General features: G+C 42.9%; 5 protein-coding genes, 2 non-coding genes and 1 pseudogene across 11 annotated transcripts; 5 read left to right on the forward strand and 3 right to left on the reverse strand.

The window, feature by feature from the left end:
- Positions 1-143,920: 143,920 nt before the first annotated feature.
- Positions 143,921-655,773, forward strand: LOC126088613 (uncharacterized). 5 transcript variants are annotated; one of them, XM_049906839.1, is made up of 22 exons: positions 143,921-144,082; positions 378,207-378,369; positions 517,239-517,309; positions 540,200-540,297; positions 546,096-546,229; positions 561,475-561,696; positions 574,429-574,671; positions 581,256-581,761; positions 587,193-587,310; positions 587,409-587,450; positions 588,238-588,666; positions 594,153-594,288; positions 596,208-596,317; positions 596,823-597,026; positions 597,110-597,327; positions 616,375-616,566; positions 617,883-618,030; positions 618,117-618,330; positions 623,108-623,289; positions 629,704-629,876; positions 650,918-651,415; positions 654,448-655,773. In XM_049906839.1, exons 2-22 carry the CDS (start codon positions 378,213-378,215, stop codon positions 654,451-654,453), a joined length of 4,101 nt encoding a protein of 1,366 aa, XP_049762796.1. In that variant the 5' UTR covers positions 143,921-144,082; positions 378,207-378,212; the 3' UTR covers positions 654,454-655,773. The 5 variants fall into 5 exon arrangements, with proteins under 5 accessions (XP_049762796.1, XP_049762797.1, XP_049762794.1 ...); XM_049906840.1 differs by having other exon boundaries at positions 629,707-629,876; XM_049906837.1 differs by having other exon boundaries at positions 650,918-655,773.
- Trnas-cga (transfer RNA serine (anticodon CGA)) lies at positions 200,419-200,493 on the forward strand. Its single transcript has one exon. It is a non-coding gene; the product is annotated as a tRNA-Ser (tRNA).
- A 30,313-nt stretch (positions 655,774-686,086) lies between the features above and the next one.
- Positions 686,087-743,485, reverse strand: LOC126088403 (uncharacterized). Its single transcript, XM_049906543.1, has 5 exons — positions 743,362-743,485; positions 706,944-707,117; positions 699,638-699,730; positions 695,886-696,117; positions 686,087-686,566 (listed from the first exon to the last, which is right to left on the reverse strand). The coding sequence occupies exons 1-5, from the start codon at positions 743,483-743,485 to the stop codon at positions 686,326-686,328; spliced, it is 864 nt and encodes a 287-aa protein (XP_049762500.1). The 3' UTR covers positions 686,087-686,325.
- Positions 743,486-882,991: 139,506 nt separating this feature from the next.
- On the forward strand, positions 882,992-956,602 carry LOC126191133 (nucleolar protein dao-5). The gene is made up of 5 exons (XM_049931883.1): positions 882,992-883,104; positions 927,909-928,052; positions 931,416-931,521; positions 942,055-942,144; positions 954,081-956,602. The coding sequence occupies exons 2-5, from the start codon at positions 927,963-927,965 to the stop codon at positions 955,898-955,900; spliced, it is 2,106 nt and encodes a 701-aa protein (XP_049787840.1). The 5' UTR covers positions 882,992-883,104; positions 927,909-927,962; the 3' UTR covers positions 955,901-956,602.
- Positions 917,786-917,860, reverse strand: Trnat-ugu (transfer RNA threonine (anticodon UGU)). Its single transcript has one exon. It is a non-coding gene; the product is annotated as a tRNA-Thr (tRNA).
- A 67,164-nt stretch (positions 956,603-1,023,766) lies between the features above and the next one.
- On the forward strand, positions 1,023,767-1,050,226 carry LOC126088404 (uncharacterized; the record flags this gene model as incomplete). The annotated part of the gene is made up of 4 exons (XM_049906544.1): positions 1,023,767-1,023,905; positions 1,028,377-1,028,469; positions 1,036,168-1,036,466; positions 1,050,194-1,050,226. Coding segments are annotated over 4 exons (564 nt in total), but the record flags the coding sequence as incomplete, so codon positions are not given.
- Positions 1,050,227-1,084,529: 34,303 nt separating this feature from the next.
- Positions 1,084,530-1,084,647, reverse strand: LOC126089516 (5S ribosomal RNA; annotated as a pseudogene).
- Positions 1,084,648-1,110,193: 25,546 nt separating this feature from the next.
- Positions 1,110,194-1,141,535, forward strand: LOC126088405 (uncharacterized). The gene is made up of 5 exons (XM_049906545.1): positions 1,110,194-1,110,317; positions 1,114,635-1,114,852; positions 1,124,109-1,124,277; positions 1,133,103-1,133,195; positions 1,139,682-1,141,535. Exons 1-5 carry the CDS (start codon positions 1,110,194-1,110,196, stop codon positions 1,140,011-1,140,013), a joined length of 936 nt encoding a protein of 311 aa, XP_049762502.1. The 3' UTR covers positions 1,140,014-1,141,535.
- The last annotated feature ends 11,898 nt before the right edge of the window (positions 1,141,536-1,153,433 follow it).

Below are 1,153,433 nucleotides of genomic sequence, written 5' to 3' on the forward strand. Positions count from 1 at the left end.
TAATTGAGTTCTGTAACAAGTTTCAGCTAGTAATAGCGAATACCCTGTTCAAGAATCACAAGAGGAGGAGATATACTTGGAAAAGGCCGGGAGATACGGGAAGATTTCAATTAGATTACATCATGGTCAGACAGAGATTCCGAAATCAGATACTGGATTGTAAGGCGTACCCAGGAGCAGATATAGACTCAGATCACAATATAGTAGTGATGAAGAGTAGGCTGAAGTTCAAGACATTAGTCAGGAAGAATCAATACGCAAAGAAGTGGGATACGGAAGTACTAAGGAATGACGAGATACGTTTGAAGTTCTCTAACGCTATAGATACAGCAATAAGGAATAGCGCAGTAGGCAGTACAGATGAAGAGGAATGGACATCTCTAAAAAGGGCCATCACGGAAGTTGGGAAGGAAAACATAGGTACAAAGAAGGTAGCTGCGAAGAAAGAAACCACGGGTAATAGAAGAAATACTTCAGTTGATTGATGAAAGGAGGAAGTACAAACATGTTCCGGGAAAATCAGGAATACAGAAATACAAGTCGCTGAGGAATGAAATAAATAGGAAGTGCAGGGAAGCTAAGACGAAATGGCTGCAGGAAAAATGTGAAGACATCGAAAAAGATATGATTGTCGGAAGGACAGACTCAGCATACAGGAAAGTCAAAACAACCTTTGGTGACATTAAAAGCAACGGTGGTAACATTAAGAGTGCAACGGGAATTCCACTGTTAAATGCAGAGGAGAGAGCAGATAGGTGGAAAGAATACGTTGAAAGTCTCTATGAGGGTGAAGATTTGTCTCATGTGATGGAAGAAGAAACAGGAGTCGATTTAGAAAAGATAGGAGATCCAGTATTAGAATCGGAATTTAAAAGAGCTTTGGAGGACTTACGGTCAAATAAGGCAGAAGGGATAGATAACATTCCATCAGAATTTCTAAAATCATTGGGGGAAGTGGCAACAAAACGACTATTCACGTTGGTGTGTAGAAGATATGAGACTGGCGATATACCATCTGACTTTCGGAAAAGCATCATCCACACGATTCCGAAGACGGCAAGAGCTGACAAGTGCGAGAATTATCACACGATCAGCTTAACAGCTCATGCATCGAAGCTGCTTACAAGAATAATATACAGAAGACTGGAAAAGAAAATTGAGAATGCGCTAGGTGACGATCAGTTTGGCTTTAGGAAAAGTAAAGGGACGAGAGAGGCAATTCTGACGTTACGGCTAATAATGGAAACAAGGCTAAAGAAAAATCAAGACACTTTCACTTTCATAGGATTTGTCGACCTGGAAAAAGCGTTCGACAATATAAAATGGTGCAAGCTGTTCGAGATTCTGAAAAAAGTAGGGGTAAGCTATAGGGAGAGACGGGCCATATACAATATGTACAACAACCAAGAGGGAATAATAAGAGTGGACGATCAAGAACGAAGTGCTCGTATTAAGAAGGGTGTAAGACAAGGCTGTAGGCTTTCGCCCCTACTCTTCAATCTGTACATCGAGGAAGCAATGATGGAAATAAAAGAAAGGTTCAGGAGTGGAATTAAAATACAAGGTGAAAGGATATCAATGATACGATTCGCTGATGACATTGCTATCCTGAGTGAAAGTGAAGAAGAATTAAATGATCTGCTGAACGTAATGAACAGTCTAATGAGTACGCAGTATGGTTTGAGAGTAAATCGGAGAAAGACGAAGGTAATGAGAAGTAGTAGAAATGAGAACAGCGAGAAACTTAACATCAGGATTGATGGTCACGAAGTCAATGAAGTTAAGGAATTCTGCTACCTAGGCAGTAAAATAACCAATGACGGACGGAGCAAGGAGGACACCAAAAGCAGACTCGCTATGGCAAAACAGGCATTTCTGGCCAAGAGAAGTCTACTAATATCAAATACCGGCCTTAATTTGAGGAAGTAATTTCTGAGGATGTACGTCTGGAGTACAGCATTGTATGGTAGTGAAACATGGACTGTGGGAAAACCGGAACAGAAGAGAATCGAAGCATTTGGGATGTGGTGCTATAGACGAATGTTGAAAATTAGGTGGACTGATAAGGTAAGGAATGAGGAGGTTCTACGCAGAATCGGAGAGGAAAGGAATATGTGGAAAACACTGATAGGGAGAAGGGACAGGATGATAGGACATCTGCTAAGACATGAGGGAATGACTTCCATGGTACTAGAGGGAGCTGTAGAGGGCAAAAACTGTAGAGGAAGACAGATATTGGAATACGTCAAGCAAATAATTGAGGACGTAGGTTGCAAGTACTACTCTGCGATGAAGAGGTTAGCACAGGAAAGGAATTCGTGGCGGGCCGCATCAAATCAGTCAGTAGACTGATGACAAAAAAAATCTTCCGTTCCTCGAGATAGATGGGGCAGACCCGGCTCTAGACAGGGTGACTCCCAGAGCAATTCACGCACTTCACAGGCGATGAACAATCGGCTCCTTCATGGGCAGGCTGACCACATTTACCGCAAGTGGCTATCCCGTTGCACCCCAACGTAGTATGCCCAAAGCGCTGACATTTAAAACAGGGCATTGGGTTGGGGAAATATGGCCGTACTGGAAAACGTAAGAAACCCGCTTTAACATTTGCTGGGAGTTTCGGGCAATTTAACATGAGAATAAACGAGTCGGATTTGACTAGGTCCCCATCGACTCGTTTCATAATATGCTGCACGTCGACAATACCTTCGTCAGCCCACTCTCATTTCAACTCGTCCTTGGGGATATCCACCAAGTCCCTACATATCACAACACCCTTACTATAGTTCACAGTGGAGTGGAGCTCTGTCTCGATAGCGTACTCTCCGAGACAGGTTGCTTTCCGAAGAGAAGTGACTTGACGGGAACTAGACGTTTCAACTAACAAGAGTCCCATTGCGCAGTCGCTTCACAGATTTCAGTGTTCCTGCAATTCCCTCGAGACCCTTGTGGATGTAAAAGGGAGAAACCCTCTCAAAGCTGTCCGCCGCTCGTGGTCTCGCGGTAGCGTTCTCGCTTCCCGAGCACGGGGTCCCGGGTTCGATTCCCGGCGGGGTCGGGGATTTTCCCTGCCTCGAGATGACTGGGTGTTTGTGTTGTCCTCATCATTTCATCATCATCCAGGAAAGTGGCGAAATTGGACTGAGCAAAGATTGGGTAATTGTACGGGCGCTGATAACCACGCAGTTGAGCGCCCCACAAACCAAACATCATCCAAGCTACCCTCCTTCCGTTTGACAATCAAAAACACATTCTGGTTATCAGCATGTGCTCTGTTACGACAGTCTGATAAATCTCTAGTAACACCAGGCGCTGGAGGACTCGCAGCACGAAGTCGCTTTTTCGATGGGGTGTGGTTTCCTACCAGTGGCCCATCCAATCCACTGGTAGGGGGAAATGTAGAGGTCGAAGGGTCCATTGCGGTCCCACGAGCAGCTAGGGAACTAAAGGTCCGCTCAGACAGAGCCCCGCGTGCCTGAGTAAGCCTTATACAACTGGGGTGCGGCAGGTGCCCCAGAGGTTGCCCGCTTGCGACTGTTCCACCCCAACAGCCATGCATCTTATAGGCGCGCAGCACACCGTAAGATTGAGGGGTTTTTATAGAGGTTTACCTTCCTCGCAATCCAGGCGGTCAAGCCAAGATTACCATTCCCCGCAGCACACAACATTCCACCGCCGCGCCATACGGTGGTCGCTGAAGCATGCCCGGGGGTTACGGTGACAGGAGACTGGCGGCGCTGACCAGTCCCCAGCTCAGGACCCCGGGGTCGCCAAGCCCGTACTCAGCAAATGAATGCTGAGCCCCTGGGGGACCTACCTTTGAAGTGCTCTCAAGTTTTCATGGAGGCCGCCACGCTGTGTATTGTCGCTTTGACGGTGGCGGCCGGCGTTTCCCGCGCTATGATGCCGCTGTTGACCATAATCCGTTCATCATAAGAATAAACCTGATGTAAACGAACACAAACGCGATGATTGGTCAGAAGCCGTAGCACACGTACGCCGGTGTTGTTACGCTCTTGGAAGTAGGCCGTACTTATGTACTTTTTATTACTACGTTACGCTATATGGAACTTTAAGATAATCAAATGTGTTAACAGCCATCAATCACGCTATAGCTACGTAGTTTTTATTTCAAAAATCGTGTACAGTGAAAGCCTCGGCAGCGTTGTGCTCTAATTGTAGCGCTATTAATGCGCAGAATAAAAATGGCAGAGTGTTTTCTGTTCCGTAGTGAAACGCACGCGTGGTACACGGTTAAAATGTGCCAAGTAATAGGCTATTCTTAACGTTTTTCTTAAATTTACGGAGATAATCGGCTGTGAAGTTTTCCTATATAAACTGCAGTTGATAAAAAAAATCCTTGTTGAATGTGTAGCGCTTTCGGTAGCAATTTTGACATAGACCCCGCACACAGCGGGAAAAGACGACTCCCGGAAAGTGAAAACGCAGACGCAACAGGATGGCGAAACTAAACAGTTCCCAATCAAGGAAACCAAGAACAGGACTCCATCTCAACGTGGGCCAGAGATAGAGTTGTGTCAACGCAGTGATACGGGAAACAGGTCAGTTGACATTGAAGATTACCCGCAGACGAGGAAATGAAGGAAGTGTCACACCTACCAGGAGGAAAGATTCCAGTGCAGAAAGATAAGGAAATGAGGGACGAGATGCCGTCTCGTCTACATGGAAAACCTTAGGCTTCATCGACAGTGGGCCATAACGACTTGTATACTTAATCACGACTTCATTACAAGCTTATAGAACCGGGACGTCGAATCTAAACAAGATCCGTAGCGAATTAAACCTTAAGAACTTGCAAGATATGCTCTACGCCGCCGATACTAATATGTTACAAGAAGTAACATATTAGACTGGATGCCATCACAGGTCATAATGCAGTCGTAAGTCCAGGGAACGAGCGTGTCCTCGGAACGGCGATACTCACCGAAGACGGAATCATCATCCAAGATGTCGAGAAAATGGCAAGCACCAGGGGTGTACCGGCTTCCATTCACATACGCGTTTTATAAATATCTATGCACCATCTGGCACCGGGAACAGGATGCGAAGAGGAGAATTTTATAAGTATGTTAAAGTTCCCCCTTTTGGCTGCCGCTACGAGCATATGATTTTTGGAGGTGACTATAATTGTGTGCTGTCTACCAGATATCCGACGCCGCATTTTATTAACTGTGTAGAACTCAGAGCCGTAATTACAGAACTCTGCTTGTCTGACACCTGGGAGGTCAAGAACGGTGCATTGCCGGTTTTCACTCGTATTACGAATCATTCCGCTAGTCGCATCGTCAGGATCGATGTTAACAGTCGACCTGAAAACGCATGTCCTCCAAACGGAGTTATGGCCCACTATCCTTTCTGATCACGCTGTGTACGTATGTACCATGAACTTAAAACGGCAAGAAACGTACAGGAGACTAGGCTTGTGGAAGTTTAACGAGGAAAACCTAAAAGACCCTGAATACCATGAAATATTCAATAACGTATGGAACGCGTGCGAGAACAAATTCACTTCATACACCTCGGCAGTGACATGGTTGATGAAATGTGTGAAACCCGCGATTAGAAAATCTCTCATGAATTACTCCCACGAGAAAAACGTTGGCAAAAACGGACAGTAGAATATTACTTCCAAGTCCTTCGTGACCTGTTCCAATCTGCTGTGTCAGTAATTGCCAACTACGTGGAAATAAAACTAATTCAGGCTAAACTTCTCGGATTGAAATGGAAACAGCTGGAAGGTCATCACATAAGAGCAAGACTTCACGATGCCGTACAAGAAGAAGAAAAATCTAAATATCATGTGATGAGAGGAAGGGGCAACGTCGGAAAATAATATCCGAACTAACATATTCTGGCGGCAGATTACTGACGCAGCAAAGTGACATCAAGAACTAAATTCACAAATACTTCACTAAGTTATTAGGCAATACGACAACGGATATCCCGGCGGAAAATGAGTTCATGACGGGATTGACACGCAGGCTTGACCCGGCAGAAGCAAGCAACCTGTTAAATCAAATTACAGAAGAAGTCGCAGACACTGTAACACGAAGCCCGAAAAACAAGTCTCCTGGGACTGACGGCATTCCGGCGGAGTTTTATCAAATGTTCAGAAGCCAATTGATACCCTAACTATCGTGTATCTGTAACGAACTAATGAATACCGCCAATGGCGTCCCACACGACTTCCTAGAAGGAACCATAGCTCTAATCCCGAAACATCCTGCGGGAAACTCGCAAGTAATTTCCGGCCTATCCCTCTCCTACACTCTGACTATAAATATTTGCCCTCATCATAAATGAAAGATTAACATCAGTACTGAAACCATGTCATTGGGTCATATCAATCGAGCGTAGGAAAAGACAGGTCGCTCTACCACACACTCCGCGACTACAGAGATGCTATTTCTATAGCTACAGCCTGTAAAATAAAGTGTGCCATCGTATCATTGGACTTCGAGAAAGCGTTCGATAGAGTCGATCTTGCTAATTTTTTTCAGACCATGCGTGCCATGAAGTTTCCGCAATGTTTTATCGACATTATTAGAAATCTTCTGCACAAGGCAACATCGACAATTATGGTAAACGGTCAATCCAGTAGGCCCATTGCAATGAAAAGTTCGGTGCGACAAGCGTGCCCGATGTCTGTCACTCTTTGCAATAGCAATCGAACCATTACTTTTTCGCCCGAGCCACAACCTCCAATGACTCACTATACGCGGCCGTATGATTGTCTGCAGGGCATATGCCGATGACGTTGCATTTATTGTCAAAGACTACGACGAGGTAGAGAAAGCACTCGACATAATAAATATGAACTAGTATCTGGTGCGAAACTGAATAGAAATAAGTCTGGCGTAATGAATATTGGAACTGTACTATGAGTTCCCCTTCATGGACCAATAAAGGGAACTGTCACCATGACATGTCTTGGAGTGGAATATACTAGGAATATCCGGCAAACCATCACAGTTAATTACAAATGAATCATCACCACCATCCGTGCCTGTATGCGTCAGCACAATCTCCGTACTCTTGATGAGATACAAAGAGTGGTTCTCGTGAAAATCTATTTATCCTCTAAAATAAATTACGTGGCGCGAGCCCTGCCAATGCCGAGGGAAGTGGCGAACAGAATTCTGACTACTTTTGGCCACTTCGTCAGCCGCGGCCACATCGTCAAAGTCAAATACCGAACGTTGACTCTCCCGACTGGCAACGGTGGATTGAATCTTAACAAACGTGTACAATAAAGTACAAGCATTGTTTGAGTGTAAAACATACAAACTGTGGAAGCTGTCAACGGTGTTACCGCATTTCTGTTAAATGAAATAGCGCCGGCCAGCCTGGACGCCCGAATTGACGTTCACCACATCTCAAATGAACTTTACAACTTAATATGTTTCTTTGTGGAATATAGCTACGTTAGACTGGGGACACCCGAGAAAGATGTCATCAAAGTCAAGAAAATCTACCAAAACTTAACGAATTTTCAGACCAAGAACATCATTGAACAAAAATACGTCGGTCACTCTTGACATGATACCTGGAGGAACATACACAACCCGCATTTACCAACGAAAGTGCAATCACTGTTGTATTATTTTGTGAATAGGATATTTCCATCGAATTCCAGACTGCATTCCATTCATCTGGCGCATTCCCCTTTATGTACCACTTGCAACCTGATTGACACAGATGAACAATTTGTCTGTGAAACTGCAAATAACATATGGTTGTCAATCATAAAAACAGCAACTATGCAGAGAAAACCGCCTTATTTGATAACGCTGACGTGCCTTTTATACCCGGAAGAAGAAGTATATCCCGGCAAGAAGAACAATACCGTCAATTGGTTGAAGGGACACGCTGTATTTTACCTACTGTCTAGTAAAGAAAGGAGAGGAGATTTTTGGGCGTACATCTCCGACCAACACCACAAGCTACTACGCATCAACAATTACTATGATACATACGCCAATTTCCTCAGAAGAACCGTCATGCGAACTCCGATTTTCGACGATGCGATTCAGAACATGGTAAAACGAGAGAAAATCTGATCTATGAAATACACGTACTACCAAATGGCGGACATCAATTTCAAGAAATTGTTTTGTTCTCGTAAAGGCTTCCAGTAATGTAGGTGGTGATCTTTAGGCCTATGTCACTATAATAAGCAATTTCATTAAGTTGTAACCATTTCTGAATAAAAGTTGCGTAACGCTATATGAACGAATTGCGGTTATTCGTGCGTTGGTTCAACTCCCCCCATTACTTTTTCTCGTTCAATTTGAAACACCTACATCTCGTTATTATAAAACGAATTTTTTATGAAAAATACACATGTTTCTAATTACATACTGGACGCGAAATTCCTGTTCCCATTTCAGGTGCAAATTCTTAATTATCGATATTTTATGAAAGACTTCATAAAAGTTGCTTAAATTAAGAAAATTTAATTTTTTAAGGGAAAAATGAAAAACCAAATCCTCTTTATTTGGACTATGCCCATCGTTTTGTATCAGAGGCAGATAAGTATCGTAGAAACATGAAAAATCATTTTCTTAATATCGAACCAAATGCTGCATTTTTACGTTTGCTACTGTACCATTACAATATGAACCCGACAAAACAGATACGGAGCCAAGCGGTGGGACTTGGCCCGAGAAGCAACAAGACTGTTACGCTGCCAGACTTACTGGAATTAAACGCACGCAGCTTTTTCAACACGTCACTGCCGAACGCTGAAGGGATATAGAAGGGCTCGTCCTAAATGAAGAAGAGAAAATGCTGCGCCTGGTTGGCTTCGTGGATTCTGTTGTTCATAGGGTCTTTGTGAACGTAGCACGTGACACTTCCAGGATTCGGATAAGGAAGGAGCTAAGAGATTACCGGGCGACTGACTGTAAAAAAATACCTTCAGTGGCTTCAGTATTTAAGCACACGGTGAAATCCTTCAATACTCTCTTACGTCAAACACAGCTCAAGCGGAAAAATTACCTTGTTGTTAAGTCAGGAATTTTTAGTCTTGTTTTTAATTACAATAGTAAGTTAGCTAAAAACGATAACGTGTTGCAGTTTTCGTTTAGTTGTCTAAGGAGCGTATTGTGGGAGATTTGCAGTGTATTATTTCATTCTGCTTAAAAACTAATCACATTCTAAGCTGTATTGCTCCTTTGCTCGTCTCTTTACGTGTGAACTGCAGCTGGCCACGTCACTGCAGGCTAGCTGTACCAGCTGACCGGCCAGTACTGTCCAAGTTAAATGCGCCGGTAAAGCTGTTGTCACGCATGATCGCTCAGTCTGTGGGCACATAATACAGCATATTACGCATCCTTATGATCGTACTTTATGTACTCTTTACAGCTTGGCTGCAGTCCCACGTGGAACTGAAATCTAATGAAGTTCGAGCAAACGCGGAAGAATATATAGTGCGATGTTTACATCGTGTTTATTATGATGAATGATTATAGCTGCTAGGATTTCTACGCAGTATCGTTCGTTACCCCTTTTCTGCGAGCTTCAGGTGTTGGCATCTGTAATATTCACATGATGCGCTGTTTAGTTGCAAGGATTAAAAGAAGCCGAAAAATGGGTTGTGACCTAACACACGAGACCACAGCTTTCTGTGTCCGAAAGCGGTAACAGTCTGGGAAACGTGCCAGGTAATGGTGGCATTAATGAACCGGACTTCACCTGCTTTCGTGGACGTCTGTTGCATCCTGGAACCTGATTTTAAACCGTTCCCGAGGCCTACACATCACGATGGTGTGGCTTTTGGGCCATACGGCCTTTGGCTTAATAGGCCAAAAAAAATCTGCGATGCTGTCTCATACCTCTTATTTATGGATACACCATAAAATAAGAGCAGTATCAGCAATAGACATTATTCTAAAACTGTCTGGCGGCGGCACTAGGCCACGGATATAGTGCGATACTTCTGAATTTACGTAAAACTCCACCTATTGTGTAAAAGATCTCTGAACCCTTGCGTCTAATTTACTCACATCAGACGACTGATTTCCAAACTGTTGGCTGCTCGTAGTATATACATACCTAACCTTCCAGGTGAACACTTCACCATCAGCTTTGTCTTAACAACGAGAATACAATAAGACGGAAGAAAAAGAACGAAAAATGATATGAAGGCATTAGACACAAGATGAAAATCGCGATAAGGGTACCCACTGTCAACGATTCTTCTGCACATACTCTCATCTGGGCGAAATTACTTCTACATAACTTCCTTTGTTATCCATGCATTTACTTTCTTGTAATTTTGTTGCACACTTGAGTTAACATGGGAGACTGTCTTGCAAATTGTGTGTCACTTCTCTCACTATTTAAGTCTTACACCTTTAGAACCTTAGTTTGCCTAATGCAGCGAAATTTAATTATTTAAAAAAATTAAAAAGTAAATATTAAAAAACAGCGGGAACTGGTTTATTTTAAAATTATATAACCGGAAAAAATGGTTGAATGGAGAGGCTGACTGTTTACGGACGTAAAGGACTAGCGTTCGAATCAGACTGGAGTCAGCTGTCTTTTATTTAGACATGTGCAGGTAATATTTTAAACCTTAATTCGCCACAAATTGTGGAGTTGTAGGCATTCCTAAGCTCAACATTCTTTCAAAAGATTCCATTTTATAACAGTCCATCTTTGAAAAGACAAATGGTCATTGTAAACATATTGAAAATGGATGTATTTATCTGTAATTACTCCGACCGCCACCTGGTGTGTGTGTGTGTGTGTGTGTGTGTGTGGGGGGGGGGGGGGGTTTCAGCTATGAGAAACTTATCAGCTGATTGGCACAGGTCACAGGTCTGCTTCAAAATGGTTGATGTGAATGTTCGCGAGCGAATAATTGCTCTCATTGAAATGGTGTCAGTGCACCTGAGGCAGGACGTCGTTATGGTGTTGATGCTTCCACAGCAATGAAATTGATTAGACGATTTCGAGATAATGGTGACGTCCAATGCCTGGAAGATCACCAGTCTGCAAGGAGACAAGATGATCAATTGGTCAGGGCGGTCCAGAATGCTTCTTTGTCACTCATCCGGGAATTGAGGAGAGCTTCACATGCTCCGGGCTCAACGAGAACTGCTCTCAGAAGATTAAAGAGCTATGGAATAGGTCCCGTCTTACATTTATCAAAGAACCGTTGTCTGACGAACAAGCCGTCGATAGACTAGCAATTGTGAGTTCCTTCAAGTATGTTGATTGGATGAAAATCATTTTTTGCGACGTGCTCGCAATCGAGACGAGAAGCAGAAGTCCTGCTCTTGTTTACCGCATAGATGGGCAGCGATGTAACGCGTGCTTCGTGGCCACACGTGGTAGAAGCGGACGCTTAAGTGTGAAATATTGAGGCTTGATGTCTTACATGGGTGCAGTAACTTTAGAACGTATACAAGGCAAGTTCAATTCAGAATGCTATGAACATTTTCTTGAAAATGGAACACCCCTGGAGCTCGACTTTGCTACCCCGAAGGACGTTTTACCAGCATGATAATCATCCATTACTCACATGTATTGGGATTAACGCCTAGTTTCCAAGGAGGGATAATGTTATTCTGTGCCTTCCGTGGCCTCCAATGTCATCTGATCAATCCCATAGCGCACATATGGGCCCAACTTAATAAGACTACGGGCCAATTGGCCAGACCCCCCTCCGCAAACTGTGAATGGCTTTTGGGATTTGGTTCATTCTTCAGCGGATTGGATGAGGACTTTTTCCATAGACTTTTCAATTTCTATGCCTAGAAGGATCCAAGCTGCTGTTGATGCCAACTGCATGTGGAATAACTACTGAAGCTGTATGTAGCCCACTATTTTATTTCATTGTTCTTTGAAATGCCTACATAGTTATTAGGCCAACAATATTAATTTCCAAATACAAATCTACTTGCAACTATGTTAAGTGCTCAGATGAAATCATCCTCCAAGGATAATTATTTTTGCTACGGGATGTCATATATATTTGCTTCCAAGGAAGATTATTTGACATCAAATTCGCAACCCATAATTAGAGTAATCATGAGAATATTTAAAAATAAAAAGGATAATGTAATTTAACAAAAAGTAAACAAAGCACGAAATATTTGCGACGCAATAAAAAAGGTTGCGGTGAAATTCGATCGGACACATACAGCTACCAATACAGTGAGCTGACAAGCAACCAAGGGGGCTGTTGATCTCTCCTTTTTGCGTAGCGGTCGAAAAGGCGTACCGTAGTTGAACGAATATTAAACTGGAAATAACAGATACTGAAAGCCATATCCACACGAAGTAATTACAGATAACTACATCCATTTTCAGTATTTGTGCTGTGACTGTTACAGATTAGATTATAAAATGGAATCTTTTGGAAGAACGTAGAACCCAGAAACTCTTACAACTGCACAATTTATAGCGAATTAAGATTCAAAATATCACCTGCACAGATCTAAATAAAGAAATGACAGTGGACTCCAGTTAGATTCGAGCGCTCGTCAGCTCAGTCAGCCTATCCAACTGCTGACACAGATGTAAAACGCTCCTCATTTTAGTAATTCTACCGACGTGGAGTTACTGTATCGAAACCGTTTCTAATAATGATTTTCAAAAGAAATGGTACGACGAGTTAAATTGTAATGAATCTCGGCATACACTGTATTCTAACTATTACATACATTGCTTCTATTTGACGATGCAGACACCAAGCTGAGGCGCCACAGACCGATAAGAGTCCTGAACACTGGCACTTCTGAACTTAGGCATGTGCAACGATCTGTTCTTCGACTCTTTAAATTATTCTAGCCGGACAAACTTTTGCCTATTATTCAACAATTTTAGAACGCTATATAAGAGATAAGATCGTAGAACATAGTAAGCAGAATAGAACAGCAATTTAACCTCACGAAACTTGCGCTCTAAACAGTTGTTTCTTTATCTGATAAGAGAATAACGAAAAAACTAATATCCTTATATATCTGGAAACATTTCTTCTACAGTCCAATGAGAATGATTATCATCATTAACAAAATTCTTAGTTTTAATAACAATGATAATTCTGCAGCTTCATAAATAATGAGATATTCTTGCTCTTTAAATTTTAGCTGCCAAAGAAGATATTCTCTTAATTTTTTGCGGCCATGATGATTAGTGACTTTCGTCCGAGTCAGAATTCTTACGTGTCAGTTATGTCAATGACTAGAGCTACCACAGTTTTAAGGAAGTATGAAACTAAGCGAGAGGATGTAGTTAAAACGATTCTTGAAAGTTGCGACTCTTGTGGAAGTGGGTGCACGACAACCAATACGGTTAAACTCGAAGTTACAAGCTTGAATATCACAGAGGTTTACTAAGTTTTATTGTACTCAATGTGGTTATCTCATGCCGTCCTCTGAGTTATGAAGGAAACCTGCAGTTTCAGGTGGAAACTGAAGTTATTTTTTCACAACCAGGCATTGCCGGCTGTGCAAATCACGTAAAGTCTCAAATTACGAATCTAATCATAGTCATTTTGTTCGTAGTCTGACAGTCCCTGTGTCAGCAATACATTACTCATGCATCATTTCGTGAGTAATTTGTTACTATTAGTGATCTACACATGCTAAAGTTTGACGAATATTCCCCACTCTCTGAACAGAGACAAATGATCAGCGTCCAGTTGTACGCATACCTACAGATATTGAACGTGATCAAAACTTATGTCCTGCGCAGAGATGCAGTGTTAATTTGGGCCTGGAATCCTCTTTTTTGCAGGCCAAAAGCGTTTCATTCTTTCTCTGGCCGCCTGGTTTTTCTCCTCTATCCAGACGCTGTTTTTGTTCTTTTCCTTTTCCAAGCTTTTAACAGTTGTTTATTAGTGATCTGTACTTTGAACATTGAGATTTTTCTTCCCGCTTCTTCCTCCGCCTTTGAACTGTTTATCAGATACTTTAGGTCTTGTCAGTACATCAAAAATCCTCTTCGTTTGTCGTGTTGCATCCATCCTGAACAGATGACCATAGAACTTTCTTACTGACTCCATCAGACGTAAGTTATCCTGGTAACTCTTCTCTTCCTCGCAGACTAACGTCTATCAGCTGCCGCAGGACTCATTTTCCAAAATATCTTACACTCAGAACTTCTGAGCTCCTCAGTCCAGCCTTTCCTGCAATTCTGAGACTTTCAGTTGCCTACAGACATTAGATTTCTATCTTTGTTTTAACGTAATTTTGATTGAGATTGCCTTTGTGTTGTATTTAACTTTTGTCCTACGAAGAGCACCGGCCACCATCTTTCTCCTGCCGTCGTCGGTTACTTTTCCACAAGTTTTCATCTGCAGTATTTCACAAAGGTATCAAAACTCCGAAAGGCGTCTCTAGCTAGGCTGTCTCCTCATTTTTAATTCATTTTTTCATGTTGATACTGGATAGCACTTGTGTTAAACTGATTCGCGAGGAACAATGGGTGGTTGAGTTATCCATTCGCAGTTTCACTTCATTTCACATTTATTATTTCTTTTAGACTCAAGTGATGACAGTGCATGTGTTTGGTTAAGCCAATTGCATGCTACTTTCGTGGTTCTGTGTGGATTTTGGAAACAAGTGCAACGGGGAAGTTGGATGAGGTTTACTTGGCGGCCGTCCCGAACGGCAGATCCCTATACTTTTCGTCATCAGAATAAACCTGATGTAAACAAACACAGACTCGATGATTGGTCAGACGCCGTAGGACACGTACACTGGTGTTACGCTCTTTTAAGTAGGTCCTACTTATGATCGCATTCTTATTACTAAGTCATGTTAAATGAAACTAAGATATTCTGATGTTTTAACAGCGATTAACTTTTTTCTTAATCACGCTTTCGACATATAGTTTTTACTTCAGAATCTTGTCAAGAGTCTCTGTACTTTTGTGTTCTGATTGTCGCTCTGTTAATACGGAGTATGAAACTGACAGCTTCCTGCTCCTTAGTGAAACACGAGTGCGGAACAGGGTTAAAAAGCGTCGATAAATTGGTTGTTCTTAATGTTTTTCGCAAATTTACAGAAAAAATAGGCTTTGAGTTTTCTGAGGGACTGTATTTTGATAATTAACTCCACATTGGATGTATAGCGGGCGTGTATCACTGGTTTAAGTCTTTTTATCGTGTAATTTGAGATACCTACATCTTTTAACTGTAAAATTCATCATTTTTATGAATAATGCACGTCTTGTTTCTAAATACATACTGCACGTGAAATGTTGTGAACTACCCTTCCCTCTTTGCTCCGTTTCTTTCGCTGATCATTCCTCCTCTTTCCTTCGTACCGCGGCTATATCTCTCAGGGTTTTCAATGCAGAAATCTAATGAGACGGGTGCACGTGTGTGTGGTGGTTCACGATATCTTAGTGCAGTGAGGGAGCGTCACTCGTTTTAGAAGACTGATGACTGAAGTACGAACATTTCTCGGTAGTTCCCAAGAATGATTGCCTATCGACGTTGGAGGGCTACAAACGATACATATCGAAATGCGATAGTAAATCGATTATGGAAGTCTCGTGGTGCGTGTTATGATAAATTATTTGTGACCGTCATTTTTATCAGTTTTGCGTTGTTTCTTTATTTCACGTAATATTCCCGCCGTATTTTTTTGTGATTCCACTGGGAAATCGACACGGTTTCTCTTGATAGCGAGTGTAATGTGTGCTGCTTCTCAAGTTTCTTCTGCGGATTGCCTCACATGGAAAACTAATCCCATGTATTTCCAGCATAGACAAATGTTTGATTTTTTTCCGGAAATATGGACTTCTGCCGGGCGAGGAATGGAGGGTGTTGACTGTGGTGCTGCGATGTCTGTGAAACTCCGTAAGAGAAGAGTGGACACAGATTCCGTTTCAATTTCATTGCGGACTTTGCGGAAAGAGAACCAGCATCACGAAAAATTCGCGGTTTGAGTCCTCCAAATTATCGATTCAACGAGCGTAATTCTTGTGTTGTGCTGGATTCGAGATTACACGCTGCAGGCCACAGCATCATATACTGATTGGTTGGTTGGTTTGGGGGATGAAAGGGACCAGACTGGTACGGTCATCGGTCCCTTTTTCCAAATACAAAGAACACCCACAGAGAATAAAAACGAGGAACAGAATAGATCACAGACGATACAGAACAAGAGAAACGGAGACAAGGACAAGACAAAACGAACTAAAACCACACAGAGTGTGACAGTGGTTGGCCGACCATAGAAATAAAAAAGGAAAAGCCAACCACTTAGAAACACATTAAAAGATCAGTTTAAAATCATAGGTCAAAGGCTAGAATCAACACAAAAAATAAAATAAGACAGAAACACTCAGATGAAAGAATAAAAACTCCCTGCCCTAATAAAACGTAAAACTAAGGCAGCCATAACAGGGTCGTCAGATAAAACGGCAGGGAGCGTATCAGGCAGCGCAAATGTCTGCCTGACCACAGCTAAAAGGGGGCAGGCCAACAGAATGTGGGCCACCGTCAAAGCCGCCCCGCAGCGACATACAGAAGGGTCCTCCCGGCGCAGTAAATAACTGTGTGTTAGCCGGGAGTGGCCAATGCGGAGCCGACAATGGATGACTGAGTCCCTGCGGTTGGCTCGCATGGAGGACCGCCACACAGTCGTCGTCTCATCATAAACTGAGTTATCGCCAAATACCGTGTGTGACTATTTCAGGTTTTGCCGAGAAGTGTGTTACGTGATAGTTACAAATGAAAGTGTGCCAATTGGTAGACCGAATAAAAAATAGTAGAAGTAGATGAATCTCATATTGCTAGACGAAAGAATCAGAGGGGACGACCTTCAAAAAGTGAAGTATATCATGTTTGGGTTTTTGGTGGGATAAAAAGGGAGTCATGCAAGTGTTTCGTTGAGAGGGTATTGTCCTGAGACAAGGTGGGTCTCATAAAACATTTCATACTACCTGGAACAAAAGTCACCACAGACGGGTTTCAGTCGTACCAGGCTCTCAAAGCTGAAGGGTTCGAGGACGAATTCGTGAACCACTCTGTGGAGTTTGTCTCTTCAGATGACACCAGTGTCCATACCCAGAATACAGAACGGCTGTGGAAGTCTGTCAAGTCTACCATAAAGAGAGAAGGGCGTCAATGATAGAGGGACGAACTGTATTTGTTCCAGTACCTATACTTTCACAATTTGCGTTTGCAGGGGAAAGTCGACGCATGCTACACACTGCCGATATTCCTGCATGATAGTGACAGAGTTTACCCTTGGTACGGGCAAAAAAAAGGAATTGCCCCTGAAGCTTATACATCACGTGGACTGTCACAAGACGATAACGCTAACGACGAGTAAGGTAAGTCGTCTCCTTTGAATTTACAAGTGCTTCTCTAACGCTTTTCTTCTGTCGTTTCTGTAGTGACAACTTGAAACACGCTCGGAACGCGCGCCACGATGTAACATCCACGTGATAAATTTTTGGCTACAGTGCGACGAAAGGAAATTATGCCTCCAACAGTTATAAACATTATCTATTCGACGTATGAGAAAACAGTGAAAACTTATAAATATTAATTATTTATATAATATTCTACGATGTAATTGGACATATCGATGTGTATCATACAAACACAATGATAATTGTAATTTCCTTTTATGATCTGCGTTGGTCTTCCTTTGTTTTTACCTTTTATTGGTTGGCTTTTGCAAGTTGCGGACGCATATCAAACTGAGGTCTGTTAAGAAATTTTAATTATTTGTTAATTATTACTTGAAAATAGAGTTTATTATTATTATAAATATGAGTGAATAATTATTTGTAACTTTAATTCCTCTCTCAGTAAGCATTATCTGTGTTAATTATTTCTTTCCGCTGCAAGGAGCGCAGCCATTGATGATAGCGATTTGTATCGCGTTTTTGTCTGTGTTTTCCTTAGAAACAAATCAAATGTTTGCTTGGTGAGGTCTAAATAGTGTACAATATGAAAGTATAGTTTATAGAATTTAACAATCATTTCAAATACTTACTTATTTGGTCTAACAATAGAAAGTCTCTATCAATTGTCTGGCGCCATCTTAACAATTATCACAGCGGCAAATTCAAATTACGCAACTCTGCAGACATAAATGCTGAACGTAATACAAATGCGTAAAAATAAATGTGCACCGGTGGTCCCGAACTCATTTTAATGAAAATAATTCGAATCAGATTGGTTCTTTAAAAACAGTGCTCATAGCACGATCCTTATAAGAAACTTTTCTAGCTGATGTATGGAGCCGAAATTAATTACGCACGAGTTGCGAAGAATATTGTTTCAGGTAACATACGTCAGTGTTGTGCGTGGCTGATATTCGGTGGTTTTAATGATCATTTTGCTGAAGATAACTGCTTCCATCTTAATCCATAGTTGTATTGAATCTGTTGTATGAAATGTGATTTAGTGACACTTACACAACTTACAGACAACACTTTAACACGACGTTAACTTGGAGCTCTTTAGCAACTTTATGAAATCTTTAGCCGGGAGAAAAATTATTTAGTAATTACTCAATGTAATAAAATAAGATTATCATTTTCATTTACAAATTAGTTAAATACCAAACCACTGAGTAACACAGCGAACGCCACAACGAGATTTCCATAACCTAATTACTATCGCACGTTCGATATGTATCGTTTGGAGCCCTCCAACTTCGATAGGCAATCATTCTTGGAAATTACCCATTTCTCAAAGGAAAAACAGGTATGTGCTCTCTTTTCTTTTAAAACTACAGGGCTATTACAAATGATTGAAGAGATTTCATAAATTCACTGTAGCTCCATTCATTGACATATGGTCACGACACATTACAGATACGTAGAAAAATTCATAAAGTTTTGTTCGGCTGAAGCCGCATTTCAGATTTCTGCCGCCAGAGCACTCGAGAGCGCAGTGAGACAAAATGGCGACAGGAGCCGAGAAAGCGTATGTCGTGCTTGAAATGCACTCACATCAGTCAGTCATAACAGTGCAACGACACTTCAGGACAAAGTTCAACAAAGATCCACCAACTGCTAACTCCATTCGGCGATGGTATGCGCAGTTTAAAGCTTCTGGATGCCTCTGTAAGGGGAAATCAACGGGTCGGCCTGCAGTGAGCGAAGAAACGGTAAAACGCGTGCGGCCAAGTTTCATGCGTAGCCCGCAGAAGTCGACGAATAAAGCAAGCAGGGAGCTAAACGTACCACAGGATGGTGCTCCACCGCACTTCCATCATGATGTTCGGCATTTCTTAAACAGGAGATTGGAAAACAGATGGATCGGTCGTGGTGGAGATCATGATCAGCAATTCATGTCATGGCCTCCACGCTCTCCCGACTTAACCCCATGCGATTTCTTTCTGTGGGGTTATGTGAAAGAGTCAGTGTTTAAACCTCCACTACCAAGAAACGTGCCAGGACTGCGAGCTCGCATCAACGATGCTTTCGAACTCATTGATGGGGGACATGCTGCGCCGAGTGTGGGAGGAACTTTATTATCGGCTTGATATCTGCCGAATCACTAAGGGGCACATATCGAACATTTGTGAATGGCTAAAAAAACAGTTTTTGTATGTATGTGCAAAGCATTGTGAAAATATCTCAAATAATAAAGTTATTGCAGAGCTGTGAAATCGCTTCAATCATTTGTAATAACCCTGTATAAATAGTAGCGCAGCTAGTACCATCTAACTGAATCAGCGCGACACCACTGATTAAGTTTCAACCTACCTCGAAAGAGGTTTATTAATACCAATTAGCTGAAATAAAAAATTTATCCAAACCAGAAGTCACTCACAGATTAAGTAGTTTCTGATGTGTGTGTAGTGGTCATTGATACTTAAAAGATCGTTTCAGTAATTATATCACTATCCGTTTATCAGTTGCTAAGCAACGTATCAACAAATTGACTATGCAGTGATTAATATTTGTCTTATACCGACAGTAAAACGCTTCTCGCTTGCTTTAAGCAGCAAAATGATTACTATGCCGCTCATATAAGTCTTTGATGGTTATTATCAAGCTAACGTCCGTAAATTACGGTTAATGTTGCTGAATCACACACTCCACGATAACGCCCGACATCCAGCCGCGTATCTTAAAACTACGTGCAGATATTTGAGAATTCGCACGTGATTTGTTTGCACCGAAGTCCCTAGAGTAATTTTTAAATCAAATGCAGGTTGTAAATTAACAATTCTATGCACATTCATGAAATTTACTGCACATCCGCACTCTACGACTACTTGATCGCGCACTCGAGCAACACGGAAGTTTTTTTTCTTACAAAGAGAAAACATATCATGCATAATACAACAAGATTATTTGCTATGTCAAAACATTTATATATATATCTCATTAAAACTCATTACCTATTAAATGTCGTACATAATTAAATTCTTTTCTCTGTAAATAATAAAATTTAGAAATGATTCCATGTATAAAAAATCTCAAGTTGATATAATGTCCTGGACATACTCACGCAATGCTACAATGTATTTTCATTTCAAATATAAATTCTTCATTATAGATATTTTAGAAAGGATTGTTAATAAAGGTTGTTTCAATTAAGAAAATTTAATTTTAAGACCAACAATGAAAAACCAGATACTCTTTATTTGGACCATGTCCAATGTTTCATACCACAGGTGTAGTCTCACACGAATCTGAGTGTTAAGTTTCGTAGAAACATGAGAACAATCATTTTCACAGTATCGACCACACCATGCAAATGTGGAATTTTCAAATTTCCCACGCAGCGATTAAAATATGAACCCAAGAGAACTGATCTGGAGCCACGTTAAGGGACTCGTCGCGAGAAATAACGAGACAGTTACGCTGACAGACGTACTAGAACTAAGGCACGCAGCTTTTTCACACGTCACTGACGAACGCTAGCGGAGGAGAGAGTACGGCGCCTGTGTGGCTTCAGGGATTCTGTTGTTGATCGACTCATTATGGTAGCAAGCAGATGACAGTTCCAGAACTGAAACGTATTTCTCAGATTCGGATGTGGAAGGAGCTAACACATTACCAGACGACTGACTGCAATTAGTACCTTCTCAGGCATCAATATTCAACAATGCGGTGAAGTCCCTACACTATGCTTTTGCATCACTAACATGGAATTTTCATCACTCTTGTCTGTAATTAGGATACTATGTTAGGTGACAACGAGTGCATTTTATGCTTTCCGTCTCGTTACCTAAGAAGCGTGCGATAGTGCTTGAGTTTTGCCGAACAGTATTTCATTATCTCTAAAAATGAAACAACATTAGAAGCTATATTGTTTCTCAGCTCGTCTCTTTTTATCTGAACTGCAACTGCCTACATCACTGCAGTTTCGTTGGACCAGCTGCCTGGCCAGTGCTGTCCAATTTAAATGCTTCGGTAAAGCTGCTGCCGTGCATCACGGCTCAGCTTATGTGCGTGTCCTGTACTCGACTGTAGTGGACACCTTTGCTTCCTCTCCACGTGTGAAAATCCAATGAGATTCAAGCAAACGCGTAAGAATACATGTTTTAACGTTTATATGAGGTTTTTGCGAACACAGTACAGTGCAGCAGGTGTTCGTAGACATTGGAGAAACAGACCGGTTGTAATGCGATTGAAACTACTTTGTAACTGACAGTTAACTGAGCGGCCGTGCAATGTTGCCATCTGCTGCTGTGCGCAGGCTTCTGCTGGCGCGATGCTGTTTAAGTGCTGATGTGACTTACATGGGGGGGACGGGGGTAAGCAGTACATATACCAACGCTTGGAGAAGGTCACTGTTACCTTTTCGTATTGTCCCATGAATTTCGCACCAAATCGTAAAACTCAAAACACCAAGACAACGAAACCACCACCACCACCAAAAGGTACAATTCTTTTTTGTAACTTACCACCAGTCGACGTGTTCCTTGGAAAATGCCGCTTATATCGGTGTCGCGAACTTTCAGTTGACTTCTCGACGGCAATAATTAGTTCGTAAATACTGTTTTCCAATACACATCCGTTTTCTCATGCTTCCTGCATAGCACCTTTTGTGTGTGCTACAACATTGCTGAAGTTTTCCACAGTTACTTTAGAAACAGCTTCATGTAAAAGTCTTTCCTCTACTAAAAGCATTAATTTCTTCTTTTGATGTGCTATCTACCCCTTAACATGGGCCCATATAAGCGCTACAGCATTGAAGTGGCAATGATGGAGCGGTAATTTAATTATAGAATGTCCATGCTTGTTAGCAACTTCGTCTACAATGTATGTCGCGTGTCGTGGCTTACGTTGTGTCAGGTTCTAGTCGTTCCACTTTATTCCGGCATCGAAGTTTATATTATTTTGTCGTAACCACTGTGCGATTTCTTCTTTTCTAGAAGATGTCGTTGGGGCTGTGTACTTTACAACAGTATGGTACGGCGCATTGTCAATAACAATGTACGAAGATTTCTCCAAATTAGTAACAGCGAATATTCAATCCATCGTAAAGAGGTGGGGGGTACTTCTTTTCCCCATGAAAATCCAACGTTTTCTTTGACCTAAAAATGTGTAGACAGTCTGAAACAAAGTCACGGGCTGTATCTGCAAAAATAATAATTCTGCTTCCTTTGCCAACAGGTACTGCCATTCCTTCTTTTGATCCGTCAGACCAACCTGTGTCCAGCGTATGAACAGAAATCACCCATGCTTCTCGAACCACACTAGATCATCGAAAGCAATGTCCCTTACCTGCCGCAATAATCGGCATCGGCATGCAGCAGTATCTTGTTCCAAGAGTAGCTTACGGCCAGATGCTAACAAAAAGACCAGCTTCTTTAAGCGTTAGAAGCAGTTTTCGTAACGTTGGATGCCCTCTAGGGTGATTTTATGCATAAAAATGTCTGCGAATTGCATCCTGTTCGACAGAATTAAGATTTGTCACACGTTTCTCGGCGCATTTTTTTTCCCTCCCCCCCCCCCCTCTCTCTCTCTCTCTCTCTCTCTCTCTCTCTCTCTCTCTCTCTCTCTCTCTCCCCCCCCCCCCCCCGGAGTTCCCAGACTTCGCGGTTCTCAATCAAGAATGGATGGTCCGGAATGAGCTCAGTTTTTCAATCTTTTCCTTGCCTATATTTATAACAGTTATTCAGTTTTCTCTTAATCTGTGGTCCTCTCTACTGCCTTATTAATGGAAATAAAGAGGCTCTCCTTTGTCCTTTTTCATCTCAAACTATTGTCTTACGATGCATACATATTCACGGTATTGTCCTCGCATAATATTTCCTGTCCGACTTTCTTCAAAGATGGTTTCAGACTGTGGATTCTAGGACGGCCCCGCCTTTTATTTTCCGACATTTTGTACAGACAACCCAAAGCCACTGCAGTAATTTGTCACACACACGCAATAGAAACAGACGAAAAAACAGACACTAAGCCAACGCAATTTACACGACACGGCGCGCACAAGACCAGGTGTTAGCCACTGGGCGCTAACGAGTTAGTGGTGGCAACTATCAGGGTTGCCAACCACAGAACTTTTTTCCTCGTACATAAACAATTAAAAATATCGTACTTCGGCTTTCAACCCTGTTACATTTATCAAGTATTTAAAATTTTATAAAATAAAAAATATGGCAGGCATTTGTTAATTTAAAAATTTTGAATTAAACAAGTAAAATGTTACAGTGGCCATAATTTTTAACCCAAATTCTGTACACAATCGTCTCTGCTGTTTGCGCCAGGGGGGTTGGGTAGGGGCGGAGAGATGAGTGTACTGGAATACGTGAATGCTTAATATCGATTAACAACTGTTACAATTTTTTTTTCACTCTCGGAAATAACAACGATTCGCATTATACATTGAGGCTACTTGAGAATGCGCACTAATAATTTCACCACGAGATATAACCATTATGTTATTATCAGTTCATAAAATTACACAGGTACACGACATTATTTAGACGATCTTTAAGGCACTTTAGTTAACTGTGTTGTTAGCTGACTGGAATATATTCCCCTCTCATTGGCGGGAGAAAACTCTTTGTTGCTTTGACAAATGTTTGGCGTCGTTGAAGAGTTTTTCGTTCCTGGTCTGCCATTAGAGGTGCGACGAGGCGACGACACCGCCACAGACCACTCAATTGTCGCGCCATTGAACTTACGTTTCCATTAACTATGAAATTTTTTGTGGTATTTTCAAGTCTTAGCTTATGTCTCCAAATAAAACATCAGGCACATCCTCAGCCTCACTGACATCGTTCTTATTTATGCTGCCGTATAATTTTTCCCTAGTCAAACGGCTATACATGTCTCTTGTTGGTTCAAAATTGACGCAATTTCCAGTACGTGTTGGTCCTTTTGCGCTCTCTGCTGTAAGAAGTGCGTTCACACTTTCCACAATTAGCCGGTTTCTTATGTCTGTTTTTATCAAATTAACCTTTGAAAATCCGCTCGCATTCAGCATTTGTATGAGGTAGGGACGGTGCAGTTTGAGCAAAAAGCGTCAGCTCAGAAAAATCTTCAGTTTTCAGTAAAAGATCACAAAACTTATCTGGCTCACTAATTTCATTCAACCCTTCAGGTTACCGAGCTTGTGGGTTTGGCAGCTGTCTCCATTGATCGTCTATTATTTGCTTTTTTTTGCTTGATCATCTGGTGTAATTACAAGCTGAACCACTTCAGTAAGAGGCATTAGGGTTGGGAAACGGCTCCTGAAATTATGTGAGAGCGCTGATTCTGGTTTGAGAACTTAACTTTGACAAGACAGGGTCCTCCACGTTGTATCGTTTTCTTATTCCTGTGGCAGCAACTCTGTAAAAATCTTTGCAACATGAGACGGTATTCAGGTAACTGCTGGTACGCAAATGGGCTGAATGACAAACATTTCACTATTGTGATTTCTTTAAAAATTACGTTGTAATCCAGTTTTCACGGAGTCGTTTTCACCCATCATGAGGTTACACCCATCTGAGCCAAAGCCTATAACATTTTTCAGTGTGTCATTACTACTGGTGAATGAATCGGTAAGAGATCTGCGTAAAATCTCGGCTCTGGCTGTGCGAATGTCATCAGCATCAGTTCTTTCCTTAAAAACTTTGTAAAACTCCCAAAATGTGCTACATATTTTTTGAGCTTCTGGATCAAAATAGCGTACCATAACGCAAGCAGCTTTTGCCGTTGAAATGTCGGTTGTCTCGTCCGTCATGACTTTTTTTAGTTTTGGGGCTAATTCTGCTTCATGACCACCTCCATTTCTCGTTGACACTGCTGTTGCTATAGTTAGTTTGCGCTCTATTTCCTTAATTTAGAGTAAGTCAACATCATTTAATAAAGGTATCAAATGGTCAGCAACCGAAAAGGCAATGTTATGCTCTGAAAGAAAAAGCGTAAGTTTAATTTCTGTACGTGCTTTTTCTTTATTTTGAGCAGTTACACTTTTTTGGAATCCAAGCAATTTTAATGTTTGCATTTTTACACTGGAATCAGATTTTTTTTTTTTTTTTGTAGTGACGTGAGTTTTCATATTAGATATTTCAGCTACCATCGATGTTCCCAGGCCAAATGCACCCTTAGCTTTGGTTGAATCATTGGTGTCTGGCAAAAGCCAGCCCTTAAAAGCCGGATCCTTTAACCACTGATGTCTAAAATTTTGTGATGGATGCTGCGATGACGTGTTACCTTTTTTCTTGTCCAGCCGCCTTTTCTGGGTAGTTGCTTGGTGGAATAAAAGTACACGAACGGTCACTTTCTTCGTCACAATGACTCAATTGTAGCACAAACAACTACACAGGAGACAAAATACTACACGTATGGAACAGAGAAAAGCAGATACTACATACGGAGAGTTAAGCTATTGTCAGTGCCGCGACACACCTGTGTTGAACTATTGATACACTGAACTCACGGCGCCGTACCGATCACCTGATTTCGTTAAAGAGCGTTGCATATGTGTTCATTTTCAACTGTGTGGCCACTTCATTATGAAATACTTACTGAAATAATACCGCAACCCGCATTATTAGATTGCATATGTTGGCAGCGCTGCGATTTAAGTTCGGTATTTGTCGGGAGGCGCCGGAGGAAGGAGCCATCTATTCTTGGCTGAGTAGTACTTTCGGTTTTGTGATAGATACGACAAATAACGAAGAATGGGATCTGTTCCTCGCGGATTACCGGCTAACTAACCATAGAGTAGACTGTTTTAGTAGACTTTCAGTACACGATATGAGTTATGTCAATGTTTGTGTGACGGAAGGCAACTGAAACCAAAATTAATGTCAATGAGAAAAAAAAAATCCTTTTGACTTTTCGTGATCATTGTCACATACTCTAGTGTGCAAAATTCGAAACTTAGTTAAAATTAATTCCAGAGATAGGCTTTATCAACTAATTATTTTTTATGAATTCCAAATGATTGATGTCATTATTACAATAAAACATTTACTTTCTTTAGTAATAGGAAAGTCACAGGCCTGTGGCGTTTATGTCAAAATTTTAGAAATTTAAATTGTAACTAAAAGTTACAAAAAATCTACCAACAAAAGCGCTAATTTTAAAAAAAACATTGCGCCATATTTAGGAAATGAACGAGTCTGATGTTTTACCATGGAGAATAAATCTATTCTTGCATATTACATTTAATAATTTTTGAATTTCTGAGTAACAATCTGTTGCGCACGTGCCATTTCAGTGCAGATTAGAAGTATAACTTCTAATACGTATGGGCATGGGCCACTATTCCTTGTAAAGTTTTTACAGTTTCCCGGGATGAGGGGGAAGCGCGACAAGGAGGAACTAAAGCAAAAGCCAACGCGTAACAGCGGAATGGCTTCTTCGCAGTATTGCCAACGGGCACGCAGTCCTCCCTAATTATGGTGTTAACAGCGCGAAAGTAAACATTTGCTGAAAGCGTATTTCTGCAAATTTATATGATGTCATGACATTTTTTTGTATCAATGAATACGAAATATTGAAAAAGTAAATCATGATGTGACACAGTTATTCAATGAGCGACACACCAATTACAATGAAAACCACGTAAAAATTTAATACTCAGAACGGATTTACGAGGTAAGTCTACAAAGTAAGTTCCCTTAGTAAATGTAGTATCAACGAAGTACCGTGCTCCATTTGCTTTAAAATTTAAAAACGGGAGAAGCCACAAACTTGGATGTAATCTAAGGAGGAAACTTAGCACCTTTCGTAGTTTACAATAAAAATAGACAGCAATTAGTCCACTGCCTATGTCTACATAATATGTATCTGTATAATCTGCATCTGCTTATATTTCCCCTGAAAACGGGCAAATTAACACTAAAAATAGAGTTTTTCAACCAGTTATTGTCCTTTAGCACTCATTATTCGCAACCTCGGAATAGTGGTATAATCTCGAGTCCAACACGACTTTTGAGTGGGGTTCCGAAAAATGAGAATCATTAGAGGAACACTGGTGACTTTTTGTAATACTCACCCATTTACAACTTCAAGGAAAGCGCGAAACAGTAGACGTACTAAGTTTTCTTTTATTTGCCTATTTAATGTTTTGAGTCTATGTATCTTGCAACTGCGGGAGTCAAAATGTTTCAATTCTATTTCTACGTTAATTACAAAAAGTAATAGGAATAAACTGAATATTCTATTTCAGAAGCCTGTTATTTTGAGCCGGTCCGGTTAAACTGGCACTGAAAAAACCACCATCCCCAAGGGTTCGCTGGCGTCAATAAACGTAAAGGGGGGCAATTGCTTCCGTTTTGGCCAGGCCACAATGTTTTTCAGACGATGACCTCCAAAGCTGACTGTTTCCACCGAGATAGAATCTTTCTGTGTTGTGCGAGAATCAATCGCCATTTTGGGATATGCTCGTTTTCTGGCACCGAGCCTGGAAAGAGATTTGAGCGCTCGTTTCTCTGTACGCAGGAACGCTGCACATTGGTTCATTCAGAAAATTTCCGTGGGTAGGAAATGTAATTTTGTTATTAAATTTACCAGTGGATAGAACGTTTGATGATAGTCCTCCGACTGACGGAAGAAGGTGCACCCAAGTGCAACACCGAACTGTGGAGCTGAGAAACGGACGAGTCTCAAAGCGATCGCCGTAGTCAATACTCTGAGTGAAGTTGAGTGAAGTTGTTTCGGATGTTTCATTTCGTTTAGCACTTTCCGCTCTCACCTCGGACAGGTTAGCTTACGCCTGTATTACGGCGTTTAGTGTCAATTTTCTTGCGTTTTCAAGTCTGCGATGGCGGCGTATAATTTCTGGTTAAACAGCATGCATGCCATGTGAAGTTGTTACAGCAGATATTTTTCTACTGTGAAGATGGTTCTTGAAGGAAACCATAATTGAATAAAAGTATAAGTCACAACTTAGGACTGAAATAAGTATGACATGCAGTGAAGCTTAGATGAAATGTCTGCATGAAAAATGTGAAGAAATCGAAAAGGAAATGCTTGTCGGAAGGACTCAATCAGCATGCAGAAAAGTCAAAGCAATCTTCGTTGACATAAGCATGGGGAGTCGATGTAGAAAAGGTAGGGGATCCAGTATTAGAATCAGAATTTAGAAGATCTTTGGAAGACTTAATACCGCGTAAGGCAGAAGGGATAGATAACATGCCACCAGAAGATCTAAAATCATTGGGGGAAGGAGGCAACGAAACAACGAATCACGTTGGTGTGTAGAATGTTTGAGTTTGACGAGATACCAGCTGATTTTCGTCCACACAATTCCGAAGATTGCAAGAACCAAGTGCGAGAATTATCGCAATATCTGCTTAAATGCTCATGCATCCAAATTTCTCACGAGTATGAAATACAGAAGAATAGAAAACTATGTGTCAGACGACCACTTTGCTTTTCGGAAAGCTAAAAGGCACCAGAGAAGCTATTCTGACTTTCCGGTTGACAATGGAAGCACGAATAAGGAAAAACCAGACACGGGTCTAAGGATTTGTCGGCTCTGAACAAGCGTTCAACGACGTCCAATTGTGCAACATGTTCGAAATCCTGAGAAACAGTTTTAAGCTATATGGAAAGACAGGTAATATACAGTATGTACTACAGCCGACAGGGAACTGTGTGAATAGAAGTGATTGGTTTTAAAACGGTGTAGGCACAGGAACGTTGTTTTTCCCCCTAATTTTCCATCCATGCATCGAAGAAGTAACGATGGAAATCAAAGAAAGGTGGAAGACTGGAATTAAACTTCAATGTGAAAGGACATCCACGATAAGATTAGCTGACGACATTGCTAGCTCAGTGGAAGTTACGAACAATCACAGGATCTGGTGGATGGGACGAACAGTCTACTGAGGACAGAACACAAAGTAAATCGAAGAAGACTTAAGTGATGAAGTAGCAGAAATGACAACAGCATGAAACCAGGATTGCCACAAGAACTCCCAAGTGATATTCCCCTTCTTTCCAGACAAGTTTTAGCATTTTTCCTTGACAAATTTTGAGATCAAGCGTAAGTACAGAGGCAAGTTGACAGTCTGTCTTTACAGCTACGCTACAAGAAACAAGTGCCAAACGAGATTACCTAAATGAAACTTGCAAACAGACTGTTTGCAAATATGAGCAATGCCGTTAGCAGTAGCATCAACACCTTTCGTAATGAACTGTTTTTAGATGGAGAAAGCAAGCCAAATGATATGTGCGTTTCATTATGTTCATCGATGTTATTTTTCGATAAAACGAAATACATTTGGTGGCAAAAATATACATTTTCCTGGAGTAGCAAGACAGATTTAAAAGACCTTCACTGATTCCACAAATAACCTCAGAAAAAATAGGCCTATTGAAAGTTTATGATGTGTGTAGTGGTCATTGATACTTAAAAGATCGTTTCAGTAATTCTATCATTGACCGTTTATGACTTGCTAAGCAACGTATCAACAAATTGACTATGCAATGATTAATATTTGTCTTATCCCGACAGTAAAACGCTTCTCGCTTGCTTTAAGCATGAAGACGATTACTATGCCGCTCATATAAGTCTTTGGTGGTTATTATCAAGCTAATGTCCGTAGATTACGGTTAATGTTACTGAATCACACACGCGAAGATAACGCCCGATATCCAGCCGCGTATCTTAAAACTCCGCGCCGATATTTGAGAATTCGTGCGATTTGTTTGCACCGAAGTCCCTAGAGTAATTTTTAAATCAAATGCAGGTTGTAAATTAACAATTCTATGCACATTCATGAAAGTTACTGCACATCCGCACTCTACGACTACTTGATCGCGCACTCGAGCAACACGGAAGTTTCTTTTCTTACAAAGAGAAAACGTATCATGCATAATACAACATGGTTATTTGCTATGTCAAAACATTTATATCTATCTCATTAAAACTCATTACCTATTAAATGTTGTACATAATTAAATTCTTTTCTCTGTAAATAATAAAAATTTAGAAATGAATTCCATGTATAAAGAATCTCAAGTTGACATGACGTCCTGGACATACTCATGTAATACTACAATGTATTTTCATTTCAAATATAAATTCTCCATTATCGATATTTTATGAAGGATTGTTAATAAAGGTTGCTTCAATTAAGAAAATTTAATTTTTAGCCCAACAATGAAAAACCAGATACTCTTTATTTGGACCATGTCCAATGTTTCATACCACAGGTGTAGTCTCACACGAATCTGAGTGTTAAGTTTCGTAGAAACATGAGAATCATTTTCACAGTATCGAAGAGTGTAAGGCGGGGAAGAGTTGTGTAAACCAACAAAATAGGTGACCGCGAATAGAATGTAGGTCACATTAAATCAGACCGATGACAAGAAAGGAAGCACAGTGTGTACCACGCATTTCCCCAAGTATTACTTTATCAATGCGCTCGGACAGAAATAACGGCAAGAACGACGGACGAAATTTACAAAGTAGACACTGCAGATGGGGAAATTTAACTCTATCTTAGATACATTCGTACAGCCTTTAGAGTCTTCTTGAAAACCTTGTAACAGGGCAAGCGCAGCTGTGACAAATTATCTTGGAAGTTAAGGCGCCGCTTTAGCTGTACACAGCTGAACCTGTTTCTTAATCCTGAAGGCCTTTGAACGTTGCTTCCCCTAAAACAAATACAGGTAAAAATCAAGCATCAGCATGCATAACGGAATTACCTTGTACTGGGAAGAGATTTCTTCCTAATTTGGAGGACAAGCTATAGTCAGGATTTTAAACTATTACCACCAGTATTTTAAAATGTTCGTGTCATTTAATACGAAAATCATTTAATGTTCTCGTAAAACGCGATACTCCAAGAATACGGTAAAAGAGCTGAAAAATTATCAGACTTCGAAAATAGTGACCATAATAAAACTGAGCCCACTGAAAATAACTGTGGCAGAAATGATGACACTTTCAAATCATACGATGACGTAAGTGATTACTTCACAACGGCACAAAAGTTGCACCCAAAAATGAACAACAAACTGCAAATCTATCAAATTTCCTTGTACAGACACTGCTTAAACACCAGCAGACGGTTCCTGAAAAACAGACTAAAGAGATTACGTAATTCATCAGGTCGCTTGAAAGTAATTCCGCTGCCTATGGTGATGTTTCTATCACATTACTGTAACGTTGTGCTGAACATAGTGCTACATTTAAGCTGTCTTTCTAAACAATGACACGACACACAACATGTTTCCTGCTGGCTCACCCATTCACGAAACTGGAAATAAACATCACCTCTAACTCCAGTCCTACATCACTCCGATATTTTCAAACTTTTTGGAAAAGTTATCTAGAACAATAGTAATGATATTTTTTTGTGAGGAGCTCAACTGCGCGGTTACCAGCGCCCGTACAAATTCCCAGTCTTGACAATCGAATCAAGTCACCTTCGCGAATGATGGAATGATAAGGACAACATGAACACCCAGTCCCCGGGCAGAGAAAATCCCCAACCTGGTCGGGAGATGAACCCGTGATCTAGAGGTTGCAACGCTAGCCACTACACCACTAGTTGCGGACGTCATATACTAAACTATCGTCCTGTCTCACTGACGTCCGTCTAATGTAAAATGCTGTAGCATATCCTGGGCTTAAACAAATGATAAATCTAACAGTTTGAACACTCTGAAAATCAGCATGCATTTTGAAAATAATCATGCGAAACTCAACTTTGGCTTTTTTCGCATGACATCTTTAAAGTCATGGGTACAGAAAACCAAACAGATGCAGTAATTAGTGCCTTCTGGAAAACCCTAGATCCCGTACCACAAACAATGATTCCATGCAGGACGCAAAATATCTTGGATAGTCGTTGATGGATGTGTACCACTTAATACATTACCTATGAAAAGACTCTTGCTTTTCATGTTCTCACTGACATGACAGACAATAATAGCAACCTCAGACTTAACAGATGGTGCTGTTATCTATAATGAGGTACTGTCTGAAAGAAGCTGCAGCAATATTCAATCAGATTCTGATAAGTTTTCAGAGAGGAAGCTGAAACTTGACAACTTCTTTTAAACGTACAGAGCTATTCACAAGACGATAAAATGTATGCTACGACTACAATATCAATTACTAACAATTAGAATACACCCTTACCCGGATGTAACAATTTGCGTGGTTGTGAAATGGAATGATCACACAATCTCATCGGAGGTAAGACATAGTAGACTTAGCTTCATTGACAATACTGGGAAACGCTGTTAGTTTACAAAAGAGACATTAAAAATCACTTCTGTGCCCCGTGTTCGAATATTGCTGAAGTATATGGGACCCATATCAAAACAAGGGATACTGAACGTATACAAATAAGTACATCACAAATGGTGACAAGTTTGATACAGAAACGAAAAATCTGCAACGCAAATTCCTGAAGACAGTCTGCGTTTATCTCATGACAGCGTACTTAAATTTCACAAACCATTATTGGCTCTGAGCACTATGTGACTTAACTTCTGAGGTCATCAGTCGCCTAGAACTTAGAAATAATTAAACCTAACTAACCTAAGGACATCACACACATCCATGCCCGAGGCAGGATTCGAACCTGCGACCGTAGCGGTCGCTCGGCTCCAGACTGTAGCGCCTAGAACCGCACGGCCACTCCGGCCGGCACAAACCATTATTAACTGAAGAACCTACATACATATTCGGCTCCCTGTAGTGAAAGTGAAGTTAAAATTATAAAATTGTACTAATTACAACACGCAGGAGTATTTTAGCGGTCACTCTCCTAACATACAATACATGATTGGAGCGAGAAGAAACCCCGACATATGGTACCGAGCTAAGAACCCTGTGCCATGCACTTCAAAGTCGTTTCCAGAGTAGCTTATACACGTTGCTGTTGATAACGGGGAAACATATAGCGTCCCCTAAGGATCGGTACTGGACCAACTCTTGTTCTACGTCAACATAAATGAAACTCCAGTAACATCAAATATCCATTCAATAACTGGAATACTGGTTACTGATGAGGGTCCAGCCTCGATCTGAACAGACACAGCTCAGATGATGGTTGAACAAATCTATAAGAGCTAACAGTTCAACTTTCAATCTCGCAGACAACCACGTTAAGCAATTTCTAACAAGCAAAACTCACCTGCTAGCACCAGAACACACTAAACACCAAATGTAAAATTCCTTGGGGCCCTGTTAGGTAAGTTAAAATGGAGCCAACACACAACTAATCAACTGCTCAGATCATGTTTTGCCCTTACAATCAACTCATTGTGCTGACCTGAAGATAAAAATGTTACCCTATTCTTTTTCAGAATTATGAATTTATCTTCTGAATACAGTATTTAGTCAGTATTTAGGCAACGGGAGCGAGCAGTAAGAGCATTGTCTAGTGTGGATAACCGCACAGTTCGTAGCTGTTTTAATGGATCCTCAATGGATCTGATGCTGACAAATTACATCCAGGTGATCTTTAATGTGCACAGTCTCACTATAAAAGAAGAAAACTGTCAAGTGGATTTTGCTGCTTTGTAAAATGCTCAGAGCAATGCACTGTGGCTTAACGATATCCAACAAGACCCCACCTAACGAAGTACGAAACTGGTTCAAATGTGTGAATTACCAAGGGCCCAAACTGCTGAAGTCGTCGGTCCCTAGACTTAACTACTTTAACTTACGCTAAGAACACACACCCATGCCCGAGGGAGGACTCAAACCTCCGACGGGAGGCGCCGCGCAATCCGTGACATGGCGCCTCAAACCACACAGTACACTATATTGGTGATCCCAACTAACTCAAAAGACAAATTTTTACACAATTACCGTGTGTTTTTCCTACACTATTTTAAATGTGTATATTGGACCTAAAGTGTTAGCTACAAGGGTTTATAGTGTGTGTTGTAAAGCTGCCAGCAAACATGACTCAGTTTTTACAGACAGTAACTATAGTCTTTGAAAATACATGCACTCAAGTAGAAGATAATAAGAAGTTCAGGAAGCAGCAAACATTTTATTTTATTCTTCAAATTAGTAGCAGTTTCTTGTTTACAAGACAGCAAAATGTTGCTAACAGCAGCAGCCGGAAAGTAGCTGCAAACAATGCTTGGCACTTATGCAGTTTAGCAGGTACGGAAAAAATTTTTCATTTTTTTTCAAAATTTGATCGATTATAGTCAAATTTGATACGCTGATTACGAATACGATATTTATTTTCGCCCCAGTCAATTATTTACATCAAAAAAATTGTTTTAAATTTTTTTAAAATTTTTTTATTTTTTTTATTTTTCAATATTTTGTCGATATAGTGAATTCTGATGCGCTGATTTCGAATATAACATCCATTTTCATTTTCCCTTGACCGTCGGCGATATCTTCTGCCCGATAAGCGCGGCGCTGCCGATGACGCAACATTGCGTAATACACTAACTAATCAGTATTTTCAAATCATAGGCGGCCGCTGCCGCGGCCGCATTCCAAAAAAAAAAAAAAACTCCCAACCTAACCTCAAGTGGGCTACGCTACAGATCACTTTATTTATGAAAATACAAAGTACAATCACCAACAAACTTTATATATTCACCCACAAAGCTCTCCAAGCCAGATACATTTGGAATGAAAAATTTTTTTCCGTACCTGCTAAACTGCATAAATTGATCTGTAGCGTAGCCCACTTGAGGTTAGGTTGGGAGTTTTTTTTTTTTTTTGGAATGCGGCCGCGGCAGCGGCCGCCTATGATTTGAAAATACTGATTAGTTAGTGTATTACGCAATGTTGCGTCATCGGCAGCGCCGCGCTTATCGGGCAGAAGATATAGCCGGCGGTCAAGGGAAAATGAAAATGGATGTTATATTCGAAATCAGCGCATCAGAATTCACTATATCGACAAAATATTGAAAAATAAAAAAAATTTAAAAAAATTTAAAACAATTTTTTTGATGTAAATAATTGACTGGGGCGAAAATAAATATCGTATTCGTAGTCAGCGTATCAAATTTGACTATAATCGATCAAATTTTGGAAAAAAATGAAATTTTTTTTCCGTACCTGCTAAACTGCGTAAGTGCCCAATGCTTAACACTATTGACAGTTTCATTAGTGATTTTAAAAAATCCCTGAACTACCACGCAGTTTTCACTAGTGCAACGTACTAATTTCGATACTTCCCATGTTATTTTCACTTTTCTTCTTCCTTTAGATTACGTAATAAAAAAGCTATAATTACTTTCAGAGAAAACGAAATGAGGTAACTAGGGTGATGCTACTTACAGTGCAACATATATCGTTTGTTTAAAAAGATTTGCAATTTAACTCGGATCCGACGCATATGCTTCTTGTGAAACCTATCTTACATAAAACGTAGGTATTGTTGCAAAGAACTAAATGTGGGTATTTTCATCTGTCGTTATAGCTGAAGGAAGAAATCGGACAATCAACCGAGGCCCAACGTCTCTGATACTTTCCAAAGTAAAAAATTATAAGTTTCTTTTCAAGATGACAAGCGACGCGCATAACCTCTACTCCCACCCTGTACATTTAATGACAGTCTTTGCAGACTAAAGACAACATGCAGCAATACAACATACAAAGCACAAGTAAAGGGACAGTTGACAAATAAGGCAACATGTTCTACTTCAATGTATTACGCTTTACTCTCCACCGACAACAATCACCACGAAAACTATCGCATCTCATAGCATTACTGAACAAAAGTACGCCTCCATAATTACAACGCTGCATTTTTTTAAGGAAAAAACGTACACCTATGTTTTTGAGAAAAGCCAACCACCTTTTAACACCACATAACCACAGTCATACCAGCAGTACAAATCGTCGAAAGGCTGGTGGAATGCATTTTCTGTAACTGTAACAACATATTACAACCAGATTTCTTTGGATTCTTAACCAAAACTTAATTTACCTCAAAACGTTTTACATTTTTTAAATCTATCTTCAGTAAGCCAAGAGATTATCATCATTTAAATGCGGAATTCATTTTTTTAATTTTTTGCACATTCGACAACCCTCACGTAAAATTAATTTAAAAAAATAGCTGTAGACTAAAACAAAGAAAACATACAACATAAAACTTAAACAGCACTTTTGCAAGGCCTGAATTGTTCGTCCCTAAGTTCTAAAAAATTTGGATACTGTTACTTTAACTGTGCCTTTCATCAGCTTTCTCTTTAAAGCATAGTTAGTTCTTTCCATTTCACGGAGTTCGCTCAACAGCTACGAGACGTACTTACTTTCTGGCGTCTCTCATTCTTCGTTCCACTGGCTGACAGACGCATCCATTCGAAATCTAAAGTTTGTACAGAAATTGCTTCCATCGTTTTCTCGTACCCCTCAAAAGCACGCTCTGCTCAACCACCCGGCCATGGTTGTTTACATAAATTCCCGGAAGTAATGGGCCACTGCGGATCGACCGTGCCGTACAACTATCGATTTTAACGCCGCCGTGCTCTGCCGACAATTCACAGCGCTTTGAGTAACCGAAACAATGCACAGCTGTTGCCCGGTACTGCCAACATTCCAACTTGAGTATGTTACACTCATGGACTGTACTAACAGCTCCCCACACGAGCGACGGATCGCAGCGACCCGTCACATGGGCATGTGACTATTTCATACATCGCTCGTATATGGGCAGTTGGTAGCGATCGGTCGTTGATCGCGTGGAAATCCCAGGCCATCTGATGAATCGCATGCGTTCTGCTAGTCGTTTGTGTAGGTATTGAATGTGGTTGCGTAGTTTTGTTTCGCTTTGCCCAAGTATAGTAAGAACTTTGCTTTAGAATATCTAGTTATTCAGGAAGCACGAACCACTCTTTGAAGTATAGCTGAGGCCGGTGTTGCTATTTAAGAAGTAACAGAAAACACACCCTCCGATTAGCAGTGATCAGTATTTTGTAGCTTGCGCTTTCGGAAGTAGATTTGATGGGAAGTTCATAGCAGACCAGTAAAAATTCGCTCTTTTTCCGTTTGGCTTCTGTATAATACAGCCGACGTATGCTAAGTTTAAGCGATTTAGACTTTGAAATTAACAAAGAAATGATGCCTTAATTTATTTAGTGTTGCATAAACAGTCAATGCCTAAGTGAGTAATCAGCAAATGTATTTTTGACAAAATCTAAAAAATACTTCCTAATAGTATTTATTTGTAAGTTTCATACACTCGAATGACGTGGCTGTGGCCAAAAATCGCAACTTAATTTTAATTTCTTGGTGACTGTGTCAATCTCATTGCTGTATTTTGTTTTTCTATTCTTTCTCGTATTAAAATTAATAATTCTTGTCCGTTGTGGACGTAATAGAACATTGCTGCTGTTGACACAGAAAGTATTTTATAATAAATTATCTGCAACCAGTTGCTTTTATAGGCGTTTATGTTTCCATTGTGACATTTCAAGATGGCTGACATTCCAGCTTCAGATTTTTGCGTTTATGTGTGTTTATGAACATTGTTTCTTTACTAATGGTTTTGCAGAATTTTGTAACTGAAGTTTTTAAGGCTGGTATTACAAAATACCATACGTATAGAAATAGTCTTCACGCAACGTAAATAAATGTACATAATTTGTAGGCGTGGCATGTCGGGAAAGGGGTGCCATTCATTTAGGTGCTTTACCCCCTAAGCACAACGTCCGGACGCTATAGTTTTGTCTTTGTGCTCGGAGCGCTGCTGCCACGTCACGTCACGTGACGTAACGAGAAAGCCGGCGAGCTTAAGTAGGTGTATGAATCAGGCCCACGAATCATCGAAGACTGCCAATTATAAAGTAATCTAAAGTTCCCAAGAAAAAGAACTCAAAAACAAGTTTAATAAATTACAATTACCGTTTTCTTTCAAAATTTATTTGCAATTATTCGTGGGGACTGATTAACATAATAAACAGTTCAGGTTCCATACCAGACCTTTTCTACATGGTGGTGTGCTGTAACTGATCTATGTGGATTTTTAAATGTTTTAGAATCTGAAGTGAAATGGTGACGAAACAAGGTCGCATCACATTGATGACAGCAAGAGAATAATAAAATCTTGAAAACGTAGGCTTTAGAATAAATAAATAGAATTGTCCTGCTTCGTCGGCTCATTTGAATTAGTGACATACATTTTATTTTACCTTCGTGAAACTGGATTACAGACAGGCACAGACGCCGTTGTTGGAGAGTGGAAAAGCTGGGTGACAGAAAACCGTGTTTTATGTTAGGTTTCAATGCAAGGCCTGCTAATGGTAATAATAATCTGACTTCGTCATCACTATAAACTGCAGGCTCGCACGATGTACGTCGTAACTTGGAAACGATGGCGAGAGATCGTCGCGTCACCAAACAGACCACTTCCAACCAATTTAACAGGCTGCCAAATACTTAAAAGATCGCATCGTTTAGAGAATCGTAAGGTTTTGTATATAGTACATTCAAATGAAACATAATTATGATAATTTTTTATTATTTGCAAACCATTCTCAAGACTACTCTAATTACGTGATTTGACTGTCCAGTGGCTCGTGGTTGAAAAGTAAAGACGACGAAAACTCGTTGCTCACATATTTAAAAACAAAGTAAAATCAAAATTTAAAAAATATTATTTCGGTACATACACGTAAACTCTGTATTACGCAAAAAAGTTCATCCCTGACCTTAGCGAATTCTAGCTGTTCGTCATAGTTGAAATTACATGGTTGAAATTACATAGCTAATCGCTCGTATAGGTTGCGGTTGAGCAAAGCGACCGATTGCAGCGATATCGCTGCGACGGATCACTGCGATATATCACTCGTGTGTCGATACTTCAGAGAAGTGACCAGCATTGTTGTTTAACTTTCATACATCACGCGACCTTTCATGAACAAAATACAAGCCACATTAATATTTTGGTACTACGTTGAGCTGCCCTTCGCCATGAACTACCTCCCTGGGAGTTTTGGCTTTCACAGTAGCTTTATTGTTTCGTTTCTGTGAACTATAAATCACTATAAATAATATTCCCAAAGAACACAATATATTTAAATCAGAATATCTGATCTGGCACCTCTCGCGCTGAATTATAGAACAGCATAACGTAATTTTACTTTGAACTTGTGTTGTTAGACAAACCACCAATCATTTTTCTTAGTATTAATTAATTATTTTCCCCTGGCAATACTACGAACAAACCCGCCAGTGTAATACGTCAAGTATCTGGGAATGGAAATTTTGTGACTCGAGCACAAGAAGCAGCTATGCACACGCATAGAAAAGCAGACACTACATAAGATAAGGGGAGGCAAATAAATCTAAAGCGATGCGATACAGAGGTTGTCCTGTTTTACTGAACCGATGGTGTATTCAGCGTCAAGAAGTTCCGCCTAACTTATGGTAATCAGTTACTCTATCTTGTAAAAGAATTTTGATACAGCTAATTTTTTCGAAATAAAGTGGCGAAAAAGTGGTCAACCGCCGTTCTAAATATTCCGGAAGTTCAAAATTCGGCTCCTTCTTGGTCCGTTAATACTTCCTGCAATTGAAACGATTTTCTCTTGAGCAAATGTTTTGTTTATATTGACTGCTTCGTACTTCCACGTTAAGTTGCAAGTCTCCCAACGGCTGCCACGGCAAAGTGGTTCATGATTTTGCGCACCAACCGGGTTCCGAATCGAAAATTCCCGATTAAACATTGTTTTCACATTGTTTGTATAAAGTGCTGTTGAAACCGAATTACAACAGAGGAGACAATGGTAGGTATGTCTGTTAATGACAAAATCATTGAACGAGTCCGCAGTGTTTAGTAAATACAAAAGCCGCAAGATGGCGACGATACCAAAATCTACACATCTTTTTATGTTAATATTTTAATGTCCTTGCTATGCATTTTAATGAAAAATCATTATGTTTTATGTACTCAGGTCACAAAAAGAAAAACAGGTTGCAATTCATCCTTAAATTCCTAACAGTAGATGTAAAGTTACGTTGAGCTCTGCCGTGTATAATTTTAAAGCTGTAGTTAAATTGTTTTTATCAACAGGATTGCCCATATCATTATTTATATAGAATACTTTTCACGAAATAACTATATGCGTTTTGTAGACGTTAGTTTGAATTTTTAACATGACGAGATCAGTTCATTATTTTTATAGGCTGTTTTTCATTAAATAACTGTATGCCCATCTTGCAGACGTTAATTTGAATTTTAGCTTGACATTTCCAGTTTATTATTTTATAGATTTTTTTTTCAAAATGACTGTGGGCTCAGGTTGTAGACGTTAGTCTGAATTCCATCTGCATTAACTCCCCATAATGGCCATAGACTGTTACTTAAGGTAGACTGCCTCACAGGTACAAGAGTACACGTGACCTGACAAGATACAGTTGATATTTAAATGCGGTATGCCGTAATTTTGTTCTATAACTGTGCTACAGTAAATTTTTACACTTTGTACTTCTCATTTTTTCTGTTTCTCTTGCAGGTTCCACATCTACATACAGACTGCGCAAGCCACCTCACGGTGTGAGGCGGAGGGTACTTTGTACCACTACTGATCATTTCCTTCCTTCTTCCACTCGCAAATATTTGCCTCCGTATGAGCCCTACTTTCTCGTTTCTTATCTTCGTGGTCCTTACGCGCAATGTATGTTGGTGGCAGTAGAATCGTTTGGCAGTCAGCTTCAAATGCCGGTTCTGTAAATTTTGTCACTAGTGTTTCTTGAAGAGAACGTCGCCTTCCCTCCAGGGATTCCCATTTGATTTCGCGAAACACCTCCGTAACGCTTACACGTTGTTCGAAACTACCGGTAATAAATGTAGCAGCCCGCCTCTGAACTGCTTCGATGTCTTCCTTCAGTCCGACCTGGTACGGATCCCAAGCACTCGAGCAGTACTCAAGAATAGGTCGCACCAGCGTCCTATATGCAGTTTCCTTAACAGGTGAACCACTCTTTCCTAAAATTCTCCCAATAAACCGAATTCGCCTTCCCTATCTCAATTCTCATACATATCGCTTTGCAAAGTTACGCCCAGATATCTAAACGGCTTGACTGTGTCAAGCAGGACACTTGTAAAACTGTATCTGAACATTACCTACACATCCGCATTAACTTACATTTTTCTGCATTTAGAGCTAGCTACCATTCAACACACCAACTAGAAATTTTGTCTAAGGCGTCTTGTATCTTCCTGCAGCCTGTCAGCTTCGACACCTCACCGTACACCACAGCTTCGTCAGCAGACAACCACAGATTGTTGCCCACTCTGCTTGCCAAATCATTTTTGCATACAGAGAACAACAGCGGTCCTAGCACACTTCTCTGGGGCACTTCTGACGATATCCTTGTCTCTGATGAACACTCGCCGTCGAGGACAACATACTGAGTTCTATCACTTACGAAGTCTTCGAGCCACTCACATATCTGTGAACGTATTCCATATGCTCGTACCTTCATTAACAGCATGCAATAGGACACCGTGTCAAATGCTTTCCGGGAATCTAGAAATATGGAATCTGCCTGTTGCCCTACATCCATAGTTCGCAGTATATCATGTGAGAAAAAGGTGAACTGTGTTTCGTGCGAGCGACGCTTTCTAAAACCATGCTGATTAGTGGATATAAGCTTCTCAGTCTCACGGAAGTTTAATATATTCGAACTGAGAATATGTTCAAAGATTTTGCAGCAAACGGTACTTAGGGATACTGGTTTGTAATTTTGCAGGTCCTTTCTTTTACCCTTCTTATATACAGGAGTCACCTGCGCTTTTTTCCAGTCACCTGGGATTTGAGCTGGGCGGGAGATTCGCGACAAATGTGGGCTAGGTAAGAGGCCAATGCCGTAAAGTACACGTTGTAAAACCGAATTGGGATTCCATCCAGATCTGGTGGGTCTGATGATGGCTGTGGCCGTAACGCGTTAAGGTGCATATTTTTAAAAATAAAAATCGAGGTTCGCAGGAGAGTTTCTGTGAAGTTTGGAAGGCAGGAGGCGTGGTACTGGTGGAACTGAAGCTGTGGGGACGGGTAATGAGTCGTGCTTGGGTAGCTCAGTTGGTGGAGCACTTGTCCGCTAGAGGCAAAGGTTCCGAGTTCGAGTCTCGGTCTGGCACACAGTTTTAATCTGCCAGGAACTTTCATGTACTGGAGAATTTTCTATACCATACGAGTACATGTAGTTTCTTTCTGTTCAATTGAACTGGCCCATTATATGCTAGAATGTATGGAGGATCACCCGTCGTGCAGACGCTGAGTACGAGTTTCAGCTGCGTACAGCCATCAAGTGACTTTTGAGAACGCCATTGGTGAAGCTGTTTTTGTGTGTGTGTGTGTGTGTGTGTGTGTGTGTGTGTGTGTGTGTGTGTGTGTGTGTGTTACTGAAATGGAATAGCGGAATTTAGAGCAATGTCATGCCATCAAGTTTTGTGTTAAACTTGGGGAATCCGCGAGTGTGACCTTTGATAAGTTGAAACAGACCTATAGGGGACTTGCCTTATCAAGAGCGCAAGTTTTTAGCTGGCACAAATAATTTTTGGAAGGCCGGGAACACGTTGAAGATGAATCTCGCTGAGGGAGAGCTTCAGTTTCAAAAACTGATGAAAACGTCGAACGTGTGCGTGCTGTTGTGCGATCAGACAAATATTTAATAATAGGGATGATGGGTGACCTGTCAAACATTTTCACTGTACATCAAATTTTGACTGACCTTTGGCGCATGCGAAAAATTTGTGCAAAAATGGTGCCGAAAACCTTTACAACTGAGCAGACGGACAATCGAAGAAACTTGTGCGTCGATCTTCTTGAGAGGATTGCCAATGTCCACGAATGATTCAGTCGTGCCATTACACGTGATGAATCCCAGATTTTTTAGTACGATCTGAAACAAAGCGGCGATGTGAGAAGTGGCACACTGAGAGATCTGCTTGACTGAAAAGAAAACCTCGAATAAGCAAATGAAAGATCAAAACAGTGCTGCTTTGCTTTTTTCACAGAAATCGTGCATAAGAAATGTATTCCTCCAGGACAAATTGTCGACCAAGTGTTTAAAATAAAATGTCCTTGACAGACTCAGGAAAAGGGCGAATCGAGTGAATCGGACACTGCAGACAAGTGGATGCTGCGTAATGACAAAGCCCCATGTCACACGTCCACTTCCATAACGGAATTTTTGACCTCCAAGGGCATTCCTATTGTCCACACCCCGAAATTGAAGAACGTCTAAGAAGGACGTGATTTTGCATCCTGGAGAACGTTCAAAAGAACGTGACGTTAAGGGTCCCATCAGCCAAAGCCTTTCAGCACTGCTGCGAAAACTGGGAACAATTGTGACATTGTATAGGTGCCGGAGGTAACTGCTTTGTAGGCCACATTATGGTTGTTTGAAAAGAACTAAGAATTTTGGTAGATAAAAAATCAGTCATTGCTTTCCTCACGCACCTTGTGTACAGCACACTCCATAACTCCTATTACAGGCTCCCAGATATTGTAGAGTGTACTTGCAGGTAAAGAACTGATAAGGGAGCCACGTCCAGAAATGTACCGTTAGGATCTTAGATAAGTTTGAAGATCGGATTCTTTTTAAATTTTCCTCTCCGCAATACTCACAGCAGAGGCAACCACTCCGACCCGTACGATCTGCAGACGCTGCTCAACGTGGCGACACAGGTGTCCGTTGCGCGAGGTGTGCTTCCACACACAAGGGCCACAATTCCCTGTGCGCCTCCTGGGAACACTACAGCCAGCCCTCCTGATTGTGAACTGTGTTCTGGGAATGTAACAGATTGGAGTGAGGAGGGGGGGGGGGGGGGGGGGGACGGTCGGTATGTGTGCGGTAGAAAAACGAGGGAAGGTATGCCACTGTGTTCATGCACTCCCCCCCCCCCCCCCCCGCCACTCCATCATGGTCTGCGAACTGAAAATTTCTCGCTCTGTCTACCCCATTACGTCACAAGAAGCAACCACGGAGTATTTCACAACCAAATGGCGAAAAATTTGCCCGAAAGAGCGTGACAGCGACTGCAGCATACTCTGTGGCTGGAAAAGAATACTAACAGCCTCGCGTATGTAAACGAAAAGATGAGAGCCATGTTGAAAGGCTGAAAATGTCTGGTAGAGGTGTTATTTGTGCCATATATGGATGCAATAATTACTGGCAACAAAGTGACAGAATATCTTTCTACGGATTCCCACGGAATAAATAAATTCAAGTACGAATATAAATTGGATGTTAGTGTCTCTCGGCGAGTTAGTTTTACTTCGCATAATTGAGAACGATATTATGTGCAACTTAGTTTTTCTTATTTTAAGTTACACATTGGTTTATTGGGAGCAGATGGACCAGAACATTTAAATATAAGTCGTGCAGTATGCTTCTGTCATTTTGTAGAGTAGGACTTAAGAAATAAGAATTCACTAAGCCAGGGGTAAGTATTATTTGAAAAGAAATAAAATAGCTATATTTTAAAACCTGTTCATTGATTTGTTACATTATTGTTGTTACATACAACGTTTTTTGTCCTCGTTTCAGTATTTCACCTGGATCTGGAGCTTTGCCCAACAGAAAGGAAAGGAATTTCAGATCAAGTCCAAAGAAAAGGAAAAGAGAAGAAGAAGCGGAGCAACAAGGATCGGTCTCCGACATTCAGAATAAAGTGGACGACGGTGTCAGGGTGTAGAGGGTGTTTGCGAAAACTGTTTCCTCTTACTGGCCAACGAATACCTTGCGGCGCTGATTATGTACGTGTAAATAAAATAAACAACTTTTCCGCATCTCGCTCATCAAAAAAGAACGTCGAAATACAGAAAATCATGCAGACGTGATCAAATAACTTGTGTAAGACGTCAAGCGCAAAACGTGATATAATCTATGAGGTGCATTCAAGTTCTAAGGCCTCCGATTTTTTTTCTCCGGACTGGAAAGAGATAGAAATATGCGCATTGTTTTAAAATGAGGCCGCGTTCATTGTCAATGCGTCCCAGAGATGGCAGCACCGTACGGCAGATGGAATTTTACCGCCAGCGGCGAGAATGACAACTGTTTTAAATACTTAAAATGGCGACGTTTTCCTTACTTGAACAGCGTGCAATCATTCGTTTTCTGAATTTGCGTGGTGTGAAACCAATTGAAATTCATCGACAGTTGAAGGAGACATGTGGTGATGGAGTTATGGATGTGTCGAAAGTGCGTTCGTGGGTGCGACAGTTTAATGAAGGCAGAACATCGTGTGACAACAAACCGAAACAACCTCGGGCTCGCACAAGCCAGTCTGACGACATGATCGAGAAAGTGGAGAGAATTGTTTTGGGGGATCACTGAATGACTGTTGAACAGATCGCCTCCAGAGTTGGCATTTCTGTGGGTTCTATGCACACAAGCCTGCATGGCGACCTGAAAATGCGAAAAGTGTCATCCAGGTTGGTGCCACGAATGCTGACGGACGACCACATGGCTGCCCGTGTGGCATGTTGCCAAGCAATGTTGACGCGCAATGACAGCATGAATGGGACTTTCTTTTCGTCGGTTGTGACAATGGATGAGACGTGGATGCCATTTTTCAATCCAGAAACAAAGCGTCAGTCAGCTCAATGGAAGCACACAGATTCACCTCCACCAAAAAAATTTCGGGTAACCGCCAGTGCTGAAAAAATGATGGTGTCCATGTTCTGGGACAGCGAGGGCGTAATCCTTACCCATTGCGTTCCAAAGGGCACTACGGTAACAGATGCATCCTACGAAAATGTTTTGAAGAACAAATTCCTTCCTGCACTGCAACAAAAACGTCCGGGAAGGGCTGCGCGTGTGCTGTTTCACCAAGACAACGCACCTGCACGTCGAGCTAACGTTACACAATAGTTTCTTTGTGATAACAACTTTGAAGTGATTCCTCATGCTCCCTACTCACCTGACCTGGCTCCTAGTGACTTTTGGCTTTTTCCAACAAAGAAAGACACTCTCCATGGCCGCACATTCACCAGCCGTGCTGCTATTGCCTCAGCGATTTTCCAGTGGTCAAAACAGACTCCTAAAGAAGCCTTCGCCGCTGCCATGGAATCATGGCGTCAGCGTTGTGAAAAATGTGTACGTCTGCAGGGCGATTACGTCGAGAAGTAACGCCAGTTTCATCGATTTCGGGTGAGTTGTTAATTAGAAAAAAAATGGGAGGCCTTAGAACTTGAATGCACCTCGTATCACATCCAGTTCTCTGACAATCGTTATGCCACAATTCTCAACCTATGATTCAGTAAACACACACTGCTTTAAGTAAGAGAGTCAAATCCAAGGCATCTCATACTCGTATTTCATGTAAGGTATTACATGCAGACGATAAAAATAACGTTATCATAAGGCACTGCTAGATGTCATAGTTGTACGCTCTGTCGTATGGAACTAACGCACTCTTGTGAAAGTTCCCGCTATTATCTTTATACACTATTTGCTTATATCGACCGCAGACGCAGACGCACATAACGGAGGGTTGTACCCTCTGCAGTGGGCGAAGTCTTAGCGCTTTTCCTTCTTACATGATTTGGTGGTGTGGAGTTACATGATGGTCTGGTCTTTACTTGACTTTTGTGCTTTTTTTATTTTGAAAGGATAGTTAGAGCGATAGTAGAAGAAGTAGGAAAAACGAACGGCCCAATTGACTGGCCAGCGTGATTTTTTGAAAGATGACAGGACAGTAGAAGGGACAGTAGGAGTGTGAGGAAAGCGAATGGCCCATTGGCTAGCCGGGAATTACAGCTAAGTGACAGATTAAAGGAGAGGAGGAGGAACAGTATGAATTAAATGAAAGCGAAAGGCCATTTTCCTGGCCTCTTCTTCTTCGTGGCGGCGTCTTTGATGGTGGCAGTAGACAATCTTGAGGTGGTGGAGTGGAGGGGGGGGGAAGAGAAAGAAGTGGGTGGATGACAGATGGAGAAGTGGAAAAAGAAGAGCCTGTCATGATTAGGCCGGCATTGGAGAGGGTGTGGGGGTGATGGGGTGGCATGACATGGTGGGAGATGAATCGATGATGTGAGAGAGAGTAGTCGGCATGAAATGAGTGGCTAGTGAATGTGGGGTCATGGGGGGCGGAAGAGAAGGTCAGGCCATCGAGTGATGGCTAGACGATGGACTCGGGTGCCCAGGGAAAGGATTAAAGGATTGGGAGAGTGTTGGGTTTGTTGGTAAAAGGAAGTGGCTGCAGAGAGGATGCAGGTTCGAAGGAGAGGCACCTCAGCCAGGATGTGGAGTTCTTGGGTAGGGAAGTCGGAGGGGAGGCGGAGGGCACGCCGGAGAGCCCGGTTCTGGACAGTTTGGAGTCGGCGGAGGTGGGTGGGGGCAGCATTGCTCCACACCACCACCGCCTATTCAAGGATGGGGCAAACAAGGGAGGTGTACAATCTGACATCAAGGTGTGTAGGGAGTGAAGAGGTTGGATTGATGAGGGGGTAGAGCAGGCATAGCCGCTCTATTGCCTTACAACGCACATCATCGGTATGGGGGTGCCAGGTGAGGCGCTGATCCAGGGTAACGCCCAAGTACTTCGCAGTATGAGTCCAAGGGACTGGGGTACCAAGGACCATCACCTGTGGGAGCCGAATGGGAATATGGCGTCGGCAGATGATAAAGGCTTGGGTTTTGGAGGGATTAAATGCCAGACGCCAAGTCCTAGCCCAATCGGTTAGGGAATCTGTAGCCCCCTGGAGCCGCTGTTGGAGACCTGCCGCGCTCCGAGAATGAGAGAAGAGCGCAGTGTCATCTGCATAGAGAGCTATGTGTACTCTCGGCGCAGAGGGCAGATCAGCTGTGAAGAGGGAGTAGAGTGGTACTCCTGCCCTGATGCGTCGTCGCATAGATTTCCCGTCAGGGATCCTTACATGGAAGGTGCGACCTTCCAGATATGTGGCTATTAGCCGTACATGGGACAGTGGAAAGCCGAGAGAGAATAATTTGTATAGCAGCCCTTTGTACCAGACTGAGTCAAACGCCCTGGACACGTCGAGGAGTATGGCCCCAAAGTACTCCCTACGTTCTATGGCGTCCAGTGCCTCTTCTACAAGGCGCAGGAGTTGGTGAGTGGTTACATGTTCCTGCCTGAAGCCAAACTGCTCATCAAGGAGGACTTGTTCTTGGGCAATGTGGATGAGCAGTCGTTTAAGGTATACCTCTCGAACACCTTGGAGATGGCGGGCAAGAGGATGATGGGATGGTAGCCGGCAGGGGAACGAAGATCCTTCCCAGCCTTGGGGATGGCGACCACTTCGGCACATTTCCAGGCAGTGGGGTATTGCCTGGTTGTGAGGATGTTGTTGAAGGTGGCCACCAGGATGGGAGTAGGAGCTGGGGGTAGCTGCTTGAGGAGGGCATTCGTCAGCCTATCGGGGCCACCAGCTTTCTTGGATTTGAGGTGCCGCAATTGCAGTTCAACCTCTTCTTCATTGATAGGGGTGATTTCATCCTAAGGGTCCTGGACGGCAAGGAGTTGAGGGAGGCATGCCGTTACCAGGCGGATATGGTCGGGGTCAACGGGGTCATCGACCAGGGTGAAGTTGTGCGCGAAGACGTCGGCCAGGGCATTAGCCTTGGCGTCTGGTTCAGACACAAAGTCATTGCCGACCTGGAGTGGGGGGATCTGTTGCTCTCGTCTCAGAAGGCTTTTTGTGAGCCGCCAAGCAGGTGGGTCATTCAGGTCAATGGCAGAGATTTTGTTCTCCCATGCCTGATTGCGGTGGTCTTGCACCGCAGCCTTGATTTGGCGCTGTAATCTATTGATGAGGCGCTTGGTTGCCGGATTCCGAGTGAGCTGCCATTCTCGGATGGTCCAGTTTTTCTCTGTGATGAGAGCAAGGATATGTGGGGGGGGGGGGAGTGGACGCAGATGGTCTGGGGGTTGATGTGCACGTTGAGGGGTCGCTGCCACTGCAGCATCTAGGGCAATGGTGGTGAGGTGTATGAGGGTGCGATCTGTGTCTGTTTGTTCGGCAGCAAGGACGGTGGGTAGAGCTGCTTCAACCCGCCGCTGGTAGAACTGCCAGTCAATACCATGGATGTTCAGGCCTTCACTTGGCTCGGCCATAGTTCCAACGAGATCGATAGATGACTGGCCGTTGGTCAGAGGCTAGAGTGATGCGGGTGGCTGCAGTGATGGGGTGGGGTAGACCTTTCTCCACTGCGTTGTCTAAGACATCTGGGGGATGTCAACCAGTAGGGTATATGGTGGGGTCAAACGGGCTGATGGTGCGGGCATGATGCCGCTCAGCGACCCGGAGAAGTCGAAGACCAGATGTGTTGGTTAATCTGCTGTTCCAGGCAGCATGTTTGGCATTGAAGTCACTGCCAACGAAGACGTTGTTGCCGAGCGACAGCAATGCCTCATAGTCTGGTGTTTCAAGAAGGCCTTGTGGTGGTCTGTGAAGAGCCACAAACATGATGGGACCCCTCACCGTGTGGACAACAACGCCAGTGGCTTCCACAGTGTTGAGTTGGGGGAGGGGGATGGGGTAGTGGCGAAGGGAATTACGCACGTACACCACCGTGCCACCAAAGGCAGTGGGCCTGTCTGTCCTGTAGCAGGAGTAGTTCGCTACACGGACAAAAACACCATGTTTGAGGTGCGTCTCAGCAACAAGGCAAATGTCGACCCCCTCATCAAGGTGGAACTGTCGGAACTCGCCCTGCTGTTTGTAGAGACCATTGGCATTCCAGATCATGGCTGTCAATCCGTGGTGTCTAACAGCCATGACTGGTTGGAACGGGGGTGGTGGTGGTGGGGGACATGGATTGGGAGAGGGGAGAGGCGAGTTGGAGTGGGATGGTTTGGAGGAGGGAGATGAATGCGGAGGTGATTGCCGAGGTCAAGGCCTCGACAACATTGTTGATGAGGTCACCAAAGAAGGTGGGAATGGAGGACTGGGTGGGGAGAGGATGTTGCTGAGATTGCACCGGGGTGGGAGAGGGGGCAGCAGAGCTTAACGCCTGCTGCCGGGGTGGGGAAGGAACAGCGGAGTATGACGTCCGCTGTGGGGAGAGGGGAGCAGCGCATGATGCCTGCTGGGAAGGGAGGAGAGGGAAGGCTGTTGGGGGGGAGGGATAGGGATGGAGAGGAGGGAGGGTGGGTAGGAGTCCAGAGGGGCGGGATGGGAGCGAGATGTGTGGTGGGGGTAAGTCCGCGGCGCCGACCCACCCAGGGCACCAGCGTAACTGGTGACCGGACGGGCCGGCACAGAGGACCCTGAAAATCGCTTTTGATTTTGATTTGCCCTGAACGACTGGATTTTTGGGCAGCCCATGTAGCTGCCCAAATGATTCCCGCCACAGCGGGCGCAGGTGGGGGGGGGGGTCGTCTCGGGGTTTGAAGCACTCCGAGGAGGCATGACCGCTGGCACACTCCACGCAACGCACCTCACGGGCGCAGTCACCCGCAAAGTGCGCCAGTCCCTGGCAGCGATAGCATACCAGGGTCATCCTCCTGGAGCGGGCCTTCTCCATTGTCACGCTGATGTGGTCGAGGAGGGTGAGGGTGGGGAGGAGGCGGTTCTCCGGCGTGTCTGGAGCGGAGACGAAGAAGAGTGGGGTGGGGCAGTAGGTGCGAGGGGAGATGATTCTAGATATGACTGTGGGGGTAATGTTCAATGAGTTTAGGGTCGTCTTCAGGTCATCACCAGAGTACTTCATGAGAAGCCCTCTGACGACTACCTGAAGGTGGCGGGACTTGGTGGGGTAGGAGTAGTAGGTGATTTTGAGGGTGCGAAGTGTGTGGAGGATTTTATAGAGGTCCTCTGGGGACTGGACGGAAAGTTTATATTGATCATTGGGGCATGATTTAATCTGGTAGGGGGAGGTGGTGATGGTGTTCAGGATGTCGAGAAGTTCTTTAGTGGGCCCATTGTAATCAATGACGACGGGTGGGGGGGGGGGAGGAGGCTGACTTTGGGTGGGGGTGGAGGGGGGGGTGGGGGAGAAGTGTCTGCGGCACCATCAATGGCCGCAAATGTGTTACGGACGAGCACATCCGTTACGGTCGTGGCGAATTGACGGCGGGGTGCCGTTTTTCGTGGCACTTGAAAGCCCTCCGCGTGAACTATAGCTTTCTTCTTCTTTGACTGCCCGCGTTCTGCAGGCTGAGTGGCCTCCGAATCGGAGGAGGAGGCTAACTGCCGCTTCCGACCCTCAGCGACTGGGCGCCGATGGTCGTCGTCATACTCCATCACGCTCCCGTCATCGCGGCAGTCATGTTGGGATAAAGGAGGGCCTGCAGCCGATCACTGTCTACCTGCTGCCCCCCCCCACCCCCCCGCCCTCTGCGGCGTCACGGAGGGCAATTAATTGCTCTTGCAGCCCCTCTTGGATATCAGCGTCGGTCATCAGCGACGACACAGCAAAGTCTTCTTCTGGTGTAGGAAGCAGTTGCGGGACGCAAACGGCGTCCTGGATGTGCGGCATGTCAAGGGCAGGTCTGGTGGGGGGAGGAAGGGGGGAGCGTGACCTAGAGCGCGGCGCACGTGGGCTTGTCCCACGTGAAGGGGGCCCTGGTACGCAAAGTTCCCTATTCCTGGCCCTAGGTGCAGCCTCATTGATGGCTGCACCAATAAAGCTGCGACCGGGAGTAGCAGGGGTGGGGCAAATGACGGTGGTTGTGATGGTTGTGGTGGTGATGGTGGAGGTGCAAATGATGGGAATCGGCAGCGCAATTACGTCGCCTGTTGCAGCAGGCTTCGTCCGTTTTGCAGATCCAATCTCGTCCGTGGACGTGTGCGTGGTCGTCGTAGGTGGGGGGCCGGATGGGGCCGCCGACGGAGCAAGCTCCGCCGGACAGCGATCCGCCACACCCGTCGCATCGGAGCGCACGTCCTTCCCTCGCGGCATCCCAGCTCGGAATGATACCGACCCTCCACAGCTTGCCTTTTGAATCACTGGCGACAATGCACAGTATGCAGGGGGAGGGGGGTTATTTCCGGCAAAATGTGTTAACACTATATAGAATGCAGATATGAGTTACTAACTCCTTCTGGGAAAGGCGACTTCCTCCACCACGAACTACAAAATAACTTCACTTAGCACGTGTTTATACAGTGGAACTATTTTCAGTTTACGGAATGTGTACTTTTCGCAAGTGTTAAGTTAGCTTTTACGTAAAATACGTTCTAGTAAACAATGGCTGAGAAGTGTCTAATTTGCAAGTGTGGTGATGTCAGTGACCTTTGTGGTGTTGGTGGGAAAGGGAAGACTGTTGAATGTGACACCTTGCTGTAGAGATGGGGGATCCGCTCTTGAACTGATTCATAGAGTTGAATCTTTCAAAGGAGTGAACAATCAGTGATTCAGAAAAAAAGAACGGTAGCTCCAAACGTTTCCCACGGCAGAGAGAGAGAGAGAGAGAGAGAGAGAGAGAGAGAGAGAGACGGAGCATATCAGCAGCGCCTCTGCTGGTCACAGCACAGTGCACGCCACACAACACAGCCAGCGCCGGCCTCTGCCCTGCTTCTACCTTGGCTGCCTGCATTGTGCAGTGCCCCAATGGATTTTGTGTTTCACATATGCCGTGCCGTCTCTGTGCGTCGTCTGCCGCGTGCAGTGTCTGGCGCAGCTTAACTTCGCATCGCACTCTGTCGGCGATCGTTTCAGTCGCACGTCCTGCCCTCTAGGCAGTTGATGCGAGCAACAGGACAGAGAGCCACCTAGCGGATAACATAGGAACTACTTGCAACAACCTGCTCGCAAGGAAACGGACGATTTGTCTCGGAGCGGGTGAGTGGTGGCCGTTCACCGCTCCCCCCACCCTCGGAACTTGCCCGCTCAACGCTCACCCCACCGTTCTCGACTCTAGCCAGAGCATTGAGCAAAGCAACTCAGGTGTCACTCTGGTCTCTGCGGTCTTAGCTCACGCAGTAATACAGCTCGCGGCTCGACCTGCTCGACTCAGTGCTTCTGCATCGGAGTTCGTCTCTGCTGGATATTGTTCTTCGTAGTAATACCGCTATGTATATTACATTATTATGTTATGTATACATCATTTGTTTTTATTTTATTTTTATTTGTTTAAACTGATCAGATTAGGTTCCTGACGACTCCTCTTACTATAGGATTTTTATTATGGACACTCGAATTTACGCTTTAATTACGCACGAACCGATAAACGTATTGCAAAATGTGATACACCAATATTTTCCTTGTTTTATTCTGCGTAAGGTTATATGCAGCACTTTCGTTTAACAGTCAAATTTATATTTTTTTTTCTTATTCTGGTACGGATTTTGCGATTTTAGGCGTCTTCGGAAGGAAACGTTCACTTTAAAAATATATGGCTTGCGATGTATTTGTATGAGGTTAATGAAATTTTAATACATTATGGCCAAATATATAGTTAATGTAAATCTCAAGTTACAACATTTTCTGATCACCCAAAAAACCACGATAGTGCAAAATAAATCAATAATCAAAAACTTTGTCATATCGTGGAAATTTCAATAAACAATACAAAACTCTTACTCATTATCTGTGTTACTTCAAAATAGGATCAAATAAGATCAAAATACAGGTGTAGTACTGAAATAAACCAAGTTTAAAGGGCAAGGTGCCTTCCATTTATTTTCTATTGGAAATGAGTGGTGAGTCATGAAAAAGAGCTAATTCATTTCAGGGAGTGAACAGTTCTGATCCGATCTCTGAAAAGAACAGTTTTTCCCATCTCTACCTTGCTGCTGTCTATCGTTGACAGCTTATTGCGACCTTGTGTAATTGAGTTGTAGTCTCTGTTTGGTGTATTAATAAATGGTCAGGAAGCTACTGCACTTCTCTTGTCGTTAATTGTGTGCCTGACAGGCTAAATACTCATTATAAATAAACTGGAAGCAGCCTTGATCGCTTAACTTTTGTAATGGTGACCGGTTTCGATCTTATTATAAGATCGAAACCGGTCACCATTACAAAAGTTAAGCGATCAAGGCTGCTTCCAATTTATTTATGATAATTACAGATCGCTGTTTTCCTATATAAGATCTATGTTCTTTAAAATGTTAAATAATCATTTGGAGCGATTGTTTGAATGCACTGTGTGTCTGTTCCTCCGAAAGAACAGACACCATGCAGATTGAGCTGCTGTGAAACTATATGTAAATCGAAGGGGATCACTGCTGTTAGCTGCAGCGGGACAATAAGCGGAATCAGTGGCGACGAACGAAAATATGTACCGCACCGGGATCTTTTGCTTACTAGGCAGGTGGGTAACCACTGCGCCATCCGGAACACAGCGTTATCGCAACTGCACGGCCTGTGTCGATAGTCCCCACGGCCGATCCATACTCCCATCGAGCGCCTCCTATATGCAGACCCTGTTCCAAGGAAGAGACACCATGCATTCAAATAACTGATAAGCATGGATAGGCAATGAATCCATTTCTTCAGTGCTTATGCACAAATATTTCCGACCTCCCTTGGGGCCGGCCGGTGTGGCCGTGCGGTTAAAGGCGCTTCAGTCTGGAACCGCGTGACCGCTACGGTCGCAGGTTCGAATCCTGCCTCGGGCATGGATGTGTGTGATGTCCTTAGGTTGGTTAGGTTTAATTAGTTCTAAGTTCTAGGCGACTGATGACCTCAGAAGTTAAGTCGCATAGTGCTCAGAGCCATTTGAACCATTTGAACCTCCCTTGGGAATGTCTAAGTAGCGAACAGGAGTGTAATGGACAGGAACTGCGCATAGGTGGCGCTCGATGAGAGTGTGGATCGGCATTGGGGCATGTCGGGATAATCTGTGCTGTTGTGATAACACTGTGTCCTGGATGGCGCAGTGGTTACACACCTGCCTGGCAAGCAGGAGATCCCTGTTTCGAATCTCGGTCCGGTACACATTTTCGTTCGTTGCCGCTGATTCCACTTAATGTCCCGATGCAGCTGATAGCAGTGATCCCCATTGGATTTATATATCTGTAGAGTTGGCTGTGCTGAGTGGAGCCACGTACCACACATCCATGTTTCTTGCAATTCAGGGTCATTCTTTTGTGTTAATTAGTGTAAGTCATGTTGTCGATTACAGCAGTCAGATTGCGTTGGGCTTGTATATTGTGGGTAATAAAAGAATAGGTTAAGTTCGAGTTGTCTTTGTAAGTGAAAATTCTGTAGGTCAGTGTTTAGTATAACAAAATAATTGATGACATAGCTTCACAACGTCGTCGGGAAAGCTCAGATTTTTTATTTCTTCTTCCTGAACTGTAATTTCTTCTCTAAATTTTTCTTCGGTTTCCTTTACTGGTTGCTCAGTGTACAGATTGAATAACGTCGGGTGTAGCCTACAACGTGTTTCACTCCCTTCCCGATCCGACCTTCCTTACCACGCCCTTCAACTCTTATAACTGCTGTCTTGTTTCCGCAAAAGTTGTATATAACCTTTCGCTCCCTGTATTTTAACCCTGTTACCTTCAGAATTCCAAAGAATGTACTCCTGTCAACATTATCAAAAGCTTTCTCTGAGTGTAAAAATGTTATAAGCGTACGTTAGCCTTTCTTCTGAGGTAAGTCTAGGATAAGTATTGCCTCACATATTCCTATGTTTTTCCTGTACCCAAACTGATCTTCACCAGGATCGGCTTCTACAGGTTTTTCCATCTTTATGTAGATGAGTCATGTCAGTGTTTTGCAAACATGATTTATTAAACATATATTACGGGACGATGACACTTTTTTTGCACGCATTCTATTTAGCGACGAAGTGTCATTCACCAACGGCGGTAACGTAAACCGGCATAATATGCACTATTGGGCAACGGAAACTCCACGATGATTCAGGTTCGAATCCTTCCTCTGGCAGGGATGTGTTTGATGTCCTTAGGTTAGTTAGATTTAAGTAGTTCTAAGTTCTAGGTGACTGATGACCTCAGAAGTTAAGTCCCATAGTGCTCAGAGCCACTTGAACCACGATGGCTCCGACAAGTGGAACATCAGCGACCTTGGCGGTTTAATGTGTGGTGCGGCATTATGGGAGGAAGGATAATTGGCCCCCATTTTATCGATGGCAATCTAAATGGTCCAATGTATGCTGATTTCGTACTTAATGTTCTACCGATGTTACTACAAGATGTTTCACTGCGTGACAAAATGGCGACTTACTTCCAACATTATGGATGTCCGGCACATAACTCGCGTGGGGTTGAAGCGGTATTGAATAGTGTATTTCATGACAGGTGGATTGGTCGTCGAAGCACCAATACCATGGCCCGCACGTTCACCGGATCTGACGTCCCCGGATTTCTTTCTGTGGGGAAAGTTGAAGGATACTTGCCATCGTGATCCACTGACAACGCCTGACAACATGCGTCAGCGCATTGTCAATGTATGTGCGAACATTATGGAAGGCGAACTACTCGCTGTTGAGAGGAATGTCGTTACACGTATTGCCAGATGTATTGAGGTTGACGGACATCATTTTGAGCATTTATTGCATTAATGTGGTATTTACAGGTAATCACGCTGTAACAGCATGCGTTCTCAGAAATGATAAGTTCACAAAGGTACATGTATCACATTGGAACAACCGAAATAAAATGTTCAAACTTACCTAAGTTCTGTATTTTAATTTAAAAAAACCTACCTGTTACCAACTGTTCGTGTAAAATTGTGTGCCATATTTTATATCCTTCCCTCAAGACACTCTCCATTCCGTTCAATTGCTTTTACATGTCCTTTGCTGTCTTTGACAGAATTGCAATTGTGAGTAGACTGTTTGTATGTTGGCAGCGCTACAGACTGTGTTAATATCGCTGACAGCACTCTGCGCCCTTGGCAAGAGATTGTGTGATTGGACGGACTAGCAGTTAGCGAGTGGATAGAGAAGTGTGTTGGCATGACTTGCATTGTAAAGTGAGACAGAAGGAAATATATGATGACGTTTGTTTGATTGGTAATGTTTGGGCAGTGGAATTATTGACAACTATATAATTTTTAGAACTGGATGTCACATGAATAACGTAAAATTTTGTAAATACAAGCACGTTGTTTGCTCTTCAACAAAATCTTTCTTTTGCTAACTATATGTCTCCTAGTAGTTAGAATCTATACTAGTTACAATCTTTTTATTTAGCTGGCTGTAGCTGCTGCTTGCCGTAATTGCTGTAGTTCGTGGTATGAAGTTTTTCTGTGAGGTAAGTGAGTTATAAAAAAAGTGAGGTTCGTGATTGAAATGAGTTCAGACAATTAACAGAGTTGGAGGTAGTTTCATATTTCTTTAATTTCATACTTTTTGGATTTGTATTATTGTTAGGATTTCTTGCAATTCAGGATCATTCTTTTGTGTTAATTAGTGTAAGTCATGTTGTCGATTACAGCAGTCAGATTGCGTTGGGCTTGTATATTGTGGGTAATAAAAGAATAGGTTAAGTTTGAGTTGTCTTTGTAAGTGAAAATTCTGTAGGTCAGTGTTTAGTATAACAAAATAATTGATGACATAACTTCACAACGTCGTCGGGAAAGCTCAGATTTTTTATTTCTTCTTCCTGAACTGTAATTTCTTTTCTAAATTTTTCTTCGGTTTCCTTTACTGGTTGCTCAGTGTACAGATTGAATAACGTCGGGTGTAGCCTACAACGTGTTTCACTCCCTTCCCGATCCGACCTTCCTTACCACGCCCTTCAGCTCTTATAACTGCTGTCTTGTTTCCGCAAAAGTTGTATATAACCTTTCGCTCCCTGTATTTTAACCCTGTTACCTTCAGAATTCCAAAGAATGTACTCCTGTCAACATTATCAAAAGCTTTCTCTGAGTGTAAAAATGTTATAAACGTACGTTAGCCTTTCTTCTGAGGTAAGTCTAGGATAAGTATTGCCTCACATATTCCTATGTTTTTCCTGTACCCAAACTGATCTTCACCAGGATCGGCTTCTACCGGTTTTTCCATCTTTATGTAGATGAGTCGTGTCAGTATTTTGCAAACATGATTTATTAAACAGAGAGTTCGGTAATATTCACATCTGTCAGCACCGGCGTTTTATAGAATTCAAATTATTACATTTTTCTTGAAATCTGAGGACACTTCCTGCATCTCGTACGTCTTGCACACTACGTGGAAAATTTTGTCATGGCTGGTTCTCCCATGGACATCAGTAGTTCTGATAGTATGTCGTCTACTTCAGAGGCCTTGTTTCGATTGATGTCCTTCAGCGCTCTGTCAACTTCTTCGCGCAATATTAGATCTCCCATCGCAACTTCTTCTTCTTCCCTTTCTATAATATCACCTTCAAGTTCCTTTCCATTTACAGTCGTCTATACACTATGGTTTTCCATCTGCTATGTGGTAACCGAAGAAATATCAGCAGAAGCTGCTGGTTTATAATTTTACATCACTGTAAAGAAGAGTACGTTCTCATTGAACATTGGGAAACTGGTATTATGAGGCACATACGCTCACACGGAGAGCGGATGAAACAGAACGTGTTACGATTCTAATTTCCCTTCTCCTTGGGTTACCAGGGACAAAACATTCCTTGTTTTAATCGGTGACATCGATCGAGGCGGTGCAGGGATTAAGGTACAGGACCCACATTTGGGAGATTAAGGTTCGAATCTACATCCACCATTCACATTTAGGTTTTCCCTCGTTTTGCTAAATAAGGTGAATATCGGAATGCTTCCTTTGAAAAGAAAGGAAGAATAAAGGAAAATAGGAGGGTAAAAATTGTAGAGGGAGACCAAGAGATCAATACACTAAGCAGATTCAGAAGGAATTAGGTTGCAGTAAGTACTGGGATATCAAGAAGCTTGCACAGGATAGAGTAGCATGGAGAGCTGCATCAAACCAGTCTCAGGACTGAAGACCACAACAACAACAACAACAACAACAACAGGATACAATGTCTCTTCGACGACGAGGTAACTGGAGACCTAGAACAAGCTCGAATTGCGGGAAAGATGGGGAAACAAGTCGGCCGTGTCCTCGTCAAAGGACCCCAGCAATTACCTTAAGCGATTGGGGAAGCCACGGAAATCCTAAGTATAAAGGGCGAGAGTTCAAATCCCCGTATGGTAATCTAGATTTAGATTTTCCTCAGTTTCCTCAAATATCTTAAGTCAAATCCTGGGATGTGTCCTTTCAGAAGGACACTGTCGACTTGTTTCCTCTTCCTTCCCGCATACCGATATTGTGGCCCGTCTCCAGTGACCTCGCCGTCGACGAGAAGCTGAACACTTAACTTCCTTCTTTCCTTTTCGTGGAGTCAGTTTGTGCATGATGTTTGCAACTAACCAGCCGGATAAGGCACCCCTCCGTATATATTGTAAAATCCACATCGATTTCCTTTTTATATCGAGATAACCTATGATTGAAATAGAACAATCGTATACAAATAATTCACTGAACGGAAAAAACAGTAGATTATGCAGTGGTTCAAATGGTTCAAATGGCTCTGAGCACTATGGGACTTAACATCTGAGGTCATCAGTCCCCTAGACTTAGAACTACTTAAACCTAACTAACCTAAGGACATCACACACATCCATGCCCGAGGCAGGATTTGATGCTGCAACCGTAGCAGCAGCGCGGTTCCGGACTGAAGCGCATTCAACCGCTCGGCCACAACGGCCGGCAGATTATACAATGTTAAACCAATAATTCCATAGCTATGGTGAAAGACTATTCAATATTACGAAAATACTTGTTAATTCCGGCAGACCAAATTGTTCTTCGAAAACGTGTGAAAGGAAATAGGCGTGTTATTATGGAGTACTTACGGTTCGCCAGGTTATTCCTCGGCGGCGTGCTGTATTACATATTGGCTTCTCGACTCGTCTGTCGATGGGAACGGGGATCTAATTCAGAAACGACTCAACACGTCATGAAAACGATATCTTGACTGTGCCGTAAAAGCGCATAGGCCCTGCATGCAAGTAACACCACCACCTGAAAGGACCTGTGTTTATTGTGCGCCGCTTAGCCAATGAAAGAAAGATCAGTGTCTCTAGTGTTTGAAATTGAAAGTTTGTAACGCAGGACGGTTTCGTGAACCTGCGGAATTGTATTTTCGTAGTCATATGGACGTATTTCTACCTGAGAAATAGCTTTCGGGAAGGTTCACACGCAGATTCAAGAAATCGATTTAGTGAGTTCTTGTAATGTTTACGTGGAATTGGTAGGGGGTCACAACTTCTTAACTAATGTTAGATGGAAGTCTGTTGAACGACTTGCAACAGACTGCATCACTCTGCAACAAACCTGCATAAAGCATAAAGCGAGAGGTAAATGACTAGTTGTGGTACCAGATACGGAGTATGTTCATAGATGTAGAAACCTCCAGAATTCTAAAGTAAATTAAGTAACCCCCTTAGCCATTCCTTCTAGAAATTAACTGACACTCTAGGTTCATGGATTAAAAATTCCTATGTTGTCAGGGTAGCGAAATGTGAGAAGACATGCAAAGGATCAATCCTCGGTATAGATACTGCCAAATGACACTCTCCATAAAGAAATGTAATACGTTGCATACAAAGCCCCATTATTTTTCGATCAATCGCTGGAAACAGCACGACCATGCAGTGTGTGTGTATGTGAAATCTTATGGGACTTAACTGCTAAGGTTTTCAGTCTCTAAGCTTACACACTACTTAACCTAAATTACCCTAAGGACAAACACACACACACCCATGTCCGAGGGAGGACTCGAACCTCCGCCGGGACCAGCCGCACAGTCCATGACTGCAGCGCCCGAGACCGCTCGGCTAATCATGCGCGGCGACCGTACAATATCTAGGAGAATGCATCAGAAACGATCTAGTGTGGAATGACTACATAAAACGTGCGTGGGCCACACTGGTCATTGTGGTGGTTCACAGGTACTTACATCAGTCGTCATAACAGTCACAGCGACACAGTTTTATTCGGCTTTTCCCACAACGACATCCAAGAGTACCTATGCTTACGCAAGCAAAATGAAACGTAGTAAATTAACAGGGAAGTTGTTGCTTAAAAACCACCTATTGCTTCATCTGTTACGTTAAATATTAATATTTGCAATACTACATCATTATTTTTCATACACGATATGTACCTACACAACAGAGGCCTGTTTACATCACACTGTTACTTGCCATGCAGCTTTATAAAGGATGTTCCAGGAGGTATGCTCAATATTCAGACATATGGCAGGAACGATCGTTCGAAGCAAAGAAATCTTGTAAACATCGGCTCTAAAGTGCGTTGTTTAAGAGTTATGAGCACTGGTAATGGATATTATATTATTTTTTTTTGTTCTTTTCTTTTTATACATGTAAGCTATAATAAAACCAACGGTAAAATAATAAGTTATTTTGTACCAGCGATAATGTTCGGATATAAACAGAACAAGTAGAGATACACTCTTCAATTGATTAATATCTGTACCTTCACCTTTTTGTCTCTATAAGTAGTAGCGGGCGGACGTATGACGAGTTCCGCCGTGTTAATATTGATCAAAAATGTTTATTCTAACCGTACATTAAAGAAGTGTTCTAAAAGTTATTAGGGAGACGAAGTTTATAAATGGATATTTATATAAATAACCCCATCATTTCGCCCGCGCCGAGAACCCTGCATCAAGAGGATCAAAGCAGACAAGAGGAATTTGCGTGAGTAGAGGAGGGGCGATCCAGTAACAGCATCGTCATCACCAGCTCTAAGCACAGTGGCGATAACGAGAAGTACGTAAACTTAAATGATGAATGATGATCTTAAATGTATTGAATATTGAAGGTCTGTTAATATTAGTGCCAGTTAAAGTTCACTCAGGTATCTGTACCTTCCAATTTCTTTCTATTTTTCTTTCCAATTTTTTTCTAATTATTTAAGCAAGATAATTAATCAGTTTTCATTATATATTATATTTTATGCACCCCCCCTCCTCCCCTTGTTCTTCCACTATTCACACTTCTTCGTCTACGATACTGTGAAACAAACCAGTTCTACTACAAATTACGCTGACGGAAAAACGACAACGCTAATACATAATTAACATAGAGTAATAAAATTTCGGGAATACATTTTTCTAGGTAACACATTTGAGTGATTAACACAGCAAGATCGTAGGTTAATGTACCGGATGATGAAAAAGTCAGTATAAATTTGAAAACTTAATAAACCACGGAATAATATAAATAGAGAGGTAAAAATTGACACACATGCTTGGAATGACATGGGGTTTTATTAGAACCAAAAAAAAAACAAAGTTCACAAAATGTCCGGCAGATGGCGCTGGACGGCAAAACGTCAGTGACTGCGCATGGCAATCGTGTACCAAAGGAGCTGTAATGAGAGAGAGAATCAGATGCGCCAACAGTCGCAGCATGTAGACGTTGCCTGAAAAGGCGCTTTTAGTGAAGCTATATTATCAGAATGGGGAATGTACTAGTTCAGCGTTACGATCCTCCGCCATAGGAAGGGGATTCGAACGGGTAGAGATCCGTTGACAAATGCAGATGTGGCGAGAATGATTTCGAAGTTCGAAGCCACGGGTTGTTTAGACGATAGACCCCGTAGCGGCCGACCGAGCACAAGGCGTAATGCTGCTGAGACAGTTCAGGAAGAAATGGAGACTGCAGCGGGTTCGTCTATGCACGGGGAAGTCAGCGCTCGTGCAGTCGCACGTCGCACCGGCATTCCACACACTGCTGTTTGGTTGGCACTTAGGCGTACCCTCCGATGCTATCCGTACAAAATCCATCGGCATCATGAACTGTTACCTAGTGATTTAGTGAAGCGGAGGGCATTTGCGGTGTGGGCGTTTCAAAACATGGTGGAAGATGACAATTGGTTGAGTAACGTGTTGTGGACCGACGAAGCTCATTTCACCGTCCGAGGGTCTGTCAACGCCCACAACTGCAGAATTTGGGCTACCGAAAATCCTAGAACTGTCGTGGAAACTCCATTGCACGACAAGAAAGTCACGGTATGGGTTGGATTTACCACATCTACCGTTATCGGGCCTTTTTTCTTCGAGGAAATGAGTGATTCTGGTTTTGTAACTGCTATCCTGACGGGTGAGAGGTACGCCGATATGTTACAGAATCGCATCATCCCCAGCCTGGCTGATAAATACCTGCTGGAACGAACGATGTTTATGCAGGATGGCGCTCCACCCCATATTGCTAGACGCGTGAAAGATCTCTTGCGCGCGTCGTTTGGCGCTGATCGTGTGCTCAGCCGTCACTTTCGTCATGGTTGGCCTTACACTTCCCTGTAAACACCATCACCCGCGAACAGCTCACAGAGATATTGACATCATCTACCAAATAATTTATACACAGGTCCGCTGTTTCCATAATTTTGCGATTTAAAAAAAATTAATTCTGTGGCTAGTTGCCCTTCCTGTGCGTCATCCATCTGTGAATCGTGTAAACTTTATTCTGTGTTATCGTAGTTCAGCTGTTCGTGTGTAATATTTTCTGAGGAAGATTGGGGAATAGTCGAGCATTTGCCCAAACTGGCGTGGAAAACCGCCTAAAGGCCAATCAACGGTCGTTAAACAGCCCTGCAGATGTCAGTCTCTATGCATATATTATATCGGAGAATAAAATTTTGCTGCTACAGGTGTCGCAATGAACGTTGACCACAGCAGAGTGCTGTAAATGATAGAGGTGACTGTGCAGTCTTAAGTGTTTGGTCGCAATTCAATCGGTCTACCGTGTACTTTCTATAAGCTCGTGATAATCATTAGCGGCCTTTAATACACTATTATACTGCAGTCGCCTTGTGAGAGGCCTCTGCCAATGCTATGGACAACGCCTTGGAACCGATAGTGAAAGCAAGGTCATGCGCTCACACACACACACACATACGTATACATACGGCACGCGCTGACATCACATCCTGGTGCCACCGAAGGAAACCGTGCCAACAACCGCTCTGCATCCTTCCCAGCCTCGAAGGCATGGACAGAGGCGACAGTCGGTATTGGTCATCAACGACCGCACGCCAGTGTTATCTTGCTGTTTCATAATAGTAATACTGCATTTTCGTAGATGTCACTTAAATTAGACGCTTGAGATTTCCATGTGGCCACAAAGACACGTTCGTGCTGTCGAAGTTGCTCATTACGCAAGGTCATAGTCACATTTTCAGATAGTCGCGGCTCTAAAACAATGACTTGTACATTCCGAACGTTACACAACATTCAAATAACAAAACAAAACGCAATAAACTGGGATGTAAGCTTTTATGAATATTAAGTATCTTTTCATGAAAACGTTACTTTTTGAACTTTTCTACTAAGTGCATAGTTGGGCATATGCGCAGACGACACCGTATGCATGAATATTTTTTTAAGTGGATGAATTCTTAACACAATATATAGATTGAAATTTCTCATCGTAATACATCAGAAGACGCAATCTGTTTTACTTGGAGAAACTGAAGCCAAGATCGTGTAAATGTTTCCCTGTTTATAAAAACCGGTTTCGACAGAATTTGCTGACCTGAAGATGACTGTCGAAACCAGTTTTTGTCAATAAAGATATATTTATGCAAAAAATGGAAATGATCGTGTGGCATTGTTGGCCGGGAGGCCCCATGCGGGGGAGTTCGACCGCCGTATTGCAAGTCCTTTTTAGTTGACGCCACTTCGGCAACTTCTGGATCAATGATGATGAAGGACACACAACACCCAGTCCCCTGCCAGGAATCGAATCCACACCCCTTGCGTGGTAGGCGGAAACGCTACCTCTACGCTACGGTGGCGGAAATATTTATGCAATCCTGGCTTTAGAACGTTTTTACCAAAACATAAAGTGAATTATCACACTTCATAGTAACGCAGGTGTTAGATTTAATTAGATTCATTCTCCATTTTATAGACTCCTAATGAGGGCATCCTTACTGATATGGAACGTGTTAGCTGTTGAATAACTCAGCCAGCACATCACTACAAAAGCAGGTATTTGCTCGGCCTACTCAGTTCTGTGCATGCTTAAGATACGTATTGCGAAGCAGACAGATATACAATTTTGTTTAGTAGTATCTACCTTGTTTGTTTCTGAATAGAGAAATCACATAATATATTATTAGAAATTTACAGCAGTAAAATAGCGTTAATAACTCTACTGCGCACTCGTGTTCAGTCGTTCATCTGTTGAGTATTGGCCAATGGATGCGACATCATAAATCGAGTAAATCGAGTGTCATCTCAGTGGAAGGCCTTTACCAGGGTTGTGGTGGGAGCCTCGCAAGCGTTCTTAAGCTTGGCATATCGTAATGCAGGCGTCGGCCACGATTAATCAGTTGGTCTACTGAAATTTGCTTATTCACTGCTGCCCTGTTACAGGGCCTTTTTATATCCCTAGGGACACAAGCGCCCCCTTGAAGGGCCAAGTCGAGAGTGGCGCAACGGGCTCCAAAGTGCATCATTTATACAGGGGATGTCTCACAACAAAATGCGAAAACTGACACGAGCGAAAGTATGGGATAATAGACGAAGGAATGTTTCAGTAAATAAGGATCGACAAACGAGCAGTTTGCGAGAAATTGCGAATCAATGTTTACTAGTTGCCACTGACTTCAAATGTTTTCTTAGCATGACTGTATTTCAAATGTAGAGTTTTCAGTTACGTTTACACCTAACTGGGCCCAAATTTCACTCAATTTTATGCAGCTTTGTGAAGACATTGCAAGTGGTCGTCTGCCTCGATTCCCTTTAAGTGCGAGAGACGTTCAACACGTAATGCAATACATTTTTCTCTCGGCCGGTTTCGGTTGAAAAAAAGCGGAAATTGTTGTGTGACGTCGTGGAATATTCCCGCTTCAGCCCATACAGTTTGATGAAGTTGCGATACGTGTCAGTGCTATATGTAGCCTTCAAAATGGCTTCGGTAACGGAAATGCTTTCCAAGCAGAGGCCTGTCATTGAGTTTGGCGGAAAACCAGAGCATAGCGAATATTTATAGGGGCTTGCAAAATGTCTGCGGAGACCTGATATTGAACTAAAGCACTGTAAGTCGTTGAGAGAGGCGTCAAGTCCGCAGCTCGTGGTCGTGCGGTAGCGTTCTCGCTTCCCGCGCACGGGTTCCCGGGTTCGATTCCCGGCGGGGTCAGGGATTTTCTCTCCCTCGTGATGACTGGGTGTTGTGTGCTGTCCTTAGGTTAGTTAGGTTTACATAGTTCTAAGTTCTAGGGGCTGATGACCATAGATGTTAAGTCCCATAGTGCTCAGAGCCATTTGAACCATTTGAGAGGCGTCAAGTCATCAACACGACGTGGTCGCGCAAACCCGCCCGATCTCCTGCGTGCCGGCCGGACGCGCACAGCTGTGATTCCAGCAATGTTGGGACGTGCGGACACTGTCGTTCGAAACGATGGACCTGATCTCAGTCAGACACCTCGCTGTTCAACTGGACGTCTCTGTTGGTTGTACTGGCACACTCATCCACCACTGGGGGTACTCGAAGATGTGTGCCCGCTGAGTTCCTCGCCGCGAAACAGAAAACCATAAAAAGCAACGAAGGGCCATCTGTGAGGGACTGCTTGCACGGTCTACAAGGCTGCCCGAGCACGTGGAACACGTGAGGCAATACTGACCTTACGACTTATCTTAGAAGAAAGATTAAGGAAAGGCAAACCTACATTTCTAGCATCTGTAGACTTAGAGAAAGCTTTTGACAATGTTGACTGGAATACTCTCTTTCAAATTCTAAAGGTGGGAGGGGTAAGATACAGGGAGCGAAAGGCTATTTACAATTTGTATAGAAACCAAATGGCAGTTATAAGAGTCGAGGGACATGAAAGGGAAGCAGTGGTTAAGAAGGGAGTAAGACAGGGTTGTAGCCTCTCCCCGATGTTATTCAATCTGTATATCGAGCAAGCAGTAAAGGAAACAAAAGAAAAATTCGGAGTAGGTATTAAAATCCATGGAGAAGAAATAAAAACCTTGAGGTTTGCCGATGACATTGTAATTCTGTCAGAGACAGCAAAGGACCTGGAAGTGCAGTTGAACGGAATGGACAGTGTCTTGAAAGGAGGATATAAGATGAACATCAACAAAAGCAAAACGAGGATAATGGAATGTAGTCGAATTAAGTCGGGTGGTGCTGAGGGAATTAGATTAGGAAATGAGACACTTAAAGTAGTAAAGGAGTTTTGCTATTTGGGGAGCAAAATAACTGATGATGGTCGAAGTAGAGAGGATATAAAATGTAGACTGGCAATGGCAACGAAAGCGTTTCTGAAGAAGAGAAATTTGTTAACATCGAGTATAGATTTAAGTGTCAGGAAGTCATTTCTGAAAGTATTTGTATGGAGTGTAGCCATGTATGGAAGTGAAACATGGACGGTAAATAGTTTGGACAAGAAGAGAATAGAAGCTTTCGAAATGTGGTGCTACAGAAGAATGCTGAAGATTAGATGGGTAGATCACATAACTAATGAGGAAGTATTGAATACGATTGGGGAGAAGAGAAGTTTGTGGCACAACTTGACCAGAAGAAGGGATCGGCTGGTAGGACATGTTCTGAGGCATCAAGGGATCACCAATTTAGTATTGGAGGGCAGCGTGGAGGGTAAAAGTCGTAGGGGGAGACCAAGAGATGAATACACTAAGCAGATTCAGAAGGATGTAGGTTGCAGTAGGTACTGGGAGATGAAGAAGCTTGCACAGGATAGAGTAGCATGGAGAGCTGCATCAAACCAGTCTCAGGACTGAAGATCACAACAACAACAACAAGTTTAGGGGACTGATAACCTTAGATGTTGAGTCTCATAGAGCTTAGAGCCATTTGAACAATTTGCAAACGAACTTCTTCTTCTCCATGACAGCTCAAAGCCTCACACAAGTGTGCGCAGCCGTGTGGCGCTCACAGAACTTAATTGGGTTAACTTCCTCATTCAAACTACAACCTGGATCTCGCACCTTCCGACTTCTATCTGTTTGGCCCAACGAAGGATTCACTCTGAGGGAAGCAGTACGTGGATGATGGGGAGGTTACTGACGCAGCAAGACGTCGGCTCCGACTTCGACCAGTAGAGTGTGCAAGCAGGCTGTTTAGGTTTTTATGTTGGTGACGCCACGTAGCGCTCTGTATGAAAATCACTGACTGTGCTGTGTGCAATCTGTGGCTGGTTTGCATTGTTGGAACATTTGCTATTGTAGTGTTGGGCAGTTGGATGTGAACAGAGCGTAGCGTTGCGCAGTTGGGGCTGAGCCGCCAGCAGTGATGGATATGGGGAGAGAGATGGCAGAGTTTTGAGAGCGGACGATCTGGACGTGTGTCCGTCAGAAAAAGGAAATTTGTAAGACTGGATGTCATGAACTGATATATATAATGACTTTTGAACACTATTAAGGTAAATACATTGTTTGTTCTCTATCAAAATCTTTCATTTGCTAACTATGCCTATCAGTAGTTAGTACTTTCAGTAGTTAGAATCTTTCATTTAGTTGGTAGTATCGGCGCTCGCCGTATTGCAGTAATTCGAGTAACGAAGATTTTTGTGAGGTAAGTGATTCATGAAGGGTATAGGTTATTGTTAGTCAGGACCATTCTTTTGTAGGGATTATTGAAAGTCAGATTGCGTTGCGCTAAAAATATTATGTGTCAGTTTAGTGATGATCAGAATAAGTAAAGAGAAAACTGTTTGAGTACGTTGAGTTTTGCTCAACTGTTTGAAAATCATATAATGTAAGAGGTTTATCAGCACAGTCATTCTTAATTTTTCTAAGGGGATGTTTCAAGTGTAATCACTCTGTCATGCAGGTCCTCCTAATAAGGTGGTGTAAGGCCGGCGCACAGAACAGAGAAGATGTTGAAAAATAGGGTTTTATAGCCAAAAGAGTGGGAAATAATATGGTGTTGAAGCATAACATGATGTACGGAATCCGATCAGTGGTGCGGGGTAATATAGAAAGTTGCAGGGACTTCATTACTTGTTCTCGGATGGCAAGCGCATATATGACGATGTTACGATGTGCTTAATGCACAATACGGTCATTATCCCTTGTGGAGCTTTGATGCGGTCGGCTCGAACCTTGACGGCGAGTACACCTGCACCTTACTTTGTCGTGCATCCCAACACTGGACCACTGTAACAGCTGGATGTTCCACCAATACGGATATTGTACAATTCAATCAGCCGGCGAAATGGAGACCCACAATGAGACCCCTTTCAAATTCTGTCAGATGCTGATAACGCTGTCTCAAATGAGTACGCGGCATCTCCGTGTCCGTGACAGAGACCGCTCACCACCTGACGCTGTCTACGCCCCTCGTAGGCCTGGTAACAACACTAAACACGAATATCACTAATGCACTTGTGTCCGTTGTATTTGTAAGAGAGAACTGCAACTATTATCTTTTACATGCCCGCGCATGGTGTGTGCGTGTGAGTAGTGACATTGACGTCCGAAGTGTCTTCTGGGCGCTTCACTTCCTATGCCAGGAAGTGTAGATAAGGAACAGCGGAGGGCCTTTAACACTTCCTGGGGAACCCCAGATGTCGCTTCTGTTTCGCTAGATGACTTCCTATCAATTAGTACGAACAGTGACGTTTCTGTCAGGAAATCACGAATCCAGTCGCACAACTTAGATGATACTGTGTGTGTCGTTGTTATTGCTTGCAAGCCTCTGCGTCTCCCAGCAACTACTGCAACCTATATACGTCTCAATCTGCTTACTGTTTTCGTCTCTTGGTTCAAATGGTTCAAATGGCTCTGAGCACTATGGGACTTAACATCTGTGGTCATCAGTCCCCTAGAACTTAGAACTACTTAAACCTAACTAACCTAAGGACATCACACACATCCATGCCCGAGGCAGGATTCGAACCTGCGACCGTATCAGTCGCGCGGTTCCGGACTGCGCGCCTAGAGCCGCTAGACCACCGCGGCCGGCTCGTCTCTTGGTTTCCCTCTACGACTTCCCTCCCCCCCCCCCCCCTCAAATAGTAAATTGGTGATTCTTTGATGTCATAGAAGGTGTTCTGTCGCTTCTTTTAGTCGAGTTATGCCACATACTTCTTTCCTCACCAGTCCCATTCAGTATCTTCTCATTAACTAGCCGATCTAGCCATCTAATCTTCAGCATTGCCACTTTGTAGTGCCACTTTTCAAAATTATCCTCTCTTCTTCTCTGAACTTCCTATGGTCCACGTTTCACTTTCGTCCAAGGATATACTCCAGACAAATACCTTCAGAAAGGACACTTTGTAACCTTCCCGTATAAATAAAATAAAATAAATTAAATTTGGATAATTAAGTTCGACGTATGAAAACTGATAAATCTTAACTCATGAAAAACTGATTAATTTTGACATAAGCAGCGCTACGTCATGGCCCTGTGAAATCAACCTGAATCTGTCCGTGAGAAATAAACTGAAAAATTCTTACCTCGTGATGGCGTCGCCGGATAACGCTGTCTATATAACTGCTCGGAAGTGGCGCAGCTTAGTGCAATGCTGGCCTATCTACTAATACTGGATAACATTTGTCTGAGATCTGAATTACGAGAAGAACTGACTTAAGTTAGTGACACAGCTGCACAACGGGTCGTATGATTACTAAGGAACACATGACTATGGTCTAACAAAAATTCTGGAATATTTTAATTTGGGTAAATGACTGGATCGGGACTGGCAATGACTTGAGGGGATATTATACTTTTATAGTTTACTGGTGAAAACAATTATATTCATTCCATGGTATCATTTAGCTCTGCGGCTGATCACAATTATTATTCAGTTCCATATAATAAAATTTTACAGTTTGTTCTGCAATGTGATTTTTAACAACTACTAACTATAAACGGCGCTGTACAGCGACAAACTACAACTACACTGTAGCAGCGAGCGACTGCAACTGCCTCAAAGACTGCTCTGACCTGCGACTCTGTTGCAGCTCTCTTTTGACAGGGGCAAGTTGTTTTATGTCTCAGGCAGTGCCTGTGAATTGTCGTTCTAGCAAAGTGAGCAATACATCGAGATTACATTTGCGCCAGCAGGGTGGTGAACCCCTTACAACTTAAATTTTTAATCGATGTTCATAGGAGATGATAATCTGTAGGCAAGCAGTATTATTAGAAGCTTCTTCTGAAGAATGGTGTCGAAAGCCTTCAGGAAATATACAACTTGAGACATCCTGTCGATAACACTCTTTACTGCGCGTGAATAAAGAGTTAGTTGTATATCACAAGAAGGAGTGTACGGCATATATGTGGTTGTAAGGTTTCCTACCGTTATTACGAACCCTCAACTCACGAAAATTTATTATAATTCAAGTGATCATGATGAATAGGGTACTGAAATGAAATATTCCTCTTTCAAGACTTGGTTTATTACAAAGCCAACACGTAAATTCCCAGAATTAGCATACAGATCAAATTTAAAAAAAGTGAAACAAAATACGCAGGCAAAGTTATTGAAGGAGAAGAAGATCGGGCTAAAACGATAGCTACCTCAAGGTAATAGCAACAACGTCTTCTATCTACATGTGAGATACTGACCGAGATTGTGAAACGCTAGTTGAACGTCAATGTGACATAGATTGGTTGAAATACAGGACTGCAGCTCAGGTGGACTCGCTGCAGTGAAACTGAGTCCTCAGACAAAGATTGCTAATAGGCCCGGGCCGCCCACATGCTCAACACTGAACTGCCCAACGTGTGATGTGGAGACCAAAGGTGCGCTACTACAAAGGGCATTGTCAGGGCACTGTCGCTCCGAGATGTGCAGAGAACCACGGCTGGCATGCCAAAGACAAATCGACTGTCCTCTGTGGCGGCTCTTCCCCAATTTGCCGAGCGTACAGCGTACCTCGGCCGAACAGCCCACTCCATCCTCTATGGTGGACATCCACCGAACGCCACGAAAATCTCTCCTCTCTTACTCCCTCGGCACCAGATTCATGTGGAGTCGCTAAAAATTGTCCCCTCCAATGGCCAAGCTGCTGGGGCAAATTGCGCCAATGGCGTACTTACAACACTGCGTCAGAACTCCCTCCTAGACACCGAATAGCGGTTGTTGTGTCCCAGCCAAATGGAAAGTCGAATTAATTACAACTTAGAAGATTTATTCTGAAAATAAGGTGAAACATAACTCAGCGTAATCACTGGTGTCCAGCTCCGTAGCCAAAGTTCATTTCCCGTAAGCACTACCACACTAACAGCGTCGCACTGAGAGGAGACCTGCTCTGTACTCCAGAAGACCCGCCACACCCCCCTTTCCGGGCTACGACGACGCTACTTAGTCACGTGGGGCTGCTCCAGCGTTATGACTGCTCCATCTCTTGTGGAGACCCCACTGTGAACACTTGGAAGAACGCCGCGCTGCAGCACTGGCACACGGTGCTCGAGAAGGCGGTGGCCGCGTCTTACGTACGGCGACCGCGCTATATGAACGCACTGCACAACAGCGGTATTCTTCAACGAATAAGTGTGCTGCCAAAATCTATGCTCTCCTCCGCTTAACTTGGCGCCAGAGAAACGCGGGTGCGTTCCACGCCTGCGGCAGACAATACTCTCCTCCCCAGAGCAAGTATAAGGCTCAAAGCCAGTCTGTTAGCCGCGCACCCGAGGTGTACGATTTGCTTCCGGAATGCAGGCCGTGGCCGTTGTCCTGCTGGAAACGGGCCGCCCTCATGGGCCGACTTTATGGCGAGAGGCCACCGCCTGCACTCACAAGAAAAGCGGTCAGACTTTTGCAGAAGCCCAAATGCTTTCCTGGAAGAGCCAACGGCTATTTCTTTGACCTCTCCCGCCCTGGCCACATCTCGCTGCCGTCCTCGCCGACAAAGAAAAAAATGCTCGTACAACAACTTTTATTGCTAGCGACAAACAAACTTTCTCATTTCCTGTTATACCTACAATTACTCGTCCTGAGGGCTCGCTACGTAGCTGACACGGCTACAATGTCTTTGTAGGGACTACGTAGTCAACAAGCGGTAAAAGATGGCGTGCCCAAAGGGTCGCTACTTTTCATTATGTCTGTTCTTTCGGACATGTCTGGAAGAGCAGACAACATTTTGATCCAGCCATTATCAATCAAGACATAAAGGAATTACGATATGTGGCTCCTAGTGTGCATTTGTTTACATCAAAGGGGAAAATTAAAATTTGTCAGAATATCTGCGTAGTAAAGAGAAGACCTAGGTTCGAATACTGGTCTGGCACAAATTTTCACCTTTAACATCACTCACAACCATGCGAGAGACGGACGCTACATGTCGGACCAGGTTTAAATCCCTTCCTTCTTTTATCTTCACACAGCGGAAACACTGCATTACACTACGCAAACTCTAATTATAGTCACCTACCCACACAGATACATGCCTGACAAAACTGTAACACGTTGCGAAGAGAAGTTACATTTGTTTGCAAAAGAACAAAAACCCTTCGAATTAGGTGACTGAACCTACCAGTCAGGGTTTTCCAGCTAACCATGCCATACTACTTTCATTCATCGTGATATCACAGCTGTGTGTACAGGTAAATTGCTGGGGTTTCTTCCGAGTGCAAATCTGTGGCCTCAGTGAGACTGAAGTTGGTTTCATGTTCCATGCCTCATTTTGTACGATAAATCGTAATGATATGTAAGGACTCATTTTACATTCACATCACAAATTAATTTGTAAACATGGCTACATGCTGAATATTTATAAAGTTTACTTTTGTTTTTATTTTATTTTTTTTATGTACAGATATGACTTAGTAATTTCTACCCATCACAATTCCCACGCACAACCATTTACACACTACACTAGAAACTGTTCAGCGGAACAGAAAGAGTTGTCAACAAGAACCTTTTTCAGTTTGTTTTCAAATTTTTACTTTGCTGTCTGTCAGACATTTTATATCACTAGGTAACTGTTCAAAATTTTTTGTTGAGTCTCGTGCGCCCCGTTTTATGCTAAAGACAACATGAACTTGGAGTGCTGAATGTCTTTTTTCCTTCTCCCTCAAATTAAGGCCTGTGTTTGATACTAGTAGCCTTTTCTTGGCCAGTAACGCCATTTTTGCCTGTGCTTGTCTGCTTTTGATGTCCTTGTTCCTTCCATCATGGGTTATTTTGCTGCTTAGCTAGTGGAATTTTAATTTCATGTTCTTCGTGAACATTAATCCAGATGTTAAGTTTCTCACTGTTCTCATTTCTGCTACTTCTCTTTACTTTCATCTTTCTTCGATTTACTCTTAATCCATATTCCGCACCCATCAGACTGTTCATTCCATTCAGCAGATCATGTAATTCTTCTTCATTTTCAACCAGAATAGCAATGCTATCAGCGAATTGTATCACTGATATGCTCCTGCACCTCAAATTTTAATTCCACTCCTGAATTTTTTTTTTATTTCTGTCATTGCTTCTTCTATGTACAGACTGAACAGTAGGGGCGAAAGACTACATATATTCCTGTCTTACACCCTTTTTAATCCGAGCACTTCGTTCGTGGTCTATTCTTGTTGTTCTCTCCTGACTCTTATACATATTGTATTTGTCCATCTCTCCCTAGAGTTTGCGCCTATTTTCCTCAGAATTTCGAACGTCTTTCACCATTTGACATTGTCAACGCTTTTTCGAGGTCGACAGGTCATGTGAATGTGTATAAATTTTTCTTTACTCTTGCTTCCATTATCAACCGCAACGTCAGAATTGCCTCTCTCGTGCTTTTACCTTTTCTAAAGCCAAACTGATCGTCATCTAATGCATCCTCCATTTTCTTTTCCATTCTTCTGTATATTATTCTTACCAGCAACCTGGACGCATTATCCGTTAAGCTGATTGTGCTATAATTTTCGACTTGACAGCTCTTGCAGTCTTCGGAATTGTGCGGATGATATTTTTCATAAGATGGTCTGCCGCCAGACACATACATTCTACACACCAACGTAAATAGTCGTTTTGCTGCCACTCCCTCAGTGATTTTAGACGTTCTGCTGGAATATTATCTATCCCTTCTGCTTAATTTAATCTTAAGTCTTCTAAAACTCTTTTAAATTCTGATTCTAATACTGGGTCCCCTCCCTCTCTTCTAAATCGATTCCTATTTTTCTCTTTTATCGCATCAGACAAATCTTTCCCTTCATAGACGCCTTCGATGTACTCTTTTCATCTATCAACTTTCTCCTCTGCATTTAACAGTGGAATTCCCGTTACACTCTTCATGTTACCAACCTTGCTTTTAATTTCACCGAAGGTTGTTTTGACTTTCCTATATGCTGAGTCAGTCCTTCGACAATCATTTGGTTTCCGATTTCTTCACACTTTTCATACGGCTATTTCGTCTTAGGTTCCCTGCACTTTCTATTTATTTCATTCCTAAGTGACTTTTATTTCTGTATTCCTGAATTTTTCTGAATATTTTTGTACTTCCATCTTTCATCGATGAACTGAATTACTTCTTCTGTTACCCATGGTTTCTTTCCTGTTTCCTTCTATGTACCTATGTTTTTCTTTCCAGCTTCTGTGATTGCCCTTTTTAGAGATATCCATTCTTCTTCAACTGTACTGTCTACTGAGCTATTCATTACTGCAGTATCTATATATAGCCTTATAGAACTTTAAGCATCTTTCTGCATCCCATAGTACTTCCTTATCCCACTTCTTTGCGTGTTGATTCTTCCTGATCAATCCCTTAAACTTCGATCTACTCTTCATCACTACTACTCGTACATTGTGTTCTGAGTCTATATCTGCTCCTGGGTACGCCTTACAATGCAGTATCTGATTTCGGAATATCTGTCTGACCATGAGGTAATCCAGCTGAAATCTTCCCTTATCTCCCGGCCTTTTCCATGTACACCTCCTCCTTTCGTGATTCTTGAATAGAATATTCGCTATTATTAGCTGAAATTTATTGCAGAACTCCATTAGCCTTTCTCCTCTGTCATTTCTGGTACCAAGTCCATATTCTTCCGTAATCCTTCCTTCTGCTCCTTCCCCTACAACAGCATTCTAGTCCCCCCTGACTGTTAGATTTTCATCTCCCTTTACGTACTGCATTACCCGTTGAATATCCTCATACACTTTCTCTGTCTCTTCATGTTCAGCTTACGACGTCGGCATGTATTCCTGAACTATCGATGTTGCAGTTGATTTGCTGCCGATTCTGATGAGAACAACCCTATCACTGAACTGTTCACAGTAACACACTCTCTGCCCTACCTTCCTACTCATAACGAATCCTACTCCCTTTACATCATTTTCTACATTTTTTATATTACTCTATACCTGTCTCACCAGAAATCCTTGTCTTCTTTCCATTTCACTTTACTGCCCCAACTACATGTAGATTGAGCCTTTCATTTCCCTTCCCAGATTTTCTAGCTTTCCTACCAAGTTCAAGCTTCTGACCAGTGGCAGATTTACATATAGGCCCACTAGGCACGGGCCTAGGGGCGGCACCATAAGGGGGGCAGCAATTTTTGCTCTGTACTCATGTTGACCTTTTGTATTTTAAAATAACTGCGCTTACAAATGACAAAATTTTTTAATACTATCAAACAACTTGCTAGTTTAAATAAGCCTTAAGAACGAAATTCGACAATACAAGCTTGGAAATAGACATAGTTTACTTGGTAAATGAATGGAAATTTAACATTGGGTTTCTGTTTGGTATCATCTTCATGATTGTTCAAAATATTTTGAAGTAAGCTGTCAGGTCGGCAATCTACAATACAGTGTTTGAAACTTTATCATTCCGAGAATGTTGTCGGCTTCTATTTAACCCTACCATATTTTCCCCGTGAAAATACCGGGACCCATGAAAAGCTGTGATAAACTAATCAGCGGTTTCTTAAATACTGTAACATGTGTGGACCTAAGTACGTAAAGCCCGACTCTACTTATATTTCTTGTAGAAATTACGTGGAAGTATCAAGTCAACCCTCCATTACTGTAATTAATGTGAAAGCTCTGTGGTCTTGACTATCTGATCTTTGATTTAATGACACCCGTTTAACAAAACATGTTGCTACTGGGAATGTTTTACATTTTTAAACACATGTTTATACCAAAAGAACATGAGCGGAATGTCTAATAATGTGTGAAATACACTTCACAACAGTTTAAAAATTTTATTTATTTATTTAGTTACTTTTTTTGGCGAAAAAAGAAGAAGAGACCAACTTTCGTTTGTCTCATTTATTTTGTTGCTGCCTGCACGATATCAAAGCTCCCACTCTGTGCAATCGAATAGTAGGCCTACGTGCCATTGCAAATTTTATATTAAACTTCTTAACTAAGCTTTTTTTCTTCGAGGAAAGGTTATTTTTATTTTATGTTGGAACAAAAGGTGCATTTGCGTGTAGACATAACAGCAGTGTTCACACAAATGATAGCACACCACATCAACTGCCAACAAGACTACTTAAACTTTGTAGTCTGTCTTCTCTGCCCACAGAAACCGCTAAAATGTTATAAGAATAAGTGGGATAAGAGCCGATCTAGCACACCTCACTGCAAGAAATTACGAAAATTATTTGCTATTTAAATTAGAAAGACAGTGTCAAGAATATTCAGAACATATTTGCGTCCCAACTAAAATTCCGGCGACGCGGGAAACAGAAGCCAAAAAAGGGACTGTCACGATTCTTTACGAGATGAATTCCAGCCAGCAGGTGTGCTTCCACTGTTCACCGACAACAGAGAAATAGGCAACAATGAAATTAAAATATTCTGCATTGTCGTTCTTTCGTAGGACAGTTACGTCGAGTAATCCGAGTTGGTCAGTTCATCGCTCCGGTTGAAAGGAAAAATCTTTGTGCTCGAGGGCCGTGTTTAAAGTAAAAAGCTCATGTGCGGTGCAGTACGATTGGAACTGCATACAGTCTTACTTTCTTTCCTTTCACAATTTTTTTGCGTTTGTTTTAACTGTTGGTTGACAATTTTGTAAGTGCCTTAACTTGAATAACAGTGAAAAAAGCAAACGTGCATTATTAAATGGAGCACCATTTCGGAAATTATCGAAGGAAAGGCGAGAACGAGAAGCCGATGACCTAACAACGCTTGGCAGAGTAGATAAATTTTTCGCAAAAAAATGTTGCTGGGTCGACTTCGAGTTCAAGTAGTACGGATGATATTTCTGGCACTGCAGCTGTTGTAAAAGAAGTAAATACAGACGAAAAAAAAGTTAAAAATGGAGGAAAGGAAATTGTTCCTGATTTCGAGTTTCACGAAAAACTAAGTGTCGAGTCAGACATTACAAAAAGAAATAACTTCGTTCGTGATGATCCTGCAGAATGGTGTGTCAATGAATCAACAGTCGACATTCTGATTTTTGTAATTAAAGAAGATCACTAGGCGATAAAACCAGGTATTTGAACAAAAATGTATTTTACCGTAAACTTTTAAATGGTGAATCAACTTTGCGTAATTTTCTAATATACTCCTGTAGGACCGCTGCTGTTTTTTGTGCACCATGTAAACTGTTCGGATGTAAGGCCGCAAATGCTACTAATGGTATAATTCACTTGAACACAAAAATTCTGAGTTATCACTCTTAACAAGAGAAAAGTCACTTGGAACAATAGATAACCATTTCGAGTCATATGTCGAGACAGAAAAAATGTATTGGCGCAGTGTGTTGAGAAGGGTGTTGGCAAAGTAGTGAAGAAGCTAACAAGTCGTGGACTTCCCCTATGTGGACACGTTGAAAGATTCCATTCATTACATAATGGTCAATTTATGATGTCTCTTGAACGTATAGCCAAGTTTGATCCTTGTCTCGCAGAGCACATTGAAGTATATGGAAATCCAGGGCAGGGACATACAAGTTATCTTTCTTCAACAATCTGCGATGAAATAATAGAGCTTCTTTCTGGTCGAATAAAAAGAATTATCGTAAGTGAAATAAAAAAGGTCAAATATTTCTCTATAATAGTAGATTCTACTGCGGGCGTTTCACATATTGATCAACTGTCTTCCATATTAAGATGTGTGAACGAGAATGGTGAACCTGTTGAACGTTTCCTTCTGTTTTTACCAAATCCGGTACACAAGTCCGAAAACTTAGCTGAGGCCGTACTAAAAGCCCTGTTTACAAATTCCATTGATATTACTGACTGTAGAGGCCAGTCATATGACAACGCGAGCAATATGTCAGGACCCTACAATGGTTTGCAAGCACGCATTAAAGAACGAAATCCGAAAGCACATTATGTGCCTTGTGTAGCACATACTTTGGATTTAGTCGGCACTAGTGCTGCAAGCTGTTGTCGGGAAGCTTGTTCATTTTTCAGCGTAGTGCAAAACCTTTATAATTTTTTCTCTGATTCTACACAGCGCTGGGATAAACTTCTTTTTTCTTGAAACCAAGAATCAAAACGGTAAAAAGTCTATCAAAAAGACGTTGGTCAGCAAGAGAGGAAGCGTGTGTAAGTGTATATGAAAAGTGGGAGGGCGTTATCAGTGCCCCCACACATATTGCCAATAACACGTTCGAAAAACCACTTGTGCGAAATAAGGCTTCAGCTTTGTTGAATCAACTCAGCAGACTATAAACAGTATTCATGTTGACAATTTGGAAGGACGTACTCCAGAGATTTGATAGTGTAAATCTGAAATTGCAAAGTGTAAATATTGATACCAAAATAGTGCATGAATTATATGAAGGATTTAGGATTTATTGCATGAATGCACCTATAAAAGATCACGAAAACGCAAACTTCATGATGACGAAGAAGCGGACTCTGATGTTTTTCTGACTGGATGAGAAAAATATAGAGTCGAAACGTTTCTCCCAGTACTCGACAACTTGAACACCGAATTAGTGGGGAGGAAGGAAAGCTACAGAACACTGTTGTACTCCCTCACAGTTTTCAGTAACCTTAAGAACAGTTCACCTGACGATATTGCCGAACGTGCAGCAAAACTCCAAGCGTCGTATGACGCAGATTTACAGCCTCCCTTCCCTAGTGAATGTGTGCATTTCGCGGAACTTTTGAAATCTTCTGAGATTAGTGCTATACCAGTCGAAACGAGTAAATTTTATTAAAAGAGAGTCACAGTCCGTGTTTCCGAATGTTGACATTCCTCTTAGAATATTTCTACGTATGGTACTTACAAATTGTTCAGCAGAACGCTCGTTTTCGGCTCTTAAAAGACTGAAATGGTACCTACGTTCAATTTTGTTTGAGGAGAAATTGAGCGCCTTGTCCATTCTTCACATCGAAGCCGACCTCCTAACTGATAACCGTCTTAACTACGAAGATATGATCGAGTTTTCTGTCGTCAAAGCTAGACGCAGACTTTGCTGACTTTTGAGTTTGTTTATTTATTCATATTACTTTTAAAAATTTAAGATTATAATGTGATTTTTATTATAACTTAGAGCACTTTCATTGAATTTACAATCCACGTATTACCTGTTTATTTTACAATTACCGATGGCATAACGCGGAACTAAACCTCGTTTACATGCAGACGTGACCTAAGGCGCCCGACAATACTAAACAATACTCGAATCACCCAGGCCGCTCAGCGCTATACAGTCAAGTCACACTGGTACTGTAGTATATTACAACTGCTGCGTATTCCTGGCGTCGGCTGAAATGTAGAGTTATCGCGGAAATATACGTTATTGGAGAGTACGCTCAGATGAAAAAGTGTTAATAAATAACGTAGTACAGTTCTGTCGATATATATGTAAAAGCTTTGCTAATACCGTTAGAAAGAGCTATGGTGAAAGCAGTAGCTGCAGTACAAAACTGTTCAACCCTTACCTGGAGTAAAGGTATTGTGTACACTTATTATGCAGCATCTAGCTACACAGACCGCAATGCTTTACACGTTAATTAATAGATTATAAAACAAATTTGACTTTTCGACACTAGTCTGTAAAAGTATGCAATAGCAAATCCAGTTCTGTATTTGTTCGTCTGTATTTAATGATTAGTTCGTGCACCGAAATCTCTATTTCACTTTCATTTCTTACGCTTTCCTATAGATTCACGTATTAATACCGAACGTGTGTTTTTTATCTGCTACACATTCAAGTTGTTAAATCATAAAACGACAGTTTAATTTTAACTTTGAACGCATCTCTGTAAAAGTACGTATTAATTTCTTGTGTATGACACGTTCGCTTCAACCTTTAGAACGTAACACAACTTTTTTTTATTTTTCATTTTCAACGGTTTTGTGTAAAAGAACATATTAAAAGTGAATGTATAACAAAAATCCGTTGTTACACGCTCTGCTGAATTTTTAGGCCATAAAAGATAAGTTATTTCTCTTGTGCTCGTTTCTGTTGTCTTTTGACAGAAGGATGTGTTAACACAGTGACTGTTTTAAGTTTATTTTATCCGCTGCCGTACACCCAATACAGTTCAGGAACCATATTACATTTTGATTGAGCGCGACTAGACCGCTGACGCGTCCTTCAGAACAATGAATAGCAGAGTACGGAAACAACGCCGGCAGTTGTGACCGAGCGGTTCTAGGCGCTTCAGCCCGGTACCGCGCTGCTGCTACGGTCGCAAGTTCGAATCCTGCCTCGGGCATGGTTGTGTGTGCTGTCCTTAGTTCAGTTAGGTTTAAGTAGCTCTAAGTCTAGGGGACTGATGCCCTCAGATGTTCTCAGAGCCATTTGAACCACTTGAACGGAAACAACTCACAGCGCTTCAACCCAAAACGGCAACTGTGAAGTGATCGAGTAATAGTTATTTTTCAAAACATTTTTTTTTTGGGGAGGGGGGAGGGTGCTCATATAATATGGTGTGCCTAGGAGCTCAAAATTTTTAAATGCGCCCCTGCTTTTGACATTCCACGTTCAGGCTCGCAGATCGTTATCCTTTCGTTGGTTATTCAGTCTCTTTCTCGGGATCGGTTCCCCACTGGCAGCCCCTCCCGGAGATCCGAATGGTGGACTATTTCGGAATCTTTTCAAAATGGTTCAAATGGCTCTGAGCACTGTTGAACTTAACTTCTGAGGTCATCAGTCCCCTAGAACTTAGAACTACTTAAACGTAACTAACCTAAGGACATGACACACATCCATGCCCGAGGTAGGATTCGAACCTGCGACCGTAGCGGTCGCTGACAGAAAGAGGGTGACTTCTTATGCCGGAAGTCTTCGGCCGCCAGTGCTGATTGTTATACAAAATTTCAATGATGGTGGTGTTCCAAGCCGGGGCCGAGGACGTTTTGATTACTAATCGAAGACGCTACCCCCAGACTACGCGTGCAAGCGCCTCAATGTCTTGAATACCGACTCTTTAATAAGTTTGAAGTTTCCACCATATTCATTATTTTCTTACGATGCGTCACACTTTGCGTAGGTGTAGCACCCGTAGATGTGCAGAACTGAATTTGTCGAGTTTTTCTAAAATTGAGTGAGAGACCATTCGCAGAAAACCAGTAAATGATTCATTTAACAACTTTGTTTACCATTTCTTCTGTTTCCGTATAAATGCTTGGATTTATTATAGCAGTAGAGTCATCCGCAAAAAGAACTAATTCTTCGTGTTGTGTATTAGACGGAAAAACGTTTACATGTATGAGGAACTATTGTGCACCTAAGACAGGCTTGGGGTACCACATATGTGCTATCACCTCAGAATCACGTCCCTGGATTAGACTGGGCTGAATTACCAAATATAACTTCCTGCATTATTTTGTTTGGATATGATATTATCCATTGGTTGGCTATGCTATCAATCCCATAGAACTTTCACTTTATCTAGGAGAACAATCTTCCATCCGATGGACGGACATCGAACGACCCTCATGTGGTTGAGGAGCGTTTAGACTGGTGCACAATCATTCTGAACCTGACCCTCCCGGACATCGTCGCGTCAGCACGTCACTTCCGGGATTCCGGGAAGCGCATCCACCCTGGATCGGATCCGTCCGACCCATTACCGACGAAGGGAGATGTTCCGGCCAGCCGAGATGTAGTTTTTACGTGATTTCCCAAATACGACTTGATGAATACTGTCCCGCGTCACGTGATTCGCGAATATTTCGACAACGTCTCACATTTTCACTTGGGATGGAACTAGACGCAGAGAGATAAGAAATTGATTCCTGGGACGGTGGGGGGGATTTTTAACGGAGAAATTAGAAATCGTGGGATACACTTTTACCGTGAAGTAGCATCAATCGGCTTGGTAGAGCGCTTGGCGGCGATGATGCGAGACCGACATTCTGCGCCGTCAGTCCCAGGTAAACAACCTTTCTCTCCTCTCCTTTCTCTTTCTACGCCCACTTCTTCCGCTACATTGCGACTGCGGCGTTGAATACATACCCACTCTTGAATCAAATGTTGGAACGGCGACTTAAAAGTCTCCGTGACCTGACAAAAAACCATGAAGTATTGGCAGCTGTCAGTGTGAAGTACACAGACTTGATTTGCAAATAGAACCACTTTATGGGGTAGCTCAAACGGTTCTGAGCACTATGGGACTTAACTTCTAAGGTCATCAGTCCCCTAGAACTTAGAACTACTTAAACCTAACTAACCTAAGGACATCACACCCATCCATGCCCGAGGCAGGATTCGAACCTGCCGCGGTCGCGCGGTTCTAGACTGTAGCGCCTAGAACCGCGCGGCCACCGCGGCCGGCTTATGGCGTGGGACTTGTTTCTTTTCGGTGTGAGGAGTGCTCATGCTTTACGGACGTGAAGAAATTTGCATGTTGTCTTCTTTGTTTTTCGGCCTCTTATGTGCCTTTTTAAAGCGTCTGATCTCGAAACGTAGGTCTTCAAAACACACGAAATGAGCCGTGGTAATTATGAGAGGGGTGAAATTTCATTCCAGTAAAAATAAAGTCTTGCTTTTGTTGTTGTTATTTTCGGTGCGAAAACTGATTGTATGTAGCTGTCCACGATAGTTTGTTCTATGCAGTTCTCATCACATCTGAATCACTACAGCGACCTACACCCATGTGAAGCGCCTTACTTTATTTAAGAGTCGGTCTTCCTCTACAATTCCACACCTCCCACCTTCGACAAATTAACTATTCCTTGACGTTTCGAAGTGTATGGAATCAATCGATTCCTTCATTCAGTCAAGTTATGCCATAATTTTTTTTCTCCCCAGGTCGACTCAGTATTTCATCATCAATTATCCGATCTTCAGTATTTTTCTGTACCATCACATTTCAAAAACATGTACTCTGTACTTGTATGTACTGTTCATCGTCCACGTTCCACTTCCATACATGGCTACCCTTCAGATGCTTTGAGGACACACATTCTAACAGCTAAATTTATATAAGATGTTAACATAATTACTTTTTCGGAAACGATTTTCTTGCTGATTCCAGTCTACATCTTACATCCTCTGTATATCGAACATCATTAGATATTCTGCTGCCCAAATAACAAAAGCCGTCAACTACTCTTGGTGTCTCATTTCCTAATGTAATTTCCTCAGCGTGACCTGATTTAATTGGACTGCATTCCATATGCTTTACTTTACTTTTGTTGATGTTCAAGCTGCCTTCCAAGTCCTCCACTATCTCCGACAGAAAAACTCAAAGTTTTATTTCGACTATCTGAATTTTCTCGTTTGTTTCCTTTACTGCTTGTTCAGTGTACAGACCGACTAACACTCAAAACATGCTAGGGCTTCGTCTCATATCCTTCTCAACCACTGCTTCATTTTCACGTCCTTTGACTCTTACAAAAGCAGTCTCGTTTCTGTACAAGTTCTTCATCATCTTTCTATCCTTTCTAACTTCAGAATTTCAGAGACTGTATTCCAGTCAATATTGTCAGTTCCTTTCTCTAGGTCTACAAATGCTATTCACGTCTTACTGTCTTTCTTCAACTTATCTTTCGATATACACTCCTGGAAATGGAAAAAAGAACACATTGACACCGGTGTGTCAGACCCACCATACTTGCTCCGGACACTGCGAGAGGGCTCTACAAGCAATGATCACACGCACGGCACAGCGGACACACCAGGAACCGCGGTGTTGGCCGTCGAATGGCGCTAGCTGCGCAGCATTTGTGCACCGCCGCCGTCAGTGTCAGCCAGTTTGCCGTGGCATACGGAGCTCCATCGCAGTCTTTAACACTGGTAGCATGCCGCGACAGCGTGGACGTGAACCGTATGTGCAGTTGACGGACTTTGAGCGAGGGCGTATAGTGGGCATGCGGGAGGCCGGGTGGACGTACCGCCGAATTGCTCAACACGTGGGGCGTGAGGTCTCCACAGTACATCGATGTTGTCGCCAGTGGTCGGCGGAAGGTGCACGTGCCCGTCGACCTGGGACCGGACCGCAGCGACGCACGGATGCACGCCAAGACCGTAGGATCCTACGCAGTGCCGTAGGGGACCGCACCGCCACTTCCCAGCAAATTAGGGACACTGTTGCTCCTGGGGTATCGGCGAGGACCATTCGCAACCGTCTCCATGAAGCTGGGCTACGGTCCCGCACACCGTTAGGCCGTCTTCCGCTCACGCCCCAACATCGTGCAGCCCGCCTCCAGTGGTGTCGCGACAGGCGTGAATGGAGGGACGAATGGAGACGTGTCGTCTTCAGCGATGAGAGTCGCTTCTGCCTTGGTGCCAATGATGGTCGTAAGCGTGTTTGGCGCCGTGCAGGTGAGCGCCACAATCAGGACTGCATACGACCGAGGCACACAGGGCCAACACCCGGCATCATGGTGTGGGGAGCGATCTCCTACACTGGCCGTACACCACTGGTGATCGTCGAGGGGACACTGAATAGTGCACGGTACATCCAAACCGTCATCGAACCCATCGTTCTACCATTCCTAGACCGGCAAGGGAACTTGCTGTTCCAACAGGACAATGCACGTCCGCATGTATCCCGTGCCACCCAACGTGCTCTAGAAGGTGTAAGTCAACTACCCTGGCCAGCAAGATCTCCGGATGTGTCCCCCATTGAGCATGTTTGGGACTGGATGAAGCGTCGTCTCACGCGGTCTGCACGTCCAGCACGAACGCTGGTCCAACTGAGGCGCCAGGTGGAAATGGCATGGCAAGCCGTTCCACAGGACTACATCCAGCATCTCTACGATCGTCTCCATGGGAGAATAGCAGCCTGCATTGCTGCGAAAGGTGGATATACACTGTACTAGTGCCGACATTGTGCATGCTCTGTTGCCTGTGTCTATGTGCCTGTGGTTCTGTCAGTGTGATCATGTGATGTATCTGACCCCAGGAATGTGTCAATAAAGTTTCCCCTTCCTGGGACAATGAATTCACGGTGTTCTTATTTCAATTTCCAGGAGTGTAATTCGTAAAGCCATTATTATTCTTATACTCTCCGATCTTGCCCGAAGTTGGTTTCCACCATTTTTTCCATTCTCTAGCAAATAATCTGCGTCATTGTTTTCCAATTATTAATTATGAAACTGATGGTCCGGTGGTACCTTTGTCATGTTATGTTCTCCCAAAGATAATAATCGTTCTGAGAGAATGTCATCTATTCCAGGGCCTTGTTTCGACTTCGTTCTTTCAGCGCTCTGTCAATTCTTCTGGTAGCATCACATCTTCCGCCCGCCCGGCTAGCCGCTTGGTCTGACAAGCTGCTTCCCGGTCGGGAAGGGGTGCGTGCTGGCGGATCCGCCGGCCGGTTAGTGTCGAGTTCCGGTGTGCCGGCCAGCCTGTGTATGGTTTTTAAGGCGGTTTTCCATCTGCCTCGGCGAATGAGGGCTGGTTCCCCTTACTCCGCCGGAAACACTCGTTGTGTATGAGACCTTCCCGCGGTGGGACGGTGGTGGGGGGGAGAGGGGCACGGGGCCCGAACCGCGCAGTAACCCTGGGTTCGGTGTGGAGCGCCTATGGGGTGGCGGTGGACTGCTGTGGCCTGTTGTGGGGTTGTGAACCACTGAGGGCTACTGCGGGACGAAGCCTCTCCGTCGTATCTAGGTACCTGGTTCAATAAACAATACACACGATCACATCTCCCACCTCACCTTCTCCATTTTCACTGTATAGCCGGTCTGTATATACCTTTCACATTTTAGTTCTGCCTTCTTTGCTTAGTACTGGCATACCATCTAGCTGCTGATATTCATTCAGACGTCGTTCATTTTCTTGTAGCTGGCATCTACCTTTCACTTTGTCATGTGTGTTTTTTCGGATTTGCATTTCTTTTCTAGCCATTCCTGCTTTGCCATTTTGCTCTTCCTGACAAAGTAACTTTTAGACCTCTCTTTTCTTTTTGGCTGCTTCACTTGCGACATTTTTATGTTTTCTCTTCGTTTACCTCTAATTCTATTCACCATTCACAATTAAATTTTCATCTCCCTTTACGATCTGATTAACTTTTTCCAAATGCACATTTTTTCAATCTTTTCATCAATTGCGGAGCTAGCAGGAATATGCAGGGTTATTACAAATGACTGAAGCGATTTCACAGCTCTACAATAACTTTATTATTTGAGATATTTTCACAATGCTTTGCACACACATACAAAAACTCAAAAAGATTTTTTGGCATTCACAAATGTTCGATATGTGCCCCTTAAGTGATTCGGCAGACATCAAGCCGACAAAGTTCCTCCCACACTCGGCGCAGCATGTCCCCATCAATGAGTTCGAAAGCATCGTTGATGCGAGCTCGCAGTCCTGGCACGTTTCTTGGTAGAGGAGGTTTAAACACTGAATCTTTCACATAACCCCACAGAAAGAAATCGCGATTGGGGTTAAGTCGGGAGAGCGTGGAGGCCATGACATGAATTGCTGATCATGATCTCCACCGCGACCGATCCATCGGTTTTCCAATCTCCTGTTTAAGAAATGCCGAACATCATGATGGAAGTGCGGTGGAGCACCATACTGTTGAAAGATGAAGTCGGCGCTGTCGGTCTCCAGTTCTGGCATGAGCCAATTTTCCGCGGGCTACGCGTGAATTTTGCCCGCACGCGTTCAACCGTTTCTTCGCTCACTGCAGGCCGACCCGTTGATTTCCCCTTACAGAGGCATCCAGAAGCTTTAAACTGCGCATACCATCGCCGAATGGAGTTAGCAGTTGGTGGATCTTTGTTGAACTTCGTCCTGAAGTGTCGTTGCACTGTTATGACTGACTGATGTGAGTGCATTTCAAGCACGACATACGCTTTCTCGGCTCCTGTCGCCATTTTGTCTCACTGCGCTCTCGAGCGCTCTGACAGCAGAAACCTGAAGTGCGGCTTCAGACGAACAAAACTTTATGAGTTTTTCTACGTATCTGTAATGTGTCGTGACCATATGTCAATGAATGGAGCTACAGTGAATTTATGAAATCGCTTCAATCATTTGTAATAGCCCTGTAAATTTGCACTACTCTGGTGAATATTGGCTTTGTACCTGTCTTGACTACTACAATGCTTTCACTATCATGTTCATAGTAGCTCACCCACATTGTTATTTTATTATGCATTATTAGCCCCACTTCTGTTATTAGCTCTATTGGATTTTGTTTTGATAACTCTGCACTCATCTTACAGAAGTCCTGTTCTTCTTAGTATCGCACTTCTCGAATTCCCACCGGGTCTAACATCAATCTGTTCATTTCTGTTTTACAATTCTCTGACCTACTTATGCGATTAAAGGATCTAACATTCCACACTCCGACGCGTAGGACGCTACTTTTATTTTTGCTGTTGACGACACCCTTCTGAGTATTCTCCTTCCGGAGACCTAAGTAGGAGAACTATTTTACCCCTGGAATATTTTACACAGTAGGGAGTCATCATCATTATATAGACTGGTGTGCAAAATTAAAGCAACAAACGGAAATTTTGCAAGATTGCGTTTGTTTTGCCACAAAACAGTATAATCGTGTGATAGTAAAGTAGAAACAATATAAAGAATACAGAGCGTAAAGAACTGCAACATGCATAACGGTAGACAAAAACGTTCTTCGTCTTTTACAACTTAACGGATTTACACGCACATTCCGACAGCTCCTTAATGCGCCCATTATAGGGTATGACCACCATCTGTGAAGGGCTAATAAACGACGGGACATGCTGTGAATGATGTCATCAATCTCAAGTTGAGGCAATAATACCCGTTCTTACTGCAGAGCTGCTCGCAAGTCTTGGGGAGTGGTTGGTGGACGCTGACACGATACAGTCCGTCCCCCTAGTGCATCCAGACAAGCTCTATGGGACTCAAATCGGAAGAGCGAGCAGGTCACACCCCGCATGCAGTATCTTCCAAGGAAACATCAACCACCTGTGCTCTATGAAATCAAGCATTGTTGTCCATCAATACAAAGTCTAGGCCCACAGCACCTTGCAACAACCGCACATGAGGCACCAAGATCTTGTCATGATACCTGACAGCAGTTAAACCTTGTCGATTCGCCCGTACAATTTCATGAAGATGGTTCAAATGGCTCTGAGAACTATGGGACTTAACATCTGAGGTCATCAGTCCCCTAGACTTAGAACTACTTAAACCTAACTAACCTAAGGACATCACACACATCCATGCCCGAGGCAGGATTCGAACTTGCGACCGTAGCAGCAGCGCGGTTCCGAACTGAAGCGCCTAGAACCACTCTGCCACAGCGGCCGGCCTTGCACGAAGAGCTGTTCGATTGGTCAGCATAATCCCTGTGCACACTTTTAGGGAGCCTCCTCCACAATGTTTGGGTCCCGAAATCGTATTCCACGCTCCCTCCTGAGGCGAATCCGTCGAGAATCACTCTCCAGACCAAATCGGAATTCATCAGTCAGAAGAACATTGGCACACTGTTCGACCATCCAGGTGGCATGTTGACGACTTCGCTCTAGACGTTCCCTTCTGTGAAGACACGAGAAAGGTACACATGAAGCAGGTATCCGACAATAATGGCCACTCTGCCGAAACCTTCGGCAAACGGTTTGCCTCGCTACAACACGTCCAGTAGATGCTGCGACGTCAGATGCCAGTTACCGTGCAATACTAAGGCGGTACTGTCGGTTCTCGCTTTCTGATGTTACACATGGTCGGCACCGCTCTGGTCTTCGGGATACAGTTTCAATCTCTTCAAACTTTCCCCACATCCGAAAAACAACAGAACGATTCACATTAAGCCATCGGGCCATATCAGTTTGCGATTTCCCTGTTTCCATTCTTTCCATGGCCTTCCGCCGCAGAGAGCCTGGTAGGTTTCATCGCTGTGCCATTTTGCACCGTCTGTGAATGTGTACACATCGATTGTGGATATGGGACTACCCGGAAAACACTATCCCGTTTGGTAGGTGCCCTGACGTCATCGTTAGCATGGTTGTCCGTTGATTAAAATGCAATCTTCCGTGCAGGACAGGATCGTATGGACATCTGTTCACTGTTTGCATGATTATATCGTGAATTACACACAGGTTGGGGAAACAGTGGTTTGTTTGCTTTAATTCTGGACATCAGTCCAGCAGTGCTGATTGTTCTAGAAAAATAGAAGGGTTTTAGTTTCCCCATGTTCAGCTATTTTTAATGTCGACATAACAAGGCCATGAAGGTTAAAGTTAGAAGGTCAGATTTGTCAGTTATCCAGACTGTTCCCTCTCTTTAGGAACCGTAAGTAAGTATGAACTGGCCGTTCGGTTCTAGGCGCTACAGTCTGGAACCGAGCGACCGCTACGGTCGCAGGTTCGAATCCTGCCTCGGGCATGGAGGTGTGTGATGTCCTTAGGTTAGTTAGGTTTAATTAGTTCTAAGTTGTAGGCGACTGATTACCTCAGAAGTTAAGTCGCATAGTGCTCAGAGCCATTTGAACCATTTTTTAAGTATGAACTCACTACTGATACTCTTTCGATGTCGGTGCAACTATGGTACGGCTACCTGTAACACTCAAGGACGCAAGTCATCTGATCTTCTTAAGGTGATACATCTCTATAGGTGCTATTTCTCTCCTGTCCTTTCCATTATTTCCTCATCCATTATTTCCTCATCTCTCATCCCTGTGTAAGCTGTAACTCAGCAGTATGTGGTTAGTGCAATTTTCCTTTACTTTTCCACTCGCAAATAGAGCGCGGCAAAAACCACCGTCTGTATGACTCCGTATGAGCCCTAATTTCCCGTATCTTTTCTTCGTGGTCCTTTCGCGGCAGTAGAATCATGCTGTAGTCAACTTCAAATTTCAGTTCTCTAATTTTTCTCAATATTGTTCCTCGACAAGAACGTCACCTTCCGTCAAGGGATTCCCATTTGAGTTCTCGAAGCATCTCCGTAACACTTCCGTGTTGTTCGAACCTACTGGTAACAAATCTAGCAGCCCGACTTTGAACTGCTTCGATGTCTTCCTTTAATCCGACCTTGTACGGAACCCAAACACTACAGCAGTACTCAAGAATAGGTCGCACTAGCGTCCGATGTGCGGCCTCCTTTACAGCTGAATCACGCTTTCCGAAAATTCTCACAAAAAACCGAAGTCGACCATTGCCCTTCTTTGTTGAAATCCTCACGTGATCGTTTCATTTCATACACCTTTGCATCACTGCGCCCAGATATTGAAAGCAGGACACTACTAATGCCGTATCCAAACACTGCGTCATTGTTTCGCTACTCACTCGAATTAACTTACATTTTTCTACATTCAGAGCTAGCAACTAGAAATTTTGTCTACGTCATCTTGTATCCTGGTCGTCATTCAGCTTCAGCACCTTATCGTACACCACAGCATCATCAGCAAACAACTGCAGAATGCTTCCCAAGCTGTTGGTCAAATCTTTTACGTGTATAGAAGATAATAACAATCCTGTAACACTTCCCTTGGTGCACTCCTGATGATACCTTTGTCTCTGACAAACATTCACTGTCGGCAACAACATACTAGGTTCTATTACTGAAGAAGTTGTAACCTTCCGACAAAAAAAATAAAAAAATATATGAATAAGAATAATATTCACATTTAGTGAAAAATTCCTAAACCTCTCAACAGTAAAAAATATAGTTATGTTGTTCACATTCAGTATAACCTACCAACAGGAAAATTGCGTAACCTATTAATAATAAAATGTCATTAACCTCTCAATAAAAAATTTGTTGCTCACTTATAACCTTTCAATAAATCACTGTGAATTTAAACTGGTAAATTTAGGACGTCAGCAGTGCTGCGTCATGGCCCTGAAAATTCATTCTGAATAAACTGAAAATTCTTACCTCAATGAGGTCGCCGGATAACGCGTATATATCTGCTCCTATAAAAAATTTTCTGACACAGCCGAGTGCAATGCTGGCCGATAGATTTGTCATGTATAAAAGGAAACAACTGATTTTTCTTTACAATAATCGGGATGACCATGGATTGGAGAAATTAGTAAGTTCTTTAAATTGAAATGAATGGTTCTCAAAAGTTACTTTTTATGAGAAAGATTATCATTAAGAGATTTTTTTTAAAAACATTTACATGGGACTTGATATAACAATACTACATATGCGCGAGGCTGCTTTTACCTTATATTATACCGCTCAGGCACCGCCATCGCTCCCACGACCGGCCCAGCCAACTCCACACACACGACAGCTAGTTAGCAACTACTTACTCCCAACTACCACACAGTTCCTACTGCATACGACACTGCTCTCTGGTCTGAGATTCTCTTATACCTTACATATCACAGGCAGCGCGTGAGCAATACATCGAAATTACATCTGCTCGAGTGCGCTAGCAACAACTTTCTTAATCGTGGACCTCTTACAAAGTCTTCGAGCTACTCACTTAACTGTGAACTTATTTCATTGGTAGCCCCTTCGTTAATAGTCTACAGTGTGGCACAGCGTCAAACGCTCTCCGGAAATATGGAATCTGCCTGTTGCACTTGATCTATAGTTCGCAATATATCATGCGAGGATAGGGTAAGCCGAGTTTCGCACGAGCGTGCTTTCTAAAATCGTGCTGATTCGTGGACATGAGCTTGTTAGTCACAAGAAAATTTACGGTATGCGAACTGAGAATATGTTCAAGGATTCTGCAGCAAACCGAAGTTACTATCTTGCGGATCCGTTCTTTTGCCCTTTCTTGTACACAGGAGTCACCTGCGCTTTTTCCCAGTCGCGCGGGACTTTGCGCTGGACGGGAGATTCGCGATAAATGCAAGGAGCCAGTACCGTAGGGTACTCATCGTAAAACCGAATTTGGATTCCATCCAGACTGCTGACTTATTTCTTTTCAACTCCATCCACGCGCTGGGGTTGCTTATTACTACGTGATCCATAAGGGACTAAATCTGCCTGTCGTTATCTGCACTTCCTCTTTTGAACCGGAAGTGCAACAGACTTTGCATTTTCCGAATTTCGTTGTTAAACCAGGGTGAGTCTTTTCCGTTCTTAACCCAATTACTATGCACATAGTTCTCCAGACCACGATTTACATTCTGCTGAAACCTGGCCCGTAATTCCTCTATGTCCTATCTTGCTGGAACTGACATAGTGAAATGCTAACAACTGCTTACTTCCTCTTTCTAGCAAAAACACTCTTCTAGCCTTCTTGACTGATTTATTAACTTTCGTAACCGTAGTTTCTGTAATGACATCATGACGACAATCCTCGTTTCTGTAGTGACGCTATCGATAAGGTAAGGCCTGTTTGTAGCTGCAGGTTCTAAGATCTTCTCACTGCATGTGGGCTGGCGAACCAGCTGCTCAAAACAGTTTTCAGAAAACGTCTTCAAAAGTACTTCACAAGACTGTCTGTCGGTCCTCCTCTGCGATGAATCCATAGACGTCCGAGTCTATATTCGGTATATTAAAGTCGCCTCCAACTAGTACGAGGGGCGTCTGACAAGTCCGTGCAAGAATAAAAACTACTTGCATGTTTGGGGTAAACCTTTTTTATATTTCGACGTAGTCTCCTTTTAGACTTATACACTTCTCCAACGCTGTTCTAATTTGTTGATCCCTTCGGAATAATAGGAATTGTCCAAGTCTGCAAAATAGCTATTAGTTGCTGCAATCACCTACTCATTTGAATAAAATCTTCGTCCCGCCAGCCATTTCTTCAAATTGGGGAACAAATAGTAGGCCGAGGGAGCCAAGTCTGGAGAATAGATGGGATGTGAAACGAGTTGGAATCCTGTTTCCATTAATTTTGCGACCACAACTGCTGAGGTGTGTGCTGGTGCATTGTCGTGATGGAAAAGGACTTTTTTGCGGTCCAATCGCCCACGTCTTTCTTGCAGCTCGGTTTTGAAACGGTCCAATAACGATAAATAATATTCACCTATAATAGTTTTACCCTTTTTAAGATAGTCGATGAGGATTATGCCTTGCGAATCGCAAAAGACAGTCGCCGAAGGAATGGTCTTCGCCTTTTTTGGTGCAGATTCTCCCTTGGTAACCCTTTGTTTAGATTGTTGTTTGGTCTCAGGAGTATAGTAATGTCCTGCGGATTCTTCCTGAACAGTTGCAAACCATCCTTGCAACACTTCACACGATTCCGTTTTTGGTCAAGCGTGAGCAGTCGCGGAACCCATCTTGCGGATAGCTTTCTCATATCCAAATGTTTATGCAAAATATTATGTACCCGTTCATTCGGGATGCCCATAGCACTAGCAACCTCACGCATCTTAACTCTTCTGTCACCCATCACCATATCATGCCTGTTATCAATGGTTTCTGGAGTCTTAACCTCCACAGGGCGTTCAGAACGTTCAGCATCACTTGTGCCCATATGGTCACTCTGAAAATTTTGAAACCACTTATAAACTGTTCTAATCGAAGGTGCAGAGTCACTGTAATGTTAATCAAGCTTCTCTTTAGTCTCCTGAGGCGTTTTGCCTTTCATATAGTAATGTTCAATCACCACACGAAATTCTTGACAATCACTCGACTTCCTTGATTCACACGAATGCCAAACACAAGGAAATAGACCAATATGGCTGAAACTTGGTGTGAATTCTTTCCAAAGATGCTACTAACTAAATACGATCTCGATACGCGCCGGTGGAGTCATCTCTCGGACTTTGCACGGACTTTTCAAACGCCCCTCGTATTGCAGGATCTGGGTATTTTCGCACTACTGGCCGCGCTAGACTAGAGGAATGTTACGACTGCATCTTGGGACATTAAACTGCTCTCCTGCTGAGTATACCCCACACAAGCATGTACCCTTATGTACCCACTTACAGGCTATGAAACAGTTAACAATAATGCTTACCGAGAAAGATGTTTCCACACAAAGGTAATGGTCTCGTACAACCAACACACCTGCTTTACTACAGCCCCAAATTTTAGGGCTTGTGCTGGATTAATTTTTGGAGACAGAGACGAAGCTTCTTCTATTTCGAATTCGCCATTAAGAGACACGGAAATTTTCGGCACTCCGGACCTCTGAATTGATTTAAGGCAGTCACAGTCATCCGTATAACCGAAATTTGAATGTCTTCAAGCTAACTTATCGGATTAACATTTCTTGACCTAGAAGAGACATATATGACGGGTGAAACGGACACGTCTCCGAGACAGACACACCGATGGGCTTCCGCATGTAGCATTAAGATGCGTGTACCACGACAGCCTTCGTAAGCCAGGAGCGGGTGGCGACCTTGCTTCCAAAAGCAGAAATACTCAACGGAGAAGAAGGAGGTCACACCGGTAACCGTTCCAGCGTTCCAGGAAGGCGAGACTGCTCACTAACTGTGCTGCTGTTATTGGAACATGCGAGTGCTGAAGTATGCTGAGACTATACTGTCCCGGTTACAAACTGAACAAGATGCTACAGATCCAAAGAACTCTGTTCCTTAACGAGAATCTGTACAGCGGTAAGTGGCTTTGAGAACATTCACATCATTAATGAACATTAAAAAATGTCATTAAATGTGACAAAAATTTTACCTTAGAGGTTACGGCAGTCAAGAGACAATCTTAATAAAAAACAGAAAATATGGTTTAGCGTCGTGGCGACGACTATGGATTAACATCAACGCGGTTACTGCGATAAGTAACAGATCTCACGTAAGTCTCCGATATTTACGCAAACGATGTCTGTTCGAAGTAACAATTCAAAGTTTATGTAAAGACCAGGACTGGAACCATTAGCTCGTTCAAACATGTCTATTGGTGCTACCGTTTACATGCGAAGCAACTTATGAAAGCTGTAGATTCAATTTCCGCCGTCGTGTTCACACATTAGCCCTGAACTGATTTTACTAACCCGGTTAAGTATCGGTTTTCCGGGAGTTAATTGTTTAAGATAAACAGTGCCCATAAATGAGCTGTACCTGTTACCTCAGCACGATGAAGTAAAGTTCTTCTCAACAGCTTCGTAATGTTTCAAATAAAAAGTTACTATGATTTCTTTGTGAATGTCAGTGAATGAAATGCATTAGTAACCTAGGAGATGGAGTCGTAAGATGTCAGACCACAAAATAAACAACTGTTCAGCCAGAAAAGGCAAATTTATTCAACCGTCTGCAAAACGTTTTTTTTAACACGCAAAATTTGACAACGTAAAACAAATGCAAAAAAAACTTCCATAAAAATTAATGTTTGATCATTGAACAATATTCAGCTGACGCTTGACATGGTGACACGCCATAGAGCTTCTGTCTCAAATAATTTCAATAAAGCACAGTATGAAACCAGGCACTACTAGAACAAACAGAAGTTTTGAGTTAACCACTTGTTCGAAAAAATACATCAGGCATCGGTAAATATTTAGTTAACGCACCAATTAACACGTACACGCACAGCGGATCAGAGCACTCGATGAGCAGCTACAAAACAATTTAAAATTTTCCCTTTAGGTAAACCACGGAAATATTATTTTAACTCTTTCAGTAGAATGGACATAAACTAGTTATATGAAAGAATATATAAATGCAATGGAATGGACAACGTCCACATGGCTTCAACAAAAACAGCATGTTGTAACATTACACAAAAGCAGCACAAATAATATTCATAGTTTAGGAACAAGGCTCAAACTCTATGAACACTTTCACCAATGTAAGATGACCAAGATGGAACTGATAAACTCTATGGATAAAATCGGTATTAACTCAAACCTAAACACACGGTGTGAAAAACCCTATAACTCAGCGGACTGCTACGAATAACTATTCGTGCAGGCCACACACGAAGGTGCTCATCAGACAAGTCCAACAAGTGCTGATGACTACGACTCAGTAATCCTACTTTTCCCGTGAATTCTGTAGCAACAAATAGCAGAGCGAGTTCTAGGACCGCCCTCCACCGAATCCGAGCGAAGTGCTTCTCAGGCATAGAAGTTATTAGAGCTGCAACGAAGACTCTCTCAAAATGATATTAGGTTTCGGCAGCTGCTCAAAGCGTTCATCTCCACTTCACTGCCAGTACTTGTCCTTGGAGGGCCATCCTCCAGTTGTCAGTGGTAAATGACTGAGAGCGGGCGGACGCGCATCGCTGTTTAGTCGGCGCTCGTGGCCCCTGGCGGGACGCGAAAGTGGCACTCTCGTAAGCCGTCGGCACACGGACCGTGCATCCGAACGTTGAGCGTGCCGAGTTTCTGACGTCATAGCGTGGAATAGCGGGTTCGGGAGTCTTTCCGAACGTGCAGAACAATATCTGGCATGTCAGATATTCTGACCGTGCGCCTGAGCGTTGACCAATGAGATGACATAACGTCAGCTACGTCACACGCACGCCGTGTCCCTTGAGTACAGAGTTGTGAGGCGCCATATTGGCATTCATTTCAAGCTTATATGTATATATGCCGTTTCTGAGCACCAGAAAATTGAAAATCACTGGAAAGCCCGTTGTTAACTGTATGATTCTTTCCAATAAAATAATGAGAAACATCATATTCGTGGCAAAAGAATTATTGTAACTTGCGTATTATGAGAGTAGGCTATTTGAAGGCTGCCACACACTGAAGATCCACCCAAAACGCATTGTTCTTGGTAGAATTTTTTACAATTAAATTTCAATTAGTAACATATCTATCGATTAAGTTTTCCAGCAAGGGTAACATAATGTGATTAGACTAAAGTTTGTGATTTTGGTTTAGCGTAATGCGTAGCGTCGCTGTTCAATATTGGGTTGTTTCTTAGGGCGGTGGTTCGCAAGTTGACACAGGCAAGTTTTTTTTTTCCCCTACCGTTCACGTTTTTATTAGGTTCTGATACTTTATTATTAGTTTAATATAAGTATATACAATAATATTTGATGTTATATAAATATAAGTTCACCTTTTTTTGAGGGGCGGCTGTTCGATTGCTTGCGCAATTTGTATAAAGATATTTTGCTCTTTTTTCTTTTACGCTTCGTAATTCACATGTTGCAAAGATTCTGCTACTAGATAGGAACAGTGATCAAGTAAGACTGACCTTGGGGTTTTACTAAAATGTGGGAATGACGAAATAATGTTTATCTTATGCGGAGAAGTATTCCAAATTTTTACCGTACTGTTTGTAATGGAACTTTTATAAGCCTGTGTCCTTATTGATTGATATGGCACTTTTCTTTTTGTGGACGATGGAGTAAATGTGCGTTTTAAGAGAGCTATCGTGGGATATTTACGCGCGCCCGTTGAGTAAACTGATTTACGAACTAGAAACATTCCTCAACTGCCGCTGGAGTGCGTTGCAATCGCGTATACCCCGTTGGGGCCCACGTACAGTATGCACAAGTCGCATCGTTCCTGAGCGTTCAGCAGCACGTTGAACTCGGCACGCTCAACGTTAACGTTCGCCAGCACGGTCCGTGTGCCGACGGCTTTAGCGACACAGGCAAAGAGATTACGTTGGGCTGTCCATATCACATCGAAACACCGCACAGGTCACTGAACTCTAATGGCTGAGGAAGAGGAGAAGAGTTTTCGAGAAGAAGGTCTTTAAAAAGTCTTACCTGAGCGAGGTAATACGTATGAAACTGTTATATTACGCTCACCTAGATGATCTGCGATGTAGTAAATGTGCGAAGCTATAGCTGGCCGACCATTACCACACTCCAAATTTTTGGAGACAGAATTGCTAGAAAAATTCTTAATGAGTAGAGACGTATTTTTATTCCCGTGCGTAGAATTAGCGAATACGGTCGAATCCGGGTATAACGAGATCAAAGGGAGCGATGGTTTACCGTCGTTAGAGATAATAGCCACAGAAACCGGATTTTCGCTTCGTTTTTTGATAAAAATTTCGTACCTGTAAATTTTAGAGTGCCAAAGAGTTAACTCCTCAGGAAGTAGAAGTACAGACAACTGCAGTATTTATAGGGCAGTATTTGTGGAGAGGAGCTGAAGCGAATTTTCTTATGTTTATGCAGCACGTACTGCAATAAAATGCCGGAAAAATGTAAAAGCAGTTAACAAATGAAGAAAGAAACAGCAACAATATAAACTGTTCAATAATGTCGAACACGGTCTATAAAATGTTGAACATGTTTAAAGCTAACTGTCAGTGCTGTGTAATAGTCATGAACGACACAACTTCGTTCCACTTACTGTATTAAAAAAATTAATCAGCCAGTACCAAAACGTTAACACAGGATTCTATACATAAATTGTAGACCTGCACTGAAAAATGGACTATTCCTCAAATGTAAAAACTTGGATATAAGTGTTGCCATCTATTGCTGGGTACGGGAACTATCAAAATTGACATTGGTCTCACCCCTAAATATCACTTAGGAATGAGACAATTAGGGGTGGGACCAATGTCAATTTCGATAGCTCCCGTACCCAGCAACAGATGGCAACACTTAACTCATAAGTTTTTACATTTGAAGGTTAGTCCGTTTTTCCGCGCATCTCTTCAATTACACGAAGGCCTACACTTTCTCGTATGTTTCTCTCTAAAATATTGTGCAAACTTGATGTACTGTACATAAAACGTTTAAAATATCTAACTCACGTAACCATAAAACATTAATAACTTCACTATTATTCCACTTATGTATTTTGAAAAAGTAAGACATACTGCAATTTCAATTTTCTAGCTTGCTACAATCGCAACAAAGACAGTGTTCTTTCGGCTTTTTAAACAGTTGCTTCAACGCTGAAATCCAAAGCAGTAGTTAATATATATGATTGCAACTCTCCCGCATCAATGCTTTCCTTCAGGTCTTCTAACGTTATTGGGTTACTTGCGTACACTTTTCTCTCTAGAGTTCCCCACAGAAAAAAGTCAGGAGTGGTTAGGCCGGGCGAACGCGGCGGTCACAGTCCTTTGCTGACAGTCTTTTCTTCTGTGAACATTTTATGACTTGTAAGACTGACTGGCTTGAAGTGTGACATGTTGCCGCATCCTGTTGAAAGGTAGCATACATACGTTCATACAGGGGGGGACAAGGCACAACACACTCCTACTTTTTGAGCGTGAACAGTTTCCTCGTTACTCGTATAGTGATTGTTAGTTGATCAGTGTTCGGTCTTCTGCAAGTTGACAAGTCCTATCAGATTGAACCAGGCTTCATCAATGTAAATGGAGAAAACTGAAATCATTCCCTTTTTGAAATAGTTATTTATTCTGTGAGCCGGTTTTCGAACCTTTTCAGGCTCATTTTCAGATGATGTACAGGAGGTTTCAAAGTTATTTCAAAGCGTAATGCTGGATGCTGGCTCAGTGACAAGATGGAACAAGCTTTAATGCATCGCCATGAGTATTGTTTATGCCGATTTTGATCCAAAATTAATTTTGTACTTACTGCGACGTATGGACGGTTTTTGTTGCTTCCATTGTGATGGACTGTTGGTACCACATCATCACTTTTACAGAATATGTATGCATACCTACTATAATAACCTGTCTCAAGTCGTTCAAGGTATTCTGTTTTTTTTTTCTGAACATGAGTGTATTTGAAATAAACTGTAGTTGTTTGTATGACAATGAACTTTATATTTAAAATACAAGAAGAACAAAATTTAAATGAACCGCTGATTTTATTTCTGTTCTTACGTGAATTTGGAATATTAGTAAAGGCAGATTCTGTTTATTTCAGCTAAATGTAAAATGAATAAAAATGAATAAGAGTATTGAGTTCCTGTTTTGAACTAGTAAATCTTCGAAATTCTGAAGGAAAAATCTATTTTTCAGTTCAGTCTGGTCACTGGATGAGTAGTCAGGTGCTGTATTTGCGTTGATAAAGATTTCGACTTTTTAAATAAGGTCAAGTATCGTGCTTTTGTACCCAAAATGAGGTATTTGGAGGTTCTGTTCCATGTTGTTTGCTGAATGTTTGTGTTGTTCAAGGTTGAGGCAAAGCTGAATTTGTTCACGTTGTTAAGATGGAATGCATCCATGTGCTCTTTAAATCTTGTTGTGAAGCTTCTATTAGTTTGTCCATGAGTTGCAAATGAGTTTGTATATATATCCATAATGGGTAAGCTAATTATGCTTCATCACTCATGAAACGTAGCAGCGGATGCAACATTCTGCGCTCAGTTATTTGACATAGCCACGTACAGTAATTCATACTTTTTGCTTTGTCTTGCTCCTTCAGTTCTTGGTCTCACGTCATTTTGTAGGGCTGGAATGTAAAACACGTTGACAAGACCTGTGCGAAACGTTCACTCGTTACGACAATTTACGTGTCGACTTCTTTCGTCTCTGGATCATTCGTGCTCGAATATCGCAATCACAGCAGGTGTACGAACGAACGGGGCTCGATCCCTTTTTGCGTTTGCAACTTCTCCTGTAGTACGCCACTTTGTCATCACATCCTGTACACTGCTCTCTGCTGGTATGGAAACGTCAGCCAAATTCTCTGCAGAAATGTCCCGCGTTTCCTTAAATGAACCGGCAGACACTCCCCCTCCACTAACGATTCTTTATGGAAGAGGCTACGTCTCGCCGAGACATTAATTTCCCACGTCTTGACCAAGTCGCAACGGCTTTCGTACTGATAATGCAAAACATAATCGTAACAGCTTCGAAACAGTACATCACAATTGGCGGGCGACAGTGAGCAGTTTACGAAAATATAAAAAATAGGTCGTTTATATGAGAAGTCGCAGTAATCGATATAGTACTAGGCGATGTTTAAATATAGCGTTTACATAAGATTTAGAAGAGATTCCGCTGTTACAGCCAATGCGTCATTAAAATATGATGTCGCTATAAACTGTGTCAACGGTATGTTGTCACGAGACACAGACTGTACGTGAGAGCTTTTGCTACTAAAAGCAGTGGGTATAGCAACCTACTAATTAGCCAGTGACAGAGAGGTATACCATAGCCACGTAACACGGTAACAGGGCGCAAGAGCAGCGGCCGTATGAAGATTTAAACTGAGAGGAACAGGAGATGACTGTCACGGTTTATCAATGACTTTCGGTTTCAAGCCCGACAGGAAATACTGTTGTCGGTTGATGTAGGTCCATCTCAATTTCCGAGAGAACAATGCTACCCTAGCTGCATGCAACGGATATTCGGAGTCGGATACCTCTCAAGAGATCATCGCCCACACTGGAACATGAAAGCTGAACTTCTCGAAGGGGCTAAACAACACAGTTAGCGGACAGCAGCTGACTGGTGACCTTTGGTGTGGGCCGACGTCCCACAGTTTTTAGTCTTTTGCAGGGCTAATGAGATATATGGGCCGTGCAACGAACTTTTGACGTCACACTAGTCGGCTTGTCCGCCAAACTCCGTGAACGCTCTGCTCCGTGAAGCGTGCACGGGAAATCAGTATTTAATTGTAAAGGTGCCCAATAAAGGTCTTAATTTGGTCGTGTGCTATCGATAACTTCCAAGCATTTAAAAACACAGTCAAGAATTACTAAATTCTTCTACAATAGTTACTCTCTGCACACAGAGACGGCTGATGGCACTGGTAGGACCTCTAGAGTCACGTGCTGTGACGTAACACCATATCCCGTCTTTCTTGTGGGCCTCGGCCGCCTTGTCAAATGACGCAGTGCCACGAGTGCGCCAGCTGCCCGGTGAGGCAGTCCACCCACAGTGTGGGGCGCATACAGTTCAGGCCGAATGCCATTCTTTGCTGTTTTGTAATATGGAAAGAATATAACTTCGACTTGAAGTTACATGAACTCACTTTTCAGTGACTGGTGTAGAGTGGAGCTTAGTGACGTGTTCGCTTCATTGTGCAGGCAATGGGTGACGTGGATAAAGTTTCGAAATACACTATTGATCAAAAGTATACGGGCACCCCCAAAAACATACGTTTTTCATATTAGGTGCATTGTGCTGCCACCTACTGCCAGGTACTCCATATCAGCGACCTCAGCAGTCATTAGGCATCATGAGAGAGCAGAATGGGGCGCTCCGCGGAACTCACGGACTTCGAAAGTGGTCACTTGTGTCATACATCTGTAGGCGAGATTTCCACACTCCTAAACATCCCTAGGTCCACTGTTTCCGAGGTGATAGTGAAGTGGAAACGTGAAGGGACACGTGCAGCATAAAAGCAAGCAGGCCGACCTCGTCTTGACTGACAGATACCGCCGACAGTTGAAGAGGGTCGTAATGTGTAATAGGCAGACATCTATCCAGGCCATTATACAGAAATTCCCAACTGCATCAGGATCTACTGCAAGAACTATGCAGTTAGGCGGGAGGTGAGAAAACGTGGATTTCATGGTCGAGCAGCTGCTCATAAGCTACACATCACGCCGGTAAAAGCCAAACGACGCCTAGCTTGGTGTAGGGAGCGTAAACATTGGACAACTGAACAGTGGAGAAACGTTGTGTAGAGTGATGAATCATGGTACATAATGTGGCGATCCGATGGCAGTGTGTGGGTTTGGCGAATGCTCGGTGAACGTCATCTGCCAGCTTCTGTAGTGCCAACAGTAAAATTCGGAGGCAGTGGTGTTATGGTGTGGTCGTGTTTTTCATGGAGGGGCTTGCACCCCTTGTTGTTTTGCGTGGCACTATCACAGCACAGGTCTACATTGAAGTTTTAAAAACCTTCTTGCTCCCACTGTTGAAGAGCAATTCGGGGATGGCCATTGCCTCTTTCAACACGATCGAGCACCTGTTCATAGTGCACGGCCTGTGGTGGAGTGGTCACACGAACAATAACATCCCTGTAATGGACTTGCCTGCACAGAGTCCTGATCTGAATCCTATAGTACATCTTTGGGGTGTTTTGGAACGCCGACTTGGTGACAGGCCTCACCGACCGACATAGATACGTCTCCTCAGTGCAGCACTCCGTGAAGGATTGGCTGCCATTCCGCAAGAAATGTTTCAGCACCGGATTGAACGTACGCCTGCGAGAGTGGAAGCTAAGGGTGGGCCAACACCATATTGAATTCCAGCATTACCGAAGGAGGGCGCCACGAAATTGTAAGTCATTTTCAGGCAAGTGTCTGGATACTTTTGATCATATAGTGTATACAAAGGTATTTTTTTAAATTGCACAAGAACTTAAAAAAATCGCAGTTCTGCAGCTTCAATACATAAGTTGTAGTAGGGTATACATAATATATACGTGCAAATTTGTGCCGGCCTGGGTGGACGAGCGGTTCTAGGCGCTACAGTCTGGAACCGCGCGACCGCTACGGTCGCAGGTTCGAATCCTGCCTCGGGCATGGATGTGTGTGGTGTTCTTAGGTTAGTTAGGTTTAAGTAGTTCTAAGTTCTATGGGACTGATGACCTTAATGTTAGGAAACATTACCCATTTACTCATTTTTGAATTTACACACAGATGGGTCATATTAAACGCTTCTGCACTCTAAAATCTCTCTGTGTGATTAATCTCAAAATGTAATACTGTATCACATAATAAGGATAAAAGAAAGTGAAACATACACTTGTTTAATATTTATATCACCGTTGTCACCCACTCCAGGACAATGCGAAGTAGTTGTGCAGCTGAAATTTACTGCGAACAAATCTCCCTTTAACCTCCCTTAAGCTCATGGTCAGGTGTTTGTCATCTCCCTTAAGACCATAACGAAATGTTGTTCGCCCTATTCGGTAGGCATCCACGCGCTCCGGCACTCGGATGTGAGCTGGGAGACAAGTGGCTAGAGAGGAAGGGATTGCAACTTCTGTGTGTGTATGTGTGTGTGTGTGTGTGTGTGTGTGTGTGTGTGTGTACGAGAGAGTAAGGGGGGGGGGGGGCGGACAGCGAGGAATGCGGCGCACCCGCTCTGCCCTTCTCGAGATGTGGCTGCCGCGCCCCACCGCGCGCGTTATGTAAGGGAGGCGCGTGTGTGGCGAGTAGCTGCCGCTGCTGGTGCGAGAGTGGCTCTCGGGAAAGCGCGGACCACACGGACAGGCACGGGGCAGCGTACAAATGCCGCGTCTACCTGTCTGTGACCCTGTCAGGGAGGGGGTGACAGGTGTAAGACATTCCCCGATTGAGTAAGCAAACCGAGGACCTCCGCTTTCAGTGGTGTTAAGTACACCGGACAAGATGGTAGTCACTACAGTTGAAGTCATTAACGATGGCGGTTGACATTAGGCTTGGTTCTGCGCGTCTACGTCTCGCATTCTCCGACAGCCAATGGGCGATCAGAACAGAGAAATCTGCTATTAACACAGTAGCTAGCATTAAACATAGTCATAGCGAGTTATTTAGTGAATTTCTATTCCATTTGTTGTCGCTGACAGTGGTAGTAAGCGATAAATTCTGCGTAAGCAAGCGGGAGATATTAATCTGCAGGATATACGCTTCCTTCAAGCGGAAAGCACGCTCGTGCGCGTGCCGCAACTGCCTCGATATGCGCGAACCGCCTTCGTTCGTGGATCGGACTATAGTAACCCGGTGGATGGGGGGGGGGGGGGGGGATATCAGGATAATACTATTTAATGACGCCTCGAGTTGGCGATACAGGGAGTCCACAGGTTTCTTGAGTTACGTCATATCCAGCTGGAGCCACTCATTGGTCATTGGATCTGTAGAGATGTTGACCGCTACGTTTCACCCGCTGTTCCAAGTCCTACACATTTTCTCTGGGATGAAGATTTATCATTAAGCGGACCATTCGGCGTGTGATAGAGAGCTTGAGTTTTCGTCGTGCCAGGAACGTCTGCATGCAAACCTGTGGACAATGCTGTTGTGGTCTTGGAAGACCAGAGGGACCACTCCGTACTCAACATGAACATGCAGAGGAACAGGCAACACATAGTCACCAATAATTCATATACTTATCCCAAAATGAGATTTTCACTCTGCAGCGGAGTGTGCACTAATATGAAACTTCCTGGCAGATTAAAACTGTATGCTGGACTGAGACTCGAACTCGGGACCTTTGCCTTTCACGGGCAAGTGCTCTACCAACTGAGCTACTCCGCTGCAGAGTGAAAATCTCATTCTGGAAACATCCCCCAGACTGTGGCTATGCCATGTCTCCGCATTATCCTTTCTTTCAGGAGTGCTAGTTCTGCAAGATTCGCAGGAGAGCTTCTGTAAAGTTTGGAAAGTAGGAGACGAGGTACTGGCAGAAGTAAAGCTGTGAAGACGGGGCGTGAGTCATGCTTGGGTAGCTCAGTTGGTAGAGCACTTGGCCGCGAAAGGCAAAGGTCCCGAGTTCGAGTCTCAGTCCGGCACGCAGCTTTAATCTGCCAGGAAGTTTCATATAATTAAAGAGCACAGTTAGACTAAACTAAATGCGCAGTTCATTTCGCTGCCTTCCTTGCTACCCAAACTCCCCTCATTCGCTCGCTGTTTTTCTGTTTCCGGTCCTCTGTCCATGCTTCTTGTCAGCTTCGTGTCTTCGGCTTCACCTTGGCTGCCTTTTTGGTTGCCCTTTTTTCTTTCATCTTCCGGCTGTGATCTTGCTTGTGTTCTTCGGACCATTTTACGCCTGTTCGTTTGTCACAGTGTACCTCTTGTAGTTTACTTTTCTTAATGATGTTTCTGAATTTTATATGAAGATAGTAACTGTTCTCGAAAGAACAGATACAATTGATGACCGTGCAGCTTCTCTAGAATAAATGATAATTAATTGAAACCCTCAGCTGCAGGCAGGTGTTGTTGATATACCTCGATGGGGACAGCTGAAAATGTATGCTCCGACCAGGGCTCGAACCCGGGATCTCCTGCTTACATGGCAGTCGCGCTATTCATCTGTGTCCTCGGTGGCTCAAATGGATAGAGCGTTTGCCATGTAAGCAGGAGATTCCAGGTTCGAGTCCCAGTTGGGGCACACATTTCCAGCTGTCCCCATCGAGGTATCATTTTTTCCGAATTTTATTCTGTAGTTTATTGTGTCCGGTGTGATGTTTAGTTGGTTCAGGTCGTTTTTTAACTCTGCCACCCATTTGTTGTTTCTAGTGGTTACCCAGTCAATGATCTGTTTGGTCAGTCTGTGTGATGGCATTCTGCATAGGTGTCCATAGAAATGTAGTCTGCATTTTCTAATCTTTTCTGTGATTGTTTCCGTCGTAGTGGCGTAATTTGGCTTTTTATCAGATAAAATTCTTGTTATAATTATTCCACACTACTTTGTATGCCTTGTCCAGTTTAGTTTTTCTTTCTTCGCTTGAGTCTCCGTTATGTCCGCTCATTTGTAGTGTTTCACCGAGGTATTTGAAGTTCGCCGTTTTGTAAATCGTGCCGTATTTTGTGTTCAGAGATGAGAGTTTCTCTGTGCTCATAAACCGTGTCTTTTCGTAAGAGATCTGTAGTCCAGTTTTGGAAGCGATTTCGTGTAGTTTTTCAATAGCTTCTTTTTTTTCGTTTATACTTTTCGTGACAATCGCCAAATCGTCTGCAAATGCCAGTCATTTATTCTGTAGGTTTACTAAGGTTATCCCCTGTTGTTATATTTCTCATTCTTTTATTACCTTATCCAACACTAGATTGAGAAGAAGAGGTAAGAGGCCATCGCCTTGTCGGACACTTGTGAGAATTTCAAAGGGCTCTGATAGTTCCCCACAGAGCTTTACTTTTGAGGTCGTGTTGGTCAAGGTTTACTCTATGATAGTTCGTGCTTTGTTGTCTACTTTGTATTCAGCTAGAATTTTGAAGAGAGTTTTCCGGTCATAGAGTCGTACGCCTTTTTGAAGTCGATAAAGGTAATGATCAGGTTCTGTTCATGTTGTAAAATCATTTTCAGGTTCCAAATTTGTTCCGCACAAGACCGCCCTTTACGGAAGCCTGCTTGGTATTCCCCAATAAGGGGTCGGTCTGGCATTCTGGTCCGTTTAGTAAAACTTTAGAGAGGATATTGTATGTGACTGGTAGTAAGGATATTCCTCTGTAGTTGTTCGGGTCAGTCTTGTCACCTTTTTTGTGTAGTGGGTGAATCAGGGCAGTTTTCGAGTCGTCAGGAATTTTCGTGGTTTCCCAGATATCTTCCGAGATCTTGTGGATGTCTTTGGTGAGTTCTGGGTCTTGTAACTTCCAGATTTCCGCGATGATGCCGTCTTCTCCAGGTGCTCTACGATTCTTGAGTAACTTGATTATTTCTTTAACTTCTTCTAGAGTTGGAGGTTCACTATCTGGATTGTACGTGCTGGCCGGGGTGGCCGAGCGGTTCTAGGCGCTACAGTCTGGAACCGCGCGACCGCTACGGTCGCAGGTTCGAATCCTGCCTCGGGCATGGGTGTGTGATGTCCTTAATTTAGGTAGGATTAAGTAGTTCTAAGTTCTAGGGGACTGATGACCTCAGAAGTTAAGTCCCATAGTGCTCAGAGCTATTTGAACCCTTTGGATTGTACGTACTCGTTTCTGTCATCAGTTTTTCCATAGAGGGTCCGTGTTGAGGAGTTTTTCAAATTAATTTGCCAGAATGTCACAATTGTTTTTGGTATTCGTTTCTAGGGTTCCATTCGGTCTTCTGAAGCACAAGTTGGGTGGTTGATATCCAGTCATATTTTCTCTGAAAGTTCTGTAGAAGTTTCTTGTATTGTTCTGCGTGAAGTCCGATTCCTCTCCGCCAGTCGCCGTTTATCATACTGTCGTTTTTCACTGCGAATGATTTTGCTTGATTGTTTCTGTGTTTTCAGGAAGGTCATCCAATTCTCTGGGACTTTATGACTACTAAATTTCTTCCATGCACTGATTCGTTGGTCAATAGCTTGGTCACATGTGTGGTTCCACCAACGGTGTTTCCTTGTGCGTGGTGATTGTGCTAATTTCATGGCCTCTCGGATTCTTCCTGAAAGTTGTGTCCGGTCTGTCGTTTCCTCCATTTTAATTTTGTCTAATATTTGTGTCTGGTTTGTGACGCATTTTTTCCATCAGCTGTGGTAGCGTGTATTGGCTTCGATTACCTCGGCTGTAGTTTGATTTTTAGTAGGCATCTGTAGTGAACTCTGACGTCAAACAGCGATAGATGCTAAATGCCTGCAGGTAATACACTTTTTTTTAAACTGGTCTTTGTCCAACACCAGCATTTAGTCAGTTGAACGTATTTCCCACCAAAAAGAATGAAGATAGCACGTTACACCCCAGCCTTTTTCCACCTAGCTTGTAGGTGTAGGATAGAGTTTGAGCGTCTATGTCGCTGGTTTCGAGTGGTATTGCGAAATTTTTTCCCAGCGGGATAACGCCAATTGTATGGTATCGTTTTTCCGGCGTTTTGCGCTTTTTTCCGTCCTTGTGTACCGCTTTGCATGTAGCTGTGTAATTAGGCCCGATCTTTGTGATTAATTACGTAATTAGGATCGATATTTGCGTCAGTTTCCCGACCAAAATAAATAAAGTACGCTAACCTAACCTTCCTCTCCCGCATCTGGACAGTTTCCATGTGTTAGGCTTTTCATCCAGTAGAATCAGGGTTCAAGTCCCTGATACGTTGCGCTTTTTACGTGCACTGAGTGTTTGTGCACTAAATTATTTTTGGGTGTTTAAGTGTTGTGAGCATGTTTGCATTTCATCACACATGCATTATTTCGGTGATCTACTAGTAGTTTGCACGTCTGTATGCTGTGTACTGGATTAATTCGGTAATTTACGAGCTGTTTGCGTATCTGCACATCAGTGTACTGCATTATTTATGAGTAGTTTCCATGCCTGTAAACTGTATACTGTGACCCCAAGCACATCATGGTGAGTGTTTTGTATCAGTGTAATAAATAAACTATGAGAAATCCGTCCCTAAGTAAAATGTTCCAAAAATAAATAAAAGTACACTCCTTTCTCTCTCCAGCAGCACAGAACAGGCTGAGTCCTTTTCCCGCCAATTTTCCCCTCCAGACTTCTGGGGGAATGAGGAGGCTGGTGCACACGTGCAGCTGAGAAAAACATGTGTCATTATGATGCTCTGCTCCTATTGACTGAACTGCAAGATCACGTGACCTATCGTGGCGCCCTCTAGTGGTGAACTCACGAACTAGCTCAGTTCTTTGGTCTGCTGGATTGGAGGCAGTTGTGTCTTGTAGGGTGGGGGCTTATATGTAAGTTTTAGAAATGACAGACAATTCCAGCAGAGACAGATGTTTCCATGTGTTCTTTATTGCATCTTTAATGCAAAGCATTTATTTGCATGACAGTACTCTTTCTCTTCATATTTGCAAGCATTAATGCTCGCTTCCATTCTTCTTGCAGTAATCTGTGGATGCACTCCTCGGCTGAATGAGTGCATGTAATACAGCTATTAAAACTCCCTCTGTCTGCCACCAACATCTCTCTAGTTGAATACTTCCTCCTTCCACACCAACAGCTCAACAAGCACTGATATCTCAGCCTCTTGTGGCGGTAACACCACACTAAGCCACAAATGATGTAGGTAGATAATAAATTTAAACAAATTACAACAAACTTAAACAAATTTATACAAATTTAAACAAATTGTATTCGAATTGAATGACATCATGAGCAGTTTCTAGTGGGGGCAACACCATAGTAACTCCCCTCAGCTGCAGGAGTAAGCTCTTAGAGCAAAATTCCGTCCAAAATTCAAATTTTCCCACCTATTTTCCAAGAGGATGCCGCACCATCATGCAAAAAAGTCGGAATGTGGGTGGGGGTGGGGTGGGGGGTGGGGGGTGAGATAGGGGACCCCTAGAAGCATATAAGCATATAATTTAATTTCTCTCAGAAAATTCGAACTTCCCGCCTGTGGGGAGTGGCACTTTGCCGCCAAAAGCCACCATCTTGGATAATGGTACTCGCGTGATCAGCTGACGTCACAGCCGCCATATTGTATGATGTCATAGCCGCCACCTTGGATACATCTGGCAACAACGGAGAGTGGGGTCACACATAGGTTGTTCTCCTACCCCTCTTTTATACAAGATAGCAAGAAACCCACTGATGTTGTTGTAAATTCAGTTAAAGATGTCTGGGGAATAAAAAGGAAAAAATTGTGTTTTGGCCCATGTGGAACCTCTCCAAAAACAAACAACTGAGACAGTTAAAGGTTAAAAACAATTGATCCACTCACTTCATAAAAGCAACATATAAAAGAAGAATGTACTGTGAACTAGTGGTACTGTTAAAAACAGAGATATATCTTGTCAGCCATATAACGCTGAAAACATCGTAAAAACACTGCAATAACAAAGATATTATAGGAAGTCGACCTGAGGGACACAGGACGACAGCTGAGATATGCCAGGGGATGGCACTTAAATAGGGGAGAGAGGCAAGTTACTGTGAGGGACAAGTAGGTAAACAGGCAGAAGAAAGTGCATTTCATTAGCTTTTATCTCATCCTGTCGTCCTGTGTCCTCACAGGTTGCCTGGCATTAAAGTTCAGGTGACATACATCGATTTTCTAGACTGTAACCGACTTCGTATAATATCTATGCTATTGCGGTGTTTTTATGATTTTTGTTGATGAGGCGTTTTTCAGCGTTATTTGGTTTACAAGATACATCTTTATATTTTGCACCATTTGACTAATTTTGTTTAATTCTGATCTTGATACCGTGTAGATGCCACTAGATAATGGCTTTGGTGACCAAAATCGGTCCTAGCTTAAAACAAAAATAAAATTGCAACTGGTGCTCGTTCAGATGGTTCAAATGGCTCTGAGCACTATGGGACTTAACTTCTGAGGTCATCAGTCCCCTAGAACTTAGAACTACTTAAACCTAACTAACCTAAGGACATCGCACACATCCATGCCCGAGATAGGATTCGAACCTGCGACCGTAGCGCTCGCACGGTTCCAGACTGAAGCGCCTAGAACCGCTCGGTCACAAGGGTCGGCTACTGGTGCTCGTATTTTCTTCAAAACTATTACTGTAGCTACGGAATCTGCGCTATGATGCTCCATATGCTGGACAAGAAATCCCTCCGCAATTGTTTAGGCGCCAACTAATTTGACGTAACCCACGATCCATAGCTACATGTATTGCAAGATCTCGATTCGCAAGGGAAAGCGGGAGGGGCGTAAGGTAATCGATAAAAGAGAGATGCTGTAACGTTGTTGTTTTATTTTGTGGTGTAAGCGGTGCTGATAGACAATAAAAGCGGGTTAAAAGCTGTGAGCTGTCTGGGGAAGTTAACCTTGCATTACTGCGCAACTGTTTCACCAGGTATCCAGTCTAGCTTACCAAATTCGCAACCAGACTAACATTAATTATAATCTTTTAATAGTTATACGACATCCAGTGATATATATATATAAAGAGAATTTAAATAAAAAGAAATAAATCAGTTTATATTTGGAAATTTATTTTAACATTGATCATTGAAATTTCAGCATATTAAACGTGAGTCGTAACTAAGCTGGTGCCTTATTTAGGATTGTGAAAATGTGAGTTTGTACTCTTATGGAACACATCAAATAGGGGGCCAAGATTGGGAGACTGCTATAGCGTCCCCAGTGCCATATTACAAAAAGACTTAAAAACAGTATTTATGAAGAAGAGACATTAAAAAAATTGAATAATATATTTTTATCATGTAGCCGTAAAATAATAATTTCTCTGTGTAGGTTTAGATTGCAAAGAAATAATTTATGACAAAATGATCTAAAGAGACGACAAGATACGCTCTTTTGTTAATTTTTTAGTCATCTTCACTTCCTCTTTTGTCTTGAGTGTGTATAGACGGACATCTTTCGAGTGCTGACAAATGTAAGCATATTTGTATGAGTTAAGCAGATAATATATTAATTGAATATTATTGTGCACTTTTAATTTGTAAGAGGTGATCCCGATTTCATGTCCGCCTTCCTTGAATTAACCTGCATTCAAGTAATTTACAGCTCAACAATCGCAGCGGCCGATGCAGCCAACGACGCCATTACGTGGCGATATTAACTTATGAAAAATTAGCGGAAGCGGAAAACTCGCCCGTTATTAACACAATACTATTTTTTCTCCACAGCCGCCCGACGTTGCAGAAAATACTTAGCTTTAAGATTCTTATTTTCAGTACCATAGCCGAGACCCAGAGCCAGGACTCCGACTACAATACAATGGTTAACGGAGGTAAGAAAAAATACTCTCGCGCGTGTGTGGGCCGCAATTGTAATTAATAACTAAAGATCTTTTGCTTTAAAGTGAATTGACTAGCCGAGGAAATTAATATGAAAAGTTTATTACATTGTTCAGCTTGTATGCTCATGTTTTAAGATGCAGCAAGTCTAACATTCATTAACATAACAAATAATTTGAGATTAATATTGTTAAAAAGGAGAACTTCAGGAAAGCATTTAACCGTAAAATCAAAACTAAATGGAATATCATTTTTACTAAGGGCCACCACGTAAGTCGGCAACAATCAAAAAATAATAATAATAACAATAATAATATATTAAATTACGACGGCCGAAGGACGCGAGACTGCGTACAACACTGCATTCATAAAATAACACACGCAGAACGTTGAAACATATGAAAGAGAAAATTAACCACAACCAACCGATTCAATTTTCACCCAAAGAAGTTACATTCGTAGCACAATCCTGTCCGTCGTGTAATTACCACACACTGGTATACTAAATTCATATTAACTCTTTGTGAAATCTTCCCAAAAAGAATAGCTGAGGGCTACTTTGATGATTACACCACATGCTTCACGTGGTCAACTTGGTTTACACAAAGCGTGTAACTCCCCAATAATTTTGATAGTTAAAATAAATTAGATCGAAAAGCAATTTACAAAAGAAAAACCTCGAACTGGTTACTAACGTCTTACTATTAACCTGATGGGTCAAACAATTATATAAGCACGTGGTAGTGGTCTCACAAAGTACACTCCATGTGGGTTGAACATAAAGAAAAGTTGCTATATTGAAAAATATTGTCAAGACGAGATGTTATAATCTCACGCACACTCGCATTTAAGATTGATGATCTTAGTTAGAGTTACTGATCAACACGTGGTTCCACTTTACTCACAAAGTAGTGACAAAGCAACTACCGGAAAATATTCTGAACTTCACACGAGAATTACACTGCGCTGCAATTTAAGATAACATTAGATATTTTAGAGCTAAACCTGAAATAAAGGCGATTAAATTTTCAGTTAGGCTGAACTTAAGAAATCCATTGTCCTACGGACTTAGCAGACACGCGCTTAGCCGGAGATCTTACCACTTCAGACGCTCGCCACGGACAGACTGACGTGGTCCCTTCCTGAGGGGTGGCTCACAAATACAAACGGAAGTGGCCAGAGAGGCAGCTTCCTATACCAACATGACAAAGGACAGACAGGACCATACTAAGGATAGAAACCTCTTTGCTTTTAGAAAGCGTAGCTACCTGTTCCGACGTTGGTCCTACTGTTCTCTAGCAGACAGGCTTGTCTGCTACCCTGGGGCATGCAACTAGAAATACATTTGCTCATTCATCCTCTCACACAGAAGGGAAGGGGGTTGACAGTATCTTATCATATACAGTATATAAAGGAAAGCGGATGTAGGTTCCGTATGAGACTGTGTGACATGAATTACATATAAACTGTGTTTTAAAGTGTAGTAGTGTGACAGATCGTTCTTGTTTATGTGTAAAAGTAACACGTTCCACTACTCAGTCTCCTCCCAGATAGTCAGAAACGCCACAGTAAATTTAGAAGAGGAATTTATGCCGTAAATGACAACAGATTTAAGAAATTAACATGAAAGGAATTCTACAGAGACCTTTCAATGCTTAATGTTGAGTCGTAAGATCCTGGCGAGAATAACGCGGCACCAGAGCCCAAGAAGTTGTAACATAACTGCAGTACTGTCTGTTGCTGCAGCCTTAGACCTCCGATTTTCTCTCCTTTTATTAGGTTTGTCAGCTAGGTGCAACGTTGATGATGCTGCTCCAGTTGCCTTTGGATTGAGGATGCGGTACAGGCCGTAGTGTCGCTTCGGCTGATGTTTCGTACACTTCGTACACGTTTTTTTCCATGATTCGCTCCGATCCAAGATAGCGCTCAGATATATCACGGTCCTAGACCACGGGACGTGTCATCCTGTGATTCAGGTCAGCAAGCCGCTTGTTGCTAGAAGTAACGAGCGCCTCATTTGTGGCAGCGTTGAATGGCGTCTACACTTTGTGGCCGACGTACCGAGGTCATCACAGCCTCACTGGCTATGTGGCGTGCAACCATCACATCGTCGACTGCGTATCATATCAGCGGCACTCTGACGCTTCTCAGGGATGCTACCGGCTCACCAACGCAACCTTTGGTAGCAGCGCTCTCCAGCGACAATATGTGGCGCGAAGTCCGCAGCTCGTGGTCGTGCGGTAGCGTTCTCGCTTCCCACGCCCGGGTTCCCAGGTTCGATTCCCGGCGGGGTCAGGGATTTTCTCTGCCTCGTGATGACTGGGTGTTGTGTGATGTCCTTAGGTTAGTTAGGTTTACGTAGTTCTAAGTTCTAGGGGCCTGATGACCATAGATGTTAAGTCCCATAGTGCTCAGAGCAATTTGAATCAGCCATTTGTGGCGCGAAATTCATACTGGGTTTGTTTTCCAAAACGTAAAAACATGAAGTAACTTTACTAACGATCGGGGGCCATGAGTGAAGAAATTCCTGAAGACCCTTGTGGAGTTTACAGTGGATCCAATAGAGTTTTTAAATAATCCATTTCGTTCTACACACAATGTCCTAGACAACGAATTTGAACAAAGAAACGAAAGAGGGAACACTTTTGAAGAGTTAAGGTTATGTCCTCGACAAGGATAATTCTCAAATTTGGAACGCAGTACGCTACCAAATATGCAATTCGTGCATGTCACGCAGGAATCATCAACGTTTCTTTTTCTACCTAGTTTGTGCCCATTAGAAGTTTATTTCAAACGAAGTTTTCATTCCTTCATTATCCTTTGAAATGCACAGTGACACTGGTATACTGCAACTTCTGGAGAGGCTTTATCAATTCATCCAGCTACAATACAAGATATCAGAGACTGAAGTAATGTTCAAGCTATATTCTAATTTATTTACAGGTTTATTCTCTTTGGTACACATCCAGTAAACATATGCTCTTGTTTGTATCTGTTAATAATTCGTCTGTGTAGAACACAGAAAGTGACGGAACTTTTAAAGTCCACACGCAAGCCCCGAGAGGGACCCATTCCGGAATTATATAATTTCTCGTTATGGTCTTCAGGATACCACTCAGTTGTTGTCTTATGATACTCTAGCAAATGCAATTGTGAAGCAAAACGCAGTTTATATGTTACTTCATGCATGTTGCATCTCGTGAACTCTGCGGCCGTTAAGAATTATTGGCGAAGAACACAACCAGCCACAACTGTTTCAAAAAAAGCTTTATTTCAATGCCATGACCGGTTTCGGGCTATCTTGCCCATCTTCAGGTGGCTTGCTTTTCCAATTACATTAATATTTTCGTCAGCACCGCCTCTGCTGCTCCAGCAATACGTTCCAGCGGGTGGACTACATGCTGCTGACGAAAACATATATGTAATTGGAAAAGCAAGCCGTCTGAAGATAGGCAAGATAGGCCGAAACAGGTTATGGCATTAAAATAAGAATTTTTAAAGGTACTTGGGACTGGTTTCTTCCCGAACAACAAACAGTTTGCGTTTACAATTTTTGAATATTTTCTCCGAATGGAAATGAGCAAAAATAGGGAAGATCTCAGGAAATGAATGTCTGTCAGAGTGTGAAGTAAGAAATAAGAGAAATGTGAGTGCAGCTGCGTATTTGGAAAGAACAGCGTAGTAAGCGCGCTGCTTTACGTTGCAGGCTTCACAGAGGCCAAGAACATGGTTAGTGAACTCGTTCGGTCACCTGTAGAAGCAATCAAATGTATGTTGCGATGTTAAAATAAATTTCACCCATGAACCACGGATCTTGCCGAGGTTGGATGGCACGCCTCAGTGACACGGATAAATATACCGTAGGAGTAATTACATCGGAGGAGTATCTGTGGAAAGGCCAGGCTAACATATAGTTCCTGAAAACGCTGAGCAGCCTTTTCAGTAGTCGCAGGGGCTCAGTATTTTTGATTGACTGATCATGATTAATAACATTAGTCAACTGGGCTTGCTAAGCTGGTACTGCGAACGACTGAAATCAAGGGGATACTACATCCGTTATTTTTCCCGGCCTTCAACTCTGCCTTATGATTAAGTAATGGGTCCCGATGGATAAAATATTTCTGACGTAAAATAGTCCCCTATTGGGATCTCCTCACGGAAATACTCAACAGGATATCGTTATTATGAAAAGCAAAACTGGCATTGTAAGAGTTGTAGTGTGCAGTGCAGGGTTATCAATACAAAATCAAATACTGATAATGCAGGAACTGGTCTAATCAATATATATTGTAAAAGTAAGTGTTCAATGTGCGTGCCACTGAAACTAAGAAACGAATTCCGGTACGATCAAGGGAGTTACATGATGTGGTAGCCCTCTATACCCCAACCATGAAGAAGTTTCCTGTTTTTACTGGGCGGCGTGCTTTTGAAGATATAAGGGCTGGGAAGTTTCGCCCTCAAGAAATTCCTACAACATTTGAGAGCATTCGAGAACATTCCACAACATTCGAGAATATTCTCGAGCATTCGACAACATGCCAGAATGTCCCGGAACGTTCCACAATGCTCTGGGATGTTCTGGAATAGTCTTGAACAATCGTGAAGGTTCCAGAATGTTCGGGAGCATTCCATAACATCCCAGATCAATGTGGAACATTCCTGAAGACTCTCGAATGTTGTGGAATGTTCTGGAACATTTAGGACTATTCGAAACCTTTGTGGTATGTTCTGGAATTCGCCACTGGTGTGGGTACCCTTTGGTTGTTGTTGTTGTTGTTGTTGTTGTTGTTGTGACGAAGAGAAGAATCGAAAAAGTACTGCTGTGAGTGAATAAAACCAAAAAGTGAAGAGTGAGTGGTCAGAGTGATAGAGTGAGTGAATATCAATCTAAAATAATGTGTGAAAACTGTGTAAAGTATACTTAGTGTATTTGTTAGTAAAAAGTTGATATGATTTATATTGTAGACAACGCCCAAACGTAAAAGAGGAGGAAATCTTGCCAGTTCTAAAGCAAAACAGCGAAAACAAAAAGAACAGCGAATAAACGAAAGAGACGAAGAGGCACGTTTAAGTACCCAACGAACAGCAATGAGCACCGTGGGAAGCAGAGAAACAGAAGAACAACGAAATGAACGGATTCAAGAATCAAGAATTGCGACAGAATCTTATAATAAAAGACTGTGAACTCAAGCCAACCATGAAAATATCACCCTACGAGAAGTGCGGGCGAGGACTAGTAAACAGTACAACATAACAAATGGAGCACACCATTCTGACCTGACGAAAGAATAAAAAAAACACGTTCTTCAAAATATAAAAGCACACAACGCCTGCTTTCAAATGACTTCTTTCGGTGTCACTTCGATCAAGAATAATAGAGATGAAACCGATTATGTTTTTTCCATCCAAGGAGAAACCTATCACAACATGGAATCATTAGTACCACTATCCAACGAAGACTACAAATTTCTTCAAGTATATTCAATCGGAAGCATGGAAACAGAAAATAAGCAAAGATGCACAAACATCAGTGGATTGAAGCGAGAAGTTGTCCAAGATATACAGGGGATCTTACGCAAATACTATCAACTGATTCGCATGTTCGAAACAGCACTAGACCGACCTCAGATAGACGAAGTCACCATAATAACTGTGGATGAAAATACAATCCGCGACATAATTGTACAACGAAGAAGAGAAGGACTACAACGCATCGCAGAGACACACAGTTCATATGATGCCCTCCAATATCCATCAATATTTCTGCACGGAAAGGACGGATATAATTTTAATGTGAAACAAATCCAACCTGAAACAGGTGCAGAAACAAACAAAAAACTCACTTCCAAGGAGTTTTATGCTTACTGATTATTGATCAGAGACAATGAAACAAACAATCGCTTTCTCAACATTCGCCGTTTATTCCAACAATTCCTGGTAGATATATTTGCTAAAATAGAAGGGGAACAGATGCTTTATGTAAGGCTGAATCAGAAGGAACTACACACGGAAGAATACGTCCACCTTCGAGACCCAATCGTAATGACGGAAACACCGACGACATTGGAACAAAGGTAATCTTACCCTCATCATACACAGGAAGTCCGAGAAAAATACACGAATACACTGAAGATGCCCTGACCTACATAAGAAAACGTGGACGAGCTGACTTCTTCATAACATTCATGTGCAGCACGTCATGGCCAGAAATCAAAGAACAAGTAAGATAAGGACAAGCCCCTATGCATTGACACTACATAGTAGCCTGTTTTCCAACAAAAACAAGTGAGATTTATTGAAGTCACCACAAAATGCCGCATCTTTGGAACCGTTAGATAATTCATGCACTCAATCGAATGGCAAAAACGAGGACTGCCTCACTCACACAATCTCATATCGCTACATGACAGAATTCATCCCAAGGATATCGACAAAATCATCCAAGCTGAATTTCCCAGTTCGCAAGAAGATCCGGAACTGTACAACACAGCAGTGCAAAACATCATTCATGGACCATGCGAGCCATTAAACTCCTAATTTGGCCTGAATGAGTGATGAAAAATGTACAAAAAAGTACCCAAAATCATACTTGGACGTCACACAAACCGGAGTTGATGGCTATCCCAAATACAGAAGATGAGCACCCAAAAACGGTGGAGTCACAGTAAAAATTCGAGGCAGCGAAGAATTGGAAGTATATAATCAATGGGTAGTACAATATAATACACTCCTGGAAATTGAAATAAGAACACCGTGAATTCATTGTCCCAGGAAGGGGAAACTTTATTGACACATTCCTGGGGTCAGATACATCACATGATCACACTGACAGAACCACAGGCACATAGACACAGGCAACAGAGCATGCACAATGTCGGCACTAGTACAGTGTATATCCACCTTTCGCAGCAATGCAGCCTGCTATTCTCCCATGGAGACGATCGTAGAGATGCTGGATGTAGTCCTGTGGAACGGCTTGCCATGCCATTTCCACCTGGCGCCTCAGTTGGACCAGCGTTCGTGCTGGACGTGCAGACCGCGTGAGATGACGCTTCATCCAGTCCCAAACATGCTCAATGGGGGACAGATCCGGAGATCTTGCTGGCCAGGGTAGTTGACTTACACCTTCTAGAGCACGTTGGGTGGCACGGGATACATGCGGACGTGCATTGTCCTATTGGAACAGCAAGTTCCCTTGCCGGTCTAGGAATGGTAGAACGATGGGTTCGATGACGGTTTGGATGTACCGTGCACTATTCAGTGTCCCCTCGACGATCACCAATGGTGTACGGCCAGTGTAGGAGATCGCTCCCCACACCATGATGCCGGGTGTTGGCCCTGTGTGCCTCGGTCGTATGCAGTCCTGATTGTGGCGCTCACCTGCACGGCGCCAAACACGCATACGACCATCATTGGCACCAAGGCAGAAGCGACTCTCATCGCTGAAGACGACACGTCTCCATTCGTCCCTCCATTCACGCCTGTCGCGACACCACTGGAGGCGGGCTGCACGATGTTGGGGCGTGAGCGGAAGACGGCCTAACGGTGTGCGGGACCGTAGCCCAGCTTCATGGAGACGGTTGCGAATGGTCCTCGCCGATACCCCAGGAGCAACAGTGTCCCTAATTTGCTGGGAAGTGGCGGTGCGGTCCCCTACGGCACTGCGTAGGATCCTACGGTCTTGGCGTGCATCCGTGCGTCGCTGCGGTCCGGTCCCAGGTCGACGGGCACGTGCACCTTCCGCCGACCACTGGCGACAACATCGATGTACTGTGGAGACCTCACGCCCCACGTGTTGAGCAATTCGGCGGTACGTCCACCCGGCCTCCCGCATGCCCACTATACGCCCTCGCTCAAAGTCCGTCAACTGCACATACGGTTCACGTCCACGCTGTCGCGGCATGCTACCAGTGTTAAAGACTGCGATGGAGCTCCGTATGCCACGGCAAACTGGCTGACACTGACGGCGGCGGTGCACAAATGCTGCGCAGCTAGCGCCATTCGACGGCCAACACCGCGGTTCTTAGTGTGTCCGCTGTGCCGTGCGTGTGATCATTGCTTGTACAGCCCTCTCGCAGTGTCCGGAGCAAGTATGGTGGGTCTGACACACCGGTGTCAATGTGTTCTTTTTTCCATTTCCAGGAGTGTACAATATTTTCCAAAATGTTCCAAGCGCACATAAACGTAGAATACTGCGATTCAATGAAATCCATCAAATATGTCTGTAAGTATGTGAGCAAAGGTAGTAACATGGCAGTATTTCAAATAGAAAAAAACAGCGAACAACAAAACAGAAACGACGAGATCCTCATGTACCAAATCGGAAGATGCATCAGCAGTAACGAAGCGGCGTGGTGGATTTTCGGTTTTCCCACACATGAACGCGAACGAATTGTACAACAAAAATGGTTCTGAGCACTATGGGACTCAACATCTTAGGTCATAAGTCCCCTAGAACTTAGAACTACTTAAACCTAACTAACCTAAGGACAACACACACACCCATGCCCGAGGCAGGATTCGAACCTGCGACCGTAGCAGTCCCGCGGTTCAGGACTGCAGCGCCAGAAGCGCACGGCCACCGCGGCCGGCAATTGTACAACATTCAGCAGAACATTTGGGGAACGGACAAAGAGTTTACTTCACAAAAGACGCCGCCGGAAAAAGTCCAAGCGAACCATCTCAAAACACAACATTAACAGCTTTTTACCAACTATGTCAAACGGGTCCATTCGCAGAAACATTACTATATGTGGACGTTCCTACGTGGAACTCTTTCAACGACGAAAACGAGGAATTCCAGTAGAATATCATCCAGGAATCATGAAAACCGAAGCACTAGGTCGATAACACAATATATCCAAAGAACTCCGAATATTTCTATCTCCAGATGTTACTTCACGAAATAGGGGGACCAACAAGTTTCACAGACCTCAAGACTGTTGACCGTTACCTATGCCAGACGTACAGAGAAGCATGCCAATGCTTCCAGTGCTTAGGACTACTGGAAAACAACAACCACTGGTAATTAACACTACAAGAAGCCACACTCACAGCTTCATCCGAACAAATGAGAGACTTATTCGCCATAATTCTAACAACATGTAACCCATCGATTCCAAAACAGCTACGGAACTCCTTCATAGACAGTGTGAGTGGTGATGTATTGTACCAAACCCGTCAAGCTCATCCCGAACTGACCATCGAATTCAACGACGACATTTTCAAGAAGACGAATTTTTAGCAATAAACAACCAGACTTTAGTGCAACTTGAGATTCAAGCACCCGAAAAGAAGCTATTCGCGTGCTAAACTTCGAAATTACAAAGGAAAAAAAGATACATCAACGAACTACTTCAGTACTTTGCTCACAATGAACCACTCCTCAATGACAATGAAAAGAATATTTACAACGTTATCATGGACCGGATCGCCAACATTGTCGGAATCTTTTAGCTGGAAAGCGTTTCTAATAAATCTATTGCTGGCCGAAATACGTGCTAAACAACACATCGCACTTGCACTGTCATCATCCCGTATTGCAGCCACATTTATGGAAGGAAGACAACTGACCATTCGGCCCAACAACTACCGTTGAATACAGCCGAAGAACGATTCTCGGCAGGTCAAATTTCAAGAGCATCTGTAAGGAGTGAACTTCTAAAGGAAGCTGAAATTTACTTCTGGGACGAGTGCACAGTGACACATAAAAAATCACTCGAAACCATGGACAGAATATTACAAGACTTGCGAGGAAACCCTGAAGTGATGGGAGGAGCTCTACCCATACTCTCATAGGAGGTTTTCGACAAACACTTCCAGTTATCCCAAAGTCAACACCAGCAGACGAAATGAATGCGTGCCTTAAAAAATAGCATCTCTGGCTACACATACAAATACTGCGACTAACAAGAAATATGAGAGCTGAATTATCGAAAGAGGAAACAACAGCACATTTTGCACAACAAGTTTTACAAATATGCGTTGGCACATATCGTACTGACCAGGCGACTGGCCTCTTGAAATTCAACAATGACTTCTGCAGCATAGCCATTGCTGAAAACGAATCATCGAACAAATTTACCCAAATATATTCACAGCCACACCAACCTGGACTGGCTATTTGAAAGGGCTGTTTTGGCAACTAAAACTATAATTGTCGACGATATCAACTCTAATATTCGAAAGAAAATATCCAGTGAAGAGAGAATATACAAATTGATCGAAGGACGGTAAATGTTGAAGAAAGTGTGAACTTCCCTGCAGAATTCATAAACTCTTTGCAAGTACCAGGGACGCCATTACACTGCCTTTGACTTGAAATTGGATCTCCAATCATAGTACTCATAAATCTCAACTCACCAAAACTATGTATTGGAACAAGGATGATCGTCAAACAGGTATCGAATAATATCATCAAAGCCGATCTTATGCTTGGAAAGTACAAGGGGGCAAACATTTTATCTCCAGAATACCACTGATCTCTACTGAACTGCCATTCCAATTTAAAAGATTGCAATTTCCAATCAAATTTGACTACAGTTTTAGATTTAACAAAGCGCAAGGACAAACTTTAAAACATTGCGGCACCAATCCGGAAATTCGAAAAATTTGTACATATATATCTTGAATAATAAAACGAAAAATGTTGTTTATAAACAAGTATTGTAAATGGTTAGAATATGCTTTGAATAATTTTTTTTACGTCTTATACTTTAACAAGTATTGTAAGCAGTTAGAATGTGTTTTCAATGATTTATTTACCTCGTATACTTTAAAATTTATCCTTTTATTCCAACTACCACACAATCTCATATCAACTCCCTGAGCAAAGCCGAGTACACCAGCTAGTAACTAATAATAAAATCGCGATGCAGGTAAGTTTCTATGAACAGTGTAATCCACGCATTATCTTATCCAAGATAGACACTAAGCCAACACCAACCACAATAGCGCAAGTTTATATGGTAAACAGCTCTGCAGATTGAAAGATTGGAGTATGAGGTAACCAAATTTTTGACTTAGTTAAGGAAGGCGAAAATTTAATTCTGATAGGAGACAGAAATCATCACGGACACTTCCGTTGAAAATCATGAAAGGAGATTGTATACATGGAGAAGACCTGGAGACAATGAACGTCTCAAACAGATTATACCTAAGATTCCAAAACCAGATCGTAAATTGCAAAACATATCCAGTGTCAGATGTGGACTTTGACCACAATTTATTGGTTGCCAGCCTTTTCCCCACAGCTTCATCTGCATATCCATCTGTCATATATTGAACGCACCCCGTTCTCTCCATTCTCTCTGTCTTTTCATTTCCTCCTCCCCTCTTTTTGTCCATTTCCTCCATCCCCTCTCTCTGACAATATATTCTTCCTCCACTCCCTTTCTATCTCTGCCTTTCCATCTTCCTTTTCTGCCTGCCCAGCACCTCTCTATGCCTTCCACATGCCTCATGTATCTCCCCCTCTTCTCCTCTCTCTGTCCATTTCCTTCTCCCCCTCACTCTGTTGGTGCCCTTGTCTATCCATCTCAACCTGTTTCCAGCCATAGTCAACAGCACTTGTAGTCCCTGAAGTGCAATTCAGTAAAGCAGGCCAATACTTCTCCCATAACATGCCTGTCAGTCAGGCAGTCTAGACATCAGGGGCTCAAAAAGCATTTATTTACCCCTGATGTAAGACCATCATAAAAAGCAGGTCGATAAAGCAGACCACTACTACCCCAACACAACACACTTGTCACATAGGATAGCCTATATGTCATGGCCCAGAAAAAAGTGTTCTGTCACTGACCCCCTGACATGTTGACTGGCCTGCAAAGCAGGTTGATTTGGCAGGCTGACGCTGTTCCCATACAGCATGCCTCTCATGAAGGGCAGTCTATGTGTCAGGGGCTGAAACACACACACACACATATTCCTGTCCTCATCGCCACTCCTGTTGGAGCTAGGAGGTTATAAACACCACAGTGCTGATACTTGTGAGGCTTTGGTGGTCCCATACATATACATTTACAGTCTGCTTTATATGTATGGCAGATTAAAACTGAAGAAATTGGAGAAGGCAAGAAACTCAGGAATTGGGCGCAGAATTGAATGTTTTTAAGAGTTTCAGGAGGAGCTTTAGGTAAGATTCAACTGAAACAGGCAAAAGGAATGCAACAGAAGAGGAAAGGATAGCTGTGAGAGATGAAATATGGAAGGCAGCAAAGGATCTAATAGTTAAAAAAACAAGCCCTAGCGGAAATCCTGGGATAATGCAGGACATACCGCATTTAAATGACAAAAGGAAAAAACATAAACATGCAGCAAATGAAACAGGTAGAAGTTAACAAACTTTACAAATTAGATTTACAAAAAATGCAAAAGAACTGAACATGAATGGCCAGAGGAGGCACGCTAGTCTGTAGGTGCATGCATAAGGAAGGGAAAGACACAAGTCACTGATAAGGAAAATTAAAGAGTTGGTTGGAGAAAAGAGAAGCAGCCATATGAATATCAAGATTTCAGATGGTAAGCTAGTACTATACAAAGAAAGAAAAACTGAAAGGTACAAGGAATGTATTGAGGGACTGTACAAGGCAAGTGAAATTGCACACAATAGTATATGAGGCAGAGGATGAAGATGAGATGGGAGAAATGATAACGTGAGAAGAATTTGATAGATCAGTGAAAGACATACGTAGAAACAAGGCACCTAGAACAGATGACACTCCCTCAGAAATGTTGCGATCCTGGGGAGAGCCAGCCATGACAGAACAATTTCAGCTGGTGTGCAACGTGAGACAGGCGAAATACCCTCATGCTTCAAGAGGAATTTAATAACAGTGAGGTGGTGACAGGTGTGAATATTTCCTAACTACCAGTTGAATAAATCATCGTTGCATTGACACGAATTACTTACACAAAAGCGGAAAAAAATTAGTAGAAGCCAACGTCAGGGAAGATCAATTTGGGTTCTGGAGAAATGTTCGTTATTGATCGTTGAGTCTGGTCGTTGCGGACGTCGCAAGACATCCTGTTCAAGTTCGGTGGTTGATCCTTCCACTCAGATTTTTTATTACAGAGACCAACCGGCTCTCTGACCGAACACGCTGAGCTACCGTGCTGAAAAAAAAAAAGAAAAACAAACAACCTACTTATCTTAGAAGATATGTTAAAGAGAGACAAACCTATGCTTATAACTTTAGAGAAAGTATTCGACAATACTGGCTGGAATACACGCTTTCAGATTATAAAGGTGCAGGTATAAAATAAAGGGAGCTAAAAACTATTTACGGCTTGTCCAGAAAAACAAGAGATTAAAGAAACGAAAAGGAATGAGTAGTTGAGGTGGGAAAGAGAGAGTTTCGTAGCCTATACCTGATACCAGTCTGCACATTGAGTAAGCAGTAAATGAAGTCAAGTAGAAATTTGGAAGGCGAATGAAGTTCAGCTAGAAGAAATAAAAACGTTGAAATGACAACGTAATTGTTTCAATGATGGCAAAGGACTTGGAAGAGTGGTTGAACGGAATGGACAGTATCTTAAAAGAAGGCTATATGATCAATATCAACAAAAGTAAAACAAAAGTGATGGAATATCAGGTGATGCTGAAGGAATTAGTTTTGAATTGAGGCACTAAAAATAGTAGACTCTTTTTGCTTTTTGACAGCAAAATAATTGTTGATGGTCGAAGTAGAGAGAATATAAAATGTTAACTGACTATTGCACGAAAAGTATTTTTTAAGTAGAGGAATCTGTTAACACATTGTAAGTAGGCTGTTTAGGTTTTTATGTTGGTAATGCCACCTAGTGCTCTGTATGAAAATCGCTGACTGCGCTGTGTGCAGTCTGTGGCTGGTTGGACTCATTGTTGCAATATTCGCTAGTGTTGTGTTGGGCAGTTGGATGTGAACAGTGCGTAGCGTTGGGCAGTTGGAGGTGAGCCGCCAGCAGTGGTGGATGTGGGGAGAGAGATGCCAGAGTTTTGAGTGGTTACTATGGGTGGACGATCTGGACGTGTGTCGGTCAGAAAAAGGAAATTTGTAAGACTGGATGTCATGAACTGACATGACTGATATGACTTTTGAACACTATTAAGGTAAATACATTGTTTGTTCTAAATCAAAATCTTTCATTTGCTAACTGTGCCTATTAGTAGTTAGTGCCTTCAGTAGTTAGAATCTTTTATTTAGCTGGCAGTATTGGCGCTCGCTGTATTGCAGTAGTTGGAGTAACGAAGGTTTTTGTGAGGTAAGTGATTCATGAAAGCTATAGGTTCTTGTTAGTCACGGCCATTCTTTTGTAGAGATTATTGAAAGTCAGATTGCGTTGCACTAAAAATATTGTGTTTAGTGATGATCAGAATAAGTAAAGAGAGAACTATCTGAGTACGTTCAGTTTTTCTCCGCTGTTTGAATATCAAATAACGTAAGAGTTTTTCCAGCACTGTCATTCTTTACATACAAAGGGGAAGTTTCTACATCATATTACTTTAAGTGTTAGGAAGACTTTTCTGAAGGTATTTGTCTAGAGTGTAACCTTGTATGTTAGTGAAATGTGGACAGTTAACAGTTTGGACAAGAAGATAATAGAAGTTTTTGGTGCTACAGAAGGATGCTGAGGATTAAATAGGTATATGGAATATCAAATTAGGAGGTTCTCGCTCGAATTGGGACGAAAAGAAATTTATGTCAAATTGACTAAAAGAAGGATTAGGTGCGAGCACGCGTCCTGGAGCATGAAGGAATCGTCAGTTTGATAGTGGAGGGAAATGTGGGAGGTGCAAGTTGTAGAGGAAAACTAAGAGATGAATACAGTAAGCAAATGGTTAAAGTAGTTATTGGGAGATTAAGAGGTTTGCAAAGGATAGAGTGAAGACCACAGTGCAAACTGAAGTAGAAAGATGTAAGGATTTTGGAACTTATGTTAGAACATTATGAATTACCTCGAAGAAGACGGTCTATTGACACACAGTCAACATGGGTTTAAAAAACATCGTTCCTGTGAAACGTAAGTAGCTCTTTATTCACATGAAATGTTGAGTGCTATTGACAAGGGATTTCATATCGATTCCATATTCCTGGATTTCCGAAAGCCTTTTGACACTGTACCACACAAGCGGCTCGTTGTGAAATTGAGTGCTTATGGAATATCGTCTCAGTTATGTGACTGGATCTGTGATTTCTTCTCAGTGAGATCACAGTTCGTAGTAATTGACGGAAAGTCATCGAGTAAAACAGAAGTGATTTGTAGCGTTCCCAAAGGTAGTGTTATAGGCCCTTTGCTGTTCCTTATCCATATAAACGGTCTGGGAGACAATCTGAGCAGCCGTCTTCGGTTGTTTGCAGATGACGCTGTCGTTTATCGACTAATAAAAGTCATCAGAAGTCCAAAAAAACTGCAAAACGATTTAGAAAAGATATCTGAATGGTGCGAAAAGTGGCAGTTGACCCTAAATAACGAAAAGTGTGAGGTTATCCACATGAGTGCTAAAAGGAACTCGTTAAACTTCGGTTACACGATAAATCAGTCTAATCTAAAAGCCGTAAATTCAACTAAATACCTAGGTATTACAATTACGAACAACTTAAATTGGAAGGGACACATAGAAAATGTTGTGGGGAAGGCTAACCAAAGAATGGGTTTTATTGGCAGGACACTTAGAAAATGTAACAGACCTACTAAGGAGACTGCCTACACTATGCTTGTCCGTCCTCTTTTAGAATACTGCTCCGCGGTGTGGGATCCTTACCAGGTAGGACTGACGGAGTACATCGAAAAAGTTCAAAGAAAGACAGCACGTTTTGTATTATCGCGAAATATGGGAGAGAATGTCACAGAAATGATACGGGATTTGGGCTGGAAATCATTAAAAGAAAGGCGTTTTTCGTTGCGACGGAATCTTCTCACGAAATTTCAATCACTAACTTTCTCCTCCGAGTGCGAAAATATTTTGTTAACACCGACGATAAAATAAGGGAAATCAGAGCTCGTACGGAAAGATATAGGGGTTCATTCTTTCCGCGCGCTATACGAGATTGGAATAATAGAGAATTGTGAAGGTGGTTCGATGAACCCTCTGCCAGGCACTTGAATGTGATTTGCAGATTATCCATGTAGATGTAGATGTAGATGTAAGGCAGAGATATAAGTGACGCATTGAGAAGCGACCGGAGATGCAAAAGGAAGAGACACAGGACGCGCACCGCCGACCCTGACCACAGTAACTGATACGAGAACCAGGTCAGGAATGCGACGCAACGGTGAAGCAACGCCTGTCACAGTTGCCGGCCATCACTGTTTCGGCACTGGCTGACAACGTAACTCAAGGTCTCGGCCATCGGAGCCGCCTACATTGGTACGCCTGGTTATTTACCAGAGTGCTGGGTCATCCACTTACTCTCACTGTCTTACAGGTAATCCCCTAAGAGTGAGATCACAAAAGACCAATGATGTTTACGGCATTCGATGCCCCACGTACTGTCTAACATGCAGCCACAATATTGGCTTGTAACGGCCGTGTCTAGAGGAATAAAATGGTGAGCACAGCATGAGGCTATGTCGCATAGTTGAGCTGTTTAGTCGGCGGGTAACCCACAATATTGCTACGGTGCTAGTAATGTTGATACAAAGTAGAGCAATGACAATAATAAATAAAGCAAACTTCGCGTTATATCTAGAACAACAGTTGCCGAAGTTGACATTTCGTCATAAAGAACCCAAGGAATTTCGCAAAGAAGTGGCAGATGAAATATTAGTGTTTCTGCAAGATGAGTCAGTGGAATGTGTGGTGTCATATACGCTCGACTGTGCGGTCAATGTACATGAGGACTACAATGATGACTGATGACGATACGTGCTTACCAAGTGAGACTGATGTTGAAACAGGTGTCAAGCCATGTAGTTCGTCATCCTTTTCGGACAGGGAGCCACAAATCCCATCTCTAGTGAATCGTTGTCCAAGGAGCAGGTACTAAATATAATTACGTACTTGGACAATCATTCGCAGTATAGTAAGAAAACAATTATGAACAGATTTCGAATAAGTGTGTACCATTAACACCGTGTAGCGCATAGGAAAAGCAACGGATAATCAAGGGAGAACAAGGGGCACTTGTTACAAAAATCGGTGTTTACAATGTTTCAAGAATGCTCGATACAATTTACAGGAGGTGCATGATAGTTGCCCATTACATTATGACATCAAATTGTGCGTGACATACATTACTGTGATTTCAAGGGAAGCAGTGGATGCTTGCATAACCTCAAACGGTACTACAGAATTGGACGACGTAAGATAACGAAATGTGAAACAAAGCGTCAAGTTGAGGAAGCACAGCAAACTGCGGAATCGGCCCGAAAATTTGTAGATGAGATAAACAAACTTGTCCCATCGTTTAGCAAGGAATTTGTATCCAGCTCCGACCAATCGGCATTTGAAGAGGAAATGCATATGAAAGGAACCCTGGAAATTAGAGACACCAGGAGAATTGTATCAAGATCAACTAATATCAGTGCCTTAACGCATTCTCATACAATTATGCTGACTGTTAATCAGGTTGGTCAATTGACTGGAAAGTTATCATTGTGCTGTGAGAAGTTGGAGGTGCTCTGACCCGTACGATTCTTTCTTGTGTGCGTGATCTCGCAAGGGCATTAGGGGATATTTACGTTACAGCAAGCAAGAATGGGGAAAAGGGGGTAAGAGAACTACTGCTACTGCTTTTGAGCAATACCTGGGCAAAATAACTTGTTTTTGCTTCATTTCTTGTCAGCATATAATACTTCTTTAGAACAAATTTCCCTCTTGAAAAGTGTGTGACATTGCAGTTCATACCACCTGGAACCACTGGACAAATTCAGCCTCTGAAAGTCTCTTTTTGTGGCTATAAAGCATACAATAGCACTCTCTGCAGCTAAGCCTTGAAGGATGGGCAGTTTCAAAATAAGCTCCGCGACAAACTGTTTTGCATCCGGTTGCACGCCATCACATTCCATCAGTTCTCATCACCTCGTTACGCCAAATTGAATGCATACGATGGCCATTTTGTGACGTTTGAAACATACATCCCACAGAAGGTTGATCTCTGCACCTCCCGAACACTCATTTCTGCCACCCTCCAGGTGCACATGGTGAGTCATTAGCAAACCAATGTTTTTTCTGAAATTTCCTGGCAGCTTAGGAGACGAGGTACTGGTGGAAGTAAGGCTGTGAGGACGAGCCGTGAGCCGTGCTTGGGTAGCTCAGCTGACTGCCGGCACGGTGGCTCAGCGTGTTCGGTCGGAGAGCTGGTTGGCCTCTGTAAAAAAAAAAAAAAAAAAAAAAAAAAAAAAAACTGAGTGGAAGGATCAACAAAACGAACTTGAACGGATGTCATGTGATGTCCGCAACGACCAAACACAACGATCAACAACGAACAAAATGCAAAAAAAAAAAAGAAAAAAAATGGTGTAGCACTTGCCCGTGAAAAACAAAGGTCCCGAGTTCGAGTCTCGGTCCGGCACACAGTTTTAATCTGCCAGGAAGTTTCATATCAGCGCACATTCCGCTGCAGAGTGAAAATCTCATTCTGGAAATATTTTTTCTGTCATAATTGTCAACACAACACTATTCGTTGTGCCTTACTAAAGATTGAACGTGTAACATCGCACTCAATGGGTTCCTTGTTAATGAGGTCGTCCTCAAACGGGACGTGAACGCGTTTGTGGACGAGGAACTGGACAAGTTTTGTGACGTCACAACGTGCACTTGCACGTTCCACGGCATCCCGGAGCGTGAAAGGCTGAATAAGAGAAGTCAGATTTTTGCTTCGCGGAGAGGAACGTGACCAAGGTCGCGATCTACGTCACAAGCAGAACTTGAGACTCGCCATGTGACATTACGTCGTTTGAAGTTGAAGCACGTGTTTGGTGGGCTCTGTGCTGAAATTTACGTCCTACGGATCGACGCTGTTGTACGGCACTCGGAGTGGGTCATTTTTGTACGATTTGTTGTAATACAACAATGGGAAGACGGTATGTTGGTGGTTAAAGAATTTCCTTAGTTGTTTTCGTGTTATAGCTTGTGTGTTATAGCTTGTTACCGTGATGACGGCGATGATGAAGATTTTTGGTTTGTGGGGCGCTCAACGGCGTGCTTTTCAGCACCTGTACAAATTCCCAATCTCTTCACAGTCCAGTGTCGCCATTTTCCTGAATGATGATGAAATGATGAGGACAACACAAACACCAGTCCCCGGGCGGAGAAAATCCCCAGCCCGGCCGGAAACTGAACCCGGGAGCCCGTGATCTACAAAGTATACCGTTTTAAGGCAATTACACACTGTAGATTCATCAAAAGCCCGTCGTTGTTGGTATGATTCGTTATAATTAAACATCAGATAATGACATATCAGCCGTTAAGGGTGTAACCCTCTTTGAACGCATGAACGATAGATGACTTTCGTGATTTTTTTCAAGGAAAATAAAAATTAATGCCAAATCTGTTGATACAGTTTTATTCCTTACACTTCTGTCTCCAAGAATCATTTTTGTGACCACATCAGACACTCCCTGCAACCGCTGCACCAGGTGGGAGAATCCCTTGCCACCGGAGCACTGATCACTGGCGGGAACTCTCGAAGCCCTTTTGGACCCGTAACAAAATAATTTTGTACACGACGTTTTCAATATATTTTCTATCAGGATACAGAGACTAAATGAAAAATATTAAGTTGAAACTAATGTCATTTTCTTTGCCCACAAAATGGAGACAAAAGTGTGCGTCAACAACAGACTCCTGAAGATATCATAAAACGGCTATGTACGTTGACAAAGAATTCAATTTAAAACATCGGCATTAAATTACGACTGCAATGGTATGTACTGTTCTCGAGTTATATTTTCCGCCAATTTGAAAAATACGGTTCCGAGAGAAAAGTTTTCGGTTCCATTATTTGTTGCTAAATTAAACGTACTTCTAGTCAGTGATCCCTGCATCATACAGCAATCCTTCCAGATCTAAAAGGACATCCACTTTCATCTTCTTCGTAGCCACAATGGTCCTACGAGCCTCTTTGGCTGTTTCCGTCATTCGCCGTTCTGCTCGCTCGATATACTTTTCGTCCGCTTTCGCGGAAAAGTTCCGACTGGCTGGTCTGATATCAAGTTCGAGCACGTTCATAATTTCAATGATACCAGTCACCGACGCTGAAATAACATGCTGCCAGGTTCGCCGCGATGTCGACTGCTTCCCTGCCGATGTAAACTGTTTTCGGAGTCACTTCCCCACAAACCGTCGTGTAACTCGGTAACGGATTTTCTGGCAAACTTGAGATGAACGCTACTATAAAGCAGACAATCCAAGAATATACTCAGCAAAAAGACAAGCGATATTTTTTAGTTTTCAGAGAGGACTATCCCTTTAAAGCCTTCAGGATATCGCAACATTACAGACAGTGATATTTGTGAGAAAATGTTACTGTAGGGTAGCGGCGAGAGGTAGGGAGCTGCGAAGTTAAATACAGTCCGTTCACATCCTGCAATGTCCAAACATTTTGTTATTTTCCTTTGCACTTTCTAAAGGATTCTGGACTTCCTTATTCACTTAACAGAAGTATGTTCTTTAATGGGAGGTTTACTATCTTTTAGTTTAAAAAAATCGATTTTAAAAAAATTGCATTTTGGGATCCATAAAAATGTTTAGAATCCACCCCTGAAAAGGTTTTTCCGAATACGGAACAGAAATGTTTGTTATTTGCGGTTGAACAAAAAAATGCACCTGCCTGAAATCGGCCTTTTTCACGCACCAGTGTTTTTCTTTCGGAAGACAAGTTATTGTACCGGTGCTTCGGACGAAACACAAAATTCAAATGAAAGTTTGAACGCGTGTGTTTGGAAGTTAGGCCCCAAGAATTTGCATTCTGGTGCGAAGACTGTGGAGATTGCAACTTTCCTGGCAGTGTGCAGCTTCAACGAAGGGTATTCAGCAATCCTGAAGACCATGACACCCTGGGACTATTCGACGCACTTCGCCAAGCATTCGGACGACCACCGGATTCAAGCGGCCGAAAACCGCTTGTCACCGGCCGTACGAGCGGCTCTGGAGCAGCACAGGATGGCCCAGATCGAGCACAACGGCCTCTGTGAGGAAGAGGAAGGACTAGTTTATGGACCCGAAATAGCAGGTTGAACGTAAGTTGCATAATATTGCTTTTATACGTAGTCAAATCTTCAAACGCGTTTTTCTCGAAATAACTTTTTTTTATCGCGCGGTATGGTAACTTCAAATCTACTGAACCGACTGGCATGATTATTTGTTTCCGACGAAGCTAACTGAATTGTCTAGGAGTTGTACCACGTTTATTCCGATCAATCAACTATAAATATTTTTACTTGGCCGACAAAGTCGAAAAATCAATGAAAAAAACCCTATTTTTTAAATGGCCGCCATTTTTTTCCTATGGTCCAAATAACTTAAGCGAGGTACAACTCCTAAAGAATCTTATACATTTCGCTAACGTCACCTGAGTTTTGATTTGAGACGAGCCGACTGACCTGTGACGTACCGCGCGTGGAGGTCTACATTGAAATTTTGTTTCGTTCCGACAGCACTTCCGCCTTTGCTCTTCGACATTTCCGGTCGAAAAATTTCCAGTTTGTAGAGGAAATATCAATAAACATTTTGACCAAATTTGACATTGATATCTATAACACAACCCGAGAAAACAATTCTCAAACTACATGCTTTTTTCGGGCCAAAGATAGTAAACCTCCCCTTAATATTCCACATTACATAAATACAAGAGAGCCCTCTTTCAGGAGTGAGTTGGTTTCATTTTGTGAGCATGCTACCGAACATGGACCAACGAATTGCAAGACCACTTTCTAAAACACTGCCTGATTCCATCGCAAATCAGTGCTTGTTTATTAATTTATTTATTCATCCATAAAACTTTAGAGATTGTTTGATACGTATTTCTTTTATAAATATTATATTTGACTGTGAGCTCAAATATGCATGTACACATGCATCACTTAGAAACACACACACAGACACTTACGTTCCATACAAGAAATTTAACAGTAATAATGCAATATTTAAATGATGTTTTTGGCTTTACATACAAGAGAGCTTGCACTACATGCAATAGGAGATTAGCATTTTCTTGTTTCAAGTCTTTTCTTTCATAGGTTCTAAAAGTTCTGTTACTCTTTACAAACAGAGATCAGTGATCTAGTAAGAATGATCTTAGGGTTTAACTAACAAGTGCGAGTGATGAATAACTTTTATCTTATGTGGATGAATATTGTAAATTTGTATCTCACTATTTGTAATGGAGGTTTAAAAGCTAATGTCCATAGTGGCTGGACATAATGTTTCTCTTATTACCTTTATAACGTTCATAGATGTTGGAATTTTAATTACTGTTTACTATAGGCAGAACAAAGTTGCTAGCATATCGATAAGGGAGAAAATGTGCGTTTTAATGCAGCCATTGCAACAATTTAACGCGGGTTCATTTTCGTAAAGAAACTGTCGCTTGCGAGCCATATACAGCCAACAATAATTGTTGGAAAACGCAGCATTCGCAAATCACGACGAGGAGCGCGTTACGTGTGATGCACAACTCGCTTCCAAGCGTATACCAACCACAGTGGAAACGTCGTCTGATGTCCTCCACGATGAGAAACGTGTGCCGCGTGGGGTCGGCTGAAGTTTACATGAGCTCCGAAATCTGGTTTACCGTAAACCGATTCTTCGATACCACTCCCGGTCGGTCATGTAAAGACTCTAGTTTTTTAACAGGGAAATGACTGCCGCATTTCAGCTCCCACAATCGTTTTTCGCCCCGTGCGAACACCGTACCGTAACTGCGTCGTGATTTAATTGTCATGTTGCTACTCCAGTTTTTAAATGTTGGCTAATGTGAACGAAGTGATTTTGTGTGGAGTGAATAAAGAGAAGAAGTACTTGATTGACTGAGAAGATATTTATTTCCTTTATTTAACTGGAAAAAAAATCACATTTTGTCTTTATTCTGTAGAACAATATACGTGAACATTGGTGTGTCTGCTGAATTATCGGACTCTAATAGTTTGGCGACAACACTGTGAACTACGTAGCTGGCTGATCTGTGAAATTGTGCACCCACTCTACTTTTTAGTGGTAATGGTTGGTGACAAAACAGTCGCTAAATTCTACACAAATAATAAAAATCTGCCATTACTCATTCTGCAGTTTTCCAGCCATTTCAAGTTTACAAAATGTTCGAGTATTGTAGTATTCCACAAAGATTGCTTCGCGATTTCTCCACAGGTGCGTCTTGTATGTGGATATAATACGACGGTTGTTCAGAAAGTAAGTACCGATCGGTCGCGAAATGGAAAACTACTGGGAAAATCGGGAAAAAGCTTTGCACAGATGTGTTGGACAGTGTCTCTAGTATGCCCATCGATCGTGTCGCGTCGCTCTTTCCAGTTTTGAGTGAACTGGGAGGACGTAAAGATGCGTAGGGAATAGCGTCTCCCGCCAAGTATGAGGGCCTGGTTAGAGATTTCGCCCGTGTCATGCAGCCCACATAACACAACTAACTGTCGAGCAGTTCCTTCTTCAAACCAATTCTCGACCGCATCACTGCAGGGGCTCCTGCAGCGTTTCCGATGAGAAGTGTTTGATCACCCACAATACAGTCCGTAATTGGCTCCCCCTGAGTCTCATCTCTGCTCACAAGAACCGCTGGCTATGAAGGCGAAATTTTTCCACAGACAACGAGATGCAGACCAGCGCAGATAACTGGCCGAAAGTACGGGCGGCTGCTTTCTATGATGAGGATACTGGAAAGCTGATACAACACTACGACAACACTCGGAGAAGTAGGTGGAAAGTGTAGCTAATTGTTGCAAATAAAACGTTTCTGGTTTTCACTGTGGGTTCCATTTTGCAACCGATCGGAACTTACGTTCTGGGCAACCCTCGTAAAACTGCTTCGCACTGGCGTTGATGAGTAATTAAAGATCCCTCCTTGAACAATCTCCTGTTGCTCCTCTTTACGACTCCACTGCCACCCATAAGGGAGTCGTACCGTTTCGTTATTATAAAATTAGGAAAGTACTAATAACCACACTTTAACCCGATGACTAAACAACAACAGTTGATTTAGAGACACTGTGGTGTCACCGCCAGACACCACAAATGCTAGGTGGTAGCCTTTAAATCGGCCGCGGTCCGTTAGTATACGTCGGACGCGCGTGTCGCTACTGTCAGTGATTGCAGACCGAGCGCCGCCACACGGCAGGTCTAGAGAGACTTCCTAGCACTCGCCCCAGTTGTACAGCCGACTTTGCTAGAGATGGTTCATTGACAAATTACGCTCTCATTTGCCGAGACGATAGTTAGCATAGCCTTCAGCTACGTCATTTGCTACGACCTAGCAAGGCGCCATTATCATTTGCTATTTATCTTGTGATGCATGTACCGTCAAACCAATGTTCACCAATTATGAATTAAAGTTAAGTATTCCATCAGTTACGTACTTTATTTGCTACTATAAATTCCCTTAACTGTTCCAGACCTCACGCCAGCCTGCGTGAGCATAAACGCGTACCATTCGGCAACCGGTCAGAGTGGCTTGGCTGTCTTGCCAAGTCACAACAGGCACCATTCGTGTAAAACAACTGACGCTCCAAAAATCGGTATTTGATCAGACCAGCAATATCGATCCAGATACAACACATAAGCGCGAAAGTGAAAATTAGTGTCCAAAATCTTGTTTTCGTCTTCTGCAAGTTGTGTCACATGTAAACGTGCTATCTGACGCAATCGTCATGAAATGTGTTTTCGCTCTCGTCTCACAGCCTTTTCTGTCCACTGAGGATTTAGTTGTGTGCACGGGAGCAGTTGATTCCCTGCTGACAGCCGTTCCCCGCATGTCGTGCTATTGATAATAATTAATAATTAGAGTGGCGAAAAACCTGATGTCAGGTATGACATATGGAAAAATCATGATCCTCCAATAATGGATTGATCAGGAATATTCGTTCGATGTCAGCTGCCTTCTGCAGGGCCCTTTTCTTTTCTCTTGTGCTGCTTGGATCATGGACGCACCTGCTAAACTGCAGCTATCCAGGCATTTGATACGAGATGGTCGTTTCCGTTTTTAAGGTTCCTTACCTCAGTCGGTAGAAACTGAACCCTTACATGGAATCACTTGGTTGACCGCCTGTCCGCCGGCCGAAGTGGCCGAGCGGTTAAAGGCGCTCAGTGTGGAACCGCACGACCGCTACGGTCGCAGGTTCGAATCCTGCCTCGGGCATGGATGTGTGTGATGTCCTTAGGTTAGTTAGGTTTAAGTAGTTCTTAGTTCTAGGGGACTTATGACCACAGCAGTTGAGCCCCATAGTGCTCAGAGCCATTTGAACTATTTGACCGCCTGTCCTTCCGTCTGTTAGCACCCCTTTTTCTCAGGAACGGGTAAAGGGATCAAGATGAAATTTATATGAAATAGTAAAGCGTACGTCCCCTTTGCAGTGTGAAACATTTTACCTTGTAAGTCAATGTAATCAAAAGATAGAGCGATTTGTGACACATATTTTGATACTCGTGAACTCGCTCACCAAAACCTAGAACCACGATATTTTCCAAGAATCAAGGTTTAATAGTAAAATTAAATGAAAAAACATGAAAATTGCTAGTTTCAAAACATATCACATAAAATATATTTGTTTGCCATTTGTTGTCTGTCTGTCTGCCCGTCTTTTAAGACCCTTATTTCTCAGGAACGAGTGTAGATATTAAGTTGAAATTTACATCAAATACTAAGGTCCACGGTCCATTGGCAGTGTAAAAATTGAAACTTTTAAGTTAATGAAATCAAGAGTTGCGGCCATTTATGTCACATATTTTTAGTCTGGTTGGTTTCCGTACAAACTTACTAATGTTTATGGATAGTTTTTGCGAGTGAGCTTTGATAGTCGCAAACTTAAATCATAAAAACCATCCATACACATAACTAAGTTTGTGCGGAAAACAGCGAGCGAGAGTGCTACTCGCACTTTTCCAGTTTTTATTAATTAACGGCGATAGGTGTGCGTGTAAATTTTCTTAGGAATTTTTCTTGTTTTGAATGTCTGGAACCGCGCTCGTAATGTTTGAATCTTTTAGACTCGCGCACGCAGCCTCGGCAGAGAAATTGCGCTGAACAGAGATGAGTTGGAGGTTATCTTTCGTCTACGGAAGTGCGCGCCAGATTTATCGGTTGACGGCGAGTAGCTGAGACAATACAGTCGAGCTTTGGGGTTAGATATGAAGAGTCTTTTTTGTAGCAGTAGTAGTAAGCAGCAAACAATGAAGATTTTGGGGAATTATATTATGATATGTAAGAAACTATCAGCCTCGATTCCGGTAATGAAACCAACCTTTACCTTTTATCTTTGACAGTCATGGCCTCAGTTAGACATGCGCAATGTTCCCCGCCATGTTGTTCTGCAGCGCGTTATCTAGGCCTAATTAGTTGCACGTGAGCTCCCGAGGCCCACCCAATGGCGTCCATGGAGACGAGGCGCTCGCCGGAGCTAAAGTCAAGTCTCAGTGTTGACTTAGTACTTACGTAACGAATTTTTAAAATGTGACTACGCCTATTCAGGCTGTTTTAGTTTTATTTCTAGACCATGCCCTCTTAGACGAATTATAGACTCAGGTATACTTCTGAAGAAGGCTCACTTATTTGGTGTGAAACCTAGGTAAAGTTTGCTTTCATTAGTGCAATCGAGGCTGATAGTATCTAATATATTAGATTATCACGATTGCTGACTGGGTTGCAATGTTGAAAGTACAAAACTTATATTATGGACTAATGGAAGAGTTATCGTGGAGAGAAAAAGAGTTGATTTTTACATTGGCACAATCATACTCTTTGTGAAGAATAGATTGTAGGTAATGATTAAGTTTGTTCGATTTGCGGCAGCGGTTTGATAATGTAGCATTCTTAGTTCCTCAGACAATCAGATCAGGAATCTTTTTGCTTCTCATTTTTTTATTGGTACTTATCGATCATTGCGAGATAAATGGATTTAAGAATTAGATTTTGGAATTTTGTTTAAGGAGGGTTCAATTTTCGTCATTGTTTGAATATAGCTACGTGATTTCAGAAAAAAGCTTAACTATTATTGACGTTTCATACTGAAGTCAGTGGTGGCTCGTACCCAAATATTCGCATTTATCTCATGTTTAGTGCAACGTTTATGCTTCTATTCCTACACACTTTCACCCATGTCAGTTTTCGCTATTAACTGTGAGTCACCTTTTATGAATCAAAAGCCGTTTCCACCGACTTGCTGCGGTTCTCCCAAGGGCGACGGAAGTTCAGGCTAAGCTCTGAGACAAGTCTTCGCACAGTTACGTAGTAGTTATTTATTACATATACACCGAGCTGGGAAAAGTATTAGGATACCTCCTAATATAGGGTCGAACCTTCTATTTTCCCAGATGAGTGCACCGACTCGACATGGCATGGACTCGTTGAAAGTCCTCTGCAGAAATAATGAGCCATGCTGTCCCTATAACCGCACTGTTGCGGGCGCAGAATTTTGTGCACGAACAGATCTCTCGACATGTCCCATAAACGTTCGATGGAATGCATGTCGGGCGATCTGGGTGGCCAAATCATTCGCTGGAATTGTCCAGACCAGTGTCTCAATTCAAACCAACCGCGAACAGTTGTAGCCTGATTACATGGCGCATTGTCATCCACAAAAATTCCCTCGTTTTTTGGATACGTGAAGTCCATGGATTTTGGGAACGTGAAACCCATGAATGTTTGCAAATCGTTCAAATGGCTGTAAGCACTATGGGACTTAACATCTAAGGTCATCAGTCCCCTAGAACTTAGAACTGCTTAAACCTAGCTAACCTAAGGACATCACACACATCCCTGTCCGAGGTAGGATTCGAACCTGCGACCGTAGCAGCAGCGCGGTTCCGGACTGAAGCGTCTAGAACCGCTCGGCCACAACGGCCCGCGCTGCAGATGGTCTCCAAGTAACCGAACATAATTACACTACTGTCCATTAAAATTGCTACACCAAGAAGAAAAGCAGATGATAAATGGGTATTCATTGGACAAATATATTATACTAGAACCGACTTGTGATTACATTTTCACGCAATTTGGGTGCATAGATCCTGAGAAGTCAGTACCCAGAACAACCACCCCTGGTCGTAATAACGGCCTTGATACGCCTGGGCATTGAGTCAATCAGAGCTTGGATGGCGTGTACAGGTACAGCTGCCCATGCAGCTTCGACACGATACCACAGCTCTTCAAGAGTAGTGACTGGCGTATTGTGACGAGCCAGTTGCTCTGCCACCATTGACCAGACGTTTTCAATTGGCGAGAGATCTGGAGAATGTGCTGGCTAGGGCAGCAGTCGAACATTTCCTGTATTCAGAAAGGCCCGTACAGGACTTGCAACATGCGGTCGCACATTATCCTGCTGAAATGTACGGTTTCGCTGGGATCGAATGAAGGGTAGAGCCACGGGTCGTAACACAGCTGAAATGTAACGTCCACTGTTCAAAGTGCCATCAATGCGAGAGGTGACAGAGACGTGTAACCAATGGCACCCCATAACATAACCGGGTGATACGCCAGTATGGCGATGACGAATACACGCTTCCAATGTGCGTTGACCGCAATGTCACCAAACACGGATGCGACCATCATGATGCTGTAAACAGAACCTGGATTCATCCGAAAAAGTTACGTTTTGCCATTCGTGCACCCAGGTTCGTCGTTGAGTACACCATAGCGGGCGCTCCTGTCTGTGATGCAGCGTCAGGTGTAGCGGCAGCCATGATCTCCGAGCTGATAGTCCATGCTGCTGTAAACGTCGTCGAACTGTTCGTGCAGATGGTTGTTGTCTTGGAAACGTCCCCATCTGTTGACTCAGGGATCGAGACGTGGTTGCACGATCCGTTACAGCCATGCGGATAAAATGCCTGTCATCTCGACTTCTAGTGATACGAGGCCGATGGGATCCAGCACGGCGTTCCGTATTACCCTCCTGAACCCACCGATTTCATATTCTGCTAACAGTCATCGGATCTCGACCAACGCGAGCAGCAATGTCGCGATACGATTACCCGCAATCGCGATAGGCTACAATCCGACCTTTATCAAAGTCGGAAACGTGATGGTACGCATTTCTCCTCCTTACACGAGGCAGCACAACAACGTTTCACCAGGCAACGCCGGTCAACTGCTGTTTGTGTATGAGAAATCGGTTGAAAACTTTCGCCATGTAGCACGTTGTAGGTGTCGCCACCGGCGGCAACCTTGTGTGAATGCTCTGAAAAGCTAATCATTTATCTTCTTCGTGTCGGTTAAATTTCGCGTCTGTAGCACGTCATCTTCGTGGTGTAGCAATTTTAATGACCAGTAGTTAATTTCCAGTCAGTGATCGGTTCAGACCCAGTCCATTCCATGTAAACACAGCCCACACTGTTATGGGGCCACCACCAGCTTGCACAGTGTCTTGTTGACAACTGGTCTCCATGGATTCGTGGGGTCTGCGCCACACTCGAACTTTGCCATCAAGTCTTACCAACTGAAATCGGGAAAATATGACCAAGCCACGGGTTTACAGTCGTATACGGTCCAATCGATAAAGTAGCGAGCCCTGATGAAGCGCTGTAGGCGATGTCGTGCTGTCAACAAAGGCATCCGCGTCGGTTGACTGCTGCCATAGCCCATTAAAGCCAAATTTCGCCGCACTGTCCTAAAGATTATTCGTCGTACGTCGCACCTTGGTTTCTGCGGTTATTTCGCGCAGTGTTGCTTGTCTGTTAGCACTGTCAACTCTACGCGAAACCCGCCGCTCCCGGTCATTAGGTGAAGGCCGTCGGTCACTGCGTTGCCTGTGGTGAGAGGTAGTGCTCGAAATTTCGTATTCTTTGCACACTCTTGACACTGTCGATCTCGGAATATTGAATTCCCTAAAGAGTTCCGAAATGGAGTCTCCCATGCGTCTAGCTCCAACCACCATTCGGCGTTAACGACTAAGTCCCGTCTTGCGGACATAATCACGTCAGAAACCTTTTCATCTGAATCACCCGAGTACAAATGAGAGCTCAAATGACAGCTCCGTCGATGCACTGCCCTTTTATACCTTGTTTACGCGATACTACTGCCATCTATACATTTGCTTATCGTTATGTCATTAGTCTTTGTCAACTCGGTGTATGATATGCCTTGTAGACTCTACCCAGTTGCGACCTAAAGTCCGAAAGGATTTTGTTCAAACAGACAGAGCATTCGTTCCACTACCAGTGTGTTTCGCCGAAGTTTCAGTATAACTCGTCCGGCCAAAAGTTCCATCATCGATGGCCCACGCTCCGTTCCCGTAGAACCTTTTGGCAACCGGTTTCTGGTCTGTCACTGCTCACCATCCCGTAAGCGTCCCTCTCGCATTGTAATGACTTAGGAATTCCAACAGGTGCGCGCGGACTCGCGCATGCGCAGTGGGTGCCCGTGTGCCGAGGCGCCGCCGCGGTAACTCCAGTAGTCAGCGTCTTGGGAGACTCCAGTCGCACGCGGACCACCGTAGAGGACTGTTGTGTGTGGGCGCTGCTGTGTTGCGAGTGACATTTAGTCGTAACTTCTCGTGTCCTGTACATCTGTGTGGCAGTGAACTGTCTGCTGGACGTAACCCTCAGCAACGACGCAAGGGCTCGATAGAACTTTGGATAACCACCCACAGGTAAGCTCAGCGAAATTTTTATTGTCTAACAACTTGGCACTGAGAGCGTGTTATTACCAGATCTGAAGACGTCGCTGGGAACCGTCGTCTCCGTTTCTTCCAAGGAAAACTAAGAGATCGAATGTTACTAACTTATGTTTCTTGAGTTTCGACAGCTACAGTTCAAGAAGTATAAAGGCACTCGCAATTACATATTTCAAGCGCTATTACCTAGTATTCTTTAAAGAATAAACACGAAACGTTGTACCAAAATTATCCTACAAATTCGCTGAACAGCTATTTAAGAAGTAGACTCATACGTTTTGTTTTGTCTTTTCATGCCAGTTAATTTATCGTTCTTGTACGTATTGGTAAAACAGATAAATGCCGTAATTTGCAGAGAAACCGCTTTCTGACAGCAAATAGCCGTTTTCTCTTGCAGCATCTGTCAAGCAAACTTTGAGAAATAGTATATGAAAGATCTATCCCCGTAATGAATTTTCGGATTTACAGAATGAGACTTTATTATGCTGTATTCTATCCGTTGTCTAACAAATGATGTTTGATACCGAATTGTTGTATTTGACGGCTCAGGATCTTTCTCGAAACTCGTACTTCACGTTGTGTCATGTCAGTTCTGTGCCCGGCACCAAAAGCACTGTTGTTGATCCGTGGTTGATGCGAAAACATTGACGCACGATCCTACAAGCAGATCGAAAACAACGATGCAGTTCATTTTGTATAAAATGTAAACATTCATTCCGGTTCTGAAACCGGTAACTAGTATAATCTGCAAACTATTTATTCTATTGGACCCTAAATTTACGAAAATCAAGCTTTTCCGCTACATTATAAGAGAACATTATTAGTGACTACTGTTTCAGATTATCGTTTACAGTTGTTTTCTGATTGACTTGGTTATGCTGCACCTAACCTTTGCCAGGTTCCCTTGAAGTAAAACATCACGTTACCAAGAGGTTAAGATTGCTCTTGCCATCGGGAGGAGAAAGTGGTTACCCCCTTAAGACCTAAAATTTGCTATACTCTACAGAGTGTCTTCTGGTGATACATTGACGAGAGACTGTAGTACTGAAAACCTGAAACGGCAGGAAAAAAAGTTCTTCCTAACACGTTCGGAAATCCATTGCGTTCATCGCATTTTATTTACGTAAGCAAGGTTGACATAGACGGATAACTTGCTCCTTTTGGCAAGGATAGGACAAGGAATCAGCCGTGGCCTTGTTAAACAGTCTTGAAACGATTGAGGGAAAGCTTAAAAGAATGTCGCCAGGTCTGGATTGGAGCCATCCTCAGGAGGAGCAACAGTGACTCTGATTTTCGCCTGAAGTGACTTGGTGCAGCTTGTATAATTTTGTGTGGCTCAGCGACGTTGTGAATGTCTTACAACTGAGCGTCAACACAGGGTAGCTCTTGAAAAAATACAGTAATATAAATCAAATCCAATGCGTATTTACACTCTGCTATTTCCAGTACGAGTCCAGTGTCTCGACCAACGGCGCAGTAATGAAGGTTATGAATAGATGCTTAAAACACTTCAATCGAAATATATCTAGATGAACTGAGAATGAAGGCGTATTCTTATTCTGTTCTCAGTACAGTAACGTAGCATAAAGCCTGAATAGCAACACACTGACAGCTCAGTCTTCAGGCGAACTGGCATGATTTGGAAGAAGGATATGGTAGGAAAGTATCTTTGCAGTCTCAAAAATAACTGACACAGATTTTGTGTTACACAGTTGGAACTCAGTGGGTGTGTCAGGTAGAGCCGATGAGCGTATGCGGTAGCGAGTTGCGGGGTGAAGTTGGCCTGTTTCGGGTCTACGACCACTTGGATACAGGCTATAGATATGGAGACAACTCAGAGCTTTCTCTAGACTGTTATCGCGCCACATGTCTGCCATTGACGCCAAGGCATGCCTCTTTCTGTATGCTGGTATCATAACAGCAGCGTATATTTTGAACGCGTCTCAGGTAACGGAAGAATGTGCTACTTACAAAACGCACAGTAGCAGCGTTGAGTTGTACCGCAGACACGGCAGTGCGGCCGAGAAATATTTTCTCTCTTCCGTCCATTGAGCAGCTCGGGAGGGCAAATAGAAAGCGGCAAAAATGTGAAAGTGGTCGGTCAGTGGTCGGCGGCGGAATCTGTAATGACCGTGTTGGTGAGTGCGTGCGGTGGACACGAAGCAGTTCCCTTCAGCGTGTTGCGTGGCTGGCTGCTCCGGGCGTTCCGGCGCCATTACACACTCTGCAGTCAGCGCGCGTTTTCGTTCCCCCTTGCCTGAGCCCGCAGCGAAGAAAGGGTCGCAATGTTTCCTTGTGCCAGCAGATGGCGTCGATCAGGAAGTTCCCGCAGTGCTCAAGACACGCACTTCCTTCCTGCGGTTGAACACGTGTAGAAAAAATGGTATAACGAGGGCTCCTCTTATAACAATGGCGTTTTCTGTCAATGAAGTTGTCATTGTTGTTGAATTTCCATTTTTTCGCCTTTTCTTTCAATTTCTTTTCATTTTAATTCATTGTAGCCAACTAAGGAGAGCGTCTGAACTTACTTGGCGTTGTTTTGTCTTTTCTCGCAGTCTCCCTTGATTCGTCCGCTGTATTTCTCCTTGCATTCTTCTGCCAATTCTGAGCTTTATCAGTTAGGCTTTTCAGCAAAATTTGTATGTATCGTGTATTGCGGCTATAAATTGAATGACTGGGGTTCTACCTTGAATGATTTCATCATGAATGCCAATTTCTTTTCGTTCTTCATTAACTTCTGTTAATCTTTTTCATCTATAAGGCTGTTGTCGATTGCATTTACAGATGACCATAAGCTGTAATCGCCCCCTTCTGATCATATTTGTGAGATTTTATTCTGTGACTTGGTGGATGTCCTGAGATTTCTTTTCAATCCAAATTCAGTTTTCGGATTTTGGCCCAAAGATTTTTCTCAGAATGTCGAACCAGCTTTGTGACTAGGTTCAGGATTTCGCAACAGGTAGAAATCAAGACGCCGACCTTTGCGAGACAAAATCGTCAGATGTAAAAGTCATTTCGCGAGTACTCCAAGGGAAGGTTACTGGGCCGTTACTTTTCCCGGGCCGGTCCCGGCGGAGGTTCGAGTCCTCCCTCGGACATGGGTGTGTGTGTGTTTGTCATTAGGATAATTTAGGTTAAGTAGTGTGTAAGCTTAGGGACTGATGACTTTAGCAGTTAAGTCCCATAAGAGTTCACGCACATTTGAACACATACTTTTCCCGAAATATACAAATAATCTGGTGGATAATGTTCGAAGTGCCGTGAGTCAGTTCTAAATGGCGATGTTGTGTGTAGGAAAGTTGGAAACGCCAGGAAACTGTAGCGAAATGCAGGAAAACCTGCAGTGGACTGGCGATTGGTGCAGGCTGGCAGTCAAGCTCTTTCACGAAAAATACAGTATATCTTCAGAATGAAATCTTCACTCTGCAGCGGAGTGTGCGCTGATATGAAACTCCCTGGCAGATTAAAACTGTGTGCCGGACCGAGACTGCAACTCGGGACTTTGCCTTTCGCGGGCAAGTGCTCTACCATCTGAGTTATCCAAGCACGACTCACGCCCCGTCCTCACAGCTTCACTTCTGCCAGTACCTCGTCTCCTACCTTTCATACTTTACAGAAGGTTTCCTGCTAACCTTGCAGAACTAACACTTCTGAAAGAAAGGATATTGTGAAGACATAGCTTAGCCACAGCCTGGAGAATGTTTCCAGAATGAGATTTTGACTCTGCAGCGGAGTGTGCGCTGATATGAAACTTCTGCATGGTTCGCAGGAGAGCTTCTGTAAATTTTGGAAGGTAGGATACGAGGTTCTGGCTGAAGTAAAGCTGTGAGGACGGGGCGTGAGTCGTGCTTGGGTAGCTCAGATGGTAGAACACTTGCCCGCGAAAGGCAAAGATCCCGAGTTCGAATCTCGGTGCGGCACATAGTTTTAGCCTGCCGGGCAGTTTCATACAGTACGTTTTCGTTATTGCGCACAAGTAAGCTGAAAGACTCATTACTTTTCTACTACAGTGTTGGTGGCAAATTACTTTAAAAAATCGAAACATACACAGCCGAAAAAAAAATTATTACATCCTTTTAGAGGTTTCCAATTCTCAAGATTTAGCGTTGCAACAGTACATGTGGAGTACATGAAATGATTACATTTACGGGTCAATAGCACAAACGGTTCTGAGGTACCGGGTATCGACAAATGCTGAAACCCCCATATTAATGCGTGCAGTAGCCTCCACGAGCGGCAACGCAGGTGGTGACTCTGGCATCCAGTCGATCGTAGAGATGGCGAATAACGACTAGGGATACTTTATGCCATGCCTAGTCGACCTGTTCACGTAGTTCTGTAAGAGTTGTTAGTTGACGAGTGACATGAGTCACTTCTCGTCGTCTCGACTGGAGACAAGTCAAGACATCGTGCCGGCCAGGGAAGTTGCCGCACGCCGTGCAGAGCACGATGAGTTTCACAGCCACCGTCTGGGTGAGCATTATTAGAGCCCCCACCCCCCCACCCCACCCTCAGAAACAACAAAGGTGAACACGAGTTGTAGCTGATCCCACCCCACACCACCATAAGGCCTGGGGCGGCCAGCGTGTCTTGGATGAATGCACTCTGCGAGACAGCGCTTACTAGGTCGAAGCCGTAAGCGCAAACGACCGTCGTTGAAGACTACCACGCTCCATTCCATCTTCCAAGTGACCCTCTGATGAAATTTGTTATTGTGTTCAAATACACGCCGCACGGTTTGAGGCTCCATCTCACGGACTGCGCGGCCTCTCCCGTCGGAGGTTAGAGTCGTCCCTCAGGGGTGTGTGTGTGTTTCTTTCTTAGAATAAGTAGTGTGTAAGTCTATGGACTGATGACCTCAGCAGTTTGGTCCCTTAGGAATTCACACGCATACAAATACACACGTTAGTGCTATAGGAGAGGGGTGGGGGTGGTACAGAGCCTGAACAGTCTTAAAATCTCTTATTTATATGTGTACAAATATTAAATAGCATATTTCCTGTTTCAGAGAAAGAGAACGAAAACCCACTGATGCTGAAATTTCAGCAAAACATGCCTGGGAAATAAAAATGTTTTGCTCGAGGCGGACCCTCTCCAAAAACAAATCCGAACGGTCTTTTTATATTAGTGGGCACAGATGACACTGGCTAGTGGAAGGGGCACGACACTGAATTCGGCGGACATAAATTTTGTGGAGATAGTAAGAATTTTCTCTCGTTGCAAGGAAAACGTAAAGTGGGTGTTCTTGTTGGCACCCGTGCTGAATAGGTACTTTCCACAGCTCAGGTGGGCACTTGAGGGCTTAGGAACTCCTATAGCCGTGCACAGTGATTTTACCAGGAAACCGCCAATTCAAAAGCAGTTTACGACGACTTGTCCTCGAAGCCTCCCAAGTCTTGAGAAAAGCTTTTCAGACGTAACTGGACACTAAATACGGATTGTGCCGGTAGTCGCTTTCTTGTGTGACAATATTCAATGTCTCCCGAAAAGTTTGTACTGTCTGCGTTTATCTGTGGAACTAACATAATTCAGCTGATACAGAATCTTGAAGCAATATGTACCAGTTATTCACAGAAAAAGGGATCAACTGCACCTTCTGCAGGAATGTAAGTAGAGGAAATTGTACTGTTTTCATAAAATGTTGTGCTTTGGGCCATGGTAGTCTAATGTGTTGCTCCTTGCAAATCCAGTTAGAGTAACGAGTTAAGCTGTCATCTACCCAAAGGTTAATTTGAACACCACAGTGCATTATTAGGCATGGTCCTTTTGGGTTTCCAACGCGATCCGTCCTGTGACACTTGCCCAATACATGATGTGAATGCCCCTTGCCGCCTCGGCTACCCCTCCTCTACCTCGCATTCGGGAGGACGACGGTTCAATCCCGCGTCCGGATATCCTGATTTAGGTTTTCCGTGATTTCCCTAAATCGCTCCAGGCAAATGCCGGGATAGTTCCTTTCAAAGGGCACGGCCGCCTTCCTTCCCCGTCCTTTCCTAATCCGATGAGACCGATGACCTCGCTGTCTGGTCTCCTTCCCCAAAACAACCCAACCCCAACTCTGACGGCACCAGTCGAGCTGCTGGTGTTGTACGTCTCCTGTTATAACTATTAGCACTGTAACTGCCTGTTCGGGTACGCCAAGCGGTGAGATTCATTTGTAAACGACTTTGCGCGAGCAGACTGAAAAACAGCCTTCTTGGTCTCAAGCGTCCTTGAAAATCGCGTTCCATTTCTGTTTTACGCACTCAGGTTCCCTGGACACACTTGCGTTTTGTTATTTTACTATTACGTTACGTAAGCCGTCGGTAACGAACTTGTTTCCGAGGCCAGCACTATGTTTTACATCGTACAAGCTGATCTCGTAAACAGTCTGTCATTGTGACTAAATGTGTTAAGCAGCAGTTCCGCGTAGAATTTACCTTTCGATCCTTTTTTTTTCACTTTCAAGTTTTTTAGTTTGTTTTCTGAACCACCCAAAGCGAATCGTAATAGCCACTACGTCTTTTAATTTCGCTATTCACGCCGTTGCCGACGCGTAAACTGGTTTTTGTTTTCGAAATTTATTTCGCCATTCTCTCTCTCTCTCTCTCTCTCTCTCTCTCTCTCTCTCTCTCTCTCTCGCCCAGGCGAGGTATACACGGCATCATACGTATGGTCTTTCACCTGACCAGTTAGCATTCACTTTAGGGACGAAGGGAATGAGCGTGTCGATTAATATCAAGTACTGAGTTGTACCAACAGAGGACAAATGTAGATCGTATTGCACACATTTATGATAAAAGTATATGTCGCAAGCAAAAATATGACAGCTAAGCTAAAACTGTCTAAAGGATCGGTCTAAGAAATACCAAATTAAGATCAACCTGAAGATGCCTAAATAAGGCGAAACGCGTAGTTGAAAAATAAAAAACTAAAATTGCAACCAAGACTATTTTTAATCAATAGTGTTAAGCACTGGTTTGCTGTATGCCATAGATGGATCGGAAGAATACGTTAAAACACACTTGGCCTAGGAGACGTGCATATCCCTTTAATCAGTGTCGAGGTCTCAGCAGGTTTCTTGGTCTGAGAACAACTTTTAAACAATGTTAAAGTTGAGACTATAGCGCACGCGACTGGTTTTTTCTGCTGTTTTGTTTCTACACTGTAAAGTTTCCAATAGGGGAGAGTAAAGTTTCTGTGATTAGGGCCGGCCGTTGTGGCCGAGCGGTTCTAGGCGCCTCAATCTGGAACCACGCGATCGCTACGGTCGCAGGTACGAATCCTGCCTCGGGCATGGATGTGTGTGATGTCCTTAGGTTAGCTAAGTTTAAGTATTTCTAAGTTCTAGGGAACTGATGACCTCAGATGTTAAGTCACGTAGTGCTCAGAGCCATTTGAACCATTCTGTGATTGGGCTACAATGTCAAACCAAAATTCGGAAAGTTCGTGGCTTAAAAATGAGCCTTTTAATTGTTTTTGCTGCCACTGATTTTGTTTTTGACCTTTGATGAACCCTCCCGTGTATCAAAAATTCGAAGCCACGTTGTAGCAATTTGAGGTAACTTTATTTCTGTTATGTTACAAGACCTGACTAAACATCAGTCAACGTCCGTAAATATTTGCTATGGTAGCACGGACCAACATCAAATGGTCAGAATATACTGGTTGGTCGATGGGTGTGAAACCTCTCTTCTAAACAACACATCTGAATAAACATAAATTTAAAGTAATTTAGCATGACACGAGAGAGGGAGAGGGGCCCTGTAAGGTTATATTACCAACATGGCCGCCATTTCCGAAGCCGCCGTCTTCGATGCAAATTGTAATCTGCGCACTTAGTGTTTGCTATTCGAAGTTGGTTCTGAATTCCTTGCTATCGTATTTCTTTAGCATCGGACTTAAAATACTTGGACATCATTGGAGGAACAACTTAGTCCCAAGGTACACATAACACGGTATTACAGTTTCTGTCTTCCTGAGTGACATGCGCCCTATCGAACAGCTACCCTTCTCATTACACATAAAAGGATGAAAAAGGTCGTTTGAAATGGCAAACAGTTTATAAAGAGCACTGAATTTATTACGCTATAAGTTCACCGAGCGAGGTGGTGCAGTGGTTAGCACATTAGACTCGCATTCGGGAGGACGACGGTTCAATCCCTCGTTCGGCCATCCCGATTTAGGTTTTCCGTGATGTCCCTAAATCGCTCCAGGCAAATGCCGGGATGGTTTCTTTGAAAGGGCACGGCCGACTTCCTTCCCCGTCCTTCCCTAATCCGATGAGACCGATGACCTCGCTGTACACTGTCCTTCCCCACAACAACCCAACCCCAAGTTCAGGGAAAATGTCTTTGCAACGTCTAGCATTCACGCCACGGTTCTACTCATACGAATTCACCGTTCCGTTTACGATGAGAACCTCGCTTCGGGTCACTTTTCTAGCCCAAGTTTAACGCGTATTTTTCGGGCAACTGCCATTCCTGTGCTCTTTCGGGTCAATGTGAGGCCGTAAACAGGCGATTTACTTGATTTTTTTTTCAGTATGAGACTTCGTTAGTACGAAAACGACTAGCCTCTTTAGCCATTCAGTCACATCAGCCTAGCGCCAAGTGTTACACAGGGTATATACTGCATTGCGTTTTACCTCTGCCTTGGACGCATTGAACAAGGCTTGAGTGCGAGAGAGGTTCTCCTGATCCACATCTCTCCTCACTACGTACACGTCACTAAAGCTACTATCAGCTTTGGGTACGCAAGAGGATTTTTATTTTTCAGCTAGCTTATATTTTTGCCTTGGATGTTAAAACATACGAATTTTCCCGTTCCAGAGGAAATCCTGCTAGTGGTGACATGCTGGTCCTTGTCGAAGTCTGAGGTCTATGTCATGTTGGAACGTGACGATTTATTAGAGAGTTGTTAAAGCCAACGAACGTGAGGGATACGGTAAGAGACTAATCTGTAGCGTAGTCCACTGTCTACATTCTCGCTGTTTTTAATGCTCTTTTCGTTATAAAAATTAAAACAACAAGTTAAATTCGGAATAATCTTCCAATTAATTGTGAGAACGTGAAAAATTTGTGGCCACTCCATTCGACATACTCGGAAGTATGGCGTTGTTTCAAGAGCATTCTGTTCCTTCCACTGACTCACTCCCTTCCTTCCTTCCTTCCTCCTGCCACTCCACTGTGTGAAAACCGCCTTCTAAGAAATCCTTCTTTGCCGAATAATGTATTTCAGTTTTACTTTCCACTGTCAACATGGTTTAGTTTCGACCAGTACTGAACGACTTTTTCTTTCGCAGCAAATATCCTTAGCTACACCAGATTTCAACAGCATATTATTTCTTCCAGTCCTTTTCTTAGTTATCAGCGATTTACATCTACAAAAAGCTTCCATGGATTAGTGCTCCCTGCAATAACAATTCCTTGTTTCCTGATACTTTTCTAAGTTTTCTATAGAAATTATTTAGCTGCGCTGTTATATCGTCACGAGCCAAACTAATTTTTAATTATGTAGCTGCGATACTGGGAAACGTCGTTGACTTAATCGAGCTTCTTCTGTTTAGCATGAAGTTATTAGTAAAACTACTGACAGCATACCAAAGTTAACGGCAAATAGTGCCTTTATCGCATTCTCGCAACTGAACGTTATTGAGCATGGGAAGTGTAGTGCTTCGCTGACGCAGCAATGCATTTTTCGCTGAAGTTTTAAATAGCGGAAGTGGCGACCTGTTAATGTTCCTTCCACTCTCCTGAGAGCTCAGGAAGAATTGCGCGCCGCGCGGGTACGCAATCAGCGCGCATACATCTCGCCTCCTGGCGGCACGTGTAATTGCCACTTACGTCGCTCTCTCCCCCTCTTGCTTGGTTTATCGTTCCACGCAAAAGTAGTAAATACCCGGTTGTGGAGCTTGGCGATTCGTTCTTCACTTCTAAAACGTGGTAAGTTCTTCGCATTTGTGCGTTAAATTGATAATGGTGGTTATCGTGCCAACTATCTGCGGTGTTTGTTTCGTCGCCGATAAGCTTTTTATACGTTTTCCGCTCGGCTGTTTCGCTACACCCAGGCGTGCCCGTATAAAAGCGCGCTGGTACAATCCGTTAAGTTGATCACTTTTCTAGAGACAATGCCGTGCAATTCTTTTTATTTTCAGCGTAAAAACAATAAGATACTGGCTCCTTTTGGCGTCCGATTTGAAGTTCGCGTCCCTCTTGATGGCAACACACTACTTAACTGTTAGAATCGTTTAAAATTGATAGCTGCACAGCTGTTAAAACTTATTTCTTTCGATTTATATCTCAGGGGAATCAGAAACGTAGTTTTTACACCGAAGTAGGATTCCAATAGAGACAAACGCATCTGGAACTTTTCTAGATCAGTTGTTACTATTTAAATGTTTCCAAGTGTTTCTTAGGAGCGACTGAGATTTTTCACTGTACGTTGAAGCTGAGAACATATGTATGATACTCTAACGCAACAGTTGCGAAGTGTACTCACACATCGTTCCCACAGTTAATTTCGGAGATTTTACTCTGACAGAAAAAAATCGCGACAACAAGAGGGAGCGTGCAACATAAGGTTCAAATGGCTCTGAGCACTATGGGACTTAACATCTGAGGTCGTCAGTCCCCTAGAACTTAGAACTACTTAAACCTAACTAACGTAAGGACATCACACACATCCATGCCCGAGGCAGGATTCGAACCTGCGACCGTAGCAGTCGCACGGTTCCTGACTGAAGCGCCTAGAACCGCTCGGCCACAGCAAGATACGGGAAAGTTAGTAGGCGTGTTTCTACAGCTGAAATATATCTGTTGAAATTTCGCGCAAGTCGCATAAGGGTGGCGATAGTGGCGGCAGTATTAGAACGCAAATCACGTTTGCTTTAAATACACGCTGTAGCGTTACCTCTGAGATTGAAAGTGGTGAGTTGATGTTAGTCGAGAACGCCTTTAAGGCGGCAAAGATGCCATTATCAGTAACTCACTGTGTCTGAACGAGGTTGTGTAGTAAGGCTACGAGAAGCTGGATGTTCCTTCTGCGATACTGCAGAAAGACTTAGCAGGAATGTAGCCACTTTACGCGATTACTGGCAGCAGTGATCAAAAGAATGTTTGGTCGTAAGGAGACCGGCACGAGGCGGTCATGGGCATTACCGAGGGGGGAGACCGTCCGTGTTCGGCGTTCGGCCCTGTCGGATCGTTGTGCATCTGCAGCAGCAGTTGGCACCACAGTGACGCAACGAACTGTTACAAATCGGTTACTTCAAGGACAGCTCCGAGCCAGACGCCGCCATTCGCAACTTCATTGGTGGGCAGTGTGGAGGTCTGTCGTGTTTTCTGACGAAAGCTGGTTGTGCCTCGGTGCCAGTGATGGCCGTGCGTCCGTTAGGAAGAGGTCAGTTGAGGGCGTGCAGCCTACATTTCTGCGCGCTAAGACACACTGGACCTACACTTAGAGTTACGGCCTGGGATGCGATTTCGTTTGACAGCAGGATCACTTTCGTGGTTATCCCTCACACGCTGACTGCAGATTTGTACGTCAGTCTGGTGATTCGACCTGTCGTGCTGCCATTCATGAACAGCATTCCAGGGGAGTTTTCAAAGAGGATAACGCTCGCCCACATGCCGCTGTTGTAACCCAACGTGTTTTACAGGGTGTCGACATGTTGCCTCGGCCTGCTCGATCACCATATCTGTCTCCAATCGAGCACATATGTTACAGCATCGGACGACAACTCCAGCGTCATCCACAACCAGTATCGACCGAGCAAGTGCAACAGGCATCGGACTCCGTCCCAAAAGCTGACATCCGGCACCTGTACAACACAATATAAGCATTCAACATTCTGGCGGTTACACCTGTTATTAATGCACTAGCACTTCACATTTACGGGGCAACGGCCTTGCCGCAGTGGATGCACCGGTTCCCGTCAGATCACCAAAGTTAAGCGCTGTCGGGCGTGGCCGGCACTTGGATGGGTGACCCACCCATCCAGGCTGATATTCGCTGTTGCCACTTTTCGGGGTGCCCTCAGCCGCGTGGTGCCAATTGAGGAGCTACTCGACCGAATAGTAGCGGCTCCGTTCACAGAAAACCATCATAACGACGAGGAGAGCGGTGTGCTGACCACACGCCCCTCCTATCCGCATTCTCAGCTTGTGGCCTGATGACGGAGTGCATTTCGCATTTACAATGGCTTATGTCGCGTTTATATTAAACTATGTTCTTTCAGTGTTAATCACAGAAATATGTTAGCTGAATAACTGTGTTCCCCAAATTTCATTAGCCTACATTAACTTTTTTTTGGTGTTGCGATTTTTTTCGCCAGTGTATGTACATGCATAAAAGCATGTACATATGCTTAGATGTTTATATTCTAGCGTAAGTCGTCTGGAGCAATAACTCAGAGTAGTAATTGTTTTCCGATTGTACGAGGCTATTTTCATCACAGCTACGTTCAGTTACTGGCTGGTTCAAATGGCTCTGAGCACTATGGGACTTAACAGCTGTGGTCATCAGTCCCCTAGAACTTAGAACTACTTAAACCTAACTAACCTAAGGACATCACACACATCCATGCCCGAGGCAGGATTCGAACCTGCGACAGTAGCAGTCGCGCGGTTCCGGACTGCGCGCCTAGAACCGCGAGACCACCGCGACCAGCTTCAGTTACTAAAGAGAATACTCTGTGAAGGGGGCTTGGGAAATAGGTGGCCTCTGGTGACAACTGTTATGAATGTTGTGATGTCATTGCCCTTATTATCCGTACTGAATTTAGTTAGACTGTAGCTTGTGATGCCAGCGGATTTGAACTAAGATAATGCAGTTTGAATTCTGTCGGAGTAATACAGGGTCAGGCACAAACTATTGCCACCGACAATAATTCCGAAAGTATGATAGAAGCTGAAAAGTCTGTGGGACAAACGTTGCATGGGACAACGGGGGGCATAATACGACGTTGGTTTTTTTTTGTTGCTAGGTGAGATCGCGTCAGAGATATCAGGGTCAATTTTTTTTTTTCAATGGGATGCTATGGTTCGGTACTTATTTTCTGATAGCGGCTATCGAGACGAATCCAATGACGTTTAACAATAAGGTCTTTGAAGGTCAACGAAGGTCACAAAGATGGCATGAACGTCCATTTACAGAAGGTGTTCGAAGTGATGACCATTGGTATCAGTGCAGTGCTGTAATCTTCTTATCATGGATTTTGTTTTCTGCGTTGCTCGTTGTTTTCGTTTCTTATTTTGTAATGAGAGTTGAGGCTGATCAAGGTCCGTCACCGACCCACTACTACACAAAATAATCGGCGATCGCTATATTCATGTCATTTCCCCTTCCGCAGCAGCTTATTCCTGGGGCAGGGATTCCCAGACGGTGGTACGCGTGGTGGCACGCAGGGACTTCATGTAGTACATGTACAAGTAGAGAAAGCAAGTAGTCATACAAATAAACTATGTTATATTACTTTATTTTTAAAGTAAAATGATAGTGATAGAAGTGATAAAATTAGCGTCTGTATAACGTTAACGAAAAGGGTCTTACCTCAAAGTGTTTGTTTCTGATTTACGAAATTCGGATTGCACACTCGCTATCCGTCCCTTCACTAATCGTCGCTGCCTTGACCGATAGTGATTCATCTTGCTTTGACGGCGATATTTTGATCGGGTCTTGTTGGTGCTTGTTCGAAAGTTTTCGCGCGTCTGCTGCCCACTTAATGCATCTACATCTACATCTACATCCATACTCCGCAAGCCACCTGACGGTGTGTGGCGGAGGGTACCTTCAGTACCTCTATCGGTTCTCCCTTCTATTCCAGTCTCGTACCAATGTGTACCAATGTGTGTCGCAGTAGTCATTACGCTGTGAACCTGTACTGTTGTCATTGTCTCTTTGTTGGATGTTACGTTAAATGGCATTGTGATACGAAGAAAGCTTGCGCCTGGAACCTGAGTGTGCGTATTGCCACGAGCTCATTCTTGCCTACTACGACTGTGATGTTAACTTCATTGTGTGTCTTGTACGGCCGGTCGGAGTGGCCGTGCGGTTCTAGGCGCTACAGTCTGGAGCCGAGCGGCCGCTACGATCGCAGGTTCGAATCCTGCCTCGGGCATGGATGTGTGTGATGTCCTTAGGTTAGTTAGGTTTAATTAGTTCTAAGTTCTAGGCGACTGATGACCTGAGAAGTTAAGTCGCATAGTGCTCAGAGCCATTTGAACCATTTTTGTCTTGTACGTGATGGTGTTTCAAGTTAATCATTTAGCCATTTTTAAGCCAGGAAGCTCCTTCTGCCTACAAGGATACGGTTAAACAATCTAAACCAACATCTAACAGCAAGTACGACGAACGCTACTTAAGGTTTGGCTTTTCAGTAACGGCCGGTACAGAAACCAGTGATAACGCAGTTTCTCACTGCCTTGCTTAGAAACGCTTTCAAATTGAAGCATGAAGCCTTCTTATTAAGATGTTCAAAATGGTTCAAATGGCTCTAAGCACTATGGGACTTAACATCTGAGGTCATCAGTCCCCTAGACTTAGAACTACTTAAATGTAACTAGCCTAAGGATGTGACACACATCCATGCCCGAGGCACGATTCGAACCTGCGACTGTAGTAGCAGCGCGATTCCGGGCTGAAGCGCCTAGAACCGCTCGGCCACACCAGCCGGCTATTAAAATGCCATCAAAGTTCTAAGCACTATGAGTTCGTTGGTAAAACTGTTGACGCAACCAGTTTACAAACTGCTACCACGACACCGTATTACTTGTGTGTGTCACGTTGCCACCGTACTTAGTAGCTGATCGGCCCGACGCAAAAACCGTGTATGTGTTGTCAGCAATGACCAAGAGTCGAAAATTATCCCCCCTCCCCCCCGGACTCCCCCGAACCGTACCTCACCCCAGCGGCAATCGTCGCTCAACTCTCCACCCTGCAGCCATCTCAACCAGAGAGATCGTGAGAAAGTGAACAAGCTTTAGTGGCACGCCCAAATTTTTAAAAATGTCAGGTGGTACGCAGTGACAAAAAGTCTGGGAACCTCTGATCTAGGGTGTAGGCTGCCAGCTCTACGACAAGGAGGTGCGATGTGATCCCCCGTACTTCTCTCAGCATCGATCCAAGTTCTCGTTTGTTTTCGCTCGCGCCCGACTGCCACATTAGAGTGTCCGCACTATACTCCTTAGAGCACCTCTATCTGTACACCTCAACGCAGATACTCCGCAAGGCCCCGTAGGTTGACAGAGTGTACCCTGGACCACTGGTTGTCATTCGTGTTCCACACGCAACTAGAGCGATGCAAAAACGACTACCTGCATGCCTCCGTATGAGCCATAATTTCTCGTATCTTATCTTCGTAGTCCTTACGAGCAATATACACTACTGGCCATTAAAACTGCTACACCACGATGATGACGTGCTACAGACGCGAAATTTAACCGACAGGAAGGAGATGCTGTGATATGCAAATCATTAGCTTAACAGAGCATTCACACAAGGTTGGCGCCGGTGGCGACACCTACAACGTACTGACACGAAGAAAGTTTCCAACCGATTTCTCATACACAAACAGCAGTTGAGCGGCGTTGCCTGTTGAAACGTTGTTGTGATGCCTCGTGTAAGGAGGAGAAATGCGTACAATCCGGCTTGGATAAAGGTCGGATTGTAGCCTATCGCCGTAGCGGTTTATCGTTTCGCGACATTGCAGCTCGCGTTGGTCGAGAGCCAATGACTATTAGCAGAATATGGAATCGATGGGTTCAGGAGGGTAATACGGAACGCCGTGCTCGATCCCAACGGCCTCGTATCACTAGCAGTCGAGATGACAGGCATCTTATCCAAACGGCTGTAACGGATCGTGCAGCCACGTCTCGATCCCTGAGTCAACACATGGGGACGTTTGCAAGACAACAACCATCTGCACGAACATTTCGACGACGTTTGCAGCAGCATGGACTATCTGCTCGGAGACCATTGCTGCGGTTACCCTTGACGCTGCATCACAGACAGGAGCGCCTGTGATGGTGTACTCAACGACGAACCTAGGTGCACGAATGGCAAAACGTCATTTTTTCGAATGAATCCCGGTCCTGTTTACAGCATCATGATGGTCGCATACGTGTTTGGCGACATCGCGGTGAACGCACATTGGAAGCGTGTATTCGTCATCGCCATACTGGCGTATCCCCGGTGTGATGGTATGGGGTGCCATTGATTACACTTCTCGGCCACCTCTTGTTCGCATTGACGGCACTTTGAACAGTGGACGTTACATTTCAGATGTGTTACGACCCGTGGCTCTACCCTTCATTCGATCCCTTACGGCCAGAGGTGGTTGTTCTGAGTACTGATTTCTCAGGATCTATGCACGGAAATTGCGTGAAAATGTAATCACATGTCAGTTCTAGCATAATATATTTGTCCAATGAATACCCGTTTATCATCTGCATTTCTTCTTGGTGTAGCAGTTTTAATGGCCAGTAGTGTATGATGGCAGCAGTAGAATCGTTCGGCAGTCAGCTTCAAATGCCGGTTCTCTAAACTTTCTCAGTAGTGTTTCTCGAAAAGAACGTCGTCCTCCCTCCACGGAATTACTTTTCATTTCCCGAAGCATCTCCGTAACACTTACTTGTTGCTCGAACCTACCGGTAACAAGTGTACCAGCTTGCCCCTGAATTGCTTCGATGTCTTTATTCAATCCGACCTGGTACGGATCCCAAACACTAAAGCAGCATCCAAGAATAGGTGGCAGCAGCGTCCTACGTGCTGTCTCCTTTACAGGTGAATCACTCTTTCCTAAAACTCTCCCAGTTAACCGAAGTCGACCATTCGTCTTCCCTTCCAAAGTTCCACCTCATATTGCTTTGCAACGTTACGCCCAGATATTTAAATGACTTGACACTGGCAAGGAGGACACCAGTAATACTGTACCGGAATGTTACAGGTTTGATCTTCCTACTCATCCGCATTAACTTACATTTTTCCACATGTAGGGCTATCTGTCACTCGTCACACCAACTGGAAATTGTGGCCAAGTCGTCTTGTATCTTCCTATAGTTACTCAACCTTACCGTACACCACGGTATCATCAGCAAACAACTGCACTCAGTTCGCCAAATCATTTATGTGTATAGGGAATAACGGCGGTCCTATCACACTTCGCTTGGACACTTCTGACGAAACTCTTGTCTCTGGTGAACGCTTGCCGTCGAGGACAACATACTGGGTTCTATTACTTAAGAAGTGTTCGAGCCACTCACATATGTGTGAACTTAGTCCATATGCTCGTACCTTCGTTCAAATCAAAGGGCTCTGAGCACTATGGGACTTTACATCTGAGGTCATCAGTACCCTAGAACTATTTAAACCTAACTAACCTAAGGACATCACACACATCCATGCCCGAGGCAGGATTCGAACCCGTTGCGGTCGTGCGGTTCCAGACTGAAGCGCCTAGAACCGCTCGGTCACACTGGCCGGCGTACCCTTGCTAACAGCCTCCAATGAGCACCGTGTTAAATGCTTTCCTGAAATCTAAAAATGTGGAATGTGCCTGTTGCTCTTCATCCATCCATAACATATATCATTGCTCAACGCGCCATCGAAGACTTTGAGAATTCTAGAAAGTTACTTTGTTGTGTGAAATTTCCTGGCAGATTTAAACTGTGTGCCTAACCGAGACTCGAACGTGGGTAGACCAGATGGTAGAGCACTTGCCCGCGAGAGGCAAAGGTCCCGAGTTGGAGTCTCGATGTTGTTGTTGTTGTTGTTGTTGTTGTGGTATTCAGTCCTGAGACTGTACGGCACGCAATTTTAATCTGACAAGAAGTTTCACAGCAGCGCACACTCCGTTGCAGAGCGAAAATTTCATTCTACTTTGTTGTGTGTTTCGTGTTACACCGCGAAATGGTATCCAACGTTGCCAGCTGCAGATCGAGCGCCAAAACGCGTTGTGACTAGGAAATGTGAAATTTAGTGGCTGGTTACGGCACGTCTCCGTCGCCTTAACAGTACGTGCAGTCATGGTCTCCGCTTGCGGTGCGCGCAGATCACGCCCCCACTGGCAGCTCGCGTCGCCGCCTGCAGTACCTTCGCGGACCCCGCGCTCTGAGACGGGAATGGCAGGCCCCTGGGCCTTTGCCCCGCGCACTGCGTGCCTTTTGTGCAGAGCAGCGTGCCGTGTCGTGCCGTGGCTTAACTTGGCACAGCCCAACTCGGCGTGGCCGGCCGGCCAGAGTCTGTTCGGCCGCTCGCGGCGCCTCGCCCCGGCCCTGGCGAGGCAGACCGGGCTCGCCGGCTGGCGGAGCCCCAGTGCAGTGGCGGTGTTGCCACAGCAACGCGACCGCCATACCTCCCGCCCGGCCCACAGAGCGGCCAGTTGAGTTATACACACCGGCGGAAAGGCGCGCCGTCTCCCTGCGGCACTTCCTCGTGCTGGTCCAGCGAAATTTGTTCAGAAATAAAGCCAATTAACACTGGCCGTCACGTCACGGTATATTCACACTGTCCGTCACGTCAAGTCAATCCATCACGTGATCTCACTCGCACGGCTGTCCTCAACTGTTTTTTCGCAATATGATTTTCAAGTGCTTGTACGCGCGAAGTGTACGTACGCAAGACGGTAGCTTATACAAGGTGTTTCACAATTCATGTCACAAGATTCTAGCGGTCGTAAAGAGTACTTAGTAGATAAAGTTTTACATTTGAATCCATGTCCGGAAACGTCATCCAACGACGCTACAGAGCGTCCAAGCTACAGACGCCGGCTCCGGCACCTGTAAATGTATGTACACTACTGGCCATTAAAATTGCTACACCAAGTAGAAATGCAGATGATAAACGGGTATTCATTGGATAAATATACTAGAACTGACATGTGATTACATTTTCACGCAATTTCGGTGCAAAGATCCTGAGAAATCACTACCCAGAACAACCGCCTCTGGCCGAAATAACGGCCTTGATACGCCTGGGCATTGAGTCAGAGCTTGGATGGCGTGTACAGGTACAGCTGCCCATGCAGCTTCAACACGATACCACAGTTTATCAAGAGTAGTGACGCGTATTGTGACGAGCCAGTTCCTCGGCCACCATTGACCAGACGTTTTCAGTTGGTGAGAGATCTGGGGAATGTGCTGGCCAGGGCAGCAGTCGAACATTTTCTGTATCCAGAAAGGCCCGTACAGGACCTGCAACATGCGGACGTGCATTATCCTGCTGAAATGTAGGGTTTCGCAGGGATCGAATGAAGGGTAGAGCCACAAGTCGTAACACATCTGAAATGTAACGTCCACTGTTCAAAGTGCCGTCAATGCGAACAAGAGGTGACCGAGACGTGTAACCAATGGCACCCCATACAATCACGTGATACGCCAGTATGGCGATGACGAATACACGTTTCCAACGTGCGTTCATCGCGATGTCGCCAAACACAGATGTGACCATCATGATGCTGTAAACAGAACCTGGATTCATTCGAAAAAATGACGTTTTGCCATTCGAGCACCCAGGTTCGTTGTTGAGTACACCATCGCAGGCGCTTCTGTCTGTGTTGCAGCGTCAAGGGTAACTGCAGCAATGGTCTCCGAGCTGATAGTCCATGCTGCTACAAACGTCGTCGAACTGTTAGTGCAGATGGTTGTTGTCTTGCAAACGTCCCCATCTGTTGACTCAGGGATCGAGACGTGGCTGCACGATCTGTTACAGCCGTGTGGATAAGATGCTTGTCATCTCGACTGCTAGTGATATGAGGCCGTTGGGATCCAGCACGGCGTTCCGTATTACCCTCCTGAACGCACCGATTCCATATTCTGCTAACAGTCTTTGGATCTCGACCAACGCGAGCAGCAATGTCGCGATACGATAAACCGCAATCGCGATAGGCTACAATCCTACTTTTATCAGAGTCGGAAACGTGATGGTACGCGTTTCTCCTCCTTACACGAGGCACCACAACAACGTTCCACCAGGCAACGCCGGTCAACTGCTGTTTGTGTATGAGAAATCGGTTGGAAACTTTCCTCATGTCAGCACGTTGTAGGTGTCGCCACCGGCGCCAACCTTGTGTGAATGCTCTGAAAAGCTAATCATTTGCATATCACAGCATCTTCTTCCTGTCGGTTAAATTCGGTCTGTAGCACGTCATCTTCGTGGTTTAGCATTTTTAATGGCAAGTAGAGTATATACAGGGTGATCCCGTGATGATAATACAAACTTTCTAGGATGACAGAGAAGGATAAATATATCAATATGAGGCAAGGGCCATATACTGGGAATGAACGAGTCGAAAATTACAATCGAAAACCGTTCTGACACCCCTGACAGTGGAATACATGTACTGGTACTGTTGCTGCTAACATTGCAGGGTAGACCACTGTCACAAGTGGTAGTATGGACCAAAACAATGAGAAAATGTCCAGTTACATTGGGCTCTAAAATTCACACGTTAAGAGCTTTGGCCCATGTTCGCTACTGTGAAACACATTTACACTATTGAACAAGTGCTCATAGCTCTTAAGATATACGTTTTAAAGCCCGTGTTTACCACACATTTTTCTTGTTTCGGTCCACACTACCACCTCTGATAACTGCCTACCTACGATCTTGGCAACAACAGTACCAGTACATGCATTCCACTCTCAGAGGTTCTTTTGAAAGGGCACGGCCGATTTCCCTCCTCATCTGTCACGCAGTGCGAGCTTGTGCTCCGTTTCTAATGACGGGATGTTAAATCCAGTCTCCCTTCCATCACTCTCAGCGGTGTCAGAACAGTTTTCGTTTATAGCTTTCCTTCCGCATCATCCTAGATAGTTTGCAACTCACATTTACAGGCACTGGCGCTTATAACTTTGACGGTTTGTAGCGTCGTTGGAAGACGTCCCCCGGCATGGATTCCAATGTAAAACTTGATTACGAACCCCGCTCTACAACCTATAGAAGTGTGTAACACAAACCGGCCGGAGTGGCTGTGCGGTTCTAGGCGCTTCAGTCTCGAAACGCGCGACCGCTCCGGTCGCAGGTTCGAATCCTGCCTCGGGCATGGATGTGTGTGATGTCCTTACGTTAGTTACGTTTAATTAGTTCTAAGTTCTAGGCGACTAATGACCTCAGATAGTGCTCAGAGCCATTTTTTTGTGTAACACGACTTGTGAAGCATCTTGTATACGTGGATGCTGGAGACCGAATTCGTACGAAAATGAAATTTATTGCACTCTAATAGTTTGCAGCTTGCAGGGATAGTTCTTACATTAGAGAAGGAAGACGTAAGTGAAAAACAATGCAAAAAAAGAGTATCAATCCGAAAAATGTCAGTACGTGACACAGAAGGGGAATTTCACACACTATACAAGGAGCTCGAGGAAGAGGACTCTGAATTTTATAAACATTTTTAGAAAGTCGAAGCAGCAGTTTTATTTGTTACGTCAAATTGCACCCAGAATTGCGAAAACGAACACAGTATAACGAGCCGCCATCGTATCCCGTGAAAAACTGGATTGTTATGGTATTTGTACAATAATCGTATCTCCCTCAACATGTTTTCCTTCAAGGTTTATAGGTTCTCTTTACATCTCGTATTTGGCTTTTAATAGTTAAAGCGCCTTAATTGTACTGCGGTTAACTAGTGAAACCACACAAACACTTACCACTGATGATTGCAGAACTATTTGACACACAGTCCAGAGAGCAACTTAACACAAAATAAGCCAGCCACAAACACGTTTTTAAACAAACTACTCAAAAAAGGATTTTGTCGCTTTGCGGTGACTGAAGGTTTTAATCAATTTCTCTCTGAAACATTATAAATGTCTGGCAACATACAAATGAATTCAACTTACCATCAATCTGATTCTACTGACAGTACTGTTTTCACTTCAGTTTGCAGCCATATTGCAATCCATAAATATTAAATACGGTACCAAAAATGGTTTAAATGGGTCTAAGCACTATAGGACTTAACATCTGAGGTCCACAGTCCCCTAGGCTTAGAACTACGTAAACCTAACTAACCTAAGGACATGACACACATCCATGACCGAGGCAGGATTCGAACCTGCGACCGTAGCAGCAGCACGGTTCCGGACTGATGCATCTAGAACCACTCGGCCACAACGGCCGGCTAAATACGATACCGAAAATTACAAAAACCCACTTTATAAATATAGTAGAGGGCAAATAATTTAGTACGTTCATGTTGTACGATTCAGACTGCTGCCTCACTGCTTCAGTTAGTCTTTCGTCATTCATTACAAAATTATAAATTTTAACAAAGGAAATAACGAAACGAAACAATTTATTACAAATAACGAACAACGGATTTAGAATAACAAGTGACGTCAGCCACGAAAACCGTGACGAAACAAAATATGGAAATGAATGCATGGCTGTTCGTCGGGAGGAAATGAGCTTGCGGGTCACGTGATCAACAGCGGACGGATGACGTTAGCTATAAAAACTTTCTTCCCGAGAAATCTTGAACGGTGACGAGATGTGACGGATAGGGTGGATACAGCCATTAGAATGGCATTGCAGAGTGGTTTGATGGGAGGTGACGTGACACACAGTGTGAATCTGTCTTCAGTGAGCGCGAAATTTAAAATCAGCTCAGTCTTTCTGAGACGATTCCCCATGAAGGAATATGGTGCTAGCTAGTCCACTCACTATGAAATATGACTGATCGACACTCGTACGTTTAAAGTGCCACAGATGCTTACAATTTTAATAATAAAGATGTACACTCCTGGAAATGGAAAAAAGAACACATTGACACCGGTGTGTCAGACCCACCATACTTGCTCCGGACACTGCGAGAGGGCTGTACAAGCAATGATCACACGCACGGCACAGCTTACACACCAGGAACCGCGGTGTTGGCCGTCGAATGGCGCTAGCTGCGCAGCATTTGTGCACCGCCGCCGTCAGTGTCAGCCAGTTTGCCGTGGCATACGGAGCTCCATCGCAGTCTTTAACACTGGTAGCATGCCGCGACAGCGTGGACGTGAACCGTATGTGCAGTTGACGGACTTTGAGCGAGGGCGTATAGTGGGCATGCGGGAGGCCGGGTGGACGTACCGCCGAATTGCTCAACACGTGGGGCGTGAGGTCTCCACAGTACATCGATGTTGTCGCCAGTGGTCGGCGGAAGGTGCACGTGCCCGTCGACCTGGGACCGGACCGCAGCGACGCACGGATGCACGCCAAGACCGTAGGATCCTACGCAGTGCCGTAGGGGACCGCACCGCCACTTCCCAGCAAATTAGGGACACTGATGCTCCTGGGGTATCGGCGAGGACCATTCGCAACCGTCTCCATGAAGCTTGGCTACGGTCCCGCACACCGTTAGGCCGTCTTCCGCTCACGCCCCAACATCGTGCAGCCCGCCTTCAGTGGTGTCGCGACAGGCGTGAATGGAGGGACGAATGGAGACGTGTCGTCTTCAGCGATGAGAGTCGCTTCTGCCTTGGTGCCAATGATGGTCGTATGCGTGTCTGGCGCCGTGCAGGTGAGCGCCACAATCAGGACTGCATACGACCGAGGCACACAGGGCCAACACCCGGCATCATGGTGTGGGGAGCGATCTCCTACACTGGCCGTACAAAACTAGTGATCGTCGAGGGGACACTGAATGGTGCACGGTACATCCAAACCGTCATCGAACCCATCGTTCTACCATTCCTAGACCGGCAAGGGAACTTGCTGTTCCAACAGGACAATGCACGTCCGCATGTATCCCGTGCCACCCAACGTGCTCTAGAAGTTGTAAGTCAACTACCCTGGCCAGCAAGATCTCCGGATCTGTCCCCCATTGAGTATGTTTGGGACTGGATGAAGCGTCGTCTCACGCGGTCTGCACGTCCAGCACGAACGCTGGTCCAACTGAGGCGCCAGGTGGAAATGGCATGGCAAGCCGTTCCACAGGACTACATCCAGCATCTCTACGATCGTCTCCATGGGAGAATAGCAGCCTGCATTGCTGCGAAAGGTGGATATACACTGTACTAGTGCAGACATTGTGCATGCTCTGTTGCCTGTGTCTATGTGCCTGTGGTTCTGTCAGTGTGATCATGTGATGTATCTGACCCCAGGAATGTGTCAATAAAGTTTCCCCTTCCTGGGACAATGAATTCACGGTGTTCTTATTTCAATTTCCAGGAGTGTATATAAAATATTCCTATATAATAATTCTGATATCCTACAGAGATCGCGTTGCCACACACAGGTTCGCAATGTCAATCGATTCCACAGATACTAGTGAGGGCTCATTGCAATCGGCAGCAACGTAATTTAAATCCAGTTCTGCTGTAAAAAAGGTGCAAAGCTGTTACAGAGACTGGTATTTCCTTTTCTTCTGCACAGGATCGCAGAAATTTCTGTAGCTCATTGCACTGCATTACAATAGTCAGTCTGAACCGTTCGCCCGGTGAGAAGATTGTCAGTTATGTTGTACTGCAATGGTTGTCCTGTCTCCTGCACCGTTCTCCAAGTGTGTGTGTGTGTTCATGTGTATGTGTTTTTGTGGATACGGGACATTCAGGTTACTTCTTTCAATTCGAGAATATTACTCGAATGATTTTACAAGATGATCTCGCTAAACTGGTGTAGATTTCGTACTTGGAATCCTACGAGGGAACTTCAAAAAGCAAGTTACAGGTTATTATGGCTGAACTCCGTCCGGTCTTGGAAGGCTCAACAGTGCCGACCGGACGCCGTGTTATTCTCACCCCTTAGGCATAACTGGATGCCGATGTGGAGGAGCTTGTGGTCAGCACACCGCTCTCCCGGCCGTATGTGAGTTTACCAGACTGGAACCGATACTTCTCAGTCAAGTAGCTCCTCAGTTAGCCTCCCAAGGGCTGAGTGGACCCCTCTTACGAGCAGCGCTCGGCAGACCGGATGGTCATCCATCCCAAGAACGACAGCGCTTAACTTCGGTGATGTGACGGGAACCGGAGTTACCACTGCTGCAAGGCCGTTGGCAGGTTATTATGGCAGGCCAAGTAATTTTTACTGAATGCTGCACTGCAGTTCAAACTGACAAAGATGCGTGACACTCTTAGTCAACACAGACATCATATCTCTGTAAACAATGCTCGGAACGTTGAAGTCTGTGGTCGATGTTGGTCGTCTTCCTTCCTGATCTGCATTACCCACGTCTGTACGGCCATACAGCACCAGGGGAAAACGCACTCAAAAGCGGGAACCCAAACCGAAAAACGTATTACACAAACTCAGAGAAAAGCTGTTTCTTCGTCTTATATAGGGTGAGTCACCTAACATTACCGCTGGATACATTTCGTAAACCACATCAAATACTGACGAATCGATTCCACAGACCGAACATGAGGAGAGGGGCTAGTGTAATTGGTTAATACAAACCATAAAAAAATGCACAGAACTATGTTTTTAACACAAACCTACGTTTTTTTAAATGTAACCCCGTTAGTTTTGTTAGCACATCTGAACAGCTGCGGTGTTTAAGCCAGTGTTAGCGTTGAGAAGAGCTTCACTTTTGCAGTGCAGCTGAAGGTGTTGCAGTTTATTTATAAACAAGTGTCCAGTTGGACTTTGTTGAATACGTCGACAAAGCCAGGTAGGATTAGACTTCTTGGCGGGTTTCATGCAGTGCGTCGAGTCTGCGCGATGTGAAAACTTGCTCGATCACTTTTCTCCCCGGCAGTCACGCTGAAATATTTTCGTCCTTCTCATCCTCGCAGCTTACGTGGCGTCGTGCGAAGGCTCAGTCGAGGCCCCGGCCCAGTCCACACACTGCAGCAAGAAAAAGGCGCTGCAGTCATGGACTGTGCGGCTGGTCCCGGCGGAGGTTCGAGTTCTCCCTCGGGCATGGGTGTGTGTGTTTGTCCTTAGGGTAATTTAGGTTAAGTAGTGAGTAAGCTTATGGACTGATGACCTTAGCAGTTAAGTCCCATTAGATTTCACACTCATTTGAACATTTGAAAAAGGCGATCTTTATTTACAGAACGAATATTTCTATGGATGATAGCCACGCAAACAAGCTTGTTACAACACTGTAAGTTTCAATAGAAACATATGAAATTTAATGCCGTCAATGTGACCTCCATTTCTTTCATTAAACATCATCCTCAGATGGCTAACGGCTTTACATTTTAATATACGGCTTCTCCCACCGAGCACATTAACAGTCACTAAAATTGTAACGCGATCCCTGTAAAGTGGTAAATTAAGCAGTATTGCACGCCTGCGAACTGGCGATCTCTGTCAAAGCTTGCCAGACTGCAAGAACAATTTGAGTTATCATAGGGAATAACTCACTCCCGACTGGGCACACTCGACATTCTTAAAACGTGTCTCGGCTTCGCCCCACGAGTCCCCTCCAATACGAGCGAGGCCTGCTGCTCGACTCCTCGGTTTCGCGAGCTCACATTCACATTCAGGCCTTTCGGCCAATGAACCCCAGGAGCGGAATGCAAGAATTTCATTGCCCGTTTGCCTCTCACGTTAAAGACTATCTTCTGCAAAGTGATGCTCCCTTTAGGGCTGTCGTCCCAAAAAAATCAGTCGCCTTTAAACCGGAATGGCAGCGTGGTAGGCCCCGACTATAGCCAATTTATGAGGATTACGGAAAGACTCAGAAACGATCTCCAGGCAGGACAAAGCTGCGCTTTTCCTGGATACTGGCAACTGCTGTGGCATTCGTGGAAATAAAACCACGGGCCCAAGGGCGCGGCCAAGAATGGCGATTTAAATCTCTCTCTCGAGGTTTTCGTTACATTTCAACTGATACTTGGAGGTGCACGGTGCACAGTTTAGTTGGTTATGCCTCATTTGCCGAATCTCCTTGTTCCAGCTGCAGTGTTGCGCCCTGCTGCGTCTGCTCTGCACGCACGGCGAACTGGACTGGGCTGGGCTTGGTAACGCGTGGGCGGCGGGCAGGCCGCGTCTCGCCGTGTCGTTGCCACCTGCCGGCTGCGAACCCTCCCCCCCCCCCCTCCCCTCCAACCATCCTGTACCTCCGCGGTCACCACCGCAGTCAGCCGGCCGCTGTGGACGAGCGGTTCTAGGCGCTTCAGTCCGAAGCCGCGCTGCTGCTACAGTCGCAGGATCGAATCTGCCTCGGGCTTGGAAACTATGATGTCCTTAGCTTAGTTAGGTTTAAGTAGTTCTAAGTCTAGGGGACTGATAACCTCAGATTCTATCTATTTCTACCGCTTGAGCCTTGTCTCGCAGGGTCAGCCATCGTTAATCGGATTTTAATGTTTAACAGGTGGCCGGATGCCCTTCCTGCCGCCGCCCAGTACCCCGCCCCCCCCCCCCCCCCCCAGTGTACCCCAGCTGTCTGCGTCGAGTGTAATCCATGGAATAGTGTGTTCAGATGTCTGTGAGCCGTGTAACTGAGGCGAAACATGGGGATCAGCCCGGTATTCACCTAGTGGGATGTGCAAAACCACCTAAAAACCACATCCAGGCTGGCCGGCACATCGACCCTCGTCGTTAATCCGTCGGGCGGATTCGATCCGGGGCCGGCGCGCCTACCCGAGTCCAGGATGCAGCGCGTTAGCACTCTCGGCTACCCTGGCGTGTCGGACTGATGACCTCAGATGTTAAGTCCCACAGTGGTTAGAGCTATTTGAACCACCGCATTCCCCTCGGCTCCACATTCGACGCCATATCCTCAAGAAATGGGAAGAGAAATGGCAAGACGCTACACAGTCCAGTAACCTACGGGCCGTCAGACTCACCAACAACGTCTGGCAGAATTCGCTATGGAGCTCAACAAGGGAAGGTATAGCCTTATGCTGTCTCAGAACTGGACATACCAAATAATTCGTGAATTTCTGCTACGACCGGAAGAATCCCCGCAGGAGTTCTGTGGAGAAACTTAAATGTTCCGTCACGTCCTCGAAGATTGTGCAGCTGCCCAAGAGCTGCGACGTCAAAAGGACCTAGGACACCATCTGCGAGGGACCCTAGGTGCCAAACAAACAGCTGTAAGCCGTGTGCAACGCTTTCCACGAAGGAGTGGATATTTCAACAAGATTTAAAGACAACACCGCCATGTCTCCGTTGATCCATCGTGAATACGGGACAGCTGCCGGTGCAATGTTTAGCAAGGAAAATCGCCAAATAGCCGTATTTTTGAGAACTTATTTTATTTAGACAAGCAGGTTTGGCGTCTCATTAATGTCATCTTCAGACCCCTATGCGCTCCATGTATAGACAAATATATCGATACTTGCATAACTGGAACCATCAGTATACGGATTCCGTGAATTCGTTTTTGGAGTGTTTATTTCGAAGACTTGTTGACACCGGGCAAGCGATTTTCAAGTATAATGTCTTCCCTGTACGGAATATACATTATGGATGTACGAGTACAGGTTGTAGACGCATCGTTGATGACATATGGAAAATTGGATGTGACCGTGACTAGTACTCGGGTAGCCAAATGGTAGCCGGCGCGGTAGCTCAGCGTGTTCGGTCAAAGGGTTAGCTGCCCTCTGTAATAAAAATAAAATTAAAAAAAACTGAGTTAATTGATCAACAACGAACTTCAACGGGTGTCTTATGACGTCCGCCCCGATGCAACGAACGAAAGCGAACAAAATAAGATTTAAACAAAAAATGGTAAGGCGACCGCTCATAATGACTGGGAAATCCGGGTTCGAGTGCCGGTCCGGCATAAATTTTCGTTGTCGCTATTCCATTATACAGCTAATGGTCGTCCGTATTCGCCGCAGTGCCAGTTCCTTTACGCTTGCATGCCCGAAGGAACTTTGCATCGTAATTCGGAATAACCTGGGCAGTGCAATATCATATATATCGTAGTTTCAAAATGATTTAAACAAGGTACTATATGCCCGGAAAAGCTGCAACTGGCCCTAAAGAATGAAAAATGTGAGGTCATCCACATGAATACTGAAAGAAATCCGTTAAATTTCGGTTACAGATAAGTCACACAAATCTAAAGGCCGTAAGTTCAACTAAATACCTAGGAATTACAATTACGAACAAATTGAACAGGAACGATCACAAAGATAATGTTGCTGGTAAGGCGAACCAAAGACTACGTTTTATTGACAGAACACCCACTATGGTCGTCCGTAGTCAAAAATGGTTCAAATGGCTCTGAGCACTATGGGACTTAACATCTATGGTCATCAGTCCCCTAGAACTTAGAACTACTTAAACCTAACTAACCTAAGCACAGCACACAACACCCAGCCATCACGAGGCAGAGAAAATCCCTGACCCCGCCGGGAATCGAACCCGGGAACCCGGGCGGGGGAAGCGAGAGCGCTACCGCACGACCACGAGATGCGGGCGAGTCCGTAGTCTGCTATACCTGGCGATTACGCTATCCTGTTCACTACGAACATACGGCTCAGTTATCGTATCTGCACTGGCTCCATATGAAGTATTTAGCCCTAAGTTTCAGACATCGTACAGAGCACGTGTTCAAATGGGACAATCCTTCACGTAACTTTTGGCCTCTCAGTTCATTACTTATGCGACATTTGAATCGTAATAATGTTGCCCAAGGAGTACTATAGTGTAATTTACGCTTTACGATTTCAAATATCAATCGCAGACTGTTCAATAGTAAGGAAGAATGACGACAAAGCGGTGTGTCATAGTACATCAGAAATATCTTGATTACAAATTCTCTTAGTTTCTTCGTTTCTCATAACGTCTTCAGAAGCCATTTTGCGTTATTTATCATTCCTGTCCGCATTTCCCGGTATTTAATTCTTGAGTTACGACAGCCGTTTCTAATGTAGCACTTCTTACCTTCTGGCGACGGAATAAGATTTTTAAGACGATAGTTTTCTCTAGCATAGTAATCAACATAAAATGTCCTTATCAAAACGTTGCGAAGCGAATTATAGTGAAGACGTTTTTGCCAGGAGTCCGCGGATTGCAAGTAATTGTCTGAAACCGAAAGTCTACACACACCTTTTTAAGGGACCACGTTAAATGCGTGTGACTCGGTCTCTTGTGTTTGCTTCAGGCTACGAATCCAAAGTTGACACAAAGATAATACTGTTTTCTTTTACATCAGCCGCGTTTATTAGTACCAGTTTTACACGCTGTCGATACCGAAGTTGGACAGTTTCGTCTTTAGCAGTCCTGACTGGACAAATCAGCCACTCGAGATCCACAAACCTGTGCTCACTCATTCAAACCCAGAGTATACATTCCCCATGTGCACGCACCAACATTACTCCTGATTTCAGTCCACGGTCGTTCCAAGGACATCCGTCCTATATCGTTTCTTTCACTGTTGGAAATTATTTTTACATGTGAAAATTGGCAAGCTGCACCGTAGTTAAAATTTCACGTTAATCTCTTGGTCTCCCTGTAACAGCATGACTGTCATTTCAACAAAACAAAGTTTGGATGGTCATAACATCGGCTATAGGACCTTGCCAAGCTAGGATTATAAGGAAACTCTCAATTTTTTTAACGAATAGTTTTGCGCCTCCTTCACCAGGTCATCACGGAAAGCCTCCTGCAGTTCTTCGAAACCTTGGCGGAGGAACTTTCAATCCGAAATAGACATCGGAAATAAAATATTTGAAAAAATGACATGTGGACAATGGGAAACACGGATGAGAAGATAATGGAAACATTTAAACTGTAATGCTTCAGAAAGCAGATAAAAAACGAGATGAGAAATAAATACCAATGAGGAAAGATATAGCAATCAGAATTTGCCAGACGAAAAGGAAACTTAACCTGCAACGAAGCTCAGATATTGTGCTAATATCTTTGCATACTTGCGCTGTTGGAGTGTACCTATGAACAGAGTAGATTATCTGGAACTCGGTCACGAGTCCAGCGTTTAGCCGGGCGAGTGAAAATAAAAGCGCGAAACGAGTTTCCGACTCGCCAGCACATCGTGACGCCTCGATACGATCGCTGCCACGCTCCTCCTTCGCCTAGCGGAGCGCGCCCGTTAATGGAGAAGGTGAATGAAATCAAAATGGTGTGCCTGCTGGTACACCAGACGGAGGGGACAGTAAGCGGTACCAACCGATTTTAAGCTACATTGAATTTGTACCGATGATTGCGAAAATATGCAGAATCATGAAGGAAGCGTCAGAAATGTACAAAAAATTACCTACAGAAAAGTGAAATTATAGGGGAATAAGTGTTTTGAATATAGGGTATAAAATATATGCAAGAATATTAAGGAAAAGAGTCCGCGCCATCAAAGTTGTTTTATTACTAGAACAAAAAAAAAACTATTTTAGAAAGGTACGGCCCTGTTATGGTGTCACTTTCACATTTCAGCAGATAACAGAATTTGAAAAGGGAAAGTTACCTTGAAACTCATATAGCTTTTATTATGGAAAAGCATTCGATAAATATGGAAAAATTATGGGAAGTGATGACTCAGAGAATATCCTAATAGTCTCATTAAAGTATGGCAAAGTATATACAGGGTGGTCCATTGATCGTGACCGGGCCAAGTATCTCACGAAATAAGCGTCAAACGAAAAAATACAAAGAACGAAACTTGTCTAGCTTCAAGCGGAGAAACCAGATGGTGCTATGGTTGGCCCGCTAGATGGCGCTGCCATAGGTCAAACGGAACATGTCAAACGTCAACCACGACCTGCAACAAATGACGATGCCCAAGTAGGAGTTTTAGCTGCTGTCGCGGCCTATCCGCACATCAGTAGCAGACAAATTGCGCAAGAATCGGGAATCTAAAAAACGTCGGTGTTGAGAATGCTACATCAACATCGATTGCACCCGTACCATATTTCTATGCACCAGGAATTGCATGGCGACGACTTTGAACGTCGTGTACAGTTCTTCCACTGGGCACAAGAGAAATTACGGGACGATGACAGATTTTTTGCACGCGTTCTATTTAACGACGAAGCTTCATTCACCAGCAACGGTAACGTAAACCGGCATAATATGCACTATTGGGCAACGGAAAATCAACGATGGCTGCGACAAGTAAAACATCAGCGACCTTGGCGGGTTAATGTATGGTGCAGCGTTATGGGAGGAACGATAATTGGCCCCATTTTATCGATTGCAATATAAATGGTGCAATGTATGCGGATTTCCTACGTAATGCTCTACCCATGTTACTACAAGATGTTTCACTGCATGACAGAATGGCGATGTACGTCCAACATGATGGATGTCCGGCACATGGCTCGCGTGCGGTTGAAGCGGTATTGAATAGCATATTCCATGACAGGTGGATTTGTCGTCGAAGCACCATACCATGGCCCGCACGTTCACCGGACCTGACGTCCCCGGATTTCTTTCTGTGGGGAAAGTTGAAGGATATTTGCTATCGTGATCCACCGACAACGCCTGACAAGATGCGTCAGCGCATTGTCAGTGTTTGTGCGAACTTTATGGAAGGCGAACTACTCGCTGTTGAGAGGAATGTCGTTAGACGAATTGCTAAATGCACTGAGGTTGACGGACATCATTTTGAGCATTTATTGCATTAATGTGGTATTTACAGGTAATCACGCTGCAACAGCTTGCGTTCTCAGAAATGATAATAACCACACTTTAACCCGATGACTAAACAACAACAGTTGATTTAGAGACACTGTGGTGTCACCGCCAGACACCACACTTGCTAGGTGGTAGCCTTTAAATCAGCCGCGGTCCGTTAGTATACGTCGGACCCGCGTGTCGCCACTGTCAGTGATTGCAGACCGAGCGCCGCCACACGGCAGGTCTAGAGAGACTTCCTAGCACTCGCCCCAGTTGTACAGCCGACTTTGCTAGCGATGGTTCACTGACAAATTACGCTCTCATTTGCCGAGACGATAGTTAGCATAGCCTTCAGCTACGTCATTTGCTACGACCTAGCAAGGCGCCATTATCATTTGCTATTTATCTTGTGATGCATGTACCGTCAGCCCGATGTTCACCAATTATGAATTAAAGTAGTAGTTACTTACATTCTTTGCTACTATAAATTCCCTTAACTGTTCCAGACCTCACGGCAGCCTGCGTGAGCTTAAACGCGTGCCTTTCGGCTTCCTCTCGTAGTGGCTTGGCTGTCTTGCCAAGTCACAACAATAAGTTCACAAAGGTACATGTATCATATTGGAACAACCGAAATAAAATGTTAAACGTACCTACGTTGTATATTTTAATTTTAAAAAATTACCTGTTACCAACTATTCGTCTAAAACTGTCAGTCATATGTTTGTGACTATTACAGCGCCATCTGTCACAAAGCGAAAAAAGTGGTCCAACTAAAACATTCATATTTCTTTACGTACTACACGAATATCTAATAAAAATGGGGGTTCCTATTTAAAAAAAACGCAGTTGAAATCCGTTTGACCTGTGGCAGCGCCATCTGGTCTCCCCCTTGAAGCTAGACTAGAAAGTTCTTCGTAGTTTTTTCGTTTGATGCTTATTTTGTGAGATATTTGGCCCGGTCACTATCAATGGACCACCCCGTGTAAATACATGAAATGTATCCGCAGTTGCGAATACAGACAACCATCAGCTGCATGAGGGATTTTGCGCCGAACAGGGACTCGAACCCAGATTTCCCGCCTTACGCCAGCAGTCGCCTTAATCGCTTTGGCTACCCGTGCGCGACTCACTGTGTACGCCACAACCTGTACTTGTACTTGTACGCAGATTATGGAATTCCCGCACAGGGGAGGACATTTTTTAATTGAAAGTCGCTGCCTGATATCGGCGGATTAATACACTATTATAGTGCATCTTTTGTTAAGAAGAACGATGCATGCATGCGTATCCGAAGGAACATTGCATTGTTTTCATTGGTTTTCTTAACAACAGAGGCACTGCAATATCGTCGTATATTATAAACACACAATAATCTGTGTACATGTCAGACACTGAAGTTGTAGTAAAAAGACATACACAAACAGAGGCGTCAGGCAGGGTTGTAGATTTTCTTCTATTTTGTTTACAATTTATATAGTCGATCTGATTAGAGAACGGATGTAAAAATTTAATCGAGGCATTTACATTGAACCAAATTTTACGCTTAAGACGACGCTACTGGATCAGATGATCATATTATTATAAGTAAAACTGAAGACGGGCTGCAAAGAGGACTATATAGTATTTTAGAGAAGTTATGTGAGAGTTATAATTTTAAAATTTCCGTAAATAAGTCGAAAACAATGACCTCCGAAGGTAAATTTACTGTTAGAAGCAAATTTGTTATCAGTGATACTGTATTAGAAAACGTCCTGTGTTTTAATTATTTGCGAACATACGTCACTAATGAAATCCTACAAAGTAATGGCTGTGCCTGCTTTTCTGTACAGATCTGAATCATGGACGTTGACAAAAGCTAATGGAAACAACATATAGGTTGCCGAAATGAGATTCTTAAGCACAGTAAACGGAAATCTAAAAATGAACAAATAAGAGGAGAACTAGGAATAAATTCTTTGGAGGAAAAAATTATTAACTGTAGAGACGACAGGAGGAAGCATATTGACAGAATGTCGAAAAAGAGGACCTCCAGCAGTGTTGCACTGTTGTACTGTAGGCATAAGATATCCGTGAAGACCAAGGAAACTATAGTGAGATATGTTTTGAAGCCCGAACAGGCAACGTTGCCTAATCCGTGAAGTACAGAAGAATAATAAAAGGTGAGACGAAAAACTTTTGAATGGACAAACCACTAAACTAGTTTATCGTGCCCAAACTTATTAATTAACGAAGCTGACGCAAGAGCGTCCACAAGCAGTAACATCGAATCGGTAATCGAAGTGCCTATTTGTTACCCGGTGGTGACCTCAGATTTTTCTGCGGTGGAAAGGTGCGGAGCAGGCTCGTCTCAGCCATATGAGAAGCTGCTCGATAAAAGATGCATCGGAACTGACACGCAAACGGCTGATGTGGTGTGGAATCGAATGGCTAGCAACCACACCAAAGATATTTACTATTCTCGTTTGTATCCTTCTGGACCACGCGATGTACGAGGGTAATTTCCAGTTCTTGTTTCAGCTTTTCTTTTTGCCCATCCTACTTTCACTCTCCCAGAATGGGTTCTTTTGCACCCCCAAGTTCTTTCGTTCTTGTTGCTTTTTCCTGCCAGGCGAGCTGGTTAGTTGTCAATTTTCTTCCATTTTTTTTCTGTCTGGTACTCTAGTTGTGTTATTGCTGCTTCCTCCGTGTCTTCTGATCCCTCGGGGTCTTCTTTTACTGCACCGATTCTTTGTATTGTTTCGATTCCAGCATTACTCCGAGTTTCGTCCAGTTCCAAACTTGACTAACTAACCTGGTTGGTTCCAGTCTTCAGTAAATGTTGTTCTTTCTTCGGCATAATTTGGTCGTAAAATATTCCCGATTACTTTTCGTTTTCTTTTTTGGATTTCCTTTGTCTCTCTCTTTCTTTTTAAAATGACTGATTCAGTCTCGTAACACACTCTAGTTCGATAACTGTGTAGTAGTGTCTCAATTTTGTGTATTTTGAGATGCATTTTTAAAAAAATATATATCTTTTGTAAGCCTGAAATCTGTTTCCGTTTTCTGACAACGAATTTCGCTAAAAATCTTTACCAGGCCTGTTCCTAAATTGTTTCGCTTAAAAAATTTCAACTAAGAATCTCTATCGATTTTTCCGTATTTAGTTTTTAGAATCTTTTGTGGCAGGTTCTTACTAGACGTTTGTTTTGGTTCTTCAAAAAATTAGAAGCCCTGCTCTTTCCGCTGTTTTTTTAGAATTTCTAATTGTTCCTGTGCTGCTTGAATGTCCTGACATGGAATCGTCTGGTCATCTGCTAAAGGTAAGCAGTCTGTCCTACTATTGCTTCTCCCTAATTTGATTTCTTCGTCTACTTTTAGTTTTCGTCACTCTTTTTCCAAGACCCCGTTGAAAAGTAATGGAGAGAGCCCATCATTTTGTGTCACTTGTGCTTTGTTCTCAAAGTGTTCCAAAACTTCTCTCGCAATTTTACCTTAGATTTTGTACAAACTTACGTTTCACTGAGTCATAAACTGTTGTACCCGGTGCATTCAAGTTCTAAGGCCTCCGATTTTTTTTCTAATTAACTACTCACCCGAAATAGATGAAACTGGCGTTACTTCTCGACGTGATCGCCCTGCAGACGTACACATTTTTCACAACGCTGACGCCATGATTCCATGGCAGCGGCGAAGGCTTCTTTAGGAGTCTGTTTTGACCACTGGAAAATCGCTGAGGCAATAGCAGCACGGCTGGTGAATGTGCGGCCACGGAGAGTGTCTTCATTGTTGGAAAAAGCCAAAAGCCACTAGGAGCCAGGTCAGGTGAGTAGGGAGCATGAGGAATCACTTCAAAGTTGTTATCACGAAGAATCTGTTGCGTAACGTTAGCTCGATGTGCGGGTGCGTTGTCTTGGTGAAACAGCACACGCGCAGCCCTTCCTGGACGTTTTTGTTGCAGTGCAGGAAGGAATTTGTTCTTCAAAACATTTTCGTAGGATGCACCTGTTACCGTAGTGCCCTTTGGAACGCAATGGGTAAGGATTACGCCCTCGCTGTCCCAGAACATGGACACCATCATTTTTTCAGCACTGGCGATTACCCGAAATTTTTTTGGTGGCGGTGAATCTGTGTGCTTCCATTGAGCTGACTGGCGCTTTGTTTCTGGATTGAAAAATGACATCCACGTCTCATCCATTGTCACAACCGACGAAAAGAAAGTCCCATTCATACTGTCGTTGCGCGTCAACATTGCTTGGCAACATGCCACACAGGCAGCCGTGTGGTCGTCCGTCAGCATTCGTGGCACCCACCTGGATGACACTTTTCGTATTTTCAGGTCGTCATGCAGGATTGTGTGCACAGAACCCACAGAAATACCATCTCTGGAGGCGATCTGTTCAACAGTCATTCGGCGATCCCCCAAAACAATTCTCTCCACTTTCTCGATCATGTCGTCAGACCGGCTTGTACAAGCCCGAGGTTGTTTCGGTTTGTTGTCACACGATGTTCTGCCTTCATTAAACTGTTGCACCCACGAACGCACTTTCGACACATCCATAACTCCATCACCACATGTCTCCTTCAACTATCGATGAATTTCAATTGGTTTCACTCCACACAAATTCAGAAAACGAATGATTGCACGCTGTTCAAGTAAGGAAAAAGTCGCCATTTTAAGTATTTAAAACAGTTCTCATTCTCGCCGCTGGTGGTAAAATTCCATCTGCCATACGGTGCTGCCATCTCTGGGACGTATTGACAATGAACGCGGCCTCATTTTAAAACAATGCGCATGTTTCTATCTCTTTCCAGCCCGGAGAAAAAAAAATCGGAGGCCTTAGAACTTGAATGCACCTCACAAAATCTAAAAAGGTGCAAACTACTTTTTTTCTGGAAATTAGTCTTAAAACTAAAATTTGTGCTGGGAAAGACATATTTAGTCTGAAAACTGCTTGATATTCATCAGTTTTGTACTTAAGCTGTGGTTGTTGTGTCCGCTCCAAGAGACATTTTGTGTGGGACAGGAAGAAGGAAATTCCTCTGTTATACAAACATTAGTTATGTGTCCCTTATTGTGTGCTCTAATGGATGTATCAGTGCAGTTTCCCAGTCAACCGGAATTATCTGTGTTTGACAATGCATGAACAATGTAATTTCTTTTAAGGTTTATAGGCCAAATGATTTTAAGAATTCTTCAACATTTCTGTCTGCATCATATGCTTGGCTATTTTTTAACCTTTACTTTGCCTAGCAAAGCATTTGGTGCTTGTGAATCCTGACTGCTTTTTGGAGGAATTTATGGTGGACATCTTTCTATGCCCCCAGGGCAGTTTAGAACCTTATTTATTTTAAAAAAATGCGAAGTTCTCTGCAATTTACTTGGTTATTAAGTGACAACTTTCGATTTTGTTTCTTGAGCCAGAGATTTTGTGGTTGTTATCCATTTAGCATTGTTTGAAGTGTTCTATAAAAAGGAACGATCTTTTAAAAGTATTCTTCAGTTTCACGGAGTTGATTGTTCTCATATTGTGTTGTTGTTTGTATAATTTTGACCTTTTTTCTGTTTGACAGCAAAGTGTTTTGTGCATTTTCTGATTTGTTACTATTTCATGTTTAGAATGATGTGTGTCGAGACATTACTGCCTCTTCACAGTCTTCATCCTACCAAGTGGCCTTTTTCCACCTTTTTAGAAGATTTGGTTGTGGCACGTTCTCAAAACTTGTTTGAGGTGTTTTCAGTTCTGTGCTAACGTTCTGTACAAGAGTTACTTCTCTAATAGTAGTGGTTAAATTTTACTAGTGCCAGATTAGAAACTGTCGACATTCTTTTGCTGAATTATTGCGGCTTTAAATTTAGTTTGACTTGGGCTAGGTAGTGGTCTGTGTAAATTTTTGCTTCTTTGCAAACTTTAAAGTTTAAAATCTCCTTGTGATGTGGACTGGAAATCGCAATATGACCCATTTGGTATTTACCTATATTCTTGTTCGGTGATCACAATGTTTTTGTTTTGAGGATGTTTTCCTGAACAGTGGGTGGACGTAATTCTGAGGTTGAAATTTCTTCAGTTTACCAGTCTCTCTATATTTCAATTGGTCCATTTGTCTGCAGTTAATTTAGTGTTGGAATGAGTCCCTATTCCAGATAAACTACGCATCCGAAGTGCAGCTAAAGACGAAGAACGTCACAAGTGTCAAATCAGGCGAATGGGTAAGCGACAGAAGAAGTGGTATCTGTCACGTGGGTAAGATTTTTAAAGAATTCTCAGTGGCACCTGCTGTAATGCACCAGTAGGGATCACGTGAAGGAAGGCAGCCCGGCTTCTACATGTCCTATGTGGCATCTGTTGGCGTTGGGAGTACTTTGAACACCGAGAGATCCGGATTCGTCTGTATCGTCGATTGGCGTCCCGGACCATAGCGGTCGATGTCGCCACTGGTTTTGCGCTGTTAACTGCGACCACAGAAATGGCTTCCCCGCTTTAACGCCTCAGGCGAATTCAGCCTTTGCTGTAGTCCAGACGGCAAAATACTATAGTCGCACGCATTTCTGTACCTGTTTACGACCTCATTATAACTAAAAGCGTCTTGGTTTTCCCTAATATTCTATCCAAAAAAAGTAGTACGTCCTTTTTTCAGTATCATCAGAAGCCGTTACAATGCGGCATTTTCACCGTTCGATAGACCACATTCGTGGAGAGGGTGAAAGAAGTCATCTGGGCTGGCCTGAAACAGATGCAACTTTTCTGCTGCTGTCGAAAATGATTTACCGCACAATAACCCACTTCATTAAGGGGCTGTACCATTTTGTTTTGCATCATACAGCGAATGTACTGTAGCGCGGGCATTTCAATTGCTGATTAGGACACGTCGCGAGGATGGCAGAAGGCAGGATGCCCAAATAAAAGGAAGACTAAGGCTGTAGTGCTAAAGAAGAAGAAGACGACGACGAAGAAGAAACAACCATCATACCGTTTGAAACTTATCATTGCCTCTCGATCTGCGGACACTGACCGTTTCGCTAATCGATACCTTTTCCGTTATAATTCTAACAGAATGGGTATCGATGCTGCATAAATAGTTATATTTTGAATTCTGCTTCGTAATTTGAGTTAAAAATACACTACTGGCCATTAAAATCGCTACACCACGAAGATGACGTGCTACAGACGCGAAATTTAACCGACAGGAAGAAGATGCTGTGATATGCAAATCATTAGCTTAACAGAGCATGCACACAAGGTTGGCGCCGGTGGCGACACCTACAACGTACTGACACGAAGAAAGTTTCCAACCGATTTCTCATACACAAACAGCAGTTGACCGGCGTTGCCTGGTGAAACGTTGTTGTGATGCCTCGTGTAAGGAGGAGAAATGCGTACCATCGCGTTTCCAACTTTGATAAAGGTCGGATTGTAGCCTATCGCGATTGCGGTTTATCGTATCGCAACATTGCTGCTCGCGGTGGTGGAGATCCAATGACTGTTAGCAGAATAAGGAATCGGTGGGTTCAGGAGGTTTAATACGGAACGCCGTGCTGGATCCCAACGGCCTCGTATCACTAGCAGTCGAGATGACAGGCATCTTATCCGCATGGCTGTAACGGATCGTGCAGCCACGTCTCGATCCCTGAGTCTACAGATGGGGACGTTTGCAAGACAACAACCATATGCACGAACAGTTCGACGACGTTTGCAGCAGCATGGACTATCAGCTCGGAGACCATGGCTGCGGTTACCCTTGACGCTGCAGCACAGACAGGAGCGCCTGCGATGGTGTACTCAACGACGGACCTGGGTGCACCAATGGCAAAACGTTATTTTTTCGGATGAATCGGGCCGGCCGCGGTGGTCTAGCGGTTCTGGCGCTGCAGTCCGGAACCGCGGAACTGCTACGGTCGCAGGTTCGAATCCTGCCTCGGGCATGGGTGTGTGTGATGTCCTTAGGTTAGTTAGGTTTAAGTAGTTCTAAGTTCTAGGGGACTTATGACCTACGATGTTGAGTCCCATAGTGCTCAGAGCCATTTGAACCATTTTTGAACCGGATGAATCCAGGGTCCGTTTACAGCATCATGATGGTCGCATCCGTGTTTGGAGACATCGCGGTGAATGCATATTGGAAGCGTGTATTCGTCATCGCCATACTGACGTATCACTCGGCGTGATGGTATGGGGTGCCACTGGTTACGTGTCTCGGTCACCTCTTGTTCGCATTGGCGGCACTTTGAACAGTGGACGTTACATTTCAGATGTGTTACGACCCGTGGTTCTACCCTTCATTCGATCCCTGCGAAACCCTACATTTCAGCAGGATAATGCACGACCGCATGTTGCAAGTCTTGTACGGGCCTTTCTGAATACAGAAAATGTTCTACTGCTGCCCTGGCCAGCACATTCTCCAGATCTCTCACCAATTGAAAACGTCTGGTCAATAGTGGCCAGGCAACTGGCTCGTCACAATACGCCAGCCAGTACTCTTGATGAGCTGTGGTATCGTGTTGAAGCTGCATGGGCAGCCGTATGTGTACATGCCATCCAAGCTCTGTTTGACTCAATGCCCAGGCGTATCAAGGCCGTAATTACGGCCAGAGGTGGTTGTTCTGGGTACTGATTTCTCAGGATCTATGCACCCAAATTGCGTGAAAATGTAATCACATGTCAGTTTTAGTATAATATATTTGTGCAATGAATACCCGTTTATCATCTGCATTTCTTCCTGGTGTAGCAATTTCAATGGCCAGTAGTGTAATTTACGGGTACTAAAGCGGAAGGAAAAATTTATCTACTGCGATTAAATACGTTTGGTAGTACGTTCGGTACGTTCTGTCAACTGAGGGAAGCAGGACACTTTGCCTGACGTCGTCTTTGCGTGACTAATGGTGTAGACGTCTCTCACGAAATGAGCGGCCCTGCGGAATAGAAACGAAAGCGTGTCGGTAGCCGAAACTAAGCGCCTCTCCGCCTGCAGCGTTTGCAAACGAATTATCCGATCCAGTGGAGCCAAGCGATTGGCTGTGGGGGGTGATTGGCTGTGGCCTGAAGAACTGCTGTCGTGTCTACAGCGCAGCGCGCAGGGAGGCGACGGTCCTTGGACGCCGCCGCGCCTTGAACACCGCTGAAACCGATTAGAAGTGCCTCTCTAGCGGCACTTCCTTTCTCGGTTGCATCTGTCTTCCTTTTTTTTTTTACTTTCTTTCCAGGCAGCCGCTAAATTATTTCCTATTGGTTCATTGTCAAAAGGTAAACTGCGAAGATTGAGGCTGCCAGGTATGGTAATCGTTAAAGTACAACGCTCGTCCGTAGAGCGATCTGTGGCTCTCACTTCCTCGCTACGTTTGGAAGGTCTTATGCCCTTTCATCCGCTGATTTGACAAACGGATCACTCATCCAACCAAAGTCGGAGTACAATTGTAACTGGAAACTGGTGTAGCGTTTAGCTTGGCAGTTATCACAAACGTAAGAGGTTACTCCAGTTGCTTCTTCATTTTTCTATAATTTCTGTCAGTAGCCATCTGTTTCCTGAGCGTTTTTGCTTGGTCTGACGCGAAATACATGGCATACTCAGGACGCTGGAACACGTAACAGTTTTATCGCCTGCGCTAATTGTAAGATGTAAAGGCCTCCCAGTACGAAATAGTCGTTATCGATAACAGTATCACCCAGAAAATTCTTCGAATTCGTTATTTTTATACTTTTCGTTGGTATTCAGCTGTAGCTGCTGCTTCTACATGTTTATTATTCAACGAATGCTCAAGTGGCATGACGTGTCAAAGGCTAGTTGGCTGAGTGACAGTAAACTTAAGGCTTCATCGAGCCACGTCAGTTTAACTTCCGTGCACGAGACGTTACCTAGTCGTTAAAACCGATACCGTTACCACTGTCGCAATAAAATCCGTCGCCGTCTTCGGTAACGCCTACTTCTAGGGAAGCCGGAAAGACCGAGTAAGAGGAAAGAACGAAGCACAGGGAGAGACGTGTGTCGGCGAAGTGAGGTTCTTGTTGTTTTACTTTTATTTCGTTCGTGACGTCAATAAAGCGATGTTTCTATACACCGTGTTTACAAAAACTACAAAAATGTGTCATACAGTTTTAGTTCCTTAAAGTGGCAACAGATTTACTTAACGTATAACGTAACTTGTACCAAAGACTCCTCTGGCCTAGAAAATTAATTACTCTATCCTATTGTGCAACTAAAACACAAATATAAGTTTATGAAACATTAAAGATAATATTATGTAAGAGGCAAGTCTTGCTGAGTTACACACGTTATATACAGAATTCTTATTCTCCCTAAGTAATTTCCGAGTACCCTTTTACTCTGGAGAACATTCGTAATCAGCAGAGTTGCCGTCGATGTATTTATCTTGTTTCTTCTGTTGTCTGAATTTTTCATATTTCATCGAAGCAAAGTGCATGTGATTAGTCTCACGAAAAGAAATATTGCAGATGCAGTAAAGGGTGTCCTTAAAGTTCATACGGTAGGGTTGGAAAGTGACTGACTCAGGATTAGAATAGATACGTGTTTGAAATAAATACCTTTTCAACTAACTATACTCAGTACGTCGTTTTGAGCGGGAAGAAATCGACGTAGCCTTTTTCCGTACAGAACCACAAAATTCCTGCCAGAACTTTAAGAGGTGTTAGGTTTGCGGCTTCAACTGTTGGGCCCTTGCTTTTGACGTGAAAAGCAATTAATTTCTTTTTTAACGAGATTCGTTTTATCATTCGTTTTTAGTCAATATTCAACAAATACCGCAACCAACTTCCATAAAGCTATTTCATAATTAATTTTATACGTAGCTCTGATACCTTTATAGCGTTAGCTATTTTATACATCGTTAATCGCCGATCGCGCAATAAAAGATTGTGGCCTTTCAGCTTTTATCCACGACTGCAGTTTCGGGACGCGCACCAACTGCAACATCTCCAGCAGAAACAGGACCACGTTTGAAGTCAGAGGTGAATTTGTTAATCGCTGGAACTGAAGGAGTAGATTTCTTAAAACTTTCATCAGTTTTGGATGAATTCATGTTTATGAATTATCCAAAAGACATAACTTTATGTCGGCACGCTATTTCAGTTGAACGATTCATATGTAATAGTGCCTTATAGCGCTATAGAAACAAAACAATTCTGCAAGTCAAGTTAACGGCTGTTTTAAGTTTTTACAAACTACTTATGACATAAAAGACAAACATTTCATTGCTTCTAATGCCATTCTGAGACAGGCGCCGCGTTCGAAGGCGACGTCTCTACTGTACGCTTGTGTGCTGGCGCACGACTCAGAGGAAGCGGGTTTGAATCCTAATGGCGGGAAAAATTTTCGTCGTGGGTATTTGGCCGAGAAGGGAAAGTGATTTGGTGACGTAAATCACTTTTCCGCCAATGTCCTACGTTAAACTCCAAACTACTTAACAATGTCTGTAACAGAAATATAACAAGATTAATGTAGAAAAATTGAATGAACCTGTGCTGACTGAATTAAATTAGGAAGAGAGCAGTAGAAGAGTTTTGCTATTCAGGTAGAGAAATAACTGATGATGGCTGAAGTAGAGAGCATGTCAATGGAGACTGGCGGTAGCATGGAGATATTAACACGTAATATAAAGTGAAGTGTTAGGATGCCGTTTCTGATAGTTCGTCTGCAGTGCAGCCTCTTACGGAAGTGATACGTTGGACGATAAGCAATACAGACAGAAAGAGAATAGTGGCTTCTGAAATGCATTTCTATAGAAGAATGCCGAAGATCACAAAGGTAGACAGGATGACTAATGAAGTATTAAATCGGAGAGAAAAGAAATCTGTGGATCAGCGTAAGTAAAAGAAGCTATCGGTTGGTAGGACGCCTCTTTAGCCATGAGGAATCGTCACTTTCCTGATGGATGCAACTGTCGGGGATAAAAGTTGTAGAGGAAGACAAAGACTTGAACAGTGTAAGGGGCGATCAAAAATTTCCCGTTTAAGGCCGCTGCTGCAACGTAGGGCGACTGTGATTCGGGTGCATTAGCACCGATATGTAGACAAAGGATTACTGTCGCATTACTGTCGCAATGTACGTGCGGTAAATGTGGAAAGGTGGACTGTGGCGATATTATTATCAAACGCCTGGAAACACTACGAAAGTGCTGTTATTATTCTCTTAGCTATCGAAGGGCAAACATCGGTAGACGTTCATGGGGAGAACGAAGAATGTGTATGGGGCGAAAACTACCGTTGTGGAATATTGCGACAAGAATTGCTGCTGCTTCATGATGACACACGTCCCTTCATCGCAAATGTAACACAGAAGTTACGCCAACCTAACCCTTTCAGAGCCTCTGTTTACAGTTGTGTACATTAACTTTTACCGTGCCTTAGCTCCGACACAAGTATTTTTTCTCAATGGAAACCTGAGATACATATTTGTGAATGTTCAGCATTTTCATCCTGCAAAAGCGCTGCCATCTACTGCAACCTACATCCTTCTGAATCTGCTTAGTATATTCATCTCTTGGTCTCGCTCTACGATTTTTACCCTCCACGCTGCCCTCCAATACTAAACTGGTGATCCCTTGATGCCTCAGAACATGTCCTACCAACCGGTCCCTTCTTTTAGTCAAGTTGTGCCAGAAATTTCTTTTCTCTCCAATTCTGTTCAATACCTCCTCATTAGTTATGTGATCTACCCATCTAATCTTCAGGATTCTTCTGAAGCACCATATTTCGAAAGCTTCTATTCTCTTCTTGCACAAAGTATATATTGTCCATGTTTCACTTCCATACATGGCTACACTCCATACAAATACTTTCAGAAACGACTTCCTGAGACTTAAATCTATACTCGATGTTAACAAATTTCTCTTCTTCAGAAACGCTTACATTGCCATAGCCAGTCTACGTTTAATATCTCATCCATTTCGACCATCATCAGTTATTTTGCTCCCCACATAATAACTCATTTACTACTTTAAGTGTCTCATTTCCTAACCTAATTCCCTCAGCATCACCCGACTTAATTCGACTACATTTCATTATCCTCGTTTTGCTTTTGTTGATGTTCATCTTATATCCCCCTTTCAAGACACTGTCCATTCCGTTCAACTGCTCTTCCAAGTCCTTTGCTGTCTCTGACAGGATTACAATGTCATCGGCGAACTCTCAAAGTTTCTATTTCTTCTCCATTTTAATACCTACTCCGAATTTTTCTTTTGTTTCCTTTACTGATTGCTCAATATACAGATTGAGGCTCACTATATTCCATTGTATAATTGAATATTGTTATTGTTATTCTGCATGGTAATTACTGAATGATCATTTTACTGTTTATTACAATAGAGAATGTTTCGTAATTAGTTATTTCAGTCCATAAAATGCGAAAATGGTTACATATTTTTGTGTATATCTTGAATCTAAAACCATTCACCTAAGAACAGTAGGGCATAAACGAAAATTTTCCTTCCTCCAGAAAAAAATCAAGTCTGGAAGAGTTCAGTGAGAGGCCCTCGAGCACCTGCCCTATAGTCCTGATCTCTCCCCGCGAGATTATCCCACCTTCGCTCCCTTAAAGAAGACCTTTAAGGGTCGATTATTTCCGTCAGACGATGATGCGCATAAGACAGTTACTGACTTCTTCACGGAGCAGCATATCGTGTTTTACCAAACAGGTATCGTCAACGTGGTGCGTTGGTAGAATTATTGCCTCAATGTTCACGGCTCGTGGCCTGATTGGCATACCGATTCTGGACTGCACGGCCATCGAACGGTAACTTTTTGATTGCCCCTTATAATATAAAATAGGAAACGCTTGCTAGTATTCTGCCAAATTATACTTATTTGGGTATGAACCAGCACCCGGCTTCCTTGGCCTACTACCGGCGCTTCTTGGCCATAAACGTTGTGCAAAGACAGATGTGTCGTTACAGTAACCGCTAATTCATCGCGCAGTCACGTCGGAACTCTGCAGCGACTTGGTGAGAAGAGGTGCTGGCAATTACTGGATGGATGATGTGGCTGACATGAGCTCACTTTCTCTTTCATTAATGCGGCTAATGAGACGGCGGAAGTTGGCGGAGGAGTGTAACAGACTGCGGAGCACCGCAACTCTCGCCTGCGTGGAAATGTGACAGCTTCGTGCCAAGTACATTTCACGTCATTAGAGTTCCCCTCTGGTATCACAGCTACAGGGCCATTACAAATGAATGAATCGTTTCATAAATTCACTGTAGCTCCATTCATTGAGATATGGTCACGACACACTACAGATACGTAGAAAAACTCATAAAGTTTTGTTCGGCTGAAGCCGCACTTCAGGTTTCTGGCGCCAGAGCGCTCGAGAGCGCAGTGAGAGAAAATGGCGACAGGAGCCGAGAAAGCGTATGTCGTGCTTGAAATGCACTCACATCAGTCAGTCATAACAGTGCAACGACACTTCAGGACGAAGTTCAACAAAGATCCACCAACTGCTAACTCCATTCAGCGATGGTATGCGCAGTTTAAAGCTTCTGGATGTCTGTAAGGGGAAATCAACGGGTCGGCCTGCAGTGAGCGAAGAAACGGTTGAACGCGTGCGGGCAAGTTTCGCGCGTAGCCGGCAGAAGTCGACGAATAAAGCAAGCAGGGAGCTAAACGTACCACAGCCGACAGTTTGGAAAATCTTAAGGAAAAGGCTAAAGCAGAAGCTACAAGCCCTGACACCCGATGACAAAGCCAAACGCTTCGAATTTTCGGCGCGGTTGCAACAGCTCATGGAAGAGGATGCGTTCAGTGCGAAACTTGTTTTCAGTGATGAAGCAACATTTTTTCTTAATGGTGAAGTGAACAGACACAATGTGCGAATCTGGGCGGTAGAGAATCCTCACGCATTCGTGCAGCAAATTCGCAATTCACCAAAAGTTAACGTGTTTTGTGCAATATCTCGGTTTAAAGTTTACGGCCCCTTTTTAAACTGCGAAAAAAACGTTACAGGACACGTGTGTCTGGACATACTGGAAAATTGGCTCATGTCTCAACTGGAGACCGACAGCGCCGACTTCATCTTTCAACAGGATGGTGCTCCACCGCACTTCCATCATGATGTTCGGCATTTCTTAAACAGGAGATTGGAAAACCGATGGATCGGTCGTGGTGGAGATCATCATCAGCAATTCATGTCATTGCCTCCACGCTCTCCCGACTTACCCCATGCGATTTCTTTCTGTGGGTTATGTGTTTAAACCTCCTCTACCAAGAAACGTGCCAGAACTGCGAGCTCGCATCAACGATGCTTTCGAACTCATTGATGGGGACATGCTGCGCCGAGTGTGGGGGGAACTTGATTATCGGCTTGATGTCTGCCGAATCACTAAACGGGTACATATCGAACATTTGTGAATGCCTAAAAAAACTTTTTGAGTTTTTGTATGTGTGTGCAAAGCATTGTGAAAATATCTCAAATAATAAAGTTATTGTAGAGCTGTGAAATCGCTTCAATCATTTGTAATAACCCTGTACATTTAGGACGCCTGTACTCCGTAAGTCGCCGCATTACGCACGGCCAAGAGTACGTGAGGTACAGCTCTTTCCCACTACATTCGCACACGATGTGCTTCGGCACGTCTATTTTTCTCTACTTTTACTGTCGCGCGAGATAAATTTCTCGTGCGTGCATGCAGCTCGGTTGGCTTGATTGTAAGTCAACGTCTTTAGTGTAGTGTCAGTGTGTTGACGCAAGATGTTTATTCCCAGTTTGCAAAAAACAGCTTAATCACTCAAGTGTTTACGCCAGGAAAAAGTTACTACTTTTATTTTGCACTTAATGGGGGATTCTTTAGTATATGCAGCAGATCACCAAACTTTCAAAAATTGTACATCTCGTATTCTTTCAAAAGTCTCCAGACGTGATGGGATATAAAGAAAGGAGATAAGGAATGGAACTTCATTAAATTTCTATAATAATGTGTAAGATTACTAACAAGTTTAATTTTGGCACAGTTGCCTCCGCCTTTAACATACACACTGGCAGACTCTCTTTCACTTATTTTACGATGATTCCTTGTGCGTAGAACCATAGCAGTTGATGCCATAAAACATGAGTTTGCTTTTGTCCTATCATAGAAACTCACTTATTTGAAAAGTACGGTAAGCAATAATGTCCCTTATAAAGCTGTAAATGATATTGAATTAAATGGTTCAAATGGCTCTGAGCACTACGGGACTTAACTTCTGAGGTCATCAGTCCCCAAGAACTTAGAACTACTTAAACCTAACTAACCTAAGGACATCACATACATCCATGCCCGAGGCAGGATTCGAACCTGCGACCATAGTGGGCGCGCGGTTCCAGACTGTACCGCCCAGAACCGCTCGGCCACCCCGGCCGGCTTGAATTAAATGCTCCTGTAAGCGGTCAAGTGTTTTTACACGGCCCTTGAGTGTTTTGTGGAGCTGTGTTCAATTTTACTCTGGATAGTATTGCTGACAATGATCATGGAAATGGTTGGGTGACTGTAGGTATAGTACGGTATCCTGGAGACAAAGTGGCATCAGTTGCAGGACTTGAGAGCTTTAATGAAAGGGACATTATTGCTTACCGTACTTTTGAAATAAGTGAGTTCTATGATAGGACAAAAGCAAACTCATGTTTCATGGCATCAACTGCTATGGGTCTAGGCACAAGGAATCATTGTAATATAAGTGAAAGCGAGTCTGCCTGTGTGTATGTTAAAGGCGGAGGAAATTGCGCCAAAATTAAACTTGTTGGTGATCTTACACATTATAATAGAAAAATCTCCAGACGTGCAAAGAGCAAAAAAGTCACAGACGTTTAGGTCTGTACTATACGGCAGTAAGATCTTCACCAGACAGCAGCTGCAGAACCTTTGAAAATTCATCGCTGTGAAGCCTCTGCTTGCGGTGGAATGGAAAATACATGAAGTATTATCCATAACTTTCTGAAATTTGAAATTCGTACACAAGTGGTTATTAGTAAAGCGTACCCCAGCGAAGCCCCGCTGGTACCTTGTCACATTCGCTACGTAAACTACGAAGGGCTTTCAGTGCGTGACAGCACTGTCAACAGTTACTCCAGTTGCACAGCGAGGTGTCTGAATGTAATGCGCCACCTCGAATGAGAGTGTCCGCACGTTCCAACATTGCAGGAGTCACAGACGTGTGCGGCCTGCCGGCACTTGGGAGATCAGACTGTGCGACCTTGTTGCAAAGATGACAGACGCTTCTCCCAACGACTCACCGTGGATCTGTTCTTCTCCAGGTCTCCGCAGACATTCTGCGATGCTCTGGTTCTCCTCCAAGAGAAACTCAGTCACAGCTGTCTGCTTAAATAACACCTCCGTTACAGTCGCCATTTTGAATGGTACTTATAGCGTTGCCACCTATCAGAACTTAATGAAACTATAGGAGCTGAAAAGGGAATATTCCATAATTCCTAATTTTTTGAAACGAAATTGACCAGAGAAAAAAATGTGTTTCATTACTAATTCACGCCCCTTGTAATACAGCAAGTGTCACAAACTGATTGAATTGCTTCATTACCACCAATGAATGTATGTCCATTGCTGTGTTTCCATATGTTTTGTGTGGCAGAGATGAAATAGCACCACTTGGCAGAAATATCCAAAACGTTTCTTGACAGCTCTTTAGGTAAAGTACTAAGTTAAAGACCGGTACTGGCATTTAAGAAAAAGTTGAAAAACCACCGACAGTCATCCTTCGTAATTCAGAGTCTGTCTCGAAAGCGAGGTTTTTGCTTTTGCAAGATAGTAGATTGGTCGTCCAAGGTCTCTTAACACACTGAGGTCATATCGCCTAACATGGAGGAGAATGCAGCGAAATAAGAGCAAAGAGCAAAAAAGTCACAGACGTTTAGGTCTGTACTACACGGCAGTAAGATCTTCACCAGACAGCCGCTGCAGAACCTTTGAAAATTCATCGCTGTGAAGCCTCTGCTTGCGGTGGAATGGAAAATACATGAAGTATTATCCATAACTTGGACTATGAACGGAAGAAATACTGGTTACAAGTTTCCCGGGAATATAAAGACTTCGGCAACAGCCCCAAAAGGATTTTGACCTTACTCAGCAGGTTTAGCCTAGTGGCGCAGGTATGGTTTATGACAGACCGTAAAAATACTAAGTCTCGTCGTGATAGTAGATACATTCTTAGACGGGCCAAAAAAAAAAAGCTTCAGTTGTAACGAGTTCATCCCAACTGAACAATAGGGTGTTATAATGTTATGAGGCTAAGGTCTGAGGAAGAACAAGAATGAAACCAGTGGAGCTGCGCCTAAGGCAGCAGCTCGCTAAATGGTGAGACACAGAAGGTGACTAGATCCGGATGGAATCCTTTGGCCAAGTGCACTGGCCAGTCAGTGTCTGGTTTCGGGCTTGCGTAGGCAAATGCCGGGCTGGATCCCAGTCTGCGCCACACAGAGCACGATAAACATGGTAAAAGCACGAGGTCACACGTAGCAGATATTATAGAATTCATGAACTCAGAGACAGATGGCACAAAGAACTTTCTTATCAAACGTTGAATGACGCGCATGCTGACAGGAGAGCCACTCGGCCATGGAGTTGAAAGAAATTGTCAAATCATGAATAAGCGAACCTCGCTAGAATAAGAAGAAGAGGAAGAAGAAGAAGTAGAAATAGAAGAAACACAGAGAAAGCATAAAACAGCTAGCTGCTGCATAACGACGACGTGTGACCGGATATGGTGCACAGTATGCAAGATGTTATGCTTAAAAATTAGATGACGGCTTTATTAACGATCGAACTTAGCGCCGACCGAATTATTACTCTTTCCCATGTTGCAAATCAAATTAAAGGGACAAAGACTGGATGCTGATCAAGAACAGGAAGCAGAAACACAGACGGTGCTATAGGCCTTATATTATTCCTCATCTATATTAACGACACAGGAGATAATCTGAATAGCCGTCTTAGATTGTTTGCAGATGATGCTGTCATTTACCGTCTTGTAAAATCATCAGATGATGAAAACGACTTGCAAAATGATTTAGATAAGACATTTGTATGGTGCGGAAAGTGGCAATTGACCCTGAATGCCGGCCGGAGTGGCCTTGTGCAAATGGCGTGAGGTCAAACGTAAAATGAACATGTTTCGTAGCCGGCCGCGGTGGCCGAGCGGTTCTAGGCGCTACAGTCTGGAACCGCGCGACCGCTACGGTCGCAGGTTCGAATCCTGCCTCGGATATGGATGTGTGTGATGTCCTTAGGTTAGTTAGGTTTAAGTAGTTCTAAGTTCTAGGGGACTGATGACCTCAGAAGTTAAGTCCCATAGTGCTCAGAGCCATTCGAACCATTTTTTACCGTGAAGAAGGAAAAGTGTGAAGTTAATCACACGAATACTAAAAGAAATCAGCTAAATTTCGATTGCGCGATAAGTCACACAAATCTGAACGCTATAAATTCAACAAAATACTTAGGGATTACAATTACAAATAACCTAAATTGGAATGATCACATAGATAATATTGTGGGTAGAGCAAACCAAAGACTGCGATTCATTGGCAGAACACTTAGAAGCTGCAACAGGTCTACTAAAGAGACTGTTTACACCACGTTTGTCCGCCCTATTCTGGAGTAATTGCTGTGCGGTGTGGGATCCGCATCAGGTGGGACTGACGGATGACATCGAAAAAGTACAAAGAAGGGCAGCTCTTTTTGTATCATCGCGAAATAGGGGAGATAGTGTCACACACATGATACGTGAATTGGAGTGGCACTCATTAAAACAAAGGCGTTTTTCGTTGCGACAGGATCTTCTTATGAAATTTCAATCACGTTTTCTCCTGCGATTGCGAAAACGTTCTGTTGGCACCCACCTACATAGGGAGAAATGATTATCGCGATAAAATAAGAGAAATCAGGGCTCGCACAGAAAAATTTAAATGTTTGTTTTTCCTACGCGCCGTTCGAGAGTGGAACAGTAGAGAGACAGCTTGAAGGTGGTTCATTGAACCTTCTGCCAGGTACTTTATTGTGAATAGCAGAGTAATCACGTAGACGTAGACTTAAGTAAAGGATACGAAGATTCAGTTCAAAAATGGCAGGAATGCTGCAGGTGCAATATGCACCCCTAAGAGGACTTGTACGAAGATAATGTTGCGAGGTGATGTCTGGGTACTGGGCACGGCTGTTGTTGATATATGTTGGGAACGCTGAATAGTACATCGTGCGTACTGAGAAACGCCCTTTTTAGCAAAGTAACTACTTGCCAGATACACGACATTAAAAAAAAAAAAAGGCATCTAACGACATTCCGAAGGATGGCTCTCGCCGCTCGTCGCGTAACGCGCGCCCGCCAGCCCGTGACTGTTCTCTAAGATTGTGGGGTTGGCATTCCGCTCAGCAGCAGATGAAAACGGAGAAAAACAGAGTCGGCACCGGTCACACTTTCACATCTGACTTGGGCAGCGTTCGAAGGAGAAGGTCAGCCGCAAAGTGGCGCACACCCAGAACTGGTTCCACACGTCTCCAGGACCGGCGGCAGGTACGGCGCGCCGGCCTTCGGGGACGTGCCGCCAATCCCCCATAGCGCGCCGCGTGCTTCAAAAACAAGGCGCACGTAACGCGAGTGCGAAAGCAACAGAGCTGAACTGCGGACTCAACATTGCTCGGGAAAAGTCTGGAAAAACCTTCGAATTCTGTTCTGTCGAAAATGCACTGTTGATATCATCTACTCATCATCATCAGTTATCTGCTATATTAGCAGGTCCTTTGCCTCTCCATTTTCTGCGATCCATTGCTTCCTTCTTAAAGCTGCTGTATGTTGTACCGTCCATCATGTCATCCAGTATCTGGAATCTCTTCCTTCCTCGCTTCCTTTTCCCTTCTACATAACCTTCTAAAACTGCTTTTATCAGTCCGTCATTCTTTCTTAATATATGCCCAATCCAATTTCTTTTTCTTCTCTGTATTACATTTAGTAACTGTCTTTTCTCTCCCACCCTTCTCTGTACCTATTCATTTTTTTACTCTGTCCATCCAACTTATTCTTTCCATCCTCCGCCATGTCCAGATCTCAAAAGCCTCCAGGCTTTCTCTGTCTTTCTTCCTCATAGTCCATGTTTCAGCGCCATATAGAAGAACACTCAATACAAGACATTTTTTGAGTCTCTTCCTGAGTTCCCTGTCCAGACCGCTGCAGAAAATTCTCCTTTTCTTATAAAACGCCTCTTTTGCCATTGCTATCCTCGTTTTAATTTCTGTTGTGCGCTTCCAGTCGGTGTCTATCCTGCTTCCAAGATACTTAAAATTTTGCACCTGTTCTAGTATTTCTCCATTCAGCATAAATTTTATTTCCTTATTTCCTCCTTGTGCCAATATTTTTGTTTTATTTGTGTTAATTTTCATTCCATATTTTTTTTTCAATGGTGTCCAGCAAATCCTGTAATTCTTTTTCCCCTGTGGCTAGAAGGACCATGTCATCAGCAAACCTCAAACACCCTACTCTTCTTCCTCCAATTTCTACGCCTTTGTCATCTAATGAACATTGGTCAATCATATTTTCCAAGTAGAGGTTGAAAAGAGTAGGTGATAAACAGCATCCTTGTCTGACTCCTTTTCCTAGTCTGATCCAGTTTGTACTTTCTCCTCTCACTTTAACTGAAACTTTTTGATAAGATATGATGAGTTTATAAGTCTTCTGGGTTTCCAGTCCACTCTCTTTTCCCTCATTATAGTCGCCAGCTTGTCCCAAACCACATTGTCAAATGCCTTTTCTAGAAAAGGAAACTATCAAGTAATTTTAATCGGAGTGTAGCACATGTACAAGGGAGGAAATGTCATTTTTAAGATAACTAACGTAGCAGTATTACACTCATCAATTTTCGGAAATAAACTGTTTGCCCTGCGAACCATATACAGCCGTCAACTGTCCCTGAGAACGCTGTGGTCGCAAATCGGCATGAGGAGCGCGTGTGATGCACCAGCTCGTTTCTGAGTGTGCACCAACGATGATGGAGATCACGCTTGGTACGCTTAACGATGAGAAACACGTCCCATGTCGGGACGGCTTAAGGTTTCACTGGCACTCACCTGAAAGGTTCAAGCCGTCCGTGGTGGCCGAGCGGTTCTAGGCACTACAGTCTGGAACCGCGCGACCGCTACGGTCGCAGGTTCGAATCCTGTCTCAGGCATGGACGTGTGTGATGTCCTTAGGTTAGTTAGGTTTAAGTAGTTCTAAGTTCTAGGCGACTGATGACCTCAGTAAAGTCCCCTAGTGCGCAGAGCAATTTTTTTTTGAAAGGTTCAAATGGCTCTAAGCATTATGGGACTTAACATCTGAGGTCATCAGTCCCCTAGACTTAGAACTACTTGAACCTGACTAACGTAAGGACATCACACACATCCATGCCCGAAGCAGAATTCGAACCTGCGACCGAAGCAGCAGCGCGGTTCCGGACCGTAGCGCCTAGAACCGCTCGGCCACATCGGCCGGCCACCTGAATGGAATGTCCCCCTCATCGTACTCTATGTTGTCACTTACACGGCAAACCCGGACTGCAACCCACTCAAAATTATTGGTAAGAGGGCCCAGTGGGCAAAAATGGTCAAGCATGAAAACGGGAAGAGGGTGTACTGAACTGTAAGAAAAAGCCAAATAGAAATGGTGAATGGCCCAAGCTCAAGAAGTAAAACATTGAGGGATGTGAAGGAGCAGTGGCGTGGTGGTTCAATGGTCTGCCGGCACAGTAGCTCAGAGTGTTCGGTCGGAAAGACAGGTGCCGCCTGTAAGAAAAAAACTGACTGAATGCGTCACTGATGAACTTCAACAGGTGTCATGGGATGTCCGCTCGGAACAAATGCAACGAAGAATGATGAACAAAATGAGATTAAAAAAAAGAAAGTGGTCACGGTGTTGGACTAATACGTGCGCGAGATGAGTTCAAAAACTCCCTGCTGCCAACTTTATTTTCACAAAATTATTAACTTTGCGTCAAGTCATTGAAATGTTTGTTCTCCTTCTGTAATCTTGGCAGTTATCATATTATACATTGGTTGTAGAACATGGGTCATTTGGTAAGAGTACAGTACCGAAGCAAGTAAAAGTGAGAGCAGGCGAAATACCACATAGCCATCTCACAGTAATGAAAACAACAAACAAACGGGTGTGAACTATGTTACAATAAAGGAAGTAAAGAGTCAAAGCTTCCAAAACCGAACGATACTTCAAAAACGTTAAAAACATGTGCTTTGACAGAGCACATGTGAAAACTGTGTCATTGTTGCAAGTTGTGTATGTTTTCATCATTTCTTTGGGAGTGATCATATTCATACGAACACCTAAATCGGTCAAGGAGCCATACTTCACTTACTAGGCGTACAAGCTAGCTGCGTCGATACGAGATTCCCATCATACACGTACTGTCATTGATGCCGTGTATGACACACCAGACCTGTTTTTCCACTGGAGGATTCGGCTGATTTGTCGACTTATCACCAGACGTTTGCAGTTCCCATTCGAAAGCTACTTCCTTCGGCTGCAAATAGATTAATTGTGCAGAATCAATCTTCGTCACAAGAATCTTCCTTACACCTCGCTATTGTAAATGGGCTATAGATCGACACAAACACAAATTTGAGTACAGCGACCAGACTCTTCAATGACCAGACGGACAATTCATAATTTGAAACTTCCTGGCAGATTAAAACTGTGTGCCGGGCCGAGACTCGAACTCGGGATCTTTGCCTTTCGCGGGCAAGTGCTCTAGCAACTGAGGTACCCAAGTACGACTCACGCCCCGTCCTCACAGCTTTACTTCTGCCAGTACCTCGTCTCCGCAATATCCATTCTTTCATGAGTGCTAGTTCTGCAAGGTTCGGAGAAGAGCTTCTGTTAAGTTTGGAAGGTAGGAGACGAGGTAGTTGCAGAAGTAAAGCTGTGAGGACGGGGTGTGAGTCGTGCTTGGGTAGCTCAGTTGGTAGAGCACTTGCCCGCGAAAGGCAAAGGTCCCGAGTTCGAGTCTCGGCCCGGCACACAGTTTTAATCTGCCAGAAAGTTTCATATCAGCGCACACTCCGCTGTGGGGTGCGTGCAGGTGCGTGGCGCTCACGCACGTGCGTACGTTTCTCACGCTGCGGCCGCCGCGCCGCCCCGCTGCCCGTGTTATTAGCTCGGGCCAGAGCCGTCAGGGCACCCGCCCCACTGCCGCTCTGGCAATTTCTCCGACCGCTGTAAAGGTCTGCGTGGCTCGTCAGCGCGTAGTTGATCTGTGTAATCGGCGCATGATTGTCGATGCCAGGCCGTCGTGACAAACGGGTTCTCGTAGGCACGAAAGGCTCTCGAGAACGAGGGAGGGAGGGAGGGAGAGAGAGAGAGAGAGAGAGAGAGAGAGAGAGAGTAGAAATTTATCTGAGTGAAAAGATAACTTCCTTAAATCACTGCGTACACATGCAAGCCACTTTATTTTCAACATTTACTCTGAGGTGATACAGGATGGGGGTACTGTAGCGTACACAATGTACACTTAAGAGCCAAAGAGACTGGCACACCTGCCTAATATTGTGTAGGTCCTTCGCGAGCACTCAGAAACGCAACACGACATCGCATGAACTGGACTAATGTCTGAAGTGGTGCTGAAGCCGATTGACAGCGCGAATCCTGCAGGGCTGTCTATAAATCCGTAAGAGAACGAGGGGGTGTAGATCTCTTCTGACAGTACATTGCAAAGCATTCCAGATATACTCAATAATATTCACGTCTGGAGAGTTGGGTGGCCAGCGGAAGTTTTTACACTCCAGGAATCACTCTGTAGCAACTCTGGACGTGTGGGGTGTCGCATTGTGCTGCTGGAATTTCCCAAGACCGTCGGTATGCACAATGGACATGAATGGATGCAGGTGATCAGACAGGATCCTTACGTACGTGTCACATGTCAGAGTCGTATCTAGACGTATCAGGGGTCCAATAATACTCCAACTGCACACGCTCCATACCGTTACAGAGCCTCCACCAGCTTGAAAAGTCTCCTGCTCACATGTAGTGTCCATGGATTCCATACCCCTACACGTCTATCCGCTCGATACAATTTGAAATGAGACTCTTCCGACTAGGCAACATGTTTCCAGTCATCAACAGCCCAATGTCGGTGTTGACAGCACTGAAATCTGCAGCAGTTTGCGGAAGGGTTGCATTTCTGTCATGTTGAACAATTCTCTTCAGTCGTCGTTGGTCCCTTTCTTACAGCATCATTTCCAGCCGCAGCGATGTCGGGGATCTAATGTTTTACCGCGTTCCTGATATTCACGGTACATTCGTGAAATGTCGTACGGGAAAATCCCCACTTCATCGCTACCTCGGAGCTGCTGTGTCTCATCGCTCGTGGGCCGACAGTAACACCACGTTCAAACTCACTTAAATCTTGATAATCTGCCGTTGTAGGAGCAGTAACCGATTTAACAACTGCGCCAGACACTTGTTGTCTACCATAGGCTTTGCCGGCCGCAGCGCCATATTCTGCCTGTCTGTATATTTCTGTATTTGAATACGCATGCCTATACCAGTTTCTATGGCGCTTCAGAGTATAAAAGGGCAGTGCATTGGTGGAGCTGTCATTTGTCCTCAGGTGATTCATGTGAAAAGGTTGTAACCTCCCTACAAAATTCATTTACATTTAACCTCCCCACAAAATTCTTTCCAATTTGTAACCTCCCTACAAAATTCTTTCACATTTAGCGTAACTTCAAAACAGAAAAATTCCTAAATCTCTCAACAGTAAAAAATTATAATTATGTCGTTCACATACAGTGTAACGTCCCAACAAAAAAAATAAATTCAGTAACCTGGTAATAATACACTCCTGGAAATGGAAAAAAGAACACATTGACACCGGTGTGTCAGACCCACCATACTTGCTCCGGACACTGCGAGAGGGCTGTACAAGCAATGATCACACGCACGGCACAGCGGACACACCAGGAACCGCGGTGTTGGCCGGTGTTGCGCAGCATTTGTGCACCGCCGCCGTCAGTGTCAGCCAGTTTGCCGTGGCATACGGAGCTCCATCGCAGTCTTTAACACTGGTAGCATGCCGCAACAGCGTGGACGTGAACCGTATGTGCAGTTGACGGACTTTGAGCGAGTGCGTATAGTGGGCATGCGCGAGGCCGGGTGGACGTACCGCCGAATTGCTCAACACGTGGGGCGTGAGGTCTCCACAGTACATCGATGTTGTCGCCAGTGGTCGGCGGAAGGTGCACGTGCCCGTCGACCTGGGACCGGACCGCAGCGACGCACGGATGCACGCCAAGACCGTAGGATCCTACGCAGTGCCGTAGGGGACCGCACCGCCACTTCCCAGCAAATTAGGGACACTGTTGCTCCTGGGGTATCGGCGAGGACCATTCGCAACCGTCTCCATGAAGATGGGCTACGGTCCCGCACACCGTTAGGCCGTCTTCCGCTCACGCCCCAACATCGTGCAGCCCGCCTCCAGTGGTGTCGCGACAGGCGTGAATGGAGGGACGAATGGAGACGTGTCGTCTTCAGCGATGAGAGTCGCTTCTGCCTTGGTGCCAATGATGGTCGTATGCGTGTTTGGCGCCGTGCAGGTGAGCGCCACAATCAGGACTGCATACGACCGAGGCACACAGGGCCAACACCCGGCATCATGGTGTGGGGAGCGATCTCCTACACTGGCCGTACATCACTGGTCATCGTCGAGGGGACACTGAATAGTGCACGGTACATCCAAACCGTCATCGAACCCATCGTTCTACCATTCCTAGACCGGCAAGGGAACTTGCTGTTCCAACAGGACAATGCACGTCCGCATGTATCCCGTGCCACCCAACGTGCTCTAGAAGGTGTAGGTCAACTACCCAGGCCAGCAAGATCTCCGGATCTGTCCCGCATTGAGCATGTTTGGGACTGGATGAAGCGTCGTCTCACGCGGTCTGCACGTCCAGCACGAACGCTGGTCCAACTGAGGCGCCACGTGGAAATGGCATGGCAAGCCGTTCCACAGGACAACATCCAGCATCTCTACGATCGTCTCCATGGGAGAATAGCAGCCTGCATTGCTGCGAAAGGTGGATATACACTGTACTAGTGCCGACATTGTGCATGCTCTGTTGCCTGTGTCTATGTGCCTGTGGTTCTGTCAGTGTGATCATGTGATGTATCTGACCCCAGGAATGTGTCAATAAAGTTTCCCCTTCCTGGGACAATGAATTCACGATGTTCTTATTTCAATTTCCAGGAGTGTACAATGTAACTAACCTCTCAATTAAATTGTCACTCACTTATGACTTTTCACTAATTGACTGTGAATTTAACCTGGTAAATTTTGGACGTCAGCAGTGCTGCGTCATGGCCCTGAAAGATCATTCTGAATAACAAAAAGAAAATTCTTATCTCAATGAAGTCGCCGGAAACGCATATATATCTGCTCTTAAAATAATGTTTTCTGGCATAGCCCTGTGCAATGCTGGCCGATAGATTTGACATTTATGAAAAGAAGCAACTGATTTTTCTTTTGCAACAATCGGGATGATCACGGATGGGAGAAATTAGTAAATTCTTTAAATTGAAATGAATGGTTGTTAAAAGTTACTTTTTATGAGACAGATTATTATTACGAGATTTTTAAAACATTTACATGGGACTTGAGATGACATTACTACATATGTGCGAGGCTGCTTTTTACCTTATACAATAATACTCAGGCTCCGGCATCGCTGCACCGCGACCGGCCCACCCAATACGATACACCAGACCAGACCAGACCAGACCAGACTGCAGACTAGCAACAACTTACTGCTACAGCTACACAGTTCCTACTGCAGTCAACACTGCTCTCTGGTCAGAGATTCTCTTCTACCTTGCATATCGTAGGCAGCGCATGAGCAATACATCGAAATTACATCTGCTCGGACCTCTTACAAGGTTTCCGTCATGATTATGACCGCACGACGGCAATTAACACACTTTGAACGCGGAATGGTAGTTGTAACTAGACGCATGGCGCATTCCATTTCGGGAATCGTTAGGGAGTTCAGTATTTCGACATCCACAGTGTGAAGAGTGTTCCGAGAGTACCAAATTTCGGGCGTTACCTCTCACCTCGAACAAAGCAGTGGCAGGGACCTTTACCTAACCATCGAAAGCAGCAGAGTTTGTTTAGAGTTGTCAGTGCTAACAGACAAGCAACACTGCCTGAAATAACCGCAGAAATCAATGTGGGAGTACGACGAACCTATCCGTTAGGACAGTGTCATGAAATTCGGCGTTAATGGGCCGTGGCAGCAGCGACCGATGCAGAAACCTTCATTAACAGAAAACCACCTGCAGCGCCTCTCTTGGGCTTTTGACCATATAGTTTGAACCCTAGACGACTGGAAAACCGCGGCCAGATCAGATGAGTCCCGATTGCAATTGGTATGAACTGATGGTAGCCCGAAGCGAAGGACCCAAGGCACTGTGCAAGCTGGTGGTGGGACCATAATGATGTGGACTGTTTTTACATAAATGGACTGCGTGCTCTGGTCCAACTGAACTAATCATTGTCTGGAAATGGTTATGTTAGGTTACCTGGAGACCATTTGCAGCCATTCGTGGTACGGAATTTTTATGGATGACAAATGCGCCATGTCATCGGGCCACAATTGTTCGTGATTGGTTTGAAGAACATTCTGGACAATTTTAGCGAATGATTTGGCCAGCCATGACGCCCGACGTAAATCTCATCGAAAATTTATGGGAGATAATCGAGAGGTCAGTTCGTACAGAAGATCCTGCACCGGCGAAACTTTGGCAATCATGGACGAGTATGGAGGCAGCATGGCTGAGTATTTCGGCAGGGGACGTCCAACGACATGTTAAAATCATGCCACACTGAACTGCTGCACTACAGCGGGTAAAAGGAGGTCGGACATGACTTTTGTCGGCCTAGTGTATGTGATAAAATTTTCGTAGAAACGAAAGGAAACAGGTCGATCCAGTCTGACCTACCATCAGATTTAGCATCTGGAGGGCTACTGTGTGTCGAAATATTTCATTATGAAGAAACCCTACAGTTAAATTAGAAAACATCTCAATTGACAGTCGCATGATATCTCGAAGTCCGATTGGTTGAAAAGCGAAACTTCGCACAACGCGCTCAGACAGTCGCTAGCAACATTATTCACAAAGTTTCCCGCTCAAGAACTAGGAGCTACCGTTGAATGTGGTGCGAATCTATCACGATGCTGCTTTTCACTGCCATCACAGGCTTCGTAGCAAGTGCCTGGGCGCACAGACTTCGGTGCTTGCGGAACAGGTGAATCCACCAGATGCTTTACTGGTGATCCTCGGAGTCTACCCGGTAGACATTACCGTAAAACATCGTGCAGCTTCCTGCTGATTACGTACACCGGATTTGACAAAAGTCGAACATATCTTAGACTAAAGGTTAAGAACTGAGGCCTATCATAATGTTGCCTGTTGGCCATGCAAACCGCAATAAGGGACACGGCCAGTGTAATTTACCTGGGCAGGATCAATGCGAAAGACATAGACGTGTCACTGTGGTCATACAGCAATTCAGAATCATACTGTCTCGTATGATGAAATTAGGGAATTAACAGTGACACACAACGACTATACGAACATTTAATAAATGAAGAATGGTCGAAATTAACGTACAACGTTGCTAACACCATTTCCCCGCAAGGAAAAGACAAATTTATCGTGGTAAGGCAATATAAAATCGCTCCCATCCCAAACAGCATCATCACAGAAGCTTAAATGCGAATTACGAAGTGCTAGCGAGTGCATCTAGTGTTGTGGGAGATGCGAATGTGGCAAAATAAAAACAGCTGTCTTCAATATGATATGGCACCGCCAAACATTTCAAGCACCGCCTTGGAGGAGGTGAGGACATTGATAGCTCAGTACCGCCACCATCAGACTTCCATTTTTATTTTGGTAAAAGTGAGAGAGCAGCAGACGGTGGAGACAGCAGATGCAGTTACTTCCCGTCGGGAACGAAGGGAGTCGGCGCAGTGGTTCCAATAGTTAGGCTTTTTCAGCATGAGAATGGTTAAACTCGCCATCCGATATTCTATAAGTAACAGAGAAATAGCAGTATCAGATGAGCATTTAGCGGTTCCCTTTAACGTTTTCCTCAGGTACAATTGATTGTCGTGACCGTGAGAGAAATTCACGTAGTGGTTTAGGTTCCAACGGGAGCGTGGCGCCACCGGCGTTCTTCCATCGTAGACCTCGACAACATCTCAGGCAACATGACGTCATGATAGCATGGATTGGCCAGTCACGGGCCGTTTATTGAGAATGATGAGAGACAGTTACTCCTGATGAAGACATGGCGATAAACTCGAGTGTTGCCGTAATGCTTGGACGTGCTGAAAAGTAACGCCGCGAAACGTTTTTATGTGAGAACTCTTAAAGGTTTTTTAACATTCTGCGTCTTTGCTCTTCATGTCTGCTCGAACAGCCGTGTGACCGCGCGGATTCCACACACTTGACGCCGAAATGCAGTGTGTTTCCGAGTATCTGCTTGGACTCGCGGCAGTCCCCGCGGTGCCTTGCGGCCCGGAGGCGGGGCCCAGGGTCCTGGGAGAGCCAGACATCGGAGGCTGCAGCGGCGGCGTGGCCGGTGGTGCGTGCTGGAGCCGCTCCAGTAGGCACGCGGCGGATCGCGTTGCAGCCGCCGGCCGCTCCAGGGCCCGACACCGAGCTGACCAGCATCCGCACAAGCTGCCGACCCTCGAGGCCAAAACGTGTTCCTATTTCTCATGCTTAGCTTCAAAGGGCGTACTAAATCGTGGCGGCAATGTGCCAAAATTTAAAAATAATTCGTTCACAGATTGTGATACTGCTATTTCTCTGTTCCATTACACCACAAAACTGCAATGTTGTAACACTGTTTGAAGTATTTAGGAAACCCTATAAGCGGCAGTTCGTCGTTTATTGGTTAGCATTGCTGCCTCTGAATCGCGGGCTCCCAGGGTCAATCCGCGACCGGATCTGACATCTTCTTCTTTCGGGGACTTGACGTTCGTGCTATTCTAACCAATTCATCTCATCTTCATCGACGCCCGATTCCCCGCAAGTGGCGTCAAATGGAAAGACATGTATCAGGCGTCCGAACAACCCCAGACGTGGTATCCCGACCACTAGTGCCGGCGCCGGCCGAGGTGGCCAAGCGGTTCTATGCGCTACAGTCTGGTGCCGCGCGACAGCTACGGTCGCAGTTTCGAATCCTGCCTCGCGCATGGATGTGTGTGATGTCCTTAGGTTAGCTAGGTTTAAGTAGTTCTAAGCTCTAGGGGACTGATGACCTTAGATGTTAAGTCACATAGTGCTCAGAGCCATTTGAACCATTTTGAACCACTTGTGCCGTGTTTACCTGATGTCGTTGACACCCCAGTGCTATCACCTGTGTACGGCATGTGTTGCATGCCTTAATCGCTGTGATCACTTTGTAAGACTATTCTCAGCTGAAAATTTATCTTCAAGTAAAATATCATACAAGTTACACTGATTTTTAACCTGGCCATAAAACGAGGGTATGGCGATTAACATTTCCATAAAATTATTTTACATAAAAACAGAAAGTGATCATTGTCTGTATCAGAAAAAACGTCAAAGTAATTGTCTTTTATGAAACGTGCTTCGCCCTTGCGTCACCAGCTCACAGCCCACTGTATTCAAACATTATGAATCACCTCGAAGGGAGCGATCTATTGATACGTAATCAGCATGGATTCAGAAAACATCGTTCTTGTGCAACGCATCTAGCTGCTATCGACAGGGGATCTCAAGTTGATTCCGGAAAGCTTTTGACACCGGTCCTCACAAGCGACTTCTAATCAAGCTGCGGGCCTATGGGGTATCGTCTCAGTTGTGCGAATGGATTCGTGATTTCCTGTCAGGAAGGTCGCAGTTCGTAGTAATAGACGGCAAATCATCGGGTAAAAATTAAGTGATATCAGGTGTTTCCCAGGGAAGCGTCCTGGGACCTCTGCTGTTCCTGATCTATATAAATGACCTGGGTGACAATCTGAGCAGTTCTCTTAGGTTGTTCGCAGATGATGCTGTAATTTACCGTCTAGTAAGGTCATCCGAAGACCAGTATCAGTTGCAAAGCGATTTAGAAAAGATTGCTGTATGGTGTGGCTGGTGGCAGTTGACGCTAAATAACGGAAAGTGTGAGGTGATCCACATGAGTTCCAAAAGAAGTCCGTTGGAATTCGATTACTCGATAAATAGTACAATTCTCAAGGCTGTCAATTCAGCTAAGTACCTGGGTGTTAAAATTACGGACAACTTCAGTTGGAAAGACCACATAGATAATATTGTGGGGAAGGCGAGCCAAAGGTTGCGTTTCATTGGCAGGACACTTAGAAGATGCAACAAGTCCACTAAAGAGACAGCTTACGCTACACTCGTTCGTCCTCTGTTAGAATATTGCTCCGCGGTGTGGGATCCTTACCAGGTGCGATTGACGGAGGATATCGAAAGGGTGCAAAAAAAGGGCAGCTCGTTTTGTTTTATCACGTAGTAGGGGAGAGAGTGTGGCAGATATGGTACGCGAATTGGGATGGAAGTCATTAAAGCAAAGACATTTTTCGTCGCGGCGAGATCTATTTACGAAATTTCAGTCACCAACTTTCTCTTCCGAATGCGAAAATATTTTGTTGAGCCCAACCTACATAGGTAGGAACGATCACCAAAATAAAATAAGAGAAATCAGAGCTCGAACAGAAAGGTTTAGGTGTTCGTTTGTCCCGCGCGCTGTTCGGGAGTGGAATGGTAGAGAAATAGTATGATTGTGGTTCGATGAACCCTCTGCCAAGCACTTAAATGTGAATTGCAGAGAAGTCATGTAGATGTAGATGTGGGCTGCAGAGGTAACAGGGTACCACGAGAGGTTCGCCAGAGAGGGAACTCTGCGTCTCGCGCAACCGAGTATTTTGGAGGCCCGCCTAGGTAGGAGCAGCAACAGGTGCTGTGTTGTCTCACGAGAAAAGGCCTCATTAAGCGGCGCGGAGAAACCACGCCGGCGGCCAGTGCGAGGACCGGCCGCGGAGAAAGCGACCTCTGCGGGGGACCACGTTGCGCCAGCGCCGCGCCTCCTTCCTCCTGTACGGCTTATCTCACGGCATCTCACGGCTGCCCACGGTGTCTGTGGGCAGTGCCGGTATGCTTATTATTGTGGATAGGAAGGCGTTCCCCTTGAACGAGCAGTAGTAGAGCCGACGTCTACTACAGGTGCTTTCCACACAGACCTGAAAACAGTAGGAAAGTATTGTCTCGATTACATGATTGGAAAACGGCTTTTTCATGCCGAGCCTATGAATGCTATACTAGCGTTAGTGGGGGAGGTAGGGTGGGGGGGGGGGGCGGGGAGGGTTCACAGCACTCCTGAAGAAAGTCCCTTTGCTCGGCTACAGGCTTGGATCGTCCTGGCGTACCATCGATGAGATGATCAAGCCAACGCTGGTCCAGATTGTCCCACTCTTCAGTGGTGGTTCTCCATAAGTCGCACAGAATATGTGGTCGTTACAAATGTCCACAAACGACTCGCTTCAGTTCCCAGGCATGTTCGGTTGGGCTCATGTAAGGGGAACAGGCAGGCCACTCCACCCGCCTGTATTCTTATCTCACGACATCTTACAGCTTCCCCCGATGTCTGTGGGCAGTGCTGGTATGTTTATTATTATGGATAGGGAGGCGTTCCCCTTGAATGAGCAGTGTTAGAGGCGACAACAGGTGCTTTCGACACAGATCTGAAAACAATAAGAAAGTATTGACCATAGCACGCTGAAGGAACGCGAGTTATCACCACCAAAATGAAATTATCACCAAAATGTTGGTGATACGATCCACTATTGGTTGCAGAATCTCGTCCCGACACCGTAGGGCAGTAAGATTGCCCTAAACAACCACGAAAGGTGTACTTTGACACAACGTAATACCACCTCAGAACATCTCCACTACCACCTTCTTGCACACGTGGGACACAGTGTTGGGGGCGTTCGATATTATCGGATTTCTTCTAAACGAGTTATAAGATACTGTAGTCCCTTTGTTATTCCAGACTACGATGCAGTGATCCTTCGGAGATGCATATCTGTACGAGTCCAGAATGTAGACCCACGGTTGACGACATGGGGAAGTTTGCGTCAGGCCGTTATTCGTGCGCGGGTAGCCTAATGCTAAGGCGACTGCTCGCGATAAGCGGGAAATCAGGGTTTGCGTTCCAGATCAGCACAAATTTTCATTGTCAGCATTCCATTACACAGCTGATGGTTGTGCATATTCGCACCTGCGAATACATTTCATGTACCAAAACAAGGTGTCTGCGATTATCAGCGTAAAAGCAAATCAGACTTCCGTCCTCAAACAACCTACTACGCCAATCCTGGGGCGTCCATTCTGCATGATTTCGTGCTCATCTGGAGTCTACAGTGTTATGGTGTACGTCGTCTCCTAACAGTTTGATGAGAATACGACGTCCTATAGCCTCTTCGAACGGCCAAATTCAGTTCTGGAGGACACACCCGGTGGTTACTTTGACTCAAAACTCGTAGATATCCATCATGCTGTACTCCTGCCGAACGTGGACGGCCTATGCGGTGTACTTCGTCAACACCAACTGTCATTTAGAACCGATTCCATATCTGCACCACATCATTTGACTCCGGTGGCCGTAGAGCAGCTTCCGTAACTTATGATGCGGACGCGATCATTGCTCGCGATTATCCTCCGTGCCGTGATTGACATTCACCATAATGTTCTACAGAAATCTGTAACACGTCCCTACAGGTGCTTTACTTTCTCACCAAATTACATTCTGCTGGAGACATGCTGACTCTCAGCTTTATCTTCACTACGGTAAAAGCTGAAGGAATGATTTAGTTTGTGCCAGGATCGGCACTACAACCTGAGTCTTCTGCTTACTTGCCAAATGTCATCCTTTACACCAACCTGCTCTTATATCTGCCTGGACTACCCTAGTTCTAAATCGCTCCAGGCAAATGCGTGGATGTTTCCTTTGAAAGGGCACAGCCGACTTCCTTCCCCGTCTTTCCCTAATCCGGTAAGACCGATGACCACGCACTTTGGTCTCCTCCCCCAAACAACCCAACGCAACTACCCTTGTTCAGCGCCCTAACACAAACTTCGGTTCACACCTCAGCCTATCTTGATGTTCCCCGTCTTATATCGTCAGTACTCAGTGCAGCTGTGTTAGCTAATGCCAGGCTGCTTAGTAAGCAGGAGACCGGGGTTCAAGACCCCGCCTAGCCACAAATTTTAATTCATTACTTCTATTCTAATCGAAGATCCGTTATCTCCAACTGAAATTCTGCAGTCCATTAAGAGTGCAGCGTTCTAGTCGCAGGTAGCGCGCTCGTGATAACCGTGCGTATCTTTACAAATAAATTCAGGAACAGCCACCTTAGCAGCAAACCTGCATGACATATCAGGGTGATAAAACTTTTTGCTTGATCTGTGTATAATCGCCGGCCGCGGTGGCTGTGCGGTTCTAGGCGCTCCAGTCCGGAGCCGCGCTGCTGCTACGGTCGCAGGTTCGAATCCTGCTTCGGGCATGGGTGTGTGTGATGTCCTTAGATTAGTTAGGTTTAAGTAGTTCTAAGTTCTAGGGGACTGATGACCACAGCAGTTGAGTCCCATAGTGCTCAGAGCCATTTGAACCATTTGTGTATAATCGGGTAAACTGAAGAGTGCCGTGATGAAAGGCCAACTGTTTATGATCGTAAGAAATGCAACTGTCAACAGGAGCACACTACCGAAATCTCCTGGTGAGGTTACGGGGAGCTGTCAGAACGACGCCTTGCAGTAAGCTGCCCAACAGGCTGTGTTTGCTGCATGACTCGAATAAAGAAACCATTGCGTGGCAGGCAGTTCTTGAATGACGACGATGTGATTGTCGAGGTCGAACGATTCTAGAACAGCCAAAATGGAGACTTCTACGAGTAAAGCTACCGCGACATCATCCATCGATGGGAACATGTCCGAAAGAACAGATACCATCTTAGTATAAGGCTCACCGGCCACTTTACCATCTTCTTCTTCTGTGCGGATGCACAAAAAGTGCCCGAACTCTTACGGGAATCGGCAACGTGCCGCGAGTAATGAGTATAATGGGCGGGGGCACTACGAATGTAGTGCGGGACAATACGTTGAGACTGTGGGTGTCGCGGGAGGCGTGCCAGAGATAAGTCCCTGCAGTCGCACTATCCTCTGTGTCCTCGGTCGCTCAGATCGATAGAGCGTCTGTCATGTATGCAGGAGGTCGCTGGTTCGAGTCCCGGTCGGGGCACACATTTTCATCTGTCCCCGTTGACGTATGTCAACGCCCGTAAGCAGCTAATGGTTGTCATTTCATTGTAACTTATTTTAAAAGTTTAACACAATAAGACAAGTATTTCATTTAGACACTGTGTGTTTGCCTGAAGGCGACGTAACTGACGGCGCGCAAATGCCAGGACTTTATTCATCCAGTATGTGAGAATGACAGCACTTGGTTGCTTCCTACAAACTTTACACTTAATTTTAAACCTTTTGAATACTTCGTCTCGCTTATCTGCGTTACGTAAATATTTAACACATTAACTCAATTGTAATAAGAAGTTTGAAGCTGTTTTAAGCGTGGGAGTTCGATTATTTAAAGATTCGGGGTTTCAGTGATATTTTATAACCACGTTTCCTGTCTTACACTGGATATGAGGTGTGATAAATAACGCTATTTTTTAAAAGAATCGTTATTTATTCATCAATGTCATTTTTGTCCCCTTCAAAGTAATCCATCTCAGGTATAATATACTTGTGCCAGCGCTTTTTCCAACTTTGGAAGCTTTTATGGAATTAACATTTCATTGTGGTGTTAAGCTCCTTCGGCGATTCTGTTTTTATCTCCCCAGTGGTGCCAAAACGACGTCCTATCATGGTTCTCTTCAGCTTTGGTAATAGAAAGAAGTCGCAGGGAGCCATTGTAAACGAATACAGTAGCTGCGGCAACGTAAAGGTTTTGTTTTTTGCCAAAAAATCAACAACAAGCAGTGAGGTGTGAACGGAAGCGTTATCGTGATACAGTTTCCACGAGCGATTTTGGTAGAATCTTTGGACTGCTTCGCGCAAACGGCGCATAATTTCCAGGTGGTCTTTCTAATTGTCCGTAAGACCACAAGGCAGGAACTCATGATGCAGTACCCCACTGCAATCGAAGAAAACAGCGAGAAGAATCTTCACATGTGATCCGACTTGTCGAATTTTTTCGGTCTTGGCTCTTCATGTAGTTTCCATTGGGACGATTTGGCCGTGGTTTCGACGTCGTACCCTTATACCCACGTTTGGTCACGTGTTATAACCAACTTTAGCTGTATCGCTGTCGACTTCATTCAGCAGTTCCTCAATGATGCCCACGCGACGTCGTTTTTGATCGAAATTCAATTGTTTTGGAATAAACTTTGCTACTACACGTTTCATGCCCAAAAAAATCCGAAAAAATTGCTTGGCATGAGCCAAAGGATATGCCGACACCATCAGCCACTCTGATGGTGATTTGACAATTTTCCAAAACCATTTCCTTTACTTCTTCCACCCTGTCGTCAGTACTCGATGTGCTAAGGCGTCCGGGGCGGTCGTCGTCTTCAACGCCTTCTCGACCGTATTTGGAACGTTTATACCACTCGTAAACTCTTGCTTTACTTATAGCAGAATCGCCAAAACCCACAGTCAACATTTCGAACGCGGTGCTGCACTTGATTGCAAGCAAAATTTAATGCAAATTCTTTGATCCATCTTTTTCGAAAGTAAAAATTCGCCGCGCATTCGAAAACACGTACAACCTTTTCGACTATCAACAGTGAACTAAATATTGAAACATGCAAACACACATCAGGAGCCTGCGTATAACAAGGTAAAAAAAATTGAAAATCGATTTATAAAGCTCGCGAAATTAAAAAATTCCCGTTACTTCTTGATCACATCTTATGTACGCCGAGAACAAATTTCAACACGCTCGTCATATGGAGTTAAGAATGTATAAACATCAGAAATAAAGGCGTTTTCAGTGTGCACTTGACTGGTGTATTTCGTAGCTGTAGGGGAACGCAGCTGTATCGACACTTATGATTACGATCGCAGTATTGCCTGGAAATGCGGTTTCCGTTCCCAGAGTCGTTTCAAAGCGTACGTCCTCGAGTTTAAAACGCGAGGAAAGCAATAACAATAATGTCATGTTACAGTACAGTCGTTAAAGGGGAAAGGGAAGTTCCTGCGAATAATTACGACATAGTTGTGTGCGTCATGCTTTATGCAAATCCAGTGTGTCCTGAAAAGCCACCTCTGCGCCTGACCGAAAGACCTGCCCGGGAAGGCCGAGGGAACAAGTGAAAGGTAGAAAATATCTCGCATCCGTTCGCGAAATGTGGGAACCTCGTAAGGTCCAGCGCGTAGTCGATGAAGGGTCACCCGATACGCGGAGATAAGCCATCTCGCGGCGGCTGAGCAGTGATGGTGGGGGGCCCGTGTGCCGGCTCCGGGTGTGCACGCGCCTGCGTTTGCGTCACAAAGTCACTCTTAAAGAAAAACAGAAGAACGGCGACAGTGGATTATTATTATAACTATAATATTTGCCTACCTATCCGTTACACGGTGGATTACAAAAAATCCCCTATCTACCTTGCAGAAATGCCATGTTCTGTCAATAATATACACTACTCGCCATTAAAATTGCTACACCAAGGAGAAATGCAGATGGTAAACGGGTATTCATTGGACAAATATATTATACTAGAACTGACCTGTTATAATGTATTATGTAAGAAGAATAGATGCTGAATGATGAATGCATGCAGCTTGCCGCTAACTTTGTGTAATGTCTTGTCTATATAGACGTGTATCTGTTGCCTTTAAGATCCCTTCACTTTCACACACAAATCTATACAGTAAGGTAAGGGCCTCCCGTTTTGTCTTTAGGCTGATCCGTGATAAGACAGGCGAAAAATTAGACTAATGGAGGATTATTAGTATTTTCTCTAATTTTCATTCGCTCTCTCTCTCTCTCTCTCTCTCCTTTATCGATGTACAGTTTTTGATATAATATTTCATTACGTGAAATCAGCCAAATAGAATCTCTGGTGGAGCCCTTCGTCTTAGTATTCAGCGGCTGGCTTGCTGTAAGAGATCTTTACATTTATTATTATTGTTAAGCGCTGCATTCAGTTGGGAAAATCAATCGTTTGAACAATTCGTTCCTTTTACGAAAGATTTCGAATTCCAGATGTGTACGAAGCCTTTTTGGACGATTTAACAAAGACTCGGTGATTGCAGGCTCTCTTCGACACAGCTGAAACTTCCCCACTAATTACAGGGCCAACACAATCATCAATGATTCCGACAACGAACTCATTCGTTCATTCACTCCAGAATAAAAGGGGTCACAAACCTTATTTATGAAGGAAATTGTATATTCAATCCATCTCCATTACATGTCCAGATCTTTGTTGGTTCCAAGTCTTAATTATTTTCCGTTACAGTTTCTTTCTCTTCAAACAACCCGCTAGTGGCACAAATGTTAATAGCTCGCTTTAGCGAGAAGAAAAGCAAATATATATCTTTTAGAAACCCGTCAATCTTTTAACAGATACTTCCGAAGCTGTCCTAGTTACCAATCTAACAACCTTGGAGAATACATACATGTATCTCTGTTATTCCAAAGAATAAACGCACTAGAAAATACTTTGGCGTCGACGAGCTGTCGCCGCATATGTTACTAGAAAATCAGATCAGATACTTTTCCAAAGTAAATAAATGTGGATGATTTGATTGACAATGATTAATTGGTGCGTGGTAGAGGGTAATTTTCTGTGGGGACATTACACTGTGATTACATTTTCACGCAGTTTGGGTGCACAGATCCTGATAAATCAGTACCCAGAACAACCACATCTGGCCGTAATAACGGCCTTCATAGGCCTGGGCATAGAGTCAAACAGAGCTTCGATGGCGTGTACAGGTACAGCTGCCCATGCAGCTTCAACACGATACCACAGTTCATCAAGAGTAGTGACTGACGTATTGTGACGAGCCAGTTGCTCGGCCACCATAGACCAGACGTTTTCAATTGGTGAGAGATATGGAAAATGTGCTGCAGTCGAACATTTTCTGTATCCAGAAAGGACCGTACAGGACCTGCAACATGCGGTCGTGCATTATCCTGCTGAAATGTAGGGTTTCGCAGGGATCGAATGAAGGGCAGAGCCACGGGTCGTAACACATCTGAAATGTAACGTCCACTGTTCAAAGTGCCGTCAGTGTGAACAAGAGGTGACCGAGACGTGTAACCAATGGCACTCCATACCATCACGCCGTGTGATACGCCAGTATGGCGATGACGAATACACGCTTCCAATGTACGTTCACCGCAATGTCGCCAAATAAGGATGCGACCATCATGATGCTGTAAACAGAACTTCGATTCATCCCAAAAATTGACGTTTTGCCATTTGTGCACCCAGGTTCGTCGTTGAGTACACCATCGCAGGCGCTCCTGTCTGTGATGCAGCGTCAAGGGTAACCACAGCCATGGTCTCCGAGCTGATAGTCCATGCTGCTGCAACGTCGTCGAACTGTTCGTGCATATGGTTGTTGTCTTGCAAACGTCCCCATCTGTAGACTCAGGGATCGAGACGTGGCTGCACGATCCGTTACAGCCATGCGGATAAGATGCCTGTCATCTCGACTGCTAGTGATACGAGGCCGTTGGGATCGAGCACGGCGTTCCGTATTACCCTCCTGAACCCACCGATTCCATATTCTGCTAACAGTCATTGGATCTCGACCAACGCGAGCAGCAATGTCGCAATACGATAAACTGCAATCGCGATAGGCTACAATCCGACCTTTATCAAAGTCGGAAACGTGATGGTACCATTTCTACTCTTCACACGAGGCATCACAACAACGTTTCGCCAGGCAACGCCAGTCAGCTGCTGTTTTTGTATGACAAATCGGTTGGAAACTTTCCTCATGACAGCACGTTGTAGGTGTCGCCACCGGCGCCACTCTTGTGTGAATGCTCTGAAAAGCTAATCGTTTGCATATAACAGCATCTTCTTCCTGTCGGTTAAATTTCGCGTCTGTAGCAGGTCATCTTCGTGGTGTAGCAATTTTAATGGCCGGTAGTGTAGTTTGTGAGGGTATGCTTTTCCACTTTCCTGGCGTCACTGACTTTGGTTTGCTTACCTCGCGGCTTCTTATGTTACCTCGTAGATCTCGACCTCATTCTCCTTGTAGGCGCAGGATTCGACGTGCAGACACCAAACTATACTAAACTGAAGTGACAGCATGAGAGAAAACCCAGTGTTACGAAATACACTCCTGAAAATTGAAATAAGAACTCCGTGAATTCATTGTCCCAGGAAGGGGAAACTTTATTGACACATTCCTGGGGTCAGATACATCACATGATCACACTGACAGAACCACAGGCACATAGACACAGGCAACAGAGCATGCACAATGTCGGCACTAGTACAGTGTATATCCACCTTTCGCAGCAATGCAGGCTGCTATTCTCCCATGGAGACGATCGTAGAGATGCTGGATGTAGTCCTGTGGAACGGCTTACCATGCCATTTCCACCTGGCGCCTCAGTTGGACCAGCGTTCGTGCTGGACGTGCAGACCGCGTGAGACGACGCTTCATCCAGTCCCAAACATGCTCAATGGGGGACAGATCCGGAGATCTTGCTGGACAGGGTAGTTGACTTACACCTTCTAGAGCACGTTGGGTGGCACGGGATACATGCGGACGTGCATTGTCCTGTTGGAACAGCAAGTTCCCTTGCCGGTCTAGGAATGGTAGAACGATGGGTTCGATGACGGTTTGGATGTACCGTGCACTATTCAGTGTCCCCTCGACGATCACCAGTGGTGTACGGCCAGTGTAGGAGATCGCTCCCCACACCATGATGCCGGGTGTTGGCCCTGTGTGCCTCGGTCGTATGCAGTCCTGATTGTGGCGCTCACCTGCACGGCGCCAAACACGCATACGACCATCATTGGCACCAAGGCAGAAGCGACTCTCATCGCTGAAGACGACACGTCTCCATTCGTCCCTCCATTCACGCCTGTCGCGACACCACTGGAGGCGGGCTGCACGATGTTGGGGCGTGAGCGGAAGACGGCCTAACGGTGTGTGGGACCGTAGCCCAGCTTCATGGAGACGGTTGCGAATGGTCCTCGCCGATACCCCAGGAGCAACAGTGTCCCTAATTTGCTGGGAAGTGGCGGTGCGGTCCCCTACGGCACTGCGTAGGATCCTACGGTCTTGGCGTGCATCCGTGCGTCGCTGCGGTCCGGTCCCAGGTCGACGGGCACGTGCACCTTCCGCCGACCACTGGCGACAACATCGATGTACTGTGGAGACCTCACGCCCCACGTGTTGAGCAATTCGGCGGTACGTCCACCCGGCCTCCCGCATGCCCACTATACGCCCTCGCTCAAAGTCCGTCAACTGCACATACGGTTCACGTCCACGCTGTCGCGGCATGCTACCAGTGTTAAAGACTGCGATGGAGCTCCGTATGCCACGGCAAACTGGCTGACACTGACGGCGGCGGTGCACAAATGCTGCGCAGCTAGCGCCATTCGACGGCCAACACCGCGGTTCCTGGTGTGTCCGCTGTGCCGTGCGTGTGATCATTGCTTGTACAGCCCTCTCGCAGTGTCCGGAGCAAGTATGGTGGGTCTGACACACCGGTGTCAATGTGTTCTTTTTTCCATTTCCAGGAGTGTAGATACACCAAAATAAATGATGACACTTGATTTTTTTATTCGTTAACGCTTAACGGTAATCAAGAAACACAAGGAATAGGCTGCTTATGTTCATTCATTAAATAAAATTCCGCGGAAGGGACACAATCTAATGATTCACCGTATTACAATATGTTCAGAATTTGACACGGCCGTTCAACAAGGCACCGTTCGACACGAATAAATGATTTTCGGTAACTCTTTACATTATACCGTCCAAAGCGCGAGTTGCGTTTGTTCGTATGTGGTATAAAACTACTAGTGTGTTGTTGCACACAAACGTTTTCGGAGGCAGTGCCAACTGCGAAAAATAATTATCGGTATCGTAATCCATTCGACGGCCCCAACACACAGTAACAGTTTGGCGTCTGCTTAATCAGTGCACGCTTCTGTTTGGTCCATCGTCTTCCATCAATAACGAACGACTAAGTTGAAACGTTCTTCTCGTTTACGTTTTTACTTTAGTAAATGACATTATGAAATTATTATTAACTTTCCATCAGTCAACTAATGTTGACTATATGACTGAGAAGCATAGCAGTGTTCAAATAGTAAACATTAACTACTAACATTGAAATGCTTCGCGCCACGCTCAGCATGTGATTCACGGCTGCCTATATGATAGCGTCCCCGCTAGCAAGCACTTTCCTACGCTCTGTGAAATCACCTGCCGCGCAACTCGGTGCACGGTACGGTTCAAATGACTCTGAGCACTACGGGACTTAACTTCTGAGGTCATCAGTCCCCTAGATCTTAGAACTACTTAAACCTAACTTATCTATGGACATCACACACATCCATGCCCGAGGCAGGATTAGAACCTGCGACCGTAGCGCTCGCGCGGTTCCAGACTGCAGCGCGTAGAACCGCTCGACCACTCCCGCCGACGGTGCACGGTACGGTACTACCTTACTGCTACAGAATGTTCTTGCCAGACTGATAGCAAGTAGAAGTAAAATAAATACGTAATGTAGGCGAAGAATGTGGTGGAAACGCCACAGCTGCTCAGCTCCAACTCAAAAGACTCGTTGCGGGAAACTGAAGACAACAGAGGCACCACAGCAAAAGGTCCGTTGCAGGCGTTATTCAGCACCTTTACTCGCCAGTAAGGCGAAAGAATTGGGAGAAGCAACCTCGATTGTTGCCTTAATCAAAGGTAGGTTGTTATAGCACATTGGTTGAAACCCCCCCCCCCCCGGATGTTGGTTCATTCGGGTACCCGAATAGTAAGAGTCTTCCTTACTCCGTTCGTGTCGATCCTTTCCTTGCGACGTGTCTACGTTATGTCGTCAGCGAGTTTAGTGTTGATGATTGTCATGAGTACGATTAGTTGATGACGATGAACAAAAGAATGGCGGTGAACCGCAGATCTGTCACATAGCCTTATCCTCAACAACGGCACCGAGAGAGCTGTGAAGCTTTCCTTTAAGTTAGCCATAGCTGGCCGAGAACAACAGCAAGTGACAGTTTACGTCTTGCTTGTGACACTGATGCCGTATAGTCACCTTCAGACAGTTCAAGCTGACAGGTACCAATTACAGGATTGATGGGTCATAACTAGTTAGTCGTGTATACAGGTGTTTAAAACTAGCTGTGTGTAGCAATAAAAAATGAAAGACCACATACGATCTTTATAGGTAATGCAAATGACAGGCGGTGATTCAGTGGTAGGATATTGCGCACTTGCAGTTTGCCTACACAAAAAAGTGCATACAAAACACTCAAACACTTCTACGGACCACAATGGAATACTGATCAGGTGTACGGGACGCATATCAGGTCTTAACAAGAAGGGCATCGAGCATAACATATACAAAGAAGACTGGCACGAGAGCGTGTAAAAGAAATTTTGAACTGTCTTAACTGACAGACACTGGAAAAGTGCGCCGTACAGGAAGTCTTTCGAGGCAGAAACTACGCATATTTTGCAGCCCTCTTCATATGGATCTCGTACAAATTATTGTTGTTGTTGTAGCGGTCTTCAGTCCAAAGACTGGTTTGATGCAGCTCTCTATGCTACTTTATTCTGTGCAAGCCTCTTCGTCTCCGAGAAACTACTGCAAGCTACATCCTTCTGAATCTGCTTAGTGTAGTCATCTCTCGGCCTCCCTCTACGATTTTTACCCCACACACTCCCCTCCAGTACTAAATCTGTGATCCCTTGATGCCTCAGAATCTGTCCTACCAACCGATCCCTCATTCCAGTCAGGTTGTACCACAAACTTCTCCCCAATTATGTTCAGTACCTTCTCATTAGTTACGTGATCTACCCATCTAATCTTCATACAGAAAAAATTTAACATCTCGCACATAGGTGAACAAGCAGTCATTCTTTCCATGCTGCATCTGCGAATGGATCGCGAAGAAACGAAAATGTATGACATGACTAAAAGTACTTTCTGCTGACTTGTACAGTGTAACTGTAGAGAGATGCCGTTAGGAGCTGAACGGTTGGACGATTCTTATGTATTACGCGATTGATACTATAGCTAGCAAGACTTTTGCAGGATTTTAAGTACTCGTCCGGCCAAATGATCACCAACTGATTCTCAGACCACGAAACACTGTGAAGAATGTTGTGATTCAACCGAGGATACTGACGCATAGTTCAGTATCGAGGAACTTTACGTCACCATGTCTCCTGGTTTGCTGTCCCTTGCTTCCTTCTTTCACCACCAGTTTCGAACTGTCTACTATCTGCTACGAAGCAGTGAAGATTGTCTTCGGAATGTTGCTCGTAACTGACAAATCTAAAGTACAGCTTATCTGTTATATACTGGTGGTGCCGAGAAGAACGTAAGAGTTAAATGAAAATTACGTTGCAAAATTAAGAATAGTGTCGTAGAAGTGTGTGACCCGGTGGTTGAGTGGATGAATGTCGGACTATAAATCGAAAGGTCCGGGATGCAGTCCCAGCCAGTTGATGCTAGTTTCTTTTTTTTTGGTCAGTTGTCGCTTCTTTTATTGACATGAGAAATGCCAAGTTGTTTCGTGGTTTGGAGTCCACGTTAAATAAATTGTATTTTCCCGCATAAATGGTTCTTTATGTCAGTTCAAAGACTGGAGTATGGCGAGGACAAACAATCTCCAATATTAGCATGCCTGGTGAAGCGTTGTGGAAGCCAAACCAAACTTTGCATTGATGACAGCTTTGCCTTTTACCTGTAGACATTTCCTAAACACATATTTTCTGAAAAGTTGTTGCTGATTTTTGTTGGGAGCCACTTATAGGCCTAGTTTACATTTTGGCCATTTTCACGCCAAACTACTGCAGTTCTCGGACTAGTTTCCAACCTCCGTGCAAGTCGCTGCTCGGGCTTCCACCTCCCACGCGACGCCTCCTCGCGGATCGGCTGGGCCCACACAGCGCCAGTTCCTGGTTGCCGCCTGTTCTGTTGCATAACCCCACACCCAGAAGCCGCTGCGCGCGCTGAGATCGGCTCACCACACGTCACTCACCTTTACCCGACAGAATGGCTAACTTGACTAATATTTTGTCATTATATGTAGAAAATAACCAGCGGGTATGTTTCCCTTCTTACCGAAAAAGTAAACACATTATACATTATTCTCTGCTCAGTCAGCTCGAATGTCCCTGGACGCCAGACCTCTTCTTTGGTTCACTGTAAAGCTTTATCAAAACGACTACATCACCCACGATAAGTGATCCCTAGATACACTACTGGCCATTAAAATTGCTACACCAAGAAGAAATGCAGATGATAAACGGGTATTCATTGGACAAATATATTACACAAATTTGTTAAGGCTTTCGTGGCCACTTGTTGACAAACTGCCTACTGGCTTCTGTCTCGGGTTCTTCAGCCGACATTCATCTAATGATTTTTCTGACGTTTCGCCAGCACGAGTGGCTGGCATTGTCAAAGCTTCACCCTCCATTGCCGGTGGTGAACTGGAGGCGAGCTCGCGGCCGCAGACTATATGTACCTGGCGCGCCAACGTCCGAGGGCTTCTCCGCGGTCATTTCCGGTGCGGTTCTCCTCTTGCTACCTGCGACGGTCGTTCGCTGCAGTACGGGAAGCCAGGATCCGTTTACCTTAAGGCTCTTTCTTGTTGAAACTGTTCGCGTGTTTTTGGATTTCTACAGCTTCTCTGAACAAGCGCGTGTGATAGTGCTTCTCTACAGCCAGAACTTCCGTGTCGACGAATTTTATTACGTGGTCGGTCTCATTCAGTGCGTGCTCTGCCACGGCCGATTTCTCCACCTGCCCCAACCTGCAATGTCGCTTATGCTCTTTGATCCTGGTGTTAATGGATCGTCCAGTCATTCCGACTGGCGAAACGTCAGAAAAATCATTAGATGAACGTCGGCCGAAGAAACCGAGACAGAAGCCAATAGGCAGTTTGTCAAATATATTATACTAGAACTGACATGTGATTACATTTTCACGCAATTTGGGTGCATAGATCCTGAGAAATCAGTACCCAGAACAACCACATCTGGTCGTAATAACGGCCTTGATACGCCTAGGCATTGAGTCAAACAGAGCAGGTACAGCTGCCCATGCAGCTTCAACACGATACCACAGTTCATCAAGAGTAGTGATTGGCGTATTGTGACGAGCCAGTTGCTCGGCCACCATTGACCAGACGTTTTCAGTTGGTGAGAGATCTGGAGAACGTGATGGCCAGGTCAGCAGTCGAACATTTTCTGTATCCAGAAAGGCCCGTACAGGACTTGCAACAATCGGTCGTGCATTATCCTGCTGAAATGTAGGGTTTCGCAGGGATCGAATGAAGGGTGGAGCCACGGGCTGTAACACATCTGAAATGTAACATCCACTGTTCAAAGTGGCGTCAATGCGAGCAAGAGGTGACAGCATCGCAGGCGCTCCTGTCTGTGATGCAGCGTCAAGGGTAACCGCAGCCATGGTCTCCGAGCTGATAGTCCATGCTGCTGCTAACGTCGTCGAACTGTTCGTGCAGATGGTTGTCGTCTTGCAAACGCCCCCATCTGTTGACTCAAGGATCGAGACGTGGCTGCACGATCCGTTACAGCCGTGCGGATAAGATGCCTGTCATCCCTACGGCTAGTGATAGGAGGTCGTTGGGATCCAGCACGGCGTTCCGTATTACCCTCCCGAACCCACCGATTCCATATTCTGCTAACAGTCATTGGCTCTCGACCAACGCGAGCAGCAATGTCGCGATACGATAAACTGCAATCGCGATAGGCTACAATCCGACCTTTATCAAAGTCGGAAACGTGATGGTACGCATTGCTCCTCCTTACACGAAGCATCACAACAACGTTTCACCAGGAAACGACGATGAACTGCTGTTTGTGTATGAGAAATCGGTTGGAAACTTTCCTCATGTCAGCACGTTGTAGGTGTCGCCTCCGTCGCCAACATTGCGTGAATGCTCTGAAAAGCTAATCATTTGCACATCACAGCATCTTCTTCCTGTCGGTTAAATTTCGCGTCTGTAGCACGTCATGTTCGTGGTATAGCAATTTTAATGGCCAGTAGTGTATTAATCCCAACGCCAGTGATCATGTATCAGGAAACTAACACCAAACGAAATACATAGTTTTTAAGACAGTCAGACCACATTCAGAATTCCAACTTTCGTCCAGGTATTCTGATTTCGATTTTTCGTGGTTCTGTCTGATGAATCGGGCAAGTGCCTGGCATAGTTTCTTCAACAATGGCGTAGACAATTGGATTTCCTACGTGAGTTCGTTCACCGTCATCTACATCCCCTCTGGATGAACTTTTAGCCCAAACGTTTCTTACTTATTTCCAGAGCCACATAGAGAACAGTTAATAATTTTGTCTAATATTTCAAACTACTTTCTCCGAGAACATCATTGTCGGAGCAGTCTTTAATATTTTATTCATTATTGTAATTTTCAGCAACTGTAGTATGTAGTAACTCGTCATAGAACCAATATAATAGAACTCTTAAACACTTTATTACCGGGCAACATACTGAATCAGAGGAAGTGGTTGTTGTCGTCGTCGTTGTTGTTTGTTCTTGCTGCTGCTGCTTCAGTCATCAAACCGATCAATCCTAAGGTTGATTTTGTGGTCTTCACTACTACTGCTTGCCAGTTGAGCATCATTGCTGCATTTAGTATCAGCGACGGCCTGCCTTATGTACTCATTCTGGGACTACTCTTGTAATTCTATCCTCCCACCACCCCTCAGTTACTCTTTTCAGCGATGAGTCGTGTAGTAGCACGTTACAAACTACTCACGTTCTTTACTTATTACGTACATTGTTTGGCATTTTTCCTCATTACCTATTGCATGACATCTTTAGTCCATCTGTTCAACAGTTTCTTGCAATATGTCCGATCAGCGACTTATGCTCGTTAATGTCTGTGTGATAGTCTAAAACCTCAGTGAAAGTGAAAAAGAATTACAGGATCTGCTGAATGGGATGAACAGTCTAATGAGTAAAGATTATGGATTGAGCGTAAATCGAAGAAAGACGAAAATAATGAGAATTAGCAGAAATGAGAACAGCGAGAGACTGGTAGTATCAAATATAGGTCTTAATTTCACGAAGAACAATGTGAGAATGTACGTTTTGGGCACAGAATTTTATGACAGTGAGGCATGGACTGTGGAAAAATCAGAAGAGAATAGAAGCATTTGAGATGTGATGCTACAGAAGAAGGTTGATAATTAGGTGGACTGTTAAGGTAAGGAATGAGGCGGTTCTCCGCGCAATCGGGGAGGAAATGAACTTATGGAAAACACTGACAAGAAGAAGAGACAGGGTGATAGTATAACACTAACAGCTACTGCTATACCATAACCTCGAAACTGGAGGCAGTTTGCAAACAGGATTATTTTGCTAGAGTAATAATGGTATAAAGCAACAGAACAGTGTTACCCTCTGAGAGGAATTTTGCTAGGTTGACCGTGTTGTAACTAACGGGAATGGCTTATCGGAAATGAAAGTCAGAATTACGTAAATATTCGAACAGTAACAAACAAAATGTTGCCTATCTGCTCTGTTCAACGGATAAGGAAAACGGTCGCCAGCCTATCTAGGCAAGAGAATGATTAACATTCTCGTCCAAGAAAATAGTTATTAGTAACTTTAATGGATAAACACAACCTATACTTTGTCACACGCGAGTGCAGTGAACTCTGACACAAACATATGTTTACGGTAAGATTGAACCTAACAGTTAGAGCAGCAGAAACTATTTGCAAAATTATAAGAGACACCGAAACACACTATTACTTTCAGGCTTTAAAGAAATTATGGTTTTTATAATTAGTGGTCTTTCCGTTACTTGTTACCGAGCATTAACATAATAGACAAACTGTGGATCCTTTTATACTATTAATATGCACTTCTAATACACACGAGAGACAAACACTTAGCAAACATGAGTATATAACATTTCACAACTGCAGCTTTCTACTTTTACTACAGCGAGACACAAAATTAACGTATATGTAAGATACTGACTCACCTTCTGCGATTTACAACAAGCAGTAATGTGATCATTTACTAAGCAAAACTTTATAAGCCTCAGTCTTAAGAACTTTTAATTTGAAGTTGGCAACAACACATTAATAAGCAGTTTTACTAGGAAAATTATTTTCAGCAAGCATCATTAACTTTAACTCACTCTCTTGCCACATTAACTTTAACTTTCTCTTTACTATGTTCAAGAGGCATTAATTAGAAAAAAAACTGGTCTTTAATGTTCTTTCAGTAGGGACACTCGGTAATCACTTTAGTTCAAACGGAGAGGAACCTGAGAGGTGTTATGATAAGGAAAAAATCAAGGTAGGTACTTAAATTCAGATATAAATTACCTTATATTTGAGCACACTAACACATCCATTAAGCTGATCCTTCACTGTACATCATTGTAGTATTCCGATGCAATGATTGCGCAATGTGGTGGCAACTGCATGTTGGTAGGTAGAATTGCTGGACTCTGTCATTTCTTGGTGGCGATGATAGATACAAATTCCAGAACAGTTGCAGCTATTTATCCATCCATCCGAGGCATTGGAAAGTAGCAGAAAAAGCCTCTCTCGGAACCAGCACAATATGCATCTTTTACACGGCAGTGCACAGTTTGGTAGCTCATCCCCGACTCGTGCTTGTCCCCGACTCGTAGCTTGTTTCCGACTGACTATCAGTTCCACCTTTTCTACCTAGGCCAACCACAATTTGCGCGCGCTACACAGTTCCGTTCCCGAGGGGAACCACTACACCTTTTACATACTAAAGAACTAAGAACCCTAAGTGAAGGTCAGCAGTTTACATAACAGCAAACAAACACATTAAATAAAACAGAACATTTGCACATGTTGACATTTCTACAAAATTATTCACACAAAATTACAATTATATACAGTAAGTTTTGTTCCCTCCAAAGGGGACAAAGAATTTAAATGGCAGATATACTACATTGCATAGAATCAAACCAGGACATCAAAGTTTTAACAAAGAAAGGAGTCCACAATTTTATGTTATCGATTCAAACACATTTACAGAAGATCAACAATGTAACATTAAATAAAGCAAAAGCAAAATGAATCAGTAGAGTATTAGAGCTATGGTGTTACATCTGTTAAGACATCAGAGAGAAACTTCCATGGTACTAGAGGGAGCTATAGAGAGTAAAAACTGTAGAGGAAGTCAAAGATTGGGATACATCCATGAAATAATTGAGGACGTACAGGGTGTTTCAAAAATGACCGGTATATTTGAAACGGCAATAAAAACTAAACGAGCAGCGATAGAAATACACCGTTTGTTGCAATATGCTTGGGACAACAGTACATTTTCAGGCGGACAAACTTTCGAAATTACAGTAGTTACAATTTTCAACAACAGATGGCGCTGCAAGTGATGTGAAAGATATAGAAGACAACGCAGTCTGTGGGTGCGCCATTCTGCACATCGTCTTTCTGCTGTAAGCATGTGCTGTTCACAACGTGCAAGTGTGCTGTAGACAACATGGTTTATTCCTTAGAACAGAGGAATTTTCTGGTGTTGGAATTCCACCGCCTAGAACACAGTGTTGTTGCAACAAGAAGTTTTCAATGGAGGTTTAATGTAACCAAAGGACCGAAAAGCGATACAATAATCTGTTTGAAAAAATTCAACGGACTGGGAACGTGACGGACGAACGTGCTGGAAAGGTGGGGCGACCGCGTACGGCAACCACAGAGGGCAACGCGCAGCTAGTGCAGCAGGTGATCTGACAGTGGCCTCGGGTTTCCGTTCGCCGTGTTGCAGCTGCAGTCCAAATGACGCCAACGTCCAGGTATCGTCTCGTGCGCCAGAGTTTACACCTCTATCCGTACAAAATTCAAACGCGGCAACCACTCAGTGCCGCTACCTTTGCTGCACGAGAGACATTCGCTAACGATATAGTGCACAGGATTGATGACGGCGATATGCATGTGGGCAGCATTTGGTTTACTGACGAAGCTTATTTTTACCTGGACGGCTTCGTCAATAAACAGAACTGGCGCATATGGGGAACCGAAAAGCCCCATGTTGCAGTCCCATCGTCCCTGCATCCTCAAAAAGTACTGGTCCGGGCCGCCATTTCTTCCAAAGGAATCATTGGCCCATTTTTCAGATCCGAAACGATTACTGCATCACGCTATCTGGACATTCTTCGTGAATTTGTGGCGGTACAAACTGCCTTAGACGACACTGCGAACACCTCGTGGTTTATGCAAGATGGTGCCCGGCCACATCGCACGGCCGACGTCTTTAATTTCCTGAATGAATATTGCGATGATCTTGTGATTGCTTTGGGCTATCCGAAACATACAGGAGGCGGCGTGGATTGGCCTCCCTATTCGCCAGACATGAACCCCTGTGACTTCTTTCTGTGGGGACACTTGAAAGACCAGGTGTACCGCCAGAATCCAGAAACAATTGAACAGCTGAAGCAGTACATCTCATCTGCATGTGAAGCCATTCCGCCAGACACGTTGTCAAAGGTTTCGGGTAATTTCATTCAGAGACTACGCCATATTATTGCTACGCATGGTGGATATGTGGAAAATATCGTACTATAGAGTTTCCCAGACCGCAGCGCCATCTGTTGTTGAAAATTGTAACTACTGTAATTTCGAAAGTTTGTCTGCCTGAAAATGTACTGTTGTCCCAAGCATATTGCAACAAACGGTGTATTTCTATCGCTGCTCGTTTAGTTTTTATTGCCGTTTCAAATATACCGGTCATTTTTGAAACACCCTGTAGGTTGCAAGTGCTACTCTCAGATGAGAAGTATGGCACAGAGAGGAATTGGTGGCAGGCCGCGTGAAACCAATCAGAACACTGATGACTCAAAGAAAAATAGGAAACCACTGTCACGTAACAGCTTTGTGGCAGTGCGTCTACGTGCTCTAACCTGACACGCAGCGGCTGCTAACCGCCGGTTACCGCTGACTTCATCTTCCTCCCCGCAGGTTCTTGCGCAATATCCATTCTCCGCCTGGCTGTAAATGGCACGGGCTCCGTACGCTGAAGGTAATGTGAAAGGGTGGGAAATTTCTCATTGGGTAAATAGTGCTGCTCATTTGTAAGGCCTGGCCGCAACAGCTCATACATACCAAGAACAGAGGCTGCGCATTTGAAGAGCATTTCAAGACTGTGATGTCCTACCGTAGAACTAGGTTACCAGTTTGGCTGCTTAGTATTCTACAAAGGTGGGGATTTCGTACTATTATCTTATTCTGCTCTGAAACTTACCAGTTACTCTAGCACGCCTTCAGCACCAGGAATACCAGACAGACTGTGCATTTGGGAAGCTGCATTGTCATGATTCAGTAGTGCGCTGTATGTTGTTATTTTCTGTTTGCTTGCTGTCATAGTTCCACATATTTCAGAAACGTTTCCGGTTAGTACTGTCATTGAATTTATTTATCTCACAATCTTGGTTTCGATGCGTGTGCTATTCACTTCAGGATAACGCTCCAAAACAGAAACATGACAGATTCCTAATTCTGAGATGTTTAAATACCGCAACAGTTCAGGTGGAACATGCTGTCATTTTATGTGAATTACATATGTACATAAAACAGTGAAATATTTACAAAGACTGTACGGAATTTGTCCGTCGATGAATTTATTCACACTCTGCCCATTGAAGTGTATTTATGAACTTTAGCCGAATACCTAAATATTTTCTTAAAGAAAAACAAACAACTTTGAAATGCTTGATTGTATATACTTTCGGCAGTATTGATTTTATAAAACGTTGTTCAAAGCAAAAATACTTTGCTAAATGTCTTCGAAATTTGGATTACAATGCAGCAACCATCTTCATCATGGTATGCAAACAACATATGACAAATGTAAACATATTAAGAATTTTGGCACCAAAGATCGCGTGTTGTATTATTTTTATTTCGCAAATGGCAGGCTTCGACAGAGTCTAGCTGTCACTTTCGGATCTTCTGGAAACATTACTGTGCATGAATCGCAGAAACATAATGAGAGTACACTCCACTTCTAAAACAAAGGCGTCACATCGGCTTGTCATCCACATAAAACGGGGTAAATAAGCAGTTCATAGCACCAACAAAGTGCCCCAGAGTGGAGGCGAGTTCGTCGAGCGAGCTGTTACAGCTACCACACTGCACAGCATCTGTAACAGCTCTATTGACCAACTCGTCTCCAATCCGAGGCACACTGTTGGTGAATACAGGGTTACGGATACAAAATCAAATAGGGTTAATCCTGGAGCAGGTTTAATACTGAAGTAGGAAATAGGAATGGGAGTAAACTACTTTGAACAACGTAGTGAATGCATTATCGTACTTGACATAGATATTAACCCCACACCCACCACAGTGTACAATTTCATATGGCAACTATCTCAGCAGATAGTGAAGAGATTGAAGAAATGAATGATGAGATACAAGAAATTATTCAGATAGTTAAGGGAGACATAAATTTTGATGGGCAATTGGAATTCGACAGTAGGAAAACAAAGAGAAGGAAAAATAGTGGTGAATGTGAACTGGGAGAAAGGAATGAAAGAGAAAGCCGCCTGACTATGTAGCCATGTACGGAAGTGAAGCAAGGACGATAATCAGTTTTGACAAGAAGAGAACAGAAGCATTTGAAATGTGGTGCTACAGAACAATGCTGAATATTAGAGGGATACATCGTGTAACAAATGAGGCCGTACCGAATAGAAATGGATAGACAAGGAATTTGTGGCACAACTTGACAAAAAAAAAAAAAAAAAAAAAAAGGATCGGTTCATAGGACACATTCTGAGAAGTCAAGCGATCTCCAATTTAGTACTGGACGGAAGCGTAGAGGGAGACCAAGAGATGAATATAGCAGCCAGATTCAGAAGTATGTACGTTGCAGTAGCTATTTGGAGGTGAAGAGGCTTGCACGTGTTAGAGTAGCGTGGAGAGCTACATCAAACCGGACTGACGTTCACAACGCACGTATCAGTAGAAAACTGAAAAAGTTTTACAGAAACGTCATTGGTTAAGTCTGTTCATTACCCTCACTCTCAAAATCTGGGTAGTCTTGACCAAAGGTAAGTGGGAAATTTTTCTTCTATCTCACACAACGTTGCAGAGCTGCGTGTAAGTACGTACAAGGCTGTTGCAGATAGGGTGCTATTATTCGAGGGTACTACTCCGATAGTGACTATCCATAAACTGGCCCTTTTCCCTTAAAGTTACTTGTTTTCAAAACAATCTCTTCACGGACAATCGCAATCGTACGAGCGTTTCCATTTACGACACCATTCTACGGTTCCACGAAGTCTCCTGTTTGCTACAAGTTGCGCGTCTGGTGGAACGCGAGCGCAACTGTCAACAAGCTGATAGGTGAGTTTTACTCTGTCTGGACAGTCACGATTCGGTGAGTTGATAGATTAAGGAAAGCTTCCTATCTACCAATTTTCATTCATTGCTTTGGTCACTGTGCGTGATCTTGCTTCTTAAATAAATATCTTTCGCTTCTTGTGCAACTGTAAATCCCAATTCTTTTGATGAGCAGGCCACTTAAATTTCTAATACGGTTCATCATTTCTGTCTTTGTATTATCCTTAATCAAAATAATGTCCTAAATAGGTCCGCAATTGTTTTCAACAGTTCTAACTCCTCCTTTATTTCTTTTGTCCATGTATTTTCATTGCTGTTGTGAAATTAATTTTCTAGCTCTTGAAGTTCCTTCGCGATTCATACTCCACGACGACAGCTCTTGGCTGTCGCCCTGGTATTACTCTTCTTAATACGGTTCTATCTTTCCTAAAAATCTACCCTGCAATGCTGAGCAGTTAAAGGAATCAGTGTGACAAGAAATCACCAACAATAAATCGCAAAAGTCGTAAGAGATGAACATTGTGTTCAAATGGCTCTGAGCACTATGAGACTTAACTTCTGAGGTCATCAGTCCCCTAGAACTTAGAACTACTTAAGCCTAACTAACCTAAGGACATCACACACATCCATTCCCGAGGCAGGATTCGAACCTGCGACCGTAGCTGTCGCGCGGATCCAGACTGTAGCGCCTAGAACCGCTCGGCCACTCCGGCCGGCAACATGGTGTAATCAATGATAATTTACAACAGTGTCTTACATAAAGCGATTAAAGTTGCATGATAAGAGACTCTTAATGAACAGAATAACATTTTAAGGTCTTTGTTTCTTTGTCTTTTTTCATGCGGAACGTGGCACGCGTTATGAAACAGGTGGTAGCTTACTTGCGCTAGTAGCACAGAAGTATCGTCAGCGTTAGTTCCAAATACTGTTAGCCGACTAAAACGATTGAAAATGACTAGACTACCGTCTCATCGAGTAAATATGAAGCAACTGCTAATGCTTTACTGATTTTTACTGTAAAAATTGCTGTGGTATTCTCTCTGTATTGAAACTTGTTTAATATTTGAATACCTATTCTGCTCAACTAAATTGCCGTCAATCAATATAGTTGCTGCTTTGCTCTCGTTCAGCTAATAGACCACCATATACATCGTTTGCACTGCCTCCCTCTTTCCTTATAAATAATGCACGTATGGACACACACTCAAGCCAGACAACAAATGATTAATGTTTAATAACAATAATAATAATAGTAACAGATAATTCGTCGTCTCTAATATAAATCTATGATGCAAAATATGCAGTTTATAGTTCTATTGTAATAAATCTTTAAAAGTTCTGCCAAGTGACGAATTTAATTGACTATATATGTACGGAATTTGTATGGCACTAGACTGCAAGAGGAATTACAGTGTCTGCATTTTACGCTAAAGCTGAACTGGTTACTGTTAACTTGAGTCTATTATTCAAAGTTTTGCACTGCAAGTTTAATTTAAATTTTGTTATTGCATTCATTACTGTATATATATGTTCTGAGTTTCAATAAATCCACTTGTCTAAATCGATTTAGTGATACTCGCAGTATTCGCAGTCGTCGCAAAAATACTTATATTATTATTCTTTTCCCGTTTGCTGCCAGATGTATTCTGTGATTGTCCTACCTCTGGCCGTTGACTGCTGCAGCATATCGCTGGACAGCTCTGCCACTACTGGGATGAGATGGCTGCAAAAAAGGCGGCGTTTACAGTTCAAATTTATTAAAATTAAGCTGAAAATCCACACAACCAATACTCCACTCCAGGCGACAATTATATGTTCAGGAAATGCTTTCCGTTGGTCAGAAGACAGTTCTTGAAAGAGTTTGGCGTGGGTATTTTGACTAACACACATCTTTCAGCAGTGAGCAACCGCACTATTTAAACATTTGATGACGAACTGCTCATTTAAACTTTCGTTTTCCACGAAACATGTAATTTCCCTTACAAAAAATTAATACAGCTCTAAATATTCTGCGGAACGTGAAACAAAACAAAAGTCAATTATTAGTAACCACAGTTCATTCCTTCGCTACAGTCTGTCTATGAGATACAGTCTAAGTACATCTTCCACTTTGCTGACAAACATAGAAGTGATCTTGGCCGCTCATATCGTTACAAGTTTATGTCACTCCTTCCATCCACACACTTTCAATAAAATTCCAATCAGTTTGTAACCAACTCGGAGCAGCTAAAAGTCCGCCATTAAATAATTCTCGATTTCTTCTGTTCTTCTCTTCTTTCTTGAAATCTTCTACATCAAATTAACTCAGCTTCTTCTCCCTTCTTGATCTGCCTCAGTGTTTGTGAATTCTTCACATGCGTAATGAACTACTACAAGCCCGCCAGCATGTCGTACTCGGTGTCTGACATTTGGCATTACACCGATAACGAAAACAGCATCACTTCATCACCTCCCCGTTGCAATATTCCTTCAGCACCCTCCTCAACACTTCATATTCTCACTACTGCTTCAAAATATTCCTTCCTTCCCTCCCCATTACATAAACCGTTTCTCCACTAATATAGTTCCATGTCTCGCTCCATCTTTCCGGTCTCAACGGTTTTCCTTCTTCCTACATCGACTGTAAAATATGGATATTAACATATAACTAATGGGTATAGTATTTGATTACATATATTCAATACATTAACATTACATAAAGTACAATAAAAGGAAATAATTGATTGATAAATTTATTACATTCGGATATATTTATTCACATTTCCAATTTGTATTGACAAAATCGCAGTTTACATTGAAAACAGTAAACAACACGAAGACCACTGTCGAATTAACACATAGAAATGATATAAAAGGAAATCTCCGCCACAAGGCATTCGACGGTGTTGACATTCGTGGCATGCATTCTGTAACAGTTATTTGCGCATCTGAAATGATCTCCATGAATTATATAGAATCATTATGCAGTCGTAATCGGATCCGACTTTATCCAGCTATCATATGATAAGTCTTCTATAATTAGATACTAAAATTGTGAAAGTTATTTACTGACTTTTGGACTGACTTAAGCCGTCTTCTGTTGATTACGGAGTGCTGCAGGTAGGTTATTGTCCTCGTGTGGTGCTTCGGAATCTAGTGGGAAAAACTAGTTAATCAGTACAAAGTAAGCGCGAACATAAATTTCTTTCACCAGAATACACTTAGGTGGCAGGATCTCCAGGGAGTTGGAAGCGGTATTTTATGGACGTGCCAAGCTGTAAGCTGTCCTACTCATTAGCGTGTTGTTTTCTTCTTTATAAAAGAAGAGGTGCCCTGTCGGAATGCCGATGGCACGTATCGTGGTTCCGTAACGGCGTGGACAGCTGCTGCTACGACAGGAGCAAACGAAGGGGTTTCGTGAACAGTTCTCGTAAAGGTGATTCAGCCTCCTGTATGTTATACGTTGGAAACACATGTTACTGCAAGCGCGTAGTGTGGGAATTAACTACGACCCTGTCATTTTTTTTCCCCAATACTACCTTGCACTTTGTGTATTTTTTCAAGTAATTCGGTCAGCGCAGCAGAGCTTTAAAGAGTATTTTCTGTTACTTGTTCGGAGAAAATAACTCAGCTTACAACACGCACACTACGCCCGCTGAATTGTCTTCTATATTAAACGGTTGAACTTACGTCGCTGCACTCACACGTCGCCGAAGAGACGTCATGCTGAAGGGCTTGAATCAAACCATGAGTTACTGTTTGTGATTTCGTTGTTATGTATCGCTCTTTCCATTAACAGTTGCGGCAATATTTTTAGCGACAGTATATTGCGACAGTATATTGCTCTGCTGTTTTCTTTCTTTCTAAATGACATATATCTTTGAGTATCTTTCCTCTTGCATTTAAACATGAGCTACCTGCAATATTACGCTGCAGATGTCTTTATTGGTGAAGATAAAGGTTATTACCGTAGTTTTCAACTCAGTAGACTACTAAAATTAATTATTAACAATTATATTAATAATGCTTTTGCTTTCTTTAGTAATGGCATCGTGCAGGCTAACGTCAGAAACGAAGAGGATTTGAAATATATTGAAATATTCAAACGTCAGGCGATCGATAGATCGACTGCTGAACAAACATAAACGTGAGACAGTCCCCTGGAAACGCATTCTGTTATGAAACAATGGCTTCGGTTTAGAATCTGGACTGACAGACATGTAAAGCAATTAAAATGAATAAAAAATGGTTCAAATGGCTCTGAGCACTATGGGACTTAACAACTGAGGTCATCAGTCCCCTAGAACTTAGAACTACTTAAACCTAACTAACCTAATGCTCGTGTTAGACTAAAGGCGTCCTGGAGTTGTTGGCAAAGAGTTAAGGCAAGCTTAGAAGCTAGTAAATGGTGCGAGGAAAGGTGACAATGGATTACGCAAAAGGTTCTAAGCTACATGTTTGGTGCTATACTACACAGTATGTGCATAGTGTTCAAGAAGAATGGTGGGCTGTTACCTAGAGTAGACTTTACTTTCAGTTTGGTAGACTCGAAATCTGGAAAATATTTGGCCGTCCAAAGTCCAAAACCACAGCCCTGCCTCCCAGGCAAGATACCGTGGACGTCAAAGTAGAACCGTACACGACACGGTGTGGTATGCTGAAGCCACGAAAGCAGAAAGGCATCCGTATTGTGAGAGGACTTTGTACATAGCGTCATGTTAAAACTGCTGAAATGACTAATGTGAAGCTGTAACAGCATGAGGCAGTGTAATTTTCTGCTCGAAAAAAAAAAAAAACTGTATTCTAGTTACCTGAATAAAAAAAGTACATTGTTGTGATGAAATATACGCATTGCTTTCCTTTCTTTCAATGCTCTCTCTCTAAAATGCAATTTTTTTTACTAGCTGAATGGAAAGTATCCATTTAAGACTTACAGGAAGAAAGACGAAAAGAACGTTCCAGTTAAATGAATCAATTGAATCAGTTAGATCCACGCGTCGATGCGGAACCGAGCTCTCAGCAAAGTGTACGAGTCGGCGATGTCAGTTAAAGAGAACGACAGAATGCTTCTGAAGAGAAAGAGAAAATGTCACGCAAGACCCGAATAAGAAAACTGTACATACATCAGTTAGCAAAAATAATAGTTTTAAATGAATTTTAACAGCCGGCCGTTGTGACCGAGCGGTTCTAGGCGCTTCAGTCCGGAACCGCGCTGCTGTTTACGGTCGCAGGTTCGAATCCTGTCTCGGGCTCGGATGTATGTGATGTCCTTAGGTTAGTTAGCTTTAAGTAGTTCTAAGTCTAGGGGACTGATGACCTCAGACGTTAAGTTCCATAGTGCTTAGAGCCATTTGAACCATTTTTCTTGACTTTTTACACACACATAACTGTAACCAGTGACTATTTACTTTTGCTCTATGCATGTCGAAGTATTATGCTTCAATTATCAAGTGGGTTTATATGAAATTAATATAATGTGTGTGTTAAAAAGTGTTTATATTCTAAAGTAACCGTCATTGCCCGACTGAGCTGATTTAACTCTGAATACGAACGTTTTAGGTCAGGGCTAAAAGTGATTGTGAAGAATGTCAGTTCCAAAACGCGTTGTGGAAACCTAAAAGAAGAGACTTATTATAATTATTTGTGGATTTCAATTGAATTCCATAACAGGTGCGGTTAGGTGCGACTTGAAACATCATGTTCGAAGGGCTTGAAACTTGACTGTTATGCTTTCTAAGAACGTAATGATGTAGTGGTTATAACGCTGGCTGCGGTTAAATCTGCCTGCAATTGAAAGACACTTTTCGTCTTGAGGAAGTTTTTAATTAGTTGATAAAGCAAGAATTTTCCATCCCATGAAGCTGCTAAGAGAACTTCTGCTTACCGACATTCTTTGTAGCCGTGTCGCCGATAGTGAGATGAGCTACGCGAAACTTTGCAGCCTTTCCTTCAGCAGACACAATAATAATCACCCTTTTGCCGGAGTGTCTACTGTAATACGGTCCACATCGTCCACTATCTCACTATGGTTGCAGGGCACACTGTAGCATTTCAGAAAGAACACTCTAATGTCATTGATTCCCCTTCCTAAATAGCCTACGCTGGTAGAACGTTTGGCTTATACGCCGAGAGTAGATGTGAAACTTTCAATGATCCGACTCATCCTCAGCGCACTGTTCCCAGATTTCGAGAAGTGTCGGAGGCAGGTTTTTCCAACACAGAAGCAAGAGTCGTACGGCATTGCTGGCTCAAAGGCGCCGAGCGGTTGTTCTCTGAGCTAATACGAAAAGCTTCTTCTATCACGCACATTACGACTGGGACAGTACGTGCCCAGTGTAGTGTGTAGGCGGTTATTATGAGAGAAGGAAGTGAATGAAACCCAATGCAAGTATCTAATTAACTCCTCTTGAATCATGCTAAGCCGATCACCGAGAGTAGCTTTCTAATCAACGGATTGATTAATCCGTTGATGAGAAAGCTACTCTCAGTGATCGGCTTAGCATTTTCAACAGTGCCGCGTGGCGTCACTTCGTGTGATCTATGAAGATATACGGACTTCAGTTCAGGAGTAACATGGCTGGAAACTTTTTTTACCACTGGGTGTTCACGCATAGCGTAGCCGTCAGACACTGTAATTACATCGCCACCGATCTGCATCTTGCCGGTCAGACGCAGGTGCTGAAAATTTCTTCCACTTAGAGAATGCAAAAATCTTATTTTCCAGTCTAGTCTGAGGAGCACCTCGGTTACCAAGGCGATCTTACTGAATATGGATAATTAGCGTCGTCCCAAAAAGGGACGTTCAGTGCTGCCAACACTCGTCCGTAGGTGAAGTGAGTGACAGCTTGGTGGTCATTCGGTTAGGCGATCTGATGATTTCGTTGACAGGAAGACAGCCGATTAATAACTGTGCAAAACCGTAGCAAATGCTCACGTCGACTAATAAATATATGAACTCTGACGTGCCGCTTCCTGTGTAACCTATTCAATTATTTGGCTTAGTTCAATGATATAGTGTGTCGTTCATCGGTTCTCACTGTTTTAGATTCCTGTAAAGACAGAAAAAAGTGCTCTATGTAGCTCTTTGTCTGCTATACAGGGTGAGTCACCTAACGTTACCGCTGGATATATTTCGTAAACCACATCAAATTCTGACAAATCGATTCCACAGACCGAACGTGAGGAGAGGGGCTAGTGTAATTGGTTAATACAAACCATAAAAAAAATGCACGGAAGTATGTTTTTTAACACAAACCTACGTTTTTTAAATGGAACCCCTTTAGTTTTGTTAGCACATCTGAACATATGAACAAATATGTAATCAGTGCCGTTTGTTGCATTGTAAAATGTTAATTACATCCGGAGATATTGTAACCTAAAGTTGACGCTTGAGTACCACTCCTCCGCAGTTCGATCGTGTGTATCGGAGAGCACCGAATTACGTAGGCATCCAAAGGGAACGGTGATGGACCTTAGGTACAGAAGAGACTGGAACAGCACATTACGTCCACATGCTAACACCTTTTTATTGGTCTTTTTCACTGACGCACATGTACATTACCATGAGGGGTGAGGTACACGTACACACGTGGTATCCGTTTTCAGTTACGGAGTGGAATAGAGTGTGTCCCGACATGTCAGGCCAATAGATGTTCAATGTGTTGGCCATCATTTGCTGCACACAATTGCAATCTCTGGCGTAATGAATGTCGTACACGCCGCAGTACATCTGGTGTAATGTCGCCGTAGGCTGCCACAATACGTTGTTTCATATCCTCTGGGGTTATAGGCACATCACGGTACACATTCTCCTTTAACGTACCCCACAGAAAGAAGTTCAGAGTTGTAAGATCAGGAGAACGGGCTGGCCAATTTATGCGTCCTCCACGTCGTATGAAACGCCCGTCGAACGTGTACCTCACCCCTCATGGCAATGTCCATATGCGTCAGTGAAAAAGACCAATAAAAAGGTGTTAGCATGTGGACGTAATGTGCTGTTCCAGTCTCTTCTGTACCTAAGGTCCATCACCGTTCTCTTTGGATCCCTACGTAATTCGGTACTCTCCGATACAAACGATCGAACAGGGGAGGAGTGGTATTCGAGCGTCAACTTTAGATTACAATATCTCCGGATGTAATTAACATTTTACAATGCAACAAACGGCACTGATTACGTATTTGTTTATATGTTCAGATGTGCAAACAAAACTAACGGGGTTCCATTTAAAAAAACATAGGTTTGTGTTAAAAAACATACTTCCGTGCATTTTTTTATGGTTTGTATTAACCAGTTACACTAGCCCCTCTCCTCACGTTCGGTCTGTGGAATCGATTCGTCAGTATTTGATGTGGTTTACGAAATATATCCAACGGCAATGTTAGGTGACTCACCCTGTATAAGTCTTTCGTTTCAATGCCAGTTGCACCTAATTTGGGTATTCCAATAGCCACACAACTGGCCTCGCGAGGACAGATTACCCTGAAAATTCAAAGTACTTCCCTGGAATCCAACTGGAGACCTCCACGGCAATAAGAAGCGACGCTACTGTCTAGGTCGTTAAGATAGCAGTCGCTCATATAAAGTACGTTTTCATGTCTTTCTCCACATGAACATTCGTCGCCTCCGTCTGACTATGACATGCAGTATGAATTGTGAATTCAAGGTTCTCGTAAAACACCAATCCCTAGGACTAGGTTCTTCGGGTGTCATTCAGTATCTTGTGGGTCTTTCCAGGAAAGCGGAGACTGATGACTACGTCGTTACGGATAGCTCATTAGGCATGCATACCAAGCTAATGCATTTCCGTATCTCGTTTACCGAAAAACGCGGTCGATCCTGAGTCACAGCATAGCTGGGCGCCCACGTGGACAGACAACGTAAAACCAGACAATAGCGATAACTACTATTGCCTGTGTTCGAGATTCGATCAGTTGCAACAGTGGACCTGATCTGTGGCAGCAAATGTGATGTAACTTGAACTGCCTGAAATTTTAGCCGCCGTAACTTGTCCGTGGCAAATGCTGCATTGTAGCTACGTGTATTCTTGAAACAATTCTTTGATTTCTGTTTAATTGTTCGATCATTTGAAGGGAGTCTTTGATACACTGCGCTGAAAAACAAATTTTGTGTTAAAGCGAGCAAATTAACTTTTCCCTTATGACAACACAGTGTGAATGCCGTTATATGGCGTGAAGTCGCCTCAGACGCGAAATGATTTGCATTACAAAATCTACATTGCAAATTCATCGAACCTCAGTTACAGTTCTCAAAATTATTTGGAATTAGGTTCAGTGCACATTTAAATGTATCGTTCAGAACGACAATAAAAGTATCGTTATCAACTCTGCGTTATTCCTATTACTTTCTCTACACAAAAATTGTCTCTCTCTAGTTCTTCGTTATTCGGTCCGACCCGTTAATGTTCGTTTTTGAGGCATAGCCTAAAATAAATATAGTTTCCTTATAATAAGGGACGCTGAAGCTAGTCAAAATGAAGATACTGAAAATTAGATACACTCTAAATTTTATGGTGACGGCGGCAAACGAACGTAGAGTTAGTACCAAAATAAATGAAAAAATGACGCTAATAAACAACGTTTGTTGGCCCCGACGTCTTCGTTAAGACGTTTCGTTTTCCGCTGTTGACAACAGCAGTTGCGGCATTGTAGCTGCCCGGTTTGCGTTTGTTGCTGCAAATGAACTATCTGCAACATTTAAACATGAACGTCCCTATAATGCAAGTTCACGAAACGTGGTTAGTTTCGTGTGTCGTTTCTAATGTAGCTCACCCTATCGTTAAGCGTGGTAGAAGTTGATAACAAAGTCAAAGACGAAGGAAAACTTTTTTTTTTTTCCTTTTGTGCACATCTGCGGCAAAATTCCTTTCAGTTTATGTAAATTTCATTGGCCTCCTCGTACAATTAATTTTAAAAATGGGTTCTTCAATTTTCGATGCTCACGTATTAATATCTGAAACTGATGCATTGTCATTGTGAATGTCCATATTGCTATTACTTCCTCTGCGCAAAAACTGTGTCTGTTTAGCTATGCGTCTTTCGCTCTGACCTGTTGGTATTCTCCTTCTAGGCATACACTAAGAAACAACATAAGGAAAGTCAGAAGTCGTAGTTATTCAAAATGAAGAAATTTACCTACTTCAAATTTTCTGGTAGTGGCAACAAATGCCGGCCGGGGTGGCCGAGCGGTTCTAGGCGCTACAGTCTGGAACCGCGCGACCGCTACGGTCGCTGGTTCGAATCCTGCCTCGGGCAAGGATGAGTGTCAAATCCTTAGGTTAGTTAGGTTTAAGTAGTTCTAAGTTCTAGGCGACTGATGACCTCAGAAGTTAAGTCGCATAGTGCTCAGAGCCATTTGGCAACAAATGACTACACAGTTACTCTTACAGAAAAGTAAGCCAAATAACGACAGCAATATACAACGTTATTCACAGACTTTGTTAGTCCGATATGTTGTTGACTTTCACTGCTGACAGCATCACCACTGCAACTTTGTAGCTGCGCGGTATGCGTGTTTTACTGAGAACGAACTGTGTAAACATGAAAGCCCCCAGAATGCGATTTCACGAAATGCTGTTACTTTGGTGTGCCATTTCTACCATAGTACCTGATCGGTGCGTAGGGCAGAGTTTGGTAGCTCTTCAATTTTCGATTTCAGGTACTGGATATTTTAATGCGCGATAGCGAATGTAACATCAGAGTTATGAATGTGAAAGCTTCTACTTCCTTTTAGCACTCTTAACGGCTACATACACAAATTAGTTTTTCTTTTTGCACATCTATGGTAAAGAGTACTGAAAGACGTAAGTCGAAACAAGACCCCGGGAGTAGACAACATTCAATTAGAACTACCGATAGCCTTGGGAGAGCAAGCCTGACAAAACTCTATCATCTGGTGAGCAAGATGTATGAGACAGGCGAAATACCCTCAGACTTCAAGAAGAATATAATAATTCCAATTCCAAAGAAAGCAGATGTGAAAATTACCGAACTATCAGTTTAATAAGTCACGGCTGCAAAATAGTAACACGAATTCTTTAGAGATGAATGGAAAAACTGGTAGAAGCCGACCTGGCGGAAGATCAGTTTGGATTCCGTAGAAATGTTGGAACATTTGAGGCAATACTGACCCTACGACTTGTCTTAGAAGAAAGATTAAGGAAAGGCAAACCTACGTTTCTAGCATTTGTATACTTAGAGAAAGCTTTTGACAATGTTGACTGGAATACTCTCTTTCAAATTCTGAAGGTGTCAGGGGTCAAATACAGGGAGCGAAATTCTATTTACAATTTGTACATAAACCAGGTGTAGGTATAAGAGTCGAGGGCTATGAAAGGGAAGCAGTGGTTCAGTGGTTGGGAAGGGAGTGAGACAGGGTTGTAGCCTATCCCCGATGTTATTGAATCTGTATATTGAACAAACAGTAAAGGAAACAAAAGAAAAATTCTGAGTAGGATTGTGGTGTGCGTACTGTAAGACCTTCGGTACACACACCATCAGATTATTTGACTTGTCGCTCTAACGAAGTAGGCGAGTGTCAGCAATATGTCTCGTGGTCTTATCGTGGCGTGTTTATCTTCTGCCGTTAGGTCAGACGATAGAAATGCCACTTGCACGCTTAGAGTAGCAGATTGACGGTGACCAACTTTAAACAGAACTTGATTACAGAATGAGATTTTCACTCTGCAGCGGAGTGTGCGCTGATATGAAACTTCCTGGCAGATTAAAACTGTGTGCCCGACCGAGACTCGAACTCGGGACCTTTGCCTTTCGCGGGCAAGTGCTCTACCAACTGAGCTACCGAAGCACGACTCACGCCCGGTACTCACAGCTTTACTTCTGCCAGTACCTCGTCTCCTACCTTCCAAACTTTACAGAAGCTCTCCTGCGAACCTTGCAGAACTAGCACTCCTGAAAGAAAGGATATTGCGGAGACATGGCTTAGCCACAGCCTGGGGGATGTTTCCAGAATGAGATTTTCACTCTGCAGCGGAGTGTGCGCTGATATGAAACTTCCTGGCAGATTAAAACTGTGTGCCCGACCGAGACTCGAACTCGGGACCTTTGCCTTTCGCGGGCAAGTGCTCTACCAACTGAGCTACCGAAGCACGACTCACGCCCGGTACTCACAGCTTTACTTCTGCCAGTACCTCGTCTCCTACCTTCCAAACTTTACAGAAGCTCTCCTGCGAACCTTGCAGAACTAGCACTCCTGAAAGAAAGGATATTGCGGAGACATGGCTTAGCCACAGCCTGGGGGATGTTTCCAGAATGAGATTTTCACTCTGCAGCGGAGTGTGCGCTGATATGAAACTTCCTGGCAGATTAAAACTGTGTGCCCGACCGAGACTCGAACTCGGGACCTTTGCCTTTCGCGGGCAAGTGCTCTACCAACTGAGCTACCGAAGCACGACTCACGCCCGGTACTCACAGCTTTACTTCTGCCAGTACCTCGTGCTTCGGTAGCTCAGTTGGTAGAGCACTTGCCCGCGAAAGGCAAAGGTCCCGAGTTCGAGTCTCGGTCGGGCACACAGTTTTAATCTGCCAGGAAGTTTCATATCAGCGCACACTCCGCTGCAGAGTGAAAATCTCATTCTGGAAACATCCCCCAGGCTGTGGCTAAGCCATGTCTCCGCAATATCCTTTCTTTCAGGAGTGCTAGTTCTGCAAGGTTCGCAGGAGAGCTTCTGTAAAGTTTGGAAGGTAGGAGACGAGGTACTGGCAGAAGTAAAGCTGTGAGTACCGGGCGTGAGTCGTGCTTCGGTAGCTCAGTTGGTAGAGCACTTGCCCGCGAAAGGCAAAGGTCCCGAGTTCGAGTCTCGGTCGGGCACACAGTTTTAATCTGCCAGGAAGTTTCATATCAGCGCACACTCCGCTGCAGAGTGAAAATCTCATTCTGGAAACATCCCCCAGGCTGTGGCTAAGCCATGTCTCCGCAATATCCTTTCTTTCAGGAGTGCTAGTTCTGCAAGGTTCGCAGGAGAGCTTCTGTAAAGTTTGGAAGGTAGGAGACGAGGTACTGGCAGAAGTAAAGCTGTGAGTACCGGGCGTGAGTCGTGCTTCGGTAGCTCAGTTGGTAGAGCACTTGCCCGCGAAAGGCAAAGGTCCCGAGTTCGAGTCTCGGTCGGGCACACAGTTATAATCTGCCAGGAAGTTTCAGAACTTGATTAATTTTCACACACATTTATTACAATAATAAAAAGCGTAGACATTACGTAACTTGATTCTGGGCCGGCCAGTGTGGCCGAGCGGTTCTAGGCGCTTCAGTCTGGAACCGCGCGACCGCTACGGTCGCAGGTTCGAATCCTGCCTCGGGCATAGATGTGTGTGATATCCTTAGGTTAGTTAGGTTTAAGTAGTTCTAAATTGTAGGGGACTGACGATCTCAGATGTTAAGTCCCATAGTGCTCAGAGCCATTTGATTCTGGATGCTGTTTACAATTGACAATCTGAAGTTCCTTTGGTCTTGGTACGTTAATCTTATTCTCACATATCTCTGATACTTGACAAAGTGTCTATTCATTTATATTCATGGCTACGTACAGGAATATGGTAGTCTTATTAGGCGCAGACTGAAACTTGACTATAGACTGGTACAGACAAATGCAGACTAATGCAGACTGACTAATCGTAGGTCTGTACACTCGTTATAATACCTCGCGCGTTCAGATATCACTGCGCGAGTGTGATCCGCGAGGAGAAAAGGTTCTACGTTAGCAGCAATCTCATTGGCTGCGTTACATATTAATACGCGGATCGGCGGAAGCTGAATTTGGCCCGTCTCGTAGTGCGGAGACGGACGAGTGCTGCGCCTGCGCTGTTGTTCTTAGCGGGGCGCACTCTAGTGGGAAAGTTGTGTACGCGGTGACTACGCGGAACTATGTACACAACAAGGATCAAAATCCATGGAGAAGAAATAAAAAGTTGGAGGTTCGCCGATGACATTGCAATTCTATCAGAGACAGCAAAGGACCTGGAAGAGCAGTTGAACGGAATGGATAGTGTCTTGAAAGGAGCATATAAGATGAACATCAACAAAAGCTAAACGAGGATAATGGAATGTAGCCGAATTAAGTCGGGTGATGCTGAGGGTATTAGATTAGGAAATGAGACACTTAAAGTAGTAAAGGAGTTTTGCTATTTGGGGAGCAAAATAACTGATGATGGTTGAAGTAGAGAGGATATAAAATGTAGACTGGCAATGGCAAGGAAAGTGTTTCTGAAGAAGAGAAATTTGTTAACATCGAGTATAGATCTAAGTGTCACGAAGTCGTTTCTGAAAGTATTTGTATGGAGTGTAGGCATGTATGGAAGTTAAACATGGACGATAAATAGTTTAGACAAGAAGAGAATAGAAGCTTTCGAAATGTGGTGCTACAGAAGATAGCTGAAGATTAGATGGGTAGATCACATAACCAATGAGGAGGTATCGAATAGAATTGGGGAGAAGAGAAATTTGTGGCACAACTTGAGTAGAGGAAGGGATCTGTTGGTAGTACATGTTCTGAGGCATCAAGAGATCACCAATTTAGTATTGGAGGGCAGCGTGGAGGGTAAAAATCGTAGATGGAGACTAAGAGATGAATACACCAAGCAGATTCAGAAGGATGTAGGTTGCAGTAAGTACTGGGAGATGAAGAAGCTTGCACAGGATAGAGTAGCATGCAGAGCTGCATCAAACCTGTCTCTGGACTAAAGACCACAACACATGGCAAAGTACCTTTCGAATTATGTACGGATCATTGGCTTCTTGTATAATTGCTATTAAAAATAGTACTTCAATATTCGTGTTAACGTACAAATATTATGATGATCCACTGCAGCCAACTTATATTTCTGCAAATCCGTTATCTATTACCTATTCTTCGCAAGCCAGCGTACGGAGTATGGTGGTCAGTACTAATATCCCCTTCCCGTCCCCTTTCCCTGTCGTAGTATGGGAAGCCGTCCGTACGAGCTGCAAAATCTCTTATTTTGCACTCATGGTCATTGCACGAGATGTAGTGACAGGGAGTTAATGTGTCAAATGTGTCGCTTGACTCTTCTTGAAAGGTGCTTTCTTATAATTGGAAACGCTTGGCGGGGGGGTTACTTACGGTACCATTAACTGATTTCATCCCCCCCTTCCCTGTTACACTCACGAATGGCGCGTGGGAAGAGTAATTGTCGGCAGTCCTCTTTTTTTAGCTCTAATTTCTCGAATTTTCTCATCCTGGTCATTTCGCGAGATGTATACGTTGTCTGACTCCACCCGGAAAATTCTCTTTCGAAACTTATTTCCGATAGTTATGACTATGTTTAAATCTGACTTTGGTCACTTATGATACGGTGAAACTCTGTAGAATCTTTCGCAAAGAATTAAGGGTGCCAGCTTTTGTTGTGTACTGTCGTTCATACCGCTGTACACATACTTTAGCATTCATTCTACATCTACATCTACATCCATACTCCGCAAGCCACCTGACGGTGTGTGGCGGAGGGTACCTTGAGTACCTCTATCGGTTCTCCCTTCTATTCCAGTCTCGTATTGTTCGTGGAAAGAAGGATTGTCGGTATGCCTCTGTGTGGGCTCTAATCTCTCTGATTTTATCCTCATGGTCTCTTCGCGAGATATACGTACGAGGGAGCAATATACTGCTTGGCTCTTCGGTGAAGGTATGTTCTCGAAACTTTGACAAAAGCCCGTACCGAGCTACTGAGCGTCTCTCCTGCAGAGTCTTCCACTGGAGTTTATCTATCATCTCCGTAACGCTTTCGCGATTACTAAATGATCCTGTAACGAAGCGCGCTGCTCTCCGTTGGATCTTCTCTATGTCTTGGATCAACCCTATCTGGTACGGATCCCACACTGCTGAGCAGTATTCAAGCAGTGGGCGAACAAGCGTACTGTAACCTACTTCCTTTGTTTTCGGATTGCATTTCCTTAGGATTCTTCCAATGAATCTCAGTCTGGCATCTGCTTTACCGACGATCAACATTATATGATCATTCCATTTTAAATAACTCCTAATGCGTACTCCCAGATAATTTATGGTATTAACTGCTTCCAGCTGCTGACCTGCTATTTTGTATCTAAATGATAAAGGATCTATCTTTCTGTGTATTCGCAGCACATTACACTTGTCTACATTGAGATTCAATTGCCATTCCCTGCACCATGCGTCAATTCGCTGCAGATCCTCCTGCATTTCAGTACAATTTTCCATTGTGACAACCTCTCGATACACCACAGCATCATCTGCAAAAAGCCTCAGTGAACTTCCGATGTCATCCACCAGGTCATTTATGTATATTGTGAATAGCAACGGTCCTATGACACTCCCCTGCGGCACACCTGAAATCACTCTTCCTTCGGAGGACTTCTCTCCATTGAGAATGACATGCTGCGTCCTGTTATCTAGGAACTCCTCAATCCAATCACACAATTGGTCTGATAGTCCATATGCTCTTACTTTGTTCATTAAACGACTGTGGGGAACTGTATCGAACGCCTTGCGGAAGTCAAGAAAGACGGGATCTACCTGTGAACCCGTGTCTATGGCCCTCTGAGTCTCGTGGACGAATAGCGCGAGCTGGGTTTCACATGACCGTCTTTTTCGAAACCCATGCTGATTCCTACAGAGTAGATTTCTAGTCTCCAGAAAAGTCATTATACTCGAACACAATACGTGTTCCAAATTTCTACAACTGATCGACGTTAGAGATATAGGTCTATAGTTCTGCACATCTGTTCGAGTCCCTTCTTGAAAACGGGGATGACCTGTGCCCTTTTCCAATCCTTTGGAACGCTACGCTCTTCTAGAGACCTACGGTACACCGCTGCAAGAAGGGGGGCAAGTTCCTTCGCGTACTCTGTGTAAAATTGAACTGGTATCCCATCAGGTCCAGAGGCCTTTCCTCTTTTGAGCGATTTTAATTGTTTCTCTATCCCTCTGATCGTTTGGGAGGGTTGGAAGAAAAGGGAGTTGTTATAATTTTCATACTACCTTATATTATAAAAATCGTGCAAATAAAATTCCCTTGATTTTGCATTACAGATCTAATTGATTACCTTTCCATGAAATAAAAATTTTAAATGAGCAATCGTAGAACACCGTAAGAGCTCGTTCGAGTATAAATTAGAAATGCAACAAGAAAGTACCTCTAGCGTCGCATTGTACAGCACGTATTTGGGATATGAGCAACCTCGTGACCGAAGGCCAGTAAGCCGTTCTCGCATCAGAAATGTAATGCGGAGAAAAAATACCAGCCTTCTTCGTTTTTTTTTTTTTTTTTTTTTTTTTTTTAGAAAGTGCAGCGGCGTATGGGTTACGAAACACGGAATGCCGCTGGAGCGTTGTGTGTTTGCTCGCCGCTGGAGGAAGTATGTGGAAGGAACGCCGGGCTTGTTGGCGTCTCCAAGGCTGGCCGGTGTCGTCGTGTGTGCGGACAGCCTGCGGTTGCGACACGAGACCAGGGCAGCCTGCGAGAAGGCGGCCGCTCGTCGCGAGGCGCTGTCTGAAGTGGACACAGGGGCACATTGCTGTACCGCAGCGTAGCCGTCTGTGTACAGATTTATACTTTAAGCCATACTTTTGCATGCGTTCTAAGAAGCTGCGGTAATCAGTGAGAACACGTCAGTGGGTCTCGGGCCTGGATGTGTGTGATGTCCTTAGGTTAGTTAGGTTTAAGTAGTTCTAAGTTCTAGGGGACTGATGACCTCAGATGTTAAGTCCCATAGTGCTCAGAGCCTGAGAGGCTAAACGCGTGATTCTTGCGAACAATTAATTTTGTTTGTGATACTCCTGCATAAAATTTAAGTTCTCTACGATTTGTCTTTAAAAATACTGACAGAATATAGTAGCGTTTGATCGCGCGTGCGTTTGTGCATTTTATTTTTCACTAGTCGTTGCTTAATCTGCTACCTAGAATTTACGCTTTGATTGGTTAATTCAGATACTGTATTAACTAGTTCCGTACTATTACTTACTAGGATACTTAAAATTTGTCTTTTTTTTCTTAGCAATATTTCAGAACGAAAAGAGGTACAACACAATGTGTGTGTGTGTGTGTGTGTGTGTGTGTGTGTGTGTGTGTGTGTGAACTCCTAAGGGACCAAACTGCTGAAGTCATCGGTCCCTAGACTTACAAACTACTTTAACTTACGCTAAGGACAACACTCACACCGATGCCCGAGGGAGGACTCGAACCTCCGGCGGGAGGGGCCGACAACACAGTGTCTGTAACTTCCTGGCAGATTAAAACTGTGTGCCGGACCGAGACTCGAACTCGAGACCTTTGCCTTTCGCGGGTAAGTCCTCTACCATCTGAGCTACCCAAGCACGACTCACGCCCCGTCCTCATAGCTTTGGGTAGCTCAGATGGTAGAGCACTTGCCCGCGAAAGGCAAAGGTCCCGAGTTCGAGTCTCGGTCCGGCATACAGGTTTAATCTGCCAGGAAGTTTCATATCAGCGCACACTCCGCTGCAGAGTCAAAATCTCATTTTGGAAACATCCCCCAGGCTGTGGCTCCGCAATATCATTTCTTTCAGGAGTGCTAGTTCTGCAAGGTTCGCAGACGAGCTTCTGTAAAGTTTAGAAGGTAGGAGACGAAATACGTCTTCCACATCGCTGGCAACGGTTCTACACAACGCTTGTGACAACTTTGAAGGACAGCAACAGGTGCAAACATGTAACTCTTTTGTATCGGTTTTGAATAAATAGTTGCCACTATTTAAGTTCCAACGCACGTATTTCCATATAAGCAGAGATATGGTATTATACCTGCCACAGACAGGAAGTGAAATTTCTGTACGTCCATCTTTTTAGAGATGGTTGCGGGAATCAGCTGTTCGACAGAGGATGTCAAATTAAACACTGGTATTATTAGATATTTACTACAGTGGCCCCTGTTTTGATCACAACCGAGGTAGATTCTTCCCACACGTCGGTCAGGGGCCTGATGATGGCGTAGTAAAACGCTGAGACTGGTCGCCAAATAGAATAAGGTTGGAAGTTTGACGGGTGGAAGGTGTTTATTTGACATCCAGGAAGTGGAAAAAAATATTTAACATTTCGGAGATAATAACAGAAATGTCACAAAATTTGTCAATGTACAATATTCTAACGTGCATGCATCACCCGTCAAACAACTTTCCACATTTATTTTATCCCTTGCGTACAAACCACGTTAGTTCGGTAACTACGGTAACAGCTTCAACCAACAATTATGCTTTCGACTTGTGAGTTTTGAGCGAGCAGTATTAAAAAAAAAAGTAGTGGACGTGCGGCCACGTTGCGTCAAATCGCAATATAGCAACATACCTCAACCGAGCCTTTAAGACAGTCTCTACAATGTTTCGAAGGAGAGAAAATTGTGTGCAGAGTTTGGTCCGCACACCTTTACTCGCGGACAAAAATAGCGAGGTGTAGACACCTGTTGCAATTTAAAATACAAACGGGGACACTTCTTTTCTCAAAAAAATAATCGTTGGTGAGGAGACTTTGTGCAATCAATACGAACCTGCCACAAAATGAAAAAGCACAAAAATTGACATAAAGGATCAACGCTTTGACGGTATAATTCAGGCTGGGGCTACTGTGACGCGCTAGTTGAACAATATTCCAGAGCGGGACTTCTCTGACCGTCTCCCACGGTTGTATGGACCTTCTGTGCGTTGTACTCAAGTCAAGTGGGAGGAATCTGTGTAAAGCACCTGAGGCATTAAAACCATTCTCTATACATTTTGGACTCGCGGGGTGATAAGAACTATGTTGTTGTAGCTGCTTATCATCGAAGACAAAATCAGTTTACAATACATTTACTTTGACCACATAGGTGTACTGAAGATGTACGGAAGTCAGATTTAACGTAATACATTATTTGATATTGTTAATAATATACACACAGACACACACACCAGTCGGCTCTATTAAAAAATTCGTCAAGGAGACAGATGTTGGCCATCAATAAATCCTATATGGTCCCTTTATACTGAAATTTACAATCAGCTTAAGTTTTGTTGGCTGCTGTGAAATTATTGAAAATACGTTTTATTGAATAGAGGTCACTTTTCTAAACCAAAGCAAGTGACTTTAAAACTCTGTGAAGATTATTGTTACTTCTAGTACTGATTCTATCAACTGTGCTGTAGGTTAACGGACTCGCATGTATGATGACGCTCAGTACATAATGACGCAGTCTTAAGCCAAGATTCATGTTATCGGCTATTGAAAATGTCAAGTAGTATAGCCACAGAAATACTACTGGAGTCCTGAATCTAATAAGCTGTACAGTCATAAAGCATGCTCCATGCTGTCCTCGGCTTAAAATGGCAAACATGTAGCAAACAATTATTGGCCTGTAGATTCTTTAGGTGATTACTTGTTGTTCCCAATAGTACTGCGCAATACCTGTCTTGATTCGTATAATGAGACCGAAAACAAATTTTAAGCAAGAACTAGGTTGTAGACGAAATTTTTTTCTGGACCATCGGATTTAATTACACATTCACCTCCCGACCGCTCTGAGAAATCCACCTTAAGAGTTTCAGACGTGGACAACCACGTATAAAATTTGAAGGTCTTTTTTTTCTCTAACAGGTGAGGCACGGTTCGGACACCACAAGAGCACTTTGGACAAGCGGCCGAGGAGGGAGTTTTTTTTTTTTTTTTTTTTTTTTTTTGGTGATGGGGGAAGGGGGGGGGGCAGCTGCTATAGAAAGAAAGGAAAAGAAGGAGACGTAGTGGTCACCGCCAAACCGCAACAGCAAAAGCGTTCCACGCGAGTGAAACCTGCCGGCCGGGCAGCCGCGAGAAACCGGTAGGTGTACTCCAGACTCGAGACTGCAGACTCCGGACAGAGACTGAGACTCGGCCCGGCTTTCCGCAGAAGTTATCTGTGTCGCGCTTCTCCTTTCCCTCGCCGCCGCCGCCGTCTTTGGCCTGAGCGGAGCGGTCTCGCTGCGTGAGGTCGCTGCCTTAACAGAGCGGTCAGTCGTTTACCTGGTTTCTTCCCCCAGCGCAGACGTCGCGGAAACACCTGTCCTATTCCACGTCACGTCAGGAGGCGACGCGGAGCAGACATCTGTTGCTGCCAGCGTAGGCACTGGATCTTTCAATCCAGACTTTACAGTCTTAAATGCACGCACTCTCAGGAATTTTTATGGAACTCGCTACATAACGACACATGCAGGGCGATTTCACAAGATTGTTACTTCTACACTGAATAGTCAAAGAAAGTGGTACACCTGCCTGTTATCACATAGGGCTCCCGCGAGCACGCAGAAGTGCCGCAACACGACGTGACATGGACTCGACTAATGTCTGAAGTAGTGCTGGCGGGAACTGACACCATGAATCCTGCAGAGCTGTCCATAAATCCGTAAGAGTACGAGGGGATGGGGATCTTTTGTAAGGCATCACAGATATGCCCAACAATGTTCATGCCTGGGGAGTTTGGTAGCCAGCGGAAGTGTTTAAACTTAGAAGAGTGTTCCTGGAACCACTCTTTAGCAATTATGGTCGTGTGTGGTGCCGCATTGTTCTGCTGGAATTGCCCAAGCCCGTAGGAATGCACAATGGACACGAATGAATGCAGGTGATCACACAGGATGCTTACCTGTCACAGTCGTATCTAGACGTATCAATGGTCCCATGTCACTCCAGCTGCACACGCCCTACACCATTACAAAGCCTCCATCAGATTAAACAGTCCCCCGCTGACATGCAGGGTCCACGGATTCATGAGGTTGTCTCCATATCCATACACGTCCATCCGCTCGATACAATTTGAAACGAGACTTGTCCGACCAGGCAACATATTTCCAGTCATCAACAGTCCAATGTCAGTGTTGATGGGCCCAAGCGAGGCGTAAACCTTTGTGTCGTGCAGTCATCAAGGGTACACCAGTGGGGCTTCAGCTCCTAAAGCCCATATAGATGATGTTTCGGTGAATGCTTCGCACGCTGGCTCTTGTTAATGGCTCGGCACTGAAACCGGCAGCAATTTGCGGACGGGTTGCACTTCTGTCACGTTGCACGATTCTCTTCAGTCGTCTTTTGTCCTGTTTTTGTAGGATCTCTTTCCAGCCTCAGACAAGTCAGAGATTTGACGTTTTACCGGATTCCTGATATTCACGGTACACTCGTGAAATGGTCGTACGGGAAAATTTCCACTTCATCGCTACCTCGGAGACGTGGCATCTCATTACTCGAGCGCCGAGTATAATACTACGTAGCCGGCCGCTGTGGCCGAGCGGTTATAGGCGCTTCAGTCCGGAACCGCGCTGCTGCTACGGTCGCAGGTTCGAATCCTGCCTCGGGCGTGGATGTGTGTGATGTCCTTAGGTTAGTTAGGTTTAAGTAGTTCTAAGTTCTAGGAGACTGATGATCTCAGAAGTTAGTGCTCATAGCCATATGAACCACGTTCAAACTCACTGAAATCTTGATAAACTGCCGTTGTTGCAGCAGTAACCGATGTAACAACTGCGACAGACACTTGTCTTATAGAGGCGTTGCCGACCGCAGCACCTTGTTCTGCCTGTTTATATGTATATCTCTATTTGAATACGCATGTCTATATCAGTTTCTTTGACGCTTCAGTGTATATGCAGGACAGGTTTAAGGCCCGAGCGACACAAGCAACCACTTGGGGCGCCGAACTGGTGGGGACACGAGAGACGCCCAAGTGCAACATTTGCGTACGGGATGTATCCCAGTTAGTGGCGCCGGCCGGAGTGGCCGTGCGGTTCTAGGCGCTCCAGTCTGGAACCGCGTGACGGCTACGGTGGCAGGTTCGAATCCTGCCTCGGGCATGCATGTGTGTGATGTCCTTAGGTAATTTAGGTTTAAGTAGTTCTAAGTTCTAGGGGACTGATGACCACAGCAGTTAAGTCCCATACTGCTCAGAGCCGTTTGAGACAGTTAGTGGCGAAAACTGACAAGGGTAAGTACACTTTGAGAAGAGCAAGAAAGTTTCACAAAACACTGGTCTGCAAACGGACCGTTAGCGAGACATATCCGGGTCGCCACTGACTTCACTCTGTATTACTCTACTAGTTACTATAAAAGTATTTGAAACGCAAACTTTTCGATTAAGGCTCCACCTAACTGGGCTCTAATTTCACCGAACGAAAAAGTTTCCGTCTTAGTGCCCGTTCCCCCTGCTGGAAGATCTCTGCAAATCTCATCATTTTATATTTATATTTTTTATATTATAAAAATTTTAAAGACACGTTTCACAGAACTTTTGTAAGCTTCTGAATCCCCTTGACTTTACTTACATCTGTAGCTAGTGATAAAAAATGAGAGTTTGAAAACTCAAGGCATACTTTAGGGCAACACTTACTCAAGAACCATTGTATGCACAGTCAATTTTAGCCATCGAAAGGGACACATTGGGGTCAACAGGTGCAGATTCTATTTCGAAAGACTTTGCTAAGTTGAAGGCTAGGAAAAATCAATCAAATGTTTTCATGCATTGGGAAAATTGTCAGTACGTATACTGAAAAACACTTCTCTTTCGTATCACATACAAGTTTTTGCGTTTCCTTTCAGTTGCACATCTGAATAATTTTGATCTTGTTTATCAATTTTCTACTACTTTCTTTGCAGATTCTCTGATATTTAATTAGTTATTGGTGAGATTTCTTCACGTGCAACACTCATCTTACGCAGTTAAACAGTGCTCTATGTTTAAGAGTTCAGTAGAAAATTAGATTATATATCTTTTAATTTCTGTCCCACTTTTCACGATGGAAAATGAAATAATTTGGATATTTTAGAATTAAACGGCTCCATTATGAAACTAAATAAGACATTTCATATTTAAATTGTTTCTACAGAAACCTCCAAATATGAGACAGTCAGATCAGTACCAGACGTTTTATGCCGATAGAGTATCAACCAAAACGCCTACCGATTTAGTTCGTGCTATTTGCTGTCGTCCAGTAGAACGTGTATCAAAGGTAATTAAAAGCAGTACCGGAAGTACGGAGCACATGAAAACCATATCTGTCAGTGTCTGTTTCATGAATCTCTCCTGGATGATTAGGTAGAGCGTGGGGTCGTCGTACCAGCTTCTGGCGTTCGATGATTTCAGTGAACTTCAACATCGATCCCTCCCTCAACACAGTGTCGAAAGCTGCCATAAGATGGTGCGTACCTACAAGAACATAATTCTTATCATGTCCCATGAGTTCAAATTTTTTAACTGTTTACGCGTGTAACTGTTATATGGGAGAACGTGTTTCTGACGTGTAAAAGGACTTTTCGGAGTTTGGTAGCAATGTTGTTTTGGCGTCTGCTTTTACTTCGTTAGTTGAACGTTATGTATTTATCATTGATCTTATTAATTTGTTTGTTTATTACTCTACTACTTCTATTACCGTTATTATTATGACTTCCGAATGTGTGATGCAATTGTTTCTGTATTTTTCTCTTCTGGTTGTGTATTCTGTGAAACTGCAGATGTAATCTGTAGGTTTACTACTATCAAAGGAACGAAGCGAAAGCAGACTGGCAAGAGAAAATTGCTGTAAACTCCAAGCAGCCCGTTTACGCGTGTAAACATGTTGTCACTTGTAAGATTTTCACGCATAATGCAGTAGAAAAAGGTCGTCACTGGGGTCGAACCGAAGATTCTCTGCACAAAGATGCAACGCTGTACCAATTTCCCCACAGAAGCTGTGCATTTTAGCTACTCATAGTTATGCTTTTCCTCTGCTCCGTACTCCGCTGTTACCTTTACTCAACACTTACGCCTGTTCTGCTGGTCGACAGCACACGGCACGAACTACGTCGGAGTTTTGGTTGATACTCTATCGACATACAACGTTTGGTACAGATCTGAGTGTCTTGACATCTGGAGGTTTGGGCCTCAGTTCCACAGTTTGCACGTTTTTATTGGAGGTAGAACAGCACAAAAGGTTTAGTTCTTTCCGACTACACTAAAAATTTCTAAAGATCTCAGGAATTACCTCAAATGGAGTTGTATTGCTTTTTTCATATTTGTCAGCCGATTAAAATTTGGAAATTTATTTCTGTTTTATAGCAGCGTCTCTATGGCGATTGTTTTAAAGCAAAGGAACCCGTTCCCACACTCAGCAGATTTAGAGTTATTTTTGAAAGTCCTACCAAGAGTCCAAGGAGAGGCAGGCTATGGTCTGTGGTGGCACAGAGGGAAAAGGTGGGGGGGGGGGGGGGGTAGAGAGAGCAACTCGGGGTAAATTTTAATCTGCGCATCGTAACTAACATTTCATCTTGGCATCAGTTGTAACTTGCCGGTTCACGTGGTTGTCGCTAGGGTTCTCACTCGCTCGTTAATTAGCCAGTGTGCGTCGTGTCAGGATGACGGCAACATAGCAACAAAAGGGGTTTTCAGCGAGTGCGATTCATTTACAACTGTGCCGCGTGATTTTCATGGAGGGCACGGCGTCACCGATGGATGCACTGTATAGAGAACTGCACCGTTGGCTTCCAAGGTCGCATTCGCTCACGGCACATGACCCTTTTTGTGGGACTGCGTGAGAGATTCCCTGTGGCTCCCCTTCCAACAACTTCCTGGCAGATTAAAATGATGTGCTGGAGCACGACTCGGACTCGGTACCTTTGCCTTTGGCGGGCAAGTGTTCTACCGACTGAACTACCAAAGCTCGACCCACGACCCCCCCCCCCCCCCCCCTTAAAGCTTTAGTTCCACCAGTACCTCATGTCCTGTCTTCAAAATTCCACAGAAGCGCCCCTGCGAAACTATCATGATTAGCTCTCTTGGGAGAAAGGATATGGCGGAGACATGTCTTAGCCACAGCCTCAGGGATGTTTACAGTATGAAATTTTCACTCTACAGCGGGGTGTGCGCTGATGTGAAACTTCCTTTCCCGTGGTTTCCCTAAATCCCTCCCGGCAAACGTCGGGATGGTTCATCTGAAAAGGGTATGGATAATTTCATTCACCATCCTTCCATAATCCGAGCTTGTGTTCCGTCTGTGATGACTGTGCTTCCTTCCTTCCTTCTGCTAAGCCGGCAGGTGTGGCCGTGCGGTTAAAGGCGCTTCAGTCTGGAACCGCGTGACCGCTACGGTCGCAGGTTCGAATCCTGCCTCGGGCATGGATGTATGTGATGTCCTTAGGTTAGTTAGGTTTAATTAGTTCTAAGTTCTAGGCGACTGATGACTTCAGAAGTTGAGTCGCATAGTGCTCAGAGCCATTTGAACCATTTGAACCTTCTGCTAAGAACCACAAACTGATCCCCCCACCCGCCTCCCGCCGGATGAGGTGCCGTATGTCACAGTGCAATCTTATTTAAGGCGAAGTCATTATGTCAGTGAAGCAATGACGCCGTGCTAGAACCATTTGCATAAACTGCATTAACTTTTATTTTCAACCGTCAGTCACGTTCTCCCAGTGGCTGCTCCACGCTGCTGCTGCGGTCGCAGATTTGAATCCTGCCTCGGGTATGCATGTGTGTGATGTCTTTAGGTTAGTTAGGTTTCTAAGTCTAGGGGACTGATGACCTCAGATGCTAAGTCCCATAGTGTTTAGAGGCATTTGAACCATTTGAACAGAGTGAATCCATTCCAATGAGTCACTTACGTAGTGCGAAATACGTGATTTGTTGTAAAAGAAATGTGGTCATACAGTGATTGATTAGCCACTGCTCTTTCGTGATCTGAGACTCAATACGCTAGACGTAATAAGCTGGGACATGCGTCTTTGCGGTTGATTTTGCAGTCAGCAGGCGTGCGTAACGAACGACGTGGTCTCGTCGTAATTTTAAGCGGGGTCGAGGTCAGAGGGCGGCACTGGCAAATTGTACGCCTGGGCGGTGGGTAACCACGGTTTCTCTCCTGCGGTGCGCAGGCGCAGTAACCTCCCCGTTGAGAGCCCTCTGCACTGCCATGTCCTGCCCACAGAAACAGTCTCCCTTTCAGGGCAGCCATGCCTCGTCGTGAAAGTTTGGAGGTCGGAAAAGACTATGACGTTTCTAGTGATGTAGTATCATCGAAGTAGTCAGGCGCCGAAAGCATATACCTCATTTAATTCGTCAACAGTAACGGCAATTTCTAGAGTACCACTCTGCCAAAACTGCGGTTCTATAGTTGTGGTACAGTGCATAAATGATGTAGCAAACGGTAGGATCACCGGTACTATTCATAATGGTTGGGAAAGAAACATGAATGAATGTGCGAGAGGGAAATTGGGTTCCGACGGCTTCCCTTTGTTTTTTGTTTGTTTATTTTGCACATAATTAGAACCGCATATTGTTCGAGTTAGTCTATTGAGTATTTTATATCCTTACAAAATATAAATTGTATTTCGTAAATAATAAAAATTAGTTGATCACGCAGGTTTTTATGTAACAAAAGCAATTATCTTTCCTGCAAGTACAGTTTGGGGCAACGGCCTTGCCGCAGTGGTTACACAGATTCCCATGAGATCACCGAAGTTAAGCGTTATCGGGCATGGTCGGCACTTGGATGGGCGACCATCCAGGCCGCCATGCGCTGTTGCCATTTTTCGGGGGGCACTTAGCCTCGTGATGCCAATTGAGGAGCTACTCGACCGAATAGTAGCGGCTTCGGTCAAGAATGCCGTCTTACGACTGGGAGAGCGGTGTGCTGACCCCACGCCCCTCCTATTCGCATCCTCCACGGCGGATGACACGGCGGTCCGATAGTCCCGGTAGTCCACTCGTGGCCTGTAGACGGAGTGCAAGTACAGTTTACATACGCGAACATAACAATGTCTATGTAATAGTTGTTATTTTGTACGCAACAGAACTTAATTCATCATAATCAAAGGCAAGAGTTTCCTGTTACTATTGGCCGATAGCTGAGTGGTCAGCGTGGCCCCGGGTTCGATTCCCGGCTGGGTCGGGGATTTTCTCCGCTCGGGGACTGGGTGTTGTGTTGTCTTCTTCATCATTTCATCCCAATCCGGCGCGCAGGTCGCCCAATGTGGCGTCGAATGTAATAAGACCTGCACCAAGCCGGACCTGCCCCGTAAGGGGCCTCCCGGCCAATGACGCCAAACGCTCATTTCCATTGATAAGTGTGAAGGTTGTTTATGAATGACAGAAACATGAAACTTCCTAGTGACAGAAACATGTTTCTAAGAAAAAAAAAAATGTTCAGATCTGTATGAAATCTTATGGGACTTAACTGCTAAGGCCATCAGTCCCTAAGCTTACACACTACTTAACCTAAATATCCTAAGGACAAACACACACACCCATGCCCGAGGGAGGACTCGAACCTCCGCCGGGACCAGCCGCACAGTCCATGACTGCAGCGCCTCAGACCGCTCGGCTATTCCCGCGCGGCTGTTTATAAGAACTCGACGAAGTACTGAAGCTATGAGTGATATGTTTTTCTTTCGCGTGTTTTTTTAATTTTTCCTTCCTTTGTGGAAAAAGCGTTTTCTGGCGCAATATGATAAATCTGTATTGCTTTTTTCTATTTTTACTACATCATCTCTCTACTTCACGTTAAAAATCAACAATTTTCTAATAAAAACAGAATTAAACATTGATAAATTCAATTTTGCTATAAATAATGTTCATTTTTAAGCAACAGACAGTAGGATGACTATGCAGACAAAACTGTTCCGTAGGTTATGCGGCCCTATATATATACTCACTCAGTTTCTAGACGGTTCACGGCTTTCGGTTTCTAGGGGAACCTACTAAAAGACTGGTCACATACGCAAACGAAGCAGTCGAAATGAGATAACATCCGATAGATATACATCACACCTAACGTAGAGGTAATCCGGTTACGACCTTAACTGATCAAAGTTGCTAGGAAAACTACGGTAGTCTACAGTTACTTACGATAGTCTAGAGTAGCCTAGTTTTACAACTCTAGCAGTTCCGCGTCTCGTCCCGAAGCGGAGCTCAAACTCATAACCTCGACTTCGCGAGGAAGCGGCCCTACCTGTAGTCCACAGAGACTAGACGTCAGTTTATCTTGACGTGCAGACGCGGGAAAGTTAGAGGAAGTATTTTCTGGCACACGTGTTTTATTTATTATTTGTCCAAATAAGATCTGAAAGTTCATCACAAGGTAGACAATGAAAAAAAGATATTTTGACATGGTATTTCATATTGAAGTGCTTATATCAGTGTTAACACATCCAGTTAGCAACTTGAACCGTATCTTCCAGGATGTTTCTTCCAGCAGCTCCGTTCGGCGATGTGCTCCATGACCTATTCCGCAGTCATACCTAAGAGTACCGACGATATCCTGTTTAGGCGGTACCGAATCTTTCAGTGTAGTTCAGACTCCGATCTGATAGAGGGTATCTTTGTAGCCAATACGTTGGAAACTTGCGTCCTACTTGTATGAGTCTTTTATGATTATTTCTGAACAAAAGGTTACATACGGGTTTCTTCCGCGGGGACATGACCAATCGCTACCACTTAATAGGCAGGGATAAAATTCAAATTCTTGTAATAGCATCATTTATTTACCTATTCCTGACTCACGAAATTACGATGTGCTTGGTCCTATGTTGGCTCCTCTCTCGGTGAGATAACTTGTATCGGCCTTTACTTTCGAATTGGACCTGGTCGTTTCTCTGTGATGTCCTTTTCACGGGCCCTGGATGCTTAGTGCTACTGAATTCGGATATAGCTGAAAAGATTTACTTTTCCGTAGCACTGCATGATCATGATAGAAGGTTGTATACATGGAAGAACCCTGGAGATACTAAAAGGTATCAGATAGATTATATAATGGTAAGACAGAGATTTAGGAACCAGGTTTTAAATTGTGAGACATTTCCAGGGGCAGATGTGGACTCTGACCACAATCTATTGGTTATGACCTGTAGATTAAAACTGAAGAAACTGCAAAACGGTGGGAATTTAAGGAGATGGGACCTGGATAAACTGAAAGAATCAGAGGTTGTACAGAGTTTCAGGGAGAGCATAAGGGAACAATTGACAGGAATGGGGGAAAGAAATACAGTAGAAGAGGAATGGGTAGCTTTGAGGGATGAAGTAGTGAAGGCAGCAGAGGATCAAGTAGGTAAAAAGACGAGGGCTAGTAGAAATCCTTGGGTAACAGAAGAAATATTGAATTTAATTGATGAAAGGAGAAAATATAAAAACGCAGTAAATGAAGCAGGCAAAAAGGAATACAAACGTCTCAAAAATGAGATCGACAGGAAGTGCAAAATGGCTAAGCAGGGATGGCTAGAGGACAAATGCAAGGATGTAGAGGCTTATCTCACTAGGGGTAAGATAGATACTGCCTACAGGAAAATTAAAGAGACTTTTGGAGATAAGAGAACCACTTGTATGAACATCAAGAGCTCAGATGGAAACCCAGTTCTAAGCAAAGAAGGGAAAGCAGAAAGGTGGAAGGAGTATATAGAGGGTCTATACAAGGGCGATGTACTTGAGGACAATATTATGGAAATGGATGAGGATGTAGATGAAGATGAAATGGGAGATACGATACTGCGTGAAGAGTTTGACAGAGCACTGAAAGACCTGAGTCGAAACAAGGCCCCCGGAGTAAACAACATTCCACTGGAACTTCTGACGGCCTTGGGAGAGCCAGACCTGACAAAACTCTACCATATGGTGAGCAAGATGTATGAGACAGGTGAAATACCCTCAGACTTCAAGAAGAATATAATAATTCCAATCCCAAAGAAAGCAGGTGTTGACAGATGTGAAAATTACCGAACAATCTGTTTAATAAGCCACAGCTGCAAAATACTAACACGAATTCTTTACAGACGAATGGAAAAACTAGTAGAAGCCGACCTCGGGGAAGATCAGTTTGGATTCCGTAGAAATACTGGAACACGTGAGGCAATACTGACCTTACGACTTATCTTAGAAGAAAGATTAAGGAAAGGCAAACCTACGTTTCTAGCATTTGTAGACTTAGAGAAAGCTTTTGACAATGTTGACTGGAATACTCTCTTTCAAATTCTAAAGGCCGCAGGGGTAAAATACAGGGAGCGAAAGGCTATTTACAATTTGTACAGAAACCAGATGGCAGTTATAAGAGTAGAGGGACATGAAAGGGAAGCAGCGGTGGGGAAGGGAGTAAGACAGGGTTGTAGCCTCTCCCCGATGTTATTCAATCTGTATATTGAGCAAGCAGTAAAGGAAACAAAAGAAAAATTCGGAGTAGGTATTAAAATCCATGGAGAAGAAATAAAAACTTTGAGGTTCGCCGATGACATTGTAGTTCTGTCAGAGACAGCAAAGGACTTAGAAGAGCAGTTGAACGGAATGGATGGTATCTTGAAGGGGGGATATAAGATGAACATCAACAAAAGCAAAACGAGGATAATGGAATGTAGTCTAATTAAGTCGGGTGATGCTGAGGGAATTAGATTAGGAAATGACACACTTGAAGTAGTAAAGGAGTTTTGCTATTTGGGGAGCGAAATAACTGATGATGGTCGAAGTAGAGAGGATATAAAATGTAGACTGGCAATGGCAAGGAAAGCGTTTCTGAAGAAGAAAAATTTGTTAACATCGAGTATGGATTTAAGTATCAGGAAGACATTTCTGAAAGTATTTGTATGGAGTGTAGTCATGTATGGAAGTGAAACATGGACGGTAAATAGTTTGGACAAGAAGAGAATAGAAGCTTTCGAAATGTGGTGCTACAGAAGAATGCTGAAGATTAGATGGGTAGATCACATAACTAATGAGGAAGTATTGAATAGGATTGGGGAGAAGAGAAGTTTGTGGCACACCTTGACCAGAAGAAGGGATCGGTTGGTAGGACATGTTCTGAGGCATCAAGGGATCACCAATTTAGTATTGGAGGGCAGCGTGGAGGGTAAAAATCGTAGGGGGAGACCAAGAGATGAATACACTAAGCAGATTCTGAAGGATGTAGGTTGCAGTAAGTACTGGGAGATGAAGAAGCTTGCACAGGATAGAGTAGCATGGAGAGCTGCATCAAACCAGTCTCAGGACTGAAGACCACAACAACAACAACAGCACTGCATTGGTACGATTAAAATCCCTCTCACAAATCACTATGTGGCTGCTACTAGTATTCTTCTATTTCGTCCCCCTATTTGTAGTTAAAGCGGAAGAGTGGCTTTGGCCTGCAGTTCTAGAGAACAGCGTCATTGTTTCCACAGTCGGTAACAGAACTTTCATGATTTGCCTTATAATTGCCGACTTCACTATTTATTTCTATTTGGTAACCTGTTTCGGTTTTTTAACTACAGTCAGACCATGTTAATTTCCACTATGAGGTGGCAGCGCCGACACAGCAATATCTTCTAGTAGATAACAATTATGGCGAGCAAACCGCATCTCACTGTTGTTCCTTGTACACTAACGAACATTAGCTATACTGAGAGCAATGAATTAAGACGTTCTCATGTCACGGAATTCCGTTTGGACTTCATAGTGAGCACGAACCATCTTTCATCCAAAGGAAAGCTACCTATTTTCTTGAGAGGGTGTGGGGGGGGGGGGGGAGAGGGGAGGGAATGTCAGTGATCTTCGATATCGGGGACACTCGTTTGTGTCCTTCTGTTAGAATATACAGTTACTGTTCAGCATGAGCTTCACAGAATTTTAGACGCAAAATTATTTACCTGAACTTTCCGCCGGTGCTTGGAAGGATATGATCATAATATTAAACAGGGAACGCTTCCTGATGTTGAGTAAAATTATATTTATTCGGTCACGAACCGTCTGTCAGCTTCTTAGTCTATCTTCAGGCGATCACTGAATGTCAAAAACATCCGAGGCAAACACGGATAAAATGATGTATGAAGTAACACAGTTATTATTTATACAGAAGATACAAAAGATACAAAAACAATAACGTGTAGAGTCATGTCAAAGGAAAGCATTACCTTCTATGTCACACACAACTTTTTTTTTTTTTTTTTTAATCATCTGTCTTCTGACTGGTTTGATGCAGCCCTCCACGAATTCCTCTCCTGTGCTAACCTCTTCATCTCAGGCATCACTTGCAGCCTACGTCCTCAATTATTTGCTGAATGTATTCTAATCTCTGTCTTCCTCTACAGCTTCCTGATGTCTTAACAGATGTCCTAACGTCCTCTCCCTTCTTCTTGTCAGTGTTTTCCACATATTCTTTTCCTCCCCCATTCCTTATTCCTTACCCTATGCTTCGATTCTCTTCTGTTCCTGACTTCCCATAGCCCGTATTTCATTACCACACAATGCTGTACTCCAAACGTACATTCTCCAAAATTTCTTCCTCAGAATAAGGTCCATAATTGATACTAATAGACTTCTCTTGGCCGAATATTCTTTTTGTTAGTACTAGTCTGCTTTTTATGTCTTCCATGCTCCGTCCGTCTTGGGTTATTTCGCTGCTTAGGTAGCAGAATTCCTTAACTTCATCTACTTCGTGATCAACAGTCTTGATGTTAAGTTTCTCTCATTTCTCCTACTTCTCATTACTTTCGTTTTTCATCTATTTACTCACAATCCATATTCTGTATTAATTAGACTGTTCATTCCATTCAAAGGAAACTGAATATGGTCATTTAATACTAAGCTGCTATTTTACGTCTTTTGTTTGATGAATTTCCGTACTTTTTGTAGTGGCATCTTTCTACTTTTCTTAACAGATTGCAAACCTTCACGTTTTGCATCGTATGAGTAATTTCCAAGAAAAGATGGTCGACAAAGGTCGAATCTTAGGTTCTTGATCTCCAGCTTATGTCATTATTTCGTAATATTGCCCTTTGGAGAAACAGATTTGTTGATACAGATCCTGTGAGTATCACTCTGAAAGATAATGAAAAGGAACGATTGCCACTAGTATGACAGGTTCTTAACCTGCAACAGATAGCTTTTCTTTTTCTTGTCTCGTCATTCTGTTCGATCGGCATCGAATCTGTTGCATTAAGGACAGTTCTTCACGTTTTTAAAGTTGTAAGCATTAAATTCATAGCTTGAGACAAACTTCAGTGTGGTTCAATGTTTACATTCCAAAAAAAGGCGCGACAAGCAGCAGGCATTTTGGGCTTCGAGTACGTATTTACACAGCCTCTCCTCTTTGTGTGGCGCAGGAAGTCGAGAACCCTGGAGGACAATCACTCTTCCCAAAAAAAATGGCTCTGAGCACTATGGGACTCAACTACTGTGGTCATAAGTCCCCTAGAACTTAGAACTACTTAAACCTAACTAACCTAAGGACAGCACACAACACCCAGCCATCACGAGGCAGAGAAAATCCCTGACCCCGCCGGGAATCGAACCCGGGAACCCGGGCGTGGGAAGCGAGAACGCTACCGCACGACCACGAGATGCGGGCTCCACTCTTCCCATATAGATTTATCGATAGATTCATAGAGGGCGAAGAAAGTGTGTTGTTCGTACTTCCAGATGACGAAAGCAGTTTGATGCCACGAGTGTACCGGGACGGCGAGTAGTTGAGCAGCGATTGGCGATTGCGACACTTTGGTGGCGACCTGCCCGGGTCCCCGCAGGAAGTCATCGACCTGCGAGGTGAGCCAGAAGGCAAACCGTGGACGCGCGCCCTAGCTCGCTACGCGGCACCAGGCCTACCAACTGACGGGCACCGAGAGCCGCCGTACGCGGTCGATTGTTGAGCGAGACAGACGCAAACAGGTTGCTTCTCACGAGTACACGTGGCTGCTTCGGAGGTCTCACTTTCTGCGGTTCGGCACCCCGTCCATCACAAATATCTGTCAATTTACAGTATTAAACGCGTAAATAAACATCACAGTATTTGTCAGGTTCCCAATGCGTTTAGTGTGTGAACGGGTGAGGGGACGTAGTATCGCCCGATTACGAAACGCAGATAGGCTCGCAGCAAATATGGAGTACTAGGACACTTTATGGAAATGAAACGGCAGAGTTTTCAGGACAACCAGGAAATTTGTGAAAGGGTTCGTTGTTTTCTTCCGTGTGTGAAGGAAGTTAGAAGATGAATCGTTTGCTGCCCTCGCAGGAGACGTTTCGACACGTGAAGCTTACTGTACCTCCCGGCAGAAGTTTAAAGAGAAGTGTTCCTGCAGTCTGCATCCTACTAATTTAGAGCGTAACTTCCCTGTTAGAAATAAAAGACGGAGTCCGACAGTGCCACTGAGAACAGTGATCCAAACGGCTTGTAAAATATTCTTCAATGGATGTTTCATGAACACTTGTTTGGCTTCCGTCGCGGACCAGGTGTCGGTCAGGTTCCGGCACAGTTTCCCTACACCACTTTTTTTTTCTCCTTAGATATTAGCTGCGTGGCGCAATACGGGTTTGGTTAGCTTGTGTCTGTCAAGATTATTCCCTGGGAACTCTTCCTCGACATGTGATTGTATTAATGTTTGATTATCATTCTAACTTCCACTAGAAGTTCCTCCGTCGAATGATTACCACTGACGTCTATGACCTCAGTCCTCGACGCCTCGGCGAATTGTCGAGAATAATCGTCAGTGGCGTGTCCCTTCAGTCGCTGAGAAGCTAACAGCTTTCGGTTGCCTGCGTTATTGCATCCTGTTTGTCAGCTAGGCATCTGTTTCGTGTTCCTGGAAGTCTGTGTCCGCTTCTAGACGATATTCGTCGATGTTGCGCTGTGCTGGACGTCAAGTAAACGGCATTTAATATGCTGTTTCTGTCATATCGTGTATTCAGTTGCGTCTAATTCCACCGAAGTCTAGGAATGACAGGTGTTTTGCGGCATAGAGGAGATTGGACGTGTGGTCCCAACAAGCTGGAGCACACATATAATTCAGTAGAAGGCAGAGCAAGAATGTTTCTCTTCTCATTCCAACCCACACGCTCACATATTGACTTAGATAACTTACAACGTGAACACCATGGCCTAAATAGCACTTTAAGGTAGGAAGAAGAATATCTGATTCAACAAGAGGAAAGATAAATATGCAGAGATAGATAGATAGATAGAGAGAGAGAGAGAGAGAGAGAGAGAGAGAGAGAGTGAAATTGGTGACTGACTATAAGTTCGGAATTTCGTCTCCACTAATAGCAGTAGTAGCTCAGTAGAACACCAATGACAAGTTATTTACAGGTCTCTTGTTTTACATAAAATGTCTGATACTCTGTTCTCACTAATACTGGAAGATAAACATACGTATGGTTGCAGTCACTGAGGGAAATCCGATGTTTGACTCGTATGTAAACAATTACTGCGTGCAGTAACTGTTTACATGGATTACGTAGTTAGTGGAGAATGGCCAGTAATTAGTACTGTATGGCATTTCATGTTACTAATGAATAAGCTAATTTCCTTCTTCTTTTGTTTTACAGGTATGTCCCATGCTCCTCAAAGCACGCAGTTCATAGTTCACATGCGGGATCTCCAGGTTGTAGCGGCAGGAAGTAAGTAGTCCAACTTCAGAACGTTCCTTGGTAAGTCAATACTTCTTCCTGACAGGAATTATGTTAACTTTACTGACGGAGGCGGAAGGAAGGTGGAGCTTCCGCAGAAGTAAAGAAAACAAGAAGCTTTTACCTCGCGGTAGCTTTGCGACGAATAGTTGTCGATCCGAAGCTTTCACACTGCGGCATCTTAAGGTCAGAAACCGTCAGCGAGGACTAGTGTAATATGTGGAAGTGCCTGAAAGCGTAACGAACACGTCCACCGAAAAGCTGTTTCGTGACTTGTTTTCTTTTGGTATTGATTAGGGCACACGGCAAATACAAATTTACCGCTCCGTTTGATGAAGAAACGGATAGCGTCCGTAAGAAACGTCTTGAATGCTTTACAGTGGACGCCTGTGAAATATTTGATATCTTGATGTAGTACGGCAAACAGTTGGTTAGTGTTATTAGTGTCCGTCGTAAGAAATCAATAGCAGGCCGGCGGCCTCTGTGGACGGGTGAACCGTCAGTGTGTTCGACTGCCACTCGGAGGATGAGCCTTCGAACCCTGATATCTTACGAGGACTCATAAGCGGAAACTGAAGAGCTATTTCAAGAAGTAGTCCTTGCAAGATTTTGCAGAACGTAGAAAATACCACCACTTTGTTTTAATTCCATTACACACGAGTGCCGAGAATATTTCGTATCGAGTTTGATGCGGATGTCTCCTTACATCAAATGTGTTTCTGTAATTAAGTCAAACGAAGGCCGACAACAACCAGGAAGCATGAGCGTGCAAGGACTTCTTAGAAAAATATCTTGTTGGCAACTTATCTTGTATTACAAAAGCAAACTTGGAAAAAAAGAATTTTTAGCATCATATTTGTTACGATAGTATTATTTCTCTCTAATTTTGTTACGAAACGCACTCCAAAAGAAAGCCAATTTCGCGTAAAATAACAGAATTTGTAATGTATCTAGGCTTCATATCTTATGAAATTTACTGGTGTCCAAAATTAACAAAATCAAATTTTGCAAGGTTGCGTTTGCTACAAAACAGTAGAAGCAGGTAATAGTGAAGCATACACGATGTAAAGAATACAGAACGCAAACGATTGCAACATGCATAAGGGTAGACAAAAAGTCCTTTTTTTCCAACGTAACGGATTTGCACGCACATTCCGACAACTGGTTAATGTGCTCAGTATGGGGTGTGACACCCTCTGCCAGCAATATAGGCTTGACAACGACGGGGAATGTTGTGAATGACGTCGCCAGTCTCATGTTGAGGCAGTAACGCCCATTCTTCTTGTAGAACTGCTCGCAGTGTTGGAGAGTGGTTAGTGGATGCTGACGGGATACAACCCGTCTCCCTGGTGCATCCCACACGTGCTCTATGAGATTCAAGTCTGAAGAGCGAGCAGGCCACGTCATGCGTGCAATATCTCCCAAGAAAACATCAACCACCCGTGCTCTATCAGGTCGAGCATTATCGTCCATCAATGCGACGTCTGGGCCCACAGCACCTCGCAACAGGCGCAAAAGAGGTCCCTAGATCTCGTCACGACACCTGACAGCAGTTAAACCTTCCCGATTCACCCGTACAATTTCATGAAGAGGGGTTCAAGTGGTAAACAAAAAAAAGTGTGTGAAATCTTATGGGACTTAACTGCTAAGGTCATCAGTCCCGAAGCTTACACACTACTTAACCTAAATTATCCTGAGGACAAACACACACACACACCCATGCCCGAGGGAGGACTCGAACCTCCGCCGGGATCAGCCGCACAGTCCATAACTGTAGCGCCCTAGCCCGCATCTCGTGGTCGTGCGGTAGCGTTCTCGCTTCCCACGCCCGGGTTCCCGGCGGGGTCAGGGATTTTCTCTGCCTCGTGATGGCTGGGTGTTGTGTGCTGTCCTTAGGTTAGTTAGGTTTAAGTAGTTCTAAGTTCTAGGGGACTGATGACCATAGATGTTAAGTCCCATAGTGCTCAGAGCCATTTGATCCATTTTTTGTAGCGCCCTAGACCGCTCGGCTAATCCCACGCGGCCCAAGTGGTAAACATAATCCCTACACACAACATTTCGGATCTTCCTCGATCTCGGCGTCTTTCCACAATGTATGGGTCCCGAAATCGTGTTCCACGTTCCCTCCAGATGCGAATCCATCGAGAATCACTCTTCAGAGTTAATCGGGACTCATCTGTGAAAACCACATTGGCTCACTGTTCGACCGTTCAGGTGGCATTTTGATGACTCCACTCTAAATACTCGCTTCTGTGAAGATACATCGGAGGTCGACATACAGCATGTCTCTGACAATAGAGGTCACTTTGCCGAATACTTCTGTACACCCTTTGGCCTCGCTACAACACGTACAGTGGATGCTGCGAGCTCACGTGCCAGTTGGCGTGCAGTACTAAGGCTGTAATATAGTGCCCTTCTGATGTCACACGTGGTCGGCCCTACCTCGGTCTCCGGGATACAGTTTCGGTCCCTATAAACCGTCGCCGCATCCGAGAAACAGCAGAACGATTCACATTAAGCCATCGGACCAAATCAGTTTGCGACTGTCCTACCTCCTTTCTTTCTACGGCCCTCCACCACGGAGAGTCTGGTAGGCATCTTCTCTGAGCCATACAGCACCGTCTATGGCTGTGTACACAGCGATTGTGGGTGTGGGGCTATCCGGCAAACACTAACTCGTTTCACAGGTGCCCTGACGTCACGTTTGCATGGTTGTCCGTTCACCGGAATGCCATCTTCCGTGCTGAACAGGATCGTACGGACATATGGTTGACAGATTCTATGGTTATACCGTGAATTAGACACAGGAAGGGGAAATAGCGATTTGTTGCGTTAATTTTTGACACCAGTGTACATCGATCGACGGTTCCACATATATTGTGCCCGTTTCCACCTTCGTAAATCGTCTTCAGGCATCATTACGCTCTGTTACTCTTTTAAACTGCCTCCTATCTACCAGATAACGTGACTCACTAGGACCCTCAAAGGGACAAACCGCAAACATTGGCGGCTTAGTCTGAGTTACTGGACTATGGAAGGATTCTGGATATTTATGTCGACCACAACGTACGCCACATGAATTATATGATCAAAGTTATCCAGCTTCCACGCGAAGTGAAGCATTGCAAACACATCCAAGGCCCCTGTCTCATGGATCATCCAGGTTGCGCCCGCTGTTCCAAGCGGACGAAAAGTCGAACACGATTGGTCAACGTGTGGAACGCACGAAATTTGGGCTTGGAGTTATGATTCTTCATTGCTCGAGTGTAAAAAGTAGATAATAAAAGTCTCACTGAACTCAAAGAATCGGTTCATCTCAGTCCATGTTGATTGCGAAATGTAAACATGACGAAATGCCGTATCTTCAATGACCAAGCAAGTTACAATAATTATCGTCCGTAAGGAACTGAACCTCACTTTCCGCAAACGATTTAGTCAGTATTTGTGTCACATTTAAGTAGTAAGAATACACTTCGTACAGCTGGGGTTAAAGGAGAACTGAACAATTCAAAATGTCATTTATACACTTACAAAACAATAAATTTTAATATTGTTTCCTGATATAATCACGTTGGAAATAAGAGATTTATGAATTTTAAAAGTTGTTAGATTCTTATAAACAATTGTGTTTTGCAATATTAACCAATAAAGGACTGTTTATAAAAGTCCAATAACTTGTAATAAGTTTTTAAATCACAAAATGTCATCGGTTAATATTTTCTGATCTATTTGATTGTTTAGATTATGGTACTAAGCTAATGTTCAAATGTGTGTGAATTCCTAAGGGACCAAACTGCTGAGGTCATCGGTCCCAAGACTTCACACTACGTAAACTAACTCACGCCAAGAACAGCACACACACACACACACACACACACACACACACACACACACACCCATGCCCGAGGGAGGACTCGAACCTCCGGCGGGAGGGTACTAAGCTACAAAGACTTAAAGATTTATGGAATTTATGGTATTATAAGCCACTGGTTTGAAACAAGCTTAACAAAATTATTTCAAAACCTGGTGTTCAAGAGTTCAAATAATGCTGGAAGGGAAAAATATTAGTCAATGATGTGAAAAACATTTCAATTTACGGTTTTCTCTTATTCCTTGCATATGTGAATGACAGCCGGTGGAAAATATGAAGCAGATTTGGTACTTTTTGCAGGTGACACAAACGTTACCGTTAATTCTGTTAAAGAGGCAGCGATAGACTAATAAGTTGATATTTTTAGAAAGGAATCGTTGAATGGTGTAGATGGTCGCTCCACTTCCGAATGAATAGTCCTAGATATTTCACAGTCGTTACTGAATCCATTGACTGATAGCAGATGATGACATCAAACAATATCATGTCTTTTCGCTCGTATTATCTTAAATTTATATGAACACTTTTCGAATGTTGTTTTAGAGTACTGCCCTGGACTTGCAGAGGGAAAAATTAAAATGTAGTCCCTAGTGAGAAGATTTAGATGCTGTAAATGACCATTTGGCGTCTTTGGCCGGGAGGCCCCTTACGGGGCAGGTTCGGCCGCCGTGGTGGAAATGGTTCAAATGGCTCTGAGCACTATGGGACTCAACATCACAGGTCATAAGTCCCCTAGAACTTAGAACTACTTAAACCTAACTAACCTAAGGACATCACACACACCCATGCCCGAGGCAGGATTCGAACCTGCGACCGTAGCAGTCCCGCGGTTCCGGACTGCAGCGCCAGAACCGCACGGCCGCCGCGGCCGGCCCTTGGTGGAGGTCTTATCATATTCGACGCCCCTTTGGACGACCTGCGCGCCGGATGGGGATGAAATGATGATGCATATAACACAATACTCAGTCCCTGAGTGGAAAAAATCCCCGACCCAGCCGGGAATCGAACCCGGACCCCTTAGGACCCGTCACACTAACCATTTTTTTTTCTTTTTTTCATTTTGCTCGGTACTGTTCGTTGCGCTTGGCCTGGCCGGACGTCAGATGACATCCGTCCAAGTTGTTTGTTGATTCATTTACTCAGTTTTTTTTTAATTATTATTACAGAGGGCGAGCAGTCCCCTGACCGAACACGCTGAGCTACCGTGCCGGCTTCCATTCAGTATCGGGGCGGACATTTCGATGCTGTTAGTGTTGTATAGCAGGCCTCCTATCGTCCACCGCTGAAAAACAGTCCCCTAGGAAACACAAAGCGTAACAATACAAAGAAACACCTGTCTCCATGGTTACCAGGGGAATGATTTTACAGTTAAAAACGAAACTCACAGACTTGCGTCCATAGAACCCAGACCGCCTATTTAAGTATTCTCTTGGAGCACCAACTTAGCGCCATACCACAAATACACAGATCGATACTCGCCCTCATTTTAGCTCGTCCGGAGAATTCAGCTTAAATTATCGAGGATATCTTTTGCCGTGTAGCCCTTAATACGTTGTTGCAACCGAGCTTGCAATGAATACAAACAATGGGCAATGTGCCTAGTGGACGCCCGTCCATGAGATGAAAACGTCCCTACAATTTAGTTACTATTTAATGAGCTATTCCCGAAATGCTGATCACAGACGTCGATAAACCCGTACAGATAGAAAGCATCTGATTACTAATACAATAGAAGAAGACGGATGAGCGCGTCTGCATTAGGGAAGTAAAATTTATCGTAAATAAATGTAAGATCAGAAATGCATACAGTTTTGAATACGATGTTGCAATGCTTCTGTTGTTAAGAAGAACGATGCAATATTCTTTCGGACATGCATTTGCAAAATCGTATTTATCAGCCGATACCGAACAGCGACTTTCAATAAAAAGTGTCCTCTCCAGTACGGGAATTACACACTGTGTGAACGAGTACAGGTCGTGACGCAGAAACGACGACATATGAAAGATTGTGCCTGGTCTTGTGCACAGAGGGCCAAAACAGTTAAGGCGACCGCTCGCGTAAAGATAGAAATTCGGGTTCGATTCCCGGTCCGGAATAGATCTTAACTGTCGCCTTTCCGTTACACAGCTGATGGTTGATCGTGTTCGCAACTCCAAATAAATACCATGTTTACAGTTTTTCTCAGCATCAACAAATGTCGGAGTGTAAAGTCACAAACCACACAACATATTTCGGGTGCATGACATCATGACATTTGCGTATTTTCTTGATAAAACACACACACACACACACACACACACACACACACACACACTCACTCACTCACTCGAGATTCCAGCTGTAAATCTGTGTACTTAGTTAATGTGTTGTGTCCACACACGCCTCGATTCATTCTTACCGCTGCGCAAATACTTGTGCATCGTGTCATTTTCCACTACCATTGTTCTTATCTTTCCTAACCTTTTTTTTTCCATTTCTATTCCAGCCTAATAGAACTATTACGTTCGCCGCTTTAACTAATGCCTCTCGAAAACCATACCGTCTAGAAACTTCTATGACCATCAAGTTGCTGAACAAATGAACCACTTGGACTGAGATCAATATTGCACGATGGATGTAGCGAAAATTCTAGCTTGGAAGACCTCGACGGTTCATGTGTAGTGTGCACTAAACAAATTCCCACATACACAACGCCGTGCCGTTTGTTCTGAATCGATTGACCCAACTTCAGTACGACCTCACAATTCACAGGATCACTGACAGTTCGCACTCGGCTCAAGAATACAAGGAGAAGGTAACTTACGTTTTTTCCCTCACAGTACTTCTTGGCATGAAGTTTTGAATTTTTTTAAATGTGGATACTTGTTAGTAGTGCCATTTCATTTATATTTCAAGGAGAACGGAGACTTTTCATGTCGTACAGACGATAGAAAAAAGTGCCGCCATATTTGGTATAGTAATACTTATTCAATTCATTTTCTTTAAAAGTAGAATAGCTACCGTAATATATGTCAAAAGTGATGAGAAGATACCTAGTTATTTATTCGAGCACGTGTGCCACTGATCCATTTTCTGTTACTGTAGTGAATGTGAAAGTAAAACGGAGAGCTTTGTACAAACATACACAAGGCACCGCTAACTGCTTGTTCGTGGTCCTTGAAAATTCTTTCTCAAAGTGCGAGCGACGGACAAAGTGGATGCGCGGAGATGACTTACAGTGAAAAGTCTTATGATTGACTGAGGGGACTGCGTTAGGAAAACATGCTTTAAGTAAATCTGCGCTTTTGTGAGGATCATAACCGTGCGAATTCTTTGATGTTTTTCTGAGTGCATCGAAGGAAGTTTTCAGGAGGGGGGGGGGGGGGGTTGTTGGAAAGGAACATAAGATCACAGCTGAAATTGATATTTCGTCCATAAGGGACGGCATTTTGAGGGCTGCGACTTTTAATCAACACAAATAAAACAATTTCTGCGTCAGTCACTTGTATATTTTGTCACCACGCGTGTCGACGGTTCACACCATCATCATCAGGTGGAGAATTGCTTATTTACATGGCAGATACTGGTGAAGAGTACAGACGTGTTTTCATAGAAGCACACCAAGAGCAGTATAGGTTATTTTGCGTCTTTTGCTAATGATAAAAATTGTTGATTTAGAAATGGCACTTCGGAAGTTAAAATTTTTATCATTAGCAAAAGACACAAAATAACCAACACTGCGCTCGGTTTGCGTGTGAAAAGACCTCTGTACACTTCACCAACACCTGCCATGTAAATAAACAATTCTGCACCTGAAGATGATGGTGTGAACCATCGAAACGCGTAGTGGCAAAACAAACAAGTGACTGACGCACATACTGTTTTATTTATAAAGTTTAAAATGCTGCGACTGAAACGAGCATCAATGGCATTTATATTCTTGCTTGTCAGAAACTTCTAGCTGTCAACACGAGGATCGCACCACACAGTGAGTAACAATAAACTTCGTGCAAAAGTAGAGAACAGACATTGATGTTACGGTACCATGATTTCCGCACTTCACGTTTTACGTCTCGCTAAATAATCATTTAAATACGAAATATACACTTAAATTGTAGCAAGCAAGACTATTCGCAAAGACAAATATTCAGTACAAATTGTACTACAAATTACAAAAAAGATTTCGGTGAATCTTAACGTCAGTGTTCCAGAAGCAGAAGACTGCAACAAAAGCACTCACATGTTGAAAATATGGACCTAGTTTCACTTTATTCTCATTCTTCACAGAATAACTGCAATGAAAAAGTACTTTATTCCATGAACCGTTTACCGCTTGCCGGTTCAAGTCATTGGTGAGACCTGACGGACGCGCCAGCGCCATCTCCTCCCAGCGCACCCATTTGTGCCTTGTCTGTCCAGTCCAAACGCCCTGAGATTATTTAATGAGCTTTCCTGTTTTTTATTGTTTTAATAAACTGTTTTGATTATCAGTATTCTAACATGCTGCTGGAGAATAGGACCAGGAACTTGGGTTACTAAAATCTTTATTTTTCCCTCAATATCCGTCATAGTTCCGATAATAGTCATTTCTGTGGTAACTAAAAACATTCAACAGCTAAGATCGCGTAAATATTTCTTTACTTAAAACAGGTTTCGATAGATTTTGCTGTCATCTTCAGGTCTTAAAAAATCCCTTGATATGAAACGTGTTCATTTTACTTTGGACCTCACGCCAGGTTGTGATGTGGATAAAAATCAGCACATTATAAAAGCTGTGTCATAACTAAAGTATTTGAAAACATAAAGCACATTGTGCAAATGGCTTGATGTCAAACGTAAAATGAACATGTTTCATAACAAAAGATTTTTTAGGACCTGAAGATGACAGTAAAGTCTGTCGAAACTGGTTGTTTTTAAATAAAGATACATTTATGCGATCCTGGCTGTTCAATGTTTTTACCAAGTAAACCAGATCGCTCCTTCGGTCTTCTTAAAATGAGAAAATTCAATATTTGCGGTGACTAGTTTCGGACAATCACGTGCGCCGGCCCCGGTGGCCGAGCGGTTCTAGACGCTTCAGTCCGGAACCGCGCGACTGCTACGGTCGCAGGTTCGAATCCTGCCTCGGACATGGACGTTTGTGATGTCGTTAGGTTTAAGTAGTTATAAGTTCTGGGGGACTGATGACCTCAGATATTAAGTTCGATAGTGCTCAGAGCCATTTGAACCATTTTGAACAATCACGTGCAGTTTCTGTACGTCTAAGCCCACGGTCTGCTTAGGGACGTGCTTGTCCGAAACTAGTCACCACAAAGAAATGACTGTTGAGGTAAATGTGATGCATATTGAAGGAAAATAAACATAATTGTGTGTTCACCTCTGTCATTCCAATGTTTCGCACACAAGCAGAGAAGAGGTGACATTCAGTTTGATTACTTACGATCATGTCTGGCCGCCAGCGAACAAAAAATTCAATTATTTTTTCCCTATATAACCGTTAAAAATTCCCGTTCACCACACTTTAGCATCGAGCGTGGGATCAGCATCACGCGAGGCACGACATTTTGGCGCTCAACCTGTGGCACAATGCTGCTGGTCCCGGCGGAGGTTCGAGCCCTCCCTCCGCCATGGGTGTGTGTGTTTGTCCTTAGGATAATTTAGGGTAGTGTGTGAGCTTAGGGACTGATGACCTTAGCGGTTAAGTCCCATAAGATTTCACACACTTTTTTTTGTGTCACAATATTACGCGACTTACCACGGACGTAGTGACTGTTTCGTAGAGTGCACAGCCTTCGACCTGTCCCGCCTTCAGGACACGCCATTAGAACGCCCGAGTTGCCGTCACCTTGTGTTTCGTTTGAATCACGAGCGCCTCGTCCAACAATCCTCCCCCAGTCCATTGCGCTGCCAGCAAACATCCCCCAGCAGTTGCTTCCGTGAACTCGCGGACTGGGGCGTGGTATAGCCTGCCGTTACCAGAAGCGCTTTGCACCTCCAAGGTCGTTAAACCCCCCCCCCCCCCCCCCCATTCTGCCGCTTCAGCCGATCCGAGCCGGCCACAGAAAAACGCTGACGTCACCCAAAACTGCGGAAGAGAACATCTCTTGGAGAGAACACACTGTATACGGCGATACCTGTAATTATGTTTACGAAGGAAGAGAGAGGTTTTTGTAAGTCCCTGGAATCCCCTACTCACGTCAGAGTGGAGGTAAAAGCTCCACAGTGACCCCCTCAGTATTTATTCCGACGGTTTATTCGCAAACGGCTGTCGTCTACTGTACATGATTTGTGAGCGAAGACTTTGTACCTGAGCTAACCCATATAATATACCGAAAAATCTACTGAATATAGGGTGCCAAGAAAAAACATCGGAATGTGAGGTCAAGTATCTATCTTATGATTTGCATTGTATCCTCGGCAATGTAGACTGTGGATCCATTTCATTGGAAACTCCCTTCTTGATGCGCCGTAGCCTACAAAATGCTTTGGATAACAAACTGCTTAAAAAAGCAAAGTTAGGGCAATAGAGTATTTTCTGGAGTTCCTTGTTTATCCACAGTACTGTCCAAATGGAAACGTGCCTAGGTCGCTTATTGTTGGTACAACGCAGACAAAAGCACACATTTTCAAAAATGGCTCCAAGCACTAAGGGACTTAACATCTGAGGTCATCAGTCCTCTAGATTTAGAACTAATTAAACGTAACTAAACTAAGGACATTACACACATCCATGCCCGAGGCAGGATTCGAACCTGCGACCGTAGCAACAGCGAGGTTCCGGACTGAAGCGCCTAGAACCGCTCGGCCACAGTGGCCGGCTGCAGACATTTTATATCGTGATTTTGTACAGGTTGAATTTCGACTGGCGATGCAAAATTTTCAGGATCGGTGTTGCAGCATGATGTGTAGTAAAGCGTCAACAAGTGTCAGAAACTGTATTGCCCAATCGCTCATCACTTCCTTGAGTAGCTTGGGCTCCAGTACAAACTGCTCATTGTTAATGTGTATCCGCCCTTTTGTACGAAATGATTTCACCTTACAAACTATAGCACTTATTATGCGTAACTGTGGACTCTTTGACAGTAAAGTTGATGCACGTAAACTGTGGGCACGGTATGTATCTAAAGATGCGGGTGCAAACATTACTCAACATTGTGACATTTAACGTTTTTTATGTAATGTTTATTCTAACGAAATGCTCTTCAGCAAAAACATTGAGTCCTACACTCCACTGCGACTCTGCATCTCCAGGTTGATGGCTAAACTGCAGCTACATCTTGTGGAACTGATACAGTCTGGCTTTGGTAGCTTTTTCGGGTCTGTGAGGCCATACTATTAGCAGAGCTTCCAACAGCTGTAGTCGGGCATGTGGTGGATAATTGATAAAGCGAAAAGGAGAATCTAAGTGCTCCGTTATATACCTCGAATAGATTTAAGAAGTATTCTGCGGGTTGTGGAGGGGAGAGTGAGGGGGGGGGGGGAGCAAACAGTACTTCGAAAACTTGATCGTGCTCTTCCAGCCATCTGCAGCAGATCATCTTGGTGAAATAGCACGACTTCGATTAGATATCATAATGTACGGGACTCGTGTGACCTTTGAGGCTGAAATCGTAACCAGATCAGTGAAGAATACCTTTCATGCGGATTACTGTTCCTAGCGAATGGTATATACAACTGTCCTTAGACGATTACGCGGTCGGCACGCCACTGCCTTTCTTTCAGCCAGCAGTCTTCCCTGGTGTCCTTGTTCGGTGTTCTCTGTCTTCAGTCGCGCTAACTCCCATCTGTCCTATGAATCGGAAAACCTGGAAAGGCTATCCTTCGCCAATCATATCAGCCAGTTTCCCCAATGCCAAGAAAATTCAAATCTTACCCCTTGCCGCGTGGGATTAGCCGAGTGGTATGCCGGCACGATAGCTCAGCGTGTTCGGTCAGAGAGCTGGTTGGCCTCTGTAATAAAAAACTGAGTGGAAAGATCAACCACCGAACTTGAACAGGATGTCTTGCGACGTCCGCAACGACCAAACACAACGATCAATAACGAACAAAATGAAAAAAAGCTATCTACGGCGCTGCAGGCATGGACTGTGCGGCTGATCCCGGCGGAGGTTCGAATCCTCCATAGGGCATGGGTGTGTGTGTTTGTCCTTGGGACAATTTAGGTTAAGTAGTGTGTAAGCTTAGGGACTGATGACCTTAGCAGTTAAGTCCCATAAGATTTCACACACATTTGAACATTTTTTTCTTACCCCTCACAGCACCGAGTTTTCTTCTGAATACAAACGCCATCCACTTGCTACGGTGCTTCAAATACAGTAGCACGTTGTAATAAGCGAAACAGGTTGGCTCACCTTTTCTTGACCGTTATTTACTGTTTCAGTCGAATTAGGTCATTTTATGATTTGACAATAAAATACTGAACTGTTGCTACCATCGGGGTCAGCTACTGTATATGATTACCAAAACAGCAGAACTTGTTAAACTGTTCATGTTAGCCATAACTGGCAAGAACTACAGCGAGAGACTGCTTATCAAGGTCTTCGTTATTACAGTCACAATCGCACACTAGTTGTACAGTGTGTACAACCATGACTCAAAAGAAAAAAGACTGGTTTACGTTACTGACAAATTATTTGTTGCGGCGCATTAGTGTCCTCATACAGTAACAAGTTTTATCAAAATCAGTGTAGTGTGTGATCGTGGGCGCTACAGACGAGAGTTCTTGGATGTCGCCGTAAGACGTCATGTAGAAAGTCCGATCCCAAAGCAAAAAGAGGCTGCCAATTTAAGTAGTTATGACCTCAGACGTTAAGTCCCATAGTGCTCAGAGCCATTTGAACAATTTTTTGAACTAATATGCAGCGACAGTTAAGGTCCTTGATTATTTGTACTCCTTTTTTTTGTCAGGTCTGCGAGCGATCCGTACCAGATCGGGTTGACGGAGGAGATAGAGAAGATCCAAAGAAGAGCGGCGCGTTTCGTCACAGGGTTATTTGGTAACCGTGATAGCGTTACGGAGATGTTTAACAAACTTAAGTGGCAGACTCTGCAAGAGAGGCGCTCTGCATCGCGGTGTAGCTTGCTCGCCAGGTTTCGAGAGGGTGCGTTTCTGGATGAGGTATCGAATATATTGCTTCCCCCTACTTATACCTCCCGAGGAGATCACGAATGTAAAATTAGAGAGATTAGAGCGCGCATGGAGGCTTTCAGACAGTCGTTTTTCCCGCGAACCATACGCGACTGGAACAGGAAAGGGAGGTAATGACAGTGGCACGTAAAGTGCCCTCCGCCACACACCGTTGGGTGGCTTGCGAAGTATAAATGTAGATGTAGATGTAGATGTAGGGCACAGGTGTGACTGCATTGAAGAAGACTTTAAACAACGAATTATTCTGATAGACATTGGTGTGAAACCTCCTAGCAGATTTAAGCTGCGTGCCGGACAAGAACTCTAACTCGGGACCTTGCCGTTGATGGTCAATGCCCTTCCGACTGAACTACCCAGCGACGACTTATCACCCTACTTCACAGCTTTACTTCAGCTAGACGAGCTCTCCTATCGGTCCAGTACACAGTTTTAATCTGCCAGGAAGTTTCAAAACAGCAGGCACTACGCTGCTGATCGAAAGAATCATTCCGGAGGCATTGGTCTTTTCGCCTTTTTGATTATACTGTCCAGTGGCGTGATTCAGCTTGGCCTGTTCGCAACACCATTATCTTCATCCACATACGACGTGAACGACAGACAAGTCGAGGCGCCACAAACCCGCATGAGCAGTTGACGCCCCCCACCGCTACATCTCCCTCCCCCGTTTTTAAAATCCGATCATCCAAGCCTTTCCGTACTACCTATAAAGCGATTCCTTTGCCAGTGACAGCAGTAGCAGGTGACTTCTGGTGCAAATATTTCTGCGGAAGCCAAAACACTTGAGGTAGTTTTTCGCTTTCATATCCGTGGGCTTCAGCATCTCACAACCAAACTGACTTAGTCCAGCAACCTAGACATCGAGCTAAGCTACAGATCAGTCTCACAGCAACAACGCTTTTTACTTTCACATTCGTCGTCTCCACCAACTCACAACTGGACTTTCACTTCCCAGAGACCACGTATGAAGCACGGACAGACCAACCTGAGGTTGGCGAAGACAAAATAAATTATCTTCAAAACAGTGACTGGTCGCAGTTTTTTCAAATTTTCAACATTTATGAAAAATAATTCCCAGTAATCGGTGTTGTACACTAGAGCCCGCTGAGCTACACTGCTGGATAGGAAACAAATTCTTTGTGCCAATCATTTTCTTCATGTGCGGTACCCAAACCGTATATGTGTTGAAGGACACTGTAACGGTCCCACATCGGTTGTTGTTCACACCTATTTGCTTTATTTAATTTCACATGATTGGGCAAACTTACGACATCTATTACTGCATTCAGTAAACATTTTTTAAAACTTTCTGACAGCTTAAAACTGTATGCTGGGCCGAGACTCGAACCCAGGACCTTTGTCTTGTAGGAAATTTCATATCAGCAGACACTCCGTTACAGAGTGACAATTCATTCTGGAAACAATCCAGGTATTCGCGATATTCTTCCTTCCAGGAGTGCTAGTCCTGCAAGTTTCGCAGAACTTTCAAGTATGGAACGTAGGAGATGACGAGCTAGTGGAAGCAGAGCTGTGAGGACGAGTCGGGAGTCATGTGGTGGAGCACTTGCCCTCGAAAGGCAAAGGTCCCTGATTCGAGTCCCGGTCCGGCTCTTAGGAAGTTTCATATCAGCGCACACCTTCAATGCAGATCCCGCTGCAGAGTGAAAATTCGTTCTGGATTCTGTTTTAAATTTTACGCTTGCACGTGCTCGCTGCCATGTCAGCTGCTAAATAGTCGGTTACATTATGACATATTGGCGCCTACAGCACTTGAGAATGACCTGTAATGCCGAAATTGGCCATTTGTGCGAAATTAAATAAATACCTGTAACCAATGGCCGATGTGGAACCATAACAACACCCTTCATCAAATTCTTTGTGTAACTGTAGCGAGTAGCTGCTTATCCCAAAAAGAGCCGCGGCTTTGCGGAAATGTTTCCACGCAGAAGTCTCGCGCCACACCTCCCAACCCCGCAACCTGCCGCCTGTCCGGTCTATTAGGTTGGTCCATAAGTTAGTAGTGTCCTTGTTTTGGATGTTGCTATTCCGGTTGCTACGGGTTTATTTATAGATTGCAATTTTTATTTGTAGCTCACTGTTGCTACTTGAGCTTACATATTATCATTTTGTCATTTGGAGATAGTGAGTGGAGCTGTGGACGATAGAATGAGAACGAAGTCGAGAAATCGGAACATTTCCTACATATTCTTCTGTTTGAATTCAATAGAGCGGTGACAGCAGCAGACAGCCAAACACATTTGCGACATGCATGGGGATGATGCCATTGGATAGAGTACCACAAGAAAATGGTTTTCTCGTGTTAAGAAGGATCGTTTTGACATTAATGACTCCACGTTCAGGAAGGCATTCGGTGTTTGATGAAGATTGTTTAAACGTATTAATGCACAAAGATCCACAACAATGTACTCTAGAAATGGAAAATGTGATGAACTATGATCGTTCCAGCGTCGGGCGACACTCGCATGCAATGAGAAGCCTTCAAAAATCGAGTGTATAGGTACCGTATGATGTAACTCAAAAATGAGTAGGTGGGCGTACGTCAGTCTTTTGTTTTTGATTTAAATTGTTTTTAATAATTCTAGAATGACTGATTGCTAGTCAGCTGTTGAGAGATATTTATATTAAAAAGTGAAGTCATTCCAATGAGTAGTTTAACTAATAATAATAACTATGCTTTAACGTTGTGGAGCCCTTGCTCCGAACACAGCAGCCAATCACAGAGCAGTAGCATTATGCAGGCGGTCTTTCTCACGGGAATGGTACCGAATCTAACATCTGTCACAGGTACCTCACACCACATTTCGTCATCTATATACTTTTTGCATCTTCACTGCTCTGAGAACAGCTTCTTGGAGCCTAATATGATGGCTGACTAAGCCAGAAATATTACAAGGAGAATAGGTTATTGATGACTAAAGTTACTTTTATGTTTGTCTATCGTGTTTATTAAAATGTGGAAAAACTTATGCACCAACCAAATACTCATTTCGCTGGAACACTTCCTCCTAACAGACATTTTGTGTGTGTGTGTGTGTGTGTGTGTGTGTGTGTGTGTGTGTGTGTGTGTGTCTGTCTAGGAGGCGGTCATAATGATCTGACGTGACAGCGAATTTTACGCTGTTCATAGCGCGATACCAGAAATGGTTACAGCTTTGTCAAAGAGAATTTCCCAGCCGAAGGCGTATCGGTCGACAGGTACACAAAAGCGAGCACCATTCACGCCCAGGCGAGGCGAAAGGAACCTCTCGCTCGCCGGCGAGACGCAAAGACGCAGCAGCAGCAAGGAGCGGGCAGCAGGCCCTTGTAGGGCGAGGTGACTGGTATCGCGGAGCGACCTCGGCCCGTGGCAGCTGGACAGGCAAATCAAAGCAGGGCCCTCGTGATCACGGTGTGCTGTGCGCCGTCGAAAGCCCGAACCACCTGCGGCCCGTGACTCGCTAGAGTGGCGATCCCTCGAAGGCTGCCCTGCCGGGGCTTTCTCCTACTTTATGGCAGCCGGTAATCGCCCGCCACAAACAGCTGACAACTACAGTCGTTACCGTCGAAAAATTATTCCCCACGCCACGCGAGGGAAAGGAGCGCGGCCTGATGCAGGAATATATATATGTATAGGATAACCAAAACGCTCACGTTGCGCGTGACGTGAGCTTGCGTACGCTGTAAATACCTTTTGTGCTGTTCGCCACAATTAATTACTCCCCGGAATTATTCTCTTTCACGAAGCACTATTGTGTGGACTTTTTTTCCAATATAAATCAGCGGGCAATTTGTAAAGCGTACACGTCGTAATTTTGTAGGTCGCCAATCCTGTTTTCAGAGGGCGGTGCACTCGTGCTTCGATGAGTGTTTCCTCACCCAAGTTCTTGCCGTTCCAGCTAATACTCAGGAAAAACTTCCCGTAATGTACTGTAAAGGGGAACTTTCACTACAGTGGAAGGAAAAATGGAGTAGCTGAGTGACTGCAGGGGGATTTCTGTTTGGTGTGATGAATGACAGATTGCTCTAAAAGTAGAAAAATGGAAATTAATGCGAATGAGTAGCAGAAACATTACTGCGATGTTCGAATACAGTATTGGCGGTGTGCTCCTTGGCACAATCACGTAAGTTAAAAATCGAGGCGTAACGCTGTAAAGCGACTTGAACTGGAATTAGCACGTAAGGTCGGTAGTGGAAAAGGCGAATGGGTCTTCAGACATAGAAAAAGCATTTGACGATGTCTGGCACGAATGACTAATCTACAGTGTCCACCAGTACGACTGCCCACAACATCTCTTGAATATGATAAACTCATTTTTGCGCAATAGGAAATGTTATGTTAACCTAGACAGACTTAAGTCAATTGAGTTGGGAAACCCCCAGGGATCTGTTCTGGGTCCACCCTGTACAGAATGTTTTACGAACGACATTATACGAGTTACGAGACAGCGTTGATCTGGCACGCTTCTGAGATGGCACTGCTGTTTACACCAGTCGCCGGAACCCCAGTTACATAGTCTCGAGTATCAAACGGCATTTGACTAGATTACACAATGATGTAATTTCTAGGTAATTAAAATCAATCCGACCAAGTGCAATGCCATAATGTCCACAACCACGAGACCTCCAAACTGTCAAATCTGTATCGACGGTAGAGACATCCTCTGGTGCGACACGTTCAAATACCTAGGTCAGTAATCTGATTTAAAAAAAAAATCTCTTGTGGAGTGCACACATATTCGACATCTGTAATTGGGGTTCGGATAGACTATATGAGCTATACACACTGCTCAGAGGCAATGGACTGCCCATCCAAGTCATGTTACGTATATGGGAGATGGTCGTCTTTCCAACTTTACTTCTGTGACTCTGAGATCTGTGGCATGGCCGCAAATGCCCACGTATGAAAACTGAAAAAGTTCCAGTTTATTTTTGTATTTGTTGGAATCCATAGCCTCCAGATGCTTAATAGACGTTAACATAATCCGTAGTAGGTCGTAATGCGTTGTTTATTTAATCGTGCAATTAGCTTGTTTCGAATAAGCGTCATTATCAAGGACATATTGTTGCACGTAGAGCGAAGTCCTGGATACGATCTTAAAAGGTGTCACAGTAGTGTGGATCCTTCGTAAAATGAAGGAATATGGCTATTTTGTACCTGTAATTAAGACTAATTTGAAAATAATATGAAATACAGGTGTCACAAATGTGCTTGACAGTGACGCTTAGTCGAAATTAGCTAATCTCACGATTAAATAAACATCGCTTTACAGACTACTACGGACCATGTTTAAGTTCCAAACAAGGCTCTCAGGATAATAACTGATGCAGCCTGGTCCATCCTGAACACACTTACACATAAAGACACAAACATGCCCACTTCCCATCGATTGTTTTACACAAATTCACAGAATTCATCTCATCAGCTCTCTCAGCTTTAGGCACTGACCATTTCCAGGAAACTACAAACACCCGAAAAAACATTGTCACCCGTCGCTTCAGGGTTTGAATCAATGAAGAAAAAAAAAAAAAATACGCACACACATAGAAACAAAACAACAACACATGTATTCATCGACCCCACATGCTTCAAAACTAAGACTCAGAAGAGTTTTAAGGCAAAGCTCACCAGTCCATCAAAACTACACAGACAAGAGGCTAGACATGATATGCGGTACGGTACGGTTTAATAAGAGAATTCTAGGATGATGTATCTCGTCTCTAAAGGAGGGCGAGTATAGGAAACCAGAGCGACCCACTCTTGAGTGTTTGGGTTCCCCTTTAGTTCGGATTAAAGGAAGACATCGAAGCAAGTCAGAGGCGTGTTGCTAGATTTGTTACCGGGAGGTTCGATAAACATCCTAACATTACGAAGATGCTTTGTGTGATCAGGCGGGTATCCTAGAGGGAAGGAGTTCGATTTGCCGAACATATTGAGTAATTTTAGAGAACCGGCATTTGCGGCTGACCACAGAACGATTCTCCTGCCGCCGACGTATATTTCCGACAAATATTTTAACAGGTCGTGAACAGTTCTCCTCCTATCCCGTGTTCTCTCTTCGGTTACATACATCTCTCGACGTTTACGGAATGTTCGCCTTTCAGACAAGTACCGCAGACGGTCTAACACTTTTTTCGATCCCCCCCCCCCTCTCCTCTTATGGAAAGTTATCACGTTTTTTAAAACTTCAGTTAGCTTCACCAGTCTGCAAGTTATTATATATGGCTAATTCTTATGAGCAGTATAAAGTAATAATATGAAACATATTATCTGATGAAATTATAATTTAGTACGCTTGTATCAAACTAATGGCGGTGCAGCGTTACACCTCCATAGGTGGGAACTACGGAGTACTAACGATGTTTGTGTGTTTTCATACTTGCAGATAACGAATATATGAAAACCTCTTATCCCGAGCCGCAGTCCGTAGTTCTTATACTGAGCGACACTCGCGAGTAAGGCCATGACAAAAGAAGTATCATTGTGTATGTACTGGACGATAATTTCCGCATGGATAACACAAAACAGTGGACGTCTGGAACATGCTGGTGCTCTCAGAACAAAGGAGAGTTTACTAAAGATGTTTGCTAGGAACTCTTGGACAGATATAAAATTATATCGAGAATATTTTTCAGTAAATTTTATGCTAATTATATGAATCTACATCTACATCATACCCCGCAAACCACCTAATGGCGTGTGGCGGTACCAGTATCTGATCCCTCAAACCCTGTTCCACTCGCGAATAGTACGTGGGAAGAGTGATTGTCGGTAAGCCTCTGTATTGGCTCTAACTTCTCGAATTTTCTCCTCGTGGTCAATAAGTGAGATATATGTGGGGGAAAGTAATATGTTGTCCGACTCCTCCTGATAAATGCTGTCCCGAAACTTCAATAGTCACTCTCCGTGCTGCACAACGCCTCTCTTGTAACGTCTGCCAGTGGGGTTTGTTTAGCATCTCCGTAACGCTCTCTCGCCAGTTAAACGATCCAGATATTAACGAATTGGAAACTAAACAACGTTAACTGACCATAGTTAAGCTTTGGGCATGTTCACAAACCAGCGAATGTTGTTACTGTTGTGGGTTGGCAGGAGAACCAACACCGGTTTTGAGAGGAAGGCGAAAGGCACGCGTTTTAGCTCACGCAGGCTGGCGTGAGGTCTGGAACAGGTCAAGGAAATTAGACTTTAGCAAGAAACGTACGTAGCTGCTGGAATACTTAACTTTAATCCATAAATGGTGAACATCGCTCTTGAGGGTACATTATTCATAATCTCAATAGTAACTGGCAATGGCACCTTGCTAGGTCGTAGCAAATGGCGTAGCTGAAGGCTATGCTAACTATCGTCTCGGCAAATGAGAGCGTATTTTGTCAGTGAACCATCGCTAGCAAAGTCGGTTGTACCACTGGGGCGAGTGGTAGGAAGTCTCTCTAGACATGCCGTGTGGCGGCGCTAGGTCTGCAATCACTGATAGTGGCGACACGCGAGTCCGACGTATACTAACGGACCGCGGCCGATTTAAAGGCTACCACCTAGCAAGTGTGGTGTCTGGCTGTGACACCACAGTTACAATAATTTGACGATGTTAAATTAACTTTAGTGCGACCATTAAATTTTACCTATTTGGAACAGTAAAAGAATATCTGTTGCGAAGCACTTTTATGTTTGACGATTTATAATCTCGTAATGGTCTTACGTGATTGAAAGCAGACTATGATTATAACTGCCTTGCATTATTGTTTTCAGTACAGGGACTATTTAAACGAAATTTAGTTTCTTAAGCTTCCATCAATAATTTTGCCTTATTATTACTGACATTTAAGCTAAGAAGCTAAACAGATATGACACTACGGAGCTGAACAGATACGACGCTATGATCAACGAGGTGTTAATTAGTGCTGTGTACGAACTGTGCTAAGTCCCAATAACCCAGATTTAATGCGATGTATCTTAGGCAGATACTTGAATGAAACAGAAAAAAATTCACAAAAGTAATCCATTTGAAGCTGCTTGCTGCAATCCGACCTTCGTCTCCCTCTACAATCTTACCGATCCCTGATGCCTCGGAAACTGATCAACTGATCCTATCTTTTGTGTAGTTGTGCATAAATTACTTTTCTCCCCAGTTCGGTTTAGTACGTCTTAATCCAGTCACCCATCTAATCTTAAACATTCTGCTTTAGCCCCACATCTCAAACACTACTGTCTATTCTTGTCTCAACTGTCAATCGCCCAAGTTTCGCTTTCATACAAGTTCACACTTCAGACAAATACTCTACTGACACTTACATCCTATGTACTTCGGCTATCTTCTGTAGCTTAGCAGCCAAAATAGTACATATTGTCAGGGGCTTCTAGTGTCGCATTTCCTAATCTAATTACCCCCGCACCGCCTAATTAGATTCGACTTACTGTTTTATTTTACTTACTGTTCTCGGCGTTCATCTTACGACGTCTTTTCAGGACACTGTGCAACCTGTTCAGCTGATTCACGAAGTCTTTTGCAGTCTATGACAAAACTACAACCTTATCGGAGGAGATTACGCATCCTCTTCACTCAAGCTTCTGTTATCTGGTTAGACCATCAACCAGTAAATTACAATTTCCGTACCCGCAGAAATTGAAGAGATGGTTCCTCTGCCAGTGTCTTCACCTACCTGGCCGCGACAATGCAGCAGCCGCCCATATGCCTGAGAGAAGCCCATACATGAAATGGAAACGTGGTTTCATTTCAGTTACTGTTTCGTGAGGTGTCCGCATAAATCTGATCGCAGATGTCTACAGGGTGTTCCACGACTTATGTTACGCATTTCTAGAGGGGACTTAGTACGAGGGTTGCCGAGAAAGTAACGCACCGCAGTTTTTTATCAGCCGAAAACAATGCTACGAATGAGAAACGTTACGTACATACGAGCATCTGAAGTCTCCTCGGTGAGCGCGACAAGTTTCCGTCACTTCCGACAGATAGCGTAGCAGCAGGACAGTTTCAAAATGGTGACATTCGTTACAAGCAACGTGCCGTCATTGAATTTCTCACTGCAGAGAAAGAAACTCTGGGGAATATTCACAAACGCTTGTGCAAAGTCTGTGGAGCATCTGCTGTCGACAGAAATACAGTTAGTCGCTCGGTACGGAGGGTGGGGTCACCACAAGACGGTTCGACGGAGCTCCACGATTTGCAGCAGTCGGGGAGACCATCCGCGGCTGTCATAGATGACACACCTGACCTAGCCCCCTCGGAATTCCACTTGTTTCGGCCATTAAAGGATGCCATTCGTGGAAGACATTTTGAGGACGATGAGGTGATTCACACAGAGAAGCAACGGCTCAGCCACCAGGACAAGGATTGGTACCGACAGGGTATACACGTCCTTGTTTCGCGTAGGAGGAAGGCCATAGAACGGGGTGGAGATTACGTGGAAAAGTAGGGCGTGTAGATAAAACACTGTTCTCTCGTGTGTGTAATTCTCATTATGTAAGAAAAAAATGCGGTGCATTACTTTCTGGGCAACCCTCGTAATGACGGTACAGAGTGTCAAAGTTATAGGCGTCGGTGCCAGTATATATATATATATATATATATACACAACAGCAATACATGTATATATATACAATGTATATATATATACAACAGCAATACATGTATTCCACTATCAGATATATCAAAATAATTTTCGCTTGTAACTTTCGGCTCGTTCGTTCCTGGCACAGGGGCCCTTGTCTCAAATTGGTACACTTGTCCTTCTTCATCAAACTTTCAAGGATGATGAAGAAGGACAAGTGTACCAATTTGAGACAAGGGCCCCTGTGCCAGGAACGAACGAGCCGAAAGTTACAAGCGAAAATTATTTTGATACATCTGATAGTGGAATACATGTATTGCTGTTGTTGTTGCTAAGAACGTGACGTATGCAACTTTCAGAGATGGTAGTATGGACCAAAAGAAGAAAAAGTCTATTAAACATAGGCTCTGTAATGCATACCGTAAGAGCTATGTGCACTTGTTCAATAGAGGAGACATGTTTCACACTAGCGGTGAACAAGTGCTCATAGTTCCTCAGAGAAGCATTTTAGAGCCCATATTTACTAGACTTTTTTCTTGCGTTTGTCTATACTACCACCTCGGAAAGATGCATACACTACATTCTTAGCAACAGCAGTACTGGGGCATGTATTCCACTGCCAGAGGTATCAGAATCATTTTCGACCCGTTCGTTTCCAGTACAGGCATCCTTATCTCAAAGTGGTACATTTATACGTCTCCATCATCCTTGAAAGTTTGTGACATCATCACGGAATCACGCTGTATACAGGATGTTTCAGAAGTGATGGTCAATAATTCACACATGGAAAGTACATGCCAAAAATAGCTAAAAAGCTCCAATAAACGTGGGTCCACAAATCAGCCTTTGTCGAGATACAACACATTTTATGTTGCGGTTCATCAGTGTCTAGGAACACGTGGCACCTCTAAACGTTTAGGTGTTCGAAATGTTGCCCATGCGTCTGCATGCAACATTGAACTCGTCCTGAAATGAGTTGTGAATCTTCTGAGGCAGTCCTTGGAAATTCTGTAAATGCTGGAAGGCTGCTTCAATCAGCAAGCGTAATTCCTCAAGAGAGTCGACTTCGGTAGCGTATACCAGCCTTTTCACATGACCCCACACACAGAAATCCATGGGGTTTAAATCAGGAGACCTTGGAGGCCATGGCACAGGTGCTCGTTTGCCTATCCAACTTTGACCATATGTCCGAGTTAGAAACCGTCGCACTCGTAAGTGAAAATGTGCTGGAGCACCGTGATGCATGAACCACTTGTTCAGGCGTTGGTTCAGTGGAACGTCATTACGTACATCTGAAAGTACAGTCCGCAGAAACCGCATGTACCGCTGTCCTGTCAGTCTGTGTGGCAGGAAGTTGAAACCTTCCGTCTCCTCTACACCTCTTTTGTTATTGATAACCTTCACTTTTACAATAACCTATGTAAGCTTCCCTTAGGATTTCTATTTCTTGCTTAATAATAACAAATGAAATTTTCCCTTTGAAATTTATTCTCTTTCTCAATCTTCGCATACAAATTTAATTGCTGCTTATTAAAAGTGATTTTCTGATTATTTCGACGAAACATAGAATGTGTGGCCCTCAGTCGTTATCTGCAATAACCCAAAACTGTTCCTTACATTTTTTTACTGTTACTGGATCGCCATCCGACTGCTACATCGAACTGCGACATGAATATACTTACTCCGTTTTACTAAACTCTATTAGCTGCTGATGGACTTTCATAATAAGTGGCTGTATTTATTACCAAACCTGACGTTATTCTTTAATTAATTTGACTGAAGTTACGTAATTCATAGTTAAACTTTTTCTTGACAACAATAAAATTTTTGCAAAGTTTTACGTTGATGGTTTTTGGGATGGATTATAATCAGTAATGCAACATTGCTTGCAAAAATTAATTATATTCTGAAAACGCTTCAAATATTTACTGTTGGTAATGAAATGATTTTACAAACGTTCAAATGAGACTTACTTTTTACAATAATCTTACAACTAGCATTGCGCAAACATGCCTTCAGTAGTCTTGAGTTTCTCAAAAAAAAAAAAAAAAAAAAAAAAAAAAAAAAAAAAAAAAAAAAAAAAAAAAAAAAAAAAAAGTCAGTAATATAAGTTCCTCTTATGATAATAGTTAGCTGATGTCTCTGAATATCCGTTTATAATCTCTTATAAATCATTGCTGATGGCTGTGGCTGGCAGGCACACCGCTCCTCTCAACCTCTCGCTTCAGACCTCGCTTCACATCTCGCTTACTACTGACTTCCTACGAACGCTATTAAGTGCGGTCTCTCCTGCCAACAATGCTTTCTGGTGCAGACAATCCCTGCTACCATTACAAAATGTATCAATGCGCGGTCTTTCCCGCTATTTTCTTAAAATGTATCCATACGCGGTCTCTCCCGCCCTGTTTAAAATTATATCAATTTGCGGTCTCTCTTATCAACAATACTTTGGTGCAGACATTCCCTGCTACCACAATTATTTCCAACATGACAAATATTAATTATTCCTACTTAATCCTATTAATAAAATATAAACATCTTTCATAAATTGTGATTTGACAATAGACAATAGAAATGTACACGTCTTACAAAGTGTGGTCGAATTATGCCGTCTCCGAGCAGTCCTACCCAGACGTTCAACGAATAACGCTGCTGATGTCGTAATATGTGTGTTGCATTTGGATTGACATTGGCCCAAATGTGACAGTTACGGTAGTTAAGAATACCATCACGGGTAAATCCAGCTTCATCCGTGAACAGAACGTTGCTTACCAACAGGTGATTCAGGGTGCAATGTTGTTGCACCTGTTGGGATAAATTCTGTCTAGGAGGGAAATCTGCATTGTTGAGAGCTTGCATTCGCTGGAGGTCATATGGATAGAGTACTTGTCGATGTAAAATCCGCTACTGCTAGGACACGCTCTTGGGCAGCAATCCTCCTTATTGAAGTACTCGGACGTTCATGTACAAAGCGTAACACCCTTTCCTCAACAACGGGTGTTACTGGATCTGGGTCGACCTTCTCGTACATGGCTTGCGAAACTCCCGGTCTCTCTAAGGCTGTGATGTCCCTGGCTAAGTCTACGCCTGTCGCGCTGCCTGCGGAGAGGGGAAGCTTCTTCATACAACCGTGCAGCCTCAAAGGCACTGCCAATCGCTTTGTCGTACATGAAGTGCATGCCAGCGTACTCTTCATTGGTATAACCTACGCACGTGGTGCCTTCACGTTCGTGATTGTGAAGCCGCTACGGCACAGTGCACGGAGGGGGAAATGAGAGTAGTTGCGCATGCGTAAACAAACAGATAGTCGATCCCAAACATTGAGGTACCAACGCAAATACCAAGATATCCAGGGACGTTTACCGTTGGTTCCCAACTCGAATTAGTGCGATTCCTCGGCAACGGTTGATTTGCGGACTCGTGTTTATTGGTTATTTCTAGTTATTTTTGGCCTGCACTTTCCAAGTGTGGATTACTGACCATCACTTCTGAAACACCCTGTATTCATACAACTACAGGCGCTGGCGCCTGTAACTTTGACGCTCTGTAGCGTCGTTGGATGACGTTCCCGGACATGGATCCCTAAGTAAAACTTGATCTACTGACTCCCCTCTACAACTTACAGAAGTGTGTAACGAATTGTGGAACACCTGGATGTACCCATACAGATGGGAAGAATCGGAAGAGGTAGATTTTTTTGGGTCTTCATTATGAAGTAAAATTTTTCGCAAATAAATTTAAGATGAGAAATGTTTACAAAGTTCCAGCATCAAAATTGTTTGCAATGTATACAAATCACAAGCCGCGCTTCTGGCGAAGTGCAGTGAGGGCAAGCTGCCTGCCTCGTGCAGCCGTGGACCTTAGCATTTAGAAGGCCCTCGATGCCCCCTCTAGGAAAGTTCCTGATAGTTTCAGGTATTTCCGAAGGCTCCGCCGGTGTTTCTTTGCTGTCGACAGCGAAACTGAGCTTTGATTTCAGAACCAGGCGCCTTTCTCCCCAAGCCTTTGAAGAATCATTGTTCGCTTTCATAGCTTTACTATTATCATTGATTCATCGGGATAAGTACGTTTCATAAATCTAGAACGGAAATCTGGACCCGCTTCTAGTTCTATAACGTTGTTAGTTGTTCCACAACAGTATAAATTGCAGATCATCACACGTTAATGCAGTGTCTTCATTACAACGCGTTTTGGCCTTTAATGCTACATTATCGGATACACGTTTTCTATATCCTTTGTTTTATAATTTGTGTGGCGCATGTTATTGTGGCGTTTCTACGCGCAGCACTGTTTTCCGTCGATACACGCACGCACACGCACACACACACACACACACACACACACACACACACACACACAAACGACATATTTGTAGACATTCGCTAATACAGCAGGTCATAACAGCCAGTACAAAACTGTGCTTTCCGTCGGCAAAACACAAGAACATCTCGGACACATAGCTAGAGACACAGAATACTTCTATTGACGAAGCTAAATTGTGGATAACTACGATGTAGGAGCCTACCTACTATTTGTTGGTTTCGTGTTATTGTTTTACAGGCGCAGTAACCTCAAAAATGCTTGTTTCTTTGTCTTCTGTAAACCTCTAAAAGACAGCTACGTCACATCCCCATTTCCACCACCACAGAGAAATGCAGTAAATATTGCTACAAATGCACAACCGACAGATGTGGACGCGAACTGCGTCTAGTCTCTTCTTCTGGAAATACAGTGGGAAATTCGTTAAAGTAATATTCCGTAAAAGTAATATGGGATTTCGTTTGCAAAATGCCCCAAAATAATTAGCGCCCGTGAAATAGTGTGTAACGCCCCAATATTAGAGCGAAAATGGGGAATAACGGATCTACGAGTAATGCATTGTTTTGAAATGTCATTATCGAATTTCCTGTCCTCGGTCCAAGGATAGAACAATGTAAACCATGTCTGTTAAAGTAACCATGTTCCTGCTAGAAGTATGCTATTCAAGTGGGATAAATCCGCGTAAACATAATTCTTCAGTTTTGATAGCACGTTTACCTGACGCGATAATCTTGTTTCACTTTGAACATACAGTTTTTGTTGACTTCTGGCTGGTAGGATAAACGGCAGTCGTATACTTTTTCATGGCCTTCGCCGTGCAGTAGCTTGAAAGGTCAAAGAACACGAATAATGTGTTTGTGTTGCAAATAGCTATGGGCTGATCTGTGAATGGCTGCGAAGGTGCGCCGTAACCTGAACGTAGTCTGGTTGTTTGTAGTACTTTGTGTACTGTACAGATGACGCTAGACTGTAGGTACCGCAGGCCGCACTTGGTGCGCTAACGGATAAAAAAATTTCCTTCCGTAATAGGTACCACTTTTGTCTGGAATATAGTGATAACTGCGACAGCTTTCCCCAAATAATTAATCAGTGTCGTAATGTGGGAATGCCTAGATTGGTCATTTAAGGTACCATTGGATGTACAGAAAAAACCCACACAACACGCGAGACTTTCAGATGACTTTTCCTCGTTCTTAGATAAGGAATTTCTAGAGGGAAACCGTACCTCAAGATATTGTAAGGAGTAAGGAACTGTTGCCATGTAGGGAGCAGAATTTGTTACGCAGGAAGAGGGTGGACTGGATCTTTAATTTCAGATGGGCAGGTGAAGTAGATTAGTTTGTTTTTCAGCAAAATCAAGGAAGTTTTAGAACCTTTCTGCAGCTACCTTTCAGAAATATGAGATTGTTCCTCGGCATGTAGCCCAGAACGCTTAAAATGTCACCTCAGTTCCTTTGTTTGGCACACTTCCACAAAAAGTCTGGAGGATATTGCTCGTCCAGTAAGCACTGTACGTGAACATCGGACTCAGCAAGAAGCCGTGCCTCCTCTGGGACTCTGTAGTCTGCAACATTCGATGCGGTAGTCTCAGCTACGTTCGTGCTTAGAAAAAACAACGCGAACGACTAGATGTAGGACGTTCATATTCACTGAACGTGTACATTAGATTGTTCTGCAGAAATGATCATCATTTCAGTCACCTCGTTTCAGCTTGTGTCCTGTTGCCTAGTAGGCGGCAGGGTACGCCATGGGTCCTGATAACTGGTTACGAGCGTGGTGGCATCGACGCGTGTAAGGCGCAAATGGCGGTCTCTGATACAGCCATCCACGCTGCATTCACCTGGTTCCAGAGTTCGTCTATGGGGGTTGGTACTGAGTCACGCGCTGCACCCGTCGTTTCACCATGTCCCACACGTTTTCGACTGGCGACAGGTCTGATGATCTGGCGGGCCAGGGCAAAAGGCTAACATACTGTGACACCATGAAGGCACTTGTTCGTACAGCAACATGTGGTCGTGCATTGTCTTGCTGAAAAATGGCATCTGGGGTGTTGCGCAGAAAGGGTCGCAGGATGTCATTCACGTGGGTCACACTAGTGGCAGTGCCCTGGACACGCAGCACCTGCTATTTGTGGTTTTACCTAATAGCGCCCCACACCCTAAGGCCTTCAGTTGGCGCTGCATTGCGATTGCACTCACTGTGATACCGCCCCCCCCCCCCCCCCAGTCTGCGGCGAACCAAAATGCGGCCATCATTTTCAAACAAACAGCACCTGGACTAGTCCGAAACATTATCTAATGGCCGGCCGCGGTGGTCTAGCGGTTCTAGGCGCTCAGTCCGGGACCGCGCGACTGCTACGGTCGCAGGTTCGAATCCTGCCTCGGGCATGGATGTGTGTGATGTCCTTAGGTTAGTTAGGTTTAAGTAGTTCTAAGTTCTAGGGGACTGATGACCACAGATGTTAAGTCCCATAGTGCTCAGAGCCATTTGAACCATTTTTTTATCTAATGCTATTCCTGTCCCCAGTGATATCGTTCCATACACAAATGCCGTCTAGCATGTTTCTCCACATTCTTCAAAGGTAGGCGGAGAAGCAGACGACGCGCGCGTAGCCCATGCCGTAATAAACGACGACCATCGCGATCGGGAAAGCCGTCAAGCCAAATAGGATGCAAGTGGTCCGCTGTCGTGGTGTTCTCGGTTACTACGACGGGTCCCTTGGAAGCCCAAGTGAATGACCCTATGCACAGTATTGGCCCCATCGGCCAGCGTTCTTTGCGCGGTGCCTGTTTCCTGCAGCCGTTCACCGGGATGACGGCGTATCCGGGTAAAACCATCTACCTGGTGTAACAAGAACCGTGATTCATCCGACTCGGCGACAGCTCTCCGTCGATGCAAGGTCCAATCTCGAAATACCGTGCCCACTAGAATCGCAAATGACAATTTCGTCAACAAGGAAACACAGAGCCTCAAGCTGAACAATGTGCACTGAACGGTGTACTGCCAGACACTTGTGCTTGCACCAGCCTGGTACTCTGTCGTCAGACCTTGCCGCAGGTTGCTGCCTATCCTCCTTTACAGGAATGGTCAAGGCTCCGACCTCCACATTCTGTGATGAGTTGTGGACGTCCCCTATCTTGTCTGCTACTCGCCGTTTCACCGTCCCTCAACTACTTTCACAGATCCTAACGACAGCAGCCCTCGAACAGCTGAGTATCTTTGCCCGTTCCTGAGGATTTTGTTCCGAGGCCCCGGACCGTACCATTTCGTCGCTTACGTCTGTGGACTTCTCCACATGCGGCCCGTATTGTCGTTAGGAAGATTCCACATTCGTCTCTGCTCCCTTAGGTAGTGACATTATTGCCTCACGTGCCCACAACCCCAGAAAGCATCGGATCTCCCTGTGAGTAGTGGTCATAATGTATTCGTTCATCTATGGACAGTTTCTCGTCTTATCATACGTAAGCTTGCTTATTTCTGAAATCGTAGTGCGCAGCCTTTGCATGCTGACTTAGAATGACTTCCATTCTACAAGAGGCGTTCAATAAGTAATGCAATACATTTTTTTCTCTCGGTAAATGTCGGTTGAAAAAATGCGGAATAGCGAGAGATACACAGGAGGGAGCAATATACGAGAGGCGTTCAGTAAGTAATGCAACACATTTTTCTTTTTCTCGGCCAGTTTCGGTTGAATTGAAAAATGCTTAATTTGTTGTGGGGCATCGTTGAATATTCTCGCTTCGGCCCCTACAGTTTCCCGAAGTTCCGATAGGTGGCAGCACTATCCGTATACTCCAAAATTGCGTCTGTAAGGGAGATGCGTTCCGAGCCGAAAGCTGTCACTGAGTTTCTTTTTGTGTAAGGCGAAAGCATCGCAGATATTCATATGCGCTTGCGCAATGTGTGCGCAGACCTGGCAGTGAACACAACCACGGTGAGTCGTTGGGCGATGCGCGTGTCATCGTCGCAACATCATCACGTAAACCTTCCGATATTCCGCGTGCTGGTCGGCCGCACACTGTTGTGTGCTGTGTTCGAACGTGATCGATGGGTCACAAACACACACATCTCTGCTCAACTGGGCGTCTCTGTTGGTATTGCTGACACACTTGTCCACCAGTTGGGCTACTCAGACGTGTGTGGCCGCTCGGTTCCTAAGGCCATTAAGAGCAACGAAGGAACATTTTTTTTGCGGAATTCCTTGCGCGTTACGAGGCTGATCGTGACAATATTTTGCCGCTCGCCGTCAAAGGCTATGAAACATGGGTTCATCACTTCGAAGAGGAAACAAGACGGTAATCCAATGAGTGGTGCCACTCCATCCCTCCTCCGAAGAAAAAGTTAAAGCCTCTCCCCCCAGCCGGTCTTCTGGGACTCTTCGGGTTATTCTGTTTGAAGCCCGCATCTCGTGGTCGTGCGGTAGCGTTCTCGCTTCCCACGCCCGGGTTCCCGGGTTCGATTCCCGGCGGGGTCAGGGATTTTCTCTGCCTCGTGATGGCTGGGTGTTGTGTGCTGTCCTTAGGTTAGTTAGGTTTAAGTAGTTCTAAGTTCTAGGGGACTTATGACCACAGCAGTTGAGTCCCATAGTGCTCAGAGCCATTTGAACCATTTTTTTCTGTTTGACGTCCTCCCTCATGGTGTAATAATCAACTCTCAAGTGTATTGTGCTAACCTCAGGAAACACAAGAAACGACTTCAGCGTGTTCGTCGCTACAAAAATGCAAATGACCTTCCTCCCCATGACAACGCAAGGCCTGTGTACCTGAGAGGAGCTCACAAAACTTCGATGTACAGTTCTTTCACATCCGCCCTACAGCCCGGATCTCCCACCTTGCGACATCCATCTGTTTGACCCAATGAAGGATGCTCTCCGCTGGAAGCACTACGTTAATGATGGGGAGGTTGCTGATGCAACAAGACGGGTAGTTAGTGATGCAACGAGACACTGACTCCGACGCCGACAGTGCGACATACAGTCCCTCGCAGCAAGGTGGGGTGAAGCCGTCGGCACACGGACCGTGCATCCGAACGTTGAGGGTTGAGCTTGCCAAGTTTCTGACGTCATAACGTGGAATAGCAAGTTCGGGAGTCTTTCCGAACGTGCAGAGCAATATCTGGCATGTCAGATATTCTGAGCGTTGACCAATGAGATGGCACAACGCCACCTACGTCACACGCACGCCGTCTCTCTTCAGTACAGAGTTGTGAGGCGCCATATTGGCATTTATTTCAAGCCTACATGTATATATGCTGTTTCTGAGCGCCAGCAAATTGAGAATCACTGGAAAACCCGTTGTTGACTGTGTGATTCGTTCCAATAAAATAATGAGAAACATCATATTCGTGGCAAAAGAATTATTGTAACTTGCGTATTATGAGAGTAGGCTATTTGAAGACAGCGACACACTGAAGATCCACCCAAAACGCATTGTTCTTGGTGCAATTTGTTATAATTAAATTTCAATTAGTAACATATTTACGATTAAGGTTTTCAGCAATGGGTAACAGAATATGAATAGATGTGAGGGTTGTGTTGTTAGTTTAGCGTAATGAGTAGCGTCAATGTCCTGTATTCAACTGTTCGTCTGGGCGATGATTCGCGTATTGACACTTACAATTTTTTTCTTATCATTTGCGTTTTTATTAGGTTCTGATACTTTATTATTAGTTTAATATAAGCATATACTATAATATTTGATGTTATGTAAATATAAGTTAACCTTTTTTTGAGGGGTGACTTTGTTCGATTGGCTTAACCTACAGGACAGCTTTCGCTACTTGTACAAAGATATTTTGCTCCGTTTTCTTTTACGCTTCGTAATTCACATGTTGGAAAGATTCTGCTACTGGGTAGGAACAGTCGTACAAGTAAGACTGACCTTGGGGTTTTACTAAAATGTGGGAATGATGAAATAATGTTTATCTTATGCGCAGAAGTTCAGAAATCGCTCTGAGCACTATGCGACTTAACTTCTGATGTCATGAGTCCCCTAGAACTTAGAACTACTTAAACCTAACTAACCTAAGGACATCACACACATCCATGCCCGAGGCAGGATTCGAACCTGCGACAGTAGCGCTCGCGCGGTTCTAGACTGTAGCGCCTAGAACCGCTCGGCCACTGCGGCCGGCTATGCGGAGAAATATTCCAAATTTGTATCGCACTGTTTGTAATGGACATGGTACTTTGCTTTTCGTGGACGATGGAGGGTATGTACGTTTTAATAGAGCTGACGTGAGCATTTTACTCGCGCCCGTTGAGTAAACAGTGTGATTTACGAACTAGAAACATCCCTCAGCTGCCCTGGAGTGCGTTGCGATCGCGTATACCCCGTTGGGGCCCACGTACCGTATGCATAAAGGTCGGGACACACACGTCCGGGCCGTGTCAGGGCCGAGCGTCGGACGAGCGACGGCCGTACGGTCCGTTCCTGCAGGGGCCACACATGGCCGGGGCACGTCCGTGTCTCCGTTGTTCCTTGTAGTGACTCGGACGCGGTGATCTGTGTTTCTGTTTGTGAAAGCTGTAGAACATGTTCACTAATTTTCGTAATAGTGAATTAGGACTTATACCACTTGCTTTAGACGAAGAGGAAAAAGAACCAAGGCAAAAAAAAAAAGAAGAAAATTATGGATCCACAGTGCCTGGAAAACAAGACCAGTACAGGGACAGTTTCGAACATTATTTTCTCATTTCATAGATGATGAGACTAAGTTTTATGAATATTATAGGATGACGCAGTACAGCTTCTGTGAACTTTTAAAGAAAGTAGAACCGAGACTGAGAAAATAGGAAACCTTCTGGAGAGTATCAGTTTCACCCAAAGAACGACTGGCTGTTTTTTTAAGGTAGGTTAAAGAAAAGTACACAGAACACAAATAAATATGAAGTTTTAAGGACAGCATTTTTATTTTATTACTTCAGTAATTGAAAGATAAATACATTAGTTAGTAAATAATACAGTTAAATTTGTACTACCCTAAGAAAAACAAATGAGGACTATTCAGTGAATTAGTTTCTGAAGCTGATGAGGATGCAGGGGAACTTGGAGGATGATCGCTTTGGTTGTTTATATACGAATTGTGGGAATCCCTTTGCAGATCCAAAAGCTGCTGTGTAGGTTCTGTTGACTCGTTTTCCACAGCTGAAGGATATGGTGTTGAAACAGATTTTGCTGAGGAATTGGAGGATGATGGAGTGAATTGATGGACTGATACGTCATTCATGAGTTGCTTCACCTCAAAGTCTTGTACAATTGAAAAAATCCTCTTTTAGCTTTGATGAAAAACTCTGTCTTTGTACTCGATATTCCTGTAGTTTTCACTTCCCTGATCGTAAAGAACAGGAAACTTATGAACTTCTTCTATTAGTCGTTCCACATCCATGTTTTGTACACAGTACAGTCTTGCGTATTTGCACAGCTCACAAGACAGTTCTACCGTCATGCCGTGTCCGTCACGTGAAAAATTAAACACGGCGAATCCCGCCCGGCCCGGCCCCGGCCCGTGGACGTTCCCCGTGCACGGCCCGGTCAAGTGGGGCCCCGCTGCATTTGTTTTAATGATGTATTTCGTTGTCCGGGTGACGGCCGATAGTCGGACGTGTCTCGGCACGGCCACGGTCCGGGCATGTGTGTCCCGACCTTAAGTCGCATCGTTCCTGAGCGTTCAGCAGCACGTTGAACTTGGCACGCTCAACGTAACGTTCGACAGCACGGTCCGTGTGCCGACGGCTTAACGCCGTCGCACTGAACGCTTTGAACGGAGATTATGATAAAAAACAGGCTTTCGTAGCCAAAAGAGTTGAGAACGATATGGTGTATTGGAATCCCGAATAAAACCAATCTGCTTTCAGGAAAAAAGTTTTGCATTACTTATCGAACTCCCCTCGTACGTCACTCGGATCATTTACGTACCCTCACTGTTGGGATGTGTGTTGTTGACGGTCACGCCGAAAGTGTGTAATTCCACGTAGCAGGTGTTGCGTCAGTGCACTTCGACTGCGAAGTTGTGAACACAGTCGCCCGAATGCTTTCCCCGCGTGCTGTTCCAGCCCTCCGCGTACGTGTTTCGCTACAAGCGAGAGCGTCTGCATTCTAATGAAGCGCCGAGGCGGCCGCAGGCGAGGTACGAGACGGACGCGCCGTGCGGTGAATTGCCTCTGGATAGCCGCGAGCGCCGTCAGTGGGCGCGGGGCGGCATTCCACGGCGCCTCCCACTCGCGGCCGGCCTGCCGTGGCGGCTGGGCAGTGTCTTCCTCGCCCAGAGGCTGCGCCGGAGTGCGACCGGACTGTCTGCAGGAGCCTCTGGTATGTCACCGCTTCGCACTGAGGAGAGCCGTGCCCAGTTTTACACTGAGGTGGCCTACGATATGCAGATGGCGGCAGTGCCGCGTACACGAGGTGTAAAAGGACAGTGCATTGGCGGGGCTGTCAAGAAGGGACGTCGAACAGATGTGCAGAACTATAGATCTACATCTCTAACGTCGATCAGTTGCAGAATTTTGGAACACGTATTGTGTTCGAGTATAATGACTTTTCTGGAGACTAGAAATCTACTCTGTAGGAATCAGCATGGGTTTCGAAAAAGACGGTCATGTGAAACCCAGCTCGCGCTATTCGTCCACGAGACTCAGAGGGCCATAGACACGGGTTCACAGGTAGATGCCGTGTTTCTTGACTTCCGCAAGGCGTTCGATACAGTTCCCCACAGTCGTTTAATGAACAAAGTAAGAGCATATGGACTATCAGACCAATTGTGTGATTGGATTGAGGAGTTCCTAGATAACAGGACGCAGCATGTCATTCTCAATGGAGAGAAGTCTTCCGAAGTAGGAGTGATTTCGGGTGTGCCACAGGGGAGTGTCTTAGGACCGTTGCTATTCACAATATACATAAATGACCTGGTGGATGACATCGGAAGTTCACTGAGGCTTTTTGCAGATGATGCTGTGGTGTACCGAGAGGTTGTAACAATGGAAAATTGTACTGAAATGCAGGAGGATCTGCAGCGAATTGACGCATGGTGCAGGGAATGGCAATTGAATCTCAATGTAGACAAGTGTAATGTGCTGCGAATACACAGAAAGACAGATCCTTTAGCATTTAGCTGCAAAATAGCAGGTCAGCAACTGGAAGCAGTTAATACCATAAATTATCTGGGAGTACGCATTAGGAGTGATTTAAAATGGAATGATCATATAATGTTGATCGTCGGTAAAGCAGATGCCAGACTGAGATTCATTGGAAGAATCCTAAGGAAATGCAATCCGAAAACAAAGGAAGTAGGTTACAGTACGCTCGTTCGCCCACTGCTTGAATACTGCTCAGCAGTGTGGGATCCGTACCAGATAGGGTTGATAGAAGAGATAGAGAAGATCCAACGGAGAGCAGCGCGCTTCGTTACAGGATCATTTAGTAATCGCGAAAGCGTTACGGAGATGATAGATAAACTCCAGTGGAAGACTCTGCAGGAGAGACGCTCAGTAGCTCGGTACGGGCTTTTATTGAAGTTTCGAGAACATACCTTCACCGAAGAGTCAAGCAGTATATTGCTCCCTCCTACGTATATCTCGCGAAGAGACCAAGAGGATAAAATCAGAGAGATTAGAGCCCACACAGAGGCATACCGACAATCCTTCTTTCCACGAACAATACGAGACTGGAATAGAAGGGAGAACCGATAGAGGTACTGTAGATACCCTCCGCCACACACCGTCAGGTGTCTTGCGGAGTATGGATGTAGATGTAGATGTCCTCAGGTGATCCGTGTAAAAAGATTTCCGACGCGAATATGGCCGCACGACGGAAATTAACAGACCTTTTTTACACGGAATGGTACTTGGAGGCGACATTCAGTTTCGGAAATTGTTAGGAATTCAACATTCTTCCTCGATCCACAGTGTCAAGAATGTGCCGAGAATATAAAATTTCAGACGTTACCTCTCACCACGGACAACGCAGTGGCCGACGGCCTTCACTTATCGAACGACAGCAGTGGCATTCGCTTAGAGCTGTCAGTGTTAACAGACAAGCAACACTGCCCGGAATAACCGCGGAAATCAATGTGGGACGTGTGTGATGAAGGTATCCGTTATGGCACTGCAGTGAAGGGCTATGGCAGCAGACGACTGACGCGAATGCCTTTGCTAACTGCAGGACATCGCCTGCAGCGCTTCTCCCGGGCTCGGACCGTATCGGTTGGACCTTAGAGAACAGGACGGGCGAATCCTTGTGTCAGCTGGTAAGAGCTGATGGCAAGGTTCGAGCGTGGCGCAGTCCCCACGAAGCGATGGACCCAAGAAGTCAACAAGGCACTGTGCAAAGCTGGTGGTGGCTCCGTACCGGTGTGGGCTGCGTTTAAATGGAATGGACTGGCTCCTCTCGTCCACGTGAACCGATAATTGACTGGAAATAATTATTTTGAGCAATTCATAGATTCCAAGTACCCAAATGTCGATGAAATTTTTTTGAAAGACACTGCACCATGGCTCCGGGCCACAGCTGTTCGCAGTTGGTTTCGCGAACATTCTGGACAATTCGAGCGAATGAATTGACCACCCAGATCGCCCTGCATGAATCCCATCTATCATTTATAGGCCATAATCGAGAGGTCAGTTCGTGCACAAAATTCTGCACCGGCAACGTTTCACAGTTATGGACGGCTAGAGAGGCGGCACTGCTCAGTATTTCTGCAGGGGACATCCAACGACTTGTTGAGTTCATGACAGAGTTCGTGCACTACGCCGGGCAAAAGGCGGTCCGACGTGACATTAATCAGGGGATATGAAGATGCTATATGTTCTTTCGGACATGTCCTAAAGAACAGATACCATCTTCATATAGTTAAGGCTAACCGGCCATTGATCTTCTTCTTCTGTGCGGATGCACACGCATTGCCCAACCACTTACGGGACTCGGTAAGATTGTCTGCCGCGAGTAATGAGTGTAATGGGCAGGGGCACTACGAATGTAATGTGTGGACATTAAGTTTGGAATGTGGGTCTCACAGGGAGCGTGCAAGGGATAAATCCCAGCAGTCGCACTATCCTCTGTCCCCTCGGTGGCTCAGATGGATAGAGCGTCTCCCATGTAACCAGGAGATCCCGGGTTTGAGTCCCGCTCGGGGCACACACTTAAAACTGTCCCCGTTGCTGTATATCAACGCCTGTCGGCAGCTTAGGGTCTTGATTTAATTATCATTTCATTGAACTTGTGAAAGGTATCCAATGACTTTTGCCACCTCAGTGGACACACGTAGCAGACCCGCAGTACGCGCCGAGAGTCTACCTACTCTAGCCGAAGTTGAGCATTCTCAGCCCGTCCTCCGTCTTTGATGGCTTCGCGCCGAACAAGTGGGCGCAGCGGTTTAGACACGGGATTCAAATTCGGGAGGGCGGCAGTTGAAACGCCCAGCTTCCTGTCTAACATTTCCCGCTGTTTGGCAACTTAAGGTAAGTGCCTGGATGGTTCTTCCCTTTGAAACTTACCTTTGATCCATCCTCGGAGCTTCCATTGGGTCGCAAGAAATCACACCCACGGCTGCAGACAGAATTCACGCAGTCTTAGCGATATACGGAGCGCGAGACACATTACGGGATGTACTGCTCCGAAGATTTAGTCGGAAACGTCTACTTTGTCATGACCACAACGATAGAATCACAAAAGTTATAACTTATACAAAGGTTAGCCGGCCATTATTTCTCCCACGCGCCTTTCGCGAATGGGACAGGGAAGAGGGGAAAATGAAATAGTACCGAAAGTACCCTCCGCCGAACGCTCCAGAGTGACTTGCAGATTATGGATACGTACATAAGCTTTCGTTCCTTTTAACTGTACGCAAGTAGCCTTACCGTGCTGCCATCCTCTTAGAATAGGGCGGGTGCTGCAAGTACGTTCCTTAGGACAGCGGAGGGCAGAGATGGCGTTGTTCTCGAGAGTTACACCCGGCCGAACGACAACAGAGAGGAAGTGAGAGAGAGAAGATGAGAGAGAGAGAGAGCGAGCGCGCAACGTCACCAGGGCGACAGGAAGTGCGAAGCCCCACAGCGTCGTCCGTCGCTGTTCTTTTGTGGCTAGCCCCCCGTGCCGTACCTGCTCTTTACGACAGCAGCTCCTCTGGTCGGCCATGCTGATTCTTTCCTGTTCCTATGCAATTTATTCATTCACCACTGATATTCATATTCAGTGTTTGGCCGTTGGGATTCATATATCTCAATACCAACGAGACAGAGTGGAAAGTGACAAGATAAGAGTAAAGGCCCCTTTGCGCATTCGGGTTTTTTCGGAGCAAGTCATGTTCGCATCGATCGTCCGCGGTACTCATTTCGCATTTACACCTGCCAACCACGAGTTCGCACAGTCCTGAATCAGTGGTCGGAGTGTGTATAGTGTTTTCTGGCCATGGCTTGTTAGATATTTATTCATGCAAATATTTTGGAAGTTATAAAAAGAAAAAGTTCAGCGCAGAGAAGATAAGACAAAAGACTGGCTTGTAAAAACGTGTGAGGCTTTCGTACCTTAATCTTGTGAAAGAGCTAAATATTGAAAAAGACGACTGGTTTAACTACCTAGGTCGAAGAGACATTCTTTGTGTTGTTGCAGTATGTTACACCGTATGGTACTTGGCAACTGGCAGAAGCTATGCTGATCCGCAAATTTCTGCTGTATCGTCACCCTTATCGTTGAGCCAAATCATGTAGTGCCACATACGAGGTACTAAAGCATTTCATCTGGTCTGTACATGCGGTCTGCGTCAATTCAAGCGCCACAAGATTTCGTACAGACAGAGTCACAGACAATTTTTTCAGTCAGTGATTCGCTCACGCATACCGATTTGTCTGTACAGACGAGGCGAGGGCCCTTGAAGTATCTTCACTGAAGATGATGCTGAGTCGCTTAAAGAAGCCACATTGTTGGGCTTGCTGAGCGGGTTTAAATCTGAAAATTAACTAACTACTTGTAGCGACCCTACTTCAAATTTTTTTCTAAATATCGTGACATTCCTCGGCTACTTCAAGAGTCCCAAGTCGCGTCTGTTAAGTAACGTCACCTTGCTACGACTTTCACCTGTTACGGTAGCAAAAGCAGCACACTCGAAAAATGTAATAAAATTTCGCTTCGACACTTTCGAGAAGTGGTTTTCCTGGGGCTAATTTTTAATAAAAGTTAACCTTCTGTAAAACCTGTTTGTCTATTGCAAATGCTATCGTTTTAGTAGATTCTGGCAGGGTCTTTCTACAAAGAAACAATCACTTTTTCATGCACTCACACCTTACGTGTCATTTGAATAAATCAGTATTTTCCACTGAACTACTGTGACAGTATTTATAAATGGATCAGAAACCAGTACAAATTCACCTTAACTATTTTTTTTTTAGATGGACAGGTATTCCTATAGAATTGGGCCAATCCTTAAGGGACGAATTTTGAGACAACTTTTTTCAATAGAGCTTGAAACTGTTATTGAAATTTTTCTTAAAAGAAAGTAACGTAACTTCTAGGGCAAGAATGAAACAAACAAAATATATAATGTTAATCATTTGTACAATCAAATTAACGAAGGTATTTACATAAAAATGAAATTAGGCGTTTTGACTTAATAAATTTGATTAGCAATATTATGAAAATGATAGTTGCTACTCACCATATTGCATAGATGCTGAGTCAGTGACAGGCACAACAAAAAGAATGTCGGAAAGTGAGCTTTCGGCCAACATGGCGTTCGAAAATAGGCAACTCTCTCTCTCTCTCTCTCTCTCTCTCTCTCTCTCTCTCTCTCACACACACACACACACACACACACACACACACACACACACACAAATACAAACACAGATACGCTCACGCAAACGCAACTCACACATTCATGACCACAGTCTCTGGTTGCTGAAGCCAGTCTGTCTTCAACTGCCAGAGACTGTGGTATGAGTGTGTGAGTTGCGTTTGCGCGAGTGTGTGTGTGTGTGTGTGTGTGTGTGTGTGTGTGTGTGTGTGTGAGCGTGGTGCCTATTTTCGACAAAGGCCTTCTTGGCCGAAAGCTCACGTTCCAACAGTCTTTTTGTTGTGCCTCTCTGTGACTCAGCATCTCCGCCATATGGTGAGTAGCAACTATCCTTTTCATAATATTCTTACGTTCCATCCTGTATTTTCCTTTGTTTAAATTTGATTTAATCTTGATAAGCTGAGTAAGTTAAATTAACCTATTAATATTACTATCCGATGCCGGCCGGAGTGGCCGTGCGGTTCTGGGCGCTACAGTCTGGAGCCGAGCGACCGCTACGGTCGCAGGTTCGAATCCTGCCTCGGGCATGGATGTGTGTGATGTCCTTAGGTTAGTTAGGTTTAATTAGTTCTAAGTTCTGGGCGACTGATGACCTCAGAAGTGCTCAGAGCCATTTGAACCATTTGAACCATTACTATCCGACGTCTCACAGTTGCTGCGTAAGTTCTGGTATGAAAATTCTTCTAACAATTGCAACACAAAACTTTACACTAACAGGAACACTTCTTAGTCAATAAACTATATATGAAAATGATTTGGACAAAATGGACACTTATTGCGCTTTTCAGTGCTGGTAACACAAGTTACCATAAAATAACCACTGCATTGTTTCAAAAAATATCGCCACATGTCTGTCCCTCCTGTAACAAATCTAAACATTAAAAGTGGATGGTAAGTGTCTTGAGTGCACCCGTAAGTATTGTGCAGTTCAGCTTTAACAGTATCTTCATGCATTCACTTGTTTATACTACTCATAGTCGTAAGATTCAAACCACATGCATCGAAGCAGGAGACGTATCACTGCTGTGCAGCTACCGGCCTATCTACACCTACATCTACGTTCCTCAGCCACGACACAATGCATGACGGATGGTAGTTTGTGCTATTTTTATCCACTGTCTTTTCAGTTACACTCACAAATTTAGCGAGGGGAAAATGACTGCCTTGTAGGACCGCACCAGCCCTAGTGTCCCTTATAGTTTTCTTCCCTCCAAGGTGTCCCATCTTAGCTCAAGGAAACTTGGGTAACATTCTCATAACGATCTGACCGACAGGTAGCAAATCTAGCTTCATGCTTTTGAATTGGTTCAATATCTTCCGTGAACGTGACTAGGTGAATAATGAATATGAATGGATCGCACAAGCGTTCTCTTCGCTTTTTTCTTTATGAGTGCGCTACACTTTACTAGAACTCTCGCAGTTAACCGTAGTCGACTGTTCGCCTCCACTACGAGGTGCATTCAAGTTCTAAGGCCTCCGATTTTTTTTCTCCGGACTGGAAAGTGATAGAAACATTGTTTTAAAATGAGGCCGCGTTCATTGTCAATGCGTCCCAGAGATGGCAGCACCGTACGGCAGATGGAATTTTACCGCCAGCGGCGAGAATGAGAACTGTTTTAAATACTTAAAATGGCGACGTTTTCCTTACTTGAACAGCATGCAATCATTCGATTTCTGAATTTGCGTGGTGTGGAACCAATTGAAATTAATCGACAGTTGAAGGAGACATGTGGTGATGGAGTTATGGATGTGTCGATAGAGCGTTCGTGGGTGCGACAGTATAATGAAGGCAGAACATCGTGTGACAACAAACCGAAACAACCTCGGGCTCGCACAAGCCGGTCTGACGACATGGTCGAGAAAGTGGAGAGAATTGTTTCGGGGGATCGCCGAATGACTGTTGAACAGATCGCCTCCAGAGTTGGCATTTCTGTCGGTTCTGTGCACATAATCCTGCATGACGACCTGAAAATGCGAAAAGTGTCATCCAGGTGGGTGCCACGAATGCTGACGGACGACCACATGGCTGCCCGTGTGGCATATTGCCGAGCAATGTTGACGCGCAACGACAGCATGAATGGGACTTTCTTTTCGTCGGTTGTGACAATGGATGAGACGTGGATGCCATTTTACAATCCAGAAACAAAGCGCCAGTCAGCTCAATGGAAGCACACAGATTCACCGCCACCAAAAAAATTTCGGGTAATCGCCAGTGCTGAAAAAAATGATGGTGTCCATGTTCTGGGACAGCGAGGGTGTAAACCTTACCCATTGCGTTCCAAAGGGCACTACGGTAACAGGTGCATCGTACGAAAATGTTTTGAAGAACAAATTCCTTCCTGCACTGCAACAAAAACGTCCGGGAAGGGCTGCGCGTGTGCTGTTTCACCAAGACAACGCACCCGCACATCGAGCTAACGTTACGCAACAGTTTCTTCGTGATAACAACTTTGAAGTGATTCCTCATGCTCCCTACTCACCTGACCTGGCTCCTAGTGACTTTTGGCTTTTTCCAACAGTGAAAGACACTCTCCGTGGCCGCACATTCACCAGCCGTGCTTCTATTGCCTCAGCGATTTTCCAGTGGTCAAAACAGACCCCTAAAGAAGCCTTCGCCGCTGCCATGGCATCATGGCGTCAGCGATGTGAAAAATGTGTACGTCTGCAGGGCGATTACGTCGAGAAGTAACGCCAGTTTCATCGATTTCGGGTGAGTAGTTAATTAGAAAAAAATCGGAGGCCTTAGAACTTGAATGCACCTCGTACAACTGACCATGTGTAGATTTGTGCTCGCTTCATTACATGTCGTGTCGATACTTTACGTCTGGACTCTTAATCGGGATGATGGAGGCAAGCAGCGTACCATCAACGCATTAACACTATATTTGGACTTTTGGTCAAAATGTTTCTCTTGCTTTAATGTGCCAGCCCGTGTCCGTCTTATGCGTCCCGTCACAGTACCACTAGCTCACCAAAGTGTTTCTTCTTCCGCTGTGTCTCCGACTGCGTCCACATGTGTTCAAACCAGATGTCTTGTAGTACAACAGCTAGGCCAACTGTTCCCTCCTATTTCAAGATATCAGCATGTGACTAGGCTGAACACTATATTTAAATTAGTTACAGCCATATGCTATATTTGGAATGGCAGGAAGCAGTTGGCCATGCCTTTGTACCAGAAGTCAGCTGGTGTGACAAGAAGTCGACGCGACCGCAGGCGCTGCGAGAGAAACAACGAGCGGAAGGATGGAGTGACACAGGTTGGCGAATTTAAAGTAAAATGAACATTTTTTTGTCTAGATGACTTTATTGTATTATTGTTAAAAGGTATAGCTGTATGTTAACGTTGCTTTTTAAGTTTGTTGCACTCTTAATAAACATAACGAAATACTTAGTTTTATTACTCTAATTTTTCGAGCCGTCAATATTTCAAAGAATATTCTACAAGCTCCGATCTTTAACTATAGATTCCGAATTTATCCTAGCCAACAACGCTACAAGCATGGGCGTCCACAGATATTTATCAAGGGAAGAGTGGCAAGATTCTGGACTAACCCTTTCTTATACAACAGTCAGTGAGTTTGGAAACCTGTCATGCGCCCAGAACTAAATCTTACAGGAGTTACACGAAACTTCTTGCATACGTAAGGAGAGGTACTCTTATTCACATACCATTTCTGCAGTCGGTTTCTGGGTTTAAAAAGTACGCACTGTAGCTTTGTTATATACTACGTCCATTTGTGTGGTTATTGGTGTCATTTTTTTTAACCTTTATGATGTGAAATTGTCCGCCCCTGGTAGCTGGGTGGTCAGCGCGACGGACTGTCATACCTAACGACCCTGGTTCGATTCCCGGCTGGGTTGGAGATTTTATCCGCTCATGAGCTGGGTTTTCTTTTGTCCTTACAATCTTCGTTTCATTTCCATCAACACTCAAGTCGCCGAAGTGACGTCAACTCGAAAGACTTGCACCAGGCGAAAGGTCAACCCGACGGGAGGCCCTAGCCACACGGCATTTCCATTTCCATCTGAAATTATGCTTTCAAATAATTCACTGCAGCAGGTACCCAAGAAAATAATAGACAGGCTGTGAAACAAAGCTAGACATATTCGCAAAGGTTTCAACAATGAGTTTAGGTTGGCGCCGTCAAGCAAAAACCTGGAGAATAAGAAAATCGGAACAGAAATATTTCTGAAGGATGTCAGCAATAGTAAATAGTCAAACTGCGTAGTTCCTCTCGAAAGTAGAGGAACAGGACACGCTGTACTGCTTCCTCATATGCTTGTTTTCAGAGGTGCATTCGGCGCTGACTTCTTTTTTACGGACGACAGTGCGCGACCGTAATGAAGAGCGCAGGTGTAGTAGCTCTCGGAACGAGTGGACTTGTCTGCCCGATCCACCGACTTAAATTCCGTGGAGCAAGTGCGGAATGCGTTGGGGAGACGTATTGCAACACATCCACATGTACCAACGACCATCCACCACATGTCAACCTCGCTGGTGAAACGAAATGATCGTATGGCATTGTTGACCGGGAGGCCCCATTCGGGGAGTTCGGCCGCCGTATTGCAAGTCCTTTTTAGCTGACGCCACATCGGAGACTTGCGAGTCAATGATGATGGACACACAACACCCAGTCCAACTGGGAATCGAACCCGGCCCCACTGCGTGATCGGCGACAACGCTACCGCTACGCTACGGAGGCGGACACCGCGCTGTTGGAAGAATGGAACGGCCAGCCACGAGAACTCTCTGCCAAACTCGTGGCCAGCATGGCAGCAAGCTGCAGGGCATGCATTGCTGTCCGTGGGGGTCTCGCATCGTACTGATGCAAGCACCGCATCTCTTTGAGTTACCTTCTGTACTATGCTGTAGCAGTTCTTTCTATGTACGGTCCAAGTTTTATCGAGCTGTGTTGCTTGGCAGTGGCACATCATGCGAAGGTCAGTTTCGTCCTTAAATGTATTTGTCTTATCCTTCACGATCTGCACACACCCTGCACACATCAATGTACATATTACACTACTGGCCCTTAAAATTGCTACACCACAAAGATGACGTGCTACAGACGCGAAATTTAACCGACAGAAAGAAGATGCAGTGATATGCAAATGATTACCTTTTCAGAGCATTCACACAAGGCTGGCGCCGGTGGCGACACCTAAACCTTCTGACATGAGGAAAGTTTCCAACCGATTTCTCATACACAAACAGCAGTTGACCGGCGTTGCCTGGTGAAACGTTGTTGTCATGCCTCGTGTAAGGAGGAGAAATGCGTACCATCACGTTTCCGACTTTGATAAAGGTCGGACTGTCGCCTATCGCGATTGTGGTTTATCGTATCGAGACATTTCTGCTCGCATTGGTCGAGATTCAATGACTGTTAGCAGAATATGGAATCGGTGGGTTCAGGAGGGTAATACGGAACGCTGTGCTGGATCACAACGGCCTCGTATCACTAGCAGTCGAGATGACAGGCACCTTATCCGAATGGCTGTAACGGATCGTGCAGCCACGTCTCGATCCCTGAGTCAATACATGGGGACGTTTGCAAGACAACAACCATCTGCACGAACAGTTCGACGACGTTTCCAGCAGCATGGACTATCAGCTCGGAGACTGTGGCTGCGGTTACCCTTGACGCTGCATCACATACAGGAGCGCCGGCGATGGTGTACTTAACGACGAACCTGGATGCACGAATGGTAAAACGTCATTTTTTCGGACGAATCGAGGTTCTGTTTACAGCATCATTATGGTCGCACCCGTGTTTGGTGACATCGCGGTGAAAGCATATTGGAAGCGTGTATTCGTCGTCGCCATAATGGCGTATCACCCGGCGTGGCGGTATGGGGTGCCATTGGTTACACGTCTCGGTCACCTCTTGTTCGCATTGACCTCATTTTGAACAGTGGACGTTACATTTAAGATGTGTTACGACCCGTGGCTCTGCCCTTCATTCGATCCCTGCGAAACCCTACATTTTAGCAGGATAATGCACGATCGCATGTACAGATCCTGTACGGGCCCTTCTGGATACAGAAAATGTTCGATTGCTGCCCTGGCCAGCACATTCTCCAGATCTCTCACCAATTGAAAACGTCTGGTCAATGGCCGAGCAACTGGCTCGTCAGAATACGCCAGTCACTACTCTTGATGAACTGTGGTATCGTGTTGAAGCTGCATGGGCAGTTGTACCTGTACACGCCATCGAAGCCCTGTTTGACTCAATGCCCAGTCGTATCAAGACCGTTATTACGGCCAGAGGTGGTTGTTCTGGGTACTGATTTCTCAGTATCTATGCATCCAAATTGCGTGAAAATGTAATCACATGTCAGTTCTAGTATAATATCTTTACCAATGAATACCCGTTTATCATCTGCATTTCTTCTTGGCGTAGCAATTTTAATAGTCAGTAGTGTATTAAATAAGTATGGGGACGGGGGACATTCCTGTTTGTGTAATACTACTGCTGCAGTGTAGCAGTTCTTTCTATTTGTGATCCACTTTAGTCTTTAAGTTTTTCAGATCAGTCTACACTCATCTTCGTAAATATTTGATTTTTGAGACGTCACTGAAAAACGTTGTATAAAGTCACGAACAGCAAATGTCCGAAATGTTCGACACATGTCGATTCACACGGATTCTGTTGTCAGACTATGGAGTATAACAAACTTCCAAACATCTCTAAATGGTGTCATATGGGTTTGCAGACTTCCATGTAGTTTAGTATAGAATTTTTGAGAACCATTAATAGAAGTTTTTCTAGTTTCCAGAAGGGAGCCAATTTTCCCTCTTGCCCCCACTTACAGAAACGCATGTAGCTATGAGGATTGCCCAGACAGTAATGCACCGCATTTTTTTCTCCAACAATTCTTTATAGAACATAATGAGAATTACAAACACGAAAGAATGGTGTCTTGTCTACACGCCCTATTTTTCCACGTAATATCCATCCCGTCATATGGTCTTCGTCCAGCGCGAAACAAGGGCGTGTATGCCCAGTCGGTATGAAACCTTGTCCTCGTGGCGGAACCTGTGCTTCACTGTGTGAATCACCTACTCATCGTCCTCAAAATGTCTTCCACTAATGGTATCCTTTAATTGCCGAAACAAAAGGCAGTCCGGGGGGCTAGGTTAGGGCTGTAGCGTGGATACGGTAACATTGTCCAACACTGTTTTGCGATGTGGTCAGCAGTCCTCAGACCTTTGCTGACTGACAGATGCAGCGCCAACTGCCGAGTCGTAATGCGTCTGTCCTCGCGAATGACATCAGCTCGCTGCAACATGTCAGGAGTGACAGCCGTGGATGGTCTCCCCGACCGCTGCAAATCGTGGAGCTCCGCCGAACTGCCTTCTGATGACCTCACCCTTCGTGTCCAGCGACTAACTGTATTTCTGTCGACAGCAGATGCTCCATAGACTTTGCACAAGCGTTTGTGAGTATTCCCCACAGTTTCTTTCTCTGCAGTGAGAAAGTCAGTGACGGCACATTGCTGGTAACGTACATCACCATTTTGAAACTGTCCTGCTGCTACGTGTGGCGAAATACATAAAAAAACATTTGATTTTATTGTGTTTTTTAACTTTAGAATTTTTGAAAGGCTTTTTTACGGATTGTATTGACCGGCTTGAATGCGGACAAATACAGTGCTGCGTGAAATATGCCTGTAATATAATTTACCATTCCGATTAATTACATTTTGAATTCTACGTCACTGTTGATTTAATCAGAGTTCTCACCTTAGACATAGAATTAGTCCTTCTGCCACAATATTAATTCATCAGTCGCCATCAAAGTTCTTCTCTTTGTTGACCGTGTGTATCTTCGGTCGGCATCGGTTCACTTCACGAAGACGGTGGAAACCAAGGAATACAATGCTACGTTGCTTTAAATAATTTTCGTAACACTTCGATACTTCTCACTATTTTTTATTCACAAGACAATAAGACTTGCTCAGCTCGTCGCACAAACCATAATTACTAACAATATGGCTGCCTTTCCGCAGACACCAAAAATTACGTCCATCCTCCATGAGGCAACAATCGAAAGTGTCCCTTAGCTCCTTCTTTGAGTATGAAACAAAAATGAATCCAATGTGAACATTACAAAGATTATAACCTACATGCCTCTCAATTTAATCTTTGGCGCAGCCTTTAAGGTATTGTATGTCTCTCCGTCGGAATGTGTCATTACATACGCTACCTGTCGCAAGTGAAGGAAACTTGGCGCGCTCAATCAGGAGACTCCAAATAATACATAAGTAATGTTTCGCATTTGTAGCATTGTTTCCGGCTGAGAAAAAAAAATATGCGGTGAAGTACTGTATGGGTGACCGTCGTACTTATATTGATGTTGGTCCCTGCTTGCGTCTGCCTTCCCACCGCGAGTGCACGGCTCCTCCCGTGCCGATCACACACAATGCCATCGGCCACGGCTGCGCTTTCCCGCGCGCCGGCCGCTCCAGTTGGCTCCAGCTGGAGCGCTCGTCCGCGTCCGTCCGCTCATTAGCTGTCTCTGCGCGCCGCCGCCAGCACCGGATCGCCTTGACTCTGATTTTCCTGCCAGTTTTTCGCAGCTGGTCGTCCGCGGCGGCGCTCTCCGCCCTGCATTACTCTGCAGGTTGCGCTCTCGCCGCTGCAGCACGCTCTCCGCGTCATCGCGTCTCCTGGGCTGCACTGCTGTGAGACCGACAAGTGCCAGTCACGTACACAGAACTGCGCGGTAGCCAGCTGTCAGACTTGTTCCCGAAGGGCAGTCAACAATAGCGACGTGACCAAGTACTTCACACGAAGCTAGTGTTTGCAACCACATTCGCGAAAGGAGTTGTTGTTGTTGTTGTTGTGGTCTTCAGTCCTGAGACTGGTTTGATGCAGCTCTCCATGCTACTCTATCCTGTGCAAGCTTCTTCATCTCCCGGTACCTACTGCAACCTACATCCTCCTGAATCTGCTTAGTGTATTCATCTCTTGGTCTCCCTCTACGATTTTTACCCTCCACGCTGCCCTCCAGTACTAAATTGGTGATCCCTTGATGCCTTAGAACATGTTCTACCAACCGATCCCTTCTTCTAGTCAAGTTGTGCCACAAATTTCTCTTCTCCCCAATTATATTCAATACCTCCTCATTAGTTATGTGATCTACCCATCTAATCTTCAGCCTTCTTCTGTAGCACCACATTTCAGAAATGCTTTCCTTGCCATTGCCAGTCTACATTTTGTATCCTCTCTACTTCGACCATCATCAGTTATTTTGCTCCCCAAATAGCAAAACTCCTTTACTACTTTAAGTGTCTCATTTCCTAATCTAATTCCCTCAGCATCATCCGACTTAATTCGACTACATTCCATTATCCTCGTTTTGCTTTTGTTGATGTTCATCTTATATCCTCCTTTCAAGACACTGTCCATTCCGTTCAACAGCTCTTCCAAGTCCTTTGCTGTCTCTGACAGAATTACAATGTCATCGGCGAACCTCAAAGTTTTTATTTCTTCTCCATGGATTTTAATACCCACTCCGAATTTTTCTTTTGTTTCCTTTACTGCTTGCTCAATGTACTGATTGAATAACATTGGGGAGAGGCTACAACCCTGTCTCACTCCCTTACCAACCACTGCTTTCCTTTCATGTCCTTCGACTCTTATAACTGACATCTGCTTCCTGTACAAATTGTAAATAGCCTTTCGCTCCCTGTGTTTTACCCCTGCCACCTTCAGAATTTGAAAGAGAGTATTCCAGTCAACATTGTCAAAAGCTTTCTCTAAGTCTACAAATGCTAGAAACGTAGGTTCCCGAAAGATACCCCTGAGTAACTGATTTAAATACAGCTTACAAGTATGTCTAGAATATTTCAAATAACTTCCTGGAATTCAGCCAGGTAACACTTTCAGCGACCGCCGATATTTCGGCTTGAGAACACCCCGCCATTTTCAAGGCAAACTGCAACGGACTGGCGACGTACATGCAAATTTAAAACCTCGGTTCTCGGACTGAAGCAGGAAAGATAACCCACACACTGAACACTAGTGCCATCAAAGATGACCAAAGTCAGAGATATCGATAGTGAGACTACGAATTCACAGATGGAGTAGCATTGACTCTATCCCTCTGTTTTTTGACAAGGGAGAGAGCCGGGTTCCAAACAGAGTTTAAACAAAAGCCTCCATCCCTGTTAACGAGGTTGCTCGCTAATTTAATCTGAATTGCCTCCTTAATGACACTGTCCCAATAGCTGGACGTGCATGCCAATATCTCGGTGTTATTATATAACATGGGGTGACCAGTATCCAAGCAATGTTCGGCAATAGCAGATCTACTTGGTTGCTATAATCGTGTGTGCCGTTTATGCTCAGTACATCGGTCCTCCATGGTCCTGATAGTTTGACCAATATGTGCCATGTCGCAGCTACAAGGAATACGATATACACCCGCCTTACGCAGACCAAGATCATCCTTAACAGAACTCAAAAGCGCTCTTATTTTAGATGGAGGTCGGAAAACACATTTCACATCGTATTTCCGTAAAATACTACCGATCTTGTTGGAAGTGTTTCCTACCTAAGGCAAAAAGGCAGTAGACTTAGGTGTTGACTCACAATTATCATCAATCACCCGATGTACAGTTGATCGATAGAGCAACGCACGTTCAATCTGTCTATCATTATAACCATTTCGACGAAATGTAACTTCAAGATGGGACAGCTCAGCCGACAAAGTCTCAGCGTCAGGAACGACATGTGCCCCGTGTACCAAGGTACGAAGTACCCCTTCACGCTGAGCCGGATGGTGGCAATTATTAGCCTGTAAGTACAAGTCAGTGTGAGTGCGTTTTCTGTTGACTGCATGTACCAATGATCCATCATCCTTCCTCCTAACCAACACGTCAAGAAAGGGAAGGCAACCATCCTCTTCCACCTCCATCGTAAAACGAATGTTCGGGTGGATCGAGTTCAGATGTTCTAGAAAGGTATTCAAATTCTCCCTACCATGAGGCCAAACAACAAAGGTATCGTTAACATATCTAGAGAAACAGGCGGGTTTCAAAGGCGCCGACTCCAATGCATGTTCCTCGAAGTCTTCCATAAACAAATTTGCGATCACAGGAGACAACGGACTACCCATCGCAACTCCATCTGTCTGCTCGTAATACTGGTCATTGAATAAAAAGTAAGTTGATGTCAACACATGCCGAAAGAGATTAGTTAATTCAGCACCAAACCTGGCCTCAATTAACCGCAACGAATCAGACAGATCGGCGGTCGCTGAAAGTGTTACCTGGCTGAATTCCCGGAAGTTATTTGAAAGTTGTATACGGCAGGAGGAACTCAGGTCTCACATGTCTAGAATATGTCGTCCATAAGCCATCGTACAATGGACAAGAGGGGTACCACTCTGTCATTATGGAACAGCCATTCTGAAACAGTCAATCCGGATACGCATCAACTACCTCTCTGGGTTTTCTGACACTTGTGCGGCGTTGGTATATGTTGACATTTCTGCGGAGCCTAAGACACTTTATGAAATGTATTGCTTTCACATTCATTGGCTCCAGCAACTCACAACTGAACTCTCGCCTTCCGAGCTAACGCAGACCTTTTACAAATATACGGATCAGTCTGTCACCGTAACCAGGTTTTTGCTTTCACATTTGTTTCCATCGCCAACTCATAACCAGTCTCTCCGCACAAGTATTCCAACCCCACGTCTCTCTACGTTTCTCCTCTTTCGATCGATCAGCCAACTCTGTTGAGTTCCATCTACGTAACCGACTCCTGACAGATCATATTTTCAATCAGGAAAATTTGGAGAAAGACGAAACAATTTGCCTTTGTTTCATTGCCAAACACTACGGACGCAAAAAAAAAACAACATATACATACGCAGTATACGAGACGCGACATTCATATACTCCCGGCGGTGACAACGTATGATATTCTCACGGATAGTTCTGCTAGATTGTTGTCTTCTTGGCACAATATTTATACAAAATATCTCATTGCTGTTACAGAGGAGACAGCACGTACTTAGTGTTCTTGCCTTCATCCAGAGATGCTGAGATACACATGTTACAAGTGCTAACACACGGAGGGCATACGGAACACCGAAGCCAGGCCCGCGCAAAATCATCGAGAAACAGATTTGGAGCGATGGGTGTGGATCATCGTCTCTCTGAAGGTACAGGTGGATTGCGCAACGATCCAGAGTCTCGGGGGCGACGAGTATGCACGTGATCAGACATAGCTTTCTGTCTTATTCACTGGCGATATATGATTGCAGTTGTGTCACGAACTCCATTTCATCGCATGTAAACGTCCCACGTGTCTGAATGTTGCGAGATAAATAGCCTCATTTATTTATTTCACCTGAACTGGTTATTGTCTTCAGGCCCTCTCATACATCGGTCTTGGTTTCACACACACACACACACACACACACACACACACACACGCGCGCGCGCGCACATAATAGTTTTTGCAACCTGGTTGCTTAAAAATGAGATGTAATGCATCACTGGCACAGGCAATTTTTCGAGACGGATTAAAATGTGTAACTGATAAACCTCCTCAATACGAAAGGTGACAACAAAGACTTAAACAATTATCGTCCAAATTCCTTATTGCCTTTTTTTTTCAAAATACTATACTTAAGAATAGTCTCACATGTAAGTAGAAAAATTTCTTTGGCCTGCCACAGTTTGAATTCCAGGCAGGATGCTCGACTCAGAATCTAATATTACAATCTTAAATAATAACATATCGCCACTTGGTATTTTCCTGTGATCTTCCAAAGGCGTTTAATCCTGTAGGTCATGTTATACTCTTAGAAAAGCTAAAGCTTTATAGAATCGGTGGCTTTATACGGAGATGGTTTGAATCATATTTAAGTAACAGAATGCAAAGAGCTGTGTTGAATAGTTAAAACGATGTTGGAAGGATGGAAAATTTTAGTGACCGGGGAGAAATCACAAAAGGAGTCCCACAGGGTTCAGTTTTCGTTCCACTCCTACTTCTTATATATGGGAATGACCTACTTAACATTCAACAAGCAGACTTGGTACTTTTTGTATTTGATACTCGTGTTACAATAAAATCCATTAGAAAGAAAGCCACAGAAGAGATTCTTAATGAAATTCTCCAAAGAATTAATAAGAGGTTTTCCGGATATGGACTGTCCCTAAATTTCGACAAAACACATTAAATTCAGTTCTTTACAACAAATAGTCACCACAACATTTGACGTAGCACATGAACAGAACTTAGTAAGTAGGGTAGAATGCTCCATAGTTTTGGGTGTAATATTGACGGCGCCTAGAACTGGTAGAAACGTATTACTGAGCTTCTCCATTAGAAACTAAGTTCAGCTACTTTTGCCCTTCGTATAATTGCTAGTCGTGAAAGCCGTCAACCTCCCGAAATATTTTGCAAATTTCCACTCAGTAATGTTTTGTAGAATAATTTTCTAGGGCAACCCACCACTTGTAAAATATAGACTGCACAACAGCGAACAGTTAGCTGTTCACCAGTAGTCGCAGGTACGTCTTCGAGGAGTTCGGCACCGTCTCAGTACATATATTCGCTAATGAAATTCGTCATTAAGAATCCACCACAATTTGAGAAGTACAGTGTTGTCCATACCTGCAACACTAGAGGGGAAAAATGACCTTCATTACCCAGTATTAAAGCTATTATTGGCGCAGAAAGGAGTTCGGTATGCATCAACAAAAAATGTTGATCATATGCCCAGAAACATGTAGCGTGTGAAAAAAATAATTTTTAAATGTAGTTGCACGAGTAGGACTAAAAAATATGTTCAGTGATGTTAACAGTTATCATGCAGACGTATCCTGTAAACCGATTCCTCCACATCATTTCGATAAAACAGTCGTTCAAATAATCTGTGGAACATTTTGCTAAATTTAATTTGATACACAGTAATGAAGTGTCAGTAACAGAATTAAAATGGGTTCGAAACAAAAGTTATATTTATGTGCTTTGGAAGAAGAGAACTGACTAACAACTAATAGCAGAGATAGCAAAGATAAAAATTGACACTAGAACATAAAAAATATATATGTGGGTGGGTATACAAAAGTGAAATGTTCTTACATGGCGAGTCGAAGGAAGATATATACATTGCTATATTCAAATAGAGTGTATCATCTAGGGACTTTTGGAAATGAAGGGTTTTTAGTGTTAATGGGATATAGGTTTGATACAGGACAAAGGCACACATTATTGTTTTAATTTTGTGCTGTCTTTTTAAGCTGGAGATGTTATTTAATGATGTAGTGAGGGTGATTATTCCAGGGTCGGGCTCCTGGTACAGAAAAGGTCTTAGAGAAGCACAATGACGGTGTTGCCGTGTCCTTACCGCCCCGCCTCTATGGCCTGTGACGCGGGATGAACGCCTACTCACAGTTTGTTGTAGCCCAGCACTGGATTGGCGAATGTTCGCGTGCATTACGGCTCTTGTCTCTGCTGTTAACAGTCCGAAACAGAATACAGCGTCCCAGTCTATTGTGAATACCGCATTTGGAGAAATAGCCGCGAGAATCTACGAGACTTCATGGTCAACGAATACGGAACATGATGCGTTCACGACCAGCCGTCCAAGTGGTGGTTGTAGTCATTAGGACTTGGCCCAAACAAGAAACTTAAGCGTCGATTTTATGAAAATCTAGAGTGATTCGATAAAAGTCGAAATAGGTTTCTGTTTTATTTGAATAACGAACATCTGAACGAGATTGCATCCAATTGTGCAAACCACAACTATCGACTTCGCATTGTTAACTAAATGCTCTGCTACACGTTTTACACAATTTCGCCATTCTGGTGCCAACGTTGATGTTTCAAAACAATTGGATGCCTTAACCACTTCGTGAATTTTGGTATTCCATAATTTAATAAATTTATTTACTAATATAACATGGAGAGTGCTATGCAAGACGAACATAATGAGGATAAAGTTATTACTTACATTAAAAGAATTATAGTTACACCAGTTAATGTTACGATGTTATGTGCTTAAATTTGAGAAATGAGTCCGATGTTGCATTTTAGTGTAAAAGCAGTGGGATAGAAAATTATTTTATGCCCTAAAACCTAATGCCCGAGTGGACGACTCAACATTTAAATTTTCTAATTTGTTAAAACTGACTGAACATAACGTAAAACAACTAAGACTGCTCTAATGTTTGCTGTAAAATATCTTAGTAAAATTGTGATCAGTGGTCGATTGCTAGCTTTTTTTATTTTTTTTTTTTTTTTTAAATGGACTTGTAGTCCGAGGTGATAGGTTACAATACAGCATCACCGGTCTGTTGCGGTCTAACTGTGTTGGTGGGCCAGCAGTAAATTTCCACTGTGCAGTGACTTTGTCACTGCAATTCACTTTGGAGGTGTGGCGGTGGGACTTGTAGTCCCGTACCACCCTCTTACGGTGATAGTACTACATGAGTCAGGCAGAATTTATTGCCTAACATGGGCAGGTGCAGGTGTGTTGCGATTTCTACCATCACCCGATAGCGTAATAAACAAAATTTGGAACTATCAGAATGCGAGAGAGGTCAGCACCGAAGAAGTGTTTACTTGATGACGTGAACTACACAACACTTTCCACAAAGAGGTTTTACTGATTTTTTTGTTACAGCAAGTAAGCTACATGCTACTCTTCGATACTTCTCTTTTGTCTATTCTTACGTAAGTACATTTCATCCTGGCTGTGGCTGTTTTGTTATTTCTTGCGGTAAAAACCAATGGCGTTACCGACAAATTTTTGTCATGGATCCGTACAAGGCGCGATAGTCAGTTCTTTTGCTTTTGTCGTATACAGATTGCATTCACGTGCACATCCCTCAGTGTTGTTCATTCCTACTGAACGATGTTTAATTTAGAACTCATAGACTCTAAGATTCACTGCGCCGATGTCATGGAATTCATATCGATGAGAACGGAGCGAGCTGCGCCTTGGTTCAGGCATTGGACTAGTAATTGGGAACAGCAAATTTAAAAATCTTGTTAGGCCTTCCTGAAGGGAACAAAGATTCTGAGTTTCCACCCTCGTCCAAGACTAGGTTATTATGATAGGAATATAAGCTGAGAATACCGGTATGGTTGCTATACCAAAACGACGACCCTGAGCAAAAACCAACTCTAAATGACTCCGGTATCGAGGACGCTTGAAGCTTTGAAATTTCTTTCGTTTCTTCGTTTAGAATTCCACAGAGATTTGGCGAGGTCAGAGCGCCATTGGTGCAGCTGACCTCTGACACTGCGGATCGCTTTATGATAGTTTTGTTGCTCACCGTCCATGTTACCAAGCTCCCAATTCATTTTCATTCATTCTTTTTATGTCAGCTTCAGCAGAGTTTAGTCAAATGTTACCAGTAATGCTTGAAATACTGAATTTTTATTCTGTTTTGTATCGTCACCGAGCAATGACGAGATAGGTTTTCCTGTTCTCCCAGTAAATGGAAGACGTTAACCAAATAAGTCAATCAACTTCTCTTCATGTTCTTCTTGTTGTTCCAATAGGTTTTTCTTTCTTTCCGAGAAGGCTTCTTTACGTTCTTCCCGTCACTTGGATCTATAGTATTTTTGTTTTGGTTGCTCTGTTGTAATTACCCATTTGCTTACTTTCTGTGTGAAGGTGTCTCTTTCTAAAACGTCAGTTGGTTTTATGATCGCGTTTTTAAGGTCCTTTCGAAATTCGTTCATGCAAAAGATGTTAAGCTCTTAAGTGATGTCAGTTAGTCTATTATCCTTTTTGACAATCGCTTTTCTGGTAGTCTATTGAAACGAACAAAGAATTCTATTCAGCTTTTCTTAATGTCAGTTTCGACGTTCGGAAATTCTCCTGTTGTTTTGATCGATTATAGCCTGTAATCGTCTTGGGTATATGTTGCTCCTAAATTTTTCCTGATTATCTTCCTTACTTCGTTTTTGATTCCTTCAAGTTTTTGTGTTTTATGTTAAGTATCAGTGTTTCGCCTGGTTGTTTTTTTTTTAAATAATTATTCTGTCTAACAAACAACAGTTGTGAATATTCCTGAAACCGTCAAGCTCAGAAAATTATGTAAATCTCTCTCGTAAGTTCTCATCACACACGTTTGGTGGTACCGATTAATCGTGCATTCCAGAGCTGAAAATGTTAACGAAGATTTTCTTGACATATATCTGCGAGATTAAACCTTGACCATTAGAAAATTCTCAACGGCTGTTGATTGTCCCCTATCAAAGTTATTACAACACGTATTCGTAAAATTGCTGGACTGAATCTATAGTGACCTTTACTGCTAGTTAACAGTGCGATTACCTAATGCAAATCGTCTCTTACTATACTAGATCCGCAGCGGTAGCAGCGATTGTTCTAAATGCAATATCTCCAATGCTGTTCAGATTGAAAACTTATAATGAGACGTGTGAAACCATCCCCGCGTTAACAGATCACCTCACAGCCATCTTCAGAAACGAGGCAACGTGACAGTTGCTAAACGTAGGTAAACTTAGTGAACCTTGACAAACTAAGCAGTGTGTGTGTGTGTGTGTGTGTGTGTGTGTGTGTGTGTGTGTGTGTCTGTGTCTGTGGGTGTGTGTGTCGTAGACAAACAAAACGGAACGTTAAAAAGCATTTCTTCCATGTTCTGCGAAGAGATGAGGTGAGTCACGTACGCAGTCACAACACAGCGCCTTACCGCGCAGTGACTGAGGAGACCCAAGGCCAGATTACGAACAGAATTTCATCATTTTTGTAGTCTGGTTACTTCATGCTGGTTCTCCTTTTCCTCCAGAGTTCTAAATAACTGGAGCGATTTAGATTAAGTGCAAGAGCCCGTATTGGTACTGACACCGTTGTACAGAAAAGTTACCTGAAGGGGCGATGCTGCGCCAGAGAAAAGGTCAGTTTCAGAATTTCAGTAACTGAGTTTTTTAATTTAAACAGTAATAATTGCCCTCAAAGAAGATCTATTTGTGTATTCATAGTTAGATTAGATGTATTTTTCGTTCTAACAGATAAATTATGAGGAGATCCTCCAGAATGTACAACATACCAGAAAATTAGAATACACAATACATTTTTGCAAAGCTACACAGATGTGCTGAAGTACCTTCCACAGATCCCAAATGAAATGCACTCCAAGGATGTGGAATACGTCAAGAAATTTTAGCCATATTTTCACTTAAAAGGTAATAGCAAACTTGTCACAAAACACGTAAATGTTTAATACAGTGAAGTGCGTATGACAACTCTTAGGGTATTGTACCTACGCATCATCAAATAGAAAAATCATTTACAATGATTTGTTCAGAAGTCATATTGTTCACAATGGCCCAGAAGTGCTCTCTGGAGCTTTATGGCTCTGTAACAGACAAAAAATATTCAGACAGCATTGTGTTTATGAAAAAGACTCAGGTTAATAATAATAATAGGCCAGCCAGATAAGCTCCTCTTCAGCATCGTCATCTCCTTCCAAGGATGAGGTGTTACTGTCACCTGTTTCGGTCTATATCATCCATAGACTTCTTACGAGGTCTATCTAGTTCTCTCCCCAGTCGGCCGAGAATTTATTATATTTTTGGCAATCTAGTTTCTACCATTCTACCAACATGAGCCTCCTATTTCACTTCTATTCTCTTCCGTCTTGTCATTAACTGAAAAGATTTTTAAATCTGCTCTTATTGTTTTGTTTCTTAATTTATCCATTTGATTACAGCCCCTTACATGTCTCATGAATTTAACCTCTGCTGCCAGTGTACATGATTTTTCTTTTTTTTTGTGACTGTCCACAATTTGGTTCAAATGGCTCTGAGGACTATGGGACTTAACTTCTGAGGTAATCAGTCCCCTAGAACTTAGAACTACGTAAACCTAGTTAACCTAAGGAAATCACACACTTGCATGCCCGAGGCAGGATTCGAACCTGCGACCGTAGCGGTCGCGCAGTTCCAGGCTGTAGCGCCTAGAACCGCTCGACCACCCCGGCCGGCCCACAATTCGGAACCATATACAAGAGTAGATACAGGCATAACTTTATAGGATTTCATCTGTGTGTCCTTTCTTGTTTTTCTTCCCAAATTATTCCAACTGTCCCACAGGTAGCTTCAAATTCCGTCAGGTTGCCTTCCATTCGGAAAGCGGGTGCACTCAGCGACTGTTATGTAACGTATAGAGTGCAGCAATCAGTCGTCCTTTTTTGGATTTTATTACGCATATCCAGATTTCGGCTTGTAGCTAGCCATTCTCAGTGCACTACTTTCTATTCGCAATGCATGTAAGTCCCTGTTGTTCGGGCGTCAGTCACAGTTCTTTGTATACTCTATGTTCAGTTGTCTCGGCTCGCAGATTTCTGCCGATGGTGACTGCAGCCATGAAATCGAGAGAAGCTTGGAGGAGTAGAGTAGAGACATGACTTTAACAAGAAAGATCCGTATTGTGCGGGCTACGGTCTTTCCAGCCCTCGCGTACGGATGTGAGGCCTGAACCATAGGAAGCGCTAAACGAAGTAGCACAGACACTCTTGAACTGTGTTGTTGGAGGAAATTCCTTAAAGTTCCATAGACCGCAGAGAAGCGCAGTAGCTCAGTATTACAGCAAATAACACCCGATTACTGATAGGACGGTCTGATACTGAAACATAAACTGACGTACTTTGGGCACGGGATGAGAAGACATGATTCGTTAGAAAAGACGTTAATGCTGCGGAAAATCGAAGGCACAACGAGAAGGAGGCGCGGCCATGATGGGAATTAGTAAGCACATTGGCATTTCGTTTACCGGCGAAAGCCACTATCATTTGGATGGGTTCGTCAATAACCAAAATTGGCGCATTGGGGGGACAGAGAATCCGCATTTCGCGATCGAGAAGTCTCTTCACCCTCAATGTCCAGTCACGGAGTAATCGATATTCGTTGATGTCACGGTATGTGAAGCTTTTGAAAGATGATTTCGTCCACATTATCCATTTCGACAACACGTGGCTCATGCAAGATGGAGCTCGACGCCATCGAAGCAGGAGAGTGTTTGATGTCCTGGAGGAGCACTTTGGGGACCGCATTGTGGCTCTGGGGTAAGCAGAGGCCACTGCCCTGGGCCTCGATTGGCCGCCGTATTCTCCGCATCTGAACACATGTCTTTTTTGTGGGGACAGACAAAAGACAAGGTGCATCGCAACAACCCCAAAACCATTGCTGAGCTGAAAACAGCGATTCAAGATGTCATCGACAGCTTCGATGTTCCGACACTTCAGCGGGTCATGCAGAAGTTCGTTATTCGTCTACGCCACATTGAAACTTCTTTATTAAATGTTTTACTTAAGGGGCTCCGGAACGCCCTATACTTGCAATGTTCAAATAACGCTTATAAATTACATCTTTCCTCACAAAGTATTTGAGGTAGGAAGTTGAACTTTTTACAGATTATTTATTGGAATATGGGCTACAACCTAACACAGGGATTTTACAAAATTTTAGTTCAGTTATTAAAGATGATTTTTTTTCAATTGTAATGAAAATTCACAACATTTTTTTGCAATTTTTTATTTATATATTCAAAAATATACAGTTTTTTGGAAAAAGGCTGTGTTAAATTATGCAGAAGGTACTGTGTAACATTTACTGAAAGTTTGAAACAAATATGTTTGGAAGATCCTTAGTATGAGAAAATAAAAGTTTTGGGAATCGAGCGACAAAGATTGGATTAACTTTTTAGTGCTTTCCAGGTCCATAGGATGGATTATCTTCATCCTCTGCAAACTCCTCCTCCAGCTTCCTCTTGTTCCTCCTCCTGTTTACTCTTGCTTGTATTTCTAGACTCTTTACAGCCCTGTCTGCAGCCCGAAGGCTTTTCTTGTCTAAAGCAAGCATCGCTCGTACCATGTTAGAACCTATCTTCATTCCCATATTTCTAAATACCTTGCACCTTACAATGCTGCCATCATTGAAAGTCGCAACAGCATCATACACACCAAAGTGAAGTATTTCTATTCCAACAAATAGTCTTGGGGATTCTCGACCATATAACACTATTTACACTTTCATTGGGGTTTTGAGTTTTTCCGTGAATACACTTTTTCAACAGTTCAGGTGCTGCTAAGTCTCTGAAAATAGGTTTTATCACCTCCATTATTGCATGAGGCAGACTATGCTTATGAGTGTACACTTCACCAGTTAGCAATCCTTTGTTATATTTACACCAACTGTCTTCTTCTTTGGGACACAAGCTATGTTGGGGTTTTCATCGGTTGAAGAAGTATGAAAAAAAAGAGCCCAAACAGCCTTCTTCATTTCGTCGACACTTCAGAGGATTTCTAATAACTTTACTTTTACTCATTATTATGCTTCAACAAAACGGAGACTCAAGAAACAGAATTAATTACGAATATTTTCGAGATAACGACAGAGTAAATAAACATGAAACAATCGACAATCACACCAGCGATATATATTGAACCATCACAGGTTAGCCACAACACATACTTTATCTCACATCACTAAAATGTACCTGATGAACACGGACGTTAATAATAACACCATTTTACAGCAGTTTAACAGCGCCACAGTGGGTCACGCCCATGTAGAACACATTTCAAAAAAAATTTAAAAATAGTTGTAGTCTTCGGAATTGAATAAATTATATATCTATTAAAAGGTAATAGTCTGCAGATTCAGAAAACGCGAAAAAGTAAAAATTGAACTTTTCATGATTTTGAGCCTTTCCGGAGCCCCTTAAACTGCTGAGTGAAATTGAATGCAAGTGAACCTACTTTCTCTTTACTTATTCTTATCATGTCTACACTGACCCACAATATTCTGGCGCAACACAATCTGACTGCTCGAAAAAAGGATAACCTGAATTCAAATAATTAATTCAAAAGAATGACCCTGACTAAAAAGAAATCTTAACAATAACCTACACATTTCATTAACACTTACCTCACAAAAACCATCATTACGCGAACTACTGCAATACAGCGAGCGTCAATACTGCCAGCTAAATAAAAGATTCTACTAAAGCCACTGACTACTAATAGGCATGTGGTTAGCAAAGGAAACCAATTAATGTTTTTTTTTAACTTAATAATGTGACAGATATACAATCATGAATAATTTTCAATTTCCAAGTCGGATTCTTCCAGAGCGTTAGCCTACGCTAACACTCCAGACCTGTACCCTTCATCAATGCTAACTTCTCCCATTTAACATCCATCACTGCTGGCTGTTCACCTCCAACTGACCAACAGTGCTTCCATCTCTGCTGGCGACTAACATCCAACTGCCCAACATTACTTCCATCACTGCTAGTGACTAACTTCCAACTGCCTAACACTACTGGAGATTAACTTCCGCCGGCCATTGTGACCGAGCGGTTCTAGGCGCTTCAGTTTGGAACTGCACTACCGCTACAGTCGCAGGTTCGAATCCTGCCTCGGGCATGGATATGTGTGTTGTCCTTAGGTGAGTTAGGTTTCAGTAGTTATAAGTTCTAGGGGACTGATGACCTCAGATGTTAAGTCCCATAGTGCTCAGAGCCATTTGAACCATTTGATTAACTTCCAACAACAAGTCCATCCAGCCACAGAGTCTCTTACAAAGAAAGCGCAGTCAGAGATCCAATGCAAAGAGCTACGCAGCGCTGCCAACAAAAAAGCAGCCCACATACAACATGATCGCCAATGATGGCAGGCGTATCGAACATGTCATGACCTAGGGAAAACGAGCAGTGCACACAAAACGGAGACTAGTTCTGGGAATTGATTGACTAGTTCTGGGAATTGATTATCTCTTGTTTGTAGAAAGTGTTGATTTGTGCCCTGTTCTCAGTGGTGCTCTGGTCGGTCAGCGAGTCAGCATTTCAGAGTAACGGGCCGTGGACCAGTGACCATCGGTCGGGCAGTCACGCTACGAGAACGTAAACATGGTACGAACTGTGCCGTTGCCCGTTACTCCATTAAAGCGTTCCGGTGCGCCTACAACACATCAGAAGATGCGGGCTTATTATTTTATTAATAACGGGAACTGGCTCGCTGGGTTCCACGGCTGCTGCCCGTTTCCTCGCCGGGGCAGTGGGGCTCGGGGTGTTCGTACCTTCCGGCATCGGGCGTCCGCTGCCTCCGGGGTTATTAATCCCAGCCACCCAGTCCGCCGTTCGCTGCCGGCCGGCGAGAACAACGGACCGGCGGCACGCAACTCCGTAATGAGGCGAAAGCGGCTACCGGCGCAGTCGCGCGCGCGGAGAAACGCGTCCATCGCTACGCGCCGGCCGCCTCTTAGCCATTAAGTATATGGGCCAGTCCGGAAGTCGAACCCGGATCTCTGCAGCTCACCGCCACTCTTGGCTCTCGGCAACGTTGCAGTCAGGCTGCAGCTGCTCGCGCAATCGCACCGAAATACTGAAGGTCGATTCACAACAAATCGCAAAGTCAAAACATTCCGCAATGCACATTTTCAAATAGTAATCATAATCTATAGTACTACGACGGGAATTCAGAAATTAGACAAACTGACGTAGAAAAATGTATCTTTACAAAATGAGACTTTTACTGCTTCTCAACATGATTCCCGCTTATATTAATAGACTTGTTCCAACGAAGAATAACTTTTTCTTTATATCTGATGCCAAGAAGACTTTGTCTTGTTGTTTGAGCCACCTTGCCACGAATTCTTTGAGCTCCTCGTTGTTGCTGAAGTTTTTTGCACGTAATGCCGCCTTGAGTGACTCGAGGGAGCCAAATATGGACTGTCGACAGGATGAGGTATTAACTGTCAACACTTTTCTGTTTTCAGTGGTTTCTTGGGTCACCTGAGCGGTGTGCTGCCGAGCTCTGTCGTGTAGCAATCTCACGCTTTTTCTTTGACATCCGTGTCGTTTCTCTCTCTTTGCTGCCTTTACTTTGCTATTCAGCATGTCTGTGTAGTAAACAATGTTTATTGTACGCTAATCTTCCAAATAATCGCAAAAAACGACACCTTTGGCATCCCAAAAGACGGTCAACGTGACTTTGCCCGCCGATACTTGCGTTCTGAATTTCTTTCGGACAGGTGAATTGTCTTTTGGACTCTGGCTCAAAATGATAAACCCAAGTTTCATCATACTTTAAAATCTTGTTTAGAAAAGGACCACCTTTCCTTTCATAGCGTACTTTCTAGTCCATACAAACCCAGTTGAGTCTTGTTTCCTTGTGCCGTTGCATTAACTATTTCGGAACTCACTTTGCACTTACTTGCTTATCTAGCTATACTTGAGCTTGTTGCCGATAAAGTAATGACCTGTGCAAACATTTACTGCAAAATTCAATAAAAAATTTCTGGGTTTGTGACCGCATCGTCATTATATATAAAGCTACCGACGTTTCGGTCGCAAGCGACCTTCTTCGGGGTGTTTTTGTTTACTCAGACCTTGTTCAGGGTGTTTTTGTTTACTCAGTAAACAAAAACACCCCGAAGGAGGTCGCTTACAATAGGGACCGAAATGTCTGTAGTTTATGTATATAGTGACAATGCAGTCACAAACCCAGAAAAATTTTATTGACTGTGACAATGGCCGCGGAAGCCTAGGTTTACACTTACAGCAACAGTTTTTGCAGTATGTTCAACTAGAAGATGTCGATCTTCACGAGTAATGTCATCAGTGCGGGTTTGAAGGACACTTCGGATGGGCGGCCACACGTTGCTTGTCAGCCACTGAGATTCGATCGCTTTTCAACTGTTCTGCCTTCTTATAAAACTTTCCATCGTGCACGAAACATTCCCCGTTTTGTAAAATCATTGGACAAAAGAATTTAGTCGGTTTTTCATTTTGAGTAAGCGAGAAACGGATCAGTGAACATTATTCGGCTAATGTCGAAAAACAAACGGTTGTTAAATGCAATATCGAAATTATAAACAAAATAATTCTTATCCGTCAGTCGTTCTCAGTTCATCCCAGTTATTGGAGACTTAAGTCGTTAAAGGACAAAACTACTGCTACAAATTGTTTCATTTCTACGTCAGTTTGTCTCTTTAGTTGATTAACTTCCCCCCTAAACGGCTTAAACGGACGGTCGCTGTTGCAGACTGCCTATCTAACAGCTTCCAGGGGCAACAAAAATTAGATTTGCAGTAGTTTATATAATTATTGAGTGGAGTGGTGACTTTGTCCCGTAATATAGGTGACTGGAAAGCCGTTGTGTATGTTACGGATTCCACATCGCTGATAACAGGATGTACACAATGCTGGTGGCTGTTTTGAAGGACAGTCATACTTCGAAGCATGTATCTCTTTTGTATAAGTTAGAAATACGTACACAAATCAAAAAAAGTTTTGCATCACCACGGTTCCCTGAACTCCTGAAGACAGACGTTGACTGTGGATATTGTATCACAGAGACAGTCCTTTGACTGTTCAGAGATGTCACTAAACCAGTCCAAAGATGTAAACAACCATGCATGAGCAGCGCCTATTAGGAGGGGGTCAGACAGCCGGTCAGTTATAGTCTTTCCACCAGGAAGGTGGTACAAGGCTCGTGTTGTCTGTAGTTCAACCGTGCCTAGAAGGTCAACACTGCGGTTCGATCGCGTCCGCATTTACTTTGTGCCAGGAAGGGCTCTCAACAAGGGAAGTATCCAAGCATCTCGGAATGAACCAAAACGATGTTGTTTGGACATGGAGGGGATACAGAGAGACAGGAACTGTCGATGACATGCCCCGTTCAGGCCGCCCAAGGGCTACTACTGCAGTGGATTACTACTATGTATGGATTACGGCTCGGAGGAACCCTGACAGCAACGCCAGCATGTTGAATAATGCTTTTCGGGCGAGTGCGCAACAGGCTGCATGATGCCAACCACGACACCATGCAGCGCGGTACAGATGGGCTCAACAACATGCCGAATGGACCACTCGGGATTGGCAGCACGTTCTCTACACCGATGAGTGTCGCATATACCTTCAACCAGACAATCGTCGGAGACGTGTTTGGAGGCAACCCGGTTAGGCTGAACGCCTTGGACAAACTGTCCAGCGAGTACAGTAAGATAGAAGTTACTTGCTGTTTTGAGGTGGCATTATGTAGGACCGACGTACGCCGCTGGTGGTCATGGAAGGCGTCGTAACGGCTGTACGATACGTGAATGCCGCCCTCCGACCGACAGTGGAAACATGTCGGCAGCATACTGGCGAGGCATTCGTCTCCATGGACGACAATCCGCGCCCCCATCGTGCACATCTTGTGAATGACTTCCTTCAGGATAGCGACATCGCTCGAGTAGAACGGCCAGCATGTTCTCCAGACATGAACCCTATCGAACATGCCTGCGATATATTGAAAAGGGCTGCTTATGGACGAAGTGACCGACCTGCCACTCTGAGGGATGTACGCCGAATCGCCGTTGAGGCGTGGGACAATCTGGACCAACAGTGCCTTGATGAACTTGCGGATAGTGTGCCACGACGAATACAGGCATGCATCAATACAAGAGACGTACTACTAGGTATTAGAGGTACCAGAGTGTTCAGCAATGTGGACCACCACCTCTGAAGGTCTCGCTGTATGGTGGTACAACAAGGAATGTGTAGTTTTCATGAGCAATAAAAAGGACGGAAATGATGTTTATGTTGATCTCTGTTCCAATTTTCTGTACAGGTTCCGGAACTCTCGGAACCGAGGTTCAAAAAATGACTCTAAGCACTATGGGACTTAACATCTAAGGTCATCACTCCCCTAGAATTAGAACTACTTAAACCTAACTAACCTAAGGACAGCACACAGGGCCATGCCCGAGGCAGGATTCGGGCCTACGACCGTAGCAGCAGCTCGGTTCCGGACTGAAGCGCCTAGAACCGCTCGACCACAACGGCCGGCTGGAACCGAGGTGATGCAAGACTTTTTTGATGTGTGTAGTTGCCACTATCAAACTAACCCTCCTCGTCAGAGCGTGTTTGTGTGGCAGGGGGTTGGGGGGACTCGTTTAAAACGACAAAAAAGAGTGCACGCATTTCTGATTCTTCCGTAATGCTTATATTAAAACCTATACACTGTAGCAAAGGAGCTCACGTACTGATACCACTGCGGATGCACCTGGATGCACTACCCGGTTTCCAGAGCGCGGGGGGGGGGGGGGGGGGGGGGCAAATGAGAGTCTAGGCTTTCCCCTTCATGCCTTGAGTGCGGAAGGAGTGGCGAAGCAGTACAGAGTTCCGTAGCCACTGACCGCCCTAGATACACCGTACACGCCGTGCTATTAGTGTGGCCAGCGGCGCGAGGTGCAGGCAGCCTTCCGCGGGGCCAGTAATGAAGGCAAGAGGAGAGGACAGGAGAGGAGAAGAGAAGAGAGAACACAAAGACACACACAGTAGCTGCGCGGCCGGCACTGGGCCAGCACAAGTGTCCGCGACGGACGTTGAACCCTGGAAGGCGGCGCCCTTCCCCGCGCTCTCCGTGTCGCCCGTCTCTGGACAGATTCCTCAGCGGCGGGAAGGTAGGCGGGGCCTCAGTCCACGTGTATCCAGTTTGGTTGGTTGTTTTGGGGAAGGAGACCAGACAGCGAGGTCATCGGTCTCATCGGTCTCATCGGATTAGGGAAGGACGGGGAAGGAAGTCGGCCGTGCCCTTTGAAAGGAACCATCCCGGCATTTGCCTGGAGCGATTTAGGGAAATCACGGAAACGCTAAATCAGGATGGCCGGACGCGGGATTGAACCGTCGTCCTCCCGAATGCGAGTCCAGTGTCTAACCACTGCGCCACCTCGCTCGGTATCCAGTTTGAAGCATTTCTCCAGTATACAGGGTGTTACAAAAAGGTACGGCCAAACTTTCAGGAAACATTCCTCACACACAAAGAAAGAAAATATGTTATGTGGACATGTGTCCGGAAACGCTTACTTTCCGTGTTAGAGCTCATTTTATTACTTCTCTTCTAATCGCATTAATCATGGAATGGAAACACACAGCAACAGAACGTACCAGGGTGACTTCAAACACTTTGTTACAGTAAATGTTCAAAATGTCCTCCTAGCGAGGATACATGCATCCACCCTCCGTCGCATGGAATCCCTGATGCGCTGATGCAGCCCTGGAGAATGGCGTATTGTATCACAGCCGTCCACAATACGAGCACGAAGAGTCTCTACATTTGGTACCGTAGACTAGAGCTTTCAAATGCCACAAATGAAAGTCAAGAGAGTTGAGGTCAGGAGAGCGTGGAGGCCATGGAATTGGTCCGCCTCTACCAATCCACCGGTCACCGAATCTGTTGTTGAGAAGCGTACGAACACTTCGACTGAAATGTGCAGGAGCTCCATCGTATATGAACCACATGTTGTGTCGTACTTGTAAAGGCACATGTTCTAGCAGCACAGGTAGAGTATCCCGTATGAAATCATGATAACGTGCCCCATTGAGCGTAGGTGGAAGAACATGGGACCCACTCAAGACATCACCAACAATGCCTGCCCAAACGTTCACAGAAAATCTGTGGTGATGACGTGATTGCACAATTGCGTGCGGATTCTCGTCAGCCCACACATTTTGATTGTGAAAATTTACAATTTGATCACGTTGGAATGAAGCCTCATCCGTAAAGAGAACATTTGCAGTGAAATGAGGATTGACACATTGTTGGATGAACCATTCGCAGAAGTGTACCCGTGGAGGCCCATCAGCTGCTGATAGTGCCTGCACACGCTGTACATGGTACGGAAACAACTGGTTCTCTCGTAGCACTCTCCATACAGTGACGTGGTCAACGTTACCTTGTACAGTATGAACTTCTCTGACGCTGACATTAAGGTTATCGTCAACTGCACGAAGAATTGCCTCGTCCATTGGAGGTGTCCTCGTAGTTCTAGGTCTTCCCCAGTCGCGAGTCATAGGCTGGGATGTTCCGTGCTCCCTAAGACGCCGATCAATTGCTTCGAACGTCTTCCTGTCGGGACACCTTCGTTCTGGAAATCTGTCTCGATACAAACGTACCACGCCACGGCTATTGCCCCGTGCTAATCCATACATCAAATTGGCATCTGCCAACTCCGCATTTGTAAACATTGCACTGACTGCAAAACCACGTTCGTGATGAAGACTAACCTGTTGATGCTACGTACTGATGTGCTTGATGCTAGTACCGTAGAGCAATGAGTCGCATGTCAACACAAGCACCGAAGTCAACATTACCTTCCTTCAATTGGGCCAACTGGCGGTGAATCGAGGAAGTACAGTACATACTGACGAAACTAAAATGAGCTCTAACATGGAAATTAAGCGTTTCCGGACACATGTCCACATAACATCTTTCCTTTATTTGTGTGTGAGGAATGTTTCCTGAAAGTTTGGCCGTACCTTTTTGTAACACACTGTATAAAATACCAGAGTTGGAACTGAACTCGATGTCGAAATAGGTTAGCCGGCCGGAGTGGCCGAGCGGTTCTAGGCGCTACAGTCTGGAACCGCGCGATCGCTACGGTCGCAGGTTCGAATCCTGCCTCGGTCATGGATGTGTATGATGTCCTTAGGTTAGTTAGGATTAAGTAGTTCTAAGTTCTAGGGGACAGATGACCTGAGAAGTTAAGTCCCATAGTGCTGAGAGCCATTTCGAAATAGGTTAGAAACATTGTCACCTCCAACGGTGACAGCTCTGTGTAACAAATTTCGCCTCCTGATTTCCCCATCCCACCTACAGATAAGTGGTTGCACTTAATTATGTTTTCTCACTACTATGCTCTACACGAACAATAAGGAAAATTGCACTATTCGCTATATTTGCAAATGTTGCAATTTTGATGTCGAGCTGTTTATATAAAAGCGATTTTAACACAATAAAAAGGTGTAAAAATACGTAAGGTTTCAAATTTATGTATCAAACAGTTTTTTTCCTTTTTCTTCAAATATACAAGCCAATTTCTTGTGTCCACACAGATATAACTGACTGGAATTGTCATAAGGGGATTTGTGGGGGAGTGCTTTGGAAAGGATTTGCGATAGGAAAGGTGGCTTAGAGGATCCAGAACCAGGCTCTTGAAGGGAGGAAAGCTGGGAGGAGACATGACTTGAACATGACATGTACAGGTAAAGAATTATAAAGAAATATTCTGTTAAAGCTGGAAAAGTGGGGGAATCTTTGGACGGATTTCGTAGTCGGGTTGCGTGAGGGGAGGTAGGGGGGACGATAAAGATTTCGTTGTTATAGTATGGTATGTGGATGGATCTGTTGAACTGATCTCGGAAGAAGTAGTCAGATCATCATCATCGTCATCATCATCATCATCGTGATCATCATCATCATCCTGAACATCAGCTTCGGCATCTAGTCCCCTTTTCCCATCATATTTCTGTGTTCACTCTTTTCCGGCCCTCGCCTCTTTTTTCAATACACTCCTCCACGTCTTTCAGCCAACTGTCCCTCGGTCATCCTCCGCATCTCCCATTTCATGTCTTGGGAATCCCCTTGTTTTCCATTCTCTTGAAGTGCCCATTCCCTTTTAACCTTGATGCTTCCGTTCTGGTTTGCAAGGGTTTCTCTTTCACGGTTGTCCTTGCCCTTTCATACCTCATTCTATCTCTCCCCGTTACTCAAACCCTGTTTTTTAGGAACTTCACGTCCTATAATCTGCTTACATTTCTTTTCTTCATTACCCATGTTTCAGATGCATAGGTCAGTATTCGGATGTAGTAACTTTTACATACTACTTCTTTGCGTTTTTGTGAGACCTCTTTGCTCTATACCAGGTTCCTGACAATTCGCAAGAATGTTTCTGCCTGGGTGCCGCGTTCACTGATCTCTTTCTCATTTCTTTCACTTTGTTCTATCATATGTCCCAGGTAACTGACACTTTCTTCAGTTGTTCTTCTCTAATCCTAATTCCTCTTGTTGGCCTATCTTTCTTCCTAGATGTAACTAGTATCTCACGTTTGTTTACATTAAATTTCTTTCCATATTGTATCACAGTTTCTTCCGAACCTTCCAGCTGTTCCTGAATCTCCTCATCCCTGTTTCCCCAGATCATAAAGTCTTCTGCGAACACCATTACTTTCATCCTGTGTTCTCCGGGTTTTTCTGCGACCTTAGTTATTATCTCATTCAAGACCACAATGAAGAGGAGAGGTGACACTGCACTGCTCTATTTCACATCACTTGTTTGCTGGAACCAGTTCGCCCTTTCATTTCCCATTTACACTCAACTCAGACTTCCACAACATATCTCCTCCACTCTGATTGTTGTCTCTCTTTGCATTTCCTTTCTTTTCTAGTACTTTCCAGACCTTTTTCCTCAGGAGCTATTAAATGCCTTTTCTATGTCGAAAAAGGCTATCACACGGTCTTTCCCAAATTCACAGTGGTGCTCTGGAACTGAGTCACTGCAAATATGATGTCAACAGTTGACTTCCTGAGTCTGAAGCAGTGCTCGTCGATCCCCGTTCGGACTTTGTTCTCAGGATCTTTTCATACACCTTGGCAGAGTGCGGTATGAGTGTGACTCCCGTGTAGTTTCTACAGTCCTCCCTACTCCATTTCTTGAATATAGGAACGATTAGTGCCGTTCTGAAGTCGTCTTCTCGTTTCATACCACCCTCATCACACGATACAGCCACTGTTTCCCAACTTCCTCTGCTGCCTTCACCTTTTCGTCACTTACTTCATCCACACTTGGTGCCTTTCGCTCTTGTCCATTGCCATTTCCACTTCTATCCATGTCAGGCTCTTCCCCCAAGCCAGTTCAAACAGCAAGTGCCCTAACAAGTACCCCTTCCACACTATCTTCAGTGTCTCCTTGTAATTAACCTGTCTCCCAATTTTATCCATCATTGTCGCATCCTCTCTCAAACCTCTTACTTTTGACCATTCCATATACGAGGCTAATCCGGAAAGTAAGATTACAAGAATTTTTTGAAGTACAAAAAATGAATTTATTTTAATGAAACTTAAATGCATTGTAGTATAGGTCTTGCATTATATTTACACATAATCACCATTTACCTCAACACATTTGGTCATCCGAGGAATGAGTTTTTTGAGTCATGTGTCATAGACCGCTCCCGCCGCGTTTTTCAGCCAGGTCTTTGCTTCGATCTTCACCTCGTTGTCGTCGGAAAAGTGTTTTCTACTAAGTTGTTCCTTCAATTTAGCGAACAGATGATAGTCGCTAGGTGCGAGATCGGGACTGTGAGGGATGGCTTAAAACTTCCCAATCAAACGAAGTCAACAACTCTTGTGTTGCATGAGCGGCGTACGGACGCGCGTTGTAATGAAGGAGACCGATTCCCGTTGTCAGCATCCGGGGACGTTTGTTTTGTACGGCTCTGCGAAGTTTCTTCATCGTCTCACAATATCTTGCAGCATTTATTGTTTCACCTCTTTCAAAAAGATCGATAAGCAGAGCCCCTTTCCTGTTCCAAAACACTGACACCAGGATTTGCCTCGCTGTTTGTTGAGTTTTGAATTTTTTGTCTGAAGGAGAATGAGTATGGCGTCACTGCATTGATTGTTGTTTGGTCTCGGGAGTATCCTGATAAGCACAAGTTTCATCTCCTGTCACTGTAGAGTTGAGAAAAGCGTCGCCTTCAGTCTAAAAGCTGTCAAGAAATTAGCGAGCGGCGCCGAAGTTCATGCTGCGTCCTTCAGTAAGCATTACTGGTATCCAACGCGCACCCAACTTGTGATAATTTAGTCGGTCAATTACGATTTCTTGAACAAGAGAAATTGCATACGTTTCGTCAATTGTCGAGCGGGGATCAGAGAGAAGATGTTCTATAATTTTCTGCCGCACATCATCAGTCACAATAGACGGCCATCCGCTTGTCTTCGTAGTGGATTTCCATCCTTCCAGAGTTAAAATTCCGTACCCATTTCGTCACATGGTGCCTTGACATTACGCCCTCTCCATAAACTGAAACAACTGAAACAATTTCGCGACGAATCGCAGAGGCGTTCATGCCCCTAGGATTTAGGTGGCGAATTACAGCGCGTGCCTCGCACTTTGCGGCAGTCGGAATGAAAACGCTCATTACTAACAGTCACCACAACACTAATCGACTAGCTACTGATTGTTGGGAATGCTCGTTCCTTCCGCTGGCTTCGCGCTACACGGAAGTGGTACCAACTTTCCCCACCGACATCACATGCTATATACCTTGTAAGCTTAGTTTCCTAGTAACACTCGTACATTCTCCCACCCACTTTCTTCTTTCCTCAGCCACTGCCTTTTTTGCCTCTTTCTGCCTTTTTCTTCTTTGTATTCTCTTTTGCTAATTCAGTCCTTTCTTGGAACCACGGTCGGAGGACCTTGTATTTCCTTACAACTACCTTGATTCCTCCATTCCACCACGCTTTCTTCTTGAACCTTTCTGCCACTTGTGCATCATACAGCTACTGCAGCTTCTATCACACTATTCGTATAATGATTCAAAATCGTGTAACTGGTCATCGAGCTAAAACGTATTTTGCTGTACTGTAGATTAGCTTTACTACACATTTGTATTGAGGGTACATAAACTGAGGCAGACGGGACTAAGGCGCATAACCTGCTTTAACGCAGGGCTTCCCAACCTTCTCAGCTGGTGGACCCCTTCTTCAGTCGAAAATCCATGGCGGACCCATAGTCAGTCAAGAGCACAGTAACTTTAAATTTTAGAGCGATACCCATGGGAACTGAAAGCTTCTTAATGCAAATTCCATATTCCCAATGACCCCCCTCCCCCCGCCATCCCCAAAGTATCAATAGCCTTTGGTTTAGAGATGAATGAAAGCAACTTGAAGGTCAAAAATCGACTTATGAAATAGGTAGTGCACTGAGAAAGCAAGTTTAACATTTAATGATGCCTGGGGCCGCATACGCACCAGCGAGCACTGTGATTGGTCGACAAAGCTCGCTCCGCGCATGCGTAAGATGTTTCAGCGCATCTACCGCCATGAACCGGCGCACAAACGACCCCCGTGTTGTTGCGAAATAGTCGATCAGAGAAGCCGCATTCTCCGGCACTAAACTGTGTATGAGTTCTGACTTAGGAACCGCAAAGGCTGCTTGGGAATGCGACCTGAAGTAAAAGTACACATGTTTTTCACACGAAAAAAATAGTGATGAATTTGAAACTTCCTGGCAGATTAAAACTGTGTGCCCGACCGAGACTCGAACTCGGGACCTTTGCCTTTCGCGGGCAAGTGCTCTACCAACTGAGCTACCGAAGCACGACTCACGCCCGGTACTCACAGCTTTACTTCTGCCAGTACCTCGTCTCCTACCTTCCAAACTTTACAGAAGCTCTCCTGCGAACCTTGCAGAACTAGCACTCCTGAAAGAAAGGATATTGCGGCGACATGGCTTAGCCACAGCCTGGGGGATGTTTCCAGAATGAGATTTTCACTCTGCAGCGGAGTGTGCGCTGATATGAAACTTCCTGGCAGATTAAAGTTTCATACCAGCGCACACTCCGCTGCAGAGTGAAAATCTCATTCTGGAAACATCCCCCAGGCTGTGGCTAAGCCATGTCTCCGCAATATCCTTTCTTTCAGGAGTGCTAGTTCTGCAAGGTTCGCAGGAGAGCTTCTGTAAAGTTTGGAAGGTAGGAGACGAGGTACTGGCAGAAGTAAAGCTGTGAGTACCGGGCGTGAGTCGTGCTTCGGTAGCTCAGTTGGTAGAGCACTTGCCCGCGAAAGGCAAAGGTCCCGAGTTCGAGTCTCGGTCGGGCACACAGTTTTAATCTGCCAGGAAGTTTCATATCAGCGCACACTCCGCTGCAGAGTGAAAATCTCATTCTGGAGTGATGAATTTGATTTTCACATTTTTATTCAATAATTTTACTCATTATTTTACACGACTTGAAGGGTGACCGCGGACCCCCTAGAAAGAGCCGGCGGACCCCTAAGGGGTCCGCGGACCCCACGTTGGGAAGCCCTGCTTTAACGTCTTCGTCTTCACGGTGAAAAGGTTTTTAATCATTATGTGTTAGGAAGCATCACTGAGGCAGTACATCACGAGCTGTGATAAAGAGTAACTGTGGTTTTTAATGTTCGGTCGCAGCTGTGAGGTGGTGGTCTGTCGGCGTAAGTGTACCAGAGGAAGTGCGGTGCAGCGCCGCGGCCGTTGTGCTGTCCCGAGGAGAGCCGAGCCGAGCCCAGCCGCGTTGGCCAACTTCCCCGGCCGGCCGGCCAGCTGCGCTGCGCGCACTCCTTGCCGCTTCCTGCTCTCATTTCCCGACCCACCGCCGCCTGCCACGTTTCTTCATCCGAGTTGCGGTCGGCTGCTGCAACACCATATCTCTCAGCAGGGACATGCTTCATCTCGTCACTGACAGTGCCCCATAATCGCAATGCGTCCAGATTTAAGGAAGCGCAATCTGAATTTCAGAGAAGTTACGCGAATTTGTCGTACAGAGAGTGAAAGGCATGTCTGACGTATACAGAAACCAGCTGTAGTTCTAAGAGTCGAGCACGCGGGGAAGCAGTAAAAGAGAACGGACTCTGTTCATACGCGCTGACCACCGCAGCACCTAACTCTTGCTCACAATATAACACCTGATATTAAAAGGATGCGAACAAAGTTCTTGACCAGTGACTACAACGCCAACTTGATACACAGACCCACCGCAACCAGTGGAACGCAAAACAGGACGCACATGGATTATCTGGTTCAAATGGCTCTGAGCACTATGGGTCTTGACTTCTGAGGTCATCAGTCCCCTAGAACTTAGAACTGCTTAAACCTAACTAACCTAAGGACATCACACAAATCCATACCCGAGGCAGAATTCGAACCTGCGACCGTAGCGGTCACGCGGTTCCAGATTGTAGCGCCTACAACCGCTCGGCCACCCTGGCCGGCGAAGTAGTAAACATCTTCGCCAGGGTTCGTGTCCAGCCCATCTCCTACTGCACCGTTAAGATCAAGGATGTGTCACACTCGACCGAGGGCAGACTAATGTTCTGCGCACTGTGGTATTGTACACTGAAGAGCCAAAGCAGTTGGTACACCTGCTTAATATCTAATAGCGCCCCCGCGAGCACGCAGAAGTGCAGCAACACGATGTGGCATGGACTCGACTAATATCTGAAGTAGTGATGGAGGTAAGTGACACCATGAATCCTACAGGGGGCTGGCCGGTGTGGCCGTGCGGTTCTAGGCGCTTCAGTTTGGAACCGCGTGACCGCTACGGTCGCAGGTACGAATCCTGCCTCGGGCATGGATGTGTGTGATGTCCTTAGGTTAGTTAGGTTTAAGTAGTTCTAAGTTCTAGGGGACTGATCACCACAGATGTTAAGTCCCATAGTGCTCAGACCCATTTGAACCATTTGAACCAATCCTACAGGGCTGTCCAAAAATCCGTAAGAGTGCGAGGGGGTGGAGATCTCTTCTGAACGCCACGTTGCAAGTCGTCCCAGATATGCTCAATAGTGTTCATGTCTGGTGAGTTTTGTGGCCAGCAGAAGCGTTTAAACTCGGAAGAGTGTTCCTGGAGCCACCCTGGAGCAGTTCTGGACGTGTGGTGTGCCACATTGTCCTGCTGGAATTGCCTACGTCCGTCGGAATGCACGATGGACATGAATGGATGCAGGTGATCAGACAGGATGCTCAGGTACGTGTCACCTGTCAGAGTCGTATCTAGACGTATCAGGGTCCCATATCACAGGTCCCATATCAATCCAAATGCATACGCCCCACACCATTACAGAGCCTCCACCAGCTTGAACAGTACGCTGCTGACATGCAGGTTCCATGGATTCATGAGATTGTCTCCATGCCCGTACACGTCCGTCCACTCGGTACAATTTCAAACGAAACTCGTCCGACCAGGCAACATGTTTCCATTCATAAACAGTCCAATGTCGATGTGTCATCAAGGACACATGAATGGGCCATCGGCTCCGAAAGCCCATATCGATGATGTTTCGTTGAATGGTTCGCTCGCTGACACTTGTTGATGACCCAGCATTGAAATCTGCAGCAGTTTGCGGAAGGATCGCACATCTGTCACGTTGAACGATTCTCTTCAGTCGTCGTTAGTCCTGTTTTTGCAGAATCTTTTTCCAGCCGCACCGATGTCGGAGATCTGCTGTTTTACCAGATTCCTGATGTTCGTGGCACACTCGTGAAATGGTCGTACGGGAAAATCCCCACTTCATCGCTACGTCGGAGATGCTGAGTCCCACCACTCCTACGCTGACTATAACACCACCTTCAAACTCACTTAAATGTTGATAATCTTTCACTGTAGCAGCAGTAACCGATCTAATAACTGCGCCAAGTAACTAATAAAAAGACCACTAACCCACATTTAAGCCTTATAGTCTCATTTTCTTTTGATCTTGACACGTAGGATAATCCGAGCGTTTTTCCATCTTACCTACGACAGACGCGGAAAATATCTTAGGGCTTCTGCGAGGAGTACGCGAGTAGCTACCTGCTCTGGACGGGAGTACTGGGTCCCATCCTTGACTGTGGGAGGCGAGAGTTGTTCACCACAAGCGGACCTTTTAAGCGACATGGGACCTGTTTTTCTGACCACGGGAGGCGTGGGTTCTGGGCACTTACCATCAACAATGTCAGTGTCACATACCCTCAGGTCATGAGACACTGCGGAGGGGTCTGGAATAGAGAGCAGGATGCTGACGCGAGGACTGGCGATCGCCACCTCTCCTCCCATTGTAGGCCAAATACTGGCAGTGAAAATTTCATCCACCACCAGGATCGAACCGGTGTGTCTCAGAGTCGAGCGGTAGCAACCTCGGTGACAGTGCAGGGTATATGATCCACTAATTCACTAGGACTATGATGTAGATTTCTGAAGCACAGGAACTTAGTAGTCCTTTTGCCTCTGATGAAGTGTAGTAAATAATTTCTTGCTTGAAAGTTATCCGAAAATTTATATTTTAAAACAAGACCGGGCCAGTCTTTCTTTGAATAGCATCAACTTAAATTTAGCTAAGATTTATTCTGGCTCTCATTTATTTTCCAGTGATGGTTGGGCTCTGAGCACTATGGGACTTAACAGCTGTGGTCATCAGTCCCCTAGAACTTAGAACTACTTAAACCTAACTAACCTAAGGACATCACACACATCCATGACCGAGGCAGGATTCGAACCTGCGACCATAGCAGAAGCACCCCAGTGATGTACTATCGCACTTTTTCAAAATGAATGTTGTTCCAAAATTGTTATTTTTGTCTTCCACTGTGTGAATATTTTTCTGTTACCATCAGTTTACATCTAGTTCCAAATTATCGTTCAAGTAGGGGACCAGAGAGTATTGTCAAGTCTCAACGTTTATCCACACGTGTACCCACATTTTGTGAGCATTCTCTGTTTGGTCTTCGACTTTTGGGGGCTGTATATAGCGTTTCCTTCCACCCATATCTCGAATGTTTTTAAAAATTGCAGTGCGACAAGCATTAAACAGCAGACAATCCTGTCCACATTAAATGACTGCACTTTTTGCTGAGTGTTTGTAGATGTCTGGTTATGCTGAGCGTATGTGTATTCTAAATACCTTTAATCGTTTTACTGGAGTTCATAAATTTTAAATTTTATCGTAATTATTTTTGTGGACTCCTTGTACGACTGTGGAAGAACCCTAGAGCTCAACAGAAAGCACTTTAGAAATTCTACACACTATAATGTGTTCGAATAGGAAACGTATCTTTAACATACGCCTTTCTACTTGCATACGTTGTCGGTAATTCCGGTTACCATTTAGGGACATAATGCGTAGCTCGTAGCCGAGTCTAGTTTCCGTAGCGAGAAACTCGCTGGCCTCATCTCTTCTCTCAGTTCCAGGGGAAGCACTGGACGAGCGCCTAGAGGTCGCTTCGCTTGGCTTGCGCCTCCACGGGAAAACTATAAACGCGCGTGGTCTCACACGCCGACCGCAACGCTAATTCGCGAGAAACTGAAAGGTGTTGACAGAATGCAAAGCTTCCCAGCGTCTTTCAAGGACGACTACAAGGTTACAGCTCGGAGCTTTGGCATAGTTTCTCGCTTCAGCAGGCAGTATTACAAGAGACACCATGCCGCGTGGAGGAAATGCGCCCAAGGCCACATACGCACAACTTTCGCGATCTTTTTGCCATCAGCTCATTTCTGTTATCATGCCAGCCCGCAATCTGGATTCTGCACCTAGTTTCGAAATTTTCCCTAATTTGCTCCGTAAACATGTACGAGTGATGTACATCCAGAACTACTAGACTGACAAGCTCATCACTCTAATCGTTAATTAGCATTTATCGACTTCCCCATTTGCTTATTTCACTGACCTAATTTTTGTAACGTCAGGAAAACGAAAACACTATAAATGATTAATTTGATGGTTATGCAAGAACGGCCCTGAAGGAGCGCTAAAAGTAATCGTTTCAAATGACTAACACCTTATCATTACAATTCTTATTGCTCTTTATACTGCTCTTGATTTCCGTTGTGGGTCTTGTAGTAAGTGCTTGGGCTCAGTGACTTCGCTTCGTACTACACTGAGCCACCCTAAGACATACGCAACGGGAGGTTCTCCTAAGGACGACTGAATCGTACAGTACTTCACCGGCAGAGGCTATCCCCGTCACTCTGGGAACATATACAGCTGACATCACAGTACGCCAACTTTCCACAGGATATTGGTGCCAGGTTAACGTAGATAAAGTGCAATGAATTACGTATTTCAGGGCAACTAATAAGTTGAATCTGCGAGACTGAACACTCGATTAACGGCAGCGGGATTGGGACAGTGGAAATACAGGACGCCGGGTATAGAGTCTCCTTCCAAACATAAGAGAGAGACTGAAAATTAAGCATATCGTCCCCAGAAGAAGTATGGTTCACTTTACGACAGGACACGGCTCTTACCCCCAGCACGTACATACAATGACAGCATTGTGTGACAGGTGATTTAGGGTTCCCTGAGCATGCAGTACTCACATGCCCACTCAAAGCGGAAGTTAGGAGGCATGAACCTCCTCAGGACGAAATGACGCGCCTAATCGGGAATGCTGTTACATTCCAGTCACTCAACACAGTCACGAACAGTATATCCAGTAATGAACTAAACAAATTCAGAGCAGCTATTAGAAACAGAAATACGCTTACAAGAAATGCCAACAAGAGAGAAAGGGATGAGTGAGAGGGAATATGCGAATAATGGTGAGGTATGAAAGGACAGCGGTAATGACGATGTTGAGACAAACAATGCATGATTACTGTGTAGTATATTATCTGTTAATAAGAGCATATATTACTGTAATTAAATATTATTTTTAATGTAAATACGTTAGTCACTAGTAACAATAATTGTGATGACTCGATGTTTTTGCTGAGTCGCTAAACAACTGGACAGTTAATTACAGTTGCCCGAAGCGCTGGCTGTTTTCCTAAACAGCGAAGACAAAACTCGATAATGTACCGAGGTAGCCGCAAGCCTCAGTTAACTAGAGAAATTTGCGTAATGAGTGTCATAATACATTTATCTCTTCTGTTTTTTCCATTATTTTCGTCTTTTTTCTCTTGCTCACTACTCACCTTTCCTTTATGTACATATTTATCAAGTTTTCTTGTATAATTTAGTATCTTAATATTCCATCGTTTGAGTTTAAAGGAAAAAATTATATTCTTATGTAGAGAATTTTCAATGCGCTGATCTATTGTACGATCTACTCTAGACACACAGGAGAGCAGTTTTTATGATTGCAATAAATAAATAAGTAAACACTACTCTTGACAAGTCCCCCCGTCCACTCAAATTGCCGTCCACAACACTACTTTCCCTCCTCGATATCCTACACTCGTTATTTTTGCGTAAAATTCTAAAACCAGTATCTTCAGTAATTCTGTGACACATATATTGTCTTTGTTTCCTCAAGTCTCTTTTGCCTGTACTTTTCTCTTCGATGCCTAAGCTCATGTTGCCGAGCAGACTTCTGTGACTTCATTCGGTACTTCTGTAGTCCCAAATTTTAAATGCATATTTACAGTCTTTAAGACGATTCAATGTTTCATAGCGAATATTCTCAGAAATCTGATTGTAATTTCCACTCTGATTCACGTTCATGTAAGTGGAATGTAAATTTCGTTCATCGAACGTGGTCCACACTGTGCAGCCGGTATACGCTGTTACGTTTGGATACAGTTACTGTAAAGTCTGGCTAACCACAGAACTGTCTTGTCAGTTATTCAGATACATTTTACTGTAATTTAAGGCACTTTTTACCTGGACAAAACCGACATTGAACGTGGGTTGAGAATCGGTGCAAGATGCGTGGGTAATAGCGTATCTGAAATTAAACATGGTCAGTTTTGCGAGGTGAACAATATCTACAGTGAACCGTGAATATCGCACAGACAATGATTCCAAACGCATAAACTGCCGCACATGACGACCGCAAGCACAGATGTCGCGGCGACTCTGTGGAGTTTTACGACACGATGGAGCTGACGAAAAGAAAATGCATCACTGAACTTTCACCGTTGTTGCAAGGTACAGGAATGATGAGACAAAACATTGTTACTGGCTACGATGCAATCTAGAGCTTCAGAGGAAGTGATTATGTAAGAGCATGTGAAACCTTCGATAACTAATCTTTCGCAGTTTCTTGTGTCACCCAAGCCAGGAAGAACGAACGGAAGTAATGCAAGCGAGAAATTCTTTTGTGGTTAGCTCTGACCACCTATCCGCGGCTGCTTGCCACTAGAAAGAGCAACAGAGGAGAAAATTAGAGAAACAGACGGGGATGGAATATGTAAAGAAGATTATCGACGATGTTGAGTGCAGTAATTATGTAAAAGTGAAAGGACTACTGCAGGATAGGAAGCGCTAGAGGACGACAGCGGACTGGTTGGACAGATCCTTTAATTGAAAGCTATTCGGAAAATAGTTCTCAGCAGTTCGGATGTATTCAGTCGACATGGTGACAAGAAGGCGTGGATTAACGCCTGCGAGGTGTATATATTTCTTATCAACGGAACCCGTATGGAACATTTCTGTTATCAGCAACTTGGCAGACTGACACTCGTGTTGCGTGGCGAGGGTACTCTTTACTAACAGTTTTAGTTTTAAATTAAACAGCATGGGCGAAGGCTGCCCTGTAATGCAAACTGCTGGTAAGCGAAATGTTCGGTACCAATTCGCTTAGTAACGAGGCAGTCATTTGTATATACTTTTTCATCACCATGACTATCACTTGTAATTCTACACTTTCATTGCTTTCTTTTAGTTTAGATCAGGTCAGCTAAGGACCACGTTATCCAGAGCTGATTGGTCGCTTTGCATTACTGCGACCATGCAATCATTGTTTATTTTTTCATTCTGTCTAGGAATTTCTTGATTTCATTTATCGTATTTCTGCACTCTAGTCCCCTCTATACTGCCTGTTGTGTTATATCAGTGATAAGAAGGCCTTTACAGCATCACTGAATACGGCTATAAATAGGAATACAAAGGTAGGAAGATCATTCTGTTTAGCAAGAGCGACAAGAATCAGATATCAAATTACCTAAGTGGTCAGTATTAAATTTCAACCCCAGCACTAACAACGGTGAGTAACGATGGAGAAAGTTCAAGAGCATTGTACGAAACGCTTTACATCATTTACATCTATATCTACACGGATACTCTGCAAATCACATTAAAGTGCCTGGCAGAGGGTTCATCGAACCACCTTCACAATTCTCTATTATTCCAATCTCGTATGACGTGCGGAAAGTACGAACACCTATACCTTTCCGTACAAGGAGAAAGTTGGCGATTGGAATTTCGTGAGAAGATTCCGTCCCAACGAAAAATGCCTTTGTTTTAATGATGTCCAGCCCAAATCCTGTATCATTTCAGTGACACTCTCTCCCACTTTTCGCGGTAATACAAAACGTGGTGCCCTTCTTTGAATTTTTTCGATATATTCCGTCAATCCTATCTGGTAATGATCTCACACAGCGCAGCAGTATTCTAAAAGAGGACGGACAAACATAGTGTAGGCAGTCTCCTTAGTAGGTCTCTTACATTTTCTAAGTGTGCTGCCAATAAAACGCAGTCTTTGGTTAGCATTTCTCACAACATTTTCTATGTGTTCCTTCCAATTTATGTTGCTCGTAATTGTAATTTCTAGGTACTTAGTTGAATTTGCGGCCTTTAGATTTGACTGATTTATCGTGTAACCGAAGCTTAACAGATTCCTTGTGGCACTCATGTGAATAACCTCACACTTCTCGTTATTTAGGGTCAATTTCCAGTTTTCGCACCGTCTAGATATGTTTTCTAAATCGTTTTGCAATTTGTTTCAATCTTATGATGACTTTATTAGTCGATAAACGACAGCGTCATCTGCAAACAACCAAACACGGCTGTTCATGTTGCCTCCTAAATGCCGGCCGCGGTGGTCTCGCGGTTCTAGGCGCGCAGTCCGGAACCGCGCGACTGCTACGGTCGCAGGTTCGAATCCTGCCTCGGGCATGGATGTGTGTGATGTCCTTAGGTTAGTTAGGTTTAAGTAGTTCTAAGTTCTAGGGGACTGATGACCACAGCTGTTAAGTCCCATAGTGCTCAGAGCCATTTGAACCCTTTTTTTGAGCCTCCCAAATCGTTTATGTAGATAAGGAACAGCAAAGGATCTATAACACTACCTTGAGGAACGCCAGGAATCACTTCTGGTTTACTCGATGACTCTCCATCAATTACTACGAACTGTGACCTCTCTGACAGGAAATCACAAATCCAGTCACATAACTGAGACGATATTCCACAAGCACGCAATTTCGCTACAAATCGCTTGTGTGGTACAGTGTCAAAAGGCTTATGGAAATCAAGAAATGCGGAATCGATCTGAAATCTCTGGTCAATAGCACTCAGCACTTAATGTGAATATAGAGCTAGTTGTGTTTCACAAGAACGATGTTTTCTAAATCCATGTTGACTGTGTGTCAGTAGACCGTTTTCTTCGAGTTAATTCATAATGTTCGAACACAATATATGTTCCAAATCCTGCAGCATATCGACGTTAGAGATATGGGCCTGTAATTTAGTACATTAATCCTACTAACGTTCTAGAATATTGATGTGTGTGCCGAGCAAAGTTGTGAGAAGACTGCTACGAAAGCAGAGTGAGCTTCGCTGCAAATTTAAACGTAGACAAAGCCTCACAGACAAATATCAATCAAACGAAGCCAAAATTAGCCGAAGGAGAGCCATGCGTGAAGCGTCCAACGTATTCGAAAGTAATCTTCTGTATGCTGACTTGACAGGAAATCCTAAGAAATTTTGTCTTCTGTTAAGTCAGTAAATGGATCGCAGCCACCTGTCCAGACATTCTGTGACCACACTGGCACTCAAACGGGACACGACACAGGAAAGGCCGAAATACTAAATCTCTTTCTCCATAACTGTTTCACAGAGGGAGGTCGCACTGTAGTACCTCATTTAAATCATGGTACGAACGAGAAAATGGCTGCTACCGAAATAAGTAACCACTGTAGCGTAGGTCTGTGAAAAAAAATGGCTCTGAGCACTATGGGACTTAACGGCTGTGGTCATCAGTCCCCTAGAACTTAGAACTACTTAAACCTAAGTAACCTAAGGACATCACACACATCCATGCCCGAGTCAGGATTCGAACCTGCGACCGTAGCGGTCGCTCGGTTCCAGACTGTAGCGCCTAGAACCGCTCGGCCAGCCCGGCCGGCTTCTGTGGAGGAGCGAAGTGTGTCCTGATGATTGGAAAAAAAGCACAGGTCATTCCCGTTTTCAGGAAGGGTGTCGAACAGAGGCACAAAATTAGAGGCCCACACCTCTGTCGTCAGTCAGTTGTAATTTTGGAACATTATTTACGGTCGCGTATTATAGACATTTCTGAAGGCTGAAAATCTCCACTCTAGGAAACAACAAGTCTTCCGAAAATAACGATGCTGTGAAACGCAGCTCGCACTGTTCATTGACGAGACACAGAGAGCTGCAGATGCAGGCGACCAGGTAGGTGCCGCATTCGATACAGTTCCGCACTGTCACCTAATGAACAAAATACGAAAGCACGGAATATCGAGCTGTGTGACTGGATTGAAGAGTTTCTAGCAAATAGATCGCAGCATATAGTTTTCCACGGAAAGCAGATCTTCAGAAGTAAAAGAAATTTCCGGCGTATCCAAAGGGAGTATTCTGGGCCCATTACCTTTCGCAATATGTACTAAACGACTTAGCAGGAAACATCAGAAGATGCATGAGGCTTTTCGAGGATGATGTTCAAACGAACCTAAGTTCTGTATTTTTATTTAAAAAACCTACCTGTTACCAACTGTTCGTCTAAAATGGTGAGCTATATGTTTATGAATATTACAGCGCCATCCATCACAAAGCGAAAAAAGTGGTCCAACTAAAACATTCATATTTCTTTACGTACTACACGAATATGTAATAAAAAATGGGGGTTCCTATTTTTAAAAAACAAACAGTTGATATCCGTTTAACCTATGGCAGCGCCATCTAGCGGGCCAAGCATAGCGCCATCTGGTTTCCTCCTTCAAGCTAGACAAGTTTCGTTCTTTGTAGTTTTTTCGTTTGATGCTTATTTCGTGAGATATTTGGCACGGTGACTATCAGTGGACAACCCTGTAGATTATCTTTACAGAGTAGTAAAATCAAATGGACGCGCTTTCTTGTTCCTCGCAAGTTGTGAGCGAGGTGGTTTCGGGAGGTCGTCGCGAGATACGTGCTGTAGCGCAAGTTTTCTGCTCGGCAGCAGTCTAGGCTGGATGAGCCCCCAGGGAGCAGCGAGACGGGGCGTCGACGTCCGCTGTCCATAGCCGTCGGCCGGTGACTCCTGCACTTCCGGAGGCGCACCTGAGGAGCATCCCAGAGGCGTCGCGTCGGCAGGAAGCAGGTCCGTGCCTTACCGGTACCTGCTGTGCGACGCAGTTTGCCCTCACTGCAACCAGGCGCTTGCTCTGCCACCCATCCGTATTCACCACTGCCTTGTACACTCTATTAAATGTCACAAGATAACTTGTTATGTCGTCTGCGATCGTATCGGGGTACATATCCTGGTTCGGTAAATTTGAGTGAGACGCAGCCTAACCTCACAGTCAAAAACCCACTGTCTTTGTTGGCAGTACATTTTCTATCAAAGAAATTCTTGCTACTGGGCCACAAAGCTTGAGTTACATCTTACAGCCGGTCTGAGTGGCCGAGCGGTTCTAGGCGCTACAGTCTGGAACCGCGCGGCCGCTACGGTCGCAGGTTCGAATACTGCCTCGGGCATGGATGTGTGTGATGTCCGTAGGTTAGTTAGGTTTAAGTAGTTCTGAGTTCTAGGGGACTGATGACCTCAGCAGTTAAGTCCCATAGTGCTCAGAGCCATTTGAACCATTTTACGTCTTACAGTTCCAATCTCTGTTAATCCGTCATGGACACGGGACAGCGCCTGTCATATATTTACAAAAGAAAAATTGCCAACCAGCCGTATGTTTTCAGAAGTTATTTTATTTAGACAAATAGTTTCAGCATCTCATTAATACCATCTTCAGGCCCTTATGCACTCTCTGTGTAGAAAATTAGAAAGATCGGTAGATGCATAACTGAAGCCATCAGTATCTCGATTCCGTGGATTCGTTTGTGGAGTGTTTACTTCTCCACATACCAATTCACGAGATCCAGGTATCGATGGCTTCAGTTACGCATGTATCGATATATCTGACTGTCTATACATGGAGTGCATAAGGGCCTGAGGACGGCATTAATGAGATGCCGAAACCGGTCGTCTAAATAAAACAACTTCTGAAAACATGCGCCTGTTTGGCGATTTTTCTTTGGTAAATCTTAGTTTCGGTTATTAATGTGGCACTGTGCTGGTACAAATAGCAACGAACGAAACTAAAAGGTTCCGAATAGTGACACAGAAGAAATTACTGGTTGGCTAAATTGCAATACTGTCTTGCATAGCCCGCCGGGGTGGCCGAGCGGTTCTAGGCGCTGCAGTCTGCAATAGCGCGACCGCTACAGTCGCAGGTTCGAATCCTGCCTCGGGTATGGATGTGTGTGATGTCCTTAGTTTAGTTAGGTTTAAGTAGTTCTAAGTTCTAGGGGACTGATGACGTCAGAAGTTGAGTCTCGAGTCCCATAGTGCTCAGAGCCATTTGAACCATTTGTCTTGCATATTACCAGTTTTAGCTAGATTTAACAATCTTCAGATTTACAATTCTGCAAGTTACATGTGTGGCACTGCACTCACTGCTTAAATATTGTACCGATTCCGTCAGATACGTGGCACAATAATAAAGTTATTTTTTAAAAAAAACCTTAGTCTTCAGCAAACGATAATATTGTTGATTTTTCTTTAAAGTAATGAATATTTCAAATGGTTTAATATCATTCTTCTTATTTTCTTATTCTGCGCTTATCTTCCCATCTCTATGTAACTTCTATACGCAACATCTTGTACAATCACATTTACATAAACTTGTGTGCTTGCCTGTACATTTTCCCTGTTATTGCTTCATCTGATAGCAAGTTAAATACTCTTTCTAGATTTCTTAGATGACCCTTTGATCTGTCTCTGTCTTCTGGCGCAGAGCTTTCAGTAGATTTCTTTCCTTGCATATTCTTTTTAGTATCTCATCATTTCGTACCCTGTCTCTCTATGTAACGCTGAACATTCTTCGCCGACGGCACATCCGGAAAGCTTTCAGCTCCTTCTTCATCGTCCCTGCTTATGCAGTCGTGAAATTAAATGCTGTAGCATAGGTAGTTCCGTCCGGGTAATGTTTCAGGCCGCAGATTTGTGATGGATAATGTGAGTCTGCAGCAGGCTCGTTTCTTTTGGCTTCGGAGGGCTTGAACTGAAAGAAATAAATGAGTTCTTGCTGTCACCGTCTTCCCTCCCATCGGATTTCACCTGATGATTTGCTACTCTCCGGACCGTGATGGCGTCGGATTGTTCTTCACGTACTGCTAGGATATCGACCGCTTGCTGAAGTTAACTGGTTATTGTCTGCCACTGTTACTGAGTGGCCAGCGCGCCGGCTTGTCATGCCGGGGGGAGAGGGGTTCGATTCCCGGTTGGGATGGATATTTTCTCCGCTTAGGGACTGGGTGTTTGTGTCGTCTTCATCTTCCTCATAGACTCGCAAGTCGCCGAAGTGGCGTCGCCTCAAAAGACTTTCACCAGCCGATCGGGTCTACCCGCCGAGACGCCCTCGCCACACGATATTTCATTTCATTTCACTGGGTAATGAAGGGAACAAGGGGAGACTAGAGACCAGTAATAGACAGTTAAAGGGAAGGTAGATATATTCTCGTAAACACATTGAAATGGGGGGGCAGCCTCAATTCAAATAGGTGGTAACTAGCCGTTTCAGAATTTCTGAATACACAGGCGATCCACAGGCTTGCTGCGGAGAGACACAAAAATACTAACAAGGATAATGACAGCTATTCCTGTCTGTAGTAAGAGTTTTGATGCAGCTTCACAAAGATGATTTCCATGATTCAAATCACAAGTTACGGTAAAGAGCCTTGAATGGAAACGCGTTGCGAGCACACGGACTGGGGCAGACGGCAGACCACCGAAGTAACACTGAGCACACCGGGAGGCCGATCTCTCGCGGTCCAAACCGAATATTTACAACTTAAGAGGACCACACCGTGGTTCAAGTCGACAAAAAATAGATTTTCAGTTTTCATCATACCTCGATAGATTAAGGTTTTATTTAAGTATTATGAAAAGGATTTCGCTGAAAAATTTTTTTTCGAGCATTTAAAGAGCTTTTTCCTACCACGTGTGTTTATGTGCCACACCCACTTTCCTGTCACCCAATTTTCTGCATATATTTTAGATCTTTATATCCCCTACATTGTACGTTAGAGATTTTTTTTTTTACTCCCGAGTGTGTTGGTTATCCTTGGAATGCAACGGTCGGTATTCTTTTGTTTCTGCTGTTTGTAAACAACACGCTTGGTTTTGTTCAAGTGTGATTGCGAGCAGTTGTTATAGAAAACTTGCTGGCTACTGGAGAATCTTATCCTCACCAGCATTCTCTTCCTGCTACTGTTATTACAACAATTAAACCTATTTTCAGAGACTTGGCTCATCCTGACCTTTTAAGGAAATGTCTGCATGGGCAGACACAGAACGCAAATGAATGTTTCAACAGCATAATTTGGGACCGCCTTCCTAAAACTGTATTTGTAGGCATGCATACAATGAAACTAGGACTTCATGATACTGTTATTACATTCAATTGTGGTAATATTGGAGAGTGTTGGGTACTGAAAAAGCTGGGAATTAATCCTGGTGAAACTATGATCACTGGGCTCCAACATTGCCATAAAATGAGGATAGCCGATGCAGACAGGTCTGCATCTAATATGGTCAAGAAAGCAAGACAAACATCCAGTAAGGGGAAAAAGAAGCTGGAAGACCTGCTACAGACCAAAGAAGGGCCATCATATGCAGCAGGACAGTTTTAATAAACTGTAACAAATTTCGTAAGTTTTTTCTTTAAAGTCAATTTCCCGCAAACTAAATTTTTCAGTATATATGCCCCATTATATCAGAAGCTATCATAGATAAATGAATGAAATTTTCAGAGACTCTGCGTAACATAAAAAGCCACTTATGATACTACATTCATTAATATTCTCCTATTAGGATGTTCACAAAAAATATTTTCTGCAGAAAAACTTAATATTTTTTGTTAATAAATTTAAAAAAAGTATTTCTTAAAAACTATAAAATGGATAAAGTAGATTTTAGTACAGTTGACTCTATTAGCATCATGTAACATACAGTAAAAATATTAAGGTCCTGCGTCAAATAGTTTTTTTCAGAAATAGGTCAAATACTTGCCTAAATTAACGTGGGTTAGATATGCAGGGTGTGGTCCCCACAAACACGATCGGCTTTGCTATGAGCATCCTTCCGCGAATGACTTGATAAAAACTGAGAGCAATGGTGCCTGGTTGCTTCCATTGCGGTGGAGACGGACCCATGCTGCGCAAAATGGCGACTGCTGATTACGCATTAAAGCCTACTACTGCATTCAGTAGTTTTGTAATCCCGGGTCCACGCACACTGTAAGCTTCCTCTGACAGCAAAAGGCCCCGTCGCCGACGTGAGCGGGGGCGGAAATGCCAGCGGTCGGCTAGACTTTGAGCAGAGGGGCAGTTAGTGCCGCCCACGCACTGGTGTGGCGCCAGCTGCTACCCCTCCGCGCAGCCGTCGCCTCGGCGTGGATTTTTTAAACCAACGGCCTCTGGATCTCCTGCAGTTGTACGCCATTTTGACGAATTTATGAATTAAACGATTGGTGACCTCACGGATTTCTCCGTCCCCTTAATTTCACAGTCCTGTACTCAGACGAGCTATCTGTGGTTACAGATGGCTTGACAAAATTACTTTCCAAGCATAACTAAGCGAAATAAATTCATCGTCTTCTTAATAAAGGAATGTGCAAGCCCGTGCCTACAACCATCGAAGTTGTAATTGCGTAAGGAACCTGACAGCAATAGCAGTTTTCATTTTGTTTTACACCCCTGTCTTTGTACAGGGAGTGAAGTCTCTGCGTTACAAGTAACCAGTTAAATGTTCCGTTTTAATCTTCCTTGACAACTGCGGTGACAATGCGGTCGCAATAAAGTGTAATTTAATGGCATCCTTGACTCCCTTGTATAATAAACGAAGCCCGAACCAGTGCCTCTTAACTATGACATTTGCCGGATGGACCTGTGAGGCAGGATCACTGTGCTAAAAGGAGTCTCTTAGTGTTTGATGAACAGGTATGTTTGTTAGAAGCCTTCTGGAGCAAACTGAAGGATATATGTCCCGAGAGTGCGACTACTATGACCATTTCCGGTCCATTGCTCTGACCCTCATCAACAAGACTTTTTCCCATGTTAATCAAAATCTCCACTCGACACACCTTCGTGGTTTCTTTCCAGCTTGGTTCTTTGGCGTTCTTCGTTAAAAGCACTATTAAGCAAAATTTACCTGAAAAACAAGTGTACAGCGCTGCGTTCAGGTTTTCAGACATTCTCTTTCGCTGGGTGCGGCATTCAAATGCCAGGCAGGTTATCCTAATTTAGGCTCTCATTTGTTTTCATAAACCACTTCAGGGGAACACTGGAATGGCTACTTCCTCCCTACACCACCCCTCCCTCCGCCGTGCTATCTTACCATCGCTAATGATGTCACTCTCTACGTTGAATAAAAGCTTCCCTTCCTCCTGAGTCTTACACCTCCATAAGCTGTTTTCAACACAACCTTGTCCAGTATTTCTTTGTAAGGAGATAGTATACTCTCTATATTCCGAATTCTGGATCTAGAATCATTCTGTTAAGACTTTACACGCTACACAATTAAAAAATAATTAAGACTGCGCAGATCGAACGATAACTGAAGCCATGCCTAGTTGGCTATTAGACTTTGTATTGAAAACGCTGCTGGGTCAGCCTCTTTCCTAGACCATATTTACCTAAAATCTTACACGCTGCTAACAGTCACGGATTACAAGAGAAGATCGCAATCCACTCCTGTTTGCAAAAACGGTAAAGCAATGAGTGTGCAAAATTAATAGACCAACATCGATAACGTCCACCAGCTGGAGGATTTTAGAACTCATTTTAAGTTCTAACATTATGTCATTTATGGAGATACAGAAACTTATCTTACAAAAGAAACGTGGCTTCAGGGAAAAGTATTTGTATGAAATACAGCTCGTTTTATTCACACACGATATTTTACAAATAGTACGAGGGGCGGTCAGTAATACTGAAATACATTTTTTTTCTGAGGGCATGTCGGTTTTATTCATAATTCCAATACACCAAATTATAATTCGCTCTTCTCGCTACAAAACGCTATAATCTCCGCTCAGAGCGACGGCCTTGCGCCACCTTACTGGGAGGACCCGTATGCCTGCATGGTACCACACTACGGGTGGACGTCAGAGGCAACGTCTTGCTACATCATTAATTTCCCCAAGCTGCGACGTGGTCGCGAGTAAAACAGTGACCCGAATATAGAATAAATTTCCTTCACTTTACGTCCATGGTCACAAATTTTTTGTCATGGGACTACCGGTTTCGGTCCATAATAACCATCTTCAGATCTATTTTATAAAAACATGTCCTAATGTTCTATATATATATATATATAACAGCATATGCAAGAGTCTTTGGCTGACAAGATGGTTCTTGCATATGCTGTTAATTATATACATATATTTGACGATGCTGGTGCTGATTTTGTGTTTAGCATTTGACGCTGCCACTATGGCTGCAGTACATTACATGTTTTTATAAAAAAGATATGAAGATGGTTATTATGGACCGAAACTGGTAGTCTCATGACAAAATTTTGTGACCACGGACTTAAAGTAAAGGAAATTTAATAATTTCCCCATCATCCACGTACTGCTTCCCCCGGAGTGCATCCTTCATAGGGTCAAAGGAACGGAAGTCGGAAGGCGCGAGAGCCGACCTGTCCGGTGGATGAGGAAGAACAGTCCAGTTTTGTGAGCTACTCTCGGGTACGCAGGCTAGTGTGAGGCCCTGCGTTGTCGTGAGAAGGAGAAGTTCGTTTGCATTTTTGTGGCGATGAACACGCTGAAGTCATTTCCTCAATTTTCTGAGGGTAGTGCAGTATACTTGAGACTTGATCGTTTCACCATGAGGAAGGACATCAAACAGAATAACTCCTTCAGGGTCCCAGAGGACTGCCGCCACGACTTCACCGGCTAAGGGTGCGGGTTTGAACATTTTCTTGGGAGGAGAGCAGGTGTACCGCCACTCCATGGAGCGCCGTCTTATGTACGTCTGCAGGCTTTCGTGGCCGTTGTCACTGAAGTTAAAATCTTCTGGGTTATTAGGCCGCGTCATGTTTCTTCTAAAATGAACTACGTTTCGACCCCTCTGCTGGCATCTTCCACAGGATCTGCTGGTGTGCACTACTGCTAGAGTGTTCTAGCAGTAGTTCATTTTAGAAGAACACTCTAGCAGTAGTGGACACCAGCAGATCCTGAGGAAGATCCCAGCAGAGGGGTCGAAACGTAGTTCATTTTAGAAGAAACATGACGCGGCCTAATAACCCAGATTTTAACTTTGATTGTTGTCTTGTTTCCGATTTGAAGTGATAAACCCTCTTTGACCGCCTGTGAGAATACTCGACAGCAAATTGACACGATCAGCCTCCCAACGCGCAGTCGATTTCGCACAGATGGTTCTTCGTTGATCTTTATGGTCTTCTGTTAGGCTGCGAGGAAGCAAGCGATTAGCCACATTACACGGAACTAAATTAAAGTTTAATCCACCATTATTATGAACTCTAGGATTCATTTTCCTATTCACAATTGGTGGATTAACAGCATTAGTACTAGCAAGCGGGCACACACCTTTGAGTACCCCCAACTGGTGGACGAGTGTGTTAGCGCTACCGTCAGAGCAGCGATGTGTTTGTTATCCGTCGATCATCTCGAATGAAGGTCTCCGCACGTTTCAACACTGCAGGAGTGTCAGCCGTGTGCGGACAGGTTTGCGCGAGCTTGTTGCGATGACGACAAGCGCCTCGCCCAACGACTCACCGTGCTTTTGTTCACTGCCAGGTCTCCGTAGGCATTCTGCAAGTACTTATGAATATCTGTGATGCTCTGGTATTCCGCCAAAAGAATGTGACAGCTCTCTGGTTGGAACACACCTCCGTTACAAACATCATTGTGAAGGCTACACACAGCGCCGCCACATATTAGAACTTCATGAAGTATGGGGACTGAAGCGGCAATATTCCACGATGCCCCACAGAAAATTTTTCATTTTTTTCGAGCGAAACTGGCCAAGAAAAAATGTGTGTTGCATGACTTATTGTAACATGGGTCTCAAAATGTTAACTCCGTCGGTTGCCCTATTGATTTCACTGATCGCGTCCTCAAGTTCCAATTCCCTCAAGAGTTTCCTTTTTTTGACGGTGAATTACACTCCTGGAAATTGAAATAAGAACACCGTGAATTCATTGTCCCAGGAAGGGGAAACTTTATTGACACATTCCTGGGGTCAGATACATCACATGATCACACTGACAGAACCACAGGCACATAGACACAGGCAACAGAGCATGCACAATGTCGGCACTAGTACAGTGTATATTCACCTTTCGCAGCAATGCAGGCTGCTATTCTCCCATGGAGACGATCGTAGAGATGCTGGATGTAGTCCTGTGGAACGGCTTGCCATGCCATGCCAGGCAACAGAGCATGCACAATGTCGGCACTAGTACAGTGTATATTCACCTTTCGCAGCAATGCAGGCTGCTATTCTCCCATGGAGACGATCGTAGAGATGCTGGATGTAGTCCTGTGGAACGGCTTGCCATGCCATTTCCACCTGGCGCCTCAGTTGGACCAGCGTTCGTGCTGGACGTGCAGACCGCGTGAGACGACGCTTCATCCAGTCCCAAACATGCTCAATGGGGGACAGATCCGGAGATCTTGCTGGCCAGGGTAGTTGACTTACACCTTCTAGAGCACGTTGGGTGGCACGGGATACATGCGGACGTGCATTGTCCTGTTGGAACAGCACGTTCCCTTGCCGGTCTAGGAATGGTAGAACGATGGGTTCGATGACGGTTTGGATGTACCGTGCACTATTCAGTGTCCCCTCGACGATCACCAGTGGTGTACGGCCAGTGTAGGAGATCGCTCCCCACACCATGATGCCGGGTGTTGGCCCTGTGTGCCTCGGTCGTATGCAGTCCTGATTGTGGCGCTCACCTGCACGGCGCCAAACACGCATACGACCATCATTGGCACCAAGGCAGAAGCGACTCTCATCGCTGAAGACGACACGTCTCCATTCGTCCCTCCATTCACGCCTGTCGCGACACCACTGGAGGCGGGCTGCACGATGTTGGGGCGTGAGCGGAAGACGGCCTAACGGTGTGCGGGACCGTAGCCCAGCTTCATGGAGACGGTTGCGAATGGTCCTCGCCGATACCCCAGGAGCAACAGTGTCCCTAATTTGCTGGGAAGTGGCGGTGCGGTCCCCTACGGCACTGCGTACGATCCTACGGTCTTGGCGTGCATCCGTGCGTCGCTGCGGTCCGGTCCCAGGTCGACGGGCACGTGCACCTTCCGCCGACCACTGGCGACAACATCGATGTACTGTGGAGACCTCACGCCCCACGTGTTGAGCAATTCGGCGGTACGTCCACCCGGCCTCCCGCATGCCCACTATACGCCCTCGCTCAAAGTCCGTCAACTGCACATACGGTTCACGTCCACGCTGTCGCGGCAAGCTACCAGTGTTAAAGACTGCGATGGAGCTCCGTATGCCACGACAAACTGGCTGACACTGACGGCGGTGGTGCACAAATGCTGCGCAGCTAGCGCCATTCGACGGCCAACACCGCGGTTCCTGGTGTGTCCGCTGTGCCGTGCGTGTGATCATTGCTTGTACAGCCCTCTCGCAGTGTCCGGAGCAAGTATGGTGGGTCTGACACACTGGTGTCAATGTGTTCTTTTTTCCATTTCCAGGAATGTATATGCGATCCTACTGCCACTGGATCAGATGAGGTGTGTTACAGATGCTAAGTTCCTTGTCTGTTACGATTCCCTCAGTGGCCTTCACTTCACTCTCTACAACGCCTGTGTGCAGCTGGTAAAGTAATCCAGGATATTCAGGGCGCCCTTCTCTGGGTACAAAGACGGGGAAGAGGATGCTTCTTGCTGGATACAAGGCAAAAGGGTATCCTAGGGCACGAAAGGGCGGATGTAGCAGCCAAAGAGGCGTGTCGTGATCGTGAGTTACTTCACTGTGCCATTGTCCTGCGTGCTGTCGTCCCGTCGTTGAGGTACGCTCTCATGAGTCGATGGAAGGAAGAATAGCTGGATGTGTGTCTAGTGAAGTCCAGAACACGGCCGTGGCCTACCAGCTTCCAGCCACGCACCCTGGAGGAGGTCTTCCTCACTGCCCTTCGCATAGGCCACAGACCTATGACTTATGGCTTCTTGCCACGGCCAGAGGACCAGCCAGTGTTTGGTGCTCCTGCCTTACAGATCACTGTGCGCCACGTCCTATTAGACTGAGTTTTATTTTCAGACCCGAGGGCAGCGGCAGATTTTCCGTCAGATCTGCCCTCTATTTTAAGTGACGTTCGTAGGAGTGTGGTGAGAGTTTTAAGGTTTTGTGACACGTCCAGCTTGGTACCTAAAATTTCAGGGAGATGTTCTGAGTGTGTTAACAGGATGACAGGCTTACTCATGTCTTTTGTAAGTTGTCAGCCAGTCACATTTCCCTGTGCCGTTAGTTTAGTTCCTCTGTCATTCTACATTCTGTCATCTACTTTAATCGCCGCACGGGATTAGCCGAGCGGTCAAGGCGCTGCAGTCATGGACTGTGCGGCTGGTCCCGGCGGAGGTTCGTGTCCTCCCTCGGGCATGGGTGAGTGTGTGTTTGTCCTTTGGATAATTTAGGTTAAGTAGTGTGTAAGCTTAGGGAGTGATGACTTTAGAAGTTAAGTCCCGTAAGATTTCACACACATTAACCATTATGTTTTAATCCCACATGTGGCACCTTTCACGCTTGCCCCATTGCCTTAAGGCGTTTGCGATAGGGAGTAACTGCGAGCGTCAACACGAGAGAGATGGGAGTGTCAGTGAGTCAATTTCTAGGTTTACTCTTTACTGTGTGGTAACCTTTTTAGCCATTTTATTTGTTTTATTTGTAAGAGTGCTATTAACCTCGCCGTTAATCACCAGTTAACGGCAAACTCCCTCACACACACACACACACACACACACACACACACAGAGAGAGAGAGAGAGAGAGAGAGAGAGAGAGAGAGAGGAGAGAGAGAGAGAGAGCAGAAGATTGTAGAGTTTGCAACTTTCAGAGACGGTAGTATGGATCAAAACAGTAATAAAGTGCAGTAAATATGGGCTCCAAAATGCATATCATAAAAACTATAGACACTTTTTCAGTAGAAAAGGTGTGTTTCACAGTAGTGAAGATGAAATTCTCATAGCTCTTAAGGTATTCATTTTGTTGGCCATATTTACCGGACTTCTTTTCTTATTTTGGTCCCTAGTACTCACTACCTCCGAAAATTTCCTACCGTATAGTCTTACCAACAATACTACCGATACATAGGGTATTCGACTGTCAAGAGCAAACAGAACGATTTTCGCTTATAACTTTCGACTTCGTCTTTTCTGGTCCGGGGTCCCTTACCATAGAGTCATACATTTACCGCCGGCTGGAGTGGCCGAGCGGTTCTAGGCGCTACAGTCTGGAACCGCGCGACCGCTACGGTCGCAGGTTCGAATCCTGCCTCGAGCATGGATGTGTGTGATGTCCTTAGGTTAGTTATGTTTAAGTAGTTCTAAGTTCTAGGGGACTGATGTCCTCAGATGTTAAGTCCCATAGTGCTCAGAGCCATTTGAACCATTCATAACTTTACCGTTCTCCATCATCCCTCGAGTTTCTATCATCATCACGGAATCACCCTGTATTCTTCCTTTTCTTGGAATGAGTGACCTCCGGAATGGTGTGAGGTATCTCCCGGATTATTTATTTATTCCGAATAAATGGAGACATCGGATGACTGCTAAATACTCTGTAATTCCAACCGGGATAAGTTAGAGACCAACCAGCAGTGAGCAAACAGCAAATTTCCTTTCTTAATACTTGTAATTAACAAGAATGTCACATCTCAAGCAAGGCTGAAGCAGTTGTGCCATACATTCACCTGTCTTGCTGAGTCACTGTTCCCTTTTAGAAAATATCCGCATTCAGACAAGCAAAGTCAGTGTAGAAAATAATATTACAGTCTGTGGACAAAAAATTGCATCTAAAAGGCCGTAGGTAATCTGATGTTTATCTGGATACGGAGGGGCACGAGCACGGTTGCCTTATGGCCGTGTTTTCAGAACGTAAGGACTGTTTTGCCAGTCGTGAAGGTAACCTTGGGTGCATTTGAAAGTCAAGTGTCCGGCGTGACCGAAGCGGAGCCCCTCAGAATTCCCTATTCACTTACCTGAGCCTCGGCCAAGATGTGGCCACTGTCGCGGGCGGAATGCTGAGTTCACGGTGACGCAGTGCGGAAACTTTCCGCCGGTTGCCGTAATATGTGCCGCGCCGGGCGCGACAGCGATCGCGTTCTTCCCCGGCGGACGCGAGGCGCGAGAGGAGAGGTACGGCGCAGGCGCGGACGCTGCCAAGAATGCAGCCGCCCCGTCCCGGGCCGCAGCGGCGTCGCGGGAAAGCAAGCGGCGCCTCTGGCCAAGGACACTAGCTGCGTCGCCGCGCACCCGCGGTCCGATGATGGCGGCACAGTCTCATACACTACTGGCCATTAAAATTGCTACACCACGAAGATGACGTGCTACAGGCGTAAAATTTAACCGACAGGAAGAAGATGCTGTGATATGCAAATGAATAGCTTATCAGAGCATTCACACAAGGTCGGCGCCGGTGGCGAAACCTACAACGTGCTGACACGAGGAAAGTTTCCAACCGATTTCTCATACACAAACAGCAGTTGACCGGCGTTGCCTGGTGAAACGTTGTTGTGATGCCTCGTGTAAGGAGCAGAAATGTGTATCTTCACGTTTCCGACTTTGATAAAGGTCGGACTGTAGCCTATCGCGATTCCGGTTTATCGTATCGCGACATTGCTGCTCGCGTTGGTCAACATCCAATGACTGTTAGCAGAATATGGAATCGGTGGGTTCAGGAGGGTAATACGGAACGCCGTGCTGGATCCCAACGGCCTCGTATCACTAGCAGTCGAGATGACAGGCGTCTTATCCGCATGGCTGTAACGGATCGTGCAGACACCTCATCAGATAGGGACGTTTGCAAGACAACAACCACCTACGAACAGCTCGACGACGTTTGAAGCAGCATGGACTAACAGTTCGGAGACCGTGGCTGCGGTTACCTTTGACGCTGCATCACAGACAGGAGCGCCTGCGATGGTGTACTCAACGACGAATCTGGGGCCACGAATGCCAAATCGTCATTTTTTCCTATCACTAGCAGTCGTATCACTAGCAGTCGAGATGACAGGCATCTTATCCGCATGGCTGTAACGGATCGTGCAGCCACCTCAACAGATAGGGACGTTTGCAAGACAACAACCATCTACGAACAGCTCGACGACGTTTGAAGCAGCATGAACTAACAGTTCGGAGACCGTGGCTGCGGGTACCCTTGACGCTGCATCACAGACAGGAGCGCCTACGATGGTGTGTACTCAACGACGAACCTGGGTGCACGGATGGTAAAACATCATTTTTTCGGATGAATCCAGGTTCTGTTTACAGCATCATGATGGTCGCATCCGTGTTTGGCGACATCGCGGTGAACGCACATTGGAAGCGTGTATTCGTCATCGCCATATTGGCGTATCACCCGGCGTGGTGGTAAGGGGTGCCATTGGTTACATGTCTCGGTCACCTCTTGTCCGCATTGACAGTACTTTGAACAGTGGACGTTACATTTCAGATGTGTTACGATCCGGGGCTCTACCCTTCATTCGATCCCTGCGAAACCCTACATTTCAACAGGATAATGCACGACCGCATGTTGCAGGAAATGTACGGGCCTTTCTGGATGCCGAAAATGTTCGACGGTCCTGCCCTGGCCAGCACATTCTCCACATCTCTCACCAATTGAAAACGTCTGGTCAATGGTGACCGAGCAACTGGTTCATCGCAATACGCCAGTCACTACTCTAGATGAACTGTGGTATCATGTTGAAGCTGCATGGGCAGCTGTAGCTGTACCCGCCATCCAAGCTGCGTTTGACTCAATGCCTAGGCGTATCAAGGCCATTATTACGGCCAGAGGTGGTTGTTCTGGTTACTGATTTCTCAGCATCTATGCACCCAAAATGCGTGAAAATGTAATGTCAGTTCTAGTATAATAAATTTGACCAATGACTACCCGTTTATCATCTGCATTTCTTCTTGGTGTAGCAACTTTAATTGCCAGTAGTGTATATACGCACTATGCGTACATGCGCTACTAAAACCGGATTTCGTAAACCGATTTACCAGTGCCGCTTCTCGTTTGTCGTGTACCGGTTGTAGAAGACTCAAACCGGAATTTCCCTATAGACGGTGCTACCGTCAGTGTAGGGCAGTGAGCTGAACTAAGATAATCTGCCGGCCGCGGTGGTCTCGCGGTTCTAGGCGCTCAGTCCGGAACTGCGCGACTGCTACGGTCGCAGGTTCGAATCCTGCCTCGGGCATGGTTGTGTGTCATGTCCTTAGGTTAGTTAGGTTTAAGTAGTTCTAAGTTCTAGGAGACTGATGACCACAGATGTTGAGTCCCATAGTGCTCAGAGCCATTTTTAAGATAATCTGGTGCCAGCACTGTGTGTTACGAAGTCGTGACGCTCGATATCTTTGGCCGCCATGTTGCTGAACGTATATCTGTCTCTCTCTATCCAGCTGTCATTATGGGCACAAAACATCGCATTTTATCTGAACTTTTTCTTTTTGACATTCCTGACTGCTCAGTCTGACAATTATTTGAACAGGAAGCATTAAATACCTACAGAAAATAAAGAACCGTAGCCTACTGTTTAAAAATTCTCTTCACATTATCAGCCCCTCTCTGTTCCACTCGCGGATCGCGCGAGGGGAAAACGACTCAGTACGAACTCTAATTTCCCGTAACTTTGAATGGTGATCATTGCGTGATTTGAAAGTTGGTGGTAATAATATATGCTCTAGATCCTCGGCGAAGATCGGATTTCGGAATTTAGTGAGCAGCCCCTTCCATTTAGCGAGTCTTCTATCTGCAAGTGTGTCCAACTTCAAACTTTCTGTGAGATTTGTAACGCTTTCGCGATAGCTTAATGTACCAGTCACGAATCTTGCCGCTCTTCTTTGGACCTTCTCAATCTCTTGAATCAGATCCAGCTGCTAAGGGTCCCATACAGACGAACAATACTCTAAAACTAGACGAACTAAAGTATTGTAAGCAATTTCCTTTGTTGAAGGACTGCATCGCTTCAGGATTCTACCAACAAACCGCAATCTAGAGTTCGCCTTGCCCGGTAGTTGTGTAATCTGATCATTCCATTTGAGATCATTTCGAATAGTCACACCCAGATACTTCACTGATGTTACCGCTTTTATTTTGTACTTGTACATTAATGGGTATTTTCGACTTGTTCAAATGGCTGTAAGCACTATGGGACTTAACATCTGAGGTCATCAGTCCCATAGACTTAGAAGTACTTAAAACTAACTAACCTAAGGACATCACACACATCCATATTCGAGGCCGGGTTCGAACCTGCGACCGTAGCAGCAGCGCGGACTGAAGCGCCTAGAACCGCTCGGCCACTGCGGCCGGCTTTCGCCTTATTATACGCAGTAGGTTACACTTACTAATACTGAGAAATAACTGCCAGTCATTACATCACGGATTTATTTTCTGCAAATCCCGATTGATTTGTTAACAACTTTCGTGTGATACTACTTTCCTGTAGACTACAGCATCGTCGGCAAACAATCTAATGCCGCTGTCAATGCCATCGACCAGATCTTTTATGTAAATCGTAAAAAGCAGCGGACCTATTACGCTGCCCTCGGGCACACCTGAAGTTACGCTTGTTTCTGTTAAAGTCACCCCTTCAGGACGACATACTGCTCTCTGTCTGTTAGGAAACTTTCTATCCACCCACATATGTCATCGGATGGACCGTAAGCGCGCACTTTTTGGAGCAAGCGACAGTGCGGAACTGAGTCGGACGCCTTTCGAAAGCCGAGAAAATGGCATCATCCTGGGAGCCAGTATCTAGAGCCTGTTGTATATCACGCACAAAGAGGGCCAGCTGTGTGTCGCATGACCGGTGTTTCCAAAAACCGTGCTGGTTTTTGCAGATGAGCTTCTAAGAGTCTAGAAAGGTCATTGCGTAGCACATGCCCCGCGAGCATCAGTCACCTTCCACGAACGATTTTGTGTGGGTTGCATAGACGTCTAATCGTCATCACTTCATCATTCGAAACGTGGTCGCAATAACTGATCTTCAAAATTTCCGTCAAGCATTGCTGGTGAAAAACGTTTACCTTCTGTACTGATTTCGCTTCTATTTTCAAGGTCTTACTTGCGAATGTGAACAACTACGATGGCAGTACAGTTGAAGAAATCAAACAGGAAGAAATAAAGCAGGAAACTCAGCGAAAAACTGTCGGGTCACAAGAACAACCGCATGCAACTAGGATTGTAAGTAAACTCAGCTTTACTGAAGTCTTGGGTGACTGTCGAAATAGAACAGACCACAACAGCACATAGTAAAATTTAAAAAAAAATGGTTCAAATGGCTCTGAGCACTATGGGACTCAACTGCTGTGGTCATAAGTCCCCTATAACTTATAACTACTTAAACCTAACTAACCTAAGGACATCACACACACCCATGCCCGAGGCAGGATTCGAACCTGCGACCGTAGCGGTCGTGCGGTCCAGACTGTAGCGCCTTTAACCGCTCGGCCACTCCGGCCGGCCGGTAAAATTTTATAAATACATCAATTCACGAAAGAATACTAGCATAGCAGCACATACACCGAGGTGAGGAAGGTCATGAGGTACCTCCTGATATCGTGTCGAACCTCCTTTCGTCCGGGGTAGCGCAGCAACTCGACGTGGCGTGGGCTCAATAAGTCGCTCGAAGTCTCCTGTAGAAATATTGAGCCTTGCTGCCTGTGTACCCGTCCATAATTGCGACACTGTTGCCGGTGCAGGATTTTTTGCACGAGCTGATCTCACGATTATTTCCCATAAATGATCGATGGGATTCATGCTGGGCGATCTGGATGGCCAAATTATTCAGTCAGTGATCGAGTTGGACCAGAGGACCGACTCCATCCCAAGTAAACACAGCCCACACCATTGTGAAGTCACCAGCAGCGTGTACAGTGTCTTGTTGACACTGCGCCACCCTCCAATTGTATGATCATCTCTTAGCAACTGAAATTGGGGCTCATCTGACCAGGTCGCGGTTTTCCAGTTGTTTAGGGTCCAACCGATATGGTCACGAGCCAGGAGAGGCGCTGCAGGCGATGTCGTGCAGCTAGCAAAGGCACTCGCAGCGGTCGCCGTACGTCCCACGTCGATTTCTGAGGTAATTTCACGCGATGGTGCTTGTCTGTTAGCACTGACAACTCTACCGAAACGCCGCTGTTCTCGGTCGTAAGTGAAAGCAATCGGCGATTGCGTTGTCCGTTGTGAAAGGTATTGCTTGAAATTTGGTATTGCCTGCACATTATTGAAACTGAGGATCGCGTGGTACTGAATTCCCTAACGGTTTCCGAAATGGAATGTCCCATGCTCCAACTCCCATTCCGCGTTCCGCGTGCTGCCATAATTACACTACTGGCCATTAAAATTGCTCCACCAAGAAGAAATGCAGATGATAAACGGGTATTCATTGGACAAATATATTATACTAGAACTGACATGTGATTACATTTTCACGCATTTTGGGTGCATAGATCCTGAGAGATCAGTACCCAGAACAACCACCTCTGGCCGTAATAACGGCCTTGGTATGCCTGGGCATTGAGTCAAACAGAGCTTGGATGGCGTGTACAGGTACAGCTGCCCATGCAGCTTCAACACGATACCACAGTTCATCTAGAGTAGTGGCTGGCATATCGTGACGAGCCAGTTACTCGGAAACCATTAACCAGACGTTTTTAATTGGTGAGAGATCTGGAGAATGTGCTGCCCAAGGAAGCAGTCGAATATTTTCTGTATCCAGAAAGGCCCTTAGAGGACTTGCAACATGCGTTCGTGCATTATCCTACTGAAATGTAGGGTTTCGCAGGGATCGAATGAAGGGTAGAGCCCCGGGTCGTAACACATCTGAAATGTAACGTCCACAGTTCAAAGAGCCGTCAGTGCGAACAAGAGGTGATCGAGACGTGTAACCAAAGGCACCCCATACCATCACGCCGGGTGATACGCCAGTATGGCGATGACGAATACACGCTTCCAATGTGCGTTCACCGCGATGTCGTCAAACACGGACGCGACCATCATGATGCTGTAAACAGAACCTGGATTCATCTGAAAAAAATGACGTTTTGCCATTCGTGCACCGAGGTTCGTCGTTGAGTACACCATCGCAGACGCTCCTGTCTGTGATGCAGCGTCAAGGGTAACCGCAGCCACGGTCTCCGAACTGATAGTCCATGCTGCTGCAAAAGTCATCCAATTGTTCGTGCAGATGGTTGTTGTCTTGCAAACGTCCCCATCTGGTGACTCAGGGATCGAGACGTGGCTGCACGATCCGTTACAGTCATGCGGATAAGATGCCTGTCCTCTTGACTGCTAGTGATACGAGGCCGTTGGGATCCAGCACGGCGTTCCGTATTACGCTCCTGAACCCACCGATTCCATATTCTGCTAACAGTCATTGGAAGTCGACTAACGCGAGCAGCAATGTCGCCATACGATAAACCGCAATCGCGATAGGCTACAGTCCGACCTTTATCGAAGTCGGAAACGTGATGGCATGCATTTCTCCTCCTTACACGAGGCATCACAACAACGTTTCACCAGGCAACGCCGGTGAACTGCTGTTTGTGTATGAGAAATCGGTTGGAAATTTTCCTCGTGCCAGCATGTTGTAGGTGTCGCCACTGGCGCCAACCTTTCTTCCTGTCGGTTAAATTTCGCGTCTGTAGCACGTCATCTTCGTGGTGCAGCAATTTTAATGGCCAGTAGTGTTCTTCAGAAACCTTTTCACGTGAATCACCTGAGTGCAAATGACAGCTCCGCCTGTGCTCTGCTCTTTTATACCTTGTGTAAGCGACAGTACCGCCATCCGTAAATGTGCATATCGCTAACCCATGACTTTTTTCACCTCGGGGTACGCATGAAGGTATAAGTAACATTGAAGCAGGCGTATAAACAGCCTCTCTATCAATGGATGCTAGCGAAAGAGCACTAGGACTGTGCATTACATCACTAGGTGTACATAAGACTTCAAAGGCCATCCTAGACCTAGTTAAACGCCTGTCTCTTCTGTATTATGTCTGGAAAATTGTTGGGTCGACCATTATTCGCTGAAGGCCCGCCGCGGTCGCTTAGCGTGTCGTAAGCAGGCGGTTAAGGCCCAGCCTTGACGCCTGCCGAGCAGCGCGTTTCCACGGGTGACTCACGACGAGATCACGGCAAGACTGCCACGGCAGGAACACACGTCTGTTCTGATGGTTTAACACCGGCAGACGTTGCCAGTGCGATTAAGCTAAGGTATGAAGGATTAATTCCACTGACGGATGTACCTTAAGGTATCTTTTTATAGTGTTCAGCAGATCTGCGACAATACCACTTGCATAATCTATGCAAGGCATTTCATTATAGACCACTGTCGATTAATTCAGAAAGAATTTCTTTCTACAGTTGTTTACATAACACACATTTTATTTATTTCTAGTTCATATCGTGACATAACTTTTTGCAGTGTGATATTACGGGAGAATGCTGAAGATTATGTACACAGATCAGATAAGTGATGATGACGTAACGTAAAGCTGTCACTAACCAAGTGATTTACTCGGCGTTGTCGTATTGGAGATGGTATACATTTGCCGTCCTCCGATTTGTGAGCTGACTTACGCAACCAGTTATATGGGGCCTACAGTTCCACGTGAACTTCCAGCCACGGTGCAACTTGGCACTTCTCACGTATACAAAATGTTCAAATGTGTGTGAATTGCTGAGGGACCAAACTACTGTGCTCATCGGTCCCTAGACTTACAGACTACTTAAACTAACTTATGCTAAGAACAACGCACACACCCATGCCCGAGGGAGGGGCCCTCACGCATACAAATCATTACCAAAGGCGAATGAAGCAAGTAATGACAGAAAAATAGACCTGTCGTATAGCCTGGAAACGGATGGCGGAACACCCGTGTCAGCAGCCATCAGCGCTAACTGTTGAACCACGGAATCGGTGCATGACTCGAACTGAGTAGGCAAGAGCTTAATGGGAGAACTTGAGTAAAAGAAACGACCGGTTGACAGAACCACACATCCAGAGCCGTCAAGCAATATCATCGTTTCGTTTTGAAGCTGTAACAGCAGCTGTTTTTGCAGACAAAATTGTGGGATATCAGGTCCGCTTGTTATACAAACAAAAAGTCTTTCTGTAATTATCTAAACTTTCCTGTCCTATTACCAGACATAATTCTTGTCGGTTTGCAGCCGGATTATGCAGTCATCTGGATACAGTATTCCACAGCTCCGTCTGGGTGCCATTTACAGGTAGGAACTGATTCCGACCGTCAGTGGCGTACAATTGTTCCGTCGTTCACGGTATGAATCGGTTCCGGCGAGATGAGCAAACGCGAGTTTTCACCTCGAGACGGTGCCCAGATTGACCCCTGAAATACTGAGTCGAGATTATTGTACGGTCCGGCTGCAGAACCGGCAAGAACATCATCAGCTAATCTTTTTACTGCCCGTACATGTTTAGGCACATTTAGAATACTTCTATTCAGGTCTGTAAAGTTTCAAACATGATTTAAGAAATAATTGTGGGAACATAAATTAGGCCTAAAAGCATTTTCTGTCTGTTGTGATTATTACCTTGTTGTTTAGTGTTAGGTTCTGTAGGGCCTTGTTTACAATTTTATATATGCGCTAAGAAATGGTGTTCTGTGAGGTTGGATGCCTAATTAGCAAATTAATTTTATGTTTAAACGGGAACTCCGTATCAAGAGACCTGTCATTCATCAAGGAATTTTTATGGAATATTCTGTCAGCTCTTGCACAAACATAGACATATTAAAAACTTGAATACACAGTATTAATGTTCCATAATAGTCTTTATTTAATAGTTTGTTACCATACGAAATGTGTTTTCCATAGAGGAACAAAAAACAGAAAACTAACATTACTCTAAATTCTGGCCATTAATAAAAATGGCTCTAGGCACTATGTGTTTTATCAGCGGAGGTCATCAGTCCCCTAGACTTAGAAGTACTTAAACCTAAGGACATCACACACATCCATGCCCGAGGCAGGATTCGAACCTCCGACCGCAACAGCCGATTGGTACCGGACTGAAGCGTCTAGAACTACTCGGTCACAGCGGCCGGCTCTGGCCATTAATAGACACGAATCAAAGTATCCAGACCTGGTCCTTAACGACTAAATACAGTTCCATTAGTCATCCTTACTAAAGTAGCAGCAGCAGCAGTTACTGTTTCTCTCACACCCAAATTCCACAGACTTCTTTCTTCCACGCCCCCTCCTTATTTCGGCCTGTTCATAAATTTATCCATATAACATAGTAACCTGTACCATTATTCACTTTTACAGCATATTTGGCTGATACATTCAAGTAGTTTTAATATTTGAATATACTGTAATATAAGATTTGTATGTTCAGAGTCTCTTTGTGTATTACATCATGCTTTCGTTTTCTATCGATATATTCATAAAGTGTCGCATATCTTTGTACAACAACTTTGCACAGTTAGGAATTCTCGCTGAAGTTTTCTTGACTAACTGTTTAGTTTCAAGTTACTGTAGTGTAATAAAATATAAATTTTTATTTGTTTTGTGGCTATTAGTGTAATGTAATAAAATATGAGCCGTGACTTATATAAAAAAGAAACACACATTAATGCAATGGCTGAGCGTAAAAGAGAAATAACTAATGTAGGAATATTATTAACAGTGTAATATGTTGTTTAATTTAGCCCGACGTGTATAAGCACTCAGTAAACTAGCTCAGTTCTCAGTGTAGTTACGTAATCGTCGATACATCGTGGTTTCGTCTCGATTCCCCAATATAAGATAACAAGAGTAGCATCTACAAATGAAATCCTATAATGGAACTGGAATCCTGTGACCAGACCTTTTCTGTCTGGGATGTTATCTCGTTGTATAAAGAAAATCTGTAAATAAAATAGTTAAATTATTAGTAGCTGAACTAAAGTTAATTGTCCTAACCGACGGCACGTCTCGTAAATGAGCTAAAAGAAAAATGTTAAAGATTTTTTTAAGATGGCGCCTAACAATGAAAATTCTTCGTTAAGGCCCATATCTACTTCAGACGAGGTGTCAGATTTACAATAGATTGACCACATACACAAATTCTTTTGACAAAATAACCATTATATTTTTCGGGTTTGAAGTACAGCTTACATTGTCAGCTGGTACAGCGAGATGAGCTTTACACAAGAACATCCTCTTAGGTCCGAATCCAAGCAGATAAGATAAGCGAATGACAGAGGAAAGATAGCTCATGCATAGAAGCGCAAGAGTACATGGAATAACATGTCCATTGCAGTTCTATCTCTTCTTCTTTGGCGTACTTGTCGATTATTTATAAAATCTATCGTGTTATTTAGTTTACATTTTTTTAAAAACCCAAGTCCACGCCGGCCGGAGTGGCCCAGCGGTTCTAAGCGCTTCAGTCCGGAACCGCGCGACCGCTACGGTCGCCGGTTCGAATCCTGCCACAGGCATGGATGTGTGTGATGTCCTTAGGTTTAAGTAGTTCTAAGTTCTAGGGGGCTGATGACCACAGCAGTTAAGTCCTATAGTGCTCCGAGCCATTCGAACCAACCCAAGTCCACCCCAGAGAAACAGTACATTACCTGAGGATAGCCTAAGAAGCCGAAAGCCTTTTCGTAACGAACTATGAAATATGTATCATTGTGGTACATTAATGCTGTGTATTCAAGTTTTTAACTTCAAGGTACGGTTAACTTACTAAAGGATGCATAAGTATGTGTGTGTGTGTGTGTGTGTGTGTGTGTGTGTGTGTGTGTGTTTGTTTGTGTGTGTGTGTGTGTGTAGAGATATATATATATATATATATATATATATATATATATATATATATATATATATATATATATATATTAGGGGAATTTCGGAGAGAGGTCTATATTTGAGTGCAGTATGCAGGTTCAAACTGATTAGTGTTCAGAAATTATGTGGAGGTGAACAGACTTGAGAAGTACAGATTAAAGTGGAAAGCTATATCGAAACAAGCTCCAGCCTCAAATGACGCTTACGTTAAACTTGTGGAGACTAGCCTCGGGAACTCTGAAGGTCTTTGTGTCTCGAAGAGAATCGCTATTTGTTTTTCGTCGTTGGCGGTGTTTACTTTTTGAACGTTTCGGCGGGCAGAGCGCTGACATCTTCAGGTGTGTGTTGCAGCGCGCGATGGGCGGGACGGCGCGGGTGCTGGGGCTGCTGGCGGCCGCCTGCTGGCTGTGGCAGGCCAGCGCCCACGTGGCGCTCACCTTCCCGCCGGCCAGGAGGTACGCACTCGACTTCCTCGACTCCTCGCGCACCAGGCCGCCCTGCGGAATGCCCAGAGGTAAGCACGCAGCGAGCACCACGCGCTCTAGCCAGCAGCTAGGCTACAAGAAAATGCAGTGCAACTAACGGTACGATAGTCTCGCGGAAATGAAGTTTTCGTAAACATGTTTACTTACTTATTTGAAAGAGAATATAAAATTGCGTCCAGACATGGCTTAATTTTAATAACTGAAAGTGTATAAAGCTTATTTCAAATGCCCTCATAGCCGAAACCGCCAACTCGCTCTAAGGGTGTAATATTGCGGCGGCGCGGTTCTTTCCGTCCCTTCACGACTAAAGTGCGCGTCATTTATGACGGCGGCCGAGTTTAGGTTCGTTCTGCGCATCTGACGTCACAAAACACAGTCAGCCAATCAACAGAGAACGACGTTGTCAGAGCTCGATTGCAGTGCAAAGCACAGACGAGTGCCTTCAGTTTTAGAAACCTTCAGTCATAAATAAAGTACTTGAACAAAAACAGTGTCTTGATAGCAGACTTTCTGTTATACAAAGTTTGGAAAAAGCATTCTTTATACCAATTGCTTCATATTCTATTAATTAATTAAACCAAACAAGCAATAAGCCTCCTAATTCAGGCGATAGCAAGGAAAAGTGTTTGTGTCATTCTCACAAAACGCTTTTTCGCAATAAAGAACAGCGGTAACTGTTTATTTTCTATTACTCTTCGACGAAACGTGAATAATTCATAGTCATACCAACAGTGTTTGTCGGTATTTTGCGTGATATTTTAAAGCCGTCCGGGAGGTGTATTGAATGACGAGCTACGTTAGCGTAATGGTTAACGTGTATGGATGCTAAGTGAAAGATTCTGAGTTCAAGCCTTGTTCAGTGCTTAATATTTTCTTTATTTAAAACAATATCGAAGTGTCTTACTTCATGAATTTTATTCGTTTGAATGTAAGTTTGTGAAATTTCTAGTGACAACTAAATTCGACTATACGGAAAGTATACGCCATGGACTTTTACCTCTGCAAACCTTCAACATTTCGTGCAATGGTTTATTACATCTAAAGGTGCTCAATAACTGCGTTGAACTTCGAAACAAAATTAAGTCATTTATGGGGGGAAGGTATCAGTCAAGAAGATGTGTAAAAATCAAATTTTTGGGCCAAATAGTTTTTGTGAAATCGAATGATAAAGTGTGTCAAAGCAGTCGAAACACCATGTGTCTGCACAGGCGACCAGTGCAGTGATGACAAAATGCGGGGAGCACGTCTCTGTAGCAGCGAAAGGGTTAATGCGGCCGTGGTGGCTTTACTTCATAAACTGCGCGCTCCCCCCTAAATGTAAGTTTGCGAACTATGCTATGGCGCTGCTTCTCTTGGCGCGTACAACTAGCAACGCAGCAATCTCCCGCGTCTGGGCGGGCATGCGCGAACTGCCAAGATAAATGAATTGAACTATAACCTGCACCTACCTGTGAACATTGTCTCAGTAGATCATCAGTAGGAAAGCCGAGTGAAACCTACAGTATTTCGATGTGAACCAGGCTGCAATTTAAGTCACTAATCTACGTTTTGGGAGAAACACGAAATGAAAGGTTGGAAATTTTGTCCTTAATTAATATATTCTGAAACTTAGGTGAACAAGTATCACTGCCAAGCCCATGCTAGTCTTAACACAGTCACTCACAATCCCTTTCACTCACGTTAGCAAGTTTACGGTGTTGCATTTCCCGAAAACGTAATAGCCTCAAAAATACTGATTATTTTTGATTGATAATGCTCGCCAAATATTAAGTCTGTCGGTACCAAATGCAGTCACAGTTTTTAGCCACCGACCTGCTCAATACGCCACGCGAAATATATGTCTTTTCTCGTCACAAAATTCACTTAAAAATTCCGAAATTTCTACACACAGATCGGGATAATTATGCCGTCACTTTCCAACCCTTTTGATGTATGAAACACCGCTAGATCCGGCAACTTATCATTTCCATCGGAACTACTACTGCACACATCCGATCTCTTTCGTGGCTAGGCTTCGACTTCTCCCTAGAATACTCTATGTCTTCTCTACCAGCAGAGAAAGGCGCGCGAAAATATTGCTTTACCATTGGTCAGTTTACTCAACAGCCAATAGCAAAACAACACTCTCCCGCGTCAGTCCGCGCTTTTCATCCATAACCAATCGCAAAATAGTAAACCTCACGACTGCACTTTTTACCGACGTAATTATCTAATATGCTAAAGTTTTGCTTATGCGTAAAGTTATTTACTGTTGTTATTTATACCTGAATTAACTTTCCCTTTACCATAGACTTACTTTACAAATCTATTCTACAAAAATCCCCTTTGTCCATATCCATACTTCTTCCAAATGTTCCCACACTATATCCTGCTACATAACTCGTTAAACAATTATCTCGATATTAACCTTAAACCACACTCGTGCATCATTCATACTGCTAAACACATTTACAACATTTTACATACATAAAAAGACATAACAACACTTTATGAAAATACTTGGACAGTTTATGAAAAAATTCTATTACTTTAGTGCACTCTAGTGGGCACAATCGAAACTAAAATCACAGTCCCCCTATCCAATATTGTCCTCTATCGGCTGATACATAAACTATGTGTGCGTCCAGTCTCGCATCACCATCTGTCACTGTCCAGCTCTGGACACATCTCCCACTTAACCGTCTCCAAGGCAGGATCGTTATAAGGTGTTACGCCTCAACGTCTTAAATTCCTAGCCGGGCCTGTGTGGCCACTGGCTACGACAGGGTCGTGTCTCTGTATCCGTGGACTTTCCGACCGTGGCGTTTCCGACCATTTTGTGGGTGCTGCAGGTGCCGTGGCACTTCCTACCATCCAGTTTTATTCCGTGGCATTTCCGACCGGAGCGTCCCTCACTATTGCGCCTTCCTGTGGCTGTTCGATTACTCTATTGACAACAAATCACTTGATGAAACAGTAACTACCGTAGAGTGCCTAGGAGGAACTATGCGGAGCGACCTAAAGTGAAATGAGCGCAAAAAACCGTAGGAAAAGGTGATGCCAGGCTGAAGTTTTTTGGGAGACTGGGAAATGTAATTCATCCTCGAAAGAGGAGCGGCCCGCAAAACACTTCTAATACCAGTTCTTGCTCATTACTCCGGAACTCTTACCAGGTTCGGTTAGTGGAAGAGATACCAAGATCCAACAGTGAATGGCGCGTTTCGTCACGGGATCGTTTAATCGGCGAGTGAACGATGCGGAGATGCGTAAACTAGAGCCACTGGTAGACATTACTAGAAAGGCGTTCTGCATCACGAAGAGATTTACTATTGAAATTCGAGTTTTTATTTTTTTATGTTGTACTAGATTAGGTGTTTATATTGTAATGATTGCTGGTTCATCTTCTTATTCAAGTTGCTCTTTGTTAGGCTCTTTGAGAGCGTACACCCAAGAAAAGCCGGCCAACAGGTTACTTGCTCCCACATATATTTCGCCAGGTGACTACGACAAGCTACGACTAGAATACTGGACAAATTACGAAGGACAAATTGGTGCGGAAAGAAACTGTATTTTTACAAAATGAGACTTTTACTACTTCTCAACATAATCTTCATCACTATTAATACATTTTCCCAACGATGAACGAGTTTTTTTTATGTCTGATACGTCTTTCTCTCGTTGTTTGAGCGCATTGCCACAAATTCTTCCACCTTTTTTTGGACTCTGGCTCAAAATAGTGAATCCAAGTTTCATTGCACTTAGAAAAGGGTCATCTTCCCTTTCACAGCGTTCTTTCAGGTCAGTACACGCACCTTGGGCCTTGTTTACTTACACTGTTGCGTTAACTCTTTCCGCACCCGTCTTGCACTTGTTTTGCTGAACTCGAGCTAGGTACTGACAAAGTTATGAACTGTGCCAACACTCACTGCAACTGTTTTTGCCATATATTCGACGGTAACACGACGGTCTTCCCGAATAATGTTGTCAATTCGGGAGTTAACACCAGCTGACTAGTCAGGAGCCACTGCCGTTCGGCCGTTTGTGAACTGCCCTATCAATTACAAAAATTCACGCGGTTCACACAACTTCCATCATGAAAGCCCAAAACTCCTCCTACAAACTGTTTCATTTCTACATCAATTTGTCTCTCTAATTACTCAATGTCGTTCGTATAACTCAGACGCAGGCTTACAAACAATCATTCGTCCCAAGTGCCATTCGCGAATGGTACGGTGAAGGAGGAAAAAATCCGTCCCACATCGTCTGATGACTTGTGGGACATCGACGTAGTATCCGAAGACTCTACGTTTTATAGCCTTCGTTTATGAGAATGTTGAGAGCAGCTATTCGCGATTGTGTGTCGCGAATAAAAGCTGAAATCCTTCTCTGATGCGTTATTCATTGGTGAGGAGGTCGCGAGAATACTGAGAGGCCAGCATGTGGTCGTAACTTACTTGTTAGTGCAGTGACGGCCGCGCGTGTGTGGTGGTTGCGGTGGCCACCTGCAGAGGCGCTGCGCGACCTTGGCTGCCGCCAGCGTTCTGCTGCGCCCTCGCCACTCACTTATTAGCACCGCGACGCACGCCGCCGTTAATTTACGGCCAGCCAGACATGTGGCCAGCGTCGCTCACGTTGCCCACCTGTTCCCCGCGACCAGACCACGTTGGTTGCGAACAACGCGGATTCTGCGAGGAAAAGGGGAGATTTATTTGGCTAGGTTCCGTTTCGACATCAGCACGAGACACTTTTTAATTTTTTAATAAAACTAAACAGCATGCCCTTTGCTATTAACCTAACGTGACCTACACTGAGGTGTTGTAATTGGATAGTAGTAAACCACAAGAGAATACAAAAAAAACAAGATCCGTTCACTGTCATAGAAAGAAAGAGTTAACAAATGAGAAATTCTGGGATAATTTTGTACCAACTCTACAATGAATTCCTGCAGCACCCAAGAGGACACCAGGGTTGCCACAGTGATGTAGTGGAAAGGTAATACGGGAAATTATGAAGATGCTTTAATCCTAAGATGCTCTGGTTCTAATATGTAGATGTAAAAGATTACCAAATCTTTTCTTCGTACATCCATAGTTGAAATGGAGGACAGTGGGACGTCAGCTGGTATAAATTTATATTAAAAATGAAGAAATTCCTCCAGCTGTATTAAAGGTATCGATTTTATTTTGGCAACTACTTTCCACGTTGTAACAACGTCATCTTCAGGCCCATACACTTGTTGACGTCAACTGCGTGCGGCTGATACAAGAAGTCAGTGGTGAGATATGAACGTGCTCCGTGTGGAAGGTGGTTAGTAACTAGTATGAAGTTTAGACCGGTAGTTCAAAGATACTAGTTACTAACCACCTTCCACATGGACCACGTCCGTATCTCACCACTGACTTCTAGTATCAGCCGCTCGCAGTTGACGTCAATAAGTGTATGATGACGTTGTTACAACGTTGAAACTAGTTGCCAAAATAAAATCGACACCTTAAATACAGTTGGAGGAATTTCTTCATTTTTAATACCAGATTTTATTGTTTTATTATCAGTGATAGGTTATACACTATTGTAGTTAAAATGCCATTAAAATTAGTGATTGACACCAAGCATGCACTATGTGAGCAAAGGTATGTAGACACCTATTGTTTTGTATAGTATGGCTCTGGGGACGTAGAAACTACGGAGAGGCTTCGTCCCCACTGTAGCCCTCAGTGGTTCACAACCCCACAACAGGCTACAGCAGTCCACTCACCCCACCGCCGCCCCACACCGAACCCAGGGTTATTGTGCGTCTCGGCCCCCAGTGGACCCCACACCGGGGAACGTCTCACACCAGACGAGTGTAACGCCAATGTTTGCTTGTTAGAATAGTTATGGTGTACGCCTACGTCGAGACAGTGTTTGCGCAGCAACCGCCGACATAGTGTAACTGAGGAAGAATAAGGGGAACCAGCGTGCAATCGCCGAGGCAGATGGGAAACCGCCTTAAAAGTCATCCACAGACTGGTCGGCACACCAGACCTCGACACTAATCCGCCGGGCGTAATCGTGCCGGGGACTGGCACGCCTTCCCGCCCGGACAGCAGTGCGTTAGACCGCGTGGCTAACCGGGCGGGCTCACACCTATTAGTGGATATTAATAAACGGTGTGTTCAGTCTTCACCTCTACAAGTGCTTGAACTCTGCTTGGGACAGTTGCAATGATGTGTCCGTATGTCTGTTGAGAAGTGACAGCCGATTATTCCTCAAGAGCCGGATCCAGATGTTGGACACAGGGCTCTGGAGCGAAGTCCACTTTCTAACTCATTCCAAAGGTGTTACTTATGTTTCTGGTAGGAGCACTGGGAGATCATCCAATTCATGAATCTTGTTGTCCACAGACCATGGCCTCACAAATACTGCTTTATGAAAGGGTGCGTTGTCTTGTTGATGCGTACCGAGCGGGGCAGTGCAGTGGTTAGCACACTGTTATTCGGGAGGACGACGGTTCAAACCCACTTCAGGTCATCCTGATTCCCTAAATCGCTTGAGGCAAATGTCAGGATGGTTCCTTCGATAGCGCCCGGCCGCTTTCCGTCGTTCCCTAAACCGAGCTTGTGCTCCGTCCCTAGTGACCTCGTTGTCAATGGCGCGTTAAACTATAGCCTCCTCCTTCTTCTCCTCCCTTGTCCTCCTCCTCCTCCTCCATGAACAAACGTCTACGGGCTGTTCGTCTACTGTCCGCAATACACAGTGCTGTAAAACGTGTTTGTATTCTTCCACATTTAGCGTTTTGTTAAGCGCCATCAGAGAAGTACACTTTAATCACCAGAAACACTCCCATACTGTTAACACCAACTCCTCCGGACTTCATTGTTGGTAATACGCACGATGGCAGGTATTCTCCAGGTATTCTCCAAATCCAAAGCCCTCCATCGGATTTCCATAGGGTATGATACATCACACAAATGAGTCGTTTGTAGTCATCCACTGTTAAATGGCATTCCTCTTTACACCAACTCAAGTGTCGCTTAGCACTGAAATACAGAAATGTGCGGCTCATGACGAGCTGGTTGACCATTGTACCCCATTGTTAATTCCATACGGACGGTCATTATGCTAGCTGGACTGCTGGTAGGACTTCGGAAGTCGCGAGTCATTCCTTCCTCTGATTTCACGCGATTTCTTACAACCACCCTACACGACGCTCAACGTTCCCTGTCCGTGAGTGCACAAGATCCTAGTTTTGGTTTAGCTGCGGTTGTTCCTTCGCTTTTCCACTTCACAATCACAACACAAACAGTCGATCTGGGCGGCTTTAGAAGGACTGAAATGTCCTTGATCGATCTGTCACTCTGGTGACGTCCAATGACTAGACAATGTCGAAATCACTGAGCTCTTGTGTCCGACTCATTTTGCTCTTACTGTTTCTCTACTGACAACTCAATACACCCCGCCCTCTTTTGTACCACCGGGTCCGCCTTTCGTGACATCTAGTACTCAAGTCCTCACTACACAAGAGCATCCAAACACTTTTGATCGGTGCATGTTGTGTCAGCGACTAAGACGTGAATTTCGTATCACGCTCCTCGACCACTGTAGTACCATTCTGGCACGATGACACGGAAGTCTATCTTGCTAGAAGATGCCATCCCCGTCAGGGAAGACATCACACATGAACAGATGCAAGTGGTCCGCAATGACGCGTAGCCCATGTACGAATGCACGCTTTCGCGGCGATATCCGTTAAGAAAACATTCTCGGGTTTCAAGCCGCGTCAAGTGGTTTACTGCGCACGAGCTTTCGGCAGAGATCTCCTCTGCCATTGTCAAGTGGACGATATTTGACAATGGCAGAGGAGATCTCTGCCGGAAGTTCGTGCGCAGTAAACCACTTGACGCGGCTTGAAACCCGAGGATGTTTTATTAATGTGTAGTCCGTGTGTGTCGTGCTTCCTTCGGTTTCCACAAAACGCCCATGGAAGCCAGATGAATGTCTCCCATAGCGTAATACTGCTCCCACAGGCCTGCGCCAATGACGCGGTGCATATATGGAGCACCCGTTCTCCTGGATAATGGGATAATCGGAGCCAAGACCACGGTGTAACAAGAAACATGATTCGTCCGGCCACGTGACACATTTCAATTGATCCTCCATGGTCCAATCTCGATGATCCCCTGTCCTCTGTAAAACGTAATTAACGTTGTCTTTGGGTCAACATGAAGTCTGCTGCGGAGCCAGGAATTCGACACTTGCTCCTGCACCGGCATTGCGCTCTGTCGCCAGATTGGCCTGCTGTCTCGACCGGGCAATTTTCCGACCTCCACGCTCGGTGATGAGGCATGGACGTCAACACACTGTCGCCTACTCTTGGTTTCACCGTCTGCCAACCACTTTCCGTAGATATTGATGAGAGTAACACATGAACGACCGAATAGCTTCGCCGTTTCCGAGATTTTCGTTCCCAGGCGCCGGGCCACTACAATCTGGCCTTTGTCAGAGTCGCTTATGACAGTGGGATTTCCCCATTTGAGACCCATATCGCCACTGGCATGTTTCCCAATTCGTCTCTGATCCGCTTGCGTACTTTCCTTACTGCATCACGAGTCGGTATCCAGTCTCACGTCGGGCACTGGTCATCAGGTTGTGGCTCATCAGTGGATTGCTGCCTATCTACTGAGACACGTTCAGATACCTCAGTGCGGTGAAATACACTTTTAACCAAAACAAAAGCTTGTAAATGACCGAATTTTACAACAATGTCGCTTGTGGCGAGTTTCAGCTTGGTTGCGATCACTTTACATGCTGCGAAACGACTTACAGTGTGTTATTACACTGTAAGTTTAGAATTCTCCACGCTACCGAATGGAAGAGGAAATCCGCCGTGGCTTCGTGGTAGGAGCAATTCCCACTTTTGCCAGAAACAGTTCCTAGTCGCTCGCAATTAACTGAACAGCAGTGCATCTTTACTATATAACCCCAAACGGAATATCCTGGCCAGTCATGCCATACGATCATGTTTGTTCTTAATGTTGCAAATGTAGTTCTGATTTGTTAGAAGACAGTGCGGTTACATTGTGCTGAACTCTAGACACAGATCAAACAATGTAAACTTTCTCGGCTGGTACTGATATCACTTGAAACTTCCGGGCTATTAGGCCGTGGTCGATGTATAGAACTTTCTCCGAACGTGGCTGTTAGCCATTTTACCTCTGAAGATGTCTCCAGCAGTCGGAGAGGAAACGTTAGGAGAAAGTTTTATACATCGACCACAGCCTAACAGCCCGGAAGTTACAATTGACGTCTAGGCACAGAGTCATCTAACTCCAGCACAACATTAACATTGTCACTTAAAAATAGCGAACGAATGCTGGACGCCATTTGGCACTGAGAACTAATTTACTTGGCACTATTAGTGATTTAGCAATCAACCCCCTCCCCACCCCCCACCCTCGCACAAACACACACTCATGTGTCCATATCAATGTTACTACCCATGATCGAGTTCTTACGCACAGTAGTTCGGTAGAGCTCGCCAGCAGAGGAAGCAGAATTAGCAGTGCTAAGTTATTAATTATCCACATGAGTCAAATTTATCAAAAGCCAGTTAGAGTGACCAAGTACCGGGTGATCAAAAAGTCAGTATAAATTTGAAAACTGAATAAATCATGGAACAATGTAGATAGAGAGGTAAAAATTGACACACATGCTTGGAATGACATGGGGTTTTATTAGAACCAAAAAAATACAAACGTTCAAAAAATGTCCGACAGATGGCGCTTCATCTGCTCAGAATAGCAATAATTAGTATAACAAAGTAAGACAAAGCAAAGATGATGTTCTTTACAGTAAATGCTCAATATGTCCATCATCATTCCTCAACAATAGCTGTAGTCGAGGAATAATGTTGTGAACAGCACTGTAAAGCATGTCCGGAGTTATGGTGAGGCATTGGCGTCGGATGTTGTCTTTCAGCATCCCTAGAGATGTCGGTCGATCACGATACACTTGCGACTTCATGTAAACCCAAAGCCAATAATCGCATGGACTGAGGTCTGGGGACCTGGGAGGCCAAGCATGACGAAAGTGGCTGCTGAGCACACTATCATCCCCAAACGACGCGCGCAAGAGATCTTTCACGCGTCTAGCAATACTTTGTTGTTTTTTTTAAAAATAAAACCCCATATCATTCCAAGCATGTGTGTCAATTTTCACCTCTCTATCTGCATTATTACGTGGTTTATTAAGTTTTCAAATGTATACTGACTTTTTGATCACCCGGTATATGAGGCGGTCCTGCTGAGTGAAGTCTTACAAGACATAGCCACCAGAACTAACAAGATCCTCATATTCCGTTCCAGTGTACCGTAATAACGGCTGTGGACCTCTCGCGCTGTTATGGTCGTTATTAGAACAATCAGAACTGACCATTAGCACAGTATGTAGGCCGTGAAGCTCGTTAATTGCTCTATGATGTAGTTAGTGGGTCAGACTACAAAACACATCGTAAAAATGAGTTTTGAGGGCAAAATCATCTAGATCTACATGACTACTCTGCAATTCACACTCAAGTGTTCTGCAGAGGGTTCATCGAACCACCTTCACACTATGTCTCTAGCGTTCGAAGAGCGTGCGGAAGAAACAACCACTTCGATCTTTCAAAATAGCTCTGAGCACTATGCGACTTAACTGCTGAGGTCATCAGTCGCCTAGAACCCAGAATTAATTAAACCTAACTAACCTAAGGACATCACACACATCCATGCCCGAGGCAGGATTCGAACCTGCGACCGTAGCGGTCACGCGGTTCCAAACTGAAGCGCCTAGAACCGCACGGCCACACCGGCCGGCTTCGATCTTTCCGTGCGAGCTCTAATTTCTCTTCCGTTATTATAATGATGATTTCTCCCTACATATGTGCGTGTCAAAAACATATTTTCGTATTCGGATGAGAAAGTTGGTGTGTGGAATCCTCTCGTTTCCAGAAATCGACATGCGCTGTATGCTGTCGGGCATTGTCATCCATGAAAATGAAGTTAGGGCCGAATGCGCCCCCAAAAATACGTGGGGAAGGGTACAGTGGACGCGGACGGGTGTGTGTATCGTGATCAAAGTTCTAACGATAAGTACACCCATTCCACATTATACCTCCTCATGCCGTAAAATCTGGGCCAACAAAACGATCATATTCAGAAAATGTTTATCGATGCACTAAGTCTTCGCACGTCTCGCCATACGAGGGTGCGTCCACCATTGTCGAACATGGTAGATTTTGGTGATCCATGTGCTATGATGTGCGGAGGCACAGTGCTGCGTGGGCGTACTGCCACATCTTTCAGTGCGGCACACTCACCGGTCATTGTTGTTGTGACACTGTTCCCATTCCCCCATATGCGTCCGTTTAGGAGGCATTCGCCCCGACTCCATTTTTATGATTGCAACGCGCGAACGCATCGAACAGCGCAGGTGAAGTTCTTGTAACGAGAGGATATTCGACGAATGGTCTGGATATCACGGTATAAGTGTAGATTTTTTATTTTTATAATTATATATTTTATGATTTTGGTTGGGGTGGCTTTAAATGTTGTGGGCTGGCATGAGACTTTTAATTAACTTATACCGCGATAACACTCCTACGGACATCGGCTGCCCCGAAGTACGTACGATACAATATTTTTTAAACACAGCGCGCGACTCACCGCCTTCTAATAAATAGTTTGCGTGAGCGCTGCTATTGAGAAAAGAAAATATGCGCATTCTTACGCAAACTGTAATTATTAATATGGGTCTCAGGGGCTACTGGTTATTTATGTACCAAATTACACAAAGATTAACTGAGATATTGCGGAATGTAATGCCTTTCAATATTTCTTATTCATTATTTGCAAGGCAAAACTGGAGAGAATCTCGTCTGCCGATAGGCGGCCAAAATGAGACATAGCCTACTGAACTCATTCAGTGCTGTGAATTTTGGTAACTGAAATTAATTTTAACTTCGAAATTAATGAAAGATCAAAATTGAGAAGACTCTCGCAATTACATTTAATATTATGATATGAAATTTTAATTAAATAATACAGTCAGCGTAATGGCTGACTAAATCCTGCTAAGGGAGATGAGCTCCCTGCACTAAGAAATCCTGTAAAAACTTTGTTAATTATAATTAATGATTGCGACCATGAGAGGTGACAACTAAGTCAATAATACACGCTTTCTAATAACAATTTCTATTATATTTTTCAAAAATACAGACAAAACTTACGTTAATTATCAGACAGCACTACGATGGCGGCCTACCGCTAGACGAAACAAAACAGGAGAGATAGTTCAATCAAAGCATTGTCTCTCATCTTCATGGCCTATGTTATACAGAGACTATACCAACTGTTTTGTTAATTAAATCGATATTTGTGTTTTGATAATAATAACTTATGTTCTTTACTATTTGTTATACGTCGCGCACACATACACAGTCTTGAAATAATTTATAATTCACACATTTCATAACAAAAACTTCCTTTCTCTTTCTCCAAATGTCCATTTATGTGACGTACCGTCACATGGACTGCCCGTTCTCCCGACTTAATTTCAATTGAGCACGTGTGGGATGCATTGGGGAGACGTATTGTAGCACGCCAGATGCACCAACGACGATTCAGCAGTTTGTCAAACGAGGTGGTCCAGAAATAGAAGGTCCTACCGCAAGAACTGCTTACCGACCTTATGGCGAGAACTGGTGCACGTTGCAGAACATGAATTGCCGTCTGTGGTGGTCAGAAACGCCGTTAAGAACCATGTCACACCGTTTCTAATGTCCGGGGGACCATCATGAACCGCGGAGACTGCAGTGTGATTATTGACCTTGTTTCAGTTCGTCTCGTTGCATATTTCTTTCAGTTACCCTCTGTACTACAGTGCGGGAATTCTTTATATATATAGTCCAAATTCCATCGACCTAATTTACTTTGCAGTATCACATCTTGCGAAAGTTACTTTCGTCCTTAAGTTTTGCACACTAGTGTATTGAGATGTCATCACCATATCTGATACAATTTAACCTTTCGTCATGGACTTTTATTCCCTAGGTCTTATCCTTTATGATCTGAATAGCTTCTTCAGTGAACACATTACTTAATTATGGAGACGGGGGAATCTTTCTGTCTGGTTAATAACTGTTATCTCTCCATGCTCGTCGTCTAAAATGGAACCCTACGTACTCGGTTCGCTAGACAAACAATTCAAACAAATCGTATTAATGAATATAATTACAAAATGAAAAGATACAATACTTAACCTTACAATTACACAGATGTGTCGCAAGCACAGGGCGACATACGAAATAATTAATACTCTGCAGCATATACACTAATGGCCATTAAAATTGCTACACCACGAAGGTGACGCGCTACAGACGCGAAATTTAACCGACAGGAAGATGCTGTGATATGCAAATGATTAGCTTCTCAGAGCATTCACACAAGGTTGGCGCCGGTGGCGGCACCTACAACGTGCTGACATGAGGAAAGTTTCCAACCGATTTCTCATACACAAACAGCAGTTGACCGGCGTTGCCTGGTGAAACGTTGTTGTGATGCCTCGTGTAGGGAGGAGAAATGCGTACCATAACGTTTCCGTCTTTGATAAAGGTCGGATTGTAGCCTATGGCGATTGCGGTTTATCGTATCGCGACATTGCTGCTCGCGTTGGTCGAGATCCAATGACTGTTAGCACAATATGGAATCGGTGGGTTCAGGAGGGTAACACGGAACGCCGTGCTGGATCCCAACGGCCTCGCATCACTAACAGTCGAGATGACAGGCGTCTTATCCGCATGGCTGTAACGGATCGTGCAGCCACGTCTCGATCCCTGAGTCAACAGATGGGGACGTTTGCAAGACAACAACCATCTGCATGAACAGTTCGATGACGTTTGCAGCAGCATGGACTATCATCTCGGAGATCATGGCTGCGGTTACCCTTTACGCTGCACCACAGACAGGAGCGCCTGCGATAGTGTACTTAACGACGAACCTGGGTGCACGAATGGCAAAATATCATTTTTTTCGGATGAATCCAGGTTCTGTTTACAGCATCATGATGGTCGCATCCATGTTTGGCGGCATCGCGGTGAACGCACATTGGAAGCGTGTATTCGTCATCGCCATATTGGCTATCACCCGGCGTGGTGGTATGGGGTGCCATTGGTTACACGTCTCGGTCACCTCTTGTTCGCACTGACGGCACTTTGAACAGTGGACGTTACATTTCAGATGTGTTACGACCCGTGGCTCTACCCTTCATTCGATCCCTGCGAAACCCTACATTTCAGCAGGATAATGCACGTCCGCATGTTGCAGGTCCTGTACAGGCCTTTCTGGATACAGAAAATGTCGACTGCTGCCCTGGCCAGCACATTCTCCAGATCTCTCACCAACTGAAAACGTCTGGTCAATGGTGGCCGAGCAACTGGCTCGTCAGAATACGCCAGTCACTACTCTTGATGAACTGTGGTATAGTGTTGAAGCTGCATGGGCAGCTGTACCTGTACAGGCCATCCAAGCTCTGTTTGACTCAGTGCCCAGGCGTATCGAGGCCGTTATTACGGCCAGAGGTGGTTGTTCTGGGTACTGATTTCTGAGGATCTATTCACCCAAATTGCGTGATAATGTAATCACATGTCAGTTCTAGTATAATATATTTGTGCAATGAATACCGGTTTATCATCTGCATTTGTTCTTGGTGTAGCAATTTTAATGGCCAGTAGTGTACAATCCCAAGTCTGTGTTTCATAGACAGTACAAGCGAAGTAAAGAGCGTTGACGCTTCTACCCAAGTCGCTAGTGTTGAAGTTGCTGTTCAGCTGAGGCGTCGCCAGTCGGTCGCGGCGCTTGCGTCCTCTTCACACGCGGGCCGCTGCTTTCGCGTTGTCGCCCTGGAGAGGGGTCGGTCAACGTGCGATTGGCTGACGTCTTCTCACAGCCCTCTCTGCTCTCTCGTTCCCGGCGCTTGACTTTACGCCGTAACAATAACTAAGGCGATTCTGGTCATAACTGTCAAGTCAGCTTCTTTCATTTGTTATGCGACAGCAGCGAAGATGAAAACGAGAGGCGGGAGGGAGGGAAGCGCCTGCTGTGGGCTAGAGATTTATTTACGGTGTCAACTGCCCGGTCTTGTGTTCGTGACAAGAATGACATTTTCCCGCGCATACTTTTTGTGGACAGAGAAAAAACTTCGCAGCCACAGCTGCCTGCGGACTATTCAGTTCGTGACAGCTGTATCGAAAATAGTGAATGCGTCGGTTGTTTGAAATGAGCGCTGTGTACAATTCACGCCAACATCGGGCAGGTGAGGCGCCGTTTACACACGAACCTCAGCCGCAGAGCGGTATAATGAGTGCTGTTTCTCTGAGGACCAGCGTGCGTGTGTTGCAAGAGGCCGGCTGCGTTTTGTAACTCACGACCCACTTGGCGCGTCGGTTCGGCAGTCGCACCTTCTCCCAGCAGCCATGCTACATTCATTGACTGATCCTCCTGGCGGCTGCAAGCCAGTGTCCCGCGCCGTTTGCCTCTAAATGGTTTAAATGGCTCTGAGCACTATGGGACTTAACATCTGACGTCATCAGTCCCCGAGACTTAGAACTACTTAAACCTAACTAACCTAAGGACATCACACACATCCATGCCCGAGGCAGGGTTCGAACCTGCGACCGTGGCAGCAGCGCAGTTCCCGACTGAAGCGCCTAGAACCGCACGACCATAGCGGCCAACCGTTTGCCTCTGATCCGTGCGTTAGGTAAGCGACGGAATGGATATAGTACTTCAGTCGAAGTTGTAATTACGATCATCTTCTGAGTTCTATTCGCCACAAAGTGATACATGCAGTATGGAAATCAGAGACATCGATGGTCTGTCAGTCCTGACCTACGAGAAATTCTTTCGCCATATCTCTCCGCACAGACAAGCATTATCGTCCATGAAGAACAGGTCTGTCAAAAAAAAAATATTCAGTCGTCTGACATAAGCTTTAACCTGATATAGTGTAGACTCGGGTGGAGTCCGGTCTCTTCACTCTTAAAGTCCTCCCAAATGTTGATGATGTCACACATTCTCAGAAAAGTGCTAATGTATTTCTGTGGCGCAGCATCACAGCCAGTGTTTTTTTAAGGAAAGATTTCTTTGCCGAGTTCACAAACGGCAAACATTCAAATTCAGCAAGGGCAGTAGCAGCCATGTTTTTGAGCGCCCTAGAATAACTGCTGCAGTAGTTCGTTTCTGTATATGCGGGCGTTACAAGAAGTTCTATGATCGCTAGTGGCAATGTGAAACACCCTACGCCTGTCCAATAGTAACCGTCTGTCCCTACAACAGCCGAGATCGCAATAACATTTGTTTATTACGACCGGTTTCGGCTTATGTTAAAGCCATCCTCAGATTTTTTGGGCCCTTGCTGCTGGCGGATGGCCGGCCGCTGTGGCCGAGCGGTTCAGTCCGGAACTCGGCTGCTGCTACGGTCGCAGGTTCGAATCCTGCCTCGGGCATGGAGGTGTGTGATGTCCTTAGGTTAGTTAGGTTTAAGTAGTTGCATGTCTAGGGGCTGATGACCTCAGATTTTAAGTCTCATAGTGCTTAGAGCCATTTGAACTTTTTTTTTATTTTTTTTTTATTTTTGCTGGCGGCTCCACAGTTTTTCACGTCATGTCACGATCGTACATTGCCCACTGTGTCTCTCTGCTATGTTACTGCAGTTGCACTTACCATCATATCCTCTCCGGACGAGTGACTGAAAAGAATCATCCTGTAGATTCTAGTGCCACGCATCTGTGAGGAGGGACGTACCTTCTTTAGTGCACCGTACAATCTGGGGCCCTTCTCTGCATCGCTGCGTCAGCCACACATTGTTGGACATCTCACATACGGCTTGACTATGCCGAGCCTCCGACACACTGCTTCTCACGAAACTGTAGCTTCTGAGATACCTGTTGGCCACGTTTTGCACCTAATTTAGTCTGACATCGTAGGAATTCACCGCGCATTCAAGGTCATATATTGCTTTTGTGTTGTTGTTTTGATAAAAAATGGTTCAAATGGTTCTAAGCACTATGGGGCTTAACATCTGAGGTCATCAGTCCCCTAGTCTTAGAACTACTTAAACCTAACTGACATAAGGACATCATACACATGCATGATCGAGGCAGGATTGGAACCTGCGACTGTAGCAGCAGCGCGATTCCCGACTGAAGCGCCTAGATCCGCTCGGTCACGGCGGCCGGCTTGTTGTTTTGATCAGCGTCCTGCTGGTACGTAACGAACGTTACTTTTTTTTCTGGGGGCCGTTCGCTAAACCTAGAAATGACAGCGCCAACTGCCGAAACGTCTGGCGCTATCTCCGATCTGCTTCAAGGTGTCAAAGGACTATAGCCACCTAAACAGTATCCAAATGGTGTATTGGTAAAGATCACTATATAATGACAGAAAGAGACTGCATATTCTCGGAAATAAAATGCTGACCCAATATTCTTGGTTGGTGCATAAGTACCATATTTGTCGCTAAAGCAGAAATTCTCGGCGTTTTACAAGGTTTGTTACCCATTTCGCACGTCTCATTCTTCTTTTCCATATTACGCTTAACTGTTGCATACCGGTGTATTTTGATGCTCTGGACTCGCGTGACTCCTATCCTTTAGATTTACGTCTCACGTGATTTTGCTAAGCTGATTAATACAGCTTCTGGGATTCTGCTTTTGAAAACGACAACCGGTTTCCTTCCCCTCGCTTGTCTGATTCGAGCTTGCGCTCCGTCTCTACTTTCTAGTGACCGAAATGAATTCCCCCTTCCCTGAGCGCGCCCGTGCAGGTCTGTATGTGTGTGTGTGTGTGTTTGTGTGTGTGTCAGAGAGAGTGAGTTAGAGAGAGAAATTGATATAACCTGTCTGTTTAAAAAGTTTCGAGACGGGATTAACAAAGAAATGACAAAAGTTAAGATGGTGTTTAATTGCTTGAAGTGTTTGACATAGTGCCGTCCACCACCCTACCGCCACCCACACCCCGAACCCTCTCACCACCCGCCACTTAAGTACAATGCACAGAACACTCATACAACCATGTGAAACTGAAGGGAAAGTCTTTCTTTGGGGTGTTGTTCAACTCACGTGACACATTCACCACTTCTTCCGGAAAGATCCATTCTGCACTTCGTCGTTCTTTCTAAGGTTCGAACTAGTAATATCAAGTATGTGATCGTGATGTTTTGTGTCAGAAAGTAACTGTTCTCGTTTTACATTTCATTCGAATTGCGGCAAGAGTCCAGGCATGGTTGTTTTTGCTCGGGGGTCAAGGTGTGCTGAATAAACTTTACACGCACTTTCCTCTTCTTAGAAACATCCTGGAGAATATCTGGTTCAAATGGTTCAAACGGCTTTGAGCACTATGGGACATAACTTCTGAGATCATCAGTCCCCTAGAACTTAGAACTACTTAAACCTAACTAACCTAAGAACATCACACACATCCATGCCAGAGGCAGGATTCGAACCTGCGACCGTAGCGAGAATATCTGCATACTTGATTTAGAGATGGTGCTCCTTAGTGATTTGTGTCGCAGTGACGTGGACACACCACGACCGCACGTCAAAACACTCACTGGGCGAATCCATATGTCTTGTTCAGAAATAGTCCAAGCTGCTTCCTTAGTTAGTCCTCTGGCGTCGCTTGTGCGCCAGGAATAAAATAAGTCTCGGAATTTCTTGCAGGGGTGGTGCACTTGGTCTCTCGCGATGGTGTTGTGCACGGGGGTCCATCGGTCAGACAACACGTAAGACTCGCCTACACTACTGGCCATTAAAATTGTTACACCACGGAAATGACGTACTACAGACTGGAAATTTAACCGACAGGAAGAAGATGCTGTGATATGCAAATGATTAGCTTTTCAGAGCTTTCACACAAGGTTGGTGCCGGTGGCGACACCTACAACGTGCTGAGAGGAGGAAAGTTTCCAACCGATTTCTCATACACAAACAGCAGTTGACCGGCGTTGCCTGGTGAAACGTTGTTGTGATGCCTCGTGTAGGGAGGAGAAATGCGTACCATAACGTTTCCGTCTTTGATAAAGGTCGGATTGTAGCCTATGGCGATTGCGGTTTATCGTATCGCGACATTGCTGCTCGCGTTGGTCGAGATCCAATGACTGTTAGCACAATATGGAATCGGTGGGTTCAGGAGGGTAACACGGAACGCCGTGCTGGATCCCAACGGCCTCGCATCACTAACAGTCGAGATGACAGGCGTCTTATCCGCATGGCTGTAACGGATCGTGCAGCCACGTCTCGATCCCTGAGTCAACAGATGGGGACGTTTGCAAGACAACAACCATCTGCATGAACAGTTCGATGACGTTTGCAGCAGCATGGACTATCATCTCGGAGATCATGGCTGCGGTTACCCTTTACGCTGCACCACAGACAGGAGCGCCTGCGATAGTGTACTTAACGACGAACCTGGGTGCACGAATGGCAAAATATCATTTTTTTCGGATGAATCCAGGTTCTGTTTACAGCATCATGATGGTCGCATCCATGTTTGGCGGCATCGCGGTGAACGCACATTGGAAGCGTGTATTCGTCATCGCCATATTGGCTATCACCCGGCGTGGTGGTATGGGGTGCCATTGGTTACACGTCTCGGTCACCTCTTGTTCGCACTGACGGCACTTTGAACAGTGGACGTTACATTTCAGATGTGTTACGACCCGTGGCTCTACCCTTCATTCGATCCCTGCGAAACCCTACATTTCAGCAGGATAATGCACGTCCGCATGTTGCAGGTCCTGTACAGGCCTTTCTGGATACAGAAAATGTCGACTGCTGCCCTGGCCAGCACATTCTCCAGATCTCTCACCAACTGAAAACGTCTGGTCAATGGTGGCCGAGCAACTGGCTCGTCAGAATACGCCAGTCACTACTCTTGATGAACTGTGGTATAGTGTTGAAGCTGCATGGGCAGCTGTACCTGTACAGGCCATCCAAGCTCTGTTTGACTCAGTGCCCAGGCGTATCGAGGCCGTTATTACGGCCAGAGGTGGTTGTTCTGGGTACTGATTTCTGAGGATCTATTCACCCAAATTGCGTGATAATGTAATCACATGTCAGTTCTAGTATAATATATTTGTGCAATGAATACCGGTTTATCATCTGCATTTGTTCTTGGTGTAGCAATTTTAATGGCCAGTAGTGTACAATCCCAAGTCTGTGTTTCATAGACAGTACAAGCGAAGTAAAGAGCGTTGACGCTTCTACCCAAGTCGCTAGTGTTGAAGTTGCTGTTCAGCTGAGGCGTCGCCAGTCGGTCGCGGCGCTTGCGTCCTCTTCACACGCGGGCCGCTGCTTTCGCGTTGTCGCCCTGGAGAGGGGTCGGTCAACGTGCGATTGGCTGACGTCTTCTCACAGCCCTCTCTGCTCTCTCGTTCCCGGCGCTTGACTTTACGCCGTAACAATAACTAAGGCGATTCTGGTCATAACTGTCAAGTCAGCTTCTTTCATTTGTTATGCGACAGCAGCGAAGATGAAAACGAGAGGCGGGAGGGAGGGAAGCGCCTGCTGTGGGCTAGAGATTTATTTACGGTGTCAACTGCCCGGTCTTGTGTTCGTGACAAGAATGACATTTTCCCGCGCATACTTTTTGTGGACAGAGAAAAAACTTCGCAGCCACAGCTGCCTGCGGACTATTCAGTTCGTGACAGCTGTATCGAAAATAGTGAATGCGTCGGTTGTTTGAAATGAGCGCTGTGTACAATTCACGCCAACATCGGGCAGGTGAGGCGCCGTTTACACACGAACCTCAGCCGCAGAGCGGTATAATGAGTGCTGTTTCTCTGAGGACCAGCGTGCGTGTGTTGCAAGAGGCCGGCTGCGTTTTGTAACTCACGACCCACTTGGCGCGTCGGTTCGGCAGTCGCACCTTCTCCCAGCAGCCATGCTACATTCATTGACTGATCCTCCTGGCGGCTGCAAGCCAGTGTCCCGCGCCGTTTGCCTCTAAATGGTTTAAATGGCTCTGAGCACTATGGGACTTAACATCTGACGTCATCAGTCCCCGAGACTTAGAACTACTTAAACCTAACTAACCTAAGGACATCACACACATCCATGCCCGAGGCAGGGTTCGAACCTGCGACCGTGGCAGCAGCGCAGTTCCCGACTGAAGCGCCTAGAACCGCACGACCATAGCGGCCAACCGTTTGCCTCTGATCCGTGCGTTAGGTAAGCGACGGAATGGATATAGTACTTCAGTCGAAGTTGTAATTACGATCATCTTCTGAGTTCTATTCGCCACAAAGTGATACATGCAGTATGGAAATCAGAGACATCGATGGTCTGTCAGTCCTGACCTACGAGAAATTCTTTCGCCATATCTCTCCGCACAGACAAGCATTATCGTCCATGAAGAACAGGTCTGTCAAAAAAAAAATATTCAGTCGTCTGACATAAGCTTTAACCTGATATAGTGTAGACTCGGGTGGAGTCCGGTCTCTTCACTCTTAAAGTCCTCCCAAATGTTGATGATGTCACACATTCTCAGAAAAGTGCTAATGTATTTCTGTGGCGCAGCATCACAGCCAGTGTTTTTTTAAGGAAAGATTTCTTTGCCGAGTTCACAAACGGCAAACATTCAAATTCAGCAAGGGCAGTAGCAGCCATGTTTTTGAGCGCCCTAGAATAACTGCTGCAGTAGTTCGTTTCTGTATATGCGGGCGTTACAAGAAGTTCTATGATCGCTAGTGGCAATGTGAAACACCCTACGCCTGTCCAATAGTAACCGTCTGTCCCTACAACAGCCGAGATCGCAATAACATTTGTTTATTACGACCGGTTTCGGCTTATGTTAAAGCCATCCTCAGATTTTTTGGGCCCTTGCTGCTGGCGGATGGCCGGCCGCTGTGGCCGAGCGGTTCAGTCCGGAACTCGGCTGCTGCTACGGTCGCAGGTTCGAATCCTGCCTCGGGCATGGAGGTGTGTGATGTCCTTAGGTTAGTTAGGTTTAAGTAGTTGCATGTCTAGGGGCTGATGACCTCAGATTTTAAGTCTCATAGTGCTTAGAGCCATTTGAACTTTTTTTTTATTTTTTTTTTATTTTTGCTGGCGGCTCCACAGTTTTTCACGTCATGCCACGATCGTACATTGCCCACTGTGTCTCTCTGCTATGTTACTGCAGTTGCACTTACCATCATATCCTCTCCGGACGAGTGACTGAAAAGAATCATCCTGTAGATTCTAGTGCCACGCATCTGTGAGGAGGGACGTACCTTCTTTAGTGCACCGTACAATCTGGGGCCCTTCTCTGCATCGCTGCGTCAGCCACACATTGTTGGACATCTCACATACGGCTTGACTATGCCGAGCCTCCGACACACTGCTTCTCACGAAACTGTAGCTTCTGAGATACCTGTTGGCCACGTTTTGCACCTAATTTAGTCTGACATCGTAGGAATTCACCGCGCATTCAAGGTCATATATTGCTTTTGTGTTGTTGTTTTGATAAAAAATGGTTCAAATGGTTCTAAGCACTATGGGGCTTAACATCTGAGGTCATCAGTCCCCTAGTCTTAGAACTACTTAAACCTAACTGACATAAGGACATCATACACATGCATGATCGAGGCAGGATTGGAACCTGCGACTGTAGCAGCAGCGCGATTCCCGACTGAAGCGCCTAGATCCGCTCGGTCACGGCGGCCGGCTTGTTGTTTTGATCAGCGTCCTGCTGGTACGTAACGAACGTTACTTTTTTTTCTGGGGGCCGTTCGCTAAACCTAGAAATGACAGCGCCAACTGCCGAAACGTCTGGCGCTATCTCCGATCTGCTTCAAGGTGTCAAAGGACTATAGCCACCTAAACAGTATCCAAATGGTGTATTGGTAAAGATCACTATATAATGACAGAAAGAGACTGCATATTCTCGGAAATAAAATGCTGACCCAATATTCTTGGTTGGTGCATAAGTACCATATTTGTCGCTAAAGCAGAAATTCTCGGCGTTTTACAAGGTTTGTTACCCATTTCGCACGTCTCATTCTTCTTTTCCATATTACGCTTAACTGTTGCATACCGGTGTATTTTGATGCTCTGGACTCGCGTGACTCCTATCCTTTAGATTTACGTCTCACGTGATTTTGCTAAGCTGATTAATACAGCTTCTGGGATTCTGCTTTTGAAAACGACAACCGGTTTCCTTCCCCTCGCTTGTCTGATTCGAGCTTGCGCTCCGTCTCTACTTTCTAGTGACCGAAATGAATTCCCCCTTCCCTGAGCGCGCCCGTGCAGGTCTGTATGTGTGTGTGTGTGTGTTTGTGTGTGTGTCAGAGAGAGTGAGTTAGAGAGAGAAATTGATATAACCTGTCTGTTTAAAAAGTTTCGAGACGGGATTAACAAAGAAATGACAAAAGTTAAGATGGTGTTTAATTGCTTGAAGTGTTTGACATAGTGCCGTCCACCACCCTACCGCCACCCACACCCCGAACCCTCTCACCACCCGCCACTTAAGTACAATGCACAGAACACTCATACAACCATGTGAAACTGAAGGGAAAGTCTTTCTTTGGGGTGTTGTTCAACTCACGTGACACATTCACCACTTCTTCCGGAAAGATCCATTCTGCACTTCGTCGTTCTTTCTAAGGTTCGAACTAGTAATATCAAGTATGTGATCGTGATGTTTTGTGTCAGAAAGTAACTGTTCTCGTTTTACATTTCATTCGAATTGCGGCAAGAGTCCAGGCATGGTTGTTTTTGCTCGGGGGTCAAGGTGTGCTGAATAAACTTTACACGCACTTTCCTCTTCTTAGAAACATCCTGGAGAATATCTGGTTCAAATGGTTCAAACGGCTTTGAGCACTATGGGACATAACTTCTGAGATCATCAGTCCCCTAGAACTTAGAACTACTTAAACCTAACTAACCTAAGAACATCACACACATCCATGCCAGAGGCAGGATTCGAACCTGCGACCGTAGCGAGAATATCTGCATACTTGATTTAGAGATGGTGCTCCTTAGTGATTTGTGTCGCAGTGACGTGGACACACCACGACCGCACGTCAAAACACTCACTGGGCGAATCCATATGTCTTGTTCAGAAATAGTCCAAGCTGCTTCCTTAGTTAGTCCTCTGGCGTCGCTTGTGCGCCAGGAATAAAATAAGTCTCGGAATTTCTTGCAGGGGTGGTGCACTTGGTCTCTCGCGATGGTGTTGTGCACGGGGGTCCATCGGTCAGACAACACGTAAGACTCGCCTACACTACTGGCCATTAAAATTGTTACACCACGGAAATGACGTACTACAGACTGGAAATTTAACCGACAGGAAGAAGATGCTGTGATATGCAAATGATTAGCTTTTCAGAGCTTTCACACAAGGTTGGTGCCGGTGGCGACACCTACAACGTGCTGAGAGGAGGAAAGTTTCCAACCGATTTCTCATACACAAACAGCAGTTGACCGGCGTTGCCTGGTGAAACGTTGTTGTGATGCCTCGTGTAAGGAGGAGAAATGCGTACCATAACGTTTTCGACTTTGATAAAGGTCGGATTGTAGCCTATGGCGATTGCGGTTTATCGTATCGCGACATTGCTGCTCGCGGTGGTCGAGATGCAATGACTGTTAGCAGAACATGGAATTGGTGGGTTCAGGAGGGTAATACGGAACTCCGTGCTGGATCCCAACGGCCTCGTATCACTAGCAGTCGTGATGACAGGCATCTTAACCGCATCGCTGTAACAGATCGTGCAGCCATGTCTCTATCCCTAACAGATGTGGACGTTTGCAAGACTACAACCATCTGCACGAACAGTTCGACGACGTTTGCAGCAGCATGGACTCTCAGCTCGGAGACCGTAGCTGCGGTTAACCTTGACGCTGCATCACAGACAGGAGCGCCTGCGATGGTGTACTCAACGACGAACCTGGGTGCACGAATGGCAAAACGTCATTTTTTCGGATGAATCCAGGTTCTGTTTACAGCATCATTATGGTCGCACCCGTGTTTGCCGACATCGCGGTGAAAGCATATTGGAAGCGTGTATTCGTCGTCGCCATAATGGCGTATCACCCGGCGTGGCGGTATGGGGTGCCATTGGTTACAGGTCTCGGTCACCTCTTGTTCGTATTGACGGCACTTTGCACAGTGGACGTTACATGTCAGATGTGTTGCGACCCGTGGTTCTACCCTTCATGCGATCCCTGCGAAACGCTACATTTCAGCAGGATAATGCACGACCGCATGTTTCAGGTCATGTGCGGGTCTTTCTAAAACAGAAAATGTTCGACTGCTGCCCTGGCTAGCACATTCTCCAGATCTCTCACCAATTGAGAACGTTTTGTCAATGGTGGCCGAGCAACTGGCTCGTCACAACACGCCAGTCACTACTCTTGATGAACTGTGGTATTGCGTTGAAGCTGCATGGGCAGCTGTACCTGCACATGCCATCCACGCTCTGTTTAACTCACTGCCCAGGCGTATCAAGGCCGTTATTACGTCCAGAGGTGGTTGTTCTGGGTACTGATTTCTCAGGATCTATGCACCCAAATTGCGTGAAAATATAATCACATGTCAGTACTAGTGTAATATATTTGTCCAATGAATACCCGTTTATCATCTGCATTTGTTCTTGGTGTAGCAATTTTAATGGCCAGTAGTGTACATAATTTTACGTACTAATCAATGCCCCCCTCCCATATACGCACACCACGAAAACGTAGAAAGCGAGTGTGACAGTGAGCGGGGTGAGGCCCGCGGCGCCTGCGGAGGGAGACGCGCCAGCCGTGGCCCGCCCTCCCCAGAGCTGACGGCTGCAGGGAGAAGCGCCAGCGCCGCCCACGCGGCCTGCGGCCTCTGCGGCGAGGCCGGACGCCCACGTCGCGACTCAGCCGCAGCCACACTCTGCACAGGCGACGCCCTCCAGTTTGCGCAACGCCGCCACTCCAGGCACTTGTCCCGTGTTTACTGCCTGCTTGCCGCCGCCAAGGGCGCTCCGACGTACGCGCACTATCAACTACCCAGACAAGTGTACTGCAGCGCTTATCGTAAACTCGGGAAAAACTTTAATCCGGAGTCTGACTAAATGTGCCTGGTAAGACTCCAGTTGTGTCACTTTTCATTTTTAAAACAGTAGAGTTATTTAGCAACAACTGTTGACAAGAGAACCAGAAGCAGAAGTGCAGCTGAGTTTAACCTGTCCGAGCCACAGGCAGTTATCAACAGCGCCACATATCCGCACTCCTACACGCTAAGTCACAATGAAGTGAATGTTCAGTTGGGCTATTGCTGGAACGAACCTGCCCTTTCTCTATTATTACACGAATGCACCATATAAAAGCGTTTAAGACAACATGTTACGAAAAATACTCTCAAAATTAAATCCGCAAACAGGAGACAATGGTTCAAAAATGGCTTTGAGCACTATGGGACTTAACATCTGTGGTCATCAGTCCCCTAGAACTTAGAACTACTTAAACCTAACTAACCTAAGGACATCACACATTTCCGAGGCAGGATTCGAACCTGCGACCGTGGCGGTCACGCGGTTCCAGACTGAAGCGCCTAGAACCGCACGGCCACACTGGCCGGCCAGGAGACAATAATATTTGTTGAAATGCCCAAAATTCCCCCTTGATGTGCGTGTGTGAATTCCTAAGGGACCAAACTGCCGATGTCATCGGTCCCTAGACTTACACACTACTTAAACTAACTTCTGCCAAAAACAACACACACACCCATGCCCGAGGGAGGACTCGAACCTCCGGCGGGAGGGGCTGCACAATCCGTGACATGGTGTCTCAACCGCGCGGCCACCCCTTGGTTTTCACTGGAGGTTGCCCTCTTGCAGATCCCGTATTTCTAGATTTCCGAAACCATTGGACACGGTGTCCCGTTGCAGGCTGTTAACAAAAGTACCAGTATATGGGATAAGTTGACAAATATGTGAATGCCTCGAGGACTTCTTAAACAATAAATGCCGGTATGTTGTCCTCGACGACGAGTGTTCATCAGAGACAAATGTTTCGTTAGGAGTGCCCCAGGTCAGTATGATACGACCACTGTTGTTCTCTATACACATAAATGATTTTGAAGACAGGTTGTTTGCTGATGATGCCGTGGTGTACGGTAAGGTGTCGAAGTCGAGTGACTGTAGGAAGATAACGAAACGGCTTTAAAAAATTTTTCAGTTGCTGTGATGAATTACAGCTTGCACTAAATACCGAAAAATGTGAGTTAATGCGGTTGAGTAGGAAGATCAAACCTGTAACGTTTGGATACAGTATTACTAGTGTCCTGCTTGGCACAGTGATTTAGATGTCTGAGCGAAATCTCGCAAACCGATATGAGGTGGAACGAACGTGTGAGAACTGTGGTAGGGACGGCGAATGGTCGGTTTATTGGAAGAATTTTAGGAAAGAGTGGTTCATCTGTGGAGGAGACCGCATATAGGATGCTGGTGCGACGTATTCTTCAGTACTGCTCGACTGTGTGGAGTCCGTACCAGGTAGGATTGAAGGAAGACGAAGCAATTCAGAGGAGGGGTGCTAGAGTTGTTGCCAGTAGGTTCGAACAACACGTGTTACGGAGATGCCTGCCGCAGTGGATGAGCGGTTCTAGGCACTTCAGTCTGGAACCGCGAGTCCGCTACGGTCGCAGGTTCGAATCCTGCCTCGGGCATGGATGTGTGTTATGTCCTTAGGTTAGTTAGGTTTAAGTAGTTCTAAGTTCTTGGGGACTGATGACCTCAGATGTTAAGTCCCATAGTGCTTAGAGCCATTGTTACGGAGATGCTTCGGGAACTCAAATGGGAGTCCCTGGAAGGAAGGCGACGTTCTTTTCGCGAAACACTATTAAAAAAGTTTAGAGAACCGGAATCTGAAGCTGACTGCCGAACGATTCTACTGCTGCCAACATACATTGCGCGTGAGGACCACGAAGATAAGACACGAGAAATTAGGGCTCATACGGAGACAGTCGTTTGCCCTCGCCCTGTTTGCGAGTGGAACAGAAGGGGAAATGACAAGTTGTGGTAAAGGATACCCCCTGACATGCATCGTACGGTGGCTTGCGGAGTATCTATGTAGAAGTAGATGTAGATATAGAACAGGACACTATGCCAGAAAAAGAAGGATTCATTTCGGAAACAGTCCCTGCTTTGTGGCTCAGCAATTTCTTCGCCATTTCCGTCGTCTGAGGCATGGAACTTTGGCAAGGTATGCAGGAGAACTTTGGGAATTTTGGAAAGTGTACTAAACAGCTAAAGCTGCTCAGTGATTTACAGTGCGTTCACGAAAGCTGCATCTCATCGGAGGTAACGGTTGTTGTGTGTTACTTACTTTTTTTTCTTTATTGTATTTCAATTCCCCATCCGGGCGGGCTGGCAGCAGCATATGCGCTGCTCTTCAGCCGAAAGACATAGAACAAACAATAGAAGACATTTAAAAATAACAAACGATAGAATATAGCGAACATAGATATAAAAAAAGGGGAACATCATGGAAGGCAATAGACAAAAAACGGGGTGACCGTAAAATGGAGATAAAAAACTGTGAAAAGTGTTTAAAAGTAGCACACACAAAAAGCCACACACTGCGACAATTAAAAGAACACAAGGCACAGTTTGACTGGAGCGTAAAAGGTATCGACGGATGGCGTAGCACATAACAAACACTGACGGCGAACCTCAAGGCAGTACACAATTAAAATCACACCTGTTGACGCACAGGAGAAACAGCACTAAACACAACACTGATGTGGCACACTGACGATGATCAAAACAGAGGATCTGCCAGGCGCAAGGAGATGAGGGAGACTGGAAGAAGGGAGGGAGGGGAAGAGATGGAGGAAAATCCGCTTTGGGAGAAGAAGGGAAGAGGAAAAGAGGGGGCCCTGGGGAGGGGGGGGGTGGAACAAGGCCAGGTTATAGTTGGAAGGAAGGGTAGACGTCACGGCGAAGTTCGTCACCCGGGAGGGGGAGGCGTTGGAAATTGCCCTGATGAAGGAGATGGAGGGTGTGGAGGTGGAGAGAGGGAGGGATACAGCGATAGAGGCGCGGCAACGGGCGTGGGGTGGAGAGGAAGGAGGAAACCAGAGGGTGGGGGGGGATCAAGCCTGCGGACAACGTAAAGGATTCGGAGATGTTGGAGGAACAGGAGGAGGTGGGGGAAGGGGATCACCTCATACAGGAGCCGAGTGGGGGAAGGAAGGCGGATACGGAAGGCAAGGCGGAGCGCATGGCGTTCAAGGATTTGGAGGGCCTTGTAAAAGCGGGTGGGCGGCGGAGATCCAGGCAACGCTGGCATAACAGAGGATAGGACGGATGAGGGATTTGTAGGTGTGGAGGATGGTAGAAGGATCCAATCCCCATGTCCGGCCAGATAGGGGTTTCAGAAGGCGGAGGCGGGAATGGGCTTTCTGCTGGACGGTCTGGAGATGAGGGGTCCAGGTGAGGTGTCGGTCAAGGGTGAGGCCAAGGTATTTCAGGGTGGGGGTGAGCTGGATGGGACGACCATAAAGGGTGAGGTAGAAATCATGGAGGCGAAAGGAGCGCGTGGTGCGGCCTATGATGATTGCCTGGGTTTTGGAGGGGTTGAGACGGAGGAACCACTGGTTATACCAAGTGGTGAACTGGTTAAGATGGGTTTGGAGGGTATGTTGAGACCGTTGAAGGGTAGGATAGAGAGCCAGGAAGGCGGTGTCATCAGCATACTGGAGAAGGTGGACTGGTGGGGGTGGCTTGGGCATATCAGCTGTATACAAGAGATAAAGGAGAGGGGAGAGGACAGAACCCTGGGGGACGCCAGCCGTGGGATAAAAGATACGGGAGTTGGTGTTGTGGAGGGTGACATAGGAAGGGCGGTGCGAGAGGAAGGAAGCGACCAGATGGACAAAATTGATAGGCAGGGCGTAGTGTTACTTACTGATCTACCCAAAAATATATAGCGACTGGACGCGGTTCGTAATTAAAGGCTTTAAGGCAGAGCTACCCCGATATATATATATATATATATATATATATATATATATATATATGGTGGTCCATTGATAGTGACCGGGCCATATCTCACGAAATAAGCATCAAACAAAAAAACTGCAAAGAACAAAACTCGTCTAGCTTAAAGGGGGAAACCAGATGGCGCTATGGTTGGCCCGCTAGATGGCGCTGCCATAGGTCAAACGGATATCAACTGCGTTTTTTAAAATAGGAACCCCCATTTTTTAATTACATATTCGTGTAGTACGTAAAGAAATATGAATGTTTTAGTTGGACCACATTTTTCGCTTTGTGATAGATGGCGTTGTAATAGTCACAAACATATGGCTCACAATTTTAGACGAACAGTTGGTAACAGGTAGGTTTCTTAAATTAAAATGCGGAACGTAGGTACCTTTGAACATTTTATTTCGGTTGTTCCAATGTGCTACATGTACCTTTGTGAACTTATCATTTCTGAGAGAACGCATGCTGTTACAGTGTAATTACCTGTGAATTTCTCAGTAACATACTACAGAATTTAAGTTATCGGAACGCATTTCGCGTGTTTCCCACACGAATTTAAATAACACCGGTCAGCGTTTTTGGGACTGTTAATATGTGATGTCTCGCGATGTTTTTCGAAGAGGTAGCAGCTAGTCGTAAGGATGCGCCTTGAATCCCGCTTAGCTCTATGTAGCAGATGTTTGAAGTCGAGGTTTCCTCGGAGTATTGCTCTTGTGGACATCCTGAGGGCTCTGGTGTGCACCCTAAGAGTGTGCTACAGACCTGCACACAATTTTCAAGTTCCACTGCTTACATCAAAAGGGTATGAACGGAGTTTCTGAACTTCCCCTCTCTGTATATCTCTACTGCGATTTGATGCGTCTTTAATCGAAGTTTACTATTATTGTTCTGATATTGAAGATATTGAAAAATCAGCCACTCAGCTGCAAATAAAGGTTGCAAAAAATAGTTGCAAATTAAGGGAAAATAACCTTTATTTGCAATTGGTTGGCTGATTTTTCTATCTCTTCAGAATTATACAGTTGCTATTTCGCAGCCATGTTTAAGATTTTGTTTTGACAGTGTTTTACACAGAATTTTTGTTTCTGCTATTGGCTATTCTAACCACCATTGGAAAAAGTTTGCAGATCTCTCGCTAGAGTGCACTAGGGAATGGTAACATAAGTGTTACCACGTATCGAGAATTTCACGAACCATTAGAGGAAAAGAGCGCGCGAATATCCCGTTGCGCGAAATATGTCCCGTTACTTTAGTTTCCTTGCTTGCTGACTGCGGGGAACGTGCTTTATTAGTAAGTTTCTTTTTGTGAGTGTATTATGCATCAGTTTAGTGAGTTTCACTTTCTTGCGAATAAAAGCTGCGTACAAAGAGTTCGAAAATAACTCAATATGAATTCAGTGCGCAATTTTATCGGGTAAAAATTTGGAACATGCTGTTACGGTGAAATGAAGGAACTTGATGCGCCCAGATTCCATGTAAGCATGAATCCAGAACTAAAACATTGTAAATCCAGGCATGGGTATGCACACACTTTTAACAGAGCAGTGTGCAATGCAGCTGAGTGGTATGCGCTGTATCACTTACAATGCACATTTTTGTAAGACACAAGTGTAAATACGGTCTGTGCATTTTCACGGCGGTTGCTCAGGTTGCTCATGTCGACCAGTCACAGCACAAGATCCGTGACGTCATTGAAACGTAACTGTTTCGTCACGAACTGATAAACACCGCGGTTAGAGTGCACTAAACATTAAAGGTGTGATGTTTAGAAATGAAAATACTTAAAAGTATAACCATGCAACGAAGCTAATATATACAGCATTAAAGATTTCTCCAAAACGGGTCTTTTGGTACCATTTGTTGTGGTAAACTGTGACGTTGGGAGATAAATAAGCTACTTATAGATTTTATGTTCGAGTTAGCTTTTGATGTTGTTTAGTAGTTGATTATGAAACGGAAAGAAGATACACTACATAAACGTTTGGCTAAAGTGTGATGTTCCTCCGCCGCCCCCCCCCCCTCACCCCCATGAAATATTGTTTATGGTTGCAGACTGAACAGTAGCGTACCCTGAGGTCTAGGTTAGTTCCGATTTATAAATGTCGTAGCAGCCTTCGCCAGTATTGAAACCACTAGTCGCACCTGACAGCCCTGTGTGATCTTAACAGAGACAGTGCTTGGAAGTGGCGGCGTACTGCAGTACTTCAGATCCCTCGTGGTCTCCAGTGTTGACTAGCGGAGTCGACAGAGCTACAGGTGAGCAGTGAGTGTTTGATACGAAACGGTTGTGAGGCGTGAGGCGCCTGAACAGGTGTGTGACGCTACCAGTCGGCTCCTGTTCGCCGAAACACGAACTCGGCCTTGCTGCAAGGTGGACAGGTTCCGCTCCCATCTCGCCGGACACTCTGGGAACCAGAAGTTCGCTTACTTTCCTGCAGTCACATGGCAAACGTATTGAGGGTTACTGTGGCGCACAGATCCTCAACTGATGGAAGCAGTACAGCAGCTAAAGCGTGTAATGAGACCCTGGAAAGAAACTTAGGCGAGGTCAGTCTCCGATCTCGTGCAGCCTCCGTCGTTGATTAACGTGTGCAGTAGATGAACAAAATACAAGGTGTTTAAAAAGAAACGCATTCGATTTCACGAAACGACATCACCTACATGAATGGAGATAGGAACTTGAGGTTAATTTTAGCTTGCGCATAGATTTACAAAGATTTTTTATTTTGAAAGAACATTTTTTTTATATGTATGCGCTTACATCTTTGGGATATACTTTCTGCAGTTACTTTTAGGATCAGTGTTCAGATTTATCTTTCACAAGTGCCGTTGGCAGGGCAGATGGAGTCTTCCACAAACCCCACAACAAAAAGTCACATACCTTGAGATCAGTCAACCTTGGAGGCGAATGGTATATTCTAAGATCCGCACACCGACTTACGGTACAAGATTGTGGAATGTCGTGTTGATGACGAAAATGAAGCCGCGCAGTTGTCACTGATTTGCATCAGTTGAAACGGAGAACGAGAATCGGAAACTCACAATAGCCCCCCCCCCCCCCAAAGGCAAATTTTGGGTATCGATGCGTAAGGTAATTAATTTACCCCAAGTTCCTATCTTCATTCATGTAGAAAGTAAGAGTCTTTTGAAATCAGAGATATCCCTTCCAGACAGTCTGTATTGCAAAAACTTAACCGAGATGCAGGCTTCTTTACTCATAACGCGTTAGATGCCCCTTACTTTCATTTTAACACCCATTCTCCCGGATAGAAATTCTTACCAGCCTCCAATAAATTGGTATGGATGTTTATATAGGGTGGTCAGACAAAGTCTGAAAAGCTTGTAGCGGTGTTGCATGGTATGTTGCGCTGAGAAATACAGGGCGAGCGCAAAGTCTTGCCTGATTATAAATATTTATAACAGAATAACCGTTTGACGTAATAAGTTACATTTGATGCCGTTACATAGGTTAGTGTTAATAGTTGTTGTGACCAATTGATGGCGCTAGTACTCCACAACACCGACGCGGTCTGTTAGGTCGCGTTAGTTGCTGGCGAAATGGCGTCGAAGCAGGAGAAAGCGCAATGTGTGCTTTGGTTTCACGAAACGAAATCGCCCATCAGTGTTCAGCGTAAATTTCGGGCTTCTTATGGACGCAGCCCTCTTGACGCTAAATCAATAAAGCGATGGTATGCAACGTTTAACGAAAACTCGCCAGGTTAGCCGAGGGCACTAATGCGCTGCTTCCTGGACTCGGGTGGGCGCGCCGCCCCCAGATCGAATACGCCTGGCGGATTAACGACGAGGGCCGATGTGCCGGCCAGCCTGGATGTGGTTTTCCACATCCCTCTAGGTGAATACCGGGCTGGTCCCCGTGTTCCGTCTCAGTTACACGACTTGCAGACATTTGAAAACGTTCGCACTCTTCCATGGCTTTCACTGGACGCAGACAATTGGTGTACACTAATTCTGTCCTGGGGGGTAACGGGGTGGCGAAAGGAAAGGCATCCGGCCACCCTCTCACACTAAGATCGCCAGATCCGTAGTAACAGGGCCGACCCCGCACTGAAGTGGGACAAAGGCCTAAGAAAATGATGATGATGATGATGAAATGATGCAACGTTTAACGAAACGCAGAAGGATGAAGCATTTCCGGATCGATTGATTGGAAGGAACGATCCAACACCTTGGCCACCCCGCTCTCCAGACATTACGCCCCTTGACTTCTTTTTCTGGGGCTATATCAAGCACAGAGTCTTCGTCACACCAGTTGCTGACGTCGACGAATCGAAGGCTAGGATTCAAGCTGCTGTGGGTACTGTGACAGAACACATGTTACGACACACCTGACGGGAACTGGAATACCGCCTCGACATTCACCGAGCTACCAAGGGAGCACACGTTGAGGTTTACTAACGTAAGTGGTCTTAAACTAGTAACACTAATCTATGTAACGGCATCAGATGCAAAATAAAGGGGCACACGGTTGTTCTGTAATAAATTGTTACAATCAGGGCAAGACTTTGTCTGACCCTGTAATTCTTAAGAAAAAAATCGATACGTTGTGACGTTTCCGAGTTATTCAGCATTGAAGTTTTAGCCAATCAGGCCATTGCGCGTGAAAATTCAAGAGGCCCGCCAGACGCAGTCAGTGTCAGTTCTTCTCTTAGCGTAGATGATGGCGCACGAGACTTCAGTCTTTGGCTCGGGTTCCGCCCTTACTAACGTACCGTGTCCAACTTTTTTATCACTCTCTTGTTCGGTTTTAGAAAGCGAAACGAAGAACAAATATGGTGATACAGCAGACCGCTTGAATTTGCTCGCGCAACGGCGTGATTGGCTACCTTCAATACTAATTAACTCGGAAACGGCGCAACGTATCGATTGTTTTTTTTTTTGTTTTTTTTTTTTTTTTAATAGTCATTCCTCAGCACAACCTATGTCGAAACGCCCTTGCAAGATTTTCAGACTGTTTTGACCATCCTGTAACCCAAGCGCTGACGGGTCGTACACTCCAGCCTTCCTTACTTCCTTTCTTCATTCAGTCACTGCAGCCAACAGGATAGAGATAGACTCGTTTGATCACTTAATTAGGTGTTACGGGCCCATGAGTATCGCTCTCAGTGGCTTGAGAAGTTGATGAACGTCAGTTTCATGTTCGTTCACGTCAGTGCAATAGTTTGAAGCACTGAACTTTAGTTGCAAAAGAACATCTTCACCACATGGGCTACTATGGTTTTATAGTCCCTGCCAATAGCGCACTCGTCAGGGGTAACAACAGCACGATTTCCAGTGCTTAACACGAGGAATCAAGCGTTCCCAGGCTGAAATTTACCTGGGCCTTCTACACTTGTCGGGTGCAGTGTTAAAGACTTCAGATCACAATGTAATTTTCATTCAACCGCAGGCATGTTTTATATTCCCGCTCTTGGCAATGAGGAGCTCGGCACTGAATTTATGAATCTGTCGTCAGGTGTTTTCGATGGACGCAGGTTTCTCTCGAGGTTCGTGAGGTCGCATTCTCTCAGCCGTTAATGTTGACACCCTTAAATTGCAGTGCTTACTTCTCCTCGAAGTACTAGTAACCGCTTAGTTGACTGCAGCCGCTTAGTTGACTGCAGACTCAGTCAATCTAATGTCAGTGCTTGTCGCAATCGGGCACGCTCACCGCTCCGCCACATTCCATAATTAGGTTCTGCACTTTTGACCATTACCTGTTACAAAATAAGTATCTTATCCGTTATTTATCGCCCCTTCGAAATAGATTTTATTGCCACGTATACTTTTTTCCATTTTCTGTTTACCATAGCTGGAGTCACGAACGATGGCGATTGAGTTTAGGCTTGTCCTGCACGTCTACGTCACGTATGCTCGACAGCCAATGAGCGCGTAGTATATTCTGAGCGCTCTGCTGTGAATGCCGTAGTTAATACGAACATTAAACGTGACCGTAACGAGCTGTTTAATGAATTTCGATTCCTTTTGTTGCGAGTTGTCATCGCTGATAGTGATTGTAAGTAATAAAGTATGCGTAAGTAAGAGAGAGACATTCATTTGCAGGATATACGGTTTCTTAACGGGCTCCGGAAAGGCTCAAAATCATGAAAAGTTCAATTTTTACTTTTTTGCGTTTTCTGAATCTGCAGACTATTTATTACCTTTTAATAGATATATAATTTATTCAATTCCAAAGACTACAACTATTTTTAAATTTTTTTTGAAATGTGTTCTACATGGGCGTGACCCTCTGTGGCGCTGTTAAACTGCTGTCAAATGGTGTTATTATTAACGTCCGTGTTCATCAGGTACATTTTAGTGATGTGAGATAAAGTATGTGTTGTGGCTAACGTGTGATGGTTCAATATATATCGCTGGTGTGATTGTCGATTGTTTCATGTTTATTTACTCTGTCGTTATCTCGAAAATATTCGTAATTAATTCTGTTTCTTGAGTCTCTGTTTTGTTGAAGTATAATAATGAGTAAAAGTAATTAGAAATCCTCTGAAGGCTTTTAAGAAAAGGAGAAATGTAGGAAAGCCAAAGGTATGTGTTATTACTGTAAACAATAAAGACGATAGTTTCTAACATGGTACGAGCGATGCTTGCTTTAGACAAGGAACGCCTTCGGGCTGCAGACAGGGCTGTAAAGAGTCTAGAAATACAAGCAAGAGTAAACAGGAGGAGGAACAAGAGGAAGCTGGAGGAGGAGTTTGCAGAGGATGAAGATAATCCATCCTATGGACCTGGAATGCACTAAAAAGTTAATCCAATCTTTGTCGCTCGATTCCCAAAATTTTTATTTTCTCATACTAATTACATGTTTTCTAAGGATCTTCCAAACATATTTGTTTCAAACTTTCAGTAAATATTACACAGTACCTTCTGCATAATTTAACACAGTCTTTTTCCAAAAAACTGTATATTTTTGAATATATAAATAAAAAATTGCAAAAAAATGTTGTGAATTTTCATTACAATTGAAAAAAATCATCTTTAATAACTGAACTAAAATTTTGTAAAATCCCTGTGTTAAGTTGTAGCCCATATTCCAATAAATAATCTGTAAAAAGTTCAACTTCCTACCTCAAATACTTTGTGAGGAAAGATGTAATTTATAAGCGTTATTTTAACATTGCAAGTATAGGGCGTTCCGGAGCCCCTTAAGCGGAAAGCACGCGCATGGACGTACCGCAACTGTCGCTTGGAAACATCAACAATGCAATTCCCGCCCGTGATTCGACATGCGCGAACCGCCATCGTTCGTGGCTCGTTCTTCAAAACAGATCCAACGCCAATTCAGACACTCTCGTTCTCGAGTTAGATTCACGCCCATCTTCTCTCAGCTTTACACCTTTTTATTTATTTTTTAATTGAAAGAGTGCTATGGCACTCTATAATAAGCCGTTGTGCCATTATTACCCTCCGAGAGAAATATTCCGCACTTAATAGGTGAAAGAAGAAAAACGGAAAGTACGGCCACAGTACGCGTGAAACGTGCGTGCTAGATGCGTGAGCCGAGCTGCCGCGGCTCCCTTTAGCATGCAGACGCGCCCGCTGTGAGTCAGTGTTGCCATTGTCTGCCACACAATGGGAAACCATTGTGGCCGAGGGAAGACGGCGTTTTCTCACTTGTCCTCAGGGGAACGCCTCTGCTCACGGCGCACACGCGCCCTTTAACACGAGCATGCTTCTACCCAAGACTGCGCGCGTGCCCCGAAATACTCTGCTTGTGCACTGTAACGATGATCAACGACAGAAATATTAATTGCCTTATTACGCAAAATAAAATCTGTTTGCCCTCTTTTATTATTCTATTATTATTATTATTGTTATTATTATTATTATTATTGTTATAACTCCAGTCCTCCATGGTGATTTTTCTTTGACCATTTGCATATATATATACAGGGCTATTACAAATGATTGAAGCGATTTCATAAATTCACTGTAGCTCCATTCATTGACATATGGTCACGACACACTACAGATACGTAGAAAAACTCATAAAGTTTTGTTCGGCTGAAGCCGCACTTCAGGTTTCTGCCGCCAGAGCGCTCGAGAGCGCAGTGAGACAAAATGGCGACAGGAGCCGAGAAAGCGTATGTCGTGCTTGAAATGCACTCACATCAGTCAGCCATAACAGTGCAACGACACTTCAGGACGAAGTTCAACAAAGATCCACCAACTGCTAACTCCCTTCGGCGATTGTATGCGCAGTTTAAAGCTTCTGGATGCCTCTGTAAGGGGAAATCAACGGGTCGGCCTGCAGTGAGCGAAGAAACGGTTGAACACGTGTATCTGGACATGCTGGAAAATTGGCTCATGCCACAACTGGAGACCGACAGCGCCGACTTCATCTTTCAACAGGATCGTGCTCCACTGCACTTCCATCATGATGTTCAGCATTTCTTAAACAGGAGATTGGAAAACCGATGGATCGGTCGTGGTGGAATCATGATCAGCAATTCATGTCATGGCCTCCACGCTCTCCCGACTTAACCCCATGCGATTTCTTTCTGTGGGGTTATGTGAAAGAGTCAGTGTTTAAACCTCCTCTACCAAGAAACGTGCCAGAACTGTGAGCTCGCATCAACGATGCTTTCGAACTCATTGATGGGGACATGCTGCGCCGAGTGTGGGAGGAACTTGATTATCGGCTTGATGTCTGCCGAATCACTAAAGGGGCACATATCGAACATTTGTGAATGCCTAAAAAAACTTTTTGAGTTTTTGTATGTGTGTGCAAAGCATTGTGAAAATATCTCAAATAATAAAGTTATTGTAGAGCTGTGAAATCGCTTCCTTCTTATTATATACAAGGGCTGGAACTTAAATAGTCGCAACTATTTATTCACAAGCGATACAAAAGAGTATACTGTTAGCAGAGCCTCTTCTGTTGATGGTGCGAATGGAGCGGTCTAAAGTTATGGTGATTCTCATGTACGACTGTGATGGTGTTATCCTAACGCATTACGTTCCTCCACAGCAGACCGTCAATGCACAGTATTACTGCTCGTTTTTGGAGCATCACCTGCGCCCGGCTTTGCGAAAGAAGCGGCGACACTTTCTGTGCAACCCACCCATCATTTTCGATCGATGGGACTGGGGAGTACTGTACCATCCACCATACTCCCCGGACTTAAGTCTTTGTGACTTTGATTTGATTCCGAAGGTGAAGGAACCACTTCGTGGAATTCGCTTCGGAACTGTTCCAGAGATTCGACAGGCATTAGACCGCTCCATTCGCACCATCAACAGAACAGGCTCTGCTAACGGTATACTACGCCTTCCACATCGCTGGCAACGGTTCTACACAACTCTGGTGACTACTTTGAAGGATAATAACAGGTGCAAACATGTAACTCTTTTGTATCGGTTGTGAATAAATAGTTGCCACTAATTAAATTCCAACCCTCGTATAGAAACAAGAGAATTAGTACATTTTTCTGCAATTGCTCTGGTACTTAGAGCATGTAAACAAAACAAATTAGTCTTATTTGATCCATTATAAATGGTTTTTGAAAGCCTGCGACTGTAGATACAATAGGTTTGTTTATACATAAATAAATCTTCTGCTACCAGTCACGATTTTTCTTTATTTTACTATTCGCACGACGCGTTTCGAGAAATAATTCCCATTTTCAAGTGCGTTTTTTTGATGTGTGTTAAGGCATTTCTTTTGATGTTGTCAGTGTGTGTGAGTCTGCTTCATTTTGTTGACTTTTACTGTAATACATAAGAAACGCGATTTTTAGTTGGGTATCAATTCTTTCTATGAGATTAGTGGCTAAAGTTTGAGAACAATTTGTACTTACAGTTTTTTAATGGTCCATTTGTGTAGAGTCTCACACACACTTAACATCACACACAACTTGTACACTTTACACATCGAAAATATCTTATATAAACAAAACAGTTACAAAGATCTTCTTACAGGTAGTTCACAGAGATAACATTATAGGTCTTCCACAAATTTTGATATGCTTTTGTACAGAGGTTATTTATCTTAACAGTTTGGCTCATGAATTACTTATATTGATTTTACAATTGCGCTTATTTCTATGTTTTACTATTTTTATTTAAGTATATTATCGAAACATCTGAAGAAATTCACTGATTCACTTTCAAGTTTTTCATTTAATATTTTATCTTCATATTTTCTGTAATGTGAATACACTCCTGGAAATTGAAATAAGAACACCGTGAATTCATTGTCCCAGGAAGGGGAAACTTTATTGACACATTCCTTGGGTCAGATACATCACATGATCACACTGACAGAACCACAGGCACATAGACCCAGGCAACAGAGCATGCACAATGTCGGCACTAGTACAGTGTATATCCACCTTTCGCAGCAATGCAGGCTGCTATTCTCCCATGGAGAAGATCGTAGAGATGCTGGATGTAGTCCTGTGGAATGGCTTGCCATGCCATTTCCACCTGGCGCCTCAGTTGGACTAGCTCCCCACACCATGATGCCGGGTGTTGGCCCTGTGTGCCTCGGTCGTATGCAGTCCTGATTGTGGCGCTCACCTGCACGGCGCCAAACACGCATACGACCATCATTGGCACCAAGGCAGAAGCGACTCTCATCGCTGAAGACGACACGTCTCCATTCGTCCCTCCATTCACGCCTGTCGCGACACCACTGGAGGCGGGCTGCACGATGTTGGGGCGTGAGCGGAAGACAGCCTAACGGTGTGCGGGACCGTAGCCCAGCTTCATGGAGACGGTTGCGAATGGTCCTCGCCGATACCCCAGGAGCAACAGTGTCCCTAATTTGCTGGGAAGTGGCGCTGCGGTCCCCTACTGCACTGCATAGGATCCTACGGTCTTGGCGTGATCCGTGCGTCGCTGCGGTCCGGTCCCAGGTCGACGGGCACGTGCACCTTCCGCCGACCACTGGCGACAACATCGATGTACTGTGGAGACCTCACGCCCCACGTGTTGAGCAATTCGGCGGTACGTCCACCCGGCCTCCCGCATGCCCACTATACGCCCTCGCTCAAAGTCCGTCAACTGCACATACGGTTCACGTCCACGCTGTCGCGGCATGCTACCAGTGTTAAAGACTGCGATGGAGCTCCGTATGCCACGGCAAACTGGCTGACACTGACGGCGGCGGTGCACAAATGCTGCGCAGCTAGCGCCATTCGACGGCCAACACCGCGGTTCCTGGTGTGTCCGCTGTGCCGTGCGTGTGATCATTGCTTGTACAGCCCTCTCGCAGTGTCCGGAGCAAGTATGGTGGGTCTGACACACCGGTGTCAATGTGTTCTTTTTTCCATTTCCAGGAGTGTATATCTCCAGTTCTTCAAGCAAATCCATTTTATGTCCTTTATTTAGTCGGTGGAGTACTTTGACATTTTGCTCTATTTTTCCAATTGGGTGTCCTGTATTATGTATGTGTGTTGCTATTGCTGATGTAGTGTGTTTGTTGTGTGTGTATGCTCTAATGGGCTCTATGTACCTGGTGTTGATATTTCGGCCTGTTTGTCCTACGTAGAACTTGGAGCATTCCTGGCATGTTATCTTGTACATCCCAGAGTCTGAATATGGATCATGATTACACTTTATATTATGTATTAGTTTTTGGTGTAGTTTATTGGATGTAGAAAACCCAATTTTTACTCTGTAATTTTTGAAAATATTTGCAATCTTCTATGATACATTGCCTATGTATGGAATGCTAGATATATATTTGTTTTTCTCTTTTTCTTCTGTGGTTCAGTTTGTACCTGAGTTTCTCTTCACTTTGTCTAAGATTGTGTCAACCATGGAAGCATTGTAACCATTGGCAACTGCAATCTTCTTTACTGTGTTTATTTCTTGTTGCATATTTTCCTGGTTCAATGGTATTTTTGTTGCCCTATGCAGCATTGACCTGTATGCTGCCTGTTTATGGGTATTTGGGTGACATGAGGTTGCAGGGATTGTGGTGTCAGTCATTGTGTTTTTCCTATAAATTTTGAATGTGCATGTGTTGTTGTGTCTTGTAATATTTAGGTCCAGAAAGTTGATACTTTTTTTTTGCTCATGTTCCACTGTAAATTTGATTTTCTCATTTAGATCATTGAAATGCTTAAGAATGTCTGTGATGTCTTTGGTATCTCCTTTCACTAACAGTAGTGTGTCATCTACATATCTCCTATAAAATTCTATTTTCCTTAGGCAAGGTTCTTGGCTGTCAAATAATTTTTGTTCTAAGTGATTTATGTATATGTCAGCTATGGTACCGGATATACATGATCCCATTGCTAGGCCATCTGGTTGCTTATAAATGTTGTCATTAAAGGTAAAGTAGTTGTAACTCAGGGTTAGGTGAAGGATTTCCATAAATTCGACAATCTCTGTGTATGAAAGTTTCTTGTGTTGCATAAGGTTCTTTTGTATTACTGTTCGAGCTTCTTGTATGGGTATGTTTGAATAAAGGTTGGTGATGTCAAGTGATATAAACTGTGCATCTTGGGGAAGTTTCTGGTTCTTAGTTCTTTGGCTAGAATCATGCTGTTTTTTTATGGAATATGTTGTTTCATATGTATAATTTTTCACCAGTATGTTATTCAGTTTTTGTGACAGTTTGTATGCTGGGCTGTTTATAGAGTTGACCATGGGACGTATCGGGTATCCATTTTTGTGTATTTTTGGCTGTGCTCTTAGGCGTGGTGCTTTTGGATTCATACATGTAAGGTATTTCTTTTCAGTTTCTGTCAACAGGAAATGTGTGCTCTTTAATTGTTCCTTAATTTTATTTTGGAATTGTTTGGTTGGGTCTTTTTCAATGTGCTGAATGTTATTAGCAGCAAAAAATTAATTTGTTTTGTCTATGTATTCTTTTTCTTTCATCACAACTAATATATTACTTTTGTCTGACTTTACAACTATGGATTGGTTGTTTTTCAGTTTATTATTTACAGATTTTAATGTTTTTGTATCATTTATTGTATATTTAGATATAAACTTATCTTTATTAATTTCTTTCTCAAGAAGCTTGCTTACTTTGTGACCTAATGCTGCTTTTGTATTTGAATTTAATTTTGCAGCATCTGCTGCACTTTTAGTTGCAGCTATAACCTGTTTCAGTGTATGGTTGTTGAAGTTAGGTTTTATGTTGTATTTTAGTCCTTTTTGGAGTAGATCGTTTTCTCTTTGGTTGAACTTTATGTCAGTGTTGTTCACCACTTTACTGTAAAATGTGTGTTTGCTTTTGTCAGTTATCTCAAGGTTGGATGTCTTGTCTTGTTTGGATGTCAGGGTCTGTAGTTTCTTGTTATGTGTGTTGCAAATGGTCAAGTACTCCTTGTCGATTATGTCCTGGATATGCCTGCAAATGCTGTCATAAACTGCAGGTTCCATGCTATTTGCTGCTTCTATCTGCATGTTGAGTAGCTTTCTGTTTAGTAAGTCCTTTTTCTTATGTAACTGCCTTATTTCGGTTTTCAGCCAGAGTTTTTTTGCTTTGTGTTTTATAAGTTTTGCTATGTTGCTGCTAGAACATATTTTCACTTTTATATATTTCGGAATTATGCCTAGTTGTTGACAGTGCTTGTTGAATCTTATGTGTGCAACTGTTTTTAGTACTTTCATTTTGAGGTTTTTGTATTAATATATAGCTTTCATCGCCTGGCTTGGCACTAATAATCTGCTTTGATCCATTATAAATGGTTTTTGAAAGCCTGCGACTGTAGATACAATAGGTTTGTTTATAAATAAATAAATCTTCTGCTACCAGTCACGATTTTTCTTTATTTTACTATTCGCACGACGCGTTTCGAGAAATAATTCCCATTTTCAAGTGCGTTTTTTATGTGTGTTAAGCCATTTCTTTTGATGTTGTCAGTGTGTGTGAGTCTGCTTCATTTTGTTGACTTTTACTGTATCGTGACTGGTAGCAGAAGATTTATTTATTTATAAACAAACCTATAAAACAAATTAGAGCACACGGAACCCATTCTGATATATGTAAGAGACTCAAATAACTCTCGAGTAATAGAACAAGGTATTGAAATGACGAACTATTAGTATGAGGCGGATGAATACTATGAAGCCGGCCGGAGTGGCCGTGCGGTTCTATGCGCTACAGTCTGGAACCGAGCGACCGCTACGGTCGCAGGTTCGAATCTTGCCTCGGGCATGGATGTGCGTGATGTCCTTAGGTTATTTAGGTTTAATTAGTTCTAAGTTCTAGGCGACTGATGACCTCAGAAGTTAAGTCGCATAGTGCTCAGAGCCATTTGAACCAATACTACGAAACCTCTTGCCACAAGAAGAACCTCATGATGGCACATCTGTTAACGCATCATTTAATAGTAATAGGAGCGCCAGAGGGAAGCGTTTTAGCAGCAAATAAAGATTAGAACGTTTAAAAAAAGATTAAAGGTATGTAGGCGCAGTAAATTTTAATAAAGGTTATGATGGGAGGCCGCATCTATTTTAGTATGATCCACAGCCTCAAGAGCGTCATCACGAAGGCGTAGTGTTCTTGTGTATGCGTAGATAATACACTTAGATATACAGTTTCATCCAAGACCTTGCCGACAAAATTTGATAAACGGTGAAGGACCCTAGAATGAACATTTTGAGGAAAGATGCGTAAGATCAGAAATCAGTATTGCAAGATTTGAACGAGCAATACCAGTGCGATACATGTTCCCAAAACGTGCAAGTTTGTGCACTGATCTTAGTGGCACTACCTTCAGAAACAATAGACAATAGTCTGCAGTGTCACCTACAATATGTTCTTTTATGTAGTAATAATGACGTCGCTAGTACATGAAAGTACAGTAAAAACTGAAGAGAAACAGTTGTATTAACTTCCTGTCTGATACTACAGCGAAAAGGGAAACGTAAATGCGCGTTGTATCTGCCGTCGCAGAGTGTGTGTATATTGAGACTGAAGACATCAACTTCGAGTAGTTCAGATGGATTTACATATTGGTTACAAGGTAAAAGTTTCTCATGACAATAAAAAGCTAGCGATTCGTTCCCGACCGTCGGTTCCTCATCTCAAAAATAACATATGTGACGATGCACTTCTATCTACATAATTTTGACCCTAACGGCAAGGCAAGGCCGCATTTCCATGCAGATTATCTAGGGGCTCGCACAACATAGTTTTTAAATAAAAAAGTGTCTTTGTTTTAATTCCGTTCTGCGAGCCCTCTTACATAGTAAAAGTCGTAGACGTAGTTACTTTCTTGTGGGATTATTCTGCTCGATTTTCCATCGGCACGTGACAGAAATTAGGTCTACATTTACGTGTCAAACTCCGTCCTCTCCAGCGTCAAATTCTTAGCGGCGGCCGCTCAAACGTGTGGCGCTTCAGCTGGAAAAATATCAACTCTGTCCAGAGACTGGCTGACGGAATTTTCGCATTTTGAAGTCAGCGCGATTTCGTGGAAAGCCGATTTCTTACATAACTGACTTCATCCATACTCCTGTTGTTGTGGATTTCATTCTGAAGACTGGTGTTTGATGAGCTCTCCATGCTACTCTATACAGTGCACGCCTCTTCATCTCCGAGTAACTACTGCAACCCACATCTATTTGAACATTCTTACATTTTTCGACTCTGGTCTCCCTCTGCAAATTTTTTACCGACCCCCTCCCCCTCCTCAACACACATACTTGACTCTAAAAATAAGGTGACGATTCCTTGACGCCTCAAAAAGTGTCCTATCTTTCAGTCAGGTTGTGCCGGTAATTTCTTTTCGCCCTAGTTACGTTCAGTACCTTCTCATTAGCTACGCGGTTTACTCAGGATCCTTCTGTAGCACCACATTTCAAGAAGGTTCTGCTCCCTTCTTCTCTGAACTGCCTATCGACTTCCGTACAAAACTACACTCCAGCAGACGTCTCCAAACCTCCAAACTAGGTTGTGTATATATATATATATATATATATATATATATATATATATATATATATATATATATATATATTGCCACAAGTGGATTGTGCTCTTAAGACTAACGAAAACCTGTTTCAGATAATTTAATTCGTTAAAGACATATTGCGGGCAACATGCCTAAAAACCACATCCGCAGCGTCCGACAGTTCTCTGACACGAGATGCCGTAGCAGAGTCAAGCGACCACCGTGAGCGTTTTAACAAGAATCTCCATCTTCGCTGAGTACTCAAAGTGAAATTTGAAGACAGCTAAGCCGTGAAGGCATAAGTGGTATCATTAGCATCAAGAACACAGGCCTACCGATTATTGAATAAGATTAATCCCAGCTTTTATTTTAAGGATAACTGTTATCAGTAAAATTTGCCTACTTGTTACATCTTTTTGCTATCTTACATTTGCCTATCAAAGAAGCGTGCTTATAGTTACAATATTTTATTTTTAAAATTTAAGTACTGATTTTTTGCAAGGACACGAACCTAAGCTTTTGGTTTATTAAGTGTAATTGTTTATAGCTTCTTAATCTGCTCCTCCTCCTACTTCTTCTTTCTCTTCCTTCTTTCCCTTGCCCCATTCCTTTATAGGGACCGCATCTTTTATACAGGGTTTGGTAGTGTCGGTGACTGCGGGTGAGCGGATGTCCTTTCCGACGCCAACACTTGCCCTGGAACGGAATCTGTACACCCCTTCTGTCTGCGTCCGGTGTAGATCTCGTGTTCAAGTGTAGCAACGTTTCCTACATGTTTGCGTAGCGCGTAACGGAGGCGGGACGTGAGAACCAGCCACGTATTCACGTAGTTGGATGCGGGAAACCGCCTAAAAACCACTTGGAGGTTGGCTGGTTCACCGGTCCTCGTTGTTAATCCGCGAGGCGGATTCGGTCCCGTGTCGGCTTGTCTCCCAGAACTCGTGAAGCGAAACGTTAAATGCGCTCCGCTCTCCGGGCGGTTATAGTTCTTCACAGCGATGTTAATATATCGTGTCAATTTCTTTCATTTTTTAATAGCATTCGTTCACTAAATCACAATTTGTAAGCACTAATTTATACAATTTGATTTTATAAACCTTAAATTCTGCATTATAGTCTCAATTCTAAGGAAGCTCTAAAGTGCTATTTTTGTGATTTATCTTCCACAAAATTAGTTAAACATTACCGTGTTACACGACGTTATGCTATATGAAGATTACTCCTATTGGAATCGAGGTTACTGAGAGTTTTTTGTGTTGCACACTTGTAAAGATTAGCACAGTAAGGATCACGTAGAGAGAGAGAGAGAGAGAGAGAGAGAGAGAGAGAGAGAGAGGGAGGGAGGGAGGGGGGGGGAATTAGTCGAAAACGTTGCGGCAAAGCAAGCAACAAGTTGTCGATAAAATTATTCTGAACCTTCGCCGATTTGTGCGCAATAAGTTACATTTTTTACGTTCAGTGTTAGCACCAGGATTCGAACTACTTAGTTAGTTCCCATAATGAATTTTCACTCTGCACCGAAGTGTGCGCTTATTTGAAACTTTCTGGCAGTTTGAATCTATGTGCCGAACTGGGACCCTCGTCTTTCTGGGGCAGCCGCTCTACCGACTGAGCTGTCCGAGCACGACTCACGACCCCCTACCCGACACAGCTTTGTTTCTCCCGGTACCTCACAGAAGTTCTCCTGCAGATTCACTCTGAAAACAAGCCTCTGGACTGTGGCTAAGCCATGTCTCCGCAGTATCCTTCCATCCAGGAGTGCTAGTTTTGCAAGTTTCGGAAGAGAACTTCTGTGAGGTTTGTGAGGTAGGAGATTAGGTACTGGCGGCAGTAAAGCTGTGCGGATGTTTGGTGAGTCGTGGTTGGGTAGCTCGGTCGGCTTGCTGGTTGTATGGTCTGGGTGTTACACTGCGAAGCGGGGGATCCGTGTTTACATCTCCCTGGTGCCCCTTTTATTGCCGGTCGCCGTCGGCTACATAGCTGCGTCTCTCGCCCACATCCGGGATTTCCTGGTGGAACTGAGCTACGTTGGCCGAGGATCTACCGGCGACGAGAGCGCCGAGCACGAGAGACTATTACAGCCGCTATCAAGCACGACAGCCTCGCAGCAAGGTCGTCCAGTAGCCTCCGACAATTCGCTGGACCACGGTGAGGAGCGCCGTCCACACCCCACACCTCCCGACGTACGCTCGTTCCTTGTTGTACGTGGTGCTGAACGGCCAACTAGGCACGGGGAAGCGCCTCCATTCCATCCACCTTACAGACGACCCTTTGGCCCGCACTGCGCAGTTGTCGATTCGGACGCATACCGCTTGACGTGCGTTGCAACGGACGTCTGCGGGGATGTTACACAACGGATGCTGGCACTCCTGTTACGGCGACAGCCGGAGTCTGTCACGCCGGACCGACTCCTACACTCAGACACTGTTTACTTTCCCACCGCCAGAACGAATGCCGTCAACTGGCTTAAGGGCCTGGTGCTGCATTACGTTTTGCAAGCCGTTCCCGAAAGCGCTCTCGGCTTGTGGTTTCACCGGACGACGATTCACCATTCATTGTACCGGACACATCTAGCGAATTACTTAGCAGCATTTTTCATCGATCCTCCTGCCCATTGGGGCGTTCTGAGTTCTAGAAGGCACACTTGAAGACGACTCACGGAACATGATTGGTGCTCTGAGGAAACGGTTGAGAGGGAGTCCCACCCACCATTAATTTGCGCGAAGACGACTCGGAAGCTTCTGTTGGTGGTAGTAGGATCCGTTGCACGATAAATAAATAAATTGGTTCAAATAAAGCTCTCTTGATCCCTTAAGACCCCTGTCCTTCATTGGCGCCGGAATGGCAGAACGGGACATTGTGCGCAGGAACGGAAGGCGACCCCTGGCCTCTTTGCCCCCGACCCTGCTCTCGGGCTTCTTTTTTTTTTTTTAAAAAAAAGTAAAAAAAAGCAAACAATCGTAGAGCAATTACCCGCAAGTGGCAAAGGTTCGAGTCGTAGTCCGGTACACAGTTTTTGTTATGTATGAGGCGGAACTATCGGCCTCAGGGAAAAAGTGTGGCCCGGCTGAGTCACGCAATTTGACTCTTAGTCTGATCACGAGGCGTCACCATTAATTGCATGCGTTGATCACGTAGGCTAACGTGAGGATCAATGAAATATACTTGGCGGGATGTATCTGGAACATCTTAAGTGTTCAGAAAGTTAATGGACAGACATACAATTACATACTTAGCTTTAATTCAGCATCAGCGGTGAACGTCGATCTTGACTTTGTACAATAATATTTACAAATGCAGTTATAGACTGAACTGCGAATACTTCTTTACAATTCTGATTGCTTCACACATATAGTTCGACGGCCTGAGTGGCCGAGCGGTTCTAGGCGCTACAGTCTGGAGCCGCGGGACCGCTACGTTCGCAGGTTCGAATCCTGCCTCGGGCATGGATGTGTGTGTTGTCCTTAGGTTAGTTAGGTTTAAGTAGTTCTAAGTTCTAGGGGACTGATGACCTCAGATTGTAAGTCCCATAGTGCTCAGAGCCATTTTGAACCACAATGCATAAACTGTATGTGGCGCCTGGCCAGGTCGTAGCTACTGACTTAGCTGAAGGCTATGCTAACTAGCGTCCCTGTAAATGAGGTCTCTGAAGCTATAACGAGTGAACCATTCCTATTAAAGTCGGCTGTAGAACTGGGCAGTGCTCCAGCTTGTCTCGTAAGACCAGCCGATTGGCGGCGCTCGGTCTGCTAGCGTCGACAGTGGCGACTCGCGGGTCCGATGTGTACTGGCGGACCGCGGCCGATTTGAAGCCTACAACCTAGCAAGTGTGGTGCCTTGCGGCGACACCACAGTTTGAACCTACCAGGCAGTTTAAAATCTACGTACTTAGTGTCTGGAACTGCGAAGAGTGGGATATGAGAAACATTTCGATAAAGGCGCAATAGACAAACAAACAGTAAATAAAACGGTGCCGAAGGAGACTTTGCTGTTCTTTTCTTACTCTGTTCTGCCATACACTGAGACAGAAAATGAATAACAGTGACGCTCGAGTAAGGTCTAAGTTGTAAGGATCGTTGAAAGAATGGAAGAGGAGAAAGGAGCGTGCGTTGTTTACGCGCGGGCTGGCGCTGCCGCACGGTTGGGAAACCGCATTCCTGCCGCCGCCGCCGCTGCGGCTGTCTCGCTGCACCCACCCACCCACCCACCACCAACAGCGGCCGCCAGCTTCCGTCGTGACGCACGCGCAGCGCTCGTGGCTTCCTGGAACTGCAAAACAAGAGACGGGGGCGGCCGGACACTCCGCATGCGCCGGCTGACACGGCCGGGTCCGCCGCTGCCCCCAAGTGTCCCATTATGCACGACACCCGAGCCCGGCACGGCAAAAGCGTCGCTCCCGCAAAGAAACCTCACGGAAAGGCGCTTGCGACACTTTCGCGCACTCTCACATTTATCAACTTCTTTTGTTCTGTTCCAGTACTATTTTATCCTTTCCTAAACCGTCAGTCATAAGCCGGACTCTGTGGCCGAGCGGTTCTAGGCGCTTGAGTCCGGAACCGCGCCACTGCTACTGTCGCAGGTTCGAATCCTGCCTCGGGAATGGATGTGTGTGATGTCCTTAGGTTAGTTAGGTTTAAGTAGTTCTAAGTTCCAGGGGACTGATGACCTCAGATGTTAAGTCTCATAGTGCTCAGAGCCATTTGAACCATTTTTTGTCAGTGACAAGTCTATATTTTGCTGTATTTACTTATTTTCTATGATACTCTGAATGTTTTACTTAGAACCGAACGATGATGCGGACAGTGGAAGTTGTAAGTTAGAACACTCAATTTCAGATAACAAACTTACTGTTTACTATCTCATTTGTCGCGCGAACACCAACAATCTAAAATACGTAATGTTTGGATAACGCAAGTAGGTTGCGAAAAATTCCTTCACAGTGAAACTTCATGTTAGCCAAACCCCCTACAGGACTGAATAATCTAATCCCAAACTCCTATCTGAAACAATAATTCAAATTCTGAAGGTGGCATGGGTAAAATACAGGGAAAGAAACTATTCACAGTTTGTACCCAAACCAGATGACAGTTATAACAGTCGACGGGCATCAAGGAGAAGCAGTGGTTGGGAAGGGAGTGAGACAGGGTTGAAGCCTATCCCCGATGTTATTCAATCTGTATATTGAGCAAACAGTGAAAGAAACAAAAGGAAAATTCGGAGTAGGAATTAAAATCCATGGAGAAGAAATAAAAACTTTGAGGTTCGCCGATGACATTGTAATTCTGTCAGAGACACCAAAGGACCTGGAAGACCAGCTGCACAGAATGGACAGTGTCTTGAAAGGAGGATATAAGATGAACACCAACAAAAGCAAAACGAGGATAATAGAATGTAGTCGAATTAAATCAGGTGGTGCTGAGGTAATTAGATTAGGAAATGAGACGCTTAAATTGGTAAAGGAGTTTTGCTATTTGGGGACAAAATAACTGATGATGGTCGAAGTAGAGAGGATATAAAATGTAGATTGGCAATGGCAAGGAAAGCGTTTGTACAGAAGAGAAATTTGTTAACATCGAGTGTTTAAGTGTCAGGAAGTCGTTTCTGAAAGTATTTGTATGGAGTGTAGCCATGTATGGAAGTGAAACGTGGACGATAAATAGTTTAGGCAAGAAGAGAATATAAGATTTCGAAATGTGGTGCTACAGAAGAATGCTGAAGATTAGATGGGTAGATCACATAACTAATGAGGCGGTATTGAATAGAACTGGAGAGAAGAGAAATTTGTGGCACAACTTGACTAGAAGAAGGGATCGGTTGGTAGGGCATAGTCTGAGGCATCAAGGGATCACCAGTTTAGTATTGGAGGGAAGCGTGGAGGGTAAAAATGGTAGAGGGAGACCAAGAGATGAATACACTAAACAGATTCAGAAGGATGTAGGCTGCAGTAGGTACTGGTAGATGAAGAAGCTTGCACAGGATAGAGTAGCATGCAGAGCTGCATCAAACCAGTCTCTGGATTGAAGAGCACAACAGCAACAATACGCCATCTCACACATACTCATAAGGCCACGTCTCATGAGTGCTATTGACGAACTGAAACCACTAACTACAACAGACTCACATCATACACCCAGCGCGCGATCCTAGGAGCAATAAAAAACCAAGAAACATTGACGACAGACAAAGGTTATGTTTTACCACTGGGCACAATTTAACCAGCTGCTGCTACTGCTTGATTATCGATACATCATCACCAATTTCGTATGAAGATATTGGACGTTTAGACGCTGCACCACTCATTCCACGTGGTCAACTTTTAAAATGTAAACTTTTACGACCGAAATGTCACACTGATCAAACTATTACGAGCTGTTATGCCGTGAAACAACGAATTTGTTGGAGAAACCCAAAGTTTCTGCACCAACAGCGAAGGACACCTTCGAGGGATGTTGTAGATTCAATGAAGATTTGGTTCACACGTTAGCTCTTTGCTGGCTGAAGTAAAATTTCGTTTCTACGTGCTTCCTCTCAGAAGTGTGACTTCACACGTTACCAAAAATCGAAAGCAACACTGGCCGTTCCCGGTTGTTTTCGTCCCCTACTGCGATCGCCCGACGCTGGCAATGGTGTCTCTTTTAATAATGCCTATCACCTCTGACTATAATCTATTGCAGTGTCCTAATGAACAAGCGAAATGAAAATATACGAGAGTACGAAAATCAGCCCGGCAAATGTAACACCACCACGTCATTCTCAACAGAAAGAAGTTTTCAAACGTAAAAAGAACTTCTGGTGCGTCCCAGGGAGTGCTATCTGAATATTACTGTTCACAGTACACAGGATGTAACTAAATTTCCTTTACAGACTTTGAGGACTTGTTCTTTACAGCAAAACAAGAAAAAAAGTTTAGTGAACATGGGCTCAAAAATGCAGAAGTTAAGAGCTGCGGGCACTTGCTTATCTTCGATACTGTGAAGGACATTTCGTCTACTGCAAGCTCCTTGCTTTCCATATTTTGGGAGGAGGTAGTATGGACCAAAACTAGAAAAAAATCTCCAGTAGACGTGGGCTCCAAAATCCATACCTTACGAGCTATGAATATGTTTTGGTGTAAGGAACGTTTCATGAAAGTCGGTAAAGTGAATTTAGTTACACCCTGTATATTCAAATGACTTAGTAGTGACGTCGGAAGTTCCTAGGGGCTTTCTGCAGATGACGCTGTTGTATACAGGTAAGTCGCGTAGCTGGAAAATTGTAGCGAAATGCAGGAAGACCTGCAAAGGATCGAGGCTTGGTGCAGTTGACGCTCAACATAAACAAATATAGCGTGTTGCGAATACATAGACAGAAAAACTATTTATTGTATGATTGCACGATTGCAGAACAGTCAGAGGAAGCAATTACATTCATAAAATATCTAGAACTATACGTACCGAGAGATTTCAAGTGGAACGACCACATGAAATTGACTGCAGTGGAATCTTCAGCCCATCAACAAAGGAAGTAGCATACAAAACACTCGTCAAATCAATACTTGAATATTGCTCGTCAGGGTGGGATCCGTGCCAGATAGGATTGATACAGGAAATAGAGACGATCCAAAGAAGAGCAGTACAATTCCTTACATATTCATTTAGGAACTAGGAGTTTGGTGCGATGGACGGGATCTTTCCTGTCATTAATGTTGATAGGAAGAGAATTTTTTTTTAATATGTTGGTCGTTAAAACGAAAGCGTCACTGAGATGCTCAATCAAATCTAGTGGCAGACGGTGCAAGAGAGGCATTCTGCATCACGGTATGGTGTGCTGTTAAAGTTCCGAGAGCGCACGTTCCTAGAAGACACAACTAATATATTACTTCCTCCTACACGTATCTCGCGAAAAAAGACCAGGAAGATAAAGTTAGAGAGTTTCGATCCCACACAGAGACTTAACAGCGGTCGTTCTTCCCGCGAACCATTCGCCACTGGAACAGGAAAAGGCGAAGTAACTTTGCTACACAAGGTACCCTCCGCCACACACCATAAAGGTGGCTTGATAAATATAGATGTAGATAACCGCTCGTCGCAGCCAAAACCTGAGTCTTATCAAATCGTATCTGTTGGTCTTCTGGCTGCAAAACGAGTTCCCAAACAGCTGCGCTATCTGTTTCCAGCCCTCCTGAAACTGCCCATATGTTCTAGTCTTTTTCCTGCCGTTCTTTTTGTAGCACCTACGTACACATCTCTACAACTCCTATAAATTTCTGCTTTTTCCAGGGGTTTGCGAACGTCTTTCGATGACCTTAGGTACTCCTGTATTTTTCGGGAGTGTTTGTGAGCTACACTGTTATTCCGTCTCTTAAATATAATCCTTACGTGGTCAGTCAGGTTTTGAATGTACTGTAGGAAATCCATACCTTTCGCCGACCTCTGTACGTAGCTATGATCTTCACGCGGCGGTCTTTCCGCTCTTTTTATCTCAGCGGATAAATACCCTTTCTCCATTCCGGCTGAATACCCCTTCACCAATGCGTTACTGACAATGTCTGTGGTCTGCGATACTACTTGCAGATGTTCTACGCAGATGGGGACGAAAGTTTGGGTTTCTCTAAGAAAATCATTCTACAGCCGCTCAATAGAATAGCCCGAAAGATCTTAATAAGTGTGATTGTGATACACTTCAACGTTTGACGTATGGGAACTGTTTCTCAGATGAATAGCAATTATCTAAAGTATCCTCCTGTTCCTTCTGCAGGGCTGCCTTTAACTAATAACACAGCCGACGCAACAAATGGCCAAGTATTATTAAACCATTTAGCTACTGCATTCAAGCTTATGAACTATCTAGACGTAATTTGTCTACTGTTTACTATAGGCATGTAGATGAATTAAGCCTGGTACTAGGTTTATGACAAAGGTACCGAAAACGACAAGGCAACGGCAATAGCGTTCCTGTAATTTTATTCAACTGCTTACGAACTGATGACGAACACATTTCCTGCGATGGCACTGGACCACAAAGCTAGCAGAGTCGAACATTCGTACGAAACTGCTAACACGGGTATTTTTCCATGAAGACGAAGGAGGTGGTGCTATGTGCAGTGCGGATTGCCGAACTTTGCACTGGTGTTGTGAGTTCAATCCGAAACCAGTCTAGGGAATGAGGACAAGCAATACTTGCTGCTGGTGATATAGCTCGTCTCGGCAACCCCATTAGTGAGATCCAGGGTAAGTTGTTTATCGTGATTTCAAGCTTTCATTTTCACAATAGTTTATTACACGCAAGACAGTGCACAAGCACTCGACCAATTTGCCGTACGACACAGCTACAAGCATGACTTGACACCATCAGGATTTGATTATGTGCCACGAAAAAGCATAACGATCAGTCCTCGTTTTCTTGCACTTGCGGTCTACTATTACAGCTTTGAGAAAGTTCATGTTTTCTGCAACTTTCATCCGGTGAATCCCGTATTGCTGATAGGGTTGCCAACTTTCTTTTGTCGAAATAAGGAAGACCTTGACCCGACATGCTAATATAACTTACGTTGTGTTTCAATGTTCGATACAAAACGATAACTCACCCATTGCAGCTTTGTCGGATTCACCACTAGTGGGACTATCACTTAGGCGCTGAAAATAGCTGGATATCTGAGAAGTGTTACTTCCCCTGACTCTGTTTTTGTGTCATTCGGTGTTGACGTCCTGCTGACAGTCTGTATTACCACCACGTGCTACGCTGAATTCACGCTTGCAAAGGGTGCAATACGCTTTAGAATTGTTTCCTTTTATAGGATTAACCCATAAATGAGTTTCTCCCCATTTCTTCTATTTTTTGCTGAGTTTTGGATTCTTCCATTTCGCGTAACTCAGATTAGGCGGAACGACAAAGAAACAAGGTAATCGCAACCTGACTCTCGACACCGTGTTATGTTTTGTTTCCCCTGCATATCGATGTAGTAACTGTATCGATAATACTATGCCGTATCGATTAATCGATGATGTAACGAGCGTCCAGCAACGAGATTTGAAAAATATGCGGCAGGGTAAATCTTAACCTGTGTCATTTTTTCAAATACAGGAGATAGTATCTCCCGTATAAAATAAAAACAGGAGAAGGTTTAAAAATTCAGAAGAATATGGAGTTCCCGTGTAATACGGGAGAGTCGGCAATCCTAATTGCTAAGTATGATGTAACGGAACCGCGAGCTCCATGGGAGACATACGACTGGCGCATTGTTTTAAGCCGTTGTACTCTTTTTCACCTGCATCAGAGTTCAAATTCCTGCCAGGCCGAGTTTGGTGCTGCATTGTTTCCCCAAGCCCTTTCAGCTGAATGCTGGGGTGGTACTTTCCTGTCCTCTGCTTGTCCAGCTGAGCTAGTGCTCCAGTGGCCTAGCGGCTGCGGAGACCATAACCTTGAGCACTAGCTTCCTGCTCGTAGCGGATCCCGCGGGGACAGGAAGTGTGGCACAGTGCTGGTATCATACGGGGGCTGCGGAAGCCTCCCACGGATGACCCAGTTCGCCTCGCCCCTCAGGCAAAACTTCCGACTGCGTCTTCCACATCACGCAACCTCAAACTGTTAAACATACGTGCTCTCTCTGCTGGAATCAGGTTTCGCAGGCTGTCTATTGTGATAACCTCAGAATTGACGCGTCTGTCATATTTCTAAAACAATAAGCGAAATGTATTTCGGCTGGCGTCCGCAGCTCGTGGTCTAGTGGCTTGCGTTGCTGTCTCTGGTTCACTGGGTTCCGGGTTCGATTCTCGGCCGGGTTGACGATTTTCTCTGCCCGGAGAGTGGGTGTTTGTGTTCTCATCATTTTCTTATCATTTGTAGAAGTGGCTAGATTGGACTGTGTAAAGACTGGGATTTTGTACGGGTGCTCATGACCGCGCAGTTGAGCGCCACACACGAAACATCATCATCGGCTGGCGGCTGGTGTAGAAGCAGAAGCGTGTTATGTAACTTTCCTGTAAAGCCATATTATGTCTTCTACATCTATTCTTTGCAAGCCACCTTATAAGGCGTGGCAGAGCGTATTTAGTGTACAATTATCACCTCTCACCGCCCCCCCCCCCCTCCCCCACACCTTTCGTGTTCCAGTCTTGAATGGTGAGTGAGGTGACCGATTGACCGTGTGAGCTAGAATGCTACTAATTTTACTTTCGAGGTCTTTTCACTAGATGTATCTAGGAGCAAGCAATATGTTGGTTGACTCTCCTTGCAACGTTCGCTCTAGGAAATTTTAATAGTAAACCACGTGATGAAGCACAACGCCTCTCTTGCAGCGCCTGGAACTGGAGTTTGATCAGCCTCTCTGTGACACCTTCGCGCTTGCAAAACATATGTATAGCGTGAGGAGATGATCTTCTCTGCATCTTCCCTATTTACTCTATTAGTACTAAGCGTTAAGAGTCCCGAACTGATAAACAGTTTTGAATTACCCGTCGAATGAGAGTTTTCTAAGCTACGAGGGTCAATCTAAAAGAAATGCACACTATTTTTTGTAAAAATACAGTTTTCATTCTGCGTGTGTGAAAGGTTTACAGTGTGTAGATACATCCTTCCGGCCTGTTTTCAAACTTAGTTCAACCTGTTCCCGTGACTGGCGCCGTCACAGCATGTCTTCCAGATGGCTGCTACACTTGACGTTCGTCAAAAGCAACATGCTGTCACAGAATTCCTGTGCTGTGAAACCGAGACAGACGGAAACATCCACTATAGGTTGAAAAAGGTGTATGGAGATGCTGCACACACTCCAGACTGCTGACAGACGCATCACAGAGAACGAATTGTCACGCTTCGTTGGGATAGGGCTGTTAGATTTGTTACCGGTAGGTTCGAACAACACGTAAGTGTCACGGAGATGCTTCGGGAACTCAAACGGGAATCCCTGGAGGAAAGGTGACGTTCTTTTCGAGAAACACTGTGGAGAAAATTTGGAGAACCGGCATTTGAAACTGACAGCCGAAAGATTCTACTGCCGCCAACACGCACTGCGCTTAAGGACCACAGAGACAGGATTCGAGAAATTAGCGCTCATATGGATGCACATAGACAGTCATTTTTCCCTCGCTCTGTTTGCGAGCGGAACAGTAAAGGAAATGGCTAGTAGTGGTACAGAGAACCCCCCCCCCCCCCCCCCACGGAAGTATGAGGGTCACTCCAAAAGAAATGCACACTATTTTATTTTAAATCCATTTTTTATTCTACATGTTTGAAAGTTTTACAGTGTGTAGATACATCCTTTAGGAACAATATTTTCATTTCTCCACATCATTTCCATCCCTCTCAACTGCCTTACGCCATCTTGGAACCAGCGCCCGTATACCCGCACGGTAAAATTCTGCACCAAACTGTTGGAGCCACTGTTTGGCAGCGTGCACAAGGGAGTCATCATCTTCAAACCTTGTTCCACGAAGAGAGTCTTTCAGTTTCCCAAAGAGATTATAGTCACATGGAGCCAGGTCAGGACTGTAAGGCGGGTGTTTCAGTGTTGTCCATCCGAGTTTTGTGATCGCTTCCATGCTTTTTTGACTGACATGTGGACGTGCATTGTCGTGCAGCAGCTAAACATCCTGCTTTTGCCGATGTGGTCGAACACGACTGAGTCGAGCTTGAAGTTTCTTCAGTGCCGTCACATATGCATCAGAATTTATGGTGGTTCCACTTGTCATGATGTCCACAAGCAAGAGTCCTTCGGAATCGAAAAACACCGTAGCCATAACTTTTCCAGCAGAAGGTGTGGTTTTGAATTTTTTTTTCTTGGGTGAATTTGCATGGTGCCACTCCATTGATTGCCTCTTCGTCTCTGATGAAAAATGATGGAGCCATGTTTCATTACCTGTCACAATTCTTCCAAGAAATTCATCTCCACCATTCTCGTACTGTTCCAAATGTTCGCTGCATACCGTTTTTCTTGTTTCTTTGTGAGCCACTGTCAACATTCTGGGAATCCACCTGGCACAATCATTTTTTAACGCCAAACTTCCAGTATTCTGCAAACACTTCCTTCCCGTATCCCGACGTAGCGTGACAATTCGTTCACTGTGATGCGTCTGTCAGCAGTCACCAATTCGTTAACTCTCTGCACATTGTCTGGGGTGTGTGCAGTACGAGGCCTGCCGCTGCGAGGACAGTCCTCAATACTGCCGTGCCCGCTTTCATCATGTAACCTGCTTGCCCACCGATTAACTGTACTGCGATCGACAGCAGCATCACCTTTTTCAACCTCTTGTCGATGTTCCCACTGTCTCGTTTTCACAGCACAGGAATTCTATGACGGCAAGTTGCTTCTGACGAACGTCAAGTGTAGCAGCCATCTTTAAGACATGCTGTGACGGCGCCACTCACGCGAACAGGTTGAACTAAGTTTGAAAACAAACGGGAAGGATGTATCTACACACTGTAAAACTTCCAACATTTAGAATGAAAACCGTATTTTTACAAAAATAGAGTGCATTTCTTTTGGAGTGACCGTCGTGTATTACAATTGTACCACTTTCTTATTAGTGGTTCCTTAGTTGCTTCATGAGAAAAGTATTATTAATGTTATCATTATTAGTATTAGTGCTACTCGTACTATAGTTGGGAGTCACGAACGATGGCAGTCGAGTTTAGGTTTGTTCTGCGCACCTAAGTCACGCATTCTCCAACAGGCAACGAGCGTTTAGCAGTGTTTTGAGCGCTCTGCAGTGAATGCTGTACCTAATGTGAGCATTAAACTTGATCTTAGCGTGTTGTTTACTGAATTTCGATTCCATTTGTTGCGAGTTGTCATCGCTGACTGTGGGGTAAGTGATAAATTATGTATAAGCAAGCGAGAGACGTAATTTGCAGGCTATACGCTTTCTTTAAGCGGGAAACACGCGCCTGTGCGTACTGCAACTGTCGCGTGGAATCGTCAACAGTGCAGTTCCCGTCCGAGTCTCGACATGCACTAATCGCCATCGTTCGTGGACCGAACTACAGTAGTAGTAGTCGCGGTAGTAGTAGTAGTAGTAGTAGTAGTAGTACGAGGTGCATTCAAGTTCTAAGGCCTCCGATTTTTTTTTTCTACTTAACTACTCACCCGAAATCGATGAAACTAGCGTTACTTCTCGACGTAATCGCCCTGCAGACGTACACATTTTTCACAACGCTGACGCCATGATTCCATGGCAGCGGCGAAGGCTTCTTTAGGAGTCTGTTTTGACCACTGGAAAATCGCTGAGGCAATAGCAACACGGCTGGTGAATGTGCGGCCACGGAGAGTGTCTTTCATCGTTGGAAAAAGCCAAAAGTCACTAGGAGCCAGGTCAGGTGAGTAGGGAGCATGAGGAATCACTTCAAAGTTGTTATCACGAAGAAACTGTTGCGTAACGTTAGCTCGATGTGAGGGTGCGTTGTCTTGGTGAAACAGCACACGCACAGCCCTTCCCGGACGTTTTTGTTGCAGTGCAGGAAGGAATTTGTTCTTCAAAACATTTTCGTAGGATGCACCTGTTACCGTAGTGCCCTTTGGAACGCAATGGATGACCTGGATGACACTTTTCGCATTTTCAGGTCGTCATGCAGGATTGTGTGCACAGAACCCACAGAAATGCCAACTCTGGAGGCTATCTGTTCAACAGTCTTTCGGCGATCCCCCAAAACAATTCTCTCCACTTTCTCGATCATGTCGTCAGACCGGCTTGTGCGAGCCCGAGGTTGTTTCGGTTTGTTGTCACACGATGTTCTGCCTTCATTAAACTGTCGCACCCATGAACACACTTTCGACACATCCATAACTCCATCACCACATGTCTCCTTCAACTGTTGATGAATTTCAGTTGGTTTCATACCACGCAAATTCAGAAAACGAATGATTGCACGCTGCTCAAGTAAGGGAAACGTTGCCATTTTAAGTATTTAAAACAGTTCTCATTCTCGCCGCTGGCGGTAAAATTCCATCTGCCGTACGGTGCTGCCATCTCTGGGACGTATTGACAATGAACGCGGCCTCATTTTAAAACAATGCGCATGTTTCTATCTCTTTCTAGTCCGGAGAAAAAAAATCGGAGGCCTTAGAACTTGAATGCACCTTGTAGTTGTTGTTGATGTAGTAATAAACGCGGGAGAGTCCAGTGTCACAAATATGAGGAGTCTGTCACCTTCCTGCTTTATTCGTAGGGGTGGAAGTAACGGAAATATTGGCCGCTATGTACAGGTTGTGGTTCATAGCTCTTCAGTTGGGGCGCTACTAGGTGCTCGATCTGACTTTTTCTCTCCACTCTTATAAGTTCTCTTTACACCAGCGACAAAACATCGTTAGCATGAGACAGATGTTCGAAGTGATAGTGATATTCGAAGTGATAGTGCACTTCTAAAAAATGTGTGAATAACGTTGCTTTCATTTATGGTCAGCCTATTACAATCATTTAAAGCGCGACCAGCCACGGCGTGACGAACTTCACGCGGGCTAGCGTGCGGGTCACGAGCGGGCCAACATTCCGCCGGTGTCGCCTTAGTCCTTTCGTTTCCGGAAGTACTTGCTATAGCGCAACGTGTCATTTAGTATTGCGGTGTGGACTTTTTCGGTGGACACAACTCCCTTCATTTCGGCAGAATCGCTGTGTCAGCGCTGTTTCCGCTGTTAGTGGTATGAAGGACGTTGACGTGTGTAGTGGATGTTTACACAAAAAGAGGCAATGTAGCTATCTATGGTTAGAAGCCTTTAAAAATGAGTGAGAATGACAGAAGAGACTATGAGAACTCTCAACATATATTATGCAGTCGAATAAGCGACGGGTATTGCAAATTTGCCAGGAAACGATATTACAAAACCACGCAGAAATAATATGGAGATTTAGTTGACAATGAAAGAGCAAACAGTCGACAGATGTGATTCACTGTTCAGTACATCAAGAAGTACTGTGTGCTAAATTTGTAGGCGAGCATCACGTGAACATATTGGTGCAATGAATAGAAAAAATTCTGATGTCGCGCGCATTGTTCCACTGTCAGTTGCAACTATTTTCTATGGAACTGAACGAAGAGAATGGAGACTTTATGCATTACCGTAAAGTACGTTGGTTAAATCAAGGGACTAGCAGGGAACGACTTCTATTGTTGAATTTATGAAGGGAAAAGAAGTGCAGAAATGAAAATTAGAACATCCGGAATGGATTGCAGACGTCGTATTTTACGTGGACTTGACTGCACACCGTCCACAGTATAAGACATTGCAAGGTGAGGAACAACTTCACTCCGATTGGATGAGGATGCATTTTTTAAAAAAAGTCGCGTTATAGAAAGGACAAACACAGTCCAATTCCCAAAGCCCACTGCTGTTAAAGAAAACGCGAGGTTTGAAGAATTCATTGTGGCCTTGAAAGAATTACAAGAATGTCTGCTAAACCTTTGGGGACACTGTCATCCTTACATGTTTTCAAACTGTTTCGGAGACTTTTTGCCATTTCAGTTGAAAGCGCCCCTGTGCATGTGCAGATGTAACCGATTGACCTGCAAGGGTATTCCCAGCTGTCCAGGACGTCTACATAGCTTTCCTCACGTAGAGTTTTCCTCGTCTCCACAATCAGGTTGCAAAACTGCTACAATATTTTGATCGACATATTTGTGCGAAAGACCTTTTTTCGAGTATGAAACCTAAGAAGTCACGATTAAGTGGTAACTTGAGTGCGAAGATCTGTGAAATTGTCTGCAGCTGTCCGTATGCCGACAGTTTGTGCCAGATAAATATTTTGTCTTTAGCGCCAAAAATATTTAAATACAAGTAATAATAAAAATTTATTTGTTTGTGATCTATGTTGTTGGAAATATGAGATGTAAAACAAGGTCGTTTGAGGCGCGACTGCACTGCAATTTAAATGCGGAGAGTTTGCAGTTCCCCCCTCGCCCCCCTCCACCCACCGCCGTGCTCCGCTCAGACAGCATGGTGTGACTGTGAGGGAAATGTTCAGCGAAGTTAAGCCAAGGCAGGACCGACGGGCCGAAATCTCGGACCGCCCCTGATTTAAACTTTCTCGATATACACTACCGGCCATTAAAATTGCTACACCACGAAGTTGACGTGCTACAGACGCGAAATTTAACCGACAGGAAGACGATGCTGTGATATGCAGACCATTCACACAAGGTTGGCGCCGGTGGCGACACCTACAACGTGCTGACATGAGGAAAGTTTCCAACCGATTTCTCATACACAAACAGGAGATGACCGGCGTTGCCCGGTGAAACGTTGTTGTGATGCCTCGTGTAAGGAGGAGAAATGCGTACCACCACGTTTCCTACTTTAATAAAGGTCGAATTGTAGCCTATCGCGATTGCGGTTTATCGTATCGCGACATTGCTGCCCGCATTGATCGAGATTCAATGACTGTTAGCAGAATATGGAATCGGTGGGTTCAGGTGGGTAATACGGAACATCGTGCTGGCCTCGTATCACTAGCAGTCGAGATGACGGGCATCTTATCCGCATGGCTGTAACGGATCGTGCAGCCACGTCTCGATCCCTGAGTCACCAGATGGGGACGTTTGCAAGACAACAACCATCTGCACGAACAGTTCGAGGACGTTTGCAGCAGCATGGACTCTCAGCTCGGAGACCATGGCTGCGGTTACCCTTGACGCTGCATCACAGACAGGAGCGCCTGCGATAGTGTACTCGACGACGAACCTGGGTGCACGAATGGCAAAACGTCATTTTTTCGGATGAATCCAAGTTCTGTTTACAGCATTATGATGGTCGCATCCGTGTTTGGCGACATCGCGGTGAACGCACATTGGAAGCGTGTATTCGTCATCTCTATACTGGCGTATCACCCGGCGTGATGGTATGGGGTGCCATTGGTTACACGTCTCGGTCACCTCTTGTTCGCATTGACAGCACTTTGAACAGTGGACGTTACATTTCAGATGTGTTACGACCCGTGGCTCTACCCTTCATTCGATCCCTACGAAGCTCTACATTTCAGCAGGATAATGGTGCAGGTCCTGTACGGGCCTTTCTGGATACAGAAAATGTTCGACTGCTGCCCTGGCCAGCACATTCTCCAGATCTCTCACTAATTGAAAACGTCTGGTCAATGGTGGCCGAGCAAGTGGCTCGTCACAATACGCCAGTCACTACTCTTGATGAACTGTGGTATCGTGTTGAAGCTGCATGGGCAGCTGTACCTGTACACGCCATCCAAGCTCTGATTGACTCAATGCCCATGCGTATCAAGGCCGTTATTACGGCCGGAGGTGGTTGTTCTGGGTAGTGATTTATCAGGATCTATGCACCCAAATTGCTTGAAAATGTAATCGCATGTCAGTTCTAGTATAATATATTTGTCCAATGACTACCGGTTTATCATCTGCATTTCTTCTTGGTGTAGCAATGTTAATGGCCAGTAGTGTATTTTGTCTTATTGTGTGTTTTCAGTGGTGTCGAAACAAATATTGTACACAAATATACGGGCCACTATTTTGACTTTATTTGATTTTGTTTGCGAAAGATATTGATCGCCTGAAGCCGTTACTTGTGTTAGCCACGGTTAAATTCGTCTTCCTTTGATCCGATGACGCCGCAGTAATTCACTACTAAATTACTTTTAGACGACGACCTAAAAATACTCGGAACAAGTTGAACAAATAGCGCGAGAGCAGTGGTACATAAAGTGGGAGCGAGGGTCGCGTGACCGCCCCCTTACGGGACGCCCTATTGCCACCAGCGCCGTCCCCTCCAGTCAGCCGGCACGCTATTCGTTCGTTTCTTTCGTCAGTCGACTCGGCTGAATCGAGTTATCGAGTAGTTGTACTTTCCTATGTAGCACGCGCGTCCGTGTCATCGTACACTCCTGGAAATGGAAAAAAGAACACATTGAACACATTGACACCGGTGTGTCAGACCCACCATACTTGCTCCGGACACTGCGAGAGGGCTGTACAAGCAATGATCACACGCACGGCACAGCGGACACACCAGGAACCGCGTTGTTGGCCGTCGAGTGGCGCTAGCTGCGCAACATTTGTGCACCGCCGCTGTCAGTGTCAGCCAGTTTGCCGTGGCATACGGAGCTCCATCGCAGTCTTTAACACTGGTAGCATGCCGCGACAGCGTGGACGTGAACCGTATGTGCAGTTGACGGACTTTGAGCGAGGGCGTATAGTGGGCATGCGGGAGGCCGGGTGGACGTACCGCCGAATTGCTCAACACGTGGGGCGTGAGGTCTCCACAGCACATCGATGTTGTCGCCAGTGGTCGGCGGAAGGTGCACGTGCCCGTCGACCTGGGACCGGACCGCAGCGACGCACGGATGCACGCCGAGACCGTAGGATCCTACGCAGTGCCGTAGGGGACCGCACCGCCACTTCCCAGCAAATTAGGGACACTGTTGCTCCTGGGGTATCGGCGAGGACCATTCGCAACCGTCTCCATGAAGCTGGGCTACGGTCCCGCACACCGTTAGGCCGTCTTCCGCTCGCGCCCCAACATCGTGCAGCCCGCCTCCAGTGGTGTCGCGACAGGCGTGAATGGAGGGACGAATGGAGACGTGTCGTCTTCAGCGATGAGAGTCGCTTCTGCCTTGGTGCCAGTGATGGTCGTATGCGTGTTTGGCGCCATGCAGGTGAGCGCCACAATCAGGACTGCATACGACCGAGGCACACAGGGCCAACACCCGGCATCATGGTGTGGGGAGCGATCTCCTACACTGGCCGTACACCACTGGTGATCGTCGAGGGGACACTGAATAGTGCACGGTACATCCAAACCGTCATCGAACCCATCGTTCTACCATTCCTAGACCGGCAAGGGAACTTGCTGTTCCAACAGGACAATGCACGTCCGCATGTATCCCGTGCCACCCAACGTGCTCTAGAAGGTGCAAGTCAACTACCCTGGCCAGCAAGATCTCCGGATCTGTCCCCCATTGAGCATGTTTGGGACTGGATGAAGCGTCGTCTCACGCGGTCTGCACGTCCAGCACGAACGCTGGTCCAACTGAGGCGCCAGGTGGAAATGGCATGGCAAGCCGTTCCACAGGACTACATCCAGCATCTCTACGATCGTCTCCATGGGAGAATAGCAGCCTGCATTGCTGCGAAAGGTGGATATACACTGTACTAGTGCCGACATTGTGCATGCTCTGTTGCCTGTGTCTATGTGCCTGTGGTTCTGTCAGTGTGATCATGTGATGTATCTGACCCCAGGAATGTGTCAATAAAGTTTCCCCTTCCTGGGACAATGAATTCACGGTGTTCTTATTTCAATTTCCAGGAGTGTATTTTATACGTTTCTGTCTGGCACATAGATAGTAACACATTCCTACGAGAAAAGTCGCGGCCATTCTAGTGATCATGAACTAAAGGAAAAAGACGGTAAAATGGTGAGTGAACCCCAAGAAATAATGAGATGATGGGAAGAATATACAGAATGGCTATACGCTGCAGACAGCCGACCAAGTGAAGAAGAGCTTGGGATAGAAGAAGAAGATAAAGCTGCAGATGATGCCAAAAGAAATGCAATACTAACTAGTGAGATTGAAACATCTATGAAGAAGATTAAAAATGGAAAGACACTGGGAACTAATGAGATTCCTGCGGAAGTGTTAAAGTCATTGGCGATAGAAGGGAAAAGGGAGTTGGTTGAATTGTGCAATCAAATATCTATGACAGGAAAGTGGCCAAATGACCTTACAGAAAGTATCTTAATACCAATAGAAAAGAAAAAGAACAGCAAAAAGTGTGAGGAACATAGAACAGTGAGCCTGATATCGCATGCAGCCAAAGTCTTGCTGAGGACGCTCAACAAAAAACCTATATGGAAAGTTGAATTGCGTAATAGGAGATGAACAATTTGGTTTCACGAGAGGAGTGGAACTAGAGACGCCATTGGGCTGCTGAGAGTGACAGGGGAGATGCACGTGGAGAAGAAAAGGAAGGTGTATGTTGTGTTCATTGATCTTGAGAAGGCTTTTGACTGTGTCAGATGGGACAAACTGATGTAAATCTGAAGGAAACATGGAGTTGACTGAAAGGATAGACGGCTAATTAGAAGTTTATATTTGAACCAGAGAGCAAGATTAAGAATAGGAGGTGTCATGAGTGAAGAAATTGAACTGGGAAGAGGTGTAAGACAAGGTTGTTGTTTATCACCAACACTGTTCAATACCTATCTGGAAGAAATTGTTAATGAAAGTTCTGATGGAAGGAGAGGAGTTTGTATAGGGGGTCAGAGAGTGGAGTGTATAAGATTTGCAAACGACGTGGTTGTGATGCCAGAGAGTGGAAGAGAGATGGAACAAATTTTAGATGATCTAAACACAAAATCAGAAGAATATGGAATGAAGATTAACAAGAAGAAAATGAAAAGCACGGTAATTGGAGAAAAAGGGGAGAAAATGCCGTATGAAAATGGGAGGAGAGGAAATAGAGCAAGTGAATAACTTCAATTACTTGAGAAGTGTGATAATGGATGATACATATTGCTCAAAGAAATTAGGAAAAGAATTGCAATGGCAAAAGAAGGATTCAAGAGGAAACAGAAATTACTTTGCGGACCACTAAACAAAGATCTGAGGAAAAGACTTGCCAAATGTTACATCTGGAGCGTTGCACTGTATGTTGCGGAGACCTGGACATTGAGGAAGGAAGATGAAAGAAGATTTGAGACACTAGAGATGTGGATATCGAGAAGAATGGAAAAAGTGAAATGGGAAGACCGAGTAAGGAATGAAGAAGTATTAAGAAGAGTTGGAGAAGAAAGAAACATGCTGAAAGTCTTTAGAAAGGTAAAACGGAACTGGATTGGACATTGTTTGAAGAGGGACGGTTTATTGAAGGAAGGAATAGAAGGAATGGTGGAGGGAAAAAGGGGACGAGGAAAAATAAGATATCAAATGCTGAACGTAAAGCTGAATACCTACTACTACTACTACTATTCATTATTCTGTCTGGCATTTGTTCGAGAAAAGCCGCGAATATTCTCCTGTTTACTTGTACAGAGAACCTTCGATAGGTAGCGTTATAAATACGGACTTTTCGTCGAATAGGAAGCTGGTTTACATTCAGAAGCAGAAATATTAAGACTGAAGAATGAACTAGTAAAAAGTCCTTGTTGTAGCAAGTGTGAAAATTAGTCAAGAGTGATCAGTTGATTGTAAAGTATTAATAATAGTAGTTCATAGTAGTTTCTCAGTAAAGATATTGTTACAAGACTCGTAGCAATATTTTTGCTAATAACGTGACAATAGCTTCCCATACCTAAATCGTATTTCGAGTTAGGTATGGTAAACTATTGATGTGTGTATTTCAGGCAATAGTGACTTTCGAAAGGGTTCCTAAAATCGCGTTGTTACTATGTAGGCCCTCTATCAAATGCAGTAGAAGGGAACGGAATCGACAAAGAAGTTCCACACATATAAATTGCCAGATGACGTCATCATTGGATACTCACCTTTATGTTATACGTCGTTACATATTGGCTCTTCTCTTTCACAGTAGGTATTTGTTCACTCTCCATAAAAGTCTGGAAGCGAACATTCTGGCAGCGAATGTTCTCGAAACAACCGAGCCACATATATAACGGAAGCAGAGTCGCTGCTAGGTATTCAGTTTGAAAGCTACAATCGTCGCGATAACTTGGAAGTGATAAAAAGAGAACAACTGCGATTATTGGCTGTTACCACGGACTTCAGCCAGTGTTGTGCTTAGTGATATTAGAAAAACGCGGAGTGTGACAGTATGTGTTTTAGTGCTAAGTGTGTTGGTGTTGCATTTTTCAGTGCGAATAAAACGTTTATTCGAGAACTAAACTTTGCATGTGTTTTGATTATTTTTTTTTTTATTACGGTAAAAGTAAAGATGGCTCAAGATATCTTTAGCGCCCCCTCCTTGAGGTTTTTCTGTATCCGCCACTGCGCGAGAGTCGTGGTTCTCTCCACCTTTACCCTCTGAGAAGGTGGTTCCTGTCAGTCTGCTGTCATTGTCGACGAGGCAGTGAACTCAGATAGTGCGTGTGTTACAACAGTGAGTCTGCAGCTATCACATAACATCCCCCTGTCGTATTTCTCAAAGAGGCGAAAACATCCTAGAGAACAGAGTTCCTGCGCTTGCCTCTAATACACAGCGAAACATGTTTATTAATCACGTAGAACTATAAGTTGGCAGTGTACGTCATTGTCGTCGCCCTCTCGCAGAGCAGGGGTCTGGGACGCGTGTGAGGAAAGCCGGTGACACTTCCCGGACAGCGGTTCTGCTGCGTGGGAGTCTTAAGAGGAGACCTTGCTTGCAAAGCTGCCGCCTGCGGCGACAGGAAAAACTATACCTTCACACGACAGCGTGTTTACACGTATGTGTATGTGTGTGTGTGTGTGTGTGGGGGGGTCCAGTTACTTTCGACTGGCAACCTTTCACCATAATTCATACTACTAATGGCACATTCAGCCGACATGGACATCATCGGCTTGCTATAAACGATCGATTGGGCACGTTCATATTTCACTGGCGGGCGTACTTGAGGAACGACCTGAGGACAACACATTCGACCAGTGAGTAAATGTGTGTGTGTGTGTGTGTGTGTGTGTGTGTGTGTGTGTGTGTGGAGTGTGTGTTTATGGCTGAAGAGGACGTAATTAACCCAGTTTCGACCGGAAAAGTCAGCAAAAGCATTTATTATTCGTTTTTTAAATTCAAGACGCCCTTTTCCTGCTGCAATAATAATTAATTACGTTCCAGACGCATTTTGCCTTTTATTTTAAAGGTATCTTCTAGATTCAATTCACACCATACTTTTTCTCTAGCTATTTGTCAGAATAAATACACTGAAGCTGCCCTTTAAATAAAAAGCGAAACGCGCCTGGCACGTCAATAAATATAATGCTGCAGCAAGAAAAAGGCGTCGTGAATATATAAATATATATATTATTTGAGTTCCATCAACTAGCTATGCACAAAACGAAGCAGTTTCTCATCGTATTTTTTTTTTTTTAATTTGTAACCCTGGACCCAAACAGAATAACAATATTATCACGAGTTTGGACGATCACAGTATTACTGGTAGCTATCGCTTATTCCCTTTTATTATGAAATGCTGAAATTCAGTGAAGAATCGAAAGTGATTCATTCCATCTGTCCAAAAATTTGAATACGGAAAATTTGTGGTAAAGTCTTATGGGACCAAACTGCTGAGGTCATCGGTCCCTAAGGTTACACACTATTTAATCTAACTTAAACTAACTTACGCTAAGGACGACACACACACACACCCATGCCTGAGGGAGGACTCGAACCTCCGACGGGGGGAGCCGCGCGGACCGTGACAAGGCGCCTCAGACCGCGCGGCTATTTGAACACATTACAACGTTTTGAATGTTCATATTCCTTATGTATTCTGGAAATGCAACCCTTGGATACAGTTCTTCGATTCAACAATCAGACTTGCTGTCACTAACACTTGTGGACAAAGTGAAATAAAACAATCACTCTAAACAACCTAGGTTTCGAGAGGGCACTGATGAGTGATCTCAATTGAAATACGATCCCGTTTTACCGCCAAATGTTGAATTAATAAAAAGCGAAATATGATGACAGCCTGAGTACAATGAATCAGCTTTGCTGAATATTTATTGTTTGTAATAGAGATTTTACGCTAAAACATTTGCGAATGTCTCATGCTGACAAGAACTGAAATTGTAGAAAAATGCAACGAATAGTTAACGATGGAGTTACTGAGCTACGGTTTAGGAGGTATACAGTCATTGTTTTCTAAACGCAAGAGCTGTTGTTCTCATACACAAGGTATAGTGAATTTTTAAGCAAAAAATCTGTCTTCCCAACAAAAAAAAAAACAAGTTTTAATCCTGTAACATATACCAACGAGATTTAGTCTCGTACATACCGTTAGCCAATCAAGCGGGAATGTAGCTTTTAATTACTGCTGTCTCCACGGCAATATAAATTTCCGTCTGCCTGTTTGCGCCTACTTGTTTGGTAACTGCAGGCTTTTCTTTGAGGCGTACGACAGGTTAATTAAGCACAGTCTCTCATATCAGTCCGACAGCTTCATAGCAAAGTTTTGTAGCTACATACCAAAAGGCGTCGTCGATATCAGACTTGATGTGTTAGTGTCGGACGAAGTTATCTTTAAAATACCGTACCTACACTACGAGTTTTGTCCTCAGTTCCTTTTCTTTCGTTTGAAGCAGTTTCGCAAACTAAGACTACTTGTTGAACCTCTTCGAAAGATGAAAGTGGCATACAAACTAAATTTCCACGAACAATGCGTTGCTTTCGCAACTTTTCGCAGTGTCTTCTTACGTCTCAGACAAGATCTTAATCAGTACTCTTAGCTTTCAGAGAGACTTCCATCAAGATAACTCTCGCATAATTTGGGAAGACAATAATGCATCTTATGTTTCGCAGTAGTCTTTAAAAAATTAAAAGTTCCAAGGAACAATAAGCAGCCCATTCTCTGCGGAACGGTTTTCCTGTGTCCTACTATTGTGATCTAAGTTGTACCCACAGAACTTCCAACGTTTATTTCGACGACTGTCTTTCGCAGCAGGTGTTAAAATAAGTTTTGTTTCGAATGTTTCCGTCTTGCGCGTACTGCAAACTGAAAATGTTTTCCCAAGACGCATTTAGTTTTTGTTGGTTAAGAAACATCTGTGTAATACTATTAACATTACGAATACAGAATACTTTCAATTTTTCAAGAACTACACATGTAAAATTTTTGTTTAATAGAAATATTTTTTACGAGCCGTTGGCATCAGAACATGAAACAAGGAAGAATAAAAGCCATAAGCAAACTAGCAATATCAAATCTCTTTCCAAATCAACTTTTTTCAATCTGTGGTAAACGGAAGATAAGTTATTATGGACTCACAGTGTTTACAGTATAGCCGCTGACGATTCTTAGTAAAAGCGGAACGCTTTCGATGAAAGCAACCCACAATTTGCAGTACACTGAAGACGAAAAAAAAATCCGTCAGCAAAGTTGTTTCTTGTTTCCATTTTGCAAGGTTGTAAGGAGAGCTGTAAGTGATTGCTGTAGTTTGAAGGATTGTTTAGTCATGCCTACGTCTTATGGTGGAATAACTGTTTGAAGACGTCTAAGTACGTTAATAGCGACGTGTTAATCGTATTGTCGTCTTCTTGCTAGACGAGAATTACGTAAGCAAATGCTTAGCACCCACCCGGATGTCGAACCCAAGAATAGTATGGCTCTATGGTACTTGCAAGCTTTATCTACTGAAAACAGCTTCTTTTGTCGTGGCTATCTAAAATGCACTGTTCGCAATACGACGCAGTTTTCTCTTAGCACCTTCCACTGACCGAATGAGATTGAAAATTTCTTAAAACGCTGTCGTGCTGTTAGAAAAAATCTATCACGAAACGCCCAACACGTCTTTAAATGTTTATTCAATCACCCTGGTTTGGTAAAGAGCCTAAGCAAATGAAAAGTCTCGAGAAATTAGTCTGACGAGGCTCTGGCAAAAATCTCTTTCACCAAATTATTCCCTAAAACCATCACAGAGTCTTCTGCTGAGTGGTTACCTTGCATGTGACAAGTCCTCGAGCAGTTCTTGAGATCCTGGAGGTGTACGAAATTTTCATACGTAGTCTGTACACCAGTGGTCTCAGTGAATTTTCAGGATAGTTGACTGCCCTAAGATCAGTTGGCGGTATATAATGCAGGTCACCCCTCAGCCTGTTTTAGGTTTTCTGTAGTTACGTAAAGGCACTTGAAGAGAATGTCGGGATGTTTCCTCCAATAAATACATGTTCTATTTCCTTTATTTTTGTCTAACTGAACTGGTACTCAGTCTTTCGTAGCTTCCAGAAATAGAAGATATTATAAGGTAATTTTCCTTTCTTTTCCTTTAAATGATTCCCTGAACATATGTCTATTAAAAATTTTTTTTGAAAAATAAACATCCTCACCTGTCTGAACAGGTTGTAACTCCACCGCACAGCATTCTTTCTAATACTGATGAAGTAACTAGCATTCGTCCAGAGACCCAACCGCTCCTTAGACACGTTGCATCTCACTGCTTGCATTTTTGTGCCAGAATTTTCGTAGAAGCACGGTATTACTCTGCTACTTACTGCCACGCTAGAATTTACAGCTTGACTCCTTGTCAAGAGTGCCTTCAACTTTGGACGACTATTGCCCCACCTTCAATCACACAATCTTCCTCCCTGTAAAGAAAAACCTTCTCTTGTTGGTGCTGGATTCTTGTCTTACGCAATGCACTGCACAAGTAAATGTTGCTTTAAAGAACAAGCATCACGTTGATCATTTTGGCAGATTTCCATCGGCTTGGTGGAGAATTTGATGATTGGAGGCGGTGTCCAAAGTAGAAAATATATAGATGAGCTAACGGGGAGGTGGAGGGCCGAAGGCAAACATTCGAGTGGAGGTTCGTCTTCCTTCACAACTGTTGCTACTGACCCACGTCAGCACTGAAATGCTACAGAGGGTTACTGTGCACTGGACTCTCCCTCTTCCTAGGGGTCCCCGCGGCCACAGGTTTGTTTTATTTATATTGACGATTTGGTCATTACTTATTTGGAGGCATCTATTTCGAGTTCTTCGACCGACGGTTCTTAGATTGGTGATCCGACGTTTCGGCAGCGCGAGTGGCTAACAGTCTCAAACAATTGCCTTCCATTGCTGCATCTACATACATATTCCGCAAACGACCGTATGGTGCGTGAAGGAAGGTACCTTGTACCGTGATCTCTCTCATCTTATCTTCATGGTCCTTAAGCGAATGTACGTTGGAGGCAGTAGAATCGTTCCACAATCAGCCTCAAATGCCGTTCCCTAAATTTTCTCAGTGATGTTGCTCGAAAATAACGTCGCTTTCCTTCTAGTGACTTTCGTTTAAGTTCCTGAAGTGTCTCCATAATACTTGCGTGGTGTTCCAACCTACCGCTAACAAATCTACCAGGCCATCTCTGAATTGCTTCGATGTCTTTCTTTAATCCGACATGGGGATATTACCAGTCAAACAGCTGTCAGTCAAAAAACCGAATCAGACGCATTCAGGCAATGTGTCAAGTAATGGCTGTGACAGTCTGGACGATTAGGTTTATTTATTTAACTTCCCGCCGCCACAGCCGTCAGTCAAAAGCATGAGGAAAGTCATATGCGCCATCTGTTTATGAATCGAGTAAATTTTGTTCTGCGTGTACTCGTAATTTTTACTGTGTATCGAGTTTGCTGAGATGGACATTTCGAATCAGATGCAGAAGTTGCCTAAACGAGCGTGAGAAAGCGCCTACAAACCACATGCTGGCTGTCCGCTGAAGCAGCCGGCGGCCGCGGTGGCCGCGCGGTTCTGGCTCTGCAGTCCGGAACCGCGGGACTGCTACGGTCGCAGGTTCGAATCCTGCCTCGGGCATGGGTGTGTGTGATGTCCTTAGGTTAGTTAGGTTTAAGTAGTTCTCAGTTCTAGGGGACTTATGACCTAAGATGTTGAGTCCCATAGTGCTCAGAGCCTCCGCTGAAGCAGACCAGCCGTTAATGCGGTACGCGTATTCGATTCGGGTCCGCGTCGCCTCCCCGTCTCTTATGCAAGCACGCTGCGCTATGAGCTGTACAAGCGGGTCTTCTTCGTATTGTCCAAATAGGAAATGATTTTAAATACCGAGTCTCCTTCCACGGTTTTTTTCTCTTTTCCTTCAGTTTTCTTGTCTCTAGACACGCTTTTGCAACACAATCGCAGTACTTTTGACTCCCGTTTTAAATGGGAGACATCAGACAAATCTTAGACGAAGTTGCGCAACATTTCATAGTGTAGGCGTATTGGTAGACGTGGCCTTCAGATATTTTCTTCGCGAAGTGGAAAAGGCTACGTCGATTTTTTACTACTTTTGTTTTTTTCATTGTTAAACATCGCATATCAAGATGTGACCAACGGAGAGAGAGAGGTACCTGACTGATCATTTTCGCACAGCGTCATGTTTATCGGAAGTTAGTAATTCAGAATATAAAAATTGCAACAACAAAAAATTTACTGTCGAAGTACTGGGCGAAAAATATCGAGTATCAGTGAGTAATGTAGAAATAAAAAGAAAAAAAAACATGCCGTCTTCTAATTCTAAGTCTAAAGTAAATTACAACCGAAAAAAGGCCCTTCCACAAACAGTTTGCGTATCCCCCAACGTTAGTTTTGATTTCTTTCGCTATCCAGTATTACCACTACAAAAGCCGCGATCCCAACAAGGTCAGCCGTATTTAGCAAATATGGAGGAAACGGGCATTCAGCTGTGTACACGAGACAAAATATCTAGACTATCTATATACGAGCGCGAGTCAAATATATATTTTTTATTTATTATTATTGTGCAGGAGTGGTACAAAGCTGTATCACTTTTCAACATAATCTCCCCCATGCTCAATACAAGTCCTCCAGCGCTTACAAAGTGCGTAAATTCCTTTAGAAAAAAATTCTTTTGGTATGCCGCGCAACCACTCATGCACCGCGTGGTGTACCTCTTCATCAGAACTTCTTTCCTCCCATTGCGTCTTTGAGTGGTCCAAACATATGTAAATTACTTGGGGCAAAAGGTTTGCTGAGTATGATGGATGAGGAAGACACTCAAAATGCAGGTCTGTGATTGTTGCAACTGGTGTACGGGCAGTGTGGGGCCTTGCATTGTCATGTTGCAGAAGGACACCTGCTGGCAGCAATCCAAGTCGCTTTGGTTTGATTGCAGGCCGCAGATGATTTTTTAGGAGATCTGTGTATGATGCACTGGTGACAGTGGTCCCTCTAGGCATGTAATGCTCCAAAATGACGCCTTTTTCTTCCAAAAAGAGAGTCAGCATAACCTTCCCTGCTGATGGTTCTTTTCGAAACTTGTTTGGTTTTGGTGATGAGGAATGGCGCCATTCCTTGCTCGCTCTCTTCGTTTCCGGTTGGTGGAAGTGAACGCAGGTTTCGTCCCCAGCAACGATTCTTGCAAGGAAGCCATCGCGTTCTAGTTCAAAGCGCCGAAGAAGTTCTTCACAAGCATCAACACGTCGTTCTCTCATTTCAGGAGTCAGCTGCCGTGGCGCCCATCTTGCAGACACTTTGTAAAACTGGAGCATATCAAGCACAATGTGGTGTGCTGACCCATGACTAATATGTAAACATGCTGCAATGTCGTTCAGTGTCACTTGGCGGTTTTCCTTAACTGCTGCAATGTTCTGTGGAGTCACAACTCGTTGTGCCTGACCTGGACGAGGAGCATCTTCCACTGAAGTCACACCATTTGCGAACTTCCTACTTCATTCGTAGACTTGCTGTTGTGACAAACCTGCATCACCGTACTGAACCTCCATTTGTCGATGAATTTCAATAGGTTTCACACTTTCACTACGCAAAAACCGAATAACAGAACGCTGTTCTTCCCTGGTGCAAGTCGCAAGTGGGGCTTGCCATTTTTATACTAATACTGCGACGATATGAGTGCATCTGCACTATGCTGCCACCTACAGGCCATTCTGCACGCTGGCGCTTACCAACTTACAGGATAACGGCGCGAAATTTCGATTTGTTATTACAAATTTAGGGTTTTCATTTGACTCACCCTCGTATGTTGTCTAGAGACAGCAACATTTATACTGCGCAAGCCACCCACCGGTGTGTGGCGGAGGGCACTTTACGTGCCACTGTCATTACCTGCCTTTCCTGTTCCAGTTGCGTATGGTTCGCGGGAAGAACGACTGCCGGAAAGCGTCCGTGCGAGCTCGAATCTCTCTAATTTTACATTCGTGATCTCCTCGGGAGGTATAAGTAGGGGGAAGCAATATATTCGATACCTCATCCAGAAACGCACCCTCTCGAAACCTGGCGAGCAAGCTACACCGCGATGCAGAGCGCCTCTCTTGCAGAGTCTGCCACTTGAGTTTGCTAAACATCTCCGTAACGCTATCAAGCTTACCAAATAACCCTGTGACGAAACGCGCCGCTCTTCTTTGGACCTTCTCTATCTCCTCTGTCAACCCGACCAGGTACGGATACCACACTGATGAGCAATACTCAAGTATAGGTCGAACGAGTGTTTTGTAAGCCACCTCCTTTGTTGATGGACTACATTTTCTAAGGACTCTCCCAATGAATCTCAACCTGGCACCCGCCTTACCAACAATTAATTTTATATGATCATTCCACTTCAAATCGTTCCGCACAAATACTCCCAGATATTTTACAGAAGTAACTGCTACCAGTGTTTGTTCCGCTATCATATAATCATACAATAAAGGATCCTTCTTTCTATGTATTCGCAATACATTACATTGGTCTATGTTAAGGGTCAGTTGCCACTCCCTGCACCAAGTGCCTATCCGCTGCAGATCTTCCTGCATTTCGCTGAAATTTTCTAATGCTGCAACTTCTCTGTATACTACAGCATTATCCGCGAAAAGCCGCATGGAACTTCCGACACTATCTACTAGGTCATTTATATATATTGTGAGAAGCAATTGTCCCATAACACTCTCCTGTGGCACGCCAGAGGTCACTTTAACGTATGTAGACGTCTCTCCATTGAGAACAACATGCTGTGTTCTGTTTGCTAAAAGCTCTTCAATCCAGCCACACAGCTGGTCTGATATTCCGTAGGCTCTTACTTTGTTTATCAGGCGACAGTGCGGAACTGTATCGAACGCCTGCCGGAAGTGAAGAAAAATGGCATCTACCTGGTAGCCCGTATCTAATATTTTCTGGGTCTCATGAACAAATAAAGTGAGTTGGGTCTTAGAAGATCGCCGTTTCCGGAATCCATGTTGATTCCTACAGCGTAGATCCTGGGTTTCCAGAAACGACATGATACGCGAGCAAAAAACATGTTCTTAAATCTACAACAGATCGACGTCAGAGATATAGGTCTATGGTTTTGCGCATCTGCTCGACGACCCTTCTTGAAGACTGGGACTACCTGTGCTCTTTTCCAATCATTTGGAACCTTCCGTTCCTCTAGAGACTTGCGGTGCACGGCTGTTAGAAGGGGGGCAAGTTCTTTCGCGTACTCTGTGTAGAATCGAATTGGTATCCCGTCAGGTCCAGTGGACTTTCCTCTGTTGAGTGATTCCAGTTGCTTTTCTATTCCTTGGACACTTATTTCGATGTCAGCCATTTTTTCATACCTTAAGAGCCAGAAATACTGCAACCGGTTGTTTGACTTTTATTTAGCGGGCAACAGGACTCTGCTCTGGTCGCTGCTGTTGCCGTATCGGGCCCGCCTGCTTTGTCGGCCGGTGAAGGTTGCCTCTTAGACGGGAGACAGCCTCCAGGGAGAGTTCGCGCAGGTCCGGGCGGCGCTCGGTGTGTGAAACCCGAGCGGATCGAGCAGCGCCCGCAGCTTCATCAGGTATGCGCGCGGTGGCCGCTACGAGGCGGATGCGAGCCCCGTCCTCCGGCCGTACCTGCGCTGGAGGAGCAGCGCCTTACGCAACGGCGACCTTTCCGACCAGCTGTTCGGATTCGCCGCTCGGAGGAGCGGCGCGGCGCGACGGGTCGGAAAAAAAGCGAAAGGACGGGCTGGCTTGTTTATGCGCGGCCGTTTAACCGGCCATTATACCTGTCGGGGGCGGCGGTTAATTGCCGCGCCAAAGAAAATATCCCGTGCGGTAGCTACAGCTGTCAGGCTACTAGAGGCCAGCTGGCCAACACCAGGAGGTTTGCCAAAAGAAAAAAGAGTACGCTCTGGATGTCTTCTCGAGAGATAACCACATGCCGTCTATTGAGAAGAGTGGTCGGCTTATTATAGCCTCCTATTAATTTTAGCACATCGCATCCGGTTTCGATCACAAAGTGACCATCGGGATTCTATACGTCATAGGCAGCACTTGCGAACAAAGATTTCGCGACGTGCTCGGTTCACCAAGTACCGCCCCTGACGTATACAACGTGTATCGTACACAACAGCGAAAAGTGACTCGGTTGTACGCATACGGTAATGGGACCGAAAATGTTCCAGTAAACACGGGTTCGCAAAAGAGCTGTTTGCGAGATAACTGGTAACGTTTGGTTATGAGTCACTGACTTCAGTATGCAGTACAACTAAAGTACAAGTGTATTTTAATTGGAAACTTAATCGAAAAGTTTACATCTACTGGGCTCTAATTTCACCCTATCGACGCCGATCTGATACGATCCTAGCACGTTGTCTCAGAACATGTTGGGTGCTTGCTGTCATGCCTACTCGATCAAGACTCCAAGAGCAGTACTCTAGACCTGGTCGGACTAATATCTCGTATTCTGTTTTACTGATACACCGCGCTTCTTGAGAACCCAGCCGACAGGTTTGGGTATTACAATAACCTTCCCTACTACAGCTTCGGCACAGTTCTTATTGCTTTGTACATTAGCTCTCTAAGTACTGTGTACACAAGATATGAGGTGCTCTATATTTTTACCACTAGACTTGTAACCGAATACTATCGTGTTCTTTCTCTCTTGTTGTAGGAATTACCAAGCATTTTTTCACATACTAGCGCAGAACCCGGCAGTCACCATGTGTGCGTTTATTCCAATCTTTTATTAGTTCATATCCACCACCCCCCTGCTCTCTCCATCTCCAGCACCCGTCCATCCCTTCCTACCCTTTGTCAGTCCAACTCTTCCCCTTTCCTTCCTCTGTCCATCTCCTCCCATCCACTCTCTCTGTCCATCACGTCCTCTTCCTGTTCTCTATCCACTTCGTCCTCACCCTCTGTCTTTTCAGGGCTTCCTCCGCCATGCCAGTGTCTTTCTCTTCTTCGCCCTGTCTCTGTCCATCTCCTCCCTTCCCCCCCCCCCTCTCTCCCCATCTCCTCTTCGCCTATCTCTGTCCACCTCCTCTTGCTCCTCCTCCTCCTCCTCCTATCTATGCCTATTGCCTCCTTCCCCTCACTGTCTGTCCATGTCCGAGCCTTCTCTCTCCGCCATATGACGCTCACCCCAATAGGAAGCGGGTGGTTCTTTCCAGATAATAACTAATATGTCAAATTTCACACGTATTTAACATATTTCACACGTATTTCTACACATATTTCATTCTAGCGAATTTCACCCTGCAGTTTCATTTCCACGCAGCTTAATGTTTATGACGCCGTATTTCCTCAACTATCAGCTGAACAATGATATAATTTTGCAGGTACATCCAGTGGTGTTTGTGCCTGTTGTCTGCGAAATGTGTCGTGAATTTAGTAGCAAAGAAGTAAAAAATGAAAACGTGACGCATGATGTCGCAGGTTTTCAGGCATCTCAGTGAATTGTGTGTCGTTCGGTGATATATTCTTGTAGATATACTGAGTGGCAAATGTCGATACTGCCTGTGAAAAGTGTTGCAAGTAGAGTTAGTAATAAATTTAAATGTCATGCACGATGCGGCAGTTTTTGACACCTTAAGTGTTTGTGACGTCATATCTCCTGAACCAAGTGTCGTACAGTGATGTAATTTTTCTGGTACATTCAGTGATATATGTGAATTCTGTCTGCAAACTGTGCCACAACTGCAGTTAGTATCAAATAAGTAATAAATTAAGACGCCGTGCTTCATGTGCCTTTTTTAATGCTTAAACAGCGAAAATGTAGTAAGTGATAAACTGTTTTCCTTTCACCATTTCTTTGTTACTGTCAGAACAAAAAATTTCGTAAAGGTTTGAAATTATGAACAAAGTTTGTTGTAACTCTGTAAGTGCTCTCATTCTCAAATACCGGATGACTAAAGCAGGGTATTCTCTTGTCGTGGGCCACACTGCTTTTACACCCCCACTTCTTTGAAAGGTTGGTGATTCATATCCTGACAGTGGTTCTTTCCAGACAGTAACTGATATGTGTATCAAGTTTGGTTGAAATCGGTCATGTGGTTTAGGAGGAGTTGCGGTGGAACACACATAAACGCATACATACTTATATACATACCCAGATATTTAGAATTTATGTGGATGAAGAGGCCGGCCGTTGTTGCCGAGCAGTTCTAGGCGCTTCAGTCTGGAACAGCACGACCGCTACGGTCGCAGGTTCGAATCCTGTCTCGGGCATGGATGTGTGTGATGTCCTTAGGTTAGTTAGGTTTAAGCAGTTCTACGTTCTAAGGGACTGATGACCTCAGAAGTTAAGTCCCATAGTGCTCAGAGCCATTTGAGCCATTTGTGGATGAAGACAGCTTTCATTCTTTATGCGCAGTGGGAATTTTATCCAAGTCTTCCCACATTCCTTTACGATAGTCCAAAGAAGATACAAAGCTTGCACAAAAATATGGAAACGCCGCGAGAAATGCGTGCTACATAAAATGCAGACACTGGCCAAGTGTGGAGGCGGCGCTGTTGAGTTGATCACGAACAGCACTCATGCAACGCCCTCGACACATTGCGGCGGCGGTTGTGGTATGTACTACCGTAGCCAAGGTGAGCGAAGTTCAAATGTTTCAAATGGCTCTAAGCACTATGGGACTTAACATCTGAGGTCATCAGTCCCCTAGACTTAGAACTACTTATAGATAACTAACCTAAGGACATCACACACATCCATTCCCGAGGCAGGATTCGAACCTGCGACCGTAGCAGCAGCGCGGTTCCGGACTGAAGCGCCTAGAACCGCTCGGCCACAACGACCGGCGTGAGCGACGTGATTGGTGTTTCGAGAGGCCCCGTATCGAAGATTTATGCCGAATACTAGGAAAACAGAGAAACTTGATCCGCTGAGTCACAACGCGAACGAAAGCGTGTGTTGAGCAACAGCGCCAGATGATCATTGAAGAGGATTGTTGCATGTTGTTTCCGAATTCTGGTAGAATTTACGTTCCAGGAGTGAAACATTGCGGGATTCCGGTGACCTTTTGGTCAGTCATATTGTGGTATTCCATTGACCTCTCGGTTACTTCGCAACATCGCATTATTGCCAAGGATTATGCAACCATTTTGGCCTGCCAGGTTCATCCCACGGTACAATGTTTGTTCGTCAATGGTGATGATGTGTTTGTGTACACGCTGGTTTTGTGAGCACGAGGACGAACTGTAGCACTTTCTCTTGGCCAGAGCATTCACCAGATCTCAATATTATTGAGCCTTTGTGGTCTACTTTGGAGAGAAGGTTGTGTGGTCGCTGCACAGTTCCATCATCGTTACCTGAGACTACCATTATTTTGCAGGACGAATAGTTTAAGATTCTCTTGAAAAACCATAGAAAATCTGTATTTATCCGTTCCAAAATAAGTCGAAGCTATTTTGAATACCGACTGTTTTCCTACATCGTGTTAAGTACGGAAACGTCTTGTGTTTTTGGCGAACATCGATGGGAAAATCTTCAGAACTTTGTGACAGTTTGATAGCGATTTCCTTGCTACAGATACAGTCCTTGTGAGTGAGGGAGGAAAGTATCTCCAATTTTGTGCCCTGTCCGTTGCTAAATTAGTTTAGTCTCAATATTCATTGCTTAAGGCAATGAAATTCGTCTCTATTTTCAGGGTTTCTAAAGGGATTAAAAGTCTGGGGAGTTGGACAGGGGTTACGATACGAAAACAAGAGGGTTATCATGAAAATATTCATGAATTACACCATGAACTTTCACATTATCGAGAATAGTTTTGACAAAGTACAGTTGCTGCCAAGAATTCACTGCAGGCAACTTGAGTGACATTTAAATGGAAACAGGTATTACTAGTAAATTACGTAACAAGTAGTGGTTGCAGAGTGACAGACAAGATTCTGTTACTCTACAAACTAAATTTAACACGCACCGCCCGCATCTCGTGGTCGTGCGGTAGCGTTCTCGCTTCCCACGCCCGGGTTCCCGGGTTCGATTCCCGGCGGGGTCAGGGATTTTCTCTGCCTCGTGATGGCTGGGTGTTGTGTGATGTCCTTAGGTTAGTTAGGTTTAAGTAGTTCTAAGTTCTAGGGGACTGATGACCTAAGATGTTAAGTCCCATAGTGCTCAGAGCCATTTGAACCATTTTTTTAACACGCACCGCAGCTATTATTGACCGAAAACTTCTCGAGATGAACCGGAAGATGTCTAGAATCCTTGCACTCTTGGGAGTTCGGTCGAGGCGACAAACGGAGATGGCTCGAATGTCGAAGGTGGCTTGCAGCTTCCAGCAGGCTGCCTCCTGCTCGAAACAGTTGCTCGCGCCACGTTGAAAGTAGTGGCGAAAATCGCGGGCATCATTACGCGTCTCTGCCCGAGGTAATCAACAGCGAAACCGTAACGAGACTCAAGGCGGCAAGTGCTTTGACCCGAAAGCGAAAACGGCTGGCGCCTTCCTAGAATGTAACCGCTGACGCCGAAGAAGGATGATGATGATGATGTTTTGTTTGTGGGGCGCTCAACTGCGTGGTTATCAGCGCCCGTACAATTACCCAATCTTTGCTCAGTCCAATTTCGCCACTTTCCTGGATGATGATGAAACGATGAGGACAACACAAACACCCAGTCATCTCGAGGCAGGTGAAAATCCCTGACCCCGCCGGGAATCGAACCCGGGACCCCGTGCTCGGGAAGCGAGAACGCTACCGCGAGACCACGAGCGGCGGACCCGAAGAAGGAGAATGGGACTGAGATGGCCGCGTGCCGGAGTTTCACGACCTCTGAATCACTGGTGCACCGGTAAGCTTCAGACTTTTTTTTATTTAAAAAACAAAGTCGTCTTCCAACTGCGCTGCTGACAAAGACAGCGGTCAGTTCGTACCTGCGGGGTATCCTTCGAGGATTTCCATCCCGCCTAGCCTCCGACCAACGCAAAGAGAACATTTTCTGTTTGGAGGCGCCTCTTTGAAATAGAAGAAGCGATTCAAATATTCCGCGGATTCTAAGGATCACTTTGGAAAAACTTCTAAGCTCTCTCAGGATCACAGTGCGTTAAAAGTTTTAGAAAGCGTTCTTTCACTGAAAATTTAACAGCGATCGGTTTAAAATATGTCTGTGTTCTTAAGAGTCTTTCTCCGTCCACCGCCACCAGCTGCCATCATGATGCTTATGGCCTGAAGATGGTCTAAATTATAGTCAGAAACAGGTTACCAACTACAGTAAACATCTGTTGCGATCGAGACTGTTTTACTGAATTTTAAGATCATATCTTAGATTCCGGGACTCCGGATACCTATTTAGCGGACATTAGTGGCGACTCGAACTCTGCTGGGACACTTTCAAATACGTGTCCGAGTGTCGCTGGAGGAATGACAGCCCATTGTTCCTCAATAGTCGCTACCAGAGAAAGTAATGATGTAGGATTCTGATGTCTGGAGCGTAATCGTCATTATAACTCATTCCAAAGGTTCGTTTGGGTTCAGGCCGGGACTCTTGGCAAGCCGGTCAATGTCAGGAATGTTATTGCTCACAACGCATTGCCTCACAGATGCTGCATTATGACACTGTGCATTCTCTTGCTGGTATAGTCAACTATCGTCTCCGAAATGTTTCTCCGATGTAAACACTTAACGTTTTCTTAAAGACAATAAGAGGAGTATACGCTAATCACAAAAAATACCACTAGATCATAATACCACTTCACTGTTGGCGCTATTCATAATGGCGGGTAGCCATCTCGAGGCGCTAGATAAACCTAAACCCTTCCATCGGATTGCCGCAGGGTACAGCGTGATTCACCACTCGTTTCCAGTCATCCACTGTACAGTGGTTTTGCCCTTTACACCACCTCAAGCGTCACTTACCATCGACAGCAGTGATGTGTCGCCAATCAGGAGCGGTTCGGCCTCCGTGCATCATTCTTTCTAACTCCGTACGCACACACATTGAGCTACCTGGACTGCTGGTGACACTTTCGAACTCACAAGTGATTCCTTTCGCTGATTTCTTGCGATTTTTGCAACTACCCCCAGCAATGCTCAACGTTCCGTGCCCGTCAGAACAGTCAATTTGGGCAGCTTTTGAAGGGCTGAAATGTCCTTCAGGGGGTATTTGTTACTCAGGCGTCATCCAATGACTAGTCCATGTTCGAAGTCACTGAGCGCTCCTGACGGACCCATTCCGATGTTACTACTTCTATGCTGACAAAACAATTGTCCCCGCATCCTTTCACACTGACGTGCCCGTCTCTCGTGACATCTAGTGGTGAGTTCTGCATTACGTAGGGGTGCCCGGATACTTTTGATCGCACAGGAAGGGATTTTACTACGATTGTTTCTTCACTCTCCGATTTTTCTCTGAGGGAGATCTCTGCGTGTTAAGCTATTCAGACTGGCTGGATATACTTAGATGAGTAAAAAAAGAAATGATGATATCCGAACTGAACTGAATATGTAAAAAGTAATTTTCATAATAAAACATTATCAGTTAAGACGGAATGAACATATAGATCGTATACCAGATGCAGGAATCACTAAAGCCATAAAACAATATAACCAAGAAGCAAAAGGGTTTAGGAAGACCGAGGAAGAGGTAGCTTGACCAGTTTTGAAGGAGATGGAACGGACCAAAAGGGCCAGGCCTTGATGTAAATGATAATGATGTTGATGATATCATAATGTAGTTATGCCAATTTTGAAATAAAATTATTAACAGATTATGTAGTTAGACTTTTAGTTATAATGAGCGAATTAATACTGCGCAAGAATTTAAGTATAATTTTAATTGATTTTGGCCTCTTCTTGTTATTTCAACTCGCGTAGCGCTGATGGCAGACTCCTTGGCACGTGAAGAGGCGGGTGGAGTTGCAGTGTCACACAACTGCCGTGGAAGTTTCGAGGAAAGACAGGCTCCTCCTTGATCATTTCATTCCATTACCGATCTCAGTTTTGTTACGGGTCTTCCTCAGATCCATTATCTATTAGGTTGGTGCGTAACTTCGTAGCGTTTTTGTTTTGCATGTTAGTACTCCGGTTGCTACTATGGGGTTGTTTATCGATTGCCATTTGTTTAATTTGTAGTTCACTGTTGCTAATTGAGTTTACATATTGTAATTTTGTGGTTTGGAAATGGCGAGGGGGGCTGTGGACGCTGGAAAATGCAGTGCCAAGTGGAAAAATCGGAACAATTCAGTCATATTCTTCTGTTTTGAGTTCAGTAGAGGGATGACAACAGCGGAAGCAACGAGAAACATTCGCGCCGTGTACGAGGATGATGCCATTGGATAGAGCACGGCAAGAGAATGTTTTTCTTGTTTTAAGGAGGATCGTTTTGACATTAGTGGCTCTACAAGTTCAGGAAGACCTTCTGGATTCGATGAAGATCGTTTAAACGCGTTAATCCACAATGGTCCACGTAAGTGTACTCGACAATTGGCAAATATGATGAACTGTGATCATTGCACCATCGTGCGACATTTGTATGCAGTGGAGAAGGTTCAAAAATTGGATATATGGGTAGCGTATGCTCTCAGCCAAATTCACAGAAATCAGCATGCGGCCAAATTTGCATCTATGCTTGCTCTTCATCAATTGACTCGTGAACAACACCGACCATTCCTATCGTGTATCGTTACTGGTGGCGAGAAGTGATGTCTTAATGCTAAGGAAAAGAAAGGAATGGTTGAGCCTAAACAAAACAGGAACTCCCTGTAAGGAGACCTGCACGCATTCACAAAAGATAATGATATGATGCATCTGGTGGAACAGCGATGTTGTGGTGTACTGCGAATTGCTTCCCCGAGGAGTAACCAACACTGCTGACGTTTATTGTCAACAACTGACACCTCTTGCAGATGCATTCCGTCACCAACGACTGCATGAAGTGATGCTACTCCTCGCACACTCTGCTAGACTGATGGGAAACGCTATACAGGAGTTGCGTTGGTGAGTCATTTCGCACCCACCTTATTCATCTGATCGTGTGCTCTCAAATTTTCACCTTTCCCGCTCTCTATCGAACAACTTTCAAGTAACTTCCTTTCCGGATGAAAATGCGTTCCTGTCATGGCTCGACGAGTTCTTTCGCCTCAAAACCACGTGATTTCGGCTGTCGCGGAATCGAAGAATTACCCCAACTTTGGAAGAGTTTAGTGTAGGAGTCTCTGTTATGTTTGTGTGTTGCGCTTATTAAACTTACGGACGAAAAGCTACGAACTTATGGACAAACGCAAAAATTACTGACACTAGCAGCTTGTCAGCAGGACAAGGATTCGGTTGAAATACGTGAGTGGCTTGGACGGAATCTGCCTTTCTGCGTTACTTTAAATGTGGTCTGGATGCCCTCAAATATCACTTTTCAGTTGTGACAAATTTCTCTCTGTAAATAAACGGCCAGTTAGTCGCTTCGTTCGCAGAGGATATATTGCGCTAGGGGAGTTCCCAGTCGGCGACGGCAGTCAGCGCCGAGTCAGCCGTAACGGTCCGGTCAGCGCCTCAGCTGTGGTTGCTCATGCCCGCTAGCAGGCCGGCCGGTGTGTGACTCAGCCGCCCACGCCGCCCACACACAGCCGAGTCTGGTCGCAAATCCGGCTGCCTTAGGACGCGGCCTGTGAGATGCGGTCGGCCGTCACTCACCTGCGGTCATTGACTGTCTGACTGTCTCTCTCTCTCTCTCTTCTCCCCAAGCGCCCCCCCCCCACCCTCTCTCTCTCTCTCTCTCTCTCTCTCTGCGTTTAATCCGGACTCCAGGTCTGTCTATCCGTTCGGTACAAATTTTGCAATCGATTTTAAACGAACTTCCCAATGATCTAGGGACCTGAAATTTCAAACAAAGCACAGACATAAATGACAATGCATTATTAACTCGCTTTCTTCCATCTGCCTCCCGTGGGGGTAGGGATGGAAGTGAAAAGATTTGGTAACGCCTGACATCTCCACTGCCCTGCAGGACTGGCGTGTTGTGTAGGTAGTATCGAAAAGTGTTTCAGGCGGTACTTGAGCGGATGGTCACGGCTGACCAGTGAGAGTGGGGATCAGGTAATGGATATCAGGTTCTTGTCTGTCCGTTTACTGCAGTTTATTTTAAACTAACTTCTCGATGAGCTAGAGATTTAAAATTTTAAACATAGCACAGAACTGTGACTATGTAGACTTTCCTGGCTTATTAGCATATCAAATTCCTGTTGGATTTCCAGCCGGATCAAACTGTCATCTGAGCACAATATTTCATCTGTCCACCTGGCCGCCATCATCAAGTGAGAAAAGTTATCGTTGTCGGCGAGAGCAGCGTAGCTTTTCTCACCTGATAATGGCGGCCAGGTGGACGGATGAAATATTGTGCTCAGATGACAGTTTGATCCGGCTGGAAATCCAACAGGAATTTGATATAGCACAGAACTGAGTGAAAGTATAATATGAACTCGCATTCTTGTCTGGTGTGTGGCGGAAGATACTCAGTGTAACACTGCCATTTGTCCTCTTATTTCCTGTTCCACTCGCGAACGGTTTGCGGAAAGAACGGCTGATGGTAAATATCTGTGTGGGCTCGGATCTCTCTAATTTTTACCTTCACGGTCTTTTTGCGAGATATACGTAGTAGGAAGCAATATATTGGTTGGCTCAGGTAAAATACCTGACTCCATATCTCTGATGCATTACCATCAAAATATTTGAAATCGATTGAAAAAAATCACATAAACACACAAGACCAAAAAGCACAAAATAGTTATTTAAATAAAAATCAATTTTTAATATACTTATTTGTAAATAAGACTAAAAAGTATAAATTAAATTTTCCTAGCTCCTTACAGATTTCTAACCCTGTACATGTTCTTGTTGTTGTTGTTGTTGTGGTCTTCAGTCCAGAGACTGGTATGATGCAGCTCTCCATGCTACTCTATCCTGTGCAAGGTTCTTCATCTTCCAGTTCCTACTGCAACCTACATCCTTCTGAATCTGTTTCGTGTATTCATCTCTTGGTCTCCCTCTGCGATTTTTACCCTCCACGTTGCCCTCCAATACTAAATTGGTGATCCCTTGCCTCAGAATATGCCCTACCAACCGATCCTTTCTTCTAGTCAAGTTGTGCCACAAATTTCTCTTCTCTCCAATTCTATTCAATACCTCCTCATTAGTTATGTGATCTACCCATCTAATCTTCAGCATTCTTCTGTAGCACCACATGTCGAAAGCTTCTATTCTCTTCTTGTCTAAACTATTTATCGTCCATGTTTCACTTCCATAAATGGCTACACTCCATACAAATACTTTCAGAAACGACCTCCTGACATTTAAATCTATACTCGATGTTAACAAATTTCTCTTCTTCAGAAATGCTTTCCTTGCCATTGCCATTCTACGTTTTACATCCTCTATACTTCGACCATCATAAGTTATTTTGCTCCCCAAATAGCAATACTCATTTACTACTTTAAGCGTTTCATTTCCTAATCTAATTCCCACAGCATCACTCAATTTAATTCGACTACATTCCATTATCCTCGTTTTGCTTTTGTTGATGTTCATCTTATATCCTCCTTTCAATACCATGTCCATTCCGTTTAGCTGCTTTTCCAGGTCCTTTGCTGTCTCTGACAGAATTACAATGTCATCGGCGAACCCCATAGTTTTTATTTCTTCTCCATGGATTTTAATTCCTACTCCAAATTTTTCTTTTGTTTCCTTTACTGCTTGCTCAATGTACTGATTGAATAACATTGGGGAGAGGCTACAACCCTGTCTCACTCCCTTCCCAACCACTGCTTCCCTTTCATGTCCCTCGACTTTTATAACTGCCATCTGCTTTCTGTACAAATTGTAAATAGCCTTTTGCTCCCTGTATTTTACCCCTGCCACGTTCAGAATTTGAAAGAGAGTATTGCAGTCAACATTGTCAAAAGCTTTCTCTAAGTCTACAAATGCTAGAAACGTAGGTTTGCCTTTGCTTAATCTTTCTTCTAAGATAAGTCGTAAGGGCAGTATTGCCTCACGTGTTCCAACATTTCTACGGAGTCCAAACTGATTTTCCCCTAGGTCAGCTTCTACCAGTTTCTCCATTCGTCTGTAAAGAATTCGTCTTAGTATTTTGGGGCAGTGGCTTAGTAAACTGACAGTTCGGTAATTTTCACATCTGTCAACACCTGCTTTCTTTGGAATTGGAATTATTATATTCTTCTTTAAGTCCGAGGCTATTTCGCCTGTTTCATACATCTTGCTCACCAGATGGTAGAGTTTTGTCAGGACTGTCTCTCCCAAGGTTGTCAGAGGGGCCTTGTTTCGACTTTCAGTGCTCTCATTCCTGAATAGTTTACCTCCACGCTCTTCTCTATAAACCTTACAAGCATTTTCATAGCTATTTCAAATTCACAGTCCCACATTTTCAAGACTATCTCTATGGAGTTAGGAATTCGTATGGGGCTGTGATAATTGCTATACACTTTCTCTTTCATATAGCCCTACAAAAATGATTCGCATGTGTTCAGATGCAGAGAATATGGCGGCCAATCGAGGCCCATGCCAGAGGCCTCTGGGTACCACAGAGCTAGAATGCGGTCCCCAAAGCGCTCCTCCATGACATCAAACACTCTCCTGCTTCGATGGGGTCGGGCTCCGTCTTGCATGAACCACAGCTTGCCGAAACCAGGGTCACTTTGGATAATGAGGATGGATTCATCTTGTAAAACCTTCACGTACCGTTCGGTAGTCGCCTTGCCATCAAGGAATATCTCACCGATTGTTCCGTGACTGGACGTTGCACATCTCACAGTTACCCGTTGAGGGTGAAGAGACTTCCTCGATCGCGAAATGCGGATTCTCAGTCCCTCAAATGCGGCAATTTTGCTTATTGGCGAAACGTTCCAAACGAAAGTGGGCTTCGTCACTAAACCAAAGCATACTAATTCCCATCATGCCCTGCGGCCAACCGTGCACTTTTAAAGCCCTAACACAAATTGTTGAGAAGTCATGACGATTTTATTTCAAATAGTTCACTAATTGTCACCCTCTATATTCCCGGCACGAAATTTAAGGTGGGAGTGATATCTTTGAACGATGAAGCGACGCGCGGTGTGATGGAGCTGTGTGTGTGTGTGTTTGTGTGTGTGTGTGTGTGTGTGTGTGTGTGTGTGTGTGTGTTTGTTGGAAAGGAGAGAGGTGCAGCATTGTTACTCACGTTTCTGAAAAATAAATTGTAATTTGTATGCAAATTTGCAAATTTGTCTGATATTGTGCAAAGTGCACGCTTGGAACACGTCACTGTGTAATGAAACAACGTACAACATTAACACAAATTGTGAGTGGCAGTAAAATAACTGTTTTTAAATCTTGTTTTACGTTTTTACCTGCTATCGTCAGTGGCGGAAAGTAGAGTACTGGCTACGATGGATACTACTAAATGGCACGCATTCCAGCACACGCCTTAGCTCCACCTTTCTCCCGCTGCTATAGAACGGCCTGGCTGCCTTCCACACTGGGCACTTGACTGTAGCGGACGGCCTGGCGGGTTACGGCGCGCAACGCTGCTCTCGCAATTTCCGCGCGCGCATCTCATCTCGCCGGAGACAAGTAGACAAGTCCATCCGCTCCGTGGCGTGGCGGCGGGGGAGGCGGTGGGGGTGGCGAGGCGGGAGAAAGGAGCGGCGCGCCGCCCCCGTGAACACAATGGGCCGCCGACACGCCAGCCGACACTCGGCGCTCGTGTAATTACCCGGCGGCTTTGATACACCACGTTCACTTAAGACACACCCTCCCCAAGTGAAAACCGAATTTCAGAAACCCATTTTCAGCGTCGTATTTACGTGTTACTATTCTATCAGTACGTCGATAATGATGATGATGATGATGATGATGATGATGTTTGGATTGTGGGGCGCTCAACTGCGCGGTTATCAGCGCCCGTACAAACTCCCAACCTTTACTCAGCCCAATTTCGCCACTCGCATGAATGATGATGAAATGATGAGGACAACACAAACACCCAGTCATCTCGAGGCAGATGAAAATCCCCGACCCCGCCGGGAATCGAACCCGGAACCCCGTGCTCGGGAAGCGAGAACGCGACCGCGAGACCACGAGCTGCGGACAGTACGTCGAGGAAGCAATGACGGAAACAAAAGAAACGTTCAACAGTGGGATAAAAATTCGGAGTCAAAGGATATTAATGTTAATATTTGCTAATGAGATAGGTGTCCTCTGTGAAAGTGAAGAAGCCGCCCGTTGTGGCCGAGCGGTTCTAGCCGCTACAGTCTGGAACCGCGCGATGCTACGGTCGCAGGTTCGAATCCTGCCTCGGGCATGGATGTGTGTGATCTCCTTAGGTTAGTTAGGTTTAAGTAGTTCCAAGTTCTAGGGGACTGATGACCTCAGAAGTTAAGTCCCATAGTGCTCAGAGCCATTTGAACAATCTTTTTTTGCAAGTGTTGCTCTGAGATGACGGGGTTGGCTCAGGAGAGGAATTTGCGGCGGGCCGCATCAAACTAGTCAGAAGACCGATGATAAAAAAAAGAAAATCAAGGTCAGGGGCGTCGTCGTCATCCTTGTCGTCGTCGTCGTCGTCGTCGTCATCGTCGTTGTTGTTGTCGTCTTCAGTCTGAAGACTAGTTTGATGCACTAGTCTAGGCTACTCTTCCTGTGCAAACTTCTCCGTAACCACTGCAACACACAGCGATTTGAACCTGATTACTGTGGGTGTCTCCTGTCTCCATTCGCCATTGTAACCCGCCCCCCTCCCATTTCTCCCCTCCAATCCTAAGTAGATGTTTCCGTGGTGTCTCAGAGTGTGTCCTACCAACCAAACCCTTCTTCTAGTCAAATTATGACACTCATTTCTTTTCTTCCTAGTCCTATGCAGTACATTCTCATTAATTCGGCTACGTTCCATTACTCTTGTCTTGCTTCTGATTATCTTCATCTTATATCCTGCTTTCAAGACATTGTCCATTGCGTTCAACTGCACATTCAAGTCCTTTGCTGTCTGACAGAATTATAATGTCACCAACAAACCCCATAGTTTTTATTTTTTCTCCTTGAACTTTAATTCCTTCTCCAAATTTTTCTTCGACTTCATCACTGCTTGCTTAATGTACAGATTGAGTAACATCGGGCATGAACTACAGCCCTGTCTCACTCCCATCTCAACCACTGGTATCTTTTCATGCCCCTCGACTCTTTGGTGCCATCTGGCTTGTATACACCCTTGGCTGCCTGTATTTTATCCTTGTTACCTTTAGAACTTCATTTATTTCAATCAACAATGTCAAAAATTTTCTCTAATTCTAGGACTGCATAAATGTAGATTTGCCTTTCTGTAACCTGTCTTCTGAGGTAAGCCGCAGGGTCAATATTGCCATCGAGTGTTCAAACATTTCTCCGGAGCCCAAACTGAACTTCCCCAAGACCCGCTTCTAGGAGATTTTGCGTTACTCTATAAATAATTCGTATCAGTATTTTGCAACTATGATTTTTCAAACTGATACATCGGTATATTCACGCCTGTGAGCATCTGCTTTCTCTGGAATTGGAATTATTGCGCTCATCTCGAAGTCAGAGGCAGTATTACACGACATTTGCGTAGTGTCTCTTAGAGTGACCTAACGTTTTTGGTCTGGTGTGCTTATTTCGAGTTGTTATCCTCGAAATAATGTCGTGGTGTTTGTATGTGTCTCAGTATTTGTGTTGGTATTCATGCACGCAGTGAGTTCCGTCCAGGAAGACAGGAAACGGGAAGACGAGAGCAAAGCTGACCACAAGTGTGAAAGGGAAAGCAAGCGAAAGCAAGCTAACCACGTGGTGAGACGCGTTTGCTTCGCAGCAGCCCAGTAAATTGGCGGGACTCTCGTAATCTGCTCCGCGCTGCCGCTGCTCAAATTTTCTCGCACTCGCTTTCCCCAAAGTGCGAGTTTGTGGGAGAGTGAAAAGACAAACAGCCGTCTAACTGTTGTCTTTCTACGCCGCAAGAATGCGCTTCGTGTTTCTCATGTTCTCTCCACCCCTCCCCTGGTTATTCTCACATTAAGTTAACTGTATCCTCTCTCTAAACACATCAGATTTAAATCTCAGAGGAGGACGACATAAGCACAGAAAAAAACATTTTAATTGCCCTCAACGCATGTCATCAAGCAGTAGCGGCTTTCCCTTTCAAAAAGCATACCAACTATTCACTGGCGTCTTGTTTACACAGTGGACAGACATTCCGAACGGTCGGAATACTGGTAGTCCTGTTTGAGAGTAACCTTTATCGCTTAAGGCAAATGTTAGAATGGTTTCTTTGAAAAGGATACGGTCGAGTTAATGCCGTATCATTGTCCGATCGGAGATAGTGCCCCATCTCTAATAACCTCTTCTTTTACGGGAGATTAAATCCTGTCTTTTTTATGTAACTGAACACACTGACAACATTTTAAAGTTTAATACAATAGGACAGCAGACGAACCATCATACATTAAGTAAAGATTTTTAGTCGATTTTAATGTCATAATCAGTATAATATAAAGGGAAATCAAAAGAAAACGAGACAGATGGAAAAAATAAGTGAACTGTTTAAAGTTAATCGCTATAGCTGTTAACACATTTATCCCACTATCAAAACGGTCAATGCCTTCCAGGAAAAATGTTCGCGGAAAGATGGTTGCGTTCAGGCTTACACCTCTTCGCCCTTAAATCGACGGCCGCGAATGTCTTTCTTCAGGGCTCCAAAAATATAGAAATCGCATGGGGAGGGATTGAGACTGTATGGAGGATGTGTAAGGGCTTCCGAGCGAAACAATCTTGGCAACACGCGGGCCCGCCGTCATGTTGCCAAAGTTGTTAGAACGCTGCAGGAGTTTCGCTGGAAAGCCCTTATACATCTTCCATACAGTCCCGATCTCTCCCATTGCGATTTGCATGTTTTTGGAGTGCTGAAGAAAGACATTCGTGGCTGTCGATTTGTTTCAGGCGACCAAGATCACGCCTGCGTACAATCACGCTTCTGTAGGCAACCGAAAACATTTGTCCATGAGAGCGTTGACCATCTTGTCTCACAGTGGGATAAATGTATTAACGGTTATGGCGATTACTTTTCAAATAATAACCAGTATATTTGCTTTTTTGTCTCGTTTACATCTGACTGTCACATTGTACATCTACAATGTAGTACAACAAATTATTTTGCGATGCTTTTTGGTCCAGTGTGGCTTCTGCAAAAATCAACACCCTCATTGTGGCGAACGCCAAATATATTTATTAAGAAAACAAATGGAGTTTTTGTATTCTGATGAATAATTCGTCATGTGACCCTAGAAGTGTTAATGTGCGATGTGTTTTGTGCAACGAACATTAACTTTGGAAGAAAAATCTAGAGAACTAAAGATAATGATATCGAACCTTCTTTATTTTATCGGTGGTGGTCAATGAAAAAACACCAGAGACATTGTATCATATGACTCACTCTCTTGTCTTCGATTCTGGCACGGATGGTAGGCGTCAATGTACGCTGGATACAGTTCGTGTGCTCCGGAGGGGATCACCATTTCTCTTGAAGCATAGGTCGGCCATTACGCCGGCAAAACAATTGTTCTTATTAAATGCAAATGGAAATGCATGAGAGTTCTCTGTTTTTCTCATTCAGTATTCTAAAGCCAGTAAAATTAAATTAAAAATTCAATCATTAATTTTTTCGTTGCATTGAGTCCAGTAAATTTTCGACTGGCCGCTTAATGGCAGATGACGACGATCTCCTTAGCTTAGCTTTGCCTTGATAATGAAAAATAAAAAAAAAAAACAGTTTATTACTTTTCATGGAAACAGAAATGTCTGAGGTATAAATCGTCGTTTCAAAATCGGTACATAACCAGTTGCCATCAGGGCCCCTGATAACTAATTTTTGTTACAACATTCCGCGTAATAAACACATATTTTTATTAATAGTAGCAGCCACTCACGCTAACCTAACAGTAGAAGGCGGTGAGTCGCGCGCTGTGTTTAAAAAATTGATACTTACGCGGAAAATCCAAGATCTACATAAATAGTTGTGGCGATATTGAGTTTGCTTAACAGACTCATGCTAGCCAAAATCAGAACCGAATGATAATGATGACCATTTCTCTTTAAATCAAGTACCACAACAGAAATTGGAAATCACAATTTTACGTAATATTATACTACACCAAACAAAAAAATTATATTTTATTATATACCACCACATCTTACAATCGGCTGCAAACAAAAAATTGTTCTTTTTATATTTTTTCGGTCACTCAACTCGAGGGATACTAGCAACACGATCGAGCTGGTGTTGCATGTAATGCTCTCCTTAAAAAAAATTGCTGTCTTAGCATAAAACAGCTTAGCTGCGCATAAGACTATAGTAGAAAGTTAAATGCGATACTTATTTCCTTGCGGGAGTGCAAAACACACACACACACACACACACACACACACACACACACACACACACACACATACATACATACATATACATACTCACTCACTCACACACACATGCTCGCGCGAGAAAACCGTACTTTTCTTTCTTTTGAAGACAATAAATATTTGTTTTTTATTTTTGTTAGTCAACGGTATACAAGACCAGATATTTTACTGGTAAATCAGTTCTATTACGATGCATTCTAAATGCTCGACGACCTAAGCTCTAACAGCGTTAAAAATGGCTCTGAGCACTATGCGACTTAACTTCTGAGGTCATCAGTCGCCTAGAACTTAGAACTAATTAAACCTAACTAACCTAAGGACATCACACACATCAATGCCCGAGGCAGGATTCGAACCTGCGACCGTAGCGGTCGTTCCGCTCCAGACTGTAGCGCCTAGAACCGCACGGTCACTTCGGCTGGCTCTAACAGCGTCGAAAGTCTTAACAAAAATAAATGAAAGGCCTCGAGGACTACTTTTCCACTGCACTCAATGACATTTCAGCTATTAAAAAAAATAACCATCTCCGCCATTGGCTCTGCCTAACCTACTTTCCCACAAATTACGCAAATGTGACACTCGGGTACTCAGCAAATATCAGTTACTTTCTTGGCTTACGAAAAGCGATTTCAGTTCTTTCAGACCAGAATTTAAGAAGAAGGTGAAAATGATAAATTTTCGACCTTTGTACTTTACCAGAGCATAAATGTCTGCCTCGCATCAACTCTGAGCGGAACTGAAACAATCTTATGGTGTAATGTTAATAAGAAGAACCATCGCTGTCGGCTAATTCTGTCCGGACCTCAGCCCGTTTGTTCTTAGTTTTTCTATTCTCTGGAAACAATTCCGAGTTTCCTATGTATTACATCACGTCTCTGTAAACACATTAAAGAGATGCTTGTAAAAAAAATGTACAATTATGTACCTGCTGGTGCTGCAGAAACACTACTCCTTATCCGCAACTGGCCATGTCGTGTCTTTCAGTGCTTCAACACCCGCTCGCAAAAAAAGATTTCTACGATACCCTCACAACCTCTGAACTTCGCCAAGCCACCATACCATGCGTGGCACTTTCGAATTGAACTTCAGAATGAGGCTTGTCGGTACACCCTTTGTATTAACAGAATTTCTCTCATTTCAGCGTCAGTTTACTGAGAGAGAACAAAGCTGTGCCGAATCGATGAAAGACTCGTCTATGTTTGAAGGAAGAGTGATTTATGACAACCTGATTTGTTTTTCTCCGCGTGAGACGAAAGTTCTTCTGACTTCCTTAAAAAGACCATATTCGAATTTTACTCCCATATGATGTACGGTTCACTAACGGTCTGCGGAGCGATTTAGAATTTAATTAATGGTATTGGTGCCCAATCTGGTGATACATGTAACTCGTTTCCTCGTCTTGCACGATATAATCTAACCTTAAAACATTTTTTCAAAGTGTCCGTAGTTTAAAGAGCTCGTTCACGAAGTCAGTCCAGATATTCTTTACTAAATCGATTCTCTGCATGAAAGAAATATAGAATTCGTTTCTGCTCTTCCAGAGTAACACTTACTGCAATAACTATTTTTTAACACCTGGAAGACAATTCTGACAACCATTTTGAAGCGCACAAGATATTAAGACATCCGATTTTCCGTAGTGGAAGGCTTTCTAACTGTAATTTTAAAACTCTCGAGACAATGAGACCGCAACACCACGCAGACAAGAGACGGTTATACGCCCCTTCCTTTGGTTCGCTCCCTCTAACCTCAAAAGTGAAACCGGGATTGCGATATGGCGAAGAAAATGAAACGGCAGCCGGCGGGTAATACTCGGTCATTGTATGCAAAATGTAGTCTTTCTCTTTCGCTGGCGATCCATTCTTCCTCCTCTTTTCGGGCGTCTACGTACTAGTATTTCCGCTTGCGATGTCTGCTTGCGAAACTGCTACCGAATCGAGAAAGCTGGCGGTCATGCACCCTTCATATGTAGTGGGATATTGAGGAACGACCGCATATGCAATTTAACAATTCTATCGAAGCCTTTCAGCTAATTCGCGCCTGTTCGTGGCGCCCCTGACTGATTCGCAATTGTTTGGCATGGTTCAGATGGTTCTGAGCACTATGGGACTTAACATCTGAGGTCATCAATCCCCTAGAACTTAGAACTACTTCAACCTAACTAGCCCAAGGACATCATACACATCCATGGCCGAGGCAGGATTCGAACGTGCGACCGTAGCTTCGCAAATGTAGTAGTAGTAGTAGTAGTAGTAGAAGAAGAACTAATAATTCCATTTTTACTGCAACCACGACTCAGTTCTATCTGTATACTTATCACGTTCACTATGAATTCTCAAAGTACTTTAGTTGCTTATGTAGTTTTTCTTCCTCCATGTTAACATCTAAATGTTTTGCCGCGCTCTTATTTACGCAACAATGAGAGAGATTGCAGAAATAACAAAGAAAATCATGCTTCTAAATGTTTGTGTACATGTAAAGAATATTTTGCAGATGGAAAAGCGTTAAAGAGCGAGTATTTTGAAAAATACCATGCATAAATCGGAGAATATTGACTGGAAGATATACAAACACTGGCAATGTCCCGTGCAAGGCCCAGAGCGAATAGCGATTCCAACAGCGTTTGATCTTAGGAACAAGACGACAAACGTAGTGACAGATTTCTCGAAATCCTCACCCTAGCTGTTTGTATGCGACTACCTATGGAAAGCTTCTGCAAGAAGTTAGGGAACAGGTCAGATAGAACGTAAATGGTACAACTGTATTCTCCGGAAGTGAAGCACTTCTTCAGGAGTTCTTTTCAAAGAAGCTGTGCTTTGAACGATGACTGTTCTAAGTATGGTTGGGTATTATTCCTCGTCATGGACAGATGGCGGTAACATCAAGAAAGCAGAATTAGAAATCAGTTGCTGTAACAATTCTCACGTTCTGCGATTCCAATTGCACGTTGCTTCTGTAACTGTATATTTTGTAGAGATGAAATAAGGCCATGCTTTCTAGAAGGCTGTTACTGGTGTACATTGCTACTATTGTTAGTCTCATCATTCAGCAACCAGGACATAGAGGGAACTGACGAAGATAAATTCGAGACTTGGAGAAAGGGGTAAAAGTTCACTGGCACAAGAAATCAGTATGTGGTGCAAACTATCCAGTTGGAGACTATTTTTGGAAAGAATCCAGCATTCATCGATAAATATTAGGGATCATTAATTAAGACCAACTGAAAAACTGGAAAATGCATACACAGACCCTGTAGGACAGCGACTGAAAATCTTTTGCAGAGAGTAGAGAGCATTCATCCCGCAAGCCTCTCCACATTGACAGCATTAAGAAGACTTCATGTGTTGTTGCTTCAACAGCCAAATGGGAAAGATGTGGAGCTGAGATTTGCAAATTGAGTGGAGCTAATACTGTAAATATGGGCCTCTGCATTTAATAGTGTCGTTCTCTTTAGGACGATGTTAGCTCCTGTGAATAATTAGGTGTAAATCTCCATGGCAGGAGATATGTAGATAGACATCAACACAACTAATGGTAACATGATAACAATCAAATGCCTTACATGTGTTAAATGATCGGTCCGAATTTAAGGTGTAAGTTCTCTAGGACGTTCAGGTACTATCTGATGGGAATTATATTCAGGGCAGCTATAAAACAAAATGAATAACATGTGTGTACCATTAAGACATAATGCCATGTATGACTTAACAAAATTCAGTTACCAAACTGAATAAAAATGTACCGGAAGTCCCAGAAACTAAAGTTAAAAATATATAAACTAAGATGGTGTCTGTTCTTTCGGACATGTCCGAAAGAACAGATACCATCGGTGACCATGCAGCTCGTTAGAATGAAATTACAATGAAATGAACACTCTTAGCTGCTTACAGGCTTTGAGATACGTCAACGGGGACAGATGAAAATGTGTGCCCCCAAGCGGGACTCGAACCCGGGATCTCCTGCTTACAGGGCAGATGCTCTATCCATCTGAGCCACCGAGGACACAGAGGATAGTGCAGCTGCAGGGATTTATCTCGGGCACGCCTCCCGCGAAACCCACATTCTCAACGTATTGTCCCGCACTACATTCGTAGTGCCCCCACCCATTATACTCATTACTCGCGGCGCGTTGCCGATTCCCGTAAGAGTTCGGGCACAGTTTGTGCATTCGCACAGATGAATAAGAAGATGGTCAAGTGGCCGGTGAGCCAAATTTATATATATAAATTTACTAAGATGGTATGGTAATGAGCGGGGGCACTACGAATGTAGTGCAGGACAATACGTTGAGAATGTGGGTTTCGCGGGAGGCGTGCCAGAGATAAATCCCTGCAGTCGCGTTGTCCTCTGTGTCCTCGGTGGCTCAGCTGGATAGAGCGTCTGCCATGTACGCAGGAGATCCCAGGTTCGAGTCCCGGTCGGGGCACACATTTTCATCTGTCCCCGTTGACGTATCTCAAAGCCTGTAAGCAGCTAAGGGTGTTCATTTCATTGTAAAGTTAAAAATGACTATAGTTGAAAAACATTGTTAAAAGAACAAGAAACCAAATTTCACCGTGTAACTAAGTAACATATAATCGTAAGAGAAACACAGGAGCTACACTGGAGGAGTTTTGTGAAACATGCACAGTGATGAGAAGTAAATTAAACGCTAGCAGTTAAAATCGTAAACGTGTTTCTATCTCTTTAGCCACGTCACCGAGCAAGGGGGACGCGGTCATTAGCACGCATTCCTTTCGTAATAAGAATTACTGAAAATATGAATTCAGGTACATTAAGCGAAATTGTCTACCATTTAAAGAAGATAATCATTAGCAGTCGCTCGTTAAAAGTCACGGTGTGAAGAATAATTGACGAGTCGTTAACACGAAGCACTCTCCATTAAAGGCATAATTCACAATAGAAAAACTGCATACGGAATGAATTATAAACATTGCTGGAAGAGCGCAGACGCGTTACCTTTGTAGATATGCTGTTTACACAACCTTCAGCCCGGTGAAAGCTGTGACCGAAGCATAATACAATTCAGTTAAGTGCCTCGAATTGCCCGTACATTCAAATTCCTGCTAGCTATGTTGTGCGGAAATCAATACTCTCGTTTATTCTCGAGCGACGTTTGACATTAAAGAGATCACGAGAGTGGTCAACGAAATGCTGTGTGAAGCTATTTGAATGTATTGCATGCTTTTCTGAACACCAGGTAGAAATTGCAGCCGTATAATGCTACAAAATACTTTCAGACACAGAAACAATTAAGTTTTCGGAGCGTTACGAACCTCTCTAACTGTAATTTGAATAGCTAACGTAACTAAGTGTGTATTAATACTTTGATGGAAACGAAATGATAAAATTTGTACAGCATGTTTGTCTCCGGAGTATGATGATTGGCTCTGACGTCAGGGTCCAAGGAGCCGTACACCTACGAGGCAAACAAGTCTAACTTCTGGAGTGCTAATGTATATGACTGTCATGCTACTGGCCGTTATTGTCCATTTTATCGTATTCCCCACCTGTTGGCGAGCTGGAAGCTCTTCTATCGCACAAGGTATTACAATTATGATGTCATTAAAAGCAACTATTAAAAGAGAAGAACATGAAAACTATACTACTTAAAACGAATTACCATTGCGTGGTTCGAACCAGCTCATTTCCAAACATGAGCGTTGCTGCGTCGTTCTGGGGCTTAGTGCTGTTGCTGGTGCCTCAGTAGGTAAGCTGGATGATGTTGTTTGAAGGTTTGATGGTCAGCTCCGGGTAGACAGGCGAATGGAATGGGCTCAAAAATGGGAAAACGAAAATAGGCATTGAAGAAGAACATTCGGGGAAGGAGAGGGGGTGGATTGGGAAAAGGAGAAAATCACAGGTTCTATTCGTAGGATTGGGGTAACAGGCAGGGATATGGTTGTATCTGCGGCGATGATTTGATGTAGTTGGATTGGAGACGCTAATAGGCTGAAGTGGGATCAAACAAGGGTAACTAGTCGGGAGAAGCTGAAATTTGAGTGATTCTGGGAGTATGTGGCGAAGGCATTTTGGCATTTAGGTGAAATATGGACTGGGCAGCCTGAGTGATATGATGAATTATATGGAATCGCTCAGAGGGGTGGATATTTCGGAGGACAATTGTAATAAAATATATTCTCTTGCGAGAGGAGGTGGGGGGGAGGGTACAAAATAGAGTTTTAGGATGGCGTGATTTGTCTGTGAGACCAATGAGACGTCATTTCATTCAATTTTACAAGGGTATATCTTTTACGTACATGAGCATACAATCTTGGAGGACCTTTTCCAATTGAGGACCGTTTTATCAAAACTTGCCTTCTGTAAAAATGGACGGAATGAGTTTTTCCGGCTTATACTATGTGGGCTAGACGCCTTTCTTATTCAGAAAACAGTTTTTTCAAAACCCAATTACCTTCACGATTATTCCAAAACTCACTGTCTGCCACGAAACTGGTATAGCAACACTCTCATTCCGCAGCTAATATTTGTAGGGTGAATAGACTTTTGATTTTAATAATGCCATTTTCAATGAGAGTTCCAAGACTTTCCTCTGATTCCTGTATTTCACAAAACAAGAATTGTAATGACAACTTTATTAAGATTCGTGGAAAAGTCCAAGGTTTTCACGGCTATAGACCTTTGCTTCCTCATACAGTTGTATGCCTCCTGATCGGATGTTGGGTGATGTGTGAAATAAGTAAAGAGAGAAAGAATAAATAAATCACCTAAACAGTATAATGACATACTCAAAAACCATGGTGGCATCAAGGTACTGTAATATGACTAGAATGCGTATAATCTCAAACAGAAGTAGTGTAGCAGTATTTTAAAGTCGAAATTGCTTTTCAGCATTGCCAAACCCCACGTCATTCAGTACAGAAAGCATTGTAACTTGTAAGTTCATATTTCTGTAACATACTCATACTGTGGGGAGTCGACTGCAATAGAGATACTCAAGAAAAGACAGAAAGCCTTCAGAGCCATGGAAGCAGATTTCCCCCCCCCCCCCCCCCCAACCCAAAAAAAGAGAAAACGATGAATCATGTCAGTAAAGAAATAAGCCAATATATGGCAAAGTTGATGAAGTTCACAGAAATACCCGATGATTTCAAGGAGGTCTGTGAAAAGATATTGAGGGCGAATGGTACTGAGGATAGTGCAAATATAAATGATCTGAGGGAAAATTTAGGTGTTGGGGAAACGAAGTGGGACTCTGGAGTATAGACACGTTAATTGGACTAACTTGAAATATTTAAACGTTTTTCTTAATGTAATTACTTGTTTATTGTGTTCTCTTGATAAATGGATGATAAGGAAGAAAGTTGTACAACAATATGTTAGGCAGAAAACAAGTTTTGAAATAATCTGTCATTTTCGTGCTCTTATATATATATATATATTTATTTATTTATTTATTTATTTATTTATATATATATATATATACACAGGGCTATTACAAATGATTGAAGCGATTTCATAAATTCACTGTAGCTCCATTCATTGACATATGGTCACGACACACTACAGATACGTAGAAAAACTCATAAAGTTTTGTTCGGCTGAAGCCGCACTTCAGGTTTCTGCCGTCAGAGCGCTCGAGAGCGCAGTGAGACAAAATGGCGACAGGAGCCGAGAAAGCGTATGTCGTGCTTGAAATGCACTCACATCAGTCAATCATAACAGTGCAACGACACTTCAGGACGAAGTTCAGCAAAGATCCACCAACTGCTAACTCCATTCGGCGGTGGTATGCGCAGTTTACAGCTTCTGGATGCCTCTGTAAGGGGAAATCAACGGGTCGGCCTGCAGTGAGCGAAGAAACGGTTGAACGCGTGCGGGCAAGTTTCACGCGTAGCCCGCGGAAAATTGGCTCATGCCACAACTGGAGACCGACAACGCCGACTTCATCTTTCAACAGGATGGTGCTCCACCGCACTTCCATCATGATGCTCGGCATTTCTTAAACAGGAGACTGGAAAACCGATGGATCGGTCGTGGTGGAGATCATGATCAGCAATTCATGTCATGGCCTCCACGCTCTCCCGACTTAACCCCATGCGATTTCTTTCTGTGGGGTTATGTGAAAGATTCAGTGCTTAAACCTCCTCTACCAAGAAACGTGCCAGAACTGCGAGTTCGCATCAACGATGCTTTCGAACTCATTGATGGGGACATGCTGCGCCCAGTGTGGGAGGAACTTGATTATCGGCTTGATGTCTACCGAATCACTAAAGGGGCACATATCGAACATTTGTGAATGCCTAAAAAAACTTTTTGAGTTTTTTGTATGTGTGTGCAAACCATTTTGAAAATATCTCAAATAATAGAGTTATTGTAGAGCTGTGAAATCGCTTCAATCATTTGTAATAACTCTGTATATATATATAAGAAATTGATATACCGATAAATCACAAGAACTCTCCACACACACACACACACACACACACACACACACACACACACACACACACACACACACACACACAGTTCTTGTGATTTATGTGTGTAACAATTGCTTTTTAGAAATTAATACATAATATGTGAAGTTTGCAAAGTTTTCATCCACATACATATTCCTAAACAATCTTTAGCGTTTCCTCAAAAATTTCAATTTTGCAGGGAGCGAGTTTAAAAAAAAAAAAAACGGTCCTCAGTCACGTTTAGGATCAAAGTTTTCACTTATCTTTAACAAATCTTCTGTGTGCCCTCACCACACGGACGACACACGTTCAGACGATGGTCAGAATCTCCCCACATGTTCGTGAGCATGTCTGGAATTACTGAAAAACCTTGGACCGTGCAGACCCATTAGATGCCTTAAGGCTGATCTATCGTTGAGACCTTTCATTGTTAAGGAATGCTCTTACACGGTGGTATTCCATCCTCCTAGAAAAAGAAATTCCGGGCTATTCCCGCAATTGTGGGAAAAGTCAGATCTCTATCACATCCAGCCACGTGATTTAGTAACCGTATTTCGCGAAAAAAAGAAAAAAAAAGAGAAAAAAAATCACAGTGTGAACCACGCCTTGTGACGAATGTCTTACGTAAAGGGTTGACTACTAAGAACTCCTGCTTGTGAATCGATGTTTTAGACAGCGTATTGCCCAGCTGAACACTCAAAACCCACAGCGAGTTACTTGACGTTCTCACTTTCGAGCAGATTCACGGAACGTACGCAGAGCTCCTGCAGTGAGCCGGTGAGAGTTGCGCCCACCGTTAGACGCCCGCGGCGGCCGTGCGCGCGCGCGTGCGCATTCCATGCGCTGGGCGCGCCGCCGCAGGTGCCGGCTGCACCCACTCTATGGGCGGTCAGGCACTGCGGATTTACAATTCCGATGGCCTGCCCGCCCATTGTGTCTGCTTCACTCCGCGACCGTGTCCTCCTTGCCGACCTCGAGTGTCCTTTGTGTCGAGGTGGTGTCGCTCCGGAGAAATCTGCGGCGACATAGCGCTGTGCGTAGGAGCTCTGGAGGAATCCTGATCACCCGATTCAGCAGTTTGGCATTCGTCCGTTTCACAAGCCGAAGGTATACGAGTGGGTGCAGAAGATGAAAAAAAAAAAGATACGGGTGGAGTGGGGTGCCTATTTTCGTATAGCAGGCTTGAATTCTGCCTTCCGTATCAGGTCGATTCCTACTTTTATTTCAGCCATTTAAAGTAACTCAGCTAAAATCGAAAAAAAACAACCTTTGTGCTGAAAGGTATGATTCAAATGGCTCTGAGCACTATGCGACTTAACTTTTGAGGTTATCAGTCACCTAGAACTTAGAACTAATTAAACCTAACTAACCTAAGGACATCGCACACACCCATGCCCGAGGCAGGATTCGAACCTGCGACCGTAGCGGTCGCTCGGCTCCAGACTGTAGCGCCTAGAACCGCACGGCCACTCCGGCCGGCTGGTGAAAGGTATGTAATTATTTTATGTCATATATCTCTCATGCACTGATGCACCAAAGAAATTGTCCCTCCTTGAACGCTCACTTTAGTCAGCATTGCACTTAGCAGGTGATGTTTTTCCCCTTTCCCTGCAGTATAAACCTCCGAAATGGTGCCTATTGAAACACCAAACACTTCGGATCCCTCGGTTACGGAAGCATCCACCATACGAGCACGAATTCGATTGCACAGTTTCCGTTCGTGGTCGAATACAACAGAGCAACACGCAGGCTTGGCTAGCGTCTTCATATACGCTGAAGCTCGCGTCTGTCGCGGTTTGTCGATGTTTCTGTCCTCCCCTTTATTCGCCACCCAAGCAGCTGATCTTTGTCTACCGCAGAAACGCATTGCAATCATTCATGCGGCCAAACTTTTCGACCTGCCTCTGTGTTAGTGAACTAGGAGTTCTCTCATATGTCGGAAAACTCCAGTTGGTACCGAAAGGTCCAGACATTGAGTTCCATATTGACACACCGTGTAATTTGCTGGGGAGGCTGCTTTCAGACAAATACTCCACTGCATAGAGAAATGGTCGTATTTGAACTTCCTGACTGATTAAAACTGGCTGCGGGACTAAAACACGAACGCGGGACGTTGTGTTTCGTGGGCAACGTTCCAACCGGCTGATTATCGAAGCACGATTCTCAACCCTCCACAACTTTACTTCCGTCAGTACCGCTTTTCTTACCTTTCGTACTTCACAGATCTGGATAACTTGCGGGACTAGCACTGTTGGAGGAAAGGAGAGGATTGTTTCCAGAATCAATATTTCGCTCTACAGCGGAGTCTTCGGTGTTTTGAAATTTTTTGGCAGATTAAAACTGAAAGGTAGGCGGGAGGTACTGGCGGGAGTACAGCTGTGAGAGCAGGTCGTGGATAGCTCAGACGGAAAAGAACAATGCCTGCGAAAGGCTGAGTTCCAGTTCGCGCCCCGATCCGGTAAACACTTTCAGTCTGCCAGGAAGTTTCAGAGCAGCATACGTTCCGCTCCAGTATGAAATATTCATTCTGGAGTCCGTAAATCGTGATTAAGACATTGTCTGTCATATCCTTTTGTGTTTGGGAGTGGAGACTGAGTTTAACAAAAGCATCCCTTGCTGGTGCTCTTGAATGGCCACAGCGCTGCCGACCTCGCGGTCTCAGGACCCTCAACTCGGGGGTACGCTGGACACCACGGTTTCTCCAGTCATACGCAACTACCTCGACCTGCAAGTAAGACTGGTATAAGGCAACAGCCCGCTCACAATGTTCCCATGACCTTTAACCACTATGAACAGTAGCGATCCAACAGCGCCACAGAAAGACTAGGAAACTACTGCGGATGGTTAAAACTAAATTCAGATGGCAAAATTAGTTCAAGATCTCAATAACTTTGATAAAAAAGTTTAAAGCATGTATCCTGACAGACTGATTGACATTACTATCTTTAAAGTATATCCATTCACTAATAAAAGTTTTACTCAATAAAACATTAACTGTCCGCAGCTCGTGGTCTCGCGGTCGCGTTCTCGCTTCCCGAGCACGGGGTCCCGGGTTCGATTCCCGGCGAGGTCAAGGATTTTCGCCTGCCTCAGGATGACTGCGTGTTTGTGTTGTCTTCATCATTTCATCATCATTCATAGAAGTGGCTAGATCTTGGACTGGGAAAAGGCTGGGAATTTGTAAGGGCGCTGATAACTGCGCAGTTGAAGGCCCCACAAACCAAACATCATCATCATCATCAAAAAAATTAACTAAGAAAACTGACCAGAAATAAAACATGAGTTTAATTACTTTGGCGCCATGGACAGGAACCACAATACAAACAAACCAAATACAACGGACATGCACACTCCTCGGACATAAACCAATACAAACCACACACGTACAACACAACTACCAAAACTCACTGCACCGGCTTATCATACAGCGTTGCACTTTAACTCGTTACTGCCCAAAACCAGAACCAAAACAAATCGCGCAACGTTATTTCATGACTGAGCGCAGCTTAAGATGAAGCTGTACTGAAGAATTCTTGCTTAACAGCCTTGCTCCTGATTTAAATTATCTTAACCGAACAGTAAACAGTAACTTAAATTACCCTGGTGCACCACTTCTAAGATTAAAGAGGTTGCTGTTTGAGGTACCAGCGATTCTAAATCTAATTTTTTCAATTTTTTAAAATACTAACCAGCAGAGAAACAACGCTGGATACGGCGCCTTAAGCCTCGGTTTTACTTAGAAACGTGAGGGACTCCACTGTCACATCCTTAATGTTTAAACCCTATAATCTTTGCGGCATATAACAACCAATGTTACGATTACAGGGAAGACTTTCACTGCATCGCCCACATGAGACAGGACGCAAACGTTTCAATAATTTTGCAAAATTGAATCCCACATTGGGAAGATGTGTGTAACCACTTCCCCACGTAAGGGTGTAAAGCAACACCGCCGGCGCTCACCACAGTGAACAAAATATAAAAAAAAGGGAACAAACCGCAACTTCCCGTAACTTCGGGAGCACGAGAGACAGCGACGGAACAGCTGAAAGGGCCACATTTCGTGATACCACTTCGCATCAGACTCAAACATCACTAAAGTTTTTTCCGCACTGGTCGGTGCTGCACAAAACCCGTAGTACCCAGCAGTGTTCGTTTCGTAGTGCCGACTATCAGTTTAAGTCGTTCTCAACGTTGGCAGTCGATCGTACGATCAGACCACCTTGCACTACTACAACAAAAGTGAACACTCGGAGACACAGTGAAACTAAAGGCTTCGGTAACGGATCACACTGTAGGATATGCATCTTTGTGCATCACGCAATATCACGTTTGAAGGTGTGCCTGGACAAATCCGACCGACTGCAACAACGACCTTAAGAACTCTCACCGCGACAGAGGGTATAAGTCACCAGTCAACTACAACATTAAAAAAAAAACCTTCTTTCAACAAGTAATGTCTGCATTATCAGTACCACAGGCATAATGAAAAAAATTCCTTTAGAGGTCTAGCTGAAAGAAGTAGGTGGAATCTACAGTTCACTATTGCCGGCCAACGCTGTGTTTCTAAAAGAAACACATTTAACAGTCCATGCTACCATGCTGTCCGTACTACCGCACACCACATTGGCAGATCACCAACAGGAGATGTTACGATAAGTAATTCCCAGAGCCAACTGCCGCTATTTACTTGCCCCAAGCAGTCCACGCTTCTCAGACGGCGCTTCTCAGACCACGCTTCGCCGACAACGTAGAGGCTAGTTGCAGGTCCACGCCACCCAAGTTCGCCGTAGGTCGGAAGGGCAATCGAATTCAAACCGCCGCAGCGATGAACATCCGGCACTCTTTCTGTTAGCAGTTCTAATTCAGCAAGCTACGCGATACGAGGTATGTGGTGGTCGAAACGGAGTGATGTTCATAAAAATGTTCAAATGTGGGGCTTACTGGGCCCTAATCAAGATCCTTCAGTCACGTAGTCTGAGCAGAAAATCGAAGGTGACTGTCCATCGAACAGTCATAAGACCTGTGGTAATGTATGGCTCAAAAACATGGACAATGACTGTAGCAGAAGAAGAGCTCTTGAGAAGATGGGAGAGGAAAATATTAAGAAAGATTTTTGGAGCCTTGTGTGAAGTGGGGCAATGGAGGATAAGGAGAAACAAGGAATTGGAAGAACTGTATAGAAATCCTGACTTGGTGGCTCAAATTAAGTGTAACAGATGACGATGGCTGGGCCATGTAGAGCGAATGTCGGAGGATCGAGCTGTCAGAAAGGTTTACACAGGAAATCCAGGTGGCAAAAGGAGCAAAGGGAGACCCCGGAAACGATGGCTGGAGGATGTGGAAAATGATTTGAGGAAGATTGGAGACAGGAGTTGGAGGAAATAAGCAGAAAAACGTCAGGATTGGGCCTTGATCATCAGAGAAATGGCTCTGAGCACTATGCACTATGGTCACCCATTCAAGTGCTAACCCAGCCCGAGAGTGCTTAACTTCGGAGATCTGACGGGAACAGGTGTTACCACTGCGGCAAGGCCGCTGGCTGGAGTGTCTAAAGTTTGCAAAAAATTAAGATCCCAGTTAGTCTCTGCTCGGCACGCTCTTTTAACCTCTCAGTGCGCTCCACGTCCTGGAAGGCTTTGTAGGAACGGCGCAGATACCGTAACAGGGCGACAATGACTTTGCTTCGCTTTCTCGTAACGAGTGTTCTTTCAGAGTAGCGCTTCAAGACGCCGGCAGCGCGAACGGCGAAGGCGGCTTTCCTCGCGTAAAGCACTCTCGGCGGAGCACCTGGCGTCACGGCGAGAGACGGGGACAACAGAAGTGTGCCCGGGGGTGAAAGCGTGCTTAACACGGCTTACCCACTTCTGCGCCTTGAAAACCATGAACTCCGTGCCGCACTAGCGTCAGGGTAGTTAACCTGCAAGCGTCCAGTTATCTCTCAATGGCTGTCTCTGTATCATCCAATTTGTGATATATAGTAGGCACTGAGAACGTCTTCCGTTACTGGGGTTGTAAAGCTGACTTCAAATAAGAACACCTGGGTCTGAGTGATACAGCTCACCATAAAAGATTAGTCATTGTCAAAGGGGAAGCTATGCCAGCCGCCGGCCCAATCTCTCTGTGTCGAGAGTTGCACAAAGACCTTTGCTGCTTTCGTCGTGAAAATTTACCCTTATACTGCCGATTTCGTCGCTTTCTCCTCTCTTGTTATGGGACGTCATGAATACGATTGGCTTTCCCATGCCACGTCCTCTGTTTTGAGAAAGTATAGAATGGCAAGAGGAGTACACAGCTAGTCATTTCTGTAATCTGGTTTTTGTGTTGCAGGATGAGCAATAATTAATATCCACGTTTGCGGTATTTTCATTCATCAGTTACTTCAGTTGTAATTTTTTTCATTTTGGATGACCTAAATACCTAAATAAAAATTTAGTCCAGTTCACTGATCAATGTGGATTGTTTAAGAAAATCAAATCTCTGTCTTATTCATCAAGGCACAAATTTAAATCTTGCAAAGAAATCAACACTACCATCTGCCGATGAGCTCAGGCCCGTAACTAGTAGTAGTTGTACAATAAAATGATTTCAAAAAAGCTTGTCGCTAGTTGCAGTATTTCCTACAGCGTGATTTATTTCAGGTGAGATTTGTCCCTTAAACATTGGAACTGTCAGTATTTCGATTGCACCTGTCTAAACGACGTCAAGAGAACGGTGGATTGTGCTGCTACATTCGCTTGTAGCAGACATCCACTGAACATAATGATTCTTCATTGGCATATTCATGACCCTGTGAACGGTTTGGGAACATTTCTGGTATCGAACTACTACTACTACTACTACTACTACTACTACTACTACCATAACTGCCTCTAAGCTCTCCGGACGTAGCATTGACCTCTCCGCCCCCCTCATAAACTCGACACGTTGACGTTAGAATGCAGTCCGTGTGACAACGGCTTAACTGTGACACGCCCTAAGGGACACGCGTAGGACATTAAGTGTTGATCTTATTGCTAGTTTATGTGTGATGATTGCAAAATACTAACACGTATTCTTTACGGAAGAACGGAAAAGCTGGTAGAAGCCGACCTCGGGGAAGGTTAGTTTGGATTTCAGAGAAATGTAGGAATATGCGAGGCAATACTGACCATCGACTTGTCATATAAGATAGGTTAAGGAAAGGCAAACCTACGTTTATAGCATTTGTAGACTCAGAGAAAGCTTTTGACAATGTTGACTGGAGTATTCTCTTTGAAATTGTGAGGGTATAAGAGGTAAAATACATAGAGCCAACGGCTATTTAGAACGTTCAGAGAAACCAGACGGCAGTTATAAGTGTCGAGGGGTATGAAAGGGAAGCAGTGCTTGAGAAGGAAATGAGACAGGGCTGTAGCCTACTCATATGTTATTCAGTCTGTACACTGAGCAAGTAGTAAAGGAAACAAAAGAAAAATTTGGAGTAGGAATCAAAGCCCAGGAAGAATAAATAAAAGCTTTGAGATCCGCCGATGACACTGTAATTCTGTCAGAGGCAGCAAAGGAACTGGGAGAGCAGCTGAACGGAATTGATACTTCTTTTAAAGGGGGATATAAGATGAACATCAACAAAACAAAACAAGGGTAATGGAGTGCTATCGAATTAAATCAGTTGATGCTGAGGGAAGTAGTAGATGAATTTTGCTATTTGGGCAACAAAATAACTGATGAGGGCCGAAGTAAACAGCATATAAGATGTAGACTGGCAATTGCAAGAAAAGTGTTTCTGAAGACGAGAAATTTGTTAACATCAAGTTTAGATTTACGTGTCAGGAAATCTTTACTGAAAGTATTTGTATTGAGTGTAGCCATGTGCGGAAGTGGAACATGGACGATAAACAGTTTAGACAAGAAGAGAATGGGAGCTTTCGAAACGTGGTGCTGCAGAAGAATGCTGAAGATTATTTAGGTAGATCACGTAACCAGTGATGACGTACTGAATAGAATTTGGGAGCAAAGAAATTTGTGGCACAATGTGAGTAGAGTAAGTTCAGTTCGGAGGACACGTACTGGAGGGAACCGTGGAGGGTACAAATCGTAGGGGGAGACCAAGAGATGGCAGGCCGCTGTGACGGAGTGTTTCTAGGGGCTTCAGTCAGGAACCGCGCTGGTGGTACGGTCGCAGGTTCAAATCCTGCCTCGGGCATGGATGTGTGTGATGTCAAATGGTTCAAATGGCTCTGAGCACTATGGGACTTAACTGCTGTGGTCATCGGTCCCCTAGAACTTAGAACTACTTAAACCTAACTAACCTAAGGACATCACACACATCCATGCCCGAGGCAGGATTCGAACCTGCGACCGTAGCGGTCGCGCGGTTCCAGCCTGTAGCGCCTTTAACCGCTCGGCCACTCCGGCCGGCAGTGTGATGTCCTTAGGTTAGTTAGGTTTAAGTAGTTCTAAGTTCTAGGGAACTGATGACCTCAGATGTTAAGTCCCATAGTGCTTAGAGCCATTTGAACCAAGAGATGGATACACTAAGCTGATTCAGAAGGATGTAAGTTGCAATAGATACTCGAAGATGAAGAGGCTTGCGCAGGACAGAGTAGCTAGGAGAGCTGCATCAAACCAGTCTTCGGACTGACGACCATAGCACATGTGTGATGAAGGTACTTAAACACTGTAGTGTCCATTACGGGTGGCATAAAGCAGACAGAAGTACTGCGTTAAGAAGCGACGGTGATAGTTTTCCTAGAATATAAACCTATCTAAGGAGAGTAAGAAGCAGAAACAGGGGACAACGTGTCGCTTCCGCGATGTTGCCAGTTAACAGGGTTGGCAGCGGCAGGTGTGTGAGGCGTGGGACACTGGCGGTGGTGCAAAGTGCTATCTCCACGTGTGCACACTGATCACGCACTCGCCTTCTTAAATGCTGAGGTTCTTTCCCTAGGTAAGGTCAAGGCCGACTTCCAATCCTGGCTTAGGCTCCGGACTGCAAACAAAAGTTTTCTTTCTGTGAGACACCTCGTCTAGCGAACGGGGGAAATACTTTGGCGATAACGTTACAAGCCAGCAGACTGTGGCCCTCGTGCACAGTTCCCCGTCGCTCCTGGGCTGAGGAATCTGACGCGGACTCTCGGCCGCTTGGCATTCAGAGACCGTCGCCAGTCCGGTCACAGAGACGGTATTCGGAATTTAGGCGCGGCTCCAGCATAGCAAGTGTGTTGAGTCGGCGGGGGGACGAGGTGAGCGCAGAGGTGGCGGCTCGACAGCGCCACAGCCCGGCTAAGAACGGCAGCCCTTGGCGGGCGCTGCCACCCGAGACTTCCCCAGTTACTCCCGCTGCGTTCCTCTGAGGTAACGGCCGGACACGCCCTCAGTGACGCACGTCGCTACATCGTGTTCACACGGTGGCCTTCGAATCTCTTCGACGGAAATAGTTATCGCTTTCTGGGTGCTGAGCGAGAAAAGAACAAGCCAGCTTCATACACCTCAATCGAGCTTCAGTGTCAACAGCCGCAGTTAAATTGTTAATGGTCGCTAAGATGTTGTCAGGAGCAATTCTATATGGCAGCTGCTTGGGACTTTACGGAGAAGAGTGAGCTACGCTACGCCACCAGGTCCACATAATCGTTTACATAATGCATAAAAAGCAGAAAAATCTGCCTTTAAAGTGTACTAATTGCTGTTGTTAATACTGTTGTTGTTATGGTCTTCAGTGCAGAGACTGGTTACATGCAGCTCTCCATGCTACTCTATCTTGTACGAGCTTCTTCATCTCCAAGTAACTATTGCAACCTATATCCTTCTGAATCTGCTTAGTGTATTCATCTCTTGGTCTCCCTCTACGATTTTTACCCTCCACGGTTCCCTCCAGTACTAAACTGGTGATCCTTTGATGCCTCAGAACGTGTCCTACCAACCGATCCCTTCTTCTAGTCAAGTTGTGCCACAAACTCCTCTTCTCCCCAATTCTATTCAATACCTCCTCATTAGTTATGTGATCTACCCATCTACTCTTCAACATTCTTTATTTCGAAAGCTTCTATTCTCTTCTTGTCCAAACTATTTATCGTCCACGTTTCACTTCCATACATGGATACACTCCATACAAATACTTTCAGAAACGACTTCCTGACAGTTGAATCTATACTTGATGTTAACAAGTTTCTCTTGTTCAGAACGCTTTCTTTGCCGTAGCTAGTCTACATTTTATACCTTCTCTACTTCAACCATCATCAGTTATTTTGCTCCCCAAATACCAAAACTCATCAACTACCTTAAGCGTCTCCTCTCCTAATCTAATTCATTCAGCATCACCTGATTTAATTCGACTACATTCCATTATCCTCGTTTTGCTTTTGTTGATGTTCATCTTATATCCTCCTTTCAAAGCGCTGTCCATTCCGTTCAACTGCTCTTCCGAGTCCAGCGTCTCTGGTAGAATTACAATGTCATCGTCATCGTCCAACATAAAAGTTTTTATTTCTTCTCCATGGATTTTAATTCCTACTCCAAATTTTCTTTTGTTTCCATTCCGTTCAACTGCTCTTCCGAGTCCAGCGTCTCTGGTAGAATTACAATGTCATCGTCATCGTCCAACATAAAAGTTTTTATTTCTTCTCCATGGATTTTAATTCCTACTCCAAATTTTCTTTTGTTTCCTTTACTGCTTGCTCAGTATACAGGTTGAATAACATCGGGGAGAGGCTACAACCCTGTCTCACTCCCTTCTCAACCACTGCTTCCCTTTTATGCCCCTAGAATCCTATAACTGCCTTCTGGTTGTTATACAAATTGTAAATAGTCTTTCACTCTCTATAAGTGACTCCTGACACCTTCAGAATTTGAAAGAGAGTATTCCAGTCAACATTGTCAAAAGCTTTCTCTAAGGCTACAAATGCTAGAAATGTAGGGTTGCCTTTCCTTAACCTATCTTCTAAGATAAGTCGTAGGGTCAGTATTGCCTCACGTGTTCCAACATTTCTACGGAATCCAAACTGATATTCTCTGAGGTCGGCGTCTACCAGTTTTTCCATTCGTCTGTAAAGAATTCGTGTTAGTATTTTGCAGTCGTGACTTATTAAACTGATAGTTCGGTAATTGTCACACAAGCTTTCTTCGGTATTAGAATTATTATATTCGTCTTTAAGTCTGACGATATTTCACCTGTCTCATACATCTTGCTCACCAGATGGTAGAGTTTTGTCAGGGCTGGCTCTTCTACTATAGAGTCAAATTATCTGAGTTCCTCTACAAAATACGTGTGGAAAGCTAAGGGCAAGTCATCACAGAGAAACTTCTGTATTTGTACATTATCAGCATAATTTTGTATAGGTATAACTCGACGATCTGTAGCTTGTCAAGGGCGTTGAGGAGGGTAGTGCTGGTGGGGGTGGGGGATTATAGGTTTAAAGAGACTAAACTTTCAAGGTCATCAGTCTCTCCTTCAGCGTATAAGAAAACCATATTGCCATGGTAAGGATTTGATAGTAATATATGCTGGGTGATGCAGTGTATGGGTGCAGGATAACAGATACGGCTAACGTCATACATAGTAACATTTTTGTGATATATTTTGTGTCTTTACTCATATTCAGTACAGTTGTACGCACACATTTACGGGGCAGATTTCTATACGGTGTATGCATGGTAACTTGTTACAAATATCAGTGACTTCGGTCTACTCATCCTACGATTGGAGCGAAAGATGCTCGCTAAATTCTTATCTAGTATCTATGTTCTTGATGTGCGTATGGAATGTGCTCTGGAGGCAAATATCCATTGTCAACAGAAATAAGCGAAAATAAGAGGCCTATTTGGCAACTGCCTCACTCCAATTATCTTGGCTGTATTGATTTCACTCACAATCTGAATAAGTACCAGGCCTAGTGTGGAACAAACTGAACAACATTGCCTAACAAAACGAGAAAATAATGGAGTGCTATAATCTGATGGATGTGTCAGTTCGATTTACGCCTCAGAGACATGAGTGACGGTTGCTAATCATCTTAATAACACACACGGATCAGAAATGAGGTTCCTGAGATCCGTATTTGGCTGCACAAGACTGCGTGAATGAATAATGACGATGTGCGGAGAGGACTGGTTATTTAAAAAATGAAGACAGAATAAACGAAAATAAAGAAATACAATCCTCACAGAAAGCAAGAGCGAAGAATACCGAAAGAGTAAAATAGACACTGGAACATCGAGGAAACGTTCGCAATAACTTCGTCTGTGACTGGAATAAGCGAATCGTCTACTCATCGCAGGAAGTATATACTGTATATCCTGTCAGGTAAGTAATGTGCGTATTAGTATTACGTATTAGTACATTAGGTACGGTTATGATTAATGAAATGTGTGTAAAGATAAGGTAAAAGTGTTATCAAGCCAAAGATTGTTTTGAACACCATAGTGCTTGACTGGGCATGGCCCTGTTAGAGATGTTGAAACCTCATGAAACCTCCCCTTAGAAAAATTTATGAATGATTGTGCTGATAAACCCCTTAAGTTATTTGTTTTTCAAACAGCTGAGCAAAACTGAACGTGCACAGACATTTCTCTCTTTACGTATTCAGATTATCAATAAACTGACACACACTATTTTTAGCACAACGCAATCTGACTTTCAATAATCCCTACAAAAGAATGGCCCTGACTAACAATAACCTATACCTTTCATGAATCATTTACCTCACAAAAATCTTCGTTACTCGAACTACTGCAATACAGCGAGCGCCAATATTGCCAGCTAAATAAAAGATTCTAACTACTGAAGTCACTAATTACTGATAGGCATAGTTAGCAAATGAAAGATTTTGATAGAGAACAAACAATGTATTTATCTTAATAGTGTTCAAAAGTCATTATATATATATATATATATATCAGTTCATGACATCCAGTCTTACAAATTTACTGTCTCTGATGGACACACGTCCAGATCGTCCGCTCTCAAAACTCCGCCATCTCTCTCCCCACATCCACCACTGCTGGAGGCTCACCTCCAACTGCGCAACGCTACGCGCTGTTCACATCCAACTGCCCAACACTACAATAGCGAATATTACAACAATGCCAACCAGCCACAGACTGCACACAGCACAGCCAGTGATTTTCATACAAAGCGCTACGTGGCGTTACCAGCCTACTTACAATGTCTTCCGCTGAACTTTGAACCCTCTCACGCAGTCAGCTGCAGAGGAACCTGTGGTTCACAGTGGACTCCGAAACACGGTGCAACTCGGAATTTTTGTCAACAAACTGCTAGAGGTGAAAGAAGTGGTAAGTGACTTGTAAAAATCCTAGGACTGACCGGATAACGAAACAAACAGAGCCATATATTTTAGTTTAGATTGTGAAAACGCTATTTGATATTTAGATCACTTCTCAAGCTATAGAGGGTTGTTGAAAAGTATTTTTCGTGAGATGCTATTGGAGGGAGAGGACCTTCTCAGTCAGAAAAAGATAGGTTCGGATAACAGTTATACATCCCTTGAAGGAAGCACTATCATTACTTTAAAGTGATTATGGTAACGATGGAAAGCCTTCATCAGAAATTGCACCTACTCACTACGACAGTTTCTGAGAAGTCCAAACGGAATTTTTTTCCAAAAAATAGAAAGGGGGGGGGGGCTTGTAGAGAAGCATACGATGCCGAAATGTATGGTAATATGTGACGGTATAGGCGTATTTAAGTGACCTCGAGAACCTCCGTCTACCTCCTTTGAATACATTACAGAAGTGAAAGTGTCTTCTCGTCACTTTAGCTTGCTTATTTCTCATGCTAATCAGTCATTTTCTAGGGAGTGGTAAATGATAGTGTCGACAGATAAGATAGTTATTGAAATCCCTTGCATTATGGCCCTCTTATGTTCTCTCTCAAAGTGTATTAACTGACGGAGAAGTTGGTGAAAGCAGAAACTCTTAATTCATTCAAATCATTCTTGGTATCTACTGGAATGATTTCTTCGCGAACTGAAAGTATGTGTCGCTAGGACAGTGGCATCAACTAACTACGTTGCAATGCGCGAGACACTGTCTGCGCGGAAGATGCATAACAATGTAGGCTTTAAGATGAAAAATACGTGGATTCAGCAAGACGGCGGTACGTCACTTGAGGCCTGAGAATCAATCACATCTGTTGCAGATCGTTTGCGTGGAACGTCATTTCCAATACAAATATTCCTGTTTTCCCTAGGCCACTATGTAGAGTGCTGTCCCGAACGAGTAATGGACTAGTGTGGGGCAAGAGACGAGGAGAGACGCAACAGTTTTGAATAAGATGTTTCGTGAACGCTCGGAGAAATAACATACCGTGGTTCATAGCTCTGAGGAAGCAAGCAGCTGACACATGTAGAAAAGTCTTATTTTTAATTAGTTTTCCGTGATTCCCATCGCAAACGAATAACTGAAGGGGGAAAAAAACCGGGCAGACACGAGAAGATATCGGCTGGAATAACAATAATTAGACAGAGATTCAGAGGTCAAATGCTGGACTGCTAAGCGTATCCAGGTACGGGCATAGACGCAGATCGTTGTCTAGTAGAGAATAAGGGTAGGGGGGAATTGCAATAAAAATTGACAATTTAGAACAAGATAATAAAAAGGCGAAATTATCGGTGACAGTGGCAATGTCGAGAGTTGTTGAGGAGGAGACGAGATGAACGTGATAAAGAGGAAGATAATCAGGGAACGACATGATACCGTAGGTACCAAGATGGCAGTGGCACAAAAGCCATAGGTTACTTAGGAAGTACTCTAACTCATCAGTGAAAGGAGATACTATAAGAATGTAGTAGGGGGCCAGTGGGATAGATAGGTTAAGATTAAAATTACGAAGACGTGAAACTATTGAAGGAAATCAAGAAGCGTACAGAGTGAACCTAAATTGGGGAAAGTAAAATGTAAAGGCGTTCACCTAAGAGGAGTAGGCAGGAAGACTGTTTATTGCGGAAGAAAGGACGTACAGAAAGGAGTAGCACAGAGATGGCCTGTTCGATGAGGAAGAGGAAGAAGTACGTGATCCAGAAAGGCTGTCAGCCTCTGACGGAGCAGTGAATAATGTGGGCTCTAATTCGTCAGCAGAAGTCGATGCTACACATTCAGAGCTACTCAAATCTGTGCTCGTCAATAACAGCTACGTTATTGGAGCTGATTTCAAAAATATATGAAACACTTGACTTGTTAGTATTATGGACCTCAGGTTTTTTTTCATGTACACAAAGTCTTGTTAGAAACGAGTCACTTTAACTGCTGGAAATGGAAAACAAAATTCTCAGACCCAGCAGTGGCTGGATGCCCCGGAGCATTGTTACGGCATCTTGACAACCATGATTACAGTCATAAGTCACTCATAACGTTGTTGTTGTTGTGGTCTTCAGTCCTGAGACTGGTTTGATGCAGCTCTCCATGCTACTCTATCCTGTGCAAGCTTCTTCATCTCCCAGTACCTACTGCAACCTACATCCTTCTGAATCTGCTTAGTGTATTCATCTCTTGGTCTCCCCCTACGATTTTTACCCTCCACGCTGCCCTCCAATAGTAAATTGGTGATCCCTTGATGCCTCAGAACATGTCCTACCAACCGATCCCTTCTTCTGGTCAAGTTGTGCCACAAATTTCTCTTCTCCCCAATCCTATTCAATACTTCCTCATTAGTTATGTGATCTACCCATCTAATCTTCAGCATTCTTCTGTAGCACCACATTTCGAAAGCTTCTATTCTCTTCTTGTCCAAACTATTTACCGTCCATGTTTCACTTCCATACATGGCTACACTCCATACAAATACTTTCAGATATGACTTCCTGACACTTAAATCTATACTCGATGTTAACAAATTTCTCTTCTTCAGAAACGCTTTCCTTGCCATTGCCAGTCTACATTTTATATCCTCTCTACTTCGACCATCATCAGTTATTTTGCTCCCCAAATAGCAAAACTCCTTTACTACTTTAAGTGTCTCATTTCCTAATCTAATACCCTCAACATCACCCGACTTAATTCGACTACATTCCATTATCCTCGTTTTGCTTTTGTTGATGTTCATCTTATATCCTCCCTTCAAGACACCATCCATTCCATTCAACTGCTCTTCCAAGTCCTTTGCTGTCTCTGACAGAATTACAATGTCATCGGCGAACCTCAAAGTTTTTATTTCTTCTCCATGGATTTTAATACCTACTCCGAATTTTTCTTTTGTTTCCTTTACTGCGAGTATAAGGTTCAAAAATGGCTCTGAGCACTATGGAAGTTAACATCTATGGTCATCAGTCCCCTAGAACTTACAACTACTTAAACCTAACTAACCTAAGGACATCACACAACACCCAGCTATCACGAGGCAGAGAAAATCCCTGACCCCGCCGGGATACGAACCCGGGAACCCGGGCGCGGGAAGCCAGAACGCTACCGCACGACCACGAGCTGCGGGCTGACGTATAAGGAAGCACAGCTTATGTGTCTCCTGTTATTGTATTTTATGGAAGTCGGAGGTTAGCTGGACGTTTACTTCAGTGCACGTCGGAAAGTACATACGACCGGTAATCTGCCTGGCCGACGTTTTGGAGAGACTATCATTAACCTGACGAGTGGTAGTAAACCGCTTCCCACCTACCGCTTTGAAATACCAGAGCGGAACACGTAACGACACAAGCAGCATTAGACAGGGAGTCTGTTACAAATAAGGAGAAGTTTACTAGATATTTCGCGAGAAGAGAGGGTAAAAAGAAAACGAGAATATCGAAGGAGCAGCTTCGTTTTTTCGTGAATATGTGGCTAACCTGTCTTAGTATCCTTCCTCTCCGCACGGTAAAAACCCTTTCGCTAACATACGTCTCAGTGGCCAACATATGCAGAAGCACTTTCAAGGCTCAGTTTATGTTCTCCGATATTCTCCGGCCAAGGTCTCGTTTTTCTTTTAGCAGCTAGCTGTCCTTCGACTGCGACTCGGATTATTTACTTCGGACGTCTTACCTCTCACATTGTCTTCTATGTTCAAGGTAAACTGGCTTCTTCTACGTTGGGAATGTCGAGAATTTTATCGATCTAGTTAATACGCTGACTGCCGACTAAGAGTTAGTCGCACCTTAACGAGTAGCCGCTGGCGCCAACAGAACGTTAAAGCTCTTACGAAATGAGATTGTCCGTGAAGTTAGAAACAGAAACAGATGAAGCAGATACATGAAATTTACAGATCGTGCCTGTCAGAGATGGGAATAGATCATGAACGTGGTATGCCAGAATTTTTATTTCCTCACTGAGGATACCGGAACATAAAAGTTCACACAAAAGCTCCTACACGTAAAATTGCTCCAGGCGCAAAATGTAAACGTCGTATAAGAAAATGCTAATAAAAATGTTTTATTGCTGATGACAGGTTTTTACACATCCTTCTCAACAAAGAGCCTGTCGTTCGCAAATCAGATAAAAGCAGTGTGGTTCACGAAGTTTCCTCTGTTGGGGTCACATTTTATGTGGTTTTATTGATCGAGATTTCTTCTCAGTGGTACATAAAACAGCAAAAAAATAAAACTGGTCTTTTATACTCGTTTTCTAGTGGTATTTTATCTCCTATCAAAATCTGGATATACTCTTCTTCGGAAGATAGGAGTCTGACGCAAGTTGCAGATGCTTGACTAAGTTACCAAGTGAGCACTGTACAGATGTTCTCCATTAACGAGTGAAGCTGTCAGTATAACGTATTGTATACCATCATCCCTCACAAATTCTTAGAGCTAACTGTTTGTTCGTGAATATACTTCACATGATCGTAGTCTCGTTAGCAGTTAATATGAACATGATACATATTTCTGGATCAGTTACAAACTTTGTACTTCATCTACTACATGTGTTTCAGTGGTTGCACAAAATTCGGGGGGAATGCATTTTCGCATGACTGTTCTTAGCGGTAATCAGTGGCGTTTTCCTGCCACTTCATGTGGTGTTCCCGAGACATTATGTTATGACTTACACCGTAAATATTTAAATGAGTTAAGCACAGTATTTATAGATGTGAGACGTGCCGAATAGTTTAAGACTTAAAAGGCTCTGAAAGTCTAAGAAGAATAGCACGCATGCTGAATTGTAACAGAAAATTGTGTGTGCTTCTAATTGTACATCTGTTACACAACGTTATGATAGTATAGTGAAGAAGTTACATATTTAGACAAAGATTTTACGTAACATATTCACAGGAAACCATATTTATTGTAAATAAGAGACTGTCAGCAGACGTACTGTTCTTCTTGAACTGTAAATCTCTTTTATATGTTTAAAATATTTGCTACCACACACACACACACACACACACACACACACACACACACACACACAAATTTCATTCCTCTAATTAACAGTCGCAGTTCTCAGTTCTCACAAGATAGTCCACAATGAATGTAACTGATGACTGACAGAACGGTAGAATCTAAAGTCTTTCCGATATCTAGGACGTAGTTTACCTGTTCACCCGCGTCTACTAGTTGCAAGATACCAGGCACGCAAAAAGCGATGTGTGTTTCACCAGGTTGGTATTTTATTGACCCCGAATCGACACCTCGAGGGAAGTTTCCACAAATTGAGGATTCTAACCAGCAATTGTCAATATATTGGGTCCAAGCATAAGTTCGTAGGACAACAGATATACATAGCAAGGACTTTAGGCCGGCTGGAGTGACCGAGCGGTTCTAGGCGCTACAGTGTGGAATCGCGCGACGGCCACGGTCGCAGGTTCGAATCCTGCCTCGGGCGTGGATGTGTGTGATGTCCTTAGGTTAGTTAGGCTTAAGTAGCTCTAAGTTCTAGCGGACCGATAACCTCAGAAGTTAAGTCCCATAGTGCTCAGAGCCATTTGAACCAAGGACTTTAGTTTCAATAATACATCCTCCTTCACTATTTACAACAGTCTGCCAACGCTGGGGTAACTTTTTGATTTCGCCACTGTAGAAGCTTTTGGTTTCGAGGCGAACGCATTTTCATCCGGAGAGGTAGTTCGATAGAGAGCGGAAAAGGTGAATATCTGACGGTGAAGGGTCAGGTGAATAGGATGGGTGCGAAATAACTTGCTAGACCAATTCCTGTATAGTGCTTTTTGTCAGCCTGGCAGAATGCGAACGGGCGTTATCGTGGAGTAGCATCACTTCACACAGTTCTCGCGGTCGTTGTTCTTGGACAGCGCCTGCAAAACGTTCGTTACCAGTTGTTGAAAATAAATGTCAGCAGTGATGGTTACATCCCGGGGAAGCAACTCCTAATACACCACACCGTCGCTGTTCCACCAATGCGTAAGGTTATCTTTTGTGGATGCGCGCAGGGAAGTTACTGCCTTTTGGCTCAACCATTCCATTTTTCCTTACGTTGGGTTAAGACACCGTTTCTCGTCACCAGTAACGATACGGGATGGGAATGGCCGGCGTTGTTCACGAGCAAGCACAGATACATACACTACAGGCCATTAAAATTGCTACACCACGAAGATGACGTGCTACAGACGCGAAATTTAACCGACAGGAAGAAGATGCTGTGATATGCAAATGATTAGCTTTTCAGAGCATTCACACGAGGTTGGCGCCGGTGGGGAAACCTACAATTAGCTGACATGAGGAAAGTTTCCAACCGATTTCTCATACACAAACAGCAGTTGACCGGTGGTGCCTGGTGAAACGTTGTTGTGATGCCTCGTGTAAGGAGCAGAAATGCGTACCATCACGTTTCCGACTTTGATAAAGCTCGGATTGTAGCCTATCGCGATTGCGGTTTATCGTATCGCGACATTGCTTCTGGTGTTGGTCGAGATCCAATGACTGTTAGCAGAATATGGAATCGGTGCGTTCAGGAGGGTAATACGGAACGCCGTGCTCGATCCCAACGGCCTCGTATCACTAGCAGTCGAGATGGCAGGAATTTTATCCGCATGGCTGTAACGGATCGTGCAGCCACGTCTCGATCCCTGAGACAACAGATGGGGACGTTGGCAAGACAACAACCATCTGCACGAACAGTTTGACGACGTTTGCAGCAGCATGGACTATCAGCTCGGAGACCATGGCTGCGGTTACCCTTGACGCTGCATCATAGACAGGAGCGCCTGCGATGGTGTACTCAACGACGAACCTGGGAGAACGAATGGCAAAACGTCATTTTTTCGGATGAATCCGGATTCTGTTTACAACATCATGATGGTCGCATCCGTGTTTGGCGACATCGCGGTGAACGCACATTGGAAGCGTGTATTCGTCATCGCCATATTGGCGTATCACCCGGCGGATGGTAAGGGGTGCCAGTGGTTACACGTCTCGGTCACCTCTTGTCCGCATTGACAGCACTTTGAACAGTGGACGTTACATTTCAGATGTGTTACGACCCGTGGCTCTACCCTTCATTCGATCCCTGCGAAACCCTACATTTCAGCAGGATAATGCACGACCGCATGTTGCAGCTCCTGTACATATTTTTTGGATACAGAAAATGTTCGACTGCTGCCCTGGCCATCACATTCTCCAAATCTCTCACCAACTGAAAACGTCAGGTCGATGGTGGTCAAGCAACTGGCTCGTCACTATACGCCAGTCACTACTCTTGATGAACTGTGGTACCGTGTTGAAGCTGCATGGGCAGCTGTACCTGTACACGCCATCCAAGCTCTGACTCAATGCCCAAACCTATCAAGGCCGTTATTATGGCCTGATTTCTCAGGATCTACGCATCCAAATTGCGTGAAAATGTAATCACATGTCAGTTCTAGTTTAATATATTTGTCCAATGAATACCCGTTTATGATCTGCATTTCTTCTTGGTGTAGCAATTTTAATGGCCAGTAGTGTATATGACCACCCGCTGATTTTTGTGATTTCGGATTAGAGCACGCGGCACCCATACACCCTGTTTTTGAACCTTTCCCATTGCATGCAAATGTCGCACGGCGGTGGAATGATTACAGCTCATCACATTCGCCTGTTCTCGAGTACACTGACTTGCATCATTGTAGGTTAGTGCGTTTAAACGATGTTCTTCAAACCCAGAAGGCCTTCCTGAACTTGATGAGTGACTGATGTGAAAACGATCTTGCTTAAAGCGAGAAAATCATTTTCTTATGACTGGGTGTTGTGTGATGTCCTTAGGTTAGTTAGGTTTAAGTAGTTATAAGTTATAGGGGACTGATGACCATAGATGTTAAGTCCCATAGTGCTCAGAGCCATTTGAACTATTTTCTTGCCGTGCTCTGTCCAATGGCATTATCTCAACAAAATATTTCTGACTGACCCCTCTGTTAAACTCAGACAGGTGAATATGTCGGAAATGTTCCGATTTCTGTGTTTGGCACTCCATTTTCTAGGGTCCACAACTCCACTCACTGTCTCCAAATGACAAAACGTCCATATGTAAACTCAGATAACAACAGTGAACTACAAATAAACAATTACAATCGATAAATAAACCCATAGCAATCGGAATACCAACATGAAAATAAACACATTACGAACTTATAAACCAAACTAATACATTAAAGATGCCATCGGCGTACATTCTAATGTCATTCCTGTTGAATGATTTTTGGAACTCGGATAGTATGAAGAAGAGAACGAACTTCTCTTGTTAGTTAGTACTTCGCAATTCACTTCGTCTGACTGTAATAGGCACTCATTACCCGGAACAGCAATCTCCTTAGGACGGGTCGAGTTGTAGAATACTTTCTCTTCGAGCTGAGAGACAAAGCAATCGTCTCCCTGGAGATTGACTGCAGTCTGCTTCTAAGTAGAAAAAACTACGGCGCTCCAATTTCCTACAGCGAGATACTCTTACACAATTACCCAGCGTTCGAATAACGGCTGAATGCGAGCTTCTTTTTTGCACAGGAACGAAATACGTCTCGAGATTAATCGAAAGGGGAGCATTACGAGACCGTCAAATGGAAAGGACACCGGCCCGAGATTAACCAGAGAAGTCGTTAAGTTTTTCGTGACGACACGCGGCGAGGTACCGCGCCTCGGGCTGTAATTAGTTTCACCCTCGGGCCCGGTGCGATGGGGCGCGCAGTCACGCGTATCGGCGTTAATTAAGTCGGCGAGGTGGACGAGGGGCGCGTAGCTGACTGCGTCCAGCTTTCCCTTCCGCCCGAATCACTTCCGCGTGCCTGACGTGAAGGGAATTACGCAGATTTCACCTGTTGTACGGGTGCCCAAATCTGCGCCTGATAAGGACTTGTGGTGCTACTACCGAAACACACTTGGTGGTCAGAAGTCTCGGAACAATCAAGTGATCGCAGTCGTCATGCAACACATCGTGGTAGGGGTGGGGGTCGGGGTGATGGTAGGTAACTGCAAGTCCAATGGGTGAACAGATTTATGTTAGGGCGTGCGAGGTTCCTCCTTTTTAGGAATGTATTTTATTTTCTGAATTTTACATTTACTGGAATTCGGCCGATAGTGGAAGGAACTCCCTGCCTTCAGCAGTGCTGCAAAATACTATGACAGCGGCTAGGAAGGTGGTTCCCTGGAAGGTAGCAGTGGCGAGTGAACGACACGGAGCGTTAGTGAGTCATGGGCGTGGAGTGATGGCCGCGAGCCCTGAAAGCTAATCTTTCTGGGCAGTCAATACGTAGGAGGACCACAAGTGTTGTGACATGCTGTATTTGATACAGAAAATACTAGTAGGAGCCTACTGGTCACCTGAACTTTAATACCATAGTATCGCTAAGCATTAATTCGGTAGACAAATGAATATTTTTAAATTACCGAAGATGTAGGAAAAGCTACGAAGTATTACGATGCAAGAGAGAGGTTTCCATCGCGCCCCGATTTCGCCAGACGGTGATAGGATGCACTGTCCGTGGAGCCAGCTCTTTTGTGATAACTGGCTTTGCCAGGCTTTCGAAATTTATTAACTTCTTGAGATGAATCGTCTTAGACTATTAAATTGTTACTGTTTTACGATGTTTGCTAATAAATACTTTGTAATGGCATCCCGGATATTATTTCAAGTAAATTAACTATCCGCTCATCCACTTAGAATTCCAAGTAGCCTGCATGGATTTTCTGAAGAATCCAGAACTGCTTCCAGGGACAACATACAGGAGAGATTCACAGAGAAGAGGTAGGAAGAAATTCTACGTGCCAATTCATTAAGATAATCCAAGAACAGGTTAGCTTAAGTAGAGCAGTCTCGGGTGGGAAGGCGTGGCCAGTTAGGCTGTGCGTCACCTAGTCCACTTTCTACGGAATAGTGTGCAACCTGAGGAACTTTTATATCCATTTAGTAAAGTGAGGATGACTGGGTCACTTGACAGTGTTACGAGCACGAGAAGAAAATTTACCTGGCCGACACAGGGCTGGCGTTCCCACGAAAGTAATTTTGTAATGGTTGTGTTGGTAAATGTTGCATGCTTCGGAGAAAAAGGGACGCTCGAGAAACAGCAACCACAGATAAAAACTTAGAGAATGTGTTCTGCATGGTATTAGGCGATCAGCCGTTAAACGCATGTGATGTAATTGACGCAATAGCCGTATCAGAAGAATTATCCATGAGGAAGTTTAGTGCAAGGTGAGCACCTCAGAGTATTTGAACGTAAAACGGATTCTCGACAATATTTAATCATGTTTGTCTTCCTAATTTACACGTGGCAGGAGCCCGAGCTACAACCGACACGTGGCACGAGGCTTTGGTCGCGTAAAATGAAAAATTGCGGAAAAAAGTGTTTTTTCAATTGATAATTACCATTTTTTACCAAGAATATTCACACAGTTTTGAAACCGAAGCAAGACATATTACGCAGCTCTCTGTTACCGAAGATTACGCGAAGATGGCGGCGGACCTCCACAATAAACGGCGAAGCGGGACTGGAAAGCAAATGGGTTGTGGCCAGTAATTTCTGCTAAGCAAAACGGGTTCTTCTTATCGCTTACCTTGCAAAGTATAAATCTATAACTGGTCAGTGTTACACAAGTCATCTGGAACAGTTGCGTGAGAAAGTGCGGGAGAAGAGGCCTTAGTGTAGGAAAAAAAAGCGAAAAGAAACTAAGCCTGTAAGCAGGAGTGTACACCTCTTCACTGTGCTGCTCTCGCAGTGGGGCAGCTGAGTAATCTAAAGTAAGAATTGCTCTCCGGCTTTCCGCCCGTTCCCATGTCTAAGGTAAGGTGTGCCTGAGTATAGTTTTGCGTCCAGTGACAGACATTGTTGGGTGTATGGCAGACCTTCCAGAATCGAACTTCAGGCGTGGAATCTACTCATGAGATGAACGTTGTACAGAGTGTATTGTTGTGAAAGGGTACTGCTTAAAAAAAATAGAAAATAAGCTGTTATTTTACTGCTAGGTCACACGCATTCGCATGGACGACGCTGCTAATGGAGTGTTAGGTTTTCGTAAATCAGTTAAAGCTTGAATTTAGCTATACCGTTTCCAAAAAGCGTCCTTATCCTTCAGTGCTCTTGTCGGCTGGAAACGTGTGAGCTAGGTGATTTCATTTGTGACGCATTTGATTTTGGACTAGCCTCAAGCAACCATGTAGTTTGATTACACTGGATCAGTCATTTTATTCGATCACAGTAACAGAGATCCTCGCAGTAGCTTTATTGATTGAATTGAAGAGTTACAACAGTATGACTTTAGCAGAGGCAAAGGCAGAAGACAGGCGCAGATTTGTTGGAAGACTCCTGAGAATGTGTAATTCACGTATGGAGATGTCTGGCAGAGCCACTGGATGATCAATTCTTTAGTACTCTTTGCCCTCTGGGTAGTGGCCTACCTATGGTAGCTTCGATTTTGCTTCACCGTTTCCCCCTACCTTTCCTCTCCCCCTCCCCCTCTTTCGATGTCCCCCACTCCTTGTTTAATCTACACGTCTCCCCTCCTCCCATCCACCGCACTTACTTTGCTTCGTTTTAAAGCGGCAATCAAGCAGAATCTCAATGTACGTGCTTTTCATTTATCTGACGTCCTCGTTACAAGTTGCCTTACAGCTTTCCTATCTAATCGTCTGCAGCGACAACGAAAATGTGATTTTCAGTATTTTACATCATTATTGACCGAATTTAAAAACTTGAAATTCTTTTATAATCTACTCCTTGAGAAGCATAATCTTAAGTTAAGGGTTTAACGGAATAAGTATTTAAGTTAGGAACAGTCTACATGTCTTAAGGCAGCGTTAACTCAGGGCGTAAAATTTCATCCAGACTATATTCATCCAATGTATGAGAATGATGAAAGATCTTAGCGACTTACAACGATCTTTACAGAGATTTTACGCCTTTTCTAAACTTTTTTCCAGTTACAGCTCCACAAAATGATGAAAAGAAAACAGTTTATCCCTTACTGAATGCGTTAAAACTTCAGCATCACGCACGTCGTTTTAATTTATTTTGGTACTACTAACTGTATCAGCTAACCTTTTGCGCAGAGAGTATCTACATATACCACAGAAGATACCCACAAAATTATATCATTGTAAATTATATCATTGTACGACTATAGTTTCAAAAAAAAAAATGTTTTAATTCTATACAAGTGATATTGAGAGCTGTGTTGGAAGGTGGTTCTCATATGGATCTACCATATTTTGTACATTCAGACGTTAGAAGCTGATATTGGTTGTTGACTATTTCATGCAAGCGTAGTTTTGAGTGATACGCTATTTGGTTACCTCTTTCAGTGAGAAATACCAAGCTTCCAATTCCAAAACAATCAAGTCCTCTAAACTTGCAAATTGTAAGGAAAAAATGCATAATTCAAGTTCGTGGTGGTTCAGTGGTATTTGGAATATGTATGCAAAACTCAGGACGGATATAGATCGTCTCCCAGATGGAAACATTAGGTATCGCTTAAAGATCCCACGAAAACACGCCATCGCTGGTGAACGCAAAAAGAAAACAAAATACTCGCAAGCGTACGAGCAAGTGTACAAGAGCATAGGATGAGGAAACTCGACGAATTTCAGAGGTCGGCGCAAAAATCAACTATGTGGTGCAAGCGATACCCATTCCTCGAGACACGGCTATCACAGTTGTGGCAGCCTTCGATCCGTTTTTAACCCGTAGGAACATATTCAACTTTAAATTTGACACACAAACTCTCGCGGCAGGAAGCGGTACAATAAACCACGTAGATGTTAGCATAAAGTGTAAAGCCTTTTTTGCATGTAAAGTGTACAAATTATGGAAAAGATCATTCAACAGCTTAACATCTCACTGGCTTAACGAAGTTACTCCAGTTAAATGTGCAACACATCCCAATCGGATTTCATAATCTGAAAATGTTTTTGATCGAATTCAGTTATTTACAGATAAACATTCCGGAGGAGAATATGACGATGACAAGGGAAATAGTTTTAAACTGACGGAAAACAAAAGTAAAAATGTTGTCGAATTAAAATTTACAGCCTATGATTCGAAAACCACACCGTCGTGTAATTTAATCGACAGCGATGAACATTTATGTGTAAAAAGATAAAATTTGGCATGTTGTCAGGCAGAAGCTAGCGAATATAAAAAGAACAGCTCCAAAATGTATTACAGTAGCAGCTTTTCTAAACCCATGTGATATGTCGTGCCCAATCACAAAACGCAATGCTGTGAATTGGATCAAAGGACATACTGCATACTGACAGAAGAAAATGAAAGCGGTATACGACATCACAGCCTAAGGCAAACAAAAAATATAAGGAAAAGTTCGCAAATTTATTAAAAATTACGATTATGTAACAAAAAAACAGTAACTTATTGAAATCGACCAGAAAAAAGAAAACTAAATAAAAGTTAATTTGGAAAGTTTCAACAGATATCCACAGATCTGATAGTTCATCACCAATAGATTTATATTAAAAGTTGATGACATTTTACACGCACACACCCCGGCGGAACAAACAGAAAGACGTATTCCATACTTAAGACTGAAATGTGATATGTTGAAAAGTGCACAATTCGTGAACTGTTTATTTTGTTCATATGCTTGTGTAACGTTATTTTGTTAAATAAAGGTAAAAAAAGTGGCAAAGTGCCAGAATACAGATCCAAAGCTCTCTGATTCGCTCCCCGGTCAGTACCAGGATTTTTATTTCCGGTCTTCCGCTTCTGGCAGTGTTTGTTGCCGTGATAAACGTCGAGTTGCGCCGTAGTTCGGAGTGCCCCTCTAACTGGCAGGAGAAAGCAGTTCAAAGGTCAGAGGAAGGCAACGGCGTGCAACATAATAGGACCACGCCTAGTGGAGCACTGTGACAGCCCACGTTTTGACGACAGCTTTACCTTTTACATTCAAAACATGGTGCGACACACAGTCCAAAGCCACATTGCTTGCAGCAATAACGTCAATGCTTTTCCATTGCGTCGTTGCCGATCAGCACAAACGCGTAACAATCGAAACGACAAACGCAAAATGTACTCATTACACTTGGTTGCATTTTCTTACTTGGCACAACGGAAGTGGCTAAAACCATAAACAAGCCTCTCCGCACAAGGACCCAACATAGTCCAATCTGAATCTCGTCATGATTTCCTTCTGCACACCTCCGACCCAATCCATTTCACTGATCTCCAATCATTTCTCCTTCTTCTTCTCCTTCTCCTAACTCTTCTCCCTTTTCTCGTTTTCTTTTGCTGTTCCTCATTTCTTTTCAAATTATAAAACTACGCCTCCAGGGAAATTCGTACTCTAGTTACGGTAGGTCTGTTATCGTCTTCCCCCGTGTTTCAAGGTAATTGATAGTTCATTATCATATTGAAACTCCCTGCCTTCAGTGTCTGCGATGTACTGGTTAAATGTAAGAGGCGTTAGCAAGCAGAACTGAGGCGTTCTCTGTCAGCTCTATTAGTTTCTGTCTGTTGTTTGGGGATGCTACATACTTGTGTCTGTAGATGAGAGCAAGTTGTTAACAAGTGTACCTGGTCCACTACAGTCGACGGCTGCAGCAACATAGAGGGAAGGAAGCTGAACGCAAGCATGTGGAATGGCCGCCCAGTGAGTCACAGCGAGCCACGGCTGCCGGCCTTGCGAGACGTAGAGGCAGCAGCAGCTGCGGCAGCGGCGAAGGCAGACACCGGCGATGGCGCGGCCTTGGTCAGACCGCGTCCCACGCGCTGCCGCTGCCGCTGCCGACACCTGTCACAAGTTACCGTCGAAGCGTGCCGGAATGTGTTCGCGGAACTGGCTTCCCTCCCACAGGGGGCACTGCTTACGCCTGCGATTACCACAACACGTCAACCCGAGCAGCGGTCCTTTCCCTCATAGAGTCCAAGAATCCGGTGCGATGTCTCCTCGTAACGTGTCACTCAGTCCTGTGAGGGAACTGAACCGCGTGAGAAGAAACCGGTTTTAAGAGACGTACTTTTGAGAAATGTTGACCGTGAATTTATCTGAAAATTTAACTTGGAAAAGCGTAATGAAGTAAAGTTTGATTATTTAGACTCAAAAGAACCAGTTACATTTCCGAAGTTACCGATGGCAACTGTGTCAGAATCTGGTAAACAAAACCCTGATAGAATACAGATCGCAAAAAAACTGTAACTAATTTCGTAAATAAAGATGGTACATCTCGCAATATCGCTCAGTTTTACGGGTTGACAGTTATTGAACTTTATGAAAAACACGTAAATTAGTTAGAAACTGCCGCGTGGGATTAGCCGAGCGGTCTCAGGCGCTGCAGTCATGGACTGTGCGGCTGGTACCGGCGGAAGTTCGAGTCCTCCCTCGGGCATGGGTGTGTGTGTTTGTCCTTGGGATAATTTAGGTTAAGTAGTGTGTAAGCTTAGGGACTGATGACCTTAGCAGTTAAGTCCCATAAGATTTCGCACACATTTGAACTTTGAGTTAGAAACTACTACATTTTATTCAACATGACGTCACTACAGATACTCGGCTTTAGGCTGTGACACGTTCGAAATGCTTGGAGATGATGTGGTGCAGACGAATAGCGAAATTCTGCATGACCCGCTGAAGTGTCGGAACATCGATGCTGTCGACGACCTCCTGAATGGCTGTTTTCAGCTCAGCAATGGTTTTGGGATTATTACTCTACACCTTGTAAGCCCCACAAAAAGGAGTCGCATGTGTTCAAATCTGGAGAATATGGGGTCTATCGAGGCCCATGCCAGTGGCCTATGGGTATCCCAGAGCCAGAATGCGGTCGTCCTACAGGACATCAAACACTTTCCTGCTTCGTTGGGGTCGATCTCCGTCTTACGTGAACCACGTCTTGTCGAAATCATGGTTACTTTGGACAATGGGGATGAAATCATTTCCCAAAACCTTCACATACCGTTCGGTAGTCACCGTACCATCAAGGAATATCGAACCGATTATTCCGTGACTGGATACTGCACACCATACAGTCAACCACTGAGGGTAGAGAGACTTCTCGAAATGCGGATTCTCAGCCCACAAATGCGCCAATTTTCCTTATTGACGAACCCATTCAAATGAAAGTGGGCTTTGTCGCTAAACCAAACCATACTTACCATACTAACTCCCATCATTCAAATGGTTCAAATGTCTCTGAGCACTATGGGACTTAACATCTGTGGTCATCAGTCCCCTAGAACCTAGAACTACTTAAACCTAACTAACCTAAGGACATCACACACATCCATGCCTGAGGCAGGATTCGAACCTGCGACCGTAGCGGTCACGCGGTTCCAGACTGAAGCGCCTAGAACCGCCCGGCCACACCGGCCGGCTAAACTCCCATCATGACCCGCGGCCAGCTGTGCAGTTTGGACGTCCTAATGAAAACCCTTCACAAGTCATGATGATTTTATTTTATATAGTTCAATAATTCTCATTCTAAATATAAAAGTGTTTTTTTTTCTTTCTTAAATTTAGTTAGACACTGAAATTGTTGACGTCATTGATGGAGGGCGGCTGGGTGGGTACTAGGTAATATCTTATTGCACTCAGGGGTAATGACCTCAGAAAGGTTGGGAAACACTGACGTAAGAGTCTTGTGAATACATAGACTTCCCCGGCATAATGATTGATCATGCTCTTCTCGGGCATGCAGCCAGAAACTGAAGTCATCTTGCCACAATATTTCAATGAGACGCAAATGATCGCTCCTGCTTCTTGCCACGGGGAATGTGTTCTAAAGGAATCTACAGATATTCGATTATCTGATAATAGTATTAATAGGGATAAGGGTTTCCCTTTAAGATGTGGAATCCGATTTTATCTGATATTGAACAACAATGATCTTTATTTCGACCTTCGGTTTCTTTTAATTGGTGTTTTACTAGCGATGTATCGTTTTGATTATTTCTTCCAGCTGTGCTCTTTAGTTCACTGTGCCGCTGCTCGCGCAATCGCGGCGGACCGACCGGGGGTGTACAAAGGGGTCGCCGATTCTGTTGGAAACTCAGTCCCGACAAGATTGTGCATCAGCGTACTCACCTCAAGGTGGCGGCCCGTTGGTCCGTTGAAATGTTGTGTCAAGATTGCTACTTGATGGATTTGCTCATTATGAGAGTATGAAGACCGATCTGTTTTAATTGTTAAAAACCATTCAAAAGCCAAGAGCGCTCAAAATATCTTTTATTCAAGACAACCGATTTCAACAGCCCTTGGTATCATCTTCAGGTCTGTAAGTAAATGCAAATCACTTGATATAAAAGTTTTAGTTTGGTATTATAAAAACAAAAAAAAACGCAAGTAGACCTGTACATTTACAAGGGCTACATTTAACATTTTTTTGTTCAAATGGTTCAAATGGCTCTGAGCACTATGGGACTTAACTGCTGAGGTCATCAGTCAAATGGTTCAAATGGCTCTGAGCACTATGGGACTTAACATCTGAGGTCATGAGTCCCCTAGAACTTAGAACTACTTAAACCTAACTAACCTAAGGACAACACACACATCCATGCCCGAGGCAGGATTCGAACCTGCGACCGTAGCGGTCGCGCGGTTCCAGACTGAAGCGCCTTTAACCGCGTGGCCACACTGGCCGGCGAGGTCATCAGTCCCCTAGAACTTAGAACTACTTAAACCTAACTAACCTAAGGACATCACACACATCCATGCCCGAGGCAGGATTCGAACCTGCGACCGTAGCGGTCGCGCGGGTCCAGACTGTAGCTCCTAGAACCACTCGGCCACTCCAGCCGGCACATTTTTTGTAGTAAAATATTTTCATTTTACGCTGACCTCATGCACAAGATGTCAAGAGGATAAAACTCAGCACATTAATAACGTTCGTGATGGCTAAAATATTTAAAAACACACAACATGTCCTGTCCATATAGATATTGCTTACAGATGATTGTCGTGTGACAGAAATACGTACACAGTGGCAAGTCTGTTTACATATGCTGGACACATACTGAACAGTGCAAATCTACTTCAAATGGCGACCAAGGTACAACCGACAGGTATCTTCTCTTAGGAGAAGTATTTACGATATGTTACATAGTTTCGATGTAAGAGCCTGGTGTCTGCTTCACACTCTACAAATGTTATGTTTGCAATAATTGCTGTCAGTTGTACCTCGTACGCCATTTAAAGTGGATTTGCACTGTTCAGTTTGTGTCCAGCATATGTAAACAGATATGCTATTGTACACGTATTTTTAACATGTAATAAGCAACTGTATGCAACATGTATATGAACATGTCCTTTTGGACAAGATGCTTAAATGTTTTAGCGATGACGAACGTTTATAATGTGCTGCGTTTTATCCACTTGACATATTGTGCGTTATGTCAGCGTAAAATGAACATGTTTTATTACAAAGAATGTTTGGCGTATGTAAATGTACAGGTCCACCTGAGGTTATTTGGTTTTTATAATACCAACCTAAAACTTTTATGTAAAGTGAGACATATTCCATGTATTGCATTTACTTACAGATCTGAAGATGATACCAAAGACTGTTGAAATCGATTGTCTTGATCATAAAATATTTTGTGTAATCTTGACTTGTGAATGGTTTTTAACAGGATAACTACATTTTCTGGATGCGTACCCGACAAGAATATCGACTTTCTGTCTTTATAGGACGAGAGAGCACTTTGCGTTGCACCTTATCTGAGCGTGATCAGTGAGTTGTAGCATCAACGGCATTTCGTCGGTAGTAGCTCCATCAGTCGTAGATTGGAATGGTTATATTCCTCTTACTTAGTATGTGATTCTTCTAGCGCTAACGTTATCTTCTGTCGTATCCGTTTGGTCGCAGATCGATCGAGCGTAATTGTTGCTGTACCCGTACACATCGAAGATCTTATTTGTACAACTTTAAAATTCCGTATATACACCATTCTGCTATTAACGTCCCTTACAATTTTTGAAAAGAGCCGCGAAGCCACAGTCTGCCCATTTCTTAGCATGAGTATCACTTTAGCGAATTAACTATTCGACAAGCCAGATTCACATATATTAAAGAGTTTAAATGTTTCCACAACGATGGTTAATATTTTAAGGCGTGTGACAGTTCATTTAATTGCAAATTATATAAGAATCTTAAAGTATATTTGTTTATGCAACTCAGTAAGATGCAAATAATTTGGTTCTAATAACGAAAGTCACTGTCCAGTCGCGTGTGCATTGCCACTGCTGTTTACAACACTCCACGAAGCTCGCAGGATTCAAACAGTCTAACATTTTCTTTCATAACGTTCACGTCAGTATCTAGTACAAATCGAGCCGGAAACGTTACGGCCTGGCAGTATATTTGTTCGTGTTTTTATCCAACGCGGTGCTGACACGTTACATGTTGTATAGCAACGCCTCCCACTGACTCTTCCTCTTCGACTAGCACTGTCGGTATCGCTCTCGCTTCACAGAGTGTATAACACTTCTGCGTATTACATTTAGTTTTGCGCGACGCATTTAACAAACGAATTACAAAGAAGATCAAAAGGAACTTGAAATTTTTGTATACTCAATTCATAAGAGATTCGTGTTGCAACATAAAGTAAAACATAATTACATTTCATATACGGAAGGAGACAAAAAATATCCTGTATCGTCAAAGATCTTATATGTACAGAGGGAAAATAAGAGAAAGGAAATAAAGGAGGAAAGATTTATCATTTGTAGATAGCAGTGTCTTCACGCCCCGTTCAGTAGTGACTAGTTGGAGAGATGGAAGACAGAGATTTCTTGACAGAGATGGTCTAAAAAAGTTGGTTTGATTGAGTCCGTGCTGAAGACGTAGTAAGCGGCAGCCTGTACCGTTTCCTTCGACGTTGTGGAACACTAAACCCATCGGAGTAACAGACGACACACAAAGCAAATGGAAGACTGCCACCCTGACAATACCTGTCCTCCCAACACTTACGGTGCACTATCGTATTTGACAGTTTACTTCACACGGTAACGTCGCTAAACAGCCCTACTCATCAGCGGAAGCAATCCCACTTGTCATCGGAAATGGTTCATTAGAACCTTGATCAATACAAGCCTTGGATGACGTAGAATGAACTCTCACCCAGTATGATGAAGGACTGCCTTTGGAATCCAGACCAACCTGAATCACCGTGACAAAATCCTAAACGATGGTTAGTGGGACTTTAAACCATCCGTCGAGAAAAATATTACTCACATTCCTTGAAACATACTCCCCCTCCTCCCGCATTGCCCCATCCCTCCCCCCCCCCCCCACTTCCTCTCCCACGATACCGACCATCGTGGATTGTTAACATTCATATCTGAATTTTTTGAGACTCAGTAATGACGAGATATTTTGATATCAGACTCATTAAACGTTCTTTGGACATTAAGAGGCGAAGTGCGAGTGTTAGCTTCATCCTCTTAGAAGAGGTAATCCTCTAGTGAGAACATTTCCTACGCCACTGATTGTATGGGGTCACCTAAAATGCTTTCGCTGGCCACGTGGATTACTTTTACTTTTGTGTGACGACAGCATCCACTGACAACCAGTATATATGAAATGAATGATATCATTGTGGTTTAGAACGTTGTCCTTAAGAGTCTCTTTTAGTGACGTTAAAATACAAGCCAAACAATAAAACAAAATATTTTGTAAACTCTAAGAGAAAGTGTTGCATTCAAAGAGTCGTTAATTATCAAACAACGCACTGGATCGCTGCGCAAAGCCCTTTCGCACAGAGCACGACGACTCTTACGCCGTAGAAACTCAATGGTGCTGCATCTGAGAGATTCGTTTTAGAGGTGAGGACAGCACGCGTAATAGCCATCGCTCTTAAAACAACTGTACGTCAGCTGTATCTGTAATAGTACCCAGTGAGTCCAAGGGTAAGTACATTGATTTCATAAACGAAAGCTGGTTTATTTTCGAAACTTTATTACGTGTAAACTGTTTGCCTCATTTGCAATTGCTATTTTGAAAATAAGTCAGCGTCCTTCGTTTCATGGGAAAAATACGACTGCTATAGTTGGCTCTGCCTGTTACGATCGGCTGATTTCAATCGAAACACAATCTTACGTCGAGAATAAGCGAGGGATAGAGCACTGTTATTAGCTATATAATTGCACTACTTGTAAACTTTTAGTTTGCTGATGGATATCTTCTTTTCTCAGGTACCACGCAGACGTCATTCCCCGCTGGCGCTGTGTTCAACGTAACGTGGCACCTGGCGTACCCACACAGGGTGAGTAACCGGCGCTAGCACCGACTTCTCGTGACCTATCGCCTTTCCTGTTTCCGAGCCGAGTCACATCACCGCTCTCGTCAAATCTATCTAAGAGCACAGCAAGTGCCCCCCCCCCCCCCGCCTCCCCCTCCTCTCAACCATCCGTTCTTCCCTTTTTAACTTTCATACTACAAAAAATTTGGGGATCTCCTACAAAAAAAAACCGCAATTTCTTCCGACTCTCAGTTACCTGCAACTCTTTTGTTTTTGTTTACTCCATGAATTACTTTTCGTCCCTTCATTGTCCTACAGAAAACATAAACTTAATTGAAAAAACTGGGCAAATGTCGGCAGAATCGCGCTCTGAGGGTTCCTCATAAAATTATGTATGTAGATGATAATAATAATAATTTCGTTTGGCTCAGCGACCTTGTACAAGCTTTCTATTGGCCGCATCTTCGGCGCTATCCCAGTTATCCAAAACGGGAAAGGAGACCTTCAGTTTAATGAGCACTTTGAACCATTTATTGTTTCTGCCGACTCCTCAAATCGTTGAGAGATGAAGGCTAGGTTAAAACGAAGACTGAAAATTCCGCGGCCCGAACTAGATTCGACCCCGCAAACTCTCGGTTTCAAGATATGCGGTTTATTGCTAAACCACGAGGGCCGTCATATGTGTAGGTAGTTCATCTATAGGTTTTGTCGAGTGTGTTTGCGAGTATTAAAATATGTGACATATATAGCCATACCTTTTGATTTCGTTGACTTAGAAACGTAAATTATTAACACAGCCAAGGGGCCGTAGACCTTAGTAGGTGAAATAAATTTCAACTTGATACCTCTAACCTTTTCGAAAAAAAAAAAAAATGGGATCTTAACAGACTGACGGACAGAAATGCAATCATAGAATAAATGGAAAAAAAATTATGTGATATAATAACAAATTATCAATTTACGGATCTGTTTCCTTTGGTTTGCTGCGAAACCTTGCTTCCTTCCGCTGATACCATGCGATTTTTTACAATTATCCTCCGCAATAATCGACGCTCCCTGTCCGAAAATAGAGGGGGTCTGACTGTTCTTCGTTTACCTGTGCTCGTTCCTCTGCGCTTCCTGTTCATAATCACATCACCAACAGTCGACCGGGGCATCTGTAGAGGGGTTGAAGTGTCAATGACTTATTTATTGATAAAGTTTCTGTACTTCCATCTTGTTAGAGATGGTTGCGGGACTCGGATGTTCGATGCAGGATGTCAAATTAAACGTTTTTCAGCAGTCTAGTTTCCAAATTGTTTTATTTGGCTAGCAGTTTCAGCTTTTTGCTACGCCATCTTCAGGCCTCTGGCCGACTTGTAGGAAGAATCTCCCTCGGTTCTGATAAAAACAGGGGATAGCAACACAGGTATTAGTAGAGTTTTGCCATGGCGATTACTTCAACTTTCATCTGCCCAAAGGTGATGCTTGAAGTGATCGCCATAGCTAAAGTCTACTAATAACAGTATGGCTGGCCCCTGTTTTGATCAGAACCGAGGTAGAGTCTTCCTTCCTACACGTCGGTCTGGGGCCTGAAGATGGCGCAGCAAAAAGCTGAAACTGGTAGAAAAAAAAAGTTTGGAAACTAGACGGCTGAAGGTTGTTTGACATCCTGTATTTGTTAATCAGGTGACAGCCGATGACCGTCCGCATTCGAAGTCACCGCGCTCTGCTGGCTGACCATCCTGCTGTTGCCGCTTCTCCGCTGACCACAAAGTATTTCCCGTCTCCTTTCATACTGGTGGGTACCCCACTCGCCATATCTAGTGGTCAATTCTGCACTAATAGGAGTGTCCGGATACTTTTGATCAGACAGTATAGATGGAGCCGCATGATTAGGAAAGCCGACCCCGAGTAACAGGTAAAGGCGAGGACAAAGTGACAATGACAAAGACGCAACACTCATTAATAAATTCATGTTTCTACACACTTTAAAAAAAGTTTTGCATCACCCCGGTTCCCACAACTCCTGAAGACAGACGTTGACTGTGGATGTTGTATCACAGCCACAGTCCCTTTGGCTGTTTAGAGATGTCACTAAACCCGCCCAAAGATGTAAACAACAACACATGAGCAGCGCCTATTAGACAGAGGGGGTCCGACAGTCGATCAGTTCCAGTCATTCCAACTGGAAGGAGATACACGGCCCGTGTTGTTTGTAGTTCAACCATGCCTGGACGGTCAATACCGCGGTTCGATCGCGGCCACATTGTTACTTTGTGCCAGGAAGGGCTCACAACAACTGGAGTGTTGTTACATTGTGCCAGGAGGGGCTCACAACAAGTGAAGTGTGCAGGCGTCTCGAAATGAACCAAAGCCATGTTGTTCGGACATGGAGGAGATACAGAGAGACAGGAAATGTGCTACTACTGCAGTGGATGACCTCTACCTACGGATTACGGCTCGAAGGAACCCTGACGGCAACGACACCATGTTGAATAATGCTTTTCGTGCAGCCACAGGACGTCGTGTTACGACTCAAACTGTGCGCAATAAGCTGCATGATGCGCAACGTCACTCCCGACGTCCATAGTGAAGCTCATCTTCGCAACCACGACACCACGCAGGGCGGTACAGATGGGCCCAACAACATGTCGAATGGACCGCTCAGGATTGACATCACGTTCTCTTCACTGATGAGTGTAGCATATGCCTTCAACCAGACAATCTTCAGAGACGTGTTTGGAGGCAACCCGGTCAGGCTGAACGCCTTGGACACACTGTCCAGCGAGTGCAGTAAGGTGAAGGTTCCCTGCCGTTTCGGGGTGGCATTACGTGGGGCCGACGTACGCCGCTGGTGGTCATGGAAGGCGCCGTAACGGCTGTACGATACGTGAATGCCATCCTCCGGCCGACAGTGCAACCATATCGGCAGCATGTCCGCCTCTGGTAGCTGAGTGGTCAGCGCGACGGAGTGTCACACCTCACGGCCCGAGTTCGGTTCCCGGTTGGGTCGGAGATTTTCTCCGCTCAGGGACTGGGTGTTGTGTTGACATTATCACCATCATTTCATCCCCATCGACACACAAGTCGCCCAAGTCACGTCAACTCGAAAGGCTTGCACCAGGCGAACGGTCTACCCGACGGGAGGCCCTAGCCACACGGCATTTCCATTTCGATCGGCAGCATACTGGCGAGGCATTCGTCTTCATGGACGACAGTTGGCTCCCCCGTCGTGCACATCTTGTGAATGAATTCCTTCAGGATGGCTACATCGCTCGACAAGAGCGGCCAGCATGTTCTCCAGACATGAACCCTATCGAACATGCCTGGGATACATTGGAAAGGGTTGTTTATGGATGACGGACCCACCAACCACTCTGAGGGAGCTACGCCCAAACGCCGTTGAGTAGTGGGACAAAGTGGACCAGCAGTGCCTTGATGAACTTGTGGATAGTACGCACCGACGAATACAGGCATGCATCAATGCAAGAGGATGTGCTACTGGGTATTAAAGGAACCGGTGATACGGACAATGTTTACTCAGAATTCCCTCTCCATGTACGATTCACGATCTCCACGGTGACATGTTCAAATGCGTTGTGATTGCACGCCTTCAAGTCCTATAGGTCTCTTACCTTTGTTCAGCACACCAGATCCTACAGGGAGAAGCCTAGTAGTGTGAGGTCAGAGAATCGTGACGGGCATCGAATTGGACCTTCTCGTCCAATCCACCTATCCAGAAACTTTTTATCTAGAAATTGACGAACATTTACGGACCTGTGGGGTGGTGACCCATTCTGCTGGAGTATGACGTCAGGTTGCAGGTGTTCCAGCTGTGGCACAGCAATATCTGGTCAACACTACTGCTGACGGCAGACTCGATGGAAAAGAATTGGTCAGTGATCAAACACTGACTTTGGGACTGTCTCTTTCCATTTCACGTGTAACACGAGGATGCTGTGAACCCCGTATGCGAACGTTATGACGATGGTTGCCGGCCACATGAAAAGTTGATTCATCGGAGAAACACATCTTCTCCAAAAAGTAGTTGTTTGCGTCTGTCTTACCTAGCATAGTCACTGCGAACTGTACACGGTGAGATTTGTCCGTAGACTTTATAACACCTGAAACAGTTGTAGGGATATAACCGTAACTTCTTATGCACGCTGTTGATCCTCTCATTCAGAACACTCTGGCTGCCGTACCCACCGATTTTGTCGGACTTCTTGCAGACACCTGCTGTACCTTGTCAGCGTCGGCGACCCGGTCTCTTTTTATGGAGAACACTACCCGTTTCCGCAAGTGACGTATGCTAAGCCCGAACAGTTGGGCGGGATAGTGATTTTCTTCCATACCGTGTTAAGTTTCGTTGCGAAGCGGACGTCTTCTGTATGAACCAGGCGATACAATGAGTTTTTTGCTGTGGCGTCCACATTTTATATTTTCAAGTTCAATTTTGCGTCAAAATTGCGTCACCTGGAAGGTAAAAAAACTTATGGGTTGTCTTGCCACATGTTGGAAACCATTTGTTAATATCTAGTATAATTTTAAAGTTATTTAAGTCTTAAGTTGCGAAGACAATATATGGACACCCTTTACTTTCACGAGTTACTGTTTGAACGTACTCATATCAACTGGCGATGAGTTGCTAAGAAGTCGAAATCGGACATGATACCATTTCCGTGACCTGAGTATGAAAAACAAATCAAAGAATTTCGGAAACAAAAGAACTGTCTCGGCACCCCCGAGGAGAAAAAGACCGTCCTACGCAACAACAGCTGAAAGAAATTAATGAAATTATATTTTCTAGAAGTCTCGTAGTCCTTCTCAAAAGTGTTAAGATTTTGCCTATGAATCTGTCTGGTATCTGGTTTTCCTGCAATTTGTTTTATGTGGTCATTGCACATAGCGTCGCTCCGGATGGTTACTCCTAGATATTTTACGGTTTATGATCAACAATCTATTTTGTGGACTGCCTCTCCTAAGTGTCATATTGCGGGTACCCAAGGGAAAAAATCCATTATTGTATAGTTACAGTACTGATGGCACTAACTACTGTAAAATATCTAGGAGTTAATCATCTGGAGTGACCACATAAAACAAACAGCAGGAAAAGCACATGACAGACAGAGATTCATAGGAAGAATCTTGCGGAAATATCTACATCTACATCTACACTCCGCAAGCCACGTGACGGCTTGTGGCGGAGGGTACTTTGAGTACCTCTATCGGTTCTCACTTGTATTCCAGTCTCGTATTGTTCGTGGAAAGAAAGATTGTTGGTATGCCTCTGTGTGGGCTCTAATCTCTCTGATTTTATCCTCATGGTCTCTTCGCGAGATATACGTAGGAGGGAGCAATATACTGCTTGACTCTTCGGTGAAGGTATGTTCTCGAAACTTCAACAAAAGCCCGTACCTAGCTACTGAGCGTCTCTCCTGCAGAGTCTTCCACTGGAGTTTATCTATCATCTCCGTAACGCTTTCGCGATTACTAAATGATCCTGTAACGAAGCGCGCTGCTCTCCCTTGGATCTTCTCTATCTCTTCTATCAACCCTGTCTGGTACGGACCCCACAGTAGCTCAAATGGCTCTGAGCACTATGGGACTCAACTGCTATGGTCATAAGTCCCCTAGAACTTAGAACTACTTAAACCTAACTAACCTAAGGACAGCACACAACACCCAGCCATCACGAGGCAGAGAAAATCCCTGACCCCGCCGGGAATCGAACCCGGGAACCCGGGCGTGGGAAGCGAGAACGCTACCGCACGACCACGAGATGCGGGCCCCACAGTAGCGAGCAATATTCAACCAGTGGGCGAACAAGTGTGCTATAACCTACTTCCTTTGTTTTCGGATTGCATTTCCTTAGGGTTCTTCCAATGAATGTGTCTGGCATCTGCTTTACCGACGATCAACTTCATATGATCATTCCATTTTAAATCACTCCTAATGCCTACTCCCAGATAATTTATGGAATTAACTGCTTCCAGTTGCTGACCTGCTATATAGTAGCTAAATGATAAAGGATCTTTCTTTCTATGTATTCGCAGCACATTACACTTGTCTACATTGAGATTTAATTGCCATTCCCTGCACCATGCGTCAATTCGCTGCAGATCCTTCTGCATTTCAGTATAATCTTCCATTGTTACAACCTCTCGATACTACAGCATCATCCGCAGAAAGCCTCAGTGAACTTCCCATGTTATCCACAAGGTCATTTATGTATATCGTGAATAGCAACGGTCCTACGACACTCCCCTGCGGCACACCTGAAATCACTCTTACTTCGGAAGACTTCTCTCCATTGAGAATGATATGCTGCATTCTATTATCTAGGAACTCTTCAATCCAATCACACAATTGGTCTGATAGTTCATATGCTCTTACTTTGTTCATTAAACGACTGTGGGGAACTGTATCGAACGCCTTGCGGAAGTCAAGAAACACGGCGTCTACCTGGGAACCCGTGTCTCTGGCCCTTTGAGTCTCGTGGAGGAATATCGCGAGCTGGGTTTCACACGATCGTCTTTTTCGAAACCCATGCTGATTCCTACAGAGTAGATTTCTAGTCTCCAGAAAAGTCATTATACTCGAACATAATACGTGTTCCAAAATTCTACAACTGATCGACGTTAGAGATATAGGCATATAGGTCTGCACATCCCTTCTTGAAAACGGGGATGATCTGTGCCCTTTCCCAATCCTTTGGAACGCTGCGCTCTTCTAGAGATCTACGGTACACCGCTGCAAGACGGGGGGCAAGTTCCTTCGCGTACTCTGTGTAAAATCGAAATGGTATCCCATCAGGTCCAGCGGCCTTTCCTCTTTTGAGCGAATATAATTAATCCACGAAAGAAGTGACTTATTAGACCGATTGTTGAACATTGCTCTCAGTCTGGTACCTTACCAGGTTGGTATATTAGAAGAGATAGATAAGATCCAACGCAGAGCCGCGGGTTTCATCTCGGGATCGTTTAGTCGGCGCGAGATCGTAACGGAAATGTTCAGCAAACTCCAGTGGCAGGGGCTACAAGAGTGGCATTGTGCATCACGGAGTGGTTTACTACTGAAGTTCCTAGAGAGTACGTTCCGGAAAGAGTCGGCCAACATTTTATCTGCTTCCACATACGTCTCGCGAAATGAGCACAGAACGTCGGAATTAGAGATATTAAGTTTGCCGAACATACTGGAAAAATACTGGAACACGTGAGGCAATACTGACCTTACGACTTATCTTAGAAGAACGATTAAGGAAAGGCAAACCTACGTTTCTAGCATTTGTAGACTTAGAGAAAGCTTTTGACAATGTTGACTGGAATACTCTCTTTCAAATTCTAAAGGTGGCAGGGGTAAAATACAGGGAACGAAAGGCTATTTACAATTTGTACAGAAACCAGATGGCAGTTATAAGAGGGGAGGGACATGAATGGGAAGCAGTGGTTGGGAAGGGAGTAAGACAGGGTTGTAGCCTCTCCCCGATGTTATTCAATCTGTATATTGAGCAAGCAGTAAAGGAAACAAAAGAAAAATTCGGAGTAGGTTTTAAAATCCATGGAGAAGAAATAAAAACTTTGAGGTTCGCCGATGACACTGTAATTCTGTCAGAGACAGCAAAGGACCTGGAAGAGCAGTTGAACGGAATGGACAGTGTCTTGAAAGGAGGACATCAACAAAAACAAAACGAGGATAATGGAATGTAGTCGAATTAAGTCGGGTGATGCTGAGGGAATTAGATTAGGAAATGAGACACTTAAAGTAGTAAAGGAGTCTTGCTATTTGGGGAGCAAAATAACTGATGATGGTCGAAGTAGAGAGGATATAAAATGTAGACTGGCAATGGCAAGGAAAGCGTTTCTGAAGAAGAGGAATTTGTTAACATCGAGTATAGATTTAAGTGTCAGGAAGTCATTTCTGAATGTATTTGTATGGAGTGTAGCCATGTATGGAAGTGAAACATGGACGGAGAATAGAAGCTTTCGAAATGTGGTGCTACAGAAGAATGCTGAAGATTAGATGGGTAGATCACATAACTAATGAGGAAGTATTGAATAGGATTGGGGAGAAGAGAAGTTTGTGGCACAACTTGACCAGAAGAAGGGATCGGTTGGTAGGACATGTTCTGAGGCATCAAGGGATCACCAATTTAGTATTGGAGGGCAGCGTGGAGGGTAAAAATCGTAGGCGGAGACCAAGAGATGAATACACTAAGCAGATTCAGAAGGATGTAGGCTGCAGTAGGTACTGGCAGATGAAGAAGCTTGCACAGGATAGAGTAGCCTGGAGAGCTGCATCAAACCAGTCTCAGGACTGAAGACCACAACAACAACAAGTTTGCCGACAGTTATTCTTCCCGGACACCATTCATTAATGGAACAAGGAAGTGGGTGGGGGGTGGGGGGGAATCAGTTAGTTGCAATAGAGGTGGTCTCCGCCACACACCGTCAGGTGACTTGGGGAGTATACAGTAGATATAGATTCATTTGAACATGTGTTGACAATAAAATGCTTCCAATAATTCTGAAACTCACCCAGGGGACACCTTCAGTGCCGGGCGGAAGGGTTTGCGTGCTTCGTTGAAGTCGAGAGCTATGCCGGCGGTAGTATAGCTACTGGCAGGGTCACCCAAGCGGGATTGGTCTCGATAGAGGAGCCAGACAAAGGGTGTCCCACAACATAGGGCAGAGAGGGCTCTAGAGGCGTAGTGACGCCAGCTTCCCTAGAGGAGTAAACCTCATACAAATCCTGGTGCTCCAGGTTGGGGGTTGGGCAAGGGGCTAATAACCCCATACTGTAAAAAAAAAAGAATATTACGGAAATTCAACAGAAGCCTCGGAAACTGGATGGAAAGCATGTATCACGACCCCGGCAACGAGGTAATAATGGATATCACCAGTATGGGAGTCCGGGGGTGGAAAAGAGCAGCAAATAACCGAGAAGTGTGGAGGAAGATTGTTGAAGAAGCCAAGGCTCACCAAGGGCTGTAGCGCTACTGAAGAAGAATAATTCTGAAAGGAAAGTGATTCACAATAGTTGATATGAAGTACGCGGATTTAGGAAGGGCTCTTCATATATCGCTGACATACAACTAAGCCCTTAACCAACAAAAGAAAGGAATTTGACTGTTCACCGAATGTGGTAGTTTTAGATCTTGAAACGGCTTGTGACAGATCCAGAGGACATATGGATTGTGACAAATATACAGATTTATCATGTTCGAAATAATTTGTTCAAAGAATCTAAAAAGCTTTCGAAACCAATGTTTATAAGAAATCTGCTGCTTCATACTGAAGTTACAAAGTGGGTGGCTGGATCCAAACGCAGCGTCACTTCCCTCGAAAATGAAACATTTATTGGAGGTCCGAAAACTGTAATCACACATCAAGAAACTGTACAGTGTTGTCTTTGGTGATGGGTGTTAAGAGTATGTGAAGTTCCTGACACTAAAAGCGTACCTAAAGAAAGAGTGGGGTACATTTTGTATGATTCCTTCACTATGAGAAACTTTGTGCGTGATGGGTGCTCCATTAGTGAATGCTGACAAAAAGGAAATAGAGCAAAAAATTTCTGAGTAATATTTGTACTAAAGGAGTGATAACACACTGGTGTGGGGTCAGATCTGTGTGTCCAACAGGCACAGTGTTTCGGAAATCGGTCACTTCTCCATCATCAGATGCACTGATTAATTGGTTACCTGTGGGTGAGCACGGGTCTTTTATCTACATACACCTCCCCACTTACCTCACGTAGCGGGACCAAGGCGATTTGTCAGCTGTTCATACCTTGGAGCGTGTCTAATGTTCGTTGTTAAGCCCTCTTCCAGCAGCACATGCAATGATTAACGTGTCTGTTGGTGCTCCACCTGCATCGGAAATCCTTTCACTTTTGATGTTGTATAGATTCTGGTTCCAAGAATTGGTTGAGGTTATAGCCGCCGTCGTGGTTGATTGGCTAACTCGACGAGGTCAAAATGCGAAGATTGAAATCCCTTAAGAAAATGCTAGTTCGTGTATCTAAGGAAGGGTAATTGTGAAACATTTCAGCCTCAGACGAAGTGTTCTATGTAGAAGAGAAAAACAGTAACAGTATTTTCTTGATAATTTCAGTTTTATGGGTATTAGGCCGTCAGAAACTTTAAAGACGTAATTAGCTAATTTTCAGACTCGAACTAGCCTAGCAGGTCGAACTGTTTATACGTAACTGCTCAACACCCGGGTCGTGACGTAACAGTATTTATTTGGTTCAATTTCTATAGATGAAATTAAATTTAAATTATTATGTAATAACATCGCAAAATAATTTCTTTGTGATGTGAAAAAATCGGTGAAATTGGAGTGGAAGTTTATGCTAGTACAAGCGAACGAAAAATGAGTACTACAGGCAATTTTCTGGAATGAAAAATCAAACTGTAACAACCGTTGCTGTAATCTGCCCTCTTTAGCGTTCTGCTCACTCTCGGTGCAACTTTCTTTTATTATTCTTGAATAGTTGACATTTATGCTCTTATTACAAAGAATATATGTTCTACGAAGCGGGTTGTACTTTGAAGCTGTGAATAGTGTAACCATCTTGTTGCAGTCCAGTAGAACTTTCACTGTTAGCCTTGTCGATGGTGTGTTCGCCTACACAGACTCGGCTATGCTACTTGCACTGCAAGGCAGCTGTGCGGCGCTGCCTCCGTACGCAGGCGCTCGTCTTAAGGACACTTCATTAACATGTTCCCCACAACGAGGCGAGAGGTCTGCCTGACCTTCAGAACAAGAAGAGGATTGCTCTTAGTGAGAACACCTTCACACAGAGATTATGTCCAGTGTGGCAGGGGAGACCTCGTTACTTCTCTAAATTGTACAGCTAATGCGTGAATCGCAAGTGTTCGACAAATATCAAACGCATAAGGAATGCGAAACGTATCGCGTTTCAGTGTTCTTGGTAATTAGTCTAGGCGAAGTCGTTGAGCTGATGACATGGATTAATAATCTGTTTGCGAGATTTTATGATGCTGTGTTAAAATTTTGTTGATAAATTATGTATTGGTTTTTCGAGTAACAGAGGACTCAACTATTTGTTAATCGAAGACATGCGCTGTAGCCATAACAATATTTTGTCTTGCGCTTTCTTTGGCAGGCACTGGTATGAGGGAAGCTGGGTATTGTAACACTGAATTCGTCTAAAACCGCATAGAAAGGGAGTGTAACAGTAACGTGTTCTTCGTCCTTTCAGTTCAGATGGTGCTGAAATATTGTTCAGTCATTTGTTTTGAAATGCTGGATAGGAACTGTGATATTGTTCAAACCCTTACACTCTTTTTTGTGTTATCTGTGACAAACTTTTCTCATTGGGTAACGTTGTTTGTTTTCTCTTCTGGTTGTGAGACGCTTTCACATTATAATTTGTCCCACGTAACGGAAATATGTTTTAATGCACAACTTAGTGCAAGAGGTGGCTGTTTGATTCCATGCAGTGACTTTCACTTCGATTTACAAGACACAGGATTAATGACCCGAGGCAAGCCGTAACGTAGTAATCCAGATATGAGAGAAACATGAAATCTCGCATTTGATAAACCACCTGGACCATTTCTCACTAAAGTAATTTGGAAATTTATAGTAAGTTCCTATGGGACCAAACTGCTGAGGTCATCGGTCCCTGGGCTTACACACTACTTAATCTAACTTCGACCTACTTACGCTAAGGACAACACACACACCCATGCCAGAGGGAGAACTGAAACCTCCGACGGGGGGAGCCACTCGAACCGTGGCAAGACGCCCAAGACCACGCGGCGTAATATTTCCTTTCCTTCAGAGTTAATAAAAATTCTTTAATTGCGTAGAATGCTATAAAAATAATTTTGTGTAATTGTAGAACAAAAGAAATAAAGGTCCACGAATTAAGGACATTTCATGTAATGACATTTTCTGTTGAAGTCCTCCAGTTATTTCAACGAAATGTGGCACTTTGTAATTAAAGGACAACCATATATATATTAGATCAACAATGTGTTTTGGACACCCAAATGAATTTTTGTACTGTTCAGAGATCAGTTACTAATGAGACCATGATACGGTGCGTGTTAGTAGTGTAGTTGTACACGTTTTAAACATGAGTAATGCAACGAATCTCAGGCAGAACTCTACCCTTTCGTTTAGTGCTGTTGAGAATGTAACCATCACTATGACAACAGCCTAAATAGCGACACGTAATGCATTGTAGACTGTAGACACAGGAGAGTGATGAATAGCTGCAGAAGCTGCAACAATCATAGAATTTAAGGAGGGACACTTTTTGTCTCTTCGTATATGATTCAGATGTATCTGAAATCTGTAAATCTTGAAAGGGAATTCGTAATACATTTAGCCAAGAGACCCGGAGACCTGAACTTGCCCGTAATCATAAGCTTTTAAGGGCTACGCATCTAAGTTTCTGATCCGAATACCCGATCCACGTTTCCTCTCCGAGTCCTTGAAGTGCCAATCGAAGAACTACGCACAAGGAAGCTTCGTCACGAAATTTTGCATGCGAGCTCTTGCCACTGAAGAACACGGTTGTTGCCATCCGGAGTTCCGTTCCAAGTCGACGGTGCACGTCATGTCGGGCGGAGCTCTTGTGCATTCCATAACACCCAACGCTTCCTCCGGTTCATCGAGAGCCACATTTGCTGCGACTGCTTCCTAATGGCGAAGTGGGCAGCTCAGAATGTCTGTGTGGGCTTGATGCAGACTTACTGACTCGAGACGTCGAGGTCCGCTTTTTGCGGGTCTTGTAAACCGCTTAACGCAAAATCCTGGATACTTCCATTGAAAGGAGACGTCCAGTTTCCTCCCTCGATCGTGGCCTGTGCTCCACTTTTAAAGACGTCGTCATCTACGAAACTTTAAACCTTAATTCTCCTTTTTCTGTATAATGTAGGTAAAGATACACTTGCACTCCAGTGCAGTTCAGTGCCTCGATCGTTATCGTCACAATGCGGCCTGTGTGCACTTTTTAACGTGCATCGTAGGTAGCTTGGAGCTTGGACTTCGCGACCACTGTCACTTTATATGGCGATTTGTAACATAGAAGTAGATATCCTCGGTATTGTGAAGCAGCTTAAATCACTTAATAAAGACATAGTCTGCCGTCCAGATTGTCTACCAGTCAATTACTTCAGATTATGCTTATACACTAGCTCCATACTTAGCAATCATATACCACCGCTCGGTCGTCGAAAGATCCGTACCTAAAGACTGGAAAATTGCGAAAGTCGCACCAATACCAAGAAAGGAAATGGGAATAATCCGCAATTACAGACCCATATCATTAACGTCGATTTGCAAAAGGATTTTGGATCATATACTGTGTTCGAACATTATGAATTACCTCGAAGAAACCGATCTATTGACAAAGAGCCAACACAGATTCAGAAAATATCGTTCTTGTTAAACATAACTCTCTCTTTATTTTCATGAAGTAAAGAGTTCTATCGGCAGGGGATGTCAAATTGATTCCATATTTTTAGATTTCCGGAAGGATTCACAAACGACTTCTAATCGTAGCTGCGTGCGTATAGAGTATCCTCTCAGTTGTGCGACTATATACATGAGATCCTAACAGAAAGGTTACTTCCCCAGAGAAGTGCTATAGGTCCTCTGCTGTTCCTGCTCAACCGCGCGACTGCTACGGTCGCAGGTTCGAATCCTGCCTCGGGCATGGATGTGTGTGATGTCCTTAGGTTAGTTGGGTTTAAGTAGTTCTAAGTTCTAGGGGACTGATGACCACAGATGTTTAGTCCCATAGTGCTCAGAGCCATTTGAACCATTTGTTCCTGCTCTACATAAGCGATATAGGCGACAATCTGAGCAGCTCTCTTAGATTGTTTGCAGATAATGCTGTCATTTACCCTCTCATTAAGTCATCATATGATCAAAACAATTGCAAAATGATTTACGCAAGATATCTCTACGGTGCAAAAAGTGGCAACTGACTCTAAATAATCATTAGTGTGAAGTCAACCATAGGAGAAATAAAAAGAATCCGTTAAATTTCGGTTACACAGTAAAATCACACGGCTCTTAAGGTTGTAAATTCAACTTAATATTCAGGGATTACAATTACGAATAACTTAAACTGGAACGATCTCATTGATAATGTTGTGGGGAAAGCTAAGCAAAGACTACGATGTATTGACAGAACACCTGAAAACGCAACAGGCCTGCTAAAGAGACTGCTTGCACTAAACTTGTCCGCCCTCTTCTGGAGTACTGCTGTGCGGTGTGGCATCCGCATTATACAGGACCGGCGAAGGATATCGAAAAAGTTCAAAGAGCTGCAGCTCGTTTTTTTATTATAACGAAATAGAGGAGAGAGTGCCACGGATATGATATGCGAATTGGGGTGGCAGGCATTAAAACAAAGGCGTTTTTCGTTGTGGCAGGATCTTCTCATGAAATTGCGATCACCAACTTTTTCCTCAGAGTGTGAAAATATTTTGTTGGCACCCACCTACATATGGAGAAATGATCATCCCAATAACATAAGAGAAATCAGAGCTCGCGCGGAAAGATTTAAGTGTTCGTTTTCCCCGCATGCTGTTTTGAGTGAAATGGTAGAGAAATAGCTTGAAGAAGCTTTGATGAATCCTCTGCCAGGCACTTAATTGTGAACTGCAGAGTAACGATGGAGCTGTAGGTGAAAAAGGATTGTCGGCATGGGAACTGCATACACCGATGCAGTGTAATTGGAGTATTTAACTGCTACCGTCAAAAATTGGTTCACATGGCTCTGAGTACTATGGGACTTAAGGTCATCAGTCCCCTAGAACTTAGAACTGCTTAAACCTAACTAACCTAAGGACATCACACACATCCATGCCAGAGGCAGGATTCGAACCTGCGACCCTAGCGGTAGCTCGGTTCCAGACTGTAGCGCCTAGAACCGCTCTGCTACTCCGGCCGGCGTGATAATGAGGGCAACACAACACCCAGTCCCTGAGTGGAGAAAATCTCCGAACTAGCCGGGAATCGAACCTGGGACCCTTGGCGTGACCGACCGCCATGCTGACCACTCAGCTATCGGGGCATACACTACCGTCAAACGGAATGAACTTATCAAACAGCATGGATTTTCAAAACATCGGTCATACGAAACGCAACTCGCCCTTTTCTTACATGACATCCTGAAAGCTATTGATGAAGGCAGTGTGGCAGATGCCATATCGCTGACTTTCGACGAAAATTTGACTCAACGCCACAAGTACGCTATTATCGAAAGTACGATATATGGAGCATCAAACGAAAGTCCTTGCGGAACAGAGAGCCCAAGTTAAGACAGTGCGTAGTCCACCATTGTCTGAAAAACCCATCGGGTGGGTTGGGAGAAGGCTCTTGTGGCTGCCTCCCACATCTGTCTGACAAAGATGTTTTTGTGTCTGGGGCACCCTATAGGGTGGATTAGATTAGATTAGATTAGATGTACTTTTCGTTCCAATAGATCCTCAGTGAAGAGATCTTCCGCGATGTAGAACATGCCACGAAAAACAAGGATACGAAATAAATATTTATGAATAAAAACAAAAATGCTAATGCATCTTCTACCGATCCCAACTGAATGATCATCATGCATGTAAAAAAAAGTCTCAAACATATTTTTATTTAAAAGGTAGTATATAACTTCTCAAAAAACCCACAAATGTACATACCATCAGGTGTAAATGATAATTCTTTGGCTATTGTAGCCAGGAAAATCATTTTACAGCACGTATTTACAATGATTGTATTATTGCACTGAATCTGTATAGAAGTCAGAGTGCTCTAATACTCGAATTATTTGATATTCTTACTAATATATACAAATCAGTTGGTGTTTCTAAGAAATTCGTCAACAGAGTACGAGAAGTTGGTCTCCAATAAATCCTTTAGACACCTGTTAAGCTGAACTTTATTAGTAGTTAAACTTTTTATGGCTGCTTGCAAGTCATCGAAAATTTGTGTTCCTGGAAAATGGGAACACTTTTGTACGAAAGTAAGTGACTTTAAACCGTTGTACAGACAATTTTTTATTTCTAGCGTTGATTCGATGAACTGAGCTGTTGGTACGAAAAAGAGAGAAATGTTTAATGACAAATTTCGTTAAGGAATAAATACACCTGAGAACCGTGTACCGACAAAAAGGTTTCTCGGAGTGGTAGATTAGGTGCGTTCTGCGCCCCTACACTACAGTACAACCTGTGGAGATGGACGAAGACAGGGAGAAAGGCGCAGCCGCTGCCTTTTTACCGTACATAGACGCGACACCTAGAAAGCACCGAGTAAGAACTGTCTTTTGCCCGCCCATTAAAACTCGGATCGTCTCGGTTTACGGAAGGCCAGTGTATGTCAGATACCGCATCACTGTGGCAAGACAAACAGCGCACCATCGAATATCGATGCCGAGAACACCAGCGGCAACATACCCCAACAAATTAGTGGTCGGAGAGCACAGTTTGTCCGAGACGAACGTATCAGCATTTTAGCACAAACCTCGAAAGAGTGGGATAGATTCGTTAGAGAGGTCGGCGAAATCCGCACCATGGACAATCTCGCCAAACAGGACTTCGGCTATAATCTCAGCAAGGCATGGAAACATGCTCTGGGCGTAATCAAGAAGACACACAGGAAACAAAAGGTTCTGGCGGCCACGGCGGACGCAGTAATTACACCCACGCCAGCTCAACCGGGACGCCCTGCAAGTCGGCACTGCGCCCCTAGTCAGCGCACCTGATGGTTGGACACTATGAACAAGCAGTACGCCCGTGGGATGTTCAATCAACAAAAACGCCGGGAGAAACTGAAGAATGACAATATTAACAGTAACCACAGAATTTACGCAGGTTATGCAGTTATCTATGATGACGTTACTGTGTAACGAAGCTGCACAAATATTCAGTTTGATTTTGGTATAGTTTCAAAGTGATGGAAATACGACTACTTGTTTGAAATGTTCAGATACGTAAATCTGCGTAAAATGCTATGTCCTAGGCCTACAATACCAGTGAGACAGAACTGGAATTACTCTCCTGGAAATTGAAATAAGAACACCGTGAATTCATTGTCCCAGGAAGGGGAAACTTTATTGACACATTCCTGGGGTCAGATACATCACATGATCACACTGACAGAACCACAGGCACATAGACACAGGCAACAGAGCATGCACAATGTCGGCACTAGTACAGTGTATATCCACCTTTCGCAGCAATGCAGGCTGCTATTCTCCCATGGAGACGATCGTAGAGATGCTGGATGTAGTCCTGTGGAACGGCTTGCCATGCCATTTCCACCTGGCGCCTCAGTTGGACCAGCGTTCGTGCTGGACGTGCAGACCGCGTGAGACGACGCTTCATCCAGTCCCAAACATGCTCAATGGGGGACAGATCCGGAGATCTTGCTGACCAGGGTAGTTGACTTACACCTTCTAGAGCACGTTGGGTGGCACGGGATACATGCGGACGTGCATTGTCCTGTTGGAACAGCAAGTTCCCTTGCCGGTCTAGGAATGGTAGAACGATGGGTTCGATGACGGTTTGGATGTACCGTGCACTATTCAGTGTCCCCTCGACGATCACCAGTGTAGGAGATCGCTTCCCACACCATGATGCCGGGTGTTGGCCCTGTGTGCCTCGGTCGTATGCAGTCCTGATTGTGGCGCTCACCTGCACGGCGCCAAACACGCATACGACCATCATTGGCACCAAGGCAGAAGCGACTCTCATCGCTGAAGACGACACGTCTCCATTCGTCCCTCCATTCACGCCTGTCGCGACACCACTGGAGGCGGGCTGCACGATGTTGGGGCGTGAGCGGAAGACGGCCTAACGGTGTGTGGGACCGTAGCCCAGCTTCATGGAGACGGTTGCGAATGGTCCTCGCCGATACCCCAGGAGCAACAGTGTCCCTAATTTGCTGGGAAGTGGCGGTGCGGTCCCCTCGGCACTGCGTAGGATCCTACGGTCTTGGCGTGCATCCGTGCGTCGCTGCGGTCCGGTCCCAGGTCGACGGGCACGTGCACCTTCCGCCGACCACTGGCGACAACATCGATGTACTGTGGAGACCTCACGCCCCACGTGTTGAGCAATTCGGCGGTACGTCCACCCGGCCTCCCGCATGCCCACTATACGCCCTCGCTCAAAGTCCGTCAACTGCACATACGGTTCAGGTCCACGCTGTCGCGGCATGCTACCAGTGTTAAAGACTGCGATGGAGCTCCGTATGCCACGGCAAACTGGCTGACACTGACGGCGGCGGTGCACAAATGCTGCGCAGCTAGCGCCATTCGACGGCCAACACCGCGGTTCCTGGTGTGTCCGCTGTGCCGTGCGTGTGATCATTGCTTGTACAGCCCTCTCGCAGTGTCCAGAGCAAGTATGGTGGGTCTGACACACCGGTGTCAATGTGTTCTTTTTTCCATTTCCAGGAGTGTATGATGCTCGTACAAATACCTGGGTGAATAAATTTTCCGGGATACAAAATGTATCACGTTGTCTCAGTCGCAGGTAAATCAGCTGGCAGAGTTCGGGTCATTGGTAGGATACTAGGAAAATGGAATCCATCTACAAAGGAGATCGCTTACAAAAACTCTTGCGACCCATCCTATAATATTGTTCAAGTTTCTCTGACTAACATAGAATATTGGACGTATACAAAGAATGGCCACAGGAGGTCTGCTTGACCCGTGGGAGAGGGTCACGCAGTTGCTGACAAAACTATATTGGTAGATACCTGAAGGTAGACACAAATTCTGCCGTAAAAGACTACTTACAGAATTTCACGAAGCAACTTTAAGTAAGAAATTCTAGGAATGGACAACAACCCCGTGCATAGCGCTCTTGTAGGAATCGCGAAGACAAAATTAGACAAATTAACCGCGCACTCAGTCACTGAAGCAATCATTCCTTCCGTGATCCATATGTGAATGGATCGGTGCGAAGCCTTAATAACTGGTAGAATAGGAAGTACCGTCTGCCATGCAGTTCACAATGATTTACAGAGTACAGATGCAGATATTATTACAGACTGAAGATATGTCTCACAGTGATAGCCCATGGCCACCAATATCAGCTGATGGCCGCTAACTACAATTTATCGCGTATAACAACGCGGAGGAGAATGGAAAAGAACGCGCACCGCCTTTTTGTAGGCAACTGAGAAGTCTATGTCGACCCCGACAGAATACAACAGTCCCCATATGATCAAACTGGTCTCTAGGTGTTTATTGTGAACACGAGTACATACCCAGAACGCCGTGATACGCGAAGAAGTTGTTCAGGGCAACATCTGGAATGGAATGTAGATCAATGACGTCACCGAGGTGCAGGATCTGTCTGACACACGATGATCATCATCACAGAAGAGGGTTGAGGCGGCCGGGTACTAATCAATGTTCCAAGCACGCAGATCCTTGGAATCAACAGGGATATGGCTCAGCTATGTTTTATGCCACTACCGTGTACGTTTGTCGCACGCATGTCATCGCATTCGACGGTAACTTGAGGACTGTTCAGTTTCAAAGTAAGGTCAATATTTCGGCGATGCTTTAGCCTTACAAGACTATGATTCACGAGCGTACTTCACCCACATCGTGAACACTTTCGTCCAGGAAAAGAACTCGGGTAACTGCTGGCAAAAAAAGCGCGGTTGAGGCTGCTTGGTACCAACGAAAACATGGAGTGCGTCTCCTCATTCACTGGATGACTTCAGGAGAAAAGGGGGCTAGCGGGGCGGGGGACTGGCTTGGGCAGCAACGTCTCCGATCACTTCGAGTACAGCATTTGATGCCCCAACACTTCTTTATACCTATGACAGTATCACTGAGAAAAACACTGTGTAATAAATAAATAAAATATACATTGCCCGCCGCTTGTCAGCTTTTTTTTAATATATATATTTCTAAGGAGAATCCAGCGTCCACAGGTGTGCTGAGATGTGCACTTTCAAACTGACGGCGTTTATTTTGGTTCTTTTTTTAAACAGGCATTCCTCCCCCCCCCCTTAAGACTTTCTCTTTCATTCGCCGCTACTCTTGAGTCTATGCCTAAACACGTTCTCAGATATGCAGGTGCTGTAAGGGGCGCGGGGGAACGAACCGTGCCAACGCCCAGGATGGCAGGTTTTTGGGGGCGGCAAAATCTTAAAAGTTTAATATGGTCCCAAAACCATGAATCAAACAAGACACTGAAAGTTGTCAATGAACGAAGAGTCTGAGAATAAGTTGGGAATACAAATCATTCATAAAATCTAGTGTCTTATTGTAAATTGACAAAGAAAGCGCTGGAGTTGGTCACCTTGGCTGCGTCTTTCAAAATAGCAAATGTTGCCAACTCTGTTTCTGCCATGTGCCTACACAATACTTGGAACGTACCTATATCAGCTTGAAAGCCCCTACAGACAACGAAAAAATTTGTAATAAAAATATAAAAATAAATATCAGCATTTGATGGCCCAACACTTCTTTATACCTATGACAGTATCACTGAGAAAAACACTGTGTAATAAATAAATAAAATATACATTGCCCGTCGCTTGTCAGCTTTTTTTCAAATCGAGACATTGTGATTAAGGGTTGTATAGCCGTGGAAAGATGCATCGCATCCTTCCCCCACCACTCCCTCTCCTTTCACTGTACCATTGATATTGCCCTTCTTGCACGCTCCTCTACATTAATTTTTCTTCTTTGTCTGGAACTTCTTTTAAGTTTCTTATCTCTTCATTTTCTTTATCGGTAAGGTATAAGCCATAATCAATTGATAGTACTATTAAAATAACATTGGAGAAACCTATCAACCCTCACGTTGCAACTGAAGCAACTAAACTGCTCTGTTTATCTAGTTTAGTTGTATCTCACACTGTTTGCGTTCGAACAGCATCATTATGGATATTACTGTTACTTTTCATTACAGTAAATGAAACTTCTTTCAAAACTTCTTGTTTTGAGCTGTAAATCATGGTCAAATAGATACGGGGGATTTATGCAATTAATTCTAAACAATTAAAGCATTTACACGTAAGTCATTCGCTATCTATGACCTTCCACTTTGCACAGCAGACGCGATGACGTACTGGCGACAATGCAATACCCAGCTGTGCCGGTTGCTGCACGTTTCGCTCTGCACTCTCCCCTCTGCCTAGGGAATGAGAAATAAACGAACATATTAAAGTTATGTAATCTGTGAGTGACATAACAAACTTGTGGTTAGCAGTTATAACTCAAAATTTATTACACAAAACATTTCATTCCTGTTTCAGTGACTGATGTCCCATGCATGGCTCTGGCTCAGGTCTTTGAAGACGTCTTCATGCAAAAAAAGTATGCGTTAGCGCGATGTGTGAACAGAAGACGTCATGGGTGAAAGACATTGTGAAAATGTCGACTATGTCTCAAAGCGATAGGAGCAGGGTGGCAGGGGCGGGGAGGGGGGGGGGGGAGAGAGGGGGCTGAGCACTCTCGGCGCAGGTCAATTTTTTCGCCTTTTTCTTAAGCAGCTTACATCTGAATGCTGCCATTATTTTTTAATTGCGATTCACTGTTGACAACATACATCAAAAGCGAGTAACTTCGTGCCTGCAAATCCCTCACTATAAGACAAAACGAATACACCGCTTTGTTGTTAAATCGCCCATATTTAATGAACGAGTGTCGACGTAACATATAGTCTATTCTTCCTTGTTAAACGCGTAATTTTATGTACTTACTCTCTTTTGAGGACGTTCGTGATGTATGAGAAAGACCAGAAACGGAAGCCAATGAATATGTGCATTTCTTTATATCAGACATGCAAGCCACTTTATCGTAGTGGACGCCTGGCATTTAATGCTGTCAAAGAGTGCACAGTTTACAGAGAAATTCAGATTTTGGAAACGTTATCGCTATTCATAAATCAAATATATCGACCGAAGAGGCGCTACGGGACGCCTTTGTCATGAGAAAACGAGCCTCGTTTCAAAATTCGTGAAGATTTTAACGCATCAAGGATAAATCAACAAATACATACTTTCCTACATTCCCATAACTGTGAAAACGGATATGTGTAAAAAGGATATTACATGTTAGTGCATGTCACTCTGTAAGTAGATGACAATTCGTAGTTACTATAGAAGAATATTTGTCAATGAAACTATGCCATTTTTGAACTGACACTAACAACAATCGTTTAAGCAAAATCAACGTGAAAAAGAACAGAAACAAATCCTTATCAGAGCGCTTATAGATTACAGCACAGCCAGTCACAGTTTGGTTTTGATTTACTTTACTGAAAAAAGGCATCATTATCGGTTCGAATTTACAAATAGATTTTCACGTTGCATTAACAATACACGGACGCCTGCTTAAAGACAAGTTGCCCTAAAACAAACAAAATTCAGTTTCAGAAGCCACAATAATGGCTGCGCTACAAACTCACGTTGGAATGCAACGTCCATAAAATGACCGCCTGGAACTTTCGTTTTTATCACCTTTCCCGAACGAGCAAAATTTGCTACCTTTTTCGTGTTTTCATATACATTTACTATATTTTCAATTGGCTGGTAATGAAAACCACAGTGAGTGTATACAAAAATATGAACAATCATTGTGCATCAATAACAGATACGGTTCACCAACACCGATTAATAACATTGTTGCTGTAGTTGCTCCAGCAACTCCTATAGGGTCACTCCGCTTTCTGTTTTTTAGCTGTATTGAAAGTGTTGCGTACTTGATTAATTCATTCATCCACCGAACTCCGTAGGTCTCATCAAGAAGAACAACCTTCAGGGATGTGGAGCGAATGAAGATGCCAGCATTAACAAAAGACACACAGACCATAAAACGTGTAACTTGTACATTGCATTGTCAAAAAACCTATGAGACCAGTGCGTGTCGATTATTGATTTTCCATAAGGGAGCACTATAAACGATGTTTCTTTTTGTTCACAGGGCGGTTACAAACTGCAAGTGCTCGATAGCCTGGACCGCCCGGTGCTCGACCTGACACCTAAAGTGGGAAACTCGGAGTTCATCCGCGACGATGTCACGTAAGTCATATCGATGTCCGTCTGTATAAGAAACACGATTTGCCACCTGTAGATGGTCAACACTATGTATTCTGGCCGTTCACTCATTAACCTGTTCAAATAATAGTCGAAAATAATTATTGACAATTGTTATAAACTAAGCATTAACTGTGTTTTATTTCGAATAAAAAAATGTTCATCTACGTAAAGCATGTGCTTGGGAGTGAATGGTACAGCTAATTATCTTCTGTAATTTTAGTAAAATTTGTGGTCGACTTACCTTGTTTCTTGGCCAAAATTGTAGACTTTTATCATTCTTTTTCGCGGAACAGTAGTCCAAGTGGATGATTCCTTTATGCAGTAGTTACGAGGAGATATCCAGGCTATTTCACTTACATTAAGTGTATAATATGTCGTTGCAGGATTGTGTATTCTTTTCAAACCACTTTTATTGCCATGATGCACTTTCAACGTAGCACAGTCCTTCCAAAGCGCTGCCACAATTGCCTAAAACAGAAACCTGTGCGCAACTCACCCAAAGGATGTCGAAAAGAACAAAGATATCAAAATAACACTCGCAAAACAGCGATATCACAAATACAATCGATATTGTATTCAGAGAGACTGACTCTACTATTTATCATTTTCTTTTACAGCTCAGAGTTAGTTACAAATATAAGAATAATTACAATTTCTAATGTAATTTCGATTTCAAATTGAATTGAGAATCTGAAAAATAATTGTTTTCTGGAAATCAAATCCCTTGTCAATTCAGCGTTTCATTTATATTTATACACTGAAGAGCCAAAGAAACTGGTACACCTGCCTATATCGTGTAGGGCCCCCGTGAGCGAAAGTGCCGCAACACGACGTGGCATGGGCTCGAATCATGTCTGAAGTGGTGCTGGAGGGAACTGACACCACGAATCCTGCAGGGCTGTCCATAAATCCCTAAGAGTACGAGGGAGTGGAGATCTCTTCTGAACAGTACGTTGCAAGGCATCCCAGATATGCTCAACAGCCACGCGGCGTGGCCTCGCGGTTAGAGGCGCCATGTCACGGATTGCGCAGCCCCTCCCGCCTGAGGTTCGAGTCCTCCCTCGGGCATGGGTGTGTGTGTGTATGTTCTTCTTAGTATAAGTTAGTTTAAGTTAGCTTAAGTATTGTGTAAGTCTAGGGACCGATGACCTCAACAGTTTGGTCCCTTAGGAATTCACACACATTTGAACATTTACGCACAACAATGTTCATGTCTGGCGAGTTTGGTGGCCAGTGGAAGTGTTTAAACTCAGAAGAGTTTTCCTAGGAGCACACTGTAGCAATTCTGGACATGTGGGGTGTCGCATTGTCCTGCTGGAATTTCCCAAGTCCGTTGGAATGCACAATGGACATGAATGGATGCAGGTGATTAGACAGGATCCTTACGTACGTGTCACATGTCAGATTCGTATCTAGACGTATCAGGGGTCCAATAATACTCCAACTGCACACGCTCCATACCGTTAGTATTAAACATAGGCTTTAATTTGAGGAAGAAATTTCTGAGAGTGTACGTTTGGAGCACAGCATTGTATGATAGTGAAACATGACTGTGGGAAGCCCGGAACAGAAGAGAATCGAAGCATTTGAGATGTGGTGCTACAGACGAATGTTGAAAATTAGGTAGACTGCTAGGGTAAGGAATGAGGAGGCTCTGTGCAGAATCGGGGAGGAAAGGAATATGTGGAAAACACTGACGAGGAGAAGGAACAGGATGATAGGACATCCTTTAAGATACCAGGGAATGACTTCCATGGTGCTAGAGGGAACTGTAGAGGGCAAAAAATTGCAGAGGAAGACAGAGATTGGAATACATCCAGCAAGTAATTGAGGATGAAGGTTGCAAGTGCTACTCCGAGTTGAGGTTAGCACAGGGGAGGAGTTCGTGGCGGGTCGCATCAAACCAGTCAGAAAACTGATGACGCAAAAAAAAAAAAAAAAGATGTACCGTACCTTGTCCCCGAAAAGCGAGTTATAATTCAAATTCAGTATATTGATCAGCGACATATGGGCCTGAACATTTCGAAGAATGGTTTCACGAAGAAGATAGATTAGCAGAAAAATGTTAAATGTGGGATTTTAGCGTCGCTACAAGTCCCATACGGAATAACTTTTTATCTATCAAGTACGGGAATTCCCCTACAATACGGATCGATTGGTAACCCTGTCGAGATATTACCCTGAGAACATAGGAGTCCGCAAGAGGAAAAGGGAGGATAGACTTTTCAGGCATTACAGGATTCTCACAAATTTCTAGCAATCGTTGCCTGCGGTTCTAGTAGACAATAGATTTATCACTGCCAAGCGCAACGAGAAATACTGTCAGTTTAGCAGTTACCTTATAATGTGGACGTGTTTGAATGTCGCGCTGTTTCACTAGATATTATGCCGTTTCCTTGGCGTGGGGCGGTTTGGGCTGTGACCTGCAATCTAGGCTGATGCGAACAGAGCCAAAGTAGAGCACTGGGTATTTTCTCTGTCGCTCTCTCGTACAGATCTTATCGAGTTCCAGGAAAGGGCAGCTCCCACATCGAGGGCGCAGTGCATCTGCCTTGATGAAGTTCCCACAAGGACTGCCAACCCGCTCCCCTCATCCTGCTAAGCGTAGTTTACCGTTTGTCGGTGGGCAAAGACGATATGTGACGGCTTACTGAGTCTACACCCAGTTTTACGCAGTATTGCAGGTGCGCACATCTTGCACATCCCTGGACCCAATGTATCAGTCGAAAATAGAGCGAAAATGATAAACTTCAAGGTCGTAAAGATGTCCTTTCCAGTAACTGGGACCTTCTGAAACTCTATGGGGCGCAATACAGCGCAGCATGCGGCCATAGCATTACGAATCGTGCAGTCCAGTTAGCATTGCTCGATAATGTGCTATACTGGAGCGACAACGATTGTCAGGGTTCCATGTTAGAATGTAAAGAGTCGATTCCACCGGGCAATTTTAGATGGGTTCCGGAGCTTTTTATTTTTTTTAATTTTTTTTTTTTTTACCAGTTTCTGTACCGGATACATTTATACAAACAATCAAGATATTTAGCTTTTAAAACAAATTTTGATCAACTTTAATAATACAAGTTTACATTAGGTATAAGAAGGCATGAAAATAATGCAATAAATCCATTGACATGGTAAAATGTGAAGTTTGGTGAGCAAAGTGGTATAGATGGCTTCACAATTGAATAAGTGTTTTTTTAAGTTTGTTTCATGTTTTCCCATCTCCAGAAGAATTAATGTCGTATTTTTTTCTGGTTTCTGTTGTTGTTATCTAGCAAGATTTACTCGGTCATCTGATTTTTTTCGAATTTTTTATTTTAGCAATAAACCCAAACATTATTGGTATATGAATAAAAATATTTTTATTAATATTAATAGCGTTCCATATCCAGGACTTAATCATATGAGCAATGTAATTTAAAACAATTTAATTGTATAGTGGCATTTATGTTAATAAAATGAAGAGATCAAATAAGCATATGCTAATGAAATTTGCTTATAGTTTAGAAATGAAAGTCATGTACCTTCAAGAAGAATTGATTTGATACATATTACTTATTTGAGATATCGTAAGTTTTGTGAACTTCGTGCCATTTTACAGTACCCGACACAAAAAGTGAAGCACCCATAGTGGAGGAGAAACGGAACGAAACTTAACGGATTGAGAGGAGAAGGTGAATGTCGTTATTTCAGCGATTACAGCATCGAGTCAAATTTACACAGAACTTGGCAGTATGAGTCCACTTATTAGTATGACGTTGCACCCCCTCTGGCCAGGATGGATTTAATGATTCGTTTGGGAAGGGTGTCATAAAACCGTTGGATAATCACCTGTGCCTGCCGCTGTGGCCGAGCGGTTCTAGGCGCTACAGTCCGAAACCGGGCTGCTGCTACGGTCGCAGGTTCGAATACTGCCTCGGGCATGGATGCGTGTGTTGTCCTTAGGTTAGTTAGGTTTAAGTAGTTCTAAGTCTAGGGGACTGATGACCTCAGATGTTAAGTCCCATAGTGCTTAGAGCCATTTGAACCATAGTCACCTGTGACAAGCTGGACTGCAACTGTTGTAACTGGTTCTTGATGTCCTGCACACTGGTACTGGGATGGAGTTGACGTCCAAGATGGTCCCTTACGTGTCCTATCGGGGACAGATCTGGGGATATTGCTGGCGACGGGAGTACGTCAGCATCACGCATACAGTTCGTAGAGACACGTGCCATACCTGGACGAAGATCGTCCTGTAGAAAAATGGTTCCACGACACTGTCGGCTGGGAGGTAACACCAGAGGATGCAAGGTGTCAATGACATTCCGCTGAATCGTCAGAGTTCCGTCAGTCACAACCAGCCGTCACCTGAAGTTATACCCGATGGCTCCCTACACCATAACTGCTGTCCCTATCCAGAACATTGGAAGAACTCACCAGATAGCCACCATAGTGCAGTACCTCAGTTCATCACTGAACACAGTGGACCTAATTCATGTTCAGTCCACACTACCTGGTCACAGTACCACTCCAAACGCAGCCGTTTACGTTGTAGTGTTAACGGTAGCCAACCCGTGGGATGATGATTCCCCAGTCTGGCTCCTGCGAGTCTCCAACCAGAGATGTGGGATGACACACAATTTTGCAGGGAGTCCATTTTTTGAAACTATCTGGCAGATTGAAGTTGTGTGTCGGATCAGGACTCGTTTCCAGGACCTTCATTCTGCAAACATTCCCCCAGTCTGTGGGTAAGCCATGTTTCCACAACATCTTTTCTTTCAGGAGTGTTAGTTGGGGAAGTTCCACAGGAGAACTTCGGTGAAATTCGGAAGAGAGGAGAAGAGGTACTGGTGGAAGTAAAGCTGCGAGGACGGGTCGTGAGTCGCGCTCGGGTAGCTCAGCTGGTACAGCATTTGCCTGCGAAAGAGAAAGCCCGCTGGTTCGAGTGCTCTGGAATCCATTACCTGTTCTTGGATGGCAGACGGAGATGTGGAAGGGTTACGATGTGCTTGGTGCACAATATTGCGATCTACCCATGTGGTGACCAGCTGTCGTTGACTGGAACCTTGACAATGAGTATGCCTGCCCTCACATTGGGCCACTGACACAAACGAATGCTCCACAAATCTGGATGTTGCACGATTCGACCAGTTGTCCAAATAGGGACCACAATGAGGCCGCTTTCAAACTGCCAGGTGCTGATAACGCAGTCTCATATTAGCACACGGCACCTCCGTGCCCTTCACAGCGATCACCCAGCACCTCACATTTTCTACGTCCCCTTTATACCCTACCAGGCACGGCAACAACACTAAACATGCACAACACTGATGCGCGCCGGCCGCGGTGGTCTCGCGGTTCTAGGCGCGCAGTCCGGAACCGCGCGACTGCTACGGTCGCAGGTTCGAATCCTGCCTCGGGCATGGATGTGTGTGATGTCCTTAGGTTAGTTAGGTTTAAGTAGTTCTAAGTTCTAGGGGACTGATGACCACAGCTGTTAAGTCCCATAGTGTTCAGAGCCATTTGAACCACTGATGCGCTCTGGTGGCCGTTTTATCATGTACAATTGCACCCCTAATCATTTACATCTCCGCTGGTGGTGTGTATGCTGAGAATGTCATCTGGGTGCCTCACTTTTTTTTGTCAGGCGGTATAGTTATTGGCCATGATCCATTCTCAGACTCACTGAATCAGTCGTACAGAAAACTGCAATTTTAGAATATTGCCCCCTCTTGGGTAAATTTTTGAGGTCATCCACGGCCACACCTGAGAAGTGTGCTGCGCTGGTGCTGTTGCAGGGCGCAGAGCTACCAGGTGCGGCTGCCGCCCGACTTCACGTGCGCCAACTGCACGCTGCGTCTGCAGCGACAGGCAGACGAGTGGGGCAGCAGCTACCGCTTCTGGTCGTGCGCCGACGTCGACATCCGGACCCGTGAGTAACTCAGCCCTCATCTTTCTGACTGGACACAAGTTTTCGCTGGCTCTATTTTTGCTTTGTTTTTGCTCGCGTAACAACTAATATATGAGATAAAATATGTTGCTACGAAAAGAGCCCCGAAATACTTTTTAGGGATGCTCTGCTGAGACTTTCTTTGGATCATTAAATTTCAATAAAACAAAATATTTATATTCTTATCATTCTGGATCTGGCTTAATTAAAGGAACATTTTTTCGTTACTGTAACTCGCCATAAAGTTCAACATATCTTCCTTACTTTACAGTTATTGAAAAGGTTAATGAAAATTACTCCGTTATCAATACTGATGTTACAGTACGCAATGATTGTTCAACATCAAAATTTTGCAGTGGATTTTTGTTAACACTAAAACACCAATAAGTACCACCACTAACACAACAACATGAGACTATTATCATAGAAAAAGATGTTTTTACTATAATGTTTGCCAGAACAGGACTACGCACAGCAAGATTTCTTTTATGTTATGAAGTTAAATTATCTTTTTGCACTGTTAATAATATATTATCGGCAGCCCGCGTCCACCTGTAAAACAAATCATAAAATCTGCTGCTCTGCCCTGCAATTCCGAAAGCTGAAAGAAATAATTTTAGTTCACTATTACCTGTCCGCTTCTTTGCGGTATGATTGGTTTAAAAGGATGGGATAAAATACCAGGCAAGCTTATTACAAATCATAATGCAAGTTTTCACTAAGTAACTCTATTCAAAACATTTACACACCTTTACAATGAGTACGTAATGGCGTACGTCTCTCAATCTTGACAAAAGAATGCTACGCAAGCGTACAATATAACGTCACAGGCTCTTCCTACTCACGTAACTCCAAGAAGACGACAGAGAAATTAATGTTCGATCACTACTATTTATACTTGTCACATATTCTCATCTTTGTCTGATATTTAATAAGTATCGTCTGTGGCGGTTTCAGTACTCGCTGACACAGATATTATCTTTAAAAAAAAAAAAAATACGTAATTCTATACAAGAACAAAACATGACACATAATGCTTTCACTTTATTACATAAAGTTCACACAATCGTTGTCCACGCAATTACAATTGTCCAGTTCAATTACTCTTTTCTCCTTTTCTTTTTTACCACATACAATATGTGTTTTGCTAAGAGAATTTACAATGCCCCCTGGCAGCAATTGACTAACGTTAAGAATGGTCGGCAATATGCTGCCACTAACGTCCGTTTCGTCATTGTTTCTCACCTTATTTGGAATATTCACTATTCACTTGTTTGCTACTTCATTTTCAGGGTGACCTGAATGAATACGCCCAAGTGATGGTGCGAAAAACACCCTAAAACTCCGTAGAACCACTTCCATCTTGAACTGTACCCAATGCGGGTTGAACACTTCACTGCGCCGCCGGCCTTGTACCATTTGAGAAGAGGCAAAATGGCGACTCGTCCGACCACACTCCACCCCTCCAGTCATCCACTAGCCTATAACTGTTGTCTGGCCCATTGAAGACGAGCAGAGCTATATGCCGCTGTGTGTTAGGCTTTTTGCGAGGTCCCTTCCAGTATTCGCTCTGAAACTGGTTGAAATGGACCTGCATTCACATACAGCAGCAGTTCCTGTTGAGTTTGAAACCGACTGTGACTGACAAGCCGTGATACTCGTCTACATCTACATACGTGCTCCGCAAGCCGCCATGTGGTGCATGGCGGAGGGTACAACTGATGGTCATTTTCTTCCCTGTTCCAGTTGCGAACAGACTGAGAGAAAAATGACTATCTAGGAGGGGCGTTCAAAAAGTAATGGCACACATTCTTTTCTGAAAGCAGGTTAGTTTTATTGAGGATTCCCCAATATTTTGGCTACAGAACTTTATTTTTCAGCGTAGTCTCCAATGCGACGGCCTTAGGCTAGCTTACTGGGAGGGTCTGCATGCCCGAATGGTACCACTCTACTGGTCGACGGCGGAGACAACATCTTGCTGCATTAATAACCTCCCCATCATACACGTGCTGCTCCATGCGGAGTGCATCCTTCATTAAGCGAAATCGATGAAAGTCTGAAGGTGCGAGATCCAGGCTGTAGGGAGGATGAGGAAGAACAGTCCAGTGAAGTTTTGTGAGCTGCTTTCGGGTGCGCAGACTTGGGTAAGGACTTGTCGTTTGCATTTTTGTGGCAACGAACACACTGAAGTCGTATCTTCAATTTCCTGAGAATAGCACAACACATTCCAGAGTTGATGGGTGTACCGCGAGGGAGATCATCAAAGAGAAATACCCCTTTGGAGTCCCAGAATACCATCGCCATGACTTTACCCTCTGAGTGTAACGTAACTTCTTTGTTACGTTACGTGAGGAGGCAGTGAAATTTTGCTGGGGCGAAATTTTTAACATCGAAAAGAGATTATTTGATTTAACCACAAAAACCTCAAAAATTATTCTTGTGTTCCATACACATTCAAGAAACGTGTGATCGTGGGGGTGTTTCTTACTGATCACATTGGCCTCCACCACTCAAAGACTTACTTTGAGACAAATGTAAATGTTTACTGCTAGAACAGTTTCCAAAACATTACACTTTAGTAATTAGTTCTGCAGTGACACATATATAGTTCAGTTGATTTCTTATACGTATCTTAGTTCGATGTAACTCGGAGTAATCTTTTCCTGCTGCTGCTGCAGTTGTTGCTGCTGAAATAGTCGTTGCCTCGGTCCATTTCATCTGCTAACTGGATCAAGTTGTGTGAATTCCATGAAATAATCCAGGTACCAAATCGTTTTAAATCGGTTTATTTATGACAAACTGCACCACTTCTTCTTAGTGGGAGCCCACTCCATATAACGGGCTACATAGTCACAATACTGTATTACAACAATTAGATTATTGCACAGACGTACAATACAGTGGTTGCGTCTCAAAACGTAAAAGTTTAACAATTTTATGAGTAACTATCCACAAAACCTTACTCGTTTTATGCTGACACTGGCGTATACAAAAAAAAAAAGACTTTTACATAGCTGGCCGGTGATGGCCGAGCGGTTCTAGGCGCTACAGTCTGGAACCGCGCGACCGCTACGGTCGCAGGTTCGAATCCTGGAACCGCGCGACCGCTACGGTCGCAGGTTCGAATCCTGCCTCGGGCATGGATATGTGTGATGTCCTTAGGTTAGTTAGGTTTAAGTAGTTCTAAGTTCTAGGGGACTGATGACCAGAGAAGTTAAGTCCCATAGTGCTCAGAGCCATTTGAACCATTTGAACTTTTACTACATAGGATATACATCATATTATATAAAATACTGAAAGATAGCAATGCTAACCTAAATTTTCTTAATTATGGCATCATTTGTAAATGCAAAATATTGCGAACATATATTGGACAAGCTTGACCTGCCAGTACACAAATGGAATCATAAATTTTATGAGATTTAATGTATTACACGAAATCACTTATTAGATACCATTGGAATTACAGAACTTTCAAAAGAGAAATGTAAAACAAAAATGGCTGTTTTATTTCATGAGGATGCGGCTTTGAACTTTTTTTTGGAGTAGAAGTGATGGACGCCAGTCCATGGTTTGCCGTTTTGTTCGGTTCAAGGTGATGAAACCACGTTTCATTGCCTGCGACAATTTCCGACAACTGGTAGACAAGTATGTCAGCACTACCAACGGAGACGTCCTGTTGAGCAGCGAGGTATTTGTGATCTGTCGAATGAGAGTGTCCACACGTTCCAACACTGCAGGACTCGCAGCTGTGTGCGGCTGGTCGGTACGCGGGAGATCGGCCAGGTTCTGCGCGACCTTGTCGCGATGCTCACACACGCCTCACCCAACGACTTGCCGTGCTTTTGCTGCCATGTCTCTGTAGACGTTCCGCGAGCGCCTGCGATGCGCTGGTTTTCCGCCAAAAGAAACTCAATGACAGCTCTCTGCTTGGACTGCACCTCCGTTGCAGACGCCATTCTGAAGGCTACGTGTAGTGCTGCCACCTGTCGGAACTCGATGAAACTATAAGGGCTGAAGCACGAATATTTCACGACTTACCACAACAAATTCCGAATTTTTGCAGTCGAAATGGCCGAGAAAAAAAAAGTTTTGCTTTACTTCCTGGACGGGCCTCGCGTACGCCTCGATATGAGCCCTAATTTGTCGCATCTTATATTCGTGGTCCTTAGCGCGAAATGTCAGTTGGCGGCGCTAGAATCGTTTGCAGTCAGCTTCAAATGTTAGTTTTCTAAATGTTCTGAATAGTTCCGAGAAAATAACTTTGTCTTCCCTCCAAGATTTCCATTTGAGTTCCCGAAGCCTCCCTGTAACACTCGCGCCATGATCCAATCTACCTGCAACAAATTTAGCAGCACTCTTCTGAATTGCTTCGATGTCTTCCTTTCATCTGCCATGGAGAGGAACCCAAACACTGGAGCGGTACGAGAGAATAGGTCGCACCAGGGTCTATACGCTTATGTATGTGCTACACTGTCCCAAAATTCTCCGAATAGACCGAAGTTGACCATTCACCTTCACTACTACCGTCCTCATGTACTTGCTCCAGTTGGTATCTCTCTGCAACGTTACGCCTAGATATTTAATCGACGTGACTGTGTTAAGCTGCCTACTACTGATCCTAAATTCGAACATTAAGGGATTGTTTCTCCTCTTCATCCGCAACAGCTTTCATTTTTCCACATTTGGAGCTAGCTGCCATTCATCACACTATCTAGAATTTTTTTCTACTTCATTTTGTACTCTCCTACAGTCATACTACGACGAAACTTTCCCGTACACCAAAGCATCATCGGCAAAAGCCGCAAATTTCTCCGTCAGATCATTTATGTACGTAGAGAATAAGAGCATTCCTATCACTCTTCGTTTCGGCACTCCTGACGATATCCTTGACTCTGATGAACTCTCGCCGTCGATGACAACGTACTGCTTTCTATTACTTAACAAGTCTTCGAGCCGCTCACATATGTGGGAACTTAATCAGTATGTCGAACGTTTGTCAGCAGTCTGCAGTGGATCACAGTGTCAGACGCTTTCCGAAAATCTAGGAATATGGAACCTGCCTATTGCCCTCCATCCATGGTTTGTAGGATATTATGTGAAAAAGGCAAAACTTAATTTCACACGAGCGTTACTTTCTGAATGCCTGCTGATTTGTGGTCAGAAACTTTTCCTCCTCGAGGAAATTTATTAGATTCGAATTGAGAACATGTTCAAGAATTGTGCAGCAAACCGATGTTAAAGATATTGGTCTGTAATTCTGCGGGTCCATTCTTTTACTCTTCTTATACAGGGTGGTCCATTGATCGTGACCGGGCCAAATATCTCACGAAATAAGCGTCCAACGAAAAAACTACAAAGAACGAAACTTGTCAAGCTTGAAGGGGGAAACTAGATGGCGCTATGGTTGGCCCACTAGATGGCGCTGCCACAGGTCAAACGGATATCTACTGCGTTTTTTTAAAAATAGGAACCCCCATTTTTTATTACATATTCGTGTAGTACGTAAAGAAATATGAATGTTTTAGTTGGACACACTTTTTTCGCTTTGTGATAGATTGTGCTGTAATAGTCACAAACATATGGCTCACAATTTTAGACGAACAGTTGGTAACAGGTAGGTTTTTAAAATTAAAATACAGAACGTAGGTACGTTTGAACATTTTATTTCGGTTGTTCCAATGTGATACTGTACCTCTGTGAACTTATCATTTCTGAGAACGCATGCTGTTACAGCGTGATTACCTGTAAATACTATATTAATGCAATAAATGCTCAAAATGGTGTCCGTCAACCTCAATGCATTTGGCAATACGTGTAACGACATTCCTCTCAACAGCGAGTAGTTCGCCTTCCGTAATGTTCGCACATGCATTGACAATGCGCTGACGCGTGTTGTCAGGCGTTGTCGGTGGATCACTATAGCAAATATCCTTCAACTTTCCCCACAGAAAGAAATCTGGGGACGTCAGATCCGGTGAACGGACCAATCCACCTGTCATGAAATATGCTATTCAATACCGCTTCAACCGCACGCGAGCTATGTGCCGGACATCCATCATGTTGGAAGTACATCGCCATTCTGTCATGCATTAAAACATCTTGTAGTAACATCGGTAGAACATTTCATAGGAAATCAGCATACATTGCACCATTTAGATTGCCATCGATAAAATGGGGACCAATTATCCTTCCTCCCATAAAGCCGCACCATACATTAACCCGCCAAGGTCGCTGATGTTCCACTTGTCGCAGGCATCGTGGATTTTCCGTTGCCCAATAGTGCATATTATGCCGGTTTACATCACCGCTGTTGATGAATGACGCTTCGTCGCTAAATAGAACGCGTGCAAAAAATCTGTCATCGTCCCGTAATTTCTCTTGTGCCCCGTGGCAGAACTGTACACGACGTTCAAAGTCTTCGCCATGCAATTCCTGGTGCATAGAAATCTGGTACGGGTGCAATCGATGTTGATGTAGCATTCTCAACACCGACGTTTTTGAGATTCCCGATTCTCGCGCAATTTGTCTACTACCGATGTGCGGATTAGCCGCGACAGCAGCTAAAACAACTACTTGGGCATCATCATTTGTTGCAGGTCGTGGTTGACGTTTCACATGTGGCTGAACACTTCCTGTTTTGTTAAATAACGTAAGTATCCGCCGAACGGTCCGGACACTTGGATGATGTCGTCCAGGATACCGAACAGCATACATAGCACACGCCCGTTGGGCATTTTGATCACAATAACCATACATAAACAGGATATCGACCTTTTCCGCAATTGGTAAATGGTCCATTTTAACACGGGTAAAGTATCACGAAGCAAATACAGTCCGCACTGGCGGAATGTTACGTGATACCATGTACTAATACGTTTGTGACTATTACAGCGCCATCTATCACAAAGCGAAGAAAATGGTCCAGCTAAAACATTCATATTTCTTTACGTACTACACGAATATGTAATAAAAATGGGATTGGCGGGCCAACCATAGCGCCATTTGGTTTCCCCCTTCAAGCTAGACAAGTTTCGTTCTTTGTAGTTTTTTCGTTTGGCCCTTATTTCGTGAGATATTTGGCCCGGTCACGATCAATGGCCCACCCTGTATACAGAAGTCACATGCGCTTTTTTCCAGTCACCTGGGACTTTGCACTGAGCTGAGGATCACGATAAATGCATACTAAGTAAGGGGCCATTACCGTGGAGTACTCTCTGTGAAACCGAACTGGGATTCCATCCGGATCTTACGACTTCTTTGTTTTCGACTCCTTCAGTTGCTTCTCTACCCCAGGAATGCCTATAACTTTGTCCTCCATGCGGAAGTCCGTTCGACTATCAAACGACGGTGTCTTTCGTCAACGCTGAAATTTAAAACTTAAGCTTTCCTTTAGCTATCTTCTGTTGCCACACCAGCTGGCCAACGAGTGATTGGATAGAAGCCTTCGACACGCTTAGCGTTTTCGCGTGGGTCCAGAATTATCTCGGACTCTCGACAAGATATTTTGCGGAGTGATGGAAGTAGTTGTAGCATGCTTCGCGCATCGATCTTTTTACAGATGCACGAATTTCTGCTAACTTCTGCCAGTCGTCATTGCGCGTTCTCTTTTCAATCGAGTGTGCAACATTGTCCGGTAAGAGTCTGTCGATTAGGGGTATTTTGATGACCGCTGTTCGCACACTGTGGTGACACGGTTGCTAGCGGAACACAGTTTCCTGTACAAACGTTGGAGATTCTGCGTCATTCCAAGAAATGAGAACTTCAGAGTACGGTGTGCTCGCGGGCACGACCGAACACAGCAGTTCCTTACTGCCACCGTGTTACGCCTTGAAGCTGACCCGCCTTACTGCGCTGATTCCATATAACCGACTTGCGCTGATACGTCTCCTCACTGTCATAATTTACGTCAGCTATGGAGCGCCTGGTACCATTCCTACACCATTTACAAAGCTCGAAAGTGTCGAGTGTTTCCCTTTTAAGTGGAATCTATTTGACCATAGTGCCTTCGTTGTGGGAGTTCATCAGTCTTTTATTGCCAAAAGAAGCAGGCTGCTGTTGTGATCATTTAAGGTCATAGGTCTAACTCATATCTCTGCACACCCAAGCAGGGGGAGGGGGGGGGGGGTTTGGAAGATGGGACTCGAGCGGAAATTATAATTGCATAAGAAGCATAGAGTTTATTCTGAGAAAAATGGCCTTAAACATTTCAGTGTTTATATAAAGTCACAGGTTATGCAAAATGAAACGGCAAATTTATACGTTTTTGACTAGGTACATATACTGTGTAAGGTAAGTCACTGAAGGTTCTGGATGCAAGGCATCTTTTTTTTATGAAGTTCACTTGCACCATTATATCTTCAAACTGTGTTTGTAAAATTTTACTCTCGTAAAAGAAGGTCTCTTTCAATATCAAAGTTGTGCATCGTGGCTCAAACTACATAGTGTTGTATCTTGTGTGCCGAGCATAGCGCAAAAAAAAAACACCACAGAGTTCAAAAGCCATGTTTGTTATCTTGTGTTCATTTCCTTCCCCTGCAGCATAAACGATTGTCCACAGAGTAGCAACCTTGGCCCACAGATACTAGCTAATAATAGTGAACACTGGCGAACTGTCTGCGAATGCGTATCTGCTTGTGTTCGCTTCCATTCGTTCCAGTGTAAAAGGTGGCTTTATGGAAATTGTACGCGCAGACATTGTGCTTTCGGTTCGCCAATGTCGGCAGCGACCGGCCTCAAATTACTCGCGGCTCAAAGTTGACCGACTTCCGTTTTTATAGAAATCTACCGATTCACTCGCTCAGGAGATCGTGAATAAAGAGTATGAGAACGAAAGTTTTGGAACTGACAGTATTTTACGGGAAAAGAAGACTTTTTAAAATATTTACCAATTGTTTTTCGAACGACTGTTCGTCTCGCTACGATATACTTTATCGTGTAAATTTTTCGCGTGTATTTCGGCACTGGAGGTATTTCCTTGAAAATACCGCAAAATTTCGAGTACATACAGCGAGAAAAAATTTTATTTGTACAGCGTGTAAGCGTTGTTAGAGAGAGAGAGAGAGAGAGAGAGAGAGAGAGAGAGAGAATGGGGGGGGGGGGCATCAATTGTGTTACCAGACAACAATCAATGCATGTCTCCTCCGAATAGAATTTTCCTGTGGCACATTGTTGGATTAATCTCGCTCGATCCAAATGCGAGAACGGTAAGCACGAGCTTTGGATTCATCAGCCTTCTCGCTGATCTTAAGAATTAATTGCAAAGTTGTACAGAGTGAAGCTTTTCCGTAACACCATTTCCTTCCTGGAACTGCACTTCATTAGAATAATGTGCAGATTCTTTTTCGTTCTTGACGTATCTGTTCAAATTTCTAGAACAGCTAGAGAATAATATAGTGTCGCGGACGCCCTGAGAATCGATAAGTCGAGGACATTAGTCCAGGTACAAACAATCATTGACCCAAGAGTGTACAAGTGATATTTTTCTTTTATGCTTTTTTTGATGATGTTGCTCTTTGCTTTCTGTTGTTGTTCTAAAATATTATCGATTTCATGTTGCTGTGTGCTATGGAAAAAAATAATAAAGTATTTCTATTAACAAGCTTACGTGTCGAGGGTGTGATTTCGGCATCCTTTAAAGTGATGACCCCGACTTGGTAACGTCAGACAGGCAGGCAGTTAGATTGTCAACTGTTTCACGAACATATGCGTCTGTGTGATTGCAAGCATGTCAGGACTACAGGCTATCATCTCGCCAGTAACAGGGTCGTGGGGCGTATGCAGCGCCTGCTCGAAGGTGGTTTATATTGCTATTCAGAGTTATGGACAGGAGAAATTCCATTAGTTGTAATTGGGTTCAGAACCGTTCTTAGGAAAACTTAGGATGCTCCACCGCCCAGCAGGTGTATGGCGAAGCTTTAAAAATACTGGGTGAATTCTTTTCCCTCACACCTTCTCCAAGTTTATCGGTTGGGGAGTACATTGATTTTCTGCAAACCTTCCAAACGCACATGTGTTGTCTCCAACCTGTGAATCCTGTGCAGCACGTTACCAGGCTCCTCTATCACAAAGTCCTCTTTACATATCTTTGGGTTTGCGTGAGAGATGATGCAGTCAAACTACCACTTGCTTCTCAGTTTACTGTATACTGGCCCACCGAGTAATTGACAGGAATGACAAGACGTTCATTATTGATTGGAACGTGAATCAGGATGCAGTATCGCTGGATTATCTTAAGCCAGCTTACTCTGACAACAACCAGACAATCACGTTGTGTGGCTACAGGTGAGGATCTGCCCACGGACATTAGGGTCATTCAGATGTACGTTTCCAACTACTGCCTCCTGTACCGACTGTCTCAGAAGTTGTGCAGACACAATCCTGTGGAGTGGTGATCTGCATGTTTCTGCAGGTTCGCGGTGCACCAGGTTTTTTTACAAACAGTGCAGATGGTGAACTCCCCCAATAGTGATCAACATAAAGGAACTCTTGGAAGGTGTGGCTGAGCTACTGCTTTCCGGAATGATGGGAGGAGGGTGGGGGGCTGATGTGGCAGACGCTTTGAGAATTGATGAAGTTGAGGAATCGATAAAGTTGAGGACAGTCATCAAGGTACAAACAGTACTTGACCTAAGAGTATGCAAGTGATCTTTGTCCTTTATGCTGTTTTGATGATGATGACTTATGATCTCTGCTGTTGTTCTGATGTGTTATGGATTCCATGTTGATGTGTGGTGTGGAAAGACGTAATGAAGTGTTTGCATTAAGAAGAATATGCCATAAATGATGTAATTTCAGCATCCCCTAAAACAGGACTCATCAGTGATGTTACCTTCATTAAGGGGAGCCGGAGGTGCCTATGCCGCCCATGTTAAAATCACTAAGTTTGAGGAACATTTATGAATAAACTACCAAATAGAAAAATTTGAATTTTTTTTTACATATAGAGTGGTTTAGTATTGCAGTTATGACAGAGGGATTTTGGAGTATCTTTTCTAGTTTCCTTCCAATTATTTTTTTATTAATGACCCAAATTTTTTTACAAATAATTGTTTTATAATTAAACTGAAATGAAGCTACTGAACCTATTGCCAGATGGCTGTGTTACAATGTAAGTTTGACCACTAGGAGTGCTGTATAAAAATTTCATCTCTCTAGCTTGAGTTGATTTTGAGAAAATGTTCCTTATATTCGAAAAATTCTAATTTACGGGAAATGGCTATCAAAGTTTCTCAATACATTCCTGCACTATAGGATGGATTATCAGGGTCTTCTTCTTCATCCTCCAAAAGCTTCCTCTTCTGTCTTCTTTTCTGGCCTGTTGTTCCATTATACTTCATATGCCTTTCTCTTCTTTCTGCTCCTCTTATCCTTTCTCTGTCAATATTTCTTAGTGCTCGTACAGTGTTCACCCCAGCTGTAAATCCTAATGCCTTCAGAACTTCACACTTCACACTGTTCCCTTGGTTGTAGGTTGCTATTGCATCATAAATGCCAAAGTGCAGTGTTTTTATGCTTACAAACACCCTTTTAGGAGTCACTTTCCAAATCAAATTGTTTACGCTCTCATTAGGATTCTGCCTCTTTCTGTGTAGACATTAGTGTAACAATTCTGGCTGTGCTAAGTCATGAAAAATTGGTTTTATTGCATTTATCACAGCTGCTGGCAAACCATGTTTGTGATCATAGTCCTTTTTTGCATTATATTTGCACCAGGAATCTTTTGGGCACAGGCTGTGTTGAGGGTATTCATTGGAAGAGGCAGTATGAAGGAACAATGCCCACACTGCTTTTCGCATGTCACTAACATTACTAGTATTTTGCCTTATAGCATACCTATAATATCTCTGTAGACGTTCAATCACCTCATCAGTAAGCCTGCCTCTCCCTCCTATTGTCTTTCCATCACTGAGCTTACTTGAACCCAAAGTTTGTTTGAACCTTCGAAGCCGTGCACCCATACGCTTTTGCACACGCCCACTGCATTCCAACTTTTCAACTACAAATTCATTTCCATATGGTTTCAGTTCCTCTATAGTCTTGAAACCTTTGGAGTCACCATCCCGAAGGTAGTATTTGCTAAAAGATGTCACAGGGCTATGGCCGGCCATGTGTTGCTTAGCAGAAGAACGCACTGTTTCAGTAACTGTAGTATCGCAACTTGGTATTAGTGTTAATTTTCTTTTCCCTACGTTCTTCCTCTTCTTATATACACGGTTACTAAAACATTGCATCGTAACCAGAACAACGCTTTACACAAGAAGTATAATACTACCAACAACAGGTGCAACACTGAACTAATTCGAAACGGTAAACAGCAAAGAGACGATGTTCCGCGCTCTTAGCGCTTCATTTGTCACAGAAAACAATGTAGCCAACCCTTGCACACTCACTGTATGTGTATCATAAGGCGCTGTATGCGTAACAGGCCGAGAAAATCCCAAGCAGTTCACCAGGAAGTCACGAGAGGGTGTTAGATGCATTCAGCGGCCGCCCATTACCTCTGCAGGTGTGGGGGAAAATGGTAATAACTCCACTTCTAGGGCGAGTAGAACAATAATTCAAAGTTTACATTAAAGAGGAATGTTCCAATTAATTTTCGGTAGCAAAAAAAAAAAAAAAAAAAAAAAAAAAAAAATAAAAAAAATAAAAAAAAAAAAAATAGTAATTTCTTGGATTTGACCACCTCCGGCTCCCCTTAATTGGGAGCCAGTTACAATTAATTACACTAAATACATAATATGTGCACTGAAGACAGCTATTATTAATAATCAGTACATTTATTTAACAATATAGATAATGGATTTTGAACATTTGCATCATTGTCATAATGGACCCACCTGGGTGCAATCCAAGAAGAAATCAAATCCAAAACAAGTGATCTAAACCACTGAGTGCCACACAAGGCTAAATCACCAACTTCTAGGAAATCCAGCATCCATAGTTATTTAAAGAAAGATGACATGACACAGGGAAACAGCACAGCGGAGTGGTATCCCCATACTACTGAGAAATTTTGGTGAGATGCTGTCTTTAAGATAAGGAACTCACACAGAAGAATTATCATATTGTCAGCTAGTAACTATAGCAATTTGTCCTCTAGAAGCTAGCAAATGAGCAATATGGTGACTGGATGAGGTTCTGACTTACATTCAGTACAAGAGGAAGATAAAATTTCCATATTTCTTAGTGGTTTCCCCATTCATTTCAGGCCAAAGCCAGGATGACTCCTTCAGTGAGTCACTGCTAAATCCCTTCCCTTTTCTTGTACATTTGAGCAAATGCTTGTCACTGATGTCATTGTTGGTAGGACCTAAACTCCCACCTCTACAATGGTATGAGTGAAATATATGTAAATTTCTGGAAGAAGAAATAAAAACTTTGAGATTTGCCTGTGACATTGTAATTGTGTCAGAGATTGCAGATGACATGGAAGAGCAGTTGAATAGAATGTATAGTGTCTTGAAAAGAGAATATAAGATGAAATCACAAAAAGTAAAACAAGAGTAATAGAGTGTAGCTGAATTAAATCAGATGCTAGGGAATTAAATTAGGAAAAAAGACTCTAAAAGTAGTAGTTGAATTTTGCAATAGGGCTGCTAAATAACTTATGATGGCCAAATTACAGAGGATACAAAATGCAGAGTGGCAATAGCATGAAAAGAATTTCTGAAAAAGAGGAATTTGTTAACATGTAATATAAATTTATGTGTTAGAAAGTCTTTTCTGAAGGAATTTGTCTGGAGTGCAGCATTCTTAGATGGTGAAACATCGATTATAAGCATTTCAGATAACACAAGAATAAAAGCCTTTCAAATCCTGTACTATAGAAAAATGTTGAAGATTAGAGGGCAGATCGAATAACCATTGAGGAGGTGGTGCATTGAATTGGGGGAAAAAGAAATATGTGGCACAACTTGACTGAAAGAAGAAATCAGTTGATAGAGTACATACAGAGACAGCAAGGACTCATAAGTTTGGTAATGGAAGTTGTTATGCTGTGATGAAGAAGCTTGCACAGGATAGATTAGTATGGAGAGCTGCAGCAAAGCAGTCTTCAGACTGGACACAACGACAACACGAAGTAAATAGTCCTTTCACAGGAACCTTAATTGTTATGTAATCAGTAATATGCCTGCCAGAGCAACTACTATTAAACACTGTTTTACAGGAGCACAGGAAAGAGATGGGGGAGGGGGTGATGATGGCAGAGGCAATGCTTTAGCATACTTTTGGCCATTTGCTTACCTAGTAATTAGCTCCAAGCCAATCATGGTGGTTGATATTCATGGGTTTATGTGGGATGAGTAGAAATATTGAGCTAGAGATTCTTTTCCTCCTTCAGACCAAAGTGCCAAGTGCCCAACTTTCTTGAAAACCAGTGGACATGAATAGCAGAGGGTAAATAGCACCAAATGGCTTCTGAACTAAATATCCACAGTTGATGAATGGACCAAAACCTTTAGCATAACATACATGTACTCAACAGCAATTACAGGGAGAAATTTATGTTTTAACTTGGGGTACGGGCACCCAATCCATTGGTCAGGAACTGTGTGCCTCCATGCAGGTGAAAAATATTCATGGTCATGATTATCTGTACATTGCAGGTTTATTTCTATACGGGGTACAATCAAGTGCACCCAGAAGAGCCTGGAAGGCCACCAGCCAGTCTTAGTGGGTCAAGAGGTGCTCACCTTAGAAAACTAGCTATGTCTCACAATTTTGTACTTATATTGTAGTAAGAGTCAGGAAGGAAAGATGTCCCAGCTAGCTATGTGCTTGCACAAGAGAAGACTGATGACTTGGGTCAACACTTTTCAGTAGCTGCCAGCTCATTATTTCACCCCAAATTTTCAGCTTGACAGTACAGATTGTGCATAGGGGGTAGATTTGTTGTCTGCAGTTTGAGGAAGTGAACCTGAAGCAGTTACTCTTCTGTAGCATGTAGGTCCTTTTTCAATTACAGTTGCACCATAAAACATTTTAAAGAAAATTTTGAAATTTATGCTTACGAGGTAGACAAGCAGGGTGACATATATACACCCCTTCTACTTGACTGTCTATTGTTGATGATGAAAAATGTTTGTGGGTCACTACCAGGATTCAAACTAAAATTAGTTAAATAGAACATGACCACACCAGTGAATGTTAGGGACTCTATTATGGAGATGTAGGAGAAAAATTTGCAAATGTGCAATGAGTCAGAATTCCTGTGGAATCTACAGGCAAGGCGTGGAGGGAGGACTGCAGTGGGCGAGGCCGGAGCCTGCTGGGGAAGTGCCTGTGCGATCGGCTGTACCACGGGCTACGATGCCAGTACCGGGAAGAGTGCGAGACGTCTGCCGACTGTGGACCGCATGGAGCTTGCATTGACATCGGCGCTACCACACCACCCCGCAGGCAGTGCTACTGTGATGTCGGCTGGTTTGGTCCTGGGTGCAACAAGAGTGAGTAATTCAATTACACATAAATTTCATTTCTAAATTGAAAATGTATGGAACACCATGCAAATGAAAACCTGTTTGCTGGACCAGGACTCAGGTATTGATATTTTCCTTTTGCTAGCAGTGCTCTACCATCTGTCTCACTCAGGTGTGCCTAATAGCATGATTAAAGGAATCAGTTAGGCAGTATTTCCCTCCTGCTTTTCTATAGAGGTCTGTCTGTGTTGTGTACCTTGCTGGGCTAGCTATAGTTAATTGTAGTGTTCAGAATAAGTCTCTCAGTTTGCAGCAGAGGATTTCTGCCTAAGCCGTTCTCTGCCTTATGCTTTTTCCCAGGGATCCTGTTATAGAGAAGTGTGCAGGAGACTGTCCACAGAATTTGAAAACATGTAGAAGATAGATAGTGCTGCGTTAGAGCTTTGAGTCACTTCATAAGGCATGGTCAGATGGTCCAGCCGACTGAGATTATTCGATGAGAGATGAGTACCTTCGTTAAAGTCTCAATCTTGCATTTCATTATAACAAGTGTTTATTAGCAGGTATTGACCCCCAGTTGTGACAGTTGTGTTACTTTACGATCAGCATTTTCTTGCAACTCTGTGACTACCACTGTGTTCTTATTTTAAGAAGTTCATGACAAGCTACTGTCAGTATTTATTTTACGATTACTATTGTTTTTAGTTATCAGCCATCTTTGTGGCATCTGTATACAGCAAATAAGAGCATAAAACCAACAGAAATACGTAGTGTACAGTCAACTGAAATGTGAGGTTGTATAAACTAATACTTACAGAAAACCAAATATTAGTCACTTGTCATCTAAAACTTAATCATGGCAAGGCTACAATTACAACCTTGTATCTCATAAGAACTGCTGAACAAGAAAGTGAGACACCTCATTATTATGTTTATTTTACAGTGAAAAAGTGATTGTACATGCATCCATGGACATGAACTTGGTTCCTTTAGTGCAGAGTTCAGCTTTGGGAAGAGAAAGAAATCACATGGTGTTAAGTCAGGCAAATACAATGGATGTTCAATCACTGGAATGTTGTCTTTCACCAAAAACCTCTTCACAGACAACACATTATGTGCCGGCTCGTTGTTCTGATAAAGAATCCATGAGCGATTGTTCCACATCTGGTTTCTTTCATCGCATCCGTTCACTCTGATCTTCAGGCAACAAATCAATGCAGTTAAAAAAGGAAAAAAGCACCAAGCCTCCTCAACAGCATAGCAGAAGAAGACTTGTAACACTGCAGTGTAGATAACCCTTGAATATAGAAAAAAACAATCATCATGACTCTAAATTTTGATTGCTCATGTGCTTTTTCTTCTTCCTAGGGGATTGAGGCTCTTCCAATGCATGGATTGTTGCTTAGTCTCTGGATCATGTTGGAATATCCACGTTTCATCATGTAATTACTTTGCTGAGGTAAACAGCATCATTTTCAGTGTTTTTGGGAGTGTCAAGACAGCAGTCCACTTGGTGTTGCTTTTGTTCATTTGTGAGAATTCTTGATACCACTTTAGCACAAACCTTCATCATGTCCAGATCATTGTGAAAAATCTGTCTAACAGTTTCCTTATTGATGCAGGCAATTTCTGAAATTGCTCAAATGCTTAGGCAGCAGTCTTCTTGAACAATCCTACTGAGTTTCTCCATGTTCCCTTCAGTATTCAAAATGGAAGGACAGTTTGATTTTGAATCATCTGTGATACCTTCCCTACAGTCCTTGAACCTCTTAACCTGCTTAAAAACATGTGTATGAGATAGACATGTATCACCAGAAAACTCAACAAATCGTAAGTTTCTGTGGTGGACTTTCCAAGCTTTGTGAGGAATTTTATGTTAAGATGTTGTTCCATTTTAGAGCGTAGCATAATTCCGATGGAGCTCTGACACGCAACCCATTTCTAAGAAGGTTTACAGCCAGACTAACCACCACAGAGGCATGAAATTATGTATACGTGTCAGGAAGAGTCCCAATGTTATTCCCCCACTCTTCTCATTGTACTTGACAAAGTCGGAAATGGGCACAACAACCATTCTGGTTTCTTTATTGCCAATCCTCATAACATGCTTATATTGTACTAGAGATCATCCAGTATACTCACAATAGATGATCCATAACAAAGAGAAAATACTGTTGTGTGTTAGATGTGAAGACACAGTTACAACTGATTGTCAGATAAATTACAAACAAGTCAAAGAGTATCTGTATTATGAAATTTTCATTTTCATAATATTGTTTTTTGTTATTTTCATAATATTCATAATATTTTATTATTTTCATAATATTGTTACATTCCATCCTGGATTTTCCATTGTGCAAAGAGTATCAGGTCATACATAAGAAGTCTATGTTATGAGAAGTGTATATTATGAAGTGATCCAGTGCAGTGAGACCACATGCAATAGTGGTAAATTGCTGCAGCTTCATACAGTGAGTGTTAAAAATAAATGAATAATTTTGCATAAATTACCAAAGAAATTTAGCATATATATTTACAATCAGTGGACAGATTTCTTAAAAACATAGTTACATAAAAATTGAGTACACAAACAAAAATAATCTGCGCTAGCATCCTGCTCCTGCTTTGCATGGGTAGCATGAAGTACCTGTAGCCAGATGACTTGTCTGGTGTAATGGTAATGAATTATGTATATAAACCTTACAAATACACATGTTGGTGATAAATTTTATTAGCGGTCCATTACAGAGATGCAGCTTCTAGATACAACTGTACGAAAAGATTACAATCATTCTGAAAGGTGTATGGGATCCATTCATGATTATACATTAAGAACAATTTATGCAATCAACTTGTTTCAAACGTTAGAGACGGAATATTTTGTAAAGTTCAAATAATAAGAATATTTTATGTATAACGTGCTTATGCGTGGTATAAGTTTGAAGCATCCATCTGAAAAATCTGTTATGTCTACCAAGCATGACCATCTTGTCTCAGGAATCATCTCTGGATTTGTGTAAAATAACTGTCTCACAGCATTCCAAATGTACTATGTTGTTGTTGTTGTTGTTGTTGTTGTGGTCTTCAGTCCTGAGACTGGTTTGATGCAGCTCTCTTTGTTACTCTATCCTGTGCAAGCTTCTTCATCTCCCAGTACCTACTGCAGCCTACATCCTTCTGAATCTGCTTAGTGTATTCATCTCTTGGTCTCCCTCTACGATTTTTACCCTCCACGCTGCCCTCCAGTACTAAATTGGTGATCCCTTGATGCCTCAGAACATGTCCTACCAATCGATCCCTTCTTCTAGTCAAGTTGTGCCACAAACTCCTCCTCTCCCCAATTCTATTCAGTACCTCCTCATTAGTTATGTAATCTCCCCATATAATCTTCAGCATTCTTCCGTAGCACCACATTTCGAAAACTTCTATTCTCTTCTTGTCTAAACTATTTATCATCCACTTTTCACTTCCATACATGGCTACACTCCATACAAATACTTTCAGAAACGACTTCCTGACACTTAAATCTATACTCGATGTTAACTAATTTCTCCTCTTCAGAAAGGCTTTCCTTGCCATTGCCAGCCTACATTTTATATCCTCTCTACTTCGACCGTCATCAGTTATTTTGCTCCCCAAATAGCAAAACTCCTTTACTACTTTAAGTGTCTCATTTCCTAATCTAATTCCCTCAACATCACCCGACATAATTTGACTACATTCCATTATCCTCGTTTTGCTTTTGTTGATGTTCATCTTATATCCTCCTTTCAAGACACTGTCCATTCCGTTCAACTACTCTTCCAAGTCCTTTGCTGTCTCTGACAGAATTACAATGTCATCAGCAAACCTCAAAGTTTTTATTTCTTCTCCATGGATTTTAATACCTACTCCAAACTTTTCTTTTGTTTCCTTTACTGCCTGCTCAATATATAGATTGAATAGCATCAGGGAGAGGCTACAACCCTGTCTCACTCCCGTCCCAACCACTGCTTCCCTTTCCTGTCCCTTGACTCCAAATGTAATAACTTCATGATTAATCCAGTGTTCTCAATTTACAATATGTAATTCACCAATCTCAAATGACTTTTATCATGCACACAACTGCAGCACTGGTAAGACAAAATCTGGAATGGAAAATTTGAAAATGCATATGTGTGCATCATACAAATTACCTAGCTTACAGTGTGTAGTACTGTGTGAGGTAGTTATTGTTGACTCCTGTGTTACCGTGGTATAACTTCATTTCATTCTGTTTTACACTGTTTCTTAACCTGGTAGTAATTGTACATAATTGTTGCAGTTAGGATCTTTATTAAACAAAGATGACTTCAGTTTTGATTGTGAACAACATTTAAGCTGTCTGTATCTCTGTGCATGACTTATGCTTTCGCGAAAGTGTGAACCACAGGTTGAGTTGCTTACACTGTGGGATGGAGGTGGGTCTGGTTCTCCCTCTCTTCTTCCATTCTTTTGACATTTCCACATGTCCTAACCATTGTAGCTGCCTTTATTCTATCCTCTCCATAATACCATAATGAATCTGGGTCTTTTCTCTTACTTCCTCATTTCTGAAAATGTCGGGCAATTTTACCTGTTCTTTCAGTTGATTCATTTCTAAAGCTCTGAGTATCTTTTTATTTATTTCTGTGAGTTCTCAACACTCACTCTCATAATTTGTTATTGATTACATGATGAATCTGTATAATTGAATTTAACCTTTAAACTCAATTTTGAGGACCAAAGTACAGGTTTTAATTTTTGGGTAGCAACCTTTCCCTGCCTGAACTGTTGTTGAATATCTGTGTCACACCTTCCAACACACGATAGGCTATTACCTAGATACTTAAACTCTTACACACTTTAATTTGGTATCCGCCAATGTCCAGGTTACTTCCCTCCTCTCTGTAGCATAAATATTCTGTCTTCTCAAAATTAATTTTGAAACCCCACTTTTTATATTCTTCTAAGTACTTCTTATGCATGTAAGATACATCCTCTGCATCATTTGCTGCAACAGCCATATCATCAGCACAGAAAAGTATGTATGAACACTGGTTCCCTGCTTCAGTTGCTATACCCATGCACTTCGTACTCCGGTGATTCAGTGTCTTCTGCACATACATCTTAAAGAGTGTGGAAGACAGACAGCATCCTTGTTCCAGTCCTCTAGTCACTCAGAAGGCTTCTGTAGAAATTTCTTTCATCACTTTAATGACTTAGAGATTTGTGGTACTTATTACATAAGTTTTTGGCAATTTACTTGGCCAGAACACCTTGAACAATCTGTTTAGTGGCACTGAGTCATATGCATTTCCCAGATCTATGAAAATCAAATTTCTTTCCAATGTCTTCTCCATGACCTGACTTAGGCTAAAGATATAATCTCCACATGGCCTGTGTCTTCAAAAGGCTTTATTCTTCCTCTTCAGTTATAATCTTCTTCATTCTTGGTTTTAAAATCCCCCCTTACAGCCTGCTAATTGAACTTGGAGCAATTATGCCACAGTAATTGCTGTATGCATTCTCACTCCCTTTTTTATTTATGGGACTTAAATACATTAAGTTCCACTCTGCTGGAATTCCCTCCCCATATCACATATGTTTATTAAATAACTTGCTCAGATATTCATTCAGAATGCTTGGGGCATACTTCAGTAACTCTAATGGTACATTTACAGGTACTAGTAATTTACCCATTCTCATTTGTATTACTGCCTTCTGTACTTATTTAGCAGCTATTTTCTTTACCTCTTCACCATTCCGCTTCCCTTTCATCTTCCATATACTCTATCCTTGTTTCTGTTAGCAGGCCCTTAAAATGCTTCTCCCACTGTATCTGATAATCATCAGGTGCTCTCTTTCTTTTACCTCTTTTTCTTAGTCCTGAAACCATTTTCCATGCTGCTGCTACTTTTGTGCATCCCCTTGAAACAATTAACTTCCTCACATATTTCCTCTGAGATTTAATTTTTTTCCTTTGCGGATGTACTTTTTTACTTCTCTATTCATTTTAACTATCCTCTTTGTCACTTGTACTCAACCATTTATTTTAAACATCTTTATTAGGTCATTTTTTTGGGGGTGGGGTGGGGGGGGGGGCACAGGAGATACTGCTTCACCTTTGGTAACCTGGCCCTCCTGGAAGTGTCTGTGGAACAGGATTTACTGTACTGGCATCACATAATGGATATATTTTTTGACACACCAAGAAGGTGTGCCATCTGAACATGCTTCAGAAGGCCCAATGACATCGAATGACCACTGTTTTGCCTCAGCAACACGTGTCACTGTATGCAGATATGGAGCATTGTCAGTTTTATGATCAGAGCCACTGCTTCTCAGTTGAGTAGCTCTCAATTGGTCTTACAAGGGGTGAGTGCAACCCACTTGCTAACTGCACTTGGTAGACCCCGCTGGTCACTCATCTGAGTGATAGCCAAGCCTGACAGTGCTTAACTTCAGTGATCTGTCAGGAATCAGTGTTACCACACTGGCAAGGGTTTTGTCATATGATACTACCTGGAGACACGCTATCCTCATGCAGCTCCATGAATGGGGTTTTCGAGGGTGTCTTCCCACCTTTATGTGGTCCTTCCTATTGCCATGCTGCTTTAGGTACTGACTCAGTGACATCCTCTCTCATCAGCTTGAGCAGGAGAACAGTGTCCCTCAAGGCTGTGTTTTTGGTATGACTATCTTTATCATCACTATTAATAATATCAAATCAGTACTTAAATGTTCTGTCCAATGTTCTTTGTCTGTTGATGACTTCTCTGTCCGTCAAGTCATGCAACAAAAACTCGTTACTTGCAACTAACTCTTCGATGGTTGTACGAATGGGAGGAGAAGAGGGTTTTTAAATACTCAACTGAGAGGCCAGGGTGTGTTCTTTTTAACTGTTCTCATTCTGTTTCAAACGTTCCTAAACTGAGGATGAGGGGACACTGTCCTTAATTTTAAAGAAACAGTGAGATTTCTGGGTCTCACATTTGACTATAAATTTATATGGTTGCGACATCTTAGGAACCTGAAAAGACATTCCCTTGAATGTACACTCCTGGAAATTGAAATAAGAACACCGTGAATTCATTGTCCCAGGAAGGGGAAACTTTATTGACACATTCCTGGGGTCAGATACATCACATGATCACACTGACAGAACCACAGGCACATAGACACAGGCAACAGAGCATGCACAATGTCGGCACTAGTACAGTGTATATCCACCTTTCGCAGCAATGCAGGCTGCTATTCTCCCATGGAGACGATCGTAGAGATGCTGGATGTAGTCCTGTGGAACGGCTTGCCATGCCATTTCCACCTGGCGCCTCAGTTGGACCAGCGTTCGTGCTGGACGTGCAGACCGCGTGAGACGACGCTTCATCCAGTCCCAAACATGCTCAATGGGGGACAGATCCGGAGATCTTGCTGACCAGGGTAGTTGACTTACACCTTCTAGAGCACGTTGGGTGGCATGGGATACATGCGGACGTGCATTGTCCAGTTGGAACAGCAAGTTCCCTTGCCGGTCTAGGAATGGTAGAACGATGGGTTCGATGACGGTTTGGATGTACCGTGCACTATTCAGTGTCCCCTCGACGATCACCAGTGTAGGAGATCGCTCCCCACACCATGATGCCGGGTGTTGGCCCTGTGTGCCTCGGTCGTATGCAGTCCTGATTGTGGCGCTCACCTGCACGGCGCCAAACACGCATACGACCATCATTGGCACCAAGGCAGAAGCGACTCTCATCGCTGAAGACGACACGTCTCCATTCGTCCCTCCATTCACGCCTGTCGCGACACCACTGGAGGCGGACTGCACGATGTTGGGGCGTGAGCGGAAGACGGCCTAACGGTGTGCGGGACCGTAGCCCAGCTTCATGGAGACGGTTGCGAATGGTCCTTGCCGATACCCCAGGAGCAACAGTGTCCCTAATTTGCTGGGAAGTGGCGGTGCGGTCCCCTACGGCATTGTGTGGGATCCTACGGTCTTGGCGTGCATCTGTGCGTCGCTGCGGTCCGGTCCCAGGTCGACGGGCACGTGCACCTTCCGCCGACCACTGGCGACAACATCGATGTACTGTGGAGACCTCACGCCCCACGTGTTGAGCAATTCGGCGGTACGTCCACCCGGCCTCCCGCATGCCCACTATACGCCCTCGCTCAAAGTCCGTCAACTGCACATACGGTTCACGTCCACGATGTCGCGGCATGCTACCAGTGTTAAAGACTGCGATGGAGCTCCGTATGCCACGGCAAACTGGCTGACACTGACGGCGGCGGTGCACAAATGCTGCGCAGCTAGCGCCATACGACGGCCAACACCGCGGTTCCTGGTGTGTCCGCTGTGCCGTGCGTGTGATCATTGCTTGTACAGCCCTCTCGCAGTGTCCGGAGCAAGTATGGTGGGTCTGACACACCGGTGTCAATGTGTTCTTTTTTCCATTTCCAGGAGTGTATTTTGAAGGGTCTGAGTCAGAATTCATGGGGAGCAGACTGAATGTGTCTGACTAGTTTTGCTCCGGGTGATGTGGCCGAGCGGTTCTAGGCGCTTCAGTCTGGAACTGCGCGACTGCTACGGTCGCAGGTTTGAATCCTGCTTCGGGCATGGATGTGTGTGATGTCCTTAAGTTAGTTAGGTTTAAGTAGTTCTAAGTTCTAGGGGACTGATGACCTCAGATGTCAAGTCCCATAGTGCAGAGAGCCATTTTTTTTTTACTGGTTTTACAGAGCCTTCATGCAATCTTGGCTTGATTATGAGTGCATGGTTTGTGGATCTGTAACACCATCTTATTAAAAGATGTTGGATATGGTGTACATTGAAGGACTTAGGGCGGCTCCTGGGGCATTTAGAGCCAGCCCCATACTGACCCTCTGTGCTGAAGCTGCTGAGCCACTGCTTCATTTCAGGCAACAACTTCTCATCGTACGACAGACCTATAAATCAAGACCCACACCAAAAACACCTGTATTCCCCATCATTGCTTAAGTTTTTCATTATTGGCAACTAGCAGTGAGCCTTATGAGACTCATGTGAAGGATTGCCTTTTAGAGTTGGGTGTGTTTGATTTTAAAGTTTTACACCAAGGTTGGAGCAGATCACCTTGGCTTCTGCAGAGGCCCAGAATTATTTTAGATTAATTAATCACAAGAGAGACTGCATAGAGATGGGGATTTACTGCAGAGCTGCATGCTATGCTGGAGGCACTGGAGCAGACAAGGTGTTTATGGGGCAAATAGTTTCTCATCTGCTCTGATTTTCTTAGTGTCCTACAGTGTTTGCAGCACAAGTACTAAGCAAAGAAAATGGTCCAGTACATGACCAACTGTATGTCCTTTAACAATGGGGGAAGCAGGTATTATTCTGCCAGGTATTGGGGCATGTTGGACTTGGAAAAGTGTACAAGCAGACCAGACCACCAAGGAGACCTGCAGGGAACATTATATGATACAGTGTGCCATTCCCCTGCAGGCTGCCATTTCACTGCTGTGTCAGAGATCCATGCAATTAAGAGGAGTAATGGGCAGTAAGGGGCAATAAGTTGTGGTTGGTGAAGTCAGTGGTGTGAGCACAAAAGGACAGAATACTTGTCACTGAGTTGCTTGTCATTCGTAAATGTACTCCCATTGTTGATCAACAGTACTGAGAAGTTTGAACTGGCTGATGTTTGAAGATCCAAATTATCTCAAGGAGAAATGCTTGAGAAATTTTGGAAACCTAGTTTGAACTGGCTCACGTTTGAAGCTCCAAATTGTCTCATGGAAAAATGTTTGAAAAATTTTGGAAACCAATTTCCTCTTTGGAACATTACAGCATAAGGTAGCTACAAACATGGTATTCACATATAAATTTTGAATACAGGTTTACATTTGTCTGAGCATCAAGAGTGTTACAAAAGTAATTCTATTTTCCATGCTCCAGCTCATGAAGTGATTAAAAAACATTTCATGATAGTGTATATTGTATGTTCTGTACATATTATGTTCTGTGAAGAACGTATTTTGAGTGCCATTGTAAATATAAATTTATGTCTATGTTGTGAAAAATTTAACATTTTGGCTTTATGAAAGTAAATTAATTTTTTGGAATTTTTGTTAAGTACAATACTATTTACTGAAAACATTGAGCTTAGAGACATAGTAGAGCATTTTTTGCAATATGACAAGATAAATTCTCCCTGTAATACTTCTTCTGTGATAGTATCTTATATACATCAGAAATATATTTATTTATAACTTGCAAAATGTTTCTGGTATTATCAACCCATTAGCGCTACTAACCCATAACCATAACTTGCAGGTGCCGTGAAAAATGTTGAAAATTATAATAATGCTACAAGAGCAATAGATGTCACCCATAAAAAACTTTGCAGTAACATAGCTGTGCACCCTACACAAAAAGAAAAAGAATCCACTAACATGTTATAATAAATACTGGTAATACTGTATGAATTTTTGATGTCTGAAACGTAATTTCTGTAGTTTCAGTGCAAAAATAATAGGGTATATACCACCAAATTGCTACAGAAAAGTTCTTCCACTTCTAATTATAATACATACATCAAGAAAGGTTTTGCATCACCCCAGTTCCCAGAACTCCTGACGATAGGCATTGACTGTGGATATTGTATCACAGACACAGTTCCTTTGGCTGTTCAGAGATGTTACTAAACCCGCCCAAAGATGTAAACAACCGTGCATGAGCAGTGCCTATTAGACGGAGGGGGTCCTACAGGCGATCAGCTCCAGTCTTTCCAACAGGAAGGAGGTACACGGCTTGTGTTGTCTGTAGTTCAACCATGCCTAGACGGTAAATGTTGCGGTTTGATCGCGTCTGTATTGTTACTTTGTGCCAGGAAGGGCTCTGAATAAGAGAAGTGTTCAGGAGTCTCGAAGTGAAGCAAAGCGATGTTGTTTGGGTATAGAGGAGATACAGAGAGACAAGAACTGTTGATGACATGCCTCGCTCAGTCTGCCCAAGGGCTACTACTGCAATGGATGACTGCTATCTATGGATTATGGCTCGGAGGAACCCTGAAATCAATGCCATCATGCTGAATAATGGTTTTTATGCAACCACATGATGTCATGTTATGACTCAAACTGTGCACAATAGGCTGCATGATGTACAGCTTCACTCCCAACATCCATGGTGAGGTCTATCTTTGCAACCTCGACACCATTTCAGCATGGTACGGATGGGCCCAGCTACATGCCAGATGGACCGCTCATGATTGACATCGCATTCTCTTCACTGATGAGTGTCGTGTACACCTTCAACCAGACAATCATCAGAGACATGTTTGGAGGCAACCTGGTCAGGCTGAACGCCTTAGACACACAGTCCAGTGAGTGCAACAAAGTGGAGGTTCCATGCTGTTTTGGGGTGGCATTATGTGAGGCCAACGTACGCCGCTGGTGATCATGGAAGGCGCCATAATGGCTATATGTTATATGAATGTCATCCTCTGAACGATAGTCCAACCATATCGGCAGCATATTTTAGAGGCATTCGTCTTCATGGATGACAATTCGCACCCCCATAGTGCACATCTTGTGAATGACTTCCTTCAGGATAACGACATCGCTCGACTAATGTCCAGCATGTTCTCCAGACATGAACCCTACTGAATATGCCTGGGATAGATTGAAAAGGGCTGTTTATGGACGATGTAGGATAATGGAATGTAGTCGAATTAAGTCGGGTGATGCTGAGGGAATTAGATTAGGAAATGAGACACTTAAAGTAGTAAAGGAATTTTGCTATTTGGGGAGCAAAGTAACTGATGATGGTTGAAGTAGAGAGGACATAAAATGTAGACTGGCAATGGCAAGGAAAGCGTTTCTGAAGAAGGGAAATTTGTTAACATCGAGTATAGATTTAAGTGTCAGGAAGTCGTTTCTGAAAGTACTTGTATGGAGCATAGCCATGTATGGAAGTGAAACATGGACGATATCTAGTTTGGACAAGAAGAGAATAAAAGCTTTCGAAATGTGGTGCTACAGAAGAATGCTGAAGATTAGATGGGTAGGTCATATAACTAATGAGGAGGTATTGAATAGAATTGGGGAGAAGAGACGTTTGTGGCACAGCTTGACTAGAAGAAGGGATCGGTTGGTAGGACATGTTCTGAGGCATCAAGGGATCACCAATTTAGTATTGGAGGGAAGCGTGGAGGGTAAAAATCGTAGAGGGAGACCAAGAGATGAATACACTAAATAGATTCAGAAGGACGTAGGTTGCAGTAGGTACTGGGAGACGAAGAAGCTTGCACAGGATAGGGTAGCATGGAGAGCTGCATCAAACCAGTCTCAGGACTGAAGGCCACAACAACAACAACAACATGGACAATGTGACCCACCAACCACTCTCAGGGATCTATGCCGAATCACTGTTGAGGAGTGGGACAATCTTTACCAACAGTGCCTTGATGAACTTGTGGATAGAATGCCAGGACGAATACAGGCATACATCAATGCAAGAGGACGTGCTTCTGGGTATCAGAGGTACTGGTGTGTATAGCAATCTGGACCACCACCTCTAAAGGTCTCACTGTATGATGGTACAACATGCAATGTGTGGTTTTCATGAGCAATAAAAAGGGCGGAAATGATGCTCATGTTGATCTATATTCCAATTTTCTTTACAGGTTCTGGAGTCCTCAAAACTGAGGTGACACAAAACTCTTTTTGATGTGTGTATGAATTTATCATTGCTCTGTGCTTCTAACAATAATTTTTTTAATTGTTCAGGATCACCTGTGCGGACTACAGAAATAGATTTTGCACAGTACACCCAGCGAAACATGAGTGCTGATGTTACTCTCTACTGGAGAATACTTAAGGAACAGAAGGAACTGGAAGCTGTTTTGGTTGTCAACGGTACCAGTTGGGTGGGACTGGGTTGGAGACCTCGCTCTCTAACTGCAACATGCCGCAACTTCCCAGAAATTAAGGACACTGTCATTGTGACACCACCAGTCACAACACCTGCAGGTGGGTTATCAGATCCTGAACACATTACTATAAGCTCTGTTGTGCGTGGTATCCATAAATACAAGATATAAATTTACGTTTTCAAACATAACTGCATTTGTCTGTTCCTGGATTGATAATGTAGAAGAACACTTACCAAATAGTGGAAGTGTTGATTCATCAACAGGCACACACAAAACAGGAACTTGCTAGCTTTTGGAATAAATCATTTGGCGAGCTAGAGTATACACACACACACACACACACACACACACACACAGGGGGGGGGGGGGAGAGAGAGAGAGAGAGAGAGAGAGAGAGAGAGAGAGAGAGAGAGAGAGGACTAGAGTACAGTGGGTAAAGGGGTGGGGGTGGGAGGAGAGGTGGGAGGCAGAGAGAATGGTTGGGGAGGGGTAGCTAGTGGCACAGAGGGAAGCAGTAAGTTTGGTGACTAGGAATGTGAAGAGGGAGGGGTGGGAGGTACATACATACTGGAGCTGCTGAGGTGTGGCACATGATGAAGATGAAGGGGAAGTGTGGATTAGAAGGGGCTGATAGGACAGAGGAAAGGGAAAGTGTTGGTATCCCTGTCCTCTGCCCTGTCACTCCTTTCTAAATCTGTGCCTTCACATCATCTTCATTGTTTGCCACACCTCACCAGCTCCAATACCAATGTGTCACATGTGTAGCCCGTGCACTTGCCACCCCGCTCTCTCCACATTCCTAGCCACCAAACTTATTATTTCACACTGAGCTGCTAACTACCCATCTCCAACCTCATTCTGGAGTGTTGTACAGCCCATTTAAGCCTGGCATGTTACCAATGCTTGGTTCCATACAATACACCACTGGTGGCTCTGTTGGTGATAGTTCGATTCAGTTTCTGATAGCGTATCGATTGCTTCACTGTCTTAGCCCATCTTGATGTTGAGTGAGGATACAAAATCTGCACCGATGATTCTGAAATGGTGATAGCTGGGTACTGCTATCACTGTGATACAATGCTGGTTTAGCCTTGAGTCTTCAAAATTGGTGTCTCACCCCATGGTGAGGGATCAAATTCAATAGGTTATTGTCCCCATCTCCTCTTGCTGGTGGGTGGCAGTGGATCATTGTGCCAAGGACAGAAGTGGCACCTGTGATGTGGAGGCAGTGGTGATGCTGGCTGGACATGAAGGTGTTTCTGGGGCAGCATGGAAACTATTCCTGTTGTGGTGCAAGTGTTCTGAGTACTAATCTCTTGCCTGGCATGTATGTGATTAGACAAGGTCCAAGTTTTACATGATTTTAATGTTTGGAATGCCTTTTAGTGTTGGTGATTCCAAACATACATGGAAACTTTTTTTCCATAATTGAGTTAAGGGATAATTTTTCATAGTAAGGATTGTGCTTCCTGATGTTGTGAGAACTGGGAAGTGATCAATGGCATACAGTATTCTGTCTTGTGAGTTTTGGACCACCTTTGCTGAGAATGTGGTCTAAATATTCATCACTGCGTTGGACAAAACTTCATTTGATCAGTTAACATTTTAAGCTATTATTATGCAGCATCTGAAACAACTTTCGTATATTCTCAGTGTGATGCTCTCGTGGGTTTTGTGATGATAATGTCTGCCAGGAAACTGATGTACTGGGGATGTCCTGTATCATCTATTCTATGTACCAGTGGAAAGTTCCAGTTATACTGGTATAGCTGAAGGACAAGTGTTTACAGCAATACATACCAAACAGTGTATTTTTACCATAATTCTCTGTGACTGCTCATCTGACAGTAGCTGCAAATACGTGTCAGCTGTGTCTATCTTAGAGAAGTATCAGCTACTGTTGTTCACGTCTTGTTGCATCAGTTACTGTAGCAGGGCAATTTTCTGCTGATACTGCTGCTAATATTTTTCTATTTTCCGTCCACCTGCTTAGCTGAGTGGTTACGGCGTTTGCCTCCCATGCAATGGGTTCGGGTTCAATTCCTGATTGGGTTGGAGATTTTCTCCACTTGTGCACTGGCTGCTGTGTTTGTCCTCTTCAACCATTCATCATCACTGACATGCAAGTCGCCCAATGTGGTGTCGCCTGAAATAAGACTTGCAATTCGGCAGCCAAACTTCCCCAGATGGGGCCTCTTGGCCATCAACGCCACAATATCATTTCTTTTTTTCCCCTAATTTCTGACAAATTTCAAGAAATACAGCTCCATCTTGGCCTTGACACTTTATTTTGTATTATTAATAATTCCAAATGATAGCCTTAATCGTGTGTTAATTCTGACACACACTTTATTTTATGAACAACAGTTACTCACAAGGGTTAGTACACGGTATTTAGAATTACATTTTGAACCAAATCATCACATGCTAGTGGCCAGTCCGTTGAGTTACAGTCTAATCTAAATGGTGAGAAATGCAAGTTTCATTAATACGCAAGTGGCCACTGTCCAAGAGAGAAGCCAAGAGAGCGAGTTTGAAGCTAAATCCAAATAATACAGTTGATCAACTGTGGGCAGCGCAAAGGCTGGCAAGGAGGGCAGTACGTTCATCCAGAGAGTGACAGTTGGTCCATCACCAGCATTTGGTTCCCCGTGATATAGATACAATGCTGGTTTTGATTTGATTTGATCTGATTAATTTCATCTCATAACATACAATATTCAGATCTTGTGATCTGTTGTACTGGAGACATGTCAATATATAAATTTAGGGATTTAGTTTACAGACGTAAAAATAATAACAAATATAGTTATCAAACAATTTTTTAGCTCTACAACACTTTTTTTTACAGAGATGTTAATTGCCCTGCTTAAATTATCACCTCATCATTCATAAACTCATCCACTGAATAACAACATTTTTCCACTAACAGTTCACGTAATTTTTTCTTTAGATGACCAATTTCCATGCTCAGAATATCACAGCCCTTTAATTTATTGTATATTTTCATGCTCATATATTGAGGAGTCATAGAAATAGCTTTAATTGGTGTGGAGGAAGCATATAATTTTGTTTTTGCCTAGTTGTGTAAGTGTGTTTGAAGTAGCATAAAATTTTGTTTTTGCCTAGTTGTGTAAGTGTGTTTGAAGTGAAATTCTTTGCAAAGTTTGACTTTATTGTACAGGAAAATTAGAATTTCAAAAATGCATAGTGATGGGACAGATAATAGATTTAGTTTTTTAAACAATGAATGACATGAGGTTCTTGGATGTGCAGCACACATCTTCCTAATGATTCTTTTTTGAAGTTTTAATATCCATACCATATAACTTGAATTACCCCAAAATACTATGCCATATCTGATGACACATTTGATGTAACTATGGTACACAATTTTTCAGCTGTCCTTGTCTATTACGTCATGTAACATTCCCATTGCAAAAGAAAAGCTGTTTAGTTTGTTAACTAAATATTCTGATTGTGCCTGCCAGCTTAAGTTTTCGACAAGTTTAGTCCTAAGAATTTCACTGTGCTTGCTGGTTCTATTTTCTCATTTTTATATAGGACATAGATCTCACTTGGATTAGATTGTTTTGATTTGAATTGTGTGAGTTGCATTTTTGTAATGTTTAGTTTCAGACCATTTGATTGAAACCAGGCTTCCAGAGAATCCAAAGTGTTTACAACACAGTCAGCAATTTCTGCAAATTATTTTTATCAGTCAGCACTGAAGTGTGATCTGCAAATAGGACTGACTTTGCATTGATGTTCAAGGGTATAAATCATTTATATAAAACAGGAAGAGAATTGGTCCCAAAACCAAGCCCTGGGGAACACCTAGTGAGATATGAGTAATTTGCAGAGTTAGATGTTATTATAACTCTTAGCTTCCTGTTTGTCAAATATGAGGTCAGCCACTGGAGGGCACTCCCGCTGATCCCATATCTCTTTAATTTATACAGCAAGAAGGAGTAATTCACTGAATCGAATGCTTTGCTTAGGTCACAGAAGATACCTGCAACTTTGCTGCTGTTATCCAATGAGAAGCTAATTCTTTCAACAAATGTGTTTATTGTGTATAAGGTACTTTTTCCTTTTTGGAAACCAAATTGATTTTTATCAATGATATTAAATTCTGAGACTAAATTTAGTATCCGTGTTGCAGCAAGCTTTTCAAATAACTTAGAGAAAAATGACAGGATAGAAACAGGTCTGTAATTTCCAATTTCTTCTTTTGGACCTTTTTTGTGTACTGGTCTTACTTCAGCATACTTCAGTAACTCTGGGAAGCACGCTTGCTTCTATGGTAACCATCAGTTGATGGTGGCAGCACCAGTAGTTTGTCATCCACCCTGGCATCAGTCCATCTCAGTGTCAGCAGGGCTTAGTAGAAAGACATTTTTTTCTAAGTATCTTTGTGCATCTTGGTACATTTATCCATCATCTCTCCTGCAGAGTACTTAAAAATTATCAACCTTCACTTTTGAGCACAAGGAAAAGCCTGATGGGGGCAACATCAGGAAGGCAAGGGGTGTTCTCAAAATTATTGAACCCTACTGCAGTTAAATAATGTAACTACCTTTTTATTGTTATTTGGAGTGGTGTTATACAGCTGAATCTCAATCTTGAGTTAATTATCTGGGAACTGAGCTGATATGCTTTGGCACATAATATACAATGAAGGAAGCAGCCTCTGTTGTGTTCTGCAGGTAAAGTATTTTCGGAATGGTCCAGATGGACCTCTAATATTTTACCATTGACTTCTTTTTTTTACCATGATATGGTTGTGGGACTGCAGGAATAAAGCCGTAGTTTGTTAACTGTAACACTTATATTCACACAATGAAGTCTGCCTCTTCCAGATTTATTTGAGAATACTTTGCATTAAGAAGCAAAGTGCACTATATACTGCTTTGTCGAGAAGTGTTATACAAATAAAAAGTGCTTGCTTACTTCAGCTTATGATGCAGTCATACAGACCACTGATGCAGAGGGACTTAAAAGTTTCTCTGTCTCGTGGTGTGACACATATCAGTCTTTTTCACTAGTGTACACTTCACAGCAATATTATCTTCATTGTCTAGCAGAAGGTCAGCTTAAGCAGGCTTGGGTCATCGAAGTTAGTGTATGGACTTCAAGGGCTGGAGACATTGTGTTAGAAAACTTAATCTATGCACCAATCTCTTGATTCTAATTAATAAACGCTTACAGTAAACTGTGATAGTGGCAGCTCTAGGTATTTGCTGTACTTTGTGCGTGAACTGGCGTAAATGTGCACAGAAACAGGTTGCCCCTTGCCCTCCAGCTACTTCATATTGTGGAACTTACTTTGTACAGTTTGTAGTAATCAGTTTCATTATTCTGCTGTTTCTTTCTACCCTTTCTAGCATCTACATTTTTCCAGGTTTGGAATAGCAAATTACTGTTGTATTTCAGGCCCAATCTTTACTTTCACAGAGTGGCATATAGGCTGATCAGTCAGCAAAGTCAGGAATGCAATTTTTTGTGCAGCTTAGAGGCACACACAAAAATAAATAAAATCATAGGATTACACACAGCTATTAAAACCACAGGTTCCTTCTTAAAGGTAGAAAAGAGGATTTATTCACATCAGGTGATGTTAAAAGCTTGAGCTTCAGATGAGCAGATTGTTTTTGTTTATAACTTGCATTTAACGACTTCCATAACAGAAATGAGTTGGTTCATTTTCAAAGGTTCTTTGCCTGACTACTTCCCTTGATTGTCTGCCAGTGTAGTTATCAGTGAAAGCAGATATTTGTTGTCTTTTGAATGGTGAGGACTGGTATGTTTTGTCTAAGAAGTGGATTAAAATGCCACAGACAGAAGTAGTATGCAGGAATTGATATGTCAACAAAATAATCAATGTTTGAAAATATAGTATAATTGGATTGATAAAAAATCTAGTCACCAAGCAGCAGCAGGAGAAAACATATATAAATGTTCTCAAACTGTGCAAGCTTTTGGAGTTACTGGCTCCTTCTTCTGCCAGAAGAGTTGCATGGAAAGAAAGAGGGAGGTAGGAAAAGGAGTAGCAAGGTTTAGGAAACGGTGAGAGGTACAGAAAAGTCAGCTACTCATCTCATCCGGTAAGTCTCCTCTGACCCACTTAATGACCTAAATATATTTGTCATTAATATGCATTTTTTTGTGTATTTTGTGTTTGTTCTCTGTTTATGTATTATGGATATGTAATTTGCTTTGCCTGTTTATTATGTTATCATGTGTTACATGTAAACATTCTAATGACAAATTCTATATCACATGTGTTACCTTTTGGATGATGAATAAAATAAATAAATAAATAATAACTCTCCCATTTCCTAAATCTCACCAGTCCTTTTCTTCATCCCTGTTCCTTTCCCTTCTTAACACTTCTACCAGAAGAACAAGCCATTGGCTATGAAAACTTGCACATTTCCATATCTTTTATGTAGGTTTTCTCCTGTCACCATTTGGTGATTAGATTTTTTATATGTCCAATTATATAATACATGGGATAGATTTTTTATATGTCCAATTATATAATACATGGGAATTGGGTATAACAATACTTTTCAGGAACTGTGACAGGCACTGTTCTATTTAGCAATGTGATGAATGATGAGTGTTTATTTATCTGCCATCTACTACCTATCTCAGGCTTATTTTGTGTGTAAACAGCTGAACCAGAACCAGAACCCAGCAGTGAGCCAGAACCATCCACTGAGCCGGAACCAACAAGTGAACCAGAACCTTCGGCATCGAGCACAAAGCCTACATTATTTCTTCGGAAACCAAAGTTAGCAAACACAAAACCTCCTGGTCTCAGAAAATCAAACACTACAGCAGCTCCAGAACCAACCAGTGAACCAGCACCAAGCAGTGAACCAGAGCCCAGCAGTGAACCAGAGCCCAGCAGTGCGCCTGAACCCAGCAGTGCGCCTGAACCCAGCAGTGCGCCTGAACCCAGCAGTGCACCTGAACCCAGCAGTGTGCCAGAACCAAGCAGTGAACCGGAACCAAGCAGTGAACCGGAACCAAGCAGTGAACCGGAACCAAGCAGTGAACCGGAATCAAGCAGTGAACTAAAGCCTACTGCTAAGCCAACACCAAGCAGTGCATCCAATCTTTCTGATGTGTCACAGACAAGTACAACTCAGCAACCGTCCAGAAATGTTACCAATAAAGTGAGTGTTATTTGAAAATTTTAGTCATGACTAGAAAATACAGTAGCCAAAACACATTGAGTACATGAGGTACAGTTTGAAAAAAAAAAATTGAACTGTTATATAGAATCTTGTTGGCATGCTAGAGAAGTTAATGGTGTGTGTGTGTGTGTGTGTGTGTGTGTGTGTGTGTGTGTGTGTGTGTCCTTTAATAAAATAGTACAGCATTACATAAATCAGTAATTTGTGTGAAATAATTGTATTAAATACATTTTTTAAATATTAGAACTACGTCCTAATCTATACTCTGCAAACTTCTGTGAAGTGCATGACAGAGGCCTATCCCATTGTACCAGTTATTCGTGCTATCTCCTGTCCTACTCATGTATTTATCACAGGAAGAATCATTGCTTAAATGCCTCAGTGCTTACTTTAATTAGTCTAATCTTGTCTTTGCCATCTCTATGTGAGCAATATATTGGGGGTTGTAATACTCGTATATTCCTAAAGTTGCCACTTAAAGTTGGTTATAGAAACTTTATAAGTTGCCCTTCTCAGGATGGTTAGCATCAGTGTTCAGTCTTCCACCAGCTCTGTTCTTTCAACATCTTAGTGACACTCTCTCACAGTTCAAACAAACCTCTGACCATTTGTGCTATCCTTTTTCGTACCATTCAGTATCCCCTGTTCGCCCTGTTTGATATGTGTCCCACACACTTGAGCAATGTTGTAGGATGGGTTGCATGAGTGCTTTGTTTGCAGCCTCCTTTGTAGACTGATTGCATTTCCCTAGTATTCTACAGCTGAGCCGCAGTCCACCATCTACTTTACGTATGACTGAGACTATGTCTTTGCTCCATTTCATGTCCCTACAAACTGTTACAGCCAGGTATTTGTATGAGTTGACCAATTCCAACTGTGACACATACAATATTAAGGTTGTAGGATACTACACTTTTTTTGGTGTGCACGATTTTACATTCCTGAACATTTAAAGCAAGTTGCCAGTCTTTGCACCAATTTGAAATCTTATCAAGATCTGACTGGATATTTGTGCTATTTCTGTCGGACAGTACTATATAATAGATAACTGCATCACCTGTGGAAAGTCTGAGGTTACTATAAGTATTGTTCACAGAGTAACTTACACAAAACATGAACAGCAAGGATCCCAATATAGTTTTCTTGGGCACACTTGAAGTTACTTCTACATCTGTTGATTACTTTCTATCCAAGATAACATGCTGCATACTTCCTTTCAAAAAATCCTCAATCCAGTTAAAAATTTTGCTGTTTATCCATACATTGCACTTTTGATAATAAGAGTGGGTACAATATTAAGCCAAGAGCTTTTCAGAAATTGAGAAATACTGCATCTGCCTGACTGCTTTCAGTGTGTCATGTGAAAAAAATACGATAGATAATACAATGTATTGTAATTAATTTTATTTTGGTTGACAAAGGCTCAGCCTTTTACGTAAAGATCTAGAATTTTTCAAACTTCTTTCTCTGTGTATCAGTAAATTTTAGTCTTCAAATTTAGCCATTAACTATTTTATTGTGTGCTTTTCTCTTCTTTATGTCTTAAGGTGAAGTTGCAAGGGCACTTTCTGGTTTTTCAGACTGACATCCCTAGAACTTCACTTGACTTTTGCAAACAGTTCAAAGTCATACAGCATCTAGACTGGAAATAGTCATGACAGTGTATGTTCAAAGTTTGATTTTTTCACAGAATGTAAAATTCATACTGTTGTATTGTCATCATGTAACATCAAGCAGTGAATGCCCAACCTTGGCCTATGGCAAAAATGTATAAACAACTGGTGCAGGCAGACTTAAAAATTTCTCTCTTTGTGAAATACTCAATTATTGAGATAATATACAAGGTCACTAGATACACCGTCACAGAAAATTTTACTTCAAAAGAAAGATGCACTTAACGTGATGAAGAGAGAGACTGAAAACATTATTTCATCAATTGCTTTTCTTGATTATAGCAGTATATACAGATTTTTTTAAAAATTGTCACTGAAATGCCCTTAAATTTGATCTGTCTTATATGTCAGTAGCATGTAACATCAGTGGGACTATTTTTCTTTTATTGATGTAAGAACAGATGTAACAAGAAAAAGGAAGATTAGGGTGTAATACCTTCATTAATTAGTTCATTAGAAATGAAACCTAAGCTTGGGTTAGACAAAAGTTTGGAAGGTAATCATCTGTTTCCTTTTTAAAGTAACAATTACAGCATTCTCTGTTAGTGATTTAGGGAAGAATGGCTGGCTGGGGATTTGCAGCCCCCTTTACCTGAATGTAATTCTAGCAATCTAACTACTGTACCACCTCACTTGGTGCACACTGATGCAGTCTTGTCACTGTTTATATTCACAGGTATCAGATGATTTTTCATTGCAATCAGCATTGCAGCTGGTTGAGTGTTTAGAGGTTCCTGTGTTTTCCTCCATGTGAAACACTAATCTTCTTTTACTATTGCTTTCAGTGTGACAACACTATTATTACTTAATGAACTGTAAGAATGTTCAGGAACTTCTTTGCTTGCTGATAGAATGTATCTCTGAGATTATGAAATTCACCAGACATTAAATGTAAGGACTGAATCCAAACTTTTTATTTAGAATCATATTAAATTTTACCATTCTGAGAAGGCAAGATTTTTTAATTTAATCCATAATGGACTGCACCTTTGAGGGGTGTGACTGACAAGTTTCCAATATCTGCCATTAACTTATTAAATGCTCTACATGTTTCAGTCTTCACACTATAATCATCATTATGTGGGAAATTATTGAAGTTAGCCTTTTGTGCTTTGTGAAATGTACACTGTCCCTTTTAAACTAGTAAGGAACGTCTTACACTGATCTTTATACCAGCAAATTCTGTAATTCACTCTTCTTTCTCAGCATGGCGAACATTGGTGTTTTTCCTGGGAAGCATCAACTTAGAAGTAAAAATTAAATTACCTCTCAATTTGTATATTATGTAATTCAACAGACATAATTGTCAGTGCCACTGATAAAACACTTAAAAATAAAAACAACATGCCTGACATTCAGAACAATATTTCCTTCTTCAGAGTGAAAGGCGGGGTGTAGTGGGAGGTTGAGAAAGTCGGGCAGGAGCAGGACCTCACATGGAGAGGAACCTACTTCTTTTTTTATTTTTATTTATTTTTTATTTTTAGAAAGGCAGATGATGGGACAAGTGTAAGGGAATGTAATTGGTTGAAGGTAGCACACTACATACTAATGTACTATCTTCCTCTCAAAGATGATAGAAGAAACAGAGTGAGAAGTAAAAGAGGGGAGCGAAAATAAAAAAGTGGAATAATGCAGTTAAATAACAGAAAAAAGGAGAAAGAGGAAAAGAGAGAGGAGATGTTTGTATGTATGTATGGAAGGATAGCTAGCTTGTTGGATATCCATCCATCTAGCAATTAGTATACAACTTGAGTAGTTTCTCATGTTGAGTGCTTGTGGGTGGGCCTGTAAAGCAAATGCTACAATGGGAACTGTTGTAGGTGAAGACTGTTGGGACATAGTTTGACAAGGGTGTCGTGCAAATTAGGAGAGTGACAGCCAGCAAACAGTGGATGGTGTGGGAAGCTTTATCTGGGAGAGACCATCTCATTTCAGTGCTCAATTTCAGAAAGAGTGATGTATTGGGGCATTAAAAAGCCTAGATGGTACTGGATGATGAGTAGGATGCTTATGACACTTTTGAAAGAGGAGCAATATTGGGTGGAGAGATGAAGAAGGAGACTGATTGAGGGATGACTAAGCATTGAAGACTTTATTGTTAGAACAGATAAATTTACCATAAATACTTACTGCAGAAAAGGAAATGTTGACATGGAAGTGATGGCAGCTGTTGAAGTGGAGATACTGTTCTTTCTGGTTGGTTTGATGTGGACTCATATTCGAATTTCATCGTCAGTGATGTTGAGGTCAACAACCATGAAAGTAGCTCTGTTTTTGGAGAAGGGTCAGGTGAATTTACTTTAGGCAAAGAAGTTAATGTGGTTTGAGGCACAAAAGTGTTACTTTTCACTATGAGCTCAGAACACAAGGATACATAATTAATCCCCTCTCCCATTTTTGTTTTGTTTGTCTGGCCCTCACAGGTGAAGCAGTTGTTGGTAAGGATGAAATTTCCTATTGTGACAATAAACAAAAGTGCTAAAGGACTTAAGAGGTTATGTTGATGGGGGATGTAGGTGTAAAGGAAGATCACATTGGTGCTGAGATAGAAGTTTTCAAAGGAGTGAGAATGAATTTGAAATGTTCTAGGAAGGGTTGGTGTCTTTTATGTAATGTGGGAGACACTTTCTGTTCAGCTAGAGGTGTTTGGTTGCAGGTTTGAAGACTACTGCTACAACAGTATTACTAGGGAGGTTGTGTTTCTGGTAGAAAATGGGGGTGCATCTGTCAGGAAGGTAGCTGTGAGCCATCATGAAGGCCCTAGAGTTCTTAACAGCCTTTGTTTCTCTGTCTGGATGGAAAGAGTGGGGTCATTATGACATGCTTTTGCTTGTTACAGTGGGTAAGAGCAGACAAAGTCCCACTGCTGCATTCTGTCATGGTCAGATATCACAATAGTGGAGCCTTTATACAGATAAAGGATGCTGATGTCAGTCTTCTGAAAGAAGACACAGGGTATGCCCTTTCCTACATCTTTGTCTCCCTCCTCATTACAGGTGCATCCTTCACAATCTAGAGTGTGAGTGACCTACCCTCTGCCACTTTTCAACCTTCTCTCTTTCATTCCAGGAGTGGTAATGAATTGTTGCAAAAATTAGGAGTATTATTAACCAATTTAAGTGTTTCTATCAGCTTTACTAGGAGTTGTGTCTATTGAAGGTAAATGATGGTCAGTCTTTCTGCCTCTTAGTGATTTAACAGCTCCCTCATTTCTTAACTGAATTTATATGTTTTAGTCAGTTAACATTAAAAATAGTTTGTTGGGAATGTGGTGTAGAGATGCTTTTCAACTGGAAGAAGTAAAATTACCTGACAATATGCGCTGATTTAAAAATACATTTGAATCCAGAGCTTTCAGAATTTTCAAAACGAGTTCTTTAGAAGGTTAAGGAAGGCACAGGAAATGAAAAGAGTAAAAGCCTTAGTGCTGAAGGGAAGGGAGAATCTTAGCACACACAAATTAACTGCAAAGCAACGGTAACTGTGGAATAGCATTAAGGATATTAAAGTCTAAATAAAATATTATTGGATGCTGTTTTCAGTTAACTACTCTAAAAATAAATTTCAATCAAGCCATAATATTTATGAGTGCATATGGCAATTTAAATTCAGCATGACACTCTCAGATATACCACATTTGTTTATGTTTGGTTACTTTTCATTCACAAGTACTGTAAACAATTATATCATTAAGGAATTCATAACTACTTTTTGTTCTAATTGCTTTTCATTAGGTAGTGTCATCAAGAGAAACAAAACTGGAAGAAATTCCTGAATCAAGTACTGTCCCAAGTGACCAAGGAATATCCGTCCAGAAGACAAGTGTATCTTATCGAGTCAGTGCGAAAAGAGGTACATGATACAGTAATCACTATTAATTAAATCCCTTAAATAGAATATGCAAGAATTATTAAATGTTTTTGTATGTTTATTTTTTCCTTCCTTTTCAGGTCGCCGGAAGAGAGAAACACCAAATGTAGAACAGTCTCCAGGTAAAATGCACAATCCTCCCTACAGTGTAATAATTTTCCATTTCAGGATAAATTTCTGTAGCAAAGAAATAAAGGCCATTTTCTGTGTGTTAATTTCAACTTATGTCTATAATCCATTGGTGTATAATATTACTGATCTAAACTTGCTGCAAAATAATATATAAAATAGCTCTGGTCTTGGATTTCTTCAGAGCAGCAAAGTTAAGGTAGGGAGCAGCAAAGTTAAGGTAGAGAACACAAAAAATACACTAAAAGTTCAGATTCCTGTTTTCTTTTGGAATTTCTCCCTTATTTTATGTGACTGAACATAGTTTTGATTATGTGGTCTCAGCATCCTACGTTCATAGTTTATTAAAACATTTTATGGAAACTATGGCACATTGCTCTCTTTTGAAAACTTATTTTTTAAGCACTTTGATTTTTTTCATATGTCTTTTATTGCAGTAATCTTAACATTAAATTTAAATTTTGTCTGACCAAAATTCGTGAATTACTCTTAAAGCATGCCATATGTGTGCAACTGTAATTAATTTTTCTAAGCAAAACTTCGGTATTTACAAATCTTGCTGTGACTTTCCTGTGATACAGAAATAGAATCTGTCAACCAGTTGTACACAGTCAAATATGTAAATATTGTACGTTGTTCTACTGATAGATCTTCTGTTCCTGTAGTATTTTGTTGTTGATCTTGAACCATAAAACACTGCTTTCAAGCTTGTACTGTAAGGGCTAAAGGTGGTTGGTGTTTTCTGTATATCTCTGCACTGCACAATTTCTCTTTCATTAGGCAAGACTTCTGTGCAAGGACAACAGTCTGCCTCTCAAGAATCAAGGCCAGGAACATCACAAGGTCCTATTCAAGCTACAAAGCCTGCTTTCCTGCTTAGACCAAAGCTTGGATTAAATGCTTCAGCCCATCCTGAACCTAGTTCTGAACCAGAACCCAAATCTGAGCCTGAACCTGGTTCTGAGCCAGAACCTAGCTCTGAACCAGAACCTAGCTCTGAACCAGAACCTAGCTCTGAACCAGAACCTAAATCTGAACCTGAACCCAGTTCTGAACCTGAACCCAGTTCTGAACCAGAACCCAAATCTGAACCCGAGCCAGCTTCAGAGCCTGAGCCATCGTCTGGGACTGGATCCAAAGCAAAGCCCAAGCTTGTGCCTACAAGCAGTGGGAAGCCTTTTTCTGCACAGGCTGTGCCACAGCCTCAAGGTAATAGATTATGTAGTAAACTCTAACTTAAAGTAGAAAACTCTAACTTGAAAACAACTGCTTTGAGTTTTTCCCCTTGAAGGCAACCTTATTGTATACAGCATACAACAGTTAAAACATTTACTTGTAATTCAGCACGTTAAAATATTATTCACCTTGGTAATATAAAATGCATATTGCACGAAATCTTCTGGTCTTGGGATCTCTTGACATTTGTACACATCAAAATATAAGACTGATTCTTATGCCATAGTGACAATAAATATTTGTTTGGAGGTAATAACAGAACATTTTGATAAATGTGTTGAAACAAAGAATAAGTAAAAACACTCCTGACAAATTTTACTCCTGTGTACTTTATATTTAATTATCAAATAATACAGAGAAGGGCGACTATCTGTATCCATCACTTAGTGAAACATCTTGTACACATATGCCAAGCATGTACAGGGTTATGCAGGATGATAATGTGCAGCTTGTATCACAAATATTGTTAAATGAAGCTAAGTAAGACATTTATTAGAAGTGAAAATAAAGTTATACAGGGTGTTTCAAAAATGACTGGTATATTTGAAACGGCAATAAAAACTAAACGAGCAGCGATAGAAATACACCGTTTGTTGCAATATGCTTGGGACAACAGTACATTTTCAGGCGGACAAACTTTCGAAATTACAGTAGTTACAATTTTCAACAACAGATGGCGCTGCAAGTGATGTGAAAGATATAGAAGACAACGTAGTCTGTGGGTGCGCCATTCTGTACGTCGTCTTTCTGCTGTAAGTGTGTGCTGTTCACAATGTGCAAGTGTGCTGTAGACAATATGGTTTATTCCTTAGAACAGAGGATTTTTCTGGTGTTGGAATCCCACCGCCTAGAACACAGTGTTGTTGCAACAAGATGAAGTTTTCAACGGAGGTTTAATGTAACCAAAGGACCGAAAAGCGATACAATAAAGGATCTGTTTGAAAAATTTCAACGGACTGGGAACGTGACGGATGAACGTGCTGGAAAGGTAGGGTGACCACGTACGGCAACCACAGAGGGCAACGCGCAGCTAGTGCAGCAGGTGATCCAACAGCGGCCTCGGGTTTCCGTTCACCGTGTTGCAGCTGCAGTCCAAATGACGCCAACGTCCACGTATTGTCTCATGTGCCAGAGTTTACACCTCTATCCATACAAAATTCAAACGCGGCAACCCGTCAGCACCGCTACCATTGCTGCACGAGAGACATTCGCTAACGATATAGTGCACAGGATTGATGATGGCGATATGCATGTGGGCAGCATTTGGTTTACTGACAACGCTTATTTTTACCTGGACGGCTTCGTCAATAAACAGAACTGGCACATATGGGGAACCGAAAAGCCCCATGTTGCAGTCCCATCGTCCCTGCATCCTCAAAAAGTACTGGTCTGGGCCGCCATTTCTTCCAAAGGAATCATTGGCCCATTTTTCAGATCTGAAACGATTACTGCATCACGCTGTCTGGACATTCTTCGTGAATTTGTGGCGGTACAAACTGCCTTAGACGACATTGCGAACACCTCGTGGTTTATGCAAGATGGTGCCCGGCCACATTGCACGGCCGACGTCTTTAATTTCCTGAATGAATATTTCGATGATCGTGTGATTGCTTTGGGCTATCCGAAACATACAGGAGGCGGCGTGGATTGGCCTCCCTATTCGCCAGACATGAACCCCTGTGACTTCTTTCTGTGGGGACACTTGAAAGACCAGGTGTACCACCAGAATCCAGAAACAATTGAACAGCTGAAGCAGTACATCTCATCTGCATGTGAAGCCATTCCGCCAGACACGTTTTCAAAGGTTTCGGGTAATTTCATTCAGAGACTACGCCATATTATTGCTACGCATGGTGGATATGTGGAAAATATCGTACTATAGAGTTTCCCAGACTGCAGCGCCATCTGTTGTTGAAAATTGTAACTACTGTAATTTCGAAAGTTTGTCTGCCTGAAAATGTACTGTTGTCCCAAGCATATTGCAACAAACGGTGTATTTCTATCGCTGCTCATTTAGTTTTTATTGCCGTTTCAAATATACCGGTCATTTTTGAAACACCTTGTATGTACGAATAGTTTGCATCAATATACATCAGACAGAAGATGTATGGCAGTTATTCTTGCAATTCAGTTTTTGGGTGTACATGTTGTGTTCCTGATAATAATCTGTGTCAATAATAACTTAATAGTCTTAGACATGATCATTTTTTGTACATGCATTTACAATATCTTGCCAAACATATAATGGATACACACACCACGTTGCACATTGTATACTGTTATATAAAACCTATAATATATTGCAGTACATAAAAGCAGAACTATCAATAATGCAGATCATAAATCCTTGAGTAAGTATAAACATATTTCAGTTAACAACTATTTCAACCTGCCCTTAAAAAGATTGCCGTGGAGTTACTTTATATTATTTAGCAATCTACTATAAAACTGTCTTATAGCTCCAAGTGGACTCTGATCTGTAGCTTGTTTATTATTCTACATCTACATTTATACTCCGCAAGCCATCCAACGGTGTGTGGCGGAGGGCACTTTACGTGCCACTGTCATTACCTCCCTTTCCTGTTCCAGTCGCGTATGGTTCATGGGAAGAACGACTGTCTGAAAGCCTCTGTGCGCGCTCTAATCTCTCTAATTTTACATTCGTGATCTCCTCGGGAGGTATAAGTAGGGGGAAGCAATATATTCGATACCTCATCCAGAAACGCACCCTCTCGAAACCTGGCGAGCAAGCTACACCGCGATGCAGAGCGCCTCTCTTGCAGAGTCTGACACTTGAGTTTGTTAAACATCTCCGTAACGCTATCACGGTTACCAAATAACCCTGTGACGAAACGCGCCGCTCTTCTTTGGATCTTCTCTATCTCCTCTGTCAACCCGATCTGGTACGGATCCCACACTGATTATTCAGTATCCTATGATAATCACAACTAGTTCATGCATTGTAATTATGAATGCTTCTGTTCATTACACGTATTTCATCATTCTCTTTTGTAAACATTACAGTGTTAAGAACATCCAGTGAACACACAGTCAGTTAATTGTAATTTTTGAAGTAGTCACTACAGAACTGGCACCTGCTATCCTAACTGTTCTCTTTTGAAGCCTGAATATGCTATCCACTTAGGCTGTGGATGTGCCACACCAAATTTCAGCACCATATTGCAAATATGGATTAAAAAACATACTTGTTTAAGACCAGGAGGAGGTATATTTTAGAGGTATTATAGTGAGTAAATATTGCAGGTAACCTTTTTACAGATGTGGCTAATATGCTACGCCCATAGAGGACGTTCATCAATCACAATGCCTAAAAACTTAGTTTCTCAGATGTTTCAACTGTAGACTGGGTTTCAGTATGACATTTAGTTCAAAGTTGTCTCCATTGCTTTGGAATGCTAACTGCTCACTAGAACCACAGCTAACCATCAGTTACTAATACACACAAGAGACAAAAATGCCTATGAATACTTCTCTGGGGACTCCACATCTGAGAGTTTTGTATGCTGATTTTACTGTTAACAGCTTACTTTCATTCTTATAATATAGTTCTGTACACTGTCTTCTGTTTCAGAGATAAGAACTTAAAATCGTTTGTGCTGGTCCTCTGGTACCACAAGTTTGTAACTTGGATAATATTACTGCATGATTCCCAGAATCAAAGACCTTAGAAAAATCTAAAAATGTTCCAGTGACTATTTTTCCTTCATGTAGTCTGTTCAGCAGTGCATGGAAAAAAAATTATTCTGGTGTTATTGTGGACCTTCCTTTTCACTTGTGCTGCAAGTTGTTTAATAGGTTTTATTTACAGGAGAAAGATTCCACTCTTTCAAGTGTGTACCAAGTGTTGAAGTCAATGAAATTGGCCTTCGATTCTTTACCTCAGTGGTTGCTCCCTTTTTATTCACTGACCACATCTCAGTAAATTTTAAAAGCCCCTTGGGCAGTTGAACTGTTTATTAAATGTGTTATTGCTTTTATTAATTCATTTTGCATTCTTTAAGTGGTGTAGATGATATGGAATCCCAGTGAGTGGTTGTTTTTATTTTGAGTTTTGAGATTATTTTCATGACTTCATATTCCGTCACACTTGTTAGGTACAATGAATTACTCATTTTAACTGAGTTTAATTGTAATGTTGGTTCATCAATTTCTTCTATCCATGCATTACTGAAATGTTTTATGAAAGCCTCAAATACTGTCATGGGCTCCCTCACCAACACTCCATTTTTCTTTTAGTGCTTTGTTACTGCAGCCTGAATACTCTTTGCTTTCACATTCTCACTACAGTCAAGACTGTCTTACTGACGGTACTGAATTCACTTCTCTTTTCAGCTAATAGTTTGTGTTTAGAGTCTTCAGGGACTTCCTATTCATATTTTTGCTGCTTTTGTACTTTGTTAGGAAGTATTGCAATTTTGTATCTCTGAACAGCACACATGAGTCGTCCATATTTTCCTTTAATTTGTCAGTTTTGGGAAGAATTTTAAGATCCTTTGTGTAATCTGATTTCCTTAATTTTTTTACTACTGGACATGCCCACTTAAAATGTGGTTATATGTTTCATAGAAATGGCCCCACTTTTCATTAATATCATCAGTTTTGTATATCTTCTGCCGGTTTCTCTGTGAAAGGATCTCCTTAAGTTTGTCATGGTCATTTTTTTGTAAGAGAATAAGTCACTGTGCAGAACAGAATTATTTTGTGGTGAGTGTTAATCTCTGTGGATAGAGCTTTATGGCCAGGGAGAGAGAGAGAGAGAGAGAGAGAGAGAGAGAGAGAGAGAGAGAGAGAGAGATATTTTAGTGGTTCTTACCACTATGTCTTCCCTATTTAACTTCATAACAACATGGACAGAGCAAAACTGTGAGTCAAGTTTTCTTTTGGTTGGTAAAGAATTTGTATTGATATTGTTATAGCAATATAAAAGTCAGAATACCAAAGTAATTTACGTTATAGCTTAAATAGTCAATGTTCACATCTACTATTATTATAACCTGTTTTTTGTTTGTTGATAGTTTGTCCAGAAATTCTTCTAAATTGCAGAAGAATTACTCTACATCACCAATCAGTGTTTTTACACTCAGCATTTCTTACATAAATGTGCTAAAGGGCATGGATATGAAACATATATTACTCTCCTTTACTCTAAATGCCGAAGAGTTCACCTTACTTTGTTCTCTTAAATTTCCACTTGTGTTTATCAGCGAGGTTTAAAACCTCCACAGCACATACTATTTACATTTAAAAATATTTTTGCTGAAATCTTCTGTCTTTTAATTTTTTGCTACAATGTAAGCTTTGAGGTCAGAGATTTTTTCTGCGGTTGAACTAATGGGAGCAAAATTAAAAGAAACCTAAGCTAATTATATCTAGCACATTAATCAAGTAAACTTTGAACTTGAAGATCTTAATCTGAAATGACATAATTATCTGAACAGGTTTCTTCGTTATAGGTGGAGCACTTCATACCTACGCTCCTCGTCATGACTTTAATGCCATGGATTGCACTGACATTGTGATTGGCTCTGCTCGGGGAAGTAGACATCGTATAATGGACTACTACACACGAGACAGGTATGTGTACGCTATTTCATGGTGCATCATAGAATCTGTAAAATTCTTGTACTCGTAATTCATTGCTCCTAGCAGATTATTTTTAAAACGCAAAAATAACATTTATCTTGGACTGTATTTGTAGCTCCTGAGATAAATTCTCTATTTATTACTGAGCAATGCATGGCAGGTGTGTTATTGCAAATATCGTGTACTGTTCTTCAAAACTAAAACAAGAAAGATGTGAAGTTAGAGTGACTTGTAGGCAAAAGGCAGTAAATCTACTAAAACTGAAATATAGATTAAAAGTATTCCTTATTAGTCACTCCTCGCTTAAACTGACGTATCTCTGGATTCTTATTTTACTTGCTAATTTTAATGTTCTAATTAAAGTAAATTGTCATGTTTAAATAGTCACTTCACTCCCCACCAGTGGTTATGTTTCATGAACTTACTCTTGTGCTATTGCTATACAGAGTAATGAAAAACAGCAGATGAATGGGATACTGAAAGAAATTGGAAAACAGCAAATTTACAGTGTATCTGCTAATGAAAGCTATCCATTTATGGTTATGTTAAATGTAAAAAGAAAAACTCAATGCATAATTAGCAGAATGTCAGTAATGCTAATTTGTATTAACAGCACATCACAATCACTTTTTAAAAATTGTATAATATGATTCTTATTCTTTGTTTTGGTGTTTGCTCTGAAGTTCAGGTCTGTTCAGTTATCATCGTGGTTGTGTATGGTATAGTTTAGTTCACATCTTTCATTAATATGCTTGTGTCAACAGAAAGCTTTATTAATATAATAGAGGGAAACATTCCACGTGGGAAAAATATATCTAAAAAGAAAGATGATGAGACTTACCAAACAAAAGCGCTGGCAGGTCGATAGACACACAAACAAACACAAACATACACACAAAATTCAAGATTTTGCAACAAACAACGTCTGCTTGTGTCTGTGTATATGCGGATGGATATGTGTGTGTGTGCGAGTGTATACCTGTCCTTTTTTCCCACTAAGGTAAGTCTTTCCGTTCCCGGGATTGGAATGACTCCTTACCCTCTCCCTTAAAACCCACATCCTTTCGTCTTTCCCTCTCCTTCCCTCTTTCCTGACGAAGCAACCATTTGTTGTGAAAGCTTGAATTTTGTGTGTATGTTTGTGTTTGTTTGTGCGAAAGCTTTATTAATGTAGATTAAGAATATGAGGGTAATCATGGGGCTCCATATTTCATGTACCCCATTCTGAGTTTAATTTTATTCCTGTGATACAGCTCTTCAGTGTAATTCTCTGATTCCTTTTTTTATATTGATGGAATGAAATATAGTTTATTTTTGACTACATGATTATACAAAAATCAATTTAACTATAAAGCACAAAGGACTGCAGCCTTTAACTGGCACATAGTAATGATTTTTTTAGGATAGCTATTGCTTAGAGTTTTAAATTGTCTGAAACACCCAAATGTTCATGAATTAAATTTGACACATTGCCTAAATAAATAGAAAGAACACACAATTCTTGTGTGCTGGGTCAGATCACCTAGTTCCTTCTATTTCTTGTATTTATAACATAAATGACAAAAACTCTAAAAGTAGGGTTTTTTAATTTAGTAATGTTTGCATCTTAGAGTAATAAGATAGAATGCACTGTGGAATATGTAAATAGTGTGCGAATGACACGATGTCAGTATGAGGACCTATAAAAGGAATGTCCATTTACTATATTTCCTATTTCTCGTATAACATTCAAACTGTGATGCTTGCACAAATATGAGGTTTGGTGTCTTTCCCACAAAGGTTGTTGCATAGCAATCATCACTTCAGTAATTATGGACACCTGGCAAGCCACGGACGTGTAATAGCTCTATATTTGAATTTTCTGTGTGTGATTTATGTACTACAATGTAAAAGATGATTGTATCTTCCAGGTCCACTCCAAAAGTTGATAAGTTCTGGGGAGGAAATGATGATTTGACTGCAGCAATGGGTTTTGAAAAAGATGGAGTTACAACAATATTGTTTAGGAAGAAACTGAAAGGTATTTAAATCATTTAATTATAGAGCAACTAGTCAGTCAGAAGATGAGCTGCTATCTTGAGAAAGTGGTCGTCTATTAAATCATCGCCAAGACTGAGAATAATTCATCTACAAAGTAAATCAAATGCAACAATATTTTTATAAGGTCAAAACTAGTGGTTTATAATAAATGTCAGATTCTGATATCCTTCATCAAGAATATGAGGAGGATAGTAGTAAGGAGTTTTGGTAAATAGTTGTAGAACTGCATCTGATAATTATGTTATACAGAAATAAAATGTCCAAAACAGTAAATGCCATTGGCTGTATCACATATAGGCCCAAGTAATGGAAATGTGAAAAGTGAAAAACACAGTAATAGTGTTTCAGTCATTTTGTTTATTATACTATGATGAAAACATACATATGTGGCTTTAATTAAAATTGTAATTAATAAGGTTCTGTTTTAGACAAAAGTAATAGTTTCTAGGTGTACTATTTTATTAAATATACAATATTTTACACAGCTGTGGAGCCTACTGATCACACAATTGAGGAGGACTTAATGCATGTTATCTGGGCTAAAGGACAAGAGCCAAACAGATACATACACAATCCCAAATCAGGCTTAGAGAAGGATAAAGCGTCAGTGAAAGACTTTTATCGTCAGGATGAGTTGAAGTATCACGGTCATGGCTCACAAAGAGGACAGACGACTCTCAACTTCTATGGTAATACTATCACCAACGATTTAATCTCAAGCTAAGCAAAGTGTGTAATACCTCAGTATTTTATTTGCCAACTTTTTCTACAGAAGAAGCAGAGCGTGAGCAGAAAACTGCAGCCACTGCTGATGCCAGCATCTGTGGTGGTCACTGGCGAACTCCTCGTGGATGTGATCCTGAGAAGGGCCAGTGCGAGTATTATGCCCGGTGGGAACATCACAACAAAAAGGATGAGCTTCGATTTACAATACATACAAAGCACACTGACACATGGACAGGAATTGGCTTCTCAAATGATACAAGAATGGTAAATAAATACAAGTATAAAGTACAACACCTGCCAAATATCTGTTGTAGTGAGGTGTTCATGTCATAAGTTTCCCTCCTGATTATTAGCTCACATATAAAGTCATAGAGAGCAGTTAAAATGTTAGTTAAAGTCGTCATTGTAATATGTCTACTGCATACTGCTGTAAATGGGATCTCATAACATGTAGCCTTTCGTTTGAAACTCCACACTAGGAGTTACTATAGTTTTTTGAGATTTTCAATGTGAATAATGACATTTATCTGCTACCATAATGAAGTAGCCAGCGTGATTCACTTATGCCAGGTAAAATGAACTTTGACGTCTTTATGTGAAATGTACATTGGTGGTAGTAGATTGTTATGCAGTCAGCTTCATATGGTGGTTTTTGGAATTTTCTCAACAGTGTTCCTTGGAAACAACATTGCCTTGCCTCCAGTGATTCCCATTTCAGTTCCCAGAGCACCGCCATAATAACTGCATGTTTATTGAACCTGTTCATAACAAGTTAGCGGCCCACTTCTGAGCCACTTTAATATCTTCCTGTAATCCAACCTTGTGTCGCATTGTCCTGTTGGAATTGCCCAAGTCTTTCGGAATGCACAATGGACATGAATGGATGCAGGTGATCAGACGGAATGCTTATGTACATGTCACCTATCAGAGTCGTATCTAGACATATCAGGTGTCCCATATCACTCCAACTGCACACGCCCAACACCATTACAGAGCCTCCACCAGCTTGAACAGTTCCCTGCTGACATGCAGGGTCCATGGAGTCATGAGGTTGCCTCCGTACCCGTTCATGTCCATCCACTTTATACAATTTGAAATGAGACTCATCCAACCAGGCAACATGTTTCCAGTAATCAACAGTCCAATAGCAACCCAGATGAGGTGTAATGCTTTGTGTCATGCAGTCGTCAAGGGTACGCGAGTGGCCTTCAGCTCTGAAAGCCCATATCGATGATGTTTTGTTGAATGGTTCACATGCTGACACTTATTGATGGCACAGCATTGAAATCTGCTGCAATTTGTGGAAGGGTTACACTTTCGTCATGTTGAACAATTGTCTTTGATCATCCTTGGTCCTGTTCTTGCAGGATCTTTTTCTGGCTGCAACAGTGTTGTAGATTTGATGTTTAACCAGATTTCTGATATTCACGGTACACTTGTGAAATGGTCATACGGAAAAATACCCACTTCATTGCTACCTCAGAGATGCTGTGTCCCACTGCTCGTGTGCTGACTATTACACCACATTCAAACTCACTTAAATCTTGATAACCTGCCATTGTAGCAGCAGTAACTGATCTGACAACTATGCCAGACACTTACTGTCTTATACAGGTGTTGCCGACTGCAGTGCTGTATTCTGCCTGTTTACATATCTCTGTATTTTAATACAGTTTCTTAGCCACTTCAATGTATTTAAAAAGCTTCTTAAATCATTCAGCACCCAGGATCGCATGAATATTGCTTCACTTAAAACAACCTGTTTTGACAGACTGTGCTGTCATCTTCAGGGCTTACAAAAATCTTTTTGTTTTGAAACGTGTTCATTCTACGTTGGAGCTCATGCCAGCTTGTCACCTGGAGATAACAGAAATGTCCATGGAAACCAGTTGTTTTAAATAAAGAAATATTTATGTGATCTTGGCCATTGAATATTTTTAGCAAGTAAAACAGATTACTGCTTTGGTCTTCCCAAAATTAGAGAATTCCATCAAACGCTTCTGTTCTCTTCTTGTCTGAACTGCTTATCATCCATGCTTCACTTCCATACAAGGCTACACTCCAGACAAATACTGTCAGAAAATACATTGTATGCTATTGCCAGTCTGCATTTTATATCCTCTCTACTTTGGCTATCCTAAATTATTTTTCTGCCCAAATAGCAAAACTCATCTACTTCTGGCATCTCATTTCATTTTATTTTGTTGATGTTCATCTTATATAACCTCATTTCCAGACACTGTCCATTCTGTTCAATTGCACATCAAAGTCTTTGTCTGCCTATGCCAGAATTACAGTCTCACCAGCAGACTTCAAAGTTTTTATTTCTTCTCCCTGAATTTTAATTCTGTCTCCAAATTTCTCCTCTGCTTCCTTTACTACTTGCTCAATAAACAGGTTGAATAACATTAGGTACATAGACTACAACCCTGTCTCACTCCTGTCTGAAATAAGGCTTCCCTTTCATATCCTTAGACTCTTAAAATTGCACTCTGGTTTCTGTACAAGTTGTAAATAATCTTTTGCTCCCTTGTTTTTTATTGGGTCTATCTACCAGCACTTTCTCGTTTGGTAAGTCACAGCATCTTTGTTTTATATATATATATATAGTTATAATAGAAGGAAACATTCCATGAAGGAAAAATATACCTAAAAACAAAGATGATGTGATTTACCAAATGAAAGTGCTGGCAGGTCGACAGATCTCCTTCCCTCTTTCCTGATGAGGCAACAGTTTGTTGCGAAAGCTTGAATTTTGTGTGTATGTTTGTGTTCGTTTGTGTGTCTGTCGACCTGCCAGCACTTTCATTTGGTAAGTCACATCATCTTTGTTTTTTATATATATATATATATATATATATATATATATATATATATATATATATATATATATATATATATATATATATATATATATATATATATATAAAAAGAAAGATGATGAGACTTACCCAACAAAAGCGCTGGCAGGTCGATAGACACACAAATAAACACAAACATACACACAAAACTCTAGCTTTCGCAACCAATGGTTGCCTCGTCAGGAAAGAGGGAAGGAGAAGGAAAGACAAAAGGATTGGGTTTTAAGGGAGAGGGTAAGGAGTCATTCCAATCCCGGGAGCGGAAAGACTTACCTTAGGGGGAAAAAAGTACAGGTTTACACTCGCACAAATGTCTGCTTGTGTCTGTGTATGTGTGGATGGATATGTGTGTGTATCCTAATCCTACCCCTAATGATCCAACTCCCCAAGACACTATCCAAATTGAACCTTGCCTGGAACAGTTCCGTCCTCCGTCACAGCGGGACCCACCTCCTCTTCCCCAAAATCACCCTCTCCAAACCTTCCAGGAATTTCTGACTTCCAGCCTTGCCTCTCAGTCCTTCTTAAAAAACCTTAATCCTACTCCCAACATCACCACTGCTGAAGCCCAGGCTATCCGTGATCTGAAGGCTGACCGGTCCATCGTCATTCTTCCGGCGGACAAGGGTTCCACGACCGTGGTACTTGATCGTCGGGAGTATGTGGCTGAGGGACTGCGTCAGCTTTCAGACAACACCACATACAAAGTCTGCCAAGGTAATCCCATTCCTGATGTCCAGGCAGAGCTTCAAGGAATCCTCAGAACCTTAGGCCCCCTACAAAACCTTTCACCTGACTCCATCAACCTCCTGACCCCACCAACACCCCGCACCCCTACCTTCTACCTTCTTCCTAAAATTCACAAACCCAATCATCCCGGCCGCCCCATTGTAGCCGGTTACCAAGCCCCCACAGAACGTATCTCTGCCTACGTAGATCAACACCTTCAACCCATTACATGCAGTCTCCCATCCTTCATCAAAGACACCAACCACTTTCTCGAACGCCTGGAATCCTTACCCAATCCGTTACCCCCAGAAACCATCCTTGTAACCATTGATGCCACTTCCTTATACACAAATATCCCGCACGTCCAGGGCCTCGCTGCGATGGAGCACTTCCTTTCACGCCGATCACCTGCCACCCTACCTAAAACCTCTTTCCTCATTACCTTAGCCAGCTTCATCCTGACCCACAACTTCTTCACTTTTGAAAACCAGACATACCAACAATTAAAGGGAACAGCCATGGGTACCAGGATGGCCCCCTCGTATGCCAACCTATTCATGGGTCGCTTAGAGGAAGCCTTCTTGGTTACCCAGGCCTGCCAACCCAAAGTTTGGTACAGATTTATTGACGACATCTTCATGATCTGGACTCACAGTGAAGAAGAACTCCAGAATTTCCTCTCCCACCTCAACTCCTTTGGTTCCATCAGATTCACCTGGTCCTACTCCAAATCCCATGCCACTTTCCTTGATGTTGACCTTCACCTGTCCAATGGCCAGCTTCACACGTCTGTCCACATCAAACCCACCAACAAGCAACAGTACCTCCATTACGACAGCTGCCACCCATTCCACATCAAACGGTCCCTTCCCTACAGCCTAGGTCTTCGTGGCAAACGAATCTGCTCCAGTCCGGAATCCCTGAAGCATTACACCAACAACCTGACAACAGCTTTCGCATCCAGCAACTACCCTCCCAACCTGGTACAGAAGCAAATAAACAGAGCCACTTCCTCATCCTCCCAAACCCAGAACCTCCCACAGAAGAACCACAAAAGTGCCCCACTTGTGACAGGATACTTTCCGGGACTGGATCAGATTCTGAATGTGGCTCTCCAGCAGGGATACGACTTCCTCAAATCCTGCCCTGAAATGAGATCCATCCTTCATGAAATCCTCCCCACTCCACCAAGAGTGTCTTTCCGCCGTCCACCTAACCTTCGTAACCTCTTAGTACATCCCTATGAAATCCCCAAACCACCTTCCCCACCCTCTGGCTCCTACCCTTGTAACCGCCCCCGGTGTAAAACCTGTCCCATGCACCCTCCCACCACCACCTACTCCAGTCCTGTAACCCGGAAGATGTACACGATCAAAGGCAGAGCCACGTGTGAAAGCACCCACGTGATCTACCAACTGACCTGCCTGCACTGTGATGCATTCTATGTGGGAATGACCAGCAACAAACTGTCCCTTCGCATGAATGGACACAGGCAGACAGTGTTTGTTGGTAATGAGGATCACCCTGTGGCTAAACATGCCTTGGTGCACGACCAGCACATCTTGGCGCAGTGTTACACCGTCCGGGTTATCTGGATACTTCCTACTAACACCAACCTATCCGAACTCCGGAGATGGGAACTTGCTCTTCAATATATCCTCTCTTCCCGTTATCCACCAGGCCTCAATCTCCGCTAATTTCAAGTTGCCGCCACTCATACCTCACCTGTCATTCAACAACATCTTTGCCTCTGCACTTCTGCCTCGACTGACATCTCTGCCCAAACTCTTTGTCTTTAAATATGTCTGCTTGTGTCTGTATATGTGTGGATGGATATGTGTGTGTGTGCGAGTGTATACCCGTCCTTTTTTCCCCATAAGGTAAGTCTTTCCGCTCCCGGGACTGGAATGACTCCTTACCCTCTCCCTTAAAACCCACATCCTTTCGTCTTTCCCTCTCCTTCCCTCTTTCCTGATGAGGCAACAGTTTGTTGCGAAAGCTTGAATTTTGTGTGTATGTTTGTGTTTGTTTGTGTGTCTATCGACCTGCCAGCGCTTTTGTTTGGTAAGTTTCATCATCTTTCTTTTTAGATATATTTTTCCCACATGGAATGTTTCCCTCTATTATATTCATATATATATATATATATATATATAATTGTTAGCTTCATTTCCATAATCTGCCACCACCAAACCACCCTTTTAATACATCCTCACGTAGTTTTTTCGAAATTTTCCTGTATTTCTCCACCCTTTAACGTGTTTTGGCGGCACTAACCTTTATGCACATCATTATCTACCTACACAAGTTCACCACAGGATCAACATAGCCCAGCTCTAACCAACCCTTTTTCGCCTTTTTTCACACCAGATCTCCATTTGCTTTCTAGTTTTACCTTTATCTCTCCCCATATATTTTTATATTTATTTTCATTTTCATTTCAGCCTCGTGTTCCACTTTCCACCTTCTAGTACCATGTCACCCTCACAACACCTCCACAACGACCCCATTAAGTTTTATTTACATTCCCTCCGCAAACATGCCTTCGCCCTAGCCAGATTACACTCCCATATTTTATTTTCTCAGGCTTGTCTGACATTTGGCATCACCCCCAAAGGCCTCACACTTAAAGTTCCCATCTCTGGCTGCAACCCTTCTTTCCATCAGTCCCTATACCAGTTCCAAACCGAACAATCCATTGCCCTCACCCACCTAATCCTTCACCTACACATCCACTCAGCCAATCAACACACCCATCAACTCCTGTCCCTAATAAAAGTCCTCAATCTTTCCTCTCCCACATCCACACCGGTTGTTCAGAGCATCCTCCTACAGGCCAACCGCAAATTAGAAAAGCATGCCACCCTCCACCTTAAAAAACTATCCAATCTCCTGGTTTCCCACCTCCGGAAAGGCAACTCACTCACCCTTCACAACCTTTCCAGCAAACCTCAACCTCCTCTCATTGCACACAAACCCAGTCTCTCCCATCTACTCAATCTCCCACTTCCAGCTCCACTCCCTCCAAAACCTCAAAATTCCAATCAACACAATCTGGAACCACAACACCCCAATTCAGTAGTTAACCTCTCCTCCAAACCTCTCTCCCAATCCGAAACCTCTGTCCTATCCAAAGGCCTCACCTTCAGCCCCACTCCCAGATTTAACCAAACAGCCCTTGTCAAAGATTTACTGTCCTACACCCGTACTCTCTGCTGGAAATATCACTTTGCCACGAAGAAAAATGATCCTAATCCTACTCCTAATGATCCAACTCCCCAAGATACTATCCAAATTGAACCATGCCTGGAACAGTTCCGTCCTCCGTCACAGCGGGACCCACCTCCTCTTCCTCAAAATCACCCTCTCCTAACCTTCCAGGAATTTCTGACTTCCAGCCTTGCCTCTCAATCCTTCTTAAAAAACCTTAATCCTACTCCCAACATCACCACTGCTGAAGCCCAAGCTATGCGTGATCTGAAGGCTGACCAATCCATCGTCATTCTTCCGGCGGACAAGGGTTCCACGACTGTGGTACGTGACCGTCGGGAGTATGTGGCTGAGGGACTGCGTCAGCTTTCAGACAACACCACTTACAAAGTTTGCCATGGTAATCCCATTCCTGATGTCCAGGCAGAGCTTCAAGGAATCCTCAGAACCTTAGGCCCCCTACAAAACCTTTCAGCTGACTCCATCAACCTCCTGACCCCACCAACACCCCGCACCCCTACCTTCTACCTTCTTCCCAAAATTCACAAACCCAATCATCCCGGCCGTCCCATTGTAGCTGGTTACCAAGCCCCCACAGAACGCATCTCTGCCTACGTAGATCAACACCTTCAACCCATTACATGCAGTCTCCCATCCTTCATCAAAGACACCAACCACTTTCTCGAACGCCTGGAATCCCTACCCAGTCTGTTACCCCCGGAAACCATCCTTGTAACCATTGATGCCACTTCCTTATACACAAATATTCCGCATGTCCAGGGCCTCGCTGCGATGGAGCACTTCCTTTCACGCCGATCACCTGCCGCCCTACCTAAAACCTCTTTCCTCATTACCTTAGCCAGCTTCATCCTGACCCACAACTTCTTCACTTTTGAAGGCCAGACATACCAACAATTAAAGGGAACAGCCATGGGTACCAGGATGGCCCCCTCGTACGCCAACCTATTCATGGGTCGCTTAGAGGAAGCCTTCTTGGTTACCCAGGCCTGCCAACCCAAAGTTTGGTACAGATTTATTGATGACATTTTCATGATCTGGTCTCACAGTGAAGAAGAACTCCAGAATTTCCTCTCCAACCTCAACTCCTTTGGTTCCATCGGATTCACCTGGTCCTACTCTAAATCCCATGCCACTTTCCTTGACATTGACCTCCACCTGTCCAATGGCCAGCTTCACACGTCCGTCCACATCAAACCCACCAACAAGCAACAGTACCTCCATTATGACAGCTGCCACCCATTCCACATCAAACGGTCCCTTCCCTACAGCCTAGGTCTTCGTGGCAAACGAATCTGCTCCAGTCCGGAATCCTTGAACCATTACACCAACAACCTGAAAACAGCTTTTTCATCCCGTAACTACCCTCCCGACCTGGTACAGAAGCAAATAACCAGAGCCACTTCCTCATCTCCTCAAACCCGGAACCCTCCACAGAAGAACCCCAAAAGTGCCCCACTTGTGACAGGATACTTTCCGGGACTGGATCAGATTCTGAATGTGGCTCTTCAGCAGGGATACGACTTCCTCAAATCCTGCCCTGAAATGAGATCCATCCTTCATGAAATCCTCCCCACTCCACCAAGAGTGTCTTTCCGCCGTCCACCCAACCTTCGTAACCTCTTAGTTCATCCCTATGAAATCCCCAAACCACCTTCCCTACCCTCTGGCTCCTACCCCTGTAACCGTCCCCGGTGTAAAACCTGTCCCATGCACTCTCCCACCACCACCTATTCCAGTCCTGTAACCCGGAAGGTGTACACGATCAAAGGCAGAGCCACGGGTGAAACCCCCTCGTGATTTACCAACTGACCTGCCTACACTGTGACGCATTCTATGTGGGAATGACCAGCAACAAACTGTCCATTCGCATGTATGGACACAGGCAGACAGTGTTTGTTGGTAATGAGGATCACCCTGTGGCTAAACATGCCTTGGTGCACGGCCAGCACATCTTGGCACAGTGTTACACCGTCCGGGTTATCTGGATACTTCCCACTAACACCAACCTGTCAGAACTCCGGAGATGGGAACTTGCCCTTCAGCATATCCTCTCTTCTCGCTATCTGCCAGGCCTCAATCTCCGCTAATTCCTAATTTCAATCTGCCGCCGCTCATACCTCACCTGTCTTTCAACATCATCTTTGCCTCTGTACTTCCGTCCCGACTGACATCTCTGCTCAAACTCTTTGCCTTTACAAATGTCTGCTTGTGTCTTGTGTGTGTGGATGGATATGTGTGTGTGTGCGAGTGTATACCTGTCCTTTTTTCCCCCTAAGGTAAGTCTTTCCGCTCCCGGGATTGGAATGACTCCTTAGCCTCTCCCTTAAAACCCATATCCTTTTGTCTTTCCTTCTCCTTCCCTCTTTCCTGACGAGGCAACCGTTGGTTGCGAAAGCTAGATTTTGTGTGAATGTTTGTGTTTGTTTGTGTGTCTATCGACCTGCCAGCGCTTTTGTTTGGTAAGTCTCATCATCTTTCTTTTTAAATATATTTTTCCCACGTGGAATGTTTCCCTCTATTATATTCATATATATATATATATATAGTTATAATAGAAGGAAACATTCCACGAAGGAAAAATATATACCTAAAAACAAAGATGATGTGACATACCAAATGAAAGTGCTGGCAGGTCGACAGACACACAAACTAACACAAACATACACACAAAATTCAAGCTTTCGCAACAAACTGTTGCCTCATCAGGAAAGAGGGAAGGAGAGGGAAAGACGAAAGGATGTGGGTTTTAAGGGAGAGGGTAAGGAGTCATTCCAGTCCCGGGAGCGGAAAGACTTACCTTAGGGGGAAAAAAGGACGGGTATACACTCACACACACACACATATCCATCCACACATCCACACATCCATGTGTGGATGGATATGTGTGTGTGTGCGAGTGTATACCCGTCCTTTTTTCCCCCTAAGGTAAGTCTTTCCGCTCCCGGGACTGGAATGACTCCTTACCCTCTCCCTTAAAACCCACATCCTTTCGTCTTTCCCTCTCCTTCCCTCTTTCCTGATGAGGCAACAGTTTGTTGCGAAAGCTTGAATTTTGTGTGTATGTTTGTGTTAGTTTGTGTGTCTGTCGACCTGCCAGCACTTTCATTTGGTAAGTCACATCATCTTTGTTTTTAGGTATATATATATATATATATATATATATATATAATAGAGGGAAACATTCCACGTGGGAAAAATATATTTAAAAAGAAAGATGATGAGACTTACCAAACAAAAGCGCTGGCAGGTCGATAGACACACAAACAAACACAAACATACACACAAAATCTAGCTTTCGCAACCAATGGTTGCCTCGTCAGGAAAGAGGGAAGGAGAGGGAAAGACAAAAGGATTTGGGTTTTAAGGGAGAGGGTAAGGAGTCATTCCAATCCCGGGAGCGGAAAGACTTACCTTAGGGGGAAAAAAGGACAGGTATACACTCGCACACACACACATATCCATCCCCATATACACAGACACAAGCAGACACAGTCTGTGTATATGGGGATGGATATGTGTGTGTGTGCGAGTGTATACCTGTCCTTTTTTCCCCCTAAGGTAAGTCTTTCCGCTCCCGGGATTGGAATGACTCCTTACCCTCTCCCTTAAAACCCAAATCCTTTTGTCTTTCCCTCTCCTTCCCTCTTTCCTGACGAGGCAACCATTGGTTGCGAAAGCTAGATTTTGTGTGTATGTTTGTGTTTGTTTGTGTGTCTATCGACCTGCCAGCGCTTTTGTTTGGTAAGTCTCATCATCTTTCTTTTTAAATATATATATATATATATATATATATATATATATATATGGTTATAATAGAAGGAAACATTCCACGAAGGAAAAATATATTTAAAAACAAAGATGATGTGACTTACCAAATGAAAGTGCTGGCAGGTCGACAGACACACAAACAAACACAAACATACACACAAAATCCAAGCTTTCGCAACCAACGGTTGCCTCGTCAGGAAAGAGGGAAGGAGAAGGAAAGACAAAAGGATATGGGTTTTAAGGGAGAGGGTAAGGAGTCATTCCAATCCCGGGAGCGGAAAGACTTACCTTAGGGGGAAAAAAGGACAGGTATACACTCACACACACACACATATCCATCCACACATACACAGACACAAGCAGACATTTTTGTGTCTGTGTATGTGTGGATGGATATGTGTGTGTGTTTGAGTGTATACCTGTCCTTTTTTCCCCCTAAGGTAAGTCTTTCCGCTCCCGGGATTGGAATGACTCCTTACCCTCTCCCTTAAAACCCATATCCTTTTGTCTTTCCTTCTCCTTCCCTCTTTCCTGACGAGGCAACCGTTGGTTGCGAAAGCTTGGATTTTGTGTGTATGTTTGTGTTTGTTTGTGTGTCTGTCGACCTGCCAGCACTTTCATTTGGTAAGTCACATCATCTTTGTTTTTAAATATATATATATATATATATATATATATATATATATATATATATATATTCCCATGTGGAATGTTTCCCTCTATTATATATATTTTCATTCAACATTGTCAATTGTATTGATCTTTCTCTTTGTTCTTGTTGGTGTTGCTGTTGTTCTAGTGGTCTTTAGCCCAGAGACGGGTTTGATGCAGCTCTCCATGCTACTCTATCCTGTGCAAGCTTCTTCACTTCCAAGTATCTGCTGCAATGCAAACTACATCCTTCTGAATCTGCTTAGTGTATTCATCTCTTGGTATTCCTCTATGGTTTTTACCCTCCACGCTGCCCTCCAGTACTAAATTTGTGATCCCTTGATGGTGCAGAACATGTCCTACCAACTGATCCCTTCTTCTAATCAAGTTGTGCCACAAATTTCTCTTTTCCCCAATTCTCTTCAGTACCTCCTCATTAGTTATGGGATCTACCCATCTAAGCTTCAGCAGTCTTTTAAAGCACCACATTTTTAAAGCTTCTATTCTCTTCTTGTCTAAACTATTTATTGTTCATGTTTCACTTCCATACATGGCTACACTCCATACAGATACTTTCAGAAATGACTTCCTGACACTTAATCTATACTCAATGTTGATAAATTTCTCTTCTTCAGAAATGTTTTCCATCCCATTGCCAGTCTATATTCTCTCTACTTCGACCATCATCAGTTATTTTGCTCCCCAAATAGCAAAACTCATTTACTACTTTTAAGTGTCTCATTTACTAATGTAATCCCTCAGTATCACCCCATTTAATTCAACTACATTCCATTATCCTCATTTTGCTATTGTTGATATTCATCTTATATCCTCCTTTCAAGACACTGTCCATTCCGTTCAACTGCTCTTCCAGGTCCTTTGCTGTCTCTGACAGAATTACAATGTCATTGGCGAACCTCAAAGTTTTTATTTATTCTCCATGGATTTTAATTCCTACTCTGAATTTTTCTTTTGTTTCCTTTACTGCTTGCTCAATATACAGATTGAATGACATTGGGGATAGGCTACAACTCTGTCTAACTCCCTTCCCAACCACTCCTTCCTATTCACGCCCCTCAACTCTTATAACTGCCATCTGGTTCCTGTACAAATTGTAAATAGCCTTTCGCTCCCTGTATTTGACCCCTGACACCTTCTGAATTTGAAAGAGAGTCTTCTAGTCAACATTTTCAAAAGCTTTCTCTAAGTCTGCAAATGCCAGAAATGTAGGTTTGTCTTTCCTTAATCTATCTTCTAAGATGTACTACCTCACATGTTCCAACATTTCTACGGAAACCAAACTGATCTTCCCTGAGGTTGGCTTCTACTAGTTTTTCCTTTCCATTCGGCTGTAAAGAATTCATGTTAGTATTTTGCAGCTGTGACTTATTAAACCAATAGTTCGGTAATTTTCACACCTGTCAACACTTGCTTTCTTTGGGATTGGAATTATTATATTCTTGTTGAAGTCTGAGGGTATTTCGCCTGTCTCGTACATCTTGCTCACCAGATGGTAGAGTTCTGTCAGTGCTGGCTCTCCCAAGGCTGTCAGTAGTTCTAATGGAATGTTGTCTACTCCCGGGGCCTTGTTTTGACTTAGGTCTTTCAGTGCTATGTCAAACTCTTCATGCAGTATCATATCTCCCATCTTCATCTACGTCCTCATCCATTTCAATAATATTGTCCTCAAATACATTGCCCCTGTATAGACCCCCTACATACTCCTTCAACCTTTCTGCTTTTTCTTCTTTACTTAGAACTGGTTTTCCATCTGAGCTCTTGATATTCATACAAGTGGTTCTCTTTTCTCCAAAGGTCTCTTTAATTTTCCTACAGGCAGTATCTATCTTACTCCTAGTGATATACGCCTCTACATCATTACATTTGTCCTCTAGTCATCCTGGTTTAGCCATTTTGCACTTCCTGTCGATCTCATTTTTTAGATGTTTGTATTCCTTTTTGCCTTCTTCATTTACTACATTTTTATATTTTCTTCTTTCATCAATTAAACTCAATATTTCTTCTGTTACTGAAGGATTTCTACTAGCCCTCTCCTTTATACCTACTTGATCCTCTGCTGCCTTCACAATTTGATCTCTCAAATCTATCCACTCTTCTTCTACTTTATTTCTTTCCCTAATGCTCACTCTGAAGCTCTCTACAACCTCTGGTTCTTTCAGTTTATCCAGGTCCCATCTCCTTAAATTACCACCTTTTTGCAGTTTCTCCAATTTTAATCTACAGTTCATAACCAATAGATTGTGGTCAGAGTCCACATCTGCCCCTGGAAATGTCTTACAATTTAAAACCTGGTTCCTAAATCTCTGTCTTACCATTACATAATCTATCAGAAACCTTCCAGTATCTCCAGGCCTCTTCCATGTATGCAATCTTCTTTCATGATTCTTGAACCAAGTGTTAGCTATGATTAAGTCATGCTCTGTACAAAATTTTGCAAGACAGTTTTCTCTTTCATTCTTTGCCCTCATTCCATATTCAGCTACTACCTTTCCTTCTCTTCCTTTTCCTACTATCGAATTCCAGTTCCCAATGACTATTAAATTTTTGTCTCCCGTGTATCTGAATAATTTCGTTTATATCATCATACTTTTCATCAATATCTTCAGCATCTGTGGAGCTAGTTGGTATATAAACTTGTAATAATGTGGTAGGCATGGGCTGAATGTCTGTCTTGGCTACAATAATGCATTCACTATGCTGTTTGTAGTAGCTTACCTGCATTCCTATTTTTTTTATTTTTATTATTCAGTATTAAACCTACTCCTCCATTACCCTTATTTGGTTTTGTATTTATAACCCTGTATTCACTTGACCAGAAATCTTATTCCTCCTGCCACCAAACTTCACTAATTCCCACTATATCTAAATTTAACCTATCCATTTCCCTTTTTAAATTTTCTAACCTACCTGTCCAATTAAGGGATCTGACATTCCCCTCTCTGATCCGATCCATAGAACGCCAGTTTTCTTTCTCTTATAACAACATCCTCCTGAGTAGTCCGCACCCGGAGATCCGAATGGGGGACTATTTTACCTCTGGAATATTTTACCCAAGAGGACGCTAGCATCATTTAACCATACAGTAAAGCTGCATGCCCTCGGGAAAAATTATGGCTGTAGTTTCGCCTTGCTTTCAGCCATTCGCAGTACCAGCACAGCAAGGCCATATTAGTTAATGTTACAAGGTGAGATCAGTTAATCATCCAGACTGTTGCCCCTTCAACTACTAGTAAGAACAAGTAAGACTGCTGCCCTTCTCCAGGAACCACATGTTTGTCTGGCCTCTCAACAGATACCCCTCCATTGTGGTTGTACCTACAGTACGGCTATCTGTATCGCTGAGACATGCAAGCCTCCCCACCAAAGGCAACGTCCATGGTTCATGGGATTGGGGGGGAGGGGGGCTTTCTCTTTTCCTCTTCAATTTCAGCCTGCTATCCATCACTATGAGGTTATCGTGTGAGTCTATATTTGCATTTTGATATGCCTTGCAGTCCAGGATTTGATGTCAAAATTTTTGTCTGACTGTGATATAATCTACTTAAAAGTTCTTTATTTCCTGGTCTTTTCCAAGTATATCTTATTTTCTTGTGTTCCCTGCAATTTATAGCAGAACTGTAGAAGCCTTTCTCCCCTATCATATTTCTTTCCTCAGCCTATATTCTTCAGTAACCTTACCATGCATTCCCTCTCTTATTCCAAATACATAAGACTATCAAATTTTCTTCCTCTTTCACATGCACTCTGGATATCAGTAGGCAAGTGGTTACAATTTCAGGAAAACTGAATAATTTATTTGTATGTCAGTATCACGCTGGCTGACCTCTGGCATTTATGCAAGCAGTTATTCGGCTTGGCATTGATTGATAGAGTTGTTGGATGTTCTCCTGAGAGATACTACACCAAATTCTGTACAATTGGCACATTAGATCATCAAAATCCCGAGCTGGTTGGAGGGCCCTGCCCATAATCCCCCAAACATTCTCAGTTGAGGAGAGATCTGGCAACCTTGCTGGCCAGTGTAGGGTCTGGCAATCACAGAGACAAACAGTAGCAACTCTCCCCATGTGCAGGGGAAGTGGGGTGGCATTATCTTGCTGAAATGTAAGCTCTGGATGACTTGACATGCAGGGCAACAAAACAGGGCATAGGATTTCTTCAGTGTATCACTGCACTGTAAGGGTGCTGCGGATGTCAATCAATGGGGTCCTTCTGTGAAAAGACTATCACTCCTGGCTGTTGGGCTGACAGTCAGGTTGGTGAGTGACAGTGAGCTTGGTATCCCACAGTTGCCTGGGCCATCTCCAAATGTCTTCACTGGTCATCAGGGTTTAATTCAAAGCAGGATTCATCACTGAAGACAAATCTACTCTAGCCAATGAGATTTCAGGCTGAAGACATGTCAGCGATGGGATACCAACTTGACTGTTGCTTGCCTTATGGCCTGACAACGAGGAGGGATTATCTGGGGCACCATTTCTTTTCATAGCAGAACTCCATTGTCAACTGGTATGACTGTCAATGGGCTCCTGATATTTCCCTGACATATGTTAGCTGCTTGCTGTAACATCACTGGTGCTCGCAGCATCATCATATATGGGCATACATTGACTCAGGGGATCAATGTGTCCACTTCAGCTGCATGATCGCTGGATGCCGTGCTATGCTGAGCTGCAGGGCAGTGTCTTTGTTTAGAATGTTATCAGTGATTTTTATTTCAATAGCTTCATTAATTACACAATCCCAGAAACTATTAGTGTGAGTCACATTGGAAGGACATCGGATAAAATTTGACAAGACATCCATTGTGGCTCGCACGAACGGCTTGAGAGATTGTCTAATTAAAGTAGACATTGAAATAAAAATCACCCATAACACCCTAAATACAGATGGTGGCCTGCAGCTCAGCACAGTGTGGGGCCCAACAGTTGCGCAGTTGAAGTAGGCACATTGACTGCCAGGTCAACGTATGGCCATATATGGTGATGCCGCAAGCACCAGTGATGCATAGCCAGCAGCTGGTGTATATAAGGGGTGTTCAAGCAGCCCAATGGCAGTTATAACACTTGAAAATGGTGTATGAGTGCTTAACCAAAAGCTCATGTAATTTTAATCACTTAACGCTGCTGGGAACCCGAGAACTTTTTATTCACAGCTAATTATGTATTTTCATGAGTGCTATCAACAGGGGATCTCAAATTGATTCCATATTTTTAGATTTCCAGAAGGCTTTTGACACTCTTCCTCACAAGAGACTTGTAATCAAAATGTGTGCCTAAGAAGTAAATGGAAATGCCATGTGGCTAGGGCTCCCATCCAGTAGACTGTTTGCCTGGTGCAAGTCTTTCAAGTTGAAGCCACTTTGGTGAATTGCATGTCGATGGGGATGAAATGAAGATGATAAGGACCACACCACACCCAGTCCCTGAGTGGAGAAAATCTCCGACCCAACCGAGAATTGAACCTGGGCTGTTAGATATGACATTCCATCATGCTGACCATTCTGCTACCAGGGGAGGACTGCCTAAGAAGTATCACTGCAGTTGTGCAACTGGATTTGTGGTTTCCTGCTAGACAGAAGTGTGAAGTCATCCATTTGAGTATGAAAAGAAATCCATTAAATTTCGCTTACACAGATATGTAGTAATTACTATTATGAACAACTTAAACTGTAATGATCACATAGATAATATCATGAGGAAGGCAGACCAAAAGACTGTATTTTATTGGCAGTACACTTAGAAGATGCAACAGGTCTGCTAAAGAGACTGCCTCCACATTCACTTCACTCACACTGGGACGTCTGTTTCTCTTTGCCAGGCGCAAGCAACCCGTTGTAACAAATTTGTTGTGCCAGTGGTTTCTTACCATACTTGGTTCTAAACATCCATTGAACAGCTGTAGCACACTTGTTTTTGTCGAACTCCAACACACAGAAAGCTCGCTCCGCACCTGACCCTGACGTGTTTGCGACTAGCGCTGACTATTGGCAAATTACCAAACTATGCTGTGGCGGTATGCATGATAAAAAAAACTTTCAGGGTTTCTCTTCAAAATGACATATGTGTGATATCTGTACAGTGTTAGGTTCTTGTGCAATAAATAATTGAAAGTGTTCCCGGACTTTATGTACTCCCTGTAATTCTTCAAATAACATAATTTTGAACAAAAATAACTATTTTTTCATTTATTGACAGCAGAATGTTTTCATTAAGTATGAGAATTACTTTCAAACAATGGAAAATCCAGGATTGAATGTAACAATATGAAAATGATAGTTGCTACTCTCCATATAATAGAGGTGCTGAGTTGGAGATAGGCACAACAAAAAGAGACTGTCAGAAAGTGAGCTTTTCTCCTTCGTTGAAAATAGACAAAACACACACACACACACACACACACACACACACACACACACATTAACGCAGATGCAACTCACATACAGATGATCACAGTTGCTGGTTTCAGCTGCCAGAGACTGTGATCATGTGTATGTGAGTTGCATTTGCATTGTGTGTATGTATGTTGTCTAATTTCGATGAAGCCCTTGTTGGTTGAAAGCTCACTTTTCAACAGTCTCTTTTTGTTGTGTATATCTGTGACTCAAAATTATTTTCAATAATTTTTATCAGTATAACACTACCTTTTTGATGATTTTCTTTCAGTAACATGTTTTCATTGTAACTAACCTTTTATATCCAAACACGTGACAGTTACCTACATTTTGAGCAATAAACCTAAATTTAAACCATCCCAAATAAAATACTTGAAATTTTGTACACTTGCCTTGTTACTCATTACTAATACAATAGACTGAACAATGAAATGAAATGAAATGAAATGATTGTAAGGCATTTATTGGCTGGGATATCCCATTTGGGGTTTGGCTGCCGTATTGCAAGTCTTTTTAGTTGATGCCACTTGTCTGTCAATGATGATGGCTGCTGGGAATCGAACCCAGGCCCCGTTGCATGGTAGGCACTAATGCTACTGCTGCACTACGGAGGCGGATGACTGAACAATACAAGGGTGCAATGCTAAACAAATAGTTATTTCCAAGTTTGTATCTCTGTTTGTCTTTCTCTTTTTCAAAATAATCAGTGAGATGATGAACCTTTATTGGAATATGTTGTACCTGCTTGCTGTGCATGACAAAACCCAAAATAAATACTTTTATTATCTCTCATCCATATTACCTGAAATAATTACTTCTGTGTGATCAGTAGTATCATGTAACATATGTAGAAACTTATATTGTGATCAGTAGTACCACATAAGACATGTATTAATGCATATCATGAAGGGAATGTAACACCTATTGTTGATTACTTCATTAACAGAATTCTGCATACCCCAGCTACATTTCAAACTGTTAAAGTATCATTTCTCAAAAAAGATACCAACCTGTCTCCTGCAAAGTGCCACAAGGACAGTATTATATCCAGCAGTCTCTCATTTGAAAGAGCACATCAACAGATTCTAGAGTTTAGTAAACTTTTCTCTGTAGATATCATTTTGGCTCTGGGACAACTGGACAAGGACTTCTTGGTTAAACTACTTGTAGAAGTCAGTTGCTGTATACTTAGAGCAAGACAGTTGTTCATTTGTACACAACTAAATGCATATTGTGAGTGTAGATCAGTGGAGGATGAGGGATCACTTACATCTAATACACAGTGTCACTTACGGTGTGTTCTGCATCTGTGAGAATATCCTCGCTATGGGTGCAAGGAACAAAAAATGTATCTAGCTAATTTAATCCAAGAAACATAAAAACTGACTCAAGCACTAGTACTTTTTCTTCATTTTGTATGTGCAGTAAGGTCCAAGATTTTTGAAAGATCTGCCTCTTATGCAGGTATAAAATTCATGAAATTCGTGCCACAGTCTTCCATGCACAGGAATAGGGATGACTTTTGTTCTCATTTGCAGCATCACATTTATTTATTATAATTCTCTTTAAAAATACTGTGTAGCAAACTCATATATGAACATAAAGCTGCTGCTCTCATATACTGTAATTAATATTTATTATTATCTGTATGAACAGTCCCAGACTGATGCTATACTTGGATGGGTGGACAGCAAGAATGGGCAGCCATTTATGATGGATACATGGGTGACAGGCTACACTCCTCCTCCACTTGGAGAGACACAAGATATTTATAATATAAGTGGTCGCATTAATAATGGTATTACAACATTATATTTTAGCCGTAAGCGACTCACTGATGATGAGAAGGTGAGTTCCACTAATTTCGTTTTTTATTAGTCTTTCAAACAAGGCTACATATTGTAAAATCCATTAAGGAGTTAAATATTTAAACTACAACTACATAATATTAGGTAAATAAAGAAAAAAAACATGCTTTAAATATTATAACTCTAATGCACGTTATACCACAGGAGTTGATAAACTACCAGAGAAACTTTTTTAGAATGTCATAATAAATAAATGTCATTCAATGTATTTCAATTTACACTACGCAGGTTGAGACCTTAAGAAGTGAGAGAATGCAGGAGAAGAATTTGAATTAATATAATCAAAGCTTGCCAAAATGTTTCATAGTTTGGGTTGGCTTCTTGCTCATATTCTTCCGAAGGGGTGGTGGATAGAATTTGTAATATTGCTAACAGTGGTAGTCACTGTATGCATATTTATGGTTCTGTATCTCTTTTTAACTTTTGAAAAGTAATTGATTGATCAAAATCTGAAGACTGTACAGGATACAGAGTGGGATGGGTAAGTTCAGGAGGGAGGTGGCAAAGCAAAAGAGGTAAATGAAGAAAACTTGGTGTATACTCTTGGTACGTGGAGTACAGAAAGGGCTCACCCTGGGGCCAGAGGTAAAAGTTGACTGCCGGTCTAGGAATTTGGTCACATATAATAAGGAGATGGGGAACAGGAGAGGCGGCTGTTGATGTTTATGTGGCTGGGGCCTGGTTGTGGTGAGCAGGGCCACAGGCAGATGCTTGGGGGCTGGTTCATGAGAGTGCATCTACTCTCTCTCAGAGCTGGAAACCAAGAGATGTGCAACTGCCTCCATGACCCTCTAGCAACCTTACACGGCTGACTTCCCACATTTCCTATTGGTTAACATGGTGGCACAAGTACACCAGCACATTCAGCAGAGGGCTGAAAGCGTACCTGCTCAGCGGTTTGTACTGGAATGAAGTGCTTTTATCCTGAAGGATATGCTGGTGTGGCACATGGCCACTGAAAGAACTAACTCTGGTAGCTTCGTTGAAAAGTATACAAGAAAATTTCAGAATAGAATTTTGTTATGAACTTGGATATTCCTTGACTGGCTGACCACCTGTACAAGACTGTATGTGCTATAGTCATAGTGCACTGTTTATGAATTGTAATCTAATGCATAACACAAATTTTAATTTATGTTGGTAGTCAATAAGTTATTTGTTATGTGTAATTCAATTTGAGAGAGTGAATTTCCTACAATTTCATGAAGTAAGTTTGTCAGTTTGTTCACCCAATGACATTATAACAAGACGACATTAATTTTATTTGCTATTAACACTTATGAAATTCTGTTTTAGGACTTTTCATTCACTGAAAATACATGCTACTACTTTATGTTCCCTGTGAGAGGTGGCGTGTTTAATTCTAAAAATAAGAGAATGAGGAAACATGAACAAGTTCCCAGTATTTCTGCAGAAAGAATATGTATTAAACCATGCTTGACAGGTAATAAGAAGTAAAGAGTAATACATATTTAGTGTACTGTTCTGCTGACAGCAATAGATTATTTAAATATCTTTAACCATTTCCAGAGGAGTTAAACGAAGTAATAAGCACCACACCTGCTCCACCAAGACTGGCTTATACCGTTGATGTGAAGATTGTAAATCTTGGTGAAAATTACCATATACCAAAACCAGGGAGTCCAGAGTATGATACTCTAACAAATACTGTGAGCGGTGCATTTACTGATGCTCTCACAAAACTGAAAGGTTTCCATAAGGTGCAGGTGGAAGATTTTGAAGAGTAAGTGTAATCCAACCCCAAAAATTACTGATAATTTTTTCTTAAGATAGGTTCTCCCTGCCATTTACTTATAATGTTTTTAGGATGTAATGTTAATGTGAAGAAGATAACAGGTAGGAACAATATTAACTGTCTTAAAGTGACACTGTATTCAAATTACTGTAACTGCTTCTGTGCCAAAAATTCCAGTAGAGGACAAAAATTTCTCTGAAAAACTGTAAATTTTCAGGAGATTGGATATTACATGGGAAAGTCAGAGGAATCTCAAGAACTTTTTAAAAAATTCAACGAATTGTGATACATTCAATTGGGGCTGGTGTATTTATTGATGGAAACATATGTATAGTGTGATTTGTTACAAATAACTTTGTGTGATGTAAGGAGAGATGATCAATACTCTTAAGTAAAGGAGTTGAAAGCAAAATATTTGAAAATAATAGCAAATTTCTGATGTGGGAGGCAGAAGCGTCCAAGAAAAAAGTCAAAGTTGGTGCCATAGAAACTTAATTTCTTGGTTGTTAAGACCTGCATGAAATTTTCTTTGGCTGTGGACACAAATTATGGAAACATTACAATGGCTTGACTGGGACTCAGATCTGGTTTCTCTTACATAATCACCATTATCATCATTAGATTGCAGCTCCAGTCTTCATGGTGCTCATACAGTTCTTCCCCATGAATCCTATCCTAAAGGAGACAACTTTAGGTAACATCCTTCTTCATTGTGTTGGTTCATCTTTTCAGTGGCCGTTCAAATGGTCTTCTCCTATTTGTAGTAATTTCAAGGAATTTTTTTGATACTCTGATTTCTTTCTTCTGTTCCACATGACCATACCATCTTAATCTAGATTTACAGAGCTTTTCCAATATGCTGAGATTTGCACCTCTAACTATTCTGTTCCTTTCGTTCCTTATCTTATCCTTTTTTTGTTTGCTTCAACATAGATCTAACAGACATCACCCACTCACTGTGTTTGTGTGTGTGTGTGTGTGTGTGTGTGTGTGTGTGTGTGTGTGTGTGTGTATCAGAGTGCAGGTCAAAATGGGAATATAGTAGGAACTGAAGGTAAATAGTTTTGCCTTGTATGGTACCTGGTATCTAGTTGTCTTGAAGAAGGCACCTTACTTGACTGTAAAGCTGGATAGCAAAGTGTGTATGGTTTAGAAATTCACTTCATGTTAAGTTTTTATGATCTTTCACAATACCCAAATGTGTGAAATGTTGCACATTCTTCAGAGATGTTCCAGTGTGGGTTGTCCTCTGTGTCTGCTTACTTTCATGGTTGCAGTATTTGATGCACCAGCTTTAAGACAAAACTCCTCAAAGTGATTATTCTATTTACTCAGTTTGTTTGGATTTAATTTGTATCTCCCCAGATTGCAACATCATCAGCAAACACCATTGCTCTAAACTGAAGTCCATACTGCTCTTCTATCCTTTTCATGATATCAACTATCACAGTGACCAAAAGCAGTGGAGATAAGGTACTCCCCTGCTAGACTCCATATTTAGTCTGATACAATTTGCTGTCTTCATTTCCTACTCAAACACAGCTGACACATCTTCTGCAGAGATTTTCATTTTCTGTCAGTCCTTGGGTACATTTCATCTCTCTAGGCATTCTGAGAATTTTGATCTTGGTATACTGTCATAGATCTTTTCTCAGTCCAGTCACACTAGAGTGAAACTTTTATCTTTTCAAATATGTTTCAGGTTGCATTACTGTTTCAAGTATCAGATAAATTGTATTCCTGTTTTTCCTAAACTCATACCATTCTTCGCCCAGGAGAGATTCATTTATCATTTAAAGACTCTTTTCTGTGATCTTCTCCAAATTATTATCCAGACAAACTCAATATTATACCTGTGTTATATTGAGGTAGTTTTCTATTGCTTTTTGTGAATAATGGTATAATTACACCTTTGGGACAATCATCTGAGATCTTGATCTCTCTCCAGATTGCATTTAACACACTGTACAACCACTGGATTTTTTATTTTCCTCCCACTTTGACCATATCTGCATCCAATTCATCAGCTACATTAGATTTTTTTTCTTTGCTCATGCTTCTCAGAGCTTCCTCTACTCCCATCCAACTTTGTGATTGTTCTTCTTGTAATACCTGCTCTGCATTTCATTATCATTTGGGTTGTCTTCCACTTCTCCGTTCAAGAGTTTTAAAAAATAATCTCCCATTATTGATTGAATATTGCTGTGTTTTTCTTGTATATAAGGCCAAAATTCTGAACTTTATGCAGCCTCATTTTTCTTTCCTTACAGAAAAGTGTTTTCTTTCTCCCTTTACAAAACAGAATAATTCTGCTGTTAATTTCATGTGTACATGTCTGTGATTTCACATTACTTTCACTGAGAAGTACTTCACAGTCTTCATTATTCGTAAAAGGCTCATTGTGACATAGTAAAATGATATAGTAATCATATGTTGACATTGATGCATTATATGGATGTCATACTGACACTTTACTGATCACAAGATATGAGATATTCACAAAGTGTTATCGTGTATTATATCTGCCATAATTCCAAAACTCCCTCTCTAAATGCCATTTCATGTCATAGTAAGACATCCTTAAAAAGAATCTTGCTTTGGTTCAATGTGGAAATCAGTATTTTTACTTTTCCCTTTATTACAGACTGTGTTTAAAGGCTTTTAAGCTTAAATCAGTGGAAAATCCAGACTAGAACATAACCTATGGATTATTTTTGTTCATCTCAGGCCGGTCCAAGTTGTAATTTTTTGCTCCATAGGTCACATCCTGTTGTTAGACCTAGGTGTAATGCCTGTTCCATATGCAATATCCTCTCACCATCGGATATTCCAACTTTGTCAGCATCAATTTCTACTTCAAAGGCTACTTGTGAAAACAGCCACACCTACCATCAACCTTCCTGCAGTCACTATGCTGTGTCCTACATGCTGTGAAAAAACTGTTTATTTGGATGAGTGGCCACTTCCAAACTGTGAACAAAGGCCTAATAAATAACTACAGTTGTGCAACAAACTGTGCAACTTTGATTGCAACAGCTTTCCATCTTAATACACCCTCCTCTAACAACATTTTTTCTGAAATTCTCTCAGTCTACACACTATTGTTTATTCCTGCAACCCTCCTGGCTTCAATGTTTTCTAGTTCTCCAGGTGTCTCTGCTCCATCTTCTATTCCCCCAAAATTGTACCTTTAATCCCCCACCCTTGTCAGTCTCCCCCTCCTTCCCACTGGCCCCTGTAACTTTTCTGGTCCTCCTTAGCTCACTTCTATCTTTCTCATCTCATCTCATTTCATTTCATATTTTCTGTTTCTCTATCGCAATTCTCTGCCTCCAGCATTGTAAATCTGATTTTTTCAATGTAGCATCCATGAAGAACTCTAGAAATAATAAGAAGTTGTTTTTGAAAAACATGGGGTGGATAAAAATATGAAAACACTGTGAGAAATGCATGCTTGAATATAAATGCAGATGCTAGCCTAGCATGCAGGTTGCATTGTTGTATTTGAGCACAAATGACACTTGTGCAATATATTACAAGTGTCAGCCAAGGTTAAACAGTATTTTCTGTAGTCGTGAATGCATTATGTCTGAGCTCAGCACATTTGAACATGGGCAAACTGTTGGTTTTCCTACAGTGAATGCTTCCTAACCAAGATAGCTGAAATGTTTAGTGTTTCAAGGTACACCATATCAAAGATTTGTACCATGTATAGGGAAAGTGGAAACATACCATCTGCCAAGTCACAATGTGGATCAAAGTTAGTGTCAAGTGGCATGACAGATATCATTGAGGAGGACTGTGACAAAAGTAAGAGGGTGACAACTGCAAGAATCATTGCAGAACTGAATGTCGCACTCATGAACCCTTTCGGCACCAAAACAACATGAAGGAGCTCCATAAGTTGTGTGCTGCAGGGCAAGATAGAATTCCTAAACCAATCATCTTTGATACATATGCCTGTAATGGAAAAACATGGTGCTGAATAATGAAACTTGGATTATGGAGCAATGGAAGAATGTCATTTAGTTGGGTGAGTCTTGTTTCACACTGTTTCCAACTTCTGGCTGAGTTTACATCCAAGACTGAAAAATGGCGGAGTATCAGTGATGATCTGGGCAGCCATATCATGGTATCCCATAGACCCCATGGCTGCATTGCTCCAAGGATTATGTGTCCATTTTAGCTTATCTGGTCCATCCCATTGTACAATGTTTGTTCCCCAATGGTAATGCTCTTTTCCAAGACAACAGGACTCCCGTTCACACAGCTCACATTGTCCAGGACTGGTTTTTTGACCAAGAGGATGAAGTGCTGCATCTCCCATGGCCACTAGATCTTGATGTTATTGAGCCCAAGCAGTCTACTTTGGAGAGAAGGGTGCATGATTGCTATCTGCCTACATAATCATTACCTGAACTTGCCACTATGTTGCCGGAAAAATAGTATACGAATCTCTTGAAAACCATGCAATAGTGTATTTGTCCATTTTGAGATGACTGGAAGCTGTTACGAATGCCAAATGTTTTTCTAATCTGTGTAGGTATGGCAATGTGTTGTTGTTGGTGTTTTCATATTTTTGTTCACTCCCTGTATGTATATTCATATAATTCAATGTTAATTATATTATTCTATGCTCTAAATGTTTGTTCATTCATGTGGCCATTCGTTCATTCACATGAATAAATGTTAGTGTTAAAATGAATTTTGAAAACACAGTGTCATCCTGTTTTTCAGATTCTCATTACATATTATTGTGTTCCAGATTAAATGGAAATGTCATAGCAAAAATGAAATTAGTTCTAGACAAGGACAAATATGAAAATGGAAAGCCACTGGATGAAGTTCCAGAGTCAGTTCAGCAAGTTCTCCTAGAGACTGTCAAAAGTGGCCGTGTTGGTGCACTCTCTGTTGATCCAAATTATGTTGAATTTGATCTTATAAAACGTAAGACATACTTATATATTTTAAACAGTAAAATTAAGAATAAAAGAGTATACAACAAACAGATATATGAAGAACATATAGTTAACAATTTTCAATAAAAATGATAACTCAGGGTAGGCCAACAGGAATATGTAGTAATTGAGAATATAAGTGTTGAATTTATAGTAGTTGGTTGTGCTTTGTAAGGATCTGAACTGAACACATATAATGTAAAGCTGCAGGGCATTCCTCAGGATCACAATCCTATGTCACACTGCTGAGTTGTTGAATAATGATTTCTCATGCCATTTTATATATTTTCTGTCTTTCACTTCCTCCATCTGGTCTTTGGTTCTTTGTACAGTAATCTGATGTTCCTGAAGCTTGAAATTCAATTAGTAAGTGATTTTTCAATCTGTTGCTGTGTGCACTATGATACATGATTAAAATCTGATAATTTGTAGAAGTATAAGCATTCTGTAAGGTGGTTCTTATTGGAAAATCTGACATACTGAAATTCTGCTATTAAACCACTGATTCTGGTATAGGGAATTCAGGGAGAAAAATGTAGTAGTACTTTTTTAAATGAAAAAAATATTAGTATGTAGGTCAGACCATGGTACAGAATGTTGGATCAAGCATAATTTGAAAAATAACCACAGGTAATAAATGCAGATTAGGATTTAATATCAAAGCAAAATTAAGTTATTAGATACTTACTACAACCTTGAAATGCTGAAAGATAGGGAAGGTAATCAGCTGTGTCCTTTTGAAAGGAACAGTGCTGATGTTCACCATCGCTGATTTGGTGAAACCATGGAAAACTTTAATTTTTATGACTGAATGAGTAACTGAATCCAGCTTCTCCTGAATGAAATATGCAGAGTTCCTCATGTGGTGCTGACATTTACTAATAGTGGAGATTAATACTACTGTTAGATGTTTGGTCATCTGGTACACAGGTGCACCTATGTGATTCACAGTTGGATGCAGAGTAACGTCTTGTTTGTGAACATCTGGTAAGCCGTAGAGCCTTTGTGGTGCAGTAGCTCAAGGTCAAAGCTTATTAATGATTTCCTCTGGTAGGGAGTGGCGTAAAAGCTCAGTGGTCTTGTTCTTCACTTTGTCGGGTCTCCCTTTGATTTTCTGTGTGCTGGATCTTCAAATGGGTTGTACATTTTGTAATTGTACTTGACAGTGGAAGTACTACAATGGCATCTCTTTTGCCCACAGGTAGAATGGCTATTTCAGGATCATTCCTTAGTTCTTGAATGGCAGCTCTTCCTGCTTTTGTGGTGTTTGTACTTTGTGGCCTGCCTCTAATGTGTGTGTGACACATTTCGTAACATATTTCATTCCTGACATCACTAGGCAGGGTGAAAATTACTGGTAAAACTCATGTGCACATTTACACAAGCACAACTTACACACACATGACCACTGAGGCTGGATGGCCAGAGATATTGGTCATGTGTGTGTGTGTGTGTGTGTGTGTGTGTGTGTGTGTGTGTGTGTGTGTGTGTGTGCTTTTATTGTCTGTGTGTTTTCAACTTCAGAAGAAGACCTTTTGCCCAAAAGCTTAAATGTATAGCAGTCTTTTTGTTGTGCCTGTCTGTGACTCAATGCCTCCCCTGTATGGTGAGCAGCCATCTATCCTTTTCATAATATTGTCATTTAGTATTTCTCTCTCCCTAGCTTTATGCTGTGCTTTATGCGTGTTCTACTGTAGTTGCTGCTTCCTTAGAAGATGTTTTGCAGTGGCTATATACCATGGAGAGTCTCTACCATATCATACTGTTCTAATAAATATGTATTTGTCCAGTGCAGTGTCACCTATTCTTTTGATCTTGTCACAGTTCTTCTACATGCTCCTAACTACAAGGAACCCCTTGAATTGAGATCACAGGTACAATCTTTAGTAAGGCTCCTTTGAAAATGTTGAATTAGCAATTACATCAGAAAAAATATTAGCTGCTAATGACTCACCATGTTCATCAGGAGGGTGACAGAGAATGAGTGTTTGGGAGGTGGAGAGCTCAATCTTCTATGTCCTTCATAAAATGGACATCATTGACATTTGAGAAATCTTCAAAACAAACCATTAACTTGTGCCATGAACACTGAATGAAAAATGGCATGCCACAGTGATCACGAAGGTTTGCACCATTAAGATCTAAGGTAAACTCCTTGGTAGTTAAAACCATGCAGGATATTCAGCTACGTATCTACTCTTAAAGAATTCATATAGAATGATATTGTGTAATGGGGTGATGAGAACTGTTGGAATGGAATGTGATGGGATGCAACCGAATGTGAAACAGTCAGTCATGGTGCTTATCATGAAACTGGCTATCCTTTAAGGCATAGCTGTAGATAGTGTGATCATGAATTTTATAAGCATAGAAAAAACAAATATCTAGAGGCTGAATTTGTCCAATGGTTTCAGGTGGTATGAACTGCAATGTTGCACACTTTTCAGGAGTGATAGTTTGCTCTAAATATCTTTCCGTCCAATTTATCATCTAGATTAACAGTCGGCATAATTGTGCACAAACACATCAGGACATAGATGTTAGTTGATTTTGATACAACTCTCTTGGTACCTCTAATTTCCATGGTCCATTTCATATGCATTTCCTCTTTGAGTCCTCAATTGGTCAGACCTGAAAGTAAATTCCTTTCTGGAAATTGGATATGTATGTTTATCTCATCTATAAATTTTCAGGCCAATTGCAGTTTGCTGTGTGTTGTCAGATTGATGCCATTTGAAATTTTGTTATCTTAAATTTTCCAATTCTGTAATGCTGTTTGAAGTTATGCATCATTCATTACTTCTCTTGAAATCATTGTAATCTACATTGTGCGCAATTTGATGTGCATAACGTAGTAAGTCACTATCAGGCTCATCCTGTAAATTGTATCAAGCATCTTCGAAACGTGGAAAAACCAGTGTTTGTAACAAGTGCACCTTCTCTGCCCTTGAATATCCTTAGTTTTTCTTATGCACTACATGGTCACATTGCTGCAAACTTATTCGAAATTTGTTCACAGTTGTTTTTTAACCATATTGTCCTATACTACTTTTCAGTGGAGATGGGATTTGTGGCTTCCTGTCTGACATGACAATGAACTACATGGCTTAACACTTGTTTGCTATACCACTTTCACTTTTTAAGCACATATCATCATAACTGTACTCCTTGTGGGCACAGTTGAGTATATATGACACCACACTTGCCACTGACTCATTTTGCAGAAATACTAATATTTTGTTTGCCATTTATTTCTCACCCCGCAAAATTTATTCAATTTCTTTCGGATGAAATGTCAACTTCGGTGACTCTTGCTGTAGATGTAATGCAATGTTCACTTTTTTTATGATTGCCATTGCTTTGCTTTGTAACAGCACCATTAGCACTGTAGCACTGTTGTGAGTTACTCGTAGGCTAAGCAGTTCACCTACACTCCATAGCCTCATGCTGTGCTCAGCATTGGATACCTCCAGTTCCACCTCCTGTTGCCATTAGCAGCCAGTATTGTGGTTGCATGGTAGAGAATGTGAGGGCTGTCGAATGCTGTAAACATCATAGGCCTTTTGTGACCTCTTACTCAAGGGGTTCCTTGTCAGAAGGAATTTTTAAGTCCCTCATTGAGATTTGACACTACTGCCTCTTTATTTAGTTTGCTGAACATATAAATCTTTCTACTTGTTTTAGTGTAAGGGGATAGATAAAAGATCTACTCACCGAGTGGCAGCAGAAGAAAGTCATCCAGGACCCAAGGTCAGGGGAGACTTACCAGAAAGGACGAAAAGGAAGACAGACTGTAGGGACTGCACGGGACGATATCTGAAAACCTGGTAGTGTAAATGTGGAAGATAGGAGGGTAATATGCAGGAAAGAGATTACTGCGCAAATTTTGAGCGTGAGTTAATAAGAGCTAAAACCTGAGTGCACTGTATGTGGTAGAGGTGGGTGGGGGGCCTGCAGAAAAGACACAGGTCAAAAAACGAAAGATAAATGGGAGTGAAGAACGGAATAGATACTGTGAATAAATGGTGAGATCTAAGAAATTTACACAAAGTAAGGCTAGTTGCATTGCCAGAACCAAGGACATATTGTAGCACCAGTTCTCACCTGCTGAGTTCTGGGAAACTCATGTCTGAGTGAAGAATCCAGATGTCAGATATGGTGAAACAGGCACAGAGGTCATGATTGTCATCTTGTAGAGCATGCTCTGCACCAGGATGTTGTGTTGCCTGTACAATCCTCTGCCTATGCCCAATCATCCCAACTGATAACTAGGTGATGGTCATGCCAGCGTAAACAGCCAAACATTGTTTACATAACAGCTGGTATATGACATGTGTCATTCACAGGTGACTCTCCGTTTGATAGTATATGTTTTGCCAGTTACAGGGCTGGTATAGGTGATGGTAAGAAGGTGGATAGGGCAAATCTTATAGCAGGGATGATTACTGGGATAGGAGCTGTAGGGTAGGGATGTGGGTGCAGGATGAGCATAGGGTTTGACAAGGATATTTCAGATATTGGGAGGGCAACTACAAGCTGTTCTAGGTGCAGTGGCCAAATGTCAGACAGAATGGGTCTCATTTCAGGCACTATTTTAGGAAGTCATAGCTTTGTCAAAGTAGCTGATAAATAAATTCAAGGCCAGGATGATAATGAGTGACAAGTGATATACTCGTAGGTTGTTTGTTTGGAGGGATCAACAGTGTCAGCATTGGATGTCATGGCCCAAGAAACCTGCCTTTGAAATTGGCTGATGGTTTAATTACATCCAGTTGATTTCTACTTGTTTTAGTTGCCTTTTGTACTTTGGTAATCATTGTTGCTACAACCACCTCATAGTCAATGACCAGTTTGACATCTTAAAAGATAAGTTTTTGGCTAGATCTGAGAATGTCTCTTGTGACTGATACAAGGATCAAGTTATAAGTTTATGCCCACCTTTGATACTGAATCTTGCCAAACAATGGTGGGGGGGGGGGGGGGGGGGGGGGGGGGACGACAGAGAGAGAGAGAGAGAGAGAGAGAGGATGTTTTATTAGCTCTGAGTAACAGCTGTGCCCTTAAGTTGTCATCCTCACATTACTGCTCAGTATCTCTTTCCTGTTCATATATTAAGTACTATAAAGAGATAATGTGGAAATGGGGTCACTAAAAATGCTCCACAGACCTATTAAAGATTGACCTGAATGGAATACAATCAAAATAATGAATGAAAAAATCTACTCATTGTGCTGGAGTGATATTGAACAATGGCACATAAGCAAAATAACTAGTAGACTGCTGCATATTAGCCTCAAACTTGAAGATAAGGTTACTGGTTCATTTTGCACATCTTCACCCCATGTTATCTTTTGGGCAGCTATTGTAAATTAAGCTCAGGTGTGCTATAATAATGTATTGTCAAATCAATAATTATTGCTTCTCATGCAGATTCCCAAAGCAGTTACTTCTTGATAGTATTTTTTACTAATAATAAAAATCAGCTCCAGTTTAAGTTCAGTTTACCTAATGACAAAATTAAGAGGTAAAAATAATACTGTGCGGAATTTACCCCCTTACTCAGGATTTAAAGTGGATTTCTGTGTTCTGGTGCAAAGGTTTTGGGCAAAAATAACTCAAATGGGAAGAAGAAGAAGAAGAAGAAGAAAATTAAAATTTAGTAAATTACTATTCCTTCTACAAATTATCTCATCTTCCAAATTCAAGGCAAGATAATTCCAGTTAGCTGTGGGGCACCTAATAATGCTTATTGTAAACATGTCTCTTGCCTCACAGCAAGTAGTTTATTGTTAATCTGTGACAAATATTAAAGTTTTTTTTGCAAAAGCTTACCAGTAGTTATTGAAGATCAGCGGGGCACCAGTAGTGTTTTACTGTCAAATTTAGATTATGGAGACACAAATAATATTTAGAAGTGTAGTGACAGTTTATTGTAAATACAGTCTACATAATTTTGAATAACTGGTTCTCTTTGCTAATGTTTACCAGTAACATTTTTTATTGTGTAAAGTGTTTGCTCAGCATAATCCAACTCACTATATAGCGGAGATGCTGAGTTGTGGAGAGGCACAACAAAAAGATTTTCACACTTGAAGCTTTCGGCCAATGGCCTTTGTCAACAATAGACACAGATACGTGTACATATGCGTGCGCGCACACACACACACACACACACACACACACACACACACACACACACACACACAACTGCAGTCTCAGGAAACTGAAACTGATGGTTTCAGTTGCCTAAGACTGCAGTTGTGTGTGTGAGTTGCACATCTCTGCTATATAATGAGTAACAACTTTCCTTCTCATAATATTGTTACATTTCATCTTGGATTTTCCATTGTTTGATTTTAACTAAAATAATTATTATGTATTGAATAAATTGTCTCTTTTCCAGAAGTATCAGATTTACCAGAAAACATAGGAAATACTGAAAATAAAGACACAGTCCTTTCTGCAACAAAGCTGTATATCGTTCTTGGGTGTATTGCAGCACTGGTGTTCATAGCAATTGTTCAAGCAGCTTGCACTATTTATAAAACAGTTAGAAGCCCTGCATCACACCACAAGGTAATCCTAAATGAAACTTTTTTAGTATAAGATAAACCTTCCATTTATTTCATTGACTGCTTTACATGTAAACCAGATATATATACATCAAAATGATTTCTTTTTATTTATATTAAAATAATGATCTAGTGTTGAGATGGCATCACATAGTAAACTTAGAAAATCTGTACAAAGTGTAGCAATCTAGAACCTCAGTTGGCTTGTATGCCATCACATCTCAGACTGGAAACCAGTGGCATTTGTGTTATGCTCATAAGTAGGCCTTAATAGGCCTTTACTTTGAAACTGTCATTTCCCATTTATGGCAGAACATGTATTTGTATTTTAATACAAACTGTGATGTATAATGACTTGGCAGATCTAGATCTAAGAGTATGGCATACATCTTTGTCCTCTTCTAAAGTGTTTTTCATTTATTGGTTCACTTGTAAGAATAATAAGGAGTTTCCTACACTTCCTGCAACTTATCATCAGGTTAGGTAGCCTACATTAGAAACTAATCCTCCAATTGTTTATGAAATAAAGGGTAGATAAAAGATAAGGTGAGATCTTTTATTTGCCATTCATCTTTGGCTTCTTCTTGCTATACACTGTTGTGGATGGTTTACATGAATTTTTCACATAGCGTCACTACTTATGCAAAATTTATTAAATGTGATTTATCAAATGTTAAGTGTGGCTCTTGCTCAAGGGTAAAGGTTGGCTGGGGTGATGGGCCTGCCATCTTACCCTCCTAGTGTCACAGGAAAGAAAGGCTACACTCTACCTGGCATTAGATCAATTGGCCAGTCACAGATTTGCACCACAGGGTGTATTTGATTAGGAAATGTTGAAACAGTCCAGTATTTATCAAAATGGCAGTTCATCTCCTGCAATATCATGATAAGTCTTCTTCTGGAGTCCTCATTTACATCAGTGTAATGTAGATTACTTCTGCAGATCTCCTTTACACAGTTATTGTCACTATTTTAAATAGTCATTTCATGATGATCTACTGTGAAGTTATGAAAAATAAGAATGTTGTAATTAAATATTCTAATTACAATTTTATAGTAAAAATGATTTTGTGACGTACTGGCTTCTACTTGAACTAAGCTGGGGCTTGTAAAACCTGGTGTCTCCTAATGCAACTCACTAACTTTTCTTGCATCTACTTTCAAGGTATCTTCTTCTTTGTCATGAGCTGAAGGGACAAATGAATAATTCATGTGCTGAAAAAGTGTGTGAAGATATTTTCCAGTAACCAAATTAATTAGAAAGAAAGAAAGAAGCCCAAGTGTTGAAAGTTTATACCAAAAAGTTACTTCCCCCTCCCCGACCCCGTTCCATTACTTCTGATCTGTTTTATTGAAACTTTCTTTGTAAGGAACAGCAAAATGTGTGGGAAGTATCTATGCCAGAACGATATCTGTCACATAATACAGAGAATTACTGAATCACACAATATGGATCTCTCTCTCTCTCTCGCTCTCTCTCTTTTTTACCATGCCTCTTACGTGGCTTTCACAAATGAAACTAAAAGTCATGGTATTCTTAAACATACTCTTCAAGTCTCTCCACTTGTTTACCTGTTGTTTCAAAAGTTGATAACCAAAGTGAGAACCATGAAATAATTCAATAATAAATACCTAATCAGATGTGAATGATGAACCCTTAATTCAAGATAGAAAATAATTTACAAGATATTATGTACAGCAGTAACATTATTTTCAACTATAAAGAGACTTATAAAAGCAACATGAAAATAGAGACAACCATTGTTATAAGGTCATATGTATTTAAATAGTTAGTTTGCATTTACTGAATAACTACCTGTGCACCAACATTGCCTGGATGTGTATTTCCTTCAATCTTCTCTTAATACACCTCCTCCTCCCCCCCTCCCTGTCCATTTCCTCCTCCTCCTTCTCTCTCTCTGTCCATGTCTTCTTCCCCCTATCTCTCTCTTTTCCCTCTCCTCATCTCCTCCTGTCCCCTTTCTCTGTCCACCTCTTGCTCCCCTCTCTCTGTCCATATCCTCCTCCCTCCTATCTGTGTCCATCTCTTCCTTCCCCTCTCTGTCTATCTCTTCCTCTTCACTTTCTCTCTCCATCACTAATTATCACCACCACTGTATTAGCAGGCTGGTGGTTCTTACCCACACAGTATTTCTTTCCAGATAGTAAGTAATATATGTACCAAGTTTGGTTAAAATTGATCCAGGGGTTTAGGAGGAGCTTTTTACCTGTGGCTTTGGTAGAGTACGCGTGTCACAAATATTTAACATATTTCACACTTATTTGCACACATATTGCGTCTGTATCTTTATCGAATCTCTCCCTGTAGTTTCATTTTCGAGCAGCTCAATTTTTATGACACTATTATCTCCTGAACAATGTGTTGTACAATGATATAATTCTGCAGGCACATCCAGTGGTATATTTTAATACTGTCTGCAGAATGTGCCATGAATACAATTAATTGCACAGAAGTAATAAATTAAAAGGTCATGTCTGATGTGTCAGTTTTACTGCAGGAGCAGTGAGCAAGCAGTGAACTATTTTCTTTTGTCATTTTGTGGGGGTTGTCAATGAGAAAAAGTTTTGTAAAGGTTTGAAATTATGTGTAATGTTTGTTGCAAGTCACTAAGTGCTCTCATTCTAAAATACTGTGTGTATAAAGTCTGGGTATTTGCATGTCATGGACTGCACATTTTTTCACCCCCGCCTCCATATCTTTGATAGGTAGGTGGCTTTTACCCCAACAGTGATTCTTTCCTGATGTTAAAAGGTGTGTGTGTGTGTACCAAGTTTGGTTGAAATTGGTCCAATGATTTAGGAGAAGGCTTGGAACGTACATACACCAGAATGAAAACAGCTCCTATAATAGCACAAGAAAGGCAAATATGTCGTGGGCAGAGTTAGTGATGTAAAAGAAGGGAACTAGCTTTTCAACTTACCTGGCAACTTCAGAGACATTTAAATCAAAACATCTTCACTTAATTGTGCTTTTCTGCTTGTTACTATTAGTACACTTGGCATGTAATGTAATGCATTGTGTCAAGTAAAGTAACATGATACATGATGTCACATCGTATAGCATGACACACATTATCATGTCATCCAACATGGCACTTCTCATGACCTACATCATGACACAAAATGTCGTTAAAGTTCAAGATGTGTGCATCTCCAGTCTGGGATACTTCCTGTTATAGATGCACCCCCCCCCCCCCCCTTTCTTGGATACTTCCTATTGTTGATGCATCCCACTCTCTAGAAGCTCATACATTTGTGTCTCTCTCTTTGTTCTTACACACCTCACTGTACATGTAATAGGGGGTGGATTTGTTGGAGAAATGGTCTGCGTGGGGAAAAAAGTCAATCCCCCCCACCAAGAAATCTAAAGATTGTGTTAGTGTCCTCCCAAGAACAAATCCACCCATAAAAATTTTATCCCCTCAAAAAACTTTTTTAGCTATTACTTGTATGCTCTTAAGCCATATGATATTATATGATGTTTTATATAGTTTTTACTATGGCTGGTGAATCTTCTGAATTTTAGGCACAGGATCAGGAACTGTAGCATATAGATTGCAAGATGCAGGTGTGCCAGCACCTTGCAGCTAAGAGCACTCACTGTGCTGAGGAAGTAGGGTTAACTCATAAAAAGCTCCAGTTTGTCAAGATGTTTACATTTAAATGTCTTTAAAGCTGCCAGATAAGTTGAAAAGCAAGTTCCCTTCTTTTACCTCCCTAACTCTGCCCAGGACATATTTGTCTTTTTTGTGCTATTTTTCATTCTGGTTCCCAACTTTTACTGTACCATAATTTTGACATTAGACTGCCATAGCTTGACAACGAATGTGGATTGATGTTGACTTGGGTGGTGACTGACTGATCTGGTATAAGTTCTTTTATTGTCTTTCGAACCATGTTGTGGATATCGTGGCAATGGATAAAGCTTTCACAAAAGAAAAGGATGACCATTAATTACATGTAATTGTCTACCTTGTTACAAAATCTGAACCGATCCGCATAAGTTTGAAACATAGATGTGGTGTGCATAAGGAACCTCACTAAAATGTGTTTTATGCACATAAAATCCTAATGAAACTACATTTTTGGAAGTGAGTTCTCAGTTTGATCATAAGAATGCATTTTTATTTATTTTGTTCACTTTAAAACTTTTCTGCATATTCAGTTCATGTGAGAACGACTTTTACATCCTACATTTGGCTATATTTTAAACTATCATATCTTGACAGTAGATAATGATAACTGGATAAAAAAAAAATAGTTTTCACATTATCCATTTATCTACCTTTGTGCAGAGTTTAAACCAATCCATGCAAGTTTAAAGTACAGAAGTGACATGCTTCAAACACCTCCCAGAAGAACATCAAACAATGGAAAATCCAGGATGGAATGGAAAATATGAAAAGGTAAGTTGCTACTCACCATATAGCGAAGATGCAGATAGGCACAACAAAAAGACTGTCGCAAATAAAGCTTTCGGCCAGTAAGGCCTTCATCAAAAATAGATCACACACACACACACACACACACACACACACACACACACACACACACGCATACCTACCTCACATGCCCGACTGCAGTCTCAGGCAACTGAAACCACATGGCAGTTTTTTTAATGTGCACCACTTCTGTTTTTCAGACTTGTGCGGACTGGTTCAAATTTTGTAACAAGGTAGGCAAATACATGTAATTAATGATCATTCTTCTCTTTTTGTTGTGCGTATCTCAGCATTTCCGCTATATGGTGAGTAGCAACTTTCTTGTGTAAATTACAAATGGAACACTTACAAATGGCTCCTACTTGTCATTCAGACCTCGCTTAATATACTGTAACAAACCTAAAGTAAGAAAGATTTTGAAATGGCTATACAAGTGGGTGCTGGTCTATACATAACTAAAATCTTTTCACCCCATGTTTCCAGTTCAAATAGGAACCGAGCAGGAAGACCCCATGTGTGACTTTTTTAGACATATGTTTTACAGCATGGAAATGCTGTTATGATACACAAATGTTTATAATATGTATGGATTGTAGGATGTAAACATAGGTGCAAGGGGAGGAACTATTCAACTCCTGGTGGATTGCTGGAGCAGACACAAATGGAGCAGCCAAGAAAACTGCTGTGGCTTTTGAGTGAGCATCACTTTCCTTATTGCAGTCATACGTGGATACCTATCCTCCCTTTCCCACTTCCCCTCCCAAAACAAACATGAGCTGTTGTCAAGCAGACAGATGAAGGGGGAGAGAAAAGGATTGTGACAACAAGGAGTGACACAGATGTGTGGTGTTAAGTGGAGCGAGTGAAGTATAGGTAAGTAGGGGAAAAGGAGGCATGTGGTTCTCAGCAAAAGCAAGAAAATGAAAATTACGTATGATAACAAAAAGAGAGACAGAGAGGGAGGGAGAGACTCTAAACAACAAGTTATGCTGCTCACAAGCTAGAGCAAATTTTTGAGCTGTCATATTTATGCATGCAACACCAGTTAGATAGTATTCAGTGGTTACCTCTCATCATTGTTGTTTATATTATTAGATACTTAACATTTATAAATACAAGGCAAGGGAATGACATAGTTCTCTTAACTGTCAGAAAAAAGTCATCTGCCTCTGTTTAGTCAGAAGAAATTACATGTACACTTTCTTCCACTGTAAGAGTGATTTCTTTAGCATGAATGATGAATTATTTTGCTTTGAGGTATAAATGTGTAAAAGATTATACTACCTCCACTACTGAAAACAGGGGGCAATATGACCAAGGGGCAGAGGGTGCTTGTTGAATATGTTTGAGTTAAATGGCTGTTGCTTTCAGGTCATAGTATGATGGTTAACTTTTTTTTATCATTTGGTCAATCTGCTTTTCCTGAAGCATGTGAGTATTTAATTTTACTTGAAATTATTGTAGATACTTTTTAATCACCAAAAATATTTGGCACATTAAGTAGTGCCAATAAATAATGGAAGATTTAAGCTGACACAACTCCATTACTGCCCAACAATTAATATTTTGTGATGCCAGTTTGAACTCTAAGGCCTTCCCACTTCGAGGTATCAAATCAGAGTGTCATATATTTATACCTTTCGATTTTAATTTGTGCTCTTTTGGTTATATCATGTACACTGCAGTTGTATACCTGTTCTCAAATAGTTTTATTCAATATCTTAACAATATGTTACCAGTACCACCAATTTCTAGAAAAGCAGTAACATATTACCAAAGAAGGCATGTGTGGACAAATGTGAAAACTTTTTCGCTATTATCCTAGCATGTCAGGTTAGCAAATTGTATATCAGAAGAACTGTAATAAAAATTGAAGAGAAACTGGATGAAGATAAATAAAAAATACAGCACTTGCCTAACGCATATCTGATCATAATTATAAAGGTGAAGCTATCCTCAAACTGAATGTTGGTTTGACCACCGCAGTGCTTTATTGGGCACAGTGTTATTGGATGTGTTATGCCCTTGCTATCTTCTTACTTTTGAACTGACTTAGAAGCCCAGTTGTTTGGGTATCTACAGTTTAACATAGAGTTTGAATCACTGTAGTAACTGAAGGTAAATGAGTCTTCCCTGACAATGTTTCATAAAGCATCAACTGTGCTCAAGGGACCTATTTTAACTTAGGATATTGATGTTTTCTGCACTATGTTCCATTATCTGTGAAAGGGCATTGAGATGGCTGAATCGTATTATATGATTGTAAACATTTTGATTACTGAGTACTCTGGAGCAGGTGAAGGCCAAAGTTATAGCACTTCTTCAAATCACACTTGCCACTGCATTGCATCAAAACCATGCCCAAAAGGTACTAAATTTTGGTATAAACTCACAGTGTATAGTTTTAATATTAATAAATACTTTGCTCTTTTTTTTCTATGTAGCATTCAGGTCTATCATCACAATACCATATGTACTGATTTTCAAGCAATATGTCTTTATAGTATGCATAATTCAGCTGCATACAGTCCCTCTATATTTCTGAATTAAATCTTAGGTTTCCTCAAATGTTCATGGACTGTAGATGCATTTTTTCTGGATTCTATCTTCAAAATTTGTCATTAGAATAGTGTATCTTCCTTTTTCCTCATTGGAAGTGAAATATAATTTAATAATTTCTTAAAGTAATGATTCAATAGCTTCAATAGCATTTATTGTTACCATTTGGGTGTCACCATTTGAAAGATATATTGATTTCATTCTGGTATTGATATTTCCATTTTGCAAGTGTGGATTGAACACACTACTAAATTATATTTAATATTTAGTTTTTTTATTGTCCATCATTTTCTTTGTGAAGTGGTAAATGTGAGGCTGCTAATTTGTCAGGACCAGTCAGATAGGAAGCTGAAAACTATTTACATAGCCCCTGCATGACTAGTATCTACCCACAGCAATTGCCACCTTTGGTAGCCCTTTCTCCTGTTGTGTAGCGTGTGTATGCAATACCGCTGGGGGTTCCAGCCCATGGCCACTTCCATGTCCACGACTCCCACACACCATACCTTTACAACAGTAGCTGTGGTCACTCTCAGAGGGACTGGTAGACAATAACTTCATGATTCCTGTCTAATGGTGAGTCAACAATAAAGTCGTTTGGCCAATGGTGGTGGACTGAAATGCATGGTTCACATTCATGAAACTGTGTTATGGTGTGTTTCACATAGTTGTGCATGTTTTATTTTTACCATATAATTTTTCATCTTACACATTAATTGATTTTATTTTCACATCTTTGCAGTAGTCCATGTGTGTGATTTTCACATTTGCAATATAACATTGGGAATGTACCTATCTGCTTTGTCCAGTCCGCACTGTGTCTCCTTGAAGAAAGTTCATCAAACTGCTATAAACTGGCTTTCAGGAATTCCTCTAAAAATGTACACTGCACACTTTTAAATTAAAATTGTGACTTTTTCCATATTTATTGTCTCTGTGAAACACCCAATGATTAGTTCCATTTCTCATAAAAATATCCTTTACAGGCAGGTTCCTCTATCAATCCCTTCATTGAAATACAACAAAACTATAGAGCATGCTAACTAACCACTGTCATAACAGTGGCTTTGCTTTATGAAAACACAGTGCACATGCTATGATCTGATCCTTGATATAACAGTTCGAATATTACATATCCAGTGCATAGACACAGTAAATGCCCAAAGTGATAGTATCTCACAAATAGACTCAAAATATAAGTGCATGAAAGATAACATAAGTCACTGGGTGAAGTTTAGTGAACTGATTGGGAGCAGATTCGAAACTGATTCTAAAATAATACAGAATAGTCATGGTCTTCTGACATTCCACATAGGTGTTATTAGTATACCAATCTGGCACTGGCTCTTGTTGAGATGTGGGTATTGTGACAACTAACTACAGATTGATGATTTTGAGATGAAATGAGATGTGCTACATAAAGGCTAGCATATGAACATATTATGATTTCAGAAATTACATAATGGTTTGAAAAGCTGGTAGGACAGATTTTGCTAATTTGGATGAGCTATATGTTAAAGACATTTAGTTTACAAAGTACAAGGTCTGTTTAAAAAATTCTGGAACTTCGTCTCCAAAATTTTTGTATGCTTACCTTTTACATATTGTGTATAGTCTCCCTTCCGCATTTGACACACCACTTCCAATGCTGTTTCCACTTCTGGAGGCAGTCTTGGTACACCTCTTGCTGGATTGCGTGAAGCACAGTCTGTGAATTTCATTTTATCTCGTCTATCGTTGCAAATCTTAATCCTTTCAATGGGGCTTTCAACTTTGGAAATAAAAAAAGACCACAAGGCTCAGGTCTGGAGAGCATGGCTTATGAGGCAGCACAGTGATTTCATTTTTTGTGTAATAGTCATGCACCAACAGAGATGACAGGGCGGGTGCGTTATCGTGATGCTTTTCCAATTTCATTTATCTCATGGTATTTGAAATTCCATTAAAAATGCAGTATGTGGTGTATCAAGTTCCCTTGCTTTCCCATGACTACTATCAAAAACTTGGAAACATCTGTTCGTGTAATCTACATGTATGTGTGTGCACATCTATGTCTTTGCGTACACAGAAATGATAAAAATTGTGGGAAATAGTAGGAGCACATGAAACTCGTAAAGCAATACACCTGTTTTTGTGTCATCAGTGTGGATTTTCTAGCACTGTGCGCTGCACTAAGAAAATATCCCATTAATGTGATTTATATAGTGTATTTTGCCTTTGTGTGCATGCTTATGTGTGTGTGTGTGTGTGTTTGTAAAAGTTTGTTTTTGTATCTTGTTGCTTGTGTTAGACCAAACTAATTCTGCTTGTGGTGTATTTCATATAACATTCGCTGTCTATGAAAAACATTATTTTGGTTCTCAGAACAAACATAATATTGTCTGAACTGAAGTTCTATATATTCCTTTCATAGAGCAACGTAAAGCACTACGCAGCAAAGTGAACTGGAGATCTGCCTGCAGCAGGAGTTAACTAAATAAAGCCACATGCAGTCTAAAACAGTGCACATTGTTACCTCACAGTGCAACCATGAAAAGTGATCACAGAAAATACTTTTGTGGTTTGGTGTGACTGCATGCTATTAATATCATTAAATTTATTTATGACGAGAAGAAGAAAGAAGTGACAGTGCTGACACAAAAAGCAGTACCATGTGGAAGCAAAATGTTAAAAGTTGAGTACGTTGATTGTGTGCAAACTAGGGCAGGAGAAACTGAGACTGTACATAGTGGGATCCAAATATATGCCCTAAAGAAGAAGAAGGAAAGTGCACACAAATATCCCATTGATGAATTTGTTATTAAGCAGCATTTTTGTCAATATTATGAACACTTTAGCATATGGGCTTTGCTTTGAAAATATGAGAGAATATATGAGTCAGCAAATGCCAATCAAATTAAATTGTTTCAAAAAAGCATACTATATAAAAGTGAACATTGATAAAGAGGCCAGTGGTTTATTCAGAGGAAGCATGGATCAAAACACAATATATTGCAAATACATGCTTTCACAGTGATAATGTGTAAAAGTATTGCAAAAGAAAAGTGTTGATGAATGTTTAATTGCTGAGATATGCAAGAAACTAGCCTATAGATATGTAGCGTATGAGCATCCCACTTATAAGAATACTGGAGAGCACGCTGTTACTGCTTCATTTCTTGATTTCTCTGGTGTACAGAAGATAGTGTTGCTACCTTGTTGAGGTTTTCAGTTTACTTTGCCAATGTGTTATTCAGGTCAAGGATGCTTATTGACAGTGAAAGTAAAACGGAAAGATAGTCAGTGTTTCTAGGAAGTGTCCCCGATGGTAACGTGTCGAGATGACAGGAGACGTAGGGGTTGAATCTGCTGGGGCCCCCTGCACCAATCTGCCCGTTGCGGCAAGTCCAGTTGATATGACAGGAGACATGGGCGATGTATCGGCGTCTGTTGGAGGAGGAGGCGAGTAGATGTACTCTGACAGAGGACGGTCCTCCGGTTCCTGCATGGGCACGTCTCCTGGTGGCGTCCGTTCTGGTGCTGGCATCGCGATGACGGTGAGAGGGCTGCGTTGTGAGTATTGAGAGATGCCAAGATCCCGAGCATCAGGTAGAGCCAAAGGTGGTGCGGCATTCGGAACAGGCGTTGCTGGCACCCGAGGCCGAAGCTGGTCCGAATGACGCACTGCAACGCCCGTGTCCGCCTGGATTTCATACAGGCGTCTGCCACGGTTTCGTAAGATGCGGCCCGGGCTCCATTTTGGCCGCCTGCCATATCCCCGCACCCAGACGAGGTCGTCGGCGGTGAACCGGCCAAGTGAAGGCACCCGCGGCCGTGAAGTGGGAGGCCGCAGAAGATGAAGTAGCGTGCGGGGCTGTCGGCCATGTAAGAGCTCAGCCGGGCTGTGATCGCCCATGGGGGTGAAACGGTAAGACGCCAGGAACTGGAGAAGCACGTCATCAGCAGCAGAAGAAGTCAGAAGTTTCCGCATCTGAGCCTTAAATGTGCGGACCAGTCGTTCAGCCTCACCGTTGGATTTTGGATGGAACGGCGGGGCCGTGACATGCATAACGCCGTGACGAGCACAAAAATCCGCAAAGTCGGAAGAGGCAAATTGCAGACCATTATCAGTAACAAGAGTAGAGGGGAGGCCTTCCAAAGAAAAAATGCGGGCCAGAGCACTGGTGGTTGCCGCGGTGGTAGGTGACGTGCAACGGACAATGAAAGGAAAGTTAGAATAGGCGTCAATTACGAGGAGCCAATAAGTACCTATAAAGGGTCCCGCAAAGTCAGCATGAATGCGCTCCCAGGGCTTCTCAGGCGAAGGCCACGGTGACAAAGATGACTTCGGGGCAGCGGCCTGTGACGCACAAGGGCCGCAGGCAGCGACCATGTGTGCGATGTCAGAGTCGATGCCAGGCCAGTACACATGACGGCGTGCCAGAGATTTTGTGCGAGAGACACACCCCAGTGCCCTGGTGAAGGAGGCGCAAGACCGAAGCACGCAAAGACGCAGGTACCACAACACGCGGCGAAGCATTGTCAGTGGAGAGGAGGATAACACCATCCCTAGCCGTGAGGCGGTAGCGCAAAGTGTAGTAGTTCCGCAACGGATCAGAAGTCTTAGCGGACGGGCGATCTGGCCAACCTTCTGAATACAGCGTAAAACCCGGGAGAGGGTAGGGTCAGAACCCGTAGCAGCCGCCAGCCTGTCCCCAGTGATAGGGAACCCGTCCACAACCCGCTGCTCGGCAACATCCAGGTGGAAACACAAAAGTTCGTCCCTATCGAATGCCTGATCAGGACCCATGGGAAGGCGAGACAAAGCATCAGCATTCGCATGTTGAGCCGTGGGCCGGAAGTGAATCTCATAATTGAAACAGGACAAGTAAAGAGCCCAACGCTGGAGGCGGTGTGCAGCCTTGTCGGGAAGTGATGTTGATGGATGAAACAAGGAAACAAGCGGTTTGTGATCCGTAACAAGATGAAACTTTGAGCCATAGAGAAAAACACCAAACTTATGAAGAGCATAAATGATGGCCAAAGCTTCTTTCTCAATTTGAGAATACTTTTGTTGGGCATCCGTGAGCGTTTTGGAGGCATAAGCGATGGTTTGTTCCGAACCGTCAGAAAAACGGTGCGCAAGGACTGCACCGACCCCGTATTGAGAGGCGTCTGTGGCAAGAACAAGATGTTGGCCAGGTCGATAAGTAGCCAGGCACGGGGCCTGTTTCAGCATAGCCTTTAATTTCCGGAAAGCCGCGTCACATGACGCGGACCAGTGAAAAGGCACGTTTTTATGCAACAGGCGATGCAACGGCTGAGCCACCGACGTCGCAGACGGTAAAAACTTGTGATAGTATGCTATTTTCCCCAAGAAAGCCTGCAGTTCCTTAACAGATGTAGGGCGAGGAAGGGCATCGATCGCAGCAACAGTGTGTTGAAGCGGACGAATACCATCCCGAGAGAGTTGAAACCCCAAGTACGTGATAGATGCCGGAAAAAATTGTGATTTCTGAAGATTACACTTAAGACCGGCAGTCTGTAAGACATTAAAAAGTGCGCGGAGATTTTGAAGATGTTCGTCAGTGGTGGAGCCACTGACAACAATGTCGTCCATGTAATTGATACATCCCGGGACAGGGAGCAATAATTGTTCCAAGAATCGCTGAAAGAGAGCAGGGGCGCTAACAACCCCGAATGGCAAGCGTTGGTATTGATAGAGGCCGAAAGGCGTGTTAAGGACCAGAAACTGCCGGGAAGCAGCGTCGAGAGGAAGTTGATGATAAGCTTCCGACAGGTCAATTTTAGAAAAATACTGTCCTCCAGCGAGTTTAGTGAACAGTTCTTCAGGACGGGGCATAGGGTAAGTGTCAATGAGGCATTGAGCATTTACAGTGGCTTTGAAATCGCCACAGAGACGAATATCACCATTGGGCTTAGCAACTACAACGACAGGAGAGGACCACTCACTGGAAGTGACAGGAAGCAAGACCCCTGAAGCAGTGAGATGATCCAACTCCCGTTTTACCCAATCACGAAGGGCCACAGGAATGGGCCGGGCCCGAAAAAACTTAGGCCGAGCAGTGGGTTTGAGCGTGATATGAGCTTCAAAGTCGTTTGCACAGCCTAACCCAGGAGAAAAAAGGGACGAAAATGTCGTCGACAAGGAATCCAGTTGAGCATAAGGAATAGCGTCAGAGACAATATTGACAGAGTCATCTATGGAGAACCCAAAAACGCGAAAGGCATAGAAACCAAAAAGATTTTCGGCGGTGCTCTGGTCGACCACAAATATGGGAACAGTGCGAACGACGGATTTGTAAGATACCTCAGCATTAAACTGTCCAAAGAGAGAAATCTTCTGTTTATTGTACGTCCGTAATTGCCGAGTGACGGGACAGGAGTGGAGAACCCAGCTGAAGATATGTCTGAGAATTAATTATAGTGGCAGCAGAACCGGTATCCACTTGCATGCGAACATCTCGACCAAGGATTTGGACAGTGAGGAATAGCTTCCCTGAAAGGGAAGAAGTGCAATTGACAGACAACACAGAATCAGAATCCGCGTCATGTTCATGAACATCATGTATGCGGTCGGATTTACAAATGGAAGACACATGACCTTTCTTTTTGCAAGTGTGACACACAGCCCAACGTTGGGGACAATCCTCGCGTGAATGTTTCGTAAAACACCGCGGACATGAAGGAAGTTGCCGGGGATTTTGCTGCAGTTTCTTAGTGGGTTGTTTACAGCTAGGCCGAGGCTGCACGTGGGAGTGCACTGCGGCCACGTCGGCCGGCGGGGACGCACCGCACGTGTCGTCAACAGCGCACAGAGGTTGTATTTCCCCGATGTCACCCCACGCTTCTATTTGCGCCCCAGCGGTGCAAGAAATTTCAAAAGACTGCGCAATGGAGAGAACTTCATCTAGAGTCGGATTCGCCAACTGAAGGGCACGTTGCCGAACTTCTTTGTCGGGTGCCGACTGGATAATAGCATCCCGTACCATGGAATCGGCATAGGATTCTTTGTGAACGTCAGTAACAAATTGACACTTTCGACTGAGGCCGTGAAGTTCAGCAGCCCAAGCGCGATAGGACTGATTTGGTTGTTTTTGACAACGATAAAAGGCAACACGAGAGGCTACCACATGCGTTTGCTTTTGAAAATAGACAGACAGAAGGGAGCACATTTCAGCAAAGGACAAAGACGCAGGATCCTTCAAAGGAGCCAATTGCGACAACAACCGATACATTTGAGGTGAAATCCAGGAAAGGAACAGAGACTTACATGGTTGTTCGTCCGTGACATGAAATGCCAAGAAGTGCTGTCGAAGACGTTTTTCATAATCAGACCAGTCTTCCGCCGTCTCGTCGTAAGGTGGAAAAGGAGGTACAGCCAACAACGAGAAACGCCCCGCATTTGATGCCGCGACGAAATCGCGAATCGCCGCTGTTAGAAGCGTTTGCTGATCGCGAATCGCCGTCGTTAGAAGCGTTTGCTGTTCAAGGAGATTTTCCAAGAGCTGCTCGACAGTAGCCATGGAACCCTGTGAGTCAACGGTGAAAAGGAAAAATCCACTACCTCGTCGCCAATTTTTATATCTTCAAATTTAACACATTTTTCGGACAACACAACACACATATAAGTCACTGAGTAAGTTGACCTGTGTACAAGTCGGCATTCGATTAAACACTGAGTCTCAGTCTAACGGCCGCTGCTCGGCTGGCTGCTTAGGTGGCGCAGCTGCTGCCTGGCTGGCAGACAGCGCCGCACATAGAGGACGTGCGTAATTGCGCAGCGGCACTTTGAATAGTCGGCGAGTCACAACACTTTCCATGGTTTTTTGAATGAGTTATGGTCAGTGTTTGATAAACATTTGCAAAATCCTTCTTATATGACTGGTTGGTAGAAGACCAGTTGTTGTTCATTAAGTACTTTCGCTATGACATTAATCTATTAATTTATAGGATGATAAGTCTCAAGATTTTTCTCTGTTCCCCTTCTTGAGCAGTAGTATCACAATGGAAGAAGTAAAGGTAATAGGTGATTGGATATTAAAGGCATTCTGTGACTGATGAGAACATAAACCAGACTGAAAATGTTTGCTAAACTTTCAAACAACATTCTTCTTCATACAGTTGCACCATTTCAACTTTTTACAGATGTGTTGTATTTTCCCAGTCTCAGTACTCTATTTATGACTACTGTTATTGCTTCTAACAGGTATCTTATTTTTTCCTCTACTGGAGCATCCTTGTTTTTAATTTGACACAGTGTGATGTGTACATCAGTGGTCATTACATCAAATATTTCATTAGTATTGTTGTCCAAGGAAGTTGTTTCTTTTTAAGATGGTGTGTCAGTATACATTGTACAAAAAAAAGTAAAAAAGTATGGCACTATACTCTCTTCTGATTTATCAGAATATTTAGACTTTGTCATGTAAATTCGTTTAATATTAATGTTCAATTTAAACAAGTTTTACCTTTTCATTATACAAACATGTAACAGCAGTCTCTGAGATCATTACACAAATGTTTAGTGTGAAGTAAGGGGAAATAAGACAGGAAGTAAGCAGTGCAAGATAAAGGTATTGGATTTTTTCCTCCCAAAGTACCTTCTTTTTACTAATATACCTTATATACTAACTGATAACAAGTTAAAAATTAAACTAGAAGTAGTTCCCAGTGTTAATTATGTGAGTAGATTAGCACTAGCTATAAATAGTTGGCAGTATAATGAACTTAAATAGTATGTAATAGGTGCTTCTGTTTGTTGATGTATAACTTGACTTAAGTTGTTCTGCATCTTTAAGGCTCTCCTTCATTTGCGGAGATGCAAAGCATGATACATGAATGAATGGAAAAAGTGCTAGTGATATCGAGCTTATATATGAAATAATGTTCTTTCTTGTTCTTAATTCAAGCTACTTTAGATTGCCTTCCTGCATTTCAAAATTTTCTTCTTTTGGTTTTAGTCTGTCATCTACATGATGAGGTGATTGTTAAATTTCCTCATGTTCTTTTTTGTTTATTTCTTCTCATACTGCATTAGATTGGCTCTGAGCACTATGGGACTCAACTGCTGTGGTCATAAGTCCCCTAGAACTTAGAACTACTTAAACCTAACTAACCTAAGGACATCACACACATCCATGCCCGAGGCAGGATTCGAACCTGCGACCGTAGCGGTCGTGCGGTTCCAGACTGTAGCGCCTTTAACCGCTCGGCCACTCCGGCCGGCCATACTGCATTAGAATCACAGGTATCTCACTACATTGATTGTCTTTCCTGACTGAGTGAGTGAGAGGGTTCTAAACAATTTGTTTTGCTTCTGAGAGTATATCTTCTTCCTGAATTCTTGTAGTTCATTCCAAGACATTTAACTTTAACAGTTTCAAGTTATCTATTTGGTCAGGTTTTTAAGGAAGAGTTATTTAAAATGATAACTAATTTATCTGTAGTTCATCAATATCAGGAGTACAATGTTCCTTTTTGCTGAGTGTTGAACTTGAACATGAAAACGGCCAAACTAGTTCGTGGTCACTCCCTGCATTACACACACACACTCGTAGTATTGCTTCTTGTTGATTATTTCATTATGGTTTTGTTTGTCTGATCTCTTCCAAGTCCACTTTTGTTGAATTTGTTTCTTTCAGCTATGATATACTCCATCATTCATTCACCATGTTCCCTTCTGCCACCTAATGCTACTGGCAAATATTGATAGGAATTACATTATGGTAAAACAGGGTGAATAGCAACAAATTTTAACTTTGGTTGAAAAATTTACTTATTGTTTGTCAAGTTTAAACAAAAAATACTACCCAAAACTCAGGTCTGTATTGCTCTTATCAGTTTATGATAGTATTATCAAATTATTTTCTTTCAAGATATTAAAAAAAAAAATTTAAACATGGTGTTTCTAATCACCCGGCAGATAGGGGTGAATAGAAACAGTGTTATAAAACTATCATTGTTTCTTTTAAAAGCAAAGAGAGGTTGATAAAAGCTATGAAATATATATTTTTCTATTATAAAATAAACAGAAAAATATTTATTTCAAATGATAATGGTTTATCAATTTTAAAAGTAAGTAAAATATACAAAAATGTTTGTGCCGCATGGCTAATCTATTCAAACTTAAGGTGAACAAACACTGAACACAGCTGTTTACCATGAGACTGGTATTGTATTATTAATAAATCATTAAATCAGAAAGATCATCTTCAAAACATTGCATATCTTTGAAACGAGCACTTGAGCAGAGAACTGGCGACAACAATTTTAGGACGACATCGTTTCTTGGAACAAAAGATTCTTCTTCAGTCATTGTGAACCTTTTGGTTTGAGGAACTCTTTTTTAAAATGTTCCAAGAAAACCATTGTCAGTAAGGTAATTAACTTTGCAAACATAAAATCGAAAAGATGATTTTTTACCATATACTTTGACCACCATATAGTCACCTTGGCTTATGGAGATACCTGTATTTTCATCTTGATCTGAAGAATCTGAAGAGGACAAAATCAAGTCTTCATCACTGTCCTGCACTGAGTATGTATCCTCATCCTCTGATGATGAATCATGATGTTTTCAGTTTTTCTTGGTATTTTTTGGTTGTCTTGGCATGTTTAGATGTACAAGGGCTTGGATCGATGTAAAGTGAAGAATTGGGGGCTACATCCTCCCCGTTCATGTCCTCAAAGTCATCAACACTAACACTTCTGCCAGGTTGGACATTAACTTTTGACCTTTTTCTCCTTTGTTTAGGAATCTGGTCTTGTCTAATCCTCTGGAAGAGATCTTTAAAACTGTTGACAGTGCTTTATTGCAGTCTAGAGGCACAATCCCACATTTCCTAAAACCTGCAATAACATTTTTTTCCTTCAAGGAGTCACACAAATTTTTCAAAAGTAGAGTAAATTTATCCTTAGGAACTGTTGCCTCGTTTCCTCCTGGGCCTTTCTTCCATTCTTCTAATATTTGGCACCAAGTAGTTTTAAAAAGGCCGAAAAAATGCCACATCCAGTGGTTGTGTCAGGTGTGTTGAATTTGCTGGTAGGAATATAAATCTTATGTCATTGTTCTGACACAGCTTAACTGATTCTATGGACAGAAGCAAAGATAAATTGTCTCCAATGTGAAATTTCTTACCTTCCAGCTTTTTCAGGTATGGGACAGCAACTGTTAGGACCCATTCGTCAAAGCAGAATGAATTGAACCAGCCAGATTTTGTCTGATTGTATCTTGCATATTTTGGCCCAGCTTCAGTCCAGCTTCGATATAAATGCAAAGCCTTATACATGACATAAGGGGGTAGTATAGTGCCATCCGTAGCAGCTGCAAACATAACAGAGATTGATGCCTGTGAGGAGTTCATGACACTTTTGGGATATTTAGTTCCCATCCGTGTGACTACCTTTCATTTTTCTGGGTCATCTGTATGGTTTGTCTCATCATAATTTATTATATTAGATGGTGGCACATTCTCCAATTCCTTTAACAGTTCATAGAAGTAACTGTTGATGGTTTCTGGTGTAACACCAGCTCTGGAGCGTTTTATGTCTTGGCACATTCACACAGCTAACTGATCTTTGTGTGGCCTCATAAGTGATTCCACAAAATCACGACCAGGGAGATTATTCATAAACCTTCTCACTTCCTCCCCCCTTCTGTCCAGAGATTCCTTTTCTAGAAGTCTTAAGGTTGTAAAGTCAATAGGATAGCCCCATTCACTGCATATTTTCAATCTGTCTACAAACAGCTTCTCTTCTTCAAAAGACAAGGCAGTTTGTCCACCCTGAGGTTTAATGTTGGTGCCTCTTTTTAGGTGTCTGTATAGTAGGATAAAATGAATCCCATGTATTTCAGCTGCTTTCCGCAAGCTAATCCTAATTTGATGTCAGAGAGGGCATTGTTTATATGATTAGGTCTGTGTTTTTTTAACCACCTCCTATGATGGGTTTGTATTTCCATGACGCATTTGAACACCAACTCTGAAACAAGGAAGATGCGTTAGTTGTGCATGTAACATAACTAGAGAATTATATAGTATTAATATGGCATACTAATACATTTTTTTTAGATTTTGTTATTGTGATGTGAATAGAAACACCAGAATTCATATGTTTCTATTCACCCCACAAAGTTTATAAACATAACCTAAAAAAATTGAAAATTCACATATCTGATTTCATTGAAAGTGAAACAAAAATGAGCCCTAACTGTTTTATATAGATGTTATATGTAGTACTTACAATGTCATTAACTGCCATATGTAGAATACACGTTTACTTACTGCAGAAGTTCAAAGTAGGTAGGAAAACAACTTAAAAACTATCGACACAGACATAAGGATAAACATCAACCTACAATGCTGCCAACCCAACAAAACATAATTTCGTTGTTAGTCTGAAGTGTTGCCAACCCAAAAACCATAACAGTTAAAACTGATATCAAGTAAAACCTTATAGTATTCAAAGTAATCGTGTATATGACGTTTTGTTTCTATTCACCCTGCTGTTTCCATTCACCCCATTTTACGGTACTGTAAGTGCTGTGATGATTGATTGCACATGGAATCTCTGTTGCTGTATATAGAAATAAATCATTCAGCCACAGCTTTTGTGGCTAGGAGTGACAGATTAGACATTGTTCCATATGTTTTACAACAGAAAAAGTTATGATTCACAATTTGCACAAATTGTACAGTGTATAGAAATGAGAAAATGATCAATACAGTGAAGAAGTTTGTGAAAATTAGTAAAACTGAATCAGAATGTCAAAATCGAATATTTGAAGACATTTGCAAATATTGCAGTTTTGAATATGGCTGCCTTTCAGAAACTGTATATAAGTTTCAATGGAGACGTAACATAGCCAACTGGTTGCAAATAATTGTTTAATACATTTACCTAGGTTTCTTCAACTCTAAGGATGTCTTCATCAGAATGAAAATTTAAAAGCCCTACAAAACAGTACATAGAAAATAAGTTTCACAGAAATATTAGCTAAGATGAAGACTGTCACCACATAGAAAAGTTACTTAGATAAAGTCACATTGCGAGAAGGCAACAGTCAAAGCTTAGAGCAGACACGCTCAAGTAAAATTAAAAATGTTCCAGCCTTTGGTATGTACACCTTGCAATGAACAACATCAGACTGAACAGCTTACATTGTTCCTACAAAAACAAGACGCAAGTTGTGCTGCCTATTGGGCAACCTGTGTCTTGTTTTTGTTGCAGCCCCTGGCCTGTTCAGTCTGATGCTATTCATTGTAGGGTGTACATACCAATGGCTGGAACATTTTTAATTTTACTTGAGAATGTGTGCTGTAAACTTTGCCTTCTCGCAATGTACCTATATGTAAGTAACCTTTCTATGTGGTGACATTCTTCATCTTGGCTAATATTTCTGTGAAACTTATTTTCTATGTATTATTTTATAGTGCTTCTAAATTTTCATTGTGATGAAGACAACCTTAGAGGTGTTGAAACCTAGGTAAATATATTAAACAGTTATTTGCAACTGGTTGGCTGTGTTATTTCTCCATTGAGGTTTTCAGATATTATTTTTGAAGCTCCTTCCATAAATTTAATGTTTATTCTTAAGAGGTTAAAGGAAATTTATTCTATAATGTTGTTTGTACATGATAGAAATTTGTACACATTTTGACTGAATGTCAGATCACTTGTGGAAAGTGCAAAAGAAATATAAAATCCTACAACTTTCTCACCATTTAATGAGACAAGTAAATTCCTGTTGTTTTCCATCAGCACTGCCTTCATAAGACTTACAGATATTCAGATGTCATCATTGATGAGAGCGAGAATGCCTTGTCTTTGTTTACCTGCTGTGTCATGTGCTTTTTTTTGTCCTTTTAAGGGATGTGTTTTACTTCTCACTCAGTTATTACACATTGTTGCCATACAATAATAAATGTAGGCCTATACTTGATAAAGAACGTTTCAAAAAGAATTCTAATCATAAAAAATATAGCAACAGTTTAACATCAATTTATATGTAAAACATTTTCAGGATCATCTTATTCCAAACTCTGCATGGAAGGATTACTCAGCTGCCAACACAAATTATGCATTTGATGCATTTGAACATGAAGAGAAGATACCTGGAGGACCTGGCTCTGGGGGTGGCACATTACCAGGAAATGGTTCAGCGATCAGCATGTCTACTGGTGGCATGGGAACAGGACAGTCGAGGGCAGTGGCACCTACATCTGCCGGACCGTTACGACCGCACTCCCAGTCTCGCTACACGGCGGACAATACACGATCGCTGCAGCGTCCACTGCCAGCATCTGCATCATCAGTGCCAGCTGCAGAACGCACTACATATTCTCTACCGAGGACAGCAGTTCAAGGACCTGGTGGAGGAGGTGGTGCACGACATAACCACCAGCTCCGCAATGGGTATTACACCCAGGATAACAGAGTTGCAAGAGGTCCAGGCTCGCGGCCTACTGATTTGCAACCTGATTTCTACTTCATGCCTTCACAGCGGAAATATTCAGGCGAGGTAGTGAGAGTCTATGTTGATTATAACAAGTAATGGACTATGCATTCTACTGCTCTCCTCCCAGCTTATCATTCCCTGTCCTGGTGTTGGCCATGCCTAGCTATAGTGGGGCATGAGGTTGGCTACAGTGGTGGCTGTGGACAGTTTACATATTAGAGTAAATTTATTTTGATTTGCAGTTATACAGTCAAAACTATTTGTATGACTGATATTTGTTGCGTCGAAAGAGTTGTTATATATGCAGAGTACAAACTCATTAACGTACTGTAAACTGGTCAAGATGCCTTTCTTGAGGTATTTCATTTTATAACCCTCTCTAGTTCTTTTTAACATTTCCCTTGTTTTTTAATTCTATTTTTACATGTTGACTTGATTGATAGACAGAGTACTACAATAATTTGGTCCATGTATTATTAATGTAAGAATCAATCTCAGCTAAGTAGAAAGATGTTTTAAAGACTGCACTGCACACTGCAGTTTATTATATATCCTGTGCCTTTCCGTATTTCAGATGAATGCTATAAAGATACTTAGCAGTGGAGGCCTTCTGTCAACTGCTTGAAGAGGTTGCCTCTCAGTTTAAAAAAGTCTTAATTTGTTTTTTCCTGATGAATTGTTGATAATCTACATACATACTCACTCTTTATTCCAGGGGAAAGTAGATTTTATAAACCCTTTTCAATGAATACCATTATATTACGTCAATGAAAAATGCTGAGCAACTGATAGGTACTTAAAAAAAGTGAGTTGAAAGCTACGAGAGAGAGAGAGAGAGAGAGAGAGAGAGAGAGAGAGAGAGAGAGAGATACCTGCTTAGTGATTTCCCTGTTTAGTAGATGCATTTTTCCTCATCAGTTGTCTGTATTTCACACAGACTTTTCTGTTATCAAATGGGTGTGTAAAATTGTTATTACATTCTCTGAACATAGTTCTTGAAAGATTCACCAGACACACAGGCGATCAGGTGCATTTTCTGCTCTATTCATAGCCTCTGCAACAACTTTTTGCAGATATTTGTCAGTGACTGTTTATCTGGTCCCCATTTCACAGGGTTTGCAATGATATCTTCATACATGAATTTTTGTTAGTGTGATACTGAAAACCTAAAGTCGGTAGCAGTGCAACAAAAATAAGTAGAAAATATTTTTGCTTGACAATCAACATGGAAGTGAGAAAAAACAAAGCCTGAAGGATACTGGTTTTCATTACTTTTGGTTTGTCTTGTCCTTGAAATAGAAAACTGGAAATTATTTAACAGTGATATGTGCATTATTTCGTGAGAAAGTATGCAACTTGAAAAAGTCAAATCAGGTATGTTGCTATACCTCTAGGGATAACATGCTGAGTGTTGGGCTTCTTGGTACTGTTTGCTTGAAGTGTGCTATAGTTTATATGCAAGAACAACATATTGCTGTTGATAAATGAATGTGCAGTGATATGAAAATGAGTGAGGAAAGACAGTGCTGATGTATGTATCCTTGTTTTCTTGTTTTAAAAATGTTGCAAATAATACAAAAAAAAAAGAAAATAGGGCACATAGAAAAGTTTTTGGAAGTATTAATGTTATGAAGATAATGTTTCCTTGTTCCCTTTTTTCCTTTCATTCTTTACTAGAAATTACGCACAGTATGAGTTGTTTTTGTTTCAAGTGTGCCCATGCTTGAAACAGACGTTAATGAACTGATAACAGATGTCATTATGCTGCCAAATGATAAAAATATTCATGGTAAATGAGTAACATACAGTCGACAGTAGTCTATGAATGTCATTTATAATATTATGTCCCAGTTTTGTGCAATATAACTCATATACAATAAACGCAGTCTACATGTAAGACTGAAACTGCTGGGTTTACTAATGCTGACTGTGGTATCTAGTTTATAACTTTATTTCCATACTATTTATTTTATCTGACTGGTGCACTAGAAGATAAATGGTGTGGGGTTACACAATAACATGCCTCCAACTTAAAAGTTCATAAAATATTCTGTAATTTGGTGGTTAGCAGTAAGAGGTGTGAGGGCACTCATACTCTAATGTGCTTATTGGTGATTACATAAAAATCATGGATCATAAAACAAACTGTAAATAGGTGATGGAGCTGTGTTTCACAATAAGCAGTTGCCTGCATTACTGAAAAGTTTATAATCAGATCAGAAGCTTTATTTCTTTATTTAGTTTTACAATTACTGGGATTTTGTAATGCTTTTTCTGAAGCTAGAAAGGGGTACATCAGTTAGTCACGAACCTATCGCTAAAATATGACTATAATATTTTTGTTGTTTGTGCTATAGCCCAAGAATGTCTTGTCTCAAAAATCCAAAATTTTAAATTTATATTTGAGTTTTTGGTTTCAAGATTTAGTGAAACTTGCACTTTCTTCTGGATTCAGTACTTGACATTGGCTACAGTCGGTCACAGTACTTTTCAAAAGGGAGACTGTTACACTTCAATTAGCACTTACAGACTATTATTTTCAGGAAAAATGTAAAATTGTTTTGGTTATTGGATTTCATTAAATCATGAATATCAAGTGATGTTAAATATTCTTGCTTTGCACTTGCTGAGTATTGCTCATTTTATTTCCATGAGGATTACAAAATTTATCAGTTGCCTATACTTGTTAGCCACTTTGCTACTTTAGGATGTAATCAAATCACTTTTCACATTACAATATTAATTTGATGTCATTTTATGCTTTGATCTTTCATAAGTCTCAGCTTTCTGCATATCTTTTATATCAATATCCATTCATGGTGATTGTCATTTTATCATCATACTCCCAGTAGGGAGCTACAAAGCTTGCTTATAATTTGCTAAGAAGCATTTTATAAATGCTTTTTGAAGTAAACAAAATTTTGCTATCCCTTTATGAAGCACTTGCATGTCGGCAGTCAAACAGTAATGGATTTTAGAGAAGGCTTTTTTGTTTGTACATACAGGTTAACTTTTGTTATTCCACCATTTAATTACACATAGCTTTTCAAGGCATTTAAGTTGTAGGTAAACTGCTAGTGCATATTTTGCCATAGGTATAAGCTTGATACCGAGGACAGCTGCCGGCCCAGTGAGCTACTCGTGGGGAATATACACTCATGCCATCCCACAGTCAGTGTCACTCAATGCTGCAGTGTGCCCTCAAGAAAATTCAGTTGGAAATTGTTTAACCTGAATTTTCCAAAGACATTATTTGAAACACATGGTACCCGTCGTGACCAGTGACATCTTCAGTGGAGCCATAAATACAGAAGCTAAACAGTTCTAGAGGTGTTTGTTACCATTGAGCTGCATAATTTACATACAGTTGGAAAGGTATTGCTTTGGATGTGATTATGAACAGTTAAGTTGGAGGCACATCCTATGGAGCATAACATTCATCACTAATGTAGTGGGTTTGTTCACAGCTGTTATCCTTGAAGCTAAGTGAAATTGATAACTAGTTCAGACAAAATTAATCATTACATCAGTCAGATTTTTGTATTGCTGTTGTACTGTTTGTCTAGTTACACAAAGATGAGTGGTGTTTTTATATGTACCTCAAGTTTTAGTATATTTTCAGTTTCTGTTCAAGTTGTAGATAATATGGTGCTGTTAAAGTGACATTTTGCATTATACTGTCATTATAAGTGCCTGGAAAGCATTTAATGACTGGAGCAACCAATAGGTTATTTTAAATATGTGTATTTATTAATAGTTGAAGGGCACATTTTAATGTGTCATAAATTGATACTGTGAGCAAGTTCTTTATAATTAAAAAATCTTTGTTTATTTCTGGAAATGTGTACCATTTTAAATGTATATGCAATTTATTATGTATATATTTATGTACATAATTTGTAACTTATATAGTAGGAAATTATTACACATAGGAAACAGTTTCCCACATGTGTGTGTGTGTGTGTGTGTGTGTGTGTGTGTGTGTGTGTGTGTGTGTGTGTGTTTTGATGCAATGTATGTGTGTATAAACCTTTGTAAAATTTTTGTGGTAAATTTTAACAGAAGGCAAGCTATTACTGATTTATCAATGCGGTCAGTCATATCAGTTCTGCATTTCTAGATCGATATCAATATATAACAGGAAAGTCAAACAGAAAAGATTTCAGTAGTTTAGACCAATCAAAATTAAAGCAAGAAAAACTGAAATTGTAGGAAATGACAAGTCATTGGCTAAAAAGTTACTGTGTAATATTATTCAGTCCAGGTTTTAATCCCAGAGCAGTTTAAAAGGCACTTCTTATTACAGTTCACATTTTTAAGTATATATTGTAACTTAAAAAAAAAAAGAAAGGAAAAGAAAACTGACACAAATCACTTAAATAAGAACCACTTACTGTCTCAGCATAGAATATTCCTTTCAGGATATGGAATCAGTCCAATTCCAAACTTGAAATTATGTTTTTGTATTGTCTTCCTTTTTATTGAGTCATTTTACATGGTTTTGAATGTTTGTTAAATATAATTTATATTTCTACATTGTTAATTGTAAGTAGAAAGGCATTACATGACACATTACAACACATACCCCCTCTAAGTATCTGGCTTAGATTTTTGCCAGAAAAGGATACTGTTATGTATAACAGTTTATGTACAATTTTGATACCAAAACAAACTTACTTCATCATTTTACGTATCACATGTTTTTATTCACAGTCAGCTACTTATTAAATGTTTGCCAGCCAATTAGTAGTATTAGAGCTGTGTGAATGGCGATGTATGTTTCATATGTACATATTTGTGATTACTGAATAAAATTATTGTAACAGAATTTTGGTTAAAATTTATTTATATGTGTGTGATACCTTGCTTTCATTATGCATCCTCCAGGATGCAGAACAAAAATACACATTAGATATTTACTGAGAAAAACAGATATGCTAATGTACCTTCCACAGATCCCAAGTGAAATGGTCTTCATGGATGTGGAATAAGTAAAAAATATTAAACATATTTTCATTTATGGGGTAATAGCAATCTTGTACAAAACATGCAAATGTTCAATACACTAAGGTGCATATGATAATTTTGCACTATTGTAGCCAAGAATCATCAAATAGAAAAATCATTTTGCAACACTTATTTACAATGATCTCATTACTGCACTGAATTTGCACAGAAGTCGAATTGTACATAATACTCATCTCGCATTATTTGATATTATTAGTAACATGTACACATTACATTCTTCTGCTAAGAAATTCATCAGTGGAGTTGGAGTTGGCCACCAATAAATCATCTAGGCTCTTAAACTGAACTTTAGTGGTAGTTCAAACGTTTAAGGCTGCTGGCAAGTTATTGAAAATGCATGTTCCTGACTAATACACACCTTTCTGTACTAAAGAAGAGACTTTAAATCTCTGTGAAGATTATTCTTATTTCTAGTATTGATTCCATGAACTGAGCTGTTAGGCCTTACGTTTGAAAAAGAGATAAAAACACGGCCAAATTTGTGGAAAGCATTTTTGAACCTAAAAGGCATGTACAAGAAATCATATAATCCGAAAGGAGTAATGATGACCATCTTGAAAATGTCTTCCATAGCCAATGGGATCTGCAGATATGTCTTTTCAGTCTGTAACACTAAATACCGAAGCACCAAGTAATGTGTGAACAGAGTCGTGGATATTTGGTGTCAGATATCCATCTGATACCTAGATGTCGAGCTTTGTGGAGGAAGACTGGAGGTCCTTCAGAACCGTTTATTCCATAGATGGTATTGTCCCTAATGTCACAGTATGTAGGGAATGCAGAATCACTAGGCAAAACTCTAGTAACACTGTGAGTGTGAAGTTGTAAATTTTCCGTTGTTAATGCTTGAAGTCCATGGTTGGGGAAAGTAGGTAAGTAGGTGTAGTCACTGAGAATTCCTGGGCAGTTCATTTGTGCCTCTTTATGTAACTGTTTCACATTCTTGTTATATCCTGTATTTGCCGCATCCAACTCTTAACAATGTTTGACTTAGATTACCATCCAGGTATTTAAATTACTTATCTTCCTTGAAACAGCGAGTGAAGTTGTTTGTCATAATTTTTAATTTGTCCACAGCTTTTAAGTTCGCATGGGGATGGGAACCAGGAGGCGGAGGATGTCTAGGGTAAAAAATTACATTAATCCGTAACAGTGACAGTTGGTAAATTATCTCAGCTAGTTTGCTACATTTGCCGTGCAAAATTTTCTGTGTAGTCAATTTTCTGTCCTCCAGTTTTGAATGTTACATTTTCATGTCTATATACATATGCTCCACTGTAGCCTGCTATTTAGTCAGTGAATAGTATGAGTCTTGAAGCTCTTTTGGTGATGATGTGGAATAATCTGTCAACATCGGAGGAGTAGGATAAAGTGGTTTGCCGATGATTGTACTCATTTCAGATCCCTAGTCAATGAGAAGATACTAGTCAGTAGTTCTGTCAGAAATGTATAAATGTCCGTTACGCTTGGAACCATGAGGCAAATTGCTTTGGCTTATATGCATAAGGTTTATGTACAGTTTTCTTAATCGCACAACCTATGACACCTACTGAAGGTCACAAACAACATGCGAGTGCAAGTATGGTGTGGTGCACTTGTGAGTGGTTACTCCAGAATGTGAATGAAACTGGTATGAGTGCGTACTGTGCCAGCTGTTGCTGGAGCTCTGAGTGGCGTCAGCTGGTGACTGGTCTGCTACGTGCAGCTGATCACAAGGTATCCTAGGAGTTAGTTGACGCTGACCACTGGTGAACGTGCCACATTACTCTGATGTTCTTAGCTCATGTCAGCTACTAGTTGCTGTGTCATGCTGTAATATCGCTCCTGCTGCTGAAAATCACCTGCGGTTGCTTGGTAGTAAGAGTGTTGGTCTTGCAGTGCAAAAATCCAGTGAGCAATATGTAATTTGTTATCGTGCATGTTGCCCTCATTAGTAATCAGTGAAACTTGGATTTGAGGGGGCAGCATGCTTGTCCATATGCATATACATTATCAGGCATAAGATTAGTATCCACTAATTCCCTTAGATTTTGTCAGAACTGGAAAGGTGTCCTGCCATGCATCTTTTCCCTACAAATTGCCTAATGAACTTGTTGCTTTGCACAAATGCTGCAACAAAGATGCCATTGCCATTTCAAACTTGCTAATGGGCAGGGTGACAGGATGACATCACTGATAATACATGCATAGATGCCAATATTACACAACAAAGCAGAATAATTCACTGCATCATTGACAATGTTATGGGCAGACAGAACGGTTTCTGTGGTGGCAAACCAGGTCTCCAGATGTTCAGGCTGAAATAAAGGAGTTTACTTAATGCATGCTACGGCGTATGCACATCACTGTAACTGTGTCTGTATGGTGCCAAGTAATGTGATACAGGGGTGTCGTCATATGGAACATCATTGATTGTGCACGGTGTGGAAAATAAACTGTAATTCTTCATGTACAACCGAGCTGGCTGGCTTCCATAAGGGGGAAGGAACAGACCTGTCTGCACAATTTCTGATATGGAAGCACTATGTTAAGCGAATGGGGTGTGGTCACAGTGGCACACTTTCGCACAAAAATCTGATTCAAGCCCAAGAACACATTTGTAACAGTGTGTTTTGATTCCCCTCTTTAATGAAGTCAGTAAGATCCAAGGAATGCATCACATTGTTTTTTGCACATTTTCACATGGTCATCTACTAGAGTGGGTGGAGAAATATAGTCATTCTCATTCTTCACCTCATAAATAAACTGCTCCATATCATTCGTTGCACTTCGTAACCCACTACATAAGGTATTTATGGTGGGGCAAAAGGTCCAGATAACTGTTATCTAGTATCACTGTTCACTGGTTGGCAGGAACACAGTGCTGAACATTTCTGAAATGCTAATGAAATGGGATGCTTGTCACGGTTCACCAGTACAGGGAATTGATTGCAGGGCAGTAGACACATCGTTTACTGTTATAATGAAATTGAGCCTCTTTATTTGCATAAATACAAGATGCCACAATACACATAAGTTTCAGTCAGATGCCATGAACGGGCTATCCACATAGCTCAAAGACAAAGAAATCAAGATGTACATTACATTCCTTGTCTTCAATTTTGATCTCTACATTGACCTTTGCATGTCATCTTTCCCACAAAGGAAATAAATGGTAGATTTACAGAAAGCTGTGTTGGAAGTTATCAGGAGGGTCAGAAAATATTTTAAAGAAGCAAGAAGTAGTCGGCACACTTGTAAATAGATGTGTTTAATCACAACTTGACATGTACAACGGTAAATATCCATGCACAATGTACAACAGGATCATAAATAAACACATGTGATCATACAACACTATTGTAAATAAACACAGGTGACTGGCTAACAGTCTAGTTGGTCACTATGAGTTGATAGTGAACCACATTTTGAAAACAGAACTGGAATTAAATTTTCAGAAAGCAGCAATCACCACCAGAGCAGGGAGTGGTAGTACAACACTTATTAGCATGGTGGGCACATTCAAATTGCAGTACAAAGGGTGGTCGGTGTGTGTTTTGAAGGCATATGCTGCAGAGGACATGTTAAGGAATAAGGAATAGACAAATCAGTTACAATGATGGAAATATTTATTGGATCACCTTACACAATTAACAATTTTTGTTACAATCATTGAGTAACTGAGCTAAATTTGCCTGATTTCTCTTGATTTCTATCAGAAATGAATATACCAATAATTTTAGTCAATTTGTTTTTATTCTTAATTTTTGTGTCTATAAAAATGTTTGTTTTTTATAATTTAATACTTTCTTGAAATTCTTAAAATCCAGGGAGAAGAAATAAAAACTTTGAGGTTCGCCGATGACATTGTATTTCTGTCAGAGACAGCAAAGGACTTGGAAGAGCAGTTGAACGGAATGGACAGTGTCTTGAAAGGAGGATATAGGATGAACATCAACAAAAGCGAAACGAGGATAATGGAATGTAGTCGAATAAAGTCGGGTGATGCTGCGAGAATTAGATTAGGAAATGAGACACTTAAGGTAGTAAAGGAGTTTTGCTATTTGAGGAGCAAAATAACTGATGATGGTCAAAGTAGAGAGGATATAAAATGTAGACTGGCAATGGGAAGGAAAACGTTTCTGAAGAAGAGAAATTTGTTAACATCGAGTATAGATTTAAGTGTCAGGAAGTCGTTTCGGAAAGTATTTGTATGGAGTGTAGCCATGTATGGAAGTGAAATATGGATGATAAATAGTTTGGACAAGAAGAGAATAGAAGCTTTCGAAATGTGGTGCTACAGAAGAATGTTGAAGATTAGGTGGGTAGATCACGTAACTAATGAGGAGGTGTTGAATAGGATTGGGGAGAAGAGAAGTTTGTGGCACAACTTGACTAGAAGAAGGGATCGGTTGGTAGGACATGTCCTGAGGCATCAAGGGATCACAAATTTAGCATTGGAGGGTAAAAATCGTAGAGGGAGACCAAGAGATGAATACACTAAACAGATTCAGAAGGATGTAGGTTGCAGTAGGTACTGGGAGATGAAGGAGCTTGCACAGGATAGATTAGCATGGAGAGCTGCATCAAACCAGTCTCAGGACTGAAGACCACAACAACAACAACAAATTTCTTGAAAAATGAGTGTAAGTGGATATGTCAGCTGTTCTGTTTGATATACTGGAATATGAATACTAATGTTGAAAGCAACACTGCATATTAATGTTGTAACATAACACTGATGGATTTTAGTGTTTGTATTGTCTCAATTAAGACTTTGTTGCTCCACCATGTGCCTTAAGCACTGCTTGGCATCGTGAAGGCATTGAAAGAATTCACTTTTTAATGTACTCCTCACTCAGTTCATGAAACCACACATGCAAAAGGGTCTCCAGCAGCTCTTTTTTATTCCATGGCTTCTTTTTGGTGATAGCATTTCCCATAACCTTCCAACAATTCTCAATAGGATTGATATCAGGGCTGTTTCCAGGCCACTCTAATACTCAAACCCCATTTTGTCAAAGGAAAAATTTTACCTGAAATGTAGAAGTACGTGATAATTAACCAAGAAAGTAATCTGCTTCATGTTTGGTACAAATATTAGTCATAGGACTCACCTTCAAAGCTCTATGGCAAGGAGCAGAGTCATCCCGAAAAATGCAATTGGAAACATCTCCAAACTGGTCTCTAATGGTTGGCATAAGCATCCTTTCAAGCATGCTTATGTAGGTATCTGTGTTCACAGTGCCATTGATGAAGTCCAGACGACTGACTCCGCTACTAGAAATGCACCCCCAGACCATTTGTCCTTGTGGGTGTTTGACTGTATGGGTTATGCATGATGGCAAAAATTCTTCACCTTTTCTTCAACGCACGAACACTTTTCCATCTGAGCCATTGGTCAATAAACGCTTCCTTCTAGGCTGACGGGCTGACAGTCCAGCCTCCAGTAGACTATTTCTTACAGTTCTACTGGTTGCAGAGATGTTGCACATTTCTTCCCAGTCTTGCTTTAGTTTAGTTGATGACAGGCAATGATCGTTTCAATACCCTGTCCTGTTTGGCAGTAGACGCCCTTTTCCGACCTCTTCCTTTCTCATGATCAACATTTCATTTTTCCCTGCATTTTTTCAGTAACCTCGAAACTGTAGACTGATTAAATCCTATCTTAGAGGCTATCTCTCTGGTGCTGAGACCAACAGAGAAATAAGCAAGTATAGCAGCTTTCTTTTCTGGCGTTAATTCAACTGACCTGCCCATCTTCTCACTGCAAAGATTCAACTCAAAATGGCAATATAAACACTGGTTTCATTGTAAAACCAAATGACAACAACAAAGAGTTGTGTATTGTTGGAAAACGTGTGAAGAAATCAGATTATTAAGGCAAGAATATGACAACAAAGTTTAGCAGCAATGGGACAGGTATAACCCGAAGCAAACTGCTGCAAAAGAGAAAAAAATGAAGTAATTCATGGTGATGCAATAAATATTTCCAGCACGGTATACATAGGTAAAGAAAAGCAGTAACAAAGGTAAAAGGCTAATGGAAGAAAGAGTGCTGAATCAGCAATGTACAAAATTAACGTAAATTTCTGGATGGGAGAATATGTAAAAAAGGGAAAGGAAATGACTCATCTACAGCAGACCAAAGTGTGGCACGCAGAAAAATGTAACAGGAAATGGTAATCACCCTAGTTTTTGAGCTCTTATTCCATCTGTAATAAAAGTGCACACAGACACACACTCCTGCAGTCACACTCAGACTGATTATTGATTACCAATTATTGAGAGCAATTCCCAGGGTAGACAGAGGTGGGGGTGGGTTAGGTGACAGATGAGTCAGCTGCTGTACATTAAGACAAAATGAGTTCAGATGGTAGAGCATATAAGAGATAGAGAGGGGGTGGGGAGTGAGAAGGGAAGGGAGGAAAGGAGGGAAAGGTGACAGGGAGGGGAAAAAGAAATGGAGAGGGATAGAAAATGAGAAAGAGAGAGAGAGAGAGGGAGGGAGGGAGGAAGAGAGAGAGAACATTTTGAAGGTTTTGGCCAGGGGGGACTGTGAAAATATAGAATATGCTGGAGAGATAATTCTCACTTGCAAAGTTCAGAGAAACTTTTGTGGGAAGGGAGTACCCCAATGGCTCATGTAGTGAAGCAGCTGCTGAAGTCATTTGTGTTGTGATGCACAGCATGTTCGACAGTTGGATGGTCAAATTTGTGATTTGCCATAGTTTGTGCAGAGGCCATTTATGTGAGTAGGTATTTGGTTACTTCTGATGCCTACATAGACTGCTGTACAGTAATTGCAATATAGCTGATATATAAGTAGACTGCATTCAAATGTCGCCCAGCCTTTTAGTGGGTTGGAGACACCTGTGACTGGACCACCAATAAAAAGCATAGTCATGAGTGATAGTGCCATGTTATGTATCAGCTGTACTGGAAATACTGCACTGCATTCTACGTAATCATAGCAAGAACCTAACTGTCTACTTGTATGAACCGCCACCACCAAACTGAGGCATCCACAAAATTGACCATCCAGTTACTGAACATGTTGTGCACCACAACACAAATGACTTCTGTGACTTCAACAGCTGCTTGACTACACAGACAGTGCAAGATTCTTTGAACTATGCAGTTGGGAATTGTCTGTCCAACATATTCTGAGCTCTTGCAATCTCTCTGCCCGAAATCTCCACTAACCTGTTTCCCTTCTCTCCTCTGAACTATGCAGTTGGGAATTGTCTGTCTAACATTTTCTGTACTCTTGCAGTCTCTCTGCCCTAAACCTCTGCTAACCTGTTTCCCACTGCCTCACCTTACTTCTTTTTCCCTTCTATCTTCTCTCTCACAGTTCCCTTCCCAACCAGATAACATTGTACCTTCTCCCACCAATCTTCCTGCCCCCTCCCCTAATGCAGGTGTGCTCTCTCTCCCCCCTTTCTCTGTCGCCACCTCTGTGCCCCATCTCCACCTTTACCTCTTCTATCTCCTCTCTCCATGTCTCCCTCTTCATGTCCAATCACTTCTCCTCCCCTTCTCTCCCTTCTTTCTCTCTATCTCTTATAAGCTCTACCCTCTGAATTCCTTTCACCCTCACATGCAGCTGCTGACTCAACTGTCAAAAGACCTGCCTCACACTATCCTGCTACCCCATCCTTGTCTTGTGGATTCTTCTCCTCTACTTCCTGACCTCCCTCTTCCAGGACAGAAACATTTCATATTACCAAATGTGCTCTCAGCAGTTTCAGAAGTTGTCAGATCCTAAAAATGGGAAAATAAAGAAGTAATGAAACATATCTGAATCACCGTCATTTCACTGATGACATTGTGCTCTTGGTCCCTAGTATAGATTAACAGTGGATGGAAGAAATAACTAGAGAAAATTTTAAAGAAGATATGCAAATCAATTGTCGTACAAGTAAAATGATTTACAATCAACAAATAGAAAGAAAAATTATATTATTTAATAACAGTTTCATAGAACCAGTTAATGAGTTTTTGTAAACAAGGCAACTCAAGACAAGAGCTGGGCTGAGGTAATAAAAGGCCATTTGCATGATCTAATGGAAGGTGTGTAGACAACATTAGATAACTTGCAAAAGCAAAGTCACTGCATGTAAACTGCTGATCTTTTTTACCATCTAAATAGCAGTGGATGTGTTTGAGTTAGATAAAAGGGAGTATTATGAAACTACAAAATAAATTTGTTGGTAATTCAAAATAAAACAATATCCAAAATAAAGGCAGTCATTTAAAAGTTCTCATCTCTGCACATCTGTGAAATCAAAACCTGCTGCTAGGTAACATTCAGAATACACTGCTCCACTTGGATCCTCCTCTGCATGCTGTCAATATGTTGATCGAGACATTGATGCTTGAGTCTGTCCCGCTCTTTGATGGTGTTGCTGATAAGTTCATCCTTTGTGTGAGAAAGATTGCTTAGTCATGTTCATGTCAGACCATTCAATTAAGTTGATTCCTGTCTCCTGGGGAAGATTACAGCTGTTCAATATGATGATTCAACTTACAGCAGTACAAACAAACTCCAGACTACAACAGATAACAACTACTATTTACAACACAAATCAGACTCCAAACTTCTAGAAAAAACAACAACAAACTCATGCTGAAAGAAGAATAAAGATATAAAGGCCCACGGTAGAATGATCTCACAAAGTATCAATTTTTACATACTGAGAAATTTATAAATAATTCATTCTTTCTTCTGAAATTATTACTCACAATAAATTATGAAAATGTCAATACTTATTATAACATTGTTAATTTTAAATATCTTTCAAAACTTTTATAAAATTATAATTACTGTAACTTAGAAAAATGTCTGTGTATTGTGTGATCTGATTGTCTTAGTATATCAGGTACTTTGAGCATTTGTATGTATCGAATGCTCGAGTTGTTTGCTTGTATCATGAAGTTCAAAATTTAGCAAAAATGTGGCCATTAATCAGTTGCATTACAATGTGAAATGGCTGATGATGATAACATTCTTTGGGATCTATCTGGATAACAAGCAAAAGCAGAGGCAACACACTCTAGGTTGACTAACCTGATTTTTGTAGTCTCTTCTCCATCACCTCTTCGGCAACACGTCCGTCTGTAATCGTGAGACTGAAAAGTTTAATGACTACTGGATCGTGTTTGCTCAATAATGAAGACAACAGCACAATTTTTGTTTTGCTATTTTGCATTTCTATTAGCCTTGATGTCCTGTTGTTGGGGAGATGACAAGTCTCTCAACTTTGTAAGATTAATAATACTCAAACCAGGTTAGCACTCCCAAACGAACAAGAGTCCAGTGGCAGAACTCATCAGGCAAATTATAATGTTATTAGAGCATGATTTTTAGAAACACTGTCAAGAATCATTAGTAGCTCTAACAAGTCACTAAAAGAAATTGACTAAGTGTGGCATAAAATGCAGTTCATATTTACATGCAGTTCATATTTACACTATGCACCGTTGCTGTACACATGCTGACTTGCAGTTGTCCATTAGATAAAAGTACTCTACAATGTTTCACTTAGTTTAGTAATTAATAACAATCGTACATTCCAATGACAATAACGGTCCACCCCTCTTCCTAACCACAACACAATTCAGTCAAAATATTCACTAGCTACTTGAATTAAAGAAATTATTTGGGCAATGAGATCACTGAGATTTTGTGGATGTTGTTGTGCATGTTTTCATGGGCAGACTGCACATAGCTTTGGTGTGAGAGATTACCAGGAGCAGACTTGACGTAGGTGTTGTTTATTTACTCTCTCAGCTGGGACTGACTATTTTGGGTGATTTTTGACTAAAGACTGGTGTATAAAGAAACTGTTGTATTGGAAAGTACACAGTCATTTGTAAAAAATGCAATGTTAGGTTTTGCTGCTCAGAATGAAATATAAGTATTAACCACAAATTTGTTTATTGAATAGGTGGTGGGCTAGGAAATTTAGAAAAGGTTATGAAACCATTTTATGCATCCACACTGGAGACATGCTTTTTGTGAGTACAAGCACCATATTAAAACTTACGGTAAATTGTGCCATAAATCTTTATTAATGGCTTAATTAATGAAGTACATCATCTTATGCATAAAATCAGGTCAAAAAAACTATAATGGCAGAGATCAGAATGTAACTACAAGCTCAGAGGCAGAATCTGTAACAGAAAAGTAACTGCTTCAGAACTTTACTGTTGTTAGCTTTGTAGGGTACTACATCTGATGACATGCACAGTGGCATGCCTGACATGATTTTGTGTCTTGTTTCTTGACTCTTGGTTTAGTTTTAGTATTCCATGCTCCAATTATTAAAAATATGACATACTCATATGTGCTTGTAACATATGTGGAAATACCTCCCCCCATGAACCATAGATCTTGCCATTGGTGGGGACGCTTGCGTGCCTCAGTGATACAGATAGGCGTACTGTAGGTGCAACCACAACAGAGGGGTATCTGTTGAGAGGCCAGGCAAATGTATGGTTCCTGAAGAGGGGCAGCAGCCTTTTCAGTAGTTTCAGGGGCAACAGTCTACATTACATTACATTAATTATTTCTTGGTACTGGGACTTTTTTCCGTCCGTGTATATTCACCCTGGTTTGAGAAGCAGAGACTTTGCAGAGTTTCATAAATTCAGCAGGCGCACTGCTGACACTTCACACATTCTACATCTACATCTACATCCATACTCCACAAGCCACCTGACGGTGTGTGGCAGAGGGTACCTTGAGTACCTCTATCGGTTCTCCCTTCTATTCCAGTCACGTATTGTTCGTGGAAAGAAGGATTGTTGGTATGCCTCTGTGTGGGCTCTAATCTCTCTGATTTTATCCTCATGGTCTCTTCGCGAGATATACGTACGAGGAAGCAATATACTGTTTGACTCTTCGGTGAAGGTACGTTCTCGAAACTTCAACAGAAGCCCATACCGAGCTACTGAGCGACTCTCCTGCAGAGTCTTCCACTGGAATTTATCTATCATCTCCGTAACGCTTTCGCAATTACTAAATGATCCTGTAACGAAGCGCGCTGCTCTCCGTTGGATCTTCTCTATCTCTTCTATCAACCCTATCTGACACATATCCCCCACTGCTGAGCAGTATTCAAGCAGCGGGCGAACAAGTGTACTGTAACCTACTTCCTTTGTTTTCAGATTGCATTTCCTTAGGATTCTACCAATGAATCTCAGTCTGGCATCTGCTTTACCGACGATCAACTTTATATGATAATTCCATTTTAAATCACTCCTAATGCGTACTCCCAGATAATTTTTGGCATTAACTGCTTCCAGTTGCTGACATGCTATATTGTAGCTAAATGATAAGGGATCTTTCTTTCTATGTCTTTGCAGCACATTACACTTGTCTACATTGAGATTCAATTGCCATTCCCTGCACCATGCGTCAATTTGCTGCAGATCCTCCTGCATTTCAGTCTGGATTATTGACTGATCTGGCCTTGTAACACTAACCAAAACGGCCTTTCTGTGCTGGTACTGCGAACAGCTGAAAGCAAGGGGAAACTATGGCTGTAATTTTTCCCGAGGGCATGCAGCTTTACTGTATGATTAAATGATGATGGCATCTTCTTGGGTAAAATATTCCGGAGGTAAAATAGTCCCCCATTCGGATCTCCGGGCGGGGACTTCTCAAGAGGACGTCGTTATCAGGAGAAAGAAAACTGGCGTTCTACGGATCGGAGTGTGGAATGTCAGATCCCTTAATTGGGCAGATAGATTAGAAAATTTAAAAAGGGAAATGGATAGGTTAAAGTTAGATATAGTGGGAATTAGCAAAGTTTGGTGGCAGAAGGAACAAGACTTTTGGTCAGGTGAATACAGGGTTGTAAATACAAAATCAAATAGGGGGAATGCAGGAGTAGGTTTAATAATGAATAAAAAAATAGGAGTTTGGGTAAGCTACTACAAACAACATAGTGAATGCATTATTGTGGCCAAGATAGATACGAAGCCCACACCTACAACTAGCTCTGCAGTGACGAAGAAATTGAAAATGTGTATTATAGGATAAAAGAAATTATTCAGATAGTGAAGGGAGACGAAAATTTAATAGTCATGGGTGACTGGAATTCGATAGTAGGAAAAGGAAGAGAAGGAAACATAGTAGGTGAATATGGACTGGGGGGTAAGAAATGAACAAGGTAGAATTTTGCACAGAGCACAACTTAATCATAGCTAATACTTGGTTCAAGAATCATAAAAGAAGGTTGTATACATGGAAGAAGCCTGGAGATACTGATAGGTGTCAGATAGATTATATAATGGTAAGACAGAGATTTAGGAACCAGGTTTTAAATTGTAAGACATTTCCAGGGGCAGATGTGGACTCTGACCACAATCTATTGGTTATGAACTGTAGATTAAAACTGAAGTACTGCAAAAAGGTGGGACTTTAAGGAGATGGGACCTGGATAAACTGAAAGAACCAGAGGTTGTAGAGAGCTTCAGGGAGAGCATTAGGGACGACTGACAGGAATGGGGGAAAGAAATACAGTAGAAGAAGAATGGGTAGCTCTGAGGGATGAAGTACTGAAGGCAGCTGAGGATTAAGTAGGTAAAACGACGAGGGCTAATAGAAATCCTTGGGTAACAGATGAAATATTGAATTTATTTGATGAATGTAGAACATATAAAAATGAAGTAAATGAAGCAGGCAAAAAGGTATACAAACATCTGAAAAATGAGATTGACAGGAAGTGCAAAATGGCTAAGCAGGGATGGCTAGAGGACGAATGTAAGGATGTAGAGGCTTATCTCACTAGGGGTAAGATAGATACTGCCTACAGGAAAATTAAAGAGACGTTTGGGGAAAAGAGAACCACTTGCATGAATATCAGATGGAAACCCAGTTCTAAGAAAAGAAGGGAAAGCAGAAGGGTGGAAGGAGTATATAGAGGGTCTATACAAGGGCAATGTACTTGAGGACAATATTATGGAAATGGAAGAGGATGTAGGTGACGATGAAATGGGAGATTCGATACTGCATGAAGAGTTTGATAGAGCACTGAAAGACCTAAGTCGAAACAAGGCCACGGGAGTAGACAACATTCCATTAGAACTACTGACAGCCGTGGGAGAGCCAGCCCTGACAAAACTCTACCATCTGGTGAGCAAAATGTATGAGACAGGCGAAATATCCTCAGACTTCAAGAAGAATATAATAATTCCAATCCCAAAGAAAGCAGGTGTTGACAGATGTGAAAATTACCGAACTATCAGTTTAATAAGTCACAGCTGCAAAATACTAATGCAAATCCTTTACAGACAAATGGAAAAAATGGTACACGCCGACCTCGGGGAAGATCAGTCTGGATTCCATAGAAATGTTGGAACACGTGAGGCAATACTGACCCTATGACTTATCTTAGAAAATAGATTAAGAAAAGGCAAACCTACATTTGTAGCATTTGTAGACTATAGAAAGCTTTTGACAATGTTGACTGGAATACTCTCTTTCAAATTCTGAAGGTGGCAGGGGTAAAATACAGGGAGCGAAAGGCTATTTACAATTTTTGCAGAAACCAGATGGCAGTTATAAGAGTTGAGGGACATGAAAGGGAAGCAGTGGTTGGGAAGGGAGTGAGACAGGGTTGTAGCCTCTCCCTGATGTTATTCAATCTGTATACTGAGCAAGCAGTAAAGGAACAAAAGGAAAATTCGGGGTAGGTATTAAAATCCATGGAGAAGAAATAAAAACTTTAAGGTTCACCGATGACATTGTAATTCTGTCAGAGACAGCAAAGGACTTGGAAGAGCAGTTGAATGGAATGGACAGTGTCTTGAAGGGAGGATATAAGATGAACATCAACAAAAGCAAAATGAGGATAATGGAATGTAGTCAAATTAAGTCGGGTGATGCTGAGGCAATTAGATTAGGAAATGAGACACTTAAAGTAGTAAAGGAGTTTTGCTATTTGGGGAGCAAAACTGATGATGGTCGAAGTAGAGAGGATATAAAATGTAGACTGGTAATGGCAAGGAAAGCGTTTCTGAAGAAGAGAAATTTGTTGACATCGAGTATAGATTTAAGTGCCAGGAAGTCGTTTCTGAAAGTATTTGTATGGAGTGTAGTCATGTATAGAAGTGAAACATGGACGATAAATAGTTTGGACAAGAAGAGAATAGAAGCTTTCGAAATGTGGTGCTACAGAAGAATGCTGAAGATTAGATGGGTAGATCACACAACTAATGAGGAGGTACTGAATAGGATTGGGGAGAAGAGGAGTTTGTGGCACAACTTGACTAGAAGAAGGGATCGGTTGGTAGGACATGCTCTGAGGCATCAAGGGATCACCAATTTAGTATTGGAGGACAGCGTGGAGGGTAAAAATCGTAGGGGGAGACCAAGAGATGAATACACTAAGCAGATTCAGAAGGATGTAGGTTGCAGTAGGTACTGGGAGATGAAGAAGCTTGCACAGGATAGAGTAGCATGGAGAGCTGCATCAAACCAGTCTCAGGACTGAAGACCACAACAACAACAACAACATGTGGAAATAAGATATTAATCCTCGATGAATAACCACATATTTGCTGCCTGCCAACGAAGCATTACATCAGTACCACTGTGCCAGCTATGATGCACTGTATTGCATTGCAACACTCACAGGCTTATTCCTTCCATGCCAGCTGTGTCACACTAATTTTCACATTGGACATGACGGACTCACCAACAACCATAGAACTGGCTGCAAGCAATGGGATCAGCAGAATCGTGATCAAACATCCACCATTCTGGCAACATAACATGTTGTTATGGCTTGCACAGTTGGAAAGCCAGTTCATGTTAGCTCATATCTCATCAGACCAGACTAAATATAGCTATGTCGTTGTGGCACTAAATGAAGATTTACCTGCAGAAGTGCAAGACATCCTGACTGCACCGCTGAACACTGAGTGATGTTCATCTATCAAAAATGCTTTAATGGCATGTCTATCCCAATCAGAGACAAGTTAATTAGAAAAACTTTTACAAACAGAAGAACTTGACAATTGCACCCCATCACAGCTTGTATGATGTCTACAGATGCTGGCAAGTAATGCAGTTAGTGATGACATACTATGAAACATCTGTCTTGTCTACCTTCCAATACACAACAAATTTTAAAACTTGGCGCCGGAAATTTTAACTTGCTAGCACAGACAGCAGACAGAATTATGGAAATGTACCCCTCTGTGAGTGCATCACCAGTAGTTTCATAACAAGGTAATGTGCCTGCAGTGACTCTCTCATCCCTGTTGTCATAGTTAGCTGAGCTGACCACACAAATCACTACACTGCAAATGACGAACACTTGTCGATGACTTTGCATCTGCTATGCTGAATATTATAAGAAGTTCACCAATGATGACTGGAAATGTACACCACCACGCAAGTAGAAGCATGACATAGTCCATATCGGTAGCAGCTACTTCTGCCAATAGCACACATCGCCTTCGTCATGGGCCGTGACACGAGCATACAAGGGGCAGGAGTGTCAGTGTACCCACCAACCTGACTACCACATTACAACTGCAATGATTACTACCTATTTGTTGGCAACAACTCAAAGATCAGGACATATGGGCAAATGACACTATTACTCAATCTCAGATTACGTCACAGACTTGAATGGCATTTCATGATGGCAGATGTGTTGCAGCCCTTTCTAGGAGCTGATTTCTTATCTTTTTATGGCTGGCCCCAAATCTACAACATCAGTGACAGATTCCACCTCTAACCTGGATAGCCGAGAAAAGGCATGTTGTGTCAGTCTGATGACAGAATGCACAATTTTGGGGAATACTCTGTACATATACCTATTACAGAAGCTCATCCAGATTACACAACAATCACACACACTTGCACCAGTGAAGCACACCACAATACATCACATCCTTAACACACCAGGACCGTCAGTCGATGTATGTTGTAGGAATCTAACACCAGAAAAATTCAAAGTCATGAAGCAGGGTTCTTGGCATGCTGGCACAAAGTATCTGTTGAGCATCCAGTTTCAGCTTGACAGCTCTGTTAAATTGGAAGAAACACATTGATGATCTGCTGAAACGTTTGAGTTCAGCTACTTATGCAATAAGGGTCACTGCAAATTTTGGTGATAAACATCTTAGTAAATTAGCTTACTACGGCTATTTTCACTCGTTGCTTTCATATGGCATCATATTTTGGGGTAATTCATCACTGAGGAATAAAGTATTTATTGCACAAAAGCGTGTAATCAGAATAATAGCTGGAGTCCACCCAAGATCGTCCTGCAGACATTTATTTAAGGATTTAGGGATATTCACAGTAGCTTCTCAGTATATATACTCTCTTATGAAATTTGTTATTAACAACCAAACCGAATTCAAAAGTAATAGCAGTGTGCATAACTACAATACTAGGAGAAAGGATGATCTTCACTATTCAAGATTAAATCTAACTTTGGTACAGAAAAGGGGTGAATTATACTGGCACTAAAGTCTTTGGTCACTTACCAAATAGTATCAAAAGTCTGGCAGATAACCAACAAGTATTTAAGAAGAAATTAAAAGAATTTCTGAATGACAACTCCTTCTACTCCATAGAGGAATTTTTAGATATAAATTTAAAAAAATTAAAAAAAAATAAAAAATAAAAATAAAAAAACACAAAAAATGAAAAAGTTGTTATATTAACTTAAGTATGTTGTTAAATTAACTTAATTATGTCATGTATAGGAAAATTTGACTCGTTCCACATCATTACGAAATATCGTATTCATGATCCATGGAACTAGTATTAATCTAATCTAATCTAATCTAATCTTAGTGCTGAAGAAGAATAAGGGATGGCACCCACACTGGTATTACTGCCAACTCAATGACAGGACCATCCCTGGATGTATCTGCCACACAAAGAAGACTTTGTTTTCAACATATATGGTAAGAAAGTATTCTCTGCTATGGACTTAGTGCGAACATACTATCAAATTCCTGTCACACCAGAAGATATACACAACACGATTATAAGAATGCCCTTTGACCTTTTTGAGTTTGTGAGAATGACTTTCAGACTGAGTAACAGTTCAAGATGGCCACAGGTGTAGAAGTGTGAAGCTCTAATACAAGAAAAAGTTAGAGTTATGAGCTAAAAAAGGGAGTTTGCGAGAATTGTAACGTCGAAACAACAAATTTAAGAAAACCAGTTCCAGGTCTACAATTCTTAGTCAACACTTTAAGAAGCGAAATCACCACACTCAAGAATGAAAATCGGGAACTACGGTCGAAGAACAAATCAAGTGAAGTGGGACCTGATGAAATGTACAAATTGTCCGAGTGGAAAGAAGTGAGACACAAAGGTAGGACTTTAGCTGGAAAAATAACAACGAACTTTTATATTTATGGATAAAAACAAATACGGTGTTCTGCAGACCAGTGACGGTGTTAAAGACAGTGTAAATGATCCAGACCTTGCAAAAGACAATGCGTTGAAAACGAATAATCACTCTGAGAAAAATGATGACAAACGGTGAACATCAGGTGAAAAGAATAGTGTGCTTTTTCTAACAGACAGCCATGGCAAGAATATAATAGGCCTATGTTTTGAGAAATAAATCGAGACATAGCAGTGACCAGTGTTGTCAAACCTGGAGTGGGAACTAAACACATTTTAGACACTTGCATTCAAACAAAATCCACGCAAGAAAATGACTTTGTCTTATGCATAATGCGATCAAATGATGTTGCGAAAAATGAAGCAGATGTTTGGGTAAAAGTGCTTCAGAATTTTCTAGAAAAAAATAAATCAAGGAATACAGTTGTTGCTAAAGTGCCTCACAGGCATGATCTAATCTATAGTTCGTGCATTAATAAAGAAATTTGAAGAACAAAAATTAAAATAAAGAAACTGTGCTCTGAATACGCAAATTGTGTTGTGGTTGATATAAGTAAACTGCAGCATAACCTTCACACAAGACATGGGCACCACCTAAACTATGAAGGGAAAAAGTTTGTGTGTGGACTTGTCAACAAAATAATTAAAGAAAGACTCACATGGAATAAAACGATCTACAAAAGTAATGGTTTCAGTAATACCTGGAATGTACGTCATTTTTTAGTATAAAAGTCAGTGAATTGGTGGGCTATAAACCTCCTGTACTTGAACTAGGTGCTAAATGCAACATTCAATTGAGAGAGTGTTCACAGACAATAAACAATAAACACAAATCTGTTACTGTCATGCAAACGAACATTCGCCGCATTAGGAACAAAGTATTACAATAAGAATATTTTTGCAGTATTGAAAATGTTGATGTTGTTTGTGTCTCAGAACATTGGCTGACAGAAGATCAAGTACAATATTTTGTTCCTCAAGGGTATGCTGTTGGAGACATTATGCGTCGAAGTGAAAGAAAGAATGGAGGTGTTGTAATATCTGTTAAAGATACTATAATGTTTACCAAAATAGATGTTAACTCTTACTGTGCAGAACTACATGGAGAATTTAGCCATATAAGACTAAATGCAGAGAGAACTATATTTGTTAGCTTATATAAATCACCAGGTGGAGTTATAAATCCATTTTTCGAAAGATTTGAGTTGTTTATGAGAAAAATACTAAAATCTAAAACAAAACTAATTATCTGTGGCAATTTCAACACTGAAATGGCCAACAGTGATGAACATGTTACTAAAACATTTTTTTAATATCTTAAGATCACTAAATTTACAATGTACAAACTATAAACCAAAATGGGATAATGCGTGCTTAGATAATATTGTAGTAAATTTTTCTAGAGATGTGTATGACGTCAGATTTGCCAGTGGAGCCCTAGCTGATCGTAAACCATTGATTTTAACATTCTGCTGTGCTCAGTTGCCTAAATCAGACACATCAGTCAGAATCAAGTCTAATGCCCCATGGGTAAGAGGGCAGAAAGATGAATATATTAATTTATTTATTCACAGATTGTCTGATGTTAACTGGAACTTTGTATACAACACACAACCTGGGAAGGGTGCTGGTGAAATGGTGTTTAACAACTTCCTGAAAATACTCAGAGTTATGGTACTCCTGCTCACCATTAATCAAAAGTAGCCCTAAGCATAAACAGAAAAACAAACAGCTAAAATGGTACACAGATGAGCTAGCTCTCACTAGGGAGGGGATGCTCAGACTGTACAGAATAGGCCTATATAAAAATTCTTGTAAACAAGGACCTGAGCCAGATAATACTTCTTATAGAGCAGCATGGGACATCATCAACCAATATAATTCACAAACACACACACAAGATGCAATGCTGGTCCCAGAAGAAGTTAATAATTACTTCCTAACCTCAGTGAGTGAGCTGAAAAACAAAATCAAGCAAAATGGCACTTGTGCACTAGATCATCTTGGTGCTGTGTCCCATAGGAGGTATACTTTCCACTAGAATGTTGTCATCCCAGAGGATATTGTAAAAGCTGTGGTAAGGTTCACCAACTCCAAAATTATGGACTGTTATTGTTTCTCTAACTATGTAATGAAAAAAAAAGATACACTTTATCTGTCAACCTCTTTCTTTCATTTTTAATATGTGTTTAGAATCTGGAGTTTTCCCAGATGCACTCAAAACTTCTAAAGTGATACCAGTCTTTAGAAAGGGAGATAAGCATATGCCCCAAAACTATTCACCAGTTTCTATTGTCCCAATTTTCTCTAAAGTTTTTGAATATCTAATGTACAGCCAACTAAATAACTATTTTGAAAAGCATGATCTCCTCTCCAACAGACAGTTCACATAACAACATGGTAAAAATACCACTACTGCTGCCACTGAAGTTGTTAACCAGGTGTTAACTGCATTCAAAAATAAAGATCTAGTATCAGTTGTACTTTGTGATCTTAGCAAAGCCTTCGACTGCATACCATTTAACACCCTACTGCAAAACTGGAGTTTTATGGCATACACAAACCATCTTTAGATGTAATTGAATCATACTTAAGTAACAGCAGACAGTTTGTATCAATTAAAAATAGATGCTCCTTGCTGAAGGAATTTCAGACTAGAGTGCCTCAGGACTTGGTCCTAGGTCTTTTTCTGTTCATCATTGCAATTAATGACTTACCTTACCATGTAGGAGCAAATTCAAATGTGTGTTATGCAGATGACACAACACTGCTCAGTACACACCATGACACATCAGAACTGCATCAGGCAACACAGGAAAAACTAGAACTAGTAATGAATTGGTTTTCTTCTAATGAACTCCTATGTAATCCTGATAAAACACAAGAACTAATTCTGGGTTTAGCTACAGCTGTAGAAAGCAAATCAGTAAAATTGTTAGTATTCCACATTCATTAAAAATTAAACTGGGAGTAACGTATTATCAAAATCTGCAAGAGAATAGCAAGAGTGTGTTATCTCATCTGGAGACTGACAGATGTCACTGATGAGTATCTAAAGGTGGTATACTTTGGTCTGTTTCAATCACACATTTCCTATGACTTGTTGTTATGGGGACATTCTTGCTTTGTCAGTGAAATTCTGAAAATTAAAAAAAATAGTAATCAGAATAATGAGCAAAGTTAAGCCTAAGGAACACTGCCCCCTCTTTATCAAGCACATGATAGTAACTGATGTGAATCTATACATCTATACATCACTGCTTTATGTCAAAAGCAACTTAAATTAGTTCAAGACCAGAGAGAACATACATCCCCACAACACCAGAGGCAAACTGGACTTTGATATACCAAGACACAGACTCACAAAAGCTACACACTCACGCAAAATAATGAGTTTAAAACTCTTCAATAAACTTCCAGCATCTGTTCAGTCACTGACCAGTAGTATTTTCAAACATAAGATTTATGACTGGTTACTTAAACACCTATTTTATAAGGTAACAGAATATTTTGAAGAAGTCATTGACATTAGTATATAAGAATATCCACAAAAGAAGTGGAATTAAATTGTAAAAACTTTACTGTAAAGTTATTGTTAATTGCATATTTAATGTTCAGACCTATTCTGCTGTAAGTGGGCAATGGTGAATAAACTGAATACTGAACACAGCATAGACATTTCAACACTTTATAGGTGAAATCACAAGAAATCTGAATTTCTGTTATGTCTATATAGACGACATTTTAGAGATGTCTGCATCAGAAGCGGAACACCTACAACATTTAACCAAGATATTTAATGGTCTGAATGTGCAAGGCCTAGTTATTAACCCTGCATAGTGTACCTTTGGGGCAACAGAGAACCACTTTCTTGTATATACAATCAATGCCCATGGTATCTGGCCTCCTAAAGACTGTCCCATTACAGTTAGGCCGCTATGTCATTGTCTCAGCATCTTTAATTTTTACCATCGATTCATACACTAATAACAGCTCCACTGAATTAGCTTCCAAAGGGCACACCAAAGCCAAATAACAGGGTGCAATGTACAAACAAAACAAATACTTCTTTCCAAGCTGGGGGGGGGGGGGGGGGGGGGGCAAACAATATCAGGGCTGTACAATTATTTCGCCCAAAATCAGAGGCTCTACTTGTGCTCAAGGTAGATGCATCAGCTACCGCTACTGATGCTGTACTTCAGCAACAAGTTGAATGTAGCTGGCAGCCAGTTGCATTCTTTAGTCACAAGCTGCCACCATCACAGCAATGCTGGGCAACTTTTGATCAAGAACTATATGCTGCATCTGTTGCAGTCAGGAAATTCCAGCGCTCATTATAAGGTCGATACTTTACCATATACACAGGCCATACACAGCTGACATACACTTTCAGTATGAAACCAGAGAGAGCATCACAAGACAACTTCAACATTTGGACTATATCACTCAGTTTATGACTCACTCACTACGTGCAAGGGACTGAGTGAACCAGCAGAAGCTCTCTCACATGTTGAAGCTATAACCACTGCAGTTGATTACAAGGTCTTCACTCAGTCTCAGCAACACAGTGATGAGCTAGCTATGCACGTTTGCATGTTATTGGATCACATAGGTGGATTAAAGTTACAAAATGTCACATTGCACTGTGATATATCTGGTGCAAAAGTAGTACTGTTCTTACCTCACCGATTTCAGTCACAAGAAATTGTGTCTGTGGATAGCCTGGCTCACCTGAGATCCCATGGCATGGTGAAACTAGTCAAACAGAGTTCTGTCTGGCCAGGGACAGATGCAGACTGTAAGACATTTGTCAGACACTGTGTGGCGTGCCAGAAAAATAAGGTTACTTAGCATGTCGAGGCACCACTAGGCACATCCCTACCACCAAGTTAATGCTTTCAACACGTGCACACAGGCATTGTAGGGCCCCTACCAGTGTCAGAAGACTAAAGTTGCTGCCTCACCATCATGGATTGTTTTTCACAATGGCCTGATGGTTTCCCTATGAACGACATCACAGCTGAGACAGTAGCACAAATGTTTTTTAACAGACGGATTGCCCAGTTTGGGGTCCGGATACACTTTATAATAGATCAAGGACACCAATTTGAGGCATACCTATTCAAAGTATTGGCCAGCTTGTTGGGCAGTAAGCTCATTCACACTACTACTTACAATCCGGGAGTGAATGGAATAGCAGAAAGTCTGCATCGCCAACTCGGGACAGCCCTTCCATGTCGCGTTACACACATTGGATGGAGACATTACCCATCATGGTCCTTGGTCTCGGTATGTCATTTAAGAGCAACCTGAAGTCTACAGCAGTTGAATTAGTGTACAGACAGACACTGCACCTACGAGGGTAGTTCATGCATAACGTGATAGACGATACAATTGATGCATCAGAATTTGTCACCAAATTACAATCGCACATCTGGCAACTTCAGCCAGTCATACCGGGAGAACAGTGTGGACAACATTTGAGGACCACTCAAGCTGCAATAACACAATGCGCAAGCCATTGCAGTCACCAAATAAAGGGTCATATACGGTACTTGGTAGAGAGACTACAGGGGTGTGCCTACCACCATTTCCATTGACAGACTCAAACCTGCCCTCTATGACACACAAGAGGCAATGAAGACTGCTGGCCTTGTGACTGTCAAAGATGAAGATGTAGTACCTGAACATATCCAACACAGTGCCGACAAGGTATGACAACCAATGGGTGCCGTGACGAAGAAAGTGATGCTGAGTGCAGTTCCTCCACAACCTACTAGTACCACCAAGTTCAGCAAAAAGATGCTCAGTTTCCAAAGAACAGTGGCAATGTGTGTGGGACATCATGTACACCATTGATATGGGAGGGGGGAGTCAGGTAGGGTATCACACTGCATCAAAAAGCACATAAATATTCACTGACACTCATGATTCTACATGTTATTCTTTGACTCTTGATTTAGTTTTAGTATTCTATGCTCTGTGTATTAGATAACATGTTGTTGTTGTTGTGGTCTTCAGTCCTCAGACTGGTTTGATGCAGCTCTCCATGCTACTCTATCCTGTGCAAGCTTCTTCATCTCCCAGTACCTACTGCAACCTACATCCTTCTGAATCTGCTTAGTGTATTCATCTCTTGGTCTCCCCCTACTATTTTTACCCTCCACGCTGCCCTCCAATACTAAATTGGTGATCCCTTGATGCCTCAGAATATGTCCTACCAACCGATCCCTTCTTCTGGTCAAGTTGTGCCACAAACTTCTCTTCTCCCCAATCCTATTCAATACTTCCTCATTAGTTACGTGATCTACCCATCTAATCTTCAGCATTCTTCTGTAGCACCACATTTCAAAAGCTTCTATTCTCTTCTTGTCCAAACTATTTACCGTCCATGTTTCACTTCCATACATGGCTACACTCCATACAAATACTTTCAGAAACGACTTCCTGACACTTAAATCTATACTCGATGTCAACAAATTTCTCTTCTTCAGAAACGCTTTCCTTGCCATTGCCAGTCTACATTTAATATCCTCTCTGCTTCGACCATCATCAGTTATTTTGCTCCCCAAATAGCAAAACTCCTTTACTACTTTAAGTGTCTCATTTCCTAATCTAATTGCCTCAGCATCACCCGACTTAATTCGACTACATTCCATTATCCTCGTTTTGCTTTTGTTGATGTTCATCTTATATCCTCCCTTCATGACACCATCCATTCCGTTCAACTGCACTTCCAAGTCCTTTGCTGTCTCTGAAAGAATTACAATGTCATCGGCGAACCTCAAAGTTTTTATTTCTTCTCCATGGATTTTAATACCTACTCCAAATTTTTCTTTTGTTTCCTTTACTGCTTGCTCAATATACAGATTGAATAACATCGGGGAGAGGCTACAACCTTGTCTTACTCCCTTCCCAACCACTGCTTCCCTTTCATGTCCCTCGACTCTTATAACTGCCATCTGGTTTCTGTACAAATTGTATATAGCCTTTCGCTCCCTGTATTTTACCCCTGCCACCTTTAGAATTTGAAATAGAGTATTCCAGTCAACATTGTCAAAAGCTTTCTCTAAGTCTACAAATGCTAGAAATGTAGGTTTGCTTTTCCTTAATCTTTCTTCTAAGATTAGTCGTAAGGTCAGTATTGCCTCACGTGTTCCAGTATTTCTACGGAATCCAAACTGATCTTCCCCGAGGTCGGCTTCTACTAGTTTTTCCATTCGTCTGTAAAGAATTCGTGTTAGTACTTTGCAGCTGTGGCTTATTAAGCTGATTGTCCGGTAATTTTCACATCTGTCAACACCCGCTTTCTTTGGAATTGGAATTATTATATTCTTCTTGAAGTCTGAGGGTATTTCGCCTGTTTCATACATCGTGCTCACCAGATGGTAGAATTTTGTCAGGACTGGCTCTCCCAAGGCCGTCAGTAGTTCCAATGGAATGTTGTCTACTCCGGGGGCCTTGTTTCGACTCATGTCTTTCAGTGCTCTGTCAAACTCTTCACGCAGTATAGTATCTCCCATTTCATCTTCATCTACATCCTCTTCCATTTCCATAATATTGTCCTCAAGTGCATTGCCCTTGTATAGACCCTCTATATACTCCTTCCACCTTTCTGCTTTCCCTTCTTTGCTTAGAACTGGGTTTCCATCTGAGCTCTTGATGTTCATACAAGTGGTTCTCTTATCTCCAAAGGTCTCTTTAATTTTCCTGTAAGCAGTATCTATCTTACCCCTAGTGAGATAAGCCTCTACATCCTTACATTTGTCCTCTAGCCATCCCTGCTTAGCCATTTTGCACTTCCTGTCGATCTCATTTTTGAGACGTTTGTATTCTTTTTTGCCTGCTTCATTTACTGCATTTTTATATTTTCTCCTTTCATCAATTAAATTCAGTATTTCTTCTGTTACCCAAGGATTTCTACTAGCCCTCGTCTTTTTACCTACTTGATCCTCTGCTGCCTTCACTACTTCATCCCTCAAAGCTACCCATTCTTCTTCTACTGTATTTCTTTCCCCCATTCCTGTCAATTGTTCCCTTATGCTCTCCCTGAAACTCTGTACAACCTCTGGTTCTTTCAGTTTATCCAGGTCCCATCTCCTTAAATTCCCACCTTTTTGCAGTTTCTTCAGTTTTAATCTACAGGTCATAACCAATAGATTGTGGTCAGAGTCCACATCTGCCCCTGGAAATGTCTTACAATTTAAAACCTGGTTCCTAAATCTCTGTCTTACCATTATATAATCTATCTGATACCTTTTAGTATCTCCAGGGTTCTTCCACGTATACAACCTTCTATCATGATTCTTAAACCAAGTGTTAGCTATGATTAAGTTGTGCTCTGTGCAAAATTCTACCAGGCGGCTTCCTCTTTCATTTCTTAGCCCCAATCCATATTCACCTACTACGTTTCCTTCTCTCCCTTTTCCTACACTCGAGTTCCAGTCACCCATGACTATTAAATTTTCGTCTCCCTTCACTATCTGAATAATTTCTTTTATTTCATCATACATTTCTTCAATTTCTTCGTCATCTGCAGAGCTAGTTGGCATATAAACTTGTACTACTGTAGTAGGTGTGGGCTTCGTATCTATCTTGGCCACAATAATGCGTTCACTATGCTGTTTGTAGTAGCTTACCCGCATTCCTATTTTCCTATTCATTATTAAACCTACTCCTGCATTACCCCTATTTGACTTTGTGTTTATAACCCTGTAGTCACCTGACCAGAAGTCTTGTTCCTCCTGCCACCGAACTTCACTAATTCCCACTATATCTAACTTTAACCTATCCATTTCCCTTTTTAAATTTTCTAACCTACCTGCCCGATTAAGGGATCTGACATTCCACGCTCCGATCCGTAGAACGCCAGTTTTCTTTCTCCTGATAACGACATCCTCTTGAGTAGTCCCCGCCCGGAGATCCGAATGGGGGACTATTTTACCTCCGGAATATTTTACCCAAGAGGACGCCATCATCATTTAATCATACAGTAAAGCTGCATGCCCTCGGGAAAAATTACGGCCGTAGTTTCCCCTTGCTTTCAGCCGTTCGCAGTACCAGCACAGCAAGGCCGTTTTGGTTATTGTTACAAGGCCAGATCAGTCAATCATCCAGACTGTTGCCCTTGCAACTACTGAAAAGGCTGCTGCCCCTCTTCAGGAACCACACGTTTGTCTGGCCTCTCAACAGATACCCCTCCGTTGTGGTTGTACCTATGGTACGGCTATCTGTATCGCTGAGGCACGCAAGCCTCCCCACCAACGGCAAGGTCCATGGTTCATGGGGAGGTAGATAACATATCTTACCCATTTTTATGTGCAAGTATTAATGAAATATATGTGGAACTAAATGATTAATTTTCAACAGCTAATGGCATATCTTAAGTTAATTAGCCTGAACTATGTTACTCAAAATACAGAATGCCATTCTTTCTAATGAATGGTGTCACTAATTCCATAAATACATATTAGTTAATATGGTATCTGATAAGTCTTCCTGCAGTAACAAGTAATCTCAAGTAATCTGTTGATTAGCAACACTTTCAGGAAAACTACATGCATTGGGAGAATAAGCACATGAATCTAAATGAAATTCAGCCTAGATAACATTCTGAAATTCTTTTGTAGATACCATGCACAAATTACATAAATAACTATATCCACATAGGATAGAGATCAGAAAAAAATTTCGTTATTATCAGGAGTTGAAATCACAACAGAAAGTATAATTCCAGCTTGCAATGTTTGAACACTGTTAATTTAATAAAAAAAATTTCAGTTCAGCATGTTTTATCCTTAGGAATGTGTATCACTGGCCTATATCATCCTGTATGTCCGCCCCCGGTAGCTGAGTGGTCAGTGTGACAGACTGTCAATCCTAAGGGCCCGGGTTCGATTCCCGGCTGGGTCGGAGATTTTCTCCGCTCAGGGACTGGGTGTTGTGTTGTCCTAATCATCATCATTTCATCCCCATCGACGCGCAGGTCACCGAAGTGGCGTCAAATCGGAAGACCTGCACCAGGCGAACGGTCTACCCGACGGGAGGCCCTAGCCACACGACATTTCCATTTCATCCTGTATAGTCCAGCAGGAGAAACTCAGACTTAATGCCATATGCCAGAATTTCAGTAGTCTTAATAATAACCACAATGATCTGGATATTATTATGTGTCTTGATAAACCTAATATTTTAGTCATAATTGAACATTTGTACATTGAAGATGTAATTAGCATTAGTCAACCACCTTCCACGAAATTTTTTTCTGCCTTCAGTAGGAAAAATAAGACTGAGGGTGGCATAGCAATCTTCACTGTCAAGGCAAGAAATTTCAGTGTTATTGATGTAAGGGTATTCTGCATAGAAGGAATCACAGATTTTGCTGCAATAAATTTAAAATGGGGTAGAGAAAATATAGCACTTATTGGTGTATATAGGCCACCTGGGGCATGTATGGATACATTTTTCAAAAATCTATCTGACTTGCTGATATATGTATATAGATAGTACATTTTCTGGGTTAAATGACCATGTAAATATTATAATAACAGGGGATATAAATGTAGACTTATTAACTAGTGACACTGACTCAAAAAAGCCATACCACCTACTTGATTAATTCAGTCTGACCCCATTTATCCATTAGCCAACTAGAGAAACTGGCAACAGCAAAACATGTCTGGATAACATAATAACAAACATGACCCATCTTCCCAACAATACATCTTTCCTAAAATTGCTAGTTTTAGATCTCTGATCACCATGCAGTACAACTTCAATTGGAGGCAAATGAGGTGCCCTTGTCACTAAAAAAGAAACTGCATGTTAGCAAAACAATTGTGTATAATGATTACAACAACAGACTGAACTGCATGTTGGCACACATATCATGGTTTGAGAAAGTTAAACAAACAAAAAATATAAACAAAAGCATCTCGATAAATAATGATGTCACTGAAGCAAGGGAAAAGTTAAAATTATTCCATAATGCAATGCTGAATAACAGACAGAATCTCAGGCTAAAGGCGGCCTTCAAAATTTATCAAGAATACTATGAAGCTTTATTAATACAGACCAGAATCAACTATGTTGCAAACAAGCTTCAGGCTTCACACAGTGTTACTACTGGTGTCTTGGGAGTGATAAACAGTTTTAGAACAGGCAGAGACAAATCCTGTGTGGAGCTTATTATTGACCACAGTTGGATGGTAGTAAAAGATCAACCTGAAATTGCAAATATATTCAATGAATATTTTTCTTCAATAGGGCAACTATCAGTGACAAACATAATAACCTGCAGTATAATTTTAAGGGCAATCTATCTGAGCATACCATATATCCAGCCCCCACAAATTGCAAAGTTTGGCCACTGGGGCCCTCCCTAATATGGCAGACATTCAGTTAACATACTCCCCCACTCCTCCCTCCCCTGTTACTCATGTGTATGGTAAAATAAGTGTCTTAACATCTTCCTGTGGCTTCACGTAAACCAGGAGCCTATTACTGCAGCATATCCATGGAAATTCTCATAAAATTTTATGTTTATTTCCTCACTTAATTATCCAGGTGAAATATTAACCCACAATGTTCATATGCTACTCACAGATGAAATGATCTGTGACTGTGCTAGTACAAATTTAGCGCCTATAAAATACAGCATGAAATAAAATTGTAATGCACAAATTTTCGCTATTTTTGATCTAAACTGCAGTTTTCAGCATAATAATGCAACAGTTGGCAGCCACTTGTCACACTCTGTTTTATGATTTTGTCTTCTGAAACAAACTAGGAACACACTTTAAATGTGTCATTTATTTTTATTCACACCCAGAATCATCATCAAAACATCAGTACATTAGGTGCATGTGCACAATGAAAGGTGTTCAATTTTTTTTTTTATTAAACATTGAAATTAGTGATATATTGTATCAGTTGCAGTATCCGTATTTTTAAAACAGTTGGTCATATTATTCTACCACATTCCATGATTTTGATTAAAAATTGTTCTAGAGTTCAGTTACATCAACATTTTAAAATGAAATAAATGCAAAAAACTGAGAATTATTTGAATTGAATTACAATGTTACATTCAACAGAGAACAATTTATTATCTTAAGTTTCATTATTGATTATTATTGGCAGTATACAACACCAAACAAAAATTGGAACAATCACTCACTTAACATCACCGACTTAACTTTTCATGACTTTTGAAAGGGATATTATTCAACTAATGCTGGATCAACCTTAAATTATCAATGACCTGAGAAACTCTTATATCTGCACATAAGTAATTTCATGTTATAAAAATTGTCCTTGACAGTAGTTTGTACATCAGTTATATATAATTAACTTTACTTATAAGCTAAAATCATACAGTAAATCACATAAAAATGAAAGTTTCTCTAATGTGTTTCTACACAACAAATATAAATAACTTATACAACAAATTTTAGAAATTAGCTTTTGTTCACTATATTCTGAAATGTAATAAATAAATTAATGACTATGAAGTAACAAGAGAGTCATTTTCTTGCAGTCTTGACAATCAGTGAAGCTGTGACAAATGATTTCACAACTTCTCATTTGCACTTTTTATGAATGTTTTTTTATGTTGCTGCAATGACCTTCTTTTGCTTTCTGGATTCTCTGAAGATTCTGTTGCTACTTCAGTTGTGTTTTGTTCTTGAGTTTTGTTTGATCCTGACAATGTAATTCCTAAAAGATTACTCAGGAATGAAATACTTTCTTCAGCTGATTCATTTACTGCTGCAATTAAAGCTTCTTCATTGATGTCTTCATCAGTTGTCTCACTGGAGGAAAAAAACATCATTGATACATACACCAGGTAACTTTATCTATAGCTTTAAATTTTGTTTATTTAGCAGTGTGTGGAGCTTTCATATTAAGATTTCAGATCAAACATTGCCACAGTAATCTTATATAGGAAAGATTGAACATCATTTTAGGGTGGAGAAATGTAAGAAGCACAGAACACGTTTCAAAACTAAACAATTATTAATCTTTGCTTCACTAACATTGTTGAAATCATAAATATGGGTAATAAGGTTTTTTAAGTTCATTGGGGTATGTAAAAGGATACTATTGACAATAACAGTGTATTTATTATCAGAAGGAAGGGAAATTAATGAAGTAAAAACAGCAAAACAACCTCAGTTTATATCAGCACCACAGGTATTCTCACACTCCTTGTGTTTGACTGGATAGATAAATTAAGCTTTACACTGACAACGTGTGCAAGGACAGAGCAAACCTCAAACTAAATGAACAGGGTTCTGAAGCCATTAATTTGAATGTCCACTTTTATAGAATTTTTTTCACGGTGACAAAGAATCATACCTTCTGCTAATATGTTCATCTCCACATACCTAATGTACACAACACTCCCAAGAATCTGCCACACAAGTTCTTGCACCTGCTCCTAAGATCTACAACTATATTGTTCTTTCCAGTGTCAAGTTACCCATTAATCTGTGCCTCAGAAGACTTCTCATTATCAAGTAAAGGTAGTTTAAACAGATATATGGATAGATTTGCATTGGATCAGTTATATAGCTGCAAAGTACGGTCTAGATGTGCTGAATGGTGGTGTAGGAACCCCCTGGTGACACAACAAAATCACACAATGGACTTTGGCGTTTATTCTGTGAAGAATGTTATTTACAATGTGTTTATTCTTTGGTTTTGTTGTAGCCCTATGCCACCTTTTTTTACATATATCTTTGCTTTGGTATTGTTCCTGTGTTCAACAACATTCAAAAATAAAGTTATATTCCCGAAAGCATTACTCTCTCTCAAAAATTATTATTAATTAGCCTCAGTAGTTTTAGTGATGACCCCAAACACTGAACATAAAGAAAATTATGATGTACAAACAAGAGAATTCAGTGACTTCAGAAAGTTCGTGGAGGAATGAAGAGATGCAGCTGGTGAACCTTCAAGAACAGACACATGAACAACTTGAAGCACAGAAGTTACCATTGGAGACGCCTATTACTCCAACATCAAACACGCGTGCAGCCTTACAAACCAACAGCCCGATAGAAAACATGCAGCACGTAAAAATTCGAACACTGCAGTTTCTGCCAGACAAACTGCAGCTGTGGTTTGTTTGCAATGATAGAGCTCACATTTGCTCAAAGAAAAATCCATGATGAGCAGACAAAGTTCACGATTACGGTGAATGCGCTGGATGCTAGAGCAGCAACCACAGCAGAAGATGTAATACTCCGACCTCCAGCAGAACAACCGTATGCAGCATTGAAAAATGTATCACTCACCAGAATGCATAAACTGTTAAATTAATGAATACAGCAGGTGCTTAAAGAAGAAGCTATAGGTGACAGGACACTGTCGGAATTTTGGAAGCATTTGAGCGGTATCATCAATGCAGAAGAATTATCAGATGCGAAGCACAAACATATCTGGCTAGATCAATTATCAAGCACAGTAAAAGCCGCACTGGTAACTCATGAAAAAGACAATGTGCAGAACCTCTTGGAGATAGCAGAAAAAGTCTGTGCGACCATAGGCAATCCACAGATGGCTTGTATGGCAATCTTTAATGGGGAAGAAGTATATGTTGGTACCAGTGTATGTTGGAAGGGTATGTTGGTACCATCAACGCTTCGTGGATAGAGCAACAAAGTGTTCGCAGCCATGTAAATACCCAAACATGAGCAGCAGCCAGCAGTAGGTGCAGAGGGCTGCAGTAGCACAGAAAAGCGCCTGTAACAATGAGGTGACATCGACGCAAACTACGGATAGGTGAGTAATGTCAATAATTTTCTTATCATCTCCAAATGGGTTTATGTCAGAAATATCAAGTCTATCCATCACTACCTAATCCGATGTGAGTGTGCTCCCCTTTACTGACTATCAAGGAATGGAAGGCACTCCATTGATGCAATTAACTGCAGCAAATAAGTCGCCCACTGTTGCTCATGGCACATGTAAAATTGAAGTTGCTTTAGGTTTCTCACAAAGCTGTCAGTGGACCTTCATTCTGGCAGAGGTGTCAGAGGTGATATTGGGTGCAGACTTTCTTTGTGACATGTAAATTACTGTAGATCTTGCTAATGCACAGATTAAATGAAATCAAGAGACAGTAGATGGCATCGCGGAACGTGACACTTACCACACTGGCAAGCATAACTGTGATGTGGTGTTACAAGCCGCAAATGATAACACGGTTGCAGAAAAATCTGCAGTAACTCACAAGACTGTACACTGCATTTACACCATGCCCGGTCAGCCAATACATCAATGGCTGTGCAGGTTAGCACCCGATCATTTTGTGGCAGCAAAAGCAGAATTCGAGGCATTACTGGCATCAGGTATCATAGGTAGATCAGACAACACATGGGTGTCACCCATACATTTGGTAAAGAAAAAAGATGGGTCTTGGAGACCCTGTGGCGATTACAGGAAGTTAAATGCACGTACTATACCAGATCATTACCCAGTGCCTAATATTCGCAATTTCACAAATCAATTAGCTGAGACAACAATCTTTAGCACTATTGATTGTAAAAGAGCTTATCACCAGATAATGGTTGCAAAAGAAGACTTACTGATAACTGCAGTTACAACATCTTTCAGTTTATTCGAATATGTCCAAATGCCTTTTGGGTTACAGAATGCAGCTCAAACATGGTAACGACTTATTGATGAAGTGTTGCGTAGTTTGAAAGAGTGCTTCACATATCTTGATGACATATTAATCTCATGAAATATGGCAGAAGCACATGAGAAGCAACTGTCCACATTATTCACCTGCATAAAACAGTACAGAATAATAGTCAAGAAAGCAAAATGCAAACTGCGAAAACGGCATGTGACGTTTCTAGGATATGAAGTTCCGGCAGAGGGTATATGGCCATGAGAGAACAAGGCAGCAGTAATTGACAACATGAACCATCCTGAGACTTACCATCAACTCAGAAAATTTTTAGGCATTGTAAATTTCTATAGACAGCATTTGGTGCGAGCTGCACTAGTACAAGTGCCCTTGACAGACACTCTCGCAGGTAAAAATGCAAATGACAAACAACCATTGCAATGGAACATGGACATGGAGAGAGCATTTCAACACAAAAGGCTGACTTATGAAAAGCAGTACTCATTACTCATCCGGTACCAAAAGCACCTCTGTGAATAGTAGTCGATGCCAGCCAAGATGCTTTGGGAGCTGCAATGCACCAGAAAGTAAATGACAAATGGCAGCCTTTGGGTTTTTTCTCATGAAAACTTACAGACCCACAAAGGAAATGGAGTGCATACAATGGAGAACTATTAGCAATATATGAAGCTATCCAGTACTTTCGCCCATATGTGGAGGCAAGAGCATTTACTGTATACACCGACCATAAACCAATAACCTTCGCATTCAGTAAGTCACAGGATAACTGTTCTCCATATCTATTTCACCACTTAGAATACATCAGTCAACTTACTGCAGATATCAAGCACAACAAGTGAGCCAAAAACATAGTCGCCGATATCCTGTCGCGGGTCTCCATTATTTCACAAACCACAGGCTACGATAAGTTAGCCGCAGCACAAGCTAATGACACACAACTCCAACAGTACTTACAGGATGTAACAACTGAACTTCAGTTAAAATTAGTCCAGCCAGTGGGCATGAATGTGAAGATATGATGTGACATAGCTACGAAAAAAACCAGGCCTTTCATGCCAAGGCAGCTACAGAAAGATGTTTTCGACAGCATACATGGACTCAGTCATCCAGGTAGCAGAGTGACTATCAAACTACTCACAGAACATTTTGTCTGGCCGAGTATAAGGAAGGATTGCCGCCATTGTGCCAAAGGATCAAGATTGGGCGGCATGTACAGAAAGCAGTTGGAGATTTCCCCCTGGTAACAAAGAGGTTCTCCCACGTTCATTTAGACATTGTGGGCCCTCTATCACCTTAGGAAGGCTACAAGTATTTGTTGACATTGGTGGACCAGTATACGAGATGGGCAGAAGCTTCTCCACATTTCAGCAGAGACGGTAGCTCGAGTATTTTTGGCTTCTCGGATCTCCCGTTTTGGATGTCCACTACACGTGACAACTGATCAAGGATGACAATTTGAATCCACTTTGTTCCAACAAGTAGCCAGGCTCTGCAGATTCGGCCATCACTGCACCACCACTTATCACCCAGCAAACAATGGCATGGTTGAGCGGTAGCACAGGACATTAAAGACAGCATTGGTGTACCATAAGGACAGCTGGACTTCAGCGTTGCCAGTGGTGCTGCTAGGTCTCCAAACTACCTACAAATCAGACCTAGGTGCATCCATGGCTGAACTGGTTTATGGAGAGAACCTCAGGCTATCAGCAGAATTTTTTGTTGAACCAACGGAAGAGACAGTGGGCGACATGCCTTATGTCTTACAACAAGTCCGCAACCACATGGCACAGCTGCGACCGACACCTGGTTCTTGATGTGGCACCAACACGCCATTCATTCACAAGCAGCTTAGCAATTGCCCTTATGTGTGGCTGAGAACAGACGCTGTACGAACACTTCTTTAGCTGCCATATACTGGGCCGTATAAAGTACTCACGAGAGATGAACATACACTGCAGATAAATCATGACGGGAAGCGACAAACTGTTTCCAATGAGAGAGGTAAACTGGCACACATGTAGCCATCAGCTGATGAAGAAAATCAAGATATCAGTGAAGAACTGCCCCCTACACAATATGATGAAGAGGTGTTGCCCACAGAGAGCAACACACCAATCCAGAAGCAGGAAGCCGCACCGAAAGACCCACCGTTCTCATAGAAGCACTCTAGGGTGGGCAGAATTATAAAATACAAGTATCCAAGTATCATTATGTGCCTGGAGCTCTGCTCTACAAAGAGGGGGGGGGGGGGGGGGGGCTGTGTAGGAACTGCCTGGTTGCAACGAAATCACACAGTGGACTTTGGTGTTTATTCTGAGAAGAATGTTATTTACAATGTATTTATTCTTTGTTTTTGTTCTAGCACTATGCCATCTTTTATTATATATCTTTGCTTTGGTATTATTCCTGTGTTCAACGACATGCAAAAATAAAGTTATATTCTTGAACAAATTACTCTCTCTTGAAAATAATTATTAATTAGCCTCAGTGGCTTTAGTGGTATTAGAATATTGCTAGGATATTTTTGAAAGATTTCTTGAAGCCTTCAGCTGCCATTCTCTTTATTTCCTGTATGATTGTACAGTTTCAGACTTAGGCCATTTTCAAGTATTTTATTGATGATCTTTCAGTAGCAGATTATGTCATATACATTGTTCCTGCTATAACATCATGTTATGCTCATAAAATAAATCCAAGGTGTTCACACTATTTTAGGAGCACGTTACTTTCGAGTGCTGCTTGGATTTATTTTAGGAACATAACATGACGTTATAGGAGCAATGACATGTATGACATGATCTGCTACTAAAAAATCATCCATGAAATACTTGAAAATGGCCTAAGCCCGAAATTGTACAATTGCACAGGGAATAAAGAGGATGGCAGCTGAGGGCTTCAAGAAATTCTTAAAAAAATTCATTGCAGCTACGGACTCTGTCGCATTGAAAATTATTGCTAGGATAAGTGTGCTGGAAGCTATGCTACTTAAAAGAGCATAAAGCTTTGGTTTCATTTCAAGTTTTGATTTATTGAAATGCAGTCTGGTTTGAATATTACATAAACATAGATCAGAAGCAAATGTTCTTTGGATATTTGGAAAATTGTTTTTATGTTTGTGAAGTTGTGTAGGAAGCATCCGCCTCCGTAGCGTTACCACCTACCATGCAGGGGGCCCAGGTTCGATTCCCAGCAGGGTACTGGGTGTTGTGTGTCCATCATCATTTTCATCATCATCATTATCGACTCACAAGTACCCGAACTGCCATCAACTAAAAAGGACTTGCAATACGGCAGCTGAACTCCCCCGAATGTGGCCTCCCGGCCAACAATGCCATATGATCATTTCATTCCCCCCTCCCGTAGGAGGCCTAGGAGATACAATGCTATTTGAAGTTAGTGGAATATGAAGATGCTGATAAGAATATCTTTGGTGTTTGCTGTTATACACAAAAGGTTTACTTCATTATGTGTAATTTATTGAGTTATACCTCAAAGTTAATGAGGCTTCCCTCGAAACTTCTCCTTGCCATAACTGTCATTGTGACAGGATTTTAGGGATTTCTCACTTTTCCCTTCTGTGATTTAACACCATATTAGTCTCTTTTGCTATTCATCAACATATTTCTTCAACAGAAAATATATATGCCTGAAACAGCAAAATGACATTACTCTACCTGCTATTATCCTACTTCTCTTAAGTAACTATTGATTTCATTATCTTTTATCTGAAACTATTTATACATTAGTGTACCAGCAGTACTTTACCTAAAAATGCCAAAATATTGTTCATACAGTGTTTCACATAATTTTATTACCTATGTGATCATATACAGTCAATTGGTTATAACGATGTATTTAGCTTTGTTTGGAACCATATTAATTAAGAGAAATTGTTAATTGAAATTGTTACTAGAGTGTGTAATGGTAAAATTGGAGTGAGGTAATAAGTAATTTTGAGAGTACTGACACAATTTGTTAGACTGTTCTCATTTCATTCTTCGTAGTTCCACGTCTCAGTTTTCCAAAAACTTTAAAGATCTTATAACAGACCTAAAGATCAGCCACACCCAAAATTATTTTTGCCACTAGAGCCATTATACTTGTCAGAGTCCAGGAATTGATATTATGCTTTTACTGACATAATTTTTCTGACCAGATAACACTCTTCATTTTTCAGTTGGGCCACTAATTAAGAATTTGCACAAAATCAGCAAAATTTCAAACGTTGCAATTTTACATGTAAGTCAGTAATCTACTGCAGAGACATACAGTGTGCTAATCAAATTGTACTGTGAATCTTTATACTTTTCTAACCAGCTATCTTTTCATTAAAGCAAATTATTGTTGTAACTTATAGGTCATCTACTCTATTAAATTTCCACCCTGCATATTTATACAGTATAATGTAACTATCAAGATTTCAAAATATCTTTCTGGCATGCTTTATATATCTCACCATTCCAAAAATCTTCAGTCTGCATCTGATAATCACACGAGTAACACCTATGAAAAAATCCACATACTGCAATCACTGCACTAACATCTCTGCATCACTCACTTGCTTAAACATGTAATCATCATTTTGTAACTATACAATACACATGCATGAGTTAAAGTTCAGTGTAAGGAGTTCACAGTTATGTGTTGGAATCCACATTTCTGTAATGAACAACAGAGCACATACATGCATAAACTTCTGGTTTGTTGTGTCAATTATGATGAACTATGTTATGAAGGACAGTTATGCTCACCGACATTGATTACTGAACATCAGTTAGTGAACAATTGCTTAGATTGTTTTGAGAGTGAGTTCAGTGAATTACAAAGTAATGTTATGTGTACACGAGCTTACTAAAGACTACAGTAAGTAACTAATTAAATGAACTTCCACTGAGTGTGACTTTTGTTTAAGATGTCAAGATAAAAGGGTGCTACACTTTGTTGTTTCATGATACTGTTTTGTATGAAAATTGGCTGGACAGTGTTTATGAGAGCTACCGGTGAAATAATGTAGAAAGTACAGTTAATTATTAGAGACTAGTCATCACTCAGTAGTGTGTTGAGCAAAATAGATCTACCCACTAATAAATCTGGAAATCCTTAGTTCTGAGCTCATTGTTGTTGAACATAGTTAAAAAGTCTAAACAGTTTTTTGGTTTGGGACTGTGAACATATGGTGCTACCGAGAAAAGAAGAGACAGCAAGCAAGTCCACTTATATGTCGAATAGCAGATGAAATCTTACAGAACAAGGTACTGGTTAAGATGGTACATAACAACATATTCAGAATCAAGAAGATGTGATAATGGGTGAACCAAAATGAAGCAAAATTAAAACATTTCATTTTCAAGTGAAGCAGAAAACAGTTCGACCCTTCTGTGAGTACATTTGGTAATGAGATACAAGGTATTATTCAAAATTCCTCTTCATCTGCATCAGTGCAGAATGCATTTTTATTTCAGTTGCCAGACCAGAACATCTGATATATTAACAGGCTCAATGAAATGAGCAGAAAATAAAATTAAGCAAAAAGTATCTATCACTCATCCAAATTTAAGTGTGGCCTAAGGCTCTGTCTCCTGTTTACCTTCCATTAAATTATGAAATGTCTTTTAGTACTGTTTTCTTGTTCTGCTCAGTGACATGGTGCAGAGCCTGCATTTTTAGTAAAGAAGAAAGGATCTCCAATTCCTGTCCAGTCACCCTCAGTAAGATTTTCTGAAGCATCTCTACACTGCACAAGACACATGCCACTACAACTCTGTTGATACAGCCACAACAAATTTCCACTCTCCTCCTCTTTCAAACTAGTTCTATTGATAAGACCATGACTAGTACCCTCCATACCCCTGCCCTTCCTTTTTTTTTTTTTTTAATGTGAAAGTGCTATGTTTTTAATTCTCTCACTGCCAATCTGCCAACGATAAATTAAATGTTAACATTCTACCTGTTTGACACTTTGTATACTACTTAACAAGCAGAACTGGTTGCCATAGGATTTGAAAGAGATAGGGAGATGAAATATGGTGTGTGTGTGTGTGTGTGTGTGTGTGTGTGTGTGTGTGTGTGTGTGTGTGTGTGTCTGTGTGTGTGTGTGTGCGTGTGCAAAAGTAATTCATCCACCCACAGAGTGGTACTGAACCTATATACTTGTCATGTAAAGGACAACCACTTTTACCGTGACAAATTGAAACATCAAATTGTTTAGAACAGCTGGCTCATTTGTGATCATTTATAATTAGAAAAAATATTTGTGTGGCAATAACATATTGCATACAGAATATTTTGTTGTAGTCTAGCGTTATACACTATCCTACATCTAACAGAACACATATGTTACAAATATATATATTTGTATTTGCATTTGTGCTTTTTGCAATGAAGTGACAGCATTGCTGACAATTCTAATATAAAAGCAGGTTGCTATGCCGAAGGTCATGCCCAATTACAAATAAATATGTGTTACTTACACGGTATTGGCTGGTGGTAGTGTGGCATTCACTGGTGGATCTGGAACCATTCCATCTGATCCCATTCGAAAGCAACCAAGTGGGAACTGAGCTTGTACATCACCAAGTAGAGCAGGTTCCAACTGCAAGCACCATCTCAACCCATCAGAGGTAGGTGCAAGATCACTAAATCGTGCGCACAGTTGTGTGAGGCCACCCAGCATATTTAGACATACTGGATCTGGCTTTGCACCTACCAATGTGAAATCAACAAAATGAATTATTCATTTCTAAAAGAAGAGTCATTTGTAGTTTCACCCCCTACTACACAAAACAATCATTTATCATAAATTTGAAATGCATGTTAATAATAAGATATTAAAGGTATACACAATTAATGCAGATTATAGCAGAATACATCACCCAAAAGAGAGCCAATGATGGAATCAAATGTGGAGTCCTGGAAAGCAGGTGCCAGAGAGGGGGAGGTGGGGGCTCCTCAACACTCAAACTGGAAATCCTGCACCCTGTGGTACCATCACGTTATTAGGAAGTATTTGGTGAACCTTTAAATGGTTGACTGTAGCCTAGCAAGAGAATTTCAATAAACTATGCAGAGAGATGTAAGCTTTGGTTCTGGAAACAGAGGACTAAATATAGTGAGTCAATTACTGTGACACAAAAACATTTTGCCTGTCCTTCCTTTTAAATCCAGTGTTGTCTCTTTTGATCAGGAGATAATGGAATGGGTTGCTTATCTAAGAAAAACTGTATGTCCATTACAAATAAACAATCTGGCCGTCCTAGGAGCATTAAAATCACAAAAGAATCACTGCCATTAAAAAGTCCACACACTAGCTTCCAAGGCAATGTTCAAAAACATGCTCTTGCATTCGAGGTTTCTGATAAATTTGTGAGCTGAGTTTTATATGCAGATCTGTATCTTCGCCCATATAAATCTGTGAGTACACAAGAATTAAGTCAGAAGACTGACCTTTCAAAAATAGCTCCAAGCAAAGTTTTATGGAACACCGTTTACATCTCTCTGCGTAGTTTATTGAAATTCTCTTACTAGGCTACAGTCAACCATTTAAAGATTCACCAAATACTTCCTAATAACCTGATAGTACTACAGGGTGCAGGATTTCCAGTTTGAGTGTTGAGGAGCCCCCACCTCCCCCTCTCTGGCACCTGCTTTCTACGAATGTGACATGCAATAAACCTTTCAGCCAGAGGAGGAGAAATTGATTCAGAAGACTTCTGAATTCATACTGCTTATTGTTCTCATTTCTTTATGCAGAAAATGTTTGTGGGACATCAAATTTTATAATGGAGTGGTATTTAGTGCCAGATCACAGTCCGGATGCAATACCTTGCACTTCTTTTTGCAGCTTTGAAGCTGAGGTTACAGAATCAGCTTCAAATTCCTGAGGAGGAAATCACAGAAGATTCACCACTAATTTTTAAGTTACATTGAAAAGAATTACGGGGTGACTTCAAAAAGCATGTAACATGTTGTCCACACTAAGAACATTGAGAACATTGACACATTGTCTTCTGGGCTTCCTCTGGACACATTTCTGCTGTGATATGGTTAACAAATGCATCGAAGTGAGGGACTGAAATGGTGCAGCAACTGGAAACACACTCAAAAGTTGAATTAAGCAGGACAGCACAATTCTTGTGGGCTAAATGTCTAAATTCCACAGATTCACCATGAAATTTTGGTGGTATATGGACCAAACGTAAATTTGTGTTCAGTCACAGTGAAATGGTGCCAACAACATGACAAAGGTCACACAGAAGCATTTGATATTGATTAACTGTAGATGAGAATGTCCAGCAATCAAGGAACCAATTTGCAGTAAGTGCAGATTTTTCTAAGATTAGGATTTTCACACAACAGTACTCAAATGGTACCCTGACCAAGGAGTGGATTCCTATCAACAAGGAATTGAACAATTAGTAGAACATTCTGACTGTTGTTTACAGAGTATTGGTGACTATGTCAAAAAATAGTGTAATGTGCCTCTGTCACTCTGGAGTGTGGTGCAGCACTCAATATGAGTTACTTGACCTGCAATAACAACATATAACTTAATTTTTTAAGTGCCCTCGTAGCAAACTGACCAAACAACAAGCTCTGGAATATAAAAACTTTCATTCATTCAGTTCTGTCTATTCCATCCTGTAAGGAAAAGATGGCCTGATGAACATGTCCAGGTGTCCATTAACAGTTGTTAAAACACCATTAATAGTTAACTGTCACTGAAGTATGAGGGTGGTTTGAAAAGTTTTTGGAACGGAATAGAAAAAAAAGTACTTACATCACTCAAACTTTTTTATTTTTCAGTGCAGTCTCCTTGTAGATTAACACACTTGGTCCAATGATATTCCAGTGCCTTGATCCCATCTCAGAAATAAATTTCCTCCAGGCCTGCAAAATAGTTGTCAACTCTGGCTATCAATTCTTCGTTTGAAGTGAATCTTCATCCACCAATAACTTTTTTTTTTAAGAGATGGAAGTCTGACAGAGCCATATCAGGTGAATAAGGTGGGTGTGGCAATAATTCATGCCTTAGTTTGTGTAATTTTGCCAATGCGACAGCACATGTTTTTGATCCAGCATCAAGAGTCATGGCACCCATCTTGCAGATAATTTTTTCATTTCTAATTCTTCAGTTAAAATGTGATATACCCTATCAGATGACATCTGGCAAATGTGAGCAATTTCGCACACTTTCAATTGGTGATCCTCAATGACCATTTTGTGCACTTTTGCAATGATTTCTGGAGTAGTGACACACCTTGGCCAACCACTGCACTGATCATCATCTACGCTCTCCAACCAATTTAAATTCATTTGTCCATTTGGCAACAGTTGAATATGAAGGAGCAGAGTCCCCCAATGTATTCTGGAAATCAGCATGTATGTTCTTTGCTTTCATATCTTTCTTTATGAAGTACTTAATCACTGTTCGAATCTCGATTTTTTCCATCTTCACAAATCACTATGTGGGAACAACAACAGAGCCACATCACCACCACAACTCTCTTCCAAGAGCACTGACATGGCACATGTTTACAGGCAACAGTCCAACGAATATCATGTGAACAACTCATTGCGCTAGTGCTGACCTCTCATGGTGATTCCTAGAACTTTTCAAACCACCCTCATACTATGACCTATGAGCTTATGGAAGATAAATTTAATGCAGTAAAGTTAGCAGAATAGCAGTTATCTTTTGAAAAGGTTGCTGTTTCCTCAGGCATACTAAATATCTGCTAATTATCTATTCCTGCCAGCTTATTATTTATGTTTTGGCATTTATATTTATCATGAACAGAAGCAGACCTCTTACAGTAAAAACAGAGATCTGTGTATGTTGAAAACTGTCATGTGTCACAGTGCTATTGGTAATCCAAAAACCTTGCAGCAAGACACATTATTTGTATAAATAATGACTAGTAGTAACTTATATGTTTTCAATTTGCTTTTCAATTTATCACAGTTCTCAATTTCATGATTTAAATCTAGTGATAGTTTGCTGAAGAACTTTTGAACAGAATGCGGATCCTCACTCTGAACTCTAGACTGGGAGACAACATCTACATGGAAATTATGTGTTGATATTTTATTAATTTTTGTTAATCAGAGCTAATCTCAAATTAATTTTTATTATTGGCAATGGATACCTTTCAGGAGCAAATGAACTGGAAAGTATTTAAGAATTTCATGAATAATGTGATTGATTAGAAAATACAAAACTCACCCTTGATTGCTTCACTCAGAAGGACATTGTCTCCATAAGAAATATTGACATTAATTCCTTCAGCTGGAGATAGGTATGTCATCTCCACACATCCTGAAAGGATTAGTGACAAATGTTTTATTAATTATACATGTCGTCTTTTTGTTTTCTGTCCTCTTTTTTCCACAGTTGCACATATATAAGTTGTATAGGTTAAGTGCCATCCTTTAGCAACTGAAATAAAAGTTTTATTAAGCCCAGAAGTGTTTCACTTTATTTTAAAACATCCTGAAGTGGTCACTGTAACAGTATGGTTTTTTCTCTTGTAATTTTGTTTGTTATGATCATCAAAAGTTCACATGCTTTACTTATGACTATAAACAGTATTTATTCTTTTCATTACTAATGTTTTTTCTTTTCTTTTTGTTTACTGCATTCTTCTTCATCTTCCACATGTTTTTGCAGACAGCACTTTCACTGCACTTAAGACAGTTGCACTTTCATGTTGGGAAGTATCACTGTCCCCTTGCCATTTTGCATGTTTCGTTACAGTTGCTAAAGATGGCAATCAACCCATACAAGCATTATTAATTATTTGGTTCAAGAAGTACACCAGGAAAAATGAGTAAGAACAAACAAAAGTGTAGTGCAATAAAGTAATTAGACTTATTTCCAACTAAAATTTCTTAAATAAGTTGCATATAAATACTGAACCACAGGCAATATGAAACTTTCTGTACTTGGTAACAGACAAGTTTAATCAGCAGGCAACTTTCTATTTTTTCTGTTTTTGACTGACAATAGAAACTTGAAATAGATCTTATCATCATCTGATCTAGGAGAAATATTTATTAGTTGCTTGCTTTCTGTGTTGCTCATAGCCTAGTTCAAGATTTTTGGAGATCAGTTAAGTAGTGTGCACGATAATCAGCCTGTCAGATACATAGCTGTGTTGTTAATCAATTGAGGGTTCTTAAAAATGATACTGTATGCTATAACATGTTTACTGATTAAGGGACCAATCACATCCATACCAGCCACAACCACACCAGGTGTAGCCAGGAGTTTAGAGGGAAAGACTTAAAACTGGTACGCAATAAGATGCTTAACCCTTAATCACACAAAGGCACATAATATTCCTACATATCCAGACTGAGATGGACCAGCATGTGAATTAGCAAAAAACTGTTGTCAATATTTCTGGCTCACATCAGCACCGAACACATCTGTCACTTGGGTTCTGAGGCCATCCTCAGTTTGTAAGGGCAACTGGAAGAAGATGTGAAGACCACTAGCCTGGCTTGTGGGGTGAAAGCAGGGCTCACTATCTGCAGCATTGTACCCAATGTTGATCAGCATCCTTTGAGCCCGGGGGGGGGGGGGGGGGATACAAACCAAGGATTCTATCAATTCTATGACAGTTTTGGCTGCACAAAAGTTCCTGAATTTACTGCTCTCAAGGAAAGCTGTTACACTCAAATTATTCTTGGAACCAAGAGCTGGCTGAATGCTGAAATAAAAAACTCCAAAATATTTAATGAGGCATGGAAAGTATATTGAGAAGACAGATTAGATGCCATAGGAGAGGGAGCATTCATTGCAGTTGGCAAAAATATTCTGTCTGCCGAGGTTTAAACTGAGTCTGACTGTGAAGTTACCTGGATTTATGTTACATGAATGACTCAAAGGGTTTTCAAATAAGAGAATCCAGTACTTTATTCTCAACTGTGAGTTCACTACAGACAAGGGTATCATCAGGAGTGCACCAGAGGATTGTGGTAGGCCTATCCTTATCCTCTATATCCATAAATGATCTGACAAACAGGGTGAGCAGCAACCCATGGCTGCTTGCTGATGATGCTATGGTGTATGGGATGATGTTGTCACTGAATTACTGTAGGAGGGTACAAGGTGACTTAGACAAACTTTATAGATGCTTTGATTAATGGCAACTTGTAGGTTGTAGGTTAATGCAGATGAGTAGGAAAAATAATCCTGTAATGTTCAAATACAGCATCAGTAGCATGCTGCTTGACACAGTCATGGAGATCAAATATCTAGGTGTTATGTCGCAATGCTATATGAAATGGAATGGAAACTTCAGGATAACAAAAGGAAAGGCAAATGGTTGAATTTGTTTTATTGGGAGCATTTTAGGAAAGTGTAGCATATCTGTTAAGGAGACTATGTTTAAGACACTAGTGCAACAAATTCTTGGGTACTGCTTGAGTGTATGGGACCCAGCAGGTCATGTTAAAGGAGGACATCGAAACAATGCAGAGGCAGTCTGATAGATTTGTTACTGGTAAGTTCAGTCAGCACATGAGTGTTATGGAGATGCTTTGTGAACTGAAGGAAGACAATGTTCTTTTCATGAAACACTCTTGAGAAAATTTAGAGAATCAACATTTTAAGCTGACTGCATAACAATTCTACTGTCGCCAACAATCATTTTGTGCAAGGACCATGATGATAAGATAAGAGAAACCAGGGTGCATGTGGAAGCATATAGGTAGTTGCTTTCTCATCACTCTATTTGTGAGTGTAACAGGAAAGGGAATGGGTAGTAGTAGTACAATGTATCATCCACCATGCATCATGTGTTGGTTTCCAGAGTGTGCTCGTAGATATAGATGTTGATGCAGCTTTGCCTACTTTGCATTGAGAAACCTCTCTCACGAAGTTGGACTGCAGACAGAATTGCTAACATACTTTGAGTACTATGCTATGGCATAATGTACCAGGGTAATCCAGCTAAGGTTGAGAAAGGATTCGTTATAAGGAAGTGTGCAGTAAGAATATTATGTAAAGTTGATGACTGAGCATCTTGCAGAAGCTTGTTCTGAGAGCATGGGGTTCTTACACTTCTTTGCAAATACATTTACTCCCTAACAGTATATGTGACAGTAAGAGTTAATTTAGGATGAACTGTGAAATTCAAAAGCACAATATGACAAGCAAAAATATTTTCCTTATAGACTATGCAAATGGTAAGGCCAAGTAGAAACTCTTGGATAAGAAAACAAATAAAATTTATTTTATACATAGAGGAAACATAGAAATGCAGCAGAACTGAGGTTTTCAGTTAACTTTTTCCAGACTCTGGTGCCATCTCACTTTGTTATGCATTTGGATGCCTAAGCTTCACTTAGTGTATGCTCATTAACATCTGTATGTTATTCTGATCTGTTTGGAATGTGCATTGTCCACAAAATTCCCACCTGGCTTCTTGCTGGAAGGATACCAACATAGTGGAATGGTATATATATATATTTTTTCAGGTTAAGGTTTTTGTCCTTAATACACACCCTAATCCTAGACAATGGGGACCATGCTTTCCACATACTCAGATCCACATCACACCACAATGATTCACAACATTTTAATTTATGTATTCTTGTAACTCATCCTCACTATTCATTCCAGCAGACAGTATGTCTTAGTGTGTACACTGTAAGAAACACACATTGTAGTTATCGACTGTCAAACTGATATTATGACAGCCTTTTTTCTTCTCACTATATGAGGAGACAGTGTTGTTGGGTTGTGCTATATCATCCATGTGTATAGGGCAACACATGTAAAACAGGTCACTAGAATAACATTAACACTTTTAAAATTATAATATTAGACAAAATAGATTGCTACATTAAGTAGCAGACGTTTTTGGGCACGCGTGTGTTTCCTTTTTCTGACAAAGACTGTGGCTGAATAGTGTGTTAGCATCTTTTTGTTGTGTCTGTCTGCAACTCAACTTGTCATCTTTAGAGTAAGTAGCAATTTATCTTTTCCTTATATTGTTGATATTCTAAACTGTTGTAGGTGTGGGGGGGGGGGGGGGGGGGGGGAGGTACAAGAAGGTGCTCTTACCTTCCACTCATGGAATCTGATGTATACACTATCGATTCATTACAAAATTTAAAGATATAATTGTCTGTGATTTAAGATTGTTAAGTGTGAAGTGAAATATTGTGGCTCTAGCAATAATTATGTAACTAGGATTTGTTTGGTTGTCACACTGTTCACAGGAAATTACAGCATTTTCTTGGCTTGACAGAGGTTTTGATGCTGTCCTCCAGTCAAAGTGGATCTTAACCTTTACAAAACATTGCCAAAATAGAATCCGCCAGTCACCTCTTGGTCCCTTCGTCATACGGCCATTATTGAGCTGCAGAAAAGCACTGTTCCAATGTACTGGTGTGAGGTTTCCAGTGCCAGTTTCCAGCTCAGAATAAACATAGCTACAACACATCTGCCATACATCCATCCTAAATTCCTACAAAGACACCCTTCTCCCTATTACACAACTTAATAATTATAGTTTTATGGACAGAGAAGGCTCATCATAGTTTCCTGAGCCTCCATTCTGTTTCACATAACAGATTTTATAGTAGACTCTGGAGAACTTATAATGGGTCATGTTTTACTGTAGGTGGGTGCATCTGTACATCTATAGGACCCATATGCATCACTTGAGAAAAGAGGGTCAAGTATGAAATTTCAAGGTGGAAAAATGTCTTTTTCAGGAATGGAGACCTGCACATATTTCATAGGGGTGCAACATAGCACAGGATGCAGATATAGACTTAAAAAATTGTATAGTCAAGCTGACATAACTGCACAATAACTTTTCAAACAGGAGAGATTGTTACAACCATTTAGGTACAATTCTAAGCTGTTAAAGATTGATTTTATCAACTAATTTGAGGGTGATTTTGAGAAGTTGCTACAGCTAGTCAACTGCTGGGCCTGGATTACCCTTTACAAAAACACTCAAACACTCAAACACACACACACACACACACACACACACACACACACACACACACACACACACACACAAACAGAAAAGAAAAAAGTTGCCTCCAACACATATTTTATCCAACTTTAATTATGCTAGTCAACATTACATGATAGAAGATATAAGACTCAAGGAAGGTGATACGTCTAAAATTGAAAATTATCACCCCATCTCAATCTTACCTGCATTTTCTAAGGTAATTGAGAAAGTTATTTATACTAGACTAATGACGTTCCTGAGTCAACAGAATTTAATATTTGAAAATCAGAATGGCTTTATGAAAAACAAGTCAACATCAGTAGCAGTAGCACAATTAATAGACAAAATAATAATGGCCATTGAGAACAAGGAGTATGTAACTGGAGTGTTCCTTGATCTAGAAAAAGCTTTTGATTGTGTCAACATCACCATATTACTTGACAAGCTGTAGAACCTGCGTATCAGAGGAACTAGCTATGAGCTAATAAAATTGTATATGAGCAATAGAAAACAATTTGTCTTGCTTAAAACAAACAGTGGGTCTTACAAATCTAAAATTACTGATGTCAAATATGGAGTGCCTCAAGGTTCTGTCTTGGGACCCCTTCTTTTCTTGATTTATGTTAATGATATACAGTATAGTTCTCCTAATTGTACAAAAATATTGTACGCAGATGACACATCGATAGTGTCTAAACACAAAGACTATGAGAGTCTGGTTGTGCGACAGTGTAACTAATGAAATAGTCAAGTATTTTAATGAAAGCCATCTAAATGTAAGTGCTTCAAAGACTGCAATGATGGAATTTAACACAAGGAAGTTTTAAATAACCTACAACTAATGTAATTTTGATAAAAACAATATTTGTAATATTGTGATTGTATACTAACAAACGTAAAATCCATCAAAAAGTAAAATTTATTAATACAAACAAATCTTTAGTTTGTAATTTATAAACTGACGTATTCAGATGAATAATCTGTATGATGTCCTGAAAGTGTATTATTTCTAGGAATAGTATTTGATTATTCGATGTTGAATAAATATAATTATTATTATACAATAAATCAATTAATGTGGACAGAAAATAAGTTTTCTAAGCAAAAAAGTGTTAAGGATGACATCCAAGTTGATTAAACTTTTTAAAAAAGTTTATTTTCTGTATTTTCCTTGGAGAAATATTAATGTTGTATTGCTGATTTTTGTTGTTATCAAACAGATTCCCTTAATAATTACAATTTTTATTTCAGATTTTTGGTTGGCAAATTAACATTAGTTGTATATGAATAAAACCAATTTTTAATTGCTTTTTGATATTGTAGTTACGATTTATGCATACTAAGCATGTAATTTGATACTGCTGAATCAAAAGTGCCATTCACATTGATTTTAATAATATATGATTGCATACTTCACATATACCAGGTATCAAATTCATCTACCTTTACAGTCTTGAATGGGTAACTGTGGGGTATTTAAACACTTCTTGACAAATTTAGGTCTTGGGCACAATACATTCCCATACTCATCAAGTCAGTTTCAAAATTTTGCTCTCCATTGGGTAAATTTCTGCAGATGCCTATGGTTGTTAACACTCATTCAAATGTAGTTGGAGGGAGAAAATAGGACCTTTGTTGGTCTGCTGTGGTCTAGCTGCCAAATTACAGTTGTGAATGTGACAAATTCAGTGATAACTATTTTCTGAGAAATATTTACTCAAGATATTGAAACTACCTTTCACAGCTGACTTACCAGCTCCAACCAAATAGCAAGGGAAAAAACTGTTTGCAAATGATAAGTCTCTACATCATAAAGCTGAATCAAACCTTTTCGACCAGTATCTATACAAGTCGTGTATACATATGAACTGGCCAAGTGACCCCCCTCTTGTTTCTACTAAGCGAGAGGAGTAGGATAAAAACTGTTCCATATTTTTACCATCGCTCAAGTAGCCGGAGAGCAGAAGTAACATTTGCTGGCAGTTGTGGATACAGACTTGTGCCAACTGTCTGGCATTATTGTTTTTTTTAACTGCAGCTAATGTTAAAATGTAAAAGGCAACGCACTACATAGTTTTTTATCAACAAATGATTTAAGGCGATCCTCGTTAACAATGTGAAACAAACAACGTCTGTCAACAATATTGTGGCGCAAGTTCTATTATCTACTGCACGGCAGACCATAGTGGAAAGAACGTGTCAGTAAAAGTCTTGTCCCAATTTGCAATATGTGAAATGTAGTTCGTTAAAACATAATTAGTAGTAGTAGTAGTAGTAGTAGTAGTAATCTATTCATACAAGCACAATACACATTGTCTATTCTTCATACGTTCGAAAATACAAATTTATGACATCTATCCACTATGTCCAGTGTTTTAAAAATACTGAACAATAATTCGCACAAAATCCTAAACAGTTATTTCTTTCAATGCGAAATTGTTAAAGGTTAATTTTCGCCCTAAGAAACAGAAAATGTGCGACAGGGCTCGGTAGCATTTGCTACATGGAGGAAACGCCTCTGCTGCCAGTGCTGTACGAGTTCCTCACCTGGACCACCGAGATCGACGTAGGTGAAATTGAAGTCCACGCAGCACGTGCAGGCGGGTCCTTCGCAAGAGCAGGCGCGCTCCAGCGGGCCGCCGTCGACGTCTGCGTCGGTATCGTCGCCGTCCGCCACTTCCCTCTGCTCCGCTACTTCCTCGCCCAGGTCCCACAGGAAGTCTGCAAGGCCAAACAGGTCGTCACTCACTGCCTAGTAGTTTTAGTCCTTCATGCTGAGCTTTTCCTTCCCTCTGATATACTTCAGTACAGCTAATCATTTGGAATTGAAAGAAACCGAAAGAGGAAACTATTAGAACAAACAATGTAGCTACAGTGTGTCTGTCATCCGTTATTGAATTGTATTGTATGCAGTGCGCGATTTGCAGGGCGGGATGGGGGGGGGGGTTCCCCCCCTCTGCATCAGACCATCCCCTCCTCTGGTTTTAGTTTATGCATCCCAACCTGGGATGTTTATTTCCCACGCAGTGGAGTAAAACTTTACATATAATTTAAATTTGTGGAGCCGAACACTGAAAGTTTTTAATACAGTCTTACTATTCATACTATTAATATGTTTGCTTATTAATTTTGAAAAAGTGTTATGTAGTAATTAAGCATTTCAAAACATTTAGAACTAAATCATCATTCTCATGTTGTCATTGTTGCTTTCGTCTAAGGTGCGTCATCCGTTTACTTGCGAGCTTGCGAGGGAAGTAATCTGGCAGTTGGCAGTCATACCGCAGCAGTCGTACTACAGAGTTGGGTGAGCTGCGGGCTGAAAGTCCCACCCCGGGCCCTGACACAGGGTGGTGACCGCCCCGGTACCTGTACGAACATTTACCGTTAGGCCACCTTTTGGCAACAGTATGGCGCGGACTAACGCGCCTGGGACGAAAGCACACATTACTAAATAACGTACCATCGTCTGCTTCTAGTTCCTAGGATACTATTTCGTGGACCTTCTTTAAATACTCTTCTCTTCCACCATCGTTTTTTTTCCCTTTGGTTTTCATTTCCGTTGTTAGCTGCATGTGCAAGTACCAAGTAGGCCGCCGCTGCGATACTTTATCATCCTTTATACTGCAAGACCGACACACGTGTGGCACAAACTCTGTTGCTTTGGCATAAATTAACCTGCCGCATGCAACATACGCCTTAAGATGTTGCCTGTTGTTGCATGCTACAAGACGACGCACGCCACATTTCCGTAGCATGCCACAATGTTGCAAGACGTCGCCCCAGCGTAAACGAGGCTTTAGACCCAGGTCTGTATTGTATGGTGGATGTGATGTGTTGCGTACGAAACTAAAACCTGCAATCAGATCCAAACGTCGTGGAAAACTGTGAAGAGGTGTCATCCTGCAGCAAGATAACGTTCGCCCACATTCTGCCAAACGGACAGCCGACGCAATAAAGGAGTTGAGATTCGAGGTGCTGGAACATCCACCATACAGCACATACCTGGCTCCAAGTGATTTTCACATGTTTGGACCATTAACGGAAGCACTATAGGGAAGAAGATTTGAAAGTGATGAAGACGTCATTGCTGCGGTGCAAAATTGGTTACAAATGCAACCGAAAAAAGTATTTTCTGATGAAAAAAAACTCGTAAAACGTCGGGAAAACTGCATTGAAGTCGAGGGAGGTTACGTAGAAAAATAACGCATGTTTCAGTTTTCTATCATCAGAATAAGTACAGCTTTTCACAAATGTGCCTTTACTTTTTGAATTCCCGTCGTATACCTGTATGTAGATGATTTTGTAAATAAGCTTTACCTATAATGTACTTTTAAAGATATAACAAGGGATGGCTTTTCTGATAGTGCATATGCGTGAATAGCTTCGGCATTAACATCTATTTATAAACAAGTGTTTAACCATGGGTAACGCCACGGTGCAAGCTAGTAACATATATAATTATACTAACCCCCTAAGGCATTCCCCCCCCCCCCCCCCGCCCACTGGTAAAAGCACAAATCGCACACTGATTGTATGTAGTCAGGGCCTAGAAACGACGGAGACGCTCTGTCCCCGTGGCAGCCGCAGTGGTCCGCAACCCCGCAACGACTACAGCAGTCCACTTCACCCCTCTGCTGCCCCACTCCGAACCACTCTTTCAGGGTTATTGTGTGGTTCGGCCCCCGGTGGACACCCCAGGGAACGTCTCACAACAGACGAGTCTAACCCCTATGTTTGCGTCGTAGAGTAATGGTGGTGTACGCGTATGTGGAGAACTTGTTTGTACAGCAATCGCCGACACAGTGTAGCTGAGGCGGAATAAGGGGAACCAGCCCGAATTCACCGAGGCAGATGGAAAACCGCCTAAAAACCATCCACAGACTGGCCGGCTCACCGGACCTCGACGCAAGTCCGCCGGGCGGATTCGTGCCGGGGACCAGGCGCTCCTTCCCACTCCGGAAAGCCGTGCATTAGACCGCACGGCTAACCGGGCTGGCGTCATCCGTTATAGGTGAGCTGTGTTCGCAAAACAAATCTGGAGGCCAATAGATTTAATTTATTTCTGTCCTCTTCTATTACCGGTAACTGCTTTAGACGCAAAATGTCATTACAATCGTGCAAGAATTTCATATAAGCCATATACTTGCGAGTGTCAACTTTATTTAATTTTCGTGATACATCCAATATTTCGACTTCACGTAGGTATTTTTATAGCTAGTTCGATTTCGAATAACGCTATATACACAAGTATGACCGCGTAATAGGAGAAGTTCTTCATTTTAATTTTATTTCCTTGTTTTACTTTTTCTTTTGAAGACTTGCTTGCTCTTTGAGTCACTAACGTTGTTGCACTAGTGCTAGCAGTGTTTAGTTTTGTCAAAGAAATCAGTGATGTTAACAAACGACGAAAATGATCAGTGTGATCTGGTCAGTTGTAGTGTAACAATATCGAGGAAAATTCGGGCAATGTATAGAAATGTTAACACAGTAAATCGTGGTACAAGTTCAAGAACAGAGCGTTTATTGTTAACTTACTGTAACCATCGTGTCATAAATTGCAAGAAAATGCGTTGAAGAAATGGAACATTTTGTACGAAGTCCCAACGATGCCTCGACTAACTTTTTCCGTAGTTCACTCTGAAAGTGTTACCGATGTGCTCAAGAAACGGAACTGGCAGACTCTTGAAGATACGTGCAAACTGACACGAGAAAATGTGCTGACAAAGTTTGAAGACCTAGCCTTAAATGACGTATCGCTCACGTAGGGGTCGTGAGGACAAGATTAGAATAATTACAGCATGCATAGAGGCATTCAAACTATCATTTTCCTGCGCTCCATAAATGAATGGAACAGGAAGAAACCACCGTAACTGGTACAATGTGGAGTAGGCCTACTCTCTGCCAAGCACTTGTATATATATATATGAACACTTGTATATATATATATATGAACAAATACCAGTATGCGACCTTGCATTCAAAATATTCGAAATTTCCGCCTTTGTGTCTAATTTCACAAGCTCTGCAAGGCTTTTGACTTCAGATACTAAAGATAACATCAAGGGTGTTCAAAATGGCTCTGAGCACTATGGGACTCAACTGCTGTGGTCATAAGTCCCCTAGAACTTAGAACTACTTAAACCTAACTAACCTAAGGACAGCACACAACACCCAGCCATCACGAGGCAGAGAAAATCCCTGACCCCGCCGGGAATCGAACCCGGGAACCCGGGCATGGGAAGCGAGAACGCTACCGCACGACCACGAGATGCGGGCCATCAAGGGTGTGTATTCAGCTTCCTGTTCATTCGCTGTTAAACGACTGTAGAATTTAGCTTCAAGAGATCCAATTAGCTCGTCTGTTTCTGTATGTTTCTTTTTTTTTTATTATTATGCTTAGGATCCACATGTACTTATTTCGGTCTCTCTGATTTGTGACATGTCTTGCTGTGGGTCATCCTCTGTTTCTTCTTCAATATTGAAAGATGTAGCTTTAACTGGCATTTTACGAGGGTTGACTGTAAAGTACTGCCTCCACCTTCGTAACTCTTCAACAGTTGGCAGCATTGACACGCGGCAGATACTGGCTTGTTCCGTAGCCTCTTCTCTACAGCTCCAGTTGGTGGGAAGCCTTAGCATTGAACGGGTGGGTTGTTACAGTATAGAACCTTGTGCAGATGGTCGATCAATGCGATTTAAGCAACGTGCAGTCATTGAATTCTTGACAACAGAAGGTGGCCCAAAGGAGATTCATCAGGGGATGAAAGCAGTTTATGATGATTAAGTTGATGTGAGTACTGTGCGTCGTTGAGCGAGTAAGTTTAAAGATGTTAAGGCGGGAACAACTGACCTGCGTGACAAACAAACAGTTGGATGTCCTCTGATAGCAACCACCGAGTTTCACAAGGAAAATGTTGACAGATTGATTCAGGACGATCGTCGTATCACTCGGAGAGAAACTGCAAGCACAATCGGCATTTCACAAGAACGTGTGGGTCACATTATTGCTATCCTTGGCTACCAGAAATTCTGTGCATGATGGGTACCCCGGATGCTGACTCCTGAAATGAAAGTGCACAGACTTGAAATTTGCCAGGAACTCCTCTCGCGTTATGAGAATGAAGGTGTCGCCTTTCTCCATTCAGTTGTGACAGGAGACGAAACGTCGATCTATGGAATATCGATACAAAGACTCGCCTCAGAAAAAGAAATTCAAGACACAGCCCTCAGCTGGAAAAATCATGGCCACAGTGTTCTGTGGTGTTATCCATGGTGATTTCCTTGGTCGTGGAACAACAATAAATTCAGAGTGTTACAAATGGTTCAAATGGCTCTGAGCACTATGGGACTTAACTTCTCAGGTCATCAGTCCCCTAGAACTTAGAACTACTTAAAGCTAACTAACCTAAGGACAACACACACATCCATGCCTAAGGCAGGATTCAAACCTGCGACCGTAGTGGTCGCGCGGTTCCAGACTGCAGCGCCTAGAACCGCTCGGCCACACCGGCCGGCTCAGAGCGTTACATCACAATACTGCCAACTCTGAAACGACAGCTAACAAGGGTCCGAAAGGGAAAGGGAAATGTTTTCTTGCAGCATGACAGTGCCAAACCACACACTTCACGTGCCACCACAGCAGAACTTCAGAGACTGAGTCTCACCATCGTACGGCATCCTTCATACAGTCCAGATTTAGCACCGTCTGACTTCCATCTGTTCCCGATAGTGAAAGACGATCTCTGAAGACATCATTATGCTTCTGATACATATTGAGAGAACAGTCAGACTGTGGTTGCGGAAACGAGAGTGTCGACTTGTTCCGTGACGGCTTCAGACAACCTGTTCATTGTTGGCAGAAATGTATCCAATTGGCTGGTGATTATGTGGAAAAGTGAATATTGGTAATTAAAGATCACATTCTAATGAGTATTTCTGCGTTTCATTTATTAAAATATTCCCATCGAAACCCAATTAACGAAGGTGGAGGTATTACTTTTCATTCAACCCTTGTAAGAAATACTCAGAAGCTGCAGTATTAGACTGCTCTTCCTTCTTTTTGGCGATTTTCAGTTGTAAGTATCTCTTAAGATTTTTCACATTCTGTGAAAAGCAGATGCTGAAAAGGAAACGAAAAAAATATCCAGCATCCATAAGCGCTGTATTCTGAGAGTTGTGTAACTATAGCATTGGAAAAGCAAAGTGTATTCAGCTTCTTGCTTATAATAGGCATTTGCCATTAGGTCTTGGAGCTTCACCCACAATCTCCATTTGGTCTATCAACTACATCTGTGACCATACAACAGAAACATCAGGTTATTCTGCAGTACTTGAGACCTGTGTAGTTCCCCTATCTGGCAGTGAGTCAACTCCTGGAATCTGTCACAGCCTTCGAAACGGCAGCCAATTTCCCCGACTGTGTGATGCCTATAGATGGTAAACATAGCCACGTCATCAAGTCATCTGACAATGCATCGCTTTATTACTTTATTATTGGGGCTAGAAGATATATTGAATGTACTTTCGGCATTGTTGCTAACAAGTGGAGAATTTTTCATTGAACTTTGAATGTATCTTCAGAACTTTCTGATGACGTTATAAAAAACAAGCTCTGTATTACACAGTTTCTTGAAGACACGTTGACTACTTATGCTTTACATAACATATCAGTAGATCCAACACAAGCACGAAGCTGTGAACAATGTTCATGACAAATCTGCAGACTGGTTTGTTAGCACATAGGGATACCTACTAGGCGGAATGTACAAATACGAGATCATCTTGTTCGAAATCTCATTTAAATGAAGTAAATTTTGGATGTTTAGTTTAGTTTTCTCAGTTTCATGTTCCTTGGATCATTTGCACGATAAACCATAATGATGCCGACCAGTCATTTTACATTCACTGAACAAAATAATTCGTAAATATGCTGAACATCTTACAATTTTTTAGTAAACAGATGTGAGTGATTCCTACCTATCACTGTTTACACACTACAATAATAGAAATTCTTTTTCGGAATAGGAGTTGTCAAGGAGAAACTTCTTCAGTTTGTTTTCAAATTTTATTTTGCTGTTTGTCAGACATTTGGTATCACTGTATAAGTGATCAAAAATTTTAGTTGCACCATTGTGCATCCCTTTTTGTGCTAAAGACAACCTTAATGGAAATAACGAACGTAATTTTTCCTTCTGCTGCTGTAATTATGTATATCATTATTCCTTTTGAACTGCTCTGGATTATTTACAGCGATCTTCATGAGAAATGTCCAACTCCTTAAACAGATGTCCACAAGACGATCCTGGGTAAGCCCCAAATATTAATCTTACAGCACGTTTTCGAGCAATGAAGACTTTCGTTCTTACAGATAAGTTACCCCAGAACATTATTCCATATGAATATTTTTTGAGTTATCAGTCTTCTGACTGAAATTCTGCGGCCCGCCACGAATTTCTCTTCTGTGCCAACCTCTTCATCTGAGAGTAGCACTTGCAACCTACGTCCTCATTTATCTGCTGGACATTTTCCAATCTCTGTCTTGCTCTACAGTTTTTGCCTTCTACAGCTCCCTCTAGTACCATGGAAGTCAGTCCCTGATATCTTATCAGATGTCCTATCATTCTGTCCCTTCTCCTAGTCATTGTTTTCCACACATTCCTTTCCTCTCCGATGCTGCGCAGAACCTCCTCATTCTTTACCCTAACAGTCCATCTGACTTTCAACATATCAAATGCTTCGATTCTCTTCTGTTCCGGTTTTCCCATAGTCCATGTTTCACTACCATACAATGATGTGCTCCAAACCTATATTCCCAGAAATGTCTTCTTCCAATTAAGGCCTTTGTTTGCCTCTGGTAGACATTAATGAATGAAAAAATGCAATATATGTCAACTTACTGACATGTCTAGCACAAAGATGTGCAATCAGTCAATGTGCAATCGTAGCTAAACTAAGTTGTTTTAGGAGCTCTAAAGATTTGCTTTCTCCAGTTTAAATTCTCATCAATAGGGACACTTAAAATTTTGACTTTTCCGCTCTATTACTTCCTTACCATCTGTTACACTTACGAGGGTAATCCCAAAAGTAAGGTCTCCTATTTTTTGATAAGTACAGAACTCTGTTTGTGTGGCAGTTGATCACACTGTTATGAAGAGTGCTTCACGCGCTGTGTGTAAACATTCGCACGCCGCGCTGAGGCGCTGTCTTGGCTTGGAAGCTGTTGAGAATGGAGCTACTGTTGGATGTTACCGCCAAATGCGAATTGCGCGCAGTTATTCGGTTTTGGAACGCAAAGGGCACTGCGCCGATTGAAATCCATTGCCGATTGACGCAAGTGTATGGTGAGTCGTGCATGGATGTCAAAAATGTTCTTAAGTGATGTAGAGTTTGCAGCTGGTCGGACCGAAATTCACGACGAACAAAGGAGCGGGAGACCGTTAATTTCTGAGGAGACGGTGTTGAAGGTTGAGCAAAGCATGCGTGAAGATCGGCGGATCACACTGGATGATCTCTGCACGTTGGTTCATGAGGTTTCCCAAAGCACGGCTCACAGAATTTTAACGGAGCTATTGAACTACCGGAAGGTGTGCGCAAGATGGGTGCCACGCATGCTGACTGAGGAACACATGCCGCAACGAGTTGATGCTTCCCCCGCATTTCTTCACTGCCTTGCAGCCGAACAGGACACTTTCTGGACTCAATTGTCACGGGTGACGAAACCTGGGCATACCACTTCACACCTGAGGCCAAGCAACAATCACGCCAGTGGCGGCATCCTTCTTCGCCAAAGCCACAGAAATTCAAACAAACACAGTCTGCCGGTAAAGTTATGACAACCGTTTTTTGGGATCGGAAAGGGGTATTGTTGGTCGACTTTATGCCCACTGGGACCACAATTAACGCTGACAGGTACTGTGAGACTCTGGAAAACCTAAAACGGGCAATTCAGAACTGGAGAAGAGGAATGTTGATCAAGGGCGTACACATTCTCCATGACAATGCTCGCCCACACATCGCTAGGCAAACCGTTGCTCTCCTGCAACAGTTTCAGTGGAACATAATCACCCACCCGCCCTATAGTCCTGGGCGCCCAGTGACTATCACCTGTTCCCTAGGTTAAAAGAACATTTGGCCGGAAGGCGATTCAGCTCCGACGACGAGGTGAAAGAAGAAGTTCATAACTTTATGAACAGCATGGCGGCGAGCTGGTATGACATGAGCATACAAAAACAGCCACAGCGTGTACAAAAATGCATCGACAGAAATGGTGATTATGTCGAAAAATAGCTAAATGTTCAAGCTGTAAACTGATGTAAACCATTGCAGAAAGAAACAGGTGTATGTAGTTATAAAAAAATAGGAGACCTTACTTTTGCGATTACCTTCGTATAACTGGCGTAGTGCCTGGAGTTGTACAGAACTGAATATGCTAGGTCTGTCGTTTTTATTTGTTTAATAAAATTGAAAATGTGCTACATCTCCAGTCTGTTAATCATTGCTGTTTCCACACTCACCAGTTTTTTTTTTCTTACAGCACTTTTGCCTCCGAAGTCCAGTGAAAACTTGGAAATGACTGATTCCCATGGTTTAACCTTCTCCATTTTATTTAAATATTCTTCACAACTTCACAGATGAAATCTTCTGTATTGACTCCATGTCTAGCCAACCACACGACCTGCCCGACCGCACTACCAAACAACAATGAGCAGCGACCCATCGCAGTACGTGACGGGCCGACGGCCCACTTGAGGCCACGCACTGTTCGGCTTGTCAGCGGTGCCACCGAGTGTCGTCGGGTGGAAAGCCGCTACTGAAGCAGTGTTCCGTTAGTGGTGGCCTGGTGGCGCTTCCTCACCAATGCCATGCTGCTCATATCGTGGCTCAGTAATTGAAAACCTTTAACAGTTCCAGTTTTACTTTCGCATAGTGTACAGTAAGCTCAAAAGCCTTTCCCTGAAAACTTCACTTATTTTAATCCAAAGAAACCGTGTGGTTCCAGAGACTTTTTCAACATGTATTATGTGTCTAGTGTCCTGCAGCCGTCAGAAAAGAACTAACGATCAAGTTTGAACAAACTTCTTTATAACTAAAACACCTTCTTGCCGTGCACTACCTTCCAAACGTAAAAAAAAAAACAAGAAGCACAATAATTCTTGTCATGGCAGAAACCAGATAAGAGTATGACACGATGAAAAGAAAATAATAACCAAAATACTACGCTACACAATTAAATTACGAACATACAACTTTTTACTGAATGCTATGGCGAGTGTCTACTATGCTAGAGCCGGCGTAGGTACTGGGCGGAGATGTCCTAACTGTAGGTACACACTGCCGGTCTGACTCTGCTGGCGTGCTTATAACGCCGATTCGGCGAAGTGCTACACTTAGTCACATTAGTTCCAATTCGTGGGTCTCTGTCACAAGGTTTTTCACGAGCTGGCTGTTGTGCCCAAGCGGTTCTAGGCGCTCCATTCTGGAACCGCACTGCTGCTACGATCGCAGGTTCGAATCCTGCCTCGGGCATGGATATGTGTGCTGTCCTTAGATTAGTTAGGTTTAAGTAGTTCTAAGTCTAGGGGACTGATGACCTCAGATGTTAAGTTCCATAGTGCTCAGAGCCATTTGGACCATTTTTTTTGGCTTTTCACGAAGTAGTTCTGTGTTTATGCAGAAAGTCTGTTGTTGTTTACATCCACTGGCGATGTTTCGATCTGATCTCTTGAAAGGAGGTCGGCAGCCCACTTTGCTTGTCAGTTGTGCGGGCCCTCTAACTGATAAGGGGCCACTACGACAATATGGATATGCAGACTGAAGCGACTAATGAAAATTTTTACCAAAAATGTTCAAATGTGTGTGAAATATTATGGGACTTAACTGCTAAGGTCATGTCCCTAAGCTTACACACTGCTTAATCTAAATTATCCTAAGCACAAAAACACACAGCCATGCCCGAGGGAGGACTCGAACCTCTGCCGGGACCAGCCGCACAGTCCATGACTGCAGCGTCTCAGACCGCTCGGCTAATCACGCGCGGCAAAATTTTTACCAAGGGCAGGATTCGAGCCCTAACCACTATACTATCCTGGCACAGTGGCTTTGCACGTTTGCCCGGACTATGTACCCCAGGACGCCTCTCTCCTCAATCCAAATTCCCATTCACGCCTCAGGACAGAAAAAAGAAACTTTTGTCTCTGTCTTAAATAATTGTCTGAGGAGCGTATAATACAGTTTGTTACTCTCCCCTTCCTCCACCTAGCCCATCCCCACCAAATACATTTTGTTGTGATCCCCACTTTTAAAGTTGCACCACAGATGCCTAGGACACAATAACAATAAATTACATAACAATAAACTACATAACATTTTAATACATTAATAATGATGTGTTTATATCAGTACCTAGTACATCGCTTTGCCATAACTTCAAGAAATTATAATTGAGAGAAATACGTCATTTAAGAGCATTTGTTTGAAAATTTCAGAAGCACGTTTGCCACACACTTTACTTAAGAATTAATTAAAGCACCAAAGGAACTAGTATAGGCATGCGTATTCAAATACAGAGGTATATAAACAGGCAGAATACGGCGCTGCGGTCGGCAACGCCTATATAAGACATTAAGTGTCTGGCGCAGTTGTTAGGTCGGTTACTGCTGCTACAATGGTAGGTTATCAAGATTTAAGTGAGTTTGAACGTGGTGTTATAGTCAGTGCTCAAGCGATGGGACACAGCATTTTCGAAGTAGCGATAAAGTGGGGATTTTCTGGTACGACCACTTCACGAGTGTTCCGTGAATATCAGGAGTCCAGTAAAACATCAAATCTCCGAAATCGCTGCGGCCGGAAAAAGATACTGCAAATGGACCAACGACGACCGGAGAGAATAGTTCTGCGTGACAGACGTACGACCCTTAAGCAGATTACTACAGATTTCAATGCTGGGCCATCAACCAGTGTCAGCCTGCGAACCATTAAACGAAACATCATCGATATGGGCTTTCAGAGCTGAAGGCCGAGTCGGGTACCCTTGATGACTGCACGACACAAAGCTTTACGCCTCGCCTGCCCCGTCAGAACCGACATTGGACTGTTGATGACTGGAAACACGTTGCGTGGTCGGACGGTCTCGATTCAAATTGTATCGAGCAGATGGACGTGCGTGGGTGTGGAGACAACCTCATGAATCCATGAACCCTGCATGTCAGCATGGGATTGTTCAAGGTGGTGGAGGCTCTGTAATGGTGCAGGGCGTGTGCCGTTGGAGTGATATGAGACTTCTGATACGTCTAGTTACGACTCTGACAGGTTGCACATACATAAGCATCCTGTCTGATCACCTGCATCTATTCGTGTCCATTGTGCATTCCGACGAACTTGGGCAATTCCAGCAAGAAAATGCGACGCCCAACACCTGCAGAATTGCTACAGCGTGGCTCTAGGAACACTACTCTGAGTTTAAACACTTCCGCTGAGCAACAAACTCCCCAGAAATGAACATAATTGAGAATATCTGAAATGACTTGCAACGTTCTGTTCAGAAGAGATGTACTCTCACGGATTGTATGGACAGCCCTGCAAGATTCACTGTGGCATTCCCTCCAGCACTACTTCAGACATTAATCGAATCCATGCCACATGGCATGGGGATAAAAACGCGGTCTTTTACGTAACCCCACAGATGAAAGTCATAATGTGTGAGGTCTGGAGACTTGGGAGGCCACCGACGATGATGAACTTTATCACCGGTAAGAAAAAGTAAGACTTTTCCGAAAACAGACAGAAAAAGACAGCAGCCCCCCCCCCCCCTCTCGGAACTTACAAACATGTATAAGACTTGTGTTCACAGCTGCAATGCTACTGATAGCTGTGACTGCACACTTTGATTTTAGATCGTGTAAATTGTGAGGTTGTCAGTGTTGTAAGAGCCTGCTTCTATTATACACTGAAGAGCCAAAGAAGCCGGTACACGTGCCCTATTTCCACAGAGCTGCAATATACAATGCTAACATCTTACCCTCTTTATGAGCTCAATATATCTTATTACACAATTATGGAATTCTTTCCTTGGGAAGAAACGCACAAAATACGCGCACTTTACAGACAATCAAATGGGAAGGTGCAATACACGACATGGAAACCAAACATATTCGCTAGTGTCTTGGTGTCATTTGACAGTGTGTGTAGTGTTGCATTATGATATAATTTGTGTAAGTGTGTGTGCCATGTGCAGTGATGGTAATGTGAAATGAATGAACTACCTTCCACTAGAATGTTACATTATTAGATAACTTGTTTTGGAACCAGTACTGTGCGGCAGGGAAAAATCGAAAGGGGTGCCGCTGTTGTAAACCAACTAGTGTTGCATTCCGATGGACAGAGGTTCCAGTCTGTGTACGACCACCCGAGTTAGATTTTCCGTGGTTTCTTTAAATTACTTTCGGCAAATGTCAAGTTGGTCCCTACTATAATGTCACGGTACACTTCCTGCCCATTAACTAGACCAGGAAGTATCAGTGTGTAAATGCCTGTATAGAAGAATGATGTTTCTCCCTTATTTTTAAATTATAAAGCCATTAATTGCGCAATATTCGTGTAAAAGTGATCTACGGATTTAGCGCGCTTTGCGTCAAGTTGCACGAGCTGATCTAATAATTTGTCATTAACAAAGTGACCGTACGCATTTCCCCTCACCGATTTGATTCATATTGACAGGGTGTGTAGGACACGACTAGGACTTCAACATATGTAGACGCAACTCTCAATTGTTTTCGAGAAAATCGAGTTCGAAAATTTTAGGCCTGCTTGTATACTGTATTTTGAATGGTGCGCAGCTTAGCGAGTAAGCGGTTAGTTTCGTACCCGCGAGGTCCTTGTATTGAGTCTAACAACTGGAACTTCTTTTCTTCATTCCCACATTATTCTGCCAAAGTGCAGTCTGAAAGTAATCTGTCCCAAATGTACTCCTCTACTGTACCCTTATTTTTACATGCTGGCGAAGAACATTGGAAGATTACCATTAAACTGCGGGAAATCATCGAACAGAATAGAGACACAGCTTCTAGATAAACCAGCGTAAAAATTCAGTCAGTGGTATACCATCAGTCTTTGCATTAATATTCGTTGATACGCTTCTATTGAGTGGTACACCGCTAAAGTGTGTGATGACGGAGAACCGTTTATGATTTTAAACCAAGTTTGTTTTGCAACAGACGCATTGAAAAATCATGTATATGGAAAAATTCATCGCTCATCACACGTCCTGTATCACGTAATAATTATTGTTTGCCAAGTTTCTACGATTAGTATCGTCCTGATTCATGGAGTGCTCCATAGATTACGTATTACACTGATCACAGATGAAGATACGAAAACATAAATGAAGTGACTATACTGATTTGATTGAAAATCCTGGTGTATCCCTTTTTATTTCCAGTCTCCTTAAGAAAAAAGTTTTTTCTTCATTTTTCAGGATAAATATTACGTAAATAATAACCGAATCATTAATTTGATAATTTATTATGTAAATAACAACTGATTATTAATTTGATAATTTGCACAATCAAAACAAATCTGTTCTTAGATAGTCATTTTGTGGTTGAAGCTCTTTCCTTGGCCGCGTTTTCTTCCTGATGTGTAATAAGGAAAATGTGGTTCTGCCTTGAGCAAACACAATTTCACTTGTTTTACTACCCATACAGGTTTCGGAGAAGTTTCTCCATCTTCAGTGGGTTTTATTTATTACCTGTTGAACAATATACAAAGAATTTATGCATTATGATATTTAACAGTTTTTTGAGATTTTGGTATTTACATTACTATAAGTATTGACAGAAATGCTGAAGAATGAACATATATCTTATTATTACGTGTTGGTGTTCACAAATGTTTGGTATTTGCAACACAGCCGCAATTATTACCTTCCAGTATGTAATCTGCAATTAATAAGCGTTTATCATTGTTTTGTTACGTAACTTTTCACAAATTTTTATGCCTAATGTGATACTATCGTTTTTTTCTTTCTATAGCACTAATGTCCTTATGTTTTGTTGTTTTCTAAACAAAGATTCGCTAAAAATGGTAGTCGAAGAGTAAAATAGCTGATCTTTGTTTACAGAACAACAAATTATAACAACAGTTCTGCCATAGAAAGAAAAAACGATAGTATTATATTAGAGATAAAAAGGTTGTGAGAAATTACGTTCAGGTAACAAACAAATGCTTATTAACTGCAGATGACATATAGGAAGGTAATAATTGTAGCTGTTCTGTCAATACCAAACAGACATGTGGACACCAGTATGTCATAATAAGGTATATACTTATTCTTCACGTTAATATTTATGTCAGTACTTATAGTAATGTAAATACCATAATCTCAAAAAACTGGTGTATATAATAATGCATAAATTCTTTGTATATTGCACAACAGAAAATAAATAAAACTGAAGGAAGGTGGAGCAACTTCTCCGAAACATGTATGGGTAGTAAAATAAGTAAAACTCTATTGTTAGAAGTACGTGGGGATTAGAAGAAAGTACCAGCAATAAGATTCGATCTGTAGACATCGCGCTTATGGAACTAAGCGCTTACCCACCCGGCTCCGGACTGCTTGAAAATCTGCGACCATACAAAGCGTATAAAAACGCCTAAAATTTTCAAGCTCGATTTATCGAAAACGATTGAGAGTTGCGCGTTCCTCTTTACACTTGTTGAAATCCTGGTCTTGGCCTACCCACCCTCTCAACATGGATCAAATTGGTGAGGGAAGTTCGCAAGGTCCCCTGGACCAGATTTTCGTCTTATTTTTACATGAGGTGTGCTGTGTTTAAACATTGCTTATTATTTTAGATACTCGGTGTACAACATGAACAGTGGTGCATCACGTTGCTTACTCGTATACGTGTCTGAAAGAACAGACACCACATACATAATTAAGGCGAGTGTGACCAATGAACCATTCAGTGCAGATGCACATCATGCTCGAACTCTTACGGGAATCGATGCAATGCCGCGAGTAATGAGGTTAATGGGCGGTGCATTGCGTCAGTAATATCCGGATAATTGAGGATTTGGGTCTGATGGGAGGCGTGCTAGGGTAACCCGTGAAGTTGCGATGCAGCTATGTCCGGATGGCTAGCCGGCACGAAAGCTCAGAGTGTTCGGTCAGAGAGTTAGCTACCCTCTGTAATAATAATAATAATAATAATAATAATAGTAATAAACTGAGTTAATGGGTGAGCGATGAAGTTGAAAAAACGTTAGGAGCGTCAGACCCGAACAAATACAACGAACCATAACGAACAAAATGATATAAAAATATAAAATAGATGGCTTAGGGTAAGAGCATCTGCCAAGTGTAGGAGACCCGGGTTCGAATCACGGTCTGGCACAAATTTTCGACCTTCCCCATTGATGTAAATCAATGCCAATTAGCATCTAGATGTAATTAAGGGGGGAAATAAGTGAAAGCGACCAAAATAAAAAATAATTTTACTGGCTCTTCATTTGCTATATGGTAACGGAATTTCGGTTCCTGAATATTAGATCCCAATTCCACTCCTACACGTGATAAAAATGATAACCGGAAAAAGCTTCTCGAATCCACGCACCCTTTTTTTTTTAGGTATTTTCACATAATATTTATTCCTGCGGTGATTTCTGATAGTTTTATGCAATCACAACGCGGGGAATGTGTATACGGTACATAAAAAAGGCTTTGGAATGGCATCAGTGCCACTGATGTTGTATTCTCTGGTTTATGGTGTTTGTTTACAAGTGGTTGCAAAGGAGTAACTTTTACGAAAGTTGTGGGTACATCTATTATTACGATCTGCAGCATAACTCATTCCAGTAAAAAGTTTAAAATGTTTAGAAAATGTCGTTCTTCTCAATGCCATAAACGCAGCCTGAAAACTAGCTCAGTAACAATGAAGGAGGACGTCTCCTCAAGCAAGAAAACAAGTGCTTAGAAGACGAGAATTGATGCAACTGACGTTATCACTACTCAGTTTAAAAATAAGGTTAAACCAAGAAGACAAAGAAAAGAGTCCTAGAGGATGAAGAGGAGTATGCATATGATTTGCACTAGTTCACTCGGATAAGGCAAGGCATAATACAAATATAGACAAATCTTCGATTCAGATTTTCCGCATCTTACATTTTCGAAACTTTATGTACCTTTTCCTCAAAACCACTGACGTTACAGTACTTGAATTTGGTATAAAATTAGTCAATACTATACATTCTCTGCAATGAACTTTCATTTACTGCAATATTAAGGCACTTATGAAAGAGACAAAAAGCTTAAAATTTGGTGCATTTTTTCACAGATATTTGGAGAGCCGTAAATATACAGCGAAAGGAGATATCTAAATTCTGTTTCACAGGTATTTGTAATAATGGTACATCAAACTTTGTACAAAAAGACATTAATTTCGTTTTCAAAAAAGGAACGTTTGTACTCACCTTGTTGAAAAAAATTCATTTCTTTATAATTAAGACCGTGTAAAGCTAATATGTATGAAAACTTGTATGCGTATACTCATAACATTTCTTAACAACTGTGCCAGATGTAGGAACATTCTCTTGAAAACTTTGAACTTTATAAGGTTTCCGTCAAAGTATTGCAATTTCGCATACGTCCCCCACTTAGGGGATAGTCTGGTAAGAAAATATTGAATTTTTTTAAAAAATCTTTTTTTTTTTGCTGAAATATGTTCATTCATACATGCAATGTTACAATACGAAAGGATTTTGTGAAATTCCAAAGAGGAATGTATAAAAATACGAGTATATAATAAGCTCAACTGAATATCTATGGGAAAACAGAAGTTGTGAAGGAAGATTGTGTTATTCGCATTGCCAAAGAACGTGGAACAGGATTGAGAAATTGGTGAGAGAAATTCGGGCACAAAACGTGACTCTCGTTGAGAAAGCACATGGAAGTTTGAAAGAAGAAACAGTTGTAAGCTGACTCATTATTACAGAAGAGCCATTGTTGACAATGCTCCAGACAGTACGGCAATGAAGCGTGCAGTCTATGCGACACTGTAGCACAGCCTGAGCACTGATGAGAAATCGCAACATCTGAAGTGTCCAAAAGGTGGGGATTCTCGGCGTTTCTTTAATCGTGCCATTGCCAAAGGGGAACAAGCAGAACCACATAAAACTGCAAGCCATACTGCTCTGAGACCATCTGCTGTTGTTAGAATGATATCTGTTTATCAGAGGGTGGCGTCTGTTACTGTTCCCTCCTGGTGCACTTCTCGAAAGACTCAAAATGCAACTGAGTGTCTACGTAGAATAATCTGATCAAAGTGTCCAGAGGATGTATTTGCATCTAAAAGAAAAGCAGAACTAACCGTGAAAAAAGCTTTTTCACAGTTCAATCAAGGGTGCTATCTGGCAGAAACAATAAGAGCAACAGAGACCATTCTGCTGTCAGCATTGGCCGGCCGGAGTGGCCGAGCGGTTCTAGGCGCTACAGTCTGGAACCGCGCGACCGCTACGGTCGCAGATTCGAATCCTGCCTCCAGCATGGGTATATGTTATGTCCTTAGGTTAGTTAGGTTTAAGTAGTTCTAAGTTCTAGGGGACCGATGACCTCAGAAGTTAAGTGCCCTAGTGCTCAGAGCCATTTGACCCAACTGTCAGCATTAAGGACGTGAAGGAGCAAAGTTAGAGGCGAGCGAAGAAGGAAGCAAAGTGCCAAACAGTGGCCAGAATGTGAAAAAAAAGAAGACGACATGCGTCCAGATCGACGGCCATCTGAGGAAGCTCAGAAGAGAGCCAGAAAGAACAAATTAAGAAAAAAAAGCTCTGAGCAGTATGGGACTTAACTTCTAAGGTCATCAGTCTCCTAGAACTTAGAACTACTTAAACCTAACTAACCTAAGGACATCACACACATCCATGCCCGAGACAGGATTCGAACCTGCGACCGTAGCGGTCGCGCGATTCCAGACTGTAGCGCCTAGAACCGCTCGGCCACCCCGGCCGGCCTTTTATAGCAAGAAGCGGGGCGTGATTGTGCTATGTAACTTTGACTGCTTTTACCTCTAATTTGTGAAACGGAACATTAAAATATAACTTTTTTTTCTAAACTGGATGAAACTTTTAGGGAACACTCTTACTGTCAGCGCTAACAATCTTGAGTATAATTTGAAAAAAAAAGTATTTATAAAAGAAAATACTGATAAATGAATGTTATTTAAACAAAAATATTGAGAACTTTGAAAATTAATTTGAAGGTCAACGCAGAAGATAGCCAAAAAAGCTTACACAAAATTTTTTGTCTATGTTATTAAATACAGTCTTCAATTTTTCTAGAATATTACAGTAAATTTACTATATAAAAGAAGATAGTTTAAAAAACAACACTTCAAAACAAAATTGTGCCTGGTGTATATTCCATTTTAGCGAGTTTTAACAGGTTCTTTTACTTTTTATTATTCTGATGATGGAAGCTTGACTTCCGAAACGCGTCAATCTTAGTGTTTTACACTATAAACAAGTGGTTGCGCCGATATATTTTTTTAACATTGACATTCACAACCACGACCTCTCATCCAGTATGGATAAAATCAAAATATAATAATATCGCAAGACCGGTGGATAGATCGAGTTGCAACTTTGTAATTATATTTAGCAAGATGTAGAAATTGTTTGTTTAAGGTATGAGACGAATTGATTAACTAGAGTAAAAGCTTCATTTATTTTACCGGACTATTCCCTTAAGTCCCTCGTGTCTATCACGTTTCACGGGGGACGCCATAAGCTGAAGTTGAATGTAAGCTCGGAGTCCAGGGTTGCCGGTTTGTGGGCGAGCGGTTCTAGGCGCTAATGCTACGGTCGCAGGCTCGAATCCTGCCTCGGGCATGGATGTGTGTGATGTCATTAAGTTAGTTAGGTTTAAGTAGTTCTAAGTTCTAGGGAACTGATGACCTCAGTCCCGGGTTGCGTGTCGTATTCCGCCTGTCAGGAAGTCCTCGACGCACACGCTGAACTCACCGAAGAAGCCCTTGGCGACGCGGTGGGTGTGCGCGGCAGCCGCTGAGGCTGCCAGCAGGGTGACCAGGAGCAGAGGCAGCTGCAGCTGCAGCGGCGCCGGAGCGCGGCAGCGGCGGGAGGCGGCGGCGGCGGTGGTGCGCGCGCGGGCCATGGCGGACGTCTGGCGTGTGGCGTCTGCAGCGCGGTCCACCGGCCGCCCCGCAACCGGGTCACCGGGTCGCCGCCCCGGATGGCGTGGGAGGGCGCCGGAGAAATTCCCCGGAGAAAGGGCCAGCGCAAACGCCGCCTGCACTTTCCAACCCGGCCTTTGTTTGCCCGCGACAGCTCTGGAACGCGTCCTCGGACCAGCCGCCAGAACGAGGGGGCGGTGGCGCCGCTTCCCTCGGCCTGGATGCGGTTGGCCGCTGGCGATAAGCTTGTCTGCTCCGACCTCTGGTCTACAGGAATGGGCACGGAGCCGTGGGTGGACGAGGACTTGTCAGAGTTTTAATTAGGACCTAGACAAAAACATGTTACGACCGTGACGTTGTGAGGTTATTACACTACTGGCCATTAAAATTGCTACCCCAAGAAGAAATGCAGATGATAAACGGGTATTCATTGGACAAATATATTATACCAGAACTGACATGTGATTACGTTTTCACGCAATTTGGGTGAAGACATCCTGAGAAATCAACACCCAGAACAACCACCTCTGGCCGTAATAACGCCTTTGATACGCCTCGGCATTGAGTCAAACAGAGCTTGGATGGCGTGTACAGGTACAGCTGCCCTTGCGGCTTCAACACGATACCACAGTTTATCAAGAGTAGTGACTGGCGTATTGTGACGAGCCACTTGCTCGGCCACCATTGACCAGACGTTTTCAATTGGTGAGAGATCTGGAGAATGTCCTGGCCAGGGCAGCAGTCGAACATTTTCTGTATCCAGAAACGCCCGTACAGGACCTGCAACATGCGGTCGTGCATTATCCTGCTGAAATGTAGGGTTTCGCAGGGATCGAATGAAGGGTAGAGCCGCGGGTCGTAACACATCTAAAATGTAACATCCACTGTTCAAAGTGCAGTCATTGCGAATCAGAGGTGACCGAGACGAGTAACCAATGACACCCTATACCAACACGCCGGGTGATACGCCAGTATGGCGATGACGAATACACGCTTCCAATGTGCGTTCACCGCGATGTCGCCAAACACGGATGCGACCATCGTGAGGCGGTAAACAGAACCAGAATTCATTCGAAAAAAATGACGTTTTGCCATTCGTGCACCCAGGTCGCTGAGTACACCATCGCAGGCGCTCCTGTCTGTGACGCGGCGTCAAGGGTAACCGCAGCCATGGTCTCCGAATTGATAGTCCGTGCTCCTGAAAACGTCATCGAACTGTTCGTGCAGATGGTTGTTGTCTTGCAAACGTCCCCATCTGTTGACTCAGGGATCGATACGTGGCTGCACTATCCGTTACAGCCATGCGGGTAAGATGCCTGTCATCTCGACTGCTAGTGATACGAGGCCGTTGGGATCCAGTACGGCGTTCCGTATTACCCTCCTGAACCCACCGATTCCATATTCTGCTAACAGTCATTGGATCTCGACCAACGCGAGCAGCAGTGTCCCGATACGATAAACCGCAATCGCAATAGGCTACAATCCGACCTTTATCAAAGTCCTTACACGAGGCATCACAACAACGTTTCACCTGGCAACGCCGATCAACTGCTGTTTGTGTATGAGAAAGCGGTTGGAAACTTTCCTCATGTCAGCACGTTGTAGGTGTCGCCACCGGTGCCAACCTTGTGTGAATGCTCTGAAAAGTTAATCATTTGCATACCACAGCATCTTCTTTCTGTCGGTTAAATTTCGCGTCTGTAGCAGGTCATCTTCGTGGAGTAGCAATTTTAATTTCCAGTAGTGTAGTTGTCCTCTACCTATTCACGCTTCAATGCGATATATTTTCCCTGCTGTTGGAGGATATGGCGAAAACCTTGACTGCATAACTACTTGAATAATCGTAATTCAAACCAACACCTGTATTGCATTAATTTCCTTACGTCTATGGTCACAAACTTTTTTTCACAGATTATCGGTTTTGGTCTATAATGACCATCTTCAGATCTGTGTTTTATAAAAACAGTGTCCTAATATACAGCAGCAGTACCGGTTTCGGTCTATAAGGACCATCTTCAGATCTGTGTTTTATAAAAACAGTGTCCTAATGTACTGCAGCAGCACATTAGGACACTGTTTTTATAAAACGCAGATCTTAAGATAGTCATTATAAACCGAAACCGGTAATCTGTGAACTAAAAGATTGTGACCGTAGACGTAAATTAAAGGAAATTTATTCTGTATATGGGTCACTGTGTTATTCACGACAACGTCTCAGCTTGTGAAACCTGCATTGCAATCGAAAGCCGTTTATTCAGAACATGTTACCAGTTTAGATGCCAAAAAGCGTCATCTTCAGGCCCCAAGCGTAATCTGTCATCAACGAATGAACCACAGTAACAAAGACCAACGGAGTCTTCAAATGGAAACCGCACAACTTATTAAGCGTGTTATACCAGTATTTACAACCAACAATCCGAGTGCAACGGGGCCAAAATCAGCTGAATACCAACTTCCAGTAATAACCCCCTCAATAGTCGTCAAAATGAACTGGGTTCGGTAAATTCCAGTAACAAGCCAATCAATGATCGTCTGACTATTGGGGGATTGTTGCTGGAAATTACCGAATCCAGCTGATCTTGGCCCCGTTGCACTTGACTTTTTTTTTGGATGCACATGCCGGGGTAACACGCTTACTAAATTGTACTGTTTCCATTTGGTGACTCCGTTGGTCTTTGTCACGGTGGTTCGTACGCTGATAACAGATTACGCTTGAGGCCTGAAGATGACCCTTTTTGGCGTCGAAACGGGTAGCACGTTCTGAATAAACGACATTTGATTACAATAAAGCTGTTGGTTTTAATCATCATCATTCAAGTACTCCATGTCCGGCTACTGTCCCATTATCCTCAATGGATTACCAGAGACTTGATTGTAGCAGGTTTGTATTTTTGTTGTTTAGGAAACGTTCCAAGACGGAAGTCACCTTGCCGTTGGTCTGGAATTGCCTGCCACGCACTGGTTTCTTCATCAGACGAAAGAGGCGGCTGAGGCAAAATTTTATAGCACAAAAAAGCACCGTCTGTTACTGTCCCCTGGGATACATGAGCTGGTCCGTTTTCGTGGAGCGAAAACACCTCGTTTGCATGAGTCTTGAAATTTTCCCGGCGTGAAGAGTATTCCATGAATTTTCGGGATTGCAGCCATATGACGTCAATTTCTCGCAACAATATCTGCGATACGAGCAACCTGCTCTCCAGCCAGTTGACAGTAAAAATTAAATGAGTTGAAAAAGAAAGAAGAAACAAATAGGGGAGAGATTTACAGTGAATTTAAAACGTTTTAGAGATGAAAACTAAAACTGAAAATTTTACATATACGAGAGATATACTGTAGTAAGTATAGTTAAAATAGTAATAATAAAAGATAACACGGAACACGACAAGCACACATTTAAAACTATTTAAAACTTGATGCTGAAACATTGATATTTAAAAGAAGCCCTTTCCTGTCACTAAGAATCGGAAAGAGCAGCCATGGGATAGGCCGTCTGATGTTGAAGGAGGGAAGAGATTGCTGTTTTTTTCCCCCTGTTTCGTTATTCATTCCCCTCGCCCCATATGGGCAGGGGGTGGGCTGTCAGCTGTACAATATTCCGCTCTTCGGCCAAGCGAATTAAAAAAATATAGAATAAGGAAACAAAATTTGTGCCTGATGTTCTATTTTAAATTAAAAATCATTGACAGGCAACTAAAAAATGAAAATCTGTATACATTTTAAAAACACATCACACGAAGGTGCATTCGTCTGATTAAAAAAAGAAAAGAAACGAAGCACTGCACTTTCACTTAAAATCTGAAGGATCTACACTGGATGAGAAGTTTTGGGGGGAGAGAAAATATGTTCCATAGAGGTTGAAGCGTGTGGGTAAAGATATAGGAGTCTGTTAGGTGCGAAAACTGTGGAGATGATAGGTAGGAGATGAAGTAGATAGTGGGAATACAGACGGTGGGAAAGACGGAGGGTCAAGAGGAGTAATAGTGTGTGAAGTGGGTAGAGGTGCAAGGAGAAAGCGATAGAAGTAGGTGGAGAGGGAAAAGGAGAGAGGAGCCCTGATGTGGAGTGGGATATGTGGGGAAGGGTTACAGTTGCCAGGAGGGGCAAATATCAGAGCGGATCTCACTGTCTGGGAGAGCGGATCTTCACTGAGATAGGAAGTGGTGTGTGTGTGTGTGTGTGTGTGTGTGTGTGTGTGTGTGTGTGTGCGTGGGTATAGAGATGGAGGGATTTGTTTGCGAAGGTGTGACGGCATGCCACAGGTGGTGGAAGCTAGTGTGCGGATAGTATAAGTAAATGCAGAGCTGTTTGATGTGGGTGAAGTGGGGTGAGGGGTGGGAATGTGATAAGATGGTAGAGGGGGAAGACGAACAGTTGCAGAATGCAAGAAAAGTGCATGACGTTCGAGGACCTGGAGGGACTTATAGAACTTTGGTGGAGTGAGATTTCGACTAAATATTGCCAGCATATGGGAGGAACGCCCTGGAATTGAACCACTCCTTCTCGTCTTGATCGTGTGGGTGGTCGCTTTCCTTCCTCCTTAAAGCTGCCCAGATCTCATACGTAGAATATACATTATGTTTGGATGCAGGTAGTGGGTCTTCCAGCTCCTTTGCAAGGGTGTTTCCACTTTAAATCGGCAAACCCGCATTCCGAGAGTGCGCGCACGTTGTATCACCATTCGTAGATGGGGTATTCGAAGAGGCGCGAAACTCGACATATGTCGGTCATGTAACGGCTGCCTTTGCTCATGCATCTTCGTGCCAATTTTTTGGTATAAAGTTAGCGATGTGAAATAACAATCTCATACTATTTACGACCATCTTATACAGTTAACTAACTCACTAAAATATCCTGGACTAACCCTCGACTGGCAGATAACGTGGAAACCTCAGCTACTAACCACCCATCAGAAAGCCCACAATGGACTAAAACTACTAACAGGCCGAACTTGGGGAATTACACCCCTCCATTGTTCTCCACACTTACAAAATCCTGATCCATCCCATCCTCTGCTAAACAGCCAAAGGGACTGTGTCTGTGATACAATATCCACAGGAGTTCTGGGAACCGGTGATGAGAAACTTCTTTTGATGTATGTGTATGGAACCTGACTGTGGAGAGATTCTGGGACTTGACTTCTTGAAGTTTTACTGAGTAATACTGTACCTGAAACAAAGACGTGCATTGGCACATCTGAAGGAAAAAAGAAATTAAATTAACCATCAGGGACAGGTTGGATGGTCTAACTGATAAGAATTTTACGTGCTAGACAAATTACTCACTGGTGAAGGAAGAACGCCAACAGAAAGTGAGAATGAACGGTTAATGGACGTAGCTGAGGATGAGTTAGACGAAGAAGAAGGAAAGAGTAATGAAACTGATTTGTCAGACATTCTGATGACAGAATTAGTGATAGGAAAAGAGGCATCAGGTTGTGAAGGATGTTGTGAAAATGATGACAAATGGGAAGATATGTGGTCAGCGTCATAGATGAGGAGTCAAAGTACTTTGGTGCAATATTTTAGGGGGAGCTTGTAGGACATTTAACGTATTTCTTAATGCAAGATAGTGGATAGACGCGGTTCTAGATGCACCAGGGAAAGATGATGATTCAAGTGGAGATGAGTACGAATGTGTGAATGGAGAACATGTGATAGAACCCTGAGAGGAGAAATGTGATATGAGCACAGGGACCCAGCTGTTCTGATGTCTGAACAGCGAGGAAAAACGAATAAACACTGAATGATGAAGTTGACCTGTGAGGCATGTTGTTCGGGTTAAGAGACAAGCATAGATAGTAAATACTGCAGGTAGGGGAATATAAAAGGTAAGTCAATGACGGGTGTATCGACATGGGCGCGTGCAAAAATTAAATGTGTGTTTTATAATTAATCAGAAAGGAGTGAAGGCAGATTAAGTTCTCTGAAGACAACAAGGTTCTATTATAAAGAAGAGAAAAAGATCACGAAAAACTAACTTCGCAAACCACAACTATTACTTTGTCACCATACTATGTAAGGAAAAATATCCATGACAATTTCGTAGAGCTCGAAACTATCAAGAGCCGAAACTCGAAGGGATGGCTACACATTTCCCATATCAAATGATTTATAGAATAAAGAGAGTCTTAGATCATACAGTAAGTCTGGCACCTGTGGGTAGAGGTACACTTGAAAAGCAGGAAGGGAATCTAATGAACGTCTGAATATGAGAGAAATTTTGAAAATTAACGTTTGGCTGACTTTACACGAAAATTACTGCTACAATAGCAGTGTGAAAGATTACAGGGCTGAAACCATCAGACAAGCTCTTGTATGAATTTGCCCAATCAAGATGGTTTGTGTGTTGGAGTCTTCATTAGAAGCCAGTAGTGGATGCTATGTGTCATGATTGCTGGTAGCAATGAAGCACCAAACCTTGTTGATTTGTCCGTTGCGATGGAGTGCCATGGAAGTTTTGTTTTATTGATGCTTAAGAGAGCAAGTAGTAGGATACCCAGGGGAGAGTTAGAGTAGAGATACGCCACTTTACATACAAGTACGTGAGATGAACTGAAGGTGCAGAATTTTTTTGTTTTCTTATTGTACTACTCACAGGGAGTATAGTTAACGTCTGGAGGAAAATCATGTCTTCAATTGTAAACTTCATGGAAAAAGAGAGATACAGACTACAGAGAAAGTAAGTCGAATACAATATAATTTGAATAGAGGGAAACATAATATTGCGAGTTAACATTACGAAGATAGATTTACGAAAGGTTTACTTGTTTAGCTGAGGGCATTGTTAAGTATTTTGTGTTGTTATGCAAGTATGTGTTCTGTGTTTCAGAGTAACTGACCATCATTTGGAGTGACCGTCATGCATTTCAGGAACAAAAAAGACGAATGTAACCGCAAGAATAATGAGGATCTATAATTAAGGAAAGGAGTACACAAATGCGTATGCTGCATGCGCAATAACTAACCTTACAGTGCGCCAGTAAGCATGATAATTATGCACAACCAGGGTAACAATGTGATGTCTGCCAAGTATCAACGGAAAACTCGGGAGTAAATGGACTTTCACGTGGTAGACTTAAACAGCACGAATACTAAAACACACACACACACACACACACACACACACACACACACACACACACACACACACACACACATATATATATATATATATATATATATATATATATATATATATATATATATATATATTACTTTCATGTGGTAGACTTAAACAACACGAATACTAAAACACACACACACACTCACACACACACACTTTCTCTGTAGTCTGTATCTCTCTTTTTCCATGAAGTTTACAATTGAAGACATGATTTTCCTCCAGACGTTAACTATACTCCCTGTGAGTAGTACAATAAGAAAACAAAAAAATTCTGCACCTTCAGTTCATCTCACGTACTTGTATGTAAAGTGGCGTATCTCTACTCTAACTCTCCCCTGGGTATCCTACTACTTGCTCTCTTAAGCATCAATAATCATATATATATATATATATTACATTAACTAATTCCAATAGAAGAATATGATTTTAATGTTCGTATTCACTTCAATTGATCGAAGAACCAACTTCTAATTTTTTTATATAGTAATAGTACCATCCAAGGTTAATTCGTATTAAGCTGTATTTATTTCATTTCTTCAAACATCCTACATTCAGTGTTTTCTGTATTTTAAAGTACGAATCAATGTTGAATTCACACTACATTTTACTCGTTTCATTGGTCAAAGAACTAACATATTAGATTCATCATCATCATCATTCATCATCATCATTTAAGACTGATTATGCCTTTCAGCGTTCAGTCTGGAGCATAGCCCCCCTTATACAGTTCCTCCATGATCCCCTATTCAGTGCTAACTTTGGTGCCTCTTCTGATGTTAAACCTATTACTTCAAAATCATTCTTAACCGAATCCAGGTACCTTCTCCTCGGTCTGCCCCGACTCCTCCTACCCTCTACTGCTGAATCCTTGAGTCTCTTGGGTAACCTTGCTTCTTCCATGCGTGTAACATGACCCCACCATCTAAGCCTGTTCGCCCTGACTGCTACATCTATAGAGTTCATTCCCAGTTTTTCTTTGATTTCCTCATTGTGGACACTCTCCTGCCATTGCTCCCATCTACTAGTACCTGCAATCATCCTAGCTACTTTCATATCCGTAACTTCAATCTTGTTGATAAGGTAACCTGAATCCGCCCAGCTTTCGCTCCCATACAACAAAGTTGGTCGAAAGATTGAACGGTGCACAGATAACTTAGTCTTGGTACTGACTTCCTTCTTGCAGAAGAGAGTAGATCGTAGCTGAGCGCTCACTGCATTAGCTTTGCTACACCTCGCTTCCAGTTCTTTCACTATGTTGCCATCCTGTGACAATATGCACCCTAAGTACTTGAAACCGTCCACCTGTTCTAACTTTGTTCCTCCTATTTGGCACTCAATCCGTCTATATTTCTTTCCCACTGACATTACTTTCGTTTTGGAGATGCCAATCTTCATACCATAGTCCTTACATTTCTGATCTAGCTCTGAAATATTTCTTTGCAAACTTTCAATCGAATCTGCCATCACAACTAAGTCATCCGCATATGCAAGACTGCTTATTTTGTGTTCACATATCTTAATCTCACCCAGCCAGTCTATTGTTTTCAACATATGATCCATAAATAATATGAACAACAGTGGAGACAGGTTGCAGCTTTGTCTTACCCCTGAAACTACTCTGAACCATGAACTCAATTTACCGTCAACTCTAACTGCTGCCTGACTATCCATGTAAAGACCTTTAATTGCTTGCAAAAGTTTGCCTCCTATTCCATAATCTTGTAGAACAGACAATAACTTCCTCCTAGCAACCTGGTCATATGCCTTTTCTAGATCTATAAAGCATAGATATAATTCCCTGTTCCACTCATAACACTTCTCCATTATTTGCCTAAGCTAAAGAACTGGTCCTGACAACCTCTAAGAGGCCTAAACCCACACTGATTTTCATCCAATTGGTCCTCAACTAATACTCGCACTTTCCTTTCAACAATACCTGAGAAGATTTTACCCACAACGCTGATTAAAGAGATACCTCTGTAGTTGTTACAATCTTTTCTGTTTCCATGTTTAAAGATTGGTGTGATAACTGCTTTTGTCCAGTCTGATGGAACCTGTCCCGACTCCCAGGCCATTTCAATTATCCTGTGTAGCCATTTAAGACCTGACATTCCACTGTATTTGATGAGTTCCGACTTAATTTCATCCACCCCAGCCGCTTTATTGCACTGCAATCTGTTGATCATTTTTTCCACTTCCTCAAATGTGATCCTATTTCCATCATCATTCCTATCCCATTCTACCTGGAAATCTGAAACATTACTGATCGCATTTTCACCTACATTGAGCAACTCTTCAAAATATTCCCTCCATCTGGCCAAGGCATCCACAGGATTCACCAGCAGTTTTCCTGACCTGTCCAAAATACTTGTCATTTCCTTCTTACCTCCCTTTCGAAGACTGCTAATTACACTCCAGAATGGTTTTCCAGCAGCTTGACCCATAGTCTCCAACCTGTTTCCAAAGTCTTCCCACGATTTCTTCTTGGATGCTGCAATTATCTGTTTGGCTTTGTTTCTTTCTTCAACATAACTTTCTCTGTCTACCTGGGTTCTGGTATGTAGCCATTTTTGATACGCCTTCTTTTTCCTTTTACAGGCTGCCTTGACTGTATCATTCCACCAAGCTGTTTGCTTCATCCTACTTTTACACACTACTGTTCCAAGACATTCTTTAGCCACTTCTAGTACTGTGTCCCTGTACCTTGTCCATTCCTTTTCCAATGACTGTAATTGACTACATTCAACTAACTGGTACCTTTCTGAGATCGTTGTTATGTACTTGTGCCTGATTTCCTTATCCTGAAGTTTCTCCACTCTTATCCTCCTACATATGGACCTGACCTCCTGCACTTTTGCGGCCTCACAATCCCAATTTCACTGCAGATTAAATAATGGTCAGTGTCATCAAAGAATCCCCTGAATACACGAGTGTCCCTCACAGCCTTCCTGAATTCCTGATCTGTTATTATATAGTCAATGACAGATCTGCTTCCCCTGCCTTCCCAAGTATACCGGTGAATGTTCTTATGTTTAAAAAAGGAGTTTGTGATTACTAAGCCCATACTGGCACAGAAATCCAAGAGTTGTTTCCCGTTCCTGTTGGCCTCCATATCCTCTCCAAATTTACCCATAACCTTTTCATACCCTTCTGTTCGATTTCCAATCCTGGCGTTAAAATCACCCATGAGCAGAACACTGTCCTTGTCCTTTACTCTAACAACTACATCACTGAGTGCCTCATAAAAACTATCCATCTTATCTTGATCTGTCCCTTCACAATGCGAATATACTGACACAATCCTAATTTTCTTGCTAGACACTGTCAAATCTATCCACATCAGTCGTTCGTTTACATACCTTATTGCAACTACGATGGGTTCCATTTCTTTCCTGATGTAAAGCCCTACACCACATTGTGCTATTCCTGCTTTGACTCCTGACAGGTAGACCTTGTATTCTCCCACTTCCTCTTCTTTCTCACCCCTTACCCGAATGTCACTAACAGCTAAAACTTTCAGCCCCATATTAGATTCGTATTAAGATATTATATTCACATTAAAATATGGTTGTTTAGTGACAGTTATTTCTTGTATTTCTAGTATGCTATTTTGCAAAGCTGTTCAAGGATAAACACATGACGCAGGAAGCAGGGCACATGTGACATGATGGCCCAGCTGAGGAGTGTTGCCGGTCGAAGAGGGAATCGTCCTTGGCCTACAGTCTGGTCTGGGCACACAGAGGATCCGGGCTGTTCTTTACTGGAGTTGCGATGTAAGTCCCTGTCCACTGGGACATGGCTGTCAAGGACGCTCATCCTCGATGAGGCGTGCCACAAAACTGTTTTATGGCATGGAACCAGTCACAGCTGAAAGTACAAGAGGAATTTGTACCTGCTGACTCTGATCACCAGTCAGTTACCTGCACCTGCACAACAACATATTTCACCATTTGCTAATCCTTCTTGGACCATCCAAACTGATGGCTGACAACAACGCCAAAAGGCAACGTTTGAGATGTCGACTTATCCAGTGCCACACCAATGAATACCAGAGATGCTTTGAGTCTGGGACACCAGCAATCCTGTGTCGGGTCTGCACTTATCTATAATGGAACTCGTCACTGTGTTGCCCACATAAGGAGACACCGCATAAATAAACAATGAATATCGCATGTGAAACTTACCTTGAACTCTTACCTTAGTGTACACACAACACGCTTAAGAAGTGACAGGTGTGATCAAATAAATTCAGCACAGAATAACAATTTTACTTCTATTGCTTGCGGGTGAGGATGGATATTGTTAGACAACTCACCAACGCGTCAGTTCTTGTGAAACAACCAGAAAGACTATTCACATTGCCTTACTAATGCAGTTGGGACACTGGTCATCTTTCAGATCCAGCAGTCATAAACAATACAATGACAAACATCGAGAGGAGTAGAGATGAGAATGATCGGATTGCTTATTGCAAGCAATCCGTGGACATGAATAATCCTATTACCTAGACCTTTGACCAAAATAGAGATATCCAACAAACCAATGAAAGGAAATCCTTATTAGAGCTTACAAATTGTGCCACGGTTCCATGAAATGAACTGTAGAATCTCTGTGAACACTAACTCCTACGAAATCATGTCATTTCTCGAGGTGAACATTCGGTCAAGACTACCCTTATGTTGGACAGTGTTTTACCTCAGAAACAGTTCAATGTATTATTTTTGTGTTACTGTTTGATGTATTTTCAGGCACTATATGTAATTCTTTGTGTGTAAGGATATGTGTATCTCTATAAATGTATTTGCAGAAACTGGAGTATAGAGCTCTCTGAGATGTTCAAAAACATGAGTGTGTGAACTGCCTATTTAATGAAATAATGTTAAGGGGCGCCATCAGCAGTGCTGCCAGCTGTACAGTTCTGTAACTTCGTAACATTTTATTATGCATTCATTTTATGTGAAAATAATTGAAGTCTATGTCAAACAGATCAATGCCATGTTTTGTGTAATTAACATGTCACAACAGCGACAATGTTTTATAAACTTGTACCTAAATTATCTCGTACAGTGACACAAATGATATTACAGGCGAGTTTTATAATGTCTTGGAGATCGGTGTTGTATTTTATGTTCATATACATTGAAATGAAATTATGTCAATACATTGAGGTGTTTTTATATTGTGAATAATTTTAATAGGAAAGAGAGCTAAAAGTATGAATGATCTGCGATTCTGATATAGTAAATGTGAAAGTCTAATAAGTAACTGTTCAGCTGACTTCTAGTGTGAGTGAATTTGAGCAACATACATGACATTCTTAAGGCAATGAGTTTTCTCTTGACTATTGTAGCAGTAAACTGTAAGTTTGTCATCTAGTTCTCCCTATTTACATGTAATCTGAATAAAAGTTTACTCTCACGCCAGTAGATACAAGTTCTTGTGTGGAGAGTTGTAGCTAAGAGTGAATGTGAGTTTAAAGTTGTGGCCTTGGCAACGGGATGCCCTAGTCTACGCCAGAATCCATACCGTGAATCACATTAACCGAGTGCCCACGAAAACAAAATGAAAAAATATAGCTCAAGCCAAGGGAAAGTTTCTGTGATCGCGGTGTCCCAGCGTAAGTACATCAGCATCAATTAGGAAAGTGAGGAAGGGATAATGTTATGGAACAGGTTTTCCAAAACTACTCTATAACCTTGTTAATAAACCAATATTCACATGAGGATATCCAACGCTGTATGAAAGTATGCACACAGCTAAATTTAACACCAATAACTGCAAATCTAAGTAGCACTGTTTCCTCTAATTCTGAATGGTGATGTGTCCTTGTAGAGTTTTTCTGCAACTTGGGACCAGTAGCCAGCTGTGATAACGTACAAGAGCCCCAAGTTGAGCATGGCATGCGGACCATAAAAATGTTTTTGCTGGAAACCAGGATACAGTCAGGTATGTGTGGGAAACCAAGCGCTGACTTTCGACAGATGCGAGGACCCTGGGTGGTTGCCGTGAGGGTTGCGGACTAAGAGTGCGTAGCAGTTGTAAGCTTCCGGTGTGCAAGTAGCTTAATGAATGCCTTTTAGGAAAGATGAGATCTGCATGCGGAAGAGAGAAACAGGACACACTCAGCATGGGACACAGTTGCTGGGGACTGGAGAAGGCTCCATATTCAGATGTTTAAATTTTGTAAGGAGGCCAGGGCTACCTCATGACAACTAATGTAGCGGTGTCGGAGACTTGCAAGTGTGAACGTGCAGAAATTTCAATGGGACAAAACTCGAAAACACACGTGTAGTGGAAGAGAATTTCTGCTACTGCCCCATTCTAAGAGTGACTTCAGCAGTATTGGTCAACCACGGCAGTTTCGTTAGAAGAAGGGAAATTGTTTCAGTTGTCACACACATTTAATTGGTTGGAAACTGGAAAGATTACTATTGCTCTTGGCTACCAAGATTCTGGCGCTGGTAGAATCAGATAGATTTTGTGGAGTAGAGGAGAAAGACATTTCGTGTTGTACATTACATAGCACACTTCTTCATCCTTTATGTTCAGGGAGAGATGACTACACTTTAGCTCTGCAAAGAGAGATGTCTTCGCCTTAGAGCTGATCACGGATGCCGGGGCTGAAGTTCTCAAGCACTTCAGCAGACATCCTCCGCACCTGGGTATCATTTGCGTATGTCGTGACGAGGGGACCGCGAAGTATTTGCTTCATATCTGGTTTCGTTTTTGTGAATTAATCCATATCGCCGACTCGCTGTACTCAATATGCACTTAGGCGAGAGAGCTGGAGCCTGTTTTGTAATTATTTGTATTGTTCGTTCAGTGACTAGAATCACATTACCTACCAATAAATTGGATTGTTATCTTTAGCTTCATTTAGTAGCTTGATGGAAACTGTTATCAGTATATCTGTGTGATTTATGATACCCACATTTCATGTTTAGTTTGGCGACCCATGTTTAAATCAGATATTTAATTAGCTATCTGCAGCGCAGCTTTGCTTTTCCACTTCACATGATCACACAGAGAGAAATTTGTTCACTACGTAGATTACCAGGTTCAAACCTCATAGCATCTCAGGGGTCTGCTAAATGTTCAACCGACACCTCACAGTAACTGATAGACTCTGGCCACCCACAACCACATAATCACCAACTGAATGGCAGCCATTTTAATCTGCACAGATCGTTTAGTACTGAATTTATTGAGTCCTCACATGCCCAACTGAGTTGAATCTTGAGCCGTTTTTATTAATTTTCCGCAATTGCTTGAGTTTTACTCAACCACAACCATCCGACCTATTGTGCGTTTGCTCGATCCTATGATACATGGGACATCTTTGGTCTCGAACGCTCGGAAACGCTCAAAATCATGCTTAGAATAACACCCATCACAAAAACAACAGTGGTTTGTTTCATACCCATGCAAAGCTTTCGAACTAACATCCCAAAGATGTTCTGGCTCACATGCGGTTTCTCTTCGTCGAAACGTCTTGGCTCAAACTCGTCTAGGGGCTGAACCGCACGTGTCGCATTACACGCCCTAAATTAGACACTTGTGACCCTTTGGTACATTGCCTGACTGATGGCAAGTTTGTGAAATACAAAGTTTATATAACATATAATAACAGTAATAATAATATCGGGAACTAAATTAACGACCCATAAATGATGTAGGCCACACAGTTGCGATTTGGTCAGAATAATGTTTATTCAGAAAGCAAACTAATCGCAAAAGTGGTCGTATTTAGAGTTACTGTTACACTCGAGTACATATATATTTGACACAGTTCGATCATTCACAATCTCATCGCGAAACACAATACTCCACCTCGATATTTACGCGAAAAGTTAAAAGAGTTCACATCAGGCGCGCGGCTGCTCATCGGTCAGGGACTAAGTACCGCGATACCACGCAACGCGAAATTTTCTAAGTCACTTCACTTCCTACCTGCCTGAAGACTGACCGTCCGCTTTCCCGTCTCAATCCGAACTGTTCCTCTCTGCCCGTCCCCGGCCGCTTTTCCCGCGCGCCGAAAAACCTCGTTCAACTGACTAGTGCAGTTCCCTTTCCTGAAGCCGTCCATCTGATTGGCTACAGCTTATTCTACATTATTTTACATTTTAACATATTTAAATAATCAATGCTTGACCACTTTCACCTTCTAAATAATATCCATTACATAATAAATGTTAAATTATTTTACATAAAACCAATACAATTTCCTTCGCAACTTTGAATGTCATGGCCAGTAGCCTTGCACCAATGTGCTTTCTTATAAATGAAGAACAAAAGTAACTATTATGCACTAAACTTTACAACAAATATTCTATTACCTAATGATTGAATAAGGTGTCATGCTGTCATCGTTCAATGTGTTTTGTGTGGAGGAAATGATGATCGGATGCTTAACTGAATGTACTGATAATTTAAATTTACTATAAATTTTAAACAAATAAAGTTACAGAATTGATATTTACAACGTTTGTCATTTTTACGATGCGCTTCTACACTCCTGGAAATTGAAATAAGAACACCGTGAATTCATTGTCCCAGGAAGGGGAAACTTTATTGACACATTCCTGGGGTCAGATACATCACATGATCACACTGACAGAACCACAGGCACATAGACACAGGCAACAGAGCATGCACAATGTCGGCACTAGTACAGTGTATATCCACCTTTCGCAGCAATGCAGGCTGCTATTCTCCCATGGAGACGATCGTAGAGATGCTGGATGTAGTCCTGTGGAACGGCTTGCCATGCCATTTCCACCTGGCGCCTCAGTTGGACCAGCGTTCGTGCTGGACGTGCAGACCGCGTGAGACGACGCTTCATCCAGTCCCAAACATGCTCAATGGGGGACAGATCCGGAGATCTTGCTGGCCAGGGTAGTTGACTTACTCCTTCTAGAGCACGTTGGGTGGCACGGGATACATGCGGACGTGCATTGTCCTGTTGGAACAGCAAGTTCCCTTGCCGGTCTAGGAATGGTAGAACGATGGGTTCGATGACGGTTTGGATGTACCGTGCACTATTCAGTGTCCCCTCGACGATCACCAGTGGTGTACGGCCAGTGTAGGAGATCGCTCCCCACACCATGATGCCGGGTGTTGGCCCTGTGTGCCTCGGTCGTATGCAGTCCTGATTGTGGCGCTCACCTGCACGGCGCCAAACACGCATACGACCATCATTGGCACTAAGGCAGAAGCGACTCTCATCGCTGAAGACGACACGTCTCCATTCGTCCCTCCATTCACGCCTGTCGCGACACCACTGGAGGCGGGCTGCACGATGTTGGGGCGTGAGCGGAAGACAGCCTAACGGTGTGCGGGACCGTAGCCCAGCTTCATGGAGACGGTTGCGAATGGTCCTCGCCGATACCCCAGGAGCAACAGTGTCCCTAATTTGCTGGGAAGTGGCGGTGCGGTCCCCTACGGCACTGCGTAGGATCCTACGGTCTTGGCGTGCATCCGTGCGTCGCTGCGGTCCGGTCCCAGGTCGACGGGCACGTGCACCTTCCGCCGACCACTGGCGACAACATCGATGTACTGTGGAGACCTCACGCCCCACGTGTTGAGCAATTCGGCGGTACGTCCACCCGGCCTCCCGCATGCCCACTATACGCCCTCGCTCAAAGTCCGTCAACTGCACTTACGGTTCACGTCCACGCTGTCGCGGCATGCTACCAGTGTTAAAGACTGCGATGGAGCTCCGTATGCCACGGCAAACTGGCTGACACTGACGGCGGCGGTGCACAAATGCTGCGCAGCTAGCGCCATTCGACGGCCAACACCGCGGTTCCTGGTGTGTCCGCTGTGCCGTGCATGTGATCATTGCTTGTACAGCCCTCTCGCAGTGTCCGGAGCAAGTATGGTGGGTCTGACACACCGGTGTCAATGTGTTCTTTTTTCCATTTCCAGGAGTGTATATGAAATGTCGATCGTTACGATCGACCTAAGCGTTAAGATTTTAGCAATCAGGTCTTTGTAACAAAACTTGTTAATTTCACTTTAACAGTAAATCCTAAACTATTATAGATATTAACTATATTCAAATTTTATTGGGATTATCAAGAAAATTTATGAAGGATGGTAGATTAAAATTACTGTGGCTTCATTACCTGAATTACTACAGAATTAAATAGTTATCATAAATGTTTCCCTTTATGGTCGATGTTAGGTCCGCCAAATTTAACACTGCTACGTCTCCCTGGCTACAAACGGCTTCTACGGAGTTTATCTATGATGTAGATTGACATACTACAGACTACAGACCCTAGGCCTCATTCAGTACAATAGATGCCTGTGAATTTCCCCATCTCGTGGCGAATCTGTGCTCTTTGTGGCACACGGTCCAGGACGACAGGGTTTGTTTCACAATTCCTGAAGGCTGACTCTTTCGGCCATATATTTAAATGAGAGCGAAATGCTCGTTAACTCACAAGCTCCGCATTTGTCTGCTAGCACAATCAAAAGATAGCATGTTGTAGCTGCAATAACAAGTGCTCGAGTTGCATGAATGATGTACCTGCAGTACGAATGCGTCTCTTGGAGTGTTCGCATGTGGTTACTGTGTAAACTGTGTACAGTGATATCATGAAGAGAATTAGTCCTACGAATATGTCCAAATATTAGGGACAAAGTTACAATGTTCTGAATATGGAAGTGAAAGCGGGTTCGAGGATAGAGAGTTCGTGGGTATATAATATAATAATTTGGAAATACAATGGGAAAGACATAGAAATACAGGACGTTACGCTGGATAGATATACTGATTTTGAAGGACAGGAAGAACCTCAACCTGAAAGTGATTGTTCAAGCAGTACATGACGTTCATCTTCAGAGCAACAGGAACAGTCCAGTCAAAGTAAGTATGGACTATCTCCAACCAAACAATCGACGACCAATGTATTAGAAAATACTGATGACATCGTACTAGCGAACATTTATGAAGACTATTACAATCGTGGCTTCAATTCCTACAGCAAAGTAATGAGGTTCTATAAGTGCATTAAAAATAAATCGAATTTCACACTAAGTCTATATTATGTATCTAGCATAGGGCGAGCAGGAGCTCGTTTAAAAGGAAACAGACTGTCGCAATTACAATCTATAAAAAGGCTTGTAATATCGCGATCTGATAGAGGACGGTCGTACAGAGCTACAGTTCATTATTGACATCTGAAAATGTGGACGCTAGAAGCGTCTAAAATGGTTGGCTTGGACAATTTCAAGCGTCAATTTGTTTTATCGACAATCTTAAGGCTGAATATGGCATTTCATCGAGGCACATTACTTCATTTGTCACATGTAAGGCATAGAAGGCGATAATAGTATACGTCAGAAGGTGCAAAGTTTTGTGAAGGAAGTCAACATGTTTATGAGAAAACAGAGGATGGGGAAAGGAAATGTTTGAAACAGTGTCCAGAGTCAGTTCCAGTATGAAATGTCTTCATCATCCAGACAGTCTCACAGAGGAGGCAAATTACAGCTAGTGGGTTGCAGTCTGTACATGGCTTCACCGACAGCTACACAGCTTTATCAAGGACAGGTAGACCAGCAAACAAGTTTTGTGTCTGTTTTCAAGATGCAGAAGGCACTTTCAGCCCACATATTTCAAAGAAGCCTGAAACTACCTGTCCACGAAACATTAATGTGGTGGCAAGCAGAAGTGGAAAAATGACGAAAGAACACATGAAACCTGTTCTAATTTCAGTCCTTTGCGAACATGTAACAAGTAAAAAGAGCCTATTGCTGTGTGATTCCTGGTCAGGACATACAGACCGTACACATCCATTTGCATGATTTTCAAAAAATGGTTAAAATGGCTCTAAGCACTATGGGACTTAACTTCCAAGGTCATCAGTCCCCTAGAACTTAGAACTACCTTAACCTAACTGACCTAAGGACATCACACACATCGATGCCCAAAGCAGGATTCGGACCTGCGACCGTAGCGGTCGCGCGGTTCCAGACTGTAGCGCCTAGAACCACTCGGCCACCCTGGCCGGCTGCATGATTTCCAAACAATGATGTTAAACTGAAGATATTGCCAACGGAAACAACAAAATATTGCCATCCCCTTGACGTTTACTTCTTTCGGCAGGATAAGCCCCATATCAGAAGTACTGCTGATTTTGTAAGACTACAATGTGCCAAATCACAAGCAAAGATGCATAATATCATTTAATCATCAAACTTCTCTCCATGTTTTACAATCAATTTCCTGCATCAAAGTGTGCGCCTATGTCGCGGTATGCTGACGAAAGGCTGGTTATGATATCGACATATCCATATCATCATTTGAAAATGTAATTAGTGTGGTTTTTGATACTGGACTGCTTGGGCGCGAAAGTGATTTTGAAGGTAAAAACGTGGTTTCAGTCAGATGTGCACATTGTCCTCTTCCTCTTTGCTTTAACACATTCACCGAAATTCCGCATCTGCACTATGAGGACTAATAAAAGCAAGTTTGTTTGTGTGGCCATCCTCCGCAACAAGCATATAAATGCCTTTTCCTGCTGCTAGTTATTTTATTTATCCCATACTCGTTTCGCCTTCTCCTGTTCTAAGGCATCATTCGCGAACTGTTTGATAATCTATAACGAACAAAACTGTATCATTATAGATCCCACTGATGATGCCTTAGAATGCGTATGCGATAAATAAAATAACTAGCAGCAGGAAAAGGCAGTTTGATTTGCAAAACAAGTACTAATAAAAGCTCTAATAATTACTTTACTGTTGATTGAAAATGTAATGATACACTGACGTCATTGAATTACGTATAATTTCTTTCCTACGGCGTTAACATCTTGTTACTTTGTTTCTCTGTTAAAATGTCACTTGTGGTAGAATTCAACGTTTTACATGAAAATGAAGCAGCCCACTGTTTTTTTTATGGTCGGGTGTTATTCCACGGAACCATTTCCGTGCGGTTCCAAGCGTTCGAGGTCAAACGTGTCTCTGGTAAGATGAACGTTTTGTCCGTCAGTATAGTTGGGACATCGAGAGCTGGTAGGAAACTTAAAGAGGCATTAATGACTGACAGCGTGTTAACTTCAAGCAGGTGGACGAAGCAGAAATGACCACTGACTCTGCGGTAAACATTCTATACATTTATATGTGGCCCCCAAACCGGGATTTCGTTAGCCGATTTCCCAATACTGCTCCTTTTTGCCGGCCGGGGTGGCCGAGCGGTTCTAGACGCTACAGTCTGGAACCGCGCGGCCGCTACAGTCTCAGGTTCGAATCCTGCCTCGGGCATGGGTGTGTGTGATGTCCTTAGGTTAGTTAGGTTTAAGTAGTTCTAAGTTCTATGGGACTGATGACCACAGCAGTTAAGTCCCATAGTGCTCAGAGCCATTTGAACCATATTTTGATCCTTTTTGGTTTTGTAAACACACCAATATCGAATGCAGAAATATGCTTCTAGCTCCCTTATTTCTTGTTCCACAACAGATTTTCGTTATATGTAGACGCACTCCCGTTTTTAAAATGTACTTGGTCGTCAAGTTACGTTTAGTTTTTAAAAAGTTTCATTTAATCTGAAGGGAGTGAGTTTGTGTGCAGTAATTGAGTCTACCTGCAATGCTTAACTGAAGAGATGTAGCCAATGTGCTGACTAAATTAGAGACAGAAACAACTAACTTCCAGAGCTGATTTGTCTGAAACAACTGACTTTCGGAAAACAGATATTTGAGCGTTCTAGCAAAACCGTTTCAGGCCTTAACATGTGAATTCGACAGCGAAAAATGGTTTTCGAAGTTCGGTTTTCCTCTGCCGGAAGTTGTCTCTGGAGTAAACGTAGCGATTGACGTGTAGGTGATACGATCATTCTGCTTGAATGCACTACCGACTACTGTAGCTAGTGCAGCCCAAAACCTCCTTCACTAATCAGCATTTAATGATATATAATGGTGATTAAATCATCATCAAGCTTTTTAATTGCAGTTCTTTTATTTCCTTCGGGATGGATGGAAGACGTTTTTGTCGTGAGGTTAGCTAGAGGATCAGTCCAGTAACGCAGACGCATGTCGAAATGCATTCCCGGCTATCTTTCTGCACAGCAGTACCGCCTCTCGTAACGGCACTGGTGGCTTCCAGAGACGCAGGGACCCAGCCTCCGTAACGACTCCTGTGTGTGCATGGCCAGCAATGCAAACCGAAGCTCTTGGCGGTTCCTCGGCTGGAGTCAGCCATCGCAGGGTAGCGGGATCTTCAAGCTCCCCAACACGGCGTTGTACACGGTACTCAATTATGTGCATGCACACATTCGTCGTATTTCCACCAATTCTGTTACGAAGGAGAACCACTGGATATGTGAAATGTGTCAAGCCTTTCACAAACACAGCCCAGGTGTCTTCTGAATGACAGTCTGCCACACAGACTGTGGATGCTTGGATTAATTTTTTTTTCTTTCGTATTGTTCAAAAGGAGCAAAATATGGTTCAAATGGCTCTGAGCACTATGGGACCTAACGGCTGTGGTCATCAGTCCCCTAGAACTTAGAACTACTTAAAACTAACAAACCTAAGGACATCACAGACACCCATGCTCGAGGCAGGATTCGAACCTACGACTGTAGCGGTCGCGCGGTTTCAGACTGTAGCGTCTAGAACAGCTCGGCCACCCCGGCCGGCAAAAAGGAGCAGTATTGGGAAATCGGCTAACGAAATCCCGGTTTGGGGGCCACATATAAATGTATAGAATGTTTACCGCAGAATCAGTGGTCATTTCTGCTTCGTCCACCTGCTTGAGGTTAACACGCTGTCAGTCATTAATGCCTCTTTAAGTTTCCTACCAGCTCTCGATGTCCCAGCTATACTGACGGACAAAACGTTCACATTACCAGGAACACGTTTGACCTCGAACGCTTGGAACCGCACGGAACCATGTTTGGAATAACACCCGATCATAAAAAAAACAGTGGGCTGCTTCATTTTCATGTAAAACGTTGAATTCTACCACAAGTGACATTTTAACAGAGAAACAAAGTAACAAGATGTTAACACCGTAGGAAAGAAATTATACGTAATTCAATGACGTCAGTGTATCATTTCATTTTCAATCAACAGTAAAGTAATTATTAGAGCTTTTATTAGTACTTGTTTTGCAAATCAAACTGCCTTTTCCTGCTGCTAGTTATTTTATTTATCGCATACGCATTCTAAGGCATCATCAGTGGGATCTATAATGATACAGTTTCGGATTTGGTATAATTTTCGAACAGCATGTGATGTACTAACACAAGTCCTATCATCCTGTCTCTTGTTCTCGTTAGTGTTTCCATATATTCCTTTCTCCTCTGATCCTGCGGAGAAAACTCTTATTCCTTACCTTGTTAGTCCACCTTACATTCAACATACTTCCCTAGCACCACATCTCAAACGCCTCTATTCTCTTCTGTTCCCGTTTTGCTACAGTCAATGGTTCACTACAATACAGTGTTTTCTCCAGACGTACATTCTCAGAAATTTCTTCCTCAAATTGGGGCCTATGTTTGATACGAATAGACTTCTCTTGGCCATGGCCGCCCTTTCTGCTAGTGCTAGTCTGCTTTTGATGTCCTCCTTGCTCCCTCCGCTGCTTCCAAGGTAACAGAACTCCTCAGCTTCGTATATTTTGTGACTGATGTTCAGTTTCTCGCTATTCTCATTTATGCTACTTCTCATTACTTTCAACTTTCTTCGGTTACTCTCAATCCACATCTCCTGCATCTTCACTGAGGATGGCAACGTCATCAGCGAATCTTATCGTTGCTATCCTTTCACCGTGAACTTTCATCTGTGTCCTGAACCTTTATTTTATTTCTGTCATTGCTTCTTCGATGTATAGGTTGTATTGAAAGACTGCATCCCTGTCTAACTTGCTTTTTAATCCACGCACTTGGTTTTTGGTCTTTCAATCTTGCAGTTCCTCCTTGATTCTTATACATACTGTATATTATTCTCCTCCAATTTTTCTCAGAATTTCTCATATCTTGCACCATTTCACATTATTGAACGCCTTTTTCCGCGTCGACAGATCCGATGAAAGTGACTTGATTTTTCTTCAGTCTCGCTTCCATTATCAAACGAACCGTTAAGTCTGCCTATCTGGTGCCTTTGCTTTCCCTAAAGCCAAACTGATCGTCAGCTAAGACTTCCTCAGTTTTCTTTTCCATTCTTTTGTATGGTATTCTTGTCAGCAACTTGGGTGCAGAAGCTATTAAGTGGACGAGGCGATAGTTCTCGCACTTACCTGCTATTTCTACCTTCAGATATACTGGGTGTTCCATTTATCTGAGGCCCAGTAGATGCCGGGCAGCGAGCACTCCGTTGCCCGGCGATCATATGTAGTGTCGCCCGTTTACTGCTGCGGTACGACATGACTACATTTAAAATATAAGCAAATAATTTTTGTACTCACCCATGTCACGCAAGGAGATGCTGGAACTTCCTGCCGTTTCTTTCCACATTTTATAACATCTACTCAAGAAATTATTAATGTTGTTGTTGTTGTGGTCTTCAGTCCTGAGACTGGTTTGATGCAGCTCTCCATGCTACTCTATCCTGTGCAAGCTTCTTCATCTCCCAGTACCTACTGCAACCTACATCCTTCTGAATCTGCTTAGTGTATTGATCTCTTGGTCTCCCTCTACGATTTTTACCCTCCACGCTGCCCTCCAATGCTAAATTTGTGATCCCTCGATGCCTCAGAACATGTCCTACCAACCGATCCCTTCTTCTAGTCAAGTTGTGCCACAAACTTCTCTTCTCCCCAATCCTATTCAATACCTCCTCATTAGTTACGTGATCTACCCACCTTATCTTCAGCATTCTTCTGTAGCACCACATTTCGAAAGCTTCTATTCTCTTCTTGTCCAAACTAGTTATCGTCCATGTCTCACTTCCATACATGGCTACACTCCATACAAATACTTTCAGAAACGACTTCCTGACACCTAAATCTATATTCGATGTTAACAAATTTCTCTTCTTGAGAAACGCTTTCCTTGCCATTGCCAGTCTACATTTTATATCCTCTCTACTTCGACCATCATCGGTTATTTTACTCCCTAAATAGCAAAACTCCTTTACTACTTTAAGTGTCTCACTTCCAAATCTAATTCCCTCAGCATCACCTGACTTAATTTGACTACATTCCATTATCCTCGTTTTGCTTTTGTTGATGTTCATCTTATATCCTCCTTTCAAGATACTGTCCATTCCGTTCAACTGCTCTTCCAAGTCCTTTGCTGTCTCTGACAGAATTACAATGTCATCGGCGAACCTCAAAGTTTTTACTTCTTCTCCATGAATTTTAATACCTACTCCGAATTTTTCTTTTGTTTCCTTTACTGCTTGCTCAATATACAGATTGAATAACATCGGGGAGAGGCTACAACCCTGTCTCACTCCTTTCCCAACCACTGCTTCCCTTTCATGCCCCTCGACTCTTATAACTGCCATCTGGTTTCTGTACAAATTGTAAATAGCCTTTCGCTCCCTGTACTTTACCCCTGACACCTTCAGAATTTGAAAGAGAGTATTCCAGTCAACATTGTCAAAAGCTTTCTCTAAGTCTACAAATGCTAGAAACGTAGGTTTGCCTTTTCTTAATCTTTCTTCCAAGATAAGTCGTAAGGTCAGTATTGCCTCACGTGTTCCAACATTTCTACGGAATCCAAACTGATCTTCCCCGAGGTCGGCTTCTACCAGTTTTTCCATTCGTCTGTAAAGAATTCGCGTTAGTATTTTGCAGCTGTGACTTATTAAACTGATAGTTCGGTAACTTTCACATCTGTCAACACCTGCTTTCTTTGGGATTGGAATTATTATATTCTTCTTAAAGTCTGAGGGTATTTCGCCTGTCTCATACATCGTGCTCACCAGATGGTAGAGTTTTGTCATGACTGGCTCTCCTGAGGCCATCAGTAGTTCTAACGGAATGTTGTCTACTCCCGGGGCCTTGTTTTGACTCAGGTCTTTCAGTGCTCTGTCAAACTCTTCACGCAGTATCTTATCTCCCATTTCATCTTCATCTACATCCTCTTCCATTTCCATAATATTGTCCTCAAGTACATCGCCCTTGTATAAACCCTCTATATACTCCTTCCACGTTTCTGCTTTCCCTTCTTTGCTTAGAACTGGGTTGCCATCTGAGCTCTTGATATTCATACAAGTGGTTCTCTTCTCTCCAAAGGTCTCTTTAATTTTCCTGTAGGCAGTATCTATCTTACCCCTAGTGAGACAAGCCTCTACATCCTTACATTTGTCCTCTAGCCATCCCTGCTTAGCCATTTTGCACTTCCTGTCGATTTCATTTTTGAGACGTTTATATTCCTTTTTGCCTGCTTCATTTACTGCATTTTTATATTTTCTCCTTTCATCAATTAAATTCAATATTTCTTCTGTTACCCAAGGATTTCTATTAGCCCACGTCTTTTTACCTACTTGATCGTCTGCTGCCTTCACCACTACATCCCTCAGAGCTACCCATTCTTCTTCTACTGTATTTCTTTCCCCCATTCCTGTCAATTGTTCCCTAATGCTCTCCCTGAAACTCTCTACAACCTCTGGTTCTTTCAGTTTATCCAGGTCCCATCTCCTTAAATTCCCACCTTTTTGCAGTTTCTTCAGTTTCAATCTGCAGTTCATAACCAATAGATTGTGGTCAGAATCTACATCTGCCCCAGGAAATGTCTTACAATTTAATACCTGGTTCCTAAATCTCTGTCTTACCATTATATAATCTATCTGAAACCTGTCAGTATCTCCAGGCTTCTTCCATGTATACAGCCTCCTTTCATGATTCTTGAACCAAGTGTTAGCTATGATTAAGTTATGCTCTTTGCAAAATTCTACAAGGCGGCTTCCTCTTTCATTCCTTCCCCCCAATCCATATTCACCTACTATGTTTCCTTCTCTCCCTTTTCCTACTGACGAATTCCAGTCACCCATCACTATTAAATTTTCGTCTCCCTTCACTACCTGAATAATTTCTTTTATCTTGTCATACATTTCATCTATTTCTTCATCATCTGCAGAGCTAGTTGGCATATAAACTTGTACTACTGTAGTAGGCATGGGCTTTGTGTCTATCTTGGCCACAATAATGCGTTCACTATGCTGTTTGTAGTAGCTAACCCGCACTCCTATTTTTTTATTCATTATTAAACCTACTCCTGCGTTACCCCTATTTGATTTTGTATTTATAACCCTGTAATCACCTGACCAAAAGTCTTGTTCCTCCTGCCAACGAACTTCACTAATTCCCACTATATCTAACTTTAACCTATCCATCTCCCTTTTTAGATTTTCTAACCTACCTGCCCGATTAAGGGATCTGACATTCCACGCTCCGATCCGTAGAACGCCAGTTTTCTTTCTCCTGATAACGACGTCTTCTTGAGTAGTCCCCGCCCGGAGATCCGAATGGGGGACTATTTTACCTCCGGAATATTTTACCCAAGAGGACGCCATCATCATTTAATCATACAGTAGAGCTGCATGTCCTCGGGAAAAATTACGGCTGTAGTTTCCCCTTGCTTTCAGCCGTTCGCAGTACCAGCACAGCAAGGCCGTTTTGGTAAATGTTACAAGGCCAGATCAGTCAATCATCCAGACTGTTGCCCCTGCAACTACTGAAAAGGCTGCTGCCCCTCTTCAGGAACCACATGTTTGTCTGGCCTCTCAACAGATACCCCTCCGTTGTGGTTGCACCTACGGTACGGCCATCTGTATCGCTGAGGCACGCAAGCCTCCCCACCAACGGCAAGGTCCATGGTTCAATATGTAGTGTCTCCCGTCTACTGCTGCGGTACGACATGACTACATTTAAAATATAAGCAAATAATTTTTGTACTCACCCATGTCACGCAAGGAGATGCTGGAACTTCCTGCCGTTTCTTTCCACATTTTATAACATCTACTCAAGAAATTATTAATGACACAATGTAATTCTCTCTGAGATATTGCATTAACCGATTCACGGATATTGTCCTTGAGTTCCTCTAACGTGTGAGGATTTGTTGTGCACACTTCGTAATTCAGCGCACCCCACAAATAAAAATCGCATGGAATTAAATTAGGACTTCTAGCGGGCCATATACTGTTAGTAATCACTCTTCCATCGAACACATCGTGAATTGCGTGCCGTACGAAATCTTGCCGAATCCTGTTGAAAAAATGCGAAGCTTCGTTCTCTGTCACTCAGTTAAAAAACGGTCGCAAAATGTTTTGCACATGTTTTCCCTTGTAACTGTGTCATTAAAAAAATTGAGCCTATTATTTTGTCACCACTAACTGTGCACCAATCCTATTTTCTGATCATGAAGGGGCTGCTCATGAAGCACAACAGGTCTATCTGCGTTCCAATGACGACAGTTTCGGGATTTAACATACCCGTGTAAATGGAACAAAGCCTCGTCTGAAAGCAGAATGAGTAAGGATCCATTTCACCGTCATCCTCTTGTTTTAAAACTCATTCTCAAAACTTAACCCTCTGCGCAGGATCACGAAGTCGAAGTTCTTGTACTATTGCTATTTTTAGGGCCTTAGCCCAAGCAGCTTAGCACCTCTTTGTACAGAGGTGCACGATATTTGTGTTTGCTCCGAAGACGTCTAAGAGACTTTTTTAGGGGAATTTTCCAGGTGGTATGCAATGTTATCGAGACGAGCTTCTGTGAACACTGTAGGTCGTTTACGCTTCTTGTCTTGAACAATTCCTGTTTCAGGAAACAGGACTGATCTATGGCAGACTGATCTTGTGGATATGAGATAATACTCACAGTTGAATAAACTATTCAAATACATTTTAATGTTCATAGAAACATATTCCAAATTCGTTGGACCCATCCTTTGTAGGCTAAGAGTGGGAGAAAGTTACACAGATTTGTAAACAATTGCTGCAGACTGATAGGCTCTTTAATCGACCTTTTTAAGCACTCTCTCCCCTATGTACATTAGTCATATGTAATATTTCAGCATATGGTCTCTTGCCTTTCGGCAGACACTTTTTGGAGTTTGAAGTTTTCAGAAATTTTAACTCCACTAAACCAAGTGTCCACTCAAACTCCCTGTCACCAATGTGGACGGTGCCCTTCATTACCTGTAAAGGTATCTTTCCCAGCATATATGGTTGATCTTGGCTGATTTCTTATATCATATCTAGTTCGCTAACACTATGAAGGTTGATCAAATCAGTGACTGTATATCCTTCCTTGCCCTGTTCTTATCTTCTTCTTCTCTTCTTCGCTCACCATCTGATGTTGCCACCATGAGGGAGATCCGCTTATTTTCTGTTACAGATCTAAATATATCACAGACTGTACATTATCCAGCCGTCCCAGTTTCAAGAGTCACAGTTTGTGATGAATGACTTTCGTATATCTATGACTTTGGAGTTTGTCACACTTCGAGAAAGTACACATTTTATATAGACTTACAAACAGGTCTCTCAAGCTACTTTGCATTTACTATGTTGAGTAACATCATAAGGGTTTCATTGCCTTCTTCCCAAGATTTTCTTTCCATGTTATTTGTTATCTCTTTTAATGTTTTTTGAGCACTCACAGCCGCTGTAAGAGCCTCATTTGCATTGTCTCTTCGCATTTGTCATCTTAATGTTGATCGTCGGTAAAGCAGATGCCAGACTGAGATTCATTGGAAGAATCCTAAGGAAATGCAATCCGAAAACAAAGGAAGTAGGTTACAGTACGCTTGTTCGCCCACTGCTTGAATACTGCTCAGCAGTGTGGGATCCGTACCAGATAGGGTTGATAGAAGAGATAGAGAAGATCCAACGGAGAGCAGCGCGCTTCGTTACAGGATCATTTAGTAATCGCGAAAGCGTTACGGAGATGATAGATAAACTCCAGTGGAAGACTCTGCTGGAGAGACGCTCAGTAGCTCGGTACGGGCTTTTATTGAAGTTTCGAGAACATACCTTCACCGAAGAGTCAAGCAGTATATTGCTCCCTCCTACGTATATCTCGCGAAGAGACCATGAGGATAAAATCAGAGAGATTAGAGCCCACACAGAGGCATACCGACAATCCTTCTTTCCACGAACAATACGAGACTGGAATAGAAGGGAAAACCGATAGAGGTACTGAAGGTACCCTCCGCCACACACCGTCAGGTGGCTTGCGGAGTATGGATGTAGATGTAGATGTTAATGTGCGACTGTATTATATCATTCAACTGCTGCTCCTGAGGTTGACCTCTCCTAGCTTCTGCCTTGATATCGCCACTCAGTTTTGTTAGACTTGTGTTGACTGCTCGCTCACTTCACTGGATTCCATATTCGACTGAGGTTCACCTTTCATAATCACTGCCTCGACTCCAGTATCCAGTTCCGTTAATCTTACGTTGATTGTTCCGGTTTTTGTGTCGGTTTATAAAACATATGTTTGGCTTGTGTTTCGTCCCATTCGCATGAGCACATTGCAGCTGCACAAAGTTGTCCATAGCCTACAATATACTGATACAATTATATTCCGGTAGACTGATTTTTAGGCAGAATTTCATTGAAGTTTCACCAATACTGGCCCTCACCCGATTTACTTGTTTTATCAATAACCAGAAAGCTATCCTGTGAGTTAGTCCGGAAATTCACACATATGGTAACAAGTTCATTGAATGATATAGGTTGGTTCCTACAAGATCTTGTTAAATATGCTTTACATTCAGAGTGTCCTGTTTGAAAATTATAACAAGTTTCACATTAACTTGAACCAACTGTTTTGGGATACTTGAGTATGTCAGGTTCAAATAAAACGTATCGGCTTGTACGTGGTGGCCAGCGCAAAAATATTTTCGCCTTTCATCCCTATTTTCTACTGAGACATCATAGAATATGAAATGCTGTTTGGCTTAACTTTCTCAGGTGGTCGAAAACCGCTACTTTACTCTCTCAATTCTGTCCAATATCTTCTGAAATAGCTATTATTTTGGGTGAAGCAAGGTATCTGAAAAAAAATATATGTACCAAAAATGAACCCCATCGGGATGCATTACTAGTGTTAGAACAAGATTAGGCTTTCCACAGTCTGAAGGTCCTATCTTCTTGTTCCTCCATCTTTTATCATCATTGCAGGACAAGTTGGTTACTACAATACTCCTATGAAGGAGATGTTTTGTCCGCTCTGCGCGATGATGCCTATGCATCCATTTTGGCAGACAGGATATTTTACAGAGACCGCACATATCTAGCTCCTGATTTTTTTTATTTATAAAACTTGTCTGTTGCAGGGCATATGACAAACTTAAGTACGATCGCAGTTATGTCTGTATCTGGCACACTTGGCTCATACATTTCTGCCTCCATTCTGGCACAACGTGGGTCATTACACTCAGCAACAGTTTTTCCATGGATGCAGAGTTAGGCATCCCAAGTCGCTGGACTGTATAATTAAGAATAAATTACGTATAAATTAAATGCGATCAGAGAAATAAAATTGAAGAAATAGGCGATAGAAGAAGAAAATAACAAAGATCATGATCCAGGAGTATCAAAAAACATGGTTTTAGAAATATCAAACTCTTTTACCCCAGAGCTCTTGAGCGACCTTGCAACTTTATCAGAAGTCGTGGTGAATGTGCATGCCGCAGATGTATGGTTCTCAGCAGAAAAAGCAAAGCTGCGGGAACTGCCTTAATAATGGCAGTTGCCAAACTGGAAGCTGTAGTTAAAGGAGAGACAGGAGATATGAATAGGACCTTGGCTAAAATCGCAACATTATCTGAGACATTAGAGAGAAACACAGACAAATTGATTGTTGCACCTCCAAATTCAGGTCTAGCTGACGTTTCTAAACTAAGAATAGATGTAATAATTTGAAAGTAAATCTGCTTGCAACAGAAAAGCAATATAACATGGAAGAAGAGGAAAAAGAAGTTTTATATGACGCAAGTAAATGTTTAAAATACATGGCTTTTGTCGCAAAGAAACAATTAGAAGCTGCCAAAACGAGAATAAAGGATTTGTTTTATTATGATTCCGGTCTTGGCTCACAATGTTTACTTATAATCAGGTACATACCACACCTTTACACATGATGGTGCAGTCAGAACCACCGACGCACGTGGTGGTTCCACAGCTGGTGGTTCCAGGCTACTCGGAGCTCATGCAGCTGACTACAGTCACTCGTTAGTATCAATGAGCTGGCGCCATGATGGCTTCGCAGAGCGCAGTGGAGGGATGAGATGGCGTCAGGCACCTGGGAGGTGCGCAGGGCACATACCAGCAGATGGCCGTGGATCAACGGTTGACCACGCTCACAAACAGACCACTCGGAAAATGGATTTTTTGTGATTTTTTTATGATTATGATATGTAAACTACAGACCTCAAAATCCATCCCTCACAGCAGTTCGGAGGTGCTCTCAAAACTTCTCGAGCAGTTTAAATCACTGAAGTTAGAGCTATTGCCATAGTGGGATGTGTGGCTCACATAGTAGTTTTGTAGAATGGTAACTGGGTAACCAAAGAATAACTGTTTCAAATTTCTCTATATTTTTCGTTTTTTGTTCAATTCTGATACTTTCATCATTTAAATATAAAATTCATCAAATTTATGATAATCACCACATATTTAATCATCAATTTTTATGAAAATGCGCAACTTCTAGTTTATAACTGCATATTACATGCATTGCAAATATAAATCATTAGTAAAGATTGTTTAAATGAAAAACATTACAAATTTATTAACAATCTTTAGTAAAACATCGATAATTAAAGACATATATTTGCATTGAAAACTGGAATTTTGAATGCTGTGTAATTAGAAACAAGAAGATTTGCATTTAAAAAAATTGGTTACATGTGTTAATTAGCACAGATGAATTTTATATTTAAATGATGTATTCGAATCGAAAAAAAAACGAAAAAGGAGACAGTGAGATTTTTATCCACCTACCCATTGATCATCCAATTTCCATTCTCCAATGCTACCAAGTAGGCCACACGGTCTATCGTGAAAATAGCCTTTACTTTACTGAATTAAAGTTCCCTGAGAAGCTTCAAAGTATATTTTTTGAGAATGTTTGAGAGTTACATCGAACTGCTTTGGTATATCGATATTTGACGTCCAACCTTCACATACCATAAATATAAAAAATTACAAAAATCCATTGTCGGATGGTCTCCTTGTTAGTGCTGCCCAAGCACTCACATTCCAGCAGGGCTCAATTCACTTGCTGACAACACCACCAACAGCTGACCAAATGCGTCACCAGAGGTGGGCTACGCCTCTTTCTTCTATGAGTGGAGGTGCGAAAATATCAGCAAGCCACAAAAGTGGGTCTGCTCCCCTGCTCATCAGCTTATGCAGTATTACGAAAACTTCAAGCGATTATCAGCGCAGTGAGTAAAGCGCAATGTTCAAAAAAGTGGAAAGCACTGATAATGAAGATGAATGTTTTTTCATGTGTTTATTTCCTCTTTTACAGCAAACACATTTATCAAAAACGATTATCAAGGCTTATTTATCGGCGTGTACACAACGTCTTGTTAATAATAGTATTTTGGTTGGAAATGTTTAACAGGAAAAGTGAAATGGTATAAAAATATATAGACTTCCAATTTTGTATTTAGGTGATTTATGAGCATTGTCTGTTTGATGATCTATTGATTTAACCCATTGGTTATGTTGTTAATGTACATCACCTTTCGATTTTGATTATTTACACATTATATGTTTTCAAAGATATTGGTGAACAGCATTTGAACCCTTTGGTTATTTATACTTTCCATACTATGTATACAGAAAATGATTAATGTAATTTATACTTATGTATGATCAACATGGCTACTGATCTTACAGAAAGGCATACTCCTCATTATTTACTTAATTTACTACTGCATAGTTACTAAGTTTTTCCAGACTATTATATCTTTCTATATGATAGTCCTTCATCCAATTTGTGTGATACTGAGTTTCATAAATGCTTGACATTTTGATACTTAAAATAAAATATATGCTTGGATATCACTAACCTAATTCAGTCCTAGTCGGACTTGTAAACTGTTGTAAACTTTTAATGTGTGACTGAGTTGGTTTGTTGTTCTTTTGACAAATGTAGTAAAGCCACAGATGGCTGGTTGAGTGTTTCGATCTAGATGGGGTGTTTGTAAATATCATAGGATTTTGAGCTGTTATTTTTGCTAACATTTGCATTTTGCAAAATAATCAATGGTGGGAATGTAAGGATACCGCGATCGATATACTGGCTCACAAGCTACCTAGCAGCAGATGCCAGCTGGCTAGTTTTAGCTGCTAGAATTTTCTGTAGTTCTGTCCATCGCAAATGGCGATGGACAGGGCACTGCCATGTTGCACCAACAATGCTAGTGAATAGCAAGCGTGTAAAACAAGTAGCAGGTCAGATTTCGTTGCGTAAACATTTACATACGTTGTACAAAAATATGGAAACACCACGAGAAATGCATGCTTGTATGTGAATGCAGATGGAAGCCAAGCCTGCAAGTTGCGCTATTGTATTTGCGCATGAATGCCACCTGTGCAATGTCCTCACTACTTTGCAAACGTAAGTTGTGGTCACAACAGTGTTCCTTGTAGCCGTGAGTGCATTATTTTGGCAAATTGTTCGTGGGCACTTCTATAAACAAGGTAGCTAAAGTGTTTGGTGTTTCAAGAGGCACCACGTGAAAGATTTGTACCACATACTGGGAAGACGGGCAAACATCATCTGCTGAGTCACAGTGTGGACTTTATTTTCATGAAAATTGTTATATGAAATAACTTCAATTTGGTAACTGATAAGGTGGCCTGTAGACAGCCATTACATGGCAGTCCCCCTTAAGTATTAATCGCATTTGCTGTTTTGTAACAGTCATTCATTTACACACTAGTTTTGTATGTGACACTGAATACATTCGCATGATTGAAATTTCTTGTTGTTTTTACACAAGGCATATAATTACTTTTGCTTCTTGTATACATCACTGGCTGCCGTCTATTTTGAGTTCATATTAATTTTGTGCCTGTTGATCACTATTTGCTAACTACATTTGCTCTTCTGTGACAAAGTCTTTCTTTTATCCACTATTTTTGTACATGATATTAAAAACCTGTGTGTAGATGAAATCTCTTATACTATTACACTATGACATGTATTTTTGACGGGTTTTCATATATATTTGCTTCTTAGATTTATCATTGTGTCGTTATGGATTTAATACCTTTTGCTTTCATTATTTTTAATTTTCTTCTCTACTTTAATTGGTTGTTTCAATATCTAGTGATTTACATGTTTTTGTTTCTATTAGTCCATACTTTGGACCAGCTTAAAATTTTTTTGAGTGCCAAGATATTATTATATAAATGGTCAATGCAATATTTTTGCACTTGGTGCAGGAGCACATCTATGTAAAGGTGTCTACTTAAAACTAATTGACATGATATGTGTTTATGTAACGTTTGTTAATCATTTTGAATGTATGAAATGTTTCTTATTTATTTGTTATATTCTGCATATTTTAGATATTATTATTGCAAAAGAGTTATCAGCTGTTCCTTACTTACACAGAGCTAACGGGTGTACTATGGAGATTTATAACTTTTGTTACTGTTTTGAGTGCATTGTGAAAGAAACGAAAGAAACTGTTTATGAAAATGTTTTGAACCAACCTTCCACTGCAAGGCTAATTCCAACACATTTTCTTTTCATGAGGTGTAGTGTGCTGAGATGGATCTGTCAGCTCCATCTCCTGTCTTTTTCTGCTATTGTAAGTCATTCTTCTCTCGCATTGCCGCCTGCTACCTGATAGCGAAGGTAGTGAGTCTCTTGGAAAGAAGTGACTCATTTCATTCTCAATATTTACATTGATGATTATGCGCCTGTGTCTTTGCTACATCCTTTTCCTATTGTTTGATCCAAAATGAGTTACTGAGAAGGGTGAGTAAGAGTTTTGTAAAGGAAATAAGTGTCTGTTGTCTGCTAGTGAAGTTGTGCCAATAGTGGTAGATTCAGCAAAAAGGCGGAGAAGTTTGGCATTACCTTAGGTAGGGTGTCTGAGCAGATACACAGTTAAGTTGTCAGGGGGTGGGCGGCCATCTCTGGCTTCCCTCTCTGTGCTGGCGAGGAAGAAGGTTTACATGGTACGTCTGATTGGCAATCTGACACTAGGATCTGGTAAGAACGGGTGCATCCTTTCAGACTCTGTTGAGAGAGGTATTTGAATGTACTTATGTAATTGAATTATTTATTTCAGTGTATTTATTTCAATTTTTAGATAGTGGGGGAAATTATTTTAGTTATGGTAGGAGTAGCTTCGGATGTAGAATTACCATTATTTTTGCGCCTTTGGTAGGGCATACGCGCTTTTGGTAGTGAATGCGGCTGTGAGTCAGTGAGCTATCATTTGTAAGGCAGTACAAAGGAACTTTATTCTTCCATGCTGTTTATAAAGTGACTTTGCTCTCAATGTGTAAAGTAGATACGTGGAACGTTACTGCGAGAAACACGGTGATACATGTTATAGTTTTCACGGATTTTAGGGACTTGAAAGTTGGTGACGTTGCTCAACTACAATGCCACATGGCTGGCAGTATGGGCCAAGTTCTTTCTTTCATTAATCTTCAGTAAACGCTTGCACCTTCAGTGTTTAATCAGTGTGCGGAGGTTTCCAAATTTAAACTTATGTTTCTTTGGATACAGAATGATTTTCTTTGAAGGCACCATGTACTTGATGACATGTCACTCAGAGTACATCGAAATTCATTTCTTTGTTAATCATTGTATTGGACGAAACTAGTGAAGTAGAGGGAATAACTACATGGGTGAATTATTTTTCATCATTTTGAAATTGAGTAATTTAAAGGATTTTTCATGGTTTGGGAATTGGTTCAGATAATGGTGAAACCTTCACCAGTTCTTCGGTAACGAATTGCCTGCACCTTCAATGTTCGTGTCATATGCGTGCAGTTTTCCAAATGTAAGTTGAATTTTCTAGTGGAAGACGTGAGGTCCTCTTGTACGCGTAGCAGTGTATTCAACCTAGTGTCACTCTAAGCACAACAGGTCTCAATTCACAGAATTAAACGAACAGCCATTTTCTTGAATTATTTTTTCTTTTTTTAATTTTCTTTGCTGGATTTTTGACAGTTTAGCACTTGCTCAGGGTTAAGCTAAGACTTCTTTATTGATTACGCAGTAGGATATGTAGCAGTTACCAGTAGTGGAGAATTAGTTTCATTTTCTTTTACAAATTATGATATTTCTATACTAGTGCATGTGCTTTTTGGTGAGAATACCCTGACCTTCTCCTATCGATATTCAGTGTTGCCATACCAGTAAATTTAAATTCATACAAAGTAGGGACCACGTGTGTGCATTGTGTTGATGAATTTAATTCCATAATATATCTCGAATCCAGTCTAACATGCAAGATAAATAAATCATTCATATCAAACATTTAAAACTAATCCATGACTTCTATATTGCAAGTCTATCAACCCTTTAGTCGTTCATGAACTAATAAGAGTCCTTATGGAAAAAAATTGGGTGTGGTGCTCTGATCGTTTGATTGAATGACTGAAATGGAATAAAGTTATCAATTTTTTATAAGAGCCATTATCAAATTCAGATTTTACGTGGGCCAGTAAATCAAATGAGTGGTTAAAGAAAGTTAATGAAATTTAAGCGACCATTTGTTCTATAAAGAGACTACAAGGTAGATGTAGTTCGCATGGCGACTCTTGCCAAAATCATAGAAACTGATTTAGAAGTAGGAATTTTTCAATTTGCCGATCCTATCAGCACCATTATTTTATTCACAATAGCATACTTTCAATTGGTTCCTTTCCCAGAATCATCTAGTTCACAAATAACAGTGTACTTTCAACGTAAACTAATATATACTAACGGGAGACTGAAAGTAGTCCAAACATCAATACTGTTCGGGTACAGCATTGGTAGTGTGCTGTTTGATACAGTTACATCGATTAAATATCTAGGCGTAACGTTGGAAAGCAACACGAAATGGCGTGAGCATGTAAGGATGGGAGTAGGTAAGGCGAGTGACTGAATTTGGTTTATGGGAAGAATTTCAGGGAAGTGTGGTTCATCTGTAACGGGGACAGACAATAGGACACTAGTGCGACCCATTGTTGAGTACTGTTCAAGTGTTTGTGATCCCCATCAGGTCTGATTAAAGGAGGACACCGAAGCAGTTCAGAGAAGGGCAGGTAGATTTGTTAGCGGTAGGCTCCGACAACACGCAAGTATTACGGAGGTGCTTGGGGAACTCAAATAGGGATCACTAGAGCATAGGCGACGTTCTTTTCAAGGAGGACCATTGAGAAAATTCAGAGAACTGACATTAAAGGCTGACTGTAGAACGATTCTACTGCCGCCAACGTACGTCTCTAGTGAGGACCATGGAAATAAGGTTAGAGAGATTAGGGCCCGGACAGTCATTGTGAGTGGAACAGGAAAGGAAATGACTAGTAGTTGTGTAGGGTACCCTCCGCCACGCACCATACGGTGGCTCGCGGAGTATGTATGTAGAGGTGGATGTAGATATCAAATATTTTTAATTTTTAAACTTGCTACGATGTTCTGTAATTATACTTAGATAAATTTATACTGGAAGTGACTTATTTATGATGTCAACTTCAAGTTAGTCCCAGCTTTGTTCTCATTGTTTGCTTTCCATAATCATCTTTAAGCAATTTGTTTCTAGCCCTTAAATAACAAATTTGTTCGTATTTAGATATGGAATTCTTTCTGCTTTTGACCTGTGGCACCTTCTACTCATATTCTATGCTTAACGAAATGTAGTTGAGACGTAACTACACTCCTGGAAATTGAAATAAGAACACCGTGAATTCATTGTCCCAGGAAGGGGAAACTTTATTGACACATTCCTGGGGTCAGATACATCACATGATCACACTGACAGAACCACAGGCACATAGACACAGGCAACAGAGCATGCACAATGTCGGCACTAGTACAGTGTATATCCACCTTTCGCAGCAATGCAGGCTGCTATTCTCCCATGGAGACGATCGTAGAGATGCTGGATGTAGTCCTGTGGAACGGCTTGCCATGCCATTTCCACCTGGCGCCTCAGTTGGACCAGCGTTCGTGCTGGACGTGCAGACCGCGTGAGACGACGCTTCATCCAGTCCCAAACATGCTCAATGGGGGACAGATCCGGAGATCTTGCTGGCCAGGGTAGTTGAATTACACCTTCTAGAGCACGTTGGGTGGCACGGGATACATGCGGACGTGCATTGTCCTGTTGGAACAGCAAGTTCCCTTGCCGGTCTAGGAATGGTAGAACGATGGGTTCGATGACGGTTTGGATGTAGCGTGCACTATTCAGTGTCCCCTCGACGATCACCAGTGGTGTACGGCCAGTGTAGGAGATCGCTCCCCACACCATGATGCCGGGTGTTGGCCCTGTGTGCCTCGGTCGTATGTAGTCCTGATTGTGGCGCTCACCTGCACGGCGCGAAACACGCATACGACCATCATTGGCACCAAGGCAGAAGCGACTCTCATCGCTGAAGACGACACGTCTCCATTCGTCCCTCCATTCACGCCTGTCGCGACACCACTGGAGGCGGGCTGCACGATGTTGGGGCGTGAGCGGAAGACGGCCTAACGGTGTGCGGGACCGTAGCCCAGCTTCATGGAGACGGTTGCGAATGGTCCTCGCCGATACCCCAGGAGCAACAGTGTCCCTAATTTGCTGGGAAGTGGCGGTGCGGTCCCCTACGGCACTGCGTAGGATCCTACGGTCTTGGCGTGCATCCGTGCGTCGCTGCGGTCCGGTCCCAGGTCGACGGGCACGTGCACCTTCCGCCGACCACTGGCGACAACATCGATGTACTGTGGAGACCAAACGCCCCACGTGTTGAGCAATTCGGCGGTACGTCCACCCGGCCTCCCGCATGCCCACTATACGCCCTCGCTCAAAGTCCGTCAACTGCACATACGGTTCACGTCCACGCTGTCGCGGCATGCTACCAGTGTTAAAGACTGCGATGGAGTTCCGTATGCCACGGCAAACTGGCTGACACTGACGGCGGCGGTGCACAAATGCTGCGCAGCTAGCGCCATTCGACGGCCAACACCGCGGTTCCTAGTGTGTCCGCTGTGCCGTGCGTGTGATCATTGCTTGTACAGCCCTCTCGCAGTGTCCGGAGCAAGTATGGTGGGTCTGACACACCGGTGTCAATGTGTTCTTTTTTCCATTTCCAGGAGTGTATTATGTAGTATATTATAAAATATTCGTGTGCCACAATTGATTGCGTAGTGTGTGCCTGTTGTTTGCATTTCAACATCTCGTGCTTCCTCCCAAAAAACGCATAGTGTTAGAAGGGGTAAAAATCATTGTCCATTAGAACAAATGTAAGTGTACAACAGTTACTCACTTTATATAGTTTGAATAGCATACATATTAGCACATTTTTATATGCCGCGCAAGTCATCCACACAATAGTAAGTGTAGATACACTAAATAAATTCTTACACCCCACGGGAGCAAACGACATGTTACTGACGATTCTGACACTACACATACTAAGACAAGCACAGCTTCTGGGGACGGATATATTTGTTCGAAACGGGTACGGTAGTTAAATAAAGCTCTTTTGAAGGAATTTCTGCCTGGTCGCTGCCTCCCCAGTAATCTTTAACTGAATAACAGTCCATCATGAATAAAATGATGTGAGAGTAGCAGCTGCTTCTCCAGAACTGTTCACACTGCATCCACCGAAATGTGCATTTCACAGGAGAGTTGACGGGTGGCTATTGATGGAGCTTCTTCAACACCACCCGTCTTCTCAAATTAAGAGAGAGAACAGCCGGTTGTTGGGAGCGTTGGCCAGCTCTGTCGCTTGGACGGTTTAGTTTGTGTCACATTTCCATCGGCAGAGCCAAATTTCTTCCGATTACGACGACTCTTGTTGCAAAACACTTCTCTCTAGTTGCTATGATCTCCGCTAACTACATATTCCAACACTACATATTAAACGCATGTGAGCATGTTCTTGTGTCGAGTAACGATCCGTCACTGACACCTAGTGGTGTACCGCAAATGGACGCCCGCTATAATATTTATTGTGTGGGGGAAAGGTGGGGCGAGATACAAGACTCTAAAATTGCCATTGTTGGTATAAACGTGCTGGTCAGTTTCCAGACATGTCATGGCATAAGAACTAAATTCAGTAGGTTTATATCCCAGATAATACATGGTTAATTACTCACTATATTAGTCCAAACTCTGCACTGGGGATTGCAAGCGGGAGGGGTGGGGGAGTGCCCCGGTTTGACGCTCCGCTGTGAACGCCAGTGGAACTGCAAACATTTGGTAAGCTGCACCACGGATACATCACAGACGATTGTATAGTATTCTATGTAGAACGAAGATTACCCTTACGGCAAGCACATTTTTACTCGTATTATGAAACATGCACTACCGCAGAAGTATTGCTCATTCTAAACCTTGTATCGCCTGAAATACAGTGTCGGAAAAAAGACTGCAACAGCAAGAAGTGGTTGTGCTACAGATAGTAGGAGGATGTATGTGGATGTAAATCAGGTTTTCTTTAAATACACGCTCTAACGGTCGTGAGCGTTAGTTAACCTTTGATAATGGACGTGGTGGTCTGATGTTAGTCAAGAATGCCTTTAAGGTGACGAAGACGCCATTTCAGCACCTCACTGAGTTTGAACGAGTTCGTGTAATAGGTCTACGAGGAGATGGATGTTCCTTCTGCGATACTGGAGAAAGACTTGGCAGGAATGTAGCCACTGTACATGATTGCGGGCAGCGGTGATGACGAGAATGTATGATCGCAAGAAGAGCGCGCACTTGGCCTTTGCTGAAAGGGAAGACCGTCATGTTCGGCCTGTGGCTCTGGCGCATCGCATTGCATCTGCAGCAGCAGTTTGAGCATCAGTTGACACCACAGCGACACAGCGAACAGTTACAAATCGGTTACTTGGAGGACAACTCCGAGCCAGACGTCCTTTAGCGTGCGTTCCACTGATCCCAAACCACCGCCGTTTGCGAATTCATTGGTGGCAAGTGAAGGCTCACTGGAGGGCAGAGTGGATCTCCGTTGTGTTTTCCGATGAAAGCTGGTTCTGCCCCGTTATAAGGAGGCCATTTGAGAGCCTGCAACCAGCCTATTTGCGTACTAGATACACCTACCCAATACTATTTCTCTGAATTGTCGGTAGTGACCTCGATTTCCGTTGTACCTGAAACTCTAACCTTCCTTCCTTCCTTCTTTCTGTTGAAATAGAAAAATCGAAATGGAAGCTCCTTAGACGCGGAGACGAGAATACTAAAATTTTGCCATGTGAGATCAAATAATTCAAGGAAGATTCCGTTGAAATGGGGCTCCATTTGCCATTCGTTTCATCATCTGGGTTTCCGAAAAGAAATATTATTCCTAAGAGTTAACCAAAGTCCTTTGAAAGTGAAGATGGGGTCGATCTAAAGCGTGTAATTATTTACAATTTTTGGTATTACACACTCACAGAAACACAAAAGCGAAAATTTAAGAAAGGAACAGCTTGCATATTAGTCAATTCGGACATACAGACATGTATAAATGTAATACTGTTTTTGACATCTGCCGCTTTTTATCACCAACTACAAATCAATTAAGCTGAGTGTCGGGAGAGAGCTTTTATTACATAGTCCATCCACAGCAAAATACCATTTTACATTAAGGTACTGCCCTCTTCTAATTCAAAATAGGAAATGTACATTCTACTAACTGCAGGATGTGGAAATACATAAATGTTTGTCTTTTTTAATGTAAAGTGTAGCCAACTGTAAAGCCATAGGAGATGACTGTCTAGTGAAATCGGTAGTCACCGAGGGAAAAATTCGTATATACACTACGTGATCAAAAGTATCCGGGCAGCTGGCTGAAAATGACTTGCAAGTTCGTGGCGCCCTTCATCGGAAACGCTGGAATTCAATATGGTGTTGGTCCACCCTTAGCCTTGATGACAGTTTCCACTCTCGCAGGCATACGCTCAATCAGACGCTGGAAAGTTTCTCGGGGAATGGCAGCCCATTCTTCACGGAGTGCTGCACTGACGAGAGGCATCGATGTCGGTCGGTGAGGCCTAGCACGAAGTCGGCGTTCCAGAACATCCCAAAGGTGTTCTACTACACATTACGACCCTTTTCAATTGTGGCGGTCTCTGCCAGTCAACAGACGAGGTCGACCTGTACGCTTTTGTGCTGTGTGTGTGTCCCTTCACGTTTTTACTTTACTATCACATTAGAAACAGTGGACCTAGGATTGTTTGGAAATCTCGCATACATACGTATGACAAAAGTGACACCAGAGAGCTGACCACATTTGAAGTCCGTGAGTTCCGCGGAGTGCCCCATTCTGCTCTCACGATGTCTAATGACTACTGAGGTCGCTGATATGGAGTACCTGGCAGAAGGTGATAGCACAATGCACAAAAGATGAAAAACGTATGTTTGTGGGGGGGGGGGGGGGGAGGGTCCGGATACTTTTGATCACATAGCGTATTTGAAGTTTTCTGAACATCGACGATTAAAATCACATGAGAGTCCGGTACTATGCCTGCACTGATCGTCAGTAACTCTTTTTCCTGTTCTGCAATGTTTGACACTGAACTAAACCAGTGCGAACTGCACTGGCTTCGCTCGTCTCATTGACGCAACCCAGTAACTCGCACTCACTAATGAAAGGAGACAGAAAATATGTCATTACCATTTCAAAAAATCATTTGTATTAGGTTGGTGCACGAGTTTTTCAAATGTGTTCAAATGTGTGTGAAATCTTATGGGACTTAACTGCTAAGGTCGTCAGTCCCTAAGCTTACGCACTACTCAACCTAAATTATCCTAAGGACAAACACACACACACCCATGCCCGAGGGAGGACTCGAACCTCCGCCGGGACCAGCCGCACAGTCCATGCCTGCAGCGCCCTAGACCGCTCGGTTAATTCCGCGCGGCTCCACAAGTTTTTATTTACGGTATTTGTTTATTTTACAAATGTAGTACCGTAGCACCAAATTGAGGAGCAAATCTTCATGATCATGGAACGTGTCAGTACGTAAAATTACAACAGAAAAGTAATAACAGATAAAATAAAATGTTTATGAACCCTAAAACGACGTCAAGCTTTAAGTTCATATAAACGCAATCAACAATATAACACAGGAATCAGCTTAATTTTTCAAGGAACTCCTCGACAGAACAGAAGGAGTGACCCAAGAAGAAACTCTCCAGTTTAAATTTGAAAGCGCGTGGATTACTTTTAAGATTTTTGCGTTTTTCCATAAGTTAAGTAACAGAGACTTTAGTCATTAACAATGTTGTCTCTTTCAGTAGTTACAACAGTATTCGAACGCTGGAATAACCTTTCGCTTCCGCGACTATGAAATCACGTGGTTTTGAGGCGTAGAACCTGTCAAGCTGTATTCGGAGCGCATTGTCGTCCGGGAAGGAAGTTCCTTGAAGGTTGTTCGATAGAGAGCGGAAAAGGTGAAAATCTGAGGGCGCAGGAGCAGGTGAATAAGGTGGGTGCGGAACGACTTCCCAACCCGACTCCTGTATAGCGTATTTGTCAATCTACAGAAAGCGCGCGGGCGTTATCGTGGAGTAGCGTCACTCGACGTAGTCTTCCTGGTCGTTGTTCTTGGATTGGGTCTGCAGTATGTCTCAGTTGTTGACGGCAAATGTCTGTAGTGATGGTTATACTTTCCTTAGCACACTACTCGGTCGTTATTACACCAGATGTATAACATTATCTTTTGTGGATGCACGCAGGTGTTTGTATGGGGAGTTGTTCCTTTGTTTGGGTTCAGCCATTCCTTTCTTTTCGTTTTGTTAGTATAAACACACTATTTCTCGTCCCCAGTAACGATACAGGATGAGAATGGTCGGTGTTATTCACGAGCCAATTGATGACGATTAAGCGGAGAGGCATATATAGCCACTGGCTGATTTTTGTGATCCCGGCTTAGAGCATGCGGTGCACATACATCCGATTTTTGAGCCCTCACAATGTCACACGATGGTAGACGATCACAGTTCATCACATCTGCCACTTTTCAAGTACAGTGAGTTGGATCATTGTGGATTAATGCGTTCAAACGTTATTCACCAAACGCCGAAGTTCTTCTTCAACGTGGAGTCACTAACGTCAAAACGACCCTTCTTAAAACGAGAAAACAATTTCCAATTTATTGCGGGGTTCTGTCCAATAGTATTAAGCCCATTCACGGTGCCAATGTTTCTCGCTGCCTCCGCTGCTGTTACCCTTCTCTTGAACTCAAACGCGAGAACATACCGAAAATGTTCCGCTTTTTCCACTTGGCACTCCATTTTTCAGCGACCGCGACTCCATGCACTATACCCAAATGGCAAAAGAACAACATGTACACTCAGATGCAACAGTGAACTGCAAATGAAAAATTACATTGATAAATAAAGGCATAATAACCGGAATACGAATATGCAAAACTAAAACGTAAGGGACTTGTCCACGAATCTAATAGTTTTAGCTATATTTCTCTTACAACAACGTATGGTCTAAAACGTGTGAAACAGCAAGCTACATGCTATCAGTCTCTTTCAAAAATGGCTCTGAGCATTATGGGACTTAACTTCTGAGGTCATCAGTCCCCTAGAACTTAGAACTACTTAAACCTAACTAACCTAAGGACATCTCACACATCCATGTCCGAGGCAGCATTTGAACCTGCGACCGTAGCGGTTCCAGACTGTAGCGCCTAGAACCGCTCGACCACTCCGACCGGCAGTCTTTTTCAATACAAGTTTTGTAAATCAGGTGCTCGAGCTTGACAAATAGCGTCATTTTGCAGTTACTGTTACGAACTGTGAGAAGGTAAACGGTTTATTCAGAAACTAAGATACAACGTGTACAAAAATGAGAACTTGTAACCACAAACTTTATCCAAAATCCATTGAGAAGCGTTACGGAATTAAAAAATCAAGAAAATTTAAAGTTGGCGTCTTGTTTTATTAAGAAGTAATAGAAGACGATATTCACGGAACGTAAATGATAGCTTATAAAACAGTGAAAATGCCAAATCAAACCGAAGAAGTTGGGTCATATAATAACATTCAACAAGCAAACTGGACAGAACACTACAAGAACTTGTGGTACGAAGAAAACTGCTCCACAGAGAATATAGAGGATGAGCTTCAAATAGGACGTGTAGACGATTTACATGTGGATGAATTAAGAGAAACCCTCAACTCCACAAAAACACAGAAAAGCTACTGGGTGGATGGTATAAACGGTGAAATGGTAAAATACGGAGGTACACTTCTACAAAAGAGACTACTACATTTATTTAATATGTGCTGGAGAAGGGGAGCTATTCCAAAAGCATAGTCTCAAGCAAAGGTGATGTCACTATTTAAAAAGGCAGGCCACAGTAGCTGCGAGAACTATAGAGGGATCAGCTTGACCTTACTTGACACCGCATGCACAGTTTATGCAAGAGAAGTGAACAAGAGATTAAAGGTTACGGCTGAGAGTTTATTAGGTGAAGAACAAATGGGATTTCGGAGGGGTAGATCGATGACAGATGCGGTGTTTATAATAGAACAAATAATCGAAAAACAGGAGAGTACAAGAGGGAACTCATTTAGCATTCATTGACTTTATTATGGCATTTGATAATACTGAGCATTATGAGGAAAAGTGGATATGCACGACATACAACAAACGTTTTAAAAAGTCTGTACAAACACACGACTGTAACTTCAGATGTAAATGGCATTATAACACAGACTATAGTCACAAACAAAGGAGCAAAACGAGTGCGCAGCATTACACCCACACTTTTTAACATTTATTTAGATGACGAATTCGCGGAAACGGAAGGAGATTTTCAAGGGGGAATTAAGGTTAACAGTGATTCAAATGGTTCAAATGACTCTGAGTACTATGGGACTTAACATCTGAGGTCATCAGTCCCATAGTACTTAGAACTACTTAAACCTAACTAACCTAAGGACATCACACACATCCATGCCCAAGGCAGGATTCGAACCTGCGACCGTAGCTGTCGCGCGTTTCCAGACTTAGCGCCTAGAACCGCTCGGTCACACCGGCCGGCGACCAACAGTAATTCCCGGTTGAATTGTCTTTTATATGCAAACGACGCCACACTGCTGACGGATAACGAAGATGCATTACAAAGGCGAATATTAGGTAAGATATCAGAAAAGAAGACAAAATCAATGGCTTTCAAAAGGGAATATTCTGTACGGACAATAAATGTGATCGACAGTAGAATAGGTCAAACATTTTAATTATTCAGGTTGTGACGTCAAATATTAGTAGGTCGACGACTTGGAGAGGAAGTTAACATAGTTTGGGAATATATGTGGAACAATAAACAGATGTCTAAAACATAAAACGAGGAAAAAAAAAGAAGACTGATATTTTATAAGACGATGGCAATTCCAGTGTTTGCCGGCCGGAGTGGCCGAGCGGTTCTAGGCGCTACAGTCTGGAACCGCGCGACCGCTACGGTCGCAGGTTCGAATCATGGCTCGGGCATGGATGTGTGTGATGTCCTTAGGTTAGTTAGGTTTAAGTAGTTCTAAGTTCTAGGGGACTGATGACCTCAGAAGTTAAGTCCCATAGTGCTCAGAGCCATTTGAACCAATTCCAGTGTTTGTTTACGGAAGTGAATCAAAAAATGGATCAAATGGCTCTGAGCACTATGGGATTTAACATCTGAGGTCATCAGTCCCCTAGAACTTAGAACTACTTAAACCTAACTAACCTAAGGACATCACACACATCCATGCCCGAAGCAGGATTCGAAACTGCGACGTAGCAGCCGCGCGGTTCCGGACTGAAGCTCCTAGAACCGCTTGGCCACCGCGGCCGGCGAGGAAGTGAATCGTGGGTTATAAGCGAATGTCAAGAACGTCGCTTACAGGCAATGGAGATGAGGTTTCTAAGAGCAGTAAACGGATGCATAAGAGACGACAGATTTAGAAATGCGGATATTAGGAAAGAGCTAAATGTATTCAACATCCTCAATAAAACACAAGAAAATAGGAGAAAATGAAATGAACATATTGAAAGAACGAGTGGAGAAAGACAACCTCTCCAGGTAAAAAGATCTGAGCCAGGTGGGAGAAGCGGCGAAGGATATTGTAACAAGCAAAACTAAAATGGCCTAATACTTGGAGTGGAGAAGAAGATGATGATGATGATTTGTTCTTGCAAAAGAAAGTGTGTAAGAAAAAGATAAGTTCATAAAACGTTGTGGCTTAGTCTTACAGGGGCACCGTCAAGAATTTTTACAGCGTGAGTAACTGGACGCCTCCCCCCCCCCCCCCCCCCCCCCCCTTTTCCCCGTCGCGGCACGGCGCATAGTGTGAAGGCTAGGCGTGTACCGGTCCAGTACATCCCATTCTGGTGCGCGGTGTGAACGCAGCCTAATACCCTATAAACAAGGTCACGATGCCGGAAGAGATTCAAACACGCTAAGCGTAGAAATGAGAAAACTACGTCGGTGAGAATATTAATCCCGCCATTTCCCGGACGGCGAGTGGAGTTTTATGGCTAGCCACAAGACTACTGTGATTACGGACGGTAAAAAGATTTGTAGCGCGGCCCAGGAGAAACTAGAGCCGGCGCGATGTGGCGCGGCGCTTCCGTGATAGGCGGCTGCGACAATAAAAGCGGGCAGCGGGCAGCGGGCAGCGGGCGGCAGGTAGCGGCCCACTTAGCGCGAGCACGCAGCAAGTGTGCCGGCGCGGCGAGGCACGTACCGGCCGTGGCTTCGACGCCCGGCGGGGGACCGAAGCAGGACGCGCGTAGCCGGCGGCACTCGCCGATTGTCCTCTACGCGCATCAACTCCACTCCGCCACAGCACAACCTCTCCACATCCAGGACATGAGAGCTGAGCGACTGCACTGTAGGTTGTGTAGTAGGCCTGCATCCAAATAGAATACGATAGAGAGGCGACGACAGCGATGAGAATTGAACAACTCTTTATTGTGTTTTATGTTGTCAGAAGAAATGTGGGTGGCGCAGGATAGTGGCTGATAATGTGTGAAGTAACTTCATCCAACTTTTAACGCTCACAAGGGAACCTCCCCATCGCACCCCCGTCAGATTTATTTACACTCCTGGAAATTGAAATAAGAACACCGTGAATTCATTGTCCCAGGAAGGAGAAACTTTATTGACACATTCCTGGGGTCAGATACATCACATGATCACACTGACAGAACCACAGGCACATAGACACAGGCAACAGAGCATGCACAATGTCGGCACTAGTACAGTGTATATCCACATTTCGCAGCAATGCAGGCTGCTATTCTCCCATGGAGACGATCGTAGAGATGCTGGATGTAGTCCTGTGGAACGGCTTGCCATGCCATTTCCACCTGGCGCCTCAGTTGGACCAGCGTTCGTGATGGACGTGCAGATCGCTCCCCACACCATGATGCCGGGTGTTGGCCCTGTGTGCCTCGGTCGTATGCAGTCCTGATTGTGGCGCTCACCTGCACGGCGCCAAACACGCATACGACCATCATTGGTACCAAGGCAGAAGCGACTCTCATCGCTGAAGACGACACGTCTCCATTCGTCCCTCCATTCACGCCTGTCGCGACACCACTGGAGGCGGGCTGCACGATGTTGGGGCGTGAGCGGAAGACGGCCTAACGGTGTGCGGGACCGTAGCCCAGCTTCATGGAGACGGTTGCGAATGGTCCTCGCCGATACCCCAGGAGCAACAGTGTCCCTAATTTGCTGGGAAGTGACGGTGCGGTCCCCTACGGCACTGCGTAGGATCCTACGGTCTTGGCGTGCATCCGTGCGTCGCTGCGGTCCGGTCCCAGGTCGACGGGCACGTGCACCTTCCGCCGACCACTGGCGACAACATCGATGTACTGTGGAGACCTCACGCCCCACGTGTTGAGCAATTCGGCGGTACGTCCACCCGGCCTCCCGCATGCCCACTATACGCCCTCGCTCAAAGTCCGTCAACTGCACATACGGTTCACGTCCACGCTGTCGCGGCATGCTACCAGTGTTAAAGACTGCGATGGAGCTCCGTATGCCACGGCAAACTGGCTGACACTGACGGCGGCGGTGCACAAATGCTGCGCAGCTAGCGCCATTCGACGGCCAACACCGCGGTTCCTGGTGTGTCCGCTGTGCCGTGCGTGTGATCATTGCTTGTACAGCCCTCTCGCAGTGTCCGGAGCAAGTATGGTGGGTCTGACACACCGGTGTCAATGTGTTCTTTTTTCCATTTCCAGGAGTGTATAAGTTGGCATAGCGGATAGGCCTTGAAAAACTGAACACAGATCAATCGAGAAAACAGGAAGAAGTTGTGTGGAACTATGAAAAAAATAAGCAAAATATACAAACTGAGTAGTCCATGCGCAAGATAGGCAACATCAAGGACCTCTGAGCTCAGGAGCGACGTGGTCACGTGGTTTGCGTGAGCAGCTGCGGAACGAGAGATCCTTGGTTCAAGTCTTCCCTCGAGTGAAAAGTTTACTTTCTTTATTTTTCGCAAAGTTATGATCTGTCCGTTCGTTCACTGACGTCTCTGTTCACTGTAATAAGTTTAGTGTTGTGGTTTGCGACTGCACCGCAAAACAGTGCGATTAGTAGACGAAAGAACGTGCCTCTGCAATGGGAACCGAAAACATTTGATCGCAAGGTCATAGGTCAACCGATTACTCCACAGGAAAACACGCCTGATATATTCTATACGACACTGGTGACGGCATGTGCGTCACATGACAGGAATATGTTGACCCACCTAACTTGTACACTTGGCGAATGGGTAAAAAGATTCTTCTACCTTGCCCGATTTAGGTTTTCTTGTGGATGTGATAATCACTCCCAAGAAAGTGATGGAAACATAAGAGTTCGTCACATAAACTGCAACAAATGAATGCAACAGTTTCACAGTCCCACAGTTTTCCCTGTGCTCTGTCAAAACATACGTTTTTAACGTTTTCAAAATTTTCCGTGTGTATACCGTCAAATCGGGCATATGTCCAAGCAAATCTGAACATGTCCTGGAATTTTGGAGAGCGAAGTTGAATATGTTTGAGTGTCTGAACTTAGATAATTGTCTGAAAATAAAAAAAATTAAACTTTTCACTCGAGGGAAGACTTGAACCAAGAACCTCTCATTCCGCAGCTGCTCACGCTAACCACGAGCCACGGCGCTCCTGACCTCAGATGTCCTTGATGTTGCCTATCTTGCTTATGGAATAGTTTGTATATTTTGCTTATTTTTTTCATAGTTCCACACAACTTCTTCCTGTTTTATCGATTGACCTGTGTTCAGTTTTTCAAGGCCTATCCACTATGCCAACTTATAACTAAACCTGAGGGGGGGGGGGGTGCGGTGGGGAGGTTTCCTTGTCAGAAATTGCAGCGAGGAACGAAATTACCCCTGATTACAGCGTACGAGTTCTTGATAGACAATTATGCTCATAAATTAAGGATAATGCTGATACATGGTGAAAAGACGCTCTGGTGGGTGGTTTGCGTGTTTAAATCACCTCGGGGTATGACCATGCGGTGAATTTGACCTGCGGTCGTCGCACAGTGGCGCTGGCAGCAGTCCACATACGCATAGGTGTGTTGGTGCATGTCAGAGTACGGTGCAGCGAGTAAGTGTGCAAACGTTTTCAGACGTGCTAATGGTGACTGTGTGTTGAATATGGCTCAAAGAACACATATTGATGACGTTATCAGGGATAGAATACTAGAACGACTGGAGGCTTATCAAACACAGCAGGACGTATCACGGGCCCTCCGTGTGATCTCAAGATTATCGCAACGATTCCAGCAGAGAGGAAACGCGTCCAGGCGCTACAGTACGAGACGTCCACTGTGTGCAACACCACAAGAAGACCAATATCACACCATCTGTGCCCGCAGACAGCCACGGAGTATTGTAGGTAGCCTTGCTCGGGACCTTACCACAGCCACTGGAACAGCTGTCTCCAGACACAGACGACTGAACAGACATGGTTTACTCGCCCGGAGACCTGCAAGGTGCATTTCACTGACCCCTGGTGTCAAGAAAACAGTACATGGTCATTGGAACAGTGGTCCCAGGTTATGTTCACGGACGAGTCCAGGTATAGTCTGAACAGTGATTCTCTCCGGGTTTTCATCTGGCGTGAACCTGGAACCAGACACCAACCCCTTAATGTCCATGAAAGGGACCTGTATGGAGGTCGTGGTTTGATGGTGTGGGGTGGGATTATGATTTGTGCACGTACATCCCTGCATGTCTTTGACAGAGCAACTGTAACCGGTCAGGTGTGTCAGGACGTCATTTGCACCAGTATGTCCGCCTTTTCAGGGATGCAGTAGGTCTCACCTTACTCCTGATGGATGATAACGCACAGCCACATCGAGCTGCCATCGTGGAGGACTACCTTGAAACAGAAGATATCTGGCGAATGGAGGGGCCTGCCTGTTCTCAAGACCTAAACCCCATCGTGCACGTCTGGGATGCTCTCGGTCGACGTACCTCTGCACGTCTTCAAACCCGTAGGACGCTTCTGGAGCTCCGACAGACATTGGTGCAAGAATGGTAGGCAGTACCCCAGCAGCTGCTCGACCACCTGATCCAGAGTATGCTAACCCGTTGTGCGGCCTATGTACGTGTGCATGCTGATCATATCCCATACTGATGTCGGGGTACATGGGCAGGAAACAGTGGCGTTTTGTAGCACGTGTTTTTCGGGACGGTTTTCTCAACTTATCACCGATACCGTGGACTTACAGATCTGTGTCGTGTGTGTTCTCTATGTGCGTATGCTATTAGCGCCAGTTTTGTGCAGAGCCACGTTGTGTGGCACCATATTCTGCAATTATCCTTCATTTATGAGCATGAGTGTATATCGTGTCTCAGCAATTACTGGCACATACAGGATGTCCGAAAATACCCGTTACAAACTTCCGGGAGAGTGAGAACATAATATTTCGAATAGGAATCCATGTCTGGGAACGTAATCCAACGACGCTACAGAGCGTCAATTCGGCAGTGCAGAAAGGAAGAAAGGAAACCTGTGTGTTACCTTCCATCGACGATGAGGTTATTAAAGACATTAAAATCTCAGGTTGAGGAAAGAAGATGAAGGGACCTTGCCGTACCCTGTGTAAAGAACTCAACCCGCCATTTCTCATTCAGGGAAAACACGCCACACCTGCTCTGTAGGCAGCGCAGTATACAGTTGAGGCAGTTAAGATAGACCACACAGAGCGGGAACAATAAAACTGGTCCGGAAGATCTATATAATAAGACTGACGCAGGATTGGCCTTTGTTAATGAGCATCACAGAACATGCTTGAAATGGTTGGTTGCTTGGACAGTTCAGAACCTGAACAAGTATATCATTAGTCCCTCTGTCCAGAGATAGGGCATCTTGAGTTAATGAAGTCAGTCAGAAATTTGATCTAATTATGAAAGCACAGAGGAGTGCTAAAAGCAATATTGATCCCAAGGCTGAGAAAAATTAACGGACGTAAAACAATGTCTGACGGTCCGGTGTGCAGGTCATACATCTGAAGAGGGCTCCCCAGGACTTCATCTTACCCTCGCCAACCCCATTAAGGAAGGCCCAAGACAATTATGGACTAAATAATGGCCGCTAGCTGCGAGGTCTCGTAATAGCAAAAGGAAAAGACTAAAACGTAATGAACATCAGTTGGCCTGACAACAATAAAATAAACTGAGAGGAAAAAATCCGGTCAGTAGATGGGTGCGTCCAGGCAAGTGTCCCCTGGGACTCAGCTTGTGAGGGGGCTGACCCTCTTATAGTCATCCCGCCCCTGACCCGTTATAGTCAAGGTGTTATAGATGGGAACAGCAGCAACTGTAATGGAGGAAGTGTGGGAAGTGTAAAAATCTGTTCAACTCTTCTTTCGTCATCAGCTAGTTCTGAGGATATGGAGTCTTTAAGGTCGCGCGTTCTTCAGAGTGCTACTCCTGAGACAGAAAAAGGCTGTGCCAGAGAAAAGGTTAACTGCACCTTAATGCAACTAAAACAGCAAAAGAGGGATGACCAAGGCGGCTGGCAGAGTATCAGACTCAACATGAGGCGGGAGATGCCCCAACACCAGTCGCCCTGCCGACACTCCGAAGGTAGTTTGAAACGTTACTGGGTTGGGTTCCATTAGGAGCTGTTGCGCTCAGCGATTGTGAAAGTGCTGTAATCAAGGATGCACACAGGAAGAAGTCACGTATAAATCTGTATTTTATTCCAGATCTAGCTAGATTTCAGCTGCAGTACAGCTATTACCAGTCCTAAAAAGAACAACACATATAGGAATCAGACATTTGAATTGAATACAAGAAGTGTTTTAGCAGTTGCTCAGTTTAAATATTGCATGACAAGACAGAAATACCGTTTAGTAGCAAGTAGGTTGTTAAACATGCTGTAACCTACCCATAGATCAGATCAATTCACACTGAAGCAGCTGTTTACAATACTACACAGGCAGCCACAAGGTACATCATACATTGTTCTCTACAGATTTCAATATACATCAAATTCACATAAACTATATAACCAAAAATAAACTATTGCACTGTTTGTATTGATATAAAATAACAAATTTTGCTCTGACAAATAAAACCAGACTGAAATATTACAGAAATATGGTATAGATAAAAACAGCGCTACCTGGTTACTGAAACATGCCAATTGAGCTTTACATGTGTAATGTAAAGTAGGCTAAACATGCAAGTTAAAAAAAAAAAAACATGTCTCTCATACTATCTTCAAACATACCTTAATGCACATTAAACACTGCATCTGGTCTTAACACACAGTGTTTTTGTTATAGAACTTAATTTACATCACAAATAAAAGTTCAGAAGTGTTAAGTCTGCTGATCGCGCAGACCGTTTTGTGTTTCTCAAAGGTTGATCCGATTATCTCCAAATATCCTGTTAAGATAATCTGTAATAAACTGTGTGGAATGACACCCATCATACTGGTACCACACGGATAGTGTTAGTCCAGCAGAATGTCTTCCATTAACTGTAGGCATATCTGTTTGGTACCGTAGTTTCTTGTGTCTACAAGTATGTGATCTCCCACCAACAAACAGGGACTAATGATGCGACGCTTGTAAAGCCTGCACCACACCTGACAGACAAATGTAGTATTTTCTCGCTTCTATTAGCCAATAGGGATTTTCGATTGACTAGTAGCACATATTGTCAACATTTATTTGTCCACGTTTTGTAAATGATGTCTCCTCCACACAGAAAACCTTGCATCCAAACGCTGCACCACTTTGCAACTTTGGTATGCACTACTCCGAGAACTGTGATAGACTTCGAAAGACTTTGCCATGAAGTTGTTGACGAGCCGAAATGTGGAAATTATTCTCAGAACTCTCTTACAGCACATACCATTGACCAATTCAAGCTGCATTGTAGGCACATTCCACTGGATGGCACCTGCATCTACATGGTATACGTACGCTTTAGGTCTCCACAATCTGTAGCCCATTCACCTCGTTTTTGGTCAGGTCAGGCCAATAAGCTTCTTGTTTTGACTGTAGTACCATAAGGACTATCAGCCACATAGTGCAAGCTAACATCCCAAAGATGTTCGGGCTCACATGCGGCTCCTTTTCGACGAAATGTCTTGGCTCAAACTCATCTAGGGGTTGAACCGCACGTGCCCTAAATTAGACACTTGTGACCCATTGATTAAATTGTCTGCGGAATTGTATGAAACATACAACTTTAATATAACATATAACAACAACAATAATAATATCGGGTGCGAAATTAACGACCCACAAATGATGTAGGCCATATAGCTGTGGGTTGCTTGGAATAATGTTTATTCAGAAAGGAAACTAACAGCGAAAGTGGCCATATTTAGAATTACTATTACGCTCGAGCGCATATCCATTTGACACAGTTCGATCATTCACAATCTCATCGCGAATTACAAGTCCAATACTCCACCTCGTTATTTACACAAAAAGTTTCGAGTTCACACCAGGCGCGCGGCTGCTCACCGCTCAGAGACCAAGTTCCACGATACCACACAACGCGAAGTTTTCCAAGTCATTTCACTTCCTAGCTACCTAAAGACCAACCGTCCGCCAGCACTGTGCCTCTACCCGTCCCCGGCCGCGTTTCCCGCGCGCCGAACATCCTCGCTCAACTAGCTGACTAGGGCAGTTCCCTGTAGCCATCCATCTGATAGCCTACAGCTAATTCTACATTATTTTACATTTTAACATATTTAAATAATCAGAGTTTGACCACTTTCAAGTTCTAAATATAGTAACAATAATATCCATTACAAAATAAACGTTAAGTTCCTTTAAATAAAACCACTGATAATTTCCTTCTTAGCTTTGGATGTCACGGCCAGTAGCCTTGGACCAATGTCTTTCTGATAAATAAATAAAGAACAAAAGTAACTGTCGTGCACGAAATTTTACAACAAATATTCTGTTACCTAATGATTCAAAAAGGTATCATGCTGTCATCATTCGACGTGTTTTTATGGAGGAAACGATGATCCGATGCTTATCTGAAAATACTGATAATTTAAATTTACTACATCTTTTAAACAAATAAAGTTACAAAGTTGATATTTACAACATCTGTCATTTTAATGATGCGCTTCTATATGAAATGTCGATCGTTGAGACCAACCAAAGGGTTCACATTTTAGCATTCAGGTCTTTTAACAAAACTTGTTAATTTCACTTTAACAGTAAATGCTAAACTATTATAGATACGATCAATATTCAAGTTTTATTGGGATCACCATGAAAATTTATGAGCGATGATAGATTAAAATTACTGTGGCTTCATCCCCTGAATTACAACAGAATTAAATAGTTTTCTAAATGTTTCCCTTTATGGTCGATCTTAGGTCCGCCATATTTAGCACTGCTACATTTCCCTGGCCACAAACAGCTTCTACGGGGTTTCCCTATTACGTAGGTTCTCGTCTGTCTCACTCGCACACAACAGCGCTTAGGTCTCATTCAGCACAATAGACGCCAGTGAATTTCCCCATCTCGTGACGAATCTACGCTCTTTGTGGCACACGGTCCTGGACGTCAGGGTTCGTTTCACAACTCCTGATAGTTGACTCTTTCGCCCATATAGTTAAATGAGAACGAAACGCTCGTTAACTCACAATATCCAGACGTATCGAATGCTTCAGGATTGTATCTAATTACTTCATACGGATAACAGCCTTTCATTTAGGAGATGAAATTGTTTGTATCCACGTGAAGTAATTTGGGACGAGCGAAGTCTGCCTTCGTAAACTCGTAATGCAATGGGTACATGTGCACTTTGGAGGGGTCTCCAACACAAATACCAATGTAGAAAGGCAACTCAAACCATCTTCAAAGAGAGTAAGCCTTCATTGAAAATTGTGGACAGCTCAAAATTTCGTCTGGTTATGTGATCTCTTTTCCCATGATGCCCATCCAAACTGTAAACTTAATGGGTTTTGCTGTGGTTTCTAACATATTACATTGTTTTTCCAAAATTATAATTATTCATTAATTTATAAAAATGTTTCCGAAATCATACACCGTAAGAGGCCTCTGTTCGTTATTTACATATGCATGCATTTTCAGCCAGAGATGCTGCTTGAAGGAACTGCTGTGGGTAACTAACAAGTTTCATCCTCAAATTGATATATTACTGGAGGTTTCTGTAAAGGAGAATGTTACTTACTTAATTCCTTTTACTCCGATGCGAAGCATAGGGCACATATTAGAGCTCTCCGTCTGACCCTGTTCGTTCCATCTTCTTGGTGTTACTCCAGGAGTGGCCAACGGCTGTCACCTCAGCTTCAACAGCTCTGCGCCAGGTCGACCTCTGATTATTCCCCAGCGTTATCATCAGCTTGGGCACAGAAGCACTTCGCGAGAGTAAGCTAAAAGTCACTGTGGGCATCTTGCAAATGGGCAATATATGGCAGCTCTGCCTCCAAGACATATCCTTCACCAGAACCCGCAGCCACATGTTGGATATTTTTCTCCTGTCAGACGATTTCCTCTTTGGACAGCCATCAGAAACCTCCAAGCAGCAGAGATTATTGCTTGGCGTGCCCATATACACTCCTGGAAATTGAAATAAGAACACCGTGAATTCATTGTCCCAGGAAGGGGAAACTTTATTGACACATTCCTGGGGTCAGATACATCACATGATCACACTGACAGAACCACAGGCACATAGACACAGGCAACAGAGCATGCACAATGTCGGCACTAGTACAGTGTATATCCACCTTTCGCAGCAATGCAGGCTGCTATTCTCCCATGGAGACGATCGTAGAGATGCTGGATGTAGTCCTGTGGAACGGCTTGCCATGCCATTTCCACCTGGCGCCTCAGTTGGACCAGCGTTCGTGCTGGACGTGCAGACCGCGTGAGACGACGCTTCATCCAGTCCCAAACATGCTCAATGGGGGACAGATCCGGAGATCTTGCTGGCCAGGGTAGTTGACTTACACCTTCTAGAGCACGTTGGGTGGCACGGAATACATGCGGACGTGCATTGTCCTGTTGGAACAGCAAGTTCCCTTGCCGGTCTAGGAATGGTAGAACGATGGGTTCGATGACGGTTTGGATGTACCGTGCACTGTTCAGTGTCCCCACGACGATCACCAGTGGTGTACGGCCAGTGTAGGAGATCGCTCCCCACACCATGATGCCGGGTGTTGGCCCTGTGTGCCTCGGTCGTATGCAGTCCTGATAGTGGCGCTCACCTGCACGGCGCCAAACACGCATACGACCATCATTGGCACCAAGGCAGAAGCGACTCTCATCGCTGAAGACGACACGTCTCCATTCGTCCCTCCATTCACGCCTGTCGCGACACCACTGGAGGCGGGCTGCACGATGTTGGGGCGTGAGCGGAAGACGGCCTAACGGTGTGCGGGACCGTAGCCCAGCTTCATGGAGACGGTTGCGAATGGTCCTCGCCGATACCCCAGGAGCAACAGTGTCCCTAATTTGCTGGGAAGTGGCGGTGCGGTCCCCTACGGCACTGCGTAGGATCCTACGGTCTTGGCGTGCATCCGTGCGTCGCTGCGGTCCGGTCCCAGGTTGACGGGCACGTGCACCTTCCGCCGACCACTGCCGACAACATCGATGTACTGTGGAGACCTCACGCCCCACGTGTTGAGCAATTCGGCGGTACGTCCACCCGGCCTCCCGCATGCCCACTATACGCCCTCGCTCAAAGTCCGTCAACTGCACATACGGTTCACGTCCACGCTGTCGCGGCATGCTACCAGTGTTAAAGACTGCGATGGAGCTCCGTATGCCACGGCAAACTTGCTGACACTGACGGCGGCGGTGCACAAATGCTGCGCAGCTAGCGCCATTCGACGGCCAACACCGCGGTTCCTGGTGTGTCCGCTGTGCCGTGCGTGTGATCATTGCTTGTACAGCCCTCTCGCAGTGTCCGGAGCAAGTATGGTGGGTCTGACACACCGGTGTCAATGTGTTCTTTTTTCCATTTCCAGGAGTGTAGTTAGCAGTGATGGAGGTCAGAAGTAGTGTTAGCGCGAGCGGACGGTCTGGACGTGTGTCTGTCATGGAGATTTCATATTGGTTGGACATGGATTGTAAAATGTGGGTAATGGAATTATTTTAGAACTGGATGTCACGGACGGTTATATACTTTTTCGAACTGGATGTCACATGATTAAGGTAAAATCTGCTAAATACATTGTTTGCTCTGCAACAAAATCTTTCCTTTGCTAGCCATCTGCCTATTAATAGTTAGAGCCTACATTAGTTAGAATCTTTTTACTTAGCTGGCTGTATACTTGCTGTGTTTGCTGTAGTTCGTATCATGAAGATTTTCTGTGAGGTAAGTGACTTGTGAAATGTATGGGTTATTGTTAGGATTTCTTCTAATTCAGGGCCATTCTTTTGTGTTAATTAATAGTCAGAGTGCGTTATCCTTGTACATTGTGGGTCATGAATTAATAGAATAAGTTTGAGTTGTATTTGTCGGGAATAGTTCTGTAGGTCAGAAATGAAATGATAAAAAATAGCAAAGAGGCAGTACGTTCAGTTTCACTCAGCAGTTTCAGATTTGAATAAAGATGTTCCAACATGAGTGTTAACTCGTATTTCTTCTTCTACAGTGATTTACGCTCGCATGCAATACTTATCATGTATGTTCGCCTTTCTTCTAGATGCACTCGATGACAATATACCGGCAGATATTTGTGATGAACTGAAAGGAAAAACCTTACAGTACATTAATGATATCCCAAATGGTAATGACAATGAGTGGTGTGGTGACACCGCCAGACACCACACTTGCTAGGTGGTAGCCTTTAAATCGGCCGCGGTCCGTTAGTATACGTCGGACCCGCGTGTCGCCACTATCAGTGATTGCAGACCGAGCGCCGCCACACGGCAGGTCTAGAGACACTTCCTAGCACTCGCCCCAGTTGTACAGCCGACTTTGCTAGCGATGGTCCACTGACAAAATACGCTCTCATTTGCCGAGACGATATTTAGCATAGCCTTCAGCTACGTCATTTGCTACGACCTAGCAAGGCGCCATTACCAGTTACTATTGATGCTGTAAAACATGTACCGTCAAGAGCGATGTTCACCATTTATGGATTAAAGTTAAGTATTCCACAGCTACGTCCTTTTTTGCTAGTCTAAATTCCTTGACCTGTTCCAGACCTCACGCCAGCCTGCGTGAGCTAAAAAGCGTGCCTTTCGGCTTCCTCTAATATTACGGGTTGGTCTCCTGCCAATCCACAACAAGTGGTTAACACTTACTGGCTATACCAACATCGATAAAACTCAATGTAAGTATCAGAAATTATTGACGGATGCATTGGCCTGTTGAATGTTTTACATAGGATACTTATCAATCTCGTTTCTTCCTTTGCAGTAGTTCTGGAACCATCGAGAAGTAGGCTTGCACCAACAACAACGCCACGACCAGACGCGTCAATAAAGCCGATCGATGATGATGCTTTCGCCACGAGTGGGTCCGTCAACGATGCACTCTCCTCAGCTTGATCCGCCCTAGACCACACTAACATCCTCTGAACCAGACAGCAGTACTGTGGCCCACTCCGTTACAGCACACCAGGCACATCACGCCGCTGCATTCGGCTACTCTAAGACTGCTGGTGCATTGACAACTCTAATTCACGCAATTGAGAATTATCATTTTCCTCAATATCTGTCAAGTCGTTTTGGGAACGTGCCTCACTAAAATCGTCAACGATCTGTACTATTATACCATTAGGGGTGCAAGGTCATTCTGTACTGTGACCTCACGAATCCTTCCTCCCCCTACCACCACTCTCTCCCTCCCAAGGAAGGCAGTGATGCTGAAAGAGCGTGTTAAATTCTGGGATGAAAGTGGCGAATCGATTGCAAAGTGGTTGGGACTTTTTACCAAGAGTGTCATACTGGGTCATTTCTCCGAAATGCTGGAAAGAGCATCTCGTAAGGCACTCAGCCGCATACTCCACCTCAGAAAGAGATAGAAACCTGTTCATTCAACTTACGTTTATGGTCTGCACGTAGATAAGAACATGCCAGAAGAAGATCACGGGGATCCTGTGCAGGAAGAAGTGATGTATTCAACCCATTCTATTTTTCTAGAGCAGCTGGCCAGCACCTCAGTGACCCAGGTTTGTAACTATTCTCCAACGGCGAGAAGCAAAAATACGTCTGGATCAAAATCATGTCGCACCTGCATTCCGCCTAATTACAAAAAAAGTTAAGAGACAGGCAGACAGACAGAGATAGAAAAGAAATGAAAGAGTGCCAGGCCTTTTTGCTACAGATGCCTCAGCTCATTTACTATGAGCGGGTATGTAGAAAAGCACCCACCTAACTGATGTTCCTAACCAGGAATCGAAACACGTGGAAACGCCTACCAAGGGAAAAAGGTTCTAAATATTTAAGAATGACTGCCACAGGGAGCACTGCCCCTTCGTTGTTACGCTGACATCGAGTGCTTACTAGTTTCTGTGGTGCGTTCTGAAGGTAATCCTACTGCCCCTCATACCACCTCCACTGAATGGCACATAACGTATGAGGAAGCATATCAATTGTATGCTCGTATGGCCCTAATATCAGTCAATTCACATTCATAGCTCTCTGAGTTCTAAAAACTTGAAATGAGTGTTGATAAGATTTATAGCAACGACGATCCCGTGGCCAGATTGTGGGAGAATGATACCTTATACTAGAAGGCAGTTGAGTGTCATAATTATGGGTGGCCACCTGATCGAGGCAGCAAAAATGATAAGGTCAGTGTCATACCTTACAATGTAGAAAACTACATTTAATTTTCCAAGCGAATCATGCCAAGAATAATGCTCCACTTCCTCAACTTATTATGTTTCATGCAAGCGTTTCTTCAGAAACTTGTTGAGACAATGCATCAGGACGATAAGCATATCATCAGAGTTGGATATCCTGATGATGCAAAGTTCCAGCTTGTGATGAAGAAACTGGATTTGAAGAAGGTAGTCGAAGAAACCACAGTGCCAGGCGTAAGCGTATTCTCCAGTAAACTCACAGCCACTGCCACAATATATGCAAAGTATGGGCATGCAGTGAATGTTGTACTAGAGATCATCATCCCTAATTTAGGGGAATATGCTGGATTGTACGTGGACACCGACGTCGCCTGTTCACAGGCATTTTTTAGGAATTCAGGAGCGTATGCTTGGACATTTAGATTCTGAATCCTACCTTCTATTACATCACATCCGAACTTTCGTAGGGTGCAAAGTCAAAAAGTATACATGTGAACATCGAACTGTTGAATGATGTTGACATGTTACTCTTTTCTGAACGCAGAATTCGCAGGGAACTTTGCCACTGTGTGCAGACATACCCCAAGATGAATAACCCGCGAATGTGCGAGGAGGAGTACAGGCCATCTTACAATTTGAGTTACATCCTTTACTTGCTTGTAAACAACTTATATGGGCACGCCATCTCTGGCGTTTGGAGGTTTCCGATGGCTGTCCATAGAGGAAACCGTCAGACTGGAGAAAAATATCGAATATATGGCTGCGTATTCTGGTGAAGGATATGTCTTGGAGGGAGAGCTGGCATATCCTACCCATTTGCAACACATCCACAGTGACTTTCAGCTTAGTCATGGGACATGCTTCTGTACCCAAGCTGATGAAAACGCTGGAGAATAATCAGAGATATATTCTGCTTTACGGAAACCTCCATCAGTATCTCTATTTAAGGACCAAGCTTATTAGTCACCCACAGCATCCCCTTCAAGCAGCAGCTCTGACTGAGGATGCAAAATTATGTAAACACCGAAAAGAGGGCTCTACGATGTGCGGTTTCGGAAAGGATTTTTATAAATTAACGAATAATTTTGTTTTCGGAAAAACAATGGAAATGTTACAAACCGCATTTAGTTCACGGTTGGGATGAGCATCATGGCAAAAAGGATTGCATCAAAAGACCATGTTTTAAGTGGACCACAATTTCAATGAAGGGCTAGTTGGTCTGATAAAGACTAAGGTTTCAGTGACGTTCACAAATCCTGTCTATATTGGTATGTGCACTCGAGACCTATCCAAAGTCCGCATGTACCGCTTCCACTACGAGTTTACGAAGACAAACTTCGTTCATCCCAAATTGCTTCATATGGATACAGACTGTTTCATCTCCTTTGTGAAAATCTGGTATCCATCTGAGGTAATTAGGTACAATCCTGAAGCATTCGACGCGTCTGGATATGTGGTGAATAGTTCTTATGGTATTAAACCTCAAAACAGGAAGGTTGCTGGCTTGAGGAAAGACAAGGTGAATGGGTTGCATATTGTTGACTTTGTGGGGCTCACATCTAAATTGACTGCATACCATATAGATGCAGGTGCCACTCAAAGGCATGTCACTACACAGCAGCTTGAATTGGTCAATGGTATCCGCTATAAGAGTTTTCTGAAAATGCTAGACTCTAACGCATTTCATCTTTTCCAGACTTTGGCCCATGAACAACTTAATGCGAATGTCTTTCGGTATTGTTCACATTTCTCCTCATGGTGCATATCGAAACTGCAAAGTGGTGCAGCTTTTGGATGAAAGCTTTTCTGTATGGATGAGACATCATTTACAAAACATGGGCAAATCAGTCTTTGCAATATACACTACTAGTCAGTCGAAACTCCATGGTGACTAAGGCAAGAGAGTAAATTCTACGTTGGTCTGGGTGTGGTGCAGGCTTTACAAGCATCCCATCATTGGTCCCCGTTTGATTGGTGGGACTGTACATAGACACAAGAACCTACAGTACCAAGCAGATATACCCCACAGTTACTGGAAGACATTCCACTGGACAAACACAATCCGTATGGTACCAGCTTATAGGTGTACCACACAGTTAATTACAGATCATCTTAAGAGAACATTTGGAGAAGAACTTGCATCAGGCAGCCAACCACCCCAAATGAGGTCTCACGGTGTATAATGCCACACCATCATTTCATTTTCCATCTATTGATGTAATTTCATTTTTGTGTAATTGCGTCATTGGGAAGAGGGTCAAGCCATAATTGTTGATTAATACTCTCACAACGAATAAAACTTATTTACTATACTGGACTTACAAAATTGAAGATTAATATACTACAAAAATATTTGACAGTATAGGCCTCACACTACAGCTAAAATACACAGCCAGTTACTTTCAAAATTCATTTAATGAATTTATTTTGGTCAGATAATGAGAAAATGGGAAAGTAAATAATTATCTCCTTATGTGGGATAAGTCAGACACTACAATGTCTGTATGGGCGGGAGGGATAATAACAAATATTGTGATGTCAACTGACAGATGAAATCAGTTTCCTGGTACCTAAACACGAGATGGCGAGTACACAACATTGAAACTGTTTATGTCTCGTTTGCTAACACAGGGCCTCGGTTGAGCACAGGTGTATTGTGCACTAAAACTAGCATCAATTAATCTTGCGAACATCCTGTGAATATATGAAGCACATAAAATGAATATGAAAGGATTGAATAATGGACATAAAGAGTTATCTATCAGGATAGCAATGTAGCTTAATCACAGGTTTAGAATTCACTATAGGTTTATTCAGATTAAACACAAGTTACTTTGAATGATGGCCTCACACAAAGTGACAAAAATGAAATATGATGAAATGAATGTTCTTTCAAAGATGCCTGAAGGAACAGACACCACACATATACAGGTACAAGTGAAACATAAGACATAGCACAGCAATCAAAGAGTTGACAGACAATAACTGGTGTAAACCAAAGGCATTGTGCAGAATACCAAAATCAACTAAACTGAATAAATTTCTAATGCTCATCGGGTTCATCAAAGTCTATAGACAATAAGCAATTCAGCAAACGAAGGTCAGTCAGTGTGAGCTATACTATCATTCACTGTTCAAATATGCTCTAAATTGCAAGCCGATATACAGCAAAATGACTGAGTCCTGAATCAGTGAACCTCGAAATGTTCTTTACACTGAGCACACCTGAACACATGCAGCAACTCAACCTTACCAAGCACCTCGGCCAAACAGCTATGAACATCACGACCACGAATCACGCTGTGACTTAATAAACAAAATAAATGAATAAATGCATGAATCTTTCATGCTGAGGATAACCTTTCTTGTATCTCTGTAGAATTCTGTGTTTTGGCAGACAGTTATTAAAAAATGGTTCAAATGGCTCTGAGCACTATGGGACTTAACTTCTGAGGTCATCAATCCCCTAGAACTTAGAACTACTTAAACCTAACTAACCTAAGAACATCACACACATCCATGCCCGAGGCAGGATTCGAACCTGCGGCCGACACAGTTATTATTTACTAAGTAATCTGTATATAACAATTAGTCTGTTTTGCAATAAAATAAATATACTTATTTTGTAGCTGACTTCAAGCACTATCAGATGGTATGTTGTACAAATTTTTAGCGTGTGTGTAGCTTTTTTGATGTTATAAACAATTTTATACATAAATGTTAATAACTTTCATATTATTTGCTGAATACATAGGGTAACAATTTTGATGAACTCGTCTCTAGACTGCGATTTGAACGGCGTCTTCAAATTTCCTGCAGCTTGTCTGGAAGCGATTCTAGCGGTTTTGGTGAATAGTTGGAGCTTCAGTTTTAACACAGTCACACTCCTGCCATACTGTTTAGCGTCCGTAGCCATGCGGTGACACAGTTCAGCGTTGCCGCTGCGGCATTTCCAGGCGCTTCATCCCTCTCTCACCTCCTCTACTGCTTCCTGCAGCGAACTGGAGGTCACAACAGTTCTTGCAAACCTATCTGATCTAGCCAGATCGCGGCAACTTCTCAGCTACATGACGTTCAAACAAATCTCCAGTTATTTCGTTAATCTATACAGAGCGGGCATACCACTCGTAATGTTACATCATTCAAAGACAATCAATCTATGTCAGTATCTCCTGCCTTGAAAACAAAGTACCTGAAACTGGAAAATACATCATACGAGGGATGATCAAAGCTTTACTCATCACCTCGAAAATAAAAGAGTTGTGTAAGAAATTGCCTTTTTGTTTTCAGGTAGATGTCTGCGCTGCTGGAGTACATTGCAGTACTCGCGCCACACTGCAGTAGCACGCTGCTACAGGAACCAAAACAAAATCGCACAATCCACTGATAATGTGAATATTGTGTGGTAATTCGTTTTCGGCACTTGCCGTCAAACAAGTCTGATGACAGAGAACCAAGACGGAGAGCAGCTCTCTGTGAAGAACAGGAAATCGCAAGAAGTGGAGGCGTCGGTGCTTGAAGACCGGCCTACCACGGGAATCGGTCAACGATCTGTTTTTAACACCTTGAGCGACATTTTAAGCATGACAAAGGGCGCCGCCCGCTGGGTTCGGCTGCTGCTCACACCTACACAAAGAAAAGTCCGAGGCGGCAGCGGCAGTCGCTTGCAGCTGCGTCAGGCCAATGCGGACAACTTCATTGTTTCCCTATATTCTATAGAAGCAACTAAGGAACAACAGAAAACATAAATCATGCCGTTATTAAAACCATTTCCTGTTCAGTTACACAACTGTTTCAAGAACATTCATCTAAGTCTCCACAAAAACCATCCAACACATCAGAGGAACTTGAAAAATAAATAACACAGAAAATAAATACATAATAAGCTGGAATATAGAATCATATCTGGGAACATTATACAGCGCAGTTATTATACACATAAATCGAACACGTATTGCAGACCAGTGAAGGTGTTTCGTAAATGAGAAGAAGTAAGACACGTATGGCACAAACCAGCCTTTCATTTTGTGGCATAGACGAACCAAATGACTTCTTCAGCTACGTAATCACCAACAACGAGAGCTCGGTGTATCAGTAAGGCTCCGTGATAAAGGAACAAACCAAACAGTGGAACAGTATGGGTTCACCACCGCCGAAAAGGCGAATGCCCACCGATCATCGCGGAAAGTGATGCTGAGTGTTCTGCCGCTGAGTGTTGCTAACAGATTATGCTCGTAAGGGGCAAACCGTCACAGGAGCACACTACTGAAATCTCCTATCGAGCTTACGAGAGGTTGTCAAGACTAAGCGTCGCGGGAAGCTGTCGGAGGTGTATACCTGCCCTCGGCAACGCCATAGTTGCGCATGGCGCTTCTTATGCGTATCAGATTTTGCCTCAGCTCTCCACAATGGTCTGACGTTTCACCCAGTGACTTCTTGCTCTTTCCTCAGATGAAGAAATCGCTGTGTGGCAGGCATTTTCAGAACGACTATTTTTGTTGTGGCGTAACAAGACAGCCACGCCACTCGGAAGTAGCCGAAATGCACGCGTTAAATTCAAGCAGATGGGCGTGAGGTCTGAAGCAGGATACGTAATGAATGCTATAAAGAAAAGTACGTAGCTCCAGGAATACTTAACTTTAATCCATCATTTGTATACAGCATTCTTGATGATACAAGCGAGACTCTCTCTAGAAATGGTTAATGGCGCCTTGCTAGGTCGTAGCCATGGACTTAGCTGAAGGCTATTCTATCTCTCGGCAAATGAGAGAAAGGCTTCGTCAGTGTAGTCGCTAGCAAAGTCGTCCGTACAACTGGGGCGAGTGCTCGTACGTCTCTCTAGACCTGCCGTGTGGTGGCGCTCGGTCTGCAATTACTGACAGTGGCGACACGCGGGTCCGACATGTACTAATGGACCGCGGCCGGTTTAAAGCTACCACCTAGCAAGTGTGGTGTCTGGCGGTGACACCACAATTTTCGTTCCCTGAACAGCCAAAATGCAGACTTCTGCAAACAAAGTCTCCACCAAGCCATCTGACCTTGGGAAAAATGTGTCATGTTAAACGCTGAATATGTATAGACGAGCTGCTATCAAATTTCATAGTCACATTACGATTTTTTTCTAAATGTTAATTGAAACTTTATGGCCACCTCTCGCACATACGCACGATCAGTTTGACACAAGAAAGGAAATGATAAAGATTTAAATTTCTAGCAGTAACTTTCTGTTAAAATAAGGAAGAGGATTAAGGATAAGAACAAAAGCAACAAGTAAATGCTACATCAACTGTGCAGGGCTTAATAAAAATCATCACAACATAATGAGATTTTTCATTAGAAGCAAAATTTGTTTCCTAACCACAAAAATTCTGAAACTGACGTGGAATGTGCGCAGTAAACTTATATCTTAATTTTTTTTCGAGAAAATGTTACGTTTGGTTTGCATAGCTTGTAAGATGAATGGTTAAAAAATTAGAAAATTTAGGAATATGGAATGTATGCAACGGAGATTAAGCTGCATCTGTTGGCCTTATCAGTGGACCAGAAAGTCAGCTGTTCAAATAAGACTCTAAAATGAAAGTTAAAAGACCAATAATAAAATAACAGGGGGAAAATATATGGAAGGTTGGGTCATATTAGAAAAAAAGACTTGTCCTAGTGTTATTGTTTTGTTTCGTCAGGGAACAGTTACACGGGAAAGAAAAATAGTGAAGAGTAGTCAGGTTGAAAAGTTTGTAAATCAAATTGTGACACACAAAAAATCACTAAAGTAACAGTCGCGAAAGGTGACACCTCAAAGTCACACCCGCTTAGAGTTGCGCTCTACCAAATCTACGGTTCAGTATTTCTGGTACACTACATAAATGATGTACTAAATGGTAGGATTACTGGTAGTGTTGGTAGAATTGGTAGGAAAAAAATCATAAATGAACGTGTAAGAGAGAAAATGGGAGCAGACAACGTCTCTTTGTTTTTGTTTGTTTGTTCGCACATAATTAGAACCGCACATCACTCAATGTCAGTCCATTGTGTTTGTGTATACTTACAGGATAATAATTGCATTTAATAAGTAATGAAAATTAGTGGATCGCGTGATTTCTCCGCTTTTATGTAATCCAAGCAATTGCTTTTAATGCAAGCACAGTTTACATGCACAAACATAAAAAAGTATTTATAATTATTGTTATAATTTTGTACTCGCTAGAATGTTGTTCGTCTAGATCAAAGGCAGGAGTTTCCTGTTATTATTAATAAAGGCAAAAGTTGTTTATGAATAACAGCAACATACTTTATAGAAGTTCGACGAAGTTTTGAAGCGATTTTCGATATATTGATGTTTTGCAGTTTTTGTTATTTCACCTTTCGTTGCGAAAATTGAGTTTTCTAGCGTTATATGATAAATTTTCATTGTTTTCTTTATTTTTACTACAGCATTCCTCTGTTTCACGTTAGAGATCAATATTTTTCGAATTAAACTTGAATTAAACATTGGCTGTCTTTGTTTTGCTATAAATATTGTTTATTTTTGAGTAACAGCAGGAGGATAAATATATAGAAAAAAACACGTTCCGCAGGTTACCCGATCCTTTAAATATCCTCACTCAGTTTCTAGGCGGTTCAATGCTTCTGGTTTTTAGGAGAATCTACTCAAACTGATCGCATACGTAAAGAAAGAGATCGTCGTGAGGTAACTCCCAATAGGTACGCAACACAACCAAATTACTTACGGTACACCATACCCGCTGCCTGCAGACACCAGCCGTTACGAGCTGTGATTCGCCTGCCTCATAGCCTTGTTGCCGCAGAATGTTCAGTGTTTCCGTGCGATATCATGTGTTCACGTGTCGTTTCAGTCTTCCGTGAAGCTGTGCATTGACGTCTATTTGGTAGTGAGCAAAATGCAGGAGCAAGGGCCCATGTATAGAGAAATTCCGATCGGTGTGCGTAAAGAGCGAAAAACATTAAAAAACAATCTAAAATTTTCGTACCGAAAGCATTGAAGTTTGTGCTGATTTGGGCAACAGTGAAGACGCCAGGAGTAATATAAATTTTGTGGAAATTCATAAACGGACAGCAACGCGTCTTGTATTTCTAAGTCGAATGTAGACTGTAGACTATTAGTAAATCAGTGACATCGACAGAATCTCCGGAAGTGAACACGTGTTTCAATTCTCCAAGAGAGGGATATAAACGAGAACGGATTCTACAGACTTTGACGATTTCAACAAAGAGCTCGTTTGTAGAACTGTACTTGGTTATTACGAGAGAAGAGACTATCTGACGCCTAAAAGAATACAGGGTGATCTCCCTGAAAGAGCTACCCTTCGCCTTCTCCGCTCTCTTGGTTTCCTATCCAGAAAGTTTAACGATGGACGAAAATTTTTAATGGAAGGTAGAGACACTGCAAAGGCAAGAGCGAAAGTTTTGCGTATTATTGCATCCTGAGGACAATAGGCCTGTAGTGTACTCGGGTTTCACAAAACCAACCCAATAAGTGTATACGGCACGACTCCAAAGGAAACGGTGGTTTGAAAGTGTCTATTGATAGAGGTGGCCGCTTAATCATCGCCAATATTCGTTCACTGAACACAAGCTTCACTCCAGAGGCCAAACTAGTTCATTACATGACAAAAAAACCTCGTGGTATTTCCGAATCTTCTATTTTTCTATCTATCGCGTGCGCCTTGTCCCGCGATTACTCAGGGACGGCCATGGTTAACCAGATATGGCACGTTAATTTTAAGGGGTGGCCGGATGCCCTTCCTGCCGCCACCCCGTACCCCCCAGGACGGAATTAGTGTACCCCAGCTGTCTGCTTCGAGTGTAAATCATGAAATAGTGTGAATGTGTTTCAAATGTCTGTGAGTCGTGTAACTGAGGCAGTACGTGGGGAGTAGCCCGGTATTCACTAGTAGGATGTGGAAAACCGCCTAAAAACCAGATCCAGGCTGGCCGGCACACCGGCCGTCATCGTTAATCCGCCGAGCGGATTCGAGCCGGGGCTGGCGCGCCTATCCGACTGCAGGAAGCAGCGTGTTAGCGCTCTCGCCTATCCTGGCGGGTTCTTTCCGGATCTTCTATATTCCGTATTAATATCGTCAGAATCTCCAGACGTGGACACGTGTTTTGATTCTAAAAGAAAGGGATATAAATAAAAACGGAAAACTACAGAATTTTACAATTTTGACAAAGAGTTAGTGCGTAGAACTGTACGTCGGTACGACGAAAGAGAAGAGTATTCGAAGGCTAGAAAAATATATGGTGATGTCTGTGAAAAAATTAATTATTCTTGCTCAGAGACCTCTGTTCTTTATCTTTCCTGATTACTTGGCTTTTTATTGATAACGTGTAATCATGGACACTGCAGCAAAAAGAAGTTTTGTGTATAATGCACTTACTGCGTGCTTAGGAAACTATCGTATATTCGGATAAAACTTAGGTTCAAATGGTTCTTAGCACTAAGGGGCTTAACTGCTGTGGTCATCAGTCCCATAGAAGTTAGAACTACTTAAACCTAACTAACCTAAGGACATCACATACATCCATGCCCGAGGCAGGATTCGAACCTGCGACCGTAGCGGTCACGCGGTTCCAGACTGTAGCGCCTAGAACCACATGGCCACTCCGGCCGGCTAAAACTTAGGTTTCACAAAACCATACGCAGCAAAAGCTCGACTTCAACGGCGATATTGGCCTGAAAATGAGCGCAGTGACAAAAGGTCAGTAAGAGCCGCAAATAAGAAAATTTTTGGGGGTAGGGAATATTCGCGGAACTAAAATCCTGGTGGCGGCATACAAGTACGCCGCGCTATCGAGCACCGATTCTCTCATAAATAAAATGCATTCATAGGTGACACGATGCAAAAAATGAGCTCTCAGATATTACCTAAATTAATGATATAGCTATCTTAACAATTTTCTCGCTGGAAGTTTGTACAAGATACAAAAGAATGCAAATTCATTAGCAATGACATTTTTCGTCACACAGGCGGAATAGTTTCTCACCTCTTACTGTAAGTTATTTTTTATTTCGCAGTACTTTTGTGTTTTCACGAAAATATGTCTCACATGGATCTCTAACTTTCAGAACGTTCATATATTTTTTTTTGTCCAAATGTGTCCCTGGTTGTGTTTTTCCTGCAGGTTGAATTTATTGTAACGATAGATTCTATATTTTTTCGTAGCACCTGGCGACAGTTTTCTTTTGGAATGTAGTCTGTAACAGTGGAAACTAAAAATAGAAATGTCTAACATTTTTTTCGAAATTTTTACTAACATGTGAAATTTATTATCACTAGCTGGCAATGCTGTAAGACTGTGAGGCGACATTAGGTGCCTATTTTCTTGACGGCCGCTTTTTTTATAGTACGTGTATCACATATGGTGAGAACAACATGCGTCTCAACTATAAGATGACAAGTTCGCTGAACTGACCTGCCCTGGCCAGAACAGAGGAGGCCACAGCGCAGTAACGGACTGCTTCCGCCGCCTGTGGAAAGCCGTCCACCCGGTAAGCGAGCGCAGAGGCGGTGACGCACGCGTGTAATTCACGCAGTGCGCGCTTTCGCCGCGCCTTAATTTCTCCCGGCCCTCTTCGCACAATCGCGGAGTCGCCGCACTGTGCTAAGAAAGTCCGGTGACTTTCTTTACTAAGCAGTGACACGCAGGAAGAGAGAGACAGAAATGCGTTCCTGCGCATTTGCTTTGTTCTTAGAGCACGAACTGATGATCTTTCAATCTTACTTTTCCAACTCCACTAAGCATTTGACCGTTCTTGTTATTGCTGGGGCAATGGAATATTTTCTTTTCTTTTCGGGGCACCAGATCTATCACCGTGCATTCGGGAGCCTAAGAAGTGGATTCCAGCAATGCAACACTTATTAACTCCTCAGTTAACTTTATCACAGAATAGCTACGAATTCGATCAGATTTCTACATCTACAGCTACATAGACACTCCACAAACCACCGTGCTGTGCATGGCGAACGGTACCCTGTACCACTGCTAGTCATTCCCTTTCCTGTTCCACTCGCAAATAGAGCGACGGAAAAACGACTGCCTGTATGCCTCCGTATGAGCCCTAATTTCTTGTATCTTATCTTCGAGGTCCCTGTGCGCAAAGTACAGGGCTATTACAAATGATTGAAGCGATTTCATAAATTCACTGTAGCTCCATTCATTGACATATGGCCACGACACACTATAGATACGTAGAAAAACTCATAAAGTTTTGTTAGGCTGAAGCCGCACTTCAGGTTTCTGCCGCCAGAGCGCTCGAGAGCGCAGTGAGACAAAATGGCGACAGGAGCCGAGAAAGCGTATGTCGTGCTTGAAATGCACTCACAGCAGTCAGTCATAACAGTGCAACGACACTTCAGGACGAAGTTCAACAAAGATCCACCAACTGCTAACTCCATTCGGCGATGGTATGCGCAGTTTAAAGCTTCTGGATGCCTCTGTAAGGGGAAATCAACGGGTCGGCCTGCAGTGAGCGAAGAAACGGTTGAACGCGTGCGGGCAAGTTTCACGCACAGTGATGTGAAAGATTCGGTGTTTAAACCTCCTCTACCAAGAAACGTGCCAGAACTGCGAACTCGCATAAACAATGCTTTCGAACTCATTGATGGGGACATGGTGCGCCGAGTGTGGGAGGAACTTGATTATCGGCTTGATGTCTGCCGAATCACTAAAGGGGCGCATATCGAACATTTGTGAATGCCTAAAAAAACTTTTTGAGTTTTTGTATGTGTGTGCAAAGCATTGTGAAAATATCTCAAATAATAAAGTTATTGTAGAGCTGTGAAATCGCTTCAATCATTTGTAATAAACCTGTATATTGGTGGCAGTAGAACCGTTAGGCAGTCAGCTTCAAATGCCCGATCCACTAAATTTTCTCAATAATTTTTCTCGAAAAGAACGTCGCCTACCCCCCAAGCATTCCCATTCGAGTTCCCGAAGCATCTCTGTGACACGTGTTTCGAAACTACCTGTAACAACTCTAGGAGCCCGCCTCTGAATTGCTTCAATGTCTTTCCTTCAATCTGACCTGCTACGGATCCCCAAAACTCCAGCAGTACACATAAATAGGTCTCCTTTAAGATGAACCATACTTTCCTAAAATTCTCCCAATATACTGAAGTCGACCATTCGCCTCCCCTACCACAGCCCTCACAAGCTCGTTCCATTTTACATCGCTTTACAACGCTACGCCCGGATATTTAAACGGCTTGACTGTGTCAAGCAGGACACTACTAACTCAGTATCCGAAAGTTAAGGGTTTGTTTTTCCCACTCATCCGCATTAACTTACATTTTTCCACGTTTAGGCCAAGCTGCCATTCATCACAGAAACTGGAATGCACACAGGTCACACATGTATGGATGAATGTGGTAACTACACTATGTGATCAAAAGTATCCGGACACCTGGCTGAAAATGACTTACAAGTTTCTGGCGCCCTCCATCGGTAATGCTGGAATTCAGTACGTGTTGGCCCACCCTTACCCTTGATGACAGCTCCCACTCTCGCAGGCATACCCTCAATCAGGTCCTGGAAGGTTTCTTGGAGAATGGCAGCACATTCTTCACGGAGTGCTGCACTGAGGAGAGGTATCGATGTCGGTCGCTAAGGCTTGGCACGAAGTCGGCGTTCCAAAACTTCTCAACGATGTTCTGTAGGAATCAGATCAGGACTTTGCGCAGGCCAGTCCATTACAGGGATGTTATTGTCGCGTAACAACTCCGCTACAGGCCGTGCATTATAAACAGGTGTTCGATCGTGTTGAATGACGCAGTCGCCATCGGCGAATTGCTCTTCAACAGTGGGAAGCAAGGAGGTGCTTAAAACACCAATGGAGGCCTGTGCTGTGATAGTGCCACGCAAAACAACAAGGGGTGCAAGCTCCCTCCATGAAAAACAGGACCACACCATAACACCCCTGTCTCCGAATTTTACTGTTGGCACAACACACGCTGGCAGATGACGTTCACCGGGCATTCGCCATACCCACACCCTGCCATCGGATCTCCACATTGTGTACCGTGATTCGTCACTTCACACAACGTTTTTCCACTCTCCAGTCGTCCAACGTTTACGCTCTTTACACCAAGCGAAGCGTCGTTTGGCATTTACCGGCGTGATGTGTGGCTTATGAGAAGCCGCTCGACCATGAAATCCAAGTTTTCTCACCTCCCGCCTAACTGTCATAGTACTTGCAATGGATCCTGATGCAGTTTGGAATTTCTGTGTTTTGGTCGGGATAGATGTCTGCCTATTACACATTACGGCTATCTTCAACTGTCGGCGGTCTCTATCGGTGAACAAACGAGGTCGGCATTTACGCTTTTGTGCTTTACGTGTCCCTTTACGTTTCCGCTTCACTATTGCATCAGAAACTGTGGACCTAGGGATGTTTAGGAGTGTGGAAATCGCGCGTACAAATGTATGACACAAGTGACACCCAATCACCCGACCACGTTCGAAATCCGTGAGTTCCGTGGAGAGCCCCATTCTGCTCTCTCACGATGTCTAATGACTACTGAGGTCACTAATATGGGGTACATGGCAATAGGTGGCAGCTCACTGCACCTGCTATGAAAAACATATGTTTTTGCGGGTGTCCGGATATTTTTGATCTCATAGTGTATATCTCAGAGCTTTCCACTTCGGGTTTCAGCCAGCTCTCGATCCCAAGAATGATTTAAGAGCGAGAAGTTTCCTGGAGAAGAATAAATCCAGGAACTTTATTACGGATGCTTCTACAGTTTACTGAATGCGGTCTGACCTCTTCCCTTGCTGCGTATCAACCAGCGAGTGTTCATCGGAGTACCTCAAACTACCGTCTAGCCTAAAAAAAATTCTCATGTGCACTCTACAAGTATTCTGCTACCCTAGTAGCTGCTTCCTTTGTGTAGTCCACGTCTGATCAATCAAGGGGTGTCCTACAAATCCCCACACGATAACACAAGTCTAGAAATCTAATCTGAGGTGCAAGTGAATGGTTTGACCTCTAATTTCAACAAAAATGTCACGTAATTGGCCTTGACGGATGTTTATAGGGCTTACACTGCACAACTGTACTGCCTTGCTTCTGTGATCGCCAGGTCACCGTTGATCCCTCGAGAGTCGAGGTCACGGGTACATGACCCCCGTCCACCTTCACTATCGGTATAGGGTTTTAATATAGCAGGGTACGTCATCACTGTGTGCATCTCATATAGACAAGAAATCCCACGAATATTACTTGACGACTAACCCGAGGCCTACCTAACGGCTTCCGTGGACAACAAAAATTTGATTTTCAATATTTCATATAATTACTACGTCTACATACATACTCCGCAATCCACCATACGGTGCGTGGCGGAGGGTACTTCGTACCACAACTAGCATCTTCTCTCCCTGTTCCACTCCCAAACAGAACGAGGGAAAAATGACTGCCTATATGCTTCCGTACGAGCCCTAATCTCTCTTATCTTATCTTTGTGGTCTTTCCGCGAAATGTAAGTTGGCGGCAATAAAATTGTACTGCAGTCAGCCTCAAGTGCTGGTTCTCTAAATTTACTCAGTAGCGATTCACGAAAAGAACGCCTCCTTTCCTCTAGAGACTCCCACCCGAGTTCCTGAAGCATTTCGGTAACACTCGCGTGATGATCAAACCTACCAGTAACAAATCCAGCAGCCCGCCTCTGAATTGCTTCTATGTCCTCCCTCAATCCGACCTGATAGGGATCCCAAACGCTCGAGCAGTACTGAAGAATAGGTCTTATTAGTGTTTTATAAGCGGTCTCCTTTACAGATGAACCACATCTTCCCAAAATTCTACCAATGAAGAGAGGACGACTATCCGCCTTCCCCACAACTGCCATTACATGCTTGTCCCACTTCATATCGCTCTTCATTGTTACGCCCAAATATTTAATCGACGTGACTGTGTCAAGCGCTACACTGCTAATGGAGTATTCAAACATTACGGGATTCTTTTTCCTATTCACCTACATTAATTTACATTTATCTATATTTAGAGTTAGCTGCCATTCTTTACACCAATCACAAATCCTGTCCAAGTCATCTTGTATCCTCCTACAGTCACTTAACAACGACACCTTCCCGTACACCACAGCATCATCAGCAAACAGACGCACATTGCTATCCACCCTAACCAAAAGATCATTTCTGTAGACAGAAAACAACAGCGGACCTACCATACTTCCCTGGGGCACTCCAGATGATACCCTGACCTCCGATGAACACTCACCTTCAATGACAACGTACTGGGTTCTATTACTTAAGAAGTGTTCGAGCCACTCACATACTTGGGAACCAATCCCATATGCTCGTACCTTAGTTAAGAGTCTGCAGTGGGGCACCGAGTCAAACGCTTTCCGGAAGTCAAGGAATATGTCATCCGTCTGATACCCTTCATCCATGGTTCGCAAGGTATCATGTGAAAAAAGGGCGAGTTGCGTTTCGCAGGAGCGATGCTTTCTAAAGCCGTGCTGATGAACTGATCGAATTTATTTATTTAAAATGGTACCATAATCTGATGATTAAGAAGTGTAGTCTTGTTTTACAGGTTTAACATAGCAAGACAAGTATTATAGTTACAAGCTGTGTTTATGTCTTAAGGCAGCGTAACTCACGGCATGCAAATTAGCCAGACTATATTCATCCAGCATTTGAGAATGAGAGCATTTAGAGGCTTTCAACAAACTTTATATATAATTTGAACCCTTATCTAAACTTTTTCTCGCTGACACGTCACACAAAATAATAGGAAAAAAAATTTATCGTTTGCTGTATTTTCGCTGTTCACGCGATAAAAGTTCAGCATGATGCATGACGTTCTACTTTATCACTTCTCTACTACTGACTCTATTATGCAATACAGTTGGAGACAGTATCTAGATATGCCATTGAATGTACCTGTAAAATTATATGACTGTACGACACATAGTTCAGGAGATATGACGTCATACACATTGAAAAGCTTGAAACGGATGTTTTATACATGGGAGCTCGATTCTTTAAAGAAACTGGGGTTGGGATAGAGATGAATTACTGGCGAATGCTCTTAACAGTTCTAAAAATATAGCTACATAAATTTGATTACAGACAGCTGCTGTCTTGGAGAGAAAGAAAGGGATAAAAGAGAGAGAGCGCTTCCGTGGCTGTGGTACAGAGCACTGGACTTCGAACCACTTCATGCGTTGTTAACCAAAGTAAGATTGCGTGACTGAGAGCCACGGGACAAAGCAGCCGGGTAGACACAGTACTTCTTCACTTCCAAAAAGCGTTTCACTCAGCCAAACCTACGCTTATTATTGAAAGTACGAGATATCAAGAGGTACTTATGACTGGATCGAAAATTTCGTGCGACGGAGGAATCAGCATTGTATCTTATATGGAGTCATCGACAAACCCGCCATAACATGAGATGAGCCACAGTGGACTCCTTGCTGTCCATGTTGTAAATTAATGACTGGAAGATAATATTAATAGTAACCTGAGACTTCTTGTAATGACGCAGTTACTACGAGGGGCGTTTAATAAGTAATGCAACAAATTTTTTTCTCGGAGAGTTTCGGTTGGAAAAATCCAGAGTTTGTTGTAGGACATCGTACAGTATCTCCGCTTCAGCCCCTGTAGTTTCACTTAGTTTCGATAGATGGCGACGCTATACGTAGCCTTCAAAATGGCGTCTGTAACGGAGGTGCGTTCCAAGCAGACAGCTGTCACTGAGTTGCTTTTGGCGGAAAACTAGAGCATCGCGGATAACCAAAGGCGCTTGCAGAATGTCTACTGAGACCTTGCAGCGAACAAAAGCACGATGAGACATTGGGCGAGGCGTCTGTCATCATCGCAACTAAGTCGCGCAAACTGTCCGATCAGCCGCGTGCTAGCCTCAGGAAATTGAAGAGAGGACTTCAGCGTGTTCGCCAACGGACTTTTCATTCTCCATGGCAACGTAAGGTCTGACACAGGTCCGTGCACCCGACAGCAGCTCACAAAACTTCATTGGACAGTCCGTCCTCATCCACCCTACAGCTCGAATCTCACACCTTCTGACTTTCCCCTGTTTGGCCCAATGACGGACACAATCCGCGAGAAGCTGTACATGGGTGACGGGGACGTTATTGATGCTACAAGACGTTGGCTCTGACGTCAACCAGTAGAGTGGTGGGTACTACGCGGGCATACAGGGCCTCCCAGCAAGCTGGTGCAAGGCCCTCGCATAGAACGGAGATTATGTAGAAAAACAGGAATTTGTAGCCAAAAGAGTGGAGAATAATATGATATATTGAAATACTGAATAAAAGCAACCTTCTTTCACGGATAAAATGTATAGCGTTACTTATTGAACGTCCCTCGAATAATGAAGTGCAGTCTGAAAGTGGCTGCAGAAATATTCAGTCAGTTGTTGGAAAGATTTCAAAGTGGTTCAAACATTGGCTGTAAAATTGACGTGTTCACAAAACGCAAAAACCATTAACCAGTACCTACAGTATCAAGGAGTCACATCTGGGATCACTCAACTCGTACAAATCTTGGAAGTAATATTTTGTATTACGCTCAATAGTTACTAAGGAAGGTTATGGACGTCGGATTATTGGTAGGATACTGTGAAAATAGGATAAGTCTACAAATGAGATTGCTTAAAAAGCAGTTGCGCGACTCATCCTTTGTGTGATACCAATACCAAATAGATCTAACGGGGGATATTGAACGTACACAGAGGAGCAGAGCGCAAATGGTGACCGGCTTGTTTCACACACGAGAAAACCAGTATTGAGTGAGAAATCTAGGAATCTACTACAGCCCCTTACTTATCGGACCAGCAGGGACTTCTAAGAGAAAATCGGACCAATAACTACATGCGCAATGCAATGAAGGAGTAACTCTTTCCGCACTCCACACGCTAATGGAATGCGAAGGTTCGTTTATAGGCGGCACGTAGTACTAAATGCTTCCTTCCAGAATTATTTTGATCATTTAGTTCAGGAGCCCACACAAAGTCTAAATGATTGCAATAACCTACTAGACCTCTTAGCGATAAACACTCGTCAGCAAATAGAGAACGCCATGACGGTAACAGGAATTGGTGGCCACAAGGTCGCTGTAGTGAGTATGAATACCGCAACATCAAAATCCACCAGAAAGAAACAGCTATCTACATACTGTAGATGAACATTTCGTCTGGCCTCATGTATGTAAAGCTCTCAACAGATTTTTGGACCACTTCAACTGTCTTCGTTCCAGCATTAAATTTACCATGGAGGTTGAAAGTGGTGGGATGCTTCCATTGTTGGACGTCATGGTTTACAAAAAAACAAGTGTTCATCGAAAGCCGACACATACTGATCGGTATCTGCATGATAAGATACTAACGCAGTGGCATCTTAGGGCTCTGGTACGCAGAGCATATACCATTTCCGACGCGGACAGTTCAACCCGAGAACTTGCACATTTGATGGCTGTTTTTAAGAACAATGGATACTCTGAGAAGCAAATTCGCCCGACTGTGTTATTCGTTATGCTGGAGATATATAGTCAAGATTGGAAGAATGTCAAGTACTTTTAAGATTAAGAGTGTGCTCCGTCCACCTTCCAAGACCAGGGCATTACTCTTCTCTGTGAAAGATGATTCGGGGCTTAGGTTCAGTGTCAATGTGGGAAGGCTTACATCGGCCGTTCTGTCCGCACAATTCAAGACAAGTGCGTGGAACATCGCCGTCGTGTGGAGCCATAGCAGCCGGAAAAATCGACTGTAGCAAAACATTACATAAAAGAGGGACATTGGATGAAATCTGACGAGACTGTGATAGCTGCCAACACTTCTGGTTTTTGGAACAGTGTTTAAAAAGAGGCAATCGAAATTAGGTTGGCAGAAAAAGTGATTAATAGAGAGAATGGCTTTCCTCTTAGCATGACGTGGAACTCTTTACTAAATTACATCAAAGCAGAATGTTCTTCGGTGCATCCAACCAGGGAGTTTGTAAATAGTCTTTAAGTGCGATATATCGTTGCCGCCGGTGTTCTACAAGGCCCGGCGCCACCTGCCCAGTCTTGGAGGGCAATAATTGTGACGTGCGGCGCATGCATCGTGTGCGGTACGAAGTCCTCTATAGGATGACGATCTGTAGTCTTGTCATCAGCTTTCATCGGGATTCAGTAGCAACAGCAGCGTCCTCCTGAAGATGGTGGACAGATGGATCGCCGAAATATTGAATCAAGTTGATTATAGGATCTGTCAGCAAACCCGAGGAGACTTTCGAGACTTTCGAGGGTACAGAGTCAATACAGTAAATGTATGGCCAGCATACCTTACATAAACATTTCTCAAAAACTAGGAGACTACTTAAGTCACATAAAGTGAAAGCAGCTTTCTTCACAAATAACAAACTACGACAGGAATTAGTCCACACCTAACGTTCAAAATACAGGGTGAAGGAAAACTGTGTCACCAAATTTTAACCTCGGATAGCTGATGCCAGTAGGAACCAAAATTACTAATGTTGTGTAGGTCGACAACGCACAATTATTGAAGTACGGGAACTTGACGCCAGGCGCTCCGATTGGCCGCGGGATCGCCCTGTTGCCGGATGCTCTGGACAACGCATGACCGCGAATGCTTTGCCTGCCGGAGATCGCGATGTATCCAAGGCGGCCCGCACGGTCGGCGGTAGCGCACCAGCCTTCCAGTCTGGGGGCGAATCCGCCGGAGTCTCGACACATCCATTGAAGTTTCATGATAAGACGAGCCGGGAACAAACCCGTCAACAGCTGTTAGTTCGGGTACAGATTGTCTTTTACAAATTGTGTCGGATCTGAAAACGGCCTTTTACGCCTCTAGGAGATTGTTTACTTAAAGTAGGTACTCGAACTGGCGACTGTCTGACGCCATTGCCCTGATGTGACTGACGGCATGTTGAATGCGATCCATTAATTCCTCTTCGTTTCTAGGTGGTTTGCGTGCGGCGGGTGAGGAATCCCCACAGGAAAAAGTCCGGCGGCGTGAGGTCTGGTGATCGTGGGGGCCATGTCCTACTAGCGCCCCTGCCAATTACCCAGCCATCGAGGAGTTCATTTAAATATCCGCGCCCAGCACGACTGTTATGTGCGGCCGCCCAATCAAGCTGCAACCACATCCGTAGCCGTATGTCCAGGGGAACAACTTCCAGCATGCCGAGCAGAGTTTCTTGCAACAGGTGAAGGTAATTTGCCCCGGTAACAGAGGAGGTAGACGGACCAGCCCAATCAGATGGTCACCCACAATGATTGCCCAAATGTTGAGCGAAAATCGTTCCTGATGTCAGTGGACGTACGTGTCGTGAGGATTTCCCTTGCCTCGTAATGAATGTTACGAGTGTTGTAAAGGCCGTCCCGATGGAAGGTGCGCTCATCGCTAAACAACACAATGGTCGAGAAATCTGGATCTCGTGCAACACGTCGCAGAAACCACCAGCAAAACCCTAGTAATTTTGGTTTCTACTGACATCAGCTTTTTTTTTTTTTTTTTTTTTTTTTTGGTCATCAGTCTACTGACTGGTTTGATGCGGCCCGCCACGAATTCCTTTCCTGTGCTAACCTCTTCATCTCAGAGTAGCACTTGCAACCTACGTCCTCAATTATTTGCTTGACGTATTCCAATCTCTGTCTTCCTATACAGTTTTTGCCCTCTACTGCTCCCTCTAGTACCATGGAAGTCATTCCCTCATGTCTTAGCAGATGTCCTATCATCCTGTCCCTTCTCCTTATCAGTGTTTTCCACATATTCCGTTCCTCTCCGATTCTGCGTAGAACCTCCTCATTCCTTACCTTATCAGTCCACCTAATTTTCAACATTCGTCTATAGCACCACATCTCAAATGCTTCGATTCTCTTCTATTCCGGTTTTCCCACAGTCCATGTTTCACTACCATACAATGCTGTACTCCAGACGTACATCCTCAGAAATTTCTTCCTCAAATTAAGGCCGGTATTTGATATTAGTAGACTTCTCTTGGCCAGAAATGCCTTTTTTGCCATAGCGAGTCTGCTTTTGATGTCCTCCTTGCTCCGTCCGTCATTGGTTATTTTACTGCCTAGGTAGCAGAATTCCTTAACTTCATTGACTTCGTGACCATCAATCCTGATGTTAAGTTTCTCGCTGTTCTCATTTCTACTACTTCTCATTACCTTCGTCTTTCTCCGATTTACTCTCAAACCATACTGTGTACTCATTAGACTGTTCATTCCGTTCAGCAGATCATTTAATTCTTCTTCACTTTCACTCAGGATAGCAATGTCATCAGCGAATCGTATCATTGATATCCTTTCACCTTGTATTTTAATTCCACTCCTGAACCTTTCTTTTATTTCCATCATTGCTTCCTCGATGTACAGATTGAAGAGTAGGGGCGAAAGGCTACAGCCTTGTCTTACACCCTTCTTAATACGAGCACTTCGTTCTTGATCGTCCACTCTTATTATTCCCTCTTGGTTGTTGTACATATTGTATATGACCCGCCTCTCCCTGTAGCTTACCCCTAGTTTTTTCAGAATCTCGAACAGCTTGCACCATTTTATATTGTCGAACGCTTTTTCCAGGTCGACAAATCCTATGAAAGTGTCTTGATTTTTCTTTAGCCTTGCTTCCATTATTAGGCGTAACGTCAGAATTGCCTCTGACATCAGCTATCCAGGGTTAAAATTTCGTGACGCAATTTTTCTCCACCTTGTACGTACATTTTCACAATACTTGTAAGCAGACAAACAAAAATACCATCTGTAACATTCCCTTCTGTGGGGAGTCACTTTCGCCAACTCACTGCGCCAGCGGCCCAGAACGAGGAGAGTGGCGGACCACTCGGGTGCCCGAGATGCGGACATTGGAGCCACTCTGCAAACACGCTGGGGATAGCTGGGTGGGTACCCTCACATCGCTGAGGAATGGACGCTTTATGAAGGCGCGGCGAAAACTGATGGAGCCCTACTGTGACTGGGACGGAACGTCAAGAATGTGCACGAGAAGGCGTCTAAATTCTTCTGGCTCGCAGCAGCCGTTTTTAGCTGTCTTAGAAAGCAAGAACGTGTCGACAATTCCAGCACCCTACAGGTACCATGAAGGAGCATAACAAAGAGCCAAGAATTCGCACAATCAGGTCTGTGGGACTGAAGAACTACTGAAGAAATCACCCTACTTAAAAAGATGTTTTCTGGACAGTAAGGTCATTGCTTATAAATGACGAACATCAGCAGATTCTTCGATGACATGCAAATACAAGACTGTCGAGTCCTCACGCAGAGAGAAGAAGTGATATGTAGCTGCTTTCAAGGCAACTTAGGAACGCAGAAAAGCATCGAAACGTCATGCCATCAACGCTGAGAACTGTCTTGCCACTGAAATCGTCAGAGAGACGCCAAGCCAAAAAAATGGTTCAAATGGCTCTGAGCACTATGGGACTTAACTTCTGAGTCGTCAGTCCTCTAGAACTAAGAACTACTTAAACCTAACTAACCTAAGGACATCACATACATCCATGCCCGAGGCAGGATTCGAACCTGCGACTGTAGCGGTCGCGCGGTTCCAGACTGTAGCGCCTAGAACCGCTCGGCCACCCCGGCCGGCTCCCAATTCACATACCAGCCCACGAGACGTAGAAAATTTCTACCCTGCACAGGGTGGTCATGAAACTGGACGCTGGGTGGTATTCGAAATTCAGTCCGCCAATGACAATGCTGGGAGGATCCGCGCCTGGTAGCTGAGTGGTCAGCGCGACGGACTGTCAATCCTAAGGGCCCGGGTTCGATTCCCAGCTAGGTCGGATATTTTCTCTGCTCAGGGACTGGGTGTTGTGTTGTCCTAATAATCATAATCATTTCATCCCCATCGACGCGCAAGTCGTCGAAGTGGCCTCACATTGTAAGACTTGCACCAGGCGAGCGGTCTACCGGATGGGAGGCCCTCGTCACACGCCATTATTTATTTAACGCCGGGAGGAAGAAAATTTCGAAGAACCGTTAGGCTTAGAGAGAGATGAGGAGTGAGGAGTCGGGAGGCAGCGTGGAAGTAAGAGGACATGAGGGCTCTTTCATCCATCGCCTCCCGGCATTTCGGCCACGCAACACACGGCGAAGTCAACGTGGAGACCGTGCCTGGGCCTCCCCGTAAGGCTGCGGGCTGCGGGTCTCCGTGAAGAGCAGCAGACTCGCGCTGCACAGCACAACACGACGAATGATCAGGAATAATAATGGTGAGATGATTCATTCATTCTCCCCTCCCCCCTCCCCCCCCCCCCCCGTCCTTCACCGTAATGACTGAGTCGTGTCCACGTCAAGTCAAATTGGACCTGAGATTTGTAATTTTTTTGTTTTGTGTGAAAAAGTTACTAAAATAAATGCAGTCATTGCATGTTTTATTCATCTGAACAGTCTGTTCCATTTGCTTATCAGTTTCCTACTTTCAGAACATTTTGTGTTTGATTTCACTTAAATACTTATATTTACTACATTTTTGGCGCCCAACGTGGGGCTGCCTCATCATTCATCTACATGTCATTTTATATAAGAGAAGATAATTTTTTCATTCACTACATTTTGACGCCCAGCGTGGGCGACCTCATTCGTAATTTTCCTGCTGATATAAAGAATTCTCGATTTACGACAATATCAAAACATTCCAAGATTCATTTTGTCCGATTTTCGGATTGCAGTGTAACCTCAAAAAGACAAATCTACTGCAAGAGGCAAAGATGACACATGCAAAGGTGACAGAAAATATTTATGTAAACGAATGCACACGAAAATGTGAATAAATTCTCGAAACGTGTTGTGCCAAGAAAGAAAAAAAAATAGGCACATGGTGCCGTTTTTCATTATTCAAAATATTTTGCTGACTCCTAGCTACAAGGAGAGAAACGACAGTCGCAGTAAAATAAGAATAATCAGCGCTCGCATGGAAAGGTATAGCTGTTCATTTATTCGATGCGCTGTTCTAAAGTGAAACGGTCGAGTGATAGCATGAAAGTGTTTCTTTGAACCGTATGCCAAATGCTTGTGACTTACAGAGTAAGTATGTGGATGAATGAGTACGGATGCAGATGTAGAATAGTCGATGGCAGGTTCGCCGTCGATCGTAGCGGCTTAACGGAGCGTATGTTTACCGGAGTGTAGTGTAACATATACCTATATCCTATACTCCACCAGGACTTATATGTGTATGTTAATAATTCGCATACGTATGTATCGAAAGTTTGATTTTGGAGATGCGGTAGACAGTCGACTGAAGTGGTCGAACGTTGAAGAGAGCTGGAGATTACAGTATTCGGCGAGCTAATGTGTGTAAGAAAGATACAAGCTGCTTCTGCATCTTGATGGGGAGCTTTGTAGGATTATGTTGTTGTGAAAGCAGGTATCACATTAGTTTCAGGTATGAATAAAGAGGGTGAGGGTCCATTTTGTGAAAGTAACGTGAATACGTGTGTGCTAAACGATTATTGTACAACTGTACACTTACCGAAAGATTGAGGTAAATATTTAGCATCCAAATTGATCTTGGATCATCTTAAATGTGCAAGACTATTTTGGACGAATTACTGAATTGGGACTAAATTTTTGGATCTACATCTAAATCTACGACTACGCTCTGCAAGCCACCTTGCGGTATGTGGCGGAGGTTACTCTTAGTACCACTGTTACTCCTCCATTTTCCTGTTCCAGTCGCGAATGATTCGAGGCAAGAACGACGGCTGGTAAGCGTCTGTGTGGCCACGAACCCCTCTGATGTTAGCTTCATGCTAACTTTGCGAGATGTACGTAGGAGAAAACAATATACTGGTTGACTCTCCTACGAACGTATGCTGTCGGAACACACCGTGATTCCAAACGAACCTCTTGCAGCTTCTGCTACTGGAGTTGACTAAGCATTTCCGTGACGCTTTCGTGCTTACTAAATGAACCTGTAACGAAAAGTGCTGCTCTTCTTCGGATCTTCTCTATTTAGTCTATCAGTCCTACCTGGTACGGATGCCAGACTGAGGACCAATATTGAATGATTGGTCGAAAGAGTATTTTGCAAACCTCTTTCCTCGGTGGACTACATTTTCTAAGGATTCTTCCAAAGAATTGGAGTCTGGCATCTGCCTTACCAGCGATTAGTTTTATGTGGTCATTCTATTTTAACTCGCTCCGTGCACATGCTTCTAGATATTTATGGATATAACTACTTCTAGAGATTGTTCTGAAATCCTATAACCATACAGTAACCGGTATTTCTGTCTATTTTTGCGTTATACGTTACATTTGTTTATGTTGAAGGCCATTCCGTCTTATCCAGAAGGAAACAGGACCTGGAACAAAAGCTTGAAAAATTAGAAAGATACGGAGTGGAGATGGGGCTGACAATAAATCGGTCAAAGACTAAGTATATGTTAGCATGTAGGAAAAGGTATAGCGTAGGGGACAGAAGCATGACTTCGGATGGGAAACAATTTGAACGCTGCGAGAGCTCCAGATATCTTGGGTCACTGGTAACTGAGAATAATGATATGAGAGAAGAAATATGTGCGAGGATTACAGCTGGTAACAGGAGCTACTTCGCACTGATTATAGTATTTAAAGCAAGAAGCCCCAATAGGAATCTGAAGGTGACAGTGTATCGTACAGCAGCGAGACTTGTGGTGATGTACGGTTCGGAGACTTGGACAAGGACGCAAAATGATGAGAAGTTGTTGCAGAGATGGGAAAGGAAGATACTTAGGAAAGTTTATAAAAGACATCATATTTACGCCAGTGACTGTAACACGTTCTTTATTTCACGATTCCAGTTTCGACCTTAGGCCATTATCAAGTGCAGATTTTTGTGACTTTAAGCCATTCAACTTACAATGAGCTGACATATTTATATGCCGTTGTCATTACTATTAAATACATTCGTGACGCTGTTACATATTGCGAGCACACATATTGCATCGTCACGAATGTATTTAAAAGTAATGACAATTACATATAAATGTGTCAGCTCATTTTAAGTTGACATGGCTTAAAGCCACAAAAATCTACACTTGATAATAGCCTAAGGCCGAAATTGCAATCGTGAAATAAAGGAAGTGTTACAATCACTGGCGTAAATATGATGTCTTTTATAAAGTTCTACATGACTGTGAATCCCAGATACATATATATAAAAAAAGAAAAAACTTAGGAAAGTCTTCGGGTCAGTGAATGATAGGGGGTTTTGGCGAATCAGAAATAATAAGGATGTCAGAGAGTTGTACGACAAACCAGATATCGTGACAGAAATAAAGAGTAATAGAGTACGTTCGTTGGGAGATGTAGAAAGAATGGTGGAGAGCAGCACAGTCAAGAAAGTTTTCAAAGGAAAACCAGATAGACGCCGTATAAGGGGCAGACCAAGGACCAGATGGCTAGACAACGTAGAAGACTTGAGAAGAATGGGAGTTAGAAGATGGAGAGCCAAGGCAGCCAGCACAGAAGAGTGAGCCGAGGTTGTCCAGGAGGGCAAGCCCCTACACGGGCTGTAGCGCCAAGGAGTAAGGAAGTAATTGCCATCCCGTGCACCAAGCGTCGATGCTCTGCATTTCACTACAATTTTCTAGAGTTGCAGCTCCTCTGCATACAACAATATCGTCCGTGAAACGCCTCATGGAACTTCCGACGCAGTCCATTTTATATATGTTGTGAAAAGTACTGATCCTGAAACTCCGTTGGGGTACACCGAAGTTAAGTTTACGTCTAGAGGTTTCTGTCCTTTGAGAAAGGCATGCTGTGTTCCGTTTGATAAACTCTTCAATCTAAACTCACAGCTGGTCTCATATTCTGTACGCTCGTATTTCGTTCCTTAGGCGGCAGAGCCATACGGAAGCCAAAGAACACGGCACCAGCCTGGGTGCCGATATCTCCTGCTTTCTGGGTCTCGTGGACGAACAGAGCGAGCTGGGTTTCCTACGATCGTTGTTTTCGAAATTCATGTTGATTTCTACAGAGGAGGTTTCCGGTCTCCAAAAATGTCACAATACGCGAGCATAAAACATATTCCAAACTTCTACGACAGGCTGATGTCGAAGATATAGGCCTATAGTTTGTGCGTCTGTTCGACGACCTTTCCTCAAAACGGGAATGAGCTGCTGTCTTTTCCAACCATTAGGAACGCTTCGTTCCTCCAGCGACCTAGAATACACTTCTGCTAGTCGCAAACTATATGTAAAACCGTATTGGTGCGCCGTCAGGTCCAGTGGTCTTTCGTCTGTTGAGCGTCTCCAGTTGCTTTTCTATCCTGTTGTCACTTATTTCCATATCTGTCAATCTGACGTTCGTGCGACGGTCCAACAGAGAAACTACAGTGAATCTTACTCAGTGAAACTGTTTTGGAAAAAAAGACTTTTAGTATATCGGTCTTCTCTGTGTCATCCTCCATTGCGACCCCAATGCGGTCACACAGTGCCTGGATAGACGACTTCGATACATTCACTAATTTAACGTAAGACCAGAACTTCTTAGAATTCGTTGTGAATACTTTAGAATTCGCTGAACGCTTCACGTATAGTTCTTCTTACGTTAATTTCGGCTTCGTTCAGTTTTGGCTTGTCTGTGAGGTTCTGACTACGTTTACATTTGCCGTCAAGCTCCTTGCTTTCATAGCAATTTTTTAACACTGCTGTTGAATCACAGCGGACGTTTTCCATACCTCACAAATCTGTATGGCACTTACGTGTCTCCAGCGTGTTATACAATGTTGTTCAGCTTTGTTGATGCTTAACACAAATGCTCTTCAATTTTGCTGTTGCTCAACACTGTTCAGTGCTAGAGATGGAATTTTGATACTGACCGCTCAGCTTATCTGAAACATGTTTCTTGTCGCTCTTGCTAAGTGGAAATATATTCAAACCTGTCTTTGCGCTCCTATTCATTGCTGTATTCAGTGATGCTGTAAAGACCTTATGATAACTGATTCCCTGTTCTACGTTGAGTTGAAAGGTTCGGGTGTGTTTGTCACCAGGAGATCTAGGATGTTTTCTTCATGAGCCGTTTCTCTGACTAACTGCTTACGGTAATTTTTGGATAAGGCATCTAGAACAATTTCACACGATTCCGTGTATCTACTAGATGGCTCTAATCACTATAGCCTGCAACTCTACAACTGGTAAGCTGATATATCCACCGAATACTGTAATATTTCTTTTCTCCAAGTTTCCCCTCAAATTGTCCACCGCTACCACTGCTGAGGGAGGGGGTCTACAAAAGCATCCAGTGAACGTGTTTGATCCACCTTTAATATTGTATTTTTACGACTATAAACGCGCCTACAACACCGGTTATCTTTGCGATATATATTCTAATCGGAATCTAGAATTCCTTTGCTATTAACATCTTGATTCAGCCTGATTTCCGTCCTTATAACTACGTGGACATTGTTACAGTTTATAAGAAAGACTAGTTCTGGGGGCTGTCTGAAGTTGCTTCTGCAGTTAATTAACGCTATCTTAACATTTTCTTTCTCCGGTTTGCCATAGCAAATGTTACATTCTTTAATTGATGGGGATAATATTCTTAACCGTGTGAAATCACTACGCCTCTTATCGGAAGTGTGGAGGCTGCCTCTGTCCTAAAATAACCCACGCGTGTTTAGGTACTCGTACACTAGTAGCTGCTTCCTGCGTCCAGTACACGCCTGACCTGCTAAGTGGAGGGAGGGGGTGGGGGTCCTACAGTTCTCCACCCGATACCGGAGGTCGAGAAATCCGCATCCAGGATCGTCTCAAGCTCGTCTAAGCCTCCATTCGGCTCCAAACAAGAGGACCGGCATCGGTTGGGTGAACGATGCTGCAAAAGGCTAGTGGCTCTGCTTCCACCCCGTGAGCGACGCTATCTGTCTTCACCAAAGCAGTCAGCACTATAAACTATACTGATTAGTGCGCGCATCTTTTCAGTGACCCCCAAGTAATTTTTGACCAGTTTCCACTAGTTATGCTCTTCGGAAAGTAAGGTCTGACCGGTCGCGAAATGAACACCACAGTGAAAATAAAAAATATTTTGTTCGCAACAGGTAGCCACACCTTCCAGCTACCTCTCTAAATAGTCGCCGTTCCGACTCAGACATTTGTCGCGGCGTTGTACAAACTTTCCAGTACCCTCGTCACAGAAAGCAGATGCCTGTACTGTGCGCCAATTATCTACGCCGGTCTGCCTTTCGTTGTTTGTACAAAAATGTTGTCTTCGTGGACAGCGGTTAATGTGAGCAGAGTGAACAACGGAGGGAGCCAATGAAGGGCCGTATTGTGGGTGACCAAACACTTCCCATCGAAAACGCTGCAGGAGGGTCTTCATTTCCCCTGCAGAATGCGGCTGAAAGTTGTCTTGAAGAAAGAAGCGCACGGCGTTTATGTTATGTGGGCTACATAGCATCAGGCGAAATCTCTCACCAGATCTACATACTTGGCGAGAGACACTGTTGTTTTAGGTATTTCTACGTGATCTCTTTTCCGCTCTGAACTGAACAGAGAGACGTAAAGCGATCGATAGGCACACTAAAGACGGTGCCCAACACATCTGCGCAAAGTTCCATCGGATTTTCGCAGGGATTTCCATTTCGCACCTAATCGGTCCTTACTTTCCCCATACACCTCACATGTTCCTATGAAGCTGTGCTAGTTTGTGTTAAACGGAGAGGTCTGTTTATCAAAGAGAAACTGAAGCACCATCCAGTTGTTTCATATTAACTGGTGAAATTCATGTACCAAGAGCAGTGAGGTCGATTTACAACATCCAAAAGCGATGCAAACATCATTGCGACCCTTCGCGTTTTTGGTGTCAAATCTTAACCATTGAAGACATTTGTTTAAATCCACTCAGACTGTAATAATTAAAACGCTATATTTCCTGATCGATCGCTAGAATTTTAGCACTGAATCATATTTTGAAGCGGCCAGCTGATTAATCATTGTGCTGAGTTTTCGTATTAGTCTCTTCTCTCTCTCTCTCTCTCTCTCTCTCTCTCTCTCTCTCTCTGTGTGTGTGTGTGTGTGTGTGTGTGTGTGTACGTATGCGTGTGTGTGCGCGTGTGTGTAGCACAACTGCGGATTGAGGTGTACACATTTTTGGGGGAGGGAATGGGATGGTGCTTTGTTTGTCAGACTTTTGTAGAATGTTGGCGTGTTGGACAGTTCGTTAGGGTCGACTCCTACTGTAACTGATAGTTCCCTTGCCCAGTAGTCGCGGCAGCAAAGAACACAACCGCAAGCTGATAGCAACCAGTAAACAGCCACACCACCCAAGACCACCAGCTCTTTATTGAATATAGAAGGCAGTGCATCAGGTGTACATGTGCTCTTACATGTTACAGGGCACTGAGACTAGTGTTGTGGCCACATGTAGTAAGCGTTGTTTCGTGCAGTGGAGAATGCCGATCCAGAGGCACGCCGGCGACCGAGGCGTTGCGAAGTAGGCAGGCACAGATAGTGTTGCTGACAGCAGCAGTCTACCAGCAGGCTGACGCAAGGACGCACACAGACAGCGCCGAGCGAAGCCTGGAGAGTGCTCAGAAAGGGAAGTGAGGCCAGCACGCTAAGTTACGCTGCAATATACTGCAGGAGTAATAACAAAAAGCTACCACCGAGGGTAAGAAACGTCCTCCTGCCGGATATAAATAGTGGAGCGCAGGCAGCAATAGACAGAAACCGTTAGGAAGCATTTCCGATCTGAGGACGGACATGATCCGTGTCCGAATGTTCAATCTTTGTAGGTGACGATTCCGGAAGTCTGTTCCAGCTCGTAGAAATCATCCGTTCGCCGCCAGATATCAACTTCAGCCCTGGAGGTCGGCCCGAGTTCGGTCGGCACTATGGCTGACTAACTACAGCGAAAACTTCCAGCAGGACAGGCCGCAGCGCGGTCTCGGTCACAGGCGCCGCCGGGGACTCATGCCCGGACTTCACTGCAACCCGGCGCCACGGCGTGTGGTCCGTCCATGACGGGTCCTCACGGACATCGCGACTGACAGCTTCCCGGCCGCCGGTGCAGCAGGCGTCGGCAGCTGACATCACGGCGACGCGGCTCCGTGGGCGTGCCCGTACTGGGGCGCCGGGCGGCGACGAGTTCATCTCGACCACAGGGCATCCTGGCTTCAGCGGAGCACTGGTGGCCTGAGGCTCCCGAGTGCGATCAGCGGCGCATGTTGCGCACATTGTCGGAGAATCTGTACAGCAGCAGCCAGGCGGACGGATCCGCAGTACTGGACAGCGACGACGAGGGAGAAATTGTAAAGGAAGTTCAATAAATAATTGTAAAACTCCACGCCATCCCAGTCTTTGGTGCAGCCACTGTGTCTGCTGCTAACAAGTGGTGCAGAAGTAGTAACATTAGCATGGCCACCGACACTGGACGCTCAGAGTGTGGAAACCATTTCCCTGGACTGATGTAACATGATACATGTTGTTGCACTTGGAGAGTAGAATGCGCTAAGTCGCGAACCAAATGAGGTAACACAATTCACTTGCGAATAGAGACCTCTGTTTAGGCAGGTGGTGGGAGGGTAAGAATACTCCCACCACCTGCCGACGAAACTTACGTGCAGGGTAATGGGGCCTCTCACCAACGAATGATATAGAAACGTAATACACGAGAGTGCGTATCCATGTGTTGAATATAAACTGGGTAATTTGTGCTCCATTTTAAGCAAAAGCCAGTTTACCACCCATCTCAGTGTCGTGAAGTCACATCTCCTGAACTATATGTCTTATATTGATATCATTTTGCAATTACATTCAGTGGTTTATTTGGAAACTATCTGCAAACTGTGTTGCAAAAAGAGTTACAGGTAAAGATGGAATAATTAAAACGTTATGCCTGATGCTGAAGTCTGGCTGCAACAACAACGATAATGTGGGAAGTGACAAATATTTTCCCTGACAACATTTTGTGCTGGGTATCATCGGGAAATAGCTTTGTAAAGTTTTGAGATTATGTCTGAAGTTTGTTAGCAGACGCCAGAGCTCCCGTTCTCTAATATTGGAAGAATGAAGTCAGCGTATTTGCGCGTCTTCAGTTACATTGCCTCAGGAGAAACACACTGTTTCTGAGATACTTGTCTTCTGTTAACCTTTTAACATATGATTATATCTCTTAAGAAATGTATTATGACAACATTTAAAATTTTTAAATTCACGAATAATTACGTGAAATATTGAATTTATGTTGCCCCTAGGCTGTGACTGGTACCTGGTTCCAGATTGCAGGATGGAGTTTTAGTAGTAGAGATTTCGGTAAATAAAAAGATAACGCGTATTTACTACACGACTAAATGGCCCCAGTGCGTAGCATCATTGTCAGAAATTTTTCTTGAAATTTCATGCACAGTTTATGAAATAAGAGTAGGGTTGCCAATTTTTTTGAGCAAATTAAGTGTATTGGTTGTTAAAGGCAGGAAAAAAGAGTACTCTATATGCAAATAAAGTATTATTTATTTTGCTTAATGATTTTGTTTTAAATATATTTTTATTCCTTTTAGCAATATTTAACAAGTAATCGTCATTGCTAATTAGCCTCACACAATATTTGCAGTCTATATTTAAGTCAAGATTAAAAAATAATTACTTTTTATTTAATTCAGAGATTTTCTCTTTTGTCCTGCCAGTTAATATTCATCACAGAAAAAACTCACTATGTGAATGCTTAAGTGGCAGGAATCAGCAATAGAAATGAAATTAATTCGTGCATATGTGTAAAGCGATCAGTTGTCTTATTAAATATTTGCTGTCATTTTTCTTTGGTGGGTAAGTCTGCAGAACCTTGAGAAATATATGTGATACAACTGGTTTAATAATGCAGTTTCCCCATAAAGTTCATTCATATTTAAAATGAGTTTTGGCAGCTTTAAATTTTCAACTATCTTAACAAAATAGTCAAATTCAACATTACTTTCTAAATTTAAGTTGCTTGGTGTAAATAACTAGTTGTCTCACTAAAATCAAACAATTTATGTTGATACTCTAAAGCTTTGTTAACAAACAATAAAAAATTTTGTCAGTTTTACTAGACAGTTTAGGTGAAGACCACAGTTGAAATTTTTTCCTGATTCATATCGAAAGAAGAGATTTTGTTTTCACTTTCTTAGTCCTTTTTTAAGATTATCCATGATATTACACACTTACAAAATTGTACTGTGTTAAAGTTTTAGTTAAAAAATTTAAAATATGGCTACAAAAATGCATTTTCATGATCACTGCAAGATGGACTTATAGATGTGGAAACAGATCAAGAGCCCAGAAATTTTCCGAGGAATCAATATTTTCTTTTTTCAGTCCTAATTTACATTCATGGTGCTTTGTTTCTGTGTGCTGATTAACCTGAAAGTAACAAGAATAAATCGTTCGTATCATCCATCACAAACCACCAGACCAGCCAACCATAATAACCATAACAAAACGTACACACACGTATATACAACATATGCATCCACAAAACATTTTTCCACTCACCTGTCCTGCTGCAACGGAAGCAATTCTAAATGTAGCGCCACATAATTTGCATTTTTCATTGTATTGTTTCGTGCATCGTTAGTCAGCTAAGCATTATGTTCGATTGCCACTTGACTTTCATAGTTCTGTGATAGTTTTGTTTACTTACCGTCGTATCAGTTTTTTTTGACACATTTTTTCGGTGTAATATATTTATTGTCTCTTTCATCCGTTTCACGATTAAAATTACGGTTTGCAGTTGTAGATGGAGTGCTCTGGTTACTAAAGTTGTCTTTATCCATGAATCACTATTACACGAAGCTTTAAAGCGAATAACCGAATTTTATTGCACTCAGAACGCCTCACAGAAAACACACAGAGTCACACGACACAAAGCTTTTCCACGCTGGAATAGTGCCACCACAGCTGTTTGACCGCTGAGGTTGGCAGCTATCGTCTGTTAAGGACACGAAATGTTACAGCTGTTGCCTAGATGTAACGAACAGTACTTTGGAGGCCGTCGGCTAACTTCTCGTAAAACAATTAATCCACATACAGATGCTTCATACGGTCTAACAGACTCATACGCGGTATTTACTAGTTGCAGAGAATATGAAATCAAAGAGTTATCACTCTTTCTCAATTGAAATGTGGACACGAAACTTTGATAGTGACACTGTTGACATCAGAGGTTTGGTTGCGTTAAAAAAAATTGTTCAAATGTCTCTGAGCACTATGGGACTCAACATCTGAGGCCATCAGTCCCCTAGAACTTAGAACTACTTAAACCTAACTAACCTAAGAACATCACACACAACCATGCCCGAGGCAGGATTCGAACCTGCGACCGTAGCAGTCGCGCGGCTCCGGACTGAAGCGCCTAGAACCGCTCGGCTACAGCAGCTGGCTTTTTTTAAAAAAAAAAAAAACAAGCCTACTCAGTTCATGGCTCAGCTATTGATCCCATCAGTTAAACCCAAAAATTACGATTACGTTTTATGGTCTTTTTAACGATTTATGTAAAATGAATTCTATAAAAAATCAGTTTATAAGAAGTAAAGTATTTTCACATACTTTATTGTTCTCACATAGTCTAGAAAAGAATTGCCTGATATAACGTACAATATTTCATTAGAAAGTACGGTTGGCAACCCTAAATATGGGGTCTGTCCACACACACACGCACATCAGATGACAGTAAACGTCTTCGCCAAGTTCGCTGCGTTGGTATCCGTGTCATCTTTAACGGGAAGGACAATAAACAAGAAGTAAACCAGAAGCTTACATCAGGAAGCCCCTAAACCAGACCCGGGATTCACGAGGAAGAAGCCACTATTCGCGCTGAGGATGGCGCGGATGCGCCAGGAATGTGGAGGCAAACTGCAGCAACTTTTTTTATGTTTGTCGATGCGCAAAACGGGCGAGCACAGGCTGGCGAGCCGGTCCACTGGCCTACTGGCGCGGCTTCCTGGTAGAGGGCGTCATCTGCGGCTGCGCAAACAGGCCAGCAGGTGCCGTGCCGCGTTTCTCTCTGCTGCAGTAGTGTGTTACCGCACGAGGCCCAGCTGGTGCCTACACGCACAGGTATACTGCCGCGCATGCCGAGAAAAATCCTCTTTAAGCGCGTATCTCTCTCTCTCTCTCTGTCTCTCTCTCTCTCTCTCTCTCTCTCTCTCTCTCTCGTGTGTGTGTGTGTGTGTGTGTGTGTGTGTGTGTCCATCGCGCGCTGACACACACACACAAACACACACACACACACACACACACACACACACGCACATGCATGATAAAAGTTGAGAGATTTATACCAAATAAATTAACAAAAGACGGAGTTGATCGTCCTTGGTACACAAAACGGGTTAGAACACTGTTGCAGACACAACGAAACAAACATGCCAAATTTAAACAGACGCAAAATCCCCAAGATTGGCGATCTTTTACAGAAGCTCGAAATTTAGCGCGGACTTGAATGCGAGATGCCTTAACAGTTATCACAACGAAACTTTGTCACGAAACCTGGCAGAAAATCCATAGAGATTCTGGTCGTATGTGAAGTATGTTAGCGGCAAGAAACAATCAATGCCTTCGCTGCACGATAGCAATGGAGATACTACCGAAGACAGTGCTGCCAAAAGGGGAGTTACTAAACACAGCCTTCCGAAATGCCTTCACAAAAGAAGACGAAGTAAATATTACAGAATTCGAATCGAGAACAGCTGCCAACATGAGTAACGTAGAAGTAAATATCCTCGGAGAAGTGAAGCAACTTAAATCACTTAATAAAAGCAAGTCTTCTGGTCCAGACTGTATACCAGTTAGGTTCCTTTCGGAGTATGCTGATGCATTAGCTCCATACTTCACAATCATATACAACTGTTCGCTCGACGAAAGATCCGTACCCAAAAACTGGGAAGTTACACAGGTCACACCAATATTCAAGAAAGGTAGTAGGAGTAATCCACTAAATTACAGGCCCATATCGTTAACGTCGATAAGCAGCAGGATTTTAGAACACATATTGTTCTAATGGTTCAAATGGCTCTGAGCACTATGCGACTCAACTTCTGAGGTCATCAGTCACCTAGAACTAAGAACTAATTAAACCTAACTAACGTAAGGACATCACACACATCCATGCCCGAAGCAGGATTCGAACCTGCGACCGTAGCGGTCACGCGGTTCCAGACTGAAGCGCCTTTAACCGCATGGCCACCCCGGCCGGCACACATATTGTGTTCGAACATTATGAATTACCTCGAAGAAAACATTCTATTGACACACAGTCAACATGAGATTAGGAAACATCGTTCCTGTGAAACACAACTATCTCTTTATTCACGTGAAGTGTTGAGTGCTTTTGACAAGGGATTTCAGATCGATTCTGTATTTCTGGATTTCCTGAAGGCTTTTGACACTGTACCACACAAGCGGCTCGTAGCGAAATTGCGTCCTTATGGAATATGGTCTCAGTTATGTGACTGGATTTGTGATTTCCTGTCAGAGAGGTCACAGTTCGTAGTAACTGACGGGAAGTCATCGAGTAAAACAGAAGTGATTTGTGGCGTTCCCCAACGTAGTGTTATAGGCCCTTTGCTGTTCCTAAACTACATCAACTATTTTGGAGACAATCTGAGCAGCCGTCTTCGGTTGTTTGCAGAAGACGCTGTCGTTTATCGACTAATAAAGTCATCCGAAGACCGCCCGCATCTCGTGGTCGTGCGGTAGCGTTCTCGCTTCCCACGCCCGGGTTCCCGGGTTCGATTACCGGCGGGGTCAGGGATTTTCTCTGCCTCGTGATGGCTGGGTGTTGTGTGCTGTCCTTAGGTTAGTTAGGTTTAAGTAGTTCTAAGTTCTAGGGGACTTATGACCACAGCAGTTGAGTCCCATAGTGCTCAGAGCCATTTGAACCATTTTTTTTTTCATCCGAAGACCAAAACAAACTGCAGAACGATTTAGAAAAGATATTTGAATGGTGCGAAAAGTGTTAGTTGACCCTAAATAACGAGAAGTGTGAGGTCATCCATATGAGTGCTGAAAGGAACTCAAACTTCGGTTACATGATAAATCAGTCTAATCTAAAAGCCGTAAATTCAACTAAATACCGGCACCTAGGTATTACAATCACGAACAACTTAAATTGGAAGGAACTCATAGAAAATGTTGTGGGGAAGGCTAACCAAAGACTGCGTTTTATTTGCAGGACACTTAGAAAATGTAACGTCCGTCCTCTTTTAGAATATTGCTGCGCGGTGTGGGATCCTTACCAAATAGGACTGACGGAGTACATCGAAAAAGTTCAAAGAAAGACAGCACGTTTTGTATTATCGCGAACAGTGGGAGAGAGTGTCACAGTAATGATACAGGATTTGGGCTGGACATCATTAAAAGAAAGGCGTTTTTCGTTGCGACGGAATCTTCTCACCAAATTCCAATCACCAACTTTCTCCTCCGAATGCGAAAATATTTTGCTGACACCGACCTACATAGGGAGGAACGATCACCACGATAAAATAAGGGAAATAAGAGCTCGTACGGAAAGACACAGGTGTTCTTTCCGCGCGCTATACGAGACTGGAATAACCGAGAATTGTGAAGGTGGTTCGATGAACCCTCTGCCAGGCACTTAAATGTGATTTGCAGAGTATCCGCAGCGCATTGGCAGAGCTGCCGTTTCTATTCAGGTCTCTGGTGATTCATGTGGGAAAGTTACCTACGAGATTATGGCCGTACGACGTGAATTGAACGCGGAATGTTAGTTGGATCTAGACGCCTGGGACATTTCATTTCGGAAATCGCTAGGGAATTCAATATTACCAGACCCACAGTGCCAAGAGAGTGCTAAGAATACCAAATTTCAGGCATTACCTCCCACCACGGACAACGCAGTGGCCGACGGCATTTATTTAACACTGAGAGCACGGCTTCTGCGTAGTGTTGCCAGTGCTAATAGACAAGGAATACTGCGTGAAATACCCGGTGAAATCAATGTGGGACGTGAGACGAACGTTTCCGTTAGGGCAGTGCGGCGAAATATGGCGTTAACGGGCTGTGGCAGCAGACGACCGACGTGAGTGGCTTTGCTCGCAGCGCGACATGGTCTGCAGTGCCTCTCCTGGGCTCGTGACCACATCAGTTAAACCCTAGACGACTGGAACACCGTGGCCTGATCAGATGAGTCCCGATTTCAGTTGGAAAGAGCTGATGCTACGATTCGAGAGTGGCGAAGACGCTACGAAGCCATTCAGCTGTCAACAAGGCACTATGCAAGCTTCATACAAATAATGGTGTGGGCTGTGTTTACGTGCAATGGACTGTGTCCTCTGGTCCAGAAGAACTGATCATGGACTGCAAATGGCTATGTTCGGCTACTTGGAGACCATTTGCAGCCGATCATAGATTTCATGTTCCCAAACAACGATGGAATTTTTATGGCTGACAATGCGCCTTGCCACTGGGCCACAATTGTCCACAATTGGTTTGAAAAACATTCTGGACAATTCGAACGAGTGCTTTGGTCACCCATTTCGCCCGACATCAGTCCCATCGAACGTTTATGGGACATAATCGAGAGGTCAGTCCTGCACCGCCAACACTTTCGCAATTATGAACGACTACAGAGGGAGCATGGATCAACATTTCTGCAGGGGACTCGCCAACTAGTTGTTGAGTCCACGCCATGTCGAGCTGCCGCACTATGCCGTGCAAAAGGTTGTCCAACACGCTATTAGGATGTATGCCATAACTTTTGTCGCCTCAGTATATTGTCATAACAAAAAATTAAAAGTAGCTTAACTCCTAGGATTCGATGAAGGTTTTCAGGAGATTTTCCTTTGTCGCAGGTAACGTGCCGGAATTCCTCCCAAATACTCTCAGCGAGCGGGACAGCAGCGTGGTGAGACACTGGAGGACAACGGTTCAGGTCCCCGTTCCGCGATACAGATTTAAATGTCCCATAGTTTCCCTAAATCACTTGAGGCAAATTCCGGGATATTTCCTCACAAAGGGCACGACCGATTTTCTTTCTCACCTTTCCCAGACCGATCTTGTGTCCCGTCCGGAGACCTTGTTGTTCACGGGACTGCAAACTGTAGTCTCCCTTTTCTTCAAATTTGGCAACCCCTTCACTCTCTCGCAGCTCATCGTGATTTGGCTGAAAAGAACTGAATTCATAAAGGTTTGGATCGCAAAGAGCCCTTCAAGTTTAATACCTCAAGGTATGAAAAGTCTAAAAATAATGATCCTACTTGAAACTGAGAGCGATTGGCGGGTAACTACCGGACACTCATTGACAACGAGAGGGAAAAATTATAGACAAGAAAAGGAAAACCTTGTTTGCACAGACCTTTAGATCCTGTCACCAAAGCATCTTATTTCGAAATTTGTGGTAAGTTCCTAAACCAACTTACGCTAAGGACAACACACATCCATGTCGGAGGGAGCACCCGAACCTCCGACGGGGGGAGACGCGCGAACTGTGGCAAGGCGCCCAAGACCACGGGGCTACCCCGCGCGGCGAGCATCTTAAGTGAAGAAGATGTGGATAAAGAAAACACATGGTTATTACAAAATAGGTTTGAGCAGAAGAAGCACTTGGAGAGATGGTGGAGTGAGGCAAGGCGACACGCTTTTCAGTTTAGTATGGAGTCTAGCAATGGTTTCCACGTTGATTACGTGTCAAGTAAGTCTCCAGTTAAGTAGGTGTTACAGTGGTGAGGGTTACTGGAGCGCTGGGCGAACTATACCTCCGAAAAAGGAAATGGAACAGCCTCAAGCGCAAGACCATTTTATTGACAAGTGAAGTGACAGATAGTTCATCATTGTAAGAGTACATGATAACAATCTCAGACCAAATGAAACACACATGTCACAGTAAAAGGTGACCAAACAGTCGCATGAATGCACAGCCTTCGACATGAACGTTGGCGTATATTCTCGCCTGCAACGATCACAAAGTTGGCGAATGGCAAGCTGTGGTAGAACGTCCCAAGCATCTTGCGCCTTTTGTTGCCATTCGGCAATAGTTTCCGCAGGCCCTGGAGAATGAGAAAGTTTCCCCATGTTCCATACGTGTTCAGCTGGCGAGAGATCTGCCAAGGCAGCTGTTATGCGCTACGAAGAACACGTTGCGTCGCAGCAGCCGAGTTGTCCTGCTGAAAAAGCACATCATCTTCCTGTCGAAGAAATGGCTGTAGCATGGCGATAACGGGATGTGCAATGTAGTGGGATCTACACTCCTGGAAATGGATAAAAGAACACATTGACACCGGTGTGTCAGACCCACCATACTTGCTCCGGACACTGTGAGAGGGCTGTACAAGCAATGATCACACGCACGGCACAGCGGACACACCAGGAACCGCGGTGTTGGCCGTCGAATGGCGCTAGCTGCGCAGCATTTGTGCACCGCCGCCGTCAGTGTCAGCCAGTTTGCCGTGGCATACGGAGATCCATCGCAGTCTTTAACACTGGTAGCATGCCGCGACAGCGTGGACGTGAACCATATGTGCAGTTGACGGACTTTGAGCGAGGGCGTATAGTGGGCATGCGGGAGGCCGGGTGGACGTACCGCCGAATTGCTCAACACGTGGGGCGTGAGGTCTCCACAGTACATCGATGTTGTCGCCAGTGGTCGGCGGAAGGTGCACGTGCCCGTCGACCTGGGACCGGACCGCAGCGACGCACGGATGCACGCCAAGACCGTAGGATCCTACGCAGTGCCGTAGGGGACCGCACCGCCACTTCCCAGCAAATTAGGGACACTGTTGCTCCTGGGGTATCGGCGAGGACCATTCGCAACCGTCTCCATGAAGCTGGGCTACGGTCCCGCACACCGTTAGGCCGTCTTCCGCTCACGCCCCAACATCGTGCAGCCCGCCTCCAGTGGTGTCGCGACAGGCGTGAATGGAGGGACGAATGGAGACGTGTCGTCTTCAGCGATGAGAGTCGCTTCTGCCTTGGTGCCAATGATGGTCGTATGCGTGTTTGGCGCCGTGCAGGTGAGCGCCACAATCAGGACTGCATACGACCGAGGCACACAGGGCCAACACCCGGCATCATGGTGTGGGGAGCGATCTCCTACACTGGCCGTACACCACTGGTGATCGTCGAGGGGACACTGAATAGTGCACGGTACATCCAAACCGTCATCGAACCCATCGTTCTACCATTCCTAGACCGGCAAGGGAACTTGCTGTTCCAACAGGACAATGCACGTCCGCATGTATCCCGTGCCACCCAACGTGCTCTAGAAGGTGTAAGTCAACTACCCTGGCCAGCAAGATCTCCGGATCTGTCCCCCATTGAGCATGTTTGGGACTGGATGAAGCGTCGTCTCACGCGGTCTGCACGTCCAGCACGAACGCTGGTCCAACTGAGGAGCCAGGTGGAAATGGCATGGCAAGCCGTTCCACAGGACTACATCCAGCATCTCTACGATCGTCTCCATGGGGGAATAGCAGCCTGCATTGCTGCGAAAGGTGGATATACACTATACTAGTGCCGACATTGTGCATGCTCTGTTGCCTGTGTCTATGTGCCTGTGGTTCTGTCAGTGTGATCATGTGATGTATCTGACCCCAGGAATGTGTCAATAAAGTTTCCCCTTCCTGGGACAATGAATTCACGGTGTTCTTATTTCAATTTCCAGGAGTGTATTTACTTTACCCTGCAGAAACACCAAATGCGACCGCTAGTTGCAACTGATGCCCCCCCCCCCTCCCCCCAGTCACACACACACACACACACACACACACACACAAGCCTGGGACGGGTGAATGCGCTATGGAATAGGTATCTCACCAAGTCTGCGCTGCACATGTGTACGTCCACCATTCGCATACAGACACAACCAATTCTCATCACTGAAGACAACAGAGCGTCGTTGCACTCTCCAGTGAACTGTTTCACGACACCAGAACAGCCATACTTGGCGGTGTCGTGGTGTCTGTATTGGCCCGGCCAGAGGCACAAGTGATCTTCGCCTTGCTGCAAGCAGGTGGACGCAAAGGTAGCCGATGACACAGCAGGTGCACAATGGTCGGCCAACGCTGCTCGCACAAAGCGTCCAGCTTGACATGCGTCTGTACTGCGGCGGATGTCCAGAACCCGGTCTACAGGTATGGGAAAGTTCCACAGACCAGTGTTGATAGCAGTGACACACCGCCTATACACTGCGCTCAACGTGTTAAGCAGCCCGTCGATACGTCCATCCAGCGTCCCGCATCACACAATGCGACCATATTCAAATAGCTGAAGCGTTCAGTAGGAGAACGTACTCGTCGTTGGGGCACTGTTGTGCCATAAAATGAATGCAAACACTGTTCACCTCGAAACTCGGCACGGTTACTACCTATAGAGTCAGAACAAAGGTTGCACAGACACGCCACTTAGAGCCATCTGATGGCCGGTGACTGTGACACATGAGTCACTGGCAGTACGATCCACAGTATGCACACATTGATCCAGGTGCCACTGAACACAGTACTTGAGGGCGTCTGCTGCTTTCTGGATGACTCCCTGTAAGAAGACTCTAGGACCACTTCATCAGGAACTGATGGCTTTCAATTGGATGAGATTTGCAGCAGCTAAACAAAGAAGGACGTTGATTGTAAAACGCAAAATTATGTTTTCTTTTATGGATTCAGCAAAACTGTACATATAATGTTAAGCTGGGTAAGTGTGAAACTGTCGGAAGGAAAGTGTTAGAGTGACGCAAAGTGTCTTAAGAATATTGTAGACTGTGAAGATATGAATCCCTGTCTAGACAATTTCATAGGAACTTTGGATGACGCTTTGATTACCAGTTCCTGTATGTAATATACAGGGTGAGTCTCTAACTGTTGCCACCAAGAATAACTCCGAAAGTACGAGGGACAACGGAGGCCGACGTTGGTTTTTTGCTGCTAGTTGCGGTCGCGTCAGAGATACGAAGTTCAAATTGGTCTTATTAAATGGCATGATATAGTTTGGTACCTATTTTCTGATAACGGCTATCGAGACGAATCCAATTATGTGTAACAGCAACGTCTTTGAAGGTCAACGAAAGTCGCAAAGGTGACATGAACGTCCATCTACAGAAGTTGTTCGAAGTTATGACCATTGGTATCAATGCAATGCTGCAATCTTCTTCTTATGGATTTAGTGGTATTCCTTACCACAGCGGCACTTATCGAAGCACATCCTCTGACAATTCTCTCTCGTATATTGTTCAAACAGTAAATATTCGCCGAATTCGGCGTATCCATCTAACGTGCCACTGACATGTAAACACCATTCGACGGTTTCCCAATGCAACACTAATAGGAACGGTAAGACTAGTATTGTCGAATCAAGCGAATGTGTATTCGTCTCGATAGCCACTATCAGAAAATAAGTACCAAACTATAGCATCCCATTTAAAAAAACAAAGTTGAACTTCATATCTCCGACGCGACCCCACCTAGCAACAAAGAACCAACGTCATATTATAGTCCCCGTTGTCCCATGCAACATTAGTCCGATAAACTTTTCCGCTACTATCACGCCTTCGGAGTTATTCTAGGTGGCAATAGTTAGTGACTCATCCTGTATAAGATGCATTACAACGTATTAAGAAGTATTCAATATATATATATATATATATTTTAAATCAAGAAATTCGCTTATCATGTTACTAGGCTGTGAGATTCCTGTTTAATTTTCTCGCAAAATTTTTAAGTCATGTTTAATGTTCATTAAATGTTCTTTTGATTCCTGTAAGATAGCTAATTGACTAAGGATGAAGCTAAGGCTATTGCTATCACCTAATAATGAATCGCGAGACCCCACGTGCATTAGCACGAATAAAAAATTGAATAAAAGCAAGAACAGCGCTGTTTTCGGGCCTTCTGATGCGTGGTTGGATTTCAAATTGTTGGCTTCAGCACAGTCCAGAGGCCAACCGAGGCATACATCACCTTAAATCCTATTTGAAAGTTGGCAGAAATTTTTGGTGAAGTAATATTTCTTTCTCACTGCGTTTTAACCTTTTTACAAACTGAGTTTATTGCAGAAAAAAACAAAATATCGTTTCTCGCTATCGTTCATTATTGAAATGTTTCTGTGTGAGGGTTTAAGTGCATAATAGTTAAAGTTGCTTCTGCGCAATATTATGATCGCAGACTGACAAAATATTCTATTGTAGGTCACCATCAAAATTGACTCCAGAGCAATTTTTAAATGTTTAAGACTAGGTCGCCTAACCCAAAATTATCGAGTCATCACAATCCATTCACCAGAAGTCAATTTTTTATAAGTCGTCGCAAGCTAAAAAGTTTCAGAGTCTCGCGATCGGTACACACCAAATGCTTACAAGTCCACCACCAAATGCTTAGAACGTATTTCTGAGGCACCTGTTGCCGCTCATACATCCTGTCTGTTCGCGAGCTCCACACCGACTGACTTCCGAACGCAAAGCGTGTGCCGCACGCAAATTGTCGCCGTTACAAGCCTCGCACTAACGTGAGTCAAAACTGTCACGCTTCAGACTTTCGAGGGAGTAACTAAAGTATAAATATAATATTATATATTGTACGTGAATTTGGACGTAAATTTCACCAGCTTTCCAAAGCTGATCGCAGTTTCCGAGCAGCTTGATTGGTTTTGTCACAATTAGAGTTTTTGCTCATACGCTTGCTATTTTGGATCGTTGTATCATCAATAAATATTGAACAACTAAACTAATTACAATCATATCTACATTTACATTTACATCATACTCTGCAAGTCACCTAATGTGGCGGAGGGTACTTTCATATCACTATCTGATCCCTCAAACCCTGTTCCACTCGTGAATAGCGTATGGGAAGAATGATTTTGTATACATCCCTTATTACACCAAATTAACAATGTTGCCGCTACTTTCACTATTTCATATTTCATTTACGGGAAAATTCACTTTTTCATGCATGGCATACAAATTTCGGCCTGTAATTTAAAATACCTTACATTCACAAAAATATTTCATAAAATTTCAGTAGTACTTTTAAAACTAACGTGCAGTGAAACACGCTAATGTTACCCTCTGAGAGGTGTGTCTAACGGACAAGGGGATCGAATATAATTTCGATTTTGGTAAAATTAACAGAACAACCAAACGGGCTTTAATCTTGGGAGTTAACGAAAGTGCTAAAATCATAAATGAATGAAAAAATGAACGGTCGAAAGCCCAATTAGGCACACTAATTTGGCTATATATATATATATATATATATATATATATATATATATATATATATATATATATATATATATACTGTATATGAGAAAATTGAATATTGGTTATTCAAGTTACTTTTGTTGAGATTTCCCTTTGAATAGCAAACAGGATGCAAACTGGCACAGTGCACTCTGTATTGTGTGTAACAGTAGTTACCAATAACATACACACCAGTAAATTGTGGGGAGCAAATTTGCACCAAGCTCATACTAATGACAGCCACTCAAGAGCATTACTTAATCAAATACGGAAATGTCGCTGCATGAACTGCAGAACTAAATTTGGAGACGAGGGTCTCCTATTTTGACTGAAATGAAAAACACAAATAAAGATGAATAAACTCATATATACACTGTTTAAGCTCCTCTACATATAGCAGCTTTCCTTAGTAACAGTAATAGCTCAAATTTTACTTAATAGATGGAGAATATGATGGGGGCACATAAACTAATATTGTTTCATTAGTCAAAGCTCTCTGATTATTACAACAGTAAAGACTAACTCTAAAATCTAATCATTCACTTCATTTGGAATAGTTCAAAAATCCCTTCGTAAGAGAATAAAATACACCACTGGAGTTAATGAACTTCAAAAAAGGAACCTTTCATAATGGGAACCAAAATTACATCTTCTTTAAAAATGTGCATAATTTTGCTTAATATTACCGTAAATCTATTTGTTAAAGATTTATATGTACTTGAACTTTAATTACCTGTGAAGCAGGTATTCTTTGCAATAATATTTACACGATCTTGCACTCTAATCCTACAAAACTGTATTTTATAATCAACTAAGGATACTTTAGCAGAAGCCTATAGAACTCTACTTTTGTGCCTTTAGCTTTAATTTTTACTACTCCTTTTAATTTAGACAAAAATTACTATTAAACAAATGAATACAAGAACTGTTCATTGAAATCATGTTTCTCGGTTTTAGTAGCACTTAGGTGAGGACCCAATGTAGATTCGTGATCAGGATTGAAAATATGGTTCGAGACACGAATTTATGTTTTATGTGATTATTGTTGAAACAGCACACAATTTAACTGGTCCATGTCCATATACATTACTGAACTGAATGTATGAAGTTTGCGAAGCAGTGGCGAAGATTGGTGGCAGGCGCAATGCCGGCGAACTGTATCCACGGCTCTTGATGTGCAAATGTTCTATAAATTCTCTTTTTGGCGTCGGATTTTCGACACATTAGAGCCATTCTATTACGCTCTGAATACCAAATAATAGCCAGATGAACATCCGGAGCAAATCTCTTCTAATACAGCTACCAATTGCGTCTCTTAACACTGTCGAGGTGTACCGCGCTAAAGCTAGCCACATATTGCGTGCCGTTCACACAAAGGAGCCGCTCAGTTCGACAGCCAAACCCACCTTTTACATCGCCCTATGCCACTTTCCTTGAGGAGGAACTTCCGTACAGGGTTTCATGTTACAAATACAAGTGCCCTAAGCGTGAACCAGTTTTTAAGAAACATACCTTTCAACATATTCTTTTTCTTTTTTCGTATGTACATTGTTGTTGTTTTTGTTGTGGTCTTCAGTTCAGAGATTGGTTTGATGCAGCTCTCCATGCTACTCTACCCTGTGCAAGCTTCTTCATCTCCCACCACCTACTGCAACCTATATCCTTCTGAATCTGCTTCGTGTATTCATCTCTTCGTCTCCCTCTACGATTTTTACCCTCCACGCTGCCCTCTACTAAATTGGCGATCCCTTGATGCCTCAGAATACGCCCTACCAACAGATCCCTTCTTCTAGTCAAGTTGTGCCACAAATTTCTCCTATCTCCAATTCTGTTCAATACCTCCTCATTAGTTATGTGATCTACCCATCTGATCTTCAGCATTCTTCTGTAGCACCACATTTCGAAAGCTTCTATTCTCTTCTTGTCCAAACTATTTACCGTCCATGTTTCACTTCCATACATGGCTACACTCCATACAAATACTTTCAGAAATGACTTCCTGACACTTAAATCTATACTCGATGTTAACAAATTTCTCTTCTTCAGAAACGCTTTCCTTGCCATTGCCAGTCTACATTTTATATCATCTCTACTTCGACCATCATCAGTTATTTTGCTCCCCAAATAGCAAAACTCATTTGCTACTTTAAGTGTCTCATTTCCTAACCTAATTCCCGCAGCATCACCCTATTTAATTCGACTACATTCCATTATCCTCGTTTTGCTTTTGTTGATGTTCATCTTATATCCTCCTTTCAAGACATTGTCCATTCCATACAGCTGCTCTTCCAGGTCCTTTGCTGTTTCTGACAGAATTACAATGCCATCGGCGAACCTCAAAGCCTTTATTTCTTCTCCATGGATTTTAATTCCTACTCCGAATTTTTCTTTTGTTTCCTTTACTGCTTGCTCAATATACAGATTGAATAACATCGGGGATAGGTTACAACCCTGTCTCACTCCCTTCCCAATCACTGCTTCCCTTTCATGCCCCTCAACTCTTATAACTGCCATTTGGTTTCTATACAAATTGTAAATAGCCTTCCACTCCCTGTCTTTCACCCCTGCCACCTTCAGAATTTGAAAGAGTATTCCAGTCAACATTACCAAAAGCTTCCTCTAAGTCTACAAATGCTAGAAACGTAGGTTTGCCTTTCATTAATCTATTTTCTAAGATAAGTCGTAGGGTCAGTATTGCCTCAAGTGTTCCAACATTTCTACAGAATCCAAACTGATCTTCCCCGAGGTCTGCTTCTACCAGTTTTTCCATTTGTCTGTTAAGTCTGTATATACATTACAAAACTCTAATTTTCTTACCATACATCAAAGAGTTTAAACAACACAGAATACACACTTCATAAATTTCTGATAGACAGTCACATAAAATAAACCTACTCCTAATCGATATAAGTGTTACACATGCTCCATGTTTTATTGAGGTTTCCCGACAGGGATACATCAATGAAACATCAATAATACTTCGAAACAGTGTTGGGCGAAAGAAAAAAAAATGCAAATATATTACACAAGAAACACTTCATCAAGTACTAAAACATGAATTTTCGTTACATTCAGAAAATATATACTATTCTATATATGTGTCCATTTGTGAAAAACATATACAGGAATTTACATATTGCTTACATAAACAGCTTACATTATACAAGATTTGTGTTTGGATGTTAAGATGTGTCAATATTTTAAATGCTTTCCTTTCACGTGGTTAGTCCATACCTATTTTTTTACTGTATAATCATTAAGAATCTATGTTTTGTCTGCTTTAAATATTCATGCAGTTCATCATGAAAAACATAACACTCAGTATACTATACAAACTTTTCAACCCTTATCTGTCTATAGACATATTTGGCAGTTCTCCTGATTGTGCTGCAAGTATTCAATCAATGCAGTCCTTATATATGTCATAGCCTGGAGTTTACATGTAATTTGTATATCCAATTAAATTACAGAGTCTCTGAAACTTAGAGACATGTATCAATAGCCTCATAACAGAAAAGTGTTTTCCAACATAACACTTGAAAACACAACGTCATGAACAAGAACATACAGAGTAAAATACTATTTGATTAAATCCATATACACTTTTTAATGTTGCCCCTTATTACTCATTTCTGCGGATGTAAGGTTTTAAATCTACGATATTACGAACACCTAGTGGTTTCTTTGACTTATGGTAAACAAAATAATAAGTGTTAGTGTGCGGAGTTCCTTGCACTTCAAAGGGATTATTATAAATATATTTGAACTTAGAAATTTCTTGGTTTATTTCACAAGATTTTTCGTGAGTTTTTAGGAGAACAAAATTCCCAATTTTGAATTTAGGCCCTTATCGTGCCTTTTAGATCTGGCTTCCGCTTTTTGTTTCATTCTTTTTCTTACTAAGTCTTTTTTCTTCCTTAGATCTAGTTCTACACAGGGTGGAAATTGTAAGGTTTCTTAAATTATACTTTTACTCTTATGATTAAGTAGAATTTCCTTGGGTGTAAATCCTGTACTTTCATGCTGGAGAGTATTCATTACAATTTCAAAGTTTGCACTATACCTGCCCCATGCCTTATGATTGTGGTGGCAGTAAGTTCGACAGTCTACCTAGTTCATGCATATAGTGCTCCACTGGATTGCTTGCAAGATGGTAGACCGATATATATTTCACTTGAATGCCATTCTGTTCCATCCCTTCCTTCCATATTTTTGAAATGAATTGGGGCCATTATCAGATAGTACTGCCTTTGGTTTTCCTATCATATTGAAACATTCAGTCATTCTATTAAATACTTCTTTTGTGGTAGCTTTCCTAATAGCAAAAAGTTTGGAAAACTCCGAAAATACTTCTAATACCACTACAATGTAGGTACAATTTCCGGAAGTTTTCGGGAGAGGCCCATACAAATCCACTGACAATAAGTCAAGAGTATCTTCTGGTACATTTTTTTGCATGTTACCTTGGCTGGTTCGATTTGTGACCTTTGTCCTCCTTAATTCGATCTGTCACTTTCTTTATTGCACAGATATTTATTGTTATTATGTCAGAAAGTTTTTCGATACACTTTTATGGACCACAGTTTCCTACGGTGAGATGAAAATAGTCAATTACTTTGGTCTAAAATTGAGATGTCTAGCACACTTTCCATCCTCTCTACTCACATCTTTTGGTATGTATAGAATATCTTTGAAGATCTTATAATACTTACTAATTTGAGGATATTTGGTATTATTAAAATTTACTTGAACTGACTTCCAGACTTCGTCTTCATTTTGGTAGTATCGCATATTTTTGATGATATGTTCGATTTTATTTTTCCCCTGTACCGCTTGGAAAGTGCCATCTTCGTTATTTTCCTTTGGCATAGTGTCTATGCCTTCTGGTAGTTGAATAGAGCATCTGATACATGATTGTCACTTCCTTTAACATCCAAAATTTCGTAGTCCAACTGCTGTAGGTTCGGTGCTCAACGGCTTAATCTGCCGGTAACTAAGCGGCAGTCTTTAAGGAACGTCAACGCTTTGTGATCAGTATGTTTAATTGTCTTATGCCCCACAAATAATTTCGAAACTTTTTCGAACCCCATATGATGGATGGAGCTAACTTTTCTGAAATGGTGTAATTTCTTTCGTACTTAGTCAGGGTTCGACTAGCGAAAGCTATTGTCCTATGTTTCGGTTCTACAGTATCTTCGTTTTCTTGGAAAAATTCTGTGTCGATCCTATATGCACTGGTATCAGTACCCAAATGAAATGGTTCACTCAGAACAGCGAGATGCAAGATATTGTTCCTTATTAATTCATTTTTCAAATTTTCGAAATCTTGTTGGCATTCCTCTGTCCAAATGAAAGCACTATTTTTCGCAACTAACCCATTTAAATGAGGACTATTAAATGCTTGCCCCTTCGCGAATTTGTGGTAAAATCCGCAGAGACCGAGACACGCTTTTAATTGCTTTCGGTCTAAGTGGTGAGCATTTTTCAATTGCATTTAACTTCTCTGGGTCCTTTCCAATCCCAGAAGTGATAATAATATGCCCCAAGAATGTTATTTCCTGTTTTACAAATTTGCACTTCTTCAGTTTCAGTGTCATCCATCATGCTTGAAGAGCAGAAAAGGTTTTGTCTAATAATTTGCAGTGTCCTTTCCAATTTTCCGTGGGGATCAATAAGTTGTCCACTTATGTGGTCAATCTGGCACTTAGTTCCCTTCCTAACATGGAATCTAAAGCCCTAATAAAAAGTAAGATGGATGCATTAAGACCAAAAGGAACGACTTTATATTGGTAACATTTTCCCACAAATAGAAATGTGGTATACTTTTGAGAGTCTTTATGCAACGGAATTTGCCAATGCCCCCCGTGAGATCTAAGCTAGTCAAACACCGCATATTGTGGAACTTTTGCAACAGTTCGTCTAAATTTTCTGGACAATCTACTTTTGTATTGACCACCTTGTTTAGTGTTCGTGCATCGATTACTACTTGCACGCCTCCATCTTTCTTGTTATAATAATGAAAGGGTTATTATACTCAGTATTGCTCCTTTCGATAATTCTCCATTCAATCATTTTGTCAATTTCCGCCTTCACGGCTGCTCTCTTAGCTAGAGGTACTGTATAAGGTCTCACGAAAAATGTTTCATGTTCTGTTGCTTCAATACGGTATTCAAAGTTCTTTACTACTAGTTTATCTGAAAACACTTCCTGATTATTAGTCAGAATGTTAAACAGATCGGCTTTCTATTCCTGTATGTCTTTAATAACTTCCTTAAAAGTTTCTGCTTTTGGGTCATCAATCATTGCGTACTTTACACGGTATATTTCATATAAATTGGACAAACCATTATTTCCAGAGTCTAATTCTAATAGCAATGAATCAACTTTGGTGTCATGGGAAATTTCGTTCTCCGCAAACCTAACTTCCAGAATACCAGATTTATTATTAATTTTAGCATACTCACTGACACCCATCCACTGATACTACGTTTGTATGATTCGCTTAAGGCGTCAGTGAGTTATTAACTTTTAAATATCATTTTATATCTTAAATGTTTAACATTAAATAACTTGAGATCTAAATCTCGTTGCCCATGCAAACTTCTAATTTTTGTATTTAAAATCATATTACTAGCTTCTCTGTCACTAGATAGAGTTTCGCTTATCTGATATTTTATTTGTTTAATAAATTCGGCCATGGCGGCTACCTTCCGAAGTTCACTCAAATGGTCGGTTTTTCCTGCCGAGTAGTCAGAGCTGACCTGCACTCAGGATTTCTCATACTTTGATGTTTGTCCATCATCGCGCCTCAAAGGTGCTGCCACCTACTGACGCCACTGCAAAGCTTGTTCGGCCCAGCGGATTTCTTCACATCTAGCTTTGCGAGATACAAAATCTCTCTCACTTCATTCTCGGGTAATCATCATTTTGTACGGGTGCATGTGAAGATCTCTGTGCAAATGGTCTTATCAGACAATTCCAAGGCAGCTGAATGTTTAAGACCTGAACACTCTGATGATTGCTAGACGCACGCTCTCACATGTCCCAAATTTTCGGAAGTTGTTACATTCTGAGGTCTGCCAGCAGATTTTCTTTTCGGTGGAGTACCTTACTCTAAAGTTTGATACCCAAACTTGAAATTTTTTTCATCAGAAACAGAATTATGTTGGCCAAGTTAGAAACGGACGCCAAATGCTCACTGATTAGTAATCACAGAACCACCTTTAAGCCTCACTATGATCACCTGGTCAAGTCATTGCGCCTGCTGAAAACGGCACGTACACCGGTATCGATCGATACCTCCTCCATGTCAACAGCCACAACGAAACTGATTCCAAGTACGGGAGGTCTTTTTGCCGGACCCTGTACATTTTCTCCTTTCAACAATTAATTTCAATATCTCCTGTGTCATGTAAGGATTTCTACTACGCCTTATCTTTTTACCTTTGTGATCCTCGTGAACTTCTCTATTTCGTCTCTCAAAGCTTCCTATTCATCTTCTACTGTGTTCCCTACCCCTGTTGCAGTTCAACAGTGCCTAATGCTCCTTTGAAACTCTAAACAACCTCTGGTTCTTTCATTTTATGTGGGTCCCATCTCCTTGAATTCGTACCTTTTTGCACTTTATTCAGTTTTAATATGCAGTTCATAGCCAACAAATTATGGCCAGAGTCCACATCAGCCCCTGGGAACGTCTTACATCTTAAACTTTGTTTTTGAAATCTGTCTTACCATTATACAATTAATCTAAATCTTCCACTGTCTTCAGGTCTCTTCCACGTATATAACCTTCTTTCACGATTCTTAAACCAAATGTTACCAATAATTAAATTAAGCTCTGTGTAAAATTCTGCCAGGTGGCTACTTCTTTCACTTCTTTGCCTTGTCAATATTCTCCTACTAACTTTTCTTCCCTTCGCTTTCCTGCTATCGAATTTCAGTTCCTCAATTAAATTAAATTTTTATCTCCCTTAATTATCAGAATAATTTCTTTTTTCTCGTCATAAATTTCTTCAATCTGATTATAATCTCAGAGCTAATTGATGCATAAACTTGTACTACTGTGGCAGGTGTTGCCTTCGCGTCTATCTTGGCTACGCATTTGCATTCACTATACTGTTCATAATAGTTTACTTGCATTCTTATTTTCTTATTCATTATTAGACCTACTTCTGCGTTACTCTTATTTGCTTTTGTATTTAACACCCTGTTCTGATCTGACCAAAAGTGATACTCTTCACACCACCGCACTTCACTAATTCCCACTGTATTTAACTTAAATCTACAACTTTTCCTTTTTAAATTCTCTAAACTACCTATCCGATTAAGGAAGCTAATATTCCAGACTCCGACATGTAGAATGTCAGTTTTCTTTTTCTGGTGGTGATGAATCGACATTTGTTACTCAAGCTAATGTACGCAAAATAAAAGATAACGGTTGTGTAGAATCGAGTTTATCACTGAAACTGAGATATCTGGAATGGAAGATGTATGGAAGGATCTCAAAATAAATAACGTAAATTACTACTACTGAAGAGAAACGTAAGGAACTGAAGTTACAGGGAAAAAACTAATTCTATGCAGCTGTCGTACCAGTGTTTAGTACGCGTAGTATCAGCTGCGTTGATCGTCTCTTGTATCACACTTTTCAACTGACGCCTAAACGTACATCTCTTCACTAATGCTCACTATGTATAACTTCAGTCTAGCCATTTCCCTTTTTAAATTTTCTAACTTACCTTCTCGATTAAGGAATGTAACATTACACGTCCCGACGCGTAAAATGCCTCTTTTGTTTTTCCTGATAACGACGTCCTCCTATATGACGTGTTAATTATTTTGTGTAACTTACTGATTTGGCGATTTATGCGGAGGAATAGTTTCCTAAGAATTAATGCTAATGCTAAACGGCTCTTCTCATTCAGAATAATTTGCATTAATGTTAGCATGAGTATGTAATGGAAAACTCAGAAATACCAATAGTTTCCTTGGTGGCAAAGTATAGGACTGTGAAAGACGCCTCGCAGATAGTAGCTGTCAGTGCCATCTGCCGGAGAATGTCGCTGACTGCGCCCGAGTACACACGCCTTGCTTGAGAGGTCGCCACTGGGCATACTGCAAAAATTCAGCCTGGAGACTTCAATGCATGGGTGGAAGAGTAACCGTAGTGGAAGCATGAAGATTACACTTTTATCGTTATTTAACGTTGTTTGTTTTTTTTCTCTTAAGTGTATTCATCTCACGAGTAAAAAAAAGAGAAAATATAAGTTAGAACTACTGACGGCCTTGGGAGAGCCAGTCCTGACAAAACTCTACCATCTCGTGAGCAAGATGTATGAGACAGGCGAAATACCCTCAGACTTCAAGAAGAATATAATAATTCCAATCCCAAAGAAAGCAGGTGTTGACAGATGTGAAAATTACCAAACTATCAGTTTAATAAGTCACGGCTGCAAAGTACTAACACGAATTCTTTACAGACGAATGGAAAAACTGATAGAAGCCGACCTCGGGGAAGATCAGTTTGGATTCCGTAGAAATACTGGAACACGTGAGGCAATACTGACCCTACGGCTTATCTTAGAAGCTGGATTGAGGAAAGGCAAACCTACGTTTCTAGCATTTGTAGACTTACAGAAAGTTACTTCCTGGCAGATTAAAACTGTGTGCCCGACCGAAACTCGAACTCGCAGGAGAGCTTCTGTAAAGTTAGGAAGGTAGGAGACGAGGTACTGGCAGAAGTAAAGCTGTGAGAACGAGGTGTGAGTCGTGCTTCGGTAGCTCAGTTGGTAGAGCACTTGCCCGCGAAAGGCAAAGGTCCCGAGTTCGAGTCTCGGGCGGGCACACAGTTTTAATCTGCCAGGAAGTTTCATATCAGCGCACACTCCGCAGCAGAGTGAAAATCTCATTCTTAGAGAAAGTTTTTGACAATGTTGACTGGAATACTCTCTTTCAAATTCTGAAGGTGGCAGGGGTAAAATATAGGGAGCGAAAGGCTATTTACAATTTGTATAGAAACCAAATGGCAGTTATAAGAGTTGAGGGGCATGAAAGGGAAGCAGTGGTTGGGAAGGGAGTGAGACAGGGTTGTAGCCTCTCCCCGATGTTATTCAATCTGTATATTGAGCAAGCAGTGAAGGAAACAAAAGAAAAATTCGGAGTAGGTATTAAAATCCATGGAGAAGAAATAAAAACTTTGAGGTTCGGCGATGACATTGTAATTCTGTCAGAGACAGCAAAGGACTTGGAAGAGCAGTTGAACGGAATGGATAGTGTCTTGAAAGGAGGATATAAGATGAACATCAACAAAAGCAAAACGAGGATAATGGGATGTAGTCGAATTAAGTCGGGTGATGTTGAGGGTATTAGATTAGGAAATGAGACACTTAAAGTAGTAAAGGAGTTTTGCTATTTGGGAAGCAAAATAACTGATGATGGTCGAAGTAGAGAGGATATCAAATGTAGACTGGCAATGGCAAGGAAAGCGTTTCTGAAGAAGAGAAATTTGTTAACCTCGAGTATAGATTTAAGTGCCAGGAAGTCGTTTCTGAAAGTATTTGTATGCAATGTAGCCTTGTATGGAAGTGAAACATGGACGATAAATAGTTTAGACAAGAAGAGAATAGAAGCTTTCGAAATGTGGTGCTACAGAAGAATGCTGAAGATTAGATGGGTAGATCACATAACTAATGAGGAGGTGTTGAACAGGATTGGGGAGAAGAGAAGTTTGTGGCACAACTTGACTAGAAGAAGGGATCGGTTGGTAGGACATGTTCTGAGGCATCACGGGATCACCAATTTAGTATTGGAGGGCAGCGTGGAGGGTAAAAATCGTAGAGGGAGACCAAGAGATGAATACACCAAGCAGATTCAGAAGGATGTAGGTTGCAGTACCTACTGGGAGATGAAGTAGCTTGCACAGGATAGAGTGACGTGGAGAGCTGCATCAAACCAGTCTCAGGACTGAAGACCACAACAACAACATATAGCTATGCGATATACGGCAGTTATCTAATACAGAATTTTTACCTTTCCTACCTATAACTTCATTTTCTAAATGGCAAAGAAAATTTTACTACTGTACAGGGAGTAGATACTTTAGTCCAAAGACCGGTTTGATGTCGCTCTCAACCGGTGGTATATCCATGCAAAGCTCTTTATATCTTACTACTGCAATCTATATCCATTTGAACATACTTCATAGAATCAGGTCTTGGTCTCCTTCGACAGTTTTTACTCTACCCTCCACTAAACTGACAATTCTATAAAGCCAAAGGATGTGTCCTACCGGCGGATTCGTTTTTAGTCAAGCTGTGCCGCAATTGTTCTTCTCAAATCATTTCAGCGACTCTACATTAGTCATCAGATCTACGCATCTTATCCTCAGTACTCTCACATAGCACATTTCAAAAGCTATTATTTTGTCTGAAATGCTTATCGCCCATACTTCAGTTCCATATAAGGTTACACTCCAGACAAATACCCGCAGAAAATACTTTCTAACACTTCAGTTTGCACTCGATGTTAACAAATTCATCTTTCTCAGAAATGCTTTTCTTGCTGTTGTCTGTCTATATTTTATGTTCTCTCTTCTTCGGTTATCGTCTGCTATGTGGATGCTCAAACAGCAAAACTCTTCTCGTGCTTTTCATATCTTATTTTCGAAGCTAAATTTAATCCTGACACTTATCTGATAATCTCTATCCCAGACACAATCCAATTCTTTCCTCCAATCCTTGCCTTACCTAACAAAATTACGTTGTCATCGACAGTCTCAGTTTCTGTTTCTTCTCACTGAACTTTAATTCCCTTTCCAAATTTATTACTGATTTCCTTTGCCGCTTGCTCAATGTACAGACAGACGGAGCACCGTGTGTCGTAGGTTACAGTACAGTCTCACTCGTTTCTGAACTGCCGCTTTCCGTTCACGCCGTTCGACACTTCGTCACTACAGCCTGCTGTGTGTATAAGTTTGAGATAAGCTGTCGCTATCAGTTCTTTATCCCTGCTATTCACAGTATTTGAAAGAGAATTCCATTCAAAGGTGTCAGACGACTGATCGTATGGATGCCTATAATCAGCTCGTATCTTTGATATTGCAGTGCTTGTGTTATTCAGAAGTATGAGGCAATGTCCCTTCGGACATGCATGCGTGTCTGAAGGAACAGGAACTGCGGCGGTTATGAAATACTTGGAATATTCGCAGTTGCGAATACGAAAAACTCGAGATTCTATCTCGTCTTTATTGTCTTCTACGGTCATCCGACCGTAATCGGAATCTTGCATACCATAGCAACGCAGTGGTACTGCACAGGCTAGGGCAGCAAGGGGCTAGGGAGATTTCCACACTGACAATGGCTGTAGTGTGACTGGTAGTGGCATATATGCACAATAAGAGCACCGCTGCCAATATAATTTCTGGTCATTTTTGTAACAGAATTATTGTCAGTCAACTAGCACAACCAGTACGAAGGGGCTGTGCCAAACGAGGACGTCACGTGAGTCTGTCAGCAGAAGTCACCGCTTGAGGCCACAGCAGGGCCACAGCTCAATGCACTAAGTTCCTCCCCGGAGGTGTGCAACATCGCGGCAGGTCACAATGCTGGCTCCTGCCCAAAAGGTGGCACGTCGCTTCCGTGCACATCAGCCGTCTACCACCATGGTAGGTTGGGCGTCTCAGCGCGGTGGCCATCCTCCACCGTGATACAGCCGGGCGTCGCGTGGGGCCACAGCAGATATGCCAACGTCAGGAACACGCTGCTGGCATGGAAACTGCGTAACCATGTTACATAAAGAGGCCGCCGGCGCGGTGGAGTATCGTGTCTGAATTGCTGGGCGTGCAGGCAGCCAGCCCAGCAGAATTCACAGGCCGTCAGTCACTGACCTGACGTATCAAGCAGTGCAAGTGCATCAACAGAACAACCTCTTACATTTGCAATTGCCTCCCTCTGGAGCCTCCTGGGCCTCCACCTAGGCCCCACCATCCTGCCTCATAGCTCCTCCACCCTGCGCTGGGAGCACTGTAACTATTTGTCAGTAACATCACTAATTTTGGGTAACATTAAGCTCACATTCCTTGTATGTAGCTACATTTGTTTGAGTTCACCCGATTTAGGCGACAGAAATTTGGAGAATAGTGCAAAATTAAGTTTAAAAGTTTGGTTAGTTTGATGCACTCTGTTCTCAAAGACATAAAAACAGCCATTCAAGAAGTGTCTAGGATCTTTAAACCCAGCCTTATTAGCTGTCACACCTGCACACATTGATTTCTAAATGTACGCTCTCAGCAACCCATTCAAGACGACTGGTTAGATTTAATTTAATGCACTTCGGAGACAGTTTGTCTATTATTGTCAACAATAAGAAAACAATTATGAGACCTGACACTTCACTAACACAAAATCAGCACTGACTATTTTCTGCTACACGTATCAATACTACAACACATTGCTAGGCTACTCTTATTAAAACATCCAACGCCAACAATCGTAATTGTCCAACGGAAACGTTACCACTTGAATAAGTATACCAAAATAATTTAAAGACTCGACTCAGTGTACAGCGTGGTTATAATTAAACTTTCGTACTTCAGACGGCCCCCGAGACAAACGAGTGATCGTAGGTCAATGAAACTTCGTGCGAACTTGTAAGAACATACGGAAGAGAAATAACGATTAAAAAACATTGAAAGAAAAGATACTTTAATCACCATTGAAACGGTAAGATTTGTTAATTGCATGCCATCTTTACGTTATAGGTAAATGTCGTGTGACTAGGGGCTCCCGTCGGGTAGACCGATCGCCGGATGCAAGTCTTTCGATTTGACGCCACTTCGGCGACTCACGCGTCGATGGGGATCAAGTAATGATGATTAGGACAACACAACACCCAGTCATGAGCGGAGAAAATCTCCGACCCAGCCGGGAATCGAACCCGGGCCCTTAGGATTGCATTGCGTCGCGCTGACCACACAGCTACGAGGGGCGGACACGTTGTAGGCGATAAACGTTTCTTACTGGGACGATCATCTGCTTCCACGACGGCCTGGAGATTGCTCGACAGCTGACCGAAACAACAACGCTGGACCACAGAATGTTCAGCTGTGGTGGCGCAGCTCGCGCACTGCTTGAAGACTGCACATTGTGTTCAGCATTCTCAGCTATGGCAACAGCAACTTCTTCAACAATTTTTGGCGCAATTGGCCGTCGGCCTCGCCTGGGAGCAATTCGCAAATCGCCAGTTAATCCCAACTTCGGGATCATGTTCTTCAACCCCAGTGCGGAAACAGCACCTCTCCGTATTCTTTTTATGCTTCGTCACTCACAAAGAGCAGCAGCACTATTGCTGTTGTTGCGATAAAACAGCTTTACAAGTAAAGGCCTGCGCACCTTGTCCAGACCTATGTCGACTGTCTGCAACTACAGAAAACGGCAAATAAAAGTGGCCCGGAGAACAGAACTCCGGGGAACAAAGGCACACAGCAGAGGAAAGAAAATACAGTACTAACCTGACTATAGCCGATGTTGATAGTGACCACCATTCATCTCTTGGCACTTTTGCACCCTAGTCAGCAAGTTGCTGAAGGCGGATCGAAGCCGGACTGCTGGAGTTGCTGCAGTCTCGTCCCAAATATTGTACTGCAGTTCTTGTGAGTATGAGGGCTGCTACGGTACACCGTAGCCTCGAGGGCTTGCCACACAAAGTAATCGCACACTGACAGTTCAGGTGACGTGGGTGGCCAGCTATGATCGCGGCTACACGGACCTCTGCTAACAACTCTGTCGAGCATGAAGATTGTCTAAATGTGCTCCGAGTTCCTGCCGGCTCTACGGGCTTCTTCTCCTCCGTTAATGCTGCCACAAATGGTTTCAGAATGTATCAACTCATTTGCCCCACTCTTTATAATGCAAGCTGACGCTTGTGCTTCAACCTTAAGTTGCCGTATTAATATCGCCACCTAACGGCAAGTCATGACACTTACTCTACTAACAAAGGAAATCATGCATCGCACAGTCTGAACATCATTCCTATTAAGTTGGGCACCCGTACGGTAAATAACTTTCTGTCTACACTGCCTCAAATAGAGAATGTTTAATTATAACCACCCTGTAATTCAGAAGACAGTTTATTACCACAAAACCGCAAAAACTACAACTTCTGACACTGACGCATCAATATAATGGCTAATTAAACCCTCATAGCAAATTGGGTATCTGTAACTTGAAATTTATATAGCATCTTAGTTTCAGTTAAATATCGATGAAGTGCTAATAGTTCCCAAACTACTGGTTGTAAGAGCACAATCTTTAACTCTGGAGGTATCACCGAACACGAATCGGTAATGAAAGCGATAGGTCATCATGGAATGAAATTTTTCAACACGAGGTTGACGGCTTCTCTCGCTGCAACGGTGCGGCCCTCTCTACCGAGAGGCATGCCTTAATTTTGCGTCTCTTGCAGCTGGGCCATGTCAACAATCCTGTGCTGTTGCCTCTAACAGTTGTCGACGTCTTTGCACAGCGATGTGTGGTATCTTAAGCTGGAGTTCTTCCAAGGGCTTCTATAGAAGTCTTTCTCACCGGCCTACCACCTGCTCGCATGTCTGTAGATGTTAATATGACATATTTATCACGACAGATTTTTTTTTCAGCCAACTGGGCAGCTCAAGGTGCTATCAGCTCTACATGAGAGTTTTTGAAAATATGTCTACTACACATATGTACTCTCGAGATTCTGCAAGGTGAATTTCGTTGTTGAGGTCTGGGTGGCGGATGGGGGAAATAAGTGCGATAAAATAAGTACATATAAGCGCTCATCTTTGATACATCTTTCTGACTGTCAGTCTATATCTGCTAGCATGAACTACATATGTGCTCCTGTAGCCTGGGCAACGAAAGACGGATGGACATCGATTTATAAGTTCTTCTTTATAGCAATTTAAGAGAGTTCACAGTTTGTTACTCTTTCATTTGAATTAAGATCGTGTTTGTAAATGCTTTATCTCATGTCTTTGTCCTTTCTGTAACAGTTATAGAGACAGTATCACAGCCGGCCGCGGTGGCCAAGCGGTTCTAGGCGCTTCTGTCCGGAACCGAGCGACTGCTACGGTTCGCAGGTGCGAATCTTGCCTCGGGCATGGATGTGCGTGATGTTCTTAGGTTAGTTATGTTTAAGTAGTTCTAAGGATTGGCTTTAACAGCCCACAGTCGACCAGTTTTACAGGCAATTTTTCTTTGGAATATAATCTTTTTAATAATAAAATTTATGTACAGAGTGTTTTGTTTGGTTACATATTACAAAAATGGGTGCATATATATTTGTTTGTTGCGCATCTCCTCCTAAGACACTCAACTGATTTAGACAAAACTCGGTACACATACACCTTACTATCACGTAACAATCGCTGTGGAGGTAAAACCACCTACCTATCATAGTTCAGGAGATATGGCGACACAAACAATGAGATGCGTGAATTACTGCCCCATCATCATGACGTTCAAATTTAGTACTTTTATGCTACTAACTGTATTCGCAATAAATTTCGCAAATAGTGTTCATGTATGCCGCTAAATGAACCTACAAAATTATATCATGGTACCATTTATAATTCAGGGGATATTACACTAGTGTCCAAAATTAAAGCAACAAACCGCTATTTCGTCGTCCTGTGTCTAATTCACGACACAATCACACAAACTGTCAATCAGATGTCCACACGATCGTGTTCTGCACGGAAAATGGCCCAAATCCTTCGGATGCACAATCGACATGAATGGATGCAGGTGATTAGACAGGGTGCTTACGTACATGTCAGAGTCATATATAGTTCCATATCATTCCATCTGCACACGCCCCACACCATTACACAGCCTTCACCAGCTTGAACGTCAGCAGGGTCCATGGATTCTTGAGGTTGTCTCCATATCCGTACACGTCCATCCGCTCGATACAATTTGAAACGAGACTCGTCCGACTAGGCAACATGTTTCCAGTCATCAACAGTCCAGTCCAATGTTGGTATTGACTGGCCCAGGCGAGTTGGAAAGCTTTGTGTCGTGCAGTCATCAAGGGTACACGAGTGGTCCTTCGGATCCGAAAGCCCATATCGATTATGTTTCGTTGATGGTTAGCACGCTGACACTAGTTGACGGCCCAGCATTGCAATATGCAGAAATTTGCCGAAGGGTTGCACTTCTGTCACGTTGAACGATTCTCTTCAGTCGTCGTTGGTCTCGTTCTTGCAGGATCTTTTTCCGGCCGCAGCGATGTCGGAGATTTGATGTTTTACCCGATTTCTCATATTCACGGCACACTCGTGAAATGGTCGTACGGGAAAATCCCCACTTCATCGCCACCTCGGAAAAGCTGTGTCCCATCGCTCGTGCGCCGATTATGACACCACTCTCAGACCCACTTAAATCTTGATAACCTGCCATTTTAGCAGCAGTTATCGATCCAACAACTGCGCCAGACACTTGTTTTCTTATACAGGCAGCGCCGTATTCTGTCTGCTTACATATCTCTGTATTTGAATGCGCATGCCTATACCAGTTTCTTTGGCGCTTCAGTGTGTTTGTGGTGTAACAAAAATGCTGCTAAAGTTTAAGATGTTAGTTCAAGATACTCTTTTTGAGCAATTACCTTGATTTCCCCCCGAAATTTTGAGTAAAGTCAGTGCTTTCATAAAAACATCAAAGAGCTCGTAAGACGTTATCAGAGCTGTTGTTCACTTCATCGAGACGTACAATATACAATTAGACAGGGAAAAAGCTACATCACATGCTTTAGAAAGAGGAGAGGGACTGTAAACCAATGGTAATACGTAATACCGTGGTGTTTCCATGTTTTTACTTCAGTGGAGGATATGCTGAGTGAAGATCAGTTTGGTTCAGAAGGGGACTGGGAACAAGAGAAGCGATTCTGGCGCTGAGACTCCTTATCGAAAAGCAATTACAGAAAAATACACCAACTTATATTGCCTTTGTAGAGTTGGAAAAGCCATTTGATAATGTTATCTGGCAGGAGATGTTCATAGTGATGAGGAAAAGAGAAATGAAGTACAAAGACATCCGTGTGATACTCAGTTTTTATAAGAATGAGGTGGCAGTGATTAGGAACTGTCACCAGGAACAAGAAGCAAATATTAGAAAAGGGGAAAGACAAGGGTGTGCGCTCTCTCTCTCTCTCTCCTCTTATATCCAACGGTTAAATCCAGGAAGCTATAGATCAAGTTAAGGTAACTACTGAGGGGGGGGGGGGGGGGGGGGGATCAAAATTAATGGAAAGAAGATAGACATGCCACGTTATGGAGATGATATTGCTATAGTCACGGAGACAAAAGAAGAACTAGAGGAAGTCCTCAAACAATGTAAAGGATTCTATGCAACCAGTACGGAATGAGAATAAACATTAAAAAGACTGAAGTGATGGTATGCAGTACGGGAGCAGAATATGAACCTCTGAGAATGAGAATTGGAAGAGAGGAGCTGGAAGTGATACAGGAATTTACTTACCTGGGAAGCAAAATCACAAGAGATGTGTACTGTGTCTCCTGGGTGGTCTTGGGTTTAAAAAAATGTAAACTAAATATTACGATTGCTGTACCAGCTAATAATGTAAGTTGTACTTAAAACCTGAAAAATATAATGGTTAGTTTGTCAAAAGAATTTGTGTATGCGGTCAATCAATTTGTAATCTGATACCTGGATTGTCCTAACTAGATATGGGCCTTAACAAAGAATTTTCATTGTTAGGCGCCATCTTAGAAAATCTTTAACATTTTTCTTTTAGCTCATCTACGAGACGTGCCGTCGGTTAGGACAATTAACTTTCGTTCAGATCCTACGAGCCCGGCGGCCGCTGATAATAATTCAAGAATTTTTACTTACAGCTTTTCTTTATATAACGAGGTAACATCCCAGGCAGAAAAGGTCTGGTCACAGGATTCCAGTTCCATTATAGGATTTCATTTGTAGATGCTACTGTTGTTATTTTATATTGGGGAATCGAGACGAAACCACGGTATTAAGTTACGTATTGCAGTAGTTTACATCGAACAGACTTGTGAAATATTCTCTGGTGCAATAAGCACACAGTTTCTCACGAGCCTGGAATAATATCTGTGGTATTGGGTAAAGAAGGAAATGACAATTAACTATCGATGATTACCTAACTACCCTGACAACTGAGCTAGTTTATTAATTACTGATCTGTGTCGAGCTAACTTAAAAGATATTGCACTATTAAGAATATTCTTGTGAGTCATTTTCAGAGAAGTGTTTTCAAACGCTACTATTGAGTCATTAAGAATACGATTACATTGGCACATTGCCGTATATTTTTTACATATCACTATTTTTACATTTTTACATTACAGATGGTAGAAGCCGGAAAGAAATTGCAAGCAGAATGCATATGGACAAAATTGCATTTAATGGGAGGAGGAACTTACTTAGTCTGAAAATAAGGGAACGTATCATGAAAGCTGTCTTTTGGAGCGTGGCTCTATACGGATGTGAAACTTGGATAATTGAAAGTGAAGAGAGAAGACGGCTAGAGGCCCTGGAGATGTGGTGCTACAGAAGGTTGATGAAGATCAGCTGGAGACACGAAGGGTAACAAATGAAGAGGTGCTTAGAAGAGTACAGGAAACCAGATCTCTGTGGAGGCAAATCCAAACAAGAAGAGGAACTTGTAGGGCACGTCCTAGACACAACAACATCATTAGAACAATAGCAGAAGGAGCTATAGACGGAAGGAATCGGTGGGGATGACCAAGGATATCATACATCAACAGATCATGAATGACGTTGGATGTAACACATACGTGGAAATGAAGAGGAAGGCAGACAGAAGAGAGGATGGCGCTCTGCTGCAAACCACCTCAGGGTTGAACACTAGACGAAGAAGAAGAAGAAAGACTTCAATAAATGCCTCGTTCATATTTAAAAATTAAATTAGGCCTACTTTTCACTCCACTTACAGGTTGGCAATTAAAATTGCAAGTCCAGAAAGGATACAATGCTTTCAGTGAGTGAGAGATATGGAGAAGGTCCGGGCTGGGGCAACAGTCGAACACGCTCTACACTGAGGTAGGTCAGGACAGCATAGGTAACACGTGGTCATGCGTTATCTTGCTAAAAGAGAGAGACCTCGAAGACGTGGCACTGCCACCGACCTTAACACGACAGAATTGTAATGGCTGCTTTCCAAATTGCTGGCTACGTGAAACAAAGGTGATAGTGTTGTTTACCCAGTGGCATGCCATACCATCACACCACGTGATGGGCCTGTATGACTCCGACGAATGCAATATGACGATATTCGTTCTCGTTGGAGCCTCCAAACATGCATACGTCTCACCTGGTGCTGCTCGCAGAACCGACTCGCCTAAAAGACGACGCGGTCCCTTTCTTCTATCTGTTGTTGTCGTGGGCGCACCACTGTTAGGGCACACTCTTTGCTGCTGCATCACGAGAAAATGTAAGACAAAAAAATGGTTCAAATGGCTCTGAGCACTATGGGACTTAACATCTGTGGTCATCAGTCCCCTAGAACTTAGAACTACTTAAACCTATCTAACCTAAGGACATCACACACATCCATGCCCGAGGCAGGATTCGAACCTGCGACCGTAGCAGTCGCGCGGTTCCGGACTGAGCGCCTAGAACCGCTAGACCACCGCGGTCGGTTCAAAATGTAAGACAAATGGGTAGCGATTTCAGCGAAGATGATAAGGAGCTCTTAGTTCGTGGGTCTGGAAACAGCCTGGCTAAAAATGTAAACTGCAGTATTAGGGACGACCTGAAGAAAATATGAATAGCCACTGTGCACAAACGTGTGGGTTTTGTAGAGGTCTTATGAAACCATGGCTGGCCTCGGCTTAACGCCCTGTGAAGCGAATGAAGTTGGGTGGGTTCCTTGCGATGGATGAGATATCTCATGTTAGTGTTGTTCTATAGGAAGGTCGGGATATACTTCTCGTGGTCTACAGCTGAATAGCAGGACTGCAGACAAGTTAGCAGATCTATTAGAAGAAAGCTTAGACATTCTCCAGCAAACAAGGACAAATCCATGCTGTTGTTGGGGTAAAGTGAGACAAATGTCTTAGGCGGAATTTAGACAAACAGCATTAAAGGAAATTAAGTTGACAAACTCCCACTTCATCACTTAAGACGCAGAAATGGAAATTATCCTGCTACATCAAAATATACACCACGTGATCAAAAGTATCCGGACACCTGGCTGAAAATGATTTACAAGATAGTGGCGCCCTCCATCGGTAATGCCGGAATTCAGTATGGTGTTGGCCCACCTTTAGCCTTGATGAAAGGTTCCACTCTCGCAGGCGTACGATCAGTCAGGTGCTGGAAGGTTTCTTGGGGAATGACAGCCCATTCTTCACGGAGTGCTGCACTGAGGAGAGGTATAGATGTCGGTCGGTGAGGCCGGGCACAGCTTTCCAAAACATCCTAAAGGTGTTCTATAGGATTCAAGCCAGGACTCTGTGCACGTAAGTCCATTACAGGGATGTTACTGTATTGTAACCACTCCGCCAGAGGCCGTACATTATGAACATGTGCTCGATCGTGTTGAAAGATGCAGTCACCATCCCCGAATTGCTCTTCAAGCAAGAAGGTGCTTAAAACATCAATGTAGGCCTGTGCTGTGATAGTGCCACGCACAGCAACAAGGGCCGCAAGCCCCTCCACGAAAAACACGACCACACCATAAGACCACCGCCTCCTGATTTTACCGTTGGCACTACACACGTTGGCAGAAGACGTCCACCTGGCGTTCGCCATACCCACACACTGCCATCGGATCGCCACATTGTGTACCGTGATCCGTCATTCTACACAACGTTTTTCCACTGTTCAATCCTCTAATGTTTACGCTCCTTACACCAAGCGAGGCGTCGTTTGGCATTCACCGGCGTGATGTGTGGCTTATGAGCAGCCGCTCGACCATGGAATCCAAGTTTTCTCACCTCCCGCCTAACTGTCATAGTACTTGCAGTGGATCTTGATGCAGTTTGGAATTCCTGTGTGATGGTCTGTATAGATGTCTGCCTATTACACATTACGTCCCTCTTCAACTGTCGGAGGTCTCTGTCAGTCAACAGACGAGGTCGGCCTCCACGCTTTTGTGCTGTACGTGTCCCTTCACGTTTCCACTTCAGTATCACATCGGAAACAGTGGACCTAGGGATGTTTAGGAGTGTGGAAATCTCGCGTACAGACGTATGACGAGTGAAACCGAATCACCCGACCACGTTTGAAGTCCGTGAGTTCCGCGGAGCGCTTCATTCTGCTCCCTCGCAATGTCTAATGACTACTGAGGTCGCTGATATGGAGTACCTGGCAGTAGGTGGCAGCACAATGCACCTAATATAAAAAACGTATGTTTTTGGGGGTGTCCGGATACTTTTGATCACATATTGTAAGGGGAATAAAATGTAAAGTAAGTGAATTGTCAGTTTATTTGGAAGACCAGAATAGTAGGGAAGAAACTGACGTCATCTCTCTGCCTCAACACCATAAAAAAACTTGGATAGAAATCCTATCAACAAATGTTCCCAATTATCTGTGAATTCATGTAGATCCAATATGGATAAAGGAGGAGTTGTTACTTTCATAAAAAAATGAATATAAATTCAAAAATTTACAAATAAGTAATAAATTTTGTATAGACCAGCGTATGGGAGCATGTGCTTGTGCGCCAATATTGGACAATATAACATTTCTTATAGTTACAGTATAAAGGTCCCTGTTGGGTGTTAGGGAAAATTTCATGGAACTTTTTGATCCCTCATTGTGCTGTCTGCCAGACGGAAAGAGGATGTTACTACTGTGTGGTGATTTTAGAGCAATTTTTTAAAGAAATCTGACAGGATAAGTGAACACTTGATGTATCAGTCACATACAGTTTAGCACCAACAGTCAGTTATCAATTTCCTTACTCGAGTAGTTCAAGATAGCAGTAACGGATAATCTATTCACGCAAAAAGCAAAAGTTAAAAAAATATGAGCCTACCATGTGATAAATGGAACGTCGTATCTTGATAAGCAAATAACACATTACATTAGCTGCATGTACAGTCCAACCGTCAGTTCGATTAATGATAAAACAAGCAAAGTTTTTCAGGAAAGCTTGAACAGAGTGAATGGTGCGAAATTTACAGTGAGTTCAGTGCCACTCTAAATTCAGCTATTTCCAAAAGTACCATTTTTGAAAGCACTTTTCTCAAAGAGTTATTCTTTGCATTAGTATTAAGTCTTCAAAGAAACCTTTGCTCACTTCAGGTATTAAAGTACTTCAGAACGAAAAGGGCGAATCTACAAAATAGAACAAGTAAGGATTCGAATGTACTTTCATATTATAAACAATACTGTAATATTTTAAGAAAAGTTGTAAGACATTCAGAAGCACACACATCTTGTCCTATACAGCCGGATTCGACGCTAAAATGAAATCAGTATGGAATACACTTAAAATAGGGACAGGGGAAGAAGCCCTTGAAGACAGTTCAAGGGTAGCAGATATCTTTAATAATTTCGTTTTAAAAGTGGATGAGAAAATCGTTTGAATAAGTTCAGAAGTGAAAATAAAACAGAACGCTTAAGGACGAGTACAGAGCAGGAGTTGATGAAATCTCCAATAACACATTAAAAAGTTGTGACACAATAATTTCTTATAGTCTGTGTCGAAAATGTAACACATCGCTAGTTCAGGGTATTTCCCCCAACAGATTCGAATATCCTACTTTGGGGCACTCTATAAGAAAGGTGTCTCCTCATATGTCAGCCTCACTTCATACATCATTTTCAAAAAAACAGTTTGAGACTGTGAAGTACTAGAGTTTGGCCATACACCTAAATAGTGATGGGATACTTAGTCAATCACAGTTTTCATTTCAGAAAGGCTGCTTCATCGAGCAAGCTGTATGTATTTGACTGAGCAGACAACAAAATGTTTAAATGGTTAAATATCATCAATCGTGATCTTCTGTGAATTATGAAAGGCACCTGGTTGTGTCTACATTAATTTTACGAAAGAAATTGAGTTTCTACGGGGTACATGGTTCAGTACATCCCTGGTTTAGGTGTTTAAGAAACAGGGTGCCGAAAGTTACATTAGGACGAAACTTCCTGGCAGATTGAAATTGTGCACCGGACAGGGACTCAAATGTGGGAGTACTGTCTTCCGCGGGAAGAGCTCTACCGACTCACAGCTTTACTTCCGCCAGTATTTCATCCCCTACTTCCGAAATCCACAGAAATCCTCCAGCATCCATTGAGGGACTAGTAGGGTATTGTAAGTAGGCTGTTTATGTTTTCTTTATGTAAGTAGGCTGTTTATGTTTTCTTATTGGCAACGTTACGTAGCGCTCTATATGGCTGTGCTGTGTGCAGTCTGTGGCTAGTTTGCATTGTTGTCTGCCATTGTAGTGTTGGGCAGCGGCAGCTGGATGTGAACAGCGCGTAGCGTTGCGCAGTTAGAGGTGAGCCGCCAGCAGTGGTGGATGTGAGGAGAGAGATGGCGGAGTTTTGAAATTACATATATTATGACTTTTGATGATATTAAGGTAAATACAGTGTTTGTTCTCTATTAAAATCTTTCATTTGCTAACTATCCCTATCAGTAGTTAGTGCCTTCAGTAGTTTGAATCTTTTATTTAGCTGGCAGTAGTGGCGCTCGCCGTATTGCAGTAGTTCGAGTAATGAAGATTTTTGTGAGGTAAGTTATTTGTGAAAGGTATAGTTTAATGTTACTCAGGGCCATTCTTTTGCAGGGATCTTTGATAGTCAGATTGCGTTGCGCTAAATAATATTGTGTGTCAGGTTAAGCACAGTCGTGTATAATTGTTCTTAAGGGGACGTTTCAGTATGCATAAGAATTTCTGTGAAAGTTGGAAGTTAGGAGATGAGGTACAGGCAGAAGTAAAGCCGAGAGGACGGGTCGTGAGTTGTGCTATGATAGCTCAGTCGATAAAGCACTTGCCGGCGAAAAACAGTGGTCTCAGATTCGAGTCCCTGCTCGGCACACAGTTTCAGTCTGCCAGGAAGTTTCAAATAAGCGCACACTCCACGGCAGTGTGAAAATTGATTCTGTTCAACCTCGGATGTTTCAATAAGACAAACAGGGACGCCACATCATCGTCATGGCAGAAATCAATGTGCGTTCCGAAGAGTTCGAATACAGGCCCAGTACCGCCTTGCTCTATGCTAATGATTTATCATTTGATTTGAATCATGGCGCAAAATTTGTACTTCTGCAGATGGTACAAGCAGTATTGTAAAGCCTATCAAATAATAATCGTCAGTGAAAATTCTAAACTGTAATAGAAACAGTATATGCCCAATGGGCTATCTTGAAACTGAAAAAACACGGCTCTTCCACTTCTGTACCGTAAATTGTATAACACCTACTATGATTGTAGTTTGCAAATATATATATATATATATATATATATATATATATATATATATAGTATAGAAAGTTCCAAGTTATTGGGTGTGCGTATTGATAAAAACTTATAGTGTAACATCCTTATAGTATACCTGCTAAAACGTTATGTTAAGCAACATTCGCTGCAAGAATAATTTTTGGGGACATAGAAATTAGTATGTTAACCGATTTTGTGTACTTTATTCACTGATATCGTACATGGTACTCGTAATATTCTGGTGTGACCCCTGAGACAAAAAAAATTAATTGCTCAAAATAAAGTAATTAGTATTACGTGTATAGTACACACACATATATCATGTAAACATCTGTTTAAAAAACCGGCAATATTTACCCACGCCTCGCAGTAAGTTTATTTATGCATGCAATTAGTTATCAATAATCCATTACCGTTTGAGAGTAATAGGCGTATTCACCAACACAATACCAGAAAGAAAAACGACATGCACTTCCCTCTAGTGAACTTCACTTTGTCACAAAAAGGAATGCTACGTTGACGTGTGAAACACTTCGATAATGTGTAAATTGGAATAAAATTTCTATCAAGTTGACGTTGGTTTTCTCTAACAACTTCTAGACCACAGAGGAACTCTTGAACAGGAATAATTAGTGTCTCTGTGACATTGAGTTCAACTGACACACTCCACATGATAATTCTTATCGTGAATGTAATCAACGGAAGATGAAACTAATTAACTAACTGCAACAGCTGTCGTTGTCGCCTTGCTGTCGCGATGGGGTGCACCAGATATTGTCGCATTGCCCGCGTGGATATTCATCTTGTTGCAAACAAGCCATCTGGTACGTAATATGGTTTACGATCCAGCGCGGCAGTGGGTAAAATATAGTCTCTCGGAACCTACGGTAACCTGCATGACGTTTGTGCTGCTCCATGCTTTAATGAATAGCACCGTGCTCATTTACCATGTGAGCGACATATAGTGGGCAAGAAAAGGCTATGATTTAATTATGTATTTTTTGGGTTTGATGTATGTACTAAAATATTGTTTTTTATATTTCTTTCATGTCGCACGGGGGAGATTCCGGCAGGTGATTCAGCAGTGTTCCACCGGCGCAATAATCGAGAGTGCGGGTCAATAATCACGGTCCGCGACGTTCATCGTTGTCATCGCGTCATCATTGCGAGCATCTTCTCTGCAGCGTATTATAAAACTGTTGTTTGAAATGAATTTCAAAATAAGACATGAGCTTCTGATGACGACTGTTTGCCATTCCAACGTCTTGTAAATAAAATTAGTGTTATTTTAATGTGTGATAACTATGTCTATCGGGTAGCGAGCAAGACAAATTATTTCAATTTTACTTACTAAGGAATAATATTGAAAAGACTTTGAACGATGTATATAGCTGAAGGACAGTACATCATTTTTAACTTTTTCTGAACGTGGAACGCTACTTTAAAGTTATTAGTGAGCAGGTCATTTTTGGAACTGTGATGCACATCGGAACATATATTGAAAGTTTTGCCGATTTCTGAAGAAGTGTCAGAATTACACTTTTGTAAAGTTGCCCTTGAACAATAAAGCGAAATAGTTTCATTTTACTCTTTGAGCGTAAATCTGAGCTTGATGGTAATTCAAGAGTAATCCCAGAACAATACGGTTACGTGAACTTCACTTCTAGCAATAGAATCTGTGAACGTTACTTATTCAGTTCAGATTAGATGTATGTTTGACAGTAAAGTGGACGCAGGAGTTTTAAAGCATTACAAATCTTACGCTGTCATCGCAAATATTAACTGACATTTTAAAAGGAAAACAGTTTGAAGTGATACATTTATATCCATGTAGCGCGGTAATGCTGTCAAACAGTATCTGTGGCCTGTCGAACTTAACGACGCGACATGTCATTGTTTTGATGAAACGAAAAAGAGCAATTCTAAAGGGCCCCACACAAGAGCGACGGATCGTAGCGACCTTTGCATGCGATATCCCCAGCAATCGGCAGCTCGCCTCACATCACACTCACGAGCGATTTGCCAAGCAATTTCAATCAGTATTGTGAACGTCAATATTTCGAAAAATTTTCATATGGAAAGTGGACTGCTATGTTTGGCAGCAGTTGCAGCTGATTTCCGACTTGCATTAGAATTTTAACTGACGCCAAATGGGTTGTGCAACTTTTTCCAGTGTGCCACTACCATTCATTTTACGCTTGTTAGCCCTGAATTCCTTTCTATACAATATTCTTCTAATGTAACTGCAAGCATTTATACAATTTACTCGATGTATATATAGAAATGTTGTCGATGGCGGCACTACTGATTACTGTATAACTGTTACTACAAGTTGTATGAAGGAGAGTTAGATTATATGAAATGACAACGGACCTGAGTATAATTGTATAATGGATTTGTCCTGAACATTGAAATTAAAATGTCCTCTTAACGTTACAGTACAGGTCCGTGTTCATAAGAGGGAGTCTATTGTAACACGACTATTACTATGAACTTTCCATCAACTCTACTTCTACAGCATAATCTTCAAAATGCTAATCACTGCAAAATCGGAAGGTGTATTTTGTGTTACCGTACTTCTTAATATAAATGGCAACTCCGTTTTCCCGAGACAACTATAAATTCTAACGCAAATTTCGTACTCTACCTGGGCAAAGAGAAACGAAACAGAACTGCACCCCCACACTTGATAAACTATAGACCATATATAACATAGTCCGCGCATGTCCCTATCTCTGCCGTGTTAACGCTTAAACCAACATCTAAATCAAGTGACTCGGGGCAGAAAGCTGAGTTTCTGTCATTAAGCGCTGTGTGAAGCGGAGTTGACAGTTACAATTTTTTTCATTTGTAGCTGAAATCAAGCATTGGTTTTGACAATTCAGCGAACTGTAATACAACTGTTACACATTTAATAGTGCAGTTAAGCTAATTTCTCCGAAATTCCTGATAATAAAGCAGTAGTTATCTTTCCTACATGTGGTCGAGTTGAAACATATTGACAGTTCTTTTAACAAGCGATAGAATGACTGTTCTTTAGCGAATACTTTATTTATTTGCACTTTGAATTCTTGTAGTTCATCGCTTCTACAGGAGTGGAGGACAAAATAGCAATTTAGAAAGCAGTTTTCTAACAATTCGACAAGAATATGTGTGAAATGCATTAGAAAGCATTTGTAAGAAAAGAAATTTGTTTATGTGCATAATGTCAGGTATTTACACAAAACAGTAGAAACGTTTCCTGACTTTTGCTTAATCCAGCACCGAAACGATATCAAGATACGAAGAGTAATATATTACAAAATATTGATTATAATGGTGTAGTGAGCTAGATATTAACGATATGTCGTAGCGAGAGCTTAGTCATTTACCAAGTTTTACATCGAAGGACCAACACCCATCCTAATTTTCAACTTATGGAAATGCCTCTGCAAGTATTTTTAATTAATTCACTTACACAACAGAGATTTTCGACACTTTGCCTAATCTGTGGGATACAGAAAAAATTTATCTGAGCATTTGTGAAAGTCTTTATTTTTGCATCTAGTAAAAAGCACAACAGCACAATTGATATGTAAAAATAAATGTCATAAATTGTGCACTATAAATGCGTAATGACATATGCGGCTTCGTGCTCCGAGTCACGTGACTTAGATGTTGTTTTCAATAAAATGACGTCATGCGCAGTGTATGTTATCTATGGTCTACGTGATAAACAGAGAAACGAGTCGCTGTCGTATTGCCACACACCGCTGCTAACCAGCCAGGCAGTCACATCGCCATCGGACTGCCTAGGAATTCCGAGCGAGCGGCGATCGATCGCTGCGGTTTACTCACACACGTGCGATCTACGCAGCAGTCGGTCGCCTATGGGTCCTCTACACCACGACGATGATTTAGTTAAAATCTGAAAGACACTTCCCTCTCACCTTGACGGACTAAAGGATTGCCCGCATCTCGTGGTCGTGAGGCAGCGTTCTCGCTTCCCACGCCCGGGTTCACGGTTTCGATTCCCGGCGGGGTCAGGGATTTTCTCTGCCTCGTGATGGCTAGGTGTTGTGTGCTGTCCTTAGGTTAGTTAGGTTTAAGTGGTTCTAAGTTCTAGGGGACTTATGACCACAGCAGTTGAGTCCCATAGTGCTCAGAGCCATTTGAACCATTTTTGACTAAAGGATTCTGTTATATACAAACAGAAATTTACGTTAAGAAAGACAAACTAATTACGAAGAAATTTTCATATTAGGTGTGGATCCGCAGATTAACAAGGATATTTATACCAGCGAAAGAAGCCGTTTGAAGAACATTAATTAATTTCCAATACATCTGAAGAAAGAATACAACGTCTTGTCATGTCCAGGCTACACCAGTCTGACTCTGCGGGTTACTGAAGACGGAAAAGCATTTAGTTATCCACGTTACATTAACGGGACCACACCGTGGTTGAGGTCGAAAAAATCGATTTTCGGTTTTCATCATATTTCGATAGATTAAGGTTTTATTTAAGCATTCTGAAAACGATTTAGCTGAAAAATTTTTTTCGAGCATTTAAAGAGCATTTTTCTGCCACGTGCGTTTATGTGCCACACCCACTTTTCTGTAATCCACTTTTCTGCATATATTTTAGATCTTTATATCCCCTACACTGCACGTTAGGGATTTTTTTTTACTTCCGAGTGTGTTGGCTATCCTTGGAATGCAACGGTCGGTATTCTTTTGCTTCTGTTGTTTGTAAACAACAAGCTTTCAAACACGCGGTTAGTTTTGTTCAAGTGTGATTGCGAGTAATTGTTTGCAGTGCCTGTTTACGTGTGTTTTGTTGTGTTTATTGAAGATGACGAAACGTAAAGGTATTTTAAAGTAAACGACAATTTAGAGGAAGCAAGTTTAGAAAGCTTTCTGTACGAGAGGTTACGTCGCCTGGCAAAGATGTTTCTAATTGTAATTCTTCAACAAGTGCATCATCAAAGAAGCTCTCACCATTTCAAGAGAGTTACAACTAATTTACTGTAAGTGACAAGGGGTGCAGTAACATTATTATAAATTTGAGAATATTATCAGATGTAATTTCTAAATTTGTACAATGTAGACAGTGTGGTGAGTCACAGAGTGTGAAAATTTGTGAGAGTGCCAGTGGGAGAAAAGGCCTAGCAATTGCTTTGGATTTAATTTGCACTAAATGCTCAGCTGTGCTTTCATTTATGAGTTCTTCAAAACCAGATGCAAAGGCCTTTATGAAATCAACACTAGATTAGTTTAACTAAATGCTCAGCTGTGCTTTCATTTATGAGTTCTTCAAAACCAGATGCAAAGGCCTTTATGAAATCAACACTAGATTAGTTTATGCCTTACGATCCATTGGCAAGGGCATGGCTGCAGGGAGAACATTTTGTTCAGTGATGAACTTACATCAACCACCAAATAAATTTGAAAAACTGACTGCAATATTAGAGAACGCTGTATGTGAGGTCAGTGAGGAAAGCATGAAACTGGCTGCTAGGGAAGCAGTGGAAGAAAATTATGGATGTTCGGATATTTCAGTTGACTTGATGAAAATTGGCAGAAAAGAGGACATACTTCTCTGAATGGAGCAGCAACTGCCACGAGTGTAGACATCGGCAAATTGTTAGATGTGGAGATAATGTCTAAATATTGCCAATGTTGTAAAGTCAATGAACATAAAGAACACAACTGTGTGGCTAATTTTAGAGGAACAAGTGGTGGTATGGAAGATCATGGAGCACAACAAATATTTCATCACTCCATATAAACAATAGGCGTACGGTACACCTAATATTTTGGCGATGATGACAGTAAGGCATACACTCTAAGTCATGTGGAGATGCCATTATTAGCAAAATAGAATGTGTAGGACATGTTCAAAAACGTTTGGGAACAAGGCTGAGAAAACTAACCGTAGATATGAGAGTAAAAAAATTGGAAGATGGAAAATTATGACCGGGCATGGTCGGTTAACTAAAACTGAAATAGAAAACTTGCAGGTATACTATGGGCAGGTAATTAGGAGAAATAAAGAAAATCTTGAGGCAATGAAGAGAGATGTTTGGGCCATATTCTTCCATAAGTCCTCTACTCATGATAAGCCATGTCATGGATTGTGTCCATCAGGGGAAAATTCGTGGCGCAACTACAATAGGGCTCAGGCAACTGGTAGAATCTTATTCTCACCAATATTCTTTTCCGCTGCTGTTATTACATCAATTAAACCTATTTTCAGAGACTTGGCTCATCCTGACCTTCTAAGGAATTGTCTGCATGGGCAGAAACAGAACCCAAATGAATGTTTCAACAGCATAATTTGGAACCGCCTTCCTAAAACTGTATTTGTAAGCATGCATACAATGAAACTAGGTGTTCATGATGCTGTTATTACATTCAGTTGTGGTAATATTGGAAAGTGTTGGGTAACGAAAAAGCTGGGAATTAATTCTGGTGAAAATATGATCACTGGGCTGCAACATTGCGATAAAATGTGGATAGCCGATGCAGACAGGTCTGGATATAATATGGCCAAGAAAGCAAGACAAACATCCAGGAAGGTGAAAAAGAAGCTGTAAGACCTGCTAGAGGCCAAAGAAGGACCATCATATGCAACAGGACAGTTTTAATTAACTGTAAGTAACGAATTTCAAAAGTTTTTTCTATAAAGTCAATTTCCCGCAAACTAAAATTTTCAGTACACATGCCCCATTATATCAGAAACTATCGTAGATAAATGAATGAAATTTTCAGAGACTCTGCATAACATAGAAAGCCACCTCTGGTACTACATTCATTAATATTCCCCTACTAGGAAGTTCACAAAAAATATTTTCTGCAGACAAAACTTAATATTTTTTGTTAATAAATTTAAAAAAGTATTTCTTAAAAACTATAAAATGGCTAAAGTAGATTTTAGTACAGGTGACTCTATTAGCATCATGTAACATACAGTAAAAATATTAAGGTCCTGTATCAAATAGTTTTTTCAGAAACGGGTCAAGTACTTGCCTAAATTAACATGGGTTAGACAGGCAGGGTGTGGCCCCGTTAACCGAGAGACAGAGCACGCAGTCGGTGGAGTACAGCGTCGCGGCTAGTATCGAGACGGGGTACATCAAGCTGAATATCAGCAGCAGTTGTGGGATCCTGGGCAACGCAGAACGACAAAACGCACACTGGATAGGACATGATCCTGCCGCCGCCGAATTGCCGAATTGCGACACGTGCTTTTCCTTCTTAGTCGAGGCATAACATAATCTTCTCATAAATAAGCAACTTCCCAAACTGATTTCTGAATGAGAAACCTTTCCTGATACAAGTAATGTAGATGACATTATTCTAACCTACTTTCTGCTTTTCTATTAAAATACTAATCATTTGCATGTCGAAACATGTATCACGCTGCATGCCAGACTGACGTTTGTTGCATGCTGCCTTCGTACTGCTGCAGTTTTAAGGGTCAGCAGCCTGAATGTATTTTGCTGATTTTCTAGTCTATAACGAAACACTAAACTGTACATGATGAGATATAAGTTTAATGCCTGAACAAAAATAAAAGAAAGAAATTGGATTAAGCTGTTAGGTAACGTTTTATTAGTTGTCCTATGTTATCGCTACGATGAGGCAGGGGAGGATGAACCTAAAGGAAAGGGAAAAAATTGAGATGAAACAAAATGGAATAAATGTTTCAGAGGAAACGGGAGTGGTAAGACAAGGAATTAAATGAAGGCACAGGAAGGAGGGCGCAGCGGTGGCGTTAAGCGATCAAGGCCGACGGCGGCACCTCCGGAAGGCGAGCTGAGCCGAGCCGCGGTGACTGGGACAGGACGCGGTCACGGATGTTCCTGGAACGCGGCGAAAGTGCGATGAGGCACGCTGTGTCCCAGGCGAAATGACTGCCCTCCTTGTCTCATCCCGCGAATGAGCTGGCGCAGGATTTTGCGAGATCGGGAGAGAGCTGCCGAGGGCCGGGAGTTTTGCCTCGAGCCATAACGACTGCGCTGCAGCACTGAAGTGAAACATTTAGACGAATGTAACAAAGGCCTTGCAGGCGAATCAGTACACACGTCCTGTCATCCTGTCTTTTCTTCTCGTCACTGTTTTCCACGTATCCCTATCCTCGCCCGCTCTGCAGAGAACTACCTAATTTCTTAGCAGTTCCCTTAATTTCCGAGATTCTTACATAGTACCACATGTCAAACCCTTCTCCTCTTTTCTTTTACGGATTTACCCACAATCCCAAATCCACTTCAATACAATGCTGTATTTCAGATGCACAGTCCCAGAAATTTCTTCTTCAAATTAAGGCCGGTGTTTGATATTGGTACATTGTTTTTTTAGTGATAAATGTCGTCTTTACCTGTACTAATCTGCTTCTTATCCCTCCGTGCATCGTTCAATATTCGTTATTTTGTTCCAGATTTCACGCAGTTCCTTTACTTCGTCTAGTACGTTGTTCCCAGTTTTGGTCTGAAATTTAATCGCTAATATTACTCCTGCTACTCGTAAATAATTTTATCTTCCTTTAGTTTACTCTATATTCCATTCTTAGTAGATCGTTCATTCCATTCAACAGGTGGTTACGTTATGTTAAACGGGGACCTAGAAACGACGGAGAGGCTCCGTCCCCGCCGCAGCCGCAGTGGTCCACAACCCCACGACGACTACCTCAGTCCACTTCACCCCTCAGGCGCCCCACACCGAACCCAGGGTTATTGTGCAATTCGGCCCCCGGTGGACCCCCCAGGGAACGTCTCACACCAGACGAGTGTAACCCCTATGTTTGCGTGGTAGAGTAATGGTGGTGTACGCGTACGTGGAGAACTTGTTTGCGCGGTAATCGACGACATAGTGTAACTGAGGCGGAATAAGGGGAACCAGCCCGCATTTGCCGAGGCAGATGGAAAACCGCCTAAAAACCACCCACAGACTGGCCGGCTCACCGGACCTCGACACATTCCGCCGGGCGGATTCGTGCCGGGGACCGGCGCTCCTCCCCGCCCGGAAAGCCGTGCGTTAGACCGCACGGCCAACCGGGCGGACAACAGGTGGTTACTTTTATCGAGGATAGCGATGATATCAGCGAGTCTTTTCACTGATATCCCGAATTTTAATCTCACTCTTGAACCTTTCATTTCTTTTCGGCACTGCTTCTTTAGCACGTAGGTTCAACAGTAAGGGTAATAGGTTGGGTTGGTTGGGTTGTTTGGGGGAAGAGACCAAACACCGAGGTCATCGGTCTCATCGGATTAGGGAAGGAAGTCGGTCGTGCCCTTTCAAAGGAACCATCCCGACATTTGCCTGGAGCGATTTAGGGAAATCACGGAAAACCTAAACCGGAATGGCCGGACGGGGGATTGAACCGTTGCCCTCCAGAATGCGAGTCCAGTGTGCTAACCACTGCGCCACCTCGTTCGGTGTAAGGGTAATAGATAGCATCCTTGTCTTACTGTCTTCTTAATCTATGCACTTCAACATCCATTCTTATTTTTCTCTCTTGGGTACGTTTTGTATACTAACCCCGTTTTCCTTTAGCTTCTACCTTTTTTCTGAGAACTTCTGACAACTTGTACCATTTTACACTGTCGAAAGTTTCTTCTAGGTCGACAAATCCTGTCAAGGTGTCCCCCCCCCTTTCCCTCCTCCCCTCTCCTCCCTCTCCACACCCACCACCGTGTGAAACTGACTTTCAATGCCTTTGCCTTTCCTAAACCCAAACTAGCCATCTAACAGATCCTCAATTTTATTTTTCATTCTCCTGTATGCCGCGCGGGGTAGCCGCACCGCCTGGGGCGCCTTGCCCCGGTTCGAGACCTCCCTCGGGCATGGGTGTGTGCGTGTTGTCCTTAGAATAATTTAGTTTAAGTTAGATTAAATAGTGTAATCCTAGGGACCGATGACCTCCGCAGTTTCGTCCCATAGGAACTCACCACCACCACCACCACCACCAGAGGCTTGAATGCACGAACTTATTTGGAAATTTGTTAAGGTACTATAGAACCAAACAGCTGAGGTCATCGGTCCCTAGGCTTACACACTACTTAACCTAACTTAAACTAACTTACGCTAGGGACAACACACGCGCCCTTGATCGAGGGAGAACAAGAACCTCCGACGAGGGGGAGCCGCGCGAACCGTGACAAGGTGCCTAGCCCGCACGGCTGCCCCACGCGGCTGCACGATCTGTAAAGGTAATTGTGTGATAGTTCTCGCAGTTATGAGAAAATGCAAGTTATTATATTCTGTGAGAGGTACCACCAGGGCTAAACCAAACGCTCAGGACCGAAAGTATTTCCTTTGCTTTGACAAAAACATTTAATCTGTGGGTCATGAAACACTTTTACATAATTTGAGACATTACGGGATTAGGGCTGAAGTTCAACAAGGGTGACTTCATATATGGGAAATAGTACGAAGTAGAAGGCTGTCCTCCAGTATAAACAAACAGAGAGGAGATTTGAATCTGACTAGGACGTGTAAAGTGAATGAAAAAGGGGTGCCACAGAGTTCTGTTGGGGTCCGTTGCTTTTCTTGATATTTATCAATTATCAGCCAGCAAACATGACAGATGATTAAAACTGTCTTCTCTTTGCAGCTGACACAAGTGTTATTGTGAAAGGCGTGGAATGGAACATAAATGATCTACGTAACAGGGTATTCAGTAAGATAAGCACGTGGGACTTCAGAGATCAATGCATTATTTACTACTACTGCAAAAAACTCAATGCATACCGTTTTTGACACGGAATTATTGTAAAAGCGAAATTTCATGTTCTCCAGATGGTAAAACAGTTATTGAAGTAAACCAATTTAAATTCTGTACAGGAGGGCAGACGAAAAGTTTTTTTGGAGGTATCACGTTCAAGGTATTTTGTAGAAACTGAATGCTGCTATATTCACGATAAGAAAAAATTATAATTGTCTGTAACATGTTAACGTCGTAATAGTTTTGTTGTATTTTTTTATAATATTGTTACAGTATCTGAAGATGGTTGTGCCGAAACTTGTGATTAATAAAGATTATCCACACGACCGAGACAGGAAACATTTACCAGTTTCTCTCCTGTGTTCAACGTTTACGTTCTTAGTACGTGGCTTTTACAGCACAGCCTTTTGCATGCGTTGTATCAGCATCAGTGGGTAAAATTGGTGCTTCCAATGCACTTACGTAGAAATGTTCATTTTTCATTAGTGTTATATGTCTTTTCATTTGATTCATTAACACCACTGATAAGCACATGTTATATACAAGTGTTTGTTATACTCACTGACTCGAAAATCGCTTCGCGTAACTGTCGAAACCAGTAACCATAACTCGGTCGCGGTTTCTGGACACTTGTCTAGAAGGTGAATCTCTGTTCCCTGATCGTTCAAGTCACAGGGAACTCGACCACCTCTATTATTTCCTACGGGATTCCTTGGCATTAATTTCTGAGACCCTAGCATATGTAGGCACGGAACTGATCACCACCACTTTTGCCATACGGTGACAGGCGATTCACCCAAAAAGTGTGCGAGAATTTCTATGTTCTACATGTATCTACGTGTACTGAAGCGCTGTAAAAGATAAGCAAAGTAATATTTTACAAATTACAACATAGCTTTATGTAGAACATTATTTACTAATGATCAGATCTAGCTCGCGGCCAACGAAACTGATGTACAATTGGTCACGAAAGAATACGTGAACTTGGTTTTAAATCACATCCTAGAGACATTCTAAGGCAAATATTAAGTAATGGTATTCAAGGGAAAACATCCAGTCTATTTAAAGATTGTATCTGAAAATAATCGAGCAGGTTAGCAAAATTAATTATTGAGGATGTATCATAACCTACGATCAAGGTGAATGATCTGCACACACTATAAACAAAAAGCTTACCAACGAAACAAAATAAGACGCAGAAATGATATTTTATGAAGTAATGACAGCGGCTATGTTGGTGCACTGTTGTGAGGACTGGGCCCTGAACATAAAAGACAAGAGAGGTACTGAAACAGTGGAAATGAAATCCACAAAAGAATTATTCGGTATTTCCTTGGAGCTAAAATAAAAAACAACAACAGAATTAGAGAGGATGTAAAGACATTTAATATAAATGAATAAGCAGTAGCAACCGATACGAGAACGAGAACATAGAAAAGTAAAGTCCTGCGAAAAAAGCTTTATTCTACAGTCCACTGCTCGGAGAGATGTCCGACGCATGGGTAAGAGACTGATGGATATTGTGAAATTTGAACAGCACACCATATGGTCCACTAAGGAGAAGTTGATTTACTATATGCCTGTTGTTTCGATCAACTGCTGTGAAAAATTAAATTGTCCATCGTTGCCTATGGTTTGCGAACTACATGGCACTAACTATCCACAAAAATTAATGAGTGCTGTAGCATAACTGAACGTACGAAAGTGCAAATAACCCGCGTACTTTAATGTAGAGATTAGATTAGATTAGATTAGTACTTGTTCCATAGATCATGAATACGACACTTCGTAATGATGTGGAATGTGTCAGGTTAATAAAAGGTGTCTATACAAGATATAACATTACACAGAATATTACATGACACTTAATTTTTTTTTTTTTTTTTTTTTTTTGCTGGGGGGTGGGAAAATTACCCACTTACTATATCCAAAAATTGATCTAATGAGTAAAAGTTGCCATTCAGAAATTCTTTTAATTTCCTTTTAAATGCTATATGGCTCTCTGTCAGACTTTTGATGGTATTAGGTAAGTGACCAAAGACTTTTGTGGCAGCATAACTTACCCCCTTCTGAGCCAAAGTTAGATTTAACCTTGAGTAGTGAAGATCATCCTTTTTCCTAGTGATGTAGCCATGTACACTTCTATTACTTTTGAATTCATTCGGATTGTTAATAACAAATTTCATAAGTGAATATATATATTGTGAGGCTACAGAGAAGATCCCTAGCTCTTTAAATAAGTGGCTGCAGGATGATCTTGGATGAGCCCCAGCAATTATTCTGATTACACGCTTTTGTGCAATGAACACTCTCTTACTCAGTGATGAATTACCCCAGAATATGATACCATACGAAAGTAGAGAATGAAAATAGGCGTGGTAAACTAATATACTGAGATGTATATCGCCAAAATTTGCAATGACTCTAATAGCATAAGTAGCTGAACTCAAACATTTCAGCAGATCTTTAGTGCGCTTTTTCCAGTTCAACCCCTCATCAATGCATACACCTAGAAATTTTGAATATTCTACCTTAGCTACCGATTTCTGATCGAAGTCTATGTTTATTAATGGTGTCATTCCATTTACTGTGTGGAACTGTATATACTGTGTTTTGTCAAAGTTTAATGAGAGTCCATTCGCAGAGAACCACTTAATGATTTTTTGAAAAACATAGTTTACAATTTCATCAGTTCATTCTTGTCTGTTGGGTGTGATAGCTATACTTGTATCATCGGCAAAAAGTACCAGCTTTGCATCTTCGTGAATATAGAATGGAAAGTCATCAATACATATTAAGAACAGCAGAGGACCCAAGACCGAACCTTGTGGCATCCCATTCTTGATTATTCCCCAGTTTGAAAAATCACCAGTTTTTTGCATATTATGTGAAATGCTTATTTCAACTTTCTGCACTCTTCCCGTTAGGTATGACTTAAACCATTTGAGCGCTGCCCCACTCCTACCACAGTACTTGAGTTATCTAGACGTATTCCATAATTTACACAACCAAAAGCCTTTGAGAGATCACAAAAAATCCCAACAGGTGACTTCCGGTTACTCAGAGCATTTAATATTTCATTAGTGAAAGTATATATAGCATTTTCCGTCCAAAAACCTTTCTGGAAACCAAACTGACATATTGTAAAATCTTTATTTTTACAAAGGTGTGAAGCTACTGTACAATACATTACTTTTTCAAGAATTTTGGATAAGGCAGTCAGAAGAGAGATTGGGCGGTAGTTGTTGACATCAGACGTATCCCCTTTTTTATGCAGCGGTTTAACAATGGCATACTTTAGTCTATCTGGGAAAATACCCTACTTCAGAGAGCTATTACATATGTGACTAAGAATCCCACTTATCTCCTGGGAACAAGCTTTTATTATCCTGGTGGAGATGCCATCAATTCCATGTGAGCTTTCATTCTTGGGAGAGTTTATTATCTTCCTAATTTCAGAAGGAGAGGTGGGTGGAATTTCAATTGCATCAAATTGTGTGGGTAAGGCCTCTTCCATTAACTGCCTTGCTTCTTTTAATGAACATTTAGATCCTATTTTCTCTACAACATTTAAAAAATGATTATTCAAAATGTTTTCGACTTCCGGCTTGTTATTTGTCAAGTTTCCATTCGCTCTGATGGTAATGCCGTCATCCTGTACTCTTGGTTGCCCGTCTCCCTTGTAATAATATTCCAAATTGTTTAGATTTTGTTATCAGAGGTATTAATCTCAGACATGATGCACATGCTTCTGAACTTTTTAATAACCTTTCTTAATGTAGAACAGTAATTTTTATAATATTTGGCTGTTTATGGGTCATTATTCTTTCTTGTTGTTGAATACAGCTCCCTTTTGTGGTTACAAGATATTTTTATTCCTTTAATAAGCCAAGGTTTTTTGCACTGTATCTTATAATTAGATTAACTACTTTCTTGGGGAAACAGATTTCAAATTCTCTTACCAGTGTATCATGAAATTAGTTATATTTTAAATTAGCATCGGGTTCCTTGTACAACTCATCCCAGTCTAACTGCTGAAGATTTTCCCTGAAATTTTAATTATTGAGTCATTAAGTGAACGTACAACTTTGGATGGTGTATATGCTACTGAATGAAATGACAAAAACTAGAGGAGGAAAGCTATCTTCAATGAAATTGCTCTATAGGCATCAGACGTTGACAAGAAACTGAGGAAGAGCAGCAATTCACCAGGCTCGCTACAAGCCGTGTCGTGGCGGACGTGGGCTCCGGCAGTGTGCAGCGGAGCGCCTGTTTGCTGCGGAGTGTCGTTCGTGATGTAGGGAAGAGTCAACTGAACTGTAAGTAACACGTCCTCCTCGAGAAGAGAAACCTTGAAGTTTAGCTTTGAACGCTACATTGAAAACACTGCTTCTCCCGCTATTCGGTAACGAATGACTGATGAGGAAGTAATAGGTATTCAAATTAGCAATGTCGTGAATAGTATACGTGCAAAATGCGTAAATAACAACATTTGTGAGTGAATAGTCAGCAATGCCAGTGGTAGCGGAAAATTTAAGGGCAATGATGGTTCTGTTAGCACAGTATCAATAACATATATCGGTTTTGGCTTGCGATCTTGAACGCAATGTTTTTCAACCATCAAAATGTGCAACAATCCATGTGACACCCAGTGATTTCAATCTCTTGAGGAGCGCTGAACAGGCAGAAATATAAGAAAAGGCTCAATATCCCATAGAGACGGGAACTATCCGTGAAGCAGCACTAGTGTAAGTGGGGAGTCACATCTAATATGGATGCCACATAATGCGAGGGGGCGGTTAATCCAGAAGCGTTTCAACCAATCACGTATGCAGTAATTCGCCTGACACCACGTCATTTCCATATCTTGTGGATCGGCATCGTATGTTGATGACAGTTTAGAAATTATACACTTAATGTAACTCTCTGGCTCACTGAGTAAGTATAATTGCAGAGTTATGGGGTTTGATCCTCAGACGCTCCTGTGATTTTGTCTGACACTTACCGCTTCTTTCACCGCTGGCAATGATTCATTTATGTGAATAATGACAAGTAGCTTCGTGATTCCTAGTCTGTGTTAAACTGAAGGTCGCACCTGTAGCTGGCAAGATAAATCAACTGAATGATCGGAGCAAGGCAAGGGAGTTTCACGACCATGCCTAGTACAGCTCAGCAGTGTCCTAACCAACCATTACGTTGAGAACATCTCATTGTACTTTGAGAACATCTCTTAATACTAAGTCATTCTACGTAGGTGTCAATGTCTTGATGTAATGAAATGGTTCAAATGGCTCTGAGCGCTATGGGACTTAACTTCTAAGGTCATCAGTCCCCTAGAACTTAGAACTACTTAAACCTAACTAACCTAAGGACATCACACACATCCATGCCCGAGGCAGGATTCGAACCTGCGACCGTAGCGGTCCCGCGGTTCCAGACTGTAGCGCCCAGAACCGCTCGGCCACCCCGGCCGGCCTGATGAACTGACAGACCGACTCTCCTATCTATGCTTGAAAGCAATGAGTACTGAAGAGATAACACACAGGCTTTTAAAACTCCACTCTTTCTACAAAACTCAATAAATTTCCTTTCTGTCTTTTCTTTACCCAAACATGTGCTGACATGTACGTGTCATCTTCAGTGGACCTCTATTTATTTCTGTAAAATATTAAACAAAATTGTTCGTTGGTTTTCTATTTTAGGCCTAAAAAAATACTACTTATATTTTTATTTTGTTGTGATTGCTCACGTGAAACTGCATTAATGTTAAAGATGGGAAAGCATCAACTGGACTGCTGTTATGTGTTTTATGGCTTAACAGTATGTTTCCTGCAAAGCAATCGAAAGAAAATATATTTTTTTCATGAGAGTAACAATAGTGGATGTTCTTATATTTTTCCTCGTGTTGTTTACCCTTGGTGTACTCCTTTACGGAGTGTAATGACATACACTGTTTTTCAACTTTTTTCACTTCAGTCTCACTTGGTATCGCAAGTTTACATACACAAAGACGACATTTAGGGAAATTTAAGTCTCCACACTCATCGAGACGTTACGTTATTGTCGCTGCTCACTTTTTGAATGTTTGGTGCGAAACAGAAGTCTCTTTTAACATTTTTCAGGAATAAAAGGAGACGTACTGAAGATGGTACATAGGTCATGTTTGGATAAAGAATGAAGGGAAAGGAAAAAGGCGGACTTTTTAAAACATAAATTTAACTCAAACATATGGAAAAGAGGCAATAGGAGCTTATGAACTCAGCAAGTTAAATAGATGTCCTTCTGGAATAGCACACGACTTTTTTTTAGATTAGAATTGTTTTCTAATATATTCTGGATGCTACGGTCACTTATAAACTTATCTTGTCGAGATGGTCCCTCTATTCAGTCCCAGTGTCCGCAGCTCGTGGTCTAGTGGCTAGCGTTGCTGCCTCTGGATCACGGGAGCTCGGTTCGATTCCCGGCCGGGTCGGGGATATTCCCCACCCGGGGACTGGGTGTTTGTGTTGTCCTCATCATCAGTCGGGTAGTGCCAAGACTGGAAATGGAAACATTTGGAACTTTTACGGTCGCTGATGACCACGTTGTTGAGCGCCCCACAAACCAACATCATCATCAACAGTCCCTCCTTATAATCTTTTTCATCGTGCTCGGATCCTCTTCCCCGAAGCATGCGTGAATTAGCTGGAAAATGAGCTCATTTCTAGCTTCAAATAACGGAAAGCATTCATAACCAGAGTTCCATCATTTCGACCATGTATATTGTCCAAGCACCAGGTTCGTCCTTCTCTCTGGTCCATATACAATAAAGTAAGCTCAGTACATATTAACAGAATATTCCGTCGGTTCTTGGTAGAACAACATTATAATAATAAATGAAAAGCACCAGTTTGCTTTTGTTCTACAATATTATTTTTATTGCTAACCGGTTTTCGGCTTACAAGGCCATCTTCAGGCATTGCCTGAAGATGGCCTTGTAAGCCGAAAACCGGTTAGCAATAAAAATAATATTGTAGAACAAAAGCAAACTGGTGCTTTTCATTTATTATTAAGCTCAGTACAATACATTTTACATTATATTCATTGCTAATGCTTTGTCTTATTCCTTAGTGGTCCACTATAACACATTCTATGGGCGGCTACACGGAACGACACGGCCACAACATGAAGCGGCGACTTCCGTTCACCACTCGTGTCCACGACAGGTGCATCTCCCGCGTATATTCTTGGGTCTGCATAAACAGAAGCCTAGCTGCAGTGTTTTGCTCTGCTCTAGCTGAATTAACTTAAAATAATAGTTTTTCTGTGTATATTCACGTGAATATCTTACATTTCTCGAAGAACCTTAGAGTGTACCATGGCATATCCTAACAAAATGTCACGTTACACCACAACCTTGTAAGTACAGATAGACCCGATCTTATCGACGGTGACAATATAGAGACAGGAATCATACCGACCATGGTTACTAAAGTTAATAAATCAAGTAAGATGGACAGGAGAGCATTTCTGCTAGAAAGAGCAAATAAGCAGTTGTTAGCATTCCGCTTGGACAAGGAAATGACACCATTTAGTTCCAATGCGTTGGATGTAGAGGATTTATGGGCAATCTTTAAACGAAATCAGCTCGGTTTTAGAAAGCATCTCTCGCGCGAAACTCAGCTTGCGCCTTTCTCAAATGATATCCTGCGAACCATGGTTGAAGGGCAACAGGCAGATTTCACATTCATAGATTTCCGAAAAGCATTTGACACAGTGCCCCTCTGGGAGTCTGTTAACGTACGTATGGGCGTACGGAATAGGTTCCCGGATAGGTTCTCAAGTAACAGAACCTAGTACGTTGTTCTCGCCGGTGGGTGCTCATCAGAGGCAAGGTCATCGTCAGAAGTGCTCCAGGGAAGTGTGACGGCATCGCTGTTATTTTCTGTATACGTACATGGTTTGCCGGACAGGGTGCGCAGCACTCTGCGACTGTTTGCTGACGGTGCTGTGTTGTATGGGAAGGTGACGTTGTTGGATGACTGTAGGAGGACACAGGGTGACTTACTCGAGACAAAATATCTGGTTGGTGTGATGAATGGCAGCTGGTCCTAAAAGTGGAAAAATGTAAGTTAATGCAAACGAGTAGCAAAAACAAGACTGCAATATGCGAATACAGTGTTGATGGCGTGCTGCTTGTCAAACTCACGTCGTTTAAATACACTCCTGGAATTTGAAATAAGAACACCGTGAATTCATTGTCCCAGGAAGGGGAAACTTTATTGACACATTCCTGGGGTCAGATAACATCACATGATCACACTGACAGAACCACAGGCACATAGACACAGGCAACAGAGCATGCACAATGTCGGCACTAGTACAGTGTATATCCACCTTTCGCAGCAATGCAGGCTGCTATTCTCCCATGGAGACGATCGTAGAGATGCTGGATGTAGTCCTGTGGAACGGCTTGCCATGCCATTTCCACCTGGCGCCTCAGTTGGACCAGCGTTCGTGCTGGACGTGCATACCGCGTGAGACGACGCTTCATCCAGTCCCAAACATGCTCAATGGGGGACAGATCCGGAGATCTTGCTGGCCAGGGTAGTTGACTTACACCTTCTAGAGCACGTTGGGTGGCACGGGATACATGCGGACGTGCATTGTCCTGTGGGAACAGCAAGTTCCCTTGCCGGTCTAGGAATGGTAGAACGATGGGTTCGATGACGGTTTGGATGTACCGTGCACTATTCAGTGTCCCCTCGACGATCACCAGTGGTGTACGGCCAGTGTAGGAGATCGCTCCCCACACCATGATGCCGGGTGTTGGCCCTGTGTGCCTCGGTCGTATGCAGTCCTGATTGTGGCGCTCACCTGCACGGCGCCAAACACGCATACGACCATCATTGGCACCAAGGCAGAAGCGACTCTCATCGCTGAAGACGACACGTCTCCATTCGTCCCTCCATTCACGCCTGTCGCGACACCACTGGAGGCGGGCTGCACGATGTTGGGGCGTGAGCGGAAGACGGCCTAACCGTGTGCGGGACCGTAGCCCAGCTTCATGGAGACGGTTGCGAATGGTCCTCGCCGATACCCCAGGAGCAACAGTGTCCCTAATTTGCTGGGAAGTGGCGGTGCGGTCCCCTACGGCACTGCGTAGGATCCTACGGTCTTGGCGTGCATCCGTGCGTCGCTGCGGTCCGGTCCCAGGTCGACGGGCACGTGCACCTTCCGCCGACCACTGGCGACAACATCGATGTACTGTGGAGACCTCACGCCCCACGTGTTGAGCAATTCGGCAGTACGTCCACCCGGCCTCCCGCATGCCCACTATACGCCCTCGCTCAAAGTCCGTCAACTGCACATACGGTTCACGTCCACGCTGTCGCGGCATGCTACCAGTGTTAAAGGCTGCGATGGAGCTCCGTATGCCACGGCAAACTGGCTGACACTGACGGCGGCGGTGCACAAATGCTGCGCAGCTAGCTCTATTCGCCGGCCAACACCGCGGTTCCTGGTGTGTCCGCTGTGCCGTGCGTGTGATCATTGCTTGTACAGCCCTCTCGCAGTGTCCGGAGCAAGTATGGTGGGTCTGACACACCGGTGTCAATGTGTTCTTTTTTCCATTTCCAGGAGTGTATCTTGGCGTAACAATTGTTCAAATGTGTGTGAAATCTTATGGTACTTAACTGCTAAGGTCATCAGTCCCTAAGCTTACACACTACTTAACCTAAATTATCCAAAGAACAAACACACACACACAAGCCCGAGGGAGGACTCGAACCTCCGCCGGGATCAGCCGCACAGTCCATGACTGCAGCGTCTTGGCGTAACGTTGCAAAGCGATATGAAATGGAACGAGCATGTAAGGATAGCTGCAGGGAAGACGAATGGTCGACTTCGGTTTGTAGGGAGAATTTTATAGGAAAGTGGGTTCATCTGCAAAACAGACCGCATATAGGATACTATTGTGACCTATTCTTGAGTACTACTAGAGTGTTTGATCACGCAAATATTACGGACATGCTTCGGGAACTCAAAGGGGAATCCCTGGAGGGAAGGTGACTTTCTTTTCGAGGAATACCACTGAGAAAATTCAGAGCATTAGCACCTGAAGCTGACTGCAGAGCGATTCTACTGCCGAAAAAGTACATTTTGCGTAAGGACCACGACGATAAGGTAAGAGAAATGGGCTTCGTACGGAGCCAGACACACAGTTGCTTTTCTCTCGCTCTATTTACGAGTTGAACAGGAAAGGAAATGACAATAGCGATATAGGATACCCTCCGACAAGCACTGTACGGTGGCTTGCTGAGTGTATATGTAGATTTAGTCCAACCCTGGCCCTACTCAACAATTCTTACCTGCACACCACCATCAATTGGCATTACATCTTTTATGCCTTAGATGTGCGCTAGTAGGCGTTCCCTCGCTTTCATCAAGTTGAGTCAAAAATTTCGTTTTTGTAATTTTTATTCAGTACCTCATTAGTAATTCGATATTCCCATCTAATTTTCAGCATTCTGTAATACCGCATTTCAAAAAGGCGAACTGGTAATTCCTTAAGTTACACTCTCGCACAACTTAAAATTTCACAAAAATAACTTAAGAAAAAACATACTAAAATTTAAATTTGTGTTCCATATTAACAAATTCCTCTTTTTCAGAAATGCCAGACTAAATTTTCTATCTTCTCTAATACTTCCATCGTTACCTTACGTTTCTGCCGAAATAAGAAAACTGATCAACAGTTTTTAATAACTTATTTCCTAATCGAATTCCCTCAGAAACCTCTGATTTAAATCGGCTGTATTTCATCACTGTTGTTTCACTTTTGTTGACGATCATGCTATAATCTATTTTCAAGGCATAATACATTCCGTTCAGATGATCTTCCAAGTACTTTACCGTGTCAGCCATAAAAACAATGACATCAACAAATCGTATATTTGTTCTCCCTGCCTTTTAATTTCCTTTCAAAATTTCTCATTGATTTCCTTCACCGCTTTCTCAATGTACAGATTCAATAAAATGGGGGACAGACTATAACTATGTCTTAATCCTTTCTCCTTGCTTTTCATGTCGTCGGACACTCATATCTGCAGCCTGGTTTTGTTGAAGTTGTAGATAAGTTTTCGCCCCATGGATTTTATACTCGATACATTTAGAATTTTAAAGAGTGTATTAAATCTACAAAAGCTATAAAAGCTGGTTTGTCTTACTTCAGTCTCAGATGAGCCGTAGGGACTGCGTTTACCTCCCGTGTCCCTACATTTCTCTGGAACCCAAATGGAACATTCCCCGGATGGCTGCTCCTAGTTTTTCCTTTCTTCTATAAATAATTCGTGTCAGTTATTGCAGCCGTGACTTATTGAACCGATGATTCGATAATATTCACACTTGCCGCACACGCTTTTTTAAATGGTTCATATGGCTCTGAGCACTATGGGACTTAACATCTGAGGTCATCAGTCACCTAGAACTTAGAACTACTTAAACCTAACTAACCTAAGGACATCACACACATCCATGCCCGAGGCAGGACTCGAACGCTTTTTTAGAATCGGAATAATTGTATTCCTCATGAAGTCTCAGGGTATTTCACCAGTCTCATATATCCTGCATATCAAGTGGAATATTTCATGGCTTTCGCAAGGACGTCAATAATTCTGAGGAAGGGTCGTCTACTCCAGGAGCCTTTTCTCGACTTAGGTCTTTCATGGTGCTGTCAAATTCATCTCCCAGTATAATATCTTGCTTCTCATCTTCATCTACTTTCTCATCCGTTTTTGTAATTACCAGTCCGGTCTCGTATACACGACATGTCAAGTAAATAATTTAGTTTAGTCGGTATGCACATGAACAGATACATACACTAGGCTCCCTATTTTTTTGTCTGGCATATACCTTTCCTGAATTAAAGTAAAAGTAATACCATCTTCCGGTTCTGACCAAGAATTTCGGGAGGTTTCCCTTGGTGTAAGGCACATTCAGGAACAGGAAACCCTGTCCCAGATACTCCACATGTTGTGGTTTCTTCGGCCCTCTACCGGCTGGCCTGGTATTTGGCTGAAAGGTCGCCGAGCCTTCAATGGGGCATTGCTCGAACAGAGCACTTTACCTTGGGTAGAGAGCGAAAAGTAATAAAAAAGTTCTACAATGTTCAAGCGCAACACAAGCTCATACACAACATACATACATACATACGCTTTAAACGTACATACATACATAAAACATATGCCTTTAATTTTAATTTTTGTTTGGGGTAATGGAGAACATAGTTTCTTGGAAGGTTTTCCTATATACCGGGTGATCAAAAAGTCAGTATAAATTTGAAAACTTAATAAACCGCAGAATAATGTAGATAGAGAGGTAAAAATTGACTCACATGTTTGAAAGGACATTGGGTTTTATTAGAACAAAAAAAAGAGAAAAAAAGTATTGCTAGACCCGTGAAAGATCTCTTGCGCGCATCGTTTGGTGATGATCGTGTGCTCAGCTGCCACTTTCGTCATGCTTGGCCTCCCAGGTCCTCAGACCTCAGTCCGTGCGATTATTGGCTTTGGGGTTACCTGAAGTCGCAAGTGTATCGTGATCGACCGACATCTCTAGGGATGCTGAAAGCCGACGCCAATGCCTCACCATGACTCCGGACATGCTTTACAGTGCTGTTCACAACATTATTCCTCGACTACAGCTATTGTTGAGGAATGATGGTGGACATATTGAACATTTACTGTAAAGAACATCATATTTGCTTTGTCTTACTTTATTATGCTAATTATTGCTATTCTGATCAGATGAAGCGCCATCTGTCGGACATTTTTTGAACTTTGTATTTTTTTGCTTCTAATAGAACCCCATGTCATTCCAAGCATGTGTGTCAATTTGTACCTCTCTATCTACATTATTCCGTGATTTATTCAAATTTCAAATTTATACTGACTTTTTGATCACCCGGTAAATGCCGAAGTTGGTAAGCCCCTCTCATTTTTTCTCAATTAGGATCCCACTATGTCTCACTACGATCACGTCTGGTAAGTGGTTGAAAATAACTGCTACTCTTTAATGGGCCGGATCTGAGACAGCCCGGTCTACAAATTTGAATGGAGAATGAAATGTAAAAAAAAAAATCTATAATACTTGTTTCCCTTATATAGGTACCCCTCCCCCTTTTCTCTGTATTTCTTCCACCTTTCAGTCGCTGGCCGCGGTGAGCGAGCGGTTCTAGGCACTGCAGTCCGGAACCACGCGCCTGCTACGGCCGCAGGTTCGAATCCTGCCTCGGACACGGATGTCTGTGATGTCCTTAAGTTAGTTAGGTTTAAGTAGTTCTGAGTTTGGAGGACTGATGACCTCAGATGTTAAGACCCATAGTGCTTAGAACCATTTGAACCTTTCAGTCATGTCGTCTTAGCTTAGTACAGGTTTCATCGCAGAGTGTTACTAACTGACTGAGCGTCCTACGCGCGTTGTGACTTTGTGAGACTTCTGTGAGACGGCATGGCACACGCGGCAGCCGTCGGGGAGCCGCAGGGAGGGTTCGGGAGTTCCCAGCACGGCACGGCAGGTGTCGGAAAGCGAATCCGGCCGGCGGCTCCGGCCGACTTGCCCGCTGACCTGGAAGCGGCCGCGCCGCCAGCTCAGAAGACGCCGGCACGCCGACCGCGACGCATCGCCCACCAGAACCTCCCTACAGCCGCGCGGCGGGTCGCCACGTACCCGGAACCCGTCACCTCACAACAGGTACGTGCTTTCTCAGGCTGCGCCTTCCGAGGTTTTCTGGCTCTCCTAAAAAACTAATGCTGTTCTCAGCCTGAAGGGTGGTGAGAAGACCACAGTGTTTTACTACGTATCGTCCTATTGCACATGCTACGCTTTACTTTCCTGCCAGTTATTTATAGCAGCCCTTCAGTTTAAACTGGACACCGACTCAGCATAGGTTTCCATTTTCCACATAAATTGTGGTCGGAAGTGAAAGGAGATGGATGCCAAAAATTTTCAAGGATATCTACATCTACATACATACTCTGCAATCCACCATACGGTGCGTGGCGGAGGGTACCTCGTACCACAACTAGCATGTTCTCTCCCTGTTCCACTCCCGAACAGAACGAGGGAAAAATGACTGCCTATATGCCTCTGTACGAGCCCTAATCTCTCTTATCTTAGCTTTGTGGTCTTTCCGCGAAATGTAAGTTGACGGCAGTAAAATTGTACTGCACTCAGCCTCAAATGCTGGTTCTCTAAATTTCCTCAGTAGCGATCCACGAAAAGAACGCCTCCTTTCCTCTAGAGATAGATCGAGGATATGAATCCTGGACCTTCGTTTTATAGTCTGATACCTACGCACTTAGAAATCTGTCTGAGAAAAAGTCTTCGCTTTATATTTTTCATAAATTTTTGATCGAAAATTTTTACAAGTTATTACTAATTCTTTCTCGTAACTACAGTAGTTATTTGTTTTGACAGTATTTTCTCCTGTGGTAATCCACGCGCTGCCCCTTGAAACACGTAAACAACTGGAAGTTATGCTTAAATTCTCAGTAATTGTTTCGTTAATTTCTGCCCATGTATCAGTTGTATGCTGAAGTTGTCATCAGAAAAAACCTGCATACATTTTCTTGGGCTCTTTCTAACAACTTGCTCTGTAACTTAGAATCTCTTTCTAAGTTTCGAGTAAATGTAAATGTTAGGCAACATGAATTACTATGATAACAAATAACATTACGCTGCTTTCTCGCTTATCAACAGTTGCGCCTATATCTTGCTTTTCCCATTCTCGCGTTATGTCTGTAGAACTAGACGGTAAAACCAGTGGACACGTCACTGCCAGATATGATCCACGGAAGCACTAATGATTAATTCCGTCGTTCTTTCAGCCATTCATCAGTCCATCGTCGTGTTCCCTCGTGAGGAACAATCGTCAAGAAACATATTATTTCTCAGATGCAGACGCAGATTTCATGTCTCTCAATTGCTGCGTCCAAGTCTTGCAATAGGCCACATCTCCGGCGACTTACGTGTCCCTAATCTTCCTTAGTGATTCTGGTGAAAGGCAACCTACAGTTATCCGAACCTTGAGTCATTCCTGGGGACTTCTCACACCGTTGAGAGATGAAGGCTAGATTAAAGGCTGACTGAAAACTTCCGTGGTCCGACCTTCCGGCTTCCAGCTACGCGTTTTGCCACTAGCCCACCAGACCCGACGTAGATACAAATGTGATAAAATTTTTCAGAAGACTATCATTATTGTAACGTTTTAACTGGAAAAGGCTCCAGATGAGCTTCTTCCATAAGAGAGAAGCAAAAGGAACGAATGAAGTTGAGCATTAATGCCGAACCAACGAACTGTCTGTTAAAGACGATGCTCAAACTCAGAACGGGTAAAGGGGGAAACGAACTCGGCCGTGTTGAACCCTGTTCCACCAGAATGCCAGTCCAATTTGTTAACTGCTGGGTCAGCTCACTCTATAACACAAAGAAAATATGCATCTTTTCTACCTGTGCTATTCATCTGCGGTTCATCTGTTACTCCTTTGTAATAAATTACTTCAGTAAGCTGATGACTGTTAAGGGATAACAACTCTTACTTATTGTATGAATAAATGTTAATTTTTAATGGACATTATTTCTTAAGTGCTGATAGGGATACAAACATCAAGAAGCAAACTTTTCTTAATTTGTAGAATGATTCTTTATAAGATAAGTTATTAATTTAACTTCTTGAGAATTATCGATCAGCTGTCGTGTTTGAGTCCAATACATTCATATTGAGGACTTTTCTTCTTTTCATCATAAATTTTACACTGAGACTCGTGTCATCTGTCACTGGCGCCAGCTCATTATTTCATAAGATAGGTTTGCAAGTATATTCGCAGTGAACCAGGCAAGACTAACTTAACCACAACAGAGACGTCTTGAAACAGTAGCTCACCTCAGTGTGAAAATTGTGAGCGATTAAAGACGCTGTGACGTTTAGAACAAACCAAACCTGAATATGTATGGTGTGGTGAAGAAAAGAATGGATAATAATCAAAGATGCCCCGAGGGCGTGGGAATTTTTTTATCGAATGTGCAATGACTAAAGATGCCCCAATAACATGGTCGTTCTAAGCTGACACAACAGATTTGCGTGAGATATGTGGAATGCCTAGAAACATTGGGCCTCAGTGTACTCATTTAGCTGTGAGAGTTTCATTATTCTCTGATGAATTCAAATTTTAGTCTTTTTCATAGTTGTTTCGGAGCGACGAAAACGTTTGGTGTAATTCTCGGTAAAATTCTTCTCTTTACATTTTGGGACATTTCTTATAATACCTGCTATAAGTTTAAAAAGCGTGATCTTGTCATCCTCTCGTTAGTTCGACCATGCGTTAGCAAGCAGTCCGCAATACTGCCTACAGAAGTGTTTACCACAATGTATTTCTGGCAACGTTATGGCAAAAGATATTCCTCATTTCTCACAGTAATACATTATATCCATTACCCTTAACGCACTTTAATATAAAGACTTTGTGGCATTATTAAAATATAAACTATTTATTAAATTTCAGGGACTTTTCTAATTTTCATTTTATTGCACGTGGAAAACAGAAGAGCACAGACGTCACAAGAAGTTTAAATTTGGAATACATTATGTTATTTTAGATATCTATCAGTACACTGCATCTCAAGCGAATTTTGCAGAATAGCGCAACTATACGTTTCTTCTTTCAAATATTCTCGCGTTATTGGCTATAGATTTCGACTGAACCTCGTCCATTAAGATAAATGTACTGTGAGAAATACTTGTGCCTTCTGGACACTAGTACACTAGTTTAGAGCTACTTGATTGCACCAGCGACCGTATAGTCAACGTTCCTGGCTGCTAAACGACTCAACTGAATTTGATGGTCTATAACACCACTAGATTTTTCTTGGTGAAAAGACTCAAGCACAACCCACTTTTAATCGTGAGGAAAAGCCAGGTGATCTTCGAGGCAGGAATAACGACTACAATCTTTAATGCAGAAATTAGCGTCCAGGAAAGCTGTAGGCTGACCGATAATGCCTCAGGAGCTACCGTCAAGTGATGAATTAGCCAGAGAATGAATCAGCGGTACGGCAGTACTGCAATGTCACACTGGAGGACAGGGTCGCCGAGCCCGGCTATAATGCGGCTCACAGACGGGTAAGGCAGTTCTGTTTGACGTGGCCCTATGCGTTTTTCCTGAAAAGCTGATTTCTATATATTTCAGGTATGTTTGTTACATCTTTATCAGTTCAAGGTGGAGTATTTTATTTTTGTAACAGTAATTTGAATCGTATGTGACATTCCAATCAATACTGTTCGCGTGAAAATCCCTGTTTACTGTTTCACAACGAATATACAATAGTGTTTCAATGAACCAGCGATTGAAGTTGTTCTTTTCAGCAATACTATGCCATGTTTGCATATTTTATGAACTCCTGCGCGACAACTCATCCACAATAAGTCACTCGACATTGTAGAAAGAAACAATGACATTACTCCACTGAAACTTACAAATTAACAACTGTGCGTTTAAGGCATTACTTTGCGGATATGGCGAGACAAACTGTCAACCTTGAAACGTTTCATGTAGATGTGACTGTATAAAAGCGTTATATACTGCACGTGGCACATAACATGTTCAAAGGTGTTAGACCTGAACGTTATATTCAAGACGTGGTTATAATAAGCGGCGCGACGAAGATAGCAAAAAAATTCAAGAAAATAAATTTCTTCTGTGACATTTACAAGGATAGTGATGTAACATTAACACACAAATGGAAAATGGTTGTACCTTACACGATTGTCGGAAAATTGTAACATGTTAAATACAAGGCATGTAGCATCATGATCACTTTACGAATGATAACTACATTATTAGAACAAAGCGACAAACACGGGAAATTTTCAGTCGCTGTTCTAGGCTACGTATACCAAGGCACCTAATTAAAGCCTCATTAAGCGTCTCCTAATATTAAAACAATATTAGTATTTTATGCTTCTTGATTGAGCAGTTGTGAATATTTTAGAGAATGTCACTAAAGACCGCTCTGCCAGGCGTGCTAAAGCCAATAACAGCAACGTGGTAGTCGCGCGGGATTAGACGAGCGGTCTAGGGCGCTGCAGTCACGGACTGTGTGGCTGGTCCCGGCGGAGGTTCGAGTCCTCCCTCGGGCACGGGTGTGTGTGTTTGTCCTTAGGATAATTTAGGTTAAGTAGTCTGTAAGCTTAGGGACTGATGACCTTAGCAGTTAAGTCCCATAAGGTTTCACACACATTTGAACATTTTTGAGCAACGTGGTAAAGTAATGCAACTCACAGTGACTGACGTTAAGTCACAGCAGCGAAGTGGTATGTGTGTGCCACTCGTTTGTAAGGAATATCCGCCGTATGATGGGTCGACGTGGAGGCGTTGCAGAAAGAATCTGTCGAGCTTGGCCGCTACCGTGACCACACAGTGAATGTTTCCCGATTTGTTGGTGTATCGACACGGACCGTCCAACTTGTCTAAAAACAATGGTGATCCACTCGCAGACATGTGTTACACAATTTTCGATTTACGTCTCCGTGGGGAGACTTGTGGTTAACTAAGATGTATTTCGCTCTTTAGGTGACGTCAATAAAAAAAAATTTATTACGAAAGATAAAGATTACGATTTTTGTTTTCAATGAACACTCTTCTAACTGGTTTGATGCATACCGCCACGAATTCCTCTCCTGTGCCAACCTCTTCATCTCAGAGTTGCACTTGCAACCTGAGTCCTCAATTATTTGCTGGATGTATTCCAATCTCTGTCTTCATCTACAGTTTCTGCCCTCTACAGCTCCCTCTAGTACCATGGAAGTCATTCCCTGATGTCTCAACAGATGTCCTAACATCCTCTCCTTCCTTGTCAGTGTTTTCCACATGTTCCATTCCTACATCTACATCTACATGGATACTCTGCAAATCACATTCAAGTGCCTGGCAGAGGGGTCATTGAACCACCTTGACAATTCTCTATTATTCCAATCTCATATAGCTCGCGGAAAGAATGAACACCTGTATCTTTCCGTACGAGCTCTGATTTCCCTTATTTTATCGTGGTGATCGTTCCTCTCCATATAGATCGGTGTCAACAAAATATTTTCGCATTCGGAGGAGAAAGTTGGTGATTGGAATTTCGTGAGAAGATTCCGTCGCAACGAAGAACGCCTTTCTTTTAATTATGTCCAGCCCAAATCCTGCCCGCATCTCGTGGTCGTGCGGTAGCGTTCTCGCTTCCCACGCCCGGGTTCCCGGGTTCGATTCCCGGCGGGGTCAGGGATTTTCTCTGCCTCGTGATGGCTGGGTGTTGTGTGCTGTCCTTAGGTTAGTTAGGTTTAAGTAGTTTCAAGTTCTAGGGGACTTCTGACCGCAGCAGTTGAGTCCCATAGTGCTCAGAGCCATTTGAACCCAAATCCTGTATCGTTTCTGTGACTCTCTCTCCCACATATCGCGATAATACAAAACGTGCTGCCTTTCTCTGAACTTTTCGATGTACTACGTCTGTCCTATTTGGTAAGGATTCCACACCGCGCAGCTGTATTCTAAAAGAGGAAGGACAAGCGTAGTGTAGGCAGTCTCCTTAGTAGGTCTGTTACATTTTCTAAGTGTCCTGACAAACCGCAGTATCTGGTTAGCCTTCCTCACAACATTTTCTGTGTGTTCCTTCCAATTTAAGTTGTTCGTAATTATAATACGTAGGTATTTAGTTGAATTTACAGCTTTTAGAGGAGACTGATTTATCGTGTAACCGAAGTGTAACGAGTTTCTTTTAGCACTCATTTGGATGACCTCTCCGATTCTGCGCAAAACCTCCTCATTCCTTATCTTATCAGTCTACTAATTTCCAACATTCGTCTGTAACAGCACATTTCAAATGATTCGATTCTCTTCTGTTCCGGTTTTCCGACAGTCCCCATGTTTCATAGCCACACAATCCTGTGCTCCAAACGTATATTCTCGGAAATTTCTGTCGCAAATTAAGGCCTATGTTCGATACTAGCAGACTTCTCTTGATCAGGAATGCCCTCAGGAATGCCCTTTTTGCCAGTGCTAGTCTGCTTTTCATGCCCGAGTTGCTGCGTCCATGGTTGGTTATTTTGCTAGCTAGGTAGCAGAATTCCTGTTGTTAAGTTTCTTACTGTTCTCACTTGTGCTACTTCTCATTAGTTTCGTCTTTCTTCGATTTATTCTCAATCCATATTCCTTACTCATTATACTGTTAATTCCATTCAGGAAATCATGTAATTCTTGCTCACTTTCACTAAGGATAGCAATGTCATCAGCCAATCGTATCACTGATATCCTTTCATCCTGAATTGTAATTCCATTCCTAAACCTTTCTTTAATTTCCATCATTGCTTCTTCAATGTACAGATTGAACATGAGGGACGAAAGACTACATTCCTGTCCTACACTCTTTTTAATCCGAGCGCTTCGTTTTTGGTCGTCCACTCTAATTATTCCCTCTTAGCCCTTCTATATATTGTGTATTACCCGTGGCGCCCCACAGCTTACCCTTATTTTTCTCCTAATTTCGAACATCTTGCACCATTTCACATTGTCACTCGCTTTTTCCAGGTCGACAAATCCTATGATCGTGTCTTGATTTTTCTTTAGTCTTGCGTCCATTATCAACCACAACGTCAAAATTGCCTATATGGTGCCTTTATCTTACCTAAATCCAGACTGGTTGTCATCTAACACATCCTCAATTTTCTTTTCCATTCTTCTGTATATTATCCTTGTCAGCAATTTGGATGCTTGAGCTGTTAAGCTACTTGTGCAATATTTCTCGCACTTGTCAGCTCTTACTCTCTTCCGAATTGTGTGGATGATACTTTTCTGAAAGATGGTATTTCCCCTGACTCGTAAATTCTACACGCCAACGGGAATAGTCGTTTTGTTGCCACTTCCCCCAATGATTTTAGAAATTCTCATGGAATTTTATCTATCCCTACTGCCTTATTTGATCTTAAGTCTTCCAACGCTCTCTTAAATTCTGATTCAAATGGTTCAAATGGCTCTGAGCACTATGGGACTCAACTGCTGTGGTCATAAGTCCCCTAGAACTTAGAACTACTTAAACCTAACTAACCTAAGGACATCACACACATCCATGCCCGAGGCAGGATTCGAACCTGCGACCGTAGCGGTCGTGCGGTTCCAGACTGTAGCGCCTGTAACCGCTCGGCCACTTCGGCCGGCCCTTAAATTCTGATTCTAATACTGGATCCCCCATCTCTCCTAAATCGTCTCCTGTTTCTCCTCCTATCACATCAGACAAATTACGCTACAGTAAGTTATTAATGCGTTAAACTGTGTCAGCCCATATCGAAAAAGGGTTGTGGCATTATACGGCCGAGACTCGTGCGGGAGTCGTTGGCAGCTGACAGTGAAACGGCGTCGGGAGTTCGACGTCGCCAGACGCCGGAAGGCCGCCAGATAAGGACCGGCCGCGATCCTGCACGCATGTGTGTCAGCGGTGCGTGCCGCGTGCGTGAGCGCGTGTGCGCTCCATGTGGAAGGACTGGACTCCTCCCTCGGCCACTTTCTACCGGCGGGACGTCCTGGACTCTGCGGCGACCTTCGTGTCCTCGAAAGATTGCCCACCCAGCAATGCAACTCCCGATCGACTCGAGCGCTCGCTTTCTGTTCGGCCACAGACTTCAACAAGGTATTCTCTACAGAACTAGAATGAGGTAATGCAGTAATAAACGGTGTTCTAGTCCCCGTTTGACCACATCGATTTAGCTCTACATCGGTTTTCTTACTTTGCTTCAGACTAAACTGGAATAATCACCCCAAAATTGGCTGCGCTCGATTTCCTGGCCAGCTGTGTCAGCTTTTCATTTGCAGCGGCCTCGATGTAGACGAAACTAAATATTCTTCCAATCCCAGCAGTATGATACACTACTGGCCATTAAAATTGCTACACCACGAAGATGACGTGCTACAGACGCGAAATTCAACCGACAGGAAGAAGATGCTGTGATATGCAAATGAGTACCTTTTCAGAGCATTCACACAAGGTTGGCTCCAGTTGCGACACCTACAACGTGCTGACATGAGGAAAGTTTCCAACCGATTTCTCATACACAAACAGCAGTTAACCGGCATTTCCTGGTGAAACGTTGTTGTGATGCCTCGTGTAAGGAGGAGAAATGCGTACCATCACGTTTCCGACTTTGATATAGCTCGGATTGTAGCCTATCGCGATTGCGGTTTATCGTATCGCGACATTGCTGCTCGCGTTGGTCGAGATCCAACGACTGTTATCAGAATATGGGATCGGTGGGTTCAGGAGAGTAATACGGAATGCCGTGCTGGATCCCAACGGCCTCGTATCACTAGCAGTCTAGATGACAGGCATTTTATCCGCATGGCTGTAACGGATCGTGCAGCCACGTCTGAGTCAACAGATGGGGACGTTTGCAAGACAACAACCATCTGCACGAACAGTTCGACGACGTTTGCAGCAGCATGGACTATGAGCTCGGAGACCATGGCTGCGGTTACCCTTGACGCTGCATCACAGACACGAGCGCTGCGCTGGTGTACTCAACGACGAACCTGGTGCACAAATGGCAAAACGTCATTTTTCGGATGAATCCAGGTCGCATCCGTGTTTGGCGGCATCGCGGTGAACGCACATTAGAAGCGTGTATTCGTCATCACCATACTGGCGCATCACCCGGCGTGATGGTTAGGGGTGCCATTGGTTGGACGTCTCGGTCACCTCTTGTTCGCATTGACGGCACTTTGAACAGTGGACGTTACATTTCAGATGTGTTACGACCCGTGTCTCTACCCTTCATTCGATCCCTGCGAAACCCTACATTTCTGCAGGATAATGCACGACCGCATTTTGCAGCTCCTGTACGGACCTTTCTGGATACAGAAAATGTTCGACTGCTGCCCTGGCCAGCACATTCTCCAGATCTCTTACCAATTGAAAATGTCTGGTCAATGGTGGCCGAGCAACTGGCTCGTCACAATACCCAGTCACTACTCTTGATGAACTGTGGTATCGTGTTGAAGCCGCATGGGCAGTTGTACCTGTACACGCCATCCAAGCTCTGTTTGACTCAATGCCCAGGTGTATCGAGGCCGTTGTTACGGCTAGAGGTGGTTGTTTCTTGATACTGATTTCTCAGGATCTACGCACCCAAATTGCGTGAAAATGTAATCACATGTCAGGTCTTGTATAATATATTTGTCCAATGAATACCCGTTTATCATCTGCATTTCTTCTTGGTGTAGCAATTTTAATGGCCAGTGTCAGCGTTAATGCATTGATATTGTGAACATAACAAGGGTAAAATAGAGAGAGTGAATCCTACCTACAACTTGTACAGATACCTAAAGGTAGCTATAAAAGTCGAAGGAAAATAAAGGAAAAAAGTTGGTTGAAAACCGGAGTTAGACGAGATTGTAGTCTATTCCCCATGGCATTCAATCTGTATGTTGAACAAGCAGTAAAGGAAACCAAAGAGATATTTGGAAAATAAGTTTAAGTCCAAGGAGCAGAAATACAAATTTAGGGTTTGCCGATGACTTTGAAAATTTATCAGAGATGGCAAAGGACTTGGAAGAGCGGTTGAATGCAACGGACAGTGTCGTGAGAGAAGATATAAGACAAGCATCGACGAAAGTAAAGCCACAGTAACGGAATGTAGTCGAATCAAATCAGGTGACGCAGAGGTAATTAAATCTGGAAGTTACATACTGAAAGTAGTAGGCGAGTTCTGCTATTTGGGGAGCAAAATAAGAGAAGACATAAAAGACATACTTGCAATAGCAAGAAGGCGTTTCTGAAAGAAAGAAATTTGTTAACATATATTATCGATTTAAGTGTTAGAAAGCCTTTTCTTGAGGTATTCCTGGAGTGTAGTGAACGAAACTGAAACGTCGACGATACACATTTCAAACAAGAAGAGAACAGAAGATTCTGAAATGTTGTGCTACAGGAAATTGCTGAAGATTAGATAGCTACATACGATAACTAATAAAGAGGAACTGTATGCAATAGCGGACACAATAAATTTATGACACAACTTGGCTAAAAGGAAGTATCGACTGACCATACCAAATATATTCAGTTACTTGTAGTCGCCTGCAAAGTAGGGCCCACTGGAGTCCCAGCATTTCCGCATTCATTTCATCCAGCGCTCAGGCCACACCTGTGTTTTGGTATATGTTCCATGGTGGCACAAGAAAACTTCTGAAGTAGGCCGATCTTCCATTGCTACTAAGTTATTTTATTTTGATGTCGCTTCTCACAGCACAAGGACACAGTTCAAGGTGGAAAACCAGCCACGCTCTATTGTGCTGTGACATATAGTTCCTTAGCATTGCGAGTAGTCTCGGCTCCTAATTTTCATTCTTAGTATTATTTATTTACTGCTTATTTAGCCTGACTAGATTAGGACCTTAAGGCCCTCTCTTACATCTGACCTTGAGCAACACATAGCAAACATACTATAAAACCTTCTCAGTAATAAAATGAAATAATAATAACAATACTGATAGTAATAATAATAATAATTGACACTAAAACAACAACAATAATAATAATAACAATAATAAAGAGCATTTAGAATGATATAGAGTAGGTTAGCACTAACCTAAATCTAAATAGAGGGCTCTGCAGATAAAGTGTGGGGAAAAGTTCTGGGGAGGGGGATTGATGAGAATGAGCTGCACACATTGCGACAGAAGGTGGACCATCAGCTGTCTTTTGAAGTTTGGAAGGTATTTAATTTCCTAATATTTTTAGGAAGATTATTCCAGAGTCGGGTTCCTGATACAGAAAATGATATTTAGAAAACGTGACAGAGTTACATGATGGTACAGAGAGAATTTTAATTACCTAAGAATGAGGATTTCTGTTGTGCTGTTCAGATTGTAGAGTAATAGTTGAGAACAAATAAGCGGGAACGCAATGACTGAGAAGACGACAGGGCAAACATAGAGTACGATAGACACTATGTGTAGTGGCACGTAGCCATGACAATTGCTCGTAGGATGATGTAATATGGTCGAGAAAGCGTACGTCGCAAATGTATCGTACACAGGCATTCATCGCCAGTTCTAGACTGCGTGAGCTTTCGTACGAAAGTCCTTGGAGAATGGAATCACCAAGTCAAATGTGAGGACTATTAGTGTCTCTACGAGCTTCTTTTTAAGCTCTAAAGCAAATACTTTTTGAATTCTTTTTTATATTGTGTCTGTCAGAATAAACATTAGCATTTTGATACGTAGTAGGAATTCTTTTGGCAGAAATGAGGTTTCTGTTAATGAGATTTTTGACAGCTTCAGAGAAAACTTGGTGCAACAAGTAGAAACCGAGGTTTCATAGCTGAAAGAGCATTTCTACATATGTTGTAAATTTCTATTAAATTTACTCCAGTCAAGGACGCGGTATGGCTGTCAGTTCTGGCTACTTTTTATCGTTTGTCGCTGGAAGAGAGGGATATAATAAGTGTCTTTTTGAATCACTAGTTATTAGTGTTTCTAAGGAATCACAAGGCAGCTTGTAGAAATTACATTCTCATCTCGCTAACATCGGTTTGTCGTGGAATTAAGGGATACATTTAGCAATTTTGCTTCATGTTCATGTACTCTTTTTGATTCTTCCGATAGGGAATCTAAATTAGTTTCAGGATTTAATATTGGTTTTACTTTTTTAAGGTATTTTTTTGATATGATATGGTGCAATTGTTTTATAATTATAAACTGCTGTCCTATAAGACTCAATACTGATTTCGAAAATGTATACTACAAGAAAGAATTTGTTTATTTCACGTATGACACAGTGACTGTTGCCGATAACTAACTTGAGAAACTGTCGAAATCTGTGGTAAATGGAAGGACTTTTATATAGCAGTTCACTATCAGAATGCATATATCGTACATCAGCATCCTGCCACGACTCAGTTTAGATTTACCGTTACAAGTTTTTAATTTACGCTTATACCTTCAGAAGGTTTGTACAGTTTTTTCAAAATAAATTAGAACAATTTCGGAAACACAAACCGGAAAGCAATGAATGTATGAGTACGTGACTACACTAATATTCATGAGTGAAAAACTCGATACGTCGCTCTCATGGCTCCACAGTAAAGGGGGATAATCTTATTCACACACTGCGTTAATGGTTCAGCTGAAAAAGTTTAGCAGTAAGAGATTCTTCGTAAATCGTGCTCTTGTCAGAAAACATGTGCTAACTCCAGTGCGCCAAATATCTTAAGAATGAACTTAAATCACAAAAATTGTGAAATATTCGAAGGAAAACTTCCATGGACGACATAAGGCTACCAGACAAAATATTAATCATCCCAGGAGACATCACATTAATATCACGCAACAGCTCCTCTAACGTTGATACCAAATGTCGATTTGGTGAGCTAGAGAGTCCACTTTCAACCGAAGCTACTCATTGTTGATTAGATTCTCCGGAGTTCCAAACTGCAAGGATGTTAGTTGCTACGTTTCACACGCTGTTCCAAATAGTTCAACATTTTCTGTTGGACTGACATCTGCTGAATTAGAGGAGCAGTCGATACACGGTAAGCAGGAATGTGAGTTTTCAGCCTTGTGTACACGGCTGTTATCTACAAGGAAGGCAGTATCCAGGGCAAATATCTACAGCATACACATCACGAATTTGTAGAGGAAAGGGCAACGCTCGGACGCCGTAATGTTAAAATGAATATCTCTGTTCTTGTTCACGGTGACCTCAATGAGTGGCCCAAGTCATGGAACGTAAAAACACCTCAAAAACACACAGAACCACCTCCGTCCTGAATTACACACTCCACACACTGCGGATTGAAAGTCTCAATGGGTCGACGGTACACTCCACGCTTTCCGTCGTTTGAAAAGAGACACAGTCTCGGCATCTCAGAGCATACGAGTCGCCTGCAGTCATCTACTCTCCAGTTTCTGTGTTTTTAACCCACTGCAAACGTGCAGTTTTTTGTACCACTGTGAGCAACTTTTTTTTGGAAGGTACCCGACTCATAATGTCCATCGCGTACAGTTTCCTTTTCAGTTTTCGCACGGAAACTGGTTCAGATAGACCTGCGCTTAATGACAGCAGGAATTCTTATCGGGTTTGAAGCCGACTGTCATTGACAAAGCAAGAAACTTGTCTCCGGTCCCTGTCCGTTCCGATCTTTTTTGCGATAATTGTTCTTACGCCATCCACATGGCTGCGACTGGTACACCATACCCTGCAAACACGTTGGACAGACATTGTAGATACACCGACAAGTGGGCCAAGTTATTTCACGGTTTGGTCGTGGGGACGTCCAAAAACGGTAGCTCCTTTTTGCTGTTCTGACAGGTCTCCACGTCCACTCACCTTACTGGCTCAAATGGTTCAAATGGCTCTGAGCACCATGGGACTTAACTGCTGAGGTCATCAGTCCCCTAGAACTGAGAACTACTTAAACCTAACTAACCTAAGGCCATCACACACATCCATGCCCGAGGCAGGATTCGAACCTGCGACCGTAGCGATCTCGCGGTTCCAGACTGTCGCGCCTAGAACCGCATGGCCACTCCGGCCGGCCTCACCTTACTGCGCAGATCCTACGCAACCACTAGCACATACCAGTTCACTGCCATGACTTACGTCTACAGTGACCACCTGGTACCAGTTCTGAACTGTCTACAGTGCTCGAAAACGACCAGTGTGTTCTTCAAAGGAGGCGAATAATATTTATTTTCGGTTATTCGTATCACGAGTATAGTCAGACGAGAAAGGTTAAAAGAACTAATCGTGGCCTTAGGAAAGGAACCATTGTAACATTCTCTTCAAGAGGCGTGAGGAAGACGTTACAACTAAAAATATGATACTGATACAGAATTTGAGTTCGGCTTCTTTCGAGTACTATAGGGCAATGTCTGCACTGTCACATTTCACACAGGCGCATAACCTACCGCGGCTCAACTGCTGCACTGAGACCGTTACCATACAGGAAGTGTCACTGCGTTCCTTGGTCGGGCACCGGACGGCTAGTCAGGGAACAGAACAAGGGCAGACTTCCGTGCCAAATTCGCCTTATGTATATCAGTATCATAAAAGCTGATGGTTGAAAAATCCAGAGCACCCTCGGGATGGTCTTGAATGAGTGATCTGTGCTTTTATACGAAGTATTCCACAACTATCTTTTTGTTGTTACACTAATCCGTTGCTTTTATATGGACGTGAAAGATCTATATAGGTAAAAAAGAAATGTCACTAAAGGGTCTAGAAATCTACACACCAGCTTTAACTAATATCTGATACTCTACCACAAATATTTAAGTAATCGCGTCTAAGAACTTGAAAAAAAATTGTTCGGGTCCACAGTATTATACAGTCGAAAACTGACGGACCGAGGCACTCAAATACACAGAAACAACGCCGCTAGTAGTGACATCTATCATAATATAGCAAATATGAGCCAAATGGCACACTAACACGATGTTACTGATGCTCTTGTCGTAAGTGAATAAGCAAAGAATTTTTGTTGCCCGAGCATTTCTGGTTGCCAGAGTTAAAACTTTTCTCAAGGATGGTATTTATCTTGTGATAGTGTAATGTGAACGGTTTCAATAAGTATAATTCATGGAAAATTTATTAGTTTCAATAAATATTTATGTGGAATCTATTCCAGGTATGAAAACCAGTACAATGAATTCCTACTTTTTTCATGAAGGACATTTTTTGTTCAACTTTCAAGCACGAAAAATGGCACAGTTCATTTTTGGGGTCACACTGATTGTCAATAGCACTGCTAATAATGTTAAAAGTAGCAGCTAACCTCCAAACCTCGAGGTGATTTGTCAGCTGCCAAGAAAGAGCTGAATTGCGAACTGCAATCCATAGCACTAAGACAAGATTACAGTCAACCAATACTGATCAGCAAGAAGATCAAGGGGACTCCGAAAGCGTAATAGCTTAGTCCAGATGATAGTTTCTGGTTTTGGATTCGAAGGGTAAAGCGTACATACAACCTAACAAGTTCAAGAGCAGAAAGAGCATTGTGTGTCAGACGCAAAAAAATGGCTCTGAGCACTATGGGACTCAACTTCTGAGGTCATTAGTCCCCTAGAACTTAGAACTAGTTAAACCTAACTAACCTAAGGACATCACAAACATCCATGCCCGAGGCAGGATTCGAACCTGCGACCGTAGCGGTCTTGCGGTTCCAGACTGCAGCGCCTTTAACCGCACGGCCACTTCGGCCGGCTGTGTCAGACGCAAGCTAAGATGAAAAGGGCTAAGGATACCAATAATATCTTAGTAATATGATGATAGACATGAGAGGGGTAAGATTAATTGCAAGCACTTCACAAAATAAGAACGTAATCATCATATTATATACAGCAGTCCGATGGCTGTTCTATTCGAGCTGTTATAGCGTTGTAGTGCGAACCATAGATGATCCAAAATCAAAAATGCCATATGATGATCTATGTTTCAAATGACGAAAAACTTATGGTAAACAAGAGATTTCATGGTAGCAGACATATTCGATATTAACCTAAAATACTTTAAATTATTAGAAAAACCGCTGTAAAAAATTAACACTCTAGCGTAAGGAATCCTTTCACCTTAAATTTAAAGATATGACGAATACTGCACTTATTTAATTTTTTTTTATAGAGGCAGATTATAGCTCCCTGTCGCCCTATGGCATTTCTTGCTCGTGTAGGAGGACGTCTAAATTGTCCGATAACTCGATGAGTGTAATCACCTGTTCCCTCTAATTGCTTCCTTCATCATTTCCGCAAGTTCGTCATTGAGTGCAGATAGTCGCCTACGGCTCTCCTGACACGCGCGTCACATTTTTCTGTCCCAAACATGTGGCACTACTGTGTCACGCCTAAGTCACCCACAGCGATCGTTCCATTAACTACACTTTAACAGCAGCCATTCTAAACCACTGTTACACAAGACACAAGTTTGCACAGATATTCCCTCCCAGATTACCGAAGATTACAGACTAAGTACAGTAGAAATCGCTACATGTACTCTTCCCTGCGTAGTACGCTAATGGGGTGAGTTCCTATCTTCCTTTTTCCACTGATATTATGTCCGCAGGTCAGGAAAGTGTAACCATTTGAGTTTCAGTGACTTCTGCGTGAAACCAACATATTAACTTTTTTAAAGGTACCATTGCCTTTAGAATGAAATCACCGATGCCGTTGCAACACAGAGATATCTACTGGTACAGTCTGGAACTTCTACGAATGATGTGCATTGTAATAGTCGCTTGTAGCAATCTAAGCAACAGTCGAGAGGGAGATTGTACTGTATGGCTGTAGGCGATTGAAACATGCGTCTTTTTTTATAATCATGTGGATGATATGATTAACAGTGAAAGTAAGTATATGTAAAGTTGTGCCACGTAAATTTGAGTTTCTGCTACTACTTTTATGAGTGGTTTCGAAATGAATTCACTGTGGATTATGTAATTTTGATATAAATTTTATTAAATTTTATGTCCATTATTGCTTGTTATTTACAACTATAATTTGTTTTAGGCATTATGAGTTCATGGGCGTTTCGAGATATGGGACTGTGTCTAGGAACAATGCGGATTTGTTTTCAAATATATCACATGAAATGACGGGTAGTTGAAAGCTGTATTCATAGTGGTTATAAAGTGAATCCACTTTCATAAAATAATTGAATGTTTATTTTTTTGCGAGTTTCTTCTCGTATTCGTTCTCACAATGATAACAAAAGGTTAATTTTGTGAAAAATTTAAAACTATATTCCAAAGTGAAAGCACCTCCTTAAAACAATTCAGAGTTTACAATAGCCAACTTCTTCTTGCATTTGTTGCTTAACATTGTAATAAAGGTTACTTTTCAAAATTATATTTGTTTTCATTTTGTTGTATTCAAACGGTTAACAAGGCAATGCCCTGTCATCTATTCAGGAAATGTTCTCGTGAATTGTTGAAGCGCCTAAGATTTCCCGAGTTGTAAACTGCTGAATTCTACGGCATCGCGATCGTAATGCAGATTGAGAAAACCAGAGGAGCAGCGTAGTGTATGGGGGGAAGGCGTGAGGCAGTCCGCTGTGGACGCGGTCCGTTGCGTACCGGCTGGAGGTCACGGCCAAGGCAGCGTCCGGTCCCGGTCCAGCTGGAGAGAGAGCCGGCCGTGGCTGGAGAAAAGCTCTGCTGGAGCTTACGGCCCCTCGCCTCGACCGCTCCCAACTCGCCAACGCCCACAGCCTGAGTGCCAGATTTACTGTTGTACGCCGTCCAGTACGCGTCATTACAAGGCTAATCAAGGCTGTTAGGAAGGAGGGAGACTAGAGTTTAACGTCCCGTCGACAGCGAGGTCATTAGAGACTTTTCAAAGGAACCATCCCGGCATTTGCATGGAGCGATTTAGGGAAATCACAGAAAACCTAAATCTGGATGGGTGGACGGGCATTTGAATAGTCGTCCTCGCGGATGCAAGTCCAGTGTGTGAACCATTGTGCCATCTCGTTCTTTAAGGCTGTCAGGGCTGTAGCCTATCCCCAATGTTGTACGATCTGTACATTAAGCAAACAATAAAGGAAACCAAAAATAAATTTGGAAAGCTAATTAAAGTTCAGGGAAAAGAAATAAAAATCTTAACATACATGAAATGTATTCGCATTTGCGAGTATGGACAATCGTAAAGTTTGCTGGAGATATTGTGATTCTGTCAGACACAGCAAAGAACTTGGAAGAGCAGTTGGACGCACTGGGTGGTGTCTTCAAAGAAGTTAAAAGATGGACTGCAACAAAAGTAAAACAAGGGTAATGGAATGTAGTCGCGTTAAGTCAGGCGATGTTGCTGTAATTAGATTAGGAAATGAGACACTAAAAGTAGCAGATGAGTTTTGCTATTTGTGCAGCGAAATAACTGATAATGGCCGCAAGCAGACAGGATAAAAATGTAGACTTGCTATAGCAAGAAAAGCATTTCTGGAAAAAAATAATGTTAGTATCTAAAATAAATTTAAATGTTAGGAAAACTCTCCTGAATGAATTCGTCTGAAAACGTGGATGATAAGCAGCTCAGACAAAAAGAGAACAGAAGTTTCTGAAATGTGGTGTGGTAATGCTGAAGATTAAACGGTAGACCGAGTAACTAATGACGAGTTATTGAAGCAGTTTGGGGAAAAAAGATATTTTTGGCATAATTTGACTAAAGGAAGGGATCAGTTGATAGAACATATTCTGAGGCATTAATCATTCGTTAGTCTGGTAATTGTGGAAGTAAAATAAGTTTCTTTAATTTACGTTTATGGTTACAAACTTTTTGTTAACAGATTACCGGTATCGGTCTATAATGACTATCATGAGATCTGCAGCAAAAAATGGGAAAATAACATAAAGACACTCACAGATTGTCAACAGCTTAAAAGCAATAAATAGACCATAATGAAACGTACGGCAGCTTGTTTTGAACAGTAGTGCTTCTGACAACATGATTCGTGCATACGATGTTATTTACATATATTTGGCGATGCTGGTGCTGATTTTGCATTTAATATTTGACGATGCCACTATGGCTTTGATTTTATAAAACAGGTATGCCTCTTCATACTTAAAGCGCACAAACGCATATATAATCTTCGTTGATCCATTATGGATCATGGGACGACGGCTGGCATGAACTTCTTGATGCAATAATTTACCAACAGCCGTATGTATTGTAGCAATTTATTTTATTTTATGAACTTCTATGTGCTACCAGTTTCGGCATTACGTTGATGCCACCTTCAGGCCCCACTCGTCATAGTCGTAAAATCAATATACACGGAAGGAGCCATATAACTGTATCCGTAAATCAAATCGTCCTGCAACAGCTATTGGTCGTCTGGCCACCAATAGCTGTTGCAGCTATTGGTGGCCAGACGACCAATAGCTGTTGCAGGACGATTTGATTTACGGATACAGTTATATGGCTCCTTCCGTGTATATCGATTTTACGACTATGACGAGTGGGGCCTGAAGGTGGCATCAACGTAATGCCGAAACTGGTAGCACATAGAAGTTCATAAAATAAAATAAATTGCTACAATACATACGGCTGTTGGTAAATTATTGCATCAAGAAACGCATATATATGTCACTAGTACTTTTCATTATGGTCTATTTATTGTTTTTAAGCTGTAGACAATATGCGAGTGTATTTATGTATGTTTCCCAATTTTTGCTGCAGATCTCATGATGGCCATTATAGACCGAAACCGGTAATCTGTTAACAAAACGTTTGTGACTATAGACGTAAATTAAAGGAAACTTATTGTATACACCGGTCACTGTTTTATTCGCGACAATGTCGCAGCTTGTGAAAGTGGAGGTAAAAATTTCAGAGGGAGATGAGGGGATGAACACAGTAAGAAAGTTCAGATCTATGTAGGTTGCAGTAGGTATTCCGAAGTGAAAAAGTTCACACAGAGCAGACAAGTGTGGAGAGCTGCATCAAACTAATCTTCGGACTAAAAATCACAACAAAGACAACAGCATTCCTGTGGAACTATTTAAAATATGATGACTTCGTGAAAGTAATCGTTGGAAAGGCAAAGACCAGACTGAAATTCGTTAGAAAAGTAGTCAGGAATTGTTGTGTACGCACGAAGGACATAGATTACAAAACTTGCGTTAGACCTACAGATGAGTATTGCTCGTCCGCGACTCTCACCAGATAGCACTGACAGAAGAAGTAGAAATGTAAAGAAGAGCAGATCATTTCGTCACAGGTTCGTTCAGTACGCGCGAATGCGACACGGAGATGCTCGTCCAACTCCAGTAGCAAACTCTACACGAGAAGCGTTGTAGATTGCAGCGTGGTTTATCGTTAAAATTCCGAGTGTGTAATCGTAGTATAGTTAACCGATATATTGCTCCTTTCTGCCCGTACCCCGCGAAAAACCCATGAAGATAAAATGAGAGACATTGGAACTCTCACGGAGCTGTAACAATGCTACACAAAGTACCATCCGCCACATTCGTCAGCTGGCTTGCGGGGTACAGATATAGACGCAGGCTCATGTTCATAGTTTACTGTTCGATTCGAAGCGTCGATAATATCGGGGATTTTACATTCATCTACGTGTCTTCAGTTTTCTCAGAGCTTTGTTCTGTATGCACTGAAGCGAGGAATGAGTCTGGCGATTTTTACAGCAACCTCTTGCCTTCACTCCTAGTTACCCTAATGGGTGAAGGACAGTAGGATACAGGTCTATGGAATTTGTTACGTCATTGTAGGCCTAGGTACTAAGCCGTTCAATCCAACGTTGGAAATGAGTCTATTAATTTTTAAATAGGTATCCCATGATATACAAAATACCTATAACGATTTTGAGACGGGCCAGACTCTCACTCTGACATTGGCACAAAGTCAGACACGTTCTGTCTCTCGAGCTCTGTGTCGTACAGTGAAACAATTTTGTAAATACATTCATTATTACATATGCATGCTGTTCTGCAAAATTTGGTGCAACCAGAGTTCGTAGCAAAGAAGTAATAAATTAAAACGTCAGGCCAGTGAGATTCGGCACCCTCCCGGAAGTGGTAACATATATTCAAATTATTTCGGAGATACATAATAATATATACAGGGCTATTACAAATGATTGAAGCGATTTCATAAATTCACTGTAGCTCCATTCATTGACATATGGTCACGACACACTACAGATACGTAGAAAAACTGATAAAGTTTTGTTCGGCTGAAGCCGCACTTCAGGTTTCTGCCGCCAGAGCGCTCGAGAGCGCAGTGAGACAAAATAGTGACAGGAGCCGAGAAAGCGTATGTCGTGCTTGAAATGCACTCACATCAGTCAGTCATAACAGTGCAACAACACTTCAGGACGAAGTTCAACAAAGATCCACCAACTGCTAACTCCATTCGGCGATGGTATGCGCAGTTTAAAGCTTCTGGATGCCTCTGTAAGGGGAAATCAAAGGGTCGGCCTGCAGTGAGCGGAGAAACGGTTGAACGCGTGCGGGCAAGTTTCACGCGTAGCTCGCGGAAGTCGACGAATAAAGCAAGCAGGGAGCTAAATGTACCACAGCCTACGGTTTGGAAAATCTTACGGAAAAGGCTAAAGCAGAAGCATTTCTTAAACAGGAGATTGGAAAACCGATGGATCGGTCGTGGTGGAGATCATGATCAACAATTCATGTCATGACCTCCGCGCTCTCCCGACTTAACCCCATGCGATTTCTTTCTGTAGGGTTATGTGAAAGATTCAGTGTTTAAACCTCCTCTACCAAGAAACGTGCCAGAACTGCGAGCTCGCATCAACGATGCTTTCGAACTCATTGATGGGGACATGCTGCGCCGAGTGTGGGAGGAACTTGATTATCGGCTTGATGTCTGCCAAATCACTAAAGGGGCACATATCGAACATTTGTGAATGCCCAAAATAACTTTTTGAGTTTTTGTATGTGTATGCAAAGCATTGTGAAAATATCTCAAATAATAAAGTTATTGTAGAGCTGTGAAATCGCTTCAATCATTTGTAATAACCCTGTACATGTGGCATAACGCCATGATGTGTCTTTCAATTGGATGCCACTTCGGCGAATTACCTGTCCTTAATACACCTCAAGAATGCTACCAGGAAAAGGAGACGTACTATTTAATGTGGAATCTTTTCTGGCGAAGCTTCACATCACTGGTAGGTGAAGGCTAGGTCACAATCCGACCCGGATTCGATCACGCAACGTTTCGATTTCCAGGCACACACTTTACCACTACATCACCAGGCTCGACATTTAGGAGACAGTGAGTTAGTATCTAAATTAACAGATATTACTACTTGTCCAAAACGGGTACTGTTAATTGTATCTATAATTAACAATCACATGAAATATACTATATTTGCAGTTAAAAAGGAGATAGATCAAAGTTACAGTTAACTCATTTCCTTTTGCTGTTGTTTATTTACTTCTCTTTGTTGAATATTTACACAAGCACTGTAATAATTTTCGCTACATTACACTCAACTACATGATGTGAAACTGAGGCCTATATAAAAGGAAGATTCTTACGACTAATACTGTCAACAGGAATTTTCAATTCTGGTAATTTGTAGAAGCAGTCTCTAGTAACATTGTTTTCGATTTTCTTTGTAATTAGCAGGAATCTGAAATTCCTTACCTTAAGTCTGCACGCAACTTGTATAAGACATTTGCACCAGAAAAATGGCATAAAGGCATAAAAATTGAAACAAACTCTAAGTGGAAATTATTTTTGAACCTTATATGATCTATGTAGTGAGCCAGACAACGTCAGTTGCAGTGCTGGCATGAGCTGAAAGCTAATGACACAATGATTAAGAAGATATTCAATGCCATCAGGAGCGTTCCAAGGCCTAAATTCACAAAAGGATTTCATACCACAGATGGTGACGATGATATTTTGATTTTGTGAATCTCAGTCCATCATAACTTATTTCATTATTAGTCACAAATACTACTAAAAAGGACATGTGCTGGGCAGTGTCTGTAAGAATTAATAAATCTTTGAAGTGGAGTCCGTGCTGTGATCAGTTTTCTATTTTACACACCATCTTCCTATTAACGCTTCTCGCAGAGTAAATACTTTACTGACCTAAGAAGCGCTATTTCAGAAGACTGTTCCACACAACTATTTTTTCGGCCTGCAGGCCAGTACAATAAAAATCGACAAAATCATTTAAATTCTTTTTTATATGCTTGTAAGTGTACATTTTAACCTGTTATCCACGTGGATACAAAAAGATTCTACAGTCATTTCCGTTTAGTGCATTATAATGTTTGTTTCTTTACCTGTGGTTTATTTTCAGCTGTTTCAACTAGTGTAATATCGTTTCTTTCATCGTGTTGCCACTCTCGGCAATTAAGAAAACCGTATGGATACAACTACTTCACTTTTCTTTGTATATACTCGTGACTCGCAATTTGCTGGTCGTTCACTTATTTCAAGTCTAACGGCATACAGTGATGATATTGAGTCTACTACAATTTCTGCACTGTAACACCGCTGATGATGGTTTGCTACAAATATGCGCAACACCGTTTGTGACAGTGACATACAAACTAAGCAGTAACAGTTATACCGTTCTCTTAGATTACCAGTATCATTGCTATATCAAAAGAGATGGACCGTTGACACTTAAACAATTTGAAGGTCTGTTTACAAAAATTCTACAACATTTTGGCATATTTATCAGTTTCCATAGCCTACATCACAGAAATTTCCATTCACGATTTCTGCATTTTTAAAGGAGGTTATCGGGTGACTAGTCACTTACAGCTGTATATCAATTAAAAATTAATACTTCCTGGTATACTGGACAATTGAGCATCTATTATGCCAGAAGTAGTTTCGAGACAAGTGTTTATTTCAGTGAATAAGTTTTAGTAATATGGTACAGGACAAAACTACAGTAACAACTAAAAATTAAACTTTCATTATCATAATATGATAGCCGTTATATGAATGCACCACTATAAATTCTTGAGTGTCGCATAATAGTAGTAATCCTATAAAGTATAGTCTAGTATAGCGCCACATCCCAAAAAGCAATAGCTATTGTTTTAGTTACTTATTAGTAAATAGCTAGAGAGAGCTAATAACCTATTTCGAGTCATGTCCCACATATATTATTTATGATTATGATTACTTCACATGAAACCACGATTTTCATTCTTATCTGTCTCCAATTCCGTTTTCTTATTTTCCTTACGGGATCACCTAATACAATGTTAGGCACATAGTTTCGTTCGGAGAATGAAGTATAACTGTCAATTTTCTTCGTCACTCCGCATAATTACCTTTGGCCTTTCATTACTTCAGTAGTGTAAAATCAGACGCACGCCGATATACTCTTTTTTACTCAAAAGCAGGGCATTAATGTATGAATAGGTAATACATGTTTTATATGTAATTGGCTATGTATGTTAATTCGTTGTATTTTACATCGTTAATACTAATTTGTGATGGTCAAAAGCGTATTATGATTGTCACATGTTACAAATGTTGCGTTGTGAAACGTACGATGAAGTTATTGAAATTTCTTCCAGTGATTCTCACTGTTATTTTTGTCCTGTGTGAATGTACAGCCTTGTAAAAAGAAAAAAAATAAGGGAGCATTTCAGAATGAGAATGCTCATTCGAAACCATCTAAGACGTGGTAGAGTCAAATGCTCAGGCTAAGTAGCTGAGAAGAATTTCTTCATATTCATCAAAAATGACGCATACTAATATTATTATTCAAAATAATTTAATGTCAACTAAATTTAATGCAATGAAAACATATTTCCCTCACAAATATGGAACATCATGAATTACATAGCGCTGGAAAGGTGTTAACCGAAAGCCTATTTAATGTGTCTCGAGGAAGTCCGTAATATTGCATTACCTACTAAGTATCACTCCACTGTTAATGAAACTATCCTTGCCCAACGTAATAAACATCTAAATAGGTTAGGTCGGGAGGATAGGGGGCGGGGGGGGGGGGTATGGTGTGTGTGTGGGGGGGGGGGGGGGAGAGATCTTAACGAGGATGTTATGTGTACGAAAGCTGGAAGTTGTCGCTACATCATATTACGAATAGTATAAGGGATAAAAATGGCTTCCAAAGTATCGGTAGAGTAAATAAAATATTCTGCCATATAGGAATCAAGATTACACAACATGACCGGATAAAAGGGGACACGTCAAGCAGATAGGACAGATAAACAAGTGAGTTCTGTTAGTATGGAACTCAAGAAAAAGGCTCTGTGCGCCCGGGAGATGGAAGGATTGGTTAACGACGCGTTAATGACGTGGTCATTGTTGATGGTGCGCAAGCTAGTACTGGGAAAGGATGGGGAGGAAAATACTATTATTACAAAATTTCTGTGTCCATGCTAACAAATATTAATCGAAGCTTATGGATGTTGTTGATAATTAAAGATTGTTACTTCGCAAAAGAAAAAATCGGGTGCCATACTAGGATTAGTTAATACCTTATACGAGCTTTAGTCGATTTAACATCGATATTACGTTTATAAACATGAGAGCGATCTAAAATGCCCGCTAGCTGCGCAGCTGCCTTACTCACTCTCCATCTGTCGATTCGCAACAGCTAGCAATGTTAGACTCTAAAAATTAGTAATATAGTTGTCAGCAGTTACCGATTTCTTGCTGTTTTGAAATGTTATGCTCGCTTACATTAACAGGCGTGCAGTAGTAAAGAAATAAACAGAATGGTAATAAATACTACTGTGAGAACAGTACGCTGACAGAGTGGCTATCATTGCTCGTTCGGTGACCATCTGGAGAACATGAATTCTAGGCAAGTGAAAAGTCAGGGAAGATTTATCCGGAAACATCTGTGATGTCTTACGATGCAAGGTTTTTAAAATGAGAGAACAGACAAATAAAAGGCTACAGAAGCAACAGGGAGGAATGTAATTAATGATAGTTCCTTATAAGACGAAGAGACAGGTTAACAGGATAGATACTGAAGCATACACATATAGTTGTCATTGAAGTGAAAGAAGCAGGCGAGCGAAAAGTTATAAGGATAGAAAACTTAGCATATGGAAAACATATTTTAGTCGGATTCGGCTGTCTTGTGTCTGCAGAGATGAAATTTTTCTTCCGTGCTGGTACAGTCACGTCGATTAAATATTTGGCGTAACATTGCAGAGCGATATGAAGTGGGACAAGCATGTAATGGCAGTTGTGGGGAAGGTGGATAGTCGTCTTCGGTTCATTGGTAGAATTTTGGGAAGATGTGGTTCATCTGTAAAGAAGACCGCTTATAAAACACTAATAAGACCTATTCTTGAGTATTGCTCGAGCGTTTGGGATCCCTATCAGGTCGGATTGACGGAGGACATAGAAGCAATTCAGAGGCGGGCTGCTAGATTTGTTACTGGTAGGTTTGATCATCACGCGAGTGTTACGGAAATGCTTCAGGAACTCGGGTGGGAGTCTCTAGAGGAAAGGAGGCGTTCTTTTCGTGAATCGCTACTGAGGAAATTTAGAGAACCAGCATTTGAGGCTGACTGCAGTACAATTTTACTGCCGCCAACTTACATTTCGCGGAAAGACCACAAAGATAAGATAAGACAGATTAGGGCTCGTACAGAGGCATATAGGCAGTCATTTTTCCCTCGTTCTGTTTGGGAGTGGAACAGGGAGACAAGATGCTAGTTGTGGTACGAGGTACCCTCCGCCACGCACCGTATGGTGGATTGCGGTGTATGTATGTAGATGTAGATGTAGAGGGAGGACTACGTTTAAACTAGTACTAAACTGACGTGTGCTAATAACACGATACCAAGCCTCCGCCAACATTTTGCTATTTACCCTGTGCAGCTCTTTAAATACGCTGGCACAGAAGGCAACATAATATTGCAAATATTATCTAATCCTGTTTCTTCTGTTGTGTCAGTTTAGACCAGCTTCACGATGACACGACTGGACGCCTTGTTTTGTTGTTTGCATATTCGTTGAGTTACGAGTAGTTAAGTGCGCTCTCTCGTTTAAACCGCGTCTTTCTGTTCAAAAAATGGCTCTGAGCACTATGGGACTTAACAGCTATGGTCATCAGTCCCCTAGAACTTAGAACTACTTAAACCTAACTAACCTAAGGACATCACACAACACCCAGTCATCACGAGGCAGAGAAAATCCCTAACCCCGCCGGGAATCGAACCCGGGAACCCGGGCGTGGGAAGCGAGAACGCTACCGCACGACCACGAGCTGCGGACGTCTTTCTGTTGTTTACTGACTCTCTTCTATGGGAACTCAACAATATATTATTCGACGACAGCCTAATTTGAGATAGGCATGTCTTCAAATTACTAACGAGTGCTTAAGATGGAAATCTTCAACAGATCGGCGCTTTGTGAAGTACTTGTTGAAGACAGAATACTTAAGTCCACAAACATATATTCTTTAAAACTTTAACTACATAGCAGTTATCCATATATTGTTTATTCCCGACTAGGTCTGCATAACAACTTCGCTATTTCCAAGACAAAATCTTACGTCTGCCTAGATGATTCAGTTATTCAGTGATCTCACACATAGATAGTTGTTATAAAATCAGACTCCAGTGCAACACATGTTACGACAAGACTTCGACTTCAAAATAGCACAACACTAGGTGTTTATACATACATTTGCATGGTACAAAAGCGATAAGAAAAATTGTATCTCTTCATATGAGTTCACTGCCCTGTGCACAATCACATAAAGCGCGGGGTTTTCCTCTTTCCTACTTTAACCTATCATCCATATAATAAATAAAAGGAATTCAATTATATATGTTCTCTGGAGTTTGTTGTCAATGTGTTTACTGTGTTCGTTTGTTTATATTACGTATAGTTAATCATTTATAAATGAAATCCTTAAATTAAAATGTAAAATGGCCATGTAAGTCATACAAATAATAACATGCTTGCACTATTGAGCAAAAATGTGTGCATGCGCAACAGACTAAAGTTTATAATTGCTCAACACGTGCCGATAAACAAGATAAATACGCTTGTTTCATACACACGATCACCGATCACTTATCACTGATAAGGGTACGTTATGTATTGTTAAAGTGAGTGGTCAGTATTATATTGACTGTAACTACGACAGAATCTATTCCTGAGCTAATATGTTTACATGGCAAACATCTCTTGTGGTTAACGTTAGAGTTTATTACAAAGTTTTACTACGTGTTTGGATCATTAAGGGTAACTCACTGTGACACTTTCACTAGTTTTTTGTCGTTATTCGATGAGTGCAGTTGTTTTGTTTTAGAAGACGACAAAATGAGCGAAAAAGGCGTTCACCAGGGAAGGCAACTGCATTGTTTGACGTATTAATCGCAGTAGGTTAAAAATACCAGCTGTTATACCATCCGGTGTGGACAAACCTTCTACAGACAATGTTTGTCTCTGCTCTGAAAACTATAAACTTTCTGATAGAATCACAGTTCGGGATGTGGGTGAGTATTTTCTATTGAATGAAAAGACTCATAGGTTCTGCCACGTTTGCTAAGAGTAAAATGTAATAACTTTTACCTGCGTCCATTTTTTACAAAGCAAAAAATTTGAAACATAAAATCACACTGTAGTAATAATTTTACAGTAATTGATACGTCGTTCCTTTCTCGAGCCACAGTTATTTATCTTTCGCCCATATGTTGTTTGTTTATCCCAGAGATGAACAACGCTCTTATTTATAACTCTGTGTTCAGGTTCTCTCGCACGCTTCTCATTTAAAGAAATACTTCTTACAACTCCAATATTGATCTTCTATTATAAATTTCACAAAAAACACAAAAGACTTGAGCTCAGCTGTCTCTTCTTTCAATATCGTCTCTAGCGAATCTCTTTCTCTTCAGTTGTCAATCTCTCTCCCCGATTCACCTCAGATATTAGACGTAAATAATTACTATCTTTTGGTGTTGCTCATTATTATCTTTACGGGACAATTTTATATTCAGCTGAGAATAAAGTTATGAACATAATCAACGTAAGCATTCATAGCTAAGAAAATTTCGTGATTTCCATTACGTTCTTCAAATCAGACTGTTGATATGGCGGTGTTAACGCGTTATGTCGTATATTGGGCAGCACTGGATAATATTTAAAAATAAACTCGCTGACAAAAAATGAAGCACCAGTAAAAGGAGGAAGAAATGTAATGAAAGTTCGCGGGCTGAGAGTACGCATGATGTTATTACAGTGATTATAATATCGTGTTAAATTTACAAATAACTTGGCAGAATGTTAGTACTTACCAGTATGAAACTGTATGTACAGATTCGGTTGGGAGGGGGGAGGGCGGGTCATAAATACTTTGTGTCCTATCCTGAGACATGCTGTCACACTACTGTTGCAGTTGATCCTTAATATTCTGAATACTGGCACTAAGAGGGAAATGCCGTCCGAGCCAGAGCAACACATATTCCATCAGGGGCTGATCTGGAGATCTTGTTGGCCACGTACTTCAACATCACGCAGACATTTCATAGAGACACGTGCCAAACATGAAATCTGCGTACATGTGCTTACGATGAATAATCAAAAAATTGTTGATAAAACATGAGAAAAAGTAAAGGTGAACTTTTCAATAGAAGCATGTCTTCGCGGTCCACTCATTACTGGTATCAAATATTAGATTTAAGTTACTACTTTCAAGTAACGCGAGTCTTTACTAAAGAACAAGTTTAATACTTAAATAAAATAGAAATCAGCTAATAATCTACATATGTGACATACGGACACATTTGGAGAGGTTCAAGGGAAGTCATACTGCGTTCATGTTCTGTGTAAGCGTGGAGAATACGATTGTGGACATATTTACATAACCAGAAAGATATAAAACATGTAGTAATTGAATCAATAAATAAAATATAGACATGTTTGGTTTGTAGTGATGATACCTAGTGTCCTACACTATCATTTAATTACTCGTTTTGTTAAGATCACATGAAGTGTTCAACAATTACTAGCTTTTAAAGGTTTCGTATTACGATATAAAATCTGCATTTTCGTTGACATGCACAATGGCAATGTCTGAAAATATGCACGTTAGTACTGTGATTACTCTGACGTGACTGGCGACGAAACTGTGAATTATTGTTTAATTTCGAAGTATTTATAAGCAGCCCTAGTCCAAAATATTGCGATTGCCACCATTTATAGAATCAGCTCCTTCATCCATGTGCTGTCCGAACAGCTAACCACCTCCCCCCAACTCTAGAGCCCTGAGAAAAACCACCGATTACCCGTAACTGGCCGCCCACTCGCCAGCGATGGTGTAGGTACTAACCTGGCAACATGTCTTCTCCATACAACTAGAAGCCATTGCTCCATGGCCCCTCAGCCCAATCAAATCTTACAATTCCAAGTTTCCAGTCACTTTAGGCGGCTGAATAGCTCCCCAACATGAGCGTTACGTTACAATGTCTATTCTCGGGAAATCATTAGAAAGAATTTGGCGGATGTTTGTGACTGTTTGTCAGGCTGTAAGTCTCTGTGTGAGCTGTTGGTATAAATATGATACATCTGTTCATAGTAGTCTATCTCTTGCAAGTCTTTTCATTTCTGCATAACTGCTATTATGCACTTCCATTTGAACCTTCTTTTTGTAGCCACGGCTTGGCTACCACCATACTTTCCCCTGTTATCTATTTAACTATTCCTCGACGGCTCGAGATGTTTCCTCATCAACCTATCCCTTCTTTCAGATAAACTGTAGCATAAACCTCTTTTCTCTCTGATTCGATCCAGCACCTAACCACCCAGACTTCGGTTCTCTTCAGTGCCACCACATTGCAAAAACATCTATTTCTGTTTATCATCCAGATCTCAACTCTTCGTAAAAATACACCCAGAAGAAATACTTTCAGTAAAAACTTTCTAACACTTAATTTTATTTTCGAAATAAGCAGAAATTTCTCTTTTTCAGAAACGTTTTTCTTGCTATTGCCAGTCCACATTTTGCTCCTCTTTATTCTGCTGTTTCGATTCGTCTGCTGGCCAAGAAGAGAAATTCGTGTACTAAAATGAGCATATCATTTTTCAATCTATTTTCTCCCAAATCACCTGCTTTAATTCGCTTACACTTAATTAGCCCAGCTTGACTTTTATTATTTTCGTCCTGTAAACAACTGCTTTTAAGGCATTATCCATTCCGTTTATCCAACGTTACAAGTTCTTTGTCGCCTTTGACTGAATTACAGTGTCATCCACAAATCACAGAATTTTATTTCTTCCCTCTGAACTTCAATTCCATTTCCAAATTTCTGTCTGTTTTCCTGACTTCTTGCTCATTGTACAGATTGAGTAACATGGAGGTACGCTAAAGCTCTGTCTGACTCTCGAGAAGGACGCGGGGCCAAAGGACAGGGAAGTAGAATAACAGCAGCTTGAAGCGCACAGTGCATTGCACAGCACGGTGGCTCTCGAGCACGAATGCAGTCATCATAGCATTTTATGCCACGGCGCGGCAGACGGGCGCCTAGCGGCTAACGGCATCCACCGCGTCTGGTATCAGGTTCCAGCTGCGGCCGTTCTCTCAGACTTCCGCTAAGAGGGGCTCTGTGTGGCGGCCGTCAGACACGGCTGGTGGCTCAGGGCTGCACGCTTGCTGCAGCTGGAGCCTCCAGCGCAACGACCGGCGTCGCGTGCAGGGACCCCCACCCACGCAGGGAGGGTCTGCCGGTTGGCTGCGCCTCTCGGCTGCCACTGATAGAACAGTGGTCCTGGTGAGCTGCTGAGAGTGCAGCACCGGTGCAGATGGTAGTAGCGCTGCTCCTGGAGGTACTGCACGGGTTTCTCAAGTTCTGCTGGAAGACAAGAGGGTAGGTATCGAGGATGGGCGACATGTAATGGACTATTACAGTATCGCTGCATCGTATCTACTCGTATTAAGCAAATAATGTGTTACATGCTGGAACATATTACATGTTAAGCAGCAAGAGAAAAACAGGTTTTCGCCATTCACTTACTTTTGGGATAGCAATGCGAAAAACAGTTTTTATTGCACTGCTTGTCCTCATGCTGTTAAAATTTCAGTTATCTTGAACAAATCAGTACCGTTCGCGAGTGCATCTTGATGTTTTCGAGGCGTAATAATTCTTACATAAAATTTCGGGAACGCGTTGGCATCAACTTTATTTCTTGTGACTTTTCGGCTGTATACGTTCTGGCCATCTTCAGAGTGAGTCGTCTGAAGCTGCAGTATGCTACTGCACTTGTTCCACCGTTGAAAACCAAAGAATACAAGTGCCAGAGATGCTGATCTCCGGCAAAGCGTATGAACAAACTGAGTCTGAGACTACGAGATCAACCTAAGCTGGGATATCTATGTGTCGTTATTAGCTACACTGCAGCGACGTCTTTGGGAGTTGATTAAAGAAAAGGCCGGATTCCGTGATTTGCTTAGGCTGAAATCGCTATCTCTCTTATTTCATTCCTCGCCAAACCTAGACCTTTAATCGCTACAGTGTAGCTAATAACGACACATCGATATCTCAGCAGGGATTCAACTCGTAGCCACAGATTCAATTTATGCTTACGATAAACGTTTCTGGTGCTTATGTTTCTGTGGTTTGAAACGTTGGAATAAGTAATGTAGTGCACTATAGCTTCAGCCGACTCATTCCTAAAGCCGGGTTCACACACGCATGTAATGTGGCGCCACACTTTGTGGCTTGCTGTAATGGCATCGTGAGCTACCGTTCACACAGGACGCCACAAGTTCTATATAGTTGCTCAATTTTCAATATGTAATCAATTAACATCATACGGGCGAGTACGAATGTTATAGTGCAGGTTATAGCCTTAGACCTGTGGCAAGAGTTAATTACAGAAAACGGAACCCAAGTGTTGGATCTGAAAGTAAATTTCGCATGCGGGTGAACCAGGGGATACAAACACTTTGTAAAAGAAATAACACACGGAGACGAAAATGCTGTCTGCAATGGCAAACTAACCAACAGCTGGCATGTAAATATCATCTGCAGACACGCCATTCTTCCAAGATCTTATAATCTTGCTGTATTCTTTGATGTAGGCATTTCGAAAAACTAATTTTTAGTTTAACAGCTGCCACATCACGTTCTGGAGCTACTTCCTGCATTGCATATGATCCATCGTTTATACAATGCTTGGTCTCACAAATTACGAAGTTTATACGACTCACATTTTTGGTTACATATATTAAGGTTACTTATTTATTTATTCAAATATCTTGTAAGACTGTCGGAAACACGGATATGTCATTAGTTTGCACGCGCGCGGGCACACACACACACACACACACACACACACACACACACACACACAAACACACACCCTGCTGCATAAAATCAAACTGGTTGCTATTCTCGTAGTTCTAAAAGCTACGAAAGTGTACCTGCCGACCATTGTTTTCACTTTTATCAGAAATAAAATAATAACAAACTGAAATCGGATTGAGTACAGCAGCAATTACTCAACGATAACTGCGACAGAATGCTAGTGTTTCGAATTACTGCCACCAGAGAGCAGTGGAGGTAGGAAAGTGGCGCAACAAAAGTTGCATCTCTTAAATTACGCCACTAAATGTTGGGAGTTCACACAGCGACTGCAGTGTGACACGAGCCGTTGCGACACTTTTGTGCGTGTGTGAATCCGACTTACGATGCCAGAAAGATACACGGCAGGAATATTAAAAGAAATGAAGTTTATGCGGTGGCATTCCCGAAATTTTATGGATAAACCGTTCGTGTGCTTTGTCATAGCCTCAGAGTTCCGTCCCGCAACCTATTACTCACAGATAAGTCCGTGCGGCCAGGATGTTATCCTCACACCTGCAATGTCGTCTTCATTCCCTGGGAACGTTCTACCGCAGCCGTTCGTTCGGCAGCTGTTACTCAGTATTAGTGTTATTCAGTTTCTTTGATGACAGCTAAAGGAGGGAGAGATGCCGAATCGTTCCATCGTACAAGCAGTGCTGTCGTTCGAATGCAGAAGCCGTAACATTTTTACAGCTTCAGGTGTTTTGTGCATTCTTGACTGTAGTCCTGTACTTCCGTAGGAAAGCTAAGTGCATAATTTTTGCAGATAGTCTTGTTTTTAGTTTCGCGTAGTCTTTGTTTTTAGTTTCACGTTGTCGTCAGATATGAATTAAAATCTAGGCACTTATGGGGATACGTATCGTCGTTGGGGCGTTATCAGAGAACCTGTGGAAATTTGATAGATGTTACTGCTATGTATCAGCGTCCCACTGATTATGGGAAACCTGCTAATGATCTGCAGAATTCTTATAGCTACAACCGGCAGCTGTAGGTTGTGATATCTTCAAGCTTCATTGTTAACTCTCCGCTCCATATTGTCGCATCGATTTCGTTGACGCCTGCAGATAGGCAACCCGCTGTACAGATTTTCCTTCCCGGGGAATTCGTTTGACTGAATTGCACTCTCGTATTGACGTTTGCCGCGTCCCAGACGGTGCCCATACTGAACACCTACCTGCAATGTGAGTTAAAAACTTGGCGAGATTCTTTGCCCACTGACGTGTATCTGTCTGCTTAGGCCTTGTAGTTTTTCTGCAATCGTCTTCTGAAACCCTAGAGGTACTTACGAATAACCCTGCCACAAACTGGAATACGAAACAGCGGGTAACATTTTTTTTAAATATTGTTAGTTCTAAATAAGACATTAATTAAAATCATTATACATTGTCTTTCACTTCGAAAAAAATGACTTTGGAAGAGTTCAGTGCGAGTGATAGTGGAATGTTTAGTACGAGGGCCACCAGGAAAATTATTTCCTTAACGAAATTAGAATTACAGTACATATTAATACCTTCAGCTGATGACGGGCGTTGATATATTCCAACGGGGACAGGTGATAATGTGTGCCCCGACCGGGACTCGAACCCGGGATCTCCTGCTTACACGGCAGACGCTCTATCTCTCTGAGCCACCGAGGGCACAGAGCACAGTGCGACTACAGGGACTATCTCGCGCACACCTCCCACGAGACCCACATTCTCACCTTACATGTCCACTCACTACATTCGTAGTGTTCCTACCCAACACACGCATTACACGTGGAAGACGTTCTTACCAAGTCCCGTAAGAGTTCGGGTAATATGTGTGCATCTGCTCAGAAGAAGGAGGTCATGGCCGGTATTGCCAAAGCTATATACTTATATGGATATGGTATGTCCGAAAGAACAGGCACCATATCCATATAAGTATATAGTTATTTCCTTTTCCCCGTCGCATGGAAATACTGGGAGGAACGGGACACTCGGTAACTGCTTTCGCAGTAGGTAACTATGTTTACAGAGTTACAACAGTGTGAAAGTCACACTGGAACGTATAAATAAAACTGAAATGAAAGTTTGGAAGATAAAAAGTGGAAGTCACAACATTTACTTGCAAGCAAAAGGTTGAAATCAAGATTTTTTTTTTAGATTGTTTGAATAACTTCTTCCATTTACTTCTAACATAAAAACTCCTAGCTATCTAGCTCGTCTGCACTGTCAGTAGCCTTTGTTGAGTAAACGTTTTTTTTTAACCTAAGGCTCCGTTGCGATTTGTTGTAAGTGACCATATGTGACTTGTAGATTAACGATGTCCTCATCCGATTCAGATGAAGGATCGCCATGGAAATCCTGTGCAGTGTCCTCAAAATCTTCGTCCTGCAGATGTTTTGCAATATTATGCAGCACAAAGCAGTAAACTATAATTATTGAATCATTTGTTAAGGCAACTCTACACTCATATGGTACAATAGTAAACCGCCTCTCCAGCTGCTCAAAACAACGCTCCATCACACAGAATGATTTGTGACTACCCTCTGTTGAATTACGACAGGGTTCATCAGCCACCGCTCTAGGCCATAGCTTTCATCGCCCAAAAGAAGAGGAGTAGGAGATTAGTGTTTAACGTCCTGTCGACAACGAGGTCATTAGAGACGGAGCGCAATCTCGGGTGAGGGAAGGATTGGGAAGGAAATCGGCCGTGCCCTTTCAAAGGAACCATCCCGGCATTTGTCTGAAGCGATTTAGGGAAATCACGGAAAACCTAAATCAGGATGGCCGGAGACGGGATTGAACCGTCGTCCTCCCGACCCAAAAGAAGAGTGCTCTTAAATTCATTTAGTACTTCCCGGGCATTTTACTTTCTTCATATTCGAACGTCGAGTGATGACCCGGTCCAGGTAGCCTTAATGCTACAGATCTGTTCATTTACACTGCATATAGCATGCACATTTATACTAACGAAACCCTTTATGTTAATAAATTCGTATCCATACTAGGCTGATTTCGGAATTCACACACGCAGTCAATTACACCAGTAGCACCTGAAAACTTACATTTCCTAGCCACTCTCCTTCTGCCAAAACCACATCATGTGGTGAAGACAGGAATTTCATCCACAAGTCAGCTTTTTCCATTATCGTTTTAAAAGCACTAATCACTGTAGTTTCATGAGTGTCCATTTCTTCTGCAATGCCGGACTGGAATCCTGGATTCAGCTACATACTGAAGGAGATGCCTCATCCTTTGCTCTGATGAATCGAGCTCCACTTCGTCTCTTCTCTAGGTCTGGCAGAAAATGATTCTCAATATATTTAACATTATCTTCATTGAAATGATATAGAGCTTATTAATGCTTTCCAGTTGGACATTTACTAGGTCTGTAGGATTTTTCCCGGTGTGCACATGCTGCTAGTTGAGCCCCAACTGCACTCTGCAAACCAGACCGTACTACTGAGCAGCCTTCACATTTTAGAAGCTACTGCTTCCAGAATGACGTCCAAGCTTCGCTTTATTTATTCAGCTTATCGCATGTGGAAACCAGAGCTCAAGGCAAAGGAAGAGCTACTTTATGCACTTGTTGTAGCTGGGATTCTCAGTCATACAAAACTTTTTGAAGGACATCATCTTTACGCCAGTGACTGGTATAAGTTTTTAATACATGCTATTGAAATTTCGGCCTTAGGCTATTATCAAGTGCTGATATTACGGCTTTAAGCCATGTCAGCGTAATGTAACATACAAATGTGTCAGCTTACATTACGCTGACATGGCTTAAAGCTGTAGTATCAGCATTTGATAATGGCCTAAGGCCGAAATTGCAATAGTATGTAAAAAAAGTTATAACGGCCACTGGCGTAAAGATGATGCCCTTCAAAAGGTAATTTCTCCATTTGTTCCCACAACCTAGAGCTCTTGCTTCATCTTTTATTCATAAATATAAATTCCGAAACTTAAGCTTCTAACTTGGAAGAAAAGCGTTTCCTTCACTTTAGTCATACGGCTCACTGTTTTCCATTCGCCTACAATAGCCGTTCAAAATGAGTGTAGCGATTGTGAAGGCTTGTGGCGACAAAAATCTCAAAGCTGTTGTTACTCATCTCTACACGCGTGATGTGTACGGACCGAATGTGATAAGTGGATGTGTTGCGCGTCAATCGTGTCGTTTGTTTCAGAATGAAAGGACAATTGTTTGTGATGATGACACAAGTGGCTATACGTCTGTGTAATATGTCGGCCAAATTTCCGGATGTTTATTCAAGTTTTTTTGGATAATATCATGTCTTAACGGCAAGGGTCCCACAGGTTCCGTTCTGGTTAGTTTCAAAAGTCTTTCCTATGATCCCGAAATTTAAGAATGACTCTTGGACATTCGTTTCTGTTACGATGCAGAAGAGAAATGCCACTTCACATGACTGTAGCCGATGAAGGGACATGGGTTTCCTAGTTAATGAAGAGACAAAACAGCAGTTGATTCTATCTGGGATCACGTCACCTCGCCCAATAAACCAAAACACGTGCGCCAAATCCTGTCGGCCAGAAGGGTTACGGCTACCAAAGAAGCTAAGAAATCCTGTTTTCAATTTTATGCAATGTGTATGAATAATCAATTCTGAAGCGTACGGTGAGACATTAAGAAAAGTGAGTAAGTCTTAACACCCTCCTTAAATGTGATTTGAAGGCAGGTTTCTTGGGTAGAAAGGAAATTGATATAAGAAAACTCGTCAGCTCTCTCTGTTATTTTGTACTATTTCCTAACAAGCTGCTTCTCCAATGATATGGAAATCGACTGAGAGAGATGCGGCGATAGTATCTTTGTAGGAGATGCTTCCTCTTTGGACGGCCACGACTCAGAGGTCGCGCCTAATACAATTCCATTGGAGAGCCTAAATAACAGCAGCTCTCAAACTGTAGGGTGCAACCTCCAGGGGGATTGTTTGAATCTCTATACAGAGCGAAGTGGGGCAGCAGTGGCGCAGTGGTTGACGCACTGGTCCAGATTTCGGTAAGACGAAGGTTCAAAACCGGCCAGTGTGGCCGAGCGGTTCTGGGCGCTTCAGTCTGGAACCGCGCGATCGCTACTGTCGCAGGTTCGAATCCTGCCTCGGGCATGGATGTGTGTGATGTCCTTAGGTTAGTTAGGTTTAAGTAGTTCTATGTTCTAGGGGACTGATGACCTCAGATGTTAAGTTCCATAGTGCTCAGAGCCATTTGAACCATTTTTGAAGGTTCGAAGCCCATCTGGCCATTCAGATTTAGATCTTCCGTGATTTTCCTAAATTGCTTAAGGTAATGTCGGGATGGTTCCTTTGAAAGGGCCCGGCCGGTTGCCTTCCCTATTCTTCTTTAATCCAAGCTTGTGCTCCATCTCTAACGACCTCGTTGTCGACGGAACGTTAAACACTAAACTTCCTTACTCTGAATCTCTACCTGTAACATCAGTTTAAAGTGATGTACAAATTTATGTCACCCAATAGTCAACTGGAGTCCCGATCAGTTCATTGGAATAAATAATTATTAAACCAGCTGCCCTTTGTAATAAAAAATAACGATGAACCTGATGTCATGTGAAATCCGCTCGGACCAAATGCCGAGAGCAACAAAAAAGAGTGGTCAACGCGATAGACCCTCATGGATTGCCAGGGATTTTTCCTCGCTGGGGGCGTACTCAACCTCGTGATGCCAACTGAGTTGCTGACTGACGGAGAGGTAGCGAGCGGCTCCAAGATCGGAACATCGACAGCGGCCAGGAGTGCCGTGTGCTGATCCCATGTCCCTCCATACGGCATCCGATGACAGTGGCCGAGGGTGACACGGCAGGCGGTCGGCTATCGCGTGGTCTCGAGGGAACGATCGCGGAGTTTCCTTTTCTTTTTTCTTTAAACTAATTATTATGAAAGACCTTAAGTTACAGACATCAGGCTAACTCATACTTTGAATCACTGCTGCAGTTGTATACATATATTTTTCAACACGACTTGTTTCGGCAGCTAAATCATTCTGAGTGTTCAGGAAATTTTTAACAGATCAAGTTGTTGTCTAGGGACACAGTCAAAATATTCACAAAAGTTACAATTATTGAAATTTTCTAGGCTATTGAACCGTAATGGAATGGATTTCCTCGATAAACGCAATATTTCGTCCGCGTTTGCAAAGGGCATCTTCAGAGTGGGAGGGGAATATTGGTAACGATTAACTACACGCTATGTGTCTAAGTTGACTAATGGGCATTTTGGTAGTGAAGTCTATCAGCAACAAGGAATGATGTCATATGTCTTTGGAATTCGACAGCAGTCTGCGTTTGTATGTTATTGTACACTTCCGCTACCGCCCCACGGTGGGAGGCTGAATTTCCTCCACAGAACTGGAAATGAGGTCGAGGCCTCCCTCTTTCCTATTGATACTATTGTTGTATTAACGATAGAGATTGCCAAACACGACAATAGCTTCAGTTGTAGCGTGGTAGTAAATGACAACTGTCAGCGATTCTCGAATTAAAAAAAAAAAAAAGTCGTTACGCAACGTACAAGGATAGGAAATTTCACATCGGTCGGCAGTGAGGCCGTTTGTGCAGTGAATCGAAGCCACGACACCCTCTAAAATGTCTTCCGTCGAGTTTACTGCTCGGCTACGACTCAGTAGCCCGGCAAGATTTAACAATCTCCCCAGACTCCTTAATCCAGTGTTGTACTTAGTTTAGTAGCTCCAGCGGTAGACAGATGGTTCACTTTAAATTAAATATATTTTCAAAACAATGACAAAATAAATAGTTCTGGGTGCTAAATACTACTTATTTAGTTGTTATTAACAGAGTGTTTCGTCTTTGGCTACAAATCTTGAGCTATTACTTTTCGGATGAAGTTGCGAACGATGACAAAACGTCTCCAGAAATTGCAATAGTGCTTTTCTGTTCATTGAACTCACTTCATGTTAATACTCTGTTTTCAAGCACTAACGTTAAAGAGTCTTGGCACCGAAAGATTTTGGTCGTCGTGAGGAAGAAAACATTGCACTGTAGTAACTGGAGGCGGTGTGTTATTTTAAACTCCAGCGATGGAATTTTTATTTGGATTGAGATTAAAATCATAATGGACGTTTGTGTTACGAAAGGTGAGAGCATCTCATTGCAACGGTAATGCCATAACCACTGTTAAGTCCCAATAAAATGGAATCAGTGAAAATCGACGTCCACTACTGACCTCTCTCGCAGCTAGAAGTTAGGAAAGTGCACTACAAAGACGTAAATGAGGGTTATTTTAATTAGAATTTATGTAATATAGTTTGTCAGTCTAATTTGATTGAAGATGACTTGATAACCATAACATGCCTGTCATTTAGCGTGGATTTTAGCTTTCGTAGTCTCCTACGACTATAGAAAAAAACACTGATATCATCACATCAGTTGATAACCTTTTTTTTTCTTTTAGTTTAGCTCGTGCGACCGTCTTCAAGCTTAGTGTGAATACTCCTGAATCCTAAGTGGGAGCAACCTGATACCTACTCCAAGTTATGTCTGGTAACAAGAAAATCTGTTAAAAATGATATAGGCCTTTGATCATCATTGTTGCTGTAGACAGCTGTCGAGATCTACTGTGGTTTGTAACTCCATTATTATGCCTGAGGTGCTTACAAAGACTACAGATATGCTGCCTACAATCGTCGGTAGCTGATCCTGACACGCAACAATTGCAGCACTAGTTGATAACCCCTTCCTCTTCTTACCAGTGAACATGAACTGTAAAGCGTGCATGTCACAGTATGTTTTTGGAATTCATTCACACTTCCTGTTTGAGCAACTAAGAGCTATTTTTTTTCTTTATTCGCTCGTCAAAGGTTGTGATTTATGTGACTAGCTAAGAGAAGAGTAAGCGGATTCACAGACACTGAATCAAGTGCTCACTCCTCTGTTCATTATGTGTGAGAAATATGTATTGTGCTAAGGTCTCCAGCCCATAGAGATGGCACGCTGTTAGACAAGGGTAGCCTCTCCGATGAAAGGCAAACGAGTACTCAGATAAACAAATAGAGCGAGAAATGCTGACAGATTCAATTGTGCAAGTGGAAGAGATCGAGTTCGATATATAGAAAGAATAACGAATCATCGCTCTTGGCAGGCCCAGCATCTGAAAAGAATCGACAGCATTATGTGATCTCAAACTGTACCGCTAAAACAGAATTTGTTACATCTTTATAAGTCGATATTGCTTTGTTTCTGCCAGTGGCACATTTAGAAAAAAAATGCGTTGTTCTCACAAATAAAACATTAATTCTTACCACTTAAGCTCTTTGTACTAACGATGAGCAAACATTTAAAAACATGTTTCGTTCAGCTTTATTAATTGATGTAAAAATATTATATGCGATCGATTTCGTAGCTGTTCATATTTCTTATACCTGCATAAATCTCGTTACGGTTCATCAGTTACGGACGTATAATCTTTTTATGTGGAAACACTGGTACATTGTGTCAGCACTTTACAACTAAATGAGAACGGCGTCTCACTGATCACCTGTTCATAAAAAAAATATTTAGTACAGTAATACCACCTTGCGCAAACTGTCACACCCACGAGGTAAGTCAAGCCAGAAGCTAAGGCGAGTTGGCCCATATGATTTTATCACATTTAATTACTTACGACATGGGTTATTTAACTGAAAATATACCACTCACAGTGTGTTTTAATATAAATTCCTACAGCTTTATGACAAATACTACAATCATAAATAGTACTGTCATTGCTTTAATAACAGTTTGACAGAAAAGCACGTCCAAAACTTTCATTAGTCTTCGTCCGATTGTCCGATAGGATCTTTACACAGTTCAAACATTCATAAAAATATCCTTTCACGTCATTATTTACACGCGACTGGTATGCCCGCCTCTTGCAACTTGTGCATTGAATCTGTTCATCACCTGGATTGCTATAAGAAAATGGTTTAAGAGACAGAGCATCCTAACCCTCATCTAGTTCATCTTGAAGAAACTTCTTACGAATGTCTGCTTTCTTTCTGCGCTTTATTCGAGAAGCTTTACAACGGCCACAGCCGCTTTTGCGCAGAACACGTGTTTCTCTTTAAAGTGTTTTCCTTTCTCTCTTTGGAGACTTGTTCGCGCTGTAATTCGTCTTTAACTGGATCGTCTGTCAGTATTGCTGCAGTTCTGCATTTCTTTACTGTCTTTTTTTCTTGGCTGTGACTTGTTCACGCGTTGGTAAGCACGGCTGTTGACGCGATATGACGTTCAACGTAACAGGCGTTGTTACTGACAAAATGGGCGTGCCATTATATTCTTCAGCAATTGAAGGGCAAGTTTCAGCAATCAAACGACAAACAACAGCATTAGGATCAGGTCTATCTATTGTATACGGAGGCAGAAAGTTTGTATCTGTGAAAATGTACCAGATTAAGGGGGAGGTGCCAGCCACTTTGGATCCAGCCAATATGATTCTAGGTGTAACTGAATTTGTAGTCCAATTTTTTCAGTGCTTGGGGCCCCGTATATTGTCATTGGTCGTTTGTTCGCTGTGACACATGTATTGCACGCCGAAGTTACAAATTTCTTAAACAGTCCGTAAACACTTCGATCTAAGGGCTGTAGTTTGTGACTACGGTGAGCTGGGAAAGACAAAGTGTGACACCATTTTCTTTGCAAATATCTAAGACTTCAACTCATGAAAGGGAACTACGGCTGTCAATTATTACCAAGCAAGGATGGTCTTCGGAACATCAAACATGTGATACGAAATGTTGCATGTATTTCAAGAAGGTGGTTCTGTCATCCAGCTTGAGCGTCGCGTTCTACCATTGCTCCCAATAGGACCGTATCCGATAAAATAGGGTTTCAAGTTAACCCTAGGGAATATGAAAATTACAGGCAAGACATTCCCAACTGCACAAAGAGCTAAAGCCCTAGTGATAAATTATCCTCTTTCAGCAGATGTTTCCCGCTCTATTGGGTGTAATCGCCTTCGAGCTAACATTCTGTCAGGCCTTTGGACAGTGTGATTCCAGTTTAATCTACATTCCAGATATCACCAGGCGCCAGTTGCAGTCCTGTCAAAACATTGGTCAGGTTGTCAAAAAACAAGGCTGTGTTGTGCTTGTTGGAGCTACCAGATGGTACCAAACTAGTTAACTGAGGAGTTCGAATGGAGAGTGTTGGATGTCGTTTCAGATATCCTGAAAACCTATAGCTCCAGTCGTTCCAAATTCAGTCTAAGACTGGGGCATTTTGCGGTGACAGGCAACTGCGTAGGTGCAGAGAAACCGTCGAACTTCTTTTGGTGAAAAGCCAAAGTATATCTCACTAACTTTAGTAAGGTACTCTTCAAGCAAGGTTTCCTGTTCGGTTCGAATACCTGGAAACATGAATTTCTGTCAGCTATGTAGGCCCTATTTCAGTAATCCTTGGATAAATAAAGCATTCAGAAAATTATTAGCGAACCTAGTTTTATACATTACCTCCATTACATTTGATGCCATAATTAAAGTACCTAAAATTAAATACAACGCTACAAAAAAAAATACTTTAGCTGAAATCTTTTTTCGAAGCCAAATCTGACCCAGAATTTTGTTGGCGTTTCAGAACGTTCTAATATTTGAATATGTTACATTACCTCTCTAATGTTTTTCTAGGTACGTTAAATTTTCTGCTCACTTCCCTAACGGATCTATCAGTTCGTTCTTCTGCTATCACTGCTAATCTCATAACTGCTTCAGAAACATTGCACCTTTCAGTTTTCTTTTTATAATTTCGAACCATCCTAAAAACAAAACGGCAAAACGACTATGAGCAGAAACATGATTACATTCGAAGATACACGTGGGTTTGATATTTCAAAATATATGTCATGCAATGTCCCATAACTAATACTTTCAAATTCGTATTACAATCGTTTTGGTTGAATACATGAAGGAAAGTTGTTGGTTTCGGAAGGAAAACAAAGATAAAATTACATATCGAATAATGTTACCAGCTTCAAATCCATTCAAGACACAATTTTCTCACATAAAAATTGCATTGAATATCATGTTTGACTTTGTTGGAAGTATTAAAGTTAGGAAGAGTAATCATTTTGGAAAAAAAGAACGGGGCAGGTTAGCCATGTGGGCCAACGTGCCCCTATATAATGGGCCATTGTGCCCCATCGCCATATTGGAATTATATTAGTACGTTTACGAAAACATTTTAAACGTGTATCACCGTCTAAAATGTCATAATAATCCTTAGTCCATGGACTTCAATCGCTCCATTTTTTTGCTTCGTGAGAGCGTTACCTCGGAGTGCACAACAAAATATCTTGAGCAACTAAATTTTACTCTCAGTAACAATAAAACATAAAATGCATGCCTATCTCACTCGACAATCTAACTGCACTAGCGCGTTTACGGAAAGGCGATAACATTGTAGCCACCAATCTTCTGTGTCGGTGGCGCATTCTAAAGGAAGTTCAACGAAATAACACAAATAATTGTCTATCGTGCCCCTATGCCCGATGTTCCCCCGTCTCTCCTAGCTTCGAAAATATTTTCATCTAGTATTTTGAACCCAATACACAGCTGAAGGGAAAGTTTTAATTTTTAATCTCCAACATCAGCATTTAAGAAATGAGTACAGGTTTTTTGTGTGAGAATGAGAAGGAATCCTAGGCCTACATCATTACCGTTAATCTTCGAGACAAACTGATGGTAAAGAGGGCACTGTTTTGCAGGTGTCAGAGAGAGAACCACACCGCCAGCGCCGCTGACCACCTCTGACATCCAGGATGCGGCTCTCGTTTATCCTGGAGCTGCTGCTCATATTCCTGCTGCTGGCCTTCGCCGCGTCCAGGTCCATTGGTAAGAGCAGAAATCTGGTACGCAGCTGCGCACAGCTCAGTGTGCGTGGTTTGCGGAGACATATTCCGAGGTCGCATCCTTTGACTACGTCACGCACGACACGTGTTTTCTGATATCCATTATATACGCGGATTATGTATACACATCATTTGTGCACTTGAGAATGGGCTCACTTAGGAAACTAGCTTGTGGCGCTGGTGAGGTACTCATTTAAAATAGCAGCATCGTGGAAACGATGTCATCTTTGAACTTTTTATTTTTTGCTCCAAATACAGTTAACTTTCTTAGCGTTTGTGTTACGTTTAACTGAGTTACTGTTTTTTTTTCAGTTTTTATTGGATTTAGAGCGACCATTGTATCTTACACTGAGGTGACAAAAGTCATGGGTTACCTCCTTGTGTCCTGTCGGGCCCCCTTTTGCCCGGCGTAGTGCAGCAACTCGACGTGGCATGGACTCAAGTAGTTGGAAGTCCACTGCAGAAATACTGAGCCATGCTGCATTTATTGCCGTCCATAATTGCGAAGGTGTTGCCGGTGCAGGATTATGTGCACGAACTGACCTCTCGATTATGTCCCATAACAGTTCAACAGGTGACCAAATCTTTCGTTCGAACTGTCCAGAATGTTCATCAAACCAGTCGGGAACAATATTGACCTGGTGACATGGTACATCGTCATCCATAAAAATTCTACCGTTGTTTGGGAACATGAAGTCCGTGAATGGCTGCAAATGGTTTCCAGGTAGCCGAACATAACCATTTCCAGTCAGTGATCGGTTCAGTTGGGCCAGACAACCCAGTCCATTCCATGTAGACACAGCCAACATCATGGAGCCACCACCGGCTTGCACACAACTTGGTGATGATGATGATGGTGATGATGATGGTGGTAATGATGATGATGATGATGATTGATTTGTGGGGGCGCTCAACGATGCAGTTGTCAGCTCCCTTACAAAATCCCAATCCTTACTCTGCCCAGTCACGCTATTTTCCCGAATGATAACGAAGTGACGAGGACAACAGTCCTCGGGAAAACTTGGGTCCATAGCTTCGTGGCGTTTGTGCCACACTCGAACCATGCCGTCGGCTTTTACCGACCGAAATCGGGACTCATCTGACCAGGCCACGGTTCTCTAACCACTATGGTGACAAGTCCGGAAGAGGTACTGCAGGCGATGTGCTTTTAGCGAGGGCCCTCGCTTCAGTCGTCTGCTGCCATAGCCCACTGGCGACAAATTTCGCCGCATTATCCTTTTAGATACAGGGTGTTTCAAAAATGACCGGTATATTTGAAACGACAATAAAAACTAAACGAGCAGCGATAGAAATACACCGTTTGTTGCAATATGCTTGGGACAACAGTACATTTTCAGGCGGACAAACTTTCGAAATTACAGTAGTTACAATTTTCAACAACAGATGGCGCTGCAAGTGATGTGAACGATATAGAAGACAACGCAGTCTGTGGGTGCGCCATTCTGTACGCCGTCTTTCTGCTGTAAGCGTGTGCTGTTCACAATGTGCAAGTGTGCTGTAGACAACATGGTTTATTCCTTAGAACAGAGGATTTTTCTGGTGTTGGAATTCCACCGCCTAGGACACAATGTTGTTGCAACAAGACGAAGTTTTCAACGGAGGTTTAATGTAACCAAAGGACCGAAAAGCGATACAATAAAGGATGTGTTTGAAAAATTTCAACGGACTGGGAACGTGACGGATGAACGTGCTGGAAAGGTAGGGCGACCGCGTACGGCAACCACAGAGGGCAACGCGTAGCTAGTGCAGCATGTGATCCAACAGTGGCCTCGGGTTTCCGTTCGCCGTGTTGCACCTGCGGTCCAAATGACGCCAACGTCCACGTATCGTCTCATGCGCCAGAGTTTACACCTCTATCCATACAAAATTCAAACGCGGCAACCCCTCAGTGCCGCTACCATTGCTGCACGAGAGACATTCGCTAACGATATAGTGCACAGGATTGATGACGGCGATGTGCATGTGGGCAGCATTTGATTTACTGACGAAGCTTATTCTTACCTGGACGGCTTCGTCAATAAACAGAACTGGCGCATATGGGGAACCGAAAAGCACCATGTTGCAGTCCCATCGTCCCTGCATCCTCAAAAAGTACTGGTCTGGGCCGCCATTTCTTCCAAAGGAATCATTGGCCCATTTTTCAGATCCGAAACGATTACTGCATCACGCTATCTGGACATTCTTCGAAAATTTGTGGCGGTACAAACTGCCTTAGACGACACTGCGAACACCTCGTGGTTTATGCAAGATGGTGCCCGGCCACATCGCACGGCCAACGTCTTTAATTTCCTGAATGAATATTTCGATGATCGTGTGATTGCTCTGGGCTATCCGAAACATACAGGAGGCGGCGTGGATTGGCCTCCCTATTCGCCAGACATGAACCCCTGTGACTTCTTTCTGTGGGGACACTTGAAAGACCAGGTGTACCGCCAGAATCCAGAAACAATTGAACAGCTGAAGCAGTACATCTCATCTGCATGTGAAGCCATTCCGCCAGACACGTTGTCAAAGATTTCGGGTAATTTCATTCAGAGACTACGCCATATTATTGCTACGCATGGTGGATATGTGTAAAATATCGTACTATAGAGTTTCCCAGACCGCAGCGCCATCTGTTGTTGAAAATTGTAACTACTGTAATTTCGAAAGTTTGTCTGCCTGAAAATGTACTGTTGTCCCAAGCATATTGCAACAAACGGTGTATTTCTATCGCTGCTCGTTTAGTTTTTACTGCCGTTTCAAATATACCGGTCATTTTTGAAACACCCTGTACGTTCGTCGTACGTCCCACATTGATTTATGCGCTTATTTCACGCAGTGTTGCTTATTTGTTACCACTGACAACTCTATGCAACCGCCGCTGCTCTCGGTCGTCAGATTAAGGCCGTCGGCCACTATGCTGTCCGTGCTGAGAGGTGATGGCTGAAATTTGGTATTCTCTGCACACTCTTGATACTGTGGATCGACGAATATTGAATTCTTCAACCATTTCTGAAATGGAATGTCCCATGCGTCTTGTTCCAACAATCTGCGTTCAAAGTCTATTAATTCCCGTCGTGCGTCCGTAATCACATTGGAAACGTTTTTACACGAATCACCTGAGTTCAAATGGCAGCTCCGCCAATGCACCGCCCTTTTGTACCTCGTGTACCCGTTACCACCGCCATCTGTATGTGTGCATATCGCTATCCCGTGACTTTCGTCACCTCAGTGTAAAGGAAATGTGCCCGGTGTTGAGTGTGACTGCTGGGCCGCGCAGGTCCGAAGCGCCGCCCGGGCCAGAAGCAGGCCGTGGCCCCGGTGCCGGCCCCCGCGGAGGCGGCCACCGGCGACGTGGAGGCGGCCGGGGGCGGCGGGGGCGGAGGGCCCAGCCGCTACTGCTCGTGCGCCAGCCTCGTCTGCAAGTGCTGCCGCGAGTTCGCGCTGCCGCTGCTCCGTGGGCCAGGTAAGGCGCCGCCAGCGCGTGGAGTTCCACAGCCACACACACACACACACACACTTCAGAAGCTGGACCGCAGATACAAGCATCCATGTTATTCAAGTACCGACGTGCGAATGTTTGTGCGTGCAGCGCTCAATACTGAAGCTGAAGCGTGGAGAACTTACATGTTTCTTTCACATCTACTTTGTCTACTTCTACAAGGATTCTCTGTAAATCACATTTAACTGCCTGGTAGTGGGTTCATCGAATCACCTTCACAATTCTCTATTATTTCGGAAAAAACGAACACCTATATATCTTTCCGTGCCAGATCTAGCTAAGCAGTTAACCTAAAAATCTGTAAAAAAACGGTAAATTCTAAACTAGGCAACTCAAAAGGTAATGCACTTATCAAAAAAGTTTTGCATCACCCCGGGTCCAAGAACTCCTGAAGATAGACGTTGACTGTGGATATTGTATCACAGACACAGTCCTTTTGACTGTTCAGAGATGTCACTAAACCCTCGAAAACATGCAAACAACTTTGCATGAGAAGCGCCTATTAGACGGAGGGGGTCCGACAGCCGATCAGTTCCAGTTTTTCCACCAGGAAGGAGGTACACGGCTCGTGTAGTCTGTAGTTCAACCATGTCTAGACGGTCAGTACCGCGGTTCGATCGCATCCTCATTGTTACTTTGTGCCAGGAAGAGCTCTCGACAAGGGAAGTGTCCAGGCGTCTCGGAGTGAACCAAAGCGATGTTGTTCGGAGATACAGAGAGACAGGAACTGTCGATGCTCGCTCAGACCGCCCAAGAGCTACTACTGCAGTGGATGACTCCTACCTACGGATTATGGATCGGAGGAACCCTGACAGCAACGCCACCATGTTGAATAATGCTTTTCGTGCAGCCACAGGACGTCGTGTTACGACTCAAACTGTGTTCAGTAGCCTGCATGATGTGCAACTTCACTCCCGACGTCCATTGCGAAGTCCATCCTTGCAACCACGACACCATGCAGCGGTGTACAAATGGGCCCAAAACGCCAAATGGACCGCTTAGGATTGGCATCATGACCTCTTTACCGATGTGTGTCGCATATGCCTTCAACCAGACAATCGTCGGAGACGTGTTTGGAGGCAACCCGGTCAGGCTGAACGCCTTAGACGCACTGTCCAGCGAGTGCTGCAAGTTGGAGGTTCCCTGCTATTTTGGGGTGGCATTATTTGGGGCCGACGTCCGTCGCTTGTGGTCATGAAAGGAACCGTAACGACTGTACAAAATGTGAATTCCATCCTCCGACCGATGGTGCAACCGTATCGGCAGCATATTGACGCCCCCTTTGTGCACATCTTGTGAATGACTTCCTTCAGGTTAACGACGTCGCTAGACGAGAGTGGCCAGCATGTTCTCCAGACACGAACCCTATCGAACATGCCTGGGACAGATTGAAAAGGGCTGTTTGCGGACGACGTGACCCACCAACCACTCTGAGGGATCTACACCGAATCGACGTTGAGGAGTGGAACAATCTTGTGCCTTCAGTAACTTGTGGATAGTATGCCACGACGAATACAGGCATGCATCAATGCAATAGGACGTGCTACTGAGTATTAGAGGTACCCGTGTGTACAGCAATCTGGCCCACGACCTCTGAAGGTCTCGCTGTATGGTGGTACAACATGCAATGTGTGGTTTTCATGAGCAATAAAAAGGACAGAAATAATGTTTATGTTGATATCTATTCCATTTTCTGTACAGGTTCCGGAACTCTCGGAACCGAGGTGATGCAAATCTTCTTTTGATGTGTGTGTTTATAGTAAACTAAAAAGTATTATGTTAGGGGCGACCAAAAAGTTTCCATTCGTAGGCCGTGCAGTCCAGAATCGGTACGTCAACTAAGCAAAATTGCGGTGTGCGCTGAGGCAATCATACACCGACGCACCTGGCTGAAGAAACCCGTCTGGTAAAACACTTGTACTGCTGCGTGAAGAAGTCTGTAACTGCCTGTTGCACATCCTCGTTCGACAGGAGTTGTCGACCCTTCAAGGCTTGCTTTAAGGAACGGACGGTGTGATGAGAAGAGATGGGGCCTATACGATGGGTGCTCTAATGTTTCCCACTTCATACCTTCTGCGTTGCGACACTTGCTGTATGGGGCGTACGTTTTCACGAAGAGGAAACACCCCTTGTCGCAGTTTTCCCTCGTTTCGCTTTAATTACCCCATACACATTTTTCATTCTCCGATAGGTGTCTACCGGTGTTTGCCCTTCGGCATCCAAGAAAAGAATAACACGTTGGTCGTGTTTGGACGCTTTTGGTAATAACGTCACAACCGTTCATGTTCCCGCATTTACCGCTCTTACGTTGGAAAGACACGAATGCACACACCAATCCCTTGCCTACATGTCGGTGGTTATATACCCGCATAAGAGTCGCGCTACGTCGCGTATACGCTGCAGCAACTGCCTCAAACGGAAACTTTTTGGTCGTTTCTTGTAATACAACTTCATTTCTAGAGCACCGAGCAAGCGTTAAACATTTAGATTTAGATAAGATATCTCTACGGTGCGAAAAATGGCACTTGGCCCTGAATAAAGAAAAGTGTGAAGTTATTCACATGAGTACTAAAAGAAATCAGCTAAATTTCAATTACGCGATAAGTCACACAAACCTGAAGGCTACAAATTCAGCTCAATACTTAGGGTTTACAATTACAAATAACCTAAACTAGAATGATCACATATATAATGTTGTGGGTAGACCAAACCAAAGACTGCGATTCATTGACGGAACACTTAGAGGTGCAACAGGTCTACTAAAGAGACTGCTTACACCACGCTTGTCCGCTCTATTCTGGAGTATTATTGTGCGATGTGGGATCCGCATCAGGTGGGACTGACGGACGACATCGAAAAAGTACAAAGAAGGGCAGCTCGTTTTGTATTATCTCTAAATAGGGGAGATAGTGCCACAGACATGCTACGTGAATCGGAGTGGCAATCATTAAATCAAAGGCGTTTTTAGTTGCGTCGGGATCTTCTCATTAAATTTCAATCACCAGTTTTCTCCTCCGATCGCGAAAAAATTCTGTTGGCACCAGCCTACATAGGGAGAAATGATCATCACGGTAAAATAAGAGAAATCATGGCTCGCACAGAAAAATTTAAGTGCTCGTTTTTCCCACGCGCCGTTCGAGAGAGGAACGGTAAAGAGACAGCTTGAAGGTGGTTCATTGAACCCTCTGCCAGGCACTTTATTGTGAATAGCAGAGTAATCACGTAGATGTAGATGAAACATGTATGACTAAGAAGTAAAATTAGGTGACAAAAGACGAATAATTGTTTTCTAATGTGCAAAATAAACAGCCTTGAATAGCAACTGAGGACAAATTGCTGCCATCATTAATAGTATCACAATTACTTAACAAGTCATATGGCTGGAGAATTTTTTTTTTTTTTCTATTTCGCTATACCAGTTTCGCCATTACGCCGACGTCAGGCATGAATAATTGGTGCTATGTCACGGAAGAGTTATGAGTTGTAACTAACGGTACCATTGTACGCTTGTGTCCCACTTTGCAGCAGTGGACGCAATAACCGTGACCACCGATCGTAGGCCGTGCTGTTTCTCTTGCAGGATGAAATATAAAGTAAGGACACCGTGCCGTGACAAGGCACCAATAATTTGTGCTTGGCAATGCCTTAACACCGAAATTGCAACAGCAAATAAATAAAACTTCTGCAGCCGGAAGAGGGATATTACTTCCTTTCAGAACTTCACGCTGGCTGCAGACGCGTGTGACAAGAAGTTAATGTATTACGACGAGTCTCACGTATAGTTCTGAGAAGAACTGGCTGTGCTTGACTGAATAAGATTTTGTAACTCGAAAATATTGTATTATGTACGTTGTGACTACATTACTGAAGACGTCGGTTTTTTGTAGACAAGAGAATATTAAAAATTGCAAGTTTTCCCTCTTTCTCCTCCTCTTGAACTTGTAAATCAGTAACGCTCGTGGCCGAGAAACGTGTGGCCAAGGCGACGTGCGGCTGCAGCTGCAGCTTGGGATACACTTTCAGCCGCCCTGCTCTTATCACACTTTATCACACGGGTCATCCATCAGTCCCGCTTTGACCGGGAAGGCAAGGTAAAACAATGATCGTTCCGACAAAACTGATATGAGCCCTGTGTAGTCTCATTGCTCTCAGAATCATCAGAATCTTCAAACTTTTTGGGTCTACATGTTTATAAGAACGTACTTTTTTTTAAAAAAAAACACGTTTTAGAGTTTCTTAAACAGCTGAGTAGTATCACTTTTGCTCTTTGTGTTATTGGAGACACTTTTGATCATTGTTATTGCAGTCCTTGAACATACACAAATCAGTAGGCTAACACTCTCGGTGTTTTCATTCACCAATCTCATACGGAATTGCATACCAGGGTACCTCAACTTAGAGGAAGTAAGTTTTTAAGGAGTTGGGTATTTTAACGACAACATTCCACCACATATTTCCTCTCTTGAAATTTGTTGTATGTCTTCCATCGGCGTTTAGAAGCAATAACGACATCCATAATTACAGTCTTAGAAGAAAAAAATGGTCATCGCTACTCTTCATTAGAATTAACTTGAGTTCAAAAAAGGATGCATAATGCTGCTTTTAGCATCTACGATCACTTACCCACTGTTATTAAATGCTTTACAGATACAGAAGCCAAATTCGGAACAGGAAAAGTTCCTTCTGGGCGAATCCTTCTAGTCCACAGAATAATTGTTATTTAGAAACTTGCATCACGTTTACTGCAAAAGTGTTGCATACTTACGTGTTACTAAACCAAACATTGTTTTATGTTATGTGACGTCATCCGTAAATGGTCAACACGCTACTACATTTAAATACCAATTAAATTAATGTTCTCTAAACTGTCTCGTTCTATGTCATTACGATATACCGTGCAAAGTGAACCATGGACATGTATCTAGCTATGAGCCAAAACTCAAAATCTACAATGAGCCAAAACTCACACACAGCGAATAGTTTTTATTTCAACCTTGGTCCCATTTCAAGTCTTTGGAAACTCAGATAAGCAAAACCATGCTATAATAGTTCAAATGTCAGAGAGTCAAATAAAACATTGTGGTTTCTACAAAAACAATTCGTTTTACTTCTACTTTAACCTCTCCAAGGACTATCAACTCTCCATTGCTGCCAAGTAAATATATATTCCTGTGCTCAGTAAAGATACTTAAGCTGTTTGAGCTGAAATCTTTGATGAAGAGACGGCACAGAAAGGTTTAGCATCAACAACATTTTGATAGCTCTCTACCCTTGAAAAGTTTGATATGTCCAAAATCAGAAAGCATGACATCTTTTGGCAACTGCACGAAAAGTCTTGAGCATATCAACTTGTTCCCAGATGCCTTTCCTTAGGGGAAAAAATGGGAGTGCTGTAAATAGAAAGAATAATAAATATGTAGACTTATGACCTCAAAAGGATACACCTTGGAAGAAGGACCAAAAAGTAAAAAAAGAAAAAAAGGGAAGTACGGGCAGAGTAGCGGGTCTAGGTGGAATGACAGTGGAAGAAAGTAAATACGTTGGCAAGAAAGTCCGTTGAGTTGGTAAATTATAACATTCAGAGTAAATAAATAGCCAAAGTGTGGAGAAAATTTATAAAGATAGGCCTTCGAAACTAGATAAAGATCCAACACATAGTAAACGCTGCTGCTTGCGTACTGGCTACGCTCAAGGAAAAAACGTCCAGGATGGGCATTGAGTGTTTCCTCAACCAGACCGTGTCCTACACGGGTAACGGTTACCATTAACGGAAAATGTCTCAAGGTAGGCCTTGGCGACTTCCTCGACCGGATCCATGTTCATAGATGGTGCAGGATATCCTCACAAATTTCTTCAATCTGTGAACTGTAGTGATGACGGTCATTAGAATGAAGCAATTTTAACTGCTGCCGGCAGATTGTTAGCAGGGCGCATTTATGCTCTCGAGAAGAAGCACCAAAAGAGAAATGTATAATGCAATGTGTGTCTATTGAAGACAAGAATGATTTTCCACACTAACCATCGTTCGGGTTTGAGAAGTTCTCCCGGAGAGTTTAAGAATAGTCAAGAATGGATAAACACACCTATTTTAAACGGTCACTACTTTAGTTCCGAAAAAAGGAAATTATGGATACAACTAATTATCCCCGCTAATAAAAATGAAAAATTTTGAGACAGAATGAGAGAACATACTCACTGACAACAGAGAGAAATACACTCCTGGAAATGGAAAAAAGAACACATTGACACCGGTGTGTCAGACCCACCATACTTGCTCCGGACACTGCGAGAGGGCTGTACAAGCAATGATCACACGCACGGCACAGCGGACACACCAGGAACCGCGGTGTTGGCCGTCGAATGGCGCTAGCTGCGCAGCATTTGTGCACCGCCGCCGTCAGTGTCAGCCAGTTTGCCGTGGCATACGGAGCTCCATCGCAGTCTTTAACACTGGTAGCATGCCGCGACAGCGTGGACGTGAACCGTATGTGCAGTTGACGGACTTTGAGCGAGGGCGTATAGTGGGCATGCGGGAGGCCGGGTGGACGTACCGCCGAATTGCTCAACACGTGGGGCGTGAGGTCTCCACAGTACATCGATGTTGTCGCCAGTGGTCGGCGGAAGGTGCACGTGCCCGTCGACCTGGGACCGGACCGCAGCGACGCACGGATGCACGCCAAGACCGTAGGATCCTACGCAGTGCCGTAGGGGACCGCACCGCCACTTCCCAGCAAATTAGGGACACTGTTGCTCCTGGGGTATCGGCGAGGACCATTCGCAACCGTCTCCATGAAGCTGGGCTACGGTCCCGCACACCATTAGGCCGTCTTCCGCTCACGCCCCAACATCGTGCAGCCCGCCTCCAGTGGTGTCGTGACAGGCGTGAATGAAGGGACGAATGGAGACGTGTCGTCTTCAGCGATGAGAGTCGCTTCTGCCTTGGTGCCAATGATGGTCGTATGCGTGTTTGGCGCCGTGCAGGTGAGCGCCACAATCAGGACTGCATACGACCGAGGCACACAGGGCCAACACCCGGCATCATGGTGTGGGGAGCGATCTCCTACACTGGCCGTACACCACCGGTGATCGTCGAGGGGACACTGAATAGTGCACGGTACATCCAAACCGTCATCGAACCCATCGTTCTACCATTCCTAGACCGGCAAGGGAACTTGCTGTTCCAACAGGACAATGCACGTCCGCATGTATCCCGTGCCACCCAACGTGCTCTAGAAGGTGTAAGTCAACTACCCTGGCCAGCAAGATCTCCGGATCTGTCCCCCATTGAGCATGTTTGGGACTGGATGAAGCGTCGTCTCACGCGGTCTGCACGTCCAGCACGAACGCTGGTCCAACTGAGGCGCCAGGTGGAAATGGCATGGCAAGCCGTTCCACAGGACTACATCCAGCATCTCTACGATCGTCTCCATGGGAGAATAGCAGCCTGCATTGCTGCGAAAGGTTCTGTCAGTGTGATCATGTGATGTATCTGACCCCAGGAATGTGTCAATAAAGTTTCCCCTTCCTGGGACAATGAATTCACGGTGTTCTTATTTCAATTTCCAGGAGTGTACATGTTTTTCTGCTCAGTCACAGCATGCATGGAAGCAGAGAAAAGTTCTTAGGTTCTATCTGCAACTTGCGGGACATTTCCGCGGACGTTAAGGAGACCCTTGAATGTCCAGTCTAAGCTTTGAGGAATGTCTTCACATTTGCATAAGATGTAAGAGATCCTGACATGTATCGTTATTTTGCCACATACGCGACACTCGCGGCGATCTTCCTCGACCACTTGAGTTAAAGAACGTCTTATCCAGGGACAGCTTTAGATGTGGCTGAAAGCGTGCTCCACCACAGGAACCCACTCACTCCCAGCACATAAAGGAAGGTTCCGGACGGCGGAAGACTACTGGGTGACACATGTAACTCTCGCGGTAGCTCGTAACGCGGAACACAACGACACTGATCCTTCTTTACAACATCATATAATATTATAGTTTTACGAGTATCACTGAAAAGGCCCAGTGAAACCCTTGATTCTTTGTTGAGATCCATGGCGCGAACTGCCAATATAGAGACAAGATTTTTTCACAACAGAAAATTCATTTGTGCTGATGATTTGGTTGTAGTTCAGCACACTGACATTCAGACCAGTTTCAAGGGTTAGTTAGTTACTTAGTTTCACGTTCTTGTTCCATAGATCATGAATACGACACTTCGTAATGATGTGGAACGTGTCAGGTTAATAGAAGGTGTCTATACAAGATATTATATTACACAAAATATTACACGACACTTAATATTTCCGTGGACCGTTTGCACGATAAATCGTAATGATGTGGAAAGAGTCGTTTTACACACACATCACAACTTAATTTTTAAGCTAAACGTTTATAAAGTAGTAGTTTTTTAAATTCTTCAGATGTGAGTTAGAAATTCTGAAACACCAGACTTTACACATTACAGTAATAGAGATTCTTCTACAGAATAGAAAGAATTGTCAAGGAGAAACTTTTTTAGTTTGTTTCCAAATTTTACTTTGCTATCTGTCAGACATTTTGCATCCGTGGGTAAGTGAACAAAAATTTTTGTTGCAGCATTGTGCACCCTATTTTATGGTAAAGACAATCTTAATGTGGAGTAATGAACGAAATTTTTCCTTCGGGTATTATAATTATGTGTAGCATGTTTGTTTTGAAGTGCAGTGGGTTATTTACAATATACTTCATGAGGGAATCAACATATTTTGAAGCAGTAGTAAGAATGCCCAGCTCTTTAAACAGATGTCAACAAGATTATCGTGGGTGTACACTGCATAGTACTCTTACAGCAAGTTTTTGAGCAATGAAGTCTTTCTTTCTAAAGGATGGATTATCCTAAAACATTATTTCATATGAAATTATTGAGTGAAAGTATGGAAAATATGTTAATTTACTGATTTGTCTTGTGGTTATTACGTGGCGTAGAACCGTAATAACACACTTTTGCAGTCGAATGAAAATTTATTTTAACACTGAACAAAGCGAATACAAGAGAAGCTGTCGAACATGGCGCGCAGCGAGATAGACAAAGTGAACTAAAGTAAAGTCAAAGAACATCGATTCAAAGACACGGCGCTTCACGCCAGAGGAGCCACAGATTTGCAATGATTCTAAGTGCAAATGTTGCGGAACAAAATTGTTTTTTGGAATTACAAAATATGCTTTTTCCAATTTAAATTCTCATCAAAATATGAACACTTGAGAATTTTGAAATTTCCACCCTATATTATTTCCTCATCATATATTACTCTTATCATTGATTTTAATAGCCCTAGATGTGTAGAACTGAACATGGTGCGCCTTTTTAAAATTGAGTGAGAGACCATTCGCAGAAAACCAGTCAGTGGCAGTTTGTTTACTATTTCTTCTGTTTCTCTATGTATGCTTGATTACAATACTAGCGTCATCTGAGAAAAGAACTAATTTGTTTACTATTTCTTCTGTTTCTCTATGTATGCTTGATTACAATACTAGCGTCATCTGAGAAAAGAACTAATTCATTTTCTTGTGTATTAGACAGAAGATCGTTTACATACATGGGGAACAACAGTCGACCGTTTGTGTTAGCCCTACAACATAATGCAAGGCCGACATCTAAAAGCAAAACCCGCTGTTCTAAATCACAGCAGTTCACCTAAAAACCACAATTGCGAAAAAATTATCACCAACCAAAATTACCACTCTAATGTCACACGTGTCTAGTGTAAATTACAACCATGTTTCTCCATAGGTAGGACCTGTAATAGAAGTAAACTGAAGAAGAATTACAGCGATTTCAGATAAACTCTCTGCATTTAAAACCTAATTCTGGTTTTCTATGGGTCCCAAAGTTCCTTTTTAGATAACGGAAAACGATCGTCTCGAATACACATCCTATACGACACCAAACTATTCATCACCTATTCTGAATGGACAGTTTATGTCTGTTCAGCCCAGCTTCTGAAAACAAATAATTATAACTTACTTTATTTAATCGTTGTTGTAGTTACACACTGATTGATCTTAGCAATGAACATTAACAATAGTTTTACGCTCTCCGCTACTAGTTGCACTTCCGTGTTGCCCTGACAGTACTGTTCTATTTCTACTGTACTTACATCCTTGTCATGGCTTATCCTACATTACTCAGTGACCTATTGTCGGTACCTTAAAAGACTACACCCTGTCTTAAATCTGATTAAAAATAGAAAGTGTGAAGGACATTTCGAAATGGGATGAATACAAAATAGGTTGCATAGATAACTTGACGATATGCTAACGTGTTTATTTACTTTTTAATTTATTGCTAACAAGTGCTTTGTTTAAGAATCACTCGCCGTTACGTATTTATTGTTTCAGGGAGTCTTATATCTTTCTGATAGAGCGGCCCTGAAACAACGACCTTTACAAGAGGGAACGATAAAATAAAAATTTAGACATTATGTCAGATATGAAATTAATTTGTACTTTTTTTCAGGATGCGGCCGTATCCAGTACCTGCAAGGTGATTCTATGTTGGTGACCATGAGCTTTGCCGATCGGGTCCTACACAACACAACAATCTCAGGTAAGCTACTCAAAATGAAGTACTCATCTGCAGTACCGCCAATGTGCTGGACTGTGTGGTTGCACTTCTACTATGAGACAGTATTTACAACAGCTTATCTTTACATGTACTTCTTAGTAACGGCTGATGATACCAGGTTTGTAGTTTTTACATAACTATGGTATCAACATGTTGTCGTATCTACATCCATACTCCGCAAGTCACCTGCACGGTGTGTGGTGGAGGGTACCTTGAGTACCTCTATCGGTTCTCCCTTCTATTCCAGTCTCGTATTGTTCGTGGAAAGAAAGATAGTCGGTTTGCCTCTGTGTGGGCGCTAATCTCTCTGATTTTATCCTCATGGTCTCTTCGCGAGATATACGTAGGAGGGAGCAATATACTGCTTGACTCCTCGGTGAAGGTATGTTCTCGAAACTTCAACAAAAGCGCGTACCGAGCTACTGAGCGTCTGTCCTGCAGAGTCTTCCACTGGAGTTTATCTATCATCTCCGTAAAGCTTTCGCGATTACTAAATGATCCAGTAACTAAGCGCGCTGCTCTCCGTTGGATCTTCTCTATCTCTTCTATCAACCCTATCTGGTACGGATCCCACACTGGTGAGCAATACTCAAGCAGTGGCGAACAAGTGTACTGTAACCTACTTCCTTTGTTTTCGGATTGAATTTCCTTAGGATTCATCCAATGAACCTCAGTCTGGCATCTGCTTTACCGACGATCAACGTTATACGATCATTCCATTTTAAATCACTCCTAATGCCTACTCCCAGCTAATTTATGGAATTAACTGCTTCAGTTGCTGACCTGCTATATTGTAGCTAAATGATAAGGGATCTGTCTTTCTATGTATTCGCAGCACATTACACTTGTCTACATTGAGATTCAATTGCCATTCCCTGCACCATGCGTTACTTTGCTGCAGATCCTCCTGCATTTCAGTACAATTTCCCATTGTTACAACCTCTCGATATACCATAGCATCATCCGCAAAAAGCCTCAGTGTACTTCCGATTTTATCCACAAGGTCATTTATGTATATTGTGAATAGCAACGGTCCTACGACACTCCCCTGTGGCACACCTGAAATCACTCTTACTTCAGAAGAATTCTCTCCGTTGAGAATGACTTGCTGCGTCCGTAAAGCGTTTCACACGGTGCTCCACTGTGGACTGTTAACGAAGGTACGAGTATACGGAGAAGATTCCCAGATATGTGAATGGCACCGAGGCTTCTTCAGTAATAGAACCCAGTACGTTGTCCTCGACGGCGAGTGGTCATCAGAGACAAGGGTATTGTCAGGACTGCCGAAGAGAAGTGTGAAAGGACCACTCTTGTTCTCTATATACATAAATGATCTGACGGACAGGGTACGCACTACGCAGCAACCTGTACTGTTTGCTGATCACTCTATAGTATAGGGGACAGTGTCGTAGTTGAGCGACTGCTGAAGGCTACAGGTTGACTCAGAGTTTCTGTTTGGTGTAATGTTTTGTAAATGTAGAGAAATGTAAGCTAATGCAGGTGACTAGGAAAAACAATCCTGTAATGTTCGAATACAGCATTATTAAATATCGAGGCGTAACAAACTATATGAAACAGAACAAGCGTATAATGACGGTAGTGAGGAAGACGAATGGTCGACTCGGAGTGTTTTACGAAAGTGTAGCTTGTCTACGAGGGTATTCCCAAAAGTAAGGTCTCCTATTTTTTTTATAAGTGCAGAACTCTGTTTGTGTGGCAGTTGGTCACACTGTTATGAAGAGTGCTTCACGCGCTGTGTGTAAATATGCGCACGCGCGCTGAGGCGCTCAGTCTTGGCTTAGCAGCCGATGAGAATGGAGGTTCCCGTCGAAGTTACCGCCAAGTGCGAGTTACGCGTAGTTATTCGGAACGCAAAGAGCACTGCGCCGATTGAAATCCATCGCCAATTGACGGAAGTGTATGGTGAGTCGTGCATGGATGTCAAAAATGTTCGTAAGTGGTGTAGATAGTTTGCAGCTGGTCGGACTGAAATTCACGACGAACAAAGGAGCGGGAGACCGTTAATTTCTGAGGAGACGGTGTTGAAGGTTGAGCAAAGCATGCGTGAAGATCGGCGGATCACACTGGATGATCTCTGCACGTTGGTTCATGAGGTTTCCCAAAGCACGGCTCACAGAATTTTAACGGAGCTATTGAACTACCGGAAGGTGTGCGCAAGATGGGTGCCACGCATGCTGACTGAGGAACACATGCGACAACGAGTTGATGCTTCCCCCGCATTTCTTCACTGCCTTGCAGCCGAACAGGACACTTTCTGGACTCAATTGTCACGGGTGACGAAACCTCGGCATACCACTTTACACCTGAGACCAAGCAACAATCACGCCAGTGGCGGCATCCTTCTTCGCCAAAGCCGCGGAAATTCAAACAAACACAGTCTGCCGGTAAAGTCGTGACAACCGTTCTTTGGGATCGGAAGGGCTATTGTTGGTCGACTTTATGCCCACTGGGACCACAATTAACGCTGACAGGTACTGTGAGACTCTGAAAAAATTCAAACGGGCAATTCAAAACCGGAGAAGAGGAATGTTGAGTAAGGTCGTACACATTCTCCATGACAACGCTCTCCCACACATCGCTCGGCAAACCGTAGCTTTCCTGCAACAGTTCCAGTGGAACATACTCACCCACCCACCCCATAGTCCTGACTTGGCGCCCAGTGACTATCACCAGTTCCCTAGGTTAAAAGAACATTTGGCCGGAAAGCGATTCAGCTCCGACGACGAGGTGAAAGAAGAGGTTCATAACTTTCTGAACAGCATGGCGGCGACCTGGTATGACATGGGCATACAAAAACTGCCACAGCGTCTACAAAAATGCATCGACAAAAATGGTGATTATGTCGAAAAATAGCTAAATATTCAAGATGTAAACTGATGTAAACCACTGTAGAAATAAACAGGCCTATGTACTTATAAAAAAATATGAGACCTTACTTTTGGGATTACCCTCGCACAAAGGAGCCCTCGCACAGAATTCTTGTGCGACCCATTCTTGAGTACTGCTCGACTGTTTGGGATCTCTTCCAGGTCGGATTGAAGGAAGACAACGAAGCAGTTCATAAACGTGCTGCTATATTTGTTACCGGTAGGTTTAATCAACATGCGAGTGTTACGGAGATGATTCGCGATCTCTCTCTTGGAAAGAACGCTCTCGGAATGTCAACAGCAAACACCTCGGTGATAAATACACTCCTGGAAATGGAAAAAAGAACACATTGACACCGGTGTGTCAGACCCACCATACTTGCTCCCGACACTCCGAGAGGGCTGTACAAGCAATGATCACACGCACGGCACAGCGGACACACCAGGAATCGCGGTGTTGGCCGTCGAATGGCGCTAGCTGCGCAGCATTTGTGCACCGCCGCCGTCAGTGTCAGCCAGTTTGCCATGGCATACGGAGCTCCATCGCAGTCTTTAACACTGGTAGCATGCCGCGACAGCGTGGACGTGAACCGTATGTGCAGTTGATGGACGTTGAGCGAGGGCGTATAGTGGGCATGCGGGAGGCCGGGTGGACGTACCGCCGAATTGCTCAACACGTGGGGCGTGAGGTCTCCACAGTACATCGATGTTGTCGCCAGTGGTCGGCGGAAGGTGCACGTGCCCGTCGACCTGGGACCGGACCGCAGCGACGCACGGATGCACGCCAAGACCGTAGGATCCTACGCAGTGCCGTAGGGGACTGCACCGCCACTTCCCAGCAAATTAGGGACACTGTTGCTCCTGGGGTATCGGCGAGGACAATTCGCAACCGTCTCCATGAAGCTGGGCTACGGTCCCGCACACCGTTAGGCCGTCTTCCGCTCACGCCCCAACATCATGCAGCCCGGCTCCAGTGGTGTCGCGACAGGCGTGAATGGAGGGACGAATGGAGATGTGTCGTCTTCAGCGATGAGAGTCGCTTCTGCCTTAGTGCCAATGATGGTCGTATGCGTGTTTGGCGCCGTGCAGGTGAGCGCCACAATCAAGACTGCATACGACCGAGGCACACAGGGCCAACACCCGGCATCATGGTGTGGGGAGCGATCTCCTACACTGGCCGTACACCACTGGTGATCGTCGAGGGGACACTGAATAGTGCACAGTACATCCAAACCGTCATCGAACCCATCGTTCTACCATTCCTAGACCGGCAAGGGAACTTGCTGTTCCAACAGGACAATGCACGTCCGCATGTATCCCGTGCCACCCAACGTGCTCTAGAAGGTGTAAGTCAACTACCCTGGCCAGCAAGATCTCCGGATCTGTCCCCCATTGAGCATGTTTGGGACTGGATGAAGCGTCGTCTCACGCGGTCTGCACGTCCAGCACGAACGCTAGTCCAACTGAGGCGCCAGGTGGAAATGGCATGGCAAGCCGTTCCACAGGACTACATCCAGCATCTCTACGATCGTCTCCATGGGAGAATAGCAGCCTGCATTGCTGCGAAAGGTGGATATACACTGTACTAGTGCCGACATTGTGCATGCTCTGTTGCCTGTGTCTATGTGCCTGTGGTTCTGTCAATGTGATCATGTGATGTATCTGACCCCAGGAATGTGTCAATAAAGTTTCCCCTTCCTGGGACAATGAATTCACGGTGTTCTTATTTCAATTTCCAGGAGTGTAGCTTGTAGGACCAGCCAGTGGAGGTTGTTGAGGATTTCCGTAGGGCTCTCTCACGTACTGAACGACTCCGTGTCAAAACGCGTCTACCTTCGCTGGATATTCGCTTCCTCTTCTATTAATCCAACATGGTAACGGTCTTATACTAACGACCAACATTCGAGAATAGATCTTAGAAGCGGTTTGCTACTCATTTCTCTTGTGAATGAATTGCGTTTCCTGAAGATTCTCCCAAAGTATATCAGCGTGGCATTTGCTTTTTCTACCGTTTGTTTTATGTGATCGATATCAGGTCGCTCCAGACGGTTAATTGTAGGTATTGTACGGCTTCTTCCGTTTCCAGTTGCAGGCATTACAGACAACAACATCGTCTGCGAACAACGTCACGGGGCTTCCGACGTTATCGACTACGTTACTTTAAAATACTGTAAACAGTAACGGCCATATGACACTCCATCGAGGTACTCCCGAAATCACCTGCTCACTGGTCGACTCCATCACTTTAACAAAATGTGCCGACTTCTGTCTGCAAGGGAATACTGAATACAGTCACAAATCTGTTCTGTTATTCAGCAAGCTCGTATTTTGTTCATTCAATGACAGTTTGAAATTGTGTGTAATGTCTTCCGGAAGCAAGGAGCATGGCGTTGCTCAGTACTGTCAGGGGCGAACAGGCCAAGTTGGGGCATCCCATCTTTTTGAAGCAAAATTTCAAGTTAAACCATAATGAAAATTTATTCATAATTGGTGTACAGCGTCACAAGGAAGACGCCGCCAGTTCAGAGGTCTTGAAACAGGGGGGCTGAGAGGAAGCCATCAGGGAGAGAAGAGTAGGTCTATCTGTTTAGTTCAGGAGCCAGCAGAGAAGAGAGCATCGCCTTGATGGCTACGTCTCTTCGCTGATTGCCCCAAGGTATCAGGTCATACAACCCTCATACAGTATTGACTCCCTCTGAGCGGAGCGCGGAAATTGCGGCATCATGCACTCAGCATTTTTATCCATGAGTTGCTGAATGGTATTCACGTGGATCGCTCTTGGCGTGGCCGTGTTGGGTAGCCAAAACAAGCTGGTTTCGAATAGGGCTTCTACGTTAACTGAAGCTGAATGACAGACATTAAAAATATGTTTTTTTCGCTACCACAGTTCTTTCTGAACTAGTGGCCCTGTGCAACTCAACCTGGTCACCGTTGTTTCCCGTGCCAGGATCTCGTAGAGGAACAGAGCGAACTATCCTAGAATAAAGACTTTCACGACCGGATGTCTCACCTACCAGCAAATATTTAGGGTTGTATGGTGGTAGTCTATGAAACTTCGCCGTTCCTAACATTTCGTCCACAGCTACGCTGGACATATCCAGAAATGCTCGTGAGTCCTTCTTGGATGTTTTAGTTATGAGACAGATCGATGGAACATCGGAAAACGAAGGTTTTCAGAAAATGACGCATACGAATAGATTTTTATGAAGCCAAGAGAATTAGCATGTCGAAAAACGTCGACGCGGAATTAAAACATCTGAAGCAGGTTTTAGAGAAAAATGACTGTTAAGGAGAAGAAATAAACACAGCTCTACGTCCAAATAACAATAGTCCGAACGGTAACTATAAAGCACAACTATGGTAGAAAACAGTTTCTCTATTTTTTTTATTAAAAATGTAACTGACGAGATTGGGATGGTTTTAGAAAAAGCATGACATCAAACTAGTTTTTAGACGAAGAAGGAAAATCCGCCGAGCACACAGATCTCTAAAGGATAAACGCGCTCTTCTGTCGACGTAGGTGTTATTTAAAATTCTGTGTACGTGCGTTGAGGCACAACAGTGTGTTTTCGAATGTTCTGCCGAGTTGTTGTTTCCATTTCATGCACAACACTTCGACCACCAACCCACACGCCTTCTTCAGGTGCTATGGGTTTCGCTGTAGTGTGGCGCACTGCCTCGACTAAAATCAGAACGTCCGGAAGCAAACTATTAATCAACCGCGTCGGGAAAACCTAAGAGATCATTTGGTAAGGTAAGCATTAGAGATAACAAGATAAGCAAGCCCTAGGAGAAAGTGGAAGAATTAGCTGTAGCAGAGCATGCTCTTAAGTAGGAAATTACTAACTGAAGTTTTCCGAAACCAAAATTTTATGTACAATGATGAACTACTGTTCAGGGCTATAGTGATATATATACCGAAATACGAGGGCTATCCACAAAGTACATTACGTTTTGGAATTAAAAATAAATGAAGCATTGGAAATTTTTTTATTATATGCAGATGAAAGCCACACTTAAATACTACTTTTCTACATAGTTTCCATTTAAATTAAGGCACTTATCGTAACGATGGACGAGCTTGGAAATTCCTTCGTCGTAAAATTCGGCCGCCTGCGCCTTCAACCACGTGGTTACCTCTTCTTTTGGGACAGAAAAGGTGTGATTTTTGTGAATTTTCTGGAAAGAGGCACTACAATAAACTCTCAAAGGTATTGCCAAACTCTGCACAACCTCAGAAGAGCAATACAAAACAAGCGCAGGGGAAAGTTGGGCTCAAAGATCTTGCTGACTCACGACAACGCCCGGGCCCACACGGCAAATGCCACTCGTGAAGTTCTCGAATCTTTTAAGTGGGAGTTGTTTCCTCATCCGCCGTACAGTCCCGACCTGGCACCGAGCGACTTCCACTTATTCCCAGCAATGAAGAAGTGGTTGGCTATGCAGCGTTTTGATGACGACGCACAGCTTCAAGAAGAGGTAACCATGTGGTTGAAGGCGCAGGCGGCCGAATTTTACGACGAAGGAATTTCCAAGCTCGTCCATCGCTACGATAAGTGCCTTCATTTAAATGGAAACTATGTAGAAAAGTAGTATTTAAGTGTGGCTATTATCTGTATATAATTAAAAATTTCCAATACTTTATTTATTTTTAATTCCAAAACGTAATGTACTTTGTGGATAGCCCTCGTATATAGGATTCGGCAAAAAGGCCTCCTGTATTTCGAAAAGTAGTTACAAACAAACAAACAAAGATACAAAGAAAATACATTTATTTGCGAACAACAAATACTACGCCATTTTACATTAGGTGGTTTTAAAAATTACTTTCGGTAAATGACACCCTCCACTGTTGACACACTGAGGAAGCCTTTACCGGAAGTTGTCCTTAGCGTGTGATTTCCGGTGGAACGGCAGTGATTGCCTGGATGCTGCTTCTAAAGAATTTCCTAACACACAACTCAGCTAATTTCAAAATCTCTCTCGCTTAGTCCTTTGGCAACCATTATTTCGATGGGTGCATGTGAAGATCTCTGTGCAGCATTGCTCTTACACTCCTATCGGTCAACCCCAGGGCAGCTGCATTTTTAAGTCCTGTGCGCTTTGGAAATCGCTGGACGGACGCTCTCACACGAGCCACATTTTCCGGCGTCGTTATAGTGCGGAGCCCGCTAGCAGATTTTATTTGCAGTAGCCTAATGTTCTAAAGTCTGATAACCAAACTCGAACAGTTTTTATATTGGAAAGGGAATCACGCCGGCCGAGTTCGAACCGAATGCGAAATTCGCGCTGTGTAATAATCAAAGAACCACCATTACAAATACGCTCCTTCACAACAAACGCACGAAGTCAACCTAGCCAAGTCATTGCGCCTACTGTATGGCATGTATACCGATATCGATCGATACCCCCTACACAACAGTATCATCACCAGAGCTCACACTGTGGCCTCTGGAAATACGATAGGTCTTTTTGCCGTGCCCTGTACAAACATAGGGATATTGTCAGAGAAAAGAAGCCATGAAACAGTAGCTCCACAGGTTCGATGAATGAATAATATGTTTGACGATGGACAGTTCTATAATTCAGTTTTATCTTTGCCAGTGACGTATAAATGTTAAACACACCCCTTTTCCTCAGTATCCATAAGTATGTAGCTCTGCGACGCCCGGCCAGTCAATCGGAAAGACTCAACGGAACCACGAGCACGTCTGAAGATGTCCAGCGCCGCTGTGGACGAAACGTTAGGAGCGGAAAAGTGTCAAGGACCACGACCATACAACCCGCGAAATTTACCAGCAGCTAAGATCGAGCTGTATTTTTCGCATTACATCTGTTGATGGAATCCACGTTGACACAGCTGCTATGTATATATTTAAAGGGCAGTGTCCTGACTGACTTTCGCATCATTGCTCAGCTCAAACAAATAATGACAGAAGCTTGATATTTGGAGTGTTTGTAGATCTTGTACTGTTGGCGCCGTTTAAGAAGCTATTTTTCGAAATCACACCCGTAGTAGGAGGAGGGAGATGAGACTTTTTTTTTTAAATCTGCCCCCATTAAGTCAATTTTCAAGCTAAAACTACGAAAATCAGTATTGGTTTCTCGGTCAGAAACAAAGAAATATAAATATTTCAGAATTTTTGAAATTTAACCTCGTAGCGGGTAAAATAGTGGGTGACTTTTTAAAAAATAAATCAATATTATGGAACTACTGAAATATTTTTAAAGCCACATGTATGAAAATCAGTGTTTCAATTCTCGGCTACAAATAGGAAATACGTGTTTCAGCGTTTTTTTGGAATTCGTCCCCTGAAGGGTGAGACGATGCTGGCTTTATATTATCCTTCCCACTCCTAAGTTCTTTTTAGGTGATTAAACTTCGTGCTTAAGCACAAAATTTTCCTAGACAGGCCATACATTGTAAGCACGTGATGTCTTCCCCATATCATGACCAACGAATACTTCATAAATGTTAAGACAGTCGAACTAAGTACGTTCTGCACAGGATAACATACACGCTCTTTTCCTCAGCTGTACCTTTCTTTTACTTCACTTTACTAGTAAATTCAAGGTCAGGAGTTAGGTTCGCGTCTTGTCCCAACAAGTAGCCGTCACACAGTTTATGCGCAGGCGCAAGGTATTGTGTCCGCCTAGGCGGGCCTCATGACGCTACGGTCAGTTCCAGTACAGCACTCGTGGCTGCCGCATCGCGGTCGCGAAGTGGGGCCGAGGCAGTTTTGATTTTGATTTACTTTCATTCCAATTGATCCTTAGTGAGGAGGTCCTCCAGGATGTAGAACATGTCAGAAAAACAACAATAGATGACAAATATTTACAACTCAACCAAATAAGCTAATGTACCATTCCGCAGGTCCCAAGTGAAATGATCGTCATTTTTTAATGAACACTATATGAAAGAATCAGTTTACAAATACTAATGCACTGAATTTAAAATAAAAAAGTTTATTTATTTATAAGGTAATAATCGTGTAATACAACTACTATAATACTTATTTACAATGAGCACATTACTGCACTGAAATGGTGCGGAAGTTACATTGTACTTACACACACACACACATACACTTATTTACAATGAACACATTACTGCACTGAAATTGTGCAGAAGTTACATTGTACTTATATGTATACACACACAAATGAATTGGTTCTACTGAGAAATTCATCAATGGAGTAGAAGGAGATGGCCACCAATAAATCCTTTAGGCTTCTCCTAAACTGAATTTCATTGGTTGTTATGCTTTTTATGGCTGCTGGCAAGTTATTGAAAATGTGTGTTCCTGAATAATGCACACCTGTTTGTACAAGACTAAGTGACTTTAAATCCTTGTGAAGATTATTCTTATTTCTAGTATTGATTCCATGAATTGAGCTGTTGGTTTGAAAAAGTGATATATTTTTAATGACAAATTTCATTAAATAATAAATATATTAGGAAGCAGTAGTTAGTATCCCTAGTTCCCTAAACAGGCTTATGCAGGATGTTCTTGAGTTCACACCACATATAACTCTTACTGCGCGTTTTTTTGCCCGGAAAACTTTAGCTTGGCTTAATGAATTACCCCAAAAAATAATCCCATATGACATTATGGAATGAAAGTAAGCATAGTATGCCAGCTTTTTCATTTTATATCCCCTAGTCTGACACAATTCGCATTGTAAATAGAGATTTGTTAAGACGCTTCAGCAGTTCTGTGGTGTGTTTTTCCCAGTTGATTTTATTATCAAGCTGTAATCCCAAGAATTTAACACTGTCCACTTCTTCTATCTGCTTGTCATCATATGTTGGGCATATACTCGTGGGACACCCCTTACAAGTCCTGAACTGCATGTAGTGTGTTTTTTCAAAGTTTAGTGACAAGCAATTGGCTAGCAACCAGTGATTAATGTCCACAAATATTTTATTAGCTGATCTTTCTAAGACTATACTTGATTTGCTATTTATTGCAATGTTTGTATCATCGACAAATAAAGCGAACTTGGCATCTGGTAATGTTACTGATGAAAGGTCATTGATATAAAGGAGAAAAAGTAAGGGCCCCAAAATGGAGCCTTGTGGGACCCCACGTGTAATTAGTTTCCAGCTGGATGATGCCTGATAGCTTGATACATGTCTCTTTCCTAATAAGACCCTTTGTTTCCTGCCAGAGATACAAGATTTGAACAATTTGGCAGCATTTCCTGTTACACTATAATATTCTAATTTACTTAAAAGGATATTGTGATTTACACAGTCAAATGCCTTTGACAGATCACAAAATATACCAGTTGCCTGCAAGTTTTTATCTAATGCATTAAGCACATTTTCACTGTAAGTGTAGATAGCCTTCTCAATATCAGAACCCTTCAGATAAGTTTTTACAGTCTGACGATAATGTATGGAATTGTAGTTTTAGCTTGACGATGTCCACTATGGACAAACGGTAGTTATTTTTATTCTGAAGAAGGTTGGGTCATTCCGACTGAAACGTAGGTAAATGTAGGTAAACTTTGCAACTGAGGCTGTTGGTTTTTAAAATTAAAATTAAGATGAAATGTTTTATGAAAGTATGTCACTACAAATACATTTTTAAAGCTAATCTATGAAAACTGGAATTTGGCTTCTCGGTTGGAAATAATAAAAAATACGTGTTTGACTCTTTTTGGTAATTCAACCCGGAGGGGCAGGGGGGAGGGGGTAAAATACGGATGAAAGTGTTCATTTTAATATTTTATTAAGCAAGCTTTTTTCAGACTAAATCTATAAATATTTGCATTTGGTTTATTTGCCTTGGATGTTGGACTCTAGCTACCAGAATTCCTTTTTGGTTATAAGTACTTTTGTAAAATTACTATGGTACTATGGTATCAATTAGCGTGAAAAGGTCAGAAGGTTTTGCAACATAAAAATTCGGTTGCAGAAGAACAAAAATACAAAAATTTATTGAGACCACAGAGTGTACGTTAGCGAAGCAGCGGTCCCTAAGCTAGTATTGAGGTAATGGTTTTTGTTGTCTCCTGCGGCAGGGCGGCGTCCCAAGCCGGTGTGCATGCCGCTGCCGGGAGGCGTGTCGCGCTTCTGCGGGCGCGTGTACGGCGTACAGCGCGACGGGGACCAGCAGTTCCGCGCCTGCCTCGGCCTGGAGCTGCGCACGCTCGAGGACCTGGAGGCGGCCGTGCGCGTCTCCTGCTTCCGCTTCGCGCAGCAGGGCCTCTCGCTGGAGCCCGCGCCGCCTCTGCCGCCGCTCCAGCAGGACAACGACGACGACGACGACGACGACGATGACGACGACGACGACGACGACGACGACTATGCACTGGACGACGATGACGACGACGACGATGACATAGCGCTCGACGACGATGACGACGACGACGACGACGACGATGACGATGACGACGACGTTTCTGAGAACGACGTATCCCCCGACTACACAGGTTTCAGCGTCTTAGGCGACGACCTCCTCGGACTGTTCGCCGGCGGCGGAAGCGGAGGCGCCAGCAAGAAGAAGCCCGCTCCAGTCAACACTGCCGTTGCCCCCGGCAAGAACAAGAGGAAGCCGGCGGTGGCGCCTGCCCGGCCCACAAAGACGGCAACGACACCCAGACCCGTACGCAAGGGCGCCGCCTCCTCCGCGATTTCACCACCGAAGGCGACGTCCGGAGCGCCTGCCAAACCGGTCAAAGCCACCAGACCGAAGCCACCGAAGTCCAGACCGGCCGTTCCGAAGCGCCCGGCGACCCGCCGCAACACTACCGCGTCTACAACTCCGCGCGCGAAGCCGACGAGACCGTCGACTACTCCGCTCCCTCCCACATCGGCCACTGCCGCACAGAAGGTGGTGACGTGGTCGAGCGTCGCAGGAACGGGCAACGACCAGATTGCGTCGTCGACCGCGGCGACGGACAACGCCGCGGAGGAGGCGGAAGCTGTTACGGCGACCGTTACCAGTATCAGCGTGGTACAGGTCGTCACCAGCGCCCCGACGCAGGTTAACGCAGCTGGGAAAAGGCCTGCGTCGGAGAAACCGGTAACGGCTGCAGCAGCACCCCCCAAGGCGCCTACCACCCACGAAACTGTCGAAGCGTCACCCGCGACAGAGAGCTCAGAGGAAGATGTGGAAGATGAAGAAGAGGAAGAGGCTGGCGAATCTTCTGACACACCAGACGAACAGGATGAAGAGTATGATGATGATGATGACGATGATGACGAAGAGGATGACGAGGAAAATGAGGAAGAGGTTGCGGAAGAAGGGAATGAAGAACAGGAAGAAGGGGGTGATAGTGGAGATGATAAGAATGAAGAAGAAGAAGAGGAGGAGAAGAACGAAGTGACGACACAGCCGCCAGCATACTCGAAGCCTGCAGATCCTCTAGGAGAGGCCAGTTCCGAAATGGAAGCCGCTGGGGATGATAAACAAGAAGGAACAGCCAGTGCAGAGATGACTATGTTCCCAGATTCGGAGGAAACGTGGAACACGACTGACAATCCCGCTGAAGATCTTATGATGATCGACAGAAATGTGCACCAAGGAGGCAACAAGAAGAAGCAGCCGACAGACAGTAGCAATAGCGTACCCGACGGAGAGGATGACGACGAGGAGGCCGAAGAAGATGACGATGACGAAGACGACGACGATGACAATGACGATGACGAAGACGAGTTGAGCGACAGTGGCGAGGACCTGGACGACGAAGACGACGACTACGGACTGCGGGTGGAGGACAGCGACGAGGAGCCAGGTGCGGACGATGAAGACGACGACGAACTGAGGGGCAGCAAAGTGCCCCCAGTCCCGGCGCTGAGGAGTGGCCGCACTCACCGGCGCATGCGCCTCAGGCGGTGACCCGGCTAGCAGTCGGACCTGTTTCTTCGCTCTGGGGCATCGGGAAATGCGTCTCACGTGCTGACTGCACTGCTCCACTGACATACTCTGGACTCCGGTGACCTCATTTCTTCGATGCTTGGAATGAGTACTGACAGAAACGGCAGTCAGTTCCGAAAAGAATACCCCTGGATTTTTGCAGTTTATCCATTTACACGATGACCTAACACTCGATTCATAAAACCTCTCATTCGTTATCTTATCACAGATGCCAAAGATTAGGACTTTTTGTCTGGCCAATCCAGACACTTAGATCTATATTTTCTAATCTTTTTGAGCCGCACACAGATGCCTTTATTTAGTCAAGTCAGAAAGGGATATTGGTGATGGTGATAATGGTGTTACGGGAAGGATTACCTTACGCTTTGTCTTTGACTTCTGGTGTAATGGACTGCAACGAACAATTTCACTCCGCACGTTCTTAGTCCTTCAAACACATGATCTTATGTTACTAAGGCCAACTGCATTTCATCAGTCACAAGTAACAAGGATTCCTGCTGACTTTTTCCTGTTTTTCAGACACGAAAATCGTCCATATTTTGGAAAACATTCGAAATGTAACCACTCAAGTGTAACCATTCTTTATTTTTTTTCTACCATGACAGTGTTTTCGACTCAGTATGCACTTTTACACGTGAATTTTAAATTTAAGGTTTCTGTTGTTCTGGGAAATCAAAATAGTATTGCGTATGTAATATGTTATTTATTTATTTATTTACATATTTATTTATTTATTTATTTACTTATTGTACTTCACTAGTTATTAAATACATTATTAAACGAGTGTGGAGCCTTAAATAAACTCGTGTTATAAAATTAAAGAAAAAAACATAATGAAGTTCTTCATCAGAGCCTTTAAATTTTACTTTCAACTCGATTTGCTCAGTGTAACACCGACTAGAGTCTGCGGCGCTTCTTTTTCCTATCTCTTAGTGGATTGTCTAAGACTACTGACTAAGTTCAGAGAGAACTTACGATACATGATGACAAGATCCTGTTGGTGGAACTGCAAACAACGTGAAGAAACAAACTTATTTTGAATAAGGAGTTAACAAAGCACAAGATCTACTTCTTCCTGGTATGTCTAAAATATTTATAGCATTGTATTTTAAGACTCTATTATATGAGATTCAGTTCTATGTCGTAAAGAAAGGAAGAATGTCTAGTCGACATTATGAGAGACGCAGCGTAAAGTCAATGGGAGAAGAATACTGGTAGAAATAGTGGCACTGTTTATGCTTCGCCTGACGTTATTTAGCAAACAACAGAGAATATACATCGCAATGACCGAACAAGTATTTTAATCCCAGTAATACAACGAATGAATCTAGCAAAATGGCCACAGAACCAGTGTGTTCTGTAGTACTTCGGAGGTTAATACACAGACCGTATCCACATAAATTTTTCCAGAATAGAAAATCTAGAAAAGCAAATACACCGTAAGACAAAAAAGAAAAAGAAAACTTACGACGCATTTCTGTTTTCTTCCAACTACTGGACACGATTTTTTTGTTCGGGGATCTACGGTAGATTATAGTTAAAAGAGGGGCTAACCAGCAGCAAATTTAGTATGTTCGGATTCATTTAGAGAAGTTATTGTGACTATTATAATTTTCACAAAAGTTATTGGATGTTTCCTTTCAATCGAGCATGGAGTTCGATATTCATATGAGGGAGGAATCAATTTTCTTTAAAGAAATTTCTGCCACTTGGTTGTTAACTGTTGATTTATTTACAAAATCATGATTTGCCTTTATACCCACTCTCAAATGCATGCTGAATGTTAAAATATATCTGACCTGTTTATGACGTATCATCGTCAAAAAATCATATTTATCGTCTTGTAGACCAGTCGTCGTGTTAAAGGATAAGATTACATATCGAAGACACATAATTTGGCTGACATTGTGCGCAGTGAAAACTCATTAACACACAGTATGACGTGTTCAACAGCTAACATGTTCCTGTGACCTGCATTCGTCACTTCTGTTCATCAACTCACAACACACAAGCTTGGCGGCTATAGAGATCCTGATCATCCAGCAAAGGTTGTACAGTATGAGAAAGGTCCTACGATTGAAAACTATTAGTCATTTCGAACTTCCAGACTTGTGAACTCTATTGCACTAGGAGATTCCCGTGTGAGTGTATATCCTCTGGCTTCTACAATGTGTACCACGGATGGAGATATTGAATTTTTGGTAACGTAGCGTAGGAATATCCATGAAGTGAGCATCCAGAGGCACATGAAAGAATCATTGTTGACAATATGCACAGACTCCGAAGGCGCGTGACCACGGTAGGGCTTCAAGATTTGCCCGACAATGACCAGCAGTTTTTGAATGTCTTTACATGGCAAGTACAGACAGATCTCATTCAAACATTTCATTCATTTTGTGCACGCAGTTCATACACATACGAACTGTTTGCAGTGGATCCCTGGAAGGAACTTGTTTTATATGCCTGAAGAGTTACATACAATGGCATTTCGTTTACTTGCTTCTGTGTCACATTTCAGATGTTGCTGTTTTTTGGGCATCGTAACAGAATGAGTGGCCGCCGCTGTTTTTTAGGTTTTGTACACCACTTGACGACATTGTCGAGTCTGTGTTTTAACAAATTATGGTAGGATATCATTGCGAAATGGCTTCCTAGCTAGTCAAAGTGCAAGAGTTCTAGAAATATGGAATTTGGAACTATTACATGAGAAACTAAAATTACACAAGAAACTAAAATATTATCAGTTTTTCTCATCGCGACTGATTAAATAGTGTGCTTCCGGGTGTTCTGTTGAGCTGTTGATTCCATTTTGTGTATAATATTTTGATGGCCGGCCCAGAGGATATACTGTTTCTCCATAGGTATTACTAAATTACAGTTTCCTGTTGTAACTACTTTACGCTAAGTACAGTTGTTTAGGGATCTGTGTAAGCTAATGATTCAGATTGTCGTAATTATATAAATGAAACGGCAGGTAATACTTACATATGAGAAATAACTTTCCGTCCTTAAGAATATTTCGATTTGCATCCATAGCAGCAACAATGACTCGCAGTTGTTACTATTAATTAACAAACGTGTAAATACGGAGCAGGTAGGTGTGATATTAAAGCTCTGATCTTAAAGCAAATTGTAAACAAACAGCTTTATGCTAAAGCCACGTCACAATACCAGTCGGAGGTTGGCGAAATGCGCAAAACGTTAACTCATAGATATTCCTATTCTAGGTTACGATTTGTAGTGCACACGGAAGTAGTGCCATTGAAGCAGACGTCCGCCATGTTAGTTACGTCAAACAATAGTTTCTGGCGTAAGTGTTTTGATTTAAAAAATTCCAACTTGCGTTTTTTACGGGTGTAGTTGTCATTATGACTATAGTCTAAAGCGTAAAAAAAAACACATTTCATTCGTAAGTGGACTCGTTTAAGCAGTAATTTCTTTTACGTGCATGAATTTTGGTTGTGCTGTTTACTTCTACTGTCGTGGTTTCTGTAATTTGAGATTAGATTTCCGGTAAGTTCAGTTCGAAAAGTATTTTTGGGAAGAGCTCATAGACAGAACATCATTTCGTCAGTGCGTATGAAGAAAATGCTGGACTACAAAAGCCGCCTTTTCATATTGTATACTTCTGTTGTTAGTTATTCGCAACATAAAACAAAAAGAAAGTTATACTAACGAGAGGAAATGCGTCGTATTACGGGATCAAATATGCATTTAAGACTAGAAAAACGCTGTGTTATTCGTGAAAGCAATGTAATGTTTTCTATTTAAGACAACTGTTACGTGCTCACCATAGAAATTAAGAATATCAGTAGTCTGCTAATGTTTTGGAGCATCTAACATGGTGGCGCCGGCTTCAAAGCAAAGTACAGCGTAAGTCTGTACTGCCATCTCGTCTTTTTAATACCTCCACCATAGCGCAGCTCTCTACAAGTAGTATACAAACACAGAGCAGGAACATCTGTGCAGCTACCACAGTGTATTGCTCAGATCGTCGACACCAAACTGAGATTGTTGTGTAACCGTCGGATAACAGGGTTTACATTTTCTATTAAGACTGATACTTCAATATACACGTATTTGCTTTGTTTCTACATATTTATTTAATGGTTCCGGTAAGAGCGATGGTCATTAATTTTTGCTGCTACGGATGCAAATTCAAAAATTTCAAAGAAGAAAAAGTTACTTTACATAGGTAAGTTTCACAAAGATCTAATTACGATTATCACAGTAGTAAGAAGCGCTTCATATGTTGAAAAATATCGAGATGTAGAGTAATAACGAATTAATACCAGAGGGCTAATTTAAGTGACTGAGTGGTCATATATTTACAAGCGTTACATGTTTTGCTAGTGTGATAGTGAGAGCAACTATAAAATCTAGCACACTGGGTGCTCTTGGAGGAAATCCATGAATTCGTTGCAGGTACAAATCTCACAGGATGTGGTACCCACCGTCATGACTCCATGAGATGGAAATCGAGTCCCTGCCACTGGCTGCCAGAAAATTTTGGAGCTCACCCACCATTAGAAAAAAAGCTCGCAATCTTCAGTGATGAGTCCCGCTTTGAACCGAGTCCCGATGACCAGCAAAGACGTGTCCGGAGACACCCTGGACAGCGGTTGGGCACCAACTTGAGTGTCGCCTGCCATACGGCTCGATAACAGAAATGATGACCCGGGGTGCGATTTCAGTTCACAGCAGGAACCTGTTGTTACCATACGCTGCACCCTTACAGCACAGCGGTACGTCGGCGATACTCTACGCCCTGTTTTGTTGCCTTTCATGGCTAGCCATCCTGGGCCTACATTGAGGCAAGATAACGTCCTCCCGCACATGGCGAGAGTTTCTAGTGCTGGGCTTCGTGCTTGTCAAACCCTATGGTTGGCCAGCAATGTCGCCGGATGCCTCCCAAATTTAGAATTTTTGGAGGAGTTTAGTCAGGATCCTTCAACCAGGATTGGATTTTGACGATTTAATGAGACACTTGGACAGAATTTGGCACGATATCCTCAGGACAACATCTAACACTATCAATCAATGTCAAGCCGAATAATCCAAGATAGCTTGCCATAGAGGACAACAAAACGAGGCTTAGAATATTGTCGACGTATCGTTGTGCTGTAACGGTGCTGAGGAAGACAAATAAGGTGGTTCTCGCGTAAGAGCCAGAGGCGGACCAACTCGTTATTGAATTGCTCAATCTGTGAAGCTCTTTCTCTTGAATAAGTCATACAATTTTTTTCGGAAACTGTAATCATTTGTTTGTCTGTACAGGTACAACACATCTGCCGATTCCGCTCCAGTCGGATAATTTCTACGTGGTTTTTTTGTGCGTTACAACGTCAGAATCATACACAGACCTGTAAGGTGTGCCTGAAATAGTAATGTAATAGCATATTAATGCCTGCTATAAGGTTGTCGCTAATATGCAGAACTTTGAATCTCACTGATATCTGAGTAAATCGAAGTCAATACGCTCGATTGCTTACAAACCAACTGAGGTGCGGCTTGTCGCATGAGCTATGATGCCAAGCACAAAACTAACTCATTTTAATGAAACTGGAAGTAAATTACACATTATAAGTGTAACGTTGGTCGCTGAACACAGGATTTCGATGAAATTATTCTCAAGATACTACCAACCCTACTAGAGTAGGAAAAGGGAGAGAATGAAACATAGTGGGTGAATATGGATTGGGGGAGAGAAATGAAAGAGGAAGCCGTCTGGTAGAATTTTGCACAGAGCATAACTTAATCATAGCTAACACTTGGTTCAAGAATCATAAAAAAGTTTGTATACATGGAAGAATCCTGGAGATACTAGAAGGTATCAGATAGATTATATAATGGTAAGACAGAGATTTAGGAACCAGGTTTTAAATTGTAAGACATTTCCAGGGGCAGATGTGGACTCTGACCACAATCTATTGGTTATGACCTGTAGATTAAAACTGAAGAAACTGCAAAAAGGTGGGAATTTGAGGAGATGGGACCTGGATAAACTGACTAAACCAGAGGTTGTACAGAGTTTCAGGGAGCGCATAAGGGAACAATTGGCAGGAATGGGGGAAAGAAATACAGTAGAAGAAGAATGAGTAGCTCTGAGGGATGAAGTAGTGAAGGCGGCAGAGGGTCAAGTAGGTAAAAAGACAAGGGCTAGAAGAAATCCTTGGGTAACAGAAGAAATATTGAATTTAATTGATGAAAGGAGAAAATATAAATACGCAGTAAGTGAAGCAGGCAAAAAGGAATACAAGCGTCTCGAAAATGAGATTGACTGGAAGTGCAAAATGGCTAAGCAGGGATGGATAGAGGACAAATGTAAGGATGTAGAGGCTTATCTCACTAGGGGTAAGATAGATACTGCCTACACGAAACTTAAAGGCACCTTTGGAGAAAAGAGAGCCACTTGTATGAATATCAAGAGCTCAGATGGAAACCCAGTTCTAAGCAAAGAAGGGAAAACAGAGGGGTAGAAGGAGTACATAGAGGGTCTATACAAGGGCGATGTACTTGAGAACAATATTATGGAAATTGAAGAGGAGGTAGATGAAGATGAAATGGGAGATACGTTACTGCGTGAAGAGTTTGACAGAGCACTGAAAGACCTGAGTCGAAACAAGGCCCCGGGAGTAGACAACATTCCATTGGACCTACTGACGGCCTTGGGAGAGCCAGTCCTCACAAAACTCTACCATCTGGTGAGCAAGATGTATGAGACAGGTGAAATACCGTCAGACTTCAAGACGAATATAATAATTCCAATCCCAAAGAAAGCAGGTGTTGACAGATGTGAAAATTACCGAACTATCAGTTTAATAAGTCACGGCTGCAAAATACTAACGCGAATTCTTTACAGACGAATGGAAAAACTGGTAGAAGCCGACCTCGGGGAAGATCAGTTTGGATTCTGCAGAAATGTTGGAACACGTGAGGCAATACTGACCCTACGACTTATCTTAGAAAATAGATTAAGGAAAGGCAAACCTACGTTTCTAGCATTTGTAGACTTAGAGAAAGCTTTGGACAATGTTGACTGGAATACTCTCTTTCAAATTCTAAAGGTGGCAGGGGTAAAGTACAAGGAGCAAAAGGCTGTTTACAATTTATACAGAAACCAGATGGCAGTTATAAAAGTCGAGGGGCACGAAAGGGAAGCAGCGGTTGGGAAGGGAGTGAGACAGGGTTGTAGCCTGTCCCTGATGTTATTCAATTTGTATATTGAGCAAGCAGTAAAGGAAACAAAAGAAAAATTCGGAGTAGGTATTAAAATCCATGGAGAAGAAATAAAAAATTTGAGGTTCGCTCATGACATTGTAATTCTGTCAGAGACAGCAAAGGACTTGGAAGAGCAGTTGAACGGAATGGACAGTGTCTTGAAAGGAGGATGTAAGATGAACATCAACAAAAGCAAAACGAGGATAATGGAATGTAGTCGAATTAAGTCGGGTGATGCTGAGGGAATTAGATTAGGAAATGAGACACCTAAAGTAGTAAAGGAGTTTTGCTATTTGGGGAGCAAAATAACTGATGATGGTCGAAGTAGAGAGGATATAAAATGTAGACTGGCAATGGCAAGGAAAGCGTTTCTGAAGAAGAGAAATTTTTTAACATCGAGTGTAAATTTAAGTGTCAGGAAGTCGTTTCTGAAAGTACTTGTATGGAGTGTAGCCATGTATGGAAGTGAAACATGGACGATAACTAGTTTGGACAAGAAGAGAATAGAAGCTTCTGAAATGTGGTGCTGCAGAGGAGTGCTGAGGATTAGGTGGATGGATCATGTAACTAATGAGGAGGTATTGAATAGAATTGGGGAGAAGAGGAGTTTGTGGCACAACGTGACTAGAAGAAGGGACCGGTTGGTAGTATATGTTCTGAGGCATCAAGGGATCACAAATTTAGCATTGGAGGGCAGCGAGGTGGGTAAAAATCGTAGAGGGAGACCAAGAGATGAATACACTAAGCAGATTCAGAAGGATGTAGGTTGCAGTAAGTACTGGGCTTGCACAGGATAGAGTAGCATGGAGAGCTGCATCAAACCAGTCTCAGGACTGAAGACAACAACTACCAATCAGACACTCAATTTCTCTATTATTTTTCGAACAACAAATAATATTTTGTGCATTAGGTTTTGGACCTAAATATCGGTGGTGCAGTGCCATGTTTTTCTTATCTGAGCGTCGACACAGATGCTGATGGCTCGGCGTCAAGAATGCGAGATTTTTATCTAACAATGCGTGGAATCCTAGATTTTCTCGCAGCCCCTGGTAGGGATTTGATTTACATTTCGTGGAGTCATCTCGTTATACCCGCAACGAATTCATGATTTTCTCCATCAGTATATTTTAAGTCTTTAATCACCACCCAGGGTGCTAGATTTTTGCAGTTGGGCTCACTAACACACTCCCGAATTTATATAAAGCTTTTAAATATGCTGTATGACCGCTAAGTTACTTAAATTAGCGCTATGGTATTAATTCGTTATTACTCTATATCTCGATATTTTACAACATGTGAGGCCTTCTTACTAGTGTGACAATCACAACTAGGTCTTTGTGGCACATACCTATGAAAAGTTTCCTTCTTTGACATATTTGAATTTGCGTCCGTAATAAAAAAAAATTATTGATCATAGCTGCTGTAACTTAGAATTTCTTGAACCTAACTAACCTAAGGACATCACACACATCCATGCCCGAGGAAGGATTCGAACCTGCGACCGTAGCAGTCGCGCGGTTCCGGACTGAAGCGCCTAGAACCGCTAGGCCACAACGGCCGGCGATTTGGTTAAAGTTAGATATAGTGGGAATTAGTGATGTTCGGTGACATGAGGAACAGGACTTCTGGTAGGGTGAAAACAGGGTGATAAATACAAAATCAAATACGAGTATGCAGGAGTAGGTTTAATAATGAATAAAAAAAATAGGAGCAGGGATTAGCTTCTACAAACAGCATAGGATTACTTTTTTTATTAATTTTTTAGCGTATGGCATTACATATGAACAGCAACACACATTGTTGTAGTCAATATAGACACGAAGTCCATGCCTACCGCAATTCAAGTTTATATGCTAACTAGCCCCGCAAATGAAGCAGAGACTGAAGATTGCTATGATGAGATAAAAGAAATTATTCAAATAGTTAAGGGAGGCGAAAATTTAATAGTCATGCGGGACTGGAATTCGATAGTAGGAAAAGGAAGAGAAGTAAAAGTAGTAGTTGAATATGGACTGGGGATAAGGAATGAAAAAGGAAGCCACCTGGTAGAATTTTGCACAGAGTTTTGAATCCTGCCTTTACGTCAAGGTGTGTAGGAAGCCTGCCTTCTCGTATCGCTAGACAACATTCAAACAAATAGTATTAATGAGTTTTATTACGAAATGAAAAATGACAGTACTTTGACAATTACACTGAAGTATCGCAAACAAAGGGCGACATGCAAATAATAAACTCTTCAGTATATACAATTCCTAAGTCGCTGGTCTCGAAGTGCGTAATCTTGATGCTGTTGTAGAAGTGCAGCGCGACCAGTCGGCGCGGCGCTTATATCCTCTTGACTCAGAGGTCACCGCCGTAGCATTGTCGTCCTGGAGAGGGATCGGTCAGCGTGCAATTAATTGGCTGACGTCTTCTTCACAGCCCCCTCTGCTGTGTCGTTTCCGACTGGCGTGTCGGCGCTTGACTTAACGCCGTAACACACAGCATAACTTAATCATCGCTAACACTTGGTTTAAGAATTATGAAAGGAGGTTATATACTTGGAAAAGACCTGGAGACATCCGAAGGTTTCAAATCGCTTATGCACTGAAGCGCCAAAGAATCTGGTGTAGGCATGTGTACTCAAATACAAAGATATGTAAACAGGCAGAACACGGCGCTGCAGTCGGCAACGCCTAATTAAGACAACAAATGTCTGGCGCAGTTGTTAGATCGGTTACTGCTGCTACAATGGCAGGCTATCAAGATTAAAGTGAGTTCCAACGTAGTGCTATAGTCGGCGCACGAGCTATGGGACAGCATCTCCGAGAAAGTGATGAAATGGAGATTTTTACCTTACGATCATTTCACGAGTGTACCGTGAATATCAGGTATCCGGTAAACATAAACCTCCGACATCGCCGCTTTCGCAAAAAGATCCTGCAAGAATGGGACCAACGACGACTGAAGAGAATCGTTCAAAGGGACAGAAGTGCAACTCTTTCGCAAATTGGTTCAAATATAAATGCTGGACCATCAACAAGTGTCAGCATGTGAACCATTCAACGAAACAACATCGATGTGTGCTTTCGAAGCCGAAGGCCCACTCGTGTAGCCTTGATGACAGCATGACACAAAGCTTTACGCCCCGTCTGGGCACGTCACACCGACATTGGACTGTTGATGGCTGTAAACATGTTCATGGTTGGATGAGTCTCGTTTCAGATTGTATCGAGCGGATGAATGTGCTTGGTACGGAGACAGACTCATGAATCTATGGCCCCTGCATGTCAGCAGGGGACTGTCTAAGCTAGTGGAGGCTCTGTAACGATGTGGGGCGTGTGCAGTTGGAGTGGTATGGAACTCCTCATACATCTAGATACGACTCTGACAGGCGACACATATGTAAGCATCTTGTCTGATCACCTGGATCCATTCATGTCCATTGTGTATTCTGACGGACTTGTATAATTCCTGCAGGACCATGCGACACCCCACACGTCCAGAATTGCTACAGAGTGGCTCCAGAAACACTCTTTCGAGTTTAGCTACTTCCGCTGGCTATCAAACATCACAGACATGAACATTATTGAGCATATCAGGGATGCCTCATAACGTGCTGTTCAGAAGAGATCTCCACCCCCTTGTATTCTTACGTATTTGTGGACAGCCCTGCAGGATTCATGGTGTCAGTTCCCTCCAGCACTACTTCAGACATTAGCCGAGTAAATACCACATCATGTTGCGGCACTACTGCGTGGTCACGGGAGCCCTACACGATGTTAGGCAGGTGTACCAGTTTCTTTCGCTCTTTGTTTACAATTGTAAGACAGAGATGTGTCAATCCAACATTATTTATGTATCAGAAAATATTTACTAGCTTTGTTTACTAAGTCATTGGACATTCTAGATTTAATAAAATCTGGATGTAATTTCAGGTCATTAACTAACACCCCCCCCTCCCCCCATGAGCTATGGACTTGTCGTTGGTGGCGAAGCTTGCGTGCCTCAGCGATACAGATAGCCATACCGTAGGTACAACCGCAAAGGAGGGGTACCTGTTGAGAGGCCAGACAAACGTATGGTTCCTGAAAAGGGGCAGCAGCAGCCTTGTCATTAGTTGCAGGGGCAACAGTCTGGATGAGTGACCGATCTGGCCTTGTAACATCAACCAAAACGACGTTGCTGTGCTGGTACTGTGAACAGTTGAAAGCAATGGGAAATTACAGCTATAATTTTTCCTGAGGTCATGCAGCTCTACTATATGGTTAACTGATGATAGCATCCTGTTGGAGTAAAACATTCTGGAGGTAAAACAGTCCCCCATTCGGATATCTGGGTGGGTGCTACTCAGGAGGATGTTGTTATCAGAAGACACAAAACTGGCATTCCACAGATTGGAGAGTTGAATGTCAGATCCCTTAATCGGGCAGGTAGATTAGAAAATTTAAACAGGGAACTGAAAAGGTTGAAACTAGATATAATGGCACTTAATGAAGTTCGGTGGCAGGAGGAACAGGACTTACGGTCAGGTGAGTACAGGGCTATAAATACAAAATCAAATAGCGGTAATGTAGGAGTAGGTTTAATAACGAATAAAAAAATAGCAACTCGAGTAAGTCACTATGAGCAGCGTATTGAACGCATTATTGTAACTAAGATAGACACGAAGCCCACACCTACCACAGTAGTACAAGTTGATATGACAACTAGTTCCCCAGACGAGGAGGAATGTATGACGAGATAAAATAAATTATTCAGATAGTTAAAGGAGACGAAAATGGGGGACTGGAAGTCGATAGTACGAAAAGGAAGTGAGGGAAAAGTAGTAGGTGAATAAGGACTGACTGGGGTAAAGTAACGAAAGAGGAAGTCGTCTGGTAGGATTTTGCACACAGCAAAATTTAATCATAGTTAATACGTTACTTAAGAATCATGAAAGATGGCTGTATATGCGGAAGAGACATAGAGACACCGGAATATTTCAAATTGATTACGTAATGGTAACCAGGTTTTAAATTGTAAGACGTTTCCAGGAGCAGATGTGGACTCCAACCACAATTTATTGGTTCTGAAGAATAAATTAAAACTGATAAACTGCAGAAAGGTACGAATTTAAGGAGATGGGACCCGCATAAATTGCAAGAACCAGAGGTTACAGAGAGTTTCAGAGGAAGCATTAGGGAACGATTCAGAAGATCAAGGGAAAAGAATACAGTAGAAGAAGAATGGGTAGCTTTGAGAGACGAAATAATGAAGACAGCAGAGGATCAAGTATGTAAACAGACGAGGGCTAGTATAAATCCTTGGGTAACACAAGAATATCGAATTTAACTGATGAAAGGAGAAAATACAAAAATGCATTAAATGGAGCAGGCGAAAGAGAATATAAACGTCTCAAAATGTGATCGACAGGAAGTGCAAAACGGCAGGCGGGAATGGGTAGAGGACAAATGTAAGGATGTAGAAGCGTATATCACTAGGGGTAAGATAGACGCCACCTACAGAAAAATTAAACAGACCTTCGGAGGAAAGAGAAGCACCTGTGTGATTATCAAGACAAAATGGTAAATCAGTCCTAAGCAAAGAAGGGAAAGCCGAAAGGTGGAAGGAGTATACAGAGGGTTAACGCAAGGGCAAAGTACTTGAGGGCAATATTATGGAAATGGAAGAGGACGTAGATGGAGACAACATGGGAGATATGAAACTGAATTTGACAGAGCACTGGAAGACAGGTCGAAACAAGGCCCTGGGAGTGGACAACATTCCGTTGGAACTACTGATAGGCTAGGGGGAGCCAGCCATGACCAAACTCCTCCATCTGTTGAGCAAGAAGTATGAGACAGGCGAAATACTCTCAGACTTCAAGAAGAATATAATAATCCCGATTCTAAAGAAAGCAGATGCTGACAGGTGTGAAAATGGCCGAACTATAAGTTTAATAAGTCACGGTTGCAAAATACTAACATAAATTGGGAAAATTAGTAGAAGCTGACCACAGAGAAGATCAGTTTGGGTTCCATAGGAATGTAGGAACACGTGAGGGAATACTGACCTACGATTTACCTTAGAAGCTTGTTTAAGGAAAGGCAAACCTATGTTTCTAGCATTTTTAGACTTGGAGAAAACTTTTGACAGTGTTGACTGGAATACTCTGCTTCAAATTCTGAAGGTGGCAGGGGTAAAATGTTGGGGCTATTTGCAATTTGTACAGAAACCAGAAGACAATTATAAGAGACATGCTACGGAAGAAACGATTGAGAAGGGAGTGAGACTGGGTTGTAGCCTATCCCCAGTGTTATTAAATCTGTCCATTGAAGAAGGAATAAAGGAAACTAAAGAAAAATTTGAAGTACGAATTAAAATCCAGGGAGAAGAAACAAAAACTTGGTATTTGCCGATGACATTGTAATTCTGTCAGAGACAGCAAAGGACTTGGAAGAGCAGTTGAACAGAATGGACAGTGTCTTGAAAGTCGGGTATGAGATGAACATCAACAAAAGCAAAACGAGGATAATGGAATGTAGTCGAATTAAATCAGGTGATGCTGAGGGAATAAGATTAGGAAATGAAACACTTAAAGTAGTAGACGAATTTTCCTACTTGGGGAGCAAAATAACTGCTGATGGCCGAAGTAGAGAGGATATAAAATGTACACACTGGCAATGGCATGGGAAGCGTTTTTGAAGAAGAGAAATTTGTCAACATCAAGTATAAATTTGTCAGGAAGTCTTTTCTGAAAGTATTTATATGGAGGGTAGCCATATAAGTAAGTGAAAAATGGACGATAAACAGTTTAGACAAGAAGAGAATAGGAGCTTTTGAAACGTCGTGTTAGAGAAGAATGCTGAATATTAGATGAGTAGATCACGTAACTAATGAGAAGCTAGTGAACAGAATTGAGGAGAAGAGGAATTTGTGGCACAACTTGACTAGAATAAGGGACCGGTTGGTAGAACACATTCTAAGGCATCAAGAGATCACCAATTTAGTAATGGGGGGAAGCGTGGAGGGTAAAAATCGTAAACGTAGACCAAGAGATGAATGCACTAAACGGATTCAGGAGAATGTAGGTTGCAGTAGTTGCTCGGAGATAAAGAGCCTTGCAAAGAATAGAGCAGCATGGAGAGCTGCATCAAACAAGTCTTTGGACTGAAGACCGCAACAACGACAAAGTTCAATTTCGGTCACTGCAGTTGTTTAGTTTAGTCCCTCCAGACCTGTTACCGTAGACACATTACAGACAACTACTAAAAATAATTTCTGTATATTTATACATATTTTGTCTGGCGAGCTTTTGAAGCAAACCCTTATTTTTTTCCCTTCAATGCCCTGGAAACGACCAAAAAAGAAAATCTACAATAATGGAGTCCAACTGCTTTACATGAGGCGATAAAAAGTGTAATGGATGGACATTCGAGTCTTCGAGCTGCATGAGAATTATACAACATTCCTTTCAGCACTCTGCATTGTAACGTACAAATTAAAAAGGAACTGCAGCTGGATTATCTCCTACTGCAGAAAACAGAATTGGTCGTCCAACGGTGCTCAATTCTGAAATGGAAAATTCTGTCGTTCAGAGAACTTTATTTCTAGAACAGTGAGGATTGGTTCTGTTGCCACTCAAGTTAAGAAAAGCTGCATTTCGGTTGGTTGAGAAAAATAATTTGAAATGAGCATGGAACGAAGAGGGCACGTTTGCTGGAATCGATCGGTTTACAGCATTTATGAAGAGACACACCATCCTTAGCCTGCGAAAACCTGAAGGTCTTTCACAAGCCAGAACTGAAGGCTTAAATAAATCAGAAGTACGAGGGGCGTTTGAAAAATCCGTGCAAAAATAAAAACTACTTATGTGTTTGAGGGAAACATTTTTATTTTTCGACATAGTCTCCTTTTAGACTTATACACTTCGTCCAACGCTGTTCTAATTTGTTGATTCCTTCCGAATAATAGGAATTGTCTAAGTCTGCAAAACAACTATTAGTTGCTGCAATCACCTCCTAGTTTGAATAAAATCTTTGTCCTGCCAGCTATTTCTTCTAATTTGGGAACAAATTGTAGTCCGAGAGAGCCAAGCCTGGAGAATAGGGGGGATGTGAAACGAGTTGGAATCCTATTTCCATTAATTTTGTGAACACAGCTGCTGAGGTGTGTGCTAGTGCATTGTCGTGATAGAAAAGGACGTTTTTGCGGTCCAATCTCCGGCGGTTTTCTTGCAGCTCGGTTTTCAAACGGTCCAATAACGATGAATAATATGCACCTGTAATAGTTTTACCCTTTTCCAGATAATCGATGAGGATTATCCCTTCCGAATCCCAAAAGACAGTCGACATAACCTTTCCGGCCGAAGGAATGGTCTTCACCTTTTTTGGTGCAGACTCTCCCTTGGTAACCCATTGTTTAGATTATTGTTTGGTCTCAAGAGTATAGTAATGTATCCATGTTTCATCCACAGTGACGAAACGACGCCTAAAGTCTAGCAGATTCTTCCTGAACAGCTGCAAATCATTCTTGTAACACTTCACAAGATTCCGTTTTTGGTCAAGTGTGAGCATCTTGCGGATAGCTTTCTCATGTCCAAATGTTTATGCAAAATATCATGTACCCGTTCATTCGAGATGCCCACAGCACTAGCAATCTCATGCACCTTAACTCTTCTGTCATCCATCACCATATCATGGACTTTATCAATGATTTATGGAGTCGTAACTCCACAGGGCGTCCAGAACGTTCAGCATCACTTGCGCCCATATGGCCACTCCGAAAATTTTGAAACCACTTTTTAGTCTCCTGAGGCGTTTTGCCTTTCATAAAGTAATATTTCATCACCACACGAAAGTCTTTTTCGTCCATTTTTTGACAATCACTCGACTTCCTTGATTCACAAAGAAATAAACCAATATGGCTGAAACTTGGTGTGCGTTCTTTCCAAAGATGCACTAACTAAACATGACCTCGATACGTGTCGGTGGTGCCATCTCTCGGACTTTTCGCGGACTTTTCAAACGCCCCTCATAAGTAAATATTTCCAGAATTTGGAAGAAATTTTAAAGGAATATGATTTGTTTGATGAACTAGAGTGTATTTAAGATGTGGTTGAGTCTGGAATCTCTCTTAAAAACAGACCCCAAAAGTAGTTAATCGTAACGGCAAGCGAGAAGTTATTTCACTAAGAAACGTGGAAATAGGACACAATGTGACTACTGCTGCACGTGAGATTGCATCTGGTACGTTTTTATCACCAATAGTAATTTTCAAAAGAGTGAGTAATACCAGAATTCTTGGCGAAGAGCGCATGGTTTTAAAAGATATAAGAGAAGAGCACGGCAAATCCGTAACACCAGCATCCAGTACAATCTCTCAGCACGATACTGGCAAGGACATTTTGCCAACACCAGAGGAAAGAGTATCGTCTCGGAAATGGGAAACACAAACATCAATTCGACTCATTTCAGATGAAAACCTGGAAAACCTCCGTAGAAAGAGAAATCTTTTTCAACTGGGAACAAGGAAAGAGATCACAAATGCAGCAAGAACAATAAACAGAAATGTAGATCTGTGAGTAATGATGAAAGAAGTATTAAAAGCTTCAAATCACCAGCAAACAACAAGAATAATTGTGGATTTTGTTTCTTGAATTATTCTAGTGCGGAATCATTGGCAAAGGATGACTCGACTCGCTGCCAAAAATGTAATGTTTGGTACCACGAAGTTTGCATCGGTGCCAGAGGAAAAAAGCTATTCTTGTGTAGAAGATGTCAATGATCAGAATTGTACCAAGAAGTGATCACAATTGTATCTAATGCAGTACATTTTAGAACAATTTTACTCAGTTCTGTAACCTTTCCTTGCGTTTAAACCAACACTTGTAATTGCGTAATATTTGTGTTACATATTCATTAAACATCAAAGAATAAGTGCCATAATTTAAATTACTTCTTTCCTCCATATGTTTCCAGTTAGGATAGCATTTGTCCGAAATGATCAAAATTGCATCACATTACTCTATCAATTGCACCGTACAATCGCGTTTGGAACATCGCTATCAACCATCAGAATACTTGATACTTGTCGGTTAGAGTGTCATCTACCACGAATGGGAAACAATGGTTTCAGTAAACATTACGTAGATTTTGTCGTAGAGTCCAACTATGCACTAAGAATGGGGCGGGGATTCCCATTTGAAAATGCAAAATGGACCTCGCCCACACAGGACGGGTTGTTAGGAGGCAGCCAGTTGTATCACAAACAAATGTTCTCTTTACTAATACTAACCCTTCACCTAGAACGTATTTTTCGTACGATGCGTCGTTTTCGAGATATTTAGTTGTTTCAAGGTCAAACCAACACTCTGTGCATAAAAAGAAAGAAGAAAATTTTAATGTCTGTGCTTTAGGTCTGAGAGCAAAGGGCTTTTGAGGTTAATAAAAAAATATCGGATGATTATAATTAAAGTGCAGCAACTCATGAGGGTCCAATGCAGACTGTAATTATCGCATCGCAGCGAAACTTGATAGATACGCTAATGCGTTACTGTGGAGCCGATTTACGCTGAAAAAATTAATTTCACTTTTGGCCACCACTGTAAATCTAACGCTGTGAATGGAAGAAAGATGTAAGGAATTTTTTCCATATGTAATGAATTAGGAACGGGATGTCGGCAGGGAAGATCGAACAAGTGTGAAAGACATACTACTGATTTTATTAGTAACCGTTCCTTACACAATTCATCCAACATGGGCACCGGAGACGTCGACGGGATATTGCATCTCTCCCTATAGCTTACCCCTACTTTTCTCAGAATTTCGAACATCTTGCACCATTTTACATTGTCGAACGCTTTTTCCAGGTCGACAAATCCTATGAACGTGCCTTGATTTTTCTTTAGACTTATTCAATTTTTAACCGCAACGTCAGAATTGCCTCTCTCGCGCCTTTACCTTTCCTAAAGCCAAACTGATCGTCATCTAGCGCATCCTGAATTTTCTTTTCCATTCTTCTGTATATTATTCTTGTAAGCAACTTCGATGCATGAGCTGTTATGCTAATTGTGCGGTAATTCTCACGCTTGTCAGCCCTTTCCGTCTTCGGAATTATGTGGATGATGTTTTTCCGAAAGTCAGATGGTATGTCACCAGACTCATACATTCTACACACCAACGTGAATAGTCGTTTTGTTGCCACTTACCCCAATGATTTTAGAAATTCTGATGAAATGTTATCTATTCCTTCTGCCTTATTTTATCTCAAGCCCTGCAAAGCTCTGTTAAATTCTGATTCTAATACTGGATCCCCTATATCTTCTAAATCAACTCATGTTTCTTCTTCTATCACATCAGACAAATCTTCCCCCTCATAGTGGCTTTCAGTGTTTTCTTTCCACCAATCCGCTCTCTCCTTTTCATTTAACAGTGGAATTCCCGTTGTACTCTTAGTGTTTCTTGACTTCCGCAAGGCGTTCGACACAGTTCCCCACAGTCGTTTAATGAACAAAGTAAGAGCATATGGACTATCAGACCAATTGTGTGATTGGATTGAGGAGTTCCTAGATAACAGGACGCAGCATGTCATTCTCAATGGAGAGAAGTCTTCCGAAGTAAGAGTGATTTCAGGTGTGCCGCAGGGGAGTGTCATAGGACCGTTGCTATTCACAATATACATAAATGACCTGGTGGATGACATCGGAAGTTCACTGAGGCTTTTTGCAGATGATGCTGTGGTGTATCGAGAGGTTGTAACAATGGAAAATTGTACTGAAATGCAGGAGGATCTGCAGCGAATTGACGCATGGTGCAGGGAATGGCAATTGAATCTCAATGTAGACAACTGTAATGTGCTGCGAATACACAGAAAGACAGATCCTTTACCATTTATCTACAAAATAGCAGGTCAGCAACTGGAAGCAGTTAATACCATAAATTATCTGGGAGTACGCATTAGGAGTGATTTAAAATGGAATGATCATATAATGTTGATCGTCGGTAGGGCAGATGCCAGACTGAGATTCATTGGAAGAATCCTAAGGAAGTGCAATCCGAAAACAAAGGAAGTAGGTTACAGTACGCTTGTTCGCCCACTGCTTGAATACTGCTCAGCAGTGTGGGATCCGTACCAGATAGGGTTGATAGAAGATATAGAGAAGATCCAACGGAGAGCAGCGCGCTTCGTTACAGGATCATTTACGTAGTAATCGCGAAAGCGTTACGGAGATAATAGATGAACTCCAGTGGAAGACTCTGCGGGACAGACGCTCAGTAGCTCGGTACGGGCTTTTGTCAAAGTTTCGAGAACATACCTTCACCGAAGAGTCAAGCAGTATATTGCTCCCTCCTACGTATATCTCGCGAAGAGACCATGAGGATAAAATCAGAGAGATTAGAGCCCACACAGAGGCATACCGACAATCCTTCTTTCCACGAACAATACGAGACTGGAATAGAAGGGAGAACCGATAGAGGTACTCAAGGTACCCTCCGCCACACACCGTCAGGTGGCGTGCGGAGTATGGATGTAGATGTAGATGTAGATGTAGAGTGTAAACACCCTTGCTTTTAATGTCACTGCAGGTTGTTTTGACTTTTCTGTGTGCAGAGTCTGTCCTTCCGACAATCATTTCTTTTTCGATGTCTTCACATTTTTCTTGCAGTCATTTCGTCTTAGCTTCCCTGCACTTCCTGTTTATTTAATTCCTCAGTGACTTGTACTTCTCTATTCCTGAGTTTCCTGGAACATTTTTGTACTTCCTCCTTTCATCGATCAACTGAAGCATTTCTTCTGTTATCCATGGTTTCTTTGCAGTTACCTTCTTTGTACCTATGTTTTCCTCCCCAAATTCTGTGATGGCCCTTTTTAGAGATGTCCATTCCTCTTCAACTGTACTGCCTACTGAGCTATTCCTTATTGCTGTATCTGTAGCATTAGAGAACTTTAAGCATATCTCGTCATTCCTTAGCACTTCTGTATCCCACTTCTTTGCATATTGGTTTTCCTGACTAATGTCCTAGACTTCAGCTGACTCTTCATCACTGCTATATTGTGATCTGAGTCTATGTCTGCTCCAGGGTACAATCCAGTGTCTGATTTCGGCATCCATGTCTTACCATGACGTAATCTAACTAAAATCTTGCCGCATCACCCGGTCTTTTCCAAGTATACCTCCTCCTCTTGTGATTCTTGAACAGAGTTTTCGCTATTACTAGCCGAAACTTGTTACGGAACTCTATTAGTCTTCCTTCTCTCTCATTCCTTGTCCGAAGTCCATATTCTCCTGTAACCTTTTCTTCTGCTCTTTCCCCTACAACTGTATTCCAGTCTCCCATGACTATTAGATTTTCATATCCCTTTACATATTGTATCACCCTTTCAATATCCACATATGCTTTCTCTATCTTTTCATCGTCAGCTTGCGACGTTGGCATGTATACCCGAACTATCGTTGTCGGTGTTGGTTTGCTGTTGATTCTGATAAGAACATCCCTGTCACTGAAATGTTCACAGTAACACTTTCTGTGCCCTACCTTACTATTCATAATGAATCCTACTCCTGTTACAGCATTTTTTGCTGCTGTTGATATTACCCTACAGTCATCTGACCAGAAATCCTTGTCTTCTTTCCACTTCACTTCACTGACCCGTACTATATCTAGATTGAATTTCCCTTTTCAGATTTTCTAGTTTCCCTACCATGTTCAAGCTTCTGACATTTCACGTCCCGACTCATAGAACGTTATCCTTCCGTTGATTATTCAATCTTTTTCTCATCGTAACAAATGGCTCTGAGCACTATGCGACTTAACTTCTGAGGTCATCAGTCGCCTAGAACTTAGAACTAATTAAACCTAACGACATCACACACATCCATACCCGAGGCAGGATTCGAACCTGCGACCGTAGCGGTCACGCGGTTCCAGACTGAAGCGCCTTTAACCGCACGGCCACACCGGCCGGCTTTCTCATCGTAACCTCCCCTTGGCAGTCCCCTCCTGCGATCCGAATGGGGAACTGCTCTGGAATCTTCAGCCGCCAATGCTGATTATTAAACAAAATTTAAGCAACGGCGGTAATCGAACACGGGACCGAAGACGTTTTGATTACGAACCAAAGACGCTACCCTTTTTTTTTTTTGACCACTTGAATAAAAGTTGCTACTGTTCAATTGCTCGAGGAACCCAGCCTGCCCGTGTGGCCAGTTTAGCAATTGGTTGCTCATTTTGCAATATTTGAGCGCCCAGCTGCTGATTATGGACCTCTTGATGTTTCTCAAACGAGTGACGCATTGCACGATTAGTGGCCATCACCTGAACCATATCCTTAACATATAACTTAAAACTAGTATCTTGTTCAGATCATATCTTACCACTCATATTACCCGCTTCAGTATTTATTTTCGTTTCAAAATCCCCCTGTTTAACTTCCAATTCAGTTGTAAAGTTTTGATATGCAGTAGCATGCTCATCCAATGCTTTGATTACTTTAACTAACCCCTCCTTGTGCCCTGTAGCACATTCCTTCTTCACATGGTCCAGATCAGTACCCACTTTATATAAAACTTATTGTAGTTTATCGTTTACTTGCTGCTTCAATTGTAACTTACACTGAGTGATCGCCACTTTCAATGGAAAACTGGAGCTTACTTGTTCATTACTTTGCTTAATATGTTTACTCATTTCTTCCAGAAATTGCGTCAAAGTTGCAAGAAGTGACAGCAAGAAGACATTTTTCTCTTCCTCTGGTACTGACGAAATCATCTGGTCTACTATTGATTCTGACTTGCCTTGAGTAGCCTCAACGCCTTCAGACATTGAATCACTCAAGTTTAGTGGCACCTCTTTGGTCTGTTCGGTCTCTACGTTGCAATCAACCGCCAATAATTTTCTCGTTGAATGCAGATGTGGGCTAAACACCTCTGCACTGTCTAATTCCCTCATTATATTACCCATTTTAACAACCACCTCAGTATCACCGTCGGCTTTCCCTGCTATGCTACTTTTATCCTGCTCAGCCATTCTCTTTTCTAAAGTTAAAAATGCTGTTCAACTGTAGGCACAGAAGTCGGTTTCTTAGCTTTCGAAGACGTACTACCTGTCTGCTGCGTGCTCCGCGTTGTTCTGTTAGCGCCGTCCTCTTTGTGCCGTGCTTCGGCACCAGCTCCACCCTCTCGTGGTCTGCTGTCAGCTGTCTTCTGCTTCTCCCCCACTAAACCGCTTGTGACGTCAGCCATCATCTCTGCCCTTGAAACAGACACATTTTACCTTATACTCCCCCTGTTGCCTTCCGCGCAAATACACTTTTGATTTACACTCTTCGGCAAATCTTACTCTGGCCCTGTGCTCTAATTTAAACGTTTTTCAAGTGAACTACTTTTTTACCCTTCGGCAGCCTCTGGTCGGACCAGTCCACCTTCTCCATCCCCCATCCTCCCATCCCTGTGGATGCTGCGTTGTATTTCTTAGCTACCTCTGGCTTTTCGACGTCCTTCCGCCTTCACGGTCTTGCAAGTCACCGTACTGGCCTACCGCACCCGACTCGGCTCTTATTGTAACCCTTCGGCATGCTACCTCCGCTCTGGCCGTCAGTCTGTCTGCCATCCCATTGCATTCTAATCGGTGCTCGCTTAGTTAAAAATGGCTAGAACTTTAGTTTTATTGCCCGTACAACAACCGGGTTTCTTTCTGAAGCCACCTCATATTCTTAGGGATCACATAAAGTTCTTAAAACTATTGCTTATCTGAAGCGTGACAATCGTGCCAGCACATTGCCACGTTTCACACTGAATAGCTTTCGTGTTGTTGTTGTTGTTGTTGTTGGCTTCAGTCCTCAGACTGGTTTGATGCAGCTCTCCATGCTTGGTCTCCCTTTCGTACCCACATTTTTTCCGTTTTTGTTTATTTCGTTTTGTAATCAGAAGTGAAAGTGAAACAGAGAGGCCAGTGTGGGCTTGTTCCCGAGACATTTCGAGCAGAACTGTCCCTTGCACTGTGGACAAGACTATGTTGCAGGGCTGCCCCTGGACAGATGCGAACACTGAATCCGTGCAGTCCCACAACAGAGGCCCGCCACATTGTTCCAGTGTGGACTAGGCTTTAGACTGGCACAAATACCTCCTTCTCTGTCTTCCGCGAGCTCACCTCTGTACTATCCTGCACTCTATGTCACATTATCGGTAGCCCCTTTTAGCACCAGTTATTCGTTGTGGCCGGCCGCGGTGGCCGTGCGGTTCTGGCGCTGCAGTCCGGAACCGCGGGACTGCTACGGTCGCAGGTTCGAATCCTGCCTCGGGCATGGGTGTGTGTGATGTCCTTAGGTTAGTTAGGTTTAAGTAGTTCTAAGTTCTAGGGGACTTATGACCTAAGATGTTGAGTCCCATAGTGCTCAGAGCCATTTGAACCATATTCGTTGTGAGGTACCGCCCTTATACCAGAAAGAGAGATATGACATTACACATTTTTGTTCGAGGTTATTCCATTTATTTGAGTCAGATTCCTTTAGCTACACAGACAGATTGCAGGAGTGTAGTACATGTCAGGCGGCAAGTGTATGTGTGTGTGTGCGGCTGGTCCCGGCGGAGGTTCGAGTTCTCCCTCGGGCATGGGTGTGTGTGTTTGTTCTTAGGATAATTTAGTTTAAGTAGTGTGTAAGCTTAGGGACTGATGCCTAAGTCCCATAAGATTTCACACACATTTGAACATTATGTGTGTGTACATGTGTGTTTGGGTATGTGTGTTTGTGCGTGTGTGTGTGTGTGTGAAAGAGAGAGAGAGAGAGAGAGAGAGAGAGAGAGAGAGAGAGAGGTTGGGTGTCTCTTGGCTGCCTACCTTAAAGTCGAAATTGTGTCGGTGGCACTTGTGTGAAAGAGGATTAAATTTTGAAACTTCCTGGCAGACTAAAACTGTGTGCCGGACCGAGACTCAAACTCGGGACCTTTGCCTTTCGCGAGCGAGGGCTTCTGTAACGTTTGGAGAATAGGAGACGAGGTACTGGCAGAAGCAAAGCTGTGAGGACGGGGCGTGAGTCGTGCTTGGGTAGCTCAGTTGGTAGAGCATTTGCCCGCGAAAGGCAAAGGTTCCGAGTTCGAGTAATCTGCCAGGAAGTTTCATATCAGCGCACACTCCGCTGCAGAGTGAAAGTCTCATTCTGGAAACATCCCCTAGGCTGTGGCTAAGCCATGTCTCCGCAATATCCTTTCTTTCAGGAGTGCTAGTTCTGCAAGGTTCGCAGAAGAGCTTCTGTAAAGTTTGGAGGGTAGGAGACGAGGTACTGGCAGAAGTAAATCTTAGGATTTTCTGCCAAGTCAGTACATAGAACTTTACTTTCGAATTCATTGAACGCCTCTCGCATAACCCTCCTCACACTACATTTCGCTTCGCGTAATTTTTGTTTGTCTGCAAGGCCTTGGCTGTGTTTATGTTTGCTGTGAAGTTCCCTTTGCTTCCGCAGCAGTTTTCTAACTCGGTTGTTGTACCACGGTGGCTCTTTTCCGTCTCTTACGATCTTGCTTGCAACAAACTCATCTAGTGCATATTGTACGATGATTTTGAACTTTGTCGCCGGCCGGAGTGGCCGGGCGGTTCTGGGCGCTGCAGTCTGGAGCCGAGCGACCGCTATGGTCGCAGGTTCGAATCCTGCCTCGAGCATGGATGTATGTGATGTCCTTAGGTTAGTTAGGTTTAATTAGTTCTAGGCGACTGATGACCTCAGAAGTTAAGTCGCATAGTGCTCAGAGCCATTTGAACCATTTTTTAACTTTGTCCACTGATTTTTTAGGCAGGATTGAAACACTCCAATGCATCTCTTAATGAGGTGGCATCCAGTGACTAGACTAGTCCACATTCGGAATTACTGGGCTCTCCTGAACGATCCGTTCTGGGTTACTGCCTTTCTACTGACAAGATGTCTCGCCTCCTTTTACACTGGCATATCCGCCTCTCGGATAACTAGTGCTCAATTCCGTATTACATAGAGCCGCTGTGAAGTTTGGAAGGTAGGAGACGAGGTACTGTCGGAATTACAGCTGTGAGGAGGGGCCGAGTCGCGCTTGGGTAGCTCAGTTGGACGCCGGCACGGTAGCTCAGCGTGTTCGGTCAGAGGTTTAGCTACCCTCTGTAATAAAAAAAACTGAGTGAACGGATCAACGGACAACCTGACCGGGTGTCATGAGACGTCCGCCACAAACATATACAACGAACTAAATAGAACAAAATGAGATCAACAAAGAATTAAAAAAAAAGTTGGTAGAGCACTTGCCCGCGAAAGACGAAGGTCCCGAGTTCGAGTCTCGGCCCGGCACACAGTTTTAATCTGCCAGGAAGTTTCATATCAGCGCACACTCCGCTGCAGAGTGAAAATCTCATTCAGGATTAAATTTTCTTTCTTGCAATTTCAAAGGGAACTCTCTACACACACTGGTGTCCAAAGTTAAACATGAATTTTTGTTATTTATTTCTTTTGTATTCAGACAAAACACGAATCTGGAAGAAAAGCAATCATTTACAACAATGTCTCAGCCCTGAGGCACAAAAGACAACTAATTCAACACAATGCGATTCTAAGCGATGAGCATAACTCATCAAGAATTTGGCCTCTATATTTGCTGGACTTAGGTTTGTGAAACAAGAGTCGTTCATGGAATTTCAATGTACATATTTCAGCTGTTATTCAACAAATTTTGAGAATAATTAAATCACGCCACAGCACATTTTCAAGGATTTCGACGATGGAGCGTGATTGACAAAAACTGATTCCATTTCTTAATTCTACATGACTTATCTAAGACCATTAACCGTATGCTTTATGGGAAAATTTCTGTTGACTAATGTTATTATGAATTCTGTAAAACAGTCAATGACCTGATATAATTTTTTTGCAATACTCATCAATTTAATTTCATCTTCATTTAAGTTTCCTGCGGTTTTCCTGAATCATTTCAAGCTAATGTTGCGATGATTTATGTACCACATCTCTGTCCGAATTCATTGTTTAGTATTGTTCAATTACGCCAAAGTACCATCTCTTAAATATAACAGTGATATCAAGGGTATGTCAATTCCAACTTTTCATACTCTCTTATAACGTTGTGCACCGCTTCACAAGGTCCGTGTTTTCTCCATTTGTGGGAGGTACACTCATATAAAAAAGTATGTAATGTACACTCTTTTATACTCCTGATACCAGGTGCTTCATTTCGATATTTTGAAAGAAATTTCCGCCATTTAACTGTAACCGACTATTCATTTTTTACAGATTTATTTACAGTCAAATGGCAAAAATTTCTTTCAAAAATAATGACTATATAAGTTTCACAGGGAGGCAGTGTAGCAACAACTACGCATTCCACAATATCTCACGACAGGCACCGTTCTTCGCCTGTAGCTTTCGTGCTTTGGTACTCTTGTTCTCTTGTCTCCCATCAGGCATCAAACTTATCCTGAGAACTCCAAAACTGATGCAGTTGCACCACACAGTGTTTACAAGATACCACTCGTAAGTACCCAACTGGTGCAACAGAAGCGCCGTCTGCACCCCATTATGAATATTGATGGGGACCAACTGATTATGATAACCGATTGGCCAGTCGATTGTGAAACAACCGACTGATAAACGTCACTGACAGTTATGTCAGTTATCTCAGCATTCCCACCCAGTCTTCAGGTTTGAGTGATTTCACTTACAAACTCTTTCAGTCTTTCCGGTTATAGATTAACCATGATTTGCGTGGCCAACGTCTTATTTCAAGGGAGGGTGAATAAAACGTACATTTCTAAACTGATTTATTTTCCGATTTGTGTACTTATGTACATGATTACATCTTTTCGTACTTCAGGTGTTAAATATCGATTATTGATTGATTTTAAAACATTAATAACTGTTTCAATGTGGCAAATCTATGGATAAACATATGAATAACTGCTATTTTATTTAAATTAATTGAAGCTGCGTCTATTTCTTCCCGCTGGTTTGCACCCATCACCGATAATCTTCTGTCGGTAAATGCTGATATGACGAGAACATAAACCATATAAAATTGCTTTTAACTGTATGGTGACAGTCACTTGCTTTTCAAGCACATTCTGTCACCTGTTGGAAGTATTTTCCCCACAATAAATATTTGTCATCATTCGTTAATTTTTTTAATTTCTTTAATTAAAATAATTTCAGAATGTGAATCATTTTGCAGATACGGTGTAGCAAGCTGAATCTATCTTGAGAATGACGTTTTACCCAGTCATATGATTTCTTCCATTCCCACGCCATTGAGCGTTTCAGCATTTTGATGCAGACACAAATTTTACTGTTATTTAAACGCCTAGTCATAAATATGAACGAAGAACTGAAGAAAAAGCTACTTATTGGCCTTCAATAAAGAGAAACGTCACTGATGACTTGCAATAACAGAGCACAGTCAACAACAGTAATAATGCTCCGAGGATCGGGCGACTCCAACTACGTCTGCTAGACGTCCAGGGCGACGCGAATGTGATTCCAGACTGTTTACAGTGGTGGGTAGAAAAAGGCTTGACTGTGAAACTTGCGGGCTTTCAATCAATAATGAATGAAACGATGTTGTTCGTGTGGTGGCCCTGAACTACGTACCCTCCGACTCAGAGTTGCAATATTAAAAGTTTTGGCTGGTTTCGTTGTCTAGGGGTGGAATACGAAGTTGCCGAATTATAAGCCAAATATTGCTGAGTCTACAGTATACAATATGAATATACACAGGAATCGAATGGTCGAAGTTTTTATCACTCGGCAATTGCGAATTATGAATGTAAGATACAAATTTATAAATGAAAGATTGCAATTAAATAAAATCTGCAGGTACTATCTTAACGACTTTAAATGATGAGTACGGTAGTAGAAGTAGTTTTGCGAATGCGGTATATTTGTGCAAGACACTTATTGGTGTCGATGGTCTAGAAATTAAATAAAATATAAATTGAATAACAGGGAAACAATAGATTCCTACTTCACGTAATTAGTTATGAACAACAACATTGCTCGCGAGATATTCTCTTCTGCACGCATACTACGTCTTCACTGCTTAAGCCACGGAAATCACACCAGAGCACAGGTCGGCACTCCAAAATATTTCTATCCTCCGCGACCACGCGCAAACTGCTCCACTGTTCAAGTCTTTCCGCCGACCCTGCGTCCGTCGCGCCGTCGCGTCCAGCATTTCCCTCTTCAGAACCCTTCGTGTCCCCTAAGGAAACGATGCTCTTCTCCCACTTCCATCCAGTATCCCGATTCGCGAGCGCTGTGATTGACTAGAGCTCTCCCTCCATGTCTGCAAGCCAACGCATACTCACAAACGTATTGAAACACATACGAAATGCTGGATTTACATTTAAACAACTTGAAATTAAATAAATATTCTTATGGCTGGACCATAAACACGCTATAACACACATTGTTAAACACATAAACAAATTAAATAAACATATATCAAAGGAATAGCAAGCAAAAGTAGGCCAGTAGCCTAATGCCTCTTGCTTTCTAAAACACAGTAGATATTTGACCAATTTCTTCATGAATAGTATATATCTTATATAAACAAAGACATAGATGAATAAATATATTTATAAGCATGCTGCTACCGTTTTTTCGTATAACTGTGGAGTACTTATGGCCTGACGCTATTAGTAGTAATCGTCCACTTTGACCGCCAATAACTCATGTACTATTCAAGTTACATGCCTGTAATTCATACCAATTTAGGTTTACAGTAATAGCTTTCTAATAACATGTCGATCGAGAAAATCGGATGAAGCGTTTAGATTTTGGAAATCCGTTGCTGGGTGTTACTTGTATAATTTACAGTCAGACACTAGACTTTAAACTAATAAAGACACTGAAAATCTGATTACACCATCAGAACGGTCGTGTAAATAATGGTAATGTACATGTTTCTTTTTGAGGTATCATCATTCATCTGGCTACTATTAATTTCTATGTGGACTGTGAAATGTCTGCTATTATGGTTTTGGCACTCCTGGCATAGACATCTCCTTCACCGACACAAAGCACCGTCCTTTCACAGCGTCAACATGGAATTCGCAGCCACGCGATCGGGCTGGACGCCTCTTGCTTCGGCGAACGTGCAGCACCACGTGGTCGGCCTGCTGAGGGGCCCGCGCCCGCAGAGCGGCCCGTGCGGCCACGCCATCTCCGAACTTAGAATATTTTCAGGGCGCCACAATTCGTCCGTTACCTCACAAACTGAAGTACCAATGTTTGAATATGAATAGTATTTCTTCATTTCCATGAAATACACTCTGTGACCGAAAACAAGAAACACGCAGCACGAAGAAATTATCTGTCTGGGATGGAAATCGGTTGATGTGATGTACGAGGTGCATTCAAGTTCTAAGGCCTCTGATTTTTTTTCTCCGGTCTGAAAAGAGATAGAAACATGCGCATTGTTTTAAAATGAGGCCGCGTTCATTGTCAATACGTTCCAGAGATGGCAGCACCGTACGGCAGATGGAATTTTACCGCCAGCGGCGAGAATGAGAACTGTTTTAAATACTTAAAATGGCGACGTTTTCCTTACTTGAACAGCGTGCAATCATTCGTCTTCTGAATTTGCGTGGTGTGAAACCAATTGAAATTCATCGACAGTTGAAGGAGACATGCGGTGATGGAGTTATGGATGTGTCGAAAGTGCATTCGTAGGTGCGACAGTTAAATGAAGGCAGAACATCGTGTGACAACAAACCGAAACAACCTCGGGCTCGCACAAGCCGGTCTGACGACATGATCGAGAAAGTGGAGAGAATTGTTTTGGGGGATCGCCGAATGACTGTTGAACAGATCGCCTCCAGAGTTGGCATTTCTGTGGGTTCTGTGCACACAATCCTGCATGACGACCTGAAAATACGAAAATTGTCATCCAGGTGGGTGCCACGAATGCTGACAGACGACCACATGGCTGCCCGTGTGGCATGTTGCCGAGCAATGTTGACGCGCAACGACAGCATGAATGGGACTTTCTTTTCGTCGGTTGTGACAATGGATGAGACGTGGATGCCATTTTTCAATCCAGAAACAAAGCGCCAGTCAGCTCAATGGAAGCACACAGATTCACCGCCACCAAAACAATTTCGGGTAACCGCCAGTGCTGAAAAAATGATGGTGTCCATGTTCTGGGACAGCGAGGGCGTAATCCTTACCCATTGCGTTCCAAAGGGCACTACGGTAACAGGTGCATCCTACGAAAATGTTATGAAGAACAAATTCCTTCCTGCACTGCAACAAAAACGTCCGGGAAGGGCTGCTCGTGTGTTGTTTCACCAAGACAACGCACCCGCACATCGAGCTAACGTTACGCAACAGTTTCTTCGTGATAACAACTTTGAAGTGATTCCTCATGCTCCCTACTCACCTGACCTGGCTCCTAGTGACTTTTGGCTTTTTCCAACAATGAAAGACACTCTCCGTGGCCGCACGTTCACCAGCCGTGCTGCTATTGCCTCAGCGATTTTCCAGTGGTCAAAACAGACTCCTAAAGAAGCCTTCGCCGCTGCCATGGAATCATGGCGTCAGCGTTGTGAAAAATGTGTACGTCTGCAGGGCGATTACGTCGAGAAGTAACGCCAGTTTCATCGATTTCGGGTGAGTAGTTAATTAGAAAAAAAATCGGAGGCCTTAGAACTTGAATGCACCTCGTACATGCACAGACAAACAAATGATTACAATTTCATAAACACTGGATGATTTATTCAAGAGAAAGAACTTCACAAATTGAGCAAGGCAATAATGCGTTGGTCCACATTCGACACTTATGCAAGTAGTTGTGAGACTTGGCATTGACTGACAGACTTTTTGGATATCCTCTTGTGCGATATCGTGTCAAATTGTGTCCAATTGGCGCGATATATCGCGAAAATTCCGAGATGGTTGGAGGGCCCTGCCCATAATGTTCACAACGTTCTTAGTTGGGGAAAGATCCGGCGACCTTGCTGGCCAAGTTAGGGTTTGAAAAGTACGGAGATAAGCAGTAAAAACTCTCATGTGTACAGGAGGGTATTATCTTGTTCAAATGAAAGCCCAAGTTGGCTTGTCATGAAGGACAACAAAATAGGGCGTAGAATATCGTCGAAGTACTGCTGCTCTGTAAAGGTGTCGTGGATGACAACCAAAAAAGTCCTGCTATAAATGAAACGGCACCGCAGACCACCACTCCTGCTTGTCGGGCACAAAGGCGGCCGACAGTCCGGTTGGTACGCCACCGCTACCTGCGCCGTCCCCAGACACGTCTTTGGCCTGTAATCTCAGCGACTGGCAGAGAACTGAGTTCAGTGACGGGTCCCACTTAGAACTCAACCCAAATGACTAGCATCTACATCTACGTTATTACTCTGCTATTCACAATAAAGTGCCTGGCAGAGGGTTCAATGAAGCACCTTCAAGCTGTCTTTCTACCGTTCCACTCTCGAACGCCACGCGGGAAAAGCGAGCACTTAAATTTTTCTGTGCGAGCCCGGATTTCTCTTATTTTATCGTGATGATCGTTTCTCCCTATGTAGGTGGATGCCAACAGAATGTTTTCGCAATCGGAGGAGAAAACTGGTGATTGAAATTTCATGAGAAGATCCCGTCGCAAAGGAAAACGCCTCTGTTTTAATGATTGCCACTCTAATTTCACGTATCATGTCTGTGGCACTATCTCCCCTTTTTCGCGATAATACAAAATGAGCTGCGTTTCTTTGTACTTTTTCGATGTCATCCGCCAGTCCCACCTGATGCGGATCGCACACCGCACAGCAATACTCCAGAATAGGGTGGACAAGCGTGGTGTAAGCAGTATCTTTAGTAGACCTGTTGCACCTTCTAAGTGTTCTGCCAATGAATCGCAGTCTTTGATTTGCTCTACCCACAATATTATCTATGTGATCGTTCCAATTTAGGTTATTTGTAATTGTAATCCCTAAGCATTTAGTTGAATTTACAGCCTTCAGATTTGTGTGATCGCGTAATCGAAATTTGGCTGATTTCTTTTAGTACTCATGTGAGCAACTTCGCACTTTTCCTTATTCAGGGTCAATTGCCACTTTTCGCACCATACAGATACCCTATCTAAATCATTTTGCAAGTCGAAATCACGAATCCAGTCGCACAACTGAGGCGATACTCCGTAGGCACGCAGTTTGGTTACAAGACGCTTGTGAGCAACGGTATCGAGAGCCTTCTGGAAATCTAAAACTATGGAATGAATTTGACATCCCCTGTCGATAGCACTCATTACTTCATGAGTATAAAGAGCTAGTTGTGTTCCACAAGAACGATATTTTCTGAATCCGTGCTGACTGTGTGTCAATAAATGGTTTTCTTCGAGGTACTTCATAATGTTCGAGTTCAGTATATGTTCCAAAACCCTACTGCAAATCGACGCTAGTGATATAGGCCTGTAATTCAGGGGATTACTCCTACTTCCCTTTTTGGGTATTGGTGTGACTTGAGCAATTTTCCAGTCTTTAGGTACGGATATTTCTATGAGCGAGTGGTTGTATATGATTGCTAAATATGGAGCTATGTTATCAGCATACTCTGAGAGGAACCTGACTGGTATATAAACTGGACCGGAGGCCTTGCCTTTATTAAATGATTTAAGCTGCTTCGTTACTCAGAGGATGATATCTGCTTCATATCTGCTTCTCTGTTTGTCATTTTGGCAGTTGTTCTTGTTTGGAATACAGGAATATTTACTTCGTCTTCTTTGGTGAAGGAGTTTCGGAAAACCGTATTTAATAACTCTGGTTTAGTGGCGCTGTTATCGCGTTGTTATCGCGCAGTGAAGGTACTGATTGCGTCTTGCCGCTGGTGTGCCTTATGCATGACCAGAATCTCTTTGGGTTTTCTGCCACAATCCGAGACTCAACTTCGTTGTGGAAATTATTAAAAGCATCTCGCACTGAAGTACGCGCCGTATTTCGAACTTCTGTAAAACTTTGCCAATCTTGGAGATTTTGCGTTCTTTTAAATTTGGCATGTTTTTTTCGTTGCTTCTGCAACAACGATCTGACCCGTGTCTGGAAACGGCCTGGACACTCGGTGGTATACCAACCTGACTGTTGCCCGCCATACCGCCCGACAACCATGAGTGATGGTGTGGGCTGCCATTCTGTTTACAGCAGGACCTCTTCGATTGTCGTCCGAGGCACACTTACAGCTCAGCAGTCGCAATACAGAAAATATAATTTTTTCTGCATGTAAACAAAGAAATAAGACTTCCATACAACAATCCACATTAAAATCTAAATTCGGTTTCCCTTTTACAAGTGGGCTTGAAATAACTTTAGCAAGGTTCTGCCAAATCGCAGTGCTGATCCACATTAGGAACTAACACCAATAAGATCGTCGCTAATCGAAGTTAGACAGTATTACACACGAGACCCCAAAATAAATCTCTATGGCAAAGCCTCACTCGAAGTACAACGGCTTTGACGAATGACAACCAGTACTTTGATCACATTAACAAAAGGTGATCACTGTTGTTTTCCTTCTAGTCCGGTCCTTGGCTGTTTAGTAAATACTGGCAGTTCACCATCCACAAACCAAGGCAGTAGATATAAGAAACGTGCCGACTCTGAAGACGCAAACCTGCGACTACAAGGCAGAAAGAAGCACTGAATCTTCAAATACGGTAGGCACACTTTTATCAGCATCGTCATTCACAACACCGATGAACCAGTCCTCAGTGAGCAGGCCCCATTACCATTCGGAACAGTAAGCAAACATTGAGAACTTGATGACGCACCTGCTGTTAAATCTGCTTAGCGCGCAGCTGTGAAACGAAGTACAGAGAATTTTAATGAGCGGCATGCATCGATGCCAATGCGCACACAGTTCATAATTGGTTACATTGTCTCATGTGTAGCATGACCCTCGTAGGTTTCTCTTCTCCAAAGATATTGGTACAGTTGAAACATGCTGTGATGCAAGGTCAAGGTTGCTGGTAACGTTGGTAGGTATGCAATTTTTCATTATGATAGTGTGTCGGTGGACGGCAGAAACAGTGTGGCTTCACTGGTAGGTGGCAGTATCATCTGTTCTTCAAGACCTGACCAGAAGTCACCGAAAAAGCAGGAAGTGCCGACGATTGTGGCGATGGTAATGCTGGAATGAAGAACAATACGGGCCTAGGCTACTGAAATATGGTAATCTTGCTTCTGCTTTTGAAACTAATACATTTTCACTGGTGGACGTGGCACTGAACTTTACCTGATGTCACTCACCCTTCCTGGTTGCATCGTTGGTTTTTTTTAGGCTTTGATGACAGTGCTGTGTACCCAACTGCACTGGGAACTAAATCACGAGTAGACGAGCACTGGTCCTGGCCAGAATTAACAGTGCTCCCACGAAAGTTTCTGCTGCAAAGGAGGTCTTCTTTCTTCAAGCAGGGCAACATGCCCTTACTGCCTTACCTATTGACAGTCGTTTAACACCCTTGTTGTATCATCAGCTTCAAGAGTGCTAAAACTTGGCATTTACGATGCGTGTAAATACAATAAACACTGTGCACATAATAGGAACACGCAAATGCAGCCCTTTGTAGCTGACCTTAGTATCGTCCATCAGGTGCTCACTTTTCAGGTGGGCACCGGAGCAGCAGCAATAAAGAATTCAGCAACAACATGCTGGCAATTACTAAGTCATTCATATTATTCTTGTTACCTTATTGATACACAGAGTAACACTTTTTATCGCATCAGTTTTTAAACAAATTCATTTGGCTTAAAAATGTAGTTTCTTGTTGTTTCTTTTGGTCTGATAGATAGTTTCATCTTTGAACCACTAATGCCGCAATGGTGCCCAATTGGGAAAAGTGCCTAGACCTCTCGTCAGGAAAAGTGGTGAAACGTCCCCTTAGAAAAATTTATAAATTACTGTGCTGGTAAACCCCTTACGTTATTTGATTTTCAAACAGCTGAGCACAACTGAACGTACTCAGTCATTCCTCTCTTTACTTATTCTGATCATCACTAAACTGACAATATTTTTAGCGCAACGCAATCTGACTTTTAATAATCCCTACAAAAGAATGGCCCTGACTAACAATAACCTATACCTTTCATGAATCACTTACCTCACAAAAATCTTGGTTACTCAAATTACTGCAATACAGCGTGCGCAATACTGCCAGCTGAATAAAAGATTCAAACTACTGAAGGTACTAACTACTGATAGGCATAGTTAGCAAATGAAAGATTTAGATAGAGAACAAACAACGTATTTACTTTAATAGTGTTCGAAAGTCATAATATATATATCAGTTCATGATATCAAGTCTTACAAATTTACCGTCTCTGGTGGACACACGTCCAGATCATCCGCTCTCAAAACTCCGCCATCTCTCCCCACATCCACCACTGCTGGCGGCTCACCTCCAACTGCTCAGTGCTACGCGCTGTTAACATCCAACTGCCCAACACTACAACAGCACATTCCAACAATGCAAACCAGCCACAGACTGCACAGAGCACACTCAGTGATTTTCATACAGAGCGCTACGTGGCGTTACCAATATAAAAACCTAAACAGCCTACAAGGTGTTTACCGCAACAAGTGTTAGTTACTTCCATATATCACTCATAATACTGGAGATCAGATTGACTTCTAAATCTTTTTATATTTAAAGCTATCATCCGTCATTATATCCCTTTGTCACAATTTTGAATTACCGTAATTATTTTGTATTATTTAAAACCGTCTCTTTTCTGTTATATTTGCATAATACAAAAATCTGACTGAAAACGGTCTGTTCCAGCCGCTTGGTATTGTTTCAGATATTAGGGCATGAAGATGCCTAGAAAATATATCCAAAAGTCAGAACAACCAAAATGAGATGCTGTTGCGATGGTACTGAGCCCATTACACTCCTAGACAGCGAAAACTGGCCACAACCTAAGCCTTCGGTTAAATGCATACAGTTCCCACATTTTATTTCCCGTTTAAAATATTCGGTGTGATATCTTATAATACGAACATTCCAAATTTAAAGCGGCAGTCTACTATCAGTAACCACGGTTTGATGAAAACTAAGTTTTCCTTAGAATGGTCACTGTACTACGGGAGTAGCATGGAGAGCTGCATCAAACCAGTCTCTGGACTGAAGACCACAACAACAATAACAGGGTGACAAAGTGTGCTCACAAACGTATAAAAGACTTCTTCCGCTCTGAATTGGCTTTCTTTATGCTTCTAGTCTCTTTTATTGCTAGGCCCACTTCTTGGCTACCCCTGTTCACTTCACATTCAGGTGAATCTTAAAGGCTGGTGAAAAATCCTTGGGTCTGCAGCTGCAGCTCTTGAGCCTTCAGAGGAAGTCCTCTACACAACTGAGTTTTAGGGAAACAGATATTCCCACGGTTTTGACGTGAGAAACCAAGAACAGAATTTTTGTGCCACCTTGGTAGCAGAAAACGAAGTCTGAACTTAGGAACCCTGCTGCTCGAGGCAAGCACCCATCATTCTCGGTCAACAGATCTCATTTGTTTTTAAGTGACTTTTGTTGGCCAACTTTTACCTTCTCAAAAATGAGTGCTCCCACATACTGACAGTGAGGCTTAATCACAATCCACCCATCTAAGGACTCTTTGAAGGAGTAGCGGTATGAAGGAAGACATTAGTCCATAGGGGTGTATTTTAAAATACTTTATTCCGCACCGCCCATTCTCAAATGCATCTGTAGCAACACATCTGCATATGTTGCCATCGTCTCGTCCACATCTGTTGCTATAGACGTATTTCTAATTGGGCCGTGTCCGAAGGTAGTAGTGCAGAAAAAAAGATTTTAAAATACAGCACGCTGGAATAATGTCTTTCTTCAAATTACAGAGACTGTTGTGCCCACCCAGAAGCAATGATCGAGGTGCAATATATTTCATTTTTCTCACAATGCCATCTGCTGGTGCCAAAGAATCTCTGGTGGTGGCATCGTCCATACAACAAGCCTCTCAAGCACGTCCAGCCCTTTGTCTAAAGAATTCAGCTCAGGATAACAATTATGCCATTCCATTTACGAAAATTTCTTACCTCGCACCGCTTCAGCGATGCATAGAGACCTATAGAGATGGATGTCATTCCCCATGGAATGGAGACAAGACACTCTAGACCACGGAATCGACTTACATGCCCCCTCCACTATATCTACATCTACATCTACATGAATACTCTGCAAATCGCACTTAAGTGCCTGGCAGAGGGTTCTCCGAACCACTTTCACAACGATTTTCTATTGTTCCAATCTCGAACAGCGCGCGGAAAAAAAGGAACCCTATATCTTTCCGTGCGAGCTCTGATTTCCCTTACTATATTATGATGATATTTCTCCCTATGTAGGTCGGCGTCAGCAAAATATTTTCGCGTTTGGAGGAGAAAGTTGTTGATTGAAATTTCGTGGGAAGGTCCCGCCACAACGAAAAACGCCTCTGTTTCAATGATGTCCACCCCAAATCATGTATCAGGTCAGTGACACTCTCTCCCCTATTTCTCGATAATGTAAAACGTGCTGCCCTTCTTTGAACTTTATCGATGTACTCCGTTAAACCTATATCGTAAGAATCCCACACCACGCAGCAGTCCTCCAAGAGAGGACGGACAAGTGTAGTGTTGGTATTCTCTTTAGTAGATCTGTTGCGTCTTCTTTCTGCCAATAAAATGCAGGTTTTGGTTCATCTTCCCCACAGCATTTTCTCTGTGTTCTTTCCAATTTAAGTTGTTCGTAATTGTAATTTCTAGGCATTTAGTTGAATTTTCGGCCCTTAGATTTGACTGATTTCACGTGTACCCGAAGTTTAACGGATTCCTTTTAGCACTCATGTGGATACCCTCACACTTTTCATTATTTAGGCTGAAATGCCAATTTTCGCACCATGAAGATATCTTTTCTGAATCGTTATGCAATTTTTTTATCTTCTGCTGACTTTACTAGATACTAATCGATAGCATCATCTGACAACAACCTAAGACGTCTGGTCTGATTGTCTCCTAAATCGTTTGTATAGATAAGGAACAGCAAGGGCCTGTAACACTACTTTCGGGAACGCCAGAAGTCACTTCTGTTTCAATCAATTACTTTCCATCTCTTACTACGAACTGTGAATTCTCTGATGAGAAACCACGAATCCAGGCGCATAACTGAGACGATATTCCATCGGCACGCAATTTGATTAGAAGCCGCTTGTGAGGTCGGTGTCAAAAGTCTTCTGGAAATCTAGAAATAAGGAATCAATTTGAAATTCCTTATAGACAGCACTCACCACTTTGGGTGAGTAATGAGCTAGTTGTGTTTCACAAGAACGATATTTTCTAAATCAGTGTTCCCTGTGTGTCAATTGACCGTTCTCTTAGAGGTAGTTCATAATGTTCGAATACACGTTCCAAAATTCTGCCGCATATCGGTATTAGTGATATGGGCCTGTAATTTCTCTGCAGTGTATTTGTTTATATGTCCCTCAACATAGGAATCCTACACCACCACAAATAATTCGTAGACGCTGCAGGAAGCCTGGATATGGCAACAGGTGTCCAAATCCTGTTTACAAAGTAAAAAATAAATTTTAACTTTTTTCTTACTCTGTGTAGATAGAATATAGTTTATGATCACTCGCCGTGCCTCTAATGCAGATCCCAGTGAGGAAAAAAAAGGAAGAGGCGGTTCCTAAGGCCAATGGTGGCGGAGTTCACGAAGTAAACGGCTAGACAAGAACAAAAGTCCTTTGCGTAGCAAAAGTCGCCGTAAGGGTACACCAACAGTCCAGCCAGCAATCCGTATAAAAACCGTAATACAGGTAACGTCAAACACACTACTGATCAGTGGCTTGTGTCTAAGACTTCGATGAACTAGCGAGACTAACTGGCACGTGCGGGGTCGCTGTACGCACAGGCACTCTCGCGTACGTGACAGCTACATTTATATCGACATCTCCGTAGATACTCCGTAAGTCATTGTATGGAGCGTGGTGGAGGGTACCATGTACCACTTCCAGTCATTTTCTTTCCTGCTCCACTCGCAAACAGAGAGAGGAAGCTCTGTATGAGCCCCAATTTTTCGTATCTTATCTTCATGATCTTTACGCGAGTTGTATGTTGGCGGCAATAGAGTTGTTCGGCAATCAGCTTCAGACGCACGTTATCTAAATTTTTTCAGTAGTCTTCCTCGAAAACAACGTCGCCTTCCCTGCAGGGAATCCGATTTGAGTTCCAGAAGCATCTCCATAAGACCTACGCGTTTTTCGAACCTACCGGTAACAAATCTAGCAACCCGGCTCTGAATTGTTTCGATGTCTTCCTTGAATCCGACCTGGTATGGAGCAATACTCAGGAATAGGTCGCACCAGCGTCCTATATGCGATCTCCTTCACAGATAAACCACAATTTTCTAAAATTCTCCCAATAAACCGAAGTCGCCTTCATTTCCACAATACTCACACGCTTTCACATTTCATGTCGCTTTGTAACGGTATGCCCAGATCCTTAAACGGCTTCACTGTGTCAAGTAGGACACTATTAATTTCCTAACCATCAGCATTAACTTACATTTTCCCACATTTAGAGGTAGCTGGCATTCATCACACCTGCTAGAAGTTTTGTCCGAGTCGTCCTGTATCCTCCTACAGTTACTCGAGTTCGACACCTTCCCACACACCACTACATCATCAGCAAACAACCGCAGATTGCTGCCCACCCTGTCCACCAAATCATTTATGTAACTAGAGAAGAACAGCGGTCCTATCACCCTTCCCTGGTGTGCTCCTGACGATAGCCTCGATGAACACTCGCCATCAGGGTCAATATACTAGGTTCTGTAACTTAAATAGCCTTAGAGTCACATATCTGTGAACCTCTTCTACATGCTCGTATCTACGTTAACAGCCTGCAGTAGGGCACCGTGTGAAAAGCTTTCCGGAAGTCTAGAAATATGAAATCTACCTATTGACTTTCATCCATAGTTCTCAGTGTACCATGGTAGAAAAGGGCAAGCTGAGTTTTGCAGGGGCGATGGTTTCTAAAACCATGCTGATTTGTGGACATAAGCTTCTCGGTCTCAAGAAAATTCATTGTATTCGAACTGAGAATATGTTCAAGGATTCTGCTACAAACCGAACTTAAAGATATTGGCCTGTAATTTTGCGGAGTTGTTCTTTTACCTTTCTTACACTACTGGCCATTAAACTTCCTACACCAAGAAGACATGCAGATGATAAACGGGTATTCATTGGACAAATATATTTTACTAGAACTGACATGTGATTACATTTTCACGCAATTTGGGTGAAGACATCCTGAGAAATCAACACCCAGAACAACCACCTCTGGCCTTAATAACGGCCTTGATACGCCTGGGCATTGAGTCAAACAGAGCTTGGATGGCGTGTGCAGGTACAGCTAGCCATGCAGCTTCAACACCATACCACAGTTCATCAAGAGTAGTGACTGGCGTATTGTGACGATCCAGTTGCTCGGCCACCATTGACCAGACGTTTTCAGTTGGTGAGAGATCTGGAGAATGTCCTGGCCAGGGCAGCAGTCGAACATTTTCTGTATCCAGAAAGGCCCGAACAGGACCTGCAACATCCGGTCGTGCGTTATCCTGCTGAAATGTAAGGTTTCGCAGGGATCGAATGAAGAGTAGAGACACGGATCGTAACACATCTGAAATGTAACATCCACTGTTCAAAGTGCCGTCAATGCGAACAAGAGATGACCGACATGTGTAACCAATGGCACCCCATACCATCACGCCGGGCGATACGCAAGTATGGCGATGACGAATACACTCTTCTAATGTGCTTTCACCGCGATGTCTCCAAACACGGATGGGGCCATCATGATGGTGTAAACAGAACCTGGATTCATCCGAAAAAATGACGTTTTGCCATTTGTGCACCCAGGTTGGTCGTCGAGTACACCATCGCAGGCGCTCCTGTCTGTGATGCAGCGTCGAGGGTAACCGCAGCCATTGTCTCCGAGCTCATAGTCCATGCTGCTGCAAACGTCGTCGAACTGTTCGTGCAGATGGTTGTCGTCTTGGAAACGTCCCCATCCGTTGTCTCAGGGACCGAGACACGGCTGCACAATCCGTTACAGCCATGCGGATAAGATGCCTGTCATCTCGACTGCTAGTGGTACGAGGCCGTTGGGATCCAGCATGGCGTTCCGTATTACCCTCCTGAACCCACCGATTCCATATTCTGCTATTCATTGGATCTCGACCAATGCGAGCAGCAATGTCGCGTTACGATAAACCGCAATTGCGATATGCTACAATCCGACCTTTGTCAGAGTCGGAAACGTGATGGTACGCATTTCTCCTCCTTACACGAGGCATCACTACAACGTTTCACCAGGCTACGCCGGTCAACTACTGTTTGTGTATGAGAAATCTGTTGGAAACTTCCCTCATGTCAGCATGTTGTAGGTGTCGCCACCGGCGCCAACCTAGTGTGAATGCTCTGAAAAGCTAATCATTTGCATATCGTAGCTTCTTCTTCTTGTCGGTTAAATTTCGCGTCTGTAGTACGTCATCTTCGTGGTGTAGCAATTTTAATCGCCAGTAGTGTATATGCAGGAGTCACTTGCAGTTTTTTCCAGTCGCTTGGGACTTTTGTGCTGGGCGAAAGATTCATGATAAATGCAAGCTACGTAAGGAGCCAATGCCATAGAGTACTCTTTGTAAAACTGAACTGGGATTCCATTCGGACCAGGTGACTTATTTGCTTTCAAATCTTTCAGTTCTTTCTCTACGCCATGGATGGTTATTGCCCTGTCGTCCATAAAGGAGTCTGCCCGAGTGTCAAATGCTTGCGGCTGCTGCGTCTCCTCACGCGAGAGCGAGCTGCTGCCGGAATATATAGCACGAGCATTCTGACCGTCCTCCATCTCGACACTCAGTTTCGGCGGGAAATCCGAATCACTGTCGGATACTAAATTTACGACCGTAACCGAAAGCATAGAAGAGTAGGGTAGCTCCTGAACAGCACACGTACCGTTACCGAGGGGGAGGGCGCAGGAGAAAGGTGCTGGCAGCGTGAACGGAGACCAGCCGCCTGCTAATGAGCGGATTTGCTTTCGTCCCAATGGCCCGAGCGGCGCCCAGATGTGGCGCGAAAGCCGCCCTGACACGGATTCGCGGCGGCTCAGCTCCTGGAGGAGGCGTCCTGTTCTGTCCCCACCACCGGCCACCATCCGGCGTCGAGGCAGCAGCCAGCCACCGTCTCCGCCCACCAGTCCACTGGGGTCTGCAGACCCACGCTGCGCTACGAGCTCGGACCTTGAGAGAGGAACGTGACACATCTCATGCAAGCCGCCCAGAGTCCTATGCCACATATGAACAAGCTGACACCGTGCTGTTCAGGAACACCGCAGTCCGTAATCCAGTTCTGAACTTCCTTTTCCTCCTCCTTGGGAGGGTGTCTGCAGCCGCATCGGAGAGGACACTGTGCAGCCACCGTCTATCAGTGAACCGTAAGTAGTCTCCAATGACAAATCAAATAGGTGTTCAGTGGTCTCCCAGGTTTTCTCGGCGTGATTGATTGATGGTGTGCTTTCGGCTGTTCAACCAAGTTGTCGATTAACAACTCGCTTGAACACCTGAAAGCAAACCATTAGATATTTTCGGTACCTGTCATATACGTCGCTTTTGTACACACAACCACTGCCACAGCTACGTCTGCTTTCGATGGCATACTGCTGATCATATCAATAGCTGACTTGAAGTAATACAATGCTCCTGAGTGTCCAAACAGGTGTGTTAGTCGTAAAGTGCGTCACAATGCATCTGCAACACCCAATCACCGTGTTTTCCGGCAAAGTATCGAGGCGACGCCTATCTACATCTACATATACTGTGACATATCTTATTCTGGCTGCACCTGTGTATTCGTTCTGTAGCTACTAAGGACACCATATTCTCGACATGTTGACATCCACAGCTTGAGGGTGTTGGGTCGGCCTTTCTGTAATCCTCCTAAGTGGGTGGTCGTCGGGGCGTGGGAGACAGATTTCATGGACGAGTGATTGTCTCATGATGGTCAATGTTGTCCAACACCAGGGTGGAAGTCCTGCTAGGAGGCAGCACCATACTGGAGCGGCATCAGCGGAAGCCGGATACGGCCAATGAGAATCCCTGCATTCTGCTCCTAGTTCTGACTCGATGACAGGGCTAAGTGATAAACAGTTTCTTGGAGTGGTTTATTGTTCGCGAAATCGAGGAATCCCCGGCAGCCATCGTGGGGCTCAGGGAACAAGTCGTGGTCCGTTCAGACCGGAGTCTGTACCTTGAAATGTCTCATCATGATTAACTAAGTAACTTCTCAAAAACTACGGTAATTCGGGCGTTGAATTCTCTTTGGATTTTTTCCGGAATTGCAGGTGACTGTTGCGTTTTAGTGGGCGATCATTTAACTCGATAGCAAGAGGGTTTCCTTTATCAGGGCGTGGCGACGGTAAATAGCTAGAGGTAGAGTTTACTGAACAACCCAGTCTTGGCGAGGTCTAGTTCAATCAAATAAATTCCATTTATTTCCGTGGAAGTTTGATTGCTGTGTTCGTAGGTGCCTTTTGACACGTTGACGTTGAGCCGTACCCCTGTTCATAGTGTGAAGTTTGCCGGTAAAAGATGTCAGGAGCCAATTTGGAGGCCCACACTCTTAGCTGAGTGGTGCCGGCACGGTACCTCAGCGCCTGTAGCTCAGCGTGTTCGGTCAGTGTTAGCTGCCCTCTGTAATAAAAACACTAATGGATCAACTATGAACTTGCACCAGCGTCGTGGAACATCCGCCCAAACAAATAAAACGAATAAGAACGAACGAAATGAGATTTTTTAAAAATAAAGTGGTTAGTGTTGTCTGACTGCCATGCAGCGGGCCCGGTTTCGATTCCCGGGATAGTCGGAGAATTTTTTCCGCTAAGGGATTGGGTGTTGTGTTGTCATCATCATCAATATTTCATCAACATCGGCGCGCAAGTGTCCCAAAGTGGCATCAACTGAAAAGATTTGCAACTCGGCGGTCGAACTTCCCCAGGGGACTCCCGGCCATCAGTGACACAACTGGATCATTTCATTTTTTCTCATATCGGAATCTTTCTGATAGTAATTCGATTTCTACAGGGCATTAATTGAATTTGAATAAGTGAGAAGTTTAACTGTATTTGGATGGTCAAATGGCTCTAAGCACTATGGGACTTCACATCAGAGGTCATCAGTCCTCTAGACTTAGAACTACTTAAACCTAACTAACCAAAGGACATCACACACATCCATGCCCGAGGCAGGATTCGAACCTGCGACCGTAGCAGCTTTGGCAGGCCAGAGACAGGCTGGCGACCCATTTTTAGATCGACTGGCTGATGTCGCAATGTACAAAATAAATCATGATCCGCCAATAAACGTTTCCGGTTTAATCTGCGGAACATTAAGTCGAGTGATTTGTGTGGCGCACCGCACATCGCTAAGAGTGCATCGATTTACGCCGCGGCCGCAGTAGTGATTTCGAGGGACGCCACGGTAGATTCGAAGATAGACGAGCGGAAAGTTTCATAATATCTGTACATAAATACTCTGCAAGTCGCTGCACAGAAGTGTACTTCATGCCAATATTATTTTTCTGTTCTACTATCTTCACGTATGTCACTAGGTAATGACGGCTATATGCATCGGCTCGCGTTCTGATCTTTCTTATCTTATTCTCACGATCCCTCCGCCGGCCGGAGTGGCCGTGCGGTTCTGGGCGCTACAGTCTGGAGCTGAGCGACCGCAACGGTCGCAGGTTCGAATCCTGCCTCGGGCATGGATGTGTGTGATGTCCTTAGGTTAGTTAGGTTTAATTAGTTCTAAGTTCTAGGCGACTGATGAGCTTAGAAGTTAAGTCGCATAGGGCTCAGAGCCATTTGAACCATTTGAACGATCCCTCCATGGGATATAAAATGCGTCCAGTAGCTACCTCTTCTCTAAATTTTCCAAATAGAGTTTGTAGAGTTTCTTCCAGAGATTCCCATGTTAGTTCCCTGACCACCTGCGCTAGACTTTCGTATGGCGTGCAGCAACATGCTACGATACTAGCAGCGCGTCTCTGGATTCATTCCATATGTGCTCTCACGCCTATTTGATGAAGATTGCAAGCGTTAGAGCAGTGCTATAAAATTAGTTGCTCCGCTCTTGTATTCGGCTTCCTTTTGGTGCAGTTACTCCGTACTTTCCACAAATCTGTCTTCCAATCGCTTTTTGTTACTGATTTCAAATATTCGCCTCATTACTTATCGTTGCATAATTTTACCCACACTTTCAGAGATGGTAGTATGAACCCAAACAAGAAATAAAGTCTGGTAGGCATAGGAACTTTAATGCATAGCTTAAGAACTATGAGCACTTGTTCTGGAGAAGAGGCGTGTTTCACACTAGCGAAGATGAATGAGCAAAATTGGAAATTGGTGGTAAGGTCTTATGGGACCAAACTGCTGAGGTCATCGGTCCCTAAGCTTATCTAACTTACGCTAAAGACGACACACACCCATGCCCGAGGGAGGACTCGAAACTCCGACGGGGGAAGCCGCGCGGGCCGTGACAAGGCTCCTGAGACCTCTCGGCTACCCCGAGCGGCGATGAATGAGTACGCAGAGCTCTTAAGGTATGCCCTTTACAGGCCATGGGGCCATGTTTATTAATGGGCATTTTTTTCTTGTTTTGTTCTACACTACCAGCTCTGAAAGTTTGTCGTTGTAGTTCCGGTACGATGTGGCAGTCTGCGTTAGTTTCCAGTAATCTTGTAAAGAGATATAATCGTATTCTCTCTCCTTGATGTGGTTATTAAGTTGCATTAATCGACATCCAAAAAGTGCTGCTGTTCAGTACAATATGTGGAAATACTGTGCAAGCCGTTCCCCAATTTCTTACCATCATTCAGCGACGGTTCTTTTCTGCAGACAACAGCACGATCAGCGAGGAATCTGAAGGTACTGGTGACCCTATATGATAAACTTTTTTTATGGAGCGTGAGAACATTAGTGGTCCTGTTATAGGTAACACGTACATAAACTAGAAAACTGACGCTGTCACGAAATTTCGCTGGAATACGATGAAAGTCAGTGTCAAAGTAAATGTGAAACATTACGTCTTTTTTGGTGAGCACACGGGGGAGGCTAACCTAAAGTTTTATTTAGTGATCATTTATAACCATTATTTTACCAAGAAAATTGTTCTTCGCTACCCGAACGTTGTTTTGTACATCATGATGAATCAGCGCTAATGATGAAATTGTAAGTGCTATGTCATTAGCATCTCATTAGCTTGACATCCGACTCGCACAGATTCCTACAGAAACCATAGTGTAGGGTATCCACATTTGATCATTTTTCACATACAGAAATAAATTCCTGAGTTAAAAACCATGTTGAGAACTAGCAAACCTACAGGATCGAGCAAAATAGTACCCCAAACCAACAGATATACAGGCTGGTCAATTGATCGTGACCAGGCCAAATATCTCACGAAATAAGCATCAAACGATAAAACTACAAAGAACGAAACTTGTCCAGCTTGAACAGGGAAACCAGATGGCGCTATGGTTGGCCCGCTAGCTGGCGCTGCCATAGGTCAAACGGATATCAACTGCGTTTTTTTAAATAGGAACCCCCATTTTTTTATAATATATATTCGTGTAGTACGTAAAGAAATATGAATGTTTTAGTTGGACCACTTTTTTCGCTTTGTGTTAGATGGCGCTGTAATAGTCACAAACACATGGCTCACAATTTTAGATGAACAGTTGGTAACAGGTAGGTTTTTTAAATTAAACGTAGGTACGTTTGAACATTTTACTTCGGTTATTTCAATGTGATACATAAACCTTTGTGAACTTATCATTTATGAGAACGCATGCTGTTGCAGCGTGATTAGCTGTAAATACCACATTAATGCAATAAATGCTCAAAATCATGTCCGTCAACCTCAATGCATTTGGCAATACGTGTAACGACATTCCTCTCAACAGCGAGTAGTTCGGTAGTTCGCCTTCCGTAATGTTCGCACAGTCGTTGACAATGCGCTGACGCATGTTGTCAGGCGTTGTCGGTGGATCACGATAGCAAATATCCTTCAACTTTCCCCACAGAAAGAAATCCAGGGACGTCAGATCCTGTGAACGTGCGGACCATAGTATGGTGCTTCAACGACCAATCCACCTGTCATGAAATATACTATTCAATACCGCTTCAACCGCACGCGAGCTATGTGCCAGACATCCATCATGTTGGAAGTACCTCTCCATTTCGTCATGCAGTGAAACATCTTGAAGTAACTTCGGTAGAACATTACGTGGGAAATCAGCATACATTGCACCATTTAGATTGCCATCGATAAAATGGGGGCCAATTATCCTTCCTCCCATAACGCCGCAACATACATTAACCCGCCAAGGTCGCTGATGTTCCACTTGTCGCAGCCATCGTGGATTTTCCGTTGTCCAATGTGCATATTATGCCGGTTTACATTACCACTGTTGGTGAATGACGCTTCGTCGCTAAATAGAACGCGTGCAAAAAATCTGTCATCGTCCTGTAATTTCTCTTGTGTCAGGTGGCAGAACTGTACACGACGTTCAAAGTCGTCGCCATGCATTTCCTGGTGCAGAGAAATATGGTACGGGTGCAATCGATGTTGATGTAGCATTCTCAACACCGACGTTTTTGAGATTCCCGATTCTCGCGCAGTTTGTCTGCTACTGATGTGCGGATTAGTCGCGACAGCAGCTAAAACGCCTACCTGGGCATCTTCATTTGTTGCAGGTCGTGGCTGACGTTTCACACGTGGCTGAACACTTACTGTTTCCTTGAATAACGCAACTATCCGGCGAGCGGTCCGGACACTTGGATGATGTCGTCCAGGATACTGAGCAGCAGACATAGCACACGCCCGTTGGGATTTTGATCACAATAACCAAACATCAACACGATATCGACCTTTTCCGCAGTTGGTAAACGGTCCATTTTAACACGGGTGATGTATCACGAAGCAAATACCGTCCGCACTGGCGGAATGTTACGTGATACCACGTACTTATACGTTTGTGACTATTACAGCGCCATATATCACAAAGCGAAAAAAGTGGTCCAACTAAAATATTCATATTTCTTTACGTACTACACGAATATATAATAAAAATGGGGGCTCCTATTTAAAAAAAGCAGTTGATATCCGTTTGACCTATGGCAGCGCCATCTAGCGGGCCAACCATAGCGCCATCTGGTTTCCCCCTTCAAGCTAGACGAGTTTCGTTCTTTGCAGTTTTTTTCGTTTGATGCTTATTTCGTGAGATATTTCGCCCGGTCACTATCAATGGACCACCCTGTATAATAACGAAGACACATCTTTACATCCGTAGCCGTGGACTAACACACGCTCTTATCGTGGTGATCGACTCCGAGGGAGTTAGTACGACTGCTTGTGTCACACGAAATAATAATCGCCAGTATTTGGATTGGAAATGGACCAGAGTTGGTGGCACATGGTTTCTGATTACCAGATTTTGCGGACTTAGGTTAAACTGCAATCTCTCCGCAATGTCTAACGAATGTAGGACAGTGACGCTGGTGTTGGTGGTCCGTCCGTCAAATGCAGGCGTTAATCTCAGCGGCCCGTTTGACGCCAATCGAAAGAAGTAGACTATAGACCAGCACCGAGTTTCACCCGCACTCATCCTGTACGTTTGCGACACAACACACTCAGTTCGTGAAGCAATGGTGCCAATGTCTGCGAAGAAAGTAAACCTTTTCCAGTTACACAGCTCTAACTATAGAGAGTATCGCGGCCAACAGTGCCACACGACTTAACTTCTAACAACCTGCATAGGAAGCCTGTTTAAGATAAGCATGTTGTCTGAATCACTATCCTTGTATCAGTGACATCAAAATCACTTTTCATCCCATTTACGAGCAGTGTGTAGAAGCTATCAATAAATGATACCACACTGATATCTTACGTATACCCATGTGTGTATACAATCAGATGCATACTGTTTAAAACCTGCTTGCTGCAGTTTATCTCCGTAGGTTCTTAAAAAGTTTTTTGCATCACATTCCGCAGATTTCTCCTTCATCTGAAAAATTGGGCTGTTCCTCTCATGTACAGATCAGTCACGTGACTTCATTAAACTGATGACTATTCGTCTACATCTAAACAAACCTGTACCATACATCCCCGATCAAACAAATGTCGTTTAAACAGACTCATTCGATACTGACTTGGAGTGTCCTAGTGCATTTGTAAAGATCCGAACGTTCACTCACTTATTCCTTCATTCACACTTGTGTTCCGTAAATTTCGTCATGAGAGAGAGCCTTTAGGGACGCAGTACGTGTCTAATTATACACTAATGGGCAGAAACAACCGCTGCAGGCTACTTCTGTAAAAATAAAAAATAAATAATGCAACGAGAAAGTATGACTACAGCCAACCTACTCATACTGGTTACTTCAGATACGTTTCTTTATATTAGGAGGAAACTAGCAACTTTCCTTCTCCTTTACTACTCGGCTACTCTGTTTGTCAATACTTCAAGTAAAGCATTTACCTAACTTTATACTTACCATTCTCAGATGTTCATTAATTGGCAAAGTCAAGATCACCTTACATTCAGACGGCCATATGTGATACCTCGGTATCATACCTACGTCATCACTTGATTGGTCATTGGCGTTAAGGTTCAGAATTGAAGGGAAATTTTTGCTTTTAGAGACCTGCATTACCTCGCAATTTTCTACATTCATACCAGCCACCAGTCACACCGGGAATTCTGCATTGAACGAAATTTTAAGCTTTCCACTGGAGTAATTTCTTCATCTAATGACCAGGTAAAACTAGAAAAAATATCTTCATAAAACAGAAGACCACATTTGAGACCTCATTACTTCATCTGTAGCCTTAGAATATAATGAGATTACCGATGCTTTCCAAATCAATATGGCTTTATACGAGTATTTCTTTTCAATTGATCGGATACCATTGTTGTCGAACTTACAATATGTGAAGGTGTAATGCTGTAAGTTAGCTATTTTGTTCTCCCTGACGAACCACATTTGATTATCAAGCAGTTTCTGGAGTCTCCAATCAAGAGATCTGCATCAATCATAGTCTCCCACTTATCAATCCATCAGGGATTCTATTGCGTTCTTTGATCCCATTCACTTTCAAATATTTCACAGAATTTTCAAGGACACTAATACCAATTTCTCCATTTTCATTTCCTTCGACATCGTATTGTATTATCGCCAAACAGGGGAGAGAGATGAAATGGCAATCATTGAAACAAAGTTGTTTTTTTCTTTTTTTTTTGCGGTTAGATCTTTTCACGAAATTTTAACCACCCACTTTCTCCTCCGAATGCGAAAATATTTTGTTGATATTCCCTGCATGGAGAGAAATGATCTCCGCAATAAAATAAAAGAAATCAGGGCTCGCACTGAAAGGTTTCAGTGTTCGTGTTTCCTTCATGCTGTCCAAGAGTAGAACGACAGAGAAATAGCTTGAAGGTAGTTCGATGAACCCTCTGCCATGCTCTTAAACGTGAATTGCAGAGTAGACATCCAGATGTAGATGTAGAATTAGATGCTATATGTGAAGAGTCTCACGTTATCAAAGTACCAAACTACGCGTGTTGAACGCACACACCGAAATCAGAACTACTGTGACGTAGGAATCGTCCTCCGGAGAAACAAAGAGAGCATCCGTCCATAATGAGTGAGATGCGGAGTTTGTCATGTTATAGACGAATTGATAATATTGATCACAAGTACTTGAGAATCACTAATAATTGCTACTTAAAAGGTAAATTTCGCTGATTTTATGAAAAACGTCTATCCCATGTTTTGCTTTTGACTCATCAGATAATTTAGTGTAGGTTTTCATTACTTTCACAGAATGCTATTTTTATTTGTTAGTTATTTTTCTTGATAAATGTTATTCTGTTTATCGATAAGGATGCACAAAATGAGGGGAGGTGGTTCCCCTGTTCCACCCCTAACCACACCCCCTAAAAATGGTCTTCGCAAAGCGAATTCCCGTCCTACATCGCCACTCAGACTGACGTATCAGCTCTGTTTCAGTTTGAAGGAAGCCAGGAGATGTCCTCGGTATTGGCTCAAATGGCTCTGAGCACTATGCGACTCAACTTCTGAGGTCATTAGTCGCCTAGAACTTAGAACTAATTAAAACTAACTAACCTAAGGACACCACACACATCCATGCCCGAGGCAGGGTTCGAACCTGCGACCGTAGCGGTCGCTCGGTTCCAGACTGTAGCGCCCAGAACCGCACGGCCACTCCGGCCGGCGTGTCCTAGGTATTGTAGATATTGACAAGTAGCACAAACGTGCAGACCCATCTGACAGGAAACCTCAAAACTATTCCGCCGTTCGCATGTCTTCTCCTTGCAATTAGAAATGTCACATGGCTCAATATTCTAGAACGCTGCACTGGCTCAAAGTTCGCGATGTTTCTTCTCGTGTTATTAGTCAACTTGAAAACTACTAAAAATGTGAATATAGAAAGTATTCGCATCTGTCTGAGCGTTACCTTTCTAACAAGCAAAGTAATATGAACAGATCTTATACTACTTTATCAGTTGAGTGATAGGTAGTAGGTACCTATTATAAAGTCATTAGATTGTATAGCTATTCATAAATACAGTTTTCCAATTGTTATGAATTTTTTTGTGACAAACTATACTTCGTTCCCTTCACCACTCCAGTTCTGCAAAATCTATAATATGAATTGACTCCGCAGCTCATATCCTGCGTACAGTCTAGAGAACGGAGTAAATTAGCGCGGGAAAGCACTGAATAGCACTGAGTGTTAAAATATAGGGTGGTGCTTACAAACTCTCCAAAGTAACCATGTTTCCTTGACTACCGAATGCCGATGACAAATTAGTTTTGATCATCATAATTCTTACAGGATGAACTATAGTTCAGCGTCGACGAGAATGACTCGGATGTTGCTTCCTCGGCCTTGAGTGGTTTATCAGCTGTTACAGGTGGCGTCTTACTGGAAGGCTATGATGTATCTGAGGTCCTCTCTACAAGAAACAAAACCAGCCTTGAAACAGCCAAAGACGAAATTATCAGCTCCTACAAGTTGGATCTATCACTGCGGTGAATAAACTGTGAAATATCTAGCATCTGGAATGCTGCATTAACTCTATGCAAATATCTATTTATCTGATTTGCCTAAGTACCACGAGTTGCACTGCTGAAATGGCACTGGTAAATTTTGACATGTGCCTCTTCTTTTTCTAGTTTCTGAACATTTATCGCAAAGATAGAAAAACTATTCTTCTCTGTTTACATTATTTGTCCGTCCTTCGGTTCAACCTGGTGATTGTGGAGTGCCATCCACCAGCGACTTGGGAATTACAGGCAATTTTATCCTTTTTCCAGGTTCCCGTCCTCTCTCCACAACTGTCAATTTCCCTAAGACAGAATTATAAATACATGATAGTGAAGCAGCCGGAAATTTGCGTAAACAAATGTAGAAAACCATACTTACATCGGGCGGTGCGTCAGACCAGTCTTCGCTGATTCGGCACACCCTTACGATCCTTGCCTCACTCAGTTCCCTGTCTGGTACGTCACATTCCGTGTGTGACGTCATTCATGATGAGACGTTGAGCCCCGATTTTTATTTCCTCTGTAAGTTAAGCCGTACAGGCAAAGTGAGGCCAAAAGAAATATTATTTATCGTACTTAAATAACAAACTACTTTGCTTAAATTGATAACCTTCGCTTGGTTTGCAGAGGCTACCGATAATCGCTATTTTTGCTAAGTTGCTATGAACCCAAAGTGCATAAAAATAAATGGTTGTAACGGTGAGCAAAATTTCGTAACGTGATGTCAGTGTCAAAAGGAAAGAAACAGAATCGCTAAAATGCAGCAAACGATTAAGATTTGAGACTGACCGTGAGTATCAAGTGTGTGTATTGAAGATTTAACGGTATACTTACTTGGTAATGACTGTTCAATACTTACTGTTACCTGACGGTTATTCCCAAGAGGAGGAAAAGTCCACAGGGAAAGTAGAACGGCGCTCATCTCATCTGCAAGACGTTTGCATCCCGACATAGCTGACCGGGTTTCACGCACTTAGATAGTTCTTTTTCCTCCTGCTGCTGTTTCTACTGGACCGAGTAAGAAAACAGGCCTTTCAGCGTTTTTGTTTCCACTGATCTCTAGCTACAAAAGTAAACAGGTGAACAATACTATATCTGAAGAAAATACAGATAATCAGGTTGTAACAGCATGCGTTCTCAGAAATGATAAGTTCACAAAGACACATGCATCACATTGGAACAGGGTGCGATTTGTGCTTCTACCAGTGGGGGGGGGGGGTCTTAGGGGGTTAACCAGTGGGGGGGGGGGGGGTCTTAGGGGGTTAGTAGAATTATGTATGTTACTAGCTTGGACCGTGGCGTTACGCATGGTTAAACAGCTATTTATAAATAGATGTTAATGCCGAAACTCACTATTGACGCGAATGCATTATCAGAAAAGCCATCCCTTGTTATATCTTTAAAAGTACATTATAGGTAAAGCTTATTTACAAAATCATCTACATTCGGGTACAGATATACGAGGGGAATTCAAAACGTAGAGGCACATTTGTGAAAAGTTGTACATATTCTGATGATAGAAAACTGAAACATATTAATAGTGTTAATAGTAATACTTATTAAAAACTTTCAGTGTTCGGCTCCACAAATTTACATTATATGTAAAGTTTTACTCCCGTGCGTGGGAAGGGATGGTCTGATGCAGAGAGAGGGGTGGGGGGGGGGGGTGGGGGAAATCCACCCCATCCCCCCTGCAAATCGCACACTGCATTGGAACAACCGAAATAAAATGTTCAAACGTTCCTAAGTTCTGTATTTAAATTTAAAAAACCTACCTGTTACCAACTGCTGGTCTAAAATTGTGAGCCATATGTTTGTGACTATTACAGCGCCATCTATCACAAAGCGAAAAAGGTGGTCCAACACTAAACATTCATATTTCTTTACGTACTACAAGAATATGTAATGAAAAATCGGGGTTCCTATTTTTAAAAAAACGCAGTTGATATCCGTTTGACCTATGGCAGCGCCATCCAGGGGGCCAACCATAGCGCCATCTGGTTTCCCTGTTCAAGCTAGACAAGTTTTGTTCTTTGTAGTTTTTTCGTTTGACTCTTATTTCGTGAGATATTTGGCCCATTCACTATCACTTGACCACCCTGCATTATCTTATGTGTTTTCTGTTATTACATGGAATAAACAGAATTTGAAAGCGCTGCTAGCGAACAAATTATTAAAAAAAATGGATGTACGTATCTATGAATGTACGCATGTTCCACATCACTTATCCTCCTAAACCACTGACCGAGCGAGGTGGCGCAGTGGTTAGACACTGGACTCGCATTCGGGAGGACGACGGTTCAATCCCGCGTCCGGCCATCCTGATTTAGGTTTTCCGTGATTTCCCTAAATCGCTCCAGGTAAATGCCGGGATGGTTTCTTTCAAAGGGCACGGCCGACTTCCTTCCCCGTCCTTCCCTAATCCGATGAGACCGATGACCTCGCTGTCTGGTCTCCTTCCCCGAATCAACCAACCAACCAACCTAAACCACTGAACCGATAACAACAAAACTTGGTACACTTATCATTCAATGTCTGGAAAGAATTACTTTGGGGTTAACAACCACCCACCTATTAAAGAGGTGGGGGTGAGGGTGAAAAGGCTGTGTAGCCCACGACGCGACTGTAGTTATCCAGTATTTGAGAATCTGTCCACTTAGAGACTTGCAACATTCACTCGTAATTTCAAAGCTGTACTAAATCTTTTCTTGCTGAGGGTCCCCACAAAATGATGAAAGGAACTAGTTTATCGCTTACTACATTTTCGGTGTTTATGCAGCAAAACTGCCACATGAAGCACGACATTTTAATTTATTACTTTTTTAATACTAACTGTGTTCGTGACACGTTTTCATACAATATTCCCTTATACTGCTGAATGTACCAGCAAAATTAAATCATTTTACGAGACTTAGGTCAGGAGATACGACGTCACAAACGCTGAATATATCTATCCTTGACATCGATTTGTTGTAGGATCTTAGAATATATCCTTAGTTCAAACTTAATGAGATATCTTGAACAGAATGATCTTCTCAATTCCAACCAGCATGGATTTTGAAATCATCAATCATGTGAAACCCAACTCACTTTTCTCACATGGTATACTGATAGCTTTGGATCAAGGCAACAGGGTGGACGCAGTATTTCTTGATTAGTGAAAAGCATGTGACTCAGTACCGCACCTACGCCTATTGTTAAAAGTACTATCATATGCGGTATCAAGTGAAATTTGTGACTGGACCGACGAATTTTTGGTAGGGAGGTCATAGTATGTTATCTTGGATGGAGAGTCATCTACAGATGTAGATGTAACTTCGGGTGTGCCCCAGGGAAGTATTTTGGGACAATTGCTGTTCACTTTGAATATTAATGACTTTGCAGACAATCTTCAGAGTAAAATAAGGCTTTTTTTGCAAATCATGCAGTTATCTATAATGAAGTACTAGCCGATAGAAGCTGCATAAATATTCAGTCAGATATTGATAAGATTTCAACGTGGTGCAAAGATTGGCAACGTTCTCTAAATGTTCAGAAAAGTAAAATTTTGCACTTCACAAAACGTAGTATCCTATGACTACAATTTAAATGACTAGATATTGGAATCGCTCAACTCATATAAATGCCTGGGTGTAACTTTTTGTCGGGATATGAAATGGAATGATAAAGTAGGTTCAATCATGGGTAAAGCAGGTGGTAGACTTCGCTTATTGGTAGAATACTGTGGAAGTGCAATCATTCTACAAAGGAGATTGCTTACAAATCACTCGTGCGACCGGTTCTAGAATATTGCTCAAGCGTGAGGGACACGTACCAAATAGGACTAACAGGAGATATTGAACATATACACAGAAGGGTTGCACGAATGGTCACAGGTTCGTTTAATCCGTGGAGGAGTGTCACAGAGATACTGAAGGAACTGAACTGAAAGACTCTTGAAGATAGACGTAAACTATCCCGAGAAAGTCTGTTAACAAAGTTTCAAGAACCGGCTTTAAATGATTACTCTAGGAATATACTACAACCTCCTATTTATCACTCACATAGGGATCGTGAGGATAAGTTTAGGCTAATTACTGCAAGCACAGAGGCATTCAAACAATCATACTTGCCGCGTTCGATATTTGAATGGAATGGAAAGAAACCCTAATAACTAGTACCCTCTGCCATGCACCTTACTATGCTTTGCAGAGTACAGATGTAAATGCAGATGTAGAATGCGTAAAAAAACGCGTAGTGGAAGACGTTTAAAAACTATACGCAACACTTTCCGCGGACAGTAGCTACGTCTATCATTGGATGTACCTGCAAAATTATTGTGCGACAGACAGTCCAGTACATATGACATCAATTACTGGGATGCTTGAAAAACTGCCACATCATGCATGATGTTTTAATTTATTTCTTCTTTACTACTAACTCTCTTCACAACACATTTCGTACGCAGCACCCACATATTCCGCTGAATGTACCTAGAAAAGTCTCTCATTTTACGGTTCATATTTCAGGAGATATGAAGTCATAAACACTGAGATACTTGAGAAACTGACACATCATGCGTGACGTTTTAATTCATTACTTCTTTACTATGAATTCTATTCACAACGAATGTCGGAGACTGTTTCCATATATGCTGTTAAATGTACCTAGAAAATATATCATTTTATGTCACATAGTTCAGGAGATATATAGTCATATATGCGGAGATATGTGATAAACTGCCGCATCATGCATGACGTTTTAATTCATAACTGCTTTACTACTAACTCTCTTCACAATACATTTCTCAGACAATAGGCACATATAATACTCGATGTACCTGCAAAATTATATCACTGTACAGCATGTAGTTCAGGAGATGCGATGTCATAAACATTAAGCTGAAAATGAAACTGCAGGGTGAACTTCGCTAGACATACAAGTGATATATGTGTACAAATGCCCGTGAAATATGTTAAATATGTAAATATGTGTGAAATATGTTTTATATGTGCATATGCAGCAAAGCCAAGGGTAAAAAGCCATTTTAACGCCTAGAACGATTTCAGTCAAATTTAGTACATATATTAGTTACAATATGGAAAGAAATGCTGATAAGGTAAGAGCCACCAGCCTCCTACAGGGGCGAGTGGTGAGTGTGATTATGTGGAGAGAGAAGGGAGGACGAGTAGATAGACAGACAGCGATGGGGAAGAAGGAGATAGGCACAGATAGGAGGAGGAGGAGATGGATAGGGATAGGGAGATAGACAGAGAGAGGGGAGAGGAGGGGATGGACAGAGAAAGAAAAGACGAGGAGAAGGACGGAGAGCCAGAGATAGGAAGAGAGATGGCAGAGGAGGCGATGAACAGACAGAGGAGGAGAAGGTAATGGACAGAGGAAGAGGAGGAGATGGATAGAGAGAGAGGAGAGGAGGAGATGGACAGAGTTGGAGGTGGAGGAGGTGGGTGGAAAGAAGGGGTAGTGGAAATGGACAGAGAGAGGGAGAGGTGGAAGTGATTGACAAGGACAGTGGGTATGGGTAGAGAGAGAGGAAAGAGGGGAGGTGGATAAAGGGAGAGGGGATGGGTAGAGAAAGGAGAGAGAAGGAGGTGTTAGAAAGAGGGGGAAAGAGAAGATAGAGTGAGGAGCAAGGAGGAGACGGACAGACAGAAAATGGAGGATCAGATGGGCTAATAGAAGACTGGAAGAAATAAATAGCCGACCAATGACGGCTCTCTCAGCTAGTTTGGTCATAAAACCGTCAGGAACACTTTTATTAGAATAATTTCTCTAATTTCTGGTCAAGGTCTTCAAGCTTAGGGACAGTAAGTCCTTTCTTTGTCACTGGCCGTTGTGTTCCTGCTTGTTGTAGTGTGTGACAATGCATTTCTCTATGTATTATCACTTTTGTATATCTCTGCACTCGGAAACTACGTATTTCGTAACAGACTTCGATGTGGTAAACTAATTACATATTGTCCCCATGTTGTTCTCATCGTTGTGCTGAGGGTTGAAGAAAAAGGACAACACGATGAAGCAATGTTTTCCAAATTTTAAGACAGAATTAATCTGCCAGAAAGTGTCATATCAGCGAACACTCCGCTGCAGAGTGAAAATCTCATTCTGGAAACATCCCCTAGGCTGTGGCTAAGCCATGTCTCCGCAATATCCTTTCTCCCAGGAGTGCTAGTTCTTCTAGGTTCGCAGGAGAGCTTCTGCAAAGGTTGGAAGGTAGGAGGCGAGGTACTGGCAGAAGTAGAGCTGTGAGGACGGGCCGTGAGTCGTGTTTGGGTAGCTCAATTGGCAGAGCACTTGCCCGCGAAAGGCAAAGGTCCCGAGTTCGAGTGTCGGTCCGGCACACAGTTTTAATCTGCCAGGAAGTTTCAAGTCAGCCTAAGTCGATGATACATCTTCGGGGTTATTGAAATGTCTAGGAAGTAAAATAACTGGAAGATTCTTTGAGCTTATGGGAAAAACTTGCTATTAGAAGTCCAGAAGAGAATTATCATCATATTATCGGAGAAGGAAAGAGCGGCTAAATGTGCAAATTATCAGAGAAGCAGTCTGACATATTATGCTCGTAAATTTACAACAAGGGTAATATAGCGAAAAACTAAAGAAGTTCGCGATGAAAAACAGTTGATTTGAGAATAGCAAAAGGTATCAGAGGAGCAAATGTAAGTAGAGCTGAATAGTGGTAGGAAGAAGAAATAAAGATCTGGAAAGCCAAGCAACGTGGACCTAGAATAAACGTTCGCCAACGCAAGATGAAATAAAATGAGCGCAGTAGTGAGACAGTTGAGCTAAAGTGCAGAGAAGAATCTACATAAACTAAACAGTTGTAATAAAATTTGTAGTTCAAAAACAAAGTGTCAAGCGGTGCTTTTAAACCGTCAATATGTCAATGAACACATGACGATGCTTGCCTCCTGACGAGCGGAACCGTCGAAAAGAAGTAAGTAAAACGAAACCTAAGATTGCGTTGTGTGCAATAAAAGAAAGGTGAGATGTTCAATATAATAATTAAGAACGAAACAGTAGCAGTAAAATTGTAAGGATTCTTCTCCCTAGGAAGCTAGTTTCCACTGGACAGTCGACGCAAGGATGATTAACACGATGTATTAAAACAGAGAGGCTGACATCAAGCCTGTCAAAAGATTGATGATTGAGAAAGAAAATTAAAAATTGCAGTTTTAAATTGAACTATCCTGCCTTGTATTGTTGTATAAAATAGTACGTTTACGCACAAGAAATCACGGAGCTAACTCTGCCAGTCCGCCCATAAATCTTGGAAATACCACGTTTCATTCTGTTGTTGAGCCACTGGGAGACCGAAGTCCTACGGTCATATTCCATTTCCTCACAAAATTTGTGCTATTCTACCCTTATGCTGTGTTTTTCGATGAGTATTCGTTCCTATCTCACTGCACAAGGACAACGTAGATTTCTCTCTTTTGTTGCAGGAGCGTTACGAATCATGCTGCCACCGTTACTGCTAACCATTCAACTCCTTGTGGTGAGTTCCGTGGTCTCTCGTGAGATCTCTGGCCACTTTCTACCAACAGGTAAGCGAACTCTGACAAGTAATAAGACAGAAAGTAAATGGAATATTGTACGTAGCAGTTCTTTAATTATCACTTATTTATTGCAAACAACTGTTTTATGTATTAAACTCCTGATTAATTCGCTATTGTGAGACGAAACAATGATCCAGTCTAAATGGAGTACAATGAAGAACGTGTTAATCGGAAAATAGGTAACAAAAGATCTTTGAAACAGATTGAGTACACAGTTTTAAGACTCTCTGCTTACCCATAGAGTGGTCCACATGTCGAGTTTTTCCTCTTTCTGCGTCCGGATCTCGGGTTTCCGAGTCGAGCAACAACCGTTGGCTAGAGTAGTGACATTTGTGTTAACATTAAGATTTCGTTGTGTTGTCGCGCCTGTGGAAAAGCAAAAGTTGGCAAGGTAACAATTCTAGAATATTGTCCATTGTTCGCAGTCCTTGTCAAGCACCTGCGATAATACAGACATCGAATGAATTCAGACAAACACTGTTGGGATTGTGACAGGTTGGCGTAGCCCATATGAACGCATAACATGAATACTAAAAAAACTTGGATGGGAATCCTTGGAAAAATACAACGTAGTTGTCACGAAATCTTGTTAGGTAAATTTAGAGAAACTCTGTTAGGAGAATGTGCAGGTACTATACGGCCACTGTAGTATATATCGCGTAAGGATGGCGAGAATACGATGCAAGAGATTAGGGTACTTACAGAGTCATATAGACAGTAATTATTGTCAGTTTTCTCTCGCCGAAAGGTGAATGGAATATGACAGAAATCAATAACATCAGTAAAATGCACCCTCCACTATGGACTGAACATTGGCTTGCGGAATATATATGTAGAACATAGCCTGGAGAAGTCCGACAGGTTTAGCAGGGGTTGGGTCAGTCATGTTTTGGGCTGGTCGTATGTAACTTCTCTCGTAACTGTTTTTATATATGTTTCTGGGCTCAACAGTCTTCTTGGTGGTTTCACACCACGAGTTACTTTCCTGTGTCAACGCCTTCATCTCAAAGTAGCAGCTACACCCAACACTCTCAATTAATTTTTGGATACATTCCAATCTTGGCCTACACCTACAGGTTTCGGTCTCTACGATCCTTGTATTACCACTGAATTTATTTCCTAATGTCATGACACAAGTCCTGTCATCCCGTCCCCTCTTCTAGTCAGCGCTTCTACATATTCTATTCATCGCCAATTGTGTGGAAAAAACATCTTCATTTCTAATCTTATCAGTCCATTAAATTTTCAGTAGCCTTCTATAATGCATGTAAGATGTCCCCTGTCCCCTGTCCAAACAGTCCACGATTCACTACCATTCAAAGCTGTTCTCTAGACGGGTATTCACATAATTTACTTCCTCAGACTGAGGCATGTGTTAGATACTAGCAGAGATCTTTTAGAGAGGATTGCTTTCTTTGCTTGTTCTAGTCAGCTTTTTATATTGTCATTGCTCCGTCCGTCACGCGTTGTACCACTTCCAAGGAAGCAGAAATCATTCACTTCATGTTCGTCGTGGTTCTCAATTTTTATCTAAAGTCTATCGCTAACCTCATGTCAGCTACTCCCCACTGCGCCCTTCTTTCTGTGATTTCTCTCAGTCCACATTCTGTGCTCAATGGATTGTTCATTCCATTCAACAGTTCCTGCCATTCTTCGTCACTTTAACTGAGGATAGTGCTGTATCAACTGATGCTATCATTGTTATAAGTTCGTCCTGAATTTTCCACTCCTGAGCCATTCTTTCACTGCCACGATTATTCCAGGAGGCAGGATTCAACCGAACGGTATCTTCTGGCGCAGATCCAATTGAGCAAGCTTCGGACCGGTTTAGAATTGCTGTGCGCCATCGCAGGAGTCCTGTTGACAAATGGCTCTGAGCACTATGGGACTTAACACCTATGGTCATCAGTCCCCTAGAACTTAGAACTACTTAAACCTAACTAACCTAAGGACAGCACACAACACCCAGCCATCACGAGGCAGAGAAAATCCCTGACCCCGCCGGGAATCGAACCCGGGAACCCGGGCGTGGGAAGCGAGAACGCTACCGCACGACCACGAGATGCGGGCTCCTGTTGACACACTGGATGTCTCCTAGGTGGGCTGCCGTCGAAAATGTAACGACGTCTAGACCACTTTGTGGGCAGCGTGCCAAGTGGATCCAAGACTGTTACTACGGGGGGAGCAACTCGGTATAGAACGTCAGCCAGGGTCAGATTTTGCTTTCACAGATGTGCAAAGTTGTGAACTTTCTGATAGATTGCCTTTGTTTTGATTAGTGTTTCGTTTTTATTTCTGAGTGCAATTATTTCTTAGATTCACAAGGGTTATTCCTAATTTTGTAATAAATATTTCAGCCTGAAGTCAAACAGCTGGTATCATTATCGGTTTGGTTTTTTTGCCAAACGAGCATACTGTGTTCTATTCAGAAAGGAAGAAAAATGTGGATAGTCAATTTTATGAAACTACACTCCTGGAAATGGAAAAAAGAACACATTGACACCGGTGTGTCAGACCCACCATACTTGCTCCGGACACTGCGAGAGGGCTGTACAAGCAATGATCACACGCACGGCACAGCGGACACACCAGGAACCGCGGTGTTGACCGTCGAATGGCGCTAGCTGCGCAGCATTTGTGCACCGCCGCCGTCAGTGTCAGTCAGTTTGCCGTGGCATACGGAGCTCCATCGCAGTCTTTAACACTGGTAGCATGCCGCGACAGCGTGGACGTGAACCGTATGTGCAGTTGACGGACTTTGAGCGAGGGCGTATAGTGGGCATGCGGGAGGCCAGGTGGACGTACCGCCGAATTGCTCAACACGTGGGGCGTGAGGTCTCCACAGTACATTGATGTTGTCGCCAGTGGTCGGCGGAAGGTGCACGTGCCCGTCGACCTGGGACCGGACCGCGGCGACGCACGGATGCACGCCAAGACCGTAGGATCCTACGCAGTGCCGTAGGGGACCGCACCGCCACTTCCCAGCAAATTAGGGACACTGTTGCTCCTGGGGTATCGGCGAGGACCATTCGCAACCGTCTCCATGAAGCTAGGCTACGGTCCCGCACACCGTTAGGCCGTCTTCCGCTCACGCCACAACATCGTGCAGCCCGCCTCCAGTGGTGTCGCGACAGGCGTGAATGGAGGGACGAATGGAGACGTGTCGTCTTCAGCGATGAGAGTCGCTTCTGCCTTGGTGCCAATGATGGTCGTATGCGTGTTTGGCGCCGTGCAGGTGAGCGCCACAATCAGGACTGCATACGACCGAGGCACACAGGGCCAACACACGGCATCATGGTGTGGGGAGCGATCTCCTACACTGGCCGTACACCACTGGTGATCGTCGAGGGGACACTGAATAGTGCACGGTACATCCAAACCGTCATCGAACCCATCGTTCTACCATTCCTAGACCGGCAAGGGAACTTGATGTTCCAACAGGACAATGCACGTCCGCATGTATCCCGTGCCACCCAACGTGCTCTAGAAGGTGTAAGTCAACTACCCTGGTCAGCAAGATCTCCGGATCTGTCCCCCATTGAGCATGTTTGGGACTGGATGAAGCGTCGTCTCACGCGGTCTGCACGTCCAGCACGAACGCTGGTCCAACTGCGGCGCCAGGTGGAAATGGCATGGCAAGCCGTTCCACAGGACTACATCCAGCATCTCTACGATCGTCTCCATGGGAGAATAGCAGCCTGCATTGCTGCGAAAGGTGGATATACACTGTACTAGTGCCGACATTGTGCATGCTCTGTTGCCTGTGTCTATGTGCCTGTGGTTCTGTCAGTGTGATCATGTGATGTATCTGACCCCAGGAATGTGTCAATAAAGTTTCCCCTTCCTGGGACAATGAATTCACGGTGTTCTTATTTCAATTTCCAGGAGTGTATTTTAGAAATCAACTTAACTCCTACATACAGTCATACATAACTGAATACGTTGCACTGTAACTACTCAGCTGAAAAGGCTAAGACATGTGCTTCCAATGTTATTACGAGGTCCTTTACGTTATTTTTTACGCTCACCTACTTTTTAATAACAACAATCTTTATTACTCTTTTTATCATTTCGCACAGCGAAGTTTTGTCATAATGTAAGATATAACGCAAAATTTTACTTTACAAAATGATAAAAGATGAAATAAAAATTGTTGCTATTAGAAAAATTGATGATTACAAAAAGTGATAAAAATGACTTCATAACATCATTACTATAAGATTTTGCCATGAAAATTAATTCATTACAACTAAAATGTATTGATGACGTGATCACTGCTTATTTGAGAACTTAGACGTATAATAAACTAAAATAATAAGTAATTAAAAGGCAAGCCATCATCGCAAAAATAACATTATGAATATTCACAATGTAAAACTCAAATGTTAGGGAAAGCCTTCACACAAAGAAAACTTGTAAGAAATTACTTAACTACTGGTGTGGATAAGGTAAACGTACGCAAGAGTCAGGATAGATGTCGTCCTGCTTCAGTAAACTACTCTGACAGAGAAAATCACAGTACCAAGAAAGAGTTGTACGAGATAAACGAAAGTTGGTAGGCATGTTTATACATGAGAAAGATGATGTCTGTTCAGATTTGGCGCCAGTCGGATAAGACAGGCGCTCGTGGCGCCACTATGAGGATGCAAATCAAGTTGACTTCAAATACGGCCTGTAAATGTCACGCGCGTTTGTTACCTTTGAGACTGAATGTAGTGAGTTGATGTTAGAGGAGAATGTCGGTAAAACAACGACTGCACCATTATCAACAGCTCACTGCGTTTGAACGACGTCGTGTAATAAGGATACAAGAAGGTGGATGTTCCTTCTGAGATACTGCAGAAAGACTTGGCAGGAATGTAGCCATTGTCCGTGATTGCTGGCAGCGGTGGTCACGGGAATGTACGGACTAGGGTCCGGACTGCCACGTGGCACTGCCGAGAGGGAAGACCATCGAGTTCGGTGCGTGGCTCTGGCGCATCGTACTGCGTCTGCAGCAGCAGTATGAACAGCAGTTGGCACCGCAGTGAGACAATGAACTGTTACCAGTTTGTTACTTCAAGGACAGTTCCGTGCATTCCACTGACCCCAAACTTTAGTTGTGTTAAGCGAGAGCTCATTGGAGGGTGGAGTGGAGATCTACTGCGTTTTCCGATGAAAGTCTGTTCTGCCTCGTCGTCAGTGATGGCCGTGTGTCGGTTAAGAGGAGGCCGGGTGAGCGTCAGCACGCTTGACATGCTGGACCTAAAACTTGAGTTATGGTCAGAGGTGCGATTTCAAAAGACAGCAGGTACCCTGACTGCAAATCTCAACGTCAGTCTGGTGATTCGACCTGTTGCGCTGCGATTCATGAACAGCATTCCACGGGGTGTATTCCAACAGAATAACGCTGGCCCACACACCGCTGTTGTATTGTAACCCAACATTCTCTTCGGAGTCTTGACACATTGTTTCGGCCTGTTCGATCACTAGGTCTGTCTCTCATCCAGCACGTATGGGACATCATCAGTCGACGACTTCAGCGTCATCCACAAGCGGCGTTAACCGTCTCTGTTCTGACAGATCAAGTGGAACAGACGTGGAACTCCGTCCCAACAACTGACATCCGGCAGCTGTGCAGCACAATGCATGTCCATTTGTTTGCTTGCATTCAACATTTTGGCAGTTACATCGGTTATTAATGTACCAGCATTTCGCATTTGTAATGGCTTATCTCGAGTTTACATTAACCTGTCATCCGGCAATGTCAATAACTTAAGTATGTTACCTAAACAATGCATTCCCGAAATTCCATTTCTTGGTGTTGCAATTTTTTTCCGTCATTGCACGAAATCGTTCAATACGTAATGCGCCGGCCGCGGTGGTCTAGCGGTTCTGGCGCTGCAGTCCGGAACCGCGGGACTGCTACGGTCGCAGGTTCGAATCCTGCCTCGGGCATGGGTGTGTGTGATGTCCTTAGGTTAGTTAGGTTTAAGTAGTTCTAAGTTCTAGGGGACTTATGACCACAGTAGTTGAGTCCCATAGTGCTCAGAGCCATTTGAATACGTAATGCCCCACATTTTTTTCTCAGAACATATTTATTGTTAAGAGTCAGAATTTGGTGACAATATACATCAACATGTCTTGTCCATGTCCTGTTTTTCTATGTAGTCTCCATCAGGTTCTTGTGAAAGAACATGTACACCCTACTGGTAGAAGCTCTTGTCCTGTTGGCGTAGACATGTTTTCACTGCATGACTGACACTCTCTTCATCTTCCAAGTGTGTTCCCCGCAGAGAAGTCCGTGGGTGCCAGGTCTGCAATTTAGCGACGTGTTCCCGTGTTCTCAAACTTGTGTGTGGGCGTGCATTATCGTATTGGAGCAGGATTTCTGTTTCTTGTCGATCAAACACGTCGGAAACGATTCTTGAGTTTATTCAGAGTCTTCAAGTGTGCCGTTTAATTGATGGTTGATCCTCTTGGCATCACATCCACGAAAATGACGCCGTCACAATCCCAGAAGACTGCACCATGACTTTTCCTGCAGAGCAGGTTTCTTCTTTTGTAGTGAATGAGGATGATGTCACTCCATGGACTGCGTTTTTGGTTCCGGCGCAAAGCGGTGCACCCAGCTTTCGTCCCCCGTAACGATCTGTAACAGAAAGACCTCTCTGTCGGTCTCGAAACGCTCCAACTATTCAGAGAAAATTGCCTTTCTTAGAATTTTATGGTCTACTGTGAGCATTCGTTGAACCCATCGAGAGCAGCTCTTTAAATATCCGACTGTCTCGATCATTGCAGACGCACTTCCAATGCTGACCAAGAACTGTAGAGCCAATTGTGGAGTTATGATGCGCCATTTGGCACGAATAATGGCATCCGCACGATTCAGCACGTCTGGAGCAGTGGCTGTGACAGGACGTCCCGAGGGTGGCTTATCGTGGAGCTCTGTTTCCGCACTTCCTAAGGCTGTATCTTCCTTCACCCATCGTCCTACTGTACTGCTATCAAAGGAAGCATCGCCATACACTGCACGCGAATGTTTATGGATGTTCAACACGGTTTCTTTTTCTGCACACAAGAATTCAATAAAAGCACGCTGCTTGTAACGTGAGTATTATGTAGAAGCCATTTTGACAGTGTACTATGGCTCTGCCATGACCCGCCAGGCTAGCCGAGAGCGCTAATGCGCTGCTTGTATGGACTCGGGTAGGCGCGCCAGTCCCGGATCGAATCCGCCCGGCGGGTTAACGACGAGGGCCGGTGTGCCAGCCAGCCTGGATGTAGTTTTGGGGCGGTTTTCCACATCCCACTAGGTAAATACTGGGCTGGTCCCCAAGTCCCGCCTCAGTTACACGACTCGCGGACATCTGAACACGTTCACACTATTCCATGGATTACACTGGACACAGACAGCTGGGGTACACTAATTCCGTCTCGGGGGGGGGGGGGGGGGGGCAGAAAGGGCATCCAGCCAACCCTTAACATTAACCTTGCCAAACCCGAAACCAACAATGGCGACCCTACGAAACCGCGGGATTTAGGCACCAAGTGACAGATGACTTCACCATCTGCCCAACGGTTCAAAATTTCACTGGTACAGAACAAACATCAAATGTGAAGCACCAACAAGGACGTTGGTCTATGTATATTTATTGCTTTTTTTTTTTTTAAATTGTGAGGCATTACTTATTGAACGACCCTCGTATTATGTGGCGATCGCAAGTGTACACTAAGCAGCCACTGTGAAAAACCCGATAAATCAAGCCACTAATTCAACACACATTTGTGAATATGCCTTTTATTTGAAACATAAGCACTTGATTGGAAATAAAAGTAGAAAGTAAGAGAGCGAGTGAAAATGGCGCATTCTTCATTGTCCTCAGAGGAGGGCGCGGCTCGCGCCGCTGCAGTCGCCGCCACCCCCGCCGCCCCCGCCGCCTCCGGCACGTCGGCCGGTGTGTGGGGACGGGCCCCGCGGTCGCCGTGTTCCTGCGCCGACGGCCAGTGCGGCTGCTGCACCGGCTTCCTGCTCTCGCAGCTCAACATCAACCTGCGCCAGAGGGGTACGCACTTAACTTACCTCGTGAGTTCTCATAGGCACCGCAGGCAAGTGTGTGGGAAGTGGGGAAAAGCCAAAGATGGACACTGCTAGCCATTGAAATTACAACACCGGGCGAGTTAGCAAATAAGGAAATTTTACTCATTTTGTGTCGCCTATACAGTGTAGTAGGAAGAATACAGCATTAAATTTGTATATGATTTGAAGGTATGAAGAGAGTTTGCAGTAGGAAACAATCCCTGAAAGGATAAGGAATAAATGAAGGTCATATGGACGTATAGGACAAAATCCTTTCCATGGGGGGTATATGCACTACCCACTTGTAGATATTTGACAGTTATCCCAATATCAACAGGAAGCAAATGGCATACCAGCCTGTAGTAAGTCACACGACCACGTGGAACATTCTCCAAGACAAATGCTACTATATGTATCAAATTTTTTCGCTGGTTCGCTGCATAGGCCAGCACGGTGATGGGATTTCTGTGATCCATCGTATTCACAGATGAAGCTAATTCTAGTAAGAGCGCTGTAGTCAACCTCCACCAAACAATCGTTGGGCCATAGAGATAGCCCACGAAAAGACAACAACGAATCATCAGCACTGGGTCAGCCTCAATGTGGGTGGAGATTACTGGCGACCGCTTCATGAGACCTGTCATAATTCTACAATGCCTCACAGGCGAGGCACGTCTGCGCAGCCGGCCTGGCTGCTCGAGCGGTTCTAGGCGCTACTGTTTGGAACCGCGCGACCGCTACGGCCGCAGGTTCGAATCCTGCCTCGGGCATGGATGTGTGTGATGTCCTTAGGTTAGTTAGGTTTAAGTGGTTCTAAGTTCTAGGGGACTGATGACCTCAGAAGTTAAGTCCCACAGTGCTCAGAGCCATTTTTGAACATCTGCGCTTCCTGTGGATGACCCACCCTCCCTTGCTGCAAAATGCGCTTTTGGTGGTACAAACAGTAATGTGGCTTCTACATGATGGTGCTCGAGATCATTGCTGTGTTAAGTGTGGAGCTACAACACTAACATAGACAAATAACTCTTCTTGCTTAGTACATCCTCATCCTGCTTTCATTTTTGAAGCATATACTGTTAAAGATCTTTTCTCTTCATCTTCAAGTGCGTGCACCTCCCTTGGAATAGCTTTCTGGCTGCATGTCCCGCACCTTTTTCCCATTTACAAAATCGACCTGCACACTCTGTGAAATTACATACACAGAGCTGTCACCTCTGTCAGCAGCAGCTCCAATGGCATCGAAATGAAGTGAGCTTTGATGACAGGTATGTGTACGCTATTCCATGTCACTTCATCTCTGTGCTAGACTTCACTAACAGCTGAGTGGTGACATACTAGTCTCCTGGCAATCTATGGCCAGATGTTTTCATTGTGAAACTTCATTATTTTAAATGAGTGTGTCTGTACTTAAATTGCTGAATATAATCATGAAAAATATTCAATCTCCAAGTCGAACATGTAGAGATCGTTAGCCTACGCTAACACTTCACACTTCTACCCTCCATCAATGATAGCTTCTCACATCTACCATCCATCACTGCTGGCTGTTCGCCTCCAACTACCCAACAGTATTTCCATCACTGCTGGCAACTAACTTCCAACTGCCCAACACTACTGGCGACTAACTTCCAACTGCCCAACACTACTGGCGATTAACTTCCAACAACGAATCCCACCAGCCACAGAGTTTCTTACAAAGAATGCGCAGTCAGAGATCCAATGCAAAGCGCTACACAGCGCTGCCAACATAGAAGCAGCCCACTTACAAATGGATCAGAGATCTGAAGAACGTGCTGGCCAGGGTAGCACTCGAACATCCCCTACATCGAGGTAGATCAGGACGGCATGGGTTACGTGCGGTCTTCCGTCATCTTGTTGAAAGATAACGTCACGGAGATCTCGGAAATGGGACACAACCACCAACATCAACATGTCAGAAATTTAAAGCCTGTTATTCAAATTACCAGCTGTCCAGAGGTGAGCGTGTAATGTATCCAACTGCATCCTATACCATCACACTATGTACAGCGCCCATGTCAGAATGACGCATGCAGTCAGGCAAGCATTCGTTCATCTTGCAACCTCCTCATGCATATTCGCCCCCATCGTGATGCTGTACGCAGAACTGAGGGTATTCTGAAAAGATAACATGGTGTCACTCCCGCACCCAGTGTCCTCGTTGGGAACAAAACCGCCGGCGTGCCTCCCTCTGTTACCACGTCAAGACAAGCCAAAACAATGCTCGCCGCGTTGACACCTGTAAGACCTCCACATAGTGCCGCACTGTAAATCTGGATACTTGCCTCGCTGCAAACGATCCATTTACTGCCTCAAGTTATGTGACGTGGCTGAATGTTTCCACGTAGCCAAGCAAACAATTTGACTGTTCTCTCGGGCGCTAGTCGCGTGGGGCCGCTGAGATTCTGCGAGCCGTTGAGTACTGCTCTCCATATCCAAATGTATGGAGATATATTTACTGGAGAGATAACTGGAGTGTCAATGGTTCACAACCATTCCATTGTCGGACTCCAGCACGTGCTATTCGGTATCTCCTTTGAACACGAAGCATAATGCGTTTTTCTTCCAAACAAACAACATTCAAATTTGATTTCAGAATGAGAAACCCACTGCGTAATCATTCCTTATATATAGAATATACACTGAAACGCCGAAGAAACTGCTTTAGGCAAGCGTATTCAAATACAGAGATATGAAAACAGGCAGAATACGGCACTGCGGTCAGCAATGCATATATAAGACAACAAGAGTCTGGCGCAGCTCTTACATCGGTTACTGCTGCTACAATGGCAGTCTATAAAGCTCTAAGTGAGTTTGCCGGCGCCCAAGCGATGGGACACAGCATCTCAGAGATAGCGATGAGGTGGGATTTTCTTGTACGGCCATTTCACGAGTGTATCGTGAATATGAGTAATCCGGTAAAACGTCAAATCTCCGGCATCGCTGCGGCCGGAAAAAGATTCTGCATGAACGGGACCGACGATGACTGAGGAGAATCGTTCAACGTGATAGAAGTGTAACCCTTCCACTACTTGCTAAAGATTTCAGTGCTGTGCAATCAACAAGTGTCAGCGTGCCAAACATTCAACGGAACATCATCGATATGGGCTTTCGGAGCCGAAGGCCTCCTCGTGTACCCTTGATGACTGCATGACACAAAGCTTTACGCCTCGCCTGGGCCCGTCAACATCGACATTGGACTGCTGATGACTGGAAGCATGTTGCCTGTTTGGACGAGTCACGTTTCAAATTTTATCGAGCGGATGGACGTTTACGGGTATGGAGACAAACTCTTGAATCCATGGACCCTGCATGTCAGGAGGGGTCTGTTCAGTCTGGTGGAAGCTCTATAATGGTTTGAGGCGTGTGGAGTTGGAGTGGTACGGAACTCCTAATACCCCTAGATACGACTCTGAAAGGCGACGCATACGTAAGCATCCTGCCTGATCAAATGAATCCTTTCATATCCGTTGTGTATTCCGACGGACTTGGGCAATTGCAGCAGGACAATGCGACGCCCCACACGTTCAGAATTGCTAAAGAGTGGCTCCAGGAATACTCTTCTGAGTTTAAACACTTCCGATGGTCACCAAACTCCCCAGACATGAACATTATTGAGCATATCTGGGATACCTTGCAACGTGCTGTTCAGAAGAGATCTCCATTCCCTAGTACTCTTACGTATTTACGGACAGCCCCGCAGGATTCGAGGTGTCAGTTTCTTCTAGCACTTACTTCAGACATCAGTCGAGTCCATGCCACGTCGTGTTGCGGCGCTTCTGTGTGCTCCCCGGGACTCTACACGGTATTGGGCAGGTGCACCAGTTTCTTTGGCTCTTCACTGTAGATGGCGTTACTCCAACCTGCTTTATGAGGTAGCACTGGAAAGCTGATCATTTACATATCCAAGTATGCAAAAGACTTTATGCCAAATTGACGTTTGTTGCTTGCCTCTTTCGTGTATCCGTTATTTTAATGGGCAGCAGTGTACAAAATTGTCTGGAGTAACAAACGGAGGGGGACATAATTAAACAGTGATGAGAAAACAGGCAATGGGCTCCTTACATGGAAACATTCAGTAAATGTTTCCAAACATCATTTGTCATTTTATATGTAGCACTTATATCCACCATGGAAAGTAAGCGAAACAGGTACCTGATAGGGCAATTTTTACGCTTTCTTAAGATATTGTCACTAGTTTATTTCTGTCCTTTAATATTGGGACAACAGTCATGTGTACCTCACATCTAGCATAAGTTACTAGTGTCACGAAAGCTTCTACTATCCAAAATATCGATTTCGGTTGTACAAAAAAATAGATTCCTGCTTCGCAACAGCCTGTATTCTATTCGTTAAGCTCTAATAGCAGTGCAACTGCATTACGTAGTTTCATCAGTAGGTTAACTACCAACAATTTATCCGTTTTTTTCTGTTAACAGGTTGTGTAAATGTGACATACGATCCGGATGATTTTGCTATGAACATGGCGTTATACTTCAACGATCGTGTTCTTTACTCCAATACGGTGTCAGGTAAGTACAAGATATATATTTCACTAGTTATCATACAATCTTTGTTACATTACAAACTCTTCTGTTACAGAACAATTTTCAGCTTTACAAAATACCTATAGACACTAAATTTGGTTACTGTTAACTATTTTTGTTACACGTCTGAGTGTGCTTTTCTGTCAACGACAGGGAATAAACGGTTCATAAAGACAGTCTAAACGGCTTGAGCAGTAAATCAACCATCAACCAATAAGTTAATTTGAATGTAACGTCATGCACGATAGGGTGTTTGAATTTCGGTTCCAACTGCTGCTGTTGTCGTAACAGACATCAGTTTGAGATAAGTTTTGTATCGAACTCACAGTATGTTATTTAATAAACTCATGTGTTTTCGTATATGGTACACTACTGGCCATTAAAATTGCTACACCAAGAAGAAATGCAGATGATAAACAGGTATTCATTGGACAAATATATTTTACTAGAACTGACATGTGATTTGATTTGCACGCTATTTGGGTGGATAGATCCTGAGCAGTCAGTACCCAGAACAACAAACTCTGGCCGTAATAACGGCCTTGATACGCCTGGGCATTGAGTCAAACAGAGCTTGGATGGCGTGTACAGGTACAGCTAGCCATGCACCTTCAACATGACACCACAGTTCATCAAGAGTAGTGACTGGCGTACTGTGACGAGCCAGTTGCTCGGCCACCATTGACCAGACGTTTTCAATTGGTGAGAGATCTGGAGAATGTGCTCGCCAGGGCAGCAGTCAAACATTTTCTGTATCCAGAAAGGCCCGTACAGAACCTGCAACATGCGGTCGTGCATTATCCTGCTGAAATGTAGGGTTTCACAGGGATCGAATGAAGGGTAGAGCCACGGGTCGTAACAAATGTGAAATGTAACGTCCACTGTTCAAAGTGCCGTCAATGCGAACAACAGGTGACCGAGACGTGTAACCGATGGTACCCCATACCATCACGCCGGGTGATACGCCAGTATGGCGATGACATATACACGCTTCCAATGTGCGTTCACCGCGATGTCGCCGAACACGGATGCTACAATCATGATGGTGTAAACAGAACCTGGATTCATCCGAAAAAATGACGCTTTGCCATTCGTGCTCCCAGGTTCGTCGTTGAGTACACCATCGCAGGCGCTCCTGTCTGTGATGCAGAGTCAAGGGTAACCGCAGCCATGGTCTCCGAGCTGATAGTCCATGCTGCTGCAAACGCCGTCGAACTGCTCGTGCAGATGGTTGTTGTCTTGCAAACGTTCCCATCTGTTGACTCAGGGATCGAGACGTGGCTGCACGATCCGTTACAGCCATGCAGATAAGACGCCTGTCATCTCGAATGCTAGTGATACGAGGCCGTTGGGATCCAGCACGGCGTTCCGTATTACCCTCCTGAACCCACCGATTCCATATTCTGCTAACAGTCATCGGATCTCGACCAACGCGGGCAGCAATGTGGCGATACGATAAAACTGCAATCGCGATTGGCTACAATCCGACCTTTATCAGAGTCCGAAACGTGATGGTACGCATTTCCCCTCCTTACACGAGGCATCACAACAACGTTTCACCAGGCAACGCCGGTCAATGCTGTTTGTTTATAATAAATCGGTTGGAAACTTTCCTCATGTCAGCACGTTGTAGGCGTCGCCACCGGCGACAACTTTGTGTGGATGCTCTGAAAAGCTAATCATTTGCGTATCACAGCATCTTCTTCTTGTCGGTTAAATTTCGCGTCTGTATCACGTCATCTTCGTGGTGTAGCAATTTTAATGGCCAGTTGTGTATATGCAGTGGCGGAAACAGAAAGTATTACATCAAGGACACCTGGACCAAAACTAGCAAACTGATATTCCACTACTTCCACACATGTGGGACATGTTAAAATTTCATTCTTATACGACTTTATTTTCGGTGCAGAAGTATGGTGTGAGTACATGCTGGCTATTGGATGTGTCTATCGTTAGTGGAACTTCTCGGGCGGAGATCACAACACGACTTCTCCAGAGGAGGTGCATTCGCAGCTGATGCATCTCTTGGTCTTTGAGAAAGGCCAAATGATTGGCGTGAAGGACTTGGAAGTATCATACTAGCAGCAGAATAACCACAGTACGGGAAGGTCGTAGGGTCGTTCCACTGGCTCTGACGAATAGACGGATGGTACCAACTGAGATGCGGACAGAGGTTACAGCCAGAGTGTCACCACGAACTGTCGGGAAGAGATTACTGGTGTCCGGGTTGAGATCTCGCGTTGCAGTGCGCCGTTTACCACAGACGGCAGAGGCTTGCAGGGTGTAGAGGGGAAGTCAACTGGAACATTGGGTGGCATCTGTAATATACAGTGATGAGTCTCGCTTCTGTTTGTCTTTATCAGATAATGTGCCTGTAGAAGAACTGGTGAAACGTGCGGGCTTTCAAATAATATAATGAAATGATGTGATGTGTGGCCCTTATTTACGTACCCTCCGACTTAACGTTGCAATATTATAAGTTTTGGCTGGTTTCGTTGTCTAGGGGCTGGGATACGTAGTTGCCGCATTACAGGCCAAATGCTGCTGAGTCTACAGTATACGATAAGAATACACACATGAATCGAATGGACGAAGGTTTCTATCACTCGGCACATATAAATTTATAAATGAAAGATTGCAATTAAATAAACTCTGCAGGTACTATCTTAACGACTTTAAATGATGAGTACGATAGCAGAAGTACTTTTCAGAATGCGGTATATTTCTGCAAAACACTTATTGGTGTCAATGGTCCAGCAATTAAGTAAAATATAAGTTGAATAACAGGGAAACAATATATTCCTACTGCAAGTAATTAGCTATAACAACATAGCTCGCCAGATATTCACTTCTAAACGCGCCACTACGTCTTCACTGTAGAAGCCACGGAAATCTCACAAGTGCACAAGTCGGCATTACAAATATGTCTATCTCTAGATTAGATTAGATTAGATTAGATTAATACTAGTTCCATGGATCATGAATACGATATTTCGTAATGATGTGGAACGAGTCAAATTTTCCAATACATGACATAATTAAGTTAATTTAACAACATACTTAAGTTAATATAACAACTTTTTCATTTTTTGTGTTTTTTATTTTTTTATTTTTTATTTATTTTTTTTAATTTATATCTAAAAATTCCTCTATGGAGTAGAAGGAGTTGTCATTCAGAAATTCTTTTAATTTCTTCTTAAATACTTGTTGGTTATCTGTCAGACTTTTGATACTATTTGGTAAGTGACCAAAGACTTTAGTGCCAGTATAATTCACCCCTTTCTGTGCCAAAGTTAGATTTAATCTTGAATAGTGAAGATCATGCTTTCTCCTAGTATTGTAGTTATGCACACTGCTATTACTTTTGAATTGGATTTGGTTGTTAATAACAAATCTCTCAAATGTTAATAACAAATCTGTCGCGACCACGTGCAAACTGCTCCACTCCAAGTCTTTCCCACGGCTCCGTGTCCTTCGCGCCGTCGCGTCCAGCACTCTCCGTGTCCTGTGCCGTACTCCCCGTCCAGAACCTCCCCCCCCCCCTTCCCCCCCGAGTCCTCAAACGAAACGATCCTCCTCTCCCACTTCCATACAGTCTCACCATTAACGAGCGCTGTGATTGGCTAGTGCGCTCCCTCCATGTCTACAAGCGAATGTACACTCACAAACATATTTAAGCATATATGAAATACTGGAGTTACATTTAAGTAACTTGAAATTAAGTAAATATTCCTATGGCTGGACCATAAACATGCTCTAACACATATTATTAGATACATGAACAAATTAAATATATATCAAAGGAATAGAACAAAGGGTAGGCCAGTAGCCTAATGTCTCTGTGCTTTCTAAAACACAGTAAATATTAAACCAATTTCTTCATGAATAGTATATATCGGATATAAAAAAAGACATAGATGAATAAATATATTTATAAGCATGCTACTACCTTTTTTTCGTGTGGCTGTGGAGTACTTATGGCCTGACGCGATCGATAGTAATCGGCCACTTTGACCGCCAATAACTCTTGTACTATTTAAGTGACATGCCTGTAATTCATACCAATTTAGGTTTACACTAATAGCTTTCTAAAGCCATGGCAATCGACAAAATCGGGTGAAGCATTCATATTTTCGAAATTCGTTGCTGGGTGTTACCTGTATAATTTACTGTCAGATACTATAAACTAATAAAGATATTGAAAATCTGATTACACCATCAGAATTGTTGTGCAAATAATAGTAATGCGCATGTTTCTTTTTGAGGTATCATGATTCATCTGGCTGCTATTAATTTCTATATGAACTGTGAAATTTCTGTCAGGATGGTTTCACAAAGTCCGCCATCTTTGGCACTCTCAGCAGACAAGTCTCTTTCATCGACACAGCGTCATCATGGAATTCCCAGCCACGCGGTTCCTGGACCCCGGCTGAAGTTCGGCACCATGCCGGGCCCTGGCTTGCCGATCGGCCTGTGCGGCCACGCCAACTCCGAACTTAAAATATTTCCAGGGCGCCACAACCCGCCCGTTACCTCACACTCTACAATACAAGACATTATAATAGCGCGTCTCGATATTTTTAAGCATATAAAGCGCCTCACATCAGTATGATATTAACTATTAGAGATTTGTAGTAAGTACCCATGAAAAGTAACTGGTCCTCCTTTCACGTACTTCTCTTTACATCTGTAGCAACAACAATACTGCACCGTGGCTGTTATTACTACTAAAACGTGTAGAAACGTAAGTAAAAACAGGTGAATACAAGTAATATTGAAGTTTCGCTGTTACCACAAATTTCAGACAAGCAGCGACGTCCCAGTACTGCGAGACAAGCCTAGTTTGATGTTGAGAACATGCACAGTAGGCAACGCTCACTCCTCAGGTATTTATACTCTTGTGATTTTAGCCATGGAAAACACCCCCACACAGTAGCACCACCTCACTGTCAGCAGTACAAACGGCGGCAGGTAATTTTCTCCAGGGATTCGCTAAGCATAAGCTCTTCCATCCGATTGCTACACAGTACAGCGTGATTTCTCCAAATCACTATTTTCCAGTCGTCCAGACTTCACACCACTTCACACCACCTCAAGTGCTGCTTAACGATGTCTACAGAAATGTGCACCTTATTCGATGAGGGTCTGCCCGACCACTGTAGCCCACTGTTTTTAACTCTCTTTTTTATCCTAGATGGACTGCTTGCAACAGTTTCGAAGTCATGACGTCTGCCTGCTCTTGGTTTAGAGTGACTGTTCCTTCGTGCTCCACTTTACAGTCACATCACCAACAGCCGACTTCGGCAGCTGTAGAAGGTCTGAAACGCCGCTGATGGATTTGTTACTCAGGTGCCATCCAGTGATCACCCCACATTCGAAGTCACTGAGCTCTCGTGACCCACCCATCAGCTGACAACACAGTACTGGGTACCTATTCTGTATCTTTCCGCCATTGTGCCGATAGTTTCGGTACTCAATAGCACCGAACGGTCTAGTACTCGAATTAGAGTTCCTGCGTTATTCAGTATGCATTTCGGTAGCGATACCGTTCGGGTCTAGAGAACCGAAGCGCTGTTGTCGGTTCGTGTCATGCAAGCCAATCAAAAGCAAGCGGCCGCAGATCCGCGCATGCGCACTGCAGCGTTCACAGCGCCATGAACACAAAGCAGCTAGCAGACGACACAGGCACGCTGTTCTTCCAAGTACCGAAAATTGCGTTTACGTTGCCATAACGCATGACGCCGCACTCCATCGGGCTGACGTGCCCGCCTTCATCGCCCTTGCCTCCTCCTTAACAGTATCAGGTGCAGTATATTCATTTCCATGATTCTCAGCTGAAATGCATAAGAATTTTTACAGTTTCTCTGAGCGCATGTTTACCTGCATGCATGATAACGATCGCGTATTTGACTGTATTCTGCAGATTGTCGTAAATGCCGCATTACATAAGCTTATTCTCATTCGCACTGACATCGTTTTTGGATTTTACGTTTCGGAAAATGAGTTAGGAATAGTGTGTAGTACCACATTGTACTAATACATCTATAAAAAGACCCGAAAAATTGATTCTGAGAGTTTCAAAGAATAAGAAGATAAACAGAATGTGGTTATAACACGCTCCTAGAGATCCAAATGCTTAAGTAGCCCACTTCCCTATATGATGCGTCAAAGATTTGGGTCTTAAAAACAAAATTGAAAAAAACCTCATTTTCGAGAGCTCCTGCAGTTTATAACATGCATCTCATGAATGAAAATGTTTCATATATGGTGCTATAGTCTAAAATATTACGGCAGAGATGTTTCATCTCTGTCTACTGTGGTTGAGGATTCGATTGCAGATAAATACTTGTGACAAGCAAGATTATGAAGATGACTGCTGATAGTTACATTCCTAGTAATTTAAGCCGTGCTCTTAGATTCCTGTCTAACCGCATGCTCGGAAATCGCAACATATTCGGAAAAAATTGTGTCGGTTGTTTAACTCACAGCAATTTCATCTCCAAAAATTTCATATTTCATATTTTAAACACACAGGAATCACGAAATCATTACTGAGTAAGTGCGCTCTTAAGTGTAAGTAATAACGAATATTGCAGAAAAATCTTAACTTACACGAATAACAATGTGTCAGAACGTGTTGCATATATGACGAGGAAAAAAAAACTGTGACCTTTCGTATCGCATTCCCACGGGCTAACCACTTGGCCACGTCAAACAACAGAGACATAGTGCTCATTTGTTTTAGTATCGTGTAGAGGAACGTAGGATGACTTCGTTGCCAAACGGTGCTGCGTAAATCATAAATGCGTGATAGTTTGGAAGGTGTCCAATATCAGGCTTCACATAATTGCTTCCCATTGTTACTTGAAAGTTGTAAACACGTTTCGATAATTACTAACTAACCCATTTGTGGGAAAAAGTACTCAAAGGCACTAGTAACGTCAGTTCACACTCATGTAATATACGTAGGCAGAGCCGATATCTTGATGTTTAATGATCTTTAAACTCATATTTGCATAAAAATAACACTATTTTGAGAGAATATTGACCGAAAACTTTTTTTTATGTAATCATTCACAGTAACAACCTAACCTAACCATATTTCTAACAAAGGAAAATGGTCTATTAAGAACTAACTTTCCAACTGGATGCGTTCTCTGGTGATTCTTTAGTACCACAGTCGCTAAATCCAAAGCTAAAACCGCTAAATATGTTTAAAATAACAAATTATAGGTGTACAGAAACCACAGCTTACCGACCGACAGGGCCAGACCGAAATCCAAAACCTCTCGGTACAATTGTCGTAAAATCGGTGGGAGGACCGTTCGGTAACAAGTGTCAGAAGCTTACTGAATAGGATATATTGGATAAAGAACCGAAAATGACGTCACTACCGAGACTAACCTACTACACCGATCGGTATGAACGATACAGAATAGGGCCCCTGTCTGGCTCCTTTTATACTGGTGGGTCCGCTTCTCGTGACATCTACTGGTCAATTCCGCATTACACAGCTGTGTCCAGATCCTTTTGATCAGATAGTCTATCTCCCTGCGAACAAATAAATAATTAATTACGATACTTTAGTTGATGGAGATGGTAATCAAAACTTTATGACTGCCGCTAAACTGAAGTGGCAGTTGCAGCAGGTTGCAGCATTGACTAGCCAGTGTTCTTCGACAGGGAAGAACCCGCGGCCGGTGTGCGTGTCGGTGCCGCGGCTGCCGATCCTGCAGATGTGCGTGCGCTTCTCGAACGTCTACCCGGTGGGCCGCAACATCCACGCGTGCGTGTCGCTGCTGGCGCGCTGGGACGGCGACCAGGTGTTTCGGCGAGACCTCGACTGCGTGCGCGTCGGCGCCGACGGCGTCGCCGTCGTGACGCCGGAGCAGGGCGGCGGCCTGCCGCTCGGCAGCACCGGCGGCGGCGACGACGAGGACGTCGACGACTACGACGACCCCGAGGACCCGTCCGCGCAGAGCGCGGCCGCCGACAGCGACGACGACGACGACGATGACGATGACGACGATGACGACGAAGACGATGACGACGACGACGATGACGACGACAGTATTTTGTAGACTCCCTGTTTTGCTGGAAATGCTCTCGATCAACTGTGCAGCTGCGGCTGCGTTATACATCTCAGTCAACATGATTGTGAACAGGACTCCAATATCATCGCGACGGTGTTCAATCATTTTTCAATAAAGAAACGTGTGGCGATGTGACTATTGTGATGTCGAGCTGTTTTAGAATGTGAAGGGAGAATAGCACAAGTTTGGTTGTAAAGCAGATTATCACCATCGACAAAACTGTCCGGCGGTATTTTGCGAATATAATTGACCCCTTGTCCACAGTGTTTCTACTAGGTCATTAGATTCCAGTTGATCTCGTACTCCATTTTTGTATCTGCATTACACTACAAGTACCTGTACAACAGTGTCAATGTCGACTGTATGCACTTTGTACGTCGTTTCGAAAAAAGTTTTTCCAGTCATTCACGGTACTTGCTGCTAACATCGGTAATGTCCACTGCACTCTTGAACCTTGCATTCGGTACTGTTCAGTTTTGTCAGGGGTTTACTTTTCTGTTAACAGAGCTACAAAACTCTATGGCTAAGTTCATAGATATCCTCCTCGTGTATGGGTTCACTGAGTGAGTGCAATGGAAAAGCTTCGCAATGCACAACATGCAACTCTATCCCTCAGCGCGGCAACGACGTCACAATACTTTTGCATCTGAAGGCTGTCGCATTCATACACAATTTGTGTTGCACTTTTTGGTGAATGTATATATTTCCGACTTTTTCACCGCGGTGAAGCTTTTTTCACAGAAGCGAAGTTAATGGGTTAACAAACCGAGTACATCATATTTACATTATCATTGATTAAAAGGACACTGGAAGTCATGGGTCTCTTATCCAAATATAACCTTACTAATATCTCTGAGAAATTTGTGAAATTTTCTCGGTGGAGTTCGAATTCTCCCAGTATATTACTTTGGAAATCTGAGCTCAAATCGTCTCAGCAGACAACTATAGAGTTATGATCGAAAGCTCTTTTGGCAAATGCGTTACGCGAAGTATGTTAAAAAAAAATAGTCGAATTTTTAGTTGAACTGTGTCTCCTCCAGAGTAGCCCTCCACCACCACAACCACCACCACTCGCCAAGTAGTCTACTCAGACACTTCCCGCTTTGTTTCCACTTCGCCACACAGCTGAAAACCTTAATGTGGAACGTCCTTCAGTACCCTCCTTTTTGTCGGGCACAAAACTCGCGTATCGTTAAAGCTAAGTGATGCAGGGCGTTGTCATGGTGAAGGGACTACAAGTTATTGAAAACTTTGTAAAAACAAAATAGCTGAGATCCTAATCTCATCTGGAATTTCTCTGATAGACGAAGAATACTTCCGCCAGTGTCTTAATTTTCTGAACGTGATTACTACTTGTTGAGGTGGAAGACCTTCCTAGTCAAGGGTCATCTTCATTTAATACACAACAACTTTTTATGGGGTGCACCATACGTAACACCGCGTTCGTTTGAGAGTATCGTCTCCGTAAGCTTACTTCTGAATCTCAGACGTCTTTGTGAAGTTGCAGAGTGCAGCGGAGTGTGCCCTATTTTGAAACTCGATGGCAGATTAAAAATGGTGAGAGCAATGCTCGAGGAAAGTAGGATTCCAGGTTCGAATCCCATTAGGATGGTTTTAGTCCCCGCAAATATTTTCCCCACTTCCGCACAAAAGTTTGCGTTGCATCTTGGTGCTCTTAAGTCTGACACTGCAAAAGCCGCAGAAACTCTACAACCTATCACTCAACTGACAACTGTTCGGAAACCAACGAAGTAATGAACGGTGTTAAGCAATGTGATTCTTGAAGTTTACCCGGCGGATAGAATATTCCACCATCTTTCGGGCGTGTATCCGGCGCAGCAATAATTCTTCTTCCAGTAGTTCTGCTGATGCCTTGAAGATTGCTGTGCGGTTATAAGCCGAAATATCGGAAGAAAAAGATTTGCTGTGACGGATGCACACCCAAAATATGATGGAATCGTGTTACACAATCTGGCCACTCAGGGGTTGTCACCAATTCAGTGCTACCAACGAGACGTCAGTCATTTTTTTGAATAGAGTTGGTTGGCATTGTTCACATGTACAGTTAAATGTATCATTCAGTCCCAGCTTGTGAACGAAACTGATGAAACATTTCGATAACCTGAATTTAATGCTATATTTAATGCTACATTTTACAATGTAGTGACGAAAAGCGCATAATGATAATGGTTTATGTAGACACTGCATTCTATTTAAATTAATTTATTTATATATTATTTATTGTCTGTGGTTGCAATTTGTATCATATCTCTTGCTAGTAGGCACATACATTGAAATCACATTGTAGAATCATTTTGACGAATAAAGTCACTGTCATAATTAACAATTGTTCACAAAATGTCGAGTAAAAAACCTCCGTATCATGTTCCAAGTGTAAGGGGCAGTCAATGGCGATTAGTTTTGAAATAATAAACAGTTTAATTACTTTTTTCAATCTGTCTCGTTTTCATTTGACTGTCCGTCTTAAATGTGTAGTTCTATTACGTTTTTGTAGTGTATCACATTCTCTGTTGTTTGGTATAACTGCGTGACTTATTTTTCAGATCAAGAAGTTCTAATTGGGTTATTATGTGATGCTCTCAGTAATGACTAATTCACTTGTCACATGCAAAGACCATATAGATGGTGCAACCCAAGGCCCAGGAGCACACACATTTCCAGTTCTCCAACAGTGGCACTTGATTAGTGCATTGCACTTATGACGATGAGTACCGCCGCTTGGCAGTCGTACACTACTCAGTGCATTTCGTAACGATGTATTTCGTGTCGTGGAACTTTTATATTAGTAATTTAAACGTCTGTACCTCTTACAGGAAATTTTATACACAGGGTGTTCATAAAGTCCGAGAACACATGCCATTATTTATTGCACAAGAACCAAACATTGCACAGATATCATACATATGTCATTTTGAAGAGAAACCGTGAAAGTTTGGTAATTTGCCGATAGTCAGCGCTAGTCGCAAACAGGGCGAGTTCAGGTGCGGGGCGAGCTTTCTGTGTGTTGGAGTTCGAGAAAACCAAATTTGCTACAGCTGTTCAACCGATGGCTGATGCCTCAAGTGTAATCGGACTCTCCGTTCATCTTTCAGCAGGATAGGGCTCCACCCCATTTTCATCGTGAAGTTCGTGGGTACCTGAACACGGAGCTGCCACATTGATGGATCGGCCGTGCTACAGAAGGGGACAGCTGTTTTATGAAATGGCTTCCCCACCCACCAGATCTCACTCCGTGTGAGTTTTTTTCTGTGGGAACTCATTAAAGATCTAGTGTATGTACCGCCTCTACCACGTAATGTAGCAGAGCTCCCGGAGAAAACACGGGAAGCGACTGCCACAGTCGACGATGCCGTGCTGGGACGGGTATGGCAAGAATTCTATTACCGTATTGACCTCTGCCAGGTCACTCATGGTTCGCATATCGAATGTTTGTAAAAAAGACTTTCAGAGTTTCTCATATGTATGACATCTACACAATGTTTAATTCTTGTGCAATAAATAACTGAAACTTGTGATGGCTTGTAGATAATCCGAAAGGAGTAATCAAATAAAATTGCATTTGCGACCTTGACTATTAATATTTTTCTGAATGCACAGCTTTGACTGTGTCAAATAATAAGATATTATACACTGAAGTACTAAAGAAGCTGTTATAGGCATGTCTATTCAAATACAGAGATATGAAACAGGCAGAATACGACGCTGCGGTTTCCAACCCCTATATAAGACAACAAGTGTCTGGCGCAGTTATTAGATCGGTTACTGCTGCACGTTGGCAGGTTATCAAGATTTAAGTGAGTTGGAACGTGGTGTTAGAGTCGGCGCACGAGCGGTGGGACACAGCAGCTCCGAGGTAGCGATGAAATGGGGATTTTCCCGTACAATCATTTCACGAATGCACCATGAAGATCAGCAATCCCGTAAAACATCATATCTCCGACATCGCTGCGGCCGGAAAAAGATCCTGCAAGAACGGGACAAACGACGACTGAGGAGAATCGTTTAACGCGACAGGAGTGCAGCTCTTCCGCAAATTGCTGTATATTTCAGTGTTGGGCAATCAACAAGTGCAAGGGTGCCAAACATTCGACGAAACTCATCGATATGGACTTTCGGAGCTGAAGGCCTACTCGTGTATCCTTGATGACTGCATGACACAAAGCTTTACGCCTCTCCTGCGCCCGTCAATACTGACATTGGACTGTTGATGACTGGAAACATGTTGCCTGCTCGGACGAGTCTCATTTCGAATTGTATGAAGAGGATGGACGTGTACAGGTATGGAGACAACCTAATCCGTGAATGTCAACAGGGGACTGTTCAAGCTGGTGAAGGCTCTGTAATGGTGTGGGACATATGCAGTTGGAATGATGTGGGACCCGTGATATTGAAACTTCTTTATTTAAATGTGTGTGTCTGTACTTAAATTGCTGAATGACTGAGAAGATGAAACTTCTACGTTATTTGATTCTGGAACAGCTGAGTAAAACTGAACGTACTGAGCCTACTTCCTCTTTACTTTTTCTTATCATGTCAACACTGATCCACAATTTTCTAGCGCAACGCAGTCTGACTACTCAAAAAAATTACAACTAGATTTCAAATAATTAATTCAAAAGAATGGCCTTGACTAAAAACAATTCTTAACAATGACCTATACATTTCATTAAGCACTTAACTCATAAAAATCTTCATTATGCGAACTACTACAATACATCGAGCGTCAATACTGCCAACTAAATAAAAGATTCTAACTGCTGAAGCCACTAACTACTAATAGGCATGTGGTTAGCAAAGGAAAGATTTTGTTGCAAACCTTAATAATGTGACATCCAGTTCAAACACGAATATAAATCGTATTTGACATCCAGTACAAAGATATATAATCATGAATAATTTTCAATCTCAAGATCGGGTACTTCCAGATTGTTAGCCTACGCCTAGCACTTCAGACCTCTACCTAACTTCTCACATTTAACATCCATCACTGCTGGCTGTTCACCTGTAACTGCCCAACACTACTTCCATCACTAATGGCGACTAACTTCCAACTGCCCAACAGTACTGGCGATTAACTTCCAACAACGAGTCCGACCAGCCACAGAGTATCTTACAAAGAAAGCGCATCAGAAATCCAATCCAAAGCGCTACACAGCGCTGCCAACACAGAAGCAGCCCACTTACAACATCACCTGCATCCATTCATGTCCATTGTGTATTCCGACGGACTTGGGGAATTCCAGCAGGAGAATGCGACGCCCCACATGTCCAGAATTACTACAGAGTGGCTCTAGAAACACTCTTCCGAGTTTAAACACTTCCGCTGGGCATCAAAGTCCCCAGACATGAACATTATTGAGCATATGTGAGATGCCTTGCAACATGCTGTTCAGAAAAGGTCTCCACCCTCTCGTGCTCCTATGGATTTACGGACAGCCTTGCAGGGTTCATGGTATCAGTTCCCTCCAGCACTACTTCAGACATTAGTCGAGTCCGTCTCACGTCGTGTTGTGGCACTTCTGCGTTCTCGCGGGGGCTCTACCGATATTAGGCAGGTGTACCAGTTTCTTTGGCTCTTCAGTGAATTAGTAATGCCATCATATGGCCTACTTCAAGGACGGTAGTGGCAACAGAGCCATTAGCACGAGTCGAGTGATCATCTTGAAGAACAGATTAAGGCTACAGTATTCAGTGCTTCAAATTCACCGATACTTACAACAAAAATTTTCGAAAAATGCGTCGTCTGCTTTAGTTAACTCATAGCTATGAGGAACAGATGAGGACTACAATATTTAGGGGTCAATATACGAATACGTACAATAACTGTTTTCAATTAAATGTGTTACGTCTGCTGGATTAAATATGTCTGGAAAGGTTACGTAAACTAGCAATAAATACAGCGGCAATATCATCTATTGGAAAACTATGTAATAATTATAATTCTTTAAAGTACAATAAATAAAGAGAAATAAGGTATATATGTAAAAAGCCTGTTTGGTCAGTTCTCGCAGGCGTCAAGTAGCAGGTGGGTTTTCCGTCACTGAATATGAAAGCTAGAAGTCGTTAAGAGGCACGTGTCTCTGAGGCAGTGTTGTTTTATACATGCTAGTGGTTCATAAATGTATGACACGAATACATTGAAGAAATACGGGGCATTGCAAAAAGATTATATCTTCTACACGAATGAAGACGGAAACGTGGAATAATTTTAATGTACGCCTAGGGCTACAAGTTTCTATTTTCAAGAGAACCATTCGATTTTACAACGGTAATTTTTTTACACGGAAACACAAACAGCCGTATGCTATTTTCAGAAATGTTGTTTCGGATAAAAGTTTTATCTCTCACAAATGTTCAATGTGCCCTCCATTGGGCTCACACCAGACATTCAGATGATAATCAAACCCTCGCCACATTTTATTATATAAAAAAGCGTAAGTTATGAGACCTTGGATGCCAAGGGGACCTTAGATGCCAGTAGAGCAATGCGAGACCAGTACTCACCTACCGGTGCCTTCTTCGAATGCTTTCAAGTGTGGGACGTGAATTGCTGTGCCCCGACGAACGTCACGTCGGCCGGCCGGGGTGGCCGAGCGGTTCTAGGCGCTACAGTCTAGAACCGCGCGACCGCTACGGTCGCAGGTTCGAATCCTGCCTCGGGCATGGATGTGTGTGATGTCCTTAGGTTAGTTAGGTTTAAGTAGGTCTAAGGTCTAGGAGACTGATGACCTCAGATGTTAAGTTCCATAGTGCTTAGACCCATTTGAACCATTTTGAACGTCACGTCGCGGCGCAGTTGCAAGTGATCTGCACGTGTAGAAACGGAGAAAGCGGAACTCCTTTTGTTGCTGCGTTACCGCCGTCTCCAGTTCACGCACACTGGGCTACGAACGCGCTAGCCAGCTAGCTGCACCTACCGGTAACCACGTGGACCAACAGCTTGCAACTGCTGCCGAGCAAGCTTTAAATTTTTACTCGCAACTAAAAATTCACCCCATTTTTCCCTCACCATTCATGTGGAAGATATACTCTTATGAAATCGGATGACTCTTTTAAATCATTCCGTATTTAACCTCAGTTAATCATACCAACTTAGGGGATTGAAGCATCCATTATTCAACAGCCATACGTGTGAACATTTACCTGTTTCCTTATTGTGAGCCTCAGGCGTAAAATAAAAGCAGATAGTTACTTACCTGAATAACAGTAGGGAGCAGTATAAAAACTATAACACGTCAGTTTTATGTAGACCATTAATATTAAATGTTGGCACGACGTGGAGAACCACGCGCTATTCCCTGCATCAAAATTGATTTAAACAAGCAGTGCATTATATGCCTTTCAGTTCCCTTCAATACTCTACCATTCTATGAAACTGCGTGTAACATATAAATTCCATGCTGTCTCACAAGACAAACGAAGATTACGTAAGAGGATTGCGTCTGAACATGATATGATTTGTAATATGAACTGTAATTCAAAATTTGGAAAGATGAGGCTGCCTTTTCAGTGGAAAGATTTCTTGATATTTTAAACATCTTGTGGCTGTGAGCTCAGCAACCGTGTATGCAATTATATAAAATGTAATATTCAGGCAACCGGTTGCGCGCAATCTAATTTTATTTAAAAAACACATTAACCAGGCTTCAATAATTCTAAGACTATCTTCATCAGAATGGTGATTTCATGTAACTTTTACCATTCTGATGAAGATAGTCTTATAACTATAGAAACCTGGTTAATGTTTTTTTTAAATAAAAATAAATTGCGTGCAACCGGTTGGCTGAATATTACACTTCATGTAAAGAAAAGATTTCTACTAGAAAGCAATCACAATGAAAAAGAATAACTTTAAAATACATTAAACCGCGCGATCTGAGTATAATGCATGAGTTTTTTTTAAATATAGTTATTACAAGACTACGGCTTCCAGCTGCCGTATATGGCCATTTTGTCATACTGTCAGAATGAAGAGTTGTGATTAAACAAGTGTGAGGAGCTGCTGAGGAAATTATTATATGGTACGAATATGAGAGCACATAGAGATTGAAACCAGCAACCTTGTAATAATTGTAGCGATTTAGATGTATTTCAAAAAAAGTTATGGAAATGTATAATGAACACGACAATTCTGTTGTTGTTGTTGTTGTGGTCTTCAGTTCAAAATGGCTCGGAGCACTATGCGACTTAACTTCTGAGGTCATCAGTCGCCTAGAACGTAGAACTAATTAAACCTAACTAACCTAAGGACATCATATACATCCATGCCCGAGGCAGGATTCGGACCTGCGACCGTAGCGGTCGCTCGGTTCCAGACTGTAGCACCTAGAACCGCACGGTCACTCCGGCCGGCGTGGTCTTCAGTCCAGAGACTGGTTTGATGCAGCTCTCCATGCTACTCTATCCTGTGCAAACTTCTTATCTCCAAGTACCTACCGCAACCTACATCCTTCTGAATCTGTTTAGTGAATTCATCTCTGGGTCTCGCTCTACGAGTTTTACCCTCCCTGCTTCCCTCCACTACTAAATTTGTGATCCCTTGATGCATCAGAAAGTGTCCTACCAACCAACCCATTCTTCTAGTCAAGTTGTGCCATAAATTCCTCTTCTCCCCAATTCCGTTCGGTACCTCCTGATTAGTTACGTGATCTAATCTTCAGCATTCTTCTGTAGCACCACATTTCGAAAGCTTCTATTCTCTTCTTGTCTAAACTATTTATCGTCCATGTTTCACTTCCATACATGACTACACTCCACACAAATACTTCCAGAAAAGACTTCCTGACACTTAAATCTATACTCGATGTTAACAAATTTCTCTTCTTCAGAAACGCTTTCCTTGGCGTTACCAGTCTACATTTTATATCCTCTCTACTTCGTCCATCATCAGTTACTTTGCTTCCCAAACAGCAAAACTCGTTTACTACTTTAATTGTCTCATTTCCTAATCTAATTCCCTCCACATCAACTGATTTAACCATTAACCTCGTTTTGCTTTTGTTGATGTTCATCTTATATTCTCCTTTAAAGACAGTGTCCATTCGGTTCAACTACTCTTCCAGGTCCTTTGCTGTCTCTGACAGAATTACAATGTCATCAACAAACCCGAAAGTTATTATTTCTTCTCCTTGGATTTTAATTCCTACTCCAAATTTTTCTTTTGTTTCCTTCACTGCTTGCTCAATATATAGATTGAATTCTTTCATAACGTTTTCAAATAAACTAATTTTCAGTTTAAGGTAAATTTAAAGAAAAATGTGACACACACAAATCAGAAAAAAATACATGAAACAAATATAGCCCTACTCATTTATTAACAAACTACTGTATACCAGTTGGACATTTACACACGTTATTAGAGACGCAGTTCCACCAGAGCTCTACATCCGAGGAAAATAACCATGTAATAGCCTTTGGAGGGCCTTTCATGAAGTCGTTTCCTGAAATCGTCTTATTGGTAATTCACTAATAATGTGTATAGGATAAACAAAATTCTGTCTCCTCATTTCCAACCTATCGCAACCAAATAACATGAAGAACTAAATTTTTAGTTAACGCCATTCTGATTGTATTACGTCGCCTCTAAGAGAAATAAATTAATGTGAATAAAAACTGTTGACTGAATGTTGATTTTCCCTACTCAGATTAAATGTTAACAACTCCCAATATTAATATTTGTACACACCCATGACGGAAGTGGTTTGGGAATTGTCTTATTGGTTAAATTGTATTTGCAAGTTCATAGTCCGACATTGTCTCAGCGGCAATGATGGATCTTCATATGTTTTTACATGCAAACAGACATGCTCTGACCAGACTCGACCACAATCGAGAGGAAAGCATACACTATCTGATCCAGGCAACTGTTAGCGGGCATTAATAAGGGCTGTGTCCACCCTTTGCCTTCACGATGGCTTGAAATCTGCTGGGGACACTTTCGATGAGGTGTGTGAATGTCTGTGGCGTAACTACAGGGCATTCTTACTCAAGAGTGGAAACCAGAAAGTCTGAACGTTGGGATCTGGACCGAAATCGACGCTCTAATTCATCCCAGAAGTGCTGCATTGGGCTCTGGTGGGGTTTTTGGGCAGGCTAGTCCATTTCAAGAAAGTTGCTGTCCACAATCCTCTGCCTCACAGGTGCTGCTTTGTAACACGGCATACTGTCATGCTATTACAGTCATCTTCTCCGAACTGTTACTCTGCTACACCCAGTACACAGACCAAATTTAAACTTCGTTTTCAATAAATCGTTGACTCAGGACAATAGTAGAAACCGTCATTTGACCATCGGACGGACTCCCTTATGGACGACATAGCAATAAGCATCCCTGGCGTAGAGAAACAACTGAAAGATTTGAAAGAAAATAAGTCCAGATGAAATCCCAATTCGGTTTTGCAATGAGTACTCTACGGCATTGGCTCTTTAGTAGCTTGCATTTATCGCGAATCTCTCGCCCAGCACGAAGTCACAATCGACTGGAAAAAAGCGCTGGTGACTTCTGTGCGTAAGAAGGATAAAAGAACGGACTCGCAAAATTGCAGACCACTATCCTTAACATCGGTTTGCTGCAGATTCCTTGAACATATTCTCAGTTAGAATATAATAAACTTTCTTGAGACTGATAAGTTTATGTCCACGAAGCAGCATGGTGTTAGAAAGTATCGTTCGTGCCAAACTCAGCTTGCCCTTTTCTCGCATGATATGCTGCGAACTATGGATGAAGGGTAATAGGCAGATTCCATATTTCTAGGTTTCCGAAAAGCGTTTGACATGATGCCCCATTGCAGGCTGTTAACGAAGGTACGAGCACATGGAATAAGTTCACAGATATGTGAGTGGGTCTAAGACTTCTTCAGTAATAGAACGCAGCATGTTGCCCTCGGCGCCGAGTGTTCATCAGAGCCGGCCGGTGTGGCCGTGCCGTTAAAGGCGCTTCAGTCTGGAACCGCGTGACCGCAACGGTCGCAGGTTCGAATCCTGCCTCGGGCATGGATGTGTGTGATGTCCTTAGGTTAGTTAGGTTTAAGTAGTTCTAAGTTCTAGGGGACTGATGACCACAGATGTTAAGTCCCATAGTGCTCAGAGCCATTTGAACCATTTTTTTTGTTCATCAGAGACAAAGATATTGTCAGAAGCGCCCTAGAGAAGTGTGATAAGACCAATTTTGCTCTCTATATACTCGCACATAAATGATTTGGCGGACAGGGTGGACAGAAGTCTCAGGTTGTTTGCTGATGATGCTGGGGTGTACGGTAAGGCTCGTTTCACACTGGGACACTTGTGACGGTCACTGATAGAGATACATTCGTTTGAATTGGAGCGTTCACACCGGGACACTGCACTGAGTCACCGAGTCACGGTGACCCAGCAGTGACTCACCCTCGCCACATGTGACGGACACCGACACTGTGTTCGCTGCGGTCACCGCCGGACATGCATTAGCTTGTATTGGAGTGTTCACACTGGGACACCGATCACAGACACAGCAGTGCAGAGTTGCCAACAAGCAGGCAGCCGTTGCTGAGCCCAGTGGTTCTCCGCACAGTGCAGCCATGAGTTTAGAGTTCATCAACACAGAAGATTTTATAAGTGAAGTGAAAAGTCGTCCCGTTATTTGGGGTATGAAAAGCGATGACTACAGTAACAAAGTCATGAAAATGAAAGCGTGTCAAGAAATTATTACGAAGTTTGTGCCTGATTTCGATGAAAAGAGCATAGATGAAAGAAACAAAATTGGTAAGTTCTACATTCTTTTTTCACTTTAATACCGTATTTTTCGGACCACAAGAATAGCGAAATATATTTTCTACCCCTGTACGATGCTAGGAGGTTAATAACCTACAAGGAGAATGCTATCCCTCACGCCTTTTCTTTTGCATTACCAATAGCAAGTGTACTGTTATGCAGTCTCAATGCGAGAAGAATGGACAAAATGGATGAGCGCAGAAACCATGTACTCACCCCTACAGGGCGAATGAAAGTAAAATAAAATAAATAGTTTTATTTCAACATTTTCATAACAAAATTAAGGGTACGTCTTTTCGTAGTCTAATAAGGCGCTCCACCTTATGGTCCGAAAAATACAGTTAAAATATTATTCAAAACAACAATAATTTACGCATATGTTGTTACTATAATAATGAATTTTATTTATTTACCATAATACTATTGACTTACAAGTTTTTGACACCCGAATGAGAACAGTGCTCGTACTGGGGTTCTGTACACACAACTGTAATACAAAAAGGTCCATTGTAATTGTAATTTTAATTGCAAGTTTTAATCAGTTCAGTGAACGCAGCAGTATGGTTTGTTACAGTTAACATGGTAATAATTGAACACTGCACATTTCAAATACAATTCCAATGAACATTTAGGCCTAACGACATTAATGTTCACAAAACATTTCTAGCACTTAGATTTTTTGCAGCTGCCGTGGTACTTCGCCTTCAGGGCTGATGAAGTAGTTTGCGAAATCTTCTCTGATACCGTTCGCAATATTTCCTCCACGGACCAAGCAAGGTGACATGTCCTGCAATCCCTGAATAGTTAACGTATCCTCAAACTGTATTCCATCACGATCACGCACAAAGTTGTGGAGGAGGCAACATGTCTTCACAACAGACTCTCCCAAATCTAATTTAACATCCAGTGGTCGATAGAAAATGCGCCACTTGTTTGCAAGAATTCCAAAAGTACACTCGATGTACCTTCTAGGTCTGCACAGGATATAGTTGAACACACGTTTTTTAATGTCTAAATACTTTCCACCAAAGGGCGCAAAATGAATTTTGACAATCCGAAACCTTCATCTCCTACTAACATGAATGGCATAGGTCTTTCAAACGATAATGACAGTTGTTTTGGTGCAGGTAAATCTAGCGTACCATCTTGTAGTTTATTATTTAACACTGTATTACGAAACACAGTTGAGTCGGACGATTTCCCATATGCTCCAACGTCTATAAATAAGAATTTGTACGTCGAATCACAAACAGCTAACAAAAGAATGGAAAAATAGTTCTTATAATTATAGTAGAGTGAACCACTGGAAGTGGGTTTTACAATTCTGATGTGCTTCCCGTCCACTGCACCCACACAATGAGGAAAGTTGGCCCTCTTATGGAATCCTTCAGCTGAGGCAAGCCATAGATCTTTCGAGAGGTCGGGAAAACATTTTGACTTCATTTTACGCCATATGGCAGAGCAAACGTCTCGTATAATATACGAGATAGTTGATACTCCAATTCTGTACTGAAAATGTAAGTCCATCATGGATGATCCGGCCCGCTTGTACCTGTAAAAAAAAGATAAAGCATATGGTGCAAAACTACAAAATTATGCTGGTTACACACAAGCATACACACGCACGCACACGTAGACATTATAGATAACCAGCTGAAACACCCGGCAACTATAATTTTAATAAATGTTAATAATTGTACTATGCCTATAACTTTCGCGCAAGTGATAAAGTTTCATCGCAGTCCGATGAACGGTACGGCTGCGCATAAAATACGAACAAAACCAAACAAACGTTCATTTTTATATATTAGATATTACAATACTATGGTGGTTTTTGTTTGTTGCAGGGACAATCCTTCAAAGGAAATGGAAGAGCTTAAGGGCCAGTTATACCAGAGAGTTATTAAGGCAAAAAACAGAAAAGAGTGGTTCTGCAGCAACTGGTAGGAAGAAGTATATCTACTTCGATCAGCTGCGATTCCTAACAACTGACTGTAAGAACACTACTTCTAGTATTGCCAATGATGATGATGAAGACAGAAATGAGTTTGATGAAGGGGAAAATTTAGAGCAGGAGGCACGTGAAAAAACTGCTGAGCGACGGCAAAAAAGGCCACGTGAAAAGAAGACTCTTGAAGAAGAAGATATCCTATATAACATTTTGAAGGAAAAGTACGCCAGAAAAGACAATTCATCACAGCAAGCCGACGAAGATAGCTTCTTTATGCAGTCTTTAGTACCTGAAGAGATGATGATGATGTTTGGTTTGTGGGGCGCTCAACTGCGTGGTTATCAGCGCCCGTACAATTACCCAATCTTTTGCACAGTCCAATTTCGCCACTTTCCTGGATGATGATGAAATGATGAGAACAACACACACAAACACCCAAGTCTTTAGTACCTGAATTAAAAAAATTACCCAGTCATGCAAGAGTGAAAGTGAAATCAGATTTGATGAATGTCATTATTAATGCCCAACAATATTACAGCGCTTCTGCTTCCTCTTCGTCCCAAATAGGATTTGCGCCGGTGCCAAATTACACTACGGGGGATCCGCATCACGACCGTGCATATCATGGAACAGTTCAAGGCTACACTGGAGGATAGTCGAGGTTGTCCGATCAGTTACCAGCTGTGTGCTCGCCAGCGGCCTCCGAGTACAGTGACGAGTCCTTAATATACTTTTCAACAGCACAGGCAGAGAAATAATGAACTTAAAACTATCAGCGAAAGTTTTACAATATTTTGTAATGTATATTAATACCAGTTAAAATCTGTAAAATGTGCTTTCAATAAAATAAAATAATACTACAGTACCTACCTTAATGTAAGAGCAAGTTTTTCCTCTGGTGGGATAGGCTTCCTTAGTATAGTGTCTTTTCCTGTGATTGCTTCTTTCACATTTTCTATTAGTTCATCAAATGAAGTTTTTGACATTCGACAATACTGAAAAAACTTCTTCTCAGATTGCGTCACAAGTGTCCCAGTGTGAAACGAGCCTTTTAAGGCGTCGAAGTTGAGTGACTGTAGGAAGAGGCAAGATGACTTAGACAAAATCTCTGGTTGGTGTGATGAATACAGTTAGCTCTAAATGTGGGAAAATGTAAGTTAACGCTGATGAGTAGGAAAAACAAACCCGTAATATTCGGGTACAGCATTAATAGTGTCCTACATGACACAGCCAAGTCGTTTAATTTGTAAGACGTGTATATTTCTATTGTCTATTGTCAAACTACAATTTATGAAAGATGTTTCTATTTTATTAATAGGATTAAGTAGGAATAATTAATATTTGTCATGTTGGAAATAATTGTGGTAGCAGGGAATGTCTGCACCAAAGTATTGTTGGCAAGAGAGGCCGCACATTGATATAATTTTTAAAAGGGCGGGAGAGACCGCCTATGGATACATTTTAAGAAAAGAGCGGGAAAGACCGCGCATTGATACATTTTGTAATGGTAGCAGGGATTGTCTGCACCAGAAAGCATTGTTGGCAGGAGAGACCGCACTTTAGCGTCGGTAGAAGGTCTGAAGCGAGAGGTTGAGAGGAACGGTGTGCCTGCCAGCCACCAGCTATGATTTACAAGAGATTATAAACGGATGTACAGAGACATCAGCTAACTATTATCATAAGAGGAAATAATAGTATTGAATTTTTTTTTTTTGAGAAACTCAAGACTATTGAAGCGCAATGTTAGTTGTAAGATTATTGTAAAAAGAAAGTTCCATTTGAACGTTTGTAAAATCATTTCATTCCGAATATAATTAATTTTTAGGGCAATGTTGCATTGCTGATTATAATTCATCCCAAAAACCATCAACGTAAAACTTAGCAAAATTTTATTGTTGTCAAGAAAAAGTTTAACTATGAATTACGTAACGTCAGTCAAATTAAATAAAAAATAACGTCAGCTTTGCTATTAAAGTATAACGTCAGCTTTGGTAATAAATACAGCCATTTATTATGATAGCCCACCAACAGCTAATAAAGTATAGTATAACAGAGTAAGTATATTCATGTCGCAGTTCGATGTAGCAGTCAGATGGCGATCCAGTAACAGTAAAAAAGGTAAGGAGCAGTTTTGGGTTATTGCAGATAATGACTGAGGGCCACGACGACGACACATTCTATGTTTCGTCGAAATAATTAGAAAGACAATTAATTTCAGAGGGAAGATTTCATTTGTTATTATTAAGCAAGAGGTAGACATCCAAAGAGAAGGTTTCATAGGTTATTGTATAAGGAAAGGTTGCGTAACAAAAGAGATATAGAGGAGAGGGGAAGGTTTCAAAGTATCTAGGCATAACATTGCAAAGCGATATGAAATGGAACGAGGATTTGAGGATTGTGGTAGGGAAAACGAATGGTAGACTTCGGTTAGTTGGGAGAGTTCGAGGTAAGTGTGGTTCATATGTAAACGAGACCGCATATAGGACGCTGGTGCGATTGTTTGGAATCCGTACAAGGTCAGGTTGAAGGAAGACATCGAATCAGTTACGAAGTGGGGTGTTAGGTTTGTGACCGGTAGGTTCGAAAAACACGTAAGCGTTAAGAGATGCCTCGGGAACTGAAATGGGAATGAGGCTTTCTTTTCGAAGAAAATTTTTGAGAAAATTTAGAGAGCCAACATTTGAAGTTCACTGCCGAACGATTCTACTACCGCCAACATACATCACGCATAAGACCACAAAAGATAAGATACCAGAAATTATGGCTTACACGGAGTCGTATAGATAGTCGTTTTTCCCTCGCTCTATTTGCGAGTGAAACAGGAAAGGAAATAACTAGTAGTGGTAGAGGGTACCCTCCGCCACGCACCATACTGTGACTTGTCGGAGTACCTATATAGATGTAGATTTGTATACTTAGCGTTTTCTAAAACGCAATAAGGGGATTGCACCCTAAGCACGAGGAACATCACCATACTATAACACCACCTCTTCTGTACTTCACTGTTGGCGCTATACATGATGGCAGGTAACATTCTCCAGGTTTTCTCCAAATCCAAACCCTTTCATCGGAATGCCACAGGGTACAGTGTCATTCATGACTCCTAATCACTCGATTCCAGTCATACACTGTGGCGTTCGCCTTTTCGCCGCCTTGAGTGTAGCTGAGAATTGACTATAGAAGGGAGTGTGACATCTCATCGGCAACGAGGTTATTCGAGACCGTATTGATTACAGAAAAATGTGGCTTATGAGGAGCTGCTCGACCTTTGCACCACATACTTCCTCTCCCAGCACTGTCTGGACTGGTGGCAGCAATCTGGAACTTACGAGTGATGATTTCATGCGACTTTTTACAATCACCCTCAGCAACGCTAGGCAGCCCCTGTCCATAAGCGCATGACGGCTGTTTGGTTTAGCTGTGACTGCTCCTCCGCGTTTCCGGAAACTTCGGAAATTTGTGGTAAGGTCTTATGGGACAGAACTGCTGAGGTCATCGGTCCCTAAGCTTACGCACCACTTAATCTAATTTAAACAAACTTACGCTAACGACAACACACACACACCCATGCCCGAGGGAGGACTCGAATCTCCGATGGAGGGAGCCGCCCGGACCGTGACAAGGCAGACTGCACGGCTACCCCGCGCGGCTCCGCGTTTCCACTTCACAGTTACATCACCAACAGTGCACTCGGAAGGGGTTGAAATACTGCGATGGATCTGTTACTGAGGTGGAATCCAGTGACTAGACCAGTCCACATTCGGAATCTCTGGGCTCTCCTGACAGACCCGTTCCGGGTTACTGCCTCGCTACTGACAAGATATCTCACCTCCTTTTACACTGGCGTAACCGCCTCTTGTGATAACTAGTGCTCAATTCAGTATTCCATAGCGGAGTGTGGGTATTTTTAATCAGATCTGTACACCTAACTGGTGATCAATTTTGTACATGTTGCGCACATTTATGATATCAATTTTGTAATGGTTAATACTGTGAAGTGATTCATTGTTAGATGCTAATTGGAGTGAGACCAGATATGTTATTTTACAGTATTTGACGTTTTAATAAAATTACATAAAAATGTAGGTTTTTACGGAAACTGAAAAGCAACTTTCCGTATGTTCCATAGATATATATTTGGTTGTTGGTCAACCATCGTCCATTTATTATTCTGCAACATTGTGATCACGATTATTGGAATCTGCAATATATAATTATACAAGGGCTATTCAAATAGAAACCTTAAAAATGCTAAAATATTTTTAATTTTTAATTGTAACAATGAACAAAAAAAATTAAATGTCATTTTGTCCTAGTCTCCCAGACGTTGGATGCACGTATTTCTCCACTTTGGAAGTGCTTCGATACCTCGGTCAAAGAATTCTTTTGGTCATGTGTTTGGCCAGCCATGCATTGTGGTTGTCACCTCTTCATCATTTCTGAAATGTCTGCCTCTCATTGCTTCTTTGGGTGCAGTGAACAGATGAAAGTTACTAGCAGCGAGGTCTGGTGAATACGGAGGATGTATCATACATTCAGATTTAATTTCCTGAGTAGTCTCAACTGTCCTACAGGTTGTATGCAGTTGGGCATTTTCATGCTGTTGCAATTATCGTGAAATCACAACTCCTCGTCGTTTACTCTTGACTTCAAGGTGAAGCTGATTTTTGCGCATCAGAATAAGAAATACTGTTTATCATCACTCCCTTATCCACGTAATGCCCCACAATTACTGCACTGGCACCCAAAAAGACACTGTGCACGACTTTTCCAGCAAAGGTTAAGTGGGGAATTTTTTTTAGTTTCGGCGATGAGCTGTGGCACCATTCCTTGCTTGAACTTTTCGTTTATGTTTGGTGATAGTGGACCCAAGTCTCATTGTCTGTAACATTTTTCCCAGAAAAGCATCGTCTTCGATATGGAAATGATGTAGAAGTTCTTCACAGGCACTGACGTGACGACCTTTCAATTTGGCAGTCAACTGACGTGGCACTCATCTTGCAGACAACTTGGAAGTGCAAAAAATATTCTGTGTTGAACCAATGCTAATTCAGACTTGTTGCTATTTCGGTCAAAGTTACGAATCTGTTCTCCTTTACTAGCTCCTAGACTAAAAAAATGTTTTCATCTGTCACTACACAGTGAGCATGCCTCGGTCTTGGGGCATACTCCACAGAAGTTACACCACTTTTAAACTTCCTCCGCCACTCTTACGCCTGAAATGACAGAAACGAATCACTGTACTATTCTATCTTTCCGCGATGAATTTCGGTTGGTTTGACACCTTCGCTACACAAAAAACACTTCACACATGGCTGATCAATCGCTATGGATGTTGACAGTGGGGCAGCCATCTTATTGTGGGCGCTGCTGCCTTCTCTTGCAGTGGAGCATCATTCCCCATACCTGTCGGTCACTTCCTGAACCTCAACGAACACTGCTGCCTCCTACCAATCCCATCACACAACTTTTCGAAATTTTATGGAACTTTTAAGGTTTTCATTTGAGTCACCCTCACATCAATCAGAAGTCTCATGGGAACCCATTTCGATGTACGAACTGAACGCATGCACGTGTTTAAACTATTCTGACGCGAAAATAATCTAAAATGAAATCATATTTATCAAAAGAATGTGGAAACAAGGACTCGTAAAATTTTTAATGTTTCCTCTGACTGTGAAGTATTAGGAATCTCTGTCTATATACAGTTCGAAACATAAGTTCCACACGGCGAACATTTCGGAAATTTGGTTACTTAAGTTAGTAAGTGAAATCAGTTAATTAGATAGCTACGCGAAATAAAAATAATCGCTGACAAAAGCGTGCAACAATCTTCTCTAAAAAGCCAGAATTCATTGTATTTTTTAAAAAATGAAATGTAATAGCTCTGTTAACGAAGTATAAATATTTTCATTAAATAATCATCAATGCATTGTGTACCCATACTCACGTTTTGAAGTCGTTCGCAACTAACAAGGGGAGCACATAACTAATGGGTCACGGCTTTTGCTCATCTTTCCCACGGCTGCAGTATATACTTGCAATTAGATGTATTGCCCTTGTATGATCCATTTCTCAAGAATATTCGAGAAATCCAAGTTCAAAGATTTGCGAGCGTGTTGAAAACCATACGAGAGAGCCAGCCGTCGAGCGTCGACGTTAGTAAAACTTCATTTGAGTGTCGTCATTTGTTTTGTTAATCTTCTGCAAACATTTGTGTCGCTACAGCTAATCATTTTTCTTTGGTAAGGTACTGAGTACTCGATTCTCTGGAGGGTTATTGACCATTTATTACATTTAGTGTCTAAACATCACTGAAGTAACATATGGGTTTCTCTGAACATCAAGTCAAAAAAAAACTTTAATTTCTTCCCCATTTCTGTTGTTTTTTTCTTTTCATACGTGCCTGATGACAACTTCAGGACGCGAAACTGGTAGTACTAATAAAGGATTATTCAACAGCTGCTGCAATTTTACGAATATATGATAACAATGATAATAACAGTGGTACATTCGTGAGGAGGTGTTATCCATGTACAATAATGAAACGAACATTTATTTATCGATACGTTCATGCGCATATTTAAAAGACTCACAGGTGAGTAATTACAGTTATAATTTTTCGTCGTCATTGAAATGCACATTATCTCCAGCCAGTCATCACGCAGTATTAAAAATTCAAGATGACGGAAATATTCCAACTATACTAGCGGAAAAAATCCCCCTGCACTCCCTGTATCTCCAACCAACCACAGCGCAGTGTTCCTCATCTAAAACCAGTCACAACGCAGTATTAAACATCTAAGGTGTTGGAAACAAATCAGTTGTCCTATAAACTTCACAGCCCCTCTTCCCTCCTCTTTCCAGTGCAGTATTAAAAATCCAATTGATGGAAATAGACCAACTGTGTGCTTTATACTCCCCTCTTCCCTTTCCTCTTTTTCCAGTCAACCAACCTGAGTGTAATGTTAGAAAATGGAGCCACATATGCTGTCAAAATTATGTAACCTCAACTTGAAAAGCTTGTTATTTCCTTGAAAGTCAAAGATACGCATTATTTCAACCATAAAAAATATATTATGTTACATTATTTACGTACACATACATATATCTGTCACGTAATATTACACTGATCTCAATGTCAGAGCTACGCACGTATACAGTATAGCTCTGGCTTAATACTGAAATGACTCCAAGGTCCAAGATAAGCATAATATACATCCATACACACATATGTCTCTATGTAATATGTCAATACTGATTTCTCTCTCTCTCTCTCTCTCTCTCTCTCTCTCTCTCTCTCTCTGCGATTCCATTTCTCACAGCAATTAAAAAATTATTTCAACTATTTTGTGTCATGTTAAGAAAAAAGTACAAATGCATCTCTGTCTTTTTTTCAGCTACTCACAGACACAAGTAGAATACACACGTCAATGCAGCGTACTCTTGTTACCATGTGGCAGATAAAGCTGAGGGCAGAGAGAGATACCTCCACACGTTTCAGCTGTCCTGGTAAGATACAGTGCAGCTGACATGAAAGACACTCGCTAACATTGTGTGAAAGAAATAAAATATAAAAGTAGTAGAAAATATAATACAAACACAAGAAATAAGCTACATACAAAATTTATTACAAAAAGAACTGTTTTTCCATACAATATTTTTTCATAGAGTTGCATTATTTTCACATTTTACAATATACACATTAATTTTTTAAAGTACTTACATTAGACACAATCACCATTTTTTAAATTATTTACATTATGTATACATTTCTCAGATACTTACATTTTACAGTAAAAGTCAATCGCATATTTACATTGTACTGTATCTAATCACCACTTTTTTCCAAGTATTTATATTATTTATACATTGTTTCAAGTATTAATATTATTACAATAAAAACCAATTCGGTTTTTTACATTGCACACAATCACATTTTTGAGGTATTCACATTATTACAATAAAAACCAGTTATATACAGTCATCTTTTTTGATTTGGTTATGTCCCCAGGGCCAGTGTATTTACCATATCGGGAAATATACACCGTTAGTCATTCGAAGCAGATAGATTTTAAGTTTTTAGTAGTCAAAACCGTGCTGCTTCGAATGAATGGCAAACTGCTGATTTGTTTTCACTTCCGAATCTAAAACGCACTGCTTGTAATCGTCAACGGTGCGCGTGTTTGCAGACAATTGTTTTGCACTTTTTGCTCTGCGCATTACGTATGCCGACTCGATTTCAAGCGCATACATTTTTGCGTGAAGGCCCGCAAATTCTACGTTAGGCTCATCATTCAGTTCATCTTTCATCAAACCAACCACTTTTTTATTCAGCAGGGGAATACTGTAGGCTATTTGTTATTCGCTGAGAATCCCGAAGTCTCGAACCACGTGTGCATATTACCCCTGATATCCTCATAGATTTGTTAGTCTTGATGTGCTATATGAGACTATCAGTATCAGTGTAGCACAGTTTTTCACAATTTCGTAGGAATTTGTTTAGTATATATATCCAAAATAGCAATCAAAAAGGAGCGTTGCCGAATTACTATGTCTGAAACTGCCATTCAAACTGCGACTGGTTTGTCGAAGATATTTTGTCGGAGGAGTTCAGTGGCGACAATATCTGCGTTGAAAATTATGTACATTCCAAAAATGGTACCTTTTCCACATTAAAATTTTTATGCACCTTAAGGAGGCCATTGAAATTTATATAAGAGGTAGATGATGAAACATCCCCCAGCTATACAAACTATTCACATCAATGTATGTTCATCGATGTTTTCATCGTGATCGCATGTCAATTGTTGGTAACTGCGTGTCTAAAAGAACAGTAAACAGTTCCCTATCTCGATGGTGTTGAACCAGTCATGCAATACTTTTTAAAAGAGTAAAGCGCCATTCGACTGTGTATTACTAGATTTATCTTTTGTACTATCCAGATTTCGGTTTTTACGCCATTATCAAGTACAATGTTAAGGTTCTTAGGCCATTACTAAGTCATATATATTAAGGCAGTCCCAAGCCTCAACACAGTCAAAGGGAGGTTTACTCTTAAAAAAAATTCCCCCTTGATGTCTCGTTCCACAAGCTGGTGTTGTTTGATATATTTCTTCTTCCGATATTTTCGGCTGAGAATCCCACGCCAAACCAAGTGCGGTACAGTTCATATGTCTTCAGGCAAAGACGGCGAAAGTTTGCTAACATGTCAGCAAGGAAAAGCACATCAATTTTTAAATATAAATCGTAGTATAGTATCCTCCCACTGCTTTGCGCTTGAATGCGTTTCATAAGCTGCACTCTGTTTGGTACTCAGCTTCTGTTACCATTTCGCCTGTTAGCAAACACTTGGACTTTTCGATTGAGGGCTGCTGATCTTCCAGAAGAATGTTTTCATTGTTGACGCACTCTCATGGGAAAATTCCCTTCTGGTTACGAAATTAAAATCAAAATCGTCTTGGGTATTTTGCTTCTGGTTTCCGGTAAGATGCACACTGTTAAAGGAAACAAGTCAGAAAATTTAGTGATATAATACAACGGAAATTTATGTTGCATTTCTTCTCCTGATGTATTATTGAAATACTCTTTGTGAAAGATTTATATTTTTCGTGTTCGATGGTACCATGTAAAAGAAACAAAATCTGGATGTAATGTAATTTTTTCATCATCACAAGTTGTCTTTTGTTTACGCAGGCTCGTGATCAAGAAATGCCAGTCATAACTGCTCGGATTGTGGAACACGACGTGCACAGTACAGTGATGCCTATGATTCACACTGCAGCAGGGATGTGCTGCCCCTCGGTATGCACCTATGAGGCGACGATGATCCCGGTGCTTCAAATCGTCTTCCGGAAAGGGTTTCTCGCAAATATGGCAGACTTTTGCTGGACAAAACGCTGATTCTTCGGGGCTTAATATAATCATCTGATTTTGTAATAAAAAGTTATTCACAGTCTCAGCGATTGCGTAGACCTGTTGACTAAACCATTCCACGCAGTCGCTGTCTCTGTACAATTTAAACTGGGAGTATTCCTCGTCATAGCTGCATTGTACGTAGTAATCTATTGTACGTAATCTATTCAAATGTATATGATCAGAATGTTATTGTTATTGTGGTCTTCAGTCCTGAGACTGGTTTGATGCAGCTCTCCATGCTGCTCTATCCTGTGCAAGCTTCATCATCTCCCAGTACCTACTGCAACCTACATCCTTCTGAATCTGCTTGGTGTATTCATCTCTTGGTTTCCCTCTACGATTTTTACCCTCCACGCTGCCCTCCAATACTAAATTGGTGATCCCTTGATGCCTCAGAACATGTCCTACCAACCGATCCCTTCTTCTAGTCAAGTTGTGCCACATACTTCTCTTCTCCCCATTCCTATTCATTACCTCCTCATTAGTTATGTGATCTACAGCATTGTTCTGTAGCACCACATTTCGAAAGCTTCTATTCTCTTCTTGTCCAAATTATTTATCGTCCATGTTTCACTTCCATACATGGCTACACTCCATACAAATACTTTCAGAAACGACTTCCTAACACTTAAATCTATACTCGATGTTAACAAATTTCTCTTCTTCAGAAACGCTTTCCTTGCCATTTCCAGTCTACATTTTACATTCTCTCTACTTCGAACATCATCAGTTATTTTTCTCCCCAAATAGCAAAACTCCTTTACTACTTTAAGTGTCTCATTTCCTAATCTAATTCCCTCAGCATAACCCGACTTAATTCGACTACATTCCACTATCCTCGTTTTGCTTTTGTTGATGCTCATCTTATGTTGAATTCTGAATCTCTTTTTCAAGTTTTAACTAAAGTAGGACTTAAGGGATATCTACAGAATTGTCGTTTTCCAACACCAAAATTGATTATTAGGGACGTCTCATTGATGTCCATGACACTCATCCCTTGACTAAGCATTTAGAGTACATTGGGAGATTATCTTCTCCTAAAAATGTGCTCGGACTACCAGCAGTTCTTACAGAACTTACCTACAACGTTAAATTTATTCCGAACGCAGCGCAAATCTCTGCTACTTTACATAACCTCCAGCGTACAAAATATTACTTTCCAAATGACTAAAGAATGCGATCATTTCTAAGGTTGAACAGTGCATCACTTAGTCGACCATGTCTTATTACGATCCATAAAAACTGGTAGCGCTTGGCATTGATGCACCATCACAAGGAATACGAGCACATCTATCTCACAAGGTTGTAAACGCTGATCGCCCCATAGTATTCACATCTAAGACGTTCAATAATGCCCAAATCAACTACACTCAGCCAGTTGTGGTGGCCGACCGGTTCTAGGCACTTTAGTCCGGAACCGCGCGACTGCTACAGTCGAAGGTTCGAATCCTGCCTCGGGCATGGATGTGTGTGATGTCCTTAGGCTAGTTAGGTTTAATTAGTTCTAAGTTCTAGGCGACTGATGACCTCAGAAGTTAAGTCCCATAGTGCCCAGAGCCATTTGATCCACCCATTAACTACACTCAGCTGGAAAAGAAATCCTTAGCCTATGGAGTCATGAAATTTCATCGCTATCTGGATGGCAGAATTTTTTTTTTCTCGTGAATGATCATAATTCACGGTGTGCTCTTTTTCATCTGACCAAAGATGCGCCTGAGCATGCAGCACAGAAGCTGCATAGTTGGTCATCACGTCTTTCGGATTACCAGTATGAAATTCTTTACGTTCCACGGCACAGAACGCAAATACAGAGGCTCTGTCTTTCTTACCTATGGTAAGTGATCCGGAATTGGATGCTTCTCGCCTTTAAATTTGTTACGACTTCTACACTACTCGTTAGCAGCAGACACAGTGGCTGCGCCAAAGACTGAGATGGCGTCGAATTTTACAGTTATTTATTGAACTTTCTTTACAATTTCTCCCTCGTCGTCGCTGCCCAGCCCTGCGGATCCCTCCGCCTGGCTGCTGTTGTGCAGATTTTCTGACAATGTGCGCAACGCGCGCCGCTGATCGCACTCGGGAGCCTCAGGCCACCAGTGCTCCGCTGAAGCCAGGTTGCCCTGTGGTCGAGATGAACTCGTCGCCGCTCGGCGCCCCATGTACAGGCACGCCCACGGAGCCGCGTCGCCGTGAGGTCAGCTGCCGACGCCTGTTGCACCGGCGGCTGGGAAGCCGTCAGTCGCGATGTCCGCGAGGTCCCGCCATGGACAGACCACGCGCCAAGGGGCCGGGTTGCCGTGAAGTCCGGGCGTCAGTCCCCGGCGGCGCCTGAGGACAAGACCGCACTGCGGCCGGTCCTGCTGGAAGTTCTCACTGTAGTTAGTCAGCCATGGTGCCGACCGAACTCGGGCCGACCTCCAGAGCTAAAGTTGACATCTGGCGGCAAACGGATGACTCCTGCGAGCTGGAACAGACTTCTGGAATTGTCACCTACAAAGATTGAACATTTGGACACGGGGACACGGAACGGCGACACGGACCACGTCCGTCCTCAGATCCGAGCTGCTTCCTAATGGCTTCTCTCTGCCTGCGCTCCACTATTTATATCTCGCAGGACACTTTCTACCCTCGGTGGTAGCTTTTTTTATTACTCCCGCAGTATATTGCAGCGTAACGTAGCGTGCTGGCCTCACTTCCCCTTACTCCGCACTCTCCAGGCTTCGCTCGGCGCTCGGTCTGTGTGCAGCCTTGCGTCAGCCTGTTGGTAGACTGCTGCTGTCAGCAAAGGCTATCTGTGCATGCTTACTTCGCAACGCCTCGGTCGCCGGCGTGCCTCTGTTTCGCCATTCTCCATTGCTTGAAGTAACGCTTGCTATATGTGGCCGCAACAAATTAATCAGGCCGATTCGCAAGCACTGCAGGCTTTTCTGACAGACTGTCAGTGGATCGCACAAGATACTGAACGCAATCTGTCGCTACGCTCAAGTATTACATTGAAATATGTTAGCCTCGTAATCCGAAGTCAACTTTACGTGCAGCAGTGTGCAAACACCACGGACACCACAACAGCCTCTCTCTTGAAGATGCTGTGACTTTACTGCGTACTGCTAAAGAGACAAACGTCATGATTCCTGTATCATCCTAATAAAACGTTTTGAGACTTTGATTCGGGAGGACGACGGTTCAATCCCGCGCCCGGCCATCCTGATTTAGGTTTTCCGTGATTTCCCTAAATCACTCCAGGCAAATGCCGGGATGGTTCCTCTGAAAGGGCACGGCCGACTTCCTTCCCCATCCTTCACTAATCCGATGAGACCGATGACCACGCTGTCTGGTCTCCTTCCCCGCAACGACCTTGAGACTTTGACAAAGAAGGCAGTGGAAAATCGTTAAGACAGAGCTGCTAGCACAGCTCACTGTTGAAAAGCACTTTCAACAGATGACTGCTCATTACAATGGTTGCGTGGACGACCAGGAAGTGCTTTGACTGGCCTCGACTGTCGGTCCTTGACAACGTATCCACATTCATTTTTCTGATCCTTTCTGGAACACACGATGGCTTATTGTCGTCGATGCGTACAGCAGACATCCATTAGTCATCCCAATGACTGGCTTGCCATGAAATATCGTTACAAACGACAGGACGCAGTTTTCTTCATTGGAATTTCAACAGTTTTGACAAGAAAATGGGATTCAACGTGTATGAATGACACTGTTCTTTCTTCAGTCAAACGGTGGAGCCGAACGTTTCGTTCACACTTCCAAAGCCCAGATGTCCAACCTTCATTCTTCGCACTCGAAAGAAAATGCTTTGTTATTAATAAAATTTTCTCGCTCTTCCAGCGTGTCAGGTGGGTAAAAACCCATTGTCAGATGGTGAATGACTGCCGTGTCGCCGTGGCCTCGCTGCTACATAGCCATTCTGCCTCCTGTGACGTCACTGGTGCCTTCTTCCTCGCCATATGTGGTACTGTTTTCGTCCCGCATCCGGCGTACCCGCTTCAACCCCGTGATGTGCAGAGCTGCCAACCGCCATCCTTAATGATGGAGTTGTCAAACATATTTATTTCTACCGCTTCTTTTATGACGCTATCCCAAAATCCCTTCGACCTCATAATGACAGATGTTTCGTCGAACAGAATTCGGAGTCGATTTTCTAAACTGTGTTCCGCCAAGGCTGAATTTTCAGGACAGCTTAGGTGTAAGCACGTCTCGTGTTGCTCCACAGCCAACGTAGCAGCAGCCACAGTGACATAGTGCGTATTCTGTACGCTCCAGGCGTTCTAAGCCCTAGATCGTCCTTCACAGGCCGCATAAGCTGCCAAATTTTTGCTGGGGGCCTGAACGCTGATGATACACAACTGGCCATTAAAATTGATACACCGCGAATACGACGTGCTACAGACGCGAACTTTAACCGACAGGAAGGAGATGCACTGATATGCAAATGATTAGCTTTTCAGAACATTCACACAAGGTTGGCGCCGGTGGCAGCACCTACAACGTGCTGACAAGAGGAAAGTTTCCAACCGATTTCTCATACACAAAAAGTAGTTGACCGGCGTTGCCTGGTGAAACGTCGTTGTCATGCCTCGTGTAAGGAGGAGAAACGCGTACCATCACGTTTCCGACTTCGATAAAGGTCAGATTGTAACCTATCGCGATTGCGGTTTATCGTATGGCGACATTGCTGCTCGCGTTGATCGAGATCCAATGACTGTTAGCAGAATGTGGAATTGGTGGGTTGAGGAGGGTAATACGGAACGCCGTGCTGGATCCCAACGGCCTCGTATCACTAGTAGTCGAGATGACAGGCAACTTATCCGCATGCCTGTAACCAATCGTGCAACCACGTCTCGATCCCTGAGTCAACAGACGGGGACATTTGCAAGACAACAACCATCTGCACGAACAGTTCGGCGACGTTTGCAGCAGCATGGACTATCAGCTCGGAGACCATGGCTGCGGTTACCCTTGACGCTGCATCACAAACAGGAGCGTCTATGATGGTCTACTCAACGACGAACCTGGGTGCACGAATGGCAAAACGTCATTTTTTTCTGTTGAATCCAGGTTCTGTTTACAGCATCATGATGGTCGCATATGTGTTTGGCGACATCGCGCTGAACACTCATTGGAGGCATGTATTCGTCATTGCCATACTGGCTTATCACCCAGCGTGATGGTATGGGGTGCCATTGGTTACACGTGTCGGTCACCTATTGTTCGCATTGACGGCACTTTGAACGGCGGACGTTACATTTCAGACGTGTTACGACCCGTGGCCCTAACCTTCATTCGATCTCTGCGAAACCCTACATTTCAGCAGGATAATGCATGACCGCATGTTGCAGGTTCTGAATGGGTCTTTCTGGATACAGAAAATGTTCGACTGCTGCCCTGGCCAGCACATTTCCAGATCTCTCACCAACTGAAAACAGCTGGTCAATGGTGGCCGAGCAACTGGCTTGTCACAATACGCCAGTCACTACTCTTGATAAACTGTGGTATCGTGTTGAAGCTGCATAGGCAGCTGTACCTGTACACGCCATCCAAGCTCTGTTTGATTCAATGGCCAGGCGTATCAAAGCCGTTGTTACGGCCATAGGTGGTTGTTCTGGGTACTGATTTCTCAGGATCTATGTACCCAAATTGGAAATGTAATCACATGTCAGTTCTAGTATAATATATTTGTCCAATGAATACCAGTTTATCATCTGCATTTCTTCTTGGTGTAGCAATTTTAATGGCCAGTAGTGTATGTTGTGTCTTTTCAGGAGCGCCTAATCTTGCTCGACGCCAGCCAGTGTGGCCGAGCGGTTCTAGGCGCTTCAGTCTGCAACCGCGCGACTGCTACGGTCGCACGTTCGAATCCTGCCTCGGGCATGGATGTGTGTGATGTCCTTAGGTTAGTTAGGTTTAAGTAGTTCTAAGTTCTAGGGGACTGATGACCTCAGCTGTTAATTCCCATAGCGCTCAGAGCCATTTGGACCTTGTTTTTTTCTTGCTCGACACTGTGCCACGGAAAGACAAAAATGCAAGTTTCTTGTCCTCTTCTTTGGTGCTGTTTGTCCTGCGTGTCTCTCCATAAGTGGCCTCCTGTGATCCCTGGTCGTGATTGTAGCCATTTTCCCGGAAGACTTTTCGGGCATGACTTAGTTCTAGCGGCAGACTTTTAACGTCTGAGACGACTTTAGCACGGCGGACGATGGTGTTCAGAAGGCCATGTTTTTGTGCCGGATGGTGCTGGCTAAGAGAGTGCAGGTACTGATCCGTGTTTGTAGGCTTGCTGTAGACACTGTGGCTGATGTGTCCATTTGTTTCCCGGCGAACGTGGACGTCAAGGAAGGGCAAGCACCATATATGTCTACTTCCGTCGTAATAGGAATGTTCGTGAATGCCATTCAGGTATTCTAAGATTTCTCCCAGTTTTTCACTTCCGTGGGGCCAGATGATAAAAGTGTCGTCAACGTAACGATAAAAGCAAACTTGGCTTATCGGGAGCTTGTCCAAAATGACGGCTTCAGATTTCTCCATAAAAAGGTTGGCTGTGGCTAGCCCAACGGGCTGAAAGACTGGCCGCTAGGTAGGAAATACGATGATGTCAACGTCTGCTCAAATCGCCCCAGAATTGTGCGATTGATAAAACCATCGGTGTACTTGATGTGATGCACACAGCGATCCACATGCAGCATAAGGAGGCCGGCCAGACGTTTTGCCAGTTTGTAAGCTGGTGACCCAATACTGTTCACAATGGGGTGGAGAGGAGAACCCATTTTGTGGATCTTTGGTACCCAATAAAGCGTACGTAGTCTCGGCGCCTGCCCGAGGATATTTCATTCATGTCGTGGCGAGACCATACATGTTGGTTTGTTTTGTTATGTTTTCCAGAACGTTTCCCACTCTGCCTTTCCACGATGGTTCCCGGCAAAACTGTTGCATCGTCCTCATCACTGCACTTTGCGTCCTCGACACCCTGCTTCAGATGCCGACTTCTCAATGAAATCGTGCACAGAGGACAGAGATCTCTACCGCGCTATAACAGACCTCACAACTGGGAACCATGCGTTGCCACGCAGACAGTTGGGCAAGCTTATTATACATTCGCGGCAAATTAGGCACCGAACGACGGCACCAGAACCAGCTTCGTTTTCCTGATCATTGTTATCCTGCCAGGTGTCAGCAGACTACTCTGGCACGGATGACGACCTCTGCCCGCCTGCCGCAGCCATCACGTCTGTCGCCGTTCGCAGCGGCGTCAGTCACGGACAGCGAGCCCGCATCCAGGCCTAGCGCCACTCACTGCTGCACCTACCTGTGGCGATGGGTCGACTCTCTACATCTCCTTTTTTGTTTTTTTTTTTTTTTTTGGGCAGAACTTCCCAGTGGTTCGTAAGGCAAATAATGTCAGGACGCGGGTTGGCGCCATCTGCCATCGCTCACGTCCAACTCCGTCAGCTGCACCACAGAAGGGCCCTTCCCCAGGACATCGCCCGCATCCCCACTATACGACTACGGTGCGCAATTCGTTTTCGGGGGAATAGAGGAAGGGACGCGACATCGACGGTGTCTGTGCCGACCGCACACATTTTCGCAGAAGATGCTTCACTTAGACACCCCGCCAGCAGGTGTCGCCGCTATCTGCAGGGCTCGCTGTGTTCCTCTGGATGGCGCTATGGAGCCACAAGAGTAAGCCGTCTATGTTTCTGGTCACTGCATACAAATGTATCCGTCCACACATCTCTTTAGGGTGCTGCGCACCAAATCTTAGTGCGCTGTACATACTGTAAATAAAAGTGCTGATTTTTTTAATTTTAATAATCAACAGCTTCAGTTGCCCCGTTTACCTAGAAATCTACCTAGGTTTCAGTCGGGATAACCCAACCTTCTTCAGAATAACAGTAACTACCGTTCGTCCATAGTGGACATCGTAAAGCTAAAACTACAAATCCATAAATTATCGTCAGATTGTAAAAACTCGTCTGAAACTGCCTCGGCCCCACTTCGCGACCGCGATGCGGCAGCCACGAGTTCCAGTACAGCGCTCGCCGCGATGCGGCAGCCACGAGTTCCAGTACAGCGCTCGCGGCTGCACATCGCGGTCGCGAAGTGGGGCCGAGGCAGTTTCAGACGAGTTTTTACAATCTGACGATAATTTATTGATTTGTAGTTTTAGCTTTACGATGTCCACCATGGACAAACGGTAGTTACTGTTATTCTGAAGAAGGTTGGGTTATCCCGTCTGAAACCTAGGTAGATTTCTAGGTAAACGGGGCAACTGAAGCTGTTGATTATTAAAATTAAAATTAAAATTTGTACGGTTGCTGACAGGGCCGAGAAATGTTGAAGATATTTATGCTGATTTTTTAGTCATTTATTAAATGTTCGGAGCGTTAAACGTTTGCCCAACTACCTCGCACTAAATACGAACACAACAAGACCTACAGATCATCTCCTAAATCTTCACACAGAACTGTACAATTCGCTGTTCCGGTTCTTCAACTGTATTATGAGGTGCGGCTACATTTTATGTGTCATAATGCGGTGTGATCTGATCGTAAACCAGTGATTTTAATCTGTGATTCTGGTTAAGAATACGCAAAAATGGGACTTGAATGTATTAACTTAATAATCCCTATTGCTTTTTTATAATATCCACTGATGCTGGTGTCACACCCCATAAATGCAGTCGCCACACTGTGGTTAAGTAAAGTAGAAATTTCTGCCATAAGTTCCGACGCAACCGAACCAAGCAGCAGAGTGTAGCTTTAGGGGGGGAGGGGGGGGGACCAAGAAGAGCAATACCTCATGTAATTCTCAACCTGTTGCCTGATGGACCAGAAAATGATCTGGGAGGTGTTAATTTAAACCTTGAGATTTATTACAATTACTTGTACATGAATGAAGTTTAATTGTGCAACTTTGTTACATGCTACTGTCCCTTGCGAAATGCAGACAAACTGGTCATTATGGGCGGTGGGGGGGGGGGGGGGGGCGGGGGGCTGATGCCTGTATGGGAACAAGGGAAAAGATTTTATAAGCTTGTGCGTGGTCCAACATGCTGTAACAGAGATTAGCATTGCTGAGGGCAAAGCACAAGAGAGAAAGTTGTTATTACTCATTCACAGAAATTCGCGCTGCTCATGAACTGAAAACTTCTCTAACCGATTTGCATGGGACGAGAGAAAAATTGATGCTTATTACAGTAACCAAAACGAGAGAAGAGCCCACTGCTCAAGCCAAGACAGGGTGGTGCACAGAATTTATCTTATGACACACGTGGCAAAGATTTCGCCATTCTGAGAGTGTTTGATAGAAAGAGATGTGACTGCTAACAAGCTCTGATCGTGACATAACTAATGGTACGCCAGCAAGCAGTTGCATTGCGTCTCACCAGCGTTACCACGTGGTACACCTGCACACCGTGTCCCCATCGGCCAACAGCATCTCCAGTGTGTCCCGCCCGTAGCACATCCAGTATTCCACTGCCCATTCACTCTCCTACACCTTTGAGAGGACCCACTTTTTGGCGCACCTGCCGGTCAGTTACAACCCTAGCTTCTGGGCGCAAAACAAGGGCCCAATCAGCTTCGCGTCCAAAGTTAAAGTTTTGGTGGTAAGTTCCTATGGGACCAAACTGCTGAGGTCATCGGTCCCTAGGGTTACACACTATTTAATCTAACTTACGCTAAGAACAACACACACATCCAGGCCCCAGGGAGGTCTCGAACCTACGACGGCCGGAGCCGCGAGGACTGTGGTTGTAAGTAGGCTGTTTATGTTTTCTTTATGTAAGTTTGCTGTTTATGTTTTTTATTGGCAACGTTACATAGCACTCTGTATGAAAATCACTGGCTGTGCTATGTGGCTAGTATGTGGCTAGTTTGAATTGTTGTCTGCCATTGTTGTCATGAACTGCTATAGCTGGATGCGAACAGCGCATAGCGCTGGGCAGTTGGAGGGGAGCCGCCAGCAGTGGCGGATGTGAGGACAGAGATGGCGGAGTTTGAAATTTGTAAAAATTGATGTCATGAGCTGCTGTATATATTATGACTATTGATGACTATTAAGGTAAATACAGTGTTTGTTCTCTATTAATATCTTTCATTTGCTAACTATCCCTATCAGTAGTTAGTGCCTTCAGTAGTTTGAATCTTTTATTTAGCTGGCAGTAGTGGCGCTCGCCGTATTGCCGTAGTTCCAGTAACGAAGATTTTTGTGAGGTAAGTGATTTCTGAAAGGTGTAGTTTAATGTTACTCAGGGCCATTCCTTTGTAGGGATTTCTGAAAGTCAGATTGCGTTGCGCTAAAAATACTGTGTGTCAGTTTAAGCACAGTCTTGTACAAGTTGTTCAAAGTGGACGTTTCGTATGTATAAATTCCTCTAAGGGGACGTTTCATATGTCGACCCTTAGCCTAGGATACCTCACTGGAATCTTCTGATTTTTTCTTGTAGTTTGTGTATTTAGTGTAGCTTTTGTTTATTGATAGTGCGTAATTGTAGAGAGAATCTCCTTTGTAGTTGCAGTCTTTCATTGTTGTACAGTAAAACAGTTGTGGCATGCATGTAGCTTTGCGCCAAGTATTTCGCTGCTGCAATTAACTAGATATTATTTTCAGTGCTATGTTAATGTGTTCTCTTATTTTTGCTATTCAAATTGTGCTTTTCTGTGTTATCGTGTGAAATATTGTGACAATAATGGCGTGTGAAAAACGTAACACTCGGCTCCAAAGTAAACTAAGAAACGACAGTGAAGACGAAAGCAATGTGTTAGCGCCACTGTGTAATGAGTTAACTAATGTTCAAAGTAGTAATTTGGTAACTGTGCATAGGGAAATGGAGCGGGCGTCAAACAATGGCGTAGACAGTCAAACAGGTAGTGAACAAGGAAGCATTATCGATCGATCGGTCGGCAACAGCTCGCCTCAGGAATCCGAAATGACAGAACACAATATGGCAAATACTGTAGACTTAGGTTTTGGGTCCTCACCGGTTTCTCAAATGAGTCAAGACACATTTTCTGCTTGTCAAAATGTGAATGCTGCCGGTGAAAACGCACTGCCAAAGAGCATAGAGAAACAGATTCCAGACACTAATACATTATTATTGCAATTAATGCAAAAAATGGAACAACACCAGAGACGAACACAGCAACAGTTAGACACAGTGGAACAAAATCAGAGACAAACACAGCAAAAGCTTCAAAAGTTAGACTCATTGGAACAAACGCTTGAACAAACACGTGAAGATTTAACTACTGAGTTACATAAAATCGAATCGAAATGTCAAAAAGTCTGTAATGACGTAAAAACACAAATTTGTGAGCATTTCCAACCTATTTTTTCGCGTCATGAGAATGTATTACAGAATCACGAAGCAGCCATAAAAGAACTGCAAACCATTGTTCATGAAAATCATGAGACCTTGTGGGCTAAAATTGACTCAGTTGCATCTACCGATTCGGTTACGCAACTGGCAAAAACTCAGGAAAACTTAAAGAACACAGTAGATTCGATTTCAACACAAATGGACACTCTGAAACTTGGTTCAGAAAAACACACTGAGGAAATGTGTTCACTATCGGAGAAAGTAGCTGAACTTTCGGATCAGGTCACTAACTTATCTACAAAGGTAGATGATGATCTGAATGACACAAGACCCGTAGCCTTCACTGACACAGAAGACTATGAACAAATAAGAAAATTCAAACAAAATCAAAATCAAATTAATACACAGTATAAAAGAGAAATCCGGGAAGTACAAGATCAGTTGACGCAGGTGATACAAGAATTACGTATTTCAGAGGACACTCGCGCCCCAATACTGGAAGAGGGACATAGAAATACGGAAAAGCCACAATATAATAACACAGAGCATTTCGGTAATTATGAAAGAAATTGGCAAGGTGCACCGAATTTTGAGATGGAACCGCCGACACGACGTAACAATGACCGATATGTGACTCGCCGACATGATGATTTTGACTATAAGCTGTTCATTACTACACGTAAATTCAAAACATTTAAGAATTCTGGCAACGACATTCATCCACAAGCGTGGCTCCATCAATTCTCTCATTGTTTTCCTCCCAACTGGTCATTAGAACACAGATTAGAATTTATGTGTGGCTACTTAGAAAATGAACCAGCTGTAAGAATGCGATCGGTCATTCACGATTGCCACAGTGAAGGAGAATTTTACCATGCCTTCCTCTCAGCATATTGGTCTCAAGCTACACAAGACCGCGTAAAACATAGCATCATGATGATGAAACACTTTGAACAATCTGAATTTTCCAGTCTTGTCAAATATTTTGAAGACATGTTGCACAAGAATCAGTACCTATCAAACCCATACAGCCCCTCAGAACTCATCCGCATTTGCTTAATCAAACTGCCTGAACATTTACGACACATTATTTTAGCAGGACGTTGCAAAGACGACATTGAAGCTTTTCAGGGACTGTTACAAGAACTGGAAATTGACACAGACAGTCGCGGGATGCGAAAACAGGAAAACAATCATTACAGGTCACATCCGTCACAATTCCGTGACGACAGAAACAATAAATGGCCACGACAAACCTATTCTTACAACGTAAATCGTGACCAAAACAGACACCACCCATATGATAACCACTGGCAGAGTAATAGTTACAGGGAAAGATCACCTTTCCGCGGTAATGACTATCACAGAGACAATCAGAGAAACAGACAATATGGGACCCAAAATAACTATTATCAAGGGAGACAGAATAACTTTAGACGCAACGGTCCAGCGCGTAGTTACGATTCAAGGAGAAATCCTCCACCATGTGACCGACAAGAAAGAAACTATGGAAACTACCGACATGACGACAGACGATATGATCGTAACGACAGACCTGAATTGCATCAGAACTGGCGAGATTTAAATAGAGCAGAGCACTCTCGTTACGATGAATTTGTAGAAGTTAGGTCTCCAAATCCCAATAACGACGCGCGCCAACAAAGAGACAATAGGCGATGACTCACACCACTGGCAGCCACAAGACGTACTTATGAAACTGATGACGCAGCTGCCGTAGCTAGTAATTACGTAAAAATGGAAGACATTAGAGACATCTTACTCCAGGAACACGACGTAAAACATAACAACATTGCATATCCTGTGATTCATATTACTGTAAATGACGTAAAATTTACGGCAGTACTTGACTCTGGCAGTCCCATTTCAGTAATTAGCGAAACAGCTTTTAGCAAATGCAACAAAGCGAACGATTGCCCCACACTTCCGTTACGTAAGATTAAATTACAAGGTGCAATCTTTGGAAAAAGTGTAGATGTACGCCAACAAACCAATTTAGAATTCTTTTGTCAAAGCCACAGCTTCTCTATGAACTTCCTTATTGTTCCATTATTGTCGACGGAAATTATACTGGGAGTAGACTTTTTGAATGAATATAAAGCAATCTTAAGTTTTCACGATGCTGAAATAAGTTTAGAGAAAGAAGGTAAGTCAATAGCTTTGAAATTTGAAGACTGGCTCTCAAACCATGATGAGGAAATTAATCGGCTTTACCTTCTGTTAGATAACAGTTCGGAATTTTCTACGGAACTAGACACTAACAATCACTCTGCAAGTACTGAAAGGGATGATATCGATGGCATATTTGAAATTAATGAGTTAATTCAGAATAAAATTCAAACAATTGAGAATTGTAATGACACTGATAGGCAGGACCTTTTTGAGATTTTACAAGCACATTCCACAGTTTTTACTCACAAAACAGGAACAATCAAGGGATTTCAATACCAATTTCGTGTTCGTGAGCATACTAAATTTTGTGTAAGACCATACGTAATTCCAGCACATTATAGGGACCGTGTTAGAACAGAAATACAATCTATGCTTGACGAGGGCATTATTGAGCCTGCAGTAAGCTCATACAACAATCCGTTACCTGTTGTTGAGAAGAAAAATGGATCGATCAGACTTGTCTTAGATTCGAGACAAATCAATACTATCATTATTCCTGAAACAGACAGGCCGCAGACGATGGAAGAACTTCTTCAAAATTTTAATGGTGTAAAAGTGTTATCTTCCATTGATCTCAGATCAAGCTTTTATCAGATCGAACTACATCCAGAATGTAGAAAATACACAGCTTTCCTTTGTTTCGGCGTTTGTTATCAGTTTCGGAAACTTCCTTTTGGTTTGAACATTTCTTCAGCAGCATTCATTCGCGGGTTAAATTCCATATTACCTGAGTTCTTAAAACGTCACATCACCTTATATGTGGACGATATTCTAATAGCAGAAGCCTCATGGGAACAACATAACCGCATCCTCAACAGTTTGTTACGTATTTTTGCAGAATCTGGAATTACAGTTAACTTGGAAAAGTCTGAATTCGGTAGGTCAAAGGTGAAGTTTTTAGGACATATTATTTCTTCTGAAGGCATTCAGCCGGATCCTGAAAAGTTAGAAGCAATCAGAGCCATTCCAGTTCCATCCACAAAAAGACAAGTCCGCAGTTTTCTAGGTCTCGTAAATTTTTACCGTCGTTTTCTGAATATGCAAATTCTAGTTACACCAAAACTTTGTTCTCTCACTGGAAAAAATACTATTTGGAACTGGGACGAACAAGCACAGTTGGAATTCAATTCTTTGAAAGAAGCGTTACTTCACGCGCCAATACTAGTTCATCCAGATCTGTCACAAGATTTCTGCCTTAGCACTGATTCTTCCAAAGTTGGTCTTGGTGCCCATTTATTTCAAGAAGCCATAGAAGATGACATTACTGTTCAGAAAACCATTGCTTTTGCTAGCCGAGTGCTAACAAAATCTGAAAAAAATTATTCCGTTACTGAATTAGAAGCTTTAGCTATCGTTTGGGCATTTAACAAATTCCGTTTCTTTCTTTCTGGTAAGCACGTAAAAGTATACAGTGATCACCGTGCATTACAATTTCTTATGTCTTCAAAATTAAATCATGATAGGTTAAAACGTTGGGCATTGTTTCTGCAAGAATTCCGCTTCACAATAGTCTACATTCCCGGCAAGGAGAACATTGTTGCGGACGCACTGTCACGCGCACCGGCTGGGCTTGAGAAAAGTAACACAGAAGGCAACCTCGAGAAAAATTTCAGTATTCTTTACATTCAGAAAGTCGTCTTTGAAAACTTCATCACCACATCTTTAAAGGACATTGCTCATGAACAAGATAAAGATCCGATTTGGAAAGACATCAAAGGTAAATGGCATGAAAAGACACACACTCAGATTCGGCATTATTACCTGGTTAGAAACAACATACTCTTCAAACGCTGCACTGTTGATGACAAGCTATGGGTACTTTGCATTCCAGACGATTTTGTTAATAAGCTCATTTGGTACATTCATTTCAGCTATGCACATTTTGGCCCACGAAAATGTTTTCATATTCTTCGAACGACTTGTTATTTTAACAATATGGAAAAGCGAATTCGAAGAGTCTTGTCTATTTGTAAACTTTGTCAAAAGGCGAAACCGTCTACTATCTCACATCGTGCTCCGCTGTTTCCTATCATTCCTTCTAAATTAAAAGAATTTGCTGCTGTTGATCTCTTGGGACCGCTTGTCAGAACATCTAATGGATTTGCATACGTTCTAGTCGCTGTTGAACTTACTTCAAAATTTGTTTCTTTCACTCCGTTACGTAAAGCCACTGGACGGTCTGTATCCAACGCCTTTGTTAAAAATTTCTTACATGAAGTTGGACACGTTAGTAAAGTCATTTCAGATAATGGACCGCAATTCAGATCTGCTGTTTGGTCACGCATGCTTCGGAATCATAAAATCAAACCTGTTTTTATTTCATTGTATTCACCACATTGTAACCCGTCTGAACGGATTATGAAAGAAATCAATAAGCTTTGCAGACTTTATTGTCACAGAAAGCATCAGCATTGGGACAGATATTTACACTTATTTCAAAATGTGCTGAATGAAATGCCTCATGATTCCACTGCTTTACCACCTACTCTTGTACTGAAGAATGTAGAACCACCGAACAGAATCAGAGAGCTTGTACCTTTCCCGAATACACGTAAACTGCGACACAAAGACATAATTGATCTGGCTCTTAAAAATATAAAATCTGCAGCAGAGAAAAGGAGAAAACTACACGGTAAAGCAAATGCAAAGAAATTATATATTGGTCAGAAAGTTCTCATTAAAGCTCATTCATTGTCACATAAGAAGAAACACTTGAGTCACAAATTCTTTCTAGTTTACAATGGACCTTACAGAATCCGACGTATACCACATGATAATTGCGTTGAAGTTGAAACTCTGCGTACTAGGAAGAGTAAAGGTTTACACCACATTTCTCATGTCAAACCATTTATTGACAGATAATTTGCTTTTTAACTTAGTCTTTGCAATTTTCACTTCACGCTACTTGTACAATTTGTCAGACTTAAGAAACTGTTAACATGCAACATTTTGGTTTACTTACGAGTGGATTCTGGATTTGAGGTGCTTTCTGTGAAATGCCAGATGACACAGCGGTTGGTTTGTGTGACAGCTACACGATTATATCACGACGTTACTAATGAGTGACAATTTACAATGTTGCTTTTGCGGTGTATCTGTTTGATATCTGCACAGTTTTTCTGAATTCTTCTGTAAAGTAAAACATGTTTTAGTGGTGACTTTTGTGCTATTGCTACAAGGAGACAGCCTTTTCCGTAGGACAACAATACGTTACAGCACAGTACTTTCCTCATCACGGCAATAAGCGTAATAAGTATGATATCTATACGCAAAGCATTTCACTTTTGTGTATCATGAGGTAAGTACATTGACTTCTGCAGAACTTAGCTTTCGGAGGACAATAACTACGACACTTCCCAGAGATTATCTTAGAGCAAGACGCACATTTAGCGCTACTGGACACGTATTTGAGTGATTAATTTTGTACTTAAGACATTTATTTTTAGAGATTTTTGAATTACAAAGAAAGTTTTTCGTGACACATTTCATTTCATTGCTGTAAGCTGTAATACCTGAGGATACAATTACAATAAACCTCAGGGGGGTACACGCTTACTTTGTGTACCATGTGTTTGGCAAGCACAAGGAGCCCTAGCTAATATGGTATTTGCTTATACAATTTAACACATCGGTACCATATTTCTCTAACACATAAATTACACAGCTATCTGATCATTTAACAGAGAAACAAACATTTTTTTCTACGTCAGTGACACATGTTTACGCAATTACAGAGTTGGATTACTTCACACTTAAGAAATTGTACTTTGTCTATACTTTGTGAACTGTTCATATTTTTTCGGAACCATTGTGATACTATGAGAGCTTTGAATGATGTATTTGGTATGAGATCATGATTTTTAAAGTACGTTTGAGGTAGATGACACTACTGAAATGAGCAGAGAATTTTCTTTAGGTTTTGAAATCATTGGAGGAAGCTACGACGTTTTTGACATTTGACTGACGTGTTATGATGTTATTTTTACGACGACGATGTGTATTATGCTGTTGAGGTATGTTTATGTCAATAAAATTCTTGACCTGTGAAATGTTTTTATATGAGACTGTCACTGTAGCGGAAACTACTGTCGTAAATATTTCCGTAAGAAAGTTAAGTGACCACCTGCACATAATGTGACGTGGGCACCCAGGTGTGTGAGACACCTGGAGAATAAGCCTTTTCAGACGCTCAGGTAGAAAAGAAAGCCATTAGGGTGTGCCAGAGGCACAGGTGGAAGAGAAGGACAAAGAGAGGCCTATACCCCTGTTAATGACATTTCTTTGTAGAGGGCATCGCTAATGCGACACGCTCGTTACTTGAAAACATATGATTTTTGTAATGCGTTGTGGGCACACAGCTGTGTCAAACACCTGGAGAATAAGCCATTAGGATGTGCCTTTCATCGCTAATGCGACACCCTCGTTACTTAAAAATTTATGATATTTACTGAAATGCCTAACGAAATGACAAGAAATATTTTTACATCTGCACACCTGATTATGACAAGAGTCTTTGTACGAGAGTTGAGAGCCATTAACTTATGAAATGAAATGTCACATGACTACTGAATGATATTTTTATGCTTTGGTTTGTGTAATTGCTTATTTCATTTGATATCTGGTTTCCAGCTGTGTTGCAGCATTGCTTTTATAAAATGAGATGCATTTGCTAATGTCAACTCTTTCTGTCAACAGATCTATTAAATGATAATTTTGTAATCCACATTCTTTAAAAAAGGAGCACTTGGAAAGGAAAGAACAATAAGAAGTAACTCGTAACAGTAACACTTAATTTTCTTTTCAGGTACATGGTAATATTTTTTTTACAATAAGTTGTTATGGTGCACCACTTTAATTACATAGACATTAAGATGACCACTTTAATTACATAGACATTAAGATGTGAATATGCATTTCCCTTGTCTGCATTGTTGTTTTTACTGTAATATTTTTTCTGCTTGCGCTATGTCATGTTTAGGTATAAGTTGCTGCTGTTTGCAAGGCATAGTGTTATTGAATTTGACTTTTGCTAATTTATGCTGCTAGCTTTGCCAATTTGCATTTCTTTGTCATTTCTGTTTGTGTTGATTTGTTGTGATGCTGCATTGCCTCGTCCTTTGGTATATATATCTGAGCTCAGTAGATTTAAGTTAGCTTAAGAGTGGGTAGACTATATAAGAAACTGACTATGGAAAATAGGTAAAGAATGCATTGCGAAGTTATATGAAAAAGATTTGGGCCCAAATGAGTATTGTACAATCAGAAATAATTATTTTGAAAGAAATATGGATAGAATACAGGAACGAGGTATAGGTAGGATTTTCTTGGAAATAAATGATGAGGTAAGCAATGTGTGAACATATAAATACAGAAAGCATGCTTGGATAGGATTTTTTTGGTGGAAACAAATGTTGAAATAAGACGAAAGATCTATCGAATGAAGTTGTGGGGTGGACTGCAGTACCAAATGTTACACTGAAAACAAACCCTGTCCTTTCCTTTTGTGTTATCCCACTATGTGTTTGGGTACCCTTGTGTATTTGTGTTTTTTTCCTGTCTTTATGTGTTTAGCTGATGAGAGCTATGTTGTAGAATTTTTCTAATACTCTGTTATTTTCTTTGTAAAGATGCTTAGACTTTATTTATTCTGTTTTGTTTTAATGCTCATGTGTGAAGTTGACGTTTCAAAAGTGATTCTGATCTTTTATTTTTGTACTCATGTCATCATTCCTGTAACACTGATGTATCTGTTTATTTCTATTCTTTTGTAAAGCCCCTATTACTACAAATATTATCTGTATTGTTATGTCTTTAATGTTGTATTTTGTATCTTTGTAATTGTATTCTTATGTTATATAATTGTAATTGACGCCAGTTAATCAAATTAAGTAACTTGTAAGCATTCATTTCACTGCACACATTCTGTTGGTCATAGTATATGGACAATATGTGAGAAGTAGGGACTGATAGTGTTTGCACGTGTGTTAATAATTCAGCAAGGGACTGGATAACAGCATTGCTGGTTCTAAGGACAATTCCAAAAAACTTTGTGAGTGCACAAGTGGTGGTTCATGGACTTGCTCTATTATACGCAAGACTCTTCAATGGTGATTGTGCACCTGCACTGTCGCACCAGATGGCTGCTGGCCATCTCTAACAGGACTACAGTGGGTCTACACCTTTGCTGACTCACCAGTACCATTATTTCTACGAGGACTGCAGTGGGTCTGCACCTCTGGTGGCCCACCAATACTCTCTACCAGGACTACAGTGGGTCTACACCTTTGCTGACTCACCAGTACCATTATTTCTACGAGGACTGCAGTGGGTCTGCACCTCTGGTGGCCCACCAATACTCTCTACCAGGACTGCAGTGGGTCTGCTCTGTGATGACCTACCTACCAATCTTCTTCAACACGTCGAATGACTCTGCTGTGGGTTTGCTCTGTTGTGGCCCATTACCTGTCAGCATGTCAAGAGTCAGCACTGTCTTTCCGTTGGAAGGACAACACTACTTCTTCAAGACTGCATGGAAATCCACTACTTCTGTGTGCAATTTCTTTTACTAATGAGACTTTGTGAAAAAAAACTGTAATTACTATTATGATGAACGATCAGGACTGTCTTTATGGACTGTGAGAAAATTTTAGCTGTTGACCAACATTGTATCAATAAGTGTGTGCATTTGATTTCTTTCTTACTGTAATTATGAAAAAATTTTTTAAATCTGTATTGGCCACTGCCCAACAAAATTTGTAAAATTTTTTGTGGGGAGCATGGGGGCTATGTAAGTAGGCTGTTTATGTTTTCTTTATGTAAGTTTGCTGTTTATGTTTTTTATTGGCAACGTTACATAGCACTCTGTATGAAAATCACTGGCTGTGCTATGTGGCTAGTATGTGGCTAGTTTGAATTGTTGTCTGCCATTGTTGTCATGAACTGCTATAGCTGGATGCGAACAGCGCATAGCGCTGGGCAGTTGGAGGGGAGCCGCCAGCAGTGGCGGATGTGAGGACAGAGATGGCGGAGTTTGAAATTTGTAAAAATTGATGTCATGAGCTGCTGTATATATTATGACTATTGATGACTATTAAGGTAAATACAGTGTTTGTTCTCTATTAATATCTTTCATTTGCTAACTATCCCTATCAGTAGTTAGTGCCTTCAGTAGTTTGAATCTTTTATTTAGCTGGCAGTAGTGGCGCTCGCCGTATTGCCGTAGTTCCAGTAACGAAGATTTTTGTGAGGTAAGTGATTTCTGAAAGGTGTAGTTTAATGTTACTCAGGGCCATTCCTTTGTAGGGATTTCTGAAAGTCAGATTGCGTTGCGCTAAAAATACTGTGTGTCAGTTTAAGCACAGTCTTGTACAAGTTGTTCAAAGTGGACGTTTCGTATGTATAAATTCCTCTAAGGGGACGTTTCATGGTAAGGCGCCTCAGATCGCGCAGCTACCCCGGGCGACATCGCATGGATTCGTGGTCTACTTATTTTAACGGACAGACTCTCTCGAAAGATCTCGAATGTTCTACAGCTAGCTTCCAGCAACCAATGGAAACACACGCCCACGATTTCGATGAGAAAGATCGTTTCCCAAGTCTCGTACGCCAAGGCAGAGAGCGCTGGTGTCCTCTGCCACGATCACTCTGCTGGTTCTTCTATTCCCCTCCCTGCTATTGTCGTGTGCATTCCAACGGCTCAGCCCTCCCCTCCGTTTCTAAGTTTGGGGAGAGCAGAAAATTCGACTTACCCCACAGCCAGTTAAGAGAATGGATTTCTTGCAAAACAGGGGTTGTTCATGAAGTACAGGCTCCTGATCACGAAGGAAAGATAGGATTAAATAAAACGCCTACTACACATAACACTTCCTATAGACATGGGTACGAGTAGAAAATGGTAAAGATGGCGCACGAAAATGATAAAATATCATATCTAGTTCATAGGCTAAGACTCTAATGAAAGATCTACTCAGACAAAACGGACGTCTTCCAGTATCAACTGGAATGCTAAACACTTCATTTTTGAGATGACACCAAACAGAAAAATCCAGAGGATTGAAGTCAAGCGACCTTAGAGACCTAGGTCAACCTGTGTTCAGACTATCCCTCTGTGACCATACGGACGCGTCAGATATCTTGCTTGCACCACATTTCCAACGTTAAGCAAGATAAGGCCATGGGTAAAATACGACCACATGTGGAGACGGACTGACAAATGAAAAGTGCGATATTGTTTGTGTTCTATATTATTAATTAACTTTATTAATCATTTTTCAGCTTATGTAAGACACTCATCAGACTGTAACTAACTATCGCCATCAAAAAAAGTGCACTAAAAACATGTTACGCATGAAGAGTGAGGTACCAGCACAGAGTAAACGTAATCACTCGCAGTGCAGTGTTTGTTCAATTAAAAATGTTAAACACTAAATAAATATTAAGGGAACAAACTAGAAAAAACTGACAATAAATTCGAAAAAACGGTGCCTACGAGATGTGTGAGAAAAGTTATAAGACTGACAACGCTGAGAGCGATCTGGCACGCTGTGTTGTTCTAATTGTGTAGAACGGAGTGTTCATTCCTTCCAGATGAACCTGCGAGTGTAATCTTTGAAAAGTTGAAACTCCCCTATAGCGAACATTCATAATCAAGAGCACAAGTTTCTCGCTGACACAAATTATTTTTGGAAGGCTGAGGACTGAAGATAAACCTCGCTCAGTGAGACCTTCAACTTCGCCGGCCGGAGTAGCCGTGCGGTTCTAGGCGCTGCAGTCTGGAACCGAGTGACCGCTACGGTCGCAGGTTCGAATCCTGCCTCGGGCATGGATGTGTGTGATGTCCTTAAGTTAGTTAGGTTTAATTAGTTCTAAGTTCTAGGCGACTGATGACCTCAGAAGTTAAGTCGGATAGTGCTCAGAGCCATTTGAACCAGCCTTCAACTTCAAAAACCGAGGGAAAGGTCGAACGTGTACGTGCTCTTGTGAGATCAGACTTCTTAATCACTTCCACCGTTCGTCAAATTTTGTTCGAAGTTTTGCACAAGCGAAAAGTTTGCCAAAATAGTTCATAAAACCCTCTCAACTGACCAGAAGGACAATCGAAGACACGTGTGCGTTGGTCTGCTTGAGAGGACTGCCAATGACCACGACTGGTTCACTCGTGTGGTCACAGGTGATTTTTGGGTACGATCCTGAGAAAAAGCAGCAACGTGAGGAGTGGCACGCTGAGACATCACGTCGACCGAAAAGCTCGAATGAGCAAATCAAACACCAATACAATGCTGATTCGTTTTTTTGACAGTAGGGGTATCGAGCATGAAGAATTTGTTCCTCCAGGACAAACTGTCAACGAAGTTTTTTTTTTTTTTTTTTGCAAATAAGTTCTTGAAAGTCTCAGGAATAGGATGAATCGAGTGAGGCCGGACATTGCAGGCACGTGGATGCTGCATCATGACAACGCCCCATGTCACATGGCCACTTCCATCACGGAATACTTGACCTCAGAAGACATTCCTATTGTTCGACAGCCCCCCTGTTCACCTGATCTGAGTCCTTGTTACTTTTTCTTTTCTGGAAATTGAAAAATCTCTTAAAATGACATCATTTTGGGATTTTGGAGAACATTCAAAGAAAGTGATCCACATGTTAGAGGCCCTACTAGTTAAAAGCCTTCCAGCGCTGCTGCCAAGACTGGGAGCGACGACTCCATCGGTGTATGGCTGCCATGGGGAACTGCTTTTAAGGGCAACAATATTGTTGTTTGAAAAAAATAAAACCCTTGTTAGATAAAATATCAGTTTCATTACTTTACTCGCACACCTCGTACATAAAAAGTTAAATTAAATTGACGATTCCAAAACAATAAAATTAGTAGGTGACAACAGCACTGAAGAATAGGTTCAGGAGGTATTACATATGGAAGGTGTGAGTTAATGAGCATTGCGCTCTCATTTAAGTATATAGATGGAAGAGACAGCCTTCAGGAATTGTGAAACGAGTCCTATCATCCAGGACAGGTTGCCACAGGGGCGTAGATTCGCCACGAGATAGGGAAACTCACAGGCGTCTATTGCCTATTGAGGCCTAGCTGCTGTAATGTGTGAGTGAGACAGACGAGAACCTACGACATAGGGAAACTCAGTAGAAGGCTTTTGTGGGCGAGGAGACGTACCAGTGTTAAATATGGCGGACCTAAGATCGGCCATAAAGGGAAACATTTATGAAAACTATTTAATTCTGTAATAATGCAGGGAATCAAGGCACAGTAATTTTAATCTGCCATATTCCATAAATTTTCATGGTAATCCCAATAAAACTTGAATATTGATCATATCTGTAACAGTTTAGGATTCACTATTAAAGTGAAATTAGCCAGTTTTGTAACAAAGACCTGAATGCTAAAACATGAACGCTTTGGTCGATCTTGAACGGATCATTAAAATGGCAAACGTTGTAAATATCAACTCTGTAACTTTATTTGTTTAAAAGATATAGTAAATTTAAATTGTCAGTATTTACAGTTAAGCAACAGATCGTCATTTCCTCCGCACAAAACACACAGAACGGTGACAGCATGACATCTTATTGAATCATAAAAGCACTCCGTCTTCAGGCCACAAGTGGCCCATCGGGGCCATCCGACCGCCGTGTCATCCTCAATAAGGATGTGGATAGGAGGGGCCTGTGGTCAGCACAGCGCTCTCCTGGTCGTTATGATGGTTTTCGTTGACCGGAGCCGCTACTATTCGGTCGAGTAGCTCCTCAATTGGCACCACGAGGCTGAGTGCACCCCGAAAAATGACAACAGCGCATGGCGGCCCAGATGGTCACCCATCCAAGTGCCGGCCACGCCCGACAGCGTTTAACTTCGGTGATCTGACGGGAACCGGTGTATCCACTGCGGCAAGGCCGTTGCCACTATTGAATTATAAGGTAAGAGAACATTTGTTATAAAGATTAGTGCATAATAGTTACTTTTGTTCTTTGTTTATTTATCAGAAAGTAAATGGCTCTGAGCACTATGGGACTTAATTTCTAAGGTCATCAGTCCCCTAAAACTTAGAACTATTTAAACCTAACTAACCTAAGGACATCACACACATCCATGCCCGAGGCAGAATTCGAACCTGCGACCGTAGCGGCCGCGCAGTTTCAGACTGTAGCGCCTAGAACCGCTCGGCCACCCCGGCCGGCTTATCAGGAAGCACATTGATGCAAGGCTACCGGCCAGGGAATTCAAAGCTAAGAAGGAAATTTTATTAGTTTTATGTAAAATAATTTAACGTTTATTATCTAATGGATATTATTGTTACTTTATTTAGAATGTGAAAGTGGTCAAGCTTTGATTATTTAAATATGTTAAAATGTAAAGTAATGTAGAACAAGCTGTAGCTAATCAGATGGACGGCTTCAGGAAAAGGAACTGCGCTAGTCAGTTGAGCGAAGATGTTCTGCGCGCGGGAAACGCGGCCGGGGACGGACTGAAGAGTGCTGATCTAGACACCAAAGAGCACAGTTCTGGTCGAGATGCTAAAGGGGACAGTTCGGACTGAGACGCGAAAGCGGACAGCCGGTCTTCAGTTAGCTAGAAAGGGAAACGACTAAGAAAATTTGGCGTTGTGTGGTGTCGCGGGACTTAAGCGGTGAGCAGCCACGCGCCCGGTGTGATCTCTTAACTTTTCGTGTAAATATCGAGGTGGAGTATTGGACTCGTGTTTCGCGATGAGATTGTGAATGATCGAACTGTGTCAAATGGATATGCGCTCGAGTGTAATAGTAACTCTAAATACGATCACTTTTGCGATTGGTTTGCTTTCTGAATAAACATTATTATAATCAGATCGCAACTGTGTGGCCTACATCATTTATGGGTCGTTAATTTAGTTCCCGATATTATTATTACTGTTATTATATGTTATATTAACTTTGTATTTCGCATTTTGCCATCAGCCAGACAATTTAAACGAAGGGTCACAAGTGTCTAATTTAGGGCGTATAATGCGACACGTGCGTTGCAACCCCTAGACGAGTTAGAGCCAAGACATTTCGACGAAAAGGAACCGGATGTGATCCCGATCATCTTTGGGATGTCAGCTCGCAAAGATGATACAGAAACAAAGGAATAGATAGAACTGACAATTGTAACAACAAAATATATGTTTTAAATAGCCACGACAAAAATGGAGGACTAAGATCATGGACGACCGCAGAAATTTTTCCAAGAGTGGATAAGATTCAAAGCATACCAGTTGTGCCCCAAGAACTAAATTTGAAAACAAGTGCATAAAATGTGTTGTATATCAAAAGATCGATAGTTATCTACTTAATATTTTTAAAACAAGTTACTTTGGTGCCTAAACAATAAGCCTATTTCGCTAGCACAAGAAAGTATATTTTTTATTGTATTAATATCAATGTTATAGTGGAAGTGAAACATTAGGGAAAGTAAACCTTCCCTAGTGGATGTACACCATCACTAATATGATCAGTGAGAGCTTACCATAAACTGAAAAAACACATCCACTAGTGAAGGTGAACCATCACTGTACTCGGATAGGGAAAGTATACAGCAGCATATTATCCGCTAGTGCAGGTGTACCATCGCTGCGCCCGGGTTATTAACGGTGCGTCCAACAATGCTACCATGTCCAAATTTATCTTAGTTTGTGTGACCCTTGTTTATAAAAACAAAAGGGTCAGAAAAAAGGAACAGTAGTGAAGCCAATACTGTTCAAGGAGATGTCAAGATAACCTCATCGACTTCCAGTCGCAACCAGATGGAGATTACAAATTCGTTATGATTTATCAGGACCACCGCCGGCCGAAGTGGCCGTGCGGTTAAAGGCGCTGCAGTCTGGAACCGCAAGACCGCTACGGTCGCAGGTTCGAATCCTGCCTCGGGCATGGATGTTTGTGATGTCCTTAGGTTAGTTAGGTTTAACTAGTTCTAAGTTCTAGGGGACTAATGACCTCAGCAGTTGAGTCCCATAGTGCTCAGAGCCATTTGAACCATTTTTTATCAGGACCACCTCCATAAATTTGTTGTTCTCAGGCCACTGAAGTCCAAAACAGCTGAAGAGGTATGCGATAACATTATTGACATTTTTACATTGTTAGGCGCTCCTTCAGTATTGCAGTCTCACAATGGTAGAGAGTTCGTTAGCAAAATAATGAGCAGCTTAACTGAACTATGGCCCAATTTTAAGACTGTCTGCGATAAACCTAGACACAGTCAGAACTAAGGCAGCGTAGAACGAGGAAATCAAGACACAGAAAATATGCTAACTACATGGATGTAGGAGCAGAACATCACGGAGTGGAGCCGTGCATTAAGATCTGTGCAGCTAATGAAGAACAGCGCTGTACATTTTGGAATTAAAAGATCTCCTTACGAAGCGATGTTTGGCTGCCCTCCTAAACATGGTTTCAAAAATGGTTCAAATGGCTGTGAGCACTATGGGATTTAACATCTGAGGTCATCAGTCCCCTAGAACTTAGAACTACTTAAACCTGACTAACCTAAGGACATCACACACACCCATGCCCGAGGCAGGATTCGAACCTGCGACCGAAGCAGTCGCGCGGTTCCGGACTGAAGCGCCTAGAACAGCGCGGCCACCGCGGTCGGCTAAACTTGGTTTGTCTTTAACAACTTTACCTCCTGAAGCATTGATGAACGTTCACTCTGAGGATGACCTTGAAAATACAATTAATCGAGTGAGTGTTAGCAGTGAGCCAGGGACTGAAACGTTGCAGGATAATGAACACAGTAAATCTCGATTGCAAGAGGATAACATACCAACAGGAACAGAGAGAAAGAAAGTATTCCTGACAAGAATGACTACTGCCTGGCTAATTTAGACGAGTCAACTCGTTCTATTAAGAAACACAAAACTGAAGCGTACAAGTGCTTAGAAGAACCAGCGCAAAGAATGCGGCATTGTTCAGATCGCTGCTTTACAGCAGTGTAAAAGGGCTGTATTGTGATGGTTCCAGATCTTGAGTTCGATAGAGGAAGAGGAGATGCTAGGTCGAGCTTTCGTGTCGTCCTCGAGACAATGGCCGATGGCTTCTGCCGAATCCAGACGAGAGATGGTGTGCTGAGCCAACTATAGGCACAGTAATAAATCGTTACGGAAGGGACGACACGATATGCCTCTGCGGCTATAACTACAACATTTTGTTTCTGGTCCCAGTTCAGTACTTGGCCTCTAAGAATAATTTCAGGCCGGCCGTTGTGGCCGAGCGGTTCTAGGCGCTTCAGTCTGGAACCGCGCGACCGCTACGGTCTCAGATTCGAATCCTGCCTCGGGCATGGATGTGTGTGATGTCCTTATGTTAGTTAGATTTAAGTAGTTCTAAGTTCTAGGGGACTGATGACCTAAGATGTTAAGTCCCATAGTGCTCAGAGCCATCTGAACCATCTGAACCAATAATTTCAGGGGAGGAAGTTCCAGCAGAGAAAACTGTTGCGACGTCTCAGTCGATGAGAAGTGGGCAGGGATTCTTCAAATGCTATTGCCAGCAAAAATGGCAGACTCTGAGATGCTTTTGCAAAAAAAAACATGTGTTGTTCAACTCAAAGTGACATGATGCACATCCTTGCTGCAATAAATGAATTTTACATAATATGACTACAAGTGGTAAATGCAACTTTCCAAGTACGGCTGTTTTGTTATTACAGCCATGGTTCACATTCCTTAGCTCTTGGCAGTGAAGGTATACATTCAGTAGTGATAGTGCACTATCCCTAGTCAATGTGTATTGTTTGACAGAACTGGAATCAGTAATCCACTATAACTAAATGGGCTAGTGAAGGTGCACTATCACCAGTGATGGTATACTTTCCCTGAAACTTCCACTTTCACCGTAACATCAGTGTATATGCCACCTTTTTAATTCAGTGATCTGAAATTACAACCTGATTTAGTAAATATTGACAAAAATTATTTCCTCATACTCCCATAATGTTAGGTTGCATCTAAAAAGTAAAAATCTGAAATAGCAAAAAAATGAGAGTGACTGATAAATGCTGCTGGATATAGTTAAAATTCCACATTAATCATAATAGTAAACAGGGAATAAACGTTAAAAACCGCATATTCAACTTTGTTGTCATCTGTAACACTGCTTACAAAACTTCACATCGGTTCGCATTAATGGGTATATTGCATTGCTTTCGTGATTTATATTTCTCAGTGTCGACTGACATAACTAAAGTTGAAGAAAATGTTGTCCAAAAGCTACATTTTTTTGTGTCGGTTAGGTTAAACGTAGCCAGGGCCAATATACGACTAAATAAATGTGGGAAAAATCCGAAAACCACTATCCAGTTCGCCGATAGAACCAAATTTTAACTGCCTAGGACTGCACAGCGGTAATCCTCGCCTCTACACTGGACTCGAATTTGGGAGGACGACGGTTCAATCCCGCGTCTAGCCATCCTGATTTAGGTTTCCCGTGATTTCCCTAAATCGCTTCAGGGAAATGCCAGTATGGTTCCTTTGACTGGGCACGGCAGACTTCATTCCCCGTCCTTCCCTAATCCGATGAGACCGATGACCTGGCAGTTTGGTCTTCTCCCACAAATCAACCCAACCCAACCCCCTCGTCTCTCTAGTTAGTCACGTTATTGTGTAGCCATACCAACTGGAAAGCAGAATTAATAGTCATGTGACCGCAAGGGGCGCTGTATTGCTCCCGTAGACTTTGAGATGATCACAATCCTAGAGAGAACGGTTTTTAACATTGGAATTTCACACTTTTTTCCGTCTCTTCTTGCACAGAAATAGTATTTTCGTTATTCGCCTGACGTGTTTTGGAGTGAGAGTAAAGTACACACCTGCATTATAGTATCACTTTGTTTTCCCGAGTGAAATACCAAAGCTCTGTCGTGTAAAATTGAATCCAGAATCAGCAAGCCAGCATGCTGATGTGATTCCGCCGTGTATCAAGGGGAGGGTGGCGTCCTTATGGGAATTGGGAACACATGACTGCCACATATGCAGCTGCCGTTTTTACGTCTAGGGAATCAGTGCTGGAAGCCGTGTGAGATTTACTCCTTTCTTTAGCACGAGAAGGGCTATACAAGGAAGTGAGGGCAAAAGAGTGAAGATATTATTCTGGCACTGTTATGTAAATGTTCCTATCCCACTTGAGTACAGATCAAGCTGCAGCGTATCAAGGAATCGGCATAACTTTGCGCTAAGAAAGTGAAAGCTTAGAGAACCCAAGATATACAGGGTGTTTCAGAGTTTTTGCATCAAACGACTAGGGGTGATAGATCACGTCATGGAGAACAACGTTTATCAGAAGAAAAATTTTGGCTGACGCTTGACACTTACTAGAGACACGAATAGGAATGTCAGTCATTAAAACAAAGGCACTTTTCGCTGCGGTAGGACCTACTCATGAAAAGTCAATCACCAAATTTTTCCACAGAGTGTGAAATATTTTGTTGGCGCGCACCTACATAGGGAGCAATGATCATCACAACAAAGTAGGAGAAATCAGGGCTCGCACGGAAAGATTTAAGTGTTTGTTTTTCCTACGTGCTATTCGAGAATGGCACAGAAGAGAAGTAGCTTAAAGGTGGTTCAATGAACCCTCTGCCAGGTACTTAACTGTCAATTGCAGAATAATCATGGAGATATAGATGAGAACTAATAGGGTCTACTAATCCAGTATGCTGCGTCCTACCTACCCTAGGAAACTTGTAACGCCAGAAATGCATATCCTCCTATTTCCATCTGCTGCACTATAATTTTTTTTTCCTTATTTTGTTACCTTAACATATGACATTTCTGTGTCTTTATATATTGTAATTGTTTTACCGTTTGTATATATATATATATATATATATATATATATATATATATATATATATTTATGTTGGTTTGTTTTGTGAATATTATTTGTATTTACACGCTGGGTCTGGCCTAGGGAAAACTATGCTATCGAACGAATACATCGATAGGTCGTGTGGAGAACAAAAGTGTTTAGGATCTTTGGTAGTGTTATCTCTGTCGCGTGGAGCGCGGGCAGAGGGGGAGTCTGGCTGGGATGGTGCAGTGGAGCGGGTGTGTTGTGTGACACTCCCGCGAGTTGCCGCGCTTTCGGGGTTGGGCAGCATGTAATTGCGCTCGACTTGCTATGATAGTTCCTGACACGGTGTCGCGGACGGGAAGCATTACCTGGCACACATCAAGAGCCCGTTTCGCCTGGTGACCGTGTCGAGAAGAAGGCGCGCCAACATCCAGCTTCTGCAACAGAGACGGCCGACAATGAGTAACTGTCACCACCTCCTCGATCGACGGCTTCAAACCTTCAATCAACCAACAAGGAAGACTGGAAGCACCTAAAGTTTTAGAACTGTATGGCAGACCTCAGCTTTTCAAACTGTTCAAATCACAAAATTACAGCAACGTAGCATGAACCTTTGTTGCTCATTGTCCCAATTGCATTACCAAGCAGGGTCCCTTCCTTTTCCGGAATGAACCCGAGTGTCGTTGAAATTCAAACGCCAGCATCATTCGATTTCACTGCTTTAATTTCAAAGTTCAACTGCAATAAAATCTTTAAAGAATGGAAGGGCTACAGGCATTGGAGGTATTCCTGCAGAATTATTAAAATTAGGAACAAAGAAATTAATGGAATTGTTAAGAAACCTTTTCGAAAGATGTTTAAATGGGGAAGATGTCCCAAATGATTTGAAAGTAGGATATATTTCAGTGATACATAAAAAAGGAGCGAAAGATGAGTGTAAAAATTATAGGGGAATAACAGTGACCAATACCTTCAGTAGATTATATGGAAGAATTATTAAATATTTGTTAGAACAAGAATACAAAGAAAAGGAGGCTGAAGAACAAGCAGGTTTTAGAGCTGGAAGATCAACAATTGATCATATCTTTTGCCTACAACAAATTATTGAAAAAAAAATGGTTCGGGCACAACCTATACTTTTAGTATTCATAGATATAGAAAAAGCCTACGATAGTGTGCCTTTATCCAGTTTATGGAAAGCTTTAATATCAATAGGAATAAATCCAAGAATAATTAAAGCAATTCAAAATTTATATAAAAATTCTATTTCAAAAATAAAAATTGGTAAATATCTATCACATGGATTCCAAGTCTCAAAAGGATTACGTCAAGAATGTAGCATCTCACCTACATTGTATAAAATATATACAGAAGTAACTTTACAGAATTGGAAGAAAAAATGTCACGCTATGAGAATACCAATAAATGATAGAACAATATACTCGTTACAATTTGCAGATGACCAACTGACTATAGCCCAAGACTATGAGGACATAGAGTATATGACCAGAAAATTGATTCAAGAATATAAAAAATCAGGTCTAAATGTAAACATGAATAAAACAAAGTACATGGTAATTGGTGGAGTGAATGGAGACTTAATATTAGAAGAAGGGATGGGAACAATAACAGCTACTGAGGAATATAAATATTTAGGTGTGAAAATTACAATGATGGGAAACAGGACAAAGAAATTAGATCAAGAATAAATTCTGGAAAGACGACAATCTCTTTATTGAATGGAATTCTCTGGGACAAACACATAACAACTGATAACAAAATAAGGATTTTTAAAACAATAGTTAGGAGCATTATTACATATGGTTCAGAAGTGTGGACAACAAAATGGCAACTGAAATCAAAATTATTAGCCACAGAAATGGATTTCTGGAGACGTTCGGCAAGAATATCAAGACGAGAAAGAATAAGAAATGAAGTAATCAGAGACAAGATGAAATGTAAAAATTCAATTATTGATTTCATCGAGCACAAACAACTTAAATGGTATGGACACATCAGACGAATGGAACAGGAAAGGCTACCAAAATGCATAATCGACTGGGTACCAATTGGAAGAAGAAAAAGGGGACGAACACCTGATACATGGAAACAGGGAGTTCAGTCAGCAATGAGGAAGAACAACATTCCTGAAGATTTATGGACAAATAGAGAATAGTGGAGAACAATAATTAGTGACTTACTGTAATCTAGAATAGGTGCTGGAAAAATGTACTCACATTGTAAATCCAGAATAATAATAATAATTTCAAAGTTCAGTTAAGGTATTCATAGCTGGCTACAATATTTAGATTACACAAGCACAAATTAAGAGTGCGAGTTTTGTTACCATATTTTAGCTTACCTGTGACTGCAGCTCAGCTTGGTATGTACTAAATTTTACTATTGTTAATTGTTCAGAATCATTTAATTCAAGTTCAAAGTTAAATCTCTTATTTCTAAATTGCATAGATTCAAGTAGCTTTTGAAATGATTGTTGAGGTAGTCCAAGACTAACCATATTTTACTGAATTTCGATGTGCTTCAGAAAGAAAGCTCACTATTAACTTCTGTCACTAAATTAACTTTCGATTTTCCAGTTGTATTAATTCTTTTGCTAAATTAAGTCAGAGTGTAGCGAAATTTATTACTTCTGACAAACTTTCAGTTTTCACACTACACGTGTCAACCTTCAGTTGCCACGTGTCTAGTGCTAATTATATGTGTAATAACCTTTCTTTTTCAGTTACTATAGTAATTGTCCTTAGGACTGGCGACCGTAATTTCCCCCAAATCTCAAATATCTAATTACCGCTAGTTAATTGTTAACGTAACGGCCGCACATTTACTTTCTTTATTAACTTTACCCCTTTTCAAAATTAATTTCCACCAGTTTCATTTGCATTTTTCCTTTCATTTAGATGTAACCCTTTCCTCCCTCTTTACCGACAAATTAACTTCGGTGACGATTGCTTTTCCCAAATTTCCATTAGGTACACGCGGTTCAATTTTTCACTGTCATTAAGGTCGATAAGTGAGGGGGAGGTTACACGTGGCGACCTTGTGACAGGACAATCTTCGGATTTGAGGTTGTTCTGGACACGAATTTTGCATTGTGCAAATCTCGTAACAAAATACTGGTTACGAAATGGTCGATACGTCACCGAGAATATTAGTGTGAGGAATCCTAATTAGATTTGAGATTTGGCATTTATATTGAAAATTATTAAAATGAGTGAAGGCAACAATTACCAAAATTTGGTAGACTTGGATAAGGAACAATCGGTCGAACAGTAGTAAACGCGCACCGCGGTACCCATTGTTCAGGGGCAGGCGGCTAGCATGAAAGACGCGACCGCCGAAACGCAACAAAGAGCAGAAATGGAATTCCAATCTTTAGAAAATGTTCCGGAATCGGAAGTGAAAATCAAATGTGAATCCCTTGATGACGAATATGGGGAGACAATTAAAGAGGAAGCCGCTACGGAAGTAAAACCGGTAGTTTCCGGGAATTTAACTGATTTATAGAATGTTTTGATTAACGAAATCACGAGTCAGTCTGAAAAAATTGAACGGAGGCTAGACAATCAGAACAAAGCTATTAATGTTGTTAACAACAATGTTGGAGTTGTTAACACAAAAGTTGATAAAATCAAAGAAGATATTGTTGTGATTAATACCGAAATCGGTAATCTTAAACAGGAAATGATAGGCGTTCAGGCGGAAGTTGCGAGCATAAATACTCGTTTTTATTCCGAAATTAGCAGAATCGAGAAAAGTGTAGGAGAAGCAGTTGCTTCGATCATCGAGAATAAGGTGACGGAAGAAATTCAATTAGTGAAAAAACAGGATCAAAAGAAGGTGGAAACTTTAAAGGCTTTAGTGTCCGAATTAGATACTAAAGAGAGGGAGCAGGCTAATACCTGCGAAGAGAAAAAGAGGGAAGTGGAAACGCTTGCGACAACCACTTGCCAAGTAATTACGAGAGTGTCGGAATTAGAAAAAAAACTTGACGAAAAACAGAGCTATGTGCCAATCTGTGCACATAGTTCGGAATTGTTGACGTAAGAGGAGCAGTTCGACCCCTTGAAAAAAGGCGGTATACACCCGACGGATTTCATTAAAAATTGTGAAAGAGTTTTACCCAGATCATGGACTAATGAGAGAAAAATTAATGCGGTTATTGCCGTGTTGGCTGGTGATGCCAAGCGTTGGGGCTTAAACCTCAACATTACGAACCTGTCTTTTGACGAGTTTAAAAACTTGTTTCTGGCTGAATACTGGTCAGAGCAAAAACAACAACGTGTCTGGCGCGAATTTGTCGTATCTAGTCCTTTCGATGCGCATTCGCGTGGCTCGATGAAGGAGTTTTGTGAGGGCTGGATCCGCAAGTTGGAATATTTGCGTGATCGCCGCACGGAATCCGAAATAGTCTGGGAACTCCACAAGAAGCTTCCAGATGATACAAAACGCTACATAGGAAGCCATTACAGGACAATCAATGATTTCCTGGAAAGAGTTGAGGACGAGGACAATTGGCGCAATAATCGCGATAGTGGTAGAGGCCGTGGTAACAACGGGTATCACAGCAACCACAACAACGATAACCATGGGAATTATGCATACCGCAACCATGGCAGCATTAACAATAATGGGTCGGACCGTAATAACAATCCGTACAATGCAAATAATAACAGGAATGACGGAAACCAGTATCATACTAACGTGATACGGGCTTCACAGGATAGTAATAACGCCAGAGGGTGCGATAAGCCGCCTCAGCAGCGTCTGGGGAGCAGATGTGCTGGGACGAGACAGGGAAACCATTAGCCGCGCCGGTGAGGGGCACACCGGGCGTGGAGAAATTTTGGAGGCCCAATAACAGGAGAAAACCCAGGTGTCGTCGTTATGAAAATTCCGTATGGAATATTCAACGGCGGGAGAGTGTGCCAATGTTAGGAGAAAGGAGTGCGCCACAAGTAGTAGATCAGCTGTAGACACGGCAGTAGAAAATACATTCACTGTCAGTGAGAACAATTTAAGTAGTGTTTCGGAAAACGATTATAAAGTGGCAGCTGTAACACCCACAGCAGAAATGGAGATTGGGTTTAAGAATGATTCGCAATTGTTGAGAGAAGATCACATGTCGGATAACACGTCCGTCATTGAGCGAGGGGATGCAGAGAGGGATGAGGTCTGGTTAAGCCAGTTCGGTCGCTTATACGACGAACTAAGAGATTATAGGGGCCTGTTTATGGGGACCGCGGGCAGGATTTGCCGCGTCTCGTCCCACAGGAAGATAGTATTTGTGAAGTGATAGAAAGTTCTGGCCCTAACCGTCAGACTTTACTAGAAATAGTTGATGTTAATGGGGAGCACGAGCAAGATTCGTCGTGTTTCGTCCCGCAGGAGTTGGATGTTGAAGTAGTAACGGAAAGTTCTGGCTCTAACCGTCAGACTTTACCGAAAGTTATAGTGGTAGAAGTAGCCGACCCATCCGACGCCAACCTCCAGTTTAAACATTGCGAGAGTATTAAGGAGAAAGATTACGAAAAGCACATAGATTACAGCGTGTATGAGGTCAGAGCTGACATTATACGGTCAGACGATAGCAGTGTGGGTTGCGCAGATCTAGAGGAAGTAATTGCAGATACTACTGGGCACAGATTGGAAGATGAGATCAGTCTGACCAAAGAGGAATCAACGAAGGTGACAATTAGCGAATTGATAGCAAAGCAACACTCACTAGTTGACAAGTTACAGGAAAAGGTTTCGGTATTAGAGGAGAAGCTACAGACTAAGCCTCAGGACAAACGTGTTGAAATTAAAACTGTATGTGAACAGAGGCTGAAAAAGCCGCCAGATAAGCCGGATTTAGGATCAAAGCCGGATGGTTTTTTTCTGGAATGACCTGGATATGGACAAGGATTTGCTGTGGGAAAATAAAGAAACAGTCGAGGACAAGTGTAGACAGATAGTAGTGTCTGTTAATATGCACGGCCTACAACTAAATGTGTTGATTGACACCGTTGCAGAATTGAGTGCTGTGTCTGGGAAAATATTTCAGTTACTGAAAGACAGACCTGGTAAAGTAGTTATGCCAGTAACAGGAGTGAAAATTATCGGTGCTACTGGGAAGGCCAGTAAACCGGTCACAAAACAGTTTTTTGTCAACTTCGAGATATGTGGGGCACGATTTGAACAAGAGTTTGTCGTCGTGCCAGACGTAACTACGGAAGTAATTATTGGGTTAGATTGGCTATTAAAGTACCGTGCAGTGATTAATTGCGAAAGCAAAACTTTGACATGTACGTCACAAGATAAAACAATAGTAGTTAGTTTTGACGAGGCAGGAGACGGTGTGCATAGGCAATACCAGCCTATACACATTGTTAACTGGCCGGATGGTATTGACGTAGGTATGAATTTGAGCTACTGTAATGTGAGGAATCTCGGCATTGACAATAGTGTAGAAAGTGAATTGAAAAGTATTGTAGACGGTGTGTCAAACGTAACACACGAACAAAGACGAGGCCTGTATGAAGTAATAATGAGAAATAAGAGTGTGTTTTCAGACAAACCGAGTATTGGTGTGAAAAAAGATCGTTTGCCAGAAATAATGAAGCTAAAAGCCGATGCTCGCATCCATCGTCGTGACGCAAAGCGCGTTTTGCTAAGTTTGCAATTGGAGACTTAGTACTTGTAAAAGCTCATGAGAAATCGAGCGAGATAGACAATGAAATCTCTGAATTTAAGTTTGTTTATAATGGACCATATAAAGTCATTGGTATACCTCACACAAATGCTTATTGCTTAGAGTATCCAAGCTCTGGAAAACTATTAGGTATACGGAACATTGTAGACTTGAAATTGTACCAACCTAGGATTGATTAATACCACAGAATGGGTAATTTGTACAGTATGTAAATATAGAGTGTAAGATTTAAACGATTTGCTTGATTGACATGCTTTTGCCTGACCAAGAGGACATTAAAGAAGCTGTAATTAATAAGTAATTAATTTTTACTAAATGATTTAAGAGAGAGTGATTATTTATCAATTGAAAAATCCAAGCTGCTAGTTTAAGTTTCAGCTGAGTCACAGTAGATTAAGTAATGTAAATATGATTTTGTAACTAACTGTAAGATTTCATGAATGTGTGATTTACTAGTCATTGCTGATGTACTTAGACGCTGTTTTAAGTTTCAGGCTAGTACATGCGTGTGATGATGGACAGTATCGAGTCATCCACTGTGATAGTGTTAATGAACTCCTTGAGATTACTCGGGAGTGGATTTTTCCGAAAGAATTCAGTGAGACGGACGTTCTGGAAACGCCGTTACAAGGGCAAGTGAGATCAAGCGTGCCGCACAGGCGGGCGCAACAATACTAGCGAGGCGGAGCCGCTGTCGGCTCTTGTGCCGCTGTTGGCTCTTGTGCCGCTGTCGGCATTCTTTGTACTTGCGGGTACGGAAGGCGGAGTTGTTTTTCTTCCCGGACAGCCTATGTGAAAGAATTCTGTTGTCAATATTTATGTTTTTTGTCGATCTGCTGTATATTATTTTCTTGTTTAGCGTTAAGTCGACTCTCATGACGAGAATATTAATTATAAAAAGGTTATATAAAATGTGTATTCTATGTAATTAATTGTTAATTTGCGTATTTTAATATACCTGTTTTTTATGACCATGTACTCTGGTTAATTTTGTAAATAGACTTTCATTTCTTGATACTGTTAGGAATTTTGATGATTTTAGAATAGCTAAACCATTTTCTATGTTTTCTATGAATTTTAATATGTTGTCAACCTGTTTTCTTTTGTGTAAGATGACAGAGTGGATTAAGATTAGGAGTGTCTCCACTCAATTATTATGGTCTAAAAATTGATTTATGGTTAATTAAACGAATGCTAAATTTACTTGAAGTTTCGAGCATATGCATTTCCGCTGTTTCTTTTTTGGGACATTTTCTTAGTCTGTTTAGGTTACACGAACATCCTCAGACAATGTGGGGCACTTGTAACGCCGGAGATGCATATCCTCCTATTTCCATCTGCTGCACTATAAATTTTTTTTCCTTATTTTGTTACCTGAACATATGACATTTCTGTGTCTTTATATATTGTAATTGTTTTACCGTTTGTATATATATATTTATGCATTTATGTTGGTTTGTTTTGTGAATATTATTTGTATTTATACGCTGGGTCTGGCCTAGGGAAAACTATGCTATCGAACGAATACATCGATAGGTCGTGTGGAGAACAAAAGTGTTTAGGATCTTTGGTAGTGTTATCTCTGTCGCATGGAGCATAGGCAGAGGGGGAGTCTGGCTGGGATGGTGCAGTGGAGCGGGTGTGTTGTGTGACGCTCCCGCGAGTTGCCGCGCTTTCGGGGTTGGGCAGCATGTAATTGCGCTCGACTTGCTATGATAGTTCCTGACACGGTGTCGCGGACGGGAAGCATTACCTGGCACACATCAAGAGCCCATTTCGCCTGGTGACCGTGTCGAGAAGAAGGCGCGCCAACATCCAGCTTCTGCAACAGCGACGGCTGACAATGAGTGACTGTCGCCACCTCCTCGATCGACGGCTTCAAACCTTCAATCAACCAACAAGGAAGACTGGAAGCACCTAAAGTTTTAGAACTGTATGGCAGACCTCAGCTTTACAAACTGTTCAAATCACAAAATTACAGCAACGTAGCATGAACCTTTGTTGCTCACTGTCCCAATTGCATTACCAAGCAGGGTCCCTTCCTTTTCCGGAATGAACCCGAGTGTCGTTGAAATTCAAACGCCAGCATCATTCGATTTCACTGCTTTAATTTCAAAATTCAGTTAAGGTATTCATAGCTGGCTACAATATTTAGATTACACAAGCACAAATTAAGAGTGCGAGTTTTGTTACCATATTTTAGCTTACTTGTGACTGCAGCTCAGCTTGGTACGTACTAAATTTTACTATTGTTAATTGTTCAGAATCATTTAATTCAAGTTCAAAGTTAAATCTCTTATTTCTAAATTGCATAGATTCAAGTAGCTTTTGAAATGATTGTTGAGGTAGTCCAAGACTAACCGTATCTTACTGAATTTCGATGTGCTTCAGAAAGAAAGCTCACTATTAACTTCTGTCACTAAATTAACTTTCGATTTTTATTAATTCTTTTGCTAAATTTAGTCAGAGTGTAGCGAAATTTATTACTTCTGACAAACTTTCAGTTTTCACACTACACGTGTCAACCTTCAGTTGCCACGCTTCTAGTGCTAATTGTATGTGTAATAACCTTTCTTTTTCAGTTACTATAGTAATTGTCCTTAGGACTGGCGACCGTAATTTCCCCAAAATCTCAAATATCTAATTACCGCTGGTTAATTGTTAACGTAACGGCCGCACATTTACTTTCTTTATTAACTTTACCCCTTTTCAAAATTAATTTCCACCAGTTTCATTTGCATTTTTCCTTTCATTTAGATGTAACCCTTTCCTCCCTCTTTACCGACAAATTAACTTCGGTGACGATTGCTTTTCCCAAATTTCCATTAGGTACACGCGGTTCAATTTTTCACTGTCATTAAGGTCGATAAGTGAGGGGGAGGTTACAAACTGATAGAGTGATTTTCAATATGAAAACCTTAAGCATGTCTCTAAACAGAGAAAGATATTTTAGAAGCTAGTCATGGTCATTAATTTTGCTGGACCCACCCCATTTCATACGGAACAGGTGACAGGGTTATACGTAACTCACAAAAGATACATACTGGTCCAAAGACTTTGAAATACCTTGTATAGTGATTGCTGAACTTCTCGTTGCGGTAGTCAATGTTTAATCTGAAGTTTCGTTTAGTCGCAGACAATGATTCTTAGAAATTCGGGAGAATTCTGTGGTGAATCAATAACTAGTATTCAGATTCCAAGAGGGAATAAGTGCCCCTTCTTGCCCTCCCCCTTCTCTTTTGCGGACTCACAACAGAATGCAACAGACAGTGTGGGAAGAAAAGGAAAATTGTGTTCAGTCATTTAATATTAAATCAGGAATGTTTTAGCAAGTAAAACACATCGCTCCTTCGGTATTCTCAAACTGAGAAAATTCAATTAAATCAGAACTTTATGTCGTATATTTGGGGATTTCCATCGTAATGGCTTATGGGGAGGACAACAAAATAAAAAATACCATCTGTATAGGTTGACTCTTACAGAGAATATGACGCAACCAGTCACTTTTTACAGTGCTATTCATTTATTTAAACAGCGGCGTTACCAGTTCATCATCAGACGACTTGTTCTCGTTAAGATATATTTTACATTAGTTTTCCCTTTTTTCTTCCAAATGATGAATTTTCTTTGGGATAGTGGTGCCCTAAACCAAAACAAGATGTCTAGTTAATCTAATTGTGCCTCACAACGATTTTAAACGAGGTAAACAAATTTTTAAGTGAAGGTGTTCTGGTTACTTACGTTCAAAAATCCGCGCCATTACGTTCCAGTGCTGACTGCTTGTGTTCGTGCAGCAGCGAATACTGTGTGAAGCACTTTCTATATGTATATTGAGACACCCTGCGAAACCCGCAGGGCAGGACAAGTAGTAGGAATTGTGGAAAGGGGCCAGAATGAGCGGCTGTCAGTTACACTCCAAACATAACAATTTATTTAGTTGTACAAACATTACAGCGCAGCTTCTAAGCGTCACTATCGGCAGAAAACATATTTAATTCTAAAACGGCTGAAGACCCATGAATTAAATACAACTGCTATTTTGTTTTGTTTTGAGTCAGAAGGCTCTAAGCTTTAACCTCACATAGTGTTTAAGGCCAAGCGATGTAAGACGTGACTAGTCAGATAGATTAAGTTTTTTAAAAGCGGCTGAAGGACCATAAATCTAAAACAACACAACTACAATAACCTTTCAATAGGCAGAAGGCCCAAGCTTTATGACCAATAAGAAACCTTACTTCAGACGGCTGAAGGCCTTTGTTTAAAAAACAACTGCAACCACTTTTCCAAGGCAAAAGGCCCAAAGCTTTTAACCTTAAATAGTATTTAAGTCCAAGTGATGTAAGACCTGATAAGTAAGAATCAAAAATTTTAAAGGGGCTGAAGCCCATCATTTTAAGAATAACACAACTACACAACTACAATAAATTTTCAACAGGCAGAAGGCCCACAGCTTTATCTTGAAAGAATGTAATACTTGATAAATAAGAACCTTAAAACTTAAAGCGGCTGAAAGCCGATGCCTTTAAAAACAATACACTGCAATAAATCTTCAACAGGCAGAAAGCCGACAGTTTTATCTTCCAAAAGGTAATACTTGATAAGTAAGATCGTTAAAATCTAAGGCGGCTGAAGGCCGATGCTTTTAAAAACAATACAATAAATTTTCCACAGGCAGAAAGCCCAAGCTATATCTTCAGATAACGTAAGACTTGCCCAATTTAGAAAACTCACTTTTAAAATCGCTGAAGGCCTTTGTTTTTAAAAAACGCAATTACAAGTATACAAATACCAACCATCGGCTATGGGTCATTAAAAATATACAGTTAAACGCTAATAAGAAGGCAGTATAGGTAACGGCACTCAGAAGTTTCCATGGGGCTCGGTCTGCCCTTGAAATCTTAACGTTCGCTTAGGTGAGACAAGAAGTCGGCCCAACTATACTCAATCACCGTCAACACAACCAAGAGACAGTCAGGGACCCACCGACAAAACTACTTGCTGACCACCGGCCACTGTACGAGAAATCCAAAGCCAAAACGTTACAGACATAGCCGCTCACAACCAAAAATACATTAAGCTGTCAAAAACTACACACCATGTTGGACAGCAACAACAGTTGAGAAAAGAACACTGCCCGAATTTACGTCAGCGACCACGACGGATAACCGGAACACTAACGGCCACAAGGACGAAAATTCCGCTGGTGCACTTGATTTTCAAACTGACAAATACAGTTAATTCCACCACACGGCGTCTAAATCTTCACCAACTCGAACACTAGCTGTTGCTCTCAGGAATACCGCCAACAACGAACCACCAACCAAAGGGACAACATGAACAGACATGGCTTCGGTAATTAAATCACCGACTAATGACCTCAGCAGTTGAGTCCCATAGTGCTCAGAGCCATTTGAGCCAATTAAATCACCATTCAACTTTCATGTCCTGGGTCGGTAAGCCACGAACCTCGTAACACTCGGAACAGCCCCCAGATGCTCCGACACTGCGTAGGGACCGCCAGCGGGCCCGGCCGACTTCCCCGCGCGGAGACTTGCTTGCTGCTCCGCTCCAACCGACCGACTCACTGCCAGTACGCCGACAACATTTGAAACAAGTTCTCAGTGGAAATGACACCAACTACACACACAGTTTGACAAACACTTGCACGAAGACGTGTAAGACACTCAGCAGTGGCTGTGCAATCACAAAGACAAAGCGGGAGTCGGTACACACACACAGCCAACCCATAAGCGATCGGCGAGCCAACTCATATCGTCCAGTAGGTCGACCGACCGACAATCCACGAAGACCATCCCCGGCTCAAGTGATGCATGGCGGCAACGGTCGGGCGAGGCAAGGACATCCAGGCCTCACTGCTGCTCCAACCCGACTGAACTAATGCCGCATTCCAACTCCACGACTGGCAGGTCCGAACTGCCCTTCTGGCACGTTCCAACTGACTCCATCACAGACGACATCCAGGAAGTAACAGCAGTGTAGCAAAGAAAACATGTGAGGGCTATATCGATAGTCGCTGCTGCTGCCGCTGATGGGCATACAAAGCAGCAACTCAGTGACAACAGAAATTGAAACTAACATAACGAGGTGGCAACACAAAAAAAAACAGGATATAACATAAGAGATGGCACACATAACCTAAAGCACATTTCAGACAGCCGGCCGCGGTGGCCGTGCGGTTCTAGGCGCTGCAGTCCGGAACCGCGGGACTGCTACGGTCGCAGGTTCGAATCCTGCCTCGGTCATGGATGTGTGTGATGTCCTTAGGTTAGTTAGGATTAAGTAGTTCTAAGTCTAGGGGACTGATGACTTCAGATGTTAAGTCCCATAGTGCTCAGGCCATTTCAACCATTTTTGAACCTTTCAGACACTAAATTGTTCCACATGGATTTTGTACACAAAGATGGCGATATCACAACCATAACAATGCCAAAGACTTCCACTCTCAGAGATGTTTCGATGTATACATAGACATGACAGTAGAAACTTACAAACTACCAACTTCCACTACTTGCTATTAAAAGAAGCCCATCTGGATAGCCCTGCGGTCTAAAGCACTGCTTCCAGAGTGGGAAGGCATGCCGGTCCCCGGCACGAATACGCCCGGCGGATTAGTGTCGAGGTCCGGTGTGCCGGCCAGCTTGTGGATGGTTTTTAAAGTGTTTTTCCATCTGCCTCGGCAAATGCGGGCTGGTTCCCCTTTTCCGCCTCAGTTACACTGTGTCGGCGACTGCTGTGCAAACACTGTCTCCACATACGCGTACACCATAATTACTCTACCACACAAACATTGGGGTTACAGTCGTCTGGAATGAAACGTTCCCGGGGGCATCCACTGGGGGCCGAACCGCACAATAACCCTAGGTTCAGTGTGGGGTGGAGGTGAGGTGAGTGGACTGCTGTAGCCTGTTGTGGGGTTGTGTGCGACTGGCGGCTAAGGCGGGGACGAAGCCTCTCCATCGTTTATATATATAGGGTGTTTCAAAAATGACCGGTATATTTGAAACGGCAATAAAAACTAAACGAGCAGCGATAGAAATACACCGTTTGTTGCAATATGCTTGGGACAACACTACATTTTCAGGAGGACAAACTTTCGAAATTACAGTAGTTACAATTTTCAACAACAGATGGCGCTGCAAGTGATGTGAAAGATATAGAAGACAACGCAGTCCATGGGTGCGCCATTCTGTACGTCGTCTTTCTGCTGTAAGCGTGTGCTGTTCACAACGTGCAAGTGTGCTGTAGACAACATGGTTTATTCCTTAGAACAGAGGATTTTTCTGGTGTTGGAATTCCACCGCCTAGAACACAGTGTTGTTGCAACAAGACGAAGTTTTCAACGGAGGTTTAATGTAACCAAAGGACCGAAAAGCGATACAATAAAGGATCTGTTTGAAAAATTTCAACGGACTGGGAACGTGACGGATGAACGTGCTGGAAAGGTAGGGCGACCGCGTACGGCAACCACAGAGGGCAACACGCAGCTAGTGCAGCAGGTGATCCAACAGCGGACTCGGGTTTCCGTTCGCCGTGTTGCAGCTGCGGTCCAAATGACGCCAACGTCCACGTATCGTCTCATGCGCCAGAGTTTACACCTCTATCCATACAAAATTCAAACGCGGCAACCCCTCAGCGCTGCTACCATTGCTGCACGAGAGACATTCGCTAACGATATAGTGCACAGGATTGATGACGGCGATATGCATGTGGGCAGCATTTGGTTTACTGACGAAGCTTATTTTTACCTGGACGGCTTCGTCAGTAAACAGAACTGGCGCATATGGGGAACCGAAAAGCCCCATGTTGCAGTCCCATCGTCCCTGCATCCTCAAAAAGTACTGGTCTGGGCCGCCATTTCTTCCAAAGGAATCATTGGCCCATTTTTCAGATCCGAAACGATTACTGCATCACGCTATCTGGACATTCTTCGTGAATTTGTGGCGGTACAAATTGCCTTAGACGACACTGCGAACACCTCGTGGCTTATGCAAGATGGTGCCCGGCCACATCGCACGGCCGACGTCTTTAATTTCCTGAATGAATATTTCGATGATCGTGTGATTGCTTTGGGCTATCCGAAACATACAGGAGGCGGCGTGGATTGGCCTCCCAATTCGCCAGACACGAACCCCTGTGACTTCTTTCTGTGGGGACACTTGAAAGACCAGGTGTACCGCTAGAATCCAGAAACAATTGAACAGCTGAAGCAGTACATCTCATCTGCATGTGAAGCCATTCCGCCAGACACGTTGTCAAAGGTTTCGGGTAATTTCATTCAGAGACTACGCCATATTATTGCTACGCATGGTGGATATGTGGAAAATATCGTACTATAGAGTTTCCCAGACCGCAGCGCCATCTGTTGTCGAAAATTGTAACTACTGTAATTTCGAAAGTTTGTCTGCCTGAAAATGTACTGTTGTCCCAAGCATATTGCAACAAACGGTGTATTTCTATCGCTGCTCGTTTAGTTTTTATTGCCGTTTCAAATATACCGGTCATTTTTGAAACACCCTATATATATATATATATATATATATATATATATATATATATATATATATATAAGAGAAGTGATTAAAATTAAGATGAGTAAATAACACATCGCCCGCATCTCGTGGTCGTGCGGTAGCGTTCTCGCTTCCCACGCCCGGGTTCCCGGGTTCGATTCCCGGCGGGGTCAGGGATTTTCTCTGCCTCGTGATGGCTGGGTGTTGTGTGCTGTCCTTAGGTTAGTTAGGTTTAAGTAGTTCTAAGTTCTAGGGTACTGATGACCATAGATGTTAAGTCCCATAGTGCTCAGAGCCATTTGAAATAACACATCCAGTTAGTTATAAAAGTGTTACTCTCTCTATCTCTCTCTCTCTCTCTCTCTCTATATATATATATATATATATATATATATATATAGGGTGTTACAAAAAGGTACGGCCAAACTTTCAGGAAACATTCATCACACACAGATAAAGAAAAGATGTTATGTGGACATGTGTCCGGAAACGCTTATTTCCATGTTAGAGCTCATTTTAGTTTCGTTCTTCCACCTACGCTCAATGGAGCACGTTATCATGATTTCATACAGGATACTCTACCTGTACTGCTAGAACATGTGCCTTTACAAGTACGACACAACATGTGGTTCATGCGCGATGGCGCTCCTGCACATTTCAGTCGAAGTGTTCGTACGCTTCTCAACAACAGATTCGGTTTCCGATGGATTGGTAGAGGCGGACCAATTCCACGGCCTCCACGCTCTCCTGACCTCAACCGTCTTGACTTTCATTTATGGGGCGATTTGAAAGCTCTTGTTTACGCAACCCCGGTACCAAATGTAGAGACTCTTCGTGCTCGTATTGTGGACGGCTGTGATACAATACGCCATTCTCCAGGGCTGCATCAGTGCATCAGGGATTCCATGCGACAGAGGGTGGATGCATGTATCCTCGCTAACGGAGGACATTTTGAACATTTCCTGTAATAAAGTGTTTGAAGTCACGCTGGTACGTTCTGTTGCTGTGTGTTTCCATTCCATGATTAATGTGATTTGAAGAGAAGTAATAAAATGAACTCTAACATGGGAAGTAAGCGTTTCCGTACACATGTCCACATAACATATTTTCTTTCTTTGTGTGTGAGGAATGTTTCCTGAAAGTTTGGCCGTACCTTTTTGCAACACCCTATATATATATATATATATATATATAGAGAGAGAGAGAGAGAGAGAGAGAGAGAGAGAGAGAGGGAGAGAGAGAGAGAGGGAGAGATAGGACGTTCATAATCACAGGACATGTAAACTAGTACGTTCTGCAGAAATTGTTATAATTTCAGTCACCTCGTTCACCGCGTATCCCGATGCCAAGTAGGCACAGGGTACAGGGTCCCGCTTGGGCCCTGATAACTTGTTCCATGTGTGATGTTATAGACACGTATAAGGCGTTAATGGCGTCCTTCGGTATAGCCATCCATGCTGCATTCACGTGGTTCCAAAGTTCATCTGTGTTGGTTGGAATTGGATCACAGCACTGCATCCGTCGTTTTACCATATCCCACACATTTTCGACTGGTGACAAGTCTGGTGATCTGGTGGGCCAGGGAAAAAGACTGACACCATGAAGGCACGAGTCGTGCAGCAACATGTGGTCGTGCATTGTCTTGCTGGAAAATGGCGTTTAGGGTGTTGTGCAGAAAGGACATGGCTACTGGTTGCATGATGTCTTTCACGAAGGTCACACTGTTCACAGTGCCCTGAACACACACCAGATGTGACTTGTTCTTGTATTCAATAGCACGCCACCCCGTAAGGCCCTGAGTTGGCTCTTTTATGTCCTGTGCAAATGCAGTCACTGTGATGCTGCTCCCTCTGTCTGCGGCGGCAAACTAAAATGCGGCCATCATTTTCAAACAACCACAACTTGTATTCGTCTGAAAACACTATCTTAGGCAATTCCTGTCCCCTGTGACGTAGTTCCAAACACTATCGCCGTCTGGCATGTTTCTGCACATTCGGCAAAGGTTGGCGGAGAAGTGGACGATATGCGTGTAACCCATGCCATAATAAACGGCGACGGACTGTCATCCATGGTAGTGTACGACGTGTTACACTGTTCCATTGTTGCGCCAGAGCCGAGGAGGACTCAGATCTGTCCTGCAATGCCATTCGGATGAGGTGTCCAACTTCTCGAGGTGGGGGGAGGTAGTGAGGGTCCGACCTGACCCACCTCCTCGTGTTGTACGGCCTTCTGTGAAACATTCTGCGTACACCCTTTGCACTGCCGGAACATTTCGTCCCACACAAGCAGCAGTTTCCCAGCTGCATGCATCACACTCTCCCATGCCAATCATGCGTCCTCTTTCAAACTCACTGATTTGTTGGTACAGTTCACACATACGTGTGAGAGGCATCCTGTACGTCTGCTCAAGTCACACTGATCCATCACCTTCGGTTTATAGCGACGACGATGAGAGCCGCAGGCCCAGTTTACAGGTTGGTGATGTTACCACGCAATATCAACGTTGACCTCGAACCCGCGGGCCGACTTGGTTAAAATACTAATCATTTCTGCAGAACATACACTCCTGGAAATGGAAAAAAGAACACATTGACACCGGTGTGTCAGACCCACCATACTTGCTCCGGACACTGCGAGAGGGCTGTACAAGCAATGATCACACGCACGGCACAGCGGACACACCAGGAACCGCGGTGTTGGCCGTCGAATGGCGCTAGCTGCGCAGCATTTGTGCACCGCCGCCGTCAGTGTCAGCCAGTTTGCCGTGGCATACGGAGCTCCATCGCAGTCGTCTAAAAAGACGAGAATTAATAGAAATCCTTGAGTAACACAAGACATATTGAATTTCATCGATAAAAGGAAGCAGTGTTTGAGAAGGGAGTGAGACAATGTTGTAGCCTGTAACCGATGTTATTCAATCTGTATATTGAGCAAGCAGCAAAGGAAATAAAAGAAAAATTTGTAATAGGAATTAAATTCCAGGGAGAAGAAATAAAAACTTTGAAGTATGCCGATGACATTGTAATTCTGTCAGAGACAGCAGAGGACCTGGAAGACCAACTGAACGGAATGGACAGTATCTTGAAAGGAGGATATAAGATGAACATCAACAAAAGCAAAACGAGGATAATGGAATGTAGTCAAATAAAATCAGGCGATGCTGAGTGAATTAGATTAGTAAATAAGACACTTAAAGTAGTAAATTAATTTCGCTGTTTGAGAAGAAAAATAAGTGATGATGGTCGAAGTAGGAAGGATATAAAATGTAGACTGGCAATGGCAAGAAAAGCGTTTCTGAAGAAGGGAAATTTGTTAACATCGGGTGTAGATCAAAGTGTCAGGAAGCCCTTTCTGAAAGTATTTGCATGGAGTGTAGCCTGTACAGATGTAAAATATGTACAACAAACAGTTAGGAACAGAAGAGAATAAGAAGATTTTGAAATATTGTGCTATAGAAGGATGTTGAATATTTGATGGATAGAACAGGTAACTAATGAGGAGGTACTGAATAAAACTGGGGAGAAGAGAAATTTGTGGTACAACCTGACTACAAGAAGGGATCGGTTGGTAGGACACATTCTGAGGCTCAATGGATCACCAATTTAGTACTGGAAGAAAGAGCGGTGGGTAAAAACCGTAGAGGGAGACCAAGAGATGAATACAGTAAGTAGATTCAGATGGATGTAGGTTGCAGTAGTTACTCGGAGATGAAGAGACTTGCACAGGATACAGTTGCATGGAGAGCTGCATCAATGCAGTCCTTGGACTGAAGACCACAACAGCAGCAGGAGTTTTAGAATTAACATTTTTAAACGATATAGCAGAAATCAATTATCCGCAACGAATTTTGCATCCAGTAGTACAGTGTACGCTGTTACAATATTTGCTGACGTTTTAAAATTATTTATGACACCGTGACTTGAATCCAGAGTGTTACCTCCCACGTGCAGTTCTCTTACCAATTCAGTAACGCCGGCACGACACACAATGCTGTATCATAGCTTCAGCTCTGCCAGTACCTCTCATCTATTTTATATATTCATAGATTGTCTGTACATCTTGCTGGACTAGCAATTATAGAAGAAAGACAAAGACTCATCAGGAAATGCACGCATGTTTGCCCCGGGAGCAAGGAGAGTACCTTGCAAGAAGAAGGCCCATGGCGGCGAAATAGAAAACGTTTTAAGTGCCAAACCCGACATTTGTCAGGAGAACGAGAAAACAAACTGTCTCTGTTTGTACATAACTACACTCCTGAAAATGGAAAAAAGAACACATTGACACCGGAGTGTCAGACCCACCATACTTGCTCCGGACACTGCGAGAGGGCTGTACAAGCAATGATCACACGCACGGCACAGCGGACACACCAGGAACCGCGGTGTTGGCCGTCGAATGGCGCTAGCTGCGCAGCATTTGTGCACCGCCGCCGTCAGTGTCAGCCAGTTTGCCGTGGCATACGGAGCTCCATCGCGGTCTTTAACACTGGTAGCATGCCGCGACAGCGTGGACGTGAACCGTATGTGCAGTTGACGGACTTTGAGCGAGGGCGTATAGTGGGCATGCGGGAGGCCGGGTGGACGTACCGCCGAATTGCTCAACACGTGGGGCGTGAGGTCTCCACAGTACATCGATGTTGTCGCCAGTGGTCGGCGGAAGGTGCACGTGCCCGTCGACCTGGGACCGGACCGCAGCGACGCACGGATGCACGCCAAGACCGTAGGATCCTACGCAGTGCCGTAGGGGACCGCACCGCCACTTCCCAGCAAATTAGGGACACTGTTGCTCCTGGGGTATCGGCGAGGACCATTCGCAACCATCTCCATGAAGCTGGGCTACGGTCCCGCACACCGTTAGGCCGTCTTCCGCTCACGCCCCAACATCGTGCAGCCCGCCTCCAGTGGTGTCGCGACAGGCGTGAATGGAGGGACGAATGGAGACGTGTCGTCTTCAGCGATGAGAGTCGCTTCTGCCTTGGTGCCAATGATGGTCGTATGCGTGTTTGGCGCCGTGCAGGTGAGCGCCACAATCAGGACTGCATACGACCGAGGCACACAGGGCCAACACCCGGCATCATGGTGTGGGGAGCGATCTCCTACACTGGCCGTACACCACTAGTGATCGTCGAGGGGACACTGAATAGTGCACGGTACATCCAAATCGTCATCGAACCCATCGTTCTACCATTCCTAGACCGGCAAGGGAACTTGCTGTTCCAACAGGACAATGCACGTCCGCATGTATCCCGTGCCACCCAACGTGCTCTAGAAGGTGTAAGTCAACTACCCTGGCCAGCAAGATCTCCGGATCTGTCCCCCATTGAGCATGTTTGGGACTGGATGAAGCGTCGTCTCACGCGGTCTGCACGTCCAGCACGAACGCTGGTCCAACTGAGGCGCCAGGTGTAAATGGCATGGCAAGCCGTTCCACAGGACTACATCCAGCATCTCTACGATCGTCTCCATGGGAGAATAGCAGCCTGCATTGCTGCGAAAGGTGGATATACACTGTACTAGTGCCGACATGCTCTGTTGCCTGTGTCTATGTGCCTGTGGTTCTGTCAGTGTGATCATGTGATGTATCTGACCCCAGGAATGTGTCAATAAAGTTTCCCCTTCCTGGGACAATGAATTCACGGTGTTCTTATTTCATTTCCAGGAGTGTACTAATGTACATGTCCTGTGAATATGAACATCCTGTCTCAAGCCGTTCAGGGTGTCCTAGTTTTTCTGAACATAAGTATATATATATATATATATATATATATATATATATATATATATATATATATATATATATATATATATACTGAAAGGCCAAAGAAAATGGTACACCTGCTTAATATCGTGTAGGGCCCCCGCAAGCATGCGGAAGTGCCTCAACACGACTTGGCACGGACTCGACTAATGTCTGAAATAATCCTGGAGGGAACTGACGCCATGAATCCTGCAGGGCTGACCGTAAAGCCGTAAGAGCACGCGAGTGTGGAGACGTTTTCTGAACAGGACGCTGCAAGGCATCTCAGATATGCTTAATGTTCATGTCTGGGGACTTTGGTGGCCAGCGGAAGTATTTCAACTCAGAAGAGTGTACCTGGAGCAACTCTGTAGCAGTTTTGAAGGTGTGGGGTATCATATTCTCTTGCTGGAATTGCCCATGTCGCTCGGAACGCACAATGGACATGAATGGATGCAGGTTATCAGACAGGGTGCTTACGTATGTGTCGCCGGTCAGAGCCGTATCTAGACGTATCAGTGATCCCATATCACTCCAACTGCACACGCCCCACAAAATTACAGAGCCTCCACTAGCCTGAACATTCCCCTGCTTACATAGATTCATGAGGTTGTCTCCATACCCGTACACGTCCATCCGCTCGATGCAATTTGAAACGAGACTCGTCCGACTTGGCCACATGTTTTCAGTCATCAACAGTCCAATGTCAGTGTTGACGGGCCCAGGTGAGGTATGAAGCTTTGTGCGGTGTAGTCATCAAAGGTACACGAGTGGATCTTCGGCTCCGAAAGCCCGTATCGATTATCCGTTGAGTGGTTCGCACCATGATATTTGTTGACGGCCCAGCATTGAAATCTGCAGCAATTGGCGGTTGCACTTCTGTCACGTTGAACGATTCTCTTCAGTCGTCGTTGGTCCCGTTCTCGCAGGATCTTTTTCCGGCCGCAGCGATGTCGAAGTTTTGATGTTTTAGCAGATTACTTACATTTACGGTACACTGGCGAATTGGTCGCATGGGAAAATCCCCAATTCATTGCTACCTCGGAGATGCTATGTCCCCATCGCTCATCCGCCGACAGTAACACCACTTTTAATATCACTTAAATCTTGATAACCTGCCATTGTAGCAGCAGTAATCGATCTAACAAGTGCGCCAGACACTTGTTGTCTCTTGTCGCCGTTGCCAACCGCCTGTTCATACATCTCTGTATTTGAATAAGCATGTCTGAACCAGTTTCTTTGGCGCTTCTACTGGCGATTTAAATTACTGCACTAAGAAGAAATGCAGATGATAAACGGGTATTCAATGGACAAATATATTTCACTAGAACTGACATGTGATTTCATTTGCACGCTATTTGGGTGGATAGATCCTGAGAAATCAGTACCCAGAACAACCACCTATGGCCGTATTAACGGCCTTGATAGACCTGGGCATTGAGTCAAACAGAGCTTGGATGGCGTGTACAGGTACAGCTGCCCATGCAGGTTCAACACGATACCACAGTTCATCAAGAGTAGTGACTGGCGTATTGTGACGAGCCAGTTGCTCGGCCACCATTGACCAGACGTTTTCAGTTGGTGAGTGATCTGGAGAATGTGCTGGCCAGGGCAGCAGTCGAACATTTTCTGTATCCAGAAAGGCCCGTACTGGACCTGCAACATTCGGTCGTGCATTGTCCTGCTGAGATGTGGGGTTTAGCAGGGATCGAATAAAGGGTAGAGCCACGGGTCGTAAGACATCTGAAATGTAACGTCCACTGTTCGAAGTGCCGTCAACGGGAACAAGAGGTGACCGAGACGTGTAACCAATGGCACCCCATACCATCACGCCAGGTAATACGCTAGTATGGCGATGACAAATACATGCTCTCAATGTGCGTTCACCGCGATGTCGCCAAACACGGACGCGACCATCATGATGCTGTAAACGGAACCTGGATTCATCCGAAAAAATGACGTTTTGCCATTCGTGCACCCAGGTTCGTCGTTGAGTGCACCATCGCAGGCGCTGCTGTTTGTGATGCAGCGTCAAGGGTAACCGCAACCATTTTCTCCGAGCTGATAGTCCGTGCTGCTACAAACGTCGTCGAACTGTTCGTGCAGATGGTTGTTGTCCTGCAAACGTCCTCATCTGTTGACTCAGGGATCGAGAGGTGGCTGCACGATCCGTTACAGTCATGCGTATAAGATGCCTGTCATCTAGACAGCTAGTGATAAGAGGCCGTTGGGATCCAGCACGGCGTTCCGTATTACCCTCCGGAACACACCGATCCCACATTCTGCTAACAGTCATTGGATCTCGACGAACGCGAGCAGCAATCTCGCGATACGATAAACCGCCATCGCGATAGGTTACAATCCGCCCTTTATCAGAGTCGGAAACGTGATGATACGTATTTCTCCTCCTTACACGAGGCATCACAACAACATTTCACCAGGCAACGCCGGTCAACTGCTGTTTGTGTATGAGAAATCGGTTGGAAACTTTCTTCATGTCAGCACGTTGTAGGTGTCGCCACCGGCTCCAACCTTGTGTGAATGCTCTCAAAAGTTAATCATTTGCATATCACAGCATCTTCTTCCTGTCGGTTAAATGTCGCGTCTGTAGGACGTCATCTTCGTGGTGTAGCAATTTTAATGGCCAGTAGTACGTGTGTGTGTGTGTGTGTGTGTGTGTGCGCGCGCGCGCACCGTATGTACGTATATAGTAAACTCTAAGGCCCTATAACACTCACTTGGAGTACGCCCGAAGTTACTTTTACGTCTGAGCTTTACCTCTCCATTAAGAATGACAGGCTGTATTATGTTTGCTAGGGTCATTCCAATCGCATTGTAAAAGTGGTGTAACATCCCGTATACTCTAATTTTCTCCATTACGTGACAGTGCAGAACTTCATCGAAAGCCTTCTGGAACTGAAGGGACACGGCTTTAACACTAGCAGCGGTACACAGCAGTCTCTAGGATTACGCTACGTGCGTCACTGCTTTCGCATTCGGACCGGAGCGCTTTGCCTGCGAGTCGCAGCCGCAATGGAAAGCGACCGCGAAGCGCCGCGAGGATCTGTGTGACCCGGTAACGGCGCGCGCTGCCAGCAAGGTCAGGCGCGCCGGCAGACCGCCGGATTGGCGAACGGCCGCGCCGCGCCGCTCTCGCGGGTTCGTCGCCCGCGCGAGCCCGCCAGCCCGAGCAGTGGCTCGCCATGCTGCGCCGGCTCCGCGTCGCCCCGCTGCTTTTCGCAGCCCTCGCCCTCCACCTGGCGGCGCCGCTCCGGGCCCAGGGGCAGGAGGCCGCGGCTGCTGCCGCCCACGACACAGGTAACCACCAGGCGCCCGCCAGCTGTCTGCTAGGTTATCTGCGTGTGCCGTGGGTCACAAAGTATGAGGGAGTTGCAAGCATATAAAATTGTAGCGAAATGCAGGGATACCTGAAGGGACTACCAGTCGACCCGTAACATGTTGTTGTTGTAGTCTTCAGTCCCGAGACTGGTTTGATGCATCTCTCCATGCTACTCTATCCTGTGCAAGCTTCTTCACCTCCCAGTACCTACTGCAACTTACATCCTTTTGAATCTGCTTAGTGTATTCATCTCTTGGTCTCCCTGTACGATTATTACCCTCCACGCTGCCCTCCAACACTTAATTGGTGATCCCTTGATGCCTCAGAACATGTCCTACTAACCGGTCCCTTCTTTTTGTCAAGTTGTGCCACAAACGTCTCTTCTCCCCAATTCTATTGAATACCTCCTCATTAGTTATGTGATCTACCCATCTAATCTTCAGCATTCTTCTGTAGCGCCACATTTCAAAAGCTTCTATTCTCTTCTCGTCCAAACTAGTTATCGTCCATGTTTCACTTCCATACATGGCTACACTCCATACAAATACTTTCAGAAACGACTTCCTGACACTTAAATCTATACTCGATGTTAACAAATTTCTCTTCTTCAGAAACGCTTTCCTTGCCATTGCCAGTCTACATTTTATATCCTCTCTACTCCGACCATCATCAGTTATTTTGCTCCCCAAATGGCAAAACTCCTTTACTACTTTAAGTGTCACATTTCCTAATCTGATTCCCTCAGCATCACCCGACTTAATTCGACTACATTCCATTATCCTCGTTTTGCTTTTGTTGATGTTCATCCCATATCGTCCTTTCAAGACACTGTCCATTCCGTTCAACTGCTCTTCCAAGTCCTTTGATGTCTCTGACAGAATTACAATGTCATCGGCGAACCTCAAAGTTTTTATTTCTTCTCCATGGATTTTGATACCTACTCCGAATATTCCTTTTGTGTCCTTTACTGCTTGCTCAATATACAGATTGAATAACATCGGGGAGAGACTACAACCCTGTCTCACTCCCTTCCCAACCACTGCTTCCCTTTCATGTCCCTCGACTCTTATAACTGCCACCTGGTTTCTGTACAAATTGTAAATAGCCTTTCGCTCCCTGTATTTTACCCCTGCCACCTTTAGAATTTGGAAGAGAGTATTCCAGTCAACATTGTCAAAAGCTTTCTCTAAGTCTACAAATGCTAGAAACGTAGGTTTGCCTTTCCTTAATCTCTCTTCTAAGATAAGTCGTAAGGTCAGAATTGCCTCACGTGTTCCAACATTTCTACGGAATCCAAACTGATCTTTCCCGAGGTCGGCTTCTACCAGTTTTTCCATTCGTCTGTAAAGAATTCGTGTTAGTATTTTGCAGCTGTGGCTTATTAAACTGATTGTTCGGTAATTTTCACATCTGTCAACACCTGCTTTCTTTGGGATTGGAATTATTATATTCTTCTTGAAGTCTGAGGGTATTTCGCCTGTTTCATACATCTTGCTCACCAGATGGTAGAGTTTTGTCAGGACTGGCTCTCCCAAGGCCGTCAGTAGTTCCAATGGAATGTTGTCTATTCCGGGGGCCTTGTTTCGACTCAGGTATTTCAGTGCTCTGTCAAACTCTTCACGCAGTATCGTATCTCCCATTTCATCTTCATCTACATCCTCTTCCATTTCCATAATATTGTCCTCAAGTACATCGACCTTGTATAAACCCTCTATATACTCCTTCCACCTTTCTGCTTTCCCTTCTTTGCTTAGAACTGGGTTTCCATCTGAGCTCTTGATGTTCATACAAGTGGCTCTCTTTTCTCCAAAGGTCTCTTTAATTTTCCTGTACTCGGTATCTATCTTTCCCCTAGTGAGATAAGCCTCTTACCCTCAACATAACTAGATCTAAAGTATTACTCATAAACAGGAGGAAAAGACCCCTTATTGTGTGTTTGCACGATTGGCGAACAACTCATGAAACTGCAACAGCCAGTAAATATATGGGTGCATTAAGGCAAGAAAGGAAGAATGAATTGACTGTTGGTGTTAATAACGATCATCCTTCTTTACCTCCTCTGCGTTACTGCAGATGACCTGCAACTGGGCACATTTGTTCTGTGCATGCAGTACACGTGAGGCGCCTAGTTGTTTCCACTGCACTGTGTGGAATAAGAAGGTTCTGTTATAGTTCACTAACCTGCTGTCTTCAAGTTGATGTCCCCAGCGCAGAAAAAAGCACGCAGGTCGTAGGTTCTGTACCTTGAGGCTGAAGCTGACTTTTAGCGAGGTTCTGTTCTGAAATAATGTATCACTTCTTTGGGATGCCACTCGCGTATTTTAATATAGCCACACGAGAAGACCCCATGATCTTAACACAACACCTTCTGATGCAGGTGCAGTAGCCAATTACAGAGCAGTAGCATTACGCAGGCGGTCTTTCTCACGGGAATGGTACCGAATCTCACATCTGTCACAGGTACCTCACACCACATTTCGTCATCTATATACTTCTTGCATCTCCACTGCTCTGGGAACAGCTTCTTGGAGCCTAATATGATGGCTGACTAAGCCAGAAATATTACAGCATACGGAGAGATTTAAAGTGGGACGACTATTTTAATATAAAACAAACAACAGAAAAGGGAGAGGCTAAACTGAGATTAATTGGAAGACTCCTCTGAAAGGAGGAGGTAGCTCACAGACCCCGCGAAACTTCTTGGTAGATTAAAACTGTACGCTGGAGAAAGACTCGAACCTGGATCACAGGGTTTGAGTGCCGAATGGGCACTGCAAATCTTAGTATAAATTAAATACGAGGGTTGGAACTTTAATAGTGGCAACTATTTATTTACAGCTCGTACAGAATAGATACGTATTTCAAAGTTTTACTGACCTTCAGAGTAGTCGCCAGCATTCTGTATAACCCGCTGCCAACGATGTGGAAGTCATAGAATACTCTTAGCAGTGCCTGTTGTGTTGACAGTTCGAGTGGCGTGGCCTACCGCCCGACGAATCTGCAGCAGTTCTGAAGCGAATGCTGAAGTGTTTCCTTCAGTTTAGAACTGGTTCAACTGGCTCTGAGCACCATGGTAGTTAATATCGGAGGTCATCAGTCCCCTAAAAATTAGAACTACTTAAACCTAACGAACCTAAGGACATCACACACATCGATGCCCGAGGCAGGATTCGAAACTGCGACCGTAGCAGCTGCGCGGTACCAGACTGAAGCGCCTAGAACAGCTCGGCCATAGCTGCCGGCTCAGTTTAGAAATCGAGATGAACTTTCGAGAGCTTAAGCCAGGAGAGTCCAGTAAGTGGTACAGCGCTTAGTCGCCCCATCAGTCAAACAAATCATTAGCAGCTTGCACTGCACGTGCTTGAGCATCGTCCTGCAAAATGATGGTCAGGTCCTATCATCACTTCTGTGTCTATGCTGTTCACTTTTGGAACACAACCTACGACCAGCTTAGAGACAGAAATGATGACACTTTCTGCTGGACCTGACCATAATTTTGCAGGACAATGCTCATGCACGTACAGTGCAAGCTGTTACTGATTTGTTTGATTGATGGGGCTGCTAAGTGCTATACCACCCACTGCACTCCCCTGACTTAAGCCTTCGTAAGTTCAGCTCGATATCTGGGACGCTGCCTACCTCGGATTTGTTTCAATTAGTACTATAAATGATATTAGTGCAGATGGAGTACTCCCAGGTTCGAGGTCTCGTCTGACAGACAGTTGTAATTTAACAGGAAGATTCAAATCAGTGCACACTCCGCTCCTAACTGCAAATTCATTCTGGATAGAAGACCACCTTTCGACCGGTACATCAGTACTGCCATAAGCCCGGGACTTATATCAGAAAATACTGAGAGATAGATGTAGTCTAAAGAAGACAGCGGATTTTGTCATACATTGGTTTAGTAATCCGAAAGCGTTAAGAAATGTTGTTTCGACGTACAGTGATTTACACTTAAGTTCAATCTCTCTCTGAACCTCCCCTCCCCCTTCTCCCTCCCCTCCCCCTCCCCCCCCCCCCACACACATACAACCCATATTATTTCATGTTCAGAAATTCTTAAATGGAGAGAAGGAAACAGATACGGTTTAAATTTGAGTTTCAAGTTAATTTTACTATCTTTGTCATTCTTTATTTCATTGGGTATGTGGTCAACTATTTTATGGTGGAATACCTCACTTCTTTCTGTGCTGTACTCTAAATGGAGAGAAAAAAATGGCACAACTTGGCTAAAAGAGGGGATAAGTTGATATGATGTATCATGAATCAAGAAGGAACTCTAAACTTGTTAATGAAGGGTAGTATGAAGAACAGGGGGCAAGGGATTGCAGAGGATAACTAAGCAGGAAAAAGTGATATAAAAAGCAGTGTGACAAGTGCCTCCCGTCGGGTAGACCGTTCGCCGGGTGCGAAGTTTTTCGATTTGACGCCACTTCGGTGACTTGCGTGTCCATGGGGATGAAATGATGATGATTAGGACAACACAACACCCAGTCCTTGAGCGGAGAAAATCTCCGACTCAGCCGAGGACCGAACCCAGGCCCCTAGGATTGACATTCTGTCGCTCTGACCACTAAGCTACCGGGGGTGGACAGAAGCAGTAATAACAGGAACCTTATCATCTATCGAGATCTAACTGAAAGATACTAATGCACTTTTATTTAATGCTTCTAATAGCTCGTAAAATAATAGCGACGTAGCACTTACGTCGAGTCTACAAAATTTCGCGAAAAGTCGGAAAATGAAACCCACTACCACAACTGGCAAGAAAATTTAAATTCGACCGTAAAATGAATGTAAACAGAGCCAAAATTCATGACAGAAGCTGTAACGTATTCGTGAAGAGATCCTTTTGAATTTAATCTCTCCGTCGTACCCTTTCAATGGTCTCCTGATCTGGCTTAATAATAAATAAGGAGCATCTTTTTCAAGTACTTGGATGTAACTATTTAAAAAAAAAAGCATGTTGTCCTTCTCCACTTGTGTTCTGTGGTATCCTGGGATGTCTATTCTTTTAGCGACAGAACCTCTCTTGGCCTGTAATAATTTCACACAGAGTCCAGTGATTTTCATTTAGATACGAGTATACTTCATTTGATATTCCAACTCATGAATAGTTTTATTTAGCCTAATTATTTCATCTTGTGAAATACGTCTGAGTTGAAGGTTCTGATGTTCCTAGCTCCAGTACTGGGAAATAGTTTATTACATTTTACTTTTTATTACCACGGCAGTGTGACAGTTTTTTATTCAGCGGACAGTCAGCGGTGGCCTTTTTTTGGTACTGCATTCCATATTAGTTTTTGACGTTCATAAACTGCTTTGGCTCCGAGTGTAAAGAATGAAACACGTTGTTATGATACTTACTGCATTTCGCTTTCTCGTACGATTTATCATCCATTTCCTGCTTCTAAGAATAAACATTAATATTCACTAAATGTCTGTTGGTTACAAGAGAATCGTAAGTAAGCAGCCCTGTAATGTGATGTTTCATTACTCTGAGACTTCGAAGGATACTGAATGAATCACAGATACGGTGTCTTCCTTTTGTTTTGCTGTAATTCGCTACATACACATGCCCCCTTTTGTAAGAACTATGTTTCAGATGAGCACAAACGACACTATTCGCATTCGTCAGGCAACAGTGTGGCTGACGGGTCGCTGCTGTCGCAGGTATAACAGGACTGTCGCGGCTGTATGTGTAAAGCCCCTTTTACGCGAGCGACTTTCTTGTCTCAATCGACTGGTCTTGGTAAGCAGGTCTACTGCAGCGCCCCTGGAGGTTTGGTCCTGTACTGAGTCTCGTCTGTCACGAAACGTCGTTATCACTTACACGGCAACGCCAAAACTGCTAGCGTTGTCAGAGCTCTCTGCTGTGGAGTTTGGCACCTGACCGGTGAAAGTGAGGTTATGGAGGCACTCTTTCTTTATACAATAAAAGGATCGATGTGTAGTACAAGAAGGTAGGAACAAGACCGATAGAAGACTTAACTAATAACAAATGCAAAGTTCGTAGTGGATGTTTTTGACAAAGATCGTATGGTTATTTCTCCACGCTTTTGAGAGCATAAAGAATAGGAAAAAAGTCGTCCAAACATTTCAAAAGATCTGCATTTATATCCTCGAGAAAATATAAACTGGGTGTCCATAATTAAAGTTCCAGTTTCAAAACGCTGTAAAAAGAGAACCATTGGTCAGGATTGCGTCAAATTTGAACAGCATATTATAGCCGTAGGGGGAAACGTCATGGAACAAAAAAATTTAACGAAAATATTAGCAACAGATGGCGCTGTAAGCTTCTTAACTTAAATGTGTAAGTAGGCTGTTTAGGTTTTTATGTTGGTAACGCCACATAGTGCTCTGTATGAAAATCACTGACTGTGCTGTGTGCAGTCTGTGGCTGGTTGAACTCCTTGTTGGAATATTCGCTTGTGTATTGTTGGGCAGTTGGATGTGAACAGCGTGTAGCATTGTGCAGTTGGAGGTGAGCTGCTAGCAGTGGTGGATGTGGAGAGAGAGATGCCCAAGTTTTGAGAGGTTACTATAAGTGAACGATCTGGACGTGTGTCCGCCAGAAAAAGGAAATTTGTAAAGGTGGATGTCATATAATGACTTTTGAACGCTATTAAGGCAAATACATCGTTTGTTCTCAATCAAAATCTTTCATTTGCTAACTGTGCCTATTAGTAGTTAGTGCCTTCAGTAGTTAGAATCTTTTGTTTATCTGGCAGTATTGGGGCTCGCTGTATTGCAGTAGTTCGAGCAATTAAGACTTTTGTGAGGCAAATGATTCATAAAAGGTATTTGTTATTGTTAGTCAGGGCTATTCTTTTGTAGGGATTATTGAAAGTCATATTGCGTTCCGCTAAAATATTGTGTGTCGTTTTAGTGATGATCAGAATAAGTAAAGAGAGAAATGTCTGAGTACGTTCAGTTTTGTTCAGCTGTTTGAAAATCAAATAACGTAAGAGTTTTTCCAGCACTGTCATTCTTAATTTCCAAAGGGGACGTTTGAAATGGAGTCGGCTGCAAATGACAGATGAAGGCCAATGGTTTGAGTTGCACGTTACACCATCCGTACTGTTCAATGAGCATGACGTCACAACTTCGGCAGTCAACGTTTGTGGCAGTGTTAATTAGGTAAGCCCATCCACCACAGCGTGGTCGTAATACTGCGGATGGGAAAAATCGGTTTTTAAGTGTCCTGAGGCCAAAAACTGCACAAAAATCAAAATAATATCGGTTTCTAACTGTCGTGGAACTGACACAAGACACGTTCAATATGCTGTCCTCCGCTTTCTGTCACAAGTTGAAATCGGGAAACAGCATGTTCCACAACAGATCGGAATGTCTCGGAGGTCACGTTGAGAATACGCTGCGTAATTCGTGCTTCCGGCCCAGCTACGTTCGTAATTGGAGCACTCAGCACCTGTCAGCCAAACTCACGCGGGCTAAGATCAAGTGATGTGGACAGCCAGGCTGTAGGGTATTGGCGGCTGGTACAACTAGTATTTCCCTAGTGCCTCTGCGGCAGCCGCTTCACTGACTGTAGAGGATCGTTACCTTGCATAGAAATAATCGTAGCCAAACAATCTCGTCGTTCAAGGGTTGGTATGACGCTAGTGGTAATAGGACCCCAAGGACTCATCTCCTCGAAAAAAAATACGGCCCTTACAACAAACGGTGGTCTCAACCCGCACCACACAGTCACCTTTGCCGTGTGAAGGGGTACAGGCTAATGTGCTTGCGGATTTCCCGTAGCCCATATTCTGCAATTCTGCGTATTAACAGGTCGTTGGAGATGGAAATGGGCTCCGTCGGTCCACAGAATGTTACATTGCCATTCGTTGTCCACTTCCAAGCGAGCAAGAATTTCCAGAGGGAACGTTTGTCTTGCTGGCATGTCAGTAGGTAGCAATTCCTGAACATGGGTGATTTTGTGTGGATAGTAATACAGGATGTTTCGTAGGATTTCATGCACCGTGCTCGCTGGCATGTCCAATATTTGCACAATTCCCCGTGCACTGCATGTTTACACACCACAGTGCGACCCCCCATGTAATGCTGTGGCCCCATATTCGACAGACGTCGGATCAACCGCTTTCATCCCCACGCCACGCTGTACTTCAAAAGATCCTGTCTTTTCGATTTACGAATAACTAATAACTAATCATTACCGACGACAGAATAGTTACCACATTTAAATGCGATTTTACGTACAGGAGTATCTATTTGAGATGAGAGACTGCAGTGCTGGATGTAAGACTGACGCAAATAACTACAGAACCACTTACCCAGTTTGTGTCTTTCTTTTTTTTACCACTATGTAATATTAAATTAAACCCTTTGGAACAGTTTAATTATTACAAGACTGGCAGCCATGTAAGGGTCACTAACTCTTTTATAGTGTGTAGATGCACACATGAGCAATGGGCATAACAACACACAAAATCGATTAAAAAAACAGAAACAAAACAAAAAAAACTAACTATGTGCCGGCCATACAGTCTACGTGAGCGAAGCAGTTGGCGCGAAGCTAGTCTGTAACGAAACCATGAGCAACAACGCCAGGCACTTAGATTCTGGAGCGTGGCTTCCCTTTTTTCCTCCCATGATATAGGATGTACTGTATAAATGACATCCTATAAGCTTTTCTAATATGTGAGTTCTTCAGTGTGCACATATTGTTATACACAAATCATATAAACACATCCGGACTAACGATTAGGCACCTGCAGGGGACATTACGTGATCATTTTCTCCAGACCCTAAGCAAACATCGGAGCAATGCCCTTTTTTAATAGCCTAGAGTGCCCGGAACTCTCGGAGGACTAGTGGCGCAGAGTCACCAAAATATGCTGTTCATACGTGACGTCATTCTGAGCAATGGTTCTGTTTCTACAGCGTTTACAAACTGGAACTTCAGTTATATACACTCTGTACTTAAAAACGAAGGCAAAGTGTCTTGTTTCTACGCATGCGCAGTCTGCAGCGTAATCGAAGTAGCAGAACTCCTCGCTCGTCACTGTCATTGTTCACTGACGTCACTTAAAGGATTTTAGAACTCCTCGCTCGGCACAGTTGGTCGATTACTGACGTCACTGGACCGCTCGCGAGCTGGTTGGCGGCTGTCCCGCACGCAGACACGTGACGAGTCGGTTGAGGCCAGAAAGTGGCCCGCCTTTAGCCGTAAGCGAGCAGCAGGCAGCCAGCGAGCGGCGTGTGTTGCAGCGGGCGGCGTGCGGTGTTGCAGAGGCGCGCCTCGAGCTGCTGGACATCCGGCGGCGGCCGCCGACGCGGCTGCTGGGGGCGCGGCTGCGCATGCCCTGCTCCTGCCAGGACCTCACCTGCGGCTGCTGCGTCGGCATGCGGATACAGGCCTTCAGCTTCGACCGGACCGGCAAGTAGCGCCGCGCTTCCCCCGCCTTCCTCATTACCTCTTGTCTCTCTGAGAAGCTTCTCAAACACACTGTCATCCTTCAACTCACAGATCCGAGGTGGGGGACCCAAAAATAACCGGAATTTCTTTCTAGAAAGCATATACTTTGTTGTTTTCAAGTGCAACTTTAATCTCCTTCGAAGTACTCTCCATTAGCATTAATACACTTGTCCAAACGTTCACTCCAGTGTTCGAAGCACCTTTTAAATTCGTCCTCTTTGATACCTGCTAGCAGTTACATGACACTGCGTTTTACGTCTTCCACATCCGCAAAACGCTTCCCTCTCAAGTCTCTTATCATATTCGGGAATAGGAAGAAGTCCGAGGGTGCTAAATCCGGCGAATAGGGCGCGTGGGTCAAGGTAGTCGTCTTCGTTGAGGCCAAAAACCGGCGAACGCTGAGAGCCGTGTGCGCGGGAGTGTTGTCGTGATGCAGGAACCACACACCAGAATCCCACACAGCCGGACGTTTTCGCGACAAACTTCTGCGAAGCCGTTTCGTAACCTCCAAATAGAATTGTTGGTTTACTGTCTGGTTTTCGGGGACAAATTCAGAGTGTACGATCCCTTTGATGTAAAAAAAAAAAAAAACAGATCAACATTCTTTTCACATTCGATTTCACTTGTCGAGCTTTTTTTGGTCGAGGTGAGCCAGGTGACTTCCCATAGCACCATGACTCATCACCTGTAATGATTTTCTTGGAAAAATATGGATCATCTTTGAACGCGTCCTTCATTTCGAGACAGGCTTGAACACGACGATCCCTTTGATCTCCAGTAAGAAGCTTCGGCACGAATTTTGCTGCCACTCAACGGATACCCAAATCGATAGTGAAGATGCGCTGAATTGAGCTCCAGGACAACCCGGACAAGTTCTCGAGTTGGTCGATTGTCCTGCGTCGATCTTCACTGATGAGATCACGTATTTTGTCGATGTTGTCTTCCCTTCGAGCCGTTGAAGGTCGACCGGCATGGGGCTGATCTTCAACCACCATTTCTCCCTTTTTAAACCGAGAAAACCATTCGTACACTTGCGTTTTACTAAGAGCATGGTCTTTATAGGCTGTCTGAATCATCGCAACAGTTTCTGCTGCGGTCTTGCCGAGCAAGAAACAAAACTTCACTGCCGCACGTTGTTCGAAAGAACTAGCCATTTCCTCGTGTCACGTCTGCACTGTACGCACACTCACAGAACTACCAAATAAACCACACTTCTCACTGTTGGGTCAAGCCGCGTGGCAGAATGACTCAGCATAGCTCCTACTACAACCCTCTGGCGGCACAACTTGCTACTACAAGTACACGATGTGCAGCATTACGATACCGGTTACTTTTGGGTCTCCCCTCGTACAGCTCAATCGTCCCTGAGGGCTTAAGTGTAAATGCACGATATGATGTCTCATGAGAATCTAGCTTCTACACTAATGGGAAGTTTGAGAAGGCCCTCTTCTAACCTCTTTGATTCGGCGCTCGCAACTGTGGCTCAACTCTCTTGGGTGTGACAGTCGCTCTTGTGCGTCAAAAAAAGAAAATAATTTATCACATATACGTATTTCAGTAATATGTTCACAAACTTCTGACAAGGACATTCACTTCCAGTCTCTCATTGGTTACTTAAGCCCCTGTTTGCTTTCCGGGCGCGCAGGTGTGCTGGTCCCCGGCTGGAATCCGCCCGGCGGATTAGTGACGAGGTCCGGTATGCCGGACAGTCTGTGGATGGTTTTAAGGCGGTTTTCCGTCTGCCTCGGCGAATTCGGGCTGGTTCCCTTTATGCCGCCTCAGTTACACTATGTCGGCGATTGCTGCGCAAACACTTTCTGCACGTACGCGTACGCCATAATTAGTCTACCACACAAACATTGGGGTTACACTCGTCTGGTGTGAGACGTTCTCGGGTGGTCCACTGGGGGCCGAACCGCACAATAACCCTATGTTTGGTGTCGGGCGACGGTGGGGTGAGTGGACTGCTGTAGCCTGTTGTGGGGTTGTGTACCACTGATGGCTAAGCCGGGGACGAAGCCCCTCCATTGTTACTAGGTCCCCCGTTCCATACAATACAATACAATAAGTCCATGTTCCGTAGATCACAAAACAATTTAAAGGGTTTGTAATTGACTAAGCACTTCTATTGAAGAATTCATCTATGACATTGAAGAGGTTTTTAAGGAGAAAAAACAGCTTTAATCTACTATGGGTGAAACATTTTATCTCAATGAGCAGATTATCAGAGAGTTTTATAACTAAGTATTGTACTTCCTACTGTGCCAAAGTTAAATTCACTAGAGGGAAGTACAGTTCATTTTTTTCTTCTAGTACAGTCCTCAAAGTGCAATGAGATATTGACAACTTGTTTCGTGAGTGAATAACTATACTGCGAGGCCGTCGTTAAAATTCCCATTTGTTTAATCAAATGTCTTATGTATTATGTGGACTTTGCATATAATTTTACATACTTTATTTTGTGTAATGAATGCTTTTCTGCCTTATTGGTAAGTTACTGCAGAGTATTATGCTGCAAGACATCAGTGAATGAAAATATGTAAAATGAGTTAACTTTCTGATTTATATGTTCGAAAAGTTTTTGATTATTCTTATGACAAACATTATATTTTTGCAGGTTTACTATTTTTTTTTCAATTTAAATTTTCATCAATATTCATAGCCAAGGATTCCTACTCTGTAATTTTTTTTCGGTGAACTTCTTAAATAGTAGGTGGGTGTATGCAACTATAGAAAACTGGATGAGATGTATTTTCCCAGTTTAATGCTCGTCGATTTGTGCAAAAGCAATCAAGAACATCAGCAAAAACATCATTTAGTATTTTCTTTTTCGATCCTTCTTCTTGTATCAACTGAAAAAAGGACTAACTGGGAAAATACCCTGAACTAATGACGTATTACACCTATGATTCAAAACATAAGAACTTACAGGGCCAAGTTATTTTTTTACGTTTTAGTGGAGAATATATCAACTCCATGTAAACTTATCCCTTTCAGGGACACCTTGATATTCCTCATTTTAGATGGGGATGTATGACAGATTTTAAGTTCACTAAATTTCCCCTATATTGTATCTTAACTGTACGATGTTGCTTTCATTTCTGAGCTTCTTGGACCGATTTTCTCGCCTGCTTTTAAAAACAAGTTAGTAAAAATACCTGCTTCGCTTGAACTGACGTTTATAACACTCCCATTCTCTTTGTTAGAAGTAGTGTGATCTTCAAAGACTTGATTCCCCGTCTCTCTTTGAATGCTATTCCGTATTGATTTGCTTTCAGTGTCTGACCTGACAATTTCTGACAAGATGTGCATACTCGTGGATTTTTAGAACTTCTTACAAAATGTTGCAGTTCTGTTTATCTGTCAATATATTACTATCACGAGCTGCTAAAGCAAGAAAATGTATAACTGACACTGAACCATATGTTGCTAGCAACATCTCCATTTACCTTTCCTGCCCATTCCCTGCAAGAAATTTACATTAAAATCATCACAAACCACCGACCCGCAATTTACTTGAACTATGCGACCTGTACATAGATATCTGGTACCAATTGCCTTCTTTTTTCCGCATATGTTGACATTTTTGGTGTTTGAAACGTCGCCAAACAGGAAGGTGACGTTACAAGCCGCCACGTTTTTACACCATTATAGAGAAAGTTGTAGGCACCTTCGAGTCAAATTTCGAACTTCTGCGTCGCAATATAATATATAATGATTTCTTTTTTTTTAAGTGACCCTTAATTGTGTTGCGCAGTGTATATATGACAGTACTAGCTGTTACTCGTGGCTACGCTCGCATATCACCAGTTGTTTTATCATGAGTGATGGTGAGTAAGTAAGTTACTGTACGCGCAATATCGTCAGCTGCCCTCACGTGCCTGCCTTTTCGGGTAAACACAGCGTTGTGGGTAAAATCTTCCCAGGTATTGTTGAAAGGAAAGTGCGAGTATTAGTTGAGGACCAATTGGATGAAAATCAGTGTGGGTTTAGGCCTCTTAGAGGTTGTCAGGACCAGATCTTTAGCTTACGGCAAATAATGGAGAAGCGTTATGAGTGGAACAGGGAATTGTATCTATGCTTTATAGATCTAGAAAAGGCATAGGACCGGGTTCCTAGGAGGAAGTTATTGTCTGTTCTACAAGATTATGGAATAGGAGGCAAATTTTTGCAAGCAATTAAAGTTCTTTACATGGATAGTCAGGCAGCAGTTAGAGTTGACGGTAAGTTGAGTTCACGGTTCAGAGTAGTTTCAGGGATAAGACAAGGCTGCAACCTGTCTCCACTGTTGTTCATATTATTTGTGGATCATATGTTGAAAACAATAGACTGGCTGGGTGAGATTAAGATATGTGAACACAAAATAAGCAGTCTTGCATATGCGGATGACTTAGTTGTGATGGCAGATTCGATTGAAAGTTTGCAAAGTAATATTTCAGAGCTAGATCAGAAATGTAAGGACTATGGTATGAAGATTAGCATCTCCAAAACGAAAGTAATGTCAGTGGGAAAGAAATATAAACGGATTGAGTGCCAAATAGGAGGAACAAAGTTAGAACAGGTGGACGGTTTCAAGTACTTAGGATGCATATTCTCACAGGATGGCAACATAGTGAAAAAACTGGAAGCGAGGTGTAGCAAAGCTAAAGCAGTGAGCGCTCAGCTACGATCTACTCTCTTCTGCAAGAAGGAAGTCAGTACCAAGACTAAGTTATCTGTGCACCGTTCAATCTTTCGACCAACTTTGTTGTATGGGAGCGAAAGCTGGGTAGATTCAGGTTACCTTATCAACAAGGTTGAGGTTACGGATATGAAAGTAGCTAGGATGATTGCAGGTACTAGTAGATGGGAACAATGGCAGGAGGGTGTCCACAATGAGGAAATTAAAGAAAAACTGGGAATGAACTCTATAGATGTAGCAGTCAGGGCGAACAGGCTTAGATGGTGGGGTCATGTTACACGCATGGGAGAAGCAAGGTTACCCAAGAGACTCATGGGCTCTGCAGTAGGGGGTAGGAGGAGACGGGGCAGACCGAGGAGAAGGTACCTGGATTCGGTTAAGAATGATTTTGAAGTAATAGGTTTAACATCAGAAGAGGCACCAATGTTAGCACTGAATAGGGGATCATGGAGGAACTGTATAAGGGGGGCTATGCTCCAGACTGAACGCTGAAAGGCATAATCAGTCTTAAATGATGATGATGATGACTCTTCTCCCTCCCACGCCCCTCCCATTCTATCCCAAAGCACGATGCGTCGGCGTTCGCAGTGCTGCTGTGGAGCAGGCTGTACAGAGCGGCGTGGGTAGGAGCGCGCAGCTATTCATCGTGCTACTGAAGTAGCTGTACATAATACAGTGTGTACATTACACACAAATAATGTGAAAGTATGGATTAGAAATATTTAAGATTGTATTAGCATTGTATTTATTACTGTGAATCGTATCATGCAACACATATCAACCAACAAATATGTTTCCGCAAACATGATAAAGATCAAAAGTCAAAGAGTAAATAGCTTTTCTCAAAGGATAAATATTTTCCATAATTCAAGTAATTTTCTTCAGATCAATAAGTATCTTGTACTACACACTTCCTAAAGTAGCACATGTTCTTCCTCAGTCTTCGATCTATCTCTAGGCCAAATTTCATCAAATCGGTTCAGCTGATAATCTCACTGCTGAAACCATACGCTCGTAATAATTGCTATTCACACTACCTCTTCGTCACAGCCATGAGTAATTATCTTTCATTCGTTGCACAACTTAGCACTGATTTCCACAACAAAGAACAGACCGCCTCATGTTTCTATCATATAACTTTTGATTAATTCCACTAAAACAGTGGTTCACAACCTGGGGGTTAATTACCCCCTGAGGGGAAAAATGAAACATTCTGAGAGGTAGAAACTAAACGATTCGATTCTGTAGCAGTCACGAAACTAAACTACTTTCAAAAGATCATTACCATTATAACAATTTTGTAAGACTAATATTTATTATATAAGTTATCAATAACTACTTATTCTCAATTAGTAGCATTAATGAGGTGGAGGTTCCAAGTTCCCCACCAAACCCACCCGCTACACACATATGTTGAGTATTGTCCCGTACATCGCTGATGATAAAAGTGAGACAGGTACGTAACAAATATCTCAAGAAAATGTCTTCTCCAAATTGTAGATAATACCTGCAGTACTCCAGAAATTTCCTCACTACTCGCTTCGAAACAGACCAATGAATTAATTGACAACACATCAGTAACTACATAAGGGCTACTATAGCGCTGTACTCACTTGTTATTATTATTAATATTATTATTATTAGAGTGGCTAGACACAAAGCATTAACAGCCTGAAGTCAGCAGACTTCTGTCAGTTAAGAAGTAAGAAGCGCAGCAACGAATTGATTTTCGAGCAGGAAGTATAGTCCACACATGCCGCAATGGAGAGGAGTAATGCAGGGGAAGCACCTTTTGAAACAAATGTGTACCCTCACAGTGGATAGTTACATTTCTTTTCTGAGAAGGAATAGGGTAGAACTAGCAATGCACCACGAATTCCTTCGTCATTCATTCTGACACACACACACACACACACACACACACACACAAACTAAATATAATTCGTCTTCCATCATTTCAAAAATAAAAGTGTTCCAAGAAAAGTCTTTCAGTCTAAAATTTAGTTAGTGCTCAAGTTGGTGATATGCGGGGCAGGGAGGGGGGGGGGGGGCAGGGATGGTAAAGGGAGGGAGGGGGGAAGGTGGGGACAATAGCTAATGTCTGATAGCACTCAGGGGTAATGGTCCAAGAAAGGTTGGGAACCACTGCAGAAAAGAAACGAGAAATGTAAGAAGTCAAAGGGGCTGCTGTATGCTTTTTAACACGTTTCTCACTATACCGCTGGCTCTCACACTTCGCGCTTCCAAATTCATTTCACATCAATTCCGTCTGTCTCTACACATTATAAAGCCCCCTCTGTAGTTTCTGTCTATACGTGAAGGCTAATCTCGAGAAGTGCTGTAGGAATTTTTATACGGTTTTCCCTGATAGATAGACTGATTCACGAGGAAAGATTGTGAATACAATTTAGTACCAGTAAGTGATCAGAAGCTACGTTGGGCCAAGGGGGAGGGAGGGGGGGGTGGCACGGTAGCTTCGCATGTTCGATCAGAAGAATGGAAGAATGGTACCCTCTGTAATAAAACAACTGAGTGAAGTTCTCATCGATAGAATCTGAAAGACGTCATATGACATCCGCACCGAGTCACTGACGAAAAGCGATGATGAAACGGGAGTATGTTTTTTTTTTTACTTTTAGTCTGCCATTTAACCCTGCGTTCACGTCTCTGTGATGGGGAGGTTTGCCAGAAAATGTCACGTCGTTCGGCAGGCCGTTGAGCACAAGAAATTATTATTACCAGAGTCTATACATCCGTTCATACTTTCTTCTATACGTGTTATAAATTAAGGATTCTCACTGCTTTTTTTCTGTCTGTATGTGCATATTTGTGTCAGGCATTTTATATGGTTTCGATCAAAAGGAAGACTGATTCAAGAGAAACTTTTGTGTATACATGTGAAAGCTAATTTCAGCAACAGCTGTAGGGATTTTGATACGCTTTCGCTAATAAGTAGACTAATTGACGAGGGTGGTCTGTTGTGTATATAATTAACTCGTATTACCTCTACATCAGAAAAGTAGTCCGGCGTTGGATACTTAGTTAGCCTGGGCAGTTCGCTAGGATTACATGTAACAAATTAATTTACTTTGGGCGTGGCTGATTGACTTGTAAAGACGTTAATATGACTTGTAAAGATGTTAGTTTTACATATCATACAACATAAAGGGGTAAAAATAAAATTCACGTAAATATTAATACATTGGAAAATGACGAGAATTCCATGAAGGTATGTCTGTTAACTCTGCCTCGTTGTGACGAAACAAAACTTGTGAATTCAGTCATATTACACTGCATGTAGGGGGCTGCCACAAATGTATCGTAAACAGTTCAAGATATCCAAACAAGAGTCGGGTATTTTGCAGTATGGTGACGAAGCGCTTGCATTAAAGTTTCTAAAGAACTATGTAATTCTTTAACTGGATTCGAGGAACTAAAAGGAAATGTTCAACGATATAACGTTCATTCATGTTTACAGTAAATCTTTTCTGTAAAAGATAATTGTAAGGTGCTAAATGTGAAGGTACAGGATATCTAATCAATAATACTTCATCTCTGTCACAGTATAAGCACAACAAAACGGAGAAGTAACCACACCGAGCCAGTGCCATGGGGGACCATAATTCGGTCATTTCGCTCTTCTTTTACATAAGAGTTTCTTTGAAAACATTTCCATGAGCCGTGCCTGCAATTTTTTTTGTCATTTTATGTGCTGTTATGTTCCGGAAACGTGGTTTCGATGTTTTGGATGGTGTACTTGTTACATGTGTGTGTGTGTGTGTGTCTGTGTGTGTGTGTCTGTTTAGGTGAAATGATGTTTCTCTATTTTTTCCTGTCTTCCGTACAGGCTTGCTAATTTTTTCTGTATTACCAAGTTTTCAGAACAGATGTCTATTTTGTGCTGGGCCATCTACTTTAGTACACACGTTTGTTGCTAGAGGACACGTCTTGACGATAAAGAAGAGCCAACACTCCCATACTCGATCGCACGTTGGGCGACAGGTGCTTGAAATGCGACGCGCGGCGCTCCTTAATTACGGTCGCTGGCGCCTCGCCCGGCGACCGACTGATCCACAATGGCTAACGCGTCGCGCTTGTGTTGCAGCGTGCATGAACCTCACGTACGACCCGTACGAGTTCGCGCTGGTGGCCGACGTGCTGATGGACGGCGACTCTCTCTACCAGCAGACCATGTCAGGTGAGTGAACGCCCGACCCACAGCCCCATTCACTGACGGGTACAACGCGAGAACCAAGTACACCACTGTCGATTTCGTCTTTTGTCGTTTTCCTTTTACTGCTGACTGCCATCTGGTACTAGTGATTTGAAAAGACGAAACTGAAGCTATTTGAGGGCTGATTCAAGAGATACACTGGCAGAAAGAAATGGCAACGCCGTGAAGGAGTTGTGCGACATAAACGAAAGTTGGTACACGTGTTTCTGCACCTCAAAGATGTTGTCTAGTAAGATTTCGCGCCGGTAGCGGCACTACGAGCATGCAAATCAGGTTTGCTGTAAATACAAGCTGTAACAATCTAGAGCGTTAGTTATCTTTGAGATTGGACTTGGTGAGTTGACGTTGGTCAAGAACGCCTCTAAGGCGAGGTCGTGTAATAGGGCTACGAGAAGCTGGCCGTTCCTTTTGCGATACTGCACAAAGACTTGGTAGCAGTGTAGCCCCTGTAGATGATTGCTGGCAGCAGTGGTTACGGGAAGGTACAGTCGCAAGATGACCAGACTCCCTCTCAATACAAAAACATGGGTTTTTAAAAAGTCGTAGCGATGCACTGTTTCTCACTAGCTACAGTCGACCCACCAATCCACTGGCACTTAACAAGCTCCTACCAACCACATTTAGATCCCCCCCCCCCCCCTCTCCTTCTATGTAGGTAGGGATGCTTCTGGACTTTACATTAACAACCCACAAGTTTGCTATCAACGTCACAACCACTCCTATTATAAACCAGCAACAACAGTGTTTTACATCACTCCCCCCCCTCCCCGCCCTCCTCAGCCCTTTTGTGGATGGGGACTGCGCTGTAGTAGCACTCTAACCTGTGATCTGTGTACATCCACTGACGTTACAGTTCTCCGGAGTAAGCTTGTTGCCTCTGCTAAGACGTGTCCTTTCGTGGCAATGTTCTATTGCGATGACTTACAAAAAGTTCTAGGCCGTGGATGGAGTTACCAGTTAATTCTCTGAAGTGAAATTTCTCTCCTGGGCAGCCGCCCAGAGTGTCTGCAGTTTGCAGGGCTCTAGTGTTGCCATATGGCTCCGGTAACCTAAACGCTACCAGTTTTGCCTGCTCACTGCATTGTGTCTCTGATTTCCTGTCTTGGAATACTTTTGACGGTTCCCAACGGCCTTAGGTGTAACAAAGTACAAGACGTTAAGTCATCAATATACACTGAAGCACCATAGAAACTGGTATGGGCATGCGTGTTCAAATACAGAGATATATAAACAGGCAGAACACGGCGCTGCGGTCGGCGACGCCTATATAAGAAAACAAGAGTCTGGCGTTGTTGTTAGGTCGGTTACTGCTGCTACAACGCCAGCTTATCAAGATTTAAGTAAGTCTGAACGTGCTGTTATAATGGGCGCACGAGCGATGGGACACAGCATCTCCGAGGTAGCAATGAAGTGCGATTTTCCTGTACGGCCACTTCACGAGTGTATCGTGAATATGAGTAATCCGGTAAAACATCAAATCTCCGACATCGCTGCGGCCGGAAAAAGATCCTGCATGAATGGAATCAAGGACGACTGAAGAGAATCGTTCAACGTGACAGAAGTGCAACCCTACCGCAAATTGCAGCAGATTTCAATGCTGGGCCATCAACAAGTGTCAGCAGCGTGTGAACCATTCAACGAAACATCATCGATACGGACACTCGATGACTGCACGACACAAAGCTTTACGCCTCGCCTGGGCCCGTCAACAGCGACATCGGATTGTTGATGACTGGTAACATGTTGCATGGTCGGACGAGTCTCGTTTCAAATTGCTTCGAACGCATGGACGTGTACGGGTATGGAGACAACCTCACCCGTGAATGTCAGCAGGGGACTGGTCAGGCAAGTGAAGGCTCTGTGATCTACATCTACGTCTACATGGATACTCTGCAAATCACATTCAAGTGCCTGGCAGAGGGTTCATTAAACCATCTTCACAATTCTCGATTATTCAAATCTCGTACAGCGCGGAAAGAATGAACACTTATATCTTTCCGTACGAGATCTGATTTCCCTTATTTTATCGTGTTGATCGTTCTTCCCTATGTAGGTCGGTGTCAACAAAATATTTTCGCATTCGGAGGAGAAAGTTGGTGATTGGAATTTCGTGAGAAGATTCCGTCGCAACGAAAAACGTCTTTCTTTTAATTATTTCCAGCCCATTTCCTGCATCATTTCTGTGACACTCTCTCCCATATTTCGCTATAATACAAAACGTGCTGCCTTTCTTTGAACTTTTTCGATGTACTCCGTCAGTCCTATCTGGTAAGGATCCTACACCGCGCAACAGTATTCTAAAAGAGGGCGGACAAGCGTAGTGTAGGTAGTCTCCTTAGTAGGTCTGTTACATTTTCTAAGTGTCCTGCCAATAAAACGCAGTCTTTGGTTAGCCTTCCCCACAACATTTTCTGTGTTCCCTCCAATTTAAGTTGTTCATAATTGTAATACCTAAGTATTTAGTTGAATGTGCGACTTTTAGATTAGTCTGAAGTTTAACGAGTTCGTTTTAGCACTCATGTGGATGACATCACACTGTGCGTTATTTAAGGTCACCTGCCACTTTTCGCACCATTCAGATATCTTTTCTAAATCGTTTTCAGTTTATTTTGGTCTTCTGATGACTTTATTAGTCGATAAACGACAGCGTCATCTGCAAACAAACGAAGACGACTGCTCAGATTGTCTCCAAAATTGTTTCTATAGATAAGAAATAGCAAAGGGCCTACAACACAATCTTGGGGAACGCTAGAAATCACCTCTGTTTTACTTTATGACTTTCCGTCAATTACTACGAACTGTGACCCCTCTGACAGGAAATGGTGTGGGTCCTGTGCAGATGGAGTGATGTGCGGACCGTGATACGTCTAGATACGACTCTGATAGGTGACATGTACGTAAGCACTCTGTCTGATCACCTGCATCCATTCATGTCCATTGTACATTCCGATAGACTTGAGCAATTCTAGCAGGACAATGCGACAACCCACACGTCCAGAATTACTACAGAGTGGCTTCAGAAACATTCTTCTCAGTTTAAACACTTCCGCTGGCCACCAAACCCCCAAGACATGAACTTTACTGGGCATATCTGGGATGCCTTGCAACGTGCTGTTCAGAAGGAATCTCCACCTCTTCGTACTCTTACGGATCTATGGACAGCCCTGCAGGATTCATGGTATCAGTTCCCTCCAGCACTACTTCAGACATTAGTTGGGTCCATGCAGCGTCGTCTTGCGGCTCGCGCAAGATTGGAAATCATCAAACATTACAACGCTTACAGACTGCACTCAGAGTGACTGAGCCTTGGTTGGAGAAATGGCGTGTTTGAGTAAACGTCGACAAGTTCGAAGCCGTTCTGTTCACTAGAAGACGGCAGCAACTGCGCAAACACCGCCACTGCACACCAGTAACTCTACATGCACGCCCAATATGTTTCCGTGAGAAAGTCAAATACCTCGGTGTCTGGCTGGACCGGAAATTACTCTGGGGGGGGGGGGGGGGAGACCACATACAACACATGACCAACCCAGCTAGCGCAAGGCTCAAACAGCTCTACCCTAAGCTCAACAGGCGTAGCACACTGAACAGAAGGGTGTCGAGGTCCATGTACATGACACTTATCCGGCCCCTGATGACGTACGCAGCTCCTGTCTGGGGATACGCTGCGCCTACACGCCTGCGCCGTCTGCAGCTCATACAAAACAAAGTACTCAAAATCATAAGCAATGCTCCACGATACACACGCATTGCGGACCTTCACCGGGAATACCGACTTGAGACTCTCACGGAGGTAATCCACAAACTCACCACAAGGCTATACAGGAACTCCAGACATTCGCAGAACCCGTTTATTCTGAATTTGGGGAACTACGACCACAACCATAGATGGAAACATAAAAGACCAAAAGGCATACTTGTAAGGACCTAACATCTATGGCCAAGCAGACGCAAACACAACGGTACAGGTGAGCCCCTGTTAATCAGACGCCATTTCTGGATATTTAACTTGAATACACTGCCGAATAACTGGCATCACGCATGGAAGCCGTACCGTACACTGCATGCAGACAAGCTCCACACATCCCCCACACAGTGAGATGATCTATGGCCGATCTCCCACTACTGTATAACGATCTTGATTGTTCCAGGAATGTAGCGGCTGCAGCAACTGGGATAAATCGCCATCGCTTGCCACGGTAATGATGCATGATACCCATACTAACAAATCGAACCTTGCATGAACTATCGCAGCTAGTAAGCCACTACTGCTCTTACTACCCATCCCACTGTCGCAGAGGTTTTTTTCCCACGGCACGAACCTTGGCACTTTTTTCCCTCTGCTCTTCAAATCGCTACCCTCACTCGCGTTTCGTCCACTATCTATCACCTGATGGACCATGTTAATGCGTAGTATTACCCAGACGCACGGATAACATCGCATCCCAGCATCCTGTGATCCACTTACTAGATAACTAACATGTTGACGGAGGTGACAGTAGAACTTTTGGTTTGGTCACCACGTTGGTGCGGGCGTAGAGGGGGCCCATCTCTGTCTGCATGCTCGCGGGGTCTCTATTTGACAGATGTACCAGATCAGATCTACATCTACATCTACATGACTACTCTGCAATTCACATTTATGTGCTTGGCAGAGGGTTCATCGAACCATCTCTCTACCATTCCACTCCCGAACAGCGCGCGGGAAAAACGAACACCTAAACCTTTCTGTTCGAGCTCTGATTTCTCTTATTTTATTTTGAGATCATTCCTACCTATGTAGGTTGGGCTCAACAAAATATTTTCGCATTCGGAAGAAAAAGTTTGTGACTGAAATTTCGTAAATAAATCTCGCCGCGACGAAAAACGTCTTTGCTTTAATGACTTCCATCCCAACTGGCGTATCATATCTGCCACACTCTCTCCCCTATTACGTGATAATATAAAACGAGCTGCCCTTTTTTGCACCCTTTCGATGTCCTCCGTCAATCCCACCTGGTAAGGATCCCACACCGCCCAGCAATATTCTAACAGAGGACGAACGAGTGTAGTGTAAGCTGTCTCTTTAGTGGACTTGTTGCATCTTCTAAGTGTCCTGCCAATGAAACGCAACCTTTGGCTCGCCTTCCCCACAATATTATCTATGTGGTCTTTCCAACTGAAGTTGTACGTAATTTTAACACCCAGGTACTTAGTTGAATTGACAGCCTTGAGAATTGTACTATTTATCGAGTAATCGAATTCCAACCGTTTTTATTTTGGAACTCATGTGGATCACCTCACACTTTTCGTTATTTATCGTCAACTGCGACCTGCCACACCATACAGCAATCTTTTCTAAATCGCTTTGTAACTGATATTGGTCTTCGGATGACCTTACTAGACGGTAAATTACAGCATCAACTGCGAACAACCTAAGAGAACTGCTCAGATTGTCACCCGGGTCATTTATATAGATCAGGAACAGCAGAGGTCCCAGGACGCTTCCCTGGGGAACACCTGATATCACTTCAGTTTTACTCGATGATTTGCCGTCTATTACTACGAACTGCGACCTTCCTGACAGGAAATCACGAATCCAGTCGCACAACTGAGACGATACCCCATAGGCTTGATTAGAAGTCGCTTGTGAGGAACGGTGTCAAAAGCTTTTCGGAAATCCAGAAATACGGAATCAACTTGAGATCCCCTATCGATAGCGGCCATTACTTCGTGCGAATAAAGAGCTAGCTGTTTTGCACAAGAACGATGTTTTCTGAAACCATGCTGATTACGTATCAATAGATCGTTCCCTTCGAGGTGATTCGTAATGTTTGAATACAGTATATGCTCCAAAACCCTACTGCAAACCGACGTCAATGATATAGGTCTGTAGTTCGATGGATTACTCCTACTACCCTTCTTAAACACTGCGCAGTTTTCCAATCTGTAGGTACAGATCTATCGGTGAGCGAGCGGTTGTATATGATTGCTGAGTAGGGAGCTATTGTATCAGCGTAATCTGAAAGGAACCGAATCGGTATACAATCTGGACCTGAAGACTTGCCCGTATCAAGCGATTTGAGTTGCTTCGCAACCCCTAAGGTATCTACTTCTAAGAAACTCATGCTAGCAGCTGTTCGTGTTTCAAATTCTGGAATATTCCATTCGTCTTTCCTGGTGAAGGAATTTCGGAAAACTGCGTTCAATAACTCCGCTTTAGCGGCACAGTCGTCGGTAACAGTACCATCGGCACTGCGCAGCGAAGGTATTGACTTCGTCTTGCCGCTTGTGTGCTTTACATACGACCAGAATGTCTTCGGTTTTTCTACCAAATCCTTTGGCTCTTCGGTGTATGACGCACTGCCGTTTGTGCTCAAGTAAACAGCGCAACTTGCAGGCGTGAATAGCAATTATGTTTCTCGCGGTGTTTTCGTGTATTTCTCCGACCACCGTATTCCCCTGTTGCAGCGAAGAACCCGCCGCCGTTGTGCATGCCGGTGCCGATCCCGTACGCGCCGTCTATGGACATGTGCATGCGGCTGTGGGACGTGTACACGCCGGGACTGAACCTGCACGCGTGTCTGGACATGGAGGCGCGCCTGCAGAGGGCGCCCGTGCTGGTGCTGCACTTCGACTGCATGGTGATGGGGCGCGACGGCGTCGCGCTCGTCAAGCCGGGCGAGGAGGGGCTGCCGCCCGTCGACGAGCCGACGGCGGGGGGCGGCGGCGACGACATCTACGACGAGGTGACCGAGGACCGAAAGCAGGCCTCGGCGGCGACCGCGCCGCCGGTCCCGTAGCAGGCGCTGCTGCGGCGCGGGTCCGAGATCAGGACGACGAGACAACTCGACTGCCGCCGTCCCACACCAGAGCGATCGTGGAGAGTGCTGACGATGCTAAAAGATTGTACAGTCCAGCCACGGAATCTGATCAGCAATATGCACCTCTCAAAGCTTCACCGCAGTCTACAAAATTTATAACCACCGAGCACCATCAAATGCCAGTGGTCAGAAAAGGTATTATTGGAGCCCTTCACGGTAGTCTCATCACAAACATTTATTCACGAGGTAAACCGATAAAGTATATCTTCTCGCCGTCTGTTGAAGATAATGGAAATGCAACAGGAGGCATAACAATTGCAGTAAATGATCTAGTGAACAAAAGTGAGGGACTCATGGCGGCATTTCTCAGTTACCTCCGTGGAGCTCAAGTTCATTCTGGACCGCATGTGCCACCCAATGGCACAGCAACCAACATCATAAAAAAGAATACGGTTACAAAGACTGTTTTTCAACATCTCGCACATGAAGAACACAGCAATCAGACAGTGACTGCGTCGTCGGAACATCCCACACTATTTAATGGCACGAAAGTGACTGCTAAATTTGAAGAGAAAACGACTGCTTCAAAATTTTACGCTCAGTTTGAAGCTCACAACTCAACTGTACAAGAATATAATGACACTGCTCATGCAATTAAGTTTCCACCCGTGCAAAAGTTTGTGCTTTTGCCAAACAATACGTTAGACTACCAAAAGAACAGTGCGGCTTTTGCAATATTTTCGCCTAGTGGTAAACCAAATAATCCTTTCTCAATCATTTTTCCGCTGTTACATATAGGAGTAGCTCAATCTTTAATGAATCCATTGACCCGAATTAATTCTCTAAAAGATGATACCTCTACTTTACCGTGCTCGCAGAGTTCTCTTGAGACAGGGAATCGCGTCAAATGTTTAAAAGAAAATGGGGGGTCACTTTCGGGCAGATACAATAAGACTAACGAAATAGCACACGGCAACTTGGCGTTTCGCGCACAGCATGTTAGAGTAAAGCGGTCCTCAGACTTTACGGCCGCCTATATTCTGGCAACAAGTGCAGGAGAATCCTCGCGAGACGTGAAGCTGCAAAGGCCGGATGGATCTGGAATGGATCAGCAGTCGCAAACATCCAAGTATCCTCCGCCTAATGTCAATAAGCCAGATTTTCCGACTGACGATACTAGATGGACATCCGACGACGGCGAAGCCAGCAGGCACCTCCCAGGAACAGAGCTGATTCCCCGGGATTTTGGGCTTCAAGCGAGGCAGGCCTGGGGCAGCATGCTGGGCGTCATGTGGTGCGCTGCCGGCGTCCTCTTGTCCGGACCCTCGTTCTGGAACGTCATGGCCTGTCTGCTCCAGGCGGGCCAGGCGTTCATCGGCTGACAGGGCTCCAGCTCACGGCACAACTACGGCTTTCGTGCGGTGTTCTTCTCTCTGGACTGAATGAGAGATGGAAACTGTCATTCATTCGAACGTTAACCACTTACTTCACGCAGATACATCATGCTATTTGTGTATTTCAATATTTATTATTTATTTATTTGTATTTATTGCTTAATAAAAATTTTTACTGTATTGCCGTGTCCTGATATAGTCAAACTAAAGCTTATACTTAGCAGCGTATAAAATGATGAATATTTTAGGAAGAGATTCATCCCTAATGTACATAATACACTACTAGCCATTAAAATTGCCACACCAAGAAGAAATGCAGATGATAAACTGGTATTCATTGGACAAATATATTATACTAGAACTGACATGTGATTACATTTTCACGCAGTTTGGGTGCATAGATCCTGAGAAATCAGTACCCAGAGCAACCACCTCTGGCTGCAATAACGGCCTTGATACGCCTCGGCATTGAGTCAAACAGAGCTTGGATGGCGTGTACAGGTACAGCTGCCCATGCAGCTTCAACACGATACCACAGTTCATCAAGAGCAGTGACTGGCGTATTGTGACCAGCCAATTGCTCGGCCGCCATTGACCAGACGTTTTCAGTTGGTGAGGGATCTGGAGAATGTACTGGCCAGGGCAGTAGTCGAACATTTTCTGTATCCAGAAAGACCCGTACAGGAACTACAACATGCGGTCATGCATTATCCTGCTGAAAGGTAGGGTTTCGCAGGGATCGAAAAAAGGGTAGAGCCACGGGTCGTAACACATCTGAAATGTAACGCCCACTGTTCAAAGTGCCGTCAATGCGAACAAGAGGTGACCGAGACTTGTAACCAATGGCACCCCATACCATTACGCCGGGTGTTACGCCAGTATGGCGATGACGAACACACGCTTCCATTGTGCGTTCACCGCGATGTCGCAAAACACGGATGCGACCATCATGATTCTGCAAACAGAACCTGGATTCATCCGAAAAAATGACGTTTTGCCATTCGTGGACCCAGGTTCGTCGTTGAGTACACCATCGCAGGCGCTCCTGGCTGTGATGCAGCGTCAAGGATAACCGTAGCCATGGTCTCCTAGCTGATAGTCCAAGCTGCTGCAAACGTCGTCGAACTGTTCGTGCAGTTGGTTGTTGTCTTACAAACGTCCCCATATGTTGACTCAAGGGATCGAGACGGGGCTGCCCGATCCGTTACAGCCATGCGGATAAGATGCCTGTCATCTCGACTGCTAGTGACACGAGGCCGTTGGGATCCAGCACAGCGTTCCGTATTACCCTCCTGAACCCACCGATTCCATATCCTACTAACAGTCATTGGATCTCGACCAACGCGAGCAGCAATGTCGCGATACGATAAACTGCAATCGCGATGGGCTCTAATCCGACCTTTATCAAAGCCGGAAACGTGATGGTACGCATTTCTCCTCCTTACACGAGGCATCACAACAACGTTTCACCAGGCAACGCCGGTTAACTGCTGTTTGTGTATGAGAAATCGGTTGGAAACTTTCCTCATGTCAGCACGTTGTAGGTGTCGCCACCGGCGCCAACTTGTGTGAATGCTCAGATAAACTAATCATTTGCATATCACAGCATCTTCTTCCTGTCAGTTAAATTTCGCGTCTATAGCACATCATCTTCGTGGTGTAGCAGTTTTAATGGCCAATAGTGTATAATGAAATATGAGGCGTAGTAATAAAGTTGTATTTGTCACCTCGGAAAAATTAAGATTCGACCACAAAACATCGTATTTACCAAAGTAATATCACAAAACAGCCGTAAATTTTCAGAAGTTGTTATTTTATTTAAACACCAGTTTCCGGATTTTATTTACACGACCAGTTTCGGCAGCTCTTTAATGCCGTCTTAAGACCGTTAACGTCTAGATAATCAGCTGCATCAATGCATGCATACCCAGATTCATCAGTACCTAGATTCCGAAAATGTTTTGTGCGGTATGCATTTCGAAAACTTGACAACAAATTGTCAGACAAGAAGCTGTCAAGATTTAGAAGTGCACATTCCACAAAAAATTCGCGGAATCCAGCTAACCATTGCTACAGTTATGCATGCATCGGTGTATGTGATTCTCTATACATGGAGTGCACAGGGGTCTGAACATGTCATTATGAGATGCCGAAACTGGTCGTGTAAATAAAATAACTTTTGAAAATACGCGGCTGTTTGGTGATTTTTCTTTGGTAAATATATGACCGCCTGCTGTCCCGTATCCACGATGTATCAATGCTGACAAAATGTTTTATTAGTTCTACTCTGCATACATATACATACACACACATCAAAAAAAGTTTTGCATCACCTCGATTCCGAGAGTTCCAGAACTTGTACAGAAAATTGGAATAGAGAACAACATAAATATCATTTCCGCCCTTTCTATTGCTCATGAAAACTACACATTGCATGTTGTACCACCATACAGCGAGACCTTCAGAGGTAGTGCACCAGATTGCTGTACACACCGGTACCTCTAATGCTCAGTGGCACGGCCTCTTGCATCGACGCATGCTTGTATTCGTCGTGGCGTACTATCCACAAGTTCATCAAGGCACTGTTAGTCGAGGTTTTCCCACTTCTCAACGGCGATTCGGTGTAGATCCCTCAGAGTGGCTGGTGGGTCACGTCGTCCATAAACAGCCCTTTTAAATCTATCCCAGGCATGTTCGATAGGGTTCATGTCTGGAGAATATGCTGGCCACTCTAGTGGAGCGATGCCGTTATCCAGAAGGAAGTCATTCACAAGATGTGTACGATGGGGGCGCGAATTGTCGTCCGTGAACACGAATGCCTCGCCAGTGTGCTGCCTATGTGGTTGCACTACATCTTGAGCCCCTCCTCTAGCCTCAACAATAGCCTCAATTGGCGAGGAAGACAATCTAGAAGTTTCTTCAGGTGTACCATATCCAGCTGAAGCCACTCACTGATTATCAGATGCCGTACAGCTATCAAACGGTGGGGATGTTGAACACTATTCTTTACTCACTTTTCCAAATAACTCCAGACATTTTCTAATGTTGCAAAAATAACACCGTGTAAGCTTACGAGGTGCTGACTATGTTTTTTATTTGTCGAGTGATCTGACGACAAACTAGTGATCTTAACCTGTGACTCTGGAAAAGAATAGGCAAAAATCGGAATTCAGTGCTCATCCCTACTACTTTTTTATACCATGCACTGAAGCTGGTATCGTGCCTCATAAGTGCAGTGGCCACACTGTGGTTAAATAAAGTGGGAGGAATTTCTGTCCTGAGAGCATGTAAAACACTTTCTTTACCCTGACAGAACGGAACCAAGCACCACCAGTATGACCTTATGGAAACGAAACCAAGTTGATCAGTACCTCATATAATCCTTAATCTGTTATCTGATGCACCTGAAAGTGACCTTGGATGCATTAAATAAAAGATTTAATTTAAACCTTGGGATTTATTACACTGACATTGTTCATGAATGAAGTTTAACTGTATAACAAACAATGTTCTTGGGAAATACTGACTTGATAAAGTGATCAGCATGGTGCGGGGTTTCCTTTGTGCGCAATCCAGCGTGCTGCAAGACTGATAAGCACTCTTTACGCCAAAGAGCAAGAGAGAAAGTTGTCACTGTTACAAATTCACGGTACAGATGAACTTAATATTTCGTTAACCGGTTTGCGTGGGACAAGAGCAGGACGAGAGAAAAACTGATGCTAATTACAGTCATTGAAACAGGGTAAGGAGCACACTGCTCAACCTGAAACAGAGCGGTGTACAGAATTTAGTAGACGACACACGTGGCCAAGACTTCACCAACTCAGAAGGAGGTTGATACAAATAGTTGTGACTACTAACAAGCACTGATCACGATACAACTAACGGTACCCCAGCTAGAAGTTGAAGTACTTGGCACCAACAATGCCTCGTGGTACAGCTGCACAGCGCGTTCCCATCGGCCAACTGCATCTCCAATACGTCCAGCCTGTAGCACGTCCAGTCTTCAACTGCCCGTTCGCTCCTCTACACCCGTGGGAGAACCCACGTCTTGGCGCAAATTCTGCCGAATCACAGCTCTTGTTTTCGGGAGCAACATGCCGGCCCAATTGGCTCGCATCCAAACTGCGTCCTATGGATTTCTTGTCCGCCAGTTTTAACGGACAGACTCTCTCGATAGGTCTCACAACTTCTACCGCGAACGTCCAGCAATGAATGGAAACACACGGCTACGAAATCGGCGGGAACGACAGTTCCACTTAAGTACTCCAAGGTACGTATACAAAGACATAAAGGCTTGGTGTCATTTGCCACCATCTCTCTCCCTGTCCTTCGATTCCTCCCCCTGCTGTTGTCGTGTGCATTCCGTTGGTTCAGCTTTCCGTTTCTAAGCTTATTGTTAGAGAGACCAGAAAATTCGCCTTAGTCCACAGCCAGACTAAGAGAATGTATTTCGTGCAAGACAGGGAGTGTTCATGAAATAGAGGCTGCTGATCGTAAAGGGAGTCAGGATTAAATAAAACACCTACCGCACAAATCACTTCCTACAGACGTGAGTCCGAGCAGAAAATGATAAAGATGGTACATGAAAGTGATGAAATACCTTTTCTAGTTCATAGGCTAGACTGTAATGAAAATAAACGGACGTTTTTCAAGCTGTATGACGATCTTTAATGGGACACGGCCTGTTTCGTAACTTATAGCCACATCCTCAGGTGTACATAATGCATTTAAGTCATTAAAGACAACGATGTAGGAAAGAAGGGAAACCCAAAGTTCACTGCTAAAACTTAATTGCCCGCCAAATGAGGATAATCTGTTATACAACTATCTCCATTCTACGGGAAATGCTATTTCACCAGTGATGGTTGGGTTAGTTAATTGTTTTCGTATTCCATGGATCCTTTTGCATAATACATCGTAATGATGTTGAACGAGTCACTTTAAATTCACACCGCAGATCATCTTAATGCTGAACATATTTTTTAATATATTTTTGTATATATAAATGTAAGTTAGCAATTCCTACCCAACGCCTTTTACGCATCACAATAATAGAAATTCTTCTACGGAATAAAAGGAGTTGTCAGGGAGAAACTTTTTCAGTTTGTTTCCAAATGTTACGTTGCTGTCTGTTAGACATTTTATAACACTAGGGAAACGATGAGAAATTTTAGTAGCAGAATTGCGCACCGTCTTTTGTTCTCAGAGATAACCTTAATGTGGAGCAATGATTTCCTCTCTTTCTACATCTACATCCATACTCCGCAAGCCACCTGACGGTGTGTGGCGGTGTGCCACTGTAATTACGTGTATCATTGATCCTTTTGAACTACAGTGGATTATTTGCAGCGAATACGAAGCGGGAAATGCATCCTGTGTCTACAAACTGTCGATACCATCTGCGAATGTTCCATCCATTTCGCCTCCGAATGTTCCATCAGCCTGAAACGTTTTTGCGCTGAAGTCAGGGAATTACACTTCCCAAACTCGACAACACGAAATGATTTCCGCTGCTGGGTAGCCATTTTGCAGCATGCGATGCTAACTAAGCAAACGGAAGATGAACAACATCAATCAACAAGTACACTCCTGGAAATTGAAATAAGAACACCGTGAATTCATTGTCCCAGGAAGGGGAAACTTTATTGACACATTCCTGGGGTCAGATACATCACATGATCACACTGACAGAACCACAGGCACATAGACACAGGCAACAGAGCATGCACAATGTCGGCACTAGTACAGTGTATATCCACCTTTCGCAGCAATGCAGGCTGCTATTCTCCCATGGAGACGATCGTAGAGATGCTGGATGTAGTCCTGTGGAACGGCTTGCCATGCCATTTCCACCTGGCGCCTCAGTTGGACCAGCGTTCGTGCTGGACGTGCAGACGACGCTTCATCCAGTCCCAAACATGCGCAATGGGGGACAGATCCGGAGATCTTGCTGGCCAGGGTAGTTGACTTACACCTTCTAGAGCACGTTGGGTGGCACGGGATACATGCGGACGTGCATTGTCCTGTTGGAACAACAAGTTCCCTTGCCGGTCTAGGAATGGTAGAACGATGGGTTCGATGACAGTTTGGATGTACCGTGCACTATTCAGTGTCCCCTCGACGATCACCAGTGGTGTACGGCCAGTGTAGGAGATCGCTCCCCACACCATGATGCCGGATGTTGGCTCTGTGTGCCTCGGTCGTATGCAGTCCTGATTGTGGCGCTCACCTGCACGGCGCCAAACACGCATACGACCATCATTGGCACCAAGGCAGAAGCGACTCTCATCGCTGAAGACGACACGTCTCCATTCGTCCCTCCATTCACGCCTGTCGCGACACCACTGGAGGTGGGCTGCACGATGTTGGGGCGTGAGCGGAAGACGGCCTAACGGTGTGCGGGACCGTAGCCCAGCTTCATGGAGACGGTTGCGAATGGTCCTCGCCGATACCCCAGGAGCAACAGTGTCCCTAATTTGCTGGGAAGTGGCGGTGCGGTCCCCTACGGCACTGCGTAGGATCCTACGGTCTTGGCGTGCATCCGTGCGTCGCTGCGGTCCGGTCCCAGGTCGACGGGCACGTGCACCTTCCACCGACCACTGGCGACAACATCGATGTACTGTGGAGACCTCACGCCCCACGTGTTGAGCAATTCGGCGGTACGTCCACCCGGCCTCCCGCATGCCCACTATACGCCCTCGCTCAAAGTCCGTCAACTGCACATACGGTTCACGTCCACGCTGTCGCGGCATGCTACCAGTGTTAAAGACTGCGATGGAGCTCCGTATGCCACGGCAAACTGGCTGGCACTGACGGCGGCGGTGCACAAATGCTGCGCAGCTAGCGCCATTCGACGGCCAACACCGCGGTTCGTGGTGTGTCCGCTGTGCCGTGCGTGTGATCATTGCTTGTACAGCCGTCTCGCAGTGTCCGGAGCAAGTATGGTGGGTCTGACACACCGGTGTCAATGTGTTCTTTTTTCCATTTCCAGGAGTGTAATATAAACTAGACAATGTATTCGTTCCTGTAATAACAGAGCCGTGAAGCAGCGATGGATAATTTTGACAACATAATACACTATAATTGGCAAATTCTTTTTGAAACAACCTGTACATCACCCTCTCAAAAATTCTGGAAAATATCAGCAGTGTAACTGGCCGATAGTTATTGACATATCCATCACCTTCCTTAAATAGAGGATTGACAACTGCATATTTCAGTCTCTAAGGAAAAACACCTCGAGTTGCTGATGCGTTACACATTTGAAATAAGACCAGTCTTATTATACAGGTACAAATCATTAGTAATCTACTGGAAACACCATCGAAACACATGATCTCGCTTCTTTCCAAACATCGATGCCTTTAATGACCTAAACCCGTAATTATTTACACATAGAAATGGCAGAATTACGAAGTGCGGTGAACTCAACAGATAAAATTATAAAACTACTGCAGAGCGACATAGAAACACTTAATAAAGAAGTGTCAGCTCTAAAGGAAATAAATGCCAATCTAGTAACCGAATCAAAGTCGTGTGTCTGCAAAAAATAAGAACCAAACCCGTGTGATTGAGACAATAAACAAATAGTAGGCTGTGTATCCGACGAGAAGATGACACATGAAGCACTAGTCGGGAAATTAGTCTCGAAACACAAATGGAAGACAGTAAATTATAGTAAAAAGAAAAACAACGTTGATACTGAAGCGAAAAAAACTTGTGATGAAAACATACGACCTAAAAAATATCTGATAATAGGCGATTCACTTTAAAAAAATATAGTAGTACCAGACTGCAAAATCGATGTTCGTTCTGGAATTAGACCTTACCAATTCAGTAAACATATTACAAGCATTTCGGCAGCGAAACAGAATGTGGGAACCAATGCAGCGGAAGCCAGGTATCACAAAAGCGTTTTCATCCATGTTGGGAAGAATTCTATTCGAAATAGCAGTGAAGAAGAACTTATCAACGAAGCCAGAAACCTGATTCGTTCGGCGAATCCAACTTTTAAAATAATAATTAGTGGCATTGTAAATAGAGGTCGGTAAGTGAAAACAACATTCTCAAAATAAACAGTGGTGTGAGAGAGCAGTGCAACAGACTTGGAGCAATATTCATCGATCCTAATAAATTTTTAAACGATAAATGTCTAGGGAGGGATGGTTTTCATTTGAACAGACTAGGCTCTGCAGCTTTAAGTAAAATGTATATGAATGTCTGCAAAATCATAAACGAGGAAGACTAATGTATCCTGATCGGGGTAGTAAACCATTTTAACAGAAAGATGTCCACATCTCTGCACGTAAGACGTCACAAAGTTGTGAAAAGGCAGTTTTTTGGCGAGTAACGCACACTAGATGGAGCGGAATCGTTCGTTTGTGACCAAGTCCTTGGGCAAGAGTCAACATCTCCGATATCGTCGCCGGAAGAGTCCACAAGTGATGGAAATGACGAATTACCGTGAAAAGAAAAAAAGGATAGTGTTTTGCTCGAGAAATGACAAAATCGAAGTGCTCAATTATTGACTTAACGTCAAAAAGCAGTCGAAATCAACCCAAACCTTAGCACAGCGCGCAATGTCTGCAATGAAAAACAGATTTTTCAGTAGATACCCTGCACGATGTATGTTGTATGAATGGAAATGGTGATGGGAAGTGAAGAGTTGATGCTTGTGAAAGAAAATTACAGGCACATTACAGTGCATGTGATGGAGACCTTCAAACAGCGTCGCTAGGAATGTCGATGTGTGCACGATGTAGACGTCAAATTATGAACAAAAAAAAGCAAGATAGTCAAATTTTCCAAGCTTTGACGCGAGTGACAGTTGGTTCTTTCTCTGGAAGCGTAAAAACAATATTGTAAGCCGTAAAGCCAAACCTTTTGTTACAGTGAAAGCGTACCACAATAGAAATGACATCCTAAAAACAGTGGAGGACTTTCAATAAGCAACTCGTGTACTCAAGACAACCTACACTGATGCAAATATCTACAACGGCGACGAAAGTGGTTTCTACAAGAAGAAGACTGTGGGCCACACTCTGGCAGGTAGAGGTTCTACAGATATTTTGGGGGTTTTACAGTCCGTGCACTTGACAACATACACGTGCGCAATTATTCCATTGCTTTCACAGATAGGCAAACTTACTCCGAAGCTGTTTGTAGTCTTTCAAGAGTCTCGTTCTTTCAGTGCTCATATACGTGAGACCATGTTCGCGACACCAGATTTAATCGTCCACTCTACTCCTCCGCAAAGTGACCTAATAACTGTTCAGGAAATTTCTACAAGAAGTGGTAGCAGAACAAATCAGTAGAGATATACTTTGCTATCATCGGATTCTTTCGGGCCCCACAAAGACGCCAGTGTTCTTCGTGACATGCACGTACAAAATAGTCTGCCAGAAGGCAAAGTCACAGTTCACATAATTCCAGTAAACGCAACCTCCATACATCATCCACTTGATCTTTATTTCTTCAGAAAGTACAAGCATATGATGTGTGAAATATCCACTGCTACTCGGAGATTCTTCGGAAGAGATTAACCTGCAACAACAGAATAATTTTCTTAAGCTGTAGTTACATACAATTAGTTATGTTCCCCACATTTCTATAATTCTCACCATCATGTTTAGATAATGGCTAAACTCGTTGATGAACCTAGATCTTTTGAAATGTCGACGTAGTCAGTTTCAGACACTAGCTTCCGCTCTACAATCTACTGGCTGGATGCGCAAATATGGGATTGGTATACGAAAGTAATTTCCTTCACACACTTCTTTGTACACAACCACTACTGTGAAACCTTCGATCATGAATGAACGTACTGTACGTGTGTGGTGATGTTTGTAAAGATCCCTGAAGACCTGCTCAACATGCTCAGGAAATTTTTGTGCTACTGAACGTCAAGATAAAAAGGAGTCAGATATTACAAAATCCCCATCCATTCCTCCTTGGGAATCTCCACCAGGCCCCTGTGCGTCACAACACTTTTGTTGTGATTCAAGGTGGTGTGTAGTTCAGTTTCGGTGGTATATGTCACTAGGTATAGAGCTTTCTGGAGGTTCGTAACTTATTGGAACTAGAAATTTCCACCAGAAGTGTCCCATTACGCAATCGCTTGATGGTTTTAAAGTGTCTGCAATGCCTTCTAAGCGTTTTTGAATATAGAAAAGCGAAACTTTCTTGAAGCTGATCTCTTTCCTTTTCACTATTAACAATACATTCTGATTACCACCATGTGTTTTATTACTGGAGGCGAAACTTTTGGAATGTACTCTTTAGTCTGGAGGATTGGCTTTACGAGCCCTCTTTCTTGATTGGGTTTCGGTATCTACCAGCGTCCCATCCTTTCCCTGGGAGGATAAGGAGAGAATTTCAAGGGATCCATCTCGGTCCACGAGCAGTTGTGGAAATAAAAGTCCATCTAGAAAGAGCCCCGTGTGCCTGGGTAAGCCTTACACAACTAAGGTTCGGCACATTCTTCAGAGGTTGCCTGCTAATGACTGTTCCACCTCAACAGCCAAGTATCTCACAGCGTGCAACACCCATTGAAACTGAGGGGTTTGTTATGGAAGTTTTACCATCCTCGCAGTCTGGGCAGTCAATGCAAGATCCCTATTCCCTGCTGTATAGTGGTTGCTGAAGCATGCTCAGAGCTTATGGCGACCTAGGACTGGCGGCGTTTACCACATCCCAGCTCAGGAACCCCGGAGTCGCCAAGCCCTTACCCAGCAAACGAATGCTGAGTCTCTGAGGGCATGGCGCTGGAGTTTTCGACCAATGATGTCCCAATATGCTCGATCGGAGACAGATCTGGTGGCCGAGCAGACCAAGGCGATATGTCGACACTCTGTAGAGCATGTTTGGTCACAATAGTGGTATGTGTGCGAGGGTTATCTAGTTGGAAAACATCCCCCGGGATGCTGTTCATGAATGGCAGTACAACAAGTCGGATCACCAGATTGACGTCCAATTTTGCAGTCAGGGTATATGGGATAACCACGAGAGTGCTCCTGCTGTCATACGAAATCGCACCCCATCTTTTTTTTTCGACTACATTCTCGTGACCCTCGCTGCCTGCTAGGAATCAGTGGCTATATTCCTGCCACGTCTTTATCGCAATATCACAGAAGGAACATCCAACTTCTCACTGCCCTGTTACATGACCTCGTTGAAACTCAGTAAGGTGCTGAAAATGGCATCTCTGTCGCCTTCAAAGCATTCTTGACTACATCAACTCACCATGTCCAATCTTAAAGGTAACTAATGCTCAGGACCGTTACAGCGTATATTTGGAGCAAACCTGATTTTCAACCTCATAATGATAATGGTGCTATTAGTGCCACTGTTATGCGACTGGCACGAAATTTGATCATCTTTCAGATGTAGAAAAAAGCCTACCAACTTTCATTTATGACGCACAGTTCGTTCCTCATGTTGTGATTTTTTTCCGTCAGTGTGTATCAGTACTAGGAAGAACAAATACGAAAATTACGAAATAAGGCACTTTATCTGCACAAACACATAAATCAACATGGCTCTTACTTGGTTTGCTTCTATGTGTTAGTCATAGAACAAGACACCTGACATCAGGTAAATGTATTTCTAGCAGTTCAAAAGAACACTGAGAATTCTTATTTCAGTATTTATTCAGTGTTATTTTTATTATTTTGTAAATGAAGTTTGTGATAACAGCCAAAATGGGTACAGGGAAAACGCCCAGTTTTGTGACATTTCTTAAGAACTACCGATTTCACTTTACCATTTGCGAGTAGTAGGTCACTGGGCATTATGACCAAAAGCCATAACGTCATTATAAGCACATTCTTGTTATCAAGGTCATGACATCATAACATCCAGTTCTCAGGCTATTGTGCTTGTTAATTTCGCTGACATCAGCATCAGCACTTACTTAAAACCAAGGCCACCCCACACCAACAGCAGCCCTCCCCCCCCCCCCGCTCCACCAGCTACTTTCCCCTTCCCCCCCCCCCCCTGCCACT

This window comes from Schistocerca cancellata, chromosome 6 (genome assembly GCF_023864275.1).
Source record: "Schistocerca cancellata isolate TAMUIC-IGC-003103 chromosome 6, iqSchCanc2.1, whole genome shotgun sequence".
Lineage (NCBI taxonomy): Eukaryota > Metazoa > Arthropoda > Insecta > Orthoptera > Acrididae > Schistocerca > Schistocerca cancellata.

Coding starts and splice junctions, on each gene's coding strand:
- LOC126088613 (XM_049906837.1), top strand. CDS start 378,213: ATGGGCGGGACGGCGCGGGTGCTGGGGCTGCTGGCGGCCGCCTGCTGG. Junction 596,318..596,822: donor GTTTAGGAAGAAACTGAAAG/GTATTTAAATCA, acceptor TATTTTACACAG/CTGTGGAGCCTACTGATCAC. Junction 618,031..618,116: donor TATTAAACCATGCTTGACAG/GTAATAAGAAGT, acceptor AACCATTTCCAG/AGGAGTTAAACGAAGTAATA.
- LOC126088403 (XM_049906543.1), bottom strand. CDS start 743,485: ATGGCGCTAGCTGCGCAGCATTTGTGCACCGCCGCCGTCAGTGTCAGC. Junction 707,118..743,361: donor CGACAGCGTGGACGTGAACC/GTAAGTGCAGTT, acceptor TTGGCCTTGCAG/ACTTCCTGTGGGACCTGGGC. Junction 696,118..699,637: donor TCTGAGTGAAGCAATCAAGG/GTGAGTTTTGTA, acceptor TCACATTGGTAG/GTGCAAAGCCAGATCCAGTA.
- LOC126191133 (XM_049931883.1), top strand. CDS start 927,963: ATGCGGCTCTCGTTTATCCTGGAGCTGCTGCTCATATTCCTGCTGCTG. Junction 928,053..931,415: donor TTGGTAAGAGCAGAAATCTG/GTACGCAGCTGC, acceptor GGCGACGTGGAG/GCGGCCGGGGGCGGCGGGGG. Junction 942,145..954,080: donor ACACAACACAACAATCTCAG/GTAAGCTACTCA, acceptor CTCCTGCGGCAG/GGCGGCGTCCCAAGCCGGTG.
- LOC126088405 (XM_049906545.1), top strand. CDS start 1,110,194: ATGGCGCTAGCTGCGCAGCATTTGTGCACCGCCGCCGTCAGTGTCAGC. Junction 1,110,318..1,114,634: donor CGACAGCGTGGACGTGAACC/GTATGTGCAGTT, acceptor GCTGCCAGCAAG/GTCAGGCGCGCCGGCAGACC. Junction 1,114,853..1,124,108: donor TGCTGCCGCCCACGACACAG/GTAACCACCAGG, acceptor CGTGTGTTGCAG/CGGGCGGCGTGCGGTGTTGC.